This window comes from Phocoena sinus, chromosome 2 (genome assembly GCF_008692025.1).
Source record: "Phocoena sinus isolate mPhoSin1 chromosome 2, mPhoSin1.pri, whole genome shotgun sequence".
Lineage (NCBI taxonomy): Eukaryota > Metazoa > Chordata > Mammalia > Artiodactyla > Phocoenidae > Phocoena > Phocoena sinus.
The window spans coordinates 147,640,698-148,766,039 of NC_045764.1; the positions used below are offsets into that span (position 1 = coordinate 147,640,698).

General features: G+C 43.6%; 2 protein-coding genes and 1 pseudogene across 2 annotated transcripts; 1 reads left to right on the forward strand and 2 right to left on the reverse strand.

Annotated features, from left to right (window-relative positions):
* Positions 1-191,188: 191,188 nt before the first annotated feature.
* On the forward strand, positions 191,189-772,606 carry RGS6 (regulator of G protein signaling 6). Its single transcript, XM_032624551.1, has 18 exons — positions 191,189-191,704; positions 223,731-223,834; positions 591,816-591,915; positions 668,410-668,460; positions 671,658-671,764; positions 673,054-673,105; positions 678,460-678,524; positions 682,083-682,159; positions 684,820-684,901; positions 686,338-686,412; positions 687,891-687,989; positions 689,620-689,681; positions 703,475-703,585; positions 716,058-716,183; positions 724,533-724,719; positions 739,226-739,315; positions 743,041-743,094; positions 769,678-772,606. Exons 2-18 carry the CDS (start codon positions 223,751-223,753, stop codon positions 769,726-769,728), a joined length of 1,473 nt encoding a protein of 490 aa, XP_032480442.1. The 5' UTR covers positions 191,189-191,704; positions 223,731-223,750; the 3' UTR covers positions 769,729-772,606.
* On the reverse strand, positions 271,345-278,656 carry LOC116749871 (annotated as a pseudogene).
* Positions 772,607-829,349: 56,743 nt separating the features above from the next.
* Positions 829,350-1,085,507, reverse strand: DPF3 (double PHD fingers 3). The gene is made up of 11 exons (XM_032624903.1): positions 1,085,454-1,085,507; positions 976,289-976,449; positions 960,582-960,689; positions 945,771-945,898; positions 938,935-939,030; positions 930,262-930,340; positions 908,799-908,936; positions 884,115-884,243; positions 839,689-839,801; positions 829,964-830,045; positions 829,350-829,421 (listed from the first exon to the last, which is right to left on the reverse strand). Exons 1-11 carry the CDS (start codon positions 1,085,483-1,085,485, stop codon positions 829,351-829,353), a joined length of 1,137 nt encoding a protein of 378 aa, XP_032480794.1. The 5' UTR covers positions 1,085,486-1,085,507; the 3' UTR covers position 829,350.
* Between the last annotated feature and the right edge of the window lie 39,835 nt (positions 1,085,508-1,125,342).

The following is a 1,125,342-nucleotide window of genomic DNA, read 5'->3' on the forward strand; positions in this document are numbered from 1 at the left end:
AGGTGGTCACAGAGCACTGAGCTGATCTCCCTGTGCTACGCGGCTGCTTCCCACTAGCTAGCTATTTTACATTTTGTAGTGTATCTATGTCCGTGCCACTCTCTCACTTCATCCCAGTTTACCCTTCCCCCTCCCCGTGTCCTCAAGTCCATTCTCTTTCTTATTTGAAAGAGCACCCAGTAACTCATTGACCCTCCTTGTGTCCTTATTTTTCCATCAGACTCCATTAACACCCAAGATGATCCCTGAAACTTTGTCCCTTTTAGAATTTTAATAAGCTTTTATACTGTCTGTTCACGTCCATAGAGAATTCCTAATTTGCCCTCTCTGCCTACGATTTAATATTTGCAGAGCACTTTATAATTAGCACCCTCTTCATTACCCGTGTGTGGATTGTCCGTAACAACACTCATTCCCTGAGACCAGCACATTTTGGACTCCTCTACGGCATCTCCCCAACTCAACTCTCAATGTTAGATGTCGTACGTTCAGGGAATACAAATGCCTGTTAATATTAGGCTGTGCAAAATGTAATTAGGAAAGTTAATCTACTGAAAAAAATCACAATGCATTCCAAAGCCAAATGGAACCAAATTTTTTAAATCTACCATGTCACTGTTCCTCTCCAGTGGTGCAGAATTGAGAGCTGACAGTATAGTTTCTTCCTTTTATTTGGTTCAGCAATTCTACAAATTCTAGAATTACAAGACAGGCTAAGACCGGATGCCACAAGATACTCTGATTAGCAAGCTAAAGAGTCTGTTTAGACCATGATTTTTACCTGGTTTAGAGGCTTTCCGAAGGGCTTGGACGTGGGTTGTGAGTTCCTGGGAGAAGGCGCCACCTACATTGATGGAGGATCTTCATCCATGAGCTGACTGGAGGGGCCAATTGGTTGCACTACAAGTCTGCTGCAGGTGATAAACAGATTGGGTTGTGTTGGATTACTAACTCTGTAGATGGGGATAAAAATGGTAGCACAAGGGCAAAGGAAATAGGCCCAGCAAGCTTAAGCCATTTGCCTCCAGTTAAATGCAGAGCAATGACCTGAGCAGATTACAGCCTCACAGTAGATATATGTAACCACCTGGTGCTGTTTCCCCAGAACGAACAAAATCGAGATTAAAGTGCAAGGTGGCACACCTTGGTCAGAAATGCACTTAAACAGTAAAGATGTGGGCATTGTTAGATAAACTGTGTTATTTTAAAAGAATGAGAGCACAGTAATACCTTTTCCCTGTATGAATTATGCCACTATGGACCTGTCCATAAGGAATCAACATACTCTAATAAAAAAGGCGTTTGACTTGGACTCAAATCCCATCCAATTGTGTAGCGGCTGTGTCTTTAGGTACATTACCTAACGCGTTTGGTTTCCTATCTGGTAAAACAGCAACAGGCTCATACTGTTTTGAGAATTAAGTGGGATCGTATGTGTAAAGCCAGTAACTGGCAAATTCAAGGCACTCAATAATTATGTGTCTTTACTTGTCTTCCACCTCCAATATGTTAGGGCTTTGATGTTGTTTTTCTAGGAGTCCTGACATATTAATAGGAGAGGGGGATGGAAGAGCCAGAATGAGCCCGTTCACTCTGCCTAATATTGGCCCGGGGCCTTTCACCCTTTGCCGTGTATTTTAGAACAGTGACTCAAACTTGAGTTTGCATCACAATCACCTGGAGGGTTGGTTAAAACCCTGGGTCACTGGGTTGCATCCCCAGGATCTGTAATTGGGCAGGCCTGGGGTGGGAACTTCGTATTTTCTCCAACTTCGCAGGTGATGATTTAGAAGCAGGACTTTGAAGAGTAGAGTTAACAAGAGGATAGCCATGCCCATTAGTAATTGAAAGAAATAGATGTTATGATGCGAGGCTCTTAACCATGTCCAGAAACCTGAGTATTATTTTGACAGGTTGGCTAACCACAGAGCACCTTGCCGGAGGAAACAGGCTTAAATTATAGCTAAAGAGAGCTTAGGCAAAATAACTTTCTTTTTCTTTTTTACTAAAAAGGTAATTTAGAGACCCTTTGCATGAAATTTTCTGCCACTTGACTTTTAAATTCTTGTGTTACCTGGATGTGACTGGAGTGTCCTTAACTACCAATAATGGTATGAGACTAGTTACCAGGTCAGCAAGGAATGACCTTGGTGACCTTGAGGGGCTAACAGTTTGGGAGCCAGTGAAGAGCCCTCAGCCAGGCCCACAGTGCACGGCTTCACAGGAGTGCAAACCCCGGGAGACTAGGTCCCAGGCTGGGAGCATTGAATTCCAGTCACTAATTTCCAAATTCAGCCCGTCCTGTTTACCCTACTCTCCAAGAACGTATCAACCCTCAAAGTTACTAGACAAGCAGATTTCCCGACTGCCCTCATACCTGCTCCAAACTTAATAAATCTATCCTCGTGCTGCATCACAGCCCATTTTCTGTGCCACTGTCCAGAGAGAAGGAAAGCATTGCTGATCCTCTATATCCTTTAGATAAGCCGCAGCTCAGTCTTGAAGACACTGGCTGTCTTTTTGGAGATCGTTATAACCGTGATTTTATTTGCTGCTGCTTTGTCCCCTTCCTGCTCTCCTTTCCTCGGGTCTCTCACCTCTCCCCAGAAGAGTCGGCCAGTGTCGTGCTCCTCTGTTTCCTTGTCAGCTGAGCCCCTGCGGTCCTCCATCCTTAAATATCCAACCATCTCTCCCTCTCATGCCTTAGCGCATCCGAATCATCATACCTGAGACCCAGGAGAGCTTGCACCTGCCCTGTCTCCATAACACCTCTCATTATACACCTTCACCGCGATTGCCTTTGGTCGTGCCTGCCTCACATGGCCTCCCATTACTTCTAAATGAGCACACGTCACTATACCCCTTAGAGGGCTCCTCTGCCAGGACAGCCCCACCTGCAAATACATGCAGCTCATGTTATCCTGCAAGTTGTATCCCTCGTGACCCATTTTCAACCTGAATGATCTCCCAGGCAAAATCCCCTAAGCTTTGGGCATTTTACTCTGTATTTTTAAATACTTTCCTTAAGGGATCTCATCACATGTTCTAGGGATGCACCCATCACTCCCTGTCCTTAACCAGAATGCTCTGTTCTCTTAAAGGGACCCATCTCTGTACACATTTTTTTAGATATGAGAACACTCCCTGAATCTCTAATGAGCCCACCCAGCCGTACCTCTCCTACACATTTCTGTAATTCAGCATGTAAGAAAAGAATCACTAAATGGCTATCCACCAGTCAAATCCATTTCCCTTGGCAAAAGTATAAATGACTGGGAGGGTGTGGGTTCTCCTACTCGGCACTGACACTTCCACTCCCTATTGCCCTACCTACCCCCAACTCACTGCACACATTTATGTAACTAGACTGGTAGGCAGACATTTGAGTGGGTGTCCAGATCCCCAGGCCAAACCCAGGGAGGCACTTCTGCCAACCCCCCCACCCCGCCCCGCCCCGTTATGCACAGACATTCCCACCCCACCCCGACTCCACCTGCTCTATGTTCCTGGGAGTGAAAGCTCTGAGAAAATACATTTAAGAAAGGAGTTTTATTCAAGTTCAAATAGCAAGCTAGAAGTAACTAATAAAATTGCCTGGAGGCGGTCCTTCTGTCCCTTGTCTTAGTGAAGAGCTGGGAATGGATTTGTAAGTGACCTAGTAATTTTTCTAAAGACCTTAGGGGTATTTGAAGCTTAAACATTAAGCAGCTTAAACATTGCTCTACAATCTTAAGGCAAAGAATACGTTTAGCAAACTCTTGCAGGAGTTGTTACAAAGATACGTTCAGCCCAATGTAGGCACATATCAAATTAATGAGGCTATGCCTATTAAAACATGTGCTGTCAATGCAATCTAGCTTAATATTAAAGATTCCAGCTGGAGTAAAAACTTGAATTTCACTTACAGGCACTGGGAACAAGCAATTCTACCCCCAAAGAGAAAAGACTCAGTAGAGGGTAGGAGGGGTTCAGGGATATGGAACTACTGATCACTATCTTTAAGTATTTGACACACCATGGTGTGAAGGAGAAAGCAGCCTTGATCTCTGTGGTTCTAGAGACAAAACTGAGACCAGTGGATACAAGTTACAGGAAACATATTATGTCTGGTTGGGTGGTTTCCTGGACTTGAAACCAAGAATTAAGATAGGCCAGGAACCACTTTGCAAAGATGCTACTCATCACCTTTTCTAGTGGACTCTGCCCTGTTTAAATAAACTTGGAGTCATGAGTTACAGACTCAGGATGGAAAGGAACCTTCAACATTACGGTTCTACCTCCCTTCCCACGAGTCTGTCTCTCTTCATCACCCAGCCACAAGTTCAGGCACCTGGGGTTTGAATACATCCAGTGATGGGGAGCTCACTACTTCCTGAGACAGCACATTTTATCTTTATATTTACTCCTCTTTTTAAAAAGTGCATCCTTTTATTCAGAGAAAATCCATTTTCCTTTAATTTTTGTAACTACTCCCAGTCCTACCATTTTAAATTACACAAACAAATATAAATTTCCCTTCCCAGGTAATAACCATCAATATGTTGGGAAATATCAAGTCTTCCCAATATTATTTCTTCCCCAGGATAAGAATTCTCTATTCTCTCAACTTGTCCTCATGTGTCATGGTTTCCAATCCCTTCCCCTGCATAATCTAATCACACATGCCAAGACTGAATCAGGAAGAAATAGGAAATATGAACAGACCAATCACAAGCACTGAAATTGAAACTGTGATTAAAAATCTTCCAACAAACAAAAGCCCAGGACCAGATGGCTTCACAGGTGAATTCTATCAAACGTTTAGAGAAGAGCTAACACCTATCCTTCTCGAACTCTTCCAAAATATAGCAGAGGGAGGAACACTCCCAAATTCCTTCTACGAGGCCACCATCACCTTGATACCAAAACCAGACAAGGATGTCACAAAGAAAGAAAACTACAGGCCAATATCACTGATGAACATAGATGCAAAAATTCTCAACAAAATACTAGCAAACAGAATCCAACAGCACATTAAAAGGATCATACACCATGATCAAGTGGGGTTTATTCCAGGAATGCAAGTATTCTTCAAAATACACAAATCAATAAACGTGATACACCATATTAACAAACTGAAGGAGAAAAACCATATGATCATCTCAATAGATGCAGAGAAAGCTTTCGACAAAATTCAACACCCATTTATGATAAAAACCCTGCAGAAAGTAGGCATAGAGGGAACTTTCCTCAACATAATAAAGGCCATATAGGACAAACCCACAGCCAACATCATCCTCAATGGTGAAAAACTGAAAGCATTTCCACTAAGATCAGGAACAAGACAAGGTTGCCCACTCTCACCACTCTTATTCAACATAGTTTTGGAAGTTTTAGCCACAGCAATCAGAGAGGAAAAGGAAATAAAAGGAATCCAAATCGGAAAAGAAGAAGTAAAGCTGTCACTGTTTGCAGATGACATGATACTATACATAGAGAATCCTAAAGATGCTACCAGAAAACTACTAGAGCTAATCAATGAATTTGGTAAAGTAGCAGGATACAAAATTAATGTACAGAAATCTCTGGCATTCCTATATACTAATGATGAAAAATCTGAAAGTGAAATCAAGAAAACACTCCCATTTACCATTGCAACAAAAAGAATAAAATATCTAGGAATAAACCTACCTAAGGAGACAAAAGACCTGTATGCAGAAAATTATAAGACACTGATGAAAGAAATTAAAGATGATACAAATAGATGGAGAGATATACCATGTTCTTGGATGGGAAGAATCAACATTGTGAAAATGACTCTACTACCCAAAGCAATCTACAGATTCAATGCAATCCCTATCAAACTACCACTGGCATTTTTCACAGAACTAGAACAAAAAATTTCGCAATTTGTATGGAAACACAAAAGACCCCGAATAGCCAAAGCAATCTTGAGAACGAAAAAAGGAGCTGGAGGAATCAGGCTCCCTGACTTCAGACTATACTACAAAGCAACAGTAATCAAGACAGTATGGTACTGGCACAAAAACAGAAAGATAGATCAGTGGAACAGGATAGAAAGCCCAGAGATAAACCCACGCACATATGGACACCTTATCTTTGATAAAGGAGGCAGGAATGTACAGTGGAGAAAGGACAGCCTCTTCAATAAATGGTGCTGGGAAAGCTGGACAGGTACATGTAAAAGTATGAGATTAGATCACTCCCTAACACCATACACAAAAATAAGCTCAAAATGGATTAAAGACCTAAATGTAAGGCCAGAAACTATCAAACTCTTAGAGGAAAACATAGGAAGAACACTCTATGGTATAAATCACAGCAAGATCCTTTCTGACCCACCTCCTAGAGTAATGGAAATAAAAACAAAAATAAACAAATGGGACCTAATGAAACTTCAAAGCTTTTGCACAGCAAAGGAAACCATAATCAAGACCAAAAGACAACCCTCAGAATGGGAGAAAACATTTGCAAATGAAGCAACTGACAAAGGATTAATCTCCAAAATTTACAAGCAGCTCATGCAGCTCAATAACAAAAAAACAAACAACCCCATCCAAAAATGGGCAGAAGACCTAAACAGACATTTCTCCAAAGAAGATATACAGACTGCCAACAAACACATGAAAGAATGCTCAACATCATTAATCATTAGAGAAATGCAAATCAAAACTACAATGAGATATCATCTCACACCAGTCAGAATGGCCATCATCAAAAAATCTAGAAACAATAAATGCTGGAGAGGGTGTGGAGAAAAGGGGACACTCTTGCACTGCTGGTGGGAATGTGAATTGGTTCAGCCACTATGGAGAACAGTATGGAGGTTCCTTAAAAAACTACAAATAGAATTACCATATGACCCAGCAATCCCACTACTGGGCATATACCCTGAGAAAACCAAAATTCAAAAAGAGTCATGTACCAAAATGTTCATTGCAGCTCTATTTACAATAGCCCGGAGATGGAAAGAACCTAAGCGCCCATCATCGGACGAATGGATAAAGAAGATGTGGCACATATACACAATGGAATATTACTCAGCCTTAAAAAGAAATGAAATTGAGTTATTTGTAATGAGATGGATAGACCTAGAGTCTGTCATACAGAGTGAAGTAAGTCAGAAAGAAAAAGACAAATACCGTATGCTAACACATATATATGGAATTTAAGGGAAAAAAATGTCATGAAGAACCTAGGGATAAGACAGGAATAGAGGCGCAGACCTACTGGAGAACGGACTTGAGGATATGGGGAGGGGGAAGGGTGAGTTATGACAGGGCGAGAGAGAGTCATGGACATATACACACTAACAAACGTAGTAAGGTAGATAGCTAGGGGGAAGCAGCCGCAAGGCACAGGGATATTAGCTCGGGGCTTTGGGACAGCCTGGAGGGGTGGGATGGGGAGAGTGGGAGGGAGGGAGACGCAAGAGGGAGGACACATGGGAGCATATGTATATGTATAGCTGATTCACTTTGTTATAAAGCAGAAACTAACACACCATTGTAAAGCAATTATACCCCAATAAAGATGTTAAAAAATAATAATAATCTAATCACATATAATATGTATTAAAGGCACAATTCCTTTATATGCATTTGCTCTTTGAATACTTATAACAGCCCTGTGAGGAGGGTGCTTTTTTTGTCCCCACTTTACAAAAACAAGAAACTGAGGCCTGGAAATGTCAAGTAATTTGTCTGCAGTAAAATTGCTGGTGAATGGTAGAGCTGGGATTCAAACCCAGCCCTCTGATTTCAGAGCCAATACTTAATCTGTACTTTCTCAGTTGTATTGGTTCCAACTTATGGGCCCTCTTCACAGCCTGGTTGCATGGATCCTTACCAAAGGGATCTAGACAGTGAGCATCACAGACACTGGGCCATAAATGGGGTGGGACTGAGAGCCAGGGAAGACAACAAAGTGTCCCTAAAGGCTGGAGGACTAAGAGGAAACCATCTCTTCTGGGGACCCTTTAGCAGAGAGGAAACTTTAAAGTGCTTCAACATTTTCTCTGATATAGATGTTCTCCCTACAAATATCAATTCAAGAAAACATCTCTGTCCAATCGCAGGCCAACTCTGGAAGTAAAGAGGCTTTGAGAAGCTCAGGCCAATGGTTCCTAGACTTAAGAATGCATCATGTCCTGGCTATTGTAAACAGAGCTGCATTGAACATTGTAGTACATGACTCTTTTTGAATTATGGGTTTTTCAGGGTATATGCCCAGTAGTGGGATTGCTGGGTCGTATGGTAGTTCTATTTGTAGTTTTTTAAGGAACCTCCATACTGTTCTCCACAGTGGCTGTATCAATTTACATTCCCACCAAGAGCGCAAGATGTGGCACATATGTACAATGGAATATTACTCAGCCATAAAAAGAAACAAAATTGAGTTATTTGTAGTGAGGTAGATGGACCTAGAGTCTGTCATACAGAGGAAAGTAAGTCAGAAAGAGAAAAACAAACACCATATGCTAACACATATATATGGAATCTAAGGGAAAAAAAAAAAAGGTCATGAAGAACCTGGGGGTAAGATGGGAATAAAGACACAGACTTACTAGAGCATGGACTTGAGGATGTAGGGAGGGGGAAGGGTAAGCTGTGACAAAGTGAGAGAGTGTCATGGGCATATATACACTACCAAACGTAAAATAGCTAGCTAGTGGGAAGCAGCCGCATAGCACAGGGAGATCAGCTTGGTGCTTTGTGACCAACTAGAGGGGTGGGATAGGGAGGGTGGGAGGGAGGGAGATGCAAGAGGGAAGAGATATGGGAACATATGTATATGTATAACTGATTCACTTTGTTATAAAGCAGAAACTAACACACCATTGTAAAGCAATTATACTCCAATAAAGATGTTACAAAAGGGCTTCCCTGGTGGCGCAGTGGTTGAGAGTCCGCCTGCCGATGCAGGGGACGCGGGTTCGTAACCCGGTCCGGGAAGATCCCACATGCCGCGGAGCAGCTGGGCCCATGCAAAAAAGAAAAAAAAGATGTTTAAAAAAAAAAGTTATAGTATTTGCATACAAAAAAAAAAAAAAAAAAAGAATGCATCAGTACCACCTGGAGAGCTATTATTAGGTCTGGCTGGAGCTGCGGAAGCTTCATTTTAATAAGCATCCCAAATATTTATGGTATGGATGGCTTCTGAGAAACTCGGCCCTAAGCTTTCAAAAACTCTTGGCCAGCTCTTCTGAATAAGGGAATGGTGTGTTAAGGCAAGGTGTTGTAGGCCACGTTGTCATCTGGCTTGAGGTACCTGGATGCCTTGCTGCTCCCCCAGTAGGTGGAGAATGGCAGCCTGGGCCCTGCTGGCCAGCCAGGGTTCTTGGTGACAGAAGGGTAGAGTTACCCTCTGAGCAGCCATTTATACAGTGGCTGAGAATTCTCAGTCTCACCTCACCCTACTCCCAGGTTTTCCTTTTTTTATTTATTTTTTATTTTTTATTTTTATTTTTGCAGTACGCGGGCCTCTCACTGTTGTGGCCTCTCCCACTGCGCAGCACAGGCTCCGGACGTGCAGGCTCAGCGGCCATGGCTCACGGGCCCAGCCGCTCCATGGCATGTGGGATCTTCCCGGACCGGGGCATGAACCCGTGTCCCCTGCATCAGCAGGCGGACTCTCAACCACTGCGCCACCAGGGAAGCCCGGTTTTCCTTTTTTTAAAACAAGAAGTAGTTGCTTAAGTGGAAGCCAATTAAAATTGTTATTTTAAAACCAACTTCTAAATATTGTATCTAACACTCTTCCCTCCTTAGGATAAACTGCAACAATGTTAATTTTACACCCTGATCTAATCAGATCTCATTACTGATGTTGCTGTAATAACCTGCTACCAGCTCTGTATCCTTACTAGTGAGCAGATAGAAGTCATAGATTTCAAAGCTGGTCCCTGTTTTTAGCAAATAGAAAGACAAAGAGACTTCCAGCTTATTCTTCGAAACCCATCTGTTGAAAAACCATGCCCAAGGTGCTTGCAGTCTGCCTGCTAAAGCAACAGGCTGAGAGGAGCAAAACAAGCCCAGCTCCCAAGTATAAACCCAGGCAAAAGTCCAAATGCCTCCCGACTGCCTGCCAAGGCTACAACAGGACAGCTGGAGCCAGTGTTCCTGGCCAGGACCTCTTCCTTCAGCCAGTGTTCTGGTTATCTATGGCCACTTAAACTACTTCATACTCGGTTGTTTAAACCACCACCACTGCATTATGCACAATCTCACATGTCAGGAATGTGGGCAGGACTCAGCTGTGTGATTCTTCGATTCCATGTGGCATTAACAGGTGACTCAGTGGTATTCAGCTGGACTGGTTTGGAAAGTCCAAGATGACTTCACTCATGTTGCTGCCCCTCAGTAGGGACAGTGGAAGGTTGAGCCCAGCAGGGCCCATTCCCCTCTCTCTACAGTCTCAGAGCTTCTACCTGCATTCTTCCTAGCACAATGGTTGGGCTGTGCTAACATGGTACTCGGGGCTCCAAGAGACCAAGGTGGACATGGCCAGTCTTCTTAAAAGTAGGCCCAAAAATGGCTTAGTGTCACTTCTCGTGTTTTGTCAGGCCCAGAGTCATGGGGGGGGGGAAATACCTTTTAAGGAGAGGCTTGTCAAAGAATATGCACCGTCTTTGTCTCCCAGAGCCAGCCTCTCCTCTGGTTCCCATGGGTTCAGAGCCATTCTCCCTTCACAGACCGCTAAATCCTTAAGAGCAGAATACAAGGCTCCAGTCCCAGATGGCGATGTAGGAGAATCCTGAACTCACTTCTTCCCATGAACACCCCAAATCCCAAACCCCAAAACTAGATGAGTGACTCCTACACATCAGGCAAAGGAGAAAATCCCACATCAAAGTGGGAAGGAGAGGCTGAGGCACAATCTCACTATAAGCCCAGCCACCAGCACGGGATCAGGGGAAACTCACAAAGCTGAGCTTCTCCCTGAACAGCAAAGGGTTTGGACCCCACTTCTGCACCCCAACTTTTCAGACCTGCACCTGAGAGATGAATCCCCCAAACATCTAACATTGAAAGCCAATGAGGCTTGTGTCCATGAGACCCACAAGGCTATAGTGAACTGAGAAGCAGTCCTTAAAGGCCTCATGTGCAAACTCACCAATCCAGAGCTTGATACAGAGGTTGCCAAATGAAAAGGCCCCAGACTTTCTGTGGAAGAGGCTTATTAGCTTATCTCACGGCAATGGCCAGAGGAGCAGGCATCTAATTTAACACGCATCTAGGGCTCTACTGGAGTACTCTCCAAAGATGCGGCCAGCAGTTGCTGTGTTTATGTTCTCCCTCTGCCTTGCTCCAGCTTGTTAGTATCTCCCAGAAAGGAGTTTACACCCTTGTCTTGTACCCCAATTTTTGTGGCTGCTGCCTAGGGGACACCTCTAGATCTCCTGGCTTGGGTGGCCAGTGGAGTTTATGTTCACGGGTACCACAAGACGGTAACAAATGGAGAAAGAGTTCTTAACTGGCTATCATTTGCAGGACACAGCGGAGAGGCAACAGATGGAAGTGCCCAGTCTTTCTGCAAAAGAAACCTATTAGCTTGTCTTCCTAGTTGTAGCCTGAGGGGTGGCTTCTAATTAAACACACATTGAACGGCCAACTGTAATCCTCTCCAGAGACCTGGAGGACAGGCATTATCTTCACACTCTCCCTCTGCTGTTCTCCAGAACACCATTATCTCCTGGAATGGAGCCTGTATCTGGTGCCCCAGTTTTTATGTCTGATACCCTGTTTTTATGGCTGCCACCCAGGGGATGCCCCTTGATCACCTGGCTCTAATGGCCAGTGGGACTTGTGTTCATGAGTTCAATGGGTTGGTAGCAAAGAAAAACACAGTTCTTAACTACCTATCAAGTCTTAGCACAGGGAGAAATGCTCATCTCCCAGTCTTCCCCTGAGAGAGATATATTTGCACCATTTAAAAGATACTGCCTGAAAAAAAAAACCAAAAAAAAGATACTGCCTGAAGGTCTGGCTTCCAATTAGCCAGAGTCTAGGTGTTGACTGAAATCCACCCCTTTAGGATACTGACAGGTCTTTTCATATCTTCAACTACTAGAGGCTATTAAAAATAAAATAAGTAGCTTGAACGATCACAAAGGTTTGTCCTGAAAACTAGGGCAGGGTAGAATGATAAGTTTCATCTCCTAGAGGAGGCCACCCCTTAAAGACTGGAAGAGGTAGCTGCTTTATCTAATGCATAGAAACCCAGCACAGTCAAGGAAGATGAAGAAACAAAGGAAAATGTTCAAAATGAACAAGAAGATAAAACCTCAGAAAAACACCTTAATGAAATGGAGGTAGGTGATCTGCCTGATACAGACTGCAAATACATGGTGATAAAGATGCTCATTAAGCTTGAGAGAAGAATGCATGAACAGACTGAGAATTTCAACGATGATGGAACATATAAGAAATACCAAGCATACAGGCACAAAAACAGAAATATAGATCAATGGAACAGGATAGAAAGCCCAGAGATAAACCCACGCACATATGGTCGCCTCATCTTTGATAAAGGAGGCAGGAATGTACAGTGGAGAAAGGACAGCCTCTTCAATAAGTGGTGCTGGGAAGACTGGACAGATACATGTAAAAGAATGAAATTAGATCATTTCCTAATACCATACACAAAAATAAGCGCAAAATGGATAAAAAACCTAAATGTAAGGCCAGAAACGATCAAACTCTTAGAGGAAAACATAGGCAGAACACTCTATGACATAAATCACAGCAAGATCCTTTTTGACCCACCTCCTAGAGAAATGGAAATAAAAATTTAAAAATGGGACCTAATGAAACTTCAAAGCTTTTGCACAGCAAAGGAAACCATAAACAAGACGAAAAGACAACCCTCAGAATGGGAGAAAATATTTGCGAGTGAAGCAACTGACAAAGGATTAATCTCCAAATTTTATAAGCAGCACATGCAGCTCAATAACAAAATAAACAAAGAACCCAATCCAAAAATGGGCAGAAGACCTAAATAGACATTTCTCCAAAGAAGATATACAGACTGCCAACAAACACATGAAAGAATGCTCAACATCATTCATCATTAGGGAAATGCAAATCAAAACTACAATGAGATATCATCTGACACCCGTCAGAATGGCCATGATCAAAAAACCTAGAAACAATAAATGCTGGAGAGGGTGTGGAGAAAAGGGAACCCTCTTGCACTGCTGGTGGGAATGTGAATTGGTACAGCCACTATGGAGAACTGTATGGAGGTTCCTTAAAAAACTACAAATAGAACTACCATATGACCCAGCAATCCCACTACTGGGCATATACCCTGAGAAAACCAAAATTCAAAAAGTGTCATGAACCAAAATGTACACTGCAGCTCTATTTACAGTAGCCCGGAGATGAAAACAACCTAAATGCCCATCATCGGATGAATGGATAAAGAAGTTGTGGCACATATATACAATGGAATATTACTCAGCCATAAAAAGAAACAAAATTGAGCTATTTGTAATGAGGTGGATAGACCTAGAATCTGTCATACAGAGTGAAGTAAGTCAGAAAGAGAAAGACAAATACCACATGCTAACACATATATATGGAATTTAAGAAAAAAAAATGTCATGAAGAACCTAGTGGTAAGACAGGAATAAAGACACAGACCTACTGGAGAATGGACTTGAGGATATGGGGAGGGGGAAGGGTGAGCTGTGACAGGGGGAGAGAGAGGCATGGACATATATACACTACCAAATGTAAGGTAGATAGCTAGTGGGAAGCAGCCGCATAGCACAGGAAGATCAGCTCGGTGCTTTGTGACTGCCTGGAGGGGTGGGATAGGGAGGGTGGGAGGGAGGGAGATGCAAGAGGGAAGTGATATGGGCACATATGTATATGTATAACTGATTCACTTTGTTATAAAGCAGAAACTAACACACCATTGTAAAGCAATTATACCCCAATAAAGATGTTTAAAAAAAAAAGAAAAGAAAGAAATACCAAGCAGAAGACACAGAGCCAAAGAATACAGTAACTGAACTGAGAGATTCAGTAGAGGAGTTCAACACACCTGAAGATGCAGAGGAAAGTATCATTGAACTCGAAGACAGAGCAGTAGAACTCACCCAATCAGAGCAGCAAAAAATACAAATAGCTTAAGGGACTGACTTATGGGTCAACATCAAATGGACCCACATTTGCATTATAAGAGCCCCAGAAGGAGAAGAGGGAGAGAGGCAGAAAACTTATTTGAAGAAATTATGGCAGAGAATTTCCCTAACCTGGACAAGGAAACACACATCCAGATCCAGAAAGTTCAGAGAGTCTCAAACAAGATGAACCCAAAGAAACCCACACCAAGACACATTATAAAGTGTCATAAGTTAAGAAAAAAGAGGGAGGGAGATCAAGATGGCAGAGCTTACTGTTCGCCCCCTACCATGAACACATCAAAAATACGTCTACATGTGGAGTAATTCTCACTGAAAACAAACTGGAGACTGGCAGAGAGACACATACAACCAAGGCTGTTAAGAAAGATCCACAAGCAAACAGGAAGGGAAGAGAAGCAATCATGCCAGCTCCTGCACTCCTAGAAGGGGAAGCATGACCTTTAGATCCTCCCTGGGGAGTGAGCCGTTTGATCCACATATTGGGCACCCCAACCCTGCGGTCTGTCACCGGGGAGGACAAGTCCCCACGCTGGTTTGAAAGGCAGAGGGACTGATAGAAGGGCTGTAAGAAACCTAGACTCCGCTTGTGAAAAGCATGCACATACTTGCTTACTGCCAAAAGAAGGCAGAGGAAGAAGACAAACTGCCCAGGATTCTGCCAGTTTCCTGTGGGTTTCCTGTGACTACCCCAGCACACGGCCCAGCTTGAGCTGATCACCCATTCCAGTCCCCTCTTGCTCTGTGCTGCAGCTCCACGCTGAGGCAAGGCCTGCTGCAGCTGAGGGGAGTGCCCATTTGTGAGAGAAGAAACCAGCTCAGACCTGGCACAGCATCTGAACAGGGTGAGGATGGCCATTGCTGGTGCTTACAGAGGCAGAGGATTGGGAGTAGTCCAGAGCTCTTATTGGTACTGGGACTGCCAGAGCCTGCACCCACACCCATGTCAAGCACCCACTGTGATTCCTCTTGCTCCATCAGTGCTTCCCTCTGAGGTGAGGGTGCCAGTGCTAGGATGCAGGAGAGCACACACTTAGAGGGAATAAAGCCAACTTGAACCTGGCCCTCAGTGCTTCTGCTCCAGCGACTTGACACCTGACCCCACCACCAATAGGGTGATGCTGGCCACCGAGCAGAGGAGAAGACACAGCTCACACCTGGCTCTGGCCATAGCCCTTCCATCTCCAGCCCCATCTCCTGCCAAGGTGATAGCTGCCAGAACACCCTGAGGAAGACGTGACTCATGCTCATGCCAGATCCAGCTCACCAAATCCACTGGCCACATACAGATTGTACAAGGATGCTCCCACACAAGGATACACCTTCAAGACTGGGATGGGTAAATGTTTCACCCAATTTCATAGAGACAGAGAAAGTTAAGCAAAATGAGAAGACAGAGGAGTTTGTTTCAATTGAAAGAACAAGAGAAAACCCCTCACAAAACAACTACCAAAACAGAAATAAATAATTTACCAGATAAAGAATTCGAGGCATTAGTAATAAGAATACTAACTGAATTAGGGAAAAGAATAGATGAACAAGGGCTTCCCCGGTGGCACAGTGGTTGAGAGTCCACCTGCTGATGCAGGGGACACGGGTTCGTACCCCGGGCTGGGAAGATCCCACATGCCACAGAACGGCTGGGCCCGTGAGCCATGGCCGCTGGACCTGCGCGTCCAGAGCCTGTGCTCCGCAACGGGAGAGGCCACAACAGTGAGAGGCCCACGTACCACAAAAAAAAAAAAAAAAAAAAAAAAAAGAAAGGAATAGATGAACACAGTAAGAATTTTTCCAAGGAACTAGAATATAATTAAAAAGAGCCAGTCAGAACTGAAGAATACAATACCTGAAATGAAAAATACACTTGAAGGAATTAACAGCAGACTAGGTGAATGTGTAAGTGATCTGGAAGACAGAATAATGAAAATCACCCAATCGGAACAACAAAAAGAAAAATAAAAGTTAAACAATGAGAACAGTTTAAAGGATCTCTGAGACAACATCAAGCATACCACCATTCACATTATAGGGGTCCCAGAAGGAGAAGAGAGAGAAAAATGGGTCAAAAATGGATTTCATGAAATTACAGCTAAAAACGTCCTAAACCTGAAGAAGGAAACAGATATCAAGGCACAGAAAGCACAGAGAGTCCCAAACAAGATGAACCCAAACAGCCATAAAAAAGAATAAAATTCTGCTATTTGTACCCACATGAGTAGACCTGGAGGGTGTCATGCTTAGTGAAATAAGTCAGACAGAAAAAGACAAATACTGTATATTATCACTTATATGTGGAATATAAAAAGCCTCATGGCTTTTTTTAAACCACAAAGCAAAAAACATAGAGTATATACACAAATGATACAAAGAAATGAATCTAAGCATACCACTACAGAAAATCATCAAATTACCAAGGAAGAGAGCAACAGAAATAGGAAGAAAAAGAGGAATTACAGGGGCTCGCCATAATGAGACAGCAGGTCAGAGGCTAGTTTGCTAGGCCAGGTCTGTGAGTGCGAGCACACCCCTTGGAAATCCGGTGGAATGCCGAGGACTGCTGTAACTACCTGCTGACATCCCTCTATAAAGAGATAATCTCCTTGTCAACTACCAATTTCCCCAAGGAACAGCAGATACAAGAAAAGGAAGATGAGAAAATGGAGGCCAAGGGAGTGAGCTGTCTGTCCAAGGTGACACAAACTACAATTGGCTGAGTCAGGATGTGATCCCAGAGCCTGTGTTCTTTATCACTGTGCTGAATTTCTTCCAATAAGGCTCTTCTTAACACAGATTATGTGGGATACATACAGGAGCACACTGCTGGCAATGAACACGGAGCTGCTGGACTGTCAGATCAAACAGCCATGTGGATGAAAGGCTCTTGGTGCCGCAGCCAGGAGTCAGTGCTGTGCCTCTGATGTGGGAGAGCCAACTTAAGGACACTGGTCCACAAGAGACCTCCCAGCTCCACATAATATCAAACGGCGAAAATCTCCCAGAGATCTCCATCTCAACATCAGCACCCATCTTCACTCAACGACTAGCAAGCTACAGTGCTGGACACCCTATGCCAAAAAAACAGCAAGACAGGAACACAACCCCACCCATTAGCAGAGAGGCTGCCTAAAATCACAATAAGGCCACAGACACCCCAAAACACACCACCACATGTGCACCTGCCCACCAGAAAGACAAGATCCAGCCTCATCCACCACAACACAGGCACTAGTCCCCTCCACCAGGAAGCCTACACAACCCACTGAACCAACCTTAGCCACTGGGGACAGACATCAAGAACAACGGGAACTACGAACCTGCAGCCTGCAAAAAGGAGACCCCAAACACAGTAAGATAAGCAAAATGAGAAGACAGAAAAACACACAGCAGATGAAGGAGCAAGATAAAAACCCAACAGACCTAACAAATGAAGAGGAAAAGGCAGTCTACCTGAAAAAGAATTCAGAATAATGATAATAAAGATGATCCAAAACCTTGGAAATAGAATAGACAAAATACAAGAAACATTTAACAAGGGCCTAGAAGAACCAAAGATGAAACAACCAATGATGAAGAACACAATAAATGAAATTAAAAATACTCTAGAAGGGGTCAATAGCAGAATAACTGAGGCAGAAGAATGGATAAGTGACCTGGAAGATAAAATAGTGGAAATAACTACTGCAGAGCAGAATAAAGAAAAAAGAATGAAAAGAACTGAGGACAGTCTCAGAGACCTCTGGGACAACATTAAATGCACCAACATTCGAATTATAGGGGTTCCGGAAGAAGAAGAGAAAAAGAAAGGGACTGAGAAAATATTTGAAGAGATTATAGTTGAAAACTTCCCTAATATGGGAAAGGAAATAGTTAATCAAGTCCAGGAAGCACAGAGAGTCCCATACAGGATAAATGCAAGGAGAAATACGCCAAGACACATAGTATTCAAACTGTCAAAAATTAAATACAAAGAAAACATATTAAAAGCAGCAAGGGGAAAACAACAAATAACACACAAGGGAATCCCCATAAGGTTAACAGCTGATCTTTCAGCAGAAACTCTGCAAGCCAGAAGGGACTGGCAGGACATATTTAAAGTGATGAAGGAGAAAAATCTGCAACCAAGATTACTCTACCCAGCAAGGATCTCATTCAGCTTTGATGGAGAAATTAAAACCTTTACAGACAAGCTAAAGCTGAGAGAGTTCAGCACCACCAAACCAGCTTTACAACAAATGCTAAAGGAACTTCTCTAGGCAAGAAACACAAGAAAAGGAAAAGACCTACAATAACGAATCCAAAACAATTAAGAAAATAGAAATAGGAACATACATATCGATAACTCCCTTAAATGTAAATGGACTAAATGCTCCGTCCAAAAGACACAGATTGGCTGAATGGATACAAAAACAAGATCCATATATATGCTGTCTACAAGAGACCCACTGCAGACCTAGAGACACATACAGACTGAAAGTAAGGGGATGGAAAAAGATATTCCATGCAAATGGAAACCAAAAGAAAGCTGGAGTAGCAATTCTCATATCAGACAAAATAGACTTTAAAATAAAGACGATTAGAAGAGACAAAGAAGGACACTACATAATGATCAAGGGATCGATCCAAGAAGAAGATATAACAATTGTCAATATTTATGCACCCAACATAGGAGCACCATAATACATAAGGCAAATACTAACAGCCATAAAAGGGGAAATTGACAGTAACACATTCATAGTAGGGGACTTTAACACCCCACTTTCACCAATGGACAGATCATCCAAAATGAAAATAAATAAGGAAACACAAACTTTAAATGATACATTAAACAAGATGGACTTAATTGATATTTATAGGACATTCCATCCAGAAACAACAGAATACATATCTTTCTCAAGTGCTCATGGAACATTCTCCAATGGAACATTCTCCAGGATAGATCATATCTTGGGTCACAAATCAAGCCTTGGTAAATTTAAGAAAATTGAAATTGTATCAAGTATCTTTTCGGCCCAATGCTATGAGACTAGATATCAATTACAGGAAAAGATCTGTAAAAAAATACAAACACATGGAGGCTAAACAATACACTACTTAATAACGAAGTGATCACTGAAGAAATCAAAGAGGAAATAAAGAAATACCTAGAAACAAATGACAATGGAGACACGACGACCCAAAACCTATGGGATGCAGCAAAAGCAGTTCTAAAAGGGAAGTTTATAGCAATACAATCCTACCTTAAGAAACAGGAAACATCTCGAATAAACAATCTAACCTTGCACCTAAAGCAATTAGAGAAAGAAGAACAAAAACAACCCAAAGTTAGCAGAAGGAAAGAACTCATAAAAATCAGATCAGAAATAAATGAAAAAGAAGTGAAGAAAACGAAAGCAAAGATCAATAATACTAAAAGCTGGCTCTTTGAGAAGATAAACAAAATTGATAAACCATTAGCCAGACTCATCAAGAAAAAAAAGGGAGAGGACTCAAATCAATAGAATTAGAAATGAAAAAGGAGAAGTAACAACTGACACTGCAGAAATACAAAAGATCATGAGAGATTACTACAAGCAAGTCTATGCCAATAAAATGGACAACCTGGAAGAAATGGACAAATTCTTAGAAATGCACAATGTGCCGAGATTGAATCAAGAAGAAATGGAAAATATGAACAGACCAATCACAAGCACTGATATTGAAACTGTGATTAAAAATCTTCCAACAAACAAGAGCCCAGGACCAGATGGCTTCACAGGCGAATTCTATCAAACATTTAGAGAAGAGCTAACACCTATCCTTCTCAAACTCTTCCAAAATATAGAAGAGGGAGGAACACTCCCAAACTCATTCTACAAGGCCACCATCATCTTGATAACAAAACCAGACAAGGATGTCACAAAGAAAGAGAACTACAGGCCAATATCACTGATGAACATAGATGCAAAAATCCTCAACAAAACACTAGCAAACAAAATCCAACAGCACATTAAAAGGATCATACACCATGATCAAGTGGGGTTTATTCCAGGAATGCAAAGATTCTTCAATATATGCAAATCAATCAATGTGATACACCATATTAACAAAGTGAAGGAGAAAAACCATATGATCATCTCAATAGATGCAGAGAAAGCTTTCAACAAAATTCAACACCCATTTATGATAAACACCCTGCAGAAAGTAGGCATAGAGAGAACTTTCCTCAACATAATAAAGGCCATGTAGGACAAACCCACAGCCAACATCGTCCTCAATGATGAAAAACAAAACATTTCCACTAAGATCAGGAACAAGACAAGGTTGCCCACTCTCACCACTCTTATTCAACGTAGTTTTGGAAGTTTTAGCCACAGCAATCAGAGAAGAAAAGGAAATTAAAAGAATCCAAATCGGAAAAAAAGAAGTAAAGCTGTCACTGTTTGCAGATGACATGATGCTATACATAGAGAATCCTAAAGATGCTACCAGAAAACTACTAGAGCTAATCAATGAATTTGGTAGAGTAGCAGGATAGAAAATTAATGCACAGAAATCTCTGGCATTCCTATACACTAATGATGAAAAATCTGAAAGTGAAATCAAGAAAACACTCCCATTTACCATTGCAACAAAAAGAATAAAATATCTAGGAAGAAACCTACCTAAGGAGACATAAGACCTATATGCAGAAAATTATAAGACACTGATGAAAGAAATTAAAGATGATACAAATAGATGGAGAGATATACCATATTCTTCAATTGGAAGAATCAACATTGTGAAAATGATTCTACTACCCAAAGCAATCTACAGATTCAATGCAATCCCTATCAAACTACCACTGGCATTTTTCACACAACTAGAACAAAAAGTTTCACAATTTGTATGGAAACACAAAAGTCTCCGAATAGCCAAATCAATCATGAGAACGAAAAATGGAGCTGGAGGGATCAGGTTCCCTGACTTCAGACTATACTACAAAGCTACAGTAATCAAGACAGTATGGTACTGGCACAAAAACAGAAAGATAGATCAATGGAACAGGACAGAAAGCCCAGAGCTAAACCCACACACATATGGTCACCTTATCTTTGATAAAGGAGGCAGGAATGTACAGTGGAGAAAGGACAGCCTCTTCAATAAGTGTTGCTGGGAAAACTGGACAGGTACATATCAAAGTATGAGATTAGATCACCTCTTAACACCATATACAAAAGTAAGCTCAAAATGGATTAAAGAACTAAATGTAAGGCCAGAAACTATCAAACTCTTAGAGGAAAACATAGACAGAACACTCTATGACATAAATCACAGAAAGATCCTTTTTGACCCACCTCCTAGAGAAATGGAAATAAGAACAAAAATAAGCAAACGGGACCTAATGAAACTTCAAAGCTTTTGCACAGCAAAGGAAACCATAAACAAGATGAAAAGACAACCCTCAGAATGGGAGAAAATATTTGCAAGTGAAGCAACTGACAAAAGATGAATCTCCAAAATATACAAGCAGCTCATGCAGGTCAATATGAAAAAAACAAACACCCCAATCCAAAAATGGGCAGAAGACCTAAATAGACATTTCTCCAAAGAAAATATACAGACTGCCAACAAACACATGAAAGAATGCTCAACATCATTCATCATTCGGGAACTGCAAATCAAAACTACAATGAGATATCATCTCACACCAGTCAGAATGGCCATCAACAAAAAATCTAGAAACAATAAATGCTGGAGAGGGTGTGGAGAAAAGGGCACCCTCTTACAGTGTTGGTGGGAATGTGAATTGGTACAGCCACTATGGAGAACAGCATGGAGGTTCCTTAAAAAACTACAAATAGAACTACCATATGACCCAGCAATCCCACTACTGGGCATATACCCTGAGAAAAGCATAATTCAAAAAGCGTCATGTACGAAAATGTTCATTGCAGTTCTATTTACAATAGCCAGGACATGGAAACAACCTATGTGTCCATCATCGGATGAATGAATAAAGATGATGTGGCACATATATACAATGGAATATTACTCAGCCATAAAAAGAAACGAAATTGAGCTATTTGTAATGAGGTGGATAGACCTAGAGTCTGTCATACAGAGTGAAGTAAGTCAGAAAGAGAAAGACAAATACCAGATGCTAACACGTATACATGGAATTTAAGAAAAAATATGTCACGAAGAACCTAGTGGTAGAACAGGAATAAAGACACAGCTCTACTAGAGAATGGACTTGAGGATATGGGGAGGGGGAAGGGTAAGCTGTGACAAAGCGAGAGAGAGGCATGGACATGTATACACTACCAATTATAAGGTAGATAGCTAGTGGGAAGCAACCACGTAGCACAGGGAGATCAGCTTTGTGCTTTGTGACCACCAGGAGGGGTGGGATAGGGAGGATGGGAGGAGGGAGATGCAGGAGGGAAGAGATATGGGAACATATGTATATGTATAACTGATTGACTTTGTTATAAAGCAGAAACTAACACACCATTGTAAAGCAATTATACTCTAATAAAGATGTAAAAAAAAGATCAAAGTGATGTAAATGTAGAAAGCTGTAAACTTTTATGGAAAAATCTTCATTTTCTAAGAAGTAAAGTTAATTTTACATTCCATTTCAGTAAAAAAAAAAAGAGGAGTTACAAAACAGCTAGAAAACCATTAACAAAATGATAATAAGTACATACACATCAATGATTACTTTAAATGTTAATGGAATAAATTCTCCAAGCAAAAGACATTGAGTGGCTGAATGGATAAAAAGACAAGACCAATCTCTATGCTGCCTCTAAGAGTCTCACTTCAGATGTAAGGAAACAGACTAAATGGGAAGGGATGGGAAAATATACTCCATGCAAATGGAAACCAAAAGAAAGTTGGGTGTGGTAGCAATACTTAAATCAGACAAATTAGATTTTAAGACAAACTGTAATAACAGACAAAAAAGATCATGACATAATTCTAAAGGGGTCAATTCTACAATATGATATAACATTTGTTAATATTTATGCACCAACACAGCAACACCTAATTATATAAAGCAAATATTAAGACTTAAAAAGAGAAATAGATAGCAGTACAATAATAGTAGAAATTTTAAAACCCCACTTACATCATTGAATAGATCATCTAGACAGAAAATTAATAAGAAAACATCAAGGGCTTCCCTGGTGGAGCAGTGGTTGGGAGTCCACCTGCCGATGCAGGGGACGTGGGTTTGTGCCCCAGTCTGGGAGGATCCCTCATGCCGCGGAGCAGCTGGGCCCGTGAGCCATGGTGTCTGGGCCTATGCGTCTGGGGCCTGTGCTCTGCGGTGAGAGAGGCCACAACAGTGATAGGCCCGCGTACCAGAAAAAAAAAAAAAGAGAGAGAAAAAATGAAAACATCAACCTTAAATTATACCTTAGTCCAGATGGACTTAACAGATACATAAGAATTCATTCAAAAGCAAAAGAATGCACATTCTCTCAAGTGAACATGGAACATTCTCCAGGATAGATCATATGTTGGGCCACAAAACAAGTCTTAATAAATTTAAGAATACTGAAATCGGGCTTCCCTGGTGGCACAGTGGTTGAGAGTCCGCCTGCCTTTGCAGGGGACACAGGTTCGTGTTCCGGTCTGGGAAGATCCCACATGCCATGGAGCGGCTGGGACCATGAGCCATGGCCGCTGAGCCTGCGTGTCCAGAGCCTGTTCTCTAAAATGGGAGAGGCCACAACAGTGAGAAGCCTGCGTACCGCAAAAAAAAAAAAAAAAAAAAAAAGAATACTGAAATCATATCATGCATCTTTTCCAACTACAATGGTAAGAAACTAGAAATCAATTATAATAAGAAAACCAGAAAATTCAAGTAGGTGGAAACAACATGCTAATGAACAACCAAAGGGTCTAAGAAGAAATCAAAGGAGAAATTAAAAAATACCTTGAGACAAGTGAAAATGGAAACACAACATACCAAAATTTGTAGGATGCAACAAAAGCAATTCTAACAGGGAAGTTCATAGCAATAAGGACTACATCAAGAAACAAGAAAGATCTCAAATAAACAACCTCACTTTACACTGCCAGAAACTAGAAAAAGAAGAACAAATAAAGAGCAAAGTTAGTAGAAGGAAGGAAATAAAATCAGAGAAGAAATAAATGAAATAGAGACTAAAAAGACAATAGAAAAAAATCAACAAAAGTAAGAGCTGCTTCTTTGAAAAGATAAACATAATTGACAAACCTTCAGCTAGACACACCAAGAAAAAGAGAGGACTCAAAATCGAAATGAAAGAGGAAATATTATAACTGATACCACAGAAATAAAAAAAGGCTCATAAAAGACTACTGTGAACAGTTATACACCCAAAAAATTGGACACCTAGAAGAAATGGATAAATTCATAAAAACATACAACCTACCAAGAGTGAATCAAGAAGAAATAGAAAACTGAACAGATGAATTACTAGGGAGGAGACTGAATCAGAACTACCAACCTCCAAACATACAAAAGTCCAGGACCAGACAGCTTCCTTCTCAATATCCCAAAAAATAGAAGAGGAGGGAACTCTTCCAAATTATTCTTTGAGGCTAGCTTTACCTTAATATCAAAAGGTATTAAGACAGAAAGAAAAGGACACCATAAGAAAAGAATACTACAGGCCAATGTCCCAGGTAAACAGATGCAAAAAATTCAACAAAATATTTGAAAACCAAATTCAACAACACATTAAAAGGATAATACATCTGATCAAGTGGGAGTTATTCCAGGGATGCAAGTATGGTTCAACAATGTGATACAGGGGGGAGGAGTCAAGATGGTGGAGTAGGAAGATGTGGAGTTCGAGTTTCCTCAAAATTAAGGCACCTACCAGGTGTTGTATGGGGGCCTCGGGCACCTAAAGGGATGGGAGGAATCCCCAAGCAACTGGGTAGGATGTGGCAGGGGGAAGGAGGAGAGGAGACAGGATGGGACTGGCACCCCAAGGGACGGCTGGGGGAGGGGCGGGGTTCCCACGATCTGAGGGGCCCACCCACAGAGCAGGGATCAGTGGGGATAGGGAGAGACCTTCAGAGTATTGGGGGATCAGAAGGGAAGGAGGCTAGCATCTCCCCCGCCTGCTCAATCCCCAGCAAGCCTACTTGGGTCCCGGGCCTAAACCTCAGCCCTCAGGGGCCCCCTCCATCCGTGCTGAGCCTAAGCCCTGCCCCCCATGGTCTTTTCTGGCCACGGAGGTCCTGAGCATAGGCCCTGTCCCCCAGTTAAACCCTGTCCCCCTACCAAGGCCTTTTCCAGCCATTTTCTTTTCTTTCCTTTTGCTGTTGTAGTTCTGTTTTGCCTTGTTATTTCATATATATATATATATATATATATATACATATATATATTTTTTTTTCCTGCATTGGGTCTTCGTTGCTGCACATGGGCTTTCTCTAGTTGCAGCAAACGGGGGCTACCCATGGTTGAGGTGCGTGGGCTTCTCACTGCAGTGGCTTCTCTTGTTATGGAGCATGGGCTCTAGTCGTGCGGGCTTCAGTAGTTGTGGCACATGGGCTTCAGTAGTTGTGGCTCATGGGCTCTAGAGCACAGGCTCAGTAGTTGTGGTGCACAGGCTTGGTTGCTCGGCAGCATGTGGGATCTTCCCAGACAAGGGCTCGAACTTGGGTCCCCTGCATTGGAAGGTGGATTCTTTACCACTGGACCACCAGGAAAGTCCCAGGAAACACAAGCTTTAAATGACACAATAGACCAGATAGATTTAATTGATATTTATAGGACATTCCACCTAAAAGTGGCAGAATACACTTTCTTCTCATGTGCACATGGAACATTCTCCAGGATAGATCACATACTGGGTCTCAAATCAAGCCTCGGAAAATTTAAGAAAACTGAAATTGTATCAAGCATTTTTCCGACCACAATGCTATGAAATTAGAAATCAATTACAGGGAAAGAAAACTGTGAAAAACACAAACAAATGGAGGCTAAACAATATTCTACTAAATAACCAAGAGATCACTGAAGAAATCAAAGAGGAAATGAAAAAAATACGTAGAAACAAATGACAACAAAAACATGACAACACAAAACCTACGGGATGCAGCAAAGCAGTTCTAAGAGGGAAGTTTATAGCAATTCAACCTCACCTCAGGAAACAAGAAAAATCTCAAATAATCTAACCTAACACTTAAAGCAACTAGAGAAAGAAGAAGAAGAACAACAAAAACCCCAATGTTAGTAGAAGGAAAGAAATCATAAATATCAGAGCAGAAATAAATGAAATAGAAATGAAGAAAACAATAGCAAAGTCAATGAAACTAAAAGTTGGTTCTTTGAGAAGATAAACAAAACTGATAAACCTTTAGCCAGACTCATCAAGAAAAAAAGGGAGAGGATTCAAATCAATAAAATTAGAAGTGAAAAAGGAGAAATTACAACTGACATGCAGAAATACAAAGGTTCATTAAGAGACTGCTACCAGCAACTATATGCCAATAAAATGGACAACCTGGAAGAAATAGATAAATTCTTGGAAAGATACAACTTCCAGGACTCAAACAGGAATAATTAGAAAATGTAAACACACCAATCACAAGTAGTGAAATTGAAACTGTAATTAAAAATCTTCCAGCAAATAAAAATCCAGGACCAGATGGCTTCACAGGCAAATTCTATCAAACACTTGAGAAGAGTTCACCTATCCTTCTCAAACTCTTCCAAAAAACTGCAGAGGGAGGAACACTCCCAAACTCGTTCTATGAGGCCACCATCACCCTGATACCAAAACCAAACAAAGATATCACACACACACAAATTAGACACTAATATCACTGATGAACATAGACGCAAAAATCCTCAACAAACTTCTAGCAAATAGAATCCAACAACACATTAAACAGGTCATACATCATGATCAAGTGGGATTTATCCCAGAGATGCAAGGATTCTTCAATATATGCAAATCAATCAATGTGATACAACATATTAGCAAATTAAAGAATAAAAGCCATATGATCATCTCAATAGATGCAGAAAAAGCTTTTGACAAAATCCAACACCCATTTATGATAAAAACTCTCCAGAAAGTGGGTATAGAGGGAACCTCAACATAATAAAGGCCATATACAACCAACCCACAGCAAACATAATTCTCAATGATGAAAAACTGAAAGCATTTCCTCTAAGATCAGGAACAAGACAAGGATGTCCACTCTTGCCACTATTATTAAACGTAGCTTTGGAATTCCTAGCCACAGCAATCAGAGAAGAAAAAGAAATTAAAGGAATCCAAATTGGAAAAGAGGAAGTAAAACTGTCACTGTTTGCAGATGACATGATACTATACATAGAAAATCCTAAAGATGCCACCAGACAACTACTAGAGCTAATCAATGAATTTGGTAAAGTTGCAGGATACAAAATTAATGCATAGAAATCTCTTGCATTCCTATACACTAACAATGAAATATCAGAAAGAGAAATTAAGGAAACAATCCCATTTAGCATCACAAGAAAAAGAAAAAAATACCTAGGAATAAACCTACTTAAGGAGGTAAAATGCCTGTACTTGGAAAACTATAAAACACTGATGAAAGAAATCAAAGATGACACAAACAGATGGAGAGTTATCCCATGTTTTTGGATTGGAAGAATCAATATTGTAAAAATGACTATACTACCCAAAGCAATCTACAGATCCAGTGCAAACCCTATCAAATTACCAATGGCATTTTTCACAGAATTAGAACAAAAAATCTCACAATTTGTATGGAAACACAAAAGACGCTGAATAGCCAAAGCAATCTTGAGAAAGAAAAACGGAGCTGGGGGAATCAGGCTCCCTGACTTCAGATTATACTACAAGCTACAGTAATCAAGACAGTATGGGACTGGCACAAAAACAGAAATATAGATCAATGGTACAGGATAGAAAGCCCACGCACCTATGAGATAAACCCACGCACCTATGGTCACCTAATCTATGACAAAGGAGGCAAGAATATACAATGGAGAAAGGACAGTCTCTTCAATAAGAGGTGCTGGGGAAACTGGACAGCTACATGTAAAAGAATGAAATTAGAACACTGCCTAACACCATACATAAAAATAAACTCAAAATGGATTAAAGACCTAAATGTAAGGCCAGACACTATAAAACTCTTAGAGGAAAACGTAGGAAGACCACTCTATGACATAAATCACAGCAAGATCCTTTTTGATCCACCTCCTAGAGAAATGGAAATAAAAACAAAAATAAACAAATGGGACCTAATGAAACTTAAAAACTTTTGCACAGCAAAGGAAACCATAAACAAGACCAAAAGACAACCCTCAGAATGGGAGGAAATATTTGCAAATGAAGCAACTGACAAAGGATTAATCTTCAAAATTTACAAGCAGCTCATGCAGCTCAATATCAAAAAACAAACAACCCAATCAAAAAATGGGCAGAAGACCTAAACAGACATTTCTCCAAAGAAGACTTACAGATGGCCAAGAGGCACATGAAAAGATGCTCAACATCACTAATTTTAATGCAAATCAAAACTATAATGACGTATAACCTCATAACCAGTCAGAATGGCCATCATCAAAAAATCTACGAACAATAAGTTCTGGAGAGGGAGTGGAGAAAAGGGAACCCTCTTGCACTGTTGGTGGGAATGTAAATTGATAGAGCCACTATGGAGAACTGTATGGAGGTTCCTTAAAAAACTAAAAATAGAATTACCATATGACCCAGCAATCCCACTACTGGGCATATACCCTGAGAAAACCATAATTCAAAAAGGCACATGTACCCCAATATTCACTGCAGCACTATTTACAGTAGCCAGGACATGGAAATAACCTAAATGTCCATTGACAGATGAATAGATAAAGATGTGGTACATATATACAATGGAATATTACTGAGCCATAAAAAGGAACAGAGATGTGTTTTTGTAGAGATGTGAATGGACCTAGAGTCTATCATACAGAGTGAAGTAAGTCAGAAAGCGAAAAACAAATATCGTATATTAATGCATATATGTGGAATCTAGAAAAATGGTACAGATGAACCTATTTGCAGGGCAGGAATAGAGACAGAGAAGTAGAGAATGGACATGTGGACACAGTGGGGGAAGGGGAGGGTGGGACGAATTGGGAGCATAGCATTGACATATATACACTACCATGTGTAAAATAGATAACTAGTGGGAACCTGCTGTATAGCACAGGAAGCTCAGCTCGGTGCTCTGTGATGACCTAGATGGGTGGGATTGGGAAGGGGGAGTGGGAGGGAGGTCGAAGAGGGAGGGGATATGTGTATACATATAGCTGATTCACCTTGTTGCACAGCAGAATCTAAGACAACACTGTAAAGCAACTATACTCCAATAAAAAAAACTGTGATACACCACAATCTGCCAATAATTGTGAGGCACCACATTAACTAAATGCAAGACAAAAATAATATGATCATCTTAATAGATGCAGAAAAAGCCGTCGAAGTTTTCAACATTCATTTATGATAAAAACTTTCAGCATGTGGGTATGGAGAGAACATACCTCAGTATAATAAAGGCCACATATGACAAGCCCACAGTTACCATACTCAACTTTGAAAAGCTGAAAGATTTCCTCTAAGGTCAGGAAAAAAAAACAAGGATGCCCACTCTCACCACTTTTATTAACACAGTATTGGAAGTCCTAGCTAGATCAATTAGGCAAGAAAAAGAAACAAAAGGCATCCAAATTGGAAAGGAAGGAGTAAAACTGTCACTGTTTGCAAACATCATGATATTATATACAGAAAACCCTAAAGACTTCACCAAAAAACTATTAGAACTAATCAATAAATTCAGTAAAGTTGGAAGACACAACCAATACACAAAAATCTTGTTTCTAATAACACTAATAACAAACTATCAAAAGGAGATATTAAGAAAACAATCCCGTATACAGTTGAATCAAACAGAATAAAATGTCTAGGAATAAATTTAACCAGGGAGGTAAAAGACGTGTACACGGAAAAGTACAAGACATTAATGAAAGAAATTGAAGAAGACACAAAAGATAATCAATGCTCATGGATTAGAAGAATATTGTTAAAATTTCCATACCACCCAAAGCAATCTACATATTCAAAGCAATCCCTATTAAATTCCCATGGCATTTTTCACAGGAATAGAATAAAGAATCCTAAAATTTGTATGGAACCACAAGAGATCTTGAATAGCCAAAAATCAATATTGATAAAGAACCAAAAAACTGGAGGCATCATGCTTCCTGATTTCAAATTTTATTACAGAGGTACAATAAAACAGTATGGTATTGGCATAAAAGCAGACACACACATCAATGGAACAGAATAGAGAGCCCAGAAATAAACCCACACATATATGGTTAATTTATGATAAAGGAGGCAAGAACGTATAATGGGGAAGGACAGTCTCTTTAGTAAGTGGTGTTAGGAAAACTGGACAGTCACATGCAAAAGAATGAATCTGGACCACTATTTTACACCATACACAAAAGTTAACTCATAATGGATTAAAGACTTGAATGTAAGACCTGAAATCATAAAACTCCTAGAAGAAGACATACACGGTAAGCAACTTGACGTCAGTCTTGGTGATGATTTTTTGGATCTGACACCAAAAGCAACAAAAGCAAAACTGAACAAGTGGTACTACATCAAACTAAAAAGCTCTGCACAGCAAAGGAAACCATCAACAAAATGAAAAGGCCGCCTAGCCAAGCGGAGAAAATATTTGCAAATCATATATCTGATAAAGGATTAATATCCAAAGTATATAAGGAACTCATACAATTCAACAATAACAAAAACAACCCAATTAAAAAATGGGCAGAGAATCTGAATAGACAATTTTCCCAAAGATATACAGATGGCCCACACATTAATGTAATGTTCAACATTACTAATTATTAGGGAAATGCAAATCGAAACCACAATATCACCTCATCTCTGCTAGACTGGCTATTATCAAAAAGCCAAGAAATAACAAGTGTTGGCGAGGATGTGGAGAAAAGGGAACCCTCGTGCACTGTTGGTGAGAATGTAAATTAGTGCAGCCACTGTGGAAAACAGTATGGAGGTTCCTCAAAAAAAGAATAGGATAGACTACCATATGATCCAGCTATCCCACTTCTGGGTATTTATCCAAAGAGTATGAGATCACTAATCTGAAAAGATATCTGCAGCCACATGTTTACTGAATCATTATTTACTGTAGCCAAGATAGGGAAACAGCCTAAGCACCCATCAATGGATGAATGGATAAAGAAGATGGAATATTACTCAGCCATGAAAAGATGAAATCTTGGCATTTGCAACAACATGGATGGACCTTGAGGGTATTACGCTAAGTAGACTAAGTCAGACGGAGAAAGACAAATTTTGTATGATTTCACTCATATATGCAATATAAAAAACAAACACAATAAATAAACAAACAAATACAACAAGCCAGACCAAACAAAAACAAGCATGTGGTAACCGAAAACAGTAGCGGTAAGCAGAAGTTAAGGGTGAAATTGGTAAAGGGGATCAACTGTATGGTGATGAACGGGAACTAAATTTTTGGTGGTGATCTACTGTAGTGTATACAGAAGTAGAACTATGACGTTGTACATATGAAACTTATATAATGTTACATACCAATGTTACCTCAATTAAAAAAAATAGGCAGAGGATCTGAATAGACATTTCTCCAAAGAAGAAATACAAATGGCCAAGAGGTACATGACAATGTGCTCAACATCACTAATCATCAAAGAAATGCAAATCAAAACTATAATGAGCTGTTACCTCACACCTGTCAGAATGGCTATTATCAAAAAGACGACAAGGGCTTCTCTGATGGCGCAGTTGTTGAGAGTCCGCCTGCCGATGCGGGGGACACCGGTTCGTGCCCTGGTCCGGGAAGATCCCACATGCCGCGGAGCGGCTGGGCCCGTGAGCCATGGCCGCTGAGCCTGCGCGTCCGGAGCCTGTGCTCTGCAGCGGGAGAGGCCACAGCAGTGAGAGGCCCGTGTACCGCAAAAAAAAAAAAAGACGACAAACAAGAAGTGTTGGCAAGAATGTTCATTGTTGGTGGGAATGTAAATTGTACAGCCACTATGGAAAACAGTATGGAAGCCCCTCAAAAAATTAAAAATAGAATTACCCTGTGATCCAGCAATTTCACTTCTTGGTACTTCATCAAAGAAATAAAAAACACTCACTTGAAAAGATATATGCACCCCCACGTTCAATGCAGCATTATTTACAATAACCAAGATGCAGAAGCAACCCAAGTATCCATAGATGGATGAATAAAGAAAAAGTGGTGTGCATGTGTACACACACACACACACACACACAGGGAACTATTACCCAGCCATAAGAAGGAAGGAAATCTTGCCATTTGAGACAACATGGAGGGACTTTGAAGGCATTACGCTGAGTGAAATAAGTCAGAAAGAGAAGGACAAATACTCTAACATCTCACTTATACATAGAATCTTAAAAAAACAACGAAAAAGCCCTCCCCCAAGGCTGAATTCAGAGATACAGAGAACAGATTGGTAGTTGCCAGAGGTGGGGGCTTGGGGGGGATGGGTGAAATGGGTGAAGGGGGTCAAGAGATCCGTACTTCCAGTTACATAATAAATAAGTCACGAGGAGGTAGTGTACAGCCTGGTGACAACAGTTAGTAACACTGCCTTCAGTATTTGAAAGTTGCTAGAAGTAGATCTTAAACGTTCTCATCACAGGAAGAAAATTGTGTGGCGACGCATGTTAACTCGACTTACTGTGGTGATTCTGCAAATATACAAATACTGAATCATTATGCTGTACACCTGAGACTAATATAGTGTTAAATGGCCAATTACTTTCAATTAACATAAAAAGACTAGAATACCAGAAGTTTCATCAGGAGCCGTAAGTAACATGAATGCTGATTTCACCTGTGGACAATTACCTCATTCCTCACGTGGTCATCGGGGGGAAGGGCAGGCGCTTTTCAAGTCTTTGCGGGAGAGGCCCCACTGCCCCTCACCCCTTTCACCACCACTCCCATCAGTGGGTCTGAGGTTCACCAGTTGATAAACACTCCTTTTTATTTTCTACCCCAGCTTGGTCTGAGTGCCACGGCGCGCCATCAGAAGAGACCGGCAGAAGAAGAGACGGTCAACCCTCACCCCAGCCCCCTTCCACTAAGCCTGAGAGTCTCCATCCAAAAACCCTGCCCACCCAAGGTCGACAATTGCTGTGGGGCCTGAGAGGCCCCCAACTCTGAAGGACCAAGAAAGAGCTGGCTCCCTAGGTCATCACCACACTCCTGAGAACTCAGGATTTACTATATATTGGGGTCAGCCCTTAGGACCCAAAGGCCATTTAAGGGCTACCAGAGGGACAAGGGTAAGCACAGCAGTCTGGAGGTGGTTGGTAGGAAGTGGTACAGTGCAGGGAGCCCCAGCCAGCAGGCAGGGAGCCAGGGGCTGAAGCTCTAGGGAAAGTCCCCTTGCTGCTTCTGCAGCTCCAGCAACGGCCTCCCTTCTGCTGCCAGGGAAGCGATGCGCCAGAATGCCGGTGTGCAAGGCTGCAACGCCCTCTGCCTGCTGTCTACAGGCATGGGAAGCGGCCTGGCAGCCCTGTTTCCTGCACCTCAAGCCCGGTGAGCTTCCTGTGGGAGATCTGTCAGCGTAATCCCCTGAACAGCTCCCTCCTGCAAGTCGCACGGCCTGCCTGATGGGCCCTAATGCTTCACCCGCCAGAGAACTGACCACGCAGGAAGTGGAATCAAGGAAAACCCTCAGCTGGGGCGCAGTAAGCCCCACCCATCCCATGTCATGTGACTCTTCATGAAAGATGCCCTCGGAGGAGCAAGGGATATCCACCTCCCCCTGGCATCTAAATGCCTTTCAACTTTCCAGACACATCTGGCCAGTCTCTGTCTTCGCAGCCTCTAAGCCTCACTTAATGGGGGTGCGATGAACCACTGCCCTAGGTTTGGGACAGCTTCCCCATGTCCAGATGTGGGGACATCTCCAGCCCTGCCCTTTGACTGGCTGTTCTGCAGCACAGGGGCAGAATGGGCCAAACACAGTTCTTTTTTTAAAAGCAGGGCTAAATTCTCCCTTGACACCAAGAGCGATACTTGTAATCAATCTAGCTGGGGCAGCAAAGTACACGCATTCTTAGTATTATAACCACCTGAATGTTCCTAACCTCCCCACACTGCACTCTGTGGAGGGGAAGCTCCAAGTGCTAGAAGATTCTTTTGCACTAAACCCAAAATTATCCCCCTCTAAGTACACCCTGATAGTAACAACAAGTGCACTTTATCCAGGCCTTACAATGCTTCCGGCACTCTGCGGAGCGCTTTGTGGCCGTTGTCCCATCCAGACATACCAGCATCCCTGCTTTACACCTGAGGTTCAAGGTTCAGTGGGCTGAGGAGATCGCTGAGTCACTTAGCTGGGTTTGAACACAGGTTTGTGGGATGCCCTGGACCAATGTTCCTCCCAGCCTGTTGGGCCTGGTTCTATCCTCTGAAACCCCAAAGAAAAGCATCACCCCTCTTTCTCTAGGCCTCTCTACACCAGTCTTTTCTCCTAGACCAAGCATCCTTGGGCTTCTCATTGTCACTTAGCAGCCTTGGTCTCAGTCCCCTCACCATCCTGGTCACTTGTTTGCCTGGGCTCCCTTCAGAGGGCAACAGGTAGAAATGGACACAATACTGCAGCATTAGTAACCACCTCTCCACTTCTGGATCCCAGATGCCCTGTGATGCAGCCGAAGATTACCTTTTTTGGCCTCTGTATCCCACATGAGCACAGAGGAAGCTCCAACACCTGATACTTGTTCACACGCGGCATTTTAGGGTATTCCTTCCGCATTCAGACCTTCACATTTATCTCGATCAAATTTTGCCTTGTTAGATTTGATTGAATGTTTCAGTCTCTTGAATACTTTTAACAGTGCCGATTCTGTCATTTAGCTCACACGCTACCCCTCAAAGCGTGTCATGCGCAAATGTGGCCTCACAAAGGACACTGATGACATTGCCGACTGGCTGAGGCTGAGGACACGGCCTGTGGCCACCACACACCACATCCAGACCGGGATCCACTGATTTTAAACAGGGCCCCTTGGGAAGCACCGGTCAGCCAGATGAATCCACCACCCAATCCCACCCCCCGTACTCACCCGTCTTCTTCCAGGTTTCCTCCTGATCTCCACTGCTGGCTCCTGGCCCTCTAGGCTCCAGGATTCTTGGAATGTCTGAGCAAGACAGTGACAGACTTTCATTTCTTTGTTAAACATCATCAGTGTCTGCCCCGAGTCATGAAGCTGTCAATGTTTTTCTGCGGAGTCTCCCAACAGCAGTTGAAAGTTGTGGAGCAGAGACCTCTGTGATGCTCCAGAGAAGATCAGCGTGCAGGCAACCGGGACCTTTTAAAATAACCAGGTAGGGCTTCCCTGGTGGCGCCGTGGTTGAGAGTCCGCCTGCAGATGCAGGGGACACGGGTTCGTGCCCCGGTCCGGGAGGGTCCCGCATGCCGCGGAGCGGCTGGGCCCGTGAGCCATGGCCGCTGAGGCTGCGCGTCCGGAGCCTGTGCTCCGCAGTGGGAGAGACCACAACGGTGAGAGCCCCGCGCACCGCAAAAAAAAAAAAAAAAAAAAAAGAGTAAAATAACCAGGCAGCCCCAGTGGTGGACGAGGCTGAGGAAGGGAAGGCAGCTGTCCTGGAAGGTGAAAGCGGAAGTGTTTCTGAAACCCAGAGTCCAACTGTGAGCCCTGATCTCAAGAAACTTACAGCACTTGCCCCTCAAGGTCTGTGGGGACCCTGTGTGGGAGATGCAAGGAATTCTTAGCAGAAGGAAGGAAGGAGGGAAGGAAAAGAGGGGTTCTGGCCTGGCGGAGCCCTCGGGCTCCCGGTGGAGAGGGAGGTGGAGAGGGAGGTGGAGAGAGGCTGCCTCTGCGGCTTTTCTTTCCATTTTCCTCGAGGCGCTTCACCTGGGCTTTGCTGATTGGGTTCAGCCCCTCTTTGTAGCACAAAGTGCAGGGGGGGGGGGGGGGCTTACTTGAACAGCACCTGTTTAAAATCAGGTATCAGATAGTTGGCTCAGGAGTTGATTAGCTTCATTACCAAAAGGTGCTTCTTAGAGACGGTTCGGGGTCCTCAGAGACAGAAAACGCCCCCAACGCTTTTCCAAGTGTCCACAGGTTAGCAATTCAAAGAGGACCAGAGGGAAAGGGCACACATTTAAGTTCCAGGGAGAGGGAAGGAACTGTCTACTGCAAAAGAATCAGAAAAGAAGGTAAATTCCCTCTGTAAATCTGAGAAAAATGAGCCTTACTAGACAAGCTGTATTTCCACCTGCTAGTAACACAGCGGCTGTGAAAAGACGGGTTGACATGGGAGAGCGACACAGGTGATGAATGTGGAAGGAAACCACAGCGGGCCCTCGGGAGGCATTCACTTAAGTCAATGTATGTTTTCCGGGCGCTCCAGTTCCAGGGGGAAGAGCCAACAGGAAGAGCCCTTGGAATACTTACTACACTTCAGAAGCCTGGCCTGAAAGCCAACGGCAGGCTGCTGGCTCCCTCTGCTGGATGCTTTTAAGTCTTGCTTCAAGTGAAGAAGAGCTGTGCCAGGAGAAAATCTGAAGGCACGAAGACTCGGCTCAGATTCTCGGGCTCTCGCAGGACTTGGGATAGCCGCTGATCTGAATTTGAGCAGGACCCACAGCCCTGTCACTGTCTGAGTTAATGGGCGGGGCTGGGAGTGACCCACTCATTGACCGGTGGCCTTCGGAGCACAATTTCTTTCAAGGACTTTTCTGGGTACCTGGGGTGGCAGTGAAGAGGCAGTTTGTAAAGGCAAAGGGATCCACAGAGCACTGAGCAAATGATAAAGACATTGCTTCAACCTGAACAGACATTTCTCCAAAGAAGACATACAGATGGCCAACAGGCACATGAAAAGATGCTCAACATCACTAATCATTAGAGAAATGCAAATCAAAACCACAGTGAGGTATCACTGGTCAGAATGGCCATCATCAAAGAATCTACAAACATGCTGGAGAGGGTGTGGAGAAAAGGGAACCCTCCTGCACCGTTGGTGGGAATGTAAATGGATACAGCCACTATGGAGAACAGTATGGAGGTTCCTTAAAAAACTACAAATAGAACTACCATATGACCCAGCAATCCCACTACAGGGCATATACCCTGAGAAAACCATAATTCAAAAAGAGTCATGTACCCCAATGTTCATTGCAGCTCTATTTACAATAGCCAGGACATGGAAGCAACCTAAGTGTCCATTGACAGATGAATGGATAAAGAAGATGTGGCACATATATACAATGGAATATTACTCAGCCATAAAAATAAACGAAATTGAACTATTTGTAGTGAGGTAGATGGACCTAGAGTCTGTCATACAGAGTGAAGTAAGTCAGAAAGAGAAAAACATACTGTATGCTAATACATATATATGGAATCTAAAAAAATGGTACTGATGAACCTAGGGACAGGGCAGAATAAAGATGCAGACGTTGAGAATGGACTTAAGGACACGGTGTGGGGAGGGGAAGCTGGTGTGAAGTGAGAGTAGCATGGGCATATATACACTACCAAATGTAAAATAGATAGCTAGTGGGAAGCAGCCACATAGCACAGGGAGATCAGCTCGGTGCTTTGTGACCACCTAGAGGGGTGGGATAGGGAGGGTGGGAGGGAGGCTCAAGAGGGAGGGGATATGGGGACATGTGTACACATATAGCTGATGCACTTTGTTGTACAACAGAAACTAACACAGCATTGAGAAGCAACTATACTCCAATAAAGATGTATAAAAAAAAACCACAATGAGATGTCACCTCACACCTGTCAGAATGGCCATCATCAAAAAGTCTAAGAATAACAAATGTTGGCAAGGATGTGGAGAAAAGGGAACCCTTGTACACTGTTGGTGGGAATGTAAATTGGTGCAGCCACTATGGGAAACAGTATGGAGGTTTCTCAAAAAACTAAAAATAAAACTACCATAAGGACTTCCCTGGTGGTGCAGTAGCTGAGAATCCACCTGCCAATGCAGGGGACACGGGTTTGAGCCCTGGTCCGGGAAGATCCCACATGCCGCGGAGCAACTAAGCCTGTGTGCCACAACTACTGAGCCTGCACTCTAGAGCCCACGAGGCACAACTACTGAAGCCTGCACACCTAGAGCCCATGCTCCACAACAAGAGAAGCTACCACAATGAGAAGTCCGGGCACCGTACTGTGGAGTAGTCCCTGCTCGCTGCAACTAGAGCAGCAACAAAGACAAAACAAACAAAGAAACAAACAAACAAAAACAAAACTACCATATGACCCAGAAATTTCATTCCTAGATGTATATCCAAAATAACCAAAAACACTAATTTACATGATACTCGCACCCCAATGTTTATAACAGCATTATTTACAATTGCCAAGATATGGAAGCAACCTAAGTGTCCATCAACAGATGAATGGATAAAGAAGATGTGGTGTGTATACACAATGGAATATTACTCAGCCATAAAAAAATGAAACTTTGCCATTTGCAACAACATGAATAGACTTGGAGTGTATTAAGCTAAGTGAAATAAGTCAGACAAAGAAAGACAAATACTGCATTATATCACTTATATGTGGTATCTAAAAATTTTTTTAAGAAACATAGTGAATATGACAAAAAAGAAATAGACTCACAGATATAGAGAACAAAGTGATGGTTACCAGAGGGTAGAAGGAAGGGGGAGAGGTGGGACAGGGGTAGGGGATTAAGGGGTACCAACTACTATGCATAAAATAAATAAGCTACAGGGATATGCTGTACAACACAGGGAATATAACCAATATTTCATAATAACTGTAAATGGAGTAAAACCTTTAAAAACTGTGAATCACTATGTTGTACACCTGAAACTTATATAATATCATACATCAACTATACTTCAATTTAAAAAATGGCATTGCTTCAACCCAGAAGGTGTTCAGAAGACAGAGAACTTCTGTTGGTGGTTCCACGTGGTTTCCATTTTCCTCCCCTCAGACTGATGGGAAAACCTCCTACCACCTAGAACCTCCCCCCACCAGCACCTGAAAAGTCCTGGGGAGCCAGAGCAACTGGAAAGAGCTAGGGAGTGGGGTGGGGTGAGCTGCGGGGGCCCTGATTTCTCTGACCAGGAATTCTCCACAAAGTGATTGCTAAGTACCCAGACATTTTGATTTTCCCCTAAAGCAAGTTCCAGAAATGTCAAGATTGTCCAGCAGGGAAGGCCCTGGAGTCCACCCTTCCCCAGACCATGAGCTCCCCCCACTTCAAGAGATAAAAGGAGGAGAAGAATGTCAGGATTCACCCAACTTACTTATGGAGTGGATTATGACTTTATTGAATAAAACGGTGTGTAAGAAATGTCACATTTCTTTCCTTTCTTCCCAATCCAAATCTATCCTATCTGCTCTAATCTGGCTAGGTTGAAAGGGAATTCCATCTTGGTAATGACCAAAGCTCTCACCTGCCCTCCCACGGTCATATAAAGGTCCCAGGGGTCCTAGCAGGGAGGTCCCAGGTCTTCTGGTCACCATATCCTACTGTTCTTATCTGTTGAGCCAGGGCATGGAGGTCACTCCCCAGGTCACAGCCCCAGCTGTGTTCCAGCAGATATTCTCCTCGAGGTCCTGCCACATCCCAGGGATGCTGTGCTCAGAACCTAAGTACTCCCATCCCCTTCCCGGGCATGGGGGAATCTCTCAGAATCTCATTCCAGTCTTCCTGTTTCTCCGTGCCCAGCACAGCTTGAGGCAGCGGTAAGCCCCAAATGGCCCCTCACTCTCAGCACCAGCCTTTAAACCTGGGCAAGAGGGGTGCCACGCTATACAAGGCCCACAAATCATGCATGTACGCACACTATACACACACACACACACACACACACACACTCACTCGGGACACAACCCCCAGTGCTGGCACAGACTCACCTGTAAACCCTAAACAGTCACCTTACTAAAACCCATCAGGCCTCAGAGAAATGCCTGCCCTTGTTTTTTGCTCTGTGGCTTCAAAATAAAAGGTGGTGGAGACAGAATGCTTGAAGGGAGCTGGATACTACTGTGAAATGTGGGGAGGAGTTGAGCACTGAGAGTGTCTAGGGTAGAGAAAAAACACATTAGCTTGTCAAATGCATCCTCTTAAGTAGCATCAAAGGAATAGCTTTGTGCACGGCAAAGTGTTGCTTCTCTATAGTTCGAAGTGTCCATTTTCTAGCTTCTCTTCATGTTCCAGTTCATGGTCCCAATTCTGTGACATTCACAACAGGTGCATATGGCGGCTGAGGACCATTTTGTACTATTAAACAATTCATATTACTCTTCAGCCTGTGTATGTAAAGGTCTAGGGGTAACATATTTGAAGTAATATACCAAATCATTTTAATGTTTACATTTATGGTAATTTACATTTTTGATAAATAGATATTAAAATTGTGTGCATTTGGGATACAATTCCCTTTCATTTCTCCAGGTCCTTGAAAATAGGAGAACAAATCAGGATGATGAAAAAATAGAAAATCTGACAGAGGAAATCAGAAAAAAGGCTGAAAAGAGAAAAGAAATAGGAAATCTTTAGAGAAATGCAATGCTTAAATTTTTTAGAAACAGGAAATGCTGAAAGTGAGCAGGTTTGCATGTCAAAATGCACTCATGTCATTATGAAAATGGACAGAAGACTAGATAAGCAGCGAACAGTCAAGATATTCAACAATGACAAGGAAATACGTGTTAAGACTTGAAATATTATATGTCCAATATTTAGCCAAATATAATGATGCTTTTGATGGCACTAACAGTGCAATATTTATAGAAAACAATGGGTAATTTTTAAGTTTAACAGAGATGATTTTGAAATGTGATGCTGTAATGGCTGAAATATGTAGTTTGGATAAAAATTGAAGAATTAATCCCTCCCTAGGATGGAAAATTCAAAATGAGACTATTAATTTATGAGTAATAAAGTCAAAAAAACATACAGGGGCTTCCCTGGTGGCGCAGTGGTTGAGAGTCCGCCTGCTGATGCAGGGGACACGGGTTCGTGCCCTGGTCCGGGAGGATCCCACATGCCGCGGAGCGGCTGGGCCCGTGAGCCATGGCTGCTGAGCCTGCGCGTCCGGAGCCTGTGCTCCGCAACGGGAGAGGCCACAACAGTGAGAGGCCCGTGTACTGTAAAAAAAAAAAAAAACAACAACAACAAAAAATATACATATATCCAATTCAACTAGATTGTACTAGGGAGGGAGAAAATCAGGGTGCATAACTAACATTTTTATACATGTCATTGAGCTGCCAGAAGAAAACAAGGACGTTGAAGTTAATGGATGTTTTTAACTGGTTTTACAAATATTGTAAAAGATAATATTCTTGTTCTAAGTGAAGAACTAAGAAAAGTTTAAATGTTAGGCATTCATTGAAAGCAGAGATGCACACACTTTTTATGTAAAGGGCTAGATAGTAAATATTTTAGTCTCTCTAGGCTAGACTGTGCTTGCAATCCTTCCAGCTCTTTCAGGCATAAAGGATAGGTCCCAGCATAGTATTGGGGTCAGCCTGTCCCAGACGGAAAACTTTAGGAAATGCTGAAAGAGATCACAGGATCCCCAGCCCGATGCCTAAAAGAGTTGCTGTTTACACATGAGCCCTGTTAAGGGACTCCTGCAGACTCGGAGACCCCAACCTCAATTTCTCAACATCCTGTTTACCATCTGCCACTGGAAGGACAAAATTAGACATGTCTGTGGTACTTGATATTTAATAATCTCTTATCGGTGCCGCATATTTTCATTGTGAATATTTTAGGACTTTTATCATTTAACTGGATTCACATATCTTCTAAGGGATCCAAGTTATTTGATCAACAAAGTTGTCTTTACATTGCAAATTCAATGTAGAAGAGTTTCCTAGTTCTTTTATATTTTTAGGTTTCTTTCTGTGGTCCAACCTATCACCTTCATATTTCTAGAAGAAGGAACATAAAAAGAAAAAGAAAAAAGCCCTTGCAACTTCATAGGGGTGACTATAGCAGTACAGCATGCTGATATACTAAAGAAAGCAGATAGCACAGTTCCAGGTAAAACTTAGAAAGTTGAGACTTACTCTATATTAATAAACTCTAAATAAAAAGTTTTGTTATTTCTCTGATAACACAAAATCTGCTTTGAAGCTGTGGAAGGGAGAGTGTGTGTGTGTGCTTGCCATTTTTATTTTTCTTAATGTACTGATAGGCTGGGCTTGGCTGGGATTGGATAGAGAACTTCAGAGAAAAAGAGTACAAACCACTCAACTCTTGAAGTTTGCCTGCTGGTCTCCTAGCAACTGGCTTCTTTTCTGAGGCACATTCGAGCTGTGCAGGGACTCGGAACACTGTGAAGGGCCACAGATTTGCTTTCCCACTGGATAATGAAGTTGTTTGTAATTAATACAAACATTCCACTTAAGGAGTCGTGAAGGAAAGAGGGAGAGTTTTCAGAATAAGCTTTCCTTTTCTTTATAAAAATTCTTTTCCATTATGGTTTATTACAAGATATAGTTTCCTGTATTATACAGTAGGTCCTTGTTGTATATCTCTTTTATATGCAGTAGTGTATATATGTTACTCCTAATTTATCCCTCCCCCCCTTTCCCCTTTGGTAAACATAAGTTTGTTTTCTATGTCTGTTAGTCTGTTTCTGTTTTTTGTAAATAAGTTCCTTTGTGTCATATTTTAGATTCCACATATAAGCGTTATGTGATATTTGTCTTTCTCTGTCTGACTGACTTAGTATGATAATCTCTGGGTCCACCCATGTTGCTGTACGTGGCATTATTTCATTCTTTTTGTGGCTGAGTAGTCAGAATGAGCTTCTCTGGGTTGCTGTGTCTGCTGTTGTGACAAGAGAAGAGGTGTGTGTGTGAGGGTGATGGTTGGCTTAGTCCTTACAGGAGCCGGAGTTGCTCACGCAGCCTCCTCCATGCACACGGGGGCCAGGCGAGCTACCTGAACGAGGAAGGAGGCAGTTGAGGCACTGGAGGGCAGGACCAGACTGGAGTGAGGTAGGTGAGGAGAGTGAGACATTGGGGTGAAAATGTAAGGAGGCATTCGCTCTCTGGGTGATGATACAAATGCTGGCTCTGCACTCGTAGCCCCTGCTTACACTAAGCAACCCACTGACCCCACTCCAGGCTCTGCTGGAGGGACATGTCCTGCCTCAGGACAGCATTTGCTTCTGAGACTATAAGCCAGTTACCAGATCACTTGGTTTTTAAAGAAGCAACAGGAATCTAGATGTGTGTGTGTGTGTGTGTGTGTGTGTGTGTATGTAAATCTCCCAATTTTAATATACACTCTACTATATATAAAATAATCAACAAGGACCTACTATATAGCACAGGGAACTCTACTCAATATTCTGTAATAACCTATATGGGGAAATAAGCTGAACAAGAATAGATATATGTAGGGACTTCCCTGGTGGTCCAGTGGTTAAGACTCTGCTCCCAATGCAGGGATCCTGGGTTTAATCCCTGGTCAGGGAAGTAGATCCCGCATGCCACAACTAAAGATGCCTCATGCCACAGTGAAGATCCCATATGCCACCATCTAACACCTGGTGCAGCCAAATAAATAAATACATACATAAATATTAAAAAAAAGAATAGGGCTTCCCTGGTGGCGCAGTGGCTGAGAGTCCACCTGACGATGCATGGGACGCGGGTTCGTGCCCCGGTCCGAGAAGATCCCACGTGCCGCGGAGCGGCTGGTCCCGTGAGCCATGGCCGCTGAGCCTGCGCGTCCGGAGCCTGTGCTCCGCAACGGGAGAGGCCACAACACCGAGAGGCCCACGTACCGCAAAAAAAAAAAAAAAAAAAAAAAAAAAAAAAAAAAAGAATAGATATATGTGTATATATAACTAAATCACTTTCTTATACACCTGAAACTAACACAATATTGTAACTCAAATATACTCTAATAGAGAATTTTAAAATAAATAAAAATTTAAAATTTGCTTATTTTTCTTCAAAAGATAAAATAAAAATATTTTTACGCAAATGTTTTTCCTTCCCTTGGGACACATGAGGGCCAAAATTTGAATCATGACCCTTTGCTTAAATCTTTTCTAAGCAGACTTTGCTTTTTTTTTTTTTTTCTGCGGTTTGCGGACCTCTCACTGCTGTAGCCTCTCCCGTTGCAAAGCACAGGCTCCGGACGCCTAGGCTCAGCGACCATGGCTCACGAACCCAGCTGCTCCGCGGAATGTGGGATCTTCCCGGACCGGGGTACAAACCCGTGTTCCCTGCACCGGCAAGCGGACGCTCAACCACTGCGCCACCAGGGAAGCCCACAGATGTTGCTTTTAAAAACTCTTTTCTTATTCCATTCCTAAAGGCATGCACTCCCCTTCAGGCAGGATGATGACCCAGGAGTGTGAGAAGCATCAGAGCCTTTTTAGTCCCACAGCTCAGTCTGTGAGCTACGCCTCACCAGACACAGGGGTTCAGCACTCTAACACCTCTCCCCACACTGAGTGCAGATCCTTAGTGGAGGGCTGTGGTGGACAGGGGAGACCAGGGCTGTGGTGACCGGGGAGACCAGGGCTGTAGAGGGGGTGAAAACTTGGTGACCGGGGCTTGCCACCAGTATTTATAGAAGTGAAGAGTCCAATGAGGAGAAAGACTGCAGAATGAAGGGCATGTTGAGGGTTCACATTTGATGGGTGGGGCAGCGTGAGCAGCGGTTTAGCCGAGGGCATAGACAAACTTGTGAAGCTGAGTTCTGCTTCTGGGTAGGCTAGAGTAGGTCATGGCATACCAGCTCACTTACTGACAAAGAGCAGAAAAACCTGGATAAATTACAGAAGTCATATTTTTAATGGCATCAAAGAGTTGAGGAAGCTACAAGAATAAATGGACTAAAATTTCAGAAAGGGGAGAACTGTCTGGAGCTGAGTGGACAGTTGGCTGCCCTTGATTTCCCTGGGTCATTTTCTGATTCTCTGCTGGGCTGAGCACCACACAAGGGAGGGAGCAGCAAAACTCTCGGGGGCCCTGCGGGGTTGCACTGCTCAGAGCGGGGGTTTTAGGAGTCTCCAACTCATGGCTAGCTCCCCCCAAAAAACTTTTCTGAATCTGAGGCTGTGAGTATGACAAAAGAGTTAGGTGACAAGTTTTAAAAGGCAGAGTGAAATATCCTATGGTCTAGGGGTGCTGAAGAAACTAAGATGGCCAGGTGGAAATGAACTGAAAACAAAAAGGCAACTGATGAAAGATATAGGGAGAGGGGTACACTGACACTGAGATTCCATAGGCCCTTTTTACCCGGGGTCACTTATGAATTCTGGAAGCTTCTAGAGCCTGGGAGTCGAGGCTTGCCTCTAAGTCTGCAGCTAGAGGTGGAGGGCTTATGATATTTATGAGAAACTGAGGTGATACAACTGAAGACTAGGGGACCTCAGACAGATGGCTGGGCTCCCTCTCAGGACATGTACTAAATTTTGAATCTGTATGAGGTGAGATGTTAAAAAAGCTAAGCTAAAAACCTGTGAAGGGCAGAGCTCTCCTGTAGTCTTCAGGTGAAGGAGCCAAAGACCTGCCAGGCTCTAACCGAAAACTCTGCAGAGTCACACCCTAGGCACAGGGTAAGCTGGAGGTAGACCGAGCCTTGCCAAAACTCTTACCAAAATCTCATCCAAGGCCTGATTCAGCTCAACCTCTGATGGACAGTCTCCTGCCTGATGTCTAACAGAGGAAAAGGGGAAGATAACATCATTTGGAGCCTTTACACGTCTTTCATCAAAATGTCTGGCATCTAGTAAAAAATTACCAAACACGTGAAAAGCAAGATTGTACCACAGATAACTAAATTAAAAACCTAGACAATAGAAATAAACCCATAGATGGTCCAGATAGTAACAGATAAAAACTTTTAAATAGCTATGTTAATATACTCAAGAAAGTAGAGAAAAAGATGGACAAAAGAGATGACAGAATAGAGAATTTCACCAGACATTTGGAATAGAATCTATAAAAAAAGAATCAAGTGGATATTCCAGAACTGGAAAATAGAATATTTCAACTTGAGAACTCAATGAATGGGTTTAATGTCAGATGGTAAACATAATTTACTAACTAGTTGGAAGACAGCCTACTAGAAAATATTTAAAATAAATATACAGAAGAAAAATATGAAAACATAAACATCAACAGTGTGGCATGCGGGGTCACTGGAGTCTCAGAAGGAGAGAAAGAGGGAATGGAAAGAAACAATAGTTAAAGGGGTTATGCTTAAAAATTTCCCAAACTGATGAAAGACAGATTCCCTCCCACAGATTCGGGAAGCTCAGCAAACCCCAAGCAAGATAAATACAAACTTGTGGTGCCCTTCTGTGCTGTTTTTAGATCCAGAACTGAGTACAGTAAGAAGTAAGGGCTTAGACTTAGAGAAATAGAAATATTTATTCTGGGGCATTGACTACCTTTGGTTAGAAAACTGACATATTTCACAAACTCCCTATGACTACTCCCCATTTCCCAAGGCACTTTGGACACTGAAACTGCCCTGCTTTGCCGTTGTTTCTTCTCTACTTGGAATGCTCCCTCTCATCCACCTGTTGAGTCTCTGCTTGTCCTTCAAGACCTGTGGCATGTGATGCTTAGCACTGCTGATCATTTTGAGGTTGAGAGGAGGGTACACTTGCTACACTCACCAGGAGAAAATGGTGCTGCAGAAACACCACTGGCCCCTCTCTTTTCCTCTTGACTGTAACTCCTTATGGAAGGAGGCATGATTTCTTTGGCCGGACCATTGGAGAAAAGTTGTATTTCTCTATTCAGTGAGGCTAACAGGCTAAAATCGCCCCTACACGTGGCCTTTCTCTCTCCTCTGCGTTCAACTTTTGTGCCACACTTCACAACCCAGCCTGCCGCTGGCTCAGAGTCTGCCCTGCTCACCTGGTTTTCTCATGAACTCCCTGTGTGCAGGTACTGAAGTCTAGACTATGAGAGAAATGTGAAGATGTTTTCCACCCATAGCCCCAAGCCTCATTCTCGAATCCAGTTTTATATGCAACATTTACTCCCTATTCTATTTCTCAGTTGGTTCAAACTCCAAGGGGATGAATGAGGTTTATTATCACCCTTAAAACCCCAATAAAACACATCTCAAAATGTACACCTTATTTTAAGCCTTTCTTATTCTTTCCAAGCAGAATACACTGCTCCCTTTACGGCTCTGAACCACTTTACAATAGTACCACACTGTGTGGTAATTATTTCTTGATCCAGATGCCCTGCTCACCGGGCCCAGGCTCTTTGAGTCAGGTACCATATCTGATTTCCTCATGTTACATAACTCAGCATCTAGCACATCCTAGGTATTCAACATTTGTTTAAGGAGGAGACTCTGGAATTTCACCAAATATTACTATGTGAGAATTGCTAATGTTAGCAACTAATTCTTTGCTCTTAGCTGTTTTCTATATCAGGTTCACCTTGATTAATTCAGAGTAACCAGGAATGGGCTGTTTTAAAAAGGCTAACTCTTACATAACAAAATTTTCTTCTCCAAGTGCCAGTGTTTTAAAACTTCCTTTACCTTTTTGAATGAAACTTGTCCGCACATACCTACATATATAACTTTATTATATTATTTCTCTGCTTTTTGAAATACTGGGTTGGCCAAAATTTTAGTTCGGATTTTTCCAGATCTTACAGAAAAACCCGAACGAACTTTTTGGCCAACCCAAGAGACTATCTTGAGCGTGGCATAATCTTTCCAAGTCTCAGGATCGTGATTCAGGATAGGAATTCTGTTTCTACAGAACAATAAACTCCCAAGTGGCTATTGAGATATAAGTTTCCTTGCATCTGCATTAAGTGATGGCTGTGATTTTCAAGTTCAGGGTTTTCTACCTTCTTCCTTTCTGTTATCTGATGCTTATGGTATCTGATTGGGGCTAACCTCCAACCACCAGTTTGCTACCTCTTGTATTTTGGGGGCAAGAAAACCAGGTAGCTATCACTGTCATAACTGTGTGTTAAAAAAACAGTAAAAAGATTCTGATTGATTGAGAAGCGCTTTTAAAGAATCCAGAGCCTGAGTTTAGAGCATAGACATGACAGCCACAGTGATCTACTCTGCTGGGTGATTCCTGCAACTATCACCCCCATGCTTGGATTAGGTGTTGGGGAGGGTGAAGAGATAGAGCAAGAAGCAAAAGAGAAGGTGAAACTCCTGGCTCTGGAGGAGGCTGATTTCTTAAAGAGAAAACAAGCATGGAAGAGGGGGAGGGGGACCAGGGAGGGTGAAAAGACAGCTCAGTTGAAACCACTTACAGGGGAAAAATCTGATTTGTTGTGCTTTTATTGATGAGCTCACACTTAGCAGCGACGCTGAATTAATTTACCTTAAACATCTTAAATACAGCACAACAATATAGTTTAGCACCATGAGCTGAGCAGTCAGCCTTTCCAGACTGAGCTGGATTAGGAATTAAAATAGAGTCTTCCAAGGAATTTAACACAGAAGGAGTTTGGCTTATTTTGTAAAGCAACACAATTTTTTTTTTTTTTTTTTTTTTTGCCGTGCGCAGATCTCTTACTGCTGTGGCCTCTCCCGTTGCGGAGCACAGGCTTCGGACGCGCAGGCCCAGCGGCCATGGCTCACGGGCCCAGCCGCTCCACGGCATGTGGGATCTTCCCGGACCGGGGCATGAACCCATGTCCCCTGCACTGGCAGGCAGACTCTCAACCACTGTGCCACCAGGAAAGCCCAGCAACACAATTTTTAATAACTCTCCTTACTAATTACTAGGGAAATGAGGTATCAGCTTTGGAATCACTTAGGTAGTTTGGGCCAACATCAAATATATACAGATGTTTAGTCCATTCCCACATAGGATTATATGTGTTTTGGGAAAGATGTGTGTGGGCACTTCCTATCAACAGTGTTATATACAAAGCAGTAAAAGTAAGGGAATAACATACAAGATTTTATTTCTCCTTTGTATTTATATCAAAAACTTTTTTGATTCATATAAAAAAGTTATTGTAGTTTTCTTCGGATTTTTATTGACAATTTATTGACAAGTGTAGCTTGGTGTGTTTTTATTTAATTGAGAAAAATCATTCTCTTGTGAGTCCCTCTTAGTTATGTAAATATAAAGAAGGTTGGCCTCATGAATCTAGAGTTAGGGATAACAAGATTCCTGAGTTTTTCAAGGGTCCTAGAAAAAGCTACCTTATCCCATGTTATGCAGAGTTGATTTCCAAGGAGGAAATGAACTGATGCAATAGTCCTTCTGTTTGCCTTCTTTCTTTCTTTTTTTTTTTTTAATCTTTATTGAGATAGAATTCACACGCCATATGTCTTAGTTTGCTTGGGCTGATATAACAAGATAGATGGGTAGCTTAAATAACAGGTATTTATTTTTCACAGTTCTGGAGGTTAGGAAGAACAAGATCAAGGTGCTGGCAGATTTAATTCTTGGTGAGGGCCTCTTCCTGGCTTGTATACAGCACCTTCTTGCTGTATGCTCACATGGCCTTTCCTGAGTGCATGCATGTGGAGAGGGGATCCCTCCATCTTCCTTATAAGGGCACTAGTCCCATCATGAGGGTCCCATGCTCATAACCTAATTTAAACCTAATTATCTCCCAAAAGCCCACCTCCAAATACTATTACGTTGGGGGTTAGGGCTTCAACATGTGAATTTGGGTGGGGGACACAAACATTCAGCCCATAACACCATACAATTCACCCATCTAAAGTATACAATTCAATGAATTTTCATATATGCACAGATATGCACAACAATCGCCACAGTCAACTTTGGAACATTTTTCTTATCTCAAAAAGAAACCCCACACTCCTTAGCTATCATCTCATTCTCCCCCAGTCCCCAGTCCTAAGCAACTGCTAAGCTACTTTCTGTCTCTATAGGCTTACTTATTTTGTACATTTCATATGAATGGAATCATATAATATGTGGTCACTGGTGACTTAGATAAGTGGTCTGGTTGAGGGTCTCTCATGAAATTACAGTAAAGATGTTGGCTGAGGCCTACAGTTATCAGCCTGAAGACTTGACTGTACCTGGAGGATTCACTTGAAAGTTGGCTCACTCACATGACCATTGGCAGAAGGTCTCAGTTCCTCACCATGCAGACCTCTCCATAAGACTGCTGGAGTGTCCTCACGATATGGCAGGTGGCTCCTCAAACAGCAAATGCCCTGAAAGAAAATAGAGGAAACTGAATTAAATTTTATGATTTAAAGTCTCAGAAGTCACACACACTATCACCACATTCTATTTGTTAGACGTGGGTCACTAAATCTACACTCAAGGGGAGAAGGATAGGTTCCACTTCTTGAAAGGAAGATCAAGGAATATGTGGACAAATTTATAACTCACCACAGAAATATTGCTGGATTAAAGATCAATGAAAAAACCAATACCAGTTTTTATACCACCAACAATTAACTAGAAAATGTAAGAACAACAACAGCAAAGCATGCTATCTACAATAGTATCAAAAATTAAAAGTTTCTAAAAATTAACCAAGAATACCAAGTCTTCTATAAGGGCTATAGGGGAAGATCCAATAAATGGAGAGATATCCTATGTTCTAGAATGGGACAACAATCCATTCCCCAGTTATCTAAAAATTTGCTATTATCAAAATGAAGATTCAATTTGAACTTTTTGAGAATATTGATAAACTTATGATAAAATTTATATGGAAAAAAGTCAAAGTCTACAAATAGGTAAGATAGTTTTAAACAAGAAGCATAAAGAGGGATACTTGCCGTACCAAATACAGAACACATCACAGAGTTATAACAAAAACAACAACAACAAAAAACCCATAAACAGTGTGATATTGACCCAAGCACAGTCAAACGGACTACTGAAACAGAAGAGAGAGCTCAGCAAGACCCAAAGGTATAGGAGAACTTAATATGAGATAAACATGGAACCACGTATCAATGAGGACTGACTGGCTTGTCTGTCAAATGGTACTGGGAAAAATAACAACTATATGGTGAAAATACACTGGATGTCTACCTAACACCACATGAAAAGATACACTCAAGATGGAAAAAAATAAATATAAAAGGTTATATAGTTAACAGGAAAAAAATGTCAACAATATTGTTTTGAACTAAGAGCATAAACCATAAGACAAAAATTTTATTTGTCTAAATAAAAATTAAGTATTTATTTTCAACAAAATAAATCATGGATGTCTTTTGATAGAATGACAGAAGATATCTGCAGTGTTTAAAACTGAAAAGGGATTAATATTAGAACATTGCTGTCAAATTTTAATAGGGATTCTAATTCCTTGGGGGATTTTGTTAAACTGCAGACTCTGATTCTGTAGGTCTGGGGTGGGGCCCTGAATTCTGTACTTTTAACAAGCTCCCAGTTGATGCCAATGCTTCTGAATAACAAGGATCTAGAGTATATAAAAAACTTCCAAACCATCAAGAAAATGACAGAAACCCTAATACATAATGGACAACAGTCATGAGAATATGATTTAAAGAGGAAACCCAAAAGGCCATCAAACATATGAAAAGAGTCATTAATTATAAGATGAATGCAAATTAAAACAATAACAAAATATTATTTTACATATATCAGGGTGTCAAAAATTAGGAAGACTGATAATGCCAATTATTAGCATAAAGTTTGGGAATATAGAAATACTCATGCAATGCTGGTGGGATGGTAGACTGGCATAGCCATTTTTCTGAGTAGTCTAGCACTATTTGGTAAATTTAAATATAAATTCACACCATATGTATAGGTGATCTACTCCTGGTTACATTTTCCAAAATAATTCTCACATAGGTTCATAAGGAGACATACTTATTTATGAGAATGTTTATTAGAGCATTATTTATGGTGCTAAGGAACTGAAGGCTCTCTAGAGGTCCATACCTAAGAGATGGACAGATACCTACTTTAGAACACACACCAAGTTTATGGATCAAAAAACTTAATGTCTTTAAGATGACAATACTCAGCTAATTGATGTACAGATTCAACACAATATCTAGTAAAATCCCAGCTGCCTTTTCTGCATAAATATACAAGCTGATCCTAAAATTCATATGGTAATGCAAAGGACCTAGAATAGCCAATTGTGCTGGACATGGGACTTTTTAGCATGGTGGAGTGAGGAGTTGGGCAAATCTAACAACTAACATCTTACTCAATGGCGAAAGACTGGATGCTTTTCCTCTAAGATGAGGAACAAAACAAGAATATTCTATCTTGCCACTTTTATTCAACATTGTACAAGAGGTTCTAGCAAGAGCAATTAGGCAAGAAAAATAAATTAAGGGCATCCAGATTGGAAAGAAAGGAGTAAAACCATCTCTGTTTGCAGACAACATGATCTTCTATATAGAAAATCCTAAAGAATCCACTTAAAAAACTATGTGAATTAATAAATTAGTTCATCAATGTTGCAGGATATAAGATCAATATAAAAAGTCAATTATATTTCTATATACTTGCATTGAACAATCCAAAAATATAATTAAGAATGCAATTCCATTTACAATGGCATTAAAAATATTAAAATATTTAGGAATAAATTTCATAAAAAGAGTGCAAAACTTATGCTCTGAAAATTACAAAACATTATTGAAAGAAATTAAAAGGAGACCCAAACAAGTGGAAAGACATTCTATGTTCATGGATCAGAAGATTTAATAGTGCTCAGATGGCAGTACTCCTCAAATTGATCTACAGATTCAATGCAATCCCTATCAAAATCCCAGCCAGCTTCTTTGCAAAAATTGACAAGCTGATTTTAAAATATGTATGGAAATTCAAAGGGTCCAGAATAGCAAAAAAGAACAAAGTTTGACAGTTTCTGATTTCAAAACTTACTATAAAGCTATAGTAATCAAGACAGTGAAATACTGATAAAGATAGACATAGTGGTCAACAGAATGGGAATGAGAGAAAATTTGTCCCAGTTATAGTCAACAGATTTTCAACAAGGGTACCAAGGCAATTCAATGAGTAAAGAATGATCTTTTCAATAAATGGTGCTGGGAAAACTGGATATCCACATGTTTGGATACCTACCTCACACCACATGGAAAAATTAATTCCAAGTGGAACAACACCATTTTAGGAAAAGCCAAAACTATAATATTCTTAGAAGTAAACATAGGCATAAATCTTCATGACCTTCGATTAGGCAATGGCTTCTTAGATATGACACCAAAGGCACAAATAACAAAAGAAAAAATGCATATATTGGACATTATCAAAATAAAAAACTTGCATTCATCAAAGGACATCATTAAGAAAGTGAAAAAATCTATAGAATGAGAGAAAACTTTAGGAAATCATGTATCTGAAAGGAGTTTTGTATTCAGAATATAGAAAGGATCCTTACAGCTCAGTAATAACCCAATTTAAAAATGGGCAAAAGATCTAAATAGATATTTGTCCAAAGAAGATATATAAATGGCTAATAAGCATATGAAAAGATGTTCAACATCATTGGCCATCTGAGCAATGCAAATCAAAACCACAGTGAGATAGCCACTCAAATAACCACAATATTTGAGTAACAAATATTAGTAAGGATGTGGAGAAGTTGGAACCTTAATATAATGCTAGTGGGAATGTAAAATGTTACAACTATTTTGGAAAGCAGTTTGGTGATTTCTTAAAAAGCTAAGTATATACTTTCCATATGGCTCATTTATTCCATTCCTAGGTATTTACTCAAAAGAAATGAAAGCAGTATGTCCACACAAAGACTTGTAAGCAAATCTGTAGAGACAAGAAATAGATCAGTGTTTGCCTGGGGCTGGAGGTGGGAATAGGTATTGACTACAAGTGGAATGAGTGAACTTTTGTAGTGTTGGAAATGTTTTAAAATTGAATTTTTGTGACCGTTACACAGATCTATAAATTTAGTTAAAGGCATTGAAAGTATAATGACTGAATTTAATGGTATGGAAATTATACTTCGATAAAACTGTTTAAAAAATAACCAGTTGGGGCTTCCCTGGTGGCGCAGTGGTTGAGAGTCCGCCTGCCAATGCAGGGGACGCGGGTTCGTGCACCGGTCCGGGAAGATCCCACATGCCGCGGAGCGGCTGGGCCCGTGAGCCATGGCCGCTGAGCCTGCGCGTCCGGAGCCTGCGCTCCGCAACGGGAGAGGCCAGTGTACCCCAAAAAAAAAAAAAAAAAAAAAAAAAAAATAACCAGCAAGTGGTAGGAGGTATGGCTATATCAAGATTGGCAGTGTGTTGAAAATTGCTGAATCTCAGTGATTGGTAATGGGGTTTCATTACACTATTCTTTCTATTTTTGTATATGTTTGAAAATTTTCATAATACAAAGTAAAACACAAAACAAAACAGTAGTGTTTTAGGAAAGTTTTGTAGCCAAATAACTTTGTGATGGGAAAAGTCTATTTGACGGTAAGGCTATTCAGAAAGAAATAGCACACTGAGACATTGCACACATCTCTAAATGTGTAAATTCATACTAAGAATTTGAGTTGTCTTTATTCAACTACCATTAGAAAAGAGATAAATTTAAAAAATCTGTATCACAATGCCCACAGCTCTGTATCCCCTAAAACACATTGCCAGCACTCAGCATCCCAAGATTGGGATGTTAGTGCTGGACAAACAAGATTGTCCACTGAATGACCCCAGATAGTCTCTGCAGGTTGCCTGGCAACAAGCCACCTGGGATCAGGATAAGGGCCTGCACACAGTCTGGACTTCCCACAGGGTCTCCAGGTGCTATCAGCATAGGTCTGCAAACTCCCTGGACAGTTGGAGGTTATGCTCAGACTCTTTTCTCCTGTTTGTGAGGCTGTTCTCTGGCTACCCTATAAAAATGCAAAGCAACAGAGGGAAAGTTTCCAGATGGAGCACAGGGCAAGGTACATCCATCTGTGCCTTGGCTCCTGAACTTTCCTTGGGATAATGAGGGCTTGGTGGTGGGGGACGCATGTCTCCTCTTACTGCTTGTAAGTTTACTCCCAAATTCTGCTTTGTATCTACACCCTGTCACATGTAGTATATTCTTTCATCCACATTCCACAGGTGAGGCCCAACATGGAGAACATTCAGCTTACTGCCATTTTGAAATAGTCAAAGGGATCAGTTAGGTCATTTTGGGTGTGGGAGACACGGTTCCTGGGGGCAATGGCAGGCCACCTGGCTGAGCTGGGACTGTGACCTTGTGGTCAGAGATTTATGCCCATGGACTGCAGGAGTCACAGAGCAGTGGTTCAAACATAAAAGGAGAGGAAATGGAAGACAAGGCTACCCATAATTCTATTCCTTTGCTTTTCTGGAAATCCTTCTGAAGAACAAGAAGGAAGAGACAAAAGAGGTCTCTCCTAGGCCACCATCAGAGGGACTGGGTTATCGTAACCACTTAGATCTGAAATCTACTAATATGCAGCGTTGCACCCAGGGTCATTTTGTCAGGAGAAGTGTGAGTCAGGCTCCCTCCTTCATTACCACCCTCGGTCAGAGGAGTCCTGAGAAGTGTGTTCATTTACAGGACATGAAGGGGTTGAACAAGGGAAGTTAAGGGAAACCAAGAGGTGGTTAATGCAAGCTCCCCTGCTGCCAAATGAATTACCTGGAACCTGTCTAATTCCTGAATTTTGCCAGGGGAATCAGGTCCTCTTACCTGCACAAAGGAGCTTCCTCTGAGACCTTGCATGTGGAATCCTACTGATGTAGCCACAGCCATTTGAGACACTTGGCAATTTTGTTGTCATTATGTGATAAACCTGGGCATTGTGAGGCACTCTCAACAATGTGCCCTGGACTCAGAGTCTGCCAGGTGAGTTAACAGAGACAGAGGTTTCCAAGAAGAAGATATTCCTAACCTTGTTCCATGTCTGGATGGGCGTGGGGTGGGGAAGTATTGTGAGAGGTGGGATAAAGATTTTAGCTGCTTATATATACCATATACCATGTCTGAAGGGAAAAGATGGAGTTAAGGGGCCAAACAGGGGCCATGCCTGGCAGTTATGGAAAGAAAGGGGGTTGAAGAAGGGGGTAAGCCAAAAGAGGGGAAGACCCAAGGGCCAGACTCTTATAAGACAATATGGGTGTTGGCCAAAGGGGTTCTTACTGAGGAAGCAGACTGACTGGTCACCCAACCTTAATCTGTGAACAATAGAGACAGACAGGTTTCAGAGGTCTGAGGTGCTGTGTGCTCTGCGATCCCCCTTCCTCCCTGGGTCAGGGGCCTAGGAGGTTCCTAAGGGGCTACATAAGTCTCCAGGCTGACCCTGGAACAAGTGACCTCTGGCCCTGAGTCCTCTTCTAGCTGCTCCTGGGCCCTGCCTACAGGAACAGAGAAGATAGAAGCCACAGGCACAGTTGTAGGGGGTGGGGGTGGTGGCTGGAGAGACATCCTGCCCCAGACATGTTGCAGCTATAGGGTTTCTGGGGGATAAAACATTGGGTCTTGGGGTCCTCTAGGGGCTTCTGGTTTCTTGAGCTCATGTATTGCTCCTTTCCTGTCCTCATTCCCAGGACGCCTGTTGTAGCTGAAGTGATCTTCATGATAGACAAGACCTGGTTTACGCTGGGGAAAGAGTGATGCCCAGATGGGCTTTGTTACATTGGTCGATGCCAACAATGACAATAGCTAACCTTGCTTGAGTGCTCTCTAGGTGTGAGGCCCTGTTCCCAGGACTACGCATGCTAACTCATTAATCCTCACAATCTCGCCGTGATCATCTCTGAACATCTCCGCATTACACATGAGGAAACTGAGACACGGAGAAGTTAGTAATTAGTCCAGGGCAATGCAGCTAGTGAGGAGCCTCTGGTCTCATGGATGGACAGACACGTGAAGGACACGCAGACTTCAGATTATGCACCTGTGCTGCTTCCTTCCATACCTCACCTCTGCTGGTTATCAGAAAGGCTGGGGCAGTGAGCAGAGTGGTATGGGGTGAAAGTAAACTATGGAGTCAGATGGCCTGAGTTCAAATCCTGGACCTGCTACTTAAGAGTTGGTCCACAGCAAGTTACTTAGGCTCTTTAAGTCTCATCTACCTCATCCTTAACGAGTGGATGTTTATACTCATACCTATCTCATAGGTTGTTATCAGTATTAAATGGGGTAACATGTTAATTCTAGTGACCAGGCTGGATATTGGAGCTACAACCCACACATTGTAAGACTATATTCTATCCATATATCTCTATATATCCAGGCAGCAGGAAGAAGGAAGGTGGGAAGGACTAAAAGGTGCTCTCTCTGTTTAAAGGAACCCTCCAGGAAGTCCTACACAACTTTCCTGCTCACATCTCATAGTCCAGGACGTAGTCCCACGGCCACTCTAGGCACAAAGGAGGCTGGGAAATACATGGTGCCTCTGAATCCAGGTTCTGATTCCCAGGAGAAGGGGATAATGGATGAGGAGGTAGGCAGATAGCAATCTCTGCCACACTCTTCCAGACACATGGGAGTGCTCAGAGGAAAATGCATCATGGAGGCGGGCGACGCATTTGATTTTACATTCGTAGTAGAAACTTCTAGTTGCTTACTCAATCAATACCCATCCTCATTGTCTCCCTTTCCAGAAGAATCCCCATTTTGGGGATATGGGGGATGCAACTGTGAAAAAAAAGGCTGTTTTCTTCACTTCCCTTGTATAAAGTGGAGCCACATGACCCACTTCTGGTCTTTGAAGCATAAGCTTGGTGTTTCTGGGAAACCCTTTGCTTCCTAGATAGAGATTCTGGAGTTTCCTTTCCTTCTTCTTCCTGATCAGAATATAGACTTGATGGCTAAAGATGAAGCACAACCTTGAGACCAAAAGGGAAAGGCCAAGTGAATAGAGGAGACCTTAGTCCTAAAATCCTGAAGCCTCTCAACTAACGTTGGTGACCATGCACCTGGACCTCTTGTGTAAGAAAAGAAACCTAGGTGTTTAAGTCACTACTGGTTGGCTTTCCATTTCATGCAGATCATAATACACTCATAGATACACTTTGTCTAGGAAAGAACCAGTCATTGTCAACCTCATCCATGGGATTAGAACCCTTGCCAGCAGACATCACGGCACAAATCCATCCCAACTGCTGCTGCCCTGCCAGTATTGGGTGGAGGGGAAAAAAAATAAGACTGAGACGCAAACATTTGCAGAAGGGACTGATGAGACTGAGACACAAACATTTGCAGAAGGGACTGATGAGATTAAAATGGATTATTTTGGTAGGGAGTGCTCGATATTTGGAAGAAAAAGGGGAAAAAGTGGGGGAAGGGGGCAACATAGGGGAAGGCGCTGTATGGAGATTCATTCTCTCCCCCTCTTCTCTCTTTCTCCCCACCGTCTTGCAGTCTCTGTTTTTCACACCTCCAGCTCCTTTCTAGTTGCCATCTTCCTGGTATAGAATTCTTATAACTTTCTTGGAACTTCCCTGGTGGTCCAGTGGTTGAGACTCCATGCTCCCAATGCACGGGGCCCGGGTTCGATCCCTGGTCAGGGAACCAGATCCCACATGCCGAAACTAAAATATCCTGCGTGTCGCAACTAAAGATCCTACATGCTGCAACTAAAGATCCCATATGGTGCAACTAAAAAAAAGATCCCGCATGCTGCAATGAAGATTCCCCCATGTTGCAACTAAGACCTGACGTAGCCAAATTAAAAAAAAAATTCCTATAACTGTTTTCTTTTTTAAAAAAATTTTAATTAATTAATTTATTTTTGGCTGCACTGGGTCTTCGTTGCTGCGCGCGGGCTTTCTGTAGTTGCAAGAGTGGGGGCTTCTCTTGTTGCGGAGCACGGGCTCTAGGCCTGCAGGCTCAGTAGTTGTGGCACACGGGCTTAGTTGCTCCGCAGCACGTGGGATCTTCCTGGACCAGGGCTCGAACCCGTGTCCCCTGCATTGGCAGGTGGATTCTTAACCACTGAGTCACCACGGAAGTCCCCTATAACTTTCTTAAGCAATTTAATTCTCCATCCCCTCAGCGCATTTTTATAAACTGATTAAATTGCTGTAATAGTCCAGGTGATTAAGGCGAAGTACAAAGGAATAAACTTAAGAAACTTAAAAATTCCTCTGTGGGGACATATACAAGACTTGAACAAATGGAAAAGACAAAATATTTCCGTATAAGAAAACTAAAGACATCAATTTTATCTAAGATGATTTATGCCGCGATCCTGGTTTAAAAAGAAATATTAACTGGATATTATTGAGAAATGGGCAAACTGGTGGCAAAATTCATATGGAAAAATAAGTGGGTAATGGAGTCAGACTAACTCCATCCTAATCTCCTGATGGAAATGGAAGAGAGTAAACAGGTTTTGGTAAGACTTGGCTTGCACATGACACATCTGCAGTGCTGCATTCAATTGGCAAGAACTAGTCACCTATTCACCTGGTCAGACCTGGATGCTGAGGGGCTGGGAACACTGTGGCCTCTTAGTAGCAGCGCTGTGCTATGGGAGGGGAATTGCCTTATTTATTTCTTATAGTGACTGACAGGATGCTTGTTATTATGCCTATTTTAGACACCTTCCTGAGCCTTAGGTAGGTTAAGTAACTTTCCCTAATTCACAACTAGTAATTGTCAGGGCTGGGAATCAAATTGGGCAGCAAGGCATCCCAAACCTAAGCTCTTTTCTCCGTAGCAGGTTACATTTTAGAGCTGGAAGGGAACTTAGAGATGACTTAGTTGTACCCTCGACTGTGAAATGCTTGCAGGCTTCTTCTGGACCTAGCACGGGTCCCGGCTCAATTACATGTGTTGCCCCCCTAATGAACGGACTGGCTGATTCTCCTCCAGATGAGAAAACTGAGGTCCCAGACCTTTGAATGACATGCCCGAGGTCCTCTCCTAGTTAATGGTGGGTGGAGCTGGGATGGGCCTGTGTCAGTTTATCGCTCTGTCTTCTAGGCCACACTGCCAAGATCCTTTTCTCTCCTCCATATGAACTCATCCCAATCCATGAAACCCCTCTCGTCAGAGGGTAAGTCCTTTATTCTTCACTGTGAGTGTCAAATGTGACTCATGGGCAGTTTTACAAGTAGTGCTAACTTCACAGAAAGGTTTGGCTTTTCATCTGAAGTCCTCACTGCTGAAGCTTGACCCGCTACACTTCTTGATGACCCCCATTCTAGATGAGAACAAAGTTCTTTCTGGCTTTCCTCCCTCTTGCAATTCAGTTTGGAAATTGCCCTTTCCCCCCGGACTCCTCACAGCTGGCACTGGTTTCTGTCTCAGCTGCTTCTCTCCAAATCTGGACTCTCTTAAATGGTCATTTCTTTGCACTCCTAATCTGAGGCCAGATCCACTTTTGGATTAATTCCAAATCCCTTCTGCCTGATAACTAACCGTTGTCATCCCTGGCAGTCATGGGGAAGAATCTGGCATTGGTCCAACTGTGTCCTCAGATGTCTGCCTTGGATCGCTTCTGCTCCAGCCCACAGGGATGACACTTGTATTTTCCTGGGGTGCTTGACCTCCTACTAGTAAACTCTCACCTATTGCTAATTTGCAGTTGTAGAACACAAACACACCTTACAGACACACACCCCCTTCCTATTCATATGGGTTTTTTCTTACCGGTCCCTGAAGACAGATACATTTATAACACCCCTAGAACCAGAGGGTTATTCTTCACAGAAGACTGAAAAACCCAGATCTGCCCTTGGAGCTGACTTTGCTTTTGCCTGTTGGGAATGGCTCTCCTGGGGGACAGGAGGGAATAGGTTGATATCAATCATTTAGATGCAAGAGTCATACCAAACCAAACCAAAACAACTCATAACCAGAGGCACTGGAGAACTCGAATTAAAACCTCTTTAAAGAGAATTTTGAGAGGTAATGATTATCTTACTAAGTAACCCCTATTTAAGGTGGCCTCCAGAGTAGGAAAATTTTTGTCTGAATAGGCCAACAGCCTTTAAATTTCATATGGATGAAAAAAATTGTCATAACACAAGAGATAAATGAATAAAAATGGTTTCTCCAACTCATATACTTGACTCTGAAGATAACATCTTTCATTGCAAGTAATATTTATGTGATGTCTTAAGCCTCTGGAGTTGGACGTTTGGTAATATAATCATCGATGTTTATCTGCATTCACCTTTGTGTGCTCAAATCTTATTATTATTTTTTTTTTTTGCGGCACGCGGGCCTCTCACTGCTGTGGCCTCTCCCGTTGCGGAGCACAGGCTCTGGACGCACAGGCTCAGCGGCCATGGCTCACAGGCCCAGCCGCTCTGCGGCATGTGGGATCTTCCCGGACCGGGGCACGAACCCATGTCCCCTGCATTGGCAGGCGGACTCTCAACCACTGCGCCACCAGGGAAGTCCCCAGGATCACATCTTTAAGCTAAGCACTGAAAACAAATTTCAGGGCTGAAAGGGCTAAGCCCTGCTAAAGACTTGGGCTCTCTTTCTACCAAAGGAAAGTTGGGGGCCACGTAGCAGCCTTGAAGCCAAATCAAACATCTTTGAATTTCTTCCTGTTCACATCCTAAGCCTCTTGATTATTCCTTATCCTAGGAAGGAAAAGAAAGTCAGATGTTCCCCTTGACAGGAAGTTGGAGGGTGAAATTCATCCAAAGTGAACTGTCAGGGAGGGGTTCTGGGGTGAGTGGGGAAGACGGAGGAGGAAATCAAAGGGGTTCACGGGGCTGTGACCAGGGCAAGGTGGCTATGCCAACAACCTGTCATCTGTCTGGAGGCCACCTCTCCTTGGTCCCTTGCCCCTGGATGTAGAGAAGCAGAACATGTGAGGGGTCTGGCACATGGCTTGGGAACAGCAGCTGAGGGGACAGATCCTGTGTGTAGGGCCAGTACAATGAAGATGTGCTCTATTGGGTGCCTTGGAGAGAGATGCAGCGCGAGTGCTGGCAGCAGGGAGAAACATCCTAGGTGCGATAAAATAGTGAGTGGAGAAGCCTTTTATAAAAGGGCAGCATAGTTGTATCCTTGGATTTCCAGAAGCTTCTGGGATGAGCAAGTACAGTGGGGTGATGGTTTTCTTTTCCATAACTCCTCTTGGTCCCTACGCTCTTGTTAGCATCGGTCAGACTTTGTTCTCAGGATAGAGTTGTCAGAGTGAAGTGCAAAGGGCAAAGTAAAAACCTACATATTTCTTGGGTTTGGAATTTCCAAATGGACATTTACATTACCAGTTGGGAGCACACCCAGCTTTTGAGTACCAAAGCCAACAATCGTGCCATACGCAATAGGCCTGGGAAGGAAGACCGATGTTGTAACAGTCAGTCCTCTTGTCCTAAGCCTGATCAAGGGTGAGAGTTGGGGAGGAATACGATAGCCAAGGTGCTGGCGTGTGGCCCTGTGCTCTTGCCCCATCCCTTCTCTCTGGGGGCTGAGTCCAGGGGAAAGACCCCTTGATGGTTAGGAATCTAGGAGGAGAGAGGATGTATGTCTTGCTATTCATCTGGTGCTCTACTGGCCTCACAAATGTGCGGGGGGAAGCAGGTAAGGCTGGGATGTGGCAGGGCAGGGAGGACTGGATCCTGGCCAGTCCTGACAACCCTTAGAGCAGCTCAGAAGTGAGTTTTCTTGCACAGGAGACAAAGGGATGGGCTCAGAATTAGCAATAGAAATGGGAATGATAAGATGCCTAAGGCTGTTCATCTATACAGGAGTCTTGAGTGTGGGGGACAAAAGATGAAAACCCAGGACTTCCCTGGTGGCGCAGTGGTTAAGAATCTGCCTGCCAATGCAGGGGACATGGGTTCGAGCCCTGGTCCGGGAAGATCCCACATGCTGGGGAGCAACTAAGCCCGTGCACCACAACTGCTGAATCTGCGCTCCAGAGCCCGTGAGCCACAACTACTGACCCCGCGAGCCACAACTACTGAAGCCTGTGCACCTAGTGCCCGTGCTCTGCAACAAGAGAAGCCACCGCAATGAGAATCCCTCACACTGCAATGAAGAGTAGCCCCCGCTCGCCGCAACTAGAGAAAGCCTGCGTGCAGCAACAAAGACCCAACACAGCCAAAAATAAATAAACTTAAAATAAAGATGAAAACCCTTTTGAGACTTATGGTTTTCAGCCCACCTCTCCTTCTGGGATCAGGAATTCCACAAGTTCATCTGTTCATTGGTTTGTTAGTTTGCCTGGTTATTATTTCAATTATTCACTTGTTCTCATTGGTTTCAGCACCTACTATATTTCTAGAGTTTAAATCTTGTATTAGCTACTGAACCAGCTCTTTCCAGCATTAAGGAATGTTCCCTTGTCTTATCCTGGAAAATGGTGATCAGTTCTGAATTGCCCTGCCCAGACTCTTCATTGTTTCGGATACTCTGATCAGACTGACTTTGAGCCCGAAAGGTAAAGTTTTTAGAAATCTTAAACCGTGGAGCAAGAACTTTGTGTGGATATACTGAAGAGAAGGGAAACACATATTCGTTCTCTTTAGAGTTGTCCGCACCTGTGGAGTTACTTCACTTATGAAAAACTAGGAAGGGGCATCTAATTTTCAGAAGTGAAGACGTTTAAACTCCTACCTTTCAGGAGGGCAAACCTTTAACTTCTTTGTGCATCTCAAGGTCACACAGGCTCAGAGAAAATTCCGACTTCCTTCAAACTCCAGCGTCTTGACTTACTATTATTCTCTTGGTCCTGAGACTTTGGAGCAAATAAGGTGATGGCTTATTTTCTCAGCCTATCTGAGGAATAAAGATTCCACAAATGTTGGAGATTCAGTAAGTAAGCCATAGAAATGTAAGTGATCTAGGGACAAAAGTGTAACTAGTTCCTGGAGGCTGTCAAGAACTGCTTTCTTCAAGCTCCCTTTATTCTTAGGATTCTCTGGGTGGCAAGTGTATTTATGGAGCATACCCCCTGGGTAGATCATCAACCTTGATACTTCCAGAAGAATCCATTAACATAGCACTAGACACTGCAGACACCCTGCTTCCTGTGTGTAGAATACAAGGCTATTTTCTATACATTCTCAAAGGAGAGAATGTATTTTTCAATACCTATTTCCTTACTGTAAAGAAAAAGAAAAGTGACTGAGGTATTCTGCCTGTGAGAATCCATGGAAGTCTGGGCTGGTTACTGTAGTGACTGGAGCAACAGGAATGAAGCCAAGGGTTTAGTCCATACTTCAACCTGTTAGTTTCAATGTCTGACCACAAATTATTCTCCTCACGTGACTTGCAAATGCCTCATGTTGGTCATGAGAACTGATTAAGAGGTAGAGATGGCTCAGTGTGTATCCATCACCCCCAGTGGGAAAGTATTGCCAAGTGCATGCTGACAGCTCATTCCAGGCAGCGACAAATGGCTTCTTTTCCAGTTGTGTTGGAAGCCGAAGGTTTTTCTTATTATAAAAAGATGTTATTTAAATTATTGTTTGCTTTTGCTCTGATGTGATGAGAGAGAGAGAAAAAAAAAAGCGTGGGATTGCAAAGACCTTTTTCCAGCTGAGATGAAACAGAGAAGGATAGGCTGCAAGCTGAGAAGGCACGTGTGGTCTCTGTTTGACTCTAGATCCTAAGGTAGCAGAAAGACACCTTCACTCCATTATAGGGGTGATGCAGATTCAGAAGGGAAGGGCAAGAACCTCCAAGGTCATGGGCTTTCTCTGAGAGGAATGAAGAGCTAATGAAGGAAGCCACCAAGAGATGTCAAGGGAACCAAGAAGGAGTGAGTCTGTCAATAGCAATTCGCCATCTGCTTTTGTTATGCACAAGACAATTAGGTGACATCGAAGGCTGAGTTCTTCAAGGGCAGTCAAAACCAAACAGAGCTTCTTCAAGCATCTGTAGTAGGCTCATAGATTAACTTGGTCAGTGACTTATTTGCAACTCAGCTGGTGAACGATGGTCTGGCAGTCTGCTCTCTGGGCTTTGAGGAATTCTTGAAGATATTTGGTAAGTTGAAGAACGATGTTCAGAGAATAGTTGGTGTCAGCTGAGGCAGGACCCCTCTGGGGAATCTGAGCCTCACGCTGAGCAAACCTACACATTTGATTTTGGTGTGTGTGTGTTTCAAGGTGAGCTGACCCAAGGGGCTGACTCACACTAACCAAATGCATAAGAGGCAGATGCAAAAGCCCAATTGACGATTCATTAATTTTTAGCAAGAAACATAACAGTTGACATACTGTGTCAGCTGGTCAGCATGTTGGCTCTCTGGAGGGATGGGAAACTCCCATGCCCGTGGGGCCAGGCAGGCAAAGAAATGAATCGACCAGATGTGAGGTCAAAAGGAGACATGGGAATTGTGCTGAACAGGGGACCCTATTCCCTTTCTAAACTATGCAGCCAATATGATCTCCACCCAGTTGTTGCTGTTCAGGGGGTGGTGTGTGCAGAATTTCTGATTTTTTAAAAGTTGAGATACAGAGTTGCATAAGAAATTTCCTGATTTATAAATATTAGCAATTAATTTTTAAAAGTTTTAAAACCCACTGTATAAGCCAAACATGCCTACACACTTCACATTTGCGAAGGCTGCTTTGAGAGCCAATTTCAGGACAAGGGAGTTAGTTGGTTGAGCTCAATGTTTAGTGTCATCAAACTGTAAAAGCCTGATGTATCTGTTTCTATTCCACACACCTGCCAGGAAGGGTTGAAGTCTCCTCTGGTCCAGATACACAGTCACATCTGCCTCAACTTCATAGGTTTCATTAAAACTACCAACGCCCCCGCTAGCAACACTTTCTTAATTTACACTGTGGTGTTTGCCAAGGAAGGTTCCACCTTTCTGGACATCTTCTGGGATTGCATTCTCACTCCCCGGTTAGAGTTTATCAAGCCCCTGTTTTGACCTAAGGATTCCGGAGCACTTTGCCCAAGTGGATATACAATCTTATTCATTAGGAATTGATTTTTCTCATTTAATTTTCCACAGGAAGCAATGACACTATTAATAGTATTCATTCATTCAACAAGTGTTTATTGAGCTCCTATATTGAACCAAGCACCGAGCTGGACACTAGGATTGCATGAGCAGACAAGAGAGAATCGAAGGAGGTTACACTCTAAGCACTGCCAACATTTATCAAGATCTTTCAATGTACCAGGCTCTGGGAGAGATAGTTTATGTAATTATTCAATCTTTAGGCCAACTCAAAAATCAGTATTATAATTATTTCTGTGTCATGGTTAGGAAGCTGTGGCAAGTTAAGATCTAATGACCCTACTTCCACTATCCAGAGAGGCACCGTGGGTCCCCATTTGTCAACCTTAGTGTCTTCCTAGGCACTGACGACTCAACTCCTTCCCCCCACAATGCTGTCTTGGGACTGGACTTGGTGGATGGGAAGTGGGCTGGGTTTTCTGATGGGAATTCCACGTATGTGTTGAAGGTCTTTCCCATTCAAGAGTTCTTAATAATAATTATTAAAAGAGATACTATCTTCTAGGTGCTTACTTTGTGCTAGGCTTCACACTAAGTATTTTACTTATATTAATTAAATCCTCAAAGCTATCACACGATGTAGGTATTATTACATCTTTTTACAGATGAAGAAACTGGAGACCAGAGAAGTCAATAACCTGCCCAAGATTACACACAGGGTCACTGCACATCACTGGGGGTCGCTGGGGGGACTGACATCGCAGACCATGGAGTAGGCAGTGCATGACCTAGTCAGTTGCTCACAGAGTTCATACATGGTGCCACTGAGAGCTGACCCAGAACAAATAGAGTCAGATGGAAACACAGGCAGAGGGACTGGTGGAGGGGAAAGAGGATTCCAGAAGGGATTCAAGAGAACCACCCCTCCTACCCCGGGAAGTGGGAGATGCTACCCGCACATGGGAACAACCTTTCCAATATCATAATTTTGCCCGTGGTCAATCCAACACATTGGAAGAGTTGGCTCAGCTAATAACTGGCCAAAAAGACAAGCGACTGGTTGATTCACCTGTAAGATAGAGTCTTGTAAAACTGTTGTAATTGTTTAGCTTCTTTCATCCAACCAATCTGGGAATGTAACTGACCTTCTTGACCAGATGTTTTGGCATTGTGTGGACAAAGGGGAATAAACAATCAACACTAAGATCCAAAAAGCCTACGTCAAGATATGGTTAAGAAGAGTCAGAATGTTTTGCAGACCATGAGGCCTTCCCTGTTTATGGTTTGTCCTATTGTTCTAGCTGGGTTGAGGAAGGAAACATTTTCCCAAGGTTTAAAAATAAATAAGTAAGTAGGATGCTATCAAAAGCCATAAACTAAGCTGAGTCCTTGGAGAACAGCCAAACGGGATTGTTATCAAGGAATGGCAGCCTTCCTGAGCAACCAGTCAAATCCTTGGCGTGTCAAAATGGATTGCAAATGGAACAAGTAGTCCTGGAATTCTAGAATATTAGATCTAGAAGGGGCTTTAGGGACCAGCTAGACAATCTCCCTTATTTTATAAATGAGGAAAAGCTTAAGGACCAGAGAGACAGAATGACTTAGTCAAGGTCACACAGCCAACGATGGAAGAGCATTAGAATGAAGGCTTCCTGAAGCTTCTGCATATCCAGAACAACATTTCTGCCTCTTTGAGGACTATTTAGGGCTATTTGGGGGGGGGATGGTCCTTAAAATAAATAGTTGATTTATTAATGTTATAAATTCAAAAGTGTAATTTTTCTCTCAACTTTTACATTCAACTTATGTCTTATATTTTTATTTATCAAATAGCCCTATTTAATCCAGTTAATAAAATTCTTTTAAATCTATTCAACACGATTATAAAGGTAATATATTCCATTTCCATTTTTAAAAGTTTTTAAATGTCTGAATTAATAAGTAACTTTCCTAAATACTTAAACAACACTAACAAATCTAATAAATCTAGAAGAATCATCAGTGATTATCAATCTTAAATGCTCCAGTAAACCTGTAAAATTCTCTTAACACTTATGAACTTAAAAATCACAAACTAAAATTAACTACTCCATCTTACTTTTTAAGTTGGAACCACAAGGCAGTGTTTTATTCCCTAATATTCCAAATTCTCTTAAACATTTTAGACACTTTAAGCATCAAATATACAGATTGTCCCAATGTTCACAAAATCTTTTCCTAAACTGAATAGAAAAGTACTAACTCTATGGAACTGACGTACTTCACCATCTCCTTAAGTCTAAATCTTTCCCAGGGGTAAAGGAAACCATTACTCCATCCCCAGACTGAGGGTATCATTTCAGTGAACCAAAGACCATGAAGGATTTGGCTGTAATGAGCTGCCTAGAGCGGCAGGTAGGTAGAGGAGTCATCCCTGGATGTGCACTACATTTTGAACCCCTTTAAAACTGTTGCACCAATAGTGTGGTCTTGCAGTCCGGGTTCTCTGGTTTGAAATGATACCTCTCTCTTTTCATCTGTATCTTCATTTCCTTTCCACTCTGCAAGCCTGCTTTGCAACTGGATTGGATTCTGCTAATCTGTTTACTGCATTATTGTGTTCTGAAGCTTTTCTCTTTGTTCCTGTTTCTCCTTGCCCAGGCCATAACTCTTATAGATACTTAATGACATCTGTTTGGATTCTGTATGGATATCTCAGAGCTTTGTCCGGTTCTGTGGTCACTTAATCCAGTGAAACCCCAGAGGTCTTTCCATCACATGGCCTTCTCCTGTAACATGGAGGTCAGCCTCTGGGCAGGATCTGGGAGTGGCTGCCGCCTTCTCCTCCCTCTCATCCAGGAAAAACACCCCCCAAATGCTGATTGCCTTATAGACCTCTGAGGCAGAGCCCAGTTCTGCCCAGGGAGCTGGTCCCCCAGTTGGATACAGCCAGCCTTACTATGGCAGTATTCTTCTGTGGAAGAGACGTCAATACAAAGCTTTTTTTAAAAATAGATTTATTTATTGGCTGCACCGTGCAGCATTTGGGATCTTAATTCCCCAACCAGGAATCGAACCTGTGCCCCCTGCATTGGAAGAGCGGAGTCTTAACCACTGGACCGCCAGGGAAGTCCAATATAAAGCTTTTTAAGATAATGAGTTTTGGGGTGTCTTTTTTTTAATACAGGGAAAAGATGCCCTTCAGTCTCGGTCTTTTTTTTTTTTTTTAAGGACTGGTTTTGTTTATTTATTTATTTAATTAGGACACACCACGCAGCACGTGGGATCTTAACTCCCCGACCAGGGATCATACCTATGACCCCTGCAGTGGAAGTTCAGAGTCCTAACCACTGGACTGCCAGGAAACTCCTGATTTGGGGTGTCTTTTAATACTTCATGTGAATATAAAATTTAGTGGGTATACTTGGGTGGTTTTAAAAAAAAGTTATGTTGTTCCCTGGTGGCGCAGTGGTTGAGAGTCCGCCTGCCGATGCAGGGGACACGGGTTCGTACCCCGGTCTGGGAGGATCCCGTGTGCCATGGAGCGGCTAGGCCCGTGAGCCATGGCCGCTGAGCCTGTGTGTCCGGAGCCTGTGCTCCGCAACGGTAAAGGCTGCGGCAGTGAGAGGCACGTGTACCGCAAAAACAAACAATCAACAAACAAAAAAACTTATGTGATATGCCCAAATTTTACTTTGGAGGGTCCTGGGAATCACACTTAAGAGAAGCAGAATCTCAGATATTACTGGAAGCCCAAATGGCCTCTGGTCAGAAGTAATCTACTCTATGTATTAAGATGCTGTAAAGAGGAAACAAGCAATGGTTTCAAATCAAAACTCACCTTGAATTACAGGTGTTGATTTGCAGCTGAGCTGCTTTTCTCATGAGCATACACCTGGGTACAGGGCAGCCAGAGATGGATGATTGAATGATGCTTAGTGATTCTTCAGCATGATACTGGGTTAACCAGAATTTATTTGCTGTATATTTGATATGTGTATACACGTGTGCACATGTATATGTATACATCTTTCAAATTGAAAAGAAAAAAAGAAACAGAAGTTCCTTTAGTTTTTGTTTGTTTACAAAAATATTTAGCTGGGCTTGACAAAACTTCTGAGCATGTACAGCAGACGTTGTAAAACTGTCCTACTCTGGTAAAATCCAGCCTGTAGATGGGATTAGTTTAGCCTATTAGTATCGGCCCATGTAGTGTTAAGAAAACAGCAACCAACATTTAGGAGTATGAAGGTAGCAGGTAAATATCTAGATTTCTTTAAGGAATGCCTGGCTACACAACCAGTATGACATGGTGACAATGGTTTCCCCACTAGATGGGGCTTGTACTCTTCAAGCCACAGTCCCCATCATCCCCTATGTCTACCTGAACTTGAGTGTCAGTTGCTGTTTATCCTCACACTCACCTTGTTATTTTTCTTATAGTAGCATTAAGAAGCACCATCATAATTCTAGCAAAAAATGGAAAAACAAAAACCAAGGGAGTTGCAGTTTTCAAGAAATAAAAGAGGGCATATTTCTATGCAGAAATAAAGGCTGTTCCCAAGTTTTTAACACGCAGAGTTTTCTTAGACCCAGACAGCACCATTCATTGACTCGGCCTCTGGGGTTCCTGCTGGCTTGTGAATATGCAACCCCTGGGTCAACTGTGCTTGGGAATAGATCCTTATGTTTGGCTCTCTGACGATGAGTGTCAGCATGCTGTAACCCACTGAAATACTTATGGCAGGGGAGGTGGGGGAGCTTTACAAACTTTAGCAGTTCTCTCTTTAGCTTCTTCCCTAAGGCCCTCCTTTCTCAAAAAACTTTCAAGCCAGTCCCACTAACTCCACTTCACACAAACATAATTGTCTGCAGTGGTACTTTTTCCCTTTCCAATCTCCCTTGAAATTGGGTTATTGCACTATAAGTGTTCATGGCCATGAGAGACTTAAAAGCTAATAGAGATATGTAATAAGAAGACTCAGCCTTCCCTTAGGAAATTATTGTGTAGTACAGTTGAAAGGGGAAGATATTAAAATCAAGATTATGTTGAATAAGATCGAAAAGGAAACACTAACAGGGGAGAGGGGTAAGGAGGGTAGCTGAAGGGATTTCTTGATTTTAAAATTCATTCTATTAAAAAGATACTCTCCGTTTAGAATAGGCCCTACTCTTAGCTTTTGATTAAAAGGTTGGGAGAAGAAATGAATATTTCAGACTTTCATATGGGCAGAAGTAACATTACATATCACTCATTTCAAAGGGGAAAGAAGAGTAAAAGTTTTCTTGCAGTGGTGCAAAGAGTGCTGGAAAACAGGCACGTCTTTCTGACAACGAATCTGACCTACTTAAATTCAGGGTCTGGAGAAGCATGAAAACATAAAAGTCCTAGGGAGTCGCTCTGATCACGTCCTCCTCTCTTTCATATATGAGACTTCCTTCGGGAGTGATAACCTTCCATAACCAATGCAATGAACAAAAATGATTGACCTCTAAGGTGCAGCCTCAAACAATCTTACTGGTGCCTCCACCCCTAGGTCCTGGTTCAGATCTGCTCTGTGCAGCTCCTTTTCCCGACTCCCCAGTGAGGTCTAGGGCAAGCCCAGATTGTCTTGGTAACCCTCAGATAAGGAAAAATCTTCTGGTCACCTGAAGTCACAAAATCAGTCTCATTTCAGTAATTAGGATATTTGGTTGCACGAAAGAGTTAAAACTCCAAGTACATTTAGAGTTACAAGTTCTTTTCTCCTTTAAGTCAGGCTACCCCAGGAAAAGGAGGCCTGATTGGATTCTTCAGGATTTCCCAATCTAGCACTTACACCAGCGCTCCCATCCTCCTTTCTCGGTGTGCTGACCACAGAGTTTCTAATCCTTCCAGGAATCAGGGGAGAGGGAGGAGAAGTAGGATGTCAGGAGAGGTCTTACCTGACAGGTACAGACATGGCTGTCACCAGGGCTGGGATTAGGACATAAAATTTAAGGGGCTCCCCAAATTAGCAATCAAGATAAATAGTATTTTAATCCCACATTAAAAAAAAAAAACGAATGCAAGAATCCCTAATGAACAAAATGTCAATGTTTTTTAAAGACAGGATAAGCTGAAATTAATTTTAAAAATATTTCCAGGGGCTTCCCTGGTGGTGCAGTGGTTGAGAGTTCACCTGCCGGGAAGATCCCACATGCCGCGGAGCGGCTGGGCCCGTGAGCCATGGCCGCTGAGCCTGCGCGTCCGGAGCCTGTGCTCCGCAACGGGAGAGGCCACAGCACTGAGAGGCCCGCGCACCGCACCAAAAAAAAAAAAAAAAAAAAAAAAAAGTATGTAGAGGGCACACGTCTTTCCTTTCACTTCAGGCTCCAGTATGGCTTGCTGCGGCACTGTTACCAATCCTGCCTTTATTTAAAATATTAATACTTTGTTCATCATGAATGTTTTACCATTAATTTTGATTTTAAAAAATACTGTATCAAAATATTATTTATCTTGATTACTGAGTTTTTTGGTGTCCCCTTAAATTTTGTGCCCACCCTAAGTGTCCTGCTCCCATTGCCCTAATCCCAGCCAGGGCTGACGCTGTGTTTGAAGGTGGGCTAGGCAGTTGTTTCAACGTGACTGTCACCTGCATGGCTCCCATACTGCAGGTGCATATAGCCTGTCTCTACACACTCATGATTCTTCCCTCCACCTTTAGACATCCCACAGGACACTTCCACCCCTACCTGTAGCTCTTGGCAGGGTCTAAGCCCCACCTGAGCGACTGTCAGGTGCCCACAACCTTCCCTGAAAAACAAGTACCTTGAACCCACCATTATTAGTAACTAAGGTCCTTAGTTTATTGAGATTTTCTGAATTTTAACCTAATGTCCTTTTAAAATTTTAATTTAAGACAAAATAAAAATTTATGAAAAGACTATCTTTTTAGAGTAATTTTATGTTCACAGCAAAATTGAGAGGAAGGTACAGAAGTTTCCCATATAACCCCTGCCCTCACACATGTATAACCTCCCCCATTATCAACATCCTCTATCGAAGTGGTGCCTTTATTGCAATTAATGAGCCTACATTAACACATCATAATCATCCAAAGCCCATAGATCACATTAGTGTTCACTCTTGGTGTTGTCCATTCTATGGGTTTGACAAATTTATAATGCCATGTACCCATCATTACAGTATTTTACAGAATAATTCACTGCCCTAAAAATCCTCTGTGTCCTGCATATTCACCCTTCCCTCCAACTCTCAGCCCTTGGAAACCACTGATTATTTGTCTCATAGTTTTGCCTTTTCCAGAATGTCATATAGTTGGAATTATATAGTATGCAACCTTTCAGATTGGCTTTTTCCACTTAGTAATATGTACTTAAGTTTCCTCCATGACTTTTCATAGCTTGATAGTGCATTTATTTTAGTGCTGAATAATATTCCATTGTCTGGATGTACCAGAATTTATTTATCCACCCACCTGAAGGATATCTTGGTTGCTTCCAAGTTTTGACAATTACATATAAAATTGCTATAAACATCTGTAAGTTTTTTGTGCAGACATGTTTTTTTTTTTAATATTTTCAGGTTTTTTTGATGTATAGTTGATTTACAATGTTGTGTTAGTTTCAGGTATATAGCAAAGTGATTCAGTTATACATATACATACATCCATTCTTTTTCAAATTCTTTTCCCATTTAGGTTATTACAGAATATTGAGTATAGTTTCCTGTGCTATATAGTAGGTCCTTGTTGGTTATCTATTTTTTATATAGTAGTGTATATATGTTAATCCCAAAATCCTAATTTATATGGATGTAGTTTTTAACTCCTTTAGGTAAATACCAAGAATGCAATTGCTGGATCATATGGTAAGTGTATGTTTTGTAAGAAATGGCCAACTGTCTTTTGAAGTGGCTGTATCATTTTACCAACATTTCATCAACATTTGGTGTTGTCAATGTTTTGGATTTTGGCCATTCTAATAGATGTGTAGTGGTATCTCATTGTTGATTTAATTTACATTTCCCGAAGACATAAGACGTGGAGCATTTTTTTTTTTTTTTTTTTTGCGGTACGCGGGTCTCTCACTGCTGTGGTCCCTCCCGCTGTGGAGCACAGGCTCCGGACGCCAGCGGCCATGGCTCACGAGCCCAGCCGCTCCTGCGGCATGTGGGATCCTCCCGCACCGAGGCACGAACCCGGGTCCCCTGCATCAGCAGGCGGACCCTCAACCACTGCGCCACCAGGGAAGCCCGTGGAGCATTTTTTATATGCTTATTTGCCATCTGTATATCTTCTTTGGTGAGATGTCTATTGAGTATGGCCTTTGGCCCACTTTTTAAGGCCTACTTTTTAAGTTGCCCCCACTCGCCGCAACTAGAGAAAGCCTGTGCACAGCAGTGAAGACCCAACAAAGAGTTTTTGGTATGTTTTGGATAATTGTCCCTTATCAGATGTGTCTTTCGCAAATATTTTCTCCCACTCTGTAGTCTGTCTTCTCATTCTCTTGACCTAATGTCCTTTTCACGTTCTAGGATCCCATCTAGTATATACCACATTATACTTGTCAATTCTCCTTAGGCTCCTCTTGGCTATGACAGTTTCTTAGACTTTCCTTGTTTTGGATGATCTTGACAGTTTGAGGAGTACTGATCAGGTATATTGTAGGATGTCCCTTGATTGGAACTTGTCTTAGGTATTGGTCATGATTACACTGGGGCTATGAATTTTTAGGAGGAAAATAAAAGACGTAAAGTGTCATTTTTATCACAGCATATTAAGAGTATATACTACCAACTTGATTTATAACTGTTGATGTTGAACTTGATTATCTGGCTGAAGCAGTGTTTGGCAGATTTCTCTACTGTAAAATGACTCTTTTTTGGTACATGGGCCTCTCACCGCTCTGGTCTCTCCCGTTACGGAGCACAGGTTCCGGACGCACATGCTCAGTGGTTACGGCTCACAGGCCCAGCCGCTCCACGGCATGTGGGATCCTCCCGGACCAGGGAACGAAACCGTGTCCCCTGCATCGGCAGGCAGACTCTCAACCACTGCACCACCAGGGAAGCCCTAAAATGACTCTTGTTTATCTCCTCCCCATGCTGTACTCTTTGGAATGCAGTCATTATATGCAGCCCACACTTAAGGAACAGGGAGTCATGCTCCCCCTCTTTTAGAGTGGAGTAGCTACATAATTTATTTGCAGTTTTTCTACATAGGATATCTGTGTGTGATTTATTGGTTTATTCAGTAACTTATTTGTATCAGTAGGACTCATGTATATTTATTTATTCTTCTTTTTTTTTTTTTTTTTTTTTTTTTTTTTTTTTGCGGTACGCAGGCCTCTCACTGTTGTGGCCTCTTCCGTTGCGGAGCACAGGCTCTGGACGCGCAGGCTCAGCGGCCATGGCTCACGGGCCCAGCCGCTCCGCGGCATGTGGGATCTTTCCCAGACCGGGGCATGAACCTGCGTCCCCTGCATCGGCAGGCGGACTCTCAACCACTGCGCCACCAGGGAAGCCCTATTCTTCTTTTTTATGTAGGTGTTTATAGCCATGGATTTCCTTTAAGCACTACTTAGCTGCACTGCATAAGTACAAAACTGGTTTTTAACAAACTCCTGAGCAAGTCCTTTAGAGTGACTACTTGCTAGCTAGTCTTGGGGCTCAGCCAAAACTCAGACTGTGTACCCTTTTAACATCCTGGTATAACAAGCTTCTTTGACACTTTACCAACAAACTCCCCTTTTCTGAGGTCCGTAATAGATTTACATTTATTTTACTTTTCTATGATATTGAGCCAAGTCCCAGGGCAAGAAGCATTGTGGGGTTGAGGGCTGCCATAGCAGGAAGTTAGATTTCTAATGTTCATACTGGTTACTTTTAGTTTAATTTAGGCATACCCTTAGACGAATTGCACAGCTGCAATTATAAGTTAAGCAGAGGAAACAGATGTATCTCATATAGATTATCTGGTTAATTTAGGCCAGACTGTGTGTTTATATGTGGAGGGAATACGGAGGGAGGGACTGGGAAGTGGAGAGATGGAGGTAGTAAATATTTGCAGTCGTTGCGCTCTGGCTCATAATCCAGAAAGGAGACAACAACCAAAGGGCAAAACTCTCAGGTAGTCACAGTGACTTCAGGAGTATGACTGCTTGAAAATTCTTACTGGCACAAAACCAAAAAAGCGGCTTATTTGAAATAGGATTATCCTGGTCCACTTTCTTGTGCCTTGGCTCTGAAATAAACTGAGCTTGGCCTTTGGTTCTTGGAAGACTGACATCCCGGGAGTAACTCCTGAGAAAGCGGGTATCCAGTGGGGAAGATATTACCTTTGAGGCTTCCCAGGGCTGTGATATGGTCATATCATCCCTGGTTACTCCATAACTTATTGTGTGACCTGGGGCAAACCGCCTTAACCTCTCTGAGCCTTACCTTCCTTATCTAGAAAAATGAGGCTGGAATAGATGGAGTAAATGATATCTAGAGACCCTTCCAGCTCTAACCTTCTGTGTTAGATTTCTCAGCTGGTGTTAGCCCATCTTCCATTATAAAATGACCCCCAGAGAAACATAGAGTACTAGTCTGTATTTTTCTCGCCTCCCTTTTTTTCTCTCCTCACCCTTGCCCATACTATTTTTCCCTGTATTTATCCAAATACTAAAATTTCCCTTAAACTTAAAACTGGGATGGAATTGAAAAAGATGTGATGCTTCCCATATATGTTTAATAAGCTAAAATGACTGTTTCAGTTAGGGAGGGAAGAACTCAGGAAGCCCAGCACCAGAAACACAGTTCTCAAGGGCATGCCCTGATTATGGTTTCATTCAGGGTATTTTCAGTGAACAAAAGATAATTAACAATGAAATAGAAGCAAAACAAATCCATTTGTGCCCATTTGCATTCTCTTCATAGGGTGATGTCTAATTCTGGAAGCAACGGTAAAAAATTACAACAAAGAGCTCTGTTGTGATTCAGCTGGTAAACAGCACAAACCAGTTCTTTTCAATATGCAAAAAGTTGGGGGTTTCCCTGGTGGCGCAGTGGTTAAGAATCCACCTGCCAATGCAGGGGACACGGGTTCGAGCCCTCATCCGGGAAGATCCCACATGTCGCGGAGTAACTAAGCCCGTTCGCCACAACTACTGAGCCCGTGAGCCTAGAGCCCGTGCTCTGCAACAAGACAAGCCACTGCAATGAGAAGCCCGTGCACCGCAGTGAAGAGTAGCCCCTGCTCACCGCAACTAGAGAAAGCCTGTGCACAGCAGTGAAGACTCAACACAGCCAAAAAAATAATATTAATAATATGCAAAAGGTTGGGAAGGGGTCAAATATGATTAGGTTGCAAGAGGTTTGTTTGGCAAAAGCTCAGTGAATTTTTCATCTGTGTTTTACCTGGGCTTCCTGAAACCCACTGAAGTATCTTTTCTGTTAAAAACATTTCAGAGAACATTTTTTGGGGCACAGAGGAGGGGGAGAGGAAAAAGGAGAAATAGTGTCAGGGATAGGTCCAACAATCTGGTTTATGCCACAGAAGGCCCAGAATTAGATGTTTCTCAAAGATACAGTGTAGTGAGATGCACACTGGATTTGGAGTCCAAGTCAGAACCTGACCCTCCTCACCTGTACCACAGAACGCCACCTAACACTTGCTCACGTGACTGTTGTGAAGGCCAAAAAGAGATTCGTTAAAGTGCTTGGAAAACAGCAGCATCTCATGTTGGCCGTTGTCACGAAGAGGCCATGCTCCTTGGAAAGAGAAATGCATTTCAAACTAAGCAGGGATTGTTGTGACGGGGGCTGTAAATGGGGAAGAGGAGGGCTTCAGGGATTTGTAACCCTTCTTTTCCACAGGTGTCTCTTCCTATAGAGGCAAACTACTTGTAACCGGTGAGGCAGGGTCCCAGCGGGAATTGCACTGGGAGGGCAGGGGAAGGAGCCTTGGGGACCTAGGCTGGGGAGTTATTTGGGGACCTTGAGATGCTCGAGGGACCACAGGGGATGACTGCAGTGCACCTGCTGAGGGCCAGCTCACCCTTCCTTCTGGCTAGATCGCGTGTTAGACTTGGGCGATGAAGCGTTATGATGTGATTTATTTGTGTTATGGCTCCTACTCATCTTACGTGAAGCTTACACGATTTAAGCTATGTTAAGATATGTTAAGCAGTTCTAAATGGAGTCCCGGTGGCCAATGGGAATTTTCATCATTGTTATTTTGAAATGTCTGCTGTAGGACTGCGAGTGTCTTAGGGTGTAAACTAAGAGTGTTACTTTAGATAAGAAGTATGATGGGCAATGTACGTCCCTGGAACAGAAAGAGTGACTGATAGTCAAGATCCCTTCCCTAGGGTAATCGCTACTTCTTAAAAAGAAACCACTAAGCTGAGTGGCTTGAAGGCTCTTTGCTGGGGGACCTGACTCCACACTGCTGCCCTGTCGGAGCTTGTCCTGACTCATGCTTGGCACAAGACCAACTGCCAGACTGGAAACTGCTGCTCACACTGAGATGCCTCCTTCCAGACTCTCCTTGGGGTGGTTCATTACCCTCTTTTCCCTACTTTAACTAACCTGTGTTATGTGCTAATTGTGTACAATAAACCAAGTGATTCGTGAGCTGAACACTGGCTCCTATGTCATCCGCCTCCAATTCCCATGATTCTTACCTGCCCTTGCTGCTGGGTCCTGCAATGAGCATTAAACCTTCCCTCTCTGAAGGGCTCAAATAAACATCCCAAAGAACTACAGACTCAGAGGTCTAGAGGTTGTCACTCTTTTCAGTTAACTCATTTCCTTCCTCTATCTGATGGTCTTGTCTCTTCGGCTTCCAGTGTGCTTAACTCCTCCCAACTTCATTGCCCTCTATCTCCCTATTTCAGGTCCTTCCTTTGGCTTTACACACACACACAAACACACACAGCCATTCCCCAGTCTTTCCTGTCTGGCAATCTTCCAACCCTCCTAGAGATCTTCATTCCTTCCTACATAATAAAGAAGTCCTGACTCCATACTCTTGTGTCCTGTAAACTCAGACCACTTGTACTTCAACAGGAGCCTAGGACAGGTTTGCCTTTGCTGACTCTAGATGTGTGTGGAAGCAGAGGGGCAGCAGAGGGTCAAACTGGACATGGAAGGAAAATGTGGTTATGGGACATGATGTGGTTTCCTAATCCAGTTCAGGTTAGATGCTCCGCCAGCCAAAGACGGATTGAGCTCCCACCAAAATCAACCTACAAGGAAACACACCTTGTGTGTTTCCAGACAAAAGTATGGAAAATTCCGTGTGTGTGTGTGAGAGAGAGAGAGAGAGAGAGAGAGAGCGAGAGCGAGAGAGAGAGACAGAGAGAGAGAGAGAGAGAGACAGAGAGAGACAGAGAGAGAGAGAGAGAGAGAGTGGGAGAGGGAGAGGGAAAGAGAGAGGGAGAGGGCCAGAGGGACAGGGAGGGAGAGGGATCTTAATGTCATTCTATTTTTAAGTGGAATAATTTTTAAATTTAATTTTCAGATTTTCAACTGGGAGCACAGATAGATGGCTAAAAACCATTTAAGAGCATGCAAGCTTTGATGTCCATGTGACAATGAAGGACATTCAGAACACACTGAAGTAAATGATAATTACAGCAGATTTGATGCGGTCTGAGGCTCCATAGTGAATGACTAGCATAATGCTCCATAATGACTAGCAAAGACAGCAGTACCACATCCACAGCGAGTGGTTCACGGAGCTCATTAAAAATTTCTTTAACTTGACCGAAAGGAGTTTGCAAATCAACAGATTTTCATCCACACATCATTTAAAATGGAGCAAAACAAGCACAATAAAATGTCAAATTCATTCATGGCTTTAGTCCAATCAGAAGTAAAAATGGGGCTTCCCGGGTGGCGCAGTGGTTGAGAGTCCGCCTGCCGATGCAGGAGACGCGGGTTCGTGCCCCGGTCCGGGAGGATCCCACGTGCCGCGGAGCGGCTGAGCCCGTGAGCCATGGCCGCTGGGCCTGCGCGTCCGGAGCCTGTGCTCCGCAGCGGAAGAGGCCACAGCAGTGAGAGGCCCGCGTACCGCAAAAAAAAAAAAAAAAAGAAGTAAAAATGGGGCTGACTTTAGTCTTTCAGTCAGAGTTCAGGGGCATCTTTTGAACGTGCAAAAATGCATCATTTCAGCTTGGCCGTCTCTTCTTGAGCCTAAACCCAGATCCACAACCCAGATCTCTACCAAGTTTTCTCCTATTAAATGATTCTGAAATATTGAAAGAAGCTTCAAGCAATTTTATTTGTCTCCATCGTCTTATTTCTAGCCCAGACATGTTTCTTGTTAGCCACAAGAATTCCTGAGACTCATTCAAAATTGCATAATTGAATTTTCAATGTCACTGCAACAGTGATTTACTGATCAGTTTTATCACACAGGAGTTTTATTATATGAAAGTTTGTGCTCATTTGCATCTCCACAATTATAAAGCCCAGGTTTAGCATAAGCATCTAAATACCTCCTACACTTTAAAAATTGCCCACAGCTTACTTGTTATGGTTTTGGAAGTACCATCTTCTTTTTTTATAAGATTGTACCTAAGAGGTAGTGAGCACGCATTCAGCTAGCATATACGTATACTCACGTCCACATGAAAGCAACACTCAGGAAAAGCAGTGCACGCTGAAGACACAGCCGTGCACCAACCGTGACACCACAATTGTTTAGATCACCTTTCCTCAAAGGGTCTGTATCAGGGTTCTCCGGAGAAACAGGACCAATAGTAAATATACAGATACGTAGAAAGAGAGTTATTATTAGGAATTGGCTCAGGCAATTATGTAGGCTAAATCCCACCATCTGCTGCCTGCAAGCTGAAGTCTTAGGAAAGCCAGTGGTGTATAATTCTAGTCTGAACCTAAAGCCCTGAGAACCAGTGGAGCTGATGTAAGTCCCCATCTGAGTCCAAAGGCCTCAGAATCAGGAGCGCTGATGTCCAAGGGCAGGAGAAGATGGATGTCCTGGTCTAGGCAGAGAGCAAAGTCGCCTTTCCTCTGCCTTTTTGTTCTATTCAGACCCTCAACAGATTGGATAACACCCACCTGCATGGGTGAGGAAACTCTTCCTTATTCAGTCTGCTGATAAATACTGGATTCAGTCCAATGCTAATCTCTCCTGGAAACACCCTCACAGATACACCCAGAAATAATGTTTTACCAGCCATCCAGGCATCCCTTACCCCAGTCAAGTTGACACTGAAAACTCACCATCACGGAGTCTGAGTCTTGATCTTTTCAGCGGCATCAGCGTTCTCAGTTTACTCACTGGTAAAATAATAGGACGTAAACTGTGTAAACATCAGTGGTTTGAATACTGACCTTTCCAGAGGAAGCTGAAAGCTTGTGCTAACACATATCTATATGCTATTTCAGCTGGGAGAAGGCGCTCATTAAAATTTTCAGGCAAAGAATTAAATGGTTGTCTTTTTGGAGAAAATGAAACCTTGAGGCAAAGGTAAAAGCGTGAACGGGCAAAGGAGTTTATTGCTGACCTTGATGAAAAGTGACTCACAAAGTTGCCTTTTTGCAGCAGATATTCTTTTCCATGACCGACTGCATATGCTCATTCAACACAAAGGTGAAAATAAATATTTTAAATCGCACGTGACTTGATCACACATAAAAATGAAGTTTGAGAGTTGGATAAAGACAGTTGATTGTGAGGACAGTGAATCATTTAAGACTCTCTGTTTCCCTGGCATCCAAAATCACGGCCCCATTGGTAAAATAAAGAACAACATTGGCAGTGACCTTTTATCGTGGAAAATGTCACTTAATGAATATTTCCTGGGGTTGTTGAGCCTGATAGAGGCTCCTTCAAAACAAAATGTGACATGAGCGACCTGACCTCTTAACAAAGATATATTTGCTAAGTTTGCAACAGCTGAGTTTCAGTAGCCTGAAAACCTTGCGCTATGTACCTCTTAGTATAATTCTGGCATGTCTCCTCAGCCATTACTGTGATGTTTGTTTGAGTCGTGAAAAAAAAATAAAGTTGTAGCCATTATATTTATGTAAATAAGTAAATTTATTTACATAAATATTATGTTTATAAATATTATGTGTTTATAAATATTATGACACAAAGAGAAGGGAAACTGTGTTGATGGTGAACATAATACATGTGCCCTCCTGCACCCCAGACCCCTATCCTGGCCAGGCAACCCTCAGTTTTTACTACTCAGCTCTGTTTCCCCTGCTGCTTCCTCTCTTTTTCAAACCCAGGTGAGCAGATCACGTGATGATCACTTCCTCCTTGTACTGTGGTCAAAGGAGTTCTTCTTGACCCAGGAGTTCTTTGCAAAGTGCCCATTAAAGTCCTTTGGGCCCCGTTCCTAGTTTATATGGTAGGTACTTACTAAACATTTGCTGTTGAATGCTGTTCAGCTGCTGTGTTTTGTGGGCTTCCCATTCGGGGTACTTGGGCTCTCATTCCAGTTTTTGAAAAGCACTCTTTTCACTGTGGCACTCTCTTTGACTTTGCTGGTTTTGAGTGCCTGGTGTTTTTGGTCTTTGGCTCACTCTTGTTCCTGGGTTTCTAATAAATGGCCTTTTAAATAGTCTCTAGGGGCTTCCCTGGTGGCGCAGTGGTTGAGAGTCCGCCTGCTGATGCAGGGGTCACAGGTTCGTGCCCCGGTCCGGGAAGATCCCACATGCTGCGGAGCGGCTGGGCCCGTAAGCCATGGCTGCTGAGCCTGCGCGTCCGGAGCCTGTGCTCTGCAACGGGAGAGGCCACAACAGTGAGAGGCCCATGCACTGCAAATAAAATAAAATAAAATAAAATAATAAATAGTCTCTAGGCTTCCTGTGGGTTTTCTTGCTTGTTTGTTTTTTTATTTTTTATCTTGTCTTATAACTCCCCCTTTATAATTTTTTCCCTAACTAGTGTCCGATAGTGTCAAATTTCCCTTTTCGAACATTGGATATCTATGCAATGGATATGCTTGGTTTTCTCTCTCCTTGTGGATAGCAGGGGAGGGTTAGAGTTGGGATTGAAAAAAGAGAACTAACATTTATTACATACACGGTATAGACTTTACATGTAATTTTATTTAATGCTCACAAATGCTTATGCCCAAGATTATTCATAATCACAGCCAATATTTATTGAGCATTTACCACCTTGCTAGAGATCAAATTTTTGCTCATTTGTGTATACTATCTCATGTGATTCTCATGACAACTCTATGGGGTAGATTATATTATTCTCACCAGTTTAAATGTAAGGAAGCTGAGGATCAGAGAGGCCAAGTGACCTGACCAAGGTCACACAGCTAGTACGGGGCAGAAGTAGGCGTCACAATCAGTCCAAAGCTTTGGCAGCTATGCACTTGAGCATTCTGTTAACAAGTGTTGCAGCTGGGGTGCACAACCAGGGTTCACAAGTAGGACTGGCCGCAAAGGCCATGCTCCTTCCACTACAGCACCCCTGCCTCCCTTGTTATTACATGCTATTAAATTCAACTCCAGAGTGTGTAATTTAACAATCTCGTGATTACTGGCTCACAGTGAAAGGTCTCCTATGTTTTCTTCCAGAAGCTTTAGAGTTTTAGCTTTTTTTTTTTTTTTTTTTGCGGTACGCGGGCCTCTCACTGTTGTGGCCTCTCCTGTCGCGGAGCACAGGCTCCGGACGCGCAGGCCCAGCGGCCATGGCTCACGGGCCCAGCCGCTCCGCAGCATGCGGCATCCTCCCAGACCGGGTCACGAACCCACGTCCCCTGCATCAGCAGGCAGACTCTCAACCACTGTGCCACCAGGGAAGCCCGAGTTTTAGCTTTTTATGTTTAGGTTTGTGATACATTTTGAACTAGTTTTCGTGTGTGGTACAAGATAGGAGTCAAGGTTCATTTTTTTAATAAGTAACTTGTATTCCAGCACAATTTGTTGATATAACTTTCCTTTACCCATTGAATTGCCTTGATGTCTTTTCCTTTTTTTTAAAATTAATTAATTTATTTATTTTTGGCTGCATTGGGTCTTCTTTGCTGCTCCCAGGCTTTCTCTAGTTGTGGTGAGCGGAGGCTACTCTTTGTTGTGGTGTGAGGGCTTCTCATTGCAGTGGCTTACTCTTGTTATGGAGCACGGGCCCTAGCTGAGTGGGCTTCAGTAGCAGTGGCATGCGGGCTCAGTAGTTGTGGCACATGGGCTTAGTTGCTCCACGGCATGTGGGATCTTCCCGGACCAGGGCTCAAACCTGTGTCCCCTGCATTGGCAGGCAGATTCTTAACCACTGCGCCACCAGGGAAGCCCCCCACGATACATCTTGAAGGCACAGCCAATGGGATGAGTTGTGGGGAGTGAAAGACAGAGAGAGTGGAAGTTGCTTCCCAGTCTTGGGGCTGGGCTGCTGGATAAATGGAAACGCCATTACCGTCTGTGGGAGCAGCAGGTTTGGGAAGGTGTTCTGTTTTGACTCCTTTAAGTTTGACAAGCCCGTCATGCATTTCCGGGAGCCACGTCAGGGAGGTGGAGGCTGTGTGGGTCTGGAACTCAAGGGAGAAGTCAGGCACTCCCTGCGGTTGACTTCCCCACCCCACCCAGGTGATTCAGCGGTAGAGAAACGGAGACCTGAGCTAAGGTTTCTCCCTCTTCCACTCAACAGTGATTGGCCCCATTTCACATAGCCTGGAGGACACACATACAGCTTCCCTGGTGTGCTCTCCTGTGAGGCACCTGAGCCCCCAGTGATCCTCCAATTTCCCCTGGAGACATTCTCAAGATAGAGGATGTGGCTCCTAGGGCTCCTGGAGGGGCGGGGGGTGCACAATGACCATCTGGATGAGGTTTAGTCAACTGCCAAGGTGCTATGTTACTCTGTACTTCCTCCTGCCTAAATCCGTGGTGTAGCAATAGTAACAACGGTCAGTACTCCTCTGGGGTCACAGGAGCTGGGAACTGTTCTAAGCACTTTGTTATCTCATCTCAGCAATCCTTACAACTATCCCCCGTGGAAGGCAGTCTTATTATCCCTGTTTTACAGACAGCACACTGAAGCACAGAGAGAGGATGAGAGGTGTGGCCACCAGCCTGGCCTGGCCTGCCCTCTGCCCGGCTGGTCCTGATGAGGTACCCCTTCCTCCTACCTGCGGCTACCCTTGGTCCCCTTCATCTTCCTTGTTGCAGGCTGGTGCAGAGGAGGGGCTTTCTACTTAGTGCTCAGGCCGGATTATTCTCCTCTGACCCCTGTAGAGCTGATGGGAAGACCCCTCTCTGGGGGATCTTCATTCACATCCTGGTCTAGGTAAGGCAGGGCCCACTTCTCTGCTTGACCTCTGAAGCACCCCAAGCAATCACCTATGAGTTTTCCCTAAACAAGGTGTGACTGAGGAAGTTCAAAATCATGAGAGAAGGAAGCCTCCCAGTTCCTTGTACCGCTTAGAGCATATCCCCTTCACGCATCAGTGCCCAAAACTCCCCTGCTGACCCTCCCGTTTCTGCCCTACTTGATCACGTCTCCTTTTGGGCCTTTTAGTAACTTTTATTTATTAAAAACAATTTTAAATTGAAGTATAGTTGATTTAAAATGTGTTCATTTCTGCTGTACAGCAAAGTGACTCAGTTATACACATATATACATTCTTTTTCTTTTTTGAATTTTATTTTATTTATCTTTTTATACAGCAGGTCCTTATTAGTCATCCATTTTATACACATCCGTGTACACATGTCAATCCCAATCACCCAGTAAATCACACCACCCCCCCCCACACCCCACCGCTTTCCCCCCTTGGTGTCCATATGTTTGTTCTCTACATCTGTGCCTCTATTTCTGCCCTGCAAAACTGGTACATCTGTACCATTTTTCTAGGTTCCACATATATGCATTAATATACGATATTTGTTTTTCTCTTTCTGACTTACTTCACTCTGTATGACAGTCTCTAGATCCATACACATCTCTACAAATGACCCAATTTCGTTCCTTTTTATGGCTGATTAATATTCCACTGTATATATGCACCACATCTTCTTTATCCATTTGTCTGTTGATGGGCATTTAGGTTGCTTCCATGTCCTGGCTATTGTAAATAGTACTGCAGTGAACATTGGCGTGCATGTGTCTTTTTGAATTATGGTTTTCTCAGGGTATATGCCCAGTAGTGGGATTGCTGGGTCATATGGTAATTCTATTTTTAGTTTTTTAAGGAACCTCCACACTGTTCTCCATAGTGGCTGTATCAGTTTACATTCCCACCAACAGTGCAAGAGGGTTCCCTTTTCTCCACACCCTCTGCAGCATTTCTTGTTTGTAGATTTTCTGATGCTGGCCATCTTGACCAGTGTGAGGTGATACCTCATTGTAGTTTCGGTTTGCATTTCTCTAATAATTAGTGATCTTGAGCAGCTTTTCACGTGCTTCATGGCCATCTGTATGTCTTCTTTGGAGAAATGTCTATTTAGGTCTTCACCCCATTTTTGGATTGGGTTGTTTGTTTGTTTTTACATCTTTATTGGAGTATAATTGCTTTACAATGGTGTGTTAGTTTCTGCTTTATAACAAAGTGAATCAGTTATACATATACATATGTTCCCGTATCTCTTCCCTCATGCATCTCCCTCCCTCCCACCCTCCCTATCTCACCCCTCTAGGTGGTCACAAACCACCGAGCTGATCTCCCTGTGCTATGCAGCTGCTTCCCACTAGCTATCTATTTTATGTTTGGTAGTGTATATATGTCCATGCCACTCTCTCGCTTTGTCACAGCTTACCCTTCCCTCTCCCCATATCCTCAAGTCCTTTCTCTAGTAGGTCTTTGTCTTTATTCCTGTCTTACCACTAGGTTCTTCATGACATTTTTTTTCTTCTTAAATTCCACATATATGTGTTAGCATACGGTATTTGTCCTTCTCTTTCTGACTTACTTCACTCTGTATGACAGACTCTAGGTCCATCCACCTCACTACAAATAACTCAATTTCATTTCTTTTTATGGCTGAGTAATATTCCATTGTATATATGTGCCCCATCTTCTTTATCCATTCATTCTGTGATGGACACATAGGTTGTTTCCATCTCCTGGCTATTGTAAATAGAGGTGCAATGAACATTTTGGTACATGACTCTTTTTGAATTATGGTTTTCTCAGGGTATATGCCCAGTAGTGGGATTGATGGGTCATATGGTAGTTTTATTTGTAGCTTTTTAAGGAACCTCCATACTGTTCTCCATGGTGGCTGTACCAATTCACATTCCCACCAGCAGTGCAAGAGTGTTCGCTTTTCTCCACACACTCTCCAGCATTTATTGTTTCCAGATTTTTTTGTTGATGGCCATTCTGACTGGTGTGAGATGATATCTCATTGTAGTTTTGATTGGCATTTCTCTAATGATGAATGATGTTGAGCATTCTTTCATGTGTTTGTTGGCAATCTGTATATCTTCTTTGGAGAAATGTCTATTTAGGTCTTCTGCCCATTTTTGGATTGGGTTGTTTGTTTTTTTAATATTGAGCTGCATGATCTATTTATATATTTTGGAGATTAATCCTTTGTTCGTTGATTCATTTGCAAATATTTTCTCCCATTCTGAGGGTTGTCTTCTCATCTTGTTTATGGTTTCCTTTGCTGTGCAAAAGCTTTCAAGGTCCCATTTGTTTATTTTTGTTTTTATTTCCATTACTCTAGGAGGTGGATCAAAAAGATCTTGCTGTGATTTATGTCAAAGAGTGTTCTTCCTATGTTTTCCTGAGTTTTATAGTGTCCGGTCTTACATTTATGCCTCTAATACATTTGAGTTTATTTTTGTGTATGGTGTTAGGGAGTGCTCTAATTTCATTCTTTTACATGTAGCTGTCCAGTTTTCCCAGCACCACTTATCGAAGAGACTGTCTTTTCTCCATTGTGTATCCTTGCCTCCTTTGTCATAGATTAGTTGACCATAGGTGCATGGGTTTATCTTTGGGCTTTCTATCTTGTTCCATTGATCTGTATTTCTGTTTTTGTGCCAGTACCATATTGTCTTGATTACTGTAGCTTTGTAGTATAGTCTGAAGTCAGGGAGTCTGATTCTTCCAGCTCCGCTTTTTTCCCTCAAGACTGTTTTGGCTATTCGGGGTCTTTTGTGTCTCCATACAAATTTTAAGATTTTTTGTTCTAGTTCTGTAAACAATGCCATTGGTAATTTGATAGGGATTACATTGAATCTGTAGATTGCTTTGGGTAGTATAGTCATTTTCACAATATTGATTCTTCCAATCCAAGAACATGGTATATCTCTCCATCTGTTGGTATCATCTTTAATTTCTTTCATCAGTGTCTTATAGTTTTCTGCATACAGGTCTTTTGTTTCCCTAGGTAGGTTTATTCCTGGGTATTTTATTCTTTTTGTTGCAATGGTAAATGGGAGTGTTTCCTTAATTTCTCTTTCAGATTCTTCATCGTTAGTATATAGGAATGCAAGAGATTTCTGTGCATTAATTTTGTATCCTGCAACTTTACCAAATTCATTGATTAGCTCTAGTAGTTTTCTGGTGGCATCTTCAGGATTCTCTATGTATAGTATCATGTCATCTGCAAACAGTGACAGTTTCACTTCTTTTCCAATTTGTATTCCTTTTATTTCTTTTTCCATTCTTTTTAATATTCTTTTCCATTATGGTTTATCCCAGGATATTGAATGTAGTTCCCTGTGCTATACAGCAGGACCTTGTTTTTTATCCATTCTATATGTAGTCTTTTAGTAACTTTTAAACATTTTCTTCATATATCCTTGTATATTTTTTGTTATGCTTATTGCTAGGTATTTTATCTTTTTATTGCTACTTAAAAAGATTTTCCCACTATATCTATTAACTAGTTGCTGTTTATATATGTGTGTGTGTGTGTGTGTGTGTGTGTGTGTGTGTGTGTGTGTGGTGTGAAAACTACTGATTTAACTATTTATTCTGTATCCCTCTATGGTACTGAACTCTTACTGTTAGCAGTGAATTTTCAGTTGATTTTCTTGGGTTTTACAGATACAGAGTAATATCTTCAATGATAATTTTAGCCTCTCCTTTTATATTTTTTATGCTTGTAATTTCTCACTCTCTTTTGACTGTGTTGGTTGGTACCTCGAGGTTAATATTGAACAATGGTGGTGATAACCAGCTCACTTGCTTCTTCCTGACTTTAGTGGGACTGCCTCTCATAGTCCCTATTAACTTTACCTCAGGCATGAAATAGATGTATTATGTTGAGAAGTAATCACATACACCTACTTTATTGTGTGTTGTGATCAAGATTGGTTTATTGATTTTGTCAAATGGCATTTCGGTATCTGTGAACATGATATTCTCCTGAGAGCCATTGACATGATAAATTATATTAATAGTTTTGCTAATATTGAATCATTTGGACATTCTTGGAATAAATTCCACTTGGTCATGATGTTTCAGTTTTTTTTTTTTTTTCTGTACGCGGACCTCTCACTGTTGTGGCGTCTCTCATTGTGGAGCACAGGCTCCGGACACGCAGGCTCAGCGGCCATGGCTCACGGGCCTAGCCACTCCGCGACATGTGGGATCTTCCCGGACCGGGGCACGAACCCTTGTCCCCTGCATCAGCAGGCGGACTCTCAACCACTGCACCACCAGGGAAGCCCCATGATGTTTTAGTTTTAAATAAACTGTTGAATTTAGAATTGATATCCTTACATGAGAATGATCTATAGTAGGTTTGTTTTGTACAAGCTTTGACACATTTGTTATCATTATTATACTGGTTTCGTAAAAGGAATTTGAACATTTTCTTTTTTTTCCATGTTCTAAAAGAGAGCATTAGAATTATCAATTCTTTGAAGTTTGGTGGAATTCCCACATGAAACTCCCTGATGCCATCTTGGGGGTCATCTCTTTGAACTTTCTCTCTTTTGCCTATAGAAAAGGGCTGTTTTGATTTTCTCTTTCTTCTGGGTTAGTTTTATTTAGTTATATTTTCCTAGAGAATTGTCCATTTCATTCATATTAACATGCTGTAATTCCCTTATCCTCTGTATCTATTATGATTATTGTCCTTTTACGATCCATCATTCTGTATCTATGTACTTTTGCCCTTTCTCTCCTGACTGGGCTAGCTAGTGCTTTGCTGTGAGTTGGGTTTTCAGGGGAGTAGACCATGAGGCAGAGGTGAGTGAATCAGATGTTTGTTAGGGAATGCTGCTGGGATCAAGATTTGTGGAAGGCAGGGGTAGGAAGCAGAAGTGGTCAGAGAGAGAAGAGATCCAGGTCCAATGCTAACCTCTGGTGACGTCTTGGGCAGCTCTGGAGCTAGAATGGCCTTCAGAGTTGTCCCCCAATGGGCCGCACGGCCAGGCCTCTTTTCCTGCTTTGAAGAGATAGAGGATATAGACCACTTGCTCCAGAAGGGGTGTGACCTGAGTGAGGTGACTCTCTGCGGCTGACACAATCCTCAAAGCCACTGACAGCTGAAGCAACAAGTTTTCAAGAAGGGAGAACCAGGGAAATCAGTGTCCCCCACATGTTTTATCAACTTTTTACTTCTTGAAGATTCTACTTTTTGACTTATTTATTGCCTCTGCTGGTTTTTTTTAACATTAATTTCTGCTTTTACCCGTATTAATTTCTTCTGTCTTCTTTCACCTTATTTTGTTGTTCATTTCTTGACTTTTTGAGCCAGATGCCTAATTCATACGGTTTTTTCTTTCATGTTTATTTTTGTAAGTATTTTTAAGGTTAGATACTTTCCTCTGTGTATGACTTTAGAAGTTTTCTGTAGCTTCTGATACAACTTTATGATTTTTCTTTTCCTTTCTAGGAAGTCTGCAATTTCTGTTTATATTTCCTTTTAGACCCTAAGGTTGTTTAAGAGTTTTTAAAATTTGCAGATGGAAAATGTTTTCTGCTTGTTATTAATTTCTAATTTTATCGACTTTGACCAGAAAATATTGTTTGTACTGTTTCTACTATTTGAAATTTATTGAGGTTCCCTTTGTGAATTTAATGTATGGTCAATTTTTGAGAAAGTTCTCTAGGTACTCAAAAAGAAGGCATATTTAATTAATTAATTTTTTGGCCACCGCACGTGGCATGTCAAACTTCCCCTAACAGGGATTGAACCCGTGCCCCCTGAAGTGGAAGCACGGGGTCTTAACCACTGGATCACCGGGGAAGTCAAGAAGGCATATTTTAAATTATTTTTAGGATACACAGTTTGATGTATATCAGTTTAGATATATACCTTATTCATTATTTAGGTATTCTATATCTTGTTTATTCTCTGCTCTACTTAATGTTTTTTGGCTTAAATTTTAGCTTACCTTATATTTGAGACCATGACCTCTGTTTTGTTTGGATTGTTTATTTGCATTTGCCTAGTATGTCTCAACATAAACTTCTGTTTCCAACCTTGCTACATAACTTTTCTTTTTCAGGTGTCTATTTTGTGTGCTGCATAGAGGTAGTTTTTGCTTTGGGATCCAACCTGAAAATCTTACTTAATAGATAAGTTAAGCCATTTATATTAACTGATGTAACAAATATGTTTGGTTTCAGTTCTATTATTTTAATTTATAGTATGTTTCCTGAATTTAGAAAAGTTTTTTAAAAACTTATAGTCTGTTTTCTTTGTGTGTGGTTCTCTGGGGCAGTACTTCTGATATTTAGAAAGGTATCTATTTTTGTTCTGTTAATAAATAACAACTTATAATGTAATTTCATTTAATGCCCTTAGTCCTTTGTTTCTTTAGAAAATAACCATTAATTCCTTAATAAGAGAAGTGATAAAGTTAACATGTTTCTTTTTACTCACCCTTGTAAAAGGGAAGAGCCAAATCGGACTACGTGTTGGATCTGCTTTACTTTAACCTTTGCTTTCCGTGGCTTTTGTTCACTAAAAGGATACTAGCTGTACATAATGGCCTGCCTTGGGAAACTCTGCCTCTCTGCCTGAATGTTAAAGTGCCTTTGTTCAGGGAAACATCGGACCCTGTTCCGCCTGTGGATGGCCACAAGAAAGAAGAAATAAACACATCCCCTCCTGGAGGCTGGCCATTCCAGGTGATATTTGCAAAACTTATGGCCTTTTTACTTTACATCCTCATCTCCTCTGTGCTATAAAAGAAACTGGCATCCAAACCCCGATAAGATGGTTATTTTGAGACTTTAGTCTGCCGTATTCTCAGTCTGCCAACCTTCTGAATAAAGTCGTATTCCTTGCCTCAGCACCTCGCCTCTGATTTATTGGCCTGTCGTGCAGCAAGCAGAGCGAGCTTGGACTCAGTAACACCCTCTCCTTCTTTTCCTTCTTCACCTGATTTTTGTCAATATTTTTTAGCATTTCTTTTTTTTTTTTTTTTTTTTTTGCGTTACGCGGGCCTCTCAATGTTGTGGCCTCTCCCGCTGCGGAGCACAGGCTCCGGACGCGCAGGCTCAGCGGCCATGGCTCACGGGCCCAGCCGCTCCGCGGCATGTGGGATCTTCCCGGACCGGGGCACGAACCCGTGTCCCCTGCATCGGCAGGCGGACTCTCAACCACTGCGCCACCAGGGAAGCCCTAGCATTTCTTTTGAACCATTATATGTACTTATACTTTGATTACTTGTTAATTTGTTTTAAATGATATCTTTGGCTCTTGTGTTTACAGATGAGACCACCTCTGAATTTATTCTATTGCCTAACAACTTTCTCCCTTTCTCTCCCATTTTTTATTGTATAATTTTTACACGGTCAAGAATAAGCTTCCCTGACATAAGGTGTATCATTTTAATATGCAAATTTAAGAAGGAACAATCTCTTGAATTTTACCTTTGAATGTTCTTCTTTTACATTGTCTTGGTTTTCTTCCTTCTTACAGCTAAAGGTATGTTGGGGTTTCTTTTCATCCATTCTCCATATTTATCGCTGTTTTCTCTAGTCCTTTTTAGTTATTCCTTTGTTGCCATTTCGTTTTAGTCTTTGTTTTTATTTCTACCTTGTGTATCTTATGTTTTTCTGAAATGCCTATGTACCCTGTGCTCCTTCCAAATTTTACTTTTTTTTCCTTTTATAGTTTCCTGAGTTTTTTTAAAATTGAAGTATAGTTGATTTACAACGTTGTGTTAATTTTCCTGAGTTTTTCTAGTTCAAGGCTTTTTTTTTTTTTTTGAATTGAGGTATGGTTGATGTACAATTTTTTAAAATTGAGGTATTCTAGGTCAAGTTTTATCTCCTCCTGAAGTTTGCCATCTCTTCCTTGATTTCTTACATCTGTGCTTTGTGGTTTTTCCTTTATAGAAGCAATTACCTCATTAGGTTATTTTAATTCTTAGCAAATAAGACAGAAAGAGAAAACCAAATGTCATATATTAACGCATATTTTTGGAATCTAGAAAAACGATACACATGAACCTATTTGCAGGGAAGGAATAGAGACGTAGATGTAGAGAACAGACATGTGGACGCGGCACGGGGTAAGGGGAGGGTGGGATGAACTGGGAGATTAGGTTTGACATAAATGCACTACCATGTGTAAAACAGGTAGCTAGTGGGAACCTACTGTATAGCACAGGGAGCTCTGCTCAGCAATCTGTGACAGGAGTGGGGGTCCAGCGGGGAGGGGAGATATGTATCCACATAGCTGATTCGCTTCATTGTACAGCAGAAACCAACACAACATTGTAAAGCAATTATACTCCAATAAAAAAATAAAATTAAAAAAAATTTGCTCAGGATTTCCATCCATTTCATCGTTCTGGTAGCAATTATATCTGTTGGTAGGTTTTACTGCTCTTTTCCACCATTTTTTTCTTATGATATCTTTGTATCAATATTGTGTCAGCTTCTTTATGATCACTCACCTTTGAGTGAGAAGTATTTGGGGGAAGCTCTTTGCAGGAGATTCCTTTGGGCTAGGGCAGCAACCATAACCTGCAAGGCTTCAGAATTCAAAGGCTCTCTGCTATCAGCTGCCTCAGAGACAGTCTTCTGCAAATATGGCTCACTTGGTGATTCTTTGAACGGTCCATCCCCACTGCTTCTCTGATGCAAGCCAGACCAAGGAGGTCACCTGTCACCAGCCCTGCTCATCTCAGGTTCCATACTTGTATTGTAAGGAAGAGACAGTTTTGCACCTTGGGTGAATCTGTCACTTTCGGGAAGAGTATCTTATGACACTTTCGTAGATATGATACCACTGAACCCTCCTGCAATTCTCTATACTTCTTGTCTTCGCTTTCTACCCTATTTTAGCTGTTTGGGGGCATCTTTTAGCATATTTTGAAGGCCTGTAAATTTTATTTGTCTCCTAGTATAGCTGAAACTGAATTTGTGGGTTTTTATTTTCTTTATTGCTTCTGTATGTTTTCCAGGAGAAGGGAAAAGATACTGATTTGCATAAGTTTGTTTATATCAGATGTTTTGAAGAATGACTTTCCTTTTTTAGAAATGGAAGTGTAGTTGATTTACAATGTTGAGTTAGTGTCAGGTGTACAGCAAAGTGATTCAATTTTATATATATACTTTCCAGATTTTTTTCCATTATAGGTTTTTATAAGATATTAAATGTATTTCCCTGTTTTATACAATAGGTCCTTGTTGTTTATCTATTTCATATATAGTAGTGTGTAAGGAATGACCTTCTTAAAATAAAAACCAGATCCTATCTTCCCCGCTTGAAATTTTTTGGTGGCTTTGCATTTCACATAGAATAAAATCCACATTCCTTTCTACTAGTAAGACTTGTTTGTGGTCTAGTCTCTGTTCCGCTTTCCAACCTCACCTTAAATCTCTCTCCTACACACCATGTTCCAGCCACATTGATTTTCTTGGACTCCTTAGAACATGCCAGGTTGTTGCTCACTAAGGGTCTCTGTCCGCTAAACACTCCCTTTGCCCTGCCCCCTACGGCTTCAGCATTTGTTACTTTAACAGCTCCTTCTCATTTTATAGATCTGAGTGTAAATAACACATCTTCAGAGGTATCTTCCCTGGCCATGCTATTCCAGCCCCTTGCTTGTGAAGGGTAGCAAAACATGCCACCCCAAAATAGGCCACTTTGCTATATTGATTATTTTGAGCTTTAGACTCTTGAAAAACAGCAAATGCAGGGAGAGGCTTTCTCTGAACTCCCCTTATTTGTCAAAAGACAGATTCTCTGGGCTTCCCTGGTGGCGCAGTGGTTGAGAGTCCGCCTGCTGATGCAGGGGACACAGGTTCGTGCCCCGGTCCGGGAAGATCCCACATGCCGCGGAGCGGCTGGGCCCATGAGCCATAGCCGCTGAGCCTGCGCGTCTGGAGCCTGTGCTCTGCGACGGGAGAGGCCACAACAGTGAGAGGCCCGCGTACAGAAAAAAAAAAAAAACAGATTCTCCAAAAGGAACTCACCTGTCTTAAACTGCCTACCTGGGGATGGGGGGTTTCATCAACCAGGGAAGATCGAGACTCTTACCAAGTGGAGGGAGACTAGAGGTGGACTCCACACATACAGACTTTGTCACAATCATACCTCCCATCTATTCTGCTAAAGGCCCCTTCATCTTTCCTGACAACCATTTACTCTCCCCTAACAGGCCTACATCCCTTCTTCCCTCTCCCTACTAAGATATTTAATCCTAATTCTGAGTCACCTTGGAGAGTTACTCAGTTTTCCTGGGTATCTCTCGTGTATACAAAAGGTATACATGATAATAAACTTTCATTTGTTTTTATTTTCTTAATCTGGCTTTTACTACAGGGGTCTCAGCTAAGAACTCAGAAGGTAGGGGGAAATTTATTTTTCCTTCCCTATACTTGCTCCTTTCATAGTACGTCATATATTTTGTAATTATTTGTCTCTTTCCCTTTGATGAAATAAAATTCATATTTTAGTGCAAGACAATAAAAATTTTAAATATAAAATGTTTCTCTGCTTGTTTGGGCCTCCTTCCTCCCCTTTAGTGTATATTACACATCTGCTTTAACTGGACCTCCTTAGGAGATACCTTCTTTGTACGTGCAGATCTGGATCATGTAAACTGTCAGTTCATCATTTGATGTCTAACCCTTTGTCTCAAGAACGTATATAACTGTGCTTCAGCTTTCTGAAAGGCTGTCCCCCAGGTTATCATCCTCAGGTTGACTCGAATAAAATTTTCTATTTCTTTCTTAGATTGACTATTGATTAATTTTTATCGACACCTTCTTCCCTTCTCTTTCTCCTTCCTTTCTTCCTTCCTTCCCTCTTTCTTTTCCTTATTTCTTCCTCCTTCCCTTCCTTTCTCCTTCTCTCTCTTACTATAAGCTTTAGGAGTAAAGGAACTGTGATAATCTTGTTCTTTATCTTCAACACAGTGCCTGTCATTAACATGTGCTCATAAGCATTTGTTAAGAGAAATACATCAATCAGTGAAGACTGTTTTCACACATGAGTGTCATATTTGAATAGGGAAATCAATAGGGTCTGTTGTTTGCACTGGAGAATAAACAGGTTGGATGGAGGTCTGGAGACTGTTTCTTGGAAGGTTTGGTTGTAGGAACAAGGGATATTTCATTTTGGAAAAGAGAAAAGTTTGGAGATGGAAATTAATAGCCTTCAAATATAAGCAGTTTAATCTTGTAGAAAAGTGTTTTTATCATACGAATCACCTGAGGAGCTTGTTAAAAACATGGAACCCCAGGCTCTTCCCTGACCTTTGATACATTGGGTACAGAGTAGGACTAGAGAATCTGTTTTTTCTGTTGTTTGTTTTGGTTTGTTTTTTAACAAGCACCTCCGGAAGTTCTTTATATCAGAAAATGTTGGGAAATGCTATCTTATATGAGGAAGTGTTGTTACAGTGGTGAAAACTAGGATTTATGGGCTGAAGTTATAGAAAGGCAGACTTTGACTCAACGTAAGGAAATTGTTTTAAGCCAGAAGGGCGGCCAAGTGGATGAGGCTGCCTCTCTGGATGGATCTGGCAGAGGCCGTCAACCCTCCAAGGGCTAATCTTGCAGTGGAAATTGCAGGGGGTGAATGAGATACATGCTGAAGTAGCTAAAATCTAGGGTCCAAGGAGATGCAAAGTGTTTTAAATACTTGGAGCCAGCAGTTTTTCTAAGAGTGAGGAAAGGCAGGAAACAACAATAATGACAAACAAAAATCAAAACCACACACAAAACCATGGGAGATTTCTGAGAGGGAAAAAGGAAGCAAGACAGCAGATATAAATAAACCATCAAAGGTATTGAAGACCAAAGGAAGCCTGACATTTTTAATATATTTAGAGCCACAGGACAACAAGAATGATGAAGTGAACTGAGTCTCAGTTATTAACTAGATTATCTTCAAGTGCAAGGGCCTCAGCAATTACCATGCAGAATCGTGCTTTTGCAAATAACATATTATGAGGAAATGGACTGTGGAGCGGTAGGTTCCGGGCTGTGGGAAGATGAACTGGCTAGAAACTGTTTATCTGTGGTCAGTAATTCCCAGGGAGCCCTGGAGTGGGAGGAAGGTCACTGACTTCTGGGTGGTGACAAGTCAGAAGCGGCCTGGTTTGTTTCTGGGTGGCAGTGGAGGCTGCTATAGAGACAGAGACTGGTTCTAGAAACTCTCTCTCAACTGGCCTGATGGGGGCTCAGAAAGGCAGTGGTGAGCATAATTACTGTTTTTTTTTGAGTTGATGTGGGGACGGTCCCCTTGGAATAGAGCACGTTTGGCTCTGCTAACAGAATGGTTTCTCCAGCTCCAGGTGAAACCTGACCCCTCTCCCATCCAGGGGAATGGACAGCTCTGAACACTCACCACTGGTCTGAATGTCCAAAATAAAGGCAGGGTTTTTTTTGACAAATACCCTCTAATGTGGAACTTGCCCCTTTGATTATCCACAGAGGCTTTTCTAGCTTACGAGCAAACACAAGGAGGGACTTCCCTGGTGGTGCAGTGGTTAAGACTCCACACTCCCAATACAGGGGGCCTGGGTTCGATCCCTGGTCAGGGAACCAGATCCCACATGCATGCCACAACTAAGAGTCCGCATGCCGCAATTAAGCAGCCTATGAGCCTCAACTAAGGAGCCCGCCTGCTGCAACTAAGGAGCCCACGTGCCGCAGCTAAGGAGCTGGTGAGCCACAACTAAGGAGCCCGCCTGCCACAACTAAGACCCGGCGCAACCAAATAAATACATAAATAAATATTTTTTTAAAAAAGAAGTTATTAAAAGAAAAGAGCAAACACAAGGAGAAACGGGAAGTAAAGCTAAGCCAGCCTGGACATTGAGAAAGCCATGTGGATCAGCCTGTGGCGTCAGACCTCAGAGCAACAGAATCCTGTCCCATTTTCCTCTGTGTTAGTGCTTCCAATCCTGGCAGCCCGTTGGACCCACCTGGAAGAAGTGATGCTTTGGAGTTTGTATATATTAGCTCATGAAAACCAATTCAGAAAATTTCAGAAATTTTGTGAACCACTGGTTGAAAGACCCATTATTAAAAATTAATTATATGAAAATATAATTAGCTACATGATATTGAAAGCAAAGCCCATCACTCCCTAATTATTTTACTCCTCTCTATGCTCTTGAGGTTGTTTACATCTATTGTATGTGTGGGGCGGAAGCCCTACATGATGGTAGATAACCACTCATCTCTTCCCAGCTCCTGTGCTCAGTGATGTCTCACTGTAAGTGATGTCTCCCATCATGGGAGTATTTGCACCATGAAAACTGGTAAGTGCTTTAATCTGGGCTTGATCTATTTTCTTGCTGATTGTCTAAGACTTAATGAAATGATAGAAAAAAATGTCAATAATTCAGATTAAACTTAAAAGTGTGTCCTGTTTATAATTGTTACACTGTGAATAAGACAAAAATTTGAGGAAATATTCCTCCAGCCTTCAACATTATTATCTGTTTAAATAAAGAAGTTACTCATGTTATGGACAACTGAGGAAAATCTGACCTACTTCTATGTGTTTCACTTTCATTTTCCCCATTAACATAAATGAGAATATCAATCAACATTCATGTCTGAACTACGCTCATGTGTCAGTTACAACTGTAGGTTAACTATGAATAAAAGAGTTCAGTAAAAATAAATGGAAGCATTATGTGAGAGTCAATTGGTTAAATGGAATTTACAATAAAGACCATTATGTTTTATTTTTATATGTAAATTATGTGCTACACGTCTTTTATGTCACTAAAATCTCTAAGAAGCTTATGTAGTTATATGCATGCTGATTTTTTTCTTTTGGAGAGCTGGTTGTTAAACACGACCACTACACCACTTCTGCCTGGGAGCTTTAAAAATCACTAATACCTGGAAAGGTGTCATCAGCAAGATGGTGGAGTAGGAGATACCAGCCTTCAGTCCCCCTACATAAAACAACAGCTAGACAGCTATCCGTGAACAAAAATAGCTCTGGGAGGACTCAAGTCCAGTTAAGAACCTGCAGCAACACAATGGGACACCCAGGACATCAACAACAACAGCAAATGAAGAATAACTGCACAGAAGGGATCGCTGGGGAGATCTGCATATCTGAGCCATCTGGAGATGGCTGAGAACAAAGAAGCAGCATGGGGACTATCAGTGGTACCCGCTGAAACGCTGTTTCCTAGCGGCCTGCCCTGTGACGGACCTTCACATCCTTTGCCTCTGAAGACCTCAACAGCCTCTGCAATGGCCACAGACTCCCTGAAGCTTTCACAGCAGAGGAAGGACCCCACCGTGTGTGTTGGCACCAACCCCAGCAGCCTGCTCCACAGAGGACTCCTTGCTAGGTAACCGCCACCTTACTGGGTAACCAACAGTCATCGCAGCCATGGACGCCCCCGGAGAGGGAGCTGCTACTGTGCTCTTGTCCCAAGAAGGAGCCGCTGTTGTGCCATCCTGGGATCAGGGCTGACGCACCCCATCCCCCGCCTCCATACATGCCTGGGACCCAAGAGCGATGGCTGCTCTGTGTATGCCTGTGCCTCAGTGACCAGAGCCACTGTCACTGTGGACTAATCTGTGCCCTGTGTTCTGCACCCTAGCTCTGTGGCCCCTTGTGAGCACTGTGGAAATGAGAGGCACAGCTGCACTGGGGACCACGGAGCCACCGTCACTCTGCTCACACCCGTGCTCTGGATTCTGGCTCCACAGCCACTCTGTGAGTACCTGTGCCGAGGACACTAGGCCACCACCTCAACGGGCACATCTGTGTCCTGGACCCCAGAGCCATCTGTAAATATAGCACACATTGGTGCTCAGAACACTGGCTCGGCAGCTGCTCTGTGAGTGCCCACGCCAAGGGCACTGGCATCACCTACAGCGGGACCCAGACCAGCTATAACTCTGCACATTCTGTGCTCCAGACACTGGTCCATGGCTGCCCCATGGGTGCGTGTACATCAGCACTGGTGCCACCACCACTGAGAGTACATCCAAAAACCAGACCTGGTGCCAAGAGGGATTCCCTTGGCCATAACTTCCCCCGTGGGAGAAAAAGATATCAGGAAAAGCCCAGAACCTTTGCCATAAAAGACCCCAACAGCCCTCACTGCTGCTGTGGTCACTTACCACAATGGCTGCTGAGGACCCCTGTAATCTTTGCAAATGCTGACCTCAGGTGATGGACAAGCACAGAGACTATACCACTGTGTCCTCCATGAAGCAGGAGCTGCCACACCCCACCCAGCCAATGCCCTTGGACACACTCATAGGTGAAGTCTTTCCCCACTGAAACCAGTCCATAGAGTCTGGTAGAGGTGAGTGCTACATCAGATGTATACATTAAAACAAGGCTACAAGAAATATGAAAAGTCAAGGTAATATGACACCACCAAAGGTACACAATAATTTTCCACTAAATGACTCCAAAGAAATGAAGATTTACAAATTGCTGGACACATAATTGAAAATAATTGTTTTAAGGAAGCTCAGTGCACTACAAGAAAACACAGACAACTCAATGAAATCAGGAAAACAATATATGAACAAAAGAAGTTCAACAAAGAGATAGAAATCACAAAAAATGAACCAAACAGAAATCCTGGAGCTGAAGGATACAATGAATGAAATAAAAGTGTGATAGAGAGCATCAGTAGCAGATTTGATCAAGCAAAAGAAAAAATCTGCAAACTAAATGGTAGGTCATTTGAAATTACCCAGTTAGAGGAACAAAACGAATGAAAAAGAGTGAAGAAAGCCCATGGAATTTGGGGGTACCAGGAAAGGAAACAACCAACAAAATGAAAAGGCAACTTATAGAATGGGAGAAAATATTTGCAAACCATATATCTGATAAGGAATTAATATCCCCAATATATAAGTAACTCATACAATTCAATAGCAAAAAACCCTAAATAACTTGATTAAAAAATGGGCAAAAGACCTGAATAGACATTTTTCCATAGAAGATATACAAACAGCCAACAGGTATATGAAAAGATGCTTAATATCACTAATTACCAGGGAAATGCAAATCAAAACCACAATGAAATATCACCTTACGCTTGTTAGGATGGCTATTATCAAAAAGTCAAAAGATAACAAGTGTTAGGATGTGGAGAAAAGGGAACCTTTATTCACTGTTGGTGGAAATGTAAACTGGTATAGCAACTATGGAAAATACCATGGAGGTTCCTCAAAAAAATTAAAAATAGAACTACTGGATGATCCAGCAATCCTACTTCTGGGTATATATCCAAAGGAAATGAAATCACCGTCTTGAAGAGATATCTGTACTCTCATGTTTGCTGAAGCCAAGATATGGAAACAAGCTAAGTATTCTTTGACAGATGAATGGATGAAGAAAATGTGAAAAAAAATGTAACAGAATATTATTCAGCCCTGAAAAAGAAGGAAATCCTGCCATGTGTGACGTGGATGAACCTGGAGGGCATTATGCTAAGTGAAAGAAGCCAGACACAGAAAAATGAGTACTGCATAATCTCACTTATATGTTAAATCTAAAAAGGAAGTCAAATTTATAGTAACAAAAATTAGAATGGTGTTACCAGGGACTGGGGGATAGGGAAAAAGGGGAGATGTCTGTCAAAGGGCACAAACTTTCAGTTATAAGGTAAATAAGTTCTGGGACATGGACCTAGAGATTATCATACTAAGTGAAGTAAGCCAGACAGAGAAAGACAAATATCATATGATACCGCTTACATGTGGAATCTACAAGGAAAAAAAAAGACTGAAATGAGCTTATTTCCAAAGCAGAAAGAGACTCACAGACACAGAAAACAAACTTATGGTTACCAAAGGGGAAAGGTGGGGTGAGGGAGGAATAAATTAGGAGGCTGCAATTACACACTACTATGTATATAATAACAACAAGGACCTACAGTACAGCACAGGGAACTATCATCAATGTTATGTAATAACCTATAAGGGAAAAGAATCTGCAAAAGAATATGTGTATGTGTATAACTGAATAACTATGTTGTACACCTGAAACTTACACAGTATTGTAAATCTACTATACTTCAATTAAAAAAAACATAAATAAGTTCTGGATACCTAATGTACAGCATGGTGGCTACAGATAATAATAATGTATTATATACTCAATTTCAACTGTTCTCACTAGAAGGAAGAAAAAGGTAACTTTGTGAGGTGATAGATATGTAATTTAGTTTTTGCGGCAATCGTGTCACAATGTATATATATCAAAACATCACACTGTATACCTTAAATACATAAAATTTTTCATTTGCCAGTCATATCTCACTGAAGCTGGAAAAAATTCACTAATACTTGAATCCCGTCCCTACAGTTTCTGATGTAACAGTGTCTGGTATAACAATTACATCAGACTCAGGTGATTTTTATGTGCAGTAGCTGACAGCAACTGCTCCAGAGATTTGCAAAACTGAATTCCAGAAAGTCTAGTTTGGGTCACTTGACCAAGACTAGCTTCATAGGAGACGTGGCTCTCCTTCTCAGACTCAGATGACTACATGGAAACTTTACCTTCTGAGACACAACCAGCCCATCTTCAAGCAATGACATGCAAGTTCTCTGTCCTCAAAAAGATTCCAGGTAAGGCAGGAAAGGAAGCTTGGTATACATGAAATGCAATGATAAACACAGGGCTTACAAAATTAAGATCCAGATTATGGGAAGAGGAAGAAAGTGTGAGGATATGTTTGTCACAGGCAGCTAGTTATGTGCATGTTGGCAACAGCATACCATACACGGTCTTACAGGAGGGTAGGACTAGCTTAGGGCCAAACTTAAAGAGCTTGTACTTCTGACAATTATTAAAACATGTAAACTACACACACAGACTCACACACACACACACACATCACAAATGAGTGCCAGAGGCAGAAATATAGATTATTTATAGAGATTGTCTGCCTAAATCAGTAGTTTACTCTTTCTCATAGTCTCTTATTTTACCCCCTTTGGTTTTTTTTTTTTTTTTTTTTGCGGTACGCGGGCCTGCCATCACTGCGGCCTCTCCCGTTGCGGAGCACAGGCTCCGGACGCGCAGGCTCAGCGGCCATGGCTCACGGGCCCAGCCGCTCGGCGGCATGCGGGGTCCTCCCGGACGGGGGCACGAACCCGCGTCCCCAGCATTGGCAGGCGGACTCTCAATCACTGCGCCACCAAGGAAGTCCCCCCGCCTTTGGTTTTAAATTCTTTTACACTCTTTTTTTTTTCCCTATCAGTTCCTTTCTTTGTTTTTATATGACATCCTACTCATTACCACGGAAAAGAATCAGAGTAACTGCCATGTTTTTCCCAGGTCTCCTCAGGGCCAGCAGAATGTCAACAGGCTTGCCAATTATTTTAGGTTGAGGTTCTCAGCAAGACAGGAAACCAGAGCTAGAAGTTTCAGGGAAATAAAAGTTAAAAAGTGTGGTTAAAGGGCCAGCATATGCCAACATCTTCTAATCAAACTCAGATGAAATCCAAAGAGCTCCGCAGATTGAGTGAAGCCTATGGGGATAGGTGGGAGGGGTGCCAAAAATAGTCCTGTTCTCTGACTCCCAAATCTCAGCTGCCCTGATGCCCCTCACGGGGTACTGCAGAGAGACTAATAGACAATGCAGAGCAGCCTGGATTATTTTACAATAATCCTCCGTCTTCTATAACTGAGTTAAACTGACTTCAGTTCTATCTACACTTGAGACATTTTTAAGCGTCGAGGATTAGAACAGGAAATTAGAAAGAGCTAAAACTTGCCACTTTCAACAGAAGCTGCTACTTATTCCCCAGTACATTAATTCTCTCTTCCTTTTTAACACAGACACCATTTCTTATGTAAGCAAATGGTCACCTAAAATAAAACCCCGTCTGTGGTTTGTTGAGGTCTTATGGCAAAGTTCTGATGAATAAGATATAAGAGGGAAGGTCCCATGAGATTCTAGGAAGTGTCCTTAAAGAGAGGGGATGCACTCTTGTCTCTTCCTCCTTCATGTTGGCTGGAATGTAGACGTGAGAACTGGAATGTTGGCAATCACCTTGGACCATTGAGGATGGTGAAGAGCAAGGTGGAAGGGGCCAAAGTTCCAGTTCCCAGTAAGATGGAGTAGACACTGTATCTTGTCTCTCCCACTGAATGCAGTTATAAAACCTGGACAGAATCCTTGGAACTTATATTTGAGGACTCTAAAAAGTAAATTATAGCAGGAAGATGGGAAGAAGACCAGAATTCGAAGAATCACCAGATCAGTGATGAATTCTACTCCCTCCCCAACTTTTTCCTCTGTTTTCCCCCAGCCTTGACTCAAGGCAGCCTGAAACCAGGAAGTAAGCACCAAGGCAGGAGAAGTCCTCTAGTTCTGGCTTGAAAAGTGGGAAAGGGGACTCCTAACAAGTTGGGAAATCCTCCACTTCTCTTTGTTTTCTCCATTCTCTTATGCCCTAGCCCCGACAGTCCTGTGATGGTGGTGGCAACAGCAATGACAGTGGCAGTAGTGGGACCCGCAGGTGCCTAAAACTGAGAGATGGGAACTCTTCTCTCTGATCAGAGGTGCTGTGGTCCCAAAAGGGTAAGATAAACCTCTATTTTGGTTTGTCTCTCTGTCTTTCTACCATTTGGCCTCTGTTATAAACGGTGCAGGAAATATATACAACAGGGCTCAATTAACAAGTCCCAGTTTTCTGGCCAAAGGACCGTAAAGGGGAGCCCCAGAGAGTCAGAAAGTAGCAGAAATATCACATAGAGGGGGTTCTTGGGAAAAAAAACCCCATAAATCTATTGGGTTCTCCTGGAAATTGCACATACGTGGGCCCAGGAGAATACTACAAACTTGAAAATGAAGTACTGGGTAGGCTACCACCTAAGTCCCAGACTGGCCACTAGGTGGCACACACGACAGACAGATATGAATAGCACAGGAAATGCTTTGAAAACATAATTGACACTGGAATTACATTCTATGGAAGACTGGTCAGAACTTGCTGCCTGAGCCCAAACAGGTCTATATCCTGGCAAAACAAAAATGTCAACGTTCTCTACAGGATTTAAACAAGACTTGGAGTCTCATGACAGAATATCCAAACTGTCCAGGATACAATCCAAAATAGTTTGGCATATCAACAACCAGACAGATCTCAATTTGTATAGAAAAAGACGATCAACAGACACCAACTGTCGAAATGACATAGACGTGGAGATTATCTGACAAGGACTTGAAAGTAGCTATTACACATTGCTTCAAGAAGTAAGGGTGTGTAAAGCAACTATATTCCAATAAAAATTAATTTAATAAATAAAATGGTCAAAAAAAAGAAGTAAGGGTGAATACTCTCTTAAAGAATGGAAAGATAGAAAGTTTCAGTCAAAAATCCCAGAAGATATAAGGAAAATACAAATGGAAATTTTAGAACTAAAAACTACAAAATGTGAAATAAGAATTCCATTGGATGGATTCAATAGCAGAATGGTGATGACAAAGGTAAAAGTCAGTGAACTTGCAGACAGACCAATAGAAATTATCCAACATAAACCAGAGAGAGAAAAAGATTGGGGGAAAATTAACAGAGCATCAGAGGCCTAGGGGACAATACCAAAAGTCTAACATTTGTGGCATCAGAGTCCTGGAACGTGCAGAGAAAGCATGTGGTACAGAAAAAAATAAATGAAGAAATAGTGGCTGAAAATTTCCCAAATTTCTCAGAAGACATAAACCTACAGATTCAAGAAGCTCAGTGAATCTCAAAAAAAATACCAAAGAAATCTATGTCCAAATGGGTCATAATTAACAGAAGTCATGGGCACCAGTAAGAAATGAAACAGCATTTTCAAAGTGCTGAAAGAAAATAAGTGTCAACCCAGAACTGCATTCCTGGGATAAACCAAACTTGTTTATGAGACACTCTCAATTTTATGCTGTGCTGGATTTGGTTTGCTAATATTTTGATTTTTTTCCATCTTTGTTCATGAGAAAGATTGACTTGTAATTTTCTTGTATTTTTCATGTTGGGTTTTGGTTTCAGGATTCTTCCTTTTTCTATACCTTGTAACGGCTTGCATAAGATTGTTATTTTATTTGTATTTAAATTTCTTTACTAGAACTAGCTAGGAAGCCATCTGGGACTCAAATTTTCTTCGTAGGATTTAAAAAACTGTTTACTTTTTAAAATGGTTTTAGAACATTCAGATTTTCTATTTCTTCTTGATTCAATTTTGGTAAGTCATATTTTTCTAAATATTTACTCATCTAAATTTCCAAATGTATTGGCACAAAGTTGTTTGTAATATCCTCATTATCTTTTTTATTTTTATGTTTTTATTTTTGGCTGCATTGGGTCTTCGTTGCTGTGCATGGGCTTTCTCTAGTTGTGGCGAGCGGGGGCTACTCTTCACTGCAGTGCACAGGCTTCTCATTGCAGTGGCTTGTCTTGTTGCAGAACACGGGCTCTAGGCACGTGGGCTCAGTAGTTCTGGCATGTGGACCCTAGAGCACGTGGGCTTCAGTAGTTGCGGCACATGGGCTCAGTAGTTGCGGTGCGCGGGCTCTAGGGTACACGGGCTTTGGTAGTTGTGGCATGTGGGCTCAGTAGTTGTGGCTCGCGGGCTCTAGAGCACAGGGCTTAGTTGCTCCGCAGCATGTGGGATCTTCCCAGATCAGGGATCAAACCTGTGCCCCCAACATTGGCAGGCGGATTCTTAACCACTGCACCACCAGGGAAGTCCCTCATTATCTTTTAAATGACTGCATCAACTGGAGTATGTCTCCCTTTTTATTCCTAATATTGTTTATTTTGCCTTTTCTTAGGAATCTTTCAAGAGATTCTTTTCAATTTTATAAGTCTTCAAGAAATCAGCTTCTGGTTTGGGTCCTATCTGCTATTCCATCAATGTCTGTTTTTATTTTTGTTGTTTTCTTCCTTCCATTGCCTTTGAGATGCTAACCTTTTTCTAAATCTTTATCTCATTTTCTAACTATATCTCAATAATTTCCAACTTTTAATCTTTTCATATGTATAAGCATGTAAAGCATATCCCTGTAAGTTCTGTTTTGCCTTATACCTTAAGTTTTCACATATAGTGTTATTTTTATGATTTTTCAACTTTAAATAGTTCTAATTTCTTTTATGATGAGAAACAGTGTAGCATTTTGATTATGTGTGGAATTTTTGTGGAATCCTCAGGTGGATTTTTGTGCAGATTAAATAGAACCTGGCACACAGTTGGAGCAACATATGTGCAAGCTGCTATTAGTTAGCTGTTACTTCTTCTTTGACTCATTTGTTATCATTCCTTGATTTCCAAACTTTTTTTCTACTTATCCATCATAATTTATTTCTAGTTTTATTGCATTGTGATTACAAAGAGAACATTTTCTGTATGATTTCAACTGTATGACCCAGTAAAGGGCCAATGCTGGTAAAGTGTGTGCTTGAAAATAAAATGTATTCTGCAGTGTTGAGTGCAATGTTATACTTTATTATTTTATCAGTTAGTATCCTCTCAGGGAAATGGAAACCATGCTAGGTATTTCAAACAGAAAAAATTTAATACAGGAAATTGGTTACAAATTTCTTAGAAGGGCTAGAAGAGCAAAACAAAGGGAGCTTAGTAAATGCACAAAGCAATTAGCAACCTCCTCCCCCCAGGAGAAAAAGTTAGAATGACTTTATCCGGAGCCCAGAATCATTGAACATCTGAGGGTGCTCAAGCACCTACTGCTGTTACTAGAACCATCGCTGCTGCTTTGTGCAAACAAAGCATGGTGACGGATGATGTAGGAGTCCAGCAACCGGAAGTCACATGGATTGCTGCTGCTGTTGCTGGAGGTGCCATCAGAAACAGAAAAAAAAAACAGAAAAAAGGCTTCTCTCTTCCTTCTGCCTTATAACCTCTGACAAGTGCCTCTCATTGGAAGTGTATAAACTGAAGCCAACTGACAAAGGAGTATGGAAAATGTACTTTGTAGGGTTCAAGCCTGTTTTGAGACAAAGCAGTGGTCAGAGTGCCTGGAATGAGGCAAGAACAGAAGCTAAACAACTGACCAACTAAAAAGTGTTGTTCAAATCTTCTGTATCTTTAGTTTAACAGTTATTGACATAGTGTACTTGTATATTTCTCCTTACAGTTCTGTCAATTTTTTCCTTAATTATTTTGAGGCTGTATTATTGGATGCATACAAATTTAATATTTTTAGAGCTCCCTGGTAAATTGAATCTTTTAAAAAATTATGAAGTGACCCTCTTTATCTCAAGTAAGCATGTGTGTCTTAAAGTCCATTGATGTGATATTATTATAGTTTGTCTTAAGTTGGGTTCTCTAAGAGCAGAGCAGAGACAGGGATTCTGATGCAAACTTTACCATTTTACCCATGTGTCACTGTACAGTTCAATGGCATTCACATCCATATCGTGTGTAACCACCATTGCTATAGATTTTTTGTAGATGCCCTCTGTAAGACTGAGGAACTTTCCATTTTTCTGGGTTTGCTGAGAGTTTTTATCATAAATGTGTTGAATTTTGTCAAATGTTATTTTTTCTGCATCTGTGAGATAATTGTGTTTTTCTTTTGTTCTATTAATTTAATAAACCATACTGATTTGTTTTAGAAAGTTCCATCAAACTATTTTGGTTAAAACCCACTTGTTCATGGAGGATTACCATTTTACTATATTGATATTCATGATTTGTATTGCTCTGTAATTCTCTTTCTTTTTACATCTTTGTTAGTTTTGCTATAGCTATGTTGTTCTCATAAAACAATTTGGGAAACATTTCTTCTATTATTGAGAGGTCTTTTGGTTTGTTTTTGTTTTTTTGTGGTACGCGGGCCTCTCATGTTGTGGCCTCTCCCGCTGCGGAGCACAGACGCCGGACGCGCAGGCTCGCGGCCATGGCTCGCGGGCCCAGCCGCTCCGCGGCACGTGGGGTCTTCCGGACCGGGGCAGGACCTATGTTCCCTGCATCGGCAGGCGGACTCTCAACCACTGCGCCACCAGTGAAGGCTTATTTGAGTTTTTGTATTAAAAACCTTTCCATAAGAAAATGTTAGGCTTAGATGGATTTACTGATGAACTCTATCAAAACATTTAAGGAAAAAATAATTCTAATCTTACAAAAGAACCAACTTCTGACTTTAAAATTGTTCATTGCTGCTTTTCTATTCTCCATTTTTAAATTACTGCTCTTTATCATTTCCCTCCTGTTACTTGTTTTGGGTTAGTTGCTGTTCTTCATTAGCTCTTAATCTTAGATCATTATATTAACGTTTCTTTTCTTTTAAAGATCTACATTTATAATTATACATTTTCCTTTAAGCAGTGCTTTAGGCGGCATCTTACAAATTTTGTTGTATTTTCAATACTATTCAACTCAAAACATTTTCTTGTTCTGTTAAGATTCTTCTTTGACTCATGGGTCATTAAGAAGTATGCTGTATAATATTTTAAATTGTGGAGCTTTTTATAATACCTTACTGATTTCTAATTGAACTCCACTCTGTTCAGGAAGCACACACTCTGTATGATTACAATATTTTGAACATTTTTGATGATTCGTGGCCCAGGATGCGGTCCTATTTTGGAGGATGTTCCATGGGCACTTCAGAGCATGTTCTGCCATTTTGGGCCATTGTGTTCTATAAATGGTAATTAGGTTGCATTGGTTGGTAATGTTCATATTTTCTGTATTCTTACTGATTTTTAAAAATCTACTTGGCCTATCTGTCATTGGAAGAGAAGTGCTAACGCTTCCAACTATGATTGCAAATTTGTCTATTCTCCTTTTAGTTTTGTCAAATTTGCATCCTGCATTTTGAAACTCTATTATGAGGTACTAATAATTTAGGATTATTATGTCTTCCTGTGAAACTAGTCCTTTTATCTTTACAAAATGTCCCTGGTCATAGTCCTTGTGATTTTTCTTCCCCTTCACTTGGTGCCAAGGTTCAAGACACTTGATTTTCCTTATGGTCTCCTGATTGGGGCAGGATGGCTCAATCTTATACTAATAATGTAGCTATTTGCGGTTCTGGCTCTAAAAATGGTAGATGTCACATTTTTTTTGAGATGAAGAAAGCTAAAAGAGGAATAGCATCCAGGGGGAGGGGGGATGAACCGGAACTCAGATGTATACATGTTATGCTGGAGATTCCCAAGAGCTGTACAAATACAAGTGGAGATAATTTTTGAACATCTTCTATATGACAAGCACAATCCCAATTACTTTACATGTACTAACAGATTTAATATTTGTAGCAGCCCTATGAGGAGGATAACATTGTTATTCTCTTTCATAGATGGGAAACTGAGGCTCAGAGAAGTTAAATTACTTGCAGAGCTAACAGAGGAGAGAGGCAGAACATGAACCCAGGCAGTGATGCTTAGGAGCCCACCTCTGAACCACTATATGTCCACATGTGATGTAGTGATCTCAAGTCAGTTGTTACATTCTGAACTGGATATGCAAATCTGATCGTGACACTTGACAGCTCAAGCCTTTATAAATGGTTTGTCATGGTTCTTAGGTTAAAGACCAAAATTCTTTACCTGTTCCTGTAAGATTTAGATCCTGCTTATTGCCTGAGCCTCATTTTGAGTTACTTGCCCCTTGGTCTACCTCATTCCGTACTGCTCATCTCTAAGATTTTCAAATATAATATGGTTTCTCCTTCTCTAAGAACATGACACATACTCACCCTAGGTCTGAAACACTCTTCCTCTCTATTTTTACCTCATCGTGTTTTAAATCTCGAACATTTCCTCCTCCAGGAAGTCTTCTCTGATACTCCTTGGTGAGATTCTCCTGCCTTACATGCTCACGAGGATTCTCTAACACTCATCATGCTGGTACTAGAAATTATCATGCTTGTTGGTGATATGTCTTTTCTTATGGACTTTCAACTCAATAAGGCCAGGAATACTGACTGTCTATATTCACAGTTGGGTCCTTATTGCTCCACAACTGGGGCTTGGCACATAACAGTTCTTCAGTAAATGTTTAACTATTTCAGTCCCAGAAGAAAAACTGGCGTCCTAGAGACGTAGTTCTCTATCTAGGCACATGGTCTCTGAGAATTTGGAATATCTTATGAACACTTCAGACACTGTCCAGGGCTCACATCCAAGATTTAATTCGCTATCTGAAAATTAAGTTAGCATTCTCCTGAGACCAAGCCTCAGGAGATGAGATTTCTGGGATTTTTGCTTTATGAAGTTAGGAAAGCATTTCTTGTGGTGTTTTGACCTCACAGATTCCAGTAACATCTGGAACCTAAAATGCAAAGTCATGTATATTTATGAGGAAAAAAAAGTGGCCAAATCTATGAAATAATCCTTTTGGCAGGTTCCAAATAAATTTGTTTTAACCAATAGAGAAGAGGGCATAGGGAATATTATTTATACAGAGATTGCTTTAAAGTATGAAACGGATGCCAGCAAATCCCCTGTACCCCAAAGTATTTGCCTCAAATTCCACTTGTAACATTTTGGATAAAGCAATTGCCTCTTTTGAAATGCAAATATCATCAGGGGATGAAGGAGGCAGAGCTAAGGAGACAGCATGATGAGCTGCTGCTAATGTTCCTTTGTTCCATTTTTCTTTTCAGAAGTTTGTGTGACTTAGTAAAGCATCTCCTTCCCAAACTGACAAGAATAAGTTGAGAATAGGCTCCATAAGGAGAAAAGAAAAAAAGACAAGAGGGAAGAGTTACTCCCAGACGGATCCTTCTTGGGAATGGGATGGAGAATCCTGAGTACCAGGCAAGCAGGAAATGCCACAGAACGTCAGGGAAGGGAGAAGAGAGCCCTGTGTAGGCAGGAAGGAAAGCTTCATAGAAGTTGCCTCTTGTTCACAATGTTTCCCGGGACAAGTTTATCTACTTCGTTCAGCTTTGTTTAATGAGCTGCACATACCTCTATCCTACTCTATTAATTTGAAATAAAAGATTTTTTTTAAAAGACAGCTTTGCTGAAGTATAATTGGCATATGATAAACTGCACATAGGCACTTTAAATTTTATTAAAATAAAATTTGATATATGAATACACCTGCGAAATTACAGTCAAGATAATGAACATAACCACCCCCCCAAAAAGAAAACTTTCTTCTTGCCTCTTTGTAAATCCTTCCTCTTGCCCCTTCCCATCCTTTCCCTCTAGGCAACTATTGATTGGCTTTCTTTTTGGGGGGGAGGTGTTTATCTTTTTAAAAAAATTTTTATTGAAGTATAGTTGATTTACAATGTTGTGTTCGCTGATTTGCTTTCTATCACTCTACGTTAGTTTGCATTTTCTTGAATTTTTCTATACAGAGAATTATACTGTATGTATTCCTTTCGTTTGGCATAATTATTTTGAGATTCATCCATGTTGCATGTATTAATAGTTTCATTACTTTTTATTTCATTGTATGGATATGCCCCATTTTGTTTATTCATTTATCTGTTGATGTATATTTGGATTGTTTCCCATTTTGGGCTATTACAAATAAAGCTGCTATGAACATTCATGGATAATTCTGTATAAGTCTCTGTGTGGACATATGATTTTAGTTCTTTTGGGTAAGTGTCAAGGGCTAGAACGACTGAGTCATATTGTAGGAGTATTTTAACTTTTTAAGAAACTTCCAAACAATTTTCAAAGTGATTGTATCATTTTACATTCCCACCAGCAGTATATGAGAATTCCAGTTTCTCTGCATCCTTGCCAACATTTGGTATGGTCATACTGTTTAATTTCAGCCATTCTAATCATGTGTAGTAGGGTTTCCTTGAGGTTTTAATTTGTATTTCCCTAATGACTGATGACGTTGAAGGTCTTTTCATCTGCTTATTTGCCATCTGTATATCTTCTTTGGTGATGTGTCTATTCAACTCCTTTCCTGTTAAGAAATTGGGTTGTTTTCTTATTTTTGAGTTTTGAGAGTTCTTTATATATCCTGGATATAAGCCTTTTATCAAATATATGCTTTGAAATATTTTTTTCTCAGTCTTTCAGTAGTCTTTTTGTTCTCTTAACAATGTCTTCCAAAGAAAAGAAGTTTTTAACTTAGATGAAGTACAATTTACCAATTTTTGCTTTTAGGGACTATGCTTTTGGTATCATATCCATGAAAGCTTTGTCTAAATCAAAGTCACAGAGATTTTCTTCCTATGTTTTCTTCTAGAAATTTTTACAGTTTTGGTTTTTGTATTTGGGTCTATAATCCATTTTGACTTAATCTTTGTATATGGTAGAAGGATTGGACAGGAGTTCTATATTTGGTTTATGGATATCCAATTGTTCCAGTATCATTTGTTGAAAAGATTATCCATTCTCCACTGAATTGTCTTTGCAACTTTTTCAAAACACAGTTATCCATATATGTGTGGGGCCTATTTCTGAACTCTATTCTCTGCCTTTCATTTATTTTTCTAATATTTATACTAATAGCTTATTGTCTTGATTGTTGTAGCTTTATAATAAGACTTGAAATCAGGTAGTATTAGCCTTCCAAACTTGTCTTTTTCAAAGTTATTTTTGGCTAGTCTAGGACATTTGCTTGCTACCATATCAAGTTTAAAATCAGCTTGTGAATTTCAACAACAAAAAAACCCTGCTGGGATGTGAATAGGAATTGCATTGAATCTAAAGAACAATTTGGGGAGGACTGAAATCTTAACAACTTTTAGTCTTTCAACCCATGAACAAGGCATATATCTCTATTCATTTGACTTACTGACTTATTCATTTGACTTATTCATTTCCACAGCTAATTTTATAGATTTCAATGTATATGTTTTTTAATATCTGTCAGATTTACTCCTAGGTATTTCATGTTTGATACTACCATAATTTTTAAAATTCCAATTTTTGAATGTTCCTTGCTAGTAAATCGAAATATTACTGATTTCTAATGTGGATCTTATATACTACAACCTTGCTAAATTCACTTATTAATTCTAGTAGCTTTTAAAAATAGATTCCAACAGATTTTCTAAACAATTGTACCCAATGTTGTCTATGAAGACAATTTTACTTCTCTCTTTCCAATCTGGATGATTTTATTTCCTATTCCTTCCTTGTGGTACTGACTAGAACCCCCAGTACAATGTTGAATAGACTGGGTGAGAGCAGACATCTTTGTTCTAGATCTTAGGAGAAAAACATCCAGTCTTTCACCATTAAGTATGATGTTAACATTGCTTTTCTAGATTACTAGTATCTGGCTGAGAAAGTTCCCTTCTATTTCCAGTTTGCTGAGGGTTTTTTAAAAAAATAGAAATGAATGTTGGACTTTGTCAGTGCTTTCTCTGCATCTATTAAAATGATCATGTTTTTTCTTTTTAACAACTCTTGTAAAAGTTTAATAGGCTGAATTACATCAATGAATTTTCCAGTGTTAAGCCAATCTTACATACATGGAATGAATTCTATTTGGTCATGCTGTATTGCACTTTTTATATACTGTTGGATTCAGTTTGATAAAATTTTGTTTAGAATGTTTGCATGTATGTTCATGAGAGATCTTGATCTGTGTATTTTTAAAAAATGGTAATCTCTCTGGGTTTTTGGTATCAGGGTAATGCTGACCTTGTAGAATGAGTTGGGATGCATTCCTTCCTCTTCCCTTTTATGGAAGAGTTTGTGTAGTATTGATATTACTTCTTCATTAAATATCAAGTAGAACTTCCTTAAATAATATTCAGTAGAACTTAAATATTCAGTGAAGCCATCTGAGCCTGGGGTTTTCTTTTTGGGAAGGTATTTAACAAGTCAAGTTTTTCTTTTCTTTTTTTCTTTTTAATAGATATAGAGCTATTCAGTTTGTCTATTTCTTTTTGCGTGGGTTTGGTGTTGCTCCATTTTATCTCAATTATCAAGTTCATTATCATAGAGTTGTGAATTATATTTCCTTACTATTTGTTTACTATCTGTAGAATGTATAGTGAAATAGCCATTCTCATTCTTGATATTGGTAATTTGTGTTTTCTTTTCCTGATCAGTCTGGCTAGGGGTTTATCAGTTTTATTGATCATATCACAGGATTAACTTTTAGTTTTACAGATTTTCTCTATTGTGCTTCTATTACCTATTTCACTGATTTTTATTTCAATCTTTATTGTTTCATTTCTTCTATTTTTTTTCCTAGTTTAAGCTGAAAACAGGCCACTGGTAAGATACCTTTATTCTTTTCTACTTTAGGCATTTAAAGCTATAAATTTCCCCCTAAGTAATGCTTTTGTAGGATTCCCCAAATTTGGATACGCTGTACTTTCATTTTTGTTCAGTTCAAAATACTTTCTAACTTCCCTTTTGATTTCTTCTCTGACTCATGGATTATTTAGAAGTATTCATGTTATTTAATGTTCAAATAATTGGAGATTTTTCAGAGATATTGGTAATTTAATTTTACTGTGGTCAGAGAGCACTCTTTATGTGACTTGAATCCTTTTAAATTTACTGAGATGTATCTTATGGCCCAGAATTTGGTCTAGTGTGGTAAATCGTCCTTGTGCACTTGAAAAGGGTGTGAATACTGTTATTGTTGGGTGGAGTGTCAGTCAGGTCAAGTTGGTTGACTATGTTGTTCAAGTCTTTTCTATTTTTACTGATTTTTATCTATATTTGTTCTACTAGGTATTGAGAAAGGGGCTTTAAGATCTCTGACTATAGTTATGGATTTGTCTATTTCTCCTTGAAGTTCTAATTTGATGAATAAACCTTTATTATGGTTATGCCCTCTTGATGAATTGATCTCTTCATCATTATGAAATGACCTTCTTTACCACTGGTAATATGCTTTTTCTCTGAATGTTACTGATATTAATCTAATCACTTCAGCTCTCTTTTTTTTTTTCTTTTTTTTTTTGTGGTACGCGGGCCTCTCACTGTCGTGCCTCTCCCGTTGCAGAGCACAGGCTCCAGACGCGCAGGCCCAGCGGCCATGGCCCACGGGCCCAGCCGCTCCGCGGCATGCAGGATCCTCCCGGACCGGGGCATGAACCCGCATCCCCTGCATCAGCAGGTGGACTCTCAACCACTGCCACCACCAGGGAAGCCCCAGCTTTCTTTTGATTAGTACAATATGATATACATTTTCAATCGTTTTACTTTTAACTTATTTATGTCTTTATAGTGAATAAATTTTTTTAATAGGTAGCATATAGTTGCATCTTACTTTTCCCAATCAATCTGACAATTTCTGCCTTTTGACTTTAACTTATGTTTATTGGATACTTTAGGCTTCCTCACAGCTCATTTTTAAAATTCATTTTTCTCTATTTCATTTGGTAGGTTCTACTGTTGTGTTTAAGTTCACTAATCTTTTCTTCTGAAATGTCTAATATGCCATTAATTCTATCCAGTTTTTTTTTTCACTTTAGACATTTATAGGTTTTTTTGTATAAAAGTTCAATTTGGGTCATTTTATTTCTTCCATGTGTCTACCTAACTCTTTGAACATATAGGATGTTTTAATATCCTTAGTTTTTGAAAATTGAAATCTCTCTGGGTTTTGGTATCAGAGTGATGCTGGCCTTTTAGAATGAGTTGGGATTAAGAATAGGACTAATTTTTTTACATTAAAGTTTCTTCAATGATTATATTCAATACGACTCGAGTTTCTTTAATGTGTACTCCAGTTTTTTTAATAAGATTCAAAAAGTCTTAACACATATATCTATTAATATACAAATTATGAAAAATAAAATAAAATTTAAAATATACAAATTAGGGGCTTCCCTGGTGGTGCAGTGGTTGAGAGTCTGCCTGACGATGCAGGGGACACGGGTTTGTGCCCCGGTCCGGGAAGATCCCACATGCCACTGAGCGGCTGGGCCCGTGAGCCATGGCCGCTGAGCCTATGCGTCTGGAGCCTGTGCTCCGCAACGGGAGAGGCCACAACAGTGAGAGGCCCGTGTACGGCAAAAAAATAAAAAATAATTTAAAAATATACAAATTAGGATCACAAGCAAAGGTTGTTTCCCCCTTAGTTCTCACCACTGCTTCCGGGCTGGCTCAGCTTCACTGGCAGGCTATTATCTGTCTCGTACATGTTCTTCTCCCCTTCACCCTCCATTCTCTGTGATTCTCTCTCTTTCTCTCTTTCAATTTCTCTTTCTTACTACATTGGGACACAAGACATGTACACTCTATTCCTAGAATTATTACTATGCCCATGAAACACTGGCTAAGTCACTTCAACCCACTGACTTTAAACAAAATAATAATATAAAGGTTAAATTAGTTGCCACCTCTCTATATGATGGAAATCCTGGTGCTAGGTAATACAGTTGTAGATAAAGGTTCTCAAGGTTAACAGATTTTATCTGTTTAATCCTTCCCTCTAGGCTGTCTCTCATTAAATGCCTGCAGGGGCTTAGGGCTAGGGAATGTGCTATACTGGGGGAGGTTTTGGGGTGGGTTGTGGGGAGGAAAGAGCTACCAAGGAAAAGGAGCCCCCAGGTAGTTTTCGATCTTACAGTGCTAGTCTCTTAAATGCAGATTTTGCTTTGGGCTCTTAGAAGAGTTGCTAGGGCCCTTTATAATTGGATAGTATTTATTACAAAGAAGGTGTTTTTATGTGTTTGTGTATATATTCAACTGACCTAGTATAGTTGGATGTAAACACTAAGAATGTTTTGAATTTTTAGCCAGTCCCTTTGTAGCCACTTTTACAGAGACAATGACCCAGGCTGCCCCAAATGGGCCCAGGATAAATAGCTTTGCCTGGCTTTCCGTAGCCATGTTTTTCAATCATTTCTTTAAAGTGTAGTAGTCAGATTACATGAGTTTGTTAGTACTTTAAACCTGGCAGGATAGGGACCTCTAACCCTCTGTTTCTTCATCTGAAATATGAGAACACTCTACCCCCTACATAGGGTTATTGTGGAAATTAAACAAGATGGTGCACGTAAAGCATTTAGTAGTTCCTGGCATGTGGTAAGCTCTCAATTACTGTCAGCTACTATCATTATTCATCATCTAATGACTACTTGTGGAGTACCCATTATATACAAAGCCCTGGACTAGGTTCTGTGATGCTCTAGTGAAAAAACCATCATTCCTGCACTGCAGTCTAGAGCAAGGTCAGCAAAGTTTTTCCACGAAGGGCCAGAAGGTAAGTATTTTAGGCTTTGTGGGACATACTGCCTCTCTCACAACTACTCAATTTTGTGTTATAGCTTAAAAGCAGCCACATATGAGACCTAGATGAAAGGATATGGCTGTATTCCTACAGCTCCAGTAGTTTGCCAACCCCTGGTCTAGAGGGAAGACAGATATTCAAAGGGGCCGTTACGATACAGTGTGATAAGTGCTCTGATAGAGTAAGTGGGGAATAATCTAGTCCCTCGCTACTCCAAGTATGGTCCTCAGACCAGCAGCATTGATATAACCACGGAGCTTGCTAGCAATGCAGAATCTCATACCCCGCCCCAGAACTGTTAAATCAGAGTCTGCGTTTAATAAGAGAAGCTCTGGTAGGGGGCCACTCCATAGAAGGAAAAACATCTGATCTGAAAGCTGGACAAGTAGGAGATTTCCAGGTGATGTGTGGGGCCTGGGGACATCTTTCAGGCAGAAAGCACAGTAAGTGCAAAGGCCCGGAGGTGAGGGAGAGGTGTTTGAGGAACCCAAGAAGTTGAAGACCTTGTCGGCGTTGTTCCGATGTTAACACTACTCTAGGTTAGAAGAGATTTAAGCAACATAACAGTCAAAAGCAGTGACTCGATTCTGTCTAGATCTTGTTTTAAAGAAACCAACTCTTAAAAGATATTTTTGAGACAATTAGAAAATTTGAACATAGAGTGGGTGTTAATACCACTGGTTGTGAAAATGGTTTTGTGTTTATATAAGAAAATGCCTACTTATTAGAGATATACATGGAAAGATTTAGGGGCAAAATGACCTGACCATGGGAATTGGCTTGAAAAAATATTCACCAAAAAAGAAGACAGATAAAAAGGAACAGATGAAGCAAGTGGCACAGAGAGTGAATAATGGTCGAATCAGGGGATGAGCACATGGGTTCATTATATTATTCTCTCCTCTTTTGTGTACTTCTGACAACTTTCATAATAAAAAGTTAAAAAAGAATTTAGGACTTCATCAAATCTCTTATCTTTGCTTTTATGTGCAGTTCATGATTAAACCATCCCAAGAGCTATGCACAAAGCAATACCTTCCCTTCTTTGAAGACAGTTCAGAGGCCCTTGACAGAAGGTCGCTTTGAGACCTGGTGGAGCTACATGCATTTTCTTTTATTGGAAAGAACAGAAAAACAATAGCTTTATGGAGGTTTTGACTCCATTTCTTTAAGCAGATGCATCTGAGCCTGGGCACAGGGGCCTCGGCCCAGAGGTAGCACAGACCCTCACCCAGAGGCCCCTGTGGTGCAGGCACAGCCAGGCCTGCAGCCTGGTGGGCAGTATTCTGCAATGGACACATGAAGAATGTGCACTTCTGTGATCCTGGGTTTGGAATCATACGTATACAACAGTGGCTTTTGATGGTGAAGATTACAGATTTTTCAGTGAGTGACATTTACTGTAACTCTGAGAAGATCAGTAATAAGGAAATGAGAACAGCAAAAGGAGATGGCTTTGGAGCCACCATTTATCAGCTCGGTAGCCTTGAGAAAGCTATTAAGTTTCTCAAGGTCTCATTTCATCATCTGTAAAATTATTTCACCTACTCAATTGGATTGCTGTGAAGATTTAATGAGATAATTTGTATAAAGGCTTGGTCTCATTGGGAGCTGTAAGAAGTAATCAATAAATGCATTTTTTCTGAGTTGGACTTCTTTGTATTCTCCCTTATTTCTTATGTGGTTTGTAAAGCTTATTTTTGGACCTCAAATTTTACTGTTCCCCCGGTATCCTGTCTTCATCTCTAATGCAAAAAGTGGCCCTTTAGCATGTATCTCTTAACCTGGATCTTCTTCCTGCCTGGAATGTTGACACGATTCCTAGAGGTGGAGCAGCCATCTTGCCATCCTGAGGATTAGCCTACAACCTAAGAGTGTCAGGGCAGAAGGATAGAAACCTTGGTCCTCAGTGGCAATGTGGGACTGTACCAAGACTGGACTACTCACAGAATTTCACCTGTAAAGAACATACATCCGGGCTTCCCTGGTGGCACAGTGGTTAAGAATCCGCTTGCCAATTCAGGGGACACAGGTTCCAGCCCTGGTCCGGGAAGATCCCACATGCCGCAGAGCAACTAAGCCCATGTGCCACAACCACTGAAGCCTGTGCGCCTAGAGCCCGTGCTCCGCAACAGGAGAAGCCAATGCAATGAGAAGCCCATGCACCGCGACTAAGAGTAGCCCCTGTTCACCGCAACTAGAGAAAGCCTGTGCACAGCAACAAAGACACAGTGCAGACAAAAATAAATTTATTAAAAAAAATAAAGAACATGCATCCTAGAATTTTAAACTCCAACTGTCTCTAACATAAGAAAGAAAATAGGTATAGGTAAGGAAGTGTGGCAGAATACTGATAAATGATGAATCTGGAGAATGGATACATGGATTCACTATATTTTTCTCTCTACTTCTGTGTGTGTGTATGTGTGTGCACATGTGTGTGAAAATTTTCATAATAAAAAGCTTTTTAAAATTTTAACTTCAAGAAATTTCCCACCTTGATTATTTTGTGACGCTCCAGCTCATGATTAAGCTCTTCCAAGAGCAGAGCACAATGGTTTCTGTTAGCAGTTTTCACTGGCCTCATCCATATACTCCAGACCTGCCTCCATATTCCTGCCATGATGCTGCCCTCTGCTGGCCCCTGCCATGGTGTGTGCCTGAGGTTAAGCGTTCCACCATGTCAAAGGGTCCTGGTTGTAAGCTCTCTCTACTGACCGTTTTCAGGGAGAGATCTGTTTCTTGATTTCAGATGATGTTTGATAAGTGAGTGTCCCTTCTATTCTAAAACTCTTAACGCCTGCTTTTTTCAAGGCACCATGAATGCTCAAAAATGGCATATGGGGAGATACAAGATACATAAAACCCTGCCTCTGAGGTTCATGTTATGGGGACGAGGATTCATAAGCTTCCCCCTGGAGCTGATGCCCTCCATTTCATTCTCACTTCTCTGATTTCTTCAGTTTTCTACTCATGGAGATGTTCTGGGATATATTTCTGAAATCCCATCCTTTCTGCTTTTATTTAATCTTAGGCTTCATGGATGTGATAGTGGTGAAATGACTATTTAAGATGGGGCAGGAAGAGATAAAGGGCTAAGTGCAAGAAGAAAAGGGAGAAGACTCAAATCAATAGAATTAGAAATGAGAAAGGAGAAGTTGCAACTGACACTGCAGAAATAAAAAAAATCATGAGAGATTACTACAAGCAACTCTATGCCAATAAAATGGACAACTAGGAAGAAATGGACAAATTCTTAGAAATGCACAACCTGCCAAGACTGAATCAGGAAGAAATAGAAAATATGAACAGACCAATCACAAGCACTGAAATTGAAACTGTGATGAAAAATCTTCCAACAAACAAAAGCCCAGGACCAGATGGCTTCACAGGTGAATTCTATCAAAGGTTTAGAGAAGCGCTAACACCTATCTTTCTCGAACTCTTCCAAAATATAGCAGAGGGAGGAACACTCCCAAATTCCTTCTACGAGGCCACCATCAACTTGATACCAAAACCAGACAAGGATGTCACAAAGAAAGAAAACTACAGGCCAATATCACTGATGAACATAGATGCAAAAATCCTCAACAAAATACTAGCAAACAGAATCCAACAGCACATTAAACGGATCATACACCATGATCAAGTGGGGTTCATTCCAGGAATGCAAGGATTCTTCAATATATGCAAATCTATCAATGTGATAAACCATATTAACAAATTGAAGGAGAAAAACCATACGATCATCTCAATAGATGCAGAGAAAGCTTTCGACAAAATTCAACACCCATTTATGATAAAAACCCTGCAGAAAGTAGGCATAGAGGGAACTTTCCTCAACATAATAAAGGCTATATATGACAAGCCCACAGCCAACATCATCCTCAATGGTGAAAAACTGAAAGCATTTCCACTAAGATCAGGAAAAAGACAAGGTTGCCCACTCTCACCAATCTTATTCAACATAGTTTTGGAAGTTTTAGCCACAGCAATCAGAGAAGAAAAGGAAATAAAAGGAATCCAAATCGGAAAAGAAGAAGTAAAGCTGTCACTGTTTGCAGATGACATGATACTACACATAGAGAATCCTAAAGATGCTACCAGAAAACTACTAGAGCTAATCAATGAATTTGGTAAAATAGGAGGATACAAAATTAATGCACAGAAATATCTGGCATTCCTATATACTAATGATGAAAAATCTGAAAGTGAAATCAAGAAAACACTCCCATTTACCATTGCAACAAAAAGAATAAAATATCTAGGAATAAACCTACCTAAGGAGACAAAAGACCTGTATGCAGAAAATTATAAGACACTGATGAAAGAAATTAAAGATGATACAAATAGATGGAGAGATATACCATGTTCTTGGATGGGAAGAATCAACATTGTGAAAATGACTCTACTACCAAAGCAATCTACAGATTCAATGCAATCCCTATCAAACTACCAATGGCATTTTTCACAGAACTAGAACAAAAAGTTTCACAATTTGTATGGAAACACAAAAGACCCTGAATAGCCAAAGCAATCTTGAGAACGAAAAACGGAGCTGGAGGAATCAGGCTCCCTGACTTCAGACTATACTACAAAGCTACAGTAATCAAGACAGTATGGTACTGGCACAAAAACAGAAAGATAGATCAATGGAACAGGATAGAAAGCCCAGAGATAAACCCACGCACATATGGACACCTTATCTTTGATAAAGGTGGCAGGAATGTACAGTGGAGAAAGGACAGCCTCTTCAATAAATGGTGCTGGGAAAGCTGGACAGGTACATGTAAAAGTATGAGATTAGATCACTCCCTAACACCATACACAAAAATAAGCTCAAAATGGATTAAAGACCTAAATGTAAGGCCAGAAACTATCAAACTCTTAGAGGAAAACATAGGTAGAACACTCTATGACATAAATCACAGCAAGATCCGTTCTGATCCACCTCCTAGAATAATGGAAATAAAAACAAAAATAAACAAATGGGACCTAATGAAACTTCAAAGCTTTTGCACAGCAAAGGAAACCATAAACAAGACCAAAAGACAACCCTCAGAATGGGAGAAAATATTTGCAGATGAAGCAACTGACAAAGGATTAATCTCCAAAATTTACAAGCAGCTCATGCAGCTCAATAACAAAAAAACAAACAACCCAATCCAAAAATGGGCAGAAGACCTAAATAGACCTTTCTCCAAAGAAGATATACAGAATGCCAACAAACACATGAAAGAATGCTCAACATCATTAATCATTAGAGAAATGCAAATCAAAACTACAATGAGATATCATCTCACACCAGTCAGAATGGCCATCATCAAAAAATCTAGAAACAATAAATGCTGGAGTGGGTCTGGAGAAAAGGGAACACTCTTGCACTGTTGGTGGGAATGTGTATTGGTTCAGCCACTATGGAGAACAGTATGGAGGTTCCTTAAAAAACTACAAATAGAATTACCATATGACCCAGCAATCCCACTACTGGGCATATACCCTGAGAAAACCAAAACCAAAATTCGGTCATGTACCAAAATGTTCATTGCAGCTCTATTTACAATAGCCCGGAGATGGAAACAACCTAAGCGCCCATCATCGGATGAATGGATAAAGAAGATGTGGCACATATATACAATGGAATATTACTCAGCCTTAAAAAGAAATGAAATTGAGCTATTTGTAATGAGATGGATAGACCTAGAGTCTGTCATTCAGAGTGAAGTAAGTCAGAAAGAAAAAGACAAATACCGTATGCTAACACATATATATGGAATTTAAGGAAAAATGTCATGAAGAACCTAGGGGTAAGACAGGAATAAAGACGCAGACCTACTGGAGAACGGACTTGAGGATATGGGGAGGGGGAAGGGTGAGCTTTGACAGGGTGAGAGAGAGTTATGGACATATACGCACTAACAAACGTAGTAAGGTAGATAGCTAGGGGGAAGCAGCTGCAAGGCACAGGATATTAGCTCGGTGCTTTGTGACGGCCTGGAGGGGTGGGATTGGGGGGGTGGGGGGGAGGGAGACGCAGGAGGGAAGACATGTGGGAGCATGTGTATGTATATAACTGATTCACTTTGTTATGGAGCGGAAACTAACACACCATTGTGGAGCAATTATACCCCAATAAAGATGTTTAAAAAAAAAAAATTTAAAAAGGAAAGAAAAAAGAAAAAAAAGGGCTAGGTGCTGGTTGCTTTACAAGGAGGTTGTTGAATCATTTCTGTGATCCCAGAATAGAATAGAACTTGTACCACTAGTTTGACTGGCAAGAGATTGAGGAACTTGCACTATCTTTTCAAGTTGAGGAAAAACTGACAGGTTCATATGCCCTCCTTAACATAATTCAGGCTGTGGAAATTGCCTTTTAGGACGGAGTTTTTCTTGTATGCACTTCCTCAAATTACCCGTGGCTTCTGGGTAATTAAAGACAGGGCTTTACAAGCAGGTTGTGTTTTCTATGTCCATTCATTCAGGAGCAGATAAAATAAAATTGTTTTGTTACTCGTGGCAAATGGAAGTTGTCTAATTCCTGTTTACTCATGGACATGAGGGGTACACATTAAAGACAGAGGGGAACTTTTAGGGATTATCTAATTCACTCTTCTCATTTTACAGACATGAAAACAGAGGGCCATGTGAGATGGGGCGATTTACCAGATGTCTCATTGCTAGCTCAGTGGTAGGCAGGCACTGGAGCTTACATATCTTTTTAAGTGCACTTGGAACATTTACCAGGATAGATCATGTCCTGGATCATAAAAGAAACCCTAACCAAAATAATTCAAGTCATACAATTATGTACTCTAATCATAATGGAATTAAAACAGAAATCAATAACAAAAGAACAGGAAAATTCCCAAACCTTTGAAAAAAATCAAACACACTGCTAAATAATACATGTGTCAAAAAATAAGTCTCAAAGAAAATATTTTGAACTGTATGAAAATGAAAATAGAACATATTAAGATTTGTGGAATGCCACTAAGGCAGTGCTTAAAGGGAAATTTATGGCATTAAATGCTTATATTAGAAAATAAGTGTTTCAGATTAATAATCTCAACTCCCATCTTAAGGAACTAGAAAAAGAAGAGCAAAATAAACCCCAAGCAAGCGTAAAGAAAGATAAAAGTAGAAGTTAACTGAACTGAAAACAGGAAAAAAAATCAATAAACAGCTGGTTTTGATAAATATTGATAAACTTGTGGACAAAGACTGTCACCTACCATATCAGTAAACAAAGGATGTTGAGGCCATCAAGCCATCAGCCACTGCAGCCACCCCCAGTAGTGTACCCGGAGGGGACTCAGGATGGAGGAAAACAGGATACTGGCCCTAGATGGTTAAGGTGCATATCAAAGGAATAATTACAATAAATCCAGACTCTTGCATCTTCCCATACATAGAAAGGTATTAAGTTCATTAACTTGAGATGTCTGGTTTTCTTTAATTAGCAGTAATCTTTTGATGTTCTGACTACCTGGGTTTTTTTTTTTTTTGCAAAAACTTCTATATACCTGGCTCCTCCCTTACCACTTCGGAATAGTCCCTCAGAGCTATCTGAGAGGCTGCCTCTCTGCTTTAAGTCCTCAGTAAATCCATTGTATAAGACATAATTTTCAACTTTTAGGTTGTACATTTTTTTCAGTCGACAAGCTTGTAGCAAGACTGCCAAAGGAGATGGAGAAGAAAGAGGAGAGTAACCACTCTCTTTTAGTTTTAGCAGTGAAAGTCCTGCATCCCAGGAAATCCCCCATTCCTGAGCAATCTGGGATGGTTGGTCACCCTACAACAAATTACCCAGGGATGGAAAAGATTTCACTACAGACCTGCAGAGGACAAAAAGGAAATACTAAAAACAACTCTACACACAGAAAGTCAACAAATCCTGATGAAATGGACTGTTTCTTTGAAATCCACAAATTATAAAAACTCACCCAAGATGAAATAGACAACCTGAATAATTTGATAAGTACTAAAGAAATTGAATTCATAGTTAACAACCTCCTGTAAAAGAATTCTCCAGGCCCAAATGGTTTCACTGGCAAATTCTACTAATCATTTAAAGAAGAAATAGCACAAATTCCTTATAATCTCTTCCAAAAAAATAGAATAGGAAGGAATATTTCCTTCCTTTGTACCTTCCTTCCATTCTACATTCCTTCCTTTCTACCTACCTACCTGTCTATCCATCCATCCACTCACCCACCCATCCATCTACCTACCTATCTATCTCACCATGACCAAGTGCGTCTTATCCTGGTAATGCAAGAAGACAGGCTCAATTTTCAATAACAATCAATGTTATCCACTATATTAACAATCTAAAGAAGAAAAACGACATGATCTTACCAAGTGGTACAGAAAAAGCTTTTCACAATTCAGCATTTAATCATGATACAAATTTTTGGTGAACTAGAAATAGAAGGTAACATTCTCAACCCAATAAAAAGCAACTACAAAAAATGTACAGCTAACATTATACTTAATGATGAAAAAATGAATGTATTTCTTCTAAGATCAGAAACAAGACTGGGATGTCTACTCTCCTCACTCCTAGTCAACATGGTATTGAAGTCTAGCTAGTGCAATAAGGCAAGAAAAAAAGGCATATATATTAGAAAGAAAGAAATAATCATATTACCTGTGAATAGGGATGATTTTAAGAAAATCACAAGGAATCTACAAAAAACAAAACCGTCCTAGAACAATAAATGAGCTCACTGACAGAGCAGAATTCAAAGTCAATTCACAGTATCAGCTATATTTGTTATATACTAGCATGAACAATTAGAACCTCAAATTTAATACAAATACAATAGACCCCCCAAAAACAGAGAGAAAGAAATACTGACATATAAATCTAACAAAACATGTATAGGTTCTGTATGCTGAAAACTACAAAACTCATGAAAGAAAGCAAAGAATACCTTGAAAAATGCAGATGTAAACCTAGTGAGTTGGAAGTCTCAAAACAGTAAACATGTTAGTTCACCACAAATTAACCTACAAGTTTAATACAATTCCAATACAAATTCCAGAAGAACTTTTTGTTGATGTGGACAGCTTATTCTAAAATTCATATGGAATGGCAAAGAAACTAGAATAGCCAAAGAAATTTTTCAAAAAAAATAAAGTTTGACCCTAAAGACTCCACACAAAAACTACTAGAATTGATAAACAAATTCAGTAAGATAGCAGGATACAAGATTAACATACAGAAATCGGCTGCATTTATTTACACTGAGAATGAAATTCAGAGAGGGAAAGTTAATTTAAAAATCCCTTTTAAAATTGCATCAAAAAATAAAATACGTAGGAATAAGCCTGACCAAGGGGTTAAAGACTTATATGATGAGAACTATAAAACATTGATAAAGGAAACTGAAGATGATTCAAAGAAATGGAAAGATATCCCATGCTCTTGGATTGGAAGAATTAATATTTTTTAAATGGCCACACTACCCAAAGCAACCTACAGATTCAACTCGATCCCTATCAAATCATCCATGGCATTTTTCACAGAACTAAAACAAATAATCCTAAATTTTATATGGAACCATAGAAGACCCAGAAGTGCCAAAGAAATCCTGAGGAAAAAGAATAAAGCTGAGGCATACTTTCCCAGACTTCAGATAATACTACAAAGTTATAGTAATCAAAACAGTGTGATATTGGCCCCAAACCATCACATGGATCAATGAAACAGAACAGAGAGCCCAGAAATAAATCTACACACATATGGTCAATTAATCTTTGACAAAGGAGTCAAGAATATACAATGGAAAATGACAGTCTCTTCAGCAAGTGGTGTTGGGAAAGCTAGACAGCCGCATGTAAATCAATGAAGTTAGAACACTCCCTCACACCATATACAAAAATAAACTCAAAATGGCTTAAAGATGTAAGTTTAAAACATGACACCATAAAACTCCTAGAAGAGAACATAGGCAAAACATTCTCTCACATAAATGATAGCAATATTTTCTTAGGTCAGTCTCCCAAGGAAATAGAAATAAAAGCAAAAATAAACAAATGGGACCTAATCGAACTTATAAGCTTTTGCACAGCAAAGGAAACCTAAACAAAACAAAAAGACAGCCTACGGACCGGGAGAAAATATTTGCAAATGATGTGACCAACAGGGCTTAATATCCAAAATATACAAACAGCTCATACAACTTAATAACAACAACAAAACAACCCAATCAATAAATGGGCAGAAGATCTAAATAGCCATTTCTACAAAGAAGACATCCAGATGTCCAACAGGCACATGAACAGATGCTCAACATCGCTAATTATTAGACAGATGCAAATCAAAACTACAATGAGGTATCACCTCACACTGGTCAGAGTGGCCATCATCAAAAAGTCTACAAATAATAAATGCTGGAGAGGGTGTGGAGAAACTCTCCTACACTGTTGGTGGGAATATAAGTTGGTACAGCCACAATGGAAAACAGTATGGAGGTTCCTTAAAAAACTAAAAATAGAACTACCATATGACCCAACAATCCTACTCCTGGGAATATCTTCAGAAAAAACTCTAATTGGAAAAGATACATGCACCCCAATATGCATAGCAGCACTATTTACAATAGCGAAGAGATGGAAGCAACCTAAATGTCCATCAGCAGGTGAATGAATACAGAATATGTGGTGTGTATATATATATATATATATATATATATATATACACAATGGAATATCACTCAGCCATAAAAAACAATGAAATGACCATTTGCAACAACATGGATGGACCTAGCGATTATCATACTAAGTGAAGTAAGTCAGAGAAAGATAAATATCATATGATATCACTTATATGTGGAATCTAAAAAATGATACAAATGAACTTATTTACAAAAGAGAAACAGACTCACAGACATAGAAAAAAAACTTATGGTCACAAAAGGGAAAGGGGTATGGGAGGGATAGATTAGGAGTTTGGGATTAACATATACACACTGCTACATATAAAATAGATAAATAAGGTCCTACTGTACAGCACAAGGAACTATATTTAATATATTGTAATAAACTATGTTTAATATCTTGTAATAAACTACAAAACAATCGGAAAAAGAATATGTATATGGAAAACTGAATCACTTTGCTGTACACTTGAAACTAATACAACATTGCAAATTAACTATACTTCAATTAAAAAAATAACTGATATTAAAAAAAAAGACTTCCTCTCTTCACCTACATCAGAGGGAAGGCAGCTCTTGAGAAATGAGGTCTCATGGAAGATATATATCACTTTGTTGTACACCAGAAACTAACACAACATTGTAAATCAAATATACTTCAATAAAAATAAATAAAATTGTACAGCTTGGTTCCTCAAACTTTATGACATACTATACAGCTACAGAAATCAATACAGGAGGACCTTCAAGATGGAGGAGGAGTAAGAAGTGGAGATCACCTTTCTTTCCACAAATACATCACAAATACATCTACATGTGGAAGAACTCCTACAGAACACCTACTGAACACTGGCAGAAGACTTCAGACTTTGCAAAAGGCAAGAAACTCCCCATGTACCTGGCCGTGTGGCTGACACAGTCTTAGTGCTCCAGCCGGGTGTCAGGCCTGAGCCTCTGACATGGGAGAGCCGAGTTCAGGACATTGGACGACCAGAGACCTCCCAGCCCCATGTAATATCAATCGGCGAGAGCTCTCCCAGAGATCTCTGTCTCAATGCCAAGACCCAGCTCCACTCAACGACAAGCAAGCTACAGTGCTGGACACCCTATGCCAAACAACTAACAAGACAGGAACACAGCCTAACCCATTAGCAGAGAGGCTGCCTAAAATCATAATAAGGCCACAGACACCCCAAAACACACCACAGGACACGGTCCTGCCTACCAGAAAGACAAGATCCTGCCTCATCCACCAGAACACAGGTATCAGTCCCCTCCACCAGGAAGCCTACACGACCCACTGAAGCCTACACTTACCCACTGGGGGCAGACATCAAAAACAATGGAAACTACAAACATGCAGGCTTCAAAAAGGAGATCCCAAACCCAGTAAGTTAAGCAAAATGAGAAGACAGAGAAACACACAGCAGATGAAGAAGCAAGGTAAAACCCCACCAGACCAAACAAATGAAGAGGAAATAGGCAGTCTTCCTGAAAAACAATTCAGAGTAATGATAGTAAAGATGATCCACAATCTTGGAAATAGAATTGAGAAAACACAAGAAACATTTAACAAGGACCTAGAAGAACTAAAGAGCAAACAAACAATGATGAACAACACAATAAATGAAATTAAAAATTCTCTAGAAGGAATCAATAGCAGAATAACTGAGGCAGAAGACCAGATAAGTGACCTGGAAGATAAAATAGTGGAAATAACTACTGCAGAGCAGAATACAGAAAAAAGAATGAAAAGAACTGAGGACAGTCTCAGAGACCTCTGGGACAACATTAAACACACCAGCATTCGAATTACAGGGGTCCCAGAAGAAGAAGAGAAAAAGAAAGGGACTGAGAAAATATTTGAAGAGATTATAGTTGAACACCTCCCTAATATGGGAAAGGAAATAGTTAATCAAGTCCAGGAAGCACAGAGAGTCCCATACAGGATAAATCCAAGGAGAAACATGCCAAGATACATATTAATCAACATATCAAAAATTAAATACAAAGAAAAAATATTAAAAGCAGCAAGGGAAAAGCAACAAATAATACAAGGGAATCCCCATATGGTTAACAGCTGATCTTTCAGCAGAAACTCTGCAAGCCAGAAGGGAGTGGCAGGACAAATTTAAAGTGATGAAAAGGAAAAACCTACAACCAAGATTATTCTGCCCAGCAAGGATCTCATTCAGATTCGATGGGGAAATTAAAACCTTTATAGACAAGCAAAAGTTAAGAGAACTCAGCACCACCAAACCAGCTTTACAACAAATGTTAAAGGACCTTCTTTAGGCAGAAAACACAAGAGAAGGAAAAGACCTACAATAACAAACCCAAAACAATTAAGAAAATGGGAATAGGAACATATATATCGCTAACTACCTTAAATGTAAATGGTTAAATGCTGCAACTAAAACACATAGACTGGCTGAATGGATACAAAAACAAGATCCATATATATGTTGTCTTCAAGAGACCCACTTCAGACCTATGGACACACATAGACTGAAAGTGAGGGAATGGAAAAAGATATTCCATGCAAATGGAGATCAAAAGAAAGCTGGAGCTGCAATTCTCATATCAGACAAAATATACTTTAAAATAAAGACTATTACAAGAGACAAAGAAGGACACTACATAATGACCAAGGGATCAATCCAAGAAGAAGATATAACAATTGTAAATATTTATGCACCCAACATAGGAGTACCTCAATACATGAGTCAAATGCTAACAGCTATAAAAGGGGAAATCGACAGTAACACAATAACAGTAGGGGACTTTAACACCCTACTTTCACCAATGGACAGATCAACCAAAATGAAAATAAATAAGGAAACACAAGCTTTAAATGATACATTAAACAAGATGGACTTAATTGATATTTATAGGACATTCCATGCAAAAACAACAGAATACACATTCTTCTCAAGTGCTCATGAAACATTCTGCAGAATAGATCATATCTTGGATCACAAATCAAGTCTTGGTAAATTTAAGAAAATTGAAATCATATCAAACATCTTTTCTGACCACAATGCTATGAGACTAGATACCAATTAAAGGGAAAAAAAACTGTACAAAATACAAACACATGGAGGCTAAACAATATGCTACTAAATAACCAAGAGATCACTGAAGAAATCAAAGAGGAAATCAAAAAATACCTAGAAACAAATGACAATGAAAACACAATGGCCCAAAACCTATGGGATGCAGCAAAAGCAGTTCTAAGAGGGAAATTTACATAAATACAATCATACCTCAGGAAACAAGAAAAATCTTAAACAACCTAATCTTATATGTAAAGCAATTAGAGAAAGAAGAACAAAAAAACCCCAAAGTTAGCAGAAGGAAAGAAATCATAAAGATCAGATCAGAAATAAATGAAAAAGAAATGATGGAAACAATAGCAAAGATCAATAAAACTAAAAGTTGGTTCTCTGAGAACATAAACAAAATTGATAAACCATTAGCCAGACTCATCAAGAAAAAAAGGGAGAAGACTCAAATCAACAGAATTTGAAATGAAAAAGAAGTAACAACTGACACCGCAGAAATACAAAGGATCATGAGAGACTACTATAAGCAACGATATGTCAATAAAATGGACAACCTGGAAGAAATGGACAAATTCGTAGAAAAGCACAACCTTCCAAGACTGAACCAGGAAGAAATAGAAAATATGAACAGACCAATCACAAGCACTGAAATTGAAACTGTGGTTAAAAATCTTCCAACAAACAAAAGCCCAGGACCAGATGGCTTCACAGGCAAATTCTATCAAACATTTAGAGAAGAGCTATCCTTCTAACACCTATCCTTCTCACACTCTTCCAAAATACAGCAGAGGGAGGAACACTCCCAAACTCATTCTACGAGGTCACCATCACACCGATACCAAAACCAGACAAAGATGTCACAAAGAAAGAAAACTACAGGCCAATATCACTGATGAATATAGATGCAAAAATCCTCAACAAAATGCTAGCAAACAGAAACCAACAGCACATTAAAAGGATAATACACCATGATCAAGTGGGTTTATCCCAGGAATGAAAGGATTCTTCAATATATGCAAATCAATCAATGTGATACACCATATTAACAAACTGAAGGATAAACACCATATGATCACCTCAAGAGACACAGAAAAAGCTTTTGACAAAATTCAACACCCATTTATGATAAAAACCCTCCAGAAAGTAGGCATAGAGGGAACTTATCTCAACATAATAGAGGCCATATATGACAAACCCACAGCCAACATCATTCTCAATGGTGGAAAATCTGAAACCACTTCCACTAAGATCAGGAACAAGACAAGGTTGCCCACTCTCACCACTATTATTCAACATAGTTTTGGAAGTTTTAGCCACGGCAATCAGAGAAGAAAAACAAATAAAAGGAATCCAAATCGGAAAAGAAGAAGTCAAACTGTCACTGTTTGCAGATGACATGATACTACACAAAGAGAATCCTAAACATGCTACCAGAAAACTACTAGAGCTAATCAACGAATTTGGTAAAGTAGCAGGATACAAAATTAATGCACTGAAATCTCTTGCATTCCTATACACTAATGATGAAAAATCTGAAAGAGAAATTAAGGAAACACTACCATATACCATTGCAACAAAAAGAATAAAATACCTAGGAATAAACCTACCTAGGGAGACAAAAGACCTGTATGCAGAAAACTATAAGATACTGATGAAAGAAATAAAAGATGATACAAACAGAAGGAGAGATATACCATGTTCCTGGATTGGAAGAATCAACATTGTGTAAATGACTACACTATCCAAAGCAATCTATAGATTCAATGCAATCCCGATCAAACTACCAATGGCATTTTTCACAGAACTAGAACAAAACATTTCACAATTTGTATGGAAACGAAAACGACCCCGAATAGACAAAGCAATCTCGAGAAAGAAAAATGGAGCTGGAGGAATCAGGCTCCCTGACTTCAAACTATACTACAAAGCTACAATAATCAAGACAGTATGGTACTGGCACAAAAGCAGAAATATAGATCAAAGGAACAGGATAGAAATCCGAGAGATAAACCCATGCACATATGGTCACCTTATTTTTGATAAAGGAGGGAAGAATATACTGTGGAGAAAAGACAGTCTCTTCAATAAGTGGTGCTGGGAAAACTGGACAGCTACATGTAAAAGAATGAAATTAGAACACTCCCTAACATCATACACAAAAATAAACTCAAAATGGATTAAAGACCTACATGTAAGGCCAGACACTATAAAACTCTTAGAGGAAAACATAGGCAGAACACTCTATGACATAAATCACAGCAAGATCATTTTGGACCCACCTCCTAGAGAAAAGGAAATAAAAACAAAAATAAACAAATGGGACCTAATGAAACTTAAATCTTTTGCACAGCAAAGGAAACCATAAACAAGATGAAGAAACAACCCTCAGAATTGGAGAAAATATTTGCAAATGAAGCAACTGACAAAGGATTAATCTCCAAAATTTACAAGCAGCTCATGCAGCTCAATAACAAAAAAACAAACAACCCAATCCAAAAACGGGCAGAAGACCTAAGTAGACATTTCTCCAAAGAAGATATACTGATTGCCAACAAACACATGAAAGAATGCTCAACATCACTAATCATTAGAGAAATGCAAATCAAAACTACAATGAGATATCATCTCATACCGGTCAGAATGGCCATCATCAAAAAAATCTACAAACAATAAATGCTGGAGAGGGTGTGGAGCAAAGGGAACCCTCTTGCACTGTTGGTGGGAATGTAAATTGATACAGCCGCTATGGAGAACAGTATGGAGGTTCCTTAAGAAACTAAAAATGGAACTGCCATATGACCCAGCAATTCCACTACTGGGCATATACCCTGAGAAAACCATAAATCAAAAAGACAAATGTAGCACGATGTTTATTGCAGCACTGTTTACAATAACCAGGACATGGGGGCAATCTAAGTGTCCTTCGATAGATGAATGGATAAAGAAGATGTGGCACATATATACAATGGAATATTACTCAGCCATATAAAGAAACGAAATTGAGTTATTTGTACTGAGGTGGATGGACCTAGAGTGTGTCATACAGAGTGAAGTAAGTCAGAAAGAGAAAAACAAATACCGTATGCTAACACATATATATGGAATCTAAAAAAGAAAAAAACATTGTTCTGAAGAATCTAGGGGTAGGACAGGAATAAAGAAGCAGATGTAGAGAATGGACTTGAGGACATGGGGAGGGGGATAGGTAAGCTGGGACGAAGTTACAGAGTGGCATGGACATATATACACTACCAAATGTAAAATAGATAGCTAGTGGGAAGCAGCCGCATAGCACAGGGAGATCAGCTTGATGCTTTGTGACCACCTAGAGGGGTGGGATAGGGAGGGTGGGAGGGAGACCCAAGAGGGACAGGATATGGGGATATATGTATACGTATAGCTGATTCACTTTGTTATAGAGTAGCAACTAACACAACAATGAAAAGCAATTATACTCCAATAAAGATGTTAAAAAAATAAAGAAATCAAGACAGTGTGGTATTGGTGAAGGAACAAACCATAGACCAATGAGACAGCATAGAGAGACCAGAAATAGACCTACACAGATATGACCAATTGATGTTCAACAGAGGTTCAAAGGCAATCCAATGGAGAAAGGATTATCTTTTCAACAAATAGTGTTGGAACAACTAGATATCCATATGTAAAAAAAACCCAGAACAACCTAATCTTCACATCTACACAAAACTTAATTCAAATAGATCATAGATCTAATTGTAAAAGATAAAACTATAGAACTTTTACAGAAAAACATAGAAGAAAATCTTCATGATCTTGATTAGGCAAAGAATTCTTAGAAAAGACACTAAAAGTATGATCCACAATAGAAAATATTGGTAAATTAGACTTCAACAAAGTTAAAAACTTTTGCTCTGATAAAGATATTGTTAACAGAATGAAAATACATACTATACTCTTGGATAAAATATGTATAAATCACATATCAAAGGTCTTGTATGCACAGTATATAAAAAGCTCTCAATATTTAATGGGAGGAGAAGGATTGATCCAGCAATCACACTGTTAGGTATTTTCCCTAGGGAAATAAAAACTTTTGTTCATGCAGCTCTATTGAAAATCAACCAAAACTGGAAATAACCCAAAGGTCCATCAAAAGATGAATAAATACAAACTGTGATATGTCCATACAATGGAATTTTACTCAGCAATAGAAAGGACTGAACTATTGATACATGTAACAACCTGGATTTTCTTCAACGCATTATGCTAAATGATAAAAAAGCCATTCTCAAAAGGTTATACACTGTATTATTCCATTATACAACATTTTTGAAAGGACTAAAGCATAGTGCCAGAGAACAGATTAGGGGTGGTGTGAAGGTGAGATTACAAAGATAACAGGAGATACTTTTTTGGGGTGACAGAACTATTTTGCATTCAGACTGTGGTGGTAGTTACAGAAATCAATAGATGTGTTAACATCCATAGAGCTGTATGTACATTATATGTTAACTTAAAAAATAACATTTGAATCTTTAATAAAAATAGACATTTACTTTTCTGAAATAATTTCTGAAAACCCTAAGAATTAGATATTGGACTAAATGACCTCTCAAGATTCTTATAGCTCTTATTCTTATTGAGCAGTTCCTTTGGAAAACACTAAAGACAGATTCATCTATATTTAATTTAATTGCTTCTAATACTACAAATTTGGGTAAAACAATCTCAAAGACTTTAAAGATAATAGGATAATAGAGGGGAAAGAATAGGTGTTTAATTTATCATTGAAACAGTCATTTTCTTTAACATGTGAAACAAGAAACAGGTGGAAACAGAGTAAGTTGTCATTCTAACCTTATTAGAACTCATTTGCATTTCAATCAGGAGCTGTTTTGACCACAGCAACTTAAACACAATAGGGACCCAACCTTCCATTTTCTGCTCTTCCATCCTTAGCCTATAACCTACATCCTCTGGGTCACCTCACCGGCCATAGCTGATGGATCTCCAACTGTTCTGTTTACTTTCCAGGGGAACAAGAAAGATGAAGGGGAGGATATGCAAAAAACTTCCAACTGAGTCAAGTCCGTTTAAGGAGTTTTGTTTGGCGGTGCATGTATGCTTCCTCTCACTGGCCAGACCTTAGTTACATGGCTATCTCTATCTGCAAGGGAGGTTGGGAAATGTAGTTTTTTAGCTGGGCCCAATGCAGCCCAGGATAAGATCGGAATTCTGTTACTAATGAAGGAGGGGAAATGGATGTTGGGTATTCAGCTAGTAGTTTCTGCAATAGATTCTCCCATGGGAGAGAGGGTTAATTTGATTTCATGAGGAAGGGTGGGCAGAAAGGCAGTTTGCAATAGCCCAGAGAAGCATTTGTCTTTCAGGGGGATTATCTGGTTGAATAAGCTGTGGAGAACAACTCCGCCTCAGTAAGAATCCCTTTACCAGGAGGACTCTCAGTCTGACTAAGAAAAGATCCTCTCCAATCTGTCAGGATTTGAGAATAAAAAGTGTCTTCCGCTCCTGGAAGCTTCCAGGAAGAATTACAAGTTGTAGCTCCATGTTGACTAGGTCTTGATTGAGCTGAGGACCCATATGGTAGCCTCCAGGCTTGCAGATGACGTAGGACTGCCCAGCAGTTGGGGCTAAAGGCTGGGTCATCACTCAGGATTTGCACACATTGCGGGGAGCAAAGACTTCCGGTAGCTCTTCCACCGACCCACTTCTATGGCAATTGGAATGTCTCCACCATTTCCTCTCCACTGTAGAGATGCCCCAGCTTTTGGGAGGGACACAGGCGTTTTCAGCACTGTCCTTTGTTGCTATCTTCCTGAACTCCCTCCTCAAGGGTCTGTTAATGCTGTTACCTGGAAAAACTGTCTCACGGTTTTGCTGTCTTCTCTTCCCCAACTAGGCCTCTCCTTTTCGGCTGTGTATTTAGCTCTAATCTTTACCCTCCCACTCTGTTGCTGTGATGGCCCATATGTGGTGATAAGTAAAATATGGAAATATATATGTGTATTAGGGTTCTCCAGAGAAACAAAACCAATCGGATATTTGTAAACAAATAAATACAACAAATCAATGTAAACAAATAAATTTACATATATATAAAATAGAAATTGACTCACGTGATTATGGAGATGAAGAAGTCCCATGATTTGCCATCTGGAAGCTGGGGAACAAGGGAAGCCGGTGGTGTAGGCCAGTCTGAGTCTGAAGGCCTAAGAACCAGGAGTACTGAGGTCCCAAAGCGAGAGGAAGTAAACGTCCCGGCTCAGGCAGAGAGCAAACTCACCCCTCCTCCACCCTTTGGTCCTTTTCACGCCCTCAAGGGAGCTGATGATGCCCAGCTGCGCTGGTGAGGCTATCAATCTGCCACTTCAAATGCTACTCTCTTTCAGAAACACCCTCACAGATGCACCCAGAAATAATGATTTCCCAGTGATCTGGGCATCTCTTAGACCAGTCGAGGTGACGTATAAAATTAACCATCATGACCTGCATTTATTTAGCTTTTGACCACAGCAGTGGGAGGTGCTGAGAAGCCAGAGAGCTCTGAGAGCATTTAGGGGTCTCTAAAGTGATAACATACAGTGGCAATAATAATAATAACATCAACAACAACACAAATAAGAATAAAGAAACATACAGACTTTCAGCCCTCTGTAAACGTGACGACCTAAATCCCTCTGCAGTCACTGGATTTCTGGCCCGTGACCCACACTCTTACCACTTGAGCGTGTACCCAACAGGTTTCTCATTGTCAGCACCTGCGTTTCTTTGTGTGCGGACCTTCTCTTGCTGCTGGAGCCCACTTAGCTGCTCACACCGCCAGGCAGAAGTACCAGGGAATTAATGCTCCCTAGGAGCAGCCCTCAACCAACGACTTATGCGAACTGATGTATAAACGGCCCCTCGCGAGGAGTGAATCCAAGGCATACCCTGTATGCTGGCTGCCGGAGTCTCCCCTGGGGAATAAGCTCCAGGCATCCACAATGGCGGCTGCCTTAAGAACACATGCTTGCCCTCCACTGGTGTTCTCTTCACCTCCCCAAAAGACTAGTTATCCTAGAGTCCTTGTCTTAGGATCGGCTTCTGAGGGAACCCAAACTAAGACAGGTCCCGAATGACAGTACTATGAGGAACAGCACGTATAAGCAGACATCACTATTTCATGCCTTTTTTTTTTTTGAGGCGCTACTGAGTCTCACGCTAACGGCTAAGCTATTATTGCTTCCTGTCAATTCTAAAAAACTTAGAGATCTGTTTTTTAAATCCAGAACAGATTAGAAGTAAAAAATTAGAAGGGAGTAGTTTTATGCTACAGGAAGGCAAAGCAGGAACTAAAAACTGAATACAAGGGAAGGGTAAAAACATGATTGAAAAAATAAGCAATCATAGATACAGAGAACAAACAGGTGGCTGCCAGATGGAAGGGGGCTGGGGGATGAGAGAAACAGGTGAGGGAGATTGAGGTACAAACTTCCAGTTACAAAATAAATGAGTCATGGCAATGAAATGTACAGCGTGGGGAATGTAGTCCATAATTATGTCATATCTTTCTAGGGCGGCAGATGGTAACTAGCTTTACGGTGGTGACCATTTTATAATGTATAGAAATATCGAATCACTATGTTGTGTAGGAGGAACTAACATAGTGGTGTGGGTCAATTATACTTCAAAAACAAACTCACAGAAAAAGAGATCAGACTTGTGGTAACCAGAGACGGGGTGGCATGGAGGAGGGGGAACTGGATGAAGGTGGTCAGTCGGTATAAACTCCCAGTTATAAGCACTAGGGATGTAATGGACAACATGATAAATATAATGAACACTGATGAACGTTATCTGTGAAAGTTGTTAAGAGTAAATCCTAAGAGTTCTCATCACAAGGAAAAAAATTTTCTTTTGAAAAAAGTTTATATCTGTACGAGATGATGGTTGCTTGCTAAACTTATTGTGATAATCATTTCGTGAGTTATGTTAAGTCAGACCATTCTGCTGCACACCTTAAACTTACGCAGTGCTGTGTGTCAATTATATCTCAATAAAACTGGAAGAAAAAAAATAAGCAGACGTGGTTATTGGTACCCACAGCAGATGGAGACCATTTAGTTTAGGACAAATAGCGCTACACACTTCAGATGGTCCCAATGGGTCAGTGTTTATAGAATTGTAGATGAACTGTTCTAACTTCTAGATCCCTGCTCTTGAACTGATGTGGTCATCCACTGCACACCGTTGTCGCCCAGGTATAGACTCTTCTTACTTGTTGCTTGGATTATTAGCGGCCACTTATCATGCTCACCTCTCCTTAATTCGTCCCCACTGCTGTTGCCAGAGAGATCATTTTAACATGCAAACCAAATTATGCTTAAAATCCTTCAGTAGCAGTATTTCTCAGCCAGGGAATGTCCCAGATGTCCTAGCGGGTGTACGCCCTTAAAAAAATTTTTTTTTTTGATTTCCTGTTTCAGATTCTATTTTTCTGAACTTGAAATACGAATGTTAGAATTAATTATTCCCGCCTGTGAAAGCCGAAGCATTTGCTCCCCTCTTGAGTGGGCCTGCATGGTGGTTAATGAGATGGGAAGAAGGAAAACTCTCTTGAAGCATTACTCAGCTGGGTTATCAGGGGACCACTGATAAGCACAGTGGGGTTTTAGCTGGGACACTATTTTAAGTTGTTTGCGTTTTTGGTTATGTATTTTAAAATTTATACCCATAAGGAATTAATGGCTAAAGATGGGACACATTTAGGTACTCACATCAAAATGCAACAAAAGAATGAAAAGGCATAAGAAAGAACATTCTCTAAATCTCTTCAAGATAATTTCATCAGATCTAGAAATTGCACCTATATAACAACACTTGTTACATAGTATATCAAGGGATCTCTGATACTTGTGACTATTACATGTAATCTGGTGTCCGGTTTATTGGGTATAAAGACTGTTAATACCTACAAAGTGTTCTGGGCTAGAAGAGCTGGGAAAGAGCAGTCCGAAGCCCTTTCCTAATTTCATCACTTAGAAAAAAACACTAATGTTTCAAAAGTAAACCAGTTGGTACTTTTTTTCATAGCAAAGACAAGCATTCCAATATTAGGTCATAAAAGCAGTTTTAATCTATTTTTGCTACTGTAAAGTGTACTCAAAATCATTCTATATTAGGTGTGCTCAATCTCAAAATACACCCACAATACAAGATGTTAATAGTAAATGTACTGGACAAGAAACAATGCTTTTCCTTATGTAATTAACGAGGTAAATTAAGGAGCATGTGTTGCCTATTAATGGAACAAAGAAGAAATTTGTCTGTTTAAATAAATACTATTAAACAGTTATTAAAAACGGAATCTTGTAATATAATCTGTAATCTACTAACCTAAAAATATTTTTTAACTCAAAAATATTTCTTTATCTTATACCGTATATAAATGACATGAGATTTTTAAAATCCTCCAAGAGTATCGCAAGCTTATCTATTTTATCTCTGTGAGAGACGTTCAAGGGTCATAACTGGGTCTTTTATCATGATACATTAGCCTCTCTAAGACTTGGTCCACATTCCTACCATTCACCTATGCACACTACCTCCTGGCTATCCCAAACCATTGGAAGTTCCCCCCAAACACATCCTCAAACCCTGGGTTGCATGTGCTCCTTTCTGCCTGGAAGGTTCTTCCATCATTATCACCATTTTTGAACCAAATGAAGCATTTCTTACTTAATCCTTGACATCAACTTACCTCTAAACATTTCCCTTTCCGAAAGTCAGTAAGAATTAGATGTTACTTTCCGTGTTTCCAAACCATCCTTTTCACAATCCATTTAATTATCAGGAAGTTTTGTAAATAGTTGTGTAGTTCTCTGTCTCTCCCACTGGTCTGTGAGTTCTTGGCAGTGGGGTTTTTGTCTTATTTATGTTTGTATGCCCTGGGCACAGTGCCTGGAACAAAAACTGGCTCTCAATAAATGTTTAAAATCATGTTCCATAAGGTGACCCCCATCAAGAAAGGGCTTAATTATATTTTTAAAATTCTGTTTAGAGAGCTGGAAAGTGTAAACTGTATTTTGAAAAAGATTACCATCTCAAATGACTAAAAGAGAAACAAAAATGTTGATATTTTCAAAGGTGCCCTCTCAGATCTTCAGGGCACTGAGCTTTCCACAGAACCCAATCCCAAGGGGATCCTGGGTACACAGGCTGTGCTCAGCTCAGAATCACCCATTCTTTTCACGTGAACTCCCTGTATCTACCTGATGGATATGACCCAGGTTGGTCCTTTTATCACTTATACTGGCTTCTGGTTCCTTTTGGAGAGGGCCCTATCGCTGGAGTGAACGAGGTAAAGGCAGAAAAGGACAAAGGAGCCAGGCTATATTGCCATAAGACGTTATTTTAGTGCCTTGCAAGGAAAGAGGCCCTTGGCGGAATGAATCCATGCATGTAAGCACGAGCAGTTACATTTGATTTTGTTTCAGAGAAATCCTGAGAAAAACTGTAGGAAAGCAGTGGTATGTTCTCTTGTTGGCCCAGGAATCAAAAGGATGCATGTGAAAGCCTCCTCATTTCTCATAAATCAAGGCCAGATGGGTCTGCTGGGCATCCTCTTTATATCTGAAGAATGTCAGGAAACCTCTAATTAAATATTCTGGAGGTGCTCTAATTTTTGGGGACTCTCGTTTGAGCAAAACCCAAGGGATGAGCTCATGCAGCTCAATATTAAAAAAAACAAACAACCCAACGCCAAAATGGGCAGAAGACCTAAACAGACATTTATCCAAAGAAGACATACAGATGGCCATGAAGCACATGAAAAGCTGCTCAACATCACTAATTAGTAGAGAAATGCAAATCAAAACTACAATGAGGTATCACCTCACACCAGTTAGAATGGGCATCAGCAGACAATCTACAAACAATAAATGCTGGAGAGGGTATGGAGAAAAGGGAACCCGCTTGCACTGTTGGTGGGAATGTAAATTGATGCAGCCACTATGGAGAACAGTATGGAGGTTCCTTATAAAACTAAAAATAGAATTACCATATGATCCAGCAATCCCACTACTGGGCATATACCCAGAGAAAACCATAATTCAAAAAGACACACGCACCCCAATGTTTATTGCAGCACTATTTACAATAGCCAGGTCATGGAAGCAACCTAAATGCCCATCAACAGACGAATGGATAAAGAAGTTGTGGTACATATATACAATGGAGTATTACTCAGCCATAAAAAGGATCGAAATTGGGTCATTTGTAGAGACGTGGATGGATCTAGAGACTGTCATACAGAGTGAAGTAAGTCAGAAAGAGAAAAACAAATATCGTATATTAACGCATATATGTGGAACCTAGAAAAATGGTACAGATGAACCGGTTTGCAGGGCAGAAATAGAGACACAGATGTAGAGAACAAACGTATGGACACCAAGGGGGGAAAGCGGCAAGGGGGGGGTGGGGGTGGGGGTGTGATGAATTGAGAAATTGGGATTGACATATATACACTAATATGTATAAAATGGATAACTAATAAGAACCTGCTGTATAAAAAATAAATAAATAAAAAATTAAAAAAACCCCAAGGGATGAGGATATAAAAAGAAAAGTCTTAAAAGTCTACCTTCTCTTTTCTGTTTGAAAGGGCACTAGTGCATTCTCCCAGCTTCACTCCAACACTTCCCTAAAGAAAAGAGTGCAGGTTAAGTGGGGCGCCCTTGTGCCTTCCAAGAGAGTTCATTTATTTAACTCAGGTGCAGGTGATTTGGTTGAAAGCAGTTTGAGCAAAAGCAATTTGGTCGAATATAATTTGAACAATAAGATAATTTGGGTCAAAAATGAATGCTTCTTGATCATTGATTTTTCACGTATTAATCATTTTGGCAGACTAGGAGGGAGGTTTTGCAACCCTTAATGTATTGTTTAGGCATTTTTTGTCTCCTCTCCCTGCCTTTTTTAAGTGCAGTGAGTTTTTTTCCTTATTCTTTGGATATTTTGCCTTTGGAATTAATTTTCAAAAATGTATTCCAGCTCTGCACTGTATATGATAATGAAAAGTTAGAAACATTTTAAATGCTGAGCGAAAGAAAACTAGTTGAAATAAACTCCATGTCCAACAATAGGTAGATTGCTTAAACATGTTATAGCATGTTTCAAAGAAGTATGAAAATCCCCAGCTATCCCCCAAATTAGCTATGTATCAAGACTCAGACCTAAGGGATATAAATGTGTAACCCATTCTTGTAGAAAAGACATATGGACGCGCACAGAAGAAATCTGGAAGATATACACTTTGGTGATTTTTTTAATAGGTGGATTGATCTGGGAATTCTTTATAGCTGCCTATGTTCTATTTTTTTTCCTTTTAATGAGCATCCATTGCCTTTTTAGTAAGAAAAATAATTTTAGAAACTTTCTTAATAAAGTAAACTATAAGAGAATGATCTGGAATTTTCATGCTTTGGGGATGTGATGGAGACTTGCAGCTGCCTGCACCATCATCATGTTACTTGAGGCAGCAGTGCACTCAGCCAGAGGGCTGCCTCTCCCAGCCTCCCCTGTAGCTGCATGGGCCTTGGAAATGGTATCTGACCTTAGCAGAGGGGCTATGTGATCCTTCCAGAACATTTCCTTAAAAGGGATGGAGTGGGCCCTTGCCCTTCTCATCTTCTGTCCTCTGCCTGAACTTGGATATGATGGCCGACACTCCAAGTGTTAAGGCCAGGGATAACTGACTGAAAATAAACTAAACAATTTAGGAAAAAACAGCAAACCTCCCTCACCAAAACACGAAAATATTTAGAGAAACAGACCAAGATTCGTAGAGGCTGCAAAATCACCCGCAAAGGCACTAGAATTGTTAATACTTAAAAAGTCAGCAACTGGAGATATTTATGTAACAGGATGAAGCTAGGTGCCAAGTGGGAGTGTTTTCTCATCTTGGTTGGAACTGATAACTAACTTAACTGCTGAAAACAAAACCTCAAGTTTCCCCACACTGTAAGCGCCGAGAATGGCCAGCCATAGGGATGGCAGCTTTCCAAAATGACTTGCTGAGAGGCAGTACTTTCAGCAGGTCCCACACCACCACAAACTCCATCCTCCCAGTATCCCTCTGACCCCATCCTAAATGCCCACACCATCTCCCAGTATAGGACTTTGGGGGAGGGAAATAGTTTTTTAAGCAGGGAAATATTATGAAGAACAGCGATGTCTCCTTTTTCTTGTGCCCCTCATGGGGAGAGGGAATAAGCTCCAGGACAAGTGAAAGGGGCAGGACCTGGGGAGATTCACATTTGTACAACTTGGGAGTGTCTTCAAGAAAGGCAGGCTGACATCTCATCTTCTGGTTAGGACTAAAGAAAGAGCCCTGGGAGAGATGATAAGAGATGTCCAGATCAGGTGGGAACAAGGACCATTCCTCTATATGTTTCACTCCTAGAAGTACAGAAAGTAGATTCCTCTTGTGTCGGCTGATTCCACAATTATGAGCCTCCTTGAACTGATGAGGTTGGGATAGGGCTAACTAGGGAACGTCATAGCAAATAGCAAAGAGCCTAGGCCTCGCAAGAATATAGCTTAGATTGCCGGCGGGGGTCATCCTGAGGATGAGATCATTTGTCTTTAGGGATCCTAGACTCCTTGGGAAACTGTCTCACATCACTGAAGCTTGTTGAGACCAGCACCTAATCACCCATCCATATCCAGACCATAGAAAACTAGCCTGGGCTTGGTGGGAGACGGGGAGGATGGGGAGCTTTGAAATGAATTTGAAATGGAAAGTTTCAAACAAACAAGACTGAACTTCAAGGACTAAAATGAGATGACTTCTAAGAAAAAATTAATTTATTAATTTTTGGTTGCGTTTTCATTGCTGCACGGGCTTCTCATTGTGGTGGCTTCTCTTGTTGTGGAGCATGGGCTCTAGGTGTGCGGGCTTCAGTAGTTGTGGCACACAGGCTCAGTAATTGTGGCTTGCGGGCTCTAGAGCACAGGCTCAGCAGTTGTGGTGCACGGGCTTAGGTGCTCCACGGCATGTGGGATCAGGATTCGAACCGATGTCCCCTGCATTGGCAGGCGGATTCTTAACCACTGCACCACCAGGGAAGCCCCTAAAATGAGATGACTTTGATAACTGAAGGTAATTGAGGAGCTATGGGATTCAACAGAAATGTCATTAAGGAAGCTCACTCCTCCAGTGGGAAAGGGTGGAGAGCTGGCACTGGAAAACTAGGCCCATTTTGTGTTTCCACTCCAGTGTGGGATTCCCCCTTTTTAAACCAACTATATATATTCCTTTTCAAAAAAATTGTCCAATTGACTATACTGTTTCAAGCCAAATGATATGCCATCCCGACAGCTGGACAGGATCTTGCAATGAGGTGGTCACGTAGCACAGGTATGGAAGAAAGTTCTAGAAAGCCAATGTGTGGTACACTTCAGGAACCATTTCTGATCCTTTTGATCTCACCCGTCCTGGGTACCCTTGATCATTTGACTGCTCCAGGAAACATTTTCTCAAGGACCCCAGTCACCTTCAGGAGGGCCCAATTCCATAGCCTCTTGGCCTTTTGCTCTACTAGACTCCTAACTCCTGCCCTGGGGCATCCCCGTTGGTGGGGAGCCACGACTCTGCCCTGAGGTCTGCTGGGGTCCCAAGGAATGATCCAAGAGTGGTCACCCAATGAGAAATGGATACATCCTCCTTTCCTCCAGGGACAGGCTGCCTTGAGCTGCAGTTTGCAGCACCCCTTGGAAGGGGAGCCTTTGAGACTGAGTAGCCAGTCGCACCTGACACCAACATCCCCTCCTTCCCTGCCTCAGCTCTGTTCCCCCTCACACCCACTTCCCTGGGATGGTACTCTTTAATAAGGAGTAGTATATGAGCCTTTGCCTCAGGCTCTGCTTCTGGGGAACTCAGACAGGGACAGGTGTGCAAACCTGCCTTGATTTTCAAAATACTCCTTCTCTGGTTTCTGTGCCAGATTTGCCTTGAGAATCGGCTTGAATAGTGTGAGTGTTAGCGCTGAAGATGCCACTAGCTAGAGGCGTGCGATATACCACGTGCCCACCGTCTGCCAGGAGAAAGCAGAATCAGACAGGCTGTCAGACTCCAACCCCACTGTGCCTACCAGGACTGGACTGCGATTCCAGGGGATCTTTCCCAAGCGAAGGAAGGGAGACTGTCCTTCACTTTGCAAATGGAGTTAGGTGGAAATGACAGGCATTGGGGAAACAAAAGTGCTCTCCAGACATTGTTGCTATGGTCCCTGCAGAGACTAAAACTGAAACTGACAAGCTTTCCCAACAAAGGAAAATGACTTATCTTCCAGTATGCTAAATTAAAAGTAAAATATCCATTTTGAAAGGAAGCACAGTGTTCCAGCTATAGAATGCCTCCTTAGGAAATGAGACAAACCTTTGGCTAAAAACCCCCAAACCACTGGATCAGCATCTCAAACCTCGACACAGTGTGGTTTACCAGAAGAATGAGCTGCTCAACTCCAGGCCAAGGTCTTCGGAGCATTACCCAGTCAATTCCTTTCAGAAGCACACCTTGACCGATCCTGTATGACAAAAGGCAAAACCATCCCTACTGATTTTTAGCTTTTTTTTTTTTTTCCCTCATTCAACTATTTGTCCCTTTGCAACTAAGCTAAAGAAAGTTGAGTAGAGCCAGGATAACAAAGACACCAGTCTGATTCACCTCCAGTGCGGGAAGAAAATAGAATGGAGAGTCTTCAGTGTTAGTGAAAGGCAAATGCACATCCTCCCTAGGAGATGCTCGAGGCTGTTCAGGAGCAAGGGTAGGGGGCGAAGTTTGCAGATGACTCCTGAGCACTATCAGGGTATCCAAAGAAGTAGGTTAAGGGGTTGATGCTAAAGACATCTGGGGCATATGAGAATTCACCCAGAGTGAGGGTAGCTTTGGGGGGTTCGTACCTTCCTCACTGAGTCAGGCACCGCTGTGTGTGATACCGGCTTGGTGTCCAGGAAGGACACCAAGGCTGCCGAGAGTCCCCCAAAGAATTCCAAGACTAGGGGGCCTGGCTGCTGTCACCGCCCAGTTCCTGTAGCCCCTCCAGAACATCTGGAGGGAGGCCACATGCAGGCAGCAAGGCCGACCCGCAGCCCAGGGGAAGTAGCAGCCAGGGTCCTGCCCTCTCCGGTGTGTTCCCAGGGTGCCAGGACTGTCCACAGAGATTGCCCAGCTAAGGGCTGCGCTAAGGGAGAAGTCAGCCTTATTAAGTGGCCTCGGGCCTGCCACCTGGGTCACTGTGCAAGGTGGACATAGTTTGATGCTTGTACCTCTGTGAGGTGGTACAGGCTGTATACAAGTCCTCCTGGGAAGAGGAACAATGACAGTAGTGAGGTGGGGGCAGGGGAGAAGTCAAACAGCTGCCCCAGCAATTCTGCTGAGGCTTTCCCAGCCCCCAGGGTGCCTGCTGACCTCCGGATCAGAATGCAACAGCGCAGAGAAAGCTTCCTGCGCTCAGACCCTGTTCCTGAGGAATGTGCGTCCTCAGGGGTAAGGAGGTAGTTGGTGAGTGAGCACAGGGTAACTTTAAGGGTGACGTCAGGGAAAAGGGAATGGAGGGAAAATCCCAAGCCAGAGTATTTCCCCCAGAACCTTCCACTCCTAAAAATGGAGACCAACACAGGTGTAGAACTTGTTGATAGAAGCCAGACTGCCTGCCTAAGACTCCCATATCCTTTTCTTGCTAGACTCTGAATAACTTGTGTTCTTTCCTCCTGTCTGCACTCGGTGACTCTTTGCCTTCCTTCACACCGTATGCTGTGTGTTCCCAAGATTTGGTCTTTAGCTTTTTGCTGTGATTTTTTTCCCTCTGGGAGCTAATTCCCAAGAAGCCCACTCCTCAAACATCACCTCTGTGGACTCCTCTAAACCCGTCTCTACTCCTGACCACCTAGAGACCGTCTCATGTGGCTGCTCCTGAGACCCAGGTGTCACCAACAAGCTCAAAACCTGGATGTGCTGCTCTCTGAACACCATCTCCTTCACCCACCACATTCGCATGGCCATCGAGGTCAGGTGATTTCCTTCTTCCCCTTCCTGTTTGCTGTTCCTATCGCCCTGACCCAGGTCTCCATCACCTCACACCTGAATTACTGTCAGGGGACTTAGCCAACAGCATTCTTTCCTCTCCAGCTCATTTCCTCACCTTGCTGTTGGGTGAATCTCCCTGGAGCATCTTTCACTGTGTCCTATCACCCACTTACATCCAGACCTCCAACAACGATTTCCTGGGGCAGCAGATTTGAGCTTGACCTGCGTGGGGGTGGATGGGGTGGGCAGATGAGCCGGGTGGTGAGGGAGCAGGAAGGCAGGCATCCCTCCTTGAGAGCTTTGCTGGGAGCAGCCCGTGGGCAGCCGCCCAGCAGGGCTCTGGCTCTGTCTTTGACTGAGGTTTATTCGGTTCTAATTACAAGTGAACACAATACCACCCCCACTCCTTAAAAACGAGCAGTTTGCCACACTTCCGCCCACAGGATCGGATAAAAGAAGAATCCATTTGGTGACTCAGGGCTTCCTTCTCCCACTGACAATCCCACCCTCTCGCCCGTGGTGTGCACAATTTCCCAGGATTAGGTTTCCGTGATCTGAGTGGCACGGCTGGATTCTCTGATCGGACGGAGAGGGGAATGATTTCTTTCCTCTCCAGCTCACTAAAATACTTTATTTTCTGCTCCTGGACCCTAATCTGGCTTAAGGGGTGCTCGCGAGCTGCCGTGGACCCTGGGGTCTCTAATCATTCCTTTTGTGTGAAAGCCCCAGGGCTTTCATGGTCTTAAAGGGAGTTTTGAATCTCATGCTATAATTGGGTAGAACCTAGCAATAATTGAAGAGATAGTATGTGTAAATGTAGAAAGTATACTCCAAAACCTAATAGAAATGAGTTTTTTGTTTGTTTGTTTTTGTTTTTAATTCAGTTTGTTTTATCCTAGCCATAGCTCCCTTCATTGAGGGATGCTGATTTAGAATTCTATTTCTTAGAGTCCCACCAAACCTTTGCTTCTGTGTCTGGTTTTGTGACATTTAATCAGACATTTTGGGCATAGTTCTTCTGGATGTCGTCCACTTCACAGTTTATTCGCTTTCTGCCCTACACACACCCGTTGTCTGGGTTCCTAATTCTGAGCCCGAGGCTTATGAAAAGGGAGAAAAAACTGGGCTTCAAAGTTGTAGGAGCGCACAGGGCAAAAACTCACTGTGGTTTTATGGGAGAAAGATATTTTCATTCCCCTTCTTCGAAAGCAAAAGATGAAAGAGCTTGGAGATGTAACAGGTAATTCTAAAATTTGTTTTATTCACAAGTGAAAGATTTGCCTGGAAAGAGGCAGTAGAGAGGAGTGGTTAAGAGCACAGGTTTTGAATGGAGACAGAACTGGCTCTGCTGTGTGACTTAAGGGAACTGAATTACCCTCTCTGAATCTCTGTAGCTCATCTATCAGATAAGCAGATAACTCCTCACAGTGCTGTGAAGATTAAACGAGTTGCTTAGCACAGAGCCTGACACACAGTAGCAGACAAAATCACAAACCCCCAAAACTAAAAGTGAGTCCAACAACTGGACAGCACTTTTTTCTTTCCTTCCTCCCTCTTCCCTTCTTCCCTCCCCCCTCCCTTCTTTCCTTCCTGTCTTCCTTCCTTTTTATTGTGGTAAAATAATGCACACCATAAAATTTACCATTTAGCCATTTTTAAGTGTACAATTCAGTGGCATTAAGTACATTCACATTGTGTGCAAACATCACCACCATCCATCTCCAGAACTTTTCATCATCTCAAACTCTGTACCTATTATACTAACTCCCCATTCCCTCCTCCCCTCTAGCCTCTGGTAACCACTATTCCACTTTCTGTCTCTATGAATTTGACTATTCTAAGTACCTCATATAAGTGGAATCATACAGTATTTGTCCTTTTGTGTCTGGCTTATTTCAGTTAGCATAACACCCTCAAGTTTCCTCGTGTTGTAGCATGTGTCAAAATTTCATTCCTTTTAATGGCTGAGTAATATTCCATTGTATGGATATACCACTTCTTGTTTATTCATTCGTCTATCAATGGACATTTGGGTCCACCTTTTGGCTATTGTGAGTCATGCCGCTATGAACATCGACATGCAGATATCCGAGTCCCTGTTTTCTGGAGAGCACATTAAAAAGGTGTGGTTTGCTATGAAAACTTATTCCAAACTTGGACACAGGCAAAAAGGATGACTGGATGTCCTTTCAGTGCAGTGCTGGGTGCTGTTTAACAGTCTACCCCGCGTGGAGATGATCTTCTACCCTGCGTGGAGATGATTTTCTAGGGATGTTTACCTGTTTTTTATTTCCTATTTATGATTGATTCAGTTATTTTACAACTCTATGTATTTTAGTATATTGAAAATCATCAGAATTACAAATGGTTGTTGTTCGATTGCAATGCAAATGATTTCTGCCCAGGAGGAAACAAAGTGAATGCCAAGATTACAGTTCATGCCTTGTGGCATATTGTAGCAGGTTTAACAGAGGTTGTGAAAGAACTAGAGAATCTGTATACTTTTAATAAGGATGGTTTTGGCTTCTTGGTCTATCTTGCTCTGCTTCCCAAAGAGTCTCCAACAGTGTTTGTTTTCTGGACTTGTTCAACCCTTCAGATGTCTCCCTGGAACGGGATATTTGGAAGTTGGTTTTTTTTTTCCAACTCTCACACCACTTCTTTGGTCAAGAAACCTTATCCTTGATCGGAGTCTTCATTTCTTACGGAGAATCCTGCTCTCTCATTGAACAGTTGTGTTGTGATGTATATTTCCCTACTCTAGTTCATTTCATGACTTGTGCCTGTTTATTATTTTAGTTCAGTGATAGGCAGGGTGTGGACATGAAAGAAGAACATGAAGGGGCAGGAGGGGGTCAAAGTGACAGGTTGGATATTTGTAACCAGCACCTCTTCTTACCTTAGGAAACTGACTCTCTCTTCTAAGCCAAGATACACTTTTGTTCTTCTCGGACAGAGAATGAGGTCTCTATTTTCTAGTAGTTAAATCTGTCAACTTTTCACCAATCCTGTTTTCCACCTTTGCATGCCCATTTGTCACTACCAGGAGAATTTATGTCTGGATCCCCTCAATGTCTTCTAGCCCCACAGAGCTCAATTCCCCAGGGCCAGAACTAGGAACCAGATGCAGTGAGTGGGTTCTTTACAAAATGTAAGGAAGCCTCTGGGGCTTCCTGGGCCGTCCAGTGGTTAAGACTTCGCCTTCCAATGCAGGGGGTGAAGGTTCAATCCCTGGTCGGGGAACTAAAATCCCATATGCCTCGCAGCCAAATAACCAAAACATAAAACAGAAGCAATATTGTAACAAATTCAATAAAGACTTTAAAAAATAAGGAGGCCTCCCTCTCAGTGTTGTCCGAGTGCAGGGTCAGCACCCAAGATGCCTCACTTGCCTCACCCTATCTATTCCCATCCTAGGAAGCGACAGCACTGCTAATCTAGAAACTTCCTCTCCAATACAATCTCCCTCCCTCAATATGACCTTCAGCTGGGTGCAGATAGCTTCCCCCCCAACCATTCTTCTAACTTGCCTATTGAAAGAGACAATTGTATTTAAATGGTAAACAAATCATTTAACCAGCACTAAAACAAACAAACAATTCTAACTCACATAACCACGTTAATTTTTTTTCCTTCATAAAGTTGCCAAACTAACTCAGTAATAAAGACATGTGACATTAATTCCTAGGATGCCTGAGCTAGGTGATATTATAGCCATCTCTAGATTTTAGACATTAAAATTATTCTTCACTCCAGTTCTTACAAGAGCAAATTCTTAAAGAGGCAGCTCGCTCTGCTTTTGGAGCTCACATGGTGGAAGGAGGGCAGAGCACATGGGGAAAGTCTTAGTGGTCCTCCTCGGATTTCAAGAGCATTCGCTTGGGGAGTCAGTAATCACATCAGAGAACCAGAGGGGATTTGAGGGGTAACAATGATTGAGGCTGTAAGAGGGTTTGAAACACAAACAAGAGCTGCAAAATTAATAACACAGTACATTCTTTTGCGCATAGGAGAGTTCAAATGCTGTTCCTGTGGGATATTGGCAATTCTTTCCAGCACTGCTACTTTCAGAGATGACCTCCCCTTTGGCCTTGTTTCTCTCCCATGTAGTCTTTGGCCAGAGAAGAGGAAGGCTGTTTAATAACGGGATAAAATTCCTGCTTCCCTTCCTCTCTCCCTCCCTCCCTCCTCCCCCACCCTTTCCCTTTCCTCCATCTCCCTCCCTCCCTCCTTCCCTCCTCCCTCTCTCTCTCTCCTCCTTCCCTTCCTTTCTCTGTCTTTATTTTCTTCAGAAATGCATGTGATACTAAATTCAAAGAAGGAAACAGACCATCTCATCCCTTGCTAGTCATTAGAAAATAATTAGTTCTCAGGACTTGAACTGTTTAATGATTTTCTTTCCTTTTTTTTTTAAAATAAATTTATTTATCTATTTATTGGAGGCGTTGGGTTTTCGTTGCGTGGTGCACGGGCTTCTCATTGCACTGGCTTCTCTTGTTGCGGAGCGCGGGCTCTAGATGCGCAGGCTTCAGTAGTTGTGGCGCATGGGCTTAGTTGCTCTGCGGGATGTGGGATCTTCCCAGACCAGGGCTCAGAACCCGAGTCCCCTGCATTGGCAGGCGGATTCTTAACCACTGTGCCACCAGAGAAGTCCCTGGGCTTGTACTGTTTAGATTGATGTGATTAAGGTTTAAGCCATGCTGATATACTGACAATAAATTATGCTTACATATGGTCTTCCAGGAATAAGCCAGGTAAAGTAGCTTCTTTGCCTACCATACTTATCACTATCTGAATCTCTTATATTTCTGTTTAAGAGTTGATTGTCCCTCTTACTAAAAGTTAAGCTCATTGAGGGCAGTGACTTTGCCTTATGCATGGCATAAAGATCCTCAGTTAAAATCACTGTGCACAAGAGGGAGGAGATATGGGGATGTATACATATGTATAGCTGATACACTTTGTTATAAAGCAGAAACTAACACACCATTGTAAAGCAATTATACTCCAATAAAGTATGTTAAAAAAAAATCACTGTTGGGGCTTCCCTGGTGGCGCAGCCGTTGAGAGTCCGCCTGCCGATGCGGGGGACACAGGTTCGTGCCCCGGTCCGGGAAGATCCCACGTGCCGCGGAGCGGCTGGGCCCGTGAGCCATGGCCGCTGAGCCTGCGCGTCCGGAGCCTGTGCTCCGCAGCGGGAGAGGCCATAACAGTGAGAGGACTGCGTACCGCAAAAAAAAAAAAAAAAAAAAAAGAAATCACTGTGCGCATCTTGGAGTAGGTGATTAAAACTGGTTAAATGAATGAATGAATAAATGTATGAATGAGTTGCATTCCAATAATGAGTCATCTAAGTTAGTAGATAATAATGTGTTTGCATTCTCTCATTTAGTAATCATTCTATCCAGGATCTATTTGCAGACATATGCCAGGCAGTGTGCTGGGCACTGAGGCTAAGGCAATGAACAAGAACTCCCTGGCTCCTGCCTTCGTGGAGCTTAGAGTCTAGCAGAAAATACAAGAAATATACAAGTAATTTCAGTGTATTGCACTTTTTGTAAGGTAGAACTTTAATTTTGTTTGTTTGTTTGTTTTGGAGGAAAACAATTGAGGTATAGCTTGAAGGCTACTGGATACACTCTGACAAATGCTTGGAAGAAACCCAGGGCTTTCTGGTGCGGCATATCCGTTAGAGATTGCTTTTGCCTGCATATGATAGAGTCCTGACTGCGGGAGCTTAACCAAATTGGGGTTTATTTTTCCTCATATAGCAAACAGGTGGTTCCATGATGTGGTCAGTGCTTCAAGATCTTTCTATCCCCCTGCTCTGCCATCCCAAGCATCAGACTCTCCTCCGCAAGGCTGCAAAACGGCTGTTCCACCTTGGGTCTGATACTCGCTCTCCATTCACTAAGAAGGAAAGGAAGGGACAAGGTGCAACAGGAAATTTAAATCCTCCTTGAAGTCACCTCTTCCAAAACTGTGTCATGTAGGCAGCCTCAGACACAAGGAGTTGGGGAACTATAGCTTTTCATTACCTTGGGCAAAAGCTGTATTGGGGTGGAAGGATGACAAATGCTACTCCATTACAAAAGCAGGTTTCCATTAGTAAGGAGAAGGGGAAGAATAAATATTAGGAAACAAATAGCAATGAACAGTCTTCCACAGATGACTTCTTTCCTCCTGAACTTGTTCAGATAGACTGAGCTGGCCTGACTGTGGGTTAGTGACTGGAAACAAGAACTTTGTGAGTCACACAGGAGAATACATCTCCAGAATGCTGGGGTTTCAGCAGGCGGTGACAACAGATTCCAGCACGAGCAGCAAAAGCAGTGACATGGTCCATCAGAGACATCTCTCAGTGTGATGACAGCAGGGTTCCAGAGCAATCAGAGCAAACAGGGAACATGTTTGGCTGCTATAATAAAAGAGAACTCAAACACAGTGGCTTGAGCAAAATGGAAACATTTCCCCTCATATGTAGCATTCCAGCGATAAACTGTCCAGCGCTATTTGAACTACTCTGTCATTCCCAACTTGTGGTTTCCATCTCAAGACAAGGAAACTACCCCAGTTGTCTTCAGCTGTTAGCCAGAATGAAGGAAAAAAGGGCCAGAGATGCATGTACTAGTTCTTTTAAAAGCAGGATCTGGAAGTCTTCCAGCCTCGAGGGGCTATTCTGATTCCATTAGTGATTCAAGAATATGCAGGTCTGGCTTTCTGTAAATTAGTAAGTTTTGGAGTATAAGAGGAGGAAGATTCCAGAAAGAATGGCAGACTTTCCATAAAGTGGGGAGATGGGAGCTCAAGTCTTGAACTTAGAGATACTCCTGGAAAGCTGTTATTTGTACTCCATTCTGTGAAGCGGAACTCCAGGTCACAATAATAAAATGGGATGCTTATAAAGGGAACTGTCTTAGCCTGGGTACTCCAGAGACTGAGGCAAGGATTAAGGGGCTAACCCTTTTTTAGGGAGGTACAAGCCCAAAGCAGGGAGAGTAAAAGGAAAAAGAGAAATGGCCACGGATGACGGGAAGCGATGCGATGGCATTACGTTACACACTAGTCACCACTTCACAATGAGCCACAAAGAGACAAGGGACAGAACAGGCTGCTCAGCAGGTGTGTTCACTCAGCATACGCAGCACTTTGCCCAGGCAGGTTGCAAGGAAGGAGCCCCACCTGAAGTAGCTAACAGGTGATAAAGGTGAGGAAGAATTTATCAGCCTTGGTCCTCCCATTTCCTATTTCTCATTGGTCAAGTTTCACCCCATAGAAAGCAAATGCTCCCTTCCTTCCAGCATCACCAGCTGGTCCCTCAACAGCTGCTCAGACTGGCCAGATCCCATGCTCTGCAATTGGATGTTTAAGTCCCCAAGTGGAGGGGTGACTTGGCACAGGGAGGACACCCATCGGGACAGAAAAGGAAGGAGGTGGGCAAGGGAATTTGAGAGAGTGCGCAGGTGTCTGACTTAATTGCCAGGACACGCAGGCTGGGATGGGATGGTAAATGTGCAGGAAGACCTACTTTGGTCTAAAGGGTCAGCTGAACTGCTTCAATATATCGTCTCCATTTGGCTCCTAAGGAGCTAAAAATATATACCTTTACATTTATTTCTGAAAGTTACTGCATCGTTGAAAGCAATGACAACAGCAATACTGAGCTATATCACCTCCCTGGGAAGAGTACCAAGTCAGGAGCATGTGATGTAGATTTTCTCTTCACAGCAGCGTGCGTGTCATCTAATATAGGTTGAGTGTGGAGCACGGTGCCTCAGAGGGACTAAAGAGACACGACACTGTCACTGCTCCACATTGAGAAAGAGAAACAAACAAATGAATAGCATTGTGACACCACCCATGCTAAGGTCGAAGTGAGTGATAAAGAAATCAGAGGAGGACATTACCCAATCAGAGGCTTGGGTAGAGGAGAAGGCTTCATGAAGATGGTCAGATTTGACCTGGGTCTTAAAAGAAAGGGGGACTTCAGTATGCTTGGAGTAGGAGGAGGGCATTCTGGGTTGGAGGCAAGGAGCAAAGGTATGGTCTTTGTGGGAAAGTACATGGTGAACAGCAACCAGGAGAAGAAGAAGAAGCAATGAATAACTGCCTTTGTCTGGAGTAGGGAAGGGTGAGAAACATAGCTGTCAAGAGGGGTTGGATCTTAAATTGTGGATATTCTTAAACACGAATTTAGGGAGTTTGATGTTTTTCCCCCAAAGGCCTTGGAGATGCCACAGAGGGACGTTAGCATTCCGAGAATGGGAAACTGGAGGGGCAACTTTTGGTGCGTGGGGGAAGGGGAGTTGGAAAAGTCCCACTGTGGACTTTATCAAGGACCCTCAACCAAATAGGTCACACCTACTTGGTCAGAGAGGGGATAGTGAAGTGGGGTAGGTCTACGGGGCAGTGCACTTAGGGGGTGTAAAGTACAGAAAGGAAAAGCAAGAGGGCAATGAACATAATTTTTCTGTGTTGTAGTTTTGCCAACTTTTGGCTGTGAGCAGACCAAGAGATCTGGTCAGCATGCTTCATGTTGGGTCCTTTCGATGCTATGTGAGAGGCAAAATCAGTGCAGGAAGGTCTGCCATGAAGAACTACAGTAAGTAGCGGTCTGATTTGTATGGTTGTAAGACAATTTTCCAGGGGGTGTGTGTGTGCATGTGAATGAGAAAGAGATCTTGTCTAGAGGCTGAACTAGTCTCTGACTGCATTTCATGTTTCCTTCTAACGCCTCATAATTCTGGGGCGTCTGTCTTCCTGTTAAGCCAATTGTCAGAGGTTATTTTGGTGAGCGTAGACCTTTATTCTAACCCATTCTTTAAAAGGTTATTTTCCAGATTATTCCATTTCTAACCATGCACCTGCTGCTAATCCTCCAGGCAGTTAATTCTAGGGCTGCCTGCAGATCCTGCCATAGATGTTTTATAACTGTTACAACGTATTTTTAAAATTCACTCGGGATGTTTTCCCTGGAGTAACTTACCCTTCCAGAAAGTCTTTAGCTGCTACCCACACACCACATGAGTCACAACAGACCTTGATTCAGAGCTAGTGAAACCTTTAAGAATAAAGTGAAAAAGGCTTAGTTCAAAGGATTTGATTCAGTTTGGGCTTAAAAACAAGACAGTTAAAAAAAAAGAATTTTGTCTATATCTCAAATCTATATGTTTTGAGAAAATATTTTAGTACTCAGTGGGATTTCTGGTAAAATAAAATATGAGAAAATGGATTCTGGAGTGAAAGGTAATTTGTTTGAGTTTTATATAGTGTCTGTAGACAAGGGGCACTTTTCTTGACCTGGGAAGAAAAGAAGGTGCCACAGTTACTAGGACAATTTGCCAGAATCAGCCAACGCATTTACTTTTTTTTTTTTAAGTTTGCCTAATGCAGTCCCAGAATATTCTGTCTGTAAAATTCACACGCAGATCTCCTGTAGGTCAACAAATCAGTCCTCGTTTTGGTTACCATTGCTATAGGTCCAACTGTCCCAGGGCCAGAAATTCTGAAGGACTCAGCTGGGAAGTTCTCACTTAGTTCTTAGCATGTAATTGCAGTCAGATGTGTACGGGGGCTGCAATCATCCAAAGGTTTGACAGGTCTGGACGTGCAAGATGGCTCAGCACATGGGGGGAAGCTGATGCTCCCTGTTGGCTGACAAGAGTGTCCACACATGGCCTCTTCAGCAGGGCAGTCTGTGAGTAGTCAGCAGCTGGCTTCCAACATGGAGCAAACATTCCAACAAAACCAGGTGGAAGCTATATGGCCATTGCCAACCCAGCCTCAAAAGTCACATGGTGACTGTACTGGGTGATACAGTCAGAGGTCCACCCACACTCAAGGGAGAAGGCAGAGACCCACTCTTGATGAGAGGAATACCAGATAATTTGCCACCATTAAAAAAAAACAACGAACTGTTATAATCCTTTACAGCCAGCCTTAAGATGTCTCTGAGGACGTTTCTAGAGATTCTTAACAAGTTCATGTCAAATTCTGTTAGCATCAGGATATCCAATTAGTAGACTGTCTTCTCCAGCTTTTCCCCAGGACCTCCTTATCACACTTTTCTTCGTTTTCTTTCTCTCTACTTGGACAAATCACCTTAGGTATCTCATCTTCAATTTTAAGGACTTTCTAACTGAATTGGTTCTAATCGGTTGATGGATTCCTAACTTGTGCGTAGAATGCCTGTCACAAAATGTATTTTTATATTAGTAACAAAGCGGAGATTTTAATACAATGGCTCATTTTTTGAACTATCTTTCACATGACTGCATCGCACATGAATCTTATTACAATACACATCATTTCAGTGAAGAGTCTTTTTCATCTTAGTACCTAATTGGCCTTCTACCTCAACACAATGAAATTCCTTCATGATAAAATACTATGGACAGTCCTTTGGAAACAGTTGTAGTGGATTGGACCCATGTTAGAAAAATAAAGCTACTGGGAGCTGTTTGGACGCCTGAGAAATTGTATTCTGTTGAATATTTTCAAGCAATTAGCCACCAATAAGCCTCATAAAAATAGATTCTTCCCTGCCTTAAAAACGGAATAATTGCCAGTAATCTTCAGCCAGATGGATACAGCCTTCCTACAATCACTTTAAATTTTCCTTCTCAGTCTTCCTGGGTCAGCTGAGAATTATGCTCACATTAGCTTCTTAATAATGAATGAACTAAGATTGACAGGATGATGGATCCCACCCACTTCTATTACTGGAGTAAGGATGGAGGAATGGCTTTTTCTCCTGTAGGGGGAAATTCTGAAGACGATTGGTGCCAGTGAAGAGGGAGTGTCACAGTATAACCTGAGCATGTCACACTGAGCACGTCCAAGGGTGTGGCCTCGGATTTGCAAACTATGTAAACTGTTATCCAGAACAAGAGGAAGTGGTAAATTTAGAAGGATAGCGCGTCACTAAGATGGCAATAGGGCTATTCAATAAACTATGAATGCCTCCTTAGAAATTAAATGTAGTTTATATAAGACAGGGGATTGTTAGGGATTTTAAAACACAATTATGGCTTTTCATGATGATTTTTTATCAATGTTGAGTATGCAGTTTTTTCTTATAGAAATTGTGGGACAAGGCAATAATAATGTGCTCTACATACAGATGAATAAGTGACCTGAGCCAGCCTCATGGGATGGCAGTGTTCTGTCCAAGGGCATTTATCTATTATACTGTTTGTAATTCAAAACACTTCTGCGTAAACACAGTGAAATCTGTATTAGTTGGCTTTTATCTACACTTCAGAGGCAGTTAGTTAATATTTGAAGTATTTTAATCAGAAATTATACACCAAAGGGATAATTAGCTAGCATTTGAAAGTTCTGAATAAAGTCTATACTCCAGAGACAGCTGACAGTAGAGGGACCTCAGCATTCCTTAACTGTGATCCACACTAGAGACTTGGATGAATATAGTGGATGTTAGAATTCTGCCACCGATGAAGTGAGTGGTCTTCAAATGTGTGGACTTGCTAGAAATATCGTTTGGGCGCTCTTACCTTTATGTAAACAGGGTATGAGGATTTAGCAAGGCCCATACGTCTCTTTAGGATTTGATTACAAATTTGCCTTGGACTCAAATGCTGATTAGAGAATTTTTGTGACCCTGCTTTGACTTGGCAACTGAATCTGCTGCTAGAATATTACCACATTTGCTTTAAGTAAACTTTTCATGAAAGATTCTTTCCCAGCACCCAAAAGGACAGAAAGCTGGGACTGTGTTGTTTATGGAATAGAATGTATGACTCTTTTTCTGTTTATGTGTTAAAGTGACTTCTCAGGCAAATTAATTGCAAGTATATCTCAAAGGTATTTTTCAAACCCACTGCCAGGGAAGAGGTTTATGAGCGCACTAACGTCAATATTTCTTACTTGACACATATTTTGTAGGGGAAAAATTGTTTAGATAATCACTACTAGGCTGTATTTTTTAATAAAGAATGTTTATACATGTACCCCAATGCAGCACTATTTACAATAGCTGGGACATGGAAGCAACCTAAATGTCCATCGATGGAGGAATGGATAAAGAAGACGTGGTACATACTTACAATGGAATATTATTCAGCCATAAAAAAATGAAATAATGTCATTGCAGCAACACGGATGGACCTAGAGATTGTCATACCAAGTGAAGTAAGTCAGACAGAGAAAGACAAATATCATATGATACTGCTTATATGTGGAATCTCAAAAAATGGTACAAATGAACTTATCTATTGATACAAAACAGAAATACAGTCACAGATGTAGAAAACAAACTTATGGCTACCAAGAGGGCAAGGGGAGGAGGGATTAATTGGGAGATTGGGATTGACATATACACACTGCTGTATATAAAATAGATAACCAATAAGGACCTACCGTACAGCACAGGAAACTCTACTCAATACTCTGTAATGGTGTATATGGGAAAAGAATCTAAAAAAGAGTGGATATATGTATATGTATAACTGATTCACTTTGCTGTACAGCAGAAACTAACACAACACTGTAAATCACCTATACTCCAATAAAAATTAATTTAAAAATAAAATAAAATTAAAAAGAATGTTGAAAGATCATTAGACACTCTAGGAGACTGGTCATAGGTTGCTAGACAACTCTTGAGGTTGATAGTGGATGTGTTAGTCTAGGTCTTGGTAGAAAGCGAATGGTTCACTCAAAATGGGTAATGTGAAGGCGGTTGGAGAGAGGTTGTTTGTTGTGGTGTGCATGTGGTGTTTGGGGATACTAACAAGGGGTGTGCACCTCAGAGCTGGCAGCAGTGGAAGCCATTGCTACTCTTACCTGAAGGGCCAAGGGAAGGGAGCTGGCACTAGACCGGAAGAAGAGAGCTACATAGAAGGTGCCATCTCCCAGGAGCAGAGGCCTTCAGGAGAGGGGTCTAGCCAACTCACGGTATCTTTGCAGAGAGAGAGCCAGGGCGTGTATACCCAACCTCACTCTCCTCCTGCCCTTTACCCTCCAGTCTCCTCCTGGTGCTTCTCACTGGCCAAACCCATCCCAAGCTGGAAGGCCAGGGAGCCCAGGAATGCAGTCCATACAAGCTAGCTTCTAGGACTCATGAGCGTGATGAAAGGTGCAGAGTGGAGCTGGTGGAAGGGGCGCAAACAGAAGACCCAGCGCAGGAAATTTTCTGGAAAGACCTCTTGAGCTCATTGAAGTCTATCAGAAAATAGCTTATGCGATTTATCAGAAATGGAAATTACCTCTCCAAAGGAGCAGCTAACTCACATCAGACCACAGAGTTCTGCCTCCATTCAGGCACAATTTTTCTTTCTCAGTATGTGTAGCAAAAATTGGTCTGACCTGGCTTTTATTACTGCTTCATCTACCTATAAGCAGGTGCGGCTATTAGGCAGAGATTATCTTCTTGATACTGCACACCTGTGAAGGGCTGGATTGCATTAGGTAAGCTCACTACATCTCTATACATCCTCTTCTTTTCTCTCGTCGTATTTGTTGCCATTCAGATTATATATTTATTAGTTTGTTCATTTGTTTATTGTCTCTCTGCCATCCCGCTCAGTGTCCATAGTTCATGAAGACCAAAGAATATGTCTCTCTATACTGTCTATCATGGTGCCAGGCATGTAGTAGGTGCTCAGTAATTATTTATTGAATGAAGGAGTGAATGAATACTCTGGTTATCTGCCAGCAAGAGAGCATTAGTGAAGTAAAGAGAATGTGGGTTCTGGAATAAGGAAAAATTAGGTTTGAATCTTGATCTACTTAGGAGTTGAGAGGTCTTGGCAAATTGCTTAATCTCTCAAAGCTGCAATTTCCTCCTCTATAATGTGGTGATTATAAAATCTACTCACCTGGTTGTTAAAGTTTGAATCAGATACACTGTTAGGCGCCTATAAGGACTGGGAACATGAAGGAAATAGAGTGATACCTGCTGCTGGTTTCATCTACCTATTGTTAGGTTTTGTTAAAGAATGGTTACAGCAAGAGAGGACTCCTTTCAAGTGAGGAATGCGCGTTAAAACAATTTTTTTTCATGAAGGAAAAGCCAGGGGCTTAGCATATAATATAAAGGCTTTATCTTTTTGAGGGTTATAGAAATTTCTTTTTTAGATGATCACTGGTCACTGGGGTTTAGTACAATCTAGTGGATATACTTTCAGCTGAGTCTGAAGCCCTTAGCATCTGTGAGCCAGGGTGTCCTACAGAATTGTCATGGGGTAAAAGCAATAGAAATGTTCCTAAAAATATGAAGACACATATTTATCAATTATGTTATATTTTAAATACATTAGGAACATTCAGCCTGTGATGAATTCTCTTCTAATTCTAAGAATATCTCCAACATTAATTTTTAAAATCTAATATCCTTTAAGTAATGCTAATGTGGGAAAACCCATATGCTGGTGATGTCCTCTGGGCTGGCTTTCAAAGTGCTTGTCAGTAAAGCACCCCCTCATCCTCTCTTTCAAAGTGGGCTTTAAAAAGTTTGAAAATATCTCAAGTTGACTATAGAAAAAAATAAGAAATACAGATAGCAAAAATAATTTTAAAATGTAAACCCCACCCAGAATCCAACGGCTCAAGAGTGAATTTGTACTTACCCTTTCCTTTATAGACTTTACCAGGAAAAATCTTCATTGGTGATACTTTCTCCTTCCTGGAATGATAGCAGGGTTTTATGTTTCAGTGAGTATTTTTGTAAACAGAATCCCTTTTGCAAATCTCCCCCACTTTCCCACTCTAAGAAAACACTCTCAAGAACCTGTCATTGGGACTTCCTTGATGGTGTAGTAGTTAAGAATCCTCCTGCCAATGCAGGGGACATGGGTTCGAGCCCTGGGCCGGGAAGATCCCATATGCCGCAGAGCAACTAAGTCCCTGCGCCACAACTACTGAGCCTGCGCTCTAGAGCCTACGTGCCACAACTGCTGAAGCCAGTGCGCCTACAGCCTGTGCTCCGCAGGAGGAGAGGCCACTGCAACGAGAAGCCCGCGCACCACAAGGAAGAGCCGCAACTAGAGGAAGCCACACGCAGCAACCAAGACCCAACACAGCCAAAAATAAAAATAAATTAAAAAAAAAAAAAAAAGAAACCGTCACTGCTTCCCCAGCATTGATTTTACCTCCTTCACGATAAGTAAAAACTATATTGTTTGGGTGGGATTGACCCAACCCCTCAGTTTTAGGGATGGGCGTTATGTGGCATAAATGAATCCAGGTAATCCCATTTCCTCTTGCTCAAGTGATTGGTTCAAGCAATGTAGGCTTAGAATGATCTGTGCTATTCCCTTAGCCACAAAGATTGACTCATAGGTGATCCAATCAACTTGTAGCTTGAGCCTTTTGCTGGGAATTCTGCAATATAAAATTTTCTCTCCTGGTTGGGGAATGTGAGTGTGTAATACAATTCTAGCCAATGCAATGTGAGGAAAGCCTTTTTTGTTTTTGTTTTTGTTTTTGTTTTTGTTTGTTTTTTTTTGCAGGGCTTCTGGAGAAGAAAACTGTTCTTCTCTTAAAAGGCAAATAGGCAAATAGGGGTGTGACATTTTGTCCTCCAGTCTTGGGGTGTTGATATATGAACACGTGATGCTTGAGGTGGCTATAGTCATCATTTTATCATAATGTGTCAAGCCCGAGACGAGAGTCAGCATTCTGAGGAGAAAAGAACCTGGTTCTTTTTTTGTGTGTGTGGTACGTGGGCCTCTCACTGCCGTGGCCTCTCCCGTGGCCTCTCCCAGGCTCCAGACGCGCAGGATCAGCGGCCATGGCTCACGGGCCCAGCCGCTCCGCGGCATGTGGGATCTTCCCGGACCGGGGCACGAACCCGTGTCCCTTGCATCAGCAGGCGGACTCTCAACCACTGCGCCACCAGGGAAGCCCAAGAACCTGGTTCTTGATGACATTGTTGAACAACTGGAAACCAACCTGCTTCAGGACGGCTTGCTGTATAGTAGATTCAATCCCTTTATCGTTCAAGCCATTTAGGTGTTCTGTTGCTTACATCAGTGATTCAACTATGAGATATGAATAACCTATTTTCTCCTCTTAGATGTTTTTCATTTTGTTCAGAGAGAAGCAGGCTGTGGAAAAACACGAATAGCTCCACTCATTTTGTAGAAAAAATAATTACCAAGAGGTTCTTTTGGCAACTATTTCCATATATTTCATATTTTTGAGTGATAACCAAATCTTGTTAGGCTTAAAGAAAATGTAAAACCTTTGTTTCCTGTTAGATGTGGAGGCTTGGGTACCTCAGAGAGAACTTTGGGGATCTCTTGGGACATTTTACTTCATCGATACAGTTTCAAAAAGTCTGAATGCTCACAAACAGTAGTTTTCTTCTGAGGTATGTTCTTCAGAGAGGAGAGAAATTGTTCGGAAATACAAGATTCAGAGAGAAAAAAATCCTCTTCCTAGGGGCAGAAAGAACTATTCTTGAAACTACAACTTCCGGCAAAGTCAATATAGGTAAAGAAATAGAAAGAATAGATGCTGCTTCTGAACCATATTATGACAAAGGAAATACACCAAACATATAAACTTATTTGCCTTTTGAAAGGAAAAGATTGTGTGACATTTACCTAAAGGCAGATCAATCCCTCTCCCAGACTAAATGAGGAAGAGATTAATTGAAATCTTAATGAAACAGAAAATTAGGCATTGGTGATATTGCCTGCAGCCATTGTAGATTGATAAATAATGCAGCCAGTCTGTTTACCTTGTTGGAATGAGCCCTGGGGAAGCCATGTATCTGACTCCTAATCTGAGAATTAAATCTTTACTCCTTAGTTTCTGTCCACAGGCTAATTTCCTTTCTCACTGGATAAATCAGGTACATTTCCAGCTTCCTTTGTTTCGACCTAGGGAAGATTTAATGACATTTGTCTAGGCATGGCAGGGTGGAGTCCAACACTATGTTGAAAAGAGCTGGGTTGCAGTAAGACGTGGCCATATTAACAGCAGTGTTCCCTTTAAAACAGCAGAAGGGGAATGATGCCTTTTGAAGAAAGACCGTATTATCACCATCCTCCTCTCTCTACATGTCAGCAATCTCTATAGTTACATGGTTACGCTCCTTAAGGGCAAGGCCCTTCCCTCATGAATCTCCTTATCTCCCTCTTCCTGTCATGGTGTTCTGGACATAGTAGATGTTCGATAAATCCTAGCTGGTTGACAATTGAGGTCAACCTGATCTCCAATCCACATTTTGAAAGGTTGGGTTCATTACTACTGAGGCTCTAGATAAAGATTGATAGGGATTAACAGGTTGTACTGCTAGTGTCTGACATCCTGGGGTGGGAAAGAAGGTGGGGCTCCCACTTGGATGAGGGCAGCTCCTGAGTGAGAGGTCTTACATCAGGTAGTGAATCTAAAAGGTGCTGAGTGAGAGGAAGAGACGGAGTGGAGAGTGGGAGGCCAGGAGCCAGAGGAACAAATTAGCAAGTGGAGTTCACACTGTTCTCTTGGAGCCCCTTATTACCATTACCATGGAGATCTGACTTCTGAACATAGTGAGGGTGTCCTTGCCAATCCATATATCAATATACAAAAAGTTAATAAAGCTTCCTTTTATCCTAAAAAAGTTAGTAAGAAAAATAAGTAGAAATTCTACTATTATCTTTGTGCACCAAACTTTTTTACACATCTCACTTTGGAGACTGCTTGTCCACATGGATAAACAAGATAAGCACAGTTTCTCTGCCCTCATAGGTGTTATAATCCACTGGCGAATATTAACAACAAAACAAGCCTTTATAATAATGTAACACCCATATTCAAATATATACCTCCGTACTTAATATTAAAATAAGTGAATATTAACTGATAGTAACATTTTTGTGTAGCTAAACAGATGACAGTATTTCTCAGCTGCTGTAGCAGACAATTGTGGCTTCTACCCAAACTCTATTTCCACTTTTTCTGGGAAGAACATCCTGAGTTTTTTCTCAGGATAACATCTCCTCTTCCCCCGGGACTTTTCGCCCACCCCCCCCCCCCCCCCCCCCCCCGCCAGATCTAGGCATGGGGAAATTATCCAGGTGTAAACAGTATATTTTAATCCCTGACCAGAGAGATTGTTTCAGAAGTAGTCATGTGACCCAAGCTAGTCCAAGCAGAAAAAATCCTGGGATTGTTTTTTTTTTTTCCTGGAATAACTTGGAAGGAGGAGTTCTCTTTTTTACAGACTTGGAATCAAGTATGAAAGTTTGGAAATTCAGGCAGATATCCTCTCCACAAGAGGAGGGCCTATGAAAAGAGAACCAAGACAGAAGAAATGTAACATTCAAGAGGCAAAGGCAGAGAGACTGTGTTTTGGTGATGTTTGAGCCCTGAATCCCTGGAGACCAGATATACCTCTATACCTTCCATTTACATGGACCAATAGATTCTTGATTTTTTGCTTAAGCCGTTTTGAGTTGGGCTTTCTCTTAACAACCAAACTTTTGTAACAAATTCACTAATTTGCAGCTACTTTCAATGACTGCTAAGCTAACCTTAGTCTTGTTTGAAGTTTGAATGCAACTCACCTCTTTAACATCCTAAATTTTTCTTGGATTTATACTTTACATAATATTTGTCTTTTTTTTTCTTTGTGGTACACGGGCCTCTCATTGTTTTGGTCTTTCCCGTTGCGGAGCACAGGCTCCAGACGTGCAGGCTCAGCGGCCATGGCTCACGGACCCAGCCGCTCTGTGGCACGTGGGATCTTCCCGGACCGGGGCATGAACCCGTGTCCCCTGCATCGGCAGGCGGACTCCCAACCGCTGCGCCACCAGGGAAGCCCATAATATTTGTCTTTTATCTCTGAGCTTTTAACAATGATAGTGGCTTCTGGATATCATTGTCCTTCCCTGCACCCTCCATTGTGATTTTTGGTATCCTAGCACAGTTTTTCCTTAGACTGTTTTGAAATCATGAGATGCCCATTGAAACTGCAGATACTGTGAAGGTTGGACAATCTGTATTTTTAAAATGCTCCCAAGTGGTTCTGTCATGCACTAGCATTTGTAAACCAGAGTCCTAGCCCTAGACCATCATCTGTAATTGCTTTCTGCTCTTCCCCCAAAACCCTTAGGTCACTCTCTGCCTTTGATCAGTTTCTTTTCCCATCCATGGGAATGAGAAACAGAAGAGCTACCTGGACTTCCCATTGGCCAGTGTGACCCTCATCTTTCTCTCTCATTCACGTAGCTGGGAAAGTTTTCCCACATGAACTATCTCAAAACTCAGCTCTTTGCCCTTTGGAAATCTGAATTTATGTTTCCTAACAAAGGCACTGATGTCTAGTTTTCTGTACTTTTTGCAGCTGTACTTTTTGCAAGGGGCACAGAATTCCTAAAACTCAGCCTGCATCAGAAATTGGAAAACATGTACGTAAATAGAACATAACAAGATATTTAAATGTTTTCCTTTTTCTTCCCCCTTCTATGAAGAGGCAAGGGAGGTCTGAGGCTGCCTGCCCCTTCTTCTGTAAAATGAGCCCACTTATATTAGGGGCTTGTACGGCAGCACCATAACAGGGTCTTTAAACAAAAATATCCAGTGATTACCTCAAACTTGATGGGACTGTTGATTGCGATACATGAGGCTGCAGGAAAAGTTATGGGACAGTCACAGAAGCCAACTTTGAACTGTAAGCCTTTCCCATGACCTGTGCCCCAAGAATAGTAGCTCCCTGCCGGCGACCATCTGTAGCCTTGATCTGACCCTGCCCCAAACATTTGTCATGTGGAAGCTGGCCCAGCTGTCACAGAGCAAGCAGATAAATTTCCCAGTGTTTACAGACTTCTCCTGGACTTGTGCATATCCTCGCAGTAATCGCTGTTTAAAAACACCCAATAAAATTCAAGAATGTGCCAATAATAACTCTCTCATCACAGGCTGGACTGGATTTGCAGAGCTCCAGATGCTGAATGCTGCTTCTCCAGGAAAGACATTGAGCAGGGTACCAGGAGATGCCCTGTTGAAGGCATTGACCTCGCCCTGGCCCCCAGGTCCATCCCACTCCAAACCACAGACCTGGTCCACTTCAGGTCAGGGAGATGTGGGTGTGGGCAGAGTGGGCGAGGAAGGAAATCTCACCTTTTACATCAGTTTTTCTTAACTTTTCTTTGCTTTCCAGGTCCTGCTGCTTATCTCACCGTCCCTGTCTTCCCACCCCTCACCTTCCCCCCCACCCCCGCCCTGCCCTCAATGGAGACAGATTCCTTAAAACTTCATGTAGAAAACTCTGAGTCACCTCTGCTTACACCATTAATTCTCCCTCTCTGCCCTTCCTTCCCTAAATCTCCTCCACAGTACAAGTGAGTGCCTAAGACTTTGCAATGAGATGTTAAAAAATGTATTTTTAACCTAAGGAGGAAAATGATATATGAGCTCTTCCATTTGAATCGAGAAACTGAGAATTGAGAAAGGCAATGTGGCTTATTTAGGGACCCTTCTTCCGGGAGATCCAGGCAGAAGTCAGCACATTTGGGGAAATTCAGGGACCTCCCCACAAATCTATCTTATACAGAATATTTCCCGTCAAAAGGACTAAGGTGAGGACAGTAAGGGATAGGAAACCAGGGAGTTTGTGGGGTGGACTGAGGTAGAGGAAGCACTGGAGTTAGATGGGGTGGCCCTTTCCTTTCTCTCGGGAAGGACCTCTGCAAGAGAGGGAGGCTTGGACCCTCCAGGGGTTGAATGTTTACATCCTTCAACAAGTATTGAGTGTGCCAGGCACAGTATTGGATGTGGAGGATACAAGGATGAATAAAGAGACGTGGCTCCTGCCTCCACGGAGCTAGAGTGTGTGTTGGGAGGGGTAATGCTAGTAATCAGTTGATCACTAAATAAATGTGCACGAGAAGCAGTGGTAAGAGCTGCTAAGGAGAGCTTTGTTGGGCTAGGAGAGGCAACTTGAGAGAGGATTTGACCTATTCTGAGGGGTCAGGAAAAGCTTTCCTAAGAAAGTGATGACTGGGTTGAGAGCTGAATGATGACTAAGAACAGCTAAAGGAGGAAGGACGGGACTGGAGCTGGGAGCCCGTGGGGGCCTGCTGAGCAGAAGGCCCTAGAGTAAGGACAGTGGATTGGAGTTGGGAGAGCAAACTGGGGAGGGGCTGAGGCTGGAGAGGTTCTATGGCACTGATCAGGGAGCACGTTGCTTGTAGACCATGTTGAGGATTCTCGTCTTTATCATACAAGCAATGAAAAGCCATTGAACCGTTTTAATTGGTGGTGGTGGGCACGGTCGTGGCGGGGGATGTGTTCAGATTCATGTTGGAAAAGATTGTTTCGGCTACAATGTGATAGGTTGCGGGGGGTGGTTGATTTAAGGTAGAAAGAAGAGGCGGGGTTGCGGGGGGGTCTTATAGTAGCCCAGGCAAGAAATGATGGTAGCTTGGGCTAAGTTAGTGGCAGTGATGGGAAGAGAGATTTTAGAGGCAAAATCAACAGGGCTTGGTGTGTGTGTTCCCCTTTTCACCTTCAAGCTTCCTCAAGTGTAAATCTGACAGGAGCCTGCAGGTAGCATGCCCATTGGTGCATGAGAGAGCAGGTCACAGCTAAATTACATTTATCGGATCAAACAGCTCCGGTGCTGATCTCAAAGAGGATTTTCCAGCCCTCGTGCATCTTTGGCATGAGCAGGCACTGAAAATGAAGTGCTAGGGAAGGAAGCAGGCTCCCAGGTTATTTTTAGTAAGCTCTAGGAAATAGCCGACTTTCTAATTTGAATCCTCATTAAAATCCAGAGCCTCACCTCACAGTTCTTGTTGCTAATGTCTGCAAACTTCTCTTTTCCCCAGATAATTGACAGTAGGGCCCCATGGAAGTCTTCTCAGCATTTCTGTAAAAATTCAGGAAACATTAGGTTTGACACCATCACTGTGTTTGCCAAGGCAGCAAAAATCCCAGCCGGCAAAACTTCAAGTGTGATGAAGCGGAAGGGTGGGGACAGCACGGAATGACTGATCATCTCGGGATGTCTTCTAGCGAGAGTTTCCAGTGTTGGCGTTTTCCCTTGTCTTTGAAGCAGGAACAGGAGGCAATGGTGGCTTTGGGGTCAGGCCATGGTGATGTAGGTAGGGTTTATCCCTCATCCTTTTCTACCTTTCCTCTCTGCCCTCAAGCAGTTCCTGGATTTAAAGTTATTTTTAATATTTTTATTTAACAACAGTAAAGGCGTTTTAAAATTAGATATGTTGAAGTTATATAGAACAGTCAGTGCCTGAACTATTGCTGTGGCATTCCAGGCCCTCCATGGGCTTAACCTGGGACGTGTTATTTAGCCTCTCTGGGTCTTGATTCCGTTGCCCAAGACATGAAGAGGTGTTGTACCAGCTTGGCATTTCTCCACCTTCAGTCATTCAGGTATCACTCTTATCATATTTGCCATGATGACTTTTCACTTACATTATGACTTTCTTAACATTTTTTTCCTTTAAATTGACACATTCGTTTATATCAGTCCCTTTTTTTAAAAAAAAAAATCTTGGCTATAACGTATATGAAATTGTGGGACTGATGTGATAATGACTTTTTTCCTTAACACACATAAATAAGCACAGAATTAAAAATATTTATCTATCTATCTATCTATCTCAAATTACATTCCACTATGATGATATGTAGACCCCACTCTGGGAGACTCTGGACAAGCTGATTTCTAAGCTCTCTTGCAGTGCTAACATATTATTGTTCACATCTGGCCTTACCTACCCAGCCTTATTTCCCATGGCTTCCTAAAAGAAAACCTCAAGTTTGGCCACATCAGAATTCTTGTTGCTCCTTGTAGACAGTGTATGCATGCTATTCCCTTCATCTAGAATCAATAAATTACTAAGGAGAGAGGAACTCTGACCTAAGAAGAAAGAATAAGTTGAGAAAGCACCGATTGGGTGAACAAGCTACCCTTGACAAGTTGGCCAAGAAAAGCCTTTGGGCTGGCAGTTGTTTGTTTGATGAAGGTCAAGTGTAAAGAGTTGAAGGACTGGTCATTCATGGGTTATTTTTTTCCCATTTAAAAAGAGGGTTATCCATTTACTGGTCAAGTCTACTAGACAAATTTCTGAGTGCCCCCCCCGGGGGGTGGTCTTCAGCTTCATCTAATAGAGAAGAGAAAATCTGGTTTGACTATTATTGTGAGTAATCATTATTTGCTATAGAAATTAATTAGTTCACTTATTTATAATGCATGATGCTTTATTCCATGCTAGTCATTGGATATGTGAACATAATCAAGACACTTCTCTACCCTCTAGGAGCTCAAGTTTAGGAGGAGACAGAAAGTAAATAGGTGAACGTGATAAGGCATGTTCAGGCCTCAAAGCAGAAGTGTCTCTAGTGTACAATGTGGCCACAGGAGAGCGAGTGTCAGCTCTATGGAGGCAAAACTTCCTAGGGGAAGTAAAATGATTTATAAGTTGGGTCTTGACTATAAGCCAGTGCTGGCTAGCTGAATGGGCAGTGCAGGACAAAATGCCCTGCCAGGGAGAATAAACACAGTTAGAAGATTATCTGGCATATTCAATAAAGCTGAAAAGTGAATGCAATTTAGTAGGGATGGAACATACAGTTACCTCTGTGTGTGTGTGTGTGTGTGTGTGTGAGAGAGAGAGAGAGAGAGAGAAATATTAGACTATAGTCTCTATTCAAGAAGGAGCTATTGAAGTCTTTTAAGCAAGGGGGTGATCGTTCAGTTACATACTGAGAATTCACTCAGGCAGCTGGGTAGTGGATAATTGGGTTGGAAGGCGTTTCCAAAGTACAGGCAAAGAGCCCAGTTAAAACTCAATTACAAGGGTCCAGGTGAGAGAGGATGAGGGCAGCAGCAGTGGGTAAAGAGGGAAGGGACAGATCTGAGATGTATTAAGAAGGATGCGATGATGAGAGAGTGGGTGATGTAGAGGAAGATGTCAAAATTTCCAGCTTGGATGACTGGGTCGTGGCACCACTCAAACCCAAGAGGAAAGATGCAATTTGGGGAAACATGAATTTCTTTTGGAACTGTATTCCCTGGGGCCTGCATGACCAAGTGACAGGGCTTGAGGCAATTATGCCTGAGTTTTTTCCCCAGCTCTGTTGGTATGACCTCGTTTGATCTCCCAAGGTCTCTTTGTCCATAAGATGTACTGCCCGTCCTGGCTTGATCTGAGGTCTCAAAGAAAAGATATATGTGAAAATACATTGTAAATGTCTTCACAAATGTAAATATTTATGTCTCCAGGGAACTGTAAAGTGTAAAAAGCAGAGTCACCATTACATTTAGCTTATAAGCGGGCAGCGTGCACAGCTGCTTTCCATTGTGATCCAGCATCCAGCAGATTTCTCTGTGCAGTTGCCAGTATCACTGCCTGTCCTCCTGACCAAGATGGATTAATTCCTATGAGACTAAAATGTATTACTTTGCCCTGCAACCGTCCAATCCAAGAAACATCACACACCTTTATTTTTCTAAACCTTATTAAATCGCTCCTCCGTTCTCATCTGCCAGGGTGGCCTAAACATCCATTTTCATTCAGAATTAAGAGTCCCATTGGATCACATAAAAATCCTGTTTTTCATTGGTGAAATGAGTGGGGTTCGTAGGTAGGCTAAGAAAGATTACGTAGGGAGCTCTACCTCCTTGCATGAACAGGGTATACGAATTGTCATAGGTTCAGGCAAATCCATAACACCTGTTAATGCAGACCCAGGTCTTCGAGATCTGTTGCCCATAGGGCTGAGAAGAAGATGAGCCTAAGGTACCCATACTCAAGACAGCTCAGCAGCCGTATCATCCAGACCCCAATATCGAGGATTTACTTTTGGTTGCTGCCGGGTTCACAGTTTGCTGTGGAATAATCATGTTCCTTATAAACGAGGAGAGCTGTAATGTCAACAGTTTGGGGAGGGTCAAGGTGGAAGGAAAACCCCAAAACTGAACCACTGAGGGTGAGGGCTGCTGAGGAGAGCTGAGGGTTGAGTGTACATGATGGAGCTGAAGTCTACCGAAGAGAAAGAGGTAGGAAATAAAGACTTTATCTGAAAAAGAGGCCAGAATGGAGAAAAATAGGAATAAGAAAGCATTCTGAGTGCATTGAAAATCTTTCTTTTAATTCTTGCAAATTGTGAAACTATCAACTTAGCGCAATTGCCCTTAGAATAAACATTTTTGATCAGAGCATTTTAAATGCTAACTCAACTCCTGGGAGGAGAGAAAAGCCCCGCTCCTACAGCAATGTTTCTAGAGTGAGATACATGGACCACTGGTGGCCTGTGAGATGATTCTTGTAGTTAAACATAAGAATATTCTTCTATTTTAATAGTTCTATGTTTATTTTGATTATCATTGGCAACCCATGATAGTTTTCTATTTAAGGCAGTGACACTTTTTAAAAAAAATTTTATTCTATATTGGAGTATAGTTGATTTACAATGTTGTGTTAGTTTCAGGTGTACAGCAAAGAGATTTAGTTATACATATACATATATCCATTCTTTTTCAGATTCTTTCCCCATATAGGTTATTGTGGAATATTGAGTAGAGTTCTCTGTGCTATCCAGTAGGTCCTTGTTGATTATCTGTTTGTTTTTGTTTTGTTTTGTTTTGTTTTTTTTTTTTTTTGCATTACGTGGGCCTCTCACTGTTGTTGGACTGGGGGGATTTGGCTAAGGGGATAGGGTCTCCTACCCACCAGTCATTCCCCTCCCACATCCTCCTGCCTGGCAGAGCCAGCTCCATGAGATGCTGGAAAGGCTAGGTACTTGCTTGAAGGGAGGATGGCCATGTAACCTACCCAGTTATGGCCAAGGGAAAACATGCTAAGGGGCTTCTAGGAACAATTTTCTTTGCTGAAAAAAGCAGGGACATGCAAGAACAAAAGGATAGCCTGGAAGTTTCTACCTCCCTATTTCTCATTGAGCGAGATAGAGAAATATCCTTATTGTTTATAGCCTGTTTGTCATGTATTCCCTACTTTGCAGCCCAAAGCATCCTATACCAATAGTTAAAATTATCCGGATTATCAAGTTTACCTGCTAGAATTTGTGTTAGAACCCATAGTTACCAAAAAACTTTGCATAAGAAAACTTTCTGCTGCAAGTAATTCAAAGTCCTTACTCCAACTGGCTTAATATAGGGAAGTTTATCACCTCACGTGGCAGGAAGCACAGAGTCAGGACAGGCTTTAGGTGGCAGGCATGCCCTGGCTCTGCTTCTCTGAGACTCTTCTATTCTGCTCTCCCTGGTGACTTTGGTCCTCAGGCCAGCTGACTGCCAAGTTCTAGGCACCACGTCCCAACAAGACCACATCCCCAGTGGAAGAAGAGGACTTGTCCATCCCTGTGTCTCTTCAGAGAAGTGAGGAAAGTTTCTTTGCTAGTGATAATTCATTTTCCATCCTTTCCTAAGTCATTCTCTGCCAATGGGAACATAAAATCTTCATGGGCTACATTTGGGTGGAATAGATTTGGGGAACCCATACCAAGCACCAAGTGTCACTTTTCTTATTTTCCCTCTTCTTGGAGATCTTTCATGGACCCTGGTGAGCTCGTTTTCTACCTAGAATCTCTGAGAGCCCTAACTGATCTTTTTTTCCCCCTCCTAACTTGGTTTTGAGCCTTAACTCACTCAGATCCCTCCTAGCTGACAAGTGATTCTTTAATGTTATCAGTTGGTTTCTCTTAAAAGAATTGGATCTTTTTTGTTTCTGGGTCCTTAATCCACCCCTGCAAATTATAAAACAGGTGTAGTTTAAAAACAAACAAACAAAAAAACAATGGGATACCAATTTCTTCAAAGGAAAAAAATCTAGACGTACAAACTACTGTTTTCATGGTTAAAAACGTTTTACCTCACTTTGTTCCCCTGCTTGAGCATATTTTTAAGCTTACAAAGAAAATAGGCACCATGCCTTTAGGAGGAGATATGTCAGATTTTTTAAAGTGATACAAAGTTACTTAAGGAATAAGAGCCATGAAATGTGAAGCGACTTTTATCTGGGGAAAACTTCAAGATTCAACCTGGAGGAAAGGGTTAGTAAAGGAGAGAAACTTGTGTGTCAGGTCAACCCTTTCCTCATTTGATGGGAACCCTACCCTTTCCACTACCCCTCATGGCTCCCTCTCCTGTATTCACATGTAGCAGATTAACCACTAAAGGCTTACTTTGTGCCTGGTTCCTGCTGCTTTTAGCCCGAGAATCCCCTGGGTGAACTCTGGGCCAGCAGTAGCTGATTCGGCTGTTGTCATGACTACCTCGCATCCTGTCCCTCCCTTCCCCCACCCTCAAGGGCCCAGTGTCCACCCCGGCCGTCCAGCCTATGTTACTGGGCACGTGGGAGTAAGTCAACCAGCAGTCTGTGGTCACTGGCTCAGGGCAAGCATGGGACAGACATGCCTAGTCGAGAGGAATCGCAGGATTACAGCCTGGACTGTTGTGGCAGACACGGTCTCTCTCCCTCTGTGGTACGTGGCTAGGGAGTTGGGTGCTGCTTACACTCTGGAAGGCAAAAGAGAGATTGAAAACAGAACAAAAAAAGCAGATGGAAAGAAACTGAGGGCTTCCCTGGTGGCGCAGTGGTTAAGAATCCGCCTGCCAATTCAGGGGACACAGGTTCGATCCCTGGTCCGGGAAGATCCCACATGCCGTGGAACAACTAAGCCTGTGCACCACAACTACTGAGCCTGTGCTCTAGAGCCCGCGAGCCACAACTACTGAGCCTGCATGCTGCAACTACTGAAGCCCATGTGCCTAGAGCCTGTGCTCCGCAACGAAGAGTAGCCCCCACTCACCGCAGCTAGAGAAAGCCTGTACCCAGCAACAAAGACCCAATGCAGCCAAAGATAAATAATAAATCAAAAAAAAAAAAAGAAACTGAATCAAGACAGGCTTGAGGCCTGACCTGGCTCTAGACCTTCCAGTGACCTAGGCCAAGAAATCTCTTTATTGTTGATTGAATTTTCCATTAGCAGCCACTCAAAGGACCGCACAGACGGAACGGCTGATGCCATAGGCTGAGGGAGAAGCTGCTCTCAAGAAACTTTAGTAAATAGTCCTATGTGTTTCATAAGTCTAGTTTCCTCAAGGCAAATAAATTTATTGCCCAAGAAAGGGAGGAAAATGGATCCTTTGTGTTTTGAGGGTTGAAAAGAAAATTAGCCTGATTTCAAGCTTAGAGCCACAGGCCTGGGAGATAAAAATGGTTTAGGAATTCTTCAGAGGCTGAGGCCACACCCAGTCAGATACAGCCAAGGCATGGGGTCTCTGAGGGGACCAGCCTAGCAGGCGCCTGAAAGGACCAGGCAACTAGGGCATCAAAGGCTGGGATGAGCCTGGCAGAGTGGCCATGGAGGATCCCGCTGGCCCAATCAGGAGGCTTGTCTGTGTCCTGGTCAGCAGTGCTGGGCCAAGGGTGGAGAACCAGTGATCCACAGTCACACTGTTTGTTAAAATGCAGATTCCCAGGACAGATACCAAAGTCAATGAATCAGAACCCCTGGGTGCACAGCCTGGAAACAGGCATTTCAAGAAGCATCCCAGCCAAAGTTTAGGTGAGTACCATTTGAGAACCCACACCTTAGACCATGCAGAGGGTTAAGCTGAGGAATCTTAGTCCGGTTGTCGTAGGAGAATGGCTGAAAACAGGTGGCAGAAAGTCCAGGGTCAGGTTTCTAGCAGATGCAGAAATAGGATGCCACAGGTTACCACTCTGGGTCAGGCTGGCTTAAGATCTTAAAATCCTTTTGAGTTAATTACCAATGCTTCTGCTATGAGGACCGCCTTTAGTGTCACTGATGGCCTTCGACACTTGTCCCTCATTGGATCGCCCTGCCAGCTTTGAGGTGTGGAGAGGCAGGGTGACGGGCATACTGGCTCCGATACCGCCAGAGCTCCCTGGCCTGTGTCAGGGTCACATGGTCCTTGTGACAGACCTCATCACAGACTGGCTCCAGGGTTGAGGTCATCCAACCTCTTTTCCTGCTGCTGCTTTAAAAAGTAAAGATACAGCAGTTTGGCAGCGAAAAGATTTTTACCCCCACTATTTACAAAGCAAGGCAGAAGCATGGAATTATTAGATTTCTCGAAGGTCAAGCAACAGGGAGTCTGGGGAGATGGGAACCAGAGTGGTTTCTACCCGTGACCCTGTGAGCTGTCAAGGTTAGTAGAGGTCATGGCCTAGGCAGCAGACCCCGATGTGGGCCAGCTGCTCCCCCTATCATTATTTGAGTTCTGAGTGTTCTTCAGCTAAAAAAACAACGCAAATACGAACAACATGGAAAACGTTAACAAGCACCATTAGGAAGAACGCAGGGCTGGAACCAGGAGGATCGAGCTCTGTTCCAACTGTAATCCTTTGGCGTCCCATGGTTCTTTCTGGGCCCCTTTGTTCATCGGCAAAATAAGTAGCAGGAATTCATGGCAAAATTAACATCTAGGGCTTCTAGTGTTAGGTGTTTCCTTGTCAATTTAAGCCTCTCTAATACAAGGCCGACCTGGAAGAATGCTCTAAGTGTCCATTTTATATTGGTGGTTCTTAGATTTTTCAGCCTGAGTTTATCTCATTTGGACAATACTTCTCATATTTATCCACACAGTGAAATTAAAGGAGGAGGCTGCACTTACCATTCACAGGCTTGCTTCCACTTGCTACATTAAATCAGCTGCTAAACCCTTGATCCCACGAAAGGATTAGCTAATAGATTCCTTCTCTTAAGGTTGCCTAATTTTAGAGACCTCCCAAGGGAATGAAAATGCATAGTTTATTGGGATTGGGATTTTATGGCTGAAATTCTTCATTAATTCAGAGGAAAGAGATACAACCAAAGATCTAGTTTTCCCCCAAATAATTTTGTGTTCCCATGTGAGTTGCTTCAGTAGTTAAAAAACAGTCTCCAACTTAAAAATATTCCCTCGGTGTAAATATTTATGTGTGCATAGTTTCCTAAACCTCGATCTTTTTCCATTACGTGAAGTCGTTTTCATTCCTGGTCTGCAATTCTGTTAAACAACCTATCTATCGTCCTCAAAACCAAGCACTCTAATAATTTCCTTGGGGATTAAGTCTGTAAAATATTTATCGATTCCGAGTCACACCAAATTTACTTTCTTGACAACAACTGTATTATTTTTGGTACCAATCAGTGCCTAAAGAAACTGCCTCTGCAGTAAGCTGATTTGTGAAGTTAGTGTCGAATTCCTGTGGGAATGAATTCCATTTGGTCATGTTAAACCTACAGTATCATTACTACTGGTATACAATCGTACTCGAAAAAATTTTTTATTGAGGTATAGTTGACGTAAGTTTCAGGTGTACAACATAGTGATTCACAATTTTTAAAGGTTATACTCCATTTATAGTTATTATAAAATTTTGGCTATACTCCGTATGCTGTACAATATATCCATGTAGCTTATTTATTTTATACATAGTAGTTTGTACCTCTCAATCTCTTACCCCTATCTTGCCCTTCCCTCTGCCCTCTCCCCATTGGTAATCACTAGTTTGTTCTCTATATCTGTGAGTCTGTTTCTTCTTTGTTATATTCACTAGTTTGTTTTATTTTTTAGATTCCACATATAAGTGATATCATGCAGTATTTGTCTTTCTCTGTCTGACTCATACCTTCCAAGCCTATCCATGTTGTTGCAAATGGCAAAATTTCATTCTTTTTTATGGCTGAGCAGTATTTTATTGTATATATACATATGCATATATATATACCACATCTTCTTTATCCATTCATCTGTTGTTGGATACTCCTTGGGGATTAGTTTTTAATCTTCATCTTAGTCAGTTGTTCTAATTTTTAGGAATAGTATAATTTTACTATAAGACATACATTTAAATGAAAATCAAATATGATACATGGCAAACAGCCAGGGAGTTACTAATTACTACAATAAAGATTTGTTTGAAACCCACCTGAGGTACAGAACAGCTGTGGTTTCTAGGTAGTTGCATTTAAAGTGTTTAATTCTTCTCCTCTTCTTGTTTAAAGAATACGTTTTCTTTTTCTCAGAAAGAGCTATTCCTTATCAAATTATATATGATCCACCCTCGTGCTGGGGTACATAGAAAAGAGACAAGGGCCCATTTCCTTTATGGTCATGTGCCTGGAGAATCTTGGGAAATTCCGGATAAAGAGTGGGTTCTGTCATCTGCAGCTCATAAATCCTCCAGAGTTGCTCCCAACTTCTCCACGGCTTCTTGCACAGTCTCAGCCTCTGAAGGGAAGAAGAATGAGGTTGGTTCCTCCCTTGGCTTGCTCAGAGTTTTCCAGAGTAAATGAATGTTGGGGCCAGGGCAGGGAGCCTCTTCTCTTTCTCTCTACAGCAGGAATCCTCAAACTCTAGGGTGTCAGAAATACCTGAATTAACCACAGAGCTTGGTACATTGCTGATTTTCAGCTCCCATTGCTGGAGTTTCTGATTCAGCAGAACTTTGGGGATGAGGAACCTGCATTTTAACTGGCACGTCAACAAGATGTATATGTTGGTTAGATGTATAGGTGGACAGATAAGCAGGCCATTAGTTAATATCCGAAATATCCTAGAGGAATGCCTATTCCAGGAGGAGTTAGGGAGTTCATAGTGACTCTCATCTAAAGCCCGTGTGTGTTGGGGGAGGGGGTTGGGTGCTTACTAAACGCAGCTTCAATTATCTTTATCTCCTATCACAGAGGATTTGTTAATTAGCACAATGCACATTAGAAGTATTTTTTCATTGTGAAATGAGAGGGGTTCAAGATATGTAGGTAGGCTTAGAAATACTACACAGACAGCCTTCCCTGGCATGGACAGGGTATACGAATTGTCATAGGTTCAGGCAAATCCATAACACCTGTTAATGCAGACCCAGGTCTTCGAGATCTGTTGCCCATAGGGCTGAGAAGAAGATGAGCCTAAGGTACCCATACTCAAGACAGCTCAGCAGCCGTATCATCCAGACCCCAATATCGAGGATTTACTTTTGGTTGCTGCCGGGTTCACAGTTTGCTGTGGAATAATCATGTTCCTTATAAACGAGGAGAGCTGTAATGTCAACAGTTTGGGGAGGGTCAAGGTGGAAGGAAAACCCCAAAACTGAACCACTGAGGGTGAGGGCTGCTGAGGAGAGCTGAGGGTTGAGTGTACATGATGGAGCTGAAGTCTACCGAAGAGAAAGAGGTAGGAAATAAAGACTATCTGAAAAAGAGGCCAGAATGGAGAAAAATAGGAATAAGAAAGTGTTTTGAGTCCATTAAAATGAACTCAAAACCTTTTTTTATAATTCTTTCTTGCAAATTGTGAAAAGCTCAACATGGGGCAATCACCCTTAGAACAGCATTTCTGATTAGGGTATCTTAAATGCTAATTGCCTGCTCATGTATATATTAATCCTAAGAGACATACTTATATCTTGCTGAAATGCAGGTTAAAATGCATTAGAGTCTGATGTCCCAGTTGGATGCCTCATAAGAGAGACGACTAGAACAGTGATTTTCAGTGGGAGAGGAAGGCCCATGGGCATGTATCAGGATATATGTGTGTGTGAGAGTATGTGTAATTAACACAAATTATTTGCTTCGAGGATTCTTTCAAGCTTTTTGACCCTGTTTTACTTTCTGCAGACACTGTCATTGCTATAGGAAATCATCTAAGTTCCATGACTTTCAATCCCACCTGTTTTATATCTGCAGCCCTCATTTCTCCCTCAAAGGACTGAGATGAACATACAGCTTCCCAACACACATGTCAAAACAACACGGCCCCGGACTGAGTGCTGGTCTCCAGCACACCTGTTGCATCTCATTGTTTTTCACCTTGGTAAATGGTACTATCCTTTTTCCTCGTTTTCAAGGTTAGAATCATTCTTGACTCCTCTCTTTTTCTCACAATCTTTATCCAACCTGTCAGCAAGTCTTATCAGCTAAATCATATCCTGAAGTCAACCACTGCTTATTACTCTCACCTCTATCGCTCTAATCCAAGACAAAACACCATCCTCCCTTGCCATGCTGGTTTACTACAGCAGCCACAGTCCCTGTGCTTCCTCCTTCATAGTCTATTCTAAACACAGCAGCTAGAATTTAAATAATAAACATGATTGTGTTATTCTCCTACTCAAAGCCCCCCAACAGCTTTCCATTGCACTTAAAATAACATCCAAAGTATCAGGGCCTCAAGGTCTGCTGTGATCTGAACCCCAGGCATTTCTCTGAACATATCTCCTCCTCTTTTTTTAAAAAAAATGTATTGCAGTATAGTTGATTTACAATGTTGTGTTAGTTTCAGTTCTACAGTAAAGTGAATCTGTTTTACATATCCATACATCCACTCTTTTTTAAATTCTTTTCCCATATAGGCCGTTACAGAGTATTGAGTAGCATTCCCTGTGCTACTTATTAGTTATCTATTTTATATATAGTAGTGTGTCCTTCTACTCTTTCTTCCTTGTATATTCTGCTGTTCTTTAACATGCCAAGCTCATTCTCACCTCAGAGCCTTTGCAGAAGCTGTTGCTTCTGTCTCAGAAGGATTTAACCTAGATATCTGCATGGCTTGCCTCCCCCACCTTCAGTCTATGCTCAAATATCGCTTATCATAAAAGCCTTCTGTAACCTCCTGCTCTAAAATAACGTTATCCAGCTTTATTTTCCTTATGACATTATCATTATCCGACAATACATTTATTCTATTCTTTCTTTCTCTTTTAACCTTCCGTACTACAACGTAAGCTCTACGAGGACAGGCTTTTCATCTGTTTTGTACATGGTATATTCCTAGCACCTAAACTGTGCCTGACATTTAGTGAGAACTCAGTAAATATTTGTTAAATGAAGTAAGAAACTCTCAAAACCATCCTAAGCAGTTGAGGTGATACACTTTAAGCACTAAATCACAAAAGCCTTATACCTTTCAAAATATTCTATGGCCTTAAAACTTAACAATTTTTTTTGGAATAATTTTTAGACTTACAGAGAAGTTACAATGATAGTACAGAGTGTTTACATATCCTTCACCCAGCTTTCCCTAATGTTAACATCTTACATAACCATGGTACATTTACCAAAGCTGAGGAATTAGCACAGCTGCAATACGGTTAACTGAACTATAGACTTCATTTAGGTGTCACCAGTTTTTCCACTAATGTCTCTGCTGTATTGCCGATCCAGTGCAGGATACCACATTGCACTTCGTCACCCAGTGTCTTTAGTTTCCTCCGATCTATGCCATTTTCTCTTTAGTCTCCTCCAATCTATCTCATTTTCTCTTTGTTGACCTTGACAGTTCTGAGCAGCACTGGTCAGGCATTTTGGAGAATGCACTACCATGCTCTTTTTATTTGTTTGCCACGAAAACCAATGTGATAGGAAACCAGCAAAAGGGAACCCCAGCACCCATTGAAAATTTTGCTATAGCTTACCTTCCGCGGGCTCCTATGAGAGCAGGAACTTATTCACATTAAGTAGGAGATTGTGGAGGCTAAGGGGATCAGGAGAGCAGGGATTAAGAACCAAGAAGCTTTTTACCAGAAGGTCCCAGCAGATTTTCCATCAAGTTCCATTGGTTATATAACATGGCCATAGAAATGGAATCACTATGATTAGCTTAATCCAATGAAGATTCACTCTGGTGAAAGTGGGACTGGGTCCTCCTCCCTGACTCATGCTACTAGAAGGGGGAGAAGCCAACAAAGATGAAGGAGGAAACTGAGGGGCATCAGGGATGGGGACCGGGCAGGGAATGGGTTTGGTAGCCAACAAACAATGTCTGTTACAGAGTCTATTTTTATATTCTGTGTACCAGTAACGTTTGAATGGGTAATGGCCTCCTAGGAGAATAACATATCAGAAGTGCGATACTTATCAAAAGATGGCTGGTGTGGATAAACAAACTGGTATATCTATACAATGAAACACTACGGGCACTCAAAATGAATGGACTGCTGGTACATGCAACATCACAGATGAATCTCAAAGGCATTATGCCAACCAAAAGAAGCCTGACAAACAACTGTGTACTGTATGTTTTCAATTATATGACATTCTAGAAAAGGCACAATCATAGGGACAGAAGACAGGTAAGTGGCTGTGCAGTGAGGGTGGAGGGAGGTGATTGGATGCAAAGGGGTATGAGGGAACTTTGGGGCTGATGAAAATGTTCTACAGATTAAAGAGAAAACAATTATTGGGTCTTGGGTGATGGCATGAAAAGGGACAAAAGGACATGACATTGCGGGAAAGTTCTTTTCGAGCATAGGGTACAGTTCTGTTGTCTTGAGAAGGAGTCATCGACCTAGGCTTTGGTTTGGGCAAATGGTGCAAATTTCATTTCTGTGTTCTTTGGAACATCAGTTAGGAGTTGGCAAACACAAGACTGTGCAGAGGGCTGAGAATACCCTATGAGCTGAGCTCTGGTTCTTAACTATTTGCAAAAGCTCATAAATTAATTAAAATACAGTTCTATTAGGACGAAAGCTTTGCCACGTTTTACAGAGAGTGTTATGTGTTCAGTTTCACAGAGGGTTTTACAGAGGGTGTTATGTGTTCAATCTGTTTGTAACTGACAGATTTTGCCTCAATAAAGGAATTTTCTAGTAGAGGTACATCCCTGACTATTTACCATGGTCCTAATCAAACATGCCTGTAACTGGTTATCAAAAACCGAGGGAATCCCAGAACCTAGGAATTCAGGGGGACAGGGTAGAGGTGAGGAACAGATATCTTTGGCTGAGGTGACGTGTCCAATATTTCAAGGCACATCACACAAACAGCTGCCTATTCTGTGATGATTCTAACCACAAGATCCTGGATGGCAGTGCCTGAAATAATGCCTAGGACGTGATCTGATGAAGAAGCTTGGTCTGAAAAATTGGTGTGAAGAGAATCCCACGGTTCGTTTGGGGCTGGTGTAGGTTTTTTTTTTTTTTGCGGTACGCGGGCCTCTCACTGTTGTGGCCTCTCCTGTTGTGGAGCGCAGGCTCCGGACGCGCAGGCTCAGTGGCCATGGCTCACAGGCCTAGCCGCTCCGCGGCATGTAGGATCCTCCCGGACCGGGGCACGAACCCGTGTCCCCTGCATCGGCAGGCGGACTCTCAACCACTGCGCCACCGGGGAGGACCTTGGTGTAGGTTTTTAAAAACTTGTTATTGTTGATGTAAATTTTCTCCCATGTGCACTGGTTGTACACATACATATTCCTGCATCTTGATTTTTAAGCACTGGGATTTTGTAAATATGCATTCCAATCTGAGTAACGTTACTCCTGAGTTTCAAAACATTACCATTACAGCCCCAAGATATAAACACATCCATGCCCAGACACGTGATTTTCAAAGCTGCAAATTAAGTACTAAACCGTATTAACTGTGCTGGAAAGAGAAAAAAATCCCCTTTATATTGTACTTAGCTTGCCTGTCATAGACCCCTCCTGAGAAGGAGGTTATGCAATTAGTAGTAACAGAAATGCTGGGCAGGCTACGGGTTGGTCACAAGTTGTTGGAGGATGTCATGGAGAAGATGTGACCTCCGGTTGACTTCTGAGCTGAACCTGGGCAATCAGAGGCCCCTCACTGCCTCCCCATCGTTGGAATGTACATTCTGACCACATTCTCACAGTGTTCCAAGACCGTCGCCTTGACTGAGGCAAGGTGCTGTTGAGACCATCTGGAGGGTATACATGACTAAACCCAGGTAAGGCCTCTGTGTAATCTTTCAAGATTCTGGCCAGGGCGTGGAAATCTACTTGCCTTACAGCTGCCCAAGGCAAGCCTCTTATGTAAGTTCCCTTGCTTGTTAAAACTGCCACCTGCCAGTCTGGAGGGGTCTGTCTCTTTCTTCAGTCTCTTCCTGTCTTCCGCCTATGGTGCCAGTTTTCAAACCAACGCAAATATTTGTTCAAAGGCAGATTCCCAGGTCCCATCACTAGAAATTTCAACTCAGCAGATCTGAGGAGGTACTTGAGAATCTTTACTGCTAAGTTTTAATAAGTACCGCAGGTGATACAGATGCTGTGGCCTTCAAGAAAGACCCTTTTGAGAAAGACCTCTTTCTAAAATATCTAAACAGGAAATTAATTTTCTTTCAGGCTTTAACAGGGGGAAAAACCTAACTCAGAATCTTTTTTTCCTTTTATTGCCAAAGTGCAAAGAAAACAGCTCTTAATTCTCAGAAAAAAAGACAACATTAAAGAGCGAGAAAAAGGAAAGGTGGGGGCTTGAGGAAAAGCAGCATCGGCTGTCAAGTGTCACAATTTCACAGTCCTGGAAAATAGGCCACACGATACCAGACTCCTTATCCTCCCCAAATCCACTGCCATAGACTCATGCACCAAATGCATTGATACTAACCATATTTTCCTACCTTCTCCTGCCAATACAATTATTGAAACGAAATTGTCAACTCATTTTCATTCTTCTGTTCAACTTGTCACGCAGTTTGAGAGCTATACCACAATCAATTCTATTACATACTTTTCTGCAACTCCTGATTATGAGTCAGGAGTTGATAATGAAGTAATAAAAGGATTCAAGATTTTAACTATAAACTTATTTTATTTTATACTTTAGATGAGTTTTGGGAAAGACCCTTATATGCAGCACGCCCTTAAGAAATAACTGCTGAGTGAATGGATGAAACGTTGGGCTGAATCACATTGTATATACTCCCGAAGTAGTAGACCAAATCATATTTTCAATACAGCTCACAGGGAGTTGATTCTTAAAGAAAACCCATGGTGAACATTTTTTGAAAAGAGAAGATGGTTTTTTGGGTAATGTATCTTTTTTAAAAATCTTCTATTTTGAAATCATTTTAAATTACAAAAAAGTTGCAAGAATAGTTCAAAGAGCTCCCGTATACCCTTCGAGTTGTTAACATTTCTGAACCATCTGAGATTAAGTTGCAGATGTGATGCCCGTTTGCCCCCTCATACTTCAGTGTGTACTTTCTAAAAATGAGGAAACTCTCCTAAATAAAGTACAATCTCAACATCAGGAAAATAACATTGATCCAATTTAATTCAACAGAATGCATTGAAGTTTCTCTGATTATGCCATTAATGTCATTTATAGATCTTGGATTCCATTCAAGATCATCTCCTGCATTTAGCTGTCCCTTTAGCATCCTCTAATCTGGAACAATCTTTACTTTAAAGATTATATATTGTATCAGGATACAACACAAGGGTGATTTTTCCCATTACTGTTCTTTATTTTGCCGGTTGATTAAGATGGTATCTCCCAAGTATTATAGCTGTGATTGTTAATTAATAAGTATGTTGTGTTTATTAATAAATAATAATATATTAATGAGAATTAATGAATTTTTTAGGCACATGCTTTGAGACTATAAATATCCTGTCCCTCATCAAACTTTTACCCACTAATTTTAGTATCCATTGATGATTCTGACCTGAATCAATTATTATGATAATGGTTGCAAAATGGTGGTTTTCTAATTCTACCTTTCTTTCTTTGTCTATTTTTTGCATTCTACCAGCAGAACTTCCTTTCTCTCTCTTTTTTTTTCTCTTTTTCTGTCAGCATGGACTTGTTGATTCCTATTTTACGCGAAGGTTGCAACCTGCTGCTGTCGTTATTTACTCTGATGCTTAAATGGTCCTAGATTTGGCCTGTGGGAACCCCTTCAAACTGGCTCCTATATTCTTTTGACATAACTCCATAATTCTTTAAGTACCTTCTTATTTTTTTGCTCAACCAAGTCCAGTTTCACCCACTACACATGGAGCCATAGTTCCTCTTGGTGGAGAATGGTATTTAGAAACAAATCTGAGTTCTAAGTGTGTTCACTGTACTGGGTGCTATTGCTTTCAGGATTTCTTGGTGGACAGAGCTAGGAAATATATCAATGTATATATACACATACATAAGTATATATGTCTTTCTATCTACCTAAATTAAAAATCATTTCATACTATCACCTCTATTTTCAAGCCACTTCACTGAGTTTCTTCTAATCTTTCCCCTTTTTATATCTGTAATTCCCTCCTCCAACAGTGAGAAACCTGCCTCTCAATATCCTTGATATATTTACTTTTTGCTCAGTTTCCCAGTATGTAAACCAATCTCTTGGCCATGCCAGGAAAAAGTGTGGTCTGTCCCTATTAAGTTAGTTATTTTTATCATTATATATAAATTATATTTATAATATAAATATATAAATTATATAAATAAAAATTATATATCATTATTAAAATATGTGTAGTATGTATATATGTGTATTGTGTGATACATATGTACATATGTGTAATCAAACATTTTATGAAAAATCAGATATTTTCCATACATATATAAGAAATTATATTCAAGTCCTTTGTCTATTTTTTTTTTTTTTTTTTTTTTTTTTTTTTTTTGGCGGTACGCGAGCCTCTCACTGCTGTGGCCTCTGCCGTTGTGGGAGCACAGGCTCCAGACGTGCAGGCTCAGCGGCCATGGCTCACGGGCCCAGCCCCTCCGCAGCATGTGGGATCTTCCCGGACCAGGGCACGAACCTGCGTCCCCTGCATCAGCAGGCGGATTCTCAACCACTGCGCCACCAGGGAAGCCCCTTTGTCTATTTTTTAATCAGACTTTTTTTGCTATTGAGTTGTATGAGTTCTTATATATTTTGAATATTAACTTTTTATCAGATAGCTGGTTTGAAAATATTTTCTGTCATTCTGTAGGTTGCTTTTTCATTTTGCTGATGGTTTCTTTTGCTGTGTAGAAGCTTTTTAGTTTGATGTAGTCTCACCTATTTATTTTTGCTTTGTTGCTTGTGCTTTTGGCATCAGATTAAAAAATTGTTGCCAAGACAAATGTCAAAGAGATTTTCCTTATGTTTTCTTCTAGTAGTTTTACAGTTTGGGGTCTTACATTTAAGTCTTCAATCCATCTGGAGTTAATTTTTGTGAGTGATGTAAGATAGGGGTCCAATTTCATTCTTTTGCTTATGAATATCCAGTTTTCGATAAACACCATTTATTGAAGGGACTATCCTTCCCTTACTGAGTGTTCTTGGCTCCCTTGTTAAATATTAGTTGACTGTATATGCATGGGTTTATTTCTGGGCTCTCTATTCTGTTCCATTGGTCTCTTTTTCAGTTTTTACACTGGTATTATACTGTCTTGATTACTATAGCTTTTTAATCTAATTTGAAATCAGGTATTGTGACATCTCCAGCTTTGTGTTTCTTGCTCCAGACTGCTTTGGCTATTCAGGGTCTTTTGTGAGTCAATATAAATTTTAGGGTTTTGTTTCTATTTCTGTGAAAAATGCCATTGGAATTTTGAAAGGGATTGCATGAAATCTATAAATGACTTTGGGTAGTACAAATATTTTAACAATATCAATTTATCCAATCCATGAACTCGGGATATCTTTCCATTTATTTATGTCATCTTCAATTTCTTTCTTCAATATCTTGTAATTGTCAGTATACAGATCTTTCACCTCCTTGGTTAAATTTATTCCTAATTATTTTTATTATTTTTGATGCTACTGTATTAAGGGAAGTCCACAGAAAGGCCTTTCTTCAGATACACCTGGATCCCTTTGCTCATACTTCCATGTGGTTGTTCCCTCATGCCTGACCCTCAAGAAGCTGCTGGTCTCAGATATACAGAGCTCCCCACAGAGGAAGAGCCCCCTGTCACCCCCTATTTCTCAGTAAGCAGCCTATACTCTAAGGGTGGGGCCACAGCCAGCTTCTCAGCCACACTTAAGCCAGATGCTAAACCTGGGGAAGGAAAGACTTTACATTTCAACTTAATAAGTGAAATAACTGGGGAATTTATTGAAATTATATTTTACTCACTAGGTTGGGTGTGGTTTCTTTCGGTTGCATGTTTTTCTCTAGTTCTCAAGGACTTAGCCCACGGTAATACACATATCTTGTGCACTGTTAGGCCGGGGGCCTGGATGGCAGAGACTGTTCTGCCACCCATTTCTAGTGCTTAGCAGAGGGTCTAACACAAGGTATATGCTAATTATTGTTTATTGGATGAAAGAATGAATACATCCATTAATCAATGTAGAATGGTGGGAAAGGAGATGTATGTTGGGAACGAGACCTTAGATTTCCACCTCTGTACCCATATGGATGAAGGGAGTCCAGGTTATCCATCCTTAATGGAAACCAGATATTTATTTGCAAGGTTTTTTTTTTTTTTTCCTGGTGACGCAATACAATATAAGAATAAATCTTGGATTTATCCTTGATGTTGATAACATTGGTATTGCACATCAGTCCCATGGTTACCGTCCAGCACCAACAATCTTGTTCTATTTCCACCTGCAGCTTCCTGAATCCTTAACTAAGCATCAAATTTCAAAGCTCCCACATTAAAGAAGGCCGTGAATTCAAGTTACCCTTTCTCATTTTCTGTCTCCTACTTTTTTACTTCTTCTCCAAGATTATTTGCAGAGTTAAATTTTCTTGAAAGTTCTTTTGTGGTGTACTCGATAAGAAGGCTCATAAAACACTCCAAATACAGCATGTGGTGTAAATGTTGAAACAATAAAAATGACGAGGTAACACTATCCCTGAGGATCGCGGTGGTCCGTTTTAATTTAGAGGGCGCCAGCTACACGTCAGCGAGGGATTCAAGAACTACCGGGCAATCCACTCCGGACCAGGAATCCCCAAGACAACCCTGACGCCACCAAAGTTTCCAGTCGCAGCCAGCTCTCGGAATTGACGGAAGGAGCCTCCGCCCCGCTGAGCCGCTCTGCCAGTTTTCTCGCCGGAGCTCAAGTGTCAGGAATTTCTAGTTTTTTCCCCCCCCTTTCTCGGGCAAATCTCCATCTGCACCTTCCGCGACGCTGGGAACAGGTGAGCCAGGCAGCGGTGCCCTTAGGCCGCGCTCAGGTGCCTCGGCCCCGCCCGGGCCGCCGCCCCGCCCCGCCCCGCGCCTGTCGGGGCCCAGGTGCGGGAGCCCAGGTGCGCGCGGCGCCAGCTGCAGCTTCGCTCGACACCCGACAGCGGGCGCCGCTGCGGCAGCTCCCGAGCGGCGGAGCTGAGCGCCTTCGCGACTTGGGGCAGCTCCTGCGCTCGGCCCTGCTCGGCGGCTAGAGCTCCTCCCGGGCGCCGGGTTCCCGAAGCTGCGGGAGCAGGCGGGCGGGCGCCGAGGGGGCGGACCGAGCTTTACGGACCCCGCCGGCCTGGGGCGACAGAGGCGGGCGAGCGGGGAGCGCCCAGGAGCGCGGAGAGCGGGGCCATCCCCCAGCGCGCTGGAGACATCCGACCGACCTGCGCCCTTGACACCATGCGACCCACCGCGCCTCCGCGCCGGCCTCGGGCTTCGCGGTCCGCTCGCTGAGACCCCGCGCTCTCCACCGCGGAAATTCGGGAAGACCAGGCGAGACGTTGGAGAGCCGCGCGGAGACTAACCCAGGCGTCCCCTCCGCCCCCAAGAAGCTGCCGGCCCCTTGATCCCTGGGCTCCTCTAGCTTTACCATGAACCTGGCGCAAGCTTGGCTTTAGGAGAAATTCAGAAACCGGAGGGGGAGTCAACGCAATTCTTTGGTTGCTAAGGTAATTGTAGTTGTTACAGAAATGAGCAAGAAACAAATGGGGGAAAAGATGTTTTAAAACGGTATGCCCTTCACCCTTGCAGTTCATGTGTGTTGATTTCATTTAATTTCCTGGGTGTAGATGCCTGTCCATTGCAGATACGTGACAGGTGTCGGTGTGTGTGTGTGTGTGTGTGTGTGTGCAGTTTGGGACTGTAGAGGCACGAGCTTACATAAGTGGTTAGGCAAGCTGGCGTGTGGAGTTGTGTGGGACGGGTGCAGGTCTGCATATAAATCATGTTCCTGGGTTTCTGGGTGTGAGGCGCTCACCGGCCGGCCGGGGCGAGCTGGCAGAGGGTACGTGCTTTTAGGTACTTCCAATCTTCTGATTCCGTGATCACAGGTAGGGCAGCTTTACCTCAAAAGCAGATGTTCATTAACTTTTTCTCTGAGTAAGCTCACCCATTTGTGGTTTGGAAGAAAAGCAAGCGACAGGCGAGGTGTGGAGGGCAGGGGTGGGTGGTGAGGTCTGTTGTTGGGGACTGCGGCAGGAAAGGGACGGGTGGGTATTTGCTCCGTGAGGATGACAACTGAAAGGGTTGTGTGAAGGACCGTGTTTACCGTCACTGTCAGGCTGCGTAAGAAGTGGCCCAGTGAGACAGGAAAGGAAAGTGACCCAGAAAATTTAATTTTGTTCAGAATGGAAGATGATGAATCTTTTACTTATTAGTTTTTATTTTGATGGAGTAGGAACGTTGTTTCCTTCTCTCCTGTTGAGACGAGTGGCATTTCCATGCTACAAAGCAGAGGGGGCTCATGAGAGATGGAAGAATAAGAAATGGGCTTATAAGTGTCCGGATGGAGTTAGAGTCTGAGCCACAGGTTTGTGTGTGTTGTCAAAAAGTGTTCAACTGAAAGGAAACTGTCAGATTTGGCTTAATAGGTAAGGCTTTTATGGATCAGTTTTCACAGGTAGATAGGTAATTATATGGAGTGGGCACTGGGGGGTTGGTGAGAAACTTTCTGTGAGTGGTATAGTCATTATATTCTTTCTTCTTCTTTTTTATTATTTTGTTATTTTTGTAATGGGTGGGACTGCCCTGTGGGAGAAAGCAAGTAGAGGACTGGGGGAAATTGGAGACGCTTCAGAGATTTACCTTTGTGAGGAAACGCTCACATGCTGAACAGCGAAAACCAAGATGGTAAATCTGTAAATTCTTTCTGCGTTCTCTGATATTACTAAGCTGAACTGTCGTGTAGATCTGGTGAGCTTATGTACTATAAATGTTGATGTATTACTATATATATATCTTTTACCCCAAATAATTTGTCCTTTTCTGAAAGTGTCTGAAAATTCTAGAAATGTCAGCTTCTGTGAGGTATTTTTCTGAAGTAGGTAGCCACTGGCGTTTTCTTTTCCGTAGTAATTACACTTGTTCTTAACTTTACTTCCCTGTCTCCTTTAAGAAACTTTAATTAACACGCGCTGAATTTATATTGCTGAGAGTTTCAGTAAAACAATGCTAGGTTTTCCTCCAGCGACAAATTTATCAAGTGAAGCATTGCAACAATGCTTTTGTGGCAGAAAGAGCTCTTTAAATGAGACAGTCCTTATTTATTTATTTATGATCTGTGGAATGAGATGGCCAACATAGATATTTTTTTTAATGAGCAAACATTTCTTGAGAAAGAAAAAAATTTTAAAGCATATTTCGGACAATGAAATTTGTCAGTAATTTTGGATGTCTTACTGTCCACAGGAACAGACTTTTATATAAAAATAGGATCATTTTCTTTCTTATTTCTCTGATATTCTCCCATGCATTTTATCCCCTGAACTCCTAAGACTTTGCTAGGAATTGCCAAACCTTCTGTATTGTGCCAGGGGTTCAACATCAGGGAGATATGAGTAAGGAGCTATGTGTCACATCAATGTTTTTCAAAAGAGATGCTCTCAGAGATCTCAATACTGGGATTAATTTTTCCTTTAGCTTCACAGTTAGCTCGTCTTAATTCATAGTGCTTTGAACCTAGGAAAGCATTTAACCTCTTCATTTTCAGTGCCAGCTGGATGGAATATATTTACCGAATTTCATCTTCATTGTAACATATGGCATGAGATAAATAATTACTACACACACACTATCCTGCTGTATGGAAAGAAAAAGAATTACAAAATAAACCTTTATGTTGCGTGATTATGGATGTAACATTTCAAATAAGTGGTTTTACTTTTTTCTTGATACCAAAGTAATAAATAGCCATTGGGAAAAATTCAGGAAAATACAAAGGAAAAAATGGAAGATCGTTTGTAATTCTCCCATAGAAGGTGAACCACTGTTGACATTTCCGCATACTATATATTTTTCTAGACTATATTCTGATCACATTATTCCTTGTATTTTTACCTTTCTCCCTATCCCGCCCCCCCCACCACCTGCAATTTTCAAATTGTAAATGAAACTTGGATGTGTGTTAAAGGTTTGGGAAATTACTGCTAGTTTGCTGGATGGCTTTGATAGATCAGGTTTTAATTTTTGTTAGTGGTCTTTATTTTCAAAGTGACCAGTTTCTCTGTTGTCTTTGAAAACCAGTGTTTGCACTTCGGATTGTCAAAACTTGGCTCGCCATAAGATTTAGGATTTAAAGCACCAGAAAAGAAGCAGAAAGAACCTTGGCCATGCAGGGCTGGGGGTGGTGGTGGGAGACCTGAGTTCTGGTTTCAGTTTCTCCACCAACTCCTCATGTGGCTTTTGGGCTCCGGGCCTGTTTCCTCAAAGGACAAATGACACTTTTAGATTTAGCTCAATAAGCTAACCACATACTTTTAGATTTAGCTCAATAAGCTAACCACATCCTTGTCGTTTTGACCTTTGATGAGGATGATCTTTGTTCGAAGCAGGTTTTTTCAAACACAGATGGCTGGGGGTTACCCCCAGAGTTTTGGACTCAGTTGGTCTGGAATGGGGCCTGAGCATTTATATTTCTAGCACGATGGTCCCGCTGATTCTGCTGGTCTGGGGACCACCCTGAGAACTAGATGGTAAGTTCCTTGGGGGCAGAAACACTGTTGCACTTTTCTTTGCATCCCTCTGCCCCATGCCTAGGAATGTAACTGCCAGTAAGTGCCCAGTAAACATTGTTCAAACTGCTATCAGTTTTCTCCATGGGGAAAAAAACTTTCCGAAGTGGTCAGGATAAAAGAGATCATCATCCATAATTTGGAACCATTAAATCTGTAATAAGAATAATAATCAGTCATGAAACCCAGTTCTTCCAACCGTAGAGACGGCAAAACTGCTCATAAGTAGGCAGATAAAGTGCACATTAAACCAAGTGAGTTACATTAAGTAACAACTCAGAGTAGGTGCTTGAGATGTTACAAACCAGGAAGCCTCTCCAATGCTTCCCAGCTGCCTCCCTGAGACCTGTAAGAGGCAATTCTTTTTCTACCACATGCACACTCCAGTAAGGGGGAGGAAATTCACTATTAATTATCCCAACTACCAAGGCAGCCCACAAAGCAAGCAGTGGCCCAGACTCCGCCCCCATCCCCCCAAAAGGCAGAACAGTGCTCCTTAGAGCATGCTGACCAGTCTCCGAGGGAGGACTGCATCTTATGACCCAGGAAACAAGGGAAGAGGGCGCGGAGTGAGTGCATTTGCTAGCTAGGAGGTTCCAGCTGGCTGAAACACCACAGTCAGAACTTGTTGGTCTTCCTTGTGTGGCTACTTTGTGGCTAGAAAATGAATCCCTTCCTTCCACTTTGGTGTTAGAAACACAGGGTGCAGAGGACACCCATTTTTATGATGGAAACTGAAAAATGTGTAAATATTTGAATATGAACAAAGTAGATGCTTCTGTGAGTGAGGCTATTCAAATGAGTTGTGGTGGAGACGCTGTCTGGGCTTTTCGAAATACTTTGGTAAAACCATCAAAGGAAAAAGCCACCTTCAAGTCTTGGCATGGTAGAGCTCCCTTGTCCACTGCTGTCTGCCCTACCCTTAGAGGCTATTTTCTTGCACAGGGGAAAGCACACGTTCATCAGAGGCTCCTGAGATGAGAGTGTCCTGTATGAACTTGGGTGGGTGGTGGCAGCCCTCAGAGGTCCCCAGGCGCCTGTATTGCGTTCAATCCAGGCCAGCCCCGAGCTCCCACAGAACTACCATCCATAGCTCTTTAAGTAGCACGACAGGCATTTTAAACCCTGTTCATTGTGTTTCTGAACCTCAATGTCCTCGTCTGTAAAATAAAAAGTATACCCCTTGAGTATGTGTGGCTGTGAGGAGAAGGGCAGAGGAGGTCCAGTAGCTGGAGAAGATGGGCCCTGTTACACCACACTTCCTGTTTTCTAAGAATTTTGATAATGAGTTACAACCCTGGTTGTTCCCTGAATGAAATCTGAAACCGGTCCCCACACATGGAAGGCAAGGAGAAGGAAGAAAGAGGGAGACCTCCGGGTTGGTAGGTGAAAGATGTAATAAGCAAGGAAACTTACATAAGAGGCTTGTCTTCCACAGGGCCAGAGGGGTAGATCTCTGTACCCACCTGCCAGAACCTTAAAAATTTATGTTTTTCAGGCCTGTGTTTCTACTCTGAGGCTTTAACTGGGCTCAGTCAAGTCCTCAGTCCAGATGGTCTCAACAACACCTTACTCTCTCTCTCTCTCAAGGCTGCATCCTTGCACATGCTCCCCAGGGGGATGGTGGGCAGAATGTACATTCCAAGCACGGGGGAGGAGTGAGGAGCCTCCTGAGTGCCCAGATTCAACTTGCAGGTCAACTGGAAGCCACATCCTCTCTGTGACCTCCTCCAGCCTGAGTCTGTTGGGAAATACTAAGTATTTCACGGTAATCGTTTCCAACTTTTTTCTATTCCTGAGGACTTGCTCTATCAGCCTAGCAGCTGAGGAACTCCTAAGTTCCTTGGAGAATCTTACTCCATAGTCCTGACACTTGATGTAAGAAAGCAAGTGGCCCAAACACTGGAAGTGGAAAGGGTGGAGTGAGGTTGATCTTCTTTTGTGGCAGCCAGAGATCTATTTCCATGAGCCTAAAGGCCATTAGTCACCAGCAGGAAGAGAAGTGAAAAATAGGGGCTGCGGCTACATTGATATCTCTTGTGCCAGACCGTGACCCACACCCGGACAAGGCCCTGTGCTATTTTCCTCTATTTCCTTGGTATCTCTTATAGTGCTTGGCACATGGTAGGGGTTTGGTAATTATTTGCTGAGTTACTGACTTGCAGACTGGGTGGGTGAAAATGGAAGGAAGGATGGACATATACTGGTGCAGATGTGCAGACTGGACCACATGTGGGTGCATGGACTGGTCTGGGTGCAGGCGCATGGGCAGTTACAGGTGAATATGCAAGGTGCAAATGGTTATAACCCCCATTCTTATTGTTTGCTTGATTCTGCTTGGCTAGATCCACCTGAGATCCATGATATAGTGAGGTCCTCGTCCTAGTTTGTAATTATACGTCAATGTTTGTCTCTCCCACTAGGCTGTGGTCTCTTTTTTTTAAAACCATAATTTTATCCTGCCCCCACCATGAGGCAACACTCATAGTAAATGCTTGAGAGAAATTGGTTTCCTAAGCCAAAAGTTGCCCAGCCTACAGAGCTATGGAGCTGTCATACAGCAGTGGACTGATCTTATAAGAATTAGCACATGTAAAGCCTTTTGTAGATCAAAGACTTTAACAAGAATTAGGTGGTATCACTCCCATTTTACAGATGAAGAAACTGAAGCTGAAGAAGAGGTTCAGCCACTTGCCCTAGGTCAGGTAGTTTTTGAGTTATTAGAACCAAGATTTAAATCCAGATCTTATCCGACCCTAAGATCCCAAGTCTCTCTGATATATCACAAGGTCAGGGATGAACAGAAAACCTTCCCTTGAGTTCGTTTCAGTTGTTTTGGAGGGAAATAGAAATAAACAGAAAATAAACAAAGGATGTTAAGTGACAGTTTAGGAAAATAATGCGTGGAATTTTATAAGTCAGATTGGGTAGCAAATAGATGATGAAGACAGTATGTACAGTCCAGTTCAGAGAGAGAACACTGTATAATCAGACCTGGAAGAGAGGCTTTGGGAAATAGGCAGAAATTTCATAGGTGAAGAGAGGGGATAACAGCAATCTTTTCAGATAAGAGGTGTTAATAATAATAATAATTAAACCAATCATTGTTTGCTTTCAGAGTAAAAACTAATGTAAAAGCTTCATCATCAGAGTCATCCCAGACCGGCGTAGCTAAAATAATTAACTCCTGCCTCAACAGTGCTCTGTATTGCCTTATCTGCTCCAGTTTTCTTCAGAGCTTTATCACCATGACATTGCACTATATGTTTTTATTTGTATTTTGTCTGTCTCTGTCCGCTAACGTGTACACTCCCTGAGAGCAGGGACTCTGTTTTATTCCCTCTTGTAGCTTCAACATCTGTCAGTTTCTGATTCATAGTAATTGCTTGAGAGCTGTTTGTGGAATGAATGAAGGAAGGGAAAAGCCTTAGAAAATGGGTTGCAAACTCAAACACAGAGCCAGTTAGGTAAAGCAGATGAGTGAAACAAGTGAGGTTTCTTTTTTTTTTTTTTTTAACATCTTTATTGGAGTGAGGTTTCTTTCACAGTGGTAACTTAAGTTGTATTTTATCATCAAAACCATGCTCTGTTTGTGTGTAAAACATGTGGAAAGTTTTTACTCTCAGAAAGAAATGTATTTATCCCCAGTTTCTTGAAACATGGGGCCCTCTGCCCCATTTTTGAAAGAGACATGGGTACCAAATAACACTTTCTTTTTTTCTAAGAGCCAAACAGCCACCCATGTGTGACGATGAATGGCATCTGGTGCTGGACCTCAGGGTTGGGAAGCATTAGGGGCAGGTAAGGACTGTGTTAAAGCAAAGGGTATGTGCTGCTCAGAAAGCTGTTGTCATCCATTTTTAATCCATTTTAGTCATTAGCAACTAATTCCAATTAGAAAAATATTGCAGGGATCTACCATGCCCAATCCAAACAAAACGCTTGTTTGAGCTGGCTGTGTTTTTTCTTCTTGCGGCCTCTGTAGAAGAAAGACAACAACTTTAAAAACAGTATACTGTGTATTTTTCCCTGGAGCCACTATGTAAGTGCTACAGCATTTAGATTCCAAACCAAGCAGGAAGCTACCGTTATATTATTTTGCTGACCATACATCCTAAAACAAAGACTGATTCAGCAGCTGGTCAGAATAGAAAGGATGCATTCACAAAAGATACATTTATTGATTATATTGGAGTTTTTTTTTAAGGGGAAGGCACTTTTAGCTTTCAGAATGGCAGGTGGTTTAGGGACTTGGCTGCTGGTTCCTGCCTGTAGCCAGGGGTTTGTGACGTTAGACAAAGCAGCTTAATGCTATTGATCTGTGCTCTCCCCAGGTGCAGAATAGGGCTGAGAAACTGTGATTGCTTCTCAGGCATTCCTGTAAGAGAGAGTATTCCTGGAAATCTGAGGTTTAGTCACTCTTTTTTTTTTTTTTTTTTGGATGTACGCGGGCCTCTCACTGTTGTGGCCTCTCCCGTTGCGGAGCACAGGCTCCGGACGCGCAGGCTCAGCGGCCATGGCTCACGGGCCCAGCCGCTCCGCGGCATGTGGGATTTTCCCGGACCGGGGCACGAACCCGTGTCCCCTGCATCGGCAGGCGGACTCTCAACCACTGCGCCACCAGGGAAGCCCTTAGTCACTCTTAGTTTGGGGGTGGGGGAGGATGGGGGAAGGGGAGGGGGTGTTCCTACCCCAGGCGACGGTTAGTCTAAGGTCTCTGCTCCTTGTTCGTGATGACAGTGGTCCCACTACTGAAGGCCCTTTTCTAGATGATGATTAATCAGATATGGCTTCTGTTTTCAAGAAGTTTAAAATTCTGTTGAGGGGAAAAAGATGGAGAAACAGAATGTGGTAAGACAGGCATGTATACATGGAATGGGGGAGGGATTACTTCCCACTGGGAGATTTCACTGAAGAGGTTGAATGGATGAATTGGATGTTGGAGGACCTGCAGAGTTGGGGATCTGCAGAGATGGGGCAGGGGACAGAGGTGGTCAAAGTGTGCTTGAGGCATTTCAGTGTAAGTAAAAGGATAGAAGTGACAAAGTGTGCAAAGGATTTTTAATACCTCTCTACTGAGAGTCAGGTCCTCAAAGACCTTTCAGGCAGGGAAGTTCATTTTGAAGAACTTAGAATTTAAGGGGAAACAGGGATGGGGCAATCTAAATTTATGTTTACTGAAAGTAAAATGAGAAAACAAAGTAGACTGAGTGCATTTTCCTCACCTATGTTGATAATAGAGGGTATGTCACAATGAATTTCTAGTTACTTCTTACTATTATTCAGGAGGTTGCTCCCTTGCAGTGAAATGCTTGTAACTGGTTTTGCTTTATTATAGTCAATGAACAATTCCCATGCGAATGGGCATTTTCCCCCACGATGTCAGGATCTCTGTCCAAATGTTCAATGCCTTTTAGACTTTCAGACTGAGAGGTTGACCACTGACTCCCAGATCTTCCTATGGCTTAAGGTTAAAGTGGATACGTCTTGGGATAAACTTTATTTAACTTGCTTGGCATGGCCGATTAGGAAGTTCTCAGATGTCTCACCCCAACGCATAGGGTATTTCACTTCATGCCAAAGCATATGCTGTTAATTCTAGGTTTTTGTTTCTTTGGCTTCCTTTAGCTTTCAAAAGCTTCTCTGCAAAAACCACTTCTTCAGCCTGCCATCTGCCATACTCCCCCACTTAAAAAAAATCCATTTCGAATCCCCAGTTTCTTATATTTTCTAATTATCCTTAACAGGAATGACCAGTTGGCTATCAAAAGTGTATTTGGAAGTAGGTTGTTTTAAGTTGAACTTTACTTATTGGTAATTCTTAGTTGCGGAATGTTTCCTGTGGTTGAGATTGGTCATGTTGTTGGTTATATGAAGATGAATAGTGATTGATAAGACTAGAAATGCAAATTGGGGCCAGTCTGTTGAAGGGATTAAATGCCACATATATATGATAAAGGTGATGATGTTAATGGTGATTCAGAGCTCTCTTGGATGTAGACGAAAAACAAAACAGCTGCACTAAAACAAAATTCAAACTAACTCAAGCAAAAAAGGAATTTATCTGACTAATATATCTGGGAATTCAGGCATGGCTGGATCCAGGGACTTAAATGATATCATCAGCACTTCTTACACCTCATCGTCTTGATATCCTTCTTCTGTGACACTAGAAAAAAAGAAGATGGTCATTAATCTCCCTCCCCTCATATCCTTTCAGCCTAATCCCTCACAGGGAATGGGACTTCTTTCTTCCAGTATTCTTATCTCAGTCTCAAGGAAGGACCCTGATTGGTCCTGGTTAGAATCACATGTCTATCTTGGTCCAATCAGTGTGCCCAGGGATTTGGCATACTCTGCTGAGGACAGTTTACAAGCCCATCTTTCTGTATCAGAAGAAGTAAATTTAACAGCAAATATATATACATATCTATACACACATATATATGTGTATATCTATACACATATATATGTGTGTATAGATATGTATATACACACATATATATGTGTGTATATTTATATACACACATATATATGTATACACACACACACACACACACACACATACACACACATACACTGGGCAAGAAGATACAGTAACTGCCTCAATCTTCTAAACTGGCTGGAAGACTTTGGATTTAATTTGCTGGGGAGTAGAAAGTTATTAAGAGCAAGTGCAGAGTATTTCAACTACTCTTTGGAAGTTCTAAGATATTTTATGAGTTGGAAGACTTTCAATACCCAAAATAAAGCTTTTGGATAATGTGAAGCATTCCTTCAGTTGTGTGTTTCTAATCTTGTTTCACTTCTATACCAGCTCTCGCGTTCAGTGATTATTGCTCCTGGTCTACGCCTACACACAAACATTGGGGTAAGTGTGTATGTATATAGTGGTGACAGATACAACCTCTGGCTCCTCCACCATCCCTGCAACTGTATCTCTGCAATTACATCACTTTTTCTTTTTTCTTTTTTTTTACATCTTTATTGGAGTATAATTGCTTTACAATGGTGTGTTAGTTTCTGCTTTATAAAAATGTGAATCAGTTATACATATACATATGTTCCCATATCTCTTCCCTCTTGCGTCTCCCTCCCTCCCACCCTCCCTATCCCATCCCTCCAGGCGGTCAAAAAGCACCGAGCTGATCTCCCTGCGTGGGCCTCTCACTGTTGTGGCCTCTCCCGTTGCGGAGCACAGGCTCCAGACGTGCAGGCTCAGCGACCATGGCTCACGGGCCCAGCCGCTCCGCGGCATGTGGGATCTCCCTGGACCGGGGCACGAACCCGTGTCCCCTGCATCAGCAGGTGGACCCTCAACCACTGCGCCACCAGGGAAGCCCTACATCACTTTTTCATGGCTGTACCTGAGATGGCTCAAGTGCCACCATGAGAATCAGAGATACTCTGTCCTATATCCTTTTCCCAGAATATTTGCACTCTTTCCAGAAAAGTACACAAATCATTGCTCACTGAATTTTCAAAGAGTAAATACATCCATATTGTCACTCCTAGGTTAAGTAAGAGAATATTTATTACCATTCCCCTAGAAACTACCACATGCACCCTCCCAGTGGGACTACATACCCCCCTTTCCCCAGTGGTGACCGCTAACCAGATTTCTAACACCATAGCACTCTCATTTTTGAAATATGTGAAATATATATGGAATTACACGTAATGTATATACTCTCTTTTTTGTGGCTTCTTATGCACAGTGCTGTTTGAGAGATTTATTCATGATGTGGTATGTAGCCATAGTTTATTTTTACTGCTGTATAGCAGCCCACTCTGTAACATTTCACAAACGGTTTATTCATCTACTGTTGATGGGCATTTGGGACATTTCCAGTTTAGGGCTACTGTGAGTAATATGGCTGTAATTTGTTTTAGTGTGTTTTTTGGTGCACGTATGAATGTGTTTCTGTTTAGTATGCACCTAAGACTGGATTTCTGGGACATGGGGACATAATGTTCAACTTCAGGAGGGCCTTACAAAGAGATTTCCTAAGTGGTTGTACCAGTTTATACTCCTATCATCAGTTTATGAGTGTTTCAGCTTCTCCACATACTTGTCAACACTTGGGATTGTCAGACGTTTGAATTTTAGCCATTATGGTGGGTGGGTGGTGGTGCCTCATTGTGGTTTCAGTTTGCTCTGGTGACTAATGATTATTGTGCCTTGTTAGTAATTTTTTGTTGCTTTTACTTAATCTTTTGTGTTCCCTCTTCAAGTTTATTGCCTATTTTTCTGTTGGATTATCTATCTTATTGATTTGGAGTTTTTTTTTAAAACAAATTCTGAATACAAATATCTTTACCAGTTATTTGTATTTGAAGTGTCTTTTCCTATTTTGTGGCTTTCCACTTGACTCTCTTTTGATGAATAGGCGATCTTACTTTTAATAATCCAATTTATCAGTTTCTTCCTTTATGGTTATTGTTTTCTGTGCCTGCTTAAGAGAGTTTTGCCTACCCTAAGGGTCATGAAGCTATTTTCCCACTTTAATTTATAGAAGCCCTGTTGTTTTGCCTTATATCTTTAGGCAAAAAATCTATGGCATAAGAAAAAGATCTACTTTGCTTTCCATAAGTATATCCAGTTAACCCAGCACTACATATTGAAAAGTCTCTTCTTTTCCACTGCTCTGAAATGCCATCTTTGTTATAAATCGGGTGATCATTTATACATGGATCATGGATCTCTCTCTGCTTTCTAGCCCCTTCCATTGTTCTATTTGTCTATTCTTACATGATATCACACTCTTAACTAATATGGCTTAATAATAAATCTTGATATCCATTAGTATGTCTCCTCCAGCTTTGTTGTTATTTTAAGAATAGTTTGGTTATTCTTAGCCATTTGCATTACTATATAAATTTTAAAATCATCTTTTGATGGGATTTTTTTTTTTTTTTTTTTTTTTTGCGGTACGTGGGCCTCTCACTGTTGTGGCCTCTCCCGTTGCGGAGCACAGGCTCTGGACGCGCAGGCTCAGTGGCCATGGCTCACGGGCCCAGCTGCTCCGCGGCATGTGGGATCTTCCCGGACCGGGGCACGAACCCATGTCCCATGCATGGGCAGGGGGACTCTCAACCACTGCGCCACCACAGAAGCCCTTTTGATGGGATTTTGATTGCATTAAATCCCTAACCCAAATTGGGAGAAAATTAATGTCTTTAGAATGTTGACTCTTTCAATGTATTAATATGGTAATCCCTTCATTTATTTAGAGCTTTCATTTCTGTTAGTATTTTGTATCTCTCTATGTTGTAAATGTATCACACATTTTTCTTTAGATGTATTCCCAGTTTTTGAAGGTATTTGATGCTATTATAAATGGTATCTTTTAAAAACATCATTTCCTGATTGTTGTGGGTATACAGAAACGCAATTGGTTTATATATATTGACCTTGTATCTAGTGACTTTGCTAAATTCACCTGTTAATCTTAACAGGTCTGATAGGTAGCTTATTATGGCTTTTCCATGTACACAATCCAATTACCTGCAAAAAAAAGTTTTTACTTTTTCCTTTGTAGTCATTGTGCCTTTTATTTCTTTTTCTTGCCTGTTGCATTGGCTGAGACCTCTAATATAATGGTGAATAGAAGTGGTCATAGTGGGCATCATTGTCTCATTCCTAATGTCAGTGGGAAAGCTTCCAGAGTCACTGTATGTGTTTTTAAAATACCCCTTGTCAAATTAAGCAAGTTCCCTTACATTCAAAATTTGCTCAGAGTATTTTCATGAGTGGATTTTGAATTTGAGAAGATACCTTAAAGCAATGTTTCATAGAATGTCTGTTCTCCTCTGCACTTCCCTTTTCTCCATGTGTCCTCATTGCCTTGGGAGCATTTCTTTTAAAATTTTATCCAACTTTTCTAGTTGTTCTCAGGGGTTGGATATGGTACATTCTAAGTTGAACTATTTTTGTCTTCTATCTACATAATATGAGTAAAATCATACCCTCAGGAACCTATTCGGTTATTTCTTTACCTATATTGATCCTGCCTGGTGAGCTTTATGAATAGATCTTTCTTTTGTCAAGTGTTGCTATCTCCAGAAGGGGAAAAACCTACTACTGCAACTTCACACGTATGCACTGTAGAGTCATAAAAGAGCTGGACCCCGTATTTAAGTGCCCAGTTTTAAAGATACTGATTTTTACCTGTTCTTACAATTAAAAGAAGAAGAAAGAAAAAAACAAAATCCCAAGGAATAAAACTGACATTCTTAAAAAAAAGCCAATCCAAGTACTTTTCATCTTGGTCCTCTGGGAACATGCCGTCCTCTTCATCTCTTAGTCATCCCATATTCTTGTGCATAGAAACTGGCAAAGCTTCCCTATCACTCCTATTTCTCCTGTAGCAGTCATGCCACCTTTCATGTGAAATAAGAGAATAATAAAATGTTAATTCTGCAGTCCCCAGAGTCAGTAATATTAGTCACTATTAGTCAGTAGTATTAGACACTGTGATCTTAGAATCCATACTTATATAAGTCCTCTAATGTCAGAGGACAGGCACTTGGGATCCAAAGACCTGCATTTTCATGCTGCTTTGTTACTGACCAGGAAGATGACATGCTAGTGTAACTCTATCTCCCAGGCCTTGGTTTCAGCCTCTGAAAAATTAAGTGATTGCGCGTGTTCAGGGAACAGAAAAAATTTTGTGTAAAGGATCAAAGAGTAAGTGCTTTGAGCTTTATGGGCCGCATGGTCTCTGCTGCAGCTACTCAGCTCTGCCCTTGTAGTACAAAAGCAGCCAAGGCAATAAGGAAACAGATGGGCGTTTATAGAACTTTGCTTATGGGCACAGAACTTCGATTTCTTTACAGTTTTCATGTGTCATAAAATATTATTCTTCTTTTAACGTTTTTTTGTTTTTTTTTTTTTTTGCGGTACGTGGGCCTCTCACTGTTGTGGCCTCTCCCGTTGCGGAGCACAGGCTCCGGACGCGCAGGCTCAGCGGCCATGGCTCACGGGCCCAGCCGCTCCGCGGCATGTGGGATTTTCCCGGACCGGGGCACGAACCCGTGTCCCCTGCATCAGCAGGCGGACTCTCAACCACTGCGCCACCAGGGAAACCCTCTTTTAACTTTTTTCAACCATCTGAAAAGGTAAAAATCATTCTTAGCTAGCAGACCACACAAAAAACGGGCACGGGGGTCGGGGTGGAGGGGGGGAATGGGGTGTTAGTGTTTAATGAGGACAGAGTTTCACTTTAGGAAGGTGAAAAACTCGGGAGATGGATGATGGTGAGAGTTGCACAACATGTGAATGTACTTAGTGCCACTGAACTGTACAGTTAAATATGGTTAAAATAGTATGTTTTATATTATGTGACTTTTACCACAATAAAAAAACATTTAAAAGAAAAACAGGCAGCAGGCTAGGTTTGTCCCAAGGGCCCTACTTTGCCAACCCTTGAACTAGCTGATTGTCAAGGGCTATTTTAGAGCTCTGTTAGGCATTGATATGCTAAGCTTTTTAAAAATATTTTTTTTCTGTCCCACGAACACTATTCAAAAGAGTCTTATTCCTTTCTCTTAGATCAATTTAGAAGAAGAAAATAAAAGGTTTTATTTCCCTTTATTTCTTCCCTGACATTTGCTGTTTCATTTGGTACGTCTAAGTTTCTGACCTATATGATTTTCCTCTGCCTGAAGAACTCCCAGCATTTCTTGCAGGCAAGTCAGTTAGTGATGAACTCACTCAGTATACGGATCTGAGAAAACTTAGTTTTCCTTCACTTTCGAAGGATCATTTCACTAGATGTAGAATTCCAGGTTGGTGTTTTTTTTCTTTCAACATTTTAAGTATTTAGAAACTAACACAGCATTGTAAAGCAATTATACTCCAATAGAGGTGTTTAAAAAAAACCCCAACACTTTAAGTATTTGACTGTACTCTCATTTGTATGATTTCTGGTGAGAAGTCCCCTGTAATTCTTATCCTTGTTTTTACATAGTTAAGGTTTTTCTTCTGGTTTCTTTCAAGATTTTCTCTTTGATTTTCTGCACTTTGAATACAGTATGTCTAGGTGTAGTGATCTGTTTTGTTCTGTTTTAATGTATACTGATTGGTGGTCTCTGATCTTTCTGGATCTGTGTTTTGGTGTATGTCATTAACTTTGGAAAATTCTGTGTCATTATTCCTACAAATATTCCTACAAATATTTCTTCTCTTTTCTCTTTCTTTTCCTTCTGGTACTCCAATTACACTTAATGCCTTTTGATATGTACCGTAGTCTTTGGATGTTCTGTTTCATTAAAATTTTTTTTCTCCCTTTTTTCAGTTTGGGTAGTTTCTATTGACCTCAAGCTCACTGAATTTTTCCGTGGCCATTTAGAGTCCACCGATGAGTCCATTAAAGGCATTCTTCATTTGTTACAGTGTTTTTGACTTTTAGCATTTCCTTTTTAAGGAGTTGTTTTTTTAAGAAAGAGTTTCTATCTCTGCTTTCATTACCATCTATTTTTTCCATTAGAACCTTTAACATATTTAATCATAGTTATTTAAAATTTCCTATCTGATCATTTCAACATCTGTGTCATATCTGGTTTTCATGACTGCTTGTCTCTCCAGATTGTGTTTTTTCCTTGCCTGGTAGCATGGCTCATGATTTTTTGCTGAAAGCCAAACACAATGTATCAGGTAATAGGAACTGAAGTAACCAGGCCTTTCACATGAGGTTTTATTTAATTTGGCCAGGAGTTGGGCTGTGCTCAATGTTTGTTGTAGTTGTAAGTGCGAGAAGCTTCAAATTCCCAAGGTGTTCTTGTTTATGCCTTGTCTCTTAAATTAAGGTTTCCCTACGTGCTCTTCAGAGACAGTGTCTTGGAGGTCTTTGAGCTGTAATCCACTGTTATTATACCAGAGCCTGTCGGTGTGGTGGGAGGGTATGGATGGGGAACAATGTTCTATCACCTCCCAATTAAGGGCAAAAGTGGAGCGACTTCCCTTCTGTAAATGCAGCAGCACTTCCCCTACTGCAGTGGAAGGAAGACCAAGAACATGTTGGATTAGGTGAGGGTGTCTCAAGATGAGCGACTTGCCTTCTGCTGCCTTCCATTTCTTCAGCAGATTTTGAAGTGAGCCCATCAACTGAGAACGTGTGTGAAGCTCAAACAGGAAGTTATGAGATAGCCAACTCAGAAGGGGAGAGAGCAAGCTTGACAGGAAAACCTTTTAGGTTTGGTGGGCAGTGTTGACGCACTAACTAATTTACTTATTTATTTATTCATTTATTTATGGCTAACTCATTTAAAGTTTGCACTCATGAATTAAAAATGCAGCTTGTCAGCCTGGTGTGAGTGATTTCCTCCCCACCCCAAAGCATTCACCTGCTTGGATGTGAGCTTGGATATCATATGGCAGAGTCGAGTTCCCTCGGTGTTGGAGATTTGTCAGGAAATATGACACAGAAAGGGGGAGGTGAGGAAGTTGAGGATATTTGCAAAGGACTGATGAGGAGTGATTATAACGATGGAGCCAGGGGGAGAGGAAAGTGAAGGCAGAGTGAGGCGCAGCAATGAATAGTACCAAAGGTGTGGTTGAAATGGATTGAATATTTGTAGAGAACGTTCAGTAAGTGATCTGGAAAGAGGGGCAGTGGACAGAGTGTACCTTCTCAACTTGTGCTGGGATCTGAGGTGGTACAGTCCCCAGCGATGGCAAGGTTCAGCATGTGGCTATGCAAGGTGGTAGCTGAGGAGGAGGGATGGAGGAAAAGGGTTCAGATGAGGAAAGAAAAGGGTGGAGAAACCAGCTTTGGCTCTAATGTTAAAGTCACGGAGGTTGACCAAGGAATGGAGAAAACCTCTGAGACCTCGATGCTGGAATATTTAGGAAATGAAAAGGCTTAACAGGAGAGAGGTAGGACATAACAGTGAGAATGGGTAGACAGTGGCATGGCCAGATGGTCTGAATGTCATGAGGGCAGGGGTTTGTGTAGGAAGACGGGAGGGAAATCATTTGAAGCAGCAGTGGAGAACCAGGGGGATGCTTGCTTTACTTCTTGGTCTTGAGATGGGTGGGGTGAAGACAGCTAGGTTTCAGGGAGGGGATGTCTTTGGGGGAAGCCAGGGTTCCAAGAAGGTCACAGAAGGTCGGAGTTCAGAGAGGAGGTGGAAGGACATAGTGGGCATGCTGTTTACAGAAGAAGAATTCAGAAGGCAGAAGGAGTCAGTGAGGAGCTGGCGGGCTCTGCGTGTCCAGAGCCATGTGGAGTTCAAAGCCCCTGGTAAGAGAGGATTCCTGGTGGACCTGAACTTCAAACAGCGACTGCAGTAATAGAACAGTGAGGCACATCACACAGCCAAGCACATCCTGGTATGTGAAGAACTTTCCAGTTCTCCCTCCCAGCTGAATTATTTTTAGGACTTTTGTTTAATAGAAGGATTGCAAAAATAATTTTCTTTACAAGTAGCTTTGGTAGATTAGTTTGTTTAGGCTGTCAGGCAGCCAAGCAACTTAGGGAAGATTGTATTTATTCATATGTCTTCAGGTAGTATTGGTATGGGGATGTCAGCTTCACTGATACACTAGCAGGAAGAAGGAAAGACCCATTAATTAGTTGAGAACCTACTATGTACCAGTTGTACTATGTACCAGAAGTACCTGCTACTGAGTATGCTATAATTAGTCTATAGGTGCTAAATACTGTATATTTAAGTATATACTGAAATTTGTATATTTACAAAATTTTGTTTTAAATACTGTGTATCAGTGATTCCACTGGAGACCAAGCTGCCCTATTGGAAAATCTGTGGGTATTGCAGTCAGTCCTGGATTTGAATTCTAGATTCTTGGCTGACAAGCTGTGTTATTGATACTTTGGGCAAGTGACCTATGTTCTCAAGCTTCAGTTTTCTCATCTGTAGCGTGGGAGTGATAACATCCACCTGTTAGAGTTTCTGTCATCGTCCGGGTGATTCTAATGAGCAGGCAAGGCGGAGAACCACTGGTACAGGTGATGAGTATTTGTTCCATTTTATGGATGAGGAAACCAAGGCTCGGAGAGGCTAAATAAGCATAGCAATGCGCTGTTCATGGTCACACAGCTCTTAAGTGGCATGGCCGGGACTGACAGCCAGTTCTCTGACCTCAGGACCCTGGCTTTATCCATCGCAGTGAGTTTCTGGCCAAATTCAAGGGAAGTTAAAGGAGCCCCCCCGCAGTGTGGCTGCCCAGACTGTTGGCAGCATGGGGCGGGATGAAGGGATCAGGTGAAGAGAAGGCAGGCTCCATGGAATCTAGGTCACTAGTTCCCAAACCTGACCGTTCTTCCAAATCACCTGGGGAACGTTTCATTTATAAATCTCCACGGACCATCCTAGGCCTACTGGCTCAGAATTTCTGGAGCATGGGAACCAAGAACATGTATCTTTATAATCTGCCCCCCTCTCCAGTGATTCTGAGGCTCCTAGTCTGGTTCAGGTCCTTGGACCAGCTTTTGGGAACCCCTGAGTTCTAACTGAAGTCCAAAAATGATCAAGAGATTACAGTCTAGTAAAATACTGGGTGCCTGGCATTGCCAGCAGCATTGGTCCCTAGGGGCTGAGCTCTAGTGCCTTGTTTTCAGATCTTTGGTGCATTACTTGAAACACACTTGAGCTGTCATGGAGCATCTGAACATGGAGTATATAGGAGACGTCAAGTTGGCAGACTCTGCAGTAATAGAAAGAGTTATTTGTTCTTTAGAGCTATTGCTCTTCTTTCCTCCCTCTTGAGGTTCCTGCCCACTCAGTCAGATTAGAGCTGTATAAACAAGCTTGTACTACTGAGCTAGCACACATCTTGTAAATTTTCTCTTTTCTCTGAAGTACTTAACATTGCTGATGTCAGAAAAAAAGTCCACTGGGTTTTAATGGGCTGAGGCAAACTACGTGAATTGGATATAACACAGAGGGGAGGAAATAGCGCCAACAGAAATTCTTATGTGGCAGCATAAATATTCAGACTATATTACAAGCAGGGTTTGGTTGCCTGTCCTGAAAGCTATTTCCCTGAATCGGGTTTCAAGGGCTGGACGCTAGACGTGGCGAGCGTGATGTGTAGGGCTTCTTGCTGTGCGTGATGCTGGTTTTAGTGGCATTGTAGTGTAACTGTAGTGTTCTGCTGCTTAGTTGTGTATCAGGGTCACCCGAGAAGCTAATGGCTCCATCTCAGATGCACTGAGTCAGAATACCTGAGGAGGAGGAAGTCTTTCTCCAGTGATTCTGACGTCAGTGGCCCGGCAATTTAACTTGGCCAAACACTGGCCAAAAATAAGACTGCTGGTCAGTTGCAACAATTCATTCAGTGCCAAGGAAATTCATGTGACTTGTTTTATTCCCTCTTCAAAAGCAACCCTGCAAAGTAGAGGGTTCTCTGCTTCCAGGTGAAGAGCTGGAAGTTTAGGGTGGAGGAATCAATTACCAAAGGCCACACAGCAGCCTTGGTGCGGCCAGAGCTGAGATGTGATTCCTGGTCTGACTTCAAAGCCCCTCCCTTTTCCACATCATCGAGGTCCTTCCCACCTGCCCTGCTCAGCATCATTATCTGCTGGACCCTAGGCTTTGCTTGCTGAGGGGCTGGCATTACAGAGGAAAACAGCTGGCATTTGTTGTAACCGAAGCTACAAATGCAGTGTAAGTTTGGAGTGAATTGCAGTCCTGACTTTCAAAAGATTTACTAATCAGAGTCATAGATGCTCAATTGTTCTGTTATTCACAGGGTCCCTCCTCACTATACTTTCCACCCTCCCACATATTCCTTCTGATCTAAATTGCTCGTGGATTCCAAAAGTGGTTTCCTGAGTTCAGGGCTGGTCCGTGTCAATAAACCCTGGGGGAAATCTTCATGTGTGATTCCATCCCTAGGTCTTTGTTGATAAAGAGCCTTCTTTGCTGAGCAGTTTTAATGGCTTGTTAACCAGATGAGTGTTCTAGACGGAGTACACTGTATCTTAGTGAAATCTTATCAGTTCTGTCATTCATTAAAAATATTAAGAATCTGCCTGCCAATGCAGGAGACACTGGTTCGAGCCCTGGTCCGGAAAGATCCCACATGCTGTGGTGCAGCTAAGCCCGCGAGCCACAGCTACTGAGCCTGTGCGCCACAACTATTGAAGCCTATGCGCCTACAGCCCATGCTGTGCAACAAGAGAAGCCACCGCAATGAGAAGCCCGTGCACCACAGCGAAGAGTAGCCCCCGCTCGCCGCAACTAGAGAAAGCCTGCGCGCAGCAATGAAGACCCAACACAGCCAAAAATAAATAAATAGATAAATTTAAAAAAAAGTTTGAGTGCCTTCTAGGTGCCAGGAATAGAGGGGTAAACCCAACCGACAAAGACTCTGCCCAGGCAGAACTGGCTTTCTAGCAGCGGAGGTCCCTGATAAACAAGCGAGCAAAGTCATATGAATTCAGCTAGGTACAAATCCCTGTTATTTCACTCTCCTCATTTGACTGTCTTCCACTTAATCTCCTTGAGATCAGATCATCGTCATGTGTTTTTCCTCCCGGGTGTCTACCACTTCTGCGGCTTCAGATGTTCATACCTGTGTTGGGACGCAGGCTGGAAGGGCCCCTTCTGCCTCCCGCTCCTGTTCATCCTTCTGCTTTGATGGTAGTTGCCGCCTCTTCCTGCTCTGTGCTGTCATAACTGAGCACCCACATATTACAGTGTCCTGCATTTTTGGACATGTGTCACCCCTCCTGGACTCTGAACATTTTAAGGAGAGACGATCTGTGTCTGATTTATCTTTATGTCTCCAGCACAAAGCATGGAGCTTTGTGCAATTGGAGTCTCAGTGTTTGCTCCAAGATTAAACGTTGAGTCCCGCGGCACCTAGTGGTGGGTGCTAGTATTACAGGAATTGCTCCATGGAGAGGGATGCTGAGTCTGGGAGGGGATGCTCTAGCTTAGCAGTTTGGTGATTCTTTGAGAAGTTCAGCATGAACATCGTCATGATTAGAGGAGAAGAGCTAGCATATAAACAGTGATGATGGAAGAGAGGTGGCATGGAACATTCTGGTGAGTCTCTGAAGAAAAGTTAGAAATTTGAAATTCTGAGGTTCTAGGACAGAGCTGGAATACTAAGGATGTATAGCTAACGTCCCCTGGGGCTGTGGCTTGACCTGGTTCCAAGAGCTAGTTAGTTGCAGATCAGGTGGAGAATCCAGGCTTCTCAGTTCAGAGGGTTTTCAACTATGCTGGGACTGTGGTTTGTGACAGATAAGGAAACAAAGGCACAGAGACGTGGAGTAACTTGCTCCAGACCACACAGCTAGTGAGTGGAGCCTGGATTGAGACATAAGAGACAGATCTGTCTGATGAGAGAGGCCAGCTTGTCGCCACTAGCTGTCATGTCTCGGAGATCGTGAAATGCGTGGTTGTAACACATTTGCAGTTTTCCTCTTCTGTTAGTTGAAAGCGACTAGAGAAAAAGATTATTACTAACGTGTTTTCTTTCTATTGAAATATAGTTGTGTATTTTCAGAAAAACATTCACAAATATTAAAAGTCCCTATATTTATTTACTGTATGTATATACATGTATATCTAAGTAATCTAAAGAAGGTTTTGTTTTTCTCCACCACTAAATTAAAAATACTCCTACTTCATTTTTATTGTACTTCATTTAAAAATAAATATTTATACTATGTTGTAGTGAATGAAAATCTAGTTCTTTAATTTTAGGAACCCAACTCTATAGTCAGTGATTTAATTAGAAAATCCTTACCTGTGTAGGTTTCACGTCTAGTACTCTCTAACATCTGTTGACATGTAGACTAGAAAGTGGTTCCATCGCTGTTTTAGAAACTTCTTTCTAGACACAGAAAAGTTAAATGACTTGTCTGAATTTCAAAATGAGTTGACAGAGGAACCAAAAATAGAAGCTTTTCTACTACATATTAGACTCACTAAAGTTCCAAACATAGAGGCTATGTACATTCACTGAGCAGTCTAAAGTCCAGAGCCTGGGACACCAGCCTGTTTTAACACACAGGAATGTTGCTCTTGGGGGTGGAGGGGTGGCCAGGGAAAGGCGAAAGGAGGGCTGACACGATTGTTTCACGATTGTTTCATTTCCAAACTTGCTATCATTGCACAGTTTTCTGGGTGGAAGATAATATGCTCATTAAAGTGAAAGTGTTCATTTTAAAATAAAGCAATAGAAACACAAGATGACTCTGTTACACAGATAAATGAGATACATAAATGGACTCAGTTTTTTTTTTTCATGCTGTGTCATATTCTGTATTCAGGCAAAAGAGTAGGTAAATAAGTAGTTGTTTAAAAATGAAACGGTGTGTTGTTCATTTAACTTGAAAAGCTACTGACTAGAATAATAGTGTTTTCATGTAGTACAATATTCATAGAAATACTGATATTACAGTGGGTAGAGATAATAGAATGACGCTCTTTATTTCTACTTGTAATCTAACTTTTAAAATGCACCCTGATTCATAAATGATGAAGAAAACAAGCAACATTATTCAAATGGGATACTTGGGGCAATTAAATTCTTAGCTTAAATTATAAATTCCTGTTTCTTCCCCATCTTCTGCTGAAATCTGTTTTTACAGGATGACCTTTGGTACCAACTTATTTTATAATAAAATGTTTCCTGAGTTTTTATTTTAAATTGAAATGGCCTTTTCTGTCAAGTATGGTATTTATAGAGGTTTCTTTGATGAAAAGCCTCTGAATTTTGTGCAAATAACCCAGGCAGGCTCTTAGATTAGTGATAACATTTGTATAGGACTTTAATGGCTTTATATAATACTTTACACTCGATTTATTTGACCCTTACCTGTGAGTACTCAGTGGAATTCACATTTTACTGATGAGAGCAATGTAGGGGAAGGTGGCTTGGCATGGTTCTGGGCACATAGCAGGCATTCAACATGTTCACTTTAAAAGGATGGTAACAAAGGGAACCCAACAGGTTATTTAACTTGTTCGAGGTCACCCAGCAAATAGTGCACCATACCAAGAATTGAACTTGCTTCTTTAACTCAAAAACTTCATATGCTTTCATTGTCTCACTGCTGTCTTTTCAGGCTGTTAAAAAAAAGGTCAAATTAGAAAAATTCATTCTTATTAATTGGGATGAAATTCACATAACTTAAAATTAATTTTAAAGCATACATTTCAGTGTCATTTAGTACATTCACAGTGTTCTGCAGACATCACCTCTATCTAGTTCAAAAATGTTTTCATAATCCCTAAAGGAGACCCCATATCCATTAAGCAGCCATTCCATTCCCTCCTCCCCGCCCCCAGCTGCTGTTAACTACGAATCTGCTCTCTGTCTCTATAGATTTCCCTATTCTAGATATTTCATGTAAATGGAATTGTACAATATAGGACTGTCTTAGTCCACTCAGGCTGCTATAATAGAATACCATAGGCTGAGCGGCTTATAAACAACAGAAATTTATTTGTCACCATTCTAGAGACTGCAACGTCCAAGATCAAGGCTTAAGCAGATTTGGTGTGTGGTGAGAACCCACCTCCTTGTTCATAGATGGCTTTCTTCTCACTGTGTCCTCACATGGTAGAAGGGAGCTCTCTGGGATCTCTTTTATAAGGACACAAATCCCAGTCATGAGGGCTCTGCCCTCATGATCTAATCAAATCCCGAAGGCTCTACCTCCTAATACCATCAGATTTGGGGTTAGGACTTCAACATATAAAATTTAAGGGGACATAAATATTCAGTCCTTAGCAGTGACCTTTTGTGTCTGGTTTCTTTTACTTAGTATAATGTTTTCGAGGTTGATCTATGTTGTAGTGTGTATCAGTACTTTGTTTGTTTGTTTTAAAAAAATCTTTATTGGAGTATATTTGCTTTACAATGGTGTGTTAGTTTCTGCTTTATAACAAAGTGAATCAGTTACACACACATATATGTCCCCCTATCTCTTCCCTGTTGCATCTCCCTCCCTCCCACCCTCCCTATCCCACCCCTCTAGGTGGTCACAAAGCACCGAGCCAATATCCCTGTGCTCTGTGGCTGTTCTCCACTAGCTATCTATTTTACGTTTGGTACTGTATATATGTCCATGCCACTCTCTCACTTTGTCCCAGCTTACCCTTCCCCCTCCCCGTATGCTCAAGTCCGTTCTCCAGTAGGTCTGTGTCTTTATTCCCGCCTTACCCCTAGGTTCTTCATGACATTTTTTTTTTCTTAGATTCCATATATATGTGTTAGCATACGGTATTTGTTTTTCTCTCTCTGACTTAACTTCACTCTGTATGACAGACTCTAGGTCCAGCCACCTCACTACAAATAACTCAATTTCATTTCTTTTTATGGCTGAGTAATATTCCCTTATATATATGTGCCACATCTTCTTTATCCATTCATCTGTTGATGGACACTTAGGTTGCTCCCATGTCCTGGCTATTGTAAATAGAGCTGCAATGAACATTTTGGTATGTGACTATTTTGAATTATGGTTTTCTCAGGGTATATGTCCAGTAGTGGGATTGCTGGGTCGTATGGTAGTTCTATTTGTAGTTTTTTAAGGAACCTCCATACTATTCTCCATAGTGGCTGTATCAATTTACATTCCCACCAGCAGTGCAAGAGGGTTCCCTTTTCTCCACACCCTCTCCAGCAATTATTGTTTGTAGAGTTTTTAATCATGGCCATTCTGACCGGTGTGAGATGATATCTCATTGTAGTTTTGATTTGCATTTCTCTAATGATTAATGATGTTGAGCATTCTTTCATGTGTTTGTTGGCAATCTGTATATCTTCTTTGGAGAAATGTCTGTTTAGGTCCTCTGCCCATTTTTGGATTGGGTTGTTTGTTTTTTTGATATTGAGCTGCATGTGCTGCTTGTAAATTTTGGAGATTAATCCTTTGTCAGTTGCTTCATTTGCAAATATTTTCTCCCATTCTGAGGGTTGTTTCTTCATCTTGTTTATGGTTTCCTTTGCTGTGCAAAAGTTTTAAGTTTCATTAGGTCCCATTTATTTTTGTTTTTATTTCCCTTTCCCTAGAAGGTGTATCAAAAAGGATCTTGCTGTGATTTATTTCATAGAGTGTTCTGCCTATGTTTTCCTCTAAGAGTTTGATAGTGTCTGGCCTTACATTTAGGTCTCTAATCCATTTTGAGTTTATTTTTGTGTATGGTGTTAGGGAGTGTTCTAATTTCATTCTTTCACATCTAGCTCTCCAGTTTTCCCAGCACCACTTATTGAAGAGGATAACTTTTTTCCACTGTATATCCTTGCCTCCTTTATCAAAGATAAAGTGACCATATGTGTGTGTGTGTTTATCTCCAGGCTTTCTATCTGTTCCATTGATCTATATTTCTTTTTTTGTGCCAGTCCCATACTGTCTTTATTACTGTTGCTTTGTATTATAGTCTGAAGTCAGGGAGCCTGATTCCTCCAGCTCCGTTTTTCGTTGTCAAGATTGCTTTGGCTATTCAGGGTCTTTTGTGTTTCCATACAAATTGTGAATTTTTTTGTTCTAGTTCTGTGAAAAATGCCAGTGGTAGTTTGATAGGGATTGCATTGAATCTATAGATTGCTTTGGGTAATAGAGTCATTTTCACAATGTTGATTCTTCTAATCCAAGAGCATGGTATGTCTCTCCTTCTATTTGTATCATTTTTAATTTTTTTCATCAGTGTCTTATAATTTTCTGCATACAGTTCTTTTGTCTACTTAAGTAGGTTTATTCCTAGATATTTTATTCTTTTTGTTGCAATGGTTAAGTGGAAGTGTTTTCTGAATTTCACTTTCAGATTTTTCATCATTAGTGTATAGGAATGCCAGAGATTTCTGTGCATTAATTTTGTATCCTGCTACTTTACCAAATTCATTGATTAGCTCTAGTAGTTTTCTGGTAGCATCTTTAGGATTCTCTATGTATACTATCATGTCATTTGCAAATGGTGACAGCTTTACTTCTTTTCCGATTTGGATTCCTTTTATTTGTTTTTCTTCTCTGATTGCTGTGGCTAAAACTTCCAAAACAATGTTGAATAATAGTGGTGAGAGTGGACAACCTTGTCTTGTTCCTGATCTTAGTGGAAATGCTTTCAGTTTTTCACCATTGAGGACAATGTTGGCTGTGGGTTTGTCCTATATGGCCTTTATTATGTTGAGGAAAGTTCCCTCTATGCCTACTTTCTGGAGGGTTTTTATCATAAATGGGTGTTGAATTTTGTCAAAAGCTTTCTCTGCATCTATTGAGATGATCATATGGTTTTTCTCCTTCACTTTGTTAATATGGTGTATCACATTGATTGATTTGCATATATTGAAGAATCCTTGCATTTCTGGAATAAATCCCACTTGAGCATGGTGTATGATCCTTTTAATGTGCTGTTGCATTCTGTTTGCTAGTATTTTGTTGAGGATTTTTGCATCTATGTTCATCAGTGATATTGGCCTGTAGTTTTCTTTCTTTGTGACATCCTTGTCTGGTTTTGGTATCAAGGTGATGGTGGCCTTGTAGAATGAGTTTGGGAGTGTTCCTCCCTCTGCTATATTCTGGAAGAGTTTGAGAAGGATAGGTGTTAGCTGTTCTGTAAATGTTTGATAGAATTTGCCTGTGAAGCCATCTGGTCCTGGGCTTTTGTTTGTTGGAATATTTTTAATCACTGTTTCAATTTCATTGCTTGTGATTGGTCTGTTCATATTTTCTATATCTTCCTTGTTCAGTCTCTGAAGGTTGTGCGTTTCTAAGAATTTGTCCATTTCTTCCCGGTTGTCCATTTTATTGGCATATAGTTGCTTATAGTAGTCTCTCACGATCCTTTGTATTTCTGCAATGTCAGTTGTTACTTCTCCTTTTTCATTTCTAATTCTATTGGTTTGAGTCTTCTCCTGGTTTTTCGTGGTGAGTCTGGCTTATGGTTTATCCATTTTGTTTATCTTCTCAAAGAACCAGCTTTTAGTTTTATTGATCTTTGCTATAGTTTCCTTAATTTCTTTTTCATTTATTTCTGATCTGATCTTTATGATTTCTTTCCTTCTGCTAACTTTGGGGTTTTGTTGTTGTTCTTTCTCTAATTGCTTTAGGTGTAAGGTTAGGTTATTTATTTGAGATGTTTCTTGTTTCTTAAGGTGCGATTGTATTGCTATAAACTTCCCTCTTAGAACTGCTTTTTCTGCATCCCATAGGTTTTGGGTCATCATGTTTTCATTATCATTTGTTTCTAGGTATTTTTTGATTTCTTCTTTGATTTCTTCAGTGATCTCTTGGTTATTTAGTGTATTGTTTAGCCTCCATGTGTTTGTATTTTTTACAGATTTTTTCCTATAATTGATACCTAGTCGGAAAAGATACTTGATACGATTTCAATTTTCTTAAATTTACCAAGGCTTGATTTGTGACCCAAGATATGATCTATCCTGGAGAATGTTCCATGAGCACTTGAGAAAAATGTGTATTCTGTTGTTTTTGGATGGAATGTCCTATAAATATCAATTAAGTCCATCTTGTTTAATATATCATTTAAAGCTTGTGTTTCCTTATTTATTTTCATTTTGGATGACCTGTCCATTGGTGAAAGTGTGGTGTTAAAGTCCCCTACTATGATTGTGTTACTGTCAATTTCCCATTTTATGGCTATTAGTACTTGCCTTATGTATTGAGGTGCTCCTGTGTTGGGTGCATAAATATTTACAATTGTTATATCTTCTTCTTGGATTGATCCCTTGATCATTATGCAGTGCCCTTGTCTCTTGTAATTGTCTTTGTTTTAAAGTCTATTTTGTCTGATATGAGAATTGCTACTCCAGCTTTCTTTTGATTTCTTTCATTTGCGTGGAATATCTTTTTCCATCCCCTCACTTTCAGTCTGTATGTGTCCCTAGGTCTAAGGTGGGTCTCTTGTAGACAGCATATATATGGGTCTTGTTTTTGTATCCATTCAGCCAGTCTATGTCTTTGGGTTGCGGCATTTAATCCATTTACATTTAAGGTAATTATCGATATGTATGTTCCTATTACCATTTTCTTAATTGTTTTGGGTTTGTTATTGTAGGTCTTTTCCTTCTCTTTTGTTTCCTGCCTAGAGAAGTTCCTTTACCGTTTGTTGTAAAGCTGGTTTGGTGGTGCCGAATTCTCTTAGGTTTTGTTTGTCTGTAAAGGTTTTAATTTCTCCGTCAAATCTGAATGAGATCCTTGGTGGGTAGAGTAATCTGTGTAGTAGGTTTTTCTCCTTCAATACTTTAAATATGTCCTGCCACTCCCTTCTGGCTTGCAGAATTTCTGCTGAAAGATCAGCTGTTAACCTTATGGGGATTCCCTTGTGTGTTATTTGTTGTTTTTCTCTTGCTGCTTTTAATATTTGTTCTTTGTATTTAATTTTTGATAGTTTGATTAATATGTGTCTTGGCGTGTTTCTCCTTGGATTTATCCTGTATTGGACTCTCTGTGCTTCCTGGACTTGAATAACTATTTCCTTTCCCATATTAGGGCAGTTTTTAACTATAATCTCTTCAAATCATTTGTCAGTCCCTTTCTTTATCTCTTCTTCTTCTGGGACCCCTATAATTCGAATGTTGGTGCGTTTAATGTTGTCCCAGAGGTCTCTGAGACTGTCCTCAATTGTTTTCATTCTTTTTTCTTTATTCTGCTCTGCAGTAATTATTTCCACTATTTTTTCTTCCAGGTCACTTATCCGTTCTTATGCCTCAGTTATTCTGCTATTGATCCCTTCTAGAGAATTTTAAATTTCATTTATTGTGTTGTGCATCATTGTTTGCTCCTTAGTTCTTCTAGGTCATTGTTAAACGTTTTTTGTATTTTCTCCATTCTATTTCAAAGAGTTTGGACATCTTTACTATCATTATTCTGAATTCTTTTTCAGGTAGACTGCCTATTTCCTCTTCATTTGTTAGGTCTGGTGGGTTTTTGCCTTGCTCCTTCATCTGCTGTGTGTTTCTCTGTCTTCTTATTTTGCTTAACTTACTGTGTTTGAGGTCTCCTTTTCACAGGCTGCATGTTCGTAGTTCCCATTGTTTTTGCTGTCTGTACCCAGTGGCTAAGGTTGGTTCAGTGGGTTGTGTAGGCTTCCTGGTGGAGGAGTGCCTGTGTTCTGGTGGATAAGGCTGGATCTTGTCTTTCTGGTGGGCAGGTGCACGTCTGGTGGTGTGTTTTGGGGTGTCTGTAGGCTTATTATGGGTTTAGGCAGCCTCTGTGCTAATGGATGGTGTTGTGTTCCTGTCTTGCTAGTTGTTTGGCATAGGGTGTCCAGCACTGTAGGTTGCTGGTCGTTGAGTTGAGCTGGGTCTTGGTGGTGAGATGGAGATCTCTGGGAGATTTTCACCGTTTGATATTACGTGGTGCTGGGAGGTCTCTTGTGCACCTGTGTCCTGAACTCGGCTCTCCCACCTCAGAGGCACAGTCCTGACACCCGGCTGGAGCACCAAGATCCTGTCAGCCACACAGCTCAGAATAAAAGCGAGAAAAAAAGGAAAGAAAGAAAGAAGGTAAAATAAAATAAAGTTGCTAGGGCTTCCCTGGTGGCGCAGTGGTTGAGAGTCCGCCTGCCGATGCAGGGGATGAGGGTTCGTGCCCCGGTCCGGGAAGATCCCACATGCCGCGGAGCGGCTGGGCCCGTGAACCACGGCCGCTGAGCCTGCGCGTCCGCAGCCTGTGCTCCGCAACAGGAGAGGCCACAATAGTAAGAGGCCCCAATAGTAAGAGGCCCGCGTACCGCAAAAAAAAAAAAAAAATTTGCTAAGATAAAAAATAATTATTAAAAAATTTTTAAAAATGTAATAAAAATAAAGAAAACAGAGCAAGCAAACCAAAAAACAAATCCACCAATGATAACAAGTGCTAAAAACTATACTTAAAAAAAATAAATAAAATGGACAGAACCCTAGGACAAATGGTGAAAGCAAAGGTATACAGACAAAATTACATACAAAAGCATACACATACACACTCACAAAAAGAGAAAAAGGGAGAAATATATATATATAGATATCGTTGCTCCCAATAGTCCATCGCCTCAGTTTGGAATGATTCGTTGTCTATTCAGGTATTCTACAGGTTCAGGGTACATCAAGTTGATTGTGGAGATTTAATCCCCTGCTCCTGAGGCTGCTGGGAGAGGTTTCCCTTTCTCTTTGTTCTCACAGCTCCCGGCTCAGTTTTGGATTTGGCCCCGCCTCTGCGTGTAGGTTGCTGGAGGGCGTCTGTTTTTCCGCTCAGACAGGACTGGGTTAAAGGAGCCGCTGACTCGGGGGCTCTGGCTCCCTCAGGCCTCGGGGGAGGGAGGGGCACGGAGTGCGGGGCGGGCCTGTGGCGGCAGAGGCCGGCATGTCGTTGCAGCAGCCTGTGGCGTGCCTTGCGTTTTTCCGGGAAAGTTGTCCCTGGATCCCGGGACCCTGGCAGTGGCGGGCTGCACAGGCTCCCCGGAAGTGGGGTGTGGAGAGTGACCTGCGCTCCCACACAGGCTTCTTGGTGGTGGCGGCAGCAGCGGCCTTATCGTCTCAAGCCCGGCTCTGGGGTCTGCGCTTTTAGCCTTGGCTCGCGCCCGTCTCTGGAGCTCCTTTAAGGGGCGCTCTTAATTCCCTCTCCTCGCGTACCAGGAAACAAAGAGGGAAGAAAAAGTCTCTTGCCTCTTCGGCGGCTCCAGACTTTTTCCCCGACTCCCTCCTGTCTAGCTGTGGCGCACTAGCCCTTTCAGGCTGCGTTCACGCTGCCAACCCCAGTCCTCTCCCTGGGATCAGACAGAAGCCGGAGCCTCAGCTCCCAGCCCCGCCCGCCCCGGCGTGTGAGCAGACAAGCATCTCGGGCTGGTGAGTGCCGGTCAGCACCAATCCTCTGTGCGGGAATCTGCGCTTTGCCCTCCGCACCCCTGTTGCTGCGCTCTACTACGCGGCTCTGAAGCTGCCCCCCTCCGCCACCCGCAGTCTCCGCCCGCGAGGGGGCTTCCTAGTGTGTGGAAATCTTTCCTCCTTCACAGCTCCCGCCCACTGGAGCAGGTCCTGTCCGTATTCTTGTCTCTGTTTTTCCTTTTTTCTTTTGCCCTACCCAGGTACGTGGGGAGTTTCTTGCCTTTTGGGAGGTCTGAGGTCTTCTGCCAGCATTCAGTAGGTGTTCTGTAGGAGTTGTTCCACATGTAGATGTGTTTCTGGTGTATTTGTGGGGAGGGAGGTGATCTCCACGTCTTACTCTTCCACCATCTTGAAGCTCCCCCCCAGTACTTTATTACTTTGGATGGCTGAATTACACTCCATGGTAGAGAGAGACCATATTTTTTTTAACCATTCATCAGTTGATGGACATTGAGTTATTTCCATTTTTCGGTGAATAGTGCTGCTCTGACAGACATTAGTGTTCAAATATTGGTTTGAATACCTGTTTTTAGTTATTAAGAGTAGAATTGCAAGGTTATATGGTAAATTCTATTCTGTGGTAAATTCTAACTTTTTGAGGAACCAGCAAACTGTTTTCCATGGTGACTGAACCATTTTATATTCCTACCAACAATGTACAAGGGTTCTGATTTTCCTACATCCTTGTCAATGCTTATTTGAGTTAAAAAAATTATTATAACCATTCTAGTGGGTATAAAGTGGTATCTCCTTGTGGTTTTGATTTGCAATCCCTTGATAAAATATTCATATTTTAATGCATAGAATTAATCATAAAATGAGCTTTGATAAGACAAAATCAACATGAAAATGAGCGGCTTCGTCTATCTCCAGGAGATTATTTAAGATTGGTGTATGATCTCCCCTAGAGTGAATGATTCTGGGCTGAAAATAAAACACATGTTGCTTTGAAATTAGAAGAATGTATGTGGATAATAAGACTACAGTTATCCCCAACTTAAAAAAATACTGCTCAAAGTAATGAGGAAAAAAAGAAATTACATCACGTTTTGTTTCCATGCCACCTGACAAAAGATACTTAGTTCTTTGCATGGCATTTCTTTTTGTAATCCTTTCCTGTCTTAATGGTCTATTTATTTATTTTCACAGTGTGAGTGAAGACACCCAGGATGGCTCAGGGATCCGGGGATCAGAGAACAGTGGGGATTGCAGACCCAGAGGAGAGTTCTCCAAATATGATAGTCTACCGCAAAGTAAGGCATCTGCTTAAACGCTGGGGGTGCTGCCGTGTACGTGTCTGTGTTCTGTGTACGGTTGACTGACGGTTGATGGCTCCACAAATGTTTTCTGCCTAAATGGCCTTGAATGTTAAATGAATAATTTTCTTCTCATATCCTCTGATTCCCGAATTTTAAAATTCAAGGAAGTTAGGTCTTGTCATCCTTGGTATTGAACACTTGAAAAACACTCTATGGCTTAGTTTTCTTTAAACCAAAGATTGCCTGAACAATGCAGATAGACACGTGTTGTCCTTTTGCGTAAAGGCCTTAGTGTAACATTAATTAATTGAATGTGTTCAAACCCGTAGTACAGATAAGATCTGGTCTAGATACTGTGGGAGGGACACAGAGGTGTGTATGTATTAGACAGTTTACAGCTGGTAGGAGACATAAGATGTACACAGATAACTGTTATAGCGTCCAAGTGTTAATTTCCAAAAGAGAAGTGCAAGTAGAGTGTTACATAATCTCAGAGGAGGGGGCGATTACTTCCAGCCTCTGAGATCTGGGATGGGCTGTGGAGGAGAGGCCTTTGAACTCAGTTTTAAAGGATCTGTAGGATTCCCTTCTGTGGAAAATAGAAGTGAAGAGCAGCATTCAAGGCAGTGAGATGCATTCAGCAAAGGCAAAGAGCTAGAGGAAGTGAAGGGCAGCCAGAACCAGTTAGCTTGGGCAGAGGATGAATTACAAGTAAATGGAGTAAATGGAGGAGAGATTTGGGGAGGAGAGTCTGGGATGGAGCCAGATTTTAGAATGTTGGATCATAGGCAATTTAATCATCAAAAACTTTAGTGCCAGGAGTTGTAAGATCAACATTTCTTCGGGATTATGAGCCTTGCACCAGTGTGCCAAGTGGAATGTTATCGAGGGTGGGTTGGAGGCTTTGGTGGGGTGCTTCCGTATCTGTGAGAAAGGTAAGGAGGACCCTAATCTAGCAGGGAAAATGCCCCTCAGAAAGGAGCAGGACTGAGCAGAGGGATTAAAGAGTCTGAATTAGCAATGACTTGGAAACGGAATGAATATGAAATTAGAAGGTGAATAAAGAGTCAGAGATAACTGGGTTTTTGACCTTGGGTGATAGAAAGGCATTGGTGCTATTAATTCAAATAGGAATATTGGGAAGTATATGTTTTAAAGGAAGGAAATATGGTACATAAGTTTTATTTGTGCATTGCTGAATTTGAGGAAACAGTTGCTGCTTCTCATACACCTTTTTGATGTCTGCACGTTTGTAAAAATGTAGCCTAACTGTATCATATATTAATAAGGAAAATGAGTTCATCTCATTCATTTCGCTAAATATTTGAGTTGTCTGCTGAGTTCTGTGTATTCTGCAAGATTCTGTGTGCTGTCTATGTTAATCATATGTGCAATGTTGAACTAGATATTCCTGGATGATCAATATGGTGAATTTTTCTTTTTTCCTTGTAAAAACAGAGCTCTCAAACTAATCTTGCTTTTAGTACCAAATTCCTTAATCCTTTGCTTTGAAAAAGAATGCTTAGATAACCCATCCCTAAGAGAGATGTTTATTAAGTTGTAGTAAAGAAAAAAATGATTAGTGGGGCTAACCAAGTTGTGAGGCATATAGAATAATATAGAGACGTTTATTCGTTACCTTCTTAACCCACCTCAAACTAGGAGACCCTCTGCCAAGCACATAGGAACATGGGGTTTGGGGTCAGATCTGGGTTAAACTTGCAACTCCGCCACTTCCTAGTGGTGTGACCTGGAGTCGGTTATTTAACTTCTGTGAGTCTCTGTTTCTTCATCCAGAAAAGGGGGAAAAGGTGGGAGAAAGGATAGTACCTCCAGGAGTTATTGTGAAGATTCATTTGGATAAAGTAATTAAAGCATCTTACATCCTGCTTGGCATAGAAGTGGTCCATGATTAATGCTTCTTTTTTTTTTATCTTTCGGTCTTGTAGCGATAGTAACACTTGGAGAGGAAATAAATTATAAAATATATAAATGTTGGTGCTGTTAATAAGGTGATTAAAGTGCATGTATACAGTGAGTTGCTTTTTATGACACAGGAGAACAATGCAGATATTTTATATTATTCAGGAGATTGCAAATTAATGGATTATAAAAGGTTAATAAGAAATGTAAAGGTCATGTAATACAAACACCTTCCCACAAGAATGTTTGGTATTATGTTGAAAGGGAAAACTTCCTACAGGTTTGTGGGAACTTTTTAGGTGGTATCAGGGGGCTCTTCATTTTTAAATTTTAATTTAGCTACAAAGTTGTAAAATGCTGTAATTGTTTAGAGAAATGACTATTAGTTATTTGGTTTCTATATTGGAAATCTGTCTTGCTTCCTCATGATAAATCTGTGGGGGGTATGTATGTGTTCATGTTATTTGCTATGTTAGTTAATTGGTATAAAAGGGACATTGGATCTATTAGATCTATTAGAAAGAAAGCAGGCACACTTATTGCCCCGTATGGGTCCAGGACCTGGAATCATTTAAACCTAGTTAGTTTGACTAACTTAGGCCCTGGTTGTGTTTGAAACATGGGATATTCACCTAGTTTTCTGCTGTAGACTGACCACTGCCTATGACCAAGACTTACCTACTGCAGGACACTATCCTCAAGGTATAGGTAAAGATTGAATCTTGAAACCAAGGTTGATTCAAAATATTTTCTATGGAAGTCCTCTTATATAATGATTTATTCAAGGACATAGCTATAAAATCAAACATTTTCTCAGAGTTCTACAGCAAAAATTTACATTAAAAATGTGGAAATAGTGCTTTCATTTTAATTTTCTTTCTCTTGCTTGTTATTTCTTTCTCTTGTCAGATGTTTTCAGTGTGAAATTTTTGCTTGGACTATGTTGTGTTGATTCAGATGCTGACATTTAAAAAGCTAAATCTAGAGAAATGAAACTTTTGAGTAAACCTCCGACTAATAAGTGTCCATAATGTTGTTGTGACTTTTAAATGCCATTTAGGATGGTAACCTTCTGACATATGAGTAATGATGGGTGGGTTTCTTAAGCCTATACTTTTCAGAATACTCTTTATTTTCTTTTCATGTGTTCTATGTCATTAACTATGAGAAGTTATCCTTTCCCAAGGCATGATTTATTTATTGACTCGAGCACACTTTCTAATTTAGTTTTTTTTATCCTTCATATTCACATTTTGGATTGGAGGTGTGCATGAAAAATGTGTTGGTCACATTAAAAGTCTACTTAAAAGAAAGCCTTAATTATTCATTGTCGTCTAGACCTGTTAACCTTTTTTTCTGTTTTCTTTTTTTTTTTTTTTTTAATCCTGAATCCAAAAGATCCTGGGGTCATTGAATTGCCCAGTGTAATGATGATATTTGAACCTGGCTATACATCAGATCATTTAGGGGTACTTTATAAAAATGCTGGTCCTCAAAGAACCCCCAAGTTGTTTGTGTTTAATATGTCTGAGCTGGGTCCTAGGAATCTGAGTTTTAAAGTGTTCTCAAGAGAATCTGATGCCCAGCTAAGTTTGAAACACATTTATTAATATCCAGGTGGAGTATGCAGTGTAAAGTCATGGGGAAGTTGGTGTCTTGAATTGGGTTTTTGATTTTGTAATTATTTGCAGATCTTTCAAGATGTAGAAAAACCAGGCTCTTATGGAGTTAGAATTGAGGAATTTTAGTCGCTTCATCTTAGAGATTTTCTAGTCAATACCCTCATCTTATAGATGGGAAAATTAAAGTATGGGGAAGATGCATAACTTGCTGAGGGTTACTTGGCAATTTCCCAGTGAACCGGTGACTGTGTCCAGGTAACTCGACAGCCCAGTTGGTGTCCTCTCTCCTGTTATGTTATCAATCACAAACTAACATTACTACATTGTTGGGGCTGAAAGCCATTGGTTAAATGAAATAAATGAAAATACCACGTGGCAGATGTTTGGTTTTCGAGATTATTCTCAGAGGTGTGACTTGGGTTACCTTTGATCATTTGTAATGCTCAAGTTTCATTCTTCTTGCTAGTGCTCTTGTTTCCTGGGTGAAGATGTTCTGAAATGTTTACTTTCTCTTATAGCTAGGAATTCTTTTGAGTAAGAGTAGGTTGCTTTCTGATTTTATCTGGTTCTCTGAGAGGTGTTGGTAATGTCTCCTGACAAATTTCCACCTGGACTGGCAATGTTATTTGGTAGAACTCTGGGAAATTAAATGGTAGGTGGACAGAGAAAATTGTAGCTTACCGTGACCCGGGCTAGGGTCAGGAGGTGGTACAATGTGATGGAAGATGCCAAACAGGGAGCCAAGAGCCCTGGATCACTTACTGCTTTGGTTCTCTCGATGGGGAACTTCATCTTCCTGGCTCTGTTTCTTATTTTGCCTTCCTCCTTCCCAACTAAGGAACACTTCTTACAAAAAATATGTATGTATTTAGTGTCTACGTAAAATAGAAAGAAGCATGATACAATTAACCCTGTTTACTCACAGGGTAAACTTAATAAATAAACTCAATAAATAAAATACTGTTTTGGCTTCGTTTCCTCTTATGTAAAGTGATGGGGATTGGACTAAATAATGTGCACAGAACTTCTCTGCAGTGATTTTGAGAAAGCTAGCAACAGGACATTGTTTTGGAATGCATTGATGGCAGTTGTAGAGGCCAGTGCAGCTGCGAGTCAGGGAACCTGCAGACCCTGGTGACCAAGGTGCGATGAGGATTAGAAACTCTTTAATTAGCAAATATGTATTGAGTGTCATTTGTGTGCCAGACACTGTTAGATGCTATGAAGGCAAGATGAATACTATTCCCTGAAAGAACCCATTGCCCAGTGGGGCAGAGATGGGATAACTAGGCAATTGCAATGCACATAGAGGTACACTGAGGGGTCTGGGAGGAGACAGAAGGGTTGGGAGGTCCATATCAGGAGAGAGGATGATGATGTCATAGAAGACATCCAGAGGGTTTGGCCTGTCTTAATTCTTGAAAGACAAATAAGAATTAACCTTGCAGAGAATGGGAGAAAAACTGTGGAGGCAGAAGGACTAGCACATGCAAAGGGACAGAGTTGTAATGTATACTGAGTTCTGGAAACTTCCAGTGGCTGTTTTCCTGGAGCTAGGCTTCTGTGATGAAGGTTGAGAAATAAAGCTGGTTAGGTAGATTAGGGCCAGATCATAAAAGATCTTATACATCAGGCAAGGAGTTTGGATGCTGTGCAGGTATCTTCTCTTTCTGTCTCTGCACCCACAGTCCCCTGCTCTATATGCTGCACACTGTACCATGTGGACTGCATCTGCAGGGCTCCCGTGACCTCTGCTTTCAATTGAATTTGGTCCATGGGAGCCTGAGGAGAGGTGGCGGGGGAGGAAGAAGAGCAAGTTCAGGGTATTTCTTCCCCTGGCCCCCTCTTGGCAAGGTCTCGCACTGGCTGTGTCCCTTGACTGAAGGTCATTGCTCCTCTCTAGGCAGACTGCTCTCCTCCTCTGGGTCCAGATACCCTTTTCTTCTTCTACTCATCCTTTTGGGCCTTGGGGTGGGGGTTCCAGTTTGTATTAGTAATCTATTGCTGTATAACACATCACCCCCCGACTCAATGGCTTAAACATGACATTTATTGCCACAGTTTCTGTGGGTCCATAATCCAAGTGCAGATTAGTTGGGTCCTCTGGCTCAGGATCTCTCACAAGCTACAGTCAAGATGTTGGCTGGAATTGCAGGTTCATCTGAAAGTTCAACTGGGGAAAGGCCCACATCCAGGCTCACTCATGTGGTTCTTGGTGGGATTCAATTCCTTGAGGGTTATTGAATGATCGCCTCGGTTCCTCACTGTCTGTTGTCTGGAGGTTACTCTCAGTTCCTTTTCATATGTGTCTCTCTATAGGGTAGGTCACAACATAGACGCCTGTTTCATCAGAGTAAGCAAGGAAGAGGTGGAGGGTGGGGGGGTTGGCAGTGGGAGTCACACGATTTTATAACCTAATCTTGGCTGGAACACTCCATCCCTTTCATTAGGGGCAAGTCTCCAGGTCTAGCCCTCAGTCAAGGTGAGGGGTTTATACAAGGGCACAAATACCCAGAGGTAGAGATCATTATGTGCCACTTTAGAAGCCATTTACCATAGGGTTCTACTTCCACAAGTCAGAGGTTCCTGAATGTTCCCTCATGGTTCCCCTATGCCCTGCTACTTCTTTATACTTGATCCTTTCTGAAATAAACCTTCCTTGAATTGTCCTATATTTTATTTGCCATCTGTTTGCCGGTAAGCCTCTGACTCATATAGGTCTAATCCCTGAAGCAAAGAGAATCCAGTGAGATCCCGTTTCTCTTCGCAATGAAATTCTCCACAAAAGGATTTAAATCAGGGAAGTCGTATGTTCAGTGTTCAGGATGGGATTACGGAGGGAGGCTGTAAGAGAAATGGTAGGATTAGTAAGCAGAAGAATAGTTTGGTGACCTTACAGGAATTCATGGGAGGGAAAAATGATGTCCAACTCAGGGGCAGTGATAATGTAGATGAAGAGAAGTGCTTGAGAGCTGTTTAGGAGGTAGAATCTACAGGATTTGGTGACTGATAAGATGCAGGGCAGATCTGACGGTAACGAGAGAGAATGAGAGGGTTCCTCTCACTAGGTTATATCTGGGAGTTGTCTGAAGGTCTCTGGGGCAACAAAATTTTGAACCAAATAACCATGGACCTGGATTGCCTTCCCTCTTCTTGTGTGTAGATAAATCAAGAGGGTCATGGAAAGAGGCTGTAACTGGACCAGGATATCTGGCTACTTATTGTCACTGCCCCGCTAGTTCACTTTTGGCCCTGCACAAGTTGTTTCTATGTTTTATTAAGTCCAGTTTTGTCATCTGTGAAGTGAAGTGTTAACTAGGCTGAGTGATCGCAAAAGCACTTTCAGTTCTAACATTCCAGGGCTTTAATAATCTGTAATAAAGAAATCCACATTTTATTATGCTTATTCTTTCATAGCCTCCTTTGCTTTCTTTTTAATTTTCTTTAAAAAGTTAACCCAAGTAAAATTTTAAAACACAGGGATGTCAGTATGTTTAAAACAAATACTTTCTGATCTTGGCTGTCTTTCATTTTCTTGTCTTTTTTTTAAACATTAAATAAGATTCCCAAGGACAAACTACAGAGAGTGTTCTGGGTAACTAACTTAATCGTTCAATCTGCTTTTTAAGATTCCTTTCATTAAATATTTTGAAGGTTCTTAATTGCCTTAGGAAGAAACTGTTCTATTTTCCATTTCCCCTAGGATTAAACTTGTGAGGGGAAATGCTTCCCATCCCATTATCTTGGTTGGCAGGAGACAGGAGTGCAGACAAGTTCCAGACCAGTGCTATCAGTGTCCACAGATGAAAGGGATGGTATTTTTAGTGTGGAGAATAGCTCAGTGTGGTTTAATATGATGTGTTTGCCTGAATATAACTTTCTAGTTTGAAAGCCTTTGGTGTATTTAAGGCTTCATTTCATTTTCTCAACTTTTTCCCCTCATTTCATTTCAAAGAGTCTAAGATTTTACACTTTGGCAGACAGTTTATTACTCTAGCTATTGATACTCCTGTATCCTTGTACTATGGAGAACCTGAGTGGCCACTGAGGGGATTCCCCATTCTCAGGATTTTTGAACAAGAAAAACTAAAAGTTAATAAATGTCTGTGAAAGGAAAATAAATGTGTTAAATCATTGGGGGGGTAGGAGGGTTATTTTTTAAAAGTCTGTTAGTTTGCAAATACAAATCAAAATTGAAAAAAGGCAATGAGGGAATGGAAAAAATATACAAAGATATAAATACAGATATAGACATGCACCCATTCCAAAAGAATATCCATACTCTTTGGTGAATAATATCCAAAGATGGAAATAAATCAAATGTCTCTTGAAAGGGAATTAATTAATTAATTATTCATATTTGGGATGATCCCACAGGTTACTGAACTTCTGTTCTGGTAGACCTAATAATTGCTTTGAAAGGGAGATGGTTACTGACATCCTGGGATATGGTCAGATTGACTGTTCTTTATTTTTAAAACCCTATAAGACTTTATCATTTTTCTTTTACTTGCTAAATATAATGGTTATGTAGATGTATTAAAAATTATTGTTTCCATTATCCTTAATTATTTTCTGCGCCTCTGTGCTTACATCTGGGGTCATTTTTCTTTTGTCTGAAGAACTACCTTTAGTATCTTCCGTAGTGCAGGTCTGCTGGACATAAATTCTCTGTTTCTCTTTTTCTAAAAATGTCTTTGTTTCATCTTCATTTCTTGGAGGGTGCTTTTCCTACGTATGGAATTCTAGATTGTCAGTTATTTTCTTTCCACACTTTAATGATAACTTTCTTTGTCTCTTGGCTTCTATGGTTTTTGTTGTGAAGTTACCTGTCAGTTTTGTTACTTTGTTGAATGTCATCTCTTTTTTTAATCTTTGACTGCTTTTAGGGTTTCTTTCACTTTGGTTTTAGCAATTTTACTATGAGCTGTTATTTTCTTTTTACTTATTGTTCTTAAAATTAATAGCAGTTCTTTTTATTTGATTGGTGTTTGGAAAATTCTCAGCCATCATCTTCTCATTGTTTATGTCTATGTTTATGTCTTCTCATTGTTTATGACATTGTTTATGTCTAGTTTTCTCTTTTTACTCTTCCTGGGATCTAGTTCATATAGTATGACTTTTTCTCTGTGTTTCATGTTCTTTATGCTCTTTTCTGTATTTTTTTATTCCTCAGTGTTTCAATATGGATGTTTTCTACTGACCTAACCTCCAGTTTACAAATTTTTTCCTTAACAGTATCTAATCTGTGGTTAAATCCATCCAATTGAATTTATAACATTAGTTATTACTATTTAAGTTCTAAAATTTCCATTGAATTCCTTTTGATAGTTTCCAGTTTCCTGCTAAAATTCTCTATTTTGTCATTTAATTCCTTAAACATATTAATCATAGTTATTAAGTTAGTACCTGATACTTCAAAATCTATATCACTTGCTTGATTGTTTATATCATCTTCAACTTTTTTTCTAGTTATTTTTTTCTTAAGTTCTGCACATTGTTTATACAACTACCATTGAGAGATAATTTTTAAGGCTCTGAGGGAATGTTATCTTACTCCAGAGGGTACTTACTTCTAACTGTTTCTTTTTTCTATCAGTTAGGCAAGGGGCAGACTACCTTAATCTAATCAGGTACAGAGAGTATATGTAGCAGGATTTTAGTTCTTGTTAGGGCTAGTATATTTCTAGATCACCTTTACTCTTGGGTGCAAGCTCTTCTGGTCCCAACAAAACCCCTGGATGTTCGCTCAGTTTCCTCATCCTTGGTGACTCTGACCTTCAGTTGTTGTCCGTTGAGCTCCATGAGACTTCCGAAAGCACAGATCATCTTCTCTGTCATGCCTTTTGCTTAAGAAATTGGCAGTGTCCTGAGAGGAAAAAGAAACTCCAGTTGCCAGGCTCACCTTCTTAGCTCTCTTCTTTTTCAGATCTTGGTCTAAAGTTCTTACTGCCTTTGTAGCGCTCCAATGCCTTCAGACAAAATTAACAAAACATTTTTCAGCCTCTCTCAGCAGGAGGGTTTTCCTGAAACATTTACTTAGCCAGTGCCAGAAGTAGAACCTTAGAGCACTGGCTTTGAAGGAAGATAGATCTGTCCCTGATAGCCTCAGTTTGCTCTTAAAATGTTTTAGAAAAGACATTTCCTTAGTGGTTTATTGGTTTAGGGTGGCAGTGGTAGAGATGAAGAACATGAGAGACTTTCAGTATATTTAGAAAGTAGAATTGACTTGGAGGGTGAGAGAGAAGGATTCGGGGCTGATGACTAGGATTTGGGCCTGGGTAGTTGGGTGACTGGTGGCACCAGTCACTGGGGTAAGTAGGAGGAGGAAGATGACTCTAAAGTGTAATATCACCACAGTACCCAAATGACATTTATTCACCCCAACCTAGTTCTACAGAGCTCTAGAAAGGGGGACTATGTCAGGCAAATAACTCTAATAGGAAATGGGCCTGAAAAGAAGCTTTATCTAAAGGAAATCTTACCTGGCTCTAAAGAGCTTTTTGGTCTAGAAAACAGGACGTAGTTTATACCTGTCAGTATCACACTTCTGAACATTTCTGTATTTGTTTCCTAGGGCTGCGATAACAAATTGCCACAAACTGTGTGGCTTAAAATAGTGGAAATTTATTCTATCACAGTTCAGGAGGCTGGACGTATGAAATCAAGGTGTCAGCAGGGCTGTGCTCCCTCTGAATGCTCTAAGGAAGAATCCTTCCTTGCCTCTTCCTAGCTTCTTGTGGCTGCCAGTAATCCTTGGTGTTCCTTGGATTATGGCTGCATAAATCCAATTTTACTTCCATCTTCACGTGGCCTTCTGCTTCTGTGTCTTCACATGGCCTTCTTATAAGGTCATTGGATTTAGGACCCACCCTAATCCAGTCCAATTCAGATCTGATATTCACATAACTAATTACATCTGCAAAGGTCCCATTTCCAAATAAGGTCACATACACAGGTATCAGGGGTTAGGATCTCAACATGTCTTTTGGGGGGCACAATTCAACCTGTAATAGTTTCTAATTTTTCTCTGCCTGAAGCTTAGCGCTCCTTGCAAAAAACAAATCAACAAGTAGTATATATTTTAATAAATTTATTTCTTTTATTATTTTATTTATTTATTGTTTTTGGCTGCGTTGGGTCTTCGTTGCTGTGTGCCGGCTTTTCTCTGGTTGCAGCGAGTGGGGGCTACTCTTCGTTGTGGTGCACGGGCCTCTCATTGCGGTGACTTCTCTTGTTGTGGAACACCGGCTCTAGATGCACAGGCTTCAGTAGTTGTGGCTCACGGGCTCTAGAGCACAGGCTCAGTAGTTGTGGCACACGGGCTTAGTTGCTCCATGGCATGTAGGATCTTCCCGGACCAGGGCTTGAACCCGTGTCCCCTGCACTGGCAGACGGATTCTTAACCACCGCACCACCAGGAAAGCCCCAACAAGTGGTATATTTATTGAACATCTGCTTCTGGTAAGGCACTGTAATTTATTCCCCCCCCCACTTTTGTGTGGGGGAATAAAAAGTAGGGTACCACATGGTCCCTGTCCTAGACAATTTTAGATTGTCCTAGACAATCTCCCCAGTTGGGGAGACCAGGGGTGGTGCAAGACTAAGGAAGAAAATAAGCATTTATTAGCTACCCAGTGTATACCAGACGCTGTCCTGGGTGCTGAACATACACTGAATCATTTAATCATTAGAATAGCTTGTTAGGTAGGTAGTTGTCACCCTATAATTCAGATAAGGAAACTGAGTTTCAGAAGGGTTAAACAACTGGTATGGGTATTTGAATCTGGGCTTGCTTTATTTTAAAGCATGTGGTTTTTAAAAATAAGTTGAATTACATAAAAAAAGAAAAAAAAGGAAATTTCAAGGCTGTTTATAATTAATTACAGGAGAGTTGGTGTGCCCAGGATAGGCATCCAGAGGAAAAGAAATTTGAAGAGAAATGACGTGAATTGCATCTTTAAGAAAGGGTAGGATTCAGTCTGGTAGAAAGAGAGCCAAGAAATGATTCTAGGTGATGGGTGCTATCTGAGAAAAATATGAGATGTTAAGAAAACATAAGATGATAGGACTTCCCTGGAGGCACAGTGGTTAAGAATCCACCTGCCAATGCAGGGGACATGGGTTCAAGCCCTGGTCCTGGAAGATCCCACATGCCACAGAGCAACTAAGCCTGTGCGCCACAACTAATGAGCCTGCACTCTAGAGCTGGCAAGCCACAACTACTGAGCCTGCCTGCCACAGCTACTGAAGCCTGTGCGCTTAGAGCCCATGCTCCACGACTAGAGAAGCCACCGCAATGAGAAGCCCGCGTACCGCAATGAAGAGTAGCTCCCTCTTGCTGCAACTAGAGAAAGTCCGTGCGCAGCAACGAAGACCCAACACAGCCATACATACATACGTAAATAAATCAAACATAAGATGTATTTAGGAGATAGTATATTTTATAATACTAAATCTAGGAGCTGTGCCTGATGTAATAATAGCCTCATTCTTTGTATGGAGACCCTGAAGCATGAAATCATAAAATATTTTTAGTTCTGAAACTCACATGGCAAGATATTGGTACAGCTGAGCTTTCCACCAACTGATTTTCTTTCTCCCTCTCCTCTTACAAAACAATTTGTTTTCCATTTTTAAAGTTAGAATTGCATTTTGAAAGAATCGAAGCATGAACTATAGAAAAAAAAAAATCTCACATATTCCTACCATGCAGCTATGACTACAGTAACATTTTGGTCTGTTTCCTCCCAGTTTTTTAGTTTGTATCAGCAGTGTATATATAATACATTAACCTAATGGGTAATCATAGTGTATGTACAATTTGATGTTTCCCTGCCATATCCTGAGCATTAATCTGTGCCACAATACATTATCATTATCATAGTTTTGAAGGTTGCTTGATATCCTCAGTGGATTATGTCCCATAATTTCATTTTATAGTCTCTCCTAATTAATAGCAGAATTTAGAATTCCTAGGTCAAAAGGCATAAACTGTATTGTAACTCCTGATACCCACACCCACACCCACACACACTTTTTTTTTCTAGAGGGTCAATCTTGGTTTTTGCATGGATAGACTACGTTTCCCTGGGTAAAGTTCTGTGTCAGCAGACTGCAGAGAAAGAGACTGAGGGGATTTCTAATAATCAGGGCCAGTGTCTGCTTCACTCTCAACCTCTACACCAGCTGCTTCCTGTGCTCCTGCCTGACTAGCTTTGCAGCACCAGCCTTGTCTCGGGAGCCTCAATGCTGGGGGATTCAGACACTTTCAACCTGGAACCTTTCCAAGCCATTTGCTATTGTATCCTCTATTTGTTTATCTTAAGCAACTAACTAATTAAGAATAACAGCTCAGCCTCTTTTCACTCCCCACAGCATTTTTCCTGCCTCACCACCCCTGCCTATAGTTTAACTGTGGGGTTGCTTCTTATATTTTAAAGCTCAATACAAAAGCACAGTCCTGAGAAGCAGCCAAGTCCTGCAGCCAAGTTTGAAGAATAAAACTTTAAAACAGCCCTTCTGTCACCCACTGGGGAGGGGAAGCAGGCTTTGCTATAAATAAGTCACATTCCATTTCTATCTCATCCTTTGCAGTCCTCTTGGATAACGCTTTTCATACATGACTACAGTGTTCTTGAACTGCCCACTCGCCCCTTTCAACCTGCCATCTTATATCTCATTTTATTTAAATGTTTAGTGGTTCTGGAGTTTAGGGACCCTGCCTGAGAGAGGGCTAGAACTTTCCTTTCATCCTCCAGGGTTAGGTGTCATGAGACAAAGCGGCCGACTTGTTAGAAACGATACTTTATCTGGCACATTTTTAGCAGATGCCTGTATTAGTTTTCTACTGCTGCTGTAACAGATTACCACAATTTGAAACGAAACAGATTTATTCTCTTAGAGTTCTGGAGGTCAGAAGTTGAAAATGATTTGGCGGGGCTGCATTCCTTCTGGAGGCTCTGGGGGAGAATCCATTTCCTTCCTTTCTCTGGAGGCTGTCCACATTCCTCAACTCAGGACCCCTTATCACTCTGACCTCTGCTTCAGTCACTGTGTCATTTTCTCTGACTGACCCTCCTGCCTCTCTCTCACAGGAAACTGTGATTACATGAAGCCCACCCAGATACCCCAGAATAACCTCCTCATCTCAGAACCCTTAACTTAATCACACTTGCAAAGTCCCTTGTGCCATGGAAGGTAGCATATTCACAGGTTTTGGGGACTAGGTTGTGGACATCTTTGGAAGGGGCATTTATTCTGCCGGTCACACTGTCTATCTTTGGAAAGGGAAGGAAAAATAATTTTGGAATTTTATGTTTTTTTCATAGCTGGGGAGGGTGTGTGCTGAAGGATTGGTATTCCTTTCAGTGTTTGGTAGATACAACCTAAATTAAGTCTGGGATATCCATTTGTATTGGGCCAAGTCCATCAGAGGGCAGAAAAGAGAAGCCTTTCAGCAACTGGCAGTGAGGATGGGAGGGTGTTTCAGTTAAAGACCTTCCTTCCTCTTCACTGGGTGCCCTTATTAGGCCCTGCTCAGGACACAAGCAAGCCCTTGCCGTTGAAGGGAAATGACCGAGCAGGTGCATTCAAAATAAATGAAGGAAAACCTCCTTTACTGTAGCCCCATATTGTGTGGTTTCCTTTTAGGACTGTTGGTCTCCAGTTATTTTATATTTTAGAATCTATACAAATTATGGTACTGAGCAATATAATTAATAAACACTTTCCCCATGGCTGGCCAGCCAGTACAGTAGAAGACCATGACCTTACATTTTTTTTTAAGCGATAAGAGAGAGTGCTGTCAAAAGGCACTACCAAATGTAAAATAGATAGCTAGTGGGAAGCAGCCGCATAGCACAGGGAGATCAGCTCGGTTCTTTGTGACCACCTAGAGGGGTGGGATGGGGAGGGTGGGAGGGAGGGAGACACAAGAGAGAAGAGATATGGGAACATATGTATATGTATAGCTGATTCACTTTGTTATAAAGCAGAAACTAACACACCATTGTAAAGCAATTATACTCCAATAAAGATGTTAAAAAAAAAAAAAAAAGGCACTCGCCTTAGCCCGAGAGGAATGTCAGTCTGCTTGTTGCCTTTCCTGAGCCCTCTCTTTCCACCCTTTTTCATGCGCTGGCGAGGAGTTGTGACATGTAATTGGCCAACAAAAGGCACACAAGTGCTAGTGTTGGCAGTAAAACTGCCCAGGAAGAGCATGACCCTGGATGCTAGAAGGATTCAAGGTAGATGAGCCCCTCCAGGGAGCTAGTCAAGGAAGCAGATGGTAGAGCCTGTCAGCAAGGGATTGGAGTGAGCTTTTTCTCCAAGAAATTATTAATATCATTAAGTTCACTGCCTTCCTGGGAAGGAGAGGTCAGTAGGTGAAAACAAACAAGCTATTGCAGCTGATGACACATTACAACTTTAGGACAGTGGTCGGCAAACTACTTGTCCTGGGACCAAATCCATCACCGGGCCAGTTTTTGTATGGCACCCCAGCTAAGGATGGTTTTTCCATTTTGAAATGGTTGGGAGGAATCAAAAGAGGAGCAACATTCCATGATGTGTGAAAATTATGTGAAATTCAAATGTCAGTGTTTGTAAATCACGTTTTACGGAAACAAAGCCACGCCATTGCTTTACCAGTTGTCTGTGGCCTTTGCTGTGCCACTGTGGAGGAGTTGAGTGCCTATGACGAGAGACTGACCATATGACTGGCAGAACCTAAAATATTTACACACTGGCCCTTCACAGAGCCGTTTGCAGTCTCTGTTTAGGGGATTTGGAAGAGACTGAAGAAGCATCTGCCAACGTCCTTGTTGGGACAATATTTCCATAGGAACCAAGACCCAGTGATTCTGCATAGTGTTGGCTCATTTCCAGGAAGCCACGGAGAGTCTAACTGCAGGATGGGCATACCAGAGAACTCGGGGACCAGGGTGCATTCATGTGCTATAAATAACACGCAGGTCCTGTCATTCCACCCTGGAAGGGTATGTTCCCCTTTACTGAGGGGTCACAGAGTTTGTACCAGTGCTTTACAGAAGAGATTTTGTTTGTCTGCTTGTTTGTTTTTTTTAATGAAAAAGAGCATATTGAGCCGTTGGAAGTGTTGGGCTGTGTGTTCTGAAATGTCCTGGTAGGAAAAGCACTAGCTACCTACGTTTCGGATGCAGCATCCAAATGGCTCTCCTCCCTCCAGGACCCACTTGATCTGGGTATCTGGCCAGGGCTTGGCACGTGATTGTTCACACTGATAGCACCTCTGCAAGTTCACTGCTGTTATTCCCACTCTGCCTGCGAGGAGAGGGGCTTCTGGTGGGTAAGCTCATGCCTGGGGTTCCACTCGAGGTGTGAAGCCATTTCTTCACAGACCAGGCTCTTTTCATAAGACCTGGAAGGAACAGTCCAACCACCTGGGGAGCTGCTTAATTCTGGTCTTTAATCTAGGAGAGCAGGGCTATCACAAGCTCATAAGCAAAATGTCCTAATCACTGAGATATAGTATTCAGGAATAATATTAAGTACCATCAACAGACACTTAGGTTGTTTCTGTGTCTTGGCTGTTGTGAAGAATGCTGCAACGAACATGCGAGTGTAGGTGTCTCTCTGAGATCCTAATTTTGTTTTCTTTGTATATATACCCCAAAGCGGGCTCGCTGGATCGTATGGTAGTTCTACTTTTAATTTTTTGAGGAACCTCCATACTGTTTTTTCATATTAACTGTACCCACTTACATTCACCAGCAATGAGCAATTGTTCCCTTTTCTTCACATCCTCGTCAATACTTGTTGTCTCTTGTCTTTTTGATGATGGCCATCCTAACAGGTGTGAGGTGATATCTCATTGTGGTTTTAAAAAAATGTCTATTTTATATTGGAGTACAGTTGATTAATAATGATGTGTTAGTTACAGGTGTACAGCAGTGTAATTCAGTTATACCCATACAAGTGTCCATTCTTTTTCAAATTCTTTTCCCGTTTAGGTTATTACTCTCATTGTGGTTTTGATTTGTATTCACGATAGCCAAATACGGAAACAACCTACGTGTTTGTCAGTGGATGAATGGATAAACAAATATGGTTTGTGTGTACAATGGAATATTATTCAGCCACGAACCACAAGGGAAATCCTGCCATTTGCGACACAATATGCATGCACCTGGAGGATGTTATGCTAAGATAAATAAGCCAGGAAGAGAAAGACAGATTCTGTATGATCTCCCTTATATGTGGAATCTAAAAAAAAAGTTGAACTCATAGAACCAAAGAGTAGAATGGTGGGAGTAGAATCAGAACTGCCAGGGGCTGGGTGGTAGGATGGCCGGCAGGAAATGGGGAGATGTTGGTCAAAGGGAACAAACGTTCAGCTATAAGATGAGTAAGTTCTGAGGATCTAATATACAGCATGATGACTATAGTTAATAAGACTGTATTGTGTATGAAATTTGCTAAGAGAATAGATCTTAAGCATTCTCACCACACACACACACACACACACACACACACACACGTAACTATGTGAGGTGATGGGTGTGTTCATTAACTTTATTGTGGCAAATATTTCACAACTTATATGTTATGTCAAATTATCATGTTGTACACTTTAATACAAATTTGTCAATTATACCTCAGTAAATCAGGAAGAAAATTAACTTCCCCTTTATAGTTGCTTCCATATCCTTTACATTATGTTCATGACAGTCCTGAGGTATTATTTATTTCTACTTTGTAGATCAGGAAACTGAGGCTCAGAGAGGTTAAGAGACTTGTCTAGGGTCAACTAGCTTTTAGTGGCAGAGCCAGACCTTCTGACCTGGGGTCTGGTGTCCTGTACATTACTTCCCATTGTTTCTCTATGAGGCAGGGCTGGCCTGACCGTGTCACTCAAACTGATCTTAGCCGAGGACCATGCTACTGTCTAGGCTCACCGTCAGTGGTGGCTCATCTTCATCCTCATTGGTGGTCACCAACCGGCCTCCAAAGACAAATTTCGCATCCTAGGTGTCTTTGGACATTACTTTAAAATTGTGGCTCTGTTGGATACAGTATGTCTGAATCCCTTTCTCTTCCTCATTTACCACATCTGTTGCTTGTGGTTTAGCCCAAACAAAACAGAACAAAACCAAAAATGGATTCCCATTTACGTGATCCTTACCACATGGCGTAATGCATGTGTTCTGCTCAGAAAAAGGCTGAAAAATCATAGGGAAATGCAGCTTCAAAGAAGGTTTGCATTCTTGAAGACACAGGAATATATCATTAATCAGAACTGCCGCTTACTGCTGAACAAATTTCATCTTAGGCAAATTTTAAATACTGGAGAAGATCCAACTTAAGCATGTATAACAAACACTCTGTCCTGGTTTCGCCCCAATCTCGCACATTCCCTCTCAGTGTTTGTCACTGGAGTAACTTCCTCCGCCCACCCCAGGAATCCTTGGCCTCCTTCTCTTATGCATGTGGTCTGGGGGCAAACTCCTGTACTCATAGACTGATCTGTCGATCCTGAAATTGCTATCCCCCCTCCAAATTCCAAACACCTGCATCCAGCTACCAAAAGGGCATCTCTGTTTGAGTTCTCCTCACTTACTGCAGACTCAACTGGTAAACGTAAATATTTGTTTGCCCTCCTGAAACTTCGCCCTCTGCAGTTCAGTGGGAGCATCATTCCCCAGCTAGCGTCTGAGTAAAAAACCTGAATCTGATTCTCCTTGACAAGAACCTCACCCACCCCTCTGTGCCAAGTCAATATTTTAATTTTTGTATGTGTCACATTCTGTGTCTGTCTCCCTATGATACTGTAAACGCTTGGCACCAAGTAGGCACTAAATAAATGTTTGCTGAACAGACCTGTTGATTAAGCATTCCTGAAACATATCCCATTATCGTTCCCAGAGGAGATTCGGGGCCACATGACTTCTTTTACAGGATGGATCGTGTAACTCAATTTTTGGTTCAAAGATTGGTAGCAACTCTCCAAGCTTTGCAAACTTATTTATCTTAGGAATGACAGGGCTTGGCTGCTCTCCACATCATGTAACAATTCTGCTATCACATTTCCCTCCTTGCTTTCTTTCTTCCCTCTCCCCCATCTTTCACATTCCTGTCTGTGAGAGAGAATAAGAAGAAATAAAGACGAGAATACAAATCCGTATTTCTCTCACCAGTTAAAAATATCCGTTTTACCATTACGTGTGTTGTCTTCTCTCTGTGTCATAATTAAAACAGCTTAGTTTCTTTCTTTTAGTTTTTTTTTATTATTGCAGAAATAGTTCCCATTTATTGTAAAAAGAAAACCCAGAAATTATAGATAAAAACACAAAGAAGAAAATAAAATGTGTAAAGCCCCACCTCTTACTCAGAGATAACTTTTACCGGTACGCGGGCCTCTCACTGTTGTGGCCTCTCCCGTTGCGGAGCACAGGCTCCGGACGCGCAGGCTCAGCAGCCAAGGCTCATGGGCCCAGCCGCTCTGCAGCACGTGGGATCTTCCCGGACGGGGGCACGAACCCGTGTCTCTTGTATCGGCAGGCGGACTCTCAACCACTGCGCCACCAGGGAAGCCCCAGAGATAACTTTTGAAGTACCTACTTCCATACCTTTTTTCCTATTTGCATATTTTAATAAAAATGGAGACTTTCTATTCTTGCTGTTAGGAAACTTCTTTTCACTAAATAGATTGAGAACATTCTCCCATGATTTAAATATTCATCTAGATCAGGGGTTGGCAAACTTTTTCTGTAAGGAGCCAGATAGTGAACATTTTAGGCTTTGTGGCACATACTACTGTTATAGTGCAAAAGTGTAGATAATATGTAAATGAATGATCATGACTATGTTCCAATAAAACTATTTACAGGAACAGACAGTGGGCCAAGTTTGGCTCATAGGTTCGACTATAGTTTGCCTATGTTTGCTCTGGAATATCATTTTTAATGGCTAAACAGTATTCTACTTTATCCATATATCATGATTTACTTAACCAATCAGAATAATAGCTACTGTTGTTTGAGGCCTTATGCTGACCTTGGCACATTTCTGGGTTTGCTCTATGTACTTTCTTTTCCTGCCTATAACCCTGTGAAGTGTAGGTATCATTCTTTTTATTTAACAGATGAGGAAACTCAGATAAAGAACAGTAGGTAATTGGCCTCACTTTAGATGGCAAGTTGAAAAGACAGAATTTAAATTTGTTTGATTTTGAGAGGCCAAGCTCTTAACCACTCATTATGTTTTTATGCATATTGGTGGTTATTTCCTTAGGATAAATTCCTAGAATTAAAATAACAAGTGCATTTTAAGGCTTTTGATCTATGTTGCCAGGTTGATTTGATGTCCCTTTCTCAGGTTGTATATAACAGGGCTTTTTGTTCTTCACACCCTTGCCTATAGTGGGGACTCTTAAACCTTTGCGGTAATAGGTATATCAAACCTCATTGTTTTAAATCACATTAAAAATTATAAATATAGATAAACACTAATCTTATGCATATTTCTCATATGTATTTTTAAAAATTGAAGTATAGTTGATTTACAATGTGTGAGTTCTAGGTGTACAGCAAAGTGATTCAGTTATACATACATATGTATCTTTTTATCAGAATCTTTTCCCTTATAAGTTATTACAAAATATTGAGTATAGTTCCCTGTGCTATACACTAGGTCCTTGTTGGTTATCTATTTTATATATAGTAATTTGTATATGTTAATCTCAACTCCTAATTTATCCCTCTCCTATATGTCTTCTTAAGTGAACTTTTCATTCATGTCTTTTCCTCATTATTCTTTAAGATCATTTGTCTCTTCTGTTGATTTGTTGGAGCCTTTCAAATAAGGGACTCCTTTGGTGTTAATGTTACCTTGCTTGTTATGAAAATAGCCTGTTTACTTTAAAGCGATGTTGTCTTTACAATTGAAAAGAATTAAAGAGAAAAGTATCCTGTTTTTAACATAATAGCACCCATCAGACTTCTGGAATTTAAAAAACAGAAAAAAAACAAAAAAATCTGTAAGTTAAGAGAGAACTTATTTCTTCTGGGGAACTTGTTCCTTTAGTTTCCATCTCGTAAGTCACTAGGGTTTGTGTTCTTTAATTGGAACTACTACTTTGCTGTGGCCATGGCAACACATCTTAGCTGCCATGAACAGCACACACCTTGACAATATATTTTTTTAGAGAGTGGTTTTCATTAACCAGTGTATTATGGAGAGTCTAGATGAATTAATGGGTGTAGACCCATAATTGTGTAATAATAACAGTAATAAAAATAGTGAAATTAACAGTTACTATCTACAGATCACTTACTGTATTCCAGCCACAATGCTAAATGCTTTGTATTATTTAATCTGATCTACACAGTAATCCTAGGTTGTGGCTATTGTTATTACCCCTAGTTTATACATGAAGAAATTGAGATACCAAAAAGTTAAGTGGCTTGCTCTGGCTATACAGATGGTAAATAGTGGAGTTTGACTTCAACCTTAATGCTGTACTGTTCTGAGTCTTACAGGCTTATTCTAAAAGGATGCTGGGGGTATATGTTTACTTAAACTGTGTGAGCATGCATGGCAAATATCTTGATTGTAAAAGCTGGGGTTAGCACTGCGAGACTCTAAGACAGCACTAGGATCAACAGCCACAGTAACTGCCAGGATTTCAGAACCTACGCTCTTACAAAGATCAGAGTTTTGATGCTTCATTAGACTTAAAGAGCCCAAAGGGTAGCTGCTTCAATATTTTCTATCTTGGGCTTCTCTTGAGGACCATCAAATTAGAAGAGGGTCTCTGATGGGGAAAAGGTGGAATAGTAAGGCATCCTAGGCACTAGGACAGAAGAACCACTTCTTTTCTTCTAGTTTTATTGAAGTATAATTGACAAAATTGTGTATAAAAAACACAACATGATCATTTGATGTAGGTTTACATTATGAAATATTTGCCACAGTAAATTTAATTAAGACATCTGTCACCTCATGTAGTTACTTTTTTTGTGTGATGAGAATGCTTGAGATGTGCTCTGTGAGCAAATTTCAGGTGTACAGTACAGTATGATTAACTATAGTCACTATGCTATACATTAGATCTCCAGAACTTAGTCATTTTATAACAAAGTTTGTACCCTTTGACCAGTATCTCTTCACTTTCCCCATTCCCCAGCCCCTGGCAACCACAATTCTATTTTCTAGTTCCATGAGTTAAACTTTGTTTTTTTTTTCAGATTCCATATATAAGTAATATCATACAATATTTGTCTTTCTGTGCCTAGCTTATTTCACTAAGTGTAATGTCCTCCAGTTCATTTATGTTGTCACAAATGGCAGGATTTCCTTCTTTTTTTATGGCTGAATAATTCTGTTTTGTATATATATCAGCTTCTTTATCCATTAATCCATCTGTGGACACTTGGGTTGTTTCCATGTCTTGGCTATTGTGAATAATGTTGTAATGAACAGGGGTACAGATATCTCTTCAAGATACTGATTTTATTTCTTTTGGATATGTATCCAGAAGTGAGCTTCCTGGACCATATGGTAGTTCTGTTTTTAATTTTTTGAAGAACCTTCATACCTTTTTCCATAATGGCTGTACCAATTTGCATTCCCACTAACAATGTACAAGGGTTTCATTTTCTCCACATCCTCTTCAACCCTTTTTGATGATAGCCATTCTGACAGGTGTTAGGTGATACCTCATTGTGGTTTCGATTTGCGTTTCCCTGATGATTAGTGATGTTGAGCATCTTTTCATGTACCCATTGGCCACTTGATTGTTTTCTTTGGCAAATGTCTATTTAGGTTCTTTGTCCATTTTTAAATAGGATTATTATTATTATTGCTATTGAGTTATATGGGTTCCTTATATATTTTAGATATTAACCCCTTATGAGATATAGTTTGTAAATAATTTCTTCTATTCGGTAGGTTACCTTTTCACTTTGTTGACCGTTTCCCTTGTTGTACAGAAGGTTTTTAGTTGGTTGTAGTCCCACTCATTTATTTTTGCTGTTGTTGACTGTGCTTTTGGTGTCATATCCAAAAAAATTGTTGCCTAGACCAGTGTCAAAGAGCTTTTTCCCTATGTTTTCTTCTGGGAGTTTTACAGTTTCAGGTTTTATATTTAAATCTTTAATCCATTTCCAGTTAATTTTTGTGAGTGGTGTAAGAGAGGGGTCCAGTTTCATTCTTTGGATATAGATTCCAGTTCCCCCAACACTATTTATTGAAGAGATTATTATTTACCCATTGTATGTTCTTGGTGCCCTTGTCAATGATTAGGTGACCATATATTTGTGGGTTTATTTCTGGGCTCTCTATTTTGTTGCGTTAGTCTGTGTGTCTGTTTTTAATGACAGTACCATACTGTTCTGATTACTATAGCTTTGTAATATAGTTTGAAACCAGGACTTGTGGTGCCTCCAGTTTTTTCTTCCTTCTCAAGATTGCTTTGACTATTCTGGGTCTTTTGTGCTTCCATATGAATTTTAGGATTGTTTTTCCCAATTCTGTGGAAAATACCACGGGAATTTTGATAGAGATTGCATTGAATCTGTAAATCGTTTTGGGTAGTATGTATATTTTAACAGTGTTAATTTTTCCAATCTATGAACATAGGATATCTTTCCATTTATTCATGTCTTCTTCATTTTCTTTTATCAATGTCTTATAGTTTTCAGGGTCCAGATCTTTTACTTCCTTGGTTAAATTTATTACTAAGTATTTTATTGTTTTTGATGCTATCATAAATGTGTTTGTTTTCTTAATATCTCTTTCAAATAGTTCATTTTTAGTGTATAGAAATGCAACTGATTTTTGTATGTTGATTTTATATTCTGCAACTTCTCTGAATGTTTTTATTAATTCTAACAGTTTTTTTGGTGGAGTCTTTAGAGTTCTCTATGTACAAGATTGTGTCATCTGAAAACAAAGATGTTTACTTTTTCCTTTCTAATGTGGCTGCCTTTTATTTCTTTTTCTTGCCTAATTGTTCTGGTTAGGACCTCCAGTACCATGTTGAATAGATTCTTGTCTTTTTCCTGACCTTAGAAGGAGTGCTTTCAGCTTTTCATTGGTGAGTATGATGTTAGCTATGGGCTTGTCACATAGAGTCTTTATTATGTTGAAACATGTTTCTTTTACACCTAGTTTGTTGAGAGGTTTTTTTTTTTTACTCAGAAATGAATGTTGAATTTTGTCAAATGCTTCTTCTGCATCTATTAAAATGATCCTATGATTTTTAAAAAAATTTTTTATTAGAGTTTAGTTGATTTACAATGTTGTGTTAGTTTCAGGTGTACAGCAGAGTGAATCAGTTATACATATATATATATATATATATATATATATATATATTCATTCATTTTTAGATTATTTTCCTATTTAGGTCATTACAGAGTAATGAGTAGAGTTTCCTGTGCTATACAGTAGGTCCTTATTAATTATCTATTTTATATATAGTAGTGTGTATATGTCAATCCCAGTCTCCTAATTTATCCCACCCCCCTCCTTACCCCCTGGTAACCATAAGTTTGTTTTCTACATCTCTAACTCTATTTCTGTTTTATAGGTAATTTCATTCTTACCTTTTTTTTAAAGGTTCCACATAATAAGTGGTATCATATGATATTTGTTTTTTCTCTTTCTGACTTACTTCACTCAGTATGACAATCTCTAGGTCCATCTATGTTGCTGCAAATGGCATTATTTCTTTCTTTTTAATGGCTGAGTAATATTCCATTGTATATATGTACCACATCTTCTTTATCCATTCGTCTGTTGATAGACATTTAGGTTGCTTCCATGTCCTGGCTATTGTAAATAGTGCTGCAATAAACACTGGGGTGCATGTATCTTCTCAAATTATGGTTTTCTTCAGATATATGCCCAAGAGTGGGATTGCTGGATCATATGGCAGCTCTATTTTTAGTTTTTTAAGGAACCTCCATACTGTTCTCCATATTTGCTGTACCAATTTACATTCCCACCAACAGTGTAGGAGGGTTCCCTTTTCTCCACACCCTCTCAGCATTTATCGTTTGTAGACTTTTTGATGATGGCCATTCTACCTGGTATGAGGTGATACCTCATTGTAGTTTTTATTTGCATTTCTGTAATAATTAGTGATGTTGAAAATGATCCTATGATTTTTATCCTTCATTCTGTTAATGTGTTGTATCACATTTATTTATTTGCATATGTTAAACCATCCTTGCATCCCAAGGATAAATCGCATTTGATTATGGCACATGATTCTTTTAATGTGCCTTTGAATTCAGTTTGCTAGTATTTTGTTGAGGACTTTTGCATCTATGTTCTTCAGGCATTTTGGCTTGCAATTTTCTTTTCTTGCAGTGTCCTTGTCTGTCTGCCTTTGATATCAGGGTAATGCAGCCCTTGTAAATTAAGTTTGGGAGTGTCCCCTCCTCTTCAGTTTTTTGGAAGAGTTTAAGAAGGATTGATATTAATTCTTTAAATGTTTGGTAGAATTCACCAGTGAAATCATCTGATCATGGGCTTTTCTTTGTTGGGAGGTTTTTGATTACTGATTCAATATCCTGACTCATTATTTGTCTCCTCAGATTTTCTGTTTTTTCATGACTCAGTCTTGGAATGTTGTGTGTTTGTATGAATTTATCAAATACTTCTTGGTTATTCACCTTTTTGGTATATAACTGTTCATAGTAGTCTCTTATGATCCTCTTGTTTCTGTAGTATCAGTTATAATGTTTCCGCTTTCATTTCTGATTTTACTTCTTTGTCTCCTCTCCTTTTTTTTTTTAGTCATGTTAAAGCTGTGTCTGCTTTGTTTATCTTTTCAAAGAACCAGCTTTTAATTTTGTTTATCTTTTCTATTATTTATATAGTCTCTATTTCATTTACATCCATTCTGATCTTTGCTATTCCCTTTCTTCTAACTTTGGGCTTAGTTATTCTTTTTCTATTTCCTTGAGGTGTAAAGTTAAGTTGTTTGTTTTAAATCTTTCTGGTTTTTAAAAAAAAATTTTTTTGGCTGCATTGGGCCTTTTTGCTGTGTGCGGGCTTTCTCTAGTTGTGGTGAGTGGGGGTTACTCTTCATTGTGGTGCGTGGGCTTCTCACTGCAGTGGCTTCTTTTGTTGTGGAACATGGGCTCTAGGCACGCAGGCTTCAGTAGTTGGGGCACATGGGCTCAGTAGTTGTGGCTCGCGGGCTGTGGAGCGCAGGATCAGTAGTTGTGGTGCACAGGCTTTGTTGCTCCACGGCATGTAGGATCTTCCTGGACCAAGGCTCGAACCTGTGTCCCCTGCATTGACAGGTAGATTCTGAACCACTGTGCCACCCAGGGAAGTCCCTCTAGTTTCTTTTTTTTTTTTTTTTAACATCTTTATTGGAGTATAATTGCTTTACAATGGTGTGTTAGTTTCTGCTTTATAATAGAGTGAATCAGTTATACATATACATATATCCCCATATCTCTTCCCTCTTGCATCTCCCTCCCTCCCACCCTCCCTATCTCACCCCTCTAGGTGGTCACAAAGCACCGAGCTGATCTCCCTGTGCTATGCGGCTGCTTTCCCACTAGCTATCTATTTTACATTTGGTAGGGTATATATGGCCATGCCACTGTCTCACTCTGTCCCAGCTTACCCTTCCCCCTCTCCATATCCTCAAGTCCATTCTCTAGTAGGTCTGTGTCTTTATCTCTGTCTTGCCCCTAGGTTCTTCATGACCATTTTTTTGTTTTGTTTTTAAGATTCCATATATATGTGTTAGCATATAGTATTTGTTTTTCTCTTTCTGACTTACTTCGGTCTGTATGACAGACTCTAGGTCCATCCACCTCACTACAAATAACTCAATTTCATTTCTTTTTATGGCTGAGCCCTCTAGTTTCTTAATATAGGTGTTTGTTGCTATAAACTTCCCTCTTAGAACTCCTTTTGCTACATCCCATAGGTTTTGATATGTTGTATTTCCATTTTTGTTTATTTCAAAAAAAAAAAATTTTTTTTAAAATCCCTTTTGATTTCTTCTGTGGCCCATTGACCATTCAGAAGTGTGTTAATTTCCACATATTTGTGAATTTTCCACCTTTCCACCTGTTATTGATTTCTAGTTTCATACCTTTATTGTTGGAATAGATACTTGATATGATATTAATCTTCTTAAATTTCTTAAGACCTGTTTGTAGCCTAAGATATGATTTACCTTTGAGAATATTCTCTATGCACTTGAGAAGGATGTGTGTTCTGCTGCTGCTGGCTAGAGTGTATATGTACTTTAGGTCTGTTTTATCCGATGTGTAGTTTAAGTTCAGTGTTTCGTTATTGGTTTTCTGTCTGTATGATCTATCCATTGTTGAAAGTGGAGTACTGAAGTCCCCTACTATTACTGTATTGTTGTCTATTACTCCCTTCAGATCTCTTAGTGTTTGCTAAATATATTCATGTGCTTGATGTTGGGTGCACATGCATTTACAATTATTATATACTCTTGATGAATTGATCCGTTTGTTATTATATAATGACCTTCTTTGTCTCTCATTACGATCTTTGACTTAAAGTCTATTTTGTCTAAGTGCAGCTACACCTGCTCCCTTCTGGTTTCCATTTTCATGGAATTTCTTTTTTTCCATCCCTTCACTTTCAGCCTATGTGCATTCTTAAAGCTGACATGAGTCTCTGGTAGGCAGTATTTTGTTGGGTCTTTTTTTTTTTTTTTTTTTTTGCGGTACGCGGGCCTCTCACTGTTGTGGCCTCCCGCTATTGTGGCCTCTCGCGTTGTGGAGGACAGGCTCCGGACGCGCAGGCTCAGCGGCCATGGCCCACGGGCCCACGGGCCCAGCCGCTCCGCGGCATGTGGGATCATCCCAGACCGGGGCACGAACCCGCGTCCCCTGCACGGCAGGCGGACTCCCAATCACTGCGCCACCAGGGAAGCCCTGTTGGGTCTTTTTAATCCATTTAGCTACTCTGTGTCTTTTGATTGGAGAATTTAATCCATTTACATTTAAAGCAATTATTGTTAGGTAAGGACTTACTATTACCATCTTGTAATTGTTTTCTGGCTGTTTAGTAGTTCCTTTGTTCCTCTCTTGCTTTCTTCCCTTGTGATTTAATGATTTTTCTTTAGTGTTATATTTAGATTTCTTTCTCTTTTGTGTGTCTGTAATAGTTTTTTGCCTTGAGGTCACCATAAGACTTACATAAAACATCTTACAGTTATAGCAGTCTGTTTTATGGTGATAACTTCAATCACATACCCTTTTACTCTCTGCCTTTTACTACCCACCCCACACATTTTATGTTTTTGATGTCACAATTTACATCTTTTTACATTGTGTATCCATATCCAAATTATTGTACCTGTAGTTATTTTAAATCCCTTTTTTCTTTTAATTTTTATACTGGAATTAAGTGATTTACACATCACCTTTGTAGTATTAGAGTATTTTTGACTATAATATAATATAATATAATATAATTTGACTATATAACTTCTTTTACCAGGGAGTTATATACTTCCATATGTTTTTATGCTATTAATTAACATCTTTTCATTTCTGCTTGAGAACTTTCTTAGCATTTCTCTTAAGGTATTCCTAGTGGTGATAAACTCCTTCAGCTTTTGTTTTGTCTGAGAAATCTTTATCCTTCATTCAAAGGACAGCTTTGCTGGATAAAGTATTCTTGTTTGGTAGTTTTTTTCTTTCCGCACCTTGACTATCTTATCACACTTTCTCCTGGTCTGCAGGGTTTTCTACTGAGAAATCCACTGATAGCCTTATGAGAGTTCCCTTTTATGTGATGAATCCTTTTCACTTGCTGCTTTCAAAATTCTCTCTTTGTCTCTGGTTTTTGATGGTTATAGTGTGTTTCCATGAAGTCATTTTTGAGTTGAATCTGATTGGGGACCTAGGAGCATCATATATGTGGATGTCCATATATCTCCCCAGATGGAGAAGTGTTCAGCCAGTATTAGAGGAACTACTTTTCTTGGCCACCTAAATTACTTCCAGATGCCTACTAATTTAGATACAAAACTCGTTTTCCTGCCAATTAAGGTTTCCCAAACTATAATTTTAGTCTTCTATCACATGACTCCACAATACGTACCCAATTCTCTGGGCAAACAGACCTGACTCAAACAGCTTGTACTTTCTCTTTTCTGTGCTCAACCTGTTCTATCTACTTGGAATGTCTTCAGTTTCTCTGTCCCAACCACAAGTCTCCATCTGTCAGAATTATGGGCCTCCTTCAATCCTGTAATCAAACTCTATCTAAGGATCAATTCCTGATTTTTACAGACAAAAGTGACTTCTTTCCCCCTATTTGATTCTTACAGTATTTATATTTTTTTCAAGTCAATTATAACCTACTTATTTGTAGTATAGTTTTTGTGTATGTCCTCTTCCTCCAGCTCCATTGGAAGGTCCTTGAGAAATGGGATCAAATTCATCTTTTATATTCCCTGTAGGACTACATGGTCTCTTAAACATAGTAATTTTCTATAAATAAATGATGGCATGCCTTAATCCTGTTCTTAGAGATCCCAACTCTGGAAGAAAGGAAACTGGGATTTAGAGCTTTGTTACAGGTTGAATTGTGTCTCCCCCCATAACCATACCTTGAAGTCCCAACCCTCTTTGCCTCACATTGTGACCTTATTGGGAAATAGAGTCATTGTAGATATAATTAGTTAAGATGAGGTCATAGTGGAGTAAAGTGGGGCCCCTAATCCAGTACAACTGGTGTCCTTACAAAAGGAACATTTGGACACAGACCACACATAGAGAGAAACACCATGTAAAGACTGGAGTTATGCTGCCACAGACCAAGGAGCTACGAGAAGTTAGGAGAATAGCCTCGAGCTGCTGCTTCCCTAGAGCATTCAGAGGAAACAGGAGCCTGCTCACACCTTGATCTCAGACTTCTAGCCTCCAGAACTGTGAGACAGTACATTTCTGTCAGTCAGTTTGTGGCAGCCTGAGGAAACTGACACCAGCCTGGTGTTTTCACCATCCTCAGAACAAACAAGATGGGGTTGTTTAACAGTGTTTTTCCTCCTGTTCTAGGTGGAACTGAGGGCTGAGGTGGGGTGGCCAGATAACAAAGTAGCCAGAGTCTTCTCGGTCATCTGCACCTCTCGTCCAGAGCTCCAGCCTCAGAGCTCTGACATCCCTCTTAGCAGCTTTAGCACTGGCAACTCAGCAGGTCAAAACTGGATACACAGGGTTTCCCTTCCAAACCTCTTCCTCCCTCTTAATCTCATCTCAGTTACTGCTATTGTATTCTTTTCAGTCCCTCTGGTGAAAGCGTTCTGTGATCCTCCCTTTCCTCATCCCCCATTTTTAAAACTCTGGATATCTGCCTTGTTTTGAAAAACAGATCTGGGGACATTAGACCCTCATTACTGCGTGGCGATAATTGGCCACTGAGGGGCTGCCCCTTAATGCAGAGAGTGTGTTCTTGGTCCTGCCTATTCCCATCACTCCCATCACCCCTCTTCCCCCCGCCCCGGGGAAGTCAGAGTCAGAAGTCAGGGCAAAGTCAGCTTGTTTTTGTAGGAAAGGTGGAGGGTTCCATGCTGGATATAAAGTGCTGAGGGGATAAATGGAAACATGGAGCAGTGATTGGAAATATGGCCTTGATCTTGACAAGAGAGGTGGTTGGGAATTGTCACGTACAGCTGGATAGAGAGCCACAGAAGAGCTCAGATCTCTGAGGGAGTGTGGATAGTGGGCGATGCCCAAAGCAGAATCCAGAGGACTTAGGTCCTCAAGAACCAGGAGAGGGACAGGGATAAGCAAATGGAGTGGGAGGAGTAGGTGGAATGCCAGGATGGGTGTTGCATCAGAGGAGTCGAGAGGAAGAGCTGTTCACAGTGGAAGGACTGGCCAGCGGGTGTAGCATGCCACAGGAGGTGGAGAAGAATTCCACCAGGGGCCACTGGACGTGGTGATCCCACCATCGCATTGCGTGGCCCCTGAGAGGGCTGTGTAGAGTGGGTGAGTCAGTGAGACAGAAGCCTGGGGACCATTCTCATGAAGAGTTTGATACAGAAAAGAAAGAGAACAGAAGACAGTAGCTTGAAATTTTTGTTTTGAAGTTGACTAATTCTTCAGTGCCTAAATACCACATGTGACTTTGCGTGTCAGGATGGTCTCCTGTTTTCTCCCCTTCCCCACCACAGTGGGTGGAAAGAGGAACATCATCTAGATCTGGATTTCAGGATTCATTCTTTGGTCCGTTGCTTGTGTCTGACTTGACGATGCCTTTGGCTCTGCCGGTGGCCTCTCCTGGCAACCTGTGAGGTGGGACACAAATGTGAGCAGTTGGGTGACTGCTCAAAGCCGTGTGGCTCCCCTACGTTTGGAACACGTACTAGTTTCCATCTCAGTCTCCACTCGGCGGGAAGAAATCAGTCCCTGACTTTGAAATTTCAGAGGTTATACATTTGCAGAATATGAAATCAGCATATCGATGATTTTTGTCTCACCTCACAGGATTCCTTTAAACTCTACTAGAGAATGGGTACACCAGGTTGTGAAAATTTAGTCTCTCCGGGGTTTTTTCTAGAAAAACATAAGTATGCCCAAACCCCAAAGAAACGGAATATTTTACATCAGTACTTTCTGTGATAATAAACAACACATACAACAACAAACAACAAGCCAGACAACTCTAGAGTTTCAGATGGAAATGATCTCATCAGTCTAAATCAAGGGCATATTCTAACTCTTATTTCCTTTCACACCTCCATCTGTGGCTTCTACAACATAATCAGCTTGGTCTCAAATGAGTTATGAAATGGATGTAAGCAGAGGTAACTTGGATTAATATTTTTCCCTCAGTGGAATTCACTTCCTCACTCTCTTATTTAAACAGCTGTGTTATACTTAAATGGCCCTGAGCTATGTTTCTCCAGAGCTCTTTAGAGATTTAGAAGTGTTATAGTACTCTTTCATGTTTTTATAGAACTTTAGTTGTTGAAATGTTTAGATAGCCATTAATCTCATTGACCTCACAGCAGTCTGTGTGATAGGCAGTGCAAGTATGATCATTAAGCCCATTATTGAAGATAAAGGAACTGAGATTCCCAGTGGTTAATTAACTAGCTCATGGTCACACAGGTTGTGAGCAGCAGATTCAAGACTGAAGGTCATTTCCCAGCTCCAAATTCATTACTTTTTCTTTTTTTAAAAAAATTAATTAATTAATTTTTGGCTGTGTTGGGTCTTCATTGCTGCGTGCAGGCTTTCTCTAGTTGTGGCTAGCCAGGGCTACCCTTTGTTGTGGTGCGTGGGCTTCTCACTGCGGTGGCTTCTCTTTGTTGCGGAGCACAAGCTCTAGGCGCGCGGGCTCAGTAGTTGTGGCTCGCAGGCTCTAGAGTGCAGGTTCGGTAGTTGTGACGTGTGGGTTTAGTTGCTCCACGGCATGTGGGATCTTCCCGGATCAGGGCTAGAACCTGTGTCCCCTGCATTGGCAGGCAGATTCTTAACCACTGCACCGCCAGGGGAAGTCCCTCATTACTTTTTCCATTATCCTTTGGGTGGCATTTTTGACATTAGCATTTTCTTTCATTCTTAAGCACTTCAGCGTATAAGCTTTGTAAAACGTCATGGTTTCTGGTAGTACATTGATTGTGGAGGGCCAGGAGCAAGAAACCACAGACTTTAAATGACAGTTACTCTTATTGGAGGTTTGGCCTTTATTGAATGGAGGTCTTTTGTTAAGGGAAGGTATACATTGATACAAGAAGTTTGCCAGTCTTTTAAAAAATGGAAACGTCTGGGCTCCTTGGGGATGGCTAATGATAATGATTATGGAGGAGTTGGCAAATGTGAAGTACTTTATAAATCCTGGAGTAGTGGCAGTGGACTGTGTACTGGGGAGAGATTTTTGCATCTGATATTCTTTGGGCACTGCTGCTTTTGGCGCACTCTGGTTTTATAAATAAGCCTGTTTTGCTTCTCTTTTAGAAATGGTCTGTTGTCTAGCTTCATGGTGGTTTTCTGTACGTGTGAACTTGTGCTTTAGTTAAATTAAACACTTGTGCTACCGCAAAACTGAATTTAGTAATGTTGCCAATATCTTAGCTCTCAATAGTCTTTAAATATTCTTAACCCTGGGAGCTGGTCCAAGCAATAGCTTATTCTTTTTCCTGTACCACTCAGCATATAAATCCTGCATTACTGCTGACCAAAGATACGTAAAGTACAAATCAATGAGCGTTTTGTTTCTGTATGTTAGGGAATGAGATAGTGAGTGAAAGAAAACCCCGGGATGAGGGCTTAAAAATATTGTCAGTGTTCTATGGATTAATGGAGCTGAGGCTGCTATTTTATTCATTTGTTGACCACCATGTCTTTATACTGCACGGAAAGGTTTTTTTTTTTGACAGCTTTATTGAGGTATAATTCACATATCAATGATTCACCCATTTATTTTTTATTTCTATTTTTTTGTGGAGAACAAGTGGTTTACCTTATTTTTTTAATTGAAGTAAAATTGGCTTGCAATATTAGTTTCAAGTGTACAACATAGTGATTCTATATTTTTGTACATTATGAAATGCTCACCATCGTATGCGTAGTTACTATCTTAAACCATATAAGATTATTTCAATATTATTATTATTATTATTTTTTGCGGTACACGGGCCTCTCACTGTTGTGGCCTCTCCCGTTGCGGAGCACAGGCTCCAGACGCGCAGGCTCAGCGGCCATGGCTCACGGGCCCAGCCGCTCTGTGGCATGTGGGATCTTCCGGGACCCAGGCACGAACCCGTGTCCCCTGCATCGGCAGGCGGACTCTCAACCACTGTGCCACCAGGGAAGCCCTATTTCAATATTACTGACTGTATTCCTTATGCCATACATTATATCCCCATGACTTAATTATTTTATAACTGCAAGTGTTTTTTTTGTTGTTTTGTTTTTTTTTTGCCTATGCAGGCCTGTCACTGTTGTGGCCTCTCCTGTTGCGGAGCAGAGGCTCCGGACGCACAGGCTCAGCGGCCATGGCTCACGGGCCCAGCTGCTCCGCAGCATGTGGGATATTCCCGGACCCGGGCACGAACCCGTGTCCCCTGCATCGGCAGATGGACTCTCAACCACTGCGCCACCAGGGAAGCCCTAACTGGAAGTTTTATACTTCTTAATCCCCTTCACTTATTTCACCTAGTCCTCCCCACCCCGCTCCCCTCTGGCGAACACCAGTTTTTTCTCTTTATCTGTGAGTCTGTTGCTGTCTTGTTTTGTTTGTTCATTTGTTTTGTTTGTTTAGATTCCACATATAAGTGAAATCATATGATTTTTTTTTGACTTCACTTAGCATAATGCCCTCTAGGTCCAGTCAAGTTGTTACAAATGGCAAGATTTCTTTCTTTTTTTATGGCTGAGTAATATTCCATTATATTTTGTGTGTGTGTGTGTATATATATATATATATATATATATATATATATACATATGTATATATACGTATATATACATATACACACAGACACACACACACACACAGACACACACACACACACACACACATATATATATATATATATATATAGATGGGCACTTAGGTTGCTCCCATAGTTTGGCTGTTGTAAATAATGCTATAATGAATGTTGGGGTGCACATATCTTTCTGAATTAGTGTTTTCATTTTCTTTGGATAAATACCCAGAAGTAGAATTGCTGGATCATACGGTAGTTTTATTTTTAGGAACCTTCATGCTGTTTTCCACAGTGGCTGTGCCAGTTTACATTCCCAGAAACAGTGTACAAGGGTTCCCTTTTCTCCACATCCTTGCTAACATTTGTTATTTGTTGTCTTTTTGATAGTAGCCATCTGACAGGTGTGAGTTGTATCTCATTGGGGGTTTGATTTGCATTTCCTTGATGATTAGTGAGGTCGAGCATCTTTTCATATGCCTCTTGGCCATCTGTATGTCTTCTTTGGAAAAATTTCTGTTCAGTTCCTCTGTCTATTTCTTAATCGGATTTTTTTTTTTGATATTGAGTTGTATGAGTTCTTTATGTAGTTTGCATATTAACCCCTTGTTTTGTAATAGGCATGGGGAGGGCATGCAGCCATTAGCACGAGACCCATAGCACCAATGGTCAGCCTTGCAGTGGTCCTCATGGCAGAAAGTTCAGTGAGAGGCAGATCAGGGCCTTCTCCCCTGGGGCCTCCAGTCCCTCCAGCTGCAGGGCAGGCGGGTGAGCTGCGGGGCCCGGGGACAGGCTGGGGGCTGTGTCCTGCAGGGCTCCAGAGCTCTTACCAAGGCCTCCCATTGGCCGGGCCCAGGCCTTGAAGAAGCAGCGAACCTCTCCCACATCCCTTCCTCTGTGACCTAATGCCTGCAGCAGTCTGCGTGGGTCGCAGTCCGTGGAGGTCTCAGCAACTGGAGTATACGGACACTGCCATTAAGGTAACATCTTCAACCAGCTTCAGTCTCTCCTTTCAAGTTTCAAAAATTAGTCCAGCTTAGATTAGTTGTGTCCCCCTAGGAGGTGGCCAGAGGTCGGGGTTAAGGTGTAAGGACACTGCACATCATTACTTCAGGTCCACCTCTGTGGCTGGGGCTATTCTCAAAGAAGGGAAGCTGTTGTGAGCTGGGAATTGACCCGTTGGGTATTTGCTACAACGTTTATTCCTATTGATCCTATACAAATGGTTCTCTCCAGTTTAAGTGAAAAGCCTGAGGGTCGGCTGGGTCCTGGGTGCCTGGCTCCCTCAGTAATGATGGCTGGGGAGGGTCTGGGGACCTGGCCCTGAGGGCGCTGCCAGCTGAGATCTGCCTCCTCAGCCAGGCCTGGGCACTGGTGGGAGGGCCCAGACTGGGTACTGGATGAACACTCCCAGGCCAGGGTATCCAGCTGTTCAGGGATCCCTTCCTCTTAGCCAGGGCCTAAACCTCAGAGGGTGAAAGTTGAGCCTTGGGACCTTGCCCTTTTTTGGTCAGAACAAAGAATAACATGTGTTTTGGTGGAGGGTTACAGGAACATTGTGATCAACACGTGACCTGACCTCAAGAACAAAGGATCTGACACCAAGAAGTTTGCAACAACTAACCACATCCCTCCCTCACCTTCCCTATAAAAGGGCTTTGCTGAAAGCTTTTGGGGAGTTCGGGGGTTTTTAAGGCATGAGCCCCCCATATCCTTGCATAACCCTGAAATAAACCTTTCTCTGCTTCAAACTCTGACGTTTTGGCATTGTTTGACCTCACTGTGTGTCGGGCAAATGGACTTGCATTAGGTAACAGTTGGACATATCATTTGCATATATCTTCTCCCATTCAATAGGTTGTCTTTTCATTTTGTTGATGGTTTCCTTCACTGTGCAAAAGCTTTTTTAGTTTTATGTAGTCCCATTTGTTTATTTTTGCTTTTGTTTCCCTTGTCTGAGGATTCAGATCCAAAAAATATTGCCAAGACCAATGTCAAAGGGCATACTGCCTATGTTTTCTTCTAGGAGTTTTATGGTTTCAGATCTTACATATAAGTCTTTAATCCATTTTGAGTTTGTTTTTGTATATGGGGTAGGAAAGTGATCTAATTTCATTCTTTTGCATGTAGCTGTCCAGTTTTCCCACCACCATTTATTTAAGGGGCTGTCTGTTCCATTGTGTAGTCTTGCCTCCTTTGTCATAGATTAATTGACCATGTAAGTGTGGGTTTATTTCTGGGATTTCTGTTCTGTTCCACTGATCTGTGTGTGTGTGTGTTTTTGTGCCAGTACCATACTGTTTTGATTACTGTAGCTTTGTAGTATAGTTTGAAGCCAGGGAGCATGATACCTCCATCTTTGCTCTTCTTTCTCAAGTTTGCTTTTGCTATTCAGGGTCTGTTGTGGTTCCATACAAATTTTAGGATTATTTTTTCTAGCTCTATGAAAAATGCCATGGATATTTTGATAAGAATTGCATTGAATCTGTAGATTGCTTTGGGTAGTATGGACATTTTAACAATATTAATTCTTCCAATTCATGAGCATGGTGTAGCTTTTCATTTATACGTGGCATCTTTAATTTCTTTCCTCTATGTCTTACAGTTTTCGGAGTACAGGTGTTTCACCTTCCTGGTTAACTTTATTCCTAGGCATTTTATTCCTAGGCATTTCCTTTTGATGCAACTGTAACATGGGTTTTTGTGAATTACACATCCTTGTTTTTTACCAATTTTTCACGGAAGTGTTCACTCTTTTCGTATTCATTTGTTAAGTGCCCTCCCACCCAAATGCACCCATTCACATGTTTAACACCCTGGCAGCAAAGTGTTATCAGCAGAACACAAATAAGAACTCACAGGGTTAGGAAAATGTTGAGCCACGTTCAGATTTTCCTGACTCCAAAACTCAGCCATTAAATTTATTCCTAGGCATTTCCTTTTGATGCAATTGTAAATGGGGTGGTTTTTAAAATTTCTCTTTCTGATAGTTCACTATGAATGTGTAGAAATGCTACAGATTTCTGTATATGAATTTTGTATCCTGCAACTTTACTGAACAATTTACCCATTTAAAGTATACAATTTAATGACTTGGGGTATATTACGTTATTACTTTTTGAAAATTGTGGTAAAATGTATATAACATAAAATTTGCCTTTTTAACTTTTTAATGTACAATTCAGTGGCATTAATCCATTACCTTCATAATTTCGTGCACCCTTCACCACTATTTTCAAAAGTTTTTCATCACCCCAAACAGAAACTCTCATTAAACAATAACTCCACCTGAAAGGATTTCTGGCTATGCTTTGGTAACTACCTTCAGCTGTATGTAAGGCTTTTGAGGAAGATTTTGTTTAGTTTCTTCTTTTAGAGGAAGTTTATTCTTTTAGGGGAAGCTCCATGTAGTCATGACACAGGCTGGTTCCCCTCAGGAAGCAGCCTCTGTGATGAGTGTGTAGGACATTGTTAGGGAATCTCTCAGGGTCAGCACTTGGGGGGAGGGAGAGGAGGCAGAATTGGGCAGAAGGAGAAGATGGGCTTCACTGCAGTCATGAGGGCTCCTACCCAGTGGGAATTCTGGAACTGGGATTTTCTGAGGTAGGGCAACAAGGATGGGTTTTTTTTTTTTGGCTGTGCTGCACAGCATGTGGGATCTTAGTTCCCCGACCAGGGATAGAACCTGTGCCCCCTGCAGTGGAAGCACAGAGTCTTAAGCACTGGACTGCCAGGGAAGTCCCAAGGATGGGTCTTTGTATCTTCATATCCTCCAGTCGTAGGAGGCAGCAGGCCCAAGAAGGGACATGAGCTTAAATTAGTTAACTCTTATCAACCAAGGGCAATTTGACAGAGGGCTGACAGCCGAGGGCTGTGAGCCAGCCGCATTCCCAGGAGCTGGGGGATGGAATCTTTGGTCAGTGGTTCCAAACCTTGCTGCCCACTGAATCACCTGGGCATCCTCAAAAATGCTATGCCTGCTTAAACTGGTGTGGGGTGAGAAGCGGGTGTCAGGAGTTTGAAATGAACAGCGGTTTGGGAATGCCGGCTCTTAGTCCTGAAGAGGCGTAGGCATAGTCTGCACCGCTGTGGGAAATGGCTGAGTTTTGGAGTCAGGAAAATCTGAACGTGGCTCAACATTTTCCTAATCCTGTGAGTTATTATTTGTGTTCTGCTGGTAACACTTTGTTGCCAGGGTGTTAAACATGTGAATGGGTGTGCATTTGGGTGGGAGTGAACACTTCCGTGAAAAGTTGGTAAAAAACAAGGATGTGTAATTCACAGAGAAGAAGTTTAAATGATCTTTAAACATTTTAAAGTGTATTGTCTTAATATATTATCGTTCATGTCTGAAGAAATGAAAATTAAGACTGTATGTGCTTATGGTACTCAGTAATGGTGAAGGTGGCGGCCAGAGACATTTCTGTACTCTTGGTGTGGGTATACATTGGTATGACATTTATGGTGGGACATGCAGCAATATGCATAGAAGTTCTTTAAAACTGAATGTCTTGGGCTTCCCTGGTGGCGCAGTGGTTAAGAATCTGCCTGTCAGTGCAGAGGACGTGGGTTTGAGCCCTGGTCTGGGAAGATCCCACATGCTGTGGAGCAACTAAGCCCGTGCGCCACAACTACTGAGCCTGCGCTCTAGAGCCCATGAGCCACAACTACTGAGCCCACGTGCCACAACTACTGAAGCCTGTGCACCTAGAGCCTGTGCTTTGCAACAGGAGAAGCCACCGCAATGAGAAGCCCGCACACCGCAATGAAGAGTAGCCCCCGCTCGCCGCAACTAGAGAAAGCCCTCGCTCAGCAACGAAGACCCAACACAGCCGAAAATAAATAAAATTAAAAAAAAAAAAGTGAATGTCTTTTGACATAACCAACCTAACTCTGGAAGTTTATCCTGACGAAGTAACCAGTAAGTGTGCAAAGACGTGTGCACAAAGGTATCAATGCTGAGGCTTGTTGACAATGATGGAAAATTGGGAGCAGCATAAATGCTCATCAGTAGGGACTGGTTAAATAAGTTATGGTACATACCTATTCTGGAACTATATAGTCATTAAAAATACTGTAGGTGTACACGTGTTCACGGAGGAAGGTAGCTACCATATACTTTTAAGTGAGAGAAGCACTTAACAAAACAGCATGAGCCTATTTTTGCATTAAAATCATATTTGCATTGAATATGCCTGTAAGAAGAATACTAGATGTTAACAGTAAAGTGTTTTTCCCCCTGAGTAAAAGAAGTACAGGTGAATTTTACTCTCCCTCATACCTCTCCATAATATTTAGACTTTAGAATGCATTACCCATAAGTGAATTTAATATTTGTGTGTTAATTTTATATGCATGAAAAACACGGAGCCGTTTCCAAAAATGACATATTTCCAAAATTACACACACATATACATACATACATGCATGCATATATATACATACATATATGTGTGTGTGGTATATGTGTATCTCTCTACCTATCTATCCAGCAGTCTACAAGGGTATAGTCTATAATCCAGTTAGTGGTTATCCCTAGAATTTAAGGTTATGGGTGAATTTTACTTTCTTTTTATGCTTATTTACAGATTTTTATAAAAAGATTTTATCACTTATAATAAGAAATGAAAAATTAGCTTTCATACTCCAGTGTGCTTGCCTAACCTAGTTTTCCACCTACTCTTTAAACTGTGCTTTGCATCTGTTTCACGTGGAGGTCCTTTGGTTAGCATTTCTTTCTCCATCTGCATCTTTCTTCTTGCCTTCTTATTTAAATAATCACTATTACGTGTTGAAGAGTTGTGTGCTTTACCAAATTAGGGGCATTTATTCTGACTTTGACATTTGTTATCAAACAGTGTATTTTTGCTTTATTCATCTGTCATTTTTCCCCCTTAAGGTTGACCTTTACCTGAGACATTTCCAAGCATAGCGTTTGTCATCTACCATTATGCTTTTGATTCAGCTATTAAATGGTAATGTGTCCTCCAGAAACACTGATATTAAATTAAGTCGTTCCATAGTTGCTCTTAGGAGGAGCTTTGGGGTTATTGAATTTACCAGGCAGGTAGGATATGCAAAAAGAGAAATGCGTGGGAAGCTTCCGGCAGGCCGAGGCTCTTCCATGTTTCTGACAAATCCCATTCATCCCTTTAGGGCCCTAAATTACATACACATCACCTCCTCTGTCACACCAACTTGACTCCTCAGGGTAAGCTGGTGATAACTTCTCCCATGTGTTTTTTATGGCCCTTATTAAATTTTATTGTAAGTAGTTGTTGACGGCTATCATTCCATTAGACTTCCAGGTAGGAAACGTGGTAGCCATCCACCAAGATGGGCCCCAGTGATTCTCATCTCCTGGTATTCACGCCTTCGAAAATAGATTACTACAGAAGTGATGGTTTTTCATGTCCTAGATTAGGGTATAAGTGACTGAGGTTTCCATGTTGGGCTCTTTCTCTTGGACCACTCATTCTATGGAAAGCCAGCTGCTGGGCTGGGAAAATAGGCAATGCATGGAGAGAGACTCAGTCATGTGGCAGCAGCTAATAAAAAACGGGTGGCTGGCAACAACCATGTGAGTGAGTTTAGAAGCAGATCTTCCCCTTGTTGAGCCTTCAGCTGTTACAGGCTCTGCCCATCAGCTTGATTGCAACTCACGGGAGACCCTGAGCTGAAACCAGTCCGCCTAAATTTAGGCTCCCAATTTCTGAGCCTCAGAAAGCATGTGAGACAATAGACGCTTATTGTTTTCATCAGGATGGCTTATTACACAGCAATAGGTAACTAATAAGATTTTGGTAGTAGAAGTGGGGTGCTGATGTAACGAAACACTAAAATATGGTAGTGGCCTTGAATCTTGGCAGTGTGCAGTGGAAAAAAGCTGTAAGGACTTTGAGGAACAGGTTAATAAAAGCTTAACGCACCTTGAATACACTGTCTATAGAAGTTTGGACTTTGAGGAGGCTGCCGGTGAAGGCTTACAGGAAAATAATACTGGGAACTGGGAAAGGGAGAGTCTGTTATGTGGTGGCAAAATATTTAGCCATACTGGTGCCTGCAGTAATGTGGAAAATAAAAAATGTACCTAATGAACTAGGTGATACAGTTAAGGAGATTTCTAACCGAGGTGTTGAAAGTGCCTTCTGTTTTTTTCCTGTTGCTTGTAGTAAAATTGCAGGAGGAGAGAAGGTGAGGGCAGAAGCAGTCAGCACAAAAGAGCCAGGACTAGCTGTCTTTGAAGATTTGCAGCAAGAAATGGCTTCTAAGCAAAGATCAAGTTGGGGCCACTTTTAGGAAAACAAGCTCCAGACGTGGAGCCAAGGGTGTGACTGTAAAATCTTAAGATCTCACAAAATCAAAGATGGTATCTCAGAGTACCAAGCAGCCAGCCAAAAAGCCCTCTAAAGAGATTAAGGGTTTGTCTTCACAGATCCACTTGATCAAACAAGAGCGCTTCTTGGAGGCTCAAGGACATGGTACCCCAGCAAAAGCCCAGGGTGAGGAAGGACCAAATGCACAGGGATTGGTGGGTGGGGCTTTGGTCTAATGGAATGAATCCTAAAAGTAGTCACAGAAGACCTTCAGAGTTCTTAAGAGTCATACTGGGAGTGGCGCCATCAGCTTGAAATGAAAGGAACATAGAACAAAATGAAGAGAGGTCTTTGGACCCCCAGGCATCAACAAGTAGGAGGCAAGCTGTGGAAACTACTCCTCTGCAAACGCGTTTTACCCTTCATGAAAATGGAAAGATGATGGAGAGGCCAAAACCAGGAGCCCGCAGGGTGGCATTAGGGTCATAGAGAACTATTCTCAGACCTCACCTCTAGACCAAATCAGGGAACATCTGCTCGGCAGGATTTTGGAATTGCTACCCCTGCGTGCTCCTCATCACCCCCTTTGCGAGCAGGAGTGTTTATAGCAGTTATCCTCTGCTTGTCCCACCGTTGCATGTTGAGTGTGTGTCGCTTGAGTGACAGGTGTCTACAGATTGAGAGGAGCCATACATCAGAGACTATATCGAAGAAGTCTCATCTGTACTTAGACATGATCTAGATGACAAGTGTCTAGACGTGGAACGGTTGCTGTGATGGGATAAGACTTTTAGGGGCCGTGGGAGGGGTTAGTGTATGTTGCATGTAGAAGGGATTTGAATCATTGGGAGCCAGAAGGTAGGCTGTGGTAGGCACCCTCCAAGACAGCCCACCATGACCTCTGACTCTCGGCATCCCCTCCTCTTCCCACATTGTACTAGAGTTGGTCTTTGTGACCAGCAGTGGAAGTGATGGTATGTCACTTGGAGATTAGTGTATTAGAGACTGTGGCTTCCATTTGGGGCATGTTCTTGATCTCTTACTCTCTTGGATGACTTGCCGTGGGGGAATGCCAGCTGCCACATGTTGAGGATGTGCAGGCAGCCACGTGGAGAGCCCTGCACAGGGAAGAACTTCCAGCCTGTAGCTGCGTGTGAGAGCTTTCTTATGAGCGTACCTCTAGCTCTAGTCAAGGCTTCAGATGAAGGAGCCCCAGCTGACACCTTGACTACAACCTCATGGGACATTGCATAGAAAAGAATTCACATAGCAGGCCTGAAACTGCCATCCGTAGAAAGTCCTGCTTGCAAGATTGGCTCTTGGCTGGCATCTGGGAGCTTGGATTTAGGGAGGGTTCTCACCATTCTCTAACTGATGGTGAGAGTGGTTGACTGTCCCTAAACTGTGCAAGCAGTATTTTTATCATGAACACCTGCTTCTATCTGGAAGTCTGGAATTTTGGTATGTGCTAGACAGAGGGTGGGTATGTGAACAGCCACCAATAAAAACCTCGGGCACTGAGTCTCTGATGAGCTTCCCTGGTAGAGAACATTTCACAAATTGTAGTCACAATACGATGCTGGGGAATTAAGCCTGTCCTGTGTGACTTGGTAGGGAGAGGACTCTTGGCAGCTCATGCCTGGTTTCCTACGGACTTCACTCCAGGCACCCTTTGCTGATTTTGCTGTAATAAATCAGAGCTATAAATAATACCATGTGTGAGTCCTGTGCATCATTCCAGTGGTCACTGACCCTGGGGGACCCCCAGCACAGAGACCCTGAGCCAGAGCCACCTCCTCTGAAACTGTGAGATAACAATTGTTTTGTTATTTTAAGCCACTGAGTTTTAGAGTGGTTTTAATCCTCACAGCCGTAGATAAACTAATACCGGAAGCCAGTCATTTCTCTCTCTCCAGCATTTAGCTTAGTGCCTGGAACACAGGTGTTAAAGAAATATTTGTTGAGTGAATTGATATTTCTACCTTTGAAGAATTTTATAGCCCATCTGGCTGCTTTGCGGGAAACCGCGATCCTGGGTCGGTATAAGGAAGCAGGCTTCCCTTCCTGTTCCTTTGTCTGGAAGAACCAGTCCCAGAGGCAGCCGCCTGCCTTACAGTTGTCACTTCTGCCATCTTCCTTTCTGGATGACGTCCACACGTATGAGAAGTAGTGTGTGGCCGTCAGACCATGCTTCGTCTCTGTTCCTCACTTCTTAGGTCCCCTGATTTTTTTTTCTCTCTCCTATGCCTTGGTGATGATAACTATTCTTACCATTGAAATAAAACCTTCCTTCTGAAAAATTAATTAACAAATGTTTCAGGACCTTATAAGATACTAACATTTCTCTACTGAGCCTTGCCTCTTTATCATATTATTGCCTCCATAGAAGTTGAGACAAATGAACTTTTCTTATTTCATATTGTCCCCTCCTCTGCACAGTATCTCAAAATAGACTTATATACGAAGATAGAAACCATAGCTTTGATGTGGGAGAAAAACCTAAAATATATACTAGAAGTAGACTTCCTTGAGGAGTTATTTACAGTTTCTTAGAGAAGTATTTTAATCAAAGGGTGTGTCTGTTCTCGTGTGTGGGTATGTGTGCGTGCAGACATACCGTATTGATTCCTGTGGTCATTATCAGAACGTTTCCCCCTCTTCAAGTCTCCTTCAGTCTTAGGAGATGACCTTGACTCCTGTTTTCCTGATAATTTCAAGGTGATCTAATAGGACCTCTCTCATGTGATCTCCTTTCCACCTAATTAGAAAACTTTCCTCCTCTTTTATCAAAAACTCGTCTATCCTTCTTTCAAAAGGTCTCCTCTCTAGCCCGTCCTCCCTCTTCTTGAACATGTCATCTGTTTTTCTGCTTCTCATGCCTGCATTTCTTCCTTTCTACCAGTTTCTATAAGGATGCTCAGGTTTCTCCAACACTAAATAGAACAGCCATCCTTTTCCTTAGACTTGCTTTCACTCGGAGCTGGACTTCTGTGCGTTTCCTTTACTCTCCTGCCACACTTACGATCAGTCCCTTGTGCTGGCAGCCTTCAACTTCCTCATCACCCATCCCCTGCTTCCCACTTAAAACACTTTCCACTCTGAGATGCCCTTTCCACTCTGAAATGCCCTCCAAGGTATTTTAGTGACCAAGTCTGTTAACCCCCCACCCCCCCCACCCCACGCAGATTGTTGACCTTTCTTAAGTATTTTTTTTATTGCTTTACAGTTGTCAGCTTCTGCCGTCTTCCTTTTTGGATGAGGTCCATGTGTATAAGAATTAGTGTGTGGCCATCAGGTTTTATCTCCACCTTTTTTGTCTTGGAGGCAGTTTTGTGAGTGGTAAAGAGCTTGGACCACAATTTGAATTGTGACTCAACCATTTACCAGCTGTGTGACTTTGGGCAGGTTTGTGAACCTGGGAATGTCTCATTTACCCTCATCTGTAAATTGAGGATAAAAGTAATACCCACATGGCTGTATCGTTGTGAAGACTAAATGAGTTAGTACGTGGGAAATACTTAACAGTGCCTGGCATAGGGTAAGCAAACAAGAAACTTTAGCCTTTATTGCCAGCTGAGTCCCTTGTCGAGTAAGCGAGGTTAATCATCAAATAGCTCCTGTAAAATGAAGCGTGGATACGTTCTTCAGTAGATGAATTATGTATTAAAGACTGTGTTTTACCAGTTTAAATGGCCAGGAGCCATGAACACGGCGATCTCAACATGTGGGAGTTTATAGGGATAGTGTGTAATCTTGCACATTTGAAAGGTGAGTCGGAGCCCTTTTGTAGGCAGATTCCTACAGTGACAAATGAGGGGAGAATTAAAGCCTTCTTAGAAGAAATTTGTCATTGGTTTTGTGAACAGCACACTTAATTTACGCACACTTGATGAGGGCAGGGACGCGGCTGTTTCAGGTCACCGTTTGTATACCAGTTCTGCACTCGGCCGTGGTAGGCACTCGATAAACTCATGAACGAAATACACATTTGTGAACAAACATGTCTATGCTTTGTTGATTGTAAGTTGTACACATAATGCAGGCTTTGTGTGATGAACTGATGATGGACAAGGGAACTCTTGTCCACAGAGTGGGATGGGGGCTTGCAGGCTTTTCTTCTGATTTTTATTGGACTTGAGGGTGAGCATCTTCAGAAACCATGCAGGCAATGTTTGCTACTTGGACATGCCTCCCTCTAAGCCGATCAGGTTCTCTGATTCCTCTGCCATTCCCTGCCCTTATCGCAGCTGCTGGATCTGATCTCACTGTGAAAATAGTGTTTCCTTTCTACTGACCCATGGGGTTCAGCATTTGATTAACAAGTTTCCAAGTTCTGAGCCAAACACCTAGGTAAATCCACCCGGATGCTGCGAGGATCTGCGGTAATTTACAACCACTGCATGAGCCCTGTGTTGAATGGCACGCTCTTTGTAAGGGTGTGGTGTCATTTTTAATGCTGGTTCCAACATCGCTCCTAGCTGTGCGGTGTGTTGACTCCCATACTTGATGACATTGACAGTCAGGAGAGGAGTGACTTTAGTTGCCGCTGCTGAATTAAAGAAAATCAGATTTACAGTATAAATGGATTTTGCTGTCTTCAAACTAGTGACCTTGGGATAGATGTAATCCTTTGATGCTTCCATCGATGTTGCTATGGCCCCAAACATTTCTGGAATCCTTCTTTTTAAGTTGTCTTCTGAGCCTATGGCATATTCTTGGGAATATTTTCAAGTCTGACAAATATTCATTCTTTGTAGGAGGCTTTGATTTTTGGAAAAGGGAAAGAATCACTGGCATTGAGTCCAGCAGCTAAGGTGGGTGATGGAACCAGGGAGCACTGGTCCTGTCCAAGGCAACGTAGGATTTTAGATGTCTTTTCATTTATGTCATAAGACTGGTACATTTTTTGTTCTGAACAGTGTTTCTTTTAAAAATAATGTTTCAAATTATAAACATATCAAGCCTATAGAATACTATGGGACTCTGTTTGACAGACAGGTGTATTTCCAGCGCTGATGTTTAAATGGATGCTAACTTTTTTTTTTCCCAAGCGAATTAGTTTGTGTAATGAAGACTATGGTGTGAGCTTAGTCTTAAACGATGCAGGTTAAACATTAACCAGCTCAGACCACAAACCAGATGTGAAGATGATCTCAGCTGTGCCTGGGTCAGTGTTGCACTGGAAGAAAGGAATCCAGGTGACTGAGTTTGCATTCTCTGGCTCAGCAGGGAGTTGGGTTTTTTTTTGTTGTTATTAAGACTTGTATGCCTCCCAAACAAGCTGGGCATAAATTTAATTCTTCATTAAAATATGGGCAAAAAACTCAATTTTTACCTAATTTCCAAATTATATAGAAAATTTTAGATATTCATATTTGTGATCGGATGCTATTTGCTCTATTTGTTGGCATGTGTTCTTTCTTCTTTCTCCAAAAAAATACATTTTAGGTATTCCTAAAACCCTACCCCGCCCCATGCCCATCTGTACCCACCCTCCCTCTGTAGTCACACCTCTGCCAATCCCAGGTGTGTCTAGGCCTTTTGGAGGGAGTGTTTTAAAATGGACATGAATTGTATTATACTGTATGTTTCCCTCCGACAATATTTTGGAGATTTATCCATGTCGATTTGTTTAACTGCTCTATAGTATTTCACCTTCAGAACTGTTTTGGCCATACCAGGCTCTTGACACTTTAAAATATGTTTCAGGAATGTGGAGCCCTGTTTTGCTTTGTTGGAATTACTCAGACGTTTTACAGATACATTATGAAAATTTGTCTTCTTATGATAATGGGTCTTCTCACCCACAAACATGTTATACTGTGTTTATTTAGTTCTTTTTTAATGTCCTTCAATAGAATTTCCCAATTTTTGGTATACTTTTCTTACCTATCTTTATTGAGGGAATTTGTAAGTATCCCATACCCTGTATTTCTGTTGCTTTTTTTTTTTAACTGCACCAAAGGCGTATCCTAGCTTTATTAAAGAGTCCGTGCCACAGTCAATATAAAAACACAAAAACTGCCATCAGTTTAATAATAATAAAAAACCCCCAAAATGGAAGACTGAGGGGGCAGGGAAGAGGCCCCTGGGCCAGGGGCATAGGGAGCCGTGCTCGTGGCAGCAGGCCTGGCAGCAGGGCCCCCCGGTATTGCTGTTGCTACGAGGTTGGGGGTCAGCGATTGTCCTGTGGGAGCCATTGTTCACCTGGGTCGAGGACCCTTACTTCTTCTGGGGTGTGCTCAGCTTCTGCATGCCCCGAATCTTGTCCAGCAGGCCAGAGCTGAAGACCTCAGTGGGTTTGTAACAGTCCACCAGCGGCTCCTTGACCCTGGCAACTCGGGTGTCATCGCCCTCCACGTCCAGGAGTTATCCACATCAGTCTCCAGCTCCGGGATCTCCTCTTGCTGGCAGGCGAATGAGCTGCTCCAGGATCCGCTGCTCCAGGATCCACTCCTCCAGGTTAAGGCTCTTCCGTAGCTCCTTGCGTTCCTACTTGACCATGACCTTTCCTTGGCGCCTCATTGGGCCCTCATTGTCCGTGGTGCCCGGGCCCTCGCCTGCGGCCCCAAGGGGTCTCCAAAAGTAGACGCAGGGCCCTGGGCCGCCAATGCCCGGTCCAGGGGCTGGAGCAGCCAACGCCGCGCCCCCCGCGGGGCCACTGTCAGCCCTGGCTGCCGCTGGGCCACGTGCGTGCGTCGGTCCCCTTCCTGCGCCGCCACTTCCAGGAGGGCCGCCGGCTGGCTACGGGCTGCTGGCTCGGCGTAGCCCGTGAGCTCGGCTCAGCCTGGCTCCGCGCAGAGGGTGGCGGAGGGGGCACCCGGGGCCAGCTGCAGCGTGCGGAGCCCCCGGGCCGGCCCTGGCCTGGTCACGCCCCCTGTGTTTGTGCTGTTAATGGCATCTTTTTATTATGTTTTCATGTTGTTGCTAGTGCGTAGGAACGTTACTTGGTTTTGTATATCTTGCTGAACTCTCATTTAATTTCATGGTTTTTCTGTAGATAGTCTTGCATTTCCTATGCATATGGATATATAACTTGTTGATAATGACAGATTTTTTTTTTTAAGTTTGTGTGACTAAAGGAAAACCGTTCTTCTACTGACAACACGTGCGTGGATTTTCCACACATTTCAATTTTCTGTGGACCAACTGGATGGCCTACAATTTAATTCAATTCTGGCATTATCGACCTGGAGTTAGCATAGACCCCTCAAGACTGTCCCCTCTTCAGATGCCAATCACAAGTCTGGGCTTCCCATGCTTTTGACTAGTAGGTTCCCATGACCCCCTCCTGAGTTCAATAATTTGCTAGAATGGTGCACAGATCTCAGGAAAGCGCTGTACTTACTATCACTGGTTTCCTATAGGGATACAACTTAGGAACAGCTAAATGGGAGAGATGTATAGGGCAAGATATGGGGGGAGGGGTACACGGGGCTTCCATGCCCTCTCCAGGCACGCCACCCTCGCAGCACCTCCATGTGGTCACCTACCCAGAAGGTCTCCAAACCCTGTCCTTTATGGTTTTTATGGAGGTTTCATTATATAGGCATGATTGATTAAATTCTTGGCCATTGGTGATTGAACTCAATCTCCAGCCCCTCTCCCCTCTCCTCTGGTAACCAGCTTCATCTGCCAGGAGTCACCTCATTAGCATAAATTCACCTGTGGTTAAAAGGGACTTATGAATAGCAAAAGACACTCGTCTCACCCCTATCACTCAGGAAATTCCAGGGGTTTTAGGAGCTCTGTGCTAGGAACCCGGGATGAAGACCAGATACATGTATTTTATATCACAGTAACTTTCACTTATTTTTCTTGAATTAATGTATTGGCTTGGACTTCCACTCTAATACCTGTCTTTGTAAATAAAGTTTTATTGAAACACAGCCACACTCTTATTGTCTCTGGTTCCTTTTGCATTACAACAGCAGAGTTGACTACTTGGAACAGAGACTTTCTAGTTTGCAAAGCCTGAAGTACTTGCTATCAGGCCCTTTACAGAAAGTTTGTGAACCCCCTCAACAGTGTTGAACACAGGAAGCGATAGTAACCTTTCTTGTCTCATTACTGACTTTAAAAGGAGAGCTTATAGTGCTGTGCCATTAAGAATGATGCTATCCATGGGCTGGTTAGCGTGTGCCCTTTATTGGGTTAAGAAAATGTCTTTCTAGTCTTAGATTTGTAAGAAAGGTTTTCTTGTTTGCCGAATTTTGTTGTTTTTAAGAAATCATAAATTAATGTTGAGCTTTATCAACTGTGTTTTTGGCATCTGTGATTGGTTTTTCTCTCCTTTTAAACATACCTAATTATATTCTCTTTCAGAGTTTTCTATTATTTCCAGTTCTTAGAGGCTGGAATCCTCTGGTTCAGTGTGCTTTTATCACTTGTGAGCTTCCTGGGTCTGACTTTTCTAATTGTCTGTAGCATGGGTTGTGGGAGTTTTGCTCTCATTTTTCCCATGCCCGTGGTTGGCCCAGGACCAATTTTTATGCTAATTTCTTAGGTTGGGCATTTCCAGACTGTAGCCTAAATTTGTACCCCAAATTCTCCAGAGGTAGAGGTATGAGGTTCAAATTTTTCAGGAAGCTTTTAGTTCTCCTCTCCTGAAGCCAGAGATAGACAAGCTAGCTGAGCTGGTAGGGAAATACTTTTCAGCCCATTTTTCCTGGAGTTGCAGCTCTTTGCAGGGCCTCGCATTGGGCAGCACCCTTCTCTCTCGGGCAGGACTCAAGGGCTTAGCCTCCTGTCCCCATTTGCTAGTTGACATCTACACCCTTACTTCCCCTGGATCAATGCTTATTCTATTCCTTCCTCTGTGCTGTGGTCCCCCTCAGCCCCAGGAGTGGCTGCCCAGTTGATTCCTCTGCTTACTTCTGGTTTTCAGTTGAGGCTTTGTTTCTGGTACCTGGTAATTTCCTATTCTTTATTGCAGGTTCAAGTATGCATTTAAAAAATTACTGTATCTGGATTTTTTCTTAATGGCCATTCTGACTGGTGTGAGATGTTATCTCATTGTAGTTTTGATTTGCATTTCTTTAATGATTAATGATGTTGAGCATTCCTTCATGTGTTTGCTGGCAGTCTGTATATCTTCTTTGGAGAAATGTGTATTTAGGTCTTCTGCCCATTTCTGGATTGGGTTGTTTGTTTTTTTGTTATTGAGCTGCATGAGCTGCTTGTAAATCTTGGAGATTAATCCTTTGTCAGTTGCTTCATTTGCAAATATTTTCTCCCATTCTGAGGGTTGTCTTTTGGTCTTGTTTATGGTTTCCTTTGCTGTGCAAAAGCTTTGAAGTTTCATTAGGTCCCATTTGTTTATTTTTGTTTTTATTTCCATTTCTCTAGAAGGTGGGTCAAAAAGGATCTTACTGTGATTTATGTCATAGAGTGTTCTGCCTATGTTTTCCTCTAAGAGTTTGATAGTGTCTGGCCTTACATTTAGGTCTTTAATCCATTTTGAGTTTATTTTTGTGTATGGTGTTAGGTAGTGTTCTAATTTCATTCTTTTACATGTAGCTGTCCAGTTTTCCCAGCACCACTTATTGAAGAGGCTGTCCTTTCTCCACTGTATATTCCTGCCTCCTTTATCAAAGATAAGGTGACCATATGTGCGTCATATGTGCGATTTATCTCTGGGCTTTCTGTCCTGTTCCATTGATCTATCTTTCTGTTTTTGTGCCAGTACCATACTGTCTTGATTACTGTAGCTTTGTAGTATAGTTTGAAGTCAGGGAGCCTGATTCCTCTAGCTCCATTTTTCGTTCTCAAGATTGCTTTGGCTATTCAGGGTCTTTTGTGTTTCCATACAAATTGTGAAATTTTTTGTTCTAGTTCTGTGAAAAATGCCAGTGGTAGTTTGATAGGGATTGCATTGAATCTGTAGATTGCTTTGGGTAGTAGAGTCATTTTCACAATGTTGATTCTTCCAATCCAAGAACATGGTATATCTCTCCATCTATTTGTATCATCTTTAAATTTCTTTCATCACTACGGGGCATATACCCTGAGAAAACCATAATTCAAAAAGAGTCATGTACCAAAATGTTCACTGCAGCTCTATTTACAATAGCTAGGACATGGAAGCAACCTAAGTGTCCATCATCGGATGAATGGATAAAGAAGATGTGGCACATATATACAATGGAATATTACTCAGCCATAAAAAGAAACGAAATTGAGATATTTGTAGTGAGGTGGATGGACCTAGAGTCTGTCATACAGAGTGAAGTAGGTCAGAAAGAGAAAAACAAATACTGTATGCTAACACATATATATGGAATTTAAAAAAAATGTCATGAAGAACCTAGGGGTAAGACAGGAATAAAGACACAGACCTACTAGAGGATGGACTTGAGGATATGGGGAGGGGGAAGGGTAAGCTGTGACAAAGTGAGAGAGTGGCATGGACATATATACACTACCAAATGTAAAATAGCTAGCTAATGGGAAGCAGCTGCATAGCACAGGGAGATCAGCTAGGTGGTTTGTGACCACCTAGAAGGGTGGGATAGGGAGGGTGGGAGGGAGGGAGACGCAAGAGGGAAGAGATATGGAAACATATGAATATGTATAACTAATTAACTTTGTTATAAAGCAGAAACTAACACACCATTGTAAAGCAATTATACTCCAATAAAGATGTTAAAAAAAATAAACGGCATTAATGATGATAATAATTCTCGGTGCTTATAGCAGGAATGTTTGGATGTGTATGTCATCTTAGCTCAACATCTTGCTGAAATGAGGGATCGCCATTTAAATGCAATTTCAGGATTCAACACCCAAAAGCAAAACAAAACCCAGTAAAACAAAAAGCAAAACCCCAAATCGGATCCCTAAACGAACTAATCATGAACTAGGCAGCATGCAGAGTCCTCTGATCTTAGCTCATGTAATTCTTACGAAGACCCCATAACTCTTTGCCAATGGAGAACTTGAGTAACTGGCCTAGCAGTTTGTCAGGGGCAGAGCCAGGCAAGGAACTTAGCTTTATCTGACATTCCCTCCTCTTAAGTGGTCTGAACATCAGTAACACTAAGTATGAAGTGTGCCCGTTCTCAAGGTGACTAATGTGAAGGTCAATGCTATTTTCCATCTCATATAATATATTCCTAATATATTTACGCAGTTGTCTCACCTGGTAATCCAGAATAGAATCGTGATTGTGTTTGTCTATGAGAGTTTGCAGTTTGGGGTGAGTTTAAATTAAAGAAAAATCTGAAAAGCAGTTGCCTAGGGGCTATTAATAGTTGCAAAAAGGAGCATGAGTACACTTCCTTCTGAGCACAGTAGAGCTCCATTGTTTTCCATGTTGACTTTCGAGAAATGTACCTTACTCCCAGTCTGCTGAAACATGTTTTAAGGATGTACTGTCATGCATGTAGTTTCTGGAAGGCCACAGACAAGTGAATTTTTATATCCCCTCTTGGTTCATTTGCTCATCCTCTGAAATCAAGGCAAAGAAGGAGTCAGTGGTCATTATAGTTTGTGATTAGGAGTTGCAGGTGGCTGACGTTTTGGTCTCAGGTAATGGCTGAGGATGGACCCCAGGGCACTTCACCTTGTTCACAATCTAATTTAGCAGCACAGCCTTAATTTGAGTCGAAAAGTGGCCTTAGGGATTTTTGCTTGGTGCTTGCATGAGCATTCTGGAACGCTGTATGTTACCTGATGCTACCTGAGAGGAGGTGCTTGGGCAGTCATGGCTTCTCTGAGCCCGCATCTACATGGGGGAGGTTGAGAAGTGGCAGAAGTTCTATTCTACCAGCAACATAGACCTGTCTCACTATGAAGTTGTGTTAATGGCTTTGCCAAGAATTTTCCCGGTGCACAGTAGGCATATTTGCTGGAGGAGCTGATCTTGCAGTCCCTGTATATCTGGAGCAGTCAGTTATGAATCTGCTAATTAGCTTGATGTTTGGTCTCCCAGCTAAGTGAGCTCTTGTGAACTCTGCCAGAATCTGGATTTCCAAATGATCTGACGAGAGGAAAGGGAAAGATTGGGCCAAAGAGGCCATTACAAGTTAATTTCATATTTCAGAAGTTTACTCAGCCCTAGCGCCTGCCTTTTCTGTTGCCACAAAACACCCATTCTTCCCCTTTCATAGCTGCTGACCCATCCGTGGGTGAAGTGGTTTTGCCTCCCTTTTTTTGTTTTCAGTATTAACGTTTGAAAAAGCCTCTGGCCACATGGTGCAAGGTGTGGCCCTCCCCAGGGGCACATCTCACCTCTCTTCCCTGCGTGTTCCAAGGTTCAGCACTTCCCATCTGCCTTTCTCTTTACAATTTTTTGAGATACTCACCAATAAATGCTAATATTTACTGAACATGTTTTATATGCGAGACACTTTTAAAAGCACTTTAATAACAACGCTAATATTACTGAGCATCTACTGTATGCTAGGCGCTGCCCTAGGCACCGAGGATGTGGAACAAGCTCCCTCCTGGAGCACATGTTTTATTAGGCAGACAGCCAGACAGTACAACCCATCAGTAGACAAACATATACTATGTCAGATAGTTACACACGTGCTCTGAAGGAGAAGCGTGTAGGAGCTGGCCAGGGAAAGCCTCTCTGACGGGGGGGAGAACAGAGTCTCCAAGGAAATGAAGGAATAAGCCCACTGGGCCTCAGATCTTCTCCTCCCCAGGTCTTGCTGACTCAGACAGAGCCAGTGGCATGGGGAGCCCCTCCCTCCCTTCTCTGCTCTCTGCTCATGGCACCACTTTCTCCCAGACCGCAGCCTCTAGGCCTGAGTCCCCACCCTTCCCTCCTCTTTCCTCAACCAATCGCCAGGCCTCATTGACTTTCTTTGGAAATCTCTGGGGCATCCCTTCCACTGCCTTTGTGAAAAGGAAACCCCTGCCAGCTGAGCGCTTTGCCTGTCCATTTTAGAATGACTGTAAAGGCCTCCTAAGTGTTCTCTCTGGGCTGCTAGCCTGTCTTCTCACCAATCTGTCACCGCCCAAGTGCTGGCACATACACGCCATCGTTTGAGTGCTTATTCCAGGCGGGGCACTAGATCCCCATAGGAGCTTTATTATTATTATTATCATCCCCATTTTACAGATGAGGAAACAGATTCCCTCAAGGTCACTCACTGATCCAATAAGTGGTTAAGTCAGAATTTGAACTCAGGTCCGACTGAATCCACAGGCCTCTTCTAGCCAGGAGCCCAAGCTGCCTCTACCCTGCCCTTGTATGTATCAAGACCCTGCTTTGATCGCTCCTTTGCTTAGAAATCTTTCATGCTTCCCATCATCTGTGGGGGAAAGTCCAACCATTTTGAAATAGTTTTCAAAGCCTTTCATAACTGGACCACGCTTCACCTGTCTCCCCATTTTATATCTGAGTTCTCTCCTGTGACAACCTCTTCCGGGCACACACAGATGTGTCCTGTTGGCAAACATGGCTACACCTGTGCTCACAGGTGGGTGCTTTTTCACTCCTTCTGTGTTAACTACTCTCCACGCCCCAGCTCAGACTGCATCCTCTCTTACCTTCATTTGTGTCCATCTTTACCTCCAGCCTCCACCTAGTTAGGAGTGTCCTGCCTGTCTTAAGCCGATCCTGATGTCATAGGATGCACTGGGCCATCCTTTGAGCACCTGTAGCTCTCTTAGTTCTGATCCCCAACTGGCCATTCCCGTTGATTTCCTTAGTACTTTCCCACATGTGATCCTAAAATATTGAGAAAACTTATATGTCCAAAATGAGTATAACTTTCTAAGTAAGAGTCTTGGAAGATACATACTTATTTCACTAAACCTTCTCAGAGCTCAAAACACATTTGGAGGAACCCCCTTTGCTAAACTGCCTTACAGCTACCCAAGAAAGCCAATTTCCTTCTTTAATAACTGTGACTCATTCTTGGACCCACGATGACACGAGTCCAGTTCATTCACCCATCTGAATCATCAGTAGGGACTCCATTTAAAATTAGACAATTTTCCTAAATCAAATCCATCCTCAAGAGATTAAAAGTAGATATTCACTAGAATGTGCCCTGGGAAATTCTGAAATAAGAGTTCTGAAAATGTTGGTTTAAAATGTCAGGGGCTGAAACTAGGAGAAAAGCAAGACTGGAATGTTCCTCTTATTTCTTAATTCATTGTCCCTCACTTACCTGCTTCTTAGTGGAAGAAAAGGCAGAAAAGGAAGCATGGGAAGGAAAAGGGGGACTAATCAGAGGCAGCTGGAATCCCAGGAAACAGTTAAAACTCACAAAAAAGAAAATGAACAAAAATTTCTCCTGAATCCAAGCCTTCCTTAGGGGAGGATGGAGCAGGAAATTTCATTCTGAAAATGGAATGAGAGCTGGTCCGGTGCAATTGGAAAGATGGGTATAGAGGCAGGAAGAATGTGGTAGAAAGACCTAGGGACCCTGGAGCAAAGGAATGCCGTTTATTTGCAAATAATTCTCCAGAGTTAAGGGAGGGGATGGCATAGAGGGGGAGGCTGGGGAGTAGAGGGCTTTGTCCAAGCTGGATCAAGACCTTGTTCTTCTTCACTCTTCTGGTTACGTGCAACTCCTCTACTCAGCAGTTGTGTCGACAGTGAGCTCGCTGAGAGCTGCCACTGAATTTTATTCTATACACGATGTACATCCAGCACTTAGCACTTGTCTGGCCCCTAGTAAGGACTCAATACATATTTGCTGAGTGAATAAATACAAAATACTTTGTTGCTGGAAGAGGTTAAGGCTAATTCTGCTCTGTCATTTCTGGTAGCGGCCACCAGGTGGTGCCTTCCCAAGAGCAGGAGCAAATGAGATCTTGAATCTTGGGTGGAAGGCTTCAGAGAAGCCTTAGGTCTCACCCGGAACCCTCACCCGAGCGCGTGCCCTCCAGCAATTCATCACACTTTCTTATTCCTCTGTTGAATGTGCCTGCAGAGTTCAGACAAGTGGCTAGAACCAAGTTTCTTTACTTGGAGTCAGTTTCACAGGAGGCCCACAAAAACCTTTCAGAAGGTTTCATTTACGGCTAAACTTTGGGATGTGAGACCAGTTCCGCCCCAGGCCTGTGCTCTGTCACGTGGGTTCCCGTTGTTCCCAATTACCCCCTATTCTTCAGGAGAACGTCTACTCCCATGGATCCTGTATTTTCTCTGAAATTCTTCCCCAGAGTCATTTATGGCTTCACACCCAGACCTGGCAGCCTGTGGGTTGAAGTGCGCGGCACCCCTGCCCACTTTAAGCTGCTGCCTGATGAGTCCCTACGCTGTGCCTGTGGTTTATATGTTCACATTCTCAGAACAGTTCCACAAGATGGGCAGAAAGCAGAATAGCAGCTCAGCAGGCTTAGGCAGCCTTCCCAGAGTGACACAGCCAGTCCAATGGAGAGAGGACTCAAGCCCAGGGCCCACAGGCCTCGCTGGGATTCTTCTTTATTTCCCCCCCCCCCACACACACTGTATTTTATTTTTACAAGAGATACATAAACTGACACCAAGCATTGTAAGTGGATGGCCACAACAAAAGCAACAATGAGTGCAATTACCACACACGGAACACACTCACTATGTCATAATATTGACATTCAGTCCAGGTCCCTCCACTGTAACAGCTTCTTTACTTTGCAGTGAAAATTGATTTGTATATTTTTTGCCTCTGAGTCCTTGTGGGATTTTTTTTTTTTAATTCAAACAGAAAGTCACAAAAGTTATAATCATCCTCATCATTTCACTCAGTCCTTGCTGGGATTCTTATTGCATTTCACATAGAGTGAGTGCAGTTTCATGTATCTGTATGTCTGAGGTCCAGGGACAATAACAATAATAATAACGACTTGGGCAAAGCAACAGAATACATGGACTTTATGTCTGAGTGCCCCCTCCAAAACTTACCTGTCCTGTGTCTCACTGTCTGGTTTCTGCTATATAAGTTGCAATGAATTGTACAAAGTTAATCAAATAAATAGATCAATATAATGCACTTGCTAAATAGTGTTTCTTTTGGGAGAAGGTGATTTAACTCAGTTAACCGTCACCAGGCATGGGGGATGTTAATGTTGGGAGTATCAGGAGTGATTGGCCTGTGGGGTCAGGGTGCGGGGTTGGGAAGAAGGGAGGTGGGAATCCAGATCACAGTGGGGGCCGAGGTGAAGGGCGGGCTGGAGGAAAGGGGGAATGGGAGGATTTGGAGTCAGGAGCGCCTCTTGAAGTCTCTTATCTCAGACCTTACTCTATACCTTTTTTTGTGTGTGTTATGCGGGCCTCTCACTGTTGTGGCCTCTCCCGTTGCGGAGCACAGGCTCCGGACGTGCGGGCTCAGCGGCCATGGCTCACGGGCCCAGCCGCTCCGCGGCATGTAGGATCCTCCCGGACCGGGGCACGAACCCATGTCCCCTGCACCGGCAGGCAGACTCTCAACCACTGTGCCCCCGGGGAAGTGCACTCTATGCCTTTTCATAGGGCTGCTCCTGATCACCCTGGGCTTTATGGTCTTGAATGTCTTCTTTGAGCCTTTCAGAAATTTTCCACGTAGTAATATACATGATTTATGCTTTTAAACACTTAACATGCTAGAAACTGGGCATTGTTTCCATACTCCTCAGAGGAGACTTGGGAGATACTGTTATTCTTTCCTCCCACCCTTCTTTCAACTAATGAAATGGAGATTCAGGAAGGCCATAAGCTAGGTAATGTTAGAGCCAAAATTCAAAGCCAGGACTGTGTGATTATAAAGCCATGCACTTAACAGCTGTCTTGTGCTGTGAGAATAAAGTGGCAAATCTTAAAATAAAAGCACCAATTATCAGTAATCTAGCAACCCCCCGCCCCAAACCACTGATTGATTCATTCAACATGAATGTGCCAGGTGTAGTAGATACGGGGGATACAGGATGAATGAAACAGGCAAACCAAATTGAATGGAGTTTACTTTTAGAGAATAATAGAATAAAAGTCCTCTCAAACTTAGGAAAAGCTTGATTGTTCCATAGCTATGGTAACAAGTAGCCAGCAGAACCAATTTTAAATCTGTTAACTTGGTCCGCACCAACTTGTCTTAGTGAAAGCTGGTTTTGAAACCAACCAGTGTTGGCCCCCCAGTTCTGAAAGTCAACCAATCAGGGATGGATGCTCTCCAGAAAACCTGCCAATCGACATCGGCCTTACCTGAGCACCCACCTGTTGTCAGCCCAGGAATGACTCTGAACATCCGTGAATCACAGAGCTCCACGCTTTCCAAAGCCCTCTATGAGATCCGTCACCTGTTCTGCTTGTAGGGACCTTTTGGCCAGCACAGCTCTTCCATATTATCTAGCAATTTATTTAGCAATAAATTCAGCCTTGTAGTTTGATTTCAGATCCTGAGTAGTGTTCTCATTGTCCTTTGACAAAACAGGCAAGTACACATGTCAGGGAGTGTCTGGCTACAGAGAAAATAGCACAGGTAAGAGGAGCATGACAGGATGGAAAGCTCAGGAGAACCTGTTTGTTGTGGGAAGGTTTGTGGAGAGACTGGAATGATTTGAGAGAGGTCCAGGCATGCGCAGATCTAGACCTAGAGCTTTTAAGGGGCCCTGAGGAAGAGAGGTCGCCCTGTGTTTTGGGAAGGAGGAGAAGAGGAGGCTGATTCTCCAGGGCTTTGGGAGTTTGGATTTTGCTCCAAATGTAATGGAAAAGCAGGAAACTACCCAGGGATGGACCACGTCCTCTGCTTTAAAAAGGATGTGCACATGTTTGCACATGTGTGTACACACTCATGTTTGAAGTTAGGTTCGAAGGTCCTTTAGGTCTATCACAGTGTTTATGACCTTGAGCATGTGAATCAGGATGCCCTCCACTGTGTGCTGCTGCCCCTGCCCACACTTTCCCATTGTGAGTCCCAGAAGTGGGGTGATTTCTCTACCACTGATGGGGTCCAGTGACAGGCTATCAGTGATATAAAAAGTACAGGTCTAAGAGATGATTCACTTCATTGTAAAGCTGCTCTATTGTGTCAGGTACAGAGTCTGGGGAGGCTGGGGCCAGAGTAAGGCCCCAAACTACTGTGAAACCTGCCCAAGTCCAAGTTGGGGTTGGTCTACTCCTAAATACATTAGCCAATTGTTTTTCTTAGTCCTTACATGTGAAGCTCGATGTCTGTTTCTCAAATAGGATTTATCCTGATCACCATTCTTACAGAGGGGATAGATGCCCATAAAAGACTGACATATGCTCTGTTTTTATTCCTCTTAACACAGTTGTTGCTTCAGTGAGATCACCTGACCATCTTCTGCTGGGAGTGTTTTTGTTAATTCATGAAGCCTGATTTCAATTGCCGTAGGGGGATGAATGTCACACGTGCTCATTGTTTTTGTTTGAGAACTGCCCCTGCCCTGGGGGACCGCGTGCCGGTGCTGCTGGCTTTTGCTGACAAAGCCATTGGATTTACACTGCTGTGTGATGACAAGGCCAGCTTGGCAGTTTTGTGGGGCTGGGTAGGCTGCTCTTTCATTCCTGGCTGCTTTGCTCTTCCAAAAGCATTAACTCCAGTTCAGATGGAAATCATTCTCCTTTTCATCAGCCCCAACTTCTGAACCCCTTCCTTCAGCCATACCTCCAGACTGCTTGGACACGTGGGGATGTGTTTTGCTTATTCACGTTTGAATTGCAGTCTGGTTTGTGGATACTCCCTCACTAGATTGGCAGTTGTTTGTTTGCAGAATTCCTGAGTACCAGTTATACTGAGTAGCAGGAAATGAAAAGACAGGCAAGGAACTAGTAGAGCCCAGAGCATAGCCCTTTATTATTCTTCCTTCTTAGCTAATACATCTTATAGTTATCTCTGGAAGGAGAATTTATTTAAACATACAAAATACTGCGGCTAGTGACTTACGTTTGTTATCATAATAGCACTGCTAATGCTACACTTCAAGGTGCAGTGAATAAACCTTTGGAGAAATATCCTCATAATATGGTTTCAAAGGACATGCATCCTTCTGGAACACATTGCTAAAGTAGTGTTTAAATTAGCACAGAGAGATCCTATTCTAAGGCTGTGTTTGTGCTCCATTGTAATATGTCTGTAATGGATATGGAAGTCTTATGTGTGATTCAGTGTGGGTAGCTGAACTAGCGAAAGAAGACGTATTTGTTTGGCTTTGTGGCTCTGGTGAAATTCTCAGACGGACGGTATAGTTGAAAAATAAACATAGGTTGACTCTGGGTTGACTCGCTCTCTTCTCATTGTTGCTTTTGGTCTTCTAGTGAATCAAAAAACAGGTACTCTTCTTGAAGTCTTTCTGCCAGTTCCTCATTTATAAGTCCTGTCGTAATTGAAATACGGCCTAAATGGTTGGAGTCATAAAAAGTAGAATCCCTGGACTTCCCTGGTGGTATAGGGATTATGAATCTGCCTCCCAATGCAGGGGACATGGGTTCGTGCCCTGGTCCGGGAGGATGCCACATGCCGTGGAGCAACTAAGCCCGTGCGCCACAACTACCGAGCCTGCATTCTAGAACCCACGAGCCACAACTACTGAGCCCACACGCCACAACTACTGAAGCCCATGCGCCTAGAGCCCGTGCTCCTCAACAAGAGGAGCCCACCCACCGCAATGAAGAGTAGCCCTGCGCACCGCAACTAGAGAAAGCCTGCGTGCAGCAACGGAGACCCAATGCAGCCAAAAGATAAAAATAAATAAGTTAATAAATTAAAAAAAAACAGGCTGAATTTAGTCCACAAGCCACGTTTAAAAAAAAAAAGTGGAATCCCTATGACATATGAGCCAGTTTCTAGCATCGTACTGGCTCTTGATGTTGGGGTTCCATTGCCAAGTTAGGATTATAATTTGTTAAGAATCTCCTGTCATTGGGAATAATCAACAGTGGATGGATAACGTGTTGGATATGGACATTGCTTGCAAGTCACAGTGCGCTTGTAAACATTATTAAGTGTCATCTGTAGCAGGAACCAGTTTTTCATGATCCCTCTTGCAGTTATTACTAGCTGGGTCTCTATCATGGAGACCTACAGTATAGTTTCAATGAAGCATCAGCTGCATAATCCTTGTCACCCAAAGACGGTAGGTCTTGCCAGAAATTGTATAATAGTGACCTTGCTGATTACTGATATACATTCACCTTGTCACTTGGCCATGTGAGAAAACTGAAGCCATCATTGTATTTTGATGTATATCAGACTCTGTGTCTTCTGAATATAATTCAACTCCTGGGTTTCTTGGTTACGGAGGTATCAACATCACCTGATGCTCACTAATGTGAACTACTGTGAAAGTTCCTGAGGTTTTTTCTGCTGGGTTTCTAAAGTTTCATCCTTACAGAGAGGCCCTTCCTGTTGCACAGCCTGCATCCAGCACCCATAAGTGCTCTCTTTTGCTGCAGGCTCAGGAACTGAACCAAACCGCGGATGTGGTGGGAAATGTGTTTCCTGGTTCCTGCTAACTAGTGGTATGATGTGATAAGTAAGCTCCAGTGCAGTGCCTCATGGAAGGGTCCTCCAACTTCATGTGATGAAAAGCATTTCTCTCTCTTTCTTTGGATAGAGAGAGGGGCTTTGGATACGAAAAGAGTGATGTTCTTGGGCCTCAAGATGGGGAGAAGGTGATCAAGTGTTTTATTCTTTCTGCGATGAGAACTAGCTCATTACAGAACTGAAAGTGAATGCTGTGTATCAAATTTAAACTAGGCACTTGTGTTGAAGTCTAAGTAGTGATGGAATTTTTTTTTTTCCTCCTTGAGGAGGCCAGCAGTCTGCTCGCAAATGATAGAGCTACAAAAAAAAAAAAAAAAAAAAAGATACAGCTACAGGCAAAAATATCTAGCCTTTTCTCTTCCTTTAATTCTTCATCTTGTTTATTGCTCCCTCAGTCATTCTAGAGGGTTAAAAGATAAGGGGTTCTAAGGTCTTTGCATTGTCTGGGAAGAAGTATAAATATAAGTCAGTATTAGTCTTTGATAAGTTAATGATATATATTGTAATTGTTAGAATAACCCCTAAAGAATAGTAAGAGTGTATTAATTTCCATGCTAACAGGTTGAAAACAAAATAATTAAAAATAAGTCAATGGGAATGAAGGAGAAAGAGAATTTGAACATTGGGACAAAAGCACTGCACACAATGGTAGATACAAACCCAAATATTTCAGTAATTATATTACATATAAGTAGACTGAATGTTGCAATTAAAAGACAAAGACTGTCAGAGTTTAAAAACTTTCAGGAGATATATTTAAAAGATAAAGAATTAAAATTTTGAAAAATAAAAAGATGGAAAAATATAATATGCAAGTACTAACCCAAGGAAAGTAGATGTAGCTTGGTATCAGTGTTGATCATATCATGGACATGGTTGATTATGGTATGGATTTGTGCTTTATGTTGTATGTTTTCATAATCAGAGTTTCTTGTAGGTAGAAAAAATGATCAAATTTTATGATTCATAGAACATTTTTTATAATTGTAGCTAATTTCTTTTTCTTTTTGATAAACATGTAGGTGTTTACTGCATCAGAAGGAGTCTTTCAACCATTATGTAAACTATGTACCATTATGTAAGATAAGTGGAACATAATATTTGTTTAAGCCATTGTAATTTAATTGGAAACATCATGTGTTAACAATATCATTATCTTAATGCTGAAGGGGCAGGGAGAATGCAGTAGAAATCAGATTCCCTGGGGAATAGGCTCTACAGCCCAAAGTAGAGTTGTTTCTTTCCTGACCAGTGACTTATTTTTTAGGTCAGTGGTGGTCTCTAAATAAAGCAAGATTTAATTGGGCTCATTTGTAGCTGATATGAATTCTGGGGCCTGAATAGGATTTGGGTATTGAGCTGGGAATCTAGAAAGGATAAGAAATAAGACCTTTGGCAACAAAAAACTTCTAGGGTTTGAAATTAGTTAACACAGGATACAGGACACACAGTGTTAGGTTGTAAATTTGTGGATAAGCATAAATATATACTCCATAGATTAAAGCATTGGCCAGATAGCTCCCATTTTTAAAGGCAGCACGTTCATATGAAGGGATAATCTCTTCTTTCTGGAAAACTTTCAGTTTGGAAATTTTACATGATAAAGTTTCCTTCTGAACATTTTTTGTGACTTCCATGCTCTTTAAGGAATGTTATTTTACCCATTAGAGATCGTATATGAATGCATGCTATTAAAAAACTAACAACAATAAAAATGGTTTGATGAACCTAGGGGCAGGACAGGAATAAAGATGCAGACGTAGAGAATGGACCTCAAGACACGGGGAGGGGGAAGGGTAAGCTGGGACGAAGTGAGAGCGGTAGCATTGACATACATACACTACCAAATGTAAAATAGATAGCTGTGGGAAGCAGCTGCATAGCACAGGGAGATCAGCTCTGGTGCTTTGTGAGCACCTACAGGGGTGGCATAGGGAGGGTGGGAGGGAGATGCAAGAGGGAGGGGATATGGGGATATGTATATGTATAGCTGATTCACTTTGTTATAAACCAGAAACACAACATTGTAAAGCAATTATACTCCAATAAAGATGTTAAAAAAAAAAGAGGTAGGAAGAATTTCCTACATATCCATCAAAAGATAATCATTATAAATATTTGGGTGTGTGTACTTTTAGTCTTTTTTTCTAGGAATAAGATGTTTATAAAGTAGAGGTATACTCATAGCATATGTGGTTTTTATTGTGTTCTTTTATACTAACAATTTAATGTAATTAGCATTGTTCTTACGGAGTAGGGTTACTACATCAGTCTAGATACTGTTGTGACACAGCTCCTCAAATCTTACTGACTTAACACAACAAAGATTTAGTTTTTGCCCTTGTTACATATCTAGTGTGGTTCAACAGGGAAACTTTGTTCATTCAAATTCAGGGATCCAGGATGAATTCAGGGATCCATGATGACTCTGATGGGGGCTCCATTTGGACACAAGCATTAGCAGTCATCAAAGCAAAATAAGAGAGTGTGGTCACTCTTCACTAGCTTTAAAATCTTCTTCCTAGAAGGGAAACACCACTTGCTTACATTTCATTGGTCAAAGCAAGTCACATGGCCATGCTAACTTCAAAGAAGGTGAACAAGTGCAATCCTACTATGTGTCCAGAAGGAAGAGAACTAAAATATTTGGGAAAAGCTCTAATGACTACCCCAAATGGCCATTGAAAGCACTTTTTAAAAATGATTGGGATAATATTCCTATGAACACCTAGTTTACAGAGTTAGCCCTTCTATTTATGTTTCCAATTCCAATATTTTATTAATAATGCTGAAATGAACATTTTGGTATGTTATCATACCTCCATCCTACCCCCTTTTGGGGTACTTAAATTCTTATAGCTTACAGACTAGATTAATTTCCCTGTTATATAGTTTAATGGCCTGTTGTACACCTACTTTGTAGCACTTAATTTCTGCCTCCACACTGTAAGTTTCATAATTGGAACATAATAAATGCTAAATATTCATTGTTGAAGGAATGAATAAATTGGGAGAGAGGGAAGAGTTTTATCAGAGGATAAAATGAAAAGGCTATTATTAAAGCTTTTTCTGTGTATTGTTAAATTGCTTTCCAAAAAGATTAAAGCAATGAACCTGTCAGTCTGCCAGGGTTAGTCAACTCACTGCCTATTGCTATCATTGGTAATTTTTCTTTGCTAAATGGAAAGGCAAAATAAATAATATTTCAGCATTTTAATTGGCATATCTTTGATTACCAATACGACTGTTTTTCATACATTTTTTTTCTTGTGGTAAAAAACACATAACATAAAATTTACCCTCTTAATGATTTTAAAGTATACACTACAAAAGCGTTAACTGTATGTACACTGTTGTGCAACAGATTCCTAGAACTTGTTCATCTTGCAAAATGAAAACTCTGTATCTATTGAACCCTTTCCCCCCACCCCGCCAAGCCCTGGACAACCACCATTCTGCTTTCTGTTTCTAAGCGTACTACTTTAGATACCCCGTATAAGTATAATCATTCAGTAATTGTCTTTTTGTGGCTGACTTATTTCACTTAGCATAATGTCCTCAAGTTTCATCCATGTTGTAGCATATGATAGTATTTTCTTCTTTCTTAAGGCTGAATAATATTCCATTGCATATATATATATATATTTTTTCCTTATCAATTCATCCATTGATAGACATTTATTTTGCTTTAACCTCTAGGCTATTGTGAATAATCCTGTAATGAATACAAGTGTGCAGATATCTCTTTAAGATTCTGTTTTCAAATCATTTGGATATATGTGCAAAATATATAGAGGTGTGATCGCTGAATCATATGGTAATTCTATTTTTAATTTTTTGAGGAACCTCCATAGCAGCTGTACCGTTTTATGTTCCCACTAACAGCGAATAAGAGTTCCAATTTCTCTACCTCCTTGCCAACACTGGTAATTTTTTTTTTTTTTGATAGTGGTCATCCTAATGGGTTGAAGGGTGGTGACTTCTCATTGTGGTTTTTTTGTTTTTTTTTTTTTTGCGGTACGCGGGCCTCTCACTGTTGCGGCCTCTACCATTGAGGAGCACAGGCTCCGGACGCGCAGGCCCAGCGGCCATGGCTCACGGGCCCAGCCGCTCCGCGGCATGCGGGATCCTCCCGGACCAGGGCACGAACCCGTGTCCCCTGCATTGGCAGGCGGACTCTCAACCACTGCGCCACCAGGGAAGCCCTTTTGCCCATTTTTAAATCAGGTTATTTGTTTGTTGTTGAGTTTTAGGAGTTATTTATATATTCTGGATAACCTCTTATCAGATACATGGTTTGCAAATATTTTCTTCCATTTTGGTAGGTTGCCTTTTGACTCTGTTGATCACTTCCTTTCCTGCACAGAGTTTTAAAGTTTGATGTAGTCCTATTTGTCGATTTTAGCTTTGGTGGTCTGTGATTTTGGTGTCATATCCAAGAAATCATTGTCAAATCCAATGTCATAAAGCTTTACTTTGTGTCTTCTTCTAGAAATTTTATAGTTTCAGTTCTTACATTTAGGTCTTTAATCCACTTTGAGTTAATTGTTGTACATGGTATAAGGTAATGGTTCAACTTTATTCTTTTTCATGTGGATATCCAGTTTTCCCAGCACCATTTGTTGAAGAGACTGTTCTTTACCCTTTATGTAGTCATGGAACCCATGTTGAAAATCACCTGAGCATGTACCATAGGGTTTATTTCTGGCCTGTCTATTCTGTTACATTAGTCTATATGTCTGTATTTATGCAAGTACCATATTGCTTTGATTAGTAGCTATGTAAAATGATTTTGAAATAGGGATGTATGAAGCCTCCAGCTTTGTTTTTCTTTCTCAAGAGTATCTTGGCTATTTCAGTTCCTTTGAGAGTCATATGAATTTTTAGGATTGTTTCTTCTACATCTGCAAAAATAGGCATTGGGATTTTGATAGAGATTGCTTTGAATCTATAGATCACTTTAGGTCATACAGACATTTTAACAATATTAAGTCTTCCAATTCATGAACATGGAGTGTATTCACATTATTTGTATCGTCTTTACTTTCTTTCAGCAATCTTTTATAGCTTTCAGTATATACATTTTTTGCCTCCTTGGTTAAGTTTATTCCTAAGTATTTTATTGCTTTTGATGCTCTTGTAATTGGGATTGCTTTCTTAGTTTCCTTTTTTAGATTGTTCATTGTTAGTATATAGACACTCAACTGATTTTTTTTTTTTTTTTTTTTTGTGGTATGCGGGCCTCTCACTGTTGTGGCCTCTTCTGTTGTGAAGCACAGGCTCCGGACGCGCAGGCTCAGCAGCCATGGCTCACGGGCCCAGCCGCTCCACGGCATGTGGGATCTTCCTGGACCGGGGAACGAACCCGTGTCCCCTGCATCAGCAGGCGGACTCTCAACCACTGCGCCACCAGGGAAGCCCTCAACTGATTTTTGCATGCTGATTTTTGTATGTTACTTTTTGTATCCTGCAACTTTGCTTAATTTATTTCTTCTAATATATTACAGTATTACAGTATTCTATATTTGTTAATATATTTAGAGAACTTTATATTTTTATATGCTTTCATGTTGCTGTCTAGCATCCTTTCATTTCAACTTGAAGGACTCCCTTTAGCATTTTTTGTAAGGCAGGTCTAGTGGTGATGAACTTCTCCTCAGCTTTGTTTACCTGGGAAAATATTCATTTCTTCTTTATTTTCAAACAACTGTTTGGTCAGATACAGTATTCTTGGTTGGCAATTTATGTCTTTCAGCACTTTGAATATATCATCCCACTCTCTTCTGGCCTATTATGTTTCTGCTTAAAAATTCACTGATAATCTTTTAGGAGCTTCCTGGTACATGGTGAGTCACTTCTGACTTGCTGTCTTCAAGATTCTCTCTTTGTCTTTTATTTTTGATAGCTGATTATAATGTGTCTCAGTGGGCTCTTTAGGTTTATCCGAGTCCATTAAGCTTCTTGAATTTGGATGTCTATTTCCTTCCTAATTTGGGAAGTTTTTGGCCATTATTTCTTCAAATAATCTCTCTGCCCCTTTCCATCTGCTCCTTCTGGGACTCCCATAATATGTTTATTGGTACATCTGATGTTGTCCTATAAGCCCCTCAAGTTCTCTTCACTTTTCTTCTTCTTTTTAAAAAAAATTTTATTATTCTGCTCCTCTGATTGGATACTTACAAATGACCTATTTTCAAGTTCGCTGTTTCTTTCTTGTACTTGATTGAATCTGCTGTTGAACTCCTCTAGTGAATTTTTCAATTCAGTTACTGTATTTTTCAGCTTCAGAATTTCTGTTTGGTTCTTTTTTTATAGTTTCTTTCTCTTTGTTGGTATTCTCATTTTGTTCATTCATCATTTTTCTATCTCATTTGGTTGTCTATCTGTGTTCTCTTTTAGCTCATTGAACTTTTTTGCTATGGTAATTTTGAATTCTTTTTTAGGTAGTCAGTATATCTCTATTTCTTTAAGATCAGTTCTGGAGATTTATTTTGTTCCTTTGATTGGGCTGTGTTTCCCTGCTTCTTCCTATGCCTTTTTATTTTTGCTGGGACTTGCCATTAAAAAAAAAGCCACCTCACCTAGTCTTTGCAGACTGGCTTCATATAGGAGAAGATCTTCCCCAGTCAGTCTGGCTAGAGAATCTGGAGTCCCCTCCAACCTTTTCTGGGATGCATCTTCTCTAGGCTTGTGTGTATACTTTCCCAATTAGAGAGGTTTGTGATTTCTTTTCCTAGAGCTCATTATCTCTTGCTCCCTTTGGTGTTTCTCTGCAATCATGCAAGTTCTTTGGTGCAGCAAGAAGACACCAAGCTCTCCTTTGTTCTTGGTAGCCCCCATGCATCCTAATTATGCTAGTTCCCCATTAGTGCTCAGTAGTAGCCCCCTGGAAAGTCAGAATGTTGGATCTATATTTCACTCTTCTCTTTCCCTCCTGAACCACAACTGGGTATTTTCTCCTGACCACACTAATCTGTGCCAGGGAAAGCCTATTGAGGGTGAAATGCAATGGCTTTTTCTTACCCATTTTGGTGAGACTATTCTTGGCTTTGTGTTTGCCTGGAGTACTGTGACTTCTTAACTGTTTCTGGAGAGCTCATAAAGGCTTTTGGACCATTGATAAGTCAGTATCTCTATGGGGAAATAATATCTTGGGCTTCCTTTTCTGCCGTCTTGCTGATGTCACCTCCCAGGAAGATCAAATTTTAAACCTATCAGTGTAGGGCAGTGGAAAGGTTGTTTGTATTGAAAGCCAGGAGATGTGGGTCCATGTTTGTTTCTGTAACTAATGGTAGAACTACTGCTATCTTATAAAAATTTTAAATGGTGCTAGAATAGAATATCATATTGTTGAAACTATAAAATCTGAAGGACTTTATTGCTTATTTTTTGCGTATTCTCAGAGTTTTAATAGTAAAAAAAATTCCTTTAATAATTTTAGTATTTTGCTAATTATGAATCTAATGAATGCTTATAGCTTTATATACATTTATTATAAAAATATGTATTACATATAATATATTACAATAAGCATTCATTAAGTTCATAATTAGAAAATTACTCTCTAAAAATCATCTGTAACCCATTCAACCTGAGTAATAACTATTAACATTTTGGAGTATTTCTTTTACCTTTTGTATGTATCTGTATGATGGGTTCAAAATTATATAACTTTAAATGTTTTTGTACACAGTTTTGTTTACTCTCTGATCACCAGACTTTATATAATGAACTTTTTTTTCTTGATAAGCATTTAGTGATTTTTTTTCAGTAGCCACATATTGTTCTAATAACTTATTTGACCATATAACCATATCTCATATTTCTGTTTTGGGAGCTTATTATAAATATGGGGCTATGAACATCTTTGCAGAAATGTCGTGAGATAGTGGTTTCTCCACTGTAACGTTACACTTGTATCCCCCCCTTCATACTGTCCTCTTTGGAAGGAAATCATTATGTGCTGCCCACATTTAAGGAATGGAGATTTATGTTCCCTCTCCTTAAGGGAAGAGTAGCTACATAAATTAATTGGAAATCTTCTGCATGGGAGCTTTGCCTCTCCTCCCCCATTTATCAACCATTTATTTATTTAACAATTTATTTATATCAGTATGGACAAATGAATATTTATTTTTTACTTTGGGCTGTAATTCCAATGCCACTTTCTTTGGTTGCTCCAGTTGTTCTAGCTGGGAGTTCTTTCAGTTGGCTTCTATGTCCCTTTGACAAACCACTGTCATTGTGTGTGTGTGTGTGTGTGTGTGTGTGTGTGTGCGTGTGTGTGTGTGTGTGTGCGTGTGTGTGTGCGTGTGTTGAGCACTTCCTTACTTTCCTGCATTAGAAGATGCTCATGCTCGTCTTGTATGTTATCTGCCCAGCTCTGCAATCTACCATTTCTTTAAGGAATTTTGGCTCCTTTTATTGGAGAATGGTCTTAGAAACTAAGATCTGGGTGCTGGGTGTTCTATTACCAAGTTTTAAAATATAAATTTAGGAGAAACTTGAAGTTTTCTTTGCCAAATGAGTTTATTGCAAATTCAGCATATTTATCCAACTTCTCAGGAGGCATAAAAGTCCAGTAGTTGTTGAGTATTTACACGTGCCAGACATTATGCCAACTGCTGGGGAGAGACGGGGAAGTGAGACCTTTTAGTGGTTTCTGGAACCACATATTCCGGTTTGTGTCTGGTGAGGGGGGCTTGGACGGGGATGGGGGCATGGGTGGGTGGGAGAAACAAACAAATAGATGATTTTGGTGAAAGATAAGCAGAAGATAAAGAAAAAAGGAATGAAGTAGAGAATGACTTAGAATCGGTGCTCCTGAAGCAGTAGTCACTGGGGGGAGGTCACCTAGAGGGGCCACCCTGAGCCACTTGAATAATGCAAAGGAGGCATCTCAAGATTACGAAAGATCGTTCCCAACAAAAGGAACAGTGAAGGCAAAGGAAAGAATTTGATGTGTTGGAGGAACAGAAAAACACCCATGAAGGACCAGCGGTGGATAGTAATTGAACAGGAGGATGGAGGGAGAGGAAGGCAAAGACTAGATAGGGCTAGGGTGGTGGTGGTGGAAAGTAAGCAGAGCGATAAATCATGGGATACCATACCTGGGGTTCAGACCACCTTAACTTTCCCTCCAGACTTTGCCCCTTTCCCCCAAATCCTAATTGTCCCTACTTTCAGGTTACTTGGGGGCATTTTGACCCTTGTCTTCTACCTCAGTCCTGGACCAGAAACTTGCTTTGGGAAGTGACTCGGTGTTGAAGAAAGAACATGGCTTTGGATTCAGAAAGTTCTGAGTTTGAATTTTGTAGGATCTTGGGGTATTTACTTAACTTCTCAGAACCCCATTTTTCTTAGAATCTTGCAGGAATCTTTTGTGGATTAGAGGTGATATATGTAAAGTGCTTTAGAGGTACACAATGGGTGTGGCTTATTATTTGTAGTCAAAGTTTAATTGGACACCATGAGAAGAAGTTTCTGGTACAAACTGAACAGTTAAATCATAACTAATTAAGAGTAACTCAGGGTTATATAATAGTCTCTCATGACTCCAGCTTACGCGACCCTGTTAAAATATAAAAGTGGATGATGCCAAGAAACTGGACATATGATAGCCCTCAACCCTTTGATAGTACAAAGTTATCAAAAGACAACCAGAGACAGTAGAGGGGGAGCAAAAGGAGCCATAAAATAGTAGAAGAGGAAGGCAAAGGCACCAAGAATAAACACAACATAAATATAAAATGAGAGAAAAAGAGGATCCAAGACAAGAGGTCTGTATTTGGGATAAGAAGTGAAGAAGAGAAGTGAAATCAGAGCCACCACACGAATTGTGCCCCTTGGAGACATGCAACATGGCAGTCTTGATTGGAATCCATACGAGTGAAAGAAGAACAGAATCTCAATATATTTAAGAGAAAGTCTGAGGGCTAAGATACAGAAGTCCAGGCAGGTAAGACCTGGTGAGACCAAATTTTTTAGTCAGAGCCTGGGATATACCGGCTTGGCCATGTGCACCAAGTTCCATCCTGAAAAGTTTTGTCTTTGGCCATCCTGCCTGCACACACCCTGTGACCACCACTTGAAGCTTCCCATTGTGCAGGTGGTGCCATGTTTCCATATCTTTGTGCAGGCAGCATTCTCTACCTAGAATTCGTTTCCTCCACTGAGATCCTGGGCCTCTTTCAATTCAGTCCATAAGTCTTCTCCTGGGAATTCCCTGGTGGTCCAATGGTTAGGACTTTATGCTCTCACTGCCAAGGGCACGGGTTCAGTCCCTGGTCAGGGAACTAAGATTCCACAAGCCGTGCAGCCAAAAAAAAAAAAAAAAAAGTCTTCTCGTATAGAAAGACCATTCTTATTTATTTCCTTCACCCATACCAAACTAATATGCCATTCTTTGGGTTCTGTGGTACACATTCCCACCATCTACTGCACATGTGTGTCTGTCTCTTTTTCTATACTAAATCATGAACTGTCTGTTGGTCTAGTTCATCTCTGTGTTACATGGATTATTTGATAGTACAATGGGCTATCAAATAATTGGCATTTGACAATTTACTTATTGAGACCTACAGTGTCCTGGCTCTGTTTTAGCCTCTGGGGAGAATGTGAATCAGACAATGTTCTTGTCTCATGGGGCAATAAGCACACACATAAAATAGCATCACAGAGTAATAAACGCCATGAATACCTGGTTAGGAGATTGAAAGTGATAGGGGCAGGGGAGGGAGTAGTTAATGGGGAGGAAGGAAGCTTTGGGATAGGGTGGTCAGAAAAAGCCTCTCTTAGGAGATGATGTTTGAACAGTCACTCAAGAAACATGGAAGAAAATTCAGAAAAAAATATGGAGAGAAATGTTAATTATAGGATTTCTTCTTAGGGAGATTTAATCTATTTGTTTGGAAGAAATGTGCTGGTAAGTCAGTTTGAAGTAGCAGATGGGACCTCCAAAGGGCTGACTCAGAATGATGAAGAGGAGCTGATTGGCTTCTGAAGCAGTGGGGAGAGGAGAGACAAGGGGACCGAAGGGGGGCCCAGTAGCAGGGAATATGACCCTCTGTGTGGGCCCCACCCCCAGCCTTCAGTGAAGTTTCTGAACCCATGAACTGCTTGGTGGGTACACGGAGAATCACAAACAGCACATGTGGTTGTAGGAGCCCAGAGTCAGGCAGACCCTGGGTGAGACTCAGGCAGGCAGGTGGATAGCAGGTAACAGAAGGCAGGCAGGTGAGACACAGACAACCCAGAAGCAGGTCTAGAGACGAAGCGGGAGACCAGAAAGTAGCAGTGGAAGCTGGAAAGTCAGCCCTGCCCAGCAGCTCCTGTAAGGATAATACCTAAATTTAAATCAGACTACTCTATCTGCTTAAGCTCTGGTGTGAGCTGCCAGCTTGCTTCTGTCTTGGCTTCTGCTCATCCACGTAGTATCTTGATATGTTCTCAGAGGTCTTGCTGCTCTAAAGAATGAAAGCAAGTGCTGCTGTTTTAATCTATGGTCATCATGGTTCTAGGGCATATCCTGGAGTGTGTGGTGTGTGTACCTTCGAGGGTGTGTGTCTGTGTGTGTTGGTGGGCGGGTATTGGGAAATTCAAACTGTTCTCCAAAGAGCCTGGTGGCAATGAAGTTCTTGGAGGTCTTAGGTCTCTCCTTTTGTGTCCCAGAATCTCAATGACATCATCTGTTCTTGGTTACACAGGTGAAAATGTTAGTAGGTGTTTCTCCAGGGGAGTATCTTTTTTTTTTCTTCTTTTCAAACTGCCAGGCTAGTGTTAGGCACAGATTCACTCCATAAATTTCGTTTTTCTTACCTGATCATGACTGTAATGTTGAACTTTTAGGTGTTGCGCATACACACACCTCTCGTTTTATCTTAATTGCTTTTAAGTTCCCGTGTCCAGTATCTGTTTTTAATCTTATATTTGGTAGCCTGAAGCATTTCATTTCTAAATTTAATTCTCTAATTGTATAGCATTTACATGGCTTGTGATGAAGACATCAATTAGGAAGAGTCTAGGATCCAACTCCTAGTGTTATGTTTTAAGAGTAAGTAACCTATTTTGGCTGATGTGGGAAGAGGAGATTGACAAGCTCCAATGTGCTGTGTAGCGTGTGCATGTGTGTGTGTGTGAACAGTTGCTCCCCTCTCCCTTCATCCTTCTCCTCCTCTTCCTACTCCTTCTTTTCCTTATCCCCCACTCCAAGGAGTTATGCTGGCATTAGAAATATCCCTTAATGACTGTACATTTCAGGTATTATTATTATTTCAGAATTTGGTAGCTGATTACAGGGGGATTCTAGGAGAAATGTCACATAGAATCAGACTCTGAGTTCAGACGTAGAAGAAATATATCTCCCTTTATTGAAATCATACTCATTTTCAGCCACAGTGAACAATTCATGGCCTCCTGATATTAACAAATAATAAAAATTGATTCTACATAATAACACCTTTATTCACCTAGTCTCATGGTCCTCTGATTTTGTTAGATGATCCAGTCGCTGAAAAATGCCTGAGGATTGATGTTCAGACAAATAGTAAATCCCTGTTTTCTTTACAGTAGATGCTTTCTACCCCAAATACCAGCTCTGATAGTAATTTGGGTAGGCAGCTGTTCCCATGACCTTATAATATAACAAGAGCTGTGGCTGCCCCAGATAGTGTTCTACTTTGGCAAACTCTGGTGTCTGGAATTTCTGCCTCGCTGCCTTGGATTGTTAAGCCATAGAAGTCCATGACTGCACTGTGTTGTTTCTGGAAAGAGTGATGGAATCAACAGAAATGGCTGTTACTCAGTGAGTACTTACCATGTGCCAGGTCCTGCACTAAGGGCTTCATGTGCCTTATTTTGTTTCATCCTCACAACAAACTTGGGAGGTATTATTCCCCCTTTGAACTTGAAGACCCAAAAGTCAAACAGCTAATAAGCAGAGCTGGTAGTAAGTCCTGTTCTAGCCACTAACATTTATTAACTCCATCCTGTAGACATACTTTTTTAGGTTGTTTAGCCAGTCCCGTGACTGCCGTGGGACTGGGGCAAAGGAGAGGTAAGTGGTGACTGAGGACACAGAGCAGAGAAAGATGCATTCGTATAGGAGTGCGAGTCTGGAGTTACTGGAGATGATGCCTAACAGATGTGGCAGCAACAGTGCTTAATAGGCGTATTCCAAATGTGATATCTGGCCTTTGCCTTTCCATCGTGGTCTGAATTTGCAAACTTCAGACTGGGGGGTATCGTCTCATGTGTATGAAGCCACCATTGAGTTAAGCTGACACATGACACGGTACCTGGACGAGGATCTCAAGTGAACCAGGAGTTCTCTGGGCAAAGTGGGAACCTAGGAAGATGTTGATTCAGATTTTTCCATGTAGTCATATTTCAGAACAGGTCATCACAGTGTATCCTAGAGTAAATAATAACTAAATTATCACCCAGCTTTAAATGTTTCCACTTTAATGGAGTTACCCAGTGGCACTTTAACTCTGATTTTCTGTCAAGCTTCAGAACGATACCTTTTTTTCCTAGTCTGTTCTAGGATTAGTGAGGCCCTCAACCAATTTCTTCAGGTATCACAACCCCTGCAGTCCTGTCTTTGCCATGGGTGCATCCATGCTACCTTCTTCTCACACCCTTTTTAGTGCAAAGCACCTATTTTCCTGGATACCCTGCTGCCTTCTCTCTCCCCTGCAGTGCCACAGAAAGGGAAGGGAATCATGCAGCAGTACGAGATGGGGGACTCTTCTGGGCTGATTTTCCTTTTAAATCAGAATGGAGATTTGTGGTCATTAAATATTCACAGGTTTTCAGGCAACCAGTGCTCTTATCAGTGGTTCTCACAAGTAATGAGGTTAGCCTGCTCTCCATATAGATTGTCCCTTGCTTTTTTTAAAAAACAAATTTATTTATTTATTTTTAGACTGTCCCTTGTTAAAGGGATACTTTTTAAAATTTTTTCTTAAGCAGAGGAGGTAGAGATATAAAATAGTTTCCTCAATCTCTAAAATAACAGACCAAACCATCATCATTCCTATTTTATTTGTTAAACTTTTTAATTTCACCAACAATACATGGCAGTTGTAGACATTTGTTTTGAATAGAGAAGAGCTAAAAAATAAATAAAAACCTCTATAATTCCAATACCCAGGGATAAGGTCTGACCTCATTCATCTCACAAGTCCTATGCAACTATTGTATTCTATGTTGCCTACTCATTAAATATTGAGAGACTAATATTATTTTTATTATGATGATGATTTGTAAATAATTGCCCAGAGCTAATTCACAGAGATTTGAAATTACGGCCACAATAGAAAGTCAGGATTTTATTTTCTCAGTTGGAGAGTTGATCAAAAAAAATGTAACCATGAAAATTTTTTTTCTATATTTGTATTGGGTGGTTCCAATTTCAAGACAGAGAAAGGTTTTTAACTCCTGCTTTCCTGATTCATTCTTACAAATAAGTAGAATTGTTTCCCAGCAAAACCTTGGAGAACCCCTAAGGAGAGAGCCACTGTGATAGCAGGAGAAATATGTAAGTGGAAAATGGCAAATTTGACGGATGTTAATTTGGAAATTGCCATTGTTTGGAACACAGAGAGCTGGCCATGGCATTGGACTCAGGTTTTACTTGTTTTCCTTAAGGGCATTAGGTTCAAAATGAAGGAGGGGCTTCAAACCACAGGTCAGGATATTGGGAAAGTTCAGCAAAATGGTGTTAAGTCCCTTATGATATCTACCTTTATACTTAAAACTTTCCTATGGTAAAAACAGATCTAGTCTTTTGCAAACCCCCTAAGTTCCCACCAGTAGAAAGTGAAGGAGTGGGTGAGTCAGGAGCAGTCAGCCAGAAGCAAACAAATGGGTTTGAACATGGCACTGCGACAGGTAACACAGCGTGGCTGGCTACAACATTTACCCTTAAAATGCCCTTGGTGATCGCAGTTAAATATAGTTGGAGCTTTGTCTCTGAGCTTTGTCCTCTGGCAGTCATCTGCCTCAGTTGCTGATGGGTTTCTCTTCTTGAAACTCTGAAAGGGAAATCTTCCGTTGACCCATCCCTACTTTTCAGACAGGAAAGGACTTGCAATTTTACGTACTATGCATTGTCTCTGAAGATTTCTTTGATGACTTTCTGTATCAAAAAAGCAGTTTAACAAAGTGGAAAATATAGCAAATAAACAAAAAAATGACACTAAAAAAGCCAAAACTATAGCTGAACAGTAGTCCTGTCTAAAACTGACCAGCTAAGGTGATCTTGGTGATGGAGTAAAGACATGTTTATTCTGTCAACAAGAGAAAAGAAAGGCAAGTAGAAATTCTTGGAAAAACAAACATTTGCAAAAGAAATCCCAATTCAACTATGAAGTAAACTAAAATGTGACAGAATTCTGAGTAATTGATGATGTATAAAGAGAAAAGAATACATTTGAACTTGATTCTTGGAACTAGTATTGTGACAAAGGATTATATCTTCTTCAGCTGATCTAGTCTCAATATCTGGATCTGTACTGAATAAAAATACTTACCTAATTGTAATATTAGAAACATTTTATTTTCAGTTTTCAGAATTAACCTATTTGTAGAACATGAAAGATAAATTATATTTACTGAATAAAATGGAAATGTTGTAAAGCTTGACATTGTGAAATAATGATATAGGTGTTAAAACGTAAGAAATAGAAGGGGCTACAAGGTAGAGTGAAGCATAAAGGCATACATTTTCTCCTACCTCATGATGTATAGTTGAATGGTACTCTAATCTTGCTAAGGAGAGAAATAGAGATTTAGGTGTATGATTATGTGATTAAGGTAGCCAATAAAAGATTATATGTACATGAAGGAGACAAAAAGGAAAGACAGTGTATCCTAAAGCCTTTTTTCTCTCATAGTACGGAATCAGCATAAATTGCTTAAAGTTTATAGAGGCATACGGGACAAGGCAAGCTCATACTTTTCACTCTATGCCCTTGTTCAAATTAAAAAGAAATACCCGTATACATCATTCAAAATTAGAAAAACAAGGTAAACACATGATCTGTAAGAAACTGATAGGAAATAACACTAGCAAAACTTCACTAAATTTCCCTATTAGAAGACACAGAGTCTCAGATACAATTAAAAAAAAGCACAGTCTGCCTCCGTGTTGTTTACAGAAGTACCTGAACAGAAGGGCACCAAGTTTGACAATAAATTGACAGGCACAGAATCTAGGCAAGTGAAAGCAAAAACAAAGCAGGGACAATTTCAAGGCAAAAAGCATTAATGGACAAGAGGGGATTATTTTTTTTAATGGTAAAAGTTATTACACCAAGAAGTTGGTACAGTCATGGATCTTTACATATGGAAAAACAGCACTGAAGCAAATATTGTTTGCAGTTAAAAGAATTTGTAAGGTAAGAGGACGCACATAGAAAATCAGAATAACAGTTAAGTGGCTTAATTTCATATACAAAACCAGAATATACTTAAAAAAAGAAGTCTGCATCTACAAAGGAATCTTGAAAGGCAAGGCTCTTGGGAGTGGGAGGTGTAGAAGTGTACAGGCAGTTTATCCTACTCAGAGGTTTCAGGCACTTTCTAGAAGAAGGAATGAAAAGTTTTATTTCCGTGACATTTTCTCATGGTAAAATTCCATGAAGTTGAAAACTTTGAGATAAAGGTATCAGAAGAGACTGTCATGATTTTTAGTATGCAAGCTATAAATTCTCTTCTTATCACCAGGTCACTGAGAAGCAAGACTGACCCAACCAAGAAATGATTCTGTTGACCTTCATTCTTCTCCATGCAACCCTACTGCCCTTCCTGCTTCTATAGATTCTAGCCAATAGAGCAATTTTAGTGGCATGGCTCGTTTCCTCTAATGCAAGTGAAGATCGAGAGCAAAAGAAGGTTGGCTTGCTATCTGTGCAAATGTCAGCAGGAAGAGGAAGGGGAGCAGGCAGGAGACTGAGAAAGATGTGCTTTGAGCATCAGGGAAAAGCTCTTCTAGCACTAAAGACTTGGAAGAGAAATCTCCATCCAAGCCAGAAGAGCACTTTTTTAAAAAAAAATTTTTAAAGCCTCTTGGTGTATACCTTTTAATCAAATAGCATTGTGACCTTATTACAATCTTCGGACAAAAAATATTTTTAGTACATTTGGCACTAAACATAGAACGTGTTAATGTATTGTTTTATCAAAAACCTTTAAAAGACTTTATTAATGGACAACTAGAATGATCATGCGTGGTAGAAGTTCCTTACCCTCACCCCACACACACTATTCATAATTTACTGATTTGAAACATTTGTAAAATCAATACAGAGGAAATAACTTAGTTGAGTGCCTGCTCCGTGGTGTCTGGCTGCAATGATAAGAAGGCTCACTGTGGTTGGACTTGATACCAGCTGGTATACAAGGCGTATTTCAACACATGGACTGAAAATAGGGCAGATCAGTGAGCAGAACTGTACCTGTTTTGGTGTCTTAGTCTGTAAGGATCTCAAGGAACTAGATTCCCCAGCAGGAGGAATTTTTCTTACTGGATTTTTAAATACCCTTATTTGGCAATGATTTATTTGAATTCAAACATCAGGAGAGCTAAGAAAAGTAGCCTTTTCAAGTGATTAAAACTGGCTCAACACTGTATTTTTGCTCTTGTTTAGTTCCTTAAGCATTGCTATCAGGTTGTATAGGTAAGAAAGCTGAGACATTTTTGCAAGGGCATTAACTCTAAAAGGCTGCAAAAGTATCTTTTTAAATGTATTTATAAAATTGAGTGGATACGTGTCAGACCCTCAAGGGTTCTTTCAGTGTGTCTGATGTCCAGGACAAACTGTGTGTTCAGATTTGCATTGTAAGTTGTGACACAATGTTTCCTACAAGGTGTGGTCTGCGGTATAGCCTCTTGGTCCTATGCCGCAGTTTCTGATTTAGTAGGTTAGGTGATACTTAGGAATTTGCATTTTAGCATGGTCTCGGGAAGTTTGTAGGCATCCCAAATTTGAGAATAACTGCTAAGGGCCATTATGTTTCCGCAGGCAAAACTAATTTTCTGTTTTCACTTTATGTCATGCGTAAGTAGGAGTTTTAAAATTTATTTTTGGTAAAACTGGAACACTGTCTTTAAATTAATAAGAGCCTTGTTGTGTAGGAGAAATCATCTCTTCAAAATTCCTCTATGAAATTGATCTTAAAAAGACCTGCTGACTCAAATGCTAGACAAATCTGTCCTCTCTCCGACTGCTGCCTGTCAGAATTGCTGACCTTAGGCTTATGTATTCAAATGCTTCCTGAAAGTCAAAATATATTTTCCAAAGTTTCTAATGGGAAAGAAATGAGCCTGTCACTTGGTTTTAAAAGGAAGAAACTGAGATAAGACAAAATGGTTCAGATAAATTTTACATCTCAAGAGCAGAGGGAAGAAAAGAATAAAAATTCCTATAACTGCTATCAATTACCTTTTGAGTGAGGGTATCGTGAAATAAGTAGCTCCTGTCTCCCCAAGCCACAATAAATACTAGATATAGCCATCCTACCTAATGATTCCTGCTGTGTCATAGATAACTTACATTAATTCCTTATAGAATTATGAAGAATATAACCCTTAAAAAACTGGGGGGACTTCCCTGGTGGCTCAGTGGTTGGGGATCCGCCTGCCAGTGCAGGGGATACGGGTTCGAGCCCTGGTGCGGGAAGATCCCACATGCCGTGGAGCAACTGGGCCCGTGTGCCACAACTACTGGGCTTGCTCTCTACAGCCCGCAAGCCACAACTACTAAGCCTGCATGCCGCAACTGCTGAAGCCTGCACACCTAGAGCCTGTGCTCTACGGCGGGAGAGGCCACTGCAATGGGGGGCCTGCGCGCCGCGGCCAGGAGTGGCCCCCGCTTGCCACAACTAGAGAGGGCCTGTGCGCAGCGGCGAAGACCCAACACAGCCAAAAATAAATAATAAATTAAAAAAAAAAAATGGGAATTGTTACATTAATAATTGTATTTTTTTTTTTTTTGGTATGGTCTGTGAGACTTTTTTCCTTCCTAGGTATTCCCAATTAGCTACACCAGAGGCACCTTTGGCCGGCAAGGTGAAGGTGCCCCCGTGCTCCAAGATGACAGTTCGGTACCATGGCCTGACAACTTTGAGATTCTTGCTTCTAAAGTGAGATGGAGCCTGCAAGATGGAGTGATTCTAGTTTATGAGTATTTGACTTAGAATCATTGAAAGTCCTTTGAATTTCCTTCTTATTAGATTGGGTTCTATTGTCTTTACTGATAGAATTTTCTTTTCCTTCCATTCTTTAGAACTCTAGTGCACAGAATTAGAACCACCTTAATTCTTAGTTCATGACATACCACCAACTGTCCATGCCTTCTTTCATTATTTTACTTATTTTAAAAATGAAGACATTTTAAATGTGAACACATTGCCTCATCTAAGAATCAGAACATTGTTAATTTGTTACATCCATCTCTGCAATTCTCCTTTTCTTTTCTTTTCTTTTTTCTTTTTTTTTGTGGTATGCAGGCCTCTCACTGCTGTGGCCTCTCCCGTTGAGGAGCACAGGCTCCAGACGTGCAGGCTCAGCGGCCATGGCTCACAGGCCCAGCCGCTCCGCGGCATGTGGGATCTTCCCAGACCGGGACACGAACCCGTGTCCCCTGCATCGGCAGGCAGACTCTCAACCACTGCGCCACCAGGGAAGCCTGACAGTTCTCCTTTTCTTATTCCTTTGCCTCTCCATCCTTCTACCACCAGAGGTAACCCCTATTCTGAACATTGTTGCTGTCTTGCTTTACCCCCTCTTTATCTACATGTATGCTTAAGTGATACATTGTTTCATTTTGCCTGGCTTTGAACTTTATGAAGAGGTGTCATCCCTGGCTTATACAGTCTAGTGAGACTTGCTTTTTCACTCTACATCATGTTCCTGAGATTCATCCATGCAGCCCCTGCTGTGTAATATTTTGTCATTATACTTCAGTTCATCCATAAATTATAGTGTAATTTATACTATGACTTATCCATACTCCTGTCATTGGGCATTTAGGGTGTTTACAGTTTTTGCTTCTATGACCAGGGCTGCTCTCTGGTATGCTTGTGCTGAGGTTTCTCTTCTAAAGGTAGAACAGCAGCCACTGCTGTGTGGCAGGATGTGAGATTGTTCAACTTTACGAGATAACATGAAAGTGCTTTCCAACGTTATTGAATCAACTTATGCTCCCAGCAGCAGTGCAGAAATGATTCTATTAATCCAGATCTTCACCAACCCTTTGCATCTTCAGACTTATTTAATTTAGCTAAGTTTTTGGGTATGAATCTACTGATATACTTTTAAAGTAATTTGTCCATCACTTAGAAAAAAGTCAGGGAATACGATTTGGTTCCCTTCGTGTATATTGGCTAGAGAGCAATTACCTGATAGTGCTGGCTTAGTTTAATGGCACCACATTTTTCTCCCAGTTATATTGATATGTAGTTGACATTTTCCCCCCATACTTGCTAAAAATATTAAAGCCTTGCCTGCACATGTAATCATTTGGGAAATTTTAAAAAGTACTAGTGCCTAGACCCCACCTCCAGAGGCTGATTTATTTGGGGTGCAGCCTTGAACATAGGAGTTTTAACAGCCTCCCAGCAGGTTTGAATGTGCCATCAAGGTTGAGAATCACTGCTTTCAATTAAAGAAATCTTGAAAAATAAGTGTAAGCTCAGGGCAGTCTGATACCATACTTTTTCAGTTTTCTAAAGTATAAATTTTGTGTTGCTTTGGAGCATTCTCTTGATTCTAATTTTAAGTTTAGCCAACTTTGAGAGGGGTGTGTGTGTGTGTGTGCGTGCATGTGTGTGTGTCTGTTGCCAGTAGAAGTAAATAGTAGACACATTCAGTGAAAGTTATTATGGGCTATCAATTGTGCTTATCGCTTATTTTATGCTTCCAACTGTGGATCTCAAAGTTTAGTGCACATAAGATTCTCCTGGGACGTTGTTTTTTTTTTTGGTTGTTTTTTACAATGCAGACTTTGATTCCAAAGGTCTGGGTTTGAGCCCAGGAATCTACATTCTGGCAAGGATGTCAGGTGAAGGTGACACAGGTTGGTCCAGGAGCACCCTTAGAGAAAAACTCCCTCCTTCTAATCCTGCAGTTTAGATCGGATTTTCATTTACAGATGAGGGAACAAACGGGAAGCTCAGAGGAGTTGAGAAACCTGGACCAGGTCACACAGCTGCTGAGGGGTCAAGCCTTTGCTCTGTTTGTCCTTAGCCCTACTTCCAGCGCGCCTCCAACAAGACTCCCAGCACATGGGGAAATCTGCCAGAGTTTGGAACGTGTGTTATCTTCTCTACACTTAAATGTTCTTTTTTTCGTCTGGACCCACTTCTCCCTCCCACCCCCAAAATAAATAAATAACCTTTAATGTCCTAGCAAAATTCACCTCATTCCTGTGGACCATCGTGTAGACCGCACTCTGGGCATGGCCCTGGGCTGCCCTGTGTGCCTCATTCTGTAGGTTTGTAACCAAGAGCAGATGTTTCATTGGAGACTTGCATGTCTAAGTTTCATTTACCTCTGGGTTTTGATTATTTGGGACACGTTGGGTTGCAAGGGAGAGGATACCAAGGCGAGCAAGCAGAAGGGAACTTAAGGGTTTAACAAAGAGCGGGGTGGGGTGCAGCTGGGGCTCAGGGACCTGTCAGCACTCAGGACCCCAAGCCTCTATTCCTTTCTGCACCATGGTGTCCTTCTGTGACTGGCTTCTCCCGCTTAGTGACAGGTGTGCCTTTGGACCGGAGTGCTGCATTGTCCTGCACAGCACAGGAGTATATTGCTTTCCCAGCTCCGGAGCGTACACCCTGGGAAGGCTCTGGCTTGGTTTTGGCTCCATGCCTGACCCAGGATCAGTTAGCTGCACAGAAGGTGGGGCACTACGATCGTCAGCCTTATGGTGCAAAGGGAGAAAGGAGCAGTTTTCCTGTGAAAAAGGGGGAATGTGTCCCAATAAAGAGGCTGGGGGCTGCCAGGCAGTCAAAGTGACTGATGTCTGATTCAGGTGCCTGTGTCTGGTTTTGGAGGGGCAGAGTGACTTCATGGCTTTATGGCGTTTGGCTTTTTGTTTAGGGAAAGCGTTGAGCATGACGTATGCATAAATGACTGTCTCTGGTGTGCCTGTCCCCACAGGTAACCAACAGTAAGGCTGCCTGCCATTGGCTCAGATGCTTGATTTTGATTTTGAGGTGGGTTATGTTTTCTGAGGAAACTGTACATAAAGACTTTATTAAAAACAGGTTGAAAAAGCAAAAATCGGTGTGTTGTATTTTTGTATTCTTACTAGGCCCTTGATAGTGGCTTTAGTGGCACCGACTTCCCTGCAACTTTAAGAATTCTTTCTAAACTCATGAACAAGTGGATGGAAATATTTCTGTGCACGTTTTCAAACCCTGTATTCCGTGCATGCTCTCCTCCCCAAATTAGGGCTTTACCATGAAATCTGGGCCTTTGACCTATGTATTTTAATTGACGTTCATGCGACCGTACTACAGTTGTGTGTATCTACATGAAACACAGCGTGCATTTAAGTTTCCATTCCATTTGTGAGCACATGGTAGCTTGTCAAGGAAACATCATTAGGATGTCTGTGTCCATATTTTGCTGTGCAAACCTCATAATCACTCTCAATAATTACATCTCCTTCTCGTGCTAACCTGTAGTAAATGCAGTGCCATCATATATGTTGGCATTGTGATATATATCCTTTGTATGCAAAGAATGTTTGCTACTGTGGGCATATTTGTGTCTGGACTGTGTGATATATTGAGGGAGTATTCTAGTTTGTATCTGGTGCTTCTTCAAGAACGGTGTCGTAGGGTCTTTGGTTATGCTCCTGCATGAGCCCCCGCCTCTGGCAACCACCAAACTGTTCTCTGTATCTATGAGCCTGTTTTTTCTTTTGTTTTGTTTTTGTTCTTTAGATTCTATATATAAGTGAGATACAGTATTTATCTCTCTCTGTCCAATTTATTTCACTTAGCATAATGCCCTTAAGGTACATCCATGTTGTCACAAATGGCACCATTTCCTTCGTTTTTATGGCTGAATTATATTCTTCTGTATACATACCCCATATCTTCTTTATCTGTTCTTCTGTTGATGGACACTTAGGTGGTTTCCATATCTTGGCTTTTGTGACTACTGCTGCAATGAACATGGGGGGTGCATGTATCTTCTCGAGTTACTGTTTTTGTTTTCTTTAGATAAATTCTCACAGGTGGAATTGCTGGATCATGTGGGAGTTTTCGTTTTTAATTTATTGAGGAACCTCCATACTGGTTTCCATAGTGGCTGTACAGGTTTATGTTCCCACCAACAGTGCACAAGGGTTCCCTTTTCTCCACATCCTCACCAATACGTGTTATTTGTTGTCTTTTTGGTAATAGCCATGCTAGCAGGTCTGAGGTGATATCTCATTGTGGTTTTGATTTGCATTTCCTTGATGAGTAGTGATGTTGAGCCTCTTTTCAGGTACCTGTTGGCTATCTGTACATCTTCTTAGGAAAAATGTCTATTCAGATCTTTTGCCCATTTTTAAATTGCATTGTTTTTGCTATTGAGTTGCATGGGCAGTGAATTCTTTTCTTTTCTTTTTTTCAAATAGAGTTTATTTTTTGGAAGTCCTAGGTTTATGGCAAAATCAAACAGAATGTTTACAGAGTACCTGCATACTCCTTGACACCTGCCCGCCCCCCCGCCACAGACACAGTCTTCCTCACCATCAACATCCTGTACCACAGTAGTACATTCAATACACCCACGCTGACATGTCATTATCATCCAAAGTCCACAGTTTACATTTGTGTTCAGCCTTGGTGTTGTACACGCTATGGGTTTTGACAACTGTATAACAACACGTGTCCACCATTATAGTTTCATACAAAATAGTTTCACTATACTAAAAATCCTCTGTGCTCCACTTATTCATCCCGTCCTCCCCCAAATCCCTGGCAATCACTCATATTTTTATTGTCTCCATACTTTTATCTTTTTCAGAATGTCACAGTTGGACTCATACAACATATAGCCTTTTCAGATTGGCTTCTTTCACTTAGTAATATGCATTTAAGGTTCCTCCATGTCTTTTCATGCTTGATAGGTCATTTATTTTTAGTGCTGAATAACATTCTGTTGTCTGGATGTACCACAGTTTATTTATCCATTTATTTATCCAGGACATCTTTTCAAATGACTTCCTAAAGGCTTCATTCCAAGGCCCTTCTGAGGGTCATTTTGTACTTCTACTTAGTGCTCATTGGTAGTACAGAGTCAGCTGGTCAAGAAACACTCCTGTCACCCATGATCTCTCCAAGTTCTCAGTATGTTCAGAAAGTTAGAATTTCATGCTTTGTAGAATTTACACCTGGCTTGGAAATTAAGGCTGGATTAATTCTGCACACTCTCTCCAAGTCTCTTGAAGGATGTATTGACATTTTCATTGGGTTCTACTCCAGGATCACAATGGTATCTGTGAGTAGCTGCCACTAAATCTGCTGTGATGAAAATGTTTTCTTATCCTGGTAGATGATGCTAGTTATCATATCATATTGTCAGTTCATGACTCTTTTTTGCTTGTCATCTTTCACGTGAGTATTTCCAGAGCACAGACATTGACACGCAGAAGGCATGGCTATAGTCAATCCAGTTTTCTGAGACATGCTGAAGCTTCAGCAAGGGTCTTAAAAAGTTGTGTTAGGGCTTCCCTAGTGGCGCAGTGGTTGAGAGTCCGCCTGTCGATGCAGAGGACATGGGTTCGTGCCCCGGTCCGGGAAGATCCCACATGCTGCGGAGCGGCTGGGCCCGTGAGCCATGGCCGCTGAGCCTGCGCGTCCGGAGCCTGTGCTCCGTAATGGGAGAGGCCACAACAGTGAGAGGCCCGCGTAACGCAAAAAAAAAAAAAAAAAAAGTTGTGTTAGAATACCCATCTTCAGAAAAGTTTTTCTGAAATTGATTCAGTGAAACAGCTGCCAACTTGAGCCTGTTTCAAGGTGATTTTCCTTTAGCGGGAGTGTACGCTCATCCTCACTTTCTTTCCAGTGTTCCTGGTGTTAAATATTTTGAGAGCTGGTTAGAGTTGGCAGAGAGATCCTTCTTTGGTCATGAAATGATGATGACAAATTCTAAAATCACATGGCTATTCATCATTAAAAGCATTTTTTTGCATCCATTAACTCATTTATCTTTTATAACAGGCTCTGTGAGGTAGGTATAAAAAGTCTTTTTTGTTTTTGTTGCCAAGTGTTATTTAAAAATAATCGTAAAACTTGAGAAAGGAAAACCTAATTAGCAATCACCCAGTCTAATTCTCTCACTTTACAAATGAAGAAACTGAATTCCAAAGGCATGAAGTCACTTGCTTGTGGCTCTATAGCTAGTTAGTGGCCCAACAAATTGTTTCCCAGCCCAAAGATGGTTTTGTGGATAAAAGCACATTGATTGAAACCTGATTCTCATATTTTTGACTGGATGTTGGTTTTACAAATTATCTAACATTTCTGGGTCTCTGTTTTTTTCATCTGTAAAATGGAATATTGTGAATATTACATTAAGCTGCATCTAAAATAGCAATCAACCCAGTGCCTAGCATCAAGTAAGTAGTTAATTTATGTTAACAGTTCACAACTGGATTTATATTTTCAATATTCTTCTCTCAGGGACTTTGGGAGCCAGAGCAGGACGGCAATTTTTCAGCTTTTACATTGTCTTTGGAAGCATTGTATCTATGCGTCTGTTCCATCACTTAAAATTCTCCTAATGCAGTTTGGAAGGATTCAGTCTGAAAGAAGAGCAGGGACATTGTTTGGGAGAGTTTGATGAGAACTTGTTATTTATGTGTTGGTTCACTGAAAAGCTGAATGAGTTTCTTTCTTCTTACTTGTGTACTCTCATTTAACTGTGAAGTACCCTGGCCCTTAAAACAAGGTACCATACTGTTTTAAACCTGGCAGTGTGTTTAGAAACCTTCAGAGACTGCTTCAGAGAAGAGTCCATGTTTCATTATCACTCAGTCATGGCTTGTGTTATCTCTTCTTATGAACTAAATGTATCATCCCCACCCCAAACTCCCTCTGCCCCCACTCCAGTCACCAATTGGCATGTTGAAGCTTTAACCCCCATTGTGATGGTTTTGGAGATGGGGCCTTTGGGGGGGTGATATGGGTTGGATTAGGTCAATAGGGTGGGGCCTTCATGATGGGATTAGTGGTTATATGAGGGGGTGACTGGGGTGGGGGCGAGAGACAAGAGAGAGGGAGAGGGAGATTGAGATCTCCATTTGAGCACAGAGGAAAGACCGTGTGAAGACTCAGTGAGAGGAAGGCCATCTGCAAGCCAGGAAGAGGACTCTCACCAGAAACTGAACCCTGCTAGAACTTGATCTGGACTTTCCAGCCTCCAGAACTGTGAAAAAAGAAATTTCCATTGTTTAAAGCATCCAATCTGTAGGATTTCATTAGGGCAGCCAGAGCAGATTAAGACACTTCTGCAGGAGTGTGTGTTGTTCAGCCATCTACTTCCCTGTTTGCCTATACATTTTGAATAGGTCTCCATGATGGAAAAAGCATGACTGTTCAGATGCATTGAGAATTTTCTCTTTATCTTCCAACATCCTATGCTGTGAGAGGACACTGGGCCAGGCACTCAAAGGAGCATCAGTCATCACATACCTTTCCATTAGGTCTTTGGTGATTTAAAATCTCCTCTTAGATGAATCAAGAGGTTGGGCAAGTGTTAATGTTCACAGTTGATGTATAAAACATGAAAGCTTTGTAATAAAATTATTATATATATAAATAGTTTCCAGCAAGTATTTACTCTTCATTTCCATAATTGCTTATAATCTTTTCTTTATGTTTAGTATTCTTGTACACATCCCCCCGACACACACACTTTTTTAAAAAACCATGATCCATATGCTTCTATGTAACCTGAGCTATAAAGACTGGAATACTGCAGATATTCCTTTTTCGTTTCACCTGTAGTATCTGTCATTTTCTTATGAAGAGTCCTTAGTCTGTCATATATAAATCTCTGCATAGATGCCAACACTTTTTGCCTATTCATTGGTCTTATCTTCTTCCTTTGGCTTCTGGTTCATCTTTAGCTGAATTCGAAATCATCTGAGGTCAGTGCTTGTTTTTCTCCAAATAGATAGGGTGCAGCTAAACCTGGATCATAGCCAAGAAAGATCTTAAGTCAAGTGTCTACAAAATTAGAAGCATTACCAAGGAATCTTCAGCAGAGTTTCATTCACTTGTGTCTTATTCTCAAATAAATTTTATGCATTTGTGATAGAAGCTTTGGGTTGCTATTGTGAAACTGCTAGGAAGTGTAGCATTGTTTAATTTTGCTTTTAATTTTTGAAATATGAATTCTTCCTTCCTTCTTTCCAGGAATTTTGCCCCAGGGGTTGGGGCTATCCATTGGAGGTCATTTGTGTGTTCACATATGTGAATGGGTAGAATGTATGAGATAAACAGGAAGGTCTTTACCTGCTATTTTGTAAAAGTTATTATTCAAGGCTCTGTGAGGGGAATGTGGCAGTCATAAAGGCTGCAGATATTCTGGCAGGACTGTAGAATTTCATCTTCCCTCCTCCTTTGAAGATAGGAAGGAGCCATGTGAATTTCTTTGGCCAATGAAATGTGAACAGAACGTTGGAGGCTTTAAGAACTGGTGCATGGCAAGTCGATCATACTTGAAAAACCACAAATGATAAACATGCAATAGATTCACAAAAACCAAAAAGAAGAAAACATAAGCATAATGCGAAGGGAAACCATCAAGCCACAAAAGGAGAAACAAATAAAGGAACAAAGAAGAAATACAAAATCAACTGGAAAACAAGGTTTAAAATGGCAACAAATACATATCTATCAATAATTACCTTAAAAATCAATGGACTAAATGCTCCAATCAAAAGACATAGAGTGGGAAATTGGATTAAAAAACCAAGAGCCTACAGTATGCTGCCTACAAGAGACCCATTTTAGGGCAAGGGACACACATAGACTGAAAGTGAGGGGATGGAAAAAGATATTTCATGCGAACAGAAATGACAAGAAAGCAGGGGTAGCAATACTCATATGAGACAAAATAGACTTTAAAATGAAGGCCGTAAAGAAAGATAAAGAGGGACACTATATAACGATAAAAGGATCAATAGAATAAGAGGATATTACACCCATTACCATATATGCACCCCATATAGGAGCACCCAAATACGTAAAACAAATACTAATAGACAAGAAGGGAAAATTTGATGAGAATACAATAATAGTAGGAGAGACATTAACACCCCACTCACATCAATGGATAGGTTTTCCAGACAGAAAATCAGTAAGGCCACAGAAATCCTAAATGATACATTAGAACATTTAGACTTAATTGATACTTTCAGGACATTACATCCAAAAATAAGAATATACATTCTTTTCAAGTGCACATGGGACATTTTCTAGGATTGACCACATACTAGGATACAAAACAAGCCTCAAAAAATGTAAGAAGACCAACATAGGAACACCTCAATACATAAGGCAAATGCTAACAGCCATAAAAGGGGAAATCGACAGTAATACATTCATAGTAGGGGACTTTAACACCCCACTTTCACCCATGGACAGATCATCCAAAATGAAAATAAATAAGGAAACACAAGCTTTAAATGAAACATTAAACAAGATGGACTTAATTGATATTTATAGGACACTCCATCCAAAATCAAAATGTGTATTTTCTCAAGTGCTCATGGAACATTCTCCAGGATAGATCATATCTTGGGTCACAAATCAAGCCTCGGTAAATTTAAGAAAATTGAAATTGTGTCAAGTATGTTTTCCGACCACAACGCCATGAGACTAGATATCAATTACAGGAAAAGATCTGTAAAAAATACAAACACATGGAGGCTAAACAATACACTACTTAATAATGAATTGATCACTGAAGAAATCAAAGAGGAAATAAAAAAATACCTAGAAACAAATGACAGTGGAGACACAACGACCCAAAACCTATGGGATGCAGCAAAAGCAGTTCTAAGAGGGAAGTTTATAGCAATACAAGCCCACCTTAAGAAGCAGGAAACATCTTGAATAAACAACCTAACCTTGCACCTCAAGCAATTAGAGAAAGAAGAACAAAAACCCCAAAGCTAGCAGAAGGAAAGAAATCATAAAAATCAGATCAGAAATAAATGAAAAAGAAATGAAGGAAACAATAGCAAAGATCAATAAAACTAAAAGCTGGTTCTTTGAGAAGATAAACAAAATAGATAAACCACTAGCCAGACTCATCAAGAAAAAAAGGGAGAAGACTCAAATCAATAGGATTAGAAATGAAAAAGGAAAAGTAACAACTGACACTGCAGAAATAAAAACGATCATGACAGATTACTACAAGCAACTCTATGCCAATAAAATGGGCAATCTGGAAGAAATGGACAAATTCTTAGAAATGCACAACCTGCCAAGACTGAATCAGGAAGAAATAGAAAATATGAACAGACCAATCACAAGCACTGAAATTGAAACTGTGATGAAAAATCTTCTAACAAATCAAAGCCCAGGACCAGATGGCTTCACGGGCGAATTCTATCAAACATTTAGAGAAGAGCTAACACCTATCCTTCTCAAACTCTTCCAAACTACAGCAGAGGGAGGAACGCTCCGAAATTCCTTCTACGAGGCCACCATCACCTTGATACCAAAACCAGACAAGGATGTCACAAAGAAAGAAAACTACAGGCCAATATCACTGATGAACATAGATGCAAAAATCTTCAACAAAATACTAGCAAACAGAATCCAACAGCACATTAAAAGGATCATACACCATGATCAAGTGGGGTTTATTCCAGGAATGCAAGGATTCTTCAATATATGCAAATCTATCAATGTGATAAACTATATTAACAAATTGAAGAAGAAAAACCATATGATCATCTCAATAGATGCAGAGAAAGCTTTTGACAAAATTCAACACCCATTTATGATAAAAACCATGCAGAAAGTAGGCGTAGAGGGAACTCACCTCAACATAATAAAGGCCATATATGACAAACCCACAGCCAACATCATCCTCAATGCTGAAAAACTGAAAGCATTTCCACTAAGATCAGGAATAAGACAAGGTTGCCCACTCTCACCACTCTTATTCAACATAGTTTTGGAAGTTTTAGCCACAGCAATCAGAGAAGAAAAGGAAATAAAAGGACTCCAAATCAGAAAAGAAGAAGTAAAGTTGTCACTGTTTGCAGATGACATGATACTATACATAGAGAATCCTAAAGATGCTACCAGAAAACTACTAGAGCTAATCAATGAATTTGGTAAAGTAGCAGGATACAAAATTAATGCACAGAAATCTCTGGCATTCCTATATACTAATGATCAAAATTCTGAAAGTGAAATCAAGAAAACACTCCCATTTACCATTGCAACAAAAAGTATAAAATATCTAGGAATAAACCTACCTAAGGAGACAAAAGACCTGTATGCAGAAAATTATAAGACACTGATGAAAGAAATTAAAGATGATATGAATAGATGGAGAGATATACCATGTTCTTGGATTGGAAGAATCAACATTGTGAAAATGAGTCTACTACCCAAAGCAATCTATAGATTCAATGCAATCCCTATCAAACTACCACTGGCATTTTTCACAGAACTAGAACAAAAAATTTCACAATTTGTATGGAAACACAAAAGACCCCGAATAGCCAAAGCAATCTTGAAAACGAAAAAAGGAACTGGAGGAATTAGGCTCCCTGACTTCAGACTATACTACAAAGCTACAGTAATCACGACAGTATGGTACTGGCACAAAAACAGAAAGATAGATCAATGGAACAGGATAGAAAGCCCAGAGATAAACCCACACACATATGGACACCTTATCTTTGATAAAGGTGGCAGGAATGTACAGTGGAGAAAGGACAGCCTCTTCAATAAGTGGTGCTGGGAAAACTGGACAGGTACATTTAAAAGTATGAGATTAGATCACTCCCTAACACCATACACAAAAATAAGCTCAAAATGGATGAAAGACCTAAATGTAAGGCCAGACACTATCAAACTCTTAGAGGAAAACATAGGCAGAACACTCTATGACATAAATCACAGCAAGATCCTTTCTGACCCACCTCCTAGAGTAATGGAAATAAAAACAAAAATAAACCTCCTAGAGTAATGGAAATAAAAACAAAAATAAACAAATGGGACCTACTTCAAAGCTTTTGCACAGCAAAGGAAACCATAAACAAGACCAAAAGACAACCCTCAGAATGGGAGAAAATATTTGCAAATGAAGCAACTGACAAAGGATTAATCTCCAGAATTTACAAGCAGCTCATGCAGCTCAATATAAGAAAAACAAACAACCCAATCCAAAAATGGGCAGAAGACCTAAATAGACATTTCTCCAAAGAAGATATACAGACTGCCAACAAACACATGAAAAAATGCTCAACATCATTAATCATTAGAGAAATGCAAATCAAAACTACAATGAGATATCATCTGACACCAGTCAGAATGGCCATCATCAAAAAATCTAGAAACAATAAATGCTGGAGAGGGTGTGGAGAGAAGGGAACACTCTTGCACTGCTGGTGGGAATGTGAATTGGTTCGGCCACTATGGAGAACAGTATGGAGGTTCCTTAAAAAACTACAGATAGAACTACCATATGACCCAGCAATCTCACTACTGGGCATACACCCTGAGAAAACCAAAATTCAAAAGAGTTATGTAGCAAAATGTTCATTGCAGCTCTATTTATAATAGCCCGGAGATGGAAACAACCTAAGTGCCCATGATTGGATGAATGGATAAAGAAGATGTGGCACATATATACAATGGAATATTACTCAGCCATAAAAAGAAACGAAATTGAGGTACTTGTAATGAGGTGGATAGACCTAGAGTCTGTCATACAGAGTGAAGTGAATCATAAAGAAAAAGACAAATACTGTATGCTAACACGTATATATGGAATTTAAGAAGAAAAAAAAATGTCATGAAGAACCTAGGGGTAAGACAGGAATGAAGACACAGACCTACTGGAGAACGGACTTGAGGATATGGGGAGGGGGAAGGGTGAGCTGTGACAGGGCGAGAGAGAGGCATGGAGATATACACACTGCCAAACGTAAGGTAGATAGCTTGTGGGAAGCAGCCGCATGGCACAGGGATATTGGCTCGGTGCTTTGTGACCGCCTGGAGGGGTGGGATAGGGAGGGTGAGAGGGAGGGAGACGCCAGAGGGAAGAGATATGGGAACATATGTATATGTATAACTGATTCACTTTGTTATGAAGCAGAAACTAACACATCATTGTAAAGCAATTATTGTAAATCAAAAAAATTTTAAGAAGATAGAAATTATTTTAAGTATCTTTTCTGGCCACAATGGTGTGAAACAAGAAATCAACCACAGAAAGAGAAATGAGAAAAAATGCTTACATGGAAACCAGACAGCATGATACTAAAAAAACAATGGGCAAATGATGAAATCAAGGAGGGAATTAAAAAATACCTTGAGGCAACTGACAATGAAAACACAACCATACAAAAATCTATGGGATGCCGCAAAAGCAGTTCTTAGAGGGAAGTTGATAGCAATACAGGCCTTCCTCAAAAAATGTGAAAAATCTCAAATAAACAACCTAACCTATCCGTGAAAGAATTAGAAAAAGAAGAAAAAACAAAACCTAATGTTAGCAGAAGGAAGGAAATAATAAAGATCAGAGAGAAAATAAATAAAATAGAGATTAAAAAAAATAACAGAAGGGCTTCCCTGGTGGCGCAGTGGTTGAGAGTCCGCCTGCCGATGCAGGGGACGCGGGTTCGTGCCCCGGTGTGGGAGGATCCCACATGCCGCGGAGCGGCTGGGCCCGTGAGCCATGGCCACTGAGCCTGCGCGTCCGGAGCCTGTTGCTCCGCAACGGGAGAGGCCACAACAGTGAGAGGCCCGCGTACCGCAAAAAAAAAAAAAAAAAAAAAAAAAAAATAACAGAAAAATCAATAAAACCAAGAGCTGGTTCTTCAGAAGGGTAAACAAAATCAACAAACTCTGGCCAGGCTCACCAAGAAGAAAAGAAGAGAGGATGCAAATAAACAAAATAAGAAATGAAAGAGAAGATATAACAACCGATACCACAGAAATTCAAAAAAAACATAAGAGAATACTATGAACAATTATATGCCAACAAATTGGACAACCTAGAAGAAATGGACAAGTTGCTAGAAACATACAGTCCACCAAAACTGAATCAAGAAAAAATAAATAATTTGAACAGACATCACTACAAGTGAAATAGAATCTGTAATATAAAAACCCCCTGCAAACAAAAGTCCAGGACTAGATGGCTTCACTGGAGAATTCTACCAAACATACAAAGAAGAACTTATACTGATCCATCTCAAACTCTTCCAAAAGTTTGAAGAGGAGGGAACACTCCCAAAGACATTCTTTGAAGCCACCATCACCCTGATGCCAAAACCAGATAATGACAATATCAAAAAAGAAAATTACCAACCAATATCTTTGATGAATATAGATACAAAAATTCTCAACAAAATATTAGCAAACCAAGCCCAACAATACATATAAAATATCATACACCACAATCAAGTTGGATTCTTCCCAGGGTCACTATAGTTCAATATACACTATAGTTCAATATACGCAACTCAATCAATGTGATATACCACATCAACAAAAGAAAAGACAAGAACTACATGATCATTTCAACAGATGCAGAAAAAGCATTTGATAAAACTCAACATCGATTTATGATAAAAATTCTTACTAAAGTGAGTATGGAGAGAACATGTTTCAGCTTAATAAAGCAGTCAACATAATGCTCAACAGTGAAAAGCTGAAAGCCTTCCCACTAAAATCTGGAGCAAGACAAGGATTCCCACTCTCACCACTTCTCTTTAACATAGTATTAGAAGTCCTAGTCACAGAAATCAGTCAAGAAAAAGAAATAAAAGGTATCCAACTTGGAGAAGAGAGGTCAAATTGTCATTATATGCAGATGACATGATACTATATATAGAAAACCCTAAACACTCCACACAAAAACTACTAGAACTGATAAACAAATTCAGCAAGGTAGCAGGATTGACCTACAGAAATTGGTTGCATTTCTTTACATAACAATGAAATATAAGAAAGGGAAAGTGAAAAAAAATCCCTTTTAAAATCACATTAAAAATAAACCTGACCAAGGAGGTGAAAGACTTATGTGCTGAGAACTATAAAACACTGATAAAGGAAATTGAAGATGAGTAAAAGGAATGGAAAGAAATTCTCTTGGATTGGAAGAATTATTATTGTTAAAATGGCCATACTATCCAAAGCAATCTATAGATTTAATGCAATCCCTATCAAATTACCCATGACATTTTTCACAGAACTAGAGGAAATAATCCTATAATTTATAGGGAACCATAAAAGGCGCAGAATTGCCAAAGCAATCCTGAGGAAAAAGAACAAAGCTGAAGGCATAATCCTTCCAGACTCCAGACAATACTACAAAGCTACAGTAATCAAAATCGCACGGTATTGGCACAAAAACAGACATACGGATCAATGGAATAGAATAGAGAGCCCAGAAATAAACCCACACACCTACGGTCAATTAATCTTCAACAAAAAAGGCAAGAATATACAATGGAGAAAAGACAGTCTCTTCAGCAAGTAGTGTTGGGAAAGCTGGACAGCCACATGTAAGTCAGTGAAGTTAGAACACTCCCTCACATCATACACAAAAATAAACTCAAAATGTCTTAAAAACTTAAATATGTCATGACACCATAAAACTCCTAGAAGAGAACATAGGCAAAACATTCTCTGATGTAAATCATAGCAATGTTTTGTTAGGTCAATCTCCCAAGGCAATAGAAATAAAAGCAAAAATAAACAAATGGGACCTAATCAAACTCATAAGCTTTTGCACAGCCAAGGAAACCATAAACAATATGAAAATACAACCTATGGACTGAGAGAAAATATTTGCAAACAATGCAACCAACGAGGGTTTAGTCTCCAAAATATACAAACAGCTCATACTAGTCAATAACAAAAAACAAACAACCCAATCAAAAAATGGACAGAAGACCTAAATAGACATTTCTCCAAAGAAGACTTACAGATGGCCAACAGGCACATGAAAAGATGCTCAATATCACTAATGATTAGAGAAATGCAAACCAAAACTGCAATGAGGTATCACCTCACACCTGTCAAAATGGCCATCATTAAAAAGTCAACAAACAACAAATGCTGGAGCAGGTGTGGAGAAAAGGGAAATGTTCTGCACTGTTGGTGGGAATGTAAGTTGGTGCAGCCACTATGGAAAACAGCATGGAGGTTCCTCAAAAAACTAAAAATAGAGTTGCCATATGACCCAGAAATCCTACTCCTGGGCGTATGTCCAGAGAGAACTCTAATTTGAAAAGATACATACACCCCAATGTTCATAGCAGCACTATTTACAATAGCCACAACATGGAAACAACCTAAATGTCCATCAACAGATGAATGGATAAAGAAGATGTGGTACATATGTACAATGGAATATTACTTGGCCATAAAGAAGAATGAAGTAATGCCATTTGCAACAACATGGATGGACCTAGAGATCACCATACTAAGTGAAGTAAGTCAGAGACAGACAGATACCATATAATATCATTTATATGTGGAATCTAAAATATGATACAAATGAACTTATTTATGAAACAGACTCACAGACATAGGAAACAAACTTATGGCTGCCAAAGGGGAAAGGGGGTGGGGGAGGGATAAATTAGGAGTTTGGCATTGACAGATACAAACTATTTTATATAAAATAGATAAGCAATAAGGTCCTACTTTATAGCACATATACAGTACACATATATAAAACTGAATCACTTTGTTGTATACCAGAAACTAACACAACATAGTAAATCAACTGTACTTCAAAACAGAGAGAAGAAAAAAAAAAGAACTGGTACATGATCTACCACATTCATTGCCAAGTGATTTTGAAAGCAAGTGTTAGGAGGTAAGTTGTATCTTTCTGGGTACTTCATTGACCATGATAAATTGAATTGTAGCTGGCCTGTATTAGACATGTGTTTTAAGCAATGTTATTTTGTTGGCATTTTGTTGGGATAAGGGACTGAGATTTGGCATACCCAGTGTAGCCTAACCTATTCTGACTATTACAGGGGGTCAAAGAAGTAACCTTATATTGAGGGAGCTTGTGATCTAATTGGGCAGAGAAGATGCATTTGCGTAATCAAGAAAGAACTAGGTACTTCACTATACCTTTTATTTAACCACATTTATTACTGAGCAAGAGGGAGGTTGATTGTAGCATAGGATTGAGTTTTCAGCATATTCCTGAGACCCTAATTTCAACTAGGAAAAGTAACTTTTTTTTAATGATGCTTTCAGATCATAATTGATCAAAACACCTATGCAGGGGATTAAGATTTGCTGTTAATTAGCTAGTGGATGCATGATATCTTTGATCTGAAACGGGGGGTAAGAAAACCAATTAGGAGTTATATCTCTGTTGTTCTTTCTATCTTGATATTATCTACCTAGGAAATAGAAATAAAATCTTTAAAACAATACACATTTGCTTTGATCGCATCGATTAATCAGAATTGTACTTTATCTCTTTGTTATGTGGGGACAGCCTGCCTGACTACACATACTCATAGCTAATATTGGTTAAATTGGTAATTCATTCATTGGTTAAATTGGTAATTCATTCAGGAAACATTTATTGGGCATCTGGTATAAACCAAGCCCGGCTCTAGATGCTGTGGGTACAGTGAGGAACAAAACAGAGCCTCTAGCTTCATGAATCTTACATTTTAGTGAAGAAGTTGGGGAATAAAGAAGTAAATGACAAACAATATGGTATCAGTCACTGAATGCTGTGGAGGCAACTAAAGCAGGGGGATCAGGAGTGGTAAGGTGTATGATTTCAGATAGCTTGTGAATCCCCTGGGGAAGTACTCCAGGTGTCAGAAATAGCAGTTGTGAAGGCTCCAAGACCGGGACAGTATTTAGAGAATAGCAAGGAAGCTAGTGTGAGGTGTGAGGGAGAGGTGAGCAAGGGAGAAGCTGGGCGGAGGTAAAGCCGAAGAGGTGATCTGGAGACAGGTATCCAGGGCTTTCTGCACCTTTTCTACACCTGATGGGAAGCCATCCAGGTTTTGAATGTGGGAGAGCTATGATCTGCTTTATATTTTAAACAGATGACCCCAGAGCAGTCCATAGAGAGCAAGAGAACAAACAGGAAGATGGGTTAGGAGGCTTGTGCATGAGTCCAGGTGGGAGATGATGGGACTTGGATGCAGCTAGCAAGTGTTGGTTGTAAGACATGGTTGGACTCAGTATATATTTGGAAAGTTTCTGCTGTTAGAATTTGCTGACTGGATGTGGACTTTGGCCTGAGCATCTGGCTGAATGATGATGCCATTTTCTTAGATGAGGAAAATGTTTGAGATGCCGTTACCTATTCAAGAGAAGGTGACCACTGCATCTATGAACCTGGAGTTCAGGGGAGAGGTTAGGGCTGGGGGAATAAGGTTGGGTGTTCAGTTGGTAGGTGGATTTAAGTCCACAAGATTGGACGAGATCCCTAAAGGAGTAAGTGTAGTGGGCCAAGAGAAGATGCCAGAAGACTGAGTCCTGGGGTCCAGCATTTAGAGGTTGAAGAGCTGAAGAGGAACCAGTAAAGAGGACTGAGAAGGAACAGCCACTGAGGACAGGAGGACAGTCAGGCAAGTGAAGTGTCACAAAGCTACAAGAAGAGAGTGTAAAAAATGAGAGAGGAGTGAAGAACCATGGGAATGCTACTTGACCATGACTTGAGCATTGGAGGTAGCAGCATGAGGTCATGGTGATATTAACAGTATCATTGTCAGCAGTTAATTGGGGGAAAAAGCCTGATTGGAATTGGTTCAGGGGAGAAATGAGAGATGAGGAAATAGGGACAGGATACATAGTCCTTGAGAGATTTTTTTTTCTATGGGGGGAGTGGGGGAGAATAGCTATATAGGATATGAGGTCAGAAATATTTAGCTTATTTTTTTAAAAGATGGGAATTACTGTAATATATTTGAAAACTGATGGGAGTTTTCGAGGAAAGAATTGACAGAAGGTCTCCTTTAATAGGCAAGAGGGGATGAAGCTAAGGCATTGCATATTCTAGATTTGTACAGATTCACATAGATGAGTATATGTAGTTGTGGGAAGATGCAGTGTTATCTTTTGCATGCTCCTGTTGTCTAAGAAAAATAAGAATCAGGTCATCAGATGAGTGTGAGGAAGAGGTAGAAAATATAAAATAGTTTTCTAGCAGTAATAGTGTAAGATGGTCAGGGAAGTGTGGTAAGGTCATTAGGTAGGGCTGAAAGCCTTTTGAGAGTAGTGTCTGATCTTTTTTCTTTTTTCTTTTTTTTTTTGCGGTACGCGGGCCTCTCACTGTTGTGGCCTCTCCCGTTGCAGAGCACAGGCTCTGGACGCGCAGGCTCAGCGGCCATGGCTCACGGGCGCAGCCGCTCCGCGGCATGTGGGATCTTCCCAGACCAGGGCACGAACCTGTGTCCCCTGCATCGGCAGGCGGACTCTCAACCACTGCACCACCAGGGAAGCCGTAGTGTCTGATCTTTAAAGCAAAACCAGCCAGTATAGTTGTTTATTTTCTCTGGATTGTGTCAGTTTCTCTGGGATAGGGAGAGAATCCAAGGATAATTGTATTTAATCAGGGTTGTAGTTTTGCCAACTGAAGAACGTGGAAGCAGAAAGAGGCCGAGATGGACTGGGGACAAAGGCAGGGCCATGATTATTGTGTAGCGTGATGGGTCAGGTGAGATGACAAGGAAGGTGAAGCCATGAGTCTGTGATTGACCGTGAAGAGGTGGTCAAGTCAGTGGGTTCCGGGGCCACTGACATCGAAGTGTTGAAGTTGGGGCATTAGAGGGAATGAGCTGGAAATGCACTGAAATAAAAAGTTGGCAGCTTTCCTCAAGCTGAATCTCCAAAAGAAGGCATTTAAGAAATTACTTACTTTTGCTGCATGGCTGGGGAAAAATGTATTTTTCAAATATGACTTCAACTCATTTTGTATCAGGATATTCACCCTGATATTCTTGGGCAAGTTATGAAAATTAGGCAACTATTTCTGTGTCTTCACTCATAAAAGAAGATGAGTGAGAAAGCAGAACTGAATACTTAGTGATTGTTGGATTCTACTGAATTTCACTGTTTTGTTGCAGTTTAACTGACAGGCTAGAATTGCAGGGATGTCATTTCAGTTAAGCCATTGAGCCTCAAATAGAAGATAAAATTGGAATATAAGGTCTTGGTTGACACAACAATAGAAGCTTTGGTGTGTCACATATGAGAGATCATTGGATAGATGTCATCTATCTGATTGTTAAATAATGGCACATAAAGAAATATCCCTCCTGAAGAGTTGTCATGTGTATTTATCTTGTGAAGCATCAGTGAATAAAAAAACTTTCTTTGGAATTATAAAGATGTTCTCATCAAAGATAGGGCAATTGTAAAGTTTGTTATATGTATGTAAATATATTTAATGTCACAGATGAATTTTGCCATTATTTTTTACCGTATCTTGGGCGTAGAACTATTACAATAGTCAGATTCATTTCCAATTTATTGAAAAGCTACTGTAAGCATTCTCACATACATTGTGTTTTTAGGAGAAATTCTACTGATGATTAACATATATTGTCTAGAAGTGGAGCCTTCTGAATTGACAGCAAAATATGATAATTAATTCACTTTTATTAAATATCCAGCTGGCACACTTGGGAAATGTTATCTCAAAAAAAAAAAAAAAGAAAATGTTATCTCAGCATCTAGCATTGGTTTTATTTTAGCTTTCAACTTCCCTGTTTATTTTATCCTGTTGGGGTAGGGGAGTTAGGGTTACAAATTTTGTGTTTTCCCTGCATTACTGGTTGTTTTCAAATGGTTTACAGGTCAAGATTCCTAGATGTGTCAGGGACTTTATCCCAGAAATACTGACAACAACTATTGATATAGTTTTAGATTGATTCCTGCATTAATACATGTTTTGGGGTAAATGAATGGTGCACAATACCTTTAGTCTTAATATGACCATTGGTTTAATTTGGTAGAGTTAGGACGAGGCTACGCATTGCTTCATTAACCCATCTTTGACTTCCCAGTAGAATTTCTCCCTTTTAGAGCTATCTTATATTGCCATATTCTTATTGTCCTTAGAACAACAATAACAAACCCTCAAAAGTCACTGGGCTCATCCGGGTGTTCCTTTATTTTCAAACCTTTGACCCAGCCTCTCCTGACAGTGAATGTTTTCAAACTCACCATTTGAAAAGGAGCAGGGAGTGGAAGGCACTTGTGCATGTGTGGCTTTTGAAAGTAGCCCTCATTATTAACAAATGTCTCTGCCTGTTGATTGGATGTTAACTGTTTACGTTATGGACTGAGTTCAGAGTGTCTGCTCTGAACATTTGGGAGTAAGTCTTCTCTCCTCGCAGGTGAAGTTTATAAGTCCTCCATAAAATGCACAGGGATCTCAAAAGGAACAAATGTAGCTAAGCCTGATGCGACCACTTTATTGCTGCCTTGGAAGTATGTACTTTTCATCTCTGAAGGTGTAACTGTGGGGGGAACATGTCACTGGAGATTTTACTTTTGCTGTCTTGTCTCTCCGGGTTCAGTGCCTTGAGAATCAAAGGTAGATAACAGTTTGGCAAAACGCTATAAGGGGCCCATCTTTTTCTACAGAGTTTTAGGCCTGTATTTAGCTCTGCATGTTACTGCTTCAAGCTCAGCAACTGGAAATTTTGTTTTCACTGAGATTGTGTTTTCTTTAAATATACAAGATAATAGCACTTTCATACAAACTACATTATATGTATATATTTTATTTAATCTCATTAAGAGGGTTTGTTTTTTTTTTTAAACTGGTCTTAAGCTAATTTGGCATCCATCTCTTTTCAAAGAGAAGCATATCCAAGGAGATCGCTCTGTCTGGAGGATGGCTATCCCCTTAAAAACTGAAATAGGTCAGTGTTATTTTAAACCCCCAGTGAGTAGTGACTTGGGATTTTACTTAAGTACTTAATTTCCTGAAAAAAACTGTTTTTGAGACTGAATAATTATTATGCTACTGAATAATTACATTTTCTTCTCTGTTCCCAGTGTTCTTAGACTTTAGAGACAAATGTTTTTTAAAAAGACCACAAAAACTTCCGGGGCAGATACATTTTGGAATTCAGGATTTTTTTGGATTTTAGCAGGGTCTGATGTGGCACTTTTTAATCAAACACACTAGGATTTCTGCAGTGAAACACGAATACTCACATGAAGTGGGATAAAAATGACAATAACCTCATACCAGTTCAGGGAAGGTTTTGCCTCCTATAGAGTCTTGGTATCAAACTTAAAAATCAACCAACCAAGTAACCAAAACTGTGTTTTCAAGCGCTATGTGCCTGACGTATTACCAAGTATGACCCTGAACATTAAACATTCTACTTCAGAGTTTTCTGGGACCCTGATTGTTTTATGAATTTGTGCTGTAAACTTGCATGGGTTTTGGTTTGTCGTAATGAAATTTTAGGGTTGATTTTATTTTCTTCTTCTTGCATCCATGACCAAGATGTGAGACAGGCAGGGCTCCTGGCACTCATCTATGTGTTGTTTGTGGTGGTGGTGGTGTTGGTGCTGGTGCTGGGAGGATCTCCTCTACGTGTAGGCACACAGCTGGAAAAGGGAGCACAGACTGGATTTCAGCACTTCCCTGTTTGCTGTGGCCCTGCTGTTGGGCCTTAAACCAAAGCTCAGGGATCCTGGAATTAGACAAGTGACCTCAAGCAAAAGCCAGCTTCAGTGCTTAGCTTATTTCACAGGAATCATGCATGTGGATGCATGTAGATATATATATGAGACTCTGTGTATATAGGTATGAGATGCTATGTGTATATAGGCATATATATATGTATATATGAAGCTCTATGTAGAGATAGGTACATGTATGAGACTCTGTGGAGATATAGGTATATATGTAAATATATGTACATATATATAAATATATGTAGCTAGTAGATACCTGAAGTATTTTAAAGAGAGAATGGTGTCAGGGTGATGGGCAGTATAATTAGTTCTTCTAGTGCCACTGTAACCTATCAGCCTGGATTCACGCATCTGCTCCTTTAATCTTATGCCCACCCCCACCGCTTTTGGGGGAAGAGAGTAAATGTAAGTCTGGAAGGCTTGATGTGTTGTAAATTAGGGGGTAGAAGCTCTGTTCTGAGAAAGCAGTGGTTCACAGTCCTTTCAGGTAATCACCCGTCATCCACTCAATTAGCAACTTAATATGTGATTTGCAGGTTAACTTAGTTTCAAATGGATGTTAATTTTCATGTCAAAATATATTAAGCAGCATCCCACTAGAGTGAAGGTGAGTCTTGTAATCATTAGAGCAATAGGGCATTGCACTGTGGTCCTCAAATTTGGCTGTACGTTGGACCTCCATGGGGAGCTTTAAAAATACTGCACCTTGGGAGTCACTCCCAGAAACTCTGATGTATGCGGTCTGGATGCGGCCTGGGGCATCAGCAGTTTTTAAAGCTCCCCCAGTGCTTCTAATGTGTTTTTAAATTTGAGGATTACTTGACAGTAGTTAATTATATGGGTGCCGCATTCAGATTAACTAGGTTCAAATAAATCCTGGCTCTGCCACTCACTAGATGTGTGACCTTGGCAGGTTTCACAATGTCAATGTGGAAAATGGGGGTGACGATGATGACAGTATCTCCATCTTCAAGTGTTGTCATGAGGATAAAATGAGTAAATGTATGTAAAATGCTTAGAGTAGTGGCTGGCACAAAGGAAGCATTTGTTGTTATTTTAAATATACTACTGATTAAAAAATTATTACTGTTGTTGGATATTTTCTGTCAAAAGTATTTAGAGGGCGGTAAGAAATTAAATCAAGTTTTGCATAGTACCAACCTAACAGTCTGATATCTCCAATTAGATATCATTATCATTAAGAAAATTATCTATTTTCCCCATAGTATTTAAAAGTAAACCAGGACTTGTGACATCATGCTGATCAGAACATTTATAAAATATTATTTAATTTCTTTGTTCTCATTGTAAAGCGTCAGTTTTGTTAATTTGTAAATTCATTTATTTATTCATTATTTGTATACCCAACAAGAAAATGTGATACAGCCTTGCACTTAAGGATTTTATAGCCTAGGAAAAAAGAATACACACACCCACACACATACACACACACACACACACACACACACACACACACACACACTACACACACCATGTCTGAATATATGAACAGACACAAGATGAAGATAAAATCCTAATCAGGCTTTTATATTTTGTCTTTCCCATAAACTAGCCTATCTTTTGTTTCTCACGAAGTAGAATGGATTACTTTTTATTACAAACATAATGCATGTTCACTGTAAAAGAGAGATAATTAAGAAAGGTATATAAAAGAAAGAGAAAATTACCTATGATCCCACCACCTAGAAGTAAGAACTATTGTTAATGTTTTTATTATTTACTCTTATCAATTTTTCTGTGTATTCACAGGCTGACGACACCTTCTTTTACAGACTTTTTCTCAGTGTATTCATAGGCTGCCATAGTTGTTCCAATCCCACATAGCCTATGCAGGTATCAGCATGTCCAGTCCTGGGTACCTTGGGTGTCCTCCAGACATCAGTGCAAGTGTTGGAACTGGCAGGCTGATGGGAATATGTGAAAATCTAGTTGATTGTCTTTATACACATCTGACCAAAATCAGTGGGAAGAACAAGAAGTCGGTGATACCCAGGAGTTCTTCCCAAGAGAGGGCTCAGGGTAACTTTGATGCAGTCCTCAAATTCCTTCTTAACATTTGAAGACCTTTGGTTTCTTTGGAGGACAACATGCTCCCAAACTCCTATAGACCTTGTCTCCAAGAGGTCCTGGCTAGGGCACGTGTGAATTTACCTCTGTCTTTACAGCATTTGCATTTTGCTGCTTCTTTTTATAAAGCCCTTACTAGAAGGAGAGCAGAGCACTGCCAGAGCAGCTGGGAGGTGATGCTTCACTGTGCAACCTCCATACACACCTTGACACCGCATGGTTAAATTCTGGTTTCTGCTTCACTCCACAGGGGTAAAAAGAGGATAAAGTATGCTGGAGCCATACCCTCTTCTGTTCTTGTTTTGTCTTCCTCACTCTAACTTTATTGATAATCTTACTAGTTTTTTTTTTAATAATTAATTTTTATTTTTTATTAAAAAATGTTTTTATTGAAGTATAGTTGATTTACAGTGTTCTGATAGTTTTAGGTGTATGGCAGAGTGATTCAGTTATACATACATATATATGTATTTTTTTCAGATAATTTCCCTTATAGGTTATTACAAAATATTGAATACAGTTCCCTGTGCTATACAGTAGGTCCTTGTTGATTATCTGTTTTATATATTGTAGTGTGTATATGTTAATCTCAAACTCCTAGTTTATCCCTCTCTCCCTTTTCCCGTTTGGTAACCACAAGTTTGTTTTCTATGTCTGTGGGTCTATTTCTGTCTCGTATATAAGTTCATTTGTTTGTTTTCTTAGATTCCACATATAAGCGCTATCATATGATATTTGATTTTCTCTTTCTGGCTTACTTCAAACTGACAAAAATTAAAGATAAAGAGAAAATATTAAAAGCAACAAATAACATACAAGGGAATCGCCGTAGGACTATCAGCTGATTTCTCAGCAGAAACTGCAGGCCAGAGGGAGTGGCACAATATATTTAAAGTAATGAAAGGGGAAAACTAGTTTTTAATAGTTATATAATATTCTGTTGTACGGGCGTCCCCTTATATAATCAACTGCTTGTATAACATTTTAATTATTTTTAGTTTTTCAATATTCTAATTAACTCTACGATCAGTATTCTTTTACTTGGGACTTGTTTCTAGATGGAGGATTGCTGGATTAAAAAAATGTGTACATGTAACATGTATGCTTGTATATATGTATATATATCCAAATTATCCCACAAGACTTGTGACCATTTATATTCCTGCAAGAGAGCATTACAATTTCCTTTTCCCAGAGCCTTGCCAATACTGGTTATTTACAGTCCTTTCAAGCTTTGTAATTAAGATAAATAAAACTGTATTGACTTATAATTTTTTAATGGTAGAGTTGAGGATCCTCCCATAGCTTTCTTAGACTGTTGTATATTAAGTTCCTCATCATATTTTTGCTCACTTTTTCACTGAATTGTTCTCCTTATTGGTTTGTAATGGCTCTGTATATAATAAAAACTTTAAAAAAATTAGTCTTTGCCTATTTTACATAGTACAAATATTCGCCCCAGTTTTCCTAAGTTTAGTTTTATTCTTCCTTCTAGAATGCTAACTTTTATGTAATCCTGTCTTCCAGTCTTTTTCTTCATTGTCTCTAGCTTTGATGGCATGCATAGAAAACCCCTTCCTACCGCAAGGTTATAAAGCTATTGGAAAATGCTGTTAAATGCCACTTTTCATATTTATTAAATGCTCTTGAAAAATTTGCTCTATGCTGAAGTCCTCTAATTCTTCCTTTAACCTGTCTTTTTCTATGCCTGTTCCTTACCATTGTGACTACAGCAGGATACCCATTTGTATCTACATATAAAGCCATATGGGTTCAGCAAATACACCTGTTACTCTTCTTAAAAAATTTTTTTCAGCCTACTCTTGAATGTTTATTCTTTTAAATGACTGTTAAACATTTAGTAAAGTTTCAAGAACTTTGCTAGTTGTATTTAGATTACATTAAATTGTTAGCTAGTTCATGGGAGAATCAGCATCTTTGTAGTTTTAAGTCTTTCAATCTAAGCTAGCCTGTAGGCATTGCCTGTCTTTATCCCCTTAAGTTTTTTTTTTTTTTTTCAAATTCTCAGTGAGGGTGTCAAAATTCTCAAATCCCCCTGCACCAGGACTCCTCCCCCCAGAACCCTGTGACGACCCCCCATTCCCACAGTGTCAGCCTGGCGCTACAGTTAGTTTACCCTTCCTTACGCTTCTGCATCCGTATCTCCAATTTCATTCATCCATCGTGGTTGTAGCTTATGTCTTTAATTATTTCCTCCATCTTCTATTATGTTTATTATTTAAATATTCTACTTTCTCCTTTTCTACTTTTACTGGATTTATCAGAATTTGTAAATCTCCTTTAACTCTGATTTGTTCATTCAATTAAATACATCTATTTTGCCAATTCTCATCTTCCTGTTTCTAGTCATATATCAGACCATATTTGGATATTTGATATATCCACAGATACACCAAAATTAAAGAACATCTTAGATGTCCTCTCCCAACTGGAGTGTTTATTACCATGTTCTAAACCCACATACTCTCCCTGAATTGAGGTAGGGCATGTAAAAGGCTTTTGTGTCATTATTTTTTCGTCTATTTCTTCCTTGAAAATTCTGGGGCTAGTTGAATTAATTTAGAATTTTAGTTTTAAGATACTATTAACTTTTCTAACACATATATATGGAATCTAAGAAAAAAAAAAAAGGTTCTGAAGAACCTAGGAGCAGGACAGGAATAAAGACGCAAACATAGAGAATGGACTTGAGGACATGGGGAGGGGGAAGGGTAAGCTGGGATGAAGTGAGAGAGTGGCATGGACATATATACACTACCAAATGTAAAATAGATAGCTAGTGGGAAGCAGCTGCAGAGCACAGGGAGATCAGCTCGGTGCTTTGTGACCACCTAGAGGGGTGGGATAGGGAGGGTGGGAGGGAGATGCAAGAGGGAGGAGATATGGGGATATATGTATGTGTACAGCTGATTCACTTTGTTATAAAGCAGAAACTAACACACCATTGTAAAGCAATTATACTCCAATAAAGATGTTAAAAAAAGAAGATACTATTAACTTTTTATTGTGTTGCAAAAAGTTTTCTCGGGTTTGTCTGTCAGATCTTATGGGAAAAACCCAAACAAACTCTTTGGCCAACCCAGTAATTTTTTTGCAGCGTGCTTCTATTGTTTAAAGGATCACAGCTTTTAAAACATATCACTAGACACGTTTATATTATCTACTTTTACTTCACTACATTATCATATATTCAACCTATTTCCCTAAAAAAGTACTACTCAACACTAATTCTTATACTCTTCATCTTCCCCTTGAGATCTTTGCTTTTGCTTAATTTTTATTTGATCAGGATGCTGTCTTAGAGCCCAGTGTTTGTATACTTTTTTGAGTTTGTTTCCAAAAATATTTTTTTCCCTCAAATATGTACTTTAGCTTGTGGTCTCGGATTGTAGTTCTTTTCCTTCACATGGTGTGTAAACCCTGTTCATTGTTGTCTGTCATCCAGGGTTGCAGATGAGAAGTCCAATGTTACAGGAATTATTTTTCCTTTATAAGTTACTTGCTCTGTCTCTGTGGAAGAGTGCAGAATTTCCCCTTTTGTCCTTGAAGAAATTTCTCCAGAGTATGTCCAGGTGACTTTTTTATTAAGCCTGAGTAGGATTTCTGAGACTTCTTATTCTAAAAATGAAGTCTGTCTTCAACTCAGTAAAGCTTTTCAATCTGAAAACTGAAGTTGTAAAGTCAGTGTAGTTTGTCTCCTTTAAAAAATTATTACCACACCTACTTTTTCTTCTTATATTTGTTGACCTTAAAAAAAAAAAAAGAAAAGAATGCAGTAAGTTCTCATTTAGTCCAAGCCAGAGTTAAGTATAAACCTCTTGTCATATTTTTTTCAAACCTTTTTTAAAAATATAATATATTTAAAAATATTGTCTAGAAGACAGGAGTTACAGCCATTCAGTTTTTTTCTCATGGTACTTAGATAGTTGTTTGTGATTTAGAGGATGATGGCAAGGAATGCTGGAAGCAGCAGAAAGAAGTCTTAGGGAGAAAATAAGCATGTTTTACAGTGTCATGGAACTTGAATCTTGAATGTCAGTATTGTTTTATAAGTATTTGTAATGAACATTACAGTAGGATATTGTATTAGGATGCTTTTGGCTAAAAGTTACAAAAATCCCCAGCTCAAATTGGCTTAAAGAATAAAGAAATGGTTCCATTCCAATAACAAGGGCTACTCGGCTTCACCTCAGGTCAGGCCCTCATGTGTCCGCCTAGAAAATTCACCTGCAGGGTCTCAGTACTCAGAATTCACTCACATGTTTAAACCAATGGTAAGAAAAATAGAATTTCCATGACTGACATAGACCAGTTGTTCCCAAGCAGAGCTGATTTTACCCCCAGGGGGCACTTGGCCATGTCTGAAGATCCCTCTGCTTGTCACAGCCGAGGGGTGCTATTGGCATCTAGTGGGTGGAGGCCAGGGATGCTGCTAAACATCCTACAGGGTACAGGACAGGCCCACAACAAAGAATTATCCAACCAACACTGTTAATGGTGTTGAGGTTGAGAAACCCTGACAGACTAATCAGAATTTTACCCCTCGAAGCTGAGGAGAGGGCTATTTTCCACTGAAGCACGGGGCTAAAGAGGGGATGGGTGGGTGTCGTAGAGACCACTGGGAGAGCCCACTGAAACCCCTGATGTTCCCTCTGATGAGGCTGGTCTCCTGAGCTGTTCAGAAAGGATGGCTCAAAGCTGTGGGTTTCAGACTATTAATAAAAATTAACAGGCTGCATTGAATTTCATGCTATTCTCTAATTCATTCCCAGTCTTGTTGTTTGCCAAGCTTTCTGCTAAAGATTTTTCTAATGAATGTAAGTAGGTCCTTATTTAAAAAAAAAAAATCTAAGAGCCTGTGATTTACTTGACCAGGAGCCAGAAGAAGTGACATGTGGGGGAAATGGCCTGAATTAGACAAGCTTGCGTATCTGTCTTGTACTTGGGGACTGTCTGGAAAACAGGCAGAGAGGTTATTCAGGCTTCACAGAGAAGTTCACTAGCGTCTGCACCTCAGGGCATCAGGGTTGAGAATTGTCAGCAATGGCAATGGTCATGTGTCGAAATTCCATGATGCATAGGTCTTTGCTTTTTTTTCCTGCTAAAATGATGGTGGTTTTGGGATGAGTAATAGACTAGAACCTTCTGGATTAAGCAGTTAAGGGACCTCTGCAAGTCCCAGGTCGACTTGACTGTTTTCAGCTTTGGGTACCTCATCTATAAAATAAAGAAATTAAATCATAAGATTGAACAGGTCCTGTAATTCCCCTCATCTCAGGTGAAAAATAAATCCCTTTCTCAGTTCAAGAGAAGGCATGATTGTGATAGCAGCTACTGCAAGTATTTGCTTGTTGCTTTTATTGTTTATAGCAATCAGTGGGAAATTCCTCAGATGAAATCTGTCAGGCCTGCGTATATCTGGTCAAAACTCATTTATTGATTTTTCTGCTGAACCTTGCATATACATAAAAAACGAAAAGACCAAAGTTAATTTTCAGCAGCTCAGTGTCTAGGATTGTGGCTACTTGTCTCCCCAAAGCTGGAGTTGCTCTCAGATAATAAACTAAGCTGTAAAACCTTTAAGATATCTGATCAGGTGGAAAGCATTTCTGATTAATCCTTTGTCTGTTGATTCATTTGCAAGTATTTTCTCCCATTCTGAGGGCTGTCTTTTCGTCTTGTTGGTAGTTTCCTTTGCTTTGCAAAAGCTTTCAAGTTTCAGGGTCCCATTTGTTTATTTTTGTTCTTATTTCCGTTACTCTAGGAGGTAGATCAAAAAAGATCTTGTTGTGATTTATTGCAAAGAGTGTTCTTCCTATGTTTTCTTCTAAGAGTTTTATAGTGTCCGGTCTTACATTTAGGTCTCTAATCTATTTTGAGGTTATTTTTGTGTATGGTGTTAGGGAGTGTTCTAATTTCATTCTTTTACATGTAGCTGTCCAGTTTTCCCAGCACCACTTATTGAAGAGACTGTCTTTTCTCCATTGTATATCCTTGCTTCCTTTGTCATAGATTACTTGACCGTAGGTGCGTGGGTTTATCTCTGGGCTTTCTATCCTGTTCCACTGATCTCTATTTCTGTTTTTGTGCCAGTACCATGTTGTCTTGATTACTGTAGCTTTGTAGTACAGTCTGAAGTCAGGAAGTCTGATTCCTCCAGCTCTGCTTTTTTCCTTCAAGACTGCTTTGGCTATTCGGGGTCTTTTGTGTCTCCATACAAATTTTAACATTTTTTGTTCTAGTTCTGTAAAAAATGGCACTGGTAATTTGATAGGGATTGCATTGAATCTGTAGATTGCTTTGGGTAGTATAGTCATTTTCACAATATTGATTCTTCCAATCCAAGAACATGGTATATCTCTCCATCTGTTTGTGTCATCTTTGATTTCTTTCATCAGTGTGTTACAGTTTTCTGAGTACGGGTCTTTTACCTCCTTAGGTAGGTTTATTCCTAGATATTTTATTCTTTTTGTTGCAATGGTGAATGGGATTGTTTCCTTAATTTCTCTTTCTGATTTTTCGTTGTTAGTGTATAGGAATACAACAGATTTATGTGCATTGATTTTGTATCCTGCAACTTTACCAGATTCATTGATTAGCTCTAGTAGTTTTCTGGTGGCATCTTTAGGATTCTCTATGTGTAGTATCATGTCATCTGCAAACAGTGACAGTTTTTCTTCTTCCTTTCCAATTTGTATTCCTTTTATTTCTTTTTCTTCTCTGATTGCTGTGGCTGGGACCTCCAAAACTATGTTGAATAATAGTGGTGAGAGTGGACATCCTTGTCTTGTTCCTGATCTTAGAGGAAATGCTTTCAGTTTTTCACCATTGAGATGATGTTTGCTGTGGGTTTGTTGTATATGGCCTTCATTATGTTGAGGTAGGTTCCCACTATGCCCACTTTCTGGAGAGTTTTTATCATAAATGGGTGTTGAAATTTGTCAAAAGCTTTCCCTGCATCTATTGAGGTGATATCATATGGTTTTTATTCTTCAATTTGTTAATATGGTGTATCACATTGATTGATTTGCATATATTGAAGAATCCTTGCATCCCTGGGATAAATCCCACTTGATCATGGTGTATGATCCTTTTAATGTGTTGTTGGATTCTGTTTGCTAGTATTTTGTTGAGGATTTTTGCATCTGTATTCATCAGTGATACTGGTCTGTAATTTTCTTTCTTTGTAGTATCTTTGTCTGGTTTCGGTATCAGGGTGATGGTGGCCTCATAGAATGAGTGTGGGAGTGTTCCTTCCTCTGCAATTTTTGGAAGGATGTGTGTTAGCTCTTCTCTAAACATTTGGTAGAATTCACCTGTGAAGCCATCTGGTCCTGAGCTTTTGTTTGTTGGAAGATTCTTAATCACAGTTTCAATTTCATTACTTGTGATTGGTCTGTTCATATTTTCTGTTTCTTTCCTGGTTCAATCTTGGAAGGTTATACCTTTCTAAAAATTTGTCCATTTCTTCCAGGTTGTTCATTTTATTGGCATAGAGTTGCTTGTAGTAGTCTCTTATGATGCTTTGCATTTCTGCGGTGTCCTTTGTAACTTCTCCTTTTTCATTTCTAATTTTATTGATTTGAGTCCTCTCCCTCTTTTTCTTGATGAGTCTGGCTAATGGTTTATCAATTTTGTTTATCTTCTTGAAGAACCAGCTTTTAGTTTTATTGTTCTTTGCTATTTTATTTCATTTATTTCTGCTCTGATCTTTATGATTTCTTGCCTTCTGCTAACTTTGGGTTTTGTTTGTTCTTCTTTCTCTAGTTCCTTTAGGTGTAAGGTTAGATTGTTTATTTGAGATTTTTCTTGTTTCTTGAGGTAGGCTTGTATTGCTATAAATTTCCCTCTTAGAACTGCTTTTGCTGCATCCCATAGGTTTTGGATCATCGTGTTTTTGTTGTAATTTGTCTCTAGGTATTTTTTGACTTCCTCTTTGATTTCTTCAGTGATCTCTTGGTTATTTAGTAACGTATTGTTTAGCCTCCATGTGTTTGTGTTTTTTACGTTTTTTTTAAAGACCCACATATGGATCAATGATGATAGTTTCTCCTGATTATGAGCAATCAGTTCTGATCATCCAAGATCTTTTGAAATAGGTCCCATGGATGAGCTCATCCATTCCAAATTTTAGATTTTTAGAGTTTCTGCTGTTCTCTATATTTTTGTATTTATAATTTTTATCCTCAGAAGATGTTTAAAGGAAAAAATTATTCAGATACTTGTTAAAGATAGTAAGCAGGACTTTATTTGGGGGTGGGGCTGGGGCTACTACAATGGAATTTTATAGTTGGGTAGAGAGATCAGGCTCACCTCTGCTGCATACAGCAAGGGCAAGTGGGGATTTATAGCCAAGGAGCAGAGTGAGGGGGTCAGTGGATGGGAAATTATTAAGGGGATACATCAGGGGTTAGGAGGATTCTTCCTAGACCAACTCTCGACCGGATTCTTGCTGAAGGCAGGCCAGGGTGATAAGATACTGTGGGTAGGAGATGAGGAATTTGATCAGATATTGAGGGTGATCAGATACCAAGGGCAGGGGATTTTCACTAAACTGACTTAGCAGGATTCTTGCTAGAACTGGAATAAGCAGGCCAAGGACAGAGCCCAAGGGCAAGGCCCAGTCAGAAAGACTCCAAAGGAGTTCAAGGAGCCTGATTCAAGTTTGGTTAAGGAGAGAGTTTGTTTTTTTGCTTGTTTGTTTGTTTTAATTTTTATTTTATATTGGGATATATTTGATTTACAGTGCTGTGTTAGTTTCAGGTGTACAGCAAAGTGATTCAGTTATACATGTACATATATCCATTCTTTTTCAGATTCTTTTCCCATGTAGGTTATTACAGGATACTGGGAAAACTGACAGCTACATGTAAAAGAATGAAAATTAGAACATTCTCTAACACCATACACAAAAATAAACTCAAAATGGATTAAAGACCTAAATGTAAGATTGGACACTATAAAACTCTTAGAGGAAAACATAGGAGAACACTCTCTGACATAAATCACAGCAAGATTTTTTTGGATCCACCATCTAGAGTAATGTAAATCAAAGGAGGGAGTCTTTGTTAGAGCAAACGGGCCTGTAGCTATTAAAGGCAGAAATACAGGTCAGAGAAATCTTGGGACCACGGGGCCAGGTGACAATGGGCAAGCCAATAGATAGGGACCTGTGAGAAGGAGTTGGTGCTTTGGGCTGAGCGGAGAAAAGACCTCGTCTTTTTGAATCATCTCTTTCTCTGCATTTAAGGTGAAACTTCGTTCTTAAAAATAAAGGCACCAGCCCTCTGTGTTGCCAGCAGCTGAGCTACCTTTGGTGGCAAAGTTTTGATTAAATGGCATGATTTTGCTCATCACTGACCTGTGGGGCACATTTTGTTCCTAAGAAATAAATGTGGGTGCTGTTCATTTGAATCAAGGGAGAAGCTACCAGCTGTGATGAGCTCCTGTTTCCCATGATCACAACAGTGTGTTTCTGAGTGGCCAGCTCCTTGATTCTGCAGGTGCTTTCCCTTTACAGGTGCTGGCTGAGAGAGAGGGTATCTCACGTCCACACTCACCACACATCACTACCTTTCTATTAAGGCTTCTGCTCTCTTTGGCAAAACAGAAGTGAGACTTCATTTGAAATGATTCATTGGAATGCTACACAGAGGGGAAGGGAACCATCCCATTTAACAGTTACTGACATGAAGTCACCATCATCTTTTGTCTGAACAGCTGTGAGGCTTCCCTACTCCCTTTATGCCCCCACTACTCTGCTTCCCAGCCCGTTTCTGTCCTCAGCCGCCATGATCTTTAGAAGGCTTAAATTAGACCAGATAATTCTCTCGCTTAAAAACTCTCCAGTGGTTTCCCATTGCCCTTAGAATAACATCCGTGATTTTATTACGTGCTAGTGGGGCTCGCCACCACCTGGCCCCTGCCTGTGTTCCCTGCCTTGTCTTGTGCCATTTTGTGCATGGTTCACCTATGTTCTTGTTACCCTGGTCTTTCTTCTCTTTCTCAGTCACCTGAGCTCATTCCCTCCTCAAGGCCTTTGCACATGCTGTCTCCTCCCTAGAATGTTCCTGCTCCAGACCTTTGCAAAACTGTCATAGTCTCATCATTCTCAGAAGGGAGCCACTGTGTCTAAAGTTGCCCACCCCTCGCCCTCACCTCATTCAGGGACACTGTCTCATTGCACCTTTATATTATCTTCATCGCCCTTACTGATCTCTGAAATTATTCTGGTGTGTTAATGGTTGCCCAGTTAGAATTAATTTCCACGAGGGGAAGAGGAATCTTGAGTGATTCCCCATTGAATTCCTGGTGCCCAGAACACTGTCTGGCAGATAGAAAGTGTTCAGGACATGAAAGCAGAACCTAAGACGTCACTGTTATGTGTGTCTATGACATAGATCACTTCCAACAAGCATGGGGAAACCTTTCCATTTTTCCAGAGTAATATTACGAAGAATAGAAAATAAGTGCACACAGCTGAACAACACTTAATAATGCTGTGACCTGCTAGTGTACATTTAAATAAATATTGCCAGAAGAATTAGGCCGATGTCAGATGATCTGAGTTTACATTCCCACACATTGTGTATTTGTTTCCTGATGATCAAAACTGAGTTATTTAGTCTACGCTCTGTCTTTTCTGTTAGGGATATGAAGATATCTGCTCTGTCCAATTTGTGTTTTCTCAGCTGAGAAATCATCGTTGAATTTAAAAAGCGACTTGCCTGGCCCTGTTTCCTGATCTTTTGATGCAAATGGTTTAGTGAGAAAAAAATATTTACTAGAACCAGATAATTAAATCATTTAATGCATTTTTCATGTGCTAATGCTTCTACATTCCTCTGAGGGATAACTCCCTTTTTCTGATCCTTTCTCCCAGCCTTCTCCCCAGGCCAGGTCTGGAACTTGCTCTCTGTCACCAGCTCATGGTTCAGCTCCTCAGGCTTCCATATGGGACAGTTCTTCCCCCCACCCCCGCCCACCGCCCTTTACCAACTGCCATTTACACACCAGGGCTCCAGTCAAGTCAGGGGAAGGGAGTTTGGAAACAGCTTTATAGTTAACTGGTACTTTTATGAGGCACATTGCAAGATGTGTTGAACAATAATCGGTATCGAGGAAGGAAAGAACAAAGAGCTTTATTTGCGGGGGTCTTAAGAATTGCAATTTGGGAGACACAGATTCTGGTAAAACCAAAAGAGTGTTCTGGGGAAGAGGAAGAGTCAGGGCGAAAGCCCCCAAAGGCAAACGCCACAAGGTTGTCCAAGAATCGTGATAGACCCTGACATAAGAAAGGAAAGACTTGTCCTTAAGGGATGGGCTGTTACGAATTGTTTTAGGGTGAAAGGGTCCAATAAGTCTTGAGTTTCTGGAACATTGGGCAGATGTTCTGGAAGCCTGCATTAAGACAATAACTGGTCAGAAGATCAGATTCCCCCTGGCCCAAGATGTGCGTAAGTCACACGTCCTCAGTGGCCTCCCGGCTCCATTTTATTTCTTATTTATTTATTTGGCTGTGCCATATGAGAATCTTAGGTGCCCAACCAGAGATCAAACACTTAACCCCTGCAGTGGAAGCGTGGAGTCCTAACCACTGGACCACTAGGGTATTACCCTTGGCTCGATTTTAGAGAGCTCTCTGAGCAATAGCAACTCCATTTTGATTTTCCTTTCACAGATGTTAGGTAAATACAGCACACCAAATTTTATTAACAATAAAAATTCTTTAAGGAACTTTGTTTCTAGAGAGTAACTCTCTTAGATTCTCTTTAAACCAAAACTTACGTAAATCTGAAAGTGAATGAATGAGTACATGAACATAGTAGCCATCTAGTTGATAACTATCAACCTGGAGTCAGAACCAGAATATGAGTTCTAGGTAGAAAAGTAAGGAAAAGAAAGTTCATATGTGTTGATTGTCTGTGCTTGGCTCCGTCCTGGCTGTGTGTACATCTCGTCCCAGTTCCTCCTCATGTCTCCATAATGCAGATATTACATGTTGCATTTAACAGTCAGGCAAACAGAGGCCCAGTGGTTTGATGCAACTCACTCCTAAGTGACAGTGCTAGCAGAAGCACATGAATTTGCAGGCAAGGTCCATCCTCGCTCCATTCCGAGAGATTTCATTCTCTAGCTCTATCACTTAATTGAACTTTTTGCATGTTAGTTTCCTCACTTGCAGAAGGGGATAACAGTGCTGCATTGTCTACCTCCCAAGCTGTTCTGAGAATCACATGGAACGTGAAATAGCTTTGAAACCCACATGCAGCTCTGCAAACACAGGGATGAACAGAATGAGCACTAGGTTTCATTAGCAATAGAAGTCAGGTCCGTATTCTCCCACAGTTCCTTCTCCCTTTCCTCTTCCGTTTGTTCTTCTAACCCCTCTCCCGGATTCATCTCTTCCCTCTACAATAAAACTCCTCTGTGTCAGTTTGAAGCTGCCCAGTAGGAGGGCTGAGCTTAGACCCTAGAATGCTCCCTCTTTCTCTCCTCTTGGTTAGTCTCCAACTCACTGCAGTAGGATTTTGCCTCCAGCACTCTACTGAAACCACCAATTTTTTCACAAGCGCATTTGGTACCTTTGCCCCAGTTAGGGAAAATGTATCCCTTCCTTGCAGGGAATGAGTTCATGAGCACAGTGCAGGCTGGTGTCCTTTTTCAGTCAACAACTTGTACAACTGTCTTTGGCCAACGAACACTGCTTTGGCAAGGTCATCAATGATCTCCTACCGACAAAATCCAATAGACACTTTTCAAACTTCATCTTACTGCAGTTCTTTTTACATTTGATGTTGTTGAGAATTCCCTCGGAGCACCAACCTCCCTTCCTCAGTGAAGCTGATACCGATGTTGCTTGATTCTCCTCCTGAAGATCTACTGTTTTCTCTTAGCCTTCATCACAGATTCTTCTTCCTGGAGCTGCTTCTGGGTTCTGTCTGTCTTGAGCCCTCTTTTCTCTCACTCCACCACCTCCCCCCCAAATTTTTGGGAAAGGCTTTAATGGTGGCTAGACATTAAACCTGAATCCCTTTAGATTTCTTACAGTACCTTCAGAGTTCTCTTATATCATGGCTACTTGTTGGCTCTGGGTCCTTGTTAATTGTTTTTTACAGGCAGCTCTCCTTTAAGCGATCAAACTCATGCATGGACCAGTGAAAAGTAGGTCCTTCTTAGAGAAGGTTAAAGGGAAGGTAGGGCAGTCCCCACAAAGTTCTCTTTTTGGAGACCTTCAGGCCAGTGTACTTGGTGGAACAGAGTGTTAGCCGGACTCAACTTGGCCTTGCTGCTGTCTTTTATTGGTGCCCTTGAAGTCTGTGTAGGGTGGGGCTCATGTCTCCATTGCCACAGTCCGTGAAAGTCTCCTTCCTCCCCAGTCTCTCATGCCCAGGGGCATTCTCTTGGTCACCTGGGCACGGAATTCTGCCCCAGTGACTTCCACTAAATAGACCCCTCCTCTGAGCAGCTGTGAGTGTGGTGGACTTCACTAAAAACAGAGGAGATGGGGGTGGCGCAAGTGTTTATAATGCATTAGGGCAGGAATGTCAATACCAGGTTTAATAGGACCCCCGGCCACCCCGCAATAAGGAGGGGACTTTCTACTGGTCACTTCCCACTCAGCCCTTACCATCTCTTGAGCTCTCCTGGCCTTCTCTCATCTGCCTGCTCTCATGTGGAGCCCTTGGGCCTTTCCCCCTGTTGTATTGAGTGTCCCCCTAGCTCACTTAGGTGATTCCTCCCTCGGAGGATGCCCGGTCACTACTGAGGTCATGTTTCCCTTGCTCACATGAGGAGGGCGTTATGTGCTCTTAGTTTTTGATGGGGCATTGTAGAGGAGGGGACCTTTACCAGATTACCTCACTTCCTCAAAGCCTGCTTAATTCATCCTTAAAGAAGGAGGACACAGGAGCAGGGTGCCATGCTTCTTTCTGGCTCTACATTTCTGTGACTTTTTGTCTCTTCTGAGGTTGGCTTCAAGAATGCAACCCCTTTTAAATATATTGAAATCCATGTGGTACGTCAGTACCTGCCAGGGAATCTTTTTTTTTTTTTTTTAAACTCTATTTTACTTTAAAAAGGATGTAGTTTGGCTGCACTTGACAATGACAGTGGCCTAAGGAAGCAGGGTAGAGAACCTACAAGGACAGGAGAAGCTGGGGAGAGGAGAGATGCCAGGCCAGTTAATGATCAGCTTGCTCTGAGCCCGTGTTCTCAGAGGTACTCATGCCATGGGAAGGACATCATGTTTGACTACTGTCCAACTCTTACAAAAGGCAAACTGGAGCCGTCTGATATTTGAGGGAAATACAGCAGTCTAGCTCTCTAAATTCTTTTCTCTAAGTTGGCTTATCAAAACCCAATACACTTGGACCATATTTTCTTAGCTTCCTGTAGGAAGATTCTTACTAAACTTAGTAAGTTCGCTACATCTTATACCTTTTTTGAAGGATTGCTGTAAGAAAGGTCCACTTGCAGAATGTTTTTGTGCTGTTTACTTCTTTTAAAAGACATTATTTTAGAATGGTTTTCGACTTACAGAAAAATTGTGAAGATGGTTCAGAGAGTTCCCATAAACCCTCTATCCAATTTGGCCTATTGTTAACATCTTATATTAGAATAGAATGTTTGTTACAGTTAACACACCAATATTGGTATATCATTATCAACTACAGTCCTTCCTTTTTCCATAGTTCCTTAGTTTTTACCTGATGTCTTTTTTCTATTCTAGGATCTCATCCAGATGACCATAGTACACTTAGCTGTCATCTCTCCATGTCTCCTTAGACTTTTCTATGACAGTGTCTCAGGCTTTCCTTATATTTTATCAAGAAATATTCCAGGCATTCAAAAAATGTGTGTGTATTTATATATACATTTATATCACCAATATAACAACTGTTCAGCCTCAGAAGGAGAACACTGCAGATATGACTGAAGCTCTGGGCGTTCCCCACTCCACCCCATTCCCCTTTCCTCTCTAAAGACATCCAATATCTTAGGGCTTCCCTGGTGGTGCAGTGGTTAAGAACCCGCCTGCCAACACAGGGGACACAGGTTTGAGCCCTGGTCCAGGAAGATGCCACATGCCACAGAGCAACTAATCCCGTGCGCCACAACTACTGAAGCACGTGCACCTAGAGCCTGTGCTCCGCAACAAGAGAAGCCACCCAGTGAGAAGCCCGCGCACTGCAACGAAGAGTAGCCCCTGCACATCACAACTAGAGAAAGCCTGCATACAGCAACGAAGACCCAACGCAGCCAAAAGTAAATAAATAAATTTATATTAAAAAAAAGACATCCAATATCTTAAGTGTGGTGTTTCTGTCCCATACATGCTTTGAAACAACTATATATAGTGTTGTTTTGCATATTTTAAAGTGATAGAAATGTTATCCTGCAAGGCTTGTTCTATAATTTGATTTTTTTTTTACATAAAATATTTTGATCTATGTTGCTCCAGTTTATTTAATTTCTCAATCATGCTGTTGTACGAATCCATTCTCTTGTTGGTGGACGTTTCGGTTTTTTCCTTTTTGTTGTTGCCATGGTCATTGCAGATGGTGCTGAGCAGACGTGCATAATGACCCACCTTCCGCACATGCATATACATTCTACCTTGGGGTTTGGGGCAGGAGGATTTCTGGGTGTCAGATTTTATCTTTGACAAAACAGTTCATTCATTCGTTCAATAAATATGGATTGAGTACCTAAATGGGTCAGAAACTGGACTAGGCTCTGGAGGTAAACAGAACAGAAATAATCCCTCCATCCTCACGGGGTTTACAGTTATTATTTGGCAAGAGAAACAAATTAAAGATTTAATTAAAGGTAAATACGAATTATATAGGTGTATTATAAAAATATAGAACAATAATTAGTGTTGTGTGCCAGAAGAAAAGATTAGAGCTATTGAGAGATGGTGAACCATAATATTTATCTTGATATTGTAATTTCCATAAAAATTCCCTACAAGGAAAAAGCTACTCTCTTATTGAATTTATGTACTTCCTTTTATCTAACAATGGAAGCAATATATGTGTGTGTGTGTGTGTGTGTGTGTGTGTATGTGTGTGTGTGTGTGTGTGTAGGCTGTGTTGGGTCCCTGTTGTGTGAGTGGGGGCTACTCTTCATTGTGGTGCGGTGGCTTCTCCTCCTGCCGTGGAGCACGGGCTCTAGGTGAGCTGGCTCAGTAGTTGTGGCTCGCGGGCTCTAGAGCGCAGGCTTAGCAGCTGCGGCGCACGGACTTAGTTGCTCTGTGGCATGTGGGATCTTCCCGGACCAGGGCTCGAACCCATGTCCCCTCCATTGGCAGGTGGATTATTAACCACTGTGCCACTAGGGAAGCCCTGGAAGCAATATAAAGTAAAGGGTCTCTCCTTTTGCCTTAACTACCAGGAATCTCACATCTAAATATAGTACCCAGCTGCAGTGCCTGGCACATCCCAGTTACCTTCAGTACATTTACATTTTGGCTTTTTAACTAAAGCGTTTTCTTTTATTTTTATTTGCCTTGTTTTACATACCACATCATTTTGGAAGTAACTAAGGTATAGATCTTAGAGGGAAGATAAGATTTTGGTCCTCCCCATTTTTAGCTTTTCGTAGATGGAATAGCCTTCCTTTTCTGGGGGTTTGGGGTGTTTGTGTAGGGGTCTTACAGTACTGGCATGCTTGCTTGATTTCAATGTGAATTTTCCAAATTAATTTATTATCCATCAAGAGGCAATTTGTTCCCTAAATACTTCACTTAGATGATGATGATTCTTTTTAATCACCACCACCACACACACAAACAGACTTAGCAATTCCACTTGGCTCTACTGCTATCTTTAGGAATATTTGTCTTGTCTTAACTACTCTCCTTGTAAAGACATCTAGTTTTCTGTGACACTGTTTACTTTCATTATGCCTTAATTATGGGATTCTGATAACCATGGAGGAGTAGAGAGACAATAAATGTGGTTTTGTGGGTGATAAAATGCTAAAGCAAAGCTGAGATGTTTGATAACCACAACAGTTGTTTCTGCAAGTATATTCCAAAACAGGAATATTATGGCTATTACACAGTAAGCAAGAAAAAAAAAGCCTCCCACAAATCACTCTGCTACTTTTCTAAACCGCTGTGCTTTTGAAAGTCTATTGCTCTTTTATCTGATGTTTTTTTGATTGTCAGTCTGAGTAGTTGGCTCTTGATGGCAGAATGCTATTTAAAGAACAAGTTCTCAGTGTGAATATGTCACTTAATGTAAATGAGTGGTTGAAGTGGGCAAAAATGTACCTCATCATCAACCACGTGGAGCATAGTATAGTCTGAAGAAAAATTATATTTGAGGAGATATAATTGAACTCAGTCTTACAAGGGCTTACTAGGTTTTAATGAATGACTTAGCACTATCAAGAAGAAATGCATGTGACTGCAGGTAATGGAAAACTGGAATAACAAGTAGGGTTTATTTTTCTCACATGACAAATCTAGAAATGATAGGCAATTTCTAGACTTCGTTCAGCTGCTTGGTAATTCCATAGAGATCTGGGTTTTTGTGCTTTCTGTTCTGCTCTTCCTAATGTGTTAGCATTCATCCTTATGTTTATTGCCTCATGATTGCAAAATGGCTGCTACAGGTGTCACGTCCATATTCTAGGAGGGAGATGTGAAGTGGTGATGCTGTCCGTGGCTCTCCCCTTTTATCAGGGTAGCAGAGTTTCATCATAACTCCCCGGCAGACTTGCTCTTAATTCTAAATGGCCATAACCGAGTCACGTGGGTGCTCTGCTTTCAAGGAAAGCTCAGAAAGTTGAATATTTAGCTGAGACATTAAGGCTTCAAACAAAGTGGAAGACATTGACAAGGAACGCACAGGGAATGGATACTGACAAGGCAACTAACTGCCAGTCATCAACCTATCATACATTGCACATGAGAGTTTTGCAGTTAAGCATTTAATATAAAAATGAATGCCATCATCATGAACATGGAAAACCACTACATATTTATGTCATGTCTGTTCCATAGTTAAAATCGAAAGATAGCAAATCTGGCGCACTGCCCACATCAGTGTATCTGCTTGTTGACTCTACTGCCTAAAGGATGCTTGTGGAGACAAGCTGATCTTGCTTTGTTTCAGAAGATTTTGCTTTTATTTTTCCTTTTTGTTGCTGACCTTGAAGATAATTAAGAAAGATACATAGACATGAAATGGAGCTGGTTACCTCTTCATATTTTCTTGGAAAATGCGTACTTTTATGCCTTGATTATCTTCAGGTGGTCACTAGGGAAAGGGAGCAAGAGATAATTAATAACTACATTCAATTAAAAAATAAATTGGGCCACAAGTTTCAATCTCATTCACCATGTTGCCACAGGGTAAAGAAAGTTTTCAAATTTCAGGCTTTCCTCTCCTTCCCTGACACTTGTCTTCTGGTCATGTCGTGCTGTGTAATAAGCCACAGTTTCACGGGCTGATGCGCTCAGCTGGAGCTGCTCATGCTCCGGCTCTCCAGTGGCAGCTGGGGCTGGAGTTATTGGAAAACTTGGGCTGAGCTAGACGTCCAAGACGGCTCATCATGTGGCCTCTTCATGTGGCATGGGCTTCTCACAGGCTGGTGGCTGGATTCTGAACTTAAAGCTTCTAAGAATTCAAGGCGGATGCTTCAAGACTTCCAACCTTGAAAGTCATGCAACATCCACCTTCCATTAGTTATGAAGGACAGCCCAGACAAAGGCGGGGCATGAGGCATGGTCAATTGGAGACCATCTTTGGAGACAAGCTACCATAGTCTCCTTCCTTTCCTCCTCTTGTGGATGGAAAGGACCATTAGAAGCCAGAAAGAGAAGGAAAGGGTGAGGATACAGCTGCATGTAGCAGGCAATGGAGCCAGGATGCTAAGATTTGCCATCCTGGTACCCGAGGGTATCCTTTTCATGCCATTTTGGAGCATGACAGTGGTAATTATGAGTAGAGTTGAAATCTTCAGCTTTATATTGATACCTTAAAAAGTTTTCCCTTTCAGAGGAAAAAGAAGCAAACATTAACCTTTAAATTTTTTTCTTTTAATACTAACAGTTGCAAATGAAACATAAAACTTATGACAACCCCAAGCTCAAATCAAAACCAACCCTGAACTGTGTTTTGATGTACAATTTCTATTTTTTATGTGTGAATATTTCCTCTTGTGTTGGAGGCCTAGCAGAGAACATTCTAGTCCAAAATAAATGAGATCAAAATTGATTTTATGAAGAGTATCATCTTTCTTTGTGCCAAGACTATAGGGACACAGTTAAATACATCTGCATGTAACATAGGCACTTTAAATCATTCTCTTTATGTTGACCTTTAGTGATTTTTTTTCATCTTTGCTGCCTTTTCATGTGAATGAGCGGCAAAAGCAGAGCAAGTTTTAAGAATCTGTAGGGAATCCTCAGAGATTCCTGTCTTGCTGAGACACAGGAAGTCCATAATTAACAAACAGACCAAGAATGAAGAGGTGGAAAAGAGGGCGGGTACCTTCGCTGCTATAAACTACTAGCTTTCACCATTCTGTGCCTTGCCTGTGTTGCTGCTGCCACCTGGAGCACCCTTGCTCCCCATTCTTTGCCTGGCAGCCTCCCGCTCGCCCTCAGATGCAGCCCAACTGGTGCCTTCTGCATGAAGCCACCTCAGCTCCCTGGACAGGCTGCTCCACAGCTGCAACCCTATGTCTGTTGCCTTATCTCTGTATAGGCATCTCCCTCCCTGGATTGTGGCTTCTCATGGGCAGGGACCCCCTCTTAGCCTAATGCCATCAGTCAAGAAAGCATAGTGTTCAGGGGCTCGGGAAAAGTTTGAAAGCAGAACACAGAGTCAGCTACGCCGATATGTAGGTCATTTTTACGATGATCGGCAGCCATTGTGTTAGGTGGCTTATACCCTGCCCTGACCAATGCAAAACAAACAAACGCGAAAAACAACAAACTGGACCATACACACTTTTTCATTGTCAAAGATGGAAGAGATGTTATAATAACCTGAGACAGGTACGCTGGTGCTCATTTAGTCTCTTTACTAGAGCCTATACCCCTCTCTCTCCTCCAGAGGCTCCCCTTCCTTGTGGTCTGGTTCAGGAGGCCAGCCTCCTTGTGGTCCCCTTGGAGCCCCCAGAACCTTGGAGTCTCCCTTCCCCTAAATCCCGATGGAGTCTTGAATGGGGACCACACAATCGAGCAGTTACAGGTAACCTAACTTTTGCTGTCATTTCCCTTGCATGTGTCTGGCCTCTTGGCTAAGAGGTGAGTGCCCACCCTCACTTCTTCTTCTGTCCCCCGAAGGCTAGGTAGGGTGTATATGTGTCAGTCACTCACTGGAGTTGTGCCTGACTGCCTGGGAGCCCAGCAGTGTGTGGATATCAGCTGAGCACTAACACTTCACGCCTTCACACCTCCCCTTAGTGGGAATTAGTTCTTTGGAAGGTGTGGCCTGGGGGACGTTGGTTTGGGGACATAGTTTTTCTTCAAGCTTAAAGAGTACAAACTCTCAGCAGGTTCAGCCAAATTTGCCTCACAGTTATATTTTGATTGACCTGCACAGGGTATTTAGAAACAACTGAAAGAGTCGCCAACATTTAACCATCAGGAGACTGCACATAAGAATCCAGAGTTCTAGTTTTCTCTTGAAAATTTGGGAGACTTGGCAAAACTGGACCTTGATTCCCAATCGGCAATAATTGCTTCTAACCAAGTGGCCATTGTCTTCTTCAGACAGAAGATGAGCCTCCCTTCTCCTCCTACCAAATTATACCCCACACTCTCTTTTCCCATTTGTGTTACCTGCCTGGTTCTTGGATAGATTATTCTAGAAAATGCCAATTATATGTGCTGTTGTGAGGCTAAGTGCGAAAAGCCCTAACATACACAAGGCTGACAAAAGATATATGAACAGCTTACATACGGACTTCTTTCTTATATATTGTACACATTTTAAGACATATCAAGACTTCTGTGCATCCCTCAGAATTGGAGTGTTTTCATCAATTGGCTTATCCTTTTTATTGAGTGCTTACTGTGTACTAGTTACTGTTCTAAGCACATATTAACTCATTAATCTCCCAACACCCCTCTGAGCTAGGAGCTTTGATTACCCCCATTTTCGAGATGAGAAACTGATAGCTTAAACACCAGGTCGCACAGCCAGGAAGTAGCCTAGCCTGGCTTTGGACTCAGGCACAGGTGGCGAGAGTTACACGTCTTTAAGGTTTATTTCCAGGACAGTATAAATTTCTTTAAATGGCTGTTTTGTGGGCATTTAAATGTGCTCACGAAATGGAGCAGGACCCTCTGGTCCTTCCCTGCTGCCCTCCCCCCACCACCCATGTCCTCCTCCTGCCTTTTGTCTGTAGAAAAACTTTAGCCAAAGAATAAGTTTAATCAGGGAAGTGAAAAAATGCAGAAACAAAGGAAAATAGTCAAATGAGACCAAATAATAATAGTTTAGTCATTAAGCGTAGTCAAGGACCTTTAGTTCTTCCCCAAGGGCTGTAGATAATATTCTGAGCCATATCCCGTGAGCTGTCCTGTAGATACTGAAACCCCCATCAGGTGGAAGAACTTAACCACATGATGACCAGACTGTAGCCGTGACATAAGCCGCCACAGTTCTGAGAACTGGCCTCAAAGAAATGGGAGCAAACCGACCCTAGAACTAACTATTAATAGTACCCCAAAACGATCAAGGTGATGCTGATCAGACCACCGCGTGACCAATTTCAAGATGACTGCCAGAGCTGACTGTGCTGTTTCTAAGTGTAGCCCCCTCCCTCTACCTATACACCCCTGAAACGCCCCTTTAAAAGCTTTTTGCCCACTGATTGTTGGGGGTGGGAAGGGGGGAGTGGGCATTTGGACACGAGTCTGTCCTCTCCCCACTGCTTGCCGGCTTCAGAAATAAAGCAAACTTTCCTTTCCACCAACCTTGTCTCTCTAGTATTGGTTTAAGAGTGGGGAGCAGCCGGACCCCACTTTCAGCAACAAAGTCAGATCTGTTTTTTGTTGTTGTTAAGTAGTCTGCTCTGAAGAAAGTTCCACTTGGGCAGGGGGAGGGTCTCCTAATGTTTAAACTATTCAATAGAATTGACCCTCAGAAGCCATGAACGTTTTTTGGCATGAATATAAAAGAGAAATTAGTAGTGAGATACTAGTAGGATGAGGGGTTTAGTTTTCTCTTTAATCCTAATCACGTCTTTGAATATTTTCTCTGAAGCTACCTACTTGTAGTGCAAACTCCCTACATGCTTAGGACTCTGGTTCTTGTTTTCCCTTCCCTCTCATGTAGCATCTCCTGCTTCATTTGCTGCTTTTCCTATTCTCTTTTGCCTCTCTTTTTCATCTCTGCCAAAATCTTTATTGAGTGCTAATGTGTCAGGGAAAAGTGTGATGGTCTCTGCTCTCAGAAGACTTAGTTTTGTGGAGGCAGGCAGACACAAACAAAAAATACAAACAGAAATCAATGATTCCTAACGTTGGCAAAACTAAAATAAAATGGGTCCTCTTGTACATTACCAGTATTAGGACATATTTGAGAATTTGAAAAGTATGTAATTTTTATATTATCCAGAGTATTATCAATCAGACTTTCAGGAGCTTCAAATATGCTTTCTAAAACACATTTTAAAATACATTAGTCCACTGAGTTATAAGCATATTTTAATAGCCCATCCATGAGAAAGCTCCCTGAAGAGAAGAGGGGACCCCAAGATACACCTAAGTCACAACTTTTGCAGGGCATTCTGGACCAAGGTAAGATATTCTGGGTGTCTCGGGACAATTTGTGTCTCGGGACGATTTATGTCTCTATACAGTAGATTTTCCACAGGCGGTATGTAGACAGCAAGGAAACCACAGTGGCCGAATAGAGTGATTGCTGAGAGTAGATAGAATGACTGGCATGGAAAATGACTGAGATGAAAAGGGATATTCATGCACAAAAAACATCTATATTCTCATTAAAATAATCTGACAATATATCCAGTGCCATCAGCGCTCATTCCTCACTGAACCCTCATTCCTCACAACTTCTGTGAATCTAATTTTAGGAACTATTTCAAAATATGGAAAAATCCATATGCATGGAAATTATTCATTTTGGTTCTATTTATATAATAACCAAAAATGCTCTATGTGTCCCTCAGTAGAGATATGCTTATGTAAGTTAAAAACATTTTCTTCATGGAATGTTATGTAGCAATTAAATGATGATCTTAAAGACTGTGAAGTAATTTGAAAAATGCTCAAATAATTTAAAAGTAGGATAACAGTTGTACACTGTGACCAAAACTGTGTAAATGTTCTGGGGTGGGGGGGAACAATAGGCAGGAAATGCAGCTAAATGTTTGTAATTATTGTGTTAATGCGGGATTATGGATGTAAAATGGTTGTTACATTACGCCTAATAGTATGATGAATTTGTGATTACTTTAACTATGAAAATGACATACGTTTAAACATCGAACAATAGCACTGTGGTAAGTGTGTGATAGAAGTAGATGTAGGTGCCTTACTATGATTTGTGAGCAGTGTCAGTGGATGCTTTCCCTGGGACATAGCTATAGTTGAGTCAGGTGAAAAGTATGGCTTAAACCAAGGGTCTAGGAGATAGACACAGTAGGGCTGCAGAGGTGGGCAGAGGTCAGACGATGGTGGTAATACTGATTTGAGAGCGTCAGCTTTAATATTTGTGTCCCAAACATCAGAACCCCATCCTGCCACAGCTGGTTTGCCCAGGGAAATACCGATTTTTCTCTGCCTTCTTTGGAAACCCTTTTTCCACTTGACTGGTTCAGTAGTTCTGAGGTTGCTCTCTTTAGGAGCTATTGATGCCCTAGAAAAAGGTTGAGCCAGACCTATTGATGACTCTGCCATTGGTCTTGTGAGGAACTTGCCTTCTCTCTTCCCTGTAGCTTTGGCTAGCATTATTTGTCTTTGGACTCGTTCCTTTTTATGAAAGTGGTAATCACGACAGCAATCATGGCTAACTTTGTGAGCACATACAGTGTCAGATGTTGTAGGAAACACTCTCAAACTCCCCATTTTTTTTTTTTTTTTTGCGGTACGCGGGCCTCTCGCTGTTGTGGCGTCTCCCGTTGCGGAGCACAGGCTCCGGACGCGCAGGCTCAGCGGCCATGGCTTACGGGCCCAGCCGCTCCGCTGCATGTGGGATCTTCCTGCACCGGGGCACGAACCTGTGTCCCCTGCATCGGCAGGCGGACTCTCAACCACTGCGCCACTAGGGAAGCCCCCAAACTCCCCATTTTATAGAGAAATGCATGGAGGCTCAGAGAGCTTAAGTAATTTACTAGGATTATACAATGAGTCAGTGGTAGAAATGCAATTAACTTTTAGAAATGTGTTCATTATGTTTTAAATACTTTTATTGGCTAAAAGTTGGCAACCTAATGTCAGCCCCTCGATCATTATTTTTTTTCCCCTAAAAGTCCACTTGTTCCTAAAACCACAAGGCCTGGGAAATCCTGTATTATTTTCTGAACCCAGAACTCAGGGCCCATGATTTGACAGTGGAAGAGAATATTTAAAATAGGAAATGTTCCAGAAAATCCAGATGACAAGATTGTCGTAAGGTTCAGAAGAAGAACCAAAGGTTTGGCTCGCTGTTCAGAGCTGAACACTGTGTACAAAATATCTCAGGAGGAATTTGAGAGCTCTAGTATTTAAGACATAGGAAATAGACATTTCTCAGCCCTTGTGCAGTCTTTACCTGTCTCTCCGTAAGCAAGGCCCCTTCACAAATGCATTACAGCCAGCCCAGTGCCGTCCTTTCCCATCAGGAATCGTCTTTAAAAAGTCTCCAAATTGCAAATATGTGGCTGAGTGTCAGGTGTGGCATGCACTGTATTTAAGTACCACTTAGGAAGAAAAGCAAAAAACTCAGCACTTTTTTTTTTTTTTTTTTTTTTTTTTTTGCAGTACGCGGGCCTCTCACTGTTGTGGCCTCTCCCATTGCGGAGCACAGGCTCCGGACGCGCAGGCTCAACGGCCATGGCTCACGGGCCCAGCCGCTCTGCGACATGTGGGATCTTCCCGGACCGGGGCACGAACCCGCGTCCTCTGCATCAGCAGGCAGACTCTCAACCACTGCGCCACCAGGGAAGCCCAAAACTCAGCACTTTGAAATGATTTTTAATTTAATATTCTGGTGGAAAATTCCTGTCTCACCTGTGGCAACTAAACACCTTTTATGTAATTTTATTCAAGTTCTTGAAAATACAGGAGGAAAACCACTTCTCATTGTGTTTCCTTTTTCCCCAATAGCATCAATCAGCAAGCTAACGTCTACCCTCTTCCTGTTCCCTGGAACTTATGTTTTCCCTTAGTTGTTTCCCAACAACTTAGGGAAAAACAAGAATAGAAGAAAACTTTGCCCCTAAAAAATTTTCAGAAAATCATTTTTATATTGTGCCCAGTGAGGAAAGAAAATCAAATTGTGAAAAGGTTTTTACTAGGTTGAAATGAATATGCCTGGGCTCGCTCCCATGGTAGAGATAGGATTCCTGAGAGTCTGCTAGAAGCAGGCAAGGCCACTGGAAGCCTAGACTCAGAAATGGCACATTCTACTTCCACTGAGTTCCACTGGTCAAAGCAACTCATTAAGACCAGCCAGATTCAAAGGGTGGAGAAACAAGAGTCCACCTATGAGTGAAGGAGTGTGGCCATTTTTTTTTAATAGGTATTTATTGGAGTACAATTGCTTCACAGTACTGTGTTAGTTTCTGTTGTACACCAAAGTGAATCAGCCATATGTATACATATGTCCCCTTATGCCCTTCCTCCTAAGGAATGGCTTTGTCAGAGGTTATTAATAGAGTTAAGTGAATTAATGTAAGTAAAGGGTTTAGAAGAATGCCTGGCACCCAGTAATTGCTATTTTGCTACTTATTATTAATATTACTACTATTATTATCTCTAGACATTTCACCCAGAGCTTATTGAGTATCCTTTAATTTTACTTTTTTTTTTTAATGGTGTGGGAGGAACAGCAGTGACTCTTCACCGGGAAAATGTTATTTAAGGGCTGATATCCTCTGTCACCAGAAGCAAAGGTGTGGGGAGGGGAGAGATGTTTCTAGGTGGTGCTGTTCTCCGACGTCCAGGTATCCTGTTTCTTCCTGCTTTTTCCTTTCTTCTCTGTCAAAATTAATTCCAATCCTTTGTTCTCACCATTGTAGTGTTTACCAAATGTGAGTGATATTTCCAGCAGTCTTGTGAAGTTAGGTGTGGATTTATATTTTTATTATAATGTTACTTAACTATGTACAAACATAAAGCTATATATAAGCTAATTATGCTTGTGTATAGCTTTCATGCATCCATAAAATAAAAAATAACTTTGAAAATGAAAAGATTTAAAAATTAAAAGCAAGGCGGGGGAGGGATAAATCAGGAGTTTGAGATTAAAATATACACACTACTATATATAAAATAGATAAAGAAGGACCTACTGTATAGCACAAGGAACTATACTCAATATCTTGTAATAACCTATAATGGAAGAGAATGTAAAAAAAGAATATATATATGTATTTATATATATCTGTATAACTGAATCACTACTGTACATCTGAAACTAGCACAACGTTGTAAATAGAAGATATTTACTATATTTCAATAGAAATTTTTTAAAAAGTTAAAGGCAAGAAAAACTTCAGAATTTCAAAGTAACGGCATTAACATAACATGACGGACAATGTTGTTTTTACTAAAACGATTCCTGACTCAAAACCGCCATGGCCTTTGATGCCTTGGTTCTCCCTTAGTTTTCTCTGTTCAGACGACTGCAAAACCCTCCATTACACAGTGTACTGTGACATTATTAGACCTTTGTTTGGCATGAGAGCATCATTTCGATATCAAGTCCATCTCTGTCCCTTCTCTTTAGCCTGCAGTGATTAAAATAGCACTACTTGATATCAACTTGACTGTATGTAAACACAAACACGAACAGTGAAGTCACAGTGAAGTGCTTGGTTATCAGATGGCTATCTGATTTAGTGCCTTTCCAATTTTAAAGGGCAGATAAATCACAAGAGGATCTTGGTAAATGCAGACTGGTTCGGAAGGACTGGGATAGGGCCCAGAATTCTGCATTTCCAATAAACTCTCAGGTGATGCTCATGCTTTGGTCCAGGGACAGCACTTTGAGTACAAGGCTCTGATTATGCCTCTATCAATATTTTTTAGATTATTATTTCAACAAAACATACAAACATTTAAGAGTCAGGAGGAAGTTCACATGTCTATGGATTTGTCCATGGTCCCCAACCTAAGAATAACTGTGCTGAAACACGAATGCAGCGAGGTTATTAGACTATTATTACAGTCCCTGTAGGAATCAAATCCTAACACAAGTATGAAGCTGCGTGTATTGAATATCAGGCATCAGCCAGTAATGTAGGAGGAAATGAGGCTTGAATGAAGCCTTCTCTGGATATTCCGTACATAACTCATAGATGACTCCTCTACCAGAGGGACAGGCCAACTGTGTTTTTGCCTCTAATAAATCAAATCTCTCTTTTTTTGTTGTTGTACCTCTCTTATATGACCACTCACATTTTGCCTGGTCTTAGAGGTTAAAATGTGGTGGAGCTTTTTCAATTTTAATGTCCTGAGGGCAAGGATTATGTTCTATTCATTTTTGTACTTTCACACAGCAGGCATATAAACAGTTGTAGAATTGAATTTATGAGCTAGATAAATCTTGTGAATGCCCTTTGATATTGCATAACCAAGGCTTGATTTTCTTAAAATTCTAGGAATTTTGCTCTCTCTTTTATATTTCAGGACATTTGTTATTTTATTTACTACTCTGTTTTTTTTTTTCTTTTCTTTCTAGGAAATATTCCTAGAACTTAAATGACTAAAGCTTAGTTTCTGATATTTGAACTTACACCGCATTTTTATTCTCGGCTCTCAGGTACACTTTGCCTTTTATTTTCGTCTGATGAATGTTGAGAGGATAAGAAATGCTTATAGATGTATACTTGATAATTTATGAGACCAGAATTCATCTTTTCTAAATAGTGCCATACAGTCTTCTGAAGAGAAGTCCTGTCAGAAGATGCAATGGAATGAATTTTTCTTTAATAATAAAGTAAAAGATTATAGAGAAATATCCAGATGTAGGCTTTGTACATATAATATCTTTCCTATGAAGAAAAAGTAAACAGTGTCCGACTTTATCAATAAACCATTATAAGATGTCTTCAACATGGGCACCAAGTACATTCCAACTCTTCTTTTGGATTGAGAAACTTTCAGATAATGATTGGGAGAAAACAGTCCAGAGGTCACAGTGGGATACCTAGTGGGTACCCCAACTTATCCTAGTGAGATAAATTGTGTAACACATCACTGAACAGAGAGAGACCAGGTGTATAATATATGAATGGTAAGGCAATCTTCTCAAGATATTAGTATGATTTTTCCCTAGTTCTGTTGATCTGTCTGTCTGTCTGCCTGTCTTTCCACCCACCAAATCCATCCACACACCCAACCCACCCAACCAACTCAATCCACTCATCCCATGCATTCATCCTGTCCATCCCATCCATCCATCCCTTTATTCACCCATCCATCCATCCGTCTGTCCATCCATCCTATCCTTCCATTCAATCATTCACTTAACCTTTTCACTGAAAAATAAAATACAGACTGAAAAGAACCACATAAAACAAATATGGCTTAATGCAAAGATTCTTGAGTGTGGACTCCATATCATCAGCATCAGCATTATATTAGAACTTGCTAGAAATACACATGTTTGAGCTACTGTGGAGACATTAAATCACAAACTATGGAGGTGGGGTCTCTTGAAACAGAGGTTTCCCACTCATGCTTGAGTTTGAGAACCATTGGCTTGGTGAACTACTATAAGGTAGACTTTTTTGGAAACTACCACCTAGGTCAAGAACTAGAACGTTTCCAGTCACTTCAGAAGCCCTTTCATGTGCCCCTTCCTAACCATAGCTCCTTCCTTCTTCCAAGAAAACCACTCTCTTGAGTTTTACAGTAATTTTTTACTTGTCTCTTTATAGTTTTATCACTGAATTGCATATCCCCAGATGCTATAGTTTAGTTTTTTCCATTGATGTTAACTTTTTTTCTTTTAATCTACAGGTTCCCTCCATTGTCACTTTCTTTATCATTCAATGTTTCTGTTGAAGAACCTAGATTGTTTGACCTGTTGGACCTTCCCAGAGTGTGGATTTTGCTGATAGCATACTCATGGTTCAGTTCAGTGTGTTCTTCTGCATTTCGTGCATATTGGCAGCTGGATATAGAGGCTTTATCTAACCCAAGCTTGATCCTTTTGCCCAGACTCTAGGTGGTATTGAGTTCTTTCAATAGGAGGTACATGATGTCTAGTTTTATTGTTGTTTGATATTGACAACCATAGATGCTCAATACCTAGATCTTTTGGGAGGTGTATATTGGCATATTCTTCCATTTCATTTTCACTTACTAGCTAGAATAATTTCTGTGGAGTAAATTTATATCACTAGATGGCTTCTCAGTGATAGGGTTTGTACATGAAAGCAGATCAAATGTTCATCTTTCCTTTTATCGACCTAGTTTCAAGATGGTGAATTGTTTTCCCTGTCATGTCCAGAAGATGATCAATTATTTTTTTTAAATATCATTATGAACTACTAGGTTTAAACATATTGGAAGAGTATCAAACAATAGCAAACCTTATCTTTATTAAATCTCAAATTGTTCCATTCGTTGGCCAGTGGGAGCCCCTTCAACCTGCTTCCTGATTCCTTTGGATATGACTCTAGTACTCTGATTCCTTCCGCGTTCCGGGCTCATGTTGTACATTTCTTGTCTCAGACCATTTCTTCAAGAAACCTCTGTCTCTTAATAAGAAAATGGTATGTCAAAACCACAAACTAGGCACTCCTGGCTATTGCCTTGATCCTTTTTCCTGCATTTTTTTCCATGATGGAGCTAGGAAATATTTATAACTATATGCATATCTTTTTCTATACCTATATATAGGTATAGTATATCTATATATTTTTATAATTAAATATATATTTAAATGTATATAAAGTTAAAATACCTCCTAAGTTTTTTCTGAGATTTACACTTCAGAGCTATGGGTTTTTACCTAACCTCTTTTGTATCTCCCTTCTTCCACCTCAAGAATCTTGGTTCTCAAGGACATAGAGACTGCTAGATTAAAATATCTCATAAGTACTCATTTGCTCTATTCCACATTGTGCACACAATATTATTACTACCAGCACCAGTTACCATTACTAAAAAGAGTTTAAAATTTTTTGTGCACATGACAGTTCCATTCCCCCCTAATATTTTATTGTAACACCTAATCTGTATTATCAGATAATAGTTATTATATGCTATACTCTCTCCCATTCAACCCTAATTTAATGTTAATTCTTAATTTTATATATTTAATACCACTATCTTTATATCAATAATTCTCTAGTCATTTGGTTTCCTGAATCTTATCCTCTGGTAGATTCCTTAGGAAGAGGTTATCGTTCAGTTTTACTAGCTATAAAATCCTTGGCTTACATTTTCTTTTCTTGAGTACCCTAAATATGTTACTCAGTTTTCTTCTGGCATAAAACATTGCTGTAAAATTATGATGATAATCCAGTTTTCCTTCTCTTATAAGACATGTTCTCCTTTTTGCCTAGAATCCCAAAGAATTTTTAAATTTTTCTTTAAAGTCTTATAATTTTTAGTAGCATGTGTCTTGGTGTTGGTAGTTCTGGGTCTACATTCTCATGTATGTAGTCTACATTCTGGGTCTACATTCTCATGTATGTAGTTTATTTTTTAACTATACATTAACATGTAGTTTCTAAAGTTTTTATATTTCAGGAAGATTTTCTCCAAGTTTTAAAAAATTTGTTATGTCCTCTTGTTTTAGTTTTTCTCTTCAGAGACTTCTGTTATCCTTACGTTGCATCTTATTTGCCTGTCTTCAAAATTTGTCACTTTTCCTTGAAACATTTTCATCTTTCTTCATTTCTTTTGATTTAAAAATTTTTCTATTTTCCCCTTCTGTTTATCTTAAGGTATTATTTTTTAAATTCACCCTTAAGCTTTTTCTAGTTAAGGCTTTATTTCTAAAATTTATAATTCTCTGGAGTTTTTCACCTCATTTTTTTTTTTACATCTTTATTGGAGTATAATTGCTTTACAGTGGTCAATGGTGTGTTAGTTTCTGCTTTATAACAAAGTGAATCAGTTATACATATACATATGTTCCCATATCTCTTCCCTCTTGCGTCTCCCTCCCTCCCACCCTCCCTATCCCACCCCTCTAGGTGGTCACAAAGCACCGAGCTGATCTCCCTGTGCTATGCGGCTGCTTCCCACTAGCTATCTATTTTATGTTTGGTAGTGTATATATGTCCATGCCACTCTCTTGCTTTGCCACAGCTTACCCTTCCCCCTCCCCATATCAAGTCCATTCTCTAGTAGGTCTGTGTCTTTATTCCTGTCTTACCCCTAGGTTCTTCATGACATTTTTTTTTCTTAAATTCCATGTATATGTGTTAGCATACGGTATTTGTCTTTTTCTTTCTGACTTACTTCACTCTGTATGACAGATTCTAGGTTCATCCACCACATTACAAATAGCTCAATTTCATTTCTTTTTATGGCTGAGTAATATTCCATTGTATATATGTGCCACATCTTCTTTATCCATTCATCCGATAATGGACACTTAGGTTGTTTCCACCTCCGGGCTATTGTAAATAGAGCTGCAATGAACATTTTGGTACATGACTCTTTTTGAATTATGGTTTTCTCAGGGCATATGCCCAATAGTGGGATTGTTGGGTCATATGGTAGTTCTATTTGTAGTTTTTTAAGGAACCTCCATACTGTTCTCCATAGTGGCTGTACCAATTCACATTCCCACCAGCAGTGCAAGAGTGTTCCCTTTTCTCCACACCCTCCCCAGCATTTAATGTTTGCAGATTTTTTGATGATGGCCATTCTGACCAGTGTGAGATGATATCTCATTGTAATTTTGATTTGCATTTCTGTAATGATTAGTGATGTTGATCATCCTTTCATGTGTTTGTTGGCAATCTGTATATCTTCTTTGGAGAAATGTCTATTTAGGTCTTCTGCCCATTTTTGGATTGAGTTGTTTGTTTTTTTGTTATTGTCACCTCATTTTTGAATTTTTTCTAGTTCTAATTCCTAAGAAGAAATTGTTGTTCCTTTGTGTCTAGTATATTCTTTTGGTATCTGTTGGCAAGTTTAGAAATTGCATGTTATAGCTGTGATCTGATATGTGAGGCTGTTTTCCTTGGGGTGCTTTCATTGTAGAGTTGTTATTCCTTTTTCCCTCTTTATTTCTTACAGTAATATTGTGTGGAATTTGATCTCAGTGCTTTTCTGTTGCTCATTTTCTTGAAGTTTAAGAAAGAGGCTTGATTCTGTATAGCTTTTTCTGACTTCACAGAGCTCCCTCTTCAATTAATGTAGTATTGTTTTAGGTTTTTTTACCTTGCTGTCTGAAGTTTCCTGTCTTTTCTTCCCCTTCCCCACTGTTAACTGGCTCTTCTGGTTTTTCACCTTTGTTATTTCTGTTTTGCTTAATTTCGATTTTTCTCCCAGTATTTTTCCTCCAATCTGAGGCCCTGTTCTGGGGGCAGGAGTTGGCTAGTCATGTAGCTGTTGGAGGTGTATTCATACCTGCTTGTATTTTGGTGTTTGTAGGGATACCTTGTCACCTAGTTTTGTTGTAAATGGTGTCCATCCATTTTATATGAATTAAATGAATTTTTCTATTTAATTGCTCTGAATGTTTATATGTGGGGATTTCAGGAGATCCAAAGAACTATGTTACTACTACCACTGCCATCTTAGAACTCTCCAGTTTTTAAAATGATGATTATGAAACTTTGGACTTGAGAGAGATACCAGTTTTGGGGCTGCGAGAAAAAATTTCTAAATGTAATTATGAGAAGTAATGAAAAGAATTGGCTTGTAAAATGTAATGGATTATTATGCAGAGATGGGTGAACTCAGTATCTTTGCCTTGCGCAATTATGGAGCAAATAGGGATGATGATGACAATACAAAAAGAAGTATGTGCGATCTGGGGCAGAAGTAGGTTAATCAACACAGTTTAGTCTCCTTCTCAGGACATACGCTTTATTTATTTCTTCATAACCTTAAGAAATTTCTGTAGTTTCTTACAATGAACAGCTACTATGTTAAGTGCTTTAACAGTATGTGGACCCTTGCCTACCTGGCCCATCATATACCAAAATCACACACTGAGATGTTGTGGGGAAGTAAAATGAGTGGGAAATGACTTGGCCAGTGTCACACAGCTGCTTTGAGATTTAGACCTCAAGCCTGCCTTTCCTTAACTCCCCAATCCAGGATCCCTTCCACCTCCACCTTCTAGCTCATCACTAAGTATCAAGAAGATGGGTTTATTAGCCAAAACTAAAACTTCCTGATGTGCAATGTATGCTGTTTTTTGAAGAATGTTGTGAATTCTCCTTTCTTAACCATCAGCATGGCAGCTCTCACTGTAGAGTTATTTTGTTCAGGCCGACACGGCGATCACGGTTCACTGAGTGACTCGGCTGCTTTGCATACATGTTTTTATCTAATCCGCACCGCCTGGCAAAGTATTATCCTCATGCCTGGTTTACACACGAGGAGTATGTCGCCCAGAAGTACCCTGCTAATAAACTGTGAGTCTATGGACATAAACTCTTTCTTATTTTATTTTTAAGTGTTCTGGGCAGCAGATAATAGCCTCCTAGCTTCTCCTATCATCACTGTGGACACCACGGTCTGTGTGCCTCATTCCCCCCGCCTCTCCCCCTCCCTACACGTGTGCACATGTGTGCGTGCACGTGCAGGAGAGGAGAGAAGTACTACCCTGAATGATTATCTTGGGAGGGAGTCTGTCCTGTTGAATGGGTCTTGTAGGAGGGAGGCGGCCGCTTTTGTTTTCTTGTCCTTTTCCTTTCTGTTTCCCTCCCTACTCAGCCACTTAGTTCACTGAGCATCAGAGTGTAGATCCAGTGTGTGCTCCTTACTCGTGCCAACATATCAACTTTTGGGCCATTTTCTATGTAAGATTTCTACTTGAACTCTTTACAACCTGTTGCTTTGGTGCCTAGGGCTGTAGAATAAGCAATAACTAAAAACGGAAATGTTTAAAGAAAAAACTTCATGTCCGATCCTTTATATCCATTGGCCCAGGCCTCACAAGGACCACGAGAGGCTGGGGAGCGGGACGCATGGCCCACTCATTGCCAGGCCTCCATCTTTTCCAGGACACGTCACATCCGGTAGCTTCCTCACTTGTCTTCTTGTCTTGACCTTTATCCTTCTCAAATCCATCAAACACTGTAACCAACCGAGGCCCCGGAACTCTTCTTTCCCTAGGCCACTTTCCTACCCAGCACCCACTGATGCTTTCTCATTGTTCCCGAAATCAAATGAAAACTCCTGCTTGACTTTCAAATTTCTCTCAGTGTGCTTCGCTGAGCTCTTTGCTGGGAGGGCTAGAGTTATAATGGTGTGTAATCCTTCTCTTCCTTCCAGCCTGCCTCTCTCTGCTCCCTTTTGCTTTTACTGAGTAACATTTTCTTTTCCACAGTTACTGTAAAAAGAAATCGATTCTTTTTAGCTAAAGTAAATTACATCCAACTCTCCTTACATGGAAAAAAATGTACTAAAGTGCTGACAGGTACCATCTCAAGAGTGGGTAGATGTTCTTGCTGTTTTCCTTCCAGGATAATCAGAAATAAATTTAACTGGTGAATGGCCATTTCGTATGGAAGGCAAGTAGTAACTCAGGCTAAATTAGTATACCTCCCAGTAGAATGCACAGCATTTCTATATGATTTGCCACTTACAAAGATAATGAAATCTCAAATGGGAAGACAGGATGGGTCATACATGCTGTCTACATTTCTCTCTTTAAAATGCACTTTGAATAACAGAGCCACAAAAATATGTTAAAAGGAGTGTTAAAATTTCTAGAACATAGTAGGACTTCAAGAATTCCAGGGACTTCCCTGGTGGCACAGTGGTTAAGAATCTGCCTGCCAATGCAGGGGACATGGCTTCGAGCCCCGGTCCGGGAAGATCCCACATGCCGCGAAGCAACTAAGCCCGTGCGCCACAACTACTGAGCCTGTGCTCTAGCCCGCAAGCCACACCTACTTGAGCCCATGTGCCACAACTACTGAAGCCCGTGAGCCTAGAGCCTGTGCTCTGCAACAAGAGAAGCCACCGCAATGAGAAGCCCACGCACCACAACGAAGAGTAGCCCCTGCTCGCCGCAACTAGAGAAAGCCCACATGTAGCAACGAAGACCCAACACAGCCAAAAAATAAATAAATCTATTTAAGAAAACCCCTCCAGTTACCACTATATATTATTCACGGCACCCCCAACAGGGTTTTGAAAAAATACCTTTCCCTGACAGAGTGTACTGCTAACACATATCAGGAGACCTGGGGAGGACCACATCTGCATGTGTGTGGCCAGCAGCATCCATGGAGTAGAGTGAGGGGGTGTATGTGGCTTGAGGGAGCTTCAAATAGCCATTCAACGTGGACTCAAAAAGGGAGCCTTGGAGGAGCATTCAGACCAATTGCTTACATCATTGTATGCCCAGAAAAAGTGGCAGATGGCAGCTTCAACTAGTGACCTGATAGTTAATCCATGTCTAGGATGTTTCTTAACTGAAAACGTTAAAGGAGCTAGATGGGTCGGCTTCTACTGCCAATTCTCAGTTTTGCTCTCCTCCTTAGCTACCGTGCTGCTTGTGTCTTTGGTATAATCCCTCTGAGAGGTCAGACTCCGGTGGCGAGGCTCTGGGTCTTAGAGAAATATGGCTGTAAAATGCATGAGGTTTATTCTGATGGTACTTGTGACACTGGGCAGATGGTGGCATTTACCATGTTGATTGGTGAGGAGTGTTTGCACTCCCAGCCACAGATGGGCCGGGAGGGCCTCCTGGTAGCATCACATCCACCCCCTCCAACACACCACGGCAGGTAGTTAGCTGCTCCCTCTTTTTGTTTCATTAGCACTTGTGCTTGTGTTTCTTTCATGTTACCCGTTGTTGGTGGTGATGATAATCTGTCCTGATGCATACTCCTACGAGGCTGTCAAGTCTTTAAGGGCAGGGACCTGGCTTCTGCTTCCGGGGTTAAGAGGTTCTGCACTATGCTCAAGGTCACCAGGCAGCTGAGTAGCAGTGAGGCAGGGTCTAAGCCTCATTCATCAATCTCCAAAGCCCAGGCTCTTAATTAGAAAGCCTGTCGTGTCATCGAAATAATAATGGTTCTCTGAGGGCAGAATAATGGACGTGAAATAGTCCATTGTCCAATAATAATTATAATAGTAATTGTTTATTGGACTCTTAGAAACTGCACTAATCATTTTATAGATATTATTTCAGTTAATCCTTCCAACAGTCCTATGCCTAGAAAATACAAACACCATTTTCAGATGAGGAAACAGGTTCACAGAAGTTAAAAGACTTGCCAACCAGGTCACACAACTCGTAAGTAGCTCCGACTTTAACCCCAGTTGATCTGATTCCAAAAAGCCTTTGGTTGTCTGCTATGCTTTACTGCCTGTTGGCACAAACGGGCCTTGAATATCTGAGAAAAACTACAGTCTGGGAGCGCCTCATCTGCGTGTGTCTCTCTTGTTTCACCAGAGCCCAAACTCTATAGATCATTTGTTGTTACCTTGAGCATAAGAAAACACATGAAGTGATAATAAGCACATGTTTATAGATAGGTAGATAGCTAGATAGCTAGATATAACTTGTCATATACCTGAATCAAATTGTAGAAAATAACGTGTTAGTTCCAGGTGTACAGCATAGTGATTCAGTTATACGTATACATGTATCTATTCTTTTTCAAATTCTTTTCCCATTTAGGTTGTTACATAATACTGAGCAGAGTTCCCTAAACTATACTCCAATATAAAAATTTAAAAAAACCCATCTGTGTCCAATTAAAATAATTGTAGAAAATAATTTTCTTACGTGTTGTCCCATTTCTCATTTGAAGTCAGTGGGGAGCTTGAGAAGGACCATTGAAAACTCCCAGCTACCGTTCTCTTGAGCCCCCAAACACGCCTTAGTTCTCACTTAGATTATGGTGAAGGGAGTACCTCTGTCAGGTCCACCCCATCATGTGGGTGATTATGGAGGGGTGGTGGAGGTGGCAGCAATGATGCCTTTCATCAGTGTGCCCTGTATTTTTACACGTATTCTGATTTTGGTCTACCTCAGAGGTTGGTTGACCAAGCATTATGCATTATTCTCTTTTTCCTCACCTAGGAAGGAACCAGATCTCAAGGGTGGTTAAGTGATCTCGAGTTGGATTTGAACTCAAGACTTCTATTTTCTGATCGAGTGCACTTTCTCTTGGAGTCATTGCTTTCAAACTGTGGCATGTGGAGGTGCCTCAGAAGCTATGGTGATGAGTGGGGACAGGGGGGCGCAAGGACCTACATCCTGCCTACAGATCCACCTTCGTCTGGTTGATTTACAGGACTCTGTATGAGGTTTCGATTTATAAAAGGGTTCTTGCATTTTCAGTTTGATGTAACAAAGCACTACCAAAATGTAGTTATTATTATCGTGCATGCACGTGTGGGTTGGCGGGGGTTTGGCTGGGCTGTGCAAGGCTGCCGTGCTGCAGGCTGCAGCAGTGGGGCAGCTCTGCTTCTCGTTGCAGGCGTGTGGGTCAGCCAGCACGATGGCCCTGTTCCACAGGCCTCTCATCTCTCCTGGACCAGTGGGTCAACCAGGGCATGTTTTACACATCTTCTTCCAGACTTAGGCTTGGGGCCAGCCTACTCTCTCTTCTGAAGCAAGTCACATGGCCAAGCCCAAAGTCAAGGGGTGGGGCAGTTCACGGCTCACTGTGAGGCCGTGGCCAGGGCATGGATGCAGAGAGGCTTGAAGAGTTGGGGCCAGTAATGCAGTCGACCACAGGTACATTCACAAATTGTAGTATCACTGCACTGCCAACATTGGAAAGTAATGAAAGTTCTTCAAGCCATCTGTACCTATAGGATCCGCTGGAGGTGGCTTTGTAGTAAAGGACAGGAGATTTGTACCCAGAGATCATCAGGCTTGAGGAGTGTTGCTTGTGAGTGGCTGCCAGTTTTGGTTGTGGTCCTCATTTTTCATAACTTGCTCAGGTAGGGTGATGTTTAAATGTGTATATGTGTTAGCGTAAGGACAGAGAGAGAGATGCACGGTACAAACGTGCCTCGCCTACCAACCTTGTCCGTTTCCATCCTCGTTTGACCTGAAAGCTTTATTCTATGCTTCGCCTTCCCTCCCACCCCTGCTCTCCCCCAACATTCACAGTAAGTTGGTCTGTAGATCCAGTTCCTCCTCTGCCACTGTGTCCTTGGGTGGTATCAGCTGCACATCTGTACTGTAAGCTTTACCTGCTGAAAGCCGTTCCTGGGTGGTTTGTACCTTCTGACCCTAGACTGGCTAATTTGCCTTCATAAACTGTCATATTCTGCCAAGGTCATTCAATTCTGTCTTCTTTGTAATGTGGTTCGAGAAAAATGGCTAAGAAGCCAAACAGAGAGAAATCTGCCCTGAACACAACGTGCCAGTGGCATTCTAATTCATCATTGTAAACATGGTGCAGGAGTTACCAAGTAGGATATTTATGAAGATGGACTCAATGAGGAGTATATAAGGACAGATGCAAAATATTACAGTCACAAAATAAAAATTACTTCCTGAGGTTTGGGACAGACAAAATCTCCCCATCTTCCTTACTGCTGTTTTTCCCAGTGTGTTTAATTACTTGGGTGACAGTCATTAAACATTGCACGTCATGTGTGCCAAGTGATCCAAAGGCTCTTCACCAAACATCTGAGTGGGAGGGCGATTACCTTGTGGAACAAGTGATGATGATAAAGGAAAACAAGTAAATCATCAGGTGATGCAAAAAGATGTGCATCCATTCTGTTTAGTCAAAATCAATTTCAATGACTTTTAAAAAGATGGGAAGAATCATAACCATAGGCACTGTGCAAGTATGACCACTTTATCTGATTTGGCAAGTCATTTTCTAATTATCTGGAGCCCACACTAAGTGTACCTACATGCTAAAATTCATTTCCTTCTAATAAGATCCCATCTACCTGGATCTCAATAATGTGGCAATCTTATCAATGTGGAACGTCTCTGAATACAGAAGGACGTGGGAAGGCCACTAAATTGCCAACCCCACTGTCTCAGCCAGGGTGTGATCAGAGAAGCGGAGCCACTAGCATTTATGATCTGGATTTCACTTAGGCAGTTGGGGGATCTGGTTAAACAGTCAATAGAAGGTTGTTACTTCTGTATTTGACCCTGGGGCCTGAGGCTGGCAGGGCAGGCAGTGGGAAGGAAAGAGGGACATGAAGTGGAGGAAGCAAAGATGAACTGGGACCCTTGGGGATAAGCCGGACTCCAGGAGGATGGGCTGGAAAGCACATTGGTCTCTTGCTGCCTTCAAGCAACTTCCAGGATGGGGCTGACCTCCAGCAGAAGCTGACTGACCTTCATCATGGGACAAGCAAGCACCTGGCCAGGAGTCAGGGAAGGTAAAGGAGGAGTTCCCAAATGGCTGGACAGGCTCATTGGCTGCCTCTTGACAGCTAGGTGGCCCACAGACAAATGATAACCGTAAGAGCTGCAGTGGCCCCTGGCACCCTGCACCAACCTTTCAAATGCAAAAGTGCCACAGCTGCCGCCGTACTTCCTTCTTTCAGCTACACACAGAATGAATGCCTCTGTGGTCCATGCCAACCCAGAACTCCATAGGAGAGGGAGGTTTGGGAAACACAGTTCCAGCTTAGCTAGGTTAACACGATACAAATCTACTACAACTTTGTCTCACAAGCCCATTGATCACACATGGCCCGCCCAAATTGGAATAATCCCTGTTGGTTCACCATTTTGTAAGGGCCACTGTTTACCTAGTTTGCCTAATTAGGGCGCTAGAGTGTTAGATGCAACCATCAGTTGTGTATTGCGTGTTAAGGATCTGCTTACCTGATGGGAATCTTTTTAAAAAATTTTTTCAATTGAAGTATAGTTGATTTACAATGTGTTAGTTTCAGGTGTACAGAACAGTGATTCAGTTTTATATACATATATGCATTTTTTTTCTGATTCTTTTCCATTATAGGTTATTACAAGATGTTGAATATAGTTCCCTGTGCTATACAGTAGGTCCTTGTTGTTTATCTATTTTATATATAGTAGCGTGTATCTGTTAATCCCAAGCTCCTAATTTATCCCTCTCCCCATGAAGGGAATCTTTTAACTCTTGAATTTGCAATGACATCATAAGGATTATTTGAGAAAAACCAGTAATGCAGTGTAGCACACTGCACTGATAGTCATATCTGATGCGGAGGTACATAAACATAAATGGATATGAATATTATAACACATATATGCTATAAATAATATACCGCCATTGATATAACATGGTGTAGCAATGACGCCTCTTCAGTGAAATCCAGGAGCAAGAGTAGCTTAGTCGTTAACAGATGTTGATTGAGCACCTGCTCTGTGTCAGGTAGTGCTAAAGGCACAGGGGATACAGCAGTTAATAGAACAGCGTCGGCCCTGGGGTGCTTAGGTTCTATTCCAGGTCATCACAGCCAAGGCGCTACTGACATTGTTGGCTGGGTAATTCTTCATTGTGGGCATTGTTCTGTTCATTGCAGAATGTCGGACAGTGTCGCTGACCTCTACCTACCAGGGGCCAGTAGTCCACTCACTCCTCTCCAACTGGAGGCAACCAAAAATGTCTTTAGACACTGTCAATTGTCCCTGGGGGGAAATCACCCCTAGTTGAGAACTGCTGTTTCAGGAGAAAGGACAGATAATAGTTACCACTGAGATACTTTCGGACACTACAAGGTGACATTGAGGTTATAAACTAGGACTGCGTGGTTCCATGACCACGTTCGGGGGGGTTGAGAAAGGCCTTGTGGAGGATTGGCATTTGATTTGAGATGCAGGTGGTCCTTCAGAGATCTGGGGGCAAAGTACTTCAAGCAGAAGGAAGAGCCAGTGCTCAGACCCTGGGTGGGGAACGAGCTTGGGGTGTTGGAGGGCAGAAATGTCAGGGGACTTGTAGCACATGTGAAGGGGAGAGAGGAGTGCATGGGGTGGTGTTGGGGGCTTGACATGGGGGCTTTGTTGCAGGGGTCATGGTACGGAGTCTGCATTTAACCCTGGCTACTCAGGGAAGTCATGGGAGAGATTTGATCAGGGGAATGAGGTAATCTAATTTATTTAAAAGAACCGTGCGGCCACTGTGTGTGGGGTAGACAAATGCCTCATTGTCCTGCAGCATCATGTCCTCTACTTCCTACATCCAGTGACCTACAGGGATCCATGATAACCCCTGCAGCTGACTGTTTCCACCTAACAAGCAAATGGTAGTTTTGAGTCTCAGTGTCTGCCAGTGATCAAAATTGGACCTGGAAATCTGGCACTTCCGTCACTGACATTTCTTAAATGCTGGCTACTTGAGTTTCTGGCCCTTGCGTGTACACATCAGCATCCTTGCTCAAGTGCTGAGCCCCACCCCTACCCCACTTTTAAAAACAGGCCTTCTGCAGCCTTTGGTAAACATCAGCTTTTCCCTAAGGTAATAGTGGGAAGGACCCACATAGATTTTGCATTTGGGTAAAATCTGAAAATCTCCTACCTGACTACTGCCTGTAATATTCTTTTCTTTCTGACCCAAATACCTTTACTCTAGGTTATTTCTCTCCATCTACCTCCCTTCCCCCCTCCTCCCCAACCCCCATACCTACACAGGATTTTACTGGTTTTATGCCCATTTATATTTGCATTACATAGCATGAGCATTTATGCTCTTTACTCATAGAAGAGTCACTCTGTCTTTCCTGGAAAAATGATTTACTTTCATTTTGGACCCTGTTTGAAAACACCCGGTTGTCTGAGTAGAAGCAGAAAAGTAAATGGCAAGAAGAGCCCTGCTCCAGGCAGTGGTGACATGTGGCATCTGACAGCCTGTGAGCAGGATGGCAGACCCAGGATTCAGAAACGTCTTCCTGAGGTCAGTACAGGGTCACTAGCCCTGACACCACCATAACTAAGTCATCCTGAGGGCTTCTTTGTGTGACAGGCCAGCGTGGCAATGGATTTCCTAATGAAGATCATGAGACGTCAAGATAAAATTGATGTCTTCTCAGCATAGTCTATCTAGCAGTGCAGGAAAACGTTACACTTTTTAGTTACACTTTAATTTAAAGCGATAAGAAATGGAGTGGTTTGGGTGCTTAAAGAGTTACTTGAGGAAACAATAGATCATCGGAGTGCTTCTCTAAAGGTTACTCCTCCAAATTTTATTATTTGGCCTAGCTTTCGGTGGAATCTTCCAAAAAGCATTAATCCATTCTCTTGCTTCAATGTATGTTTTCTTGATGGATGCTATCTATTTTCTGTTATGTTGTAAGATTTCCAGGACACGTAAAAGTTGGAGGATATATGGTTGATGCAAAATAATTCTGTAGAGTAATGAGATTGATTTGGGGAGGTAGTTTAAGGAATACAGATGCCTTTCTTTCACTTTTCCTGAGTAGATGTAAAAAGAAAGGGAAGGAACAGCATCTGAAGCTCAGGAAGGAATTATATGAGCTGAAGACTAAATAGGAGCAGAATGAGCTTTTTAACACAGTTCCAAATAGCAGTTGACTTAGACCAATGGCAAAAGCTAGCACTGCAGGCACTTAGGAAGCATCTTTTGTTAGATATTATTGGGCTTGGACAGGAAATCAGACCCTGGTTGTGCTAAAAGAAAATCAGCACTGGTTTTCCATGGGCCATTTGTGCCAGTGGTAGTTTTGTGGGAGGCAAGATTTGCAAAATGACCATGTGTTTGACAGGTCATCGAGGGAGATAGCCTTATGAGTGAATGTTCCATGGGTGTCCTTTAAGTTTTTTGCTCCTTCTGTGAACAGCCTGAAGTTTTACTTGGTTTAAAGATTTAGGAAAATAATAGCTATACAAACTCACAAATCAAATTCAGCCAGTATTGATTTTAGCCTTGTACGAGCAAGGACTATTTTTGGTGCTATACATGAATCAAAGGAGAGCGAGCAAGGGAGAAGGGGAGACTGTCTCTGGCTCTTGGGGTTTGGAAGTGAAGATGCAGGTATGTGTACAAGTTGCTACAATACTACACACATGGAGAGCATATGTGTTCTTTTTTTTAATTAAAAAAATATTTTTAACATCTTTATTGAAGTATAATTGCTTTACAATGTAGTGTTAGCTTCTGCTTTATAACAAAGTGAATCAGTTATACATATACATATGTTCCCATATCTCTTCCCTCTTGCGTCTCCCTCCCACCTTCCCTATCCCACTCCTCTAGGTGGTCACAAAGCACCGAGCTGATCTCCCTGTGCTATGCGGCTGCTCCCACTAGCCAGCTATTTTATGTTTGGTAGTGTATATATGTCCATGCCACTCTCTCACTTTGTCACAGCCTCCCTTCCCCCTCCCCGTGTCCTCAAGTCCATTATCTACATCTGCATCTTTATTCCTGTCCTGCACCTAGTTCTTCAAACCATTTTTTTTTTTTAGATTCCATATATATGTGTTACCATACAGCATTTTTTTTTCTCTTTCTGACTTAACTTCATTCTGTATGACAGACTCTAGGTCCATCCACCTCACAAGAAATAACTCAGTTTCATTTCTTTTTATGACTGAATAATATTCCATTGTATATATGTGCCACATCTTCTTTATCCATTCATCTGTCGATGGACACTTAGGTTGCTTCCAGGTCCTGGCTATTGTAAATAGTGCTGCAGTGAACATTGGGGTGCATGACTCCTTTTGAATAATGGTTTTCTCAGGGTATATCCCCAGTAGTGGTATTGCTGGGTTATATGGTAGTTCCATTTTTAGTTTTTTAAGGAACCTCAATACTGTTCTCCATAGCGGCTGTATCAATTTACATTTCCACCAACAGTGCAAGAGGGTTCCCTTCTCTCCACACCCTCTCCAGCATTTATTGTTTCTAGATTTTTTGATGCTGGCCATCCTGACCAGTGTGAGGTGATACCTCATAGTAGGTTTTTTGTTTTTTTGTTTTTTTGTTTTTTTGTTTTTTTTTGCGGTACGCGGGCCTCTCACTGTTGTGGCCTCTCCTATTGCAGAGCACAGGCTCTGGACACGCAGGCTCAGCGGCCATGGCTCAGGGACCCAGCCGCTCCGCGGCACGTGGGATCTTCCCGGACCGGGGCATGAACCCGCGTCCCCCGCATCGGAGGGCGGACTCTCAACCACTGCGCCACCAGGGAAGCCCCATAGTAGTTTTGATTTGCATTTCTCTAATGATTAGTGATGTTGAGCATCCTTTCATATGTTTGTTGGCAATCTGTATATCTTCTTTGGAGAAATGTCTGTTTAGGTCTTCTGCCCATTTTTTGATTGGGTTGTTTTTTTTTTGATATTGAGCTACATGAGCTGCTTATAAATTTTGGAGATTAATCCTTTCTCAGTTGCTTCATTTGCAAATATTTTCTCCCATTCTGAGGGTTGCCTTTTCGTCTTGTCTATGGTTTCTTTTGCTATGTAAAAGCTTTTAAGTTTCATTGGGTCCCATTTGTTTATTTTTGTTTTTATTCCCATTTCTTTAGGAGGTGGGTCCAAAAGGTTCTTGATGTGATTTATGTAATAGAGTGTTCTGCCTATGTTTTCCTCTAAGAGTTTTACAGTTTCTGGCCTTATATTTAGGTCTTTAATGCATTTTGAGTTTATTTTTGTGTATGATGTTAGGAAGTGTTCTAATTTCATTCTTTTACATGTAGCTGTCCAGTTTGCCCAGCACCACTTATTGAAGAGGCTGTCTTTTCTCCATTGTATATTCTTGCCTCCTTTATCAAAGATAAGGTGACCATATGTGCGTGGGTTTATCTCTGGGCTTTCTATGCTGTTCCATTGCCCTATATTTCTGTTTTTGTGCCACTACCATACTGTCTTGATTACTGTAGCTTTGTAGTATAGTCTGAAGCCAGGAAGCCTGATTCCTCCAGCTCCATTTTTCTGTCTCAAGATTGCTTTGACTATGCGGGGTTTTCTGTGTTTCCATACAAATTGTAAGATTTTTTGATCTAGTTCTGTGAAAAATGCCATTGGTAGTTTGGTAGGGATTGCACTGACTCTGTAGATTGCTTTGGGTAGTATAGTCATTTTCACAATGTTGATTCTTCCAATCCAAGAACATGGTATATCTCTCCATCTGTTTGGATCATCTTTAATTTCTTTCATCAGTGTCTTATAGTTTTCTGCATACAGGTCTTTCTTCTCCTTAGGTAGGTTTATTCCTAGGTATTTTATTATTTTTGTTGCAATGGTAAATGGGAGTGTTTCCTTAATTTCTCTTTCAAATTTTTCGTTGTTAATGTATAGGAATGCAAGAGATTTCTGTGCATTAATTTTGTATCCTGCTACTTTACCAGATTCACTGATTAGCTCTAGTAGTTATGCCCACTTTCTGGAAACTTGTTATCATAACTCGATGTTGAATTTTGTCAAAAGCTTTTTCTGCATCTATGGAGATTATCATATGGTTTTTATCCTTCAGTCTGTTAATATGGTGTATCAAATTGATTTATTTGCATATATTGAAGAATCCTTGCATTCCTGGGATAAACCCCACTTGATCATGGTGTATGATCCTTTTAATGTGCTGTCGGATTCTGTTTGCTTGTATTTTATTGAGGATTTTTGCATCTATGTTCATCACTGATATTGGCCTGTAGGTTTCTTTTTTGGTCACCTCTTTGTCTGGTTTTGGTATTTGGGTGATGTTGGCCTCATAGAATGAGTTTGAGAGTGTTCCTCACTCTGCTGTATTTTGCAAGAGTTTGAGAAAGATAGGTATTAGCTCTTCTCTAAATGTTTGATAGAATTCGCCTGTGAAGCCATCTGGTCCTGGTTTGTTCGAAGATTTTTAATCACAGTTTCAATTTCAGTGCTTGTGATTAGTCTGTTTATATTTTCTATTTCTTCTTGGTTCAGTCTCAGAAGGTTGTGCTTTTCTAAGAATTTCTCCATTTCTTCGTGGTTGTCCATTTTATTGGCATAACTTGCTTGTAGGTATCTCTCATGATCCTTTGTATTTCTGCAGTGTCAGTTGTTACTTCTCCTTTTTCATTTCTAATTTTATTGATTTGAGTCTTCTCCCTTCTTTTCTTGATGAGTCTAGCTAATGGTTTATCAATTTTATCTTCTCAAAGAACCAGCTTTTAGTTTCATTGATCTTTGCTATCATTTCCTTCATTTCTTTTTATTTATTTCTGATCTTTATGATTTCTTTCCTTCTACTAATATTGGGTTTTTTTTTGTTCTTTCACTAATTGCTTCAGGTGTAAGGTTAGGTTGTTTATTTGAGGTGTGTCTTGTTCCTTGAGGTAGGATTGTATTGCCATAAACTTCGCTCTTAGAAGTGCTTTTGTTGCAGCCTGTAGGTTTTGGGTCATCGTGTTTTCATTGTCATTTGTTTCTAGATATTTTTTGATTTCCTCTTTGATTTCTTCAATGATCTCTTGGTTATTTAGTAGCATATTGTTTAGTCTCCATGTGTTTGTATTTTTTACACTTTTTTTTTTTTTTTTACTGTAATTGATATCTAGTCTCATAGCATTGTGGTCAGAAAAGATTCTTGATTCGATTTCAATTTTCTTAAATTTACCAAGGCTTGATTTGTGACCCAAGATATGATCTATCCTGGAGAATGTTCCATGAGCACTTGAGAAGAATGTGTATTCTGTTGTTTTTGGATGGAATGTCCTATAAATATCAGTTAAGTCCATCTTGTTTAATGTGTCATGTAAGGCTTGTGTTTCCTTATTTATTTTCATTTTGGGTGATCTATCCATTGGTGAAAGTGGGGTGTTAAAGTCCCCTACTATGATTGTGTTACTGTCAATTTCCCCTTTTATGGCTGTTAGCATTTGCCTTATGTTTTTTTTTTTTTTTTTTTTTTTGCGTTACGCGGGCCTCTCAATGTTGTGGCCTCTCCCGTTGCGGAGCACAGGCTCCGGACGCGCAGGCTCAGCGGCCATGGCTCACGGGCCCAGCCGCTCCGCGGCATGTGGGATCTTCCTGGACCGGGGCACGAACCCGTGTCCCCTGCATCGGCAGGCGGACTCTCAACCACTGCGCCACCAGGGAAGCCCTGCCTTATGTTTTAAGGTGCTCCTATGTTGGATGCATAAATATTTACTATTGTCATGTCTTCTTCTTGGATTGATCCCTTGATCATTATGTAGTGTCCTTGTCTCTTGTAATGGTCTTTATTTTAAAGTCTATTTTGTCTGATATGAGTGTTGCTACTCCAGTTTTCTGGTGATTTCCATTTGCATGGAATATCTTTTTCAATCCCCCCACTTTCAGTCTGTATGTGTCCCTAGGTCTGAAGTGGGTCTCTTGTAGACAGCATATATATATGGGTCTTGTATTTGTATCCATTCAGCCAGTCTGTGTCTTTTGGCTGCGGCATTTAATCCATCTGCATTTAAGGTAATTATCAATATGCATGTTCCAATTACCTTTTTCTTAATTGTTTTGGGTTTGTTTTTGTAGGTCTTTTTCTTCTCTTGTGTTTCCTGCCTAGAGAAGTTCCTTTAGCATTTGTTGTAAAGCTGGTTTGGTGGTGCTGAATTCTCTTAACTTTTGCTTGTCTGTAAAAGTTTTAATTTCTTTGTTGAATCTGAATGAGATCCTTGCTGGGTAGAGTAATCTTGGTTGTAGGTTTTTCTCTTTCATCACTTTCATTATGTCCTGCCACTCTCTTCTGGCTTGCAGAGTTTCTGCTGAAAGATCAGCTGTTAACCTTATGGGGATTCCCTTGTATGTCATTTGTTGCTTTTCCCTTGCTGCTTTTAATATTTTTTTCTTTGTATTTAATTTTTGATAGTTTGATTAATATGTGTTGGCATGTTTCTCCTTTGAATTATCCTGTATGAGACTGTCTATGCTTCCTGGACTTGATTGACTATTTCCTTTCCCATGTTAGGGAAGTTTTCAACTACAGTCTCTTCAAATACTTTCTCAGACCCTTTGTTTTTCTCTTCTTCTGGGGTCCCTGTAATTCGAATGTTCTTGCATTTAATGCTGTCCCAGAGGTCTCTGAGACTGTCCTCAATTCTTTTCATTCTTTTTTCTTTATTCTGCTCTGTGGCAGTTATTTCTACTCTTCTATCTTCCAGGTCACTTATTTGTTCTCCTGCCTCTGCTATTCTGCTATTGATTCCTCTATAGGGTATTTTTAATTTCATTTATTGTGTCGTTCATCAGTTTGTTTTTTCTTTAGTTCTTCGAGGTCCCTGTTAAATGTTTCTCATATTTTCTCCATCCTATTTCTGAGATTCATCTTTACTATCATTACTCTGCATTCTTTTTCAGGTAGACTGCCTATTTTCTCTTCACTTGTTTGGTCTGGTGGGTTTTTACCTTGCTCCTTCATCTGGTGCATATTTCTCTGCCTTCTCATTTTGCTTAACTTACTGTATTTGGGGTCTCCTTTTCTCAGCCTGCAGGTTCATAGGTCCTATTATTTTTGGTGTCTGTCCCCAGTGGGTGAGGTTGGTTCAGTGGCTTGTGTAGGCTTCCTGGTTGGTGGGACTGGTGCCTGTGTTCTGGTGGGTGGGGCTGGATCTCATTCTTCTGGTGGGCAGCACCATGTCCGGTGGTGTGTTTTGGGGTGTCTGTAAACTTAGGGTGACTTTAGGCAACCTCTCTGCTAATAGGTGGGGTTGTGTTCCTGTCTTGCTAGTTGTTTGGCCTGTGGCATCCAGCACTGGAGCTTGCTGGCCTTTGGGTGGAGCTGGGTCTTAGTGTTGAGATGGAGATCTCTGGGAGAGCTCTCACCAATTAATATTACATGAGGCTGGGAGGTCTGTGGTGGTCCAGTGTCCTGGACTTGGCTCTCCCACCTTGGAGGCTCAGGTCCAACACCCGGCCAGAGCACCAAGACCCTGCCCGCTGCATGGCTTGGAAGAAAAGGAAGAAAAAAAAAAAGAAAATAATGAACAGAGAGAACCCCAAAACAAATGGTCAAAGCAAAACTAAACAGACAAAATCACACAAAGAAACATACATACACACTCACAAAAAGAGAAAAAAGGAAAAAAACAAAAAAAAGGGAAGAGAGCAACCAAACGAATAAACAAATCCACCAATGATAACAAGCACTAAAAACTCAACTAAGATAAACATAAAATCAAAACAAATCAGACGCAGAAGGCAAACCCCAAGTCTACAGTTGCTCCCAAAGTCCACCACCTCAGTTTTGGGAACATTCGTTGTCTATTCAGTTATGCCACAGATGCAGGGTTTATCGAGTTGATTGCGGGAATTTAATCTGCTGCTCCTAAGGCTACGTGGAGAAAATTCCCTTTCTCTTCTTTGTTTGCACAGTTCCTGGGGTTCAGCTTTGGTTTTGGCTCCACCTCTGCGTGTAGGCCACCCTCAGGTGTCTGTTCCGTGCCCAGACAAGAGGGGGTTAAAGCAGCTGATTAGGGCTCTCTTGCTCACTCAGGCCTGGGAGAGGGAGGGGTACAGTAGTCATAATTGGAATGCAGGGCAAGCCTGTGTTGGCAGAGGCCAGCATGACATTGCAACAGTCTGAGGCGTGCTGTGTGTTCTTCCAGGGACCCTGGTAGTGGCGGGCGGAACAGGCTCTGCGGGTGGGGGTATGGGTAGTGCCCTACGCTTGCACACAGGCTTCTTGGTGGCAGAGGCAGCAGCGTTAGCATTTCATGCCTGTCTCTGGGGTCCAAGATGATAGCCGTGGCTCATGCCTATCTCTGGAGCTCACTTAGGTGGTGCTCTGCCATCTGTGGGCACATGGAGCAGGAAGCCCCTCTCCTCGTGCACCCCAAAACAATGGTCTCTTGCCTCTCCAGCAGGTCCAGACTTTTTCCCGGACTCCCTCCCGGCTAGCTGTGGTGCACTAGCCCCCTTTAGGCTGTCTTCACACAGCCAACCCCAGTTGTCTCCCTGGGGTCTGACCTCTGAAGCCCGAGCCTCAGCTCCCAGCCTGCACCAGCCCTGGTGGGTGAGCAGACAAGCCTCTCGGGCTGGTGAGTGCTGGTCGGCACCGATCCTCTGTGCGGGAATCTCTCCACTTTGCCCTCTGCACCCCTGTTGCTGCGCTCTCCTCAGTGGCTCCAAAGCTTCCCCCTGCCACCCCCATCTCCACCAGTGAAGGGGCTTCCTAGTGTATGGAAACTTTTCCTCCTTCACAGCTCCCTCCCAGAGGTGCAAGTCCCATCCCTATTCTTTTGTCTCTGTTTTGTCTTTTTTCTTTTGCCCTACCCAGGTACGTGGGGATTTTCTTGCCTTTTGGGAAGTCTGAGGTCTTCTGTCAGCATTCAGCAGGTGATCTGTAGGAGTTGTTCCACATGTAGATGTATTTTCGATGTATTTGTGGGGAGGAAGGTGATCTCCACATCTTACTTCTCTGCCGTCTTGAAGGTCTCCCCTTCCATATGTGTTCTAATGGACATGCAAACTATCACAGTTTAGGAAGATTTCAAGGAGGGTGTAAATTTCAGTCTGGTTGAACAGCAAAGGATGGGACCTTGGCAGAAGAGATTGACAAGAGTATTCTTGTAGCAGAAAGAGCTTGGGAAAATATGCAGAGCTAGGTGTTGCCTATTTTGTTTTGTGAAGACAGTAGATTCCTATGATTAGAGCAGTGGTAGAAGTGGAAGTATTGCAGGTGGTACTTGATAAATATCCAAACCGACTTGGAGAGTAGTTGTAAAGGTCTTGCCAATGGAGTCATTCTGTATTTTCTATGCAATGCAGCATCCATTAGAGGAGTGTGAAGAGGAGATTGTTGTGGAAAATCTACAGGGCATCATTTAGATATAAGCTATGAAATATTTTCCTTGAAACTATTAAAGAATTCTAGATTCTTAGCACTGAAAGGGACATTAGCGATTATCTGTTGAGGTGGTTTTCAAATATTGTGTGGAACCCTTCCTACAAATGACGTCTTACACAAATGCCTCGTCTAGAAAACAGCTAGAAGGGCAGTCCTGGTGGAAACATGATGGGAAGAGTTTTGCATGTGCTGTTTTCTCCTCCCTTCACCCATATAGCAATCCCCAAGTTACCTGCAGAGGAAGCTCAAAATCATGGCACAACCTGACGTTTTAAAGATCGAGTAACTCAAAGGAAATGGAAACAAATGTTTACAAAAAGACATGTTCAATAGTGTTACCTTATTTATAATAGCTGAAGACTGGTCCCAACCCAAATGTCTATCAACAGAAGAGTAGATAGACAAATTGTGGTGTCTATCTCATACAATGGAGTAGTACTCAGGAGTCAAAGGAGTGCCCTCCTGATACACATAACAGCGTGGATGAATCTCAGAAACATTAAGTGAAAGACGCATGACACAAAAGAGTATGCACTCTCTGAATTCCATATATATGACATCCAAGAACTTGTAAAAGTAACCAGTGGGGTAAGGAATTAGAAAGTGGTTGCCTGGGTCTTCCCTGGTGGTGCAGTGGTTAAGAATTCCCTGGCCAGTGCAGGAGACGTGGGTTCAAGCCCTGATCTGGGAATATCCCACATGCCGCGGAACAGCTAAGCCCGTGTGCCACAACTACTGAAGCCCATGCACCTAGAGCCCATGCTCCCACAAGAGAAGCTACCACAATGAGAAGCCTGGACACCACAGTGAAGAGTAGGCCCCGCTCGCCGCAACCAGAGAAAAGCCCGCACACAGCAACGAAGACCCAATGCAGCCAAAAATAAAATAAAATTAAATTAAATTAAATTAAAAAAATAGAAATACACATTATTTTAAAAAAAGAAAGAAAGAAAGTGGTTGCCTGTGTGACAGGGAGGAGGATGGACTCAAAAGGGGCATAAAGGGACTTTCTGGAGTTTTGGAAGTGTTCTGTATCTTGCTTCGCATGATGGTTACATTTGTGTATTCAGTCGTCAAAGCTCATCAAACAAAATGCCAAGGATGTGTGCATTTTACTGTATGTTCGTCGTACCTTAATTAGGAAAAGTTGAGTTATCAAAGGTCCTTAGAGGGAAAGTTGCCCAGTTCCCATAGAAAGACTAGTGGCTGGAGCTTAGGTTTCCTGGATTCCTGGTCCAGTTCTTCTCACCGTATCCCCCTCCCTCAGACTCCTGCATCCTCTTCACCAACACAGTATCAACACTGACTCAGTGCCACGCCCAACCACCCTTCCCCCAGCTCACAAACTTCACCGCTGCTGAGAAGGATTAACCTGACCATACTATAGAATTTCTGACTCAGCTTTTAAAATTTTCCTACAGTGAGACCAGAACTGGCAAACACAGCCACACTTTTCTTAAACCATGCTTCACCTGTATTGCCAACCCACTGACAAACAGTGCTCTATTCCACAGCTATGGGGGGGCTTGTATGACGTAGCCATTTTTTGCTAGATGGCAATGGGGCGGGGGAGAAGACACTGATGGCTTCCATTGAAGACCTGTCTACATTGGTGGACGGCCACCTCTCAAGTCACACCTTGTTTTTGCATATCCAGAGGCTCACCTGCATAGATGTGCAGTTCGGCTCCATGAGTGATCACTAACCAAGCGGCACACACCGCTGTGCTAATTGGTGTGTATGTGAAGAGCATCGTTCGAGGAGAAGGCGGGAGGAGGTGAGAATTCATTACTGCCTTCTCGCTCATGGAAACGTTGGAGATCCCCAGTGGGTTGCTCACTGCTCTTTAGGAGGATGTAGCTTTTTTGCCCTCCTGAGCCTTTGTTCATGGTCTCTGCCTGGAGTGTGCCGGGCTGCGTTTCCCATCCGCAGTATCACACACATTCATGTCAGACTCTCTCACTCTACTGAGAACTTTTATTTATCTTTATCATCTTTGTGTTCCAGAAACCAACAACAGCACTTTAGTCTGGAAAGGTGGACCTTAAGTAAGAGCTATTTTGTCCCCATCACCCCAGGGGATATTTTGCAATGTCTGGAGATGTTTTTGGTTGTCAAAAACTGGGGGCAGGGTGTTATTGACATATACTGGGTAGAGGCCAGGAATGCTTCTAATAATCTTACAGTATACAGGATAGCTCTCCACAACAAAAAAATTACCCAGCTCAAAATGTCAATAGTGCCAAGGTTGAGAAACCCTGATTGAGAATATACTTTATTGTACAGAAGATAACAAATCAACAATATCATGGAATCATCATTTACTCAGAGCTGGGTCAGTGCTTTCCATTATGATGAATCTCTCAGCTTCTGTTACCATTCTTGATTCTCTAGGCATCATGGTCAAACTCTTTGAGACGGGGGTGTGTATGACTGAGTCCGGTAGCTACTTGCTAAACTGGAATAACTCTTAATATCTCTCAATATTGCCTCGACTCAGTTTTGGGTTTCTCATCCATTAATCTGTAGCCAGGTAACAGAGGCCTTTATACACATCATGGAGGAGATCTGCTTGCTCTGCTTAGAAGGGGTCTGTGGGTGAAAGAATGAACTCAGATTAAATTTACTTGCCCAGGGCCACACAGCTAGTGTGTTTTGGCTTCCAAAGTCATCATTTGTCAGTATGCATGTTTCCTTTTTACTTTCTTGGATTTCATTAAAATTCCCACCTCTCCCTAGTAAAATTGGTTTCCCCTTGGCACAGATGCTCTAGGAATCTTGGTCTAGGGCTTAGTCTCTTAAATAAGTACAGAGATACCACCATGTTTGTTAGAAGCTATAGTTTCACCTGTTCAGTTCCCAATCAGGTCAGCACTCAGGGTTCTAGTTTATCTTTTTGTTCAGTCTGTACACGTCATAAGAATCTTTCTTTTATTTAAGGTAAAAATTAAAATGTGGGGAAAAAAATGGAAAGAAATAGAAAACCAAACATTTTCAGTTAGGTTACTCATTGTATGTGGCTAAGGGCAAGACATTTACAAATCTCTCATTTCTAAAATGGTAAATAAGTTTTCCTTCTAGATCTTAAAATTTATGATGATAGGGCTAGTTTTTTTATTATAACATATCCATTTTTCTTTGTTTAACTCTCCAGTATTCAACAGATTAAGGTGTAGGAATTAAGAAAAACTGTGCTAAAGCAGAAAAGGTAAGATTTCATGCAAATGGTAGAAATCATGAAATACAGTTTTACACTTTGAGTGTGGTATTTCTCTAAGAATACTTCCCTTCTCAGATAGTCTGCCTCAGTTTCTGCAGGTTTTAAGTGAGAGGACCAAACACAGAGTACAGTCAAGTGTAACGTGTGCTAATGATGAACACATGACTGGCACTTTGGAAACCTGGTGTGGCAAAAAATCACCTAGAATCAGATAAATTAGGAGTCACCTTTTGTTCTTGTGATGAAAAAGTGTTTGTCATGCTGAAGAATCAGTAAGAGGCTTCTTTAAAATGACAGACCCAAGTTTGAATTTTAAGCAATGCGATTTTCAAAAATTTGACCTGCACCAAACCTTTCACGAGAACCTTATATAAAGCAAGGGTGCTGTGTCTTTACTGGGAAATAAATATTCTTCAAGGAAATAAATAACCTTGAAAAACATTCAGATGAAAAACATGGAAGTGGAAATGCCCTCTTCTTGACTCCATAATAGATGTCCCCTGTCCTTGATCTGCTCAAGGACCAACTTGATCCCAAGCTGGCCAGGGTTTGATACCTCTGAGTAATGACAGCAATGACCCCACAGTATCAATAAGGAACAGAATACACAGAATCACCGTAGATAGCAGCCACTTAAAACTTCCCCTTAAACCGCTAGCCAAAGCACTAATTAAGACCTGCAATGGAAGCTGGGTGACATGTGCTATATGGTCTCCTGCAGCCAGAGCCTGGGACTGAGTTTTTTCACTCACTGTCTAATAATAATAACAGGCATTTAATCTCTTTGCTGATCCAGTCTCTTTTGCTTTCCTATGTTGTTTATTCCATGAGAGCCTTCAATATGAGTTATAAAAATGTCACTGTGTCTGCAGCTGCATTTTTCATCCTATAAACTCCCAGGGAACTCATCAATTTAACCTGCTTTGTACAGTTTGCAGCAAACCACTGCCGGCAAGGTAGGCTTAATGAAACTTTTTTCTTCATAATGAACACATTTCTCCAGAAAGCATAGCAACAAATGAGCCTGGGATTCTAGGTAAAGACTTACTCTATGAAAATCTATATTTAAATTAAGGGCTTTGCAATAGGATCCTTAAATCCTGTATGAGAAAAATCACCATAGGATTTCACCAAAATCACCTCCAAATAGCAAGTGTGTCCTAGGCATTTGAAATAGAATTTAATCTATAAACAGTTTACCCTAGGCTTTAAGCAATTCATTGCTGGTGAAAAAAAAATCTGGATTCTTTAAAATAGAAATAGAAAAGCATTTGCAGTAACTGGCCATTGTTATAGATACAGATATACAAAGATAATTTTCTTTTGTACAATTTTTGAATTATAAATTGTTTATCTTTCTATAATAACTTTCACTGTAGAAAGGGCTCTTTTTCTTGCTCAGTTTACATAAAAGCGTCTGGAACAGTTCAGTGACACAGATGCTAGGTATTAAGGACTAACTTCAGACTGAAGCTTTTTTTCCCCTCCCCACCTCCCAGGCCCTTATCCAATACTAAGTAGTGTAAAGGCCGAAAGCCAGATGAAATGATGTGAAAAGAGAAGTTGACTGCACCAGGGGCAAGAATGAGGCTCTCGGATCTAATGGAGAGAAACCAGTTGATATTTTCCAAAGATTTTTTTTTTTTAAAGAAGATGTTGGGGGTAGGAGTTTATTAATTAATTTATTTATTTTTGCTGTGTTGGGTCTTTGTTTCTGTGCGAGGGCTTTCTCTAGTTGTGGCAAGCGGGGCCCACTCTTCATCACAGTGCGCGGGCCTCTTACTATTGTGGCCTCGCTTGTTGCGGAGCACAGGCTCAGTAGTTGTGGCTCACAGGGCCTAGTTGCTCCGCGGCATGTGGGATCCTCCCAGACCAGGGCTCGAACCCATGTCCCCTGCATTGGCAGGCAGATTCTCAACCACTGCGCCACCAGGGAAGCCCTCCGAAGATTTTTAATGGAATCATCTTCAAAGGTTCTCTTTCACTAGTCAACAAATATAAACTTTGTCAACCCCCTCCAGACTCCAGATGTTTGTAATAGAATTAGTGCTCCAGCCTTTGTTTCCTGCGAGGGAGGTCCTTGTGGGCACTGCAGGCTGAGCCATAGTAACTCCTGGGAGAGCGAGCGTTGCCTGGTTTCAAGGGAGGCATCCAAGGGGACTTACCCGTATCAGGTGCTGGACAGAGCTTTCCCAGCTGTGCTAAGCTGGCTGGATGACTGAGGGTGCACTGTGTGCTTCCTCAGCTGTGCTGTAGAAATGCTAAATCAGCAATGTTATGTATTAGGTTTGGGTTTGCAGAATTGCAAGGTGCGTGCTGAGCACGTGCAGGGGGGCTGTCTCCTTACCTTTCCCATGCTCCCCAGGCCCTCCCCACCACCTCCATCCCACTTTCACATATCAGAGGTGATCTGCCTGACACGTAAAGTAAACAAGTAGGATCCAGCTACTTTTTACATCCTTTTCTGAGACGTTTGGGGTGAGACTCTTTCTTCCTCTTCGTTTCTGTCTTAGAGACGGAAGTCCTTGTTTTTCTTACATGTTCATTTGTCTGCAGTCAGTAGAGACTCGCGGCAGGTGTGCCAGGGAAGCGCTGCCTGCCGGGGTTGGCTGACCTCCTAGCAGGGACCAATGTGCAGTGACGTGGCCATACCCCCTAGCAGCTCTCAGGTGAGGAACAAAGCTCCTGTGTAGTCGTGTGGACTGCAGCCCACAGGAACCTCCTGTCTCTGGCCACCGGCTCCAGAGCACAGGAAGGCGTCCCCTTAGATGTGCTGTGTGCAGTCATGGTTGTCTCAAGCCTTTTCCAGGGCTCCCCTGCTCACACAGGGCCTTTGGCAAAGGGGTGGTGCTCATTTTCCACAAAGGAGACCCATGATGGTTAGTCTTTGGGCATTGTGAGATTTTTTTTGTTTCATCGTATATTTGGTCAGCTGATACCTTTTAATTACTTTGGCCTTTTTGGGTGGGTGCTAGTTAGGCAATTCTTAGTAAGAAAAGAGAAAGACTTGAGCTCTCTGTTTTGTGTGTGGCAATCTTTAAATCAGGGCGTTGGATTTGGCTGACTGTATGTAGCCAATTCCATGAGGCTGTTTTTTTTTTTTTTTAATTGAAGTACCGTGGTTTTACAGTGTTGTATCAGTGCCTGGTATATAGCAAAGTGATTCAAATATATATATATATATATATATATATATATATATATATATATATTTGGATTCTTTTCCATTATAGGTTATTACAAGACACTGAATATAGTACCCTGTGCTATATAGTAAATCCTGTTGTTTATCTATTTTATGTACAGTAGTGTGTATCTGTTAATCCCAAACTCCTAATCTATCCCTCCTGCCACCCCTTCCCCTTTGATAGTCATAATTTTGTTTTCTATGTCTGTGAATCTGTTTCTGTTTTGTAAATAAGTTCATTTGTATCTTTTTTTAGATTCCACATAAAAGTGATATCATGTGATATTTGTCTTTCTCTGTCCAACTTACTTAGCTTAGTATGATAATCTCTAGCTCCATCCATGTTGCTGCAAATGGCATTTCTTTTCTATGGCTGAATAGTATTCCATTTTTTATATATATATATATGTTTATATATGTGTTTATTTTTGCTTTTGTTTCCCTTGCCTGAGGAGACAGATCCAAGAAAATATTGCTAAGACTGATGACACAGAGCTTACTGCCTATGTTTTCTTCTAGGAGTTTTTGGTTTCTTCTAGAAGTTTTATGGTTTCAGGTCTTACATTTAAGTCTTTAATCCACTTTGAGTTTATTTTTGTATATGGGATAAAAAAGTGATCTAGTTTCATTCTTTTGCATGTAGCTGTCCAGTTTCCCCAACCCCATTTATTAAAGAAGCTGTCTTTTCCCCATGATATAGTCTTGCCTCTTTTGTCATAGATTAATTGGCTATATAAGTGTGGGTTCATTTCTGGCTGTCTATTCTGTTATGATCTATGTGTCTTGTTTTTTGTACCAGTACCATACTGTTTTGATTACTGTAGTTTTATAGTATAGTTTGAAATCAGAGTGTGATACCTCCAGCTTTGTTCTTTTTTCTCAAGATTGTTTTGGCTATTTGGCTATTTGGGGCTTCATACAAATTTTAGGATTATTTTTTTCTAGTTCTGTGAAAAATGCCAATGGTATTCTGATGGGGATTACATTGATTCTGTATATTGCCTTGGATGGTATGGTCATTTTCACAACATTAATTCTTCTAATCTGTGAGCACGGTGTATCTTTCCATTCATTTGTGTTGTCTTCAATTTCTTTCATCAGTGTCTTATAGCTTTCTGAGTCTAGGTCTTTTACCTCCTTAGATTTATTCCCAGGTATTTTATTCTTTTTGATGAAATTATAAATGGGATTGTTTTCGTAATTTCTCTTTCTGATAGTTTGTTGGTGGTGTATAGAAATGCAACAAGTTTCTTTAAAGTGAAAATTTCTGTTAAGTAAAAATAGGGTATGTAAAGGAGCATTTGGTTTACTATACCATTTTTCATCTTTAATTTTTAAATTGTGAGGTTTATATGATCTGAGTACAGCCTGAATATATTTCAATATTTAATTGTTTAATTTTTTTCTTAAACTGTGATTTAAAAACAAGTGATAATTCTTAAGATGGGTTTCATTACTTTGGGAACACTGTTTTCTCATAGAACACATTAATGGTTTTAAAATGTAAGATAATGAAAAAATTGTATTCACTTAAAGATGCAGCAGAATTCTAGCACAAGACACAGTTAACTAGGACTTTTTAAAAAATTAAACTTTTAATTTTGAGGTAATTGTAGATTCACATACAGTTGTAAGAAATAATACAAAGAGATCCCATATTTCCCTTTACCCTGCCTCCCCCGCCCCCCACCCCCACTCCACCACCATGGTAACATCTTACAAGACTGTAGTACAATATCACAACCAGGTGTGATAATCAGATGATTGACACTGATACAATGAAGTACAGAATGGTTAGCAGACATTTGGTCCTGTCCCAAATATTCATAAAACATTTGGTCCACACCAAAAGGTCCTTGAAATTTGGTCCTATCCAAAATGTCCATGCCAAATGCCTTTGGACAGGACCAAATACCAAGAACCTTTTGGCATGGACAAATGTTTCCATGGACATTTTGAACAGGACCAAATGTGACCAAATATCAAGGACCTTTTTTGGTGGACCACATGTCTTGGACATTTTCAACAGGACCAGATGTCCTGCAAGGGCACAGAACAGCTCCATTAACACAAGACTCCTTTAAGTTTTCTTTTTTCTTTTTTTTTTTTTTGTGGTACGCGGGCCTCTCACTGCTGTGGCCTCTCCCGTTGCAGAGCACAGGCTCCGGACACGCAGGCTCAGTGGCCATGGCTCACGGGCCCAGCCGCTCTGCGGCATGTGGGACCTTCCCGGATCAGGGCACGAACCCATGTCCCCTGCATTAGCAGGCAGACTCTCAACCACTGCGCCACCAGGGAAGCCCTAAGTTTTCTTTTTATAATCATACCCCCTCCCTCCGATATCTGACCTCTGGAAATCTGTTCTTTGTTTCTATAATTTGTCATTCCAAGAATGGAATCATACAGTATGAAACATTTCAGGGTAGTTTTATTTTCCTCAACACAATTACCTCATGATTTATCCAAGTTATTACATGTGTAAGTAGTTCATTCCTTTTTCTTGCTGAGTATTATTCCATGGTGTGGATATACCACAGTTTAACTATTCAACCATTGAAGGACACCTGGGCTGTTTGCAGTTTTTGCCTTCTATAGAAAAATAATCAGGACTTTTGAAAAACACAGTTATAGAGATGCTTATGACTATGTCTTATTACAGAGTATTTATTGGGCTGAGGAGAGTAAGATTAAAGGCTTACAGTCATTTAGGACTAAAACATATGTTATAAACTATGACAGTCTAGCTCAAAATAGCTTGATTCTGTAAATGTAGTTTACGGTGTTTAATCAAACTTAAGTTTATTATTGGCCAATGTCAGTCAGTACAATTTGTGCCTATGTTTTCCTTTCTGCTCTCAACCTGAATGATTGCTCAACATACACTGGAAATATTTGCTTTTATTAAACGTTACTCACACATTGCATTGTTTTTGTTCAACCTGGCAATGTGAAAGCACGTGATTGTGTTGATTTTTGCTGCCAAGCCCAGTTGATGGATGTTTTAAAAACATTACATACCCTTATGCACTTGGAGTCTCTCATGATGAGGCTTAATTAAATAAACATTCCATTATGAACGGAAGTGCCAGCCTAGGCTCAATCCGCGAAGTGTACAATTTATTGATGGATGCTAGGTAATCCGTTGAGGTATGCTCAGAAACGTGGTTACATTGGTAGGAAGTAGAAGGAGCCTGTCTGCTCCCCCTTGGACCCCACAAAGTATCTGTGTGCATCTGCGTATGCTCCATGTTAGCTCTGGCAGGGACAGAGAAGCAGATGACTGACGTCTTGTCTGCCCGGCAGATGCTCCTCCTAATGGTCATTTGTTGATGTTGCTTTTAATGTAATTTACAGGATTTCTAGGCAAACACATCTTTGAACTGCCAGTAAAATGTTGTCTGCTTAGGAAAGTTTTCCTACAAGGTATAAAGTTTTTAAAAAATATTTTTGCTTTAACCTCATAACAATCTTTTGGAAATATTGTTAGCTCCCTTTGCACCTTACTTAAAGTTGGAGAAATTGAAAGACAGAGACCAGGTGGGTCTGGGAGAACTTCACGGACAAAATGAAACGAGTTGAGTCTCGCTTGCCCTAGAAAGTGGGGAATCTAAAGAAGAAAATAGTTCCGGAGGATAAAAATTGACAGCTTTATTGAAGAAGGAAAAAAGTGAATGAGATGACTGGGTTGGAAACTACCTGAAGGCAAGAATTGTCTTTCATCTGTGCCCTCAGTACCTACTTAGACCCTAGCCCCAAGGAAGGGTTCAGTAAATGTGTAATGCACAAATAAACAAAGGGATGAACAAACAGACTGAAATGATTTTTGATGTTATTAAAAATGCCTTTCTCAGACTGTTCGGTACACCTTGCCCTGACTGTGTTGTTTGTGTGGAGTATCTATGGCTGCATAACAAACTACTGCAAAACAGAGTGGTTATGATAACAGCAGTTCTGGAGGTTCGCTGGTTTCAGCTCCCAGTTTTCCTGGGTGTCCCTCTTGCAATGGTACCGGAGTTTCTGAAGGCTCCACTTGGCTACAGGATGTCAGGCCTCTCTCTCTCTCCAGGTGGGTCTCAGGGCCTCTCCTCCTTATATGGACTTTCCAGCAGAGGAGCTGAACTTCTAAAGGGGTGGATCAGGCCTCCTGAGTACAAAAGTGGAAGCTGCCAGGCCTTTCAAAGGCTTAGGCCTGGAGCTATCAGTGTGCCCCTTCTTCCACCTTCTTTTAGTTAAGCAGTCATGGGGGCCAGCCCAGATTTAAAGGGAGGGAAGTAAACTCCACCTCTTCATGGCGCTCCACTGTGATTCCCCAACAATCTCTAACACCATCTGGGTGTCCTACAGTTCAATTCATTTCTGATTCTACCTGGAGTTAGCACAGATCCCACAGGTTAAGGGCTCAGTCCCCCCCTTCTTCAGACACCAGCCAAAAACGAGGTATTTCCAAGTTATCCACTGTTCTGCCCATGCCACGGCGAATTTGGGGGTTCCCACAACCCCACCTCAGGTTTCATAATTCACTAGAACAATTCATAGAACTCAGGAAAGTGCTAGCTTTAGGATTATGGTTGATTATAAAGGATAGAAATGAACAAGCAGACGAAGAGAGACATGGGGTGAGGGCCAGAAAATGCTGAGTGCAGGAGCCTGTGTACCCTTGGAGTAGGGGTGCATTGCTCTCCTGGGACATCATGTTCGCCAACAGGAAGCTCCCCAAAACTTATTATTCAAGAGTGTTTGTCAAGGATTCATTGCCAAGACATGATTGATTATATAGTATCAGCCATTGGTGGTTGAACTCAGTCTGCAGCCCCTCCCTTCTCCCCATAAGTAGGGGGTAGAGCTGAAAGTTCTTATTGTGTAATCACAGGTGTGGCCAGCCTCTGCCTTGAAACTGTCAAAGGGCCCAACTTGAGTCACCTTGGTAGCATAAACTCAGGTATAATCCAGAGGGGTTTGTGATCAAAGACATTCCTATCACTTAGGAAATTCTTGACGCTCTGTGCCAAGAACCAGAACTGGGACAAAAACAAAATATGTATTGTATTATACCACAGGGGTGATGACAGAGAATTCGTGGCCACTCTTAATCCACCACATGGCCCTCCACAAACTCGAATTGGCCTGTTACCTGATGCAAAGTGGATAGAATTTTGAAAGTGACTGTTTTCCTATCATTCACTTGGAAAACGGCCCTGCTGTATATCTTCATTGTCACTAGAGCAGGCTCCCAGAGAGCTGATGCTGTACCTCTCGTGCACACACGCCAGACACATACAGGGATTTTTCAGAAGCAGCTTGTTGAATTGATATGCCTGTGAGGAGAGGACGGCGACGGGAAATCCCTGTGACAGATCTCGGTGTTGGACTCTGATTCCCAGTCGTGGTTCCTTGGCAACGACTTCCCTGAGCTCCCCAGCTCTCGAGTCTGCTAGGCTCTGCCTGGAGGAGAGAACAAATGATTCTCGTTTCCCTGAACTTGACTGTCTCCATCATTTCCTTCCTCACCCTTGTCTTCTGTTCACCCAAGCCTGAGTCAGACCTCCTAGTTTTGGCCTATCTGTTTTCTTTTGCTCACAGATTATTCTCTTGGGCCGGATTCCTAGGCCTTCAACTCAGTCATCTAATTCCGGCTTCTCAAATGTTTCTTCTTTTTTTTTTTTTTAAGTTCGATCTTGCTAAAAAGCTATTTTGGGGTTTGACTGCAGCTTTGGGGCATCATTGTCTTACTGGGTCTAGCTTGGAGGTTCCTCTGGGGTCTCTTGCTGGAGTCTTGTCTTTTGAGGATTTCCCTGTCCACATTAGCAAAGCTATATATATATGTATGTATATTTTTTATTTATTTATGTGTGTGTGTGTGTGTGTGTGTGTATATATATATTTATATATATATATATTTATATATATATTTATATGTTTATATATCATCACTTTGTCTTGGGAAGAACCTTATTGTCTCCATTCAGATATTTTAAAATCCTTAATGTTCTGCATCTAGAGTTTTATTTTTTAAGGGACATTTTCTGATAATCTGCCAGTGGTAACCTATAAAATGAATTCCATCTACCCTTTGAGTTTAACAGTAATCTTCATGAGAAAATTTTATCCCCTTCTCTCTCACCTTGTAACTGAAATTCTCAAGAGACATTTGTATCTCTCCCACATCCCAGAGCTAGCTTGGAGTTTGGCCTCAGGCAACAACCAACTAACAGTGCCTTGAAAATAATTCTCTGGGGAGTTAATTAGGATAGACTGAATAAGGGGCAATTTTGGTGAATCAAATGGAGAAGAGAATTTCAATGTCAAGGGTTAAAGCATCCCCCTCCTCCATCATTTCAGCCCTTACTCCTACATTCTTAATAAACATTAAAGAAAAGTAACTCTGTTTTATAGATTTGATACTATTAATTAATTTGGGTGCTAACTGTGGGCTCACTGTTGGTCTGGGCTCCATGGAAGTTTGAGTTATGGTTATAAAGTAAGTTTTAAAAAAGTGTATGGTAAAATCCTAGGCAGTCTTTAAGACCCATCCTAGAAGCCACCACCTCCTAAAAGTCTGACTGGTATTCTTCTCCAGAATTGGTCATTCTCTCATCCTTACCCCTTATGACATTTTTTAAAATAGATCTTTATTGGAGTATAATTTCTTCACAATACTGTGTTAGTTTCTGTTGTACAGCAAAGTGAATCAGCCATATGTATACATTTGTACCCATATCCGCTCCCTCTTGAGCCTCCCTCCCAGGACCTCCCTATCCCACCCCTCTAGGTCATCGCAAAGCACCGAACTGATCTCCCTGGGCTATGCTGCTGTTTCCCACTAGCTAACTATTTCCATTCAGTAGTGTATATATGTCGATGCTACTATCACTTCACCCCAGCTTCCCCATCCCACCCCGTGTCCTCAAGTCCATTCTCTATGTCTACCTCTTTATTCCTGCCCTGCAACTAGGTTCATCAGTACCATTTTTTTTTTTAGATTCCACATATATGTGTTAGAATATGATATTTGTTTTTTTCTTTATGACTTACTTCACTCTGTATGACAGACTCTAGGTCCATCCACCTCACTACAAATAACTCAATTTTGTTTCTTTTTATGGCCGAGTAATATTCCATTGTATATATGTGCCACATCTTCTTTATCCATTCATCTGTCAGTGGGCACTTAGGTTCTTCCATGTCCTGGCTATTGTAAATAGTGCTGCAATGAACATTGTGGTACATGACTCTATTTTTTTTTTTTTTACCCACCAGTGCTCATGAGATTTATTAGTTTGTGATAATTAAAAAAAAAAAAGGAACAGTGGAGAGAGCAGTAAAACAAACAGAAACCACCATAAGCAGTCACCTAGTAAGAACATAAAATAAGCAAATCAAAGTGGGTATCTCCAGTCTCTGTGCCCAGGACTCCTCAGGGCACAAGAAGCCTGCCAATCTGTTTGAACATCAAGTGTGAGGCATAGATGGAATGAGTACTGTCTTCTGTATGTGTGCAGCCTTTGTATTTCTAGATAGGAGTGCTTAGGGTGGATACCTACATTATAAATCCATTTAAAAGCTCATGTGGCTATTGACCACTATGCATTTTCCTAATTAGCAGACAAGCAGTGCACAAAAAGGACTGATGTTAAAAGGAATCATACTCAGAAAGGCTGGGAACACTGATCTGAAAAACATATTCTTTGATATTTATCCAAAATGCCATCATGGGGCAAATGAGAAGGTAACAAGATTTAATCTGTGGGCAGAATGTTCCTCAGAAGCAATCTGAGTGAAGGACGGGATGAGGGCTAGTGCCTGGAACAAAGAGGCATGACTCTTTTTGAATTATGGTTTTCTCAGGGTATATGCCCAGTAGTGGGATCGCTGGGTCATATGGTAGTTCTATTTTTAGTTTTTTAAGGAACCTCCATACTGTTCTCCATGGTGGCTGTATCAATTTACCTTCCCACCAACACTGCAGGAGGGTTCCCTTTTCACCACACCGTATCCAGCATTTATTGTTTCTAGATATTTTGATAATAGCCATTCTGAGCCATTTGCATTTTTCTCTAATAATTAGTGATGTTGAGCATCTTTTCATGTGCCTCTTTGGTCATCTGTATGTCTTCCTTTGTGAAATGTCTATTTAGGTCTTCCACCCATTTTTTAAAAATTGGATTGTTTGTTTTTTTGATATTGAGCTCCATGAGCTGTTTGTATATTTTGGAGATAGATCCTTTGTCTGTTGTTTCATTTGCAAATATTTTCTCCCATTCTGAGTGTTGTTTTTTTGTCTTGTTTATGGTTTCCTTTGCTGTGCAAAAGCTTTTATGTTTAATTAGATCCCATTTGTTTATTTTTGTTTTTATTTCTGTTACTCTAGGAGGTGGGTCAAAAAAGATCTTGCTGAGGTTTATGTCAAAGAGTGTTTTTCCTGTGTTTTCCTCTAAGAGTTTTATACTGTCTCGTCTTACATTTAGGTCTTTAATCCATTTGGAGTTTATTTTTGTGTATGGTGTTAGGAAGTGTTCTAATTTCATTCTTTTACATGTAGCTGTCCATTTTTCCCAGCACCACTTATTGAAGAGTCTGTCCTTTTTCCATTGTACGTTCTTCCCTCCCTTGTCATAAATTAGGTGACCATATGTATATGGGTTTATCTCTGGGCATTCTATCCTGTACCATTGATCTATATTTCTGTTTTTGTGCTAGTACCATACTGTCTTGATTACTGTAGCTTTGTGGTATAGTTTGAAGTCGGGGCGACTGATTCCTCCAACTCCGTTTTTCTTTCTCAAGATTACTTTGGCTATTCGGGGTCTTTTATGTTTCCATACGAATTGTAAAATTTGTTGTTCTAATTCTGTGAAAAATGCCATTGGTAGTTTGATAGGGCTTGCATCAAATCTGTAGATTGCTTTGGGTAGTATAGTCATTTTCACAATAGTGATTCTTCCAATCCAAGGCCATAGTATATTTCTCCATCTGTTTATGTCATCTTTGATTTCTTTCATCAGTGTTTTATAGTTTTCTGAGTACAAGTCTTTTGCTTCCTTAAGCAGGTTTATTCCTAGATATTTTATTCTTTTTGTTGCAATGGTAAATGGGAGTGTTTCTTTAATTTCTCTTTCTGATTTTCCGTTGGTGGTGGATAGGAATGCCAGAGATTTCTGTGCATTAATTTTGTATTCTGCAACCTTACCAAATTCACTGATTAGTTGTAGTAGTTTTCTGGTGGCATATTTAGGATTTTCTATATACAGTATCATGTTATCCGCAAACAGTGACAGTTTTACTTCTTTTCCAATTTGTAGTCCTTTTATTTCTTTTTCTTCTCTGATTGCCATGGCTAGGACTTCCAAAACTATGTTGAATAAGAGGGGTGAGAGTGGACATCCATGTTATTCCTGATCTTAGTGGAAATGCTTTCAATTTTTCACCATTGAGTATGATGCTTGCTGTGGGTTTGTCGTATATGGCCTTTATTATGTTGAGGTAGGTTCCCTTTATGCCCATTTTCTGGAGAGTGTTTATGATAAATGGGTGTTGAATTTTGTCAAAAGCTTTTTTGCATCTATTGAGAGGATAATATAGTTTTTATTCCTTAATTTGTTAATGTGGTGTATCACATTGATTGATTTGCATATATTGAAGAATCCTTGCATTCCTGGGATAAACCCCACTTGATCATGGTGTATGATCCTTTTACTGTATTGTTGGATTCTGTTTGCTAGTATTTCTTTGAGGATTTTTGCATCAATGTTCATCAGTGATATTGGTCTATAGTTTTTTTTGTGTGATATCTTTTTCTGGTTTTGGTATCAGAGTGATGGTGGCTTCATAGAATGAGTTTGGGAGTGTTCCTCCCTCTGCTATATTTTGGAAGAGTTTGAGAAGGATAGGTGTTAGCTCTTCTCTACATGTTTGATAGAATTCACCTGTGAAGCCATGTAGTCCTGGACTTCTGTTTGTTGTAAGATTTTTAATCACGGTTTCAGTTTCATTACTTGTGATAGGTCTGTTTATATTTTCGAATTCTTCCTGATTCAGTCTTGGAAAATTGTACCTTTCTAATTGTTCATTTCTTCGTGGTTGTCCATTTTATTGGCATATAGTTGTTTCTAGTGGTCTCTTATAATCCTTAATATTTCTGTGGTGTCAGTTGTGATTTCTCCTTTTTCATTTCTAATTTTATTGATTTGCGTCCTCTCCCTTTCTTTCTTGATGAATCTGGCTAAAAGTTTATCAATTTTGTTTATCTTCTAAAAGAACCAGCTTTTAGTTTTATTGATCTTTGCTATTGTTTTCTTCATTTCTATTTCATTTTTTTCTTCTCTGATTTTTATGATTTCTTACCTTCCACTGACTTTGGGTTTTCTTTGTTCTTCTTTCTCTAGTAGTTTTAAGTGTAGGGTTAGATTGTTTATTTGAGATTTTTTTTGTTTCTTGAGGTGAGATTGAATTGCTGTGAACTTCCCTCTTAGATCTGCTTTTGCTGCATCCCATAGGTTTTGGGTCATCGTGTTTCCATTGTCATTTGTTTCTATGTTTTTGTTTTTGTTTTTTTTCGTGGTACATACATGGGCCTCTCACTGTTGTGGCCTCTCCCACTGCGGAACACAGGCTCTGGACATGCAGGCTCAGCGGCCATGGCTCACAGGCCCAGCTGCTTAGTGGCATGTGGGATCTTCCCGGACCGAGGCACGAACCCATGTCCCCTGCATCGGTATGTGGACTCTCAACCACTGTGCCACCAGGGAAACCCTCTATGTATTTTTTTATTTCTTCTTTGATTTCTTTAGTGATCTCTTGGTTATTTAGTAGTGCACTGTTTAGCCTCCATGTATTTGTGTGTTTTACAGTTTTTTGCCAGTAATTGATTTCCAGTCTCATAGCACTGTGGTCAGAATAGATGCTTGATATAATTTCAATTTTCTTAAATTTTCTGAGGCTTGATTTTTAACCCAAGATGTGATCTATCCTGGAGAATGTTCTATGTGCACTTGAGAAGAAAGTGTATTCTGGTTTTTTTTGGGTGGAATGTTCTATAAATATCAATTAAATCTATCTGGTCTATTGTGCCATTTAAAGCTTGTGTTTCCTTATTTATTTTCTGTTTGGATGATCTGTCCATTGGTTTAAGTGACGTGTTAAAGTCCCCTGCTATTATTGTGTTACTGTCAGTTTGTCCTTTCATGGTTGTTAGCATTTGCCTTATGTATTGAGGTTCTCCTATGTAGGATGCACAAACATTTATAATTGTTATATCGATTCTTCGATCATTATGTAGTGTCCTTCTTTGTCTCTTGTAATAGTCTTTATTTTAAAGTCTATTTTATTGGATACAAGTATTGCTACTCCAGCTTTCTTTTGATTTCCATTTGCATGGAATATCTTTTTCCATCCCTTCACCTTTAGTCTGTCTGTGTCCCTAGGTCTGAAGTGGGTCTCTTGTAGACAGCATATATATGGGTCTTGTTTTTGTATCCGTTCAGCCAATCTGTGTCTTTTGGTTGAGGCATTTAATCCATTTACATTCAAGGTTATTATTGATATGTATGTTCCTGTTACCATTTTCTTAATTATTTTGGGTTTGTTTTTGTGGGTCTTTTTCTTCTCTTGTGTTTCCCACCTAGAGAAGTTTCTTTAGCATTTGTTGTAAAGCTGGTTTGGTGGTGCCGAATTTTCTTATCTTTTGCTTGTCTGAAAAGCTTTTGTTTTCTCCATCTAATCTGAACAAGATCTTTACTGGGTAGAGTCATTTTGGTTGTAGGTTTTTCTCTTTTATCACTTTAAGTATATCCTGCCACTCCCTTCAGGCCTGCAGAGTTTCTGCTGAAAAATCAGCTGATAACCTTATGGGGATTTCTTGGTATGTTATTTTTGTTTTTCCCTTACTGCTTTTAATATTTTTTCTTTGAATTTAATTTTTGTTAGTTTGATTAATATGTGTCTTGGGGCTTCTTTGGTGGCGTAGTGGTTGAGAACCTGCCTGCCAATGCAGGGAACATGGGTTTGAGCCCTGGTCTGGGAAGATCCCACATGCCGCGGAGCAACTGGGCCCGTGAGCCACAAGTACTGAGCCTGTGCATCTGGATCTTGTGCTCCACAACAAGAGAGGCCACGACAGTGAGAGGCCCGTGTACCACGATGAAGAGTGGCCCCCGCTCGCCACAACTAGAGAAAGCCCTTGCACAGAAACGAAGACCAAACACAGCCCAAAATTAATTAATTAATTACAAAATATATATATGTGTCTTGGTGTGTTTTTCCTAGGGTTTATCCTATATGGGACTCTGTGCTTCCTGGACTTGGGTAACTATTTCCTTTCCCATGTTAGGGATGTTTTTGACTATAATCTCTTCAAATATTTTCTCAGACCCTTTCTTTTTCTCTTCTTCTTCTGGGACCCCTATAATTCTAATGTTGGTGTGTTTAGTGTTATCCCAGGGGTCTCTGAGACTGTCCTCAATTCTTTTCATTCTTTTTTCTTTATTCTCCGCCTTGACAGTTACTTCCACCATTTTGTCTTCCAGCTCACTTATTTGTTCTTCTGCCTCAATTATTCTGTTATTGATTCCTTCTAGTGTATTTTTCATTTCAGTTATTGTGTTGTTCATCTCTGTTTGTTTGTTCCTTAGTTCTTCTAGATCTTTGTTAAACATTTCTTATGTTTTCTCAATCCATGCCTCCATTCTGTTTCTGAGATTCTGGATCATCTCTACTATCATTACTCTGAATTCTGTTTCAGGTAGATTGCCTATTTCCTCTTCATTTATTTGGTCTTGTAGATTTTTACCTTACTCCTTCATCTGTGACATATTTTTTTGCCATGTCATTTTTTTTTTTTTTTTTTTTTTTTTTTTATGAGTGGGATTCTGTTCCTGTCTTACTGGTTTTTGGCCTGAGGCTTCAAATACTGGAGTTTGTAGGCTGTTGGGTAGAGCTGGGTCCTGGTGCCGAGATGAGGACCTCCGTGAGACCTCACTCCTATGAATATTCCCTGGGGTCTGAGGTTCTCTGTTAGTCCAGTGGTTTTGACACAGAGCTCCCACCACAGGAGCTTTGGCCTGACCCCTGGCTCGTGAACCAAGATCCCGCAAGCCGCCTGTTGTTGCCAAAAAAACCCAAAAAAGAACAACAGTAAAGTAAAAAATAAAATTAGACTAGGAAACTAACAGATATGTTAGAAAGAATATAAAAATATAGATGAATCAACAACTGGAAGATACAACAGTATCACAATAGTAAAAAAGAGGAGGAGGGGAAAGAGGAAGAAAAAAAGGGGAAAAGACCTTGGCTGTGGAGGGTGGGGCCTAAGTAAGGGCGAAGTTTGGGTGGTGGATGGGGCCTATACTTAGGACCCACAGGGCTGGTAAAGGCCCTGGGAGCTGTGGGGCTGGGGCTTAGGCTCAAGGAACAGAAGGGGCCCAGGTGTGTCCCCCACCCCTGGTCTCAGAGGGAGGGGGACCTCACCTGGGAACCCAGCAGGCTTCCTGGGCTCGAGTGGATGGGGCAAACGCGTTCTTCTCCTCTCCTGCTCCTCCTGTCCCAGAGGGCCCCTCCCAATGGCCTCTCCTGTTCTCCTCTCAGCTTTCTTCTCATGCCCCCAGGACCAGGGGTAAGGGGATGATCTTGGAGGGAAGGGAACCTTCCTGGGAGCTCAGCAGGCTCTCTGGGCTGAGTGGGCCGGGGGATCGCCCTCTGCTCCTTTCCTGCTCCTCCCGGAGGGCCCCTCCCATCTACCTCTCCTGATTTCCCTGGCCTCAGGGGCACCTATCCTGTCTGGCCTCCACTTCTCTTCCCCCCTCTGTCCCCCAACGTCCTACTGGTTCACTTGGGGGTTCCTCCCGTCTCCTTGGGTGTCAGGGTCCCCCACCAGCAGCCGGCAGGTGCCCTAGTTGTGGGGAGACACTAGCTCGGTTTCTTTGCACACCGCCATCTTGACTCTGCCCTCTCAATAAAGACTTTAAAAAAAAGATCCATATCAAAAAAATCTTAAAAAAGAAAAAATGGAGCCATACAGTATTACACTCTTGTCTCTGGCATTTGTCCCTCATTGTGCAGATGTGCACTGAGGCCCAGAGAGGTGAAGGGACTCATCTGGGGTCACCCAGCATCCAGCTGCTGGAACCCAGGGCTCCTGGCATCTGGTCTGCACCGCACAATGTCGCTAAGCCCGCCCCAACCTCTTCCCACTGGGCGGGAGGCTGAGCCATGCTGTGGGCTGTGCTTTTGTGGCCTGCCTGGAGCGGAAACAGCAGCAGGAGAAGGAATGTGGGGTCACGGCTGCCTTTGATGCCATCCACACCAGCTTTGCCCATGAGGGCTCCTTCCTCCTGTCCGGGGGTGGGCTGCCGGCTGAGCAAGAGGCCGCCGACCACCTTATAACTTTTTACACAGCTAGACTACAACTCTTCAGACATTGTCTTGTATAATAATTATTGGCAATTATTTGTTTATCAACCTGTCATACCTATCAGACCTGATTAACTCGGCAGTGGAGACCGTTGATATCATTCTTTTATCCAGTCACCTTAATTAAGCATCTGATATGTATCAGGACTGAATATGGTCCATGTTTCAAAAAATGAAGGAAGTCCCCATTTTGATTCTCTGTGTTTGTTGCATGTGTCAAGCAGTTGGCAGGTGAAGTATCCACCTGACGCACTCTTTGTCTTATTGACAATTAGGAAATCCAGGTGTTTCGAAGAATTACTTCACTACAAATGTGGGTAAATATTCTTGAAGCTTTGTTAACATATCTCCAGTCAAAAGTTTGGAAGTTAGACCTGCTTTGTTTGTAGACTTGTCTCTGTCAGAAACAACCTGCACCAACAGCTTCTGATGAGGCCAGAGACTTGGCCTCATGATCTCAGTACCTTTGGCAATGTTTTGCTCATGGAGCACGTTCTGTCAAAAGGTGTTTGGCATTGGACTAAAGGAAACGTGCTCCATTGGCATTTATATACCAGTGGTTTATTTTCAAAGATGTATTTTTGTGGTGTTTATTTAAAATGTGACTGACTTTAAATGCACTGGGATGGCTTCCTCTTAAAAGAAGGAACCCAGGGACTTCCCTGGTGATGCAGTGTTTGAGAGTCCGCCTGCCGATGCAGGGGACACGGTTCCGTGCCCGGGTCCGGGAAGATCCCACATGCCATAGAGCGGCTGGGCCCGTGAGCCATGGCCGCTGAGCCTGTGTGTCAGGAGCCTGTGCTCCACAACGGGCGAGGCCACAACAGTGAGAGGCCTGCGTACCGCAAAAAAAAAAAAAAAAGGAACCCAGAAGACCAGAGATGTGGCAGAAGCAGAAACGACATGTTTATCTTATTGAGTAGTGATGGCATCCATTTATCTGTTCCTGTATCACCTTGAAGTTTCCTTTTCAGCTCTTGCACTGGCTGTGTTTCTGTCATCTCTCATCAGAGTTTCAAGATCTCTGGTGGCAATTTCTCCTTCATACCCTTACCTACCTTACTTTGCCCTTCAGTTTTTGCAACACTTTCAGTTTTTTATCCTCTCTAATCTGCTGTTTGTTTAATGTTTTATAGATTTCAAGATGTACTCTATCTAGTTACCCGACTCCAATCTTAGAACTGAGAGACTGAGGAGTCCAGAGTTTCCCACTAGGTATCCTTTGCTATATATGAGAAACCCCTAAAATAAGTATATTGAGGCTTCTGCAGGAAAATCAGTAAATGCTGACCATGCTGAACAATGGTGTCTGTTAATAGTTCCAACTTCTGTCCTTCAGGGCATTTACTAGACTTCCCCTCTCCCAGGTTTGCAATAACCCCCTTCTTAAAAGCCCGTGCCTTCCACATATGCCTTTCCCAAGTGCTTCCTCCATTCAGAGGACGGGAAGATACTATATTGTAGGGGTACCACAGGGTCTGATTGGATGGGCATAACTGATGTTGTCCATTCCTCCACCATTAGGTAAGTTCCTAATTGTGTGGCTCCTCTACTTTCTAAGGCTACCTTCTGCCATGAGCCAAGCTTGCACGTAGTAAGCAGTCCACTTATCTCTTGAATCATGGGATGCACACTTATGTGATTGATGGTGACACATAGTGCTGCTTCTAGAGAATGTCATTCATATTCAATCTGTGTTTCTATACTTACAGTAATCTTATCGACTACTCTTCATAGAAGTGGGTTTCTCCATGGCAGATCATAATGCTCTTTCCCAACGTAGACTTTCTCAACACAAATCTCTAGGCAACCGCTTTCAATTGATTGGAGTTGTCATTAAAAAATGAAGCCCATTTGACATCCCTAGCAGCTAGTCTTCTTTGCCTAGATTATTCTGTGTGCTGGCTTCCTAATCACTTGTATCAGCCCCCTCGAGTTTAACATTTATACTGCTGCCATGGTTTTTCTTCCATTGTCAGCTTTGACTTGAGTACCTATTTATTGAAGCTCTCTGGTGATTTCCTGCTGCACCCAGTTACGTTTGAGAGTGTTGGCCATCTCTAGAAGGATAGGTGTCACATAGGTCTATACACACACCCCACATTCACTAAGGCTTTTGTCTTTAATTGGTCGCTACAGTCTTCTCATATGTGGTGACCAATGCCCCATCTGTTAGAAATGGTATTAACATCTCCTTTCCCTGAAGACCACACCTAGTTGTTTTAGAGTTGCCTGGCATGATATCTAATACTTCAAAAATGTTGAGGCTTCAGAGTTAATCCTACAGAGACATTTCCATTTTCCATGGTTCTATGGACACAACATAATCCTTAATTAGATCTCTGGGCACAGAAATTAAAGTGGGAATGAGCCATTTAATATGCTTCCGACATGTTTTTAAAATAGTTTAATTCTGTATGCGTACAGTGGCTGAGTTGCTGTCTTATCCCTTGAGTTTGCCAACTACTAGGGTAGGATCAGTGTCTTGCTCTGTGTGACATTTAACAGGATGTCACCTTGGCCTTAAGCATTTTTATATTATAAACTTCACAGTATTTTGGTGTCTTGGGCTTCCTTACCTGTGGAGCAAGAGATTCACTTGGTTCTAGACCTGGCGTGGTGCTGAGTGGCTGCTACTGTGGGGTTCACCCAAAGACACAGGCCTCAGTTTTCTCAGCTGGGAAATGTGAGCGTGGAATCATCACCAAGCTCCCTTCCAGCTCTAAACCTCCCTGAGTCCTCCTTTCCCCTGCTCCGTATCTTCCACTTTCTGGCACATATTTCATATCTAATATTATGAATTTGTCCCCACTTTAAAAGCTGTTTATAGGATGAGAAAGAGGTGAGGAATAGTAAACAAAAATGTATTCTGAGCAGCCTAATTCCTTTTTTTCCTGCCAAAGTTCTCTTTCCTTCTCTTCCCCCGACATTTTTTGGGGGGGTGTGGTTGGACGGGTGGGTGGCTGTAGCGATACTGATAATTCGGAGATGAGTGGAGAACGCAGGATTGCAAGGGTTCATAACAGATGGTTACGTGGTGTCATTTTAGGAGGGTTATTAAAATAACATCTATTTTCCTGAATAGTAGGATGCTTTAGTATTTAGGGTTAAACCTACTGTGGAAATAGAAGAAGGAGGAGGAAACACCTAGCTAGAACATTTTCGCATGATCTCAGTTTTTTTATTGTTTCTGAGCATCTAATTTGGACAGTGATGTGTATCTGATTTTGAATGCAAGGAAATTCATTGCACCATTTTTCTGGCAATGATCACATTTCCCTCTTCTAAATCCTGCTTTGCTGGAGCTGCCTCCCCCACTTGCCGGAGTGACTTTGTCTGCCCATGTCACAGATGCAGTGGACTGATGCAGCCTTTCTCCTGAGGAATTATGTCATATCTGGATGGATCCAATTCATGCTCCCACTGTCCCCACAAGGAGACACCCTCTGTATTGATAGCTACAGAGAAGGAACTGACCTTGTATCTCCAATGCAGAACGAGTATATGGTTTATGTTAGGTGTTCAATATTTTGTAACTGTGAGAGAACTGAGGTATGAGGAAGTGAAACTTATCAAGCTTACTTTAGGAAAGCTGTCTTTGAACGTTTTTTTTTGCTTTGTTCATTGGAATGTGCTGCCCATCAAATTGTCACTTCAGTGGGTTATCATATAAACATTCAGTTACGTTGACCTATTTTCTTTCCTTCCTTCCCTCCTTCCCTCCCTCCTCCCTCCCTCCCCACCTTCCTTTCTTTCCTTCCTTCTTTTTTGTAACGTTTTCTTACATGCTAACTTAAGAACCTATTCCCCTGAAAATGTTTAAGATGTTATCTCATGTAGTTTCTACGTGAAATGGAAAGAGGTTGCCTTAGACTATGTCTTCTCTCACTTTTATGTTCTAGCTCCTTTGTCTTTCTAACCCCACCCTGCATACTTTTCAACGAAGGAAAGCCATGGTGAGGAGCATGCGGAAACTTTAGAGGATCCCCAGATTCTCAAACACTACAAACTGAGGTGCAACCACTAGGTGTCAAGCAGGATTTCCTCACCAGTTTCATTCACATTTGTGCTGGGGGCCTTGCATAGGTTATTTTGTATGTATATGGTAGGTATGAATACTATTGTAAAGCATTTCTACATGTAAAGTTTTCACACTAAGAATAGGAGACACAGATATGGAATCCTCAGGTGCCAAGGGCCTGCTAGATACTCTGAATGAGAAGGTAAGTTATGTCACCTGTTACTAAAAACCAGAATGCAAGTGTAAAACTGACCAAGACCTCTGCCGAGATGGAGAAGTTTGATACCTTTCCAGCAGCGTCACACAAATGGACATATGAGTACCCTAAAAGGAAGGGATGGTGTCTTCATCACTCTCCCTGTGGTCAAATTACACTTGCATCCTCCCTGATGGAAACACACTTCACTGCAGTGGGTCTTTACCTGGATTTTCTTTCTTGGAGGGAGATCCCTTCTATCTCAGAAGCTGAGATGGCTGCATACTCCATCTCCCTGCCTCCTGGTGGCTAGAGCAGGGGTACGTTACTTAGGCTTGGCTAATCAGTGTTCTTATTCTGGACTTTGGATCTGAGGAAGGTATTGTAGAGGCCAGGAGACACCTGAGAGAGGTTTTAAGGAAGCAGTGTTGCTGGGCAGTGAGAAGCAGCCTGCAGGCCAGTGTGCTGGTGCTGGCTGCCACGCCATAGGCAGCTAGATCCTGGGGCAGCCACCCGTAGTTGCTGCCTGGTTTTCTAACACTTCTGTCAGTTCTCTATTCTTCAGTGTTCTTCCCGTACATCCCTTTTCTGTTGAAGGTAGCTGGACAGAATTTCTGTTGCTCACAACCAGTGCCCCTGTGTAATTCAGTCACTTGATATGTGGCTTTGCGTAGTCACCTGGCAGTTCTGCTCAGGCAGTTTAACGATATCTGTGGCCCATATGCATCACTATTAATTTAACTTTTTTGTTGAAAACTTGTTCCTTGTGGGGAAGCAGGATTACTTTGGTTTGCGTTTAATAAGCAGAAAACAAAGACAAAGAAATGCTGTTGGCACTGAGCATTAAAATACAAAGCAGTAAATCTGTTGATAGGTAGAGTCTCAGCTAAGCTCCAGAGGTTTATTTGCTTATGGTTTCTGCCTATCCATTCAACAGTAGGAACTAGGGAAATCCAGGAAGAAGAGAAAATAAAGCAACCAAGAGGATAAAAATATTGAACCAAGTATTGGAACCCAAAAGGCTTAAATCCTTCACATTCATTATGAGAGCACTTCACATTTCTCAGGTGGATTTTTTTCCACCACTGGGTATTCTGTGCCTACACTTGCATACTTAAATAATAATTCAAAAATCACAACAAAAATTGGTCAGACTTTTCCTCCCATTTGACTCTGTTATTTCAAACCATTTAGATTTGTAAATGCCACTAATTCATTCCAAAGGAAAGATGAGAAATTCTCTCACCAATTCCAAGTTAAAAAGGTCCTGACATTTCTTGATGGAATTGGCCTTATGTAATCGTTTACCAGTAACCATATCACTCCGTGCTAGGCTGCTCCCCCTGCAATGGGCATGGTCTTTATAACAAGGTGGAGAGAAGCTTTGTGGGCACCAGTGGCCATAACCAGCTTCTTGAAAAGTAAATCAAATTCACATTTAGCTTGAGTGCTGGGTAAGATCTTTTGTAGGTGAAAAAGGGACTAGAGCCCTGTTACTGTTTCAGCTGTTAGACATCACATCTTTAGAGCTGAAAAAGGCTTTATAATCATTTTCATTAGTGGTTTCTCTCCAAAGCCCTGGATGTGACATGACGGGCACCTTTGTCTAAGAAAACTGTGTTTAGTGGGATGGAATTGACACAGGATGCTAGCTGGTGGTGACACAGGGTGCTAATTGGTAGAGAGCTGGTGATAGCATCAGTTTGATGGCAGAGGACTTATTCCACAGCCTGGTGAACCATGCTGTTTTCTCCATTTTTAGAGGCCTGGGTGGGATAGAAGGAAGGAGCTGGTGACTATTATTATTACAATTTAGAAGGGGAGAAATGATTTACAAAAACATCGTTACAAATGTTGACAGAAGTCCATTACAAAATTAAAGTAGGGTTTTTCAAAACAGGCACCTGCAGAAAAGCACCTGTGATAACAGCCAGCATCTGGCCAGTGCCCGAGAAGGTCACATTTGGATCTACCCCTTTCCAGAATGGCTGTCTGTACTGGCTTCTTGTCTTGGCCTGAGAGTTGCAGCAGGGCTTTTCAGCGGGCTGGACCTTGGTCCTGGGGATAGGCATGAGACTTTTTGCGGTGGGCGTCTGGCAAGCCTGTCTCCATCCTTCATTCATAAGTATGGACTTGACCCCTGCTGCCTTTACTTTGACTTGAGAGAGGTTATTGGACCGTTTTAACTCCTTCCGTGCAACGTGCAGTGGACCTTGTCAAGACATAACAAACTTCATGTATCAGGACGTGCTTTACCGTTTACTGTTGCGTGCATCTGGGAAGTTTTATGAGAGCAAAGACTCTGTCCTTCTCTATTTACATTGTAAGGCAGCATCCAGAGATGTGGGCATATTCTGAGTCCGTACAATTGATCAAAGCCTTCACCTGGAGTTTCTGGGGCCATTTTCTCACTCAGTCGTTGGGGACATTGACACAGGGAGGGGACAACACTTAGCTCAAGAGCATTAACACAGGTCTTTAGTGCCCCATGCCTCATTTTGCTGACTGAGCTGTGACACAGGAGCTCTGGTCATCACGCAAATTCCATCGCCCTAAGGATTGATTTGGGGAATATTGCTCGTCAGCTCTGCCAGGGCTCCCTCTCTTCTGTGCCCACAGCCCTGGAACCGCTGCATCTATCCGCCTCTCCCGGTGCTGATGTTTCTCAGACCTCTCTCTGGTCAGTGGCCAGTCATAGTACCCCAGTGGGCCCAGTAGGGACAGCTCTGACTCTCTACCCCTCTTTGTAGGAGGTGATTTTCTAGGAAATGTCTTAAAGCTCTCTAGAGGTGCAAAGGGACGGAAATCTCTTGTAAGTCTCGTAGTTGCCATCATGGTGGTTCTCCTGGAGGTTGTTCTCCACTGGACAGCAAGGAAGGGCAAGGAAGGGCACAGGCCAAAGTCCTTGTCTCCAGGCGACTTCTCATACTCTCCAAAGAGGTCCCTCCCTGATGTACCTTCAAGAGCCCATCACTTCTCATTGTCTGTGTCCCCACTTGGATTTCTCCAACATGTCAATACTGAACACATCTTTGGATATTCCTGTGTAGGACCTGGGACTCACTATAAACTTTAGTGCCAGAAATAAATAACTTCAGGTACCCATGTTCCATAGGTTTCCCTATGGACTCAAATTATATTCCTAGATGACGGATTTTACATTAAACAAAAAATTCCCCAGCGTATCTAGGAGCATATTGGATCCTTAATAAATGCTTGTTAACAGTGGGAAATCCATTAAATATATATCCAAGTAATTTTTTATCCTCTGATGTCTCTCTCTTGATGCCTACTATTAACTTCCCTACTTTGGGGAACTACTCAGATAAGACTTTCTAAGAGAGAAGAATGGGTATATTTAGCAGTCATCAGATAGTTACTGCTGAGTTTTTAAAAACCTGTTAATTGTACTCACTTAAGGCTAAATTACATGTTCCTGTCTTCAAACAGCGATGATGGTGATTTTATAAATGCCGGTTGGATAGCACTGTAATTAGTGGGCACCAGCTTCCATGTTGGTAACGATTGATTCTTATACATTGACACTGAAGAGGTTTCTCTTTCCTGTGGTCACAAAGCGGTAAAAAAAAAAAAAAAGACTTCCTTTTTAATAAGGCATCCCAAGCAGTCTAAGTGCCTATGAATTATAAATGAAAACTTTTCAGTGATTAAAATAAATATACTGATGCAGTCCCCTTCTCTGCATCATGGCTTCACGAGGCCTGCATGAGAATCACTCAGGAAGTCCTGTGGGTCTCTGAGATCACTTCCTTCTGTTTCATGAGTTTTTCTGATGTAAAGCAGAGAGAATCAAGGGCAGTGGCATTTCAATTGGTTTGAAGAGAGGGACTCTTTCTTCCCCGAAGAGTCATCACCCAGTTGCTGATGGTCAGATAGGGCCCCAGGGTCCAGCTCTTCATGAGACTAGTTTTAGTAGTTGTGGTCCCCTAATATAACCTGTGTTTTGTTCCTTCAAGAATCAATTAACAGCATTTAACGTTCAAGGATGGTTCCATTTCTCTTTTTTCATCCACAGGTGAGGCTTCATTTAGTAGAGGCAGTTAAGAGAAGGTGCTGGGGCAGTTGGTTCAGGAGTCCTTTACACTGCTGGAGGGGCTCATACACTGAGGAACTTGAAGACTATCACTCTGAAATAAGAGCCGAACACAGTATCAGATGGACACAAGTCAATATTAATAGTGTCATTTATAGGAAGTCTTATTTCCCATCTCTCAGACTTATAGCAAAGCTCTTACACAATCAGTGGTCATTGTGTAAGAAGTTGGTAGCAGAGAAATAGCCCTCAAAGACCACAGGAAGTACCTGAGAGAAAGGAGTGGGGGAAGCCTGGGTGGAGAGGGAAAATTTTCTGGCTCTGTTTATTCCTCCCTTCCCTCCATTTACCTTTTATTTGATCAGTTGTTGATTAAATAACATTTATTTCTGTTGTGGAGTTGTAAGTAAGAAACTACTGGCCTTTTATACTGTTCAAGTTGGAAATGAAAGTGATGAGGATTGCAGGTCATTGGTTCTAATATGGCCCATTTTGCCAACGTTATTAATAGCTTTGGGGGAGTAATTCATGTCAAGGTGAAAGCAGTGAACCCTTTAGCAACCGGGAATGAGCCAAGGGAATATTCACTTAGCCTTCCATAGACCTTTCTCTTGCCAGAACATGTCTTTAAGGTCCAATGTCTAATATTTTTGACTTTTTAATCCAAATTTTTAACTTACTTAGAGTCCTTTTGGTGGTTTGTTTAGATTATTAAATCATTCTTTTTTAAACAATGTATGTAACAAAAAGTAATGCAGGGAAGATAGTGCTTAAAAAAATCTTTGTTTAATGTCAATAATATTTATTGCCACCAGATTAGGACCAAGGTAACATCAGATTAGTAAATAGCATTTCAGTCACAGACCTTTTAGGGATGTGAAGTAAAGAAGACCAAAGAAGTTGAAGAAACAACTGGATTTATTTTTGGGGAGTTTCGAAACCATCGATGAGACATTGGCAAAATTGGGAAAATTATTGCTGAATCTTGAGCCAATGATGTCCCATGATCAGACCGTGTGGCTCTTATGTGTTTAGAGAGCCATCATGTTTCTTGGCATATTTTAATCTAAAAAACCTTTATCCTAAAAAATTAGAGAAAAATTACAACCGTAATAAATTGGTCTCATTTTCATGGATTCATGACACCAGTCTCTTTCCATTTCTTTCCATGTAGTGTTGTTTACAACTACTGCCCACTTAACAAACAAAATTTGGGAGTCTGTAAGGGACAAAATACTAAAGCCATTAGGCCCTTAAGGAAAAGTGTGCAAGATACATCTTCTGTTTTTAACCTGCTTCCCCCTTGCCACACCCCTAGGAGAACCTTTTCTTTCGAGAACTCACGGATCAACAGCTGGAAGATGGTTGTATTTCTGAGCGTCGAGGTCCAACTTGTTCTCTTCTAAGCTTTTTATGCTGCAAGAACCCTTTGGAGTGATTTGAAATAACCTCTCCACTCATTCATAATGTATTGAAAATCTATTTGGAGCAAGGTATTGTGGTAGATTTAAAGAGAGGAGAAATGGTTCATTCACTTAGTTGTGCACACACTATAACTAGGAATAGAGTGGAGAGCAAACGAAGACACCACTCCTGCCCTCTTGGAGTTGAGTCTAGTAGAGGAGACACCCTTGAATCAAAAAACCACACGCACAAATACTAGTGTGGTGTGCGACATGAGATGTAAAATAGAGGAATCTCATGTCTGGGGCAAAGGGCTTCCCTGAAGAAGGGATATTTAAGGGAAGACTGAGGAGAGATTCACTCAGGAAGGAGTGGGGTGCAGAATTGTACTGCAGGTAGAGGCGGCAGCTGGTGCCCATGTTCTGTGGTGAGGGATAGCACAGCATAATTGAGAGAGGGTACCGGCTATGGTGCTGGAGCTCAGAGAACTAGGGGGATCTCAGGGTGAGATGAATCTGGAGTGGGAGGTGGGGGCCAGACCGTGTAAGACCTTATAACCACTTTAAGGATTTGGGGTTTGATCCTAAGAGCAGTGGGAAATCAGTGAAGGGTTTTAAGCAGGGAAGGTGAAGGGAACCCATTTGTGGTTTGCAGAGACCACTCTAGTGCCATTGGAGTGGAGTGGTAGCAAGAGTAGTTAGGGCACTAGTGCATCCAAGTGAAAGATGACAGTATCTCAAATGCACATTATGGAGAAGGGAGCTGGAGATGTGGAAGAGGCAGAAGCAATAGAACTTGGTATTGATTGACTGTGGTTTGGAGGAGGGGTGTTAGCATGACCCTTAGGTTTCTAGCTTGCTCATAGGGTGAATGGTGGTTCCAGTCACTGAGATAGAAAACTGGGATAAAATAAGATTTGGGGGGGAAAGCTGAATTTTACTTTGGACATGTTGAGTTTGACCTGTTATACGGTGTCATAAAGTAGGCTCTTGTTATGTAATCTAAAAAAAAAAAAAGGATTTTAGAAAGATGGAGATGGCCAGGGGTAGAGTGCTCCAATTACTTAATGTTGCGTAACAAACACCCAATAGTTATGGTTTACAACAACATTGATTTTGCTCACGAGTCTGGAATTTTGGTAGGAATTTTAGAATTGCAGATAGCTCGTCTCTGCTTGGTGTCGGCTGGGGTAGCCTGAAGGCTGGGGGCTGGAATCACCAGATAGCTTGCTCACTCTATGGCAGTTGATACTGGCTGTTGGCTGGCACCTTAGCTGGGGCTGTGGCCAGAATACCTATCCCTGGCCTTTTCCTGTGGCTGCTGGGCTTCTCAGAGCTTGGTTGGCTGGGCTCCACTGAGTGTCACAAGAGTAGAGTGAGAGCCAGGCAGGGGTCCTACCTCCTTCCGTGCCCTCACCTTGGAAGTCATCAGCATCACTTCTGCTTTCCACTAAATTCTATTCGTTAGAAGTGAGTCACTAGGCCAGGCTGTAGGGACACAGGTCAAAGGGAGAGGAATTAGAGTCCACCTTTTGATGGGAAGAGCCTTGAAGAATTTGCCAACATGTTCTAAAAGCACCACTTGGGGTGAGAGGTGAAGAGAAGAAAGCAAAGAGCATTCCAACTGGAGGGAACAGTTGGAAGCTGGAAAGTAGAAACTGTATTCAATAGAAGTGCTGTTGACCCAATTAGAGAATGCATGAGGGGTCATGAGTAGGGGGGAAATATAGGTTAAAAGAAAGTTTGGGACCAAATTGTGGTGGAGCCCAAATTCCCCGAAATCCGTTGTTTTGAACCCTGAAACAAGATGTCAGAGAAGACTACAGGTTCAGATTTATTAAATAAAGATGAAAAGTAGAGATAACAGTTCAGTGACTGGCACGGGTTAGGAAGAACTCTATTTGATGATGAAATGATTCGTGCCAATTTTTTTTCTGGTTCTAGTCTACAAATTTTGGATCATATGTTTCCAAATTTAAACTGAAGACATGCTCAAATCTCTCTTCATTTGGGTTTGTTCTTTGCCTTATGCCAGTTGGAAAGATGAGTCAAAAAACCCCCACAAAACATGCATGAGTGGTTCCAACAGGGGGTGGATCTCCTTTATCCCTTAGTGGGTTAACTGCAGGAATCTTGGTATTTCTGTTCCTGGTTATGGCTTCAAATTCCTTCCATTTCACTCTTGGACTACCTCAATAGGACTGCCTCGGGGCAAGTGTAGTGGGTTGAATAATGTCCCCACAAGTTCATGTCCACGTGGAACCTGAGAATATCACCTTACTTGGAAATAGGATCTTTGTAGATGGAACTAGTTAAGGATCTCAAGATGAAATCATCCTGAGTTTAGGGTGAGCCTAAGTCCAGTGACTGACGTCCCTCTATGAAAAGGAGAAAGGACATGGGGACAGAGGGAAGAAGACCATGTGAAAATACAGAGGCAGGGATTGGAGTTACACATCTATAAACCAAAGATTGCCAGGAGCCACCAGAAGCTGGAAGAGGCAAGGAAGGTTACTCCGCTAGAGCCTTTAGAGGTAACGTGACCCTGTCAACACCTTGATTTCAGACTTCTGGCCACCAGAACTGAGAGAATAAACTTCTGGGTTTTTTAAAGTCACCCAGCGTGTGATGATTTGTAACAGCAACTCTAGGAAACTAGCATCAGGAGTTAGAGCCGGGCATTGAGAGTATTGGTGTTAGTTTGCCAAATGCCAAACAATTTTGAATCTGTTCATAATTGGGTATCATTTTTATCACTTCTACCTCCAGGAAATCAGGAAGTCTAGCATATTTCTAAGTGTAACAGCTAGGTATGTTGGCCTGGGAGAGGGGATATGAAACGTAAGTGATGGGCTCCACCAAAGTGCCCTCATGTAACTCTGGCTGGCCCTTTTATCTGCCCTGGTAGATGGTCACCATGAAGGGAAATGGGCCAAGGAAGACTCACAGGTGGAACCTGATGCCTAACAGTTCATTCAGTGCAGGAGTTGCAGCTGTCTACAAAGGAAGGAGCCCGGTTCTTTGTCTCTATTACGGTAAATAGAGAAGAAAGCGGGCCTTCCTATGGCAAGCGGGCCTTCCTATGGCAACGGGGGATTGCTAATGAAGTAAAGGAGACAGAAGAATGTCCCAGTGGAGAAGAAGTATGTCAAAAACAGATTGCGCACGTAATTACTTTCTCAGACCTTCCTGACATCATCAGCAGGACGGGTGTTTTGATGAGAAAACTTAATTTTTTTTAAGTGGAAAATATTCAGCATGGTTACAGGAGGATTGAAATCAGGAAACTGTGTAATTTTAATTGTCTTCAAGAGATGTGCTTCACGGAGATGAGCATGGAGAGAAGGCAGCCACAGGGACAGACTCAGAGGTGAGTGGCCCTGTTGCATCTCCAGCATCGGCAGGTAGTGGTGGCCGTGCCTTTGGGTGGAGTTTTCCCTGCTCTTCCAGGTGGTGGAATACAAACTCAGATTTCATTGTTGGCACATCAGCTCAGAGTAAGGGAAGTCGTGGGTCTATTCTGGAGCGCACTGGTCAGGCCCCATTTGGATTACACATTGTAGGCAGAATGTTGATTTTTAAAATATAAAGTTTGTTCCCCCCAAAATGGAAACTGGAAGCTGAGGAGGTTAACTCTCACATGAGGCAGCAGTTTTCTTTTTGCGGTACGCGGGCCTCTCACTGTTGTGGCCTCTCCCGTTGCGGAGCACAGGCTCTGGACGCGCAGGCTCAGCGGCCATGGCTCACGGGCCCAGCCGCTCCGCGGCATGTGGGATCCTCCTGGACCCGGGCACGAACCCGTGTCCCCTGCCTCAGCAGGCGGACTCTCAACCACTGCGCCACCAGGGAAGCCCGAGGCAGCAGTTTTTAAATGCTGATCTCTGAATCAGTTCTATCAGAATCATCTGGTTCCGGTTCACTAAATCTGCTTGAGAACCTGTGTGTTTCTATTTTTAAAATAGACCTTGCCACGGGATTCTGGGAGTCAGGTGTGGGAACCACAGGTTTGTAATGAAAGGAGTGTGGACTTGGAAACAATATAGGCTGTGCCCTTTACTTCTCGTGGAGATTCAAGCTAATTGCTCTGCCTCCGTGGAATGGGGATAGTAAACTTACCTGATGGCGTTTTGTGATAATCAAAGATCACACCAGTGACGTGACTGAGACATAGTAAGTGATCTCAAAATGATAAAACTGTGTAAGAAGAATTGAGTCAGTCTCCTTGCTAAATTCGGAGAGTTAAGGAGGCTTTCTTCAGATATTTAGAGGGCAGCTGGGTGGAAGAGGTAATAAAATTATTTCTTGTGGCCTGTAGAGGTCAGACGCAGGCCCAGCAGGTGGAAGTCTTGGAGAGAGAGAAATTTCAGTGCAATACACAGTGGAACTTTCTAGCGAATGGTCCAGGGATGACCTGGGTTTACTTCAGAGGGCAGTACCTTCCTAATCACTGGAGCAGTTATAGCAGCTGCCATATCGGAGCCACTGCTAGGTGACCACCTGGGTCAGCTTTGCAGTGGGGTTTCTGGCTTCCTGGGGAGCAGTGGCCAGCATTCCATTGCTTTGTAAACTATAAACACTGGTTTGAAGGAAGTTTTAGCAGAAAACATGCCCAAATAAGACATACACAAGTAGGGATGGCCTGTGAAGCATTTTCTACCAGAGGCATTATTGTCACCCTTAGCCCAGGCCTTCAGAAAGGAATGGGGGCGTATTTAGGTTTCTCTGATGACTGGGAGCTCTACTGGCATTTTGGGGGTGGGGACTAGAGCTGTAAAATGTGCTGAAAAGAGTAGGAGAGTTCCAGACAGTAAGAAATTATCCCACCCCAAGTGCCAACAGGGCGGACGGGCTCTATGAAAAACTGGCCCTTGTTGAAACCCAGTTGGTACCCCTGAACCAGGCCCTGAGGGTTCTTTTTGGTGCATAATTTGGAAGCCTCTGGTGTAGGATGGGCTGGGTTACAGGGCCTTGCATCCTGGCACTCCCTGGGACCACAAGTTTAAAGCCTAGTGTCAAAAAGAAGGTGGGCTGGGCCTGCCCTGAAGTGGAGCGTAAAGACAGTGGTGGGACATGAAGGCAGTTTACCTCCTTTTCACTGGGGACCATGTTTGCCTGAATGCTGACACACTTTTCAGAAGGAGACTTAGCCGTTTTCCCAGTCTATCCCTCTTGATATCAACGAGATGTTGGGGGACCATTTGATGGGGACGAGGGAAGTAGTTTGTGTTCACGGTGTTTGCTGTCCCTGCAAGGCACTAAGCAGGCTGTGTGGGAAGTCCGATGTCTGACTTTGACCTCGGCATCAGGCTCCAGCCAACTGACATGAAAGCAATTTGTAATTAATTTCATCCTGGCTAACTCAAGTTTCCAAATCTTTCCTTTCTACATAGATGTTCCTTCTGCCTACCTTAATTAATTAATTACTTATGCAAATGCCTTTCTCCAGCTGTTTCATTGTTTGCTCTGATGGCTGTTTTCCCAGTCAGTGGGAAGACCCTGCATCCCTTCTCTGTTGGCGCTCCCTGGTGAGGCTGGTGGTCACGAGGGAACCTTGATGAGTTACAGGGACATGACCAGGTTACCAAGCTGCACACTAAGAGAAACACTTCTCAGAGGTGCTCCGCAAGCCTAGGAGAGGTGACACAGCCCTTGGTAGTGGGCAGGAACAAAAGCCCTGAGGGAATTTGGCCCTCTACCTGAAGGTGATCCGAGTGAAGCAGGCATCTCCACTGTGGCACAGTTTGCTCGCCAGCCTTCATCATTGGCTTTCTGGGAAGCCAGTAAACAAGGTGGAGAGATGAATTATTCCCTTTGGAGTGCAGGGCCCCCCCCCCGCCCCCGCCCCACAGTCCTCCTGGCTGTCACTTTGAGTCACGCCCCCGGCTTTCTGGAACCGGAATGATTGTCTCTAGTCAGCTCAGGTCTTGCAGTGGTGCCAGATCCAACCTGTGACATTGTCTGAGCAGCAGGGCGTTCTGTTCCTCCTGGCTTAGCTCTGGAGCAGAGCAGTGTCCCCAGGCCGACCACAGCTCATTCCTTTCCTTCCTAGCATTCCTTAGAACCCTCAGGGCTTGTCACCTGGAATCAAAGACTTGCCAGCACTAAAGAGAATCTTAAAGGTCAGCTTATTCAACCTCCCACCCAGGATATGATCTTCCGGAACTAACCGCCCTCGTGGCACATTAGTCATAGTGTATGTGGTTGCTCAATGCAATTGTGTCATTTCAGGAGAAATGGCTTGCCCCCAGGGTGTCGTAAAACCCAGTGTAATGAGCTGGGCTGTGATGGACGTTTACTCTGGTTTCCGACCTTAATTATTAGTGGTTTGGATTCTTTAAGTTCGTGATAGGTTTTCTGATTACCAGTTATGATGTACTACATGCCATTTTTGAATATAACATGAAGCTCTGAACCACTTTCAACAGCACAGCAGCCAAACGCCCAACAATTGGCAATTTCCCCTTCTAATGTCAGCTGTTTGGATCATTGCATCTACTGCGATGGCTGGGGAACCACTTTGTCTTCATTCTCTGGCTTTGGTGTTATTTTCTGATGTTGTCATTACCTACCTGGGTACAGCCCTGCGCCATGCTGGGACCTCAGCTCTGTGCCAGTGAGGAAGTGCGGTTCCACTGGGGAAATGGCCTAGAGCCATTGTTCTCAGACTTGACTGTGCAGTAGAATCACGTGGGGACCTTCACAGAAATGCTGATGCATGGGCCCCGCTCCTGGAAATTCTGATGTAATTATCTGGGGTGCAGCCTGGGTCTCAGGAGTTCTGTCATCTCCATGGATAATTCCAGTGTGCAGGCAGGCTTGTGAACCTGTGACTGAAGGGACTGGCCATCTAGGAGAGCAGTACAAATGGTGGTGGCCAGGGGGGGTTAAAATGGACTTGTGATATGTAAGAGCGTTTTCACCCCAGAGGTCTAATTAGGCGGTAGCAGGGTTTGCAGGGGGAACGTTTACTCATTAGGCTGATGACCAAACAGTGCACAGGAACAGGATGCGGCTGCTAAGGGTTAGGGGGATGCAAGGATGGGGCGGATTGACAGTTCTCTAGCAAATAAGATGGGATCTGCAGTTCCAGCAGGAAGAGCTCAGATAAGGACCTTGGACACAAGGAGGTGGTGTGGGCTGTGTCCACGAGCCGCGGTCGGAGGACAAGGCTGAAGCCTGTTTGTGGTGCTCACATCGGGCTTGCCGCTCTCATAGACAGTGAGGCTGACTCCAGAGCCTGCCTTCTGACTGGATGACGGGGCTCTTCATTTATCTCCAGGCTCGAGGCTGAGCCTGCAGGAAAACAAAAACTAGAGTTCTCGTGTCATCCAAGACTGAGACAGTCAGAGAAAAATGGGCTTGGAACCAGAGGAGTTCGGGATAAAAAGATTGCTCTCAGTCTGTTGTAATGATCAGGGCAGTCATTAGGACTGCCTGGAAAGGTGATGTTCTTGTTTGTGTCTTCTTGTGAAAGTAATTTCCTCTCCCAAACCAGGCGGATATGACACCCTTCCCCTCTCATATCGGAAGTGTTGAATTAGGTAATGTCTTTAAAGCGCTCTCTGGAGTCCTTAGAAGAAAGATCATTTGAACACTATGCCTAGACAGGAAAGAAAATGCAATTTACCTAAGCACTGCACCATAGCATTCAGTCTTCACCTCCACGTGGACTCCTAGCAACTAGAAGCCCAGGATTTGACGTGAGAAGGCTGGATATTTGGCCGAATGGAAACAGGGATGTAGCTCAGGATTTGAAGCACTAGAAGCTGGAGAATCTTTTGATTCCCAGATGTGTATATTTGTAACCCACTTGAAACTAGGGAAGGTCTCTCGTATAGAAAATCTTGCTTCTTGTCCCTTGGCAGCGCAGGTGGTCAGTGGGGGTGTAGAACTTCCTCCTTGTTCTGGGAGATGAGCACTCAGGTTTCCTTGACTACCATGTTGTGGATGTGTGCCACTGTGGGAGGATGTTGCCTGTTCTATGGCTTATAAATGACAAGGGATTTTTCAGAACGCCTCGGGAAGAATTTGAACTTTTTCCTCGAGACAGTGGGGAGCTACTGGAGGTGTTTGGCCAGGTGAGCAACATGTTGAAATAAATATTTTAGGAATATGCACTTGGCAGCCTTGTGTAGGTGGGGGGTAATAATACTTAAATGCTGGCTTGTTGTGAAGAGTAAATGAAATGATATAAGTGAATGTGAAGATGCAGGACTACTATTCCTTTATCCATTCTTGTTGCTTTCTCTGAGGTCTGGTGCCCCCCAAGGACACAATATTCTCTCTTTTTTCTTTAAACACCTTTATTAGAGTATGTTTGCTTTACAATGGTGTGTTGGTTTCTGCTTTATAACAAAGTGAATCAGCTATACATACACATATATCCCCGTATCTCTTCCCTCTTGCATCTCCCTCCCACCCTCACTATCCCACCCCTCTAGGTGGTCACAAAGCACCGAGCTGATCTCCCTGTGCTATGTGGCTGCTCCCCACTAGCTATCTATTTTACTTTGGTAGTGTGTATATGTCCATGCCACTCTCTCACTTCGTCCCAGCTTACCCTTCCCCCTCCCCATATGCTCAAGTCCATTCTCTAGTAGGTCTGTGTCTTTATTCCTGTCCTGCTCCTAGGTTCTTCAGAAGCATTTTTTTTTCTTTAGGTTCCATATATATGTGTTAGCATACAGTATTTGTTTTTCTCCTTCTGACTTACTTCACCCTGTATGACAGTCTTTAGGTCCATCCACCTCACTACAAATAACTCAATTTCGTTTCTTTTTATGGCTGAGTAATATTCCATTGTATATATGTGCCACATCTTCTTTATCCATTCATCTGTCGATGGACACTCAGGTTGCTTCCATGTCTTGGCTATTGTAAATAGAGCTGCAATGAACATTGTGGTACATGACTCTTTTTTGAATTATGGTTTTCTCAGGATATATGCCCAGTAGTGGGATTGCTGGGTCATATGGTAGTTCTATTTTTAGTTTCTTAAGGAACCTCCATACTGTTCTCCATAGTGGCTGTATCCATTTACATTCCCACCAACAGTGTAAGAGGGTTCCCTTTTCTCCATACCCTCTCCAGCATTTATTGTTTGTAGATTTTTTGATGATGGCTATTCTGACTGGTGTGAGGTGATACCTCATTGTAGTTTTGATTTGCATTTCTCTAATGATTAGTGATGTTGAGTATCCTTTCATGTGTTTGTTGGCAATCTGTATATCTTCTTTGGGGAAATGTCTATTTAGGTATTCTGCCCATTTTTGGATTGGGTTGTTTGTTTTTTCGATGTTGAGCTGTATGAGCTGCTTGTAAATTTTGGAGATTAATCCTTTGTCAGTTGCTTCATTTGCAAATATTTTCTCCCATTCTGAGGGTTGTCTTTTTGTCTTGTTTATGGTTTCTTTTGCTGTGCAAAAGCTTTGAAGTTTCATTAGGTCCCATTTGTTTATTTTTGTTTTTATTTCCATTTCTCTAGGAGGTGGGTCAAAAAGCATCTTGCTGTGATTTATGTCATAGAGTGTTCTGCCTATGTTTTCCTCTAAGAGTTTGATACTGTCTGGCCTTACATTTAGGTCTTTAATCCATTTTGAGTTTATTTTTGTGTGTGGTGTTAGGGAGTGTTCTAATTTCATTCCTTTACATGTAGCAGGACACAATATTCTCTTGACCAGTATATTAGTTTGCTAGAGCTGCCATAGCAAAGTACCACAGACTGGGTGGCTTAAACAACAGAAATTGATTTTCTCACACTTTCGGAGGCTGGTAGTCTGAGATCAAGGTGTTGGCATAGTTGGTTCCTTCTAAGGGCCATGAGGGAGGATCTGTTCTGGGCCTCTCCACTTGGCTTGTTGATGGCCATCTTCTCATTGCCTTCCCTCTGTGTGTGTGTCTCCGTCCAAATTTCTCCTTCTTGTAAGGATACCAGTCTTATTGGAATAGGGCCTATCCTAATGACCTTATTTTAATTTAATTACCTCTATAAGGACCTTATCTCTCAATATGGTCACATTCTGAGGCACTGGGGGTTTAGAACTTCAACATATGAATTTGGGGGAGGGACATAATTCAACCCATAACACCCAGTCTTTTTGGAGACCTTCTCTTTTAGGGCTGTCCACTTAGTAATTACAGGCTATCTTAAGAGGTATTTCAAGACCCAACAACCCCCTTCTCCACCCACCGTATGCCCAAAATTATGTTCATTATTTCTTGGTTCCTGTTACCCCATCACTAGAATTACTTGGTTGAATAAAGCAGTGTTTTAAGATAATTTCTGTAAATATGCACTCCTTTTACGTAAGAGGAATGAAAATAGCAGCCAGTGAACTACTGGACAAATTTGTTTACCAAATGTCAAACGATTACTAATGTATGATAGCTAGTTCAGGAACCTAAGACATGTGACACAGTACAGAACATTTAGAATATCCCGTGTAACATCGGCAAGGGCTCTGGAGCCAGTCTGCCTGGGGTTGAATTCCAGCTCTGCCGTTTTGTCTCTCTGTGACAATAGGCAAATTATTTACTCTCTCTGATTTTTTTCTTCATCTGAATAATGGGCATAATAGTAGCACGTGTCTGATGTGGTTGATTAGAAGATAAGAGAGCTAATACACATAAAGTGCCTTGTCTATAGTCAGCTTTCAAAAAATGCAGCAGCTATTACTGTTGTTGTTGTTATTATAATGTTTTATGAATTGCAAAGCACATCCCTGTCTTCTTCTTTGCCATTAAAACAACCCTGTGGAGTAAGAGTAATTAGTCCTACTTTACAGATGAAGTGCCTGAGGCTCTAAGACATTAAGTGAACCGTCCCGGGGCGTATGGCAGTGTTCCTAAATTTTATTTCACTATTGAGGATGCCTATTAGAAGAGAAATAGAACACCAAAATGACAGGGCTTTCCCCAGGAAGGTGAGGCCAAAGTGTGAGCTACTATAGGATGGCCTTGGGACAGAACAGGGATGTAAGCTCCTGAGAAGTGATCAAAGAGGCAATCTTGGGGGGAGAAGGATTTCAAAGAACTGTGCCTCTTGGTCAGTGCATCATGGGTTGTAATGCTGTCCAGGTAGCTGCACTTTGAACCCTTCTTGGCTGTTTGATGGTAAAGACAATCTTTGAATGTGGTGGTTTCTGGTATTAGATTAGTGGAATCCAGTTGCCTCAGATTTCCCCGTCGCATGCTGGCTCTGCCAGGTGACCTCCATGTGCGGGTTTTATGATGTTTCCAGTGCCCAACATACAGCCTGTGCTATTTTTTCTAGGACTCCCGATGGTACACTCCATGCACTGGAGCAGGAAAGTTTTCCCCTGTTCTCCTAAGTGTGGTCCTCTTATTGCATCCTCAAGCGTGGACAATGAAAATAAACGGGGAGAAATCAGCATTCTCCTAGTGATGAGGCAAGGCTGAAGGATGCCATCATTAATGTGATCATGTATGGCCAACTTGGAACTTTGCACACGTCGGTAAAGTTGTCCAATCTTGCTAATTTCAAAATTTTAAATTCAGTTTAAAATGCTTTATAAAATTATTTTTATCTTATGAAGTATGTATAGTTCTCTATGCATGTGTCTTTTACCCATTAGATTATGAGCCAGCTCATGGGTAAGCACTAAGAGCTACTTAACTTTGTGCCAGAACTCAATAATCCCTAGTAAATAGTAGGTGTTAGTAAATGACAAATGTTCAGTCAAATCAAAAGCTTAGATATAATCTGTACCACCTCCCTGGGCCACTGGGAATGCCTATATTATGTCTCAAAGCACTTTGAATTCAGGTACAAGAGTAGAAGTAATTTTAACACAACCAGTGTGCTTTAATAAAGGCAGAATTACAGCTATTTCTTTTTCCCTTGAACATCAAAGCAATCTATAAATGAATAAATATATGAAAGAGTCATCAAATGCTATAGGAGAGGACTACTGTTTGGTTTACAAATGATTCCTGTTTCATTGCATGTGGCAAGGATGGATGGAGGTGGTGTCGGGTCAAGACAGACTCAGTTCTGTTGGTAAATTATTTACCTTGGTCACTGTTACGGGCTGAATTGTCCTCTCCAAATGCATGTGTTGAAAGCCCTAACCCCCAGTACCTCAGCATGTATTTGGAGATAGGGCCATTAAAGAGGTGTAAATTGGGATGAGCCCTAATCCAGTCTGACTGGTGTCCTTATAAGAAGAGGAAATTTGGCTACATAGAGTGACACCAGGGATGTGTGTATAAAGGCAAGGTCACGTTAGGACTCAGTGAGAAGGCAGCCATCTGCAAGCCAAGGAGAGAGGAGATGCCTCCAAAGAAACCAAACCTACCGACACCTTGATCTCAGACTTGCAGCCTTCAGATGTATGAAAAATCCATTTCCATTGTTGAAGCCACTCTGTCTGTAGTATTTTATTATGGCGTCCCTAGCGAACTAATGCAAACCACCTACTCTGCAGCCTTTGTAGGATCCAAGGAGGAGAGCAAGTAAAAAATAAAAGGGGAGGTGATGTAGACCCTTTCTTGTTTAATGGAAGTTTTGTAAGTATCACACTGGACTATGAAAGAGTCTGTGAATTTTGCTTGTTTGTTTCCATTCTCACACCAAAGCCAGTCTTGAAAGGGACCAAGTGGGATCTTCCACACAGATGCCATGGACTGGGGGCTCAAGAAAGACACTGTGAAGTCATTGTTGAAATATTCTGTTTCCATGAGGTTTCTGCATGTCATTATGGGCCCTCCCCCGCAACCTTTGCAATTAGCAAAACTACAGGAGTGCTGAGCAGTGATGTCTTCCGCATAGAATTGTGTTTGTGGCCAGCCTTACTTGAATTAAACTATTTGGCCATATCTACCAACTGGAGTGCTGGATAACAAACGAGGAAAACGAAATGTGAGTTCTTTCTTCCACTGTACAATGGGGCTTCTGTTTTCTTTGTTTTCCTCTCGTTCTTAAGTTCTGTGGGAAACCCATGGGAAGTAAGAGATTCTATCCATGGTATTTGACTTCAAATCATTTCATCTCTTTTGTTCTTTCTCTCATCTATTCCACTGTGTTTTTATAATATACTCAAGGGCAGGATTAATAGCAGAGAGAATTCCACTATGAAATTTGAGCAACGTGAATTCTTTATCAAGATTTCAAGAATCAAAACTTTGATTACAATCTAGCCCATAATTGGGACTTGTATGCACTTGACATTGTTCATTTACATTAACTAGCATAAAATGCCTAATGAGTGCAGCAAAAAGGGGAAAAAATGCTATATGGGGAAGAAGAAATGATTGCTCTTCTGTTACTCATTGGAGGGAACGGTTGGATTTATTTCAAGTTGTTATTTAGGTAAATACTGTTGATGGACTCTGTGGAGTGTGAAAGTGGTGGACCCTAGCCTGCCTCCATTCCCTGCAGTGTTGTCTGGAAGGATGCTGCAGAATAGACATAAGGCCGAATTACTCCGCAAAATGAAGTTGAAGAATTTTAGTTTGAAGTGGTAAAAGAGACTGACAGGAGATGAAATGCAAATGAGATTCAGTGGGGCCCACAAATGCAAGTCAACAGATGACAGAGACTGTAAATCCACCAGGAATCCACAGAACTTTCGAAGAGGGCACTGGACTCCCACAAGAAAGTGAGATTGGTGAGGGTTTTGTTTGAGCCATTAAAAATGAATGTGTAATAAATGAATGAATGAATAGTAATGCCCAGAAAGCTGGAGATCTTGGGAGAAACCCAGGCGAGAAACACTTGGGTTTAAGCAAAACTGCAGTCATAGAAGCTTTGAAATCCCTACTGTGAAGCTAGGGGAAGGGAATGTTTCTGCTCAAGTACATGGGCTATTCCTCTTTTCCGGGGGGAGTGGCAGGAGGAAGGGGTGCAAAGCAGGAGGTAAATAAGATGAAAACATTCCATGTGTTGGTAGTTGGTTACCTAAGAAGGTTTTAGGAAAGAAAAAAAATGACTTGTTCTAGCCAGCAAGCTGATTGATCAAACCTGCCCTCCCCTACCCCACTTTGCCTATAGCCTGCCTTTTCATTTGTAGCATTTTGTTTTTTGGCTGCGTTGGGTCTTCCTTGTGTCTTCATTGCTGCACACGGGCTTTCTCTAGTTGTGGCGAGCGGGGGCTACTCTTTGTTGCAGAGCTTGGGCTCCTCATTGCGGTGGCTTCTCTTGTTGCGGAGCATGGGCCCTAGGCTAGCAGGCTCAGTAGTTGTGGCACACGGGCTCAGTAGTTGTGGCTCGTGGGCTCTGGAGCACAGGCTCAGTAGTTGTGGCACATGGGCTTAGTTGCTCCTTGGCATGTGGGATCTTCCCAGACCAGGGCTTGAACCCGTGTCCCCTGCACCGGCAGGCAGATTCTTAACCACTGCGCCACCAGGGCATTTTGTATTTTTTTATGCAAAGAGATTTCTCATGAGAGTAGAAGACAGCCCAGGAGAGGGAAGGCATTACCTCTCTCCAGGCACAGGGTTTCAGAACCGTACTGCTCTGGAGTCATAAAAAGAAAACTAAGTCTTTGATTTGCAGGTGGTTTGTTTTGCTCGCTGTATCAAGTAAAACTCAGATGGAATATTTCATCTGGCTGCTCTCTGGATGTTCCCTGCAGCTCCATGCCTGAGCAGCCCTGGGGGAGGGCACAGAAAGGAAGGGGGAGGAGAGAGGAAGGAGAAAACGGGACCAGGATTTCAGTGTTGGAGATCTTCCCTGTGTCAGACACCTGGAGTGATCAGCCCTTCAAATCCTCAACACGACCCTTGGATAGAGGGATGATGTTCCATTTTATAGGTGAGGAGACTGAACCTCAGTTCAATCTGACTGAGCTAGTAGCTCATAGTTATGAAGTGGATGGTGCAGTTGTGGGACTCAAAACCAGGGCTCTTCGGTCAGAAGTGGGGCATTTCATGACTTAACCCTCCCTTCATTCCTTCCTCATTCCTTTTCTTTCCTTCCTCCCTCCCTTCTTTCCTTTTTGTTGTCTCTCTTGAGGTGAATGGTGATAACTCTTAAGCACTAGAGGTACATTTTAAATAAATAATGACTTCAATTTGTAACCATCATTTGTTCTAGAATTTTAACAAACGTAATATGTTTGAAAGTTATTTTCCAACAGGCCTGATGAGGTGGTGTATGACCGTGACTGCTGTCATATATTTTCTGTTGGTAAAGTCAGGGTTAATTTGCAAATGTCTGAAGAGGACAGGGCGTGAGCAGCCAGATAGAGCTGGGGTGGGACCAGGAGAGTGAGATCTCCTTATAGGTCCACCTGGTCTGTCTTAGGGGCACCTACTTCAGTGGTAGCTCAACTCATACTTTGTGAGTTCCGACGCGGAGCCAGGAACCGTGCTTGGGATAGAAAAGCAAAGAAGTCAGGGCACTCGCCTTGCATTGCCCACCAAGCCAAGAACGTGAGTCAGACTCACGCAAGGAAGAATCACATCACACGTACGTGCTCCAGCCTGGAGATGCAAGGACAGCTTTCGAAGGGCATAGACCTGATAGGTAGAGTCACTTGTGGGGAACAGAGTGTGAGGAGGAATAAAGCAGTTCAGGGGTTGTATCACCACGAGGAAACAGGATGTGAAGGAGTTTTTTAGCAATCTGGCCTCACCCATAATGAGCAGGTCTCCCAGGACCTCCGCTGCCAGTAGTTCAGCTTTACAACCAATAGCCGTCCCTGAGCTCATGATTTAAAAGAGTGTTGCTGGGTTTCCCTTGGGGCCCTGCTTTCATTTGTCGTGGTCTCGTAGTTTGTTCTGGCACAACATCCCGCATGGGTTTTTACAGCTTGCTTAGCGCATGGGCATCTTTCCACCAAGCAGCATGTTTACGAATACCAGCCCTTCGTTTTCTGAAAATACCGCTGAAGAGAGCAACTGTGCTGGGCTGAGCCGTGTGTTTGAGGCCAGGCAACCAGCCACCGGCATCGGCTCTTCCTGGTGACGGGCCTGCTCATGTCGTCTGCTTCTTCGGCACTATAAACTCCAAGAAAGGGCCTGTCCTCTGTTGACATGCCGTCATTTGGGAAGCTAAAACCCTTTCTGGCAATTCCTGCGATGCTTAGTGTAACAATGCTCTGATCTAAATTTGTCACACGTTCTAGAAAACCCCTTTGTATAAACTCCCTGTATTAGTGAATTCATCCCAACTCCTTAGAGTACATATTCGCACAAATTTTAGAGTTAATCAACAGTGACTAATCTGAATGTTTCAAAATTTGTGTTTCCTGTGCAGGTCCCTTCAAACCACTCCTCCTTCTGGCCCCATTTTTGAGAGAAAGACAGACAGACAGATAGACAGACCCCACCATACCTTACTGGTTTCTAACTGATGGTCAGATAACTCCCTCCTCTCTGTTACTCCTGACTTCAAAATCTCCACTTCCATTGTAGTTTTCTCTTTCTCTTACTATATTTCTTACTTTCAAAAACATGTAGGTGAGTGGAATTCAAGGGCTTCCGATCATTTGTTGTATTTGTAAGCTCCTTTCTCTGTGTCTATATTTTCTCAACGTTAGTCCTGAATGCAGACTAGTTAAACGTATATGGAAGAGAGAGTAGGGAGTTATGTTGTTTCACCCACTCAGGAGCTTCCCAATTCAGGAATTGTCTGGATGGGGAAGACTTTACTGTATGGCGACACTAGCCAGCTAAGTGCATTAAGGAGGCCCGTCTGTGACAGACTTCAGAAATAGACCAAAGATAGAGGGAGTTTTGAGAAATCTAAGGAAGCATAGAAGCCATCCTTAAGGTTGGAGGTCAAAAATGATTGGTAGCAGTGGGTTCATCTCACAATTTGAAAATGCTGTAAGGAAAAAAATGCACCTTTCTCTAGACCTATTGATTTCAGCAGATATCACACAGATGGTGGGGTACAGTGATCATCCCCCAGACACCCACCATTCAATATTTTCTTCCTTGTCACGTGTTCTCAATTTATTGTGAATGTTTTTCCTGCCTAATTTTTGGTGGCAATTTTTGAGGACTGGTAGCTGGACTCATTTATTCTTCATTCGTTTATCAGATCATTTTGTGTGGGTTTTTGCCAGGTGCTATTTCAAATGTTGGGCACAGCTTTAGATTTAATAATTTAACTTCTTTCAATTCCTTACCAGCCTACTTGCACATTTCAAATGAATGAGTAATTTCTGAAGGGAGAATTGTTTTTAAAGGGAGAGTGTTTGTTTGTAGTTTCTGCCTCTTGTTCTTGGAGGGGACGTTCAGAGGGGTCAAGTCAGAGTTAAAAGCATCATCTGAAAAAGCAAGAGGTGAACCCTAGCACCTCCTCCCCAACTCAGTTTGAGTTCCTTAATTAGGCACAACCAGCCCCCACCCGCCAGAGTTCCCACCTGTGAGATAACAAGGCTGGTGCCTTCAGGGTCCCTTTCTTGCAAAGCTAGTGGATCAGAACTAGTGGACTCATGTTTTATTGGCTTAACAATCTGATCCTGGTTAGAAATACAGGATTAAAGTTCTAAAAATTATAGTATTTTCTTGGATACACTATAATTCTTGGAACAAAATGGTCTCAAATCTATTGTACATTTAAGCTAGTACTGTTTTTTATTTATAAAAATAAAACATGAACACAGCAGCAAAACTAAAGTAATACAAAAGATTATTCAAGCACAGTAAAATCTTCCTTTTCTCCTCCTGAATCTGAGTCTCTTTCCCTCACGGTAATACCTGTTAAGAGTTTCTTATTCTAAAAGTTTCCTATACATACACACATTTATATGTGTATACATTCATTTTTATACATTTCCACCGTATTTGCTAACTGCATTAGCTATATATTGCTGTATAACAAAGTACCACAAACACAGATGCTTAAAACTACATACACTTATCATCTGACAGTATCTGTGGGTCAGGAATCTGAGCACGGCTTAACTGAATCCTCTGCTTCAGGGGGTTCTCATGAGGCTACCATCAAGGTATTGTCCAGGACTGGGGTCCTATCTAAAAGCTTGCCTGGGGATGAGCCACGTTAAACTCATTTATATAGTTGTTAGCAGGATTTAGTTCCTTTGGGGCTGTTGGACTGAAGTCCCTCAGGTCCTAGCTGGCTGTGGGCCAGAGACCACCCTTAGTTCTTCACCAAATGGTCCTCCCTATCATGACAACTTGGCTCTTCAAAGCCAGCAAGGAAGGGAGTCTGCTAGCAAGACAGGAGTTACAATTCTATGTAATGTAGTCAAAGAAGTGACAGCCCATCACCTTTGTCATATTCGGTTGGTTAGAAGCCAGTCACAGGTCCTGTCTACACTCAAGGGAGTGTACATGAGCATTACATGAGCGTATGAATACCAAGAGGTGGGGACTATTGAGGGCCATCCTAGACTCTGTGCTCTATGCTGTATGAACACTGAACAGTTCCTATTAATTATATCTGTACTCCTATATGACAGTACTCTGCAGAGAATTCACTGTATGCCAGATGACACCTCTGATCTCCTTCATTTATCTTTCCTTATCCCATCCATAATTACAACTAACAAAACTTCAGGGCCTGTCCGTGGTAAAACAGAATCCTTATTCCAGAAATTTAATTAATAGTCAATAGAAATAATTGTGGGTAAACTAAAACATCATCACAAGGAGAAGTGGGTCAGAATATGCAAAATACAGTAGCTAATACTGAATAGCTAGCGGTGATGGTTAGAGTAATGAATAGCCTCTCCAGTGGGGATTTTGATCCCCACTGGCCCTATGGAAGCACTTGCCTGGAAGATCCTGCCTGTGCCTGGTGTTAGCCCATCAGCTGCTGAATAGTGGGGAGATTTTTGGTGGGGATTCTGGGGAAGGGGTCTGAGAGGCAGTGGTAGAGGACTGTGGGAGAGCTCAGGGCGATTTCTGTTTACTCACCATTAAAGACATATTTTAATAATAACGAGTGTAGCTGTACCAGTACATACAGCTTGAATATCACTTCTCTTATTAACAGCTAACCCTTATTGAGCCCTTTCTCAATATATAATATTGGTAATGTACAGAAAGGGAATGCAGCCAGTATTGCCTGAGCCAGTGTCTAAGCCCTATTAGAGGGGCTAGTGGTGATATGATTTATAGTTCTTTTTAAATAAAGAGCCAACAGTAAATAGGACAGTTTCTTCCTTCAGCAAACGGCGGAGCTGGGAGAGAGCCCTCTCCAGCTTGAGTCTTGCTCCCCTTCTTTTGGCACCCCTGCCCCAGCCCTCATTGTGTGGTGCCTGGCACACATGCATGGGAGCCAGGCTACATGTTGAAGCTTCACCCACACCCCCTTCAAACAGCTGCTCTGTGGTCCCCCTCAGACCTCAGAGCATGAGCTCAGGACAGGCTCCCCCAGGCCCTGCGAGTGGACACAGGATCCTGTCAGGAATCCGGGGCCCGTGACCCAGAGCCTGGTCTAGGACTGTGCTGCCAGACACAGTCCCTACAGGCGGCCACGGAGCTCCGGCTGGCACGCGCTGTACGCGTAAAGCACACACTGGACTTAACATGAAAAGTGAAGAATCTAAAATATCTCATTAATATTATTACATTGATTACATGTCGAAATGATAATAGTTTGCATATATTCGGTTAAATAAACTATATTAATAAAATTAATAATTATAAATGTATAATTGTATCAAATAGTATTAAATTTAATAATTTTGCCTGTTTCTTTTTTACTTTCTAATGTGGCTACTAACAACTTTAAACTTAGGTATGTAACTCACATTTGTGGCTCCCCTAACATTTCTCTTGGGCAGTGCTGGTCTAGAAGGAGGAAACGGGCCTACGAGGGCACGTGCCCTTGGTGCCTTGGGCTCCTTGTGCTGAGAAGAGGAAGAGCCAGAGCAGAGCCCTCTAAAGCCTGGGGTCCCAGGCAGGGAGGGGCCCCTTTTCCCCAAAGGTGGTTTATCTTTAAGGTGATGTTCGTAGTTAATTTGGTCCTCTACCCTCTCAGGGCTACATGTCCTCCAAATCTCGCTTCCCTTTGCTCACAGGTGGTTTTACCCGAGGCAACAAGATAGGCTTCCCATCCCCGACTGCCACATCACAGTTACTTTTGAATCAATATATACACCAGCACAGGAAGTAACATTGTTATGTATTAACCATTATCTTTTGAGAAGCTGTTATTGTTTGGATAAGACAGAATCCAATCACTAAGCAATTTTTTGCAGGCTCTGTGCCTCTTCCCTCCCTCTCCCTTTACTTTGAAGAACACATTAATCTTTCCAAATTGATTCTTCTAGTAGAGTGATGACATAAGGATCAGAATAGCTTTTTTGTATTCAAGGGGTGAATATTCTTCTGTATGTTTTAACATCAATTCTGTTGGATTACAATACACATATTTTCTAAGAAGAAAATCTACTTATCCAATCTCTAGAGAAGGAAACTGTAGACAGTCCCTTATGACTTGCTTAAGGAATTCACGTGTCTGGTATATTGCTGTGTGACAGCTCTAAGAATTTACAATAAATGATTTAGACTTAAGGTTTCAGAGTTTCAAGAGAAACAATGGCTTATTTAGGGGGATTGTGCCTCTTGCTTCTGAATAAATTTGATTTGAGCTTGCAAGTAGGAAGGATTAATGATTTAGATGTTTATTGCTTCTTTTCTTATTGTGGCAGAGAGTGGCTAACTGTTAATAACACTGTTTTTCCTCCCGAACACATAGCTGGTTCATATTACCCAGCCTCCCTTGCAGTTAGGTGTGACCATGTGACTGAGACTGGCCAGTGGGGTGTTGGTGAAAGGGATGGATTCCTGCCCATACTGTTATTTACTCTTTCTCCTTGTCTTCCTCTGTCTGCGGATGCAGGGTATCCAGGGGAAAGATTCAGAATATGCATTTTAGCAAGGTCCCCAGGTGATACTTATGCATATTAACATTTGAGAAATACGGTCCTAGGAGGTGACAGAGCCACTTGCTGGAAGAAGCTTGGGTCCTTGCCTTGTGCTTGGAGGTGAGCCTCCCAGGAGAGAGGCCCCTAGGAACAGCCATCTTAGATTGGTACATGTACTAGAGATCACCTTTTATTAGTATTAAGCCACTGAGATTTAGGGGTTGTTTGTTAGAGCAGTTAGCCTTCCCTGGCTAATATACTCACAGAGTATTTGCAGAACTTTGTGCACCTGTAGTGTATCCCCTTCTTACTAATAGGCTCTGCCCACCAAAATGATCTCATTATACCTCCATCATCCAAATTATTTAATATAAAAGACTAAGGTAGACCTTAAGAAGTGACTCGAGTGAAACCCTTGTGGATAATTTTTAGAAATCACCAAAGTTACAAGACACCGGCAAATTTGCATTTGCCCTGTATGTATTTTGTAAATTTTCCTCTCTTCCCCATCTTTCGACCCTTTTTTATCAACTGCCTCCTTCACTTCCCAGTAGCACCAAAGTTAAAGGGTGAAAATTGCCCTTGCTTCCATGAATGGGTGAGGAGGCCACTCTTTCGCAAAATCCCCATGGAAGCCGAATGATAAGAAGATGCAGGTTCAAGAATATAAATTTTCATTTCTCTTTGTTCAATTATCTTATTTTCATTTGACTGTCTTTAATTTCTTTAGGCCAACATTGCTTTCTATAGCTTAATTATACAAGTTAAAATGATAAAAGGTATCTTTCTGTTACCATGAAGAGATGGTTACAATTATTTATATGTTCATCTATTTATTCATTCATTCCTAGTACAGAGAATAGTCCAATCAAGAATAATCTCTTGCGGGCTTCCCTGGTGGCGCAGTGGTTGGGAGTCTGCCTGCGAATGCAAGGGATGCGGGTTCGTGCCCTGGTCCGGGAAGATCCCACATGCCGCGGAGCGGCTGGGTCCGTGAGCCATGGCCGCTGAGCCTGCGCGTCTGGAGCCTGTGCTCCACAACGGGAGAGGCCCGCCTACCACAAAAAAAAAAAAAAAAAAAGAAGAATCTCTTGTACCTATGACAGGTAGAAAAAAGCCCCAAAGATCAGTCTCTAAAGTGTTAAGAGTTTTACTGATTTTTTTGCTGTAGAGCTGGAGGTGCAAGATATTCACAAGATGGATGAGTTCATTGGATGTGCATATGAATAGCTGTCTGTGTTGGACTGGGCAGAGTCAATATTTTAAAGCTTCATCAGAACTCCCTATATTTATACATTTTAAATTAAGAAATCTAGGTAATTTTTGCTTATTGGCTTACATTATACCTAGAACTAAATTATTAAAACACCAGCATGTTTAAGCCTCATTATTTCCTTAAACACATATATGTGCACACACACAGGCATGCATGTACATATATCTACATGCAGGCATGTATACACATTCTCATGCCTACACGTACACACATGCTAACAAAAAAAAGCTGAAAGAATCTGTGCACACATGCATGCACACACAAATTCCTTCACCTTCTCTCTTTTCAGCCAACTGTTGTAAGAGGAGTGACATCTGTTGTCAAAATTCAAGCAGAAAAATGTAATATACAAGAACCGCAAGCCTAGCGGTGGAGAAAAGAAGATTCTTTGAGGCTTTCTGTAGTTGGTCTACACCAGCAATAGATCAGTGTTTCCCAGCGCAGGGGGCCGTCAAGGTGTTGGAGAGCCTAGGTACCACTGTGATAGAGGTTTTACCAAATTTTTGCTTTCCTTCACTTCTCAACTAAAATATCTTGGGGGTGATATGTGCTGAGATTTTGTTTTTAAGAGTGAAATGTCTCTTTCGGAAACAAGAGGAAAAGGAAGCACGTGTCCTGTGGTTTTTATGGTAAGGCTTTATAGCCTGATAGCGCATCTCGGCTTCATCATTATTATGTTTAGTGCCAGAGGAGGGGAAACAGTAACAGTACCCACAAAATGTGAGTTCAAGTAGCCTGACCTTTATATTGAACTCTGAATTATTAACAAGTGCTGTATGTGCATTTCTCATTTAATTCTTACAACAAGCCTAAGAATGGAGACCATCATTATATCATTTTACAGAGGAGGAAACTGAAGCACAGAGAAGTTAAGTAACCTGCCTAATGACTTTTAGGATTCTAACTCAGGTCATCTGTCTCCTGGAGCCGGGGTCTTTTTTTCTTTTTTCTTTTTTTGGAGTATAGTTTATTTACATGTTGTGTTAATTTCTGCTGTACAGCAAAGTGATTCGGTTATAAACATATTTACATTCTCTTTTATATTCTTTTCCATTATGGTTTATCCCAGGATATTGGATATAGTTCCCTGTGCTGTACAGTAGGACCTTGTTGTTCATCCATTCTATATGTAATAGTTTGCATCTACTAACCCCAGACTCTCAATCCATCCCTCCCCAAACCCTCCCACCCCCTTGGCAACCACAAGTCTATTCTCTCTGTCTGTAGTCTGTTTCTATTTCGTAGATAGGTTCATTTGTGCCACATTTCAGATTCCCCATATTAGTGATATCATATGGTATTTGTCTTTCTCTGTCCGACTTACTTCACTTAGTATGATAATCTCTAGGTCCATCTATGTTGCTGCAAGTACGAGCTGGGGTCTTAATCAACTTCCTCTACTGTGGAGTTGGGAGCTTGCCCGTGCCTCATGGTCACTCTCTGAGGCTTTGCGCTTTGTGATTCTGGGTCTGCCTAACTCACTTAAATGTGGAAGTTTTGCAAAGATTCAGACTGCTCGGGGATCTGAAAATGACTCATTGGCAGGTTGGGGCTTCCAAGAAAATCAATTTCATTCCCTTCCTAACGGGCTGTGCGAGTTTGCAAAAATCAAGAACTGTGATGATTTAAGATGCATTTGAACTATTCTAGATTTCCATAGAACCTCACTCAGCAGTCCTTTTGAGATAACGTCATAGTCTTCTGTGTAAGCTAGTAATGCTTCCAGGGGAGGAAGCCAGCGTATTTTACAAATGTTGTCTTATCCTTGCAACACCCTTGAGGCTTAGTGAGTGGTATTTAGCCATCTGGGGGACTATAAAAATTAGTTCGTGGATTTTAAAGTTTATTTTTGTACCGTGGAGAACTCACATACTTATATGCATATACTGTCTATATAATATTCTATATTATTATTCCAGATCATGTGTTACATATGTATACACACATACATATATGCAAACATTTCATGAAACACTCTTAGTATATGTGATATACCTTGGTGTATTGCATTCTGTTCCATTCTATTCCACTGAGAAGAATGCTGCTTATGACCCACAAAGCTGACTTCATGACCTACAAATGGGATACAACCTACAGTTTGAAAACCATGGCATTGAGGGGACTCTGCAGCATTTATGGACATAACTCAGGTGGTGCCCTGCTGGCATCCTTCTGATACTTTGCAGCTACCACCCGTCGTGACTTTAAAACATCAGCTTTTTAGGTACATGGAAAGTTAGCAGCGTGGCATTAACTCTCGCAGTGTGTCCTAGAATCCCTTTCACGTGCTTGGTGGATATTTACTGAGTGCCACCTGTGTGCCAGACACTGACATTACATCAGTGACTCACAGAGTCACTGCACTGGAGAAATCAACTGTCTAGTGGTCAGAGCCAAAGAGAAAATAAATACATCACATGTCAGGTGACTGTGCGTGCTTCTGAAGAAAAACAAAGTAGGCTGGGCTACAGTGACATTTCGGCATAGGGCTGCTTCCCAGCTCTTCCCCGCTCTCACCTTATCTGAGGCTTTTCTTGCTCTCAAGCAGCAGTTTTCAACCAGGGGTGATCCTGGCATCCTAGGGGACATTTGGCAGTATTTATTGTCACAGCTGGGGGAGGGGATGCTGCTGGTGTCTGGTGGGTAGGGACCGGGCATACGGCTAACATTCTACAATGTACAGGACAGCCCCCTACAACAAAGAAGTTTTGAGCTCAGGATATCAGTAGTGTCCAGGTATTCTAGAGCCACGCTCAGGGGTGCAGGAGACCTCCCAAAGTGAGCATGGAAAGACAAAACTCCTTTCCGCCTGGGATCCCTTTTTCTGGCCCAGGAAAACCTATGCCATAGCCTGTCTCAGTGACAGCATTGTTTTCTGTCGAGCCTCAGTGTTTTGGCACCAGGATGCCACCTTCATGCTTAGACTTGCCAAGGAGCCTCTAGAATAAAATGCGTGTTCAGGGAGAGAGCCATCATGACACGGCACGTCTTCCCATTCTTCTCCATCAACCTCGCTCCTTGAACGGGTGACGGACATTTCAATAGGAGCTGGTCATCTGGGCTTTGGATCTGGCATGGATTTTATTTAAAAATACTCCATGAGCCTGAGACTCTTGAAATCAAAACCTATGGGCAACCTCCTGCCCCCTCTCCTCAATATAAAAGTTAAATAGAAGTATCTTTGTTATGGTTATTGCTCTGAAAGTAAGGGAAAAAGTCACCTCTTTCTCAACAGCACTTTATACTTCTCCCTTTTGGATCCTCAGCTGCTAGAATTTCCCATCCACAAAGTGATTTGAAAAGATGCTCAGGCCACTTGTAAGAAAAAATACCCTTTTAGATTGCTAGGGCCCCAGCCTCTTATGCTGGGTATAGAATACAAGGGCAGGCCCCTTACCTGCCCCGAGTGTGCGGGGGATGGGGGTGGGGGATGGCCAGCGTGGTGGCTCCTCCCTGGAGATGTGCCGCCATCCCAAGTGCTCCCGACGGACAGAAAACCCTGCAGGACTGTTAAGCAGCCTGGGGCAGAACCAGATGCCCTGGTCTCCCGCCGTTCTTGGGAACAGTCTCTGAACCTCCCAGCCGTAAGGCAAGGAAGCTCAAGCATGTTTTCAGGAATAAATTTGAAAAGAGAGTCTCAGAAAAAACTCCCCAGAATGTTCCATAGAATCCAATTCTTGGGGAAATCCTCCTTTCTGTCTCAGTATTTCGCATGAAGTGGACCTGGTAGGGTGCAGGGACCGTTTGTTTGCTAAGGCTTCTGTCCTGGTCCTCAGCCCTCCTGCAGCCCAGGACCTCCTCACTACCCGAAAATCTGGAGCGACTTGTCACCTGGAGACAGCTTCAGGCGACCCATTAGAGAGGGTTGACCAGATCTGGCATGACCAGATGGTGGCTGTGAGTCGGAGGGTCACAGTGACATCAGGAGATGGCAGTTTTGTTGGCAGCACTCACAGAGGCCCTTGTGCAAGATGGACCCTATCGCCTTTACTCACTGGATAGGAAGTGGAAAGGGATACAGGACCTTCCATTGCTGCAGAGGAAGGAAAGGAGGCAGGAGGGCTCCCAGGCAGGTCTTGTCTCTGGGTAATACAGTAAGGGATTGATTTACCCTGCCTGGAGCTGTTCCAGATATGGTGGAGGGACTTAACTGTGTGTCATGGAATGGCCATCCATGAAGCAGAGCTTTTTTTTTTTGGTACTGACATTACTAAATGTTTTCCTGGAAATTTCTCTGCTTTGACCAAGAGTCTTCCTCTGCCACGCCCCCCGCCCCCAGCAAATCATCCTCTCTGTCCTCTCAAAACCCTGGATAATTCTCTCATTCTGTTTGCCATTTTCATACCATGCATCTGGAACTCCTGGCCTCTGGTTAAATATCCCAACACAAGAAAAAGGAAGCAAAAGAAGGCAAGAGAGCGTATGTCTGAACACGCTGTGATTTTTAGAATTTTCAGTTAGTCATAGTTATATTTCACGGTCTCTGTGCCAATAATCAACAACTTTTTAAAAACATTAGAGGCAAAGTAGGATGGTTGTAACCTATCATATCTATATGACTTGCTACATTTGTTTATGCACGCATGCATTCACTTATTCAACAAAATTGTACTGAGTGTATATTATGGTCTAGGCATGGGGTGGGCTGGCCCTGTGGGAAATACGAAGATGAAATAAGACCCGCTCCTCTCAAGTCTGCGTGGAATGGAAAAGACTAGATATTGGCTTAGCAAACTGTAAACTTCTGGGAGACAGTAGTTTAGGATATCACACAAATATCAAATGGGTGCTCCAGTCAGCGAGACTGGGTCAGAGGCTCCTCAGCGGTGGGGACTGCACCGAGGTGTTGCTGGGTGGCCTGGTGGTTAGCACTACTAAATGAACTGCTATAGTAGTGCCGAGGGTGATGAAGTGCAGGAGATCACCGTGAGGGAGATCACGTCGGCAGTCTCTGCAAGAAGGGGAGAATGGCGTTCTGCTCCCTAACTTAGGTTTGCTGAAAATGGGCCTTCAGACCTGCTCTTGTACTTTTGGGGCAAGGAGAAAAGACCACAGAAACAGATGCCACCAAAGGAGTAAGGATTCCAGTCAGCACACGGAGCCAGTTGAGGACATGGCCGTGAAGCAACTGTTCTGTGTCCTGTTTCCACTAACATGCCTTTACCCACATACCAGACTTTTCTCTGTCTTTGCAGCCAAGAAAGTGCCAAGAGTAAGCCTGAAATCTGCTGGGAATTCAGACTCTAGGAAGTGGGGGGAGGAGGCTGGGAAAGAGCCAGTTTAGGGCTGTGAACAGTGATAAGTTAATGAAATAGTTTGAATCTGCCTGAAAATTTACCAAGAGCATTTTAAGATAGAAGAGGCTGAAAATATAAAGTGCACTAATCTTATCTGTCACAGTGAAATTTTACACGCGTACATACACGCCCACACACACGCACTCACACACCCCTATATAACCTTCACTCGGGTCAAGATATAGAATTTCCCACCTCCCTAGATGGAGTGCCTTGTGCTCTTTTTCAGTCAGTATCTCCCTAATGTAACCATTATTCTGACTTCTATCACCATTGATTAATTTGGCCTGTTCTTATTCTTGAACTTCACTAAGTGAACACATGTAATATGGACTCTTTTGTGTCTGGCTTCTTACCCTCAACAGAATATTTATGAGATTTTTCAATGTTGCTGTATGTATCAGTATTTTCTTCTCTTTTTAAATTCTGTGTATAACCCATCATATGAATAAACCACAATGTGCTTATTTATTCACCTCTTGATGGAAATTTGAATTGTTTCCAATTTTTGGTGCTTTTGAATGGAACTGCTGTGAATATCCCTGTGCATGTCTTTCAGTGGACAAAGGCACTCATTTCTCTTGGAAATATCTATAAGACTGGGATCATGCATTGTAAGGTAGGCCTAGGTATAGCTTTCTACCTGGTCTGTTCTATTCTTCTGCTGAGGTCAAAGATAGTAAACAGGGTGTCTGAAAGCAGGGAGATTGAAAAGGCTGTTGTGAGCAGGGTAAGTGAATGGCTTGTGCAGTGCAGGGCCAGAAGAGAACGTGCTGGAAAGAGCCCCCAGAGGAGGCCTGATGCCAGTCTAACCAGAGACTGAGGACGACTCATTGGGAATCAGCTTTTAATATGTCTAGGCTCGGGGAAAGCCGAGTCAAATGACAGAGGATAGATTTTAAAAATTGGAAGATTTTTAGTCTGCGTTCTAGCTTTGTCCGTCAGCACAAAGCAAAATAATTGACCTTGGGCATATCACAGGATCTCTCGGATCCTATTTTCTCTTTTATAAATAAAAAGGCTGTTCAGGGTGATCCCTAAATGACCTGTGAGCTCTCATCAGCTCATATGTGTATGAATAGTAGCTTAGTTGTCAGTGATCAATTCTAGTGTAAGAGAAAATCACATGGAGATTACTAAGAGAAGCCCAGTTATTTTCTTCTGTTGTCTTAACATCCATCCCTGGATATTAAAAGAATATGAAAATATATCCTTAGGACTTTGCTTGTTTGTCCAGGCCAGCTATATGCCATTGGTCCTTCACGGGAAGTAGCTAAACCTCTCTCCTCTTCCCCCACTTTTTGTATCCTGTCAGGGAACGCTGGACCCCGACAGCCATCCACCACAGATGCTAGTCCATTTCCTCCCCATCTCTCACTTGATTCAGCCACTGCTCCTGGCTGGTTCACTGGCTGTTCTGTCACACTCACTGAAAACCACATCTCAGGATGGATGTAAGGAAGTGGACCATTTTCTTTCACTCATTCATCCATTCGCAAAGTAACTCCAGTTATGGCCACTGCAGCCAGCACCTTACACGCTGAATTATCTCTGATACCCAGTCCCTGCCCGCTCCTAGACATGACACAGACCTCGCTCTCCTGCCTTGACTTGGGTCAAATCACCAAAAAAATCAGCATCCCCCAGAGGACACGCCTGTATCTTAAAGCTTCTCCCTCCACATTTCAGCTCAGGGACTGGAGAAAACAGGTCAACCTCAGCTTTTCCGATGCCCATCAGGGGCTGTGAAATGACCCTCCTGCCAAGATGGGAGGGGACTCTGGAGAAATAATATGGGGCTCTTAGTTGCTAATTCACAGCCTACTGGGTAGAGCCCATGCTTGTGATACCTCAGGATGCTTCCTCTACTCCAACAGACCAACCTCCTGAAGCAGGGAAACTCCCTTTCTCCTCAGTCTACCCTGGTCCTGGGAATAGGTGTATCCCCAGAGGCCATTTGTTCCTGACCCCTCCTACCTGAGAAGTTCTAGACCTCACTGAGTTCTAGTTTGTTCTTTCTTTCAAGAGCTGCATTAAAATATCTTTACAACTTGTGTTTATTGTTTGTTGAAGTTTAGCTATTTATAAGAAATAATTATATTTGTGATAATGTAAGGGCTGTATCGGTCCATCTTTCTAGTCTTGGTTTCTAGTTTGGTATCTAGTATATACAACCCTTCATACTGAATAAAGAGAAAGTGGAAAGTAGTTTTGCCAAGAGCCCTACTCAAGACTGAGGTGCTGATGTATTATTGCCACCTGGTGACAAGTTACCTAAATTGCAGGAATATGCAACAAGCAGAATATTCATAGTGAACATCTCAGGTAATAACAGAATTTTTAAAAGGGAAAAGGTCTTTATAATTTCTATAAATAATTCAACATTTCAGATTTAATAAAAGAGCACTTGTGGCAGTGCTCTTATAGATCAAGAAAAAAATTGATATACTCTGATCTTGGGGAAAGTCCCTCCCTTAAGTTTGTTACTATCAGTAAATATAGTCTCAAAACATTTTTATACCACATTTTGTCGTGTGGAATCCAGCACATAGGTCTGATCTGGTGAAAGGTAAGAGAAGCTCAGTCATAAAAATAATCAGAAAATTATAAAATAGAAATCTGGCCCAAGACTGTTTCTTGGAAAAATAAGATGCTGCTTTGAGAAATGAAAAATGAGCCCTAGCACTGGAACAGATTATTCCAAAAACTGCAAGCAAAGATCTTTTTCCCCGTTATGCAAGTTTATCTCCTTAGTTCCTTTTCTAGGGCGAAAATGTATGCTTAATCTACATGTGAGTGCCAGTGCCAAGTTGGTGGGCCTGCTGGGATCCCTCAGTCCAGCTGGCTTGGTTCAGGAAGGCTATCAGGCTGGGTTTCATGTTTTCATTGTTTCAGTAATCCCTGCCTAGCCACCTTGGGCTGGCAGGCACTGCTCGGCTAACGGTGCCTGGCACATGGTGGGTCCGGTGTTGAATGAACTAGCAGATATTTCCAAGTGGTACAGGCAGCAGCACTGGCAATTAGCAGTAACATAGCCCCACAGCAAGGACAGGAAAGGCAAGCCTTCTCTGAGCCCCTGCTACACACAGAGCATGTCTCTGGTCACCAAGGAAGCAAGGCATACTCAGCCAAATATCTGCCCTGATACCTGGCAGCACCAATTTTGCAGGACCTGGATCTGTACAACCCCCGCCCCCCACCCCTGCCAGTGTGCTGTTTACACCATATTTGAAGGGGCTGTACTTTTAGGTTATTCCTGAATTGAGTCCTCTCATATAACAGTGATTCCCAAAGTTTGGTCCCTGAACCAGTAGGATCGAGATCACCTGGGAAATTGTTAGAAATGCAGGTACTCAAGCCCCACCTACTGAATCAAACATTCTGGGGGTGGAGCCAGCAATCAGTGTTTTAACAAGCCCACCAGATGATTCCAATGCACATTCAAGTTCCTGAACCACGGCCATATAAGCATTGCTACCAGTAATCCCGCATCACTGTCAGAAGAACACGACTTTGAACCCGTTTGTTCCAGTGGATCAAGGGCTCTCTGTCCTGGTTCTCGGGCAGATCATCTCTACTGAGAATTACTTGGGTTTTCAGAACTAGAGATGGGAAGTGGATGGGTGGTTAAGAAGGAAGTTTGGCCTTTTACTGGGGGGAGAATCACAAGCCAAGTTCTTTTCTTCTCCATTACTTACGTGGTGATGAAAACTGTCAAGGACTGAGGCGATCTGTTGACCTTGGGTGTGTTACACTTCTGCTTACCTGTTAGTCACCGTGTTGAGTGTTAGCACTTAAGCAGCAGACTCCCCCAGGAAATGAAATCTTAGTACCAGAAATCTTGAGTTGGACTAGACAAAAGCACTTCTCCACGTAGCCGCCGTTTTTGGAGGTGTTCAATCGATATTCGTTTAATTGAATAGAATGCATGAGTGCTTGAGTGGCTCACTCCAAACTTTATGAAAGACAGATGATGGCAGTTTTGATCTTAGCCTTCATGATCCATAACCTTTCTTAATTCTCTTGAGAAAATCTTGATCTCAGGTCATTATGGACTCAGGCTGTCATGGGAGATTCAGTCTCAGAAGTGCTCCAGAGTCTCTTGTCCTGAGGCATATTTTGGTTCATGATCAGTTTTAAAAGAATGGAAAATTCACCCCCTGTATCTTGAGTGGCAGGGTAACCAGAAAGTAAGAAACTCTTCTCTCATAATTCTCTACCTCTGTTTGTGTTCAGGTGCTCTCAATTCTGGAAGGTCTGGTCAGAGGATGGAAATTTGACATTGTAATGCAGCCCTTTGGTGTCGCTACAGTGTTGATTTAATTAAAAACACTCTGCTTTATTTGTCCCCATTTAATGACTCACATCTTAGGAAGCCATTGTTGGGACTTTTTGGTTAGTTCAGTGTGGGAAATGGGATTTCCCATCCTTGGCCTTCATGACTAGCTGAGTAGCAGGTGCAGAAGCTGGGTGGTCATCATGCCAACGAGATAAGTAAGGCTCCGTTACCTGATGTTTTGATCCGGGCCCTTGTAATTGCTGTGCAGACAGTGTTCAAAGCCAGATCCATCCTGACCATGAGGTGCTGACAGGACACTCATTCTTTGCCATCATTCAGAGCTTTGCAAGAGAGTAAATTGCTTGTTACTGAAATGTGTTTGCCTTTGAAGAATAAAAAGCTGAATTGACACTGCTGGGATTTGAGCCTCCAGGTGCAGCGATTTGGGAAATCTGTATGTGCCATAGGATGTGGCTTAGCAGGACTAAGCTGATTCCTTCAGCATAATGTACTGTATTATTAAACCCATCTGCATTGTGTGGAGTGAAGACCTTTCTTCAACCAGATTTGAAATTTTCTTAAAAATATCTTGATGGGGGGCTTCCCTGGTGGCGCAGTGGTTGAGAGTCCGCCTGCCGATGCAGGGGACACGGGTTCGTGCTCCGGTCTGGGAAGATCCCACATGCCGCGGAGCGGCTGGGCCCGTGAGCCGTGGCCGCTGAGCCTGTGCGTCTGGAGCCTGTGCTCCGCAGCGGAAGAGGCCGCGGCAGTGGGAGGCCCGCGTACCGCAAAGGAGAAAAAAATATATATATCTTGATGATACGATAAAATAATCAGGTTCTCTCTAACCCTGAAACCTAGCTAACTGTTTCTTTGATAGTCCTACTAACAATACGAAGTTCTTTTTTTTTTTTTTCTGACCAACATTGGAGTACCTTTTATGCGCCTAATACGGGTTATAAGAGCAGCTCACATTACACTTAATTTGAGTTACAAACAGTTTGTCTTTATTATCCACATATACGGTGGCAACAATAAGAGTGTTGTCAGTGCTGAATGTGTGTATACTCACAGATTACTAAGTGACCAATTTACTACAAAAAAAAAGAAGGAAAATTACTGAGATTTGTTGCTTTCTGCTCCTTGTTTTGCATTATGGTTCAGTTGGGATTTTCACAATTCAGAAATGAAAATTGTTTTTACATAATGATATCAGTTTGAGTTTTTTCCAAATTTTCGTTTTCCTTTAGAAAATGTACAGCCTCTATTTTCTATTAACTCCAAAAACCCCACGAATTTTAAAACGCTAGGTCAATGCTGGGGGTACAGCGCAGCAGACTGTGGCTTTTTAATTCCCTGAGACAGAGATGGTGGATGGGCTATTCTGGGAAACTGCCAAAAGGAACATCCATCCTCATCGAAAGTCAAGTGGAAACATGGTCCAGATGAGAGCAAATTAAGATATGGATGATGTTTTCAAAGAAGCGAGTAATAAATCAGGGGAGCACACCCACTATTTTAGATAAGATCCACAGCAATTTTCTAGCGTGTAAGAGGGAAAAATCCATTCTGGGGAACTCTCCCAATGACTGTTTTTGGTCAAAGTTTGGAAGGAGCAAGATTTAGCAGAACTTTACCAAAAAAAAATGTATTTTGAAACAGTTTAGAAAAACATCTGGTGTTGTGGTCATTGATGATTTTTTTTTTCATACTGTGTCTTGTTCAGGAGATATGTGAGTGAAAGAAAGAATAATGTTGTGTCAGTTCATGTTGCATGGCCCACCCTAAGCTAGTACCTTTTTCACCTTCATGGTAAATTCCCCGTAACATTTGATGGAGACCATGCAGGTCAAAGGTAGATGCTTCTGGGGCTGTGATTTTGGAAATATATTTTTCCTGGCCTTCAGATGTGCTATTAAGTACAGTTCAGAAATCCTCTTCAATTTAATCTGATAGGATAACCTTACTTTATGTCACCTTAATATGAGGTCAAGCTAAGTGCTGTAAGATATCAAGTATTCAGTGGCAGTCCTCCATTTCTGCAGGGGACAAAAAAGCCTGGCTTAGGTAATTGCACCGTAATGCTCACACCTGGCTGAATTGCTTCTGTACCTGCAAACCACTCTTCTATCTTTTACATTCACAGACATACATTTCTCCTGAATGTAGATCTAAGACCCAGTGTAGGCTCTTGTATAATTTGTGTGATTAATGGACTCTGGGTCTGGCCTATTCCTTGCATTGTAGGTCTATAAATTATCGTAATAATATAGGCATAATTGCAGGTACATTTTTATATCTGTCTGGTCCTGCAGTGGTTTTATCATTCATTCACTGAGAACAGTTATTAATCTTCAACCCCAAGGCAGGACACCCAGTTCCAATTTGGCCCATAAATAGTACATCAATTTACAGTAGGATAGGGGTGGGGGAACAGTGTAGTTTAAAGGGAATAAGTGATATATAAACCTGGGGGTAGGGAGAGGGCATGCAGCAAGTGCGGAAAGAGATTGCAGAGAAGTTTAAAAACAAAGAGGAGAAGAAATATCACACAAATGTGCTCGCATCTCAAAGTAGATGTGAAGAATTCTTTTTCCTTCTTCTGTGAATCTGAGCTGCCTCTCCGTGACTATGTGTGCCCCGGGGATTGAGGGGTTTGGTAAGTGATGAGAAAGAAGATTTTTCGTTCCTGGAAGGTGTATTTGCTTGTGTTGGCTCAACTATGGGTAAGTATTCTAGATGATGAGTGGACCAAAACCTGATAATATGCCATTTTTTAGAGACTGTTTATTAGCAGTCTACACATTTTAAGTATTTCCTGCCAGTTTGCAGCCTCTGTAGTTTCTGTACCATTAGTGTCAGGACTTTGCTTTTGATAGTTTTCTAATTAAAAAGAAATTTATTGTCCCTATGCCTTGTCTCTACATAACCCAGTCTTACACACCCTTTGAGGCACTGGTCAAATGTTTCTCTTTCAAGGAGCTTCTTATAGGCAGGAACTGGACCTCATTCATCTTTTTGTCTTACACAAGGCTCGCCACAACTATTTATTGAATAAATGAATGATACAATTTACAAAGAGTCTCTGAGGCTTACAGACACTTCTTGAAGAGAGTTAATAAAGCAATAAAAATAGTAGCATTTAGCGATTACCTGTTCATGTTACAAAAGTATTTTACACTCAGCAATTACCTGTTCATGTTACAAAAGTATCTTACACTCACACAAAACCACCCAATCTAACAAACTACTTAAGGGAAACCAAAAAAATGATATTATTGTTGCTAGTTATTGAGTTTATAGTTGATTTATACTTTCCTCTGAATATGTATTGTACTCATTATGTAAGAGCTACAAATAAAGGGTGACCATTTCTATGCGTATCACAGGTACTCCAGCCTAGAAATGCTTTGTTTGAGCCAATAGGCTGGAGAAGAGGACTTGGTTATATTGCTTTATATAGTTAGCCTTGGGTTTCTTATGGGGTAGATGGAAAAATGCCAAGTTTGCTTTTCTGTCATTTGGCAAGGTTTATTATTTTCCTAAGCCCAAGAAGATACATACTTTTCTCCTATTGACACAAAATATTGTTTATACAAGTGTAGAATTCTGTTGTGCATATTATATGTATATTCCTATCTGAGTGTTTCTGTAAAGGACATGCTTCGTTTTGAGACAGGTCCAGTCCTATTAAAATGCCCTCACAGAAAACTCCTGATAACATAATAATTATATCCAAGTCCTCTCAATAACAAATGTATTTTCGTCAGTATTTACTACCTCAAAATGGCAGTACTATAAATGAAGGATAGGATGTGGTTATAGCGTGGAGTGTGAATTACTTGGACTGGATTGTGAAGTAGATGTAAACACTCTACAGGAAAGAATTTGCAGTCATTATAAATCATAAAAATTAGCATTTGTACATGATTTTCTGATGTATCAACCACTTTCCAAGCACGATGTCATTGATCCTCAAAACAGCCCTTGTGAGTATGGTTGTTACCTCCTCTATAAATGGAAGAAATGAGTCTCGAAGGGGTGATTAGCCTTTAGACAGCTGGTAAGGAGGGTGTTGGCAATTTTAGTTCAATGCTTTTGACTCCAAAGCCTATGTCCGGAGATGTCTGTCAAGCCCACCACCCTGCTTTTTCAGGTACCAAAGCAGATGTCACCACCTGATCCCATTTCTTTCTCTCTGGACCAGGTGGAGCACAAGAGTCCTTCTCAGTGTAGATAAAATCTGTCTGCCCTCCTGCCCTGGGTTCTTTCTAAGCGTATTTTGCTGGGCGCTAGCGGAGATCATATGCAGCCAGAGTTTGCATAAGAACCACATAGCGCATCACCCAGGGCCCAGCGTGAGCCTGCAAGCTGCCCTTGGTTGGAGGAGGTAAATTTCCTGTAAAAGGCTTTGGTATGCTTTTCCCCCCAGGAATTTTGGCCCACCTCCTATGGGAGGTGAGAGGTCTTCTGCTTGACATCTACTCCCTTTATTTCTTCCTTCATAAGAACTTTAACTGGCCAACTTGGAGTATGCTGAGGCAACCTATTTCTGTCTGGGATAACAAAAACGTTCCAGATGACTGACGCCTTTTACTGGGGACAGTTTGACCTGATTCTAACCCTCCTGCTCTGCTTGCCAGGGAGGATGATCACTGACAGGCCTTATCACCGACCTCTTTATTTTTCATCTGCATTGTTTTTTCTGTTTTCTTGCAAAAATAGCCAACTTGTCCAAGTGCCTAGCTACTATGGCAATGAGTGCTATTTAAATAGTTGCTGAATACATGTGTCCCACCTTCAGTGAGGCAGTGGAAGCAGTCGTGGGATCTGATTGCATAAACGCATGGGAATAGTGTTTGTCTCTGGGGCAACAGAAACTCCTTTTGAGCCCTTGAGATGACTGTGTGCAGACGCAGAAAGGCTGGTGTAATGATCTTACACGTTCAGGTGGAAGGGTCAGTTCCTTCCGAAATGGAAAATGTCTGGAAATGGTCGTTTGGATATTCTGCTTTGTAATCATAGCAAATGCCTCAAGAAAAAGAGAATGAGCGAGGAAAGGCCTCAAATGCTCTAATGGACCTGGAAAATGTAAAGCCATTATTGTTGGTTTCTGGTCTTTATTTGGCTAAGCAAATGTCCTGGCTTATTCAGACACATGGATTGATTTTTTAAAAAATACGCAATTGACATTAAGAAACTTGAACCTAAATAAATGAACATTGCCTTACAGAATGCTGCCAAACATGTCTTGAATACCTTGGGAAACCACACTGCTGTGAACAATTACAAAGGCAGAACTTGGTTGACGCAAAGATGACATTTTTTTGAAGATGCCTCTATCATGTGGCTACCAGTGTATCGTGCAAACTCCACAACCCTAAAATGCTCAGGGCACACGGGTGGTCAGTTAGTGCTAGTCGGTCACTAGTCCTGCCCTAAAGGTATGGCTTGGTTCCTTAGGTTGGATTCTTTCCAAGTCGGCAGTGGACTTGAGTGCACAGAGATTCGCAGTCTTTTTTGGTCTTGGCAGTAGGCAAAGAAGTAAGGAAAGGGCTCGAAATTTTAGTCAAACAAGTTCAACATTAGGAAGTCTTCCTGATTTTAAAAAATCCCTTAAAAAAAGGTCTTACAAGCCTTTCCACCCTTCCCGCCCCTCCTCTCCTGTTACCTTTTCCTTTTCTTTCTTCAGAGACTCCCCATCTGTAAAATGGAGAAAATAATAATACATTCGATCCTCCTTATTCACAGATTCCATACTCATGAATCCACTACTCACTAAAACTTATGTGTAACCCCAAAGTCAATACTTGTAGCGCGGTACTTCCCTGGCAGTCCAGTGGCTAAGACTCTGCGGCTCCAAGGCAGGGGGTCCCACATGCTGCGTGCTGTGGCCAAAAAACAAATAAATAAATAACACTTGCAGCCCTTTTGTGCTCATTTGCAGACACGCGCAGAGTGGAGAAAAATTTGTGTCACAAGGTGACCCTTAGTCACCTTGTTTTATCTCATATTGTGAACAAGTGTCCTTTCCACACTCTCTTTGGTGCCACATTTTTCACATTTTTGTGCTTTTGGTTGATTTCGCTGTTCAAAATGGCCCCCGAGCTTAGTGCTGAAGTGCTATCTAGTGTTCCTAAGCACAAGACGGCTGGGATATGCCTTACGGAGAAAACGTGTGTGTTAGGTAAGCTTTGTCCAGGCACAAGTTACAAGTGCTGTTGGCTGTGAGTTCAGTGTTAGTGAATTAACAATATACATTAAATAGGGTGTCTGTAAACAGAAACACACATAAAACAAGGTTTATGTGTTGATTGGTTAATGAAAATGTTGTGACCAGAGGCTGGCAGGAACCTAACCCTGTATTTCTCATAGGAGCAGTGGTGTGGTATTCACTGACTGTTCACCTTCACTGTTGTTCACAGCAACTTTATAGCCCATAGTTACCACAAGTATGAGAACTGACCATACCTCCCTCTTAGGATTGGTGTAAGGATCATGTGAGATGGCGCCTATGAAATGCATGTTCGACTGGTACAGTGCTCAGTAACCACATGTACAGCTGTCACTTGTTATCACCATAGTTATAAGTTAAAACCTGGGAAAAGAAAGAAGAATTCCACTGTTTTGTCTGAACACCTGGCTTCATTTTGCATCTTTCTTTTGGCCTTTGTTCTTCCTTGTTCACATTTTGACAAAAGTGCATTAAGATGAATACAATCTCAAATAATTGTTTTTCACCTGCCGTTCTGTCATGCACTCCATTCTGTGTTATGACACAGCCTTAATTTCCCTGGTCTTGTTGACTGAAAGTGTTGAACATTTTCTTCCTGGGATGACTTAAGAGTAGTCCCTTTCCAGTATGAGGCTGATTAATCTCTCACAACCCTGAGAAGCTTTAAAATTCTGTGATTAATGGTTAAAAAAAAAAAAAAGAACTTAGCAATAGAGAGAAGACTCTTACTGAGCAGGAAAATTTATTATGCAATCTTTTTTACCTCCAGTGGAAAACTACCTGTTTTAAGCCACAGGGTCTGGAACATTGTTCAGTGGAACAAGGTGCTGAGGATGTACAAAGGAAGAGTAATTCTAATCTTAGTAAAAGTGCTGGCCTAATTCAGGGATGGTAAAGGTTTTCTGTAAACGGCCAGATAGTAACTGTGTTAGATGCTGTGGGCCGTATGGTCTCTGTCACAACTGCTCAGGTCTACACTGTGGCTAGAAAGTAGGCACAGATAATACTTAAACACATGGGTGTGACCGTGTTCCAATAAAACCTTATTTACAGTTGAGGTTCAATTCCAAACAGAATGTCTGAACACCAAAGTGGGCCGTTGCTTCATTTATACTCTATTCCCGCCACAAAACTTGTAGTATATGTCAGGTCTTATACTGGTTGGAAGTAACATCAGGAAGGGTAGCAAAACAAGATTTTCCGTGTCTTATGAAGTTTACAGTCTGGAGGAGAAGAGAGAGATCTTAACTGTGTAAATTAATGTGCAATGAATGTGTTGATAAACGCCATGAAGGAAGAAATGAATGGGCAATAAAACTGTATACAGAGATTCAGGAACTAAGTTTAGGGAAGGAGCTGCCCCTTGAGGCTGCCATCAGAAGCTCACTGAAATTGTAGGGCCTTGTTCTTTGTGAAGTAGGTGATGTTTATTAACAAGAACTTAATGATGTACATGCCTAGCAGTAAGTAGATGCTAGCTCTTAATAGATTTTCAACAGTCAGTTGGTTCTTGAACCAGGGCCAAAAAAAAAAGGACCTGTCTTCCTTGAACTAGTAATCCCACAAGTGACCCCTTAACTCGCATGCATAGATATAACCACCATGCCATCTGGATTCAGATTTTTGGTCCTTTTTATGTAACACCCTTTTTTCTTATGGTTTAACTTGCCAGCTCCTCGTTTGCTGACTTGGGGCTGGATTTATTTGCATCAACTGCTCCCTTAGTATTTTATTTTTTTGTATTATTGGTCTTTCTAGGGAGAAACGTGTGTGGTTGAAACATGTGCAAGATTCAGGGGAACAGCAACTGCTCAGCAGCTCTGATACTTCAAGGGCAATGGAGAGTCCGTGGCGTAATGGCCCACCCTAACTTTCCACAGGCTGCACCGGGGCAGGGCCTGGGCACCCGCATGGGCTTCCTGGGATGAGATGTGTTTATGCAGATACGTGGGAGAAGCCCAGAGACTTCGAGAAGTATGTGGAGGAGAATCTAGGGGGTGCAGTGTAGGGACTGAGAATTTGAGATGTATAGTTTATTTCCGTTAATGTGATCTCAACTTTCCAACAGCCTGTGCAGCCCATCAAAACATGGATTACACTATTAACATGCAGAAATTCCTGATTGTGCCTCTTTTCGAGCTGTTCAATCCTTACATTAGTGCTTCTGAAATCTCCGTAAATCCTTGAGATTAGAAATGTAAATTTTCCCAAATAGTGAACTTGTCAAAGCACTGCTGCGCATCGGGTAGAAACAGACCTCTCTCCTCAATAGCAATATGCTTATTGTCTTTTCTTGGTGGGTTTTTTGCCCTTTGCTCGTTTTCCATGAAAAGGCTTCCTCGCTACCATATTTTAAAAGTTATCTCATCAATATTATTCCAAGTGAATTTTGCAGTATCTTTTCTTTTTTTTTTTTTTTTTCCTGTACGCGGGCCTCTCACCGCCGTGGCCTCTCCCGCCGCGGAGCACAGGCTCCGGACGCGCAGGCCCAGTGACCACGGCCCATGGGCCCAGCCGCCCTGTGCCATGTGGGATCCTCCCGGACCGGGGCACGAACCAGCGTCCCCTGCATCGGCAGGCGGACTCCCAACCACTGCGCCACCAGGGAAGCCCTGCAGTATCTTTTAAAGGGGGGCAACAATCATGTGATTCCCTTGCTTTAAACCCCTTGTGATTTCCCCAGTGGTGGAGCCAGGGCCAGGGTGCAATGTAAGGGAGTGTCCCAAGAGTCAGCAATTGAGATAAAAAATATTTAATGCATTGTTTTCTAAAAATGTAATAGGCAACTATGGCTCACATCTGTGTTTGTAAATGAGGTCTTGAGCCACACTCTTTTTTTTTTGTTTTTTTTGCATTTACAATTTTTTTAACATCTTTATTGGAGTATAATTGCTTTACAATGGTGTGTTAGTTTCTGCTTTACAACAAAATGAATCAGTTATATATATATACATATGTTCCCATATCTCTTCCCTCTTGCGTCTCCCTCCCTCCCACCCTCCCTATCCCACCCCTCCAGGCAGTCACAAAGCACCGAGCTGATCTCCCTGTGCTATGCGGCTGCTTCCCACTAGCTATCTACCTGACGTTTGGTAGTGTATATATGTCCATGCCTCTCTCTCGCTTTGTCACAGCTCACCCTTCCCCTCCCCATATCCTCAAGTCCATTCTCTAGTAGGTCTGTGTCTTTATTCCTGTCTTACCCCTAGGTTCTTCATGACATTTTTTTTTCTTAAATTCCATATATATGTGTTAGCATACGGTATTTGTCTCTCTCTTTCTGACTTACTTTATTCTGTATGACAGACTCTAGGTCTATCCACCTCATTACAAATAGCTCAATTTCGTTTCTTTTTATGGCTGAGTAATATTCCATTGTATATATGTACCACATCTTCTTTATCCATTCATCCGATGATGGACACATAGGTTGTTTCCATCTCCTGGCTATTGTAAATAGAGCTGCAATGAACATTTTGGTACATGACTCTTTTTGAATTATGGTTTTCTCAGGGTATATGCCCAGTAGTGGGATTGCTGGGTCATATGGTAGTTCTATTTTTAGTTTTTTAAGGAACCTCCATACTGTTCTCCACAGTGGCTGTATCAGTTTACATTCCCATCAACAGTGCAAGAGTGTTACCTTTTCTCCACACCCTCTCCAGCATTTATTGTTTCTAGATTTTTTGATGATGGCCATTCTGACCTGTGTGAGATGATATCTCATTGTAGTTTTGATTTGCATTTCCCTAATGATTAATGATGTTGAGCATTCTTTCATGTGTTTGTTGGCAATCTGTATATCTTCTTTGGAAATATCTATTTAAGTCTTCTGCCCATTTTTGGATTGGGTTGTTTGTTTTTTTGTTATTGAGCTGCATGAGCTGCTTGTAAATTTTGGAGATTAATCCTTTGTCAGTTGCTTCGTTTGCAAATATTTTCTCCCATTCTGAGGGTTGTCTTTTGGTCTTGTTTATGGTTTCCTTTGCTGTGCAAAAGCTTTGAAGTTTCATTAGGTCCCATTTGTTTATTTTTGTTTTTATTTCTATTTCTCTAGGAGGTGGGTCAAAAAGGATCTTGCTGTGATTTATGTCATAGTGTCCTGCCTATATTTTCCTCCAGGAGTTTGATAGTTTCTGTTGAGCCACACTCTTGATGTCTCTGAGAGGCCACCACCGCACAGCTCTACCTCTCTCCATTCACACTTACCTTTCTGGAACTCACCATGCTCCCTCCTCCTCCCCCGCTCCCCAGGCCCTTGCACAGGTTGTTCCCTTTCAGATACCTCCCAGGGCTGGCCTTCCTGCTCATCCTTCAGAGCTCACTCAAGTATCCCTTCTCAGGGTCAGGCTCCTCTGCTGTGTGCTTTCATGGAAGTGAGTCCCCTTCCTTGAGAGCATTTGCCCAGTAGACATTTTATTTATTGACATCTAACTTCTCCAGTTGGTTGTAAGTTCCATGAGAGCAGGACTGAGTTCGTTTGTAATTCTCATAGCACAGTGGCTCACGCATTGATGATTAATGAACAATTAATGGGTGTTTATCTCATGTGCTTCTGGTGTGCTTCATGATATTGGATCAGAAACTTCAAATAGTTGTTTTCCTGGTGGTAGATGTGACACCTTCACCTTTTTCACCATTGCAGAGCTCTTTTGCCTCTTCACAGTAACTCTGCCAGGTAGATTAGGTTGTGTCATGACCTCTGTTGATAGCTGTGCCAAACAAATGCTTTTGAGGAGGGCGTAAGGTGGTTAAAAAAAAAAAAAAAGATGAAGCCATCCCTCTACAGATGAGGAAAATGATTCTCAGAGTGGTGAACTGACTTGTCCAGGAGTCTGTAGCACAGCAAGAACTCCTACCTGGATTTATGACTCTGAGTTTTGTCCTCATTCTACTTCCCTAGGCTCCGTCTGTCAGGGGAAAGTACTGGAGAAGATTCCCCTTTCACTGTCCAGCAAAAGGACAAAGGAGATTAGGAACCTTTTCTTAGCATTAATGCCTTGCCAATTTCTAGACCTCCTTTTCCCACTAATCCCTTAAAACATCCAATTTGTATATCTCTGCTCTTAGAGGCTGAGTGTTTGGTATAAGTTCCACGGTGAATAAAAGGCAATAAAATAAATAAATAAAAGGCAATAAAAAGTATCCCCTGGTAGAATATAATTTTCTTTCTCTTGCTCCTCTCTCAGGCGTACTTTATCCTCTTTACCATGAAAGGCTTAATTGGAACTGGCTCTCTTATTAGCCTTCCAGTTAAATCGGCTTCCACAGAGGGACTGTCTCTCATTAGACTTGTTTGCTTGGCAGACCTGTGCAGAAGTTAAGCATAGACTGAAGTATTCATCAGAGTAAGGACCCAACACAGGGTCCAAATGTCTCCATGAGGCCTTGGTGGAAGACCTCGGCTGCTGTTTGTACTCCTGCCTGAACCCTGCTGTGGTTCAAGGTCAGGCCTTAGAAATCTTCCATTAGTAGCTATCATTCCCTCTAATGCAAGGCTACATCCTTTCCCCCACAGAGAGTGCAGACCTTGGAGAGGATTGGGTGTGACCTCAATGGGTTTCTATTCCTTCATTCATTTATTCATGCATTAAACAAATATACGCTGAGCATCCACTGTGTGCTTGGCATTTTTTGGACCCTGGGGATGCGCAGTGAACAGCTCAAAGATCCCTGTCCTCCTGGAGTTTATACTCTCACGAGGGAAACAGTCAATGAACAAGTAATCAAGTAAGTTTTATTTTCAGTAATAAGTGCTATGGAGAAGAATGAATTAGGGCAAATGGGGATGATGTTTGATGCTGGCAGTAAGTGGCAAATGGGGTGGTCAAGGAAGACCTCCCAAAGAGGTGACATTTGAACAGAGGCGTGAGTGATGGGAGGAGGGAGCCATACAAAGGTCTGGGGAAAAGTTTACCAGGCAAGGTATAGAGCTCATGTAAAGCTCTGAGTCCAGAGTAAGGGTGATTATCCAACAATCAGGAAGAGGCCACTGTGGCTGGGAAGCATGGGAAGAGTAGAAGGAAGAGAGACCAGAGATGTGAGCGGGGGACAAAGCAGGGGGGCTGTTGTGCAGACCATGGTCCGTTATGGAAGGTCTCTCAAATCACTGGAGAGATTTGAGCAGGGGAGGGTCATGGTCTTATTTATGCTTTAAAGAGGCCATTCTGGCTACTGTGTGAAATGAAAAGTGGATGAGTGGAGCAAGACAGGAGTGGGGTAGGGAGGTCAGGTGAGGGGCTACCAGGATAATCCAAGTAAAAGATGAAAGTGACTTGGAACAGGGTGTTAGCAGCGGAGGTGATGAGAAGAGGTCAGATCCTTGTGTGTGTTGAGGGTAGTGCTCATTCACAGTTGCTGCTGGGCCAGACGTGGGCTATGAAGGAAGGAGACAAGCCACGCCTGGCTTATTAGTCCATTTACAAGTATTTATTGATCACCCATCAGGGACCAACCGTTGTTCTGTGTGGTTGGATATACCAGTGAACAAAATAGTCAGAGATTCCTGCCCTTGCAGAGCTTACCTTCTAGCATGGGAAAGAAAGAAACAGAAAATAAATGTAAAAAACAGTAACTTCTACCTCATGTTCAGAAGATGATGTATGTTATGGAAAAAGGGAAAATAGAGGAGGGACGCTTGGGGAGGGGAACTGTTGCAATTTTAACTAGGGCAGTTAGAGCAGGTCTGCTTAAGAAGTCACTGAGGTTTTTGGCCTGAGTAGCTAGATGGATGATGATGCTATTTAATGAGATGTCTAAAAAGAATAAATAAATAAAACTAGAGGAGGGAGGAGGTTGGAGGTTAGAGGGATGTCAACAAGTACAGCTGACCCTTGAATAACACAGGTTTGAATTGCATGGGTCCACTTACACACAGATTTTTTTTCAGTAACTACTACATACTCTAGTACTACATGATCCATGGTTGGTTGCATCCATGGATATGGAACCATGGATACTGAGGGTGGACTGTAAAGTCATATGGGGATTTTTGGCTGCATGGAGGGTAGGTGCCCCTAACCCCTGCATTGTTCAAGGGTCAACTGTATTTGTTGTCTTTACATATTGAGATTGAGTTGACTCTTAGTGAAGATATCAAGTAGGTGGATATTCATATCTGGGCCTGAGGGAGAGGTCAGAGCTACAGATGTAAATATCAGAGTCTGGAAGGTTTTTAAAGCCATGGGACCAGAGGACATCTCCAAGGGCATGGGTGTAGGGATTAAAAAGAGAGCCAAGGGCCAGTGGGTCCTCCAAGGGGAGGAAAGAAAGGAGGAGTTAGCAAAGGAGGACCTGAAGTAGCAGTTGGGAAGGCAGGAGAAAAATGAGGAGTGTGAAAAAATAAGTGAAAGAAGAGTGTAAGAGGGAGAGAGTAATCAACGATTTGCAAAGCGTCAAGTAAGGTGGCGAATGGGTCAGGGAAGTGAACGTGGAGGTCTTTTTTACAGGTTACTTCCTGAGCTGCAAGTAATTAAGTTACCATGTTATTGCCATTTAACTGCAGTGCCTAGAGTCATGGAAAGTATCGTCTCATTGTGTGTCCACAGAAACACCAGGGCTGGGAGCCCTCCGTGCTGGCCAGTGTTGATGTGGTTGACTTAAGAATAAATGCTTATTCTGCAAGGCAGTGCAGCTGGTTACGGATCATGGAGGCTCTGATTGCCACACAGAAGTCTATGGACTTAATTGTATAGGTGGGGGGATTAAGGTAAGATTTTTAAGCTGCGGAGTGACATATGGAAGCCTATTTCATGTAGATATTTTGTGGAGCAGAAGGAAAGATGGGTTGAAGTGGGAAGAGTGATAGAAAGACCTGGTAGGGAGATCTGGTAGGAAGAGTGTTTCAGTAGTTGAGGCATGAGATTGGGGGGGGGTTGGGGGGACTGAACCAAAGGAGAAACAGAGAGAAGGCAAAGGGGAGGACACGTCAGAGAGACACCGAGTAGGTAGATCTGGTGGTGTTTGGTAAGCAATCGGAAGAGGATATGGAGAGAGGAAAGATGGAAGACAACTCTAGGGTTTTTCTCTTGTGTGACTTGGGATGGGGGCTGGGAGTAGAGCTCACCGTGGATTTTTGCTGGGAGATCAAGGGAAGGGGTTGACAGATTAACCAGTTTATGGATTAATTATTAAGACACCTGCAGGGCCCTGGGAGCAATCCCCCTCACTAATTAGTTAGCTGGTAATTAGGCAGTGGCTGATTAATGCTATTGCCTGCCCCCTGTGGGGTGGGAGGATAGGAGCTGAGCCCCTGACCCCCGAGCACTGTGGTGCCTGAAAGAAGGGGGTCCTAGAGTCCCTGTCATTATAGGATGTCACCACCACCCTCCCAGAAACCCAGCTATGAAGGGCTTTCCTTGACACCAGATTTTCTCTTCCCACAACTCTTCAGATGTTTTCTGCCTAACGGAGAGAAAGCAGGGAAAGGAAAAAAATATGTGTACCACAGAATTCTCATTCTCAGTAGTGGTGTTTTGCAAAAACGCCATGGCAACCTTCCTCTTCAACTACTTGGAGTTTGATTTCCATGCATCTGTCAAGTGCACATCAGGGTTTAATTTTCTACTTTGGAACTGCGACTTGGGTTCTGCTTCTCCCATCCTGGGCTTCTGTCCTCCTGACAAGTGCCTGTTCTGATACAAAATGGAAGTTTCCCAAGGCTGATGTAGTAGCTTAACGCTGAGTGTTGGGGAGTAACCCAAAACAGAATTTGGTGAATGCTTTTAAAAATCTATAAATTCCCTAGAAACCCAAGTCGCTTTAATTCATGAAGCACATTCTGACCTCCTGTCGGAGCAGTGTGAGAACTAAATTCCAAACATTCTCTGATTATTTAGTTCAAATACCTACGTCAGAGTGCTGTCTCAGACTTAAATTAAAAATATCTGTCTCAGGCAGGAGTCCTGTGTCTACCATCTTCCCATCCTGTGATGGACGCTCCGGTAGAACACTTTGCAGATGCAGGAAGAAAAAGCCCTGAGGACCAGGGGGTAAAGAGCAGAGAGTACCAAGGGGGCAACAGATGGGCTGGATGAAGCCTTTATTTAATAGTACTTTGAAACATTAAAATGAAGTGCCAAAATTTAAAAATCAGTGGTTTTTATTTTAAAAATCCAATAAATCCCCCAAATCCCAATCAATTGGGAGTATGGGATTAACAGATGTGCACTACCATATATAAAATAGATAAACAATAAGGTTTTACTGTATAGCACAGGGAACTGTATTCAATATCTTATAATAAACTGTAATGGAAAAGAATCGCAAAAAAAAGAATTTAAATATATATATATATGTATAACCGAATCACTTTGCTGACACTTGAAATGAACACAATATTGTAAATCAACTATACTTCAATTAAAAAACTTTTTTTAATCCAAATAATCAGAAGACACGGCACATTGGGAACCCAATTTCCACTTGGCAGATGTCAGCTAGAGATGAGTTAGTGTCCTTCAAAACCCAGGGCATGTGTGTTTCCCAAGGGTCACACTCGCCACCACACCTTGCTGTCTCCACAGCGCCAAGGAGACACGGGATTCGCTGATGAGTGATGTTCTTCCAGAATCCTTCCTTGATCCTCCAGGTCAGGGTCAGGTGCCCACCAATGCTCCTAAAGTAGCCAGAGCAATGTCTATTTGTATATGTAATATTATATACATATATTATCTACAGTAAAACTATACTATGTGTAGTAAAAATTGCATATATAAAATTTATATTTTAAAAATTTACGGTTTTTACATATATATAAAATTTTTACTATTTTTTAGTATATATATAACTTTTTACTATTATAATTGCTTGCTGATTTATCTCAGTCCCCCTCACTGTAATTTCGGCTCCATAAGAGCAAGTACTTTGTCCCGTTTGCTATTACAATTCCAACATAAGGCCCAGCCCAGAGCAGGCATTCAAATAAATTAATTTATAAAATAGGCACTGTAGGCTAAATGATCTCTAGGGCCATTTAGTTGTAATGTCCTATTGCTCTGATGTTTCTCTTCAAATGAACAGGTATCCATGGCGTTCCTACTATGTGACATATTTTGCTTGCATCTATGAACACCTGATTACCAATACTGTGCTTTGGTCTCGTTCCCTCTTTTAGCTCATAGCAATAGAGACTATAAGAGATGGAAGGGCCCTTGGAGTTCAACCCCCTAATTTGCAGGTGGAGAAATGGAGGCTCAGAGAAGAGAAGTGACTTTCCTGAAGGCATACAGTTATAACTCAACTTAGAACCAGAGCGTCTAGAGAAGAGTCCACCTGCCTTGTTCTCTAGTCTGGAGGAGCCACTGATCAATGTAGAAGGAAAGAATAAAGTGAATGCCTCGTGTCACCTGAATGGTGAAAATAATACATGCTAGAAAGATTTCAGAAACATGACCAGGTTTATGGAATCCAGTCTCCATGGCAATAGTTCTCAAACTGGGGTGCTCAGGCCCGTTCTCAGGGGACCCTGAGTCCTCTCTGGAAACAGTGACTATGCATACATTCTGATCACCTGCTGCTGAATTTCAGCGTTTTCACTGGTTTCTATGAGCAGGTATGAGACTATCCCGGCCAACAAGGCGGCGAAGGAAGGGGCATTGATTTGTAAATGATGTGTACACACTAAGCAAAGGCCCAGGGAGGGCGCGATGATGTTTTGCCATAGTCCGGGGCTGTGGTGGTTAGTGACATTTTTAAATTGCAGGGCATGATTTCACTGCAGCAGGACACCATGATCCATTGCATTATTTTAATGCAGTGGACCATTACTGGCTTTGTATTTAATTTTTACGTTTATTTTAGTTTCAGGATTGCATAAGAGCTGTAAGCAAAAGCAGTTCGTATTGAATTTTGTTAGTTTTATGCATATTTAAGCAACACTGCAATAAAAGTAATCTAAAATGATGCTGAAGGTCCAGGAGATTTTATCTTTCCTTTAAAAGGCACTTATGCATTATCCAAAGGTGTTGTACACTGACTTCCTTCCATATTTATATATATATATATATATATATATATATATATATTTTTTTTTTTTTTTTTTTTGCTGTACGCGGGCCTCTCACTGTTGTGGCCTCTCCCGTTGCGGAGCACAGGCTCCGGACGCGCAGGCTCAGCGGCCATGGCTCACGGGCCCAGCCGCTCCGCAGCATGTGGGATCTTCCCAGACCGGGGCACGAACACGTGTCCCCTGCATCGGCAGGCGGACTCTCAACCACTGCGCCACCAGGGAAGCCCCCATATTTATATTTAAGTTGAGAATCTATTGGCATGAGAGAGAATTTCTGTGGCATGAGCTCTTTGGCTGTCAGAGTGAATTACTTATAAGGAACTTGGTGTGGGACATGTGATATGCTCTTTCCTCAGTAAGTGGCTGTTCCTACAGGCGATTCTAGAATCTAAGAGGTAATTCTGACTATTGATTTGCTAACTTTAGAACCTAATCCTTTGTAAGATGTTATGATGTACAAGGTCTGAGAGGGGAAAAGGTGTATCTTCTCTTTAACATGATGTAAGCTAGAGGTCTGCAAGCTATAGCCCGAGGACCAAATTTGGCCCGCAGACTGTTTTTGTAAATAAGATCTTATTGAAATTTAGCCACATCCATTTGTTTACAAATTGCTTGTGGCTGCTTTCGCACTATAATGGCAGAGTTGTGAAATAGAGACCCTATGGCCTGCAAAGCCTAAAATCTTTACTATCTGACAGACCCCTGGGGTGCGCCTTCTAAATACCATCATTTCTGCACTGTGCTTTCAGCTTATGTACATTTCACTTGTTTGATTCTCTAAAGTGACTTAATTAATCTGTCCTGTTTGGGCAATTAGGAAATTCTAGATGGTTGTTGCTTTGTGTAAGATTCCTTGATTTCTCTAATGACGGAATCTACTCTATTCTCAACATCAGTTGCTATTGGGTTGGCCAAAAATTTGTTCAGGTTTTTCCATAAGATGTTACAGAAAAACCCTAACAAACTTTTTGGCCAACCCAACACTTACTTTAAATAGGACATTGGAAGCTGGCGAGATGCTGCTTTAATAATGGACACCTACCTGGTGGAGCTGGCCTGAGGCTGAGCTGTGAATTAAATGCTGGTGTTTCCATCTGTCAGCCCTCCCTTGCTGCGTCACCCACCTTCACCCTGTCTTTCTCTCACCATCTTTGAGACGCAGTGCCCTTTGATTCTTTCTTGCCTCTCAGCCATATTAAGGAAGGCCCAGACACCTCACTTTTATCTCCATTTAAATTCATTTAGTTTGTTCGTTTCTTAGTTCCTCTAAGCGTATTCACACTTAAAGCTTTTTTATTCCAACTGTGGAATAAGAAGCTTTGGCCTCTCTTAAAGATTTGACCACAGTAGAGGTGCTGAGGAAGATTGGGACGATGCGGGTAGCACCAAGGAAAGAGGATGGGGACAGAGATTTTCCTGAAAATGGCCAGGCCCCCTCAGTGACTATGGTTCACTGCATCGAATCCTGAGTTTGCTGTGAAGATCAGAGCCTTTGCCTCCCTGACCTCAAAGCCCTAAATCTTCAGGAGGATTCCATACTTTAAAAATAAATTCTCTCAATGTGTTTGACTTATTTATGGAACCACCTGAGACTGACACAAAAAGCAGAAGATTCAAATGCTATTTGGGACACTTGACTGAAGATGACTTCCTCTGTAGTCATGCCTAGGGAAATCATCAAAGGTCTAATGGAGTACTGTAGGATTTAAGGACAGTTCCTAAAAGAAGCTATCTACTGCTGAAAATACTTTGCTAGAGAAATTAGAAGAAAGAAATTGTTGTTGTGAGTAACCAAAATAATGGAAGACACTGGAGCTTTCTTAGCCAACTCAGGTCATTCCTGATCGCGCAAGCATTGCCCACCCTCTGAGGATTAGGTCAGCCACAGTGAGCTTCTGCAGAGAAATGGTGCTTCAGTGGCCTTCACTTTATTCTTTCCTTCTTTCAGCCAGCAACTGAAAAGCAAAGGCAGGTGGCCACTGAGGTGCACATTTGGTCCTGGTTTTTTAATATGTAATGATAAGAATCCTGTCATCTCTTTACATCTGCTTTGTGTTCTTACCATGGCAATACCTCCAAATATGTCAGGATTGCTGCCAATTAATTGCTTATTCTGGCAACTAGTAATTTGGCACATATGTCCCTAAGAGTTTCTTCAACTAACATTTACTGAGCACCTACTGTATACCGAAAGACTCGGCACAGTGGTAAAGTTTTCCTGTCTTTGAGGAGCTCGTGATCCAATGAGGATCTGTGAATAATTGCAGTCTAGGCTGGAGAAATTAGGAAAATTCCCCTTAATACTGTGTTGCTCTCATTCCCTTTACACTGAATTTGACACTTTTTTTTTTTTTGCCTTCCATTCATTGTTGGTTTATTTTTTATTTTTTGGAGTATAGTTGATTTACAATGTTGTGTTAGTTTCAGGTGTACAGCAAAGTGATTCAGTTATACATACATATATACTGTTTATATTGTATATATATATTGTATATAGTATATATATTGTATGTACATATACTATATATAGTAAACATGTATACTATATACAAATATATATAGTATATATAGTATATTATATATATAGTTTATATTATATATATATTGTTTATAAAGAATCTGAGAAACAATATATATACATTGTTTCTCAGATTCTTTTCCCTTATAGGTTATTACAAAATCTTAAGTATAGTTCCCTGTGCTATACAGTAGGTCCTTGCTGGTTATCTATTTTATACATAGCAGTGTGTATATGTTAATCCCAAACTCCCAATTTATCCTTCCCTCTCCCTTTCCCCCTTGGTGACCACAAGTTTGTTTTCTATGGCTGTGGCTCTATTTCTGTTTTCTATATAAATTCATTTATATCATTCTTTTTTTTTTTTAGATTCCACATACAAGCGATATTATATATTTGTCTTTGTCTGTCTGACTTATTCCACTTAGTATGATAATCTCTAGGTCTATTCGTATTGCTGCAAATGGCATTATTTCATTCTTTTCCATGGCTGAGCAATATTCCATTGTATATATATACCACATCTTTATCCATTCACCTGTTGATGGCCATTTCGGTTGCTTCCATGTCTTGACTATTGTAAATAGTGCTGCAATGAACATTGGGGTGCATGTATCTTTTTGAATTTGACTTTTTAAATTCAGCAGTGACCGTCTGAAGCCTGAGCTATTTAGCTTGCTAGATAACACTACTCCAAGTGAATCTACAAGAATTTTAATTAAAGAAGTGAATTTGGATATGTTCAAATTGTGGCTCATTAAATAACAACTTCTCTGCTATGTATCCTCACCATTCCCACATGCCAGATAAACTCGGTGAGCTAGAATAAAAGAGTCGAGATCACAGGTTGGCAAACTACAGGAGGCCAAGTTCCTCCTGCTGCCTATTTTGATAAATAAAATTCTACTGAAACACAGACAGGTCCATTCATTTACATAGTGTCTGTTGTCTATAGCTGCTTTCGAGCTACAATGGCTGAGTTGAATAGTTTGAACAGAGACAGTCTGTGGCCAGTAACACCTAAAATAATTGCTATCTTACCCTTCGCGGAAAAAAATTGGCAACCCTTGGTCTAGACTATTCTAGACACCCATAAAATGTAAAGAGTAAAATTATTCAGCACCTCTGACTAGTAAAACAACTTAAGAACTGGTACATTGGTACATTTTAACATTGATTGGAAATCTGGACAGATTTGGGTTTAAACTCACATCAAATATCCACCTCTTCTATGACAAGTATTAACATAGAAAATGTTTAGCACTCATGTACTTTAAATCTCTCTTGTTTTGATGTGTCTATTTATTCAAATTAGGGACTGCTAAATACATTTATAAAGCAAGTCATCTTTACCAATGAGAGAGTAATAGTACCCAAATCACTGATACTGAGGTGAGAAGGAAAGAGACTGGGTGTTACCCCCATTGCACAGTTAGAGGGGGGGCTAAAATAGTCAGCTGAAGGCACAAAATATCGTTGGAAGAGAGGTGTTAAGAGTAAGAGCACATGTAGCGTATTTCATGAAGTCTCCCCTGTCTTTCAGATTCCCCAGTGGGCCTGCAAAGAGTTTGTCCTGTAAGAGGGCCTCTCTCTGGAAATGAGAAGCTCAGTTCTCACCCATTCCACAGGCCTTTCTTTTGGGGACTTAGGGGAGAACTTACACAATAGTCTGGGCCCTGTGTTTCACAGAACATTTTTAAACAACTGATTCTCCTAGTTTTGTAGCCAAACTCAGAATCAGCAAGGTCACTTCCTCTCTGGGGAGAAGAAATAAGGTGAGTGCCCACATGTCCCTGCATGATGTCTTTGCCTCTAGCTTTGCTGCAAGCTGGAAATGCATTTCTCCACACGGACTAGAGATGCAGCCCCTGGAAGGAAGGAAAGGGGGAAAGCAGGAATGTGTTAACAGGGGTAGTAGATGGAAGCGTGTACAGCTGTGACTGCCCACTTCTGCTTAAATGGCAAGTCAGTACCCTGATATGAAGTCAGAGATTATGCAGAAGGGATCCTGTTTGTTTAGAAAAAGTAGACTGTTAATACATTATGTATTGTATATACCACGTACACAGCACAAATACATACTTGAGTAAATGAATAAATTAATGAATGAATGAAGAACTCAGACTCTGAGGACAGGCAAAATTGGATCTAAATCCCAGCTTTGCCAGTTAGTAGCTGTCATTTATCTATTGCTACATAACAAATTACACCCAAATTTAGCAACTTAAGTTTTTCTCTCACAGTTTCTGTTCATAAGTAATCTGGGCATGACTCCTCTGGGTATCTCTGGTTCAAGGTCTTTCCCAAGGCCACAGTCATCTCAAGGCTTGACTGGAGGAGGACCCGTTCCCAACCTTACCCATGTGGCTGTTGGCAGGCCTCAGATCCTCAATGGCTGCTGGCCAGCAACATCAGTTCCTTGCCGCCTGGGCCTCTCCAAAGGGCTGCTAACAACATGGCAGCTGACTTTGTCTAGAGAGAGGAATCTCAGAGAGAGTCCCAAGATGAAGCCACAGTGTTTCTGTTTTGTTTTTTGAACTTTTAAAAATTGTGGCTATATACATGTACATATATATGTAAATAGTGACCACAGTAGAGGTGCTGAGGTAGATTGGGACGATGCAGGTAGCACATGTATGTATGCGGGTATATATACATACATATATATGCGGGTATACGTATCATTTTAAGTGTACAGTTCAGTGGCATTAAGTACATTCACAACCACCACCACTATCCATTTCCAAAATTTTTCATCACCCCAAACAAAAACTCAAAGCTCTAATGTTTTTACAACCTAATCTCAAAAGTGACATACCATCACTTCTAATCTACTCCTTGGAAACAAGTCACTAAATCCAGCCCACACTCATGGGAAGAGGATTACACAGTGTGAAAACAGCAGGAGGGTGAGTGTCCTTGGGCATCCTAGAGGCTGACTACTATAGAAACTATGTGATCTTAGGCTTAACCTTACTAAGCCTCAGTTCCATCCTTTGTAAATCAAGCATGATATCTACATTGTAGAACTGTGCTTGTATCCAAGGGGAAAACCACCAAACTTTCTGCATATCAACGTGAGATAAAATGCATGTCCTTGAGCCATGAAGTTTGACCACCTTGGACTGTGTCTTCCTGCACAGCCTCTTGGGTTCTCTATGATGATTCAGTAACTGTCACATCTTTAGACCCCTGACAGCATGAGAGGAGCCATGGAGATCCAGACTACGATCCCCAAATATTCATAGTATAATCTTTATGCGAAGCAGAGCTTCCTCTAAAGAAGCCTGTGCTGGACAATGTTAGCTCATATGTTCCCATTGTATCACCTCTGGGAATTGGTCCACCCTCTCCCTCGGTCACTCATGTTCACCACCAAGATGCTCTCCTTGTTTCCATTTATGGTTTACTCTCTTCCTTCCATGCAAATTCCCAAAATGCATCTCCTCTCTTTCCTGGTGAGCTGTCCTGTGCAGTGAATAAGAAGCAGTCAGTTCCTCTGCAGCTCTGTACATGGGATTATGCAATGAGCGAGCAGGCTGCTTTTAAAACTATACTTTAAAAATTTCCAAAATGGCAATATATATTTCCGTTCTTGTCCCCTCTCACGGGTCAATCCTAAACAGGTCAGGGGTTCATTCCAAACACCAGTTTACAGGTGAGTTCTGGGTTCACCGTACATTCAGCGTGTCTTTGTACTTCTCCTTCTGTAGTCCTATAGGAGACTATCAGTTTAGATCCATAACTAATCAGCTGCAAATCCATTCAGATAATTGTACTTTTAAGCCAAAGAAGTAAATTAATATTCTGTACCAAGTTTTCCAGTGATAAGTATTTTGCAAAGACTAATAAAAACATTTGAAATTAAAATAGTTTACTGGCTAATGCTCAAAAACCAAAAATAAATATTGAGCAGTGTTTTCCGAAGTGTGGACTGTGGAATGAAATGCTATTTGTTTGCCCACTGACCAAAATTAAATTGATAATCTCTAGGGTTGATGAGAATATGGTGACACAGTCATAGACGGTTTGCTGCTGGGAGTATAAATTGGGCTCGTCTCTATGGAGGTAAATTGGCAGCTTCTATCAGAATTTAGAATGTATGTGCCCTTTGACCCAGAAGTTATATTTTTGGAAATTAATCTTAAATCATCCTTGCACATATACAAAAGGGCACATATACAAGGAGTTTCACTGCAGTACTGTTTGCAATAGGAAAAAATTAGAAACAACTCAAATGTTCATCAATAATAGACCAGGTAAATCAATTACACTGTACCTCTGTTTTGGAGTACCATGCAGCAGTTAAAATAATGAAGCAGATTTATACGCCTCTACATGGAAAGATGGACATAATGTTTTGTTATCTGGATGAAGTTAAGTAGTAGAGCAGTGTCTCAATATGATCCCTTTTGTAGGAGATTTTATGTATATATGAATGTGATATATGAAATCATACATATGATATATCATTCACACACACACACACACACACACACACATGAATACCCACATAGATTTGTTTGGAAGGATACACAGCAAACTGTTGATAGTAGTTACTCTTCCTCTTGGGAAAGGAATAGAATTTTCTAGAGGATGGGAAGGTTGCTTCCCACTGTACTGTATATACTTGCATATTGTTTGAATTTTTTACAATTAGCATAAATTGCTTTTATAACTCATAAAACAATTTAAAAATTACCTTTCAAACTTATTACAGAGTAACATAAAAAAGTCTATAATCCCTCCACCCAAATACAATTACCATGAATCTTCTATACCTTTTTCTACACGTGTACTGTTTTTTAAAAATGTAATTTTTCCACATAGACATTTTTGTAATCTTATTTGAATTCAAAATATGCAATAAACATTATTCCCCAAAGTGTTACATAATCAACACATTTATGTGTCAGTAGATATTAAATTATACTATGTCTAATGGTTATAATATTATGGTTTTTAGGTACATGAGTTTGCTGGTAAGTAGGAATTAAAAATGGGGCAAGGTAAACTTTTAATGCAAAAACCTGTTACCTGGTTCCCTGCATTCAGGCTTGTCCATCCCTATGTCCATACTGCCCATAGTCTATACCTAAGCTCTGTCAGTGTCTGGAATAAAATCTTCCATGGCCTCCCATTGCCTTCAAGATACAAGTCTACCATCCCTGTATGGACTACAAGGTCTCTCATTTTCTGGCTTATGTTTATTCTCCAGCATTTGGTCAACACTTTTACCTCCAACTCCTGTCAGCCTCCCACCTCGCTGGCTTACTTACTCCTCCATTTCTTTTTTCTTTTTTTTTATAAATTAATTTTATTTATTTTTGGCTGTGTTGGGTCTTCATTGCTGGGCGTGGGCTTTCTCTAGTTGCAGTAAGCAGGGGCTACTCTTCATTGAGGTGTGGGGGCTTCTCATTGCAATGGCTTCTCTTGTTGCGGAGCACAGGCTCTAGGCGCTTCAGTAGTCATGGCTCACGGGCTTGGTAGTTGTGGCTCGTGGGCTCTAGAGTGCAGGCTCAGTAGTTGTGGTGCATGGGCTTGGTTGCTCTGTGGCATGTGGGATCTTCCCGGACCAGGGCTCGAACCCGTGTCCCCTGCATTGACAGGCAGATTCCTAACCACTGTGCCACCAGGGAAGCCCACTCCTCCATTTCTGATTCAACCACTTCTGTGATTCCCACAGCATCCTTGGGCTTACCCTTGGTCCTGGGCATCTCTTGCTTTTGCTACCCAACAGCAAAAGGGAGCTTTTGCTCCCTTTTCCTGACAGAACAGCTCATCATGTGTGGAGACCTGGAGCAAGGTTATAAATCAGTTTGTGCTTCAAGCTCATCATCTATTGATAGGATAAAAATAGTCTCTACTTCCTAAGGTCATTAATTAGAGGAAGCAGATGAATATATCTCAGGGCTTGGAAGTGCCAGAAACATGGTGAGGGCTCTGTATGTGGCTGCAGTTGCTGGTCACCACTTCTGTACTCAGTTGGTCTGGTTTGGTGGAGATTGGTTTGGCCTTCTGCTCTAGAGGTAGATTCCTGATTAGCTAAGGTGATCAGTTAATCTCCTCCTCCTAGATTGTGTAATTGGTTCAGAAGAGGACACACAACCCTGTTTGAGCCATTAGGAGTCATCATGAAAATTTTAGATTTTGAAGGAGAGAACCTCTCTTTTTTTCTCTGGGCTTGAGCATAGTGTATGCCAGGCTTATTGCTGCTGCACGGAGCCAGCACAGAAGCAAGCAGAGCAGCGTAAAGAGAAAGCACTAGTGTCCTGGTGACACCGTGTGGAGGTCCTTTCATGAAACCACCCCTGAGCAGCTCTTTCCTCAACTTTTCAGTCATTTGAGCCTAAATATTCCCTTTTTGCTTAAACCACTTAGGGCTGGATTTTCTGTCCCTTGTGACCCAGAGTTCCAAGACTTGTATCCCATGTCTAACAAACATCATATCTCAGTGTAATACTCTGCCTACCGGTCTTTCCTCCTTGTTAGATTTTAAGCCCTGTGGGGAAAGGGCCTGAGTCCTATTCAGCTTTGCATCTCCAGCCCCCAATGCAGTGCTTGAGAATATTAGAGGCTAAGCATTTGTTGAATGAATAAAAGAACCCCAGAGGCTACCTTGAGTGTTTCAACAGAACCTGTTCAATGCTGCTGGTTTATCCAGGCTTAAAATACTGCTGATTGACATATAGTATAGGGGAAGAGAATTAACACTACTGAGTGCCTATTAGGAGCTGGGTAATATATACAATACTTTACATTACATTGTGTCATTTAATCAAAAAGGCTTATTGCTCTTTCTCCCTATCTGCTCTCCCATGATAGGGGAGTGATTTTATCTATCAATGAAATAATATGAAATAATGAAGTAATCACTTTGCAAGTGAGTGATTTTTTTCTATTAATGAAACAAGAACAAAGTATGAGCTATCTTCAGGCATCTAATAAAAAACAAAAAGCAGATAAAAAGCACACAAGTTCTATTCTTTAAAAGGAAGCAATCATTCGAGTCTTTGGAGTTCAAGACGCTAGGTTTTATAAGCTATTACTACTGTTTTTGAAATAAATGATTTCATTAACGTGTGCCATTTCAATTGTGAAGGATTTCGATTCAAAATTCCCTAAGAAACAGAAAGTGAAGTGCTTGTATCTAGTCCTTTAATTAGCTAAGGGAAGTGATGTGGTTGGCTATGTATAGGCCAATTGGACAGTCACAGGAAACCCTCTGCCCTCGCCAGGCTTCCAGTTTATTGTCCCCTACTTGGTGACATTCAGTTTGGGGACAATTGTCCAGGACAGAAACACTGGACAACCTTCAATCCAGAAGATTTTCTGTACTGACTTTGTCCCTGACTTCTCTTGCTCAGAGAGCATACAGTAGTAAGAACACCTAAATTATAATGCTTGTCCTCTATATATGAGCAGTTTATATTTTTTCAGGTTAGTTCTTTAGAGAATAAGAATGAAGGTTATAGTACAACCCAGCTCTTTCTTGTGTAATTACTCTTTATAAAGCAGTCTATAGAAATATATTGACCAAGTAAATACAGTTATTAATCATTGAGTTGTCTGCCTAAGGGTACTTAAGAATTATTGAAACTGATTATTGCTATATTTGTTCAGTAAATATTTAAAGAGCATCCCTCTATGGACCAAACTTTGTGGAATTCAAAGGTACCTAGGATACAGTAGATCTCTTGTCTGCAAGGAGTGATAATCAAGTTGAATTGTTCTTGAATTACCTTTTTCCTTTATAGTGGGAATTTTGATGGATGGAGGAATTTATCTGGAAAAGTGTTGAAGAATGTGGTTTATCTGCATTTAGGTTAAGGATTAATATTTAGTGAGAGCCATAGACAGCCTGAGCACACAGTTCTTAGCACCAAAGAAGCAAGTTATTCAGAGAAAGATGGGAAATGGCAACTCCCTCTAGTGCCTGGTTTTGTTTTGTTTTGTTTTGTTTTTTTCTCTCTGTCAGAAAGGTGAGTTTCCAGAGTCTTCTAGACCAGATTGCTTGTACCTTTCTCACATAGTTTTGGGCTCCACAAACCTTCATTTTATCCTCAAATTTGCCATAAGTTTAACACCTATTTGTATCTAATCAGGGAAGGACATGATACCATATTATGAGTATTTTAGGTGGAAAATCTTTGAGGGAAATAATTTTTATGTCATTTGAAAGAAAGAAGAGTTTTGTTTTGAGTCACTTCAGTTCTGGCAAATTGAAGTGACTTTGTCATTTCAGGTCTTTGTCATGATAACAGGTTCAATCTTATTTAAACTATGTCTCAGTGAGAATATTCTTAGGTGGGGTGGAAAGCACTTTCAAGTCATTGTACCCTATAATCTGGAAAACGAGATGACCCTTAGCAGTAGAATGCCCTTTTAGGATTGATCTACTTGGTCTTCTGCTTTTTCCTTTCTCCATCTTGTTTTGTCTTAAATCCCCAGGTACTCCCTCTCAGAACTCTTCTTACACTATTGACTGTACTTCTCTTCTGTCCTTTCCTAGTTTTTTAATTTTTCACCATCTTATAAAGTGATAGCTCCCAAACGAGTGTTCTTTAAGTGAGCAATAAAGGATAATAAACCTTTATTTGTATGTATGCATGTTTTCAATCAACATACTTAATAACAAAGTATCAATAGAAAATGAACACTGTCACATTTTTCATCCTTTGTTAAAATCAAAACCGTCCCTTTTACCCTTTGCTTTCAAATATGGGAGAGCCTAATTTCCTAAGAAAATGCTAAACATATCAAAGAAATGGAGACAAATATATGTGAACAGAGGAGGACACTGATACTGACCTTGGCCCCAGCCTGGACTTATTCAGAAAGGACATCAAGAGACAGATTTTGGGGATTTCCAAAGGTAAGAAAGATAAGGAAAACTTGGATATTGAGGTGTCACAGAAGCCAAGGGTAGGGTTTCAAGGAGGAGGAAGTGGTCAAAGTGTCAAAATATCAAGTATAAAGAGAACTGAAAAATATAGTTTGGATTTAGAGACTTGGAGTAATTAGTGACTTTTGCAGCATTATTTTTGGGAAGTTGTGGGGCTTGAAGTCAAATTGGTAGGTGAAAGGTTGAGCGGAAGATGAGGAAACTGATGTGTAGATATGGATGCTTCCTTCAAATTAGCTGTGAAGAGAGTAATAGGATGGTAGCTGGAGGAATACAGGGACGTGAGCACTAGGAAATACTTTATTTTAGATGGGAAATACTTGAACAGCTTTAAAAGCTGATGGGAAGGATTCAGCTGGAAGGGAGAGGTTGAATTAGAAGGCCAAGAGAGACGATATAATACAATAGATAATAAGTTCCTGAGATCCACAATGACCCCAAACCCAAGAATTGTCTTAGAATAGACCTGAGGTCCAAGGTTCATCTGGGAAAGACTATTTCCAGATGGCCTCTGAACTTAGGACTGATGTTCACCAGCCTGCCCTGAAGTTTGAGAGGAAGAAGAGGACTGAGGTACCATTTGCTCCTACTCTGACTCTAAGGAACAAAGTTAATGTTCAGTATTAATCAAGCTTTGGAAACTAAGGAGAGGAACAGGTAGTGAGGATGCGTAAGGTTAAAATAAAAAACTAGACATGGACGATAAATTCATTACAGGTCAATCTAGCTTTACCATAACCTGGGAGAGGTGGATGGTCAAGCAGCTAGGTTATATTTATTCTTTTATTTATATATATTTTTTAACATCTTTATTGGAATATAATTGCTTTACAATGGTATGTTAGTTCCTGCTTTATAACAAAGTGAATCATATACATATGTGCCCATATCTCTTCCCTCTTCCGTCTCCCTCCCACCCACCCTCCCTATCCCACCTCTAGGTGGTCACAAAGCACTGAGCTGATCTCCCTTTGCTATCCACTAGCTGCTTACCACTAGCTATCTATCTTATGTTTGGTAGTGTATATATGTCCATGCAAGTCTCTCACGTTGTCCCAGCTTACCCTTCCTCCTCCCCGTATCCTCAAGTCCATTCTCTAGTAGGTCTGTGTCTTTATTTCCACCTTGCCCCTAGGTTCTTCAAGACCCTTTTTTTCCTTCTTAGATTCCATATATATGTGTTAGCATACGGTATTTGTTTTTCTCTTTCTGACTTACCTCACTCTGTATGACAGACTCTAGGTCCATCCACCTCACTACAAATAACTCAATTTCATTTCTTTTTATGGCTGAGTAATATTCCATTGTATATATGTGCCACATCTTCTTTATCCATTCATCTGTCGATGGACACTCAGGTTGATTCCATGTCCTGACCATTGTAAATAGAGCTGCAATGAACATTGTGGTACATGAATCTTTTTGAATTATGGTTTCTCAGGGTATATGCCCAGTAGTGGGATTGCTGGGTTGTATGGTAGTTCTATTTGTAGTTTTTTAAGGAACCTCCATACTCTTCTCCGTAGTGGCTGTATCAATTTACATTCCCACCAACAATGCAGTAGGGTTCCCTTTTCTCCACACCCTCTCCAGCATATATTGCTTGTAGATTTTTTTGATGATGGCCATTCTGACCGGTGTGAGTTGATATCTCATTGTGGTTTTGATTTGCATTTCTCTAATGATTAATGATGTTGAGCATTCTTTCATGTGTTTGTTGGCAATCTGTATATCTTGTTTGGAGAAATGTCTATTTAGGTCTTCTGCCCCTTTTTGGATTGGGTTGTTTGTTTCCTTCATGTTGAGCTGCCTGAGCTGCTTGTATATTTTGGAGATTAATCCTTTGTCAGCTGCTTCATTTGCAAATATTTTTTCCCATTCTGAGGGTTGTCTTTTCATCTTGTTTATGGTTTCTTTTGCTGTGAAAAGCTTTTAAGTTTCATTAGGTCCCATTTGTTTATTTTTGTTTTTATTTCCATTTCTCTAGGAGGTGGGTCAAAAAGGGTCTTGCTGTGATTTATGTCATACAGTGTTTTGCCTATGTTTTCCTCTAAGAGTTTGATAGTGTCTGGCCTTACATTTAGGTCTTTAATCCATTCTGAATTTATTTTTGTGTATGGTGTTAGGGAGTGTTCTAATTTCATTCTCTTACATGTAGCTGTCTAGTTTTCCCAGCACCATTTATTGAAGAGGCTGTCTTTTCTCCACTGTATATCCTTGCCTTCTTTATCAAAGATAAGGTGACAATATGTGCGTTGGTATATCCCTGGGCTTTCTATCCTGTTCCATTGATCTATATTTCTGTTTTTGTGCCAGTACCATACTGTCTTGATTATTGTAGCTTCGTAGTATAGTCTGAAGTTGGGGAGCCTGATTCTTCCAGCTCTGTTTTTGTTTCTCGATTGCTTTGGCTATTCAGGGTCTTTTGTGTTTCCATACAAATTGTGAAATTTTTTGTCCTAGTTCTGTGAAAATGCAAGTGGTAGTTTGACAGGGATTGCATTGAACATGTAGATTGCTTTGGGTAGTAGAGTCATTTTCACAATGTTGATTCTTCCAATCCAAGAATATGATATATCTCTCCATCTATTTGTATCATCTTTAATTTCTTTCATCAGTGTCTTATGATTTTCTGCATACAGGTCTTTTGTCTCCATAGGTAGGTTTATTCCTAGATATTTTATTCTTTTTGCAATGGTAAATGGGAGTGTTTTCTTAATTTCACTTTGAGATTTTTCATCATTACTGTATAGGTATGCAAGAGATTTCTGTGCATTAATTTTGTATTCTGCTACTTCACCAAATTCATGGATTAGCTCTAGTAGTTTTCTGGTAGCATCTTTAGGATTCTCTATGTACAGTATCTTGTCATCGGCAAACAGTGACAGCTTTACTTCTTCTTTTCTGATTTGAATTCTTTTTATTTCTTTTTCTTCTCTGATTGCTGTGGCTAAAACTTCCAAAACTATGTTGAATAATAGTGGTGAGAGTGGGCAACCTTGTCTTATTCCTGTTCTTAGTGGAAATAGTCTCAGTTGATCACCATTGAGGATGGTGTTGGCTGTGGCTTTGTCATATATGGCCTTTATTATGTTGAGGAAAGTTCCCTTTATGCCTACTTTCTGGAGGGTTTTTATCATAAATGGGTGTTGAATTTTGTCAGAAGATTTCTCTGCATCTATTGAGATGATCATATGGTTTTTCTCCTTCAATTTGTTAATATGGTGCATCACATTGATTGATTTGTGTATATTGAAGAATCCTTGCATTCCTGGAATAAAACCCACTTGATCGTGGTATATGATCCTTTTAATGTGCTGTTGGATTCTGTTTGCTAGTATTTTATTGAGGATTTTTGCATCTGTGTTCATCAGTGATATTGGCCTGTAGTTTTCTTTCTTTGTGACATATTTGTCTGCTTTTGGTATCAGGGTGATGGTGGCCTCGTAGAATGAGTTTGGGAGTGTTCCTCCCTCTGCTATATTTTGGAAGAGTTTGAGAAGGATAGGTGTTAGCTCTTCTCTAAATGTTTGATAGAATTCGCCTGTGAAGCCATCTGGTCCTGGGCTTTTGTTTGTTGGAAGATTTTTAATCACAGTTTCAATTTCAGTGCTTGTGATTGGCCTGTTCATATTTTCTATTTCTTCCTTTTTCATTCTCTGAAGGTTGTGCATTTCTAAGAATTTGTCCATTTCTTCCAGGTTGTCCATTTTATTGGCATATAGTTGCTTATAGTAATCTCTCATGATCCTTTGTATTTCTGCAGTGTCAGTTGTTACTTCTCCTTTTTCATTTCTAATTCTATTGATTTGAGTCCTCTCCCTATTTTTCTTGATGAATCTGGCTAATGGTTTATCAATTTTGTTTATCTTCTCAAAGAACCAGTTTTTAGTTTTATTGATCTTTGCTATAGTTTCCTTAATTTCTTTTTCATTTATTTCTGATCTGATCTTTATGATTTCGTTCCGTCTGCTAAGTTTGGGTTTTTTTGTTCTTCTTTCTCTACTTGCTTTCGGTGTAAGGTTAGGTTGTTTATTTGAGATGTTTCTTGTTTCTTAAGGTGGGATTGTATTGCTGTAAACTTCCCTTTTAGAACTGCTTTTGCTGCATCCCATAGATTTTGGGTCATCGTGTTTTCATTGTCATTTGTTTCTAGGTATTTTTTGATTTCCTCTTTGATTTCTTCAGTGATCTCTTGGTTATTAAGTAGTGTATTGTTTAGCCTCCATGTGTTTGTATTTTTTCCAGATTTTTTCCTGTAATTGATATCTAGTCTCATAGCATGTGGTTGGAAAAGATACCTGATATGATTTCAATTTTCTTAAGTTTACCAAGGCTTGATTTGTGACCCAAGATATGATTTATCCTGGAGAATGTTCCTTCAGCACTTGAGAAGAAAGTGTATTCTGTTGTTTTTGGATGGAATGTCCTATAAATATCACTTAAGTCCATCTTGTTTAATGTATCATTTAAAGCTTGTGTTTCCTTATTTATTTTCATTTTGGACGATCTGTCCATTGGTGAAAGTGGGGTGTTAAAGTCCCCTACTATGATTGTGTTACTGTCGATTTCCCCTTTTAATACTGTTAGTATTTGCCGTATGTATTGAGGTGCTTCTGTGTTGTGTGCATAAGTATTTACAATTGTTATGTCTTCTTCTCAGATTGATCCCTTGATCATTATGTAATGTCCTTCTTTGTCTCTTGTAATTGTCTTTATTTTAAAGTCTATTTCATCTGATATGAGAATTGCTACTCCAGCTTTCTTTTGATTTCCATTTGCATGGAATATCTTTTTCCATCCCCTCACTTGCAGTCTGTATGTGTCCCTAGGTCTGAAGTAGGTCTCTTGTAGACAGCATATATACGGGTCTTGTGTTTGTATCCATTCAGCCAGTCTATGTCTTTTGGTTGGAGCATTTAATCCATTTATATGCAAGGTAATTATCGATATGTATGTTCCTATTACCATTTTCTTAAGTGTTTTGGGTTTGTTATTGTAGGTTTTTTCCTTCTTTTGTGTTTCCTGCCTAGAGAAGTTCCTTTAGCATTTGTTGTAAAGCTGGTTTGGTGGTGCTGAATTCTCTTAGCTTTTGCTTGTCTGTAAAAGTTTTAATTTCTCTGCCAAATCTGAATGAGATTCTTGCTGGGTAGAGTAATGTTCGTTGTAGGTTTTTCTCCTTCCTCACTTTAAATATGTCCTGCCACTCCTTTCTGGCTTGTAGAGTTTCTGCTGAAAGATCAGCTATTAACCTTATGGGGATTCCCTTGTGTGTTATTTGTCCCTTGCTGCTTTTAATATTTTTTCTTTGTATTTAATTTTTGATATGTTGATCAATATGTGTCTTGGCGTGTTTCTTCTTGGATTTATCCTGTATGGGACTCTCTGTGCTTCTTGGACTTGATTAACTATTTCCTTTCCCATATTAGGGAAGTTTTAAACTATAATCTCTTCAAATATTTTCTCAGACCCTTTCTTTTTCTCTTCTTCTTCCTGGACCCCTATTATTTGAATGTTCGTGCATTTAATGTTGTCCCAGAGGTCTCTGAGACTGTCCTCAGTTCTTTTCATTCGTTTTCTTTATTCTGCTCTGCAGTAGTTATTTCCACTGTTTTATCTTCCAGGCAATTATCCGTTCTTCTGCCTCAGTTATTCTGCTATTGATGCCTTCTAGAACATTTTTAATTTCATTTATTGTGTTGTTCATCACTGTTTGTTTGCACTTTAGTTCTTATAGGTCCTTGTTAAACATTTCTTGTATTTTCTCCATTCTATTTCCAAGATTTTGGATCATCTTTACTATCATTATTCTGAATTCTTTTTCAGGTAGACTGTCTATTTCCTCTTCATTTGTTTGGTCTGGTGGGTTTTTGCCTTGCTCTTTCATCTGCTGTGTGTTTCTCTGTCTTCTCATTTTGCTTAACTTACTGTGTTTGGGGTCTCCTTTTCGCAGGCTGCTGGTTCGTAGTTCTTGCTGTTTTTGGTGTCTGTCCCCAGTGGCTAATGTTAGTTCAGTGGGTTGTGTAGGCTTCCTGGTGGAGGGGACTAGTGCCTGTGTTCTGGTGGATGAGGATCATGTCTTTCTCTTGGGCAGGTCCACGTCTGGTGGTGTGTTTTGGCGTGTCTGTTGCCTTATTATGATTTTAGGCAGCCTCTCTGCTAATGGGTGGGGTTGTGTTCCTGTCTTGCTAGTTGTTTGGCATAGGGTGTCCAGCACTGTAGCTTGCTGGTCGTTGAGTGGAGGGGGGTCTTGGTATTGAGATGGAGATCTCTGGGAGATTTTCGCCGTTTCATATTACGTGGAGCTGGGAAGTCTTTTGTGGACCAGTGTCCTGAAGTTGGCTCTCCCACCTCAGAGGCTCAGCCCTGATGCCTGGCTAGAGCACCAAGAGCCTGTCATCCACACGGCTCAGAATAAAAGGGAGAAAAAAAAGAAAGAAAGAAGATAAAATAAAATAAAGTCATTAAAATAAAAAATAATTATTAAAAAAAATTTTTAAGTAATTAAGAAAAAGAAAAAAAAAGGAAAGGAAGAAAGAAGAGAGCAACCAAACCAAAAAACAAATCCACCAATGATAACAAGTGGTAAAAACTATACCAAAAAACAAACAAACAAAAAAAACGGACCAACAGAACCCTAGGACAAATAGTAAATGCAAAGCTATACAGACAAAATCACATACACACTCACAAAAAGACAAAAAGGGAAAAAAAAAAAAAAAAATATATATATATATATATATATATATATATATATATATCATTGCTCCCAAAGTCCACCTCCTCAATTTGGGATGATTCGCTGTCTATTCATGTATTCCACCGATGCAGGTACATCAAGTTGATTGTGGAGATTTAATCCGCTGCTCCTGAGGCTGCTGGGAGAGATTTCCCTTTCTCTTCTTTGTTCACACAGCTCCCGGGGTTCAGCTTTGAATTTGGCCCCGCCTCTGCCTGTAGGTCGCCAGGGGGCGTCTATTCTTTGCTCAGACAGGACGGGGTTAAAGGAGCCGCTGATTCGGCGTCTCTGGCTCACTCAGGCCAGACGGAGGGAGGGGCACGGAGTGCAGGGCGAGCCTGTGGTGGCAGAGGCCGGCGTGACGTTGCACCAGCCTGAGGCGCGCCATGCGTTCTCCTGGGTAAGTTGTCCCTGGATAACGGGACCCTGGCAGTAGTGGGCCGCACAGGCTCCCGGGAGGGGAGGTGTGGAGAGTGACCTGTGCTTGCACACAGGCTTCTTGGTGGCGGCAGCAGCAGCCTTAGCATCTCACGCCCGTCTCTGGGGTCCGCGCTTTTAGCCGCTGCTCGCTCCGGTCTCTGGAGCTCCTTTAAGCAGCGCTCTTAATCCCCTCTCCTCGAGCACCAGGAAACAAAGAGGCAAGAAAAAGCCTCTTGCCTCAGACAGCTCCAGACTTTTTCCCGGACTCCCTCCCGGCCAGCCGTGGCGCACTAACCCCTTCAGGCTGTGTTCACGCTGCCAACCCCAGTCCTATCCCTGCGCTCCGACCGTAGCCCAAGCCTCAGCTCCCAGCCCCGCCCGCCCCGGCAGGTGAGCAGACAAGCCTCTCGGGGGGCTGGTGAGTGCTGGTCGGCACCGATCCTCTGTGCGGGAATCTCTCCGCTTTGTCCTCGGCACCCGTGTTGCTGTGCTCTCCTCCGCGGCTGCGAAGCTCCCCCGCTCCGCCACCCGCCGTCTCCGCCCGCGAAGGGGCTTCTAGTGTGTGGAAACGTTTCCTCCTTCACAGCTCCCTCCCACTGGTGCAGGTCCTGTCCCTATCCTTTTGTCTCTGTTTTTTACTTTTTCTTTTGCCCTACCCAGTAGTTCCTTGCCTTTTGGGAAATCTGCCAGCGTTCTTCTGCCAGCGTTCAGTGTTCTGTAGGAGTTGTTCCACATGTAGATGTATTTCTGATGTATTTGTGGGGAGGAAGGTGATCTCCGCATCTTACTCTTGTGCCATCTTGAAGCTCCAAGCAGCTAGGTTTTATCTCAAGTTGGACTTGCACATAGTGAAAACCGTCATCAAACAAACCACTGTAGAATCAACATATTAGCTGGGGAAGAATGCCTAGAGCCATAGATCTATTGCCTGGGAAAGACCGGGAATAAAAAATAAATAAAATTAGCTGTGACCAAAGAGTAGCATCCTCCTGACACCTCCATGGTACCTCACTCACTTTCTGCCCATTTTGAGGGCTTGCCATCAAGACTTCTAAGCTTGAATCACTGGGCAGTGCTTTGGGGATGTGGCAATGCTAATTATGCTAAATACCCATGATTAGCTGTCTGGTCTTATAGTTATACTGATAGCTTAACCTAATCAAAGACTCACTTCAGCCAAGCTGACCTTGCTGATTGCCTGTATTGGCCACCAACAATTTGTCAGAGAGAAGGGTAATAGGGAAACTGGAGGTAGATTGTGTTATGACTTATGTGGCACCATGAAAGTAGTGTTTGTGTCAGCAAGAGCTGTGAATAGATGCTGTGGGTAGCTGGATACGGCTGAGATTTTTCAAAAATTGGCAGGCACGTTACTTTTGGAAATTTTCCAGTGAAACAGAGATTTAATAATTTTTTGCAGTTCGCTATTCTTGCATTCTGTGACATTTCTCTCCTTTATGCTTAATCAATGTTTGTTTCCCAGTATATGTTTTCCACTGTTCTTAATTTGGGAAGATAAAAGAAAACCCCAAATCACTCATCTAGGGGTGATTCTTTAGTTTTTTCTGTTGGACACCCACCCACAAAATAACCCCTTTTGTAGGCTCGTGCAAGAGTAAAAGAATTCAGCTTCCCTGATGGGGGATAGGTCAGGTTCCAGTGGATGTCAGTTGGTACCTTGTATATCAAGAGAGGGTCAAGAGCATCTTCCCTGCCAATTTACATTATTTTCTGAACAGAGAGAGAATGTCCAAAGGCAGGACCATACACAGGTCCTTGACCATCTATCCCTTTTGAAAGCCCCTCCTATCAGGCCTGTAAACTAATTGTATTCCATCGCCTAGGTAAAGGAGTAAAGTGGGAAGGGGTAGAGAGAGACCAAAGCTGCTGAGACCAGCATTCCCCTGGGTTATTTTATAGTTGATTTGTTAACCCTAGGAACTTAACCCGTAGGAGTTAGGCCTGTGGTTAACTAGGTTTCTTCTTGGGGGAAAGTAGTCTCACCAGCATCTTTGTGTTGCTTTCCCAGTTCCTACCACGACTCCTTTATATTCCCGCTCAGAAGCTATGAAATGGGCAGGATGACTGCTCCAGGCTTTCTGTGAGTGCCTCTTTGATGTTCTGAAATGGGTCAGGAGAGAGGCCCTAAATCCAGACTGGATGGGAGGGTGAGTCACATACTGTCCTCCTGCCCATCTCAGGCTGCACTCTGTCGTATCATCCACCCGTGCTGGCCAGAGGGTCCTACGAAGCACCCCGGGTACCAGCACCGTCTAATGGGAAAGTAGGCCCTTCTTCCCAAAGACCTTTGCATCATCATCACATCCTCATGAACAACGGCCCGAGAGACAGTGGGTAAGGGCGGATCTTTAGATTAGCACCCAAACCATGATACATTGGCAGCTGCCGTTGCCTGAAGTCTAGATGGCAAACAGTTCCAGGTAGGTGACGGTTTATTCACAAACAAGAGTGGTTTTTGGTTTAAATGAACATGTTTCTGAACTACTGATGGTATTGAACTTCGCCTGTGATTCTGGAAAACAGTTCTGGGACACAGTTTGCTGCAGTCACCTCCCGCATATGACTCACATAAGATTCATGGTGACGCCCTCTTTTACCTATGACAGGGCCAGACACAGACCCTCCAGAAGCCTATTCTCGATCTCATACATGATTAAGCGAATGTGCCCCACTGACCTCTGGACAAAATGCCTGCTAATTTGACATGACTAAACTTCATTTAAGGCCAGAGGCCTCCACCCACCCTTGAGGTTGAGCAGGCTTTGGAACACAGAGCAATCCCTCCTTAATGGCCCTTCCTGAGAATCTTCTGGCTGCAGATGACGCCCCCTGCTCACCCCCCAACCCCACCCCACTCCTCCCAGCCTTGTTTATTCCTCTCTGTTGCAAGGGCCCTTTCTGCCTCTCCTGTGATCAGAAAGAGTCTTCTAGATCTTAGGGTCTGAGCCTTGTCCCCATTGCACTAATTCCCCTCCCCTTTTGAAACAGTCTTTTAAAATAAGCTCTCTCCTTATCTAAGTCTGGAATTGTTTTTCTTTGACACTGTTATATTTTTTAACAGAGTCTATTGAACATGACCTTTTCTTAGTGACCTGGCTTGCTCCTTGAGACTGTGAATCACGGTGATGTGCCCAAGAGGTAGTTGTTGGTGATAAAGCTGATGCTGAGATGTTGGTTTATCTGGCAGTAACAGTGGAGCTGATGTGTTTCTGGGATAGAGTAGTTACTTTTCTTTCATGTGTTTTTGAGTTACATTGAGCTCATTTGGGTCAGGTATAATGGGGACCTCTTACTTGGCCAGGAAAAAAAAAAACCCAAAACTAAAACACTGTCTACCAGAGTTCACACTTTCTATCTAACACATATATATATATGTACACACACACATATATATGTACACATACACACACACATATATATGTACATACATATACCTATATAGACATATACGTATATAAAACTCTTGTGGCTAATTTCTAAATATAAGTTTGTATTTTGTGTATGTACATATATGTGTATGTATATGTATATATATATTACCAACTCTTATGTTTAGAAATTAGCTATGAGAATCAGATGATGTGAGCTAACTTTCTGAAAGGCTATTGTGATATAATACAGGCATCTGGCTGCCATCTTACTTTTACCCCTGACCCATGAAATGTTAGCAAAAAAAAAAAATTTAAGTAGCAATTAATAGTATAATTTTAAAATTATACCTATAATATCTGGAAGAACATGTAGGTATAGTCCTTTATCAGAAAGGGGGTAAGGAAAGAAGCAGGTAAAAGCAGAAGAAAACCATCTTGCCATGAGGCTTTAAGAGCAATGAAATTATTCCCATTTTACATATGAGAAAAAATGAAATTTGAGAATTGTGATTTGCATGAAATCACCTGATTTGTAAGAGGCGGAGCCAGGATTGAACTAGGTTATTCTGTTTTCTAGTCTAGGGCTCTCACCAGCATGCCATGAAGCCCTCCCTCTTGTGAGTTTCTGGTATTGAAGACCAGAGAAGAGTCCATATTTGCACTTTGTTATTCATTTCACTGTCAGACTCTGTGCAACTTGTTGCCTCAATTGTGCCTTCAACACCAGAGGCTGCTATCCACTCCTCCTTTCGCAGTCAACATTCTTATTGAAGCATGTAGGAGCTCATTGATTGACTTGCAGCCAATCAGAGGCAGGAGATCCATTCTGTCCATTATCTCTTTGGGGCTGTATCTATCTCTGAGTACTTGGTGGGCAGCTGCTCTTTGCTGACAGAAGTGGGGCTAGAAAGAGAGGGAATGCTGTGTTCCTCTCTCAACTTCCCAGAACCTCTGAAGGTCCTAGAAGACAGAGAGTATCCTAGATACTGAAATAGTACTTTATTCCACTCAATATCCATTCTATCGTCATAAGATCTCATGACAAACAGTACACGTGAGCATACATTCTACCTTAGGTGGTGGAGCCATTTGGAGAATTACATGGACTAGAAATCTAGTTTGTTCGGTGGAAATAGCATTTTCATTTCAAAGAGATTGAGTGATATCCTCAGAGCCTCACTTGGTAGGTGCAATGCCTCACCAGAGCAAGGTACCGCCTTTAGTCTAGCCAGCTTCACTGGATGCTGCCCAATATTTTAGCTGTCGGATCGCGCTGTCTCTAAATGCAAAGATGTCATGTACATTCTGAAGGGACCGCAGATGGATGTAGAGCAGGCAGGCTTTGCCATTTATTTTACCTTCTCCTAATAGCTACAGTGGGGGCAGCAAAACAAGTGTAAGGCACAGCCCTGACACAAGGAGTTATCAGTCTTGTTATTGAGAGGAGAGCTGACTCCTTTCAGATAGACTAAATTTCTTTCTGGGCCCTTTAAAAGTGAAATGTAATAAGATATTTAAACATCATTTCACTAACATGTAAAGGAAAATACAAACACATGCACATTAAATTGCAGGTCTCACCATTTTGGTACTAAGGAGACAGTAATTCAAGTAAGTTCAAAATAACACTTGCTGACTGGGAACAGATCAATTGAAGTAAGGAAACTGTACAAATAATATGGAATAGTTAATCAGGCTTAATCCCCCTCCCCCTCCTTCTCCCCCTTTCTCTCTGGCTGTTGCTTTTCTCTTGCTTTTACTCTCTACTTCCCTCTTTCTATATCTTTCATGAGATACATAGTTTTTACATTGGGCAACAAGGTCACAATTCTCTTTAATAATTACATAGACTGAGAATATATTTGCTTTCAGAGGGAAGAAACATTTGCTTTGTAAATGTAGAAAAGAAAGAATGAACTTTGACTTTGTGGTGATGATAGGTAAGTCCTTCCTTCAGCAATGGAGAAAGGCTGTACCTTGTCTGTATAGGGAACAGGGAGGGGGTGTTTCTCGTTTTACGGTGATGGCGTCTCCCAACACAGATCTCATAAGGAAAATGACAAATTGTTGGTTTGTGGGGCTGGCAGCAGACCCCTTCCCCTAACAGCTTGAAGAGAAGGAAAATCAAGGTGCCTCCTGAGGGTTAAATGCGGTAAACCCACACACAGTGGATGCCATTAGCCATCTGTGGTGGGAAAGTAACAGAGTTTCAATCAATGCATGGTTGAAGAGTTTGAAAACACCCAGAACTCCAGTCAAGGTGATACAGGAGCGATCTCTTGGAAGTAGAACTGGATGGTTGTTGCATTTAGCTGTGACAACCTCATCGGTTGTATTCCCATAGGAAGACTGTGTGCATAAAAGGGTGATGTTAGCCCAGAGCTGGGTTCTCACAGCGTGGCGAGAAGACTACCAGCCTAAGAATCTCCTGAGGTGCCTGTGAAAATGAAGATTCTGGAGCTTCATCGCACAAGCACTGAAAATTTGGAGTGGGATAAAATAATTGGCATTTTGTTTATCTAATATATTCAATTGAATTTTCTTTTTGATATTTTCTCTTTAATTAAAAAAATATGTTTATTGTAACTAAGGTTGAAAACATGATAAAAGAAAAGTAAATCTTACCCCTCTGTTTTTTCTACCCTGGGGTAACAATATTAGTAGCTGGTAAGCATCCTTCTACCCCATTCTCCACGATACCCATTCAAACATATATACAGTTTTAGAAGTGGTGGCGGTAGTTGTTGTTGTTTTGCTTTTGTTGTTTATTTTTATAAACTGGGTCATGTTACACATATTATTTTGAAATTTGTATTTCTCAAGTCTTAATAGAAAACCCTTCAGGTTGAAAAACATGTACGTAGGTATATAGGTATGTACACACGCACACGTCAGTTTGATTGGAAATGCAGATCAACTCCATCTAACTTGATAAACTCCATCTAAGGTTAAATACTGGCACAACAGTTACCAAGTACCATAAGAAAAAGTTGAAAAAAACTTTGGAAGAACTGTATACATAAATTCTTAAAAATCATTGTGTTTTTTTCCATGGTATGGCTGTATTAAAATATTCAAGCATTTCCCCATCAGTGAACATTCAGGTAACTTTCTAATGTTGTTATATTTCATTTTGTTGCCATTACAACTAATGCTCCTATTTTGGGAGGATAGATTTGCAGAAATGGTATTTCTGGGTCAAAAGCTACATTCATTCTTTCTTTCATTTTTATTGGAGTATAATTGATTTACAATGTTGTGTTAGTTTCAGATGTACAGCAAAGTGAATCAATTATACATATACATATAATCACTTGTTTTCTTTAAGATTCTTTTCCCATATAGGCCATTACAGTGTATTGAGTAGAATTCCCTGTACTATACAGCAGGTTCTTTTTTTTTTTTTTTTTTTTTAGCAGGTTCTTATTAGTTATGCATTTTATATACAGTAGTGTATATATGTCAATCCCAATCTCCCAGTTTATCCCCCCCATCCCCTGAACCATAAATTTGTTTTCTATAACCATGACTCTACTTCTGTTTTGTAAATAAGTTTATTTGTACCATTTTTTTTTAGATTCCACATATAAGTGATACCCTGTGATATTTGTCCTTCTGTGTCTGACTTCACTCAGTATGACAATCTCTAGGTCCATCCACATTGCTGCAAATGGCATTATTTTGTTCTTTTTTATGACTGAGTAATATTCCATTGTATATATGTACCACATCTTCTTTATCCATTCCTCTGTTGATGGACATTTAGGTTGCTTCCATGTCCTGGCTACTGTAAATAGTGCTGCTATTACAGAGTTTTTATCATAAATGGGTGTTGAATTTTGTCAAAAGCTTTGTCTGCATCTATTGAGATGATCATATGGTTTTTATTCTTCAGTTTGTTAATGTGGTGTATCACATTGATTGATTTGCGTATACTGAAGAATCCTTGCACCCCTGGGATAAATCCCACTTGATCATGGTGTATGATCCTTTTAATTCATTCTTAATTTTATTAGTATTGGGATATTACTTTCCTAAAAGATTGAGGCAAATTGCAGTTGATTATCATTCCACTTAATGATGTCCTATGAAAAACATTGTGAACCCTAAAGTAGTGAATACTAAATCATTAGAGGAAATACAAGGCTAGGTTCCTGCAAGCTTTGGTCCCAACATTTTTTGTCAAACAATCAATATGTAACCTTGTTTTATGTGTTTCTATTTTTTTTTTTTTTTTTTTTTTTTTTTTTGCGTTATGCGGGCCTCTCACTGTTGTGGCCTCTCCCATCGCGGAGCACAGGCTCCAGACGCGCAGGCTCAGCGGCCCAGCCACTCCACATGTGGGATCCTCCCGGACCGGGGCACGAACCCGCGTCCCCTGCGCGTCCCCTGCATCGGCAGGCAGACTCTCAACCACTGCACCACCAGGGAAGCCCTATGTGTTTCTATTTAAAGATGGCTTATTTATTATATATCATTGATTCATTAACATTGAACTCACAGCCAACAGCACTATAACTTATGCCTGCACCAAGTTCATCTAACACACACATTTTCTCTGAAAGCACATCACAGCCTTCTTGTCTTTAGAAATGTTAGACGGCACTTCAGCATTATGCTTGGAGGCTATTTAAACAGCAAAGTCACTTTACAGAAAGCAAAAAAAATGCAGGAAGCATTCACTACATAGATGGTAAAAAGGACACTTGTTGATAGTATGTGAGCTGAAGAAGAAAACAGAAAATCGCCTTGCTTGACCTCAGTTGGAAATGTACCTATTGAATGACTCTATAATTTTACTATTCTGCACATGTCCACAAATGACTGCATGTAACTGCAAAAGCACTTCAAATATTGATTTTGGAGTTACAAATAAATTTTAGCAAGTAAGTGAATTTGTAAATATGGAATCCACAAATGATAATATCGCTGGTGGCTATATTCCCACCAGCAATGTGTTTGTCATGCTCACTATCCTTCATCTTCACTGAATGTTGTTTTTAAAATACTTGCGAGGGAATTCCCTAGTGGAGCAGTGGTTAAGACTCTGCGCTCCCAATGCACGGGGCCCGGGTTTGATCCCTTGTCAGGGAAATAGATCCCACATGCATGCCACAACTAAGAATTTGCATGCCATAACTAAGGAGCTGGTGAGTTGCAACTAAGGAGCCCACCTGCCACAACTAAGAACTAAGACCTGGAGCAACCAAATTAATTAATTATATTTTAAAAATACTTGTGAAATTTTTGTGAAAAATATTTCCTTGTTGCTAACTACTAGTGAGGTTGAGTGTATTTTCTTGCGTTTCTTATACATTTTCATGCAGTCTTTGACCACTTACATGTTTATATACTTTGCTACTTTTCCTATTAAGTGGCTTATTTTTTGTCATCAATTTATAGAAACTTTGTCTACTGGAGATGTCAACCCTTTGTTCTATGTTATGCAGATATTTTTCCACTCAATTACTTGTCTTATTTTTGGTTTGAGTATCTTTGCCATGTTTTTTAATAATCAAGTATGTCTGTTTCCCTTTTGTGATTTAAGGTCTCCTATCTTGTTATACCTCCAAGATTACCTAGACTTCAAATTTTTGTTCTAATATTTTTATGATATAATTTACATTTAAATTTTGAATTAGCATTACCTCTCATTAAGATCAACCAGCCCATGGGACAGAAAATAGAAACCTGATAAGCCACAAGTTGGAAGTACTGATTCAAGCACTGTGCAGGAAAAATAACACCCTAGCTCAAAGACATGATCTGAGTGTCTGCATGCTAGGTGTATCTCTTAAATCTACCCCATGCTGTAAACATTAGAAAGCCAAATTCAAATGGCATAACTAATAACAAATTCAATCACTCACCTCACTGAATAATTCAAGGTAGAACAGGCTTTTGATCTTTGATCTAGTAGCCCAATGATATTTCAAAGACCCAGTTTCTTTCCATTTGTGCTCAGCCTTCCTCAATGTCACCTTAACCTAGGGTTGGCTTTTCTCATGTTCATACGGTGTTTACCAACAGCAAGAATGAGGGCTAGGGCTTCCCTGGTGGCGCAGTGGTTGAGAGTCTGCCTGCTGATGCAGGGGACACAGATTCGTGCCCCGGTCTGGGAAGATTCCCACATGCCGCAGAGCGGCTGGGCCCGTGAGCCATAGACGCTGAGCCTGCGCGTCCGAAGCCTGTGCTCTGCAACGGGAGCAGTGAGAGGCCCGCGTACCGCAAAAAAAAAAAAAAAAAAAAGAATGAGGGCTACATTCTCTCTCGTTCAGGCATAGTGTGGTGGACATATTTCTCCATTGATATGGTTCTTCTGGGGTGGTTGAGACAAAGTTCCTAGCATCTAGAACCAAGCAGCGCTGGTGTCCCATAATGAGGATCAATGTGAGTGTGTGATGTGGTGGAGTGTTTTTTCTCTCTGGGTTGTTTCTGGATCTGCAGCAGCCAAGTCTGGTTCCTTGGCCCTCCTAGAGATTCTGTGAGCTACCTTTATTCATCTCTTTCTCCTTAGCCTGGTTAAAGTAGATTCTGGTTTTTGCCACTAAGTTTTGCAGCAAAGAATAAGTGGTGCTGAAAGTGTTTTCACATAACAACAGACTATTAAGGAAATGGGAATCTAGGATTAGTTATTTAATTTAGTTGGGTTTGAAGGCGTGTAGAGTGGAACATTTTCTTAAACACTGGCTGTGGTTAATTGGAGTGAAGTGCCTCTAGGAGACTAGGCTGCTGTGGGCTCAAGTGGCTGCCGTCATATACTATGCTAAAGAAATGTGGTTGTACTAGTTACATATGTGTGCTAGAGAGCTTAAAGAAAGAAAAAGGAAACAGGTTTTCAATTCTTACCTCAATGTAGGCTCAGAAAACAGGGGAATGTCTATGTCTGACCTAAAAGAATATCATCTCTTAGAGCCACCAGGTTGATAAAGCTGAGTATCAAATATATGCTCTGATCCTGTGGTTTGTTGTATGACAATATAGGCTGAATTCACAGACTTGCTGGTTCCTTACATGAAAGTTAGGGCATTGGGATGAGAAGAATGGGACCCTGAGAATTGAAATGGAGACATCTGGGAGGATTCAGATGACTCATAGCTCACTCACACCTGAAAACCCTGTAAGAGGATCTTTTCTTTTTTTTGGCCGTGCCATGTGGCTTGTGGGATCTTAGTTCCCTGACCAGGGATCATACCCAAGCCCACGGCAGTGAAGGTGCCAAGTCTTAACCACTGGAATTCTTAAAGGGAATTCCCTATAAGAGAATATTGATTCCTCATTACCCACTCCTATGATCCCCCTCATTTGCTTCCATTCATCTATCTGAAATGAGATACAAATATGTCATAGAGAGCTTATCATAAACTTATAACTTGGAAGAAAAACATTTCTTCTGTTATTGCTACCCTTGTAATTTTTACATGCCAAAATATTACAAGATTTTTCAGTTCATATCTGCAAAAATCTTTATAGTGTTATCCATTACACACCTTAATTTTCTTTGTAACTATAAGAACATCTGTTTTTTAAATGACTCAGCTGAAATACTCTATTTCCCAAACGTCTCAGCATCTAGGAATGGCCAAGTGACATAGCCAAGGAGACACAAGTGTAAGTCTGCTGATCATTTCTTTAAAAGTTTTACTTTCCAAAGTGCTGCTCTTCCTCCTTGTACCTTTCTCCTTTTTATTGTCTGGACGTGGTTGTAATGTCTGAAGCTGTAGAAGTCATGTTATGCTCGTGAGGGGAAGGCCTGGAGAATTGCTAAGACTTTAGAACTGACCTTTTTAAGCCCCTGAACAAATGACAGTGGTTACTTTCAACTTTTCTTCTTGATTACTTAATGAGATGGAAAATGAAACCTGATTTGTTTAAATCGTTTCATTGAATTTACTTTTACATCGAGCCAAACACAATCATGAGTAGCTAGTGTGCCAGGTGGAAACCATCTATTTCCCCCTTAAAAAAGTAAAAAAAAAAAATCCCTGAGCTTCACTGATTGGGTCAACTTCGATCCCATACCAACCCTGTATCCAATTACTTTGGCAAGAGAAATGTTGTGTGCTAATTGGTTTAGTCCAGTTAAGGGGCCCCCCTTTGAAGCGGGGGGGGGGGGGGGGGGGGTCAATCCCTTTAAACCTACTTGTTTGCAGCTCCATGGGGGGATGAGTGCTGATAGAAAAAAGAAAGGGAAGTTTGGATGTGAAGTAGGCAGGGAACATGTCCACTCTATCCCTATTGTGAATATGCCATTAAAATTTATTACTTATTATCCTTAATCTACTTTCATGACTGCCAAGCAATCTGCTGGTTAGATTTGACCCTTGTGTAATTTATAACAGAGTGATAGGCACTACTGATGTGAGCCTTGTGGTCTGATTCCTGGTTAATACATTTAAATACAAGATTTCATGAATCAGCATCTCTGAGCTTAGTTAATCTGAGTCCTCCATCCCAGCCTCTAAGATATGGATCTGGTCTGCCTGTAATAAACCAGGTCTTGAGTCTTGGGAGGATGAGGGCCAGATCCCAGACCAGGGAATTCTCCAGGTAAATGGCACTTTCTGAGCCATCCTAACATCCAGCTTGCTTGCCTTCTGGGGATCTCCCTCTGCTATACTCCTTAGCATCTACTTGAACCCTGAAAACTGTCACGAGTGCCATGAGCGTTACATTTTCTTTATGAAAGATTTCAGCAGTAACATTTGTTGCATCTCCAAGAGAACCCAATATACAGTGCAGGGTGGGACAGATCCAATTTCTGTCTTCATAGAGTCAAGATGGATCCAGAACCTTCACCACTATAAAATGGTGTCACTTTGATCAGCTATAATTCAGTTTAAGGGTTCTTGGCAGATATAACCAGGATTATACCAATCGCAGAAATGTAGAGTGAGTTTGAAAAAAAAAAAAAATCGATTCTGTAACCAGACCCTGGCAAAAGAAATCTGGGCTCTAGGTAACTGGCTAATATTTACTGAGTATACAGAGATATACATCTGACTAATAGAGATCCTATCAATAATAGTCAATAGGATGAAGAGAGTTCTGGACTGGAAGAGAGGAGCACTAAGTGCTAATTTGTTTAGTATGGGTGCAACTGTGAATAAATCACCTCGATAAAATGATCTTCAAGTTTCCTTTCAGTTCCAAAACTGAGTACTCATTAAGGTTAAATATTTCCTGAGCTGTTTTATTTATCTCATTAATTTTCTTAAAACGGCTTTCCACAAAGATTCAATTTCACTGTGTTTTTTTTTAAACAAACTATAACAAATTTTGTATGTGTGGAATCCAAATTAGTGAGGTCTGGCTGCATGCTAATTAAAACTCCTTAGAATGCTATACAGACTTTCCCTTCAAGAGTTCAGATTTGTTGATGAAATTTTCTCGTTTGTCTTCATGATGAGCTTGGGAAACAAATGATCAGTCTATCAACCCTAAAAAGAAAAACTCTGGGATATTCTTCCCAGTTTTTACTATGGAAGGCAGTAAGAGACCAGCATAGAAACCTAGCCTTCTGGTTTTAACGTCTTGCAGATAACTCCCTCTCTTAAAGAGATTCTTATAATGATTTAAAACCTAACTGTAATGTAGCTGTGAAGCTCAATTAGCAGATTCATTGATTGGGTGTTGATCATACTCCTGCTTGTCACCCCTAAGAGATTGAATTAAAGCGTTCATTCATTACGGTCATTAGTCCCTGTCAGTGATAAGAAGAAATCTGTTTGTGTTCAACTTCTAATGAGTGTGTTAAGTGGTGTCTCTCCTTAGAACACATATTGGTTGTGGTTCAGGGTGGTGTGACCCATTTAAAAGCCGTTCATGCAGGTATAGTCTGGGAGGTTTAACTGGAACAGCTGAGAAAAGGCGACACTATCCAATCTAGTAGTAATAGAAGAGGACAGTTTGGAAGGCCGTATCTTCCGGAGTCAGGAAGGAAGGTGTTCTCACCAGAGGGAGAGGGTAATTGCTTCGTCCCATCCAGAGGGGGTTTTGCAGTGGAACAAAGGTTTACATTAGGCCAGCTTTACTCTAGATATGGTGGGAAGACCACTTGCATCAGAATCATTTGGGATGTTTATTAAAAAAAATCAGCCCTTGGGCCACACTCCAGACCTCTGGGGTAGGACCCAGGAACCTGTGTGGTTAATAAGCACCTTAGATTATTTGGGGGCTCTCTAAAGATTGAGAACCACCACAGAAGATGCCTGCAAGAAGAGACAGAGAAGCAATTCACATGCAACAAAGACATCAGAACATTTTGTAAGAAAGTATTGAGGAATCATTCAACTTGTATTTATTATTGGGATTTTTGCCCTGAATAACTGAGATAAGCTATGAAGGGGAGCAGGGGTCAAATTTGCAGCAGGTAATGAGAATAGTTTTTTGTTTTGGGGGGACTTTTTTGTCCTTTAGAGCTTTTGGTTTTCCTTTTCCTGCTTTATGTGGTCTTGTTTAGTTGTGTGTATTTGAGTTACCTGCATAAAATAGTGGGGTTTTTGTTATTTTTTATTATACATGCAAGAAACATGGATGTGCTGAAATTTTTTCTCCTACTTCTGAAAAGTTGTGTGTCAGTAATTCATTTCTTTTCCTAGGGTACTTGACATTTTGAGAATCTGATAAAAGACATGGCTTCCGATTTCCACAAATGCACGTACATAAATGTATAAAGTTTTACATTTAATTTCTGGGGTGGGGGCGGATTTTTGGACCTCCCCCTACTGATCCATGGAGCCCAGATAAGGAACCTCAGACCTGAGCCTAAATCATCCGTCAGTTGCTCTATCCACTCAGGTGGCTCCCCGTATCACAACCATGGCAAGAAGGAAAAGGGCCTGGTTTATGTGGAGGAAATAGATAACCACCTGAGGAATTCAGTGTCCCTCAAGGCCTTGACCCAGACCTTCAGATCTGTCAGAATTGCCACAAAAAATATTTGCTCCTCCACAGGAATATTGGCTTAACCTATCTTGGGTGGCAAGTTCCACATTTCCCCATGATTGCTCATCGGGGCCTGGTGGGAAGCAAAATTAAAGGCAGGTTTAATGCATTTTTTCCTCCCCACTGAGGACTGTGGGCTCCTTGTCAGTTTTGGCCTCTGTATTTATATTTTGCTACCATAAACGGAGATGGTGTTTTCTAGCGTTTGGGTTTTGCAATCTCAGGGTTTAGTCTAGGGCTATGTGGAAATGGCCCATAGCTTAGTCTGGGCCCATTATAAATAAGATTTTTAAAAAACTATACACTTTGGAAAAAAGAAAAAGCAAATCTCCTATAATACCACTGCCAAAACCACCTAATATTATTTTGGAGTGTGTTACTCTAGCATACATTGTATATCTTTTTTTTCAAATATAGGATCATACTATATTTAGTGTAATCAAATCTGATTTCTTCCCTTAATATATCTTAAATATCTATATCAGTAGATACATCTCTTTTATTATGTTTACTGGCTGCTGGTATTCGGTAATATTTATGCCTATACTTTATTTAACCAAGTGCCCATTAATGAATGCTTAGGCTCATTCTGTAAATTGGATTTTCTAACATCTTTCTGTGCTTTACACCCATTAACGTTTAGGAGTCTTGCTGCTGTTGTGGCTCATCTCGAAGTCTCTGAAGAAACAAGTGCTTTGTAGAATCCAATTTCCTTGCTTAAAAAAAGAATTCCTCAGAGTCAAGTGTTGTCTAGATGTAATTTTCACTTTATTCTGGAAAACTAAGAATAAATAAAAATCCAAATCTATAACTAATGCCCACCCCTCTCGTGAAAGTAATCAGCCTCTGTCTCTGAAATTGCAAAGGAAAAAAAAAACTGAAAATGCCACTGAAATCATTTTTAATTAGGCATTTAGCAGTTTCTAAAGCCAGTTATGAATTGGCCTTCAAGAGTGGTATTTTTTAAGAAAGGAGCATTTTAATTGGTATGTTCGCGTTTAGCATTTCGTGTCAGATGGTAAAGTTTTAGACTTTAGATGTCTTATCTAAGTGTACCAGACAAAGAATATGATTTTTTCTGTCTTCTAACTAGCTAAACCATGGCACATAAGTGGATGTGTCAATATGGACCTATGGGAGGAAAGGGAAACCTTTCTATTAGCTTTGGCCTGATGTCATGTTTGGGGGCTCCAGAGCCACCACCTTTATCATGTAAGCACTGTAGAGCCTCTTAAAATGTGGTCCATGGACCATGCATCAACACCACCTAGGAGCTTCTTAGATGAATAGAACCGTGGGTCCCACCCTACCCCTCCTGAATCAGAATCTTCCTTTTAGCAAGAGCCTCAGGTGACTCCCATATGCTTTAAAGTTTGAGAAGCACTGCCGAAGAGTATACCCAATAAATCAGAACCAGCAAATACATACACAACCTCCATGCACTGCTGTCCACTAGATATGTAGCATTTCTTTCAAAGGGATTGATTCTTGCAGTCATTTGTAAAGCGACTTAAACTATGAAGGTGTTGTTTGTGCCTTAATGTTGGAATGCATGTGTTCAAGCGAATTGATATAGAGAAAAACTTCCATTGAGTGAACCTTATTTCTCACTTTATTTTCATAGTAAAATTAGGTGTTTCCAGATTGAAAAAATACCCTAGTATATAATATTAGAATGAAGAAAAGAGCAAATTAAGGTGCTCACCAAACCCCTGGCATTTTGTCTGACAGTGATCTTAAAAGCTTTGAGCCCCTTCCCGACACCAGCCATTCATCAGACTATTCATAAGCACCTAGAGCATGTCAGGTGCTTCATTGGGGAGGAGGGAAAACCAATACATGCTCCAATAATCACAGAGACAGAGGTGTCCTGGGATTAGAGAGGGCACCTAATTTTGTATGAAGGTACCAGGAAAGCCAAACGGTGGAAGGGATGTTTGAACTGAATCTTATTAGATAAGGAGGAGTCCCCAGGGGAGCCAGGAGGACAGAACACATACAGTAACTGAGAGGATGAATATAAACATACAAAGATAGGTTGCTATGTTAATAAATCTGTTCTTCCTTCTGCTGTTAGTAGGGAGCCACTGGAGGATTTTAATCAGAGAAGTGACATGATGAGATTTGTATTTGAGAAAGATAATTCTGGTATTCGCAGAAATAGGGCAAGGTAAGGTCAGAGGGAGGGAAATCAACAAGAAAGTTGTGTAATGAGACAGTGAACGTGGGAATAACAGTGGTAGGACTGAGTTTAGAGGGATGCTAGAAGCAGAAGCTAAAGGATTAGGGACAGAGCAAAGAGATAGGATAAGGAGAGTAAAAAGACAAAGACTTCCAAGATTCCAGCTGGGCTACCTTGATTGCTGTTGGTGCCGTTAAAATGAGATGGAAGACTATACTACAAAGCTACAGTAATCAAGACAGTATGGGACTGGCACAAAAACAGAAATATAGATCAATGGAACAGGATAGAAAGCCCAGAGATAAACCCACGCGCATATGGTCACCTTATCTTTGATAAAGGAGGCAAGAATATACAGTGGAGAAAAGACAGCCTCTTCAATAAGAGTGGTGCTGGGAAAACTGGACAGCTACATGTGAAAGAATGAAATTAGAACACTCCCTAACACCATACACAAAAATAAACTCAAAATGGATTAAAGACCAGAATGTAAGGCCAGACACTATAAAACTCTTAGAGAACATAGGCAGAACACTCTATGACATAAATCACAGCATTTTTGACCCACCTCCTAAAGAAATGGAAATAAAAACAAAAATAAATAAATGGGACCTCATGAAACTTAAAAGCTTTTGCACAGCAAAAGAAAACATAAACAAGACCAAAAGACAGCCCTCAGAATGGGAGAAAATATTTGCAAACGAAGCAACTGACAAAGGATTAATCTCCAAAATGTATAAGCAGCTCATGCAGCTCAATATCAAAAAAACAAACAACCCAATCCAAAAATGGGCAGAAGACCTAAATAGACATTTCTCCAGAGAAGATATACAGATTGCCAACAAACACATGAAATAATGCTCAACATCATTAATCATTAGAGAAATGCAAATCAAAACTACAATGAGGTATCGCCTCACACCAGTCAGACTGACCATCATCAAAAAATCTACAAACAATAAATGCTGGAGAGGGTGTGGAGAAAAGGGAACCCTCTTGCACTGTTGGTGGGAATGTAAATTGATACAGCCACTATGGAGAACAGTATGGAGGTTCCTGAAAAAACTAAAAATAGAACTACCATATGACCCAGCAATCCCACTACTGGGCATATACCTTGAGAAACCATAATTCAAAAAGAGTCATGTACCACAATGTTCATTGCAGCTCTATTTACAATAGCCAGGTCATGGAAGCAACCTGAGTGTCCATCGACAGATGAATGGATAAAGAAGATGTGGTACATATATACAATGGGATATTACTCAGCCATAAAAAGAAATGAAATTGAGTTATTTGTAGTGAGGTGGATGGACCTAGAGTCTGTCATACAGAGTGAAGTAAGTCAGAAGGAGAAAAACAAAGACCATATGCTAACACATATATATGCAATCTAAAAAAAAAAACGTTCTGATGAACCTAGGGACAGGACAGGAATAAAGAAATAAACGTAGAGAATGGACTTGAGGACACGGGAAGGGGGAAGGTTAAGCCAGGACAAAATGAGAGAGTAGCTTTGACATATATACACTACCAAATGTAAAATAGATAGCTAGTGGGAAGCAGCCGCATAGTACAGGGAGATCAGCTCGGTGCTTTGTGACCACCTAGAGGGGTGGGATAGGGAGGGTGGGAGGGAGACACAAGAGGGAGGGGATGTGGGGATATATGTATACATATAGCTGATTCACTTTATTATACAGCAGAAACTAACAACATTGTAAAGCAATTATACTCCAATAAAGATGTTAAAAATTATTTTTAAGTAAAGAAAATGAATGGCGATCAGTGGCTTCCACAATGTCTGCATATGAAATGTCACTTAAATTCACATCAAAGGATCTGGGTTGATTCTTTGTGTCCTTGAAATGAGTACAGTTCTTATAATACCATTTGCAGTAACTATTTCTTAGTGCATCTTTGGCAAGGCTGGTTCTGTATGAACCTCCAGAGCGAGTGGAAGGACAGTGTGGTGCCTACTCTTGTTGCACAGTTAGCTGGAAGGGAAAGGGTTGCAGGCTTATGTGAGACAAACCTAAGGCTACAGGCAGGGGCAGTACGGTGAGCTTCGCTGCCTGTGACAAGAGCATCAGCTAGACTGGGCTCTGTGGAAGACAAGTCTGTCTCCAGGGCCGTGGGTTTTTGTGGTGATGGTGTGAGGCACTCAGCAGCTAGTTGTTTTTCCTGAGTGTCTGTGGTGTAGGGGAATTTCAACCACAGCATTCAGGGGTGGTGGCTGTGATTAGGGTTGGTTAAGGGGATGGAGAGGCACAGTTGTGGTTTGCTTAGCAAAGTTCACTGTCCCGAAGGGGTGTGAGCTGGATCCTGATAGTGTTGCGTGGCTTGTATATGTTATTGAACACCTGTTGTGCTCCATGTTTTGATAAGCACTTAGCGTACACTTGCCTTAATTTTCCCAATCATTCCATTTTCACTTTGAGGAAGGCAAGCAGTTAAGACAGGCTGGCCCCCTGACAGAACCCCACTCAATAACTGTACCTCTAAGGGGTTAACCATTTTCTGAGGTCTGGATCTCCGCTGGGTAGGTTCAAAATTCTGGTTTGTAACCAGAGGTGAATGGGTGTTTAGGAGACTGACACACACTATCCTGACTCATCAGGGACTGATGTATAAAAACAGGACTGCCAGCCACTTATCTTGCAGTGAGAAAGAAAATAATCCGGAGAACGAGAAACACGTATTCTCTGAGTGGTGCATTCTCTCCGAAGGCAGGTTTATATGGTAACACAGTTTAAGATCTTAAGGTTACTCCAGAGTGTGAAGCAGCACAGGCTGGATGAGGTAGGGGATCTTACTGGCTGGGTAACAGACCTGTGAGGGTCTGAGCCTGGATGTCGCAGCTACTTTCACAGTGAGGGGACACCAGGCCCAGCCTCTGTCAATCTCTGCTTTCAGGGTCTCCAATACTGGCTGACATCCAGTTGGGCTGATACAGGCTTTCTTTAGATATTTTAATACTGGCCCTTCAGTTAAGTTGTCGTCTTTGAGAATATGTTTTCTCTTTGTGATGTCTTTACATATCACTGTTTTGGTCCATTATTTTTGTTTTATGGCTGTAAGATGTTTTGTTTCCAGATTTATAGGGAAGGGTAAGAAAAGAAGGGAGGCACCGTACCATCAACCTCACCTCTCACCCGAAAGAAGGTATTATTTTCCCCATCTTAGAGCTGAGTAAACTAGGTCATGCTGAGCTCCCATTGCCATCCTATGTAGAGTCATTTAGTTGCTTGTTTATTGTCAATTTCTCCTGTTAGAATGTAAGCTTCACAAGAGTGGGATTGTTTTATTCACTACCGTGTTCCCAGCACCTGAAACAGTGTGGGATACAACATAGGTGCAGGCAGAATAAGTGTACGTTGGATGGATGAATGGTCAGACTGTAAATTCCAGTTCTGTTGGGCTCTAAAGACGTGGTGTCACACCCTAATCTCAGTTTGGTGAGGCAGTGGAAGCGGGAGGGAAACCTAAGAGTATCTGAGCCAAATGAAAATCAGGTGAAGACAGGACGTGTTTTGGGGTGACTTGTGTTCCTACCTCTTCTTAAAGAACCAGGCTGGCCTGGTGGGACTGGAGCTGGTGACGCACAGTGACACAAGAATGTTGAAGGCCTTTCTTGGGTGTGATTGAAATAAACTTTGATGCTAAAGAAGAAAACAATTTGTCCTGCTTTTAGTATCTTTTAGATGATATCTGGAACAATGTATCATTTACAATTTCTACTTCTTTTATCACTTTTATTTCAAGTATTTCCATCTATAGTGTCACATCCAAAGGTGACACCCTTTACCTGGTAACAGTCCCCTGCATTTCAGACATTAATATCTAAGAGAAAATAAATTGGCTCAGAGTTGCCTTTTTGTAACCCCAAATCCAGGATGTGGCTTATTATGGCTTATTAATATTATATGTGATTATATAGTCTGCTAATTTCCTAGTTGTTAATAGCTGATTGATGGACATATGTAGGTACTCTGCATATTTTATTCTGTGAAAAACCCACAGAATTTTACCTCACGTCCAGTATTGCAAACCCCATGCACCTTTGATACAGATACATAAATTAGCCTGTATTTATTATATTAGAAAGTGGGGTTATTTTCTCTAAATATTTTTAAAACATATTAAAGTATCTTGTTCCAAATCAAATGGAGCTAACTTACTACCAGCGTTTTGTACCTTCTTCAATAGTTAAAGAAAGCAAGCAAGATTTATAGACAATGCGATTTTCATGACGCATAGAAAAATGTGTTCTTATAGAAACCGTGTATCACACACTTTCATTTTCTTAATGTCTTAAAATTGCTTGGCAAAATGAAAAGGGGGGAGGGTGGGTGGTCAGGGACCCTCCCAACATTTTATTAGGATACTTTTCAAACAAACAGAAAATCTGAAGGAATTGTACAGTGGGTACTCATGTACCCACCACCTATATTTTGCAGTTAACATTTTGCTATATTTGTCACTGTCCATCCATCTGTCCATTTCTCTCTTCATCTTATTTTTGATACATTTTAAAGTAAGTTGCAGAAATCAGTATACTTCAGCCCTAAAGACTTCAGCATTTTATGATCATCTGGAGTTTAATATGTGTTTATGGTTTTTATTGAGGTAAAAGTTTACATGCAGTGACACAAGTTTAAAATTTTCTATTCAGTGAGTTTTGACAAATGCATACACCTGTGTAATGCCAATCACACAGGGGTACCCAATGATCTGATTTTTCTCAATAGGCATTAGTTTAGCCTCTTCTAGAACTTCATACACTTCTAGAATTAGAGTATATACTATTTGGGATAAGTACATAGAGTATACACTATTTTGCATAAGTCTTTCAGTGCATGTTTTTGAGATTCATCATCTTTTTTTGCATATATCAGTAATCAGTGCCCTTTTTAGTACTGAGTAGTATGGCTTTGTGTGGAGAGACCACAATTTGCTTATCCATTCACCTGTTGATGGTTGCCTGGGCTATTTCTAGTTTTGGATTATTATGAATAAAGCTGCTATGAACATTCTTATATAAGTCTTTTTGTAGGCATATGTTTTTTGCTTACTTTGGAAACCCCTGGAATATGTAGCCTAACAGGGTCTATAGCCCCCCTCCCCAAAGTGTCCCTGTAAAACTGGCATTTCCACAGGAATCTTTAGTTTTCAGATTGAGGGAATCTTTTACATTAGTATGATCTTCTACCTGTACACTTAATGCTTTTAGAGCTCCAGCCCTGATGCTAATTTCCCTTATCACCTCCTACCCTCATTGACAGCAAACCAGTGAGCAGGCAAATCAACTGTGAGTTAACCAGTGGAAGGATTTACCGAAATTCGTTCCTGGGGGAATTTTTAATGCAAGTCTAATGTTTAAATGCAGCTCTGATTATGGTTCTTAGCTATCAGAAGTGACTTCATTTGGACAGAAAGCTTTTTTACTCAGGGAAAACACAGAATCTGAGCAGCAGCGTAACGCTTTCCAGTGACTCTGCAGGCTATTAAAGTGCCACTTGCTTTGTAACTGCTGCTGTTAATTAAGTTTACAGCCTCATTATTAGTTCTTGGCTCTGCTATTGCTATTAATTATGTTGATAAAAATTTATGGTGGTAGGCAATTCCTCCAGGAATTTTTTTAAGTTGCATACTAAAATTAGAAATAATAAATATTTAAGTTTCCTTATCAATATACTAAGAGTCTGGTGATTTTATTTCCAGCACTTTCTACATTGGAAAGATGGTGCAATGGTTTGAGAATTGAGTTTTTAATTGCATTTCCCTTCCTTACTAAAATGTTATTTTGGGGGTTTGCAGCAGAAATTTCTATAATACTTACCTGTGTGGTTTAGCATTTTAATGTTTAACCCATTCTGTGATAACTTGTAGCTCATTTCAAGAATTAGAATTATGCCTTTACAAGAGAAGGAAAGGAAAAAGACTGGCGTGGGATTTTGCGCACAGTGGGAACTCAGACTGTGTTGAACAAATATGAATGTAAGCAAGTCTGTTTGTATATTGATACTATTGGGGAGAACGAATTTTCCTCTACCCTTCAAAGATTCTTTCAGCTGGTCTAATAATCAAATCGACATGAGACAGATTAACAGGAGAAAAACAAAGTTAATTTCATATATATGGGGAACCCAAATAATGAGAGGTTCAAAGACAGAAGGGTAAAAAGAAGTACATATTACCATCCTGAGCTAAGGAATGGGAAAGGGGCCTGGGACTTCAAAGGGGAGAAGGGCAATTCATAGGACAATAAGAGCAGATGTTTAGTAATTAGATGTTTGCCTTGCCATGCAGATAGGTCACTCAGATAAAATTTATCCCTGGTAGTAATTCTCATTCTGGGAAATATTGCCAGTTTAAACTCTTCTACATAGTCAAGGGAGAGGCAGAAGTTTCTGTTGAGCCTGCAGGGTCCCAATTATCTTTAGCTCAAAATAACCCACATGCCAAAGTGTTACATTTGGGGGAAGCTCATTCTGAACCCCCTTCAACAAAAACAGCCCCTTTAGTTAACAGTACTGTGTCCTTTATTTTGTTTTTATTTTTGAGAAAGGTTTAAATCCCTCCCTGTTCCTTGATTCAACTCTCCAGACAATGTTTGCTAATTGGGTCCATAAGTAATTATGGTACCTTTTGGTTGGTTCTTTTACCAAAGCTTAGTGTTTTATTTATTTTTTTATCTTCTATTAAGAAGAAGCAGCAAATCACCCATAATTCTTCAGATTAGAGAAAGCAACTATTGGAATTTTTATGTATTTCCTTCTAAACGCCTTCCCAAGCATATATACCAAACTTAATTTAGATCACACCCATTTTTTTTTTTACTTTATTTTACCCCTTAACATTTTATTTAGCTATTCTTTATTATTGGACATTTAAGTTGTTTGTAATTTTTGTCCTTGAAAAATAAATATATATTGTGCTGAGTAGCTCTTTAAATAAATATTTGAGAGCATCTCTTATTATCTCCTAGATGTCTAGAAATTTTCATGTCTAGGGGTATTAACATTGTTAAGGCTCTTGATACAAGTTGAAAAATTGTATCAAGAGCAATTGATACAGGAAATTGTATCCAGGAAATTGTCTGAATTTCCTGTCCACTAGAAGCATTTCAGCGTGCCTGGTTCACTGCAGCCACACCACTTAATGTATCTAACAAGCTAATAACCATATTGTTACCCAACTAAACTTGAGTTTGCTTGCCCGAGCATAGCAAAGCCAATCTACTGACATGGGCTTGTGGTGAAGGAAAGTACAGCATTTAGTACAGGGTGTCAAGCAAAGAGAATGGGCAGCTAATGCTCAAAAGACATGAGCTCCCCAGTTGCTTTCAGGGAAGAATTTTTAAGACAATGTTAGGGGTCAGGGTTGTAGGATGTGTAATCAGCTCATGGATTTTCTTCTCATTGGTCAGTGGTGAGATAACAGAGTGATGTTTTAGTAATATATATCATTAGCCTTCTGGTTCCAGCCAGTCTGTGGTCCATGTCCTTTTGGTCAGCATGTAGTCACCACCCTCCACCTGGGTGGGGGTCTTAGTTTCTTCAGAGCAACTCAAAGATATGCATCAGATTGTTATGTATATCCCTAGAGGAGGAGCTAGGACTGTTTTATCATTGAACTACTGTTTAAACTGTCATTACTTTTCTTGCTTGACTGCTTTTTTTTGTTTGTTTCTGCATTCTCTCACTTCCCTAATTAGTCACTGCTTGAGTCTGCTCTTTGGAATTCAGGGGAGGCCTAAGAGACAAAGCCTTTTTCTACAAACAAGAAATGGAGGACACAGATGGGTCTGTCACCAGGAAGGCCCTGTGGGTCTCTCATGGTTTCAGTTTTCACTTATTAACTTAATAGTTTTTGAATTCAGAAGCTTGATGAATTCAATAAAATGGGATATCAAATACTGATCTATTTCTTTTCAAAGCTTTACTTTGCTCTTGTTGGTGGAAAAATTTTCCTCTTCCAACTTGGGTTCAGTGGTTGGGGTCCTGCAAATTAACTGACAATAGACAGTTTAACAGGAGAAAAGATGAACGTTACTTACATATGCACTAGAGAGCTGCTTGGTAATGAGTAACTTACTTAATAGATTAGAGATAAGTGTTTATATACCAGCTTAACAAAGGGCATGGAAGTTGGGGTGGAGGAGTGTTAGGGCTTCAGTGGGAAAATATGGAATGTTCTTTTGGGCTTTTTTGATGCTATTGGTTGGCAGGGGGCAGTCTGTCTCCATGGCAGCTGAATTTGCTGAAACTTCCTCAGAGGAAGGTTAGTAGCAGCTGTATTTTTGGGAAGCTCTGTTTTAGTCAGATAAAGGAAGTTTAGATAAGATTTCTTTCTATATCTTCTGTAGCTCAAATGTTTTCATTTTAAAATCATGTTTATACTAACACTGGGGTCTGAGTGGGTCCCCACACTTTTTATTTTTTTAATATCACAAATAAATGTGCTAAATGATACATTTTCGAGCACGAGTTATGCTGAGATTTAGTATTAATGGTGTTTTATGGCATTTTAAACAGATAAAAATTACCTGTGAGGGATGATATTGGAGGATAAAAGGGGAAAAGAAAGAAAGGTTGCAAGGATACTTTTTATCACAAATATGAATATATTTGCTTGGAACTGACAACTACTTTCAGAAGAAAATTAGACAAAATTGACTCTAGTGTATGGGAGTGGGGAGGGATAGTAGTTGTGGGTTTCAAAGAGTTTAACCTACCCCTTGATACAGTATTACCTGGAGTTCATTTATTTCAGTTTTCAATCATGGGATGTGTTTAAAACTTCTGAGTGACACTGTTTGGAATAAATAGTCATAAATATCAGAGATGGACAGTTAAATTAGTTTCTTCTCGTTTTGATGTTCATCTAGGAAACAGTTTGTTCTATAGATGTTATTCAAGCAAATCTCAGTTCCTTGAATCTTGACTTTTGCAGTAAGCCTTGATTTGAACATCCATCCCGTGGTAGCTTTGTGGATAATGCAGTGTGAGAGACATAATCGGAAGGCTTGACAAGTAAGAAAATGGGTTCATACCTCAAAACAAAGGCTCGTTCTTCATGACATTGAAGGGGTGTAAAAATTTTCCCTTCCTCCCTTCAAGGTTCTTTGGCTGGTCTAATAATTAAACTGATATCAGACAGATTAACCAGAGAAAAACAAATTTTGTATGTATGAGAGCCCCATAAAAATATGAGACCTGCAGGGCAGCCACGTAAGTGAGGCTTATATAGCATCCTGGGCTAAGGAAACGGGTAGGGGTCTGGGACTACAAATGGAGGAGGGTCATTCACAGGAAGCCAGAGGAGATGTTTGGAAAACAAAGGTTGCCCTGTTATGCAGAAGTTTCTTAGGTAAAAAGGTATCTTTGATTATAGCTCTCTCTAGGTATAGGCCCCCCTTCCAATGTAAATTTAGGCAGTTGAGGGGAGTTAAAGAGCTTCCCTGAATCTGCTAGGGTTTGATTGCCTTTAGCTCAAAATAATCCTCATGCCAAAGTGGCATAGTTTGGGGTGACAAATTCCGCTCCCCTTCAACATTATACATTATACATGGGATTCATTTTGGGCTCTTCACTGTATACTTGCCACATAGATTCATCGCCTTCCCATTTCAACGGGTATTTAAACGTTTCCTCTAGGAAAAACACCTTTTTTTCTCTTACCTTCATAACCCTGGTATCTGGTGTCACTAATTCAGCTATTCAGTCTGGGACAAAGTGACTTTTAAGTTTCTAGAGCAATAAGGAAGCTGTAAAGGGAATGCCATTCACTCCGTTAGAGAAATAACAGCCTGGGAGCTCAGGGACCAGAAATGTTGCTCTCCAAAGGTTTGTTAGAGCTTTACTTTAAATGTTATTCCTCCATATTTTCGTTGGTCTGAACCAGTGACTCTAATTATATATAGAAGATAGAAACAGCATATTTAGCAAGTTGGAAAAATCCCCACAGTCTACCCTAGGAACAGCTAAACATAGGGAGCAAACCTGAGACTCTGAAGACCCTATTAATTCCCCGAGAGATATTGATGATTTAATAGCCCCGGGAACACAGTAGAGCTGGAACTCCAGGCAAAAAAGCTCATCAAGGGGTGCCACTAAGAGATCATGTATAGCTGTTACCAAACCAAACTTGGGTCGGTTTGTGTGCAGCAGGGCAAAGCCAATCTAATCTACAGACACCGTAATGTGGTGAACGAAAGTATGGTGTTTATTTGCAGGACACCAAGCTAAGAGAGTGGGCAGCACATGTTCAAAAGACCTGAACTCCCTGATGGCTTTCAGGGAAGGGTTTTTAAAGGCAACATTTGGGGTGAGGGTCATAGCTCATGGACTTTCTTCTGATTGGATGATGGTGAAGTAACATGGTGATGTTTCTGGTATCTTAATCATCAGCCTTCTGGTTCCAACTGATCTCAGGTGGTGGCCCTGGCTTGCAGTGGCTTGAAGCTGGATTTCAGTTCCATGGCCAGAGATTGTAGTCAGGCCATGGCAGTGAGAGCGCTAAATCCTAGCCACTAGACCACCAGGAACAGTGGCCAGTGACAAGGCCCTGCCCTGTCGGCTTTGTAGAAATGAATTTTCACATAGAGACGGAAAGTAGTGAAACAAAGTGTTTCTTTGGAGAAAAAAGAGTACTGTGAATAGACACACACAGGCAGACTCAGAGAGAGGTTGCACCCTCATGGTAGCTTGAATCACTTATATGGACCATTTCTTCCGGGTTTCCTCTGGCCAGTCATCTTGCTTTGCCTGGTTCTGAGTTTGTGTTTGGTTTATCTCAGGATCCTTCCCTGTGTGCACGCACATCTCTTAGCCAAGATGGATTCTAGTGAAGAGGCCTATGGGTAGGTTGACATCACTTACTGTGGGGTGGCGCCCCCTCCCTTTTTGACCCCCAAGGAGCCTTTCTGTGCATGTGTAGTTGGGAAGGTCTTCTTGACCTCAAGAATGAGAAATATGCAGTCTCTTTATCGTTTATCTGGGAAGGGCTCAGCTCCTCTCTACCCCTGCTGTTACTGATATCTTAAAGTGTCCACCGAAGGCAAAGTCCAGCTATTAACCCTGTCCCTGTTGTTGTTTCTATCTGGAAGAGTAAACAGGAGGCTGTCTGTAAATATCTAACCTGGAGCCCACCTATCTCCTGCCTCACAACTAGTCTGGGGTCTATATGCTTGTGGTTGGCCTATAGTCACCATCATCCATCTGAATGAGGGGTCTTAAGTTTTTGCAGAACAACTCAAAGATATGCATCAGATTGTTATGTATATCCCTTGAGAAGGAACTAGGACTGTGTTTTATCACTGAACTATAGTTTAAGCTATGATTACTTTTCTTGCTTGACTGTTTTTTTGTTTGTTTGTTTCTGTATTCCCTCACTTCCCTAACTAGTATTTGCTTGAGTCTGCTCTTTGGAACTCAGGGAAGACCTGGGAGACTAAAGCCTTTTTCTGCCAACAATAAATGGGGGACATGGAGGGGCTTTTGTATCCGGGAGGGCCCCACAGGCTCCTGCTCAGTTTCACAGCCAATCCCCTTCTCCTTGAGGGAAAAGTGGGAAGCACAGGATAAGGAATAGGTAGGATCATAAAGCAGTGGGAGCTATTATCGCCCTGGTAGCAGTTTGCTCAGGAAGTGTGGGTAGGTAGTGTTGACACTGAGGAAAGTAATGAAAGTCTGATACAGAAAATCTCCAAAATTATAAAAGAGGTGGGTGGGTTGAGCACAGGGCGCTAGCCCCCGACCCTGCCCCCATCTCCAACCCCCCCAAGAAAAGCTAGATAGATAATAAACAAAAGCATAGGGTAGAAGCTGGGAATTCTCCTGGAGGGCTTATTGATGACCTTTGTCCCATACTGAATAGCTGTCATCTGTTGAGCCTCCACTGGGAAGCTGCTCCAAGAACAGTCGGTCCCCACATGGCAGCCACTGGCTCCTTCCCTCCCACCAGGAAGCCAATTAAGAGTCATGAAGTAACTGAAGGGAAAAAAGATGGAGGGAGAGCTAGTGCAGGACCTAGAGCAAGCTTCCCCCATCCCAGCACCCCACATTCCTACTCCTCCCTCCCATGTTCAAGCTTTTGGTGGTGAACCAGGGTGAGGCCATGGGTGCCACTGGCCTCAGGTGCAGGCAATACGGAGTGCATTGTCCATGGAAATTTTAAAAACATTAATGAAGCTGACTAAAAGTTGATTTGCTTTTTATTATCACCATGTTCCAACAATTCTAAATGATGAATAATACTCCTCCCTAGAAAATTATTTTTTAATGAAAATTTTTTATTGAAGTATGGCTGATTTACAATATTTTATTAGTTTCAAGAGTACAACATAGTGATTTGATATTTTTATTGATTATACTTTATAATAGCTTTAAATAGAATATAATCGGTAGAAAATTCTTCTGTTAGCTAAGTTCTGAACAATTGCTGCAATGATTGTTGAGTCTTAATAATAATAATGTAGCACATTTATCACTTATTCTTTCAGAAATATTATATTCTACTTGGAAGTTAATTTGGGGAACTCGCAGTTTTGTCCTTTGACTCCCTGCACATGTGGACTCAGCTACATACAATCAAGTGTGTGTTGGTTAATTGTATGTGTCAACTTGACTGGCCATGAGGTGCCCAGATTAAACATTATTTCTGGGTATGTCTGTGTGAGGGTGTTTCTGGATGAGATTAGTATTTGAATCAGTGGGCTCAGTAAAGTAGATCACCCTCCTCAATGTAGGCAGGCATCATTGCCTGAGCTGGGACATCTCATCTCATCTACTTCTGCCCTTGGACTAGGATTTATGTCATCAGCTCCCCTGGTTCTCAGGCCTTTGGACTTAGTCTGAATCATACCACTAGCTTTCACTAGCTTTCCTGAGTTTCCAGCTTGCAGGTGACAAATTACGGTACTTCCCAGCCTCCATAATTACAATCAATCTATAATCTCCTATGGGTTCTATTTCTCTGGAGAATCCTGACTAATACAAAGTGTTAATTTCATAAGATTTGGAATAATTTGAGTTTGCTTCCAGCACAGTTTGTGTCTCTAAACCTGTAACACCACATATTTCTGTATTTCGAGAGTAGATTCAAAATGAACAAGGATAACACAAGAACTGTAAGGGCACAGAAACAAGGCTGGCCTTACTGCAGTTCTATGTGCAAATCTGTCTCTGAACCTTGTAGAGTTTACCCCATTCGAAGTGCTTCTTTTCTGTGCCTTTCAAACAAATACTTTAATGTAATTGAAATGATTAATCCATTACTTTTCCTCCTTTTTTGTGTTGTAATAATTAATTACTGGCCTAATTATAAGTATAAAACTTAATAGAAGACAATTCTTTATGTTTTCATTTCTTTTCTAGTCTTATTTATTACTCATTTTAGGATCATTTCTGAAGATAATTGTGTTGTATCAAGGAGGGAGGTCTTAAGACCCACTCTGGGGACAGCTGTGCCCCTGTGCCCACCACCCCGGGCTCTTCCTGCCCCTCCCTTCCCCATTCCATGTCTCTGTAAATACCTGGAAAAACTTTACTTCTTCCGTGAAGACTTGGCCAATTATTCCACCTCCTTTCTTTCTTCTCTGAATTTTTCTACCATGCTATGGTTTCCCACAAGATGTAGCATGCAGTTGTTTGCCAACTTAGATTTGTTTCTAAGATTTTTTTTTCTGAAATAGGTTATAAATGCCCTGAAAGCCTGGGTTATGCCTCCTATTTCCTCTCTTGTGTCCCACTCAACACACCTAGTGGAAATATCTGATTGATCGAGATATCTGCTCTGTAGCACCAACTCAAATCCTTTCAAAGCAACTCCTCCACCCTTAAAAACTTCATTGTATTCTCATGATTTTATATGATCATTTTTTATCAGAAAATGAAACCTTGATCTGGGTGACCAAATGCAACCACTTATCTTCAAGGAAACAGAGCTTGCTTCAGCTGTGCATTCTAAAGACCCATGAGGGGACAGAAGGAAAATCAATAGCAGCAGTTAATTTCTGGCTTTACCCCCAAGACAGGTACTTTCACAACACTGAAGAGGTACTCATTGAAGAGATGTTAGCAGACACTAAGCTATGTCAGTGAAAACCATCTTTATTTGTATCCCCTATCTTAGGCCAGCAGTTCTCAAAGTATGATCTAGGGACCCTCCCCAGGAGTCTCAGAGACCTTTTCAAGGGTTCCATCAGGTCAAATGGTTTTCATAACATTACCTGGACATTGTTTGCCTTTTTCATTCCCCTCTCACAATCTGAGCAATTGATACAGAATCTGGTAGGGGCCAGGTACCTCTCCTATATTTTTAAAGTTTTGGTGAGGTGATTTTGATGCATAGTGAGGATTAGAAACAGATGACACTGTCAAGTATGTGATCAGATTCCAAACAAAACACATAGTTTGTAAGTGGATAGAGTCAATCATTTATTCATTTAGCCTTTATTCAGGGCAGAGGCCCACCTGGAGATTTGAACTCAAGTCTTGTTTAACACATAAGTATTTTATGACCTTAGAGGCTGATTGTTAACCTTAGTGAGAAACTTGTTGAAGGTGGGGAGAATTTTTTTTAGTTACTCAATTATAGTTTACTCCCTGGATGAGCAACACCAATGGAATAAAGGCTCCGAACTAAATTAGAAGGAATGTGTTAGTCTAGTTTTTGCACTAGCGTAAGACTGATTTACCTGTGTTTCTTTGGTGCAGTGATCCCAACTCATGGGCCAGAGACCCCTGAGGGCTAAGAGTTGCAAGTAATGGAAATCCATCCAAACATCAAGCATTATCTATAAACTAAATACATAATATGATTCACCTATACATATGTCAGCCCTTCTTTTTCAAATGTATGCATGGACTTGATTGACAGAAAAGATAAAAAATGATTTAAAAACATTATGGAACACATGATTCCTTTTATCAGTTAAGGAATTGATATTGAAATTGATATTAAAATTGTTCAGAAATATTTAATGAGCATCAACTATGTACTAAGTCCCTAGAATACAGTATTGAAGAAGACAGCCCCAAGCCACAGAGACACACAGATTAATGGATGATTGCCATCTAGTGAATTTAGTGCCAATCCCTTTATAGCTATCTGTGGTATAAATTTATGTAATGGCATAAATGTCTGTAATTCTAGAAAAACTGCCCTTAAAGCCAACATGTCTGCTCCCATCTCCCTGTTAGCCTGTATAAATCTGCTCAAGTGTTAATTAGCAATCACAGGGGAGAAGTACTGTCATTCATAATTATCTCAAGATAACCTTTAGATATAGTAAACAGTGGCTTGCAATTGATGAATGTTGTGGTTTTAGCCAAATGCATTTTCTCAGTCTGTAGTTACTCAAAGTGGAGCAATAGTCATGGTGGGGGGAGGGGTTGATGCTCAAAATGTGTTGACATGAAAAGGTTGAAAACAGTGATGCAGTTCGATTACCTCATTTTATAAGAGGACGACTCTGAGGTTCAGAGAGAGACTTAATCTAGATCCATGTTTTTTTTTTTTTTTGCGGTATGCAGGCCTCTCACTGTTGTGGCCTCTCCCGTTGCGGAGCACAGGCTCCGGACGCGCAGGCTCAGCGGCCATGGCTTACGGGCCCAGCCGCTCCTTGGCATGTGGGATCTTCCTGGACCGGGGCACGAACCCGTGTCCCCTGCATCGGCAGGCGGACTCTCAACTACTGCACCACCAGGGAAGCCCCTGATCCATGGTCTTTTAAAGGGTTTTTTCATAGTGCTGAGCTGACTTTTGCACACCAGGATTTCTTTTTTTTTTAATAATTAAAAATTTTTATTTTATTTATTTTTATTTTCGTCTGCATTGGGTCTTCATTGTTGCGTGCAGGCTTTTCTCTAGTTGTGGTGAGGAGGGGCTACTCTTTGTTGCAGTGCACGGGCTTCTCACTGCAGTGGCTTTTCTTGCTGAGGAGCATGGGCTGTAGGCCTGTGGGCTTCAGTAGTTGTGGCACGTGGGCTTCAGTAGTTGTGGCATGTGGGCTCAGTAGTTGTGGCGCACGGGCTTAGCTGCTCTGCGGCATGTGGGATCTTCCCGGACCAGGGCTTGAACCTGTGTTCCCTGCATTGGCAGGCGGATTCTTAACCACTGCGCCACCAGGGAAGCCTGCACACCAGGATTTCTTAAGGTCCTGGCCAGCCATTGGTGCTGTCCCCACCAAACTGCTCACCTGGTAGGGACGGTCAATTGTGTTATTGTTCCCAATTATTGTTCCTTCTCTGTAAGAGTACTACACATCCCTGAACATAATCAGGTAACTCACAGTGCCTCCTTATGGTAGGGCATTCACTTCTCAACCCAATGATGTAAGGCTGGGCCACGTGACTTTCACTGGCCAATAAAATGTGAGCAAAAGTAATGTAACTATGCACATCCATGCTTAAGCTTTAAGAGTCTTTGTGAGATTCAGCCATGCTCTTTTCTCTCTGCCACAAGATGGTATATTATAATAAGGAATACTTCATCAGCCTGTGCAGAAGACCCAAATCACAGCCACAGCCTGCCCACAACTGACATGTAATGAGAATGAGAAATAAACCTTTGTTTTTGTAAGCCCCTGTGATTGGGAGGCTGTTTGTTATTGTGGCATAACCTAGTGAAAGCTAACTAATACAGTAGGTCACAGATCTGCAAACTTTTTCTTAAAGGACCAGATGGTAAATACTTTAGGCTTGTGGACCACATGTAGTCTGTGTCACAGCTACTCCGTGCTATGGCGAGCACAGCTATAGACCATATGTAAACAAATGGGTATGGCTGTGTTCTAACAAAATTTTATTTATAAATACAGTTGGCTGGGCTGTGAGCTGTAGTTTGTAAAGCCTGCTGTAGGATTGTATTTTCTTATCTCCCTAAAGTTGGATGTGACCATTGAAGTTGGGTGTACACTTGCTTTGGCTAGTAGAATGCAAGTCATTTTAAGATCTGGTGCATGTGGTGGCTACTCTGTCAGCCTGAGTCCTGGGAGAGAATATTAGAAAACTGAGCATGGCCGGCCCCTGATGGATATGTAGCATAACTAAGAAATAAACCTCACTGTTTTAAATCACTAAGATTTGTGGGGTATTTGTTACCATAGCGTAACTGTTTATCTTTCCTGCTATAGGTCTATCTGGCATGAGATTTTAGAGAACCACTTCTCTTCTCATTACCATCCCAGTTGGACCCCGTGTGGCATTCTAAGTTACTCGCTTCTTTACGATGTTTGGGTTGTTGATCATAATGATAGAATTTACTTAGATGATGTTTTGATTGTGGTAGCCGTGTGTGGCAAGGATTGTTCTATTGAACCAATACAACCTCAAATCTTTTATAAATAGATCAATTAACTTAATGAGCTCTTGAATATTTTTAAAAGTATGAACTCACCTGAAATAATTTTTAAGTTAAATTTGTGGTGGATGAAATCTGTTAGCAGTTTGGTTCACAAGGCTGGCCTTCGAAAAAACACAAATCAGAGACTGCCACAATACCTGTATTTCTCTGGTGTGTAATGGTTAATTATCAAACTCATGCTTGGCAATTAAAAACGTGAGTTCATTGAAGTCATCACCTTACATGACCGGAAGCAGCCTTTCTTCCTCACTCTCGGGTCCAGGCCTACTGTGTGACCGTCTGCTTGGACCTGTGGCCTCCTTTGTCTTATCCCCTTTCCATGTTGAGCCCTATCTGCTTCTCGGCAGTGCGTGTGTGAGAGCTGCCCTTTCAGTTCCTGTTCCTCTCCGAGGTCTGGTTAATTGCTTCTCTGTGTAACGTTTTGTCCAGCTTAAACTTGCCAGAAACCCTCTGCACCTGCTCTGTGATCTCCATTGTTATTTCTGGAAAATTCCCAGTTCACAAGGGGCCTTTGCTTCCCTTCTTTATGCCCAAGGGGGAACAAATCAGAGAGAAGCATCAATCCCTTTGTGTCTCAAACTATACCTCCCAGATGGAGCCACAAAACAAAAGGCAGAATCCCTTTGTTGCTCAGAGAACATTCAGTCCTGGTGGGTTGGGCTCATTGGTGCCATGACAGTGGCTTACGCTTTCTGGACATTCCCTATAGCATCTCCTACAAACTCTCCTAGTCTTAGAGTTTTTGTTTAGAGTGAAAGGTAATAGACTAGCATTTTGATCCTATTACCTTGGATGAGGTATGGTGAGGCCAGATGTACTCAAGAAAGAGAAACCAGAAAGAGCTTTACAGTTTTGTCACTTACAGTTCCCTGTGAGAACACAGCACATCACATAGGGCCACTCTGGGGAAGCACTGGGGTCGGTCACCAGGCAGGAGGGGTGGGAGAGGCAGTGGTCAAGTCCATTTATTGTGGTTTCCACAGGAAAGAAGGGGTGAGGCAGAGCTGCAGGTTTAGGAGTGGCTGATTTGGAAAATTTCAGCAGACTCTGGGGCAAAGGGGCTGACCCTGGTTGTCTGGGACCTGGGCCCAGGGCGGTTAGGGTGGGTGCACAGTGGCCTGGAGTGTGAGTGACAGTAAGGGAGGTGGTTGGGATTGTGGACTTAATTGACTGCTAATGAAGGGGAACTGACCAGCCTTTGGCCAAAGCCTCAGAACTGGGCGAGGACAGCACCAAAAAACTATAGTACACCTCGGACAGACACCAAAATGCTGGGGGCCTTGTGCCTGCCACAATTATTCCATCAACTGAAGTCTTACTATGTATAGTAAGAGTGAGACTAGTGGGGTATTAGACTGAAATCTGTGTTTGTTTAGACGAAGATTCTGAATTTATTTCCTCATTGGTTCCCAGAGATGGACAAAGCCGTGTAGCTGCCAGGCAAGCTGTGAATGGAGCGCTAACATTCTTTATTCAGTTGATGCTTTTTAGTGAAGGCTTCAAAGAAACCGATTTTCTATTACTAAATATTTCATACTTCTTTATCTTCATAATAAGCATTTAACATGTACACTAGACAGCATTTACTTAGTTGGAAAACTTTTATTTCCATTCCACATTTTGCTACCACTCCTTACAAACTAGAATGAGTTGTTCACATTCAGTAGGGATAGAACTAAGTAATAACTTACAAGGAAAGTCGTATTCAAATATGTATATTTTTACCCGGCTCATATGTCAGTAAAATGGTTCCCCTTTTTTGTAGCTTTCTTTTGTGATTTCAGAAATAAACAACATCTTTTGACACATGTTAAGTGTTTTAAAATTTAAACAGTGAAATAAACCACTTGTTGCCCCCCCACAGTGTTATACTATGCTTTATTCAGTTTTAGAATTTCATCTGAATGTAACTAATAGCTACAAATATCTGTCAACTTACTGATCTTGGGGTTGGGGGCAAGGCCTGCAGTAATACTACTCTGTAACATACATGTGCACCCCCAAAACATGCTATACAGGTGGGTTGACACCAGCAAGAGGAGTGCTTTTGTAAAAAATTCATACGAAGATGCTTTCTACTTCAGTGGGAGTTTTGCCAGTGATGGTAGAAGTTGCTGTGGAAACCAGAATTAGCTGGTCCTATATTTTTGGTTTGTTTTAGTGATGTTGTAATGTCCCTCATAGATTATGACCCAGCAGGAACCATGTTTTATGGAACCCTAAGATTCTTTTAAACTACTTTAGACATTCCTCTGAACATTTATACCACATTAAAGCAGGCTCAATAATAAGATAATAGCTGAGGAGCCCTGAGGGTTGGCTACCCTAGAGGAGAGAGGGAAGGGTCAGGCTGTGTTTAAAACAGCTCTGGTCCGAGAAGGGCAGCCCACCCAGGCCCAGCCCACAAGCCCCTCTACCAATAATCACCCAGCCACAGAGCACTGGAATCGCATGAAGTGCTTGGAGGAAACAGTTCTACTGCTTAAAAGGTTTAAAAACACTGTTCTAGCGTTCCTTATGAGAAAAGAAACTAAGAATAAGAACAATACTGAATTTGAACAACTAATTCCTTAAGACCTAGGGACATCCTGTGCTCTTATAGTTGTAATTTAATACAAATGCATTGGAACCATGCTGTAATTCAATTCTAGGCAAAGAACAGAGTTTTGTACACGGCAGATTCATTTTGGAGTACTCTCCAGGGATTTGGTTACAGAAAAATCCAAAGGCCTTCTTTGTGTTCTCTCACCCGTAAATCTGCCCCATGGCCTGGATTTGAGAGAAAACATTGCAGCGAGGTCCTCTCTAGGACACACTGTGGGATACACCACTTTATCTTCACAAGACATATTTGAATTGCATTCTTTATCTATTGTGTGCCCTTGTTATATTTGGTCAGATTCTGCAACCCAGTTCTCAAATTGGGGTTCCATTTCAGCCCATGAATTTGTTGATATTAGCACAGGGAGTTTTAATGCCTTCAGAAAGTGTGTGCAGTATACACTACACAACTCCAGGGGTCACCATTTGTATTGTGATCACATTGTGTTCTAGGGAACTGTGCCCCTATAGTGGCTTTGAGCGAGGCCCTCTCCAGCAGTATCCAAGTCTGGGTTGCATCTGAGTTTGAGATCCTTGCTATGTGACTGCCTTGTTTCTCCTAGTCAGTAGAGCACCTGACTTGGAGCCAGAAGACATAGGCTGGGTCTTCTCATTTCCCGATTCAGGCGTTGATTAATGATCAAGTCAGTTAACGTTGTGGAGCCTCAGTTTATTCACTTATCAATGGGACCAATAGTGTCTGTTTCACAGGGATTGTTGTGAAAATCATTTATACCCTGCTTTCCAAAGAGGATTTAGAGTGGACCTATATGTTTGTATAAAATACAGCAAGATGACATGAACTAGAAGTAGCTGAGAAAGAAAAAGGTGAAGCTGGGGAGTATAAAACAGGGCCAAGGGTTGTTCCTTCTGTCTAGATCTGCGTGCTTGCTAGGAGTAGGCCACAAATTTGCTTCTGGGCTTCCTGGCAGCCAAGGAGAAAATGGAAGTTTGATCATTCTCTTTCATCATCGTGTCCACAAGATCAACAACATGCTAGAAATTTAGGAAAAATATTCCTCTTCCAGATACCTTAACTGAAGGAGACTGCTCTCAAGGGTCTGCATAGAGGGGACACTGCATAAGGCAACCAACAATATCTGCTACAGAGAGAGGTTGCAAACGGGCAGCCCACAGATGCCAGCATTTGTAGGGGTTTTGATTTGTTTTGATTTGGCTTGATGTCCAAAAAACTTGATCCCATATTTTAAAAAATCAGTTGATTTCACAATATATGAATTTTTAGATTTTCTTTTTAAAAAAAATCCGATGATCAGATAACATCAGAGCTGCATGTCAGAGGTCGATGGCACTGAATAGCAGCTGCTTATTTTTTTTTTTTATGTGGTTTGTGATTTCAGGATCACCACCGTCCTTACCACTCCCTACTGCCTCAGTTCCTATATAACCTGCTTGGTAACTTAAGCATCTGATTTACTGACTCTTATTCTATAAAATACTTTTTGTAGGCTCAGTAATATGTTTTATCCTGAGAGGACTGACTGAGAAAATGTATGGGAAAATGCTGGCACACTGTACAAACTGAACTGCAATGGAAGTATAGAATATTATTATTGAAATCACATCACTGAGGGTTAAAGTGCTTAAATGAACAAGAGTGAGAAATAGCTAATTAATGGAACTTCAACAGAGTCATGTGTCTCCCAAAGTACACTGCTGCTAGAAAGTAGCTTACCCAGAGTATCTGTTCCATTTGCTTTTTAATCAAATAAAATTTTTTAAAGAATTTTTACATGACCTATATGGGAAAAGAATCTAAAAAAGAGTGAATATATGTCTATGTATAACTGATTCACTTTGCTGTACAGCAGAAACTAACACAACATTGTAAATCAACTATAATTTTAAAACTTTTTAAATTAAAAATAAAATCAAAAAATTTTTACATAAACATAGCTGTATATTTTAATCAGAAAACAGTATTACAGCAAAGCCATGTTTTAATATGCCTTTACATGTATAAAGTATGACTGTTAGGCTCCATTATGAGATTATAATAGTCATTACTATTAGAGTGGAATCCTGGTAAGGTTGGTATTTTAAGTCAAGGTTCACTTGTGGCTTCTAGACTTATTAAATTTAGTGGTGCTCTCAGCACTGAGTTGCTAATTTTCCAGAAACATAATTTGAAGTGAGGATGTTGAGGGGACTTTTCCAATTATCAGAAAGAATTAATACTCCAAAGTTGAAGATGAGTTTTAATTATCTAATATTCTGAAACATAGTGTTAGACAGGGCTATGGAGTGTTTAATAAAAGATGTCAAAATTGGTCTCGTGACTACTGGCTCCCAAGTTCTAGCTGATATTAGAGATGACTAGCAATTCAGAAAGAGAAGGAAGACAGTCATCTCAGTAAAGAGTCCTGGGCCTCATTCCCCCTCCCACTGCCATGGAGAAAGGAGAGGAGGGCTCTCCCCTCACCCCAAGCCAAGGGAAAAGATCTCCAAACTAGAGGTTGGGGTCATGGCAGCAATAAGAGGGTGACATTTCCCTCCCCAGGCAGATGCGTGCTGAGCTGCCGCTGGCCCATCAGAGTGGAGCACGGTGAAGACTTTGCGGGTGTGTGAATACAGAGACAGAGGCCTGCTTCCCATATAGAGAGTTTGGTAGCTGGGAAATTGCTAAAGCAGCCCATGAAAGTGAGGTCAGGAGAGGGTGTCAGCAGTGGCAAACTCACCTTCCACCGTTCGGCAGAGAAAGACGTGTATGTTCTCCTTGAGTCAAGCAACACTGGGAAAGGCAGAGAGTCTGAACAGTTATTGCTAGGTCCTGGCCTTTTCGGGTGAGGTGACCCAGGCAGTGGACACAGACTGTGAAGTATATGCTGAGGTCAGAGGTCAAGTGGTTCTTCAACCACCTTGGGAACTGGGCAGGGGGAGTTCCATGCGGGTCCTCTGAAGAACCTTGAATGTATCAATATGTGACTGTCGCCTCACACAGGCAACTTTGATAGCCAAGAGAGAATTGCCAACAGCACAAGCTAATGTAAGAAGATGTGCAGCCCCCCTCTGCCCTGATGTCACTTCCCCTTGTGTTGACCCTAGAGGAGCTACAAGCAGCAGGGTGGTGGGGGGCAGTGAAAGAGGTGTGGGAGAGTAAAAGGGAAGGCCATGAGCCCCCTCCCCACTCCAGGTCTTGGAGACGGGGAAGGAGGAGAGAAGCTTTGAATTGGTTGAGTGTGAAGTTTGGATATGAGATCACTAGACCTTCAATAAATGAGTGAGTCTTGGTTTCCACAGATAAGACTGTTCTTATGAGTGAAAGTGATTGAAAAACAATGGGATCTTCCTGAGATGCTGTCCAGCCTCAGGGAAGGCAGCTCCAACAGAACATGCAACAGGAGATGTGAAGATAGTGGTGAGAGAAAAGGGAAACCATATCTTTAAATTCCCACCATTCCATAAACCAGTAACCAACACCATGGAACTCATGTTATTTGACAAGACTCTAATATGAATCTTTCCACATAAGGAGGCCTCTTCTCTTACCAGCTTTATAACCGGTTTTCGTGGCAGTTTTTCTTGCTCAAAGTTGAATTCTTGTGACCAAAAAGTCAGAATCATAGTCTTCTAGGCTTTTCTTGAAAATATTTTCTCTTACAGTTGAATTGGTTGTCTTGTTTAATTAGTGTCAAAGGTGAATCTATTCTAGAGATAAGTTTTGAGTCATGACATGTAATAGTTAAAAACGGTATTTTGATTTTGATCTTCAGTCGTGGTAATTTCAAATGAGATTATTAAATCACTGTAACTTCACGTTTTGTAGAAACTGTGAAGAAATTAACCTAAAACATCTTGGACTGCTTCCATTATTGTGTTATTCACCAGTGCCTTCCAGCATTTCCATGCAGACTCTGGTTTCCCGTTTATCCTCCATGTGGCTTTTCCTTTTGGAGGTGTTGGTGGGAGAGAGTGCAGGGCTGAGGGTGACCCTTGCAAAGTGACAAACTGTTGAGTTGACCCCCTCAGAAACTTCATAGCGAGTGTATTAGCTGGCTCAGGTTGCCATAACAAAATACCACAGGCCAAGTGGCTTAAATAACAAAAATTTATTTTCTCATAATTCCGGAGATTAGAAGTCCAAGATCAAGGTGTCATCGGGGTTGGTTTCTGATGAGACATCACTTCCTGGCTTGTACATGGCCACTCTATTGCTGTGTCCTCACATGGCCTCTTCTCTGTGCAAGCAGAGAGGGAGAGGGAGAGGGACAGAGAGAGAGGGCGCAAGCCACAAGCTCTGGTCTCTCTTCCTCTTCTTATCAAAACACCAGTCCTGTTGGATTAGGGTTCCACCCTATGACCTCATTTAACCTTAATTACCTCCCAAAAGACCCTAACTCTAAATACAGTCACACTGGGGCTTAGGGCTTCAATATATGAATTTGGGGAGGATGTACTTCAGTCCGTAACAGAGAGGGAGGAAGAGATTCTTTTGAAGTTTTTTCTTCTTAAAGTTAACACTTCTTAAAACAACACTTTTTAAAATTTCAAATTTAGGAGACTTCTAGAGCCAACTGCCTGTGGAATTTTCTTTTATACATGACTGAAACCCGGCTCAAACTAGCCAAAGAAAAACTGGACATTTTTTGGCTCACATAGCATATGGCTGAGGGTCAAATATGTCAGCTGCATCCAGGGTTCACGTGGTCATGTGTCTGTCCTCTGCCCCAGCCCTATTTTCCACTGCGTTGGCTTCCTTCTCAGGTAGGTCCTCTCCCTGGTGGCATCGGTGACCTGGGGCAGCTTCAGGCTGACCCAGTTCTTAACGTTTGCGACTTTGAAAGGAGGGACGCTCTCTCCCAAGGATCAGCTCTGATTGCCCCGACATGGGGTAGGGATACTTGCTGATGGCCTGGACCCCTGCAGGTGGGAGAGGCCCAGCTCTCAAACAGAGAAGATTCTGGGCAGTTTAAACTGTAAGACATGCCACGGTCTTGCCCTTCTAAGTTTCTGAGATGAGACAATTTATTTGTCCTTTTTTAACTTTTACAATTTTGTAATTGATAGTCCAGGGAAGGTTCAAATTAGTTCGTCTTAATCATATTTGAAGAGATTCTATTTTAAGGTTGTTAGAATCTTTTGGAAAGCCAGTTGGCGTCATGTTGACCTTTGCAGGTGTCTCTCTGCAGATCCTTCAGATTACACAGCCTTGTCACCATCAGCAGAGGGTGGCTCCCACTCCTTTGCCACCTGCAGGCTGTCTACAGGGATGGCCTGCATCTCTGTCCTCCTCCCCCATCCCCACTCTTCTCTGCTCTTTCCTGCACACCTTGTGTGGCCCCTCTCATGTGGATGCAGGTGCCTGATCCCCCATCTGAACTGCTTGGAGTCAGATACAGCTCTTTATATAGACACTCTTAGCAGGATCTGGGGCAGCACCCAGATTCTAGCTCATTAACATTTCTGCAGGGAAACATGTCAATGTTGACACTAAGTGGGAATAGAGAAAGTCTACAGTAGCCGTGAGACAGGCTGGGACCTGGGACCTGGGACCCTTTGCTGCAGTGCTTGCACCTGGCCAAACTTCTCCTCCAGCAACAAAATACAAAGAAACTATGAGGGACTAAATATAACTGCGTGCATGGGCAGTTGGGGCAAATTATGGACAACAAGATACAAAAAGACCAAAAGCCCAACTGCCACTTCTGAAGAGCTGGGAGCAAAAACAGGGTGTCGGGAGCAAAAGCAGGGTACTGCACATGCCCCCTGAACTCAACACCACTAAAGGGGTGGGCAGACCACCTAAGCCACCCCTTGGCCTGACCCCTGGACACACCCCTACCCTCACCCCATATAAGGAACCGGCTCGCACCCCCCTCTCAGGGAATGAGCAAGGGAAGCTGTTATCTGTTTTTGCTCCCCTCTGCTGCAGCAGGGACCCCAATAAAGCCTTGCCTGGATTTCTTGTCTGGCCTCTTATCCTTTGTAAACAAGGATTCTGGACCTATATTTGCTTGTACATAGTAGGTACTTGTGAATACCTCTGTTGGAATCTCAGTAGCTCTGACTGGTCTCCATGAAATTTAAAACTTATGAAACATTTTAACTTAAAGAACTTAAAGCAGTACCTTCCAGTGTTTCAAGTATATGAGTGTATCTGTGGGGGGTAGATAACTATAAAGAAAAACCAATTTTGTGCTGATATCTTCACTTTGAGAGGTTCCTGGTGGGCAAAGAGTTAGAAAGCCACAAAACCTGAAATTAAAAGGTTTTTTTACTCTTTTTTTTTTAAAGTACTACTTACCATCCAGGGAGAGGAAAGCATCCTCACCAAAAATGGTTATTACCATATGAAATGAGGTCAACGTGAAACTCATTCGTAACTTTCTATTTCAAACACCTTGTGGGGCTTTCACCAAAGGATTTTCCACATCTTTTTTGTCTTTGAGCACAGAAATTAGAGAACACCCTTACCAGGAGTGAAAGCAATTCAAGCATCCAAAAATAAATTAGTTTACCACTTGGAACCGTAAAGTTCAAGAGAATTTTTAAGTTTGCAATGCTTGGTCTCTCCCAGGGAGAGGCAGAGGGCAAAATTGATTCGAGTTTTGCTAACGTTCCTGCAGCTTGTGTCAACCATTTACCATCACGATGCCTCTGTTATCCCATCTGTCAGGGCGAAGAGTCTTTGCTGTATTTCAGCATGTCACGTTTTCGAGAACTTCTCAATGCTACACACTGGTGCCTGGCAACTGTCATGGGTGAATTTGCTGCACCTCTTTCTGCTGCCTGCCGGGAGGGAGCTGGAGGAAGGATTTTGAGCATCTTCTGGTAAATCCAGATGATCACATATGTGCTGCCATGGAGATGGGAGAATGGAATTAGGGGCAGCTGTCTTATTAGAATTGTGGGAATTGACTTTTCATATTCTCTGTATGAGGAGTTTAGGGTTGGCTATGTGCATAGGCAATGCCCTGATCTGGGAAACACTTTGGGATTGATAAATCTAGTCTTGTTTTTGAAAATGTGGTTGGTTAAGATGGTGACACAGGACTCAGCATCTTTGCGAAAATGAGGCATCAGAAAATTGCAACGCCAAGGATGTTTGGCAGCAAGACGGCATTTCAGGTCCAAGCCGCTTGACCCCATGTTTCTCTCCACTTCATGGGGAATCTGCCACCTGGTTCAGCCACAGGTCTGGTGGCTCAAATGGAGAATTTCCTGCCAGGTGCTGATCCATGTACTGGGGGTCAGAGAAGACCTCTTGGGAGCCACCTGCCCATACAGAGCCTCCCTTTCAGATTCAACCCAGTCTCCAGTTTCTTTCCTTCCTATAGCTTTCCCTACCTACTCCATCCCATATTGATCTTCTCCTTCTCTGAATTTCAGTCCTGCCACTTTTGGGGGCAGTAAGGGAGAAGGGAGTGCATCTCTTCATATTTGCTGTTCTCCTTATCTATGCTATGTAACTACACCAAAGTTTAGTGGCTTAAAACAGTAAACATTTTGGGGCTTCCCTGGTGGCGCAGTGGTTGAGAGTCCGCCTGCCGATGCAGGGGACACGGGTTCGTGTCCTGGTCTGGGAGGATCCCACATGCCGCGGAGCGGCTGGGCCCGTGAGCCATGGCTGCTGAGCCTGCGCGTCCGGAGCCTGTGCTCCGCAATGGGAGAGGCCACAACAGTGAGAGGCCCGCGTACCGCAAAAAAAAAACAAAAAAAAAAAAACCAGTAAACATTTTATCACATCTCCTGGGTTTGTGGATCAGGAATTCTGGCAGAGCTCAGCAAATTCCTTTGCTCCTTGTGGACCTCAATTGAGGTCACTTGGTGTTTTCAGTTGGCAGATGGGTGATCTGGAGGATGCTAAACGGCTTCACTCACGTGCCTGGCACCTTGGTGGGGCGGCTGGAAGGTGTGCTCAGCTGGATGTTCCCTGGACCACCTACACCTACACTTGGTTGTCTCAGACTGATTGCATGGCAGCTGGCTTCCCCCAGAGGGAGCATTTCAAGAGAAAGGAAGTGGAAGCTCCAGGTGTCCTAAGCCTGGGCCCAGAGTCACTTCTGCCATATTCTGATGGCCACACAGTTAGAAAGTCCTCCCAGCATTAAGGGAAGAGAACCTGGACCCCACCTCCTAACGGGTGGTATAGCAGAGTTGGCCACCATCTTTAATCTTCACACTTGCCTTCTTTGTTATCCGACCTTCTTCTATATTGTGCTGCTTTCGCCAAATTAGATTGTCTCATAAATCTTTGGTACTTAGGACAGGATTCAAGAAATACTAGTTGAAATGAAAAGAGTTGAAGGAAAGAGAGTTTCCCTCTGTAACCACTTTCTCGAAGAGGTGTCAGAGCTTTTGGGAACGATTTAGGGATACTTCTTCTAATCTCACAGCTTGGAGGCTCAGAACTGAGCTGATAGGCATTTCTAGATTTCTTCCCAGGTATGACAGGCTGGGGGATATGAGGCCCTTTTCTTCCTCCCCAGGGTTCAACCGTATCAAGCCTGAGCCAGGTTCAGTGAAGTCTCTTTTACCCACCACGTCATAGTATCTTAGACCAGGGGCCAGCAACGTTGGCCTGCAGGCCAAATCCATTCTACCTCCTGTTTTTATATAGCCCATGAGTTGGTTGGGTTCTGATGTGACAAGGGAGAAAGATGCAAACCATCATGAGCATCGGCAACAAGTATATTTTGGGTCATTCCAACTCCATGGAGCCAATGACTTATTAAAAGTCGTTGTCTTGAACTGGGAGAAGAATGAAAGACTTCTGTTGCTAGAATATCCCTAACACTTGAATCTCTTCTTTCAGCCCACTGTATATTACTGATTCTTAAGACAAGCAAAAAGAAAAAAAATAAAAATTATTTCGTCCCCATAGCCAATTAATTTCTACCCTGAAGTGTAGAATATGGTTATTTCTGTCATTGTCTTAGTTCCTGGAGCCACTGATGGTTCAGTGACATACATATTCACACACTCACGCACACTACATCTGAACATTTATCGGAAGAATCTGACTTAGCTTTCAGGAGTGCTCATTTCCCCCTGATTACTCTACACATGGTTTTGAGATAAAGTATTTGTTTTATATATTGAAATTTGCTGACATTTAGGATTGTCAGGTAGTTAGTCTAGCGACACTAGTCAAGCGTCCAGGACGTTGTAGCAGACACTCATTCAGAATAGCCGCTCCAGCTCCTGGCGAGCTCACCTTTTGGAATACGGCCCCGCCTTGGGTGGCCCTCTCTTGTTAACATAAGAATGACGAGCTGGTACCGAAAGGTGAGTTTTTCCCTAAGATACCATATTGGGAACTTCCTGTTCTCCTCTTTGCCTCTTCTATGCTATTTTTTTTTTCTTTTAAATTCCATAGCAGTTTTTTTAAAAGTCTCCCCTCACCGTTTGATAGGCAATGAACTTTCTCTCCTGGGCGGTTTCCACCTGAGGGAAATGGCATAGCACACCCATGATATTTCTCTGACTGCCTCCTACTCTGCATCACAAATCAGCGAGAAAGAGGCTGCATCCAGGCGCTGAACACCGGCTCTGTGGCATGTGACTTCTCAGTCACTCTTCTCCAAAATAGGATTTCATCCGCTGGTTACTGTAAGTTACTCGTGATTTCTAATAGACTTTGCAGCGGTGATTCATTTACCCTTGGCTCAGAGAGAGAAAGATTTCAGGTGCGGAAGGATGGTTGGGAGAGGGGAGATGGGTAGGCAGGACAGGTGTAGGAGAATCCTTCCCCGCAAGGTGATAACATCCTTCAGTGTTACACTTTATACCAGGAAAGATGCCACCTTACATATTATCCTGGCTGAATCTTACAACAATTCTGTAGAGTAAATAGGCATTACCGAATACAGAGGGAGACATGGAGGTTCAGGGAGGTTAAGCGACTCTCCCAGTGATATACAGCTGGTAATTAGACCTGATCTTCCTGCCGAAACATACTCCTTCAGGCTTCTCCACTTCAGTAGATGGTCCTGCAATGCTCATATTAAACACCTTGGTGTGATTCTACGTCTCCTGTATTTCTCACGCATCCTTCTTTTAGTCTAGCAGTGAATTCCTGCTGGCTTCACTTTTCTTTTTGTTTTCTTTTTACTGGTTTATAACATCATATAAGTTTGATGTGTACAATACTATATTTTGACTTCTGTATACACTACATCATACTCACCACCAAAAGTCTACTTTCCGTCCACTGCCATATTGTTGACCTCCTTCCCCATTTTGCCCTTCCCCCACCCCTTTCCCCTCTGGTAACCACTACTCTGTTAAAATACACCCAGAATCTATCACCTCTTTCACTCCCACCCTGTTCCCAGCCAGCATCATCTCTCTGCTGGACCATTGTGATAGCCTTGTCCCTGGTCTCACTGGTTCTGCCCTTGTTCTCCTAAAGTCAATTTCCAGCACACAGGCAGATAAGTCAGATCAGACTCTTGACTGGAAATCCCATTTCATTCCAAATAAAAGCAGAAGTCTATACAGGGGCTACAACCTGCCTCCGACCCACATTATCCCTCTGCCTATCATTGCCCATGCTTGCTCCCTCTACTTCAGTCACACTGGTTTCCGTGCTGTCTCTTGAATAATCAGGGCCTTTGCACTTGCTCTTCCCTCTGCCTGGTACACTCTTGTTCAGGGAACTGCATGATTTACTGTCTAACCTTCTTTGTGTCTTTGCGGAATGATGCCTTTTTAATGATGATCCTGTGTAAAAACCTTTCCCACTCCCTGCCCCCACACCCAGAATTCCTCTTTCCTCCACAGCACTTTATTTTTCCCCACGGTATTATTCGTAATGTGGCACACTGCATATTTTACTCATGTATCTGTTTATTGTCTGTCTCCTGCTAGAATGTAAGCTCCATGAGGACATGACTTCTATCTGTCTTATTCAGTGCTGGGTTCCTAGTACCTCTCACAATGCCTGGCACATAGTACATGCTCAATAAACTTGAATGGTAAATGAATGGATTATTCAATCTTAGAACTTTAAGTCCAAGCATCTCTGCTCTTTCCAGATGCTCACTATTCTGCTGGTTAATTTTTATATGATCATTTTGATAGAAAACAGCTCATTTCAGGAAATAGCTGAAGAATGCATTTACAGGGGAGGAAATTGGCCCCTGATTTCTGACATCCATTTGGACTTTGATATTCTGTGACTACAAAGGCTGATCTCATGATGCAAAATTGTTTCTGTGTCCCAGAGACACAGATATAGGTTTTGCAGATATGGGGTGTCCTTGGGCTGTGGATGTCCTCTCTGGTCATCAACTTTCCTGTCTATAAATTATGCACATTAGTAGACAATCATTACCCTTCTTTCCACATCAAAAATGTTATATCATTCGTCCCACTGAGGTTAAATACCTCTTCTTAAATACAAGAACCTACTGCTTAGTTTGTGTTCCCTTCTTCTGAATGTGTATCAAAGACTCAAGCTCTCTGAAAACCAGAACCAACTTTTCCTTTACTTGGTTTATTTCCTCACAGTCCAAGATGTGATGTTCTATACTCAGCTGCACGTCAGTACGCTTTGTTGACACAACTAAAGACAAAATCACACTGAGTGCTGAGCTCTCCTTTAGTTTGAAGTTCGTGGTTAGACAAATTAGTTCTAAGAGAACAGCTGCTGTTGCCAACATCAGAGGCCACTACACTTCTGTGCGCATACAGCTGCATCCACAATCACCCGAACCAATGGGCACTTCTGTTTGGTAAAGTTAACTTCACACAGAGATCAATTAAGACAGGCTACCAAGAAATATTAGAACTACGTTGGAGACCTTCATGCTGGAAATCTTAGGATTCTGTGGATTCGTGTGAGCTTCCAAGTTCAAACTCTATCTTGAATAAAGGGATAAATGTTAAGATACCAACTTGGCTTGATCAACATTGACAAGCTATTGCTTATTGCATAAGATTGGAGCTAAGTGTGTATGGGAAAGGAAGTACCCTTCCGTGTCCTAAATCCACAGCCTCGAAGACGTGAAGGTATTCGAGATATTGAAAAACGTTTTAAATCTAGATGGACTTCTAATGAGTGTGATCCTGTCCTTAAGATTTTTTTTTTATAAATTTATTTATTTATTTTTGGCTGTGTTGAGTCTTCATTGCTGCACGCGAGCTTTCTCTGGTTGCTGCAAGCGGGGGCTATGCATGTGCTTCTCATTGCAGTGGCTTCTCGTTGTGGAGCAGGGGCTCTAGGTGTGCGGGCTTCAGTAGTTGTGGCACATGGGCTCAGCAGTTGTGGCTCACAGGCTGTAGAGCGCAGGCTCAGTAGCTGTGGCCCATGGGCTTAGTTGCTTCGCGGCATGTGGGATCTGCCCGGACCAGGGCTTGAGTCAGTGTCCCCTGCATTGGCAGGTGGATTCTTAACCACTGTGCCACCAGGGAAGTCCCAAGATTTTTAATAAGAAACTCAGTACAGATGTGTTTTAATGTCACAATCACCACATTTTAGTAAGAATTGGTGACTTCCCTTTTAGTATGAGATTTTGAATAATGTATGTTTTAATATATGATTTTATGGGTGATATAAAATAGGACAGAATATTTTCTCCCTCCAGAGGAGCACTTCCTTAACTTTAAAGAGAAAATATATATTAAAAAGAGCTCATGCTTGAGCACTCTTTCTCTTTCTCGCTCCCTCTTTTCTTCCCTCCCCGACTCCACACATACACATTTTATCTCGATGAAGTGCCGTGTACCTTTAATTTAATACACTAAATATGGACTGAGTCCCTACTGTGTAAACTATGCTGTAGTGTTATTAGAGGATAGAAAAGGTAAAAGGGTGTATATGTCTTGCCCTCAGGAAGTTTACACTTTGGAGGGAGAAGAAGACAAAAAGCCAGAATTCGCTGCACGTGCCAAAAAAAGTTGCAAGTGAAATGCTATGCAGGGGAAACCACTCGGCAGAAATCTGGAGAGACTTCCTGGAGGAGGGGCTGGAAGAGGAGACCGAGGCGACTGGGGACAATTTAGATCAGGTTTCCCTCTGCCACATTCTCCTCTTTGCCTTCAAAATGCTCTAGTTTGCAAGATGTCAGCTCCTGTGCAACTTCCCTGGGACTCGGCCGTCATCTAAAACGAGGTTCATGCTCACAGTGTTGGTCCGTGCAAAAGAATGACTGGGTGACGGACAGAACAAATGGACTTCTCCAAGGCAGGGAGACATGTAAAGAGAAAGGAAATGAAATGGCCTGATCCCAGGAACTGCCACGGGGAAAGGGTGGGAGAGAGGAGAGCGGGCAAAGACTACGATGTGTTGTTCATTGTCAACTGCCCAGCCTTTCAGATGTCACCCGAGGACACGGCCACAATTAGCATGCAACCAGACAGCTCACAATGAGTACACATTTTGGCTTGGTTGGTGGTAATAGTTGAGACTCAGACAAAAGCAGTTTCAGTTGCAGAGCTGGTGCCAGGCTTTCAGAGAAGGAGAATAAATTAGGCTGCTGTGACAAGCTGTCCCATTGCAGCAACAATAGTTTGGACTTGCAATGCTGCCTGTCAACCAGGCCTCAAAATACATCTTCATTTGTTTTTGGGCAGTTGGGGAGGATGAGTCATTAAAGAACTCTATAATACATCAAGGGCCATGAATTCTCCCTTTCATGCAGTCACACCTTACCCCAGCCCTCATTCTGCCAAAATAAACTCTTTAGTACACCAAAAGTTAGGTAGAATCCCTTTCCTTTATTTATGTGCTGTGTGCCTACTTCTTTGAGAACTGCGAAAAAAATTCAGCCATTCTCTTTAGGACTGCATTTCAGTTCTACAAGCATTCACAGGCCACCTAGTGTTTGCAAGCGTTCTGCTGGTTGATGGATGAAAAAGTTGTTGGAAAGCCCAGGCCTATCAATCAGGTTGTTAACGGTGCAAGAGAAGTAGCACCAACAACGTGTTGAGAGGTCAGGGGAAGGAGAGGTTGTGTCTCTGAGAGAGTGAGAAACTGTTGAACCCATCCCCCTTGTTTCCATTGTCGATCTGACCAGGTTCACACCTGGTCAAGAGTCAAAAGGAGCTGGTTGGAGAATGGAACATTTTAATGTGTAACAATCTGTGTGGAGTCATTCCAACTTTGTATTGGTTTCCTATGGCTACTATAACAAACTATCACAAAAGTAGTGGCTTAAGACAACACAAATTATTATCTTACAGTTCTGGAGGTCAGAAGTCTGACATGGGTCTCACTGAGTTAAGATCAAGGTGTTCACAGGGTATGTTCCTTCTGGAGGCTCTAGGGGGAATTTTGCCTTTGCCGCTTCGAGAGGCTGCCCACATTTCTTGGCTTGTGGTCCTCTTCCCTCTTCAAACCCAGCAACAGTGAGTCGAGTCCTTCTCAAACAGCGTCACTCATCTTTTTTCACCTCCTTCTACTTTTAAGGATTCTTGTGATTACCTTGGGCTCACCTGGATAGTACAGGATAATCTTCCTACCTCAAGGACAGCTGACAGGCAACCTAATTCCATCTACAGCCTTAATTCCCTTTTGCCGTATGACCTAACATATTCACAGGTTCTAGGGCTTAGGATATGGACATATTTGATGAGTGGGGGGTGGGCATTATTCTGCCTATCACAGACTCTCATCCATCCTCCAAAACCACAGGTTGCGAACAGTAGGGTAAGGGCTAAGGATATGCACTTTGGGCCCAGGTGAGAGGAGGGTTTTGCCAAGAGTGACCTCATCTCACCTTACCCAGTGCAACTGGGGCTACGGATCCAAAGGGAAAGGAAGGGGCACCATGTTATATGGGAATAGCGCTTGCCTGGTAATCAAAAGACTTAGATTTTGGTTTCTCTTCTGTAGACAAACTGCCAACTGACTGTGGGCAAGTCATCAGACCTCTCTGGATTTCCACTTCGTCCTCTATAAAACGAAGGTGGTGAATTAGATGTTCCCAAATCCCCTTTCAGTTTCTAGCTCTCCATGGCTCTTTACTAACAAATGTACAAAAACGGAGAAGGGCTGGCCTGTTGAAAATGTCCTGCCATCGCTACAGCATCAAAATGCTAGAATAGTGTACAAAATGTTGTCTACCTACAACTCAGACTCTGTACCCCTTTTACCCCGTCCTGGGCCGGCCCCATCATCTTGCCCCTGACGACTGTAATGCACAGTGTCCGCCCCCAGTCTTTTTTTCCTAAACTGGAAATTATGCCAAAAGAGTCATGCCAGTGAATGAGGTGAATTAAGAGATAAAACTGGCTCTACAGTTGAAACACGGCTTTAAGGAAATCGACTTGGAGATGCATGAGGTCACATGTAATTGAAAGTGAGGATTCTAGAGTGACTTGAGAAGGTTGGTTCTGCTTTTTGAAACTTGCATTATGGGCAAGAAACCCAAGCCTAAGAAGAAACACTACGTACGTATGTGGGTCATTAGACAACTTCCTCCTTCATTACCTTTTTTCCTTTAATCAAAGAACTATACATATGCAAGTAACTGAATCACCTCTTCTCTCCTTTTTTCCCTTTAATCACAACTGAAAGGAAAGTTTCCAGCTAGGCATTAAATTGGGTCAACAGCTAACGCAGCAGGAGTATGGGTGGCAAGGAAACAAGTGGTATATACACGGGAAATAAGTGGCACTGTGCAGCCAGTGTGGATAAGCTGTGGAATAGTGCGGGGGCCCCATTAAGATTTGAAGTAATAAAAGATGAGATGAAATATGGTTACCAGCTGCTGATAAGCATCCCTGCCTTACGAAGGTGTTAGTTTCACTTACTGGCTTCTGAAGCCCCAAGTATAATCTCTTGTGGTGACCTTTATCCCCCAGAGCGGGCCTAAAGGACACCTAGGAAATGTCACCTTTGTAGTTGCTCGAAGAATAACTTTGGGTGGCTGCGGGGAGACCTGAATACATTAAGTATGGCAGGTACATGGAGTTGCATCCCTTTACCAGAATCATCAATTCAGCTTAAGAAGAAGTGTAAAAAAAGACGTCTTTGACCCTGGTATGTGCAGATAGAAGTGGAATTTCATCAGGAGTGTATATGGAAACATGCCTAGTTGCAAAAGGGCAAGTACTTTCCGCTCAAGTATGTAACAATTTGGAACCATTTATTGCTACTGAACAGCAATGTTTCTTCCCCATGAAACTGTGCTAATATTGGACTAGGACAATTCACACAACTGGGGGCAATGTCCATATTATTCCTAGAGATCTGAGGAAGGAGGTCATTCCTTCCCATGTTACACACGGTTAGGAGTGTCCCAGAGAGGCATTTACCCCCAGGCAAACCTTTAGTGGCAAAGACAGTGGATTAGGAGCATTTCTAGCATCAATCCACATTGGGTGCAGAAACGTCTTTCCCCTCTGACCTAAGTAGAATCCTGCTCTACTTGATTGAGTCTGTGAAATTAGTCTTGATCTCTCATCTCCCACCAGTGTGATTGTAACTCAGGTGCATGTTCATGATCTCTCAAGCCAAGGCCCCATCAGTGTTGCATCTGGGGCTTGGGGGTTCTGCTTCCTGCCATCAAATGACCGCGCGATTAAGGCAGCTCAATCCTCACCACTGGCACCACCCTAGACCTTCCATTGCCTCCAGGAGTGAAACCAAAGGCCATAGGAATTTGTTCTCATTAGGCCCAAGGCTCACACAGCAGACAGAATAATGGCCCTCATTGATGTCCACTTCCGAATGCCCAGAGCCTCTGTATATATTACCTTATATGGCAAAAGGGACTTTGCACATGTAAGTAAGTTCAGGATCTTTAGGTAGGGAGATTACCTCAGATTATCCACATAGGCCAGATGTAGTCAATAAGAGGATGACAGGAGGTTGAGTCAGAGAAGGTGTTATAGTGATGAAAGCAGAGATCAGAGTGATGCTACTGCTGGCTTTGAAGAAGGAAGGGGCCACAAGCCAAAGAATGCAGGCAGCCTCTAAGAGCTAAAAAAAAGCAAGGAAATGAATTTTAGTCTAGAACCTCTAGGACGGACACAGCCCTGCCACCCATTTTAGACCTCTGACATCCAGAACTGTAAGAGAATTAATTTGTGTTACTTTAAGCCCCTAAGTTTGTAATGATTCGTTAAAGCAACAGTAGGAAACAAATGCAGCTTACCTGGTTCCCTGCCATCATGATTAACCACTTTCTGGGTTAATTAACAAGAACACAACTGTTTCCTTTAACAGAAAATTTATTCTCACCCACCAGAGTGAAAGTTTGCCACCCTGGTTCCAGCAAATGCCAAAAGCACTGTAGCCTCAACTGTGGGCAGGTCAGCAATTTACAAAACGTTTGTTTGTCTTGTGTGATGATTATAGTTAGATATAGTGGGATTACTACTTCTGCTGTTCTGATTTTCTAAACATGTCTCTAATGAGCATGTATTAATTTTGCAATTAAATGATATAATAAATAAAAATTTTAAGTGAAAGGAGAAGTTTGTCATTTCTGTAGTGCCCTAATCTGTGTTACCTAATCATTAATGAGAACATGAGTGTTGTTTGCCCAAAGAGAAGGTAGAAGAAGAGCAGCCCTATGAGTGAAAGCATTTCCTCTATCTACCAAGAACAATGCATACGAGTGAGTCTTGCCTGTAGATTTCTACATCGTCATGAGTTTAATAAGGGCACTGTAGTAAGCAGAGTTCTTAGAGAGCCTCCGAGGCTGTACCAGCTTTGCATAATCTCTGGATCTATGAGTATAATAAATTTCACTTCTGTGGTCAGATATGTTATGTGCCACAGACTTTATGGCAGGGGGATTATTTGGCTGGGCTTGACCTAATCACGTGAACCCTTTAAAAGAAGAGAGTTTTCTCTGGCTAGTAGCAAAAAAGAAAATCAGCCTTGAGGTGACTTCTCTGGTGGTCCAGTGGCTGACTCAGTGCTCCCTATGCAGGGGGCCCAGGTTCGATCCCTGATCAGGGGACTAGATCCCATATGCCACAGCAAAGAGTTCGCATGCCACAACAAAAGATCCCGCATGCTGCGACTAAGACCCGATGCAGCCAAATAAATAAATGAATATTTTTTAAAAAATCAGCCTTGAGGCATGAGGAGGATTTTTCCTGGCATCGATGGATATATAGGGTATATTAGTGAAGCTGCTCTTTCACTTCTGCCCTCTAAATTTCACACGTGAAGGCCTCTTGCGGCCCATTCTAGTCAGAAGCATATAAAGTAGGAAATTCTGCTAACTGTAGTTGAGCCTACCCAAGTTGACACATTACAAGGCCACCAGAGTCTCTAAAGAGAAATTGTGTCTTGGGTCAGGGGAGATGGGAGCCATTAGCAGTCTGAGATGAATAATCGATGGCCCAGAAACAGACCTGTAAAGGGCCAAAGATATTCATTAGAAGGAAGTGACTCATGCAGTTGTGGAGGCTGACAGGTTCCAGGATCTGCAGGGTGAGTCAGCCAGCAGGAGGCCCAGGAGAGCCAATGTGTAGTTCCAGTCCGGTGACTGGCAGGCTCAAGACCCAGGATAAGCCAGTGTTTCCATTCAAGTCTGAAGGCAGGAAAAAAAAATGTCCTATCTCAAATGACAGTCAGGCAGGAGGAATTCCCTCTTAATCAAGGGATGGTTGGCCTTTGGCTCTATTCAGTCCTTTAACTGATTGGATGAGGTCCACCCACATTAGAGAAGGCAATCTGCTTTATTCAGTCTATCAATTTAAATGCTAAACTCATCTAAGAGCACCCTCACAGAAACACCCAGAATAGTGTTTGACAAGCCCTCTGAGTACCTTGTAGCCCAGTCAAGTTGACCCATAAAATTAACCATCACATCACGGTACAAAGAATGTGTGTGGTGGAGTAGTCTCAGGTTTGCCATCCTGACCAGCCTTTTGTAACCTCAGGCTCTTCACACGTGAAGTGGGGGTGATGTATTTGTCTCCCAGAACAATTGCAATGACCAACTGCTAATGTAGTTACTCAACGAACGTAGTGAGCAGCAACTCTATACCAGGAGCTGTTCCCCACACTGCAGACACAGTTACGAAGACAGAGACCATGTCCTTGCTCTCACGGAGCTTACGGTGTAGTGAGAAGAGACAGATCAAAGCAAATCAATCAGTAATTTACTACATAATCGCTCAATGCCCAACGTAATAGAAGCTGTGCATTCACTTGCATCCTGGGAAGTGTTTATGATTTCCCGTTTCTAAATGTTGAAACGGAGGTTACTTGCCCGAGATCTCTGCTACCAAATGTCAGCCGAGGTCTTCAGACTTCATGTGCAGTACTCTTTATACAAAGGTTCTTCCAACAGAAAATGTAAGCCAGCTGTTCTCACAACCTTACAAAACTTAAGTGGAGTACCTTATCTCATGTGGACAGATGGTTATAACTTTATACACTAAGAAAACCTACTTAGGCAGATGTTTAGACGATAACAAGAAGTGCAGACATGACACTGATCCTCATTTACTGGATTTGCTGAAAGTTATTGGTTGCTGTTAATACAGACATAGTTATTGGTGTATTAATGCAGAGGGTAAGGCATATGTAGCAAGCTAAAAAGTGAGAAGTAAAACCACATTCTTGGGGCAGGAGTGACCACTGGGAACTAGATGCATTTATTTCATGAATTTAAATGATACTGAGTTTCTACTACTAGAGTGATAAAGGCAATAAAAAAAAACAAAAGGAGGTGATGGGATCATGTGACTAGGGGAGGGGTCCTCTTTATACAGGTTGGTCACGCAAGACCTCTGTGAGCAGGTGACTTTTTGAGACAGGCCTGAGGAGGCAAATATGTGGAAATCTGGAGGAAGCCCATTGTAGGAGAGGGATTGCAAGTGCAAAGACCCTGAGGCAGAATGAGTGTGATGTGCCTGAGGTACAGAGTGAAGAGTGGCTGGAGGTTGCTGAGCAACCTGGTAACCCATGCATCTGGAAAGGTATAGAAGAGCCAGATCCTGCAGGGTGGTGTAGCCCACACTGAGGGATTTGAACGTTATACACAGTATAAGGGAAGCTATTGAAAGATTTTTTGCAGAACTGAAATGATCCCATTTGTGTTTTAAAAAAATCGCTGTAGCTGATATAAAGGTATCATCAGTTATAGGGCACTTCTAGACATTTAGCTCTTTTTAAAGATTACTGTGTTCTGGATCACTCATGTATTCTAGACTTGAAATGGAAAAGATGAGGACAAAAATGAGAAACTTGAAGGACGTCAGTAAGGACTGCTAGGACCCTGGCTGTGGTGCAGACCTTTGAGTTGTGGCATCCACAAGACATGGACGTGATGGCAGTAAGGTCCCGTTTGTCACTTCTTTCCATCAAACATAACTGACCTTCGTATGACCCTGTCCACTGATTGGTGACTAGGTACCAGAAGATTAGCATCGATTGGTTTCCAGTTCACTGTGACAGATAGTCGGTGTGTTACCCTCTTCAGGTAACCGGGTTCATTAAACCATTTGAAATGCCCAAATTGCCAGAAAGCCTTAATGTGTGACTGTAACAGAGTTGGGATTTCCAAGTCTACAACTTGCCACTAGGAGAGGGGTTGGAAGACAGGGTAGAACACAGAGGCAGCGATGGCCACCTGCTCTGCCCGTGCCTGTGCTTCCCCTGGTTTAAGACATGAGCCAAAATTTCTCTTTAGCTGGTAGGATAACATAAATATTATATATGTACAATTTTTTAAGTCAAGAATTGTTCTTCAAAAGGTACTAGAAAACTCAATTGTTACTTTTAGGACTCTTCCATTATTCTGGTGTCTTGGCTTCTCAGGTAACACCGTAATACTGAAATTCATTCCATGATACTATTGAGTGAAAGGCATCCCCTGCTGGAAATCGACTTGATAGTTGACCGGGTAGGTTAAATACTAGGATAGGTTAGCTGGGGGGCTGCCCCCAGGGGTAATAAGCAGAAAAGAAGGTCATATTGGTCTGGTTGGGGTGGGAAAGGAGCAACCCCAGTGGTCTTCCAGAGTCTCAGAGTCCAAGTGGAAAGATGAGACCGCAGGCTGGAGGGAGGTCAGAGTCGTGATCTGGGGAGAGAGGATGCGTGTTGAGCAGCGGGATAAGTCTTGTTTGCAGTGGTGGCTGTAGTGAGGGTTGCTGGCCAAGCAGATACAGAGAATGAAGTTAGGAGGGAGGCTTGGGGGAAAGAAGGTCAGGTACTTTAGAAGGCTGAGAGTTCTAGAAGCGTGAGCAAGAGTGCCTGGCAGAAGGACAGCACCTTGAAGGTGACATCAGCTTGCTTTTGTCATGGATGGCTCACCCTGCCAGAAATGTCTTGCTAAGACAGTTTTTAAAGGGAGTTAGTTTCCCTGACTTTGCTCTCTCTGGGTACCTGAACCTTGATTCTGAGACTTAGATGAGGTTCACTTGGCCTACATATTTATTAAATGCCAGTGTCTAGGGGAGTCCTTGAAAAATGGTAATGCTGTGTAGATGGTGAAGGGCTCTGTGGAGCCACTAAACCCACATTTTGAAATGAGGATTATAACCAATGTATATACAGTAAACTAGAAGGGATTATATAGCATTTTCTGATATGTCTTTAAATTCTCCATACCAGGGAATTTGTGTTAGTCCTTAATCAGCTGCTCTGGGAATCTGTCTAGTCCAGTGTGGATCTTCATTTCTGTATCTCGTCTACCGTCTGGTGATTGCTTTCTACCCACTTGATCTGGAAAGTGATGGCTGATTCCAGGATCCTTAACGTGCTCTCCCTCTCTATTTCCTTTGGCTCCCATGTTCTCCCTGTGGGATTTTCTCTTTTTCTGCTGTAGTGTTGAAAGCTTGTTGTCAGAATGAGCCCTCTATTACTTAGAATCCAATCTTTGGATGAATTGCCCATTTCACGGAAGCACGGATGCCATGCTACTTCCTGGCAATACAGCTAAAGTTTCAGTCTCCACCCCTACTCTTAGCAAAAGTTCCTTAGGACATTATTGTTTAATCACTCAGTGCCCAATATCATAGAAGTTAGACATTCATCCCAGGATCTTTGCATCCTGGGAAATAGTTACCACAAATGCTAGATCAAAAGGTCACTTGCCCGGGACCTCTCCGCTACCAAGTGTCAAAGGAGAGACTCAGCCCAGGTTATCTGATTCCACGTCCAACACTCTTTATGCAGCCAAAGCCCTCTTCCGACAGAAAATATAAGCCTGCAGTTCTCACATACTTATAAAACCTAAGCAGCATATTATCTCATGTGGACAGATGGTTATGACTTTATACACTAAGAAAACCTATTTAGGCAGATGTTTCGTTGACTCCAGGAAGTGTAAACATGACCCTAATTGATGGATTTGCTGAAAGTTATTGGTTGCTCCTTGTCAGAACTCTGGTTTTTCCTGTCATTCCTCAGATTGGATACAAAGAGAAAAATTAAGCATGAAGAAAATTGGCATTTCAAATGTGTTTATTCTTCACCATCAAGCCAAATAGAACTTTTCATTCAAAAAGGAACGAAGAGTTCATTTTTGAAAATTGTACTATGGAATGTACTATGGAATATACTATGGAATGGAAAATCCATTATGTATTACGGAAAATCATAGTACAATGAGAAAGAGGGGATAGAGAAATCCGAGGAGGCTCAATCTCTCTTAAAACAAAACGAGGAAATAGTAGAAGTCTTCTTGCAAAGAATTCTGCAGGTGCATAAAGGCTAAGATTGGACTGATCTCCAAGTTTGAGAGTGACACCCAATCTGTGCACCATTTGGGTTCATTCTCAAGAAGGTGATGTCATCCCCGCGTCCCCCCCCATCCCCAGCAATGCAGGCCACCAACAGGCCATCAGCAATGCAGGCCATTCTTGTTTTGCCCTCCCCATTCCTAAGTGACTCCCTAATGCCTTCATTAGCTTCGCTCCTAGCAAGTGGCAAGTTTTACTTCAGACCGTCGGCAGGCCCTCTGACCCTCAGCTCCATCCCTTTCTCCAACTTCAGCAGAAGGTATTTGCAGGTCCCTTTGAACTGATCCTTGCTGAGTAAAACCCCTTTGTGAGTCTCAGACTTTTACAAGTTCTTGGAACTCACAGGACCCCCTCTTTGAGGGTTGACTTGCTGATACATCAGTGTTGCTTCTGTCACCAGAGAAGCAGGTGGAAGGCTAGGCTTGCAGTGAGAGAATCTGTGTTAATTAGAAATTGGTCCTCATCGAGGGTCGTAAGGAAGACGTTCAGTTTGCACCTATCTTAGCGGATCCTCACATGAGTTAATTAAAAGCCACTGCTCCCACCAGTGAAACCTTCAAGGCTGGGCTGAATTCTCTGCAGCTGCCAAACATGTACAAAGGGGAGAATGGTTTGAATCTGGGTTCTTTCCAAGGCGGAAGTTTCTTTCAATCTGCGGATTCCAGGGAGCCGGCATCTCAGGGTAGAAGATAGGGAGAAGCAGTGGAGGTGAATTTTCCTCTGTGTCTGCTCTCCCCAGGTGACCGTGCCTCTCTGCTCTCCCTGTCTCCTCCTCTGCCTGTGCTGTGCTCTCCCCTTCCCCATCTGACCTGGCCAGGCTGTGGCCAGCTCTTCCTTTGTGATCTCCCAGGCACCAATTTTTCAACTCCTTCCCTACATTGTTATATTCAAGCCCTTAGCATGGCATTCCTCCGAGACCTCCCGTGTCCATCTCCTCCCCCACGCCGTTCCACGAGCTTAGGAGGCCAGCCACAGTCGGCAGTGCTTGTCTCTTCCGTACGCTCTTCCCAGGCCATTGTTCCAACCAAACTGCCCTTTCTCTTTTCCTCCCCTTAGGAAATTCTGTTAATTCTCCCTATCTGTGTTCACATCCACTTCCTTCTGTCCCTGCTAAGAGCTCATTGTTCTTTTTGTCATGCTTATAAAGTACTCCTCTTATACCAGCACTGTAGCACGCATTTGTCCTGTCTATATTACAGGCATTTGTGTGGCTTTTCTTCCCACTGAATTTAAAGTTTTCAAGCGTTTGGGTCCTCATCTTATTCATCTCTGTAACCTCATAGTACCTAATAGAGCTCTTTGTACAAACCAAGTGTGGAAAAGTGTTTGTTGGATTGAGACCAGCAGGCCAACCTTTCTGATGAGCCAGAAAGAGCAGATTAGCTTTTCTAAAGTTGTGAAGGGCAAGGCTGATTAAAAGCTTGTTCTCAAAAAGATTTTCTTTTAGGACCCTCATCACTTCACCATAGCAGGTTTGAAGAGAAAGTCAGGGCTGAGTACATCAGCACTGCCTATTGAGTGCACATGTATACAGGGCCAAACAATAGGAAGTCGCAAAAAGAAGGAGAAGATGCTTCTTGTACCTTAGGAGCTAATCATTTTCCAATGATTTTCATCGCAGGCCCCAAAGTACATTCTGTTGTTAACCCTGAAATAGTTGTACATGAATGTCCAGTCGAACACACACACACACACACACACACACAGGTGTGTGTATATGATGCATATATATGTGTGTGTATACGTGTGTGTATATATGTGTATGTGTATATGTATGTATGTGTATATTTGTGTGTATGTATATATATGTGTTATGTGTATGCATGTGTATTGTGTGTATATGTGTGGGTACATGTGTGTATGTACACATATATGGTGTGTATGTATCTGTGTACATGTGAATGTGTGTGCATGTATGTGTATATATGCGTATATGTATGCATATTATGTGTATACATATTTGTGTGTGTATATGCATGTATGTATGTGTTATGTGTATTGTGTGTGTGTATATATGTGTGTATATGCATATATATGTGTGTATCTATATGTAGCTGTGTATATTTGTATATGTGTGTGTATATTTATGTGTGTATACATGCATGTGTGCATGTTGTGTATATATGTGTTATGTGTATACATATGTATGCGTGTATACATGTGTATATATGTATGTGGAGATGTGCGTGTGTGTCTGTGTGCGTGTGTGTGTGTGTGTGTGTGTGTGTATATATTCTCCAGTCTGTTTGTAGAAAGCCAGTGTCAGGTAGCCCATTCCAGAGGAACCCAAGGCTGAGAGACTCAAGCACAGAAACTCAATTGGACCCATTTCTGCAGAGCAGGATGACTCAGACCATCCTGAGCAAAAGGGGCTGTGGGTGGAGATCCTCACCCCAGGAGATGTGGAAACTGCTTTCTCCAGTTTATTGGTTTTCCCTAACAGCATGGAATCAAGTGAATCCCTGCCAGGGCTTCAAGCCTTATATTTAGTAAATTTGTATTCGAGTCACCAGCACAGATTTGACACCTCAGCGTGGTCAGCTCTGACTGCCATCTGCCCTGCTCTTGTCTCTTCTCGCACAGTGGCTGGAACCTGTGTCTCGATGTCACCACACTTAACTTTCCCTGACCACAGCCACATCTCCCACTGCCAGGGAAAGCAGAGAAGTTGAGACTCAGGCCAACAGGATGAAGGTTGAGCCATGACGAGGAGGACAGTGGAATTAAAATGGCCGAGGGGGGCCCCTACTCTTAGAATTATATCCCTATCAGCACACTGGAGGGGAAGGAATTGGTCCTGGTAATAAACCTTTCATTCCCGGTCCTATGTTCCGTTTACTGACATTTCCCCATCACACTGTTTCAACAGTGCCCTCTACAGGCTGTTTCCAAAACTACAGTGCTCTGCAGGCTTTACTTGCCTCCCTCCACTTGTTTAGAAATTCCTTCTGCGGGATGGGCTGAACCCAAAGCTTTCTTGATATAAGAAATATATTACTAACTTCAGCTTCTTAAGAGCATGAAAATGAGCCATCCCATCTGGCTGGAAGGAAGGAGGGACTCTCATCCTTGTAACAGATTTCTTTGTAAAGGTCCACCAGGATTTCAAAATCTCACCTCCTCCTGAATAGGGGAGAGAGGCCCAGAGCAGTTCTGAAGATGTGACGCAGGAACCCTGACACAGGTTGATGGATCGAGAGCATGGTCGCATTTTCTGAACACGTCACTTTGCTGACAGCTCTTAGTCTCCTGTGAAATGCTCTTTCTCATCTTTGAAGCATACTGGTTTTTCTCTGGGTTTTTTTTTTTTTTTTTGTGTGTGTGTGTGTGGTTATTTTGCATCTGTCAGAATTTCATCCCTTTTTAACTCATCCTTTGCAAAAAAAAAAAAAAATCACTCTGGGCTTGTTAGTTTCTTTTACTCCCTCTTAAAGAAACTCTAAACAAAACCCTACATACAGTTACAGCAAAGAGGTGTTTTCTTACTAGATATTCCCATCAGAACACCCCCCCACCCATCTATTTTAGTTCATTTTAAGCCACTATCATGTAACAAGTTCATGAAAATTGTGTTTTCATCCCGAATTATTATTCACAATCCCTCTCCCTGTTGAAGATCACTGAGGCAGCGCAGAAAAGTAGTAAAGCAACAGATGAGGCCCGTTTTCAAAAAACTGTGGAACTGGTACACAGCATTCCTCAAATTGTGATTGGGGTGAGACTTTGAAAGTTTCTTCTGATAGGTTAGAGTTTTGCTTCTCTTCTCTCTCTCTCCCCAAACCTTAAATAGAAACAGAATCGTATGTATTCTTATAATCAGTAGGCCTGATTTATCCTGCCAGAGAATACACTGCTCAGCCTTTCATGGGGGAAAATGAACTCCTATCGGATCCCAGCATTACGTTGTGTTTTTAAGCAAATGTTGACCAAGTGACCCAAGTACTCATTCAATTCCAGCACTTGAGTTGTATATTCTGTTCCCGGTAGTAGATTCATTTCATTATTTAGGAGTGTGGATCTAAAGGAAATGATTATCAGACATGGGCTAAGCCAAGGGTTGGTGAACTTTTTCTGTAAAGGGCCAGATAATAAATATTTTCAGCTTGTAGGCCATATGATCTCTTTGTTGCAACTACTCAACTTTGCTATCGTAGTGCAGAAGCAGCCACAAATGGACATGATTGTGTTCCAATAAACTTACGGAATTAGGTGGCAGCCTGGATTTGGCCCGCGAGCTCTTGTTTGCCGACCCCTGGGCTCAAGCTATGGGAGGGCCGCTACTGACAGACCCAGAGGCTGAGCTTTGTCTGATGGAGCCCAACCAAGGGGGCAAGTGGGACCCAACATCCAACCCATGCTCTGCTTCTCCCCACCTCTGACAGCAAGGGGCTCTTGTTCTAATTTGCACAAAGGTGCCATCTGCTCACAGGCTGCGTCCAACCAGAAGGAACATCCTTCCTAATGTATTAGTCAGGGTTCTCCAGAAAAACAGAACCAATATGATGTATATAAACAGAAAGGATTTATCATAAGGAATTGGCTCACACAATGATAGAAGCTGGCTAGTCCCAAGAGCTGCAGGGTGAGTCAGCAAGCAGGAGACCCAGAAGAGTTGATGGATCGCTCCCATCCAAGTCCAGAGGCCTGAGAACCAGGAGAGCTTATGTTTCATTTCTAGTCTGAAGGCCACCAGGCTCAAGACCTAGGAGGACCCAATGTTTTGCTTTGAGTCTGGAGGCAGGAAAAATTCCCCCTATTCATAGAAGAGTCAGCCCTTTTGTTCTACTCAGGCCTTCAACTTATTGGATGAGGCCCATCCACATTAAGGAGGGCAATCTGCTCCACTCAGTGTACGGACTCAAACGTTAACCTCGTCCAGAAATACCCTCAAAGACACTCCCAGAATAATGTTTGACCAAATATGTGGGCACTTCATGGCTCACTTCAATTGACACATCAAATTAACCACCACACCTAATTTGCAAAAAGGTGCCAAATGTGAAACAGTAGAGCTGAGTACTTTGCTTTGTTTGCTGGGCTTTATTTTCAAAAGTGGGATCTCACTACCTCTGTTTTAGTATCCACATCACTCTTTATAGACACAATTATTGTCCAAACAGTAGACAAGAGGGTGCCATCATTAGGACCATTGGACTGAAAGGATTGGAAACCCATTCAATCCCCCAAGTCAATGGAGGGTCTAAAAAGAATGGAGGGGACAGACAGTATAGCACAGCAGGTTACGTGGCATAGGAGGTGGGAACTGTTTCCTCTCACAGAACTACAAGTGGTCCTCCCATCCTTGCCTCTCTTTATTTTTTCATTCTCTCACCCGCTTCTACTTACACAGGGTCTGCCCCAGCCCTGGCTCAATGGGTCCTTTCATTTCAGGCGTTTGCACTCTTACCTCCAACCAGCCAACTGACCTATTGCTTGTTGTCCCAATGCTAGATTGAAGGGAGAGGGACCTGATTTTCCTGGATTAAGTTTAGGTCACCCTTGGATTAAATTAACTGTTACTGAAATTTCAGGATAAGGTCGCATGATTCAAACATGTCTTCCTTGACCCACAACTAGGGACTGGGAGTAGGTGGTGGGAGCAATTTCAGAGGAGATGTAGACTGGGCAGGTACCCCAAGTAAGGAGAACGCTGAAGAAACTGAGTTCATTTGGTTAGGGATTCCTGTGGTCTGAATATTCGTGTCCTTCCAAAATTCATATGTTGAAACCTACCCCTCAGGGTCATGGTATCAGGAGGTGGTATTAGAGGCCTTTGGGAGATGATGCCGTCATGAGGGTGGAACCCTTGTGAATGAGACTTAAAAAGCTCGAGAAAGCTCCCTTGTCCCTTCTGCCATGTGAGGCCACAGCAAAAAGCTAGCCATCAGTGAACAAGGAAGTGGGCTCTCACCAGATAGCAAATCTGCCAGCACCATGATCTTGGACTTCCCAGCCTCCAGGACAGTGAGAAGTAAATTTCTGTTGTTTATTAGCTACCCAGTTTATGGTATTCTGTTACAGCAGCCCAAACAGGCTAAGACAGGGATCTTGTTACTGGTTATTGCCAAAACCAGAATCCCTTCCAAAAGTTTCTCCTTGTCCAAAAATTGTGATTTAGGCCACCAAGTTCTATCTTAGAATGGTAGAATATTAAAAGTAGGAGGAAACAAAGCATGCTTTTTCAAATTTTAACATCAGAATCCTTTTCTCAAATAAGATCTTATATGAAACTCCAGTGTATGTAACTGAGAAAGGGGAAGGTGTCTGGGACAACTGGAAGGGAAGATGAAGAGTGGTCCTCATTGTTCATTACCCTCCTTGGCCTCCTGCCTGGCCCAGAGGTGGCCACTGAAACTCCTCCAGGGAGCCAACTTGAAAGCCACTGCTATCACTCTGAAATGAAATAATTTGGGGTAATAATATCTTCTACCAGCTTTTGTGGATAGAAAACACCGTTTCCTTCCAAATTCCCCCACTCTAAACATTTTTTGTTGTATATATATTTAGAATATTTTATAGAGATTAATGTAGAATTGGAAGGCTGAATATAATGTTGGTATTGGACATTCTATTGGATCTAAGCAGCCGGGGGAAGAGAGTAAATAAAAATAAGTGCACGGGGCTTCTCGGGTGGCGCAGTGGTTGAGAGTCCGTCTGCCGATGCAGGGGACACAGGTTCGTGCCCCGGTCCGGGAAGATCTCACATGCCGCCGAGCGGCTGCGCCCGTGAGCCGTGGCTGCTGAGCCTGCGTGTCTGGAGCCTGTGTTCCTCAACGGGAGAGGCCACAACAGTAAGACGCCCGCGTACCGCAAAATAAATAAATAAATAAATAAGTGCATGAAAGAAACTGCTATTGTTGTCTGTTTACTTGTGAATGAAATAGCACATCAGCTGGGCATATAAACATCTCGATAGAAGTTTTTTCAGTTATTTGTTTAATGGAGGTATATTTACATAAAATGAAATGCATAGCTTTTAAGAGCACAGTTTGATCTTCTGTTAACAAATGCATAAACTTGTGTAATCCACCACATTATCTAAATATACACTTTTGTTGGCCAGGATGTGGAGAGAAGGGAACTCTTGTACACTTTTGGTGGGAATATAAATTGGTGTAGCCACTGTGGAAAAGAATGGTGGTTTCTCAAAACAACTAAAGACAGAACTATCATATGATCCAGCAATTCCACTCCTGGGTATATATCCAAAAAAAAACAAAAACAAAAACACTAATTCGAATAGATAACATGCACCCCAATGTTCATAGCAGTGTTATTTACAATAGCCAAGATATGGAAGCAACCTAAGTGTCTATCAATAAATGGCTGGATAAAGAAGATGTGGTATACACAAAGGAATACTACTTAGCCATAAAAAAGAAAGAGATTTTGCCATTTGCAGCAACAAATATTCTTTTGTGTCTGGCTTCTTTCACTTAACAATATTTTTGAAATTCATACATGTTCAGCATACGTCAATACCTAGTTCCTTTTTATGGCTAAGGAGTGTTCCACTGTGTGAATGAATAAGTGTGGTTTATTCATTCTCTTGTTGACGAATCCTGGAATGTTTCTAGTGTCTGGCTTTGAAAAAGCTGCTCTGAAAATTCTTGTTCAAGGCTTTTTGTGGACATATGTCTTCACTTCTCTTGGATAAATACCTAGGAGTAGAACTGTTGCATCATAGGGGAGATGTATGTTTATCTTTTTCAAAAATTGTCAAAGAATTTTCTGAAATGATTCCCCATTTTCCACACTCACTAGCAACATTTTTGCCAGTGCTTGATACTATCGGCCTTTTAATTTCTAGTGGGCATATTATAGTATCTCATTGAAGTTTTAATTTGTATTTCTCTGTAACTAATGATGTAGATTGCCTTTTCAAATACTTATTGGCCATTCATCTATCATTTGTGAAATGTCTTCACTCTACTGGTTCATGCTACTCTGGAGTGCATCCCCTATGGGGCCCTGCATGATGTGCTGTGTCCCCCTCCCCCAGGCTTTGAGTACATATGTCTAATACACTGCCATCTAGCCCATCTGTCTGGTGAAGGGCATTGTGTGTTCTGCCACATCCTACTATTGAGGGCAGGGGATCCCTCTCTCACCAGCTGAGTGAATAGGAGACGATTAGAACAATTCCATATTATACATAGAGCAATATCTTATTCTTTTTAACAGCTGCAAAAAGTTCTACAGTACAAATACAAACTTATTTATCTTGTTCACTATTGGCAGATATTTAGTTTCATTCTTTGGGCAATGCTTTAGTGAATTTTCTTTCTTTCTTTCTTTTTTTTTTTAACATCTTTATTGGAGTAAAATTGCCTTACATTGTTGTGTTAGTTTCTGCTGTATAACAAAGTGGATCAGCTATATGTATACATATGTCCCCATGTCCCCTCCCTCTTGCATCTCCCTCCCACCCTCCCTATCCCACCCCTCTAGGTGGTCACAAAGCACCGAGCTGATCTCCCTGTGCTCTGCAGCTGCTTCCCACTAGCTATCTATTTTACGTTTGGTAGTGTATATATGTCCATGCCACTCTCTCACTTGTCACAGCTTACCCTTCCCCCTCCCCATATCCTCAAGTCCATTCTCTAGTAGGTCTGCGTCTTTATTCCCGTCTTGCCCCTAGGTTCATCAGAACCTTTTTTTTTCTTAGATTCCATATATATGTGTTAGCATACGGTATTTGTTTTTCTTTTCCTGATTTACTTCACTCTGTGTGACAGACTCTAGGTCCATCCACCTCACTACAAATAACCCAATTTCATTTCTTTTTATGGCTGAGTAATATTCCATTGTATATATGTTCCACATCTTCTTTATCCATTTATCTGTCGATGGACACTTAGGTTGCTTCCATCTCCTGGCTATTGTAAATAGAGCTGCAATGAACACTGTGGTACACAACTCTTTTTTTGTGTGTGTGGTACGTGGACCTCTCACTGTTGTGGCCTCTCCCATTGCGGAGCAGACTCCAGACGCACAGGCTCAGCGGCCATGGCTCACGGGCCTAGCCACTCTGTGGCATGTGGGATCTTCCCGGACCGGGGCACGAACCCATGTCCCCTGCATCGGCAGGCAGACTCTCAACCACTGCGCCACCAGGGAAGCCCTTTTTTTTTTTTTTATAAATTTATTTATTCATTTATTTATTTATTTTTGGCTGTGTTGGGTCTTCGTTTCTGTGCGAGGGCTTTCTCCAGTTGTGGTTAGCGGGGGCCACTCTTCTTCACCACGAAGCGTGGGCCTCTCACTATCGCGGCCTCTCTTGTTGTGGAGCACAGGCTCCAGACATGCAAGCTCAGTACTTGTGGCTCATGGGCCCAGTTGCTCCGCGGCATGTGGGATCTTCCCAGACCAGGGCTCGAACCTGTGTCCCCTGCATTGGCAGGCAGACTCTCAACGACTGCGCCACCAGGGAAGCCCCATGTGACTCTCTTTGAATTATGGTTTTCTCAGGGTATATGCCCAGTAGTGGGTTTGCTGGGTCATATGGTAGTTCTATTTTTAGTTTTTTAAGGAACCTCCATACTGTTTCTCCATAGTGGCTGTATCAATTTACATTCCCACCAACAGTGCAAGAGGGTTCCCTTTCTCCACACCCTCTCCAGCATTTATTGTTTGTAGATTTTTTGATGATGGCCATTCTGACTGGTGTGAGGTGATACATCATTCTGGTTTTGATTTGCATTTCTCTAATGATTAACGATGTTGAGCATTCTTTCATGTGTTTGTTGGCAGTCTGTATATCTTCTTTGGAGAAATGTCTGTTTAGAGCTTCTGTCCATTTTTGGATTGGGTTGTTTGTTTTTTTTTGATATTGAGCTGCATGAGCTACTTGTATATTTGGGGCATTAATCCTTTGTCAGTTGCTTCATTTGCAAATATTTTCTCCCATTCTGAGGGTTGTCTTTTTGTCTTGTTTATGTTTTCTTTTGCTGTGAAAAAGCTTTAAGTTTCATTAGGTCCCATTTGTTTATTTTTGTTTTTATTTCCATTTCTCTAGGAGGTGAGTCCAAAAGGATCTTGCTATGATTTATGTCATAGAGTGTTCTGCCTATGTTTTCCTCTAAGAGTTACCAGAAAACTACTAGAGCTAATAAATGAATTTGGTAAAGTAGCAGGATACAAAATTAATGCACAGAAATCTCTTGCATTCCTATACACTAACAATGAAAAATCTGAAAGAGAAATTAAGGAAACAGTCCCATTTACCATTGCAGCCAAAAGAACAAAATACCTAGGCGTAAACCTACCTAAGGAGACAAAAGACCTGTATGCAGGGAGCTATAAGACACTGATGAAAGAAATTAAAGATGATACAAACAGATGGAGAGATATACCATGTTCTTGGGTTGAAAGAATCAACATTATGAAAATGACTATACTACCCAAAGCGATCTACAAATTCAATGCAATTCCTTTCAAACTACCAATGGCATTTTTCACAGAACTAGAGCAAAAAATTTCACAGTTTGTATAGGAACAAAAAAGACCCCAAATAGCCAAAGCAATCTTGAGAAAGGAAAACAGAGCTAGAGGAATCAGGTTCCCTGACTTCAGACTATACTACAAAGGTAAAGTAATCAAGACAATATGTTACTGGCACAAAAGCAGAAATATAGATCACTGGAACAGGATAGAAAGCCCAGAGATAAACCCATGCACATATGGTCACCTTATCTTTGATAAAGGAGGCAAGCATATGCAATGGGGAAAAGATAGCCTCTTCAGTAAGTGGTGCTGGGAAAACTGGACAGCTACAGGTAAAAGAATGAAATTAGAACACTTCCTAATACCATACACAAAAATAAACTCAAAATGGATTAAAGACCTAAATGTAAGGCCAGACACTTTAGTAAATTTTCTTAAGCAAATGTCATCTCACATCTGAAGGAGTGAATTCTTAGAAGCTGAAGTATGGGTCAAAGACTATGCACATTTAAAATTTGGAGACACATAGCCAGGTTGCTCTTCATAAAACATACATATCAATTTAGACTGTCATAGGCCACTTTTGAGAACCTGTTCCCCACATCCTTGTCAACCAGGATGTCATCAAACTGTCTAATCTTGGCCAAGATGATAAGTGAAAAATGTCAAGTTGCTGTGCTTTTAGTTTATATTCTTCTTATTAGAAGTGAGTGTAAGGATCTTTTCATATACTTAAGGCTCTTTTATATTTCTGGTCTTTTTCTTACTGAGTAAGCTTTTTCTATATAAAGTAAATTAGCCCTTTTTTCTATAATACGGAGTTGAAAACTTGTCATTTATCATTTAACTTTGTAGATTTTGTTGTCCAGACCTTTATTTTACTTTATGTTGTTAAATTTATTTTCTTGTATGGATTCTGTTTTTTGGATCACATGCAGTGAGGTCTTCTCCACTCTATTGTTGTATAAAGAAATTCTCCTGATGTTTTTGTGTGGATTGTAATGGTTTAGTGATTACATTTAAATCTTTGATTCATCTATACAGATGTGAGGTATAAGGTAAAGATCCACAACTTTTCTTCTTTCAGTTGAATACCTATGTGGGTGTAATTCATCTTTTCTTGACTAACATGCAATGTCCCCTTTATCAAATTCTAAGAGACTGGTTTGTGTTCTGTTCCATGGATCTATCTGTCTCTTCATCTAATGAGTATATGTATATTAATACAATTAATGTCTGTTACTATCTGCATTTGTCTTCTTTTTCTTATTCATACTTATTTTGTTTCCCATATGAACTCTAAAATCATCTTGTCTACAAACTCCGTGGAAAAATTCTGTTGCTATTTTTGTTGAGATTATTTGAAACATACATTAAATTAAGAACAATTAAATCTTTAAGATGTGGAGTTTCCCCCTCAAAAGATGTGATAGACATTTTATTTCTTTAAAGGTCTTTATGCCCCTAAACAGTGTTTTAAAGTTTAGTTTATGCAGATTTTACACATTTCTCATTACATTTATTCCTAGATATCTATAGTCTTTTCTTCCTTTGGGGTTTTTTAACTAGTTATAATTTACAAATATTAAGTCTGCTGATTTCCAGATATGAACTTCCCCTAGATATCTAATTAAATTTTTTATTACTTATAATAGTTTCCCAGGTATACAGTCATATCCTCTCCAAATGATGATTTTACTTCCTCACTCTTCGTTTTCATAGTTGTTATTTATTTCCCTTGTCTATTTTGGGTTGGCCTTCAGAAAAACACTGAGTAAAGGGAAAGGATACCTTTATCTTATTCTTGACTTCAGCTTCTATGGTTTCCCTACACCAAATGTCAACAGAGTAGCCACTATGTTTCAGGCACCAGGATAGAGCAAATCCAGCTGTCATTGAAGACTTAAGCCAAACCCACCTTCTTCCAAAGCCCCATTTTGATCATCTCAAGAAAAAGCTGTCTTTGTCCCCTCCAAACTTCCTATTTTCCTCCCCTGTGTCCCTTCCTACTGTTTATCCTGTTTTAGAGTTATCCGTGCCCTTGTCTTTTATAGTCCCCTAAAATTCTGTAAGCTAGAGAAGGCAGGGTCTTTGACTGACCACCCAGCTGTGCTCAGAATTGGGCCTTGCACATAGCAAATGCTCAACCCTGTGTTGCTTAATTAATTAATTAATATGAAGATCTGCTCAAATAAACTCTAAACATCTGCTCAAATAAAATGGCAGTTTCTCATACAGAGCACTTAGCCATGAGTAATAAACGTAAATCCAGCTGACAAAATACACAATACACATATTCATATTTAGCACATCCACAAAGGGTGCAGGGTGTGCCTTTCAGTTGTTATGGAGGGAATAAAATAGAAAGGAAAAAGCCACTTGCACCCAGAGAGCTGGGAAGTTTTGAACTTTGATCAGTTCTCTAAATCTAGACGAATAATATAAATCATCCAGTCATTTCATGCCTTTTTGGTTTAACCTCAGAATCTTTTTCTCTAAAAAGCCTCTCTCACTGGGGATAGTAGAGGGAATGACCTCAGTATCAGTGTTTGCTGTCTTTGTAAAGTGCAGTTGGTTTTATCTGGTGTGGAATGTCTTTTTGATTTTAAATTCCTATTTTTAGCTTCTCCATATTTTGTGTTACGTGGTCACTCTTATTCTCCACCCCCTCACACCAGAGATCTATCCACACACCCTTTGTAAGTCTCTATAAAAAGGTTTCATGCAGAGCTAGAGTTCTTTTGAGGGACCTGTCATCAGCCTGCTGACACCCACACATCCTCAGGGCCTGAGTGAGGATGGGCGCAGGGGCGTGGATGTAGGAACTTGGATTTCCTGACTCCTCAGGTTATAAGTCGTAATAGGAAGAAAGTGTCTCGAGGCCAGGAACCATGATTTGGTGGCTAGAACCTAGCACACTGGCTGGCCCACATTTGACTCTTAATAAATGTGTGCTCAATGAATGAACAACTAAATGGATAGTGAATGAGTGGACACACCTGCGTCTCAACAGGAGATGGATCACAACCCGACATTCACTATAGGCTCTTCTAATTTTTCAATATGATTGAAGTTGGCAGCTTGTATGTTTACACTTGGTTTAGAAAAGTTCTATTAACCTGGTCCTCATGCAATATGGTTCTGTTATTAATTCATGCATTTGAAAGAACACACACACTGAATGCAACAGCAAATCCTTTTAAGCTCTACGCTCTGGTGAAGAGCCTCTTTCTTTCATGCTCAGGAAGAAAAATCACTGGTGGTGATGGCAGCAGACTGGTGCCTCGAATCTCTGCTCACAGGCTGTGGAGGAGAGAGCCCACGATTAGAGATCACCTGTATCGTCATATCTGTGATTGACCAAAATTGTATGATCAGTATTTAACTCAAAGATTGGAGATGTATTCTGGGTATTGCAACCATTAGTTTGTCCCAGCCTTTATTTTCTGGCAGATCATTCCTTCCTCTCTTCCTTCCCCCCAGCACTGGTGTAAATTGAGTTTTGTGAGAGGACAGCTCCTCCTCTCCTTGCCTCCCCCTCCCTCCCCCTCCACCGGCTCGTCATGCACGCCCTGTCGGTCATCTATTAGTGATGACCCTTCGGCATCTTGTCCACCCCAGGGTTCCCGAAGCCCTTGTGCACTGCTGAGCAGCGACAGGTGCAGGGTCTGGTGGGGGGCCAGGACTGCTGCTCCGAGCATGCCAGGACGCCTTTCTCTTCCTGCTGCCGGAGAGGACGCCTGACACCAGAGATATAACAGCGGTGGCGGTGGTGGCCAGTGCCCAGGAGGGTTTGTTTCTCTTGTCTGTTCTCTAGGAAGCAGAAGGTTAAACTGTTCATTTTCAGAGACCTCCTGGGTATAAAGTTCTGAGCTTTGTCTTTCTGGAGTGGACCAATTCCTAGGCTCTTGACCTCGACTTCAACACATCATTTGCCTATCCCTTAGAGTGGGTTTCTTTCCTCTCTATTTGGTCAGGACAATGGAGGCTAATGTGTGCTGTTAGCTTAGTTACTGGGGGCAAACACTGGCAGAAAAGCATCGGCAGAAAAGAAACTGATTCTGTTTCCCCCCTTCTTATTCAAACAAATGTTAACAAGATGATTGGGTGAATAATGTCCATGGAGTGGCCTTTCTGCAGCAGATTCTCTGCTTGAGGATTCCTCAGAGAAGGCCGGAGCCCCACTGGACCTGTTCACCTTCACATCCGTATGCATGATCTACACACACCGAGCTCCATCCGCATGTCCACAGCCAGCCTCCCCTGAAGCTTCGCAAGACACAGGCTGCTGCTTTAGAGAATGTTAGAACCAGACCCTCCCAGGGACTCATCTCACTGGCTTATCCCATCATGATCAGATTTCATATCTGAGAATTCAGAATTCATAGGGCCCAGGGTAATTTTAGGAAAAGACAACCAGACGTCTACTTCCCAGTGCCCAGAAGGTAAAACAGGTGTTATTCATGATAGAATAACGAAAACAGGACCCTGCTGTGTCCCAGGCATCCAACAAACTTGACTTAGAATTATTCTAGAAAATAGGGGAGTGATTTGTGTGCTCACTTTAGCCAAGGAGTGCAGAGAGAAGGGAAGACCATCCTTTTAGTCCTAATCTCCTACAAGGGACCGTGTACTTAAAGCTTTTCCAACCTTGCTCAGGATTGTATCACAAAATGAACAGTTCTTTGCTCCACAAAATATTTTAATGAAAGTAAAACAAGGGATAAGAGCCTCATGTAATACTGGTCTTGCTTATTTCACATCTTCAAAGGCCTTTAATAATCTCTATTATGTGGCTATGTGATTTTTATCACACAACCTCAGACTCTTACATTTTTAAAATAATTCACCAGCAAGAACCAATGTCAGAACTAAATGCTAATAAGATTTGGTCTGAGAGACTACCATGGGAAGATCGTTAATGTTTAATGCACTCACATCAAAGTGGGGTAATCCTGCTGCCGAAGGTCAAGAGAGCTTTAAACAAAAAATAGAAGAGAAAACATGATTGCAGCCATTCTGTTTTTCTCACTCAAATAAATCTGGTATAAATGTATTACAGCCAAGCCCAGGAGAGACCTTTCCTGGCAGTCTGGCAATTTCCCACGTATTGTTCATGTGGTTTGTCTCTTCTTCCTCTTTGTTTCTAATGATGATGATGAAAAGCATCCCTGGCATATGCCATGCCTTCCAAGTACTTCTCTCATTGTCACTCCAAAGGACCACTGTTGGGTTTTATTACCATCATTGATATATACAGTTCATTTGCATACAAAGTTGTGGCTTGGTTTTAGAACTCTAGTGATGGAAGTTATCACTCAGCAGTGAGAAGAGGAAGAATGACCTTCAGCCACACAGGAGGAAACTGCAAAGGGTTCTGCTCCTGGTTCTCCTGCCGAATCAAAAGGTTACAAGGGTCAAGATCGATTTCTTCATTTTCTTTTCTTTTTTTTTTCTTGCGGTACGCGGGCCTCTCACCGCTGCGGCCTCTCCCGTTGCGGAGCACAGGCTCCGGACGCGCTGGCTCAGCGGCCATGGCTCACGGGCCCAGCCGCTCTGCGGCATGTGGGATCTTCCTGGGCCGGGGCACGAACCCACGTCCCCTGCATCGGCAGGCGGACTCTCAACCACTGTGCCACCAGAGAAGCCCGATTTCTTCATTTTCTTTAGGCAGCATTCTGAAGAGGCCCCATCAGAAAACTCCAGCCCTAGAATCTCTAGTAATTGAAAAAAGAAGCAAGTGTTGTTGGGGACCTTATGTGATGTTCATGAAAGGGCACCGGCTTCTGGGGGCAGCCTGGCGTCGCTGGGTTCAGTTTGCGCGTGCACAGAATGGCCCCTGCAGAGTTTCTGTGGCGGGGTGGAGCATTCCGGTGCTTCTTATGAAGCTTCCAACAAGCTTATAGAGTTGCTTTATTTGGCTGGTAAATATTTTCTTGGTCCTCAGCCCTAATTTTCTCTGGCAGATATTGTTCCATAGCTTTGAGATAAATGCACCCATTGAAAACTCTGGGATAAATCCTCATGTGGTTCTATTGTCACTCATCATTTTGCCAAGAAACGTTAGTGAAGAAAGCTGTAAAGTGGCCGATTAAGTTTTTTGTGTTTTCGTGTGTTTTGCCTTTTCATCTTTTTGTGTTTTAGTGGGGGAAGAATCTGTCTCAGAAGAAAAAGCCAGGTTCTGGTTTTAGCTCTGCCCTCTAACTTAATGTGTTCCTTTATGCAAAGGTCTGAATCTTCCCGGGAATTAATTTCTCTATTTGTCAGATGACCCAATGATACCTGCCCCAGTTGACCTATAGCATGGTAGTGTGGATAAAGTAAAATCACAAATGTGAAAGTGTTTGCAAAATTCTAAAATGTTTAGATAGCATTTCCTCATGTGTCAGGAGGGTAATGAGTTACAGTGCTACTGGCAACAAGGCGATTATGAGGATTGAATGTCAAAGGGCTTAGAAGAGACCCTGACACATGAATCGCACCCTATAGACGGCAGCTGGAAGACCAAGTGGTGGAGGTGTTACCCCACGATCCCTTCTATAACTTCCACCCCTGCGAAGCCAAGGAACCTAACTGGCCTCACTTCAATGCTAGTATTCGTCACTATAATGCTAATATTCTTTGACTTCAGAGATTTTGCTTTTTTTGGATCCTCACATTTCTGCCTTCCAGGCATTTGCCAGAGTTTAGCTCTCCTATCAAAGGGAATCAGCTGTCAGCAAAGAGCAACCTTGGAGCTGGAATGACCTCAGTGCTAAGTTTGAAATCTAGCTTTTTACTTACTGGGTATGACCTCAGGCAACCTTCCTCAATACCTTGGGCCTCAGTTTCCTCAACTGGGGATGGTATTATACCACCTCCCTCGTAGGAGATGACACAAATGCCACAGTCACAGAGGCTACCTAATTGGCAGGGCTCAGTGCAAAATGAAAAGGCACGGTCCCTTGTTCAAACACTATTAAGAATTTCAAGATGGCGACAACAGAGCATTAAACCAAGCATGGGGTCCTTCTGAGCCCAGGGTTCCATTCAACTGTGCAGTGCACATCTGTGAACCTGGCTCTGGCCACAGTTCCTGGTACAGTGGCAGCCCGCCACGTAATAGGCATTCTGTAAAGACTACTGCTTTCTTTCTTTTCCTCTCTCCTTTTCTCTCTTCTTTCCTTTATAGCTATGTATCCCTAGGAAGAGTTGGTTTCACTCCTAAACCTCCTACTGCAACTTCTCTGACAAGTCCACTTAGAATGGTTCCCTCTGATGATTAAACTGCTTCTTCCTTTCTGCCCCTGAAATTAGGGAGCCAGGTGGTAGGGTTAAGAAAGGATAGCTTATCTATACAACCTTCCCATCTTGTGTCTGCATTTCCCAAGCACTTTCAAAGGCAGCCCAAGAAAATAAAGAAATAACAGCATCATGATACATAAGAAGAGGCTAGAATATATATATTCTATATACATATATATATGTGTATATGTATATATATATGTATGTGTGTGTGTGTGTGTGTGTGTGTGTGTGTGTGTGTGTGTGTATATATGGGTGGAGGGGGAGGAAATGATGGAGAAGGTAAACTGAGGTGAAGAAAACGAACAAAGGAAAATGATGGTATTAGAAAAAAATAAAAGCCTGCACTTTATAAAGGATATTTTGCTACCCTCTGTCTAAGCACAGTTGACACAGATTAGTTGTAAAATCACTTCTTATACTCGTTTCCCCAACTTTCAGCCATTTCCGTGAAATAAAGCAAGCTCACATTTTCTGAGGGTTTGATTTCCTTGTCTGTGAACTTCATAATTAAAAAAGTATTTTGTTATGCATTGTTTTATTCAGAATTCACAATATCTGTGTGTTTGGGTATGTTACTTACCTCTTCATTTTGTAGAGGAGGAGATAAAGTAACCTTCCATAGTTACTGGGTCAGTTGGGAATATTTTGGCTCCACATAGCAGAAAATCTGAATTACTGTGTCTGTATTTGGTGGGGAGATGGTCCTCTTAATAAGAGTCTTGGAAGCAGACCACTGCCTGAGGGACTGGGCAGCTCACAGACATCATGGTTCCTTTCTGTAGTTCTCATGGTCTTTGCTTCAAGGTCACAAGATGGCTGCTTTCACTCCAGGCATCACAACCATGGTCAAGAGAAGAAGAAATGTGGGAAGGAGCAGTATCAGCCACCTTGTTTCCTTTTCTCATGAAAGTTAAACTTTCTCAGGCATCCTCTGCTTATGTCTCAATGGCTTAGAACTATGTCTCTTGGAAGTTCTTAGCTACATAAAAGGCTGAGAGAGAGGGTGTTTACTTTTCCAGTCTTTACACTGGAGGTGAGAGAGAAGGGTGCTAAGACACCTCTTGGGTGAAGCACACAACAGCGTAGGCTCTGTGACACAAAGTGGCAAGGCCAGAGACTGAACCCAAGACCTCCGAGCCTGAGTTTAGTGATTTTACCACTGTGCCATATTGGACTTCTTTTAAAAATGTGTTCAGCACCACCCACTTGGCCACTTCCTGCTGAAATGAGCAGACAGAAGTCACTCCACATTATGGAAATTTAAAAACAGGGAATACATTTACTATGCCTTGCCTTAAGTCTCCTCAGAGTGAAACTCCTCCAAGTTATGTAAAACTGAGAGATAGGTGGCATACAGAGAATTTATTCCTCCCATGAGAAATCCTGTGCGTTTGAAGTTTCATAGAACTAGATGATGTATATTTGGAAACACATAACAGAAATTGTGTGAGATATGGCTTCAGGCTCTGTGCCCTTCCAGCCTTAAGCTGCCCCTCTTCCCACCCTGCTTCAAATCACAACCATCTTGTTTTTTGGTAGGAACTATTTACATATGAAGATCATATTTGGATGGCCTTAGTGATTTATTAAACTCACTTTCCTAAAGCAAGACCAGAATAAAAAACATACATAAATATCAGTTTGGAAGATTAGAAACAAAGGCCACGATGGAATTTCTCCACTGTAATCACCACATGCAGTTACCACAACAGGGAAGCTTAACTGAGTAATTCAGTCCAAGGTAGAGAAAGAACAGAATCTGGAAATGTAAATATATTTCTGTTGGAGATGCTTGAAATTACATTATTGCCAGCTTTTTTTTTTTTTTTTTAAGCTGGGGAATGTTGTATGAGGAATTTTTGTTGTGTTTTCTTAAATGCTCCTGGCAGTAAATTGGAAGTATAGCACCTGCTAAATATTTAGTTAGTAGTTGAAACATTGAATAACTCATGAAATCTGTAGGTGAACTGAATAACAGCTGCCCTGGAGAGAATCATAATTCAGTGTTGACAAAATAACCCCCTTGCATTTTCCTGGGGAATCTTTTATTTTTAGCAAGGGTGTTTGATACTCCTAAGTTAATTAAGAATTTTGACAGATTGGAATGTTATTGAACCTAGCGGCAATGTTTAAGAACTGCCATATATGTGCTAGGTACTGGGTTAGGCAATTGTGTAAGCATTGGATCATCAGATTCTCTCCCAACACTATACAGTTGTCAGCTCTGTCTCTCTCGATGAATAACCAGGACCCTGAGAGGCTGTATAAGTAGTCCAAGACCACAGCTGGGAAGGAATAAAGTTTTTTCCTCCACTTCTTCATAAAAGTACTTCCCAGGCAGTGTGGGGGACCCAACGGATTGGCTCACTTGACCCTTGTTAGAGCCCCTTCTATCTTGTCTAATCCAGCCACAGAGACCAGAAACCTCCAATTCTCAGCCTTCCTTGTGGCTTGGCTTGGTAGCCAGTAGAAACAGTCTGTCCTATGATGTGTAGGTGGAATTCCATGGGAAAGCTTCCCTCCCCGGCAACAGGTTAATCCTCTTTGCCTTTTGCCCTTTGTTCAGGAAAAGAAGATTCACTCTCTAGGCATTCAGTGGCTACTCTTTACCATGAGAAGGAAAGTTGCGCAGTTAAGGTTGGTATAACAGGAAGTCCAGGTCCTTGATGGCATTCTTGACCACTTGTACTAACCCTAGACTGCTTGATGTTAGAATCCTTCTTACACAAGAAAAATAATAATCTCTTATTGTATCCAGGAGGCCACAGATTGGTGTCCTGTCTGCCTGCCCACCTCTCCAGCCCCCTACAGCCAAATTAATACACCTGCATTTCTCAGAGTGTAGCGCCTAGTGTATAAGTTGTTCCTGAGGCAGAGGTAACTGAGAAAAGTGATTGCATATATGTATAGTCAATGTTGCTCTTAGAATTAGAATGCAATTCCATTAAAATGATAATATAAATTAGATAACTGATGACTAACAGTGATTAAAGTAAAGGATGTAGTAGTCAGGTAAACCTGGGTTCTAGTGCCGGCTATAGCACTTATTGGTTATGTGACCTTGAGCTAGTCAGCTAAACTTGCTAAGTCTCAGTTTCTCATGTATGATTGGGAATAATAATAGCCCCACCCCGCAGGGATTTGCAGGGCACTTAGCGCTGGCTCAGGCACATAACGTGCACACAGTTGGTAGTATTATTGTTGCTAATAATAATAGTAGAATTATTCAAGACATACAGTTTGAGGGAACAGTTATGAAATATATAACAACCAAGGTAAAAGTGTTCTAATTTTCTCTCTCTGGATTCATCTGTTATGGTACTTTTTAAACTTAATCTAACTTTAGTATCCTTCCAGAATTAAATCAGTCTTTCTTAAAGGTCGGTATTTTCTCATCCTAGAGAAGCTTCTTTGGGCCTCTGAATGGTGAAAATATCTGTTTGTCCCTTCTCTTTATTTTCATTGTCAAAGGTCTTAGCTACTTTACCTAATTATTCTAGCCAGCTGCTTCCTGACACACTTATGGCCTCAAAGTTTAATACTTGATTTGGTTTCTTTTGACTCTAGTCCCCTATGTTGTGTTGATTTGTAGAACAGTGATTCTAAATGCTAAACCAGAAAGAAGAGCCACATGGCTCTTCTTGACCACATGGCTTTTTTTTTTTTTTTTTGCGGTACGCGGGCCTCTCACTGTTGTGGCCTCTCCCGTTGCGGAGCACAGGCTCCAGACGCGCAGGCCCAGCGGCCATGGCTCACGGGCCCAGCCGCTCCGTGGCCTGTGGGATCCTCCCGGACCGGGGCACGAACCCGTGTCCCCTGCATCGGCAGGCGGACTCTCAACCACTGCGCCACCAGGGAAGCCCACACATGGCATTCTTGACCGATTGCACTAGCCCTAGCCTGCCTGACGTTAGAATCTTTGTTACACAAGAAAAATAATAATCCCTTTTTGTATTCAGGAGGCCATTGATTGGTGTTCTGTCTCCCTGCCCACTCCACTTTGGAATAGTAAAAACAGCATGGTGTCCTTTAAATTTTAAGATTTTATCAGAAAGAAAGCTCTTCCCATTTTACTCTTGAAAATCATAAAACAGAAAAACAAGAGTAAAAAGTATAAATTCCATTTTCAGTAAAACTAGGAGATTCTGTATCCATGAACCACAGTCTGTGACATAGGGCTGGTCAAATGCAATGGAGCAGGATTTCAGGAAGAGCTAAGACAAAGTGACTGTGACCAAGCTATAGATTTTGACAAAGCGAATGGAAAATATAGCTCCAAAGTTGGCACTACAGAGTAAGCATACTCTAAAGGATGAAACCAATAACCCTTTGAAAAGTGGCAAGGTTTTTACAAAGCTGGAAGCAAAAGCTTCCTTAGACCCTACCTGAGACCACATAGTAGCAGATGAAGCCAAAAAGGAATGAGCAGGTAGATTGGTAAGGCATTGCTGTAGCCTGTTGGCTGAGAGGAAGCACAGCTAAAATAACTCAAAAATACACAAACCTTTATAATGAGATTTAATGGTGAATCACGGCAAATTTATACCAACACAGCAACAGCCTGCCTCCTACCCATACAAACTTCTTTCAAGTATCTGGATTGAGAAGAATTCTCCACATTTGATGAACAGCCACAATAAAAAAGGAATCAGCCCAGGATGCTGTAACATACTACCTGCTACCACAAAACTCTTGCAATAGAAAATGAGAAAAAGAACTGAAAAACAAATGGTGAATGGAGAACACTGACTAACAGTAATTCTAACAGACAACTGAAAAATATAATGTGATCAAGAACTCAAACAAATTAAAGAAACCGCTGACAAGCTCAAAACAGATGAAGAGGTCAGGGATGATATGGTGAAATGAGAGGAGAAAATAAACAAATGATACAGCTGACCAATGAAGTGAAGTGGGAAAAGCAGCACAGATATGAAGACGACTTTGAAGAAACAAAGCAAAATACACACTGCTGAAAATAGAAAAGGGAATCTGAAGGGCAGGATTATCAAAGCAAATAAAGTAAAAAGGAACTAACATTTTTAAAGCATTAGAGATAAAATGGTAGATTTGGCTGACAAAGAAGACACCACAGATACCTAATAAAATATCGCTGAAGAAAATAACTAAAAAAATGAAACACAAAGAAATAGTCAAAGATATAATTCCACACAACTTTGAAAAAATAAAAGATGATGAGAATTTATAGATTGAAAGGATCAACCATGTTCCAGGAAAATTTGTTGAAGAACTGTCAACACTATGCTGTATTTTAGGGGTATTAATAAGCTTTAGAGATAAGTAATCATTTGGTCAACCCGGCAGGAATACCAAGTAACCTCTATAAGATCAAAAGCTTTATAAGAGTCAGGCTAACCTATGTTTTCCTTACAGAAGCATTCAAAGATAGCAGAGATAATGCCTATGAAGCCCTCAGTGAAAGAAAAAAAAGCGTGTGGCCTAAGAATTTTATGCACAGCCAAACTGTCAATCAAAATAAAGACAGTATATAAAACTTGTCCAACATTTGAGAACCCATAGAAGTTAGTTCTCATGAGTCATTCTTTTAAAAAACTATTAAAAGAAAGACTGTAGCTGACTAAGAGATGAATGGAGAAAATCTGGCGAAAGAACTTCCAAGTAAACACTGAATCCATTTAGCTTTTGGATTAAATCTAAAATAAATATGGGGAACTTCCCTGGTGGTGCAGTGGTTAAGAATCTGCCTGTCAATGCAGGGGACACGGGTTCGATCCCTGGTCCGGGAAGATCCCACATGCCGCGGAGCAACTAAGCCCATGTACCACAACTAATGAGCCTGTGCTCTAGAGCCCACAAGCCACAACTACTGAGCCCACGCCCCACAACTACTGAAGCCAATGAGCCTAGAGCCCGTGCTCTGCAACAAGAGAAGCCACCACAATGAGAAGCCCACGCACTGCAACAAAGAGTAGCCCCCACTCGCCACAACTAGAGAGAAGCCCATGCACAGCAACGAAGACCCAATGCAGACAAAAATAAAATAAACAATTAATTTTTTAAAAAACTTAAAAAAAATAAATAAAATAAAATAAATATGGAAATTTTGGTTGCAGGAAAAAAAGTATAAGCCCTGAATATATATAGATATTATAATTAATAAAATATTAAGAATAGAGAAGTCAGAAGGATGTATATGTTGTTTTTTTCATCATTTATAGATGAAAATCAAAGGATCTCATTTAAACATGATAAATCAAGTAATTGCTCTTTAAGAATATTAAATATACAAAGGTAAAAAGTGTAAGACTATATATGTATGTGCTTAGTTATATATATACATACATATATAGACATATGTAATTACATATGCATTATATATCTATATCTGCATATATTTTAAATGAAATTCATGTGATGGAAGAGAAAATGGAGAACAGTTTTTTTTTTAATTGAGGTATAGATAATATACAATATTATATAAGTTACAGGTATACAACAGTTTTTATTGTTCAGAGCGGGAAGTTAAAAGTTAGTGTTTTAAGAAATAGAGAATTTAAATAATTAAATAGTTTACTTATAATAGGGCTCACTGGAAAAATTAATCATAACACAAACCTGCACAGGTAGTACAAGGAACACTCGCAAAAACAAAACAAAGAAAATATAGACTGAGAAGTATAAGATTTTTAAAAAATAAAGCAATAGAAACATAAAACATGACACAAAATGTTGTGAATTAAGAGTAAACACATCTGTCACACCAATAAATATGTAGACTAAGCTCACAATTGAGTAATTAAATAAAACTTAACCATATGCTATATATACCAGACATATATCTAAAGCAAAGTGACCCAGAAACTTGAAAGTAGAAGGATGAACAAAGGAATATCATCAAATGCCAACAAAAAGGAAACAAAAGGCCATGATCTTAGTATAAAACAAGGTTGAATTTAGATCAAAAAGCATTAAGCAAGAAAAATAAAGATACTTTGTATGATAATGTATATATTCCACAAGGAAGACCTAGCAGTCATAAGTATTTCTGTACCAACTAAAGTAGCATGGAAAGTTATTAAGCAAAGCTACACAAAATACAAGGAAAAATATTGAAATACTTTAGTTATAGGAGGTTTAACAAATAAAATGGACCAAAAGAGGGTAATGATATAAATGGCCTAAATAACATAACAAAGTTATATATATCAAACAATCCCTAAAAACTGAGAGTACTCCATCCTTTTTTCCATGTCCACAGAAGATTCCCCCAGACTGACTGTTCTTTAGCCCACACAGAAAACCCAAATAAATTTCCCAAATATTATCCTCTAATCACTCTGAGTCTAAAATAAAAATTGATCTGAAATTACACAATATTTAAAATTGATAGTGATTATAACCACATTACATATGTGGTTATAAGGGATCAGCTAAAGCCATTGCTCAAAGGAAAAATCATGGACATAAGTACTTAAATTAATAAACAAAGATAGGAAATCAAACCATTGTCTTCTACTCATGAAGCCAAAAACAAGAAAAATAAAATTAACCTAAGAAAAATATAAGGAAGAGATGAATGATTAAAGCAGAAAACAATAAATTAGGGAAAAAAAGAACAAATAAGCTTTAGGAAAAAAGCAATAAATCATTAGTAAACTAACCAAAATGGATGGATAAATCATTTTCCCGGAAAATATAAATTCCCAAGCATGGCCCCTGATAGAAAGGAAAAGAATCTAAATTAAGAAATATAGAACATGGACAAGAAGCAAACCTATCCAAAGAAAGCACCAGGCCCAGAATATCTCACAGATAACTTCCGCCAAACCTCTAAGGAAAAGACAGGTCCAATATTATTTACACTCTTGCAGAATAGAAGCTAGCATACATCAATTGTATCCTGAAAAAGAGAGAACAAAAAAATAAAGTTAAGACCAATATTGCTTATGAATATTGGTGCAAAAAAATCCTAATTAAAATATTAGCAAACAAATCCAAGAGCTTACAAAGACAAGAATTGACTATGACCAAGTGGGTTTCTTTTTTAATTGAAGGATAGTTATTACAATATTATATTAGTTTCAGGTATATAACATAGTGGTCAAAATTTTTATAGATTATACTCCATTTAAACTTATCATAAAATAATGGTTATATTCCGTGTGCTGCACATTACATTCTTTTATCTTATTTGTTTTATACCTAGTAGTTTGTACCTCTTAATCCCCTTCCCCATCTTGCCCTGATCCTGACCCCTCTCCCCACTAGTAGCCACTAGTTTGTTCTCTGTATCTGTGAGTCTGTTTCTGTTTGTTATACTTGTTTGTTTGATTTTTTAGATTCCACATATAATGAAAACATCCAGTATTTGTCTTTATCTGTCTGACTACTTCACTAAGCATAATATCCTCCAGGTCCATCCATGTTGTTGCAAATGGCAAAATTGCCTTCTTTTTCATGGCTGGGTAATATTCCATTATAAATAAATACATATATTTATAATATTCCATTATATGTGTGTGTGTGTGTGTATATATATACACACGCACACACACGCACACACACACACATATACCACATCTTTATCCATTCTTCTGTTGATAGATACTTAGGTTGCTTCCATATCCTGGCTATTATAAATAATGCTGCTATGAACATTGGGGAGTATGTATCTTTTTGAATTAGTGTTCTTGGTTTTTTGGATATATACCCGGGAGTAGAATTGCTGGATCGTATGGGTAGTTCTATTTTTAGTTTTTTGAGGAAACTCCATACTATTTTCAACAATATAATATACCAATTTATATTCCCAAGTGGGATTTTTTTCTTTTAAAAATGTAAGAATGTTTCAAAATCTAGAACCATCTTAATTTAATTTGCATAATATTGTCAAAATTAAGAATCACTTTTATTATCTCAATAGATAACTGAAGAGGCATTTGATAAAATTTGTCTCCATTCTTGATGAAAAACCCATAATAAAATACTTCATTACACACACAGACACACATATACACCCTTGCACATACTTAGCAACATATGTCCCCAAAGCTACTAACATACCTACTGGAGAAAATGTAGAAACAGTGCCATTAATGTCAGCTACAAGAAAAGATACGTTAATCAACAGCATTAATTAACATTACTCCAGCCCAAGTAGACATTAGCCAGCCCAAGTAGAAGAGAGAAAGAAATAATCATAGAAATTGGAATCAGGAGTTAAGGTTATGATTATATGCAGATGATATATTATATACTGTTAAACACAGAGAATCATGGAAAAAATGTTATAAACAATAAGGAAACTCATTAAGGTGATGGAGTATAAAAATAATACTACTAAAAACCTTCCAATACAAACAGAAATTGGTTAGAAAATATAACTGAAAAGATCCCATTTACAATTGAGAAAAATTTAACAAGAAATGTGCCAAATAAAACATTATAATGCTACTGAGGAGAATAAAAGATGATTTAAGCAAATGCAAAGAGATACCCTATTTAACCTAAAGATGTCTTAGCTAAACTAAACTAGTGCAATCAAACACTAATAGGTGTTCTGAGAAGACAGGATGATTCTAAATCTCAAGTACAAATAAGCACAGCCTGAGAAATTGACAAAGAAAACTAAGAGTGGGGATTAGCTTTTCACATATTTTACAAAATACATTGTAAAGCTACAGAAGTTAAAAAAATTGATTGTCAGATAGATAGATATATAGACACAGTACCATACCTGCATAACCAGGAAGCCCAATGGAAGATTGTTTAGAAATAAACCAGACTACATGTGATAGATGACGTGTTACCTATCAATGGAAAAAAAAGATAATCTATTAAAAAATGCTACTGAAACAATTGGATACCTTTTTGGAAAAAAATAAAGCTGGATTCCATCCTCAAAACCTACACCAAAAGCAATGTCAGATGACTCAGATACTTAAATATAAAAAAGAAAATCATGAAGGCACTATAAAAAAATGGAAAAAAAAAATTTTTTTTTTAAACATCTTTATTGGGGTATAATTGCTTTACAATGGTGTGTTAGTTTCTGCTTTATAACAAAGTGAATCAGCTATACATATACATATGTTCCCATATGTCTTCCCTCTTGCGTCTCCCTCCCTCCCACTCTCCCCATCCCACCCTTCCAGGCTGTCACAAAGCACCGAGCTAATATCCCTGTGCCTTGCGGCTGCTTCCCCCCAGCTATCTACCTTACTACGTTTGTTAGTGTGTATATGTCCATGACTCTCTCTCGCCCTGTCAAAACTCACCCTTCCCCCTCCCCATATCCTCAAGTCCGTTCTCCAGTAGGTCTGCGTCTTTATCCCTGTTTTACCCCTAGGTTCTTCATGACATTTTTTTCCCTTAAATTCCATATATATGTGTTAGCATACGGTATTTGTCTTTTTCTTTCTGACTTACTTCACTCTGTATGACAGACTCTAGGTCTATCCATCTCATTACAAATAGCTCAATTTCATTTCTTTTTAAGGCTGAGTAATATTCCATTGTGTATATGTGCCACATCTTCTTTATCCATTCATCCGATGATGGGCGCTTAGGTTGTTTCCATCTCCGGGCTATTGTAAATAGAGCTGCAATGAACATTTTGGTACATGACTCTTTTTGAATTTTGGTTTTCTCAGGGTATATGCCCAGTAGTGGGATTGCTGGGTCATATGGTAATTCTATTTGTAGTTTTTTAAGGAACCTCCATACTGTTCTCCATAGTGGCTGAACCATTTCACATTCCCACCAGCAGTGCAAGAGTGTCCCCTTTTCTCCACACCCTCTCCAGCATTTATTGTTTCTAGATTGTTTGATGATGGCCATTCTGACCGGTGTGAGATGATATCTCATTGTAGTTTTGATTTGCATTTCTCTAATGATTAATGATGTTGAGCATTCTTTCATGTGTTTGTTGGCATTCTGTATATCTTCTTTGGAGAAATGTCTATTTAGGTCTTCTGCCCATTTTTGGATGGGGTTGTTTGTTTTTTTGTTATTGAGCTGCATGAGCTGCTTGTAAATTTTGGAGATTAATCCTTTGTCAGTTGCTTCATTTGCAAATGTTTTCTCCCAATCTGAGGGTTGTCTTTTGGTCTTGGTTATGGTTTCCTTTGCTGTGCAAAAACTTTGAAGTTTCATTAGGTCCCATTTGTTTATTTTTGTTTTTATTTCCATTACTCTAGGAGGTGGGTCAGAAAGGATCTTGCTGTGATTTATGTCATAGAGTGTTCTTCCTATGTTTTCTTCTAAGAGTTTGATAGTTTCTGGCCTTACATTTAGGTCTTTAATCCATTTTGAGCTTATTTTTGTGTATGGTGTTAGGGAGTGATCTAATCTCATACTTTTACATGTACCTGTCCAGTTTTCCCAGCACCATTTATTGAAGAGGCTGTCCTTTCTCCACTGTACATTCCTGCCTCCTTTATCAAAGATAAGGTGTCCATATGTGCGTGGGTTTATCTCTGGGCTTTCTATCCTGTTCCACTGATCTATCTTTCTGTTTTTGTGCCAGTACCATACTGTCTTGATTACTGTTGCTTTGTAATATAGTCTGAAGTCAGGGAGCCTGATTCCTCCAGCTCCGTTTTTCGTTCTCAAGATTGCTTTGGCTATTCGGGGTCTTTTGTGTTTCCATACAAATTGCGAAATTTTTTGTTCTAGTTCTGTGAAAAATGCCAGTGGTAGTTTGATAGGGATTGCATTGAATCTGTAGATTGCTTTGGGTAGTAGAGTCATTTTCACAATGTTGATTCTTCCCATCCAAGAACATGGTATATCTCTCCATCTATTTGTATCATCTTTAATTTCTTTCATCAGTGTCTTATAATTTTCTGCATACAGGTCTTTCGTATCCTTAGGTAGGTTTATTCCTAGATATTTTATTCTTTTTGTTGCAATGGTAAATGGGAGTGTTTTCTTGATTTCACTTTCAGATTTTTCATCATTAGTATATAGGAATGCCAGAGATTTCTGTGCATTAATTTTGTATCCTGCTACTTTACCAAATTCATTGATTAGCTCTAGTAGTTTTCTGGTAGCATCTTTAGGATTCTCTATGTATAGTATCACGTCATCTGCAAACAGTGACAGCTTTACTTCTTCTTTTCCAATTTGGATTCCTTTTATTTCCTTTTCTTCTCTGATTGCTGTGGCTAAAACTTCCAAAACTATGTTGAATAAGAGTGGTGAGAGTGGGCAACCTTGTCTTGTTCCTGATCTTAGTGGAAATGCTTTCAGTTTTTCACCATTGAGGATGATGTTGGCTGTGGGCTTGTCATATATGGCCTTTATTATGTTGAGGAAAGTTCCCTCTATGCCTACTTTCTGGAGGGTTTTTATCATAAATGGGTGTTGAATTTTGTCGAAAGCTTTCTCTGCATCTATTGAGATGATCATATGGTTTTTCTCCTTCAATTTGTTAATATGGTTCATCACATTGATAGATTTGCGTATATTGAAGAATCCTTGCATTCCTGGAATAAACCCCACTTGATCATGGTGTATGATCCTTTTAATGTGCTGTTGGATTCTGTTTGCTAGTATTTTGTTGAGAATTTTTGCATCTATGTTCATCAGTGATATTGGCCTGTAGTTTTCTTTCTTTGTGACATCCTTGTCTGGTTTTGGTATCAAGGTGATGGTGGCCTCATAGAAGGAATTTGGGAGTGTTCCTCCCTCTGCTGTATTTTGGAAGAGTTTGAGAAGGATAGGTGTTAGCTCTTCTCTAAACGTTTGATAGAATTCACCTGTGAAGCCATCTGGTCCTGGGCTTTTGTTTGTTGGAAGGTTTTTAATCACAGTTTCAATTTCAGTGCTTGTGATTGGCCTGTTCATATTTTCTATTTCTTCCTGATTCAGTCTTGGCAGGTTGTGCATTTCTAAGAATTTGTCCATTTCTTCCAGATTGTCCATATTATTGGCATAGAGTTGCTTGTAGTAATCTCTCATGATTTTTTTTATTTCTGCAGTGTCAGTTGTTACTTCTCCTTTTTCATTTCTAATTCTATTGATTTGAGTCTTCTCCCTTTTTTTCTTGATGAGTCTGGCTAGCGGTTTATCTATTTTGTTTATCTTCTCAAAGAACCAGCTTTTAGTTTTATTGATCTTTGCTATCGTCTCCTTCATTTCTTTTTCATTTATTTCTGATCTGATTTTTATGATTTCTTTCCTTCTGCTAGCTTTGGGTTTTTTTTGTTCTTCTTTCTCTAGTTGCTTGGGGTGCAAGGTTAGGTTGTTTATTCGAGATGTTTCTTGCTTCTTCAGGTGGGCTTGTATTGCTATAAACTTCCCCCTTAGAACTGCTTTTGCTGCATCCCATAGGTTTTGGGTCGTTGTGTCTCTATTGTCATTTATTTCTTGGTATTTTTTAATTTCCTCTTTGATTTCTTCAGTGATCACTTCATTATTAAGTAGTGTATTGTTTAGCCTCCATGTGTTTGTATTTTTTACATATCTTTTCCTGTAATTGATATCTAGTCTCATGGCGTTGTGGTCAGAAAAGATACTTGATACAATTTCAGTTTTCTTAAATTTACCAAGGCTTGATTTGTGACCCAAGATATGATCTATCCTGGAGAATGTTCCATGAGCACTTGAGAAAAATGTGTATTCTGTTGTTTTTGGATGGAGTGTCCTATAAATATCAATTAAGTCCATCTTGTTTAATGTATCATTTAAAGCTTGTGTTTCCTTATTTATTTTCATTTTGGATGATCTGTCCATGGGTGAAAGTGGGGTGTTAAAGTCCCCTACTATGAATGTGTTACTGTTGATCTCCCCTTTTATGGTTGTTAGTATTTGCCTTATGTATTGAGGTGCTCCTATGTTGGGTGCATAAATATTTACAATTGTTATATCTTCTTCTTGGATCGATCCCTTGATCATTATGTAGTGTCCTTCTTTGTCCCTTTTAATAGTCCTTATTTTAAAGTCTATTTTGTCTGATATGAGAATTGCTACTCCAGCTTTCTTTTGGTTTCCATTTGCATGGAATATCTTTTTCCATCCCCTTACTTTCAGTCTGTATGTGTCTCTAGGTCTGAAGTGGGTCTCTTGTAGACAGCATATATAAGGGTCTTGTTTTTGTATCCATTCAGCCAATCTATGTCTTTTGGTGGGAGCATTTAGTCCATTTACATTTAAGGTAATTATCGATATGTATGTTTCTATTCCCATTTTCTATATTGTTTTGGGTTCGCTACTATAGGTCGTTTCCTTCTCTTGTGTTTCGTGTCTAGAGAAGTTCCTTTAGCATTTGTTGTAAAGCTGGTTTGGTGGTGCTGAACTCTCTCAGCTTTTGCTTGTCTGTAAAGGTTTTAATTTCTCCATCAAATGTGAATGAGATCCTTGCTGGGTAGAGTAGTCTTGGTTGCAGGCTTTTCTCCTTCATCACTTTCAGTATGTCCTGCCACTCCCTTCTGGCTTGTAGGGTTTCTGCTGAGAGATCAGCTGTTAACCTTATGGGGATTCCCTTGTGTGTTATTTGTTGTTTTTCCCTTGCTGCTTTTAATATGCTTTCTTTGTATTTAATTTTTGACAGTTTGATTAATATGTGTCTTGGCGTGTTTCTCCTTGTGTTTATGCTGTATGGGACTCTCTGTGCTTCCTGGACTTGATTAACTATTTCCTTTCCCATATTAGGGAAGTTTTCAACTATAATCTCTTCAAATATTTTCTCAGACCCTTTCTTTCTTTCTTCTTCTTCTGGAACCCCTATAATTCGAATGTTGGTGCGTTTCATGTTGTCCCAGAGGTCTCTGAGACTGTCCTCAGTTCTTTTCATTCTTTTTTCTTTATTCTGCTCTGCAGTAGTTATTTCCACTACTTTATCTTCCAGGTCACTTATCCGTTCTTCTGCCTCAGTTATTCTGCTATTGATCCTATCTAGAGTGGTTTTAATTTCATTTATTGCGTTGTTCATCGTTGCTTGTTTCATCTTTAGTTCTTGTAGGTCCTTGTTAACTGTTTCTTGCATTTTGTCCATTCTACTTCCAAGATTTCGGATCATCCTTACTATCATTATTCTGAATTCTTTTTCAGGTAGATTGCCTATTTCCTCTTCATTTGTTAGGTCTGGTGGGTTTTTATCTTGCTCCTTCATCTGCTGTGTGTTTTTCTGTCTTCTCATTTTGCTTATCTTACTGTGTTTGGGGTCTCCTTTTTGCAGGCTGCACTTTCGTAGTTCCCGTTGTTTTTGATGTCTGTCTCCAGTGGCTAAGGTTGTTTCAGTGGGTTGTGTAGGCTTCCTGGTGGAGGGGACTAGTGCCTGTGTTGTGCTGGATGAGGCTGGATCTTGTCTCTCTAGTGGGCAGGTTCACGTCTGGTAGTGTGTTTTGGGGTGTCTGTGGCCTTATTATGATTTTAGGCAGCCTCTCTGCTAATGGGTGGGGTTGTGTTCCTGTTTTGCTAGTTGTTTGGCATAGGTTGTCCAGCACTGTGGCTTGCTGGTCGTTGAGTGAAGCTGGGTGCTGGTGTTAAGATGGAGGTCTCTGGGAGATTTCCACCGTTTAATATTATGTGGAGCTGGGAGGTCTCTTGTTGACCAGTGTCCTGAAGTTGGCTCTCCTACCTCAGAGGCAGAGCCCTGACTCCTGGTTGGAGCACCAAGAGCCTTTCATCCACACAGCTCAGAATAAAAGGGAGAAAAAGTAGAATTAGTAGAAGTATGAGTAAAGAAAGAAGGAAAGGTGGAAAGGAAGGAAGGAAGAAAGAAGCAAAGAAGGAAAGAAAGGAGGGAGGGAGGGAGGAAGGAAGGAAGGAGGGAAAGAAGGATAAAAGACAGAAAGAAAGATGATACAGTAAAAATAAAATAAAGTATAATATAGTTATTGAATTGAAAAATATTTAGAAAAAAAAAAAAGGGACGGATAGAACCTTAGGACAAATGTTGGAAGCAAAGCTATACAGAGAAAATCTTACACAGAAGCATACACATACACCTTCACAAAAAGAGGTAAAGGGGGAAAAATCATAAATCTTGCTCTCAGAGACCACCTCCTCAATTTGGGGTGATTCGTTGTCTAAAGGAGGGAAGGAAGGAAGGAAAGAAAGAAAGAACGAAGGTAAAGTATAATAAAGTTATTACAATTAAACTTAATTATTAAGAAAAAGAATTTTTTAAAAAAAAATCATGGACGGATAGAGCCCTAGGACAAATGGTGGAAGCAAGAGTATACAGACAAGATCCCACACAGAAGCATACACGTACACCTTCACAAAAAGAGGAAAAGGGAAAAAAAATCATAGATCTCGCTCCTAAATTCCCCCTCTTCAATTTGGGATCATTCCTTGTCTATTCAGGTATTCCACAATGCAGGGCACATCAAGTTGATTGTGGAGCTTCAATCCGCCGCCTCCGCGGCTGCCGGGAAAGACCTCCCCCTCTCCTCCCTGCTCTCACAGCTCACAGGAGCTCAGCTTTGTACCCGGCCCTGCCCCTGCGCGCAGGTCGCTGGAGGGCGTCTGTTTTTTGCTCAGACAGGACGGGGTTAAAGGAGCCGCTGATTCGGGGCCTCCGGCTCACTCAGGCCGGGGGTTGGGGGATGGGGGAAGGAGGGGCACTGCGTGCGGGGCGGGCCTGCGGCGGCAGAGGCGGCGTGACGCTGCGGCAGAGGCCGGCGTGACGTTGCACCAGCCTGAGACCCGCTGTTCGTACTCCCGGGAAAGTTGTCCCTGGATCCCGGGAACCTGGCAGTGGCGGGCTGCACAGGCTCCGCGGAAGAGGGGCGCGGAGAGTGACCTGTGCTCGCACACAGCTCCCCTGGTGGCGGCAGCAGCAGCCCCAGCGTCTCCTGCCCGTCTCTGGGGACCGCGGTTTTAGCCGCGGCTCGCGCCCGTCTCTGGGGTTCGCGCTTTTAGCCGCGGCTCGCGCCCGTCTCTGGAGTTCCTTTAAGCAGCGCTCTTAAACCCCTCTCCTCGCGCACCAGGAAACAAAGAGGGAAGGAAAAGTCTCTTGCCTCTTCGGCAGGTGCAGGCTTTAACTCCCTCCCGGCTAGTCGTGGTGCACTAACCCCTTCAGGCTATGTTCAAGCCGCCAACCCCAGTCCTCTCCCTGAGCTCCGTCCAAAACCAAAACCCGAGCCTCAGCTCGCAGCCCCGCCCGCCCCGGTGGGTGAGCAGCAAGCCTCTCGGGTTGGTGAGTGCTGGTCGGCACCGATCGTCTGTGCAGGAATCTCCCCGCTTTGCCCTCCGCACCCGTCGCTGTGCACTACTCCGCGGTCCCGAAACTCCCCCCTCTGCCTCCCGCAGTCTCCGCCCGCGGAGGGGCTTCCTAGTGTGTGGAAACTTTTCCTCCTTCACAGCTCCCTCCCACTGGTGCAGGTGCCGTCCTTATTCTTTTGTCTCTGTTTTTTCTTTTTTTTCTTTTGCCCTACCCAGGTACGTGGGGAGTTTCTTGCCTTTTGGGAGGTCTGAGGTCTTCTGCCAGCCTTCAATAGGAGTTCTGTAGGAGTTGTTCCACGTGTGGATGTATTTCTGGTGTATCCGTGAGGAGGAAGGCGATCTCCGCGTCTTACTCTTCCGCCATCTTCCTGGAAAAATTTTATTAGCCTGTTTTGGGGAAGACCTTTCTATTTTAGACACAAAATGCGAAAACCATAAGTTAAAATATTAATAAATTCTATCTACTATAAAAAATTGCTGCGTTGAAGAAAACACCATAAACAAAATAAAAAAGTGACTTACTGAGAAAAATAGTTTGCAAAGGACTTCTCTCCTTAACATATTAAAAATGCTAGTTTACAATTCTGTATTGTACACTTAAAGATTTGTCAAGAGAGTAGATCTCATGTTAGGTGTTCTTAACACACACACACACACACACACACACACACACACACACGCATACACACATGAAAAGAATAGAAGAATAAAAGGAAGCAGGAGGAAACTTTTGGAGGTGATGATAGTTTCACAGTTCAGAGGCATATCTCCAAACTCATCAAATTGTATACATTAAATATATCTAGTTTTTTGTATATCAATTATACCTCAAAAAGCTGGTTTTTAAAAAAAATAGAATTAAAAGGACAATGAATGAAGTTGGTACTTGCCAAAAAGAAATACTCATGATGGAAACAGTTGAAAAATGCCCAATCCCATTCAAAAGAAGAGAATTGTACATTAAGACTACAGAAACTGCCAGTTTCCCAAAAACCTACCAGATTTCAGATTGACATGGATCAAAAAGCTTAGTTACATATTGTTGGTGACACTAGGGAAGTAAGGTGCCCTCACAGATTTTTGGTGGGACCATGAATTGTTACAATGTTTATTCAGAACAAATTGCCAAATATTTACCAAAATACAATTTGCATGTATCTTCTGACTAAGAAATTCCACCTCTAGGGGTTTACCTTACATTGCACCTGTGTGCAACTGTGTGTACATGCACTTGCATGAAATGAGGTATGTATAAGAATAGTATCGCCACGTTGTTAGGAGCAAAAGATTATAAATTGAATGGTGATCAATATAGGCTCATTACCACAAAGATCCGGTCAACCTATACAAAGGAATCCTATATTCTTTATGAGTATGCTTTCTGAGAAAAACAAAGTGCTGACAGTACTACAGGGTAAGACACCACTGCTGTAAAATGATGATAATAGTAATAATGATTATTATATATAAAGTATATGCTTACATATGAATAAAAAACATCACTGAAAGCATACCCATGAACCTGATAACAGTGAATGCCTTGGAGAGGGGACTTGAGTGACCTGGGGTCTGTGTTGAGAAGCAGACTTACTTTCTAATGTGCCCCTTTTCTATCTGTTAAATTTCGTATCCTGTATATGTGTTACCTATTCAAAAGGTTAATCAACTTAATTTAAATCCCAATGCAAATCCTACGGTCTCCTATCTTCACCTTGAGCAAATCATACCCTACTTTCCCTCTCTGTGGAGCAGGGATGATCACAGTACTCCCTCCCAGGTTGCGATCAGAGCTACATGAGATAATCATGGGAACGCAGACTGCACAGAGCCTGCCAACTACATGTAATTGTTTAGTAAATGCCCTCCATCTCTTTTCCCTGAGAATTAAAGTAAGTTGCAGTAATTTCACTATTATTGGGCTTTGCTGTGTTTTAAATTTTCTCTGTAATACACGAATGGCTTAAACATATGGCTTCCTTAGGCACAATTAATTAAGAGGGAGAGCAGTATACATCACCAGTCAGGCATTCTTTCCCATTGTAAAAGTAACACTTTTTATTTAAGAGCCAAGTCTAGGTGTTAACCGGTCCTTGGCACCACTAGAATAAGGTTGAAGGACTAAAGCTGCCAAAGCACAATTACGTACTGGCCTTGGATTTCAGATACCTGGGTTCAAACCCTACCTCCATCACTCCTGACTGCCACTTGGTGGCCGTTTATCGCTGGAGATGTTTTGTTACCTCTCTGCCCTTCCATAGCATCACTTTAAAATGGGAACAACCACCACGCAGACGTGCTGTCTGGGTTAAAGTCAGTCTGTCTAGAAAAGCACCTGATACATACCAGGCACTCAACAAATATTTTTGGAAGAGTATTAAACAGCTACTATGTGCAAGGACCAAGAAATGGTTCCTACCTTCAAAATCCTTACACATGAATATGGGGGAGGAAACCATGACTCGAATGACTGCAGGCCCAGGCCATTTAGTGGTAGAAAATGAAATGAAGAGGGTAAACATGACTGATAAAGAGTTATCACCAGTGCAGCGGTGGCCACGTGGACTAACTGTAGCCAGAATACCAAGGAAGAGTAAAACCAGCATCAGAGGCCAATACATCAAACATCTAAGTGGAGGAAAGACTCCTTCCTGCATGGTGAAGTATAAACTTCTTGATGGTATCACACAATTTGTGTCCTCCACAGCAGCAGACATAGCAGATGTGCTGTAAACATGAGTGCAGGACGAATACTGTAGGTGCAAATGTTTCTCCAGCATCAGGAGCCTTGCCAGGATCTGCCGTCAGGCTCCCGATCCCAGATGAGGGTTTTAAACCCTCCAGTCCACTTCTCCCCAGTTACCAGTCTTTGTTCAGGACTGGTATTAATGCATTACCAGCCCTGGACAATGCATTAAATGCATGTATTAAATGCCTACCATGTGCATGTAACACACAGCCAGTGGGTGTTCGGGTGGCCCCGCAGAAGGAACTGCACTTCTGTCCTTGCTTGGCACGTCTGTAATTTCAGTGCACCTTGCCGTGTTCTCCTCCGTAAGGGGTCAACGTAAATAAGGAGGAATGTTTGGGAGCCTTTGGGAATCCCTCAGGCCAGCAGCACTCTTAGCATCATGAACTGGGGAGATGGGGCACCCAAGGAGGGTGAATACCCTCTTAGCATATTTTCCCCTCTCATGCCAGGGAGTTTGTTGGCAGGTTGAAAAATCAAGGCTTCTGCCATATTTTTCTCTGAGTTTGATTCATCTGCAAGGGCATTAACTTTTCATATGCCTCAGCTGAGTGGGATTTTAAAACCCGTGTTAGTGACAGGATATCTAATTTCTCATCCACAGAGCCCACATCTAAACTTAATATGCTTGCTTGTCAGAAGGAATTCCAGACCCTCTTGCAGCAGCTTTGCATGGGACCTAGAGACCCCTGACCAGATGGGGGTGACGGGTTCCATCTCAGCTTTCAACTGAACACCTGCAAGAATTTTTTCTTCTGAGATGACATGTAAAGGTTTTTGGTGTGTCCCGTCTTCCCAGATGACATTCGAGTTTCCATCAGTCCGCATGCTTTCCAAGGCCCGTGGTCTGTCATGGAGCGGGGCTTCCCCTGCCCTCGATTAATCAATTTCTCATAGATGATGCAGACAGGCTGCTGGCCCAGGCCAGCAAGGGCTTTCAGCTGAGACCATCTGGAGGGTGACTCTGGAGAAGGCAGCCAACAGGCCCAGGAATCTGCTAGACACAGAGAGGAGGCTGCCTGGCCAAAAGCAAAGATCAGGAAGACTCAAGGAGTGGGGGGGTAGGGGGGGGGTGGGGGGTGGGGGGGGGTTATAGGTCCACCTGTTACGTGCACCTGCGCTGGCTTGCTGTGAGAAACCGCCAGAGGCTGAAAGCCACCCTGTTGTTCAAGAAAATTGAGCTGTTTGCCCATGGACTTTGAAGACTTTCCTAGCTGAGTGTAGCAGTGTGTCAGAGAAGTGACCAGGCATTCTGATTTTATTTGCAATCGAGGAATATACATGAGGCCAACAGGCTGTATTGAGGGGTCTGTTAATGTCCTCTGCTTGGTGAGATAGGCCTGCCTAGCAAAGTCGTTACTGGAGAGGGCTGGATAGGATGAAGTAATCCCTGGAGACAATTGTCTGGGAGGACAGACTACAGAGCTGCATTTCCACTTGGTGTCCTCCAGGGGCTGCCTGACCTGGGGCTTCAAGCGTCCTTTCAGACCAAGGCTCCAAGGTCAAGGGTGGTCTGCCCTTTTCTTTTGTTCTCATTCTTTCTCTGTCTCCTTTCTACTCACTCTTTCTCCTTCCTTTTCTTCGATGGCTTCTGGCACTCTCTTTGGGGCAGAGCACAAGCTGTACACCCACTGGCCTTGAGAACCTCTCTTTAGGGCTAACCCATCCCTAACCCTGGCAGAGGAGAGAAAAGGGCAGTGTGTCCAATTTATCACTGTAACAAATACCCAATTTTGTTTTTCTCCATGGGCTCTACAGATGAATGCTTCTTTTACAGTTTGTGTTTGCAACATTTTCTTCCTTAGAGAAAAAAGCCGTTTGCAGATGTGAAATTATTCTGATTGTCTAATCGCTGTTGCATTCCTCGGCAATGCAGAGTTAAATGATGCATGAAATCACCTGTCAGCCCCCATTAGATGGGGCTGTGTTTACATACCCAGAGGCGGCCTGTGAATTATTTAAGGAAAGGGGCTCTTGGCTCTGCATCCGGCTAGACACGCTTCAGCCCGAGTTACTTCGGAGGTGCCGTTTGTGGCCCCAGCTTCCACTTGGCTGAGGAAACCGTCTGACAGACACTGCGGGCTGCTGCCAGCACCAGCTCTCCTTGAGAACAACTTGAACTTAGCTCCTACAAGGTCCAGATGGCTTGCAAACTACAGAGGAGCTTTGCAGAGTCCCGAAAGCTTCTCCAAAAAAGGAAGTTGGCAATGTTTCAGTCCGGGTGGTAGGTTCACCCTGACACTGTGGACTCAAGGATTATTGTTGGTGTTTCAGAGAGTCCTTTTAATAACACCACCAGTCCCCATCTGGATTTGGAACCAATGCGAGAGGGAAAGAGAGAGGAGTAGAGGCAGGTGAAGTTCAAAATAGCACCTGTATTACTGAATGACCTGTCAGAGAACACGGGGGACAATGGCACTGGACATCCTATGAACCCCAGGATGGACGCACACTTCCTCACCCGGTGCAGGAAGCCATAAGCCTCACCCCGTGGGGCAGGATCCTGGTGCCTTTTACCCTGGGGCAGGGAGCAGAGATGAGCCATATTTTCTGTAAGTACCAGGCTCCCAAGAAGCAGCAGCCAGGGACCAATTTTGTGGCCCATACAGTCGGCCCTCCGTATCAGTGGACTTCTATTCTAGGTTGGTTGAACCCACGGATATGGAGAACTGACCGTATACAGCTTTTTTACATAAAGGACTTCAGCCTCCTCAGATTTTGCTATCCGTGGGGGTCCTGGAGCCAGTCCCGTGTAAATACTGAGGGATTATTGTACCCATCTTTCAGGTAAGTTTCTCCCTCTCCCAGGAGAAGAGAGAGGGTAGAGGCTGTGGCAAACGACAGAGGCGTCTGGAGGGGAGCCTTCCCCTGGGAACGCAGCATTCCTTGCATGTCCTAAGGGGACGGGTCAAGCTGAAGATTTGGAGGAAGGAGATTATATAGAGCTGGAGAGGATTTTGGAAGCCATGAAATGCTTTTATTTGCAGAAGGAAACTGAGGCACAGGCTCACCCATGGTTATACAGCTCGCTAGGAGCAAGGCTGAGTTCTGCATGGCCCCCTCCTGTGGGGGGGCCATCAGTGCAGAACAGCTGATGGATGGCACAGCAGAGGGCTCTTCACCCCAGAACCTCATCATGGAGGCCCGTACTGCCTCTTGGTCCATGGGGGCTCCACCCATTGTGGGTCTCAGACCCCAGTCCCACCCCCATCACATCTACCCCGCACCCCAGAATGGGATAGGCGTAGAGGATGCACAGTAATCTTCTATTCGTAGCAAATTATAATTTACTTTATTATCATGAAATTGAGTCAAAAAAAGGTCTTTGCGGATGCTTTGTCCTTGAGCTTTTTCAACTCTGAACAGACAGTTGGGAATATAACCAGCTCTTGCCTGAGCCATAGGGCAGCTCCGGGGGAGGCAAAGGAAGGGAGGGAACCTAATTGGTATGTCATTGGGAGGATGCTGTTGCCTCCCAGTTGGATGGGGATCATTGTCACGCCTGCTTCTGCAGATGCTCAGACTTCTAGGCAGCTCTGTGGCTTCTTTCTGTCCTCTGGACACAGTCCCCGCTGCTTTATTTACCTCATTGATAATTCCCACTGTCAAAATCATATTTCTCCCGGCCACTCACTGTGTTGCTTGATTTGCGCACTGTCTTTTGCTGGTGTCAGGGGCTCAAACCACAGACTGCTTTGGCTTGGGCTCCCATAGAGCAGCCACGCCCTGTGCTAGAGACCCAGGAAAGGGCCCTTCCCAACGTGCCTTGTGACCATGGGGAGGCGGCACCTTTGCCATCATACTCCCTGAGGGCTCTCGTGCTCTCCCCGCCAGAGAAGGCACTGAAAGCTAAACACCTACTGGCTGAGTTTTATTTCTAGCCCTGCAAGGTAATAAGTTCACACACACACACACACACACACACACACACACACACACACACACACCAGATTTCTACTCCCATCAAATCTTGGCACCCCAGCATGACCTACATGTGGGCAAAGGCTTTTTATCTGTCAGAACTCATTGTCAGATGGAAGTTTTCTCTCTCTCTCTCCACTGCACACACATTATCACAACTGCAGGTACCATTTTCTCTCCTTGCCAGTCCCCTCCCCTAAACCCTCCCCCCCCTCCCCCACACCCCAGGCTCTTGAATGCCCCAGGAGAATGTCTGAGACCAGCATGTAATTGGTGTCCGAAAGGAGGCCCCTGGGGGACAGAAAGGACATTTTTTAGGGCACTCACCCATATATTTTTTTAATATTTAATTGAAGTACACTTGATTTACCATGTTGTATTAGCAGGTATACAGCAAAGCGATTCAGATTCTTTTTCAGATTCTTTTCCCATATCACAGAACACTGAGTAGAGTTCCCTGTACTACACAGTAGGTCCTTATTGATTATCTGTTTTATATATAGTAGTGTGTATATGTTAATCCCAAACTCCTTATTTATCCCTCCCCACCCATGTTTCCCCTTTGGTAACCATAAGTTTCTTTTCTGTGTCTGAGTCTATTTCTGTTTTGTAAATAAGTTCATTTGTATCCATTTTTTAGATTCCACATATAAGTGATATCATATGATATTTGTCTTTCTCTGGCTTACTTCACTTAGTACGATAATCTCTAGGTCCATCCATGTTGTTGCACAAGACATGATTTCATTTTTTTTATGGCCACTCACCCATATTTTTAATGGTGCTGTCCTTCCCCATAAGGCCCAGTGTGGGAAAGCCCTCCAGCCATGCCAGAGCCCACCTGCCCTGAGGCTCAGGCTGAGCCCCTCTTCTCTCCAGGGCAATGGGGCCTAGGAGCTGGGCCAAGAACACCTCCTCCCAGCTCTTGAAAGAGCGTCCACGTACGGCTCATTTGAACCCTGCACTAACCTGGAGCCGCAGGCAGGGCACAGAGGTGAAGGCCTCACAGTAGGCAAGTTGGGGTGTGTTTCTTCTTCCCTACTCCTCCACCCCTCGCCTTGGAATCATCATTCATCTTGAAGGCAGAAGGGAAGACGCCTGGTCTGGATTGGCCTGGAAACACCCAGAAATCCAAATAGAACCCACGGAGGCACTTGGATTTCAGGAAAATGAGGGATGTCTGTCTTGAACATTCTCTGCAAAAGTGTGTTCCATGATGGAGCTCACCTAGCTCATTTATAAGGAGATTGAGAGCCTCAGAGGGGGCGTGGTTTCCTTGTGACAAAGCAAGGGTAAGAACCACATGCAAAAAAGCCACTCTGAAGGCTTTTTGAGATAAGAACTTCACCTCCCTGCCCGCCCCACCCACCCAATTAAGCATCTCCCCACCCTCCCAGACACTCTCCCCCTGCGGCCTGGCAATCTCAGGCTTCCCCTGGCTCTAGAGGGGCCCTTGCATCCCACCCCCACCCAACCCCTTCCACCCGCAGCCCCTCACCCGGGCCTACCCACCTTAGAATTCAAGCCTCAGACTCCACCCCTCCTCCCACACCCCCAGCTCCCCCTGTCCCCAGCCCTTTAGGGTGACCCTGCTCTATGGGTTTTTTTCTGGTGAGAGTTAGCTCATCTGATGGACTAACACTTTCTGGGAGGCCAGAGGTAATAGGTTAATAGGTTTCCATTCCAAGCTGACTTAGTTGCATTTTAAGAACTGAAAGTGAATCCAAGGGACCAGGGCCTTGGCTCAAGAAGTGCTTCTAGAGCTTGGCAGTGGCAGATCAGAATAGTTTTTTAAGAAACCTCCATACTGTTCTCCATAGTGGCTGTATCAATTTACATTCCCACCAACAGTGCAAGAGGGTTCCCTTTTCTCCATACCTGCTCCAGCATTTATGGTTTGTAGATTTTTTGAGGATGGCCATTCTGACTAGTGTGAGGTGATACCTCACTGTAATTTTGATTTGCATTTCTCTAATGATTAGTGATGTTGAGCATCCTTCCATGTTTGTTGGCAATCTGTATATCTTCTTTGGAGAAATGTCTATTTAGGTCTTCTGCCCATTTTTGGATTGGGTTGTTTGTTTTTTTGTTATTGAGCTGCATGAGCTGCTTGTATATTTTGGAGATTAATCCTTTGTCAGTTGCTTCATTTGCAAATATTTTCTCCCATTCTGAGCGTTGTCTTTTTGTCTTGTTTATGTTTTCTTTTGCTGTGCAAAAGCTTTTAAGTTTCATTAGGTGCCATTTGTTTATTTTTGTTTTTATTTCCCTGTCTCTGGGAGATGGGTCCAAAAGGATCTTGCTGTGATTTATGTCATAGAGTGTTCTGCCTATGTTTTCCTCTAAGAGTTTTATAGTGTCTGGCCTTACATTTAGGTCTTTAATCCATTTTGAGTTTATTTTTGTGTATGGTGTTACGGAGTGTTCTAATGTCATTCTTTTACATGTAGCTGTCCAGTTTTTCCCAGCACCACTTATTGAAGAGGCTCTCTTTTTTCCATTGTATATTCTTGCCTCCTTTATCAAAGATAAGGTGACCATATGTGCATGGGTTTATCTCTGGGCTTTCTATCCTGTTCCATGGATCGATATTTCTGTTTCTGTGCCAGTACCGTACTGTCTTGATTACTGTAGATTTGTAGTATAGTCTGAAGTCAGGGAGCCTGATTCCTCCAGATCTGTTTTTCTTTCTCAAGATTGCCTTGGCTATTTGGGGTCTTTTGTGTTTCCATAAAACTTGTGAAAATTTTTGTTCTAGTTCTGTGAAAAATGCCATTGGTAGTTTGATAGGGATTGCACTGAATCTCTATATTGCTTTGGGTAGTATAGTCATTTTCACAATGTTGATTCTTCCAATCCAAGAACATGGTATATCTCTCCATCTGTTTGTATCATCTTTAATTACTTTCATCAGTGTCTTATGATTTTCTGCATACAGGTCTTTTGTCTCCTTACTAGGTTTATTCCTAGGTATTTTATTCTTTTTGTTGCAGTGGTAAATGGGAGTGTTTCCTGAATTTCTCTTTCAGATTTTTCATCATTAGTGTATAGGAATGCAAGAGATTTCTGTGCATTAATTTTGTATCCTGCTACTTTACCAGATTCACTGATTAGCTCTAGTAGTTTTCTGGTAGCATCTTTAGGATTCTCTATGTATTGTATCATGTCATCTGCAAACAGTGACAGTTCTCCTTTTTTCTTTTCTGATTTGGATTCCTTTTATTTGTTTTTCTTCCCTGATTGCTGTGGCTAAAACTTCCAAAACTATGTTGAATAATAGTGGTGTGAATGAGCAACCTTGTCTTGTTCCTGATCTTAGTGGAAATGGTCTCAGTTTTTCACCATTGAGAATGATGTTGGCTGTGGGTTTGTCATATATGGCCTTTATTATGTTGAGGTGAGTTCCCTCTATGCCTACTTTCTGGAGGGTTTTTATCATAAATGGGTGTTGAATTTTGTCAAAAGCTTTCTCTGCATCTATTGAGATGATCATATGGTTTTTCTCCTTCAATTTGTTAATATGGTGTATCACAATGATATGTGTATATTGAAGTATCCTTGCATTCCTGGGATAAACCCCACTCGATCATGGTATATGATCCTTTTAATGTGCTGTTGGATTGTGTTTGCTAGTATTTTGTTGAGGATATTTGCATCTATGTTCATCAGTGATATTGGCCCGTAGTTTTCTCTTTTTTGTGACATCTTTGCCTGCTTTTGGTATCAGGGTGATGGTGGCCTTGTAGAATGAGTCTGGGAGTGTTCCTGCCTCTGCTAAATTTTGGAAGAATTTGAGAAGGATAGGTGTTAGCTCTTCTCTAAAGGTTTGATAAAGTTCGCCTGTGAAGACATCGGGTCCTGGGCTTTTGTTTGTTGGAAGATTTTTAATCACAGTTTCAATTTCAGTGCTTGTGATTGGTCTGTTTATATTTTCTATTTCTTCCTGGTTCAGTCTTGGAAGGTTGAGCTTTTCTAAGAATTTGTCCATTTCTTCCAGGTTGTCCATTTTATTGGCATATAGTTGCTTGTACTAATCTCTCATGATCCTTTGTATTTCTTCAGTGGCAGTTGGTACTTCTCCTGTTTCATTTTTAATTCTATTGATTTGAGTCTTCTCCCTGTTTTTCTTGATGAGTCTGGCTAGTGGTTTATCAATTTTGTTTATCTTCTCAAAGAATCAGCTTTTAGTTTTATTGATCTTTGTTATCGTTTCCTTCATTTCTTTTTCATTTATTTCTGATCTGATCTTTATGATTTCTTTCCTTTTGCTAACTTTGGGGTTTTTTTGTTCTTCTTTCTCTAATTGCTTTAGGTGTAAGGTTAGGTTGTTTAGTTGAGATGTTTCTTGTTTCTTGAGGTAGGATTGTATTGCTATAAACTTCCCTCTTAGAACTGCTTTTGCTGCATCCCATAGGTTTTGGGTCATTGTGTCTTCACTGTCATTTGTTTCTAGGTATTTTTTGATTTCCTCTTTGATTTCTTCAATGATCTCTTGGTTATTTAGTAATGTTTTGTTTAGCCCCCATGTGTTTGTGTTTTTTACGTTTTTTTCCCAGTAATTGATTTCTGATCTCATGGCATTGTGGTCAGAAAAGATGCTTGATAGGATATCAGTTTTCTTAAATTTACTGAGGCTTGATTTGTGACCCAAGATGTGATCTATCCTGGAGAATGTTCCATGTACACTTGAGAAGAAAGTGTAATCTGCTATTTTTGGATGGAATGTCCTCTATCAATTAAATCTATCTGATCTATTGTGTCATTTAAAACTTGTGTTTCTTTATTAATTTTCAGTTTGGTTGATCTGTCCACTGGTGTAAGTGAGGTGTTAAAGTCCCCCACTATTATTCTGTTGCTGTTGATTTCCTCTTTTATAGCTGTTAGCAGTTGCCTTATGTATTGAGGTTCTCCTATGTTGGGTCCATATATATTTATAATCGTCATATCTTCTTCTTGGATTGGTTCCTTGATCATTATGTAATGTCCTGCCTTGTCTCTTGTAACATTCTTTATTTTAAAGTCTATCTTCTCTGATACGAGTATTGCTACTCCAGCTTTCTTTTGATTTCCATTTGAATGGAATATCTTTTTCCATCCCTTCACTTTCAGTCTGTATGTGTCCCTAGGTCTGAAGTGGGTCTCTTGTAGACAGCATATATATGGGTCTTGTTTTTGTATCCATTCAGCAACCCTGTCTTTTGGTTGGAGCATTTAATACATTCACCTTTAAGGTAATTATTGATATGTATGTTCCTATTACCATTTTCTTAATTGTTATGGGTTTTTTTTGTAGGTCCTTTTCTTCTCTTGTGTTTCCCACTGAGAGAAGTTCCTTTAGCATTTGTTGTAGAGCTGGTTTGGTGGTGCTGAAATCTCTTAGCTTTTGCTTGTCTGTAAAGCTTTTGATTTCTCTGTTGAATCTGAATGAGATCCTTGCCAGGTAGAGTAATCTTGGTTGTAGGTTCTTCCCTTTCATCACTTTAAATATATCATACCACTCCCTTCTGGCTTGTAGAGTTTCTGCTGAGAAATCAGCTGTTAACCTTATGGGAGTTCCCTTGTATGTTATTTGTCATTTTTCCCTTGTTGCTTTCAATAATTTTTCTTTGTCTTTAATTTTTGTCAGTTTGATTACTATGTGTCTCAGCGTGTTTCTCCTTGGGTTTATCCTTTATGGGACTCTCTGCGCTTCCTGGACTTGAGTGGCTATTTCCTTTCCCATGTTAGGGAAGTTTTCGACTATAATCTCTTCAAATATTTTCTCAGGCCCTTTCTCTCTCTCTTCTCCTTCTGGGACCCCTATAATGCGAATGTTGTTGCGTTTAATGTTGTCCCAGAGGTCTCCTAGGCTGTCTTCATTTCTTTACATTCTTTTTTCTTTATTCTGTTCCATGACAATGAATTCCACCATTCTGTCTTCCAGGTCACTTATCCGTTCCTCTGCCTCAGTTATTCTGCTATTGATTCCTTCTAGTGCAGTTTTCATTTCAGTCATTGTATTGTTCATCTCTGTTTGTTTGTTCTTTAATTCTTCTAGGTCTTTGTTAAATATTTCTTGCATCTTCTTGATCTTTGCTGCCATTCTTTTTCTGAGGTCCTGGATCATCTTCACTATCATTATTCTGAACTCTTTTTCTGGAAGCTTGCCTATCTCCACTTCATTTAGTTGTTTTTCTGGGGTTTTATCTTGTTCCTTCATCTGGTACATAGCCCTCTGCCTTTGCATCTTGTCTATCTCTCTGTGAATGTGGATTTTGTTCCACAGGCTGTAGGATTGTAGTTCTTCTTGCTTCTGCTGTCTCCCCTCTGGTGGATGAGGCTATCTCATATGACAATATTTTTATATTACTTTATAAGTTTACCTGCAAACTCCGGAACTCCACACTCCAGAGGCCCTCCTTTTCACGTTCTGCCTCTCCCCTTCCGTACCATGTATCTTTTTAAATTATAGTTTTATCCAGATATATGCCCAGGGGTAGGATTGCAAGATCATATGGTAGCTCTATTTTTCGTTTTTTAAGGAACCTCCATACTGCTCTGAGTTTGGATTTTTTAAAACTTTCCGTCAAAAGCATTCTAGGCTGATACAGTGATTCAAAAGTAAGTTTTACTGAATACAAATTAGCAGGCATTGCAATCATTGTCATAGCACAAGGAATCTCAAAAGTCTGCTCCTGACATTGAAATCAGTCTTTTGAATGGGATGGAGGAAAAGGGTGGAAGTCTTGATGGTTCCCCCTCTGAGGGTCTCTGAAAGTGGTATTCCTTAGTGTTTCTAGCTTCTTTGGAACTCATACTTGGCTCTGCTGTCTCTAACACAGCCTACATCCCTGAGTCTTTCTGAAATTTATTAGTCCATGATGGAGAGGAACAGATTCTCTCTTTTACCTACTTTTTGTAACCATAGAAACTAAATCGGTGCCTGGCACTTTGTAGATGCTCATTAAATGTCCACTAAACCACTAGGTGAAGCTGAGGACAGTTAAATGTTGAGAATAGCAGTGTGCGGTGTTTTTAAAAATAAAAGTGAGAAATGGCCTGATCTTATGGAACACATATGGGACAGACCATACTCAGTGAAGCATGCCCATTTTGGATTAAGAAATATGATTATCATTTACCAGCTCTGATTCTTGCTTCTGGGCTGATAAGATGTGTCCAAAGATTCATTTTCACTCATTCACAGACACCAAAACAGAAGGGGTTTTTAAAGAATGCAGGAGCTGAAGTAACTGTCATTAGTAGCTAGAAATAGGCAACTGATTGCTAAGTCAAGATGAAATGCTTCAATAAAAAAGACCTTCATGCCTGAGGCGTACTCTGCCTTCTTTGCTGAAGTCGTGGTGGACTTTTTTTTAATAATGGCAACATAGTTTGCCTATTCTTGATGTTTTCTAATCTTCCACTGAGGAAAGATTGGAGGAGCTAAATAAATTAGTTATCAGATAATTAATTTACACAAACAAAACTAATATTGGCCCTTAGTCATTTCTGTTAGGCATGCCATCTATCCAAACAGAGATGGAGCTGGGCAAGAAAGGCCAGTGTCAAGGCCTCTTTGGATCATGTCTCTGTCTGACTTCTGATGCCATCTGTCTGAAATGATTTCTAAAAACATCAAAAATCCCTGGTCCTGCCCAGCACCTTTCCCCCACCTTGCACTGCTCAGCACTGGGAAGCGTTCTGCATGGATCCACCTGACAGATGGGCAGAATGGTAACCCAGGGGCCTGATTGCTGGTCCTATTCCTTCCTTGCAGACACAGCTTTGCATTTGTCAAGTCAGAGAAGTCTCTCATGTTTTAGAAATAGAAATCTTAGTTTAGCAACCAGAGCTATCGCTGTAGAGATGAGGGAAGTGAAGTCCAGAGAGGTTAAGTAGCTTGTCCAAGGTCAACACAGCAAAACAGTGAAGCTGAGGCTGGCATTTCTCTTGGGCCTCAGACCCGTGTTCTTCCTACTGTCCTTCTGTGGCTTCAGTTTGTAAAGGGAGGATTGCTTCTCCCCACTCCTCTCTTATACCCCATGGCTCTTGCAGTGAATTATGTCTACTGTCCTCATAATATTCCTCATTTCAAAGAAAACCCACTCTATGGTATAGTGCTTTCCATTTTTCCTGCTGTTTGGAAGAATGTTTTACCTGCCTGTCAGTGCTGAGCTCTGAGCTCCTTAGAGAAGGGCATTTGGTTGTTGTGATCCATCCAGGCAGAACTGGCCGAGCTGGCCACGTGGTTTCTCCGCATCACTTGGCTGTCAGATAAGGGCCACCTGCTTATTGATTAGCACAGTGTAACTTAGGTCCAACATGCTCCCTGATGACACAGAACTTCAGGGAATTGACGTTGCTCTTCTTCAGGAACAAAAGGTACCACAAGTTAGATGGAACTGAACAGTCAAGAAAACAAAAGTATATGCCTCCCATCTCCCCATTCCCAACCCAGGAGCTGTGATCTGCCAATAGAGGATAAGTCCAACCAAGCCCCTGGGACAAAGGGAGAAAATGCTGAGCAACCAGACATCAACAGTCATTGGGCCAAAATAAAGCTTGAGATGGTTGAGAATCTGATTATCTGGATCAATTTCTCTTTTTTCTCCTTTATCCTCTTAGGACTGAACCAAACATTCCCTTTAATGCAAGCAGTATTAAGTGCCTTGTACCTAAAAAGCATGTTAGCAGGCACTGGTTGAGGATAAGAGATGAACCTTAGATTTGATAGACAGAGCTTGGGCATTGGAGACAGGAAGACTTGGGTAAGAATCCTGGCTTTGCCACTTAATAGCTGTGTGTCCTTGGATAAATGACTTAACCTTTCTGAGCCTTAATTTCAATATCTTTGTTAAATAAATTTTAAGACTGAGAAAAGTATCAGATAATTGATTTAAAATACCTAGGACAGTATTGATCATAACATAGATGTTCTGAAAATGTTTGCCATTATAATTTATATAAGCTCCTGGGAGCCCACTTTTGATCTTTTGGTAGGTCTGTACTCTTAGCATTTCTCCAGAAACCATGAAAAAAATTTCAGAGACAGTATTATTAGCTGATGTCACAGTGGACCATGCTATGGAATCAAACTCAGCTATCACAAATTTGCCTGACATAATATTGGTAGAATACACCCTAAGAATTTTTAAGCACATGGTGAATGGTGTAGATGGAATTTCTGCATTCTTTAAAAAGGTTGGATTCTAGGATGCCCTACCTCTAAGGTTTATTGATTCTTATTATTTGTTGTGGCTTCATCAATTTTGACAAATGCATTTTTTTTCAGAGCCCTGTGTATCAGTCAGCTAGAGCCACAAGTTTTCTGCATAGCAAATCACTCCAAACTCAGTGGCATACAACAATAAACATGCGTTTCTCGCTCATGAGTCTGCAGGTCAGCTGAGTTTTGACCTGTCTAGCTATGGATTGGGTCCCTTCTGCTCTAGATGTCTCTCACCTTCCTTGGAACAACAACTGTCTGATGCAGGAGGGCCAGCGAAGGGGGTAAGCATCACCATCCAGGTGCATTGAAAGCCTCTGCTCACATCACATTCAATAACATCCCATTAGCCAGGCAAGTCACATGGCTAAGCCCCAAAGTCAAGAAGCAGACTTTCCGCCCACCATGAGGCCAGAGCAAGGATCTGGGTGTCTATTAATTCTGGGGAGGAGTCAAGAATTGGGGATCAATGAAACATTTTTCTACACCTCTGATGCTGTAAACTATTGCTAGAACGTTATCCCCTTTCTGGTCATTTAAGGAGATTGTCCTTTGGATCTAGCTGTAACCTCTGACGAGTGATCTACCTCTTGGTACGTTGTGGGCCAACATAAGAGGATAGGTCTTCTTCTTTAGTAGACAGGTCCTTTTAAGATTCAATGGTGTGATAAAGCAACTAAACAGAGCAGAGGAAAAAACAATCATGGAGATGTCCTCTGTCAGTTTTTAAATCCAGTCCACATCAGAACAGACTGGAACCTTTACCAACTAATGTCAGGTCAGGGGTCTAACTGAATTGAAATATTGGCTTTCCTCCAATTCCCAGTGATTTTTCAGGCCATTTCATAAAAAGCAGCAATGTAACTGATACTTCTGGTTTCACATAGCACACTAGATCAGAAGCGTAGATTACTTTGAAAATCTGATCATTTTTCTGGGAATAACTCTCCTTAACTATCAATAAGTAATAAATACTCAAACTACTGTGAATCGTTGAGTTGAGTTTAGAGGACAAAAGGTGGGGCTCTAGCTGAGACTATTAACAAGAACGTGGATGAAAATCCTCCTTATCCTGTCATCTAACAGAATACAGGTCTTCAGAGAATGACCCTTTTTCCTGGTGTGATATATTCAACCACTGCCTAAGGGCAGGGAGCTTAAGATTGCTTCTCACTCTCAGTTCTTCTCTGGGAAACCAAGAAATATCCAGGGGAGAATGGTCTTCCTGCTTGGCTGCTCCTCTGAGACTCTTACTGGGTGACAGAGCACCCCAGGGTTTAGAAGCCTGATCTCTGGGATATGTGGCTGGATTCAAGCTCAGATCCACCACTGGGTAGCTGTGTGACCTTGGGAAGGTGGTTTAATCTCTGTGCTGTCACTGATGCTGCTCACAGATGGTCCTCTCCCCTCTCTTCCTGGCACCCAGAAGACTGGACCCCCTGGTTCCTTTGTGGTTGGGTGGTGACTCGTCCTGTCCAAAGAAATGTGATATTATTATAGTAACGTCTGGGCTGTAACATGCAACAACTCATGCAAGAGTCTCCAGAATTCTCTTGTCTCTCTAACACAATGAGCAACAACATTCAAGATGGTGGCTACTCTGTCAGCCTCGGCCCCAGGGTAACTACAATGAACAGAGTCCTCCTGGTGATCTCCGATAGACTTGTAGCATGAGAGAAAAATAAACTTGGTTACATTAAACCATTGTGATTTTGAGGGTTATTTGTTACCACAGCTTAACTTAGTCTACCCTGATTGATACACCTCAGTAAATCTCAGCTTCTTTGTCTGGAAATGGGGATAATAGTGGAATCTAGGCTATGAAGTAATCATGGGAATTAAATAGGATAATATATCTACAGTACTTAGAATCGTACCTGCATAATACATTCTTAATATATTTTGGCTATTATATATTATCATTATCATTATGTTATATCTTATGCTAACTTTGTCTCTAACAAGTTACCTATTTCTTTCAAATAAGTTGTTAGTCATGTGATTTGAGAAACTTACTCACAAATTGCTATACTAGTACATTAGACTAGGTGAACTCCAGCTTTAAATGTCTAGACTTAAAATTATGTGACTCTACTCTGGAAGCACTCAGAGAATCCATCCTGTTGTTTCAAATACACTCTGTTGCTTAGGGGAACAAAATATGTGATAAAACTGAGCACTATCTTCCCTTTTCCAGTTGCCCTTCCCGGGACAAAAAGATCTATGTCCTTTTAACAGTTTGCTCTGTATCCTATTCTGAAGATTTCTGCCCAGGAAATTGCATCTGGCTTGTAAATTCTCAGCTACAGATTGGTTTCCCAGTTTAGGCACCTACCTCCTTGGTAGTCCATCTCCTCTCTCTGTTCTGTTTTCAGTCTATGTACACAGTATCTTGTCTCGTCAATACAATTTCACCTGGCTCCAAGCCGTAGCCCACCATGGTCTTTCTCATGATAGTGTGGTCTTCTCTAGTCCAAAAGGAGAGGATCCTGTTCTTTTTTTTTTTTTTTTTCTTTTTGCGGTACGTGGGCCTTTCACTGTTGTGGCCTCTCCCGTTGCGGAGCACAGGCTCCGGACGCGCAGGCTCAGCGGCCATGGCTCACGGGCCCAGCCGCTCCACGGCATGTGGAATCCTCCCGGACCGGGGCACGAACCCGTGTCCCCTGCATCGGCAGGCGGACTCTCAACCACTGCGCCACTAGGGAAGCCCTAGGATCCTGTTCTTGTTCCATCTTAGTCCTGGCTAAAGATGACCCCCCTCATGCCACCATTCACAACCATGACACTTGTCCTCCAACTTCTCCAGATCAGCACTTTCCATATCTTGGTTTGTACTCTTTTATTTTTTTCCCCTGTGTGACTCTGGCTGAATCCTTCTCTGGTCCCAGAGGCAGCCCCGCCTGTACTTCTAACAGCAGTATGTTAACATGTTAGGTTCAACTATAGGAAATTGCCATTTTTAGGTCGAATGTGACAATTTCATATGGTTCAACCTATATATAAACCCAGTTTAAGAAAGAGGAGGAATTTCATCACATACATATTGAATTGCATGTTGGATCCAATCCTATCAAGAATTTCTTTCTCCTTACTTGCTGAACTGGGGGCAAGTGGTGGTTCTTACAGACCATGCTTTATGCTATTTATATATAACCCCTGGCCTCCCTATCCCCAGCACTTGGCCCATAGCAGATCCTGCTACTATGTTTATTGGCTGAGGTAGAGGCTTTTCCTGATATCTCTTATTGGCATCCATGTTCCCACATTTTGGCTATTTATAAAGGTACTGTTTACTATTACTTTGTGAGATACAGTAACGCTTCTTTGCTTTCCTCTCTTTCAGATTGAAGACATCATTACAAAGATGCAAGATGACAAGACAGGTGGTGTGCCTATCAGAACAGTCAAGAGCTTTCTCTCCAAGATCCCCAGTGTTGTCACAGGTAAATGTTCTCCTTCCAAGATGTTGATGGCAACAAGGAAGTGTTGCTGAAGTGCTGTGTAGCCTTGACTGTGACCTGGGAGGTGTCTAATAGTTTGTGAATAGCAAAGATATGTTCACTGTGCTTCTTATATAAAGTCAAGCTCTGATCCTGGTTTCTAGGAAGAAGCTACTGTTTGCCAGTCATTAAGAATGGTCTAACCATGACCAGCCTATGGTTGAGGCTTCTGGAAAGAAACAAACTCATTAATAAACTGGCTAGCCCATCAGCCATTTGGCCTATGGGGTGTACACAAGCGCAGAAATATTAAAGAAATTATTTTAGTTTTAAACAAGCTTTTAAAAAAGCCTTATGGGGCTTCTGTGGTGGCGCAGTGGTTGAGAGTCCGCCTGCTGATGCAGGGGACACGGGCTTGTGCACCAGTAAGGGAAGATCCCACATGCCGCGGAGTGGCTGGGCCCGTGAGCCATGGCCACTGAGCCTGCGCGTCTGGAGCCTGTGCTCCGCAATGCGAGAGGCCACAACAGTAAGATGCCCCCGTACAGAAAAAAAAAAAAAAAAAAAAGTCTTATATTCAAATTCTACAAAATACTTTAAAGTATTTTAACTCATTGTACTTGAACTCTTGAAAGAAGTGGTTTTAAAATGTTTTTCTGCATTACTTTGGGGTTTTTGTGTGTTTTCTGTGCTCAAATATCTCTTTAAAAATTGTTAATTATGAAATCTATCAAACACATTGGTATAGTTTCAAGAAGAATAGAACAGGTCACATGTACCACAGTGCCGCTTCATAAAGAACACATCCTCAGTACCTTAGAGCCTCTAGGGAATATAGTGGATGGCATCTACCTCCTTTTCCACCAGAGGAACCACTATCTGCTTTTATATTAAGCAAATTGTTGCTTTTCCTCACAATCTTTCCACATAGGTGTGTATCCTTTACTATCCAAACCAATAACCAAATAAAGATAAAATTTTAGATGATTCCCTAACTATCAAAATCTAGCTATTTGCTTTCCCATTTGGGGGAAACAAAAGGACTAAGTTTCTACTGCACACCAATAGAATGGCTAAAATAAAAATGCTGACAATACCAAGTGTCAGTGAGGTTATGGAGCAACTGGAACTCTCATATGCTGTTGGTGGGAAGGTAAAATGATGCAGCTACTCTGGAAGTTTCTTACAAAGTTAAACATATCCTTACCATGTGACCCAGCAATCCCACTCCTAGGTACTTATCCAAGAGAAATGAAAACTTACCTTCAGACAAAAACTTGTCAATATTCGTAGAAACTTTATTCATCATCTCTAAAGACTGGAAACAACCCAAATGTCCTTCAGTGGGTGAATAAATAAACAGACTGTGGTACATCCATATTCAGCAATAAAAAGGAGAGAACTATTGATGTATGTACCAACTTGGATTAATCTCGAAGTCATTTGTCTGAATGAAAAAAATCCATCTCAGAAGGTTAGATACTATATGAATCCATTTGTAGGACATTCTAAAAACTAAATAAACCATAAATAACTGTAGTGATAGAGAATGGATCAATATTTGCCAGGGATTGGGAGTTGGGGGAGTTTTGGAGTGACATAACAGTTCTGTATTCTGATTGGGTTAGTGGTGGTGACATGAATCTATACATAGGTCAAGATTCATAGAACAGCACACCAAAAAAAAAAAAAAAGAGTCAATATACTATATGTTACTTTAAAAAATAAATGTATTCAGTTGAGATACCCGTAAGTATCCCAACTTATTATTCAGACTGTCACTGTCTGAACTCAAGTACCAAGTAGATTTGGATAATGAAAGATGCTTGCATTCTTAGTATTCTCTCATTCTGAAATTTATATAAATGGAATTATACCCTAATATTGGCTAGTATATATTATATTTTTTCACTCATTTCTGGATTTTGCTTGATAAAATGTTGTTCAGGATTTTGTATCTATTTTCATGGGCAAGATTGGTCTGTTGGTTTTCTTACTTACCCTGCTTGCTGGTTTTGGTACCAAATTTATGCTAGTTTCAGTACCAAATTTATGCTAGTTTCATAAGATGAACAATGGCATATATCTCTTTCATTGACATTGTGGTGTTCTCTGAAAAATAATTTTACCTTTAGTCTAGCTTTCAGGTGTTTATTTCAATTATCCTATTTTTATTTATTAAAGTTCCATCTGGTTCTTCTTTCAGTATACCTGGTCATTCATTCAACAAATATTTACTGGGTATTTACCATTTTCTAAGCATTGTTGGGCACTGGGGATTCAGAAGTAAATGAAACAGATCAGAATTTCTGCTGTCATGGAATTTAGATTCTAGTAGAGGAGATAACAAAATAAATAAGGAAAATTTGCAGAATTTCCATAGTGATAAAGACCAATGAAGAAAATAAGTATGAAAAGGGGATAGGAGTGTTAAAATTTTGGAACTAGTGGCCAAGCAAGAACTTCCTGAGAAGGTAACATTTGAGTAAAGATGGACGGAGATGAGGGGTTGCATTACGTGGATATTGAGGGAACAAACATTCCCGAAAGCCAGTGCTAAAACTCCAAGGCAGGCATGTTCCTGGTGTTTTGAGGAACTAAGAAGAGGGAACTAGAATAGAGTGAAGAAAAGAAAGGATAATAGAGATGAAGTCAGAGTGATAATGGTGAGCTAGATCGTGTAGCTTCTTGGTCATTATAAGGCCCCCGGAGGACTTTGAGCATGGGGTGAAATGCTCTAACTTAATATTTCAACAGGATCACTCTGTTGCTTTCTACGTACTCTGGGGAGTTGGGAGGTTAAGCACCAGATAGGAGGCTATTGTAAAAACGGTGACTCAGACTAGGCTGTCAGCATTGGAGATATATGAAGTGGTCAGATTCCAATTCAAGCTTAAAGGCAGAATAGTATTTGCGGATAGATCTGATGTAGAATATGAGAGAAAGAAAGGAATTGATGATGACTCTACACTTTCGGGCTTGAGTGACTAGAAGAACAGAGTTGCCATTAAGTTCAATGACAAAGACTGTGAATGGGGAAGGGGGGTTGTTTGTTGGTTTAGCTGAAGTGTAAGAAATCAAAAACTTTATTTTTATTTTTTAATTGAAGTACAGTTGATTTACAATGTTGTGTTAGCTTCAGGTGTACAGCAGCGTGATTCAGTTATACATATATATGTATAATATTTTATTATTATTACAAAATATTGAGTTATTACAAAATATTGAGTTCCCTGTGCTATACAGTAGGTCCTTGTTGGTTATCTATTTTATATATAGTAGTGTATATATGTTAATCTTAAACTCCTGATTTATCTCTCCCCGCCCTTTCTCCTTTAGTAACCATAAGTTTGTCTTCTATGTCTGTGGGTCTATTTCTGTTTTGTAAATAAGTTCATTTGTATCATTTTTTTTTAGATTCCACATGTAAGCAATATTATATGATATTTGTCTTTCTCTGTCTGGCTTACTTCACTTTGTATGATAATCACTGGGTCCATCCATGATGCTGCAAATGATTATTTCATTCTTCTTTATGGCTGAGTAATATTCCATTGTGTATGTGTGCATATATATATATATATATATATACCATATTTTCTTTATCCATTCATCTGTCAGTGGACACTTAGGTTGCTTCCATGTCTTGACAATTGTAAATAGTGCTGCAATGAATATTGGGGTGCATGTATCTTTTTGAGTTATAGTTTTATCCAGATATATGCCCAGGAGTAGGATTGCAGGATCATATGGTAACTCTATTTTTAGTTTTTTAGGGAACCTCCATACTGTTCTCCATAGTGGCTGCACCAATTTACATTCCCACCAGCAGTATAGGAGGGTTCCTTTTACTCCACACCCTATCTAGCATTTATTATTTGTAGACTTTTTGATGATGGCCATTCTGCCCAGTGTGAGGTGATACCTCATTGTAGTTTTGATTTTCATTTTTCTGATAATTAGTGATGTTGAGCATCTTTTCATGTGCCTCGTGGCCATATGTATGTCTTCTTTGGAGAAAGGCCTATTCAGATTTTCTGCACATTTTTTGATTGGGTTGTTTCTTTTTTTGATATTGAGTGGTATGAGCTGTTTGTGTATTTTGGAAATTAATCCCTTGTCAGTTGCATCATTTGCAAATATTTTCTCCATTCAGTAGGTTGTCTTTTCGTTTTGTTTTATGGTTTCCTTTGCTGTGCAAAAGCTTTTAAGTTTAATTAGGTACCATTTGTTTATTTTTGTTTTTATTTCCATTATTCTAGGAGATGGATCCAAAAAGATATTTCTGCAATTTACATCAGAGAGTGTTCTGCCTTTGTTTTCTTCTAGGAGTTTTACAATATCTGGTCTTACATTTAGGTCTTTAATCCATTTTGAGTTTATTTTTGTATATGGTGTTAGAGAACGTCCTAATTTTATTCTTTTACATGTAGCTGTTCAGTTTTCCCAGCACCACTTATTGAAGAAACTGTCTTTTCTCCATTGTATATCCTTGCCTGCTTTGTTGTAGATTAATTGACCATAAGTGCATGGGTTTATTTCTGGGCTTTCTAACCTGCTCCATCTATATGTCTGTTTCTGCAAAAACTTAATTTTTAGACATGTCAAATTTTAGGGACCTATTATACATTCAACTGGAAATAACAAGTAGGCACTTGGGTTTGTAGATCTAGATTTTTCAGGGAGAGTCTGAGCTGGGACATAAGTCATCAGCATATAGATGGTATTTAAAGCCATGGAATTAATGAGCTCACCAAGGGAGTGAGTGTAGGTAGAAAACATAGTCCAAGTCCTAAAACTTGGGATACTCTAGTATATAGAGGACATGGAGAAAAGAAGAAATCAGCAAAACAAATTGAGAAAGAGTAGCTGGAGACAAGGAATATCAGGAGGATATATGGTTTCTTGGAAGCCACATTTTCTAGAAAGTATTTCAAGGAAGAGTAGAGTTGATCTAATATATCAAATGTAACTGATAGTCAAGTAAGATAAGGACTGAGAATCGACCACTGAATTTAGCAACATTGACTTCACTGCTGACCTTGATAAGTTCGTGTTCCGTGAAGCATTGAGAGCAAAAAGCCTTACTGGAGTGGGTTCAAGTCAGAATGGGAGGAGAGTGAGTTGAGGTAGTGAATATTATTAGCCTTTGTAGGAGTTTTCCTTGAAAGGAAGAAGTGCAGTAGTATCTAAATGGGCAAATGAGATTAGAATATGTAGGTTTTTTAATTAATATGAAAGTCACAGTATGTTTGTATGATGACTGATTCAGTAAAGAGGAAAAAACGGTGCAGGAGAAAGAGGGAAAATTCAAGGACTGATTTCGACAAGGAGGTAAGGGATTGAATCTGATGCACAGGTACATGGGTAGCTTTAGCTAGAAACATGTACAGTGTATTCATAGGAAGAGGAGGGAAGCATAGTAAATGCACAGAGGTACAAATAAGCATAAAGGGGTGGTGGGAGCTTGTAGAAGTTTTCTTCTAATTGTTTAAATGTTCTTAGTAATATGGGCAGCAAAGACAGTAGAGATGTTAAAGGACTGGGAAGAGATTAGAAGCTATGAATTAGTCATTTAGGAGAGTAAAGAGATTGGACTAGGGAAACAGAGTTTTGACTTCTAGGTAGCTTAAAGACCCTCTTGGTTATTATTAATATTTATGAATTTAAAGAGAGGCAGATCTTTCTCCAGCCGCATTTAGCTCCCTTGATTTCAGGCATGTATCAGGTAGAAAATTAGACTTCATTAAAAGTCCTTAAAAGGCTAAAGCAAGTATGAGAGTGTTATAAATCAAAAGAGAGGCAAGAGAATAACTAAAATGATTGACCATTAATTTTTTTATTAAACATTAACTCACTGTATTTTTTAAATTAATTAATCGATTAATTAATTAATTTTGGGCTGCATTGGGTCTTTGTTGCTGCATGCGGGCTTTCTCTAGTTGCGGCGAGTGGGGGCTACTCTTCGTTGTGGTGCGTGAGCTTCTCATTGAGGTGGCTTCTCTTGTTGCTAAGCATGGGCTCTAGGTGTGCAGGCTTCAGTAGCTGTGGCTCACAGGCTCAGTAGCTGTGGCGCACGGGCTTAGTTGCTCCGAGGTATGTGGGATCTTCCTGGACCCGGGCTCGAACCCATGTCCCCTGCATTGGCAGGCAGATTCTTAACCACTGCACCACCAGGGAAGTCCTGACCATTAAATTTTTTTTTTAACATCTTTATTGGGGTATAATTGCTTTACAATGGTGTGTTAGTTTCTGCTTTATAACAAAGTGAATCAGTTATACATATACATATGTTCCCATATCTCTTCCCTCTTGCGTCTCCCTCCCTCCTGACCATTAAATTTTAACTGACTAAGGAGGGAAGCGAGAACATGAGATGGTAAAGAACAGTGAAGAGTAATGATTACAATAAATTTGTAGGTTCCAGTGACAAAGGAATTTCGGAACTGGAGGTGAGAGAAAGAGGGCTGGAAATATATGAGGTGGTGATTAGATAGTGGATGTTTGAAATTGAGATTGTAGAGGGGTTGCAATATATTGGTGGTGTCAAGATGGAAGGTATGACTATGGGAATAAGTGACTGAGATAGAATGGAGGTCAAGGAACTCTAAGAGGTCATGATTTTGGAAGATTGAGCTCTCTGGATATTGAAATCACTACTGGGGAGTGTTAGAGAGGGTGCTTGTGAGTCCTTATGGAGTGAGAGGCTGGGACCCAGGTATCACTACGTGACTTTCACAGCAAGGGGTACAGGTGGTTTAACCCGATGTCATGGGAGTCGAAGCTGAGTGTTCTTTAGAGAAGAGAGAGGGATTGGAGACAGTCTGAATGAAGCCATGAGAAACAAAGACGTTGCTTACCTGCCTTCAAACCCCGAGGGGTATAAGGCATGGGGCAGGGAGGATAGGCACCACCTAAGAGGGCTACAGGGAAGCAGTCCTATTTGGTAAGAACAAGAAGATAAAGGGAGGGCTTCCCTGGTGGCGCAGTGGTTGAGAGTCCACCTGCCGATGCAGGGGACACAGGTTCGTGCCCCGGTCCGGGAAGATCCCACATGCTGCGGAGCAGCTGGGCCCGTGAGCCATGGCCGCTGAGCCTGTGCGTCCGGAGCCTGTGCTCCACAACAGGAGGGGCCACAACAGTGAGAGGCCCGTGTACTGCAAAAAAAAAAGAAGATAAAGGGAATATTAACTGAAAACGTTGAGGATATTAAAAAAAAAATCTTAACTTATGGTTGACCATGTGTTCCAGAGAGCAGGTAAAAGCATTTCAGGAAATGGTGAGTATATTACCTGGGTAATAAATCCACATGATTTCTCTGTACCACGCACTAGGGTAGGCACAGGAGACATGATGATGAGTAAAAACCTGATCTCTGCTTTTCAAAATCTATTAATGTAGTGAGAGAAACAGATACAGGTAGACCAATAGTTATGTGAGCTATGCACTCTACTAGAAGAATAAACAAAGCCCAGAGGAGAGAATTGTGAGTTTTTCTTGAGTATATCTAGAATATTTCTCTGAGGATGTGTATCCGTTATCTATTGCTATATAACCAGCTACCACAAACCATAATGATTTTTTCACTTTTCACGATCATGACTCCATGAATTAACAATTGGGGCAGTTGTTCTGCTGGTCTCACCCATATGGCCCTAGTCATCCGATGGTTGACCTGAGACTAGAGGGTCTATGATGGCCTCACTCACTTGCTTGGCTGTGGTGCCTACTCTTCGCTAAGGCTTCAGTTCTCCTCAACGTCTCCTCATATCCCCCAGTAGGCTAGACTGGACTGCTTCACAGCCTGCTGGTTTCAGAGTTCCAAGAGACAGAGGATGAAAACAGAAAGGCTTCTTAAGGCCCAGCCTCCAGAACTCATACAATGTCAAGTCCACCACAATCTATTCTTCAAAGAAAGTCACAAGACCAGCCTAGATTGAAGAAGATGGAGAAACCAACTCCATCTCCTGGTGTAGGAGTAGCAGTGTCACATTGACAATAGGGAGACGTGATTCATTGGAGACCAATATTCTAATGATCTACCACAGGAAATAATTTTAGAACTAGGCCTTACTCATGAGGAGGAGAAAATAGAATTTTCAGAGGCTCAAATACAGGAAACCTATGCCAGGTTTCAGCAGGGACGAGCTTGTTTATGTGGCTGGAGTTTAAGATACGGTAATATATGTGTTTGAGGAGAGGAACACACTGGCAGAGCAGCCACAGGAATTAAAAGGATATGAAGTTTAGGGGTTTCCCTGGTGGCGCAGTGGTTGAGAGTCCGCCTGCCGATGCAGGGGACACGGGTTCGTGCCCTGGTCTGGGAGGATCCCACATGCCACGGAGCGGCTGGGCCCGTGAGCCATGGCCGCTGAGCCTGCGCGTCCAGAGCCTGTGCTCCGCAACGGGAGAGGCCACAACAGTGAGAAGCCTGCGTACCGCAAAAAAAAAAAAAAACAGAAAAACTTAGTATGAAAAGGATATGAAGTTTAGACATCCCAGAACTACTGCTGCCAGTGTCTGTCCCTGAAGTGAGCCACAGCCACCCCCCACCTCCACAGAGGATCCTACAATACTAGCAGATCTTCAAAAACATGCTTATTTCTCATGTGAAAAGCAGTATGCCACTTTAAGAATCCCTGGAGCCCTATGCAGAGGCCAGTGGCGAGGAGCTGAGGTGGCACTCCTTTCTGTGCGGTAGCTGTGCTTTCAGGGGACTACGGCTTCCGTGAGAGACCCTGATCCCCAACCACCGCCGGATGTGGACCCACAAGTGTTTTTGGCAACAAGGAATGAAATTCAAAGCTGACGGCTAACAGCCTATGGGACAGCAAGACACAAGCGAGGCACCTGCTGTATACCCTTCAAGTTCTCTGTTCCTCTCATCCTTACAGCTGTGGATTCCACACAAAAAGTGATTAACAGAGTTTCACCCATTGTTGGAGCCCGTCGGGCTGTCCAGCACCCCGCCTCTCCACCAGTGTGTGACGCATTCCTTCTACAACTACCTACGTGAAAGCATCCCTCTGTGATGAGGACAGGGTGGTGGTCCACACAGAGTCCAGCAGCAAGAGGGAAGACTGTGTGGCTGACAGGGTCTTGGTGCTCCGGCTGGGTGTCAGGCCTGAGCCTCTGATGTGGGAGCTGAGTTCAGGACATTGGACCACCAGAGACCTCCCAGCCCCACGTAATATCATTTGGTGAGGGCTCTCCCAGAGATCTACGTTTCAACACTAAGACCCAGCTCCACTCAATCACCAGCAAGATCCAGTGCTGGACACCCCATGCCAAACAACTAGCAAGACAGGAACACAACCCCACCCATTAGCAGAGAGGCTGCCTAAAATCATACTAAGTTCACAGACACCTCAAAACACACCACCAGAGGTGGTCCTGCCTGCCAGAAAGACAAGATCCAGCCTCATCTACCAGAACACAGGCACCAGTCCCCTCCACCAGGAAGCCTACACAACCCACTGAACTAACCTTACCCACTGGGGGCAGACACCAAAAACAACAGGAACTACAAACCTGCAGCCTGCGAAAAGGAGATCCCAAACACAGTAAGTTAAGCTAAATGGGAAGACAGAAATACACAGCAGATGAAGTAGCAAGGTAACTGAACCAAGAAAAATACAAATAGACCAATCACAAGCACTGAAATTCAGACTGTGATTAAAAATCTTCCAGCAAACAAAAGCCCAGGACCAGATGGCTCCACAGGTGAATTCTATCAAACATTTAGAGAAGAGCTAACACCTATCCTTCTCAAATTCTTCCAAAATATAGCAGAGGCAGGAACACTCCCAAACTCATTCTGCGAGGCCACCATCACCCTGACACCAAAAGCAGACAAATATGTCACAAAAAAAGAAAACTACAGGCTAATATCACTGATGAACATAGATGCAAAAATCCTCAACAAAATGCTAGCAAACAGAATCCAAGAGCACATTAAAAGGATCATACACCATGATCAAATGGGGTTTATCCCTGGAATGCAAGGATACTTCAATATACACAAATCAATGTAATAAACCACATTAACAAATTGAAGGAGAAAAACCATATGATCATCTCAATAGAGGCAGAAAAAGCTATTGACAAAATTCAACAAGAATTTATGATAAAAACCCTCCAGAAAGTAGGCATAGAGGGAACTCACCTCCACAAAATAAAGGCTATATATGACAAACCCACAGCCAACAGCATTCTCAGTGGTGAAAAACTGAGACCATTTCCACTAAGATCAGGAACAAGACAAGGTTGCCCACTCTCACCACTGTTATTCAACATACTTTTGGAAGTTTTAGCCACAGCAATCAGAGAAGAAAAAGCAGTTAAAGGAATCCAAATTGGAAAATAAGAAGTAAAACAGTCACTGTTTGCAGATGACATGGTACTATACATAGAGAATCCTAAAGATGCTACCAGAAAACTACTAGAGCTAATCCATGAATTTGGTAAAGTAGCAGGATACAAAATTAATGCACAGCAGTGATTGAGAGTCTGCCTGCTAATGCAGGGGACATGGGTTCGTGCCCCGGTCCAGGAAGATCCCACATGCCGCGGAGCGGCTGGGCCCGTGAGCCATGGCTGCTGAGCCTGTGCGTCTGGAGAGACCACAGCAGTAAGAGGCCCACGTACCGCAAAAAAAAAAAAAAAAAAAAAAAATTAATGCACAGAAATCTCTTGCATGCCTATACACTAATGATGAAAAATCTGAAAGCAAAATTAAAGAAACACTCCCATTTACCATTGCAACAAAAAGCATAAAATACATAGGAATCAATGTACCTAAGGAGACAAAAGACCCATGTGCAGAAAACTATAAGACACTGATGAAAGTAATTAAAGATGATACAAACAGATGGAGAGATATGCCATGTTCTTGGATTGGAGGAATTAACATTGTGAAAAATGACTGTACTACCCAAAGCAGTCTACAGATTCAGTGCAATACCTATCAAACTACCAATGGCATTTTTCACAGAAATAGAACAAAAAATTTCACAATTTGTATGGAATCACAAAAGGCCCCGAATAGCCAAAGCAATCTTGAGAAAGAAAAATGGAACTGAAGGAATCAGGCTCCTGGACTTCAGACTATAGTACAAAGCTGCAGTAATCAAGACAGTATGGTACTGGCACAAAAACAGAAATGTAGATCACTGGAACAGGATAGAAAACACAGAGATAAACCCACGCACATATAGTTACCTTATCTTTGATAAAGGAGGCAAGAATGTACAATGGAGAAAAGACAGCCTCTTCAATAAGTGGTGCTAGGAAAACTGGACAGCTACATGTAAAAGAATGACATTAGAACACTCCGTAACACCATACACAAAAATAAACTCAAAATGGATTAAAGACCAAAACATAAGGACAGAAACTATGAAACTCTTAGAGGAAAACATAGGCAGAACACTCTATGACATAAATCACAGCAAGATCCTTTTTGACCCATGTCCAAGAGAAATGGAAATAAAAACAAAAATAAACAAGTGGGACCTAATGAAACTTAAAAGCTTTTGCACAGCAAAGGAAACCATAAACAAGATGAAAAGACAACCCTCAGAATGGGAGAAAATATTTGCAAACAAAGCAACTGACAAAGATTTTATCTCCAAAATATACAAGTAGCTCATGCAGCTCAATATCAAAAAAACAAACAACCCAATCCAAAAATGAGCAGAAGACCTAAATAGACATTTCTCCAAAGAAGATATACAGATTGCCAACAAACACATGAAAGGATGCTCAACATCACTAATCATTAGAGAAATGCAAATCAAAACTACAATGAGGTATCCCCTCACACCAATCAGAATGGCCATCATCAAAAAATCTACAAATAATAAATCCTGGAGAGGGTGTGGGGAAGAGGGAACCCTCTTGCACTGTTGGTGGGAATGTAAATTGATACTGCCACTATGGAGAACATTATGGAGGTTCCTTAAAAAACTACAAATAGAACTACCATATGACCCAGCAATCCCACTACTGGGCATATACCCTGAGAAAACCATTATTCAAAAAGAGACATGTAACACAGTGTTCATTGCAGCACTATTTACAATAGCCAGGATATGGAAGTAACATAAGTATCCATTGACAGATGAATGGATAAAGAAGACGTAGCACATATATACAATGGAATATTACTCAGCCATAAATAGAAATAAAATTGAGTTATTTGTAGTGAGTTGGATGGACCTAGAGTCTCTCATACAGAGTGAAGTAAGTCAAAAGAGTAAAACAAATGCTGTATGCTAACACATATATATGGAATCTTAAAAAAAAAAAAAAAAGGTTCTGACGAACCTTGGTACAGGACAGGAATAAAGACGTAGACGTAGAGAATGGAGGTGAGGACACAGGGAGGGAGAAGGGTAATCTGGGACAAAGAGAGTGGCATGGACATGTATACACTACCAAATGTAAAATAGATAGCTAGTGGGAAGTAGCCACATAGCACAGGGAGATCAGCTCAGTGCTTTGTGACCACCTAGAGGGGTGGGATCGGGAAGGTGGGAGGGAGGTGCAAGAGGGAGGGGATGTGGGGATATATGTAAATGTATAGCTGATTCACTTTATTATACAGCAGAAACTAACATAACATTGCAAAGCAATTATACTCCAATAAAGATTTTTTTTATAAAAAGGATATGAGTTTTCACCATAATTACAGATTAAAAATGAACTTTGACTTGTGGATTGTGTCCCAAAGGTAATGGGCTGCCATTAGAGGTTTTTAAATAGGAGAATAAATCACATCTATGTGTTAGAAGTGGATGAAAGATCGAGCAGGAAGAGATAGGGAATCTGAGACCACTTAGGGAAGTTTTAGATGAGGGAGTCTAAGTAGAAAATAAGGAGTAACCAACACAGCATCAGCTGAAACCACAGCTTTAGAGCCACACCAAATTTAATCTTCACAGAAATCCTTTAAGAGAAGAACTGGTATCTTTTCCATCTTATAATCAGGGAAACTGCCAATTCAAGAGCAGTCATTACTTTTCCTTGGTCGCACACCTTGTCAGTGGCAGGACCTGTGCGCCTCCAGGGCCCACTGTGAAAGAATAGTAAGATACCAGACATCAGAGGAAAAGGTATAATATAAGATTGATAGGACTTGGTGACTAATGTGAGGCATAAGGTAACTCATTCAAAATTGGATCCAACTTAACATGATGGATTGAATACATACATCTATTCTCTTCTGAAATGCCACAAAATCATAATAAAGGATTTTTTAAAAGATGTAATCCCAAAGTTGGAGGCCGTTATTATAATCATCGAACATGGAAAGTAAACATCATCCTTGGACTAAATGTCCTTGAAAACATAGTCCAATATAAAGGGCAAGCAATGCCTCACTCTCAAGATGTACCACTGTGTGAGAGATCCATGGAGAATTGTTTCCAAACACAAGAGACAATAACCACGGAATTCAGGGATCTGAAAAGCATATGGATGAATGGTAACTAACAACAGCCCTGAGACATGCTTAACCATCACCAGTCATTGGGGAAAGCTAAGAAACCACTCTGTTTAAATGATGGAGTTCTCAAAAGACTCAGATGCTAGTAGCATCAGCAGACCATTCTATTGAGTTAGAATGCATTTTGCCAACATACTCACCTTCTGATTAACCACCACCGCTTAACCAGACACTAACTCAGTGTCTACTGTCCAGCAATATCCGGTCCCATACAACCAGCACAGCACAGGCTGGGGGCTGAGGTAGCTAGTCAAGCCCATGACAGAAGATAAATCTCATGCTCAACCTGTTCAAAGTATCAAACATGTCATTCAGCCAGCACCTGCTGTGGCACAGGAAAAAATAACAATTAGAACACAGGAAAGTCATCCGCAACTGCAACCAATACCCAAGAACTTCAGTCTACACCAATGAAGAATTCCATTGTAATGCTGTTGGATGGAGTCACCGTTGCAGCCAATCCCATGAGCATTATGTTCAGACCCAGAGCCAGAGCGCTAGCACCGACATAGCAGCCCTTAGCTCTTAACCCCCACCAACCTCCCCTAGAGAAAAACCCCGGGATGGTATTTCAGGAAATCATTGTTCCTCTTCATCCTCCTAAAGTTGCTGGCACTAGAGTAGAGAGCCACATACAGAGAAAATCTAGATAGCTGACATCATACCAAACCCAAGTAGAAATCCATGAATATGCGGCCGCTCTGTTACTGTGCCAGTGGAAGCTGTGTCTACAGAACAGTCATTGGCCTACATCGCAGCCTTTGCTCCTCCTCAGCAGCCTCCACCAATCTTTCTAACCATTTGTGAAGTAGCCAGTCTCCCATCACAAACCAGCAAACACCCTTTCAAACATTTCAGCAGTTTTATCACCAACATCAGAGTCTCCCCTCTGTGACCAACAGTTGGGAGTAGCTTTATCTCTTCTGTATTGGGACTCCATTTCCTTAGTAAAGATTGAGACGTAAAGGTTAAGAATGATGGACGTAATGAGGCTGGTTTAACCAACACAGTGTTTCTCTCTTCCACTACTGGACAACAAACTGTCCATACCTACATGTGACCAACCACCTGAGTGAACCGAAAGTGATTTCAGTGAGGAAGAAGAGACAAATAACACAACAGTGAGGGGCCTCTGGTGAAAGCTGAGAAGTGCAAGATTCCTCCCAAAGACTATTGATGAGGAGCACGTGTCCCAGTGCATTCAAGATGCCCTCACTAACACAAGCCCTACAAAGCTACTGATCACCACGTTCTCAGCAGCCTGGTAAAAATCAAAGATCAGAATTATGCTCCCATTCAGGAAGTAGCCCCGCTGGGAGGCCCACCTCTGTGCTGCCCGGCTACTCTGCTGAGTTGAAAATCTCACCGACTTATCCAAATCATCTCAAAGGTTGAAAAAGTGAAGATGCACCCGTTAATGATCTACACCAAATAAACATAATACACAGAAATATGCAGATGTATACATTTGTAGTGGATGAAACGAGTGAGTCTGGGTGAGAAACTCCAAACTGAAGGCTTTAGAGTAAAGAAGAAGGTCCCAGAACAAGAATGTATTTGAAAAAAAAAAAAAAAAAAACCTGGGCGATATGGACTTTGAGAAAAAGAATTATTGAGAAATGAGCATAGAGGTGGGGGAAAGGTGTAGCTGTAAGAAGAGCAGAACACTGAAAGTTTTCTAGAACTCACAGGTGGCCATCAAAGGGATCCATGGAACCCACTGACACAAAAAGATCAGAGTTGAGTGCATGTTGGTTTTTTCAGATGAGTCCCTTTTGAAGCAGGCTTTGTGGTACATTTGTTTATAACCTTCCTAATGTGTTGGTATATATCAGTTGGAATCAGTGACATAAGAGATGGTAGGCATTTCTTGACCTTCTACCTTACAAATTAGATTTATCTGGTGAATTCCTGCAGGACCTATACAGAGCCTGGATAGAAAACACCTAATTGGATTGTTGATGCTTAAAAATAAAACCTTTTCCCATCATGTTATTTTCTTTTCTGTCTGCTGGACTTTAAATATCTGATCTAACTTTAGTGGGCAGATCTTTTTTTTTAATTTTTTTTAACATCTTTATTGGAGTATAATTGCTTTACATTGTTGTGTTAGTTTCTGCTGTATAACAAAGTGAATCAGCTATACGTATACATATATCCCCATATCCCCTCCCTCTTGCACCTCCCTCCCACCCTCCCTATTCCACCCCTCTAGGTGGTCACAAAGCACTGAGCTGATCTCCCTGTGCTATGTGGCTGCTTCCCACTAGCTATCTGTTTTACATTTGGTAGTGTATATATATCAATGCTACTCTCTCACTTCGTCCCAGTTTACCCTTCCCCCTCCCCATGTCCTCAAGTCCATTATCTACATCTGCGTCTTTATTCCTGTCCTGCCCCTAGGTTCTTCAGAACCTTTTTTTTTTTTTTAGATTCCATATCTATGTGTTAGCATACGGTATTTGTTTTTCTCTTTCTGACTTCACTCTGTATGACAGACTCTAGGTCCATCCACCTCACTAATAATAACTCAATTTCGTTTCTTTTTATGGCTGAGTAATATTCCATTGTATATATGTGCCACATCTTCTTTATCCATTCATCTGTCGATGGACACTTAGGTTGCTTCCATGTCCTGGCAGATCTTTATTAATAATAAATATTTTATAAAAATAAACATAATACATTTAAATAAATAAATTTAGCAAAAGTAATGATAACCTTTATTGATCTAACCTAATATAAAAATTTGAGGAAGCGCTAGGTGTGGGAGAGAAGACCAAGAATAGACTTGGTCATGCTGAGTAGGAGGTTTTAAATGGGCATTTAGGTCGTGCTGTCCAGGAGACAGCTGGAAGTGAGGGACTTCGAAGTTCTAGAGGACATTTTCTGTAAGAGATATGGATTTGGGAGTCATCAGAGCCTTAGTGGCAGGGATTTCCAGGAACATGACTCGGTACTAAAATTTGTACATCTTCATCTTCAAGCTATGTACCAGTCTGTCCCTTCTTTAGCCTGAGATAATCTGTTAACCCACTCCCATCTTGTATGCTTTTGATTTGAAATTTCCCTGCCAACATCAGGAAGTCATCTTCATCTCTCAGATAGGAACTCATAGGTTAATTCACAGACCTTGGTAGAATGAAGAGAGTTGAGGAATGCCCATTGGTTCATCTGTGGGTCAGATGTCTCGGGGTTAGGAAGGCCATCCCAGGGAGTAAATGTACTGAGATAAGGAATGGGTATATTTAGGGGAAGATCAAACACAAGAGATAGCCATTAGAACACAATTCCTCCCTCAATAGTGAAAAAGTAAGAGGTATAAGGGGTGAGGCTTAGCAAATAAATGACCTTCAGGGAACACAGATGGAGAATTAGAGAAAGAAAAGTAGGGAAGAAAGAGAACCTAGTATTAGATCAAAAGCCAAGGCTCATTGCCTTTTGGGAGGGAAGGCTCATTCATAAGAAAAAAAGTTGCCAACCCCTCTCACCTTCCAGAGGCTTAGTATTTCTGGGCAAGGTGCCCACAGAAAGGGCACTTCCTGATCACCTTATCACTCCCTTTCAGGACAGCAGATCAGCCTCCTTGGACCCTCCTTTTTGAACAGTAAATAGATTACAAAGATGGTGGTTGGAGCCAAAATGGGGAGGTTTCTGAGTTTCCAACTTTCAGCCTGCCAGCCTTCTCCACTCCCCACCTGCCCTGCATGTGACAGACATATCCTGGGCCTAATGCCTGCCAACTCCAGGAAAGCAGCCAGCTCGCATGGCCTTGCCCAGCTGTCTTAGGCAGTCATTCCAGGACAGCTCTCTGTCATCTGAATGTCATGAGGAATTTTCCAGGGAGTTTGAAGATTAATTTCTTCCAGGCCACCCTCAGAAACACAATTTCCTACCATCTAAGAGCCATAAGATATATCTAGTCTCACTTATTTTTGCAGACAGGAAAATCGAGTCCCACAGACATGATGTCATATGCTCAAAAATCACACAGCTTCTTAGGGACCAAACCAAGAAAGAATCTGGATTCCTTGCTACAATTACAGTGTTGTTTCCATTACCTTATGAGGAAAATTATAGACTCTTGAATTGGAACAGTTCCTTTTAGGTGTCTGATGCATTCCCCCCAAACACGAGAATCACTTGGGTAGCTTATTAAGGGTACACATCCAAGGACATCCCTATGTGCCTGGTCTCAGGAACCTCTGGTTTTAGCATCTGCCCAGATTATCTAATACAGCCTGTTTGAATTTGGGAATCAGTACAACTTCCACATTCCTGCCAAGTCTCTGCAGCCTCAGCTTTAATAACCTCCAGGGACGAATGTCACCATCTCTCATTCCTGCTTTGGACAACTTTGACCTTTAGAAACTTCTTCCTTATAGTGAACTGAAACTTATCCACAGCCAGACCTGTTGCTTCAACCCATTAGTCCCAATTCTACTTCTCTGTCACAATCAAGAAACAGAGGAATGAATGTGATTAAAAGTATACCCACATAGGGACTTCCTGGCGGTCCAGTGCTTAGGACTTCATGCTTCCACTGCTGGGGGCGCAGGTTCGATCCCTGGTTGGGGAACTAAGATCCCACATGCTGCAAGGTGTGGCCAAAAACAATTTTAAAAAAGAATTATAGGGCTTCCCTGGTGGCACAGTGCTTAAGAGTCCGCCTGCCGATGCAGGGGACGCCGGTTCGTGCCCCGGTCCGGGAAGATCCCACATGCTGCGGAGCGGCTGGGCCTGTGAGCCACGGCCGCTGAGCCTGCGCGTCCGGAGCCTGTGCTCCGCAACGGGAGAGGTCACAACGGTGAGAGGCCCGCGTACCGCAAAAAAAAAAAAAAAAAAAAAAAAAAAAAAAAAGATTTATAAAAAAAGTATCCCCACATAGCTCTCCTTGTAAATGTTTATGATACAGTAATTTTCAGATTGTAATGCTAGGTGTATACATGGATTTTTATTCTGCTTATCTCAGCACATTTTTTCATGTGTATATTTCTATCTCTTCATAGTCCACAAATTTCTTTTTAATGGATTTATGGTAACATAAGCATTTAAGAGTATTTTCCTTATGGATTCTTGGCAGTACAGTTTGGGTGAAAGAGTCTAGGGCTATAAACTGCTTGTGTGACCATTGACCTGCTCATCAGCCTTTTGGGCCTCAGTTTCCTCATCTGTTAATTAATAGGTTTGGGTTAAACAGTATCTGTGGTCCATTCTGGCTCTGACCTTTTGCGATTCTTCAGTGTATGAAGAATGTGTAGGAAGGCCTGTCTGAAGTTAGTTCTTTTCACTCACTCCTCTAGATGGTCTAATTGAATATATCCCTGGGTTAATCCAAGTCATCAGTTTTCTCTTAAACTGTGATTCTGTCAGATCAGAAAACAAGAGAACTGGGTTAGGAAACTGGAGCATTACCCCAAATTGGTCAACATTCTTGACCTTTGTTATTCTCGTTCTGCTTCTGTATCATTGAAAGTGAAAGGAACTGACAAAAATGACTCAATTTAGAGATAATTTGTTGGTTGCCTGTAGCAGACCGAAGAGTGGCCCCCAAAGATATCAGGTCCCAATTCTTGTAACCTGTAAATATTATCTTATATTGATAAAGGGTCTTTGCAAGTGTGATTAAGTTATGGGTCTTGAGATAGGGAGATTATCCTAGATTACTCAGGTGGGCCCTAAATGCAACCAGATGTATCCTTTTTTTTTTTAATTTACTTATTTTTGGCTGTGTTGGGTCTTCGTTGCTGCATGCAGGCTTTCTCTACTTGCAGCGAGTGGGGCTACTCTTTGTTGCAGTGTGCGGGCTTCTCATTGCAGTGGCTTGTCTTGTTGCGGAGCACAGACTCTAAGTGCGTGGGCTCAGTAGTTGTGGCTCGTGGGCTCTAGAGCGCAGCCTCAGTAGCTGTGGCGCACAGGCTTAGTTGCTCCACGGCATGTGGGATCTTCCCAGACCAGGGCTCGAACCCGCATACCCTGCATTGGCAGGTGGATTCTTAACCACTGCGCCACCAGGGAAGCCCTCAGATGTATCCTTATAAAAGAGGGTCAGAGAAAGATTTGACACAGAAGAGGAGAAGGCCATGTGACCACAGAAGCAAGAGATTGGAGCAATGTGGCCACAAGCCAATGAGTGCCAGAAGCCACCAGAAGCTCCCCTAGAGCCTCCAGAGGGAGTGTGGCCCTGCCAACACCTTGATTTTGGCTCAGAACTGTGACAGAATAAATTCCTGTTGTTTTAAGTCACAAAGTTTGTAGTGATTTGTACAGCAGCCACAGAGAGCTAGTATAATGCCAAAATCGCACTACACATATTGTAGCATGAAGAAAATGACATCGTAGAAAATTAAGGTGTTATTAATTGAAAAAGAAACAAGCACAAGTTTACAAATGGTTTCTTTCAAAGTTTTAGTGGAAAAATATGTTATAATAGTAATCTTGAAAACAAATTGTATTGACGTACCTATGTGGTATAATTACTCCACAAGTAGTAAGCCTAAATTGTTTAATGATGCTATAACACAAATTTTATTTATCGACGTCCTAATGTAGTGCAATATACCTTTCAGATATCCTCAGTAATCCTATTATTCCTATATTCATGGTGAATTAAATTCAACCAGTTAATAATATATAAATATAATATTTTTAATTAGCATGCCAGAATATATACATATGTAGGTGTTATTCCCTTCAAATAGTCACCTTGAAAAGTTGCATATTTATTTCAAGAGTACTATAGTTGATTTGATTATTTCCAGAATTTCTCTTTGATAAGAACTTTTAAAGCTTCTAGAGTTTGTTAAAATGTCCTCAGCAGAAACACAGCCATAAATCCATATATGTATATATACACACACCTACATATACATATATAGTCATAATTGATTTTGAGACTTCTGCTTTGGGAACTAGGGGACTAGCCTACTCAAACCAACCATCTGGCTGAGAGCAACTATAAATGCTGGTGGGAATTTTGACTTGATATCACTGGAGACCTAATAAGAGAGTGAAGAATTATTGGGCCAAGATTCACAATAGTATGAAAATCCATAGATATAATCCTCGATTTAGAGACAGTTTTTACCCTGGGGACATTTGACAGTCCAAACAGGCAATTGCAGAGCTGAGCAGTGCTTTTGATAACATCATGGGATGAGGGTAACTAAAACTGAAGTCTGAAGACCACTGAAGATGAGGACCTTGAGAAGTTCACCATACTTTAGATCAAGACTGTGGAAGACTGAAAAGTGAAATGAAATTATTCAATCTTCATACAGACTGAAGACCAACTTTCAGTAATCAGGATAGGTCAGAAAATTCTAAATTCTTGACATTGGTGAAAAGTGATTCCAGATCATTAGTACCCCTGGGCACTTTGGAGAAGCAGATAAAAACATTTTCTAGGGGAAGATAACTTTATTCTAGTTCTCAAATCATTTCCACCAATGACTTTCCAAATATAAAGACAGTAAACAATCAAAGATACCAGGCACATAAGGAGAAAAGTAACAGGAATGAGAACTAGTAGTGAACTAGTCCAGATAGTGAACTTATTAAGACACTAACTTTAAAATAGCTGTCATGACTATGTTCATGACATAGATAGAAAGCAAAAAGGGAAATTTCAGCAGAGAACTACAGACCATAAAAAAATACTCATATAACATTTTTAATAGAAATTCTAGAATCAGAAAAATTTAATAACCAAGGTTAAGAACTCGGTGCATGGGTTTAATGGCATATTAAATGTGGCTGAAAAGAGAATTGTTATAATGGAAAATAACTCAGAAAAAAAATTCAGAATAAAGACAGAAAATGAATAGGATGGGAAGTTGAGAAGAGAGGGTAAAAGACATAGAAATATGAGAAAGTTAAACAAATGGTTAATGGAGTCATATGTAGAAGAGAGAAGGGAGTAAGGCAGAACCAATATTTGAGGAGAAATTGAGACTCTTTTCAAAACTAATGGAAGACACCAGCCCACAAAATCAGGAAGCCGAACAATCCTCAAGCAGAAAAAATTAATCTACACTTAGACACGTCGTAGAAGGATTACAGAAAACCAAAGGCAAAGATAACATTGTAAAGACAGCAAGAGAAGAAAGGACAGATCTAACTTCAAAGAGGCAATAATTAGACTGACAGCTACTTTTCTTGAGAAACAGTAGAAGCTGAAAGATAATAAGCTGAAAGCAAGTAATTGTCGATCTAAAATTCTTTACAAAGCAAAACTATCCTTATACCAACAAATTTAACAGCATAGATGAAATGTAAAACTTCTTGAAACACAAATTACCAAAACTGACTCATGAAGAATTTTAAAACTTAGTAGACGTATACCTGTTTAAAGGAATTGAATTTATAGGTACAATTCTCCCCACAAACAAAACTATAGTCCCAGTTGGTTTCCTACATAAAGATTCAAAGGAAGAAGTATACCCATTCTACATTGAGGTGAGAGTACTTTCCAGCTCATTTGATGAAGCCGAGATTATCCTGATACCAAAAATAGACCAAGACATGACAAAAAAGAAAAGTACAGTACAATGTCTCTCACAAAAATAAATGCAAAATTTTGAAACAAACTATTAGCAAATTGAATCAAGTATTATATCTAAATCGGCAAACTTTTTCTGTAAAGGCCATGTGGCAAATATTATAGACTTTGTGAGCCACAGTCTCTGTTGCAGTTATTCACCTCTGCCATTGTAATGCAAAAGCAGCCACAGATAACATGTCAACAAGTGGGCATGGCTGTATTCCTATGAAACTGTTTACAAAAATAGATCACAGGCCATAGTTTGCCTACTCTTGCTTTAGATGCATCTAATAAACAAGATATTGAGCAAAAGAAGGCAGATGCAGAAGGATATATACTGTATGATTTCATTTACATAACATTCAGAAACCAAACTATGGAATGATAGCATTGAGGAATATATAATAAGTAATAAAAGTGATAGGAAAAGGTTGGAAGTGACTGCTCTTTACCTACAGGCAGGTATTGATTGGAACAAGACATTCAAGGAACTCCTGGAATGTTAGGGAAATTTCTTTAATCTCTGTTATGGTAACATGAAAGTTTTCATTAAAGAATTTAAACAGTACATATTGTATGTAATATTTCATGATTAAAAAAGAGGTTTTCTTTTTTATTAAAAAGTAGTTGCAAGTCAGTTTGGTGAATAAGGTCTGGGTAAGGCCAGTTGCCAGGGCAGAGTGCCTATTTTGGTTTAAATAAGGTATGACTGAATGAACGAAGTGGGTTTTCTTGCTGTCCTTAGAAACTGGTGCATAAGTTTATTTCCAAAGAGGATTTCCAAAAATATTTGTAGCATAGCCAATACTGCTTGAAATGAGGGTATAAGCTCTGAGGGGCCAGCTCTGAAAAGACAATGCTTAATTAAATATTGACTATGCTGTGTTTGTCTTAACAAATATAACTCTTCTATTACACATTTTCCTTCGATGTGTGCATTTTCACTTTCTTCTTCTGAAGTTCACTTCAGCAACAACATCCTGAAATTCTGTCAAGTTGTAATTGTGAAAGCAAAAGGCATAATATTCTTGGCCTTAGTGCCATTAAAATCTTACTCTAAATGTCATATTAATTCATCTTTTCACATTTTTCCTTGTTTGATTTTTTTTTCCTTCGAGAAGAAATGGTATGAAAAAGGAAAAGACAGCTCATTTATTAAAAGTGAAAATACACCACACAGTCCTCTAATTTGGACTCTAACATTTCTTTTTAAACAAACACTTCTATTAAAAAGTCTGTTCAGGGCTTCCCTGGTGGCGCAGTGGTTGAGAGTCCGCCTGCCGATGCAGGGGACACGGGTTCGTGCCCCGGTCCGGGAAGATCCCACATGCCGTGGAGCGGCTGGGTCCGTGAGCCATGGCCGCTGAGCCTGCGCGTCCGGAGCCTGTGCTCCGCAACGGGAGAGGCCACAACAGTGAGAGGCCCAACGTGGATTATGACACTTAACCTAATAGTTTGGGCTCTAAGACATCATTTTCTAGATCCAAGAACCATATCATTGCTCAGGATCTTCTACAGGGTTCTACCCTACGGATTCTTCAGATATTATACCCATAGAGTATTATTTTCCTGAACACTAATGATGACACCCAATATTTGTTGAGCTCATCATAGCTAGCACTTGTGGACTATCTATATTGGCTGAAACACTCCCACCTTTATCCTGAGGTATGTAGGCAAACTGCTGAGATGGAGAGTCGGTTGGGGAGTCCAAAGAGGCCCCTCTTCAGAGTCACTGTTGTAGATTTTTCTAAACAACACTTCCTAAATCCGAGCATTTCTCCCTCTAAACCAAGTGAGGAGGGCTCCAAGAAAATCACTAGTGATGATTAGGAGTGCCACAGAAGGGGCACAATGGATCCTCTCCCTAACTAGATTCTTACTGAGCTCTTAAGCCATAGTTCTTTCTTATTTCTGCCAGCAGGAAGGAAAACGTGGAAAATTCATGGGAAGCTTGGCAGGTATCTCTTTGAGTTTGTGGATGTATGTGAGCCGAGAGTGATGTCTGCTTCTTGAAGCTGAGAGGCTGGATGGGGCAGCCCACACCAACAGGCAAATAGGGACCATAGTGTTGTATGATATGCAAGGAGAAAGATAAGGAACCTGGCCCCCAGGATACCTGTGACCCTTGGAGGCTCAAGGAAGTATCTCCATGAAGACTGAAAAAGAGGTAGAAAGAGGAGAAATAAAGGATCAGAGCTCACCCTATTTCCACACGTCCCTCTGAAAAGTGATAAGAGATAATAAAGTAATAAGAAGGAAAAGAAATGAGTTAAATTGGGATTAAATTGTAAATGCAAGTAACCGGAAAGCTAAAGGGTCTACCCAAGATGCCATTAAACAGTGGCCAAAGGAGATCTGACTTTCATGTTTGAGGGCAGTGATTAGAGAAAAGTAAAATCATTTCATGTTTGTACCATTTCAGATTGTGCCATAAACTGGATATAATACTTAGTGACAAAAAGAATCAGGGCTTCTATTTCTGGTCACATAGCCAACTAGATTTCTGAAGAACACCCTTTGGTCAGAACACTGAACTGATAAGAAAGTAAGAGAAATCTTTTGAGGCTATAAGGTAGAAAGTGAGAATCCAGAAAAGTCAACTATTATAGGATTAGCCTTTTCTCAGAGGACATCTATCAATCCCACGTAGTCCAGGACCTGGATTTTAAGAGCCTATGCATGTGGGTGTCAAGAAACAAAACTGAGTAGGGAGACAGTCACTTCAGAGACCCCTGAGGGGCAATGCCATTATTGGGTGAACTAGGGATAAAGAGCCTCTGAAAGGGAGATGATAGGAATAATCATTTCAGCCTTGGTTATTATTAGAGTGAAAGAAAGGAGAAAAAATATCTCCCTAGATAATTTCTAATTCCAAATCCTAAATCTCCTCTAGCTGATGTGTCTCACCAAACTCCATGTGGCCCAAAAAAGCCAAGCAAAAAAATATAAAGTTTCTGCATTTCAGTACTGCCCCTAGGTACCTGGCAGAAGCAAACACATCGCCTCTCTGGAGGAACACATTTTAAATATGGACCTCAAAAATTCCCAGAAAAAAAACCCCCAAATCACTAGAAATATAAGAGAACAAACCAGCATGAGTGAAAGTCAGCAGAAAGCACAACTGGAAGAATCCAACCCATAAAGATTGCAGACGTTGGAATTATCATATACAGATATAGATGAATTGTTAGGTCAGAGTATATGAAATTGTCATTTTTGCAAGTCAAAACTGGTCAATATCTGCAATTTCATATATTTTACCTAATATTTTTAAAGAAATGAGCGGGTATTGGAAGTATCTTGAAGGAGTAAGCATTGTATACTCTCAAAAAGGACTAAGAGCTTTGATAAGGAGTCAAACAAAAATTCCAGAAATGAAAAATATAATAACTGAAATTAAAAACTTAGCAGAAATGTTCAACAGAAGATTTGGCTTAGCTAAAAAGAGAAATAATAAACTAGAAGATAGAGCAGATGAAAGTTCACAGAATATAGTATGGAAGGGCAAAAACAGAAATAATATGAAAGAAAGGTTGTAGAAAAAAGTGAGAAATTGTAACACCTAATCAAATGTTGAGAAGGAAATAATAGAAAAATGGGAAGGGCAGTTCATCCCCGTTTGCTCTATTACTTCCTTCTTGATTTAAAGATATAATAGTTGACACTACCAGAGTTGATTAAAAATATCAGTCCTCAGCTTCCAAAACTCAAACAGATTCCAAACAGGATAAATGAAAACAAATTTATATCTAGCTACAATTGACATCAAATTGGAGAAGCACCAAAAGAAGAGTTTCAAAACAACGAGAGAAAAGACAGATTGCTTATCCAAAAAATGACTGACAGGTGACCTCTCATGTACAAAAATGGAAGCTACAGGGCAATGTAAGAAAAATCTTCCAAGTGTTCTAGAGAAAGTAACAATCACCTTAAGTTCTACATATAATGAAACTATCAACAAAAGCAGAATTACACAAAGAACGAAGGGAATGTATTATTAACGTACATTTACCAAAGGAATTTCTATGAATATATTTCAGGAAGAAGGAAAATTATCCCAGGGAAAGTCTAAAGTGCAAAAGGGAACTGTAAGGAACACGGTGATTAATCTAAACAAACATGGGCTATATAAAGCAAAACCAGTAATCTCTCCAAAACAGTAATCTCTCGTGTGAAGGAATTGATAGAAAGGCAAAGTCACTTTTAAATACCAGAAAATAAAGCATGCAAATTGAGAGGGGGTTGATGAGTTAACATGTATAAAGTTTCTGTAATTGTTTAGAAACAGGATAAAGACATTTAGTATTTCTAGACTGATACTGTCCAATATGGTAGCTACTAGCCACATATAGCTTTTTAAATCAGAATTAAAGTTAAATAAAATATAGCAATTCAGTTCTCTAGTTGTACTAGTTTCATTCTAAGGACTCAATAGCCATTTGTGGTCATGACAGAAATATAACATTCCCATAACTGCAGAAATGTTTCTTGGATAGCACTGCTCTGGACTTTGAGCTTTATATATGTATTAGTTTCCTATTGCTGCTGTAACAAATTACTGCAGAGTTGCCAAATCAACACATACTATCTTACAGTTCTAGGGTCAGAAGTTCAAAATGGGTCTTATGAGGCTAAAATTAAGGTATTGGCAGGGCTGTGTTCCTTCTGCAGGCTCTATGGAAGAATGTGTTTCTCGCCTTTTCCACCTCCTAGAGGGTGCCCATGTTCCTTGACTTATGACCCCCCCCCCCCATCTTCCAATCCAGCAACACCTAGCTGAGCCCTTCTTAGGCTGCATTACTCAGCCACTGAGTCTTCTGCCTCCCTCTTCCACATTAAAGAACTCTTATAATTACATTGGGCCCCCCAGATAATTCAGGAAAATCTCCCTCCATCTCAAGATCCCCAATTACATATGCCAAGTCTCTTTTGTCATATAAGGTAATATATTCACAGATTCCGAGAAAAGTATGTTGATATCTTTTTTTTGGAGGGGAGGGAACCATTATTCTACTAGCTACCACATTGTGTCTTAAATTTTCTAGGGAACTTCTAGAAGAACAGGAATAAAATGTAAACATTTTTTCCTCAGAGAGAGAAGAAAAACCTCAATCCAACAAGCATGAAAAAGGAAAGTACACATATATAAACAAACAGAAAAAGCAACTCAAAGAAAAATATATGCTAGTGAGAATTGGTCTAAATACATGGATAATTACAATACATATAAATAGTAAACTCTGCGTTTAAAAGAGCAAAATAGTGAGACTGCATTTTTTATAAATCAAACTATATGCTATTTATAAGAGATTTTCCTAAAATACAGAAAAATGAGAAAAATAGACCAAACACTAATAAAAGAAAGCTGGCATGGGTATATTAATATCAGAAAAAAATAGGATTTAGGACAAAAAAAAATGACTAGCAAAAACAAACGTGAGTAAATATAAATAAAGTTTTACTTACCAAAAAGATATAAAAATTCTAAATTTGTGTATACCTAATAACATAGCCTCAATGTATAAAACACCAAAAATGATAGACCTACAAAGAGAAATTAACATATCCCTAATTATGATGGAAAATTTTAATATACATGTTTCCATAATTGACAGATAAGCAAAGAGTAAATGAAAAAGTACTATACAGAAGATTTGAACAGCAAAATTAGCAGGCTCAATTAAATGGATATATATTAAAAACATAGCCAATAACTCAGAATTCACACAGAACACTTATTAAAAACTAAGCAAATAACAGACCATAAAACAAGTCTCAATTAATTTCAAAAAATTGATATTATACGGTCCATATTCTGTTACAGGAATGTAATTAATCTGGTAATACTAATAATAAAAAGATAAGTAACAAATAAGATTGGAAATTTAAAGCATACTTCTAAATACCTCAGACCAGAGAAAATTATAATAGAAATTAGTAAATACTTAAAACTAAACAATAATGAAAACACTAGGTATCGAAACTTATTGGATCTGGATAAAATGGTACTTGGAAACTAACAGCTGAAAACAAATGGGCTATGATTCTAATTTGAGAAATATAAAAAACAATAACAATAAACCCATAGAAAGGAGACAGAAATTAAAGATAGGATAAATTAATAAGACAGAAAAAATAGATCAAAAGGGCCCAAATCACCTTTGGAAAGACTGACCAAATTGACAAACCTCAGGCAAGGTCAGTCAAGAGAGATAGAAAAAAGAGATTGTCTATCAGACCACACAAATATCAGAATGAAAAAGAGATACACCAGAGATGTAAGCGAGATTCAAACAACTTAATGCCAAAAACTGAGAATTTATGTGAAATGGTCAAATTTCTAGAAAAATATCCTAAGTTACCAAAAAGGACTGAAGAAAAAAATTTTATGAATATTCCCTTAACCTTTAATGACTGTTTAAAGATATCCCCACAAATAAAATACCAGTCCCAGGTTTTTGCATATAGGCTGGCAAGCATTCAAGAAACAAGTAACTTCAATCTTATATAAACTCTTAGAAACAATAGAAAAAAGACAGATCACTCCTCACCTCATTATGTGAGATTAATTCAACGTATTCCTTCTGTGTCATTGCTTCCCAAGGAAGGTCATGTATCCTCCAGTGGAGAACCAAGGGCAGGGCTGTGGGAGCCATCCACTCCAAAGGCAGGCCTTGAGGATGGGGGCGTGGGGAAGGGGGGGACACTGTCTGTAGAGAATTTTAAAATAATAATAAAACTGAATAAAAATCATTCTTCTTTGTGTTGTCATCCGCAATTCTAAATAATGTTGGTCTTATCATATGCCTCCCCCCAAAATTATTCTTTTGGTCTGAGTTCTTAATTGCTACAGTTACTAATGAATAAAATTATATATATACATATATATACATATTAATATATATGTAAGCTTCAAATTAGCACATTTTCATTACCTGTCCTCAAAAACCTCAGATTCAAGTTCCCTGGCAGTCCAGTAGTTAGAACTCGACGCTTTCACTGCTGTGGCCTGGGTTCCATCCCCGGTCGGGGAACTAAGATCCCACAAGCCGTGTGGCATAGCCAAAAAAACAAACAAAAACAAAATAAAAAACAAACAAAAAACACCTCATATTCTACACGGACATCAACTCAGAGGACCAAGAGTTTCAGGGGCCTCCCAGCATACTTAGTGGCAAGCATTCACTGGGAGAGTAAATGCATGACCATTTGGTATTAGGTGCAGTCTGTGTCTCAAACCTCTATGGCACTATTTAAACAACAGGTGAAAATAAACACTGATAGCAAAGTAATTGTAAAGATGAAGAAGCAGAACTTAAGTTATGTCAGTTCTGCCATTCCATGTGGCCACTTGGAGTTTAAATTTTGTATCTGGAATTGAAAACAGTGAGAACCGTGAAAACTGCAAAGTGTAATATTTTTCTTTGGTAAATGTAAGTTTCAGTTCACGCATGAAACAGTCACTGAACTTCAGAAATAGCTTTCATGATTAAATTTATTCTCTTTTGGGTCATTTTTTGGTTTTAAAAGTAAAACACACACAAATCAAGAAGTGACACATTATGTGACTGAGTGGGGCGATTTGGCCGCAATTGTGCCTTTTGTGAATGTTTCCATTTTATTAATGTTCTCTTATTGGTCATTGTCAGTAAGGAGAGGGTGTTAAAAATGATCTGTCCTGGGTATCAGATACATAGGTATACTCTGGAATCCTCTTTTCCTTTCAGCTCCCCAGGAGGTCAGTGGAAAATCTAGTGTTTCGGGCAGGAGGAAGAGGGGTGCTTTAACTGGAGGGGACTTGGTTGGTGTTTTTAAGGGAGTATTCAACTTGCACATCTTTTCCTAAACGTGGCCCACCTGAGAACACACCTTGCTCGCCGTTTTGCTTATATGGTAGTCCTTTTCTGTAAACTAATTCAGATCTCCAAGGCCTTGTAAAAAATGTATGTCAAGCTTGGGTGGTATATGCATTACACCTGCAATTACATCCTTACAGCCATTTCAGTATCCTTCTAAATGTTTAGATGCTAAAAATATGTAAGGAGGTGCTCGCTTTGCAAAATGATGACTTGAGGAAGAAAAGTTTCTGAAGACTGCTGCTGTAAGATAATGTTAGCAGACAGTGTGCATATTTGGAGGGATTTCAACAGCCAGTAGCCAAGTCTCCTCAGTGTTTCTTACCAAAGAATTGTTGAGAAAGAAATTTCAGGCAATTGGGATGTATTCCTTAAATCGCATAGTGGAGAGTCTTGCTGTTGGGACTTTGCTCCTGGTGAACCAGCACTTGATATATGTCTTCTTATTTAATACTTCAAACAATGAAGTGATGTATCGCTGTGTGGAGCCCTTTTTGATGAAGGTGAGGCTGGGGGTCGGGGCTCACTCGCTCTGCTGGGGGACCCCAGGCTGGCTGGCAGTGGGCTGAGATTTTCACACAGTCGGCCGCGGGCATCCCCGCCACCTCCTCTGTCCTGCATTTAGAGCTGGCTTTGACCTTCAGCATGATGCTGGACAAAGGATTCCAACGGGACAAGTAGGGAAGGCAGCACATTTTCTGAGCTGCCTTTTAATTTGTAAACACGGCCAAAATCTCTTCTCAACCTGTACTCTTTCAGTCACGAATGAGGGTGGAGAAAGCTTCTGTCACAAGCTGACCTTTCATTTTGCCCACAGAGAAGCTCCTCGTGGATATGCTGAAAGAGAACTCGTTTGTGCCAGGGGCTTCGCAAAGCTGCGGAACTTGGTGATGTCAGATAAGCGTTTCCCCTCCTACAAGAGTAGCCATGGGGTTTTCTTACTAGGTCACACACGAGCAGGAAGCGGTCGAAGGAAGCTGACTGGCATCTTGGGCAGCAGGGGTTGCCTGCCTTCTATTTCCAGTCCCAGCACTGATGGCATCCCTCATCTTTTTGTCTCACTTCCTCCCATCTGAAAGTCTTTGCAGAGGCATATCTGATGGCAGCCAACTCTTGTAGTGAGTAGTATTGGGAGGATTTTCCCAGAGCATCGGGAAGCTCTTGTACATGAGCTAAGGCGATGAACAAAGGGCCAACATAATACCAACGAGGGCAGGAGCCCGAATTCAGAGATACTGATGGGGCTCTGATCCTCACCACTGCCTCTCATTGGGTATCTGACTGTGGCCCTGTTTCCACTTCTGGAAAGGGAGGCCGATGGAACCTATGCATAGAGGTGTCGTGAAGAGTAACTGAGAAAGTGTCCTTCAAGCCCGGTACAGAGTGTTTACCAAGAGCTGCCTCCGGGGTCATTATCACCATCTCCACCGACATTATGAAAGGAGCCGAGCCATCTATCTCTCTTTACAGGAAATGAAATGACTGCCACTGGGGCCCACCTCTAAGGCAGAATCATTGGAAGCCTCTCTTACCACTCCGGAACGCAACATCTGGGTCACTCCTGACCCAAGTAAAACATTTCGCCCACCCCTGTGGTCTGTTCTCCTCCCCCCACACATGTATAATGAGAAAAGAAAGGAACTTGATTGTTGTCTCAAAATTGGCCTAAAACTATAAATATACATATAATCCTAAACTACATAGCCTAAACTATAGGGTAAGTCTTTTTTTTTTTTTTTTTTTGCGGTATGCGGGCCTCTCACTGTTGTGGCCTCTCCCGTTGCAGAGCACAGGCTCTGGACGCGCAGGCTCAGTGGCCATGGCTCACGGGCCCAGCCGCTCTGCGGCACGTGGGATCCTCCCGGACTGGGGCACGAACCCGCATCCCCTGCATCGGCAGGCGGACTCCCAACCACTGCACCACCAGGGAAGCCTGAGTCTTCATTTTTGACTCGGGTTTTGAATTCCAAAGAGTCCTGGTGGGTGGCCCTCTTGAGGCAATGTCTTTGTGAACAGCAAATACCAGGGAACTTGCCCTATTTCTGATCACCGATAAACTCAGAGTAAGGGAACTGGTTTTAAGTCCTCGGCACACCATGATTATAAAGAGAACAGACCAACCGTTTATGGAACAGACTGTGGATATACATCAAGACCGTCCTCTCACAATCCTCCCGAAGAGGAGGCCGTGGCAGCAGCATCTTATGGACGAGAGGTCTTTGCCCAGCAGGTCACAAGGGCAACACCGGGATTCGAGCACAGGTGATTACAGCCCACCCTAATGACCTCATTTTAAGTTAATTACTTTTTTAAAGATCCTATCTCCAAATACAGTCACATTCTGAGGTTCTGGGGTTAGGACGTCAACATATGAATTTGGCAGGAAGAGGACACGGTTCAGCCCACGATAGATGAGGAATGGTGTCTGAGTCCTTTATTTACTAATTTACTCACCTTGGTGATATTTGAATTTCTTTACCAGGAGCATGTATTTATAACTTAAAGAATATATGTTGGGGCTTCCTTGGTGGCACAGTGGTTGAGAGTCCTCCTGCAGATGCAGGGGACACGGGTTCGTGCCCCGGTCTGGGAGGATCCCACATGCCGTGGAGCGGCTGAGTCCGTGAGCCATGGCCGCTGGGCCTGCGCGTCTGGAGCCTGTGCTCCACAACAGGAGAGGCCACAACAGTGAGAGGCCCGCGTGCCGCAAAAAAAAAGGAATATATGTTGGAGAAACATACATATTTTTCTTTCAAATACAGCAGAGGTAATCTATAGACCCAAATATGTGCCGACGAGATCAGTAGACTGTGCTCCTTATTGGTCTCCATGATTTGTAACTTGTAAACTGTCTCCGTTATGCTCCACGCGGATGCCATAACTCGTACAGTCCTTGCACACGGCTGTGCAAAAATTATAACTTTATTCTTCTGTGACTGAACTTGATTTCTCTGGGACACTCCTTTTCTCAGTTGCACGTGAGTTTGTGGGAGCAGGCGTGGGGTGTGGTCTCCGGCAGGGAAGGTGGGCAACTCTTCTGGACCTTTGCCAGTCTGTGGTCATTCCTCCAGGATGGTATCCCGTAGATAGCCTCCTGCCTACTTGTCCTCCTGTCCACACGTGTCACTGCTGCATCCTCTTTGTCCTAACTCTAATACCTCTTTGGTTTTGACTCCGGAGCTAGACTCCCTGGATTTGAATCCCAGCTCTACTTATTACTGGCTGTGTGTCCTGGCCACTTAACTATACCTCTCTGTGCCTCAGTTTCTCATGTATAAATTAGACGTATTTATAATAAAAGTACCCACTTTGTAAGATTGTGGGGAGAATTAAATGAGTTAATGTGTAGCAGTGTTTAAAATAGTGTCCGCCCCATGGTAAGAGCTATATTCTGTAAAATGTTTCCAATTATTAGCATCAGCAGTAGTATTGTTCTTGTTATTTCGTGTGCTTCATTGGTCCTTTGTTTGGAAGCACACAAAATACTGGATTTACCCGTTAGCTGTCAAAACTCTACTGGGGGTCTCGGGCCCATCTGCCAGACACATTATTTCTGCCCCTACGTCATGCTGGGAACACAGCTTGTGCAGACTAGGGTGCAGAGGGATGTGGGACTTCCCAGACTCTCTGTATTTCCCTTGGGAGGTGGAGGGATGCAAATTATTTATGTCCCAGATGCCCAAATCTTTGTTGTAGCAACTGTGCGGCTAGGTACCCCGGCCCCTCTGCTTCCTTCCCTTCTCTCCTTTGCCAGCAGTCCACACACAGACTGCTTTTCCTGGGAGGTCCTCAAAGAATGAATGGGTTGTTGAGACTCAGACTCAGAGATATGACTCTTGGTCGACTGGTTTTGCTGAGTCACTCCCTCCCAAGGCAATAAGTGAGATTTCTCTGACTGCTCCCTGGGGCAAAGGGCAGGACACACGCTGGGTGACGGAAGTGTGGTGGGGCAAAAATCCCTTAAATAGATGCACCAAAATATTCCCAGACAACACCAGGGAAACTTTATAAAGGTCCCTGCAACATCCGAACGTGAGACTCTGTTCCCTGTGTCCCACCACCAGATCCCCAGAGCCTGACACACGATCCAGGGAATATTTGGAAACTGATTGTGAGAGCTGTAACCTCCTCGGTGGTATAATTGTTTACTTCCCAAGGTCCACCAATAATTATGGCTGGTTAATTTGGTTTTTTTAGTCATTTAGACACAAACTGTTTTTTGAGACTCAGGGGGCAAAAAAAATCCCACAACAGAACTGTTTGGATAGCTTACAGTCAAGTTTGAATGCTCTGTGTAAATGAATGAAGTTGAAGCCTATCTCATGTGAATTAAAATCTTGGAGTCACATTAATGAAATGAGCCTAATGAATTAATTTTCGTAAATTCTTCTGAGTCACTCGCGCATCCTCAAATTAACAATAAAAGTCAAACTAGAATTTAAAGTTTGGGTCCAAGGAGAGCACACGCTGAATAAACATACTTGTGTAGTTAAAGACTCAACAACAGATGGTAGGAACAGCAAAGTGCAGGAAAACTGCAAAAGGTTTTTCTTAAAAAATAAATGGGTCCTCAAAAGAGATGAATGCCAAACCTCTATTGCCAAATAAAGCAGAAGATTTTAAGGAGCTGTGGTTCTCAGTGGAGGGTGAAGCCTTTCACATCAGCTATATCAGTGCCTGGAAAGTCCCAGGTATGGATGTGAGGAAAAGGTTTAATGGGGAAAAGAAAGAGAACGTTGGCACGGTTGTGAAAAGTTTCAATTATAAGCCCCATTGTCACGGAAAGGTAGAGATAAGTACTAATTTCATAAATTTAGCTATTATACCAGTCTTCCCAAAAGTCATCGTATTTGTCTAATAAAAGCCATTTACCATGATAGCTGCCAGAAAGTGTAAATGTAGAATCATAATATACTAGAGTTTAAAGGTGCTTTGTGATCTTCTGGCCCAGTTGATTCATTTTACAGGCAAGGAACTCGGGACTCAGAGAAGTTGGCTAACTGAACTCTCCAAGGTCTCATGACGAGTTGGTGGTGTAATCAAGGCCTAAAACCAGGCGTCTGGCTCTCAGGCCGGGGCTGAGATGTAGCCCCGACCCTCACAGATTGGTAGCGACTTCTTTCTGGGGCCACAGATAAGCACTGATCTTCTAGAACCTTCCCATCAGGCTTCATATGCCAGGGTTGTATCCAGAGCTGAGGAGGGTGCTGTCCTGGCTGAAGGGAGAGACTGTGAAATTCAAACATTTTGGCAAATGCAAGCACATGGAAAAATCAGCTGAAATCAGGGCAGAAAGCTTTTCTTATTTAAATTGCCATTGGAAAGAAAGGTGAACACTTAACCATAATTCATGAATGTGATCATTGTTTTTTTCTTCCACGGAGACTCACTAATTTATTCTGAAGGGAATGATACGTTTCATTTCCATATTCTGCTTTTACTTTAAAGAAGTTCAGACTTCAAGAGAAAAAGAAGTTCAGTACTGTATTGGTATTGTGATTGCTTCAATAGTTAAGTATATCAGTGCTCATGACTTTGAAAAATCATTAGCAAAAATCGGCCGTGAAAAAGGGAAATCCATTTAGTTCACAACAACCATCCATCTTACACGAGTTAATTATTCCTTACCTCGCGTTGGAGAAAAGCACAGCACCTAACCGTGTGCCATCAGGATTGGCTTCACCACAGTGGCTGACCCTGAAGAACCCCCAGGGCTGGCCGGGCCCCAAGCCTTGCCTTCCTTTACCTCTTGTTCCCTTAGTCATTTCCTCCTGATCCTCTGACACTTTTTTTTTTTTTTTTTTGCGGTACGCGGGCCTCTCGCTGCTGTGGCCTCTCCCGTTGCGGAGCACAGGCTCCGGACGCGCAGGCTCAGCGGCCATGGCTCACGGGACCAGCCGCTCCGCGGCATGTGGGATCTTCCCGGACCGGGGCACGAACCCGTGTCCCCTGCATCGGCAGGCGGACTCTCAACCACTGCGCCACCAGGGAAGCCCTAAATTACAGTTTTGATATTGTGCGGGCTCTGTTCACTAGCCGTAAGTCTCATAATTGCTCAGTATCGTTTCTATACTCAAACTCATTTGATGCTTATATATAGGTAGAAGTCTGGCATACTAGACAGATAGCCAAAAACACGTTTATGAAAATGAGGTGATACTATAAATTCACTTCTGTCATGGAAAGTCAGCCCCATCCTTTACATACCTTCTTACATTCATCTCTCACCACACACCTCTCCAATTCTGCCTCGTTAGAAAGGAAAGTTCTAGGGCTTCCCTGGTGGCGCAGTGTTTGGGAATCCACCTGCCAATGCAGGGGACGCGGGTTTGTGCCCCGGTCCGGGAGGATCCCACATGCTGCGCAGCGGCTGGGCCCGTGGGCCACGGCTGCTGACCCTGCGCGTCTGGAGCCTGTGCTCCGCAGCAGGAGAGGCCACGACGGTGAGAGGCCAGCGGGGGTGAGAAAAAAAACAAAACTAAAAATAGAGTTGCCATAGAAAGGAAAGTTCTCTCCTTTCCAGATTCATAGGGAAAGTTTCCCCATCACGCTAACTCCCAGGTTTGATTTTTTTTTTTTTTTTTTTTTTTTTTTTGGTACGCGGGCCTCTCACCGCTGTGGCCTCTCCCGTTGCGGAGCACAGGCTCCGGACACGCAGGCTCAGCGGCCATGGCTCACGGGCCCAGCCGCTCCGAGACACGTGGAATCCTCCCGGACCGGGGCACAAACCCGCGTCCCCTGCATCGGCAGGCGGACTCTCAACCATTGCGCCACCAGGGAAGCCCCCAGGTTTGATTTTAAGGAGCAAGGCGGGGCTGGGCGGCAGCTGTAGGCTGAGGCTTCCTCTACTGCTTCTCTGCCGAACCGCCTTGGCTGCCAGTTTGGAAGCAGGTGACATTGCATTATGTCCCTTTCCCTTTTTGGTTGCTGGTGATAAAAATTTTGATTGGTTTTCACTATTTTGATGTTATTATTGTTCAGCTTATTAAGTATCATTAAATTAGAGAAACGTTATGATCAGTCTTTGCTATCTTATTTTTACCAACAGTCTGTTTAAAATACCATTATGGACACAAACCCCTGATATAAAATCAAACCATAATGTGTTTCCTGGAGTAGGGATAGAAAGATATGTTAACTAAATTTTCCTTGTCCACTTCATGTTGGATCAACTCCTGAAGAATAATTTCTACTCTGTCTCTTATAAGCTTTTCCAGCCCTGGTTTGTTCTTCTGAAGAGCTCCAAAGCAGATGGGAGAATCTTTGATAATTGGCAAGGTTCACAAGACTCATTATTGCAACCCACTCCATCATTTGTGAGGGTATCACAACTATGTTGTTACTAGAAATAAAGAGCAGAATTCACAAATGATTTTATACATGTGAGATGTTGCCACATGAGAGGATGATGAGAAGAGATTGACTAGGTCACCTCCCAGGACACTTCCAACCTGGAGATTCCGTGGCAGTTTGGGATTTCCAAATGATTCGAATGAGAAAGAAAAGGAAAAATATCTAAATAAATCAGAAAGCTACATAGGAAACCTTCTGAAGAGCCCAAATATTAGAAGGATGAATGCAACAAAGCAAGGAAGGTAAGGAGAAATAAACGTAGAGTATCCAAAGCTGAAAGAATGATATTCAGTTAGGTTAATGCTGAGAAGGGTTAGAGTCTTGTGACCTATACTGAGGTCAAAAACAAGAACAAAAAGAGGCATATTTGGAGTGACAAGAAGGGTGAATGAGGGTCTCAGAGGAAGCTGATGGCTCACTGATGATATTTGAGGCTATTTTATTTTATTTTCTTAACATCTTTATTGGAGTATAATTGCTTTACAATGTTGTGTTAGTTTCTGCTGTATACAAAGTGAATCAGCTATATGTATACATAAATCCCGTATCCCCTGCCTCTTAAGCCTCACTCCCACCCTCCCCATCCCACCCCTCTAGGTCATCACAAAGCACCAAGCTGATCTCCCTGTGCTATGCGGCTGCTTCCCACTAGCTATCTGTTTTACATTTGGTAGTGTATATATGTCGACGCTACTCTCTCTTTGCCCCAGCTTCCCACTCCGCACCCTGTGTCTTCAAGTCCATTCCCTATGTCTACCTCTTTATTCCTGCCTTGCCACTAGGTTCATTAGTACATTTTTTTTTTAAGATTCCATATATATGTTGTAGCATATGGTATTTGTTTTTCTCTTTCTGACTTACTTCACTCTGTATGACAAACTCTAGGTCCATCCACCTCACTACAAATAACTCAATTTCATTTCTTTTTATGGCTGAGTAATATTCCATTGTATATATGTGCCACATCTTCTTTATCCATTCATCTATCGATGGACACTTAGGTTGCTTCCATGTCCTGGCTGTTGTAAATAGAGCTGCAATGAACATTGTGGCACATGACTCTTTTTGAATTATGGTTTTCTCAGGGTATATGCCCAGTAGTGAGACTGCTGGGTCATATGGTAGTTCTATTTTTAGTTTTTTAAGGAATCTCCATACTATTCTCCATAGTGGCTGGCTATTTTAATGAAAGGGTTTTTTAAAGGTATGGGAAGAGTATAGAGAAAGTAACAAGGGATGGAGCAAGTTGGAACCTGTTGAAAGTAATTGTTTGGGAAAGGACTCAAGACAGAAGCAGCCACTGAGAGCAGTGGCTCTCAGTGGTGGACCCCAGCCAACCTATGGAATCAGGCAGAGAGTGAGCTAATCCCACTGCCTTTCCATTCCCCCACCTCCCTCTGGTGCTACCTCCCTTTGGCTGAACCAAACCAGAAACCAGAGGGCAAGAGGACCCATGAATCCTCTCCATCCAGGAACCTCTCCAGGCTCAGGGCAGGGTGGAGAAAGGTGGTGATTCTGAGAGACAAGTTGAAGACATCCAGCAAAAAGGACAAAGAGGGGACAGAATTACTACATAAAGAGGTTGAGTTGTTACAGTACTTGACAATAAGAAAGCAGATGAATTCAGTGTCTACTTCATGTTTATCTTTTCTATCAGAGACAATGATCTCACTGGTAAGGAAAGAACAGGATTGAAGGCAAAATGAAGCCAAAATGATCAAGACAGTCAACCAACACTTACCTGTTTCAAACCTGCTCAGTCTGTGCGCCTATATGAATTTTTATCTAGGAGTGCTGAAAAAACTTATGTTCAGTTTCCAGAGAGGGTCAAAATAGTGTATTGTTGCATTTATGATAAAATTACTGAAATTAAAAGGAATGTTTAAGATCTCAAATATCTAACTTCAGGAAAATATTTGATGGCACCTCTCACAGTTTGGTTGGGAATATTGCTGTGGAAATGTTGGTGTACAGTAAAGTTGGGGCTACCCCGGGTGAAGAGTAATACACAGTGAATGTTAACTAGTAGTGAAGTGTACATAGCATAGAGGAGAGAGGGCACAGGATCCTCTCTCTGGCCCACACGTTTTTGTAGATGACGTATACTCATATCAGAATTATGACTGATTCAAAGCAAGAAATGAAAAGCAATTCTGAGCAACTCAGTTAAGATGCCTCAGGGTATGGGAGGGGTGGGAGTTCTGGATAGAGGGAAAAATACTGCCTGAAGCTTGAGGGAAGGTGTTTGATGAAGTTTGTCTGATACGCATTGGATGGAATCACAGCCAGAATGTTCCTTCTCTGTTGGACGAGCACTGCTTCTGAGCTCCAGATTCTGGCTCCTAAGAATGGCTCTTCATCCCTCAGGGAAACCCCTGTTGCCCATCGCTCTGCTGCCAACCAGGGTGCTGTGAGAGCTGTCCCCATGAATGCAGAGATGCTGCTAGCAGCCTTGCATGCCTCAGGACTCTGTCTTTGTGGTCCCATAGGGCAAGCATGACAAATAGGCCAAATGAAAAAATTTTTAGAGATCTCAACTGATGGACCAAATTAAATGAAATGTTATGTAATGGAATTTTATGGTTTATAGAGCTCGTTTGTCTATCATATGCTGAAGGTGCCAGAATGAAGGCTGAAAGAGTGACAGGGCTGCCCCTGCTATTGCTGCCACAGGTGGAAATACAGTGCCTAAATTAGGAGAAGTGACAGTCTTCCTGTATTCTGACAGATCAAGAGCACATCAGAAGTGCTGTCTATATGGCGAGGCATCCGTTTTCAGAAAACAATGACACATCTCGGCATCTCACTGGGAGAGTGACCAGCAGAGTGATGAGGCTAGAACATCTGTCAACATGAAGACCAGTGAAAGGAAATGGGGGCCCCAGAGAAGAGAGGAACTGAAAGGGATTCCCAAGAAGTTGAACTTCAGTGAGATGAGGCTGCAGGGAAACCGATTTTAAGATCAGTGTAAGGAAGAAAATCCTTGACAATGTGACATGTTTCCAAATGGAATCAGCAGCTCTTTGGGATGGGGTCACTACAGTGAGGATATGGGAAGAGAGCTGGATGACACCTGTCAGAGAGGCTGGAATTTATCCCTGCAAGGTCTTGACTGCCTTCAATCCACTCGTTCATGAGCCTCTGAATAGTGGGGGCGGTGGAATGTAACATGGAAAAGAGAGGGAAGAGGACCGTCTCATGTTATTTTCACCTTTCCTTTTCCCTGAAAAAGTGACTAGTCAGTCTACTCTTAGAAGGATGGATGGCAAACTGACCCAAAATGACTACTAAATAATCATCATCATCATCGTTTACATTTGTTTAGCTATTTAAACTTCTGAAAGGACTTTAACAAAGCAAAGACAAAAGAACTCGCTTTCAGGAGGACTGGGTTCAGTGTCTGGCTCCACCAAAGACTAACTGTGTCACCTTGGGCAGTCACCCAAGTCTTAACTTCCCTCTTGGTAAAGTTATGCCATCCACTTAGGTTGGTTGTTGAGAGCTTACACACGATGACATAGACAATATTTGTATATGTATATATTCAGACGTGAATATGTAGAAATGGTGGCCACCTCTAACCCCTGCAGCCTCATGTCACCACATGTAAACTCACTGAAGCTCCCAGTGACCAGAGTTTTGGGGAAGCACGACCTCACCATTGACACCGGGTCTCCTTGCGTTCCCTCAACCCCAGCTGAAGGAATTCACTGCCAGGGATGTCCTTTGGTGATGGGGTTTAATTTTCTACTTACTGACATGTCATCAGCTTTCACTTCCAGTTGTGGTCTCTGCCTTGTAGCTTCTTTCCAAAATCAGAATGTTGTTCAGTTTCTCAGGGCTACTGTCTTCTTGGTACAGCAGGGCCCTCTCTTTTCCAGGTGTCCTTGGATTGCTGAGGATGTATGCCAGGTCTTAATGTTACTATAGTCAGTAAATGGGAGGGTGAACGGGTTAGGGTTAGGGTTTAAAGGTATGCAGAGGCCTGGGGAAAAGACTTTTGACCGCAAAAGAAAATGCTACTCAGCAAAATATCAGCCAAGCACTTTATTGTGGCCATCTGAGTTTTTCCTGCTGTGAAAACTGACACAGAGGAAATTGTATGTGGGTGTAGGTGACCGGGGACTGGAACGGCACAGAGGCTGGTGATTGTTTATGAGTGGAGTATAGGCTGGGGCTCTTTTCTATCACCAGCTGTCAGATTTATCCCAGAGGTGTAAAGAGCCCCATCTATAGTGACAAGTTCCAATTTTGTGTTTTCTTTGTGTTTGACGTGTCTGTTCTTTCCTTGTAGTTGAGGTGCAGCTATAGAGGTATTTTTACCTGAGTATTTCAGGGCCAAGACTCACAAACCAACGACACAAGAAGGTGTCTGTTGGTTACCGGTAATAGCCTCAGGAAAATCAGCCTCGTTAAGGAGGGTGGCGGGCTGGCAGCAGCTACCACCTGGGATTTGCCCAACACAGGCATCCAGTCTTGATTTCATAGGTGGGCTGGTCCATGCTGTTCAGATATCTACAGGTAACATGAACTCAGACTTATGAAAATAACTCATGAAGATGACTAAGGTCACATTTGGTAATGAAAACTATATGCAATTTTCTTTTGTTACATTGACGTTGTTATATACTATTCATAATAAATTATATTGATTTGTATTGTATCGTGTCATATTGTGTTGTAGATTCTAATACCAAGTCCCAAGGTCTTGCTCTCTTAAAGACTGGTGACCACCTTTAACTTATATGGCGTAGCACTGATAGTTCTGGAATGATCTGGGTCCTCTCCTATATGTCCCATGCAGCATTGCCCCATGCCACCTGTGCTAGGGTGCCTGTGTGTGTGTGTGTGTGTGTGTGTGTGTGTGTGTGTGACCCTCTTAGTCTTTGCTTATGCAGTTGTGCAGGGTACCATCTTGCAGCAGTGAGTCCGTACTGGTTACTGTCTGTGGAAAGCCTCCAGGACATCCGGTATTGCTATTCCCTGTCCCTCCACTGACTGCTGTATTCCTTAGCTGCCACCTTCACCCCAGCACAGTCAGTGCTCTTCCAGGCAGTGATCTAGAATAGCCTCCTTTTAAAGCCCCCTGTGTCAAGAAACACTGCTTCCTTTTAGAAGCTGACTTTGTATGTAAACACAGGTGCTGTGACCTTTCTAATGCGATGACATTAAAATTCCCCCAGCAGTTGAGGTTCAAGAGAAGGGACCATCTCACAGCCTCTCAAGAGATCAAAAAAACCATTACCATTGGCATTTTCTTAACTTATGCTCCACTGTTATCGTAATATTTGTTGCAGTCTGTGTTCACCAGGAGGTGACCGGTGTAGGGACAGGGACCCTAGACTTGAAATGGTACAGCCAACTAATTAAACCACAGGGTTTGCTCTGCTTACTGATAGCAGCCAGTCTTCCCCTCTACACCATTGGAAAGAAGAAGCTTTATGCAAAAGATATGCTTCCGAAAGTGTTGTATTTATATCAAGTTTTAATAAACCAATTCATGCTGGTTAATCCACTAATAACCTTTTTAAAGGAAATGTTGAGAGTCCTTTTTTGTCATTCCATCATGAAGACAGACTTGCACTAAGAATTTTTAGATTGAATCCAGGCTATTTATATACTAAGATCTACAGACCCGCCCCCCACCCCGGTGGCTCTCAGATGACTTGAGGATTTGCAGATTCTATTAAGTTTTTTAAAATTTTGTGGTTTTTTTTTATGATAATTGTTTTCAGTTTTTCTGATGATCTTTTCAATTTTATAAGTATATATGTGTATATATATGTATACTTATATATATGTTTGCATATATATAACCTAAATGATTCCCTAACCTAATGTAATATATATATATATATATATATATATATATATATATATATATACACATAACCTAATACCACCTAAACAACTAAGTACTACCAAGAGATTTCCATGTCTGTGTTCTCAGTCCTGCAGGTAACCTAGACTTCATCTGAAATAACATCATTTAACTTTAAATATTTGCAAGGCATATCTGGCTGTCATTTGGTTAACAGCATCTGTCTTGTACTCCTTTTGTACTGTGTTGGAATCTATCACCGGGTGAAACTTCCCTTTTGCCATGATAGGTACAGTTAAATGACATTTTTATAGACCGGGAGTTTAGTTTCTTAGGGCAGTTAATAGATCGATTTGGCATCATGGAAATGACATAGTCCCTCACAGTCACATGCGACTTGAAGTGTCACAGTCTAATGATAAGGGACAGAAAAGGGCATATTAGGTAATTGGTACATTTCTGCTAAATGAAGTCATGGCAGGCTGAACAAACAGAAGTTTCACAGTAATTTGGAAGGATAAAATGATGGGGGAATTGAGTCATCACAGGGAGTCGGCCCTGAGGCATCGTCCCTGGTTTACCTTCCAGCAGGTATCTTTTCTGGGTTCCATCTGGATACATAGCCATTTTAGCAGAAAATACAGAAAGACTCTTACTTTGATGAAACAAAGTTGGTTTTTTTTCAATTGAAGTATAGTTAAGTTACAATGTATTGTTAGTTACAGGTGTACAGCAAAGTGACTCAGATATATACATATATATAACATATATAAATACGCTTTTTCAGATTCTTTTCCATTAGATATCAAATATAGTATAGTTCCCTGTGCTCTACAGTAGGTCCTCGATGTTCATTTTTTTATATATAGTAGTGTGTATCTGTTAATCCCCCTTGGTAACCACGAGATTGTGAAACAAAGTTTTTAAACATGTATTTCAGGGTACACTTGGATTGGTTCTGTAAAAACTAGTACATTATTTTAAAATAATAGCAGGAATAATAATACAGACTCCAGAGAGGGGGGTCTGTGTTGTTCAGAGTCCAAGGACTGAAGTCAGCAAAAATAAGACACATTAATTCTTTTGCCACTGTTATTTATGCCCTACAGAAATGGCAGCTGTGTGTGGTTGGGCCTCAGAAGCACAACAGCCTCCATCACAAGAATAAATTCTTAATTTGAATTTTACCCATCTGTATCTCTGTACTTAGTTGTGCATTCACTTGTTGTATACTTGTATAACAACTAAAAGCATAAAAAGTTTAAGCCTAGTTCAGTGTTTGTAACACTGAAATAAAAATCATGTAAATCAGTGCTGGAGCACCAGGAGAGCTCTAGATACATGACTCAATTTTGAGAAACCTTGAGCTGAATATTTCTATCCTCTGCGGACCCCAAGCAACAGGCTTTAAGGCTGGTGTCCTTTTCTTCTTGTCACCTGTTCTCAGCTCTGAATGGGGGTTTTGCAAATACGCCAGCACTGCATATTAAGCCTCAAACTCATAAGGCATCAGATTTGTAAGTGAATTTGATTCTCTTCATTTTAATTCCTCAAAGTGTTTTCAGTTCATAAAGTTAACCCCAAAGTATAAAGGGACCCCCCCCCCCCCCCGCCAGATTAAACCTAGGTCATTCTGTTTAGAGTCTTAGACCTGTTAGTGGACTCCATGATGCTGTAAGGAAATAGTAGTAGACCCTGACCTCAGGCTCTGGTGCTAATACAACATGAGTCAGGAGCTGCCCACTGCAAATAGGGAACTCATCCCCAGATCCAGGCTCGGCAAGATGTAAGCACCTCTCTCTTTGAACACTCCAAGGCAACTAGAAGGTGTGGGTAAGAGTAAGGGCTTTGACAACAGGCTTCCTGGGTTCTAATCCTGCCTCTGACATTAGCTATGTGACCTTCTTAATTCCTCAGTGCCTCAACCACAAAGTGGGTCCGATGATAATGTGAATACCCCCATAACAGTGTAAGGATTAGACAGGTTAACTGGTACATGTAAAATGCTTAGAACAGTGCCTGGCACATAAGCATTCAGTAAATGTTAGCTGCTAGCATGGTAATTTCTTTCACTATTACTGCTGCTGCCGCTGCTGCCTGCACGGACAGAGGAACTTAACCCTTCAGGCACGGATCAGCACTGCATCCTGATTTTGACATCTGCATAAAGGGAAGAAATGATTGCATCAGCCAGTGTTCTGGTTTCAGGAATGCTCCCTGCCAGCTGAACTGTATGACAAGCACCAGACTCTGGAAGGATTTATTGAGATATTGATTATGACATTGTCAAACATTTTTCCTGGTCCACGGAAAGACCTGCAGGCCGGTAAGCCTGGAAAGGTTGAGCCCTTCAACTCCTCCATTTATTCATCCATATCCAGTCCCTCACTCAGCCAACAGCTGACCAGGGTTCAGTGCATTTGGGTGAAGGCAGCAGCTGAGCCTGGAAAGGCGATTCGGCATTAGGCTGGGAAGGGGCAGAAAGCCAGGCTGAAGATTTTGGGTTTATTTATTTTTTCCAGACTGTAGGGAGCCTGGATTTGGAGATTTCTAGACCCTCTGGCACTCTATTAACACTGCTCCTACAAAGAAATCACCCCTGGGGGGGCAGGGTAACTCCGTGGGAAGTATGGACTATGGAGCTGGTTCTGGGTTCAAATTCCAGTTCCGCCACTCATTTGCTGGATGATCTTGGACAAACAACTTAGCAAATCTGTACTGCAGTTTCCTCACCACCGAAATATATATGAAATACACATACGGTAGTACCTAACAGCTGTTATGAGGCTTAAGGGAGTTACCTGTGTAAAGCACACAGGGTGCCCGGCACATCACAGAGCTGTGTTGGTGCTAACTGTTATCCTTCACCTCTTTGGGCCTCAGTCTCCACATCTGTAATGAGAAGCAAATGGACCGCATACTTTCACATCCTTTTGTACTCAGGTTTTTGATCAGCAGATCTAAGGCTGTGCTTTCAGTTTAACGTGGTGGTGGTTATAGGGTAGCCAGGAGGAGGTACAGGAGCTTGGAGGCTGCCCAGGCTTCACTGTTATCCCTCCTTCCCTCTGTTCCCCCACCCCCAGCCCGGACATCCCTGCAGAAGCCCTTTTATAGATCCAGGCAGTGTGGGAGTCGTCCATGGGGCACATATAACCTCCTCTTTTAATGCCAGTGTCTAAACTGAAACTTCTTTTCCAGGAAATAGAATTGGGAAGGGGGGTAGAAGGAAACTAGAGCAGGGTCAGAAAGATAGGAAAATTGTTTGTTTGTTTTTCTGTAACAGTAGTGCAGCCAGGATGCAGACTGAGCGGGCCCAAGGATAGGAGGCACACCCACAGCTGAGAGAGAATGTCCCGGACCTCCCTTCTCAGAAGGCAACTGGAAGCTTATTTATTCTGCCAGGTTGCCATTCTTTCTCACCTCTCTTCATCCCTTTCACTGTCTTCTTCTGTCCATGAATCCCAGCAGATAAAAGCACAAATCTGCTGAGAAGATGCATGCCACAAGTGGTCAGATGAATGACAGCCACAACTCTATATAGATAAGACCCAGGCTGGCGCCTAGGCTGGTCTGGGAGGGGGTGGGGGGAACACTTGCCATTATCAAATTGTGCGATTTAGCAGATGGCCGGTGGCAGGCTGGAATGATAGTGAGTTAATCTGTTTTCCATGCACTCAAGGCTTTTGCCAAACAGAGGTTCTCTCTGAAGACGCAAAGCTGGAGCCAACCCAGGGAGCAGGCTGCTCAGATTGCATTTCCCAGCCCGCTGCAGTGGGCACCAGTGAAGCTAGCTGGACAGATGAGCAGGCATAGGAATAAACACAAGGGTTCTTTTTCTTACCATGAAAGAAAGACACTGCTAATTGGCAAGAAGTCCTAGGGTGTTTGTATTGTAATTAGTGATAATAAAAATACTATTCAAAGCTAGCATTTATTAACAGCTTGCTTTCCGTGGCATACTTTTTCAAGTACATTACAAGTACTAGCTGATTTTATCCACACAGCATCCATAGAAAGTCTCTGCTATCATTATCTTCAATACATGGGTGAGGCAATGGAGACGCACAGAGAAGTCCTGTAACTTGCCCAAGTTTACACAGCTTGTTAGTAGCAGAGCCAGGCTATGAACTTGGGCAGTCTGGCTCCAGAGACTGGGCACTAACCATGCTGTAAGCCCACTTGTGCTGTAGGCGAGAGACAGCGTGAGGACACCAGAGACCAAGTCCTGTCAGCTGGACATCAGAGTGTTTAAGTCAAGTCCAGATCCTTTACACAAAATACAGTGTGTATGGGCACATGTGACTGTTAATTCAATCACCTGTCTCCTGGGTTCCTGCTGTGTGCTGGCCACTGGGCTGGACTCTGTGAGGTGGAAGAATCAGATGCAAAGTATGGCCCTAAAGATCCAGTTGGTACAAACAGTCTTCACAAATCATTATAACACAAGAGAGAAAATGGTAGATACTTAAAGAGAAGTATAGATAAAGTGCTGCAAATTCATTAAGGGTGGGGAGACTCTTTGCACCCATGGTATCAGGGAAGGCTTCTCAGAGGAGCTGGCCTTTGTGGTAGGACTTGAAATAGGAGTAAAACTTGGAAATGGAGTGGAGGGAAGGAAGGAGCCTCCAGGCAGGGCAAGTTGAGCCAAAGAGGTTGGTTCAGGGTGCAGTAAATGATCCAATTTGGCTGCCTGTGGCTGTGAGACAGAGAGATGGACCGGATGACCAGGAAGGCTGTCAGCAGTGGGCCAGGTGGAAGGAAGAGGGGTATTGGTCAGAATCAGAATGGACTCAGAAGTCAGCTTAGCCAAACCCCTCAATTTACAGATGATGGACCCAAGACTTGGCCAAGTGCCTGGAACAATGCAGGAATTAGTTAGTGGCAGAAGAATTAAGTCTCAAATCTGGGGCTTGCCCCAGATTTTCTTCGTACTCTCCACCCAGTGCAAACATGTGGGTAACAAGGATCTCACAAGGCCAGAAAAGCTCCAGTTTTTAATTACACGTTCTCTGTGAGGGTCTCCAAATACATGGCCTGTGTTTGGAGTTAGTCTTAGCCAAATACTACCCAGTATTGCAGACAAGGATCAGTACCCACATATATTGGGAGAAGCTGAGGATTTGAGGACTCAGGGTTTGCTGCAGACACTTTGAAGGAGCTGGGCCTCCGATCCACTGAAGCCGCTGGCTCAATTACACTTCTTTAATAACCGGTCATCATTGCTGCATAATTTACGAGGCCTGGTGCAATACGCTTCCTGTGAGCTTCAGCTCACTCTGCTGCCCCCTCCCACTGTCCTTTAGTAAATCTACAACTTTTCTTTCCTGCCTCCTCATTTTTGCCCTTTTATCTTTTGGACCGCCACAATTAGCATGTTAATTTAATCCATATAACCAGAAGATCCAGGAACACTTTTAAACTCGTGAAAAGCCTTTACAAGTGTCTTTTCGCTATAACCACAGGTTTCCCTTGGCCTTCATTATTTGCCTCTGGAAGGTGCTATAAATGACAGCAAACAGATTTCAGATCTTTACCTCTGGAAGCAAGAAATTAAGCAGTTATTCAGGACACCGATGGTTATTAACTTAAAAGAAATAAAAAATCAATTTCATAATCCCGGATCCTGGCGTTTTTTTCTAATCGGAGATGCAGCCTGGGAAGCATTGTGGCTTTCAAGAGCAACAGCGCTCCAGTGTGGCCAATCTGTGTATTGCATCCCAGAGCAATTGAAAACTCAAGGCGGGAAGAAATGCTGGCCTCAAGCAAGGACTGCAATTCACCAGCAAATAACTTCTGCTTTAAATCAACAGGGTGTTTGTACCAAAAAAAGATGAGTTCAGTTAGATTTTATTGAGCTGATATTCTGTCTTAAAATTTGAAGAGGATTTCTTTTTTTATTCCTGTGAAACCAGGAACAAAAACAGAGCCATGTGGATGGGTTGGAATCATTTCCATGATTTGAAAGTGTGGGGTGAGTGGAAGGGATGCGATTGGAAAGAGGGTTGAGCTGGTAGGTTGGAGGGAAGATCAGTGCAGAGATGAGGCGTGGCAGGATGGGCTGGGAGACCGGGAGTACAGGGAGGATGGAGTGAGGTTTACCTGGTAGTAAGAATTATGGAACATGCAATCGTTTGTATTTTAAACTAAATCAAAGACTGCACAGAAATATCTTGCAACCCAGAATGGAGAAGTGCTGTCGCCAGAATTCAGAATTCCCTGCTATAGTTTGATGCCTTTGGTGGCTGCCTCCCCACCCCAAGCTGACTCTCCACACCCACTTGAGTAAGGACTTAGTTTCTCCTGACTGTGAGCTCAATGTGTGGATGCCACCCCTCTTGCTGCATCTGAAATCACCTTGCCCTGACCTCTGAGGGGCTGTGGTGGAAAAGGAGAAGCACTGGACCTGAAACCCCAAGGCTGGGTTCTATTCCCAGCATCAGAGGGGAGACGATATTCATCACTGATAGTCTTTATTGTTCTTAAATTCTCTGTGGACAGTGCACCCCAGTTGCCTGCCCACGCCTACAGCTCCCACTGTTTCCTCCCTTGGAGGACACAGTACTACTCGTCACGTGCCACGGGGCTCCAGTTTTCTCATCTGAAAAGTGAGAATAACGCTCCCTGTTGAACTTACAGAATCGTTTCAAGAGTTAAATGGGCTGTGAGAATGAAATTCTTATCACATTGTTATTGTAATATGCAACTTCGTATCTGATATACTATATAAAAAATATAAAAGATACATATCTTTTTTTTTTTTCTTTTTTTTTTTTTTTTACTTATTTATTTATTTTTGTTGCGCTACGCGGGCCTCTCACTGTTGTGGCCTCTCCCGTTGCGGAGCCCAGGCTCCGGACGCACAGGCTCAGCGGCCATGACTCACAGGCCCAGCCGCTCCGCGGCACGTGGGATCTTCCCAGACCGGGGCACGAACCCGCGTCCCCTGCATCGGCAGGCGGACTCTCAACCACTGCGCCACCAGGGAAGCCCGATACATATCTTTATTATCTATTATAATAAAGGAGTGAAATAACTTAGTAATTTCTTGTTAGTGTCTACCTTCTTGGAAAAACCAAATCTAGAGAAATGAGGAGTCACCGTTTGCTGTGGAAAGATGACCCTCGGGTTAGAGTTGGGTAAGAGAAAGAAATCTCATTTTTCTCAGGAGAACTCAGTTCCAGGTCAGTAAGCCAGTCCAGGAGGATGGGAATGCCCTGTGTACTCAGGAGTGGGTACCCATATAAGGGTGTGGGGTTGTCACACTGAGGAGTATCAAAGGGACAGGTAAACTGGGGTCATACATGGAGGAATTTGCCATTCAATCGGTGTGGGAGGTCAAATACAAGTGGAGTCACTTATTAAGAATATGAAGAGGCTTGAGAGAAAGGCCACGTGAGGATAAGTGTTGGAGAGATGCATCTACAAGCCAAGGAATGCCGAGGATTGCCAGAAACCACCAGAAGCTAGGAGAGAGGCATGGAACGGACTTTCCCTCCCAGCCTCCAGAAAGAACCAACTCTGCCAAAACTTTGATTTCAAGCTTCTGGCTTCCAGAAGGCAATCCTTCAGCAATGTTTAGAGTGAGAAAGACAACTTTGGAAGGATTCTTTCAGGAACCATTGTCAGGGCTGGCTATAGACCAGATTGTGAAATAGGCAGAAATCTGTCCCATTTATAGGGCCTTTTCTCTTCCACCCATGTTTCCTCCAGGTTACATTTGCCTGTCTCTCATGCATATGCTGAATGGCCTCAGGCTGGCTTTCTCCTCTCGAAAGTGAATGGCTGGCCCCTAATTCTAAGATGTAATATGAGATAGAAATAACAGCAATTTAGTCATTGCAAGATCCGTTATCACATACAAGTCAGGAGTGAAGGTCCCTGCCTCCCTCCCCCCAGGAATTCAGACTAGCTGAAAGCTTCATTCCCGTCCATTCATTCACTCCACCCTGGACTGGGGTTATGGTGAACAAAAGTGGAGCCTGTGGCTCTCTGCAGGTGGTTTCCAGTCTCCTGGCGACATTTACTCAGGCAGTGAAGCCACACAGGTGGCATTTCAGGCATGAGTTGGTTTCAGTAAACAAAGGTGTGAGGTCTCCTTGGGTGGCCGGCTGCTTGGGGCTTTTCCTGGTAGGGCCCAGGGCTTTGTCTGTACCTAGACAAGCCTGTGTCTCCCTGTCCTGGACCGTCTTTGCTAGAATGTCCCAAGTACTGTGGGCTCAGGTCCTTCACTCTTCTTGCAGGGCACTAATTTTGGGGTGAGTTTTCTACGGATTTATGATGTTTCACTTCAAAAGAAAAATATGGAATAGAAAGAAGTGAAGTGTAACAAATAATCCAAGGCTTGTTCAGTTTAGGGGTGGCAAATAAGGACACTGTGACTTTTCTCGAGTTGATGAGGTCCAGCCAAGGGCAGTAAACCTGAAATGCTATTTATAAGCCTCTTGCAGTGAAAACCCTTGAAAGAAGGGTAGTTCTTCCCCCGCTAAGATTCTGTGATTCAGAGAGATTCAAAAAAGGGTCTTAGGGCAGAGATAATATCTGCCTTTAACCTACTAAGGAAATGAAAAATTATATCATGGATGATTATTCCTTGATGTGGAACAAATGCTATTAATCCTTTCTTTAGTGTCATTTCAAGCCTTCTCGTTCACAGATGTTCTTATAGCTGTCTCCTTGGCAATTATCATGCTTATATAGACACTACTCACTGTAAAACGCTCTGAGAGCCAGGAATTGGAGTTCCGGGTGGCATCGCTATAATCTCTGCTCAGGGCCAAAGCCTTCTGTGCAGTTGGTCTTTGAATAGAGTGGGATGTGTTTGGGGTTTTGCTTCTTTCAGTTTATAAACCCTTCCGTGATAAACGTTTTCATTTTGAGTTCAGATCTATGCTGGCATGTAGGAAGCATCCAGTAAGTGTATGTTGAAGGAATGAGTGAACGAATTCAATAAAAACTTATAAAAACTCATCTCTTTAAAATCTAGACAATATTGCAAGCATGACAGCAAAGGCAGAAACCATAAAGAAAAGAGTTGATAGATGTGAACATAAAGTATTTTAAAACACTACCTCTAGGGGCACCTTAAATGTAAATGACAAATTGGAGGAGGGAAAATTGTGTAGCACAAATTTCAGATAAAATGTTGTATCCTTAATACTTAATGAGTTCTTATTAATCAATATAAAAAGTTGGGTACCCCAACAGAAGAAATATGTATGGTGAATAAATGTATTAGAAACATTTAAACTTAAAAAAAGTGATTTTCTTAAATGGGCTATCATTTCTCCCAATCAGATTGGCAAAGATAAACAAAATTGCTGGTTAGGTTATAGGGAAAGAGGAATAAGTGTGCACTTCCAGAGGGAGGAGAATTTGGTTCAACATATTCTGAAGGCCAGTTATGCCATAGATTCTGAAGCCTTGAAAGTGATCCAGAAATTTCTTTTTCTTTTTTTTAACATCTTTATTGGTGTATAATTGCTTTACAATGGTGTGTTAGTTTCTGCTTTATAACAAAGTAAATCAGTTATACATACACATATATCCCCATATCTCCTCCCTCTTGCGTCTCCCTCCCACCCTCCCTATCCCACCCCTCTAGGTGGTCACAAAGCACCGAGCTGATCTCCCTGTGCTATGCGGCTGCTTCCCACGAGCTATCTGTTTTACATTTGGTAGTATATATATGTCCATGTCACTATCTCATTTCGTCCCAGCAGAAATTTCAATTGTAGAGATTGTCTTAAGGCAGTCAGAGGAGGTATGAAAAGTCGCAACTGTTTATTGCTTTATTGCTTATCATTGCCCCCCCCTCAAAAGTGGGAAACTGCTTCTTTGAAGGGAACTAGATATAATATAAAACTATAAAAATTTATTTTTAAAAAGAGGAGAAAGAGATGATAGAATCTAAGAGGGAGATTCTGTGTGATTTTTATTTTCTTCTTTATGCTTAATTGTTTTTTCTAAAGTTTTTATTGAATTAAAATCTTTTACTTTTGTATTGACAAAAATGTATTTTTTTCTAAAATAAAAAATTATGGCTGCTTAGATAATAATATGATTACTACCAAGTGATATAACCCATGTTACTGAAACCTTACCATAAGCCTCTGAGTTAACCTCTATCAAGTCCTTACCATAATTCTCAGGGTTAAGCAGGGCAGGTGGCCTTATCCCTCCACATGACAAAACTGAGACTCAGAAAAGGTAAATGGCTGTTTAATATCGCACAGTTGATGACTGAAGTCCAGGGTGCCACACCCACAGCTCAGTAAGTGCTCCCTCCTCTGTGGTCTGTTGCTTCAGAACAAAAATCCAAATGACCATTAGACCATTGTTGGTCTACATGAAGGTATAGAGCAAACTGTTTTGTAGTTTTGGGAACACTTACCCAAGCATGAGCCTATTCAATTATTAGTGTCAAGCAGGCAAGATACATTTAATATTCCCATTTTACAGATGGGGAAGCTGAGGCTCAGAGATGTTCCATGATTTTCCCAAGGTTGTACACAGTAATGGGGAAGTTGGGATTTACACATGCTTTTAGTCCAAGTCCCTTGCTCTGTCCACTTGAGTTTGGCATAATAAGCTCTAATTTCCTTAACATCTCTCAGTCTGTCCTATTGTGTTCCTGAAGGCTTGTGATTGGCTTAAGTCCCTCTTACGTGCCCTTTCAATATCGTTGTCACAAATTAACAAGGCTTTGGGACTAACCCTGTGTGCCAGATTGTATTTCCAAAGACGTCTGGAATAATACGTCCCATCCCACATGCTCTTCTAGAACTTTGTCACCTCTCCATCCACAAAGGTGGAGCCAATAGAGTATGCTGAGGTAATGTTTCATAACATGGTACTTCGTGTTAGCCAAGGCTAAGTCATAAAATTGCATGCACTTCTTGCCCTGTTGTCACGGGATGTTTGCTCTTTGGAATGCAGCCACCATGCTATAAGGAAGCCCAAGGAGCCCATGGAGAGGCCCACCTGGAAAGGAACTGAATTCCCCCAACTTCACACCCTTGGCTGAACTCCCGGCCATCGGCAAGAGCTAACTTGCAGCCATCGTTCCACTTCAGCTTGAAGCCTGCCCCTAGTCAAGCCACCTCAGCTGATGCTGCAATGTTGCAAAGTGAGTTGAACCCACCAAGCTCTGCCCAAATTGCAGATCCCCGAGCAAAATAAATGATTATTTTAAGCCATTCATTTTGGGGGCATTTTGTTAGACAGCGATAAAGACTGATACATCAAAGAACTGAATCACACTTTTTAAAATTAATTTTGTGTGTAAATATATTCATATTTATTAAGCACCTATGATGTGCCAGATATTTTTTTCCAGGTGCTTGGGAGTATTAGCAAACAAAATCCATGAAGCTCCTTGCCCCTGTGAAGTTTGTGTTTCACGGTGGGAGCAGACTGGATAATAAGCATAATGAATAAGTAGCATCTAGTATGCAAAAGGGGATAAATGCTTCTGAAAGTTAAAAGGTAAACAGGGAAAGGAATCAGGAGAGCAGGGTTAGGGCAGTTTGCTGTATTACCAGCGTGTGGTCAGAGAAGCCTCAAGGAGAAGGTGCCATCTGAGCAAAGATGGAAGTTCGCCTGTTGGTACCTGGGGGAAGACGCTGAGTAGGGGTGTCAGATCATGTTGTCTTGTCGGCCATTTGTGAGGACTTTGGCCATTTTAGGGTTTTGAGCAGATCTGTCCTGACTGACTTTTTTTTTTTTTTTTTTTTGCGGCACGCGGGCCTCTCACTGTTGCGGACCTCTCCCGTTGCGGAGCACAGGCTCCAGACGCAACAGGCCCAGCGGCCATGGCTCACGGGCCCAGCCGCCTCTGCGGCATGTGGGATCTTCCCGGACCAGGGCACGAACCCGTGTCCCCTGCATCGGGCAGGCGGACTCCTCAACCACTGCGCCACCAGGGAAGCCCCCGACTGACACTTTTAAAGCTTCACTTTTTTCGCCATGTGGAGAGCCACTGTGGGAAATCAAGGATGGAAGCGGGACGACCAGTTAGGAATCAGGCAGGAAACAGAGGCTCATTCCCAGGGGGGCAACAGTGGAGGTGGTGAGGAAACGCTAGATTTTCAGGCCATATTCTATGTTTGGAAGGTCGGCCTGAATGGATTTCCTGACTGATCGGATGTGGAATGTGAGAGGAAGAGAGAATTCAAGCATCACTCTGAAATTTGGGGCCTGAGCAGCTCTAAGGATGGAGCAGCCCTCAGCTGAGATATGCGAGGACTGTAGGAGTGAGAGATGGGGAAGGTCGGGAGTCCATTCTACTGTGTTAGTACCCAGGGGAAGACGCTGAGGAGGGGCGTCAGATCTGTGTTTGCCAGCATTTGGACTTTATGGGTTTTAAAGGCTCATTTGTTCCACAAATGTTTATCGAGTGGCTACTGTGTGGTGGGCACTGAGCTTGGCACTGGTGATTTAGAAATGGATAAAACAGTGCATTTCTGAAGATGGCTTATGTATAGTGAGAGAAACAGATAGCTGGACAGGCAACAGCAATGCTGTGTGACAAGCAGTTTGATAGAGATGCACGTGTATGGGCTGTGGGACCACATGGAGTCGGGGGTGGGCAGTAACATCTGAGCTGGGCCCGGAAGGCAGTGTTGGAGATACAGAGGCCATGTGCCATAAGCAACGGACCAGCATGGGCAAAGGCCCGGGGGTGGGCAGGGAGAGGCTGGGGGTATAGGCTTGGCCTTCTGTAGGTCCTGCTAAGGGTCCTGAACATTACCTGTTAAAAATAGGACTTGTCCCCCTTGGCTGGAGGTTGGAATGTGTTTGAGGAAGATGCTATTTTCTAAGAGAAGAAAGGTGTTTAAGTATTTGCACAACCTTTAAAAATCATTATAAAGTACTTTCTAAATTCTAGGGCTCTGGAACAGAATCCTGGTCACCATACTCAGTTGTGGCTCCACATGGAATCTCTATGCAACTTACAAACGGGAAGAGTAAGATGATTTGAATTTGAAGATCACTGGAGTAGAGGATGGGGAACTGAGAAACTGACATAGTCAATGGGTCCCACACATAGATAATGATGTCACCAAGGAGAGTGGCAGGATTTAGGGTGGAAAACAAGATTGTGATCCAGGTGCCAAAGTCTTCCACGAATGAGGAGAAGTTAACAAAAATAAAGAGAGGAAACTGGTAGAATATATAAACCTCAAGTAATCAGGAATTTTTACATGGAAAAAAGAGAAATATCATGAAGGGCAAGATGATGCCTACTTTCCCTCCTAGGCCCAAATTAGGTGGTGGTGCGGGGCGGGGTGTGGCACAAGAACAAAGGGCACTGGAAACAACAGCAGGGGGAGGGTCAGTGTAGACCAGGAGGTAGACGGATCCTTCTGTGCATTGGTGAAGGCTACACAGGAACTTTTTTCACCAGTGGAGCCAGAGAACAGAGGTTCCAGATGTGGGCATGGGGAATGGGTCAGGGACAAATTAAGGGAAGAGGTAGCTCAAAGCAACGTGGAGATGAACTGAGAAATAATGGGGCTCCCGTGGCGCTTAGGTTTTACCCACTGACTAAGGATGAGGGGGAATTAGCTGGTATCAACATTTCTGACAGCACAAGCTAGAGGTAATCTAGTACATATTTGTGGGTTTGTTGTACCGAAGGATGGATGGATGGACAGCTGGGGGAACTTATCTCTGGAAGGCTCCACCTCACCCTGGAACGATGGTGTTTCTATGAGAACTCTGGCAGGGTTTGGTCTCTCCCAGGCCCTCATAGCATGTTGTAAGCAGTGGATGATCAAGGGGGGCCCCCCGCTGAACATTCTCAGCTCTCCCTGGGGCCTGGTTTGTTCTTGAAATTGGCTTTAGCAATCCTGGGTCTGTCTTCTGACTTTGCATCCTAGGTGAATGTCCTGTTCTGTGTTGAGCCATGACCAAACCTTTCAGATGTAATCATTACAAGAGAGACTCACATGTGACAGTGTTCGTATGTGCTTGCGGGACAACCCCAAATCTGGAGAAGGTTCTGTGGGGTAGGGTCTTTCGTGGAAATGATGGTCATTGTAGAAATCTCCCTTGATGTCCTCTCTCGGAGGTGGGCACTGGGCATTCCAAGTGGAGAGAGCCACGGGAACAAAGGCCTGGAGGCGGGAAACCCCAGATGTGTTGAGCAGCATGTCTAGTCATGGGCTGAAGTAGACAAAGCTACAGAGGTAGCTGAGGTCATGTTGTGGAGGGCTGGCTCAGCTATTGGCGCCCGTAGCCTTTGTAATTCATTTGGCTCTTAAGAGGGTCAAGCTACTTGGATTAAAATATTTGACCCTGGGCTTCCCTGGTGGCACAGTGGTTGAGAGTCTGCCTGCCGATGCAGGGGACGCGGGTTCGTGCCCCGGTCCGGGAAGATCCCACATGCCACGGAGCGGCTGGGCCCATGAGCCATGGCCTCTGAGCCTGCGCTCCGCAACAGGAGAGGCCACAACAGTGAGAGGCCCGCGTACCGCAAAAGAAAAAAAGAATATTTGACCCTACTTATTAAGAATCTCTTCCCCCAAATTATTTTGGGGTCCGAAAGTTTACTTCTCTTTGATCCAGATTAAACTCTCTGCAGTCTAGTGCTCCTACTATGACAGTTCTCATGGTATCTTAAAGATCTTTGTATTTATCTTTCTCCCTACCAGATATTAGCTCTTTGAATCCCATCCAACTGCTTTCCAAGCTTCCTGCCACCACTTCTAGGTCCCTGAGTGATTCGCACGGTGAGGCAGTGGGCAGGGAGGGGCTCTCTAGTCAAATGCCTGCCTTGTTCTCCAGTGGTGATCCCAGTTGGGCCACCTTTTCTCCTTTTATGCTGGTGGTGGTCCAGGAAATCTCTGCTTTCCTCCCCTTAAGACCTCACCCTGGTCTTGGCCTTGGGATTTTCCCATTCTGAGTTTAAGAGGAGGAAGAATAAAGGATGTTTGTCATTCGTTTTGTCTATCCAACATCTTAATGTCTTGCTTTGATTAGGAAATTCCCAAATAATGAGTGTCACTGGGGGCAAAGACCACTCCCAACTACAGAAATGGGAAATATTAGACATTCTCTTGCCCAGCTCTCGGTACAGCCAGGACATATGATGTGTTCCAGGCTCTGCCAACCAGACGTGCCCCTGGCAGACTTTGACTCAGGAGCCAGGGATATAAGGGACAGAGTAATTTCCTCCCCAGAGCCTCTTCTGGGCCATGTTGATGGACCTTTTCCAGTTGCCTTGTCTCAAGTCTTGTTTTCCAGTCTTCATCCGTGGCAGGCTCTGTAGAACTCTACATGGTCCAAGGGCATGAGAGTTGTCATTTAATGAGAGGGAGACAGCCTCGTCCCTGACCTCTCACCTCTCTGAGGGAAGACGTATCTCAAGAAATGGGCAGCTGTGATCTGAGGTCATGGCCATGGTACATAAGAGAAAACATAGTGGAGAAAATAAGACATCCAAGAGTAAGGAAGGCCTAGCATCATTTGCCTTAACCAGATCTATTTATAATTTTTAGTCCACGTCAGAAAACACTATTCTTTCCTTTGTATAGTAACTCATAATACATCCCTGAGGATCCCACATTGTCTTTGCTCCTGTCCATCCCAGCTTCTCCAGGGGGGGCAAAACAGGAGAAGGGTATCCATCTCACTCCGGTTAAAGCATCTCTGCTTCCAGAGAGGGTGGGTGAGTGAGAGCTGTAATCCTGGTAAATAAGCTATGTGCTCCCTTTGCTGGGTTTTGGGTTGTTGTTTATTTTAACAAAATTTCTGTGACCTCAGAACCATGCTTCCAGGAGTAACCACTTGAAAAGGAAGAAATATTTTGCCATATTCTACAATTGCAACTAATGGCAGCCAGTGGGTTACTCTGGAGAGGGAGTGTCATTCACCATCCCAGTCAGAATGATCATCATTCCACTCCAGCTTATCTGCATCTGGGGAATGGAAGTCTTAGAAATATAAGTGATTGTCTTCAGAATCCCCTGGCGGTCCAGTGGTTAGGGCAGTGCTTTCACTGCCGGGGGCCACGTTCGATCTCCAGTCGGTGAACTAAGATCCCGTAAGCTATGCGGTGCAGCCAGTAATAATAATAAGTGATTGTCTCGTTCTTTTCTTTAACTTTGTACCTGCCAGTTCACCACACATAGCTAGACTGGCAAGAGGTGTTTATAAGGTTGAGATTAAGTCAGATATGATAAAGAGGTTTCCTGTAATGCCAGTAATTTGTCACATTCTGCCTGTTTTCTGTGTGACCTGTCCCAATTGCCTTGCCTGTGAACAGATCATAGGCTGAAACTAGAAATTACTTCCCTCTCCTAGGCAGCTTGGGGACTAGCCACTCTATTTCTTATAGTTTGGTAAGGGTAGTGCAGGGAACCGAGAAAAGCCTAACTATAAATGTCTTTTAGGCAAGAGAGAATCTTAAGTAGGATTTAGAGGAAGCTCATCCTTAAATGGTCTCCTATAACTTTTAAGTTCTGGCTTGAAAAGCCAGAACCACGCCAAATGATTGACTCTAAGCAATGTCTCTGGAGCCAAAGTGCCTGGGTTCAAATCCTAACTTTACAGACCACGTGACCTCAGGCAAGTACCTACCCTCTCTCTGCCTCACTTTCTTCATCTGTAAAATGGGATAATGACAGTACCTGCTTCATCAGGCTGCTGTGCATATAAATGAGTTAACATATATAAAGTGCTTGGAACCATGCCTGGCATAGAGTAAACACTATATAAATGTTTGCTGATATTGTTTACCATGATTCTGTGGCTTTGATTATGTTGTTCTCTCATCCTGGAATGCAGTCCCCCTGACCCCTTACTAGCTAATTCCATCTTGTCCTCCAAGATTCAGCTCAAGCAACATCTCCAGCAAAATGCTCCTGGCAGCCAGGTCTGATGTAGTTTCCCTCATCCATGTTCCCAGTTCCTGCAAATGTATCTGTCGTAGCACTCAGTGCACTGAAGTACGGTTGTTGGTTTACTGGTCCATCTTCCCCCGATGCTGTGAGCTCCTTGATCATAGGAAGATCTTACTGGGCTTTGCACCCAGCAGTTAACTTAATCCTAGGACATAGAATGAATGGATGAAACCGTACTGAAATCCGTCAAATTCCTAGGTTTATTCACTTGCTCATTTACTCCTTCAGTCATTAAAAAAATCTGCTGAACATCTGTGACGTACCAGGTATTTTTTATAAGTACTTTTTTGTTGATCTATCTATAAGTTCTGTGTTAGCCCTTGCATTTAGCTAGGACAAAGAGAGAAGGTAGATTTCAAGCTATAATTGCTCACAGTTGACTTTATCAAGAGAAATTTTGGAGACCAAGAGTCTTACTGATTAACTGACTGAGTTGCTTCTCTCAAATTCAAAACCCTGTTTTAGACTACAGACTTCACAGCGGGACTCAGACATATCTGATTAGGAACTTGCAGCTGAAATAGGCGTTAGAGAGAATGTTCTACCTAAAGAATTACTTGAATCCTCTTTTAAATCAGTTGCCACAATATTTTTAAAGCTGATTATGCTACCGTCTTAGGTATGTTTCCTCACTATGGATTCAGTTCTGTTTTGAGGAGAATACTTTTTTGCTATGCTAACTGTGGAGAGCCTTGCGTTTGCATAACAGCCCCGCCTGGCAGTCTGCCGTTGCCGACCCCAGCATCTACTTTTCCTTTCCGCATCAGTAACACTGCCCCACTTTTGGCTGAGCACCCTGTAACTCACAATAAGATTATTTCCCAGAGTTCCTTGTAGCCAGGTGTGGTCAAGTGACTGAATTCTGGTGTCTGAGTCATGTGAGTATACGTGTCCTGTTGCAGCTACAACAAATTACAAATTTAGCAGCTTAAAACAATACGATACAAATGTATTATCTTGCAGAGCTGGAGGTCCAAAGTCTGAAACGGGCCTTAGAGGAGTAAAGGTCCTGGAAGAACTATGTTCCTTCTGAGCCTCTAGGGAAGAATCCGTTTCCTTGCCCTTTCTGGCTTCTAGAGGTTGCCTGCATTCCTTGACATGTGGTCCTTTCCTCTGTTTTCAAAGCCAGCAGCTAACTAGCGCTCTCCCCACCCCATCTCCTCTCTCTTCCTCCACCCCTCCCCATGAGCTCCTTCGAATACACAAACGTGTGGGAGCCCACACACACCTCTGCTTCTGTCCTCACAACTCCTTCTCTCCCTGACACTCCTATCTCTCTCTCTCATAAAGAGCCTTGTGATTACATTGGTCCCACCCGGATAATCCAGGATAATCTCTCCATCTTGAGGACCTTAATTTAATCTCACCTGCAAAGTCCTTTGTGCCATGTAACGTAGATACTCACAGTTCCGGGTATGAGGACATGGACATCTTTGGGGAGCCGTTACTGTGTGTATCACAGTATGTGAATAGAATATGGAACTTCCGGAAAATATGCTTCATATGCTTCTCACCTGGGAAAGGCATTCTTTAGCTCTTCTGCTTCTCCTTCTTCCTCCTGCCTGAAGCTGGGACATGATGGCTGGTGCTTCAGCAGACATTTTGAACCATAATGTGACCTTCGGGGTGAAAGTCAAGCACTTGGAAGATGGAAGAGAAACATTAAAGTATGGATTCCTGAGGACCCCATGGAGCCACCTCCAGACTTCTTTTACCAAATATACTTCTATCTTGTTTAAGCCACTGTTTTTGGGGGGTTTTTTTGATTTGTTTTTTTTGCGGTACTCGGGCCTCTCACTGTTGTGGCCTCTCCCGTTGTGGAGCACAGGCTCTGGACGCACAGGCTCAGCGGCCATGGCTCATGGGCCCAGCCACTCCGCGGCATGTGGGATCTTCCCGGACTGGGACACGAACCCATGTCCCCTGCATTGGCAGGCGGACTCTCAACCACTGCGCCACCAGGAAAGCCCCTGCTATTATTTTTTTTACTGAAATGTGCATCTGAACCTAATCTCAATCCCTCAAAACTATCCCCAACTCTCTCCTTAATAAACTCCAAGTCAAAAAATAAACTCCAAGTCTGTGTCTCTCAATCTACTACCCTCCCAATGGCATGAATATGACCTTTGATGAGAAAATATTTTAGTAAAACGGACAGTGTTTTTATCGTGTTATCTGATCAGACACCAGCCTTTAGTTCTGCCTGCAGGCTGAGCCATACAAACCTCAACACTGATCTGGGCTTTTAACATTCTTTCAAAGGTTTGACCGTATTTGACTGTAATACCACCTGGAGAATCAGGGTGGGCAGGAATGGGCTACTGACATACCAAGTTCTAGTCCTGAATAACTTAAAATGGGGCATGTGTTGACCCCCTCTTCTTTAACATACATGTAAATAATCTGCAATAGCAAGTAGCAAGCTAACTTTCCATCCCAAAGATCTGGCCTGTTTTACTATCAAGATTCGGAAGCCACCCTGAGGAGTAACCAGCTCCAGCAAAACCAACGTCTGGAAGAAAAAGCAGCACAGTGATGACACCAAAATGAAAATCACTGATTTTGGCCCCTATTCTTAACTATAGTCATCAGGTCTTCCTTGAAAATCTGCAGTGAGTCAGGGAGGCACAGCTGAGGGGACGGGGTCTCTCTCTTTAAGGACCCTGTATGTGCTAATGGAGAGACAGGCCAAGAAACGAGAGCAATATCCTTTACTGTTTTATTATTTCCAGGAACCATAAACTAAATTCTCTGATCACTTAGAGCAGCCATCCTTCTCTGGCATTCTTCATATGGCTCTCTCCCATTCATTGTGTGAATCTTGTATTCTCTTTATTAATTCTAGCAATATCATTAAGTATTCACTGCCTCAAGTCTAATCCATTTTGGAAGAAGCCAGCACTTGGGGCGGGGGCGATGATGAAGAAATGGGTCTAGAAAGCATAAACTCATGATGGGTTTTATATTTAGTCTGTCCTTTTCCTAGTTACAGGGTTTCTCCATTTGAAACATTCTCAACACGTTCTCTGAACAAAAGCCAGATTCTCTTGGTCTGGAGTTGATGCGAATGAAATGAGGCTTGCACATTAGAAAGACGACATTCCACCCCAAAGCCTCTAACCCGGGTGGGATCTGGAGCTTGAAGTCACTCCCAGGCTGTGTTCACCCAGCAGTGCTCGGCCACGGGCCAGCTCCACAGTCCCACAAGGTGCTTTCCGGGAACTTGGTGACAGAAAAGCCAGAAAACGGGTTTAAACTTGTTATAAATCAGAAGAGAACACAGAAACCCTTAGCTGTCTCTTTGGCTTGGGCACTGGGCAGAGCTGTCAGGTGCTGTACATGGTGGGAAGTGTCAATTTTTCCCTGACGTGAGCAAGAAAGGGAGGTTGCTCGAAGGGCAGGTTCCGAGAGGGCCTGGCGGAAGGTCCAGAGTTTGAGCTCATTTTTCTTGCTGTATCCCAAGGAAGGGGAATGGATCGCAGGATAAGTCACAGAAGAGAGAAGCCCAGGCGTTCAGGGTAACGGAAGGCATTCCAGAGTGAGGGAGGGCAGGCTTGGGTCCCCTGCCAGCTGTGCCATTGCCAGGCCCAGGGCCTGGTTCCAATGCTGCTCTCTTTTCTCAGTCAACATGTTCTCCTTGGGTGACCTCACCCAGCCTCGCTGCTTAAGGGACGCTCCTACACACCAGTGACACCCAAATACTCACACCAGTGACACCCACATACTATCTCCAGCCTGCTCTCTCCCTGAAAACCCAGCCTCCTATGTCCACTGGCAGACTTGACATCTCCACTTGGATGGCTACAGTATACGTCTGTCTCAGACAGAACACGGCCAATAATGAACCCAGGTTTCCTCCCCAACCTGCTTCCCCATCTCAGATAGGCTAAGCTCCCCCTGCATCCAATTAGTCAAGCTAGAAGCCGGAAGTCAAGCCAGACTCCTCTTGTTCTCACACTCCATGTCCCGTGCATTAGAGGGGACCAGGAGCCCTGCCTCTGAGACAGACCCGGGACCCATTTGCTCCTCTCCATCTTGCTGCCACCACAGAGCCCAGCCAGCATCAGATTTCTTACCCACTGAAAACAGCTGCTGGCTGGTCTCCTGCTTCTCTTGGCCCTCTACAATCCCCTTTCCACCCAGCAGCCAAAGAGATCATTTAAAAACACACAAAACCCTCCCCTACTCCAGCCCTCCAGAGGCTTCCAGAGGGTGCAACCCCTCCCTCTCCCATCTCCCCTCCAGGTGCCCGCGCCTTCCTTCTGCAGGTTCCCATGTCACTGCTGTTCCTCCAGATGCACCGCTGCATCCTTCCTGCTGCTCAGGCCTCCGTGTAAATGTCACCTCACTCACCTCCCTGTCATCACAGCCCCCAGTCCCCTCTCCCCATCACCCCATTTTGTCTTCACTGTTGCACTGTTTTTTCTTACCTAAATGCCGGAGACAGAAAAGGAGTTAGGGATTTCAGGAGGAAAGAGTGCGGCAGGGAAGGCGGGCGGTGTGGCTTGTGTGATGACTTGTTATCCAGGTCCCGCCCCCGCCCTCAGCAAGGTCAGGACACACAGGCCTCTGACCGGCTGCTGTCACTCCTGCCACTGCTTCTGTTTCGTGGTCCTCAACGCCCACCCCTTCAGACAGCCAAGTCCCAAGGACTCAAGGCCGTTGCTGGGAGTGGGGTCAAGGGGGAGGTGTCCTTGGAGGCAAGATGGCAGCAGGCCCCAGAGAAGCCCAAGGCTGCGTCCTCCCCTGAAGGATGGCAGGGAGGGGAAACAGTGGTGGTGTCCTGCACACGAGCCCCTCTGGGTTTGGGGCACCTCGCTGAAGGCAGCTGAGCAGGGATCCGGGACGGTAGCCAGCAGCAGAGGTGTAGGGGATGCAGGCTGACCAAGCAGTTGCATCACCTCCCAAGGCCAACTGCAGGAAGGGACCACAGCACTGCTGGCAGTGGCCCTGAGGCCCGGGTTGAGGGAGGGATGGGGGGAAAGGCCAGCATCCTGACGCCAGGAAGGCATGAGCTCATTCCCCGGCAGCTCTGACATCATCTCCCTGTAGCTTTTAAGCCTGATTCTTTTTCTGATTCATGCTTGACTCTCAGCCCCTGGTGACTGGCTCAGCGCTTTGCACCTAAGTGATGGCAGAGCGTGCTGTGACTTTTGCCCTTCTAGGACTCTTTTCCCTTTCACAGCGACTTGCTGTTCCAGTCTGCGTATAAATGTTAGCTGTCACGTGATGCCATTGGTGTGGTTGCTTTGGATGGCTTTGCTCTTGGCCCTACATCCAGTGCTTTCCTCCTCAATCTTCTGTTTCTCACTGATCCTAAGCACCTCCTTCTCTGTGAACCTTCCCCCGACACTGGGTGGGCTGGAATTACATGCTCTTTCTGTGGCCCAAAGCATCCCACAAACACTCCAGTCTAGCCCTTGCAGCCTGCCAGTGCCCCTTTTTGTTTAAGGACAGAGCCGTCTTAATCATCACTGCAGATAAATGAATGAAAGTGGTCCAATCAGTAGTAATGGCAATAATAATAATGATGACGATAAAGCCAGTACATGCTGATCATTTGCTCTGAATTGAAGGACACAGGGCTGAACTTTTTACAGGAATTATCCCATGCCCACACTCTCAGACTGTGCTTTTATCATATCTTAGAGAAACTGAGTAGCAAGAGTAAGGCACATCCTCAAGGTCACAGAGCTGGCGGGAGGGGAAACCTGGATTCAGACACAGGCTTCTTGCCTCGTGGCCACTCCTGTGGGAGATGCCAGGCTAAGGGCTTGGCTGTAGCTGGGATAGAGAAGGAGAGATGTTGGGGTTCCTTGGGGTTCTTCTGACGTTTTGCCTCAGGAACTGGAAATTGAACTGGGAGTAGATCCCCTACTGCTAGAGAAGGTCCCAGACCAATTTTTTAAAGGATGGGTTCATTCATCTCAATGAAACAGAGAAGCTTGAGAGATCGAAGCTAGAGCCAGCTCTGAACTGTCTAGGCCTGCAGCACAGGCCCAGGGAAGAGCTGGGAGAAAGGCTTGATTCCTACTTGAGGCTCTCTCTGCTCAGGAGATCAGTCCCAGGCCAGATTCCACTCTGGGCTGGTAGAGGTGTGCATCACCTATAAGTGGAAAGGAACCAAAATAACCATTGAGCAGTGTGCCCAGTCGGTACCCAGGACTACGCTAAGTGCCCACCTCCATTTCCTTATTTAAATACTCGTAACACAGTCTGAGGTAGATTCTGTGATCGACCCATTTTGCAAGTGGGTAAACTGGGGCTCAGGGTGGTTGAGTAACTCATCCAAGGTGATGAACTAGCAAGTTGCAGAGCCGGGCGGGATTTGAACCCAGGTCTGTTTACAAAAGCCGAGTGTGTTCCATGAAGCCAGAGCTCCAGGGTACTGGAGCTGGCATTAGTGCGACACCAGTCAAGTCTTTGCCCAAGCACCTCTGTGTCCCAGACTCCGCTTGAAACCTGGCCTGCGCACACTGCCTGCTATGCACACCTTGCCCGTCCCAAGGTGGTGGCAGGTGTCCAGCATACTCTGCAGACTTAAGCCTTAAAGCTGTGGACGTGTGTCAGCATTATTCCCTAACAGTGCGGTTAGATGGATCAGATTCCAGGTAAAGTGACTGCAGCCTGCAGACCTGGGCATCACAAAGGCTACCTCTCCTACTCCCCTCAAGAAAGCCTTAACCCCTCAGATTAATTTAAATACAAATGTTCACAAACCACATTTCAGGTTCAAATGTGCACAAATGAGATGGCCATTAGACAACACTGGAAGGCAGTAAAGCCCCTGACACCTTCCAGCCCTCCTGGAAAGGCTCAGGACACCTGGCATTCGCTCACTTCTCCCCAGAAGCTGCAAATCTGCTTATTTGTTTTTCATTTCTGCCTTTGGATTGAGCGCGAGGCGGCCATGGGAGCAGCCACCCGCCGGGAGCAGAGGCTACACCCGCAGTGGCCGAGACTCGCCATCTCCCTGCGTGAGGCCCATCCGCGTAGCCGTAACCGACCTCCCCTTTAATAAGCTAAATCCCGGGTGCGCTCCTCCCGGCGCTGGACGCTTTTGATTGACAAAACTAATCTCTCCTCCACCCTCACGTCTGCCGCTGCCTGCATCCTCTTGCAAATCATGTACTTGTCTGCTGACAATTAGATAGAAGACTTGGGATTCGGACGCGGGAGGGTTATGAGGTTATGAATCAATCGTGGGAGCCCGAGTGAGATAACAAACCGGGGGAACCCGTCCCAGACACCTCGCCACAACACGCAGAGCCTCCCAGTTGATTTATGAGTTGGTAATAACCTCGCGCAGTCTCCTGCCCCCTATTATTTTTTATAATGTGCGGGGAAGCGGGGAAGTGCCGTCTGAGCGGGGGAGGTGGGGCTGGCGGGAGAAAGTCCACCAGGGGGTTCCCGTCGGCCGGGCTGGCTGTTTTTCCTGCTGTGTGCGCTGTGAGTCGCTGAGGGGCGCAGTTGCCACGTGCCCGCGGAGGCCGGCAAGCCGATGTGCCTGGCCTGGAAGAAGACCCCAGGGAGGTGGGCCCGGCCTGCCCTGCTTTAGGACGGGATAAGGCAGTGATGCTTGGGTATCACCGGGTTCAAAATGATAGTCTTGTGTGTCTGGATTTAATTGTTCCAAACTGTTCGAGTCGGACTGACACAAAAGCCTCCGGTTTAGAAGGGAGAATCACAGGCTGGATCAGAGCCAGTCGCAGGCAGTTTGAACTCTGCAGCCTGGGAGCCAGTGAGGCCAACAGCAAGGACAGGTGAGAGGAGGAAGGGGCACCAGGTCTTTCTGCCTCGAGAAGAGAGTTGAAGACTTCACCTCTCCTTCTACTCGTTGTCCTCTTTAGGTGCCAGCCAGGGTTGAACGAGGAGGAGGCAGTTCAGATTGCTGCCTAATGGGTTTTGTTTTTTTTTTTTGGAAGTATAGTTGATCTACAATATTGTGTTAATTTCAGGTATACAGCAAAGTGATTCAGATATATATATATATATATTCTTTTAAAATTCTTTTCCATTAAAGTTTATTACAAGATATTGAATATAATTCCCTGTACTATGCAGTGAATCCTTGTTGTTTATATATTCGCCATATATATATATATATATATATATTTTTTTTTTTTTTTTTTTTTTTTTGCGGTACATGGGCCTCTCACTGTTGTGGCCTCTCCTGTTGCGGAGCACAGGCTCCGGACGCTCAGGCTCAGCGGCCATGGCTCACGGGCTCAGCCGCTCCGCGGCATGTGGGATCTTCCCGGACCGGGGCACGAACCCACGTCCCCTGCATCGGCAGGCGGACTCTCAACCACTGCGCCACCAGGGAAGCCCTGCCTTATATTTTTTAAGGCATTCATTTGTTGAGACTTCTTTTCACAAGGAGAGGTGTGGTTTTTGAAAGAAAGTGTCAATGGGGGGAAAACCCTGAACCTTTACTCTAAAGCAGTAGTTGCAAAAGGCCCAACCACGGTTGGTGCTGGTCTGTGATGAAGTTTCCATGGGCCATAAAAATTGAGAAAAAAATTTTTAATGTAATGAATGTGTGCATATGAATGGATATGTATTATATGATGCCCATTTGAATATAACTATTGATCAATGAGGGTTTATGAAACCCCAGCTTTATGCCAGGTCTTTGCTTGGTGCCAGAGATAAAACAGTATAACAAGTCCTGCTCTCTCAGAACTATAGCTATGGGTTGAATTGTGTCATCCCCAAAATTTATATGTTGTGGTCCTAACCTCTGATACCTCAGAATGTGGCCTTATTTGGATACAAGGATGTTGCATGTGTAATTAGTTACGATAAACTAGTTTAGGGTGGGCCATGATCCACTATGCCCTTATAAAAAGGAGAAATTAGACACAGAGGCATACATACAGGGATAACGCCACGTGAAGGTGAAGGCAGAGATGGGGGTAATGCTTCTACAAGACAAGGCACACCAAAGACTGTCAGCAAAGCATCAGAAGTGAAGGGAGAGGCTGAGACAACTTCTCCCTCACAGCCCTCAGGTGAACCAGCTCTGCCCACACCTGGATCTTGGTCTTCCTGTCTCCAGAACTGTGAGACAATAAATTTCTGTGGTTTAAACTCCTCAGTTTGTGGTACTTTGTTAGGCAGTCCCAGGAAACTAATACAGAGAGGGAAGCAGACGCTGACCAAATCATCACGCTGTAGATGTCTAGTTCCAAACCCAGATAAGTGCTCCAAGAGAAGGTGCTCACTTCCTGGAAAATGTCCTCCAGAGGAGCAAAGCCACAAAAGCTGCCAGGCGGGGGTCCCACCCCCTCCACGAGGCCCTGTCAGCCTCCTAAAGTTTGCCTGCTGCAACTCCCTCCTTTGTTTCTCCTTCTGTCCAACAAGCTGTCCATCAGCAGATCGCTTCCTAAAAGCATCAGAAGACATTTGAGATTCTCTAAGGCCTAAAATGAAGAAGCAGGCAAATGACAAGAAGTTCAAGTTGCTGCTGCTTCTCTGAGCCACGCCGATGTCTTGGTGAGACACCTGGCTCCAATACGAATGTAAAACACACTCTCTCCGTAGCTCATGTGTGTTTTGCTTATTACGTTCCAGGAGCTGTGCTGGCATTGCACATACAGCATCTCCTTTAACCCCAGAGCCTAAGCAGCAGGTCCTTTTATTACTGTCCTCATTTTCATATGAGGAAATGAAGGCACGGAGCAGGTAGGTTACCTAATAATAAACAGGCCATTTCAGCAAAACCATGGTCCAGGCTTTTGGAGAGAGTTTTGTATACATGACCTTGTTTTATCCTGGAAGTAGGTGGGATTTCCCCCAGGTGACCCATGAAAATGGAGATTGGGGTGGGTGGTAATTAAAGGACCTGCCCAGGATCACACAACTTGGAAGTGGCATACCGTGAGTTGAACTCCTATCTGCCTGACTTTATAAACAATGTGCTTTATTGCTTCATAGGCTCGGGAAGCAAGTGTATATCTGTTAAATTTGTCACCATTTTCCTTGGAAAAACTCAAGCCCATTGCCAAACAATACCTCTCAAAAAATGCCACTAGACTTTTTATCACGCTAGTTCTGCCACCTGTATTTCCTTCTATCTACTGCCAGCTATTCGTTGTGTCCGCCCCCCCCCCCCGACAAAACCCAGTTGAACATCTGCTCACAAGCTTTCTCTGCTAGCTAATTGTGCATTTTTTATTGTTTTTTAACAAAGTCATAAAAGAATGGTCTAAAGTTGTTAAAAACTTCCCTACTTAGGGTGTCCTTCAATTCATCTGCAAAATGGAGATAATAATCTATTTACACCATATAATTAATATAGTAGAATCATTCCAAGGCTGGAATATAGAAAGTGCTCAATAAATTATTAGCTCAATAGCTGACAGTAATAATTATTATTATCACTAAATTAGTGTCTGTACTTCAAGGAAGAAATAGAGTACAGAAGATAACTTTTCCAATTATTCTTCTATGTACTAGGAAAGTTATTCAGAGATAAGGGGGTCAGAATGGTGTAGTGGAAATAATATTTCACATGAGATTGCCTGTATTCCAAGCTTGGCTCTATTAGGTACTAGCATGTGACCTGGGGCCTCTCTGGGCCTAATCTTTAAAACAGGTATAAGAGTTATTATATTTTACATAGTTATTGTGAAGATGCTGTGTGACAACAGGGTTAAGTGTCCAGCTGTGGCCTGGTGCACAGTGGGCACTGGGGAATGTCATCCTTCTTGGCGGGCTTTGGCCTGCACATGGCACCTGCATGCGTGGTGAGGTGGCACAAAACTACCCGCTCTACTCACAGGTGCAGCAGAGACCTTGGCAGGTACGTGAACATCCAACGGAGGACAGAGTCATAACCTTGCCTAAGGAGTACTGTGAGCTCACTCACGGCAGGAACTGTCTTTTTTTTTTTTTTTTTTTTTTTTTTGCGGGACGCAGGCCTCTCACCGCCGTGGCCTCCCCCGCCGCGGAGCACAGGCTCCGGACGCACAGGCCCAGCAGCCATGGCTCACGGGCCCAGCCGCTCCGTGGCACACAGGACCCTCCCAGACCGGGGCACGAACCCGTGTCCCCCGCATCGGCAGGCGGACTCCCAACCACTGCGCCACCAGGGAAGCCCAGGAACTATCTTATCCTTGGTTGAGCTCCAGAAAAATAGTTTACTCAAGTGGAAGTGTCTTTCTCCAGGGGGGAGGACTGATGAGTAAGTTATCAATTGCTTCAGTTACCAGAACCATGATATATAAGCTATGAAGTTGCAGGTAACTTGAAATTTGCAGGTGACTGGAAGCCGTCTTTTGTCAAGTTTGCATAATCTAATTTGGGCTCAGATTGATACAAAACTTTGGGGAAAATGAAGGAAGGGTTTCATAGTAGGATCTGCTTGGGTTTTGACTTATTTCGAAAGAAGATCCAGGTATCCCTCATTCTTTAGGGGAGCTTAAAACGCCAGAAGCCAAGCCCAGAATAGAATGCTTTTATAGTAAGGGTCTCCCCCAAGCCAGATAGAACTTTCTTATAGTAAGGGTCTCCCCCAAGCCAGAAAGAACTTTCTAAAATCTCGGAAGATCTTACCAGCTTACTCAAATCCAGTTTATATTGATCTAGAGTTAATACAACTTGGGAAGAGGTCACTGAGTCTCACTCTACCCAAATAAACAAGTAAGCAAACCCCAGGGAGCGGTGCTGGGGGTCACCCTTTGTCCAGGACTGTGGTGAACAGCCCTATTAGAGTCTACGGAAGGCTACTCCGAGGCTCAGAGCCAGCCAGATGGCCAGACGGTGACCAGTTTGAGGCCCATGACCAAGCCGCCTGCTCTGTACTCCTCAGGAGGGAAGACAGCTTTGCGAGTCCTGCCTTCATCCCTCTGCCCTTTCCCCAGAGCGGAGCGAGAGCACAGGGCCTGGGGCAGCAGAAGGCTGTGCTCCATATACCCTCTCTACTTGGGTCTGTAGCCCTGACTCTCCGCGTTCGCACCACTTCAGGCTCAGAGGCCAATTCTTCCCTCTCTGCTCCTTAACAAAAAAGGATTTTTCTCAGTGCAAAAGTAATATATGAATGTTCTATGAACTCCAAATAATAAGGAAATGTAAAGAACAGAAATTTCCCATAATTTGACCCTCGCCTCTCCCCAAGATAACCTAAATTTAACAGTTTAAATATACTTCCAGGGCTTCCCTGGTGGCACAGTGGTTAAGAATCCGCCCACCAATGCAAGGGACATGGGTTCGAGCCCTGGTCCGGGAAGATCCCACATGCCGCGGAGCAACTAAGCCCGTGCGCCACAATTACTGATCCTGCGCTCTAGGACCCATGAGCCACAATTACTGAAGCCCGCGCACCTAGAGCCCGTGCTCCGCAGCAAGAGAAGCTACCGTAATGAGAAGTCTGTGCACCGCAACGAAGAGTAGCCCCCGTTCACCACAACTAGAGAAAGCCCACACACAGCAGCAAAGACCCAATGCAGCCAGAAATAAATAAATAAAACAAATAAATAAATAAATATACTTCCAGAACTTTTCTCCTCCACATTGGTATATATCTATACATATGTAAGTAATAGAATACAAATATAAATATATATTTTCTATTGTAAAAATGTCATTTTACGATATACAGTGTTCTCAATATGCTTTTTCATTTAATACGGTAGGTGTTCAATAAATATTTGTTGTATGGATGAGCCATAATTTATGTATTGAATCCCCAAGTTGTGTCCAAATGCCCTGCCAATAAACATAATTATATACATATATAAGACATAATTGAAATACGGGCTTACAACACATACAGAAACATAAAGCATACCTGCATATAATAAATATATACTGAAATATATTAACAATCCATGCAGATTGTGAAGAAGTGTTTCAGGTACCCTCTGGTGTATTTCATGGATATTCCTAGTATAAATGTTGATAAATTAGCCTCAAAAAGAAAACTTTCAGCCAAATGTTTTGGGATCTTTGGGAATAAAGAGCAGCTATCGTGCACTTGTTCTTAATGTTTTTATACTGGTTTTAAGTCCTTGGCAGGCAGGGCAGCTTGGCAAAGATAAGAACCAGAATCCAATAGTAGTAACAAAAGGCAACAATCAATTTTAGATAGAACAGAAAAAAAAAGTCTGCTGCAAATTCTTATTAGAATAAGAAGGAAAGAATGATTGGGAGAAGGAGGAAAGAAGGAAGAAAGGAAAGAGAAAAGAGAAGAATCAAAATGTTTTCTCCTGGGCTTCCCTGGTGCAGTGGTTGAGAGTCCGCCTGCCGATGCAGGGGACACGGGTTCATGCCCGGGTCCGGGAAGATCCCAGATGCCGCGGAGCGGCTGGGCCCGTGAGCCATGGCCGCTGAGCCTGCGCGTCCGGAGCCTGTGCTCCGCAACGGGAGAGGCCACAACAGTGAGAGGCCCGCGTGACACACACACACAAAGAAAAAAGTTTTCTCCTGATGGTTATTTGGACTATTCTTGCCTGGTTCTACAGCGTAATAATTGTAGGTCTTATAAAGGACATAATATTATGACAGATTTCCCTTCCTTACTTGCTCCTGAGGCTGAACCTGCAACGGTTTACTGCCTGCTCACAAGGCTGAGGCTGGCCCTTCCTGGATTAGTCCAATGAAGCCTAAAATACCCCACGCCCACGAGAATGAGACTGTCCACAGCCCCAGACATCGTTGTGTGTGCTCAGGTCCCCCAAGCAGTGCCCATGCGTGTCAGGGATGGCGGTGGCGTGGGTGCTGCTACAGACTGAAGACAGTGGCCTGGACAGCCAAGGGCAGCAGCCCAGCCCCACTAGGGCCTGAGGACGGTTACACGCGTCCCCAGATGAGACAGTGACTGTCATGGTGGCTACACCAGCGACAGGAAACCCAGGTCTGTGGTTCCCGAAGTGCTAGGGGAGAAGGCCAGGAGCTTTTGTGACTTTCACTTCTTTACCAAAAAAATGCTCACATGTGATCCTTCGGCTCTGTGAATGCAAACTGGAGCCTGGGGGACTGGGAAGAACAATTAGGCCGGACATGAGTGCAGAAAGGCAAAGGGGGTAGAAACCCAGACAATGGTACCGAAGGCTGGGGTGAGGTGGAGGGGGGAGCGGATATGATAGCAAGGAAGGATTCAATGTGAATGAATACTAATTAGTGACATGGATATTAATGATGACAGTAATTAACAGGGGAAAGGAAGGGCTGTCATTGTCCCAGGGTGACTAATCAATCTTGGCAGGTGATAAATAATGGTGCAGCAAGCTCAGCAGAAAGATAATCCTCTTGCCCCGGGGAGAACTGTTGCTGATGCTGGAAACCTCTCCGTTTCTAGGCAACCCACAAAAAAAAGGACTGTTTTTCTTTTGAGGGAAAAACAGGTTAGAGTCTCTCCCCCCAACCCCCAATTTGGGATTACAGTTTGTATTTGATTTCTGCTTTGTTCTTCATTTCCTAGGACAAATGTTGAACTTGTATAATTTGGAGGAAGTGGACACACACACACACACACACACACACACACACACACACACGGAAACATACTCTCCTTTTCTCTCTAAGAATGTGAATGAAAAGGAGTGTTTTTGATCCAAAGTTTAGTTCATAGATGCCATCTGGGAGAAGGAGTGGGGAAATGCTTAGAAGTCTTGCTTTTGAGGTTGAAATGCAGGGGACTTGCAGGGCCATGTCAGTGGAGGCTAGTCCTGGGATGGGGGGACAGCACAGAAAGGGCAGGACAGTCTACTGTGCAGGGTTCATTCACCTTCCAGAGAGCCAGAGAGAAACAAAATGTCTAGGTACTCAGGCCTGTACTGGTCTCACTTCTGAACCCCAGTCAAATTTCTGAGCAATTTTAATCCTGGAAAAAGGGCAATACTCGTTCAACCCCTCTGCTGGGGTTTCCAGTGTTTTCGCTGGGAGTCCATCCCAGGAGAGCTTCTGGCACTCCCTCTCCCTCACGCCATGCCTCAGAACCATGACAAGACTCGGATATCTAGAAATGCTGCCCTTTTCAGGCTGTTTTCCATCAAACATTTCATCCTGAGGTGACAAAGCCACCTTCGAAGATCTGAACTGGTTTAAAGTGAGATTTTGGGGTGACAAAGGTAGATTGCACAGAAGTTCAGAACCCCCCAGAAAATTGGACTCCTCTACCCACACATGAACTGCACTGGCCTAAGAACACTGGTTCTAGGTGCCACATTTAAAGGGAGGCAAACAAAAGCAAATATATTCTGAGAATTGTGACCAAAATGAGGAGGGACCCCAGATCATGTCATCAGAAGAAACAGCTGAGGAATCCAGGCATGTTTCACCTGGAGGGGAGGAAACTCAAGGAGAACATTGATAATACGTTGGACAGACTGTCCAAATAGTTGAAGGATTGTCTCACAGAGTGAGAGGTCTGAGTTCGTTTTTCTGTCATCAGAGGGCAAAACTAAGACCAAAGAGAGGAATTCAGAGAAGGGCAAATTTCTGTTGAGAGAAATCGAAGATGATTTAACTGGGACAGGTTGGCCAACAGGAAATTTGTGAGTTTCCAGGCACTAGGGTTTTTCCAAATGGAAATTACAGCGCCTCTTGTCCAGGGTGTTGTGGATGGGGCTTGTGTATTGGCTAGGGTTGGAGTAGATAAGCTTTAAAAGTCCCTTCTGAGTCTCAAGATTGTTTGTTAGTTAAGGCATTACTAGATGCCAAAACAGAAAACCCTCAAATATCCGGGGTTCAACACGACCAAGTTTATTTTTCAATCAGGTCACCCAAATGGGCCTCAATCTTCATGTCTGTTCGGGATCCCAGGCTCCTTCCACACATGGCTCTGCCCTCCCCATGGCCCCTGGAGTTCTCTCCATTCAGCCAGCAGATGGGGATGAACGGTGTGGAGTGTGGAGGGTCACACAGGAGTTTTATGGTCTGAGTCTGGAAATTGCTTATGGCATTTCCACCCACATTCCATTGTCAGAACTCAGTGCATACCCAACTGCAGGAGAGTCTAGAAATGTAATCTAGCTGTGGCCCAGGGGATAGAGGAGAGAGGTTTTGGTGAACACATAGAAGTTTCTCCCACAGACACAGGGGCTTATTCATTCCGGTTGAGCCCAGGCCAGAGGAAATTAGAGATTTTTTTCAGGAACCTGTGAGGTCATCTGTGTTGGGCAGGCCTCATCAGTTGAGGATAGTGAGATAAAAGGAGTCTCCTCCCTCAGGAAATGGTCTGGGGCCAGGCGTGATAAGACTTCCTCTAGCCTGTCATCAAAATATGTATTCTCAGGAAGGCCCCTCCAGAAGCGCCCTAGGGAAATGTGGATACAAAACCATCCTGAGTCATCAGAAGTGGACTTTGGGGGGAAAATAATGGGACTGTGACTACAGAAGCATACTAATGGACGGAATGGGTTGGTTAGGATGGAAAAGTGTCAACATTACCTAGCTCTCCAGGTGTGTGCTAATTGGAATTAGGAGTCTCTTGGGTAACCATGTTTCTTCTGGCACAGAATTAAACATCCATGAGGTCTTCAGTTGACATTGCTTTATCCTTGCAGGTACTGACATTGTGCAGTGGCTTATGAAGAACCTCTCCATTGAGGACCCAGGTACCTGACCCTTGACCCTGACTTTACCCCCATAACCAAATTCCAAGCCAGATTCTCCTATCCTCCTGAGAACTGGGCTTATACACGTGAATTCCAAGATGTAGAATCACTCTATTTACAAATAGAATTAATTTATTTTCTCCACTGAATTCCTATCTTTAAATTTAAATCACCCTTGGAGGAAATGAGCAACTATTTAGAATGCCAGAGAGCCCAATACAATAACATGGGAAATGAGATGGACTCTGGTTAGCCACAGCAATTAAAGATAAGTTGTAGCACGGTCGTCACCGAACAGCCTTCTAGAGCCAGCTCTTAAAATTAGATTGCCTGATCCACAATTAAGAGGTTTAATTATTTGCTAAGACTCCTTCTGTTCTCTGCTTCTGCAAGAAGTGAAGGAATGATTTTTTTTTCAACTTTAATTGTGCAATGCAATTACCTCACCAGGAAAGCTACAGCAAACCCTGGCCAGTAAAACGGTTTCCAGATCTGTCCTCCCACCAGCAAATAAGCAGTAAAATTTATTTTCATAGCAGAATTAGAAAATGCAGAGTTCCAGAGTAAAATGAAAATTCTAGATGAGAAAACTTTTCTGAATTTATTATATACTCCCCATCTTAACTAAGTATTCTTGCTGCCTGAAGGTCATATTTACAAACATCCACTAATGTATTCTGATGTTCTTGGGGATTAGACCTATTTGCCTCAGATTGAATGCCCTTCAATTGCTATGCCTTTTAAAGATTTTTTTCAAGTGCCCATTCTAGGTGTCTGACCTTCAGCTGTGATTCCTTGCCGGGGTCAGTATGCCAGCTCGGTCATTCCTATATTTTAATCTGATGCTCCTAATAGACTATTGACTATGAAACAATACAACTTACATAGAGTTCAATTAAACATAGGCGCCAGAAATCTGAGTGCCAGAAAAGCAGGTCATGAACGGAACACTAGCCTTTTTCCCCATCATGATTAATGGCCACTTTCATGAGTAGTGGAAATTCTTAATTCTAGTCAAGTTCTTAATCCTCAGGAGGAAACTATGAATGCTAATCCTTTTAAGGAAAAAAAAACAAATCAACTACCCTACGTGTTTGCCTTACACAGCCTGGACTTCTGATGGTCCACTTGTGAAAACTGGACTGAATAAGTCTCTACCAGTTCATTTACATGTATGTAGAGCCACCCTTCTTCGTGGTGGTCTCTTCTCTTCCAAGAGCACTGTTTTCTTTGCCCTTCTAAAACAGTCATCCTATTTCTGACAAGTATTTTATCGTTATCATCAGTGGTGATAGTAGCAGCAGTAATGGTGTATTCAGAGAACCCTGAACCCCCTAGTGGTAGAAGAGGCTTCAGGAATCCACTGGTGCTGGTACGAGAAGCTTCTGTGAAAGGTCCCGAATGATAAGAGTCTTATCTATGACGGTCTATTATACTTTGATGCCCTTGGGAGGACATGAAGGTGTTGAGACCTGTCTGGGCTTCTGAGAAGTAGATGAGCAGGAGAAGTTAAGAACAATTCACCAGCAGGAATGAGGCAAACAAAAGCCCTGGGAAGGTGGGTATCCAACATCTCTTCTTCCTTCCCATCTGCCACATCTCCAAGCGAAAGCCTTTTGAAGAATGAAGTGAGACTTCTAGCTCCTAGATTGGTGACATGAAAGTCCCCTTCTTACTGGATTGTACTCTTCCTTCCCTGGAGAAGGAGCAGTTGCAGGTGATGAAACTTCCCTTTTCTGCTGGACCCATGGTTCTTGAAGCATATAGACTTCAAAAGCCAACTGGTCACCACTAAGCAAGTAAAATACAATTCCATTCATTCTGATTCTCCCAGTTACAAGTGTATGCTCCTTCCAGAGGAGAAGACCAGGTTCTAAATATGCAGAATGGCTGGATTATATACAACCTCTTGAAAGTTGTAGCATTGTCACGGAACAGCCTTCTAGAGCCAGCTCTTAAAATTACATTGCCTGATCCACAGCTGAGGTTTAATTATTTGCTAAGACTCTTGAAGAGTTTGCAAATAAAACCAATACAAGTCACTTTGAAAAATTCAGAGCTTATGAAATTAATAATTCCTAGAGACTCCCTGAGTGTGTCAAATAATTTCTACAGCCAAAAATTAGTTTTTATCAGTTAGAGTACTTTTACATTTGTGAAAGATTATCATGTATGATAGAACCATTTAGCTTTCTTTTTTCTTAGCTCTGCTCAGAGTAAATAGAAATTTGTAACCATTTATGTGAATCTACTTATGGCTGGTGCTAAAGTAACAAAAAAAACAGGTTGATTGTGGCAAAAATATAAGTATTTCTATTAGGTTGGCCTCCCTGGGCTACTGCCCACTGCACTGCCTGCCCATCCTCCAATTCTCTAAGATACTGAGCTTTCCCTCTATGTCCTTAAAAGAAGGGTAACACACTCCTTATCGCTGGCGGGACTGTCATGTCCGGAAATGCAGTGTGAGTCCGAAGACTCTATGGGCTGCGTGCTCATTGCTGGTGGTGACTTAAAAAAAAAGAGAGGATGGGGCTTCCCTGGTGGCGCAGTGGTTGAGAGTCTGCCTGCCGATGCAGGGGACACAGGTTCGTGCCCCGGTCCGGGAAGATCCCACATGCCGCGGGGCCACTGGGCCCGTGAGCCATGGCCGCTGAGCCTGTGCGTCCGGAGCCTGTGCTCTGCAACGGGAGAGGCCACAACAGTGAGAGGCCCGCGTACCGCAAAAAAAAAAAAAAAAAAAAAAAAAAAAAAGAGAGGATGAAACTAAAAATATGAAATCGGGCTGCCAGCACTTACTGAGCACTTACCCTGCACCAGACTGCTAAGCACTTTATGTGAAGCATCTCACTTAATTAAATACAGGCTTATCCACACCAAAGCCCGTGGTCTTAACTGGGAAGGTGGACTTTCTTCTGGAAGCTTTAGGGGCATTAACAATGTCAGACTCTCAGAGCTAGGATCCAGGGGATCCAGACACACGTGGCCCTCCCCAACCATTGACATCTCCCCCCAAGCCCAGTGCAGCCCTATCGGAAGCTATCAATCAGCCAATCATGGCGGTGATCTGGGGGTGATGATAGTTGACTTCCGGTCGCCTTTCTGCTCCCCCCACCCCGCCCCACTTACATTTCAGCTAAGTAGCCCTGCATTCTGACAGCTTCCTAATTACTTCTCTCTCTTCTGCCCTGTCCCTGAAGTTGAAGCAATACACTTGGGAAGCCTCGTAGCTGCCCAGGGCTACGTCTTTCCAATCTCGGACCATGTTCTCACCATGAAGGATGATGGCACCTTTTATCGTTTCCAGGTAGGGATGCAGCTTGTCCTCCTGAAGAAACTTTTCTTCTCATCATCATCTGATCTCAGATTAGAACTACCTAAAAAACTGACAGTATTTAAGGGAGCAACCCTTACCTCCCACCAGCACTGGGACAACCAAGCGAACTTCTGTCTGGGCCATTTGTTGCCCTACCCGCATAGTAGTAAAAATCCCTCATGGAGAACCTACTATTCACTGTGTGCTTTACACATTATCTCCTCATTTATTCTGAAGAACAAACTTTGGGGGGATTAGTGTCTCCCATTTTACAGTTGGTAAAACTGAGGTACTTGGAGAATTAACAGGGCATTGAGTAAATCCAGGGGACAGCCTTGATTTGAACCTAGGTCAGCCTGATAGCAGAGTCCTTGATGTTTCTACTATATCATGCTGCCTTCCTGGTGTGAAGTTTCTATTCACTACCTATTAACACTGCCCAACCATTCCCACTCCTCAGATCCTGTCCCACAGTGAATTGGAGCAGAGGATAAGGGGTTGTGTCAAGATCTAACCTAAGGGTTTAGGAGTGGAGTTCTTCAGACAGGGTCAAAGGATGTCTAAGTCTGCTCAGCTGCCATAACAAAATACCACAGACTGGGTGGCTTAAACAGCAGAAATGTATTTCTCACGGTTCTGGCGGCTGGAAGTCTAAGATTTTCAAGTAGGGTTCAGTTTGTGAGGAGAGCTTTCATCCTGGCTTTCAGATGGTTGATTCTTACTGTGTCCTCACAGGGTGGAGAGAGAGAGAGAGAGAGAGAGGTTGTTAGCTCTCTGGTGTTTCCTCTTATAGGGACACTAATCCTATCTGATCAGGGCCCCACCCTTATGATCTCATTTAACCTTAATTACTTCCTTACTTCACATACAGTCACACTGGGGGTTAAGGCTTCATCATAGAAATTTAGGAGGATACCATTCAGTCCTTGGCAAAGGGACAAAGGAACTTGGGGCTTGTGCCCCAGCAAACAGTGCTTGTCTGACTTCTGTATTAGACTTCTATTACCTCGGGATAAGAAGTTTTTGCCCTGTAAACTGTTTCTCATTTTTGCATTTATTTGGCTTACCTCAGGTTTCATTTCTCAACACCTAGATTAAAATGTTGTCTGGCCTCCGCTGCATTAAGAACAGGAGAGAGTTAGGGTGTGGTGTCAGCACGTGGACAGAACCTGTCATAGGGAGGGGTCCTCACTGGGTGCAGGGGAGGGCTGCCCCTGGGCCCCAGGCAGGGGAGGGCAAGTGCTAGCGTTCTGAGTCCTGACACCTGTGCTCTTTTGCAGGCCCCATACTTCTGGCCTTCGAACTGCTGGGAGCCTGAAAACACTGACTACGGTAAGCACTGAAGCCACAGCCCACACTTAGTGTTACTCCTGGGACCGCAGAAGGCAAATCCTTGCTGTCTGGGCAACCATGGTGCGTGAGGAGGAGGGTCTTTGCCCTGCTTAACCCTTTCTCATATTGTTGACATGTGCTAAGCTTCCTGTTCCACATAATGATGAAAGACAGTGCACGCTGAAAAGTGCAGCCATTGGAAGGGAATAGGGGAAGGGAAGAAAAGTTCTATCAAGCGTGGCTAATGCTCATGCTGTGGGGCCATGGAGAACTGGGCTGGTGGCTATTGACCACTCCTTCCTGGGACAGGGTTTCAGGGAGGGCTGGATCAAGGTGCCATCTCTCCCTGTCCATTTCCTTTCTCACAGACTTGTTAAGACTTTTTAATAATTCATTGGTGTTTTTGATAGTCAGTCACTAGAGGAAAAGTGTAACAGACCATGGAAGGGGTATACAAAAGTTACCCTACCTAAGAAAACAAAGAGTGGGTGAAGCTGGGAGATGGATAAGCAGGGAATTACCTCTGTCCAGGCAGGAATCTATTAGTCTCTTGCCATATTCTCTCCATGAAGACTGTTTAACACATCTACGTGTCAGTCTTCTAAAGTTGCATTATCCCGATACTTCAGATAAAACTGAGGTCCAGAGAGGCCCCGTCCTCATACCTCTCACACTGTATGCTACTTGTCTGGATGCCTGGTCAATTGTAAGCTCCATGAGGGCAGGCTGGTCCACCTCATTCATTCTCTTATCATCCAGTGCCCAGTGCATGCCTGAGGCATAGTTGGCACTCGGTAAATATTTGCTGAGGGTTCTGGTTCTTTATTAAAGGTGATTAACAGACACTCAGTAGACACAGCGGAATTTGAACTCAGATGCTCGTTTCATTCTGTCCCTCTGCACAGTGCCCTCATCACAGACTCAGCTGCTGGGGGCAGCCCACAGCAGCTCTCCTTGGGACCGGTGCGCGTGATGAGACCTGCACCTTCTCCGTGGGTTCTTTGCAGGATGCTTTTCACAGGAAGGCAGAGCCAGCTGCAGCTGGAGGGCCTGTCCCTGAGACCCTGTGATAAGCTATACCCTCCGGATTATACTTCTGAGGGATGGGAAACCGGCAATTGGGAACAGTCCTGAGGATAGAATCCTGGCAATTCATTGCCCTACAAGGCTACAGTTGTTCTGTTTTCAAGTCTGGAGCACAGCCCCGATGCAGAGGACAGGTCCCTGTGACTGTCTCATCAGCTGTGTGCAGGCACCACTGCGGGTCCCTCTGGAACTGTGCTGTGCCCTAAATGATGTGATAAGTGGGTGCAGCCAGGTTTCTGGCTCAGAACGGGAGCAGCACTTGGCCGCTCATAAAATACGTGCTTCTGGGGCTGAAATACTGCTCACAAAAGCCCAGCTTGGAATTTGAATAATTGTAGCTCAGTTCCATGCAGCAGCCGTGTGCCCTTGTGAATGTGAAAACCAGTATTTTTCCAGGCAATGGAGAGCGTGGGAGGATAGTGGGACCAGAAAACTGAGGCCAAGTAAGATTCAAATATTTACTTGAATATAAACCCACAACCATCAGCCGTCTTACCCTGCATACAGCAGGGCACAATTTCCCTTTCTCTACAGATTTTTGTAATTTTAGTTGTGCAGCGGGAACAGGGATGAAAATAACAATTAATGTCAGGCTCTCCCTAAAGCAAAATTATTTTGAATTCCTGTACCTCCATTTTGGCAAGTCAGATGGAGAACTTAGAGTGCAGGATGCAAATTACTCATCGCCATTTCCAGTTTAGCCAGAAAATCAGAATTTACCAAGAGAGATGTCAGCACAATGGGCCCATTGTTGACTGGTTCCACTAGCTGTGTGATCTTGGCAAGTTACTTAACCTCTCTGCGCCTTGGAAATCTCATCTTAAAACCAGAATAATAATGGTACTTGTCTCTCAGTGTTGTTTTGTTAATTAGAAATGGGTATAAGTTTAGGTGTATGGCATGTAGTAAGGAGTCAATAAAAACCATGGTGGTGGTTGGTATTATTACCTCCAGGGTGATGTTCTATCTTCCTTGTTCTGTGGTGGCCTTCTTGCCAGAAAGGATGTGACACCAGAGCTAAGAGTTCAGAATAGGTATGGCTTGGATTGCTGAAGAACCAGGAAACTTTCACTCATTCAGCAAACATGTACTGGTCACCCACTCTGTGTCCGTTGCTCTGTCACAGATTTGAGTGAGTTATAGGCTTACCCTCCAAGCATCCCGGGCTGGGAGAGGCAGCGTGATGGGGGCAAGAAGAGGATGGTGAGGAGTCTGATCTGAGTACTCAGAGATTTTATGTTGATGAAGAGTGATTACGAAGGTTGAATCATTTGGAATGGGCAAGTTTATTAAAAGGTCTTCGTAGTCAAGGAGAGACGTTTAGAGTAGATTCAGCAGCTTTAGAGAGCCATGGTGGGTCCCCAGCAATGGGGAATAACCTGCAAAATTCCCTCATCTATGAAATGAGGCTAATAACAGAACTCACCTCATAGGTTACTACGAGGCTAGATAAGTGGACGTTTGGAAAGTCCCTAGAGCACTGCCTGACGTTCAGTAAGCTCCATACATGTGGCAGCTGCCCTGCTATTGTGGTGACTTCCCCAGACCTAAAATACCACTTGGCACGTAAGAGGCACTCAGATTTTTTAATGGGTGAATGAATGAATCAATGAATGAGTAAATGGGGCAGTGAATGTCATAGTGGAGACATTCCTCTGAACTAGACCTCAATTCTAGTTCCACCTCTACCACTAACTAGTCCATGGGTAAATCACTTCACTTCTCTGAGCCTTTAATTTTTCCATCTGTTAATGAGGTGTCTGTACTTGATGGTCGCCGAGGTTACTTCCAATGCTAAAATCCATTGTTCTAAGGAGTAGTTAGAGGGCATGAGGACAACGGAGAAATAAGTGATTTATATGTTCCCTAGTTTAGGAGATTGAGGTTAATTATGATGTCACTAGTAAAGACAGAAAGCTTGGAAAGGGAGTGAGTTTTTTAAGGTCATTGAAATAGGATAGGTTCGATACTTTTTAAATGTTTAATTGTACATGTAGCACATGAATCTATTGACTTTATAGAGTTTTTAATTGTGTTCCGTTTTTGCTGTGGTAGGATGCTGGTGAGATTGAGATGGCATGAGATGCCAGCATGAGGGCAAGAAGACAAAGATTTTTCAACGAGAAATTACACATCCAAGAAAAACCAACATCTGAGCTTAAAGCAAGTCCCCTGGATGCCCTGTTCGAGGACTTGGCTTTGTTGCCAGTGGTCACTTGATTAGTTAGGTGTCAGAGGGAGCGCTGTTGAGGCACCAAGGAAGTGCAGGCAGACAAGCCCCAGGGAAGGTCTGTGCCAGGAGAAAGGTCCCCTCAATAGCTACTTGCTGCCTTCCCAGTTATGGTGAACCAACTGCCCAACGTGTGACATTAGCTGTACAAGAAGGGGCCCACCAGCATTTGATCGTGTAGCTCGTGGTCATCAGTAGAGGTACCGGCTTTGCCTTCCACGCATGGTACTTTACTTCTCAACTTAGCTGGCCCATTTTGACCCAGATGGGTTGGAAATTTCTTGGGATGATTCTGCTTAAATAAAAACCAAATCTGGGTTACACTTTCCTGAGTTTCACATTTGGCCAATACAAAATACTGTCTGAGGCAACGTCGTCAAAGCAGCTGCCACCCGCGCTGACCTACACCTCTCCTGGGTCACTGGGACCAGGTCTGCTGGGGCTGGTGACATGCCAGGCTTTCGGCTGCAGGTTGCCCCAATTCCACAGGCTGCCTAGTTGGTGACAAAGGAGGTACCTTGTGATAGAGAAGATACCCCTTTATCTGACACAGTGCAGAGCTGTAGCTGTTTGGTTCACTGCAGAAGTTGGTGAGTTGGTATGAAAAAGTGATACATAATACCTTAATGACCTCAAATTAATGTAAAATGTACAAAGAAACATTCATTCAACAGCCTTTTGAGGTAGAATGAAAGATTCTCTTTGATTATCGTTGCCCATAATTTGAGTTTCTTTCTTAAATAAGTCACACTTAAACCATCCAGTTTTGACATCTTTAAAGTGCATCAAGAATTTTGAAAATACTTTTAAAGCAACTGTATGTTGTCCCCGCTCAGATTTCTACTATTTTTTCACGTTTTTTTCAGTTCTCTCACTTATACCAAATTCATCAGCAATTGTCTTAGCTGCCTCTCCTTTCTCAGGTTATTCAAAAGCTATTCAACTGGATCGTCATAGAAACAACAACGCTCTCTCTTTTCACATTAATTTCACCAGTGCGTGTAATATTAAGTGAATGTACATTATTAAAATAACAAGTATGCCTAACATAAGCAGGTTTGAGAACAAACACAATTGACTCTCACCCACAGACTCGACTGTGTGAGCAGAGGTGTGGGCATACAGAGTAGGCTGCTACCAGAAGGCTCCAGCTTATCGTAGGCTGCATCAGGAAATTTTTCAGACCACATGGAGGAGGTCGGTTAACCCAGCAAGGAGTTGACTAGAGTTCCTGGTATAATTAAGTTGTCAAACAACAGGTCAGCCCTGGTCCTCTCCGACCTTGCCTCCTGGTCTTGTTCATTCATACCATTCACCTGTTATCTCCCCTGGGTCGTTCTACTTGGCACTAGAGAAGGAAGGAGATACCGAAGAAGCAGAGGTAGGAGAGGAAGTGATGAAGGCCATGTTTGAGGAAGAATATCCTGGCAACTGAGGGCTAAGAGCCCTTCCTGAGCCTGGGAAGAGACACCTAAATTGTCCTCCCCTTCCACTGTCCACTCATTCCACCTGGCAGGCCAGGCCCTGGTGCTAGGTGCAGGGCTTCGTGCTGAGCAGGACACAGCCTCTGCCCTGCTTGGGGTGAAACAGTGAGGAGGATGAAGGGGGTTGTCAGGATTGGAAGATGGGGGCCCTCATCTGACAGATTCCCAGAGGTCAGGTGTCATGGCTTCCACATAGAAACGTGTTCTTTTTTTTTCTTTTTTTTTTTTGCGGTACACGGGCCTCTCACTGTTGTGGCCTCTCCCGTCACGGAGCACAGGCTCCGGACGTGCAGGCTCAGCGGCCATGGCTCATGGGCCCAGCTGCTCCGCGGCATGTGGGATCTTCCTGGACCGGGGCACGAACCCGCGTCCCCTGCATCGGCAGGCGGACTCTCAACCACTGCACCACCAGGGAAGCCCAGAATGTATTCTTGACTGCACAGGGTTGGGCACATAGAGGGGAATGGCTGGCTGGATGGATGGATGAGTGGATGGATGGCGATTCCACCACCCTGCTGGTTTTGTATATGTTGTAATTTCTCTTCTTCCTTCAGCCATCTACCTCTGTAAGAGGACAATGCAGAACAAAGCAAGGCTGGAACTGGCGGATTATGAAGCAGTAAGTACGATTATTTTCCAGGAAAGGGATGGGAGGAGAGTGTAAGATACATTCAGTTCTTTCTCAGCTTGTATTTTCCCCTTTTTCTCTCCCCAACCCTTCAGACAGTGGAAAGACAGTCTCTTCTATTTTCCCTCTTTTGTTCTCAGCTCCTCTTACCATCACAATAAATTACTTCTTTAAATAAAGGAATCTCAAAACTCAGCAATAAAAAAAACAACTCAATTAAAAGTTGGCAAAGGACTAGAACAGGCACTTCACCAAAGAGGACATAAGGATGGCAAAGGTGTTCAACATCATTAGCCATTAGAGAAATGCAGATTAAATCCATGGTGAGATACTCTTACACACCTATTAAAACGGCTGAAATTAAAAGTACTGGTAATGCCAAGTGCTGGTGAGGATGTGGTGAACAACGGGAGCTCTCCTATGTTGCCAGTGGGAGTGCAAAATGGTGCAGCCACTCGGGAAAATGGTTTGGCAGTTCCTCATAAAGTTCAACACACACATACTGTACAGCCAAGTAATCCCACTTTTACATACCTACATACACACCCTAGAGAAATCAGAACTTACGTTCACACAAAAACCTGTACACTAATGTCCATAGCAGATTTATGTGTGATAACCCAAAGCTGAAAACAACTCAAATGCACTTTAACAGGTGAATGATTAAATAGACAATGCTACAGCCATGTAATGGAATACTGCTCTTCAGTGAAAAGGAATAAACTATTAATCTAACCACTTGGATGAGTATCAAAGACATTATGTTGAGGGAAAGAAGCCAATCTCAAAAGATTTCAAACTGTGTGATTCCATTTATGTGACACTTTTGTAAATACAAAACTATCACGAGGGAAAACAGATCAGTGGCTTCCAGGATGCAGCTATAAAGAGATTCCAGGAGGGAGTTTTGGGGGGTGATGGAACCATTCCGTATTCCGATTGTGGTGGTGGTTACATGAATATATACATGTGTTAAAATTTATAGTACTATACACGAAAAGAAAAAAACACATTTATTGTATGATAATTTTTTAGTTTAATATATGATCGTTTTTTAATTGCATCTTCATACCCGATTCACCTGTGCTTGGCAGTAAATGCAAAATCTAAGGACCAAATCCAATCCAGAAGATAAGATGTATGTCAGATGGCAATATACTCTCCCAGCTTTCCTCCACCTCCACCTTCTTTACAAGGTGTGATTTCTTACAGAAATTGGAGACCCAGCCACACTCATATCCGTTCCCATTTAACAGAGCCAAGGCACAGAGAACTTGAAGATTCACAGATAATGTTTTAAATATTTAAAATTTGGGGTTGCAGACTCTTCCCCCGAAACCACACTTTGTATGGGTCACAGAAAACCTAGGATACTGGCCAACTTTTCTTATACCCTCCAGAGGAGGTGTTGCTGAGCCATAGAATGACTGAAGAGCTGGCAGCTAGGAGGAAGGGCAACGTTAGGGGCAGTGAAGAATCCTCCCCTGGATAATCCGGCATGAACAGCACCTCAGATCCACCCACCTCCCCAATGTCCCTCCCACTTTTGCCGTCTCAGTCTTCCAAACCAAGCGTGAGGCCCCACTCTACCAAACCTTGTCACCCTTGGTTACCTACACCCAAGCCCACCAATGCACTGAGCCACCGCTCCCCTCTCTGCAGCCCAAGGGGAATGTGCATGCCATCAGAGAGCAGGACCGGTGCATGGCGCTCCACCCTCGTTGACCCCACTGGCATCACAGGACCTGTGAATGGGCAGTGCAGGTTGCAGTGCAAGAGTTTACGGCGAGCGTTAGGACCTGGCTAAAGTTTGCTTATCCAAGGGAGCCGTGAAACATAAATCTGTTGGAACGTTATAATTTTCCCCAGCATCCCTAGCATGGCGGCTCTGTGGCTCTGAGCATCTTAGGCACCCAGTCCCTGCCCTATCGGCCCTCGTGCACCAGCAATCACCCCTCTTCTAGAAGACTGCTGTCGGACTCTTTGTTCGCACAGTGCAAAGTGCTTTAACTTTGGCACGACGACATCACTTCCTGAATATGACCTACAGAAACAACCCAGACGGCAGAAGCATGTGGCCCCTCCATCCCGTGTCTCCCTTCCCTGTAGTTCCCTTGTTTAAAGAAGCTCCTAAACGGAAACAAGACAGCACCAACTCCTGACATATTTTATTCTGTTTTCTTTTCTCTTACCCTACAATATTCTGCTTTGGTATTTGTAAAGAATATGGTGTTAAGATGTTCTTTCAGGTTGAAGTTCTGTCTAAAAGTGGTTAGAAACTAAAGAGACATTTTGTTTTCAAAATTCAGTAATTTTATTAATTTTTTCTGATTACATCGTCCCTTTGTAAAAACAATTCAAACAACAAAGAAAGGAGAGAAAATAGCCTGCAATCCTTCTCTCCTAAGCTTTTTTCTGTACATACATTTTTTTTTCTAACAAGAAAACTTGAATCACACCACAAGCATTATAGTGTAAGCTGCCTCTTTTTCCAGTCATATACTGTAAGGATGTTGAGGATCTTTCCATATCAGTAATAATCATCTACATTCTCATTTTTAATGGCTGCCTAGTATTCCATGGTATGACTGTGTCATTATTTATGTCACTGCTCCCCAGTTGACAGACATTCAGGCTTTACCAGCTTTGCTTCCTGTGAACAGTGGGAAAATCTAAGGGACAGTTTTTTTGAGGTACTCGTACAGCAAGCCTTGGTAATAACTGAGTTCACGTGTGTTGGTCTTCAACCGAAGCTCCTTTTATGTTAATAATCCACTAATGAAGGTAATCAGTTAGTGTTGGCATGAGCTCTATGAAAATACACAGCATAATGTGGGCTCTCGCCTTGCATTCCATCAGGATTAGGCGGGTCATTAGGGGACCTGTCAAACGCCCCTCCCCACCGTCCTGTTGTGCTGCTAGGCTACTCTCCAGGCTTCGAGAAAAGACTTCTTCCCTCTTCCTCTAAAGGTGACCCTGGATGCCTTTTCTTTCTTTTTGTTTTGGGGTTTTCCTTTCATGACCATCACAAACCTAGACACTCTCTTCTTTCCCACTTTTGAGTCTGGACTTTCAAAGTTGTTAATGCCAGGTCCTCTGGGTTCTCCTTTCCTGCCACCTTCCTAGCCCTCTGCTTGCTGGAAGACAAGTCTTGAGACACCCATCCTTGGTTTTGCAATCAGTTGCAAAAACACCCCTCATGCCTTCCCTAAATCCTGCATGAACAACCACAACCAATTCTCCCTATCTTCAGTGGCCTTTATAAGTGCTGTGTGAGTCGTGTTCTTGTAAAACACACAAGAAAAGAGGAATCGGGAACCACAGAGACGGCAGACTTAATGGGTGTGTAAATGAATATTAATAGTTCTGCTCCGTACAGCAGAGTCTGGTGCAAAGTCAGATGGGGTTCACATCCAGTGGATTTAAAGTGGGGCCCTACTGTTTTGTTGGGAGTAACCAGAATAGATGGCTGCCTTGTAATAAGCATAGCTGTCGATGTGCAAACTTACGATGATTAATGCCTTCTTGTTGATTTTCATTTCTCATTAGGAAAACTTAGCAAGACTCCAGAGGGCCTTTGCAAGGAAGTGGGAATTCATCTTTATGCAAGCAGAAGCACAAGTAAAGTAGGTGAACTTAATAGAGACCCTTTACAAAGGGAGAAACACTCTCTGGAAATCAGAGGTGGTGTGAGAGTGGGGGTTCCTTCCATGGCCAGCCAGCTATGGTTAGTCACTGTCTCTCTCATGATAGCAACTGAGTAGAAATCAAGTTCAGGATGGATAAGTTGCATCTCTGTCACCCATGGCACTCTAAAACAATTCCCAAAGCGTGTGTTTCAGCAGGCAATGGGGTTCCTCCCAAACGTAGAGCTCTGGTCCTAAGAAGATGTACCTAATTCCCAAGGAGACTTCCAAACCTTCTTCTGTGCTCAGAGACTAAAAACCATCAGACCCACTTTACTTGTTGGTCTGGAGATTTCGTCTTCATAGGAAAACATACTGGAGTTTTAGACAGGCCAACAAGTGGCCCCTCCACTGTATCTCCCGGGGGGAGGGGTTCAGAACTAATCAAAAATAAGGCAGAGAAGTCAGACATTTGGAGTCTGAAATGTCAGATTGTTACTGATGAACTAGTTATAGGACATGATTTTGGATCTGTGACCACAGATCTTTACCCTGGAATTAAACATCCTAGGCAGAGCTGGGACTCTTCCACCTCAGGGAAGAGTCCAGCCCTGTAAGTTTACTGCACGCAGAGAACAGGTGTCCTGAGAATAGGCTGACCCACACAGGGCCCAGAAGGGACCGACCTCAGCTTTCTAAATTTCTTTTTTTTAATTTATTTATTTTATTTATTTAATTTTGGCTGCGTCGGGTCTTCGCTGCTGCACGCAGGCTTTCTCTAGTTGCGGCGAGCGGGAGCTACTCTCCATTGCGGTGCGCGGGCTTCTCATTGCGGTGGCTTCTCTTGTTGCGGAGCACGCGCTGTAGAGCGCAGGCTCAGTAGTTGTGGCGCATGGGCTTCCTTGCTTCGCGGCATGTGGGATCTTCCTGGTCCAGGGCTCGAACCCTTGTCCCCTGCATTGACAGGTGGATTCTTAACCACTGCGCTACCAGGGAAGCCCCAGCTTTCTAAATTTCTTCTTTCAAATCTGCCAATAAGTTAAGTCTACAAGAGATGAAAGGAGGAGCAAGTTGGAGTGTTTTTCCCATATTCTTCCTTCCCAGCGAGTGTAGTGGAAATTCCTTCCTCTCTAAGGAAACAGGAGAAGTGGGTAGCAAATGTCCCCCACCACACAAACATGGTCATCAACCAGATCCTTTTGATTCTGGGAAACGGACTTGCTCAGGTGCAGTTCTCTCTTGTCCTTTCTAGCAATGGGCTCTTATTTAGCTTCAAGTGGTAATGGAAGAAATGGGACAGAGGAGGGGTGGGAAAGGGATGCTGAGCTGGGAGGAGGTGAGTACCTTTTCTCTGGGCGCCCCTTGCACCTGAGCAGCCCCCGTGGGTCTTCAGAGGACCCCCGGTGCCCTCTCTGGGCAGTGTGGGTGACATTGATCACAGGTACAGTCACTGGGTCCAGTGGGCCTCATGGTGTCATCGCTCTCCCCCTCCCTCTGCAGTCTCTACCCCCCACCCATGAATCCACAGGCCTGCCCACCACCCCGGTTCTCCCAGAAACCCCCGAGGGAGGTGGACACCAGACACTGGATGCTGAGCTGCGTCAGGAGGAGCCTTGGCCCCTGAGGAAGGAGAAAGCAGGAGGGTGGGTGAATAGGTGAGAAGGAGGCAGGATTGAGCCAGTGCACTCAGACGCCTCCGGGAAGTGAAGAGGAGGGCTGATTTACACTTCCGGGATCACACGGCATCGAATGTTATAAAAGGAGGGAAAAGTGCCACTTTGTACATATACGGGATTTCTCGATTCACTTTTTTGATGAACTCTGTGATTACATTATAATTGTGGGCCATTTAAGTACACAGTAACTCTCACAAAAATCACAGTATGACTTTATTTCAGTCAGTCCAATGTACTCCCAAGAGAGCCAAGAACCAGCAGTTACAAAGCAATTAATCCGAGTTACTTTTTACTTAGAGAGATAATATGAAGTAATACCGGCTTTTTTTTTTTTTAAACACTCTTATCTATGCGATCACAACATAAAGGATCTGTCTGTCTGTCTGTCTTGCAATTTGTACGTCCCCCAGCTGAGGCCAGAGATATTTGCCTTCTGGATCTTGTCACACACTAGGGTTATTACTTTGCTTTTAGGAAGCCAGATGGTTTAAGTGACTTTTAAAACACATAATTGCAGCATTTTGAAGACATTCCTACTGATTCTGAATCTAAAGCAAACTTGCAAATTTGAGGATGAAACACTACAAGCCTATATTCCTTCCCATAATCTGAATAGGCAGCAGTAGCCACTTTGATGCGGGGCATGTCGACAACTTATGCAGCTCTTAGTAGTCCAAACCTTAATAATTCAAATGGACAGCTGCATTCCTGAACCCTCATTAGGCTCACCCTGTTCTTTACACATAATTGGTCATTTGCAACCTAGTTGAAAACAAGCTCTCTTACCATGTGTGGGCTTCTTGAGGTTTCCTTGAGGGAACCATACACCCATATTGTACAGCTCTGCAGAAAGCAGGGACCACACAGGTGCCAAGAGCCCTGTGTACACTAAGCTCCTAAAAAAGGGAGAACAGAGCTGACACATGGGTCATGGAGGAAAAACAGAATTAAAGGCCTCTGATTTCCCCTTTTTCACTCTTTCAGGATTGATCGGAAAAAGGACAAGACAGAGAGGAAAATTTTGGATAGTCAAGAACGAGCCTTTTGGGATGTCCACAGGCCAGTGGTGAGGAAGCTCTGCTTAGTTCTCTAAGTTTTACATTTTCTCTCTTCCTTCGCTTAAAAGAAAAGACTGTCTTTAGCCACCAGGCGTCTCACTTTTAAGAAAATTGCTAAGCTTTGTGAAATTGGTTTTTGCCATTAATTCATATCATCTCAGTAGATTTTCTGGAATATATGTCAGTTCCACCTTTTAAAAATTATACATCCATGAAAATATGGAATTGGAAATGGGGAACTGTGGGAATTCCACCTGGGGAACTTTGGGCCCTGAAGTTTCCAGTCCTAAGTTAAGCAGTTTCCATTTCTACTGTCATTCAATTCCAACTTCTAGAATATTCTCTTTCAAATGAAACCGTTGTTGTTACGGTGGTTATGTTCTGTGAAGTCGCCGAGAACACTGAATTAGTGGATGCTGAACCATTACGTTATCCTGGGAGAGATACAGGGTTAGGTTCTTGCAAGCCTCCAGTCCCATTTTCATCAACTGATCAATACATAACCTTGTTTGAAGTGTGTTTCGGTTTAAAGACACCTTATTTAATGTATATTGTTGATCACTGGCATTGAACTGGCAGCCAAGAGCACTATAGCTCACGCCTAGATGGAGCTTATCTAACATACCTATTTTCTCCATAAAGCATGTCCCAGCCTTCCTGCACTTAGGAATGCTTGACAGCACATCAGCACTGGTCTTGGGCAAAATCACCAACAAAAACACAAAAATGTGTAAAACTGGTGCTGAATAGACTGTGCAAAGGACACTTGTTTGCAGCATGAGATGAAATAAGAAGGCACCTCACCGGGAACACACAGGTCTGGCAACTCAACACGTCTCCTGCTCTGCGCACGTCCCAAATGACCATGAAGGCACCAGAAGCCCCGACTTGGGGGTTATAAATAAATTTTAGCACGTAGGCAAAATCACAAATACAAAATCCACGAATAATGAGGTTTCACGCACTTCTAATTTCGTATTACTAAAATAAGTCTTACATTTTCCTCATGAAATGGAACTAAAACGAATAAGCTATGTCAACCTTCCTCAAGTCTGATTAAAAGCAAAACCAAAAAAAAATTCCCTATCCTGATAATGGAGTGGTTTTAGATGGTTAGGTATATGAAAGAACAAAGGCTCTGACTGAAGCCATCCACCAATTTAAATAATAAGTTTACGCTTATAAACTGTACACTGTACTCTCTGCTTATCATCCTTAGGTAATATGAGGTAAGCTGTTTTAATTCATATGAGAACTCTGTGGAGGAACACATACTGAAGGTGAAACACCTTTGTAAAAAAAAAGACTGTAAATGGCAAAATGGGGATAGTCATGTGTTATCTGTAATGGAAAAGATAAAGATTGGTTCTGATAGTGTCACTTGAGCCAACTTGGAAAGTATGATGTTCACGTAGTAATTTATATGATGATTTTTTTCTCTCAGCCAGGCTGTGTGAACACAACAGAAATGGATATCAGAAAATGTCGACGTTTGAAGAACCCGCAAAAGGTTAAAAAGGTTCGCTAGTTTAGCTGAATTAAAAATTCTTGGGATCACCCTTCCATTTCCGGTACTGTTCAAATAATAATTTACTATTTGTAGTTCTTCCCCGTTTCATCCTTTGAAACCATATCATTCATTCTACAAATATTTATGGAGTGGCTGGCGTGTGCTTGGCACCGTTCTGGCTGTGGAAATATAGTGGCAAGTCTTAACAAAGCCCACAGCCTGGTAGGCATGAAGCAAGCCAGCAGGCAACGGTGGGAAGTACAGGACGGTTCAGGAAGACCAGGAGGGTGCCCCAGACTGGGGGCTTCCCAAGGGTTTCTATAGCAGGCTCGAGGGTGCAGAGGTCTAAAGGGTAAGTAGCAGTTGGCTCCGGGGAGACAGCAGAGAGGAAGGGAAACATAAGGAACAAAAAGTAGGGCAACACCACAGGCGAAGGCCAGCTTGGTACTTTGACACAAATGCAAGTCTTTTAGCATAGCTAGATCTCCCAAAGTCAAATCACCATCTCACCCAACTGTGAATGAGCCAGTGATCATTTGTGTTTCACTATACTGGAAGGGGCAGTGGCTCTCTCTCCTCTATCAATATATATGTGACATGACATATATATCACTTCTGGAATTTACTTATATATTTTGTTCTTCATTGAGATATTGATGCCCACTGTATTATACTTTAATGTTAGTCTTAGAATGTCCCCATTTAGTCTTTAAAGGGCCCCCTAATTCTAATATTCCAGAATTTCATGGAGCCCACATGCACCCGGAGCCTTTCTTGATTTTATAGATTTCAGCTATAACTTGCACACCCTTCAGGGTTTTATTTCTTTCCCAGAACAAAGATTGTCTTTAATCTGTCTCTAACAAAAGGAACAGATTAAAAAGTAGCTATAGCTGTGGGCAAGTGGAAAATCTGTGTCCAGAAAACTGGTCAGTTTAAAAGGAAAAAATCAGAAACCCTGCCATCTCAAGTTTGTACCAGACAGGCATGTCATCTGCTGACAAACAGAAAATCTAGAGGGGCTCTTTATCTTCCTGCATAATCTTCAGGAATTGTTCCTGAACTTTCCTGTGTCTCAGAATCACCTGGGGCATTTGATGAATGTGCAGGTTCCCGAACCCCACCCATGAAGATTCCGATTCAGGGGGTCGTGGGTAGAACTCGGCAACGTACCTGTTTACCGAGTACCCAAGAGAACTCTTTGCAGGTGGTCTATGGACTGTATTTGGAGAAACACTGATACACAAGGAGACCATTTAAGCTCAATGAAAGGAAGGATTTTCTAATCGTGGTAACTCAAAGATGGACCAGCTGCCTCAAGAGGCAGAGTTCCCATTATTGGAGAATTTCAAGTAGAGGCCACTCGCTCATTGTCAGGATGTCGTGGAGGGGATTGGAAGCATCAGATGAGCGCTTGAGCTAGCTGACCCTTCGGACCCCCTTCAACTCGGAGGATGCATGATTCAATATTCTTGTTTCTTCTCTAGTCAGTGTACGGCGTGACTGAAGAATCCCAGTCGCAAAGCCCAGTGCACGTCCCCAGTCAGCCAATCAGGAAAACTACAAAAGAGGACATCCGGAAACAGGTGAATGAATGCGCTCTAAGAGGAGATGTGGCCAGCTTGAAAACCTTTTGAATGTCCACCTCTGGAGGCTGAGTGAGCTTTGAGTTCCTGGAAAGCACAGTGGAACCCAGCTGTGGGTGACTTGAACCTTTGGGCACTGTGTGTGAATAATTCCCGGAGGCTCGAGAAGACAAATTCTCCACCAAGTTACTCCAGCAGTTACTAGAAAAGGACATAAATGAGTTACCCCAACACCATGGGCTGACTGCCGTAGTCGGGTTTCCCCCAAGACGCTGTGGGAGCTGGAGGCAGGAGGGACTCATGTCACAGCGTCCTTCAAATTGTACTGCACTTCCAGAGTAAGCCAGCTCAGGACCACCAACTTTATTGCTCTGATTCAAAACGAAGGTTGACAGATAAAGCAAACCCTACCCACAATGCCATCTCAGCATTATTTGGTTCCATGTTATCCTCCTTCATGATGAGGAGTTAACTGGTCAACCCAGGTCACAGACAATGCCTAATTACATTACTGCTTTCCAGGGGTTCACTGGTAATGAAGTGACTTGACTTTACATTATGCTTTACTGGCTTCTAGGGGGCACCCAAAGGCATAAACTGTGAGGTGCCTTCCCTTGATAACTTTATTATTGAGTGGGGCAAAGGAAACAGATGTATGGAAAATAGCTACTCAGTGCCAGTTAAGTACACCAAGCACATGGACATGATGTAGGTGTGAAAGCTGGGTAGGAGATCACTGGAGGTTAGCCAAACCAGATCCTTATGGTGTGTGTGTTACCTCCATGCTGTTGCTAAGCTTTGTAGAATATATACTATATTTAAGTTTTCATTCACTTCTGGGTAAAGAAGATGTGGCACATATATGCAATGGAATATTACTCAGCCATAAAAAGAAACGAAATTGAGTTATTTGTAATGAGGTGGATGGACCTAGAGTCTGTCATACAGAGTGAAGTAAGTCAGAAAGAGAAAAACAAATGCTGTATGCTAACGCATATATATGGAATCTAAAAAAAAAAAATGGTACTGATGAACCTAGTGGCAGGGCAGGAATAAAGTCGTAGACATAGAGAATGGACTTGAGGACACTGGGGTGGGGGGAGGGGGAAGCTGGGGCAAAGTGAGAGAATGGCATGGACATACATACACTACCAAATGTAAAATAGATAGCTAGTGGGAAGCAGCAGCAGAGCACAGGGAGATCAGCTCGGTGCTTTGTGACCACCTAGAGGGGTGGGATGGGGAGGGTGGGAGGGAGACGCAAGAGGGAAGAGATGCGGGGATCTATGTATGCATATGGCAGATTCAATTTATTGTAGAACAGAAACACAGTATTGTGAGGTAATTATACTCCAATAAAGAACTATTTAAGAAAAAAAAAAAACGACTTAAGCTGTAACACAACACAGGAGAATATGTGATGTAGGCTAAATTGTAGAGTGTGTTTCTTAGTGTGGTAGGAATTTCCAAAAGGGCAAAATGGTTGCTGGAGTGTCAAGTTGGAGGGCTGGAGAAGTCTGTCCAGAGGAGGTGTTTGGATCTTGGTAGAAATACAGGTTTGGGGTTACTGGGGTGAAGGGGGGAAAAAATTCCAGTTTGGTCTTAACACTTCTGTTCTGCCTTTCCCCAGATAACATTTTTGAATGCACAGATTGACAGGCATCGTTTAAAAATGTCCAAAGTGGCTGAAAGGTATGTTTCCCCTTAATAATATTACTACTTTCTTCTAATTTAACAAAGGAGAAATGTTACAGTGTTATGGCTAACAAGTGTGTACCAAGAGGCAGACCACATTCATTTCTTAAACTGATGGGTGAAAAAACCACAGACCCTGTGTGAGTACAGCTAAGATAGCAGACCTCCCCTGAGTGATGTCAAGAAATGTTCTGTTGCTAAAGCTTTTGAGGGGGGTGGCCGAGGGACCTTGTCAATCAAGGAAGAACGTCCTTAAAAGCTACCTAATGCACTTTTACCTTCAGCCTCTTGATTAATTCAAATGGAATTGCTCCCTTTTCAGCTATAAAATGCCCAGATTCACTTTATAAGGGGAAAGAAATTACGTATGCCCTTTGAGGTGCTGGCAGCGCAAACAGGAGGGCCCTGGTCCATCAGGAGGCATTCCACCTCCACACACCATCAACCAGCCAACTGCATGGAATCAACTGTAAAGAAAATATTTGGGACCTCCAGCCTGGCTTCCGCCAGGGCATTTGTGCTACAATCTGCACCAGGAGCTGGTTCCACCTTTTTAACTCGTGGGAAACTCAATTTTGTCAACGAAACGGTCTGTGTTTGGACTCTCCGTGAAGAGGGGGGACCACCTGGGGAGTCTGTATGGAATAAATCTGAGCAGGCGACCCCAAGCTGAAGGTTTATTCATCCATATGCTACTGGTAAAGCAGTGACCAATATCTGAAAGCTCAAGGGCTTAAGCCGGGTCTTAGTATTTATTGGCTATAACAGTAAAGTGGGTCCTTTAAGCCCACCTCACACAGAGGGCTGGCTGTGTGTTCAACCTGTAAGCCTTTCTCTGCTGGCCCCTGGGTTCATCACATCTTCTTTCTAGACAAATAACGGCAGATTGAGGCAAAGAAAACTCCACACCCAACGCCAAACCGGAATTCACACTTTGCCCTCAGGTGGCCAAGGACATCCCTGGATATGGGCTCATCTCTTTAACGGCATCTTGTGTCTCTTCCAGGACTTCTCAGTAGTGTCACGATTGACATTCTGGGCCGAATACTTGTTTGTCGCAGAAGGCTGCCCTGTACACGATAAGATGTTTTGCAGCATCCCTGACTTCTACCCACTAGGTGCCGGAACCCCACCTCACAGTTTATGACAACCAAAAATGTCTCCAGACGTTGCCAAATGTCCCCAGGAGGGGACACAATCGACCCCGTTGAGAATCACTGATATTCCCATTTTCCCCAATGCACGTGCTTGAGAACGTTGCCATGGCTGCAGCTCACAACTAGGCGAGTGTTCTGGGGTCACAAGTTTTAGCCTGGCGGCTGGGGAGCCACCACACCCCATTAGCATAATGTGGGGCTTCCTGAGTACAGGCTCTCAGGTTGCTTTCTAGATCTCACTGTGGTTGCCTTTGTCCCAGAAGAGTGCTTGTTAGTGAGGTAGCTGGGAGGACCTTGATTCCATTGGTGTCATAGCCTGTGAGGAACCACAAGCTTCTTTCTCTGTGAAAAAAGGGAACAGAAATGGCTGTGCTGGGATACTGTGAGCGTCAGAGCTAGCCTTGCAAGGGCACTTTAAAGTCTGCAGTCCTAGGAGAGCATGCATGCGGGAGCATCTTTCCTGGGTCTGGTTGCTGGGGTCAGTGGTTTTTGAGCGTGATCATCCAGGTGAACGAGGGGGTTAAGAATGGAGATTCCCAAGCCGTAGTGCTAGGGAATGGATTTCAGTGATTCCGAGTAGGTCGAGGGACCTGCAGTTTGAATTCTCTGCGGTGGACTGACCAGGTCTCCGAGGATTTGGGAAGCCACTGCCCACCACTCACAGTGACCTGAGAGCTCACCTCAAAGGGGACACCCAGCTTGGTCTTATCTTTGGGGTGTAAGGAAAGATCCCAAACCAGTCAGCACGAGGGAGGCCAGCTGTGCAGGTGTGCAAGGCGGGAAAGGAGACAGCCACGGTGGGGGAGGGGAGCTGGACGCGCCTATTGTTGGTTTGTTTACCACGGGGTACCATCTAATTATGCTTGAGAGGCTGCTCACACTGAAGAGATTATTCATGCCAGCCCTGCACTCCTCCCTCCGCAGCTTGAAGCTTTCATGAGTCCCCACCCAGCAGAGACTGCACTTTATTCCCAGCAGCAATAACTGGCAACTTTTCAATGTGACACAAGGGTTTTTCATTAGAGCCACAAGGAAACCCCCAGATAGAGGAGGAGGGAGAGGAGACGGGTGTTAGCAGGAGATAAAGCAGCCTGGAGCCTTGGTCTCTGTCAGCAGCTCTGCAGGGGTGGAGACAGGGAGGTGGCACTGGCAGCTGGCCTTGGGTGCGACTGCTCTGCTCGCCAGAGGTGACAACTGAGCTATCTCAGGTGGGCGCCACTTCCCCTTGACGGATCTGGGTTCCCTGGGCCTGCTCCAGGTGATGGTGGTAATTAGCCAGAGGCCATCAGGCAAAGGACCGCAGCCCCTTGAGAACAGGTGCACATCGTTTTTCACTTAGTTCCCTGAGAACTGAAATTGGGGAGAGGGCAGGAGGGCTGGTGATCATAAAGGTCCAGTTCCAAAAAAGGCAAGAGTCAAGGCTGGGTCAAAGGGTGCAGCCAGACCCAGCTGGGAAGAGAAAAAGGAAACTTTGCAAACTGAAGGAGTAGAACAGAACAATTTAGGGGGTGGGTGCGGAGCCAGTCATCTGGGTTTGGATTCTGCCTCTGCCATTTTCTAACTGTGTGACCTTGGGCAATTTGCTTCACCTCTCTCTGCCTCTGTTCCACCTCTTGAAAGGGGAGAGAGCAGTAGTACTTAACTAATAGGGTTCACGGGTGAATCCACGGCAAGAGCTTGATCCAGTCCTTGACACAGCGCATTCAATGAATGCAAACGATTGTTATTATTTTCCAGTGTGGTGCTTTGGCAAGGAGCAGAATTGCATGAACTGGGTGTGTGGTGTCCAGAGGAACAGAGGGCAGGCCAAGGAATGAGGCTGGCCCTGCAGATGGCAGTTCTGTGTTAGTACAATTCTTCCCACCCTCTCTCTTTTCAGTCTCCAGCACAGAGAGCCCCGCAGGCTGCCGAAGGCTGGCCCTGCAGCCTGCAATCTGTGTGTCTCCCCTGGGTGCCTCCTATGGCACCACTAACCCGGCACCTTTGAGGAAGGAGGGGCCGTACGTGAAGAGGTTGGCTCTTCTGCACAGACTTGCTTGGGTCATCCTGATTTCACCTCTTTTGTCTCATTGTCCCCATGAGTGGTCAAATGTCCCCAAAACTGCAACATCATGGCAACCAAACTACATTTCCTGGAAGCAGCACAAAAGTCTGTCTGAAATGTCACACAATTTTTGCTTCAGAAAGTATGGTCCCTGCACACACAGATGAATTTTCCAGATGAATAATGCTTAACACCTTAAGCTTTTCATTTTAACTATGTTGAATGAAAATATTTCTTAAACATGCCCTTGCCTTCTTAAAGAAAAGACACTGCATTTCAGTTAAGTTTTCTGGATAACTCAGGGTGAGTGTTCTTATTTTGTGCTTTAAAACTCAGTCAGTGATCAGAATCAAGTGCCACAAAATGCTTGCCTTTCCCTAAACGGCCCCAGACCATTATGTTCTTTGAGTCTCTGTTTATGCTTTTTAGTTGCTGGTTTGTCTTCTTGTTCCCGTCAACATGGCTTATCTCCAGTAGCCCTTCTTCCTCGCTAAACAACTCCCATTTCCAACCTGTACCAGGCCAGGTGTATCAGTTAGCTATTGCTAAGTAACAAACTGCCTAAAAAAAATAAAGCCTGAAAACTGAGTGTCTTCAAACAATATGCATTTACTACTGGTCACATGTTTATGTGCCAGTCTGTGTGCTCACGTGTCTATGTACACATGTCTGTGTCCGCTGGGCCACCCTCTTGTCTGTATGCCTCCATGGATTGGGTTGGCTGCTCTACTGATCTTGCCTGGGATCTCTCACATGCTTGGTTCAGCTGGTTTAGGATGACCTCAGCTGGGACCATTGGGCAGTCCTTCTCATGGTCTCCCATCCTCCAGCAGGCTAGTTTGACCTTGTTCACCTGGGGATAGTAGGATTCCAAGAAAGAGAACAGAAGCATGCAAAGCTTCTTGAGGCTTGGAAGTGGCACTCTGACACTTGTGCTACATTTTATTGACTAAAGCAAGTCACAATCTCAGATCAGATTCAAGGGCTGGGGAAATAGACTCCATTTTTAAAACTGATCTACCACACCAGGAAATCAAATAATCAAGTTCTTTAATCTCCATCCTAAAGCAAGAGGAAAGAGTCTTCGTGAGGTGTGCTCTTCCAAATAACAGACAGTGAGCCTTGGGGCATAGAGTTTATTTCATTGTAGACTCTGCTCAGAGCCCCTTTTGGTCACTTATCTTACCTGTGTTTCCTCAGTAGTTGAAGATGCCATCCAAATAGATGAGGTCTTAGTCTTCTTTGCAAGAGTCCTCAAGGGGTCCACTTTTTATTCACCCCAGCCTTACAGCACTGGACAAACCAACTTTTAGTTCAAAATTGTCCGAAAAGTCTCTATATTTCGCTATGTTTCCCCACCCTTAGTGGCGCTGAGCTCCAGCCGGTCACTGCCTGGACCACACTGTACTGCACCACGTGGAAAGATGGCTTTGTGTCATTTTCTAGCTGCTTCTGTACTCGGCTCGTCCTTACCCCATCCCTGGGAGCCATTTGTGCATCACAGCTGACTGCTGAATTGAATTTTTACCATCACCTTGCTTGAGCATGTCTGAGATCACTGCTGCACCCTGAAATTGGAGCAGGTTCCTCCTCTGCTTCCTGACCCTCTGTGATCATGAAATGTAATTAATGAAATGAGATAAGACAGCAAGGGACTGCATACCCTAAGGGTCTATTAAAAACATGCTAGGGTGATAGAGGTCCGTGAACTTAATGTCTAATGATAGTTTCAGGGAGGAATAAAAGGGGCCCAAGAGGTCATTATGACATTGCTTTTATGTGATTCCAGACACCGCAGGGTCCTTGCTTCTCACGTTAGGTGATAGAAGAGAAACCATCAGAGGTAACACTGTAGCCAGGGCGACTGTATCCAGACCAAGATCTAGAAGGGTCACAATACCTGGCCTGGTATATGCTCTTCTTTCTGAGGGGCTAAATTCACCTCCATGTCCCTTCCCTCATCCCAAGTTTCTCTATTGTATATCTTTTCCCTGGGTGACCCATAATTAAGGAATTATTTCTTCATATTGTCTCTCCTCCCCATCTTCTCCCACATGAAAAAAAATAGATGAACGAATTAATGAGAACCGAACTTTCTTCTTCCGTGTCTGCAGTGCTGCTCTGCTTTTCATTCCTTCCTAATCAGATGCTCTTCCTACCTGGTTCCCTTTTGTGCATCACCATTTAGAAAGTGCATATATCAAAGGGTGTGCAAACACACTCTCCTTTTCACCCCTTCTCACATTCAGTCTCCAGGTTTCCTTCCCACTGAGAGGCCCCCAGTTTCCTAAGGAATCCGGTAGCACATTTGTGTTGTATTTCTAAAGTAAGAATGATGGTCACTATCCCATAAGGCTTTGTATTCCATGCCTTTGTTTCCCTTGACTAATCATTTCCCACAGCTGCAAGCCATCCCCCACTGCCCATTTTCCCTGGAGCCTAACTGTATCTTTCCATCTTCCCCTCACCTGCCTTGTATACCAGATCCCATATACATACTTCACTCTTGGGATGCTGTGTAGGGAAAAATCCAGTCTTCCTTTTCCTGTGTTTTTCCTTTACTCTGAAACTGCCACACTCACAGTACTTTTTGAAAAATTTTTATTGGCGTCTAGTTGATTTACAATGTTGTGTTAGTTTCAGGTGTACAGCAAAGTAAATCAGTTAAGCATGTGTATATATCCACTCTTTTTTAGATTCTTTTCCCATGTAGGCCATTACGGAGTATTGAGTAGAGTTCCCTGTGCTATACAGTAGGTCCTTATTAGTTATCTATCTTATATATAGCAGTGTGTCACAGTACTTCTGACACCAGATACGTGGGGATTTTTCTCCTCACGCCAGGCAATTCTCTGACACCAGCTGGGTGTCCTACAATTTAACTCAATTCTGACACTCTACCTGGAAATAGTATAAGATCCCACAAGTTAAGATCTCAATCCCGTAAGACAGCTCCCAACTCACTTCAGATGCCAGTCATAGTAGGTTCCCGGGTTACCCACAACTTCTGTCCAACTTGGCTACAAATCAGAGGTTCCCACAACCCGTTCCTTGGGTTTGATTAATCTGTAGAGTGTCTCACAGAACTCAGGGAAACACTTACTTACACTTACCAGTTTATTAAAGGATACAGACGAACAGCCAGACAAAGAGATACATAGGGTGAGATCTGGGAGGGTCCCAAGCACAGGAGATTCTGTCCCTGTGGAGTTGGGATGCGTCACCCTCCCCATGTAGATATGTTCACCAACTGGAAGCTCCCTGGATCCCATACTATTGGGATTTTTTGGAGGCTTCCTCATGTAGGCATGATCAATTATTAATTCCATGTCCAGACTTTCTCCCTTCTCAAGAGAATGGGGGGTGGGCCTAAAAGCTCCAAGCTTCTAATCATGGCTTGGTCTTTCTGGTGACCAGCCCCATCCAGGAGCTATCCATAAGCCCACCCAGAGTCACCTCATTAGAACAAAAGACTCCTATCACTCAGGAGATTACAAGGGTTTCAGGAGCTCTGTGTCAGGGACCGGGGTCAAAACCCAAACATTGAATGGGGTTTGCAGGGTTTAGAGATGGGAGGGGGCCATGAGCCAAGGAATGCAGCCTGCTTCTAAAAGGTAGAAAAGGCAAAGAAATGGATTCTCCCCTAAAGCCTCCAGAAGGAGCACAGTCCTGCTGACACCTTGATTTCAGCCCAGCAAAACCCACTTAAGACTTCTGACCCTTAGAACTGGAAGGTAATACATTTGTGTCATTTTAAGCCACTAAGTATGTGCCAATTTGTTACAGCAGCCATTAGAAACTAATACAGTACCCAATCTCTCCCTTTGTCTTAGAACCTCAAGAAGATCGAACTGCACATCCTCCTTTCTAAAGTGTGTGCATTTCCGAGTCCCTTGCTGATCAAAAATTCCTGTTATACCCCTGAGAGGTATATATGTAATTCTGATGATTCAATACATCCTACTTCTACCAATAAGACAGAACATTGAAAATACATATGCCCATATAATTTTACCGTTTCCTTTACCAAGCCTCTAACCAACTTTATTTATGTAACTGTACCTTAACAAAATAGCTTTTCCTCTTCCTACAGTAAATCTCCCTGCTGACCAATACTGGCTACCACTGGCACTGGCTGACTGATTGGTGGTCCTACTGACCTGAGCTGCTGCCTTGGTGCAGACTGTCGGGCGTTTCTGCAGGAAGTTCTTAGCTCTTTCTTCATGTGGTCCTCCACTTGTATCCTGGATACCTGCCTAGACCCTGCTCTGAGAAGGCAGGACGTAGGGCTAGGTCATAGGAACATCTTCATTCACGCTTAATGCCTATTACATAGTCATATCTTGTGCCCCTGTGTGGTTACAAAATCCCACCTCGGGCTCTCGACCACTTCTCTTGAACTAACATCTCCATTAAATCTCACCACCTCTCCTCCAACCGCTCCTCTGAATAGCCCCAAATTTCTCTAAAAGAGACCTGGCTTGTGATGCTCACAGCTGCTCTCTGGCCATTTCAGCCTCTGCTGCTGTGGGCTGGGCAGTGGACCGCTGCCTTCATTGCCTTTCCTGCAGCAGAAGGCAGCCGCGTGCAGTCTCCTCGAGTGCCCGAGTACAGCTGACTCCTGAGTAACTCGGGAGTTAGGGATATGACCATCACGCACTTGAAAATCCACGTAGAAAGTATAATTGGCCCTCCATATCCATTGTTCTTGGCATCCATTTCTGCATCTGTGAATTCAACCAATCGTGTAGTACTGTGGTATCTACTACTGAAAAACTCCGCCTACAAGTGGACCAGTGTGGTGCAAACCCATGTCGTTCAGGGGTCAACTGTACTCACCCAGCCCCTCCTGAGCCTCCCCGCTGTCCCCTTGCCCCAGGCGCTCATTCCTGGCTCCGGGACCTGACCTGGCTGGTTGGACCTGGCTTCCCAGGTAGGAGGCGTGGCCACGTGCAAGGTCTAATAAAACATAAGCTGGGGGGTGTGGGGAGGGTCTACTGGGAAAACCTCCAGCCTGTCTCACAGAAAGTCTGAGGCAGGGCGGGGGAAGGTGGGGAGGAAATTTTTTTTCCCATCCCTACGTTTTACTTCTGGGAAATCCACTTCTGGTTAAGAAATGTTTTTTCCTCATAACTTGTAACTAACTAGTTAGATGAAGGCCCAGCCTTTGCCTTGGGTTGCTCAAGTAGAAGTCCTTTATTAGAGACACAGGGTCACCTGAGGCTGAGGTCACTGAAACAGCCAGAGGCAGATATCCGGGAGGACAAAGGGGTCACAGCTGAGCAGAGCCCCATGGACTACACACTCCATCTCAGATTTTGAGAACACTGTGGGTGCCCGAATGCTTCATAATCAGGAAAGCCCCCAACATCCCATCATGCCTCAGACACTCTGGAGCATCTCAGTGTGGCCTGTCATCCCTTGAATAGGATTTAGGTTACCTGCTGCTGGTTGGTTACTGTGTCCATCTGAACAGAGGGGTCAGGTGTCGACTGTGCCTTCCCCATCCTCACATCCAGATGCTTCCATGTTCCTTGCAGTGGGTTGAATAGAGGTCCCCCCAAAAGATATGTGCAACCCTAACCCACGGAACCTGGGAACGAATGTGACCTTATTTAGGAAAAGAGTCTTTGCAGAAGATCTTGAGATTAGATCATTCTGGATTATCCAGGTAGATCCTAAATCTAATGACAAGTGTGCTTATAAGAGAGAGAAGGGGAGAACACACAGACATGTCTTCACAGAAGGCCATGTGGAGACAGAGGCAGAGATTGGAGTGATCCAGCCACAAGCAAGTGATCAATCACCTAAAGCCACCAGAAGCTGGAAGAGACAAGAAAGATACTCCCCTAGAGACTTCAGAGGGAAACATGGCCTCAATTTCAGAATTCTAGCCTCCAGAAGTGAGAGAATACACTTCTGTTGTTTTAAACCACCAATTTTGTGGTAATTTCTTTCCTAGTAACGCTAGGAAACTGATATATTCCTTAATATGCAAACCCATTTCTTTCAGGAAGAATGAAATTAGCCCAAGTGGCAAAGGGGTAACTCCCCTTGGAGCTGTCACAGCACCAAATTATTGCCTGATCCCTCCTGCCACAGTGCTCACTTAGAGCTCCCTTCCCTGTTCATTCTCACCTGAGATGCTGTATGGCTCATACAGATGAAGCCTCGCTCACACCGGATGCACATCCAGCAGGAGATTTACAGGACGGCGGGCCTGCGCTGCATGTGTTGGTTGCAGTCATCTATCTCACAGTTCTTGGGTGCTTGGAAGACTCTTGAAATGCTTTCCTATTATTTTTTGTCAAATGGTCCTGAGTACTCATCAAGGCCATCATGTAACATATGGTGAACTTGACAAAGGTCAGTTCAGTGGCTCACCCCACAGCTAGAAGCAAGGTTTTCCAACTTAGACCAATGCTCCTCCCACCCCGCAGGGGGACGGTCCACACCTGGGACAGTGAGAAGGTTGTGAGGTGTTAGGAAGCCTGCGACCAAATTTAAAGCCAAAAGTATCACAGGCTCCTTCATCTTCATTTGATGAATAAAATATCCTGTGTCCTGAGGCTCTCAGAAAATCGAAGAACGGGATGTGGTGCTTTGCAGACATTAATGTGCATAGGAATTACCTGGCCAATTTTACTACCAATGCAGATTCTGACTCAGTAGGTCTGGGTGGGGCTGAGCTTCTGCATTTCTTACAAGCTCCCAGGTGATGCCCCTGCTGCTGGTTTGTGGACCACATTTTGAGTAGCAATGAGATGGAGCTGCCCGTGAATTTCTTCACATTCTCGGAAGTAAGCTACTTGGCCTTGCTTGCCCTTTGCAATTCAGTAGCAGGAATTGTGGCTCTGAATCTGCCATTGCAAAGGAAGCTGGTGACACTCAAGCTGGCGATGCTTAGGGAAAAGTTTTATTGTAGATCGATAACCATAAAAATATCCATATCTTTGAGTGCAATAATTCCACTTATGGTTGTTAATTCTAAGTAAATAACCCAAAAGATGGAAAAACCTTTCTGAACAATGGTGTTCTACTATAGCCAGCACTACGTATACTAAAAAAAAGAAATTAGAAGTCTATGTCCAATGTAAAGCAAATTATTATATAAATTATAATAAATTCATTCAAGGTAATATTGTGGATGTACGTTAGTCTTCTCTCCCTTCCCAAAAGTAACATGTCAATAAAGGAATGAAGATGGTATGAACTCCCAAGGTCAACAAATGAATGGATTAACAGTTTCCACACATTTTTCCGAGGTCAAAAGTATAAAGAATTGGGGAGCATGACTGCAGACCTCTGTCTCCGTTTGTAATGTTGTGTTTCTTTTTATCGGGTGGTGAGTACAAGGGTGATACTCTTACAGTTTTTATGCCTTTCTGAATGCAAGAAATATTTCAAAATTTAATAAAAAAAAGAAAGTGAATGGGGACAGAGTGAAAAACATTATGACCTCCATGTTAGGGGTGGGAGAATTATAACAAAACCAATTTGCCCAACAAAATCTGGCTTTGGCTCTTGAAGGCACCAGGGACAATGGAAGGCAAGAAGGAGGCGTGGGGATAACCCCAGGGGAATGGGTAGTCTGTCTCCGGAGCTTTTTGATACTTCGATCCGTGCCGCGTGAGGAGACCCTCTCTCCCCTCGTACCACCACCATGGGAGATGGGCACTTTATTCTCTGGAGAAACTGAGTCACATCAGCTCAGAACTCAGACACATCATATCATGAAGGGCCAGCTGAAAGCAAGAGAATTCCTGAGCGAGCTGTGTACCGAGCTGTGGGACCCTCTACCACTCCCCTGTCCTGCTCTCAGCCCTCCAGGAGCCAGATGTAGATGCCCATGGGTAAGAGACTGGCAAACTACAACCAGTGGGCCACATCCACTCCCTATGTTTGCAAATAAAGTTTTACTGAAACACAGTCACATGCATTTATTCATGGATTGTCTATGGCTGTTCTTATTCTACAACAGAAGAGCAGAACAGTTGCAACAGACACCATCTGGTCTGCCAAGCCTAAAATATTTACTGTCTGGGTCTTGCAGAAAAATATTTGCCTACCACTGCTCTAGAGCAAAGTAGATATCCCCCGAGGAAGGACTCCAGATCTCTCACGTGGAGCTTTAGTGAAATGACAAGCAAGCTGCCCTGACCCAACAACGAAGCCCATCAGTTGGCAGATCCTTTCCACACACACACTAAGCCTCCAAGCAGGTTTTAGTCCCTCACTTTTAAGCACAAATGGATGTCCAGTGATGTTCCAGACTCTCGGAGGGAGCCCCAACACAAAGGAGTGTGATCAGAACAAACAAACAGAAAAAGGGACTTGGAGGAACCAAAAACTATTCAAGAAACAAAAGAAACTGACAGTAAAAATATAGACTTAACATCCTCAGAGATATGAGAAGGTATTTCGTCCATAAAACAAGAACTAGATACTATGATAAACAAGAGTGAACTCTAGGGCTTCCCTGGTGGCGCAGTGGTTGAGAATCTGCCTGCTAATGCAGGGGACACAGGTTCGAGCCCTGGTCTGGGAAGATCCCACGTGCTGCGGAGCATCGGGACCCCCGTGAGCCACAACTACTGAGCCTGCGCGTCTGGAGCCTGTGCTCCGCAACAAGAGAGGCCGTGACAGTGAGAGGCCCATGCACCGTGATAAAGAGTGACCCCCGCTTGCCACAACTAGAGAAAACCCTTGCGCAGAAACGAAGACCCAACACAGCCAAAAATAAATAAATAAATAAATAAATAAAAGCCAAGCATTTGAAGCCCTTTAAAAAAAAAAAAAGAGTGAACTCTGGAAACGTAAGAAAGTGATAGTCCAAATTGAAAAAAAATAAAGACAAAGTTCAGAAGAACCATGAGACAAAAAGACAAGAGGATGAAAATTTAGGAGGGAAAATTTAGGAATATTGGATTATCAATTCCAATATTTAATTTAAAAGAATTATGAAAAGAGAAAACAGAGGAAATGAACGTTACAAAATTAGCAAAGAAATACCATAAGATTTCTGGGAATTTTGTCTTTTTACCTATGGATTGTCCGTTGTGCCTGGCACGGTGAATAAAAGCTACCGGCAAGGGTCATGGTGAAATTTGAGAGCATTACAGCAATAAAGAGAAGACTTTAAGCTTCCAGAGGGAAGAGAAACTAAACAAAAGAACAAAAATTAAAATGGATTCAGACTTCTCAACAATAGCATAGCACTGGATATCAAGCAAAGTAAAGCAATGCCTTCAAAATTCTGAAAGAAAATGATTTTTAACCTAGGGTTCTATGTCCAGCACTGTCAGTCAAGTGTAAAGATAAAAAGAAAACATTTTTAGACCTGCAAGGACTCAAAATATTTAGCTCTTATGCATCCTTTCTTAGGAACTACTAAAGGATGTGCTTCAACACAACCAGGAGGTAAAACCAATAGACAGACGTGGAATCCAGGAAACTGGCGCTCTAACATAGACGTGAAGGAAGGCCCAGGATGATGGTTTTGCATCAAGCCTATAGAGCAAACAGTCCAGCTTCGAGCAAGAGGACTCCAGACTTTGGGGAGAGGGCCTCCAGGAGACAGGGAGACAACCCTGCTTGATTATCTGATGTGTTTAAGATGTGAAACATTATTGCTAGATGTTTTACAGATTTGTTAGAACACTTGGAAAAGGTAATGTGCTACTTAGCTCAACAGCAGACAATCTTTACCCAGTTGAATAATGTGGACACTGACTGTTGATTTAACAAAAAGTGTTATATTTGGCGGATCATGGGAGGAAATGATGGAGTGAGTGGGGGGGACTGGTGAGTAGAAAGTTAATCCTTGTCTAAAATTGATAATCAAGAGCAGCTATAAAAACATATAATTTAGAAATATACAGGTACATGCTAAAAGAAATAAGGACTGAAAGTTAGTGCCTCTGTGAGAAGGGATAGGAGAAAACATTGCTATTGCTTTTTTGTAAAAGAAATCATTTAGTACTATTTTATTTTAACTATCGACATGCATCTTGATAAAATTGAAATTTTGTTTAAAAAGATTATGTGGCTATTTAAATTCTGTGGCTGTTTAACTAGAAAAACTAAGTTGCTTTTTGGAAAAATGTTTATAATATGTTAACTCTTTTGGGCTGCCAGGATTTTAAAGTCTTTACAATAAAGAAGTCCTCCAGTTGAGAATGATGCACTGGCAGCCTAGAAAAACTGTAGCATCCTTTGTGTGCCCCAGATGCCTTGAGATCTGTAGTCCGTGTGGGAGGACGAGACATAGGCAGGCTTGGACCAGTGTATCAGTAAAGCTAGCATAACCAGGGGAGGATGCACCAAGGTTCAGCGAAAGAGTTAAGTGGGAAAAAGATATAAAATGCACATGTATACTATGACTGCAATAATGCAAAAACAGTATGTTCATCATGAGAAGGGAGCAAGGGCAAATGAAAACAGTTGGATTTGTTGGAAGTGGCAGTGAAGGTAAATTTTTTCCCCTTTAACTTGGAATTGTATGAAGACTGATATAATGTTTGTGTAAAGCAGAATACACGTTTTTAGAGGAAATCAGTGGCATTCTTGGCTCTGCTTCCCTCCTGCAGCTTAATTGCTTACGCAGAACAGTATGTGGAATATGACCCTTTGGTCACGCCAGCTGAGCCGTCCAATCCCTGGATCAGTGACGATATTGCTTTATGGGACATAGAGATGAGGTAAAAAAAAAAAATGTTTTAATGTTTGGGAGTGCGGGGGGCCATGCATGAGATCGTGAAATTATGTTACACCCTATCTTAATTTGACTCTTTTTATCAATAGAACAGACACCCCTCAAGTAACCACCCAACTGGATTCCTTACCCATGGTTTCTACCTCCTAATAGCTTTGTACATGGATCCTTTGTGGCTTCCCTCTGACCTCTCTATGACCCTGTAGATGTTATGATAACTGGGACAGTCCTTCACATTTCCTAGTTCCGATTGCTGGAGGGCAAGAATCTGTGGGTCAGTTTAGCTTTTATACATCAGCAGCAGCAACAATAATAGCTAGCCCTTACTCTGGGCTGGCCACACAGTAAGTGTCTTCCACTGAATCCCCACAAGAGGTAAACATTATAATCTCACAATTGAAGAGATGGGGAACTAAAGCACAGAGGAGTTAGTGAACTTGCTCAAGGTCACACAGCAAGTAGGTGGCAGAGTTAGGATTAGAACCCAGGCAGAGGGCTCCAGAGCTGTGGTTTTCATCACTCTGCTCTTCTGGAATAGCGGGCAGCAATGGTTCCATCCCATAGCTCCTTATCGATGAGAGAAACTAGTGTGTTTACTTAGTAGCTGAGGAACCGAAGCCCAGGGAGACTTAGACCACGTTCACGATTACAGAAGGAAACCCAGTGTGGTGTGCCTTTGTACCCTCTGCCCCTCAGTGAGACAACTCTTTATTTGTTCTTCATTTCTTTATCTCTCTCTCATTCACTTTCATTCTTGCTCTTGTTCTGGCTTCTTTTCTTAAAATGGAAAACCTTATAAGAAGTAATAGAAGTCATAGACGCTTCTTATAAAAAGTTCAAACTGTCCAGATGGGCATTACAAAGCAAACTCTTTCTCCCTCCAGCCCAATCTCATTTTCCAGAAGGAGCCTTTGTTAATAGTCTAATGCCATGATTCCCAAACTGCACCAGGGCACTCTAGGCTGCTGCAGGGAACTCACAGGGTTCCCACGGGACATTCTAAATCTTTGAGGGAAACATAGTGATGTTCAACCCATGTCAGATACTGTGTAGACGATTAGCTTATGGTCGTTCACCATTCTCAACATTAGATCACATTACATTCCTTCCAGTGATGTCATATCTTTGCACATCTGGGTTTTCAGGGCAGTTGTTGTGACAAAAAGCAAGTACTGGACAAAAATCAACATGGACTAGGAAATGAGGAGGCAGGTCCAGTCTGATTCCAAAGTTTGAGAAGATGTGCAGTACTCCACAGCACACACGCGGTCATTAGGAATGAAGTAAACATATTATTTTTTCTTTCAATTTATATGTATTTCAAATAGCTATTAAGTTGTTAGGACATAGATACATATTACGCTCTTTGACTTTTTAAGGAAAAAAAAAGACTGTTAAGGTTTTTGTTGTTGTTTTGGCCCAGGGGTTCCATGAAAAACTTAGTGAGACATTAAGAGCACCATGAACTAAGGAAGAGTGAAAACCTTTGACTTACTGTCTATCCCTTTAGATCTATTTGTATATACAATATCATATTCTTTTGGATAAATAGGTCCTTTACATATACATTGTCCCGTAATTTTTTAATTAACAATATATCATGGCAATCTTTCCAGGTAAACACGTATAGATCCGCCTATGCTTTTTAATAGTTACATCATGTCCACTTACATAATTGTAGTGTAATTTATTTAACTAATGCCCAGGTCATAACACTTTACCCGCAGCCATCTTGCTCCAAACTTGGGAGCGCCCTTGTCCCTCCCAGAGCATCTCTCCCTCACCCTCATGCTCAGGGTGGATGTGGGCATACAGGTGGCAAGGGCCCTGCCTCCACCCCTGCAGCCCACCCAGCAATTGCCCCCTTCTCGCCCTGGGGCCCAGGATGTAGGTATTGTACAAAGGTTTCTAAATCCCTTCTTTTCTATGCACCTTTTTATTTAAGAGGTTGGGATCCCATGTGGGAACCCCCCAAGATAAAGTTTGTCACTGTTTGGGAAAAAAAATATTTACGTTATAACCTTTTGTTGTTGTTAACATAAACAGTGATACAAGGAACATCCTTATGCACAAGTCCAATGATTTCTTCAGGATAAATGTCCAGTGTTGGAATTGCTAAGAATGGTATGCATATTTTAATTTGAGTTCATATGGCTAGATTTCCCTGGAGCAAAACAATAACAACTTTTTTTCATGCCCTCAGCTTAAAAGTGCCCATTTCCCCAACATCCTTACCAACCCAAGCATTATCAAGTTTTTTCATCTCTGCAAATCTGACAGATGAAAATAAAAACATTTTACTTTTATTTCTTTGTTAACATACTTGAGAATCTTTTCTCGTGATTACTAGATACTCATTTTTCTTTTGTGGCTTGCCTGTTTTTGTGTTTTTTGCCCATTTTTCTAGTGGTATGTTTTGCCTTAGACTTTGGGATAGAAAGCAGTCACATTTACTTGGATCATATAGTTAATCTTTTTCCTGATAGTTTATGTTTTCTGAATCTAATTTTTCTTCTTGTTTCTGTTTCTCTTCCTTGACTTTTGCTTTATTAATCAAGTTTTGTATTAGTTTTTGTTACTCTAGTTTCTAGTCTAGTCATACTTTTAAGGGGTTTATTTTAAAATGTCATTGCTTCAAGCAAATAATAATGAAGTATAAAAAATGAAAACTAGAAGTTTTTCTTTACCTCCTCCAAATCCCGTTCTTCCCCAGAGCTTTGTTAACCTGATATATATATATATATATATATATATATATATATATATATATATATACTTCTTTTTTTAATTTATTATTTTTGGCTGTGTTGGGTGTTCGTTGCTGCGTGTGGGTTTTCTCTAGTTGTGGCGAGCGGGGGCTACTCTTCACTGCGGTGCATGGGCTTCTCATTGCGGTGGCTTCTCTTGTGGCAGAGCACAGGCTCTAGGTACACAGGCGTCAGTAGTTGTGGCATGCGGACTCTAGAGCACAGGCTTAGTAGTTGTGGCGCATGGGCTTAGTTGCTCCGCAGTATGTGGGATCTTCCCGGACCAGGAATCGAACCCATGTCCCCTGCATTGGCAGGCAGATTCTTAACCACCACACCACCAGGGAAGTCCCAACCTGATATATTTGAAACTAACACTTTGAGACATATTTCTCAATCAACATTAAAAGAAAATAGTATGTAGATGGATATCTTCTTTCTAATATTTCTGACATGCCCTCGGTAGTCCCTTTGATCGGATCCAAGAACTTAAATCTTTCTTTAACTTGGGTCCCCTTCCTTCCTTCCTTCCTTCCTTCCTTCCTTCCTTCCTTCTTCCTTCCTTCCTTTCTTTCTTTCAATTATTGCTACACTTTTCTCCATTCTACCCTCTCTTTTCAGGAAATCCTTTTGTAGGAATTCTGGTCATGTGGGGTGTAGCAGCCCTATCTCTTTTCTCTACTATTTTTCCATCTCTTCGTCTTTTTATTCTATATTCAAGGATAGAATTCCTTGAGTTACTCTTCAGAGTCACCAGTGTCAATGGTGTCCATTCTGTGATTTCATACTTTAATGGGTTTTTCTTTTCCTACGAAGTGTTGAGAAGAGTGGTTGACAACCGTGCTTTTTATTTCCAAGAATCTGTAATATTTCTTGGACTACTTGTTCTTAGTAGCCTGCTCTGTTCTAGTGATGTTTATCCTCTTGAATCGCCCTGAGGATGGGATACAGAAGTTTTTTCATATCTTCCCTCTATTTCTACCACTTAGTCTATTTCACAGGGTATCATCGATCAGAGAATCATTGTTTCTGTTCATTGTCTCATTACTCCAATCACTGTTCAGAGCAGATCAATCCTTTCAGAGACCCAGAAATTTGGGGTACTGCTGGTTTTCATAAATGAAGGTCTTGGCTTTCAACTTTTGCCATACATTAGAACCACCTGGAGAGCTTATTTTAAAAAATACCAATGTCCAGTCCCGTCCCCAGGTCAATTAAGTCAGAATTTCTGGCAGTGGGGCATTTGTTTCTTCCTTTTATGCTAATGTACAGCCCTGGTCCAGATGGACTATACCAGCAGCTGATGAGGTTCCCTCAGTAATTGTTTGGGAGGCTGGTTCTCAAACCACAGGGTACATCAGAATCACCTGCAGGTGCTCATTCAAATACAGATGCCCCAGGGTGGTTCTGGGTGCCTATATTTTTAGCAAGCCGTCTGAGTGATTCTGAGGCACAGCACAGGTTGAGAAACCCTGGTATGGCTCCTGAGTTCCCCTGACCTGGGGCAGGCTCTCCTCTGGTCACATGGCTGTACGGCCTCACCTGAGTGTATTAATGGGAGGAGGGCACAGGTAAATCGGCGGGGTTCTCCTCTGGGTTCTGGACATACGGTCCAAGAACAGACTGAAAGACTGGGTCCTCTCTGGAAGTGGGATGGGTGGCTGTGGGGGTCCGTGGGTGGTCGAGCCCCAACTTTCCTTAGCCCAACGTCCCTGCAGCCAAGCGTGCTGCTGTGTTTCAGGCCCTGATTGGTTTTCTGAAGTTCTTCAGTTTCCTCTCCATGGTGCTTCCCAAGAAGGCCACCCTTTCTCCCTTCTGCTGAGGGATCTTAGGGACACCCAGATAGATCTGCAGAAACCTATGAGAAGTAGGGGAAAACCTCAGCATCTTTAGAAGTCTCCCTGCCTTGCTGAGATGTTTTTCCCATCCATATTTGCTGTACCACCCCTAGGTTACAGAGGTACCACCCCTAGGTTACAGAGGCACCACCCTCTGGCTTTACTGCCCACATGAGAAGCTGGCCAGAAAACATCCCCCCTTTACTTAGGAGACCCTCTCTGCCCCAGGGAGCCTGTGTCCCATATTTCTGAGTTTATTCCCTGTGTCCCCTGTTCAGTGCCTACCAACCGCCTCTACTTCCAGTCCTGCTGCCCAGGGCTTGGGGTTTTCCCAGACTTATGCTGGGGACACTAAGTTACTTTATTCCCAGATGGCCCCACTAGAAGTATAGGCAGCTCTCAATCAGCTTTGTCACCAGTTCCATGAGTCCAACTGCTTCACACCTTCACGAAATTCCTCAACGTTTGTCATCTGCTGGTAGGAAATTTCTTTGCCTCTACACACTATGTTTTGTCTTGTTTTTTAGTATTTCATGGAACTCCAGGCTCTTGCCTGTTTCCTCTTCCTGGACCACTTCCGCAGACCCTCACACAGCTGACTTCCCTTCTCATTCAAGTCTCACTCAGCATTGGTGTCCCTTCCTCAGAAAGGTCTTCTCCTAAATGGAAAAAGAATTTGAAGAAGCATAGATGCATGTATATGTAAAAAAAGAAGAAAGGTCTTCTATGACCACTCAATCTGTAGTGGTCACCCCATCCATCCAGTCACTCTATATCCCATCCGCCCCCTGGTTCTCTTTCTAGATAAGACTTAAAATTATTTTAGTGCCTTGACCCCTGTCTGGCACATAGTAGGTACTCAAAAGGTATAGGTTGGATGGAGGATAGGTGGAGAAATGACCATTCTGTTGGCCATTTCGTTGGTATTTGGGAAAGGAGGAGAGGTAAGTGCATCCACCATGATGACACCAGGATTTCCTCCTTCTTTCTTGAAAGTCAGCAATAAAACATGTGATAGCTTGGGAAAATGGCAGTCATCTGGCCTGTTGGTTTATCCCAGCCTATCAGCTTGGTCCCCAAGGGATGAGCTGCCCCCACAACTAGGCTCTGGCTCTGTTCTTACTGCTCAGGCTTCTACTCTAATCATAACACCTGACCTAACACCTGCAGTGTTCTGTCTACCTTCAAACGGAGTCAAGTTATTTAGATACAAGTGAAAATGAAGAGAAGCTGTGAGGCCCGAGTTCTTCTCCCAGTAGGACATTCCCACCCAGTCAGATGCTGGTGGTGGTTGGGTACCTGCCTTTGGTGACGCGGAGTCGGGGATCAGTGCCAACATCCTGGTTCAGTCTAAAGATGAAACAGCCTTTGTCCGTGAAAGAAAGGCTGAACATGACCGATAAAATAATCAAAGGTTATTTTTTCTCAGTTTCAGTTTAATTCAACAAATAGTATTGTGAACCTCCTATGTGCTGCCTTCTGAGCAAGAAGGTCTCTCAAGATACTAATGTAGCGAGGTGAATAAACGTGCTGTCTTACCTCCCGGCCTCAGGCTTCCTCCTCATTTGGCAAAGGACGTTAATGTCGCTTGGGATGTAGACTCAGTGATTCTTTTAAATTGCCTTCGGCTGGATGGGGCAATGTGTACCCCCTTCTCAAGACCCTCCAATGTCAGTAAAGGCTCTACCCTCCCAAACACTGTGTGAAGGAGGTTTTTGGTGAAGATGGGTGAAGGTGTGTGGAAGAGTCAAGGCAGCACGGGAGAGAGCAGGAGTCCCTTGGGACTTCGTGTTCATCTGAGGTGGGCTGTGATTTCTGCTGGGCGTGAGCAAATGGGTACAGACTCTTTACGACGTCCAGGGCGGAGGGCATCGCAGAAAACGTCTGGATTCCACAGAGATGAACGCGCATGTCTCTGCCTCGAGGTTTCAGACAACCCAGTGGAAGACGGTGACAGGGTTTAACAGAATAATTGGCCGAATGATGCACCTCGTAGCATAAATAATAGAAAATTGTGCTTTAATCCTGTCTCCTTCTCAGACAAACTTTTAGATCTAGAAATCCAAGAATGAGAAAGGGCACGTTCAGAGGGTAATACAAGGCTGCCCTTTTAAAGGATGCGCCTCAAGTCTATCTAATGGAAATTCTGAGAAATCAAGGTTGGATAAAGAAAGTAGCGATTGCCAGGGCCCGTCATTGAGGGAAAATAAGCCCCAAATTGCCATATCTCAGTTGGAGAGAGCTCTGTAGTCTAAACGCCACCAGGAGAGTGTCTCTGGGAAGTCTTCCTGAATATGCCATCAGCCAGATAGTGGATCTAACGAGAACCTGGCATTGCCTGCAGGATTGTGGTTCATGATTTGCTCTCACCCCATGATATACGTTTGGCTTTCTCTCTGTGCTGGGCAGAGGTGCGTGAGCAAAGAGCTACAAGGAAGCCAGCTCATCCTGCTTGGCCAAAGGCATCCACTCCCAACTAGCCTGACCTGCTGAGAGGCAGAGACCGTCCCTGAGCTGCCCGTGCCCAGCAAGTTTAATAGAACTGTTCATCCAGGATATTAGTCACGTTCCTTCGCTGTGGCAGTCAGTCTCCGAATGTGGCCCCATCGGTGCCTTCTCTCTTTGTATGCCTGGGCTGCTGCTTATATCAGGACGGGACACCTCCTGCTCTTTTTATCTGGGTTGGCCTTGGTGCCTTATTTAACCAACAGAGTGTGGCAGAAGTAACATCCTGAGAAAATGGTCATAAAGCAGCCCTTGGTCATTTGAGACATTTGCTTTTAAGACACTCCTTCTTAGAACCTGTTGGCCAAGCCGTGAGAAACCCAAACCATTAGGGAGACCGTGAGGTTGATAGCCTCAGCTGAGCTCCTGGCCAAAACCCAGCATCATCTGCCGTGTGATGAGCCATTGTGGATGTCCAGCCCAGTCCAGCCGTCAGATGACACCACCCCAGCTGCTATCCAACCACAACCTCTTGAGAGACCCCAAGTGAGAACCACCCAGCTGAGCCCAGTCAACCCATGGGATACTGAGAGAGAAGAAGAAATTGTTGTTTTAAGCCACTGAGTTTGAAGATGGTTTGTTACACAGCAACAAATAATAGGACCACTCCCCACTGAATTATTTAGGACCCTCAGGTTTTCTTGGGGCATTAAATAAAATTGCGACTGTTCCTTCAACAGCCCTGGTCCTGAGATGGGGTCAATGGGTATTTACTCTTTAAGGAACAATCCCTTGTATCACAGTTTTTCTGATAACTCAAATATCTTTTGAAGATAGCTGAGTGTTTTTATAGATAGCTGCTTCTTGTGAATCTGGCTTTCTTGTTCTCAGTTTGGGAGATTTCCTCCACGCTCTTTAGTTGGGAGATCAACTGGAATGACAGACTCCCTTGGAGAGCCCCCTGTCTTTGCTATATATTGGTTTGGGCCGCTCACTGGGAGGCAGAATTTGGTGAGGCTCAATGGACACAGAAGAGAAATTAGAGTTAGAAAAACGCGTCCAGCTAGTGATTAGAAAATACTGTCAGTATAAGGGCACGTCATTCACATCACTATACACATCCTATTGATTTCCTCTTAGCGTTAAATACTTGCTCTCTGAAAAGCACTATGATGAATACAAAGACACATGATATGTGATCTCTTCCCTCAGAGAACTCACAAGATAGCCTGGAGAGACAATGGTATAAAACCATAATTAGAAATATGTCATAAGGAAGCCTTCCTACACAATGGATGGAAATAAAGGAGCTGTGAGTTCCATGGATTATTGGTTTGAGTTGGGCCAAGGGAAAATTATTGACCTGGTCACCTGGGGATGGATGTTCAGAGATATTTTACTTTTCAGAATTATTTTATAACTGCAGAGACCATTCCGCGGTAGCAGTATGTTCAAATCTGATCTTAAACCTTAAAAGGGATGATGCTTGGAAATAACCAAGTGATACAAGAAAGACAAATATAGAAAAGTTGTATCCAAGAAGCTTTTAATAGAATAGATCCCAATGACCAGATGTTCTAGAAGAAAAGGAGCAGATGTGAAGTGTCCAGATACAGAAATAGGATTGTGAATAATGGATAATTGAAGGAACCCAGATGTACTAGCTTGAATAATGTCACCTAAGAATTCAGAATCCCAGAATGTGACTTTATTTGAAACAGGACCATTAAAGATGCAGTTAGTTAAGATGACATGGTCATCCTCGGGTAGAGTAAGCTCTTAACCCATATGACTGGTGTCTTTATAAAAAGAGAAAACAGAGACACAGGCACACACAGAGTAAATGTCTAATGAAAAACCAGATACAGAGGGAGAACACCATGTGATAACGGAGGCAGAGATTGGAGTAGTGTATGAGCAAGCCAAGGAATGCCAAGGATTGCTGGCAACATCAGAAGCTAAGAGGAAGGCATGGAACATATTCTCCCCTAGAGCCTTCAGAGAGAGAGCGGCCCAGTTAACACCTTGATTTCAGATTTCTAGCCTCCAGAACTGTGAGAGAATAAATTTCTATTTTAAGCCACCCAGTTTGTTGGTACTTCGTTGTGACCACCCTAGGAAACTACCACACCAGGGTATCCTATTTCTCCAGACCTCCTTGTTTCTGCTGAAGGCTGAGCTTGCAGCTTTCTGGATGTCCCGACCTCTGTCCTAGGCCTCCGATTCTACCTCTACTGTGACACCCCATACTTTCTGGCTTACCCTCAAAATGGCCCTTATCCCACTCCTGCCACCACCAAGGAACCTGGCAGGATGAATGCGGTCTCGCTGCTTGGGTACCAGAAAGTGGTGACACTAGTGGTAGGTGTGTGTCCATAAGGCAGTCACTGCAGTGACCAAGCAACTTTCCACACCTGGCTCTCTGGGCACAGCCTTTGATTGGGGTGCAGCTGCCACCAGCACCATCCCTGCAGAGCCCTGCAACTTTGGTGGCAAAGAGCAGATAGCTGAGCCCATTCCAGGTCACAGCATGACACTGGCAGAAAGAGATGCTTTCCTGCAACTCTCTGGGTCCTATATTTGCTGCTAGCCTCAACCCCAGGGGGGATTTCTCTATTAACAGCATTTTTTTGTGCCCTGGAAAGCTATTGAATTTGACTGGTTCTGTGGCTTGAGTTTGAGAGGATTCAGGATCTGTCTTCTTGGCTCGTTGCAGAAGGCCCAGCCTGGCACTTTGGAAGAGATCTTTCATGGAATTCCCCATTGTTTGACCTGGTAGGCTTAGTCTTCCACTGTCACCCTATTGAGCTATCCCTAGAGATTCGCAAGAGCCTCCCCAAGCCCCAAGGACAAGCCCCAGAATTAGAAGATCCTGCAGGTAATGATTACACCTAGCGGTGCATAAATAGAAGAGATGGGTTTGAATCACTTCATTCCAGAACTGTGATTTCCAATACAGTAGCCACTAGCCACATGTAGCCCCTTAAATTTACGCTGTAATTATTTAAAATTAAGTAAAGTTTAAAATTCAGTTCCTCAGTCATACTAGCCACATTTCAAGGACTCAATAGCCACATGTGGGTGGTGGCTACCACGTTGGAGCACAGATACGGAATCCTTCCATCATCGCAGAAAGTTCTATCAGGTAGCACTGGTCTAGAGCTATTTGTTTTCCAAACCTTTCCACACGTGTGCTCTCTTCCCCTTTTTTACTAAGTGTAGTTTCCTGAGATAAATATTGAGAATATGTCAACTCCATAACACAAAGAAACATCATTTTATTCACTTAAGGTCTGTTAGAGATAATAAAAAGTTTGTGTCCATTTTTAAAAAGAGGGGGAATACTTGGATGTGATCACCGTACCCTACACTACAGAGCAGCGCTCACAGCACTGGCGTTTGCCAATGAAATGTACCTGAAATGTACCTTCCTTGCATCATTTTTTGACGCTACTGTGCAGTGATTCTGAGCCCTGTGGGCAGGAGCCTCTGCGGACCAATGTGGCTAGCTTTCATTCCACACCTACACACTTTCTATCTCCACCTTCTGTCCTTGGCAACAGAGCTGCATTGGGAGAATAACCCAAATTTGGATGTGGGGAGCGGAGAGACGGCTACTGTTGAGCTCCTGCAAAAAGCCTGAGTGAGACCATTGAAAATGAATGGGATATTATGCTATTTTCTCCTCTAGTTTCTATAATTTTCTTGTATCAAGCCGGATGACAATGAAACTATGTACTTCATTATTTGGCTCTCCATAAAAATAACTTCACCACACCCTAGAATTTAAAATTATCCTTCTGCCTTTTGTTGAAAGTAGCTGTATGTAAAAGTTTCCTGCACTTTTTGTTGTAAGAAAAGTATCGAAAACATCATTTATTGTGTTTCAGCGCCTCTTACGTAAAGACTTGTGAGATAATTCCTCTTATAATTCAATACCAGAGCAAAAGTTGTCTTTACTGGCGAACATAAGCTAGCTCTTTCAAATGTTGAGAGTTATGTAATCCATTCAAATCTCTTTTTGTCTTGGCTCCAAGGAAGCTCTAAAAAATTTTTTGTTCACTTGCCGCAGTTTCCCTAGCCTAGATTTTCTGGTATAATAATCATCCCCTACCATGACTTGTCCTCACTTGTTCTTATTATTATATTTAAGAGTTTTGGGTTTTTGTTATCGTTTTGTTTTAGTAATTGTATTCTTGTAAACCTCCTCTTCTTTTTGGACATAAATTAAACATCAGTTTATCAATGAATATCAAAAAACGAGGGGAAATAAATCTTGCTAGGCCAGTGCTTCTCAGAGTTTAATGTGCACTTAAATCACCCCGGGATCTTGTTAAGCTGTGGATTCCAATTCCACGTGTCTGAGGTGGGGCCTGAGATTCCACTGCTGGTCCACAGACCACCGTGTGAGTGGGAGATGGCAGTGTGTAGCTTGTGAACTAGCATCCTATTGCTGCTAGAAGGAGTCAGAGGAATAAATACAGCGAGTGAACTGTAAATGGAAAGGACAGAAGCTGAAGAAAATATTCTCATCTTCCAACACAAAATGAATAAGACCAATTCCCCACCCCCCTCTCCCCCATGCTTTGGTTTGGAGAGGGTCCCATGGATGTGAGGTAGCACAGCAGAGCTAAGAGCTGCACTCTGGAGCCACACTGTCTGACCTAGAGGCTCCACTCCATCCCTTCCTAGTTTGTCTTTGGGCAAATTGTCACTAGGCCTCGGTTTCCCAATCTGCAAAATGGGGACAATACTAGTACATTTTTCAGAGTAGTTTCAAGGACTCGGTGAATTAACAGATGTGAAGTGCTGGGAACAACGCCTAGGCCGTCATAAACACTGTGCGGGTGGTGGTTAAATCAGTGAGTGAATTCAGCATTCTGCTTGTAAACAACTGAATAAGGTTTATCCTGGATGAGTGGATGCATTTCTGACCGACTGTGTATCTCTTGGATCTAAACTGTACTCTGTTTTTCCCCTGTGGATTGAGGAAGGGGCAGGAGGGGGGGCTACATCTTTGATGAAAGGTCAGATTCACGAGGCATCCTCTTTATTTTTTTTTAAGTGAAAAAAATGATGGCCTTAAGAGTTGGACTTATAACTGACAGGAGTGGCCCAGGGAAGCCGAGTCAGTGGGGTTGTTGTAGTTCCTGTAGAGCAGCCACTTGGCGGGCATCCTGGTGACCCTCAATTAAATGTGGCCCCCTTCAAATACCTTCTTTAAAGAGACTTTTTACTGTTGGCTAGTGCTGGTGTACAAAAGTCTGCATTTGGGATTTGTGCAGGTTTTATGGAATCTGTCACTTAAATATGAGACATTTCCCTTTGGCCCGTGGCAGCAAAATTAATTTGAGTTGCTGAAGAGAATATGACACAGGTTTTTGCCTGGTATTGATCACCTTTTAAACCTTTGTTCCCCCTCCCAAAGCAAAGAGCCCAGCCAGCACCGAGTAAAGAGATGGGGCTTCTCTTTCGACGAGATATTGAAGGACCAGGTGGGGCGGGACCAGTTTCTACGATTTCTGGAGTCGGAATTCAGTTCCGAAAACCTCAGGTAAATCTCTCCAAGGTTTGAGTTGTGTGCAGAGTATATATGAAGAAATTTGCATCCCTCTTTCCACCTCCCTTTGTCAATCAGATGTTATGGCTCAGATTCCAATTCCAGTGAATCTGGCTGAGGTTGACACAGAAAACAAACTTTATGTGCAGCTTTGTTATCACCAGATTAGCACTGACCAATACCAGCATTTGTTGTTCTTTAAGTCCAGATGACATGTTTTCAAGTTATTGGAAACATGTCTCCAATAATAAGTCAATGGTCAAATGGATTTAATGATGCTGTCCATTAACTAAAACCATAAAACCATGGAAATCCACAGTGGAAAGGCAGTTCAGAGACCATCCCCTTCAAAACTTCCCAGTCCGGGGTCCTGAATACTGGACAGGCTAACCAGAAGAAAGAGCGGTCAGCGGGCTCATTTCAGAATTTCAGAAAGCCAAAGTAAATATCATTCAAGACCTGGAAACATAACTGTAAAAGCTAATTAAAACATGCTTTTCCTTTTGGGAGGAATTCTAGCAACTTCGTGTAGCGGTTACTCTGGTCACTTGATGCCCACGAGAACATCTGATTGTTTCTATTGGGCTACGACGAATCAAGATGAGGGGAAACGTCTAATGTGCTTACGGTTACTGTTTAGTAGAAAAAATGAAAACTTTCAAAACATGGGGCCCATTGTAAGTGGAAGGAAAGGGAGCACATTAAAAGGGGCAGATCTCTTGGTCGTGAAAAATCTGGTAATGTGGTTTACAGGCTTTCACTGTATTAGATGTCGAAACAGAGACACATAGAAAATGTGACTTATCTAAGACCCTTACTGATCTTAGCCAAGTGGTGGCTTCTCAGTGGATTAGATGGAAATCTCAGTGTTTTCTTGGCCCCAAGCTCTCTTTTATATACAAGTTTAATTCCCATCTTCCAATGGCATTTTTCCAAAGAGTGGCTTTATAAATTTTTTATTTTTTTACTTTAAAAAGAGCATATGCGGAGCTTCCCTGGTGGCGCAGTGGTTGAGAGTCCGCCTGCCGATGCAGGGGACACGGGTTCGTGCCCCGGTCTGGGAAGATCCCACATGCGGCGGAGCGGCTGGGGCCGTGAGCCATGGCCGCTGAGCCTGCACGTCCGCAGCCTGTGCTCCGCAATGGGAGAGGCCACAGCGGTGAGAGGCCAGTGTACCGTAAAAAAAAAAAAAGAGCATATGCTGTGGGCAAAGGACTGTCTGCTCCAGTGTCAATGTGCGAAATCCATGTTATTTATTTAGAGTTAGAGACCATGTCGGTCCCGTACGTCCATCAAATGATGTTTATTACACACCTAGCCTGTACCCAGCCCCCAAGAGTCTGCTAAGGGATGCGAGAAAGTCAAGATGCGTGATCTTTGCCTGCAACGACTTTGTAGGTCCTTGAGGAAAAGACACAAGAAACTCTTAAGTCATTAAATGAATATAAATGAGTGTAAACTCTAAGAACCTTTTTTTTTTTTAAATGTTGAGCCTTCTTTTAATGTATTCATTTTTTTTATTTTTGGCTGTGTTGGGTCTTCGTTTCTGTGCGAGGGTTTTCTCTAGTTGAGGCAAGCGGGGGCCACTCTTCATCGCGGTGCGCGGGCCTCTCACTGTCGCCGCCTCTCGTTGCAGAGCACAGGCTCCAGACGCGCAGGCTCAGTAGTTGTGGCACACGGGCCTAGTTGCTCCGCGGCATGTGGGATCTTCCCAGACCAGGGCTCGAACCCGTGTCCCCTGCATTGGCAGGCAGATTCTCAACCACTGCGCCACCAGGGAAGCCCTCTAAGAGCCATTCTGGAAGTGTTTTAAAAAGGGACAGATGAGTGTAAACCAGAGTCGGCAAATCGTAAGCTGGACTTTGAAGAGTGTACAAGATATTGACATAGACAAGAAAGAGGGAGGGGACGTGTTCTACGCTGGAAGACCCTGAGACCAAAGATGAGGCAGGGGGACCCTCCCACACCACGAAGTCCTGGGAGGACGCGCAGATACCGATTAACTGTAATAGCGATGACTTTCCAGGCAGCCGTGTGCCTGCTGTAACCAGATGAGGTTGAATATCTGATTTCAGGTTATGACACAAAAGAGTTCTCTCCTTGTGCTGAGGCATTGTACTGAACACACCTCAGAGTTGCGCTTCAGTTCCTTATTGAGCATTCATGACAGTAGACTTGACTCTAAAACTCTTTACCGGGGCGGTGCTCAGACCAGCCTCCCAGGCTGTGCCTGCAGGTGGGTCCTGCGTGGGAAGCCACGCCCCCTGTGGCCACCATCATGCACCCAGGCAGACTCTGTGCGGCCAGTTCAGCCCCAGGTCCTACCCCCAGCTTGGTCCCCGTGAGCAACCCCTGGGAGCCCTTTCCACGTCCCCTTCTCATCCCTGTCCCGCAGGTCCCCAAGATGGAGCGGTATAGAGGTCCCCTTTACCTGACTATTTCTCAGCCACCTGCACCACTGCAGAGACTTTGAGGGATGGCCACAGGGTGCTGGTCCTCGTGAGGGGCCCCAGGGTGGGAGCACCTGCTGACTCAGCACTGCCTTGCCCAGTCTGAGCATATCCAGGGCCACGAAATCCGCTGTGCATTTCGGGCCGGGAGTGCACGGAGGAGTGTGTCCCTGGCAGGTGTGCAGCACCTCATCCTGCTTTACCTCCGGCACCAGCGCCTTTTGCTCCTGCGCCAGGAGGGCTCCGTTCAGTCCTGGCTGAGAGAATGCGTGTGAGCGCACGTGAGCGTGCCAGGGACTAATCTCCACCCCCAGCGTGGAGGCATAAATCCAGACTTAAAGAGGGTCCCCTCTGATCCGTGACAGGAGAGCGGATAAAGGAAATAGAACAGCTGGAGATAAAAAGTATAGCCCAAGAGCTTCTAAAATCCTCTCTGCAAGCCCAGACTCTACTTTTATGATATTCAGAGTAATTGGATATATGGGGGGAAGCTTGGTTTGAAATCACACAACGTTAGGACTCTTCAGTCATCAGAACCAGGACCTCCCTCCCTTCCCTTTGCAGTCGTTCCTGTGGCCACAGATATTGGCCTGGCGCCCACCGTGACTCAGGTCCTGAGGGCACAGGGCTGAATGCGTTTCACCCCTTGTCCAGGGTGGCCACGAGCAGCCCTGCAGGTGCATCTCTGCTGTTGGTCCCTGTGAAGGGCGGTCCCTAGAGCCGTGCCATGCGGCACAACATGAGGACCCTGCTCATCTGTGGTGTTGGCCACCCCGGGGTTGTCCTTTCTCCCCAGGACTGGCCAAGCCCGGGCATCTGGCACTGGAGCAGGGGAGGAAAAGAGAGAGACTGACCAGAACTCAACTGGATACGCTGCAAAGGCCTCTCCACATCTGTCCTCCCACACTCCCTCGCATCTCTCCAGTGAAAGGGGTATTTAGAGCAAGACATTTCTGCAGGACACCTAGAAAAATTTTGTCAGTTAAGTAACCAAGTGGTTCAAACTATACCAGAGCTTCAGAATACAGAGCAGAGGAGCTCCGGAGAGACATAGGTATTGCTCTCACCACAGTGAAAGGTCACCCTGGATCCTTTAAGGAAAGATGCCTTACATATGTGATCATACAGTGTAAGTTGACGTCCCTCTTCATCATCTTTCTTTGGGGTGAGCCTGTGAGATGAGGGCGGGGCGGCATCTCCAGGCACTTGAGGGGGCACGACCAGCGCGTTTTGCTGCAGACAGCATGTGATTGTATGCTCTCTGCAGCACCCTGGGCCGAGCCGGGGGCTCCGTTCGGTGGGCCCCCCTGGAGACAGCTGTTTGCTCAGGGCCTCTAGAATGCCTCCGAGGTGGGGCCTCCCAGTGCTGAAGCAGGGAGTCCCAGAGAGTGACCCGGTCCCTCTCTTTTCTCTGTGTGTTTTCCTAGAATGGTGACAGGAGCCCCTTGCCACCTTTGCCCCCCTCCATCTCCCCTGCACAAATCTCTGTCCTACCTGGCTTGACACCCACGGCCGCTCAGCGGGGCACGAGTTAAAAATCAAAACCTGCAGCAAAGAGCATCCATCCCCCGTACATTTTTTACGAGCTGTACTCTCCTGAGAATGTGGTTGTTCTTCGAACCTGCAGATTGATTATCCCTGTTCCACACAGTGTCAGCTGAAGGGAGAAGCAATTAAAGAGAGCGCAGGAGAATCGCCAGGTTGGCCTGGAGCGCTGCCATCTCCCACAGTTGCCCCGAGTCATAGGAAGACCTCGGAAGGTTGGCCAGGCCTGGCAGTGTTCCCCACGAAGCAAACACGTGGTTAATGGGAACAGAGGTGCTCACACAACACTGGGACGATCTGTGGCATTTCAGCCACTGCCTGGCGAATATCACTCGGCTTCCATGGTGCTGCTGGTGGTGGGGTTCCAGCCCAACCAGAGACTAAGTCAAGTGGCGTCCGTTGTGCCCGAGTCTCTGTTGACCAGCAGAGGGCACAGAAACCCTTCCTTCTGCATGGAGTTGGCTTTTCCCTGGGAACGAACTAAAAGCTGAATTTTTCTAATCCATGAAAATCTTAGTTGATGAGAAGATAGCTAAACGAGGAACTAAGGGCTGCCCAGACCTCCTGATAGGATGGAGAGTGTCCAGCTGCTGCGTGGTTCCCCTTGTTGCAGCCAGCCTTGGCGAGGAAACCCCATTCCCTGTCAGCACCCCAGCCCTGCAGGAGATAGGAGGCCCCCTGAGGCAGCCCCTGACCGCCCTCAAGTCCCATCCCCTGCTGCTTGGCGCCGGGGGTGTCTGAGCCCAGGCTGCCTCCCCGCGAAGGCCAGTTGCCACCTGCATTCCTAAGCCAATGGCACGGATCACATGCTGGCATAGGGCTGGCTTCCCCACCTTGCCGACTCCCGCAAAGCAGGACAGGTGGTCTCCCTGATACCCACGTGTCCTCGTGGCCTACCAGTCATGACAGCCCTTCTGCCGCAAGAAGCCACGGAGGCTTAGTGCAGGGTGGCCACTAATCCGCCGCCACTGGCACCCTCCTCCCTGCTGCTGTCCTGGAGGAGCAGCGGTACCTGCAGGCTTTTGATAAGAGTAGAAGCCGCGCAGGCCTCAGTGGGCCTCCCATCCTCAGTAGATGGGGGAGGGGAGCTTCAGGGCCTCTTTCAAGGGGTGGGGGACCGGGCATCCGGGGATCAGAGCCCCCAGCTCAGGCCCGTGGGCTCAGAGATGACAAATACGAACCAAGCCTGTTGTGAATTTCTAATTGACACAAAGGTTCCTCGAAGCCAGTGATGGTAAACACATATGGGATGTCAGGATGCTGTTGTGATACCATTTTTTTTTTTTTTTTTTTGCGGTACGCGGGCCTCTCACTGTTGTGGCCTCTCCCGTTGCGGAGCACAGGCTCCGGACGCGCAGGCTCAGCAGCCATGGCTCACGGGCCCAGCCCCTCCACAGCACGTGGGATCCTCCCGGACCGGGGCACGAACCTGTGTCCCCTGCATCGGCAGGCGGACTCCCAACCACTGCGCCACCAGGCAAGCCCCTGTGATAGCATTTTTGCTGTCACCCGAGAGGGATGAGACAGGTCATCTCCAAGGCAGACAGAGGGCTAAGCGGGTCCCCGTGCGCGCAGGGAGAGGAAGCTGCTATCTGGGGAATGTCATCCCCGCCCCTCCCCTTCCTGTTCTTTCCTGTCCTCCAGCATGCCTGTTGTTTCTTTTTATGCTTTTTTTATTCTTGGTTTTATCTGGTAAAGGGAACCTTTTAATTTTTTATGTAAAAGTTTATTAAATTTGATTCCGAAATTTCCATTTCCATCCGCCCCAGACCTTCTGTATACCCAGCTGAGTGATGTGCATTAATGTGGCTCCCAACTCGTTCTGCCAAAGGGACGCTGAGGCCTCAGGGGCCACGGGGAGCCTGCAGCGCTCAGAAGCTGCCGGCGCCTCAGGGCCTCCCCAGAGCTGCTCCTCAGAGCAGACTGGAACAAGGGACAGAAGGGGACACCCACATGACAGTGACTGAGGGGGGCAGGAAATCGCCCAGGTGTCATCATTTGTGTGAGAAATTGCCAGGTCTGGTGGTCTTGGGAAGGACACTGGCCCGGAGAAGTTGCTCCCAGCCCGGACCTCAGCCCAAGGTGGCTCCCTGCGGCTGCAGAGGACTCACCGAGCTGCCCGTTAGCCCTCCTTCCAGTCCTCTGAAAAACCAACACCAGTTCCTTTGTTTAGGACTGGTTTCCTAAATTTTACCTGCCCATCAGGAGAAGAAAACCTTACAGGTACTGTCATCGCCAGATGACCATTTTCACCTTTAAATACTTGGCCACCTCCTTCATGTCATGGCAGACCTAGTGGGGGGACAGAGAGACCCGAGGAACCTAGGGAACGTCCAGGGGGATGGAGGAGACCCACTCCCAGCTGAGTTTCAAAGACCCATCTGAACAATTGGACAGTTAACAGCCCTCTTCAAACTCTACCCCCTGCCCACCAGACTCCGGTTAAAGAGCCACTAGTTTCCCTCTCCCTGCATAGCCAGAGGACGTGAGCACCAAAGACCTGAGGCAGAAAGACAGAGGGCTGGTGTTGAAGGGCAGGTGATGACAGATGGCAGTGGCAGGAACCCCAGGCACCTTCCACCCAGGCCACCCGAGGAAGAGGTGAGCTCTGAGGGATCAGAGTGGCCCAGGATTGAACCTGTGGCCACCCTGCGGCTCCCTCCACGGCTCCCACCCACAGGGCCTGAAAGCATTTCAGAGTTACACCAGATAGGAAGTGCTCAGACCAGACCTGTCTCACGTACCCCTCCACCTGCTTTGTACCCACTGTGCCATGAGGAGAGACATGCCCAGAAAGATACAGCAGTTCCAAGACAGCAGCACAGCGGGGATGAGAACTTCCTTATCTTCTGGTTGAGTGAAGTGATTGTGTCCTTCCCCGCCTCTCGCTCTTCAGGACCAGCGAGGGAACCATGAGGGTTTTCTTCAGGGAGATCGTTAGAATCACTAATGGCAAATCAGGGGGAGAGTTGGCGCTCACAGAGCTTGTGTCACACACGGATACACACACACTCTCTCCAGTCTTCTGTCCTTGTGTAAATGGAGCTGCATTACCTGAGTTGGCCACTGGGTGGCACCTCTAGGCCATGCACTTGACTACACAGACATTTCTCTGAAGAGCAACAGAAAAATATGCTTACCCTTTAAAAAAAAAAAGTACATCTTACTGTGGGTGAAATTCGATGACAGATTCCATGTCGTGGTTCAGCTTCTCTTGTCCCTGCCCTTTTGTTGGCTTGAGTAGGTGTGATACCCGTGGCTGTGGGAACCACATAGCCAGGAGCCTGTCCTCACGGCTCGTTGATGGGGAAACTGGACTCTGTTGTTCACAGGGCATGAAATGTGCCACCCAGACCTGAGTCCTGCTGAAAGCCCTCTCCAGGGATGCGTTGGGAACCATCCTCATGACCTAGGGAGCTGTTGTCCAAGCTTTGGCCCTGGCTACTGTTGCTCTCAGCAGAAAAGAGCTCACAGCTCGCGCCCACCTCTCTAACACCATGCTGCTGCTGAGGGATTTGTGAGAGGCAAATATGGATGTGAGCACGAGGTTTTTCTCTCCAGTGATCCCTGGAGAATCTTTCAGTAGAGAGGTTCCCCACGTATGTCCCTTCAGCTTTGTTCCAGATGAGCCCATCTGCATTCCAACAGACATTTATTGAGCACCTACTATATGCCAAGCACCATGCCTGATACTGATGTTGCAAACAGGCTTGGTTTCTCCATCTATAATATGAATGACTGGGTCCTTCCAGCTCGAATATTCTTAATGACGCCCAGATTCTCTCTGCTTCTTTGATCTCTCCTTCATTTGGATGCCGCCACATCCCAACCAGATATGGCAAAGGGACTCACATTGTCTGTGGCATGGCATCTATGTCAAGTGGCAGTTCTCAGCCAGGGGTGACTTTATCTCCCAGAAGACATTTGGTAATGTCCAGAAATTTTCTGGTTGTCACAACTGGGGAGGAGATGCCACTGGCATCTTATGGGTCGAAGCCAAGATTGCTGCTAAATCTCTTTCAATGAACGAGGCAGTGCTCACAACAAAGAATTATCCAGCCCGAAATGGCAATAGTGCCGAGGCTGAGAAACCTTGATGTAGAGGGAGAGAAATCTCTTTTTGGTAATCAGGGGCGCAGTGGTCTTCTAACATGCATTTAGTGCAATAATGGAACGCCTTTGTATTCTCAGCAGGCCCTGCGGCCTTCGTGATGTGTGAAGTGGCCACTGGGAAGGCTTGGGGATGCAGCAGAATGAATGCCACGGGAGGTCAGTTCTGGGACCATGTCCAGCAGAGCAGCTATTGACTAAGCCCATGGAACAGACTGTCTTTGTGCTTCCATTTCAGGTTCTGGTTGGCTGTCCAAGATCTCAAGAAACAACCCCTACAAGATGTGGCCAAGAGGGTGGAAGAAATCTGGCAAGAGTTTCTGGCCCCCGGAGCCCCAAGTGCAATCAATCTGGATTCTCACAGCTACGAGATAACCAGTCAAAACGTCAAAGATGGAGGGAGATACACATTCGAAGATGCCCAGGTTTGCTTATCTAGTCGAATAGTTCTGTCCCAAGATGTTCACTTTTCCACTCCACCACCCCACCCTTTAACACACATCCAAGGCGTTGTATGTAGTTACAATTTCAGGTTTTGTTATTTATAAGGCCATCAGTGGAGACCATTCCAGGTAGGTGCACAAAACAATTCCAGGAGGATTGTTTTCCTAGATGAGTTACGTTGTTCAATAGAAATAGGAATTTACCATTATACGTGGTATCTTTTCCAGGAAAACCTCAGAGTGTTTTACAAAACCTGAAGTCCTGTAATAAGTCGTAGTAGAATCTGGACACCATAGCACAACATTGGCAAACTGGGAACAGTAGCTGGCAGGGCCGGGGGTCAAGCCCACTCTCATAACTACCACCCTGCGCTGCTTCCACAGTGACTCCCAACCCTGTGGTGACTGGGGCGCTTTGTGCCATGTGATGAGATACCACGAGGAACAGGCCAAAGCCCCTGCCCTCGAGGGAGTTAAAGCCTAGTGGGAGAGACAGACAAGGAAACGGGCAGTGTCACCAGTAAATGAAGTGCCTCAACAGGGTGAGCTCTAGGGTTTAAGGGACCCATGGTTGGTGGTTGGGAGAGGGAAACTTACACCCCTGCTAAGCACCGTTACCCACACAGCTGCTGGCGAGGCTGACGAAAGAAACAGAAGCCTCCTAAGCAGCAAGCTTAACTTGAGGGCTGGGAGGGGCCATTTCTAGAGATGAGCATCAGACCCATTTCTCACTTCCTGGGTCCTAACGTTTATTTCCTTCCGCCATCCTACACTCCATGACAGGGCTTAAGGTTTTGCTCTGGTCCCCTCGACCCTCTTCATTTCTCTCACTTGTAAGGTCCCCAGGTGAGAATTTAGCCCTCCCACAGACATTACCTAATTTAGGAAACAGTCACCGATGCAGGTAATGGCATGAGAACACAGCCAGTGTCTCATCATCCAGATTTGCTCAGAACTTCAGAATGGAAATACCTACCAACCTCAACACCACGACTATCATTTCTCTCCCCCTGGTCGTGAGCTCCACTGGACACCTGTGCCAGGTAGATTTGGTTCTGTAGAGTTCAGTGACTTTGCTTTATGAAGTCCCTCGCACCCTTTGCACCTTCAAAGCAAAATATTTAAGTCATGAGAAATCTTTTTTTCTTTTCCAATAGATTTTTGTACGTGTGTGTATGTGTCCCAAGCACATAGCGACATATCGTGGTGAGGAGAGTGATGGCGAAACTCCGTGGGTAATGGAGAGTCTCCATGGGTAGTAGAGAATCTCCACAGGTGATAGAGAATCTCAGTGGGTGGTGGAGAGATCTCCATGGGTGATAGAGAAGCTCCATGGGTGATGGAGAATCCCCATGGGTGTAGAGAAGCTCCATGGGTAGTGGAGAAGCTCCATGGGTGATGGAGAAGCTCCATGGGTAGTAGGTAATCTCCATGGGTGATAGAGAAGCTCCATGGATGATGGAGAAGCTCCATGGGTGACAGAGAAGCTCCATGGGTGATGGAGAACCCCCATGGGTGATGGAGAATCTCCCCAGATGAACAATCTGAAGCACAAAGCTCAACTCTCCATTATTCATGAAACATGAGAAAAGGGAGACTGGTCAGAACCACGATGCTCCCCACCCAGTATTATTGCTCTGATCATGATATCAGGAAGGATTTATTTTCATGTTTTATTATGGAAACTTGTAAACATGTGGAAAAGTAGAAGGAATGGAGAAACAAACCTTTGTGGACCCTCATCCAGACTCAGCAATCATCTATACAAGACTGATCTCATTTTTATCTGTGTCCCCACCTATTTTTTCACCGTTTGTTTTAAAGCAAATCCAAGACTGTATCATTTCACTGTAAATAGTTAGGTGTGTATCTCTCTAAGAGAAACTGACCCTTTGGTCTTAACATTACCACAATGCCTTAACAAATTAGCAGTTATCTCTTAATATCATCAAATGTCATGCAAGTGTTCAAATTTATGGTAGTTCCATAAATGCCTTTTTAAAATCGTTATTGAAAATCAGAATCCAAACAAGGCCCACACATCGCAGTAGATCACCTTGTCTTTTAAGCGCCTCGTAATCTACGGGTTCCTTTTACGTCCTCCCCACCCACCCCCCCAACCCCTTGCCATCTACTTAATGAAGAAATTGGATCCTTTGTGCTGGAGAGATTCCATTGTCTGGATTTTTCTGACTGCAACGCTGTGGTACTATTTAACGTGTCCTTCTACCATCTGCATTTCCTATAAACTGGTAATTTGACTTAGGTGTTTAATCAGATTTAAGTTTGATTTTTGCGGGCAAAATGACTTCCTGGACTGTGCTGTGCTGTCTTGTCAGAAGGCACGTGATGTCTAGTTGTCTCTCTTTGTGGTTTTAGCAGCTATTGATGCTTATTGCTTAAATCCGTTAGTTAATTTGGGGTTACAAAATGCTGTTCTAATTCTATCATTCTTTCTTCATTTATTAACTGAAATACAAATTATCAAATGCACCTACCATTTGATTATCTAGTAATACAGTTCACATAGGAAAGATGGAATATGTGTTGGATGCATTCCCTTTATTTGCCAATTTAAAAAATAATGAATGGTTTACTGTCGTCATCCAGTGGTGACCAATGAGGGCTTTTTCGTGTGTCTGTCTTTTAGTGTCCTTGTAAACCTGTGGTTTTAAACATATTTGACGTGTTTTATCCATTTTGTTTGTTATTTTTATCAATGCTTGGATTGTGCCATCTCTGCCCTGTTGGCTCCTTCTGACATGACCCTACTAGTCTTTTATGTCATTCAAACACCAAGGAAACTAAGATGATCCAGGCCAGTCCCCAGACCTGGAATCAGCTAGTTCTCTAAGAATCGCTGGTTCCTCTTAGGGGGAAATGGTTTTTAGAGACCATAATTTGGGCACTTAGAGGCACTCATCATTCCTGGGTTGGTCATCATTTTTAGGCCTTTCCAGTGGCCAGAGCTAGGAAATAGGTAGTTGTTATTTCTGATAAAAATACATCACGAGTACATACTGATACTTTCCATTCAGACTCAAAACTACAGGGGATTCTGTTTAACTTCTTTCTTATGTCTGTGTCACCCTTCTCTATGCTGAGAATCCTGGTTCTCAAGGACGCCGTAGATGATAGCATTAGTACTTCACGTTATTCGCTTTATCCTGCATCACCACAGAGCAGTCTCAAAATCGCAGTGCCACCTAACGGCAGCGACGTGGTTATTGCCTGGTTCTTTAATAGCTGCATAGTATCCCATTGTGTGGAAGTACCATGGTTTAGTCAACCAGTCCTCTCTTCCCGACATTTATGTTATTACTAAGTCAAGAAATATTTGATTGAAAACTTGGGAAGTCAGCACATTGCACTGTGACATGTTTCTGGATACACAGCCTTCATTAGCACAGCTCTCTGCCATTTTTCAGGTACATACTTCCAAATATATTGTATCAGCTTACTGAGGATACCCAAAGCATCTCTAACCTCCTCAGTGTCTGTTAGGACTGGGATTCTCTGAATTCTAATAAAGTACTCTTCCTAAACCAGTTTCTTTTCAGCTTGTCCCCTTTTGTTTCTTAAGTGTGTTTTCATCATAAGTATACAGAGTGCTTCTCACTAGCCCTCTGACCTTGGGCAAGTTACTTAAACTCCCTGAGTCTTCTTTTCCTCATCTGTTGAACACAGATACAATGGTACCTATACTGTGGAAAGGGAATTAAGTGAAATGAAGCATGTCAACAACTAACCGTGTCTGGCTCACAGTAAGATAAGATATTTATGATATTATTTCCTTAATGTCATCAATACTCTTTTCTTATACTTTTATGTTTAGGAAGTTTGGTGAAAGAATTCAAATAATTGCATATAACCTTAGTACCCAGAGATAACTCCTATTCTAGTGTTTTGTTTCTCTCAACTTATGTGTAAAGAGTGTTTATGCAAATAGGGTGACTCTGTAGCCTGCCTTTTACACTAAACTAAGAGTTAATTTAAAAGGCTACATTTCTTCTGTAAAGGGCCAGATAGTTTAAATTTTGAGGTTTGTGGGTCATATGATCTACATCACTACTACTCAATTCTGCCATATAAAAACAGCTACACCGCAACAGTGTAAAATACATAAATAAGTGGGCCTGGTTGTGTTGAAAAACTTTATTTATGGACCCTGAAAGCTCAATTTCTTATCATTGTTCATGAAATATTATTCTTCTTTTGATTTTTTTTCAGCCACTTAAAAATAGAAAAACCATTCTTAGTTCACATAACATAAAGAAATAGAGTTTGAGACCACTGTGCTGAACATTATGCCATGAAAATCATTGAAACTTCAACAGATCAGAAAGATAGAAGATAGAGAGACTTGGGAGTGGTTAATCTTTCATTTATATGGGAGAGTAGGTTAGAGTAGACCATCTTGGTGCAGTAACAGCAGCCCACCAATCTCCGCGAATGTTTCTGCATCAAGGTTGAGTGTTACGGAGCCAACCGACCAAGGGGAAGTCAGCCAGTACCATGATCTTCACACTGCCTTACCCTTCCTGGCCAGCACTGCTGCCTGCACCCGCTGCACGGGTATGACTTAGAAGTTTCCAGGTAAGGAGAGGAGGCTAAGACCCAGCCAGGACTTGCTCTCCGATCTCCCAACTTGCTGGTCAAGTCTGCAGCTCAGATCACACTGCCCCTGGGTTATTAGAACTGAGGGCTTGGTTGTCATGCAGAGACCTAGAGAAACTCCAGGTCCCTAGAGAAGGTCCCTAAGCTGGGGAGCAGGCTCTGATCCTGTTTCAGCCATATGCTTTGTCTAGGATTGTAAGACTGTAAGTCCTTTAAGCTTGCTCTCCTCAGTCTGCCCGTCTGAGAAGTGGGAATGGTAACACCCAAGCCCTTTGGAATGCCCCCCTCCATCACCCTACTGGGACCAGGAGCTCTGGGGTGGCTTCCTCAGCCGGTCACATGGTTCTCAGAAGCCAACCAACAGTGGTCAAAATGCCAATAGACATGTTGAGTATATGTCCTGCTACTAGGGATCAGTAGCCAAAGTGAAGACTCAGCCAGCTTTATGCATTCATTTGAAATGGGGACTGGGGGTGGGGTGCAGGCTCCCTCTGACGGTTTTGTCTTTTATCTGACCACATGCATTGTTACAGCAAAGTTAATTGCCTGCGTTTGCTTCCTGTGGAAATATCTCACAAGATGCCCCGTGAGCATGGGCCCAGCATTTGCACTTGTGTTTTGCCGATCCATTTGGCTTTTTTAAAAATCTGGGCCAAGACCAAATCTTCCATAAAGATCTGTGGGCTGTGACCATAGCCCTCAGCTGTTTGCTGTGTTGTTCCAGTTTCACAGATTTAGCCTCGTGAGGGGAGAAAAAAAAGAAAAATGAGCCATGATTTTTTTTTTTTTTTTAAGGACTCAGTTCTTTATGCTAGGGATTGAATTCTCTGTTCTCAATCTTGGGGCATCCGCAGGAGCTGCATTGCCACCTACTTGCTATGTGGTCTCAGGCAAGGATCTTGACCTTTTGTGCCCTAGTTTTCTCCTCTGTAAAATGGGGATGATGTCTTCTCTACAGCCGTCTAAAGGTTTTTTAGAAATCAGATGAGCTAATATTACTGAAAATTCTTTGAATAAGTAAAGTGCTATATACTTATATGTGTGAACTCACAAAAATTAATGGCTTTAGTATTCCCTGAGATCTCAAAATTCCAAGCTAGATCTAAAATGAGTTCTCCCAAGAAGGGTCTGCTCTTAGAAGGGGTTCTTAGTGGGGGGGAAATTCAAAAATAAAAAGTATGTAGGAGCCAAATCTGGGGGGCCTTGAGTGTTTTCCTAAGGAATTTGAACTTTCTCAGTCTGAAGACAGTAGGAAAACATTGAAGGCTTAGAGCTGAAAGAGGAGGAATGAAATGGTGATGAGCAGAGCAAGCGGAAGCTGAGAGAGATCTGAACCTCGGGGCATGGAGTCCAAGCTCTGCTGGTGGTTTTTGGAGGAGAGAATGAAACCACAGGAAGTATCGCGAGCCTGAGACCTCCTCTCAGGGCATTCATCTCTTTCCAGAGCGTCCACAGGCTGCAGGAGGGAGACCGGAGTCAGCAGGCTGGTGCAGTGGCTGCCTGGCTTCAATTTTAAAAGTCTCAGAGTATCCTAGGATGTTCCGAGGACTGTGTCACTGGATCCATTCAGTCATTCGTCCATCTCCCCATCCATCCGTTTCATGAACATTCATTCTCCCGTTCGAGTTGGGAGACCTTGACCTGTGGGCTGTGAAGTTCTACACTGAGGGAAATTGCAAAGGATATTAGGGACCCAGATGGCTTTTTGCCATTGGGCACAGCTTATCCAAGAGCACATCATTCTTTTTTTTTTTTTTTTTTTTTTTGCGGTACACAGGCCTCTCCCGTTGCGGAGCAGACTCTGGACACGCAGGCTCAGCGGCCATGGCTCACGGGCCCAGCCGCTCCACGGCATGTGGGATCTTCCCGGACCGGGGCATGAACCCGTGTCCCCTGCATCGGCAGGCGGACTCTCAACCACTGCACCACCAGGGAAGCCCAAGCACATCATTCTTTACAAATAAAACAAAACAGGCCTAGGAAACCACTTCACTGAGATTGGATTGGATTGGAAACCTGTCCATCAAAGGGATTGACAGTTGAATCTGATGGACCAATCCAGCCTGTTGACTTTGGTCCCTGCAGGTTCCCACGTAGGTTTCCTACATGTCCAAGCCACCCTGCTTTCCTGACCTGCAGTAGCTGCTGAGATGCCCCATCCAGACCTGTACCTGCAGTGTCTGGCCTCCAGTGCCTCTGGATTTTAAGTTCTTTGCTGGGAGCAGACATCTGGCCTTCCTTACCTTCTGTAAATCCCTACAACATTAAAATAATGCTCTGCACACAGTTTTGTTTTAAATAAAAAAATGTCCTTGACAACTCAGTCCAGAATGATAATACTCTCAGCTGTACCTATCATTTAAAATAAATAAATAAAAGGCCATTTGTCCCTTGGTTTTCCACTTTGAAAAATCTTGCCACACAACCTTGAGGAGCACATATAGTAGGTGCTCAATAAATACTGGTTAAATCCAATTTCTATAACATGCCAATTCAGCAAAACTTGGAATATCCACTAAGGGCCAGATGTTCTAGGCTCTGGGAATATACAGATACATAAGCTCTCCTCTTAAGCAGACCCCAATCTAAGTTACCAAACCTCCGCTTGGCCATCATCTATGCATGGAGTGATCAAAGAGCAACCTCGAGGTCAAAATGAGGTCAGGGTGATACAAGAGCTGAGAAATACACCATCGAGTTACACCCACAGTGAGCAGACAAGAAGCCTCTAGTCAAAAGTCTCTATTCTTACCTAAACTTTGATGTTTAAAAGCAACTTGATTAAGGAATGCAAGGCCTCTAACATTTGCTTTGTTCAAAAGCCAGAGTCCAGTGGAGCCCACGTTTACATTTGCCCCAGATTACTCAGAAGCAGATGTCTTCCTAGCTTGGTGAAGGCTGTTAATCTTTGCCCCAGTGGTGGAGGTGGTGGCGTCGTGTGCCAGTATCACAAGACTACACCAAGTTTCCTGATATTAATCCTCATTTGGAGGGCATTTCCTAGTAGACTTCCCATGCCAGACATACTTTAATAAAAAATGCTATGGCACTGCTTACTCCAGGAATTACTCATTTTATCCTGTGGGTGGTTTTATTTTAGGGAAATGAACAGCAGAGGGAGGGATGCATTTTGAAAAGAACAAATCAGTTGTTTGTGAGCGGTTTCTGTTTATTACCACAGAGACGAGTAGTTCTTGAAGAGAAGGCGTCAGAGAACTAAATTCCAAAATTTCTCTGTGGATGCTTCAGAGCAGAGATTTCTTGCACCAAGCCCCATGACCTTGAAGAGGAGAAGGAAACATTTGTCTAAGTTAATACCCATGGTATTTGGGTAGGTGAAAGGAAATATGCAAAGCTGTCTTTGAAGCTACTCTTATCTAAGAATAGGGATTGAACAGCATCAAAATACTGTGCCCTTTGGCCAGTTAAATTGAACATGTTTATACAGATGCTTTGCGATGTAAAGGCAAAAGATAATTCACTCTTACACTCTCTTATGACTTGAATGTTGCATTCCATGGAAACAGTGTCTGCCACGCCCCACTTAGAAAGACAAAGAAATCCAGATGGGGGCTTCTCATTTAAGATCCACAGGATCCTAGAATATTTTTTTAAATGTATATATATATAAACTAAATTACTTTTCTATACAGCATAAATTAACACAACATTGTAAATCAACTATATTTCAATTTTAAAAAAGAAGGAAAAAACCTGGAAAAAAAGATCCACAGGATCCTAGAATGGTCATCCAAAGCCGCATCCATGAGGACAAGCTACTGTCTTTCATTCAAGTGAGCGTCTGTACTCACTCAAGTGAGTCTTTTCTATGTTTATTAAGCAGATACTGACTTAGGATCCCCATCAATTCCCTACCACTGGGCAGTCCCACCCTCTGTCCTCCTGAAGGACCCATGATGAGAAAAGTGTTCATTTTCTTTAGGCTTCAGCTTACCGTGTCTAAGGTCTGAAGACCTTTGGTTTAAGATATTCAAGAGTCTCTTGAAAGGTGAGACTGATACATCTTCTGGGTGACCTTCTGTGACACAGACTTGCTGCCTGTGACTTCCCAGGGGCCTGGTCAGCCCTCAGAGCTTTGCCAGTTCGGCCCTTCCTTCTGGTGCAGAAGGCAAGTGGTACATGACCTGTGAGGTGAGAGCCTGTGTCACCCTGGGAGACTTGGCCGTTGCTGTCACTGACAATGTGGTGGTGAACAGTTCCTGAAACGGAATGGTGAATGGCAGTTGCATCTACCCCTGGGATGACTCAGATTAAAGATTGAAAGGAGGCCCCTGACGCTTCTGCTAACCACACGCTGAGGACCTTGTCTCGGCCACAGAACCTGACTCTCTCAAAAGCCCAACTCAAGGACCATGAACAGCACCGTGTACCAAGGGAAGAGTGTGAGCTTTGGGGTCACAGAACACTGGGCTCAAATCCTTGCTCTGTGCTTGGGCAAGTCACTCAACTTTGTAGAGCTTTAGTGTCCTCATCTGTAAAATGGGATTGTTTAAACCTAAGCACTGATTCAGAGCAAACAACAACAGCAATGGAAATAATACAGCTGGACTCCGCTCACCTTTCCTCCTCCCCGGGAACCTTCTGGTCTTTGGTCTCCTTCCCATGTCATCCCTGGCAAGGACAGTCCCAACATGAAGGCCAGTTATCATCATTACTTTACATGTGTATAGTTTTCGTAATGTGTTCCCTTGTATTTCCTCGGTTAATTGTGTGCTCGGCGGGGCTGGAAAAGGCAGACTCAGGACCTGAATCCAAACCTTTGGCCCCCAGCCCAGCCCCCCTTCCAGCGTCTTACACGGCAATGTCACATCCTGCCCCACAGCGTCATCTTCCTTCAAGGGACCACAAGGAACCCAACAGTTCCCAAAGGCTGGATGTTGTTCCAGGAAGCTTGGGTGTTCCCAAGAGGACAGAGGACAGAGACACATACATCTGCAAAAGAAAAACAGGACACTTGAAAATCCCAAGAAAAGCTCTTGGCAGCTGTGCAATGCTCCAGCTGAGCGGCCTCCCACTCCAGGAGGATGCTCTAAAGCTGGGGGATGAGATCGTAGCTGTTTCAGGAACCCACAGCAAAGAGGAGGACGTAAGGGTGTTCTGAAGTAGTCTAACTGCTCCAGCATGCTTGGGGCCCAAGGCCCAGGCATTTGTCTGATTACCTTCCCCAGCGCTGTGAGGCCCACCGTGTCTTGTCTAAAAACAAAGGAGATTTCCAAATGAGGACCCTCACTGCAAAACATTGATTTGTAGCAGGTGTGGTTTTGAGACAGCTTGCACTGCTCGCTCCCTCCTCCTCCCGCATGTCTCGGACTCCACTGATTCCAGTCATTTTGGGTTTAGGGGTTTTTTTCTTTCACTCCATTGCTTTTTTTTTTTTTTTTTCTGAATCTTTTTTATTGAAGTATGGTTGATTTACAATATTATATGAGTTTCAGGTGTACAACATATCATTCAATATTTTTATAGATTACATTCCATTTAAAGTTATTATAAAATCTTGCCCATGGTTCCAGTTGGTTTTGCTTCTGCCTTAGCATCCCAGGTAAGCAAAGCTCCCACCTCGGGCTTGGCCCTGGATGAGGGTGGAGTGTCTCATCAGGGTGACATCCATGTACTGTAACTGTCAACCGCCATGGGGTGTGATTCCCTCCCCCCACTGAGAATTGTAGCTAAGATGTCCAGTATGGCTTAGGGCCTTAGGACATCAGTTTCTCTACCTATGGAGAACCATCCTCACCCTCCCTGGAGCAGGTGCCTCCCTACGTGTCAGGAAGGCAGATGTGGACTCTGGTAGTTCTGCTTGTTCACGGTCAACTCAATCATCCGTTTTTTAAAAACAGAGAGAGGGAGCAGGGGAGGGAGGGGTCTGGGGAAGGAAGGAAGGAAGGAAGGAAGGAAGGAAGGAAGGAAGGAAAGGAGGGAGGGAGGGAGGGAGGGAGGGAGGGAGGAAGGGAGGGAGGGAGGGAGGGAGGAAGGAAGGGAGGGAGGGAACAAGGGAGGGAACGAGGGAGGGAGGGAGGGAGGGAGGGAAGGAAATAAAACAAGAAAAGACAAGAAAAAGCAAAGAAGAGAAATGCAAACTTATTTCTCTCTGGCCCTTTCTCTCATTCTGTCAGTGAGCGCTCGCTGGTTTTGCCAGTGGCTCTCCTGCTTCTTGCAGATTCTGGATATACATTTTCCTTAAGACTGATTGTCTGCAAAGCAGTGGAAACAAACCAGAACCCCTCATAAATCAGTAGGGGTCACTGCCAAGAGCTTTGTACACTTGCTGTCCCTGGCAGTGATAAACTCATTGCATTTGGGAACTGGCCAAAGACCCTGAGTCCTATCTTAATTCTCATTCCCAGAAAAACCTCAGCACTCCATACCCCCACCCACTGTTTACTGTCTTTGTGTTTCTTAGACAAAGCTGGCAAGGAAGAAGGCACAGAGTTCCATAACTGGGTACATCAGAGGCTGCACTTCTTTGCTTGGGGGAGGAGAGGAGGGTAGAGGAGAGTCCTGGATCCATAGGCTGTGGGAGAGGAGGCCCCAGAGGGGCCTGACGCCTCGGGCCCTGTGGGGGACATGAGCGATCTGCAGAGGTTCTTGGATTCTGTTTTGCTCAGACCATGCCTTGCACATGCGAGTGTTGTTTTGGTGCTTGTTTCCTTACAGAGTAATCTGAGATGGTCATAATGATGGCCAAGGGCTAGCAACGAGGTTGGCAGAGTGAGACTGCCTTATGCAGCCCACATCCAACAGGCCATACTCTCTCCCCACAAGGTCCTCACCTTGGCTCTGGCCTTGGCAAGAAATTGCCAAGTTGGCACATGACATAGAGAGAACAAGAGCAGTGCCCAAACTGCCCCACTGACCTACATCAACTGGCCCCCCCACCCCCGAGAGGGGACCACCACTGCCTGCTACTCCTCGGCCCTGGTTGTCCTTCTTGCTCTGGTTGACCAGACTAGGAACTGGGAGACACATTCCTGTCTACTCAGCTCTTCCTACCTTGATGAGGCTCTTTCTGGTTGAGGGACAGCCATTCCCCACCTCGGACACGGTAGGTCATCCTCAGTTATACCCGTTCACAGCACCCTGAACCTCCTTTTCTTCCTTGTATCCCTCAGCTCAGCTGGTTACGCACGCCCTTATGCAGTGAACTCTAAGCTTTATGACAGCGGGGACCTCTTCTGTCTTGGCGATGCTGGAATCTCAGTGGCTGACACAGTGCCTGGCACCTAGGAGATGCTCAACAAATATTCTGGGGATCAAATGTTGAGGCATCTGCTTTATCCTATATTCTTTCTCAATTGACAAGTTCTTTCTTTCAGTGGCTTTTCCTGCCCACGATGAGCTGGAGGAATTAGCTAGATCAGGGGTGAAATTTGTTGCCAAGGCCAGAAGGGCTGGGCTCGGAAAGGTTTCCTTCCTCTTCTTGGGAGAGCAGGGGGTATTTTGTGAGATATACTTGGGGATTTAGATTCCTCTGAGAAGTCAGAACAAGAAGCATGGGCCTGTTGCCTTGGAGAGGGGTTTGGAGAGGGGCCAGGCCCGAGGGCCAGGCCTTTCCAGATCACTCAGGAGCAACCTGGCCCTGTGGGCCAGACAGAAGCCATGCCTGAGACAAGAAGAAGGAGACAGCGAGATAGTTTCTCTCTGGGTTAACATCTGTATCTAAGATGTAAATGTTAGATCACTTTAAAGGGACAGCAAATGCAAAGACCATGATGTCCCTCGGTCTAGGCCCTGAGGCCATTAGGGCTGAGCCACGAGGCCCACATCGGGACTTCCTTTGAGTTGAGTGTGATCCCCACTCTCCTTCCATACAGAGAGCAGGATCTGATCATAAACTAAAACAAGTATGGAGCCTGCAAACTTGCTCAGTACTTGCAAACTCAGACCAGCATTTCAGTGAACCAAAAAGCAACATAAATTCCGCTAACATTTAACCCTGTGCTGGACGCTATGCACATATAAGAGATTAAAAACACCTTGTTCCCTCAAGGAGCTTAAACTAGAGCGGGCTGGGTTTTTGTCTGAAATTTGCAGAAAAACACTCAGCGACATGTGTTCCCACTGTTTATTAACTCAGAACACATCTGGATCATCAAAGTAGATTCAGATTGAAGCCAGTGTTTCGTTTCACTGGGGTCCTTTCAGTGGCCCCATTCCCACGAGTAGGGCTGCACCTGCTTTTATAAATATGGGGGCATCTGGGCAAGAATGAAGCTGGTGCCCAAATAGGTCTGCATATGGTCCATCCGAAGATGGCCTGAGAGGGATCCACATGTCACCAAGGTGATTCTTGCTTTCTGTCTTCACTTTCTTTTGAGGTGGGTAGGAAGAGGGTCTTGGCAAGCCATCGTCATCACCCAGCTTCCTCTGGGATGCACCAGCAGTCTGGCCAGGTACTTCTTAAACGTGCCCCCAGCTGAGGAGAAGTCTCTACCTCTCCTTCCTCCTCCCCTGGGAAGAGTACCCGAGGAAGAGGTCCTTACTGACCAGTCCAGCCTATTTGCTGAGCATTCTCTTCACTGACCAGCTCTCCATTCCCCTGAGCACTGAGGCCCTTGTCCAGCGTCGTGGGATGAACAATGAGTGTACATCAGGCAAGATGCACCTCCCTAGGGAAAGCCCACCCTCCTCCTAACAGGTCCTCTCTTGGGACAGCCAGGATTTCCTATGCAGCTGAGCTACCATCCATTTCAACTAATAAATAACCCTTTTTCAATGGACAAGCTCCGTCTTTTAATGAAACAGGCTTTCCCTGCCCTTAATGAGGACAGATCTATCAGGAAGGGATCACAAGGCAATAGGAATTAGCAGGAAGTGAAGGGCAAAATCCGTTGCCATGGCCAGAATGTAATGCCTCTAGGAGCCCAGGAAGGCACTATGCCCCAGCATCTGCCCCTCCTGGATGGAATACTCAGGCCTGGCATATTTGCCCAGATGTCCCCACGATCTGGTTCTAAGGGTCCCCTTCCAGGATGGGATGGTGGCCCTGACATGCACAAACTGACCCAAATTGCATCGTTGCCTGTGGACTTTTTTTTTAATTAAACTTTTTATTTTGAGATACTTTTAGCTTCACAAGCAGTTATAAGAAATAATATAGAGACATCCCATGTACCCAGTTTCTCCTAACAGTAACATCTGCAAAAGCTATACTACAATATCACGGCCATGACGTTGACATTGCTACATCCCCCAAGTTTATCAGATTTCCCAATTTTACTTGTATGTGTGTGTATGTGTTTAGTTCTATACAACTCTATCACGTGTGTAAGATGTGTCAAGATACAGAGCTAGTCCACCCCCACAAGAACCCTTCCTATTGTCTTTTATAACCACACCTCCCTCCCCTCCCTGCCCCTCTCCTGTCCCTAACCTCTGGCAACCACTAATCTGTTGTCTGTTCCTGTAATTTGTCATTTCAAGAATGTCATACCAGTGGAATCATACAGTATGTAACCTTCTGGGGCTTTTTTTCATTCATCATAATTCCTTTGAGATTCATCCAAGTGGTTGGGTGCATCAGTAATTTCTTCCTTCTTATTGCTGTGCCTGTGGTTTTAATCACTAAGCAGTACTGCATCCCAACATGGCATCAAGGCCCAATTACATAGCCTCTGCGACATGATCCTCAAGGATCTTTTACTCTGTGAGAGAAAATAGGTTTTGGTTGGTGTTTTCTGAGTGGGAAAAAAACGATACAAAGCCAACATGTTACATGTTTTTCCAGGTACAGACAAGCATATTTCGGTTTGTTTGTTTCTTTCCTAACACAGTGGCCAGCTGCGTCGCAGTTCCCTTTAGCACTGGTTGACAGTTCTTTCTTGTGTCTTCCCACCTCCCGCCTTTCCAGGAGCACATCTACAAGCTGATGAAGAGCGACAGCTATGCCCGCTTCCTCCGGTCAAATGCTTACCAGGACTTGCTGCTCGCCAGGAAGAAGGTATCTGCGAAGGGCAGCCTTGCCTTTCTTAGCACTGTTGACCTTTGCCTGCTGCTTGCTGCTGGTGTGAAATGAGAATGTCATCCCTTGGGTTTTATTTCTTTTCTCTTTTCTTCTTTCCCTTCTGTGCCTGGTCCCACTCCAATAGAATATAATTAGGATTGTCACCACATCAGCCCCCCCACAAGGTCCAGGGTGTGGCATCCTGTCTCTCTGGACCCATCATCTCCATCTGCGTGTCCTGCCCACAGCCGAGAGTGTGACCAAATTCTGAGGCTGCAGTGGCTCAGCCCAGGAGTACAGGGCTGGCAGTGATATCAGCCAATCCCTTAGGAAACCACTGAAGAGTCCAGCCCCCTCCCCACAGATTTTCTGTCCCCGACCGGCTCAGACATGAGTGTGAGGCAGGGATTGGGGCGCCCCACTCTGGATAGGAACGCTTATGGGTTTCTAGGGGGCGATCTGGCACCTGAAGTCCTTCCTGGGGTGGTTGCCCCTCCCTCTCCCTCACCTGCCCCACAGCATTTGCTTTTTCTTTTAACCAAGAAGTAACGGCATCCTAGCTCCTTCCTCCTCCTCCACTCTGAATGAAGTCCTCGTTCCCTGTGGCCCTCAGTGTCTGGACTTGGGGGTGCAGGGACCCTCAGCATGCAGGGTGGTGGGGAGTGACTGAGGCAGGGATGAACTCAGCTGGATTTATGGGAGGAGGGAAGGAAGAGCCAGGAGGGACATGGGGTCTGGAAAAGGGGAGGCAGGAGGGACGGCTCAAGGTTCCAGTATGCCTGCAAACGCTCTGCACGTCTAGGTTCTCATCTGAGGCCCACGTGTGGTTAATGGGGCTCTCCTTGCACCAAGTCCCGGGACTCCCGTGCCGTGCCGCTTAGGACCATGCGCATCCCTTTCTTCTCCCTCTCAGCCTCCCGGCAGCAGTCCCTGAGCCTGTGGTTGTCCAGCAACACGCTGTCTGTCGGGCTTCCTCTCTCAGCCACACAGCCCCTCTTTCTGTGTACTGTGACCTCACGTGCCAGCATCTTATCTGCATATCTGGCTGGTCCCACAGCACTCCTGAGTCTAGAAGAGCATTTATATCCTGCTTGCCTGCCCTTAGGTAGCCCTGAGGACATCCCCAAGAGCCTGAGAAAGAGAAGTAGACTTTGGGGACTCCCAGAGTGTGAGGAACCCAGCTTTCTTGTTGGCCTGCATCCCTTCCATCAGGTGTCACTACTACAATGGAAAATGTGAAGCCTGACCTCCAGCCCGCTCCCTTGCCAGAGGGTGGAGGTGGAGAGGCCCTGATGCAGCTGGCTGACATCCCCACCAGTAATGGCTCTGATACCCAGTTTTTCAGGAAAAGTTGTGGAGACCTTTGTTGCCTCCAGCCCAGATCTCAGGGGAGAAGGCAAAGTAATTGTTCCTTATTTCTTGCGGCTCAAGACCCTGAACTGATCCCGGTGTGGGGAAATTGTGAGCCTCTAGCAGTCTGACCCATCTGGGCCTGTCCACACACCCAGAAGAAGCCAGAGGCCATTCAGTCTCCCTGTGGGTCTGAGCACAAAGGGAAAACACACCCCAGCACAGGGAGTGGGGCTGAGATTCCACAGATCCTCCCATACGAGGAAAGCTTCTCGGAGGAGGTCACTTGAATGAGGAAGGAACGGACGGCCTGCCCGTAAAATGTCACAGATGAAGTTCATTAGAATTATCCTTCCAGCCCCTACACCAAGGAGTGTCCTTGGGGCAGAAAGCTCTTGCAGATGCCAAAGCCCTTTCAATATCCAGGGGTTAATTGTTTCCAAAGTCAACGACAAGCCTACCTCTTCTTCCATTTCTCCCCGAGTCTCCAGGCATGGACTGGATTTGTAACTCGGCACTTCCAGGTAGGCCTAGAGTGTCTTCTGATGTCAGGGATGGGCTTACCATGCGATCTACATGTCCAGGTCATGAAGGGAGGTGAGCCACAAGGTCCAGCTAAGAGGCGGGATGTCAATTGGCCTCACTTTTCTGCTCAGGAAGGCTCCTGATGGAGTCTGGAGGCATAGCCTTCCAGTCCTTCCTCCCTAATTCCTCGTCTATCCTAGTATTTTCAGAGATCAGGTTAGTCGCTCTGATGAGCCAGGTCTCAAGGACAGGTGCGCTGGGTTTTGAGGGGCCCCTCCAGAATGCTTAAGTACCAGTACTTAAGTACAGTTTTCCAGGGGCAGCTCGGAGGACCCTGTGCAAGGCAGACGAACCTGAATAAGTCAGGCCAGTGGCCACTCTCTGTGAGCAGCAGCCCAGGAGCCAAGGGACAAGAATGCCAGGCGCAGAATGCCAGCTGCGGGGCCTAGGACTGGGCTGACTTGAGCTGCACAGACAGCCCCCGGGCTGCCCACTGGGTTGAAGCTGAGTCCTGCCGTCCCCAGTGGGGAGACTCAGTATGGTGCCAGGCCAAGCACGGATCCTTCAGTTCCCTGTGCCTGAAGGAGAAAGACCAGCCTGGCTCTGCGGCGGTGTGTCCTTTGTGCTGTGTCTTCCTTCTGCAGCGTCCTCTCTGTCTCCCGGCAGCCAGCTGAGGGGATGGGGCATGACAGCCGAGGAAGCCCTCTGACCTTGTCCACACCCACAGTGGCTACCTTTGGCCCCCTCTGCTTCCAGCACATCCTGCAGACCCACAGACACCTGGCTGCTTCTTCAGCTCTCTAATTTCCATTATTTGCTGTGTGTGTGTCCACGTGAGTGTGTGTGCTCTCCAGATTTCCCAGGCATGGATTCAGGACCTTGGAACTGGGCTCTGGGATAAACTAGCAGGTATTCGGGATGTAATTCTCCCCCCTTGGAAAAGCAGGAAAGTTGAGGAGAGGGTCAGGTCCACACCACACCCCCTCCTCCTCCGCTAGAGGAGAACGGCCAGGCCTGGGGGGAGCATCCAGGGGCTTTGCCTCCTCTTCCCCCTGTGTGGGGAGACCCTCAGCCCGGAGTCCCTGGGAGGTTCCTCAGCCTGCTGTCACCTGCCGTGAGTAAACCTTGGAAGGGGTCACCTGCCCGAGTACCAAGAGAGCATTTTCTGTCCAGAATGCTCCTTCTGAGACCCAGGATCTTTGTGGTTGCAGAAGACCTGGGTAGAGCCTCCTTGGTCTAAGGACACAGAACGAGAGTCACTAGGGGCCACGAGGATGTTGAGGAAGTTAACAAACTTCCTGGCTACATCTGAGCAGAAAAATCTCAGAGAAAGTCCTAACCCAGACTCCTGGAGGACTCGATGACTTCACCTCGCCCACGGCCACTTCGGCTGTCTCAGCAGGATTTCCCCACAGGCCCCGCTGGCCCTGGAAGCTTGTCTGGTTTGTGTCCCCCGTCGGGGCCCCCAGTTGGCTGCCGCGCGTGGGCTCGGCCACTCAAAAGCAGTGAGCAGGCAGTTCCAAACTGCAGACCGAGAGCCCGGCTCCCAGCCCGGTGGCTCCTACTTCAGCCCCGAAGCACGATTAATGGCTCTTCTAGAAGCAAACACCCCTCTCTCCTCACAGCTCCAGGGAGGCTCTGTTTTCCGTCTCTCCCACTGACTGTTGCACACAGCTCTGGCTGCTTCTCTTGTCCCGTTTTTTTTTTTCCCCCCGCCCTGTCTTGCTTTTGTTTTGGTTCATTAGCTGCCGCTGCTGCTCTTGGGGAACGATGTGTAAGCTGAAGATTTTTTTTTTTTTCTGTATTTTTCTCCCTATCTTTTTTTTTTTTTTTTTTTTCCCCTAAAGCCAGAAAGTGAGCAAGGTCGTAGAACTTCCTTAGAAAAGTTCACTCGCAGTGTGGTAAGTTCAGCTGGTTTTCTTTGGTTGTTGTTTTTCTCTGTTTTGTTTTCTGTGTGTACGGTGGTGATTATTGTCGTTTCCTTTGGGATGGGAGGGAGCCCAGTGCTTTCCCCTCAACACACCCACCCGTTTTCTTTTGCAAGGGTCGAGGGTCGGCGGCTTCTCTCCTAGGGATGGATCTGCAAAAGGCAAAAGGCCCGGCGGCTCCCTCTGCAGACGGTGCGCGGGGCAACCGCCCAGCCTCGGGCCTGGCATTTGATCTTCTGTCTGTGGCCTTGAGGAGGAAGGAGCTCCCCCCTGCCCTCGGGGCTGCTCGGTTGGCCTCTGCAGCAGCCCAGGGAGAAGGCCGTCCAACCGGACCATAAAATAAATTGGCTCAGAACCATAGCTCATCTAAAAAAACATCCAAATTTCCCTCTGTGGACTCACAACCACGCGGGTGCCAGAGGCCAGCTGCCGCTGCTGCTGTGTCGGCGGCTTTTGCGTGTGCCTAAGGCGGCCGTGCTGCATGGGTTGTGGCGATGCGGTCTACAGCTGGCGTGTGTGTGGTGTGTTAGGGCCTCTGCATGAGTTCCCACATCCCTGACAGCCCCTTGTCAGCCTTCTTTGCACAGCGTGACAGGGAGAGGAGGGCAGTGGCCATGGGGTGGAGCGGCCGTGGGAGGGTCTTCCCCATGGTGCCTGGTGGAGATTCTGGGCTATGATCTGTAGAACAGCACAGACCCATCTCCCCTTTCCATGATGTTCTCTGTAAGGCAGGGGCATAGGGCTTGATGCACAGGAAGCACTCAGTCCCGCTCATTCACTCACTCGTCAAAAACAAGCTGCTGAGTTCATGGGGCCCAGCCTGCACTCTTCACGTCAAACCAGAGAGAACCAACATGGCAGCCAGGGAGCAGGGATCCCACGTGTGGAACTGGCCAAATTTCCCTTCCCAAAGGGTGGAAACCCACTGATGCTAACTTGCCTTTTTCCTCCCTCTCTTGAAGAGGAGAGTCCTTGTAAACCTGACTACTGTGTGATTAGTATCGTTATTTTATCCCTTTAATGAAAAGTCTAAGAATTCTGGGTTGAAAACAACCTGGTCATTTACCTGTCATAGCTAGATGCATCTTAACTGAATTTAAACATCATTTTGAATTTGCTAGATGCAAACATCACAGGAACTCTAGGAGGTGGCAGTTAAAATATGGGTGCTCATCCCATCTCTTCTTTGGTCTTTTCTCCCCGTGGCCTTTCCTCATGAGAAATCAGAACTTGCACAGTGTAAGACCTGTGGTTCCCCTGTCTGTCTTCATGGCTGGTTTGCCACGGACACGTAACTTCATACACCAAGAAGCTGCCACGGGCTGTTAGAGGCAAGGCCAACAGGAATTCCTTCACCCCCGATGGCTGATAGAGAGTGGTGGGAACCCACCCCTCCCTCTCTTTTGAGGCCTGGAGGCTGTAGGTGGAAGATGTTTAGGGGTTTTGTTGACAAGCTCAGAGTATACTGTGGAGAAAGCAGAACTCCTGCAGCCCCATGGAGGCCCTTCAGGTTGACTGCGTGGGCTGAGGGTGTGAGAGGAAGCCTGGTAGTTGGATGAGGCATCCAAACATCTCCAGGCTGCTTTTCATGAGAAGTGGGTATTGGGAAAGCAAGCGTGATCTCAGTGAAGCTCTGTGAAGAGCATTTATTGATGTTCCTTCATCCCAGAAGTGGTGTTGGTTCAGTGGTTCTCCAAGGTCTGTTAACAAAGCGTTTGGAACGAGAAAGCATCAGACACCACCTTCCAAGCATCTGAAGTGTGCACATGGGAGAACTTACAGAGATGTTTCAGGGCCGGCTGAAAGAGAAAAATCTGCCAAGTTCCTGAGATTTTTAGAATCTATATGAGAGAAGGCCCAAACTTCAAAACCAAAAAATTCCTAAATCCCATGCTATTTTTTCTGTGAAGACTCTAAGGGGTGGGGCGTTCTGAGTTTTTGTTTCCAGTGGTGGAGGTGGAGATGGATTTGTATCGATCCATCCTTGTTCCTTGTGCTCTTGGGGTAACACCACTTAGGGTAACAAGATGAGGCAGAGTTTGAGGAAGCTGCCCGTGGCCGTAGAATAGTAGCAACTCTCAGAGTACTTGAGGCTGGAATCCAAGAACGTGGTCTCCACAGCCCAGTGTTCTAATCAAACGGAATTAACCAGCCAACGAAAATGCCTTGCACTTTGATGGCCATTTTCTGGATATAATATACATAAAGTGCTTGATTTCTTTAAAAGAAGGTCTACGTGAATATTTCATCTGCTACATATTGCAAACTATAAAACTCAATGAAAGACCTGTTCGGTAGCATTCTCATGGTGCTGGGAAATATGTATAAAAAGACCATCCATGTCGTGGAACCAATAATGGGGAAATGAGGGGGTGAAGCTGGGCAGTCCATGCACCAAGGATGTGAGGCCAGCTGCCATTTAGGACTAACTAGTGGCAAGAAATGTTGACCCACATGGTTAGTTATCTCAGTCAGCTCACTTCTTATCAAAACTGAATCTGGGTCCAGAATTTCTCCCACGCCAGTGTCCTTTCTTTTCTTGGTAAAGGAGGAAACGTGTGGAGAAAGCAGGTCGTCTTTCCAAGACTCAGTGTATCATGATATGAAGGGATTATCTGTTGAAGGCCCCAGATGCCCCCTTTGACGTGAGATCCTAGGGAAGTCGTGCATTGTGGTTCACGGAAGCTGCTGGGGCCACCCTGGTTTTGGGTTGCAGAAGGAGCCTTGCGATCTCCATCAGAGGCATTGCTGGGTGAGCTGCTCCTTCCAATGGAAGTGTCATTCTGAGTCACGTAGAGCTTGAACATCAGAGCCAATGGGGGGTACGCTGTGCCAAGGCATTGTGTAGCTGGGCCACCTAGAGCCACGGAGCTTGCATAAGGGCCTGCTTTTTGACAGGGCAGGCCCAGGTTCAGAAGCAAACGTCACTCAAAGTCCATGGCGTGGCACAGCCAGCCCACATCGCATTTTTATTCAGAGCAGAAAACAGGACTCCCTCTGACGAGCCCAGCCCCACGGATGCCCAGCTGGCCAAGCGACGCGCAGCTGGATTTCAGCCCCTCCTTGACCCTCAGCTGCCCTTGTGCGGTGGATGACTCACATCACTGAACATGGTGGCCCCGGTCCCAAGAGCTCCAGGCCCAGGAAGAGCCGTAACCATAGCAGCTTCTCAAAGGGGGCCTAAGACATGGCCTCAGGTCAAATGAATGGAGCCTCTCTCTCCCTAGTCCTGTCCACTGGGAAGCTTCCTTTCACAGTGGCTGTAGAACATGAAAGCCACAGTAGGAAACTTCTGTGGATTGCCTTTGCATCACCCTCCATCTCCTCTGCAGACTCTCTGGTGGGAGGTCCCAGGCTCTGCTGACGGGGGGAGGAGGGTCTTCTCTAACTAGAGACCACTTGCTACGGCTCAGTGGCCACCAGTCTGCCATTCTCCACCATCTTCCTGGTTTTGCGGCTGACAGATGACAGTGAGGGTATGAGGGTGGCCAGAGCGGAAAGGCTGTCTATCCCCCTGCTCTCTCTCAGGTGTGCTCATTCCTTCAGGGTCTACCGCAAAGCAGGGAGGGCCCCACAAGGGGCGACTCTGACATAGAGGACAGCAAGGATGCATGGGAGGAGGGCCGTTAGCCAAGGCTCAACAGCAGCAATTTGATTGCCCTTTTCACATGGTGGCCAAAGCCATCTGGTGAGAACTCCACAGGAGGAACTCTGGGAGGAAAAGCTAGAAAAAGTCCTCTGCATGGTATCTGCAAGGGATAGCACTTAAGTTAGAAGAAGTGGCAGCCCTGGGTGACGGTGGCATCAGCCTCCCTGGACGCCTTTGCCTGGGCGCTCAGCCAAAGCCCCAGGTGTCCTCTTGAGAGCCTCATCAACTGTAGCCTCGGGCTCCCGAGATGGGCAATGGGGTTGCTGGTGCCTGAGCTACGCTGGAGGCCTCAGAGGAGAGCAGAGATGAGAGCCAGGTGTTCATCCCCCTCCTAAGAGAGCATCACAGTTGGGCTTTGTCGAGGTGCTCCTTGGAATTGAAACAGCAAGGACCGGGAGCTGAGGGAGCCTTGGCACGCGCCAAGCAGCATCTCCAAGCGTTTCTGTCCTGCCTGCCAAGGAATGCAGCGGGAAAGTCAGATGGAGACCAGGAAGTTCTGGGAGCCAGCTGTCACCCTCCCTCCCTCTCCGTTTCCTCCCGCCCCAACCAAAAGCCAAGGAAAAGCTAATGAGGGCTAAAAAGTCTGCAGCTCACCTCCCACCACCTTCCAGGCAGCTCCGGCCCCAGGCCCAGGTGCTGAACCAGAAGTGGAAGGCTGAGACCCTTGGCAGACGAGGCAGAGGGCCGGCAGCCAGGGTGCTCGGCCCCCCCCTCCCCCCCAAGCAGCTCCTTCCCCGGGAAGGCTCTCCCCCACCCCCTCAGCATGTCAGGGGCAGAGCCGTGCGCTTGGCTGCGATGTGTTCTCAAACACCTAGACTCAGCAGAGCCCCCAGAGGGCTTTGACCTCAGTTGAAAAAATCCTTTCGGGCCTCCAGCAAGGAACGATTGGCTAAAAATTCTTTAGAGTTGATTCTGATTGCAAACAGTCCTTGGGCCCCATGAGGACGTCTGGGTCGCAGACTGTAGTGCCAGCCTCTCCCATCTCAGAGCCCTGAGATCCAGCAGCAGTGAGACCCGGGCCTGCCTAGAGATGGGGACGGATTCCATAGCAGTGCTTGGGAGGGAAAACATGAAGACCTGCCTGTCTTGAGCAGCAAGGACTTCCCCCGGGACTCTGGGAAACTCCTCAGCAGCCTCCATGCAGGGTGGCTCCTGCTTCCAGGCTCAGCTTGCTAACAGTGTGGCCTCAGGCCCATCACTAGCCCTCCCTGAGCCCTGGTTTTCTCCTGTGAACAATGGTGTGGACTAGATCATCTCTGTGGACCTTTTCAGCTGGAATGTTCTATAGGTCTGTGCTTCTATCCTGAGACTTGCGAGTTGTGCTAATCATCCCTCAGAGTGAGAGAGGAGCTGCCTTCCTGCCTGGGAAGTGGCTGCCCACCCTTGACCATATTTGGAATTGAGTTGGGTGTGTATTTAAAATCCTTTGACGGGGATTTGACAATAAAGCACCGTCAGAACTGGGTGCGACTGGCACCTGACGCACAGGCCCCATCCCTCCATCACTCAGGGCTCACTGTACACTGTGACCCCTGGAGGCCAGGGAGGGAGAGGTCACAAAGGGCAGGGAGGGAGAGATCACAAAGAGCAGGGTAGGCACCACGCACCCTGTCAGTCTTGCCGGTGCCGCAGTCCCCGCCATTCTGGGATGGATGCCCAGCTGGGTGTGTGTCGGGAGGTGGGGTTGAGGTCAGTCGGGCAGAGGGATGGGCTCTGCGTGGCTGCTGCCACATCACCCCGTGCATTGTGGGAGGGTGGGAAAAATAGACTCTGAGTATCTGGTGACCTCAGCATCACTCTGCTGTTCTCCTACTACCACACTTTCTAGTTCCCTGGAGAACTCCGGGCCGGCTTTCCACTGTCCTCTCTTAATGCCCAAAAAGAGGGCACAGAGGGCGTGTTAACCTGGTTATAGTCAGTGGTAGGTTAAGCCTCCCCTGGTCTCGATCCTTCTCTCTCTCCATCTAGGGTCCAAGTGAAGTTTGAAAAAGCACGTTTAATATTATAGCTTTGTAGCTGGAAAATGAAAATGTAAAAGTTTATTTTTTTATAAACCAACTATCAAATGTAAGACAGCTGAATCAGCTTAGCTGGCAGGATACAGAGAAGACAAAGAGATAAAGCGGCTCTCCATGGGGGTGTTGGGAGGGGTTCTTTCTGAAACTCTGGGGAAGGGTGAGATTTTTATTTATCAAAAAGGGTCAGAGGTTGTCATTTTTGACACTGCCACTCCTCTTGGAAGGAGGAACCCCCAGCTGATGGTTCAACCTGTCAACCAAAAGCAGCCAAAAACACCCTCCCCGCGGAGTGCCCACTCGAGAAGAAATGCGGCAGTGACTCAGCCTCCTGACCCAGGGGACAGCTAGGCTCTGCAAAACTACTCCCTCCTCCTCTGGCCGGCCCTCCCTCTCCCCCACCCCGGGCTTCTCCTGCCTTCCCCAGACCCCAGTGTGCCGAGCAGTCAAGTGAAAAACTCCCATGAGGCAGAAAGGCACAGCTGTGTGTTTACAGCCAGTGATTCCGATCCAAATCGCATCCCTGCCAGTCTCCCGCGAGGCAGGCTGGGGGCACACTGTGGATGGATGTGCCAGGTGGGAAGCTATTTCGGGAGCTGACCTGCAGCCCTTTGCCATAACAGAGCCTTCCTCCTACCCCCCACTCAGGAAAGACGTCCTTCTAGAAGGATCTCTCTCTTTAGAAGTGGCTGATGGGGCTGTGGGATTTCAGCCCGTTCCCTGTTGCTTGTACCGTCAGATTTCTGGCTCATGTCCCCAGGCAGCCACGTGAGAACGGCCATGGGCTCCCATCTGTCCAGGGAGAAGGCAGAGGGTGAAGGTGACCGACCACAGGGCCCTCAGTGGGATGAACAGCGGGGAGTGCAGGCCACGCAGGGGACAGGACGCCCGCTTCTCCAGAGGACAGAATCCGCCTCGGACCTGCCAGGGGAGCAGCAGTACCACGCAGGGGGCAGGAGACAAACCTCCAGGCATTAGGCAGGCTTTGGAATAGCAGGAACCTAGGAAGGAGACAAAGCTGCCAATGTCAAGGTCAGGGAGAAGAGACCCAACTCTGCCTGTGTCCAGACTGGACGGTTAGAAGTCAGAGAGCTCAAGGTCAAAGGACTTCAAAGGTTGAGAAGTAAGCCGGCCGCGGCATTTCCCCAGAATGCGCTCCTGGTGAAAGCAACGCGGGAGTCTCCCCTGTTTCTCAGCAGCAAATGAGTATCTTTGGTTCAAATCGAGTTTGGGAACCATGGTATTCTGGAAGGAGGGCAGGATACAAATCCATAGGAAGGAACAATCTCTAAAATGTTGCTATGAATCAGAATGCTAACTGAGACACTGCAGGGGAGCTGAAAAGAGCTTGGAGCAGTGGGATCTTCAGTTTAGTGATGTTACCTGAAGGCCAATGAGAGAAAGACCCTTGAGTGTTTGTTTGCTGGCTCCCTGACAGATGGGAAGGTGGGATGGGGTTGGGAGTGTATAGCTACCCGGGCAGTGGCAGCGTCCAAATGGCAAGAGTTCTGCCACACCCGCTGGTCACGGTCAATTCATTTTGGCCTGAGCGATGGCACCACAGCCCCAGACAAGAATGGGCCTCACTGGTGTGATATGTGCAGGAACTTTCCACACCCTCCTTGCAAGCCTGGCTTACTGTAGATGGATGACCATCGTAACTACATCCCTTGCTCCAGAAAATATTTATTTGTGACCAGATACCAGTGCAATAAGGTTGAAAATACTATCAGTTCCTGTCCCCTGTACCCCCTCCGCCTCCGCTGCCTCTATGTTTGCCCATAATTAGGGAAAGCAAGTATATTCATCGCATCTTAATGGCTGATAAGATGGTGAATTAACAGATCTATGTCCATGGGAAATGCAGTTTCTAGTTGTGGCCACAAGGGTCCAGCCATAGCCCTGTCCTATCCACATCCTTTTTGATGACTCAGATGGAGAGACAAACATGTCAGTCACACTCAAAGTTGCAAACCTGGAAGGTACTGCTCATAGGATAGGTAATGGAATTACCATAAAACCATCTCCTTCAGGTAGAATGATGGGTCCAAACAACCAGGTATAATTTAACCAGATAGAATTTATGTTAAAAAAAAATTCAGTCTCACAACTACAGGGTGGCATTCCTAGCCTTCACTGTAATTCAAGTTAAAAAAATTCTGGGGTTGCAATTGATTACAAGGCTGATAGAAGCAAAAGCAGGATGCGATCGCTTTTTTTTTTTAAGCAACTTTAGGTTGTAATAACAAAAGTGGAACAGTCAGAAAAGAAGTGCTCCACTGCTCTCTGTGTTGCTCTAGACTGTGTTGAATCTTGGTTCTAAGCCCCCTGCACTTTATTGGGAACTTCAACAAACCAGAGAAAATTCAGAAGAGAATAGCTGGGGACTCTGGAAGCCATGTCAGATGAGACTGAAGGAGATAAAGGCGTCCTGCCCCTAAAGAGATTCAGTAACCATCTAGAGCTATATGTGTGTTCGTCTCACAGAGTGAGTGGACATTTCTGGATTGTTCCAGACAAAGCTAGAACACATGCATAGAAGACATGGGGACGGTCACTCATTCTAAGAATATTCTAACGGTAGCAGCTTCCCAACGATGGAATATGTCACCCCAAGGAAAAAAGGAGCTCCCTGGAAACGTTCAGAAGCTGAGTGGCCAAGGATATGGTAGAGCAGGTTTCTGCTCTGAATTCCATCACCTCTGGAATCCTCGGATGCATTAAATATTTGTGAAACTACTGCATTTTATCATATGGTTTATAAATAAGCTACGGAAAAGGAGGACAGATCACATGGAGGGAGTTTGCTGAGACTGGAGGAGAGGGATCCGGAGAAGATTAGATTTTACCTTGAGGGAGAAAAGCCAGATGACGACGATGAAGGCAAGGCCACTGTCAAGAACTGGAATTGCTGCCCTTCGCTCGTCATCCTGGCCTTTTGTTTTTGGTTTTTTAAGCCAGTCGCTGCTGCTGCGGCAGCTGAGCCCTGGGCAACAGGGCTCTCTCGCCTGAATGCCCAGGAGGAAATCAGTGCGCGGAGGACACCGGTGCCCGTTGGCTTAGGGAGGCTGAGCACAGCCAGGGTTGGCGTGTGCGGGGTGCCCTGGCCTTGTGCTGGAGAAGGCTTGGCCTGACATCATTTCCATCCAGCAAGGGTGTTTTGTTGAAAGCAGAAAAGATGATCAAGCCAGTTGCCTTTTACCTAATGCCAGTGCAGGTTCCAGGAGGACAAGCTGGCCCCCAAACTATCTCAGCCTGGCCAGGAACAGAACACGCCCCCTGATGCCTTAGACCACGGGGAAACTGCGCTCGTGGGCCCCCTCCTCTTGGGCCCTTCCGTGAGGACTCAGGCGAAGGGAAGGGCTCTTGTGTCACATTCTTGCCAGCTGTCCCGAGAACCAACCTGATTGCAAATGACACTCCCTCCTCTCTCGGGCATTGCCAGGGCTGCCTTCAACTCATCATGGGATTGTATAATTATGGTGATTACAGCTTATGGCTTTTTCCCTCTCCTCATCTTTTGCTTTCAAATTCTTTGAGGCCTCTCATTAAACATGGTGATCCCGATAAAGTCAGCAAAGTTTTAATAAGACATATTTTGAAGCTAAAGAAAGCCCAGTCAGAGTTGATTGTTACTGTGTTCCCTCATACAGGCCTTTAAAACTCTGGTGGGCGTGATTGATGCCTAGATATAAGAGGTAGGGGAGAGAGAGGTATGGGGATCCAGGGGGAGCCCACGCTCTTTCACAGGGTTGGAGAACTGATTTACACCATGCCCCTGGCCTTTCTCATTTGTACCAAGAGCACGGTGCATCCAAATCCCCACAGCTGATGGGAGAAGACAGACCATCAAGTAAGGGTAGAGGGCCTGCCCTTTCCATCATAGCATACTAAGTTGGGAAATGGAGATGGAGCAGCCAGTACAAAACTCAAGCCAACCTTGTGAGCTGCGGCAAAAGTAGAGGGGAAGTTCTGATGGACTCTCTGTCCTGAATGATCCTGGAAGGTTCCAGGGCATCCATAATTCTAAATATGTAAAGGATTCAACTATTAGTATTTGTGAGTGGTCACCGCCCTGTGGTCATATCCTCAAGGGCGGTTTCCTTGGTAATGATACAGCTTCAGAGCCCCTCATTTGCTAGCCCTCAGTCAGAGCATTGCTGAATTGTTTCTAGATGTGTAGGACGTTATGAGGATCACCAGGAAGGCGTGCGGCTGGGGTGTTGGCCACTAGAGCCCCCAGCTTGCCCTTCAGCAGCTTTGTGTAGGTTTGATGTCAGGGTCCCCTTTCTTTCCATCCTCCCCAGGACTGCACGGAGGACTGCACAGCGACGTGCATCTTGCCCTGGCAGGAGTTTGTTTTGAGAGGCTCCACCTGGCCCCTCGTCCTGCCCTGAGCTGTCCTCACTGCTCCTCAGCCAGCTCTCTGGGTGTGACTGAACAGCACTACCTATGAGAGGTTAAATGTCAAAAACCTGGCAGTGATATTTCCCCCAACTGCATCCTCATCCCCTACTGAAGATGACCTGCTGGCTCCGCCCCCTGAGAACAACATCCCTCTAGGGGCCACCAGAATGTAGAGAATGGGCTCAGGGTTAGGGATGGGCAGCCCCCGTTGAATCCTATTTCTCCACCTGAAGTTGGCATAAGACCCTGGGCAAGCCGCTCACTTGCCTGATGGGTACAATGATGCCTGCTGCCCTGGGTGGATGTTGGCACTAAATGAGGGCATAAAAAGAACAGCTGCCATGTCTTGGGCGCTCACGCTGTCGCACTGTGGGCATCCGTGTCATGCAGAACTTGGCCTGAGAGGGACTTCGGTTCTCCCCCAGCTCCACCACTTAACTGTGCGTTTCAGACTCCAAGCCTCAGTTTCCTCATCTGTAGAAAAGATAAGAGTAAATGATTAAGAGGGAAAGAATACATAAACTGCTTCGCATAGTGTCTGCAGTATATATGCTTAAGTATAGCTCTTTGTAGTATTATTTTCATCATTATGATGTTACCTGCAGCCCATTAGCTCTTATTACCTTATCTGATTTCCAACCACGTCCTGCAAGGTAGGTATTATTGTATTTATTTTGCAGTTGAGGATGGTGACACACGTATCTCAAATACGACAATGTGTGCAAAGCACATTCGTTTATTACAGCAACCGGCTCATGACTCTACTCGATAAATGGTAGCTATTATTAGTGTCTTATTTTGAAAGTCAACTCAGAGAGCCAGTTTCTCTGCTTTCCCTAGGAATGGAGGGACTGTGGTACCCAGCACACCAGCTTCTGCCCTGTGGTCTATTTCTCAGGGCCCCTGTGCACTTCCCAGGAAGCTGTAGGAGCTAGGGGCTTGTAGCAGTGCGGTGCCAGGACGTGGGGAGGGCCACCAAGGAAACACTGCCTACGTCGTCAGGATCTGGCATTTGCCCCGACTCCTGAGGTGCAGGACCCTGAGATGCCTCCTGCTTCCAGACACAGATCGGAGATGGTTCTCCCCTATAAGAGCATGAAATCCAGTCCTGCAGATGTAGCGCTCTGCACCGCAGAAGCCTCATTCCCAGAAACCCTCACCTGGCAGCTGTCTGCCTGCCTGGAGCCACCCTGAGCAGTACAACCTCACCAAGTCTGGTTGTTCCATCTGCCAGATAAACAGAGGCTCCTATTTTTTAAATGCGTGCTACAAAGTTGGGTGGTTGGAGAAGTCAGAACCAAGTGGCAGGGGATGCTTTGAAATCCCTCGGAAGCCAGCCCCCTGGGCGGCACGCTCCCACTGCTTGCAGTTTTGACAAACAGAAGCAGAGAGGCCATTTCCACTGACACGAATGGCTTTTTCCTGGGGGAAGTCAGGTTTATATACGTGCCTTAAGGTAAATGCTTGAAGTTTGCGGTGTCTGTCAAAGATCGGCATCTTAGGAGCCCGATGTAAAGCTCTACAGCCAATCACGTGGTTACTCATGAACCTTGCATGAGATGCTTTTGCAAGTGCCTGTGGTGTAAACACTCACATGAGCGTGTGTACAGCGGCATACACGGGTGCATGTGCTACCTGCCTGATAACACGCCTCCGTGTTCAGTGTATGGTACGTGTGTAACATACGCTGCAGACCGGCTTGTGCCTCTGCGCATGGACCGCCTGCCCGCTGCTGCTGTGTGCGTGTCTGGGCAGGGGCTCCCCTAAAGCCACAGGTCTTCACGGTTTCAGCTGGATAAGTTATTCTTCACTTCCCTTCCTAAAAACACAATTGCCTAGTGCTGTTGGCGCAGAGTCAGAATGGCCGCTGCATTTCACCCCCGAGGTGGCTTCCTTCCAGCAGTGGGTGAGTGATCCCGGCGTCCGAACTCTCTAACCTTCTTTGGGATCCTTCCGCCCAGAAGGTGCTCCAAATCCGGAAGAGATGATCTGTTTGTCCGTGGCCTCATCTCTGCCCGCCCCTCCTGTTCTCACACCCTAGTTCCATGGACGGTCAGTGGCACCCAGTTTTTAGTGTGCCCATTTTTCCTGCCTCTTTTTTTGCACCCATAGTTTTTTCTTCCTAAGAAACAAGAAGCTGAGGGGTCTAGAAATGACACGGAGATGAGTGCCTTGTCCCAGAGGCAATGTACAAATAATGTCTTCAGGTGTTGATCCTGTAACTCGCTTCTCCTGGACCCCTAGCAGAAATGCCCTCTGTCTTTGAAGATGCTTTTAGACCCAACAGCAACATCCTGGGGCTTAGTCTCCCACTTACAGCTTCCATTGCTCTTCCTCTGTGGTCCAGGGCCAAGTCCTGTGGGAAACTTGGAAATCTCACCTTTCTGCCTGCTAGACCACCAGGGGAGAAGAGGGCTAGGGAACCGCCCATCCCCTGTGTCACAGGGATGGAGAGCATTGCAGCGACGTGTGAAAAGGGTTTGTAGGGAAGTAAGAAGGTTCTCTGTGGCTGAGAATTCCATCAGCCCACGTTTCTGTCCAGAGGTGTCTTGAAAAATACTGCTTGACCTGTCCCCTGCTGCACTTTTTCAGGTTAGAAATACATGTCTGATAAATGCCCGCCAAACTGCATTCCTGAGAGTAGGGAGGAAAGAGAAATTAGCCAGCCCTCTTTGAATGTGTATCCAAATGGACTTGGACATTCACGGAAAGATTATGCTTTGGGGCGGTGGGGACAGTCAGCATGTTGGCAGCCTGTGCCCTTGAAACTCTGCCCTGGCAGCCGGCTTAACCAAGGGCCCCAAGCCATGGATGTGTTCTGGGTGAACGTGTTCGCAGGAAATGAGAAGTGCCCTTGGGAGGGTGGGGTTAGAGTCCTCCTGGGTCCTGAGAAGGATCACACACTGCCGAGCAAGTGATCCCTCCTGCTGTCTCATCCACTAAACTTCAGCAGCGCTCTTCCCTGTCGCCATAGTCAAGGGTCACTTGAACTTCCTAGTTGGAAAAAAAGTAGCATCAAGTTGTTGCCGATAGCAACTCAGCCACGTCCCTGTTTCCTTGAGTCTTTGGTCCCTTGCCTAGTTTGGGGTGAACCAGCGCAGAGATGCCAGAGTACATTTAAGGAAGAGGAGGCAAGCACAGCATGGGCTAAGGAAGGCGTGCCATCGGGGGGCCTTGTGAACAGAATGCCCACCTCCGCTCCACCCCTGTGTCCACCAAGAACTTGCTGCAGGCTGAGTGTAGAAAGAGCACCAGGGTTTTTCAGTCAGAACGAGAGGAAGGAGATAAGAGATGCGGTAATAAAAGGGGGGCATTTCTCCTGCGTGAGGTGAAAAAAGCAGCAGGGAAAATGGAAATGCACAACTTGGACGGGAGGCTGGGGAGTTGGGGACTGGGCATTGTGCCACCAGTGTCGGGCACAGCTGCTGAGCCCTTGTCACTCGCGGCATCCGGCATGCCTGCCTGGTTCCAGATTTGTCCCTGCACAGCTGGGGACCATGGAGGAAGGTCTCCCATCACCCACAAAAACTAACAGGTAGAGGTCGGACTTTGCAAAGAGCCCCATAAGTGACGAGCACGATGAGGGGGCAGGAATCAGAAGTGCGAGGAAGGGCAGCCAGGGAGGGCTTCCCCAGCCAGCTCGATTTGGGCACGTGGTTCTAATTGGGGTTGGTTCTAATTGGAGTAGAGCATCCGCCCACCCCTCGTCAGGAAGGTAAACATCACACCTGCTTCTCTCCTCCCTGGGACTGCTGCTCTGGAGATCCCAGAGGCATCGGCACCAATAACACAGGGCCACAAACAGAAGTGGCAGCTTCACTGGCCGGTCCAGTAGCCACCGTTTTAAACCCATGAGTGCCAAGCAGCGGTGACGTGCACCTCAGCTCAGCACAACAGCCAAAGTCCCACTTTGCCAGGCTTGCCAGCCAGAAGGTAGCAGCTTTTCCTTCTCAGGAGTCCCCAGTGTGAGGAAGGGAAGCAGCTTAGGCAGAACAGAAATGCCTGGGATGGTCTCAAGTGTGCCCAAGAGCTGAAGCGTCTTTCTCAGTGAGGTTGAGAAAATCACCCTGCACTGCCCAGAGAGATAGTCTGGTGTGGGTAGATGTGGAGGAATCCTTAGTCCTGAGCTTTTCCACCTGCCTCCTTCCTTGAGAGTGACAGTCATGTACAGGGAGAAGGTGGATGGGCCGTGAAGGCCACTGACCAGCTGTGTGCACTCAGGCTAGTGGTTCAACCTCATGTGTCCAGTGAGGCTTAAAGGAATACCTAACTGGCAAAGATGCTGTGGACATTAGCACAGGTGTCTCTCAAATGTCAAGTGCGCTTGACACACAACAGCTGCTCTATGTTCAATCAATGGGTGGCCGTTAGTAACTTTCCTCGACAGCTAACCTGTGTCCCTAGTAAGGGGACCGTCCCTACACTGCCACCATCAAGGTCTGGTTGAGTCAAAGAGGAGGGCACTTGAGAAGGGAGGGTGCATGAGATAACAATGCCACCCCGTTGGGCAGGAACAAGAAATTCAAAGAGAAAATCCCTGGAGATAGGGGATATAGGTTGGTCCTCTCACATTTAGTTCAGATAAACTCAACGTTTCTAAATTAAAAAAAAAAAAAAAAAATTAAGTAAAAATTAAAAAAAAAAAAAAAAAAGCACTGCTAGTTGCCAGGCTAGAGTAAGGTGTCTGGACCTGCTAATGATCCCAGTAACATTTTGTGGGAATTGCTCTCAGCAGACACGACTGCAGGCAGATTCCATAGACCCACCATTGACGTGGAAAAACCTGATTGTTTATATTACTGTACATAAAATGGTGGGCTATTGCAAAATAATCCACTGTTTATATTTTGACCATATTCCTTACTTTTTACATAGGTTTAATGGATGTTAAGTCTGCGTCCAGAGAGCTTTTTTAAAAATAATTCAATTTTCACCTATCTCTTGATTTGGAGGGGAGGGAAGCTTTGTTTTATATTTATGGTACCCTTTTTTTTTTTTTTTTACATCTTTATTGGAGTATAATTGCTTTAGAATGGTGTGTTAGTTTCTGCTGTATAACGAAGTGAATCAGTTATACATATACATATATCCCCATATGCCCTCCCTCTTGCGCCTCCCGCCCACCCTCCCTATCCCACCCCTCTAGGTGGTCACAAAGCACGGAGCTGACCTCCCTGTGCTATGCGGCTGCTTCCCATTAACTATTGATTTTACATTTGGTAGTGTATATATGTCCATGCCACTTTCTCGCTTCGTCCCAGCTTACCTTTCCCCCTACTGTGTCCTCAAGTCCATTCTCTACATCTGTGTCTTTATTCCTGTACTGCCCCTAGGTTCTTCATGACCTTTTTTTTTTTTGATTCCATATATATGTGTTAGTATACAGTATTTGTTTTTCTCTTTCTGACTTACTTCACTCTGTATGACAGACTCTAGGTCCATCCACCTCACTACAGATAACTCAATTTTGTTTCTTTTTATGCCTGAGTAATATTCCATTGTATATATGTGCCACATCTTCTTTATCCATTCATCTGTTGATGAACACTTAGGTTGCTTCCATGTCCTGGCTATTGTAAATAGTGCTGCAATGAACATTTTGGTACATGACTCTTTTTGAATTATGGTTTTCTCAAGGTATTTGCCCAGTATTGGGATTACTGGGTCATATGGTAGTTCTATTTTTAGTTTTTTAAGGAACCTACGTACTGTTCTCCATAGCGGCTGTATAAATTTATATTCCCACTAAAAGTGCAAGAGCGTTCCCTTTACTCCACACCCTCTCCAGCATTTTTTGTTTGTAGATTTTTTGATGCTGGCCATCCTGACCAGTGTGAGGTGATACCTCATTGTAGTTTTGATTTGCATTTCTCTAATGATTAGTGATGTTGAGCATCCTTTCATGTCTTTGTTGGCAATCTGTATATCTTCTTTGGAGAAATGTCTATTTAGGTCTTCTGCCCATTTTTGGATTGGGTTGTTTGGTTTTTTGATATTGAGCTGCATGAGCTGCTTGTATATTTTGGAGATTCATCCTTTGTCAGTTGCTTCACTTGCAAATATTTTCTCCCATTCTGAGGGTTGTCTTTTCATCTTGTTTATGGTTTCCTTTGCTGTGCAAAAGCTTTTAAGTTTCAGTAGGTCCCATTGTTTATTAGGGTTCATTGTTGATTTTTGTTTTTATTTCCATTTCTCTAGGAGGTGGGTCCAAAAAGATCTTGCTGTGATTTATGTCATAGAGTGTTCTGCCTATGTTTTCCTCTAAGAGTTTGATAGTGTCTGGCTTTACACTTAGATCTTTAATCCATTTTGAGTTTATTTTTGTGTATGGTGTTAGGGAGTGTTCTAATTTCGTTCTTTTACATGTAGCTGTCCAGTTTTCCCAGCACCACTTATTGAAGAGGCTGTCTTTACTCCATTGTGTATTCTTGCCTCCTTTATCAAAGGTAAGGTGACCATATGTGCATGGGTTTATCTCTGGGCTTTCTATCCTGTTCCACTGATCTATATTTCTGTCTTTGTGCCAGTGCCATACTGTCTTTTTTAACATCTTTATTGGAGTATAATTGCTTTACAATGGTGTGTTACTTTCTGCTTTATGACAAAGTGAATCAGCTATATACCATATTGTCTTGATTACTGTAGCTTTGTAGTATAGTCTGAAGTCAGGGAGCGTGATTCCTCCAGCTCCGTTTTTCTTTCTCAAATTTGCTTTTGCTATTTGGGGTCTTTTGTGTTTCCATACAAATTGTGAAATTTTTGGTCTAGTTCTGTGAAAAATGCCATTGGTACTTTGATAGGGATTGCATTGAATCTGTAGATTGCTTTGGGTAGTTTATTCATTTTCACCATGTTGATTCTTCCAATCCAAGAACATGGTATATTTCTCCATCTCTTTGTATCATCTTTAATTTCTTTCATCAGTGTCTTATAGTTTTCTGCATACAGGTTTTTGTCTCCTTAGGTAGGTTTATTCCTAGGTAATTTATCTTTTTGTTGCAATGGCAAATGGGAGTGTTTCCTTAATTTCTCTTTCAGATTTTTCATTAGTGTATAGGAATGCAAGAGATTTCTGTGCATTAATTTTGTCTCCTGCTACTTTACCAAATTCATTGATTAGCTGTAGTAGTTTTCTGATAGCATCTTTAGGATTCTCTATGTATAGTATCATGTCATCTGCAAACAGTGACAGCTTTACTTCCTCTTTTCCGTTTTGGATTCCTTTTATTTCATTTTCTTCTCTGATTGCTGTGGCTAAAACGTCCAAAACTATGTTGAATAATAATGGTGGGAGTAGGCAACCTTGTCTTGTTTCTGATCTTAGTGGAAATGGTTTCAGTTTCTCACCATTGAGAATGGTGGCCTTTACTATGTTGAGGTAAGTTCCCTCTATGCCTACTTTCTGGAGGGTTTTTATCATAAATGGGTGTTGAATTTTGTCAAAAGTTTCTTCTGCATCTATTGAGATTATCATATGGCTTTTATCCTTCAATTTGTTAATATGGTGTATCACATTGATTTGCATATATTGAAGAATCCTTGCATTCCAGGGATAAACCCCACTTGATCATGGTGTATGATCCTTTTAATGTGCTGTTGGATTCTGTTTGCTAGCATTTTGTTAAGGATTTTTGCATCTATGTTCATCAGTGGTATTGGCCTGTAGTTTTCTTTCTTTGTGACATCCTTGTCTGGTTTTGGTATCAGGGTGATGGTGGCCTCATAGAATGAGTTTGGGAGTGTCCCTCCCTCTGCTATATTTGGAAGAATTTGAGAAAGATAGGTGTTAGCTCTTCTCTAAATGTTTGATAGAATTCGCCTGTGAAGCCATCTGGTCCTGGGCTTTTGTTCGTTGGAAGATTTTTAATCACAGTTTCAATTTCACTGCTTGTGATTTGTCTGTTTATATTTTCTATTTCTTCCTGGTTCAGTCTCAGAAGGTTGTGCTTTTCTAAGAATTAGTCCATTTCTTCCAGGTTTCCATTTTATTGGCATGTAGTTCCTTGTAGTAATCTCTCATGATGTTTGTATTTCTTCAGTGTCGGTTGTGACTTCTCCTTTTTCGTTTCTAATTCTATTGATTTGAGTCTTCTCCCTTTCTTTCTTGATGAATCTAGCTAATGGTTGATCAGTTTTGTTTATCTTCTCAAAGAACCAGCTTTTAGTTTTATTGATCTTTGCTATCGTTTCCTTCATTTATTTTTGAATTATTTCTGATCTGATCTTTATGATTTTTTTCCTTCTGCTAACTTTGGGGTTTTTTTGTTCTTCTTTCTCTAATTGCTTTAGGTGTAAGGTTAGGTTGTTTAGTTGAGATGTTTCTTGTTTCTTGAGGTAGGATTGTATTGCTATAAACTTCCCTTTTAGAACTGCTTTTGCTGCATCCCATAGGTGTTGGGTCATCGTGTTTTCATTGTCATTTGTTTCTAGGTATTTTTTGATTTCCTCTTTGATTTCTTCAGTGATCTCTTGGTTATTTAGTAGTGTATTGTTTAGCCTCCATGTGTTTGTATTTTTTACAGGTTTTTTCCTGTAATTGATATCTAGTCTTATAGTGTTGTGGTTGGAAAAGATACTTGACGTGATTTCAATTTTCTTAAATTTACCAAGCCTTGATTTGTGGCCCAAGGTATGATTTATCCTGGAGAATGTTCCTTCAGCACTTGAGAAGAAAGTGTATTCTGTTGTTTTTGGATGGAATGTCCTATAAATATCAATTAAGTCCATCTTGTTTAATGTGTCATTTAAAGCTTGTATTTCCTTATTTATTTTCATTTTGCATGATCCATTCATTGGTGAAAGTGGAGTGTTAAAGTCCCCTACTATGATTGTGTTACTGTGGATTTCCCCTTTTATGGCTGTTAGCATTTGCCTTATGTATTGAGATGCTCCTATGTTGGGTGCATAAATATTTACAATTGTTACATCTTCTTCTTGGATTGATCCCTTGATCATTATGCAGTGTCCTTCTTTGTCTCCTGTAATAATCTTTATTTTAAAGTCCATTTTGTCTGATACGAGAATTGCTACTCCAGCTTTCTTTTGATTTCCATTTGCATGGAATATCTTTTTCCATCCCCTCACTTTCAGTCTGTATGTGCCCCTAGGTCTGCGGTAGGTGTCTTGTAGACAGCATATATATGGGTCTTGTGTTTTTATCCATTCAGCCAGTCTATGTCTTTGGTTGGAGGATTTGATCCATTTACATTTAAGGTAGTTATTGATATGTATGTTCCTATTACCATTTTCCTAATTGTATTGGGTTTGTTATTGTAGGTCTTTTCCTTCTCTTGTGTTTCTGGCCTAGAGAAGTTCCTTTAGCATTTGTTGTAAAGCTGGTTGGTCGTGCTGAATTCTCTTAGCGTTTGCTTATCTGTAAAGGTTTTAATTTCTCTATCGAATCTGAATAAGATCCCTGCTGGGTAGAGTAATCTTTTTTTAAAAAAATTATTTATTTTTGGCTGCGTTGTGTCTTCGTTGCTGTGAATGGGTTTTCTGTAGTTGTGGCAAGCGGGGGCTACTCTTCATTGCGGTGCACGGGCTTCTCGTTGCAGTGGCTTCTCTTGTTGTGGAGCATGGGCGTGCAGGTTTCAGTAGTTGTGGCTCACAGGCTCAGTAGTTGTGGTACACGGACGTAGCTGCTCTGTGTCATGTGGGACCTTCCTGGACCAGGGCTCGGGCCCAAAACCCCTACACTGGCAGGTGGATTCTTAACCACTGCATCACCAGGGAAGCCCTGGGTAGAGTAATCTTGGTATAGTTTTTTCCCTTTCATCACTTGAAATATGTCCTGCCACTCCTTTCTGGCTTGCAGAGTTTCTGCTGAAAGATCAGCTGTTAACCTTATGGGGATTCCTTTGTGTGTTATTTGTTGCTTTCCCCTTGCTGCTTTTAATATTTTTTCTTTGTATTTAATTTTGATAGTTTGATTAATATGTGTCTTGGCATGTTTCTGCTTGGATTTATCCTGTATGGGGACTCTCTGCGCTTCCTGGACTTGATTATTTCCTTTCCCATATTAAGGAAGTTTTCAACTATAATGTCTTCGAATATTTTCTCAGTCCCTTTCTTTTTCTCTTCTTCTTCTGGGACCCCTATAATTTGAATGTTGGTGAGTTTAATGTTGTCCCAGAGGTCTCTGAGACTGTCCTAAATTCTTTTCATTCTTTTATCTTTATTCTGCTCTGCAGTAGTTATTTCCACTATTTTGTCTTCCAGGTCACTTATCTGTTCTTCTGGCTCAGTTATTCTGCTCTTGATTCCTTCTAGAGAATTTTTAATTTCATTTATTGTGTTGCTCATCGTTATTTGTTTGCTCTTTAGTTCTTCTAGGTCCTTGTTAAACGTTTCTTGTATTTTCTCCATTCTACTTCCAAGATTTTGGATCATCTTTACTATCATTACTCTGAATTCTTTTTCAGGTACACTGCCTATTTCCTCTTCATTTGTTTGGTCTGGTGAATTTTTACCTTGCTCCTTCATCTGCTGTGTATTTCTCTGTCTTCTCATTTTCCTTGACTTACTGTGTTTGGGGTCTCCTTTTTGTAGGCTGCAGCTTCATACTTCCTGTTGTTTTTGGTGCCTGCCCCCAGTGGATAAGGTTGGTTCAGTGAGTTGTGTAGGCTTCCTGGTGGAGGGGACTGGTACCTGTGTTCTGATGGATGAGGCTGGATCTTGTCTTTCTGGTGGGCAGGACTGTGTCCGGCGGTGTGTTTTTGGGGTGTCTGTGAACTTAGTATGATTTTAGGCAGCCTCTCTGCTATAGGTGGGGTTGTGTTCCTGTCTTGCTAGTTGTTTGGCATGGGGTGTCCAGCACTGTAGCTTGCCGGTCATTGAGTGGAGCTGGGTCTTAGCATTGAGACAGAGATCTCTGGGAGAGCTCTTGCCGATTGATATTACGTGGAGCTGGGAGGTCTCTGGTGGACCAATGTCCTGAACTTGGCTCTCCCACCTCAGAGGCTCAGGCCTGACACCCGGCTGGAGCACCGAGACCATGTCAGCCTCTCAGCTCTACCCGGGGGTGACCTCGGAGAGCGTCCTGCATCCCTTGCTGCCTACCCGGACTCTGGGGCGCCACCCACAGCCGAGTCACCGGCCCGGCTGCGTCTCAGATGTCTGTGGTATCCTATTTTTAAAAAGTCAAATAAAGAGAATATTTCAATACCAAATAAAATGCCCTTCAGCTCCTGAGAGAGATCAGAAAGCTTGGCAAGGACCCAGGAGTAATACCTCAGGAATGGATCTTGTCACAGGGCACCCCCCCACCCCCTCCCCCTTCCCTGAAGCGTGATAAAGCCGGAAGCAGCCTCTGCTTCCTGGATGCTGCTCCAGCCTAGGTCTGCTATGGATCAGCCATGTGTAACCATTGCCTAGTTCCCATCTCATCTGCCCATCTTGCTGATGATGAAAGAGGAGAGTTGCAGTGTTTTCAAATTATTCTCTATCAAGTATGGGTTTTCCTACCATCCCCTGCCAGAGCTTCTAACCCTCTAAACTATCCCAAGCAAATGGCACTCTCTCTCCAATCTTAAACATCGTTGAGAAAGGAGATGCCACAGAATACCTTACACTTCCTTTTGAAATCATCCCTTTTGCTTTGCTCAGTGGAGAAGGCGGCACCAGGGGGACCAACCTCCAGGGAAGTCACGCGATGATGTCAGGCAGTCCTGACTTGGCTGGAATCCCTGGCTCCTCCCCCTCCCAACAAACCCAAGCTGGGACCTTTCCTTTCTCCCTGGCTCTTAGGGCTGACGGCTCTCCCGTCAAGTCCCCTACAGGCCTGTGAGTTCACACACACTCATCATTTATGAACCTGAGCATCGTCTACTCATAGGTAACTTTCAGCCTCCTTGAAAGGACAGCTTCTCTCTGGGACCTCCCACTTCTTGCCTGCTGAGGTCACCTGGTGAGCCCTATTCAGCAAAACACTGATTTTCATTAGCAGGGATGAAAAATGCCTGTGTGTCACCACAAGGTGATCCGTTTGGATCTATGGAGACTAGAATTCATGTTCCAAGTTAGTTCTGTTGCAAGTTCTAGTTCCCCTAGCAGAGGAATCTGGGTTTCTCCTCTACTGGAGGGGGAAGCTTTGAATTTAGCCAAAAGGCAAAGTTGCTGGGACAGCAACTGAAAAAGAGTAAGGGGTGGGACATTTCAAAGCAGAGATGTGATAGCTGGATTTTTTCCTAATCTTTTTTTATCTTCTGAAACATAATTACACATGGCAAAATGAATAGATCTGAAATGTATGGTTCAACGAATCTGACGAATGTATGCACCAGTGTAACTTACACCCATCACCCTATAAAGTTCCCTTATGCCCCTCCCCAGTCAATTCCATCTCTCTCCCCTAGAGACAGCCACGGTTGATTTCCATCCCCCTCATAGCATGTGTTTAGACTTAGTGGACTTGAGATCTGTAACTTTGGTCTTAGGTCATCTGAGCAAATTAGCAAGAAAATCCCATCAGCAGCTCAGATGTCTCTACTTTCTTAGAGTTGAAAAAGGTCCTGCCTGAGCCACTAGTGCTTGGCTCCGCTGCCCCCAGTATGCCATGTGACCCCCAGGGCTACTCTCTGAGCCACAGCCCTTCTCTCAGCCAAAGAGGTTAGCGTCAGACTCTCAGGTAAGTGAGTGGCGAAAGCTCTTGGTAACCCGGATGGTGCATGCTTTGTTGATTAATATCTGGAAGTGCGATGCACAGAGCCACACACAGCATGTCAAGCAGCATGTCGATTTTTCCTGAAGCACCTCACAAAAGGGAGCCATTCCTTTTGTGCACTTCCTTTTAGAAACAAAGGATTCCGTGACCACCTTCTTCCAGGCTTCTAGCCATCAGGATGGCTGCAGAGCTGAAATGATTAGTCAGGGTGGAGGGTGGGAATTGAACGTGTGGGTGTTTGTGAACCCAGCACTGAGCCTGCGGTCCATGAAATTGAAGGATCACAAATTCTATTGGATTAAACTTGGCCAAATGTCTCGAAGGTGAAAAGTACTTTGTCTGAATGCAAAGCTTTGCTGTCTCTGGAATGTACCTTCTGCAGCTCAGTTCTTAATCACTGTATATTTTTTCACTTGGACAAAGGCTGCCTGCTAATAGCATTTTCAACCACCTTCAGCTGCTTCGCTCAGCTACGCCAAGGCCTCAGGCTGAGCTGGCTACAGTTTCCTGGCACCATGATCTGTTCCCAACTGACCAGCATTGAGGAACAGCACACATTCACACCCTGAAAAAATTCCTTTCCCTGTAACTAAGCAAGATGCCAGGCAAAGGCAGAATTACCACTCCCCTTCCTAAGTGTCTCCTGCAGAAACGTCCAAACTGGAGGCGAGGATGGGGCTGAAGAGGAGGAAGGAAAGACCCCTAGAAGGTGCAGGGTGGGAGCTTCCCTCTCTGTGCGCAGAGCAGTAGCTAGGAGCTCGCAGCAACCCCCTAGCGGCATACACCTTGGGGCAGCTCATCTCTGAACACCGGTAGCCTCTGCTGTCAGGTTTCACTTTGATCCCTGAAAATTATAAGAGCCTCAGCTCTTCAGAAGTGAGGCAGCTGCTGAGCCAGTGTGTTTGCAGGATTTCTTCCCCAAAGCCCGAGGCCAGCATCTAGCCTTGCCTGCACCCTGCATGAGTAACCACCTTCCAGCCTCACCCACGAGGTCACTGCCTAGTGAACAGATTGCGGCTGGGCTGAGCTGCCCCCTGAGCCAACCTGAGCCATCATGACCTCCTTTAGCAGCAGAACTGGCATTTGGTAAATGTGTGAGGGCAGGAGCGGGAGAGGGAGACAGAAATGCCAAGGAGTACCACCTGGACGGCTTCGAGGTTGGGAACAGTCTCAGGGTGTGTTCTCCCCCAGGGCTGTCAGCTGCAGCCCCGCCCCCAACTGTGAAGCGCTGCAAGCAGCTGGGGGAGGGGAGGGGAAGGATTGATGGGCTGGCCACAGGTCTTTGCAGTCAGAGCTGTGAGGCTGAGCTCTGGGACTTAGGCAGGAAGAGATTAATTAATGCCTCCCAGCCCAGCCCGCTCTACAGAACTGGGAGGTGTGGAGGGTAGGGATCCTCAGGGCCAAATCCACCTAAAACAGACAGACACACAATCATCCAGAAACAGAACCTCTAACCTCCCTCAACCACAGCCCCTTCTCCAGCCAAAATGACCTCACTAATGAGAATGAAGCTGTGATGAGGGTTTGGATGCCTGGTAAACCTCACCCTCTTTGTCTCTGGGCTTTTAACGTCTGCGCTGGCAACGGACTGTTATTTAGAAGCTTTAGTGATTCCTTTTTTTTCACACCCGCCAGCTAAATCAGAGCCCCAAATGCCATTGTAGGGCAAACCTGGAAATATATTTGGAGACACCATGTGTAATTTGTGGCCCTGGTAGAGGAGGGATGGAAGGAGGGGGGAGGAGCTGGTATTTGGTGTGAGGTTTCCACAGCGATAAGCAGTACCCAGGAGGAAAGCAGCATTCCTTGGTGCCTTTCACGTGAGCAGGGATGGAAAAGGGTGAAAGGAGCTGGGGGAGGTTTGGTAGAGCCCGCGTACCAGGAGGCCCCTAGACTCATCAGGTCCACATTTCCCCGTGCTTCCTGCCTTCAGGACTGCATGGAGAAGGCCCGTTCCCAGGTCCACCACCTGGATGAGAAATGCCTACAGCTCCGTGCAAGAAAGGGCAGTCAAGGAAAAGTCCCGGCTCCATGTGTGCTTTAGAACCAGGCCCGGAGGGAGTCCTCGGCCGTCAGCCTCTGCCATCTGTGAGCTACTGTTGTACCTAACTCACTCCACACAGAGGAGTAGCCATCCTGCTTTTAGTGACTTGCAAAGACTGGCACTTGAAACCCTCTAGGATTAAAAAAAAAAAATCTGATTAAAAAATTCGTAGCCCAGTATAAATGTATCCGGCCACAGGCTAAGTTTAGTGTATCTGAAGATTCAGATAAGGTTGCTGATGGGGAGATTGTGTGTGTGTGTGTGTGTGTGTGTGTGTGTCTGTAGGGAAGAAAGAAATGAAAAGTTTTGTCTCACTAGCAAACATGAGGCATGAAAGGGGAAAAACAGAGCAAAGGGGAGGTAGATGCAGACTTCCCAACTGCCCCTGAGAGCATTTGCATTTCTGGACAAGCTCCCATCCCTGCCATCGGAATTCTCAAAGTCAAGCTGGCACATCCCTCCGTGGAGAGCTAAGCCAGATGACATATGGTCCTGCATCCAGCAAACTCACAGCCCATGTTGTTCGTTTGTTGGAAATGCCCATTATCCATCAATTCATCAATCAGCAGGTTTATTGAGTACCCTGCCAGGCTTCACAAACCTGATCAATTTTTTTTAATTACATCCAGCGTACACGCAGCCAAGCCCAGTAAACAAGATGAGCCCTCACACCCCACTTGGAAATGAACATGAGGAATTGCTGGCCCTGAAACCCCACGCTTCCAAACTCTGCAGCCCTTGCTGATGCACGACCACGTGCTACCCTAGGCAGATGGCGCTGACCCACTGTCAATATCAAGATGGGTTCTGAGTGTTTTCTCAGACACAGTGCTCAATCTGCTTGGGTCCAGCCATACTCTCCTCTAGACGCCTGTCCAATGCTATGGATTTCTGAAGAGGGTGAGCAGGGAATGGGCGCAGACTACGGCTGTAGGGAAATAAGCAAAGGACTGAGCCTTCCCCATCCTCCTGTTGGTGCCCAGTCCCACGTCAGAGGCTCCTCCTGGGCCTGTGAGCAACGGGCCTCTCTCAGGACCTCTATGCCCCATGTACCAGGCCTCACGATAGAGTTCATCCTTTTTGTTTTTGAAAGGACAAGAACGGCTTCATAGTTTGTAAATGAAGGGCTTGTAAGACTTCCTGATGTGGAATCATCAGAGTCAGCCTCCGGGTACCAGAGATGGGGACCAAGAACATAGGAGTGCATTGCCCTGTGTCCTGCAGCCCAGGCTCCAAGCCTCGGCAGCGCCCCCAGACCTTCCCAGTCCCAGAACAGGTTGTCAGGAAGACCTAAGGAGAGCTCAATCCTGCATTTTAAACAGGATTCCTAGGTCTTCTGCCTTCTTCAGACTAGTTAATTCATTAGTTCCCAGTCACCCAGATTCTTACCCATCATCTATTTGGGTCAACCCACCCCCCGTGATCTTACTAGTCCCCAGGCCACCTTTCCTTCCTCACTTGGATAAAATCAAGTTCAGGGGCAGCCCACAGGCATTAAGAGACACTCTACCTAAAGGTTAAAATGCCTGATTTGGAGTAAGTAAAATCCCCACGCCCCCAAAGTGTACCAGCGACACACCCTCACCCCCTAACCTGCCCCCAAGACCTGGTTGTTCAGTTGTCTGTGGTTAAGGCTCCCAAACCGAGAGATGAAAGGGGTTGGTGAGCTAAGTCGTTTGGCCTCGTGGCTCGTGCCAACAATTAATCCACCTGTCTGGCTCTCTGTGTCTGTCCTCTGTGTGTGTGCGCCTGTGGTGCCCCTGTGTCGCTGTCTCTGCAGGGAAAGTCGCTGGCGGGCAAGCGCCTCACCGGCCTGATGCAGTCCTCCTGACAGTGCCCCCCGCAGGGCCCGGGCCCGAGGACCACGCGGGCAGCCGGCCGCGCTCCACATCTGCAGACAGAGCTTCCCTGCGGGGAGATTTGGTCACTGTGAAAGAGAAAGAGTGAGGGCCGTTATGGGCAACGGTGGGGAGACGCGGTGGGTGATCCAGAGGGAGGCCAGAAGGAGAGTCCACGGAGCCTGGGGTCGGCCAGGTAGAGGCCCCTGTTTACAACCCTCGCTTCCTTGTATAGTCGTGTGCCGACACCCCACTCTCTAGGGGGTCCTGGCCCCTAACACGTTCAGGGCAGAGCACCCGGTGGGACTCCCGTTGTGACTGTCAGCTGAGGTTAGATTCTGGCTGTCATCGCTCCTCCCGCCGTCCGGGGGGATCACGCCTTCCCAGCAAACTCAAGAGGACCCCTGGCCCTGAGCACATCCAGTATTACACCCCACCGCCTCTCTGGTGCACCCACGGCACCCCCCTAGTTACACCACTGTGTCCCGACCACCTCCCGCCTCCCCCATCTCTGCGGCCACTGCGTGCAAGGACCCGGGGCCAGGCTGCCCTCACGCCACGCGCCCCAATCACATCGTCAGCACTGAGCCATCTCCTGCACTGCAGCACCTCAAGTTCTTCCAACCCCCTCGGAGGCCACCTTTCAAGGAGGTCTCCACAGGCGTTGGCGGCTGCCCTCTAATCCTGCCACACGTCTCGAGGGTCCAACACCAGAGGAAGCACTGGTGTTGATGAAAGAGCTTGTGGTTTAACAGCCGTGAAGGTTCTGACCATCTTTTACATTTTTTATTATTTCATAATTTATTCTGTTGTGGCCCCTTGCTCCTTGGTGTGTCCCCGCGTGTCTTACTCAAAATAAACGTAGCGGTGAACTCGGGGGCCATTGGGATCCTCCCCTCCGGCAGCTCCAGGTGGGAGCTGGGAGGGTCCCAGATGGAGGGGCTGGGCCCCAGGCTGGCAAGTCCCAGGCGTGGCTGGGCCCTGTGGCCAGGTCTCGGTTGTGTCTGAAGCTGGGGGGAATCTGTGCCCAGAGGCGAGGCCAGGGCCCAGTGGTCCTCTGACGACCCAGCAAAGGCTTTGCCCTCCACGATGCCAATCAGCACAGGCCAACGCCAGCACAGAGCTCAACCTGCAAATGACCATCCGCCCACCTGGCTGTGAGGGAGTGACACAGGGCACCGAGTCGGGTGCCTGGCGCGTAGTAGGTGCTTTGCAAATGGTAGCTATTAGGCTCATTGTTGTTGCTGTCATCGTTGTGACTCCCACGAGCCCTCCGAGGTATAAGCAACGTGCTTTTGAATTCAGACACTCACCCCCGCCTCCACACCTGCTATGACCATCCTCCTTTGATCTATTCTGGCCGGAGGTGAAAAATCTTCCCTGGGAGTGTATAAACAGCAAACACAGAAGCAAAGCAGCAATCACTGGTATTTCTTTACTTGTGTGGGCAACTTCACCAGCTGGTGAGGCTCATAAGCTTGTTTGCAGACGCTGATTCCTGGGTGCTCCCCCAGGACCATCTTTCCAAGCCCACCTTCGTGCCCTGTCCCCGGGGCACCAGCTTCCATCCCTCCCAGCGGGGCCACCGAGGGCATGAGGAGTCGTGATTACAGTTGCACCGTGGTGGGTTCTTGACCCCTGCGCCTCAGTTTCCCCCATGGCAGTGTTTGCTCTCCCTTCTCGGTACAGCGGACATTAGAGACATTATGTCGAGTCCTTGGAGTGCCTCCAAAGGGGGGGCTGTAGACCCAGATTCTGGGCAGACAGTCCCTCCCCCTCATGCCACACAACCTGGGCTCAGAACCTGGCACCTGGCAGACAGCTGGCCACTGCTTGATGAGTAAATGAGTTTGGTGAAGCCTGCTCCCATAGTGTGGGGTCTTCTGACCCCTCCTCTTCTCATCCCATCCTTTTTTTGTCCCCTTGCTTCTCACACAGACCTCCCGTTTCAGAGCAAAATTACCGATCATGTTCCTCTGCACCCAGCACTGCCCAGAGGAAGCTCTTCCCTGCCGAGGTGCCCAGGCTATGCTGATGCTGACACACAGGGTAGGTGGGCAAAGGCAGTTCTAGAACAGCAGGTGCCTCTGTGCCCTCAGTTATCGAGAGCAAGTGGCTGGCTGCCTCCTGTCCTTCCTCGTGGCTGCAGCCAGGGCAGGGGTAGTCTCCCTGGCCAGGACTTCTGTGTCCCCCTGGCTGCAGCTCCTGAGGCTTGACCCACCTTGGAGGTCCCCAGAAGGCCCACCCAGAGCCAGATGGACTGCAGCCCTGAGATGGAGCAGGCTGAAGGCTTCCAGACACCTCTGGGGACATCCAGCCAGCTCGACAGACATAAGGGCGCTTCAAATGGATTCAAACCCAGAGCAATAACCCCCCTCATCCCGCCTCCCAACCAAGGCATGTTCAGTCTTGTGACTGCCACCACGTACCCCGCAGCAGATCACACCCAGAAATGGGGGGTAGAACAGGATTGCTCCACCCAAGCGGGCTAGTCCAAGGTCAGTCTACCATGCAGACCTTAGAATGCAAGTACATTTGGAAAACTGGTCTTGGCCAGTTCCCCATTGGCCTGGTGGACACAGCCAAAAATTCAGACCAGATTAGACTTTCGAAGGCAATTCTGTAGCAAAATAAACTTTGCTTTTTTGCCCTGTCCTGTCTTAGCTCCCCTGACCGGGCATGGTCTCTGGGTCTGGGATTCTTCCCAATAAGGATGCACAGGGCAAATACCATGTTGGCAGCCCCACAGCCAAAGCATCAGGGCAGTCTCAGAAGTGACCACCCACCCATCAGGGCAGACACACAGGCACCAGGCATTGGGCATCTGACCGCCATAGACTTTGCCCACATGGGAAGAGTAAAGCTTGTAGGTTGACACATGTGAGTGCCCAGCAGCAGCCAGAGGACCTGACCAGAGCAGCAGGGGCTCTCTGGGCTGGAGAGAGGGCTCCTGCCCTTCCAGGAAGGGATACTCTGGGTTGCTGTGCCCCAGGAATGCAGCAGGGTCTAGCCCACCAGAGCAGTCAGCTGCGTCGTGCTCCAGACCAACCCCTGCCAAGGGGTCAGGTACAGGCCAGCACCCAGGAGGGACCTCTCATCACTCTGAGTCGCTTCTTAGACCAGTGAACACATGGAGACGTGCTCCGGGGCTTTCCCTGTAGTAGGGTCTCTGTTGTGTTCAAACTACCTCACCAGCAGGGCATGAAGCAGCAGCCTGCCACCCATCCAGCTCCTTGGCTAGTTGTAGAAGTTGTTTTTCTAAAAATGCACCCCTCGCATTATGCTCCAAGTGCATGGGCTTCAAAAACCACCACTAGCAAGCCTTCCCAGAAGCTGGAAAGAATTGAGGGCTGTTGGTCTTTGGGCCTTGCAGAACATATTGAAGGGAGGTGTTCCAGCAAAGTCCAGGAGCTGGAAAGTCCTGAGGGGGAAGGTAACATGCCACCAGCCTCCAAAAGGGCTGTCTGAGCTGAGTATGTAGCAAGGACCACGTGTGGCACAGTCAAAAAGTGGCCAAATGAATCCCCGAGAACTCACCTCAGGACCCTCTGAAGAGAGGTCTGTGTTCATGTAACCATGGCAACGGCAGACGCCAGCAGCCTACTCGTTAGTACCACCCACTGATAAGGCATTCCCTGGGCGCAACCCAGGGGCCATAAAGTAGCAAAGTAGCAAATGTAGCAATAAGGGGCCCAGGGCCGTAAAGGGACAGGATCCTAATGGCCGGGCCTCAGCCCTCTCCCCCGTCCCAAATGAGGGCTCAGAGCCAGAGGCTGTCAGCTGTCCGAGGAAGGAGGCCCTGCGCCACGCCAAGGGCTCCTGGTCTGTATTCTATGCCCACTGGACGTATGATCACAGCCACGTCGGAATGGCCTTCACATACTGCATGTGGTTCTCATTAGTTTATTTTCTGGAATCTGGGGATTGGACCCCAGAACCAAACATGCTGGCACCATCTAAAAATAAATGACTTGAACCCACTATAATCCAGCTCTCTCCGTGTGGCTCCTTGGTTTGGGGGTTTGTTGGGTAGGATTTACCACTAGAAAAAAAAATCTATCACCCGTCCCCACTCCCCACTCCCTACCCTGCCCCATTACATACACACACACACAAACACACACCATTACATACACACACACACCATTACATACACACACACAAACACACACACACCCTTATATACACACACACACACACCCCATTACATACACACACACACAAACACACACCATTACATACACACACACACCATTACATACACACACACACACACACAAACACACACACACCCTTATATACACAAACACACCCCATTACATACACACACACACACACACAAACACACACACACCCTTATATACACACACACACACCCCATTACATACACACACACAAACACACACCATTACATACACACACACACACACACACACCCTTATATACACACACACAAACACACACCATTACATACACACACACACCATTACATACACACACACACACCATTACATACACACACACACCATTACATACACACACACACCATTACACACACACACACACACCATTACACACACACACACCCTTATATACACACACACAAACACACACCATTACATACACACACACACACACAAACACACACACACCCTTATATACACACACACACACCCCATTACATACACACACACACACACACACACACACACCATTACATACACACACACACCATTACATACACACACACACACACCATTACACACACACACACACACAGCCTGTTTCCGCCTCGCTCCTAAGCAGGAAGCTGAGCAGCTTGGGAAAGCCCTGGGGTGGGGTATACATCCTGGTTGGTTGGGACAACAGTGTCACCAGAAGGCTGATGCCCCTGTCTCTACCAGGGTGTCCTTGGCTGGGTGGTGTCTGTGCCCCATTTTCTGTGCTCCACCACAAAGCACAGTGGCCTGTTATCAGCAGTGGCCAGACACCACTCTGACACTCTTAAATCAAGTCCCAAGATGGAAGTCTGCTACACACAGACGGGGATCTTTATGGGGAGTCTTGGTTTCCTGAGCGACAGACAATCTCATCTTCCAATCACGCCAAAGCAGCGGGACTCTGAGAGCCTGGAAGTCAGGCTGACAAGAGGAGAAAGAGAACAAGGTAAAAAGGCACCACGGTACCGCAATCCTATTAACGATGAGGCCGGCCCCTAGCAGTTTGCTTCAGTGGCAGAAATTCTGCTGCTGGAAGCAAGAGTGAGCTCAGAAGTGTGGGAATGGGTCTTCGGCCACATTTCCATGGGACCCAACTTGCCTCCGGACCCCTGGGCCATCTCCCAGAGCGAGAACTCCTGCCTCACAAGGTCAAGACCAAGATCACACCTGCAGTAGCCGCTGAAGTGTCCGGTCTGTAGCATAGCCCACTGTCAGGTTGTGGCCCCACCACAAAAGAGCCACACTTCCTTGTCCTCCTTGATCATGGCCGCCTCCTCCAGGGAGTCTGGAAGTCCTTCTCAGCTGAGCCATCTGGCTTATCTCCAGATCTGTGTTCAGCAAGCCGTCACGGTGCACAAGGTCCCACTGACCACCAAGGACAGATATCTGCTTCAGGTCCGAGGTGGAGGTGGAGATTTGGGGCTGCCCATTAAAACAGTAAGAGCTCTGCCCACCCACGATTGTCTGACAACCCCCCGAGTGCTTCCTCTCTCCCCACTTCCTCTTGGGGACTTGTGGCCGAAAGGGCATGAGGCTGTCCCTTACCTTGGTGGCAGCTCCCAATCGCTCAGGGCCTCGGATGTCTCCAATCCTCGGACTCTTCCTAGGATGTGACAGCTTCCAGACTCTGTGGCTTGGAGAAACATCCTGGAGGCCCTCTGAAGGGCGTGTCCCCTCCTGGGCCACAGAGCGTGCCTTCCCCCAACCTGCTTTCCCAAGGGTGCTTCTGCCCATGAACTCCTGGCTCTCCTTACTGGGACTTCTGACGCCTGGGCCTAAGCCCCCCACCCTGCCCCCAGCCCTTCAGCACCCACAGTGGTGGTTACAGGATCTGTCCCAGACGCTGCACATCGAGGGGCCCGCCTCCCTGGCCATTGAGAGGCTGCAGGCTCTGGTTTGTTTTAAAGAGGCTTTGGGGTAGGGCCTGTACACCGGCACGAGCTCCGTCTGGCGCGGAGCTCTCTGTGATGCTACTGCCCTTAAGGCACGGGCTCATTCCTCTCAGAGCCTGGGAACTGGCCCAGCCGGATCTGGCTTTTTTCAGCAGACAAATCGAGTAACAGCCCCTGATGGCGGTGGCTCGGCCGCACACCTCAGTCTGAGCGCTAGTTTCCTTCATTGTAAAATAAGGGTGGGGATTTCAGAATCGTATGGTTGCTGTGAATTAATATAGAGCGCTTAGCCTGTGCCTGGTACCTAGTAAGTGCTCACGAAACAAGTGCCGATGTTAGCAGTTGCTGCCTCTGAGAGGGGCCCTCGGATGGTGACGGTGCAGCACGTTTGCAAATCGCTGCTGGGCAGCTTTCCCAGCCCCTCCTGCCAGCCGGGTTAGGCCTCAGTAAACAGCTGGGCAGAGGGGGGGCGGTGCGTGTGGCGTTCCTCCTGCGGACCCTGGGCGGAAACTGGAAGAAGTGTGAGCTCTCCGTCCACATTCCCATTTGTCTGACAAGCCTCCATGGCTGCTTCCATAGGATCTGGATTCAGAGCTCTTGTTCAGAAATATTCCACTTGGGGCCAGTTGCTCAGACCTTGGACCCAGGATGAGCAGCTGGGCAAGGCCACCGTCCTCAGAGAACATCTGTCAGCCACATGGACACAGCTACCTCTTGGAGGGAGGGCCTCATTCCTAAAATCACCAAGCAAGCCAAGGAAGCCTGTTTTCCCTCTTTCTCCCATTACATCACCAAAAGACTGTTGAGTTGGAGAGGAGGCGGGATCAGGGAAGGAGAGATTAGGAACTAGAGGAGGTCCTGGGTATCTCTTGCTGCTGCCCTGCCCATGCCCACACCCACACCCGCAGTACAGAATCAGTGAGTATCAGTCCTGGAGGACCTTAGAGATTTTCCAGTCCAATTATGAGTGTGTGTGTGTGTGTGTGTGTGTGTGTGTGTATGTGTGTTTTACATTTTGTTTGTTTATTGAGGTACAATTTACATACAGTAAAATTCACCCTTTTTCGATATAGATATGAATTTTGACCAACTTATACAATGATGTAACCACCAACCAAAACTCAAGAGAGTAATTTTATCACCCCCCAAATTTCCCTCGCGCCCTTTCATGGTTAATCCCCTCCCCCATCCACATTCCTGGCACCTATAGGTCTGTTGTCTGATCCTGTAGTTCTGCCTTTTTCCGAAAGGCACATAAAGGGGATCATACAGTATTGGTCTCCTAGAGTCTGGCTTCTCAGCCCAGTGCACATTGTTGCCTAGATCAGTGGTACATTCTTCAGTGTTTTGTTTTCATACATAAAGAAACTAAGGCCCGGAGGGGGAAGGCCGAGAGGAGGTGGAATATCAAGGCCTGGAGGCCAGGTCCTCACTGCCACCCACCCCTCAGGCCCCTTGGCCACAACCTCTTCAGGAAAAAGTTATCATTTGAATTCCCCCAAAGTCCATGAGCCCCTATTTGAGGAAGCACATGATCACAGAACCTGCACACTGAAGACTGTGCGTGATTCCTTATCTAACAGAAGCAACTTACTTGGAAACAAAGGGAAGCAATAGTACATATTGGAGCAAGACATCATTTATTCAGTTATCAAGTAGTGCTTTATAGACCCCCCACCGACAGGCAAAGGATCTATATAGACGTTGCTCCGAAGACAATAGACAAATGGTCGACAAATACATGAAAAGAAAAACTCAACCTCATTAGCCATCAGAGAAATGCAAATCAAAAACAATGAGACACTAAGACGGTTATAATTAAAGAGACAGATAATAACAAGTGTTGGTGAGGTTGTGCAGAAATTGAAGCTCTCACACACCGCTGGTGGGATGTAAAAGGCTGCCGCCACTTTAGAAAAGTCTGGCATTAGCAATTCCTCAAAGAGGTAAACGTAGAGTTACCATATGACCCAGCAATTCTACTCCTAGGTATATACCCATGTGAAAACATATGGCTGTACAAAAATTTGGAGACTAATGTTCATAGCAGCATTATTTATAATGACCAAAAAATGGAAATAATACAAATGTCTGTCAGCTGATAAATGCATAAACAAAATATGATATATCCATACAATGGAATATTATTTGGCTATAAAAGGGAATGAAGTACTGATACCTAATATAACGTGAATGAGCCTTGAAAACATGCTAAGTGAAAGAAGCCAGTCACCAAAGACCGTATATTGTATAGTTTCATTTAGATGGAATGCACAGAACAGGCCAATCTATAGAGACAGGAAGTAGATTCGTGATTGCTTAGGGTTAGACGGTCGGTCACTGCTAATGGGTATGGGGTTCTATTAGGGGTAATGAAATGTTCTAAAATTGATTGTGGTGATGTTTGCACAGCTCTGTGAATATACTAAAAATGATTGACCTGTATACTTTAAATGAGTGAATTGTTTGGTATGTGAATCATATTCCAGTAAAGCTATTCCAAAGCTATTACTGGAATCATATTCCAGTAAAGTGGGGGGATGGGGGGGTCGGTGGGGAGGAGAGGAAGGGAAGGAGGAAGGGAGGGAGGTGCAATAGCTGTAGACCAGGAAGAAATCGAAGCCTGTTTTTCTAAGTAGCCAAGAGAACAGAGCTGGTCCCTAGAGAGAGCAGGTGAAGGTAGCCACAGAGGACTTTGAAATCCTGCCTAGTATCAAAGACAAGGTCAGCAGATGCCTGGTCATCCCAGAGCGAGTGGTCCATTTCAGCCATCTCTGCCTGCTCTGAGAATTCAAGCCCCTTTGTAGGGAACTAATTAAATTAGGTAGATTAGCAGTCTGCAGGATAAGCGATCCACTCAACACACTCTCCTGCATCCCATATGAGCCTTGTTTCCCAAAGCTTTAAGCCCCTGACACATTCGGGCTGTAAGAGGCAAAGTCCTAGATGGGGTCAGAAGACTTGGGTTCTAGCCTTGGATTTGCCACCATTAGCTGTGTGGCCCTAGGCAGCTCATGGCAGCCCAGCACCCCTTAGGGCAAATGTTAAAGACTGCCACGCCACACCTCCAGAGGTTCCAAATGGGGAGTTTTGAGAACCCCAGGAATCTCCATTTTTCATAGGTAATCCTATCTGCACAGCAAAGGAAACTATCAACAAAATGAAAAGGCAAACTATGGAATGGAAGGACCCATTTGCACATCATATATCTGATAAAGGATTAATATCCAAAATATGTAAAGAGCTCATACAGCTCAATAACAGAAAACAAATAATCCAATTAAAAAGTAGTCAGAGGAGTGGTCATTTTTCCAAAGAAGACACACAAATGACTAACAGGTACATGAAAAGACGCTCAACATCACTAATCATCAGGGAAATGCAAATCAAAACCACAGTGAGGTGTCACCTCACACCTGTTAGAATGGCTAATATCAAAAAGATAAGAGACAACAAGTGCTAGTGAGGGTGTGGAGAAAAGGGAACACTTGTGCACTGTTGGTGGGAATGTAAATTGGTGCAGCCACTACAGAAAACAGTATGACATTTCCTTGAAAAATTAATAGAACTACCATATGATCCAGCAATTCCACTTCAGGGTATATAACCAAAGGAAATGAAATCACTATCTCAAAGAGGTATATGCACCCCCGTGTTCATCGCAAAATTACCTACAATAGCCAAGGCATGGAAACAACCTAAGTGTCCATCAATGAATAAAGAAAATGTGGTACATATACATAAAAGAATATTATTCAGCCATAAAAAAGAAATTCTACTATTTTAGACAACATGGATGGACCTTGAGAACATTATGCTAAGTGAAATAAGTCAGGCAACGACAGATACTGTATAATCTCACTTATATGTGGAATCTAAAAAAAAAAAAAAAAACCCAAGCTCATAGATACAGAGAACAGAGTGGTGGTTGCCAGAGGTGGGGGTAGGGAGTGGGGGGAATGGGGTGAAGGGGGTCAAAAGGTGCAAACTTCCCCTTATAAGATAAATAAGTTCTGAGGATCTAATGTACAGCATGGAGACTATCGTTAACAGCACTGTGTTACATATTTGAAAGTTCTAGGAGAGTAGATCTTACAAGTTCTCATAAGAAAAAATTTGTAACTATTTGAGGTGATGGATGTTAACTAAACTTACTGTGGTGATTGTTTCACAATATATACATATATAAAATCATTCTGCTGTACACCTTAAACTAATACAATGGTATATGTCAATTAAATCTCAATAAAAATGGGGAAAAAAGTAATCCCTGGTGATTCTGATACATATTCAGACGAGAACCACTGGACTAGATGCTTCCTATGTTTTCTTTCAGCCTGAGAACTGTAAGGGAAAAAGGTCTGACTGAAGTCCAGAAAAGACATCTAACTCCTCTCCACCTCTTCTCTAACCAAAGATCCTTACCTCCATCTTCCCCAGGGTGAAGGTCTATACACTGCAGTCTGGCTGCGCCTAGAATTTTCCTAAACCGACTCCAACCCCCCTCTGCTGGCTCTCTGCTTGCCAACCTCACAGAAGCAACCAATCCTGGGTTCCCCTCCTGGAAGGAAAGTCCCTCATTTAGGGGTTAAGGATGCTCCATGTATGTACACACACACACAGACATGCACACACACACATATCCATGCACGTGACCACGAGCTAATCTACTAAGTAGTTAAATGCTTCTATTCATGCAAGACTTTGCCAGAGTGAACTCACTGAGCCTGAAGATGAATGCATCAAGTCAGAAACAAAGGGAAAACACTGGGATCAAACCAAAAGATAAATTACAAATTGGATCAGTGGCTTTCGTTCTCGCTGTGCTGTGGAGGCATGTTATTAGCTGTCTGGACATGCCCAGTGGCTGGCAACACCCACACACACACCAACACACACACAGCATCCACAAGCCCCCTCCCCGGTCAGGCACAAAGCAGAGGTGACCTTGACACTTCTCACTCCTAAGCCTTTAGCACCAAGACTCGTGACTGCACTCAGGATTCTGAGCTTTGGGCAGGAAAAAACGAACTTTCCTTTTGGCTCTCCCCCATGGTACCAGCTGGCGAGCCCACAGAACTTCTGCCAGTTCACTCACACAGTGTTCTGTGCCATCCCCAGTCCCTGCTGCCCCCTCCACAGCCCAGCCTCTTGTTTGGCAGAGTCAGAATGACCACAGAGGAAGGGAGGAACTGGCAGAAGGAAGGCAGGAGTGCGTCTCCCCCAAAGAAGTTAGGTGGCCATAAGACAGGATTTGGTGGCTGACCTGATAAAGGACCCAGGGAGCCAGTTCTGATGGAAGGCATGTCCTGGGAAATTTACATCTATAAATATTTACTGAGATTGGCCATGTGACAGGTGTGGTGCTGGCTGCCACGCTTACAGAGTTGAGTAAAAGGGGTTCTGGGGCTTCCCTGGTGGCGCAGTGGTTGAGAGTCCGCCTGCCGGTGCAGGGGACACGGATTCGTGCCCCGGTCCGGGAGGATCCCACATGCCGCGGAGCGGCTGGGCCCGTGAGCCATGGCTGCTGAGCCTGCGCGTCCGGAGCCTGTGCTCTGCAACGGGAGAGGCCGCAACAGTGAGAGGCCCGTGTACTGCAAAAAAGGGGTGGGGGGGTCTGTCCTCCAAGACCACACCTTCTAGTAGAAGAGACAGACATGTAACTAACCAAGTGGGACACAAGGCAGAGGGGCACAGGTACAAATAAAATTGTAAGGAGCAACTAATTCTACCTGAGCAGAAATGGGGAAGCGGGTAGCTTGAAAATTGCTGACCTGTTCAGGGAGCAGTGAGTGGACCCCATGACTGGAGCATACAGAGTATGGAGGACTGGAGCGGGTGTGAAGGAAAAGGAAAGGTCAGAGCTAGACACCAAAGAAAGACATCGTGATGCCTCAAACCAGGGTAGGGCCTGGCAGTGAGGATGGAGGGAGGGGACAGATTCACACGATGCTGTGGTAGAATATGGAGCCCCTTGGTGACTCAATGGATATGGGGGTCGGAAAGCAAGAGGTGAGTATTGAATATTTCAGAGGGCTCGAGTCAGCATGGAAGAATGGTGTGGGGTCAGTAGACCTAAGAATGATCAAAAGGGCATGAGGTCAGAGCGGCCAGGCTAGGAGCAGGTTTCCTGGGAATAAAAGCCGTGAGGGAGGTGAAATGATAATAGGTGGTGTTTAGTAAGGGCCTTTCCGAGTTTATTCTATCAGAGGTGGAGCAATTTTGAGGCAGTCAGGGTGTGGCCGTGGGGGTAGCTGAACTGGAGAGAAGCAGGAAGGACAGCGGGGTGGAGGTAAGGGTCATCCCAGGGGATGTTGAGGTCACTTGCAATGACCTCAGGAGGTGCAGTAGAGGACGAGCCTGGGCGTCGAGAACTGGAGTCCTCATCCTCAGGGAATCCGGAAACGTGACCTGCAGGTCCACAGATGAGGGCACCAAGGAGGGGCGATGATGGAATAACCACCTGCTGTCCCTTCAGCAGGAGAAGGGTCCGGGACAGAGTTCACAGGTGGGTGGCTGGAAGGCAGCGGTGAGGAGGGCAAGGGCATACCAGCCTCCAGCTTCATCCGGATTGCCCTCAGAAGTGCATCTGGGCTGAGCCTTCCTCCCCCACCTCAATCACTTCTGGAAATAAAAGCCGGTCCCCTTGGGAAGCCAGTGCCGTGTGTGATGCTCTGCACACAGCAGTCCTTGGGCTGGCTGACTTCTGCTCTGGACTTCGTTCCCATCTGCCCGACTCCTCCCTGAGAAGGCGTCCTCGGACAGCTCAAGGCTCTCCATCCGGGTCTTTAAGGGCCATCTGGTGGGACGGCCTCTCAGGGGAACAGTCTGGTGACGATACCCGTTTGACTCTTCGGTCATTAGGCCCCTCCATAGGGTTCAAGGTGAACTGCCTCATACCCAGTGTCAGTCTCGTGAACACAGTTGAGGAAAGAGTCCCCTTGGTTTGAGGTTCTCCTGTCACCTTTTGCTTTCTCTTCCACACAGGCAGCACACATTTTATTCTTCCAGTTTTTCTGTTCCGGGCATTTCCTCCAGGTCTCTGGCCACGTAAAGGTGGGTATCTATGCACACGGCCCACCACATGTGGGGTTCCCGGCAACAACAACAGCTAAAAGATCGTAATGTTCTCCTCCCCAAAGAGTGCATACAGAGTTTTCACTGAATAATATCAACCTGTAATCTGTAACAGAAAGAAAAGAAGTGATGATGGTGGGGGGCGGGGGGATAAATTGGGAGATTGGGATTGACATCTACACCCTTCTATATATAAAATAGGTAAGTAATAAGGACCTACTGTATAGCACAGGGAGCTTCACTCAATACTCTGTGATGACCTATATGGGAAAAGAATCCAAAAAAGAGTGGATATATGTATATGTATAACTGAATCACTTTGCTGTACACCTGAAACCAACACAACATTGTAAATCAACTAGACTCCAATAAACATTTTTTTTAAAGTGATGATAATTCATAGCAAGAGGACCCAGGTCTCCAGCACAATAATGACATTCCTTTAATGCGCCCAAAAGCAGCAGATCAGGACACACCTTTAATTTCATAGGATGCTTTCGGCACCTTGAAGCATAAACCCTTTTGTCTGTTTGTTTCAACCATTTGGACCAGAAATTTCATTTCATTTGCAGAAATGTCATCAGAGTGAGTATCCGTAACCATACAGCTTTGTGCTGCAGGGCTGTCCTTAGAGCATCCTGCAGTCCCATGACGCAGGCAGGCTGGGAGACTGGGACCCTGCCTCTCCTCTTCCTGTCAATCGGGGCTTCTCAGCAGTGTGGATCCAACAGCCCCCAACCTGCTGTCCTCTATGCCTTGGGAAGAATGAATGATTTTCAGAGGAGATCTGAAATCAAGCAAATGTCTTAGTGATCCTAATCTGAGAGCCTAAGGCTCTGAAATGCCTTATACCTTTCAGGTGAGATAAATACATGGGCTTTGTGACAGCGCTGACCTCGGTTTAGAGAGCGCCTCCCTTTATTTCTGGAACCATTGGTGTGATCTGAAGAGTGAGGCTGCTGGTAGAGGGCCTCCAGGGTCACGAGGCTGACCCCTGTTTTGTCTGTGAAGGTCACCTTCATGCATATCTGTACTGAAGTTCCCAACATGGGGCTGTAACAGGCAGAGGTATTATTTGACACTCACAGCAGAGCCCTAAACTGCCTCTAACTCAAGAGCGATACCAATGCTAACAGTAATTTTCTCTTGCCCAGAATCCTATATTCATATGCATATGAAACTCATATCTCTATGAAAATTTCCTGAGCAAATACATTGCAAGTTTGAAAGGGTGGTCTACAGTGACTAAATTCCACACATCTGAACAAAACCTCCTAAAGAGAAAACCAAGTTCTCTGCATGTAAACACGGCCAGGTTATACATTCCTGTAGCATTCGCCAGCTCTTAGCACCTACCTCTTACCTCTGTCCCTCCCTCCCAGCCTCCCTCGACAGCTGGCCCCTTTTAGCCCCACCTCCGAGGAGCACACACATTTATTGCAGCTCCAGTTCCTACGGTGAGAGGGCAGTAGCTGAAATGTCACCAGGAAACATCTAGGCCAGCATAATTTGAAGAAAGCTGGGTTAGGTTGCCCATGTCTATAATAAAAACACACCATGGGAGAAGTGATTTCGCACCACACACCTGTCTAGACTGTGACCCTGGAGCTGCAGGCACACTTGCCATCCGAAGCACCACCTACCACCCAAGGCTGAAAGGTGACTTACGTGTCCCCGTGTCCTTGGAAGGAGTCCAGGGCAGCCCCCAGAGGAGAAAGCCACTTCCTCATGTCACTGAGCTGCTATTGCCAGGTCTGAGGGACACAGAAACAGCTCAGATTAGTGGCGATCTAAGGCAGGCCATCAGCCCTGGTGACAGAGAAACATTACTTTCAAACCCCCAATCATATCTTGCTTGAAGTCGAAGAAGTTGAAGTGTGTCATCGTCAAATGAAGCACAGAGGCGGGATGAGTGGCCTGGGAATTGGCACGAGGTAAAACCCTCTCCTCTCCCTCTAGGGGTCAGAACTCTTGACTTTCAACCACCGGACCCTTACAGCAAGCGGCTGAAATTAGCTACCCCCACCTCACACCTGGGTTCTGACTCAGAGCTTGTCCACACCTCTCTCCAGCCCAGAATACAAACGGCCAACCTACCATTCTGACCATTAGAACTTAACTTCCCTCATTTGAAAGACATTTTACTAATTTGGAAAGCGAAGAGCTCTTCGAATGTTTCTTTGGCTTGGGAGGACCTCCACTATCTTCTGCGACACACCCGCATCCTCTTCCTCCCCTGTGAAATGCCTCTCTTGATGACACCCAAGGACCCCACCTCCTAACGTCTGGCCGTCAGCCTCTGATGCCCCCCTCCCTCCTCCAGCCTCCACACCCCACCTGACATCGAATCCTGTAACTTCTGCTTCGCTGTGCTCTCCCTGCCTCTGCCTTGGCTGAGGTCCAGCGCGTGGCTGTTTGCAGTCACGTCCCTGTCTGCGACCGAAGGCCTCCAGCGCCATCCCAATATATTCACTTCCTGCCTCAAACACCTCGATGGCTCCCTATGGGCGTCAGAATTCACTCAGTTCAATTCTGCAAATGTGTACCTTGCACTCACGATGTGTCAGCCTAGTGCTGAGGATGTAAAGGTGAACTAGGTGGAGTCTGTGCCTGGAAGGATCTGCAGGGTCTGCCAGTGGGATGGGCACTGAAATGAATGTGGCTTCATGGGGAAAGCACTCAGGTGAAAGGAATTATAAAACATTTTGGAATTCTGGGAGCCAGGGATTAGAAGAAACTACAGAAGACTGGTGATATTTGAGCTGAGTCGTAGAGGGTAAATAGGCATTTGTCAAGTGGACACTGCTGAAAGGGACACTGAGGGATCGTTCAGGAAAAAGAAATGACGGGCAAAGCCATCAAATTATAGAAGCCAGGGCTTCCCTGGTGGCGCAGGGGTTTAGAGTCCGCCTGCCGATACAGGGGACACAGGTTCGTGCCCCGGTCCGGGAAGATCCCACGTGCCGCGGAGCGGCTGGGCCCATGCGCCATGGCCGCTGAGCCTGCGCGTCCGGAGCCTGTGCTCCACAACGGGAGAGGCCACAACAGTGAACTGCCCGCGTACCACAAAAAAAAAAAAAAAATTATGGAAGCCCCTGAATGATTCAAGGCCTCCAAATGGGCAATCATTGTCCCTGGCCATCACTGTCACGTGCCACATGTACCATCTTTAGCAGAAGACCGTCAAGATTAGGGCAGAGTGCGGCACTTCCCACCAGGTGGGAAGCCCGTCATCCAAATAACAAACCCAGTTCAGAACGCATCCCGCTTCCTACAGAGCTTCCTGCTATGGAAGGGCAGGAAGAGGAGGAAATGTCCAGCCCTGATGCCCAGAGACACTAAAAGGAAGCCCATGGACCAGTCTTCAGTGGCATCTCTCTTGGGATGAGGCATTCCCACAACCCTAGGATAATGCTATCCAGTGACAATGACCACTGATGCTCTGGAGACTCATCCCTTAGAATGCTGTCTGCTTAGCACTAACCAAGTGCCACAGGAGACCAGAGACAGACGTTATAGGGCATTGTCCCTGAGCACAAAGTACTCACAATCTCAAAGCATAGATGAGACCCACGCAGAGAACCAAGTGAGATGGCAGCGTATAACGCAGTGAGTATATGACAACTGCGGGGCATAGCAGAATGAGTTCTTCAGACGGTCAAGTCACCGGTGTGGGCTGGAGTCATCGGGGTGGGTTCAAGGAGTAGATGAGCGGGATACGGGCTGAACCACGGAGGTTGGGTGGGAGTGGGACAGTAAGAAAGAAAGACAGAGAGCAAACCTGGGGGAACGCCATCGGCTAATGCGTGAGCCTAGACACGTAGCCCCTCAGAACGGGAAGACATCCTGATGCCCGCCCATCCAAGTTCTCAGCCATCACAAAACCCTCCTGCAGTACCACGATCACCTAGGCTCCTAACCGGATGCTGTCAGGGCACGACAGAAAGGCACCGAATGGAGAGGCTCTGCAGCAGACCCAGATCTCTCTGTGCTGCCTCTCCTGATAGCGACATCTTTCACCAAGGAGCCAGAATCCTAAGCCTTAAAATGTCTTGCTTTGGGGCTTAGGGGACAACCCTTCCCCCTGACCCTGTATCTCAGCAAAAATACCATCCCCACCCAGGGCGAAAGCTTTGCCCTGCAGGACGGAAGCGATCGGCCTCCATCCTCGGCATCCATATTCACGGGAATTGTTCATGCTCTGACCTGCAGCCCTGTGTGGGCTGTCAGCCGGGGAGCCGGGGCTAATGATCCCCAGAAGTGCACTTCAGGAATGAGCCCACAGCCATCTGCCTCTCCTCCAAGTAACTCGGGCCCTGGGAGAAATAAACAGCTGTTGTCCCTGCAGTCCCAGAGAAGCACGAAGTAGGGAGGGAGCAAGGAGGGGGCAGGGGGGCAGCACCTTTCAGAGCGAAAGGCCCTCCCGAGAGTGTTTGAAGGTTATTAGTGTGGCTATAATCAGGCTGTTAGCCAAATCAGGTGGAGAATGAAGCCATTCTGATATTGCTTTCTAGAGAAAGCAGAGCCTGTGTTGGTATAATCTATGCATACGATCTCTTTCAAGTAGCTCTTCAGCTCCTTACACGTCCAAGAAGCTAGGACTCGGGTCCCCTGCTAACCACAGTCAGAACGGCACACTTCTCTCAGGGCCTGCCAGCCAGAGCCCTGCCCTCTACCTCTTCCACCGCTCTGTGAGAGTAAGTCCAAGCCACGCGGCCCTTCTCATGTGCCCAGTCCGGGCCCAGAGACCCTGTGGGTTCACAAGTACTTCTTTTCAGTTCACAGGCAGGTGGTCTCATCCTGTGGGCAATGTCCTGTGCCCAGGATGGCCAGCCCAGCCCCTTCAGGCTTCCCGACGGGACTCAACCGCAGCCTCATTTCTAGGGACGGTCTCCCGATGAGAGAGGGGTCCTCAGCGTCCCCTGTAGATGAAGCCTCCTGCCCAGGCCCTCTTCTTCTCAGGCTGCAGAAAGAGGACAGCATGTCCCCACCTGCTCCTCCGTGAGGGTCCTTCTCTTCGTTCACAGCGCCCTCAGCCATCCATTTCTCCAAGCCTAAAGTTTGAGGCTCATTCTCTCCATCGTCCTCCTCCACAGACAATCAGTTACAAACTCTATCCTTACATCTCTCAGCTCAACCACTCTCCTCCTCCCCACTTCCACTCCAGTTGCTTCTGGTTCCCACCACAGCAGCCTACCCGGGTCCTCTGTGTGCAGTTCTGTCTCTCTCCAAGCCATTGTCCACGCTGCAGCCAGAATCATCTCCCAGAAATTTCAGGTCTGATCCTCCAACACCTCTGATCAATGTTCCATAGCTCTCGTCCTTAGGATGTTGTCCAAACGCCTTATCTGACTCTTTCTACCTCCGCGGCCTATGCTGCAGCCGTATTGAAAGTGCTCACATTGTCCTAATAGGTCTTCTTTCTCTCACTCGCAGCCTTTGCCCATGCTGCCGCCTCTGCCTCGAGTGCTTTCTCTTCTCCTCCCTACTTGGCTAAATCCTATTCTTCCTTCAGAGCTTGGCTTGGGTTTCCCCCCTCTCCAGGAGTCTTTTCTGATCCCTTTTTCCCCCAAGTTTGGGATGGAGGTCTCTTTTATATGGACGTGTTACAGTATATGATATGCACATCTCCCTCCCCTGCCTGTCTATGGGCTCCTTCTGGGCAAGGATGCTGTTGTAGTCAATTTTGTACCCCTTATGCCTATTATAGCATGTAACACTTAAAAAGCATTTCAAAAGCATCAAATGGTGACATTCATAAAATAAAATAATGGAAGAGGTTGAAAATCATTCAGTGATCCCAAGGGCCAATAGCTTGGGGTGAGTGTAGTTGGAGATTAAGATGGGAGGATCACACATGCAAATCACACGTGCAGAACTAAGAAATGTTTTCACAGGAGGTACCTTCAGCTTCAGCTCAAAGTCTCCCCTCACTTTTGATGGGTGCATTCCCCCTAGACCCATCCAATCAAATGTGTTGACTCTTGGTTCTGTGAGCCTTATCACTGACCAAGGAATAACACTTGGTAATTAGCACGTAGTGTAGGCTGACTACTGTGGCATGAATGACTCAGCCGTGATGCCAAGACTAGGAGCATAACCATAGCCTCCACCCAACATAGTCCCCTTTCCGTGGGAACTCTGATGTGCTGCCATGTGCTTTTCAACCCTGGGTTGGGTAAATCAACCTTTGACACAGCTGTCCACTCTAATCCAATTGGGCTGATGGGAGGGATGCAAGAAAACAGTCTTCTGAGCTGGTATTTGCTGGTTTCACGAACAAGTGAAGGCAAATGAGTTAAACCCTGACTCACAAAGTAGAAACTACTCTGTCTAGCTCAGGCTTTTTCTTGAGCCAGGTTTTCTGTCAATCCTCCTTGGTGCCCCCAGGCCTCCCCAGGTCTCTTTCACAAGCTGGCAGATGTTTTCAACACAATGCTGGCAAAATGACATACAGATGGTCACCCATATGGTGCCAGTTTGGATCTGACTCCTGGAGAAAATTCTGGAAGCCCACTCAGCTATGAAGGACACCCACCAGCTTCCTGCACTGGGTCCAAAGCTGACTGCTCATGGGGACACAGGTGGGAAACAGGTGCTTCACGTAAATGGACTACCCTCTGCTAATCACCACCAATCAAGCCAGTGGTGCAGGAGAAAACAAAATGAGACAGAATCTTCATCCAAGAGGTGAAATGAACCGGTGGCCAAGGAGGCAGGGGATGAGTCTGGATTCCCATAACATAAATGGTCATATGTCAGGCAGGCTTTGCTTCAGAGCAGGCCAGAAACTTGGAGACAGAGTGTGGGGCTCTTTAGATTTAATTCCAGCTGATGCAGTATCTAGGGGTGTTCAATGTATGATGTTCAAGCTAATCAGCATCCACAACTGCCAAAAACAGACTCAATCAGCCAATCAATCAATGTTTATTGACTATCCAATATGTGCCAAGCATTTACTGAACACCTACCACGGGCCAGGCACTATTCTGAGTCTGGGGACAGTACGGTAAACAATTACCATAAGGGCCATGCTTTTTATTTTTTATTTTTATTTATTTATTTATTTTACATCTTTATTGAAGTATAATTGCTTTACAATGGTGTGTTAGTTTCTGCTTCATAACAAAGTGAATCAGTTATACATATACATATGTTCCCATATCTCCTCCCCGCTGCGTCTCCCTCCCTCCCACCCCTCCAGGCAGTCACAAAGCACTGAACTGATCTCCCTGTGCTATGCAGCTGCTTCCCACTAGCTATCTATTTTACGTTTGGTAGTGTATAGTCCATGCCTCTCTCTCGCTTTGTCATAGCTTACCCTTCCCCCTCCCCATATCCTCAAGTCCGTTCTCTAGTAGGTCTGTGTCTTCATTCCTGTCTTACCCCTAGGTTCTTCATGACATTTTTTTTTCTTTTCAGATTCCATATATATGTGTTAGCATACAGTATTTGTCTTTCTCTTTCTGACTTACTTCACTCTGTACGACAGACTCTATGTCCATCCACCTCACTACAAATAGCTCAATTTCGTTTCTTTTTATGGCTGAGTAATATTCCATTGTATATATGTGCCACATCTTCTTTATCCATTCATCTGATGATAGACACTTAAGTTGTTTCCATCTCTGGGCTATTGTAAATAGAGCTTCAATGAACATTTTGGTACATGACGCTTTTTGAATTATGGTTTTCTCAGGGTATATGCCCAGTAGTGGGATTGCTGGGTCATATGGTAGTTCTAGTTTTAGTTTTTTAAGGAACCTCCATACTGTTCTCCATAGTGGCTGTACCAATTCACATTCCCACCAGCACTGCAAGAGGGTTCCCTTTTCTCCACACCCTCTCCAACATTTATTGTTTCTAGAAGGGCTATGCTTTTTAGAGACTTACATTCCAGTCAGGGGAAGACAGAAAGACAAACAAATGAGAAAATGTTAAATAAGTAATAAAGGTGATGTGATAGAGGATAAGTGGTGGCTACTTTAGATTGGATGACTAAGGGAGTCCTCTCTGAAAAGCTGACATTTGAAACTATAGTCTGAATGAGGAGGAACAAACTAACCACACGGGCATCAAGGAAATAGCTAGTGCGAAGGCTCAAGGTGAGACAAGTTGATGCCCAAAGACAGCTGGAATAGCAGTATCCTGACAATGGGTGATCCTACAGAAAGTAAAACTCTGGCTGACAGTGGAAGGGTCCAGAAACCGACATAGGCCTGTGTCGAAAACATCAGCATGTGTAGCCAAGAGAGTCTGGAGAAGGCAGGGGTTGACAGTGACTAGCTCAACAATATTTACCATTGAGATACTCAGAATTCTAAGAGGGATTCACATCGGGAGTAGGCTTGGCATTGGATCATGGAGACAGGGAGAAAAGCCAGGTCTTGGGGCATTGGGTCGAGGCTACAAAGGAAGTAGGCAAGTACAGGAGAGGCTAGAGCTGAGATATGTCTGAAGGATGGGGTTGAACCAAGCCCAGGGTCAGAATCTAGGGAAGCAGGGCTGAAAGGCAGAATAATTCAATGGATCAGGAATTCAGGATGCAGTCGTGAGCCAGATGTGAAGCCAAATAGGCAGAAATCCAAAGATCAAGGCACTTCTACTTCCAGGAAATTTGGTATATGCCTCCTGTTGGGAGGCATCAATCCAAGATTTTAACTAACCCCAGAACACTACTGATTCTCAAATCTATACTTGGCAATGTACTCATTTCTTTTGAAATGTAGTCCCAACTGCCTGAAAGTCTCAGGAAGTTCAAGCTCAACTTTTCCAAAGATAAACTCATGAAGTCCCTCCTACCCCCTTCAAATCACCTCCTCTTTTTGAAGCCCACGTCCCAGTGAATGACGTCCGCATCTACACCGCTCACAACCAGGGAGCCTGGACATCAACCACTGCAGGTTTTGCATTTTCCATGAAGCAGACTCTTAGATGAAGATTAGCATAAGGAGATGCACTAGAAAGAGCTCTTGTGATCTCCACTTGTGTAAGGGAAAGGAGAAAAGCAGGATTAGAAAAAAGAAGATGTTGAGCTTCAGTGAAGTCTCTACCAAGGTTTCAGCCAACCCCTCAGGGAGCTCTGACGCTGGGAAGGCCCTTAGAGTTGTCTCAAGGTGGGTCTGAGTTGTCGCTTCTGTACCCTAACATTGACCTGTCATTGGATGCAGGCTATCTAGGAAAGCAAAGTGAACTTGGACAAGGCAAACTGTCTTCAGCCGAGGGCAGTTCTCCCAACAGCTGGAGGAATAAGTCCTTCAGTCCTGAAGGGGTCAGGGTGATACATCAAAGCATCTACTTCTTCTCTCTTTTATCTCATCCCCACCATCCCATTAAAGATGAGATGTGTCCTGGGAGTCTACCTTCTCTACATCTCTCCCACCCATCCTCTTCTCTCCTTCCACCTTGCCACTAATCCAAGTCTCAAAATTTCTCACCTGGACTAGGTCTTCAATCTGCTCTCCCTGGCCCTCTCCACATGGCTGCCACGTGACTGTCCTATGTTTCTGAGACAAATCTGAGCCTGTTACTCTACAGTTTAAAACTCTTCAGCAGCTATCTTCAGAATACAATCTGAGTTCTCTACAGGATGAAATCTGAATTTCAGATCACAGAACGCAAGAGCCTTCAGAACCTGGCGCCTGTTGACGTCTCTGTCCTCCTCTTTCCCCACCACCAACACCTGGACATTATCTTCAGCCTTTCTTCATGACTTAGTGCTCCTAAGTGTCCCTTTGGACACCTGACTCTTTGGTCAGGAAAGCCTTTCCAATCTCTACCTCTTTGACTTTTAGAACTCATTGCAGGGCTCACTCTGTCCTGAAATAATAGGCCCATCGCCATCCATCCACAGTCCCCCACCCCACCCCCAGGTCATCTTGGTCTTCCCTTTACCCCAGCGTTCACAGCTCTCTCATAATGACCTGATGCCTTGCTCCCCTTCCCTGTGACAAACTGAGACCCTTAAGAATAAAGACTGTATCGTATTCTTTATACTATCCCCCACTACTGCCACAGTATGTGGCACATAATAGGCACTCAGTAAATATCTGATGAATGAATCACGTGGTCAACCAATGAGACTAAGAGAATAAGTTAGTAATGTTGTCTATTTTACACCAAAACAAGATGCTTTTAAACAAGGGGTTTATCCACCCAACGGGGATATGATAGCCACAAGGAATGGACAGATTGAATCCTTGTTCCAGGGCAACAGCTCCCAGAGAGTGTTGGGACTGTGTGCAACCATTGATGGCCCGTTATCCCTGAGCATGGGTTTAACATAAACTGAGGGTCAGCAGTGTCTGTGTTTCTGGTAAGCTGGTGGGCTGTATTCATGAGAGACCCACTGTGGCTCACCTAACACTCATGCCAAACCCCTTCTCCTATGCCCTCCTGCACTGCAGAGACTGAGAACTGAAAAACACATCCATTTCTAGATCTCACGTGACCTACTTTCCACCAGACATTTGGAAAATGGAAGTGAGCAATGTGAGGTGGCAGCCATGTGCTGGGAGGTCAGAACTAGGTGACAGAGGTGCTGGGATTTTTGGAAAAGCCGTGGTGGAAGTCCTACTCCCGGGTCCCTGTCTCGGTGATTAAAAAAAAAAAAAGTGTGTCCAAGTGGGCCCAGCAGTGAGTTTCTGCTCCAACGGTCATTGGGTGTTTCTCCTGGGTGGTTTCCTGACTCTTTGGTAAAACTGACGCCACACCTTGTAATACATCCCTTTATCCTTAAACTAGCAACTGAACAATACACTCAGTTACAAGGAAGCCTGCGGATTTTCCTTGGCAAGCGTTCATCCTGGGGGGAGAAGCAGCGATGTGATAAACTTAACCCAGCAAGAAAACCTCTGTCATCAAAACCAAGACTCCTATCTGAATCCCATTAAGAATGAAACTGTCAGTAAAAATAGAAAGAACTGTCGACTAAAACCATGTAAACCACTGAGGCATAGTCAGCCCAGCTTGGCTACCCTCCAGGAGAGAACAAAGATGGATGCTACCCCACTTGGCTTCAAATTATTCTGCAGCTCTGCCATCCCAAAGGCTCCAAAGGCTTCCACTAGAGGGGGGCGTCACCCCCCACCAAGAGATGGCAGTGCCCCATCCGATGGTCAGTGGGACGCTGTAGAACTCACGGGGCACAGAGCTGGAGCAGTGGCCGCACTGGCAGTGGGAGGCTCATTTGTGAGCTCAGATACAACGCTCCCTGGGGACTCCCAGGGGTATTTGGGCAGGGGAACATGCTGGGGTGCAGAGGTGAGACACTACCTGGGGACCCCCATAATATTGGGGAAACTCTTATCTGTGAGACCCTGTGAGATCCCCCCCTGGGAGTTCCGAGAGATACTTGGGGAAGACTTGTTTGTGAACTGATGTATGGGGGTTTCCCAGGGGCTCTCATAAATGTCATCAAGGGGTCTCTCAACTGTAAGCATGTGTGGGACGTGCCCTAGGGATTCCCAGAAAGACCTGGGAGGGCCTTTTGTTCATGAGCTCATGGGACACATCCCTGGGGACTCCCACCTCTACGTGGGGGAACTATTGTAAGAATATGTGAGGCACTCCTGGGCTCCAAAAATTCAGGGGGCCCTTCCCAGGGGTTAGACACTCTGCATGGTCAGTTTGCGGCAGGATCCAGGGAAATTTGAGAATTTTGACCCATGTGACCTTTTTACCCACAGGCCTGGGAGCATTTTGACATTCATTTTGATTACTGAGAACAGAACCCCTTCCCTCTCTTCCTGGGGGACAAACTTATTATTTAGGTCTGGCAATTCTTTTGTTGAGGTTACTATCAAAACTTGCTGGCCTGGGAGCCATTTTGACCCTGTCTGGTGACCTTGCATATCACTGTTGTGCTCCATTAGGCAAAAAGTTACAATTTAACTCTCAGAAGGCAAGCTTTTGTGCTGCATTTTTTGGGGACTATGTTGCCCTCTTACTATTTACAGAAATAAATGCAAGCTTTCACAAACTAGTTGCCCTGTGTGAAGGAAGGAGTGTGCAGGGTCCCTGGGCGTCCCGGGTGCCCCATGGAGCCAGCGCCCTGCTCTCTGGTCAGCTGCCAGGGCAATTCTCTCCTCCCCTGACTCCAATGCTGAACACTCATCCCCTGCAAGTTCTTTGCAGAGCTGGGAAACGTGACTCAGAAACACATCTGAGAACAAAAGAGATGAATAAACAATTCACACTGGAGGAAAACCAAATGACTACTAAACACTTGGAAAGATATCCAACTACGGTAAAAATTTAAGAAATGCAGCTTAAAACTAGCCACCATTACCACTCATTAAATTAGCAAAAAAAAAAAAAAAAAAAAAAATCAAATAAGGATATCGAGAGCTGGCAGCAGCGGTGTAAAGCGTGGTTTTCACCTGCCACTGGTGGTGCTTTAAATTGGTGCAAACTTTTGGGAAGTGGTTTGGCAGTTGATATCAAAAGCCGTTAATGTGCTCTAACTTTTGACCTTGTTACTCTGCTTCTAGGAATCTATCCTAAGGAGAAACCAGACTTCTGTAGAAGGATATGTATTAGAGTAATCACAAAAGAAAAGCTGAAACAGAAATGTCCAATAAAAAGAGAACTATTTAATAAATAATGATACATTTGTATGGCAGAATATTAACAAATAATAAGTATGTTTTCCAACAAAGTAGCTGCATGAAAAATTGCTTACAATATTAAGTTGGGAAAACACAGGGTTCCAAACCACGTGGGACTATCTCACAAAAGACTTGACTCCAAAAATAAAATCTTAGAACTAAATAAGACGATAATCCAATTAAAAAGTGGGCAAAAGGTTTGAAGATACTTCACAAAGGAAGTTATGCAAATGACCAATAAGCATATGAAAAGATGCTCAACATCAATAATCATCAGAGAAATGCAAATTAAACCAGTGAGATACTACTACACACCCACTAGGATGTCTAACATTAAAAATATGCATAATACTAAGTACACTGTAAAGACGTGGAGCAACTGGAAATCTCATTTATTACTGGTAGGAGTTAAAAATAGTCCAGCTTTGGAGAGCAGTTTGTCAGATTCTCATAAAGTTAAACATACTCTTACCACATAACCTAGCAATCCCACTACTAGGTATTTAACCAAGAGAAATAAAGTATATGTCCACAAAAAACACTTGAACAGCAACACTCATCATCACTTCATCAGAACTGACAACAACCCAAATGTTCACCAATAGGTGAATGGATAACCAAGTTGTGGCATTTACATATAAAGGAATATTAGTCAGCAATAAAAAGAATACAGGGCTTCCCTGGTGGCACAGTGGTTGAGAGTCCGCCTGCCGATGCAGGGGACACGGGTTCGTGCCCTGGTCCGGGAAGATCCCACATGCCATGGAGTGGCTGGGCCCATGAGCCATGGCCACTGAGCCTGCACGTCCGGAGCCTGTGCTCTGCAACGGGAGAGGCCACAACAGTGAGAGGCCTGCGTAACGAAAAAATAAAATAAAATAAAAAGAATACAGTATTGATATGTACAACAACCTGCAAAAATCTCACAAACATTACACCAAGAAAAAGAAGCCAGACACAAAAGTGTACTACTGTACATTCCTTTTATATAAAACCGTAGGACAAGCAAAAATCATAATTACTTGGGGCTGGGTAAGGAAGAGGATGTAAGGATTGACTGAGAAGGGACACAAAGGAATTTTTTGGAGAAGGAAATGTTCTATATCTTGACTGTGAAGCATTTGTTAAAACTCAATGAACTATATGCTTAAAAGACGTGCATTTTATTTCATTTAACTGTATCTTAATGAAGTTTTTTTGTTTAAAAAAATGTAAGTAGAGACTTCCAGTAAAAAAAAAAAAAAAAAAATGGCACATTAACTACATGCACTCTTTCCAAGTCCCCACTAAATGACAGTAAAGAAAAAAGAGCAAGTAGGGGGCCCAATTTCAAAAAGATGTGGTCAAGTTGGAAATCTGATGGAGGAGTGGTAACTGACCCAGCAGGGTGATGTGTCCCTCAACCTACAGCACATTCACTGGTTGATTTGGCCAAAGGAAGAAGGACGGGGACTCAGAAATGCCAGGTGTGAATAAGGGCAGGAATGAAGCAAGGGGGTGACTGCAGAAGAAGTAACTGAATATCTGTAGGTGGAACAGTCTGTTCTCATACCCCACCATGCTGTGGCACAGAAAGCAATCAAGTGCCCCCTATGCCACCCCCAATAAAACATCAGTATGTTCGACTCTTAAACACACACACACACACAGAGAAAGAGAGAGAGAGAGAGGTCGATATAAAAAACCCAAAGAAAATTATAGGAACCCTCTAAAAAAGTAAATCAAAATTTTAAAAAACAGAAAAGATAAGGAAATCAAGGTTCAGTTGAGAAACTCCATATCCAAATATTAGGAGTTCCAGGGAGAACAGAGAAAATAAAGAGAAGAAATGATCAAAGAAATAATACAAGAAAAATTTCCAGAACTGAAGGACATGAACCTATAGAATAAAAGGACCCAAAATGCCTAGCACAATGACTGAGAAATGACCTTTACTTGGAACATTACTGTAAATTTTCAGAATACTATGCTTGAAGAGAAAATGCTAAAAGCTTCCAGGGAGCAAAAAAAAAAAGTCATCTGCAAAGGAATCAGAATCAGGCTGGCCTCTGACTTCTCACCAGCACTGTAGGTAATGATTTCAATGTTCTGAGAGTAAACTACTTGAACCTAGAATTCTATACCTGACACAATAATCAATCTGGCGTTACAGTAGAATAGTCAAGGACTCAAAAAATGTACCCCCTTCACACCAAGTTTTTGGAAGTTACTTGATGTATGGTACCCAAACAGAAGCCTAAATAAAGGAAAGCATGTGATCCATGAAAAAGAGGAACCACGCCAGGAAAAGAGTGTCAGGAAGCCTCAGCTGGGGCCGTGCAGCAGGCTCAGGGGCAGTCAGTCTATACTGGAGCAGGATAGAAGCCCCTGGATGAGAGAGAGCTTCCAAAATAGCAAACTTTAGATTACCTGATTGGATGGAAAAGTTGGGGTGAGATAGAGAACTTGGTAAAGAAATTGACAACAAAAATGTAGGCAAGGGCTTCCCTGGTGGCGCAGTGGTTGGGAGTCCGCCTGCCGATGCAGGGGACGCGGGTTCGTGCCCCGGTCTGGGAGGATCCCACATGCCGCGGAGCGGCTGGGCCCGTGGGCCATGGCCGCTGGGCCTGCGCGTCCGGAGCCTGTGCTCCGCAATGGGAGAGGCCGCGGCGGTGAGAAGCCCGCGTACTGCAAAAAAAAAAAAAAAAAAAAAAAAAAAAAATTTAGGCAAAAAAGAGTGGTGTCCAAGCAGCAAATGTACCCTTGAAGCACTGCTTGTCTCTGCAGAGAACCGCAGTGACATAGCCCCAATGCCTTACACACTGTTTACTGATTCTTACTTTTCCAGATGAATTTATAGGAAAGATGGAAAACTTAATGGTTGTGGACCACCATGTACATATTGACATGGGAAAAGCCAAAGTACTGTAGACGGAAGTTGATCTATGGAATACGTGGAGGAGAGCTGAAAAAGGTGTGTGTGTGTGTGTGTGTGTGTGTGTGTGTGTATTGTGTGTTTGGCAGGGGGCAGGGCGTGGGGTTAATATCCTCCCTGTAGAAAGTGAAGGGTCAAAATAACTGTATATAGTTGATAGAACAAGAATAAAAAGATATAAGTTTGTTGCTTACAGTAAAAAGTAACCCACAGAGGAATTCCCACCATGCAGGAGACGAGGCCAGAGAGGCCACACAATGAGAACAGGAAGTCTAGCAGATAATTTCTAACATTGATAAGCAGGAAATAGCAGTAGACCCATGTCAACTGGAGATACAGGCTGACATAACCACCAGAAGAAAATACCAGAAGGGCTAAAAGCAGCTTCCTCTGTGGATCAGGACTGGGGACAGATTTTCCTCCTGAGCTCTTCTACACTTGCCATTTTTATTTAACTATGTTCACATATTACTTCACCAAAATTAAAAAAAGAAACATTTAACTAAACTATACAGAGCATATGGTTGCCAATATTGTAAAATATATACAAATAAGTTCATAGAAAAAAAAGACTTGAAGGAAATATAGTAGCTAAATCTGGGTGGAAGTTTTATGATGTTATTTAGCCTAGTCTTTATATTTTTCCATTTCCAATTTTTCTATAATAGACATCCATTATTTTTATAAATAGAAAAAAATGTTATATAAAGAATCAAAATGACATTTAGGGACAACTTTTCAATGATATTGGAAATGAAGTGAAAGAAACAAATTTGCACATAAAAATGAATTTGATTATTTAAAACAATATGCATGAAAGTGGAAAGATTAAGGAAAATATTAAAGTAATTTTCTTAGTGGTAGAATACGGGTGATTTTTTTCGTCTTATCTTTCCTTTTTTTCCCAACATATTTTTTTCATAATAAGCATATTAAACCAGGTTTGGCTGGAGAAGTAAATTTGATCTCTTCCATTGGCTTCAGGCCAAAATAACTGTGTAATGCCTCTGGGGTGGTGCTGACACTTTGAAGGCCCTCATACTTGTGGCATTAACAGAACTAAATGCAAATGAGGTTCTCTGGTGACTGCTTCTAATTGAGCCGACTGGCTTCAGTCACCCACCCAGCATTCATCCAGTGCTTACTGTGTCCTGTGACCTGCAGGAGGGGCTGAGTGGGTATTGCAAATGGAGGGGGTGCCTGATCTTGTGTGGCAGACCAGTTTGCAGAAAAGAATAAACACCCACAGATGAAAACAGATGGAAAATGTGCCTAGAGCTACAACAAACAGCAATCTAGCCTGAGGGATGGGTATCCTGTCCAGACCAGCACCACCTTGGAATCCTTGGTGGAATCCTAGATGGCAGGTTTCCTCTCCCCTCCTCCAACAGAGACTCTGCGAAGCCAGTTCCCCCCTCCTCCCCAGCCCCAGGAGGTGAGCGTCCTGCAAATATCCAAGATAAGGATGAATAGCAACAAACACCTGGAATTCTTCACCATCCAACCACACTTGACTCCAGGAGAGCTAGGCTTACTCAGTCTTCCCATGGAGAAACCAAGAAGCCAAAAAGAAGGAAAATCAAGAGTACCCAGAGCTCTCTCTGAAAATGCTCTCCAAGGGAAGGCTGAGAGGTTAACTGTTCTCTGGCCAAGTGTGTCCACAAGACTTTCTGATGATGTAAGTCACATTTATTGGCTCCCAAGTGACTGTCAACAGAAAGAAATGCATGGCCTGGACAGGGATACCTAGTATCTGTATTTCAAGCCTCAGAAGTTCCTTGGCTGTCTCGGTCTCCACCTGCAATTGCATTAAGACCAAAGTAAATATAAAAAGATGTTAAATGGAAAGTTTTGCTTAAGGCACCATGACACAATGGACATGACATTCCAATTTGGTGCCAAAAGAAGACACACATTTTTAAGGGAAGATCCAAAAATTTGTTATGGAACTCAAATTTCTCATCTACACTCACATTGAGGGCATAAAATGCTCTGACTTTTCAAGATCAAGGGAGAGGATTTGTAGAGAAGACTAATTTAGAAAAAAAATTATTGATGTGCTGTGAACCTCACCCCTTCCAAGAGGGAGGGTGAGAGGGGCCTGTTCCTCATCTCAAATCTAGTGAAAGGGGCTTCAGGGAGACCATTGAGAAAGCTTGGTAAGTGTGCCCTGTGATTGGGGGGGACAGAGTGGACCCATGTTGGATTCCTGCCCAGAAATCTAAAAGGCAGAGAGACATGGGCTGGCTGGCTGCTCCCACCGTGGATGGAAGGAGATACTTCTGCAGCTTTGGGACTCACCTACGAACTCCCAGAGTGTGTCTGGGCAGGGGCACCTGAATGCTTCCCTTGGACCAGATGTGAGTCAGTGGTGCAAGAAAGAGTAAGTGTGGTCACCTTGGACCCTGTCCAAGAGGGGCTTCCTCAGGGGTAAACAGTCCTCAGCAGGGAGAAGCTGAAATGGTCTCCAGGTCCTATGACCTGTGAGAAGAGTTTTGTGATGAGCTGGAGGAGAGTGACCACCCTGGACAAGAGAGCTGCAGGGAACAGTCCCAGTGATGGAGAGCTTCCTATGGACCAACCACACCCAAGAAAGAATATCAACCTTCTCTACTGCTAGTCAAGCAAGAGCACCCAAGCCTCCCTCCTCTCTTTTCCCCTGCCTGCTCTAATTCAGGACCTTAATTCCAACTGGGGAGTTAGAAGAGGAGGAACTGAGAAAGAAAGAAGAGACCCTCTGTCCCCACCCCTTCACCACCCACAGGCTTCCCGCCTGTAGTAGCCCTAGCTATTGGGTTGTGTGGAGTTTGGGTTATTACATGGGCCTGGGCATTCTAATTTCTGAGTTGAGACTGTGTCTGATGACTTAGCATGACTGCAGGACTTTTTATTATCTAAGAGGGAGAGGAAAGTCATGGAACTGGCATGAGTTCTCCTCCAGGGTAAGGGAAGAACTTTCCTCCATGAGTACATTTGAAAAGGACAATGAAAATGAAAATAACGTTGTTTTATACTTACATCTCAGGGATCTCGATTGTTCAAAGCCTATCACTCTCTCTGCCATGGAATCCATGGCTTCTCCAAAACCAAAGATCGCCCCTCCTTATAGCTGAACTCAGTTCCAGTCCTTTATACAGAGCAAGGGCTGGCTAATAGAAATATTCAAAGGGACAGAAGAGGAGATCCCAGAGAAAGTAAGGAGGATTGTGAATGTGGGAAACCCTGCAAAGGAAGGTGTAAGGCCGTTGGAGCAGCCATTACTGGTCTGAGGACGTGGATATTCTGTAGTACTAAGACAGGAGGTCCAGAAAGTTCTACCAGCTCTACCAGCAGCACCAAAAGGAAATAACCATGGATAGAATTACAATTTGGGGGTAAGGGGGAAGAAGATAAGAATGAAACTAGTATTTTGGTGAGCACTTTACACACACCAGTAACTTTTACACGCATCATCTCATTTAATTTTTGCCACTGTCATGCAAAGTAATACCATCATCTCCATTTTGCAGAGGAGACACTGGGAATCCAGAAGTTAAGTGACTTGCTCTTGGTCATTGTCTGTCTGTGGAACCCATCTACCTTCCACCATAACAGGCTGCCTCTCATATTGTTAAATACTTAGACAGTGACTAATGGGCAATGTAATGCAAGGGGCTCTGGGATGCTTGGCTGATGGCTCTATGAGTGATGCCAGAAAACCAATTTTCTACCAGGACAAGGTAGGCCAAGCCCCAGAATCCGGGCCCCTGCTAAAGCACTCCTTCCCACAGCCCTTTGCTGAGAGAAGCAGATCCTAGACTCCCTGACCCTCATCCCCAACCACTATGTTGATTGACCCAAGGGCCAGAGGCCTATGAAGGGATCTTGTATTAGTTAGGGTTCTCCAGAGAGACAGAATAAATATGAGATTAGACATAGATATAGATATATTTAGAGAGATTTATTATAAGAAATTGGCTCATGCAATTATGGAGGCTGAGAAGGCCCAAGATCTGCCGTCAGCAAGCTGGACACCCAGGAGGGTTGGTGGTATAGTTCCAGTCTGAGCCCAAAGGCTTGAGACCCAGGAGAGCCAATGGTATAAGTTCCAGTCCAAGGGCAGGAAAAGACCAATGTCCCAGCTTAAGGAGTCCGGCAGGCAAAGTTTCTTACTGAGTCAGCCTTTTTGTTCTATTCAGGTCTTCAACTGATTAGATGAGGCCCACCCACATTAGGGAGGGCAATCTGCTTTACTCTGTCTACCCATTCAAATGTTAATCTCATCCAAAGACACCAACACAGGCCCACTCAGAACGTTCTGCCAAAGTCTGGACACCCTTGGCTCAGTCAAGTTGACACAGAAAATCAACCATCATATGTCTGAAACAAAATTTCTATCCAAACAGGGACAATGGGGATTAACCAGCTCAACTGGATTCTCTCCAATACAGGGCAAGAGTCAAGACCCAGGTGTGGGAGTAGAAGCCAAAAGGTACACCCAGAAAAGCTTCCATGCAGGTGCAAAGTAAGCAGAAACCAGAGAAAGGAGAAGTTATAACAGGAGAAAAGGGCTGTGAACAGGGGGTGAGTTGGTTGATTAGCAGTGGCAGGGGCAGCTTCAGGAAGTGGAAACAGGAGTTGGATCTTCAAAATGGCAAAAGGACAAGAATTCTTGCTGCTGAGGAGAGCCTACGCTATCCAGTCCTAAAGGCCCAGCAGAGCCTGCCTGTTCCTGAGCTATATTCCAATACCCAGGAAGCCTAGCGACTTAGCTCTTCTTGCCTTCCTATGAGATACCTGTCTTCCTTCAGAGCAAGCATCAGCAAATTATGGTCCGTGGGTCAAATCCAGCCTGCCACCTGTAGCAGTAAATAAAGTTTTATTGCAACACAGCCACACCCATTCGATTACAATATTTTCTATGGCTGCTTTCACACCACAACGACAAATCTGAGTGGTTGTGACAGAGACCATATAACCCATAAAGCCTGAAATATTTACCCCCTGGTGCTTTCCATAGAAAGTTTGCCTTCAGGTGACACATCATTGAGCTCTTCCGATATGCCAGATGCTGTTCTCAGTGCTTTACTTGAAAATCTCACTTAGCTCCCACAAAGCCCCTGTGAGATTAATCCAGTCCACCCACTAACGGAATTTTACAGATGAGGAAACAAAGGCTTCCAAAGGTTAAGTAACAGTTTGCTCCAGGCCAGACGTAGTAATGGAGAATTCAAACCCCGACAACCTGATTCTGGAGTCTGTTCTTTTAACCACTGAAGCTACACTGCCATCCTGCCACTGTTTATTCCATGTATCTTCACAGTGAGTTCCTTCTTAGAAGACAAGCATGTTTATGCCAGAAACATTTAAAAAAAAAAAAAATGGTTCTGAAAGGATTTCTTTTTTTACGTTTTTACCCAGTGCAGTGGCGTCCAGTGTAGGCTGATGGGCAGAGCTGCCAGGCTCAGTTGTGACTGCGGTGGGTGACTTGCTGACACTCTGGTCCGTGATCTGGACAGACCTGTGCAGAGTGTAGTGGATAGTCATGGGGACACCTCAGAGGCTGTGGTCACCAGTAGGAATGATCTTCTACTGTGTCGAGATAAGCCAAGGGGCCACTACTCACACTCAAGGGTCTAACACAGACATCTGGGAAGGTGTGAGATGCCCCGCCAGCACCACCACCAGCAGAGAAAGAGCTAGCCACCAAGACCTAATCGAAGCAGGAAAAATTTAAGCAAGTCATGAGCTGTTCTTGGTTTCTGCTTCTCCTCACAAAATTTAACAGTCTAGGACTTATTATTGCTTTAAGGAGGGTAAGCAGGGATGTAAAAATATTTTACAGCAGTTACATACCCATCAGTCAGAAGAGATGCTGGGCCATGGCAATGAGACAGGGTCCTGGAGACCCCCTGTGTGTCGAGTGTTACCCTTTAGTGACTGGGTTTTGCAGAGGTGGGCAAGGGCCCTGAGAGAGGAAGCAAGGACACTGGGTTGGGACACTAGGCAGGGGCAGGGGCAGCAGCCATTACCACCCGGTTGGAAGCGTTTCCAATTTTGACCCACAATATGGCCTGACCTGTACACCTTAGCTGAACGTCAGCTTGGAGAGTGGAAATAGTCCTAGACTTTGACCCTAGAGATCAATTTAATTAGTGTTTGCCAAACATTCCTGATCATATGAATCACCTCATGTGCTGGTTAAAAATGCAACTTTCAGGCTTCCCTAGTGGCGCAGTGGTTGAGAGTCCGCCTGCCGATGCAGGGGACACGGGTTCGTGCCCCGGTCTGGGAAGATCCCACATGCCGCGGAGCAGCTGGGCCCGTAAGCCGTGGCCGCTGAGCCTGCACATCCGGAGCCTGTGCTCCGCAACGGGAGAGGCCACAACAGTGAGAGGCCCGCGTACCACAAAAAAATATGCAACTTTCTAGGCCTCATTACTAGAGGTGCTAGAAGTCTGTATTTTTACATCCACCCTTTAACTGTTATGATCTGACACATTCAGGAGACAGTTAATCCAATGTTTCCCAAATACGTCTGGTGATAAGAAACAAATTCCCCAGCCCACCCTACCTCTTCTGAAGGAGAACTTCCAAGAGAGAGCCCTGGGAAGCTGAGTCACCCAGGGACTTGATCTATAATCAAGGAACATGTTAATACTGGAGGTGGGACCAAGATCTAACTTTCCCGAGACAGTAGTTCGTCTCCCTACAAGCCCCCCAAATAGTGTGTGTTTATTAGCCATCTATCAATTCTCAAAACAGGGTAGGATTTTTGTGAGGACAGCATCTGCGCCTTAATTTACAGAGGCGTCCAGAGCAAGTAAAGTGAACGACTCCAGTACAGTGGAGCAAAGATTCAAAGCAGGGTCCTCCTGCCCCCAGGTGTAGCCGTCCTCTTCTTCTCCCTCCACACCCCCTCCCCAGCAGGAGGCCTGCTGCAATTCAGACACACCTGCAAGAAGCAAATGCAATTCCCCTTAGTTATGGACTGTTAAGGAAACAAAAAACCTAGGTCCAACTGTGCCCCTGGGCACACTCCTGACAGTTCTTCAGTTAGCTGATTGCTTCCCCCAGCCTTCTAGAAAGATCTTAACAAGTTCTATTTATAGTTGACCCAGAGAGCTGATTCTCTCCTTCTTTGGGCTCCTGAGGCCCATATTGTTAGGGTATCATGGCTCTGATATTCTGAGTGTGGGCAGAGTGGGGACTGAAAAACTTTTTGCTGGTTACCCAAAAGCCTTGATAACATCACACCATCTTTCGCCGGCTGTGTTAAGGAGAAACCACTTTCCTCCGTCTGCTGAGCTGCTTGCATATGTACGAGTTAATTGTCCAAACCTGTTTTGTTGACTTAATTGCCTCTTCAGCTGGCCTCTCCTCCTCTGGCCTAGAGTGGGAATATGAAGGACTGTAAGGCGAGGGACACTTCTCATGTGAGGGACACTCACAGTGTGGGTACCACCACAGGGTGACTCCTAAAGGCCGGCCCCTTGGGCTCATTCTCCACCCACACATTTTCCCTTCCACCCTAAATCCTTCCAGTGCATCCAGGCACATTTCTGTGGTCAGTAGTCATGCTTGAAAGCCATCCAGAAATAGTGACTGAGTTGCCCTTACTAGCCATATTTTCGTAGTCTTTGCTAAGCATGGTGTCTTCCATAAATGATTCATGGGGCAACTCTAAGTGCATTTTATTTTCTAATAACCATCTCTCTCTGCCAGTCCATTATAGGTGAACTCTACGGAAGAGTAGTGAACCCTTATGAAGGATTACCCCCTGCGTGCCCAAAATGACCACACTGACCTTAGCAATATTAATCCCTGGCCCAGTTTTGCTGAATATGTCATACATATCCTCAGGTCACTGGAACTATGGTTCAGTGTGTTTTTCCATCTGTATCAAACAACCTGTGTATATGGTTTAATCATGAGTGTAAATGTGCAGGCTGAAATCACAACCTTTGATCCTAGAATTAAAAAGATGACATACACTGTCCAAAGGTCATCTAATGCATCCCCCTGCATCTCCAAAGGCATTGCATAAGTCATTCCAGACAAAGTCATATGCAACCACGTTTAAAAAAATTTTTAACCCCAGGAAGATGTCCAAACTTTTCCTGTAATCTGTTTTGTTGCTTAGCAGGTCTCATGAAGGTCCTCACACCATTGTGATGGATTTCTTCCTTTGTCTTTAGTGCAGACGGAGAGCAGCCCACTGAAGAACAGGCTGATTTACCATCAGTAAATTATGAGATGGTGCCTGTGTTTACACTTTCATTCTCCATCAAGGCATCTGTTTATTTAATTGATGGCCTCTTGCCTTCTTTAAAGGTTACCCTGGTATTTAGCAGGGTGTTGGGAGTGGCTGAGAAGTGATCAATTATACCTGCATTTACTCTCCTCCATCATCACTGCCATCGTACAGTCACAAACCCTTGCAGGCGAGACTCCATCCATCCGTCCTGTGCTGCTTAGCTTGCCTCTGTGGAAAGTCACCATTGAAGCAATAATTGCTAAACTTAATGATCTCTCCTTGGTTTTGATAAGGCTTGAACTCTAAAACATTCATGTGGGGAGAACTTGAAGGAACCAGGATTATACAGCCTAGAGGAGACACTCAAGTGAACAGAATGCTGGCTTCAAGGATCTGAGTTCCTTGGAATGCCCCTGTATTCGTTTTTCTGTTCAATATTTCTATTCTATTTCCATTAGTTTTTCTATAGCTATGACACACATAGTACCTTAAAACCACACAGGTTTATTATCTTTGGGTTCTGAGGGTCAGAAGTCCTAACATCAAGGTGTCAGCAGGGCTGCATTCCTTTCTGGAGGCTCTATGAGAGAATCCACTCCCTTGCCTTTTCCAGTTTCTAGAGACGCCCACCTTCCATGACTCTTGGCCCCTTCCTTTAGCCTCAAAGCCAAGAATGGCTGGTTGAGTCCTTCTCATATCACATCACTTTGAAACTGACTCTTCTGCCTCCTTTTTCTATCTTTTAAGGACCTTTGCAATTATATTAAGCCCATCTCTATTTTAAGGTCAGCTGATTTGTAACCTTAATTCCCTCTGCAATTTCTCTTTGTCATGTAACATAACAGATTCTGAGAACTAAGACATGGACATCTTTGAGTTGCCATGATTCTGCCTACTGCAGCCCCTAACTGGTAGGGTTAGGGCCAGCAGATAGAAGTTACTGAGTGGAATTTCAGGCCAGTCCAAAAGTTCAGGAAATAAAGACCTTTTTAATAGTCAGGACTGCCTAGAGGCAGAATTGCCTGTTATTGAAGATACTGAATCCCCCAGTCCCTACAGGGCTTCAAGCATTGGTCAATGAGCCACTTCATCCTAAATAAGTGGTTACTACGTGCCAAGCACCTGCGCTAAGCCCTTGTCATACCTTACATCACCAGTCTTCACAATAGTCCTACTGTGTAGAAGTTACTGTTTTAGAGAAGAAAAATCTGTTGCTCAGAGAGACTCAGATGAGACTCCCAGCTCTGCCTGGTATTAACTAAATGACCTTAGGCAAGTTATTTAACCTCACCAATCGTCAGACTCCCCGTCTGTAAAATGGGTAGAATAATGGAACCCACTTGGAGGGACAGTCATGAGGATTAAATGTGATAATAATAGCATCTAATTCATTGGTTTGTTAAATCTTGTAGCAAATATGTTTAGCCCAGTGCCTGTCTCATTGTAAAGGCTCAGTAGCTCTCACTGTAATTCAGCACCTTACACTTAGTAGGATGTGGTGGACTCCTTGGGTGTCTGCCCAGCACCTGGAAACCTTCCCCCAGAGTCAGACTACGGGCCTCAGGCAGCCATATTTCTCCTCCACGTCCCGGGCCTCCTGGTCAAGGCTGATCGGACCAGCAGGGATCACCTGACTCAAGCCAGACCAAAAGATGCTCTCTCCCAGCAATCTGGAATCTGATGCCTGACAGATATTTGACTCAGTCTCTGTGAGTTACTTTCCCTGGACTTGCTGTTGTGGGACATTCATTCTCACTGAGGAACAGAGAATAATCGGTCTCAAGAAACAGGATTAAAGCCGTTGCCCGGAAAGGAGCTAAGAGATGGAGGGACCAGACAGCTTCCCACACGTCTCTTCCCCTCCCCTTCTGAACCTGCCCCCTTGCCACTACTGTGTTCTTGAGATACCCATGTGTCCTCCTAATATGTTGCTCTATTTCAATGTAGTGACCTTGAGTTGGTATGTGTGTTATTTACAACCAAAGAGCCTTAACACACAGATGTTCACAAACATTTGCAGACTGTTGGAGCTGAAAGGGACCTTCAGCCTCTTTCTTTGTTTACGCATCCAGGCATCGCGGTGCAGAGAGTTTAGGAGGCTGACCCCAGGTAACGCCGAACCAGAGGCAGAGCCAGGATCAGCACCTAGAACCTCCTGGCTGCCCCGGGTTGAACTCTGCCTTCCACATCTGGCTGCCTCCAAATCCTTTTTTTTTCTTCAGCTCTAGTGCCTAGGGTTTGAGAAGCTAACATGACTGGAAGCAGGGTAAACCTGGAGACTGGGGAGGGTCCCGGGATTTTAGAAGGAGTTCAAAGGAAATTTCACATTGGGAGACCAAAAAACCTATTCAAGAAGCTAATTTTGATGCAGGATCTGAGCCTCTTCCAACAGCACCTGGGTCTGCCTGGATGATGCTGGAAAAGAGAGGAGCCAGGCATCGTTTGCATATATGCAAATGAGGCCTTCCACAGCTGCCCAGAAGCCACCTCTGCTTGGAGCACCCAGCTCAGCGGCTGGGGCTGCTTTCATCTGTCTACTCAGCCTTGGAAGGTAGAGAGACGAGCTTGTCAGAGCTTCCCACCAAGCTGACGAGGACACAGAATCATCCCAACACCCCTGGGCTGGAGGAGCATAGCGTCTAAACCTCCACAGTGTGAAACTGGGGCCTCCCTTCAGGCCCTGGCCCTCATCCTCCCACCCCCATTTCTCTGTTTGGCCGCAGAGCCCAGGCTTTGCTGGTGGGAGAGCCGCACTCCTCCTGGGGCTCAGACATCGCCCTTTCTCTGGCCTCTAAAACCACCGAGGCCCATGGCTTCTCCTCTGCAAGGCCTTCCCTTCCCTTGGGAATGCAGGGAGAAGGAAGAGACCAGACAATTGGCCTGAGGTTGGGAGGCCTGACCTGAGCCCCAGCTTGGCCATTGGACTCCCTGTCACCTGGAGCAAGGTTCAGCCTCGGTTTCCCCTTCTATAAGGTGGGGGGGGGGGGGGCAAGGAGCTTAGAATCTGTGTTGCTAGCCAAGGAGCTCCTTCCCCAACAAAAATGTAGATGGACTGCCAATCAGTCACAGCTGTGCTGCTCCGGCTGCCACAGCACTGGGGGAGATGGGGGTCCATCAGCCTCTCCCCCACCTGTTCATCTCACAGAGCCCCCAGGTCTGTCAGAGCACATTTTGAAAACCACTGGGGGCTTCCCTGGTGGCTCAGTGGTTGAGAATCCACCTGCCAGTGCAGGGGACGCAGGTTCAAGTCCTGGTCCGGGAAGATCCCACATGCTACAGAGCAACTAAGCCCGTGCGCCACAACTACTGAGCCTGCACTCTAGAACCCGCAAGCCACAACTACTGAGCCTGCATGCAGCAACTACTGAAACCTGCACGCCTAGAGCCTGTGCTCCGCAACAAGAGAAGCCCGCGCACTGCAACGAAGAGTAGCTCCCGCTCGCCGCAACTAGAGAAAGCCCGCGTGCAGCAACAGAGACCCAACGCAGCTAAAAAAAAAAGAAAACCACTGGGCTGGCTGGTCCCTAAGATCCCTCCCTGCTGCCCGAGTCTGTGATTTCAAAGCCAGTAAAGGCTGCCCGGCGAGTGTGGGGAAGAAGAGACAGTGGGACTGAGGGGGCGAAGAGGATTTGAACTAACGGCAACACCCAAGACCAGCCAGCCAGCCCTCAAGTTCGTGTTTGTGGAACTACCCTCAGGAAAATCCTGGTGGAGGCCCTCAGCCTCCATCCACGTCAGCCAGGCCCCAAGGCCCTGGGAGGACTTCTGAGCCCGAGATGGCGGCAGAGGAGGGCCTGTCCGCCTCCTGTGCTCTTGGGGTCCTCTTCTCTTTCCCTGGCTGCCGCCCACACACACACAGACACTCTGACTCACTGCTGCCTTCAATCTCTCTCCCTTCCCTCCCCACTCGCCCAGCCCAGCCCAGTCCCTCCCTGGGAAAAAGCTTGAACAATACCTGGAGAAGAGGATCAGGTATCCTGGGGGGACTGGCCCCTACAAAACACACAGATGGTTAATCCCTGGGCAATTCTGGGCTTTCCTTTCTTTCCCTCCCCCTCCCTCTCTCCTCTCTATTTCCACTTCTGGGCCAGCTCCCAGCATCACTGTTCTCCTGACAGACATCCTTTTCAGAAGAAAAGGCAATTTGCCCTGAATGGCAGCTGTGGGACCCAGTGAGTCACTGTCGCTCGCCAGGCCTCAGTTTCCTCATCTGGGAAATGAAGGCGCTGTATGGACAAGAGGTGTTTAAGCTCTGGGGATGCTACCCATCCCTTTGAGAACCTGAGGCAGACAGACGCACACACGCAATTTTATAGCCAAGTCGGAAGCCCATCCATGGACTAGAGAAAGGTTATCCAAGGGTCCTGACCACACTCAAGTTCTGAGTCTCGGAGGCTGGGCCCAGCTCCCTGACACCACGCTAGCTACACCTCTCCTGCCCTGGGCTGCAGACCCCAAAGGATTCACAGGAGGACAGGGCCAGGCCAACTGGCCACCCACGCTGGCTCTTCCAGCTCCCTAGCCTCTCTTATCCCCACCCGTGGCAGGAGGTCTGCTCCTGTGCTCCTGGCACAGTTTCCCCAGCACTCATCTGTAGCCCTCCCGCAGCCTGCAAAAGCTCCACGAAAGAGGAAGGGAGGAAAGGAAGGGAGGGGGAGGGGGCCCCTCAGTAGACAGGGCGGGGGGCAAAGGGCTGCAGCCTCCAGCTCCTCCTTTTCAACCCCAACCCCCTGGCTTGGGCACACCCGCTCACACACCCTTGGCATCTGGCCTTGGCCCAGGAGGTCTGTCCTCTTGAAGTCAATGGCAGGCTCTAACTGACAGGGCCCTGGTTGGAGAGCCAGGGACCTCCCTCGCCCCTCCTCAAATCCAGGCTGCTCAGCGCAGTTCACAGCACCCCCTGCTCGTGACCCTTTAGAAGCTCTCCATCGAAGCTCCCAGCTCCCTTCTCTCACTGAAGGCTTTCTAGGTCAGACTGCAGCCCCAGGCTTTCCTGCCTCAGCTCCTAAAACTCCTGTCCACACTGGCCAGCATGGACGGCCAGCCACATTTTCTTGTATCCACACATACCTGGAATAATCTCTCTCCCGTCACCTAATGTCCCAATTAGTTGAAATGCCACCTCCTCTCTGAAGCCTTCCTAGCTTTCCCTCCAGTTGGAAGTCCTCTCCCCCTGAACTCTCATGGCACATTATCTGATGCCTCTGTGGCCTCTGCCACATTCCCCTCATTTCTGTGAGTAACCGTGACCATATGCGACCATACAACTATTTAGTGGGCATCTATTGAGTGCCAGGTACAGGCCAAGTGCTTTACCTGAGTCATTTCATTTCATCTTCCTACAAATGCAAGATAAAACGTAGAGGTAATTATCTCCATTAAGAGACAAAGAGGCAAAGCCACATCTCTCTGACTCCCCAGCCATGTACTTTCCTTGGCCCTATTGTGCCGACTAAGTTTCTTAAGGGACAAGAGCTTATTCACCTTTTCTCCTAGATGGAAGCTTTTGTCACAGCTGTCGTTAAATGGTGGGAGAGAGGGTGGTAGGAGGAGAAAGGAGAAGGACCCTATGTGCCAGGCACTACACACATGCCACTGTCTTCAATCTTCACAGCAACTCTACAAAGTGGGTGTCGTTACACCCATTTTACAGATGAGAGAACTGAGGCTCCCAGAGGTAATGTAACATGCTTGCCAACAGTCACTGTGAGTGACAGTGCTAGTCTTCCCTCCAAGCATTCTCAGGCTCTAAAACCCCTCCACCAAATATTTCAAGTTTCACAGTGTTCACTGAGGCAGCAATGAGCTTTCCTGGTGCCTTCCTCCAGTCCACAAATGGGCCCCCAAGTGTTAGCGTCCAATGACTTTTTTTTCTTTTGGCTGTGTTGGGTCTTCATTGCTGCGTGCAGGCTTTCCCTAGTTGTGGCAAGCGAGGGGCTACTCTTTGTTGCAATGCATGGGCTTCTCTCTGTGGTGGCTTCTCCTGTTGTGGAGCATGGGCTCTAGGCACATGGGCTCAGTGGTTGCAGCACACAGGCTCAGTAGTTGCAGCACGTGGGCCCTAGAGCACGTAGGCTTCAGTAGTTGTGGCACGTGGGCCCTAGAGCGCAGGCTCAGTAGTTGTAGTGCATGGGCATAGTTGCTCTGCAGCATGTGGGATCTTCCCAGACCAAGGCTTGAACCTGTGTCCCCTGCATTGGCAGGCAGATTCTTAACCACTGTGCCACCCCGGAAGTCCCGAGTTCAGTGACTCTTGTAATTGAAATGTATTTTCTTCCTGACTTCCATTAGGTAATTGGAACTGTACTCCCAGGGATAATAATTTTGGCCTCAAGACATAATTGAAAGCATACAGGACTACAGTGTATATTTTTAAATGGCATAACTAGAGAAAAGCTGATGATTTTATGGCACAACAAAGGCACACAAAGAAGAGAAAGGGAAAATCTCTCCCAGCAGCCTCAGAAGCAGCGGATTAAAGCTCCACAATCAACTTGATGTACCTGCGTCTGTGGAATAACTGAATGAATAGACAACGAGTCATCCCAAATTGAGGAGGTGGACTTTGAGGGCAAGATTTATGATTTTTTCCCATTTTCCTCTTTTTCTGTGTGGATGAAAGGCTCTTGGTGCTGCAGCCAGGAGTCAGTGCTGCGCCTCTGAAGTGGGAGAGCCAACTTCAGGACACTGGTCCACAAGAGACCTCCCAGCTCCACATAATATCAAACGGCGAAAATCTCCCAGAGACCTCCATCTCAACACCAGCACCCAGCTTCACTCAACGACCAGCAAGCTACAGTGCTGGACACCCTATGCCAAACAACTAGCAAGACAGGAACACAACACCACCCATTAGCAGAGAGGCTGCCTAAAATCATAATAAGGCCACAGACACCCCAAAACACACCACCAGACGTGGACCTGCCCACCAGAAAGACAAGATCCAGCCTCATCCACCAGAACACAGGCACTAGTCACCTCCACCAGGAAGCCTACACAACCCACTGAACAACAAAGGCACAACTAGAAGATCTCCCCAGAAGCTGCATCCACTCCTCTCCAAAGTCAGTTCTAGTTGGAGGAAGATGGGCCTTGATTCTTATCTAGTCCTTTAAAATCAAAGAGTAATTATAAATCACCAGGTTTAAACCTTGTACTTTTCGGTGCTCTTTATCAATGGCTTTAGCTTGTGGTTGTCTGTTTAGGGACTAATGTAATAACGTATATTTTCACGGTCCTTCATGAGCTCTTTAAGGAAAAGCCTGGTCTTTTTACCCCAGAGAAGCATAGAGATCATTTTCATAATTTATTATTTCTTTAAGTGCAGAGTGGATTTCCCTTAAGAGGAGCACAGCGTGGCCCACTTAATACAGATCCTGTGAATAATGCAGTGGGACTTGAAGGATTCAGGTTTTAAGTGGGCTGTAGTCACCCGGCCGAGAGAGCCGCCAATCCCGACAGGGCCCAAGGCCCAGGGCAGATCTGCTGCTAATTTCGCCAGGGCCTTTCCCCAGAAGGAAAAAGACCTATGTCTGAGAGGCAGACTGTGCTCCATACCCCACCCTATTTTACTTCCTCTGATTTTCTCATTCATTCACTCACTCACATATCCAACCATCTATCCATTCACTCATTGAATACAGACCAGGGCAGTTGGGATTCCACCGTGAATAAGACACAGTCTCTGCCAGCGAGAAAGCTCAAAAATGAGGCAAGGAGTGCCAGGCGCTACAGAGAGGTGTGTACCTAACATGGTGGAGCCTCTGAGGATGGCTGCTCCCCGGGCAAGTCAGAAAAGCTTCCACAAGGAGAGGGCTGAGTTGAGCCTTAAAAGTGTTTGTAGGTGGAGAGAGTATGAGTGCAAGAGGGTGGGGAGTGGAGGACAGTGGCATTCTAGATAGAACACAATTCAGATACGCTGACCAAAGACAGAATGGAAGGGTGGAGAAGCTCTGAGTAGCTGTGGGAAAGGAGGATTGTAAGAAACCACCTAGAGAGGATAAAGACTAAGACGTAAAGAGCTGAGAATAGGATAAGGAGCTGTCCTTCAGGAGGGTGCATGGAGGGTGGGGAGAAGGTGTAAAGGTTGCAAGGATCCAAGCCCACATTTCAAACAAAATGACAGGAGAGCTGCTGGAAGACCTCAGACTCATCTCTCGCAGGTTAAGGACTCAGAGCCTCCAACACCAGCTCTCATCTGCAGAAGAAGGCCCTCTGTGCAGTCTTGATGGCAACTAGGGCTCCATGGAAGAGTTTGCCCTAGATCTGGGAGGCAGCCTGGGTCCCAGCGCCTAAGACACAGGTCTTGGACCAGCCCAGTGTCCCTAGAATAAAGTGGCAGGGGGTCTTTGCTCCCATCGTCCTCTCCATTTGGAAGGCCCACTCCCAAATTCCAGATCACTGCTGTCGAAGTCCTGCACATCCGTCTCCGTTCTCCTCCAATGCACCCAGGCTTTCTGAATCTGTTCTCCCCCACTGTGTACACTCAGGACTATAGATCCTTCATTCCATCCTGAATTACAGCCACCTGTGCACATGCCAGCCCTCTCTGCTGGCATGCTGTTCCCATGGGAAGGTTCTATTGTTGATACAGAGCTCTACGTGACCCCCCAAGGCTGCAGCCCACAGTAGATGTTCAAGTTGCATTAATCAAATTGGCTTAGATGACCCCTCTGAGCATCTCCATGGACACAGAGCACGCAGAGGTGTGAGGGGATCAGAAAGGGGAGGTGACTGAGAGACTGGCCCTGTGTCAGGCCCTCCTCAGCCCCCCAGCCCCCAGGGAGGCTCTGTGGAATTGTGTTTTCCCTCTGTTTGGGGTTGAGCCTGTGTTTAGTCCCTGGAGGGGCCGGCATTATTCTCCTCAAGGTTTCAAGGGGGTTGAGAAGCGTTTCATGTTTCTCTGTTTGGCAAATAGTTCATCCCCTGCCTCCCCTCCCAGGAATCAGGAATCTCAGAAATTAAAGCCAGAGGGACTTGGCTTTCTTTCTGAGGAGGGGCTGCCACAGCAGATGCCAGTCGAGCCAGGAGGTGGTGGTGCAGGTGGGGGGCACAGCGCCTTGGGTTTTCTCTGCGGTGGCGGGGTGAAGTGAAGGAAGTAACAGCTCTGGATAAAAAGCCCCAGGGCGCGGAGGGCAGGCTTCGGTTGTCTGCTCCTGCCAGGCCCCTTTCTTTCAGAGCAGGGTTGGGACCACAGGGACCAATAGCAGCCGTTCTTCTCCCTCCTGGGGGCACGTTTCTCTTCTGGTGGAAGGGAGAGAGAGCAGGCACAAAACTTGCTGCGCTGGAGAGGGGGCTGGAGGTGCGAGTCCCAGCTGAGAGAGGCAGGCCCGGCCCAGATGCCAGCAGACAGGGATGGGGCGCTGCGGGAGGGACGGGGCTGAACCGGGCTTCTGAGCAGAGGCTCAGAGATGGGCGGGCAATGGCGTGAGCGGCAGAGCTGACACCTGGATCTCCGCTCGCCTCCCCCTGGAGAACACTTTAATGAGGCTCAAAGCTGTAATATCACAGAACGAGCATTAACAATGCTAATTACCTAAAGTTTAGCCCGGGAACGTTCTCAACCCACCCGTCTTGGGAACACACTGTTGTTCTGGCCCTGCTGGAGCATGGATGGGCTGAGGCTTGTGACGGAGGAGCTGACAACAGAGTGCCAGTGTGGGCCAGGGCGGGAGGTAGGCGCGGGGCGCGGGGGGAAGGGAGGGTAGTGTGAGCTGCAGGCTGCAGGGACCCCCAGCAGAGGAGGAAGTGAAACCTCCTGGTCGTGAAGGATGTTCCTCCGCGCTGCTTAAGAGAAACCCAAGGGAGAAGCGCCCCTGCCTGTCAGGCCCACTTTGGGGAAAGCTGGGAGCAGAGACTGTGTCCATTTGTGTCCAGGCAGAGGGTGGCGGGCCCACGACGGCCTCCCGCAGCCTCAGGGGACACCCCTCGTGCCCCTCCTGCCGTGAAGCCCAAAGGTGTTTTCCCACTGTTGTCTGTGTGTGTTCAAAGCAGCTGAACAGAAGTATATGAAATGGATGAAATCAGAGCTGGTCAACGTCTGAGTTCAGGTTTGGGGCTTAGGACCCTTTTATCCACCCCTGCCCCCTGAGGCCCCTGGACACCTCTAAGGCCCCTTCCAGAAGCCTAGGCCTCTGCACTTGGAAAAAGAGTGTTGTACAATGACCTAGACATCCAGCTTCATTGTGTCTGGCATGAAATCATGTCCTTCCCAGGGGCTGCTTGGAGTCAGGCATTGTTGGACGTCCCGGGGCCTCTGACCCAGGCCAGGAGAACGCATGGATGCTTGCACGGGTACCTACCTGATCTGTTGGCTCCTTACCCAAGCCTGCCTGAGTCTGGGAATGGCTTTATAGACACTCATGCCTGTATCTACAAAAGGTCACCCAGGGAGATAACGCAAGACTGAGACCTTCCGACTCCTTTCTGCTCCCCCAAGGAGGGGAACTCACAGTATCTCTGTCACAATGCCACCCCCTTAGACTCTCTAACATGAGGGGTTATCCCACTGGGCACTCCTTAGTCCCCCCGCCCCATGCTTTTTCCTCTCCCCAAGGAAAGAACAAAGGAAATCCATTCTGCTCTGAGTTTGCTTGAACACAGTTTGGGTCCCTCCGGTTTCCCCCTCACTCCTCCATCCCTGCGACCCCCTAGAGCCACATCAGTGTCTGGTCTGTGTTAGATCACTTTCCCAGGCCCCAAGACCCATTGCCTCCCCTGAAGCCCTCTCTCAGCAACTGTGGATTGAGACTGGGAGGCAAAGCTGGTTCCCTGGGGTCAAAGCAGAAACATCACAGCCCCCCATGCGGATGAAAGGCCTGTGCATGGGTGTTTGTACCATCTTTTCCTGCCTGAACTTGGTCACAAGCCTCAGTCCCCCCACTGCTGGAATGAGCAACTCAGCATTGCCAGCCCAGCTCCCCACCGACACCACACCGGGTGAAGGCCTGGCCTGTCTGCTCCGGGCCTGCGTGGGCACATCACTCCCTCCGCAGAGACGGCCCGCCCACCTGCTCGACAGCCCGTGTCTGCAGCCACAATCAACAGCTCCTCTGCTGGAAAGAACCGCCCTACGCTCTGCTTCGAAGGGAAAGCCTGGAGGCACGCGATGACTTATTCAAGGACAATGGAGCATTTAATCAGCAAAGGGACTGAAAGAGACCTCGTCTTCCCCTGCTGCCATGTCCACCTGTGTCTTCAAAAAAGCACAAGCAGACTCTGACTAACAGCGCACTGACTGAGACCAGAAGTCCCTGATTGTGGTCTGGCTCCCCAGATGTCCCCCTGGGCTGTGTCCATCAGATGTTGTATTATTATTACCTGTGTGGTTCGTAAGCCCCATGGGAGTGGGGTCTTGCTTCTCTGCTGTATCCTGAGTGCCTAGCACACGGTAGAGGCTTTATTTACTTATTTACCTTAAATGTGTGTGGGGGAAACTGACTCCCAGCTTGCAGCCTCCGGAAACCACTTCCACATGGTTCAGAAGTCCTGCCCCCAGAGGCTGTTCCTTTGTGGAGGTCGCTAAGCAGGCTTGGGGACTCTCAGGGCAGATGTGCCCCCTGTAAAGCCTCTTGCTCCTTACCCTGGGCAGCCACCTCACTGCCTTTGATGGAAGGAGGGGCAATGACTCAGCTGGCTTCTAGATGGGTCCTGAGGTCCCTCCTTCCCCCACCTCGTCCCCACCTCAGCTGTGAGTCATCTCTGAATCATCGGCCTCACCTCCCCCAGAAGCTCCGGGGGCTTCTCTTCAGGATGCCCTGCCCTTGTCTCAGAGGGCTCCTCAGATGAAGCTCATGGCGGTGCTGCCTGCTGTGCCCACGAAAGCCGCCGTGACCGTGGCTTCCCTGGAGCCTGTGTCTGACGGGGTCAGAATTGCATCCGCAGGAGCCACTGGGACCTGGAATGTGTTGCTTTCCGGGTCTCCTTGCAAACGTGTAAGCTCCAGTGTTTCTCTGGAGCCTGACACACAGGCGCACGTGTGCTCACACACACGCACGTGCACACATGTTCTCACATGTGTAGTCCCACTGGACACCACAGAACGAAAGGGCTCTACTCACACAGGCTCTGTACATTTGCAATTGATTTTTAAAGATGCGGGTGGCAGGGGGGTGTGGGGGGGAGAGAATAACCAAAAGTTGCCAGGAGTTTTGAAGCCTTTTATTTGTTTACACATTCTCTAAATTGCAGACAAAAAGATTCGCTACGTAGATCATCAACACTGCTAACCAACCACAGAACGAGGATACAACCACAGCAAGTAAGGGACAGGGCCTGTGACTCAGTATTTGTGGACGTGCAAGGGCTCCACGGAGGGGCTGGGATGTCCAGGGGTCCCCAAGATAGAGGCTGCTCGATGCCCACTTCAACTTGGCTACAGGACTTGACGTCTCCCAGGCGCCCCTCCCAGAAGCCGGTCAGGACAGGAGGAAGGCGGGGGCGGAGGGAGGGGTCCTGGTTCACGGGCAGTCCTCCCAGCCAGCCCTCTTCTGAAGGAAGCAGTGGACTCCACTTCTGGGCACGTCCTCATCAATGGATCCAAATCCAGATGTGGGCTGTTTCCAACCTGGAGATCCTCCCGGAGACTCACAGTACACCTGCTCTCTGGGAAGTCACAGGACCCACGCGTCCTCTCAGGACACTGGGAGACGTGGCACAGCCTCATCTCCGATACTGAAACACTGAGAGACCTCAAAACATCCCTCAGACAGGGCAGAAATGTCACAGCACTTTTCACACCAGGAGCCACAAAAGAGTGGGAACTTAACACAGGAGAAAGGAGCAGCCCCGGAAGGCAGAGGAGAAGAGTGGAGCACACGCACCTACGGGGGTGACCATCACCTGAAATCGTCAGGGGATGGGGGCTTTTGTTTGTCTGTTGTGGTGGTGGCTTTTTACAGGAGCCAACGGAGATCTCTCCTTCAGACCATTACACACAACTCCCTAAGTTTGGAGCCCGTCTCTCTAACCTTGTGAAAGCTGTGTCTGCCTCAGCCCTGGACACTGTCAGAGCACCCGAGCAGCTCAGGGCTGGACGACTCTAAGCTGTCCCATCAGTGGGAGGAAATGGGGTATTGGATCCCAAGGTCCAGTGGGGAGGGAGTTCGAGGGAGCAAACAAGGAAGACCCTTGTTAGCAGGCATTTCTATTGCTGGAGGTCAACTCTCTTGGCCATTCTTTTATGACTAAGAGTTTTAGAAAGGGTTGAGGCGGCGGGGTGGTGGGGGGCGGGGATGGGCACGGTGAAAGAGACAAGAAAGCATTTCAGAATGACGGGGATACACTGTGAAAATGGTCTCCTCTCTTGTGCCCACACCTGCAAAAAATGACCCCGAATTTGCATCTTATCTGCAGGTCTAGAGATATAAATGCATCCTCGGCAACTGGGGATCATTGGAACATCTCCTCCAGGGGTCCCCTTTCCAACCACAGCCCAAAGCAATCTGGGGACAGTAAATTCCTGAGGCTGCAAGGCATCCTCGGTCTATTCACTGGCTGGGACAGGCAGTGTGGAAGCTAAACGGACCCGTTCCCAGGTTCCTCACGCTCTGACTCAACCGGAGCCTGCAGAGGCTCCAGCTTCCTGCCATCCCCTTCCGAGGGACCCCTTCAGCCTTCCTACCCCAGGACCACAGCCCACCCAGAGGAACCCCAGGAAGCCCACCAAAGCCACCAGAATCAGCCTCTCTCTGAGGAGAAACACAGTGGGGCTTTAGGCAACTACGAGAAGAAAATCAATTTCTCTAGGCTTCCTGGCAGAGATGTTCCACTTTTTGGCTCTCAGAGGGGAATGTTATCAAAACCGGGTTTTAAAATTGCCCTCAGTCTAAACACATTTGGGAAGGGAGGCACAGACCTGTCTGAGGACTTGTTCTGGCTCTCGCGCTGGTGGACTGTGTGATGTGGATGGGACAGTCTCTCCCCCAGGCCTCCATTTCCTAATTGGTCCAGTGGGTCAGCATCAGGCTGGGAAGGGGTCTGAGCAGACTGGATTCACAGCCTGAGAGTAAACTTGAGTGGAGGTGGAGGGGAGACCGTCTTAGGGCTCAGCCCACTGGGCCAGCGGTGTCCACCCTTCATGGAGCCTTGGCCGGTGGGGGGGGCGGGGCTGTGAGGTCGGGGTCCAAGGCCAGCTGCCTGGGGGCCATGCTGCCAGTCTGGCCTGGTTGGGATCCAAGTCAGATGGGCCTCCCCTCCCTCCTCCTGCCAGCAAAAGAGACTGGTGAAGCCGGGTCAGTCAGAAGAGCCTCGCCCACAGGCTCTCAAATGGATGGATGGATCAAGCTCCAGAATGCATTGTGGGTTCTCAAGCACTTTAAAACCTGACTCCCGGCCAAGCATCATGAAAGCCTCGTGTCCCTGGACTCTCCACAGAGATCTCCAGAACCGCCTGCTGGGAGTCACGTGCTGTCCAGGGAAGAGCCCGCCCCCAAGAGAAAGCGAAGGCTGCTTTAGGCCATCTCTGTGCTGACACCTACCCAGGGGCAGATCCGCCCCTTCCGCCAGCCCAAGCGCTCAGCCTGAGAGCCAACTTGGTGCGGCTTCTTCAGCTGGAATCTTGCTGTGACATGTGCAGAGGAAGCGGGAGCTGGAGCAAATGGCCAATTTCTGGTGCTGTCAATACAGACAACGGGAGTCTAACGGAGTGTGAAACTCGGATCTGATGGACACTTGGCCAAAGGAGGCCATAGGAGATTTACTGAAAATGCCTTCGTGTTGCCCACCCGCACCAAGCCAGAAACGCTGCACAGCTGAGACAGCCTGGCTGGGGTCTCCATGGGAGTCCACCCAACCCATGCATGAGGCCCCCGTCCCACCACAATTCATCTCTGCTTCCTCCAGTGGGGACTGGACTAGACCATCGCGTGGGTCACTTTCCACCTCTGATCAGGCCCTGCCAGTCGCACCTGCCTGCCCGCCGTCCCAGGAGTGGAAAGGCAGCATCTGGAGGCACAGGCTCAGAGTCCCTCTGGCTGGTGACATACTCCAGCCCAGGTGGCTTCATCATCTCACTCCCGTTCATGTTAAGGATGCTTGTCTTCCAAGGGCAGCCAGTGCTTGGGAAACTTAAAAGCAACCAGGCTGAGGTCAACTGCTCTCTTCTCCCCAACCCCCAGAGGGTGAGAATAACTGGACACCTAAGCCTCATCCTCTACTGATGAACATGGGTCCCAAACAGAGAGACCCAGATACACATACACCTCCCCTGACGGCACGCCAGGGTGACCAGGGTCCCTTGGGGGAGTGTAATTTTTGGGGCTGAAAAGCAGCAACTTTGGGCCGAGGTGTGCTTTATTTCCCCAGCACATCTGGGGAAATACCCGGCCAAGTGTTTTAGCCAGCACCAGCCTGCCCAGCAACCAATCATGGCAGGCAAGAAGTGTGTTCATTTTCCTCTGGAGGAAATATGCCCAGAGTGGGCCAACATGGCACATGAGGGGTGGGCAACGAGGATGGACACACTCCCTTTCCCGGTCCAAGGCACAAAGGCTCCCTAAGCATCTGAGCATTTCTTGCCAAAGCATGACTCTCTGCTTTCCCAAATGCCACATGGACCAGATGCATCAGTGAGCCAGGACTCTGCCTCCCTACCCCACCTCTCTCCAGCCACCTGCCCCTACCAACTCTGCTCTGGGATTGTTCTGTTTTCATGCTCTCACTGACATATTTGTGTTTCTTTCCTTTTTTACTAGTACCTAATTTAGGCCTCTTCAACTACGTGGTGAAAATGTGCAGGGGGGTTATTTTCTTTTTCTTTTGTGCTACTGTTTCTTTCCACCACCACCCAGTCCTGCAACATCTGGCATGGCAGGAGGGATGGGGGTAGTGGGGGGGGGGGGAGGTGCGGGAAGGGAGAAGCCTGGATAAGAAAGAGGAGAACCAAGGTCTCGGTGGGGAACGATCATGAAAGGGCAACGTCAGTAAAACCCACAGCCCCGATTCTACCTATAAAATCTTTGCAATCCCTTAGACAAAGCAGAATCGAGACTTTTTTTCCAGGTTCCCAACTACTGCCAAACATCTTCCCCAAAGAAGCAGGGGAGAGTGAAGGGGAGAGATGAGAGAGTCCTTGCAGCCAGTGGTTTTCCAAGCATGAGGCTCCCTTTTCAACTCCCTGTGGTTGTGCAGGGGCTAGAAGCTGGGGGAGCCAGCCTGGGAGAACCCGGGGGAAGGAAAGCATCTTGTCTGGCAGCTCCTGGTTACTGGCAGTTCTCCCTCTTGTCCTGGAGCAACACATAAGGTTCGCTTTAGTTCGTTATGCGAGGGGTGTGTGTGTGTGTGTGTGTGTGTGTGTGTGTGTGTGTGTGCACGTCTCTGTTCTCATCATCCATGTTAATAACATTGATGGGAATGATACGGATGCAGAGAGGCAAGCAAATGGGATGCAGTGAGTGTGAATATAACCTGGAGACTTGAGGGGTCATGTTGCTGAGGGAGAAGAGAGGTCTTGGGGGCTCACCCCCCCCCCATTTCCTACAGCGACCACTTACCCCTTCATTTCCCCACCACAGCAGTCTTTTTTGCCAGACTGGGTTGGTGCCATCCTGAATGGCCACTCTGCTCTCTGCCTGGGCTAGAGGTCAGGATTAGTCATTATATCTCCTGTCAAAGAGGGTTCTGGCTGCCTGCCAGTCCCGGTCCCTGCCTTCCTCTGGCCTGCCTGGGAAATGTCACCATCAGCACAAATACTTCCTTCTCTTGGCGGGGCCAAAGAGGGGGAAAGCCTGCAATGACCCTCTTTCAAAACACTGGAGCGAAGACAGGGAGGGGGCTGGGAACACAGGCCGTGAGCAGGGGCGTCCCCGCGCCCTCTGACCCCCGTCCTGCCCCCTCAGCCATCTGAGGGGACACGACCAGGGCTCACTCAGAGCCCAGAGCGCCTCCTCCGGGAGCCCGGCCCCTTCCGAAGCTTTCCGCTCACACAGGGAGCCCCTGTTCCTTCTGGGCAGGCCCAGACCCTTCCAGGCGCTTCCTTGGGCCTCTCTTCCCAGCAGCCTGGGGAAGGCGCCATGCAGCCAAGGCTTCCTGGGAGCAGCTGCTGAGAGGATCAAAGGGCGTCCCTGCTCTCACAGCCAGGGCACCCGGGCAGGCAGCACCCAAGGACATCTTCCTCTCCCTCTGGCCTCCCTCTCAGAACAATTACCTCAGCTGTCCCACCTCCTTAGAAAGGGACCCAGCTCCCCAGGGTCAAAGCCCTGCTCTAGCTGCCTCAAAGGCCCTGAACTAACCCATCTGTTCTGCTGTTTCTCCCCCCCAACCCCCACCCAGGGCTGGTGGCTGCAGAGAATCATAACCAGACCTCCAAGCCCTGGAATGTTCAGGAACTCAACCCACTGACAGCTGCAGAGCCCACCTCTGACCACTGACCAGTTAGACCCAAGGAAACCAGCAGGGCCGTGGGCCCAGGTGGGGAGGCTTGCAGGCCTGAGGCAAATGAAGGTATCTGTGCTTCCCACGCACTTCCCCATTCCTCACGTGACATCCAGAGGAATCCAATCGCATCCTTTGTGGGGGGGGGCGGTAAGATCGCAAAAAGGGGAGCACACAACAGGGGTAGGAGGAACCCCATCCACTTTGCCGGGCGGTGGGGAGGACCGGCCAGGTGCCCCCTCTCTTGGTGTCCCAGATGCTGGCATCCTGGACTCGGGGACTGGATGGGGAGGGCCTCCCAGGCCTGACCCCTCTGGAAGCAGCGCCTAGAAATCCTCTGTTCCCAAGGTTGCCGGCTGTGATCTAGCCCGTCCTTTGCTGCCACCTCTTTCCCCACCAAGCCCCATCCTTCCATCCAGACCAGGAGGACCTCAACAGCTTATCTCACTAAGTTCGAAGGACACTTTTTCTGTGGGGTTGGGAAAATCCACATCGACCAGAAGACCCTCTGTACCTCCTACCTCCAGCTGGGTGAGGGGCACCACTCCTGCCTGCTTTGCCCTCTGAAGCCCCCCCAACCAACGGGGAGCCAGAGGCCAGGGGGCCTTGAAAAAGGAAGAGCTGTCCTGGTGTCCAGAACTGACAAAGGCTGGCCCTTTGGGGGAAAAAAAGAAAAGCACGGTGCCAGGATCTCAGGCCTGAGGAAAGAAAAGGGCGGGGAGGGGGTGGGGTTATAATAACTCTTCCTTTCCATGCCCTCTAGTTATTTAGGTGCAGGACTTCTTCGTGAGTGGAAACCAGGTCCCTGGCCCCCTCCTCAGGTCCCCCTCCTTTTACTTCTCTTCATTTCGCTTTGCCTTACTTGAAAGATCTTTGACCCTCCCCACTCCTCCCTCAGGGCCGCCCCTTCCTCCCCCCCCCCACCCCCGCCTCCCCCCCAGCTCCAGGGATGGGAACGTACCACAGGTGACAGCGGTGCCCAGCTCTGAAAAGGAGGCAGGCGTGGTGGTAAGGGCATCCTCACTGGGAGTGTGAGCGCGGCTCTGGCCCCCCGGGAGCCATGTCTCCCTTGGGTTGGGCACGGGCACGCCCTAAGGAGGGGCCCACGGTGGGCAGCAGGGGAGAGGCTGGGGGGTCGGGGAGCGAGAGAGGAAGGGAGGCTGCCGTCCCAGCACCTGCATTCAGTCTGAGAACCACCTGAGGGGCAGGGAAGGTGGATGGTCCTCAGCGCTCCCCACCAACCCCCTACACACGACTCAAAGAGGATACTAGGGGCCCCTCTTCTCTGAGTCTGGAAGCCTAAGTGTGCCCATAATCTTTCTTCAAGAGCATAGATCTCTCTCCTAAACTTGCCCCCATAGGAAAAGTAATAATAATCCTCTAATTTTTCTTCCTTAAAATATCTGAACTTTTAAAGGGAAGGGCCAAAAGGAATCATGCTATGTTCAAAGCACAAAGACTAACTAAGATGCACCATGAGTGTAACTCTCCAGGGTACCATGCAACCATCACTGTGAAACCCTAACCCTCCCCAGCCTTAAAACCTGGTATCTTCCCCAGCTCTGAAGGAATCTGGCCTCCCTCCCTCCCCCACCCCCGCGGGCTGGCTACGTGGTCCCAGACGGCCTGCGCTGAGTGTGGGGAAGCAACTGCTCTCCTAGGCCTGCCTGGCTCCCTACCTGACCCTGGGGCAATGACAGGAGCAGGGGCTCATTGGGACCTGCTGGCTCCTGCCTTAGGGGCTCTGAGCCAGTGGGGGGTTTAGAAGGAAAGCCGCAGGAAGGTAAATCTCCTGGCAGGGGCCTTGTCTCTAATTCCTCACACCAGTGCCTCCAACTGGATTTGCTACAGGCCCGAAAAGCAGTTTCAAAAATACCCACAGGAAACAGAGGGTTTCAACTTCCGGTTGGGATCCCGCAGCCTCACCTCCTCTCTGGTCGGCGGGAGCCACAACATCGGGGTGAAGCAGAAGAAAGGCACCCTGGCTGTTCCCAGGGTTTGAGCTGTGAGGCAACAGCACCATTATCTCCACGTGGTGGCCTCTGGACCCAGTGACCAGAACTACCAAGGTGTGGGTCCCTCCCCACGCCAGGGCCCATGCCCGGACCTTCAGCAGCATTACCTCTCGTCCCCGCAAAATCCCTGCCGGAGAAGCCATATCTCCCTGCCTCACAGATGTGGGAAATGAGGCTCAGAGAGGTTAAGTCATTTGCCTGAGGTCAACCAGCTAGAAACTAACAGAGCTGGGCTTTAAACCAAAGTTTTTAAGTGACTGTTACACTGAGCTGAATTATAGCCCTCTCCAGAAGTTAGCACCCCATTCTAGGCTGTGTTGACCTTACAGAAGGGAGCATCTTCATTCTGAAATCCCCAGCCCCAGGATAGATCTCTCACCTTCCACCACAGGTCCATGCTCAGTCACAGTTTTCTTGTCACAGCTTGACCTAGTGGCCCCGACCACAGGCAGCCTCTTCCTTAAAATATAAACCCCCTTTGGTCAAAATGGAGATTCCAAGAAGGCGTCTAACCTTGGCTAACTCACACAAGAAAGGGGGTATAGAAATCATTTGGGGTCCCTACTTGACAAGCCCAGCTCTCCAGTGATGATTTATATAACATTATGCTTTTTAAGACTCCTGATGTCACTGTGGGACAGGCAGGACAAGTATTTTCTCCATTTCACAGCTGGGCAAACTGAGGTTCAGAGATGTTAAGTGATTTGCCCAAGGTCACACAGCTACTCAATGTGATTCTAGTTCATTCTCTGGGGCTCAAAGAAAGAGCAATTGTTGACCAACACTTTTCCTTTTCTCAATACAGAAGGTGATAAATGTGACCATGACTTCTGTTTGCTTGCAGTATCCTGCAAGTGCCATCTCACAAGCTGGATTTGCTGTCCCCATTTTCCAGACGGGGAAACTGAGGTCTCCAAAGAAGAAGGGGTTGGGCCCATCCTTCAGGAAGTGAAACTGGGAAGGGAACTATGGGCCTTCCTGATGTCTGGTCCAGACTCCTGGCCACCCTCATCCCTGTGGAAGGTTACAGCACCGTCCTTGGTCTGCGAGACCCAATCCTACCCTCTCAGCTTCTGTGGCGGCAAGTGTGGCTGGAGAGAGAACAGAGCCACCCCATCATCTGCGTTGAGGTGGGGAACAGATTTGCACACACTCCAAAGAGGGTCTGTCACTTGTAGGGTCACTATTTTGGTTTCAGATTTGCTTTTTTTTAACTTTTAAGCCATTTGTGGCTTTTGAGAACATTTTGATGACTTTTTTCCTAAAATTAAATCAAGGTGATTTTTCAAAACCAATAACCAGCCTTTGAGGACGCTCACTTTGGGTTTTGTGGGAGGACAGAGAGCCGGAGTGGTCAGGAGAAGAAATCTGGCCCTCTGATATGACCCGCCCGGGGTAAATGGACGATGCGACCACGTAGCAACTTCCCAGACCCTCCCTGGGCCTCCGGAATCCAAAACGGGTTCACCAACCAGCAGGGGGAAGGAAATATCTCATGAGGAAGATGAAAATCTCATCTGGTCAGGCCCTTTAAACGAGGTCATTATGTATGCATGGAACCCCCTCCAAGGCCACAGGCTCCTGCAGGAGACTGACTCCCGTCGCTGGCCACAGGTCACCCCGTAGAGGACCTGGGGGAGAGCAGCACAGCTCGGCTGTGCGCCAGGCTGCCCCGGGTCTGCCGGCCAAGAGCAATTAGCCAGGAAGAAGGGCTCTTGCCAAGTCTCGGCAAGAAGGCCGCAGCCCGGCAGAGGTAGCCCAAGCGGCCAGAGCCTCTGGGGCTCCAGGGGCTTCTTCAGGAGCTGAAGGACTAAAAATAACTTGGGCCTTTGTTGTAAGCAGCCAGACCACAGAGATGGAGCTGATGTCAAGGAAGCTGAGCGTGCGCCAGGGTCCTGCTCACTGAGACCTGTCCTTTAGGCAAATGATTTTTCCAGAAATGTGTCAGTTTTTGTGTGTTGCTGCTGTTGCCACTGCTGCAGCGAGTCAAAGGCAGCCCGGTCCGCTCCAGCCCACAGGGCTGACTTCCAACACAGACTTCTGGGAACTGAGCCTCCCCACCTCTGGCTTCTCAAAAGGAGAGTCCAGCATGTACTGGGGAGCTTAGGAGATAAGAGCAGCCCTCGAGCTGAAGCTTCTGCGTGATTGTCGCCCTGGTCGTAAATAATCACATCACCCCAATTATTTGTTTAGGGAACAATCATTCCTCCCCCAGCCTGAAATTTCCAGAGTCAGGTCTCAGTAGACAATGGCAAACATACACTATGTGGAAGGAAGGAATTACTTGGGAAAAGGAATTCGTGGTGTCACATCAATACTGAAGGGTTTCTCAGAGCTGCAGTCCTTGGGACCAACATTCAGATTCTTGACCTGGCAGCCTTCACTCACCTTCCTGGTTCTTGAGTCCCACAGGGAAAGCTCCAGACCCAGGCTGAGTGGAAGGCAGGGTCTTGGTCTCTTCCTCTGCCACAGGCTGTGGCCTGTCTCTCCTCAAGGATGCCCCAGCTCTGAAGGTCCGGTGCCTTGCCAGGCCGTTCCTGATGGACAGCGAATACTGACTGGCTATGGCGGGGCCTCAGAATTATCTTCACAACATTTCCGTCCACCCCTCAGGGCCTCCCCCTCCCTCCCCAGCCCCATCAAGAGATCGCCCTGGCTGTGGATGCCACTGGATATCTGCTGGGGAAGCAGCTCTTCCTCTTCACTGGGACCAAGGAACAAGGAGGGATTTCAGGGCTCCATCGTCTAGACAGCCTCTAGGTTCCGAGTCTAGAAGTTTCCAGCGGGACTTGTAATAAATAAAAACTTCTCCACAGCCCTTTGCTCCTCTGCTGGGTTCAGGATGAAGAGGCGAAGCTGGGGGCAGGGAGGCTGTGCGAAGATTTCTTGGAACACAATAGATAGAAAACACCAAACCACGCATGAGTGACTGATGGGTGGTCACAAAATGGGACCAGTGGCTCCTTAAATGGGAACCAGTGAGAGGGCCGCAGTGCTAGGGTAAAGGTGAGGGGGGTCCACAGGGCTGTGGCTGGGGTCCTTCTTCAAAAGTTTACGATCTTTCTGGCAGAAACAGGAGGGGCTGGCTGAAGAACGGAAACCTGTGTGTAGGAGTTCAGCAGATGTCTCGCCCCCTCGGTTCCACGTGTCCACGCCCTCTGTGGTTACTGATGTTCCTTGCAGTTGGTCTGTCTGGAAATACGGGAGTAGGGGCTCGATCTGATTTGAACTGGGCTCTGCTTCAGCCTCTCCGGCAGCAAGCCCCATTCTGTGACCTGGGGCCCTAGGCCTGGCAGCCGAAGGCTGAGGCTTTTTCTTTGAGCAGTTCCCAGCATAAGTGGCAGCTCCAGCTCCCTACAAGAAATGAGATGGCATTACTAGCAGCCCCGCCCCCGACCCTCAATCCCCACCCCTCGACCCTAACCTTTTTGTAAGCCCTGTTTTAGTTTGACTTTCACGATTCAGAGACCGAGTCCCAGTTCTGAAAATGTGCTGGAGTCTGTCGCTCAGCTGCTCGGGGTGGGGGTGGGGGGGGAACAGAAAGTGCTCAGAGATGATTGGTTGAACTGCAGTGAAGACCCTCCCTCCTTGGCTGTGCCTCTTTAACCAGGAATCACCGGGTCTGGACCACTTCCTCTAGAAGCTCACACCTCCCCCACCCTCTCAGCCATATGTCTGGGAAACATCTCCTTGGCCCTCAGGTTGAAATTTCAGCTGGTTGAGCTGTGCCTCAGTTTCATCATCTGTAAAATGGGAGTGGTCATACCTGCTCCGTAGGGTTGTGACGATTAAATGAGACAAGACACGTAAAGCCCTTAGCACAAGGCCTGCACATTAGTGAGGGCTCAGTAAGTGGTAGAAGTAGCTGTTGTTATTGTTGACTTCATCACCATTACCTTCTGGGGGCTCAGCCACTGGGGGATTTAAACAGTACATGTGGTAGCCGCGGTCACAGTCATCGCAGAAGAGGAGCTGGTCCTAGTGGAATGCAGAATAGGAGGAGAGGAGGAAAGTTTGAATTATTTAGAACCAACATCTGGCCCCCACCTACTGCGCCTGCCTTATTTCCATTGATCAACTTCCCTGGATGCCCCTTTCCAGACCCCATTTAGTGTCCTCACTGTCCCTTGAACATGCCTTGTGCTTTGCCTACACCTGGAATTTCCCCCTCCGTCTCCCAAACTATGCACATCCTACTCCCACTTAAGAGTTCCGCTCAAATCATAGCTCCTCCAAGAAGCCTTCCTAGACCACCACCTCACACCCAAGCTTAAAGGGATTCTTTATCCTTCTGAACTCACATAGCCAATAATTCTGCCTCCATAAGGGTGGAAAACTAATTTCATGCATTTCTGTGTTCTCCAGGATGATTGCCTAGTGCCTAGAAAGTGCTTTCAATGTTTGCAAATTTTAATTGAATTCCTCTCAACCTCACTCTTTCCATTTGTGCAATGGGCAGCAACCATATTTGCTGGTAACATCCATAACACCTCAGAACTTTTCCAGGGTTTCGTTATGCAAGTTTAGAGAAATGCAATGCCACCTTTCAGCTCTCAAAAGCCTCTTCGGGGGCCGGAGGCTGGAGCCAGATGAGAACAGTCACCTCCAGTGCTGTGGTTAACTTCCAAGGACACGGTAGGCACCTTTGCTCCTGCAGTTCCCTCTGCCTGGAGACTCTCCCAGTGCCTGACCCCTTCTGTTTTGGACCATTCCCTACCCACCCTTCAAGTCTTCAAACACTTCTCTTCCACAAAGCCTTCACTAATCTTCGTCAAATGGAATTTCTCTGACCCCTCTTGCATCCTCATAGTACTTTCTCTTCCTTAGGACATTTAATTGCACTTTTCTTTATGCTACAAAGCCTGGCATGTGGTAGACGTGTACACCCAGTCCATTTGGAACATGCCTCTTTTGTCCACTCCTTTATAGATTGCAAGACCCTTGGGGAAGAACCTTGTCTTACTCATCTCCGCATCTCCTTCAGAACTTCCTTGCACATAGTAGCTACTCAGTAAGTGTTTGTCATCTGGTCCCCATTCTCCAGGTTCAGCCCTGTTCTATTCAGTGACCTTTGGGCCTGCTTTGATGGCTTATAAGATGTCTGCAAAGTTAAGTTCTGTATCAAATCTCACCTTGGCTCTCACCACTGTAGAGATCCTAGAAGAAGTAGATATAGAAGTTGAAAACCCCTGTGAGCAAGCCAATGGGGCAGGAGAGATCATGAATGATCTTTTTTTTTATATCACGCTAAGACCTTTCAATAGGACAATGGCAAGCTTTCGAAGAGTTAGCAATAGAGGAATAACATGGTCAGACTTGCAGTATAGAAAGATCTCACTAGCTGCTGTATAAGAAAAGATATCCAGGTGGAGAGAGATTAGTTCTTGAGGCTGGAAGGCCACTTAGGAGGCTACTATAGTTGTCCAGGTAAGAGAAAACTTACGATGGTATCCTGAACTAGGGTTGTGGCTTGGGGGAGAGAAAAGGGGCTTGCTTCCATCTGAGAGTCATTGATTAGATGTAGAGAGTGATAAGGAAGAAATCAAGGATGTCTTCTAGGTGGTGGCTTGGTCGGCAAGCCAAACGATGTAGCCATCCACTGAGGCGTGGGCAGAGGAGCAGACCTGTGGGAGGCGGAAGGCAACCTCAGCTACGAACATGATCTGTAGGTCTACAGATCACCTGGTGAGGGTGCCTGGAGGCAGCTAGAGGTCAGGAGAGAGGCCTGGGCGTAAGATATGGACTGGGGAGTCACCGGTGATGAGATGGCACTGGAGGTCCTGGGAAGGGAAGCCCAGAGTACGTGAGAGCAGATGTCTTTGAACTTGTGCTCATGGAGGGGTGTTCATGAACTCCTAGAAATTATATGCACAACTCTGTGTATGGGTACAGAGGTACATTTTTCTGAGCAAAGGGTAAATCCATAGCTTTCGTTGAATTTCCTGAAAAATCAAGGACTCAAAAAAGTTACTGAGGAGAAGGCCAAGAATAGATCCTTGGGGAACACCAAAGCTAAGGCCCAGGCAGAGAAGAAAGAGACTAAGAAACAGCAGTCAGAAAGGTAGGATGAAAACCAGAACAGTGTGGCTTATTCCAAAAGAGTTACACCATTATTGTTGGAGCTGAAATAAGCTAAATGACAATATGATTTAGGGATAATACAAGGAGAAACCAGTTAGGATAGGGACAGAAAACAGGGAGAGACTTGTGAGAAACAGTATTATTAATATCTGAAATACATTGATAACTCCTACTCTAGTGCTGACACGAGAAATACAAGGAGGTAGAATATCCTGGATTGGACTTTCCCAAAGGGAAACCAAGGCATCTGTGGGTTTAAATTTCTCTTTCATGGGTTGATCATTGCCTAGCGCCATATTCTCTTCTTTTCCATTTGCTTCTCAGATAATTGCCAGCCAAAACCACCAAAAAAACCCCCAGCTCATGCGGACCCCCGTGAGAAACACAATTTAAAGACATCTTACTCCCAAGTAGTCAAGAACCAGAATTCACCTATGGCTACAGTTCCAGTAGAATGGGAATCCCTTTCTGGGATGTGCAGGGTAAATCCCTGGCTATGTGAGAGGAACCCCCTATTGCCCGAGCAGACTCACTCCTTGATTCCTCCCCTAAGGTTCTGCCAAGTCAACAAAAAACCTCTACATTAACACTATTTGTAAAGCCAAAGACCAGAATCAACCCAAATGTCCATCAATAAAGGACTGGTTGAATAAACTAATGAAGAGCTATGCAACTGTAGGAAGGAGTTAAGATTATGTCTATACATTGCTGTGGAGTAACCTCTGGGATATTCAGTGAAAACGCAAAGTAAAGAAAACAGGTATATCTTTCTACCATTTTCTAGGAAAATGCATCCACTTTCTTATGGATTCATGTGCACATACACGTTTCCATTTAACAAAATAGAAAGATAAACCATAATTTTTTTAAATGGTCCTATAAGCAGAGTGTAAAAGAGGTAGGGATAGAAGTTAGATTTCTTTGAACATACTGTTTATTTTAAAAATTTGCCAGTAAATATTTTACATGGTCATAAAGCAAAATTCACAGGGTAACTGTCACTAAAAAAAAAAAAAAAAATGAAAAATGAAACAAATGAATCTAATCATGTACTAGTTGGTGGCATAACCACACAGAAAGAAACTATTCCAAGTGACTTGGAAACAAGTAGTTGGACTGTACCTCCTCAGTCAAATATATCTTAAGGACAAAAACAAGTGCAAATATGCATATACATACATATATATATTTCTTTCCAGCAATCATATTAGTGTTGTTAATAGTGGAATTGATATTCTATGTGTGTATCAAATGAGTGGTTATGTTGGTAATGAGAAGCAAAAATTTTGACATGGTTAAAAGAAAATACAGATGTAAGAGCGATAAGGTTAAGTAAAAACCCTATAATTAGTTCTGGCAATGAATTGGAAGTCTCAGTGTAAATTCAGTGTATTTTATCTTTAAAACAAGCAAAACCTATTTTCTAGCTCTGTCCATTGAAAATGCTCCCAAACAATGACTAATGCAGTAAAAATTAGCACCCCATCACCCATATTATATCTTCTAAAAACCATTGCTCACTAAAAGGAACCAGGAGTCATTGGAGAAATGGCTGATTCCAGGTCTGGAGCATGAAATGTATAAGTATCGTTACATATTGGAAAGCAAGGAAACAAATACTACTGAGACAGGGACTTCCCTGGTGGTCCAGCGGTTAAGAATCCGTCTCGCAATGCTGAGAACGCCTGTTGGATCCCTGGTCGGGGAACTAAGATCCCACATGCCGCGGGGCAACTGAGCCTGCATGCCACAATTACTGAGCCCGCTCTCTCTGGAGCCTCTGTACCTCAACAAAGAGCCTGCGCGCTGCAACAAAAGATCCCGTGTGCAGACCTGACGCAGCCAAAAAATAAATAAATATTAAAAAAACAAATACTACTGAGGTCATGTCAGAAGGACTCAGGATCCAAACTGTGTTCCCACTGGAACAAAAGTGGGAACACTGTCCCAAAGATGGGACAATTTTAACTGTAATGGATTGAAATAAATCAAGTATGTATAAATCCTCGAGTCCATAAAGATACTATTTTCTAAAAACTTTGTCACTTTTGTTAGATGCTAGGGAAACATCCCATCATTTTTTAATTTATTATATTGAAATAATTTTAGTCTTAGAGAAAAGTTGCAAAAATGATACAGAGTTTCTGCGCACACTTTACTGAGCTTCCCCTAAAGTTAACATCTTACGTTACCACAGCACAATCATGAAAAGCAGGGAATCACCATTGCCATTAGCATGACACTATTGACTAATCTGCAGACCTCACCTCATTTGAATTTCACCAGTTTTTTTTCCCACTTAAGTCCTTTTCCCCAGGATTCAATTCAGGATCCTACATTCCATTTAGTTGTTAGGTATTCTTAGTGCCCTGAATCTGTGACAGTTCCTTGATTTCTTTGTCTTTCATGACTTTGACACTTTCGAAGAGTCCAGGCCAGTGATTTTGTAGAATGTCACTCAGTCTGAGTTTGTCTGATCTTTCTTCCATAAGAGGAGATCCTCTCAGTGCATCTGATGGGGGGGGGGGGGGGCACGGACCCCAATGTATCTTATTACTAGTAATGTTACTCTGATCCTATAGTTAAGGTAGTATAGTATCTGTAGTGTAGTTTTTCCACGGTAAAGTTATGGTTTTTACCTTTGTAACATATTAATAAGTAATCGGGTAGGGGAGATACTTTGAGATCAAGCAAATATTCTGCTTCTCATAATACTTTTGCCCTCTAATTTTAGCATCAATTGATGATTCTTGCTTACAACAACCATACCATGATGTTTGTCTACTGGTGATTTCCCTCTGCCCTCTACATTTATTAATTGTAATCCTGCTCTAAGGAAGAGTTTACCTCTTCCCCATTCATTCATTAATTCATTCACTTATTCAATTTTTAAAATGTTAATATGAATATTTATTTTGTCTTTGGGTTATAATCCAATACTATCATTATTTACTTTGTGGCTCAAATTGTTCCAGATTGGGCCATTAGGAATTCCTTCAAGTTGGCTCCTGTGTCTTTTACCAATTTTTTAGCACCTCCTTACTTTCTAGTACCACAGGAGGCTCCGGCCTCCTCTTACATTTTCCCAGCTCCAGCTATTTCTCCAAGAATCCCTGGCTCCTTTTACTGGAGAATGGTATTTAGAAACCAATATCTGGGTGCTATGGGTCCTCATTGCTTCTGGGTTGTCATTGCTTCTAGGCCCTTACGACAGAGTTAGGAAATAAATGCACGTGTAGGTGCACATCTATATTTATTTCTGTATTTATCCACATGTGTGTGTACATATAAATAGTTATAGATATATAATATATAAACAAAATATATTATATTTAAAAGCATAAATTCATACTGATACCCCCTATTCCAACCCAGGACCACAGGGTTCAGTCTAGCCTTCTCCCTTTATTTGATTTTTCTTTCTCGGACATTGGGAAAACTGGCTCTCATTATTCACAATATATATGTATTAGTTCAGACCTGCAGACACATCAAGTAGTTTCAGAATGACTAACTCACATGCCTGTGAGAAACAAATTTACTAACTAGCATATAATATGTGTATAGTCATTTCTGTCTCTAGCCTTGAAATACACAGTCAAATACTACTTTCCAAAGTTATCTAGGTTAATTTTTTCCTTCCCTACCCTTCAGTATGGCCATGTTACTATTTATATTATAGTTAAGTTCATTTGTTACTGTTCATATTCCATTTTTGCTTCTCCTGGCTGAATTTCAGTATTTATCTTGGGGGTATGTGAAACAATACCTTGGTTCAAAGAGTCAGAGCTATACAAAAAGGTATTTTCAGAGAAGTGTTACCCCCCATCCCTACTATCCCACCCCCATTTCCCCATTCTTTCTACCCCATTTCCACCTACCCTGTAGATAACCAATCTCTTTAATTTTCTGCTTATCCTTCCTGTATTTCTTTCACACAAGTAAATAGATACATGTATATTTTCTTATGCCTTTCTTGCAAGAATGGCAGCTTACTGTAGATATCATTTTTACTGTGCTTTTTTATTTAACAATATATTCTGGAAATCCCTCCATATTAATTCATAAATATCTACATTGTGTTGTTGTTGTTGTTTTACAACTGCCTAGTACTTCATTGTGCCATCCTTTATTCAACCATTTTGTGTATAAGCATTTAGGTCATTTCCAATATTTTCCAATTATAAACAGTGTGACTATGAATAACCTTACACATAAGTATTTTCATAGAGTTGTGGGTATATCTTTAGGGTAGATTCCTATAGGTGAGATAGCTGAGTCAAAAGTTAAGTGCACACTAGCTGTGTTAGGTATTGCTAAATTTCCCTCCAGAAGGGTTGTACCACTTTGTATTCCCACTGACAATATATAATGGTGCCACCTTTCCCACAGCTTCATTAACAGAATGCACTGCCATACTTTTTTGCACTGCCATACTTTTCTTTCCCATTCTTATGGGTAAGAAATGATATCTCAGTTTTGTTTACATTTTAATTTCTTTAATTATGAGTGCATTCAAACTTTTTTTTGCAAATATTTAAGGGTCATTTTTATATCTTTTGTGAACTGTTTTTCATATCTTTTTCACATTTTCTATCAGGTTTATGGTCCCTTGTTCCACAAATTTTAAGAGTTCTTTATATATTGCCACCTTTATCTGTGGTATATGATGCAAATATTTTCTCCCATTTTGTCAGTTGTCTTTTTACTTTATTGTGTTTTTTACTATGCAAATGTTTATGTGGTCAGATTTGTCAACATTTTCTTTTATTCCTTCTGAATTTCGATTCACAGAAAATCTTTCCTTTTATTTAAAGAGAAATTCATCCATGTTTTCTTCTATTACTAGTATGGTTTTATTTTTTATATTTATATTCCCAGTCCACTTGAAGGCTGTTCTTACATATTACATGAGATATGGACCTAATTTTATCTTTTCCCAAATGGTTACCCTGTTGTCCCAGCACTGTTCATGAAAATGTCCATCTTTGATCCAGTAATTTTAGATACAACCTTTATTTTATACTAAATGTCCATATGTAGTTGGGTCGCTTTGTGGGTTTTCTATTCCATTCCACTGGTCTTTTTGTCCATACTGTTTTAATTTCAGAAGCATTACAGTATGTTTTAATATCTAGCAGGGCTAGACTCCCTCCATAATTTGTTGTCTTTCAGTGTTTCCTCGGCTATTCTTGCATGTTTGTTTTTCCATATGAACTTTAGTATCAACTTTTCTAGTTCCATTAAAAAGCATGTTGGTGCTTTTATTGGGTTTGAATCAAATTTGTAAATTAACTTAGGAAGAACTGAGATCTTTACAATGTTGAGTCATTCTATCCAAGGTCACACAATGTCTTTTCATTTGTTCAAATTTATTTCTATGTCTTTTCAAAAGCATTTAAAATTTTTCTTTATTTAGGTTTTACATACTTACTGTTAAGTTTATTTCTAAATATTTCTTATTTGTTGCTACTGTAAGTGGAGTTTCTCTACCATAATGTCTTCTAACTGGTTATTATTTGTGCATATGAAAGCTATTAATTTTTGTATGGTAATTTTATATCCTGCTACCTTTAATGTTTGAGTTAGCTTTACTATTCATTCTCTAGACTTGCCCAGATATACTATTAAAGTTACGAAATAGAGAAAAATTTTCTACTTTGTTGCCATTCTTATACTTATTGTTTTCTCTTGTCTAATTGCATTAGCTAATATCTCTAGAAAAATTATGAATAGTAATAGAGATAGTGGGCATCCTTACCTGGTTCCTGATCTTAGCAGAAATGCCTCTAGTATTTCTCCATTAAATAAGACAATGGCTTTAGTTCTAAGGTATAAAAAGTTTATCATGTTAAGAAAATATCCCACAATTTCTATTTTCTTGAGGGTTTGATCACGAATACCTGTTGAATCCACCCCTTATTTTGAAAACTGATAAATAAAGGGAAAGAATCTAGTATTTATCCTGCCTTTTCTATATAATCTATACATGAAGGTAACCAAATATGAGGTTGGAAAAGTTTCTCTTTATAGAATTATTCCAGCTAATACACAAAGAAGTAATTATAGAATAAGAACATCACTATTTGTGACCCCTAATGAAATAGTCAGTGTAGTCGAAGATGCTGCCGTCATGGAAAGAGAGACACCAGGTATTACATACCTCCTGATGAAAGTATACCTCACTATTTATGAAGTAGTCTTGCTATTTATATATTTTAGAGACAGAGAAAGAAAGAGACAGAGAAAAAGAAAGAGAACCTGGATGTGATCAAGCCTCTAGCTCTAAGCAACAATGTACAAGAAATAAAAGAGACAGAAGAAGATGTCAAACACCACCACAGGGATGCAGTTAGTAAAATACAGTCATGGGAAACTCTATGGAACAAATAAATTGATTTCTTCAACCAAAAACATCAAGGGAGGGCTTCCCTGGTGGCGCAGTGGTTGAGAGTCCACCTGCCGATGCAGGGGACACGTGTTCGTGCCCCGGTCCGGGAAGATCCCACAGGCCGCGGAGCGGCTGGGCCCGTGAGCCATGGCTGCTAAGCCTGCACGTCCAGAGCCTGTGCTCCACAATGGGAGAGACCACAACAGTGAGAGGCCCGCATAACGCCAAAAAAAGTCAAGGGAAAAAAAGATCAAAATAGAAGGAAACCCTGTATATTAAGAAACTTTAAAGACATATCAACTAATTGCAATGTATGAGTCTTATTTGAATCCCAATTCAAATAAATTGTAAATAAAAACGTTTTAAAACAATTTATGATTATAACACAATGTTTAAGACAATTGAGGCAATAGGAATGTTGACTGGATGTTTCATTATATTAAGGAATCATTGATTTTTTAAAATATTATTGTTAATATTTTAGTTATTTTTGTTAATAAGTAAGTCCTTATCTCTTTTTTTAACTTGAAAATAAATATATTCACAAGCTGTAAAACATAAATCCTTATTTTTTTAGACACATATGGTATTTACAGGTGAAATGATATTATGACTAGGACTATAATATCGTGGAGAAAGAGGTGGCAATATTTACAAAACAGGATTGGACATGTATTGATCATTGTTGAAGCTAGTCATGGGAGTACATCAGTTTCACTATTTTCTCTATCTTTGTATATATTTGAAATTGTCCATAACAAAATGTGGGTTTTTAAAATTCTGCATCTATTATACTTAACATTTAGACCAAGTGAGATGACACACTCCAGAATGTGGTGTAAAGAGCCAAGCACATCCCAACCGTAAGCAGTGGGCACCATTGTCTATCAATGAACCCTTGAGGGCTAACGGCCAGCAAGGCAGCCTCTGGCCATCACTTCCTGCACCTCTCTCCACAGGCACGAAGAGTACCCAAGGTCCCTGTAGCACAAGGGTCCCAAGGGTCCTCGGGGCAAAAGTCAAGAAGGAGGTCCTGATGGATATTTTCTCCAGGAGTCCAGTGATGAGAATCCTGCCTTCCTCTCCAATCCTCGAAGGACTCCCAGCTCCTTGTATTTCTCCCTCCCATGCGGGAAGCCCCACACTCACATCATTCTCCGAGGTCCCACAGAGGATGCAGGATTTGCACTCTATGCACTGCCACTTGTAGGTCTTGACAGCCTCGGTCATGTTCAGGGTGAACTGCAGGCAGGTGGGGTGACCTGGAGGAAGCAGAAATGGCAGCATTAGGGCCAGAGGGTCTGACCTGTCACCCCTCAATGCCACAACATCGTGGCCAACTTGGAGGGAGGGTGGGGTAGCACAGGTTGTGGAGTAAAGTGGGAGCCTGGCTGGAGCCCTACCCACCATCCTCACCACCACCCACAGTTACATCAGATCAACGCCCAAAGAGAGAAATAGGTATTAAGCCTTTTGCTGAGGAGAGACGTCATCCAAGTCCTCTTGCCCTAAGAGCCATGTTCCCCCAGAGATGTAAGCAGTTGATGAGGACAGAAAGTGGTGATCAGAGAGAAGGAGAAAGGAAATCGCACAGCACAAGGCGACACCGTGAGAGTCAGCAGCATTATCTCCCCGGCGTCAATTGTGGTGGGAGGTAACACATATGGGCTATTTGCAGCTGAGCCTTCTGACCTGCAAAGCTGTGCACACTGCCTTAGGGCACCGGGGAGCAGATCAGAGGGAACCTGTGAGGCTCCCGGGAACGGAGCTCGGGGGGCACTGGGAGGCACTACACTGCTACCTAAGGTGTCCATGCCCACGCCCAGGGGACAAGCAGAAGTCCATGCCCTGCACAGTAACAGGCCCTGTGGAGGGAAGCAGCCTGGCAGGGAGGGCGAAGAAGTGGAGCACCACTGCAAGGGAGCACAACAGCCAGGTCTATCCTGAAAGGACTCGTCAGTGGCTCTAACTCTTCTCTCCATCCTATGTATCACGTTAGCCAAGCCAATAATAAGAGCAGGGAGGGACATTAATGTGATCTTAGAGGACCCAGCCCCAGCAGACCTACACTGGAGCTGGGCTCTGCTCTCAGCCACCACCCGCCCAAAAGAGAGACACCAGCAGCAGGAGGACAACTGTGAGCCCCAGAATGTGAAGACCTTGACCTCCTATTTGGCAGGGAAGGGAAACTTGGATGATGACCCCCAGTTTCCCAGGGCTGTGAATCAGACAGGGATCTGCCCAGACACCCCGGGCAAAGCCCTTTACTGACTCTGTCACAAAAGAATTGATAGTTTTGCCTATTGCTAGGGGTTCACCCTTCTCCCAATTCTGTCAAATCCACCATATAGTGCATGTGTCGCCTCTTTCACGTGAGGGATTGTGAGCTTCTAAAGAAGGATAGTATAGATGGGGCACCAATTAGGGGCAACCAACACAGTGTCCAACCCAGTGTCCCCCACAGACAGTCAAGATCCCATGCGGTACCACCACTCCTTGGCAAAGCCACATCCCAGCATGAGGCCCCCATTTCTTCTTTTCCAAACCCTCACAGAGTTCTATCATGGTCCTTTGGGGGAAATACTGTCTATTCAGTCACTATAAGGACCCTTCAGATCTGGGCTGCCACCAATGCAAACCACAATGAGTTATCTCTGAGAGTGAGAGTGCGGACAGAATGACTCATGGTGAGGGGAGTTGGGGACACCTAGCAAATAGCAGGTGGGAGCATTGAGGAGAGGACTGATCTAAAAGCATTTCTAGGACTTCTCAGGAGCCATGCAACTTAGACCCTCACAGCTCTGAATAACCCTCTCAAAGTGACACCATGCCAGTGACCCTGGGGAGAGCAAAGCCTTACGTTAAAAGCCTGGATGAACACCCAGCTGATATTCCTGACAGCATCTCAAAGATCTGTCTAAGAAGAACACTAGCCAGGGTTGTTCCCTATTCTGATCTCTCACACAGAACACTGGGATGGGAATAGGAGAGAAAATACCAGTTTGAGGTTCTGGGTGGTCTGGGCCATAGATGCCCAGGTTCTCAGATAGGACATCTGGTAAGGTTGAAGATGAATTCATGGAGTATATACCTAGAACAGCAGGTTGATGTTGCCTTGTTCCGCGGCCTTAGGGCACACCCAGCCACAACCAGCCAGCTTACAGTAATTGTTCATGAGCTAGGGTTTATTGAACATCTGCTAGGCAAGCCATGGCACTAGACAGAAAAGATACAGTGGTGGGCAAGACCCTCACCCCCAAATCCTTCTAGTCTGGTCAGAGAGAACTCAAATTAATAAACTACACGCATACCTATTTACCTATAATTGTGTAAGTACTGTAAAGAAAAAACATAATTGGCAATGAAAAAATCACAGGAGAATCAAATCTAGTCTGAGATGTCAAGGAAACCTTCCCTGAGAAAGATCTTTAAGCTGATACCTGGCAGATGAGGGGGAGTTAGCTGAGTGGGCGAGGGAGAGGATTCCACGTGAGGAGAACAGCACGTGGAGAGGCTCTGAGCAGTGGAGGAGCTCGGCAAATTCAACGGAAGGGAAAGGCCAGTAGGCAGAGGCTTGCCGAGCAAAAGGAGGAGGGCAAGAAGTGCCCAGAGAGGTAGCTACAGCCAAGTTACATGGGCACTTGTGGCCCTTATTTAAGGATCTGGGGCTTTAAAATCATTAAAAACATTTTAAGCAAGGCAGTGACTGAATTGCCTTGTGTTTTTAAAGGAGCATTCCTTCAGCACGAGGGATCTTTGGGTGGTGAAGCAGTTCTGAACCTTGACTGCAGTGAGTTACGTACTGATAAGATTGCATAGAAGTATACACATACATGCATAAACACACATGTGTGTGAATGTAAAACCAATAACATATGGATAAGATCTGTGATTGCATCGTGTCAGTTGCCTGGTTCTGATAGTGTACTATGGTTACGGAAGATGTTACATTGGGGGAAACTGGGTGAAGAGTGCATGGCACCTCTCAGTAATATATTTTGTAACTTTCTATGAAGCTATAATTATTTCAATATAAAAAGTTGAAAAGGTCTTTTTAAATAAGAAAAACACAAAGAAAAATTTAAGTCATCAAAAAGGAGGGAAGGAAAGGGAGGAAGGGAGGGAGGGAAGAAGGGAAAGGAAAGGAAAGGAAAGGAAAGGAAGGAAGGAAGGAGCTGCTGTCTAAGGAAAGAACTGGGGGATGGGGGGCAGAGGGAATGTAGAGATGTAAGAATTGTTGCCAGGAAACTAGTTTGGAGGTGGATGCTGCTGTTAGGAGAGAGACGAGGATGGTGGAGGTGGAGCTTGGAGAAATATTAAAGAAATCATTGACAGGACTTGACCATTATTTGAGCATTGGGAGTGTGGGAAAGAGATGATGAGAAATAGTCTCAAGATTCCGACCTAAGAAACAAGGTGGGTTGCAGTGAAACTTACTCAAATGAGGAACTACAGAAAGCATATAGGGACCAAATGGGGGAGGGGGAGGAGAACTCTGTTTTGAGCATGTTGAATTTGGGAAGTCTGTGAGACTTTGGGTGGAAATGTCAAGTGGATGGTCGAATATAGGGGTTTAGAGCTCAAAAGAAATATGAACTAGACATAAATTTAGGAGCTTTTGCTAAATAGGTGGTCATAGAAACCATGAGAGTTAATGAAATTATCTAGGAAAAGGGAAAAAAGAGAAAGGAAGAGGAAAGAAGAGAGAAAAAAGTCTAGGACTGAGCTTTGAGTAACTCAACTATTTGAAGATCAAAAGAAAGGACCAACAGAGGAAACTGGAAGGATGGCTGGAGAGAGGTAAGATGCAAACCGTGCAAGTATGGGTCACAGTGGCCCAGAGAAGAGCTTTCAAGAAGGAGAGGGTGGTCAGCGGTGTTGACTGCCAAAGGTTCATGAGTTTGTCATTGCTCGATAAGGACCCTGAATGAGGGCCTGCTGACAGAGCTGAGCAGAAGTTGCCCTACTAATAATAATACCCTCAGCAGTGTCACCTTCCCCGGGAAGGAAGGTCAGCACATTCCAGAGCGTGACATGTAACTCCACAGCTGGCCTCTGGATGCCTCCGGGGGTGAGGGTCGGGGGGTGCGTGCTTCATGAAGCCAACAACACTCCCCAAATATTTACTGAGAGCCAACTCTCTTTTCAAGACCTCTCAACCACTGTGCTGAGCGCTGAAGACATTTTCTGGGATAGCTTTGGACCAGTGAACAGTAGCAAGTGGGCTTGAGAAAATCCTGCTGGAAGTGTCTCAAAAAATCCCATGGGCTTTCTCTGTGTTCCAGTTTTGAGAAAGTCACCAGTCTCCCCCCAAAGACCTTCACACCCAAAGGAAGGGAACGAAGCTCACACAGCCTCCACCCCAGGTAAAATGTAGGACTAAGATTAGCCTCAGCTCTGGCTACAGAGCTCCTTCAGTTCAGAATTCAGACTCAAGTGGGAGAGGAAAGGAGGGGATGCAACTTCTCAGCTGCGGAGGGTGAGACACAGAGAGTTAAGTCACCCAAGCTGCCATTAGCAGGTGCAAAAACTATGCCCAGAACTAAGTCCTCCTTTCTGTGCCACCAGAACAGGTTGCCTGTCTGCTGCCTTTCTCTACAAACTGGAAAAGTCATTTCCCAGATAAAACTATAGGGATAAGACTTCTTATCTACCATGGAAATGACTGGAATAAAGCATACTGTTGGACAAAAGGAAAAGTTGCTAAGGAAAGTGCTAGAAGCCCATATCTAAGTTTTACTGCTAGAAGTCCTTATTTTTGCCCAGAACTAATTTCTAAAATCCTTGGAAGTAAGTGGATAATAGTCTTTCCAATTCAAGGGTGGTAGAAAATAAAGAGGCACATTGGCAGTAAAGCAATTTACTTATGGCCACCCAATACTTAAAGATTCCTGTCTTAATCTGTTTTGTAAAATTAACCATCATTCTCTAGCATACTTGCTTGGAAATCTAGATTTTCCATATATCCAGTTTTCTTAAAGCGAGGAATACCTGCATTGCTATTTAAATAGTCCAATGGAGTGAAGGGGAAACAACACTTCCCAGGTCCCCTGGGTGAGATGATTCAACAGGACATTTATAAGATTTCAATTACCAAAATGGATTTAGAAAGTGGCATGGTGTGCATGATTCATCCCAGCCAGATCATTAAAAACCAAGTCCTTCCTGAGTGTTCCTCCAAATTTGTTCTATTTGGAGGGTTCAGTAAATCTTCTGCCCGTTTGTTCAGTTGGTCCAGTGGTGAACTTGGTGTAAAGAGACATTCTTAATCCAGCCCTAACTCCTTCCAAAACGGACCTCAATCTTCCCTACAAGTTGAAACAGGAAATATAACCCATGGCCACCATGTGCGAAGACCTAACTTCTGGACAGGGCTTTCAGACAACGGAGATTTGGCTTTGGGGTGCTATTTCAGCAGCTGGGTAGAAAAGGGAAACTAGCAGGATGTGAGACGCTTCTCAGAAAGAAGATTGTTCATGAGGTTGGTATGTATGAAATTGCAGTCTGCTGAACTCAGTGAAAAAGAGAAGGCAGGCATCTGAAAGCAGGGACTGCCCCCTTGCCACCTGAAGGATACACGTCATGGCTTTCCAGAACCCATGTGCATAGACACTGACAATGCTCAGGGACAGCGAACAGGAGTTCGCGGTATTGAGATGAATATCCAGGCAAAACCAGCGTTAGTTTTATATTTACAGCTGCCTACTTCCACACATGCTCATACACAACTGCCCACACACATGGATATTTCCAACCTTTTAGGGACAAAAATATCGATATATACCTTGTTGATTGAGTTCACATTACAACTGTGACTTAGAAGCTAACAGAGCCATTAACCAGTCAGTGTCACGCTATAGATACTCAGCACAGTGAGAGAAACACAGTTCATTTTCAACAAACCCTGGGCAAAAGGAAATCTACAAATGGCTATGACATGTGTCTCTTACATTATGATCCTTATTAAAAGGGTTTTTCATTACATTATTGCCAATATTTAATTTGGACTAGGCTAAGCCACATCGCTGATTAAATTAGAGCTCCAGAAAAAGAATTATCTTGCTAGGTATGTGCTGAAAACATAAATAAAATAGATACAAATAACTGTGGAACTAGCATGGTCTATTATTTATTCATTGTGAAATGATAAACACCCAATTATATTTTATTACCTTATTCATCAATGTTGATCTCTTAGAAACTAATTTCTCAGGAAAGGCAAACCTAAGTATCCACAGTTCTCAGGCAAGTAACTGCAAAACTCAAATTGCACTCCTTGGTCTGACGCCTGGTTTATAGAAATCATATCGTATAAAATATGTAGGATCGATTCCAATCTGAAAAAGCACCAAAAACAAGTCTCCATAGGCATTCATTAGAAACTAATTTGGCTCAAATTTCTAGCAGTTCTCTATATTCATACACACATACAATTTCTAATATTTACATATTGCAAAAATATAGAAGAAGCTTTAGCTAAAGAATTTATGCACGGTGCAGTCAAATCTGAATCACCCATGTTAAAGAGTAATTTGCGGAGAAAAAAATATTACTAGCTCACTTTGGGAAGCCATCTCACTGCATCAGATCCATTCATTTTCACTTATCCTCTCTCTCCCTCTCTCCTTCTCTGCCTCTCTCTGTCTCTGTCTCTCCCTCCCTCCCTTTCTCTCTTTCTCTCCTTATCTTCCTGTTTCTAACCTCCTCCACTTTGAGACCCAGTTTGTCAGGTGGAAGGAATGAGGCTCTGAGTTATTATACTTAATCTGTAAAGGGAGGAACCAATTCTGAGCCATCAAGAATTTGAACTCTGTGCACATACATTGTGACAAGCATGTTATCCGGGCACTGCTTCCCCACATAGATTGCTTCTCCAGCCCTGCTTTGCAAACCTTCTACAGTGGTCTACAGGCTTACCTCCCATCTGCCCCAGATGTTCTTCTAATACTAAGACATCTACAAATCAAGCACCACAATGGCACTCCAGAGGCACCTGCATGGCTCCCTTTTTTCTCATCATCTTAATGTACTTCGAAGAGGACAAAGAAGAGAAAGAGTAGAAAGGATAAAGACCATACAAACAAAAACGCATTCAAAATAAATGATGGTGGATGCCATGGCTGCCTTTTGCTTGGCTAAAACACTTTACCATCAGCAAGTCTGACCCATCTTAGGGGTCTGTTTATCCTCCCTCAAAGCTGTCAAACTCTAGGGCACCCAGATGTCACACAGGAGACAAGCCACAGGGATTGTTGCTTCAATCATTATCATTAATAATCATAGAAAGCCATTCAAGCAAGGACATTAGGAGCACTTTTAATGGGCTCAATCACTAAGGGCTCATGGCTCCATTCTCAAATGGCCCTAGAAATTCCCCAGGTTTTCATGGTCAAGTGTGGTCTGAGTAGTCTCATATATAAACCTGAGGGCACTTCAGTTGGTCCTCTTAAAGTGAAATAAGGGCATGGGACAGCCTTGACCTGCTTTTACATAACTTACCTGACTGTCCCAGGTTGGGGCCAAGGTACCAGAAAGATGTCAAGAACCACAATAATGATCCCAGTGCCCCTAATTAGTCACTGCGGCTGAGTACCAAGGATAATTTATTCATTTACTCATTCTCTCAACAGTATTTTTTGAATAAATAAATGTGGCCGGCAGTGTTCTAGGCACTGGGGATACAGTAGTGGGGAAAACCAAAACCTGCCCTCATGGAGCAAGTAACACAATTTGATATATGATGCAGCATCTGAGTCCCTGAGAAAAGTCACTTTGCCTCACAGGCCTTAGTTTTCCAATATGTTAAATGAAATGATAGGAATCTGTTATCCATAAAGCTGTGGCTCTGTCTATGCCACCTACAATCACTATTTTTAGAGGTATTGGTGATCCCAAATTGCCCATCTGGTTGGTGAAATAAACAAGCCTTCTAAAGTTTGCCAGCTGACACTCAATGTGAAAGAAACTAAGAAGGAAATTAAAGTAAGCAGTTAGTTCTGCTAGAATTTCAGGCAAATATTCCACTGAACTAGCCCATTCCTAGTCCAATACCATGACAGAAAGCACAAGAAGTCTGGAAACTAAAAGCACTTTTCATCAACCACACCACCCACCCCCATGTAAAACGCTGGGTCTGTACAGATGGGTGGTCAATGAGTCTGCAGGCAGCAGAGGCCTTGGGTAAGGTTTCATCATGAGCGATATTGAGCTGTTTGTGTGACAGTGGGCAGATATTACCAGGCAGGAATGGAAGAAGAGGGTCCCCAACATGAGCAACTCAGGTTAAGTCTCCTTCTAAATCTTCACTTGGAACTGTAGATTGGAGGCAACCATCTGCCAAAGTGATGCTTGTCCCACAGCAGTGCATGGAGCCCAGACTGAATCGTTGTCCAGAGCCCAACATCAATATCGTATGTGAATCCCTGACGTTGGCTGTGCATATTAGGCCTCTCTGGACATCATGAGCATCTAGCCATGGGCGCTGGCTAAAGGCTTTGGGTTTTCTTTGGAAAAGTGAACCCGAAGAAGAAATTGTTGCTCAGATTGGAGACCCTGCAATCTCCTGTCTGGGAGGATTTTATGGTATAATTGATGGACAGCTGGTAGAAAAGAGCAGTGATTAGTCAACACTTGATTGTCCGTGATCCTCCAACTGCTGATCTTCCATGAATTGGATGATGGACTCACGGGTGGTGTAAGTTCTCGAGTCGTCTGAGGAGCTTTGCAATGGCATTCCAATTTTTTCTTTCAAAAATATGTCAGAGCTGTACCAAGTCAAAAGGAAAATGATGCTTTCTTGCTTTTCTGGCCTTTTCTATGTGCTGCTGGGAAGCAATCATAGAAGTGCCTGGAAATAGAGGACTGACAGTGTGTCCATGACACTTAAACACTTTGTCTTTCATTTTATCTTTTAAATCATTTTTAATTCTAATTTTGAGGGTTCTTCTGACTTTGCAATTTACTTTATCGTGATCAGGTTCTTACAGAAAAATAATTCTATTGAATTTGACCAAATTCAATGAGCACCTACAACTGCCAGGAACTATACTAGGTGCTGAAGTTTCAAAGATGAATGAGGCGTGGATCCTGCCTTGAGGAGTTCAGGTTTAGGAGGTGTGATAGGCAGCTTCTGAGATGACCACCAATGATCCCCATCTCTTGGTATTCATAAGCTTGTGTAATTCTCTCCCCTTGAGGGTGGGCTGGACTTAACTGACTCACCTCCAGCAAGTAGAATATGACAGAAGTGATAGGATGTCACTCCTAATATTAAGTTTTAAAAAGACTTTGGCTTTCATCTTTGGCACTCTGTCTTGTGCTTTCTCACTCATTTGCTCTAAGGGAAGTCAGTTGCTGTGTTGTGAGATGTCCTTGGAAAGGTCTCAGCCCAACTTCCTGGGAGGAAATGAATCCTGCTAAAAACCATACCAGTGAGCTTGGAACAGGATCCTCTCTCAGTCGAGCCTTCAGATGAGACCATAGCCCTGGATGACAATCTGACTGCAACTTCATGGAAACCTTGATCCAAAGACACTCAGCAAAACCACACCTAGATTCCTGACCAATACAAACGATGAGATAATATTTATATTTTAAGCTGTTACGTTTTGGAGTAATCTGTTATACAGCAACAGATAACGATTATAGGTTATATTTTTTGAAATGACTATAATACAGTGTAATAAGCGCTATAATAGGGGAATGAATAAAGTGCTTACAGATGGAGAAGCAGTCAATAATGGGAAGCTTGGGGAAAGCCACTGAGAGGAGGTAGCATTTGAGCTGGGCCTTGAAGGACGAATTTCCTAAGGGAAAACAAGGGTAAAGAGAATTACAGGGAGAAGAAATTTAAGATGCATGGTTTATTCAGGCAAAGTATAGTAGCTCAAGAAGAGCAGGAGAAAAGGGAAGTGGCAAACAATGACGCTGAAGAGGTAAGAGGAAAGATTGTGAAGGGCCCCTTATACAGGCATACAGATTGGAATTTGACTCTGTAAGCAGTGAGGAATCCTCAGAGTTTTTTAAGCAGGGAGCTGATTTTCTTGTACCCATACTTCAGAGAGATGACTCTGGTGGTTAGGACAGAGGGTATGGTGGAGACGGCTAGGGCAGGATGACCAGTTACAATATCCATTTATTCAAAAAATTTTTATTGAGCACTTACAATGTGCCAGGCACTGTGTGAGGTGCCGAGCAGTGAATAAAACAGATAAAAGTTCCTACTCCTATGCAGCTTATGTTCTAGTGGGGGCACTAGCATAGAACCAGCCTAGAAGCAGTGGTGATTAATGTAGGAAACATTTGAGAGGTAGAATTAGTCAATGGGACATGATTCTTGCCTGGACATTGGTGTGAGCAAGAGGAAAAAATTAAAAATAACACCAAGATTCTTAGATTGGGCCACAGAGTAGATGATAACACTGTTAGCTGAGATGGAGACAGCAGACTTGCAGAGAGTAACAATAGATTCATGTTGGTACATTGCACTTAGTGTGATGAGATTTTCACTGGAGTTGTCCTTGGGTCGCTGAGAAAATACAGGTCTATACTCAGGAGAGAGGACCAGGCTGGACATACAGACTTAGAAATCATCAGGTGTGGGTGGTAGATGAAACCTTGGCACTTGGTGAGATACTCAGTGAGAGACCACCGATTGAAAAATAAAAAGGACCTCGTTGGGAGGAGGGGGGAGGGTAACCACCAGAACTAAAGGCATGAAAGGGCATCAAGAAGAGAATTCAGTGAGAAAGACAGAGACAATGGTCACAAAAGGAGGAGAACCTGGAGAGAGCCCTTCATGGCTTCCATGGCCATCACCATCAAGGGAGAGATGAAGTAAGATAAGAACTGAAGAGAATGTATTACGCTGTGAACCATTGCTGATTAGAACTGGGTAAAGTGATTGATCCCCAAGAGTAGTGGACCCTCCTCACTCTCTGAATGACTGGGTGGTTTCAGCGTTGTAGAGGGAAGAATTCACCAGTAGATTATCTCACAACATGCTTCTCCTTCCACAGGCTTTGTCCATCAGGCTCAGGTTTGGAAATACCATATAAAATAGTCTTAAGAATATTGCCTTTATCTGATTCCATTCGTTGATAGCAGGGGTCATTTTTTTTGATGTAGGTTCCATGGCCAAAGCTAGGCCCTGCCAGCATCACTTTCCATCCTTGCCCTAGGAGATGCATCAAGTCTCTGGAAGCCAGTTCGTTCCTTCTGACCTTGGATTGAAGCTCTTCAGTCCCAGGTGTCAGAGCCCTGCCTGCAAGGCTGGGGCAGGTCCCAGTGGAGGCTTTTCCCACAGTTCCAGAGTTTGGTCAAGTGGCCCTGCATATTCTCCAAGAATGGCCAGATCCAGGAGAGATGCTGGTGCCCAGGCAGGAGAGCAGCAGTGCAAGACAGACTGAACAGTGGAGAGGATGGAAATAATCACCAGCCAGTAATGTTGGTGGCTGTGGTGTTTTTTTTAAATGCCATCGAATTCTTTGATCCTCCTCTTTTCAAGAGATGGAGAGGCTATTCCTCAACTGTTGAGTGTGGGCTGAACTTAATGACTTGCTTTAACAGATACAGTAAAAAAGGAAGTGACAATATGAAACTCTGGAGGCTAAATTATAAAAAGGCACTCAGGTTTCCATTTTGACCTCTCTCTCTCTCTCTCTCTCTCTCTCTCTCTCTCTCTCTCTCTCTCTCTCTCTCTCTCCCTCTTTCTCCCTCCTCCTAAAATGGTCAGCTGCTATGTTATGAGCAGCTCTATGGAAAGGCCCACATACCAAGGAACTGAGAGGGGCCTCTGTTCATCAGCCAGTAAGGAACTGAGGCCCTCAGTCCAACAGCCCAAGATGAGCTCAGCCCTACCAACACCACATGAGCAAGCTTGGAAGTGACTCCTTCAACCCCAGTCAAGCCTGGAGATGACCGCAGCCCCATCCAACATCTTGACGACCACCTCCTGAGAGAACACGCACCAAAACCACCCAGCTGAGCCATTCCCAGATTCCTGGTCCTCAGAAACTATGACATAATAAATGTTTGCTGCATCTGGGGTAATTTATTACGTAGCCACAGATAACTGAAACAGTAGCAAAGGAGAAAAAGTAAGGGGTCTGGTGTGAAGGCTCTAGAAAAACCAGGCACTTGACAGGACTCCTGCTTAGGTGAGTCCCAGACACAGAAGGACCAGCACTGGGCTGAACAATGAAGGGCAGAAGTGGGGTTTGGGATTTTATCTCATTTCCTCTGCTCCATGCAGGACTGTTAATTTTTTAAAAGAACAAATAGTGGAGGGCTTCCCTGGTTGCGCAGCGGTTGAGAGTCCGCCTGCCGATGCAGGGGACACTGGTTCATGCCCCGGTCCGGGAAGATCCCACATGCCGCGAAGCGGCTGGGCCCGTGAGCCATGGCCGCTGAGCCTGCGCATCCGGAGCCTGTGGTCCGCAACGGGAGAGGCCACAACAGTGAGAGGCCCGCGTACCTCAAAAAAAAAAAAAAAAAAACAACAACAAATAGTGGGTACTAAGACAATTTATGCAACAATATGGGGATGACTAAAAAAAGAAGTGAATAGGTGTAAAACCTCACCAGGCAACAACAGCACGTCTGTGGCTTCCTGGTCCCAACCTGTCTGCACGGTGTGGGCCAGAGGGGACCTCTTCACCATAGAAGATGCCATCTGTGGCCTCTGGTCTTGACCTCTATTCCCATCTCACCCTCACCCTGCTCCACCCTCCTTCCACCTTCCTGAGCCCCTCTCTCACCTCCAGCAAGCTTTCTATGTAGGTTTTCTGGAACAAACCCCCCCATATTAGAAAGTCAGGGACTTCCTGGAAGTTCCACAGACTGATATGAGCAGAGCAGCAACCTACAGCCAGTCTGTTAGCTAAAGAAAGCAATGCTTGGCCATCTTAACGATAATTCTCATAACATTTTTAAGTAAACACCTGTCTATTCCCTGCTTCCCTTTGATTCCCCACAAAAATCCTGTGAGGTAGGCAGGACAGATATAAGTATTCCTGATTTACAGGTGAGGAAACTGAGGCTCAGAATGGCTCAGGTGGACAGCAAGTTGTGGAACCAGGGCCAGAAGCCACGTCTTCACACCCTCATCCTTTGGACCCTTTCTGCATCATGGTCTCTCACTACATCATGACCCAAGGTGGCCAACCCAAACGTGGTGGCCCAGCTTGCGTTCAGCTCCTTACTTGAAGCTGTTAAATGTAATAGCATTTTACCCTTTTATTCACAAGAAGTTCACTAAGGCACAGTAATGTAGGTCACTGAGTTCCTCTGTGCCTCAGTTTCCTCAGTTTGTACCACACACAGGTGACTAGTTGTCCCCTAAGGTCTTTTTGGGCCTCAGTGTTCCATGCCTCTAGCGAAATCCTTCAGGAAGCTGGGCTTGCTCACACGAGGCAGGACATCAAGCCCTCACCATCTGGCAGTGGTTAGTCCTGGAAAACCCTGGGGAAGACTCACCCTGCAGTGAGACAGTCCAGCCCACGCAAAGGGGCCCTGGAGGCTGCAGGAAGTAGGGTAGCGGCCTGTGGTGACATTATTGGGCTTCAGGTCCTGAGAATCTCAACAGAGGTCCCCTGACCCCACTGGCCACAGCTTCTCTGCCAGAGGCTGGGGTGGGGAGGTGTCCTTCCCCTCTCCCCACCTCACTATACCATGCAGCTTTGCTGGGCCAGTTATCCCACATGGAGCTACCAGGATGGACGTCTCACCACCAGCTCCCCCAGTAGAGCCTCTGAGAGGAGCACACAAAGACATCTAGCATCCAAATCCAAGTTCGCATCAGCCCCAGACGCCTCGAGTACACTGTCAGTTAAGAAAGGATAGGAATGTTTCTAAATAACTCACGTTATTTAGAGGAAGAAGAAAAGAGCAGATAGGGGCCCCCCTTTTGCATTCACCAGATTGCACCACAATCAAGACACCTACAACCCTACCACCCACCCTGAAGCCCCAAAAATGGTTCACCAACTCCTTTTAATCCTTTCCCTCTTCACCCCCCAATTCCCCCACATCACTAATCCACTTTCCAAGTTGTGATGGCAGGAGAATGGAAAATGAGGATGACGGTGATGACAACCAGCTTCCCCTGAAGCCTCTCTCCCAGGCTCCTTGAGCGCCTGAGGTCCTTGATATCCTTCAACACCCTCCACGAGAAGGACACTAAAATCAAGCTGAACCAACCCTACTTAAAGGAGAAACATCCTTGGGCTCCAAACCCAGCACCATCTGTCTGGCCTTGTATTAACTCAGAATTTACTTCCAACCCCCAACACGAAGGCAGCACCAGCTTTGCACTCATCCTGAATCTTCGGGCACTCAGTCCAACTCATAGATCATTTTCCAGCAGCCAAATTCTAATCTAAGATTAATCTGACTTTTCCTTACAATCAAATATTTATCCAACAAATTCATGAATGAGAATTGATCTCGCTGTTTATTTAGAAAGCTGGAGGAGTTGATTTTACATGGGCTTTATTTTTTTCCTCTGGATAAATTAGGGAGTTGAGATAGAACAAGAGAAAGCAAATCAATGACTATTTCCAGTTACCAGCATTGTCTTCAGCTTTAATAGAAATGATGCCCTAAGACACATAGTTTATTCAGTACGAAAATACCCATCGATATTAGAGTAATGCAAAAGGAAAGCCTTTCCTGGTACTTTGTAACTGTAGACAAGAGCCTCACAACTGTATGAAGATTCACAAAGCCCTTCTGATAGGTGGTCATCAACACCGTTCCATAGCCAGGGAAATTAAGGCACTGAGTGTCTCTGAAATGGCTCTGGTTCACCTGAGGAATAGGTATGAGAGGATATTCATCACCAGAAATCTGACCTCCCTTCAGAGAGAGCTAAATACGTGGCATATGTGCCACTGTTCCATCCCATACTCACGGCAGACATCATTAATCAATTCAACGTTCTCTTCGCTCCTCATGCTGAGACCTTGGGTCCTTGTCCACACAGCACTCCAATCCACCATGACCATTCTGTGAGTTTGCATACAAGAAGAAACCTAGTTGCTACCTCTGAGCTGGAAACTGTTAAGCTTAATAGGTTAAAAGTCTCATGTGAGCACTAAGGATTCGAACCTTAAGGAGGTCACCAAACAGACATTTAACTCCTGTTTGCCTTTCTGTGAGTCAGAGACCCTATCGGAACAACTAGGACCACAAACCAGATGGTGGCCTTGTTTTGTGGTTGGACTAACAGACAGTATTCCTGCAGTCACATACTTCTGTGTACACAGAAAATCATCTGAAAGACCCTTTCTAAAAAGAAAAAAAATTAATAGTGGTTAGTGTTTTTTTCTACTTCATTAGTTATGAGGTACTAATCCACCCCTCCTTAAGTGATTCCTACGTCTCTCATTGCCCACGGCGGGAAGTAAGCTCCTCCGTGATGCAAGCCTCTTTGCTGCCTGGCCACAGCTGCCTGTCTTAGATTCATCTTCTTTCTGACCACTGACCCAGCCACTTCTACACCCTATGCAACAGCCTCAAGGAAAAGTACTTGCCGTGATATCCTCCCTCTCCCCACCCCCACCCCCAAAAACCTCCTGTTCTTTGTGCACTTCACACTTCTGCACACAAAGGTCTCTCTGAGCCGTCTCTCAACTCCCATTCACAGCCAAACTTGTCAAGCAGATAGTCTACGCTCCGGTTACATGAAGTGTGGTTCATGAACCAGTGGCATGAGTATAACCTAGGGGCTTGTTAGGAACACCCACACCAGACCTATGAAGCTAAATCTGCATTTTAGCAAGATGCACTGCCCTAAATTCGCTCCCTCTCTTTCTGGGAAACCCCACCCAGTCTTCCTTCTCTCTAATCTGACTTCCTTCCCCACCTCTCCACCAAAAAGACTCTCATTGAGTGAGTGAATCCGTCAGTTCATATATGAATAAAAGGATCCATGAAATATCACTTCCACTTGTGCCCACCCTAAGAACTTCTATTCAGCCTTCAAGTCCAGTCCAAATAGCCCACTTCTGTGAAGACATTTCTGCTCTCCAATGCAGACAAGGAAACCGAAGTGCTGAGAGGCTGGACAAACTGCCCGAGCACACCCAGTGCACCCACGGTGTGCCACCTTTAAGAATGACATCAGGAAGGATCCCCTTGACCTCCCCAGAAGCCCCTCGTGGTCACTGTCAAGGGCAAAACTCCGTGGCTGAAACGGGTATGGCAAGTCGCAAGTTGCTTTGTGGACGAGGCCCCCGTGTGGGCTGATCAAAACCAGGTTTCCTTGTTCAGGATCTTAACCACTGGGGTGCCCTCTACCCAGTCTCTCAATCCCCTTGAAGACTGTTGTATGCTCTCTTCCTTCAACACACATCCAAAGAACACACCTCTTTCACTCTCCTGACCTCAAGGGGGAATTTTTCCTTTTTCTTTGGAGAACAAAGACCTCAGGGAGGAAATATCAGTTGCTGGTCTTTCCACTTCCCCAGCCCACAGCAACGCCATTCTGGTGACCCAGTGGCTTTCCAGCTTTAGGGTACAGGGGAGAGGTTTTAAACATGCAGGTCCTGATGCAGAGTCCTTGGGCTGTGCTTGGTGACACTCTGCTTCCTAGACTCTCCTCGAGGCTCCTGCATATCGACAAACTGTGTCATGACGCAGGTGTGTAGGACCATGGGCAAGTCCACCAGCTACCTTGAGTCCACCTTGGTCAAAAGAGGGCTCCAAAATCTCTCCTGCCCACCTCATCCTTTTATTGTGAGGATCACAGCAATAGGGTATGTGCTATGGCTTTGTTAAAATGGAAAACATTCTTTTTGAAGGCAAGGTTTTACCACTCTTCTGCTTGGTTTTGGCACTAACAAGTAACCCTCTATTCCCATTCCCAGAAATTCTGTATTTCTCTCAACCTCAGAGCCTACTGTCAACATACTCTTAAGTGTTTCAGACAGTCCTGTGATTGTTGGATGCAAAGGACATCAATTCATACTGGCCAGTGTCCAGACACACATAAGCTATCTTCCCGATAGCAGTTGTGTTTGCCAGAGACCTGGGGGGTCTTGTGCATAAACAGAGGGCCTTAGCTTCCTATCAGCAGCTTGAGACCGGCAACACACACTCTCTCCCCAAGATAAGGCCTTTCAGACAAAAAAGCACTTAGAATATTTCCTTTGTGCTACTGAGAACAAACACAGGAGCCCACCCCAGCGTTTGTGGGACTGATCTGACAGGGGTAGGAGAGATGTAAGATATCATTTCCATTGTGTCGTCATGAACCATTGAAAATCTTTGCAACCTAATTAAACTGCACTCACTGAATGATGAGTGAATTCAACAGCCCCAGAACAAGCATTGCTTTTCACCATTTTCTATTTTAGCGTCTATTCAACTATTTTAAGAAGGACATACCTGAGCCAAAATCAAAAGAGCACAGCTAGTAACAGCCAGCATGGTCCTAACTTACTGACGATGCCATCAGTCCGTGGGGTCAGGGGCTCCAACACACCGAGCTCACCGCTTCTTACCACTTACCACCCCCTCAGTCATCACCTCTCATACGCCCATAGCCATAGCCTCCTTATCCACCCCTAAAATCACACCCTTGCCTCTATCTACTCACCCCTCTTTCCTACTCACCTCAACTCCACTTAAGCCCAGCCCTCCACCCGTTCCATGCTGAACCCAAGCAGAGCAAATCACACCCCTGTTCTAACCAGTCTCCACTGAATGGTGACCACAAATCTTGGCAAACCATTCTCCCTCATCTTTCCATCTTCTCAAATCTCCCATACCTCGTATGCCTTTCTTGCACTCTTCTCATTTAGCTGAAAAAATACATAAGCAATAAGCATAAAACGTTCTCATCTTCTCCACGGGCTTCCACCCATCTCCCCGCACCTGTGGCCCTACGCCTGTCTCCCTCCTGTTGCCAGGAACAACTCTTCCAGCTGCTGCTTGTGCCTGGATCCCGACCTCTCACACCTCCCTGAGAACTTTGTTCCTGCTATAATTCCCTCTTGCATCATCAGTTTCTCTCTCTCTAGTCGACCAGCGTACAAATACACTCTTGACAGAAGAGCACCCATCTCTCAAGGAGACCCTGACCAAGCAACCCCCCTCCATCGAGAGACACATTCCTGCTCCTCTTTTTAGCACAGTTCCTTGAAAGGGCCTGTACTCTCCATCCCCCTTTCTGCACACTCTCTCCTCAGCATACTCACCTGCCCTCCTCCCGCCTCCACGCTGCCTTTTTTCAGCCTCCTTTACTGGATACTCTTCCTTACTCCAGTCTCTTAACTTTATCTAGTTAGACTCACTTCCCCTAAATATCACCTACACACTTGTCACTCCCAAAGCACAGACCTCTCTGCTGTGTTTCAGACTCATATATTCACTGCCACGGTGGTTGGGAACCCGAAGAATAGAAAGTAAGAAAGATCCGAGATGGCAAAGGACCCTTGTGGGAAAATTCCCATCTCAAGAGGTGGTGATGACCCTGCAGCCAGGAAGGGAGGCTGCAGTCGGGGTGGGGGGACTGCAGGGTCTTCCTGGGGTTGGGAGGTGGAACTCACAGTGAGCAGAAAAGATGATGGCACCAGCTTTTGGAACGGCCAGGATGCATTTCGGACCATGAAGAAGTAAAGAAAAGAGGTCATCACGGTTCCAGAATCGTGAGAACAGAGAGGAGAGAGAAGGTGAGAAGCGGAAGAATTAGTAAATCTTGGGGGAAGGACGGCTGAAGGAAGAAAGGAGACAAAGAAAAAGGTGGGAGACAAAGAAGAAGGAAGCGAGAAGGAATGGGTAAGAGAATGAAAATAAGAACCCAGAAAAGAGATTTTGGTCCTTGCTTACTCAGGAGGTACAACCAGGATACTGGCTGAATTCTCAACGAGAGGCAGAAATTCAATTCTCTGAGTCTTCCCCAGAGGGGTGGTAGTATTATTACTATTAATGGCTACCATTTGTCAATGTGTTTCCTAGGTGCTAGGCACTTTGAACACACTTCCTCATTTAATTCTTAAAACAGCCTGTGACTTGGGTGTCACCGTCCCCATCTGATGGAAGCTAAAACTCAGAGCCGTGAAGTAATTTACTCAAGACCACCTGGTAAGGGGGTGGCAGAGGCAAGATGCAAACCTACATCTTATCCCAACCTCCCCACAGGTAACCACCAAACCCCTGGGCCACAGGAAACAGGCAGTGGAGAGAGACCTTCTCCTGACACACGGACGCTGAGGCGGGGGGACGGGGTGCGAGTGAGCAGCCCTGCGGAGAGCACTGACCACCCGGCAGCTTCCCAAGTCAGAGGGCTGCCCACCTGCGCCGAGGTGCTGCTTTCCTCTCCACAACCCGCTGTCCCCTGTCCACACTGCCCACTGCCTGGAGGGGAACCTGAGGACTCGGCAGGGTGGCGTGAGGATTTGGGCGAACTGCTTGTCCCAGCCCTGGCAGCTAATCTAGGATGTGGGATGAAAAGCACTCCCAAATTATCCTAGGGCAAAACCAGGTCAAGCTCACCTCCAAACCCAGCCCTCACAGTTAAAGGTGAGGAACCCGACAGCTTAAAAGGCAAAGAAGTTAATTAGCTCCCTGAAACCAAAAGGGGAGGAACAGAGCCTGGATAAAGGGGTAGCTGGAGGCGAGGGAGAGAGCGCTCAGCTGGGAGTCCAAAGCCTCACACCCTCAGGGCCTCCAGGGAGCTCTGAGGTCTGGGCCATGACTCTCCTGTGTCTCTGTTTCCTCCTCTGTCGGACCAGGTCTGAGGGCCCTTCTCTGCACCCGACAGCCTAGGACAGGGCAGCATATGGGGCCGACGCAGCCTCGTCTGAAACGGGCCCAGCGGGCGGGACAGTGGGGCCTGACTCTGGAAGTCAGAGTTGGGAGACAGCAGTGATTCTCGGCAGGTGTGCCCTCCGCAGGCACCCCGGACCCACAGGGAAGATGCCCTGTCCAACCCTAACCCAGCCGGGTCTCCATCTGCCTCTTCAATCAGGAGAAGAAGTGGATGGAGCTGGGGGGCCGGGGGGTCACACGTGTGGGTGGACAGAGAGAGCAGGCGGAGGGGGCCGCTACCTCCCAGACATGATCAGTGGTCATGCTGCAGGGGGTTGCAGGGGGAATATAAACATATAAACCACCATCTCCCCTCCACGACCCCCGCAACAGTGCCTAAACCTTCCACCACCAGAGCGACCCCAGGGGCTTGAAAAATGCAAACCAGTTTCTCTGACAGGATGCCCATTGTCACATTCCTGATGTGATCCACCCGAGCCTCTGACTGTCAGCACCAGGGTGAACCTTGGACAACCTGGTCCAAACCCTTCTTTAAAAAATACAAGGAGGGGCTTCCCTGGTGGCGCAGTGGTTGAGAGTCCACCTGCCGATGCAGGGGACACAGGTTCGTGCCCCGGTCCGGGAAGATCCCACATGCCGCGGAGCGGCTGGGCCCGTGAGCCACGGCTGCTGAGCCTGCGCGTCCGGAGCCTGTGCTCCGCAACGGGAGAGGCCACAACAGTGAGAGGCCCGCGTACCGCAAAAAAAAACAAAAAAAACACAAGGAAACAGAGCCCCCAAATGGTAAAGCGACATGCCCAGGGTCACAGGGCACGGTGGCAGCAGGGCTGGGACTCTCACCCAGGCCTCCTAAATCTTTCCACAGTGCGGACTGTCCCCTGGGAGCGTCCCCTGGGGGGATCTGGCATCTTGGCATCCTGCTCCCAGGGCTGCCTCTGCTCCTCTTCAGCCACGACAGCAAACGAGCCCCTGGGGCCTTGCCAGCTGACCCCTCCTGACCCTGCCTTCCGGAAGGGTGAATGCACATCAAACCCTGAGGCTAAAGTATTCCTGGGTACCGTCCGCTTGGCGTCCAGCTCCCTTTTCCACAGCCTACTGGGAGGGAGAAATTTCCAGAAGGGATAGATCTAAAGGCTTTCACAGAAGCGGGACTCTCCTTAGAAACATTCCTTCGCTTGGACAATGGGGGTAAGGCAGGAAGATGGGGGGGATGGAAGAAAAAGGTTAATTTTTTATAACGTCACATTCTCGCTAAAATGGTGCCCTGGAACTTTCAAGAGCATCTGACCAATACCAGGTTGGACTCCTTAGTTACAAAGATGGAGACTGAGTTTCTCTTGAAGCAGGTCAACCAAATGATGCCCAGGGGACTTAAAAAGAAGTAATGAAAGGGAAAGAAGTCCCAGGAAAGGGAAAGTGCCCTACCTGGGAGTCAGAGAGAGCCCTTTGCTCCCCACCTGACAGGCGCGCAGCTACCTAAAATGGTCCTACGGAGCTGCCCGGCACAGACAGGCCTGGCCAGGGCAGCTGGCTCTTTGCAACTGCCCAGTCTGTCCTTTGCTGGGAAACCTGGATTCATTAGCATATGGCTAAACCCACAATGCTGGCCAGCCAATGGGTAACAGGACTCCCAGCGAACATGGATTTGCCCAGTAGCCAGTGGGATTCTTGTTACTATAGGAAAAAGCCAGGTTCCCAGAGGAGGCTGGAGGAGAGGAAACAAGAATGAACAGAAGCCCAGAGCCCATGGTTTAAGGAAGGAGGGGGAGGACGCGGGAGGGTCCACCTCCTTGGGCAATGGTTAAAAGGAAGAGAAAGAAAAAAAAAAAGGAAAGAAAGAACCCAGCCTTTGAAGTCAAATAGACATATGCATTTACCAGGTTTCGGGCAAATTACTATTTAACCTTTCTCCACCTCAGTTCCCTCAGCTGTAATATAGGCCCAACATCACAGGTCGTTAAAGGAGGTGAGGAGATTAGAGAACCTATGATGACGTGTAGTTGGCGCTCAGAAAGCCTGGTCCCCCTTCTCTCCTTAGCATCCAAAGCCAGCCCCACCTGGTCCTGGGAAAAACCCACGGGGAAACTCTCACCCAGTGAGCCCCGGACAAAGCACAGGGGCCTTCCAGGGAGGAGGATGGCGGTCCCAGTGACGATGGACTGACCCATTTGGCCAACCATCCTTAGTTTCCCTCTTCATATTTTGGGAGCCCTGGAGCACTCTTCTCCCAAATGAGGCATGCAGCAGAAGTGAGCTGTAATTAGCGCGGGGGAGAGACCAGGAGGACAGGAGAGCAGGGACAGCAGCTGCAGAGTTTCCTGGAATTAATGGAGAGGGAGCAGGGAGGGCAAGCTGCTGTCTCTGAAGCTCTGTCTCCCTGCGCCAATCACCAGGCAGAGACTTCGTTTAAAGCCAACTTTCTCAGCCTCAGCAGGGCAAAACCCACTCTGAGGGTTGCCTATGATAGACTTCATGCACCATTTGAGGCAGGCCTGAGGTGTTCTCTATGGGACACGCAGGGAAATTTCAAGCCAGTATGTAGATGCATGAAACACACAGAACACTGCGCTAGAGGCAGTTAAAACTCAGCCCCGGAACGTTGGCTCTTCCAGATCTATGGCAATGTTACAGTCTAAAGGCAGGTGAAGGAGAGAGCGATTTTGAAAGAGTTTGGTGAGATAGTGCTGTACGAGGCCCAGGTGCTGCATAAGTGTTGGGCGGGTGGGTGGAAGGGGAAGGGGTGGATCCAATCATTTTTCCAGGGAAGGTGGTTATTATTCTACTGTTTCAATTCACAGGGTTTCAATTCTGTGCTGTCAGATGACCTTTTCTGTCCAGGGCTCTGCCACTTTTAGCCGGGCCTAAGCCAAGGCAATTGTCACTGAACATTACAGGCGAGTAACAAGCAATGCAGATGCACTCGTGTTAATATCAGAAAGAAGATCTGGAGTCTAGTCTGGGCCCTACCACTTCTGTGTATCTTTGGCCAAGTCACTTAACCCTTCTGAGTTTTGGTCTCTCATCTGCTAAGTGGGACAGTAACCCCTGTCAAGGCTGCCAGGAAGATTCCATGGAGAGTGTGGTGGCTATGATTTAGCACGTCAGGAAGAGCCAACCATACTTGGCTACCATGGAGAAGATGGCCCATGAACTTTGGACTCACTGTCCATAGTCTGCACACACGGCTACACCTCTTCCAGCCTCAGGGGCCACTGAGGAATCCATCAACAAGATGAAGTGGGGAGTATGAGATAGAAATGGAAATGAGGACAGGGGATTGCAATCTCACAGCTTCTTCATCCTCCAACATGTAAATCAGCTACGGATGTCCAGACAGTGGTACCAAAAGGAGCTTCTACACCCAAACAAAGGCCATGGCCAGAATCTAAGCCTGGTTGCCTTGATTTTCCTCAGTGACATTCACTGACCTTTCAGTCTAAAGGGTGCTTTTCCAAATCAACCCTTTCTCCAACTTGACTAGGAGGACAATCATAGATTTTGACCCCAAATTTCAACTGGTCTGTCAGATATAAAGCTCTCTGGGGCCAACCAGCCTCTTGGGATATCCCATACTCCTCCCCAAATGCACTGCAAACCAATCGGTAGTATAATAGAAGATTCTCTGGTTTCAGAGTATACTTCACGGACGATGCCCACGGAATCGTTTGATACCGAGAAAGATGAACCTTTCATCAGCTGGACAAATGTCACAGAGAAGACAGGATACAGTGGGGTTCTGTTAAAAGGCATTTAGAAGGAATTCTGATCACTTCTTTTCCCCACATAGGGCTAGGATCCTATAACCATAACAGGGTCAGAGGCAGCCTGGTGGGAAGCATGTACGAAACCCAAACTTCTTGACACGTGTGTTGGGCTGTCCTCGCGTAACCATCCTAAACATCACACTCTCCTGCTCGAGAACTCATGACGCCCCTGACTTCCTACCATTCCTGTTTCCTTTGCTATGGATCAGGCCCCACCACAATGAGGATGCTACTTACATTCCTACGACTCCTCACTACAGCCCAGGATCTCCCCCAACCCCCTTCAGGCTCATCTCTGTGATGGCTTCAAACCTACAGTGTTACTCGCACCTCTGAGCTTTTGTTCAGACATTCCCCACTGCTGCTGTCAGTGGCCTGCCTTCTCTTTACCCACCCGGCTCTACTCATCTTTTTTTTTTTTTTTTTTTTTTTTTGCGGTACGCGGGCCTCTCACTGCTGTGGCCTCTCCCGTTGCGGAGCACAGGCTCCGGACGCGCAGGCTCAGCGGCCATGGCTCACGGGCCCTACCGCTCCGCGGCACGTGGGATCTTCCTGGACCGGGGCACGAACCCGTGTCCCCTGCCTCGGCAGGCGGACTCTCAACCACTGCGCCACCAGGGAAGCCCTACTCATCTTTCCACGAAGACATACTTCAGCCTGCACTCCTAATCCTAACTCCCTTTGCTGAGCCCATCTGATGCTTTGCTGAGCTCCCTTTGCTGGGCCCATTTTGCACGAACTTGACACTTAATTAGATGGTCTTGTCTTAAATAATATACTAATTGCCTGTCTCTCCTCCTCATGAACAGAAAAGCTGTCTTATACAGTGGAGGGAGTCTTAGGGCCAGAAAACCCTTGATTAGAAATATCAGACTTTACCAGCTGTGACTACTATCTTTGTCAATTCCATCTCCCTGAGCTTCAATTTCCATTTCTGTGAAACAGGAATAATAATCTTAACCTGAAAGGACTAAATATGGCTTTCACAAGCTAACACCTATAAGAAGCCTATCGGTGACTAGCACATAGAAAGTACCCCCAAAAGTTTGTTTCGGTTCTCCTTTGCTCCTCTGTTGTGTCCTGCAAAACCTAGCACAGTATTGCAACATAGAAGGCCTTCAATAAATGTTTGATTCATTGATCAGTATCATAAAGCAAACCAATAACTAGGGGGTCATTATGCAAGGTAACAGCATATGGTCAAAATGTACTGATCTATTCTTCAGTTGTGGACGAAAGGTGGATGTCTACGGAGGGAAAACAATCTATTTTAACTGAAGAAGTTTTCAAAATTACCAACTGCCAATCTCTCTGAACCCATAACTCAGCCAAGTAGCAGTTTCAGCGTAAGTGTTCATGCTAACAATTCATCACGCCCCTCCTCCACCCCCTCTTACACAAGTTACCTCCATTCCCAACCTCTTTTACATACTTCTGGCTCCCAGAAAGTTGACTTCACACCCTAAATACAGCACAATCCTTGCTACTTCTTTAAATCAAATACCAAGCAAAACCATTCTATAGGAGTTCTTTTCTAAGTTATTTAGAAAGCATCCTGATCACTGCCTTTCCCAAACAGAATTTTTGTCTAATATACACAAATATAAAATTAACTTTGTCTTCTAATAAGACCTTTCTTCCCCCACCAAGTAGAGGAGAAGAGAGTAGACAACCATGTATATTAGTGAGGTCTTCAACCAAAATCCAGCTGAGAATAATATCCAGGCCATATGAGCAACTATGAGGTCCATGCACCAAGGATGACACTGGACACGGTGGGGTCCGATGACCTGAGAACTGGAGTGGAATTCAGGTGGAGTTTCAACAGAACAATTTTCACTTTGTGGCCTCTTGGCCTTAGTGGTTTTTTCTGCTGCTTCTCACTGTTCCTTTTTCACATGTTTGGTGTTTCTCTGGAGGAAAATGTCTCTTGCACCTCATTCACTCTCCAGCTGGTGTCTCACACTATCAAAACAAGAAGGGTCCCCATACGGGCTTGGGACATTGCTCCAGGGTGAATAGGAGCAAGCCTAGAAATGTAATTTTAGTTAATGATCGTAATAAGCATTCATGAGACTAATTTTCCCCATGCCTCCCACACCCTGGTGGTGAGTCAGGCACTCACTCTTTCAGGTTGCCCAGCTGCAATTCAAAGCATTGAAGAGGTAGACAGGTCCCCAAAAGGTCATCTAGCCCACGTCCCTAGCTCCACGCAGGAGAAATCCTTGACTATCAGCAAGTTCCATTTGAACCTCAATAGTCAAAAATCTTTGATATCAAAAGAAGTTTGTCAACTTGTTCTAAGCCCCAAGGTGTTCCTCCTGTCCTCTCTAGAGACCAAAGGCAACTGGTCAGTCTATTTTTCTCAATGATGCAAATAATGATGGTTACTAAGTGACCCCTAATTCTCTCCCCCAAGTTAAACAAGCCCAAATCCTTTAACCTTTTCTTAAGGGGCTTACTGTCCATCCCTTTAAACATGTTGTTAATCTTTTTTGTACCTTTTGGGTTTTCCACAGTTATTTTCAGCTAATTCGAACATGGCGGTGTCAAATATTAAATAGGGTGGCGAAGTACTTTCCAACCCTTGCACGTTATTCCAATATAACACGGCCTGGTAACATGCTCACTTAAAAATAAACAACACAACACTCCTTCAGCTAGTGCTCCACTAGGACTTCCAGATCCATCTCAGCTATGATTTTGCCTTGCCGGTCGATCACTAACGGCACAGTCAATGTAATTGTATCAGTCAGGTTGGTGCTAAACCATTGACGGCCACTGTTACCACCTCTCAACAAAGTATTTCCTATTCTGGTGTAAGGAAAGATCAGGTAACCAAGGGATTGTGCCGCTCATACCATGTTTATGTAAAATACATAACAGGAGTTTCTAACTTTTGGTCTGAAGAATCTTTCTCCTTTTTTTAGTCTATGCCTAAAAGCTGACATCTGGGTGACCTCAGATGTGATCACAGGGCAGAGCTTGCAGCAAATGGAGCTGACATATGACATGCCCATCCCAACCCCTGCCCCTTTTAAGGAAACTTGGAAATAACCAGGGGAACCTAGCAATAAGCACAACTAAAAGGTATCCTGAGATCTGAAAAGTTACAGATCCTTTCCAAACAACTGAGCATCCTCTAATAAGGGCTAAAGAGGGATCTTGGGTACATTTGGCATAGCTGCTGCCACCTGGCATGACTAGCTCAGAGGCCACCCTTCAGGATCACCTCCTATTCAATTTGTAAGAAGGTTTTTTTTTTTTAATTTATTTATTTTAATTAATTATTTATTTATTTTTGGCTGTGTTGGGTCTTTGTTGCTGCGTGCAGACTTTCTCTAGTTGTGGCGAGTGGGGGCTACTCTTCGTTGTGGTGCGCGGGCTTCTCATTGCGGTGGCTTCTCTTGTTGCAGAGCACAAGATCTAGGCGCATGGGCTTCAGTAGCTGTGGCTCGTGGGCTCTAGAGCACAGGCTCAGTAGTTGTGGCACACAGGCTTAGCTGCTCCGCAGCATGTGGGATCTTTCCGGACCAGGGATTGAACCCATGTCCCCTGCATTGGCAGGCGGATTCTTAACCACTGCGCCACCAGGGAAGTCCCTGTAAGAAGGTTTTAATTCAATAGGATGTCTGGTATCAGGAATCTTCCCCACCATCCAGGGAGGAAAATTATTTCTTAACAGTTCTTTGGGGACGTGAGGTTGAGGAGGTGGGGGAAGTCTCCTAATTCTGAACATGACCACAGAATCTGAGTTCTTAGAAAGAAAGGCGTTACAGCAACGTCCTCAAAGGCATCACAGCAATTGTTAAACACCCCGTGATTAACGATTTCAGAGAGCCACAGTCATCGTAGAATCGGTAGTCACCAGAAAGAGACCATTTCTCTAGCTACAGCAATTCCATGCCTCCTGTGTCAGGTGCCACTAAATTTCCATTATCATTTATCTCATAAGATGACACGCATTTGCACAAATCCGTCCATTTTAAAGTTGGCCTTTTTTCATACTTAAGTTGCCAGAGATAAACATTAGTCATCACATCCCCAGAGCCACCGTTCTGTATGGCCAGCACATAGACTAGCTAGATTATTGACAGACTCTTTAGATAAGCATTGCACTATTGTAGCTTGGACTCGGCACTCAAACTGGAAAATCTAGTAGACAGCTTTCTAAAATCTTTTGATGGAATATTTTGGCTCTGAAACATTTTTGCAAATAGGCCCCAATACAGTTGACATTGCTGACCCTGAAATGCACCCCTAGCCTTTCACCTCATGATGTGAAATTCTCTTTCCTTAGTCCTGAGACCTAGAAAATGCCCTAAATATTATCACCATCCAATTTAACAGTATAATAGTTGCTTTCTAAATCAAGGATCAGCAAACTGTGGCCCCTGGGCCAATCTGGCCAGCTGCCTATTTTTGTAAATAAAGTTTTATAGGAACACAGCCATGTCCATTCGTTTACATACTGTCTTGGGCTGTTTTCATGCTACAACTCCAGAGCTGAGTAGTTGCAACAGACTTCTGGCCTGCAAAGCCTGAAATATTTATTATCTGGGTCATTATAGGAAAAGTTTGCAAACCCCTCATTATAAACCACAAGGAAAACAAATTGCTTATTCAGAATAACCTTCTCTCCACCCTGACGAAAGAAAACAAAACAAAAAAACCCCTGAGCCAAGTGAGTAGTTTTTGCATACTACTTTGCATAAAATCTGGCCTGGCTCTCTTACAAAGTGTCCTCTGAAATAAGATGCATGTAAGATGTAAATCACAAGACAAATCTAAATAAAAATTCTAGAGTAATAATAATGGTATATAAACATATGTTATATATATTATGGTATACATAAATATATATTATAAATAATATAAATATATATATCCCTCCAGAATTTTAATTTAAATTTATAAGTATTTTACATCTTATATGTATCTTATTTCAGAAGACGCTTCGTGAGATATCATATATGTTTTTCTTTAAATCAAAAGCAGTTGTGAATTTGCTGGTTTGGGGATACAATAAAACTTGAATTCCGTTCTAGTCTCATGGAATAATTTGAAGGTCTTAGAAAAGAAGGGTAAAAGAAATGTGATATAAGAGATAACTCATCATCAGTAATAAAGTGAAATAAAAAACATATCTCTAAACTATACAGCTGTGCCCAGAGGTGTAAAGGGGAGCTCTTTCAGAGGGAAAAGGACTGGATGGGGGGAATGTTCTTTTACTGGAACCCCATCCTGAATCCCTAGCACATGGTGAATAATGATCTAGCTCCATCCAGAGAGCAACCCAGGGACCCATTCCCAGCACATCACAGTTCTAAGGCAGGATACACTAGACACATCCATAGGTTAAGTCAAGGTTCTGCTGTCACGAAAGAGTTTGGTCAAGGCATCCTAACCTCGACTTCAACTTCACCCAGACTCGCAGCCCTGGGGAGCTGCCCCACAGCCTTCAGAGGGTGTCTGCCACATGTTCACCTTTGCTTTCACCCACACAAAGTTGATCTTCAGTGTTTTTAATTTACAACCAACATTTTAAAATAGGGAGATCTCACCAAAATTTTTGAATTTTTGGCCCCTCTTAAAAACCCAGAAGACCTGGGAAGCCTGGGCCCGTGTTCTTTCAGGCAGCATCCCTTGAGCTGGTGGCAGCTGCCCCATTCAGAGCACAGGTGCTCTCTGGCTCTACACACCCCCTAACACTCTCTGTTGCTCCCCTGTGCCCTGAAGCTCAGCATAATGGCTACTCCCTGTCTCCCTGGCCCTGTTCCTTTTCTCATCCCTGGCCTGCTTTACTCACTAAAGATACCTGCTCTGTAGGCATCTGAATGTCAAACCCAGAGCTAACCCTTTATACAAACTAATATATTTCCAAATGGATGAGGAAAAATGACTTCTTTTCATCTTTCTCATTCTCTGGCTCACGTGTATACTTTCCCCCTCCCACTTGGTCAGTGATCACCTACAGACAGAAAGCACACATAGGTTTTGCCAACAACTCACCATCAGTTATTTGGAAAAGGCAGTCCCTGCCCTCAGGACCTGCCATTAGAGACATTAGATTCTCCTGGGTCTCCTCTATCCTTATTTACGCTGATACTATAGCTCCATGCTAGACATCTCATCCCTACAAGCAGCCCAAAGACAGTCTCTACAAAGAAAGACTTAGTCGTGAGGTAAAACACACTTTGGGTGGAAAGTGTTCGCCCATCAAAGTACCCTTTTCCAAGGTATAAAGTAGAAGGAAGATTTCAGGTGTAATCACTTCCCTCCTCAGAAGATCCTGAATCCTCTAGGTAACCTCTGAATTGGATCTAATGTCTCAAATGAGTCGCTGTAGGAAGTGGGTGTGTAATAAATGTGCAAAACTTCCTTTCTACGCCAAGTATCTATAAGCAGATGAATGGGAAAAGAAAAGGTGATATATACACGCAATGGAGTATTATTCAACCTTAGAAAGGAATGGAATTCTGACATGTTACAACATGAATGAACCTTGAAGATACTATGCTAAGAGAAACAAGTCTGTCACAAAACTTCAAATATTGCATGCTTCTACTTATATGATGTACCTAGAATAGTCAAATTCACAGAGTCAGAAAGTAGAATGGTGATTGCCAGGGGCTGGGGTGAAGGAGAAATGGAGAGTTAGTGTTTAATGGGTACAGAGTTTCAATTGAAGAAGATGAAAACGTTCTGGAGTTGGATGGTGGTGATGGCTACACAACAATGTGAATGTAAATAATGTTGCTGACCATACACTTAAAAACAGTTACCATTTTAAATTGTATGTCATGTATATTTTGCCACAGTAAAAAAAAAAAAAGAAAAAAGCCTAAGGAGGGTAGATTGGGGGAAAAGAATCCTTTTTACTGCTAGAGAAACGTATAAAGTCCATAATGAATGTCACAAGGTGACGTTCATTTTCAAGTAAGATAGAACATGCTAGCAGGAGCGACATGATGTCACGTTCCCTCTCCACCTGGCCTCAGCGTGCGCTGGCAATGCTCAGAGGGCAAGACCTGGCCCGAGAGGCTGGTCCTGTTCTCTCTGACCTGGAGGACCCAACAGAGAAGATGGGAGAAACCTCTCTCAGGCAGGGGGGTGGTAGGTTTACAGCTGCACCAACTGGCAGCTGGGGAGGCTACATCACTACCTTTCAGGCAGTGGAAACAGTAACCTCTCAGCTTTTTCCAAGCACATGCTAAATCTTGCATTCTCGTGCAAGACTGTCTTAGCACAGGTGCGACGGCAACATTGGACGGGTATATTAAGTCAGTATCCATAACTAGGCTCTCCATAAATCCATGTAGGCCATGGAGAGGTTGACAGCGGCCGTGGTGATGGTGGGTAGGTGACAGCAACTCTGGACTCAAAGCTCAGACGCTGGTACCAACCCTGGACATTGTTCACTTTCCAAGCCACCTCCTGTCAGCTAAGCCAGTGGCAACCTCTGTTCTAGTCTGTGCTTCTAAATAAAACAATAGGGTTCAACACATCCCGGGCATGCAGATGGGCAGAATCCTTTCAGGAGTCCCTTCTACAGGACGGTATGAAAGTTGAACTCATGCAGGATGAGGTTGGAAAAGCAAAATTTACAGAGATGCTATAGGAGCATTGGAAACAGACTTTTATTTAACAGAAACGTACACAAACTTGATACAAACCCTACATTATGCAAAGCTTTGTCATGATTCTACACATGTTATAACTTGTGGGAGTTGGCTGGAGAGTGGATTATTATTATAATTATTAGCATCGTGAAAAAGGACATTTTCTCTCAGAAAATGTCAAAGGAAGGACTACAAAATGATACAGAGACCCTCCTGGTGATCTCCGCCAGGGACTGGCCTTGAAAGGGCTGGCAAGAAGTCCGTGCCCATCTAATCTGCCCTTGCAAAGGCGAAAGAGAGACTCTCGGGCTCAGAACCCTTTCGCTAACACTGCCGCTCAAGACCTTTGCGGAGAGGAATATCCAGCGTTAGACTGTGCATTGATCATTATGACTCTGCTCGCCAGTGAGGGAAACTCAAGAGCATGAACGTGTAAGACTGGGAGTAGAACCCGGTGGCCCGGCCGGTCACCCCAGCTCCTTCACTAGGCCTCAGACACAATGCTGAATGCATTTCATAATCCACCTTCACTTCCACCAACATGGCCACAGAAGGACAGGTCAGACCACTCGCCTTTCTCCTTTTTACCCCCACCAGCAGCTGAATTTGAGGCTTCCGTCTTTCAGGCTGGCCTTCCTTGCCTTGGGGACACCCAGCATCTCAGGCCCCCAAAGCCGGCTCCCTTTGCAAGTCTCCTCTAGGAGCTGTTAGGGAACAGAATTAATATCATCCCAGCTGATGTTTATTTTTTGTTCTTTTTCCCCTCTCTCTTTCTCTCTGCCTTCACTGTACTATTTTAAACAAAGCTGTCTTTGTTCAAAGCTATTGAACTCGTAGAGATACATTTAATCGCTAGATGGAATTCCTTTCAGAGCTAGGCCTTGTCAGACATGATAACCAGGAGGCAGGCTGCTTCTTGACCTCAGATAAATGGGGCTTGCCTTGGGTGAGGGGAGAGTTTGTTTGTTTGTCTGTTTGTTTTGGGGGGAGCAGAGAGACTGCTGATAGCCCTTGTGGCTAATTTATTTCAGTCAAGTCTTAACACATAATCAAACACTTTCAATAGACTTTTGAAGAAGAAGGAAAAAAAGAAACTGATCACTCCTCACTTACCACATCCAACTTGCAGAAATAAAAATACCTAAAGAACATACATGAATGGCTTTTTAAAAAGCCTGAGAGAGCAGAGTTGATCTTTATTCTCTTATTAAAAATGTGGGCTACTTTTCCTTAGAGTTAATATGCAGTCTTTATTTTACATTAAGTCCTCTTTTGATTTTCACGTCTTCACAAAATTGCTTTTAACTTTTGAAGTTGAAGGTACTTTAAACAAAAATACTTGTGCCACAACAGCACCTTTTCTTTTAAATATTGAAATAAATAAAATAGTTAAGTCTTTTTTCTTTTGTCAGTCTGTTTGTGTTCAGTTATTTCTATTGTAGAGCAATTCCAGTCTGACCTGGATACTTTCTCACAGACACTTACAGAAAATGTAATGGAGGATTTTAAAAAGAAAAAAAAAAAAAAATCTTCTTATTGCACAAAGTGAGGCCATTCCAGAGACTTCTGTGAGCTGAGCTGAGTTGTGCTGGAGGCTTTTCCACAATCCAGGCTCCTGTGTTGGCGGAAACACATGCGCAGGAGGGGGCCAGGCAAGGGAAGAGGAAGAGAAGGAGGAGGAAGAGGAGGAGGAAGAGGTGCAAATCCTCGTGGCTTCTTTCCACCTTCTTCGGAAATGGCTTGCTTGAAGGATGCCAGAGTCCCCGGGCCATAGCGTGGACTGCAGAGGGAAAGGCAATGAAAGATAAAACAAAAAACAACAGCACAGGACAACTGCCTAAAAAAGAAAGATTTAAATTAAGGAAGTGGTGGAAATGAAATGAATTGAAAAAAAAAAAAAAGAAAGAACGGAAACAACTAACTAATTGCCACATGAATGAGGCCACGGCTGTGTACAACAAGAACCAGACTAGTGTTCCTTGTGCCTTTAACAACAGCAGCTCGAAATCAATCAGGACTGGGGCAGGTCAGTTGCTCCTGGGCAACAGAATGACACAAGAAACAGGATGCAGCTGGACTTTTCAATTCCTAGGGGGCGTAGTAGGCAAAACTGGGCGTTGGCAAAATCTTTTTTTTTCTCCTCTACTTGGAAATGAAACAAACAATCTTCTCCCTGTTAAAATACTCCAGAAAGACCATTATGATATAATCTGTCGCCTGTCACCTAAGTGGAAATGAGTAGTTTCTACGGTACAGGACCAGTTGCAGTCATAGAAAACCCCAACGGACGCCCCATTTGGTCTAAAGGCCAAAAGGACACTGCTTTGATGCATACACTTTCACCCCTAATCCTGCCCCAAGTGATTCCAAGGGTGTCAGAATTACTCAGACAGAGAATCAAGCCAAGATATCTGTTCCAGTCCTCAACCAGCCCCGTGATCCCAAGTGTCAGCCTTGGAACGTGGTGGCAGTTCAAACCCGGTGGGTCCTTTAGCCTGGATGGTTACCAACCAGGCATGGATTTTGCTTCTAGCCGAAACAAAATCTGCCGAGTTATCTTGGTCTTTGGAATGGAGTAGTCGGCACAAAGGAGTGAGCAAGAAAACCAAGCACTATCACATTTCACCCCAGAAGCAGTTCTTGAGGGCAGAGGTGGGTGCCCCCAAGAGTGTCCAGCTCACTCTGAGTGGCGAGAGAAGGAGGAAAGCGGGGGTCGGGGGTGGGGTGGGGTCCAACTGGAAAGCGGCCAAGCCAGCAGGGAACAAAGTTCAAAATCAAATGAGCCAATCAGCCTCTTCCAAGTTGAAACTCCCCTTCCCATCCCCTATCTCTCCTAGTACCCAAGGCATGACTCACTGGTCAGGCGTATAGGACTGGATTAGATGGACTTCCAAAGCTAAGACTCTACCCATCCACCTATGCTTTCAAAGGGAGGCTGAGAAAGGCCTCATTTCCACCCACCACCGAGCCCTCCCTCCACACCTGTTCCTGTTTCTTTCCTCTCCATCCCATCCCATCCCTCTGTCTCCCTCTCAGATATGCTTCTCTGCTGCCCCTTCCCAGGTTCCCCTCCTCTTCCCTCATGCTCATCTCTTCACTGTTCCACCTCCTCCAGCCCCTTCACTCCAGTGACAGAACAGCTGGCATTTCTCCAGACCTCCCAGAGAGCACCTGCCAAGTTGGGCTTTCAGTCAGACTTTCACCCCCTGCGAGGAGTCTTCCTGTCCCTATTCCAATGCCCCAGACCCCCTGGCCCCTCTGCCGCTCATTTGGTGAGTCTGTCTCATAACCATACCCCATGCCCTTTCCATTTCCTCAAATTTCTACCTTTGACCCCCCAACACACACACACACACACACACACACACACACACACACACACACACACACACGAGTCTTCTTCTGCCCTACTTAAGCCATCTCGAAAATAGCTGATTGGTTCCCAACTTTCTGCTCCTAAATCCACTTTCTCTTTCTGGGCCAACTGCAGGCCACTGGGAATGTCCTGCTATGTCTTGGTCTCCTCCTCTCAGTCCCCGTCAGGAGGCTTACTTTCCATCCCTCCACACATCTTCAACTTCCCCCTCACCCCATCCTCACGTCCTCATTCACTTCCCCCCACCCCACATCACTGCCTCCTGGCTCTCATCTACCTCCTCACTTGACCAATGGATGCTGAGTCCAGCTACAACTTCAACCTTTCTGCCAACAAAATTTCTTGAACATCCACTATGCATAGAATGAGACACTAAATCCTTCCACTAATTAGCTCAGAAACATTGCTCAGTTCTGTTTGTTTCAACAAATAATTATGGCACAATGGTGTCGGGTACTGTCCAAGGGACACGAATGACATCAACTTTGCCCTCGAGGAACACATCATCTGTTTGATGAGAAAGACTGCAAAAATATCCTAGTATGTTGTAATAAGCACTAATCCTAGTGACATGAACAAAATGCTACAGAACAATACTTAAGCACTTTAAAAAAAATAATGTGATTTTTGCCATTTTACATGTTTCGGGTTGTGATTCCCAGCTTTGCTTTTTGTTGAGCTCTATCTCCATTCTCTCTGACAATAGACACTTTTGCCTACAGATTAAGTCGTCAAGCTAGAGCTCTTTGTTGATCTGGATGGCTTCCCCTAAGAAAATCTCCCTGACTACTGTGATTCCCAGCAAAAATAATCACATACCACCCCATGACACTCTTACACATTTTTAACTACTTATGAATATCTAGTCTACCCAATTAGATTGCAGATAAATCCACTGGCTCCATGTTTAATTTCATCCTATCCTTCACAGGGCTGGGCTGCTATTACTCAGTCCCTAGCCACAAAATGAGTGAAAATATTTTCCTCCAAGGTCTACAAACATACTAGCCTGAACCTCAGCTTAAGGGCCAAATTTCTAAGTCACTCGTAATGCAGTAAATCAGTCATGAACCCCCTGATACTATGCACTAAGAAGGATACAACCTCATTTCTGTGGTCTTCTTACCGAAAATGCATACCCTGCTTTCAATCATTAGGAAACAGCACACAATCCTAAAGTGAAGGACTTCCTATGAAATGATAGCCAGTATCCTTCAAAGGTGTCAAGGTTATGAAGGTCAGAGAAAGACTGTGGAACTGACTACCCCAGATTAAAGAACTTTAAGAAAACATGACAACTAAACATAACATGTGATCCTGGATTGGACCCTGAACTAGAAAAAGGACATGAGTGAGACACTTGGCAAAACTTGAATAGAGTCTGTAGATTGTAGTACTGCCTCAACGTGAATTTCTTGGTTGTGATCATTGTACTGTGGTTATTTGAAGAATCTGGGTAAAGAGTATGTGGGAATTCTTTGTATTATTTGTGCACGTTTTTTGTAAGTATGAACTTATTTCAGAACTTAAAAAAAAATTTAAGTCTTAGTCATTGGTTAAGGACCAGTGTTGAAATACTCTGGAAACCTAATTGCCAATGCTTTTTAGCCAATAAAAAGTTGGTAAAGTTTAGTTCTGACAGGGATCTTCCATCACTCTCAGCTGTTTTGTAAATCAATCAAGCTGAACGTTTTTTCCTAAACTGTCATTTTGAGTAAATGGTCAGAAATCACTTTTATTAAGTGCAACAGTATCATGTAATTCAATGTTTCAGTGTTAGAAGTACTTGGGTGTGTGAACAAAACACAGCCTGGAGTGTTCACTCCCTGCCACCTCACCCCTCCCACCCTCACCCCCACCCTGATGTCACCATCAGCACATTGACCATTTAGAAAGCTCAACCTCAGTTCTTTGGGAAAGTTCATGAAGACTTAGACCTAACCTCTCCACAGGATTCTAAGATGATGATAGCTTGGGGGTTTTTTGGTTTGGTTTGGTTTTACAGCGTCAGATGCCTCTTCTCAATCCAGTAAGGTCTTGAATGAAAGACCTCAAAGCCCTTGACTAATTTTACTCAAGAAATCTTCAAAGTGAGATCTGTGGAGACATCACTACAGCCTGAGGAGAGAGTATTAGAAGACCCAGATAACACCTACTGACCCTGGAACCTCAGACCAGTCATTTAACCTGAACGGACCTCAGTTTCCTCATAAGCAAAATGGAAATAAATAACATCTACTCTACCTCACAGGGTTGTTTTAAGAATCATAGTGAGGTAATGTTGGTTATATATTATGATAGGGTAAGGAACACCCATATCCCAGGGATAGAGAAACCATGGCAAAGATACACAGAAACAAACTCACATAGGAATTGAGTCCAGAACCCAGGTAATGTTGGTTATATATTATGATAGGGTAAGGAACATCCATATCCCAGGGATAGAGAAACCATGGCAAAGATACACAGAAACAAACTCACATAGGAATTGAGTCCAGAACCCAGAACTTTTCTACTCTAGTCTTCTACTCACTGGATCAAAAATGCCTCACTCAGAAAATACACAACACAAGTAACGTCACTTCCAACGGCTGAACAAAATCCCCCACAGAAAAATTCCTAATACATGAGTCTGCTCAAACTTTAAGTTCAAGATCAGATGTAACAGGAGGCATATTGGGATAATATTAATTAACTTTATTCCACCATGAAGTGAGAACCTCCAAACAGTCTTTAGTTCTCTCCCCAAGTAATGATCTTGTGTTCCCTCAAGTGCTATATAAAGGCAGTGGGGCAATACCCATTAGGTGCAAAGAGAGATGCAAAGTAAGCAGGAAGACTTAAAGGGACACTATTGATGTGAACATCATATTTTTATTAAATCCTTCTCTCTAAAATACCAGCAGCAAATTGCATTGGTGACTTTAAGGTACCTATAAAAAATTAAATTAACACTCACTCCCAGTGTTAATGGTGATTAGAGGGTCTAATCTCTACATAGTCTCAGTAACAGATGTAAAGGATTAGATTGTCCTAGGTAGGAAAAAACAACAGGTAGACAACAACGATAATCACCTTTACATCAGCAGTTCCCCCCAGGGGATTTGAAGGTTGCAACAAATTTAGAAAGTTCTATTATCTTTGATTCTCCTATCTTTGGGCTAGGTCTCAGAAAATTAGGTGACATTTCTGAAGGAATTGGGGTGGTGCTTTACTGACATGATGATAAAGGAAACTGGTCAGACCATTTTCATCCTGATGATTCTAATTTATTTTATATTAATATTTGAGTATCGATACTTTTTTTAACAAAAGCAACAACAAAACAATAGATGCGCTGACTGCTCACACAACTCTTGCAATTTCTGAGGTCGCAAAAAATAGATCTTTGTCCCTAATAGGCATCAGGAGGGAACGTATGGAAATGATGATTTAGAAGAGGAGCTCTCTATAAAATTCTGCACAGAATTTTAATTGGAATTATCTTTTTGGGATCTAATTGCTTACTCTTCAGTTTTGAAATTGCTTTTAATAAAGTCACCATTTAAAGGCCTGAGAAAAGGGAAGAGAGATATATACGTATATATATATTTTCCATGTATATGCAAGGGGCAGCACAGAACAATAACAAAAGTAAATAGTATGAGTCCTGGGGTCAGGTTGCCAAGGACGAAAATCTGGCTCCTTGTTAGCTGCAGGGCTTCAGGTACATTCAATTACTAAGCCTCAGTTTCCTCATCTGTAAATTGTGGATAATACAAGCACCTACCTCACGGGTAGTCAAGAGGATTAAATGAACTATTCCAGGGGAAACAGAACAAGACCTGGCATATAAATGTTTGGCCATTGTTAAATAAAGAAAGGAGGATAAAGATATAACAATGACCATCAAGGCATTTGGAAATCCAGGAAAGCCAGCTTCCTCCTCCTATGCCTCCTTTTAGAGTTTTCTTCCTTCCCCTTAAGACATTTTCCTCCAAAGCAATGTCCATTTTACCCTCTCAAATGTAACTCAGTCTCTCCGGGTTGACCTTTCTCAATGAAAAGTGAAAGATTTGAACTTGATTATCTTCAAAGTCCCTTCCAGTTCTTTTCCTGTTTTTTTAAAGGATGTAAATTTTGAGTCTGCTGAAAGATACTGTTAGCAAGGTGAGACGAGGTACTCAGGCAATGCTAAGAGGCGTGACTATGCTCACCTCGGCTACACCAACTGAGAAAGCTGAGGCTATCTGCCACCTCTAGCAAGAGACACTGACGATCAAGCTATACCAGTAAAACTAAAATACATAAGCAATAGCCATCCTCAGATAAATCTTTCCATGGGAGTTTGCTTAGACAGTTCATTATTGGTTCTCCCTCAGAACCCCAAGCTAGACTCTGAAATGAGGGGACTTTTTATAATTTGTTTTGATTATGTGGGTTTTTAAAAATTTCAAGTTCAAAGTCAAGCTGTCATTGAGAATTTCAGGACTACAAACAACTGTTGGGTTGGCCAAAAAGTTCATTCAGGTTTTTCCATACGCTCTTACAGAAAAACCTGAACGAACTTTTTGGCGAACCCAATACAAGATGACAAATGACAGTATAGATTGGTCGGACATACTTTTATTAATGTAGACGCTCACATTTTACCAGTGAGAGCAAGTCGTAATGCTGTGAATCCAATGTCTGAGTCAAAGTAACAGAACAGATGAAGTAAAGAGGTGGAGGATGACAGCAAGAGCAGGTTGTATCCCCTAAGCAGAAACCAACTGGAACTAACTACGTTGGCTTTTTCACACACGTGAGCACGTAGGAATATTACAATGTTGGAGGTTTATGCCATATTTCCTAGGAACAGGGCCACATACAGATTAGGTAGAACATCCCCAAAGTGGGTGACGTGGTTCCTTTCATCCTCTCACAACTGAGCACAAACGCCCAGGAGAGCACTTACACATTTCAAGCAGGAGGAAAGTGGAAGCCCTGTCTGTCTCAGGCTACCAGGGAAGCACAAGGAGTCCTTTTGTTGGTTTCTTTGCTTGGTCCTTTCTTCTGTTGGGTTGGTTTGTTATTTTAATGAGAGGTCTAATTCGTGAGGTTCTGCAAAGGCTGGATTGTCAAAGCAGATCTTCCCAGACACTTACAGCCTGTTGCCTGGGCAGCCTCTTGGATCTCCCAACCCAAGCCAAAGGGCAGTGCCTACAGCTCTGGACCTACGCTCTCATGAAGGCCGGAGACCCTGACCACACTTAGTGGGAGCTTAGAATCTTCAAATCAGCTAGGTTGAATGTTGTGCCTAATCCGAGATCTTCTTTCATTTGGATGCATCCCCCTGGCTGTTGAATCGGTAACTGGAGCAAGGAACTCCACCCTAGACACGCAGCCCCCTCAATTTCTACCCAAGGACAGCAGCCAACTCGAACCTCAGTTCCCTGGACTTTGCTTCCAGGTATGGCCAAGGAAGGCAGAGTTAGCCAAGCACCCCCCAGCCGTTTTCTCTTGCAGTTGAAGCCAGAAGTCCACCATTCTCCACACAGAGCCTCCCAGAGCCCAAGCAAGCCTCAGATCCCACACCTAGGCCCGGGGCCCACAGAGGTATGCATGCACACACAGACAGCAGATGGCTGGGTAGAAGATGTTCCAGTGGCCACTCCCACACGAATAAGGGGGTCCGAACCCAGAAAAACAAAAGACAAGTTAGGAGCGGGGGAAAGGAAAAAAAGAAAGAAGGAATAAACTTAAAACAACTATGATGGTTTTCCCTTATTGTAAGACACGTCAGCCAGGACATACCTTTTGACTAGGACCGCACAGCTGTTCATCCTTGGGACTGGCTGGCCAACAAGGTAGATGGTCTTCATCACCCCAGGGGCCTTGAGCAAGTGTTGCTTTGGTTTATTTCAGGAGGTGCTACTGGAAACATAAAACAAAGTGCCTGGAGGGCACTATAAAAAATAGAAGAAATATGGGAGACTTGATCATCCAATGGGTATTTATACGTTTTTAAACAGGGGCGAGGGGAGAGGGAAATCTACTGTGAAGTAACGTCCTTTCTTCCATGAGCGCGGCCTCGGGTGGTTTGGTCACTGTTGAGTCCACGACTTTCTGCTTATACTCCATTCCTGTGTTTGGAAATTGCTCTCCACCAGGAGGAAAGTGAGGAAAAAACCAGCAACAAGAAAACAGCAGCTCTGCTGACGGAGAAGGAGGATCCCACAGGCGCTGCAGGTCAGGGCCCAGGAGCTGGACGGGGGCCACACACAGGCTGCCCGGCTTCTCAGGAACTGCTGGCATGTTCTCACAAGCAGAGAGGAAGATGGAAAGGTCGGGGGAGGAGAAATGGGGAGGGGGTCTGCCGTGGGGAGCCACCAGCTCCGTGGGGTACCAAGTGCCATCCTCTCCCGTCAAGGAAATCCTCCCCCATACAGGCTTTCTTCTAAACAGGATATTACTTCAGTTTCTTTGATTTCCCTTCTCTCTCTCTCTGTCTCAAAAAAAAAAAAAAAAAAAAAAAAAGGCCTGCTTCTAATCATAGCTAGAAGATATAAAATATCATTTTTTAACGTTACTGGTTCTTTGTTTCCAAACCCAATGTTCCTCCTCTCTTCGTTTTGCCAATAAATAGGAAAACTGAGGAAATCAACTCTGCTCACGTCAAAAAGATCCCCTCCCCCCAAAAAATGAGATAATCCGCCTAACTTCCCATTTCTATGGAAAATAAATAGTACATCACGATGCCATCTCTCTGAAGGACTGTCATTCTTTCTTTTGTTCTGTTTTGTTTCAGTAGTCTGTGCTTCTGCTGTATGTACCCTAAATAAAGGGAAGGAGGGGGGAGGGACAAGTGGAAAGTGAGAGGAAAAAGCAAGGATGAAGGGAAAACCTAAATTGTCTTTCATTAAAAAAATATATATATCAGAACCAGAGCAATGACCAAAGTCACAGGGTGATGGCTAATTGCCCAGAAAGTCCATTCCGTGCGTTTAGCAACTGCCCTTTTTATCTGCTGTGGGCGAACCCCGGCCACTGCGGCGTCCTCGGCAGGAGCGAGGCTCTTCCAAATCGTCCTCATCAAAGCCGTGGAAAGTTGAGGTGTCACTTTCTGACGTGGAACCGAATAAGTCCTCCGTGGTGCGTGCTGCGGCCGCTGCCTCCTTCTCCTTCCTGCCTTCTCCTCCCAAATGAGCTGACATGTATGATGAATATATCAGCACATGGGTTAAGCAACAGACAGCATTATTAATATTCTTATTACATTATTACAGTGTTATTCTTAATAGCAAAATCATAAACCATTTCACACCAAAAGGGATTAACTGGGTGTGTCACCTGGTGACGGGGTTTGGGGTAACGGGACAAAGCCAACATTTCCAGGGAAAAGGATTCTCCCCTCCCTGAAAAGGCATCATCTCTACCATAATATATTTGTCCACAGCTCTGACAGCGCAAGATTCAACCACGATCTTTCTTTCTTCTCTTCCGAAGGCACACATTCGCATGCACGCTCGCTCAACCCACCCCAGACAATGCGTTTCCTTGGTGGTTTTTAAGCCTGGTTGGTATTTCTTTGGTGTTTTCAGTTGGCGTTCCTTTGCACAATGTTTGTCCTTCACTTTGACAGTCAGCTTTACAAAGGTATTACTGTCAGATAACCCAGTCAAGGTGGTTAAGCCTCCATCCGTTTTATTTTTATTTTTACCCGTTTCTAATCCCATTCTTTCCATACCCTTTCAATTCTGCCCTTACATCATGTAGTTCATTTGCACTGAAAGCAAAAAGAAGTTGGAAAGTCTGATAAGTGGTAGGTAATAAAAGAGTCTTCCGTTTTCTTTAACCACTGGAGGACATTTCTGTGATCTGCACCCACACACGTGCACATACACATACACGTGTGTGTGTACACAGGCATGCACGCACACACACCAGGCCCTAAACACACCCAGGTCTGAGTTACTCCAGAAAGTCCAGGGTTGTCAAATCTAACTCAGAGCACTGAGAAAGTGGGAAGTAGAGGTGGAAATGCCGAATAAAAGACTGTATCCTGAAGTCTATAAAACTCCGGTAGAAACTTTTTCACGTCCCAAATGGGCCCCAGGACTGCCCCCGGTGAGGTCATAAGGCACCACTTAGGGTGCCAATTTCCGGAATCTCACTTTTTCTCCCAGGAAAAGCAGGTAGTGGAGTAGATGGAAAGGAAAAGACAGCTCTTCCGAGCTCCACACTCTTCCTTGGAAGGACTCCAGGGAGGCCCTAGAGAAGAAGTATTGGCCCACCTGCCTTAACAAGCATATCCCATGGGCTAATGCCACCTGCTTATTCCCAAGGTGTTGACTATTTCAGGAACATCGGAGTCAGACCTTGACTAAATTATCCACCAAAATTAATCCCTGGCGAATGCAATGAGAACACCTAGGCTGGTATAAAATGGCCCCCTGAGTCACATAGCAGACAGATTCTTGGAAGAAGCAGCTGAGTAAAGGCTGTGAAGAGAGAAGCTTTGTATAGAAAAAACCAACTGCCCACTTCTGGTCCCCCACGGATCAGATCCAAGTACCCGTCTTTTGTAGGAAAGGGAGAGGAGAAATTTCAGAAGTTTTCACTGAGAATTCTGAAGCTGCCTTCTCTAACTCATCCCAAACCCCCAGCAGTCCATAAAATTCTGCCTAGAGCATCATGGCACCAAGTAACTTTGTTGCTGGTGGTAGAGATTTTGTCTGATCGCTTGCTTTTTAAAAATGCTGAAGTGAATTTCATTTGTTGCATTTTCTTTTTGAGTATCTAAATCCCTCCACTATCACATGGGCCCTCTCTTCTAAGCTGGCACCAGTAGGATAGAGTTCAGCGTTAGGTATCGTGTTTGGCAAGTGAAGGAATTGACAGAGTTGCACAGATGGGCCACCCTGTCAGTGTCCTTAAGGGTTAAATGCGGAGGGTTGTATGCAGTAAAAACCACAGTGCTTTTCCAATTACTGATTTGCTGTTCAAGGCAGTCTTAAAGCTTAAACAACCCAAAACCAAATACAAAAGGACTAAAGCTAATGTCTGCGGACGGAGCGAGGGAAGAACTGAGCTGCTATAGTAAAGCCGGGTGTGGTCATCTCAGGCCTTCTCTCAGGACTAGGAGTAGAACAGATGCTGGGTAGAGAGGTGGGAAGGAGCCATGACTCCTGGCTGGTGGAACGAACCACCCAACCGAACTGTATTTCACCTACTAGTCAGCAGTTGATGAGACTAAAGATGAGTCTGAAACCTTCTCTCCTCCCTGCCTTGCACTTTGGCCTTGTTATAACATAAAACAATATGAAAAGCCAACCACGGTCCAGCGCAAAATAATGGAATTGGAAAGCAAAACAGCTTGCACAAAACTTGAAGACCTGTGCTCATTCTAAGGGTGGAAGAACAGGACCAATTTCAGTCTCTGAATAGATTGAAGATGAAAATTCAAAACATGCCAAGTCAACTGCAGAGGAGTCCTAAGAACACTGCCCTTTGCCTCCTTGATCGACCGGGCTCTCTTTTGCTTTCCACGTGAGAAAATGGGATAAGTGGCCAATGGGGTGGCATCTATGCAGCTACCCAGGAGCGCAGGGGTCTGTGCCCCCCACAGCTCCAGATGTGGCTGCTCTCCCAGTATTCACGTTTCCACATTCTTCCGGTTTGCCCCGGGCACTTCTGCAGAACCAACGCACCTCTTTGTTACGGGCGCGTCACCCGATACAAGGAAGCACGTTGCCTGTGTCTCCGGGTGTTTCCACACTGTCTCACTGTCGTCCACAACAACACACACAAAGAAATATCCACCTCACAGAAAGGCCGGACAGACAAAAGCCCAAACCTGCTTCTTTCCCTTTTCCCCAGATCCCAGGGCATAACTTCTAGTTCTTAAGCCTCAAGAAGAAACAAATCAAAATAACCTGAAAACCCATCTCCACTCGAAGTATCATCACCGTCACTTCTGCACCCACCCTTCAGCCCCTGACCCCCACAAGATGGCAGAGAAGTGCGAGTGGAAGAGTTCCTGGTCTACGGGCACATGATGCGAGAAGGGGCCACACTCACCAGAGCGTCCACAGTCTGCACAGGACACCAGCTCTTCCGGCCTCCCACTCTTCTTGTTCATGTTAGAACCCCCCAAGCAGAAGTCACAGTAGTTATTGGGAATGACTGTCCCATCCGGTCCTTTCTGGGCTGTGGAAACATTTTTTAAAAAATCCAATGTTAGGCTCTGGTGGGTCTCCACTGGCCCCTCTTCTCCCATGGTATGGCAGAATCTGCTCCAGAAAGAATATGAAGTTTAGAATCTGAGGTTTTGTTACAACCAAGTTGTTAACTTGGGCAAAGTTTTCTTTATGATTCTCCTCGGTTCAACCGTACCAATGTCTTGCAAGCCATCCAGAGCTGAGTTTGATTGTAATATTTGTCAGCTCTGTGTTTTTATAGAAACTACTCTGCTCTTCTGATTGCATCCCTGGATCAGCGAAGCATCCAGAAGGCCTTACCAACCAAGTGAACTTCTCTCATCCCTGAACAATGAGCCCTTGGGACCCAAACATCAGATGGTAACCATCAACAGTGGTGTGACTAGAGGAAGAGAGAAAGGTCACTACCTAGGCCTTGCCCTTGGGAAAGATGCTCTCGTTTAGGAGATATTCCTTCTGTCTCTGAAAAGGAAAACAAAGAAGCACCGATGGGGGATCATTTGCAGGAAGGACCCTGAAGATGCTCTGGGGGACTCTGACGCACCGGTGGGCAGGTACACAGGTGTCCATTCTTGTTCAGCCCCATCTCCCTGAAGTCCAGACTTGTTGGTCATGGAAAGCACCCAGGACTAGTTAATCAGCAGACCCCAAGTGCCTAGAATCAGAACTGAACACTTAGCTCAGCCTCATACCGGAGATGGGTTGAACGGTGAGTTAGTGAGCATATGGGAGGCTTAAGACTTTCATAAGCCACCCTTACGGAAAGGCCCTACACAAAGACAAAGGAGTATCTTGGGACATGATTTTCAAAACAAAGCCTCGTGAAAACAGCACATGTCCTCAAGCACTGAAATCTCAGTGTCTAGGGGCTGGTTAAAAAGCCTTGGACAGGTTCTTTGCATGAGAAGAAATCCTTCCATTTTACTTGTTTTTTGATCCCTATTGTGGACATTTCTTGGTCATGTTAACGCTCCCTGTTTGTGACTAAGAAAAAAAGTCTCTCTGTTTATGGGATCAGCCTAAACCACCGGGGTATCTTCCTCTCGCCTATCCCCAATGTCTGCCCCTATCGTTCATTATTCACTGCCTAACATTAATCAGGGTACAAATCTGTAAAAGGAAGCAGATATGTGAGCAGAAATACCATCCAGACAGTAAGTGATAAACGGATTCACCGACTTTAATATGATTCCCCCTGGCCTCCGCTTCCTCCATGCTTCTGCTTTGCCTCTAGGAATAGAAAAACTTACCTGGGGAAGGCGGAAGACAAAAGCTCACAGAATTGCATTATAGAGGGTTAATCCATTTATCAGTTGCTATTTGGATTGTTTAATCAGTTTCTAAGTCATTGATTTTCATCTTCAGGGAGGCAGACAATTCTCTGCAAGAAAAGTGTGGGCTGTTTGTGGCAGACGGAGGAGGGGGCCACACCCTGTGGCCTGCGGAGCGTGGGTTTTTCTTCATCAGTCACTGCATCTCAAAGACAGATGTGTGTCATACAGAATGGTTTTGCAAATAACCTCCAAAAAGCAGGACGTCCGCAAAAATTTTATTCTGCCTATAAAATTTTCATTGCCCAAATCCAGAAAGAAGTCCCTTTCTTCTTTCTTTCTCAGTTGCCATCTTAACCACTTTTAGGACTCTCTCAGGACTTCCCTGGTGGTCCAGTGGTTGGGACTTTGCCTTCCAATGCAGGGAGTGCAGGTTCAATCCCTGGTCCGGGAGCTAAGATCCCACATGCCTCTCAGCCAAAAAACCAAAGCATAAAACAGAAGTAATATTGTAACAAATTCAATAAAGACTTTTTAAATGGTCTGCATCAAAAAAAAAAAAAAGAAAAGAACTCTCTCAGGAAAATCCAAGTATGTCTATGAAGCAAATAAACTCGGGGTTTCCTGATTAAGCGACTATCATGGAAATCAATCAAAAGATGAACGGTAAGAAGAAGTGGGTTATAGTAAATGTACGGGCTGAGTGTAAAACAGAGCTAAGTTTCATGATTGCTATGAACTAGATATAAAACGTGGAGATGCCAATCACAACGTACGTAGCTTCCTGCATGAAGAGTGATCAAAGAATCCCATGTATATCGTCACACTAAAGCTCTCAGGAAGCCCAGTCTCATCACCTGCCTCCTGTTCTCTTCGGGACCCCCTTTTAGGCCAGATCTTCTCCCCTTTCACAAAATCTTTAAGCAACAAAGAATCTGGTTTTTCTCCAACACACTATTCCTTGTGATTTATGAGGATGAAGAAGTAGAATATAGAGTATAAGAATGCCCAGGTAATTCTACAGTTTTCACCACCAACAGACCATTGGTAGAACACCCTACCGAATCAGGGACTCTAACATGGCAAGAAATAAAAAATTCAGAAACAATCTAGTAGAGCAAAGCAGACAGTGATGGAGAAATCAATCCTATGGAGAAAGACCAATGGAAGAGGATTGAATTCACCTGATGAAGAGAAGCTTCCGAGGAGACGGAAGCAGAGCAGGGTCCCCGCATATATTTGTTGGTTATACAAAGCTCCTGGCCAAAGGGATGAAAATGGTGATGAACTTCCAGCTGCAGGCCCTGGTGTGTACAGTTGTGACATGCCAGGTGAGCGGGTACCATTTTAGTCCAGCGAGGGCCCAGTGTAGAAAGTGATAGTGAGCAGTTAGACTTCATTTTCCAGTGAAATCCTTTCCACTTCAGTTCCTACTCTCCCCTCACAACAGTGAGCTCAAGCTTCCTTCCATCTTGGTAAAATGGCATGGGATGGACTAATCAATGGGTTTCACCTCTGGTTCTCGTACATTTTGGGGTATTTAGGATTAGTGAGGGTTCTCCCATGGAGCTCTCCCAAGTCCCCAGCCAGAAATGACCAGTCAGGCCTTAGGGAGAGCACGCTGTTGACATTGCTTCTATGACCCTTCGCTTGTCTATACATGTATACACCTGCCTCATCACCCCATATTCAGTGGTTTACTCCTTCAGATCAGGGACCACATCCAACCCATTGTTGGAAAACCTATGTGTCCTGCACACAGGAGATGGTTAACAATGATGTGTGAGATGAATGGCTTAGAAAAGGATGGCAGAGAGGTAGGTAGGCAGCCCAGTGACGCCTCGGGAGCTCCTCCTAGGGGGACTGAGGCAGAGTTATCTGTCACTCTGAATATCACTCACTGCCTGGTTTATTTCCCCAGTCTCCAAAACGAAGAGCTGGTCCACGTCCAAATGGATGGTCGGTCATCTGGCCTGGGTCATGTCTAGCTCCCCGAGTACACAGAGTGGGTGGCCGAGAGCCCTGGGTTGCTGGAAGAATAACACAGTACTATTCCCTACTCTGGTAGGTGAGACATCGTCCTGTACACAGACATACAGGAAAAGTATAAGACTAGGACTCGCTGTCTCTTGAGAAGGGGACACCAGTTTGTGCCTACCCACCCAGCACCCCCCATTCAACTGTTTGTTGAGAAGATGAAGCAGACACATATGACACCACAAAATGGTGACAGATCTTATGCTGATGCTTTACACACACTATTTCATTGATTCTCACAAGCATTTTGTGAAGTAGGGAGCAGTTGACAGATGAGGTAACTGAAGCCCAAAGAGATTAAGGGGCTGGCTTCAAGCCCCAGTTAAGAAGTGGAGGAAGCGGGATTCACCCCCGGGGTTGCCTGTGTCCTCAGAGACTCTTGTCTCTAATCACATTTCTCTGCCTCCGGGAAGTCCAGAGCCAACGTTGCATATATAATATTTCATAAACGTGATTCACCCAGTACTTTCTTTGGGAAGCCCAAAGTGATATAAAGTATTGAGATTGGCCTGATGAAGCGGAAATTCCCTTTGAACTTAAGTTTAATGTCTCTACCACTGTAATCCATCCCGGTGGCCCCAGTTATTGTCATATACTCCGTGAAAACACTTCTCCAAAGAATTCCAGAGGCTCATGAAGGAATTTTTTTAAGTAAAGCTCACACCGTGGCTTTATTGGCCTTTGGCCTGACCCATCCATGGGCAATTTCCTGGCACCGTCTATGAGGTCATTATAAAAAGGATTTTGCTATAAATAGGAAGCTCGCCCAGACCTTGCAAGTGCATTTAAATAGAGATTCTGCTTCCGCTTATGGGAAATTGAGTCCCACTTTATAGAGCAAGATGACGGAGAGGCCAAAGACCCGAGTGGTATCTCGATGGCAGCTTCCGCGATGATCGCTTTGGTTTTCTGTTGATGAATGTTCATGGGCTGAGATCATATAAGCGATGCAAGGAAGCTGCTGAGAAAAGAAAGTGAGCCTTGAGAGTTTAGGGGTTTACCTGGGGGGCGGGAGGGGAATAAGTTTAAAAAGCTCAAAGGAAAACAAATGGAAATCAGAACAAAGTTCATGAGGAAATCCCCCAAAATAATAATAATAATAACAGAAGGTGGGAGGGAACATTCAAATAAATCAACCCAAGAGAAAGGAAAAGCCAAGCCCCAAAGAGTCCCACCAGCGCACTCGGGAAAGGGTGAAGCAGTCATTCTGGAACGGGCAGTGTGGCACATGACCATACTACAGGGTTCTTTACTTCAGTCAGGCCACGTGTCGAGGGCAAACAAGGCCCCTAGACAGGTCTGTCTTTTCCCCTTTCAGCCTGATTTCTGCCGCAATACGCCTGCCTGCCGCTCAAGAGGAACATGAGCGATGGGCACAGGCTGGCCACAAGCAGCAGCCCTTCACCTGCTTCTGCCGAGACCAGAGCTGCAGCCCTAGTGTCCTAGGGAAAGAGGAAGCAAGCCAGAAGTTTAGGCTCCTCCATGGCACATCCACGAAAGCGTGACTTCACATCCTGGGCAGACGCTCCGACCGCCTGCCAGGGCCTCGTGTGCACAGACGCGGGGCCATGTCCCGTGCCCGCCACCCAGCCTGACCCCAGCCCCAGGCCAGCAGCTGTCTCCCCAGGGCCCGCTAGCAGGGGTGTGCAGCGCTCCGGGACCCCAGGGGCACAGAGAAGAGCCCTCCAGGAGGCGCTGTGCCTCTCCTCGCTCCCCTCACTCATTCCCCCACCACCCTCCACGGCTGACAGTTCCGTCCCTCCACGGGGCTGACATGTTGCCATGGCAACCAGAATCCTGGGCTCCAGCAGCCTCTGGTCTTGCCACCTGTTATTACTTCATCTCTCAAGTGTAAAGCATCCTAGCCTGGTGCCATTTGGCGGTGCAGAGCGCATCTTCGGAGGACGAAGTAAAGAGAAGGGGAAGGGAAAAGACGGAGAGCGGAAGGCAGCCTCAGGCTGGCCACACAGGGCACACTGGACAGGCCAGGCTGGAGGAGGAAGCTGCGGAGACGGGGCGGGAGGGGAGGGAGGGGGTGAGCCGACGTGCCTTCCCTTCAGGATCAGCGAGCAGGCCTCAGCTGGAGGCCACCGCCGCAGCCTGCTCCCTTCCACCCAGCCTTTAATGAGGGACCCGGGAGGGGCGGGGGAGGCAGCGGAAGGCTGAGGCTGTGAAGAGATCCGTGCTGGGCCCAAGTGGAGTAGAGCCAGGAGAGGGTTAAAGTGGCAAGATAAAGACTGTGGGGAAGGCTGGACCAGAGGGCACACAGAGCCTCCAAGCCTGGATAAATGGCCTTAATTCTCATGCTCTCGCTCACCCCACCCCTTACGTGTTTACTCATATAAATTATCCCCAAGGCCTGACACCTTTTTTCATTGCTTCCCTAGAACTGATGAAAAAATAAATCCCACGGATCCAAGGAATAAAGATGTTGGGCTTCCATTCAGGCTGGTTCTTCTTGGCCACCTAATAGCAACTCTGGTCCCACCCTGGGGCTCCAGAGGGAAGACAAATGATGCCTTCCTCCCTGAATGTGGAAGGCGGGGCAGCTGGGGAGCCCGGTGGGGGAAACGAACACCAGGGTCCACTCAGCACATGACCGTCAGACCTCACGCACCATTCTGCCACCTGGCATTGCGCACAGGGTGAGTGTATGATAGGGATTTAGGAGGGGGTACTGCTAATGCAGAATGATTCCAGGCCCCGAGATTAGTCCCCCTGGAGACGAGAAGGCCGAGGGCTGATTTAATAAGCCTTTGGGTTTATGGATGGGCCTAAGTCACCGTATTGTCAAAGACAACAGGAGACAGAAGGAGCTGAAATGGCAGTGCACGCTACCAGAAAGCTGGACACGAGCGCGATTCAGCAGTTACAGGCACGGTCGCAGAAGCAGGCTTCTCTGGAGAGGCGTCTGCACCTGGGAAGGTGTCCCTGGCCCAGGTTTCTTCGAGTGCAGGCCCATCTAGAGGCAAGAGAATATGCTAGATGTCTTAAGTCCCCTTTTAGGCCTATTATTTGAGGATTATAATAGGGCGAAAGAAGAGCGAAGTTTTTCAAACCCAGAGGAGCTCAGCCTTTCATCCTTGCTTCATATTTGTGTACACATCTCTCTCCCTATTAGCCGTGAGCTCCCTGAGGGCAGGAGCGGTGTCTTTAATCTCTGAATCCCCAACACCTGGCACAGTGATTGACACAGAACTGACAATAAATACTTAATGAAAGGATGGCAAATCTTCACAGAGGCTTTTGGGAGGGGGAAAAAAACACAACTGCCAGGCAAAGGGAAGTGAAAGACCAGGAATTCAGTGGATGTAAAGTGTCCCGAGTCCTCAGTGACCATCCTAAGGCACTGCCAGCATCAGTCCTGCCCATAACCGGGGACATAAAGAGCGAGGGGCAAGGCTTCCCTGGTGGCACAGTGGTTAAGAATCCGCCTGTCAATGCCGGGGACATGGGTTCGAGCCCTGGTCCGGGAAGATCCCACATGCCACAGAGCAGCTAAGCCCGTGTGCCACAACTACTGAGCCTGCGCTCTAGAGCCCACGAGGCACAACTGCTGAGCCCGCACGCCTAGAGCCCGTGCTCCGCAACAAGAGAAGCCACTGCAATGAGAAGCCCGCGCACCGCGACAAAGAGTAGCCCCCGCTCGCCGCAACTAGAGAAAGCCCTCGTGCAGCAACAAAGACCCAATGCAGCCAAAAATAAATAAATAATTTATTTAAAAAAAAAAAAAAGAGTGAGGGGTAGAAGCAACATAAAGAGTGGGGGAGCCCACTGGAGAGAATAAAGTGGTGGTGGAGAAAGCCAGTGGGTCTGCCCTCCCACGGGAATCCTCTCCTTTAGGCATTTCTTGGAAAACCAGGATGGAAGGAGTTAAGAACTCCCAGGCTTATTTGGCCCCCAGGGCCCCTTGAACCTCATGTTTGGTCTCTTGCCAGGAGCCCCGAACCGTCCAGTGAGAATATAGGCCCTGTCCTACTATGTGCTTTGGTAGCTGTAGAATCTTTCTAAAAATTTTAACTGTGTGTCAGTCATCCCACCCTTCCCTGTACCTATCTCCTTTTCCTCTATCTTTATGGAACACAAAACTCATACTGTTAGACACACGCCTGGTAAATATTTACTCCAAGACACTGTGCTGTAAAATCAGAAATCACGTGTCTGCTCACACTGATGTCTCCATCTTAATGGATGTATCTGGTTAGAGTTGCCACTTGCCAGGAGTTTGGACACCATGTCACTACTTCTGGGACTAGATGGTCACATGACCCTTCGGTAATGTCCTTTGTGCTCCAGCCTTAGGCCAGCAACCCCAGGTCTGTTACTGACGCTTCGGAAGAGTGAGAAGGAGACTAAGCAAAGTTGATTACTTTTCTCAGTGCTGATTAAGGAAAGCACAAGATGTTTCCATTTTCCAGTGGCAGGTCATGTGGGTCAGTTCATGCCCTGGTGTAGTAACTTGTTATTGCCACCAAATGAGTCAGTTGAGGGGGAAAACATTTCACGTGAGAGGAACTATGTCAAAAGGGCTGTGAATGAAGTGGTGTCATTCCCCTGAGAGAGATGCAGGACATCCCAGTGCTGTAGAGCAGGATAAGCCTCGTCTGCTTCAGTTGTCAGGATATTATCATTGTGATGGCAGAATTCAGCAAGCTCCCTTCCTCTCTTGCTCAGCCTTGCCCCTCTCCACCCCTCGTCACCACCACCTCCACAGGACTCGGGGATGTCAACCCCAACAGTCCACAAGGGACCAGCATTTTCTGTGTCCTTCAGACTAAAAAGCAGTACTCAGGGAAAAGAAAAGGATGAGTCTCAAGCATCAGACCTGAGGGTGAGGAGAGAGTCAAGGGACCACAGAGCTGACAGGCAGCCCAGCCCAGAGATGAGGGCCCAGACCAGGAACACACCCAGAAAGCAAACTGGGAAGAGGGTGCTGGGAGCCACAGAGACATTTGCCCGTGGTAGGACAGGGCCTTAGGAAAAGAATGAAAACCAAGTTTCTCCCCCCAGATTGAACAATGCAACCTGTTTCCTGGTTACCTGACTCGGTGCGTCCAAAAGTAAAAAGAATTAAAGGGAAACACAGCTTGGCCATCGGTCTTTGAAAGCTGGATTTCTCTAAGGCAGTGGTCCACATAGTTCACATGACTTCTTAAAAATGCAAATTCTAGGCCTCCACCACCGATCTACTGAATCCAAGATTCTGGGGTGGGAGATCCGGAAGTCTGCGTTTTAAGGAACAGGTGATTCTGATGTGCTCAAGCTGGAGGACCACGGCTCTGAGACACATGACGGTCATATCACATTGTGTCATACACATCTGTTAGTGCTGTGCTGTATATGAATTAATTTATTTCAGCATTGCATAACCCTATGATACAGAGGCATTAGTGTTCTGATTTTACACAGATGATACTTAAGGCACGAGGAAGCTTGTCTAAAGTCACGCTACGTTGGTCCTGAACCCAGGCAGTGTGGCTCTTAGCTGGCCCACCTGATGCTATCCTGCCACGGGTACATACAACAACACACCCGAGGGAACTCAAGTCAGAGTGGTCAGCGGGCCCTAGAGGCAAGGGCTTCTCAAATTTGAGTGTTGTGCAAATAAATCACTTAGGGATCTCAGTAAAATTCAGATTAGGATTCATAGGTCCAGGTAGGGCCTGAGAGCCCACATTTCTTACACGCTTCCCCATGGGGTAGCCAAACATCCAGGTTTGCCTAGCACTGAGGTGTTTCCAGGGCACAGAACTTTCAGTCTAAAACTGGGAATATCCTGGGCCAACCTGGACAGGTTGATCACCTGAGCCCTGGGTGATGTGGATACTGCTGACCTCGCTTTGAGAAGCAAAAATGCAGGCCCTCAAGGTGAGGACTTTGGATTGTATTCAAGTGTGATGAAAGTTTTGAGAGCATGGCATGGCATAATCTATTTTATACTTTTGAAAGACCACTTTGGCTACTCCTTGGAGAAAAGACTATAAGAGGTAAGAACGAAGGCAGAGAGACTAATAAAGAAGTTGCAATGATCCAGACAAGAGCCAGTGGTGATAGGGATGGAGAAACGGAAACTGATTCGGGGTATATTTTGGAGGGGTAGCCAAAAGGGTGGTGAAGGAAAACAGAGCCAAGGATTAATCCTAGGATTTTCACTTCAAGTACCGCATAATTTTTTTTTTTTTTTAAGAACAAGATCAGAAAGAGATATAAGAGCTTGGAAAGACTGAGACATAGAATGAGAGAGAAAGATGCAGGAAAATTATTGAACTGAGTGATGTGTGATTTTTTTCTAGAGCAAAACTCATTTACGAATTAAAGTCTCAAGCAGAATTTGTAAAGGGGGGTTTCATGTAACATCATAAACAGCTAAAGTTCATTCTGAAGATTAAATTTGCCTGCTATGGACTGAATTGTTTCTCCCCTAAAACGCATATGTTAAAGCCCTAACCCTCAACGTGATGGTATTGAGAGATGAGACACTTATGGTGGGATTAGTGCCCTTATAAGAAAAGACACCAGAGAGCTTGCTTCTCTCTACCGACATGTACCAAGCAAAGACCATGTGAGGATACAGCAAAAAGATGGTCATCTCCAACCCAAGGAGAGAGTCCCCACCAGACACCGACCCTGCCATCACTTTTACCTTGGACTTTCAGCCTCTAGAACTGTGAGAAATAAATTCCTATTGTTTGAGCCACCCAGCCTATGGTATTTTGTTACACAGCCCAGGCTGACCTCGATACTGCCCATTAATACATTCACTTCTTTTGAAAAGCCACTATGCAATATGATGCACTTGACAATTGGCCTACAGGGGGAAATTAAGGGACATCAGTAGGACTATGATAAACATCCCAGGTTGAGATTGGGATCCATCACTTGGGGTTCCAATGTCCTGACATAACTGAATGGTGTCCAGCTCAAGCACATTCACATCTCAGCTTCTCATCTTGCTAACTGTGTGACCTGGGCAGAGTTCCTCAACCTTTCTGAGCCTCTGTTTCCTCATCTGTAAAATGAGAGTAATGGCACGTGCCTCACAGACTTGCAAACATTACTCGAGATGACATGTGCAAAGTGCCTGGCACAAGTAGGTATTCCACCATGTCTTTCCCTCTTTCTTTTCCTCTGTAAAATAATTTTATTTCTGAAAAGGCAGGAAAAAGGATCAAAGGTGTAAATAAGTAGGCTTTCCCAAGAAGTGACACATGACTGGAGAATTCACATTCATGCTCTGTGTCCAAGGGCACATCCCTCAGTCTCTGTGTGCCTTGGTGTTCTCTAGGGGACATGGCACCTATCTTATAAGGTTACTGTGAGGAATGAATGAGATAAATGTGGCATGCCTAGCACAGTGTCTGACACATTCAAGGAATGTCAGCAAGTATTATTGCCCTTGTCATTGATCAGGACACGAAACTCTTCAATCCCGAACATTCTAGGTAATAGGCCAAAAAGGTGAGAGAAATAAAAGAGGCTCACAGGGCTTCCCTGGTGGCGCAGTGGTTGAGAGTCCGCCTGCTGATGCGGGGGACACGGGTTCGTGTCCCGGTCCGGGAGGATCCCACATACCGCGGAGCAGCTGGGCCCATGAGCCATGGCCGCTGAGCTTGCGCGTTCGGAGCCTGTGCTACGCGACGGGAGAGGCCACAACAGTGAGAGGCCCGCGTATCGCAAAAAAAAAAAAAAAAAAAAAAAAAAAAGGAAGCTCACAGAAAGGCAAATGGCAGGTAGATGCGGATCCTGGGGAAACGGGATGGTAAATACAGGGATGCACACCCGGCTAGATTCTGCTCCACAGTTTCCTCCCACCAGGTTTCACATATCCATCTTATTTCCCCAATTAGACCAGAAGTTGTCCTGGGACCGAGACCACATGTTATATCTTTTTGGAGCCCCAGTTACACTTGGCCCCGCGAGTGGGTGCATGCACAGTAAGTGCTCAGTAAATACCCATGTTTAGCTTATGTGGAAGGATTGGGGTCCCTTATCTAAGATTTAGCAAAGGATGTGCCAGGCTCTGATAGTTCCTCCTGATGCCAGTGAGACCCCCATAGGCAGTTAGCTTCTCAGCATCAACATGGCCACAGACGGGGCCCGATGCAGGTTAGCCATTTGTGGTCCTGGACATGCTCTGCTGGCCTGAATGGCACGGAGATGGGATGTCGGCACCCTCAGAGTGTGGGCCTGGTGCCAGACACCCACGTCACCTCAGGAAGGCTCACGGCAACCCCGTGAGGGCAGAACGATGGTTCTCTCTGTTTTACGGATGAGGCAACGAAGGAGCAGAGAAATGTAAGTACTGACCCACATCTACACAGACAGAAGATGGCAGGGTGGCCAAGTTGTGTTTCACACACTGGCCCAGCCAATTCCAGTGACATTTTCTCAGTCTCTGGGTCAAGAGTGTGGATGACCCACAGGTCTGGAGAGTTAACTCCAAGTATACCTTCAAGGCCAGAGCAACTTCAGATTCTTCTTTGCTTTGTAATCTGTAAACTGTTTAGTGAAATCATAATTCACCTAAGGAACACCGGTTGTTAGTTTCCAGATTTGCTCTTTGGGGAGCGAGAAGCAGCTCACTTTTCCAGACAGAGCCCTGGATCTGAATTGCCCTCTCTCTCCCCAGTAACGAAGCCTGAACTTCCTGCGTCAAGGTTGGGTAAGTGGTGAGTTGTGTGGGTTTTATAGGTTTTCAGGCACCTTTCAGACTGATCCAAAATTCTTAAGCTTGTGTCAAACGTGATTTTCACTCTCTCTCTTAAAGCTGTATCCGTTGCCCCTGGGCTGTATGTTAGAGGACAGAGATGTCAGAAGACTAACATCTGTTCGATCTTTCCCATCAGTGTGGCAATGACATCATGTGCTTCTTTTAGATAATTTGCACATTATCAGACTAATTTTCAGATTATCTAATCAGCCAGCATTACCCTTAATCAACTCGGCTCTCCTCTTTCAGTTCTGTAGAGTACAACATGCCCTCCAAAGGCATACTGGTGTGGGGACTTTTCTTCTCTTGACAGATATTGAAAGCCTAGCTATATGCCAGGCCACCACTATTAGACAGAAGACTGAGACCTCCCGGGACTGAGGACAACCCAACTTCCATTCCAGGGACCGGAGAAATAGGCTTGGAATAAATTTTATAGATCTATACTTTAAAACACATTTCCCTCATAGGAGCTCCAAGTGTGCTGTAGAGAGCATTTTACATTCATTTATGCTATTAAATAAGAGATACACCATACGATAATTCTTTTGTTTTGGTTTGGTTTGGTTTGGTTTTCGTTTTTTTTTTTTTTTGCGGTACGCGGGCCTTGCACTGTTGTGGCCTCTCCTGTTGCGGAGCACAGGCTCCGGACGCGCAGGCTCAGCGGCCATGGCTCAGGGGCCCAGCCACTCCGCAGCATGTGGGATCCTCCCGGACCAGGGCACAAACCTGCGTCCCCTGCATCGGCAGGCAGACTCTCAACCACTGCACCACCAGGGAAGCCCCGTATGATAATTTATAATATGCCACACATATTTCTTTATAAATCATTTGTTCTTACTTCTAGTAATTGCTATCATGGTTCTCCTTTTCCTACAAGATGACAACTACACAGCCTGGCAGAGAAGACGCTTCCAGCTGTGGCCCCTGCCCACATTCCATCATTTCCCCAGTACCACTGTCAGACACAACTACTACCAATTGTCTGAACGCACCATGCTATTTCACACCTCCCTGCCTTTGTACACGCAGTTCCCTCTATCTGGGAAGCCCTCTCCCACCCAGTAAATTTCTCCTCATTCTTCAAGGGCTAACTTGAAGGTCACCTCCTCAGGGAAGCCTTTACAAACTCCCTAATGCTTTTTAAACGTTCTAATGTTTCTAACGTTCTGAAGCTTTCAATGCCCTGCAGGGCTTCTTAAAACATAGATTGCTGGCCCGCACCCTCAGAGCACCTGTTACCACATGGAGCCAAGAATCTGCAATTCCAGGAAGTTCCCAGGTGATGCTGATGTCACACTTAGAACACTACTGCCCTAAGGAGTAGAAAGTGTGCTGTGGCTTTGAGCCCTTGGCTTCCTACACCATATTCTATGCACACCCTATTACACATTCCTGCTCACTACTGAGAGCTCCTCAAGGAAAGGGACCAAGGCAGTATTCGATACAAGGTTACTAAACCAATAGACGGTGGTGGATAGATGGATACATCGATGGATGGACAGATGAATGTATCAGACTGAAATTATTCACACCGCTTTTTCATACAGGTCCATGACCTCAGACATCCCCATACCCACCCCCCAAAAAAGGTACCTTAAAAACATCGTCTGTAATAGATTCCCACTGTGCAGAGAAGGTAAAAAGAAATTCAAGAAGAGCTTTGACATTGTGAGCCCGTGTCAAAGGAGTTTTGAATTCTAACCCAGTGCTCTTTCTGCTACCCTGTTTCCCAAGGTGACATTTAAGGGGTCACAACAGGATGCCTCTGAGTGGCACCTCTCTGAGTCCTACCTGCCCAAACCCTCCCTCCTTTTATTCATATATATGTAGCCTATGTGTGTGTGTATCTATATGTATGCACGTATACACGCATGTGCACACACACAGTGATTTCATTTGTAGAAAGCAGATGGAGGTGGTCAGAGAAACAGAAGAAGGAAGAAGAATCCAGCCTCCCACAGGGAGGAGAAGGGCAGCAGCTCAGGCAGGGAAGACCCCATCAGAAAATCCTATCTCCCAAGCGGGAGTGTCTGAGCTCCAAGCATCCCTGGGCTGCCTGGAGTTGAGACAGAGAGGTCAGGACACAAAGGAAAGGGGACAAACCTACCAAGGAGACAAACAGTGTATATTCAGGAGAAAATGAGAGACTAGGAGAGGAACAAAGGCGGGAGAACATCAGCTGGGAGGGGGCGGAGGGTGGGAGGAATGGCAGTCGAGTGCTGAGCTGGCAGCACTGGGCAGCATGGCGGGGGGTGGAGGGGCGGGGGGCAGTCAGTGCTGGCTCCAGCACTCCGCTCTGCCCTTTCAGCAGCAGCGGGAGCAAGGATGAGCAATGGGCTTTGCTGGAGACACAGCCGGGGGGATGCAGCAAGGGACAGCAGGAGGACCAAAGTCAAAAGGTCTCTACTGCTGCAGGTGGTACAAACGCAGATGCCCGTGACATTGACAACTCCTGAGTCTGTAGGGCTATTTTTCCCATAGGCCTGTGCTCACCAGCAGCGGGGTTCCCGCTGTAGCTCTGCTTAAGAGGGAAAAGTCAGCATTCCCACCTCACTGGCATCCAGAACTTTCCCTGGGGGACCTGCAGATTAGCCTCTTGGATCAAGCTCTCTTGCCTCCCTCCCCCACTCCAAAAACCTTGCCAAGGGAGGATCACAAAGCGGAGACCTTAAAAAAAAAAAAAAAAAAAAAAAAAAAAGCGGAGACCTTAGGGTGCTGCAGAGCTGTCACATTCAATTCACCACAGAGTGCCAGTGGCATTTAGGGGCAGGATGGATGGGGGCCCACCCCCACCCCAAACAGTGGGAGCAGCTAATGGCCGCTAGTAATGATGCTGGCAATTAGCACTCACGAGAAAATGGTTGGGGGGCCGCTCACCAGGGGAATGTGGGAGGGAACAGAGCACACATTCAGAGAAGCAAACAGATTGGTGGTGTTTGTGGTGCAGGGAACCTGGGAAAAGCCGCTGTCTCTTGGATTTATCCAGAGAAATTGGGGAAGAGGAAAGGGAGGGCTTCTGTGGACATTGAGGGCCTTTCTGCCGTACCCTCCCCGCTAGTAAAGTTAGAGCTAATCACAGACTTCTCAGAGGCCTCGTGTGGAGATGTCATTAAAATGGTGTTTGTAGGGCTTCCCTGGTGGCGCAGTGGTTGAGAGTCCATCTGCCGATGCAGGGGACACGGGTTCGTGCCCCGGTCTGGGAAGATTCCACATGCCGCGGAGCAGCTGGGCCCGTGAGCCATGGCCGCTGAGCCTGCACGTCTGGAGCCTGTGCTCCGCAACGGGAGAGGCCACAACAGTGAGAGGCCCGCGTACCGCAAAAAAAAAAAAAAAAAAAAAAAAAAAAAAAAAGGTGTTTGCGAGGGTTCTGGAACCCTCCTCGTGTGAGAAGATCCCAGATGAGACCAGGTACAGCTATTCTTTTCTATGCAGTTTTTTGTATGTGTGTATGTCTGTGTGTGTCTGTGTGTGTGTCTGTGTGTGTGGCCTCACCACGCAGCATGCGGGATCTTAATTCCCCAACCAGGGATCGAACCCGTGTCCCCTGCAGTACAAGTGGGGAGTCTTAACCACTGAACCACCAGGGAAGTCCTCTATGCAGTTTAAATCCCTTGAGTAGTTGGACGATCCTTTATGAAGAACCCAATTTCTCATCAGCAGGGAGAGGGGAAGGGGAGTCGAGGGGGGCTGGAGTGGGAGTGCTCACTGGCAAACCCACAGAGAGAGGAGAACATACGGCCGGATACTTAGGGATGCGTCTCCAACCAGGAGAAAAGATGCAGCTTCCTCCCTAAGCAAGGCTGTCTGGCCTCACGGTGAAGACATGAAGAGACAGAAGACACGGACCCACAAGCTGCGTGAGGAGATCCTGGTGGAGAAAGAAAAATAGGGGCCAGTGCCCATCTTGGAAGTCAACAGACAGGCAGGAGGGGCCCACAGGAATGGCTAAGGAGGAGACTCCCTGGACCCACTGGGGGTCCGCAGTGTACTTGGGGGTCACAAGGAACCTTCCTCTGTGGCTGCTATCACCGTGCACACACATGAAAGAGACTCAGGCCAAAGAGAAGCACTCCAAACCCCGCAGCTCAAGGAAAGCACCTATACACAGGGACAAAACGGACTGACATTTGAGAAGAGATGTAAAGGAGATAAGCCAGCACTGGGGGAAGTGAGAAATAATACCAAGCTAATAAATACTTTAGAGAGAGCAACCATCACTAGTAAACACTTTCCAGACAGCAACCCAAATCAAAGGAGATCATTCTCGGACTCCTCGCAGCATGAGACAATAGCTATGCCTTCGCCACTTAAATCAGAGAAGGGATGAGAGGAGGGACAGGGAAATGCAAAAACCAACTGACCAGTACAGGTCAATACATTTTCCTTTCTGGAAGACAAGGGTGACTGGACCAAGGGAACCTCTCCCCAGGGGGCAGGTAGAGACCTCAGCATCATAGCTATTCAGAAGCTGGCACAGGGAGGTGGGCACCTCCTGCCTGCTTTTCAGGTTCTGTCCAGATGACAGTAGTTGGTAAGAAAACAAAGGGTCTGTCACATGAGAGGCTTGAACCCTGAAAGAGAGCAAGAATTAAAGAAGGTGTTATAGCCTGAACTGTGCCCCCCCCAAACTCATATGTTGAAGCCCTAATGCCCAGTACCTCAGGATATGGCTATATGTGGATCTACGGCCTTTAAAGAGGTGATGAAAGAGCAAAAGTTAAAATGAGACTGTTAGAATGGGCCTTAATCCAATCTGACTGGTGTCCTTATAAAAAGAGGACATTTGGGGACTTCCCTGGTGGTGCAGTGGTTAAGACTCCACCTGCTAATGCAGGGGACATGGGTTCAAGCCCTGGTCCGGGAAGATCCCACATGCCGCAGAGCAACTAAGCCCGTGTGCCACAACTACTGAGACTGCGCCCTAGAGCCCACGAGCCACAACTACTGAGCCCGCATGCCACACTACTGAAGCCCACGTGCCTAGAGTCTGTGCTCTGCAACAAGAGAAGCCACCGCATTGAGAAGCCAGTGCACTGCAATGAAGAGTAGCCCCTGCTCGCCACAACTAGAGAAAGCCCGCATGCAGCAATGAAGACCCAATGCAGCCAAAAATAAAATAAATAAATTTATTTTTTTAAAAAAAGGAAGAGGAAATTTGGACACAAAGAGACTTTGGAAGTACACGTGCACAGAGGGATGACCATGTGAAGAGGTAGCAAGAGGGCAGCCGCCTGCAAGCCAAGGAGAGAGGCTCCTGAGGAAACTAACCCTGATGGCACATTGATCTGGGACTTCCAGCCTCCAGAACTGTGAGAAAACAAATTTCTATTCTTTTTTTTTTTTTTTTTTGCCGTACACGGGCCTCTCACTATTGTGGCCTCTCCCATTGCAGAGCACAGGCTCCAGACGCGCAGGCTCAGCGGCCATGGTTCACGGGCCCAGCCGCTCCGCAGCATGTGAGATCTTCCCGTATCAGGGCACAAACCCATGTCCCCTGCATCGGCAGGCAGACTCTCAACCACTGCGCCACCAGGGAAGCCCCCAAATTTCTATTCTTTAAGCCAGCCAATCTTTGGTATTTTGTTATAGCAGCCAAGGAAACTAAGACAGGAGGCAATGCTACAGGGGGAAAGTTGGGGTGGAGATTAGGGGAAAACCCACACTAATCCAAAGGAAGGTTTCGGCCAAGGTGTGTTCATTGTTTCAAATATTTGGTGAAGGCAACCAACTGACATCAGCTAATTGAGCTGACTGACTGAAATGCACAGGAATCACCCTCAAACCCTAGAGTCTAAACATTATTAAAGGTCTGATCCCTTTAATTACACTGAATTGTTCAATTTAAGAGCATCTACCACAAAATCCTTTGAGCAAAATTAAAAACACATGGCATGAATCTGCGCTCACATGTGCCTCGGCTGTGAAAGCATGTGCTCGGCTTCTGAGGCACCCCTTTCCCCTTCATGAGTAGAGCCTGGGTAAAGAATGTCACCATCCTGGGCCTGATTTCATCAAACAAGCCTTCTGACAGGTCTCCCATCCTCTAGCTTTCTCCTGGCTTCAGTCCATCTTCTCCAGGATGACCCAGCATGTGGCTGACAGGGTCTTGGTACTCCGGCCAGGTGTCAGGCCTGAGCCTCTGAGGTGGCAGAGCCAAGTTCAGGACATTGGTCCACCAGAGACCTCCCAGCCCCTCGTAATATCAGTCAGCGAGAGCACTCTCGGAGAACTCCAGCTCAATGCTAAGACCCACCTCCACCCAACGACCAGCAAGATACACTGCTGGACACCCCATGCCAAACAACTAGCAAGACAGGAACACAACCCCACCCATTAGCAGAGAGGCTGCCTAAAATCATAATAGGTTCACAGACACCCCAAAACACACTACTGGATGCGGTCCTGCCACCAGAAAGGCAAGATCCAGCCTCATCCATCAGAACACAGGCACCAGTCCCCTCCACCAGGAAGCCTACACAACCCACTGAACCAACATTACCCACTGGGGGCAGACACCAAAAACAATGGGAACTACGAACATGCAGCCTGTGAAAAGGAGACCTCAAACACAGTAAGTTAAGGAAAATGAGAGGACAGAGAAATACACAGCAGATGAAGGAGCAAGGTAAAAACCCACCAGACCAAACAAATGAAGAGGAAATAGGCAGTCTACCTGAAAAAGAACTCAGAGTAATGATAGTAAAGATGATCCAAAATCTTGGAAATACAATGGAGAAAACACAAGAAACGTTTAACAAGGACCTAAAAGAACTAAAGAGCAAACAAACAATGATGAACAACACAAAAAATGAAATTAAAAATTCTCTAGAAGGAATCAATAGCAGAATAACTGAGCCAGAAGAATGGATAAGTGACCTGGAAGATGAAATAGTGGAAATAACTACCGCAGAGCAGAATAAAAATAAAAGGATGAAAATAATTGAGGACAGTCTCAGAGACCTCTGGGACAACATTAAATGCACCAACATTCGAATTATAGGGGTCCCAGAAGAAGAAGAAGAGAAAAAAAAAGGGCACTGAGAAAATATTTGAAGAGATTATCGTTGAAAACTTCCCTAATATGGGAAAAGAAATAGTCAATCAAGTCCAGGGAGCGCAGAGAGTCCCATACAGGATAAATCCAAGCAGAAACACGCCAAGACACATATTAATCAAACTATCAAAAATTAAATACAAAGAAAAAATATTAAAAGCAGCAAGGGAAAAACAACAAATAATATACAAGGGAATCCCATGAGCTTAACAGCTGATCTTTCAGCAGAAACTCTGCAAGCCAGAAGGGTGTGGCAGGACATACTTAAAGCGATGAAAGGGGAAAAACTACAAACAAGATTACTCTACCCAGCAAGGATCTCATTCAGATTTGATGGAGAAATTAAAAACTTTACAGACAAGCAAAAGCTAAGAGAATTCAGCACCACCAAACCAGCTTTACCACAAAAGCTAAAGGAACTTCTCTAGGCAGGAAATACAAGGGAAGGAAAAGACCTACAATAACAAACCCAAAACAATTAAGAAAATGGTAATAGGAACATACATATCGATAATTACCTTAAATGTAAATGGATTAAATGCTCCAACCAAAAGACATAGACTGGCTGAATGGATACAAAAACAAGACTCATATATATGCTGCCTAAAAGAGATCCACTTCAGACATGGGGACACATACAAACTGAAAGTGAGGGGATGGAAAAAGATATTCCATGCAAATGAAAATCAAAAGAAACCTGGAGTAGCAATTTTCATATCAGAGAGAATAGATTTTAAAATAAAGACTATTACAAGAGACAAAGAAGGACACTACATAATGATCAAGGGATCAATCCAAGAAGAAGATATAACAATTGTAAATATTTATGCACCCAACACAGGAGCAACTCAATACATAAGGCAAATACTAACGGCCATAAAAGGGGAAATCAACAGTAACACAATCATAGTAGGGGACTTTAACACTCCACTTTCACCAATGGACAGATCATCCAAAATGAAAATAAATAAGGAAATACAAGCTTTAAATGACACATTAAACAAGATGGACTTAATTGATATTTATAGGACATTCCATCCAAAAACAATAGAATACACTTTCTTCTCAAGTACTGAAGGAACATTCTCCAGGATAAATCATACCTTGGGCCACAAATCAAGGCTTGGTAAATTTAAGAAAATTGAAATCATGTCAAGTATCTTTTCCAACCACAACACTATAAGACTAGATATCAATTACAGGAAAAAGCCTGTAAAAAATACAAACACATGGAGGCTAAACAATACACTACTAAATAACCAAGAGATCACTGAAGAAATCAAAGAGGAAATCAAAAAAATACCTAGAAACAAATGACAATGAAAACACGATGACCCAACACCTATGGGATGCAGCAAAAGCAGTTCTAAAAGGGGAGTTTATAGCAATACAATCCTACCTCAAGAAACAAGAAACATCTCAACTAAACAACCTAACCTTACACCTAAAGCAATTAGAGAAAGAAGAACAAAAAAACCCCAAAGTTAGCAGAAGGAAAAAAAATCATAAAGATCAGATCAGAAATAATTGAAAAAGAAATGAAGGAAACGATAGCAAAGATCAATAAAACTAAAAGCTGGTTCTTTGAGAAGATAAGCAAAATTGATAAACCATTAGCCAGTCTCATCAGAAAAAAAGGGAGAAGACTCAAATCAAAATAATTAGAAATGAAAAAGGAGAAGTAACAACTGACACTGCAGAAATACAAAGGATCATGAGAGATTATTACAAGCAACTATATGCCAATAAAATGGACAACCTGGAAGAAATGGACAAATTCTTAGAAAAGCACAACCTTCCAAGGCTGAACAAGGAAGAAATAGCAAATATGAACAGACCAATCACAAGAACTAAAATTGAGACTGTGATTAAAAAGCTTCCAACAAACAAAAGCTCAGGACCAGACGGCTTCACAGGCAAATTCTATCAAACATTTAGAGAAGAGCTAACACCTATCCTTCTCAAACTCTTCCAAAATATAGCAGAGAGAGGGACACTCCCAAACTCATTCTATGAGGCCACCATCACCCTGATACCAAAACCAGACAGAGATGTCACAAAGAAAGAAAACTACAGGCCAATATCTCTGATGAACATAGATGCAAAAATCCTCAACAAAATACTAGCAAACAGAATCCAACAGCACATTAAAAGGATCATACACCATGATCAAGTGGGGTTTATCCCAGGAATGCAAGGATTCTTCAATATACGCAAATCAATCAATGTGATAAACCATATTAACAAACTGAAGAATAAAAACCATGTGATCATCTCAACAGATGCAGAAAAAGCTTTTGACAAAATTCAACACCCATTTATGATAAAAACTCTTCAGAAAGTAGGCATAGAGGGAATTTACCTCAACATAATAAAGGTTATATATGACAAACCCACAGCCAACATTGTTCTCAATGGTGAACAACTAAAACCATTTCCTCTAAGATCAGGAACAAGACAAGGCTGCCCACTCTCACCACTATTATTCAACATAGTTTTGGAAGTTTTAGCCACAGCAATCAGAGAAGGAAAAGAAATAAAAGGAATCCAAATCGGAAAAGAAGAAGTAAAGCTGTCGCTGTTTGCAGATGACATGATACTATACATAGAGAATCCTAAAGAGGCTACCAGAAAACTACTAGAGCTAATCAATTAATTTGGTAAAGTAGCAGGATACAAAATTAACGCACAGAAATCTCTTGCATTCCTATACACTAATGCTGAAAAATGTGAAAGAGAAATTAAGGAAACACTCCCATTTGCCATTGCAAAAAAAAGAATAAAATACCTAGGAATAAACCTAGTAAGGAGACAAAAGACCTGTATGCAGAAAACTATAAGACACTGATGAAAGAAATTAAAGATGATACAAACAGATGGAGAGATATACCATGTTCTTGGATGGGAAGAACCAACATTGTGAAAATGACCCAAAGCAATCTACAGATTCAATGCAATCCCTATCAAACTACCAATGGCATTTTTCACAGAAATAGAACAAAAAATTTCACAATTTGTATGGAAGCACAAAAGACCCCGAATAGCCAAAGCAATCTTGAGAAAGAAAAACGGAGCTGGAGGAAGCAGGCTCCCTGACTTCAGACTATATTACAAAGCAACAGTAATCAAGACAGTATGGTACTGGCACAAAAACAGAATTATAAATCAATGGAACAGGATAGAAAGCCCAGAGATAAACCCACATATGGTCACCTTATCTTTGATAAAGGAGGCAAGAATATACAATGGAGAAAAGACAGCCTCTTCAATAAGCGGTCCTGGGAAAACTGGACAGCTACATGTACAAGAATGAAATTAGAACACTCCCTAACACCACACACAAAAACAAATGGATTAAAGACCTAAATGTAAGGCCAGACAGTATCAAACTCTTAGAGGAAAACATAGGCAGAACACTCTATGACATAAACCACAGCGAGATCATTTTGGACCTACCTCCTAGAGAAATGGAAATAAAACTGAAAATAAACAAATGGGACCTAATGAAACTTAAAAGCTCTTGCACAGCAAATGAAACCATAAACAAGATCAAAAGACAACCCTCAGAATGGAAGAAAATATTTGCAAACGAAGCAACTGACAAAGGATTAATGTCCAAAATATACAAGCAGCTCATGCAGCTCAATATCCAAAAAACAAATAACCCAATCCAAAAATGGGCAGAAGACCTAAACAGACATTTCTGCAAAGAAGATATACAGATTGCCAACAAACACATGAAAGGATGCTCAACATCACTAATCATTAGAGAAATGCAAATCAAAACTACAATGAGGTATCACCTCACACCTGTCAGAATGGCCAACATCAAAAAATCTAGAAACAATAAATGCTGGAGAGGGTGTGGAGAAAAGGGGACCCTCTTACACTGTTGGTGGGAATGTAAATTGATACAGCCACTATGGAGAACAGTAGGGAAGTTCGTTAAAAAACTAAAACTAGAACTACCATATGACCCAGCAATCCCACTACTGGGCATATACCCTGAGCAAACCATAATTCAAAAAGAGTCATGTACCAATATGTTCATTGCAGCTCTATTTACAATAGCCAGGACATGGAAGCAACCTAAGTGTCCATCAACAGATGAATGGATAAAGAAGATGTGGCACATATATACAGTGGAATGTTACTCAGCCATAAAAAGGAACTAAACTGAGTTATTTGTAGTGAGGTGGATAGACCTAGAGTCAGTCATACAGAGTGAAGTAAGTCAGAAAGGGAAAAACAAATACCATATGCTAACACATATATATGGAATCTAAAAAAAAAAAAAAAGAAGGTTCTGAAGAACCTAGGGGCAGGACAGAAATAAAGACACAGACATAGAGTATGGACTTGAGGACATGGGGAGGGGGCAGGGTAAGCTGGGATGAAGTGAGAGAGTGGCATGGACGTATATACACTACCAAACGTAAAACAGATAGCTATTGGGAAGCAGCCACATAGCACAGGGAGATCAGCTCCGTGCTTTGTGACCACCTAGAGGCGTGGGATAGGGAGGGTGGGAGGCAGATGCAAGAGGGAGGGTATATGGGAATATATGTATACGTGTAGCTAATTCACTTTGTTACACAGCAGAAACTAACACACCATTGTAAAGCAATTATACTCCAATAAAGATGTTAAAAAAAAAGCAACAAACACGTGCCATGTCCACAGTTATTCTTCACCCCATGATCCTAGAATGACCCACATCTTGAAGCAAGCCCTAAAGATCCCATTATCCCTTCCCATTCTGATTTGGGGGTGGCCCAGAAACCATAAGGAATGTTGTAGAGGGAAGTCACATGGTGAATGCTAAACCCTTTGTGACTCCCTAATTCATAACTGGAAGTTGAGGAAGGAAAGAAAGAATAGAAATGGAAACACAAATCTTCAGGATTATTTTGGGTCTTCAGAGCCCAATATCCCAAGTGACAAGTATACCCAGGTCATGTTTGCTGACTGAGTGCTCAAGTGAAGAGCATGGAGGCTCCAGGGCCATATTTCTAAGGCAGGAGAGCCCTTACCAAAAGTGTGACCCTATAAGAGCTGAGACAATGAAGCAAGAATATTCTATGTCCCTTGGTGGCCAAGGAGACATTTGGAATGTCTGCCTGAACTGACACACCCCACAGCTTTGCCCACCTCAGGTTAGCAGCTGTGAATGGATCTTCTGGAGCTGAGGGAAAAGAGTAGCAGGTCTGGCATTTGACAATGGCCAGGTAAGGATGTTTCTCTTCCGCCTTAACACTTACCTCCCATCCTCTGGGAACAGAGCTGGGTGTGCCACCCAGCTGACCCACAGGGGCATCTGTGGCTCTGCTGAAATAGCCAACTCACCACAGGTCCTTGAGACCAATCTACAGGTGCCACCAGAAGATGCCCGAGGTGAACAAAAAGGAATGCTCCGTAGCCCTGCCCACCCACCTCATCACTCCCCCAACCCAACAACTGGGAACTCACGTCTGTGGTTCTCGTTTCTGTGGTTGGGTGGGGACCGGGTCTCCTGGTCTTGGGCCTCATCCCCCTCCTCGCTGGCCAGGTGGGTGTGAGCGTAGTGGTAACTGAGTCCCGGCCGGTTTTTATAGCGCTTGCCGCAGACTAGAGAGGAAAAGAGGAAAGGAAGGGAAAACGCAAATGTTAGCAATCTCTGCAGCCACGGCCATCATTCTCCCAGGCAGTGACTCCCATCCATCCACCCCAGAGCTGGGTTTCCCCAAAAAAGTGTCTCCCACTCCCAACACCCCCCGACCCTCACCCCAGCACCAGCACCGCTGCAACAAGTAAAGAAAAGAACCCAGGTAAAGAAAAACCATAGAAGACGGAAGTTGAACTGTGTAAGAGCACCATCATTTCCTAGCTGTGAGACCCTGGGAAAGTCACTTGCACTCTATGTGCCTCAGTTTCTTCAGAGGGAAAATAAGCATAATAGTAGTACTTAGCTCTTTGGTTGTTATGATGAGTTAATCTCTATGCAAAGCACTTAGAACAGTGGTAAGGGTGATAAGTATTATAACTTTGGTAAGGGTAACACTTATTATAACATTGAAGTTAAAAGGCACTGTGAGTCTATTTAGTCCAACACCCCATGGCACAGATGAAGCAAGCGAGGCCCAGCAAGCTTAAGTGATTTGCCTGGGAACACACAGCTGGCTGTGGCAGAGCCACTGGAACCCAGGTCTCCTGGATTCCTGCGCAGTACTCCTTCCACCACCCTCTGGTTGACTCTGTATGAAGTACAAAAGCTTTATACGGATCATATTTTTGATCTATCACTCAGTGATTCTGTGCCAGAAAAACACATTCCACTTCCACCATTGAAACTATGAATCTGAGGCATCCTTGGTAGATGTCGCAACCAAGAGCTTGTGCCCTTGATGGCCCGGGAAGCCTCTGATATCCCGAATCTCTAAAAACGTGTCCTAGCAGGCACTACCTCTCAGGTGGACAGTAGGAGACAAGGGCAACAAGCAACACAAATATGATTTCTTGGACCCAAGAAGAAGAAGGGGGCAGCTCCCTTGGTCGGCTGCTTAGTACCTAAATGGCTAAGACTAGACCACTGCCACCACCCTCCCTGTCACAAAGCCCAATATCTCAGCCTGTGGAGGGATGGCACTGCTGGTAGCAGAAGCCACAAGGGTCTTCCAGGAAAAATCTCATGCCAACCCTCTCATCTCGTCCCCACCTCTCCCCAGCAGAGCAAACCCCACCGGATCTGCTGGAGTAGCTGAGGTTGCCATCTTTAAGAGATTCTCACTTCACATGACTGGGTTATAGCAGTGAGTGTAAACACTTCCCAAGGTGGAAAGAGTACAGAGTTCCTCATCAGACATGGGTTCAAATCCCACTTCCAGGTGCCAAAGTTGACCAGCTGCATGACCTCCACAGTATAGAGAAGAACTGTTACCCACCCCTCTTACCCCCTACCCTTATTATTTCTGGTGGGGTTTCCTTTCTTACAAGATTCTCTTAGGTTTTTCAGGTATTATAACCATTGGCAAAAATGGATAATGTCATCTCTTCTTTCTCATATATATGTAAACTATTGTATCTTCTTAGCTTAATTCATTTGTAAGAATCACCAAGACAATATTTTAAAATAGCAAAAGCAAGCTTTTCCAATTGTAGTGAAATTGGATTTAGTGGTTCACTGTTTAGAATGATATATGTAGCTAGTTTTTAGTCTTTATCAAGTTTAAGTAGTTCTTCTCATTCCTGAGTTAGAGTTTTATTACAGGAGAATTTTACCAGCTGTCCTTTCAGCATCTACTAATATATGACTCTCTTTTGGTTTGCTGATATGGTGAATTATGTTGATTTCCTAATGCTTCCTACTATTGAGCCATTCTTGCATTCCTAGAATGTACTCCATTTGGTCAGGGTGTATTATCTATTTGATATACTGCTGCATTCTACTTTCTAATTTTGCATTTTGCATCTAATACTCAGACTTGAGACAGATAAATAATTTGGGGCCTTTTACCATGATTTTCAATTGCATAGCTGTGCTGACTTCCAAAAATAAATTAAGGAGTTCTGTGTGAAATTGGACAAGATACATAATCTCTTTGCACCTTTTTTTTTTTTTAAATATATTTATTTATTTATTTTTGGCTGCGTTGAGTCTTCGTTTCTGTGCAAGGGCTTTCTCTAGTTGCGGCAAGCGGGGGCCACTCTTCATCGCAGTACGCGGGCCTCTCACTGCCGTGGCCTCTCTTGCTGCGGAGCACAGTCTCCAGACATGCAGGCTCAGTAGTTGTGGCTCACAGGTCTAGTTGCTCCACGGCATGTGGGATCTTCCCAGATCAGGGCTCGAACCCGTGTCCCCTGCATTGGCAGGCAGATTCTCAACCACTGTGCCACCAGGGAAGCCCTGTGCCTTTTTTTAAATCTGAAAATGATGATGGTGTTACTTACCTTGAGGGATTATAAATAATATTTGTAAAGTATCTCACTCAGTACCCAACACCTAATAGATGCTCAATAAACAGTAGTGAGGGGCAAGGGGCTTCAGTGTGGTCTACCACATCTTAAGTGCTGTACCCTCCTTGAAAGAGGGACTTTGACCCTTACCTCTCCTATGGAATCTGGGAATTGGCTGGACTTTCTTAAGAAGATGAGAGTCTGAAATTCAAGTTGGTGATCAAGTTGGTGACCAAGCTGGTGACCTAGTGACTATAAATTCAAGTCCTACAATTGGCTCCTCTCTCCCTCTCTCTCCCCCTCTCTCTCTCTCTCTCGTACATATTGCAAAAAATAATAATAATAACATGTCACTACACAACTCAATTCCATTTGCCTTAGGAAGTGGGACCTAAGGAGACCCCTGAGGCACACCGTGGGCCTGCTTGTGACTTTTTCTATTTAACTTTTAAATGATCTAAGGTCAATAAACAGCAAACTATGGGGTCACTGGATATAAATTCATTTCATTACAAGGAATATTGCTGGTGAGGAATAAATGTTTATTAAAAATAAGGCCAATAATGTCAGTATTTATATGGGGAAGCCTCAGCTGCCTCTGCAGATCTCCCTACTGCACACTCCACAGTATTTTATTTGTTTCATTTTGTTGTGTCAATTACCACCATCTTCCTTAATCACAGAATTCCAGGATTTTAAGATCCTGGTCTAACTGACTATCAAATTGTTTTATTCCCACGAACACTCTAGATGCTTTCCTGGAACAACTCCACCGATGGGGAACTCACTACCCACCCGAGTAGGCATTTCTTCTTTGACCTCCTTGAATTACAGTTATGACTGCACTGGAGGACCTCTCTTAAGGACAGTGTCATATCGATTTCATCTTGATGTCAACAACTCCACCTGCCGTGCTGCCATGCACATTTTACACCTTCAAAACATACCCATTGAATAGTTGATGAGTGAACACAGAAACGTTTTGTAGGAAAGCGAGGAGACGGGGGAGGAGGTAAGTGTGTAGAATCGGCTCCATCTATCCACATTAATCTCACACTAATAGTTCTTAAAACCTACAAAACCAAACCCAAGCAAAAAGCTTCCCATATCTCCTTCCCCAATACCATAGAAAGTTTTAGAGCAGATCCTTTTGCTAGAAGAGAGATTCTCAAAGAGTAGTCACCAGACCAGCCCCATCTGCATCACCTGGGAAGTTGTTAGAGATGCAGTTTCTTGGGCTCCACCCCGGACCTACCGAAGCGGAACGTCTCGGGGTAGGGCCAGGCAATCTGTGTTTTAACAGGGCCTGCAGGTGATTCCGATACACACTACAGTTTGAGAACCACTCTGCTAGAAGATTGAATATATTGAGGATTAACTCTCCCCGCCCTGCATGCGCCTGCCCTTCTGGATGGATGGAGGTGGCAGGAGGGGGCAGCAGGAGGCAGCCTTGAGACCTGTGTTCAGTTATTAGAGGAAACAGGAGCGGACAGCCCACGGTGGCCCTGGAAGCCAGAGCCCTTAACCACAATCCCTGTATGCAGAGCTTTCCAGGTGGAGCTTCATTTTTCACCACCTGCTTATATCATGTCATTCCTTCATCACCAGGTCTTCAAGGAAACATTTATTAAACACCTAATGTGTACCCAGCCTTGAAGCACCGGAGGACAAAGACAAATGAGCCCCAGTCCCCTCCCTCCAGGAGTCCGAAGTCTAGCAGAGGAGATATACACGTCAACTAGCAAGAAGGGAGGTGGGATAAATGCACCAATGCGAGCCTGTGCCCCGCAAAGAGGAGGGGCCAGCTCACGGGCTTAAGTGGGGTGCGAGGATGGCTTCCCAGAGCAGGTGGATGAGCTGCAGCTTGTGAGAGAGCAGGACATCACCAGGCAGACAAAGGAGGAGGGCATGCGGGCACCAAAGCACGTCCCGCCAGCACCTTTGGGGAACTGCAGGATATTCAGTAAAGCCACTGGGAAGGGGGCATCGGGGTGGGTGTGAGGGGGACTAAGGAGAGGAAGGTGGGCAGGACTTTATCCTGACAGTGGGAAGTGGGGGAGGACTGTAGGCATCCTGAGGACCAACTTCATCAGGTTTACATTTTAGAAATACTGGTTAAGGTTATAGTGCACAAGATGGATTTGGAGGTGGCAATAGGCTCCTTTAATTTTCCGTGTGTGAACAATGAGGACTTCGGGGTAGGAGAGAGGTTAGGGGGAATCTGGTAGAAGGGGGAGCGGGTGGGAGTCAGCAGAAAGGAGGAGCGCAAAACGACTTCCACGAACTCGGCCTTCCTGGCCACGTGCCATCCAGCCCCCATCCAGCCCCCCAGCCTCACCCGAAGCCACCTCTGCCTCCTTCCCAGCCCTCCTGCCCACTGGCCCTTTCGTTTCTTAAACATTTTTCCTTCCACCACAGAGCCTTTGCACAAGCTCTTCCCTCTGCCCAGAATGTCCCGCAGCCCCACTTTGCCTGATCAACGCTTCACAATCCTTCAGTTCTCGAGTCTTTCCAATCACAATTAGGACGCTGGTGTGTTACCTTCCCAGGACTAGTCGTGTATCAATATGTGTCTCTCCCACCAGCAGCAAGCATGGCAGGGCCTGTGTGTTTGCACACTGTTGCAGCCCCAGTGATGAGCTCGGGGCCTGCACTCGATGTCAGCTAAGGGAATCAATAAAAATACCGAGGTTTCTGACTTGGGCAACTGGGTGGAAGCACGTAGGAGGAAAATCAGATTTAAAGAAGGAAGGGAATGAGCTCAGTCTGGGGTTGGCTTATACACCTGGTGCTTGGGAAAGAGATGTGGATGTTGGAGTTGCCAGGTGGCAGTGGAAGTGATGGATATGGAGAGAAAAGTGCCAGGAGAGAAGGAGGAGAGAAAGAAGAAAGGTGGACACAGGACAGAACTCAGAAAACACCGGTATCTTAAAGAGTCTGGTGAAGAAAGAGAAACCGATTAAAAATTTTTAAGAAACACTCACAAAGGACTGAGCAACATAGGCCAGAGGAGCAGGGCTTCCAGGTGACAGAAACGATGACACCACCGGTCACGGCCCCTGCTAACAGCTACTGAGCATGTACCATGTGCCAGGCCTGTTCTGGCACTTCAAGTAAATCAGCTCACAGCCACGCGCATCCCCATTTCACAGAGGCAGAGCCAGGATAACGTCAGATGCCCCAGAAGGGCCGAGAAGGCTGGGGACTCAGAAGACAGCACTGGGCTTGGCAATTAGCAGGTCACCTGAGTGAGCAGAGAATCCACAGCCTCGAGTAGGATGACGCAAGGCTACAGGAAGCTAGGATGCTTTGGGGAATGAGGAAGTGGTGATGGGGCCGAAGGACCATTCCGTCCAGCATGGCTGTGGAAGGGGAAGGAGTCAGCTGGTGGACAGATGGGACTGCAGAGTCCAGGGAGTCTGAGTGGGGATTGTCCTTTAACAGAACAGGTCTTGATCAGGCTCGTAGGCTAAAGGGAAGGAGGCAGGGGGGAGGGGAGTTTGAGAGGCAGGTTTAGGAGAGATTGGAGTTCATGGAGCAAGATGCCTGGCCCCAAAACAAAGCTGCTGACCCAAGTCCCAGTCCCTCAAATGACTTCATCCTAGGGACGAGAGATTTCTAAGATTTATTTTGGTTGAAGAGCATCTGGGTCAGACTGCTACATTGTGATGAAGAGAAACGCCTTGGAAATCCTGCTTTGACTGGTTTGGAAGAGAAGGAAAATCTAGCACTGTCTCACCTTCTATATGTATTTCATCACATCTCCCTGCCACTCTGAACACTTGTGAGCCAGCTTCGTAGACGTGTGACCTGTACATTCAGACAGGGTCCTGGGTTCGGAAGGGTCCCACACTTAGTTTAAAGCCTTGCTCTTGCCATCTTGACACTTTTAATACTATTAAACAAAGGGGCCCTCATTTGCATTTTGCACTGGGCCCTGTACATTATGCATCTGGCCTTGGAAACCATTTGGGGCAGGGGGTAGAGATCTGGGACTAAGTTATTCCAAACAGCCACCTTAATCGTGTAAGAGCTGCCACAGTGAATGCAGGACCCAGCCAGCTCTAGTCGAGGGCAAAATTTCCCTCTGAAGTAACTAGGAAGCCTGGCCAGAGGGGTTAGCCACTCAGCAGTGGTCATTTTAGTGCCACCAACAGCTCTGGCCCTTCTTCTGGGTCGACCCTCCCTTCAGAGAGGCAGGCTCTGTATTGATGCGTGGGTAGGCTAGATCCGAACTGCCTGGGTTCAAATCCCAGCTCCGTTGCTGACTGACTGTGACCTTGGGTGAGTAGCTAAATCTCTCTGTGCCTCAGCATCCTCTCCGGAAAATGGGGATGATCATGACAGCCCACCTACTGCACGGTTGTAAGGTATGTGAGAGAATACATATAAGTGGTGCTGGGAAAACTGGACAGGTACATGTAAAAGTATGAGATTAGAACACTCCCTAACACCATACATAAAAATAAGCTCAAAATGGATTAAAGAACTAAATGTAAGGCCAGAAACTATCAAACTCTTAGAGGAAAACATAGGCAGAACACTCTATGACATCAATCACAGCAAGATCCTTTTTGACCCACCTCCTAGAGAAATGGAAATAAAAATAAACAAATGGGACCTAATGAAACTTAAAAGCTTCTGCACAGCAAAGGAAACCATAAACAAGACCAAAAGACAACCCTCAGAATGGGAGAAAATATTTGCAAATGAAGCAACTGACAAAGGATTAATCTCCAAAATTTACAAGCAGCTCATGCAGCTCAATAACAAAAAAACAAACAACCCAATCCAAAAATGGGCAGAAGACCTAAATAGACATTTCTCCAAAGAAGATATACAGATTGCCAACAAACACATGAAAGAATGCTCAACATCATTAATCATTACAGAAACGCAAATCAAAACTACAATAAGATATCATCTCATACCGGTCAGAATGGCCATCATCAAAAAATCTAGAAACAATAAATGCTGGAGAGGGTGTGGAGAAAAGGGAACCCTCTTGCACTGTTGGTGGGAATGTAAATTGATACAGCCACTATGGAGAACAGTATGGAGGTTCCTTAAGAAACTACAAATAGAACTACCATACGATCCAGCAATCCCACTACTGGGCATATACCCTGAGCAAACCATAATTCAAAAAGAGTCATGTACCAATATGTTCATTGCAGCTCTATTTACAATAGCCAGGACATGGAAGCAACCTAAGTGTCCATCAACAGATGAATGGATAAAGAAGATGTGGCGCATATATACAATGGAATATTACTCAGCCATAAAAAGAAACGAAATTGAGTTATCTGTAGTGAGGTGGAGGGACCTAGAGTCTGTCATACAGAGTGAAGTAAGTCAGAAGGAGAAAAACAAATACTGTATACTAACACATATATATGGAATCTAAAAAAAAAAAAGGTTCTGAAGAACCTAGAGGCAGGACAGGAATAAAGACGCAGATGTAGAGAATGGACATGAGGACACAGGGAGGGGGAGGGTAAGCTGGGATGAAGTGAGAGAGTGGCATGGACATATATACACTACCAAACGTAAGGTAGATAGGTAGTGGGAAGCAGCCGCATAGCACAGGGAGATCAGCTCCGTGCTTTGTGACCACCTAGAGGGGTGGGAGGGAGGGAGACGCAACAGGAAAGAGATATGGGAACATATGTATATGTATAGCTGATTCACTTTGTTATAAAGCAGAAACTAACACACCATTGTAAAGCAATTATACTCCAATAAAGATGTTAAAAAAAAAAGAGAGAGAATACATTGAAAATAGTACAGGGCTCACAGTAAGCCTCAGCCATCGTCAGCTGCCATTGTCAACACTGTGGATCGGCAAAGGGAATAAACCCTAAAGGGAAGGGGGTGGGGAGGACTAGCAGTTTGTCCTCTGAAGTCTGGGGTGATGGAGTTGCAAGGAAAAGAATGTTGGGAAAGATACATTCTGAAAATAAAGTATTAGAACCATCTGCTATCCCTTTATCATGTCAGCAATCTCACTCCCCACTCTTGTGCAGAATCAGACTGAGCCCCAAGACAGCTGAAGCGTTCAGAGAGGGCTGCGCCCCCATCCTCCCACTCCAGGCTCCCTCCCCAGGGCAAGCTCCTTGGCGTCATGCGCCCCTGAAGCCATCACCCCTGGGACCAGGCACAAGCCTGTGCACAACCTCAGGTCCTTCTTTTCACCTTGGCAGCACGCACCTGGATTGTGTGTTCCAGGCGCCACGCACGTGGAGAGGAACAGCTGTGACAATGAGGAAGGTCCAGCTTGCCTTCCCCTCTCTCCTTCCCCCTGGGGCAGATCCATCTGTCAAGCTGCAGAATTAGTGCTTGCCCACTTCCCAATCCAGAGCTGCATTCGCCAGGCAGGACCTCCTGTCTGGAGTTATGAATACCTTCAGTGCCACCTCAGAATATTTACAACGCACCTCTGCCACCCCACTGCAACCCTACACCACTCACCCCTTATGAGGATGGGGGAGGAAGCGGAGAAGGGGGAGGAGGGAGGAACAATCAGGGGCAGTTTGTGGGAACAAAGCCGGCTGCAGCAGACAGCAGAATCCTTCCTGCCAGGGAGAAGCGGCTGCCTTCCCCACTGATAACTTAATGACTCTGGCACATTTTCATCAGCCCAACTTGGAGCACGCAGTGGGTATCTGAGCCAGTGGTTTCCGAGAGCCTGAAAGCAGCGACTGAAAGCAATTACAGGATGAGCGTCCAAGAGACAAAGCCCGGACCTTGGGAGTCACCGGGCCACATCTCTTTCCCAGCTCTGCCCTGTGGCACTTACACACAGCCCTGAGGACACCACTTCCCTTTCTCTGCAGCTTGACTTCCTCTTCTGTAAGATCGACCCAGCAGTGCCTGTCACCTGCTGATGCCTCCAAGGCATCATACTTACGGACTATCAGGCAGGCACACATTCTTACACTGAATCTCACAACAGCTCAGGAGGTAGGGATTATCATCCCATTTTACAGAGAAGGAAACTGAGTCTGGGGGGCATTGAAACAATTCACTAAATGGCAGAGTCGAAATTTGAACTCAGGTCTGTCTGACTTTGAAACACACAGAATCAAAGACGTGCTAGTCATTCTCCATTCACAACCCCTCCCAGTGCCTGGAGCTGACCTCGATGGCCTCTTGCCCTCTGCTTCCGGTGGAGTTTGGTCATTGGGAGGCACTGGCAGGAGAACGGAGGGTGAGAAGAGAGGAGGTGGGGATCTGTGCCCTGCCCACCCCACTCGGGCTACCCTCCCTCCCAGATCCAGCTACCCCTGGGAGCCAATGTCCTCCCTGCTCCTTGGAACTCAGGATGGGGAGGGCTCCCCCTCTCCCTTGTTGCTACCTTTATCCTGCCCACACCTCCACAATCACTCTGACATCAAATTCTCTGCCATTCAGCCCATCTAAGGTTGAAACTTATGTCCTCCTGGAGCCAAGACAAATATAAACAAGGGCCATTTTGACAAGAGAATCATAGCCTACCAGACCGGTTCAGATGTTTGGGGACCTCCACACCTTCCTGAAAACCCTCGGTCTTCTCTCTGCAGAACCATCAAGGCAGGTGGAGGACCGTCTACACCAATCCCCCGGGTGGGAGGAAGCCCCAAGTGAGAAAAGCCCTGCTGTGAATGAGCTTGGGACAAAACCCAGGGAACACTGCAAAAGGCCACTAGCTCAGACCTGTGTACTCAGGGTAGGGTGTTAATCCCTACGACTATGTTAAATGCCTAGGCTTTTTCAAGAGCCAATGATGGCCCCACAAAGCTCAAGTGATAAAAGTGGTGGCTTCACAGATGGCCCAGGTCCTGCAACATTTAGGCACCAAGAAGCTCCTCTTGGACAAGCACAGGTGGGCTTCCCTCCCCACCCCTTCTCGAGCCAGAGGCCAGCAGCGCGGGTGGCCTTCTGCAGACCTGGCGTCTGGCCCTGGCTCTGATACTAACCCACCGTACATCCTTGGACAAATCCCACAGCTTTCTGGACTTGGTTTCCCCATTTGTAACATATGGCAGTTGCATCAGACCATCTCTAAGTCTTTCCATTCTAACACTGCACAATGCTTTGTTTCTCTGGGTCCTCTGAGGACTGTGTGCCTCCTGAAGCAATTATTCCCTCAACTGTGACAGAAAAATGATGTAGATTCCCAGCCACAGAATCCACCCAGGGGCTGCCTACACCCTTCTCCCCACCCCACCAAGCCAGGTAGGCAGATGCCCTTCTGTGGCTTCATGTCTTCTTCCAGGCCACCCTTGATGCTTATTTTAAGCTGAATTCTTCTGGACAGAAACACAGGGGCTGGAGTAGGGGGCGGGGGGTGTAATATCCTGATTTTTCAAAGCCACATTCCTCAGGGTCTGGCACTGACCCATATATTAGGAGTGAGCCCAGAGCCAGGATCTATCAAATGCCCGTGATCCACAAGTCCTGTGTCTTCATCAAGGGAGGGCATTCTGCGTATTGTAGGAATTTACTGTATGTGAACGTGGCTACATGTTTTTTTTAAAAAAAAAAACAGGAAGAACGGAGATAGGCAACAAGGTTTCATTTCAAAATACTCTATAACCTGATTCTGGATCCCCCGCAGAGAAATGCAGAAACTTCCAAAACCAAAGCATTAAATGTGTTAGCAGAACTCTTTCCTGCTCTGTTGAGAAGCAGGGTAACATGATTCTGGTGAACTCTGGGGTCAGTTGTCCTACGTCAGCTAATTGGTTGTGTGACCTTGGGCAAGTTACTCCAAACCTCAGTTTCCTTGTCTGTAAAATGGGGATAATAATAGTTTTATACCTCATGTGGGTATTGTGAGAACTGAGTGAGTCCATCCTTGTGAAGTACTTAGCACGTTGCCTGGCCCGCAACAAGCGTTCAACAAACAGTAGCTCTTTCTGATCGTTCAGTTCACTCTCAGAATGCTTCCCTGATCTCTGACAACGCCAGCAGCCAGAGCACAAAACACCACTGGGGACTCGCGTGTGAAATAAATACCCTTTCTTGAATTAGTAGAAAAAAAAATATTTATTGAGCATATTTATGAACCAGGCAGTGAACTAATTGTTTTTACACACGGTCTCACTTCACCCTCTTGAAAACCCTCTAAGGTCAATCTTATTGCCCTCACTTGACAGAAAAAGAAACTGAGGCTCAGAGAGGTTTTCGTGATTTGTCCTAGGCCGTGGCTAGGGAGTGTTGTAGCAAAGACTCAAATCCTGGGCTTCTGATTCAAGAGCCATCTTCTTTGGGCCACCATCCCTTAGAGAGGTGGTGTCTTTAATTCCTGATTCTAGTGAAATCATACATTAGCATGTCCTTAATTCACTTAAAGAGTCAAATATCATTCTTTTTTTTAATCTTCATGGAAAATAATTTAAATATTAAATATTACTGTCAACATTTCTGGAGAAGGTAAACAGAGAAAGGCAAAAAAATCAGATGCAATATCATAAAGTATAGTAGCCTCCAAACATTTGGGAATCTGGCCAGTGGGCTCTCTTTGGGGATCTCGGGATGAATATCTGACATAAACGCTCCTTCAGATCCTTGATTTGTGAGTCCTGACCTACCAAGTGCGTCTCAATGACCCTTACCTGAAGCAGGCCCCCATCCACCTGCGACACCGGTATAAGATCCTCACGAACTTTGGGAAAACAAATGTATACTAGCATATTTTAGACATTTCTGCCTGGATGTCCTGCCATGTCCACAAACCCATATGTCAAAGTTTCATCACTTCCCCAAATTACCTCCTCCTCCTCTAGAATATTCCAGTTAAGCCTCCCTCATGTCTCCATTACTCAAGCTCAAGACTTTCAAGACTTGAAGAGTCCCTGTTGCCACCTCCCTCTCTCTTGTACCCCACATACTGTCTGTCCTCTGCCAGGTTCTGTGGATTTTTCTTTCATAAAGTCTTGCTTGTTTGCCCCATCCATTTTGTTCCTGCTCTCACCACTGTCCAGACTTCATGTCTTCTCCTTCCTGACTGGAAAAGGCTCCTCTTAGCCACAGGCTTCAGGCTCTCTCCCCTGAACACCTAATCCTCAAGATTAACCATTCCAGAGACGTCTCCAGGATCATCCATGATTCACCATTGACTATACGGGCCAAACTCTAAGCAGCTCAGTCTAATGTTCCCAGCATCCTTATCCAGCTCTGTGCCCCTCAATCTCCCTACCCAAACACTCTGCTTCAGCCATGCTGGTCTATCTTCTGTCCTGGTATGTGCATCCCACATTCAACATTTTGGGAGCAGCCACTGTGCTGGGTCTGGGATGCAAGTTGAATATGACACAGTCTCTGCCCTCAGAAGGCTCACAGTCTAGCGTGAAGAATGGACAAATAGACAAACTGTTATCATACTATGTGAGAGGTAGCCTATGCAGAGTTATGTACAAGGTAAGGTAGATTCCAGGAAGAGATGAGTGACGGGTGGGGGGATAGGGAGATTGCAGGGGAGAGAGAGAGAGATTGCTAACTGGGATCAAGTCCTGGATCTGCCACTTATTCACTGGGTGACCTCAGGAAAGTTAATTAACCCCTTTTCTCCACAGAATCCTTATCTGTAGGATGGAGATGATCATGCCATCTATCTCCTGGTATTTTTCAAGGATTAAAGAATTAATATAGATGAAACCTAACATTCCAGGCCCATATTATAAATCAACAAACTTGCCATTATTATTATTACCTCCGGCTGATTCCCACATACCCCTCCTTCCCTGGAGACGTCCGTCAATTCAATACACCCTCACTGAGGACCTGCTTGGCATCCTAGGGAAGCACCCTCTGACATACCGGTCCCCAGCCCCAGACCACTCCCTCCCCTGGATTCCTGCAGTGCTCACTGCCTACTCAATGAAAACTGCTTGTGTTATCTCTTCCTGGGATATCAGCCTTATCTTGCCAACTACATTGGTGACAGAGGAAATAAGGAAAAAGCAAAGGTGGAAGAAACAGTCATTAAGCACATACCATGTGCAAACATTTTAATATATATTATCACATGTAGCTTTCCTAACCGTGTACATCCTCACTCCACACCTCAGGACAATGGACACTCCCAGCAGCAAGACAATTTTCTCGAAAAATTCTGGATAACAAGCTAACAAGTGGCAGGGCCACAATCTGACCTCAGGCTTCTCACTCCAAAGTCAGCGCACCTTCTTTGTGCAGCTCTTGCTAACCCACTTCCCTGACCCCCCACCAGGACTTGAAATAAGAGAAATCAAAGGCTGTGCACCAGGCACTTTGACCTCACAGTTCTGCTTCTAGGAAATAATAAAAGCATTATGCAAAGATATAGCTGCAATATTGTTTTTAATAGTGAACAAATTTTAAACTGTCTAAACATCCAACAAGTGGAACAATGACTGAGCAAACTGGGGCATGGCCATATCATGGAACACCATATAGCCTTAAAATGTTGTCATAAAAATGTCCTTATTGACATGGAAGGATGGTCCTCATGTGTTGTTGAGTGGGGGGGATGGGTTAAAGTGGTATGTATCATTTATTGGGGGGAGGGTATAGTAAACAGAGACAGCGAGAACCCTAAAATAGGATACAACAAAACAAAGTGGAAATTACCTCTGAAGAGTAAGATTATGGGTGATTTTTATTTTTCCCTTTATGCTTATCTGTAATTTCTGATTTTTCTGCAATGAACGTATACTGTTTCTGACTGGATAAGAAAGTAATTCAAGAGGGTGTACACATAGGTATAAAACAAACTTACGATTACCAAAGGGGAAGGGGGGAGGGATAAATTAGGAGTATGGGATTAACAGATACATACTAGCATATATAAAATAGATAAACAACAAGGATTTACTGTATGGCATGGGGAACTATACTCAGTATCTTGTAATAACGTATAATGGAAAACAGTTGAAAAAAAGAACAATATATTTTTAACTGAGTCACTTTGCTGTACCTCTGAAACTAACACAATACTGTAAATTAACTATACTCCAATTAAATAAATAAATAAAAGAGGGTGTGAGTTATAGCCCAGAAAAGGCAAACCTAGGTTTGGTGGTCAACGGGCAAGGTTCTTGAGAGAGCTAGAGGGTATGAGGGCATGAATGAGAAATTTCAGCCTCTCCCCAGCCCTGTCTCCTACCAGCCCTGCTGCGGCAACCTGCAACCTGTGTCCATGAAGCGAGGACATTTAAATATTTAAACAGACCCAGCTTTGCAGGAACAAATGCACTCAGTCTCCAGGGATCAATCCCACGCCACAGGCCCTGCTCCACAAATCAAGTTTCTGGAGCACGGAGCCTTTCCCACCCCTCCCCCGCTGCACCCCACGCAAGAACCTGCAAGATAATAGCGGCAACAACTGAGGGATGAGGCCGGCTTCCCTTCAGCGGCAAGGGCGGCCAGCCTGAAGGCCGCGTTATTGGCTTTTACCACTGCAGCTTGAAGAGAAAAGCACGTGAGCCTTAGAGAATGGGGGACCTTAATGCCCTCAAAATTTTTTTTAATAAGACTGCAGTAGTCATCTGATTCTTCCTGGGCACTCAGGTATGGGGGAAACCGGAGTGATTTTAAGGAGGTTGAGGTCAAGCAGAGTTTCTAGAACGCCTTGGGAGCAACTATGCCTGCCCCATGCGCCAATCCAGGCTGCTCTCGGCCCCGCGGGGTGGTCTCCTGATATCCCACGGCCCAGCATCCTATCTCTCAGGAAAAGAGCCTCAGTGTTAAGCTGAGAAGAATGGAGCTCATGGCGCGGGGAGACGGCTGACTGAGGAGCTCTAGAGACTCAAGGAAGGAGCTCCCCATCACTGACAAATGAGGAAAGTGGTACCATAGCCACTGAGGGGTGGAACAAAGACGACACCCCCAGACCCTGCTTCTTGCCCCATACATTCTCCCTGGGGTATACACCACCCAGAAGGGCAGGGAGGAACCCAGACCCTATTCTGACACTGCCCCAACTGGACAGAGTTACACCGCACCAGATTTCTAGAAGGGAGGAAACACTGTGAAGTCACAGGCCACACGATCGAAAATACACGTCTGTGGGATGAGGGTGGTAGAGGACAAAATTCTTGCTGATGTGGAGGCTGAGTTGAAAGGGATCACTCCTGATGTGTGAATACCTGACATGACTCAGAGGTGTGTCAAGTTCCCAGGAGGGCTTCAGTCACGTCTGTTTGCCTTTTGTCACTAAGCTACCCTAATGACCCAGTTAGGGGTGGGAGGCAGAGTGATTTTAATAGATTTAAATTTAAAAGGCTCAAAATTATGTAAACTATTCCATTCCACTTCAGCTATAATTACTGCCTGACTCCAGCTTACCAATCTGACACCTGGAAGCCGTCTGTCAACAGTAGCCAGGGCTTCACCTCATAAATAAAAAATAAAAATAATGAGCAAGTGCTCATTCATTCACAGTTAAAGCATGTTTTTCCTCAGCTCTTAGGACAGCCAAACTCCATACTGGTTTGGAGGAAGGCACATTTAGCCAGATGTTTGTGCAGAGATGTGCTGGGGTGTGTCAGCTCTGGAGTTGGAGAAATGAGGATTCATATCCCTGCTTTAGCATTAACCGGCTGTGTGATCTTGGACAAGTCCCCTCACCCCTCTGAGCCTGTTTCTTCTCCCTAAAGTGAGGTCAATTGTCCCTGCCTCTCAAGTTTAGTGTGCGGATTTACAGAAATGCTTAGCACAGTGCTCTGCACACACAAGTACCCATCAGCAGGGGTTATCACCGTAATCAGAAAAAGCTGGGAGCAAAAGACAAGTGTTGGCAAGGATGTGGGGAAGTTGGAGCCCTCGTGCGCTGCTGGTGGGAATGCTAAATGATGCAGCCGCTATGGAGAGCAGTATGGAGGCTCCTCAAAGAATTAAGAATAGAACTACCATCTGATCCAGCAATCCCACATCTGGGTATTTATCCAAAAGAGTTGAAATCAAGATCTCAAAGAGATATTAACACTCCTATGTTCATTGCAGCGTTATTCCCACTAGCCAAGACGTGGAAACAATCTAAACGCCCATCAATGAATGAATGGATAAAGAAAATGTGGTATACACATACAATGGAATATTAGTCATCCTTTAAAAGGAATATTGCATTATTCAATACGCAATCACATGGATGAACCTCAAGAATATTATGCTAAGTGAAATAAGCCAGTCCTAGAAAGACAAATAGTGCGTGAGTCCACCTATATGAGTTCTCTAAAGTAGACAAATTCAAAGCATCGAAGACTGGAATGGTGGTTGCCAGGGGCTGGTGGGGAGGGGGTGATAGGAAATTGCTAACCAACAAGCATAAAGTTTCCATCAAGCAAGATGAGAAACCTCTAGATATCTTCTGTACAACAATGTACCCCTACTGAACAACATATATTGTGCACTTAAAAATTTAAGAGGGTAGGTCTCAGGTTAAGTGTTCTTTCTACAATGTAATTAAATTTAATTTTTTTTAAAGAAAAAATTGGGAAAGGAAAAAAAAAAAAAACTTCACAAATCACTTCCATTGTGCCCCGCAGAAGGGCAAATGGGTGCTTTGTTCCTCCCTAAACGGCTGAAGCTTAGAGACAAAATGTTCTCCTTCTCCCTGAACATCACCCCATCACCACCATCTTCTTTCCTATGATGCTCCTTGAACAAAGAAAATAGAAAAGTGAGTCTCTCATCAAGAGTCTTCCCCAGTGATGCTAACAGAAAATCCAGAGCTGGGAACAGTTAGGAAGAGAAATGGCAAACTCTTGAAATTATTTTCAAAATATCTCAGTAGCCCAAACCCAAGGATTTCTTTCATATGTCTATCCCCAGTTATCATCTCACCTATAAAAGGGAGTTCATTACATTATTGGGATTTAAAGCCATTAAGTAAACTAAAGTCAAGTACTGGGTTGCTGAATTTTATTTCGGACTAATGAGTTTTATATCAATGTTGAAAGAACAGGAAAGGAAAGATTCTAAAGAGACCAACTAAAACAGCAACGCAAGCTGGTGGCACTCTGCCTGGAGAATTCCTGGAGATTCCAGAACTTCCAGATGCAAAAAACAGGGAATAATAAAAGGGTTGATCAGTCAGAGGCCAGAAGCCTTCGAATTTGAATGCAGTAGACCAGTCATTCTCAGAAATCAGTATTCATAATTATTGCCTGAGAAGCTCTCAAAAATGCAGATTCCTAGGCCTGCTCCCAGTGATTCTGACGTAGGAGCTCTGGTGTGAGGCCCAAGAATCCACATTTTAATAAACATCTCAGTTATCTCTGCCCAGGTGGTCCAGGTCCACACTTTGACCAGCACCAACAGCCTTTCCTACAAAGTCACATGTAGGTGTTTTGCTGTAGGGAATGAACACTTTCCCTTTGGCAAGAGGTTGAAAGGGAAGAAACAGAACTTTAATCCTGAAGCTGGGTAAACTTTCAGGATAATTAATAGAGATTGGTTACTTGCTGGAAAATGAAGTATTCATCTACACACACACCATGGATTGGGGAAAAAATAAATTATGTTCAGATGATTTCAATATTTCTCTGAGATGGAATAAATTCAAGGGCTGAGTGAAAGGTAACAAGCAAACTATCTATCACCTGAAGTTAGCAGCTAAGATAATGTTTCAACCACCCACCTTGAAAGGGAAGCTTGGACTGAGAACAGAGCGGGACAACTATATAGGAATATACACCAGGAATGGTTAAATACAATCACATCTGAAAAATAGCTACAACTACTCCACAGAAACCCGGAAAGAGGTGGTGGGGTCCAAGGTGGCCTCATATTTTCATAGATAACTCGAAAGATGGAGTGGAGATTATGCAAATCAATCCATAGACAATACAAAAATGGCAGGGATTGTGAATCTGTGGTGAATTAAATTTAACTACTGGGCAATGTCTTTAAATTTACCTTTATTGAATCTTGCATATTGAAGTCACATATTATTGTATCTCTTTATGGAGACTCAATAGGGCCAAATACAGAGTGATTTATGGAAGCAGGAAAAATCAAATGAGGAAGTAGAAAAGAGCACACACCTGGAGAGGCACTGGCCCGGGGGTCAGGACAGGCACCGAGTGGGAAGTGTTTGAGATGGTACACAGTGCAACGGGGTGGCCAGTTACTTCTATTCTCTACAGATGTGGGTGGTGTTAAAAGCCCACGTGTAAAATAAACAAGGAAATGTGTCTGTTACTCTTTGAACCACTTGGCCTGGGTGCTACTTCCAATGAAAGTGCTGAGCTTAAATTAAACCTGGAAGAGAATTCTGAGCGGGCCAACGCAGAAATTATGGGATGCGTCCCTAGGTAAACCAGGAATACAAGGGGATGTCATGAGGGCCTCCAGCATAGACGAAATCCTGAAGGTGCCTATTTGTTGGGAAAAGATGCACAAAAGCTAAGCGGGCCTGTAGGAGAGAAAAATTTCAGCTCCTATTAAGGAAAAAACAATCATTCAAAGCACAGTTGGAATCATGGAAGAAAGGGCAGCTTATGGTAACACCATCCCTGGGGACATTCAAGGAGTTGACAAGACACCTCTCTACTTAGGATGCATTAGAGATTATTAAAAGCATTCCTTGCTCAGCTGGGGTGGGGTGGGAGGTGGGCCTTGTGACCTCTCCAAAGGTCATTCGTATCCCAAAGGATCACATGTCTGAAGGGCACCAGATAAAAATAAAGTCTATTAATCACTGAGCTGCCACACAATTTCCTAAGAGAGCCAGGATAGAGACGGGCGTTCCACGGCAGACCTTGTCCCGCCGAGGGAGGAAAAAGCAGGCAGCGCCTGTGCAGGCAGAGCCAAGACATCAGCCCCTGAGACTTCCAGAAAGCTGCCACCAGGCCTGCAATCAGGCCTCCCAAGCTCCACAGGGTAAACAGGAGGAGACACAGAGCCCGTGGGGAGAGGAACAGGAAACAGCACATGGCACTGAGAGCCCTAAACAAAAGCCACAGGGGCTCGGGGGCGGGGGGTGAGCCAGGCCAGACAGGGACACCCGCGAGGGCGCTGCGCGGATTCAACACTAAGGAGGCAAAGGCAGGGAAGACAGGAACTGAGGGGAGGGTGGAGAAGGGCGCACAGGTGTGTCTGGGATTATTTCCGGCTGAGAACCCAATGAAAGCTGGAGAGAGAGCGTGAAAGGTAATGCCACTATCTGCGGTAGCAGAAAATCACCTAAGAAAATACAGCTTTTTGAAAGAGGAATGCAGTGGCAATGCCCAGTGCCAAAGCAGCTCTTGGCCTTCTTGATATCTGGGCTGCTCTGGCCAGACACAGCTGGAAAGCCTGCCCCCTGGGGGTCTGAAGGACCCTTCCCAGCCCAGAATCAGTCTTCCGAGGGCTAGCATGCTTGGGCTTTTATACATCAGAACAAAACTGAACCCCATCCAGGAAGCGAGACCCAGGCGGAAGCAGGCACCTCCTGGTATTGCCGAGAGACATCAGACCCATGCCCTGCTCCCTCCTCATGCTGAACCGGCCTCGGCTTGGGATGGAGATGTTACCTGCAGGAGTCGTCTCAGGAATGTCATCAGCACGGTGTATTTAAGCAGCCAAGTGGGGGTCATGGAGTTTGAGTTCTTCTAGCAAAAGGTTCTCCAACCAGCTGTCACCCCACCGGGCACAGAACAACTTTTTGAAATCAAAAGAGGCCAGTGAAGAGGGAGGAAAAGGGCACCACCCCCGATGTACTCCCTGCACCCCATCTTCCCCTGGGTCTCTCCCACTTTCACAGAGACTGCAGACACTGGCAAGACGGGCAGGACGCCCGAGGAACCACTGTGCCCGGGGCCCTGCCTCAGCGGTCCCGCTGCCATCCTCACTGCAGCCCCTTCTCGCCCACGGCGGAGCTCTGCTTCCTCAGAGAGGAGAAGGTGGGAAGGGGAGATGGTCAGGGAGAGAGGTTTCGAGGGCTGCCCTTGCCATGGAGCGAGCAGATGGCACCCGATATTGTGAGAAGATAACTAGGGAAAGGATGCACCACACGGCATGCAGGATCTTAGTTCCCCGACCAGGGATTGAACCCAGGCCCCCTGCCATGGAAGCGTGGAGTCTTAACCACTGGACCATCAGGGACGTCCCTAAGGCAAGGCTTTTAAATCCACCCCCCCCCCCCCAGGGGCTTCCCTGGTGGCGCAGTGGTTGAGAGTCCGCCTGCCGATGCAGGGGACACGGGCTCGTGCCTTGGTCTGGGAAGATCCCATATGCCGCGGAGCAGCTGGGCCCGTGAACCATGGATGCTGAGTCTGCGCGTCCGGAGCCTGTGCTCCGCAACAGGAGAGGCCACAACAGTGAGAGGCCGCTTACCGCAAAAAAAAAAAAAAAAAATCCACCCCCCAGTGCTCTGATAGGTGAGAAAGACAAAAGCTCTCTCAAGCTGACAGCAATCCCTCGGAAAGCTGCAGGTCCCTGGAGGTCCACCCACTGCCACCGCCCCCGCTGCTCTGCCCCTTGGCCCCTCCCCATCTCTGTCTGCAGACCCTAAACCCAGGAGCCAGGCAGTCGCTTGTCCATAGATGTTTCAGAAGCAAGCAAGAGAAGCTGGAGATGGATCGAGGGCCATTTATTAAACTAAGTCATGGTCAGAGAAAGATTCATAACCTGCCCCACCTGGGACAGGAGAGCGAGAAAGAGAAAGGAAGTTAAAGGGAAACAAATGAAAAGCCACAGGAGCCAAGTACCTTTGTTGGAGGATTTTGAGTTATGCTTTTGTTTGAATTCTCTGAAACAGAGAAAGAAATAGAGGATGAACCTTAAGGAGACAGAGAGTGAAAGAGAGAGAGCCGGAGGAAAGTCACGAAGGAGGGCGCTGCAGGGAGAGGAGCACAGGGCAGGGAGGCCTCCGGGCTTGCTTCTCCTTCCTGCAAGCAACACCAGGGCCTGGAGCAGCAACGAGGGGAGGTCAGGGCGTGACTGCGGTGAGGCAGCAGCAGGCAGGCCCGAGAGCAGAAGCCAGCGAGCCTGAGGCTGGGGCGGCACAGGAAGCATGGGGCCGGGGCAGGAAGGCAGCGTCTGCCATACTCACTATCACAGACGTAAGGTTTGTCGTGGTCTTCCTGAGAGGCGGCGTCGTGCCTCCTTCTGCCACCTGTGGAGCCGCGGGCCTGGGGAGACACGGGAATATTGGCATGCTTGTTATGCTGACAATCACTACGGTTCCTGAGCACGTTTTCTGTGAGGCCCTGAGCGCTTCACCCATATCTCCTCATTCAACTTTATACTATATTTGTAGTCTCTCATACACCAACCCCATTTTACAGGCCAGGAAACTGAGGCCCAGGGATGCTAGGTAACCTACCCAAATCACTCAGCTACTCACCCGTATCACTTCATTGAATCCTCACAACTCCAAGAAGCAGGTGCTACTATTATCTCCATTTTGCAGATTTAGGAGACTGAGGCAACAGAGGGGTTAAGTAGCTTCCCCAAGGTCACTTGCTCACTAAGTGCAGAGCCAGGAGGCAAACTCAGGACAGTCTGACTGCAAAGCCTTGAGCAGTCAGAATTCCCATCCTCTGCTGTTGCCCCTAGGATCTCTTCCTCCAACTCCTTAGCCAGCTTCGCTGAAACCACATGTGGGTGCCAACCCAGCTCCCCTCAGCTGCCCAGATAATGGGCGAATTAGAGCAAGTAGCGTAAATGCAGCTATCACCCCAGACTCCTGTGTTCACGCTCCCCTCCAGCTCAAGTCTCTCAAGAGGCAGCCAGGGCTTCCCTGGTGGCGCAGTGGTTAAGAATCCGCCTGCCAACGCGGGGGACAGGTTCGAGCACTGGTCCGAGAAGATCCCACGTGCCTCGGAGCAGCTAAGCCCGTGAGCCACAACTACTGAGCCCGCGTGCCTAGAGCCCGTGCTCCGCAACAAGAGAAGCCACCGCAGTGAGAAGTCCGGGCACCGCAACGAAGAGTAGCCCCCGCTCGCCGCAACTAGAGAAAGCCTGCGTGCAGCAACAAAGACCCAACAGAGCCAAAAATAAAATAAATAAAATAATTTTTTTAAAAAGATGAGATAGACCAGAAAATGCTTTAAAAAAAAAAAAAAGAGGCAGCCAGGCCTAGCATCGGGGAGTGAGCTCCCCTCCGCCCTGCTCAGCCTACTCCATAGGGCAAGCTTCCACTGAGGCCCCCCTGTGTGGTCTGCCTCGGGGCTCCAGCCAGTGGCAAGAGCCCTTGACACCCCACACTCTCCTGGGGCTGGACTCTTGAGACCCCCACCCTGTGTGCATCTCCACCAGCATCATCCGGCGTGAGGGTGGGATGGGCTCTACCTCCAAGGATAGAAAAGAGCAGCCAGAGAAGGAGCTGGCGGCTGTGCAGCCCCAGGACAGTGGCTACAAGAACATGGCAAGGTTTATTTTTAGACCTTTGTAAGTCCCACACCGGTCACATGGGTAGCACCCTAGCCTCCTCCAGGTCATTCTCTGGTAATGAGTAGCAGTAAACTTCCCAACCAAGGAAAGGGCCTGCTGGGGTCTTTGGGGACAGAGAAGAAGGTGCAGCAGATGAGAAATAAAACATGGCAACACCTGGTGTGCAGGGTAAATGGGGCAGTCCCAGGGGCCTGGTCTGGAAAAGTGAGCCCCGGGGGTACTTCATGGTCAAAAGGCCTTGAGTTGCTCACACCCACCCACCCACCCACACACACACACACACACACACACACAGTTTCCCTGGGGATGTCACAGTGGAAAGGCCTGTACCCCAGCCCTACGGGGGCTCACACTCTCCCCAAACACACACCCTTCACAATCAACACCACCTGCCAAGCTACCAAGGCCACCACCTCCTCGGCTGTCTCTTTCCAAAACAAATTACAAAGTTCCACCTCCCTCCTTCCCTCCCCTCCAGGGCACTTCCCCTCCTAGCCTCCCCGCCCCCCACCCCTGCACACGCACCAGCCCGCAGTCCCCTCCCCTCGCCCTCATTACTCAGAGTTGACCCCAAGAGGGAGCTGGGCGGCACTGGCAGTCACCCCGAGGCACTGACAGGCCTCCCCGCCTGCCCACATTGAGGGTGGTCACCCTCAGCTGCCCGCGCCCCGCCCCCAGCCCCCCTTGGAGAAGCCGGGGACAGCTTGACGTGTGCCGCCCGCAGCCCTGTCACAGGCGCCTGGGAGCAGGTGAAAGCAAGTCAAGCAGAATGACAGAGGCAACAGCAGACTCAGGGAGGAGGTTCTGGGAGACTAAAAATACCACCCAGGAGAAGAGGAGGAGAGCTGGAGCTGGGAGCAGCCAGCAGGAAGCAGGGGCCCTGCCGAGAGCCAGGGTTTAATTGCGCTCTGCAGGGCTACTGGCAGGGTGGCTGCTGCTCCCGCTTTCTCCCTGCACCTCAGTTTCCCCAACTGCAAAATGGGGATTGTGGCTATAGGGCATTGAGGGGACAGGCAAGGGACGCCTCCTGTGGTTGGAGCACACTTCTAGTCTCCTGGAATGTTTCAAGCTTGGAAACTCGGAATCCTACTTGTCTTGCTCAAATGTCACCTCCTCAGAGAAGCCCTCCTGACCAATGCATGTTCACTCATCCCCTCCATCGGTCTCTTACCCCTACCCTGCTCCATGTCATAGCACATAGCATTGTCTGACATTATATTATATGTGTGTTGGTGTACTTGTTGGTTTTCCATCTCCCCCACATAAGGGTGGAAAACGTCTATTTGGGTGACCATTATACTTGGAACCTGGCACAGGGCCAGTCACCTAAGCAGCACTTAATAAATGTTTGCTGCATAAATGAATCAATCCATCAGTCGGCTGGTCAGTGAGTTAATCATCTTTGGTTCTTCTTCTTCATTCTCTGTATCCAAGTGCTATTGTGTCTTCCTTCAAAAGCCATCTTAGGCTTTGCATTTCCCTTCTATTCCACATCTTAATCCAGGAGCTCATCAATTAACCCCTGAACTGCTCAAAGAACCCGCCAGCTGGGGTTCTACCTCTGCGTTGCCCTACCCGATCCATCCTGCATGAGTCTCAGACCAATTAGACAAAAGGAGTGAAGGACGGGAGCCCATGGTCATCCATTCGTTCACTGCCATCCAAAGCCCACTGACATATCCACTGACGACCTAGTGCCAGTCCTACCAGGATCACCTCATGCTGATGCTATGTCCAAGTCTTTGTTTTGATGGATCCCGGTCATGGATCAGCCTCTACTCTGCCCACCCACATCTGGTCCATGCTTTAGCCTTGCTAACATGCCACACCTCCAAGAATCTTCCTCTTGCCACACTGAGGAGTAAAGCATCAGCTTTAAAGTCAGACAGACATAGGTTTAAACACTAGCATGTGTTTTTGGACAAGTTACTTCTCTAAGCATTAGTTTTCTCAGCTGTAAAATGGGCATAGCAACATCTTCATTGCAGAGCTGTAGTGCTAATAAGGGGGTGTGAAACCACAGGGGACAGAACTAGGTCTACAGGAAGTACTCAATAAACTGTTTCCCCTCCTTGCCCAGTTAATTGCTCTTTCCTCTGAACTCTTATTGCATTTGGTAAGTGCACGGTCAGAAGCCTGCTGCTTTCTAATTGTATCATGACTATCAGCATTTTCTCCTCAATTTAATTCCAAGGTCCTCGAGGGCAAAGATGACACTTCGTACTTTAGTATGAACCCGTGACATTTAGCACTATGCTGGGCACACAGCATCCAAAGCTCTTTCACATATATTAGCTCAGTTAATTCCTACAACACCATCTGAGTTTAACCAAGTAATATTATTCCCATTTGGCACTTGATGAAACAGGTTCTGAGAGGGTTCATGATTTGCCCATAGTCACAGAGCCAGTAGAAGGCGGAGGCCCAGGTTTCCAGAATCTGTTACAGAAAACTTTGAAGCTGATGTCCAAAAGAAACCATCCTCCCTCTCTGAGAACTACTCACCCGACTCCACTCCTCCCCATTTCACCTCCCCATTCACACATTGGTGGGCCATGGCTGCCAAGACTGCACCACACAGCCCTGCCCTACTGGCCGCCGTTGATTGGCTGGCTCAGGAATAGGCATGTGACCCAAGCTGGGCCAACCAGATTCTACCCCCAAGGTACTCAGAATTGGGAAACAGTGACTCTAGTTAGTACAGGTCACTTGGGGGACCCATAAATTCAGGAACTATGGGGCCACGTGCACAGAGAAGCAGGAGAGGCAATCCTGCAAGAGAAGAATAAAGGAAGGAGAAGTAGAGGCCAGAGCTACCTGGGTTCCTTATTCCTTCCCAATCCTAAATCCCTGCCACCTTCTTGTCCTTCCTGAATCTTCAAAAATTGCTCAAATATGGGACAATGGCTCAGCAGCTTTTCAAATACTTCCCACTTTTGCTTAAGCTTAAGTTGAGTTTCCTACAACTAAAAGACTCTCAACTCGGACAGACTCAGTCCCAAGCAGAGAGCTAGTCGCTCTGTATCTGTTGTTCTCAAATAGTGGTCAGGGGATCCTTGCAGGTCCCTGAGACCCTTTCAGGGAGTCTCCAGTGTCAAAACTATTTTTGTAATAGTACTAAAATGTCATTTGAAAGTTTTCACTCTCACAAGTGCACAGTGGAGTTTTCTAGCGGCTACACGACACAATGATGTCATCACTCTGTGTGCATGTGTATTCTTAAATTTAACATTTTTCCTGTTTTGATTTCTAATATGGGAATTATCACTAGTTATAACCCACCAGAACAATAGCTTTTGGGGCTCTCAGTAATTTGTAAGTAAAGAATCCCTGAGACCAAAAAAAAATTGAGAACCACTGCTCTATACTCTTGCCATCTAAAGTGAGGTGCTCAGACCAGCAGCACTGCCATCTCCTGGGATCTTGTTAACCAAGCAAGATCTCAGTCCCCACCCACCAAACCTACTGCATCAGAATTTGCAGTTGAGTAAGATCACCAGGTGCTTTGTATGCACATTAAAGCTTGAAAGTACTGGACTACACCACAGTGCATCATAAACACTTACTGATTGGTAATACTCACACGGATGACTCACAGGAATTCCATGAACTTTAAAGAGCTTTGATTTGTTGGGCTAAAGTGACCACAGATACAATTATTCATTGTTGGGCCTCAATTTCTCTCACCCCTCAGGGAATCTCCATTGTCAAGGTTCTGAGATTTGTTCCCTTTGCTTGCACCCTCCTAATAATATCTAGCCTTATATTAAGCACTCAAAATTGGCTGTGTACTATTACCTCAATTTTAATGATGAGGAAACTGAGACCCAGCCTACTTATTCAATTTGGTCAGGGTCACAGAGGTTACCTGAACCACCCAAAGTCTAGTAAGTCGTAGAGCTGGGATTTGAACTCACGGTTCAAACAAAGCAGAGACTGTTCTTGTCATCACTACCTTAGCCCTGACTTCCTCAATGAGCACACAGAGCACCTGGGAGTCCTGTTAAACTGCAGACTCTAATTCAGCCCACCTAGGGTGGAGTCTGGGGGGGACCTGCATTTCTAACAAGCTCCCAGGTGACACTGATGCTGCGGCCCAAGGGCCGCATACTGAGATGTACAGCCTCAGCCTCAGACCTCAGTCCCGACAACGGAAATGGAGTGACTGTCCTCCAGGAGCCAGTAGCAGCTTGAATACGCCTTAAAGGGTAGCTTCATTGAGCCTGTGGGTTAAGCAGCTCCATACCTTATTCCAGCACAGGTAGGCTCACCTGCACTTTCCAGGTCCTCCCATGGCTCCCACCATGGATGTCTACAATGTCACTGCACAATGTAGAGCCGTTTGGCTGCCCCTTGGCCAGCCTCGGGTGGGCCCAGAGCTAGTCTAGGCCCCATCCAACCCCCTCGCTGTGTTCAGGCCTTTGCTCAACTCCCATAAATCTGAAATATGACTTTCTGTTCTTTTTCCATCATTCATTCAACAAAATAGTCAGTGGTCACATGCTGGGCACTGGGCCACATGTGACCCAGTAGAAAAAGCACAGACCTGTGTTCAAGTCCTAGCTTCTTCCTTACTAGGTTGGATGTCCTTGAACAAGTTCCTTAACCTCTCTAGGAGTAATAATACCCACGTATGAGAATGAAAGAAGCAGTGCTGTCCAAGAGAAATATAATGGGGGTCACGTGTCATTTTAAATTTTCCAGTAGCCACGTTTTTAAAAAAGAAGCAGATGCAATTAATTTCAGTAATACATTTTATTTAATCCAATCTATCCAAAGTATTACCATTCCAATATGTAATCAGTATAAAAATATTAATGAAGTGTTCACCATTCTTTTCCTACTATATCTTTGAAATATGGTGAATATTTTACACCTACACCACATTTCAATTTGAATTAGCAACACGTCAAGTGCTTGGTAGCCACCCACACGTGGCCAGTGGCTGCTGTAAAGAACAGCGCAGAAATAGAGAATGCAGTATAAAGGACCTATCGTCACCATGGATGTCGTGTTTATGATATCGCTATCAACCTGTTGTGTTTATGATGCACTGTGGTATAGTCCAGTAACGTAGCTCTTATTGTGAAGCGCTCATCACACTGCCTGATGTATAGGAAGTATACAGTAAGTACAAATGGCTGTTGCTGCTGCTTCTGCCGGTGTTCTTACAGAGAAGACACCCAGTTCGTATTTGCCAACTACAAGTTCAACGCCTAGATTTCAGTTGGGAGTGGAGAAGATGTAAAGACGACCATTCTCCATCATCTACTCGAGTAAGTTTGGTTTGGGCTGAGACAAGGGTTGGAAGCAGGCCTGGAGGTACACAGCAATTGGAGTTCACAAAAGGCCCAGAAACTCCACGTTCTAAAGCCTCCTTTAGAATGGAATAAGATATCCATTATTTTGTAACCCCCAAAGAAGGCATGGATCCAGGCAAGTTCATCAGGGGCCACTAAGATGATTAGGTGAAAAGGTGATGGGGCACTTTCTAAGGAGAGATCTGGCTGACAACACCCAAATCCACTGATCATTTTTACCACCACTGAAAGCAGAACGAGTGGACAGCATACACCTCCAGATGTGAAGCAATAAGAAGCACACATCACACCTAAGAGAGAGTCTAGCCTTACCAAAAAGTATTTACACACACGCACAAATATCCCGAATCTAATCAAGTCTCTCATCAGACCACCAGTTTTCAGGAGATAAAGAGGATTGAGGGACACATTAAACACCACCAGTCTGCCAAATCTAGAATATGAGAAATTCCACAAGACCAACCACCCAAGTTCTTCAACAAATAAATGGCATGGAGAAAAAATATATATATGTATGTGGTAGGGAGTAGCAAGGAAGAAGTATATTATAGAATACAAGAGACCTAAGTTTCAAACAAACCAACTATAAAAAGGCATTTTTGAGAAAATCAGGGGGAAAGGATCAGGGACTGGATAGTAGATGTTAGAATCGTTATTTTTATTGGGTATGATAATGATACCTGTTAGAGATATACATTGAGGTATGTACAGGTTAAATGAAAAAATGTCTAGGGGCTTGCATTCAAATATTCCGCGCACACACACACAAACCCCACAAACATACAAACCAACCAAAAGTGAGAGTAAAGAAAGGATTAAACAAGAGTGTCAAAACATTGATCATGGCTGGAGCTGAGTTGTGGCTCTGTAAGGTGTGCAGCATCAGAGGACCACCCTGTCCAGACTGAGAAATTCCAGCTCCTGTCAAGTCGGAGCATCTCAGCTCAGCATGGGCACTGCTAGGCCCCTTGCACCAGTCACCTAGGAACTTGCTTATAATACAGCTCTCCAGGCCCTACCCCAGACTTCCTAAATCAGAACTCCCGGGAGTGGGTCCTGCAAATTTGCATTTCGATAGGCTCTCGTGGTGTTTCTGATGTGTACTCAGACGTAAGAACCACGGGAATAGAGAGGCTTGCCATAATTATCACTGGACCCAAGCTCACAGGGCATCCAGGACTAGTCCCTAGTCCACAGGAGGGGTAAGCATCCCGCCTAGAGCCTGAAGGAGCCAGACAGGCCTCAGAGAGTTAATTCTCCAGATGGGAAGCAGCAGTTCATCCCCGCAGGTCCCGCTGCATCTGGCTATTGTCAGATACTCCTGCAGAGCCCTGAAGGTAATCCCAGAAAACCCCTCTGGGCTTGAACGTGAGGACTCTGGAGGACCACCCCGAATGCCAGAGAGTACCGCTCAGGTTTCGCTCCCTCCGCTTAAGAGTCACCCTCATATTTTTATTCCTTCCACCACGGATTTCCCCTCTGCCATTCCCCAGGCTTCTGGCCTTTTCTTGTCACATTCCAGGCCCACACGCCTCCAAAGCCCCCGCCACACTGGCTTGGGAACCATCAGCTGCAGCCCCCATGCCTTCCCAGTTTGCTCCCACTCTCTGCCTAGTGAAACGTACCCCAAAGCAGGTGTCCTGACCCTGTCATTCTGGGATAGCCCCAGGGACAGGACACTTCCCGCCTTATTCTATGACTGAGGAATGGGGACAGCGGTCACATTCCCCTCATCCTCCACCCTCACCCACACCTCAACCTCCACCTTCCCCAGACCCTCACCATCCCCTCGGGGCACCGTCTGCCTCTTCTCTCCCTCTTGCCAGCTCTAAACTCTCGCAGGCTATCACCTGAGAACCAGAATTCTTCTGGAGGTTTCCTCTCTGGGTGTCCTGCAAGGAAGACCATGGATACACCCTCTATCTAGCTGCAGTGGGATTTTGAACCTAGGGACCCGTTGTTTGCCAGGCCCCGGCCTCCCCAATCTCTTTCCTCCCTTCACGGCTTACCCGTCCTCTGGTCCGATTCTTCCGCTTGGGAATATCTTCTTCTAAATCCTCTTCTTCATTTCCTTCTTCTACATTTTCATCATTTTCCAAAACCCTCTGAAATGACAAGAAAATAGAAGCGTTGAGAAATAAAATGCAAAGGAGAAAACCATCAGAGGGTAGTTCGGAGGGTGTTCTGTTTTGGTGTGCTTTTTTTAACACAGTGAAGATGTGGCCATGGCTTGGGAAGCTAGGCCTCCAAAAGGCTGGCCAGGAACTGGAGCTCTTGGCGGTACCAACTCTCTCTCCTGGGACCCATCCAGCCAACTCCTCCTAGAACACCGACATTTTCAACTCTTTTTGCCCAAGAAATGTGTTCTAAAAAGAGAATACTCTGGTAGGGGTACCCTTCTATGTGGGCCCAAGATGTCTGGTCAAAACTTACTTTCATGTAATTTTCCTTTTGTTCCTAAAGGGCCACCTCAAATATATGAAAATATGTTTCTCCTTTCCCTGGCATTCTGGAATCCTGCCCTGTTTGATGAAAACAAGTAACTTCCTGTCCATCTGAACAGAATTTGACATGAATGTGTTATTCATAATCTTCCATTGTTATTTTTTTAAGAGTAATGGATTTTCGTTACAGCACATTACTTGTAATGGGGCTTAAAGATCATAACTTTAATTCTCTCTCTCCAACAGCCCCGTGAGTCACACTGCAGCAGAGAATCCAATTTCCATTTTACAGGTAAATAAACTGAGGCTGAAAACAGTTTTGACTGCTCAAGATCAGATAGCAGAATCCAAGACCAAAGCAAGGTCAGGTTCATCAGCTCAGAGTTTCCCATTTCTCTCTCAGCCCTTGTGTCTGAGAATTCCAAGGCATATTGCAGTACTTCCTATAGGACCTGAGCACCTCACTTGCTTTGGCGTAGGGGAGGAAAGGGGAGGTAAGCTGCGTATCTCTAGGTTTAAGGGAGGGATAAGAGACTGTGGCAGAGGATCCAGCCCCCCAGAGTGGAAGTGGGATAAAGGGAAGGGGAGCCCACGGATTCCATGTCAGAAGCCCTGGGGGCTTCTTTATAAGCTCACCGTGTGACCTTGGGTGAGTCATCATCGCTTCATGCCTCAGTTTCCCCAATTATAAAATAGGAACTCATTCATTCACTCAACAAACATTTGTCTAAGGCTGACTACATGGCAGGTACTGTGCTAGATAAGCCAAAAAATGGCTACAGTCCTGGCCCCAAGTGGACTCTATAGTCTAATGAAGGAAGGACAGATTCAATCAACATACATAACCATATAATTACAACTGCTATGAAAACAGTGACAGGCAAGTTCAAGGTCCTATGAGAGGTTGTTAGAAGGGACCTTTCCTAATCTGAGGTCAGGTAAGGCTTACCTGTGGAAGTGAACTAAGGAAGTTTAGATGTAAAGGATGGACAGAGACTAACCTTGGGGACAGGGACCAAAGGGAGGAGAGGAGGGAAAGTATTCTACTCAAAGGCAACAGCGTGAGCAAACTCCCTGAAGCAGGGAGGGGAATATGGCTTGTCCAGAGAGCAGGAAGAGGCCAATGTGACCAGAGCTCAGTGGCTCAGGAAGAGACTGGCCTAAGATGAAGCTAGAAGGGTGGGTGGGCACCAAGTTATACAGGACTACAGCATCCACCTATCCTTGTGGTAACAGTGCGACAACCACACAAGCTATGAAAAGACTTAGAAAGCGGGACTTCCCTCGTGGCGCAGTAGTTAAGAATCCGCCTGCCAATGCAGGGGACACAGGTTCAATCCCTGGTCCAGGAAGATCCCACATGCCACAGAGCAACTAAGCCTGTGTGCCACAACTACTAAGCCTGTGCTCTAGAGCCCATGAGCCACAACTACTGAGCCCACGTGCCACAGCTACTGAAGCCCGTGCGCCTACAGCCCGTGCTCTGCAAAAAGAAAAGCCACTGCAATGATAAGCCCGCACCCTGCAACAAAGAGTAGCCCCTGCTCACAGCTACTAGAGAAAGCCCACGCACAACAATGAAGACCCAACACAGACAAAAAATAAAAATTAATAAAATTGAAAAAAAAAAAACCATGCTGCTAATAATTTTTTTAAAAAAGACTTAGAAAGCAGCATGCATGGTACTGACTTCTGGTATCACCATCACGGTTCCAGTGGCCTCCTGGACAATGCCCTGGGCCTGTCCTCAAAGCAAGAAGCCCAGGGGTGAGTTTCCAGTGACCTTCTCCCATTGCCTTCTTGTCAGAGAGTTCCATTCCCATCGCAGGGATCAGGATATTGCTAATCGCTAAATCCTCCCAAAGAACTCAAAATAGGTCTAGTAAATTCTTCTCTGGCTTCTCTACCAGGTTTATATGGGAAGCCATCAGCTGATAGCACTTAGGCTCTCTGGGCCAACCTTAGCCACCTAACAGAGAAGCAACGGCATCTGCCAGACACGACCTCTGGCCCACAGCTAGGAAACGCTGGCCCGGGTCCACAGCAAGCGTCCTAGCCTTCCTGCGCCTGGGTTTCCTGAACCGTAGGGGGGAACACTAGTGAGACAATGACAAGTCAGATGCTCTGCAGCCTTTGGTGAAAAGATGCAGCATAAATACAAGGTGTCGTTCTTACCACAACTGTTGCTGTTTGTACAGCCATCTTGCAAACTCTCTGGGTGTTGAAGTCATTTAATCATGGTAAGTTCCAAGTGCCTCGAATTTAAAGATCATTGCCTCTGGCATCTCAGCGCAGTTCTGGTGCCACTCTCATTTTTTATTATGAAGGTATTTATTACCCGCAATATGGACTCTGGGTTGGAAGGTGAAAGCTGGTAAAGGTAGCTTCACTAGTCCCTAGATGTGCCGCACAGCTTCAACATCCTGGAGAAAACTGACTTCTCCCTCCCTCTTCCCACTGGCTTCCCTGTGTCTCTAGAACCTCTGGTCCGAGCCCCAGGCCTCACATGTGACAGCAGCATTTCCTGTGTCTCTGCATTTCCTGTGTTTCTGCATTTCCTGCGACGTGGCCCTGACACCAGAAGCCTCTCTACTCAACTCGGGAGAAGCCAGGAGTTCCTAACAAACAAAGCACGTATTCAGGGCTCAGGAAGCAGAGGGAGCATCCTGTATTAGGAATGAAGGGCAGGGGTGTCCAACTAGAGATGCAGCTCATCCCCCGTGACACACTTTCATTCCCTGTCCAAGGACATTATCTGGAAAATAAACACATTTTAAAACAACTTTGCTCCCTGTTACTCTAACCAGTCTTTACGGTGATGATAATGATCATTTGTGGCTGTGCTTTTTTTAAAAAGAAGGAATTCCTCTTTTTTTTTTTATTGTGTGTGTATCAGAGGAATTCCTCTTTAAAGATTCCATTATCTCCAGCTGGAAGAGTGCAAAATTCTGCTATTTCCCTCCTTGCACTGCTGGCCCTGCATCCAGTCTCCTTTCCATGCAGCATCCACAGGGGTCTTAAGGAAACACAAATTCACTGCCCTGGTTAAAATCCTCCAAATGGCTTCCTTTTTCACATCCCATGAATCCAAGAGCCTCCTGCAGGTCTGGCCCTGCCCACCTCTCCAAGTGCCTCCCCGGCCCTTCCCTCCCTGGCACCCTGCTCCAGCCACACCAGCCTCCGTTCTTTGCACACAACGAGCTCAGAACTATCGCGATGCCTTCAAGAGCACTGTTCCTCTGCCCAGAAAGCCCTTCCCAGGTCCCTCACTTTACTGGCTCCTTCTCATCTCACAGGACCGGGGTATAGCCCTTGTCTCCCCTAGGATGCTACCTAGAATCCGTTCCTCCTCTTATACTGAGCCTTCATACTCTGTTCTTTTCATGGCATTTATCCTGAAATGCAGTTACTTTACTTGCTTGTTTACTTGCTTTCTGTCTGTATGTCATGCTACAAAATAAGTATGAGCAGAGGGGACAGGTCTCTCTTGGTTCCCCTGTTACCCCAGAGCCCAGCACAATGCCTGCTCAGAGGAGGCACTCAATAAACTTTGATGGAATGAATGGAAAAATGAACAAAACTGTCCATTTGTTACATGTGCACTTTATTTTAATAATCAAAGCCAATAAAAACATGTAAACTCATCTGGCTTTTGGTCCTGGTTTCAGTTCCTAGCACAGCAGGTCGCAGGCCCATGCTTTGCATATAGTAGACATTCTGGTTACGTCGGGGAGGATGGTGATGATGACGATTCGACAATGACAACCCATATACTGGCCCGATGCTGCCTGAGAAGGACTCGAACCCACCACCCGCTCGAAAAGGAAAGGGCTGCCTGTCTCTAGAGCATCAAGGCTTCTGGGCAATGGTTCTGTCCCACTCATTGACTCGGTCAAATTACCCCAACTGAGCAAAAATACTCTTAACAGGCAATACAGATGGGACAGACGGTGACTTCAAAGATCTAAAAGTCCAAAAATGGGGGATAATACATGAATAGCAAAAAAAAAAAAAAAAGAAGAAGAAGAAAAAGAAAGTACTAGGTGCCCTAAATGCCAGCGGTAAAAAGAGAACTAGGGGGTGGGGGGTGATCAAGAAAGGCTTCATGGGGAAGGTGGTATCAGGTCTGAGCCTAATAGGTGGGTGGAATTTGTACACGTGGTGATGGAAGAAAAGGCATGCCAGATAAAGGGCACAGCATGACCAGAGGCACGGAGGGAAGGAGGCTGGAGAACAGAGGGAGTAAAGGAATCGTGGGAAATAAGCCTGAAAACTAGGTTAGGAGCGGAGAGAGGAGGCCCAAGAAGATCACACTCATCACTTTAGATTCATTTAGCGAGAAACAAAAGTGTTTTAGCCAAGTTTTTTAAACGAGGGCATGGCACAAGCAGCATTGTGTTTTGGGATGAAAGGTCAGCTATCAAAGTAGGACATGATGGAGAGGGGACAGACTGGAGACGGGCAACTCACAGGAATCTGTTCACTCGTGCATCCACGCAATAAATGTTTATTGTGCACCTATTATGTGCAGGCACTGTTTAGGTCTTGAGATACAAAGGGGTGCAAGCAAGAGAGACAAAGATTCCTGCCCTTGAGGAGTTTACATTCTACTAGAAGAAAACAGAAAATAAACAATAGCATCATAAATCAGTAAATTATAAAGTATGTTGGATGCTGGTAAAACCTATGGGGAAAAAGAAAAGGAAAGCAGAGTAAGAGAATCGGGAGTGCTGCAGGGCGGAGAGGGCACAGGATGTGGTATTACATTCAGTGGTCAGGGTAAACTTCACAGAGAAGAAGAGACAGGAACCAAAACTTGGAAGAAGGTGAGGGCGAGAGCCCAGCATATGGGGAGAGGGCCATGAGGCAGAGGAAGCAGCCAGAGCACAGCCGGAGGTGGAGCGCACCTGGTGTGTACGTGAGTAGCCAAGGGTCGGTGCGCCTGGAGCTGAGTCAGCCAGGAAGAGAGGAAGCAGCGAGTCAGAGAGAGGTGAGAGGACCACGACTTTTTCTCGGGAGAACAGGGGCCAGTGCAGGGTTTGAGCACGGGAAATGCTCCCTCTCAGCCATGAGCAGGGGACTGCTTAGAAAGCAATTGCAACCGTTCAGACAGGAGATGTGAGTGCCTCGGACCAGGGCAGCAGCGGTGGATGTGGTGAGAAGGGGCCACGCTCTGGATTTGTGTTGAGGGCACAGTGGACAGGATTCCTGATGAATGGATATTGGGTGTGAGAGAAAGACAGGGGTCGAAGACAACTCCAAGGTGTGTCAGACATATAAAGGTTTCGGTCAATAAGGATCTTTACTAGGGCTGTAGGTCTGACAAGTAGAGAAGGGAACAATATAAGCCATGTTGTGACGACCAAACGGAAAAGACTGGACCATTCATCTGAACGCAGGAATGGCAGAGAAGGAGGCCACGTTCACTGACTCATTCAACACCTTTATTGAGACCAGACTCTGCTGAGCACGTGCAAGGTCCCGAGGGTACAACAGTGAACACGAAGGCACGGTCTCTGACTCGACGGAACCCACACACTGTGGTACTGACGAAGCAAACCAAACATTTTACTGGTAGTCATTTAATTACAATGTTAATAAATTAATATGCAAATATTAGATTGGATATAAAATTAATAAATATGTAATCATATAATATATGTATAACATAAAATATATAATTTTAATATAAAGTATTAATGTAATACAAATGTAATTTAATTTTAATAATTTAATTATGTTTAATTATTAAAAACTATGATTTCATATTTGTATTCATTAATATTACGAGCTTCTGTGCCAACCATTGGATTCAACAATGGGGACTCAAGACACATAGATAAGACACCATCAGAGCACACCGTTGTCATCCTGCGTGGTGACCCTGCGTGGTGGCAGCCTTAGCCATGCTGTGCACAGAGGGTGGTAAACACATGGGGACGGAAGCCACCAACCTGCCTGGGGGATGACTTCTAAACTGGCCTTGAAGGACAGGTGGATGGTGCTGGGGAAGGACAAGACAGCCGGTGAACTAGAGCTGATGAGGGTGTGTGAGGCAGGGGTGCGGTGGGGATCCCTGCGGGGGCTGGTTGCCCCGGACAACCGAGCTTTCCAAGCCTGGGCTGTGGCTGCTGGCTCCAGGGGGCGGGAAAGAGGATGCAGTCAGTTTCACTCACCACGGTGTCCCCAGGACCTCGCACGGTGCCTGGCGCACAGTAGGCTCCAAAACTACGTTTTGAGTGGACTAACAGGGAGACCAAGGCCAGCTTCCCAGTTGTGGTGGGAAGTTGAGACGCAGCCCTGGCCCTTGAGAGAATGACCAGAGCTGGGGCTGGAGTTCCGGAAGCACGACGGTGATGCTTGGGGGCCAGCTCCAACCCGTCCCGCAAGCACAGAAATACCTGTATTTCCTGGATGTTTTCCTCCTCCCTGGTGTCCACCTTCTTCTCGATCCCCTCGCCACGGAGCAAGGCTTCCAGGGTGGTGCTTTCTGAGGTGAACCCATCTTTCTTCAGAGGCAGCTCCACTTCTGAAAAACAAGGACAGAAAAGCAGTGTCAGGCCACTGGACACAGGAGAGACAGGAGGGACAGGAAGGGTGGCCCTTGGGGGCATGCGGGAACCGCAGCCCCCGGCAAGGATTCAAGATGCCTGCGATCTCTCCTCCGGGACAAACAGGAACACTGGAGTTCAGCTTTTCCATCTCCAGTTCACAGTCCCAGAGCCAGAGCCCAGCCCTGCCTGCTCCCTCAGAGACGGCGGAGACGGGGCAGAAGGGGCACCAGAAGCGCACGGGGTCAGACGGCCTGCGTCTCTGTCCTGCTTCTGCCACCCTCCGGCTCTGTGACTTTGGGCGAGGCCCTCAAGGATCCCCGAGCCCTTTAGCACATCTACAAAGTGAGGGCGACAATGCCCAGCACCCCACCAGGCCATTTTGTGGAGCATAAATGTGTTCCTTTACATTCAAGCGCTTTGAAAACTCTAAAGCAGTGCACCAATGTCGGCCTCAAGTTTTATTATCTTCTCCCTCTATGCCAACTCTTGTCTGCCAACTCCATGACCTCCTCCCGGCCATGCTGGCTGCCCAGCTCCAGTCTGCTCCATGAAAAGCTATTTCAACCTCAGAGAGGCTGTTCTTATCAACTCACCAGGGAAGTAAAGGCCTCTGAAGCCCAGTGAAGAAAAAGAACGAGAGCAGATGCCTAACAGGCCCCTGATCAGCAGCTGGGAGCTGCAGTGCCCGCACACTGGGGCGTTTGTTCTGAAGACATCAGTCTGATTGGCTTCGTGGGGCTTGAGATCATGGGGCCACCTGAGCAGTGGCAGCCAGTGCCGGCCCTGCCCATGCGAGAAATCGGAGAGAGAAACTGAACCCCTTTCTCAAGAATTCTTCAACTCCTAACCCAAGGGAGGGTGGTTGAGGGCTTCTTGGTTTGTTTGGGGTTTTTGGGGGGTTTTTTTCTGTTTTTTTCATTAAAAACAGAAACCTCAGGTACAGGCGATCATACTCAGATTTACTACAAAATATTCCTCCAACCTCTCCCCGGACCCTGCACTTCATACCCCCTGCGATTAGATGTGTAGTCCCTACCGTGTATCAGGTAAGACAGGTGCAAGACCATGAGGGGGTGGTGCCGGAGCAAACGGTCAGGGGAACGAATGGCCCATCTGTATGGAGTTTACAGAGGTGTGGACAGGAATTAGGGGACAAGGAATGGGGAAGCACCAGGGCAGTTAACAGTGGGGGGTCATGAGCCCTGCTATCACTGGAGGGATAGAAAGAGTGTGTTTGCAAGACCTGGAGAGAGCCATGGAGAGCTCTCGGGCCAGAGAACCCGGGTACAACACACCCAACCTCTCTCTCCTTGCCCTGTCTTCCTGCTTTGCCCTCCCACTGGCCAAGCTCAACCAGAAGCCAGAGGGTAAGGGAGCCTCACTGATGCAGCCATTGAGGTCAGCTTCCTGGGGCACAGGGCAGCGTAAAGAAGGTCAAAAGGCTGTTCTGGGGGAACAGACAGAAATAACGAGCACAACCAACCCGCGTTCCACTGGCCTTTATTCAAATGGAGCTCCACATTCCCCTTCTATCTCCTCCACCAGAGCCAGATGCAGGCTGGCCAGCCCATAAGAAAGGGTGCTCAGGCAGCCCATTAAAACTGAAGAAACTCGCACCCATGCATGGCCAGCCCCCAGGAGATGATGGTGGGAAGGAGAAACAGTATCTAAAGTCTCTTGAAAGACAAGGTCTTTGGGATTTTCTTACCAAAAAAGGCAAGCAGAGGATCCACCTCCATCAAGAAGTACTACCCCCACATCAACCACCTCTGAAACTCATTCACCCACTTATTCATTCAACAAATATTTACTGAGCACCTGCTATGTGATGACCACCGTGTTAGAACTAGGTACATAGTAGGTGAACCAAATAGTGACCAACCCAGCCTTTAGATGGTTGACAATCTAAAGAGACAGAATTGGGAGATTGGGATGGACATATATACACTAATATGTATCAAATGGATAGCTAATAAGAACCTGCTGTATAAAAAATAAATTAAATAAAATTTTTAAAAAAATAGACAGACATTAAATGCTAAGTACAAAATAAATATGCACTTACAAAATGTCATAAGTGCTACAGAGAAAAGCAACAGGGTGAAATGTGAAGAAAGAATACAGTGTGTGTGGGGGGGTGTCTACTTGAGATCGGGGGTCAAGGAAGGGCTGTGTGGTGAAGTTACATCACACAGAAAAATAGCCAACTGTCTGCTTTGGTGAGGCCAGAGTGTGCAGCTCCAGAGCCTGCTCCAATGACATATTAGTCTTTCTCCCAAGTCACAAAAGGCTTCCAAATGACGAATCTAAAACAATTAAAATAGGTTGCCTCATGTCCTGTCCTCAGCCAAAAGAGAACAGCTGTTCACCATCCCTCAGATTTATAATCATCATATATATATTTTTATTTATGAAGTTCATATTTTAGTATCCCCCTTAGCCTTCTCAACACTAAATAAATCCTATTTCCAGAATTGCACAGTATGTTAGAGCTGAAAAGGCCTTACAAATCATCTGCTTTAATCATCTCATTTTCTTTTTCTTATTTTTTTATTTTGGCCTCACCCTGCAGCATGTGGGATCTTAGTTCCCCAACCAGGGATCGAACCCCTGCACCCTGCATTGGGAACATGGAGTCTTAACCACTGGACCACCAGGGAAGTCCTATCATCTCATTTTATAAATGAGTCACCTGAGGCTCAGAAAAGTTAAGTAACTTCACCAAAAGCCACACAGCAGGACAAGAATGCAGCCAAAGGATCTTTCCTAGACGCGGTTGAGATCGTGACAAGAGCCCCACTCATTGTATTCTTATTAGAAGTTTGCAGGCTCAGGCTGAGTCCCAACAAGCACTGATATGCTTGTGTACATGCGGAGTGCCTGGCACATAGTAAACATTCAAAATGTGTCAGCTGTTATTGCTACGTATCACTTAATCCCCACCGCCACCCAAGTGGTGAGCACAGTTATCATCCCATTTCACAGATGAGGATGCTGCAGCTTAGGGAGGCTTAAACTTGCTCAGTATCAGACACCTGGTAAGGGGCAAAGTCCAGCCTTGATCCCAATCTGCCTCAGAACCCATTCACCTAATCTCTACGCTATATGGACTTCACCTTGCCTCGATCTGAAAAGTCGTTTCCCAAACCTTTGTGCGTGTTCACTGCCCTACTAGACCACCTCCACAGTTTTCATATTTCGAGATAAAAGGCAGACCTTTGCTGAGGCTGAGGGCAGGTCTGTGTCAAGGTCCTGGGCTCCGTTCTATGCGAACATCCCCATGGGGTGTTCACTCCGCACAACGGTACTGAGCGGTCCATCACCGGTAAACTCCCTCATGCTGCTCGCCCTACTGCTTCTTCTTCCTCCCCTGCTAACCATTCCTCCATTCTGCTTTCCCATCATTCAGTCTACCCTGTTGGTCCTCTGGTCCTCTGATCCTCTGAGATGGGCACAGGGTCAGAAGCACGAGGGGGAAGAGAAGCAAAATGGGAAGAGTGAAATGGGCTCTCCTACACTCGAAGAGCTAGAAGGGACCCCCAACAGCATCTGGAGTCCAATCACTTAACGAGGAAAGTAGAGCACAGAAAGACACAGAGACTTTCCCAGGGTCACAGAGAAATTTAGTGGCATTATCCTTGCCTAATTACCAAAATATTTAATTGGCTCATAGAAGTTCTGCTTTCAGAAACGCCTGGAGTCAAACCCTGGCCTTGCCATGTATTAGCCAAGGGACCACGGGCTGGTTACCTAAACCTCTAAGTCTGTTTCCTTCTATGTTAAATGGGGATGATCGTAGTATCTATTTCATAGTGTTGGTGTGAGAATTAAACATGGTAATACACTGCATAAAGAAACTCTGAAAAGATTCCCACAAAAACTAGTGTGAGAAACACAGTGGAAAAGGAGGCTTACCAATTTTGGCTTTGCTTTTTTTCAATTCAAAACAAGATTCAAAATTAGATCATATAGTAAAGAGCCCGGGATGTTCTAAGTGTCCTAAAAATGTTACATGCTATTATTATCAAAGTTTGAATGATTCTGATTTAACGGCACAGCAATGCTGTCCAATAGAAATATAATGCAAGCCATCCATGTAATTTTAAACTTTTTAGTAGCCACATTAATAAAAGTAAAGAGCAACAGGCACAATTAATCTTAATATATATTTTATCTAACCCAACATATCCAAAACATTATCACTTCAATGTGTAATCCGTATTTTTGAATTACTGAGACAGTTGACATTACTTTATTCACATCAAGTCTTTGAAATCTAGTGAGTATTTTACACTTACAGTGCATTTCAATTCAGATTAGCTGCATTTCAAGTATTCCACGGCCACACGTGGCTGGTGGCTACCACATTAAACACTACAGGTTTACAGAATTAAAAGGAACATTTGCTACGGTTTTGCTTCTAAAAAATGGAAGGACGTTAAATATGCTCTTAGTTTTGTCTACTTGATACCCGGCTGAGCACCATTCCAGAACAACATTCTAGCCGACCCCTGGCAAACCCTGGTTTCAAAGCACTATGGGTAAAGCCTGCAAGGTCAGAGTGACAGGCTAACCAATGCCCTCCCAACAAAGCAGCAGAGGGTACATTCTCTGGCTCCAGACCACAGGAGGTCCCAGAGGGAAGGAAAAATAAGGTAACAGGTCCAAGCTCTTGCACAGTGCCCGTCCTAGACACACTCCCTATGGAGCCCTTAGGGATTTCATTGATTCGTTTTTATTCTAATACAGCTCATCTGGATATAAGATTTAATAATTCTTTAAAAGCGTATTCATTTTGACCCTTGCACAAATTTGGGGACCGCATAACCTGACAGGAGCCATCAAACACTTAACATTAAAAGAAAATGGTCTAAAACACACACCCCTAATTCATCTTTAAATTAGCCTGATTTTATACACATGGATACAAACCCACGGATCGGTACTCTCTCCGGAGCGGCAGCAGCTGTCACCCAAGCCAGCCGCCTCCCCAGGCCCCCGTACGCAGCACTGCCTGCACTTCTAATTGGGAACAGAGATACTCCTTGGGTGACTTCCAGCACGATCCATCACACCAGAGACAGCTTCTGTGCAAGCTGAAGCAAATCAGTTTCCAAATAAGAAAAAACCTCTCAGACAAACAAGGATTGAAGCATAGAAAGTCTTGGAAGGAAGGAAGGAAGGAAGGAAGGAAGGAAGGAAGGAAGGAAGGAAGGAAGGGAGGGAGGGAGGGAGGGAGGGAGGGAGGGAGGAAGGAAGGAAGGAAGGAAGGAAGGGAGGGAGGGCGGGAGGGAGGGAGGAAGGGAGGAAGGAAGGAAGGAAGGAAGGAAGGGAGGGAGGAAGGAAGGAAGGAAGGAAGGGAGGGAGGGCGGGAGGGAGGGAGGAAGGGAGGAAGGAAGGAAGGAAGGAAGGAAGGCAGGCAGGAAGGAAGGAAGGCAGGGAGGAAAGGAAAGCACAAATAAAAGCAAAACAAAAAAAGAAAAAGTCACCAGTGAAGAACAATGGCTTCTCCCCAGGGCTGTGGACAGGGCAGCCATCCTCTCGGGTGGAGATCAAAGCCACAGGCTTTTGACACAGGTGCCCCAAGTCTGCCACCCAATGCACCACATGCAAGGCTTCCACTGGGTTGTTGGAACCACTGAGCTCATTAACAGGATGCAGGCAAGACGAGGCTGAAAGTGCAACATGGGAGCACGGTGAGTAATTAAATCCCAGGTCATTTAAAAATGCAAACGCTTGGATGTCACAGGCTCACGGAGCCTCTGACTCCTTGTGCATTTTTTGCCTCAGGATGGAGGACTGGGAACCTGCAAGTCATATATGGATTACAATAAAATATGCCATATAAAAACAGATTAAGACAGTTCTTCTTTGGGGACATATACAAAGAGAGGAGCTGTCTGTTAGCTGTCGAGTTTGCAAGAGATACCATCTTTGGGGAGGCTGTGCTCTGCCAACAGACAGACTGCCCCCAGGGAAATCGTGGTGAAACACCCTGACAAGGCACATCCATCCGTCCATCCATCACGGGTGCTCTCTGACGCAGGAGCCTGGAGATAGAGTTATGGTGCAGAGGAGGTAGAAACCCCACAGACAATGGCAGACAAACCTCCTGCTACATCATGAGTGCTCAGATTTTTTTTTCCACCTGACGCTAGTTTTTCTTTAAAACTACAAATGTGCAGTTTTCTCTTCTGGCCACTTATTATTTTGAGGAGTTAATCTCACCACATTTCCGTGGGTTTATACATCAGCTTACACCAAGGAGCAAGAAGCTTAGGAATCATTTTTTCATTTATGCCCAACAGACTCTCGGGCTCATGGGGAAGGAGAGGGGTATTGTTATCTCTCACCCTATGGAGGAAGAGATTGGAGGGGACCAAAGCCCTGATTTCCTGAGATGGTGGCAGGCCCAGGAATCCATCTGTGCATTCCTCAGGGGTGCCATTTTCTTGGCTGCATTTGACTCCCTGCTTTGTGATTCATAAAGCTCAAAATAGATGAGGTTCACAATGAGGACCCATCACCCAGGCTGCACCCTGCAGGCCCTCGTTACTGCTTCTTTTAGAAGCCCAAGATATGCACACAACAGGAGGACTGATCATGGCCCCAAGAGCCCTGTGGTCCCCACTCTCTGCTGTGCCTACCCACTCACCCCTAAGCCAACATGCAATGATGGGCCCCTGGAAGCAGCACCCAGAGGTTGGAAGCATAGATAAGCATTCCCTCATCCCTGAGACATAGAAAAACACCCACACTATCAAAGGAAGCTCACCACTGGGCTGGTCAGCAGACCACGTCAATACAACTTAGCAGGAAGGTGAGGGAGCGGAAGGACGGTGGGAATGGACTGAGTGGTGAAATGATTCAAGGGAATACAGATTGCTGGAAAGTGCAAGAAGCTGTCTGGGGTGAAATCTCAGCTCTTGTACCCTACACTGCACACTTGGCCTTGATCTCCTCATCCGTACAACAAAGCCCACTTCCCGGTGTTTTTACAGGGCCAGATGAGATAATGGATATACAGTGTCTGCACAGGGAGGATGCTCAATTCATGTGAGCCCCCCCTTTTCCCCTTCTAAAGTCTCCTTCTCCTTGCACTTCTCAGCAAAACTCCTCACCTTCTGACACTCTCAGACCATCAGACATGGTGAGACACAGCTCCCTGCAACTGGGCATGGGCCCAGGGGGAATGGAAGCGAGGAAGCCAAGTCTGGAGCAGTTAAGAGGACAGAGGAGGCTGAGGATGGGACTCAGCTCACAGGCCGAGATGCTGCTTCAATTCCAGGGGGTCCCATGCTGCAGATTTGGAAATCACAGCAGAACCATGTGGAAGAGGCCTTGCTCTACTCATTCACTTTACAAATAATTATTGAGCACTTACTATGTACCAGGCGCTGTTCTAGGTGCTAAGGACACAGCTGTGAACAAGAGACAGAAATTCTTGCCCTCATAGAAGCTATATTCTAGTGGGGGAGAAACAAGACATAAACAAGCAAGACCCATAGTATGGCAGATGGTAATCAATGTTCTGGAGACAGAGCAGAGGAGGGGAAGCTGGAGCATCGGGGGTTATAGGAGGGCGGTTCCACTTTTAGATGTGGCCAGGAAGGCACGAGCCTGAAGAAGCAGGAAGGAGGCCACGCGGCTAATAGGAAAGGACGTCCTAAGCAAAGGCACCATCGCGCAAAGGCCCTGAAACTGAGGCCTGTCTGCCCAGAGCACAGTGAGCCAGGGAAAGGGTAGGAGCCCAGTTCAGAGAGTTCTGGGGCCTTGAATGGCTGTGTAGGCCATTGCAAGAATGCTGCCTTCTAATTCTGAAGCCATTGGTAGTTTCAAGCAAAGGGTGACATTATGATGCCTATGTATATTTTTTTAATTTTATTTTATTATTTTTTTATACATCAGGTTCTTCTTAGTTTTCTATTTTATACATATTAGTGTATATATGTCAAGCCAATCTCCCAATTCATCCCACCACCACCACTACTCCCCCCGCCTGCTTTCCCCGCTTGGTGTCCGTATGTTTGCTCTCTATGTCTGTGTCTCTATTTCTGCCTTGCAAACTGGTTCATCTGTACCATTTTCCTAGGTTCCACATATTTGCGTTAATATACAATATTTGTTTTTCTCTTTCTGACTTCCTTCACTCTGTATGACAGTCTCTAGGTCCATCCACGTCTCTACAAATGACCCAGTTTTGTTCCTTTTTATGGCTGAGTAATATTCCATTACATATATGCACCACATCTTCTCTAGCCATCTGTCTGTTGGTGGGCATTTAGATTGATGATGGCTATATTTTAACAGGATCACTGTGAAGTCAACTGAAGGAAGGTGAGGGCAGAGTGAGGAGACTAGTTAGGAGTGACTGCAGTAGGTGTGGAGCCCCGCCAACGAGCCGGCACTTAGGAGAGGGCCCTGTCCTCATGGTGCCTGTGTCCTGGTTGCTAGATACAGCCAGAGGGCAGGCCCCTAGCCCCTGAGCAGGGGGCATCCCCACACAGTGAAGGAGGCTGGGTGCCCAGTGCTAAGGGGCACAGGTACAGAGCCATACCGGAGCAAGTCCACAGAGGAACGGTTCTCAGAGAAGAAGGCAGATCAGCCTAGGCCAAGGGCAGGAGAAAAGACCCAGCCAGACAGGCCTGGCCCAGCGCCACGGGATGACAGGCGTTAGTAAAACAGAGAGGAAGCCTTCCAAGTTTATCTCTGTGCTCTGGACAATGTATGCGAGAGGACTCAGTTCTGGGACACAAGGGGTGAGCTTGGGCAAGCTGTGGTTCTGGGAAAGGTAGATCCCACAGCCAGACGCCAGGTCTTTTCTCCTCAGGATAGAAGATACTAGACTCCGGCTTTTAAAAGACTCTAAGGCAGGGCTTCCCTGGTGGCGCAGTGGTTGAGAGTCCGCCTGCCAATGCAGGGGACACGGGTTCGTGCCCCGGCCCGGGAAGATCTCACATGCCGCGGAGCGTCTGGGCCCGTGAGCCATGGCCATTGAGCCTGCGCGTCTGGAGCCTGTGCTCCGCAACGGGAGAGGCCACGACATTGAGAGGCCCGCGTACTGCAAAAAAAAAAAAGACTCTAATGCAGACTGTGTTCCCATTCTGGCCAGACAGCACACACTCTTCCAGCTGGGCAGTGAGCTGCCTGCAATGAGCACGTGCTGGGGACAGAGCAGGGTCGGCTGAGGCCCCCTCGGCCCACCTAGCAGCACTGCGTGGAGGTGGCATCATAGTGCCAAGTCCTCCAGCTCCACCCTCCACTGGGCCCTCAGAACAACCCCGGGAAACAAGCAGAGCAGCTGCCGTGATCTGCATTTCAGGTGAAGAATCAAGGTCAGAGTGGTTAGGTGACTGCCCCAAATCACACAGCCAGTGGGTGGAGAGGTCTGGACTTGAAGCCAGGCCTTTTCTCCTGCAGAGCACAGCTGTTCGACATCATGAAGGCCCCTATGGGCTAAAACCAAAGAGAGGCAAGATGGCAAAGCTGGGACAGGCCCCACGGGCCAGGCTGGGTGCTAGATGGGGAGGCCAGGTCAGCGGCCGAAGGCTCCGCCTCTCCCACTCAATCTCCCTCATCCGTGCAATGGGCATGATGAGAGCTAAGCCACGTTCTTCAAGCTTGAGAACAGATACCAGGCACTTTTCTTTCCTTCATCCCTTTAATAAATCTTTGCTGTCCACCTACTATGTGCCAAGTCCGGCGCTGGGTGTTGGGGATACAGATGAAGGATTGGGTGGGCCTCTGCACTCAAAATGTGTGCCTTCCAGCAGGGAGAGATACAAGTAAAAAGGCCCTGGCGTAACAGGGCGACAGCCTTACAACCTACGCTCTAAACATGGTTCCCCCAGGTCCAACTGAAAAACCCAGCCATGGAAACCCTGCAGCAGCTGTGCACACCGCCACCCAGCCGACTCCCAGCTGCCGCCCATTTCCTGGGCCAGCCCAGGCTCCCAGAGCCCTGAGAGACTCAAGCAGTGTCATAGGCCCAGGCCCAGTCCCCCGGACCCAGCGCCTTCCCCCAGACTGCCAGGAGGGCACAAAGCAGGGGCCGGAGTGGCCTGCCCACCTCTCTCCAGCTCACAAGGCCAACAAAAAGCTGTGAAAAAGCTGCTGTTGCCGGTCTCCAGGATGGATGGCTGCAGCTCTGACACTGCAGGAAAGAGATAAATGACTGGTCATTTCCCCCTGATGCACTTGAAGGCATCCATTCTCCCCGCCATACCACGCTCAAGGAACCCCCTCGCAGAGACAGATAAGCACTGACATATGGGGTGGGAGTTCAGCGTCCTTCCCCCTTGGAAGAGCACAGCCAGACTCCTCTGTGGGCCAGGGGAAGGTCACGCTGTCCGTTGGCTCACACCTGGCTGGGGGCTCCACGGGTCCCTGCCCCCACCTCCCCCAGTCTTGCCCACCCCACCTGGCTCATCCCTGTGAGGAGCACACGGGAGACGGGGAGGCGGGGGCAGAGGGAGCCAGCTGACAGGCTCATCGATCTCAGGCTACATGCTTGGCACATCGGCAGCGTTCCGTAAGTTGTTCCCGGGCTGGGAGGGTGCTGGAGGAGTCGGGGGGACTGCCTCGAGGAGAAGAGAAATCGCGCCGAACATCAGAGAGAAAACGGTGGAAGAAGCCCGGAGATTATTAAAATGTGGGCCATGTACAAAAGCAGTAGGGAACTAATTAAGATGCAGGATTTTCAAAAGCTGGGGAAGTTGGCCACAGCCTGCTCCCATCTGTAGAGTCCTGGCAGTTCAGTGCAGCAGGGACAGCACCCTAAGGCAGGCAAAGCAGGCCTCTCCACCGCTGCCCTCACAGGTGGGACTCAGGCCTCTGCCTGGACCGCCCCCTTGGGGGGCACCCCTCCGAGGGCCCCTGTGACTTGCTTGTTGGCCAGCTATGGCACCCTCTGCTTTGGGGCCGTACCCTAGCCTACCATCCCCTGAGGGTCCCTGCCTGACTGTTCACGTTCCCCCAACATGTGGTAGGGTGGTGATTATCCCGGTCATTCATGCCCAGTCACTGAGTGGCTGCCAAAAAAAAAGAAGAGAAAGAACCAGAACCCTATTCCTGGCTGCCTTCCTTCCCATCACCCTTGGAATTTGGCAAGGGTGGCAAAAAGCCAGGCTGCTCCCTAAGTGTCCCGGAGCGGAAGGGCATTACAAGGCCTCAGGTACATTCCGGGAGCCCTACAGGTCTGAGACACCAGGATGAATGTGCGTGTTGAGTCCTGGAGCAACATGGCGCCAGTTCCAACAGGTTCCCCCATAGGGTTCTTTTCCTTGGCTTCACCACTGATAGCCCCTTGGGAAATTAACTTCCTAATTCAGTGCCACAGTTTCCCAATCTCTAAAACAAAGATAAAATCTGCTCCAGACCACAGGGACCAAAAGGTCTGGGGTCAGAAGATGCTAAACTGATTGAAGCAGACTATCTGAGGATTTAACCCAGAAGGACACAAGTTAAAAGTTTGTTCCCAGCCCTTTTTCCTCATTCAAAAAAAAAAAAGTGAAATTAAAGGCTCTTTTTTAATCAGCTGGCGTTTGCCCAACATCTGCCCGGCTTCAGGGCCTTCTGGTGGATATTCACTATCCACCTTTCTCTCCTGCCAGCTCAGCTTCCCCTTTGCAAGCGCAGAGCTCCATTCTTGGGGGAACGGTCCAGGGGAGACCCCTCTCTGGCACCAGGCTCCTGCCCCTCTTCACGTTGCCTGAGTTGTGATGGCTGTGCCCTGAAACACCTTGCATGCACCTCTGCAGCCAGGTGCAAGCTGCAGAGAACGCTGAACTCCGTTGTCAGTCAGCGGAGAGAAATAATGTTGCGTGTGTTGTCCTTCAGATGCCCAGGCAAGTGGGAGGTTTGCAAGATGTTTATTCAGGACTGATCGGAGGGGTGATGTCAGGCGTGAGAAACACATAGATCCAGGGACGTTGCGAATGCTTTCAAATTCCAAAGAGCTCGCCCCAGCTGTCATCCTCATCCCACCCACACACAGACACATTTTTATTTTCAGCAAGTAGTAAAGAAATATAGGCAGGATGGCATATTCACAGTGAGGGAGATGGGCTGAGGACTGCAGGCCTAGGGAGGACTCCATCAGTGTAAGTTTAGCCCAGGAACAAACGACTTCACAGCAGCCATGATGGGCTCCCCACTCGCCACCCTGTGGTGCCATAGATGAGCTCTGTGCTGAGCGGGGCCTCTGCAGCCCTGCCCTCAGACCTGCTCCGAGGCCCCTCAGATTCCTGCGTGGACACCCCCTCTCCTTGCCCTGACCTGGTTTCCTGACAAAGCTCTCAGCTCTGAAGACCTGGGGTCAAGGACAAGTCTAAGCCACGTTTAACCCTGGCCTTTGCTGCTGAAAGCTGCCCGCCACTGGCTGGACTGAGGCAGGGACGCAAAGGAAGACAGGAGGGACAAACCGGGTGCTGGCGTGACAAATTGCTTGTGGCATCTCCTTATTATGCATAGAAAGGTCTGACATGGAAGGAAACTCATGCCTTGAGACAATTCCTCTCCAGGCCGGTGTCCAGTCTCTCACAAGTCAGGGGAACTCTCTCCTCTGAGAACTCTACTGATGGTAGAGCCCAAGGGAGGCTCCAAGAATCATAGACATAACTGCATTCCTAGAGCCTGTCAAGGGGAGCTCAGCAGCACAGGCATCACCTAGGGGCTTGGTAGAGACGCAGAATCTTGGTCATCACCCCAGACCTGCTGAGTTAGAATTTGCATTTTATCAGATCCCAAGGACTACATCCCCAGTACGCACACTGAAGTTTGAGAAACACTGGTTTTGAAGACTTACAGGTGGCCGGACCACAAGTCAGTACGGCATGACTCCACACCATCTACAGCTTCTTTATTAAACATAAACGATTGTCAATAAGAACAATTTATTTTGGAGGCATGGGCTTCCTCCTTTGTTGTCCCAGATCTGGAAGTGGTCTGAGTCCCGGTCTCTTGGAAGTGGCACGGATGAGTGATGAGGTAATCCTTAACTGGATTATCCTTTTTTTTTTTTTCTTTGCGGTACGCGGGCCTCTCACTGTTGTGGCCTCTCCCGTTGCGGAGCACAGGCTCTGGACATGCAGGCTCAGCAGCCATGGCTCACGGGCCCAGCCGCTCCGCGGCATGTGGGATCTTCCCGGACCGGGAAACAAACCTGTGTCCCCTGCATCAGCAGGTGGACTGTCAACCACTGCGCCACCAGGGAAGCCCTGGATTATACTTTGAGTGTAATTCTAGAACCACTCTGGCTAATATGGGGACCACTAGCCACGTGCGGCAATAAGCACTTGAAATGTGGCTAGTTTGCAATGAAATGTGTTAAAAGATACACAATGGAATTAAAAAACAATACCAAAAAAAGTAAAATACCTCGTTCATAAGTTTTATACTGATTACACGCTGAAATGATATTATTCATATGTTAAGTTAAATAGAATCTATTGTTAAGATTAATTTCACCTGTTTCTTTTTCCTTTTTTAAATGTGGCTACTAGAAAATGTAAAATGACACATGTGGCTCACAATCGTGATCCAGGAGACTTGGCTCTCCTACAGCCTGCATCGCAGGGAGTTTGGGACAGCCCAGTCATCACCCTGGAGTGTCTGCAAGGGTCTGTAAATTGTGCAAGGCCATTTGAGAACTTGGGTGGAGCACCCGCCCCTAATAAATAAAACTTTTGCACAAGTGAAATGTGAGTTAGGGTGAAAATTTGAAGCATGCTTAACAAGGGAACTGTGAGAAAGCATCCCGAAGAACCGTTAAGTAGAGATTTTGCAGAAAAAACACAGCCTAAGGAGCCAGTGTGAAAAGGCAGGAGTGAGGTAACATTGCCAGGCAGCCAGCCTTGACAGGCCTATGTTGTTTGATGACAGTGGGAGGGGGCATGTCAGCTCTGCCTTTGCCCCACTTAACAGCACTGTGGCCACCACTCTGAGTCATGTCGCAGCTCTGGCATCCCCCAAACCAGACATTCCCTTAAAGCTAAGGACCCAGGGCAATCACTTGGCCTTGCTGCAGCAAGGTCTGAAGACTGCCACCCGCTCAGAAGTGTAACAACAGATCAGTAGTCAAGAAAACTAACCAATTCCTTCTGCACGGCCACAAAGCAATCAACATCACCTAGAGGCAAATTTTGAACTCAAACTCTCTCATCTCCATGTCCAAGATGGGTTCTGTTTTTAGTGACTGGCCCCACTCGTGTAAGATGCTCCATTAGCTCGTTTCCAGTAAGGGTGGGAGAGGGTGCATGGTGCGCTGTCCTCCTTTGAGACAGCCTAGGACGAGTTTTCCTTACTTGAAGCCATGGGAAGGCATCACCTGGCCCAAAAGAGCTGCAGCTCCTTCAGCTCTGTTGGGAAAGTCATTCATCCTGGGCCTGTTCCCACACTGTGCCTGCTTACTCTCCTCTCCTGGGGTGGCAAGAGAAAGACAAGAGGAAGGGGAAGGCCCGAAACACCTAGAGGGAGAGAAGCTTGGTGAGGCTGGGGGCATGTGGATGTGTTTATTCCTGAAAGCACCATGTAGGCACGTTCACTCTGCTGGAAAACTCAGCTCTATGGACAAAGCGGCAGAGCAACCTTGTCCTCAGCCAGCCCAGCACCCCCGACCTCTCCCATCGCTGGCCCAGCCAAGCTCCACAGGGCACTGACCAGGTTTTATTTCCAGCAGCCGCAGCTTCGGATCCTCAGGTGGGTGCAATCGTCTCTTCTTACGCCAGCAGCGGGCAGGGTACGTGTATAGCTGGCCCGGGGCGAGGCCTGTGGACAGAGACAGTGTAAAGATTAAATGCTCCAGGCTGGATCTAACCTTCTCATTCACAGTGAGGAAAGTGAAGCCCAGAGACGTGAAGTGACTTGTCAAGGTCACACAGCTGGTAGATGGTAGAGCCCGGGCAGAATCTAGGTCATCTGACCCCAGGACCCTTGCTCTGTCTGCTCTACCATGCTGCCTCAGTAGACACATGCCAAAATGAGCCATCACTGTGACCAAAATCAGTTCTGCTCTATTGGCCTAGGAAGAAAATCAGAGGGACCTCCAAACCACAAGAAGGACTTTTCCGGATTTACCCTCATCACAGTGTTTCCAAGGCAGTGCATATCCAGCTACTGCCCATCAACTGCCCCTCTGTCCAGGTCAAGCAGGTTCCCTTCAAGGGGGGAGCAGCAGAAGTCATTCTGTCTACCTACGGACAGCCTGGATTGGGAAACATTTCAAGGAAACAGGATCAAGGCGCTAGATCTCCTACCCATTGGCTTCTTCCACCCACTGATAGCTGCTGGCAGCTCGCTGAAGCCAAAGGGAGCCCTGTGCCACCTCCATCAGAATATAAGCCTGCATAGCCAGCATACCTGTACAGCCCTGCCCACCTGCCTGGGCGTTACAAAAAAAAAAAATGGGCAGGAGTTCAGCGGCTGGCCTTATGTGTCACATGGTCTCCCAACAAGAATCACCATTTAGATTTGGCTTTTGACACGAAAGCTCCACAGCAGCATCATCTGTCATGCCGAGCACCCCATGAGGAGCCTTCCAGCTCAACAGACAACACTCTCGTGGCTCCTGTGGCATATGCTGGGCAGCCAGAGGCCTTGGAGGAATGTGGACTCCCTGCACTAGACCCTGGTTTGTTCCCAGAGAAAAGGGCAGCGGGTGGAGGCTGAGGGGAGAGGAAGAGGGCTGAAGACTGGTTAGGCGGTTAGCAGATTAAAAAGACTGCTCAATGCACCCCAAAATGAACCAGCAAGCCCACTGACCCACCCCCGCTAGAGGGAAAGCCTGGTGAGGACAGGAACTTTGTCTTGTTCAGGTCAGAATCCCCAGAACCAGAACTGTGGCTGACCAGAGAAGAATCAAACTAAACATTTGCAGAATGAGTGAGTGAGTGAGTGAGTGAATGGAAGAATATGTTCCAGTTCACTTTCATGGAAGTCACAACTCAGTCTTCTGTAGTAAACATGGCATGTGACAGCTGTTAGAGACAGGCAGCCTCCTATGAGAGGGGCACTTCCTAGACCTAGGACCATGAGTAGAAAACATCAGGACCCTATTCCCATCTGCTGTCTTCCATTTTGGGGGGTTTAAAAGTTAAGAGAAAAAACGGCTTCATTTTTGCATTTTTCAGAGAAAAACCTACAAAAGTTTCATTGCTACACGTCCATTCATTCATTTTTCATTTGTACTTGTCATCTCTACCCATGCATAGATTTGGGTCCAAAGCAGAGGACCAGCGTTAAAGGAAACAAAATTTTCCAATTCTTTCTATGTGCTAAGTTTCATTTTTAATCACACAGCTGCTCCCACAGGTTGCCAGGCTGTGAACAAGCTGGAGGTTCTGACCCTTCCCCCTTTGATTCTTAGAAACCATCAAGGGTGACAGAGCCTACAGGCTCCAGAAATATCTCTGATGTTATGAGCTGAGGGCTCATCATGTCCTAGAGTCCTTCTAATACTTGACTTTGTTGATAACTGTAAGGTCTTCTGCACAGAGGAGGATCCTGAAGCTCTGAGTGCCTTGAGCTCTGAGGACCAGACTTGTGACTGATTTATAGAAGACACAATGAATCCAAAAAATAAGCTTGGTCTCGCTCCCGTATGAGGTCCAGTTTTGACCTCTGTTTGAGGGAAGGCATCACTGGGAATAGTTTGATGTTTCTGGTGTGTTTCACTCCAGGGCCATGTCACCTCTCACCTCATAATTCCTGAATGGGTACATTGAGTCAGAGTCCCTTCCAGATGTTTTGGCCACTTCTGGGGCTGGTGTTCCCCAGGATCCCAGAGAAGGCCAAGTACAAGGGCTGGCCTGCTGCTCTATATCCCAGAACTGGTCCCATAATCCCACTTATCTTGGATTAGCAATTCTTAATCCAGGCTGAAGCCAAAATCACCTGGAGAACTTCTTATTAACACCAATGCCCCAAATCCATGCCAGAGCTACCCAATCCAAATGTAGGTGGGTGGGGGAATTGAGCAACTCTTTTCTATTTAAGAACTCTATAGCTTTTTATAATAGCTGACAAAGAACCTCTGGATGTCTAAGCATCATCTAGTTACTGCCTGGATGTCCTCTCTGATGTACCAAGACTAGTTAGTCTAATGGTTTTTCCAGTAGATTCCCAAGGTTCCCTGTATTTTTCCCAAGCCACTGTCATTAACTGCCTACTTACTAGACTGTCATCTCCACTGGTTTTATAAGATCCAGGGTGGCAGGAACCATGTCCACCTCAAGTATCCCCAGTGCTTAGCACAGTGCCTGGCGGGCATATCAAGAAATGCTTATCAAATAAATTCAACCAGAACTGAACCAGCCTCAGAAACGCGGGAAGCGAATGACCCTTAGCCCCTGCTGTTCCTGGCTCCAGGAGACTCCTCCATCCACATCCAAACCGTCCAGGAAGGACCCCTTGAACGGAGCACAGAACCCACCTCACCCATGCCAAGACCGGAGCCTCTGTGCCTTAGGCTCTTTCTTGCCCCACGCGCTGCTTCATGGTATTTCCAACCTGACCAAAAGCAGGTTAGTGAGAAGGAACTGGTCCAGGCCAGCATACGCAAAAGATCTAAGTGACAAGAGGTCAAAACTGTCAGCACTCGTCCAAGTCTTCCACCCTCCCTGAGACTGCGGTCACCACACTTGTTGGTCAGCTGCCTGGGGCCACTCAGCCTGTGGCTGTGGGTCCACTCTCCCAGGAGAGTCCATTTTAGTAAGTAGTTTGAATGTCCAGAAGAAGGGATTGTCTTTATTTCATTCTTTAACTTTCTCTAGTAGATTGGAGAAGCTCCACAGTGCAGAGGACAAGGGCGAGTCCTCATACCCCCATTCCCTGCTACCCTGGAAATCTCACCACACCTATCTGAGCCTGTCTCTTTGCCTGTAAGATACGGGCGGTAATAATACCCACCTTACAAGGACTGTCGTGGGGATTAGCTCATATTCAAGAAGAAGCTCTTTATAACCATGAAGCATTGTACAAATGTCAGTTATTAATTATCATGAATTAGCTGAGTTAGATGAGCCTGGACTCTCTGCCCACGTGACATGACAAGGCTGCTCTTTGCTCCTTTAGCCACAAGGGTGGAAACAGGCCTGCCTTTGATGTCTGCTTCAACTCGTATCAACAAGCAAATGGCCCCAAGAACTCTCTCAGGGCTCCCGCCCCCTTCCTTGCCCTCCTCCCTGGGCTGGCAGGCACCAGGGTGCCTTTACAGGGCCAACACGTTCAGCCCTGGAGTTCCACTTATAGAGGGCTGAGCAGAGCCCCGAGAGAGTTATATTGTTTATCTCATTAGAACAGGAGGCACATAACTCAAGCCCATGTGTGTGGTGGACAGAGGGAGGAAGAGGAGGGGGGAGGGGGAGGATAGAGGCACAGCTGTGGCCTGGGAAATTAACCTGGAGGAGGGAGCCTGGGGCTAGGGGGGATATGGAAGAGGGGAAGGGGGAGGTGGTAGACAAGAGGGGGGACCAATCCTCCCCGTAACCAAGGCCACAGCAACTCCTCCATTCACACACCCCACTGAGCAAACTGCTTTGCTATTACTTTGATCTGCAACTCCAGGTACACTTAGGTGCAAGCACAACGGACGCACATGCACATGGGAACTCACACACTGGATGGTGGGAGAACTGGCTTCACAGGAAAATTCAGCAGGACGAGCTCGGTGCCTGTGCAGTCGGCAGACTCCAGGCAAATCACTTGTTATATGTGTGGCCTGCGTTCAGCAGGTGGGTCCTGAGTGTGTGAGCATCTCTGACAGACACAGCATGAGCCATTAAGAATTCAGAAGATGAAATGGGATGGGAGCAGATGTGAAAAGAAGAAACAGAATGGCTTCCTCTTCCCCAGACCAGAGCTGAGCAGTGGCATTCAAACCCACCCAGAGAAGGGCTTTGCCTGCAGCAGCTCAGGGAGGTGGCCCGAGGCTCCCCACAACAGAAAGCTCATTACTTCACAGGACAGACTGTTGGCCAACTCTTACTGTGATAAAGAGCCTCACCTTGCCCTTATTTTGAATCAAAATCTACCTTCCTGTTATATACTTATGCCAATTTGTCCACCCTCGGTCCCAAGAGTGAACAGGTGTCATCTGCATCCCAGCCACCCACCCCATCCACCTGCTTGGGTTTGAAGGAGAGCCTATGGAGAGGACAGAGAACTGGAGGGCAATGGGAGTTGGAAGAAAGAGGCAGTGACTACACCTGCTCGTGAGCCTGGGATTCTTCACCAAGACTGGGCATCAGAATTGCAGAAGTAGTTATCGAAAAGGGCAGATGGCAGCTTGGTTCCAGTCCAATCCTACCGAACCAGAATAACAGAGATTCACCAAGACAACTGTAGTTTGAAAAACTCTCACATAAGGAACTTCGAACAAGATCAAATCTTACTCATATTTATTTCCCCAGGGCCCGGCACATAATAGGTGCTCCATTAATGTTTGTGGCTGAGGATGCCAATTTGGACCAACTGCAGAGTTGGAGGGATGAGTGATAAGCCCCGGGTAGGGCTTGAGGAGTGGGGAAGATGTATTTCCCAAGCACTTATAGCCATGTCATTTCCTAGTGCTCTGTCATCCTCTCTTCTCCTGGCTTATATAAGAGCTGCCCTGATCTCATGGACCGCCTCTTCAGTGGAGCATTCCTGAACCACCCCAGGCCACAGTGCCTCTTCTCTTCCCTGAAAGTCTGGAGTCCTGGGCACTTGGCACCACGTGACAGCACTCAGCGTGGCTCTCTGTCTGGCTCCCCGACCATCCCCTTCCTGCCTCCCCTCCCATTCTTCCCTGTAAGCTTCTCTCTAAGATTCAATTTCAGTGTCCCATGTGCCAGGACTGCCCTGGCAAGGTAGACCTCAAATCCATAATTCTGCCTGCTTCTTCTGGCCCAGAAGTTCCCAAGTCCCTCACTGGTCCCATCACACACAAAAGCTGACAGAGTAACAGTAGCTAACATTTACTGAGCTCTTACTCTGCTCTAGGCTAGCACCTTATACTCAATGCTATCTCATTGTGACAAAAAGCCTACGAGACATTTAAAGGATGAGGATAGTGAGGAAAGCAGTGATTAAGTAACTGGTGCAGGGTCATACAGCTCATAAGCGTAGCCTAGCTACCATTTCTTTAACAAATGGGGATATACACACATATATATACATACATATATGTTGTGTGCTTGCAAAGAGTTTTTTAATGGAAAGATAAACCAAAAATTAATTTTTTAAAAAAAGTTACAGGGAAAATAAAAACAGAATAATAGTAACAAGAAGAAGAGAAAGTTGCCTTTAGAAAGAAGAAAGGAACAGGGTAAAAGAACAGAGATAGAATAGAGCTAGACTCTCTCTCTGAATATACCATGCTTTGTAGATTTGACTTTAGAACCATGTAAATATTTTATATTATTAAATTAAATTAAAATATAAAAACAAACATCTGCTTCTAGCTAAAATGGTTTACCAAGGACCAGATTTACCTTCCCACCTGAAGCCAAGATAGAGAAAAAAATGAAACAAGAGTTTTCAAGACACTGGCCATCGGGCAATGAAGGACCATGATCGCTGAGATACTGGAAATGAACAAGATGAGTCCTATGACTGCCCGGGCTTACTTCCTTGAGAGAGTTTCCAGAGTGTAGCACAAGGAGGAGGAACATGGGTAGAACCCAGCCAACTTCCTGAGTCTGAACTGAAGAGAAAGAGCTGAGAGTCTGGGAAGACCAAGGTAACTAGAATTCAAGGAAAAGAATAGTAAAAAGAAGAAAGCGGCACAGAGAAAGAACTGTGGAGATACACAAAGGGTCCCCTTCAAGTATTCAGCTCAGTACTGATGAGAGCATGCTTGTAAGGAATCTACTCAATGCCGAGGAAAGCACCACCTGTAAGAACAGAGGTGTGCCTGGTTTGCACAAGGGGCTGAGAATAGTCTGTTCCCACAAGCATGCTGGGAAAGTCTCATGATTCATGGAGTACTGGGTAGGGTACACAGAATGGTCTTGCCTCACTAATGAGGAATAATTAGCCCTAGGCTAAGCACTGCTCCAGTTCCACCTAACAAATCTTAAAAGCAAGATAAGAAAAGATCAAATTGTTTCCAAGTCACTTGACAGTGAACCAAAACAAAGTTCCAGAATATGTACAGGAATAAAAAATATATACCGTACCCAGCAAGGTAAAATTCACAAAGTTGGACATCCAATCAAAAATTACAAGGCATGTAAAGAAGCTAGAAAATATGACCTACAATGAGAGGGGGAAAATAATCAATTGAAACCAACCCAGAATTGACACTGATGTTCGAATTAGCAGCAAGAACACTAAAACAGTTATTATTTGTATTCCATATGTTTAAAAGTTAAAAACAGTTTGTTTTAAAAGACTCCAATTTGACTCCTAAAAATGAAAACTACAGTGTGTGATTAAAAACATACTGGATGGAATTAATGTCAGATTAGACACTGGAGAAGAAAATATTAGAACACTTAAAAACATAGCAATATGGGCTTCCCTCATAGCGCAGTGGTTAAGAATCCACCTGCCAATGCAGGAGACATGGGTTTGAGCCCTGGTCCGGGAAGATCTCACATGCCGCGGAGCAACTAAGCCCATGCGCAACAACTACTGAGCCTGCGCTCTAGAGCCCGTGAGCCACAACTACTGAGCCTGCATGCCGCCAACTACTGAAGCCCGCGCACCTAGAGCCCGTGCTCCGCAACGAGAAGCCACCTCAATGAGAAGCCTGCGCACCACAACAAAGAGTAGCCCCCACTTGCCGCAACTAGAGAAAGCCTGCATGCAACAATGATGACCCAACACAGCCAAAACTAAAGATAAATAAAATAAATAAATTTAAAAAAACAATCAATGTAACTCATCATATTAACAAACTACAAAAGCAAAACCACATAATCATCTCAATAGACTCAGCAAAATCAGTTGACAAAAACCAGCATCCAATCCTGATTTAAAACTGTCAAACTAGAAATAGGAGCATCCTCAATCTCATAAAGAGCAACTACAAAAAACCTACAGCTGGGACTTCCCTGGCAGTCCACTGGTTAAGACTCCGCACTTCCACTGCAGGGGGCAGGGGTGTGATCCCTGGTTGGGGAACTAAGATCCTGCATGCCATGCAGTATGGCAATAAATAAAAAACAAAAAAACCCTACACCTAACATCATACTTAATAATGAAAGAATGAATGCTTTCACCTTAAGATCAGGAACAACATAAGGATGTCCACTCTTTACATGTTTACTTAATATTGTACTGGACATTCCAGCCAGTGCAATAGAGAAGTAAAATAAATAAAATGCATAGATATTGAAAAGTTTTCTTTATTCACTAAAATAATCAACTATGTAGAAAATTCTGTGGAATCTACAGAAAGCTTCTAGAACTAATAAATGAGTACAGCAAGACTGTAGGATTCACGTGAATACACAAAAAATAATTGTATTTCTGTATACTAGCAAAGAAAAATCAGAAATTAAAATTTTTTTAATCCATTTACAATATTATCAAAAATATTAAGCACTTAGAGATAAATCTGACAAAAATGTGAAAGAACTGTACATTGAAAACTAAAAATTATTGATGAGAAAAATTAAAAGGGATAATAATAAATGGGAAGATATATTATATCCATGGGTTGGATGACTCAATATTGAGAACCGTCAGTTTTCCCCAAGTTGATCTATAAACTCCACACAAGGGCTTCCCTGGTGGTGCAGTGGTTGGGAGTCCGCCTGCCAATGCAGGGGACATGGGTTCGAGCCCTGGTCCAGGAGGATCCCACATACCGCAGAGCAGCTGGACCCATGTGCCACAGCTGCTGAGCCTGCGCTCTAGAGCCTGTGAGCCACAAATACCGAGCCTGAGCGCCACAGCTACTCAGGCCAGCGTGCCTAGAGCCCATGCTCCACAACAAGAGAAGCCACTGCGATGGGAGGCCCGCGCACCACAGTGAAGAGTAGCCCCCTATTCCCACAACTAGAGAAAGCCTGTGCGCAACAACGAAGACCCAGTGCAGCCAAAAATAAATAAATAAATATTTTTTTTAAAAAACCTCCACACAATGTCAACCAAAATCCCAGCAGACTTTTTGTAGAAATTTACAAATTGATTATAAAATTCTTATGGAAGTTCGAAGAACCTAGAATAGCTGAAATAACTTCAAAAAAGAAGGACAAATTTGGAGAGGTCTTGTATCTATTTTCATTAACAAGAAAACCAGCAAACAACCCAATTTTAAAATGGTCCAAAGATCTGAATATTTTACCAAAGGATATACATGGATAGTAAATAAGCACATGTAAATATGCCCAACATCATTAATTAGGGAAATGGAAAGTAAAACCACAATGAGATACCACTATATAACAATAGGAATGGCTAAAACTTTAAAAAGTTGACCATACCAAATGTTAGTGAGAATATAGAGGAACTGGAACTCTCATACATTGCTGGAATGGATATAAAATGGTACAACCACTTTGAAAAACAGCCTGACAGTTTCTTAAAATGTTAAATATATACCTTCCTTATGATATAGCCGTTACACTCCTAGGTACTTTACCAAGGAGAAATGAAATTATAAGTCCATATGAAGACTTATACACAAATGTTCATAGCAGCTTTATTTAAAATAGCCAAAAACTGGAAACAAATCCAAATGTCCATCAACAGATGAATGAATAAACTGTGATATAGCCATACAATGGAATACTACTCAGCATAAAAAAAATGAATCATTGATACATGCTAGAACATGGATGATCTCAAAGTAATTACTCTGAGTGAAAGAAGTCAAGACCCCAGCCACCAGCCACCAAAAAACGAAGTAGATATTATATGATTCCAGTATAGAAAGCATGCCTGGGGATTGGGAGACATATAAGGTAGAGGTAGGAGGAAGAACAGGAAGGAGGAATTACAGGAGACACAAGGAAACTTTTGGGAGTCATGGATATATCCATTATATTGATTGTCATGATAGTTTCACAGGTATACAGATGTCAAAACTTATCAAATTGTACATGTTAAATATGTGCAGAGTACTGTATGTCAGTTATGCTTCAATAAAGATGTTAACTTTTTTTTTCTTTTTTTTTTTTGCTGTACGCAGGCCTCTCACTGCTATGGCCTCTCCCGTTGCAGAGCACAGGTTCCAGACACACAGGCTCAGAGGCCATGGCTCACAGGTCTAGCCGCTCCACGGCATGTGGGATCTTCCCGGACCGGGGCACGAACCCGTGTCCCCTGCATCGGCAGGCGGACTCTCAACCACTGCGCCACCAGGGAAGCCCAAGCTGTTAACTTTTTTAATGAAAAAACAACCCAGGGACTTCTGCTTCTGGAAAGATAGAGTAGATATACTCTTCCATATTCCTCCCACTAAGTACAACTAAAACTCTTAGACTTTGTTTACACAACAAAAATAAGATACTGAAAGGTAAAGAGGCTGACAAGCTAGGAACTTTCAGACCCAAGAAACAACAGGGTGGTGAGTTCCCTGGGCATTCCTTTTTCTTTATATATCCCAGACAGAGTTCTGGAAAAGTTGATAATCCAGAAACACCTACAAATGTAGACAAAAGAAGCCCCAAGAAAATCCTGCTCTCAGGGCTTCCCTGGTGGTGCAGTGGTTAAGAATCCATCTGCCAATGCAGGAGACATGGGTTTGAGCCCTAGTCCAGGAAGATCCCACATGCCATGGAGCAACTAAACCTGTGTGCCACAACTACTGAAGCCCGAGAGCCCTAGAGCCTATGCTCTGCAACAAGAGAAGCCACTGCAATGAGAAGCCTGTGCACTACAACGAAGAGTAGCCCCTGCTCACTGCAACTAGAGAAAGCCCATGTGCAGCAACAAAGACCCAACACAGCCAAAAATAAATAAATAAATTGGAAAAAAAAAAAAGAAAGAAAGGAAATCCTGCTCTCTCTAGCTAAAGGACCAGGAAAGGGGCAGTCTAGCAGGGCATCCCCTTGCTGGGTTAGTGTCAGAGAAGGTGAAGTGACAAACTGACCCCCCGTCGTGTCAGTGGAGCCCGCCACAGGGAAGAGTAATGAGGCACTCTTCCTCCTCCCAACTAGGGTGGTATTGGTGAAGGTTTAGTGGGGAATCTGAATTCCCACCCCCACCCAGCAATAATAAGGTACTCCTCCCCCACCAGGGTGGCAACAGAGACCGAGTGGGGAACATGGACTTCCACATCCATCCAACAGTAACAAGGGGCACCTCTCTTCCCCTGTCAGCACAGTGTCAGAGGAGGTCTGTGAAAACAGAAGATTTAGATAATATCTAGAGTCTCATAACATTATAGTCAAAATGTCCAGGATTCAATCAAAATCAGTCATATGAAGAACCAGGAAAATCTCAACTTGAATGAGAAAATACAACAGGTACCAACACTGAAATGACACAAATGTTAGAATTATCTGACAAGGATTTTAAAGTAGCCGTCATAAAAATGTTTCAAACAATCATCAACACTTGAAACAAATGAAAAAATATAAAGTCCCACATAGAAATAGAAGATATAAAGAAGAACTAATGACAAAAACCAAACTAACCCTCAATGAATGGGCTCAACAACAGAATGTAGAGGATAGATGAAAGAAGTAATGAATCTGAAGAGTGTATAATAGAAATCCTCCAATCTGAGCAACTGAGAGAAAATAGATTGGAAAAAAGAAGAAGGAGGAGGAGGAGGAGGAGGAGAAAAGAAGGGAGCCTGGGGGACTTATGGGACTATAACAAAAGATCTAACATTTTGGAGTTCCAGAATTTTCTTTCCCAGTGGAGTCCCAGAAGGAGAAGGGAAAGAGAGTGAGGCTGAAAATATATTCAAAGAAATAACGGCTGAAAAATTTCCAAATTTGGCAAAAAAACATAAGATTCAAGAAGCTGAGTGAATCCTGACAAGGATAAACTCAAAGAAATCTATACCAAGACATCAAAATCAAATTTCTGAAAACTAATAACAAAAAAATCTCAAAAGCAGTGAGAGAAAAATGACACCTCACTTATAAGAGAAAACAATCTGAATGACAGCAGATTTCTCATCACAAACTACTGAGGCCAAAAGGCAGTGGCAAGACATTTTTCAAGTGTTAAAATAAAAGGACTGTCATCCCAGAATTTTATATCCAACAAAAAAAATATCCTTCAGATGGGGCACACATATACCATGGAATATTACTCAGCCATAAAAAGGAACTAAATTGGGTCATTTGTAGAGATGTGGATGGACCCAGAGACTGACATATAGAGTGAAGTCAGTCAGAAAGAGAGAAACAAATATCGTATATTAACGCATATTTGTGGAATCTAGAAAAATGGTACAGATGAACCAGTTTGCAAGGCAGAAATACAGACATAGATGTAGAGAAAAAATGTATGGGCACCAAGGGGGGAAAGGTGGGGTGGGATGAATTGGGAGATTGGAATTAACATATATAAACTAACATATATAAAATAGATCAACACTTGAAATGAGAACCTGCTGTATAGCACAGGGAACCCTGCTTCACTTCTCTGTACAGTAGAAGCTAACACAACATTGTAAAGCAACTATACCCCAATAAAAAAATAAATTAATAAAATAAAATAAAAACATCTTTCAGGAATGAGGGGCGGAATTCCCTGGTGGTCCAGGTTAGGCCCAGGTTAGGACTCTGCGCTTCCACTGCAGGGGGCACAGGTTCAATTCCTGGTCAGGGAAATAAGATCCTGCATACTGTGCAGTGTGGCCAAAAAAAAAAATGTAATGACGGGAAAAATCAAGACATTCTCAGAAGAAGGAAAACTAAGAATTGTTACTATCAGACCTACTTAAAAAGAATGGCTAAAGAAAGTACTTAATCAGAAAGGAATTATAAAAGCAGGCATCTTGGAACATCAGAAAGGAAGAAACAACAGCAAAAGAGTAAAAATATGAGTAAATACAACAGACACTTAAGTTTTCTAAATTATATTTGACAATTGAAGCAAGAATTAGACGTCTGTCTGATGTGGTTTCCAACGTATGTAGAGGAAATATTTAAGATACTGTTGTTATAAATGTGAGAGGATAAAGGATTTAAATGAAGAGAGGAAGAGGTGGGTGTGACTATAAAGGGGTAGGATGAGGGAGATCTTTGTGGTGATGGAATAGTTTTGTATCTTGATTGTGGTGGTGGTTCCACAAATCTATACATGTGATAACATGGCATAGAGCTATGCACACACATTTCATCCATGTCAATTTTCTGGTTTGATATTATACTATAGTTACACAAGATATATCCATTGGGGGAAATTGCGTGAAGGGTACAGGCGATCTCTCTGTACTATATTTACAACTTCCTGTGGATCTATAATTATTTCAAAATAAAAAGTTAATTTAAAAATGTAATTACATAAAATACAAAAAAAACCCCAGCAATACCTAATAAGTGAAAGCAAAAATGAAACAAATAAATCCAACTGTGTATTGAGTTAGTAGTACAACCACACAGAGGAATTATTTTAAGTGACCTTAAACACAGTAATTTGACTCTACATCCTTAATAGGAAATACGCTAAGGACAAAAAAACAATTGCAAAGAAAGAAATAAAAACTTAAACCATTTAAGTAACCTTATTGATGGCAGTCTCATTTTATTCTGATATTGCTGTGTGTTTATCACAGAATAAAACAGATAAGTAATTATGCTGGCATCATTAAGAGCCAGTATCCTTTTCTGGTGTGGGAGAAAGGAGACAGAGAATTAAGATAGTTAAAACTGTCGAAAACTGAATTGAATGGGAAATACCAGTAAATTTCATAATGTATTTTCCCTTAAAAAGAGAAATAATGAAACAAGAAATCATATTTCTTAGTTCTGCTCACTGCAAAGTCCTAGAATCAACAACCAACCCAGGAGCAATGAGCACCACCAGATTGTGGTCTCTAAATAATATTCCTACAAAGAGGAAATAGGGGCTTCCCTGGTGGCGCAGTGGTTGACAGTCCGCCTGCCGATGCAGGGGACACGGCTTCGTGCCCTGGTCCGGGAGGATCCCACATGCCGCGGAGCGGCTGGGCCCGTGAGCTATGGCGGCTGAGCCTGTGCGTCCAGAGCCTGTGCTCTGCAACGGGAGAGACCACAACAGTGAGAGGTCCGCGTATCGCAAAAAAAAAAAGAGGAAACAGGGTTTCTTAGAGAAATAGCTGATTCTAGGTCTGGTCCAGGACATGTACAAGATGAGCCTGAAACATTTGTCCCAATATTAGGATATCAAGGATGCTAGAGAAACTACTAGGCGGTATCAAAACACTAGCACCGGACAAAACCCCTACTGTCCAAAGATGGGACAATTTAAGCATCAAGAATAATACTTGCAATGGATTAAAATGTAGCCAAAATGTATAAATCTGTGAATTCATGATGGTACTCAAGATAATAAAAATAACTTTATTGATCACCTTTGGAGAATACTAGGGAACCAACTCATTATTTTGAAAACTGATAAATAAAGGAGAAAAATCATTTATCCATCCTTTCATATGTGAACTATACCACACAATAACTAAAACTTTAATGAGGAGATATTTCTCTTTATAAATGCCGTAGAGCTAATAAATGAAGAAATAATGATATCCTCGAATTGAATGCACCATTCTGCAACCCTGTATAGTATAAAGGATCTAGGCAATTTTCATCAAGGGCTGCTAACATCAGTAAAAGAGTGATATCTAGACCCCATGAACCTCCTGAGGAACGTACACATCACCACTTAGGAACTGTTCCAGCCCCAAAAATTGAACGTGAATCTGCTCTTACCAATTCACAGGAATAACACCATGGGGATGCAGTGAGAAAATCCAGACTCTGGGAAACCCTACAGTGCAAACAACCAAGTTTCTTCCACAAATAACGAGAGAAAAAGAGAGAGAGAGAAAGAAACCTACAGATTTAAACAGACTTAAGAGACACATCAGCCAATTGTAATGTAGGAGAGTCCTATTTGGATCTTGATTTCAACTATAGGGGGAAATAAATGTTCAACAAATATTTGATGCTATTAATGTCTTGTTTTTAACTTTGAGCTTTGATAGCTATGGTTGGTATGTTTATGTTCTTACCATTTAGAGATACATACTGAAAAATTTACAGATGAAATAATATGCTGTCTTGATTTGCTTCAAAATAACCTGGGTTCAAGGAGGAAAGTGGGAGGTGAGTATAAATGAAATGATTGGCTAAGAGTTGATCACTGGGTGTTAAGGCTGTGTGATAAGTACATAGAAATTCATTTTACTATTCTCTCCACTTCTGTATGGCTTTCAAACTTTTCATAATAAAAATTTTAGGGCTTCCCTGGTGGCACAGTGGTTAAGAATCCACCTGCCAATGCAGGGGACATGGGTTTGAGCCCTGGTCAGGGAAGATCCCACATGCCACAGAGCAACTAAACCTGTGCACCACAACTACTGCGCCTGTGCTCTAGAGCCCACGAACCACAACTACTGAGCGTATGGGCCACAACTACTAAAGCCCACGCACCTGGAGCCCTTGATCCACAGCAGGAGAGGCCACTGCAATGAGAAGCCCGCACACCTCAACTAAGAGTAGCCCCCACTTGCCGCAAATAGAGAGAGCCCGCGCACAGCAACAAAGACCCAAAACACAGCCAAAAATAAAAAACTTTAAAAACTAAAAACAAATTTTTGTAATATACCCTTATAGAGCCAGAAAACTGAATTCTTATAATTGCCTCCCTGATCTCCACCTATTGGTCTTTCTTCTGTTCTCTGGAGCCTAGAAGACTAGTATCACAGTAATAGTAATAAAAATAATATCAACAATAACAGCCAATATTTTTGGAGCACATACTTACTATGTGCTAAATGCAGGTTATGAGCTTTTTATGAAGATTTTCATGTAATCCTGACAAAGTCCTGAAGTAGGTACAATTATTATCCCATTTTACAGATGAGGAACCTGAGGGCAATAGGTTTGATGACAAAGCTCAGCTTCAAACCAAAATCTGACTGCGGATTTCCAGCTTATAACCACTAAGCTACACCAACACACAGGGTAAAAGGTGAAGAGGGCTGTCATGGCCTCAGTCTTCCCTTTTTTGGGTTAAGCATCCTGACTTCTTTCACTCTGCCCCTCCCTGCCAATGTGGCTTCAATGTCCCACACCATCATTGGAGCACCCTTGGAGCACTTTGGAGTTATAGAAGCAGTTGAGTTTCTTGAAAGCATCCTAGGCTCCCTGTACAGCTTGCGCCACCCCCATGCACACCCGAGCTGCGGGGATTGCCAGACAATCTCTAGTCGGCCTGCATCCAGGCTGGGATCCCGAACATGTGCAAGTCCCAGGGGTGGCATGGCTCACCTGGGCCTCGGTGCCTCTTCTCCATCCAGATGTAGCAGTTGTTCTGAGCCACCCCGGTCTGCGAGTCCAGGAATGGGAGACGCACACTGCGCTCTGCGCACAGGCGCGAGTTATAACTCCGGCAGTGCTCAATGGCCTCCTTGTAGAACTGGTCCCCGAGCCTGCCGGGAGACAGAGAGAGGAGGAATGAGGCCAGGGAAAACCAGAACACACGCAGAAGGAAACTGAAGTCACCCACCCACCTCCCAGGGAAGATTTTGCGGTTATGAAGACCAAGGCAATGTGTACCAAGAGCTTTGCCAAGCAGCAGAATCCAACTCAGTGTCAGGTCTCCAATAGGTTCTATTTCCTGTACTAAATCCACCAGGAAACTTAGAAACCCCTTTAACAAAGAAATGAGGACCCCAAGAATAAGCCACCGGTAAAAGTGACACTTCCCTGTTCTAGGAAGCATGAGGTCCCACTCCAGAATGGAAGTAGCTCTAGAACAACCTTCTGCATGGGATCTACTAGGACACCAGGCTTCTAGAGCCCCCTGCCCCTTAAAATCCCCCATTAGCCACACTTTTTTCTCAGTGGTAACCAACAAAGGCACTCTAGATTGAACCCAAACCACCAGCACAGATACAAAGATTTCCATTACAATAGAAGAGAAACACTCCATAGAAAAGGCTAGAAGGTCAGAGGAAACATCCTGTAAAAGTAGAGCTATTATGGAGGAAGGAGGTGAAGAAGGGCATGCACCAATCTTTTAAAACCACACACTTAAAGAAAAATAACTTTCTGATGGAAAACAAACAAAAGAAACATTTGAAATAATAATAGTTGATTTTTGACCTCAAAATAATTCAATTCCAAGAGTTTAATACACAAATAGAAAGACCTTTCTGGTTTGCTGGAGTGGTGATCTGATTAAGCACAGTAAATTTTAGGTGTCTGAATCTTTGGTATCCTTGGACATGTGGTGATGCTACTAATTTTAAGATAATGTCCTTTTCAAAAACCAAAAATACAACATTCTATAATTGATCAATCTTAAAACACAAACATAATCAATGAGATCAAATACCTAACAAATAAAAGATAGGCATATGGCAGAGGTTAATAATGACCCAAGGGGCCTTCCCTGGTGGCGCAGTGGTTAAGAATCCGCCTGCCAATGCAGGGGACACGGGTTTGAGCCCTGGTCTGGGAAGATCCCACATGCCGCAGAGCAACTAAGCCCGTGTGCCACAACTACTGAGCCTGCGCTCTAGAGCCTGCGAGCCACAACTACTGAGCCCACATGCCGCAACTACTGAAGCCCGCGCTCGGTAACAAGAGAAGCCACTGCAGTGAGAAGCCCGTGCACCGCAACGAAGAGTAGACCCCGCTCGCTGCAACTAGAGAAAGCCCGCGCGGCAACAAAGACTCAATGCAGCCAAAAATAAATACAATAAATTAAAAAAAAGTAATGGCCCAAGGAATTACAGATGTAATCACATGACGTTTACCAGGTAAAGCAGAGATTCTTAGTGAGGAGAGTGAGGAAAAGGCAGGAAGAGGAGGAGCCTCAGGGATTACAGAGCCAAAAGGGAGACTCGAGTAGCTCATTTTGAAGGGACATTATGAATGTCCCTCTTTTTTGGTCTATGTAGATCCAAGGATGCCAAAATGGGGGGGGGAGGGGTCTAAGTTTAAAATAATATATTTCTTAACCAAAATATTTAGAGCAGTAAAGAAAGAAAAATTTAAATGGATTCTTCTGTACTCTTTTTCACTTTTTTATTGAGGTGTAGTTGATGTACAGTATTTTGGAAGCTACAGGTGTACAGTAGATAGTGAGTCACAACTTTTAAAGGTTATCCTCCATTTATAGTTATCGTAAAATATTGGCTATATTCCCTGTATTGTACAGTATACCCTTGTAGCTTATTTTATATGTAATAGTTTGTACCTCTTAATACCCTACCCCTATCTTGCCCCTCCCCCTTCCCTCTCCCCACCGTTAACCACTAGTTTGTTCTCTTTATCTGTGAGTCTGCTTCTTTTTTGTTATATTCACTAGTTTGTTGTATTTTTTAGATTCCACATATAAGTGTTATCATACAGTATTTGTCTTCTTACCCTTTTTTAAAAGTCAATGGGTCAGACTGTACCAAAAATCTTAAAGCAAATTCCTTATTCTGGGAGGATACAATCATTGAAGCTTCTGAGGCATCTTTTGGAACTACTTGTGGACGTGCCTCCTAAAAAAAAGCCCTTTGCTCCTTTTTTACCTCTGGGCATCTTCCCTCTCGCAAGGACGGCATAACAGCTCAGAAAGTGTCTAGCAGTTGCAAAACCTAACTGTAATCAAATTATAATAGTCACACAGCTGGAAATGAATTGGGGAGGGGGAATGAAAGCCCATCAAAATGCTATAAAATGGAACTGCACATAAGCTGATGTAATCAAAGTTAGTAACAAGGATCATGAGATTGATCAAAAATAAAGAACCATTTCCTGCGAAGCGTTCACATCTGTGTCCCACCAGTTTAAATACCTCCTTCTGCTAAGGCGATGCAGCTCAGTGTAACAGAACTGTCGAGGGCAGCTCAGCCCAGGCAAGGTGACACACAGCCTGTCCAGGGTGTCCTGGGGGCGCCAGCTTCCCTCCACATAACAGAGACCAGTCACATCACATGGACGAGAACTGACAAGAACACACGACAGAGAAGCGTCTGATGTGAGAAGCCGTTATCTGGTTTCCCAGGATATTTTGACAGACTGCCAAGAAAGATGTTAACTATTCCAACTCCAAAACTTCTGCTTAAAGAGAAACCATGGAAGGAAAGGAGGGAGGGACGGAGGGAGGGGAAGGAAGGAAGGGAGGGAGGGAGGGAGGGAAGGAGGGAGGGAGAGAGGGAGGGAGGGAGGGAAGGAGGGAGGGAGGGGAAGGAAGGAAGAAAATTGTACACTAAAACTCATCAACTGGATAGCTAGTGGGAAGCAGCCGCATAGCACAGGGAGATCAGCTCGGTGCTTTGTGACCACCTAGAGGGGTGGGATAGGGAGGGTGGGAGGGAGGGAGACGCAAGAGGGAAGAGATATGGGGACATATGTATATGTATAACTGATTCACTTTGTTATAAAGCAGAAACTAACACACCATTGTAAAGCAATTATACTCCAATAAAGATGTTAAAAAAATAAATAAAGATGCCTTCAAAAGAATAAAAAATAAAGAAAAAAAAAAACTCATCAACTGGAGAGAAGAGGGTTTCCATTTTCAAAACAAACTTCTGGAAGCCAGTACAAAAGAAATCTACAATAGGATCTCAAATCAGACTTTTCTCGATATGCCTGGAACTCGCTTCCAACAGCTTCAATCCCAAAAAGAGAAACAAGAAAGTGAACTTGCTGAAAATGAGAAGTGCGTTTGGCCAAGTCCATGCCCCATACTGAATGGAACGAAAAAGTCAAACAAAGTGGCTCACTGGGTGAAAATTAATTTCATCTTAAATACTTTCCACTTTCATAACATGCAATGTTATTAGTAACAGGCATGCTGCGGGGAAATGTGTATTTTTAAATGTAATCTTTGTGTGAATGATACCTCCCTTATGTAAACAGGGGAGATTTTCTGAGGACTGGAACAACCGTATTAAAGACTGAAGCTACAAAAGTGTGACAGCCATCACCCTCTGCCATCGTCCCCAGGGAAGTCACTTTTAAACAGGCCAGGCATTGGCAGCGATTTGGAAACAAAAGTTTAAAGCCTTTTTTAAGATATGTGAGGAGAAAAGAGACTTCATCCTCTGATAAATTCAAGCTGCACTTCTCCAAAAGTTAATTAGCCAAAAGCTTCACAGGGCTTGCTCTGTTCTCTAGAAGAAAATCAATGGCCAGGTCTCCCTAACCCATGGAAAGCAATTTAAACAGGAGAGGGGACAAATGTCCTTTTCAATGTGGTATTTCTTTTTTTTTTTAATTGAAGTATACTTGATTTACAACGTTGTGTTAATTTCAAGCGTACAGCAAAGTGATTCAGTTATACATACATATATATATATACTTTTTCAGATTCTTTTCCATTATAGGTTATTATAAGATATTGAGTATAGTTCCCTGTGCTATACAGTAGGTCCTTATTGTTTACCTATTTTATATATAGTAGTATGTATATGTTAATCCCAAACCCCTAATTTATCTCTCCTCTCCCCATGTGGTATTTCTTTTTTAAAAATCCCACATTGGGGCTTCCCTGGTGGCGCAGTGGTTGAGAGTCCGCCTGCCGATGCAGGGGACACGGGTTCGTGCCCCAGTCTGGGAAGATCCCACATGCCGTGGAGCGGCTAGGCCCGTGAGCCATGGCCACTGAGCCTGCACATCCGGAGCCCGTGCTCCGCAACGGGAGAGGCCACAACAGTGAGAGGCCCGAGGCCTGAGTACCGGAAACAAACAAAAAAAATCCCACATTGATAGGATCCCAGGGGTGACATTTGCATTAAACTTGCAAGGGAAAGGGACTTCCCTAGCGGTCCAGCGGTTAAGACTCCTCACTCCCAGTGCAGGGGGCCCGAATCAGGGAACTAGCTCCCGCATGCATGCCATAACTAAGAGTCCACATGCCGCAGCTAAGACCCAGCACAGCCAAAATAAAAAATAAATAAATATTAAAAAAAAAAAAAAAAGAAAGTTGTAAGGGGCAGAGGAAGGGGCAGAGGAAGCTGGGAAAGGCTGGCAGCAAATGAATCATTTCGTGCAGTGGTGACCAGTGTGCCCCAGGCTGGGACAGGCACGGCCCAGCCTCAGCCATCACCTGTCTGCATCAAACCAAGGGGGCTAGATTTTCCACAGGGTGATAGATGTCTTGGGCTCAAAGAAGCTGGCACGAGGCAGAGTAGAATGATGGTCTCATCAACAACTGACTTCAGGCTACTCAAGGCTGGAATCAGAAGCAGGAAAGGCAGGGGGAACAAAGTGCTGGGCTCTCTGCCAGAGCAGGAGCCCCTCACGGCCTGCTGCTTGGAGCAGTGCTGGCTGCCCCGCACTGGAGCTTTTGTGAAGGGTTTTGTGGGATCCTTAGCGATCCCTTCTGGAGTGAGAGAGCCATCCTAGCTCTGAGAGCTTTCCGGTGGCCCTCCTTGAGCATATCTGTGGAGAAATGGATTCTAGGCACCAAAGAGGATTCAGAGTGGAAAAAAATAAGACTTCTCCAAAAGGACTGCCAACTAGGCTCCACATGTGATTTTTCAGAGCCTGTCATACCCTCTCCAAGACGCCCTGCTCCCCTTCCTCACATTTCCACCTCCCTCTCTCGAGACCTTGCCTGTTCTCTTAGATTCCATGTCCACTGTGCCGAACAGACTCCCAACTCCGACCCCCAACCCAGACACCTAGGGCCCCTCCCTCTTCATTGTCCCTGTGGTCCCATGTTCTGACCCAAGGACAAGTGTCCTGCCCTGCCCCAAACATGTGTCCAAGAGTGAATTCTTCATGCCCTGCCAAAGACTGCTCCCTCCCCAGTCTCCACAGGGGTGGGAGCGGGGACCTGAGGGAACCCTGCTCTGTCTCTCCCCAGCACCGTGTCCTTGACCCTCCCCTATCCTTCAGCCCAGCTGGCACCAAAGTCTTTCATGTCTCAGGGAGCTCTCCCATTCTCTCCTTTCCCACCCCGTGGCCACAGGTCCCTTCCAGCTGTAAAAACAGGACCTTGGCCCATCACAGCTATTTGTGCTCATAAACAGAGATAAGCAGAGATAAAGAGGAGCTCAGGCCTGTGGCAGATTGCTGGCCCTGCCTTCCCCCATCGGCCCCTCTTCTCTGTGGGCACCTGGCTTTCCTGCTGTCTCACTCAGCTGCCCAACTTCCACAATGGCCCACACACACACATTAAAACTCATCTACACCAATTTGCTAACTTCCTCCTGTTTGCATTTAAACACGTTTAACTCTAACTGTGGCACGGAAAGCCATCTCCCATTTGTGTCGTGTTTTGTAATAATTAGCAAGCAGGGGGCAATATTTGCCGAGGTGGGGGAACCTTTTCATTTTCCTCACCGTTACACTGTTCCTCAAGCTGCCCTTGAAAGAAAACCAAGTTTAGTGTTTGCTATGGACTGAATTGCATCCCCCCCACACCCATGAAATTCACGTGTTGAAGCCCTGACCCCACAATGGATGGTATTTGGAGATGGGACCTTTGGGAGGTAATTAGGTCATGAGAGTAGAGCACCCAAGATGGGATTATCGCTTTCTCTCTCCCTCTCCCTCCCTCTCTGTCTCTGTCTCTCTCTTTCTCTCTCTCTCTCTCTGCCATGTGAGGACATAGCAAGAAGGCAATTACCTGTGACCCAAGAAGAGTGCCCTTACTAGACCTCACCTAGACCATGCTGCCACACTGATCTCAGACAACCCAGCCACCAGAATTGTGAGAAATAAATGTCCGTTGTTTAAGCCACCCAGTCTATGGTTATTTTGTTATAGCAGCCCCAGCTAAGACAGGGTTTCTTATATAAAATAGGAAGGGAGATAGAGGATTTTAAGAGAGAGATTCAATCCCCTTCCTCCTCATTCTGTCCTCTTCCAACAAAAACAACAATAATAATACTATTAACAATGGCAATTTTAACTCAACTCAATGTTTAATACTTGTCTTCCCTACTAGACTACAAACTCCATGAGGGCGGGGACCACATCCTCAGGGCCACTGCACACAGCCATTCAGATTTTACACTAAACCACACCAGGCACACCTTTCATATAAACTCCAGTGTGAATCGTACTGGAGCAGTGTAACCCAGCAGCCCTGCACACCTGGCTTTTCCAGTGGTTCACCTCCAGCATCTAGCAGAGAGCCCAGCACACTGTAAGTGTCCGAGAATTCTTTGTTGAATTGCTTTCAACAACTCATATACCACTCACTTATGGTAGGAGTTTCAATCAGAGCAGTAAAGCATATGGTGCATGCATGGTCTTCTGAGTTTTTTGCACATATAGGGTGGTGATTTAGATTACATGACTGTCTACTTGCAACTTTAAAAAAAATATTAGAAGAACGTTTGCAGGCACTTCCACTTAGTCCTCAGCACCCGGCCCCTGTTACTGCAGCAGTGTCCTGACTGCAATCGCTATAGCTCTCCTCCTACCCAGCTGACAGAAAGAAGTCTCCCTCGAACCCAGTTTTCAATCTTGCATTCCTCAGTACAGAAGCCAAGATGGCTCCCAAGAGTGCCAAATTCTTCTACTGAGCTGTTCAGGCCCTTGAAGAGTCTTGGTATTGAGGTAGAACAGAGACTTGGAATCAGGCAGATGAGTCCAGCTCCACTGCTTACTGGCTACACGAACCTGGGGCAAGTTACTTACTCTCCTTGAGCCTAAATTCTCCTTCCCACAATATGGGTACATAGCTCCTACTTCAGCTCCAAGATAATTAAATGAGAACCTCTGACTCACAGAGGTAAATGCCTGTCATCAGTGGTGATTCCTCTCTCCTTCCTTCAAAGAGCAGTGTTTTCTGCCACTTTATCACTTGACCCTCTGTCTGAGCAGGCTAATGCCCTCCATGTGACACACATACACACAACAGTATCTTTGAGGTTGTCAGGTACCCACACAAACCTCCAACCCAAGACATTAGGCAGCAGGGTGGTGAGGCCAACCTCAGGCAGCAAGGAGAGCAGAGTAGATGCTGCACGGTGATCTCAGGAGTCTAAAGCCTGCCCCAGGTGCAGAAACCGCATCTGGCTTGTTTGCTGCTCTATCCCCAAGCCCAGCAGAGCTTGCTGTGTTGGGTTGATGATGAAGGACTGAGTGGATGAATGAATGAATCCTTATCTGACCTTCCTGCGTATATGAAGCAGACAGGCCTTCCCTGGACCCCAACAAAATACTTTACTCAGACCCCCACCCCCACCCCGAGTCTGGAATTCTTCTTGCCTCCTGGCCTTGGCCTGGTTGACCTTACCCTGTTCAAGGGCTGGCTGAAGTCCCACCTCTTCCAGGAAGCTTCCCCAGTTATTCCTGCCAATGGTTCTTGCTCTCTGCCTCTCTGAGCTCCCTAATTGTCTCACTCATGTTTGGCCAGTCTCTACCACCGTCCTTCTCTCTCCCCACGCAACTGGATTATAAACATCTTGAAGACAGGGACTACGAGTTATATACTTCTGTGCTACCCCACCAAGCACAGTGCTGAGAATGGAGAAGCATGTGATAAATACAGATTGCTTGTTTGAAATGTCACGCCATCCTTAGCAAACTCATGGAAGCTTCACAGTTGAGGGACGCTGAGGACCTTCTTTCTCCAGATGACAGTGAAGTGAGCCTGAAGTTACGTGGCTTCTCCAGAGTACAGGGTTAGGCATCTGAAAACAGATATCCTATAAGTTCAAATTCTACTGAATTCTCTTCATCATCTTAAAAAGGGTCGCTTCAGCTCTTGAGATTGTATTTCTCCATCTACAGTACTCACACCAAGATGCAGAACCAACATTCCTCTTCTGTGAACTCTGTAAGAAGCTCACTGAATATTGTGCTGTGCTGTCATCAGATCACCCCAGGAAGACTTGCTCCTCTTCTGCTGATGTAGGAAACACCCCTTCTGTGCTTATCAAGAATGCCGTCACCCCACCTTCCAGAAGAGGGATCTAGGGCAGAGGTTCTCAAACTTTGGTTTGTATCAGCATCAATGCGGGCAGGAGGGTGGGGTGGCATTGTGCAATTCTGATGCTGGAGATGTGCCTGTGATCCAGACATCTGGATTTTTGACAGATTCCCCCGGTGATTCTGAGAAATATGAGACTCACTAATTGAAGGACAGTTCCCCCAAACTCCAGAGCAAGGGCAAGAACAAGAGAACCCTGTGACGCTCTTCAGCCATGTTGTAACAGCAGAGCAGGAAAGCCTGGTTCACTGACTTTAACTCAGCTTGTTTCGTTCCTGTGGGAAATGTTTTTCAGGCAGCAGACATGGATTAACCTGGCAGCACTCACCTGCAGCAGACGAGTCCCACAGAAGTCCGCATCTCTCACAAAACATCCACAAGGCCTGGTCAAGACAACCGTACGGAGATCCTGACTTCCTTAGGGCGGTCACTCTGGAGGCGACTCTGACCTTCCTAACATCACAGGAAAGGCACCTGGGGAACGAGGGTATCGCCTTGCAAAAGCCAAGTCAAACGAAGAATTTGAACCCTAAAACTCCCATCGTGACTTGAAATGCCGCTCAGTCTGACGTTCAGGCCCGCTGGACCCAACAAATCCCTTTTCCGGCATCTGCTCTGGTGAAGATTTTTCAGGGACTTATTATGCAAAGCTGCCTAAGCAAGACGGAATTTATACTGAGAACCTGGCCATGATTCCTGAGCTGCCACTGGGCGTTCTGATGACATACGCAACTTGGGGTTGAAGTCAAGGGGCAGCCAAGGACAGGAGACTAGAGGTAGGAGAAAAGCAGTGTGACTCCTTCCAGTAAATAATGGGAGAATGGGGGAAGGGGAGTGAGAAAAGGGAGATGCTCTGCGGGGGGGGGGGGGGGGGGGGGGGAGGAAGACTGTAGCTTTTCTTGTATCCAAGGTTTGCCTTTCAAATGGCATCCAGACTTGACAAAATAAATCTCTCCTCCAGAGGCTAAAGAATGTGTAGAATGCAACCAACTTTCAAAAGTGGCGGGGCGGGGGTGGGGGGGGGTGGGGGGGGTGGGGGGGTTGCTTTATCTAGGGTGAAGCATACCTAGAAAGAAAATACACACCCACCACAGAAACTTCATTGATTAAGTATTTTTAGTTTCCCTGGTTCATAGACTAAGTCCTTTCTGAAATCCCAGCTATGTGCTGGACACCAGTATGCTGTCCCCCGAGGGTGATGGCCAGGAGAAGCAGCCTATGGATTAGAGACAAACACATCCTTAGACCCCATCTTTGCTTCTGGAAAATGAGAGCCTCAGTGCTGCCCTCCCCAGTAAAGGGAATATTGGTCTGGCATTTAAAACACAGCCACAAAGAACACATCCTCTGTAGTCAATTCTCGATGCAGCAGTCCAAGGGATCTTTTTAAAATGGAAATCAGATCACGACATTCTCCTCCTTAAATCCCTCCAATGGCTTTCACTGCACTTAGAATATAATTTGAACTCCTTCCCGTGGCTACAGGCCCCCAGACTATCTGGCTGTGCCCACTTTTCCTACTTCATCTTGTCTCCTACCCCCCTTCCCTACTGGACTCCATCCTCACTGCACTTCTTTCTGTCTCTCTAATAAACTAAAATCATCTCATCTCAGGATTTTACACATGCTATTCCCTGTTCCTGGTATACATTTCTCCCAGATCTTCTCATGGCTGGCTTCTATTCAAAGAAGTCTTTTTTCACTCACTGAATCTAGGGTAGCCCAACCTATTCCACTCCTGCTCTAGCCTTTACTATCTCATATCCTATTTTGTTTTTTCCATACTATTTACCGCTCTAAAAAAGTCTCTGGGGCTTCCCTGGTGGCTCAGTGGTTGGGAATCCTCCTGCTGATGCGGCGGATGCGGGTTCGAGCCCTGGTCCGGGAGGATCCCACATGCCGCAGAGCAATGAAGCCCGTGCTCCACAACTGCTGAGCCTGCGCTCTGGAGCCCGCGAGCCACAACTACTGAAGCCCGCGTGCCTGGAGCCTGTGCTCCACACAAGAGAGGCCACCGTGATGAGAGGCCCATGCGCCGCGGCGAGGGGTGGACCCTGCTCGCCGCAACTAGAGAGGGCATGCAAGCAGCAGGGAAGACCCAATGCAGCCAAAATAAATAAATTAAAAAAAAATAAAAATATAAAAAAGTCTCTGCTTTCTCTTGGCCTGCTGATCACCTCTACGTAACAAAATTGTGAACTCTGGGCGAGAAGGACCTTTATCTTCCTGATAACTGCATCCCCTACACCTAACACAGGATTTGGCACATAGGAAATGCTAGTCAGATAACGCTGAAAAAATAAATGAAAGATCCAGGCCAACCTGCAGCAGAGAGTTTGGAGGGTATGGAAGCCCAGCCTTGCAGAGGGCAAGAAGCTCAGTGCTCAGGAGAGGACTGTGCCCCCAGCACAGGCAGTGAAAATCACACCTCCACCTTCTCACTTCCGATCCTCTCACACACCCGTGACAGTGGGTGAGGGACCAAGTCTACTGTCCATACCCAAATCCTGCTCAGGACCCCACAACGCCACCTATACACCCCAAAGCCTGGAGAGAAGTGGGACCAAGTGGATAAATGCTGCCATTCATGGTATCAGCCACTCCTTTCTACGCCCAAAAAGGACTTTCCAGGACTGATACTGGCACCATAAACAAGTGGTGGCCAGAAGTGGTCCCCAGAGTAACTTACTCCAATTCCCTGAAAGGGCCTCTCTCTGAATTAACGTCCTCTGTGTGTACGTTCTCAGAGAGCTGATCCACATGTCCTCTTCCAGAGCCCCAAGCCCACCGGTAGTGGCAGAGGCAGGAGCAGCGTGCGGGTGGGGAAGCACTGCTTGATGGGAAATCAATGGGAACTTGAAGGTCATCTGGAGGGCGCTGTCTCCCTATCATGCACCTGCTGGGATGGGATTTGTGGTCCTGACCTCGCTTGGAGACCTCTGCCCTCCTGTCAGAGTTGGTTAAAATCAGCCTGCCGAAGCAAACACCCTGCAGACCAAATGATCTCTGGGCCGTCCTTCGAAGGGACATCAAGCCAAACAAAGAAGCACTGAGTCTCATCTAACCTGCCACAAGGTTGAGAGTCACCCCAATTTCTCTTGGCAGCCCCCTGGGAAAACTGTCCCAGGCCTGCTGCTTTTAGAGGCACATACTTGTAAACCTTTTAATAAAGACAGAACAAAGCCAGGCTAACCGAGAGGCTGGTCATGTCTCCAAATTTAAATTCTCTGGTGGAAAAGGTAGAACTGTCTTGAAAACTCAAGACCAAAACTGAAAGGTGAGTGCACTCTAGAAATACCTAAATCTGCCCTCATAACCTCTACATCCCAGGATAATGACAAAGGATACAAAACCTCCACACTGCTTAAAGGAGGTGTATTTTTCTTCCCATCCCAACAACTATTAGGAAACATGACTGGATTTAGAACCTGATTCTCCTTTCCTCATGGACCTATTTTCCCAAGTCCCCTTCCTTCCTTCCATCTTTCCTTCCTACCTCCCTCCCTCCCTCCCTCCCTCCCTTCCTTCCTTCCTACCTCCCTCCCTTCCTTCCTTCCTTCCTTCCTTCCTTCCTTCCTTCCTCCCCTCCCATGCCTTTCCTCACCTTCTTCCCCCAGTCTTTCCACCTCATCAAGAGTCAGTTAACATACAGAACAGGAGAAAAGCATTCAGCCCACATCTCCAACCCAAAAGGTGAAGATGAGTCTGGTATAAAAATGAGGACGAGACACCCTCAACATATTTATAGAAGGATGACAAGATGATAATGATCATAAAAATAACAGTGGCAAGGTTTCCATTTGTTGGGCACTTACTATGTGTGCCAGGCACTGTTCTCAGCACTTTATATGTATAATCTCATTTCATCCTCACAACAACCCCATCCTTCTATTTCCCCCCATTTCACAGATTAGGAAACTGAGACTCAGAGTTTTAAGTGATGTGCCTAGGGTTTTAAGCGGCATTGTGAAGACAGAAGCCCAGGCAATTTCAGTCCTGCTCTCGGCTGCTACACTATCAACCTCCCACAGGGACACCACCGCCCTTTCACGGTGAGTTGAGCCTCCAGAACTGGAATGACTTGGACAATACGTCTTTTTTTGGAGGCACCTGGTTTCTCTAAGAGCATCACCAATTTGCTGGGTAATCTTAGCTACTTCTCTTTTGGGGCCTCAGTTTCCCAAACTGCCAAACAGTCCAGAGGTAAACTTTCCAATCACAGAGTCATCCTCAGTAACTCAAGAAGTAGGTTGGTTATGGGGCTGCCTGAGAAGATACCATCAGAGAAATACAAAATGTCATGGTGTAGTTTAGAAACCACAGCCATATGGAAGGTGCACAAGTGGTGATGGACTCTGAGAGGCCCTGTAGGTCTGAACATCTACTGAAGGGAGGAAAAGAAAGATGCCAGGTTATCATAAACTAGGGTCAGAGTTAAGAACCCCAGAGTGTTAGAGACCGTCTGGCCTGATGCCTTTGTTGTACTGCAAGGAAAACCAACAACCAGAAAGATGAGGTGACTTCCTCCAGTCTCACAGGGGCAGGGCTGAGAGTCAGTCCTCAGCCTCCAGGCTGCCAGTTCAGGGACTTCTCCACTGTTTACAGTAGGGGTCCGCAAACTGCAGTCCCTGGGCCAAATCTAGCCCACCGTGAATTTCTATAAATAAAGTGTAATTGGAAGACTGTCACACCCATTCATTTATGTACTGACTGTGGCCACTTTCATGCTATTGTGGTAGAACTGAGTGGTTCCAATGGAGATCGCACGGCCTGCAAAGCCTGAAATATTTACCTTCTGAATCTTTACAGAAAAAGTTTGCCAACTCCTGGTTTACAGTATAAGCCTTGAATAATGAAAAGACTCCACCTTTGGGGTGAAAGAAAATAGAATGGGAGGCCAAAGAGTCTTAAGCAGATAGTTTTACAATTATCCCAGCTGGGTACAACTTAATAAAAACCCATAAATACAGTTAATAATAAGGAAAACAAGCACTAGCTCACCCTACCTATTTAATAATTATCATTAACAACAGCAAGTAAAACTCATCACTGAAATTTTTTTTCTAGCCTCCCTTGAAAGCCCTTTTGCACTTAGGAAATACTCTCGGCCAATGGGCAAAATGATACTTCATACAATTGCACAAACCTCATTTCCTCCTGATGAGTTAAAGACTGTTGCTGAGGCAGTGGGGGAATTGAGAGCAGTGCCCCTCCCTGGGGTGCCCTCTGTCAAAGAGGAGGTGTTAAAACCCACTTGTCCCCCTCACTCTGAATAAAACCGTCAGGAACAACCAGGCACAGCAGAGACTCTCATTTATGCTTCATGCTTCCTCTGCCCCTGGTGTTCCCTGCCTCTCTCATCCATCTCTCTCTTCCCCAGAAAGCGATCAGAATCAGCATAAGGCTGAGAGAAGCATCCCAGCCCTTGGCTGTTTTGATGAGGATGGTCCATCCCATGGAACAGAGGGATGGTGCTTGGCCCCTGACGGGCTGAGGTGGGAATCAAGGCTGGACCTCCGTTCTAGGTCAGAGTTGGAACTTAATCACTGGGAGTAGGCAAGTCTCTCAGCCTCTCTGGGCCCTGGGCTCCCACCTCTCAAATGGAGAGAATCATCCTCACATATTCCAAATGATGGAATATGGACAGAGCCCAATTAAGGGACAAGGCAGGTCAGCCAGGCAGCACCCTGGGTCCAATCTCTAAGTCATAGTAAAACCCCACCAGGAATGTGGAAAGTTGCAGAGGCATATATTTACCAGCACTATCTCAGGCAGAGAACTTCAAGAAGTAGGGCCCGGTCTTTGTGGAACAGTCTCGGTTCACATCGAGGTCCTGGCATAACTGCTAATAACTTCTGCTTTCCCTCTCAGAAGTGCCTCTGCTTGGCTGATAAATGATCAGGTCACCCTACTGATAAGCTGTTTAGAGTCAGAGAACGGTGAGATTCCCCTCACCCGGAACATGGTCAGTGATAGCAGTAAATGGGCTTCTAAGGAAGACATGTCCAGTTTGGTCAAGAATTGGGGTGCAGGTCACGGGCCAGAACTGAATTGTTGGGGACGAGAAAGAAGAGGTTGCCTCCAGTGACCCGGCTTCTCTGGTGGCCCCTCAGCCAGCCCTTTGCCTCTTCTTATATTTGTTAAATAAATATTTAGAGAATATCAGCCCTGGAGAGAAGAGGGGGCTTCAGAAAGTACTGTAAGAGCAGTGATGTACCAACAGGTACTTACCACCTGCCTGCACTGCTCAGTACCTGATCTGCAATCCCCAGGACCAGGTCCAGTCCAGGCCCTTCACTGAGCCCAACCCTGACTCGTTCTGGGGACCTGGACCCAAGTGAAGCTCAGAGCCTCCGTTTCTTCTTAGAAACTCCTTCCCACAGGGGCTGCACCTCATCTACCAATCCTGCTCAACCACAGGGATGCACGTGGCCGTGCTGTGTTCTGGGAACTCCGTCATTAAGCGAGCTGAGAGGCAAGCGAAAAGAAAGAAAGGAACAGAAGAGCCAACTTGAGCGAGAGGCTGACGTCTGTGGGGGAAGAGGGACGGGCAGGGCAGCCGATTAGAGAAAAGGTAACAGAGGAGGAAGAGGAAGGGGAGGAGGAGGCCGGGGACAGGAGTCAATATAGCAGAGAGGGAGCAGCCTGGAGCACCTGCCTGCCCCACAGTCATTAATATCTCTTCTGAGGACAGGTTATCTGGGGAATTTATGCTCTCTAATAATTACCTTGCAGAGGCTTCCACTTATCTTACCAGAAGAATCTGCCAGTTGCCAGACAACACAGGGTTCTGGTTAATTCCACCCACCCTGCCCTCCACCTCTACCCAGCCCTCCCAGCCCCCCAGCTCCAGTCCTCTGACCTCTAACCTTTCCTCGCCTCTCTGGCCTGAGGGAAGTTGAGGGTAAGAAGAGTCTCAATAACTTCCAGCAGATTTAAAGGCTCACTGGAGCTGACCGAGGAGGTTGGGGGGCTGTCCCGTGTTGACAGACATGAGAGATAAGTTGAGGCCAGGCCAGGGGATGCAGTAAAGGGCTACACAGGCAAAGCAGAAGCAATGTTTTGGGGCAGACTGATTTAACTATTTTTGTCTTCAGCTGACTGATGCCAGCAGATCTGGTTAGCGTTAATTTTTTTTTTGTCTTCACATCCCTCCTCAAAGCCTTCTGTCCCCACCCGCAGCGCTCCGATGATGGCTCCCTCCAGTAATGGTCTGGCCGTTTATGCAGTAACCATCATACGCTGCCTTGGGTGGCCGGGGTCTCTATAAACACATGTCCCAGCCCCAACTGGGAGCTCCTGAGAGCAGGCCTTGGTTCAAGTCCCCTTGTGCCAGCATCTGCTCCTGAGTCTCAGCAGTACCACTGACCGGGCCACACACTCTTCTAAGCGCTTTAGAAATAGCGATACGGACTTCCCTGGTGACGCAGTGGTTAAAAATCCACCCAATGCAGGGGACACAGGTTCGAGCCCTGGTCCGGGAAGAGCCCACATGCCATGGAGCAACTAAGCCCGTGCGCCACAACTCCTGAAGCCCGCGCACCTAGAGCCCATGGTCTGCAACAAGAGAAGCCACGGCAATGAGAAGCCCGCACACCGCAAAGAAGAGTAGCCCCCGCTCGCCGCAACTAGAGAAAGCCTGCGCACTGCAACAAAGACCCAATACAGCCAAAAATTAAAATTAAGTAATTAATTAATTTAAAAATAATAATAGTGAAAAACACAGATGAAATCAAATTTAATAAAAAATATTTAAAAAAAAAAAAAAGAGGGCTTCCCTGGTGGCGCAGTGGTTGGGAGTCCGCCTGCCGATGCAGGGTACAGGGGTTCGTGCCCCGGTCTGGGAAGATCTCACATGCCGCGGAGCGGCTGGGCCCGTGAGCCATGGCCGCTGAGCCTGCGCATCCGGAGCCTGTGCTCCGCAACGGGAGAGGCCACAACAGTGAGAGGCCCGCGTACCGCAAAAAAAAAAAAAAAAAGAAATACAGATGCATTTCATCTGCACAATGGCCCCGTGAGAGAGATGCTCCTCCTATCCCCCATTACAGGTGAGGACACTGGGGCTCAGACAGCTTAAGTCATGAGCCCAAGATAACCTAGGGAGTGGCCGAGTCAGGATGTGAACAGGCCATCTGTCTCAGAATCTCCACTCTTCAGCATTCCACTCACGCTGCCTTGACAGTAAAAGTTTGCTGATCCATCGGAACATTTTATATTGTACCTACCCACTTATTTACGGTACTCTTTTCTAAAATAATAATTTTCATTAAAGTGATAATAAGCACAGCCATCAGCTAACAGTCATTGCACGTGTGTAGTTGCACATGTGTAGGTGCCAGTCCCCCCGTCCACCCTGCAGGGAGACACCATTATTGGCCCCATGCTCCAGCCGCCTGTCTGCCCCAGAGACACCAACCTCCTCCTGGCTCGGGGCCTTTGCACCTGCAGCTCCCTCTACAGGCGCCCTCTCTTCATCATCACAGGGCGGGCTGCTTCTGCTGCTTCTGCTCCGCTCAGCCCACCCCCTCAGAAAGGCCCTCCCCGAATTCCTGACCCACAGCACCCATTCTTAACCCATCTCTCTGGTTTAGGGCCTTTTCAGCACCTTGCCAACTATCAAAACTTATTTTATTTATATTTACTTACTACCTGTCTTCCCCCCACTAGATATCAAAACTATCAAAACTTATTTTATTTATATTTACTTACTACCTGTCTTCCCCCCACTAGATATGTCAGCTCCCTGGGAGAAAGACTGGTCTGGTTTGCTCACCCCAGTATGCCCAGTGCCTAAGACTGGGTACCTGGCATAGAGGAGGCACTCAATAAATATCCCGTAGGCACTGTATAAACGATATACCACTGGGCCTTATGGAACACATGGCGGCTGCTCAGTTGGACACTTTCACGTAAACCCTCCGATCTGTTCAATTTTCATTTATTGAGCCTTTACAGTGTACCAGGAATCTTGCTGAGTACTTAGTATTTCATTGTACCCCACTATGAGAGAGAGAATGTCTTTACCATCCCCATCTTACAGATGAGGAAACTGAAGCTTAGCGAGGTCACACATTCACCCAAGACCACACAGAAGCAGGGTGAGTTCAGTCCCCATTCTGTCTGCCTCCTGAGTGCCTTGCACTGGCCCTGCTAGGTCCTCTCTGCCATACTTCTTCGGGCTGAGTGCCCCCAGGAGTCCTGTATGATCAGCCACTTGCTCCCTCCCCTCTGCTTCCGGTGGCCTGGGCCAGCGGCAGATCAGAGAGAAGAAAAAGAGTGAGATGGGGTACTTAATTCCCCCAGTCGCCTCCTCACTGGGTCACTGTGGGGTGGCTGCAACATCTACTGAAGGTCCCAGCTCCTGTCGGGCAGCCCACTCCACACAGCTACCCCTTGCCATGCCAGTGACCTTCCCCTCTCCCCTTGACCTCGTCCTAGGGTGCTGCCATCCCCTTGTATGTTTCCCTGTCCGCATTTTCATAAATAGCCATCTTATTAAACACTCCTCATTTCCTCCGTGGCTTTCTGCTGGAACCCTGAAACACAGAAACGCCTCCTCCTCCAGTCCCCCCACCATGGTCACTGCCCCCTCTACTGCCCCTGCTCACTGCGGCTGCCTCCGCCAGGCCCTTCCTCATGGCCTGGGGGCTGTCTCCCTCCAAGACCTGTAAATAAACATTGACTTGCTGGCTGGAAGGTTTTCCTGTCAGCCTCTGCTCTTTGCCAACCACTGAGGCAATACTGGGGGGAAAGGGGTGCTCCAGGGCAGCCCTGCAAGGGCCACAACAAGCTGTTGCCTGGGACAAGAACGAAAGCAGAGGTTATCGGGTCCGGGGTAGGGGTATCCTTTGCTGGGCTCAGGCTTCTCCTGGGCAGGCTGCTGGGGACCCTGCAGATATGCACCAGTGACTCAAACAAAGCCAACCTCCCAACTTCAGTGATCACAGTACCACTTGTCGGGCCACCACAGTGCGGCAGGTACAGAACTCAACTGCCATGTGCAGACGTTCGCCCTAAAATCAACAGATGAGGAAACTGCAGCTCAAAGAGGACAGAGCGTTTAACCAAAGCTACTAACTGGTAGAGCTGGGATTAGAATACAGGCCAGTCCAAGGCCACAGACTTTAACTTCCCACCAGTCCACGCATTCTCACAGCCCAGCGCTTCACTCTGCAGGAGCGCCACAGACGCGAACCCAGTCCGGGCAGGCAGCTCAGAGTCACTGGCCGCCCACGGCCAGACGGGAGTCAGGTGGAGTGGGGTATGGGCTAGGGAAGGGTGTGGAGGGCCCCGTGCTGCCTGGAATCACTTTGTCCAAGGGGCACGGCATCGCTTGGCCACAGCGAGCACTGATCAGCCGGGGGTCGGGAACCTGCAGAGCCAGCAGGAAGCTGTGTGCTCATCCTGGGGCACACACCAGCATTTCAACAAAACCCGCCGCAGGCTCGGACCTTCCACGCCCCTGCCCTGGACAGTCATGAGGCAACTGTGAAGGGGAAGGTAGAGGGACCAGGTGGAAACAAAAAGGGAGGAAGTCTCCCTGCTGTGGGACCTAATATTCCCCATTCCCCCAATTCAGGGACTAAAGACCTTGTTTCTTTTTTGGAAGGCAATGGCAAAAAAAACACATTTTTGGTCTTGGGAGTGATTTTTTGGAGGACACGCACTCATGAGGATGCACACACACACACACACACACACACCCCAGCTCTGTCACCACACAGCCCAAAATAGTCCACGCTTTGGTCCTGGCTCCTGGGCTCCTGGAGAACCCAGCTCGGCACAGCCTCCTGACCTCAGTCCACATGACTGCTGGCCTGCTCGTTCCCCAGAGTAACAAAGCACTCCCAGGGCCCGGCAGCAGTGACACCTGCTCCTGCAGACCATTCCACCCCCACATGCTCGGGTGTCGCCGTGGCCCTGCCTGATGTGTCCTGACAGGACAAGGTCCAATTAGCGGAAGCCATTTCCAGCGACCCAGCGTGAGACGGGGCCCAAACCTCCAGAGCCGTCCTGAATCTCCTCTCCCCCAGTCCCTCCAAATCTGAAACCATTGACGTGACATCTCTAGGTGAATGGCTCCCATCTCCTCTCCCCCAGTCCCTCCAAATCTGAAACCATTGACATGACATCTCTAGGTGAATGGCTCCCACAGCATTTTGTAGACTGTTTGGAAAACAGCCAGACAGAAAATGTCCTTTAAAAATATATATTGAAACACACAAAACTCGTTCTAAATCTGTGTACTGCTGTAATTTGAATACTCTCACTCTAATCAAAAACACTCCTTGCCCTTCCCCTTAAACACCAACAGTTTAATCTCCCCTAAAGATAGGAGAATGGCAAACATGATTAGACACAATTAATATACAGAGAAACTGAGAACAAAAGAAGGAAAATCAATAGAATTGCCTTGCTCTGACCAGTGCTGCAAATGAAGTCATAAGTTGAGGGAGATTTGGAGAGGAAGGAAACCAAAACTGTCAGACAGCAGTCATGAGGCAATTTAATGAAGGAGCATCGTCCCATATGAACTGGCTGAGCAAAGAAGACCACTATGGCTGACAAGGCATTCCTGGGGATGGTAGGAGGGGCAGAGGCAGCTGGGGTCACTTGCCTTCTATTCATTATCTGCCATGAGGTTCATCAGTGGTAAACTCTCTCTCACAAAAGCAAGACATAAAAGAAAGCAAAAGGGAGGACGTATCCACACAAGCTGGCAATCTATTAGGGACATGGTAATTTCTAAGCAGGCAAAGGCCATGTGGGCTCCCCCGACAGCTTCACACTAAGTTTAAATCCATCAACACTCTCCTCCCTTCTCTCTTCCATATTCCGGGAGGAAGAAAGGAAATTAATAAGCCTACACCCAACTCCCACCCTAGTTGGGCCCTTTGGAGCATCCAAAGATGGGGTGAGAGAAGCCCCAGGAAAAGGGAGACCTTGAGAAATCACCATCCCCACCTCCTGCTTGGTGCCTGGAGCTCTGTTGGAGAGAAGACACCAGCAAACTCAACAAGAATTTAGTTGGGCCCGCCCACAAGTCCAGGCACAAGATGCTAAGTGAGATAGCCAGCTCCATGTTATCTTTGCACCAGTAGGAGTAAATTCCTCTCTGTCCAGCTGGGTTTCCTAGCAGCCCCTCAGTCTACCCTGCCACTCCTGGATGGGGGTTCACAAAGCTGCTCCTGGCCTATCTGAGTGACAGCCATTCATTCATTGAGCCAGTAAGAGTGTCAGGAGTGCCGACTCCATGCATGCCACACCACTGAGAGGCAGCAAAGCATTTCAGTGAAGGGCTGGGCGCTGGCCTTAGGAGGACAGGTTTGATTCCTGGTTCCTCATGTATCCGTTGTTTGACTTGTTGACCTGAGCTTCACTTTCGTCATCTGTAAAATGGGGATAATAGGACCGTCTTCGTAGATCACTGAGAACAGATGACATAACCTCACTGCGAGCGATGAGTAAATATTAGCTGTTGTTACTATGAGTTGGGGTCTCACCTCCACTCGCTGCTACCATCAGTGGCAGAAAAGACAGCTGGCGTCACCCTCAGACAGGACTGTCTGTTCCACTAGGCTCTCTGTCCACCAGGATGAAGAGCAGCAGAATGTATTAAAAAATAAAACAGCTCAATGCCACTGGCTCAGATAGCACCTCCACCACCAGTCAGCTGTCTAGCCAATAGGATCAGTGCTCAGAAGCTCAACCGTGAGTGTGCGGTTGATTCAGTACAAACCATCCGCACCAGCAGGAACCTAACTCATAGCACAGATCTTCCCAGTGGTGGGTCAAGGGCTTCTACCCGCTTTGCTTAAAGGGCACTTGGTCACAAAAGAGGAAAAGGCCTTCACAGGTTGGAACTTTGGAATATTCAACAGGACGTGAAAAGGTGATACAGTGGTTTCCTATTGCTGCTGGATGTAACAAATGATGACAACTTAGTGCCATAAGAAAACAGAAATTTATATCTGACAGTTCTGGAGGTCAGAAGTCTGAAATGAGTCCTAGAGGGTTAAAATTGAGGTGTAGTCAGGGCTGTGCTCCCTCTGGAGGCTCTAGGGGAGAATCTGTTTCCTTGCCCTTTGCCCCTTCTAGGGGCCGCCCGCATTCCTTGGTCTGTGGCCCCTCCCTCCACTGCACCACTTCGATTTCTGCTTCCCCTGTCACATCACCATCTCTGACTCTGATCCTCCTGCTTCCCTCTACAAGGACCCCTGTGACTGCGTCGGGACCACCCACATAATCCAGGATAACCTCCCCATCTCGAAGTCCTTAATTTAATCACATCCGCAAAGTCCCTTTCCCCATATTCACAGGTCCCAGGGGTTAGAGTGTGAACATCTTTGAGGGGCCCCTAGTCTGTCTGCCAAAGGTGGGTTCTGCTGCAAAGGGCACTGGAGAACTGTTATAGCAACAGTGAGACTGTGAAGAGTAAGGTTCCTCCCTAAACTCAAGAATACTGAAGGTACACACCTGAAGCTTATACACTATTGTACATCAACTATAGCTTAATTTTAAAATAAATAATAAAAATTAAAAGAATATTGAAGATGTCCTACTTTGAGGAAAAAAATCTAATTAAAGTGGAAGGCACATGGTGCCTAAGGGCACAGGCTTTGGACACCCAGCCCTGGCTCCATTACTTAGTGTCTGTGTCAGCTTCTGTTTCTCCAACTAGAAGTATGTACTAACTTACCACTTATATCATAAGGAATAAAGAATGAAACACACCCTTCTCTTTACGCTGGGTTCACAATAAATGCTTAGTGAATGGCAATCAATGAGCTACCTACTGGTCCCATTGGTCAGTTACTCTGCTCTTATCAGCCCAGTCACTAAATAAACCAGTTTGACATGAACTACTTGACTGTCAGCAAATACCAGCAGGCCCTGTCAGGCCCTAGGAAGCAGAAGGGCCACTCAGCCCAATGCAGACTGACCCTGTGAGGCCAGAGGGGCCCCAGCAGAGACACCCAAAGACCTAAATTCATGCTCAGAATTTCCTAGTCGGCACACAGTCCAGAAACAGGGATCTCAGTTTACCTTCTGCAGAAAGAAGACGAGTGTGAGGCCCAATTACTCTTCTCTTCCACAAACTCATACTCCATTCCCCTGTGTGTCTTTTTCTCTTACAGATAATGGCGTAGTATTTTAGTTTGTACTGTGATCAATTCGGGCTGCAGGTTACAGTCAACAGTTCCCGTTATGAATCTTTCTACCTTCCCATTTTGTAGATGGGCAAACTGAGGCCGGGACCCAAAGAAAAAGGACTTTATCTTACAACAACATCGTGAGTCACTTGATTCCTGCACTGAAGTATCTCAAGTGAGGTTAAAAAGAGTTTTAGAATTTGAATCTCAGATCTCCTGCTAAATTAGCTGCGTGACTTCAGGAAAACTGGATAACTTATCTGAGCATCCCTTTCTTCTTCTGTAAAGGAGATAGGAAAATTTGCCTTTTACATGGTTGAATGGTTAAATATCACACAAAACCCTTAGCATGTCAGATTTATGGAGCCCTTACCATGTTTTAGACACCTTGAGAGGCATTGTGCCTATTAATTCATTTAATCCTTACAACAACTCTGTGAGGTAGGTTTTGCTTATTATTATTATTGTTTCTGTTTTCCTAGAAAGTAGACCTCTTTGGGGCAAGGATATTCTTTACATCTTCAGCCCCTAATTCAAATACGCTGTGAGTGCTAAATGTAATCTATAAATACTGTTGCTGATAAAAAAGAACTGAGAGGTCAGTTGAGTCTAGAATCATCCCCAGAAGGTTTTATGAAGGTAGAATCTGAAAGGTAGGTAGAATTAGAGAAAAGCAAAAAGGAGAGAGGGTAGGTCTTCCCAACAGGGTAAGGTGAGAAGCAAGGCATGTAGGGGATAGGACTAAGCACAGCACCTGGATCGGACACTAAGTAAAACTGCCTTCCTGCAGCTGCAGCGTCTGCTAGGATACACTCATTGACTTGCCTTGGCCAGTAGAATACAATGGAAGCTAGGCTGTGCCAGTTCCAAGCCCAGGCCTCAGGAGGCCTTGCAAGCTTCCACCCTGCTCTCCTGGAAGCCTGCCTAGTTGCTTGGCATGTGAGGAAGAGTGGGCTATTCTGTGGGAGGGTGAATATAGATGTGGAGCAGAGAGAAGCCATCCTGGCTGAGGCTCTTCTAGTCCAGCCAGCCCATAACCTACTCAGCAGCTGACCAGAAACACACACATAAGTGAGCCCAGCCAAGATCAGAAGAACCACCCAGCGGAGCCCAGATCAAGCTGTTGACCCACAGAATAGTAAGCAAAATAAATGGTTGTTCTTTGAAGACACTAAGCCTTGGGGCGTTTTGGTAAGAAGCAAAACTAATAGGAACCAGTGTCTCTTTCATCTTTATGTCCTCAATAGCCAATACAAGGCCTGGCATATAACAGTTACACAGTAACTGCTTCATGAATAAAGTATTGAATCAATAAAACTGTGAACTAATGAATGACATGCTGGAAAGCTGAAACTATGTCAGATCGCATAATTCTATTGAGATACCTTGGTTTAAGGAATATTCTCAAATTGGGTTATAAGATACCTAATAAGAAGACCCACTTCCTTTCTTCTTCTCAGTCAACATTCTTTTTCACCAAGTTTAGTCAAGTGAAAAAGAAAGTTTCACCTGAAGTTATAATGTAGGGTACAGTGACTAAAAAACTAGACTAGTTGTTTAGAGATTTGAGTTCTAGACTCAACTTTTCCAATAACTGCAAGACTTTACTAATTCTCTTAATTACCATTTCTACCTCTGTAAGATAGATATTAAAAGGAAAATGACCCTCCCCTGTCACCCCCTCACTGAGCTGTTGTAGCAAATGAGATGGAGTATGAAGGCTCTTGGGTGCTTTTCGCCATCAATAATTCTACTTCTTACTAAGCAGAGTTTTACTTATTGACGGTTTCAAGTGCTTTTATAAATATATCCTTCTATAAGCTCCATTTACCCTTTCTCTATCTTTCTTCCCACATTTTGCTCTCTGGTAGCCATCTTTTCAACAACAACAAAAACAAGGTAGGAAACAGTTAAAATTATCCTTGATGGTGAGGGGAAAACTGTTGCTCAATCCGAGAGGTGGTATTTCTGGCACTGAGGATTCCATGTGACTAAGGTCAAACCTGACACCTGCCTGATTTACTGTCCGGGATCAAAGTCCCAATAGAGAACTCTGGGTCCCCACTAGGCCACACCAGGGGCTGCCAGCTGCTGAGGATACAGCCTGGTCCCACTCCTCTTCCAGCAGCTTCTGCCCAGGGTGGAAAGTCAAAGTCTCCAAATTCCAAGTAAGGCTCTTCCAACAGCCTCAGTTCCTGCCTTGGGCCCAGTCATGGGATCAGTGTAGCCGAGTTCCAAGCCCAGGTCAGGCACTGTTGAAACGAGTCTTGGCGACTCCTCCTACAATGGCAGGACCAGGTTGGAAGTTCACAGAGTTCTCTGAGCACTTTGTGACCCTCTTGGTTTACTGCCCTCTCCCAAACTGCAAAACCTTTGAAAGCCATAGTTCTGGGGTGAGCATCAGGTTTCCTTAGACCCAAGCATCTCGGAGCATAGAGGGCAGATAGTCTGTGCCCACTCAGCCCTGTGCTACACTCATCCTGTGCCGGATGAGGGCGGGACAGAGGTCAGGAGTGGTCGCCACTCAAACCAGGCGGGTAGGGCTGAAAGAGTAGGCAGCTCTGGTCCTGCTCGGTGTCCTGGGTCTCGCTCACAGACACCGTACATCAACCCATCCCCCCTGCGCTGGGCATGGGTTATCTGTCTGCCAAGCTGCCATTCCACCTCCTTCCAGTAACAACACTTCCGATTTCCTCTAGGGAACCAGCTTTCCCCACCATCAGCTGAGTAAAATCAACCCCACTTCATCCCTCAACTTTAGAGAGAGGCTTGTGACCCAGCCCTGGCCAGTGAGAAAACCACCTCCCCAGGCCTTAGTGATTGCTTCAAAGATGAATGAACATGTGGTCCAGGGCAGGCAAATTTGGGCCAGACTTGGAATTGCTGTGAGAAAGAGGCACTTACTTTCTCTCGGTATGGAAAAGCTAACACACTGTATATCCGAAGCTGCTGGGAGACCCCCATGAAGCAGACCGCTCTGCAGAGGAGATGTAGAGAAAAGAAGAACTGAGAGGGGAGGTGGAGGGAATCCAGATGACCTAGGTGAGCCCCTAGGTCCAGGCCCAAACGAAGCAGATGTGCTACCGAACTTTTAGTTTCATGAGCCCCTACATTTCTCTTCGTGCTTAAGCAGTTCGAGTTGAGTTTCTTGCCATTTGCAACCTTTAAAAGCCGTGACTGATGCACATTCCAGAGTCTGGTTTTACCAAGACACTCTAGACAAGGCTGAAGAAGAGGCCAGGGGCCCCATCCAAACAGCTCTAGGCCACTCCAACCCAAAGGCTTTTGAGATAAAGATGGTTCACTTTGGCCATCAGGTGCCACACATCAAACCTGAGAGGTCAGAGCCAGAAAATGTTATATATGGCAGCTCAGTAAACTGCACTCTCCAGCTCACCACAGTCCCCACCACTCCCTATTGTATTTAACAAGCCCATTTTCCTCATTTACTCTACCTGCCTTGTCTCCTTAAATGGACGGACGGATGGATGGATGGATGAATGTATAGATCAGTTAATCAACCAATGGATGGATGGTAGATGGGCAGACAAGCAAACTGAGCCTACCTACAAATAGGCATGAGACAAAGAATAATACCCTCAGGCTACTGCATTCAGGGATCACTTGATAATATGGGACAGGAAATAACCACATGCTTAATTCCATGTGGCTTTCATCTTTGGAACACTAGGGGACAAGACTCTCTGGGTAGCGTTCACCCCGCAGTTATTCTCCTCCCTCCCAAGCCAGGGCGGTTAACATAATCCCACCAATACTGCGGCACAAGAAGGAGCCATTCCTGGCATTCACAGGCAGCTACCTCACATGAAAAACTGGCCCTAGGCAGTGGCCTCTCGTCAATCCTCAGCATCTACTCAGATATGGGCAGCAGCCGCACAAACAGAAAGAATTACTAAGGATGCAGGCCCTGTGCTTTGGTGTCTGGACTTGGAGTCATCACAGGCAGATGTCCACAAATGGATCTGTGAGGCTCGGGCCTTGAAGCAAAGATATGAGGAGTCCAGGGTGGCTATGGAGGGACACTAAGTGGCTCAAAGAACTGAGAAAAAAAAAACAAACAGAGAGATAGCAGCTAGAGAGATAAGGCTCAGAGCAAGGACAAGGCCTGTTCCTCTGCCCCCTGGCTGAAGGCATCACCATGACCTCAGGGAGGTAACTGGTGATTCACACAGAACCACACTGTGAACCATTCATTGTGGTTGTGTATGCTCACAGGCAATCACTTAGGAAACCATATACCATTCACTCCACTATGAACCACAGTCCCCCTTTCATTGTCTCTGTGAAGTCATCACAAAGTTCTGAGCAAAAGAATCTTTCCAGGGATTACTGCGGGCTGATGCCATAACCAGGTAGGTTCAGCTGTCTCTTTGCTTGAGATATGGACAGACCAGGAAAGCAGCACCCATACTCAACGCACCTGGACAAGGCATAGTTGTGCTGGGTAAGCCACCACAAAGGTGAGTCACAAACACAACATGTGAGGCTCTGCATTTCGTCTCTCCTTACAGCCAGGAAATGACTGCTTACAAGAGTGGGAGAAAATAGAGCTACACACATAACTAGTCCAAGGACATAAAAGAAGGGTAGCTGCTGGGGGGTAAGAAGTACTAGTTTCCTTGAGAATAACTCTCGATGGTGTATACCATCCCTGCCAGGCATCCACCTTCAGGATGACTCAGTCCCAGAGCCCAGGAATCACAAGCATCGAATAAGCCATGTAAAATAAATTGCCACAGAGGAGCAAAGGGAATGGCACCAACAAATGGCAGGATGTGGGTACCAGTCAGCAAATGTGCCATTGCCTGTGGCTAACAGGAACAGCTGGTGTGCAGGACTGTCATTGGCCCCCTGGGACACTATGAAACAGACGAGGCACACGGTGTCTGCCCTCAGTATGCTTGTATTTGAGAGAGGCTACAAGACCAGTGAGTATACAGTCACAGTAAAACACATACAACCTGGGAGTCAGGAGACCTGGATCTCACCCCGCTCTGTTGCTTTGGGTGTTTGAAGTTCGTCACTAAGTTTTCTGGGCTTCAGTTTCCTCATCCGTAAAGCGAGACCCCTCACAGCTGGTCAGTTCTGAGTGTTTCTGGTTCTCAGATTGGCTGATCTCCAAGGACTTGCCCAGTGTTCATACATTATGCTTTTGAGAGTCATGTAGAAATCAAAGTTCAGGGTTAACTTCCAGGATTGGGCGCAAAGGTGCTGAGCCCCCAACCCCTCGCATCAGCACACACCTCAAGGCACAGGCCCCCAAGCAGCCCCAGGCCTGAGACACAATTTTGATTGTCCCTGAGCACATGGACTTTCAGCCCTGGGTGTTTGTTTTAATTCATCAGGAGGAAAGAATTTGGATTCTTTTTAAAATATACACAAAGGGAATACATTTGTTTATTTTACGGAATGTATTTTCAGATACAACTGGGTGAGAAGCAAGGCTAAAGACCACTCTTTTCTCTTGGCTCATGAGAGTACAATTCCTCCGTGGCGATTTCTCCAAATGGCAGAGATTTTCAGTCTCCTGTCTTCTGATCTGTCTTGTTCGCTACCCTGCTCATGGGGAACTGTCACATCATCCTTCGGGACCTCGGCACTCCAATAACTACATCCTGCCACCGTCAGCCTTGTGGGGATGCAGGGTACCTGCCCACTGCCCACCGCCCACCTTTCTACCTACCCTGCCCTGTAAGGTCACCAGATAAAATAAGGATTCCCAGTTAAATTTGAGTGTTAGATAAAGAACATAAATTTTTAGTATAACATTTGCCTTTCCAGGTGGCAAGACTGAGGCAGGTTCCTTCCGAGGACAGAAAAGATCTTCTCTCCTTCTAAGCGTGTTTACAGAATCTCAGCCCAGTGGCCCTCAAGTCGCCTGGCTTCAGTGAAGCCTGCCTTTGCTTCTTTAAGGGTGAACTGTGAAGGCCATGGCCTCTGAGTTTCATGGTAACATAGGTAGTCATCCCATTCAGATGCCTGTGGTGGTTGGTCAAAAAAAAAAACTGCTTATGGCTAGAATCCAAAACATTTCTACACATAACTACCAGCCTCAGTGCAGAAGAGTCTGGTGAGAGGGGGAGGTGGGAGAGAAGGAGAAATGTGAGACAGGTATTACCCTAAAAATCTCCAAGGGAGATCTCAGTCTAAGAGATCTCACTACCCTTAATAAAAAAAAAAAAGAAAGAAAGAAAGGTGTTGCCTGGCAATAGCTGACACATGGGCCATGAAGATCTGGTCCTAATTTCTAGCTTCAAGAGACAAGGCCAGCATGTCCCCCAACCCTGGATTCCACAAGGGTTGAGTGGGCCTAACAACACCTGCAAATCTTTCACCTGAGCACCTGGAGTGGAAGCTCCATGAGGGCAGGATTGGTGCCCTTTTCTTCTCATCACTATATACCCACCGTCTAGTCCAGGACCTAGCCTCATGGCAAACACTTGGTAAGCTTATGCTGAATGAGTGGATGAATGCCCAGTTATCCAATATGTCCCAGAAAGTAACATGAGCTTTGTAGCGCAAGGGCTCTGAACAACTCAGATGTCCAGTGAAAGGGGTTGGCCTGGATGATGTCTGAGGTCATCTGCAATACCACGAGCCCTTGAGCCATCAGACTCAGGAAAATAACTTCACTGAAACAATTTTTTTTTATTTTAAAAATCATTTTATTACTTTCTTAAAAATTAAATATGTAAGAGGAAGGTAAAATAACCATTTCACTCTAACTAAAATATGATTAATTACAAATATTTTAAGTAAAAGCAATGTGATTAAACATGATGTTTTTTTCCTTGAAACAATCCAAAGATCAGTTCTAAATTCAGTTTATTTCAATACTTGATTCTAAGGGTGCTATGAGCTGAATTAGGTCCAAATTCATATGCTGATGTCCTAACCCCTAGTGCCTCAGAATACAACTGTATTTGGAGATGGCACTGAAACAATTTTAAACACTTCCTTCAACACCCCTGCTCAGCGTCTCTAGCTGAAGTCCTCAAACTAGGCCCAGTGATAACCCCAGGAGGGAAGAGTATAAAGAAGCCAAAAATGGGAACTTGGTGAAGAAAATAAGGGATGAACAACTGGGGGAATAGGGCACAGGTGGCTAGGGATCCAAAGAATGGCATAAGAAAAATAATTCAAGATGCAGCATGGCTGTCCAGGACATACACACTCACACAAGCACAAAGATCCTCCTTCTAGATCCACACTGCATACCCCCCCAGCCCCATCCTATCACTCTATGACAGTGCTTCTTTGTGAAACAGAACAATAGTTACATTATGCCAACCTATAATTATCCTAGGAGAAGCGATAGTAAAGTCAAGACATTGCATGAACACTGGGATACTGGAGACCATCCCACAAGAACAACAACAAAACAACAGCAATCCACAAAATCCCTAATTCAAATAAAGACTGAAAACTGCCCACGCTGGTACCCTTTCACATTTATCTGAGGGCAGGATTTCTTTTTTCCACGTAATTATCTAAGTACAAGGACTTCTTTCATTGGAATTGATAAAGAGTATTGGGGGAAGGAGTGGGAAGGTTGGTTTTTTTTTTTTTTTCAATAACGAGGCAAAATGTAGAGGAAGCAGTCAGGGGGTGGGTGGAGCATGAGAAAACACCAAGGATAAGGGATGACACAAAGGTAGTTGAACCTGCCTCTACTTGGTGAATCCATTCCACTTTAATAAAGAGATGCCATTTCACTACTCCAATGAAACTAGTTTCCAGGGACTTTGGTATAAAATACACAGAACCCTGGATGGTGTCATGGAAAAGACAGCGACCAAAAAAAAATCAGAATATTGAATTCTCACCTCTCTGCAATAACTAGTTCTTTCCTTGGTTTATTCAAGAAACAGGTGTTTCATTTCTGCCCCACGCAAGGCATCGAGCTAGCAACTGAGGGAAACAACAAAGAAGTAATCACTCTCCTCTCTTGAGCCTTAGTTTCCTACTATTGCCAAATGAGAGTCCCTACCAGCCCTGGCCACACACACACACACACACACACATGCATGCTTCTAAGTTCCTGGTGCAGCCCCAGCCCGGCATGGGACCGGCCTCCATAGGCTGTCACGGAGGAAGGAGAAAGTCTGCTGCTTCTAAAGCTGAGATGAAGCCTGAACTCTGAGCAAAGGAGTAGGAACAGCATGCCATGGACACGCAGGGTCATCTTCGTGTGTCCTGGTAACAGCAAGCGTGTGGGAAAGAGGGCTGTCTCTAGTTTCTAAGGAAAAGGTGTCTCTTCTCTCCAAAGGGGCCCATCCTCCTGAAGGGTGGCCTCTGTGTTCTGCCTCTCCTGGACTCCAGGCCGGGCACCCTCCCGCTCAGGCCTCCACACTTCTCAGCCTCCTTTCCTCTCACCTGCACCACACACTAACACAGGGGCTGCACAATTATTCTTTTAAATCGTCAAAGGCCCTTCTAGCAATGATCCAACCTCATTCCTACATTTACTGAGAAGCTCCTCAAATATACAATATTCTCATCTGTCCATTCTGCTGAGCTCTTCACCATCCTTCCTCAGAACTACTTTTTCATAGTCATTAATTTCCTCCTTTTTTTTTTTTTACCACTTCCTAGTCATAATGCTGCTTTACCAACATTTGACAGTATTAGCCATGTATTCCTTGAAACCCACAGAACCTTGATTCTTGTCTTTCATTTAGTTCCCTCAATGAAAGTTCCCTGCAGCCGGGGCCAGGTGGTGGGGCTATAGGGCAATCATAGGACCCAGTCCTCACCCCTCTACCCATCTCTCCATATCTACTACCTTGGCTCCAACTCTCACCTCACATCAGCCAAGGGCTGTAAAGAACTCAAAGCACCTCCATACTCATCACCTCTTTTATTTTTTTTGAGTCTCTATTGAATTTGTTACAATATTTCTTCTGTTTTTATGTTTTGGTTTTTTGGCCGCCAGGCATATGGGATCTTAGCTCCCCCACCAGGGATCGAATCTGCACCCCTCGCATTGGGAGGCGAAGTCTTAACCACTGGACCACCAGGGAAGTCCCAGAAATCTGTAACTGGCTATGATCAATTAAGTGTAAACACCACTGCACTCTGACCAGCCCCTACTCATCGCCTCTTAAAATAACAAAGTTCAGTCCTGCAAACTCTGGGAAATCATTTTACATTTGCAATAATCTCTTTCACTTAGAGAGAGGCTACTCTTGCGAGGAAGACTGTTTTGGAAGCACAGAAAACCTGTAGTGGAAATGCAACCAAATGACTCCTGAAATGTGACACGCTCTCCCCAAATCCTCCGCTCACTGACCCACTCTCCCTTAGCACGGTAGCGTGTGCCTTACCACAGATTAACTGTGTCAGTCTCCCCTGCACTGTGAGATCCTGGAGGACAGGCTGGTCTCTTTTTAGTCCCCATACTGCCCAGTGCTTAAATATTAGTCGCAATGCAGCAAGATCAGGGAGAAGTTCAATACCAAATCTCATCTCTATACGATTCGTCCCTTTGGAAAACTATTCCCAGGCTTATTTCTAGCATGGCCCAAGGGAGTACTTGCCTACCTACCTACAGGGTTTAAGAAGGAGAGCTTTCTCTGATCTTGGGCATTTCAGAGGCCACCATCACAGTGCACCAAGATATCCAAGCAGGCCCACCAGTTGGACATCCACAAGGAGGACCTTGAAAGAAACACCTCACAAGGTGTTTCCGTAATTCTGTAATTGCCTTTCAGGACACAAGGCTCTGTAATTCTGTAATTGCCTTTCTTATTTACTGTATGCCTTTGACCAAACTCCTTAAGAGGTTTGTTCCTGTTTTCCCATCAATAAAATAAGGATTAACATACCTGACTCCTAGGGTTTGCTGTGAGGATTTGGCAAACAAGTACTAGAGAAAGTGCCTAGTGCTATATGCTTAATACGTAATAAAGGCTCAAAAAATACTTTATTATTATTAACAGCTTAGAAAGGGGGCATGATAGTGACTCCAGCATAACTTTCATACTGCCCTTTGACTTGGCTAGCTTTGACAGAAGGGCCTTTTGACAATGCCTAAAAAACAAACCACTAAACTTTCAGCTTTTAGAAAATACCAGGTAGTGTGAGAAACAGATAACCTCCCTCTCTTCCTAAGGTCACCCTACCCTGACCTCAGGGATTGGAAAAGATAAGCTCAGAGATGGGGTGAGGGATGTGGTGAGGGTTAGAACTGGGGTAAAGATCTGGGATCGAGTGATAATTAGGAAAAGAAGAAGGAAAAGAAAAGGGTCAAGGATGGATGGAAGGTCTGGAAGAGGGGAGATCAGAAATGGAGTAAGGGTCAGCTTTGGAGAGCGGCAGAAATTAGGTGAAATTAGGAATATCTGATGGACGCTCACATTAACAATTTTAACTTTCCACCACCATCACCCCCACTATAGAATCAAAATGTCCTACTTTGTAAAGAGGAGTGCATGTGCTGGGGGGGCAGAGGGGAGAACCCTGAACTGAATGAACATTTTTAAACAAACAAGACATTTTGAACTCAAACAGTAAAAGCCACTAAGCTGGTCCAATCCCACTGGTCCTTCTCCACAAGTGGGGCTCACAAGTGGGATTGGCAAGAAGGTTCTAGTAACTAGGTCCGCCCACAGGATATAAAATGACTGGTGAATTTTGCATTCCGAGGACAAGAGTTTTCCAAATTAAAATTTTACTAGTGTGTGAAAATAGTTCACCATTTACTTTTAGGATGAGGTAGTGTTTAGAATACCAGCCTAGAAATCCAAGCTAGCATTTTCAGAGATGCTGTCTATTCTGGGAGGGGGGAAAAAACCCTCCCAAAAGCTTGTTGCTTCTATCCAGACCTCTGAGATCTTGGACCCAGAAAGAGAGAGGGGTCTCAACAGCTTCTTCCACCAGGGAACCAGCCAGAGGTCTCTGGGCTCATAATGGGTAGGCCAAAAAGTTCATTCGGGTTTTTCTGTAAGATGTTACAGGAAAACCCGAACGAACTTTTTTGGCCAGCCCTCATAGAATGTAATTCAGAAGACATGGCTTGGATTTTGATATTCTTGGGAGTTCAGGAACAGTCCTGTTGATCTGAGTTCCAGCCTCAGCCAGACCACCTACTTGCTGTGCAAACTCAGGCAAGTGATTTCACCTCTCTGAGCCTCTGTTTGCTCATCTGGCCCTTCTGGACAAGCTTATTGGCAGTGCCTTTCAGCTCTAATACTCATTCGGTCAAAAAAGAAAGTGTTCACTGAGCACCTACTACATGTCGGACACCTTCTAGACTCTGGGGATACAGCAGGTTCCTGCCCTTATGGGGCTTACATTCTAGCTCCAACGTCCTATGAACTCTTAAGAGCCTATGAAGAATATACCCTGTATGGTGTGCTTGTATATCTCAGAAAAAGAGATGGGGCAGAGGCTCCATAGAATAGAACGTAAAGTTTATGGGTGATTAAGTAATTGTCACCCAGTTAGTAAGTAGGACAACGGTAACTTCTTCCTTCAAAAAAGTTTTAAGTTGCTGAAATATACTGGGTTTTTTTTGGGGGGGGGCATTATTTTTTGGTAGTGGTGTGTTTTTTCTGATGAGGGGCTGCAAAATGGGACTGTGGGTACAGGAAGAACCTTGAGGAAGGCAGAATGTGTGCAGAGGAAGACAGAGCAGAGAACAGATGTGTGACTCTAATGGAGGCCCCGGGAGAACCCCACGCTTCTGCCAGGGTCAAAGATTTCACTCCAGAATATCCACTTCCTTTTCAGTCACGGGAAACTTTAATATCATCACCAAACACGGTTCAGGCCTGCCCAGCCCTGCCCGGCTACTGCCTGATGACCCAAGACCTGGTCCCTCCACCAGGGCCTTGGGGCAGAGTGGAGCCGGGGAAGGACACGGGGACATGGAGAAAGGTAAGAAGCCAGCAGGTCAGCACAGGTCACACAAGCCACCCTTTCTCCCAACCTGTGTGCAAGCCCGTGTCAGGGAGGAAAAATTTTTCCTCTACCCTTCTAGGTTCTTCTGGCTGGTCTAAGAATTACCTGGACTTGAGACAGATTAATAGGAAAAAAAGCAAACAAAAATTTAATAACATGTATGCATAGGAGAAATCCAGGAAAACTGAGTAATTCCCCCCAAACGGCCCAAGTCCTCATCCTAATTACCATTCTCAGCTGAAGACCAGAGAGGCTGCTGGGACTGGGGGAGGGGGGGTCAGCTCTGGGGGGTGACCAGCAAAAGCAGAGCCAAAAAGGGTAAGGTCGTTCGGCAGCTTAAAGTCATTGCCTTCTCCATGGATAGTGTTTCCAGAGATTTGGTCAACTCTTTGGTACAGTGAGGGAGATGCCCTTACAAATGGAGATTTCCCTTACCAATGTAAATGTTGCTTACAAAGCTGTAACTCCTACCTGGTGTTCAGAGTTTTTTCCCTGTCGTCTGTTTCTTAGAAAATAACCAGCTTAAAATAATTAATATGCCAAAGAGACATATTTGGGGGTGGCATATTCTGCTCCCCTACACCCGATTGCCCTCCCTGCACCAGAACTTCCGGAGAGCTCAACACTAGGGAAGGAGGACGTGGGGCTGCAGAGCACACGTGCCCTACATTTCAGACGCGATCTGTGGGGAAGGGCAGGTTCTGGGCAGCCACGGTGGAACAGGAAGGGAAGAAGGCGCTGGGGAAGAAGCAGACCCCTGGGAAGGGTTCACAGCCCATGGCGTGTACCAGAGTCCCTGAGGAACAACTATGCAATGTAGACTCCTGGCGCCCCGCCCCACTCTCCCCTGATTTAGTAGATTAGGGTGGAGACCAGGAGCCTGACTTTTCACTCTGCTCTCCAGCTAATTCTGATGCAGGTGGGCCATTGCCCGCCCTTTGAGGCCCCCTGTGGATAAGAAGAGTAGAACTTGAGGTTCTACTTGAGGACTGTATGCGTCCCTCTTTAGCTGACAGTTTGGGAAGTTCATATTTCCTTTATTTTCTTTCAAAACTTCAACTGCCCACCTGCAAAATGAGGATAAGGAAAGTACCTGCTTCTTGGGATTACTGAGAGAAATAAATAAGAAAAAGGATGGAAAGCACCTAGCACTGTGCCTCGTACATGGTAAGAATTCAGTAGATTCCCTCTTATTATTCAGGGGGTGGTTTTTATAAATGCCTTCTTCCTTGTCAGCCGCTTCCTAAATTGGAGCATGTCACGGGAAAGATGGGGATGGCCCGCAGTGAAGCCTCAAACACAGAAGGCAGGGCACCAAGGCATCCCTGTACCCTCACAACCAGCACCAACACCATGGTCCAGGAACACCACCCAGAACATGCTTTGATGTGCAAGCACCCAGAGCAGAGGGGGGTGCTCATGGAATGAGGGGGATCCCATCAGAGATATGCCCCGAAAAGAGACTGTGGTGGGGGACAAAAAGGGTGACAAGGGAAACAGTAGGGAAGGGGGCAGGGCACAACCCTTAAAGAATGAATTGTGAGTACGACATAAACTGCTTAGAACCAGCTAGGCCCAAATTGGCCAAAGATTTGACTTCCAGTGGACTTTGAGCCTCCGTATATTAGCATATGCTAAATGACACACCCACAGGTGCCATGACAGTTCTGAGGCTGATCATAAAAGGTCAAAAAGTAGGCAGAGGCCCAATTCCTGGAAATCCCTACCCCTTCCCCAAAATAGTTGGAATAATCCTCCCACTCGTTAGCCTATGATATTACCCAGCCCATAAAAACTAACCACCCCGTATTTCAGCTGCTCTTGCCTTTTGACACAGACCGCATTCTGTCTGTGGAATGTAAATCTCTCTAAATAAATCCACTTGCTACCTATCGCTTTGCCTCTTGCTGAATTCCTTCTGCACTGACACATAAAGAGCCTGAGCTTCATTAAGTCCTGAGACTCAATTAAAAGACAGTGGGTTCGAGTCCCAGCCAGTGGGTTTGAAACTGTGTACCTCACATTAGGACTTGAATCCACATGGCCAGGACTCGAACCTGGCCAAACCCCACAATCTTCCAACTGAGATCACACACCTGGTTTCAGGACTTAATGAAACTCAGGTTCTTGATGTCTCATCGTAGAATTCAGTGAGAGACAAAGTGATAGGTGAGAAGTGGATTTACTTAGAGAGAAACACACTCCACAGAGTGTGGGCCATCTCAGAAGGTGAGAAAGGCACCAGGATATGGGGTTGTCAGTTTTTATAGTGGTGGGTAATTTCATAGGCTAAGGAGTGGGAGGAGTATTCCATCTATTTCAGGAAGGGGCGGGGATTTCCAGGAATTGGGCCACCGCCCATTTTTTGATCCTTATGGTCGCCTTAGAACTGTCATGGGGCCTGCGGGTGTGTCATTTAGCTTGCTGATGTGTTACAATGAGCATGTACTGAGGCTCAAGGTCTAGTGGAAGTCGACTTGTCCGCCATCTTGGACCCATTTGGTTTTAATCGGTTTATGTCATGTCCTCGAGCTATGGCATTCTTTCAAAGGTTGTGCCCCGCCTCCTTCCCTCCTGTTTCAAGTTCAAGACCCAATCTGAAAGTCTTGGCTGGGTTCGAGTCCCACCTGAGTTGTGCAGTTTCAAAAGGAGGAGGGGAAGGGCAGAGAATGGGACCCATATTCACCCCGCAATGTCCTGCATTGGCAACTGAGTACCCACGTTTCAGAGTTGGAAGAAAGGTGAATCCTGCGTGTATGGGGTCGGTGTCTTGAAGGGAAAGAGGGGCACGAAAAAGAAAGGGGGATGAAGAGCAAGAACAGGTACTGCATTTGGGTCTAAACACAAATGGAGAGATTTTATTTAACAGGAACTGCTCAGAAGGAAAAAAAACCCAAAACTCAGTCTAGGAACAAACCCCCACACCCCAAATCCAAGAATGGTAGTAGAAAATGGGGTCCCTCACCCACAACCACCTGCATCGGCATCAGAACTCTTTTCCTAGTCAGGCCTGGCACACTGCCTTGGTCTTCCCTCTCCTCCACTGGCCCCTGGGCTCAGAAGACCCCTGTCCACCATGTCAGGACATAGGGCTGAGATGTAATTAGTTAGAATGAGGTCATGAGGGTGGACCCTAATCCAACATGTCTGGTGTCCTTTTAAAAAGGGGAGATTTGGGTACAGAGACATGCGTACAGGGAGGACACTGTGTGAAGATGAAGGCAGAGATCAGGGTGATGCTTCAACAAACCAAGGAACACTGAAGGTTGCCAGCAAAGCACCAGAAGCTACGAGAGGCCTAGAACAGATTCTCCCTCACGGCCCTCAGAAGGAACCAACCTTGCGGACACCTTGATCTCAGACTTCTGGCCTCCGGAACTATGAAGCAATAAATTTCTGTTGTTTAAGCCACCTAGTCCGTGGTATTTTGCTACAAAAGTCCTACCAAAGTAATACCCCCATAGCCTTACTTTTCTTCACCACAGTGACCATCAATGGGCAAATGAGATACTTCCAGAAAGTCACCATATTTACTTTTCTATCCAACAAACCAACATGGTAGAAGAAATTCAAAGATGAACAAAACAGGGGCTTCCCTGGTGGTGCAGTGGTTGGGAGCCCGCCTGCCGATGCAGGGGACACGGGTTCGTGCCCTGGTCCGGGAGGATCCCACATGCCGCGGAGCGGCTGGGCCCATGGACCATGGCCACTGAGCCTGCGCATCCGGAGCCTGTGCTCCGTGGCGGGAGAGGCCACAGCAGTGAGAGGCCCGCGTACCGCAAAACAGAAAAAGAAAAAAAGGGCTTCCCTGGTGGCGCAGTGGTTGAGAGTCCGCCTGCCGATGCAGGGGACACGGGTTCGTGCCCCGGTCTGGGAAGATCCCACAATCCGCGGAGCTGCTGTGCCCGTGAGCCATGGCCGCTGAGCCTGCGCGTCCGGAGCCTGTGCTCCACAACGGGAGAGGCCACAACAGTGAGAGGCCCGCGTACCACAAAAAAAAAAAAAAAAAAAAAGATGAACAAAACAGAGTCCCTGCCCTCCAGAAGCTCACAGAAATACAAATGTTTGCCACTTTACAGTTTACAAAACACTTTCACATACATCATCTCTTGTAGACCCCAGACATTATACTGAGATGGAGCGGAGGGTCACGTGAGCCCTTCCACAGATGGGAACAGCTGAGTTCTGGAGAGTTGGTGACTCTCTTACTAGCACTCAGCTACTAAGTGGCAGGAGAGCAACTGCAGCGAGTCCAAGAAGATGTTTGGTGGGGCTGTTTCATTTTACTCTGTCTTTCTGCCTCTTGTCTCTCCCACAAGCAGAAGCCACAGCACAGTGGCAACTGGTATCCAAGATCTGTTCCAAGCTAGCTCCAGAAGGCAAGAGGGAGGCCAGCCAGGGAGAAGAGGCTGCTGCGCCCACCACCCACCCCCAGGCCCCCAGCCACTTCCAGCTCACAGGCCCCGCAGGTTCCTGGTAACGGTGCCACCCAGTGTTGTCAAAATAGCGAGCAGCTGGAAAGAATTCCAGAATGAAATCTATGTGCCTCTGCAGCTTCCTAAATGGCTGCAACTGTGGCAGCTAAACCCGCTAATGTGCTAAGCATTTTCTGGCAGGGCCAGGAGGCAGGGCTGGTATTTTGGGAGCTGGGAGGGGCTTGGAGGCATCAGCCTCAGCAAGTCCTGGAAGGAGGTGGAGGCAAGGAGAACCAACCCAGAACACTTCCCATGAAGTCACCGAGGGCCACCGGGGCTGCACTTCAGAATTCCTGGAGCGCTGCTGGCGGGCAGAGAGGGTGCTTGGCCTGGTGGGCAGGGCCAGCGGGCGCAGAGCCCTCACAAGGCGGTGGGGGGAGGGCTCTAGGATGCAGGTGACGGTGGATGCTTTTTCTGCTGACACAGAGCAGTGTGTGATGCTGTCCGCAATGCCGGGCAGCCTGGGCCTGGCCCTATCTCTGTTTGCCTCTGAGTTGGCAGGAGCAGGGCCCATGGTGACCAAACAAAGGACAAGAAGCCAATGCCCAGGGCAAGCCGGCAAGACTCTCTGAGAGGGGTCTGAGGATAAGGGCATTCCGCGTGCTCAGGGCATTGGAACAGAGTCAGGGGCAACAGGAACTTTCATACGTGGGGCCCTCTGATTTCCCAGGCGCATCCGAGCCCCTCAAGCATTTGCTTCTCATGGTGCCCTTGTTTTTGAGTGCTCTTTTCAAAACATGAGACCAGGAAAAGGAGTAAACCCCCAAAGCTGGATCAAAACTAGGTCCTGGCGTTCCTTTGTCCCTGATGTGCTTGAGTCCACATTTCTTGGAGAAACCAGAGGGTTCTGACAGAGTGAAGAGACAGGTGTTGGGGACCTGGTAAAGAATGGTAAAGAATTCTTTCTTGAGGAGGCATTGGTGACAGGAAGCAGTATGAGGACAAAGCAGGGCTGCTCACGTGAGGGAGACATGAGTCAATCTGGGAACACAGAAGCCAGTAAAACCCTGACAGGATTCAATCTGGGGGGAAAAAATCTGGACTGATAGAAACTGCTGAGAGCTTGCAGCTTTTAAAGCCCTGCTAGCAAAACGATCTTTGGAAGCTTTGCAAACCCTGACCACACAGCCAGTCAGCCACAGCCGGGCCCAGAGCGCTGAGTGTTTTTGCTAAATCAGAACAAACCACTCATAAATATCTCGTCCTGACCTCCCCCTGGCACCCATTCCTTTCCTGTCTATGTGCCTGCCTTCCTCGGAAGTGAAGTTGTCTCAGAGCCCAGGGGGAGAATGCTGCAGAGGCCGAGGGGAGCTAGAGGGGGCAGACTGCAATCTCAGCTCTGCTACTCACTAGCCGCTGACCCTGGGCAAGGCATTTAGCCTTTACACGTCTCATTTTTTAATCTGCAAAAGTGGAGATAAAGAAACTGCGATTGTAGAGTTGGTGGGAGAACTGAGATCAAGCACAGAGCCAGGGTGCTCCATGAGGGCTGGGCCCCTTCCTCTGCAGAGCCTCCAGCACCATATTCAATGGGGGGGAGGATGCAGATCAGTGGGAGTTTAATTAAAAAGTTGGGGAGACAAAAGCATTCTTATATAAAACAACCAGTGATGAGTTTAATAGAATCCTCTCTAAAACGGTACCCCTGCCCACCCCACCCACCTTCCCCATAGTCTTTCAGCTGGTAGATGTATTTTAGCAGGGCCACTGCTTACAACTCTAGGTGGGTGCCATCCATGTTCTATTCTATGAGCCCTGAAGGGAGCACCATTCAATAGACTAGCGTTTGAACAGTGACCCCAAGGGCGGGCAAAGTTTCAGCCCTACTGAAGCGCTTTTTTAGTGTCACCACCTTCAGGAAGCCTTTCCTAAGGCTTCCCACAGCCTCTTCCTTCTTGCAATGCCAAAAGCAGTTCATCTGTACTTCCCTTATGGAGCTCATTAAACTCTGCCTTTATAATTCTTGGGGTGTGTTTATGTGTGTGACTCCAGCAAGAGTTGGATCTGACCTTTACATTCCCCGCAGCACCTAGTATAATACTAATTCATTTTGTGAGGCCAGCATTAACCTGGTACCCTAACTAGTCAAAGGCATTATCAAATTTTTTTTAATTTTAAAAACCTTAACCCTTACCTCACACCATATATAAAAATCAACTCAATATGGATCATACAGCTAAATATAAGAGCTAAAACTATCAAAGTTCTAGAAGAAAATGTGGAGGAAAATCTTTGTGACTTTGGGTTAAGCAAAGATTTCTTAGGACACAAAGAGCATAAGCCATTAAAGAAAAAAAATTGATATATTGGACTTGAACAAAATTTTAAATGCCTGCTCTTTAAAAAAGGCACTAATATGAAAATAAGAACACAAGCCACAGACTTGGAGCAGATATTTGCAAAACATATATCTGATAAAGGTTATGTAGTTAGAATATATAAAGAACTCTTAAAGCTTAATAATAAGAAGACAAATGACCCAATTTTTTTTAATGGCCAAAAGAACTGAATAGACATTTCACAAAAGAAGTAATATAGATAGCCAAAAAGCCTGTGAAAAAATGTTCAACATCATTAGTCATCAGGAAAATGCAATTAAAATCACAATGAGCTATCACTAAACATCTATTATAATGGCTAAAACTAAAAAGACTGACAATGCCACGCACTGGCAAGGATATAGAATAACTGGAACTCTCACGTACTGCTGGTGGGAATGCACCACTTTGGAAAGCACTTTAGCAGTTCTTATAAAATTAAATATACACTTATGACCCAGCAATCCCACTCCTAGGCATTTGCTCAAGAGAAATGAAAACATATGTCCACACAAAGACCTACATATATGAATGTTCACAGCAGCTTTATTCATAATGGAAACAACCCAAGTGTCTGTCAATTGATAAATGAATATGCAAGTGCTGATCCATCCATACAATGGAATGCATCCATACATGCAATAACTGGGATGAATCTTAAGTACACTGTATTAGTTTCCTATTCCTACTATAATGAATTATCACAAGCTTCGTGGCTTAAAACACTACACATTTAGGGCTTCCCTGGTGGCGCAGTGGTTGAGAGTCCGCCTGCCGATGCAGGGGACACGGGTTCGTGCCCCGGTCCGGGAAGATCCCACATGCCGCGGAGCGGCTGGGCCCGTCAGCCATGGCCGCTGAGCCTGCACGTCCGGAGCCTGTGCTCCGCAACGGGAGAGGCCGCAGCAGTGAGAGGCCCGCGTATCGCAAAAAAAAAAAAAAACCTACACATTTACTATCCTATAGTTCTAGAGATCATAAGTCCGAAATCAGTTTCACTGGGGTGATGTCAAGGTGTCAACAGGACTAGATCCTTCTGGAGGCTCTGAAGAGAAAACCCGTTTCCTTACCTTTTTCAGCTTCTAGAGACCACCTGCATTGCTGGGCTCATGTCCCTTCCTCAGGGCCAGCAGTATGGCACCTCTCTCTCTCTTCCTCTCTCTCTCTCCTTCTCTGTCTCTCTCTCTCACCTCTGCTTTGAAGGAGCAGGACTTTGACCAAAGGCACAAAGGCATAGCAAGTTTGGGGAACTTATAAGCAGTTCCGTATTTCCAGAGTATTATAATGAGACGTTTCAGAGATAAGGAAACTGAGAGTCAGAGAGATCAAGTATCCCACCCCAGGTCTAGGGCATGGTGAGAATCCTGTGCAAGCCCAAGGCCTCAGAATCCAAATCCAGAGTTTTTCCCAGTACATGTGAGCTCTCAGATGTCCGCATGTTAATCTTGGAGGCTGAATGGGCATCTTCACCACGTCTCAGAGCCCTGCATCCCCTCCCCGCTCCATGAGAGATGGTACCTGCCTCTGGACACCTCAGCAGCAGCTCAGCCTGTAGAGTCAGCATGACCCTGGGTCTCCGGCTTTCCCTGCCCTGGGACCAACCGATTCCCAGCCCCAGTTTGATGAAATTACAGCCTTAATAAGATTGATGTTTGCATCCTGCTGTATATTTGTCAGCACTCTTTCACACAGGTTATTTTGCTTGGACTTCCCCATTGTGTGAGGCTAAGGGTGCAGATATTATCAACCCCACTTAATAGATCAGAAAGCTGAGGTACTGAGGGTGGGAGGCTGGCCACACGCTCCCAGCAAGTAGATAGAAGCCAAATCAGAATTTACTGCAGGCTTCCTGCTCCCCACGCCGCAGTGCCTGTAACTCAGAGAACAGAACTGGGCCAAGCCTGCTAACCTCGCTGAGCCTCACATTCCTCCTCTGTAGGACGGATAATGGGGTAATATCTGCCTTGCCTATCACACAATGCATAATTGAAAGAATTTCAAAACGTGGAAGAAAGTATGTATAAAAGCATTTTGGAAACTTTAAAATGTACAAAAGGTAAGGCACTGTTCTGATTATACTCTGAAGGAATGTCATAAATTCTCTCCAGAAGTATCTTTTTAAAGTTTCTTTGGGGACTTCCCTGGTGGTCCAGTGGTTGAGACTCTGCGCTTCCACTGCAGGGGGCGCGGGTTTGATCCCTGATCAGGGAACTAAGATCCCGCGTGCCTCGCAGCGTGGCCAAAGAACAAATAAATAAATAGCGCTGGGAAAACTGGACAGCCACATGCAAAAGAATGAAACTGGACCCCTATATCACACCATACACAAAAATTAACTCCAAATGGATTAAAGACTTAAATTTTTTTAAATATAAAGTTTCTTTTATTCCTTCGGAAAGCCAGTTTCTCCTCCTGCTTTCTTTATTTCTGGTTAGAGCAGAGAAGTTCTACCCAACAGCTCAACTTGAATCTCAAGGTCAATGTTTAATTCCTCCTTCCAGCTTCACCCTTTCTGGGGGCAATTCCTCACCCCCACCCCCATCCCATCCTCTCTGTCTCAGTCAGTCCCCCTTTAATGCTAGAAGTTGCCAGCTCCCACTTTCTGTTCTCATCCCTCTTGTCTCTTCCTGGTCAGAACCAACCTACACATTGTTAAAGCAACACTCCCATCGTATCTCTCAGTGGCTCATGACCCCCGAGGGGACAGAGTCCAGGGGTCCTCCATGGGCTGCCGGTACCCCAGCTAGCCTCTCTGGCTTGTCTCCGACAACTACGTCTTCCCAGGCGAGCCCAAGCGGCCCGCATTTCACAAAAGCTCTACCCTCTGCCCACCTTATGTCCCCATTAGAACTCCCTCTCCCACTATTCAATTAACTGTTGAGGGGGAATCAAATCAGTCCCTCAACTCTTAACATAAAGCTCAACACATTCCAAGTGAATCAAAGAACTGAGGTTTAAAAGAAAAACAGAAACAATTATATAGGTAATTATCATCTATCTGATGGCTGAATGGGGGTGAGGAATTTCTAAGCTAAACAGCAATGAAATAAATCAGTGGCTAACAAAAAGGAATAATACTTAACATCTACTAAGTTCTACTTAATTTAAGTGGATATCAGTATTAAAAATAAATAAAATCAAACTTGACCTCATGTAATACACAAAAAAAAACTCCAAATGGATCATAAAATTAAAGTAAGCACTAAAATTATAAAACTTCCAAAAGAAAACATAGGGGGAAATCTTCATGACCTTAGTGTAGACAAAACTTTCTTAGGACACAAAAAGCAAGAACCACAAGAGGAAAAGAATAATTTGAACTTTGTCAAAATTTTCTGTTCTTCAAAAGACTCTTAAAAACAGGAATAACGGTTGCCCAACTATGCAAGTGTAATTGATTCCACTGAATTGTACACTTAACATGGTTAAAATGGCATCTTGTGTGTTATATATAATTTTATTGACACTGTTAAGAAGATGAATAGGCAAAACACAGACTGAGAGAAAGTGTTCATCATACATATATGTGACAAAGGACCTATATCCAGTACATATAAAGAACGCTAGCATCTCAGTACTAAGAAGTCAAAGAATCCAATTTTTTTAAATGGGCAAAGATTTGAACAGACTCTTCACAAAAAAACACAGACAGCCAATAAGCACGTGAAAATACGCTTAGTATCGTTAGTCATCAGGGAAATGCAAACTTAAACTATATCACACCCACTAAAATGGCTAAAAAATTTTTTTTAACTTTTTATTTTATATTGGAGTATAGTTGATTAACAATGTTGTGATAGTTTTAGGTGTACAGCAAAGTGATTCAGTTATACATATACATGTATCAATTCTTTTTCAAATTCTTTTCCCATTTAGGTTGTTACACAATATTGAGCAGAGTTCCCTGTGCTATACAGTAGGTCCTTGCTGGTTATCCATTTTAAATAGAGCAGTGTGTACATGTCAATCCCAAACTCCCTACCTATCCCTCCCCTCTCCACCCTTCCCCCCGGTGACTGTAAGTTCATTCTCTAAGTCTGTGAGTCTGTTTCTGTTTTGTGAATAAGTTGATTTGTATCATTTCTTTTTAGATTCCACATATAAGCGATAGGTATTTCTCTATCTCTGTCTGACTTACTTCACTCAGTATAACAATCTCTAGGTCCATCCATGTTGCTGCAAATGGCACTATTTCATTCTCTTTAATGGCTGAGTAATATTCCATTGTATATATGTACCACATCTTTTTTATCCTGAAATGGCTAAAATTTTAAAAATTGATAATATTAAGTGCTGGTGAAGAGGTGTAGCAACCAAAATGCTCATACATTGCTGATGGGAATATAAAATGGCTCAGCCACTTTGGAAGAGTATGGCAGTTGCCTATATAGAAGCATGCTTGCTATATGACTGAGCAGTTTCATTTCTAAGCATTTACTCAAAAAGGCAGGAAAAAATTTGTCTACAAAAAGACTTATACACAGATGCTCATAGCAGCTTCTGTCATAGTAGCCAAAAATCGGAAACAACCCAAATGTCCATCAAGTGGTGAATGGTTAAAAAATTGTGGTATATTCATAGAGTGGAATAAAAAGGAACAAACAAACATACACAATAACATGGATAAATCTTAAAAAAAAAGGCTGAGTAAAATAAGCTAGATCTAAAAGAATACATACTCTATGATTCTATTTATGTGAAATTGTAGAACCGCAAAATTAATCTATAGTGACAGAAAGCAGATCAATGGTCACCTGGGGCAAGAAATGGGGTGGACTGCAAAGAGACACAAGGGAATTTTGGGGGATGATAGAAATATTCTGTTGTGGTTGTGGTTACATGGATATATACATTTGCCAAAACTCACAGAACTCCATACTTAAATTAGTACATTTTATTGTATGTAAATTATACCATAATAAAGTTGGTTTAAAATAATTTTTTAAAAGTCAAACCACAAACTAAGAAAAACATTTGCCACATATATGACAGATATGACAAATCAATATCAATAAGTACCCATACAAATTGATATAAGAAGCATTAAGATCTTAACAGCTAAAAGGCCAAAGGACACAGACAAGCCACAAAAGAGGAAATAAGAATAGCTAATGAGGGCTTCCCTGGTGGCACAGTGGTTAAGAATCCGCTTGCCAATGCAGGGGACATGGGTTTGACCCCTGGTCTGGGAAGATCCCACATGTCGCAGAGCAACTACGCCCGTGAGCCACAACTACTGACCCTGCACCCTAGAGCCCACGAGGCACAACTACTGAGCCCATGTGCCACAACTACTGAAGCCCGCATGCCTAGAGCCTGTGCTCCGCAACAAGAGAAGCCACCGCAATGAGAAGCCCGTGCACCGCAACAAAGAGTAGCCCCCACTCACTATAACTAGAGAAAGCCCACGTGCAGCAACGAAGACCCAACACAGCCAAAAATAATTAATAAATAAATAAATTTATAAAAAAAAAGAATAGCTAATAAACAAGAAAAAATTAAAACAATGAAATGCCGTATTTCCATACCAAATTTGCAGTTTTCTTGTTTGTTTGTTTTAATAATAAGGCTAGTCTTGTAGGGTAAGATAAGCACTCTGCTGGCAAAACATAAATTGGTACATTTCTGGAATATAATTTGGCAATAAGGATCCAATTAACAATTTCCAGATTATTTGACCTACTTCTAGGAACCTATGCTAAAGAATAATCAAAACTAGAGATCAATATGCAAGAATTTTCATTAGTGACTTAGGACAAGCCACTGGGCTAAGTAAATACGAATATCAATATGATGAAATAACAAATATTTGTTCATAGTAGGAACTTAACAAATATCGCTTAAATGTACTTCTTTATATACTACATAAGAATTTTAAGAAGGAAATATATCGATGACTTCCACTAGTGGGTACAGAAATGTGTATATAAATTTTTTCATTACAGCAAAGATTGGAAATCACCTAAATGTCTGTTCAGAGAGGTGAAGTTAAATAAATCGTGGTATACCCACACAATGAAATACTGTGCATCTTTTAAAAATAGGACAGACGTAAACCTATCGATATGGATCTCTGAAATATATTGTTAAATTGAAAAAGCAAGGTGCAGAAAAACAAGGCACGTAGAATGCAACTATTTTAAGGGGGAAAAAAAAGGATAGACATTTATGCTCATAGAACATCTCCAGAAAGACATAAGGACGAAACAGAATGAGTGACAGTGTTTGGCTCCGTATTGAAGAACTAGGGGGAATTCTCTGGTGGTCCAGTGGTTAGGACTCGGCACCTTCACTGTCCTGGCCGGGGTTCAATCCCTGGTCGGGGAACCAAGATCCTACAAGCTGTGCGGCACCGCCAAAAAAAAAAGTAAACTGAAGAACTAGGGACTGAGGATGGGAGGGAGACTTACTTTCCTCTCCTGTTTACTCTCTGTAGTGTTTTAATTTTTTACCACATAGAGGTCTTTCTTTTTCAAAAAGTAAAAACCCCTAAAAAACCAAAAAAACAACAACTTTTTCAGAAGAAGAAAGGGGAGTGTTATTGAATTGTGTGTGTCCTCTCAAAATGCATATGTTAAAGTCCTAACCCCCAGTATCTCAGAATATGATCTTATTTGGAAATAGGGTCATTGCAGATGTAATGAGTTAAAACGAGGTGATTAGAGTGGGCCCTAATCCAATATGACTGTTGTCCTTATAAAAGGGGGAAATTTGCACACAGAGACATGCACACAGGGAGAACACTATGTGAAGATGAAGGGAGAGATCGTGGTGATGCTTCTACAAGACAAGGAGCACCGAAGACTGCGAGCAAACCTCCAGAAGCTACAAGAGGCCAGAACAGCTCTCCCTCACAGCTCTCAGGATTCCACCCCGCTGACAATTTGATCTTGGACTTCTGGCCTCCAGAACCGTGAAGCAATACATTTCTGTTGTTTAAGTGTCTCAGTTTGTGGTACTTTATTACAACAGCCCAAGCAGACTAATACAGGGAGGAATATTAACATGAAATCAAACAGACAAAAAAAACGATAAGGTTCACAAAGATCAAACCAGCTATCCTAGAAACAAACATCCCCAGCACCTTGTCCCATAACCAATCAACCCATCAGCTTACTCCACCCCCATGCCTGTAGCTATGGGGTAAATTCTTCACATTCTCTCTCCCTCCCTCCCCCAACCCCTCACACACACACACACACACACACACACCACTTAATTTAAAAACGTAAAACAACAAACAAAGCCATTTGACTTTATTACAATCCTGTGCATGTGTCAGTACTGTCCCACTCACCTAAAGAGAACTGAGCCATTGTCCAGAATCCCATGGTGTTGCATTAAAGGTACAGGAAGAAAAGGACACACCAGGAGACCCCTGGTAACTCTAGCTAGTGACTCAGCTTTTGTCTGTGAAATGGAAACTACCCTTTCTAACAGCGCCCAAGACATCTTCAACAAGGAAGCTTTAGCTTCCACAACTGTACTGTAGCTCTATCAGCCACTGTGCCCAGTATACACCCAAAACAGAGCTGCTCCCACAAGAGCACGCACAGCAGGTTCCCCCACCATGTGCCTCTCCCACACCTCCAGTGCAGGCTCCAGACCCCCAACCAGACCTCCCCAAATTTCCCAGCAGCCCTTGCTCCCATCAGGCTAGATAGGTTCTTCTTTCCAGTGGCCTTTCCTTTTCTCGTCCCTATTTCTGCCAGGTCAAAAAGCAAAACAGAAAGACACTAAAGCAAAACCAAAATACTGGTCATAAAAAGCAAGTGACTGGGTGGGGTTTGATAGAGAAGGTTTAAGCTCACAAGGCCCTTTAACTGAGATTTCAAAATGGCAACTAGCTAAATGCCATTTGGCCTAAATCTGCTCACCCAAACCTCCCTCCCAGTCTCCAAGGGGTGTCCATAATTACCAGCACAGCCACCTGCAAACACAGAATCTGAATCTCCCTTCTTTCAAAGATTAGAGAGGTGGGACCACAAAGACGAGTTCCCAATGCCAGAGAAAGGCTGGAAGCAGGGAAAGGGGAGAAGGGAGAACTTCACGGCAGCGTGCAAGGATGTGGTGGGCTCGCCCCATCCCATATCTCAGCTATTATGCATTCCCAACTGGCTTGGCCAAAATCCAGGGAGACTCCAGGCTGGTAAGTCTGTGAATGTGAGGCAGAGATAAGCAACTCAGAGAGGGAGCGCTCGCCCAGTTATATACGGCTGCAGTGCTGCTGGAAAAAGGAGCCAAGGGAATCTTCCATTTCCAAGACATTTCTGTGCTCAATCCTGCTCCTCAAGATTAAGAATTCTCTTTCTTGGTTTCCTCCCACTCTCTGGACGGTAACTAAGCAGTTACCTTGAGAACATGAAAAATCAGGGGGGTTTGCAACGTTTTTTTTAAATGTGTTAAAAACATGTTGACCCTGGATACTTGTTTTTAATAAAACTGGGACAGTAGGAAGCTCCATTCTTTCCTTCCGTCTCTGGGATGGCCATCCTATGGCATGCCTCAACAGACAGGGAGGGCCCAATCTCCAACCCTGCCCTCTGCAGGAGATCTGCTTTGGGAGCTCAGAAAAAAAAAGGTGCATTTCCTTGGGAATGTAAATTGATACAGCCACTATGGAGAACAGTATGGAGGTTCCTTAAAAAACTAAAAATACAACTACCAAAAGACCCAGCAATCCCAGTACTTGGCATATGCCCTGAGAAAAACATAATTCAAAAAGACACATGCACCCCAATGTTCGTTGCAGCTCTATTTACAATAGCCAGGACATGGAAGCAACCTAAGTGTCCATCGACAGATGAATGGATAAAGAAGATGTGGCACATATATACAATGGAATATTACTCAGCCATAAAAAGGAACTAAATTGAGTTATTTGTAGTGAGGTAAATGGACCTAGAGTCTGTCATACAGAGTGAAGTAAGTCAGAAAGAGAAAAATAAATACCGTATGCTAACACATATATATGGAATCTAAAAAAAGAAAAAAAAAGGTTCTGAAGAACCTAGGGGCAGGACAGGAGTAAAGACGCAGACGTAGAGAATAGACTTGAGGACATGGGGAAGGGGAAAGGTAAGCTGGGACAAAGTGAGAGAGTGGCATGGACATATATACACTACCAAATGTAGTGGGAAGCAGCCACATAGCACAGGGAGATCAGCTCAGTGCTTTGTGACCACTTAGAGAGTGGGATAGGGAGGGTGGGAGGGAGAAGCAAGAGGGAGGGGATATGGGGATATATGTATATATATGGCTGATTCACTTTGTTACAAGGTAGAAACTAACACACCATCGTAAAGCAATTATACTCCAATAAAAATGTTAAAAAAAAAAAAGTGCATTTCCTACCAAAAGGAGCCTGGGCCTTTGGGGAAGGGTGGATGAAGTTGGACAAACAGAAATGAGAGGAAGGCCTTCCTAGAGAGGGAACAGCAGTAGAAAAGTCTGGGAAGAGGGTGACGCCAGTCCTGGCAACGAGAACGGCTGGGGGGAGGGGCAAGAAACTTATGGAGACTGAGGGATCTAGTGCTGGAAGCTTATCCACACCCTTCACCAACTCCAGGGTATCCCTGAGTTTGTCCTATGCACCCTCCAAAGAGCAAAATCCAGCAACGTGGTGGGGCCCTAGTAGTCTGGAGGAAAGGAATGTCTGCCCCAAGCCTTGCCCCAGGGTCAGACGCCTGGAAAAAATTCCTGGGATTATTTGGTGTTGTCTGAGATGGATTTGGAGCCATCCTGGCTGAAGACAGAAGTGGCTTTGGGTGGCGCTGCCAGGCCTGGTCTGTGGCAAGCTGAGGGTACTGTCACGTATCAAAACTTTTGCCCTTGCTGTTTACCAGTCTGCATCTGCTGTCCTTTCTCTTCTCTTGTTCACTGAAATCCTTAAAAACCATATCCTTCCCCAACCTCTCCCGATCCCTTCATTCAGAATTAACCCACCACCCTTTATACTCCTTCAACAAGTCACTGTATCTCTATTTCCATGTGTGCTTACCGGCCTTGTCTTATAAGAGTCTCACTTCCCTCTAGATATAAATGCTTGAATGTCAAGAACAAGGTCTGACACATCTTTTGACCCCCAGCACCAACTCTTCCGCGGCATACTCTCAGTAAATACTTAATGAGTTGACTACACAGACCCATAAGGATTGACCTGGTACTGGCTGACATTCCTTATTCCTATATCCATCCATTCATTTGTCCAAAAAGCATGTGAGTGCCCAAGATCTGGCAAGCTGGCTCATCTCTAACAGAGCACACTGGAACACTTCACTCAATCAGCTGAAAAGTGAGTTTCAGTATCCAGGCTTCAGTATGAGGGCTTCTTCTCAGGTCCAGGACATAGAACATTCCACAGAATCACAGGACAAAAACCTGACCACTGCAAGGTGGGTGCAGCCTACATCCTGATGCCCATATCTGTCCAGATGGAAAGTCACACCCCTCAAGAAGGATCCCTGGGGGAGATCGATTGTCTGGGAGGTGGGTGAGGGCCCTCAAGGGCTCTGCCCAGCCCACTCAGGGGAAGCCTAGATAAGCCTATCACAGAAGAGGGCAGAGTAAAGACAACCCCTCCATCTAAGGGCACAGTACTCTGGGAATGCTAGGTAAGGGGCTGGCAATGTGGAGTGTGGGGAGGGCTCTAGGAAGCCTTCTCAGCAGAGTAGACATGATCATGGAGGCGGGAGGATTCGCTGAAGGTCATGGGAAAAGTCGCCCTGCTCAGAGCTCAATAGGTGCAAATTCCTTGAGAAGCTGGTATGTCCAGGAACTGCTCTGCTCTGGAGGGAAAATAGGAGTAGAGGTGGGAGAGGGAGGGGGTAGGTTAGGGAGAGTCATTTATCTCAGGTCTCTTCCAGTTCCAAAGTTATGGGATCCTAATCTGAACCTCCCCTGCCAACAACTCGAAAAACTTGTCTGAGACCAGGGACTTTGGGAGAGAAAGTTGACTAGTGCGTCAAATAATAAACCAAGAAGAAATTCTAAAGTCAAAACAAGGGATAAATTTTCCTTATCGCTCTAAGACACGCATCAAAGCAGCTAGTTGCTGTCTGCCCAGCCTGGGAAGACAATAATGGTTTCTAGTGGCCTGTAAACATTAGGACCAGCCTTTGTAATAAAGTTTAACCAATTCATTCTTTAGGCTCCCTCCCTGCACCCTGTAGGGCCCCGCTCCCCCCAGCTCTGGGACAGGGCAACCTTCAGGAGTCTGAGAAGAGGAGGGATCCAGGCCCAAGGCTCAGTGCTTCTGAGTCCTCAGGTGGTGTCCAGAGAAATATCAAACCTGTGGGGCAGCAGCAGGGGTACCCACAGGGAGTGTCAAAGACAATTGCTTTGTCCTCCATCTGGGTAAAAGGAAGAAGAATCCCTCCTTTCAGAAAATACCAAAAACAAGAGAGAGACACAACACACCAGGGAACTGGCACAGGGGGTAAACTTTGTCTTTACTCTGAGTTCACTCATTCATTCAGCAAACACTCGTGTACACCTACTACGGTGTGAGGCACCTGCAGAGGGTGCCAAAGTATACAAAGAACATACCTGCTCAGGATGGAATTACAGTCTGGGGGCTGGTGCTGGGAATAAGGTACCTATGCAGTTATTAATAATAAAGGTGGGTACAATAGTATTTGCAAAGTGCTACCCATGTCCAGACCTCTATTTCCAATTCTTTGCTTCTTCTTTCTTTGATGCACCATGTTCAATGTGGGTGACTAGGGCAGATAATATTCAGAAAACAGAGGAATCAGAAAGAGGGGAAAGAAAGGGGACACAAAAGAAAAAGGAAGCCAAGCCCCTCCCCCTCCTGCCACTGTCCTCTCTACACTCAGCCCCAGTTCTGGGAAAGAAGAGGAACTATTGTCACTAGAGGCCCTGAGCAGGTCCAGGCCACCGAGTCACAATTCATGCCACGTTTGTTCCTGCACCAACGAGGCATATTTTCGCTGAATTGTGCAAAGCTCTGGCTATCTGAATTTTTCTAATTGATACACCCACTCCCAGCACCCGACAACCTTTACTCTTAGACCTGCTCTGTGTGTGTGTGTGTGTGTGTGTGTGTGTTTAGGCATAAACACGTGCACACACGTGAATGATGCTGTGATGGAGGAAATTCTAAGGCTTTTCATCCATGGTTCCAAAGTTAACAATGTCTCCTTTTGAAAACAATGATGAATACCTTGTTTTGCATTTGTATAGCCTCTCATTCTTCAGTTCTTCAAAAAATATTATCTGACGTTCATGCCACGAGTAACCTTGGATGGTAACCAAGAATAAACACTGTTATCTCCACTCTAAATTTTTCCTCCTTTCTCCATTTGCTTTCTACTCAGCAACGGTTGAGCACCTACTGTGTACCACGCAGGGTATGACGTTTACAAGACAGAGCAAGACAAATGCGGGCCCCACCTTCAACAGCTTCACAGTTCGGTGGGAGAGAGAGACGGGACACACACCCAGCCTCCAGGATCTGCGGCAGCTTCCAGAGGAGATGACTGAGACAGACCTTAAAAAATATGTATGATCTTGCCGAGAGGAAAGGAAATTCCGAGGAGGTGGGCCTGCCATCTGTGCTCAGAGAAAAGTGATGCTGCGTCCAGATCACAGGGTGAGCGGTGGTGAAGGGCACAGCATGAGAAACAAGACTGGAGGGGTGGGCTGGGGAGCCAGGAAAGTCTTGCCAAGGAGCTTGGACTTTGTCCCGTGGGTAACGAGGAAACCACCAAGGGTTTTAAGCAGAGGCAGGTGACGTGATCAGATTTATGTTTTAGCAAGTTTATTCTGGCCGCTGGGTGAAGAATGCACTGGAATAGGAAGAGACTGAGCAGGCCCTGGAGACCTTTCCAAAATAGAATCAACAGGACTGGGTGTCCCCTTGGCAGTAGGAGGGAAAGGAGGTGTCAGAGATGGCTTTATCGCGGGGGCTTGAGAGGCCCTCGTCCAAGACAGGAAACCAATAAGAAAGCAAGAGGCAGAGAAATGAAGTGCTTTGCTTAAGGTCACGTAAACTACCTGATGGCAGACCCAAACCAGGAATCTAAAATTCTTTCCGGTAGAAACCCCTTGGTTTGCCACGTTAGCATCAACCAGTGACTTAGCCATCGTCTGCCAGGTTATTTCCTTGTTCCCTACTTGTTTTACGCATGTTCACTTTTTATCCTACAGAGATCACAAGCCCGTCAAGGCAAAATTCCTTTGACCTCCCATAGGGCCTGGCACAGTACTGGGCACTAAGTGGTCAATGAACGTTAGTTGTTAAATCAAATCCAGGAGCCCCAAGGGCACCTTGGGCATTGCCTGCCTTAACTGCAATGTGAGACTGTTTCCTTCTTTAATCCTTAACAAACAGCGTTTTTTAAATAATACCTAGATGGAGTAATTCTTTGATGTTTGGATTTCAAAGTTCAGGAAACTTTTCACAACAACAGAAAAAAAAAAAAAAATTAGAGAGATCACCATAGTCTTGCCAACTTGTTTATTTTGCCCAATAAGGACATTCTAAAACCCAACTGCCATCTACTTCACTGTTTCTTAAAAGAAAGGACACAATACATGTCCCACAAGTCAGAATAATATAGTTTTAAGATTAGGGATAATCCTTCAAATAAAATCAGAGTTCCTCAATCTTAGCACGATTGACAGACACTTTAGGCCAGATAACGCTTTGCTGTGGGGATGGGGGAAGGGAATGGGGAGCGATCCTGTGCTATGTTCTGCAGCATTCCTGGTAACTACTCAGTATATGCCAGTCGCACTCTCAAGTTTTTTGGTAACAACCAAGAACTGTCTCCAGGCACTGCCAAACAGCCCCTGGGGCCAAGATCATCTCAGTCGAGAACCACTGAATTATATAAAGTAAGCCTTATTAAAAATCTAGTTATATCATCCTTATATTTTAGAGCAATGGAAACTTCATCACGAACTGGCATCAGTCCATAAAACAGCTTTGAGGAAGGAGAGGCACAGAGGTTAAGAAGATGGGATTTGGGGCTTCCCTGGTGGCGCAGTGGTTGAGAATCTGCCTGCTAATGCAGGGGACACGGGTTCGAGCCCTGGTCTGGGAGGATCCCACATGCCGCGGAGCAGCTAGGCCTATGAGCCACAACTACTGAGTCTGCGCGTCTGGAGCCTGTGCTCCGCAACAAGAGAGGCCGCGATAGTGAGAGGCCTGCGCACCGCGATGAAGAGTGGCCCCCGCTTGCCACAACTAGAGAAAGCCCTCGCACAGAAACGAAGACGCAACACAGCAAAAAAAAATAAATTAATTAATTAATAAACTCCTACCCCCAACATCAAAAATAAATAAAAGATGTAGTTTCTTAAAAAAAAAAAAAAAAAAAAAAGAAGATGGGATTTGAAATCAGACTTGACCTCAAGTCCCAAATCTGCCTCTTACTCATTGCCTGACTTTGAATGAGTGCCTGCTCTAAGCCTCCCTTTCCTCTCCTGAAGGATGAGGACAGCACCTTCCATCAGAGTTGGGAGGATTAAATGGAATCGATGTAACCCACTTAGCAACATGCCCGGCACGTGACTGTTGGCAGAGGGGGTACGGCAATTACTAATATTATTTCTACCTCTTCTATACCACATAGCACAGTGTCTGTCACATAATGATGGCTACCCAGATTTAGGATGTTCCGGGTAAAGGGACCTTGCCCATAATGTAGAAGGTCTTTAAGAAACATTTATTGAATGAATAAATGAACCCCCAATCACCCTGCTCTCACCAGTTCTTTCCTCAATCCCAGCACATCTAAGTTCATTCCTCTGTTACCAGAACTTTCTCAAAACCTACTCATGGGAATTAAACCCATAAAAGAAGTCTGGCCACTCCAGGACCCCTGCTCTGCGGGTGAGAACTCTGGGGAACCCTCTAACAATCTGTATCAACACACTACCCACCCACTACCTGGACTTTGAGTAACCCTCGCCCCACATATGAGAGTGCAGCCTTCCTCAGGTCCACCATTTAAGTCAACCATTCCATCAACATCGTCAGGTTGCTCTCATCCTCCTTAGATATTTAAACTGGAGGTAGGCCAAGGACAGAAAAAGGAGGTGGCAATATCCTTGAACAAAAGTAGCTAGAGGGCTTCCCTGGTGGCGCAGTGGTTGAGAGTCCGCCTGCCGATGCAGGGGACATGGGTTTGTGCCCCGGTCTGGGAAGATCCCACGTGCCGCAGAGCGGTTGGGCCCGTGAGCCATGGCCACTGAGCCTGCGCGTCTGGAGCCTGTGCTCCGCAACGGGAGAGGCCAGAACAGTGAGAGGCCCACGTACCGCAAAAAAAAAAAAAAAAAAAAAAAAGTAGCTATAAAAGGGCATGGGAAACAAGGCTAACAACAAATTAAACAAGCAGGCAACCTCAAGGGAAGGGGACGTGGGGAGGCTCCAACAAAGGGGTCAGAGTTCCCGCTGCTTCCTCTGTCCCCACCAAGCCCACCTCCTGCCCCAGTAGACAGAGCACTGGTAGCTCAAACAAGAGGAAAAAACACTCCTCATTATAAACCAGACATGGTGCTAGCCGAAGCCCAGCCAACATACATTTCTGGGGCTCACCTCACACGTACATTAAGCACCTTCTGACAATTTGCCGAAGGACGGAGATTTTCTCACCATCACAGGGTCATAGGACATAATCACAGGGAGGAGACTTAAAGAGCAGTTGACCCAAGCTGTCGTCTTACAGACGGGGAAACTGAGGCTCGGAGAGAGAAAGGAACTTGCTCAGGATCATCTCAGTGTGCTCCAGGTAGCGGCAGCACTGAGCTGAGAGCTCAAGGCTATGGTTTTAGCACACAGCTTTGCTGGGGGCTCCAAGACATACCCAGAGAAGAGCGAGGTGTGTTATGAACTAAACCTCACCCTTCCTGAAAATACAGTTGCTCAGATTTGCAGCCTCAGATGAGGAGAGGCTTAACAAGTTCTCGGAAGGGGCCACTGATCTAGTCCTATGGCTTCTCCTTCCATTTGGAAACTGTTAAGAGAAGAAGTCACCTTCCACAGGAGAATCCAGAAACTCCTTTCTCTGCCCCATCATGTGTCATCTGTCTTCTCCAGACCATTTGATACTATAACCAAAATACAAAATACTATAACCAAAATACAAAGAGAACTGTAAAGACCGTTTGGGGGATAGGGGGTGTTGGGGGGTGCAGGGCACACGTGCATAAGATGGGAGGAGAGAGAGGAAACTACTGTGGCCAAATATTAGTAAATGGTGAATCTAAGCAAAGAGTTCATTGTACCACTCTTGCAACTTTTCAGAAGGTGTGAAATTTTTCTACGTAAAAATTTCAGGGAGAGAAAGCACTAGATCATAATCTAAATTAACTTGTTTTATTTATTTGGAAGGAATCAGGACTCATTCCTTCAGTTTCTCACAGCTTCTCTATCTAAGGACCAACATCCTCAGAAAGAGTTGTAAGACATCCCAGAGGTTAAGAGGCGTAGGGCTCCAGACAAGTATGTGCTCATAGTAGGCAGCAGCTATGGCAACCTTGGGATCCATATCTGAGTTCAGATATTTTGTCCCATTAGCTCCCCAAATACACATATGCTTGTCACATCATGTATCATGGTGGTTTTGGTTCAGAAAATAAAGTCACAACAGGTTATGGATGGGGCAAAGTCAGAATTTTCCCGAAACAGTTCATCACCTTTTCAATATAGGTGGTTCATAAATACAACAGAATGCAGTTTAATTCCTATTCAGTATGGAAATTCTTTCACATAAATGAATTATTGAACAAAATCCACACCTGACCCACAGTCACCATGTTCTCTATTCACAGTAGTATTTAATTTGGGTCATATGGAATCCATAATCCAGCCCTGAAAATCTACCCTTGACCATATATATAAAACTCATGCCAATAGCATAGCATTCAAGGCATGGAGGTTTGAGAGAATACAACCCATTCAAGAAACTTGAAGGAATTCCTTACGGCCAAAGTAAGGGTTGAAAGGAGAATGGGCAGAAGGCTATGAGGTTGGAAAGATAGGTAGAGGTCAGATCCAGGAGGGCCTGTACGCTGGACAAAGGAATAAGAAGTTTATTTTGAGGGCAACAAGGAAGCACTGGGTTTTAAGATGGGATGGATATAATTGGATCATTCTGGCAGAGGATGGATGGATGGCAGTAACTCAAAACTAGGGATTCTAATTGGAATGACAAAAATCTGAACAGAGTGGGAGTGAAGAACTGAGGACAAATTAGAGTGGGCTATTAAAGACAGCAAATGGATAGTCCTTGACAGGAAGAGGGCAGATGTGCCTGAGAGAGAGAAGGAGTCCAAGGTGACTTCCAGCTCGGCTGACTTGGTAAATGACGCTGCTGGTCATTCAGATGGGGGATCCAGGAGAAGGTTTGGCAGAGGACTGTAGGAAGCTTTGAACATGCTGAGGTTTCACCTGCATATGTAAGTATGGAGCCCCAGAGAGAAGTGCGGGTCAGATATACGCATTTGAGAGTAATCAGCATACATATGGTCATGGATGTCATGGGTGTGGAGGTGGTCAACTGGAGAGAAACTGAGAGCAAAACAAGAATTGAATCAAGGACAGAAACTCTGGGGAACAAAAGTGTTTTGAGGGTAGGCAAGGAAGAGGAGACCCCCACCCCCCAAGAACACTGAGGACTGGTCTAAGAAGCAGAGACCTCAGCCTGATTTTAAGTGGCCCACTAAACTCCTCCATCTCCCCAAGCTGGTCACACCATGCTGGAGTAGAGGAAGGAACAATAATGTATTAAAATAAACTCACTTCTTAACAGCAAGAAGAGAAACAACCCAATTACAACATGGGCAAAGAATCTGAATGGACATTACTCCAAAGAAAATATACAAATGGTCAATAAGCACATGAAAAGATACCCAGCACCATTAATCATTAGAGAAATGCAAATCAAAACCACAAAGAGATGTCACTTCATATCCACTAGGATGGCTATAGTCGCAAAGATAATTGCATGTGTCAGCAAGGATGTGGAGAGGTTGGACCCTCATACACCACTGGTAGGAATGTAAAATGGCGGAGCCCCTCTACAAACAGTTTGGCAGTTCCTCAAAAAATTCAGTATAGAGTTAACATACGACCCAGCAATTCCACTCCTAGGCATATATACCCAAGAGAACGGAAAACATGTGTCCACACGAAGACTTGTACTTGAACGCTCATATTAGCATTACTCATAATAGCCAAAAAGTAGAAATAGACAAAATGTCCATCACCTGATGAACGGATAAATAAAATATCCACACAACGGAATATTATTCTACCATAAAAAGGAACAAAGGACTGATACACGGTACAATATGGTCAGACACTGAAAACATGGTAAGTTAAAGACCCCAGACACAAAAGGCCCCATGTATTGTCTGATTCCATTTGTATGACATATTCAAAACAGGGCAATCCATAGATACAGAAAGCAGATTTGTAGTTGCCAGGGCCTGGGGGAGGGGAGAATGAGAATGACTGCTTATTGGGTAAAAGACTTCTTTCTGGGGTGATGAAATGCTTTGGAATTAGAGAGTGGTGATGTTTGTACAACATTGTGAATATACTAAAACCACTCAATTGTATACTTTAAAATACTAAAAATCAATATTTGAACGTTGACTGGATATAAATGTCGTAAGGAATTATTTTATGCTGTTTTCAGGCGGAAGAATGGCATGGTTCTGTTTTTATTCTTTTTTAATCCTTTCCATTTAAATAAATAAATAACTTTTAAAATAAAATACTGGAAAAAAAAACCCAATTAATTGTACATGGTTAAAATGGTGAACTTTATGTTACAGGAATTTTATCTCAATAAAAACACATTTTAGACAATAAACTCACTTTACAAAGTTACCCATAGGCAAGAGGAGCTGGGTAAGCAATTTCTCCAGCTTGCCCAGATATTCTGACTAAAGAAGCCCAAACTCCAGATATTCTAATTAAAGAAGCCAAAGAGCATGCTTCTCAAAAGACACTTAAATGTCTTCAAATGTCCACAGGTTGGGGGTGAGGGACCCTGCTGATGAGCAGAGATGCAGCAGGAGCCTCATGACAGCTACTCATGCCTTGGCCAGGCTGCCTCACTTCTACGACCCCAAAATGCCAAACAAGCAGCCTCTGATTGGACCTACAGAGAGACAGCAACCAGGCATGACCCGGCCATAGTAACTCCACAAAGACAGAAAAGAGAAATAATTTCCGGGTCCAGGGTAAGCCCCAGAAGCCCCAGAATGGCAACCTCCCAGTTCCTGCCCCTTATTCAACACCTAAAACCCCTGCGCTATGTTCAAGACAAGCTCGTGAGACAGCATTCCGAGCTGTCCAGAGCATCAGCGTTCACCACATATATACAGCAGCTCTCTGTCCACACGGTGCCTCAGGCAGTTGCTCTGAATCTCATTGGGCTTTGGACACAAGTGACTTTGAAATTAGCACAACTTACGTGGTTGACACCCAGCTCAACACCATCGGCTGCAAAAGTCAAGGCCCCAAGAAGCTGAGTGTGGGACAGGAGACGGACCGTGAGTTTATCAGAGGAGCTCAGAGTCTCTGGGGAGCAGAACCTGAGGACGGAGCTCTGGGGTTCCGCAGAACTTCCCGATGATGATTTCATCTCTACTTCCCTCTCCAATGACGTGCTTCCCTCTCTTTTTGCTCCCCCTCTCCCGCCAAACTCCCAGGGTAACCCTGGATAGTAAAGTGACAGAATGAAAATGCTTCGAGGTGGCACCCCACCACCCCAGAGAGACCATCAGAGCAGGGAGGCAGATCTGGAGTGAAAAGCAAAACCTCTGGCCTGTTCTAGCCATTGGGTAAGGTCATGGTAACCCCTCCTCCATGCCTCCCTGCTCCTGCCCGCCCCAAAGGGAAACGGAGCACAATGAAACCAGGTCTTCCCTTGGGGTTCTGACCACCTCGTGGGGAGATTATGATTACCCTGTGGTTGCCATGCCTACTGTGATGTCATTCCTTTTATCATTCCATCTGGGTGGATTTTTTTTCCTTTTCTCTAAAGGACATCCTCCTATCCAATGCCTGGGAACCCAGTGGGAGCTCTAGCCCTTGTCTTAATCTAGACCCAGGTAAACTACACTGTCTGGGGACCTGAGAAGACTCTACAGCCCTAATGGAAGCAGAGAAGAGTTAGGAGCAGCTCTCAGGACACAGAGGAGCTCTCCTCCCATCTGGTCAATCTCTCCCTGCATTGAAGCAGAGTACAGATTTCACCAGCTCTCAGAAATGCAAACAGGACAGGGATGTGTGATAAGGTCCTGTCAGCTTTACTTAACTGGGCAGAAAGAAATCACTTTTTAAGTAAAATAAAGGCAAAGAAAAATAAGGCTAGAGGGAAAGGTTTACAAACCCCATACTTACCATTATCATGCACAGAAGAATGCAAAAGAAGAAAGAAAAATATTTCCTAAATGATTACTTTCCACGCTGTCTAGCCATGAAGCTCTAGGGGTTCCATGTCAATGAAAAGCATTTCTTTGGGTCCCTACTGTGTGCCAGGCACTGCACCAGGTACTGGAGTCCCAGTCTTCAAGGAACTAATAACAAGATGACTGTTCACAATCATGACAGCTACACAGGTTTGTCCAAAAAGATTTTGCTCCACTAAAAAGATAGAGAAACTGAGGCTCTGAAAGACCAGGCAGTTTGCCCATGGCCAGGAGCCTCCGTCTACAACCTGTGGGCAGGGAGCAAAAGCTCAGGCATGGGCAGGCCTCTCCCCAAAGCCTCAAGTGAAGACGACAGCCTGCTGCACGCTTTCTCCTCCTTCTGTCCTCTGCTCTGGGATCCGCAGAGGATCCTTCTCCCGGGCAGTGACGGAAGGCAGCAGGCAGAGGCTCCAGCTCCAGCTGCTGCAGCCCCAGCAGGGAAACGGCGGCCATCGGCCATGCAGAGAGGCAGGAGGGCCCAGGGAAGGTCATCCCTGCAGCCAGCTCGCCCTCTGCGGTCAAGCTAACCTTCATGCAGCGGAACTGCTCCTGGAAGTCATCGATGCCATTGTTAAGACACAGCACCAGCTAGAAAACAGTGGTCCTGCAGCATTGGCAGCGTCCAGACTTATGAAATAAAAATGGCGATTGCTATTGGTGCCAGCAGCGCTGCTGTTTTCAGCCGAAACCTAACACACAGAACTGGCTTTATCTTGCTAAATCTATAACATCTCTCTTGTGTTAAAAAAAAAAGCATACATCATAAATATATTCTTTTATTCTTAAGCAGGAAAAAAATCCAATCCCCATTTTATGAATGAGGAAACCAGGGCAAAGAAAAGAGAAAGGTCATCCCAGGTGACACTGATATGAAGAACGGAGATTTTTATCTTATGTACTCACTTTGGGGGACCCTTGGTGACAGCACAGGCACTCAGTGATTTGGATGAAAGCCCAATTACCAGGCCACCAAACAAGCCACTACTGTTAGTTCTTTTGTGTTTAGTGGGGCTAGGGGGCGAGTGGTGAGAAGAGGTGGGAGACAGAGCCCCATGAAAGCCCAGCCATTTACTCCCAAAGAGGCTGCTGATATGGTTCAGGGGCCAGATGTCAGACTTGGTAACACTGTCCTCCTTTTTAACAAGCCAGACTGCCTTTCACCTGTCCTGAGGTAGGTGTCCAGATGCCCTACTTTTCCATGTAGCCCTGTTCCCCTGGGACCAGAGGCCCAAACAGACTGCTTTGCCCCCACACAGGTAAGAAGCTTTACCATCCAAAACCAGGCCAGTGAGTACACACAGGAACATTCACCAGATGATGGCTTGGCTGGTTTCAATAGCAAAACCTGTCCTTTAGGACCCATACCTGTGAGAGAGAGCCCTGCAGAAATCTCAGTTTGGATCAAAGCAAGCTGGCCCTGTTCACCCCACCAAGAGCGGCAGGATGTGAACTCCGAGCATGATGAGGCCTAAAAAGCAGGAGTTCTGGAATCTGACAGACCTGGGCTTGAATCTCAGCACCACTCACTCACTATGTGGCCTTGAGTGTTTGCTCTCAGTTTTCCTCATCCATAAAATGGGGATAAAAATAACTAATTTTGAGGGCTTCCCTGGTGGCTCAGTGGTTAAGAATCCGCCTGCCAATGCAGGGGACACGGGTTCGAGCCCTGGTCCGGGAAGATCCCACATGACGCGGAGCAACTTAGCCCACGCGCCACAACTACTGAACCTGAACTCTAGAGCCCGCGAGCCACAGCTACTGAAGCCCGTGCACCTAAAGCCCGTGCTCTGCAGCAAGAGAAGCCCCCGCTCGCCACAACTAGAGAAAGCCCGCAAGCAGCAACAAAGACCCAATGCAGCCAAAGATAAATAAATTTTTTTAAAAAATTTTTAATTATAAAAAAAAATAAATAACTTTGAGAAATTATGAAAATGCCAACTCTTCAAAGATGGTACCTATGATTATCGGTTTGCCAGATGCAGCAGTGTGTCTGTGCTCAGCCACTCACACATTTTCCCTGATCCCCTTCTGCCCGTGTCCTTCACTTGCAACATAACTGACCTGGAGGGTAAAGCCTTCGCTCACAAGACTAAGCTCTCATCCTTGCCAAGCTAACTGACCCATATACGGTTCACAGCCTTGTTCTTATTGGAACAGTTCGTTTGTTTATTTGAATTTTTTATTTAGGCATATTCTTTTTATGAGTTTCTTTATGCATATATGTATATATATAATTTATTCAAATGCATTTTATCACTTATGCTATTTTCCTATACTCTATTTTCCCACATTAGCATCCCACCCCTGACCCTGCTTTCCCCAGGTGGCCCATGTTAACATTTTAGTCTGTGTCCTTCCACATTTGTCCCCATACCCATGTAATTTTACACACACACAAACATACATAAATAGGGGTCTGGGGAGAGGTATACACTCTTCTCCCTCTTGTTTATTCTGCCATTCGTTGCTAAAATCCCTTTAATGGTTCTGTAATGACCCATGGTATGAAGTTACCATTTCTGTCAGACCATTTTCCTACTGATGGGTATTCACTGAGCTTTAATTCTTGGCCACTAACAAACAAAACAGCTATAAAATCCTTGTGTATATGTCCTTCTTACCAAAGACCATTTCCTTACCAGACAAAATGCCCAAGTCTGGATGTGTAAGTCATCCATCAAAAGGACATGATGATGAGCTCCCAATATGGTCACATCATCCTTACAAGTCCCCTTAGAGGGCTCCCCTGGTGGCGCAGTGGTTGAGAGTCCGCCTGCCGATGCAGGGGACGCGGGCTCGTGCCCCGGTCCCGGGAGGATCCCACATGCCGCGAAGCGGCTGGGTCCGTGAGCCATGGCCGCTAAGCCTGTGCATCCGGAGCCCGTGCTCCGCAACAGGAGAGGACACAGCGGTGAGAGGCCCACGTACCGCAAAAAAAAAAAAAAAGTCCCCTTAGAAAAGGACTCCCCTGGTCTCAGAAGTAGAAATCACAAGCATTGGTCTGACCTCCAACCCCTAGTTCTTCCAGGGTCTTACGGTGTCAACTCTATAGGTCTTAATTTTCCCATCTGTAAAGTAAAATAATAACTGCTCACTGGGGTAGGATTCAAGAGTGCTCTTGTGAGAGGAGTTTATGAGGGAGCAGTGTGTGAAGTGCTATTTTTGCTGTTATTCCATAGGATGTTGCTTCTAGCTTGTTGTTTGGGGGGTCAAGGAAGGGAGGGTAAGCCAAAACTAAGAGTTTCACTTAAACTCCCTTTAAGACTCAGAGGTACTGGGCTTCCCTGGTGGTGCATTGGTTAAGAATCCGCCTGCCAATGCAGGGGACACGGGTTCGAGCCCTGGTCCAGGAAGATCGCACATGCCACGGAGCAACTAAGCCCGTGTGCCACAACTACTGAGCCTGCGCTCTAGAGCCCTCATGCCACTACTACTGAACCCGCGTGCTGCAACTACTGAAGCCCGTGGGCCTAGAGCCCATGCTCCACAACAAGAGAAGCCACCACAGTGAGAAGCTCAAGCACCGCAACGAAGAGTAGCCCTTGCTCGCGGCAACTAGAGAAAGCCTGCACGCAGCAAAGAAGACCCAATGCAGCCAAAAATAAATAAATTTATAAAAGACTCAAAGGTCCCGCTTTAGAAAGTTGCTGGGGCTGGAGAGGAAGGCCTCTGTCTCTCCGCCTTCCTGAAGCACCTTTTGCACTGAGATTGTTTACAACCCAAAGTCAGGACTAGACAGAGGGACTTTTGACTCTCCACCTGCCGGGCTTTGTCACATTCCAAAGAGGAGCAGCTGTAATTGAAGTTATGAGAGGAATGATCCAGTAACCAGATTTTGGAAAATCAGTGATCTCAGTGACATCTGATTTTCACTCAAAAGTTCTCTAAGCTCCAAACTTCATTCAATAAAAGGTATAAGGTTGGGGAGAGGGGGTGTACTTCTTTTGCAGGGGGTGTGGTGATAGCATTTTCTGTTCTTGAAAAAAAGGAGACACTCTGGGGAGGGGTGGACTCCTAAACCTTCCATTTCAGGTAGCAGTTTTAAGTCTTTCAAGAACCTCCCTGAAAAGAAGCAGTTACGGCAACTCAAGTGAATTTGCCTGGTTACCATATGGCTCATAGCACATGAGAGCAGAGCAATAGGAATGATAAAAATCAACAGAATTAGTGTAATGTTATTCTGCTTTAAAACTCAAATCAAATCTGAACACGGAACAATTGTCTTCATCAAATTCGAGCAGATGATGGACACCACGACTCCAGACGAGCTCTTGGCAGCATCTATTGAACATAGCTTACCCTGGGACCTAGCCGCCCCACTGGCAGGTATGCACACTTCAGATCTCCAAATGTGCCAGCATGTTCCTCACAGCACAACTCAGAGAAGTCCCAAACCGGCAATTGCCACGAGCCCATCAAGAATAGAAACAGGCAAAGAAATCATAGTAGACTCACATGACGGAATACTACACAGCACCCAGAATGCACAACCTACAAGACCTATAACTACAGCCGACACTATGGATGAATCTCTCAATGTTGATGGGGGAAATCCAGACACTAAAGTGAACATACTAGAAGATTCCACTCCATGGGGGGCTGCAATCAGAATGGTCACCCTTGGTGGTGGGGGGCAGGGGTAGGAGGTGTGGTGGTAACTGAAAGGGGCACAGGTGGGCTTCTGTCCTCTTGTTTCTTAATCAGGACATTGATGACACAAGTAAATTTAACTAGTCAGAATTTCTTGAGCTGAATAAGTGTGTACTTTTCTGTATATATGCTATACTTCAAGTTTTAAAACTTTAACAAATAAGACATTGAGGGACTTCCCCGGTGGTCCAGTGTGTAAGGCTTCACACTCCCAATGCAGGGGGCCCAGGTTTGATCCCTGGACAGGGAACTAGACCCCACATGCCTCAGCTAAGAGTTCACACACCGCAGCTAAAAGGTCCTGCATGCTGCAACGAAGATCCCGCGCACTGCAACTAAGACCTGGCGCAGCCTAAATAAATATTTTTTAAAAAAATAAAACACTGAACAAAAATAAAAGTGATTAAGAGGAAAATAATCAGGTGGACAGGGCTCTTGGAGCCAGGTTTTATCTGGCATGTGTCATTCCCGAGGACTCTCCTGTCCATGCAAAGACTGCTTAGCTGAATGTGGCAGAAGAGGCTTCTGTGAGAAGAGATGAAAGTGGGAACAGAAACTGGCACTTTCTTTGGAAAAGAGCGGTTTCACAAAATCTAGATGTGCAGCCTCCAGCTGCGTAGTTAATCCAATGCACTATCCATTACAGATGGACCCAGGTTTCCTTCAAAAACATTTGGGATTTTCGTTTTTGCTTTTCTTCTCTTAAAAAAATGTTTGGAATGAGGGGGAAAGGCATCATTATTTTATATGGAAATCAAATCCATTTTTACAGATAGAGACTGGAAAGAAAAACTGATCAACGATATCAAAGTTGAAGCCAGAGATGAAAAGAGATTCTCTATAAGGCTCTAATACCACAGACAAACGTGGTTTCCATTCACTTCAATAACAATATTTACAGTAACAGCTAACACATATGCAGGGTTTACATATGCTAGGCATGGCTCTGAGTGCTCAGATACATTAACTTATTCAATCTCCATCTGTGAGGTAAAGATTGTATAACCCCCACTTTGCAGACTGAGACTGAGGCTCAGAGACGTTAAGAAACTTGCCCAAAGTCACACAGCTAGTAAGTGACAGAACTAGGCAGTCTGGCTAGAATCTGCCTTCTTAACCATTATATCATATTGCTTTCTAACAAGCGTTTACTAAGCCCTTATTACGTGCTGGGCACTGTACTGGGCAACAGAGGTACTGATATACAGAAAACACCGATCCGTGGGTTACAAGGTTAGTCCATGCAGTGATGAAGTTCACACAGGCATCCAGAGGTCTAATTCCAGAATGAAAAGTTAGAAAACTCTCTCCAAACGCCTGGATGTAAGTTTTCAATGACTAAAAAGCACTGCCCACTTCCTCAGTAAATTAAAAGAATAAAATTCCTTAATACTTAAAAAAAAAATTCCTTGATACTATTCTTCTCAGTAAATTATATGGATAAATATTCCTTGACTCCCCACCCACTCCTGGCTCATGAGACTCAATAAAGCTCTCTTCATTTTGATTGGGGGAGGAAAAAAACTTGTAAATATGTTTGTTTACTTTTCCTGAATTGCCCTCTTGTGTAGAATGGATTGCTCACCACTGATCTAGCAGGCTCCAATACAGGGCCTCTCAAAAGGTGCCCAGGTTATTAAAAAATGGAAGAAATGCAAAGCAGGATTACTACACTTATGGCACGTTTTAAATGCTCACACTTAACAAATTCACACTTTTTACATATACACACACACAAACTTAAATACAATGTAAAATAATTATGATCTCAAGAGAATAACAGGATCTTTTTTTAAAATATTAATTCAGAGAGTGCCCCATGGACAGTGTGGTCTAGCCACAGACTATACATTGGATGTCTTGTGATGAACACCTTGGTAACTACACAATATAATCTCATGCAGAGGTAACAAAGTTTCGTTTGAGTCCTCAATGAATGGGAGACCCAAGTTTAATCAGCTCCCACTACCGCCCCCACCCTCTTAATAAGCCTTTCTTAAGGGAAGAAGAATAAAGTGATTCATCCCAGTGGTAAGGAACAATGAAAGCCTAGCTGGGAAGCAGTGATAGAGAAGAAATGAGGTTCACAGAGCTGGAGAAAATGTGGGTGAAAACTTGAGGACATGGCCACTAAAGACCCAGGCCAGCCAGATGTAGGCTCTTCATGATACCTAGAGGTCAAATCCAGGAGATCAACTAAGGTTACAAGAGGCAGGCAGGAACGCAACCACTGCCTACTTGCCCATGAACTAGCTCTGACCCAGGCCAGATGCTTCACCCACGCCACTGGCCCACCTTTGCTGGCCTCTCTACAGGCACAGAGGGTCCTAAATGCATATGAACCTTCCAATATGTGCTCCCTTCTCCCAAGTCCATCCCATTTCCTGGGAGTCAATTAGATATTTTTAGAGAGTCAAAAATGGTGCCCACTGTGACATGGCATCTTATGCTCCTTTCCAGAATAGTGCGAGGTCCAATTCTAAGACCTGGGGTAAAAAGGTATGAAAGCTCCTCAGACCCAAAGATGAGAGTGCAGAAAGCTGGTTGAAAACAATTTTCCAATGTCTATTTATTTTTCTGCTAAAATCTATCCACTGTGTGAGTTGCCAAGGAAAGTTAAGGCTCTTGTTCTAAAGCGAGGAAGGTTCTTTTTCCACACAACACCTGTAGAAGATGGAAAATGTGATACCCTCTGCATATCACAGGACACCAGCTCCCGGTAAGCGGACACCCCAATTCCTGCCAGTGCAGCACCCAGTGGCGGCAGCTTTTTCATTTTTCTCCTCTTGCTGAAGGGGCCCTAGAAAGGCCACCAGGGCCTTCCCCAAGGGCAAAGTTCTCCCTGGCCCCCAGTGAGGCCTCACTGCTTACTATCCCTTTTACTTAGCTGAGTAGTAGAGTTTTAAAATAATTCCTGGAGCTCTTTACTTGGAGACACACCCAAGAAGAGGCCCGTGGACCATGAACTAAAGGCACTGGCTCCTACTCAAGCTATAGAAGGCTAAGTGTGACCTTGAAACATCCTCTCTAAATTCCTCCCCTATGTCCAGTCCAGGCAAACACTAATTGATTTTATTTTCTCAAAACACCAGCCCCTTCAGATGGCTTTGTTCATCTTCATTACCATTTCTCAGTGACCAAGGGTTCAATGCCCAATGTTGCATCCAGAGAGACAAGGCCCACGGGAAGACATACGCCTGAGAGAGGTGGTGAATCCATGAGCACTGCCCCAGATACCCTTGAGTCAACTGACTTTCTCAAACACGCCCACCCTCACTCCCCAGTGGGAATGGTTTATACTTCCTGAGCCCTGACACTGGTTCAGACCATCTTCTAAGAGTTTCGTGTGGGTTAACTCATTTAATCCTCACACCAACCCTATGGGGCAGGTGTCAGAGGTGAAAGAGAGAGCTGGGATTTGAACCCAGAAGTCTGATTCCCAAGCCCAGGCTCCCATGAAGACCACAACATATTTCTCTACTCAAGGATTACAGCTGGTACTCTGATGAGGAGCATTTACCTAAATGTGTTGTGAGAGTTCATTTACTTCTCTATCTCCCTGACTCATAAACTGCTAACTGCCCCTCAGTATTCATTCCTTCTCCCTTTTTATAATAATCTCCACCCCCAAGCTTTACCTAAGTATTGACACATGGTCATCAGCTCCAGACTACATTTCCCAGCATCCCTTGCAGCTAGATGTGGCCATGTGACTAAGTTCAAGCCAATGAGATGTGAGTGGAAGCCCCTTAATGACAAACTGCTTGCCTTGGATTTCCTCACCTCCTGCTTCCCACATTTGGAAAGACTAAGAGATGAAAAATGGTAAAAATAAAATAAAATACCTGGGCCCAAGAATGACTTCATAGAGTTACCTTGCCAGCCTGGTATGATTCCCCCTAGGACTTATATTAAATAAGAACCTGTCTTCTTTAGCCATTCTGTTTGGGGAAGTTTATAGCAGCTTACCCTTAGATGCTAGATTCAGCATCTGAAGTCCCAAACCTTGTCTTATTCTACTCAGCATCCCCAAAACCCTCTCTTAGTGCTTGGAACATAGTAGGTTGCTCATCAAATATTTGTTAAGATAAATGAAAACACCATTATGTAAACTAGATGATACTGGGGCCATTATGTAAACCAGGTGATACTGGGGCCAAACAGACTTACCCAAGCTCAGTAGATGACCCTTATCCAGGTGGGTACAATGTCTCCCGCTTTCCTGGCAAACAGGAGCTCTGGCCAGAGAGCCTATGTTTAGGGAAGCATTTGTAACAGGGGAGGAGTAAATTTGTACTGTATCTGTGTCAGCTCTCTGCTGAGACGATGGATTTTGCGCTTAACCACAAGTTAGCTGAGGTTACCGCTTGTCTCACAATAATGATGAGTTCGATTTGAGCACTTACTGCAGCCCAGGTACCGTACTAAGCGCTCCACACACATTATGGCACCGTTTTCATTTAAGCCTCACAACAACCCTAAAAGGTAGGAACATTTATTATCCCCAAATGAGCACACCAGGCTCAGAGAGAAGTTAAGTAACGTGCCCCGGCCACATGGCTAGTAAGTGGCAAAGGTCAGAGTCAAACCCAAGTTGCTTGAGCCCTATACTTACTCTTCTTACCCACTATGCGACCCTGCCTCTCTCCATGTATGGCAGGCTTCTGTTCCCTACTACATTGGGAGGGCTGGGCCAAGTTTTATGCTTATCTGAATAGATGCCTAATACACCGAGCTTACAGTGTGGACATGACACTTTTCCTCTGTGCATAGTTGGTGAGAGGCTATACACACCCACCAGGCTTCAGCAGGGCAGAGGGCAAACAGACTCGGCCCCAGGACCCACCTAGCTCCCTCTTGCTTTCTCCTGCTCCCTGGGCTGCCCTTGCTGTCCCCGGACCTCTGCACCCCGCTGCCCACACCACTGCCACCCACAGACTGCATCCTTTCCCCTCAGCTGCCTCCCCTAGATTTGCTCTCTGGCCTGCCTCCATGCACAATTCTTGCCAGGCCCTGAAACTCTCCTCCTTGAAGCCGCATAGTCCAGATCTGCCCATCTAGCTTGGTAATGGTGTGGTCCAAGTTTCACAGCCCACCTTCACCCCAACTTTGTCCTCACAGCCATTCTTCACCTCCACCAGCTCCTTCCTCCTCATGCCCTACACTCAGCAAAGTAGAGTCAGCAGCCAGGGAGGGAGGCACCAAGCAGGCTTTATCCAAAGAGGCTGTAAACCTAGAGTCTATGGGACAAATATGGCCCACAAGTATGTTTTCTTTGGTTGTACTATGCTTTTTGAAAATTGAATTAGTTATATCAAAAGTTGTTAGAGCTTACCATAAATGCTGGAGAGGGTGTGGAGAAAAGGGAACCCTCCTGCACTGTTGGTGGGAATGTAAAATGATACAGCCACTATGGAGAACAGTATGGAGGTTCATTAAAAAACTAAAAACAGAACTACCATATGACCCAGCAATCCCACTACTGGACATATACCCTGAGAAAACCATAATTCAAAAAGACACATGCACCCCAATGTTCATTGAAGCACTATTTACAATAGCCAGGTCATGGAAGCAACCTAAATGTCCATCAACAGATGAATGGATAAAGAAGATGTGGCACATATATACAATGGAATATTACTCAGCCATAAAAAGGAATGAAATTGAGTTATTTGTAGTGAGGTAGATGGACCTAGAGTCTGTCATACGGAGCAAAGTAAGTCAGAAAGAGAAAAACAAATGCCGTATGCTAACATATATATATATATATGGAATCTAAAAAAACGGTACTGATGAACCTAGTGGCAGGGCAGGAATAAAGACGCAGATGTAGAGCACGGACCTGAGGACACAGTAGGGGGAAAGGGAAGCTGGGACAAAGTGAGAGAGTAGCATTGACACATATACACTACCAAATGTAAAATAGATGGCTAGTGGGAAGCAGCTGCATAGAACAGGGAGATCAGCTTAGTGCTTTGTGACCACCTAGAGGGCTGGGATAGGGAGGGTGGGAGGGAGATGCAAGAGGGAGGTGATATGGGGATGTATGTACACATATAGCTGATTCACTTTGTTGTACAGCAGAAACGAACACAACATTATAAAGCAATTATACAGATGTGAAAAAAAAAGTTGTTAGAGCTTATGTACACATTCAGATTTCAAGCCTCTCTTGAAAAATCAGGAGTCCTGGCAACAGTGGGCCCTCCTTCCCATGTGGCAAATGGCTGGAGTTGAATTTGGACATCCCGATGGGTGGGCATGAACTTCCATTTTACCACAGTCCTCTCTATTCCCTGTTCTACTTTTCCCATCCAGACATCCCTTCACTCATTTATGCGGCCTGCCTGGCCCCTATGGGCATTTGTGTTTGCAGTGCCTGCTGTGGTGTCTCTGTTTTGCTGATGAGCAAACTGAGAAAGCGGGGAGACAGCTTATTCTTCCAGGTCTCAAATTTGAATTCATCAGCAAAGCCAAGGCTGCCTATTGTTAGATACTATTTATCAAGCTCCTGGGTGTCCCAGGCAATGTCCAGAGCATCACAGAGGTTTAAATACAGGTGCCTTGCCCCTGCCTCTCTCTAGTCACTACCCGCCTCCACACTGCTGCTCCAAACGCATGGACAGGCCGAAGAAAGGCACTGTATTTTTTTTTTTTTTACTTGTTCATTGATAATGTAAATGTCGTCTTCTTCTTTTTTTTTTTCCCTGGTCTATTTATTTATTTATTTATGGCTGTGTTGGGTCTTCATTGCTGCGCGCGGGATTTTCTCTAGTTGTGGCGAGCGGGGGCTACTCTTCGTTGCGGTGCACGGGCTTCTCGTTCCGGTGGCTTCTCATTGCGGAGCACGGGATCTAGGCACGTGGGCTTCAGTAGCTCCGGCTCACTGGCTCTAGAGCACAGGCTCAGTAGTTGTGGCGCACGGGCTTAGTTGCTCTGAGGCATGTGGGATCTTCCCGGACCAGGGCTTGAATTCATGTTCCCTGAATTGGCAGGTGGATTCTTAACCACTGCACCACCAGGGACGTTCCCAGCACTGTATTTTTCAACACTCAGATCACAAACACCTCTTTTATCGTGTACCATGATAATCTGATTCTCCTCATCTCACCCCAGATTAACTTTTCTCAAACCTCTCATTCAGATTATACACTCTGAACCTGCTGAGATGTGACCTTTCTATAAGGTAATCCCCTCGGGGCCGAAATCCTGGATGGTGTGTGTGTGGTGTGTGTGGTGTGTGTGTGTGGTGTGTGTGTGGGGTGTGTTTGTACACAAGTGTGCTCACACATGTGCTTCTGGATTAACACTATCTCCTCATGAACTTCCCACACAGGTGAGAAGTCAACATTTGCCCCAATTGGTGAACCAGTATCTGTCCCCCTGCCCCATAAAAGGGGCAGCAGCTGCTGGTGGTCCCTTGGTGGAATGAAGGTTCAGGGTTGCCACGTCTCTGATTTTTCAAGAATCCAGGAATATAATTTAGAAAAGGGAAACAATGATTGCTATTAATAAAACCTGTGCTGAGAAACAAACCACCCGCACACTCACCCCCAGCCCCGGTGCTTGAGAGACTCTACAAGGAACAGGTGCTGGAGGGCTGATAGGTAATGCGGGCAATGCAGGCTCCCCTTGAAACGCCCCATTGGAACGGTCAGCAGCAGGTGCTCAATCCTTCATCCTGGGTGTCCTGACACCCATCCTAGGACCTGGAAGAGGACTCTAGCCTGCTTGGCTGGCTTGGCCCTCCAGCTTTGTCCTCCATGATGACAAGACAGCTAAGGTGTCTTTGACTCGTTTCCTTTTTTTCCTAACTCTCTGTTTGGGCTGTCCTTGAAACAAACCTTATTTTTCTTATTCATCTTCTCCTTAGAACCCTCAAGTTCTTAACTCACACTGCATTATGTGGATCTGTCCAATAAGTAGGTTGCAGCTTCCATTCCTTTGATTAAGCAACTCTAACAAAGAGTTCATTGAGATGAAAGTGCTTATCATGAACCAGGTAACGCCCTTTTCCTCCCCGACCACACGCAATAAACATAGAAATGGCAGGCAAAGGGACTTCTTGGGGAGGTGGCAGATTATAACTACTCTGGCTCCTTCACTTCTAAGGCTTTTTTTTAAAAAGAGAGAGAAAAGAACAATCTCCAAACGAGAAAATGTCACAGATTGCCACAAACAGGCTTCCCGTGGGATGATCATTTTGATGCAAATACTCTTTCTCCAAGTGAAAAACATACAAGGTACAAAACGTCCACTTGAGGATCTGTGCCTCCTATTTGGGTAATCGCCCTTCTACTGTGGGTACTGAGCAGGCAAACGATATGCCCAGAAAGGCAGCCAATGAGAGAGGCACGTTTGCCCAGCGTCCCTATTGGCCAGGCCTGGCACCAGCTGGAACCAGGGCCAGCTTTGAGGACAGCAGAGCGACTTGATAGGATTCTCTCTTCAAAGCATAGAGCAAACATCAATTAATCCTCAAAAGATGCTTTCAGGGAGAACATTATCCCTTTTGAGGATGTGGAAGCTAAGAGGTACCGCAGGTAGTTGAAGGGAGGGCAGAGGAGAAAACAGAACACTGGGCCCTGGGCCCCAGATCTGTTCTCCGGAGAGAGTCAAGTTGCGGGAGAAGAATGAACCAACAGAATTGGGGCAAAGGAGGAGGCGGCTGAGAAGCCACTGCTTTTGAGGGTGCCCCTCAAGGCTCCTACTGCCCCATCCCAGAGGAGGCTGCAAAGTGAAACAGGGCGAGAGCCCTGAGCACGGCTCTGTGTGCACCAAGCCCGGAACCAGAGAAAGAGTTCAAATGACTGGATTTGGGCTCAAAACCCCTTCTTTAGAGCCTACTCGCCACTGAACATGGGAGGAAAAACAGAAATCTGGACCCAATTTGCCACACTGAGTCTGTTTTGGTACTCCCAGCCCGTTTCTTGAAAGGGGGAGGGGGAGGATATGTGTGTGTACACAGAGGCCATCCCCTGCCAGGCTGGTCTTTCCATCTCAGGAGAACCAATCCAGAGCTTCCCACAGCTCACAAGGATCACAGCCTGTCACTGTGTTTGGCAATAAATGTCACACATTCTCACATTAAACGTTTATTCGACCTTTGATATTTTGCTCTGAGACACCTGGAAAAGTTGTATGCCACTGTTAAAAATGTTATAAAACACCCCACAATCTCTTCTCCACACACAGGCAGTAACCTTACACACTGATTTCTACACTGTGTGTTTTTAGTCTGTGTTTTGTCAAAAATTTCAAATAACTTTCTTTGTCGCACACTATGTGCTGTTTGCACCCCTAAACAGAGCCCATGCCATGGGCAAATTACAGGCTTATTGGAGATACTTAAGTTTTTATAGAAAGGATTTTCCTAAAGTGTCTGAATGAGTTTGCTCTCAATTTACCATTTAGTCAAAGAAATAAAAGAAATCATCCTACAATGGACCTTTTTTTTTTTTTCATTCAACTACCAACAGCCATTCTGACATAACCTTCTGTATACATGTGTATGCTTTCAGAGGCGTAGAAAATATCTGGAAGGATATACAAAAAAACTGTCCTTAACTGTGGGGGGCAGAATGGGCAAGAGGGGAAGAAGTCTTTTTTTTTTTTCCTGTTCTTTTTTTTCTCTTTTTATGCCCTTCTGTACTGTGCTTTTTTTTTTTTTTTTTTACAATCAGTGCATCACATCTTAAATGCTTAAAATTATAAAATGAAAAGTCATTCTAAGATCATTTTTTCCCCAAGTGTTGCATTTTGTCCCCATGCCAGTGCTAAGTAAGCAAGTAGGTTTTGGAAATAGCTTGCTGTCTTGTACACAAAAAATATTATAAACTTTCATCACAATATTGTCAACACTCTGGCTGCTTCATCTAAAATGCACCAAGCTAAGAAAGGACAATATCTTGAAACCTACTTCACAGAGGAGGGTGAAGCTGCATCGGTCAGGGGCAGAAATGTACCTCTAATACCTAGGAAACAACTGAGGCTTCTGGACTCGCCCTCCTTAGGGATTATCTGAGAAACACAACTGAAAAGCCATCATTCTACACAAATCAGACACGACTCGCACTCCCAATTCTTGGTCCCTATGAATGGCCAGAACACACAAATTCACAAAAACAGCCGATAGGCTGGAATCCCTCCAATTATTAAAATCATCTTTTTCGGGCTTCCCTGGTGGCGCAGTGGTTGAGAGTCCGCCTGCCGATGCAGGGGACACGGGTTCGTGCCCCGGTCCGGGAGGATCCCTCGTGCCGCGGAGCGGCTGGGCCCGTGAGCCATGGCCGCTGAGCCTGCGCGTCCGGAGCCTGTGCTCCACAACGGGAGAGGCCACAGCCGTGAGAGGCCCGCGTACCGGGAAAAAAAAAATCATCTTTTTCTTCTCTTAAAGAATGGACTTTGCAAGTGACACCAACCTCTTCCATCATTTAAGTGTTTATTTAGAGAATATGTCTGTTGGAAGCTTGAGAGATGCAGATCTAATCTCAAAGGGCTCTTAACCATTTGCAAAGGAATTAGAAATGAGGTTTAAAAAAAAAAAAAAAAACCACCAGGGTTTAAGTGATGAGGCCAACAGGAAAATCCAATTCATTTACAAAATTTTCACTTACATCTGTTTTCCTCACGAATACAGCTAGATACAGTTATTATCAGCAAATCAGTGACTAGGAGTCTGAAATGAAGGAAAATGTACACTCTGGGTCTCTTAACTCCTAGTATTTGGCAGAGCTGGGCAGCAGGATCAAATTGTCGATTTCAGCCTGACACTGAAATCAAAACTCTAATAGTCACAGAAGTTCTGTAGCTAATCAGTTAAGTGTTCACACTTCACTCATCATAAGCCTTAAAGTCACCAGAGGGAGCCCGAATTTGCAACAGTCCAGAATGCATTCCTTGGGGGCCATAGATGTCCTTCCAATTCTACTTTTGCCCTCTCCTTCCAGAGACTGATTTAGAAACGAAGGGAAGTAGGCTAAGAAAAATCTCACCTTTAATATTAATAAGAATTGTGCAGTCCCCGGATGATCAGAGCCCAGACTATACGGGACTTGAAAGAACGATTGAGACTTTGATATGGAATATGAAAAAGTAACAGGCAGGAGGGGTGGGGAGACCAAACTGGGAGGCCCAGGGCCCAGCTTCTGCCAGCTCCAGTACTGACTCACCAATGATGATCGCTCTGATTTATTAAGCAAGGATGATGTACACTTACCTCGCTACCTTTTTATCTGTGAGATGAATGCAATTACCTCTCAAATGGCTTATTTGTCATGACAGGGGAAAAAAAACACACAGTACAATACAAATAAGGGAACTAGGAATTGAGCCCACCCTTTGCCTTCTTTTCAAAGAGATTTCATATATGCTATCTCATCATTATCCCTGGTGAGATAGTAGACCATTATTATTAGCCCCATTTTACAGAAAAAGCAACTGAGGCACAGAGTGGTGAACTGACCTGGGCAGTGTGGTTTGTAGAAGCAGCACTGGTCAGTTCAGAACATTGAAATGCATTCCAGTGATACTGGTCTTGGGTTGAGTCTGGAAGACTCAGCCACCTGGAGATACAGAACTCAGGCTTCCTCTGTACCAGCCTAGAGCTCTCTCCTTGACCTCACCCTGCTTCTGCACAGAGAGTCTTTGAACTAAGACAGTCTCAGAGTCCCACTGGCCAAGGGGGTAGTAGGGAAAGCAAAGGCTTCTACTGACTCTTTATCCCATGTGTCAGTTTGATACAAAGCAGACATGGACATCCCTGGGTTGTGAGTCCAGGAGAGAAGATGGAGAGGTCAGGAGTGAACACCTGGGTGCTGTTAGCTGGGAACCCCTATCTCAGGGGCTTTTAACAGCTCAAGGCATGAGTGATCAGCAGTAGCCCCAGATAATGATTCCTGCACTCAGGTGTAGTTTCTATTCTTATGAAACGTCAGGAAACTTATGTTCTAGAATCTAGGATCAACCACTGCTATCAAAGACCTGGGTGAATTGGAAGGAAAGACAGAAACAAGTGTATAATGAGCATCTTCTCTAAGGCCTGGCCTATTTTTTGGGCCCTCACAGAGTCCATCTCATGCAATGGCTTCAGGCAAGGCATGACATGGACTTTCTCCACTGACAGAATGAGGAAGAGGTTCCTTCCAGCCCAGACACATTATCAGTCACTGTCCCATCCCCACTCCATTACTCAAATTCTCTTCCACAGGCACCACGGGATGCTGCTGGGGCTTCTCTGACCCCCCAAAATCCTCCCCTTAATGACTCTCTCCAAGGCAGAAGGAGAACACCTTTCCGTCTTCTCTTATCACCCCTATTGTAGCCAGCAGGGCCCCCACCAGAACACCCTCAAGTTACTCAGGAATCCATGAGGCAACTTTGGGAGAGGCGAGAGGGGTGAGAGAGAAGGAAGAATGTCACAGTGGCAGCCTGCCACTTCTGGAAGGATGCAAGCATTTCCCAGCCTGCTTCATGAAGGCCCCCCAAACCCTGCACTGGTCTAGGGAGGGACACTGCATTCCAGGAGTTGCAGGGGACTGAACAGACCCAGGTGGAGCATGGATCCCACCCCACAGGAGACGATATTTTGAAAAGAGCACACATTTGATGAGGAAAGAAGGAAAGACCATGCTTAAGACCTGCCCCCCACACCCCCAACCCTTCCCAGCCTCAACTTGAAGCAAATGGCTAACCAACCCAAACCCAGAAGTGTGAATAATGCATGCAGCCAGCTCTCGGGCCTCCCGCACAGGAAGGCGTGTCAGGCTGCACAGATGGCAGCCTCACGTGTACAGGCCATAGGTCTTCTGTGAGGGCTGAGATCCCAGCACAACCCCTATGCTCCTCAGTAACCATGCAAAAGAAAGCGGGGCTCCCCCAGAGAGGTATGAAATGTGAGGTGAGCTCTTCTGAGTGACTGGGGAAGTGCCAGCCATCCTGGGGCGGACACCAACAGCTGGAGCGATTTGTTAGCCCTTTTTTCATGAGTTAATTTGCTTCCAGCAGATTCCACTAGTGACCTGACAGACCCAGGACCTGGAGGAGGGTCTTGGAAGAGCTGCCGAGTCAGCAGACTGGAGGGGCGACGGGGAAGGCCAAATGTCTTGCACCCAGCCCTCTGCCCGCTGTTTCTATTTGAAGAGCTTAGAATACTTATTTGCGAAGCTCTTGTTAAGGCAGCACCACTAAACTACATACAGTGAGAAGACACACGAACCTTGACCACCAAACTGCCAACAAGAAGCTGATGCAATACGGGAAAAGGATTCCCACATGAGAGAAGCTTTTCTTCCCAATGGCAGGAAGAAAGAGAAAGTCAAAGTTATAGACTGTGTTCCATCTGCAACCAGGAACCTGAGGGGAGTGGAGGCTGGGAAAGGGCTGAGCTCTCTTTGAGTTCCAGTTGACAATTCTAGTAGAATAAGAAAATAATGATACTATTGCTATGGCTGCTGCTCTTACTACAAATAATAATAATTACAGTTAACATTTATTTGGCATCTGGTACGAGCTAGGAACCATGCTACAAGCTTTTTAGGCATTATCTCCTTTACTCTTTGCAACAGCCCTTTGAGGTAGGCAAACTGTGTGGGTAAGAGATGTCTCACAGCCACTAAGTCAGGAGAAAGATTCAGAGCAGAATTAAGCCCAGGTATGTCTGACTCCAAGCTTGTGCACTGAACTGCTTGCTACAGCTCAATCCCATGGTCCGGAGAGAGAGCATTGAAAGGGGACTTGGGAGCACAGGCTCCAGCCCCACACATGCCCTAAGTAGCTGCGGGATCTCGGCAAGTGATTTCAGCTCATGGGCCATTCTATCTTATAAGATGGCTGAGTGATTTCTTAAGGGCCCCCTCAATTCAAACTACAGTCACTGACCACCTGAGTGCCACCTGAGTGATGGGGGAATGGGTGTATAAACATAACTGAGGCACGGCCCTGCTCAAGGGCTCTGCAGACTAGCCCTGCCTTATGCAAAAGCTAAAGAGCCTTGGGTGCCCTTTCAGCTCTAAAATACTACTCAGCGATTCCTTTTTAATATAAAAAAGTATTTCTGACAGCATTTATACCCATCTTCTATTCTTCTTTGTAAACATAGGCATGGAGAAGTGTCTAAAATGACGTTCATCTAATGGATTTGGGGTAATATTTTTGCTCTCATCTTTTTACATTTTTGTGTTGCTTGAATTTTTAGTAACAAATATACATCATTTTTATAAAAATAATAAATTCATTTTGAAACACCACTAAAACAATATATATATATGCATGTTTATATGCACACACATACATATATACACAGACATATATATTTCAACACTAACTGGATATTTTATATTATTAAGAAATTACTGTTAACTCCAGTGAGATTGTGACTTTGGTTTTAAACAGAATCCTTTTGTTTTGCAGAGACATACTGAAATATTTATAGATAAAATGATGTCTGGAATTTATTTCAAAATATCCCTAGTATGGGAGGGTCGGGGTAGGCTTTTGGTGAGACTGGCTATGAGTTGCTAATTGTTGAAGCTGCGTGATGGGTATATGACATTCATTATACTATGTATGTTTGAATTTTTTCATAATATACAGCAAAAGAGACGCCTCTTTCAAGGCCAGTAGGGAAGCAATATTTCCCAAAAGCTAAGCTAAGTCCCCAGCCAGCAATCTTTCTACCTGAGCTTTTCATCATCCTAGGCTAACTCTTCTCTTTCACTGTTACAGTTTAACTTCATTTTTTTCTGTGGCTTTCTTCCACTCCCACACCATTCCCCCAAACTTTCTAGAATCATCCATCAGGTCTGTTGGTACATTCTGTGCCCAGGCCACTCTATCTGACCTTACCCTTGCCCAGGGGACAGAAGGTATGGGCCTGAGCAATACTCCCACACACCCCTGTTCAAAGTCAGCTACTATCAGGCTCTGTTTATTTAGAAGCAGAACAGCTTGACTGTAGATGGTGGGGGGCACGTTTCACTGACCCATTCAACAAACACTTACCGATCACCTACTTTGTGCCAGAAACTGAGCCAGGGATGGTGAACAAGACAAAAGTGCCACCTTCGCAGAGTTTTCACACTGGAGGAGGGGCTACTGCAGATGTAGCTCCAAGATTTAGGGTCAGGGGTATATTCTCTAAGACATCCCTGAATCACGTGGGATCTTGTCCAAAATAAAGACAAACATTATCTGATGCCAAGAGATTGAATTACACCCAACAACCCACCCCAACCCGGTTCCCCATTTCATGGGACACAAAGACCAAACCAAGGCAACCACTGGGTAAGTAAATGATGGCAGAGGAAGGGCAGCCAGGCCTCACCACGCCGGGCCCACCACTTGCCACATTCGTATCAGAGTGTTTATAACCTTTGCTGCCACTTTGACAAAGGATTTGCATTCACATTTGACGGTGAACTAGGTAAAGTTTTACTAGGATGCATGACTGTAGCAGTTTTTAAAAACAAAACTTCCCTTACAGGAATGACTTATACGACCTCAATAATACAACCAGGGGCCTCCTATGTGAATGTGTGGTCATGGGAAAATGTTTAGCATTATTCAGTGATCACTTATGCCTGCAATCAGGGCACAAGGACTTCCAAATCAAATTTCTTGGCCAAAAAACAAATTCAATTTGGAAAAACCACAAACATTTTCCAATTTTCTTGCTCTATCACAATAATGGCAATAGTGTTATGAGTGAAGGTTTTAACTTATTCATCAAGATATAGGGTCTGGGCTTCCCTGGTGGCACAGTGGTTGAGAGTCTGCCTGCCGACGCAGGGGACACGGGTTCGTGCCCCGGTCCGGGAGGATCCCACATGCCGCGGAGTGTCTGGGCCCGTGAGCCATGGCCACTGAGCCTGCGTGTCCAGAGCCTGTGCTCCGCAATGGGAGAGGCCACAGCAGTGAGAGGCCCGCGTACGGCAAAAAAAAAGATATAGGGTCTAATCTCGTATTAATTGTGGATTCACCATTGTTCTACTAAAAATGCATGCTCTGCACATTTTCCCCCATTGACTACAAACTCAAAGAGGAAAAAAACCTTTCAGCCCTACTTTTGTGTTTACCCTCAGCACCTAACACAATGCCTGGCATATAGTTGGTACTGGTAGATATTTCTTGAATTGAATCCAAATATGCTTTAAAAATATTTTTTTAATTAAAGTGCAATGGCACAGGACTTCCCTGGTGGTGTAGTGGTTAAGAACCCACCTGCCAATGCAGGGGACACGGGTTCGAGCCCTGGTCCAGGAAGATCCCACATGTCGTGGAGCAACTAAGCCCATGTGCCACAACTACTGAGCCTGCGCTCTAGAGCCCGTGAGCCACAGTTACTGAGCCCACGTGCCTAGAGCCCATGCTCCGCAACAAGAGAAGCCACTGCAATGAGAAGCCCATGCACCGCAATGAAGAGTAGCCCCCGCTCGCGGCAACTAGAGAAAGCCCGCTCACAGCAACGAAGACCCAATGCAGCCAAAAATAAATAAAATAAAATAAGAAAAGAAATACATATTAAAAAAAAAAAAGAGTGCAATGGCACACGCCCAGCACAACTAATCTGAATCCAGGTCCCAACAAGACTCACTGGACCACATCCTAATGTCCTCCCCGGGTGGATGTCCAACAAGGGCAGATGCCTATTGGACATTTCCATCCAGATGTTGAATCAGCATCTCAAGCCTAACAAGGGCAAAGCTGGGGCACACACACGCCTGCTCCCCCGTGATCCTCACCAGCTCAGCAATCCCATTTTTCTACTTGCTCAGGTCAAAAGCCTTGGAGTCATCCACGATGCCTCTCTTGTTGTCACACCCCACTTCCAATTTTTTTGCAAAAGCTGTCTTCCCTATCTACAATTTGTATTCCAAATCCAGCCGCTTCTTAAAACCTTTGCAATCACCACCCTGGCCCCAGCCCCTGCCTCGTTACTGGTCTTTCTGTTCACTCCCAACTGAGCAGCCAGGGTGATGCTGTAAAAATCCTCCAGTAGGTTCCCAACTCCAAAGATAAGCCAAAGTTTTCCTGTTACTCTCCCCCAACTCTGCTCCAGTCACACTGGCCTTCTTGCTGTTCTGCAAAACATCAGGCATAGCTTCACCTCAGAACCTTTGCACTTGCTCCTCTGTCTGCCTTGAATCTTATTCCCCCAGATGACCCTCAAATGTCACTTTTCAGTGAGGTCTCCCCTGGCCACCTTAACTGTCCTCCCCCAACACCCCCTACCACAACTCCCTGATAGATCTAGCACCATCCCAGTTATTCACTTACTTAGATTACCATCTGTCTGCCTCCGCTAGAATGAAAGCTTAAAGAAGGCCAGGATTTTGCCCATTTTTTTTCACCGCTGGTATCCAGCACCCAGAATAGTGCTAGGTACTCAGTAAATATTTGCTGAATTAATAAATTAATCCCAGGACACCTAGAAATAGTCTTAACTCCCCATCATGGAGGAAAAAATAAATCACAGAATCCCCTTAAAGACATATGATCCAGTTCATAGCAAAACATACATATTTCAGGCCTTTCTCAAGCAAACAAGCAAGTTCTAATGAATCTCGAGAGGGGAGGAAATCTCATTTCATTTTTACTCCCTCTCACCCTTCCTAAATCAGAGACTGCCTCCCCTTCTATCAGGCCCAAAGCTGGAAAACATCTGCTCAAGGGATGGAGGAGGAGGTGCAGGTGCCACCAGACCTGAAGGCGTTACCACCCACAAATTTGAGGGGAAGAGAAGATGACTGAGAAAGGGAAGAAAAATTAGCGCAGCGATTAGAAACACATGTTTAAAAACCCCTTCCCAGCCCATGAGTCGGCTGAGTGAAGCTGGCATCAGGGTGACAAATTAATTTCATGACCTTCTTGCTTTCACTAAGAACTGCAGAACTTTTTTTAAACAACTGATGTGAAGGAAAGGGGCATGTATGTCTGCCCATATGTCTATATAGAGAGGTCTGGTAACAAAACAAGATGTTTTCCAACACGACATGCACCGAACCACCTACAGTGTGCCCAAAACAGTGCAAGGTGCTGGAGACCCAGGAAGGTCTAAGATATGGTTCCTTCTTACAGGGAGCTCTGGCAGGCAGAGGTGACCAGCACAGACACAGCTCACTGGATGTCACTGTGCTAAGTGCTCCCCTGGCATGAACAAAGTGCTATGGGACCCGTAGAGGGGCAACTGGTTCTGCCTGGAGGTGGCTCAGTTCTTGAAGGGTGAGTGGAAGCTGGAAGAGATCATCAGGGAGAGGTGTGGGGGTCAGAGGAAGAAGACCTGGCAGAGATGGTCAGAGAAGCAAAGGCCTGGAGGTGGAAAGTCCACAATCTGGCATGATTCAAGCTCAGAGTCCATGGACAGGTGGTGGAATGGGAGGCTGAATTGTCATGCTACGGAGTTTGACATCCTCCTCTGAGGAGTGCCCCCTGGTCCCTCCAGGTAGAGTAGATTCCTCCCCTCCTTTGTATCCCACCATGCCCTGTACACACTCCCCAAAGCACATTCCCAGCCCAGCAGGGCCTTGGCACAGGCCATTGGCTGTTCCTTCTGCTTGGAATGCTTTCCTCCTAAGCTGTCTGCAAGTGCAGCTCCCTCCCACCCTCCAGGTATCTGCTCAGACATCACCCTCTCTGTGAAGCCATCTCTGAATTCCCTCTCCAGGGGGCAACCCACAAACACGTGCCCCTTACCCTCACTGTATTTCCCCATAGCATTTATACCTGTGTCTTTGTCTACTGTTGGTCTCCTTCACTAGCATGTATGTTCCATGAAGGCAGGGACTTTGTTTTATTGACTGGCTGTATCCCCAGCACCTGCAGTGCGTGGCACATAGCGGAAACTCAATAAATAGTTGATGAACGAATAAAAAGCACCTGTAACACTTGAAGATCAGGGTTGTTTATATCTGTCCCCCGCTACAAGGTTGAAAATTGATATGAAAGCAAAGACTGTGCTCTCAGTTCTCTACCCAGCACCTCCCATAGTGCACATGATCGGTTCTCAGTAAATAGTTGATGGGTGGGTGGGTGGATGGATGGATGGATGGATGGAAAGGCTAGATGGTTGGGTGGGTGAGTGGGTGGATGGATGGATGGATGGAAAGGCTAGATGGTTGGGTGGGTGAGTGGGTGGATGGATGGATGGATGGAAAGGCTAGATGGTTGGGTGGGTGGGTGGATGGATCGATGGGTGGATGGATGTATGGATGGAAAGGATAGATGGTTGGGTGGCTGGGTGGATGGATTGATGGGTGGATGGGTGGATGGATGGATGGATGGATGGATGGATGGGTGAATAGGCAGAAGCATGGATGGATGGATGGATGGATAGATGGATGGATGGATGGGTAGCTTGGCAGATGGATGGATTCTACAATCAGTAGGCACCACTGAAAGTAAAAAGAAACTGAACAGTGCAAAGCTCTCCCTGTGGGTAGGGATAGCCTGACATGAGGAGACATTACAAATTAGGAAGTCATTTAGGAAGCTCCTGCCAGTGTCCCTGTGAGCACTTATGTTGCCTGAATGAGAGGTGAATGGAGGAAGGGACAGAGTCCAGAGACATTGCCAAGGTTAAGTCAACAGGACTTGGGGACTAAGTATATGTAGGAGTGAGGAGAGAGAAGAGCCAAAGATGACCCTGAGATTTTTGCTTAAATGATAGTGAACCCCAAGAGGAATAAGCAGCTTTAGGGGAAGAAGAAAGTTTTATTTAGAATATAAGTTTGAGGAGGGACAACCCGATGGAGCTGAGTAGGCAGTAGGACAGTCAGGAGGAGAGAGGAAGATCAAATCATGAGCGCTGGCTGAAGTCATGGGAATCCACTCATTCATTTCCACGTCTGAGCACCTTCCATTGCTCCAGGCACTTACTATGTGCTAAGACTTCGGATACCACAGTGCCCAAGACAGGCACAGTCTGTGCTCTCATGGAACGTAAATTCCAAGAGGAAAGGTAAACATAAGACAGGTGAACAAATGTATAAAGATAATTTCTCATGGTTGTACACACTGTGAAAAAAAAATACACCAGGGTAATGGGAGGGTTATGCAGGGACAGTATTACATGGGGTGGGCAGGGGAGGCCCCTCTGAAGAAGTGGCTTTTGCCATGATGAGGCAGAGGGCAAGAATGACAAGGAAGTTCCTTGCTTCATGACTTTGATTTTCTTGAACAAGTCTGGGGTGAAATCATCTGCTAAGAGTAAGAGGATGGAGAGGAATTTCACGCAAATGGCGAAATACTGAAACAACTGCTGTCGGGGAGAAATAAAAAGGGGTGAGAAAAGACATTATGGTGGGGCACCAAGGACCAAGCTGAGGGCTGACACTGTGACTGTGTAAGGTAGCCGACCAACGCGAAGCATATTCATATTTTAAAAATATTATATAATGATGAAGCTCTATGTCCCTGCAGCTATACTGAAACCAGAAATAATGCCCTAGTAAGATCCGGAATCTCTACCTCTACTTGGTATGAGACGGGTTTGCCAGAGTGTTTATTTGATTTTAATTAAGTTTGATGGGCTGTGAGGGTTTTCATTACTTGGTCTAACCAGGCGCATTTCCACCACCACCCCCTCGCAGACCCCAGTCGCTTCCTGCCACAGCTTTCCCACTCAAACCATCCTGCAAATTAATCACCCTCAACGTCCATCCTGACATACCTTAAATAACGCCCCAACATCTACAGGATCAGTGTCAAACTTTTAACACAGGTGTCTATAATAGGTCCTTTGTTACCTGTTCAGCCTTCTCTCTCCCAACTACTCAGCCTGGCTGGTATTCACACTTCCTTTTTGAACCCAAGTTCATTTGGATGGACAGACCCAGGTCCATGCTTCAGGTCTTGGGCAAGTTGCTTAAACTCTTTGGAGTGTTCTCATCTATAAAATAGTTAATACTGCCTGCTTCCTAGGAGGATTAAATGAGTTCATGTGTGTAAGCGCACAGCACAGGGCTGCCGAGCAGACGTAGGTGTTCAAGAGATGGTAGCTGGAACGAGCGTGACTCTTACTTTAAAAGTTGCCGTGTAACGATGCAGTTATCGCCGCATCCAGCACACGGCCACACACGCAGAAGACATTGGGTCCATGCCATTAATATTGCTACTACGTGCTGCTTTGTGATTCACCTCCTAGTTTCCACTGCACTCTTCTTCAGGCTGATCTTAAAAGTCAACTTGCATCTTACCGTCTTAGAGTCTGCCACTTATATTAATATTCAACATATGTCTTGTCCCTCAACTAGACAGAAAGTTCCTGGAGAATAAAAATTGTATCCTCTGCTTCTCGGTATCGTCCTCACTGTGAAGTACAGAACCTTCCGCTTCAGGAGGTGCTAAATAATTCCTGATCGATGTGCGGTGCTGAGGATTGGTTCCCCTCTTAAAGGGAAGCCTTCTCTATCCTCAACTCCCTAACTTCTAACCACCCATCGATACCTACCACCCACCCCCACCTCCTCCAGGAAGCTGGTCAGTGAAACTGGTTTCTTCCTTTCTTGAAAGTCTATGGCACTCACGAACTTGCCCTATTTTGCTTCAGGGCTTCTAAAATTTTAGGGCAGGCAGAGCTAAAGGAGATTGAGCATGTGACCCACTTCGCTTTCACCAGTACTCATAGATGTATCTACCCTAGCCAGACCAGGACACCGCTGGGCTACACCAAGGATCTTTTTCACAAAGAGGAAGCAAAAGCTGAGGTGGTCGAATACTGGTATTTCAACCATGAGGGCTCTGGTGGGGTTTCTGTGCCACAATTTCATGCTAGAAAATACTAGAACAAAAATGCCAAGAGACCCTCTGTGCTGTGTAAGGAAGGCAGGGCTGGAGGACCTGCCTCTTATTAGCTGTGCAGAGCCTGAGGACTGTCCCCAGACCTTGCTCTGGCCTCTGCTGCAATGTCCTACAGCGAGGGAGACCATCAATGATCTCTAAGGTATTTCTTAGATCTACAGTTCCAAGCACTAGCTCTGCCTATGAGCTGTACAATTGACAGACAAATTGAATCAGAAGAGCTTTGTCCCTCTTTGGTCATTAGTTGGTGGGGTACTTTGAAAGCTTCTCTGTTCCTGATGCCCACTCACCTATCAGGTATTTTATCCAATGGACATAGAAATGAGAGCATCACAGAGCAAAGTCTGAACAACTGAAAAGATGCCCACCCCCCTTGTGACTGTTAAAGCTGGGTTGGGTGCTAGATACATGGAGGTTCTTTGTGTTATTCTGTGTATTTTTGTACAGGTTTGATATCTTCCAAATTAGAATGTTATAATAATAATTACGATTAACTCACCTAATTCCACCCTTTCATGTACTAATTGGATACTCACTTTCTAGATGGATCTCATGAGCCCCCAAAAAGGTACTGGATCTTTTTTTAAAAAGGAACTACACCTGGAAATTATAAGTCAGTACTTTTTAACCTTTGCCCACTGGAGAATAGAGTGGGAAGAAAGAAAGGCAAAGGAAAGTGCTTGGAGTCAGACATCAATTGGAGCTCCCTCCTCCCACCAACTCCATCTGGTAAATGAAGTTACCAGAGCCTTGTCTCCTCAAGCAAATTATTGTGAGGCCTAAAGAAGACCTTCTTTCCTTCTTTGCCTCGAAAGCACTTGGTACCCATCTACCCCCCACCTCCCATTTAAAGCGTCATTACACTTACTGATGCATGTGCAGGGCTGAAAGAACAGCGGTTCCCAAGCTTTAGAAGAACTAAGAACCGGAGTGCATGGTCTCAGCCCTGATTCAGTGGGTCCAGGAGGCGGCCCAGAATCCACCTTTCACCAGTCACACCCATGCCCCTTGTGTACGTAATCCTCGGGCAACACCTTGAGATGCTCAAAGGGTAGTTGGAGGGAGCAGCAGGGACAGCAGGAGGACTGCTCCAGACTCTGCTTAGGAGGAAAACAGATCTCTCCATAGTATCAAAAACTTCCGAGGATGGGGGCGGCCTGTCAGCTTCTTTAAACTACCAAATGGAAAAATAAAAAATAAAAACTACCAAATGGAACTGAGAATGAGCGGAAGGAGGGAAGCAGTTCAAGGGAAAACTCTATCGTCACAACCTTGTCCAGCTAATGCCTGTCCTTCATGACACGCACATGTCTCATTTTTATTTTCTAAATTTTACCCAGAAAAGCCTCCTCAGAACTCATTCATCCCATCCTTTCCAGGCTCTATTGCTAAATCTCCCTTCAGCCAGGGGGAAATTTTTAGAACATAAATGGGATTAAGTCACTTCCCGACTTAAACCCTGGACTGCTCACTGCTCTTAGGAGAAAGTGCACACCCTTAAAATATCCATCAGGGCCCTGCATGTTCTGGTCCCTCCTGACCTCTCTTACCCTATCATGAGCCACACTTTCCCTTTCTTTCTTGCACTCCAGCCACAGCAGCCTTCCTTGGTTCTTCCAACATGCCACAGGACCTTTGCACGCGCTGTTCGCTCTGCCTGGGATGAAACGTTGCCTCTTCAAGGAAACTTTTCCTCAGCGTACTAGACTAGAGCAATTCCCTCAGCCTACTCCCTTCTATCTTCCTGGACCTTCCAACATAACACAGATTCAACTTTTATTTATATATTTATGTGATTAATGTCTATCTCCCCAACTGGACCACAAGCTCCACAAAGATAGAAGTCCATATCGATTTTGCTTACCGCTGTATACTCAGTGCCACAGTAGCTGGTAACCCATACATGCTGGACTAACATAGATGCTAAGTGCACCACGGTCTAGAGAGATGTGTGAAGGAAAAAGAGAAATGGCACACAAAGCTGGAGAAATTCACAATGCAAATGACAGGCCAGTGTGAGATGGCGCACTTTCTCCTGGACTTGGAGGGCTGAGAATCTTCTCCAGTGTCACAAGGATGGTGGTCACTGACGCCACAAGATCTCGGGTTCTCTGAAATAAGAGTGTCTGTCCAGGACTGTCCCCAGAGGATGATGAGAATGTGATTTGCCCCTCGGGGAATGTGGGGGCTGAAAAAGAGGGCCAGGAGAGATTGCACGCCCAACTCCTCAATGCCCTGCCTGTTATCTCTCTGAAAACATAGCTTTGTCCCTCACTATCAGGACGCCGAGAGAGAGTGGGGACAAGAAGGTCACAGACAGAAGGGATCTGCCCCCCTCCTATCTGGAGCCACAGAAACAGGCGAGCTCAGGTTATCTTTGTGTTCACTTCTGTTCCCCAGAGATGTGCGGGGTGTGGGGTGGACATGAAGATTTAGACCAGTCAGCTCTGAAAACAGGGTGTTTTTCTGCTTGGTCATCAGACATATGCCCAGTCAAGGGAGGCAAAACAAGCTGAAGTTTAGATTCTCTGACGAGGCTATGGAGTCCCATCAATTACACGACGTGGAAAAAACTTTGGACAGTTAAAAATAACATAGGGGTCTGGTGTTTGGAAGATCTGGAGTTTGGAATGCCAGCTTGTCAAGCACAGATCGCTGCCTACAAAAAGCGTGTGCTGGGAACATGTATACACACACCCGCCGGGACAGGAGGGCTGCGATCAGCAAGGTGTCCGACAACGGGTTGGCGGGCCACATGGGAGAAAAGTGCACAGACCAGCTCTCACCCCTACACACTCTGGTCTGAAGGATGTTCAAGCCCTTTTCTAGCTATGGAAAGGGCAGAGCTCATTCGGGCAGAAAACACTTGCCTCTCCCTTGGAGGAGGCGTCAGTGAATGGAAGCAGGAGCCAGGCGTTCACTCACATGACGGTTCACCTCAATGTGTTGTGTTTCTGCAGCTGTGAAATTCTCATTCTTTCTCAGAAGGACCCAGTATCAGCACTGATTCAGTGGCATGCAATAACCTGAACTCCCAGACAAAGCATCCCGAAGCTTAATCTCTCTCAAAGTCTCTTCTAGCACATTTGTTCTAAGAGTTACTAATAATAATGCCATCGAGTTCTAGAGTGTCTTTCTTCTAAGAAAATCAGAGCTTCTCCTACTTATTATCTCATATTCCTTAAGAGGCCACTGTGGGAAAAATCAGCTAGTGTGACTGCATTTTACAGATAGAAAAACGGGGTCACTGCCAACGTCTATTACGAGGGTAAGAAGCACCAACTCTTCTAAGCACTGTACGTGTATTAACTTGTTTAATTCTTCCAACAACCCTCTAAAGGCAGAAACCATCTCTCCCACTTCGCAGAGGAGAAATTTGAGGCACAGAGGGGTTAGGAATCCTGCCCATGGTCATGGGGCTTGGATGTGAACCCACGCTCTCCAGCTCTAGAGCCCATAGCCAAGCTGTAAGCCACATGGCACTGCTCGCCACCCTCTCACTCCCTAGGATGGGCATCTGAGCTCTCAAAGAGTTCAGGCTCCAAAGAACCTGAGGACTGGGGTAACACCAGCCTCCCCCTGAAAGCTAGCTCCCTGGGGCCCAGGCCTTCCGGCAGGAGGAAATAAACATTAGGTGAGCAGCTTGGATGGGTAACGGGGTGCCTGGGTGCCTGGGTGGGAGTGGAGTGGCATTACCTTCAGAGTAAACCACTTCCATCCTCCCAGGAAGAAACACAGTCTTAGAGACCTGTAGCCTCACTGCCTGCGCCCCGTCCCACACTCCCACCTCACTCCCCGCAAACCCCACTCCCATGTGAACCATGAAACCAATCGTCGGGGCACCAGCCTTTGATTGCACTACGAGGGTCAGCATTTATGTTTTCTTCCCTAGACTGGATTTGTGTATTTTATTTATAACCATGTATGGGTTGTTATCACTATTGCTTTTGTTGAAGAAAGGGGGTGGTGATTAAAGTATAGAAAGGGGGAAAGACCTTTAGATCCAGCACTAGGACAGGCTTTATCCTACAATCCTTCACCACTTGGCAAATGTGCCCAAGCAGCTGGCCAGGGCTGTCCTGTACCCGATGGGATGGATGGCTCATCCAGGGCAAGCCCCCGAGAGTCCCCCTCACCCCCACCCCCTCTGGGAGGTGCCCTGGGAAAGACCCAGAACACATAACCAAGGAAACCAAGGACCAAGAATCAGTGAGAGGGAGTCTCTGGAGGTGGACATCCTCCCTGCTGAGGGACACAGGATGGCAACCCCTACCTCCCCCTGGAGTCTCTCTTTTGGCCTCTGAGGTGTTCAAGTTCTTCCCGAGAATTGGCTGCCAAGCTGGGGCTCCACTCAGAGCAACCTGGCCCCAGGCTATTTCATTTTTTACCTTCTGTTCATAGATCCCTCCCACTCCCATCCAGCCAAATGGATCCATTTGCTATCACCTACACATCCCTTCCGACCTGGCCCTCCCACCACCACCCCAAAGGAAGAGGGTTCTCTAAGGAATTACTCAAATGCTTCCCAAATCCTTGTTCACGTCCCTTTCAGGCCTGACCTTCTCCATCCTCAGCCTCCCCCACTCCTGAGCCTGACCAGATTCCGCTTTCCTTCCAAGCTCAGCTCTAAGTCACCTCCTCCCTGAAACCTTCTCTGACATCCCCACCGTGGGACCACTTTCTCTCTTCCAATTTCACAGACCCCTCGGGGGCTGGACTGCTCACAGAGCGCAGTTAATCCCACCATGTAACCTCACGCACTCTGTTTCTTCTCCACGGCTTCTTCTCACCTGTTTGCTGTGTGCAAGCTTTGCCTTTTCCTCCTTCTCTCTCCCTGCTCCCACATTGATAAGATAGAGTGTGCCCTCCTGGGGACTAGGCAGAATACTCTTCCCTTCCTTTTGTGCCTCTTCAAAGCTTTTTTTTTTTTTTTTTTTTTTTGCGGTACACAGGCCTCTCACTGTTGTGGCCTCTTCCGTTGCGGAGCACAGGCTCTGGACGCGCAGGCTTAGCGGCCATGGCTCACGGGCCCAGCCGCTCCACGGCACGTGGGATCTTCCCGGACCAGGGCATGAACCCATGTCCCCTGCATCGGCAGGTGGACTCTCAACCACTGCGCCACCAGGGAAGCCCTCTTCAATGCTTTTTAATCAAGGTGCGATGCATGGGGAAAGGAGAAAGATGTCAACAGGGCACAGATGAAGGGGACAAGGTCAGAACGAAGCCAAGGCTGGAGGTGCAAACCTTGATATGAAGCATTAAGTGGATTATTCCTCTATCTAGGGCTCACAGAGCATTGGGGAGGTTTAGGTCTGAGTCAAGGAATGAAATAAGAAGCAGAAAGTAAAAGAAAAGAGTAACCAGTGGGCTTTTCCTTCCTGGGGATTTGAAAAGCTACAATAGAGCCTGAAGCAGAGATGCCAGGAAGTTGGACTGCCCAAGGCTGCCAGCTCTGGGTCTTGGAGAAAGGTGGGGACACTTCAGAGCTTTTATATTGTCCAGACCAGTTCATCTGCGTCACAAAGGAGACAGGAACTCCTGGCAACACTGGGCAATGATAGAGATGGTTGCATCCATCAGAGCTTCTTTTGTCCTGTATTTCTCAAGAAGCTGAACACATTGTAGGCAGATAATGGGTGAACATAAATGATCACCAGAAGAGGGACCTATATAATTGGGTCTCTCAGTTAGGCAGATCACCAAATAATAAAAGAATCCTATTGCTCCAAGGATAGCAAGAGCTAGCTCCGTCTCAGAAAGGTTCCTACATTCAGACCCATGAACCAGTCAGGCTCTATCCCTCCCCCATGCTGACTGGGATCTCCAGCCTCTGAGATAGCAAACAATGCCCCCTGGTGTGCTATGGACCAGGGAACTATGGGAAATTTCTGAATTTCATAGAACTCCGTAGATCAGTGTTCATCTCAGCTACCCTGTGCGTAACTGACCTAAAATCAAATGATCCAAACCTGTTTCCCATCCCCCAGAGATGTGTGTAATTAGATAAAATGAGGACAGAATATGTATAAGTATCTGTTATACTGGGATGGCTGCCCAGAAAGGAAATGAGCACCAGGAACCGGATGGCCCCATGTGCACCCTCTGTACTGAAGGGCTATACCCGGGACTGAAGGAGAGTTAACTTCCAGAGTAGGTGCTGGTGCAGTATGAACCTCTCTAAATTCACAAACACTTTGGTACAATCCTGCTCCTCCAGCCTATACTTCGTGCACCATCAGCACTTTTTCTAGCTCTCCACGTTGAAGGATGTCTAGTGGACGAGAATCTGAGTTAAAACTTGACTTGAATAGCCTGTCTCCACCTCTGGCCTTCACCTTCCTTCTGACACAGAAAGGCCTCTCCAGGGTGGCACCTTCCTCCACATGGTCCCAACACTGAATGTTCCGGAGGGTCGAAAAGCAGCAAGAGGACATGCAAAAGTTATGAGGATAGAGATTTCTCTTTCTCTCAATATGAAGAATAAAGGCCCTCACATGATCCCCAGGACATCATTTTTTGTTTCATTGTCACATGAATTTACCTGCACTGAACATGGTTGGGAGAGAGTCATAGGGAAAGTTATATCTATGTAGGCATTATGAAAGTATAGGAAATTCTCTCAAAGAATATCTATCTGAAAACAGTGACTGGGCCACAGTTACCTCCAAAGCTCAGTAGGACAGGCAACAGACTCTCACCAGATCCCAACTTTGGGTTAAACCATTATAGTACCTGTACCTTCTGGTCTCTTCCATCTTAAAAACCCATAAAAGTCCTCAGGTATACCGAAGGCTAAAGGAAATCCCATACACAGCTGAGTATATAGTAGGCACTTAGTAAAAGTGTGGTTGATTTATCAGTGGCTAGTCACAAGCCCTGGGTTACTTAGTCCCTGAAAGAGGACAGAGCAAAAAGACTTGCCTTTAATTCCCAAGACCAAAGGGAAGGAAAGCCAAGTTTTTTAGATCCACAAGGATGAAGTGGTAAAGAGACAAAGGGCTAGAATAAATGACGCTGACAATCATCACAGCCTCACACGCTACATGCAAGCAGGGCAAGCTTGCGCCTATTTTCCAACTACTGAAATTGAAGAATTGGGGGAAAGGAATTCTGCTGCCTTTTCCAAACTCCTGCCAGGGAGAGAATGAGAAACAAGTGGACTCTAAAGAGCTAGAAGCAAATTAGGCGGGAAGAGCCTGCTGGCTTCATTTGCTCAGTTACTCCACACACATTTATTAAGCGCCTGCTATGCTAGATCCTATAGGGATAGAAAAGCACAGGCAGCCACCCTCCCAGTCTTCCAAGGCCTTACATTCTAACCAACCAGCGTTAAGTATTTCAGTGGTGGGGAGAGAAGAGTATGCTTGGGACTATAGGGCCAAGGACAGGGTTGGCCAATTCTACCTGAGGGCCAGCAAGGGCTTTGCCAGGGAAGAGGGGACTTTGAAGTGTCTGGAAGATGAGCAAGTAGATGTTCGTCATGTGCCTCTAGGGCAGGATAGGGCTGAGGAGCCACAAGCAGTTTGGTAAGACTATAGGGGAAGTGGGAATGGTGCCACCTGTCTGAGCAGGGATACAGGAGCATCCTTTCATGGTAACAAGTTCACCCACATCGCTCATTCTAAGGTTCTTAACCTGGAGCCCATGTACCTCTAGGGCATCCGCTGATGGGCTCCTCCAAGTCTGTGAACCCCATAAAACCATAGGCAGATGTTCACACCTATCTGCATCTTTTCTGGGGAGATGATCCAGAACTTTCATAGGATTCTCAAAAGGGCCTGTAATTGCCAAAGAAAAGTGAAAAAGAAACACTCAATAGAACATTGAGTTGCCTGAACACCAAACTGTGATGTTAGAAGCCATGGTTTTCTGTCTCTGTACCCTGAAGATAGCTTAGTACCTGACATATCATAGGTTTTCAGGATTAGCAGAGCTCAAGGGATGAATACAAGGAGATGGGAAGAAATCGCCATTTTCATCATCAGAACAAACATTGTGTGCACAGACATTCGTGTGCCAGTCAGTGGGCTAGATTTTACAAACCAATACCTCTTAACATAAAGGCACATGGAAAAATATCTTCTCAATTTCCTGTTCACAGGATTGCAAAGCCAAGTCCCTAAATGTGGATACAAGTCACTCAGGGCAATTCACTGCAATCCCAGATCAGGCTCAAACTTTAGTTGGCAGTTGCCTAGCAACGAATAACCCTGAAGACACATCACCAAATAGAGATGCCAAAAGGGCATTCTGTGGACAAGCTGGTTCTGAAAACTAGCCCCCACGCAAGTTTGTCTTCCAGGCCTCTCTGGGACTGTTGGGGGAAGAAGCAGACTTTGCAGCCAAAAGGAAGCTGGAAGAGGGGATGGAAGGTGTTCAGATGGTGGTGTGTAACAAGTGGGCACAGAAACAGGGAACCGAGGGCTGAGGGAGCAGGCAGCCTCAAATAGAGAAGGCAGTTGGTGCCTCTGCAGGTCCTCTTTCAGACCGTACCTACAATTACTCTTCTGAGCAGTTGCTGAGCAAATCCCAGCCATACCTAAGATGCAGAAAGTGGCAGGAAGACTTGACTGCACCTACATCCAGCGCTGCCCTGAAGTCATCATCCTCTAGCAGTTCCACTGAACTACGTCAGTTTGGGGTGAGCAAGATGACAGACCTCCAGACCCAGGAAGCAGTTTTTATCCAGCTCTCCAGGGCAGCTCACTCCCTTACAGAGGCAGCAAGCACCAAAGAGGCAAAGAGACCTCACGTTCTAAAATTCAGATTTTTTTGTTTTTTCTTTAATGAAAAGCTCAGAAACTCCTTCTGCTGAGGCAGGTGAGACTGGGATTCCTAAGACAAAAGTTCTAATCCAAATCATGGCACAGGCCAACACTAGGCACCTCTCCCTGCGCAATGGTAGAAAGCTTGGGAAGAAAGCTTGGGCCTTCCTCAGAACCCGTTCTCCTGGAAGGTCTTGGGGGCCAGGGGGAAGGGGCAAACAAATATATATCAGTCAGGAAGCGACTCAGGAAAAACAAATGCGGAAGTCAAACAACAACAAATAAGGCGGATATAAATCCAGATAAAATATTAAAATCATTAAAGGGCTGCTGCTCCCTGAAGATTGGGAAAAATGAAGAGAGTTAATTAAAAGCAATCTCCATGCACTGCTGAGCCAGCCGGCCCTGATAAATCAACAGCTGGGGCTTCTGTGGAGGGCAGTCAGGGGGCTTCAGGAGTGGGGTGCGGGGGGCGGGGGGGGCTGCCGGCCGGGGGAGGGGGGCTGCTGCAGAGATGGCAGTGACGTCCAGTTGAACACAGTGACTTAAGTTTCATGTCTTATTAAATATTTTATGACCACTGAATAAAGCTGTTCTTCCAAGGGGGGAGAAAATAATCATTCGGGTGAACAAAAAGTGAGGAAGATAAGGGTAAAGAGATATTTTTTGTTTGATTCAAGACATACTTGGGACCATGATGTCAGCATCTCTGACCTTGCCTCAGATGCAGAGGCTTTTGTTTCTTCTCTCTACCTGATCTGCACAGGTAGATGCCTCTGCTAAATTCTCTCTGCAAAACCCTGGGCTATGTTTGTGTTGGGGGTTGGGGGAAGCAGTGCAAAGTCAGGGAAAGAAATGAAGAGGAAGAGGAGATAAAAAAGACCTTCAAAATTCTCATTGTTGATCCAAGCCAGACTTTTAGCGCAAAACTAAAAGGTCAGTGGAAATTGTGGGAACTTTCTTTTTTTTTTCTTTCTTGCTTTCTCTTTCTTTTTCCTCCTTTCTTTCTCTACTTCATTCCTTCCCCCTTTTCTCTGCAGTCAGATAAAGTTTCTGTTCTTCATTTTAAACAAAAAAGAGCTCAGAACTTTGGGGGCCAATCTAAGTTAAAAAAAAAAAAACAGCAATTTTAGTGTATTACAAAAACGGCCCTTCTCTATTCTAAGGGAACCCTCCAGTTCTTCCTTGATGGAAATATAATCAAGAGAAATGATTGGGAGAAAGTGGGGTTTTTTTTCCCTCCGTAGAATTGGGATTGGAAGGGGGTGTGTGCATGGGGAAACATAAGGAATTATGCATTTGGATATGCATTTTAATTAGGTGGACAGAAGCAGCCGCCTGTTAATTTTTCTTGCTTGTTTCCACTTAGCATTCATCACAGGCAAAACCACCATAGAGCACTCCCACGATAATAGATGGTTCTGCATTGGCTAAGTCCTCAGGGAAAATAATTAGCAGGAGAGAATATATTCTCTCCACTTCAACTACCCCATCCACCCTGCCCTCCCCCACCTCCAGCACCACATTGCCTCTGCCCTCCCCCCAACCCCACAACTGACAGTGGTTTCACTAGAAGCCTAAGGGAGCAGTCCACCTCCTGGTTTACAAGCACTTACTTTGCCCTGCCAAAGAACAAGGGTCTGGAAGGAGAAACGGACTGGAGGCCTTCATTGGAGTGGAAGCTCCTAGATACAGGGAGGGAGGCTCTATGCCGCTTAGCTGCGAGGGGCAGGCTCGCAATCAGAATTGGCCAGGACAGGATGAAGAAAGCTCCAAAGAGGGTGAGACAGTTCTCCCTGAGCTCAACTAGCAGCAAACAGAGATATGTAAAGAGTCCTTGGTTGAGGATAATGGGAGTAGGGATGACGTTTCTCATTTAATTTGCTTTTATAAAGTACAGGAATGCTGCGGGTTTGCAGCAAGCTTGGATCTGAAGCATTTCCAAGGCTGGCAAATAACTCTGTCATTCTGATATTTGACCGTCGCCACGATGCTGTCCATAGTCTACTCTTGTATAAAGGATCAATTCTTGCTGCTGACTCCCTATGTCAACAGCACACCCTCCTTGCTCACAAGCAGGTTTAAACCCCAGCCCCCCTGTCACCCCCTCTCCCTCCCTAGAGTCTTCTTGGTAGAAGGAGGAGCCAGAGACTGGCTGATGACAGGAGCCCAAGTTCCAGGAGAGCACTCCCTCTGCCCGCCAGCGTCTGATTCCTCTGATCACGGGTGGACTCAGTACAGGGCTGACAGTGGGAAATGAAATGAGGACTTCCCTTGAGCTCATATTCTCACCTATTTCAAACCCAGACGATGTAAAAAAGCCCACTGAGATCCCAGGGCTATTTACACACAGCTGGACGAGTGAGGCTTTGCATTTACTGAGAAACAATGATTAAATATGATGTGTAATGCCAGGATCTTTTCGTTTATTTTAGTTTTAATATAGTAATGTTTATGAGACACTGCTGACTCTCTGAGAAGGCCTCAGTTAGCTACGAGAAACTTTGCAGTTCTAGTAACACCTCACATTTGTACTTTACACCTTCTGAAATGTTTTCACAACCATTATTTCATCTGGGCCCCTTGCAGGGGGTAAGCAGGGCTGGGTACAGGGAAAGGAAGCGAAAGGAGATACAAGCCCTTCTCACCTTATGAAAAAATAGGCCAGATTTGCTACCTCTTGACTTTCAAGCTGTCCTGTCATCCCAGGTGCTCCTTCCACCTGAACCCCTGTTGCCAGATGAAACCTCCACTCTGCCTAGGAAACCTTCACTGCAAGCCTCACCAGGTAACTACTACTGCTGCAGTTTCTGGAGCCCCCCCAAACCCAAACCCTGACCCCCACAGGGAGCCACTGCCCTCAAAGGGTTGGGATTAGGGGTACAAAGTGAAGGCAATCCTTGTGGCTGGGGATGAGAGAAGTGAGTCTCTGGGTTCCCAGGGCATTTACCCCTCCTCCCCAAAACAGTGGTTGTTCCACGGGGGAGGGGGGTAAAAAGGTTGAATTCTATGATACTATCAGTATTTTTTTTTTTAAGTTTACAAGGAGGGAGTTGCCTGTACTATCTAGAAATGTACTCCCTAGTTTTTAATAAGTCTAAAAATGAAGGGGGACCTAAGCACATACCCAAAAGAACTGAAAGCAGGGACTCAAATAGCTACTTACACACCCATGTTCATAGCAGTATTATTCACAATAGCCAAAAGGTGGAAACAACCCAAGTGCCCATCATTGGATGAACAGATAAACAAAATAAGGCATATACATACAATAGAATATTATTCAGCCATAAAAAGGAAGGAAATTCTGACACATGCTGTAACAAAGCTGAACCTTAAGGACATTATGCTAAGCTAAATAAGCCAGTCACAAAAGGACAAATATTGTATAATTCCATTTATATGAGGTGCTTAGAATAGGCAAATTTATAGAGACAGAAAGTAGAACGGTGGTTAGCAGGGACTGGAATGGGGGCGGGAGGAGGATGAGGGGTTATTGTTTAAAGGGTACAGAGTTTGTTTAGGACGATTTTTTAAATTCTGGAAACGGATAGTATGGATGGTTGCACGACATTATGAATGTACTTAATGCCAGTGAACTGACACTTAAAAATGGTTAAAATGGCACATCTACATGTCATATATGCTAAATATACATGTTATGTGCATTTTACCACTAGTAGTAAAAAAATTTAAGGGGCTGCCTCTGTATGCTGGAGGTCAGGGTAACCATATTGTTCTGTTTTTCTTTCATTTTATCTCTCACAATTTAGGCTTTTATGAATTCTGATAGGTTTTACAACCCCTCTTCCTCCTTTAGACTTGTAGCAAATTGCCAAGGGAGCTTCCACACAAAGGAAAGCCTGATAATAATGCCCCCAGAAGAATCTGGGATGTTCTGGAGGCATGTCACTGAATGAGAGGCAGTGAATTCCAGTTTAGACACTGCTAATACCCACTTGGGTATGGCCAGACTCTGTGGGTCTGCTAGACACCTCCATTTCCTCAGCAGTTATCATGGGATACAACAGAGGGAGCTCACTGAGACATCAGTACAGGCCCACCTGCTTCGGCTCACTGAACAGTCAGGTAACTGCAGCTGCCCCGATGGAAGTGAAATAAGCACTTTATTTACATGTTAATTGGGATGGGTGCCGTGGTAGAGGGGAGAGCTGTTCCAAGGAGACTGTAGATAAATGAAATCCAGAGAAGAAAAATCTTTTGCTTGGTTCCCTGTCTCCCTCCATACATTTAAAGAAAAAAGGAAGAAAAAGATAGATGTTCTCAATAATTCCAGTCTTTTGCACAACCAAAAACTTTATCTGAGTGCTTGTAAACAACAAAATAGGCTAATTAGTTTTCCCACTTCTCTTTCCATCCTCTAGTTGGAGTGCTAATGAGAAGAAAAGTGTTCAAAAGGGATAATCAGAAGAAAAGTCCACATTTTAAACGGGCCACCACCTGGTCCTCAGGCTTGGGCCCTGAGAAGGGAGAGATTAGAACCCCAAATGGTAGCATAATATGGCAAGACTGGATCAGAGAAGATGAAACTACAGAAGAGTCTACCAGTCTTAACTCGCCTTTAGAGCCACACTTTAAAAACAAAGAAGGGGACTTCCCTGGTGGCGCAGTGGTTAAGAATCTGCCTGCTAATGCAGGGGACATGGGTTCGAGCCTTGCTCAGGAAAGATCCCACATGCCGGGGAGCAACAGAGCCTGTGCACCACAACCACTAAGCCTGTGCTCTAGAGCCCGTGAGCCACAACTACTGAGCCCACATACCACAACTACTGAAGCCCGCGCACCTAGAGCCCGTGTTCCACAACAAAGAGAAGCCACTGCAATGAGAAGCCCGTGCACCATAACGAAGAGTAGCCCCTGCTTGCCGCAACTAGAGAAAGCCTGCGTGCAGCAAGGAAGACCCAACGCAGCCATAAATAAATTAAAAAATTAATTTATTTTTTAAATAAATAAAATAAAAACAAGGAAGAATTTGAACACTGGACCCTAACTATCCTTCTCATCTTAATTAACCATAGTAAGAGCCACAAGTTTTTCACTTGAAAGGAATTTTGGCAATCAAGGTGCATCACCCTCATCTTAAAGACAAGGAATGTGCAGCTCAGAGAAGTTCTGTGTCTAAGATCGAATAGTTAGTGGGTGGTAGGGCTGAAAACAGAGCTCAGATCTCTGGGATCCTCTCCCAGAGCTTTTTCTCTTCCATTTCTCTTCCATTTCTCTTCCATTAGCTACAAAAGAAAAGCCACTGGTGAGAAACCAATGTGGAAGAGGGACAGAGTTTGAGACAGGGCCACGCTGATGGCTGGTGAAAGTCTGGGGACTGAAAAACCTTCTCTGGTGGAGCTTCCAACTGAAGTTAATACAAACAGCAGATTTTCAAAGTGAATAACAATGAAAAAAACTCACTCATTTCATAGCAACATGAGATGACCACAAGGCGGATTAGACATGTGCCATCATTGTTCCTTGGGCTCTTAACTAAGGCCTGGAGAGTGCAGGACTCAATGTGGGCTATTCCAACCCCATTATTAAGAGCTCTGAGCTTAATCCCCTTGCCCCTCCTTGCTTTCAAACACAACCCCCTAAATCTTAGTCTCCTCAAGGCTTCTCTTTTCCCTTGCCACTCCCACCCACTACTACTACTCACAAACACACAACCTAGAAATTCCCAGCACAGGTTGCTCCTCTTTTCCCACCCCCCCCCCCCCCCCCGCCAAAACACCTCCTAACCACTACTTTTTAAACTGAGGGCTTCCCTGGTGGCGCAGTGGTTGAGAGTCTGCCTGCCGATGCAGGGGACACGGGTTCGTGCCCCGGTCCAGGAGGATCCCATATGCCGCGGAGCGGCTGGGCCCGTGAGCCATGGCCGCTGAGCCTGCACGTCCAGAGCCTGTGCTCCACAACGGGAAAGGCCACAATAGTGAGAGGCCCGCGTACCGCAAAAAAAAAAAAAAAACCAACCTTCTTTCAGTGACAGTTTTATGATGCTAGCTCCATTCATCCATATGGTTTGACAGACTGTGAAACACTAGTAACCAGACCAATAAGAGAAACAAATTACAAAAACACCACAACACCTCATCTCTCCACAGTTGCTCACACAACTAAAGAAAACTTTGGGGGCTTCCCTGGTGGTGCAGTGGTTGAGAATCTGCCTGCTAATGCAGGGCACATGGGTTCGAGCCCTGGTCTGGGAAGATCCCACATGCCGCAGAGCGACTGGGCCCGTGAGCCACAACTACGGAGCCTGTGCATCTGGAGCCTGTGCTCCGCAACAAGAGAGGCTGCGACGGTGAGAGGCACGCGCACGGCGATGAAGAGCGGCCTCCGCTCGCCACAACTAGAGAAAGCCCTTGCACAGAAACGAAAACCCAGCACAGCCAAAAGTAAATATAAATTTAAAAAATTTTTTAAAAAAACAGAACTTTGGAACTTGCAGTAGATCATAATATCAGTCTCTGTTGCTGTTAAACAATCATCTTTTCAAAGTTCCAGACCACACAGTGGTTTTATCCACTTACCTATCCTCTCCCCACCCCCACCCCAGGCCACTCTTTGATCTTTTCTTGTTAAATACCTACATGTTTAAAGATTATTTAAAGCTAGGGTCATGCTTACATAGGCCCCTACTGGAAAACCCTGGCTGGGCAAAAACTATTTCAGTGGTTGTGGCACTTCTTTGGCCAGGAGCTTGCCACATTGGGCTACATTTGTCTTCTAGTGACTTTCAGAACACTCAGAAACCACAAAAGTTACTTTGCAGAGGTTGGGATAACAAACAGGACTGGATTCTGGTGCCTTTTTATGACCCACCCCCAGCACCACTACAATCAGCATGGCTGCACTTTCAAAACTGAAACATCAGCCTCAGTTTCCTTTTTTGTCCCGGCACAGGCTCAAAACAAAGCCTGTTGACGGTGGCATTTTATTTTTTGCCTTGATCTGAGCAGATGGCTCTGGAACAGCTTTAGACATTACGGTGTTTCTCAGACGTACCTAAATTTCAGCTACCTGCATGATTCCAAAAAGACAAAGGAGGATAAGGAGTCTCCAATTAAGTTGCCTCTGAATTCCTGCCCACTTTATGGCACCTGCTCAGCTGCCCACTGAGCAGCTCCCATTCAACTGGAGACCTCTGGATATCTCCCAGGTGGTCTGCAGGTCCGGCAATTTTCAGAGGTTTAACCTGTGACGATGCCTTCATTTGGGTTCTGGCAGAAATTAATATCCTTTATGGGTATCTCATCCAAACCAGACATTCTTCCCACTGAAAAATAATGTGTGCTAACAAAGTTTGGAAATTTTAAGGATTCTTTTTTCCAGTGGCAACCATAAGCAGATGCAGAAGGTGGTTCTTAGGCATCTGTCAGCTTAAAATGTCTGAGGGTCCTTTTTCATAAGGGGCTAAAATAATGCCCATAAAAAGCTGCAAGTTTGGGCTTCCCTGGTGGCGCAGTGGTTGGGAGTCCGCCTGCCGATGCAGGGGACACGGGTTCGTGCCCCGGTCTGGGAAGATCCCACATGCCGCGGAGCGGCTGCGCCTGTGAGCCATGGCTGCTGAGCCTGCGCGTCCGGAGCCTGTGCTCCGCAAGGGGAGAGGCTGCAACAGTGAGAGGCCCACATACCACAAAAAAAAAAAAGCTGCAAGTTCACAAATTCCCAACTGCAATGTTCCCCATTTAGTACCTACCCACGCCCCCCCACCCCAACAGAAAGAGCCAGAAGGAGATTAGAACCAGGAATGTGTCCCCCCTGCACCATCTTCTCTGATATCTAAACTGAGTGCCACAGCAAGAGTGAGGTCTGGCTTCTAAGTGGCGACAATTACACAACTTTCACAGGCACAAAACCACTTTAGATTAGAATACACTGTCTCCAGATCATAGAATGTATAAAAAGATGAAGATCTGAGGTCCATCTATGCACATGACCAGCTGCTTGACCTTGGCTGAGTAAGTATATTTGCTTCTCCCAGAGCTGTGTCCTTAATAACAAAACAAAGATGTAAAACCATGCCTACAAGCAAGGGAAACTCCTTACAAAAAAGTTTCAATACAATTACGTATCTGTATGTTCACATGTTACAAGCATGACCAAATAGTTTTCTGCTCTCATTATTTACAAACAAATAGTTTCTTGGGGTAAATCCCTATTGGCTTATACGGAATAATTAAATAATAATAACTGTTACTCTTTTCTAAGCAGGCAATTAGTATAATAGATATATACGTGCATAATCCAGTCTGGCAGAAGGTGGCAGACATTCCCAGTTAAGTGCATACAAACCAGGGTTTTGATAATTTAATAAAAGAGTAAGTTGTTTAAACTGTTGATAGCAGATTTGGGGGAGGCTGGCTAACCTGAAGTAGAATGTCAAATAAGATTAGAATCTATATTAAAAGCAAAAACAAAAAAAGAATATAGCAGGGCAAAAAAAAAAAAAAAAGCTTTGTTTCCTAGGTATGTAGAAATCAACCAGAATATGATAGGTAATGTGGCGGACTTACACATAGACCTTTATCAAATCCATATTTATGTTACCTATATAACATGGCCTTTTACTTCACTACATGGCCCTTATCTTGCATGTACATGTAAGAAATAAGGGTGACTCACACATCTAGGCTCAGACAATGTAGCTGCTAAATTAAATAATGTGCAATACCTATTTACACATCATACATGTCTATCGATGCTTTTAAATTCTATCAGCCCAGATGTGACTGCTTGGTTGTGGAGCCACCTGCCGTGTCCCCTTTGTGATCTGATCAGTCCAGGCGGCTCTTGTTTCTGCCTCTAACACCCTATTGGGCAGTAATAAGATGTTAAAGGCGACAACAGACAGAAAAGCCAGGCTGTCAGCTTCAGAGAGGACAGGGGTGAAGGGTACAAGGAGGAGGAATAAGAAAGGGAGTTGAGGGGAGATCAAAGACAGGCAGGAAGAAAGCTAAACTGCTGAGAGAGGAGATGTGACTCCAGGAGCTTGGGGCCCTACAGAAGACCCCAAAGCAATGAGATTCAAATTGTGCCATCCAGTTACTCAAGCTATTGAATTATTGAATGTCCCACGTGGAAAAAGCTAGTGTGATGAAAAATGGTCTACACTCAGCATAGGAAGAGCCCTACAGAGGTGTTGCATGAAACCTGGGCTTGTTTCTTCCCAGAACATTACCTACCACCACTTTATCCCCCAATCCTAGAGGAAACCTTTGTGTGACCAGTTTCTATAGGGGGCGTCCTTGGTGTTGGCCTTTTTTTTTTTTTTTTTTAAGGGAAGGGAGAGAAAGACTCAGAACGCACACAGAAAATGCTGATGTTGTTCAGCTCCGTTTCATTGTCAAGAGAGACACAGGAGGATAAAAACATAGCTCTCCAAACCTTTCTCCCTGCTCCCCTCCTCCCAGCGCCCCCATCCATCCCTTCCGCTGGATGTGTCTCTGCGCTTTGTTCTAATTTAGCCCATGCATAATTTATTCACGTGTGTATTGTTTCCTGATCAGCAACTTTTAAAAACAAATGAAACATATAAAGGTGATCTATTAAACAAGTTGTTTTTAAAAATAAAGGCAGATGTTGTAGGTCTCGCTGTAACAACATGCGTGCTCCTACGTTAGCAGTTTAAAAACCATCTAGGGCGCAGGAGGCTCGGCTGGTCGGGGGTATTGTTTACACACCCTTACCACCAGGGAAAGGGGTCGGGATGCAAAAAACTGATCGGCTAATTATAAATGACCATTCAACTGCCACCTAGAAAAAGCAGGCTGGGGTGTTGTGTGTATGGCGACACAGAATTACAAATACATCACATTGCAACTGTTTCTAATTACACAAAGTACAAGTGTAATAATTCAGAACTAATTCCAATAATCAGCCCGCTTCTCTGTCCCTTTCCCCGCTTCTCTGTCCCTTTCCCCACTTCTAACCCCACCCCACACAGCCACCCTCCCCAAATACGCACCCTTCTGCGGTCCAAAAAGCAAAAATAAAAAACTGGAGCGGCAGGAATCAGTGTAGAGACCTTGCGCCCGCCCGCGCTTAAGCGGGCTCCCGGGTAATAACTAGGGTACCGCTTTCCCAGTAGGCAACAAACCTGGCGCACATGTGAAAATAGATTTCTCTAACTTGAGTTTACCAGGAGGCATCAGCCCCGCTACGCGTTTTCGGCTGGAAATGTGAAAACTCCAAATCGGCTGTGGGTTCGGTAAAAACTCACAGCATCATCTGCGTGGCAGCGCTAGCGACGAGGAGAGGAGATGCGGCGAAGTTACGCCCGTTTATTCTGCCATAAAACATCTTCTTTCTTGGGTGAAACGCTGTGGCGTTCAAGTGCAGCGTATCCTACCCGAGCTTCCGAGCGAGAACTGAAGCCGAGGGCTGCTCTGTAATCAGCCTCAGCTTCCAGTGTCCTCTTAGCAGCGTTAATACATATACAGACATTTAAAACTCCGAGATCTGGGACATTCCTACCCCTTTCCCTTATTACCGATAGGAGATAAGCTGGTGCAAACACCTCCCGTTCTCCCCGCGCGTTCCTTCGCGTTAAGAACCCCCTGCCGCCTTCCCGCCTCCCCGCGTGCGAACCTGGCTTTCAACTCCTAGGGGAGCCCCGGGTGCTGACGCGGATGCGCTAAGTTGAAAGAACCTGGGTGGGCATCCGCCACGCACCCGCGAGAATTCGGCACGAAACAGCCCCCACGCGCACCTCTCCCTCCCCTCTCCCGCGACTTCCAGCTGGGAAGTCCTAATCCCAGGCGCGCAGACCCACCCACCCACGCCGCGCCGAGATCCGGAGGGAGCGCCCCTCTGCCAACATTACTGCCAATAGCACCCCTTTTAGAGAGATGCTAGTTTTCCGAAGCCACCCCCGGCTCCGCGATCGCGAGCGGACTTGGCGGCTTAACAGTTCCACCGACTGGAAGGAAGGAAGGAAGGAAGCCAGGATAAAAAGGAGGGGGAAGGAAGGCGAGCAGGAATTGGCTGTCGGACCCGGGGACTGGCCCCCGCGTGTCCTCTCCCAGCCCGCCCCCTCCGTCCCGGATCTGGGCGTCCGCTCAAAGTCTCCCGGCGGCGGCCAGAGGCACCTGCCCCTCGTCTGGCCGGGAGCAGACGCAGCCCGCTCAGGCGGGGAGCCCCAAGCTGCCTCTCGCCTGCCTCGGCTTTTCACCCGGGGGAAGCGAGAACACCATTCATAAGACCTGCAGCTTCCCGGTCTCCAAATCAACCCCAAGTTAACCCAAGTCGTTAATTTACTACAGCCAGCTCCCCCACAAACACACCCGGAGACACACCGGCGACCGCCCGAAGCGCCGTCACGCTCCGGGGGCTGCCCCGGCAGGAAAGCCCCGGGCAACCACCTGGGCCCCAGGGCTCCCGGGACCCGCTGCTCCCCCTGCGGTCCTCCCAACTCTGGAAGGTTTGCACAAACTCCCCGCAAGCGATCGGAAGGCGGAGAGCGTCTTGCAAACTCCGGAGCTGCAGCGGTCCGCTCACCCCGGCGGACCTAGCTGCGGGGCGGGGGCCGCGGGCTCCGGAGGCGCGGGGCTCAGCCAAGTGCACCCAGGCCACCCCAGCCCGGCGCTCGCCCCCAGGAGGGCCGCCCCCCGCGCCGCGCTCACCTCCCCGCGAAGCCGGGGACTCAGGGGACCGTGCTGTCCCCGAGCTGCCCACGATCCCCTAGCTGTAGAGCGCTCGAGCACCTGGCTTCCCTGCCGATAACCCCTCTCTCTCCGTCCGCCAATTTAGAAGAACACAGATGTAACAATTTTCTTCTTGTTAATTGCATCTCCTGACATTTCTGCGCATTGGGGGGAAAAAAAAAAAAAGATGAAGAAGTAAGAGCTGAAAGAAAAGAGAGAAGCCCCGCCGCGGCTGTAGGCGCCTGCAAGCGCAGTGCATAGGCAGCGCTCGGTCCGCAGAAGGCGCCTTTTTTTTTTTCAAATTGAAACCACGCGGAATATGTACATTTTTTAGTCTTACTTACGCTTTCAGGGGGTTGTGAATGACAGTCGCCATTTTGCTACAATGTAACAGAATATTGTCTGTCTCGGAGTTCTAAAGGTTTGCTCAGGGGAAGCGGAGAGCCAATCAGAGCACGGGATACCGGCCCGCCGGCCAATCGGCGCGGCTGGTCGCCAGGTGGGCGGGGCCTGCACGGTGGTAGTTATTAGGGGAGCTGTCAAAGCCCAGAGGTCACTCCCTTTTGTAGAGCCCGAGAGCAAGCAGGTCTTAAAGGGGCAGTACCGCGCGAGCAGCTTCTTTTTCGGATTGAGGAAAGTGGAGACGCACGAGAGAGTATTTTAGTTTGGTTTGAATCCCTACTTTCTAAATAACTGCAGAGAGTTGCGCTCCTGGACAGAAATGTTTAAGTCCTGGACAGAAATATTTAAGTATTGCCAACAAACCACTGAACCCCATTCATTAGCTTTTGGCTTTGCTGTTACGTTTTTAATCCCCCAAAAGGCAAATCCCCTTGTTCCCGTGCAAAAGTTGAAAGGCGGCCGTTTCGTCTAACAAATTACTACACGTGTCCTGCCGTTTGCTAATACTCTGGGTCCTGCGGCTTCTTAATATTCTCCTTCCCGAAGTGTTGTCTTTATCTCGGCCACCTTCCTCTCTTGGTTTCTTGAACTGCCGCCGCCGTTCCTGGCGACTCCAGAACAGCAACTCCCCTCCCCCTGCAATGTCTCAATGTCAGGCTCGCTCCCTCCTGCAGCCTGGGCTTTCGTTACGTAAGGCGCGGTGGTCACTCTGGCGGTTCCCCACTACCACCTCTTCTGTTCTCGCACACACCAGAAACTTCTGAAATGGTCAGATTCCGGCTGGCTTGAGAGCTAACTGGGGCCTGACGCTCTGACCTTTAGGATTAGGGGAGGAGAGGTTTAAGGAAACTTTGGAAACGCTTTCTACCCCTAGGAAAGCGAGTAACTAGACAGAAATTGTGGAACCTAGGCTGGGTGTTGCCAGGCTCTCTTTCGGGGAGTAGCACACGCGATTCTGGCGTCAACTTTAACTGATTAGATAGAAGGTGAAAAGAATTTGCTAATGAATAATCCGATGTGACCCGAAGCGTTCAGAGTCTCTGCTTCAAGTCAGTGCGAACGCCTCACTGGCAAACCCCTGATAAAATCAGGAGACCTCTGCGAAGCCAAGCTTCCACTGGGCAGTCTGGAAGGTCGGGGTGGATGAAATCGCACTAAATCATGAATAGGGGCCTCGTCAGTATACAGAAATCTGGCTACCATCCCAAAGTTGTTTAATCAGGTCAAATAGCTAAGATAGTGGGGGAGGAGTGAAAAGGGGGGAGAGGAGATGCCAAATTGCCAGTTCTTCAAAGCTGTGCCCTCTCTCTTCCTTTCTCAGTGCTCCCCTCAGAGCAATGGATAAAATAAAATAAAAAAATTTTTTTACCTTCCACAACTTTCAGAGTTCAACTCCATATACTATTAGAGTTACAGATAAACAGAACATGACTGAATCAGTATGTTTGTAAGACTTGACATTTTTAACCCCTTCTTTCTGCCTAGTTAATAGCAGAGTCAAGTTCTATAGATTGCTTTGTAACTTTTTCTTAACTGAAGTATAGTTGATTTACAATGTATTAATTTCTGCTGTACAGCAAAGTGATTCAGTTATACATATATATATATACATTCTTTTTTATATTCTTTTCCATTATGGTTTATCATAGGATATTGAATATAGTTCCCTGTGCTATACAGTAGGACCTTGTTGTTTATCCATTCTATATATAATCATTTACATCTGCATCTTACATCTGCTAACCCCAACCTCCCTGTGTAACTTCTTTGCACAGCATCTTGCAGTTTGAAAAAGTTATCCCCTTTAAGTTCAAAAAATCCTGTTCTTATTAATTTGTCAAGGGATTGGTTCAAAAGCTAATACTTTTCTGGGATGGGCCTTGACAACATTAAAAAGTAAGCACTGTTTTCTGACCCAAGAAGTATGAGTTTGAACTACCAGTCAGAACTCCCAAAGCCTCTTTGAGATATCAAAAGCACAGCAATTCAGATTAGAAGACAGCAGTGCATTGTAATATACGCAGCTAGATAAATAAGCAGGAAAGGTAGTGCCTGCCCTGAACAAGGCTTACAATAGGAAAGGGAAGACAAATTTATATTACATATTAAAGAAAAAATACATACTCTAAGCATGTATGGTCATTTACTGAGTTAAGGCCAAGATGCAGACACCAGCATAATTTCCAAATATCCAGCACACTTGAAAATGGCAGACCAGATATGTCTTCATTTTGAGAAACTAATCCAGAATTTAAACATTTAAGTTACATTTTATAATGATTGAATTGAAAAAAATTATTAATTAAAGATGGGATTTGGGTTTTTTAAGTACTATAGCCTTGCCTTTTATAATCTAATGGAATGTCATTTTAACTCTGTCCACATAGGTATGACTTTTAAATAAACAGAATTGTGAATTCACCTTTTATAAATTACAAGACATATAAGAGTTATTATTAATTTAACTTTGGTTTTTATGTCATAGATCAAGATTTTTTCTACAGTAAGGCACGTTGTGTCAATTGGCAGATTAATCCCATCTGCAATGAGAGCAACTTGTTCAAATAGGACTTAAAATGTACTGATCTCACCTCACAAAAAAGGCACATATTTTTTTGCCAGAATGCCCAAAAGCAAAGGAGCTTAGAGTAGACATGTTTAAATGAGACAAGAACCCTAAAAATTGGGGGAGAATGTTAAATTTTACATTAATCTTGCAAAGAAGTGCTGTATATGGTTTAGAAGTGTGGACTCTGGTATCCACCTGCCTGAGGTCACCATTTGCCAGCTGGGTTATCTTGGGCAAGTTTACTTAGGAACTTGAATGTTTCAGTCTCCTCATCTGATAAATGGCAGTAATAATAGAACCTACTTACCTACTTAAATGAGGTAACACATGTCAAGTGTCTGGTGCATAACAAGCTCTCAATACATGCTGATTATTATTTTTATATAGATATTTAATTCTTTCCTGTTGGCATAAGGAATGAAGGGGATCCAAATAAAAAGACACATCAGAAAGTGAAACTGTCCATCAAGTTTAGATTTTAAACTCATTAATCCAAGAAAAATAAGCAAAGAACAACTTTGATGAGAATGAAATAATAAATAGGACTAGTTCAGTTTGGGGGGTTTAACTACTTAAACCCCCAAATGTCCTCTTACTGACTGTCATATCAAGAGACTTTTTTTTTTTTTTTTTCTGTACGCGGGCCTCTCACTGATGTGGCCTCTCCTGCTGCAGAGCACAAGCTCCGGACGCGGACGCGGAGGCTCAGTGGCCATGGCCCACGGGCCCAGCCGCTCCGCGGCATGTGGGATCCTCCCAGACCAGGGCACGAACCCGTGTCCCCGGCATCGGCAGGCAGACTCCCAACCACTGCGCCACCAGGGAAGCCCTCAAGAGACTTTTGAAATCCCATCTCTAAAGCTCTATAGATAGTCATATATTTGAATACACTCCACCCCTCCCCATCTCTTTCATCATGATTTAGTTGGTTAGGTGGCTTCATTTGGAGGACAGAGATGGTCCAGAATAAACACTTCCCCACCCTACCTGGAGAGTCTAGAGCTGTGCTGTCCCCTATGGGAGCCATAAGTCACATGTGGTTCCTAAGCATTTGAAATGGGGCTAGTCTGAATCCAGATGTGCTGTAAGTGTACACACACACCAGATGTCATAGACTGAGGACCAAAAAAGAATGTAAGGTATCTCATTAATAATTTTCATATTGATTACATGTGGAAATGACGATATTTGGGATTTACTGGGTTAGATAAAAAATGTTATTAAAACTAATTTTACCTCTTTTTAACTTTTTTAACGTGGCTACTAAGAAATTTTAAAATATTCATGTTGTGTTTCTATCGTACAGCATTGCTCTAGACAGTGTATGTGACCTAGGAAAGAAGGGTGAGGCCTCTCTCAATCACGTTAATCCATCCTGTGTAGTCTTCTCAAACTCAGCTTTGGCATCAGTTAGCAAAACTCCCTGGTCCCGCTTAAGTATGTGTTCCACACCACCTATCTAGAGGACCATTTGGAGTGGGACCAAGGACCCAAGTACCTGAACCACTAGGGGCACTGGAATCTGTTTTCTCTTAAAGAAAGTTTGAAGACTATTTCAGCAGACAATGAATCAAAGCTGTGAGGAGATGCTCATCCAGAAGCAGGGAAGAGTGGCATTTCTGTATCAAGTGTCAGCCTTTCCAGCTGACTTCTTTAAGGCACATGGAAATAAGAGAAGTAAGAGAAGGAGATGCAGGCCTCACAAACAGCCAAAGAGTTCATTTGAAAGAGGAAGCTCGCCACAAAAGCCATCCAAAATAAAGGCAGCTCCCAGCGGGCTCTGGGAGCTGAAGGAGTTTGAAGTCTTGTGGGTATTAAAAAAACAGGAACAAGCTCACCCTCAATCCCTCCATTCATCCACAGAACAATCAATCATGGCCTTGGCAGCTGGTTGGCCATGCTGGTTCCCTGAGATCCAGAACCAGCTCTGGTATGTTCTAGGCACTGAGCTGAAGAGGGGGCATCAAAACTGTAATCTAGTTTGCTCTCTTCTTGGGGATGGAGGTGGAGGGGTTCTTAATCCATTCCAAAATCTCAAAGCACAGGGAAAAATAAATCAAAATCTGGATATGGGAGATGCTCCTAGGGCCAGACCTCTGAAACCTCCTGTTGCAGGGAGAGTCGCATTGAAACCAATGCATGCTGCTTCCACTCACTCCGTTCATTCATTCACTCATCTATCGGAGGCTTTCTATAAGGGAGGCTTTGTGCTAGGCACAGGTGGCAAAATAAAAATAAACCAGACGTGGAAACAACCCTCAAAAAAGCAATTCCCATCCATCTGGAGAGAGAATAAAAATAGTAGGCCAACCCTACAAGCAAGCAAAGTAATTACTTGATGTGACTTAAAAGGGAAAAGTTGTCTGCCCAGCCAGTCTCGCCTTTTCTTGGCATGGTGCCCATAATCCCATCCTCGGGTGTTTATTTTTTTTTAATAAATTTATTTATTTTATTTATTTATTTTTGGCTGCGTTGGGTCTTCATTGCTACACGGGGGCTTTCTCTAGCCATGGCGAGTGGGGGCTACTCTTCATTGCGGTGCGCATGCTTTCTCATTGTGGTGCTGGCTTCTCTTGCTGCGAAGCACAGGCCCTAGAGCATGTGAGCTTCAGTAGTTGTGGCGCACGGGCTCAGTAGTTATGGTTGTGGCAGCTGGGCTCAGTTGCTCCGTGGTATGTGGGATCTTCCCAGACCAGGGCTCGAACCCATGTCCCCTGCAGTGGCAGATGGATTCTTAACCACTGCGCCACCAGGGAATTCCCCCTCGGGTATTTATTGAATGCATTCACTCCTTTGGGTTTTCAAGGTTCCATGGTATCGAGATTTTCATAAATTGGCATAAAACAAGGGAGAAGTGATATATGCCAAAGAGCCTCAATGGAGGGAGCAAGTACCTCTAATGCTGTGGGAGAGAAAGGCTTCATGGAGACGGTCATATTTAATTTGGGCCCTGGTTGGGTAGATTTCAGAAGTGAGCCAAGGGGTAAAAGGCCTTCCAGACCCAAAACATAGCATAAGAACATCTAATTCATTCATCAAATATTTGTAGATTCCCTACTCTGTGCCACTATGATCCTTTCTGCTGGTCCTCGGAGTATACTGAGACCTGAGACAGTCCCCACCTTTAAAGGACTCATATATGAAAGGTAGGGGAAGGGGGAGAAGGCAGTGACGATGTCGTGAGGCGGAAGAACAGGGGGCACTGTGGGGTTAGATGAGGCACCAATCAGACAAGAGGTCAGGGTTGTCGTCTTAGAAGAGGTGAGGGCTTCCCTGGTGGCACAGTGGTTAAGAATCTGCCTGCCAGTGCAGGGGACACGGGTTCGAGCCCTGGTCCGGGAAGATCCCACACGGCACGGAGTAACTAAGCCCGGCTGCCACAACTACTGAGCCTGCACTCTAGAGCCCGCGAGCCACAACTACTGAGCCTGCGTGACACAACTACTGAAGCCCACATGCCTAGAGCCCATGCTCCACAACAAGAGAAGCCACCGCAATGAGAAGCCCCTGCGCTGCAAGAAAGAGTAACCCCTAATGCACAGAAATCTCTGGCATTCCTATATACTAATGATGAAATATCTGAAAGTGAAATCAAGAAAACACTCCCATTTACCATTGCAACAAAAAGAATAAAATATCTAGGAATAAACCTACCTAAGGATACAAAAGACCTGTATGCAGAAAATTATAAGACACTGATGAAAGAAATTAAAGATGATACAAATAGATGGAGAGATATACCATGTTCTTGGATGGGAAGAATCAACATTGTGAAAATGACTCTACTACCCAAAGCAATCTACAGATTCAATGCAATCCCTATCAAACTACCACTGGCATTTTTCACAGAACTAGAACAAAACATTTCGCAATTTGTATGGAAACACAAAAGACCCCGAATAGCCAAAGCAATCTTGAGAACGAAAAAAGGAGCTGGAGGAATCAGGCTCCCTGACTTCAGACTATACTACAAAGCAACAGTAATCAAGACAGTATGGTACTGGCACAAAAACAGAAAGATAGATCAGTGGAACAGGATAGAAAGCCCAGAGATAAACCCACGCACATATGGACACCTTATCTTTGATAAAGGAGGCAGGATTGTACAGTGGAGAAAGGACAGCCTCTTCAATAAATGGTGCTGGGAAAACTGGACAGGTACGTGTAAAAGTATGAGATTAGATCACTCCCTAACACCATACACAAAAATAAGCTCAAAATGGATTAAAGACCTAAATGTAAGGCCAGAAACTATCAAACTCTTAGAGGAAAACATAGGAAGAACACTCTATGACATAAATCACAGCAAGATCCTTTCTGACCCACCTCCTGGAGTAATGGAAATAAAAACAAAAATAAACAAATGGGACCTAATGAAACTTCAAAGCTTTTGCACAGCAAAGGAAACCATAATCAAGACCAAAAGACAACCCTCAGAATGGGAGAAAACATTTGCAAATGAAGCAACTGACAAAGGATTAATCTCCAAAATTTACAAGCAGCTCATGCAGCTCAATAACAAAAAAACAAACAACCCCATCCAAAAGTGGGCAGAAGACCTAAACAGACATTTCTCCAAAGAAGATATACAGAATGCCAACAAACACATGAAAGAATGCTCAACATCATTAATCATTAGAGAAATGCAAATCAAAACTACAATGAGATATCATCTCACACCAGTCAGAATGGCCATCATCAAAAAATCTAGAAACAATAAATGCTGGAGAGGGTGTGGAGAAAAGGGGACACTCTTGCACTGCTGGTGGGAATGTGAATTGGTTCAGCCACTATGGAGAACAGTATGGAGGTTCCTTAAAAAACTACAAATAGAATTACCATATGACCCAGCAATCCCACTACTGGGCATATACCCTGAGAAAACCAAAATTCAAAAAGAGTCATGTACCAAAATGTTCATTGCAGCTCTATTTACAATAGCCAAGACATGGAAACAACCTAAGTGTCCATCAACAGATGAATGGATAAAGAAGATGTGGCACATATACACAATGGAATATTACTCAGCCTTAAAAAGAAATGAAATTGAGTTATTTGTAATGAGATGGATAGACCTAGAGTCTGTCATACAGAGTGAAGTAAGTCAGAAAGACAAAGACAAATACCGTATGCTAACACATATATATGGAATTTAAGGGAAAAAAATGTCATGAAGAACCTAGGGATAAGACAGGAATAGAGGCGCAGACCTACTGGAGAACGGACTTGAGGATATGGGGAGGGGGAAGGGTGAGTTTTGACAGGGCGGGGGAGAGTCATGGATATGTACACACTAACAAACGTAGTAAGGTGGATAGCTGGGGGGAAGCAGCCGCAGGGCACGGGGATGTTAGCTCGGGGCTTTGGGACAGCCTGGAGGGGTGGGAGGGGGAGAGTGGGAGGGAGGGAGATGCAAGAGGGAAGACACATGGGAGCACATGTATGTGTATGGCTGATTCACTTTGTTGTAGATCAGAGGCTAACACACTATTGTAAAGCAATTATACCCCAATAAAGATGTTAAAAAAAAAAAAAAAAAAAGACAGTAGTAGTAGTAGTAATGGGGTAATAGTGTTATTGATTTTTGCCCATCTTATAAAATCTTTTGGGACTATTCTTATCATATCTTCATTTTATGTTCTGCTCCCTCAGTCAAACTTTCTCATTTTCTGAGTTTGTTTATTGTCCTTCTGAGACACTCCTCTTTCAATCTCCATTCTTTCACTAAAACTTTGTTCTCTAACCTGCAGTCTTGCTGTCTCCTTGGAACTTACTGATAGTAAGAGCCACTGTTACCTGGTTTCTAGATTTGTCTTCTTTGTTAACAGTCTCAGTAGGCCAGAATACATTCTCAACAATTTCTTAACAGAGGTAGCTGCAAGGATCAACTTTCTAAATGATCATATATCTGCCATTCTTGTTTAAACTCCTCCCACATGAAGGATAGTTTGGCTGAGTTTTCCTGGTAGAAAATAATTTTGTCTACAATGTTCAAAGAACTACTGCTACATTTTCTAGCATCCATGTTACAGTTAAGAAATCCATTGCCAATCTAGTTTGTAAAGTTTTCCTGAAAAAAAAAAAAAAAAAAAAAGAAAGAGTAACCCCCTCTCGCCACAACTAGAGAAAGCCCATGCACAGCAACGAAGACCCAACACAGCCAAAAATAAATAAAATAAATTTATTTTTAAAAAAAGAGGTGATACCCGAGCTGAGTCCCCAATGACCTGTGGGACGAGAGATATCCCCGCAGAGGTGGCAGCACATATAAAACCTTCGGGAGGTGTGACAGGGCATCATGATTTCAGGGGATCCCATAGTAGGAAGGTAGTTGCAGGGGGACAAATGAGACAGAAAAAGCTAGAGAGGTGGGGCTGTTGCCAATAATAAGAGATATGGAGATTTATCTGGAAGGCAACCAGGCAGCACTGAAAGATTTTTTTTTAATAAGTTTATTTGTTTTTTATCTATTTTTATTTTTGGCTGTGTTCGGTCTTCATTGCTGCACACGGGCTTTCTCTAGTTGTGGTGAGCGGGAGCTACTCTTGGTTGTGGTGCGCGGGCTTCTCATTAAGGTGGCTTCTCTTTGTTGCGGAGCATAGGCTCTAGGAGTGCAGGCTTCAGTAGTTGTGGTTCGCGGGCTCAGTAGTTGTGGCACGCGGACTCTAGAGCTCAGGCTCAGTAGTTGTGGTACACGGGCTTAGTTGCTCCGTGGCATGTGGGATCTTCCCAGGCCAGGGCTCAAACCCGTGTCCCCTGCATTGGCAGGCGGATTCTTAACCACTGTGCCACCAGGGAAGCCCAATACTTAAAGATTTTAAGCTAGGGGTGAAAATGAAATGGTTGCCTTTTCAGAAAGCTCATTGCAGCAGCAATATGACCACAGATTGGAAAGAGGTTGAGCTGGAGGGCAGGGAACCTGCTAGTAGGTGGCACTGGGGTGAAGATAAAGGGCAGGATCGGTGATTTCTAAGGAAGTAGAACCTGCAGGACTTGGTGTCTGGCTTGCTGTGGGATTGAGGGAAATGGGAGGGGCCCAGGATAATGCCAGGTTTCTGGCTCCTGGAAATGCCAGCAGCCAGCTCCCCTTGACTACAGAAATATGAAGTCAAGGTCAAGGCCTGAAGGCTGGAGGCCAGCGAAGCCCTAGGACTTTCTACTGTGGGAGAGGAGCATGCCTTACTAAAAATCGTCCAAACTCCCCCATAATGTTAGTATAAATCTCTTCCCCTGGGGGAATGGTGACCTAGGCTGGGATTCTCTTATACCCCCTTCCTCTGGTTTTTCCTTTCTCAATGGGCTCTACCTTCCATTAAGGGCCCCTTCCAAATCCCTTCCTGCTAATCTCCACCCTTTCTTTCAGGGCATGTTCTGAATCGGCTTAAAGAAGCAACTCCTCCTGGGTAGTTGCATCTTAAGAGGGGATTCTAGGACACCTCAAAACTTTCACAGTAGGGCTTCCCTGGTGGCGTAGTGGTTAAGAATCCACCTGCCAATGCAGGGAACACGGGTTCGAGCCCTGGTCCAGGAAGATCCCACATGCCACGGACCAATTAAGCCCATGCGCCACAACTACTGAGCCTGAGCTCCAGAGCCCACGAGCCACAACTCCTGAAGCCCAGGCGCCTGGAGCCCGTGCTCTGCAACAAGAGAAGCCACCGCAGTGGGGAGCCCACACACCGAGAAGTAGCCCCCGCTCACCGCAACTAGGGAAAGCCCGCGCGCAGCAACAAAGACCCAATGCAGCTAAAAATAAATCAATTAATTAAAAAAAAAACTTTCACAAGAAAGGGATCAAGACTTCATGAGATATACACACACATACATACACACACACGCACGCAGAAGCAGTGGCTTGATTAGAATCGCAGGCACCAGGAAAGGCAGCGAATGGGATATTTTTATACAAGAGCTTTCTCCACTCAAACCACAGGGAGTAATCAGTCTACTCTGAGGACTGGCCCTGGCCCCTTTTCTCCCTCACTAATGCCAGACAATCACAAGTGGGCCTCGGTTCTTCCCAATAGAGGCACTGGTTATAGAGCTCTCACCGAGTCTATTTTTTTAAGATAGCTAACTCCTCTCTCTACCTGCCAAGCCCAAATTTTCCAAGTCTGCCCTCGGCTCATCCACATGGACACCATATCTGAAATCCTGGCAGTTCTTGCATCCTAAATCAAAGCACCTGGCTAGGTGCTCCTGCAGAGAAGAACAGAATGGAGCAGGGAGGGGGGAAACTTCCTTCCACCATTACCACCACGGGGAGTGACTAGAACCATGTTTGGACCAAGACATAAATGAACCAATTTCCCTTCAGACTGTATCCACACATAAAGAAATAAACTCACCCCCTCAGCCATTTCCTGGTAAAGAAACTTACTTTCATCTGCAAAATGGCTGCACCAAGAGCCCCCAAAGAGGGCTTTCCTCGGGGTATTGCTTTACGTGCGGTAACACTCCGAGGCACCTGTCTCCCTCACTCACACCACTGACATGACCTCGGGCTTGTCCTCTGTCATTAGGCAGGACTCATCCAGGAAGAGTGGAAGAGCCAAGCACAGGAGAACATACTAAGTCTGGTTGTTCTGCATATATTTACACCACCATATAAAAATAGGTGTCCACAAGCAGGAGAGATGGACAGAAGCCACAGGACCTAAAATGTCCCACACTCTGGCAAAGTAGGGGACAGAGGCTGGCTGAATTGCAGATGTTTTCTACTCTGACGCTCTAGGCGATGAACTCTGGCCTGCATAGCTGCAGAAGGACCTCAACTCCATGTTTATTCTACTCAAGAGGAAAAAGGAAGATGAGAAAACGTTCCTGAAGTCCACAGAGGACCCAGTACATTTTAAATGCATCTAAGCCAACGGGGGCAGCCAGCCTGGGGACAGCTCCTCCCAGGGGGTCCAGAACCCAAATGAAAATAATGATAGAGGGTGAGGGAGGTGGGACTGCTAAAGAAAATAGAATGGAAGCAATTTGTTCCTGTAAAGAGGAGAACCAAAATCCAGTGAAAGGGGATTATTAAGGTCTAGACAAGAAATGAAATTTATTTTGGTACCTAGATTCCCAAAGTCACCATATGTTCTCTGTTCTCACCAACCAAATTTTTTTATCCCTGCACAACAGACAAAACTTTGTATAATTGCCATTTTGTAATAGTTGGGGCTCACTGACAATTCTGAAAAACAGGGCTATTTTCTAAACACAAGTGGGCTCACTCACAAAGACTCTGAAAACTATCATGTTTCTAAAAAGGCTTTTTATAAAGCTGATATTAAATATTTTAATCATACCCATTTGGTAGGGTATAGGATGTAAATCTATGTGGATTAAATGGATCTCAAGGGACTACACTGGTGGTGCAGTGGGTAAGACTCTGTGCTTCCGCTGCAGGGGACGGGTTCAATCCCTGGTTGGGGAACTAAGATCCCGCATGTCGCATGGCATGGCCAAAAAAAAAGAAAGAAAGGAAAATATGCTTGTATTTTAGAATATCTCATTTTCTGTCTCCCACAAAATGTGGAGGGTAGGTATGGCACCTTTAAATCTCCAGAGCCTGGCCCTAAGCTTAGCAGATGGTTAATACCTGCTAGTTGAAACGATAAATAAAAGCATAAATAACTATAACTAGTAATAGAAATCCCATCCTATTAAAAAAACAACTCTATTTCATACACACAAGAATGGCTAGAATCAAAAAGTCAAATGACAAGTGTTGACGAGGATATGGAGAAATCAGAACCCTCTTACACTGCTGGTAGGATTGTAAAATAGTCCAGCTGCTTTGGAAAACAGCCTGGCAGTTCTGCAAACAATTAAACATATCATATGACTCAGCAATTCCACTCCTGGGTATAGATCTAAGAGAAGTGAAAACATATGTCCACACAGAAACTTGTAGATGAATTTTCATAGCAGCATTATTCATAATAGCCAAAAGGTGGAAACACTCAAATGTCCATCAACAGATGAATGGATAAACAAAAGATGGTATATCCACACAACAGAATATTATTCAGCCATAAAAAAGAATGAAGTACTGATACATACAACAACATGGATGAATCTTGAAAATATTATGCTAAGAGAAAGAAGTCAGTCACAAAAGACTACATTCTATGTGATTCCATTCATATGAAAGTCCAGAATAGGGAAACCCATAGAGACTAAAACTATTATTTATTAGTGATTTACTTAGGACTGGAGAGGGCAGGTGCAGGGGAGCAGGAGGGTAATAGCTAAAGGATACAGGATTTCTTCTTGAGGTGAAAATGTTCTAAAGTTGACAGTGGTGATGGTTGCACATATCTGTGAATACAATAAAACCCATTCAATTGTATACTTTAAATGAGTGATTGTACAATATATAAATTTATATCTCAGTAAAGTGCTTTTTGCTATTTACTCATAATAATGGCAGAAGCTCACTAACCCAGAAATTTCTATGGCCACTTTCTCCCTGAGAACTGCATCAGACAGTAGAAAACGTCGACTACTGGAGAGAATTCAACCTTCAACTGGATAATTCTATATTCACGTTAGCCTCTTGCTTTATACCAAGTAACACAGAGGGAAATTCCTTGCCAATTCCTTTCAAAAGCTTGAAATATTGAAGCTATAACTATGACCAAACAAATGAGCTCATTAACAGAGATTCTGAAGGCCGATGGATTTCTGGTCTTTCTATAAAGTCAAATATAAGTGTTGTGATCTTGCATAATAGCCTCTCTGGGGTGCTTCCTAAAGTGAAATCTCATAAAGTGGGGGCTGAACCAAGAATCTATTTTACTTAATGACCAAAGCTACTCCTATCCCAAGTTTGATTTCTTTTTAATCCTTATTTATACGGGGGGTGGAAGGGCCAATTTCATCAGAATTGGGGTCTATTTTCATTTTCATAATGTCTTTAGCTAGTGTTTATCATAAATTGTGAATTTTGGTTAAACTCTCCTATGGTAAAACCAAGGAACGTGACAAGGAATGCTGTGACTGGATACACTGATGACAATACTGAAGAGTAAGGAGGGAGGTACAGAGGAAAGCATAATCAGAAAACCTCAGAACTAAACCCTGGCTCGACTACTTACAAGATATACAACCTCTGGCCTATGATTTAACCCGGTACCTCAGTTGATTCATCTGTAAAGTGGGGATATCGATACCAGCTCCTAAGGATTTCTGGGAAGAACACATGTCATAGCGTAAGCGACGTAAGGAAAAGCACCTGAGAAATACTTCTCCCTTCTCCTTAGGAAGAGGATGAAAGATGGAGTGCTCCTTGGTGCTTAAGAGGTACAAAGAAGGGAAAGAACAGAAGATAAGGGACGGTGGAGTTAAGGGGAGTCTGAGGTAAACAGCATGTGGTCCACTAAATCTGCTGAAGCCAGATAATCCTCGGCCAAAATGGGAGGCAAGACGTGCCTGTGCGCAAGGGAAAAGGGCATTAGACGTAACAGAAAACAAAATGGGAGGTAAATTGGTCTGTCAGTAAATTCTTTGAGTTTATAAAGCAGTCCGTCCTTTCAAGAATTTCCTTTTGGGATATCTAGGGATTAGTTGTGGATGTGGTGGATGACAATAGGATGTGATTAAATGTAATATCCAGGATGTGTGTACTAGCAAGTTACTGTTAACAGGGATGTTTCAAAAGCCTGGATTTTCGGGGAGAAAGCCGTCATGGAAACCAACATCTAGTCAACGTTAGAGTGTCTCCTCTTTTGACACCCCATTAGGAGGAGGATGGAGTTGTGCAACTGTTCTTTACTTAAAAGAATAAAACCTAAGTCTTGAAAAAATGCACGAAGTCCACCCGCCCAAATTTGTTACTGGCAATTGAGCGCCCTCTAGTGTCAGTTAGTGGGGAAGACAGACTTTGAAAGCGGCAAAAGTTGGGAAATCCTACAGGGTCCCAGCCCTGGAAGAAACTGCCAAACCGGCAATGATTACACAAATACCTCCAAGGCAGAAAAGGGTTGAAAAAGAATCAGGATGATACAAGTGAGTCCTTCTGTCATGAACATCGTAGGTATTCACAAGATGTTTGTTGAATGATTTAATGGCATTAGGTCCATGGCAAACAGTCCTGAATTAATGCCACATCAGGGTATTGACATGTAATGAACATGCCACCTGTCAAATGGATACAGCAATGGAAAACTTGATTGTTCAAATTTTAGAATGTATTCTAAGTGATACAGTTGAGTAAGAACCATGGCAGGGTCACCTATTTGAAATTAAGGAACTGCTCCATTGGGTCTACCAAATGTGTATACTGTCAATAAAAGTAAGTCACCTTTTCCTCTATGAGCTTTGGTGAGTCCATCTGCAAAGCTGGGGGAAGTGGGGAACACGGCTTGCCTATGAAGAAAGATTACCCATGATCCCACCTACTGTTAAAACAGTAAAACACAGTTGATTTATTTATCACCCATGCTGAGTCAGGTGGGGAAAAAAATGCCCAGTTCCATAGCCAAAGCTGTTTTGGCATCATATCTATGATTCACTATGAGGGGAAGAAAAACTTCACACACACACTTACCTCAAATTGCTTGCCAGGCCAGTTTCTTCTGTTGCCAGAAACTTATATTCAGTGGATTTGACAATATATGGAGCAAACATTCCCTGGTTATTCCAGGTTTGCCCAGAAGGATTGCAAGGATTTTTTCTTAAGGAGAAAAAAACCCAGCCCCAGCATGCAATGATCCACTTTTATCAGAGCACCTGGATTTCTGGGACAGCCAGCAATACACTGGAACCTGCATTCTCCCTGTTTTGAGAACTTGGAGAGACAATCCCTATACAACTTCAGGGTGAATATATGACACATACCATATTACTTCCTTCACTTATGAAATCTACAACAACTTCTACTTCTTTCTATGAGAATGCCAAGTTGTATCTACAGCCCTTATTTATGTCCCCTGGATGAATGGTCAATTACCTGAAACTGAATATCCAGCAGAATGGCCTGAGATACCCTGCCCTGCCTTTTGGAAAAGCCCTACAGGCCGCGCCTCCTGAAGGTTGATACTTCCGATAACTGTTCATTTGGCCTAGAAGTCAGACATTTATGCCTCAGACAGTCTGGAGAGAGGTGCCCAGAGCACAGACTGAGAACTCAAAGGACTGTTCCCAATCTTCTTTCCCGTACCAAGAGAATAAAGGGAGACCAGATGCCTTAAATGCATCAAGGGCAAATGGTACTGCTAGGAAAGAGATACAAATCTGTCCTCCAGACAAAGCCCTTTAGGAGAGATGCCAAAAACAAGCTGGAACTTACTCAACATTTCCAAAAGTAAGGCAGGCAGGTGAACACGGAGAGTAAAAACTGAGGCTACCATTGGTCAGCACATTTGACTGGTTTCTATTTTAACAGAAATGGAATGAGTTGGAGAGGGGCAGAGTCTTCCTGCATTTGCTCTGCACTCACACAATTGTCATTAAGCACCAGGGTGCTTTTAAAATCTGGAAGCCCCGCAGGAGGTTTGCTGGCTCACAGCTAATGCAGGAGGAATGAGGCCTTCTCATTTCCTGCCTTCTTTTCAGGGTTCCTGACCTTCCAATACCAGGAGTGCTCTCCCAGTGAGTGGGTCAAACTAGCTATTTATATTTCAATAAAAAATGTTCCATAAGGAACATGAATATAAAAAAAAATAGCTAATCCAGAACTCGAGGGAGGGTGAAGGAGGTACAAAGAGTTAGTAATGGTATTCTAAGACTCTGCTCTGAGAACTGTAGAGGTCACATAGGTGATGGGACATTATATCTGGATGAAACAAAATACAAAACCCAAGAGCAAAACCCCTTAATTCATCCTTATCGCATGATGTTGTAAAAGGTTCTTTTTTTTAATTATTAGAAAAAGACACCCTTAAAAAAAAAAAAGAAAAAGACACCCTTGACAAAAACTGCTAGATATCCCGCAGACCTATACTTTCTATGTGTCCTATCCCAACTAGAGCATCTGTAACACCTGATTTTATCGAAAACCACATTTAGTTAAGGAAGCCAAAAATATTTTTTATATCCTGTTAAATCTCTAAGTGTCATTAGGAGGTGACTATATGTAACCATTGATTTAATTTTGCCACCAAATAGAATTTAATGCCCTCAAGTTCATGGTGTCGGATGAAGTATTATATGCAAAGTAATTCACACAGCGTCTCAGAATCTTAAACTACATCAATACAGTATATTATTAGCCATTTCCAAAATAAAAAAACCAAAGTGCTCACTGTGCAACCAGACAGTCAAGCCCAACCTACGAGAAAAGGCTGATAATAATAATGGTAATAATAATAAGATCAATACTTATGGCATGCTTCCCAAGTGCAGGCCCTGTTCTAAAGCACTTTATCCATATGAGCCCACTTAAATCTCTCAACAACTCTTGGCCATACTCTCAGGATGCTCATTTTAAGGGCAGGAAAGATCTCCCTTGTTTTTCTCAGTTTGCGAAAGGATAACTGAGTAAAAGTAAACCCAGGCTAACTACCAGCATCGACTCCTCTCTCAAGTCCAAAACACAAAAGTGAATTTCATTCTCAAATCTAAAATGTGCAATGCTGGGTTTGTAACATCACATAATACTATTTTCATTAGCCATCTGAAAAGCAGGGAGGAAACATCTCTCTCAGACAAAACTATACCCCTTCAGAGAACTCCCTGGTGGTCCAGTGGTTAAGATTCCATGCTTCCACTGCAGGGGGCACAGGGTTCGATCCCTGGTCAGGGAACTAAGATCCCGCATGCTGCAGGGCGAGGCCAAAGAAAAGCCCTGTACCCCTTCAAAGCAGCAAGCAACACTGAGCCAGTGACCCCAGCTGCTGGAGAGGCCTCCCAACCTCTTCCTTACACAGTCCTTTACCTCTCATGACCTTCCACCCCCCTGCTGTGTTCTCCCATAAAGAAAAAACAAATACCAAAATATCAAACTTCTACTGAAAGTTTCTAAAAGTTTACAAAAAGCAGCAAATAATTCTGCTGACACAGTGAAACCATCAAAAAGAGGTGCTGTAACAAATATATGTGTGACTTTGAACATTTTCCCAACTGCCCCATAATTTGCGATGGAGGCAATACATCAGAGCAATAGACCTTCGCTTTGTTCTTTCTTTTCCATCCCCTTTTCAAGCTGAGTCCCCTCCAGCCAACTATAAATAAGAATGTGTGTGTTACTGGGTCATATTAGTATTTCCAGTTTGGGGTTTATTTGGGTTTCATTGCTATCTTTATTTTCAAAATGAAAATAACTTCATCTTCTTCCTGGATATAAAAATAATCCATGTCCATTATAAAGAATTGGAGCAATATATAAAGAAATAATCATGAAAATAAAAGTCCACTGAAATCTCACCATCCTACCAGTAATACTGAGGTAAACTTCCTTTGCTGCATTTACATACACACATATGTACGTGCATACACACCTATGTACAGATATTCCCACAATTTTACATGAATGGGATTACATCATACTTGCTGTTTTTATCGCAGGCAACTTTTTCCCTCTTTTCCTCTCTTCCCTCAACATTAACAATCTAGAGTCCACATAGATTTCCTTTTGTTATTATACACACTCACACATACATATTCATATATACCCACATATATAAGGAGGGTTTTTGGTTCTGTTTTTTACCGTAACAGAATAATATTACACTCATTTTGCATCTTGCTTTTCTCACTAACCAGTATCTCATGGATATCTCTCTCAGACATCTGGCAAGGCTACAGTTCATTCCATTTAATGGCCATGTAATATTCTATGGAGTAATATATTTTAATTTTTCAGCCATTCCCTGATTAATGGCCATTCACCATGTTTCCAGTTCTTGGCAGCTACAAACAATGCTGCAATAAACATTCTCGCACACATGTCCTTACAAATTAGCACTTTTATTTTTATGGAATAGATTCCTAGGAGTAGGATTCTGGGGTCAAGGGGAATATGTTTTTTATTTTTGCGGTACGTGGGCCTCTCACTGCGGTGGCTTCTCTTGTTGCGGAGCACGGGCTTTAGGCATGGGAGCTTTAGTAGTTGCAGTGCGTGGGCTCAGCAGTTGTGGCTCACGGGCTCTAGAGCACAGACTCAGTAGTTGTGGTGTTCGGGCTTAGTTGCTCCATGGTGTGTGGGATCTTCCCGGACCAGGGCACGAACCCGTGACCCCTGCATCAGCAGGCAGACTCTCAACCACTGCACCACCAGGGAAGCCCTGTATTTTTAATTTTAATAGATATTGCCAGGTTGCCTTCCAAAAGGGCTGGAACAACTCCAATGTATGAGAGCACACTTCCCCCACACCCCTGCTGGCAACAGGTACCATAGCTCAAGTTTTTGCCAGTTTAATGGATTTACAGCAATATTTCATGATTAATTTGCATTTCTCTTAGTCTGGACCGCAGCATGCATCGTACAGCTTGCACACAGTTTGTCGGGGCTTAAATCCAGTCCACAAATGGCTTGCAAAACCAAGCTTCCCTGCTGTGTTCAGTGCAGAGGAAGCTCCCTGACCTTTTCTAGTTTATGGGAAGGTGCTACCAATGGCCTTGTCCTGACCACCGAGAAATTTGAGCATATTCTTATATGGCAGAAGATATTTGCACTTGTTCTGTGCATTTTTTCTTCATATCTGTTGCTCATTTTTCTATTGCATTACTTAGTATTTTTCTTGTCAATTTTTATGAGCTGAAATTTTTGTTAAGATTAACTTTATAGAAATTAAGTCTTTGACTTTCATCTACATTACAGATATTATCATTTGCCCATTAACTTAGTTTATGGTACCATTTATAATATAAAAGTTTTTAAAATGTTTTCATCCAATATATTTATCTTTTCTTTATAACTTCTGGATTTCCAGTCTTGGTTAAAGAGATCTCCTTGGTCCTTGGAAAATACATGTAGCATCCTAAATTATCTTATAAAATATTTATTTTATTTTTTACATTTATCTTTTTTTTTCCAACTGGAATTTATTTGTGGATATGAAGTAAAATAGGGGTCCAAATTTACTTTCTTCTGGCAGAATAACCAGCTGAACCAACATTATTTAAACATGTTCATCCTTTATCTACTAAATTCAAATGCCTCTTTATTGTGTATTAACCTCTCATGTGTACCAATTCTGGATTCTCAGTTGCGGTCCACTGCTCTAATAATTCCTATACCAACATCAATCCCTATATCAATAAGTTCTTATATCTGATATTCTTTTTTCCTTCAGTATCTCAGTTATCCTTTGTGTAAAGTTTAAGATTATTTTATCTAATTAAGAAAAAACTTATGGGACTTCCCTGGTGGCACAATGGTTAAGAATCTGCCTGCCAATGCAGGGTACATGGGTTCGAGCTCTGGTCTGGGAAGATCCCACACACCATGGAGCAACTAAGCCCGAACACCACAACTACTAAGTCTGCACTCTAGAGCCCGCGAGCCACAACTGCTGAGCCCACGCACTGCAACTACTAAAGCTCCCCTGCCTAGAGCCTGTGCTCCGCAACAAGAGAAACCACCGCAATGAGAAGCCCACGCACTGCAACGAAGAGTAGCTCCAGCTCACCACAACTAGAGAAAGTCCACATGTAGCAATGAAGACCCAACTCAGCCAAAATAATAATAATAATAATAAAAATTTTATAAAAGAAAAAGAAAAAACCTATGAGCACCATAAGTGGACTTGCATTAAATGTATATACTATTTTGTAGAGAATTGACATTCTAAATATTGTCTTTATATCCAAGAACATGATATGGCTTTGCATTTATTCAGATCTTTGTGGTTTTATACTACTAATGATAAGATTTTGTATTTTTCTCTACCTAGGTCCTGTGTCTTGTTAGATTTATGTCAAAGTATTTCATTATTTTTGTTGCTATTATAAATGCAATACTTTTTCCATTTTGTTGTTATTATAAATGCAATACTTTTTCCATTTCCACATTTAATAAAGTTCCTGATCTTTATACTTATTTAAAATCTATCCACACTACCAAATTATCTTTTTTTAACTAGAGTCTCACAGTTTTTCTAAGTATTTAATCATATCATCAAGAACAAAAAGATAACTTTTCTCTTGTTTTCCAATTTGCTAGTCAAATTATAATGGTGATTTTAATGGAAATTATTTTCATGTTTCACCATGAAGGACAATATTTGCTGTTAGTTTTTGGTAAATAGCTTTCAACGTATTTAAGTTGTTTCATTCTATTACTATTAGAGTTTTATTAGGAATGAGATACATTTTATCAAATGCATTTCTAGCAGCTATTGATATGATCGTATGGTTTTTCTCCATTATTTAAATCATGGATTTTATTGAAAAGTGTCCTGATATTGAATCACCTTAACAAAGCCCTCCCAATCCTGGTTATATCAGGAGGGTTCTGTTGTTGTTGTTTGTTCTTGTTGTTTTGTCTGTGTGTGTGTAAGAGAGACAGAAAGAGAGAGAGAGAGATTTCTAGGTTCTTTTTGCTAGATTCTCTTTGCTGATATTTTATTTAAAATTTCTGCAAATACATATTCATTAGTGAGATGGGCCTATAATTCTACTTTTGTACTACCTTTATCAAGTTTTGGTTGTAAAATTATACTGGCTTTGTAAAACAAATTGGAGGATTTTACCTTCTTTCTGTAGCCTGGAAGATTTTAAATAACTTTAGAATCATCCATTATTTAAAGGTTAGGTAATATTCAGCTTTGACTCTACCAGGCCCCCTTTATTAAAAACTAGATTTTTAAAATAGTAGATTTTGAATCATCTTTCTGATTTCTCCTATGATAAGTAATCTATTCTGGTTTTTCATTTCTTCTTGGGTCAAATTTGATTGTTTGTATTTTGATAGGAAAGAACCCTTTTCTCTAAGACTTCAAACTTGCTGCGTAGAGTTGTATGTCACAGCCTCTCAAAATTGTTTTGATCTTTCTGTTTTGTACTATGGTTATGTCTCCCTTCTCATTCCTAAACTAGTTTCTTTTTGTTCTTCCTCTTTTTCCTTTCAATCCCCTCAAGCCAAATGCATATAAGAAATGGATGCATTATGAGCCATATTCAATACCGTGTTTTCCTAAAAATAAATTATAAGTGCATATGGTATGAAATTTAAAAGATGAAAAGGATACACAGTGAAAAATAATTCTTTCTACTCCTGTCCCCCAGCCACCCAGTACCCTCCTAAGACACAACCACTATGGAGTATTCTTTTTCTCACTTCCTGAGGTAAATGCTTATCCCATTAATTTTCAGTCTTTCTTCATTTTTAACATATGCATTTAAGTATATAACTTCCTCTAAGAACTGCTTTAGCTGTATCCTAGGGTTTTAATACGTTGGGTTTTTTAATTATTAATTCAATTTTTTACCTAATGTCCATTGTGATTTCTTCTTTGAATCATGGGTTATGTAGAAATGGATTTCTTAAGGCGTAGATATATTACTTTTCTCAGTTAGTCACTCCCTCCTAAACTGTAATAGGATAATACATGCCCATTCACCTTGGATTTGACCATGTGGCTTTCTTGGGCCCATGGACTGTTACATGTATGCTATATTGGAGCAGAGCTTTTACATTAAACTGTGTGGTTTGGCTAGGCCTTTTGCACTCCAGTGCCTTCTGCCACAAGAATGGCATGTCCCACTTAGAGGTTGCTCCTTCAGCCTGGATACCAGAATAAAGAGACACAGAAAGCAGACCTAAGGCTAACCCATAGCTCAGATGGGGCAGAGATGCAACAGCGAAAATATTAACATGAATGGAAAACAAATGTGTTGTAAGTCAAGGAGAGTCTGAGGTTGTTTATTTGCAGGATAACCTAACTAAAGACACCTAATACGATTTGCATACACAAGGGTATTTATTTTCTAGTTATCTTTTTGTTATTGATTTATGGTATAATTGCATTGTGGTCACAAAATGCACACTATTATTTCAATCATTTCAAGTCTGTCAGAGACTGCTTTATAGCCCATGATATCTCCAAGTTTAGTAAATACTACTTGGTCTTGAAAAGAGTATGTATTCTGCAGTTATTGGATGCAGTATTGTGCATACTGATATGTCCATTAAATTAGGTTTGCTCATCATGTTGTTCAAATCTTTTATGTGCTTCCTGACTTTTGTCTGCTTGTCCTATGAATTATTGAGAGACATACATTAAAACAGCCCATTATTATGGATTTGCCAGTTTCTCCTTGTTAGTTCTATCAATTTTTGTTTTATATAATTTTATATGTTCAAAGGTGGATTTATTATCTCACCCTAGTAAATTGAACCTGTAATCATCATGAAGTGACCATTTTATTTCTAGTTATGCTTTTTGCCTTAAAATAAATCTATTTTGTTCAGTACTTACAGAGCCATACAACTGTCTCTTCTATTTAACATGGTATATTTTTACTCTCCTTTGATTCTCAGATTTTTTGTATCCTTATGTTTTAGATGTGCCTCTTGTAAATAGTGGATACTTAGGTTTTGTTTTGTTTTTTATCCAGTACAATAATCTTTGTCTTTTAACTGAAGCACTTAGTCCACATACAGTTAATGCAAATTCTGATATATTTGAATTAAAGTCTATTACATTATCATGTGCTTGCTTCTTGTTTCATATGTTTTATGTTCCTTTTTCTCTCCTTTTTTCCTTCTTCTGGATTGACTGAGCATTTTTTTATCATTTTATTTTCTTACACACTTTGAAGCTCTATATAATTTTTCTATTCTTTTACTTTTAGTGTGTACATTAAAAATTAAAATACATATCCATGACTTATTAAAATCTAATGAAATCAGTTTATCTAACCTTCCTCCCCAAAAATTCAATAAATTTTTAGAACATTTAACTCCACATATCTCCCTCTAATTTATGTTACTATTGTCATGTATTTTACTTTGAAATTCTACAGTCTATATTCTCCTAGATTACCCACTTATTTATCCCTTCCTTTGCTCTTTATTCTTTAATGTATTTCTAACCTTTCACCTGAGATCTTTTTCATCCTACCTGAAAAAAAAAAAAAACGTGCTTTAGAATTTTGTTTAGTGGGTTTGCTGATAGCAAACTCTCAGTTTTTGTTTGGCCAATAAAATATCTTTATTTTCACTTCACTTTTTGTCTAGATAATTTTGTAACTTAGAAATAATTTTAAATGCAAAGAAATTTGTAAAACTAGGACAAAGAAAGGACCTCTTGTTTTCCTGCCCATTTGCAAATAAGTTGCCAACAGGAAGCCCCATCATACTTAAACACTTTGTGGTATAATTCTTATAAATAAGGACATTCCAAATACTTAACCAAAATAAAACATAAACATCACCTTAATCAAGAAGTGAAAATTAACGTCATCCATAATGGGACCAACCAAAATCACGTGCCACCTGATAGGATGCAATGAGAAGAATGCCATGTCACTTCTCTGATTTTCCTGTTGAACATGCAGTCTGAATCCAATCATGGAAAACATTAGACAAACCCAAACTGAGGGCCCAAACTGAGGGACATTCTACAAATTAACTGGACCATAATCTTCAAAAGTGTCAAGGTTATGAAAATTTAAAAATAACAAATAAACAATAACAAAAAAACAAACAACCCAATCCAAAAATGGGCAGAAGACCTAAATAGACATTTCTCCAAAGAAGATATACAGACTGCCAACAAACACATGAAAGAATGCTCAACATCATTAATCATTAGAGAAATGCAAGTCAAAACTACTATGAGATATCATCTCACACCAGTCAGAATGGCCATCATCAAAAAATCTAGAAACAATAAATGCTGGAGAGGGTGTGGAGAAAAGAGAGCACTCTTGCACTGCTGGTGGAAATGTGAATTGGTACAGCCACTATGGAGAACAGTATGGAGGTTCCTTAAAAAACTACAAATAGAACTACCATATGACCCAGCAATCCCACTACTGGGCATATACCCTGAGAAAACCATAATTCAAAAAGAGTCATGTACCAAAATGTTCATTGCAGCTCTATTTACAATAGCCAGGACATGGAAGCAACCTAAGTGTCCACCAACAGATGAATGGATAAAGAAGATGTGGCACATATATACAATGGAATATTACTCAGCCATAAAAAGAAACGAAATTGAGCTATTTGTAACAAGGTGGATGGACCTAGAGTCTGTCATACAGAGTGAAGTAAGTCAGAAAGAGAAAGACAAATACCGTATGCTAACACATATATATGGAATTTAAGAGAGACAAAAAAATCTCATGAAGAACCTAGGGGTAAGACAGGAATAAAGACACAGACCTACTAGAGAATGGACTTGAGGATATGGGGAGGGGGAAGGGTAAGCTGTGACAAAGCGAGAGACGTGGACATATATACACTACCAAACGTAAGGTAGATAGCTAGTGGGACGCAGCCGCATAGCACAGGGAGATTAGCTCGGTGCTTTGTGACCACCTGGAGGGGTGGGATAGGGAGGGTGGGAGGGAGAGAGACGCAAGAGGGAAGAGATATGGGAACATATATATATGCATAACTGATTCACTTTGTTATAGAGCAGAAACTAACACACCATTGTAAAGCAATTATACTCTAATAAAGATGTAAAAAAAAAATCAGAAAATTAACATTACACATTATCACTATCTAATATAGAGACCCATTCAAGTTTTGCTAATTGTTTCAATAATATCTTCTAGGCGTTTCCCTGGTGGCGCCGTGGTTGAGAGCCCGCCTGCCGATGCAGGAGACACGGGTCCGTGCCCCGGTCCGGGAAGATCCCACATGCTGCGGAGCGGCTAGGCCCGTGAGCCATGGCCGCTGAGCCTGCGCATCCGGAGCCTGTGCTCCGCAACGGGAGAGGCCACAACAGTGAGAGGCCCACGTACCACACACACAAAAAAATATATACACACATATATATATATATATATATCTCCTCTAGAAAACTAAAAGATCCAATTCAGGTAACACGTTGCATAAAATTGTCTTGTCTCTTTAGTCCCCTTCAACCTGGAATAGTTCCTCAGACTTCCCTTGTCTTTCATGACCTTGAAACTTTTTAAGATTACAGGACAGTTATTTTGTAGAATGTCCCTCAACATGGGTTTATCTGGTGTTTTTTCATGATTAGTTTCAAGTTATGTGTTTTGGGCAGGAATACCACAAAAGTGATGCTATGTTCTTCTCACTGCAGTTTTATTTATTTATTTGTTTGTTTGTTTATTTATTTTGGCTGTGCCAGGTCTTAGTTGCAGCACACAGGATCTTTGTTGTGGCATGCAGGATTTTTAGTTGTGGCAATGCAGGATCTTTCAGTTGCTGCACGCGGGCTTCTTAGTTGCAGCATGCGTGTGGGATCTAGCTCCCCAGCCAGGGATCAAACTCGGGCTTCCTACATTGAGAGCGCAGAGTCTTACCCACTGGACCACCAGGGAAGTCCCCTTCTCACTCCATATTATCAGATGGTACCCAATCCAGATTTGTGTCATTACAGGTGATATTAACTTTGGTCACTTGATTAAGGTGGTATCTGCCAGGTTTCTCCACTGTATAAATTACCCTTTCCCGCTATGTAATTAACAAGTATTTTTTTAGGCAGTATCTTGAAATTATGTATATATCCTTACCTCACCAAATTTTTACCCTCTAAAATGCAAATCAAAACTACACTGAGTATCACCTCACTCTGGTCAGAATGGCCATCATCAAAAAGTCTACAAATAATAAATGCTGGAGAAAGTGTGGAGGAAAAGGAACCCTTCTACACAGTCAGTGGGAATGTAAATTGGTGCAGCCACTATGGGAAACAGTATGGAGGTTCCTTAAAACACTAAAAATAGAGCTACCATATGATCCAGCCATCCCATTCCTGGGCATATACCCAGAGAAAACTATAATTCGAAAAGATACATGCACCTCAATGTTGATTGCAGCACTATTTACAATAGCCGAGACATGGAAGCAACCTAAATGTCCATCCACAAATGAATGGATAAAGAAGATGTGGTATATATACACAATGGAATATTGCTCAGTCATAAAAAAGAATTAAATAATGCCATTTGCAGCAACATGGATGGATCTAGAGATTATCATACGAAGTGAAGTAAGCCAGACAGAGAAAGATAAATATATGATATCGCTTATATGTGGAATCTAAAAATAAAAAATAAAAAGATACAAATGAACTTACTGACAAAACAGAAATAGACCCACAGACATAGAAATCAAACTTATGGTTACCAAAGAGGAAAGGGGGAGGGAAGGATAAATTAGGAGTTTGGGATTTACATATATACACTACTATATATAAAATAGATAATCAACAAGGACCTATTGTATAGCATAGGGAACTGTATTTTGTAATAACCTATAAGGGAAAAGAATCTGAAAAAGAATATATATATATATATATATATATATATATATATATATTCACTTTGCTGTATACCTGAAACTAACACAACATTGTAAATCAACTATACTTCAATTTAAAAAAAACTTTTACCCTCTAGTTTCAGCATCCATTGATGTTTCTTTGCTGAATTATTTCTATATGGTTGACAAACAGTGATTTTCTAACCCCACCATCCCTTTTCCATTTGTTGGCATTCTACTGTTAGAAAAAGTTTTCTCCTCTCTTCACTTATTTATTCATTTAGTTATATCAGTATGGACTCAATGATTCCTGCTTACTCAATGGTTTAGAACCCATTACTACCATCATTCATTTTGATGGTCAAATTGCCCCAGATTTAACCAGTAGGAGTCCCTTCAAACTGGATATTCCAGATTCATCTTAGACTTTCTCTTCCCTAACCCTGGAATCAGGCATTTCTTAAAAAAAAAAAGAAAGAAAGAAAGGAAGAAAGAAAGAGAAAGAAAAACAGATTCCTTGTACTAGAAAATAGTGTTTAGGAACCAAGGTCTGAACACTAAGGGGGCTTATTGCTATTAGGGTGTTGCTGTTCCTAGGCCCTCTCAGTGGCCAGGGATATGGAATATATGCATATGTGTACACACACACATTTTCATCTGTATTTGTTTTTCTATATATCTGTACATACTGAAAACAATGATTTTACTTTAGTACCTCAATTCCAATGTAGTTTTCTATCTTTCTATATTTATAGCTCCCTTCTCCAACAGTAAGAACCCTCTCTCCCATTATTCTCAATATATTTGTTTATTGAATCGTGTTATTGTTTATTGAATCATATTATCGGCCGAATTGCGTCCTCCCCCCACCCAGTTTATATGTTGAAGCCTTAACCACACTCCTGTACCTCAGAATGTGACTCTATTTGGAGATAGGGCCACTAAAGAGGTGATTAAATTTAAATGAGGCCCTAATTTTAATTTTAGGGTGGGCCCTAATCCAATATGACTGGGGTCCTTATTAGAAGAGGAAATCTGAGAGACACAGAGAGATTCCAAGAATGCATGCAGAGAGGAAAGAACATGTGAGGACAGTGAGAGGGTGGCCATCTGCAAGCCAAGGAGAGAGGCCTCAGGAGAAACCAATCCTGCCAACACCATGATCTTGGACATCCAGCCTTCATAACCATGAGGAAATAAATTTCTGATGTTTAAAGCTACCCAGTCTGTTGTGTTTTGTTATGGCAGCCCAGGCAAATTAACACAGATCAATTCCTGCCCTCCTTCCTTACCCTCCCACTCCTGCCCCAGTTTGTAACTAGTCTCCCATCACCGCCCCACCCATTCTCCCCAGCCCGCCCCTTGGCTGGGGCTATTTACCCCATTCAGGCTCTAATATCACACACTGGGCTAACCTTGCTGCTACTAACATCACTAATATCCCCCCACCTTGTATAAGCCCTCCTTGTCCCACTCAGGAGCTGACAGCCCCATCACATGACGACTTATCTTGCTTAGCCTTACTTAATGACTTTTGGACTAAATCTCACCTTCATTCTTACAGGGTATTTTTCACCTTTTCCAGGACAGCTTTCTCTAGCAGCAATGCCAACTAGAAAAACAGGTGAGGCTGCAATGATATGTCCAATTTATTACCCGTATTGCCTAGACCTGAGTCAGCAGGACAGTCCTGCAGAAATCAAAAAATTCTCAAACACACAGACCTGATTTTGGGATCTATAAGATATGAGTCTCTCCTCCTTCTGCTTCCTCTTGACTCCACCCATGTTCCTGCCTGGTACCTCACTCAGGGAAGTGTGACAGTCCTGGTTCCCTCCACTCTCATATTATCATTGGGGTACCCGGACGTTTCTTCCCTCCTAGTGATGCCAATTGACGCCAAGGAAATCTGAATCTTTCTTCATTTTCCTTGAACTCTGGGTTCTACTTTTTTTTGGCAGAGGCCTCTTTTCCTTAATATTTTTTTTTAGTTATATCTCCTCATTTCTAAAACATTATTAGACCTTTCAAAAAATATCTTTATTGGAGTATAATTGCTTTACAATGTTGTGCTAGTTTCTGTTGCACAACAAAGTGAATCAGCTATATGTATACACATATCCCCATATCTCCTCCCTCTTGAGCCTCCCTCCCACCCTTCCTATCCCACCCCTCTAGGTCATCACAAAGTATCGAGCTGATCTCCCTGTGCTATGCAGCATCCTCCCACTAGCCATCCATTTTACATTTGGTAGCATATATATGTCAATGCTACTCTCTCACTTCGTCCCAGCTTCCCCTTCCCCCACCAACCGTGTCCTCAAGTCCGTTCTCTATGTCTGCGTCTTTATTCCTGACTTGCCACTAAGTTCATCAGTACCGTTTTTTTAGATTCCATATATGTGCGTTATCATACAGTGTTTGATTCTGACTTACTTCACTCTGTATGACAGACTCTAGGTCCATCCACCTCATTATAAATAACTCAATTTCATTCCTTTTTATGGCTGAGTAATATTCCATTGTATATATGTGCCACATCTTCTTTGTCCATTCATCTGTCGATGGACATTTAGGTTGCTTCCATGTCCTGGCTATTGTAAATAGTGCTGCAACGAACATTGTGGTACATGTCTCTTTTTGAATTATGGGTCATATCATAGTTCTATTTTTAGTGTCTTAAGTGTCTTTAGTGTCTTAAGGAACCTCCATACTGTTCTCCATAGTGGCTGTATCAATTTACATTCCTACCAACAGTGCAGGAGGGTTCAAGACAGTATGGTACTAGCACAAAAACAGAAATATAGATCAATGGAACAGGATAGAAATCCCAGAGATAAACCCACGCACATATGGTCACCTTATCTTTGACAAAGGAGGCAAGAATATACGATGGAGAAAAGACAGCCTCTTCAATAAGTGGTGCTTGGAAAACTGGACAGCTACATGTAAAAGAATGAAATTAGAACACTCCCTAACACCATACACAAAAATAAACTCAAAATGGATTAAAGACCTAAATGTGAGGCCAGAAAATATCAAACTCTTAGAGGAAAACATAGGCAGAACACTCTATGACATAAATCACAGCAAGATCCTTTTTGACCCACCTCCTAGAGAAATGGAAATAAAAACAAAAATAAACAAATGGGACCTAATGAAACTTCAGAGCTTTTGCACAGCAAAGGAAACCATAAACAAGACGAAAAGCCATCACCCAGAATGGGAGAAAATATTTGCAAATGAAGCAACTGACAAAGGATTAATCTCCAAAATGTACAAGCAGCTCATGCAGCTCAATATCAAAAAAACAAAAAACCCAATCCAAAAATGGGTGGAAGACCTAAACAGACATTTCTCCAAAGTAGACATACAGATTGCCAAAAAACACATGAAAAGATGCTCAACATCACTAATCATTAGAGAAATGCAAATCAAAACCACAATGAGGCATCACCTCATACCAGTCAGAATGGCCATCATCAAAAAATCTACAAACAACAGATGCTGGAGAGGGTGTGGAGAAAAGGGAACCTTCCTGCACTGTTAGACCTTTTATTTTTAACTTTACTGCTCATGTGAGTAGGCACGAGGCTGCAGAGATTTGTGTCAAGGAGTACAATCAGATGTGCAGAGAGAAGCAGAGATGAAAGTTTTCACATAGCTCTCAAAAGGCAGAGAGAAAATCACCTGGGTTCCTGATACTCCAGTTCTTAACTCCAGTGCCGCCGCCTCTTTGATACCACGACAAATCCCAAAATCCTTCCGCTAAATTCTACTTTGGCTTGTGCTAACCTGACAGGTTTTCTGGTACTTTGCACAAAGAGGAGTAACTAGGATATCCATCTATCTGCAAATCTCAGTCCATCTAGCCAAAAACAAACTGATCTAAAATCAGCACCTACAAAGGCTTGGTGATGGATTGTCCAGCCTGCCTTAAGCAAATTCTGAGAAGCACCTATTCCTGTAGCAATCTCATGTTCGTATAAATTTAGTGTTCTCTGACAACCAGCTGGCCACGCACAGTCCCAGTGTATTTGCAGAGGCTGGTTTGGTCATAATTCAGGGACCGGTGGATTTTGTCACATTTATTCTGTGCGTATTGCACTTTGATGGGCCCTATTCATTCTGAAGATCTCCCCTACAGCTCAGCACCTACAATGCATATTTACTGAGCACCAGAGAATGTAGGCTTCCCCCAGAGAACGCAAACTCTGACAAGGAAACCAACTCAGAGTTGGTTCCTTAATGTGGAACTACTCAAACTTTTACCCTCTTATGAAGTGTCCTTTCAATTGCATTGTCATATTACCTTAACTTATTCAACATTTCAGAAACCTGAAAAATGACTCTAAATCATAGACCTCAAATCCTTTATCTCACCCATTTTTATTCCTCTTAGAATTTATAACCTGACTTCACAAGTCTAAGAATGATTGGTCTGGCTACTTGCACTGCATGATCTTCTGGGGGCAGAAAGCCCCATCTGTGCCTCTGACACCTCCCCTGTCAATCAACAGAACTCTATCAGGGCTTCCCTAATGGCTCCTGCAGCAGTGGGCAATGCGGCCTCTCATTACTAGTGGTACTATCACCATGGGGCTAGTGTGAACAAAGGTTTATTTGGCTCCAGTAAATGAGCCAACCCCACCATTAGACACTGTCCACAAAGGTGCAGTGAGAGGAAGCCATTTATAGAAAGAGCTTATTTTGCTGAAGCCTGTAAAATGAAGTGGTTAAAGCTTCTGCAGCAAAACCCACCATGGCTGACAGCCTCATTTGAAGGAGCGGCCTCTTCAGAGGAGAGGGAGGGAAATCACACTCATGCTTCAAAATGGGAAGACAGATGCCTGGGAAGAAATCTCCCTCTGCGATTCTCCTTTACCTTTCCTGCTCTCTCAAGAGGGTACAGCCACGCTGCTGGGATGCCCACTGTGTGGGACAAGGTTACAATGCAGCTTTGGGGGTGCTGTTCCACTGAGTTCTCAAGTGCTCACGGTGGGTCAGGCACTGTTCTAAGTGCTTTGCATAATCCACGTGTACTTAATCCTCATGTGGAAGGGGATACCCTTAGTATCCTCATTTTTCATTTGGGGAAATAGGCTCAGAGAAGTCAAGAAACATGCCCAAGATCCCACAGCTAAACTGTGAGGGAACAGGAATTTGAAAACAGGCCGACTGGCTCCACAGCACACAGTCTTAAACTCTAGACTGTATTTCAGATGATGGTTAACAATAATAAGCAACATTATTTATAAAGTGTCTTCCTTCCAATAAACAAAACACCTTCAAATATGTTGTCTTGTTTATCCATAGTGTAGTATTTCTCTAATCTGGAAAAGTGGGGTCACAATACCTCAAATTACCTCCTTTTATGCTTAACAAAGGACTAGGTAGTGAAATCTGGGACAAAACAAGGAAGAAATTAATCTTGTGAGAGCATGTAGCTTCTGAGAGTTGGGGAGGGCACACTATCTGTGGTTGAAGAGCTTCCTTACTTCAGCCTTCTTGGTTTACCTGACTGTCTATGTATATAATTCCGGAAAACACAACAGATTCCTCTCCTGAGCTCAGGAACAACATTCTCACCAGATTTTTTAAAAGCCTCCCCAGGCGCAAGTACATATGGGTTTCTTGATGAATTCAGTTCCGCTTCAAGTCCTTCTATAGTTTCCTAAACCTAAACTGAAGCCGAATTCGTCCCTATTCCCTTCCTCGTATCCCCTAAAGGCAATCCTCCTATCAGTGTTAAACAGAAATTCAGATGCAGGGGAAACCAGGGAGGCAGTAAGATTTGGAACACTTACATGCCTGAATTTTTTTTTTCTACTCTTATTCTGCAGGATATTTTTTTCCTTCTCTCAGTCTATAGCTTTTTACTTCTATAAAGCTGTTGACACTGATAAAGCCAGTCACAGGAAACAATGCACATCTTTTTAATGTCCTTCAGTCTTGCTGAGGAAATGAATGATGCTTCTGGAAGCTACAGCAAGGTACTCTTCCTGCAAGCCCCTTCTCACTCTCCAATCTAGATGGGAAGATCCCGCAGTCTTGCAAATGTCTAACAGAGGCAGAAAAAAGTTTTTAAAATTATTTGAAGAATCCTCCAAATGGTACAATTCTTGGCATTAAGAAGACAAGGTAATAAAAGAAAAAGGAGGCTCCTGCAATGGGCTGCATATCCAAGAAAGGGCTCTGTTGACTCCTAATGGCTGAGAACCCTCCCTAGGCGGGGCAGGGATTGAAGAAATGCACAACTGAGGACAAATTCTGATGAAGGAAATACCGTCTGTATCATAAAGAGGCCAAAAAATCGCATTTCTTGGCTAATCTGGATGCCTGGGGGGTAGAGTCACAACAGTGTGCATGTCACCCCCTTGAAAGCACAACTCAAGCTTCTTAGGCCTCAGGTCAGGAGCAGGAGAATCCATTCTGCACACAATTCCAGAAAGACAAGCCTGGCTAATGTTTTCCTTTTTCAACTGATCAAATTGAGTTTTTGAAAATCATATTGTAGAAGAATATGTATTAACCTGAAAAACGATTCACAATAATTGTTTAAACAAAGAGTCATGGGCTTCCCTGGTGGTGCAGTGGTTGAGAGTCCGCCTGCCGATGCAGGGGACAAGGGTTTGTGCCCCGGTCCAGGAAGCAGAGCGGCTGGGCCCGTGAGCCATGGCCATTGAGCCTGCGCATCCAGAGCCTGTGCTCTGCAACGGAAGAGGCCACAACAGTCAGAGGCCCGCGTGCCGCAAAAAGAAAAAAAAAAAAGTCATTTCCTCCAAGAGCCCTTTCCTAAAATAGAATCCAACTCGTTGGTTCAAAAGAATTTAATGAAGGTACTCTTAACAAAGGTGTAAGCAGAATATGGTATTTATTTTTCTCTTTCTGACTTACTTCACTCTGTATGACAGACTCTAGGTCCATCCACCTCACTACAAATAACTCAATTTCGTTTCTTTTCATGGCTGAGTAATATTCCATTGTATATATGTGCCACATCTTCTTTATCCATTCATCTGTTGATGGACACTTAGGTTGTTTCCATGTCTTGGCTATTGTAAATAGAGCTGCAATGAACATTTTGGTACATGACTCTTTTTGAATTATGGTTTTCTCAGGGTATATGCCCAGTAGTGGGATTGCTGGCTTGTATGGTAGTTCTATTTTTAGTTTTTTAAGGAAGCTCCATACTGGAATCTAAAAAAAAAAAAAAAATGGTCATGAAGAACCTACGGGCAAGACGGGAATAAAGACACAGACCTACCAGAGGATATACTTGAGGTTACGGGGAGGGGGAAGGGTAAGCTGGGACAAAGTGAGAGAGTGGCATGGACACATATACACTACAAATGTAAAACAGATAGCTAGTGGGAAGCAGCCGCATAGCACAGGGAGATCAGCTTGGTGCTTTGTGGCCACCTGGAGGGGTGGGATTGGGAGGGTGGGAGGGAGGGAAATGCAGGATGGAGGAGGTGTGGGGACATGTATAACTGATTCATTTTGTTATAAAGCAGAAACTAACACACCACTGTAAAGCAATTATACTCCAATAAAGATGTTAAAAAAAAAAAGTGTAAGCAGAATAAAAAGAGACAAGGCCATTGGGGCACCCACAAGCTAGCAACAGTGGGAACCTATTACCACGAGGAGCCTTGAAGGGACAAGGGGAGGAAATGGAATTTTTGGAGCCTGATGAGAGCTGGAGCCAGAGGAGGCGCCGCAAGCAGATAATACATCCCAAGTCAGGCAAGGGATTCCCTCTCCTCCCACTCACCAATCTCCTGCTTGTTGAACTCAATCAGAAAGCAGGCTGCAGAGGAGCCAACATAATACATTTTGTAGATATGCAGAGAGCAGGGCAAAGGATGGGGGGGTACATAAAGGGAATAACCAACATGACCAACCCACAGTAGCACCCCAGTCACTTCTTATCACATTATCCTGTTTCTTTTAATTGCACTTATCATTACCTCATGTTTTATTTTTATTTCTTTTTTCCCCTCCCCCCCCACCATTAGAATGTAAGCTCCTTGAAATTAAGGATTTTGTCTCTCCAAAACTATATTCTCACATGGAGTGCTGGAGCCCAGGAGGAGTGAGGAAGGCAACCTCTTTGTGGGGGGTGGAGAGTATGTCCCACCACAGGTTCTCAGAACCTGTGTGGGGTTAGGAGGGCATCTGCATTGGGGAGGGAGTAGTGGCAGAGACGCCTCTATGTATGGCCACATACAGAGGGACTGTTCAAATAAGTAAATAAAAAAAGATAATGGGAACTTCACTGTTGAAGAAAGGAGATACAAATATAGAAAGGGAAAAAACTTGAATGAGCCTTGTGGTGATGGATTACAATTGGAAGTATTGGTGTGAACTCATGGTTTTCAAGATAGATAGATAGATAAATGTAGATGTAAATGCATATGCATGTTTGTGTTGTGTGTGGGAGTGTGTGGGTATATATTCCCAACTGCAACCCTGAGTTCCAGTATCCTTGGAATAGGGATACCCTAATAGCAATGAGTACACTTGGCACTCAAATCTTGGCTTCTAAATACCAATTTCCACTAAATGGGACTTGGACTCCTTAGAGAAATGACTCATTCCAGGCCTGGGCAGGAAAAGTACAAGATGAGCCTGGAACATCTTTTGCCAGAAAAGAATGATGAGAACATGTCAAAAGAACACAGAAGTAGGTAGGAAGAGCTTCTACTAGCAAAACTGGGACTATCTGAGCATCAAAATAAATGATAAGCATGAATTTAACCCACTGAATAACAGAGGAAACCATAAGCCCTTAAATTAATTGAATGTTTGACAAAGAGTAGGATATTTACATAGACTTACAAATACTAGCCAAATTACAAAAGATAAAGAGTGATATCGGGGCTTCCCTGGTGGTGCAGTGGTTGAGAGTCCGCCTGCCGATGCAGGGGACGCGGGTTCGTGCCCCGGTCCGGGAAGATCCCACATGCCGCGGAGCGGCTGGGCCCGTAAGCCATGGCCGCTGAGCCTGCGCGTCCGGAGCCTGTGCTCTGCAACGGGAGAGGCCACAACAGTGAGAGGCCCGCGTACCGCAAAAAAAAAAAAAAGAATGATATTGTACCATGGTTATATGAGATGTTACCACTGGGGAAGTTATATGGAAGGTACAGGGACCTCTCTGCACTATTTTTGCAACTTCCTGTGAGTCTTTAATTATTTCAATTTTTCTTTTAATTTTTCTTTTTTAAATTAAAAAAACAGAGTAACTTTACATTGCAGAAGCCTGGCTGACATCACCTTAATCAAGAAGTGAAAATTAACGTCATCCATAATGGGACCAACCAAAATCACGTGCCACCTGATAGGATGCAATGAGAAGAATGCCATGTCACTTCTCTGATTTTCCTGTTGAACATGCAGTCTGAATCCAATCATGGAAAACATTAGACAAAACCAAACTGAGGGCCCAAACTGAGGGGCATTCTACAAATTAACTGGACCATAATCTTCAAAAGTGTCAAGGTTATGAAAATTAAAAAAGGACTTAAGAGACATAACTAAATACATGTGATTCTGAATAGATCCTTTTGCCCTTAAGAAAAGTATTGGGGGGCCTCCCTGGTGGCGCAGTGGTTGAGAATCTGCCTGCCAATGCAGGGGACACAGGTTCGAGCCCTGGTCTGGAAGGATCCCACGTGCCGCGGAGCAACTAGCCCCGTGAGCCACAATTACTGAGCCTGCGAGTCTGGAGCCTGTGCTCCGCAACAAGAGAGGCTGCGATAGTTAGAGGTCGGTGCACCGCGATGAAGAGTGGCCCCCGCTTGCCGCAACTAGAGAAAGCCCTCGCACAGAAATGAAGAACCAACACGGCCATAAATAAATAAATAAATAAAATTTAAAAAAAAAAAAAAAAAAAAAAAAAAAAGAAAAGTATTGGGACAATGGGTGATACTTGAGTGGGACCAAGGATTAGGTGGTAGTGGTCTAAAAATGTTAATTTCCTGATGTTGATGGTTACGTTGAGAATATGTAGGAGAATACCCTTGTTTGCAGAAAATACAACTAAAAGTATTCCAGTGTGAAAGTTCTCTGTACATAGTTGGAATTTTCTATTAGTTTGTGATTGTTTCAAAAAGAATTTTTTTTTAATTATTAAAAAAATACAACTACATCTCTAGCACCTAGAACAGGCATGGCATTCCAAGGGCTCAGTAAATATTTGTTGAAGGAATTAATGAACTATATAAACAACTACAACAAATACATGCTTAGAAATAAAGACATCCAAATATTAACAGTGGTTTTTTGGAGGTATGGATTTATCATAGGTAATTTGGGTATATTTTTAATTTTATGCTTCTCTGTTTCTTAAATTTTCTGAATCAAGCATGTTTTTATTAATTGTTAAATTGGTCAGGCTGCTAACTAGCTAAGAATAATATTTTAGAAGCACCACAGTCTCATCCTTGGGTTTCTGGATCCCAACATTTGATGTTACCAGTTACTTGGACCAGACCCTTGGAAACTGCTTCAGTCCACCCAAGTACCTAGAATACCAATACTATAGGTTAATTATTACTGGGATATATAACTTCCTGGTGTCTAGAATATTCTTGCCCATTACTCAGGGCTCCCTCCTTCCCAGAATCATGTCCTGAGTCATAGAATCGGTCATCAGCAGTTCAGTGAACGTGTAATCATAATAAGGGGTTTGGAGAGTTTTGTGGGATGTTTAATTCACGTTAGGGAAAGGACTGGAGAATTACTCTGGATCCAGATTTCCAGTGACCAAGACATTCACATCCCTTGGATACTACTGAATAAACATTGGTAAATTCTGATGAAAAGATTCCTTTTTCTGGGATCTGGGTGGACTGTTATCACATAATGAACATGTTGATTATGTTTCTCTTGTATTGATTATATTTTGGATCCGTGTCTCCATGATGGGATTTGACAGATGTCTTAGTTCCTTTAAAAACTCATTTAGGGCTTCCCTGGTGGCGCAGTGGTTGGGAGTCCGCCTGCCGATGCAGGGGACACTGGTTCGTGTCCCGGTCCGGGAAGATCCCACATGCCGCGGAGCTGCTGGGCCCGTGCGCCATGGCCGCTGAGCCTGCGCGTCCGGAGCCTGTGCTCCGCAATGGGAGAGGCCACAACGGTGAGAGGCCCGCATACCGCAAAAAAAAAAAATAAATAAATAAAAACTCATTTACATGTCACCTCTTAAAATGAACAACTTCTGCAGTTGGTTGCTGTGCATAGTATGCAGATTTAATTAACATTTAAATTTTATATTTTAATAGGTAATATATGCCAATAGTCAAAATTCAAAAGGTACAATGGGGTGAAAAGCTCTCTCCCATCCCTGTCACCTAACCACCCAGGTCCCCTCCCTAGAGGTAACTGATATCATTCCAGGGAGATACACATACATACACACATATTTTTCACCCTAAGTAATTTTTTTTTAAATTTTTATTTATTTATGGCTGTGTTGGGTCTTTGTTGCTGCGCGTGGGCTTTCTCTAGTTGCTGCGAGCGGGGGCTACTCTTTGTTGTGGTGTGTGGGCTTCTCATTGCAGTGGCTTCTCTTGTTTCAGAGCACGGGCTCTAGGCACGCGGGCTTCAGTAGCTGTGGTGTGCGGGCTCTATAGCACAGGCTCAGTAGTTGTGGCACACGGGCTTAATTGCTCTGAGGCATGTGGGATCTTCCCAGACCAGGGCTTGAACCCGTGTCCCCTGCATTGACAGGCAGACTCCCAACCACTGCACCACAAGGGAAGCCTACCCTATGTAATATTTTATGTACTGTTCTTCACCTTCCTTTTTTCACCAAGAATCTATCTTGGAGGTAATTTTACATTAGTATATAAAGAGCCTCCTTTTTTTTTTTTAAGTACACAGTATTCCACTGAATGAATGTACCATTACTTTTTTAACTAGTCTTTAACTAATGGACACTAAGATGGCTTCCAAACTTTCGCTATTACACGATGTTCCATGTACCTAAGTTATTTTGCACATAAGCAACTATATTTTTAGGATGAATTCCTAGTAGTCTGACTGCTAGGTCAAAGGTATATGCATTTTTAGTTTTGATAAATATTGATATATTGCCAAATTGTCTCCCTTAGAGCTTGTATGAGAGCTTCACTGAATACTAACAAACTTTTGGATTTTGCCTATCTGGTTATGAAAAAGGATATGTCAGAGGAGTTTTAAACTATATTTTCCTTACACTGAGTGAGGTTGAGCACCCTTTCATGTTGACTTCCTTTTCTGCATAGTTGGTATAGCCGCGGCTCCTTTTTCTATTGAGTTTATTTGTAGAAGCACTTTATGTTTTAGGAAAATTAGCCTTTTCTGTGATACAAGCTGTAGATATTTTATACCAAATTGGAGTATGTCTTTCGACTTTCATTATGATAGTTTTCGCCTGGAGAGCTCAAACTCTGGAAACTACCTGGGTTTGAATCTTGGCTCTGCCACTCACTAGCTTGAGCAAGTTACTTAACCTCTCTGTGACTCAATTCATCAGTAAAGTGGTGATATTAATAGTACCTGCCTCACAGGGTTGCTGTAATTAAAAGAACAATATATGGAAAGGGCTTAGAAAATAGGTGGCACATGACAAGGACTATAAAAAGTATTGTGTTTTTTTTTAATGTAGTCAAAGTTAATGCTGATTCATTTTAGGTGCCGTTTCAAAGAAAAACATATTTGCCTTGGCTTCAAATTCTGGAGATAAAGTGAAAAAAAGAAATTATTCTCACTTTTGATAATATGCACTATTTACATATCAAGCCATCCACATAATAAAGGGTGCCCAGCCCATGGGAGTGTAGACCAAGCAGTGAGGTGTTTTATGGTCACTGCATTTACTCCTCACAACCACTCTCTTCAATAAACAAGGTCCCACTGTAGAGCA

Coding starts and splice junctions, on each gene's coding strand:
- RGS6 (XM_032624551.1), top strand. CDS start 223,751: ATGGCTCAGGGATCCGGGGATCAGAGAACAGTGGGGATTGCAGACCCA. Junction 671,765..673,053: donor GCACCTTTTATCGTTTCCAG/GTAGGGATGCAG, acceptor GCTCTTTTGCAG/GCCCCATACTTCTGGCCTTC. Junction 673,106..678,459: donor GCCTGAAAACACTGACTACG/GTAAGCACTGAA, acceptor TTCTTCCTTCAG/CCATCTACCTCTGTAAGAGG.
- DPF3 (XM_032624903.1), bottom strand. CDS start 1,085,485: ATGGCGACTGTCATTCACAACCCCCTGAAAGC. Junction 945,899..960,581: donor GCTGCTGGAAATAAAACCTG/GTCAGTGCCCTG, acceptor CTTGTTTTTCAG/AAGTGGAGCTGCCTCTGAAG. Junction 939,031..945,770: donor AAAACATCCAGGAAATACAG/GTATTTCTGTGC, acceptor TTGTCATTTCAG/AGGGTTTTGGAAAATGATGA.